At 38.4% G+C, this 1153433-nt stretch overlaps 6 protein-coding genes and 3 non-coding genes across 12 annotated transcripts; 4 read left to right on the top strand and 5 right to left on the bottom strand.

Moving 5' to 3' along the window:
- Positions 1 to 169520: 169520 nt before the first annotated feature.
- Positions 169521 to 173749, bottom strand: C4H7orf25 (chromosome 4 C7orf25 homolog). 3 transcript variants are annotated; one of them, XM_066272076.1, is made up of 2 exons: positions 173477 to 173749; positions 169521 to 171161 (listed from the first exon to the last, which is right to left on the bottom strand). In XM_066272076.1, exon 2 carries the CDS (start codon positions 171138 to 171140, stop codon positions 169875 to 169877), a length of 1266 nt encoding a protein of 421 aa, XP_066128173.1. In that variant the 5' UTR covers positions 171141 to 171161; positions 173477 to 173749; the 3' UTR covers positions 169521 to 169874. The 3 variants fall into 3 exon arrangements, with proteins under 3 accessions (XP_066128173.1, XP_066128172.1, XP_066128171.1); XM_066272075.1 differs by lacking the exon at positions 173477 to 173749 and adding an exon at positions 171867 to 171973; XM_066272074.1 differs by lacking the exon at positions 173477 to 173749 and adding an exon at positions 171595 to 171750.
- Positions 173750 to 175157: 1408 nt separating this feature from the next.
- On the bottom strand, positions 175158 to 198752 carry PSMA2 (proteasome 20S subunit alpha 2). Its single transcript, XM_066272077.1, has 8 exons — positions 198650 to 198752; positions 184699 to 184775; positions 183891 to 184023; positions 182327 to 182449; positions 181229 to 181310; positions 179062 to 179135; positions 177401 to 177458; positions 175158 to 177312 (listed from the first exon to the last, which is right to left on the bottom strand). Exons 1-8 carry the CDS (start codon positions 198688 to 198690, stop codon positions 177196 to 177198), a joined length of 705 nt encoding a protein of 234 aa, XP_066128174.1. The 5' UTR covers positions 198691 to 198752; the 3' UTR covers positions 175158 to 177195.
- TRNAG-ACC (transfer RNA glycine (anticodon ACC)) lies at positions 193444 to 193519 on the top strand. Its single transcript has one exon. It is a non-coding gene; the product is annotated as a tRNA-Gly (tRNA).
- Positions 198753 to 198853: 101 nt separating the features above from the next.
- Positions 198854 to 225718, top strand: MRPL32 (mitochondrial ribosomal protein L32). The gene is made up of 3 exons (XM_066272079.1): positions 198854 to 199052; positions 207820 to 208001; positions 225212 to 225718. Exons 1-3 carry the CDS (start codon positions 198923 to 198925, stop codon positions 225467 to 225469), a joined length of 570 nt encoding a protein of 189 aa, XP_066128176.1. The 5' UTR covers positions 198854 to 198922; the 3' UTR covers positions 225470 to 225718.
- A 20444-nt stretch (positions 225719 to 246162) lies between these two features.
- Positions 246163 to 246968, top strand: LOC136333221 (translationally-controlled tumor protein). The gene has a single exon (XM_066272072.1). It carries the CDS (start codon positions 246256 to 246258, stop codon positions 246772 to 246774), a length of 519 nt encoding a protein of 172 aa, XP_066128169.1. The 5' UTR covers positions 246163 to 246255; the 3' UTR covers positions 246775 to 246968.
- Positions 246969 to 268795: 21827 nt separating this feature from the next.
- HECW1 (HECT, C2 and WW domain containing E3 ubiquitin protein ligase 1) lies at positions 268796 to 860966 on the top strand. Of its 2 annotated transcripts, XM_066272071.1 has the most exons (29): positions 389901 to 389982; positions 401971 to 402028; positions 441788 to 442112; positions 471035 to 471142; positions 509962 to 510056; positions 539931 to 540006; positions 622351 to 622520; positions 650855 to 650997; positions 658078 to 658178; positions 662101 to 663411; positions 668784 to 668885; positions 674715 to 674865; positions 683155 to 683300; positions 685125 to 685246; positions 687298 to 687483; positions 691931 to 692065; positions 743262 to 743367; positions 745495 to 745591; positions 747865 to 747948; positions 748357 to 748466; positions 767968 to 768088; positions 768849 to 768962; positions 769781 to 769933; positions 817984 to 818082; positions 826665 to 826794; positions 845331 to 845477; positions 846934 to 847048; positions 855954 to 856152; positions 858631 to 860966. In XM_066272071.1, the coding sequence occupies exons 2-29, from the start codon at positions 402002 to 402004 to the stop codon at positions 858740 to 858742; spliced, it is 4785 nt and encodes a 1594-aa protein (XP_066128168.1). In that variant the 5' UTR covers positions 389901 to 389982; positions 401971 to 402001; the 3' UTR covers positions 858743 to 860966. The 2 variants fall into 2 exon arrangements, with proteins under 2 accessions (XP_066128167.1, XP_066128168.1); XM_066272070.1 differs by lacking the exons at positions 389901 to 389982; positions 401971 to 402028 and adding an exon at positions 268796 to 268982.
- Positions 615935 to 616041, bottom strand: LOC136336956 (U6 spliceosomal RNA). Its single transcript, XR_010731689.1, has one exon. It is a non-coding gene; the product is annotated as a U6 spliceosomal RNA (small nuclear RNA).
- A 72755-nt stretch (positions 860967 to 933721) lies between the features above and the next one.
- BLVRA (biliverdin reductase A) lies at positions 933722 to 1025560 on the bottom strand. The gene is made up of 10 exons (XM_066276537.1): positions 1025404 to 1025560; positions 1003501 to 1003533; positions 1003356 to 1003411; positions 998562 to 998661; positions 996622 to 996743; positions 993647 to 993766; positions 979610 to 979707; positions 966436 to 966543; positions 940468 to 940639; positions 933722 to 934422 (listed from the first exon to the last, which is right to left on the bottom strand). Exons 4-10 carry the CDS (start codon positions 998574 to 998576, stop codon positions 934173 to 934175), a joined length of 885 nt encoding a protein of 294 aa, XP_066132634.1. The 5' UTR covers positions 998577 to 998661; positions 1003356 to 1003411; positions 1003501 to 1003533; positions 1025404 to 1025560; the 3' UTR covers positions 933722 to 934172.
- Positions 975656 to 975731, bottom strand: TRNAA-GGC (transfer RNA alanine (anticodon GGC)). The gene has a single exon. It is a non-coding gene; the product is annotated as a tRNA-Ala (tRNA).
- Positions 1025561 to 1153433: the final 127873 nt, after the last annotated feature.

The following is a 1153433-nucleotide window of genomic DNA, read 5'->3' as shown; positions in this document are numbered from 1 at the left end:
GACTGTCTCTCCCCGTTTCCAGCTTCAGAAAAAAATAAATAAATAAATAAAAATAAAGAAGTATCGCAAATCCATTCAATGAATTATTGGAAGTTAACCCTAGATTAGTCACATGTGGAACTCTTTTTTGCATCTCACTATCTTCTTAAATATCTCAATTTCCAATAATCAAAGATGCTTCCCCTTCTGAGGAGCTGAGCTTTTAAAGTAGTGGAGAATATTAAAAATTTAATTGTGGGCTGCATAAACTCTTTATGCGGGCTGGATCCAGCCCGTGGGCTGTATGTTGTATGTTGACTATGCATGGTCTAGTAGATTCACTTTTTTCATGTATCTGTCTAGTTTTTCTAACATCATTTATTGAAAAGACTGTTTTAACCCCATTGTATATTTTAGCCCCCTTTTCCATAGACTGATTGAATTCATAGGTGTAAGTTTATTTCTTGGTTCTTCATTCTGTTCCACAGACCTGTGTGTCTGTGTTTATTCTAGTACCACGCTGTTTGACAACTATGATCTTGTAGTATAGTTTGATATCATGAAGCATGATACTTCCAAATTTGTTTTTTATTTCTGAAGATTTATTTAGCTATATGAGGTCTTTTGTTGTCACATATAGAGTATAATTTGTTTGACCTCTTTGAAAATTTTATTGCTATTTGATAGAGATTGGATTAAATTACAGATTACTAGGGGTAATATGGACATTTTAATGCTGTTAATTCTTCCTATCCGTAAGCTTTTTATTTATTTGTTTCATTTTTAATTTCTTTTTAATGTTCTATAATATTCTGAGTAAAGGTCTTTTACCTCCCTGATTAAATTTATTCCTAGATATTTTTTAATGCAATTGTAAGTGAATAAATAATTTTTAAGTTTCTTTTCTCATAGTTTTGTTATTGGTATATAAAAATGTAACTGAACCTGACCAGGTGGTGGTGAACTGGATAGAGCATTGGACTGAATACAGAGGACATAGGTTCAAAACCTCAAGGTCGCTGGCTTGAGCAAGGGGTCACTCAGTCTGCTGTAGCCGCCTGGTCAAGGCACATATGAGAAAGCAATCAATGAACAACTAAGGTGCCACATGGAGAATTGATGTTTTTCATCTTTCTCCCTCCCTGTCTGTCTGTCCCTATCTGTTCCTCTCTATATATATCTCTCTGCCTGTGTCACCAAAAAAAAAATGCAACTGATTTCTGAATATTAATTTTGTAACTTGTTGCTTTACTGAATTTATTTATCAGTTCTAAAAGTTTTTTGATAGAATCAAGGGTATTCTGCAAGCAATATCATGTCATCAGCAAATAATGACAGTTTTACTTCCTTTCTAGTTTGGGTGTCTTTTATTTTATTTTCTTGCATAATTTTTATGGCTGGGACAACCAATAGTATGTTAAATAGAGGAGGTGAAAGTAAACACCCTTATCATGTTTCTGATTGGAAGAATAATGTTTTTAGCTTTTCACCATTGTTTACATTAGCTGTGAACTTGCAATCTATGGCCTTTTTAATGGTGATATATATTTCCTCCATTCCCACTTTGCAAAGGGTGTATTTTTTTTATCATAAATGAATGCCAGATTTCATCACATGCTTTTTGTCATCAATGATTTTCATTCTTTATTTTCTTTATTTTGTGTATGATATTAATTTGCAGATATTAAACCCACTTTGCATCCCTGGAATAAATAACACTGATCAAGGTATATGGTCTTTCTAATATATGACTGAATTCACTGTGCTAATATTTTGTTAGAACTTTTAAATAAATGTTTATCAGAGACATTGGCCTATATTTTATTTTGTAATATCTTTGACCAGTTTTAAAATCAGAGTAATACAAGCTTCTTAAAATAAGCTTGGACATTTTTACTAGTCTTAAGTTTTTTAAAATAGTTTGAGAAAAATAGATGATAATTCTTCTTTAAATGTTTGGTACAATTTACCTGGGAAGCCATCTGGTCTAGGACTTGTGTTTGGTGAGAAATATTTTTATAATAAATTATCTTTATTTAGAAAACTAGGTGACATTGATCAATAAGAAGACATAGATTTCCGGTAAACATTGCCACAGCATTTGAACAGTCAATTATGTTGTATAACCATCACTCTAAGTCAAACCATTTCCGACACCTGATATCTGTCATTCTTTACTCTCTTCCCCCAACTCCCTCCTTTCACCCCTTCTTACTACTTCTGGTAACCACTGCACTCTTAACTATGTCCATGAATCTTAATCTTGTATCCCACCTATATGTGAAATCATATAGTTTTAATTTTTTCTGATATAATTATTTCACTCAGTATAATGTTCTCAAAATCAATACACATTGTTGTAAATGATACTATGCCATCATTTCTTATGGCTGAGTAGTATTCCATTGTTCTATGTACAACATCTTCCTTATCCAACCCTCTATCAAAGGACAGTTTGGTGTTTCCATGTCTTGGCTACTGTGAACAATGCTGCAATGAACATGGGGATTCATGTGTCTCTATGTACTAAATTTTTTAGTTTTTGGGGTAAATACTTAGTAGAGGAATTACTGGGTCAAATGGAAGATTTACTCTCCATTTATTGATGAAGCACCATACATTCTTCTATACTGACTGTACCAGTTTACATTTCTACAAACAGTGAATAAGGGTTCTTTTTTCTCCTCAGCCCCTCCAACACTTGTTATTCCCTGTCTTGTTACATACCTGCCAATCTCAAAAGTGTGGGGTGGTATCTAATTATACTTTTGATTTGCATTTCTTGAATAGCTAATGAAGATGAGCAACTTTTTATATATCTGTTGGCCATTTGTATGTCTTCTTGGAAGAAATGTCTGCTCATCTCCCAATTTTTTAATTGAATTGCTTGCTTACTTGTTACTGAGCTTTGTGAGTTCTTTATGTATCAGGGTTCGGGAAACTTTTTGGCTGAGAGAGCCATGAATGCCACATATTTTAAAATGTAATTCTGTGAGAGCCTTACAATGACCCGTGTATGTTATGCATTATCTAATAAAAATTTGGTGTTGTCCCAGAGGACAGCTGTGATTGGCTCCAGCCACCCGCAACCATGAACATGAGCGGTTGGAAATAAATGGATTGTAATACATGAGAATGTTTTCTATTTTTAATGTTATCATTTTTTTATTAAAGATTTGTCTGCGAGCCAGATGCAGCCATCAAAAGAACCACATCTGGCTCGCAAGCCATAGGTTCCCAACCCCTGTTATATATTTTGGATATTAACCTCTTATCTGTGCTATTGTTTGCAAATATCATCTCCCATTTATTTGGCTGCCTATTAATTTTGTTGTAAGTTTCTTTTGCTGTGCAGAAGTTATTAGTTTGATATAGTCCAATTTATTTATTTTTAGCTTTACTTACCTTGCCTTTAGGGTCAAATTCATAAATTATTCTCTATGGCCAAGGTCCATAATTTTAGAACCTATGTTTTTTTCTAGGTAATTTATTGTTTTAGATCATATATTTTGGTCTTTAATCTATTTTGAATTAATTTTTGTACAGGGGGACAAACTGTAGTCAAGTTTCAATCTTTTGCATGTGGCTTTCCAATTTTCTTAGCACCATTGATTGAAGAGGCATTTTTTCTCCATTTTGTGTTTTTGGCTCCATTGTTGAAGATAATTTGTTCATATATAAGTGGGGGTTTTTTGGCCTCTCAATTTTGTTCCATTGGTCTTTAAGTCTGTTTTTCTGCTAATACCATGCTGTTCTGATTATCATGGCTCCATAGTATAATTTGAAGTCTAGTAGTATGATACCTCCAGGTTTATTCATTTTCTTCAGGATTGCTTTGGCTATTTGGGGCTTTTTATGGTTCCATACCAACCTGGTAAATTTTTGTTCCATTATTTTAAAAAATGACTTTAAAATATTGATGGAGATTGCATAAAATATGTATATTGCTTCGGGATATAGGCTATTTTAGCTATGTTGATTCTTTCAATCCATGAACAAAGAATATTTTTTCAGTTTATTGAGTTTTGTTTCATTTCTTTCAATATTTTTTAGTTTTCAGTATATAGATCCTTCACATCTCTTGTTAAGTTGATTCCTAGGTAATTAATCTTTTTCTTACAACTTTAAAAGGAATTGTTTTTTTCTTAGTTAATTTTCTGAAGTTTTGTTGTTGGCATATAGAAAAGCAGAAGAGTTTTGTATATTGATTTTGTATTCTGTCACTTCATGGTAGTGGTTTATAAGACATTTTTGGTGAATTCTTTGGGGTTTTCTCTATACAAGATCATGTCATCTGCAAAAAGTGATACCTTTACTTCTACTTTCACAATATGAATGCTTTTTATTTCTTTCTCTTACATGATCTTTCTGTCTAAAACTTCCAGAACTATGTTGAATAAGAGTGGAGAGAGTGGGCAGCCTTGTCTCATTCCTGATTTTAGGGGAAAAGTTTTTTTTCACCATTAAATATGATATTAGCTGATAGTTTGTCATATTATGGCCTTTATTATGTTGATATACTTTCCTTCTTTTTAGATTTTAATGAGTGTTTAAACATAAAGGAATATTGTATCTTATCAAATGCCTTTTCTGCATCTATTGATAGAATCATATGGGTTGTGTTTTTGTTAGTTAATGTGGTGTGTTACATTGATCAATTTCCATATATTGAACCATCTTTGTGCTCAAAGAATGCATCCCATTTGATCATGATGTCTTATTTTTTAATGTGCTGTTGTATTTGATTTGCAAGTATTTTGTTTAGGAGTTTTGCATCTGTATTCATTAGTGATATTGTTCGGTATTTTGTATGTGTGTGTGTGATTTGGTATTCTTAAGATATATTCCTAAAACTTGGATAGCTGGATCAAAAGGCAGTTCTATTTTTAATTTTTTGAGGAAACCCCATACAGTTCTTCACAGTGGCTGCACAAGTCTGCATTCCCACCAACAGTGCAGGAGGGTTCCCTTTTCTCCACATCTTTGCCAGCACTTACTGTGTATTGTTTTATTAATGTGTGCCATTCTGACAGGTGTGAGGTGATATCTCAATGTGGTTTTAATTTTTATTTCCCTGATGATTAGTGATGTTGAACATTTTTTTATATGCCTATTGGCCATTTATATGTCCTCATTGGAGAAGTGTCTGTTCAGTTCTTTTGCCTATTTTTTAATTGGATTGTTTACCTTCCTGATGTTGAGTTTTAGATGTTCTTTACAAATTTTTGTTATTAATGCCTATTAGATGTATTGGTGAATATGTTCTCCCATTGTGTGTGCTGTCTTTTTATTTTCTTTATGTTGTCTCTTGCTATACAAAAGCTTTTTAGTTTGATATAGTTCCATTTATTTATTTTGTCCTTTATTTCACTTGCCCATGGAGATATACTGACAAAAATGTTGCTACGAGAGATATTGAAGAGTTTCCTGTCTATATTTTCTTCTTAGATGTTTATGGTTTCATGACTTACATTTAAGTCTTTTATCCACTTTGAGTTTATTTTTGTGAATGGTGCAACTTGGTGGTCTAGTTTTATTTTTTTTTGCATGACCTGTCCAATTTTCCCAACACCATTTATTAAAAAACTATCTTTACTCCACTGTATGCTCTTACCTCCTTTGTCAAATATAAATTGACCATAAAGGTGTGAGTTTATTTTGGGTTCTTTGTTCTGTTTCATTGATCTGTATGCCTGTTCTTATGCCATTACCAAGCTGTTTTGAGTAAAATGACCTTGTAGTAGAATGACTTGATATCAGAAAGTGTGATACCTCCCACCTAATTCTTCATTTTCAAGATTGCTGAAGCTATTTGTGTTTTTTTATTTTTTTGGATCCATATAAAATTTTGGAATATTTGTTCAATACCTTTGAAATATGCCATTGGTATTTTAATAGAAATTGCATTGAATTTATAGATTGCTTTGGGTAATATAGACATTTTACTGATGTTTACTCTTCCAATCCATGAACACGGTTTATGCTTCCATTTGTTTGTACCTTCCTTGATTTTTTTTATCAATGTTTTATAATTTTTTGAGTACAAGTCTTTTAACACCTTTGTTATATTTACTTCTAGGTACTTTATTTTTGTTGTTGTTGTTGTTGCAATAGTGAAGGGAATTGTTTCCTTAGTTTCTCTGTCAGACGGTTTATTGTTGATGTATAAAAATGCCACTGATTTTTGAATATTAATTTTATATCCTGCACCCTGCCTAATTCATTTTTAAGGATAAGTAGTATTGTGACTGAGACTTTAGGGTTTTCTATGTACAGTATCATGTCATCAGCAAATAATGATAGTTTTACTTCTTTTAAAAGTTGGATGCCTTTTAATTCTTCTTGTCTGATTTCTGTGTCTAAGACTTCCAAAACTATGTTGAATAAGAGTGAAGAAAAGGGATACCCCTGTCTTGTTCTTGATCTTAAGAAGATTGCTTTTAATTTAGCACATTGAGTATGATGTTGGCCGTAGATTTGTCATAAACGGTCTTTATCATGTTGAGGTATGTTCCCTGTATTCCCACTTTGCTGAGAGTTTTGATCAAAAATGGGTGCTGGATTTTATCATATGCTTTTTCTGCATGTATTGATATAAACATGTGATTTATATCCTCTTTGTTTATGTGAAAAATCACATTGATTGATTTGTGAATATTGTACCATCCTTGCCTTCCCAGAATAAATCCCACTTTATCATAATGTATGAACTTTTTCAGGTATTACTGGATTAAGTATGCTAATATTTTGTTGAGAATTCAGGGATATTGACCTATACTTATCTTTCTTTGTAGTGTCTGTGCCTGGTTTTTTTCGTTGTTGTTGTTTATTAAATTTAATGCAGTGACATTGATAAATCAGGGTACATATGTTGAGAGAAAACATCTCTAGATTATTTTGACATTTGATTGTGCTGTATACCCCTCCTCCAAAGTTAAATTGTCTTCTGTCACCTTCTATCTGGTTTTCTTTGTGCCCCTCCCCTCCCCTAACCCCTCTCTCCTTTTTCACCCCATCCCCCCCTCCCCCCACTCCCCAACCCTTTTGCCATGACATTCTTGTTCATGTCTATGAGTCTCAATTTTATGTCCCTTCTATGTATGGATTCATATAGTTCTTAGTTTTTTTTTCTGATTTACTTATTTCATTCCGTATAATGTTATCAAGGTCCATCCATGTTATTGTAAATGATCCGATGTCATCATTTCTTATGGCTGAGTAGTACTCCATAGTATATATGTACCGAAGCTTTTTAATCCACTCGTCCTCTGACGGACACTTGGGTTGTTTCCAGATCTTCGCTATTGTGAACAATGCTGCCACAAACATGGGGGTGCATTTCTCCTTTTCAAGCCATTCTATGGTGTCCTTAGGGTATATTCCTAAAAGTGGGATACCTGGGTCAAAAGGCAGTTCAATTTTCAGTTTTTTGAGGAATCTCCATACTGTTTTCCACAGAGGCTGCACTAGTCTGCATTCCCACCAGCAGTGCAGGAGGGTTCCCTTTTCTCCACATCCTCGCCAGCACTTATTCTGTGTTGTTTTGTTGATGAGCACCATTCTGATTGGTGTGAGGTGATATCTCATTGTGGTTTTAATTTGCATTTCTCTAATGATTAGTGATGTTGAACATTTTTTCATATGCCTGTTGGCCATCTGTATGTCCTCTTTGGAGAAGTGTCTATTCATCTCTTTTGCCAATTTTTGGGTTGGATTGTTTCTCTTACTGGTGTTGAGATTTACAAGTTCTTTATAAATTTTGGTTATTAACCCCTTATCAGACGTATTGTCAAATATGTTCTCCCATTGTGTAGTTTGTCTTTTTATTCTGTTCTTGTTGTCTTTACCTGTGCAAAAGCGTTTTAGTTTGATATAGTCCCATTTGTTTATCCTATCTTTAATTTCACTTACCCATGGAGATAAATCAGTAAATATATTGCTCCGAGAGATACCGGAGAGCTTACTGCCTATGTTTTCTTCTAAGATGCTTATGGTTTCACGGCCTACATTTAAGTCTTTTATCCATTTTGAGTTTATTTTTGTGAGTGGTGTAAACTGGTGATGTAGTTTCATTTTTTTGCAGGTAGCTGTCCAATTTTCCCAACACCATTTGTTAAAGAAGCTGTCTTTGCTCCATTGTATTTTCTTGCCTCCTTTGTCAAATATCAGTTGTCCATAGAACTGTGGGTTTATTTCTGGGTTCTCTGTTCTGTTCCATTGATCTATATGCCTGTTCTTATGCCAGTACCAGGCTGTTTTGAGTAAAATGGCCTTGTAGTATAACTTGATATCAGGAAGTGTGATACCTCCCAATTTATTCTTCTTTTTTTAAGATTGCTGAGGCTATTCGTGTTCTCTTTTGGTTCGATATAAATTTTTGAAATATGTGTTCTATATCTTTGAAGTATGTCATTGGTATTTTAATTGGTATTGCATTGAATTTATAGATTGCTTTGGGTAATATAGACATTTTAATGATGTTTATTCTTCCTAACCATGAGCACGGTATATGCTTCCACTTGTTTGTATCTTCCTTGATTTCTTTTATCAATGCTTTGTAATTTTCTGAGTACAAGTCTTTAGTCTCCTTGGTTAACTTTATTCCTAGGTACTTTATTTTTTTGGTTGTAATTGTGAAGAGGATTGTTTCCTTAATTTCTCTTTCTGACTGTTCATTGTTGGTGTATAAAAATGCTTCTGATTTCTGAGTATTGATTTTATATCCTGCCACTTTGCTGAATTCATTTATCAGGTCTAGTAGCTTTTTGACTGAGACTTTAGGGTTTTCTATATACAATATCATATCATCTGCAAATAATGATAGTTTTACTTCTTCTTTTCCAACTTGAATGCCTTTTATTTCTTCTTCTTGTCTGATAGCTGTGGCTAGGACTTCCAGGACCATGTTAAATAAGAGTGGTGAAAGGGGGCACCCCTGCCTTGTTCCTGATCTTAAGGGGATTGCTTTTAATTTTTGCCCATTGAGTATGATGTTGGCTGTGGGTTTCTCATACATGGCTTTTATCATGTTGAGGTATGTTCCCTGTATTCCCACTTCGCTGAGAGTTTTGATCATGAATGGGTGCTGGATTTTATCAAATGCTTTTTCTGCATCTATTGAAATTATCATGTGGTTTTTCTCCTTCCTTTTGTTTATGTGATGAATCACATTGATAGATTTACGAATATTGTACCATCCTTACCTCCCCAGAATAAATCCCACTTGATCATGGTGTATGATTTTTTCCATATATTGTTGGATCCGGTTTGCTAATATTTTGTTGAAGATTTTAGCATCTATATTCATCAGAGATATTGGCCTATAATTTTCTTTCTTTGTGTTGTCTTTGCCTGGTTTTGGAATCAGAATCATGCTCGCCTCATAAAAGGAGCTTGGAAGTCTTCCTTCCTCTTGAATTTTTTGAAATAGTTTGAGATAAAGAGGACTTATTTCTTCTTTGAATATTTGGTAGAATTCTGTTGTGAAGCCATTGGGCCCTGGACTTTTCTTTGTTGGGAGTTTTTTGATAACTGTTTCGATCTTTGTTGTAATCAGTCTGGTTAGGTATTCTGATTCTTCCAGATTGATTTTTGGAAGATTGTATGTTTCAAAATATTTGTCCATTTCATCTAGGTTGTCTAGTTTTTTTGGCATACAGTTCTTCATAGTATTTTCTTACAATATTTTGTATTTCTGTTGTGTCAGTTGTTATTTCACCTCTCTCATTTCTAATTTTATTTATTTGAGTCCTCTCTCTCTTTTTCTTGGTGAGTCTAGTTAAAGGTTCATCAATCTTGTTTACCTTTTCAAAGAATCAGCTCCTAGTTTCATTGATCTTCTGTATTGTTTCTTTAGCCTCTATATCATTTATTTCTGCTCTGATCTTTATTATTTCCTTCCTTCTACTACATTTGGGCTTTACTTGCTGTTCTTTTTCTAATTCTTTTAGATGCAGGGTTAAGTTGTTTATTTGAACTTTTTCTAACTTCTGAAAGTGTGCCTGTAGTGCTATGAACTTCCCTCCCAGCACTGCTTTCACTGTGTCCCATAAATTTGGAGTTGTTGTATGCTCATTGTCATTCGTTTCTAGGAATTTTTTTATTTCTTCTTTGATCTCATTTTAATCCATTCATTATTTAACAACCTGCTATTTAGTTTCCATGTGTTTGAGAATTTTTGAGCTTTTCTGTTGTGATTCATTTCCAGTTTCATGCCGTTGTGATCGAAGAAAGTGCTTCATACAATTTCAGTCTTCTTAAATTTGTTGAGAGCACTTTTGTGCCCTAACATGTGGTCTATCCTAGAGAATGTACCATGAGCACTTGAAAAGAATGTACATTCTGCTGCTTTAGGGTGAAAGGTTCTGAAGATATCTATTAAATCGAGTTGATCTAGTGTTTTCAATAAGTGTGCTATTTCTTTGTTAATTTTCTTTCTTGAGGATCTATCTAGTGATGTTAGTGGGGTATTGAAATCCCCTACTATTATAGTATTGCTTTTGATCTCGCCCTTTAAATCCCTCAAAGTCTGCTTTATATATTTAGGTGCTCCTATATTAGGTGCATAGATATTTATAATATTTATATCTTCCTGTTGGATTACTCCCTTTATCATTATGTAGTGGCCTTCTTTATCTCTTACTATATCCTTTGTTTTAAAGTCCATTTTGTCTGATATAAGTATTGCTACCCCAGTTTTTTTTTTCATTTCCGTTTGCATGAAATGCTTTTTTCCATCCTTTTACCTTCAATCTATGTGTGTCTTTTGTTCTAAGGAGTGTCTCTTGTAGACAACATATGTATGGGTCCTGTTTTCTTATCCATGCAGCTACCCTATGTCTTTTGATTGAATCATTTAATCCATTTACATTTAAGGTTATTATTGATATGTAGTTGTTTATTGCCATTTTCTTCTTTAAAGATGTATTCCTTTTTTTGCTGTATTCTTTTCCCACTTTGATCTGTTTACAACAGGCCCCTTAACATTTCTTGCAGCATTGGTTTGGTTATAATGAATTCCTTGAGTTGTTTTTTGTCTGGGAAGCTTTTTATTTCTCCTTCGATTTTAAACGATAGCCTTGCTGGATAAAGTAGTCTTGGTTGTAGGTTCTTGTTCTGCATTACTTTGAATATTTCTTGCCATTCCCTTCTGGCCTCAAGTGTTTCTGTTGAGAAGTCAGATGTCATCCTTATGGGGGCTCCTTTGTAGGTGATAACTTTTTTTTTCTCTTTCAGCTTCTAATATTTTCTCTTTATCGCTTAGCTTTGGTACTTTAATTATGATGTGTCTTGGTGTAGGTTTCTTTGGGTTTCTCTTTAATGGAGTCCTCTGTGCTTCTTGGATTTGTGAGAGTTTCTCTTGCATTAATTTAGGGAAGTTTTCAGCTATGATATGATTGATCAAAGTCTCTATCCCTTGTTCTTTTTCTTCATCAGGAACCCCTATGATGCGGATGTTATTTCTCTTCATGTTGTCACAGAGCTCTCTTAGAGTTTCCTCTGACTTTTTGAGTCTCTTTTCTCTTTTATTCTCTGCTTTCATGCCTTCATTCCAGTTGTCCTCTAACTCGCTGATTCAATCCTCTGCTCTATCCATCCTGTTTTTAATTCCTTCCATTGTGGTCTTTATTTCTGATATTGTATTTGTCATCTCCAACTGATTCTTTTTTATACTTGCTATTTCTTTATTTAGGTTTTCATACTGACCCTCCATTGTTGTTCTAAGATCCCTAAGCATCCTTACAATCATTATTTTGAATTCCGCATCTGGAAGTTTGATTATTTTCATATAACTTCATTCATCTCTGGAAGGTGTTTCTTGTGGTTTCATTTGGATTGCGCTCCTTTGTCTTCTCATCCTTTTTTGGGGGTGTTTTATTTATAGAGTTGGTTGAGTCTAGGCTTGGTGTTGTCTGCCTCCAGTTTTCAGTTGTGTTATTTCTAGGTGTTCTTGGGTTGGTATCAGCTGTTATCTGTAATCCACTTTTAGATTTGGGCAGCTTTGAAGTCTTGATTTGTTTGTTTTCTTAACAGGTGATAGTCTTTTTACTGATCTCAGCAGGGGGCTTCCTTGAAACTGTATCCAGGAATGCGATGGGTGTAATCTGAGACTCTGAAGGCCTCTTTAGCCCACTAATCTCACTGGAGGCAGGATGTTTTTTCAGCTTCAGTATGGGGAGATGTATCTCTGATCTCCATGGAGACCTGTGTTACTGCCCCTCCTCCCCACTTCTTGTTTTCAGCTGTGTCTTGTTGCGCTGATTGGAGCTGGAGAGATGTCCGGAGATCTCTGATCCAGAAGCACTTCAGCTCTGTTTTGTGAAAGGTTCAGTCCCTCTCACAGCTATGGCCACCTCCAGCACAGATGATTCAGCCCTTTTAGCTCGTCTCTTGCATTCCTTATCCCCTCACAGTCTGTCCTTCTCCCTGTCCTCTCCACCTGGGAGATAAGCTGGTCCTTTCAACGCACCTCGCTCCCTGGTCGCCAGGCAAATGGCTGTGAGCAGTAGTTTCTGCTCCCCTCCATCCGAGATCCTCTTTGGGCTCTCAGCCCCACCCCACCCCTTTGTTCTGGCAAGCAGAGGAGGTTCAGGGGCTCCCTACCAGGACTCCTGTGGTTTCTTCTTTGCTCCTTGGTTTTTGAGAGCCGTTCTTGCAGTTCAGAGTTGGTTTCTCATGCTGATTTTTCCTAAATTGATTTGTATTCCAGTTTGGTGGTGAGAGCTGGGCATCTGTGCATCCGCCTACTCCGCTGCCATCTTTTTCTCTCTGACCAGTGCCTGGTTTTGAATGAGGATTATGCTTGCCTCATAAAGGGAGCTAGGAAGTCTTTCCTCCTCTTGAATTTTTTTGAAATAGCTTGAGAAAGATATCTGTTAAAATTTGCCTGTGAGGCCATCTGGCCCAGGACTTTAATTTGCTGGGAGCTTTTTTTATAATTGTTTCAAATTCATTGTTGTAATTGATATGTTTAGATTTTCTGATTTTTCAGAATGAGATTTAAAAGATTATATATATTTAGGAATTTGTCCATTTCACCTAAGTTGTCCAATGTTTTGACATACAGATCTTCATTGTATTTTCTTACGGTCTTTTGTATTTCTGCAGTGTCAGTTTTCCTTCTCCACTTTTATTTCTAATTCTATTTATTTGAGTCCTCTCTCTTTTTCTTGATGAGTCTGGTTAAAGGTTCATTAATCTTGTTCACCTTTTCAAAGAACCAACTTTTGGTTTCACTAATCTTCTATATTGTTTTTTTAACCTCTATAACATTTATTTTTGCTCTGATATTTATCATTTCCTTTTCTTTACTTTCTCTGGGCTTTGTTTGTTGTTCTTTTTCTGTCTTTTATATGCATGATTAAGTTATTTATTTCAGCTCTTTCTTGCTTCTTAAGATCTGCTTTTAATGCTATAAACTTCCCTCTAAGAACTGCTTTAGCTGTGTCCCATCAAATTTGAGTTATTGTATGTTCATTTTTATTTGTTTCAAGAAAATTTTTTATTTCTTCCTTGATCTCATTTTTAACCCATTCACTATTTAATAACATGATATTTAGCCTCAAAGTTTTTGAAGGCTTTTTAGTTTTTCTATTGTAGTTGATTTCTAGTTGCATGCCATTGTAATCAAAGATGCTTGATATTATTTCAATCTTCTTAAATTTATTGAGACTTGTTTTGTGTTTTAACAGATTCTATCCTAAAGAATGTACCATGAGCCTTTGAAAAGAATGCATATTTTGCTGCTCTGCTGTGAAATGCTCTGAAGATATCACTTAAATTCAGTTTATCTAGAGTGCCATTTAAGGTAAAGAAGGCATCCTTGAAATCTAGGACCATGAAGTGAGTGGTGTCTGATGGATTTTGTGACAGTAATGTGTAAGAATTAGGGACTACTAGATGGAGGGGAACTATTGTATCACTCATTAGGCATAAGTCTTGTATGAGGTGATAAGCTCCTGAAGATTTTTGAACAGAAAGGATGGGGGTATTGCAGGGAGAGTCCATGGTGATGAGTAAGCCTTGGTTTAAAAGGTGAGTAAGAGAGAGGGAAGATGGCAGCAGAGTATGCAGACACACAGACTCTTAGTTCTCACCATCAAACTATAATACAAATCAATTTAGAAATAATCAGGATGAAAAACCAACTCTGGACTACAAGAACAGCTCTCAAAAACCAAGGAGCAAAGAAGAAGCCACAAAAAACTGGTAGAGAGTGCCTGAATCTCCCCTGCTAACAGAAATGGAGGGGGGGAGTGAGGCTGAGAGCCCAGAGGGGCTCTCACTCCAGGGAAAAGAGCAGAAAATACTGCTCACAGTCACTTGCCTGGCGACCAAGGAGCAAGGTGTGTTGAAAGGACCAGCTTGTATTGCAAGAGGAAAAGGGAGAGAGAGGGACAGATGGTGAGGGGCAGAGGTATGCAGAGGATGACCTAAAAAGCTGACTCATTCAGTGCTGGAGGCAACCATAGCTGGGGGAGGGACTGATCCTTCCACATAAAACAAGATAAAAGTGCTTGGGGATCACAGATCTCTAGACATCTCTCCAGCTACAATAAGTGCAACAAGACACAGCTGAAAACAAGAAGTGGGTAGGAGAGGCAGTAACTCAGGTCTCTATGGAGATCTGAGATACACCTCCAACTACTGAAGCTGAGAAAACACCCTGCCCCCAAAGAGATTATCTGGTAGAAGAGGCCTACAGAGTCTCAAGTAACACACAGCTCATTCCTGGATACAGTTCCAAGGAAGCCCCCTGCTGAGATCAGTAAAAAAGACTATCACCTTGTTAAAAAAAAAACAAAAAAATCAAGACTTCAAAGCAGCCCAAATCCAAAAGTGGATTACAAATAATAGCTGATGCCAATGCAAGAAGTCCTAGAAATAACACAATTGAAAACTGGAGTCAGACAACACCAAGCCTAGACTCAACCACTTCTACAAATAAACCACAGACATAATGATAAGACAAAGAAGTGCAATCCAAATGAAACCACAACAGAAACCTTCAGGAGATAAACTGAGTGATATGGAAATAACCACACTTCCAGTAGCAAAGTTAAAATAATGATTGTAAGGATGCTAATGGATCTTAGAACAACAATGGATGGTCATTATGAACACCTAAATAAAGAAACAGCAAGTATAAAAAAGAATATTGAAATATTAAAAAAAATCAGTTGGAGATGACAAATACAATATCAGAAATGAAGACAAAAATAAAAGTAAAAACAAAATAGATAGAGTTGAGGATAGAATCAACAAGTTGGAGGACAACTTGAATGAAGACAAAAAAGCAGAGAAGAAAAAAGAAAAGAGATTCAAATAGTCTGAGGAAACTCTTAGCTCTGACAACATGAAGAGAAATAACACCCGTATCATAGGGGTTCCTGAAGAAGAAGAGAAAGAAGGGATAGAGACTTTGTTCAATCATATCATAGCTGAAAACTTCCCTAAATTAATGTAGGAAAAAATCTCACAAGTTCAAGAAGCACAGAGAAATCCATTAAAGAGAAACCCAAAGAAACCTTCACAAAGACACATCATAAGAGAAAATATTAAAAGCTTCAAGAGAAAAAAAAAGCTATCAGCTACAAATGAGCCCCCATAAAAATGACATCCTACTTCTCAACAGAAACATTTGAGGCCAGAAGGGAATGGCAAAAAATATTCAAAGTAATGCAGAACAAGAAACTACAACCAAGACTACTTTATCCGGAAAGGCTATCAATTAAAATTGAAGGAGAAATAAAAAGCTTTCCAGAAAAAAAACTTAAGGAATTCATTACAACCAAACCAATGCCTCAGGAAATGTTAAGGGGCCTGTCTTAAACAGATCAAAGTGGGAAAGGAATATACCAAAAGACAAATACAGCTTTAAAGAATAAAATGGCAATAAACAACTACATATCAATAATAAACTTAAATGTAAATGGATTAAATGATCCAATCAAAAGACATAGGGTAGCTGCATAGAAAAGAAAATAAGACCCGTACATATGCTGTCTACAAGAGACACACCATAAAATGAAAGATGCACATAGATTGAAGGTAAAAGAATGGAAAAAACATTTCAAGCAAATGGAAATGAAAAAAAAGCTGAAGTAGCAATATTTATATCAGACAAAATGGACTTTAAAGAAAAGAATATAGTAAGAGATAAAGAAGGCCACTACATAATGATAAAAAGAATAATTCAGCAAGGAGATATAACTATTATGAATAACTATGTACCTAATATAAAAGCACATAAATATATAAAGCAGACTTTGATGGATATAAAGAGTGAGATCAACAGCAATACTATAATAGTAGGGGATTTCAATACCCCACTAACATCACTAGATAGATCCTCAAGAAAGAAAATTAACAAAGAAACAGCAGACTTAAAAGACAAACTAGATCAACTTGATTTTATATATATCTTCAGAACCTTTCACCCTAAATCAGCAGAATATGCATTCTTTTCAAGTGCTCATGGTACATTCTCTAGGATAGACCACATGTTAGGGCACAAAATTGCTCTCAACAAATTTAAGAAGACTGAAATCATATCAAGCACTTTCTCTGATCACAATGGCATGAAACTAGAAATGAACCAAAACAGAAAAACTCAAAAATTCTCAAACACATGGAAACTAAATAGCATGTTGTTAAATAATGAATGGATTAAGAATGAAATAAAAGAATAACAAAATTTCTAGAAACAAAGGATAGTGAGCATACAACAACTCAAAATTTATGGGACACAGCAAAAGAAATACTGAGAGGGAAGTTCATAGCACAACAGGCACACTTCAAGTAAACAGAAAAAGCTCAAATAAACAACTTAACCCTGCATCTAAACGAAGTAGAAAAAGAATCACAAGTAAAGCCCAAATGTAGTAGAAGAAAATAAATAAAAAAGATCAGAGCAGAAATAAATGACATAGAGGCTAAATAAACAATACACAGGATCAATAAAACTAGAAGCTGGTTCTTTGAAAAGGTAAAAAAAAATCAATGAACTTTTAACTAGACTCACCAAGAAAAAAAGAGAGGACTCAAATAAATAAAATTAGAAATGAGAGTTGAGAAATAACAACTGACACAACAGAAATACAAAATATTGTAACAAAATACTTTGAAGAACTGTATGCTAAAAAGCTAGAAAACCTAGATGAAATGAACAAATTCCTTGAAACATACAATCTTCCAAAAATCAATCTGGAAGAATCAGAAAACCTAACCAGACTGATTATAACAAATGAGATCAAAACAGTTATCAAAAAACTTTCAACAAAGAAAAGTCCGGGGCCAAATGGCTTCACAAGTGAATTCTACCAAATATTCAAAGAAGAACTAACTCCTATCCTCCTCAAGCTATTTCAAAAAATTCAAGAGGAAGGAAGACTTCCAAGCTCCTTTTATGAGGCTAGCATAATTCTGATTTCAAAACCAGGCATAGACAACACAAAAAAAGAAAATTATAGGTTAATATCTCTGATGAATATAGATGCTAAAATCCTCAACAAAGTATTATCATACCGGATCCAATAATATATGGAAAAAATCATACACCATGATCATGTGGGATATATTCTGAGGAGGCAAGGCCGGTAAAATGTTCGCAAATCAATCAATGTGATTTATCACATAACCAAAAGGAAGGAGAAAAACCACATGATAATTTCAATAGATGCAGAAAAAGCATTAGATATAATCCAGCACCCATTCATGATCAAAACTCTCAGCAAAGTGAGAATACAGAGAACATACCTCAACATGATAAAGGCCATCTATGACAAACCCACAACCAACATCATACTCAATGGGAAAAAATTAAAACAAATTTTTTTTAGATCAGGAACAAGGCAGGGGTGCTCCCTTTCACCATTCTTATTCAACATAGTTCTGGAAGTCCTAGCCACAGCAATCAGACAAGAAGAAGAAATAAAAGGCATTCAAGTTGGAAAAGAAGAAGTAAAGCTATCATTATTTGCAGATGATATGATATTGTATATAGAAAACCCTAAAGTCACAGTCAAAAAACTACTGGACTTGATAAATGAATTAAGCAAAGTGGAAGGTTATAAAATCAATACTCAAAAATCAGAGGCATTTTTATATGCCAACAATGAACAGTCAGAAAGAGAAATTAATGAAACAATCTTATTTACTATTACAACCAAAGAAATAAAGTACCTGGGAGTAAATTTAACCAAGGAGACTAAAGACTTGTATTCAGAAAATTATAAAACATTGAAAAAACACATCAAGAAAGATACAAACAAGTGGAAGCATATACCATGCTCATGGTTAGGAAGAGTAAACATCATTAAAATGTCTATATTACTCAAAGCAATCTATAAATTCAATGCAATACAAATTAAAATACCAATGACATACTTCAAAGTTAGAGATCACATATTTCAAAAATTTATATGAAAACTAAAAAGAACACAAATAGCCTCAGCAATCTTAAAAAAAAAAATAAAGTGGGAGGTATCACACTTTCTGATATCAAGTTACATTACAAGGCCATTGTACTCAGAACGGCCTGTTACTGGCATAAGAATAGGCATATAGATCAATGGAACAGAACAGAGAATCCAGAAATAAACCCACAATTCTACAAACAACTGATATTTGACAAAGGAGGTAAGGAAATACAATGGAGTAAAGACAGCTTCTTTCATAAATGGTGTTGGAAAAATTGGACAGCTACCTGCAAAAAAATAAAACTAGACCACCAGCTTACACCATTCACAAAAATTAACTCAAAATTGATAAAAGACTTAAATGTATGTCGTGAAACCATAAGCATCTTAGAAGAGAACATAGGCAGTAAGCTCTCCAACTTCACTTGCAGTGATATATTTGCTGATTTATCTCCAAGGGGAAGTGAAATAAAAGACAAGATAAACAAATGTGACTATTTCAAACTAAAATGATTTTGCACGGCCAAAGACAATAAGAATAGAATAAAAAGACAAACTACACAATGAAAGAACATATTTGACAGTAAGTCTGATAAGGGGTTAATAACCAAAATTTATAAAGAACCTGTAAATCTCAACACCAGGAAGACAAACAATCCAATCAAAAATGGGAAAAAGAAGTGAATAGACACTTCTCCAAAGAGGATATACAGATAGCCAATAGGCATATAAATAAATGCTCAACATCATTAATCATTAGAGAAATGCAAATTAAAACCACAATGAGATATAACTTCACACCAGTCAGAATAGTGCTCATCAACAAAACAGCACAGAATAAGTGCTGGCGAGGATGTGGAGAAAAGGGAACCCTCCTGCACTGCTGGTGGGAATGCAGACAGGTGCAGACTCTGTGGAAAAACATAATGGACATTCCTCAAAAAATTGAAAATTGAACTGCCGAGAGATGATGTCAGAGTAATGACGTGGTAGAAAGCGATACCGATAAATCTCCCCCAAAACTCAACAAGATATTCAACCAGAAACAGAAAAATCTATTCTTGGATCCTCCAGATGTTCTGCAATACACCCAAAGGTATGGTCGAGCGAAAAATTGGCTAAATATATAACCAAACCCCAAAGGAAAAGGGAGTAAGAAATGCTCTGCCTTCCTCACTAACCTAAATAGGGTTGCTTTCACTGGGAACTGAGAGTATAGAAACTGAAGAAGGCGAAGGGGGTGAATAGATCCAGTCAATGGCACAAATGGCCGAACCAGGCTTTGGCACGGATCCAAGCTGAGGAAAAACTATGCCTGTGGAAACCCAGGCAATACAAGATAACACTCGCGCCAAACCTAGATAAAGACAAGCGGGGCAGCCATTCACCCTGATCTTCTGGTTGGCGCGTGCAGATAGTGGGCGAGAGACTCCTTCAAAAGCCCCGGGAGTGGGCACTTGTGTTATCTCACAGAAAGGCAGTGTCAGAGGCCTTTGTGTGGCTGAAAGCAGAATCTCCAGGCCACCCCAGTGCCCTGAAAAAGCCGTACATGGGGAGGGAGCGAGAGCCAATTCCAATGCTAGAACTTTTCCATGCGGGCGGAGGTTTCACTCAAAGTGTGGGGCAGCTGGCCTGATATCCTGGTTGGCATGCACAGAGAGTGGGCAAGAGATTCCTCTGAGCGCCTCGGCAGTGGGCACCTGTGTTACCCCACAGAGAGGCAGAGTTAGAGACCTTTGTGTGGGTCAAAAGTGGAATCTCCACGCTGCCCCAACACCCTGAAAAAGCCGCACATGGGGAGGGAGCGAGAGCCAATTCCAATGCTGGAACTTTTCCATGTGGATGGGGGTTTCACTCAGAGGGTGAGACTGCCAGCCTGATATCCTGGTCTGCACATGCAGATAGTGAGCAAGAGATTCCTCCAAGTGCCCAGGGAGTGTGCGCCTGCCCACCCACCCATGTTACTGGACAGAATGGCAGAGCCAGAGGTCTTTGTGTGGGTGGAAGCCCTGCTTGATTATGCTAGCAGCTCTGACTGACTGAGCCTTACCCAGAGCCCTGTGCTGAGTGGAAATAGAGTGGGGAGTTGCCAGCTCTTTGAGCCTCTTACTATCCAGGCAGAGGCAGCAGCAACCCCATAGCTGGATTATCAATCTACTAATTGAGGAAGGAAAGACTAGGGGAGAGGCTCCAGGACACGGACTCTCTCATTGTTGGAGCCTGCAAGTGCTAATAAACCTTGACTACCAATGAGACTGAAGCCAAATATATGACATCTCCATAGAGAATTATCAACTGTAAATCTCTACCTAAGCATAACAAAGGGGCAGAGCCTGGGGTACAGAGTCACCAACCAGGAAGAGGGAGAAAAAAGAAAAAGGAAGAAAATAACCTCTCAAAATCAAGAAAAATTCACAGACTTTATAATTTTTCCATTTTTTTTTATTCCTTCATCTTCTTGTCTCTATTACTTTTTTCTTTCACCTTGGTCCTTTTATTCTCTGCCCACATTATTCTTTCCTCTTCTTGAACTACACTACCAATAAGTGTTACATTTCCATTTCCTTTCTTCCTGCTTTCTCTCTATGAGGCTTACACTCCAAAACCCTTAATCTCTCTCTCTCTCTTTTTTCTTTTTTCTTATTTCTCTTTTTCTTTTTTCCCTTTTTCTTTTTTCTCCCTCTCTATTAGTTTCTTCATTTCCCCTTTATTATTTCTCTCATTCAATCCTCACTCACAAACAAATTATTTTATTTGAGACTCAAATTTTTTCTTTCTGGCATTTTGGGTGCTTTTTACTTGGCTTTTTAACTCATTAGCATTCCCCCCAACCCTGGCTCTCCATTCTCTATAGTTTCTACTTCACTTAATACAATAATACTTTTTTTTCTTTTTCCAGTTTCCCCCTTATCCCTCTCATTATACCTCTCAGTCAACCATCACTTATAAGCAAATCATTTAATTCTTAACACAAATTATTTCCTTTATTGCATTTTGTGGGTTGCTACCTACATTATGGCCATTTATCACTTTTCCCCAACTCAGGACCTCCCTTATACATAGTTTTTGTTCCCTTTAGCACAATATAATTCACAGTTTATCACGATATATTCTCAATGAAAAGGGGAGAAGAAAAAAAATAAAAATTTCTCCTTTTTTTTCTTTCTACTTTTTTACTTGGTGTTCTTTATTAATTATCATTAGTGTTATCAATAAAACCATCCTCAGGTGCCATTAATAAAAAGGAAATCGAATATCATGGATAAAAAAGACAGAGAGGTAGCACAGATAGATGAAGAAAAATATATGGAGAAAAATTTAATATATTGGAAACATTGAAGCTAAATGACAAAGAATTTAAAATAGAAATCCTAAAAATACCCAGAGATATACAAAAAAAAAAAAAACACAAAGAAAGACAATTTAGGGAGCTCAGAAAACAACTCAACGAACAAAAAGAATATAGTACCAAAAAATTGAAACTATAAAAACAAATCAAACAGGGATGAAAAACACAATTCATGAACTGAAAAACAAGGTAACAAGCTTAGCTAATAGAACAGGCCAGATAGAAGGTAGGATTAATGACATAGAAGACAAGCAACTTGAGGCACAACAGAGAGAAGAAGAAAGAGACTCAAAAATTAAGAAATATGAGAAAGCCCTACAGGAATTGTTTGACTCTGTCAAAAAGAATAACATAAGAATAATAGGTACAGCAGAGGAAGAAAAGATATAAAATGAAATGGAAAACATATTCAAACAAATAATAGATGAGAACTTCCCAAGCCAATGACAATACAACATATCAGACTCTATGGGATGCAGCAAAAGCAGTAATAAGAGGAAAGTTCATATCACTTTATGCATGTATGAACAAATAAGAGAGAGAACAAGTGAACCACTTAACTTCACAACTTAAGGAACTGAAAAAAGAAGGAAAAAGACAATCCAAAACCAGCTGAAGAAAGGACATAACAAAAATCAGAGCAGAAATAAATGAAATACAAAAGAGAAAAACTATAGAAAAAATTAATAGAACAAGGAGCTGGTTCTTTGAAAAGATCAACAAAATTGACAAACCCTTGGCAAGACTTACCAAGGAAAAAGAGAAAGAACTAATATAAACAAAATCCAAAATGGAAGAAGAGATATCATCATGGACATCATAGATATACAAAGAATTATTGTAGAATACTATGAAAAACTTTATGCCACTAAATTCAACAACCTAGAAGAAATAGATAAATTACTAAAATAATACAACCTTCCTAGACTGAGTCAAGAAAAAGCAGAAAGCTTAAACAGACCTATTAGTAGAGAAAAATAGAAAAAACAATTAAAAATCTCCACAAAAATAAAAGTCCAAGCCCAGAAGGCTATACCAGCGAATTCTATCAAACATTAAAAGAAGACTTGGTTTGTATTCTACTCAAAGTCTTCCAAAAAATTGAAGAAGAAGCAATACCTCCAAACACATTTTATAAGGCCAACATAACACTCATACCAAAACCAGGCAAGGATGGCACAAAAAAAGAAAACTACAAACCAATATCTCTAATGATGAATACAGATGCTAAAATACTAAACAAAATACTAGCAAATCAAATACAACAACATATTAAAAAAATAATACATCATGATCAAGTGGGATTCATCCCAGAATCTCAAGGATGGTTCAACATACGCAAAACGGTTAACGTAATACACCATATCAACAAAACAAAGAACAAAAACCACATGATCTTATCAATAGATGCAGAAAAGGCGTTCGATAAAATACAACACAATTTTATGTTTAAGACTCTCAACAAAATGGGTATAGAAGGAAAATATCTCAACATGATAAAGGCCATATATGATAAAGCATCAGCTAACATCATATTAAATGGCACAAAAATGAAGGCGTACCCCCTTAAATAGGAACAAGACAGGATTGTCCACTCTCTCCACTCTTATTTAATGTGGTACTAGAGGTTCTAGCCAGAGCAATCAGACAAGACAAAGAAATAAAAGGCATCCATATCAGAAAAGAAGAAGTAAAGGTACCACTTTTTGCAGATGATATGATCCTATACATCGAAAACTCCAAAGAATCCACAAAAAGACTACTAGAAACAATAAGCCAATACAGTAAGATTGCAAAATACAAAATTAACATACAGAAGTCCATAGCCTTTCTATATGCCAAAAATAAAACATTTGAGAACAAACACAAAAGAATAATCCCCTTCACGATTGCAACAACAACAACAAAATACCTAGGAATAAACATAACAAAGAATGTAAACAACTTATATAATGAAAACTATAAACCATTGTTAAGGGAAATCAAAAAAGGTATAATGAGATGGAAGAATATTCCTTGTTCTTTGGTTAGGAAAAATAAATATAATCAAGATGTCCATATTACCCAAAGCAATATACAAATTTGATGCAATTCCTATCAAAATTCCAATGACATTTTTTAAAGAAATGGAGCAAAAAATCATCAAATTTATATGGAACTATATAAAAACCTGGATAGCCAAAGCAATCCTAAAGAAAAAGAATGAAGCTGGGGGCATTACAATACCTAACTTTAAACTATATTATAGGGCCATGACAATCAAAACAGCATGGTATTGGTAGAAAAATAGACAGACCAATGGAACAGAATAGAAAACTCAGAAATAAAACCACATATATATAGTCAAATAATTTTTGATAAAGGGGCCAAGAACACACAATGGAGAAAAGAAAGCCTCTTCAACAAATGGTGCTAGAAAAACTGGAAAGCCACATGCAAAAGAATGAAACTGGACTACAGTTTGTCCCCCGGTACTAAAATTAAATCAAAATGGATAAAAGATCTAAACATAATACCTGAAACAGTAAGTACATAGAAGAAGACATAGGTACTAAACTCATGGACCTGGGTTTTAAGGAGCATTTTATGAATTTGACTCCAAAGGCAAGAGAACTGAAGGCAAAAAGAAATGAATTGGACTACATCAGACTAAGAAGTTTTTGCTCAGCAAGAGAAACTGATAACAAAATAAACAGACAGCCAACTAAATGGGAAATGATATTTTCAAACAACAGCTCAGATAAGGGCCTAATATCCAAAATTTACAAAGAACTCATAAAACTCAACAACAAATAAACAGACAATCCAATAAAAAATTCGGAAGAGGACATGATCAGATACTTCTCCCAGGAAGATATACAAATAGGCAACAGATATATGAAAAGATGCTCATCTTCTTTAGTTACTAGAGAAATGCAAATCAAAAGTGCAATCAGATACCACCTCACACCGGTTAGATTCAGTATTATTAACAAGACAGGTAATAGCAAATGTTGGAGAGGCTGTGGAGTAAAAGGAACCCTCATTCACTGTTGGTGGAAATGTAAAGTAGTACAACCATTATGGAAGAAAGTATGGTGGTTCCTCAAAAAACTGAAAATAGAACTACCTTATGACCCAGCAATCTCTCTACTAGGTATATACCCCCAAAACTCAGAAACATTGATACGTAAAGACACATGCAGCCCCATGTTCATTGCAGCATTTTTCACAGTGGCCAGGACATGGAAACAACTAAAAAGCCCATCAACAGATGACTGAGTAAAGAAGATGTGGCACATATACACTATGGAATACTACTCAGCCATTAGAAATGATGAGATCGGATCATTTACAGCAAAATGGTGGGATCTTGATAACATGATACGAAGTGAAATAAGTAAATCAGAAAAAACCAGGAACTGCATTATTCCATACGTAAGTGGGACATAAAATTGAGACTAAGAGACGTTGAGAAGAGTATGGTGGTTATGGGGGGAGGAGGAGAGGGAGAAGGAAAGGGGAGAGGGAGGGGTACAAAGAAAACTAGATAGAAGGTGACAGAGGACAATCTGACTTTGGGTGATGGGTATGCAACATAATTGAACGACAACATAACCTGGACATGCTTTCTTTGAATATATGTATCCTGATTTATTGATGTCACCCCATTAAAAAAATAAAATTAAAAAAAAAAAGAAAATTAAACTGCCTTTTGACCCAGCTATTTCACTTTTAGTAATATACCCCAAGAACACCATAGTACTGCTCCAAAAGGAGAAATGCACCCCCATGTTTGTGGCAGCAATATTTACAATGGTGAAGATCTGAAAAAAATCCAAGTGTCCGTCAGAGAATGAGTGGATTAAAAAGCTTTGGTACATATATACTATAGAATACTACTCAGCCACAAGAAATGATGACATCAGATCATTTACAATAATATGGATGGACCTTGATAACATTATACTGAGTGAAATAAGTAAATCAGAAAAAGCTAAGACTATCTGAATCCATACATAGATGGGACATAAAAATGAGACTCAGAGACACAAACAAGAATGTGATCGTAACAGGGGTGGGGGGATGGGGTGGGGAAGGAGAGAGAGGAAGTGGGGGGAGGGGAGGAGCACAAAGAAAACCAGATAGAAGGTGGTGGAAGACAATTTTCTTTGGGTGAGGGGTATACAGCATAATCAAAAGTCAAAATAATCTGGAGATGGTTTCTCTCAACATATGTATCCTGATTTATCAATGTCACTGCATTAAATTTAATGTTAAAACAGAGGTGAGTAATTATTGGTTTAAGGCCCTGACAGTGTCTTGCTGAAATAGGGAATTGGGGACTAGGCCCCAATTGGGAGCCTAGTTGAAAATTGGGAGGGATTCTTTAAGCAGATATGTACAGGCATTGCTACCACAGAAGTAGAAGTGTTCCAGACCTGAGGGTTGACAACATCTGGTGGAATAGGGGGTGTGACTGGGTTATGGTGATCTGTGGTAGTGGGAGAGCCTTCTGTCAGGCATGCTAGAATAGGTGGGAGGATGCTGTCAGCTGGATAGTGGCTCCAAGACTGTGTAGAATATCTTGACCCAGAAGGGGTACAGGGCATGATGGCATGACTAAGAACAAGCGTGAAAAGGGGATTACATCCAAACTGCATGTCAGAGGTGGTGTGCAAAGAGGAAAAGTAGGGGTCCCATTCACTCCCATATCCGAGACCTGTGATGGAACTAGAAGTCCAGAGTATGAAGGTAAAACAGAGAAGGTAGCCTCAGTGTCCACAATAAATAATATGGACTTACCCGCTACCTGTAGCATCACCCTTGGCTCAGAGAGAGTAATGGGGGTCTCCAAGTCTGGGTCGCATCAGTGGTCTGCAAGGCCTAAGAATTCAAATGATGGCCCCACCTGGCTAACTTGGCCTCCCATTTGAGCAGCCTGTCCTCCATGTAGAGACATCGAGGATGAACCTACTGCCAAAGGGGAACAATCGCTCCACCAGTGACTGGTCTGCTAGCACTTAGGGCAGGGTTTAGTGGGCGGCCTCGGGCAGGGGCACTGCCAGGACCAATGACCCTTTTTGCCACACTTAAAGCAAGCTCCTGGCGGGGATCCTCTTGGTGGCCCAGACTTAGGTCGAGCACCTTCTGTGCCTTGCCCTTGTTGCTCTGCCGGCCTTAGAGTTGCCACAAGAGCCTGGGTTTAAAGTGATACCTTCTGCTGAATGTGGGCCCGGCATTCAGTCTTGGCCTGTTCCTACTAGTTGGGACCATTAGAAACTTTAAATGCCATGGTCACAGGTCCTGGATAGGGGTTAGGGGGTTGAGAATAAGAGGAGGGGGGCTCATGGGGAGCCCGACACTCAGATCTGGCAGGAAATGCTGAAGCTAGAGGCAGGACAGGGCCAGAACTTCCTGCAAGAAAATTGGGGACCTGCAAACTGGTGTAAGAGCCAATAGTAGGTGGAGAAAGACCGGACAGAGGAAGGGTTTAGGAACACAGTGGAGAAGGGAAGGGCCCCTGACCAGCAGGGGAGGAGAAAGAGAGATGGTAGTGCTGAATAAGAAACAGGATTTTGCAAAGGGAGGGGAGAGGGTTCTCAGAGAGAAGAGACCTGAGCACAAAAGAGGTCCACAGAGGAACAAGAGAGGTCCCAAGAGAGGGGTGCCTCCAGGGGTCAGACAGGAGGGAGAGAGAGTTCGGAGTCCACAGAGAAGAAAATATTAGGAGTGGAGGTTTTAGGTGAGGTTTCTCTGGCCAGACAAAAGGCGTGCATGGTGGAACAGGTGGCACAGAGATTAAGGACAGGTGCACGAATAATTGGAAGCCATGTATGTAAGAGATCTCCAATCAGTTTCCAGCTTTTTTGGTGATATTTAAATTGGTGAGGGTATTAAAACTGAAAGTCCCTTCAGGAGGCTAATTCAGTGGGTTCTGTGACCTGGCCACAGCAGAGAAGAAGAACAGTTTCTTCTTTAGGGAAGGAGATACCTGTGCCCCCACATCTGCCCTCAGTCCTCGGAGTGGTCATATTTGACTATAAGTGTTCTAAAACTCAAGCTTTGGCCATGGATGGAAAAGGTAAAGGGGATTTGCTGGGGACGTCTCCACAAGCACAAGTACTTGGAACGGAATGACTTCCCTGATGTAGCTATGGTTTCAGACAGGGATTCTCAGTGGAAAGAACTGAGGGGAAGGCTGGAGGCAGAGGATTTACCACATTATGTGCCAAAGTGGGTGGAAGGTAAGAGGTCTTGGTTCTTTCTCAGAGGGGACCAGGAGAGGAGCGGTCCTTGTGGATTTTTAACTCCTCCTGGGTTTTTGGCACCAAAATGTAAAATATTTTTCCCTGCCAAGAAGGAAGGAAGGGCCAGAGCCACAAAGTGTGGAATAGTAAAAGGCTTTATTGAGTACAGAGCACATCCCACCCAGTGAGGTTCCCTGACCCCGAGGAAAGATGGAGGCCAGGGAAGTCACACATGGAGAGACCTCATGGGAAAATTTAAACAATCTAGAAGAAATGGATAAATTCCTAGAAAAATACAACATTTCTAGACTGAGTCATGAAGAAACAGAAAGCCTAAACAGGCCAATTAGCAGTGAGGAAATAAAAAGACTATTAAAAACCTCCCAAAAATAAAAGTCCAGGCCCAGATGGTTATACTAGTGAATTCTATCAAACATTCAAAGAAAACTTGGTTTCTATTTACTGAAAGTCTTCCAAAAAAAATTAAAGAAGAAGCAATACTTCCAAACACATTTTATGAGGTCAACATAACCCTCATACCAAAACCTGGCAAGGACGGCACAAAATTACAGACCAATATATCTAATGAATACAGATGCTAAAATACTAAATAAAATACTAACAAATCAAATACAACAACATATTTTAAAAAATGATACATCATGATCAATTGGGATTCATCCCATAATCTCAAGGATGGTTCAACATACGTAAAACAGATAAGGTAATACACCATATCAACAAAATAAAGAACAAAAATTACATGATCTTATCAATAGATGCAGAAAAGGTATTCAATAAAATACAACACAATTTTATGTTTAAGATACTCAACAAAATTGGTATAGAAGGAAAATATCTCAACATGATAAAGGACATATATATAAACCATCTGCTAACATCATATTAAATAGCATAATAGTGAGGACTTACCCCTTAAATCAGAAAGAAGACAGGGTTGTTTACTCTCTCCACTCTCATTTAACATGGTGCTAAAAGTTCTAGCCAGGCAATAAGACAAGATAAAGAAATAAAAGGCATCCATATCAAAAAAGAAGAAGTAAAGTTATCACTTTCTGCAGATCATATGATCCTATACATCAAAAACCCCAAAGACTCCACAAAAAGATTACTAGAAACAAGAAACTAATACAGTCAGGTCGCAGGATACAAAATTAATATACAAAAGTCCATTGCCTTTCTATATGCCAACAATGAAACATTAGAAAATGAACTCAAAAAAAGAATCACCTTCACGATTGCAACAAAACAAAAATAAAATACCTAGGAATAAACATAACAAAGTGGAAAGGACCTATATAACAAAAACTACAAAGCATTGTTAGGGGAAATCAAATAAGATACAATGAAATGAAAAAATACTCCTTGTTCTTGGATAGGAAGAATAAACAATCAAAATGGCCATATTACCCGAAGCAATATACAAATTTAATGCAATTTCCATCAAAATTCCAATGACAGGTTTTAAAGAAATGGAACAAAAAACCATCAGATTTATATGGAAGCATATAAAACCCCGAATAGCCAAAGCAATCCTAAGGAAAAAGAATGAAGCTGGGGCATTACAATATCTGACTTCAAACTATATTATAGGGCCACGACAATCAAAACAGCATGGTATTGGCAGACAAATAGACACTCAGACCAATGGAACAGAATAGAAAGTCCAGAAATAAAACCACATATATATGGTCAAATAATTTTTGATAAAAAAGCCAACAACACCCAATGGAGAAAAGAAAGCCTCTTCAACAAATGGTGCTGGGAAAACTGGAAAGCCACATGCAAAAGAATGAAACTCTACTACAGCTTGTCCCCCTGTACTAAAATTAACTCAAAATGGATCAAAGATGTAAATATAAGACCTGAAACAATAAAGTACATAGAAGAAAACATAGGTACTAAACTCATGGACCTTGGTTGTAAAGAGTATTTTATGAATTTGACTCCAAAGGCAAGAGAAGTGAAGGCAAACATAAATGAATTGGACTACATCAGACTAAGAAGTTTTTGCTCAGCAAGAGAAACTGACAAGAAAATAAACAGACAGCCAACTAAATGGAAAATGATATTTTCAAACAACAGCTCAGATAAGGGCCTAATATCCAAAATATACAAAGAACTCATAAAACTCAACAACAAACAAACAAACAAACAATCCAATAAAAAAAATGGGAAGAGAACATGAACAGACACTCCTTCCAGGAATAAATACAAATGGCCAACAAATATGAAGAGATGCTCATCTTCATTAGTTATTAGAGAAATGCAAATCAAAACTACAATGAGATACAACCTCTCCCTGTTAGATTAGCTATTATTAAAAAAACAGGTAATAGCAAGTGTTGTAGAGGCTGTGGAGAAAAAGGAGCCTTCATTCACTGATGGTGGGAATGTAAAGTAGTACAACCATTATGGAAGAAAGAATGGTGGTTCCTCAAAAAACTGAAAATAGAACTACCTTATGACCCAGCAATCCCTCTACTGGGTATATACCCCCAAAACTCAGAGACATTGATACATAAAGACACATGTAACCCCATGTTCATTGCAGTATTGTTCACAGTGGCCAAGACATGGAAACAACCAAAAAGCCCTTCAATAAATTACTGGATAAAGAAGATGTGGCAAATATATACTATGGAATACTACTCAGCCATAAGAAATGATGACATTGGATCTTTTACAACAAAATGGTTGTATCTTGATAACATTAAATGGAGTGAAATAAGTAAATCAGAAAAAACTAAGAACTGCATGATTCCAAACATAGGTGGGACATGAAAATGAGACTAAGAGAGATGGATAAAGTGTGGTGGTTACCAGGTTGGGGGTGAAGAGGGAGGGAGAGGGGATAGGGGATGGGAAGGGGCACAAAAAAAAACAGATAGAAGGTGATGGAGGACAATCTGACTTTGGGTAATGGATATGCAACATAATTGAATGACAAGATAATCTGGACATGTTTTCTTTGAATATATGTACCCTGATTTATTGATGTCACCCCATTAAAATTCATAAAAATTTATATATAAAAAACTGAAGTTTGCGCTAAAAGGAATCAACAGCAGGCTTGATGAAGCAGAGGATTAAATCATAGATTTAGAAGACAAGATAAACAAAACACAGTCGTAGAGCAGCAAAACAAAAAGAGGCATACAAATACTGAAGAAACTCTAAAAGATATCAGTGACAACATGAAGAGAAACAACATTTGCTTCATAGGGATTCCTGAATGAGAAAAGAATGAACAAAGGACAGAGAACATTTTTTAAAAAAAATATAGCTAAATATTTCCCTGAATTGATAAAGAAAAAAGTCAAACAAGTTCAAGGAGCACAGAGTCCCATTAAAAAGAAACTCAGCCCTGGCCAGTTGGCTCAGTGTTAGAGCATTGGCCTGGCATGCAGAAGTACTGGGTTCGATTCCTGGCCAGGGCACATAGGAGAAGTGCCCATCTGCTTCTCCACCCCTACCCCTCTCCTTCTCTCCTTCCTCTCTGTCTCTCTCTTCCCCTCCCGCAGCCGAGGCTCCACTGGAGCAAAGATGGCCCAGGCACTGGGGATGATTCTTTGGCCTCTGCCTCAGGTGCTAGAGGGGCTCTGGTCGCAACAGAGCGACACCCCAGAGGGGCAGAGCATCACACCCTGGTGGGCAGAGCGTAGCCCCTGCTGGGCGTGCCAGGTGGATCTTGGTCAGGCACATGCGGGAGTCCGTCTGACTGTCTCTCCCTGTTTCCAGCTTCAGAAAAAAAAAAAAAAGAAACTCAAGGAAGGCTATACCAAGACACATCATAATTAAAATGCCAGAGTTAAGACACAAAGGAAGAATACTAAAAGATGCAAGAGAAAAGGTAGTTAATTACCTACAAAGGAGCCCCTATAAAGATGACATTTGACTTCTCAACAGAAACACTTGAGGCTAGAAGGTATTGGCAAAGAATATTCAAAGTGATGCAAAACAAGAATGTACAACCAAGAATTTTTTATTTAACAAGGCTATTATTTAAAATTTAAGGAGAAATAAAATTCTTCCCAGAGAAAAGAATAAATCAAGGAATTCATTACAACCAAACAAGTAGTGCAAGAAATGTTAAAAGGTGTGGTATAAAAAGAGCAAAAAAAAAGAAAGAGAAAATAAGAAAAAAGAGAAATGCAAAATTAAAGAATAAAATGACAATAAATATGCACATGTAAAAATAACCTTAAATGAAAATGGATTAAATGATCCAATCAAAAGACATAAGCTAGCTGCATGGATAAGTAAACAAGACTCCTATATATGCTGTCTACAAGAGACCCTTCCTCAGAAAAAAAGATACACATAGACTGCATGTGAAGGAATGAAAAACAGTATTTCACAGAAATGGAAATAAAAACAAAGCTGGTTTACCAATACTTATATTTGACAAAATAGCCTTTAAAACAAAGGCTACAGTAAGGAATAAAGAAGATCACTACACAATGATAAAGGGAGCAATCCAACAGGAGAATATGACCATTGTAAACATTTATGCACATAATATAGGAGCACCTAAATATATAAAGCAGATTTTGATGGATATAAAGGGTGAGATTTACAGAAATACTATAATAGTAGGGGATTTTAATACCCCACTAATGCCAATGGATTAATCCTCCAGACAGAAAATTAACAAAGAAACAGCAGCCTTAAACAACACAATAGATCAATTGGATTTAATTGATATCTTCGGAATCTTTTACCCCAAAGCAGCAGAATATACATTCTTTTCAAGTGCTCATGTTATATTCCTTAGGATAGACCACATTTTAGGACAAAAAACAAGTTTCAATAAATAAGAAGATTGAAATCATATCAAGCATCTTCTCTGATCACAATGGCATAAAACTAGAAATCAACTACAATAAAAAAACTAAAAAGCATTCAAACACTTGGAGGTTATATATTATGTTATTAAATAACAAATGGGTTAACAAGGAGATCAAGGAAGAAATAAAAAATTTTCTTGAAACAAATGGAAATGAATATACAACAATGCAAATTTGGTGAGACACAGCAAAAGCAGTTCTGAGAGGAAAGTTCATAGCATTACAGGTATACCTTAAGAAGGAAGAAAAAGCTCAAATTAACAACTTAACTCTGTATCTAATAGAACTAGAAAAATAGCAACTAATAAAGCTCAGAGGAAGTAGAAGGAAGGAAATAATAAAAATGAGAGTGGAAATAAATGACATATAGTCTATAAAAACAATGCAAAAAATAAATGAAACCAAGAGCTGGCTTTTTGAAAAGGTCAACAAGACTGATGAACCTTTAACCAGATGCATCAAAAAAGAAAAAAAAAAAGAACCCAAATAAATTAAAGTAGAAATGAAGGTGGAGAAGTATCAATTGAAACGACAGAAATAGAAAGGATTGTAAAAAAAAAAATACTATTAAGATCTCTATGCCAAAAAATTGGACAACCTAGATGAAATGGATAAATTCCTAGAAAAATGCAATCTTCAAAAACTCAATCTCGATGAATTAGAATACTTAAACAGACTGATTACAACAAATAAAATTAAAACTTATCAAAAATCTTTCAGCAAGCAAAAGTCCTGGACCAGTTGGCCTCAAAAGTGAATATTACTTAATAATCAAAGACGAACTAACACTTATCCTTCTCAAGCTATTTCAAAAAATTCAAGAGGGTGGAAGATTTCCAAGCTCTTTTTACAAGGCAAGCATAATCCTCATTCCAAAACTAGGTAAACACACCAAAGAAAAAAAAAGTATAGGCCAATATCCTTGATAAACTTAGATGCTAAAATTCTCAACAAAATATTAGTAAACTGGATCCAGTAATACATGAAAAAATTATACATCATGATCAAGTGGGAATTATTCCAGTGAGACAAGGCTGGTACAATATTTGCAAAACATCAATCTGATTTCTCACATAAACAAAAGAAAAAATAAAAATCACATGACTATATCAATAAATGCAGAAAAAACATTTGGTAAAATCCAGCACCCATCTATGATCAAAACTCTCAGCAAAATGGGAATACAGGGAACATACCCTAACATAATAAACGCCATCTATGACAAAACTGCATCATACTCAATGGGCAAAAATTAAAAGCAACCCTTTAAAATCAGAAACAAGGCAGAAATAACTCCCTTTCACCACTCTTATTCAACATAGTTCTGGAAGTCCTAGACACAGCAATCAGACAGGAAGAAGAAATATAAGGCATCCAAATTGGAAACAAAGAAGTAAAACTGTCATGATGTGCTTTTGACATAATACTGTACATAGAAATCCCTAAAGTCTCAGTCAAAAAACTAGTAGACCTGATAAATGAATTCAACAAGGTGAAGGATATAAAATTAATAATAAGAAACCAGTGACATGTTTATGCATTAACAATTAGTCTGAAAAAGAAATTAAAGAGACAATCCCTTTTACTATTTCAACAGAAAAAACAAAGTACCTAGGAGTACATATAACCAAAAAGGTAAAAGACTTGTACTTGGAAAATTATAAAACATTGAAAAAAATAAAAAAAGATGCAAGCATATGGAAGCATAAACCGTGTTTATGAATAGGAATAATAAACATCATTAAAATGTCTATATTAACTAAAGCAATCTATAAATTTAAAGCAATTCCTATTAAAATACCAATGGCATACTTCAAAGATACTGAACAAAGATTCCAAAAATGTATATAGAACCAAAAAAGAAAAAGGAATAGCCTCAGCAATCTTGAAAATGAAGAATAAAGTGGGAGGTATCACATTTTCTAATATCAAGTTATACTACAAGGCCATAGTAATCAAAAACAGTTTGTTACTGGCATAAGAACAAGCAGAATGATCAAAGGAACAGGACAAAGAAACCAGAAATAAATTCATGCTTTTATGGTCAATTGATATTTGACAAAGGAGGTAAAAGCATGCAATGGAGTAAAGACAATCGCTTAATAAATGGTGTTGGGAAAACTGGACAGGTACATGCAAAAAAATGAAACTAGACCATCTTTACACCACTCATGAAAATGAAGTCAAAGTAAATAGAAGCCTTAATTGTAACTCGAGAAACCATAAACATCTTGGAAGAAAACCTAGGCAGTAAATTTTTCAATATCTTTCATAGCCAAATTTTTGCTGATTTATCTCCACAGGCAAGTGAAATAAAGAATAAGATGAACAAATGAGATTATATCGAACTAAAGAGCTTTTGCACAGCAAAAAACACCATGAACAAAATAAAAAGACAACACACAGAAGGGAAGAACATACTCGCAAATACTATACTTGGAAAATTAATAAGGGGTTAAAACCCAAAATTTGTAAAGAACTTCTAAAACTCAACAGCAGAAAGGTAAACAATCCAATTTAAAAAATGGGCAAAAAAACTGAACAGACACTTCCCCAAAAAGGACATAGAGGGAGATGACGTCAGAGTAATGGCGGGGTAGGAAGCGATACTGATAAATCTCCCCCAAAACTCAACAAAATCTTCAACCAGAAACAGAAAAACCTATCCTTGGAGCCTCCAGATGTTTCGCAATACACCCAAATGTATGATTGAGTGAAAAATTGGCTAAATATATAACCAAACCCCAAAGGAAATAAGGAGTAAGAAATGCTCCGCCTCCCTCACTAACCTAAACAGGGCGGCTTTCACTGGAAACTGAGAATATAGAAACTAAGGTGGGCAAAGGGGGTGAATAGATCCAGGCCATAGCACAAACGGCTGAACCAGGCTGTGGCATGGAGATCCAAGCCGAGGAAAAACTGTTCCTGTGACAACCCGGGCAATACAGCTAACACTCCCGCGAAACCCAGACAAAGAAAGAAAAGTGGGGCAGCCATTTTACCCAATCTCCTGGTCAGCACGCGCAGATAGTGGGTGAGAGATTCCTTCCTTCCGGGAGGGTGCACCCATGTTACCCCACAGAGAGGCAGAGTCAGAGATCTTTGTGTGGGCTGAAAACCTCTGGGCCGCCCCAGTGCCCTGGGAGAACTGCACATGGGGAGGGAGCGAGAACTAATTCCAATGCTGGAACTTTTCCGTACAGGCAAGGGTTTCACTCAGAGGGTGAGGCCACTAGTCTGATATCCTGGTCTGTGCATGCAGATAGTGAGCGAGAGACTCCTCCGAGTGCCTCGGCAGTGCCTGCCCGTGTTATCCCACAGAAGGGCAGAGTCAGGGGCCTTTGTGTGGGCCAAAAAGTGGAATCTCAGGCTGCCCCAGTGCCCTGAGGGAGCCACGCACGGGAAGGGAGCGAGAGCTAATTCCAACGCTGGAACTTTTCAGTGTGGGCAGGGGGTTACACTCAGAGGTCAAGACTTCCAGCCGGACATCCTGGTCTCTACGCACGGAGAGTGGACAGGAGACTCCTTTCAGCACCTCGGGAGTGGGAGCCCATGTTGTCCCACGGAGGGGCAGAGTCAGGGGCATTGTGTGGGCCGAGGGCAGAGTCTCAAGCCGCCCCAGTGCCTTGAAAAAGCCGCACACGGGGACGGAGCGAGAGCCAATTCCAACGCTGGAACTTTTCAGTGTGGGCGGGGGGTTTCACTCAGAGGGCGAGAAATCCGGCCTGACATCCTGGTATGCGCGAACAGATAGTGAGTGAGAGTTTCCTCCAAGTGCCCCGGAAGTGGATGCCCGCCCGTGTTACCAGAAAGAGTGGCAGAGCCAGAGGTCTTTGAGTGGGTGGAAGCCCCGCCTAATTATGCTAGTGGCTCTGACTAACTGAGCCTTACCGAGAGCCCTGTGCTGAGTGGGAATAGAGTGGGGAGTTGCCAGCTCTTTGAGCCTCTTACTATCCAGGCAGAGGCAGCAGCAACCCCATAGCTGGATTATCAGGCTACTAATTGAGGAAGAAAAGACTAGGAGAGAGGCTCCAGGAACACAGACTCTCTTACTGTCGGAGCCTATAAATGCTAATGAGCCTAAACTGCCAATGAGACTGAAGCATAATACATGACATCACCATAGAGAGTTATCAACTGCAAACCTCTACCTGAGCATGCCAAAGGGGCAGAACCCAAGGTACAGAGTCACCAAACAGGAAGAGGGAGAGAAAAGAAAAAGCAAGAAGATAACCTCTCAGAATCAAGAATAATCCGCAGACTTTATAACCTATCCCATTTTATATTTGTTCGTTTGTTTCTCTTATCTTCATCCTTGATTTTTTTTTCCTCCTCCAAATTGGTCGTTTAACTCTCTACCAGTCTTACTCTCTCCTCTCCTTGAACTACACTACCCATAAGTGTTAAATCTCCCATTATTTTTTCTTTCCTCTTCCTTTCTCTCTACGAGGGTTGCACTCCAAAACCCTTAAATCTCTCTCTCTCTCTCTCTCCTCTTTTTTATTTTTTCTTCTTTTAGTGGTTCCCTCTTTTTTTCTATCTCTCTCTCTTTCTTTTCTCCCTCTATATTAATTTCTTTCTTTCTCCTTTACGTCTCCTCTCATTCAAACCTCAATAACGAACAAATTATCTTATCTGGGACTCAAACTTATGTTTGTGGCATTTGGGGGGGGGGTTTACTTCACCTTTTTAACTCACTACCAGTGCTCCCATCCCTGGCTCTCCATTTTATCAAGCTCTTGTTCCACTAAATACAATAGTAATTTTTTAATTTGTCCCCCATTTTCCTGTTTCCCTCTTATTCCTCACATCATAACTCTTAGTCAACCAACACCTAAACACAAATCATTTTATTCTTGATCCAAATTTTTTCATTATTTGCTTTTTGTGGGTCCATACCCCCTTTTTATTTTTTATTTTTTTTATTTTTTTTTCTTTACCCTTTATTACTTTTCCCCAATTCAGGCCCTCCATTACAGGCATTGTTTGTTCTATTAAAAACAAAATAATTCACAGTTCACCATAAGATTTTCTCAAGAAAGAGGGGAGAGGAGAGGAGAGGGATAAAGGAGGAGGGGAATAATTTCCTTTTTTTAATTTTTATTTTATTTTTCTTTATTTCATTATTAATTTTTTTTAAAAAACACTTTTTTTAATTTTTTATATTTTTAACTTTTTATTCTTTATTAAATCTCATTAACTATCAACAAAACCACCTTCAGATGCCATTAAGGAAGAGAAACTCGAATATCATGGATACAAAAGACAGAGAGGTGACGTCATGGAAATGGCGCCGTGAGCAGTGTGTCTGACAGATCTCCCCAAAATCTCAACAAATTTATCAACTAGAAACAGAAAAATTTATCCTCGGAGCATTCCGGAGTTCCACACACACACTGAAAGCGAAAAGACTGTTGCCGAGGAGGGAATACGCCTGTGGTGAGTCAACCCACACGTGCAGCTGCCCGAGCCGCATCCCGGGGAGTGCCGGCCACTACTGGCGTGCTCTGAGAAGCCGCGCGCGCCCCGAGCTGCAGTCCGGGAGGGGCGCCAAACCTGTCTTCCCTAGTCAGGAGATTCTCTCCATGGACGGGGCACCTCACCCAGCCATTCGAGCTAACAATCAATCGTTGGGGGAGGGGCGCACAGGCAGCCTGAAATACTCTCTGGAGCACAGCTGCGGATCCAATCACTGAAATTAGCTTAACCCACGAAATCTGCGCACCCACGGGCTCTAATTGATAAGATCTCTCCCAGTTCAGCGATCCAAGACAAGAGGCATAATATTTTTCAGTGCCTTTCACTAAAGGGGTGGGGGCAACTTCTGATTGACAGAGCCTCCATATTCAGGGATATACCTAACAAGAGGGACTTGGCAGATATTAAGATCTATATAGCAAGCAGCGAATAGTGCATCTTCTTTCCAGCCAAAAGAGGCTACAAAGTGTGGAAAGCCTGGGTTGAGTGGTCCAACTGAATGTTAGGCGCTGAACAGTCACCTTGACAACAATTGACTCCCAGCCCCACCTGATTACGCTGGAGGCTCTGACTGCCAGAGCCTTACCCAGAGCCTTGCGCTGAGTGAGGATAGAGTGGGGATTTCCCAGCTCTTTGAGCCTCTTACTCCCCAGACAGAAGCAGTGGCAGCCTCATAGCTGGATCACCAGGCTGCTAATTCAGGAAGGGGAGACTAGGGGAGAGACTCCAGGAAAGCAAACTCTCTATCATTGTTGGACTCTACAAACGCCAACAAGCCTTGACTACCAGCGAGACTAAAGCCAATTATATGACATTGCCATAGAATCCCATCAACTACAAATCCCTACCTAAGCGTGACACAGGGGCAGAACCTGGGGTACAGAGTCACCGACCGGGAAGAGGGAGAGAAAAGAAAAAGGAAGAAGTTAACCTCTCAAAATCAAGAAAAATCCACAGACTTTATAACTTGTTCCACTAATTCTTTGTTGTTGTTGTTTCTCTCTTCTTTCTTATTGCCTTTATTTGTATTTCCTCCACCTCGGTCCTTTTATTCTCTGCCCATCTTATGCTAACCTTTTCTTGAACTTCGCTACCCATGAGTGTTACATTTTATTTCTTTTCTTTATCCTTACTCTCACTTAGGGTTACAATCCAAAACCCTTAACTCTCACTCTCTCCCCTTTTGTTTTCTTTTTGTTTTTTTTTGTTTTTATACCTTTCCTTTTTTTTCTTCCTTCGTCTTTCTCTTTTTCTTATTTTTTCGTTTCTATTTGTTCCTTCTTTTCTCCTTTTACTTTTCCTCTCATTTAATCCTCAATCACGAACAAATTATTTAATTTGGGACCTAAGTTTTTTTGATTTTGTTGTTTGTTTTTTTGTTTTTTTTTCTTTTCTGCTTTTGTTCTTGGTTTTCCTTTATTTGTTTGTTTTTGTGGCACTTTGGGTACTTTTTACATTGCTTTTTAACTCACTAGCATTCCTCCCAACCCAAAGTCTCCATTGTATTTAGTCTTCACTCCACTTAATACAACAGATTTTTACTTATTATTTTTATTTTTTTTCTTCTTTAAATATTATTTTTTCTCTCCTTTTTTCTGTTTCCCTCTTATCCCTCTGATTATATTTCTTAGTCGACCACCACTTAAAAAGCAAATCATTTTATGCTTGTCTAAGATATCCTCCTTTTTTTTTTTTTTTTTGCTTTTTTGCATTTAGTAGGTCCCTACACCCTATTTTGCCCCTTGAACTCTTCACCCCTAATCAGGCCCACTGTTATAGGCAATTTTTGTTCCATTTAGCATAATATAATTCAAAGGTCATCATGATATTTACCTAAAGGGGTGAGAGGAGGGGAGGAGAAGAAAGAAAAAAGGGGGAAATAATAAATCATTACTTTTTGTGTGTGTGGAGTGTTTTTCCTTTTTTCCCCCCTTTTTAATCTTTACTAATTCTAATTAACAATATCAACAAGACCACCTTCAGATGCCAATAAGAAAAATGAAATCAAATATTATGGATACAAAAGATAGAGAGGTAACACAAATAGATGTGGAAAAATCTATGGAGAAAAGATTTAACATACTGGAAGCCTTGGAGCCAAATGAAAGAGAATTTAAAATAGAAATCTTAAAAATACTCAGAGATATACAAGAAAACATAGAAAGGCAATTTAGGGAGCTCAGAAAACAACTCAACGATCACAAAGAATATATTACCAAGGAAATTGAAACTATAAAAACAAATCAAACAGAAATGAAAAACTCAATTCATGAACTGAAAAAGGAGATAACAAGCTTAGCTAATAGAACAGCCCAGATAGAAGATAGGATTAGTGAAATAGAAGACAAGCAACTTGAGGCACAACAGAGAAAAGAAGAAAGAGACTCAAAAATAATAAAAAACGAGAAAGCCCTACAGGAATTGTCTGACTCCATCAGAAAGAATAACGTAAGAATAATTGGTATATCAGAGGGAGAAGAGAAAGAAAATGGAATGGAGAATATACTCAAACAAATAATAGATGAGAACTTCCCAAGCCTGTGGAAAGAACTAAAGCCTCAAATTCAAGAAGCAAACAGAACACCGAGTTTTTTTAACCCCAACAAACCCACTCCAAGGCACATCATAATGAAGATGACACAAACCAATGACAAAGAAAAAATTCTCAAGGCAGCCAGGGAAAAGAAGAGTACAACATATAAAGGAAGACCTATTAGATTATCATCAGACTTCTCAGCAGAAACTCTACAAGCTAGAAGAGAGTGGACACCAATATTCAAAGCCCTGAAAGAGAGAAACTTTCAGCCAAGAATACTATACGCATCAAAGCTATCCTTCAAGTATGAAGGAGATATAAAAATATTCACAAATACAGAAAAGATGAGAGAATTTATCATCAGAAAGCCCCCACTCCAGGACATACGAAAGGGGGTTTTCTAACAAGATTCAAAGAACAAAAGAAAACAAAACCACAAGTAACAGCTCCACCAAAAAAACAATAAAACCAAACTTAAACTGTGACAACGAAAGAAAAAAATAAGGGGGAGAAAGGATGAAGATTAACAGTAGCAAAGGACGATGAAGCGCAGAAATACTCATAAGAAAGGGTACAACAATGAATATGGTAGGTACCTTTTTCATTACTTAATGGTAACCACTTTTGAAAAAACCACCACAAAAACACATGACTTAAAAAAGGTAGCAACAGAAGAAAGAAGTATGGAATACAAACAAACAAAAACAAACAATAGAAAAACAAAAGAGAAGAATCAAACAAGATACAAAACTAACAGAAAGCAATTTATAAAATGGCAATAGGGAACCCACAAGTGTCAATAATTACACTAAATCTAAATGGAATAATCTTACCAATAAAAAGACACAGAGTAGCAGAATGGACAAAAAAAGAAAATCCAACTGTATGCTGCCTACAAAAAACTCATCTAAGCAACAAGGATAAAAACAAATTCAAAGTGAAAGGCTGGAAAACAATACTCCAAACAAACAACACCCCAAAAAAAGCAGGTGTAGCAATACTCATATCTGATAATGCTGACTACAAGAAAGAAAAAGTACTCAGAGACAAAAATGGTCATTTCATAATGATTAAGGGGAAACTGAATCAATAAGACATAACAATCCTTAATATATATGCACCAAAACAAGGAGCACCAAAATATATAAGACAGCTACTTATTGACCTTAAAACAAAAACTAACAAAAATACAATCATACTTGGAGAACTCAATACACCACTGACGGCTCTAGATCGGTCATCCAAACAGAGAATCAATAAAGATATAGCGGCCTTAAACGAAATACTAGAACACCTGGATATGATAGACATCTATAGGACACTTCATCCCAAAGCGACAGAGTATACATTTTTCTCTAGTGTACATGGAACATTCTCAAGAATTGACCATATATTGGGCCACAAACACAATATCAGCAAATTTAGAAAAATTGAAATTGTACCAAGCATATTCTCTGATCATAAAGCCTTGAAACTAGAATTCAACTGTAAAAAAAAGAAGGGAAAACCCACAAAATTATGGAAACTAAACAACATACTTCTAAAAAATGAATGGGTCAAAGAAGAAATAAGAGCAGAGATCAAAAGATATATACAGACAAATGAAAATGAAAATATGACATATCAGAATCTCTGGGATGCAGCAAAAGCAGTAATAAGAGGAAAGTTCATATCAATTCAGGCCTATATGAACAAACAAGAGAGAGCCGAAATAAACCACTTAACTTCACACCTTAAGGAGCTAGAAAAAGAAGAACAAAGACAACCCAAAACCAGCCAAAGAAAGGAGATAATAAAAATCAGAGCAGAAATAAACGAAATAGAGAACAGAAAAACTATAGAAAAAATAAAAAAAACAAGGAGCTGGTTCTTTGAAAAGATCAACAAAATTGACAAATCCTTGGCAAGACTCACCAAGGAAAAAAGACACAGGACTCAAATAAATAAAATCTAAAATGAAAGAGGAGAGATCACCAGAGACATCATAGATATACAAAGAATTATTGTACAATACTATGAAAAACTATATGCCACCAAATACAACAATCTAGAAGAAATGGATAAATTCCTAGAACAATACAACCTTCCTAAACTGAGTCATGATGAAGCAGAAAACCTAAACAGACCAATCAGCAGGGAGGAAATAGAAAAAACTATTAAAAACCTCCCCCAAAATAAAAGTCCAGGCCCAGACGGTTATACTAGTGAATTCTATCAAACATTCAAAGAAGACTTGGTTCCTATTCTACTCAAAGTCTTCCAAAAAATTGAAGAAGAAGCAATATTTCCAAACACATTTTATGAGGCCAACATAACCCTCATACCAAAACCAGGCAAGGATGGCACAAAGAAAGAAAATTACAGACCAATATCTCTAATGAATACAGATGCTAAAATACTAAACAAAATACTGGCAAATCGAATACAACAACATATTAAAAAAATAATATATCATGATCAAGTGGGATTCATCCCAGAATCTCAAGGATGGTTCAACATACGTAAAACGGTTAACATAATACACCATATCAACAAAACAAAGAACAAAAACCACATAATCTTATCAATAGACGGAGAAAAGGCTTTCGATAAAATTCAACACAATTTTATGTTTAAGACTCTCAACAAAATGGGTATAGAAGAAAAATATCTCAACATGATAAAGGCCATATATGAAAAACCATGAGCCAACATTCTATTAAATGGCGTAAAACTGAGGACTTTCCACCTTAAATCAGGAACAAGACAGGGTTGTCCACTCTCTCCACTCTTATTTAACGTGGTGCTAGAATTTCTGGCCAGAGCACTCAGACAAGACAAAGAAATAAAAGGCATCCATATCGGAAAAGAAGAAGTAAAGCTATCACTTTTTGCTGATTATATGATCCTATACATCAAAAACCCAAAGGACTCCAAAAAAAGATTACTAGAAACAATAAACCAATACAGTAAGGTCGCAGGATACAAAATCAACATACAAAAGTCCATAGCCTTTCTATATGTCAACAATGAAATATTAGAAAATGAACTCAAAAAAATAATCCCCTTCATGATTGCAACAAAAAAAATAAAATACCCAGGAATAAACATAACAAAGTATGTAAAGGACCTATATAATGAAAACTACAAGGCATTGCTAAGAGAAATAGAAAAAGACACAATGAGATGGAAAAATATTTCTTGTTCTTGGATAGGAGAAATAAATATAATTAAAATGGCCATATTACCCAAAGTAGTATATAAATTTAATGCAATTCCCATCAAAATTCCTATGACATTTTTTTAAAAAATGGAACAAAAAATCATAAGATTTATATGGAACTATAAAAAACCCCGAATAGCTAAAGCAATCCTAAGGAAAAAGAAGGAAGCTCGGGGCATTACAATACCTGACTTTAAACTATATTATAGGGCCACAATAATCAAAACTGTATGGTATTGGCAGAAAAATAGACACTCAGACCAATGGAACAGAATAGAAAGCCCAGAAATAAAACCACATATATATGGTCAAATAATCTTTGATAAGGGGGCCAACAACACAAAATGGAGAAAAGAAAGCCTCTTCAACAAATGGTGTTGGGAAAACTGGAAAGCCACATGCAAAAGAATGAAACTTGACTACAGCCTGTTCCAGTGTACTAAAATTAATTCAAAATGGATCAAAGACCTAAATATAAGACCTGAAACAATAAAATACATAGAAGAAGACATAGGTACTAAACTCATGGACCTGGGTTTTAAAGAACATTTTATGAACTTGACTCCAATGGCAAGAGAAGTGAAGGCAAAGATAAATGAATGGGACTACATCAGAATAAAAAGTTTTTGCTCAGCAAGAGAAACTGATATCAAAATAAACAGACAGCCAACTAAACGGGAACTGATATTTTTAAATAATAGCTCAGATAAGGGCCTAATATCCAAAATTTACAAAGAACTCATAAAACTCAACAACAAACAAACAAGCAATCCAATAAAAAAATGGGAAGAGGACATGAACAGACACTTCTCCCAGGAAGAGATACAAATGGCCAACAGATATATGAAAAGATGCTCAGCTTCATTAGTTATTAGAGAATTGCAAATCAAAACTACAATGAGATACCACCTCACCCCTGTTAGATTAGCTATTATCAACAAGACGGGTAATAGCAAATGTTGGAGAGGCTGTGGAGAAAAAGGAACCCTCATTCACTGTTGGTGGGACTGTAAAGTAGTACAACCATTATGGAGGAAAGTATGGTGGTTCCTCAAAAAACTGCAAATAGAACTACCTTATGACCCAGCAATCCCTCTACTGGGTATATACCCCAAAACCTCAGAAACATTGATACGTGAAGACACATGTAGCCCCATGTTCATTGCAGCACTGTTCACAGTGGCCAAGACATGGAAACAACCAAAAAGCCCTTCAAAAGAATACTGGATAAAGAAGATGTGGCACATATACACTATGGAATACTACTCAGCCATAAGAAATGATGTCATCAGATCATTTACAGCAAAATGGTGGGATTTTGATAACATTATAAGGAGTGAAATAAGTAAATCAGAAAAAAACAAGAACTACATGATTCCATACATTGGTGGAACATAAAAATGAGACTAAGAGACATGGACAAGAGTGTGGTGGTTACCAGGGGTGGGGGGAAGGAGGACATGGGAGGGAGGGAGGGAGAGAGTTAGGGGGAGGGGGAGGGGCACAGAGAACTAGATAGAGTGTGGCGGAGGACAATCTGACGTTGGGCAAGGGGTACGCAACATAATTTGATGACAAAATAACCTAGACATGTTTTCTTTGAATATATGTACCCTGATTTATTAATGTCATCCCATCACGATTAATAAAAATTTATTAAAAAAAAAAAAAAAGAGTGACATCACGGAAATGGCGCCATGGGCAGTGCGTCCGACAGCTCTCCCCTAAATCACAACAAATTTATCAACTAGAAACAGAAAAATTTATCCTCGGAGCATTCCGGAGTTCCACACAAACTGATAGTGAAAGGACTGTTATCACTTGAATCTGAGAGACGAGGGTGTGGAGGAATCTACCACAGGGACGTTCTTTCAAACCGCAAGGAAGTGCGCCTGTGGTGAGTCAACCCATATACTTGGGAACCGCGAGGCGCCTCGAGCGGCCGACGCGAAATGCCACCGCGAGCCACCGCGACCCCCCGCGAGCCGCCGCCGCCAGTGGTCGCCGCGAACCGCCACCGCGAGCGGCCGCCACGAGCCACCGCCGCGAGCCACCGCGAGCAGCCGCGCGCGCGCCCGGTCCGGTTGAGCACCGCTGACGTTCCCAGCGGCCCGCACACTGCGAGTGGGGGTCGCCGGCCACCGGTGCCCGGAGTCCCCAATTCGCGTGCGTGCCTTGGGCATTCCACGCGCCCAGGGAGCCCTGCTGGACCGCACACCCAGGGGGCTCCATTATCCTGCGCCTGGTGCAGTCCAGCCGCCAGCGGCGGGGCGAGCGGGAGAGGCTTGGTATATTCTCTCCGTGGGCGGGGCACCTCACCCAGCCATTCAAGCTAACAATCAAGCGTTGGGGGAGGGGCGCACGCAGGCAGCCTAAAATACCTTCGGAAGCACAGCTGCAACCCAATCACTGAAATTAGCTTAACCCATAAAATCTGCGCACCCTCGGTTCTAATTGATAAGATCTCTCTCAGTTCAGAGATCCAAGACAAGAGGCGTGATATTTTTTAGTGCCTCTCGCTAAAGGGGCGGGGGCAACTTCTGATTGATAGAGCCTCCATATTCAGGGATAAACGCTAACAAGAAGGACTTGGCAGATAATAAGGTCTATACTACACTAGTCGTAAGCAGAGACTAGTGCCTCTTCTTCCCTGCAAAAACAGGCTACAAAGCGTGGAAAGCCTGGGTTGAGAGGTCCAACTAAATGATAGGTGCTGAACAGTCACCTTGACAACAATTGACTCCCACCCCAGCCTGATTACACTGGAGTCCCTGGCTGTCAGAGCCTTTCCCAAAGCCTTGCACTGAGTGGGGATAGAGTGGGGATTTCCCAGCTCTTTGAGCCTCTTACTCCCCAGGCAGAAGCAGTTGCAGCCTTATAGCTGGATCACCAGACTGCTAATTCAGAAAGTGGGGACTAGGAGAGAGAATCCAGGAAAGAAAACTCTCTCATCATTGGACCCTGCAAACGCCAACAAGCCTTTACTTCCAGCAAGACTAAAGCCAATTATATGACATTGCCATAGAATCCCACCAACTGCAAATCCCTACCTAAGAGTGACAAAGGGGCAGAGCCTGGGGTACAGAGTCACCGACCAGGAAGAGGGAGAGAAAAGAAAAAGGAAGAAGTTAACCTCTCAAAATCAAGAAAAATCCACAGACTTTACAACTTGATCCACTAATTTTTTTGTTGTTGTTGTTGTTGTTTGTTTCTTCTATCTTTTTGCCTTTATTTCCTCCACCTCGGTCCTTCTATTCCCTGTCCATCTTATGCTTCCCCTTTCTTGAACTACACTACCCATGAGTGTTGCATTTTATTTTTCTTCTTCATCCTCACCCTCCTTTAAGGTTATACTCCAAAACACTTAACTCTCACTCTCTCCTCTTTTGTTTTTTTTTTGTCTTGCTTTATTTTGTTTTTTTCTCTTCCTATTTTATTTCTTCCTTCATTTTTCTCTTTTTCTTATTTTTTCTTTTCTATTCGTTTTTTCTTTTCTCATTTTACTTTCCTCCCATATAATCCTCAATCACGAACAAATTAGTTAATTTGGGACTCAAGGCTTTTTTTTTGTTTTATTTCTCTTTTTTGCTTTTGTTTTTATTTTTTTATTGTCTGTTTATTTTTGTGGCATTGTGGGTCCTCCCAACCCAAGGTCTCCATTGTATTTAGTCTTTGCTCCACTTAATACAACAGATTTTTACTTATTATTTTTATTTTTTCTTCTTTATTATTCTTTTTTGGTCCTTTTTTCTTGTTCCCTCTTATCCCTCTCATTATATCTCTTAGTTGACCATCACTTACAAGCAAATCATCTTATGCTTGTCTAAGATTTTCTTCCTTTTTTTTTTTTTTTTTTTGCATTTAGTAGGTCCCTACTCCCTTTTTTTTGCCCCTTGAACTCTTCACCCCAAATCAGGCCCTCCATTATAGGCATGATATTTCCATGAGGAGGGGAGAGGAGGGAAAGAGAAGAGAGAAAAAAAGGGGGAAATAATAAATTATTACTGTTTTTTTGGGGGGGGTGTTTTACCTTTTTTTTTTTATTTTTTACCCTTTATTAATTCTAATTAGTGCTATCAATAAGACCACCCTCAGATGCCGATAAAAAAGAGGAAATCAAATATTATAGATACAAAAGAAAGAGAGGTAACACAAATAGATGTGGAAAAATCTATGGAGAAAAGACTTAACATATTGGAAGCCTTGGAGCTAAATGACAGAGAATTTAAAATAGAAATCGTAAAAATACTCAGAGATATACAAGAAAACACAGAAAGGCAATATAGGGAGATCAGAAAACAACTCAATGAACACAAAGAATATATTACCAAGGAAATTGAAACTAAAAAAACAAATCAAACAGAAATGAAAAACTCAATTCACGAGCTGAAAAACGAGGTAACAAGCTTAGCTATCAGAACAGCCCAGATTGAAGATAGGATTAGTGAAATAGAAGACAAACAACTTGAGGCACAACAGAGAGAAGAAAAAAGAGACTCAAAAATAATAAAAAACGAGAAAGTCCTACAGGGATTGTCTGATTCCATCAGAAAAAATAACATAAGAATAATAGGTATATCAGAGGGAGAAGAGAAAGAAAATGGAATGGAGAATATACTCAAACAAATAATAGACGAGAACTTCCCAAGCCTGTGGAAGGAACTAAAGCCTCAAACTCAAGAAGCAAACAGAACACTAAGTTTTCTTAACCCCAACAAACCCACTCCAAGGCACATCATAATAAAGATGACACAAACCAATGACAAAGAAAAAATTCTCAAGGCAGCCAGGGAAAAGAAGAGTACAACATATAAAGGAAGGCCTATTAGATTATCATCAGATTTCTCAGCAGAAACTCTACAAGCTAGAAGAGAGTGGACCCCAATATTTAAAACCCTGAAACAGAGGAACTTTCAGCCAAGAATACTATACCCATCAAAGCTATCCTTCAAGTATGAAGGAGATATAAAAACATTCACAAATACAGAAAAGATGAGAGAATTTATCAACAGAAAGCCCCCACTCCAGGAAATACTGAAGGGGGTTTTGCAACCAGATTCAAAGAACAAAAGAAAACAAAACCACAAGTAACAGCTCCACCAAGAACACAATAAAACCAAACTTAAACTGTGACAACAAAGGAAAAAAAGGGGGGAGAGGATGGAGATTAACAGTAGCAAAGGATGATGAAGTGCAGAAATACTTATAAGATAGGGTACTACAATGAATATGGTAGGTACCCTTTTCATTACTTAATGGTAACCACCCTTAAAAAAACCACCACAAAAACACTTGACTTAAAAAAGGTAGCAACAGAGGAAAGAAGTAAGGAACACAAACAAACAAAAACAAATGATAGAAAAACAAAAGAGAAGAATCAAACTAGATACAAAACTAACAGAAAGCAATTTATAAAATGGCAGTAGGGAAGCCACAAGTGTCAATAATTACACTAAATGTAAATGGATTAAACTTACCAATAAAAGGACACAGAGTTGCAGAATGGATTAAAAAAGAAAATCCAACTATATGCTGCCTACAAGAAACACATCTAAGCAACAAGGATAAAAACAAATACAGCCTGACCTGTGGTGGCGCAGTGGATAAAGCGTCGACCTGGAAATGCTGAGGTTGCTGGTTCGAAACCCTGGGCTTGCCTGGTCAAGGCACATATGGGAGTTGATGCTTCCAGCTCCTCCCCCTTCTCTCTCTCTGTCCTCTCTCTCTCTCTCTCTCTCTCTCCCTCTCCTCTCTAAAAATAAATGAATTAAAAAAAAAAAAAAAAAAACAAATTCAAAGTGAAAGGCTGGAAAACAATACTCCAAGCAAACAACACCCCAAAAAAAGCAGGCGTAGCAATACTCATATGTAATATTGCTGACTACAAGACAGAAAAAGTACTCAGAGACAAAAATGGTCATTTCATAATGATTAAGGGGAAGTTGAATCAAGAAGACATAATCCTTAATATATATGCACCAAACCAAGGAGCACCAAAATATATAAGACAGCAACTTATTGACCTTAAAACAAAAACTAACAAAAATACAATCATACTTGGAGACCTCAATACACCGCTGACGGCTCTAGATCGGTCATCCAAACAGAGAATCAACACAGATATAGTGGCTTTAAACGAAATACTAGAACACCTGGATATGATAGACATCTACGGGACACTTCATCCCAAAGCGACAGAGTATACATTTTTCTCTAGTGTACATGGAACATTCTCAAGAATTGACCATATATTGGGCCACAAACACAATATCAGCAAATTTAGAAAAATTGAAATTGTACCAAGCATATTTTCAGATCATATAGCCTTGAAACTAGAATTCAACTGCAAAAAAGAGGGGGAAAAACCCACAAAAATGTGGAAACTAAACAACATACTTCTAAAAAATGAATGGGTCAAAGAAGAAATAAGCGCAGAAATCAAAAGATATATACAGACAAATGAAAATGAAAATACGACATATCAGAATCTCTGGGATGCAGCAAAAGCAGTAATAAGAGGAAAGTTCATATCACTTCAGGCCTATATGAACGAACAAGAGAGAGCTGAAGTAAACCACTTAACTTCACACCTTAAGGAACTAGAAAAAGAAGAACGAAGACAACCCAAAACCAGCCGAAGAAAGGAGATAATAAAAATCAGAGCAGAAATAAATGAAATAGAGAACAGAAAAACTATAGAAAAATTCAATAAAACAAGGAGCTGGTTCTTTGAAAAGATCAACAAAATTGAAAAACCCTTGGCAAGACTCACCAAGGAAAAAAGACACTGGACCCAAATAAATAAAATCCAAAATGAAAGAGGAGAGATCACCACAGACATCATAGATATACAAAGAATTATTGTAGAATACTATGAAAAATTATATGCCACCAAATACAACAATCTAGAAGAAATGGATAAATTCCTAGATCAATACAACCTTCCTAGACTGAGTCATGAAGAAGCAGAAAGCCTAATCAGACCAATCAGCAGGGAGGAAATAGAAAAAAACATTAAAAACCTCCCCAAAAATAAAAGTCCAGGCCCAGACGGTTATACTAGTGAATTCTATCAAACATTCAAAGAAGACTTGGTTCCTATTCTACTCAAAGTCTTCCAAAAATTTGAAGAAGAAGCAATATTTCCAAACACATTTTATGAAGCCAACATAACCCTCATACCAAAACCTGGCAAGGATGGCACAAAGAAAGAAAACTACAGACCAATATCTCTAATGAATACAGATGCTAAAATACTAAACAAAATACTGGCAAACCGAATACAACAACATATTAAAAAAATAATATATCATGATCAAGTGGGATTCATCGCAGAATCTCAAGGATGGTTCAACATACGCAAAACGGTTAACGTAATACACCATATCAACAAAACAAAGAACAAAAACCACATGATCTTATCAATAGATGCAGAAAAGGCTTTTGATAAAATACAACACAATTTTATGTTTAAGACTCTCAACAAAATGGGTATAGAAGGAAAATATCTCAACATGATAAAGGCCATATATGATAAACCATCAGCCAACATCCTATTAAACGGCATAAAACTGAGGACTTTCTACCTTAAATCAGGAACAAAACAGGGTTGTCCACTCTCTCCACTCTTATTCAACGTGGTGCTAAAAGTTCTGGCCAGAGCAATCAGACAAGACAAAGAAGGAAAAGGCATCCATATCGGAAAAGAAGAAGTAAAGCTATCACTTTTTCCTGATGATATGATCCTATACATCGAAAACCCGAAGGACTCAACAAAAAGATTATTCGAAACAATAAACCAATACAGTAAGGTCGCAGGATACAAAATTAACATACAAAAGTCCATAGCCTTTCTATATGCCAACAATGAAATATTAGAAAACGAACTCAAAAAAATAATCCCCTTCACGATTGCAACAAAAAAAATAAAATACCTAGGAATAAACATAACAAAGAACGTAAAGGACCTATATAATGAAAATTACAAAGCATTGTTAAGGGAAATCGAAAAAGATACAATGAGATGGAAAAATATTCCTTGTTCTTGGATAGGAAGAATAAATATAATCAAAATGGCCATATTACCCAAAGCAATACACCACTTTAATGCAATTCCCATCAAAATCCCTATGAGATGTTTTAAAGAAATGGAATAAAAAATCATCAGATTTATATGGAACTATAAAAAACCCCGAATAGCCAAAACAATCCTAAGGAAAAAGAATGAAGCTGGGGGCATTACAATACCTGACTTTAAACTATATCAGAGGGCCACGATAATCAAAACAGCATGGTATTGGCAAAAAAATAGACACTCAGACCAATGGAACAAAATAGAAAGCCCAGAAATAAAACCACATATATATGGTCAAATAATCTTTGATAAAGGGGCCAACAACACACAATGGAGAAAAGAAAGCCTCTTCAACAAATGGTGTTGGGAAAACTGGAAAGCCACATGCAAAAGAATGAAACTCGACTACAGCCTGTCCCCGTGTACTAAAATTAATTCAAAATGGATCAAAGACCTAAATATAAGACCTGAAACAATAAAGTACATAGAAGAAGACATAGGTACTAAAATCATAAACCTGGGTTTTAAAGAACATTTTATGAACTTGACTCCAATGGCAAGAGAAGTGAAGGCAAAGATAAATGAATGGGACTACATCAGAATTAAAGTTTTTGCTCAGCAAGAGAAACTGATATCAAAATAAACAGACAGCCAACTATATGGGAACTGATATTTTCAAACGACAGCTCAGATAAGGGCCTAATATCCAAAATTTACAAAGAACTCATAAAACTCAACAACAAACAAACAAACAATCCAATAAAAAAATGGGAAGAGGACATGAACAGACACTTCTCCCAGGAAGAGATACAAATGGCCAACAGATATATGAAAAGATGCTCAGCTTCATTAGTTATTAGAGAAATGCAAATCAAAACTACAATGAGATACCACCTCACTCCTGTTAGATTAGCTATTATCAACAAGACGGGTAATAGCAAATGTTGGAGAGGCTGTGGAGAAAAAGGAACCCTCATTCACTGTTGGTGGGACTGTAAAGTAGTACAACCATTATGGAGGAAAGTATGGTGGTTCCTCAAAAAACTGCAAATAGAACTACCTTATGACCCAGCAATCCCTCTATTGGTTATATACCCCAAAACCTCAGAAACATTGATACGTGAAGACACATGTAGCCCCATGTTCATTGCAGCACTGTTCACAGTGGCCAAGACATGGAAACAACCAAAAAGCCCTTCAATAGAAGACTGGATAAAGAAGATGTGGCACATGTACACTATGGAATACTACTCAGCCATAAGAAATGATGACATCAGATCATTTACAGCAAAATGGTGGGATCTTGATAACATTATAAGGAGTCAAATAAGTAAATCAGAAAAAAACAAGAACTACATGATTCCATACATTGGTGGAACATAAAAATGAGACTAAGAGACATGGACAAGAGTGTGGTGGTTACCAAGGGGGGGGGGAGGGAGGACATGGGAGGAAGGGAGGGAGAGAGTTAGGGGGAGGGGGATGGGCACAGAGAACTAGATAGAGGGTGACGGAGGACAATCTGAATTTGGGCGAGGGGTTTGCAAAATAATTTGATGACAAAATAACCTAGACATGTTTTCTTTGAATATATGTACCCTGATTTATTAATGTCATCCCATTACCATTAATAAAAATTTATTAAAAAAAAAAAAAAAAGAACTACCTTAGACCCAGCAATCCCTCTACTGGGTATATACCCCAAAACCTCAGAGTCATTGATATGTAAAGACACATGTAGCCCCATGTTCATTGCAGCACTGTTCACAGTGGCCAAGACATGGAAACAACCAAAAAGCCCTTCAATAGAAGACTGGATAAAGAAGATGTGGCACATGTACACTATGGAATACTACTCAGCCATAAGAAATGATGACATCAGATCATTTACAGCAAAATGGTGGGATCTTGATAACATTATACGGAGGAGTGAAATATGTAAATTAGAAAAAAACAAGAACTACATGATTCCATACATTGGTGGAACATAAAAACGAGACTAAGAGACATGGACAAGAGAGTGGTTGTTACCAGGGGTGGGGGGAGGGAGGACGTAGGAGGGAGGGAGGGATAGAGTTTGGGGGAGGGGGAGGGGCACAGGGAAAACTAGACAGAGGGTGATGGAGGACAATCTGACTCTGGGTGAGGGGTATGCAACATAATTTAATGACAAGATAACCTAGACATGTTTTCTTTGAATATATGTACCTTGAATTATTAATGTCATCCCATTAACATTAATAAAAATTTATTAAAAAAAAGAAAAGTATGTTGGTTTAGTTTCCAAATTTTTGTGGGTTTTTTCTCTATTTTTTGCAGTTGAATTCAAGGCTTTATCATCAGAAAATATGCTTGGTACAATTTCAATTTCTCTGAATTTGCTGATGTTTTCTTTGTGACCCAACATATGGTCAATTCTTGACAATGTTCCATGTACACTAGAGAAAAATGTATATATATTCTGTCACTTTGGGATGAAGTGTCCTGTAGATGTCTATCATATCCAGGTGCTCTAATATTTCATTTAAGGCCAATATATTTTTATTGATCCTCTGTTTGGATGACCAATCTAGAGCCGTCAGCAGTGTATTGAGGTCTCTAAGTATGATTGTATTTTTGTCAGTTTTTGTTTTTAGGTCAATAAGTAGCTGTCTTTCATATTTTGGTGCTCCTTGGTTTCGTGCATATATATTAAGGATTGTTATGTCTTTTTGATTCAGTGTCCCCTTAATCAATATAAAGTGACCGTTTTTGTCTCTGATTACTTTTTCTATCTTGCAGTCAGCATTATTATATATGAGTATTGCTAAACCTGCTTTTTTTGGATGTTATTTGCTTGGAGTATTGTTTTCCAGCCTTTCACTTTGAATTTGTTTTTATCCTTGTTGCTTAGATGTGTTTCTTGTAGGCAGCATACAGTTGGATTTTCTTTTTTTGTCCATTATTCTACTTTGTGTCTTTTTATTGGTAAGTTTAATCCATTTAGATTTAGTGTAATGATTGACACTTGTGGGTTTACTATTGCCATTTTATAAATTGTTTTCTGTTATTTTTGAATCTTGTTTGATTCTTCTCTTTTGTTTTTCTATCATTTGTTTTTGTTTGTTTGTATTCCATACTTTTTTTCTGTTGCTACCTTTTTAAAGTATTGTGCTTCTGTGGTGGTTTTTTCAAGTGTGGTTACCATTGAGTATTGAAAACGGTACCTACCATATTCATTGTAGTACCCTATCTTATAAGTGTTTCTTCGCTCCATAGTCCTTTGCTACTGTTAATCTCCATCCTCTTCCCCCTCCCCTTTATTTTTTTGCTTTTGTTATGACAGTTTAAATTTGGTATTATTGTGTTCTGGGTGGAGCTGTTACTTGTGATTATGTTTTGTTTTGCTCTTTGAATCTGGTAGGAAAACCTCCCTTAGTATTTCCTGAAGTGGGGGCTTTCTGATGATAAATTCCTTCAACTTTTTTTATTTGTGAATATTTTTATTTCTCCTTCATACTTGAAGTATAGCTTTCATGAGTATAGTATTCTTGGCTGAAAGTTTCTCTCATTCAGGGATTTAAATATTGGGGTCCACTCTCTTCTAGCTTGTAGAGTATTTGTTGAGAAATCTAATGACAATCTAATAGGCATTCATTTATATGTTGTATTCTTCTTTTCCCTGGCTGCCTTGAGAATTTTTTCTTTGTCGTTGGTTTGTGCCAATTTCATTATGATGTGCCTTGGAGTAGGTTTGTTGTGGTTAAGAAAACTCGGTGTTCTTTTTCCTTCTTGAATTTGAGGCTTTAGTTCTATCCACAGGCATGAGAAGTTCTCGTCTATTATTGGTTTGAGTATATTCTCTATTCCATTTTCTCTCTCTTCTCCCTCTGATATACCTATTATTCTTATGTTATTCTTTTCGATGGAGTCAGACAATTCCTATAGGACTTTCTCATTTTTTTATTTTTGAGTATATTTCTTTTTCTCTCTGTTGTGTCTCAAGTTGCTTCTCTTGTATTTCACTAGTCCTACTTTCTATCTGGCCTGTTCTATGAGCTAAGCTTGTTACTTCGTTTTTCAGCTTGTGAATTGAGTTTTTCATTTCTGTTTGATTTGTTTTTATAGTTTCGATTTTTTGGTAATATATACTTTGTGTTCATTGAGTTGTTTTCTGAGCTCCCTAAATTGCCTTTCTGTGTTTTCTTGTATATCTCTGAGTATTTTTAGGATTTCTATTTTAAATTCTCTGTCATTTAGCTCCAAGGTTTCCAATATATTAAATTTTTTCTCCATAGATTTTTTTCCACATCTATCTGTGTTACCTCTCTATCTTTGTATCCATGATATTTGATTCCTTTTTTTTTTTTTTTGTATTTCTCTGAAGCTAGAAAGGGGGAGAGACAGTCAGACAGACTCCCGCATGTGCCGGACCGGGATCCACCCGGCACGCCCACCCTGGCGATAATCTGCCCATCAGGGGGTGATGCTCTGCCCCTCTGGGGCATCACTCTGTCATGACCAGAGCCACTCTAATGCCTGGGGCAGAGGCCAAGGAGCCATCCCCAGCACCCGGGCCATCTTTGCTCCAATGGAGCCTCAGCTGCGGGAGGGGAAGAGAGAGACAGAGAGGAAGGAGAGGGGGAGGGGTGGAGAAGCAGATGGGCGCTTCTCCTGTGTGCCCTGGCTGGGAATCGAACCTGGGACTTCTGCACGCCAGGCCGACACTATACCACTGAGCCAACAGGCCAGGGCTGATTTCCTTTTTCTTTTTTTTTTTTTATTAAATTTAATGCAGTGACATTGATAAATCAGGGTACATACATTGAGAGAAAATATCTCTAGATCATTTTGACATTTGATTGTGCTGTATAACCCTCCCGCAAAGTTAAATTGTCTTCTGTCACCTTCTATCTGGTTTTCTTTGTGCCCCTCCCCTCCCCTAACCCTTCTCTCCTGCTTCACCACATCCCCCTCACCCAACCCCCCGCCCCTGTTGCCATCACATTCTTGTTCATGTCTCTGAGTCTCATTTTTATGTCCCTTCTATGTATGGATTCATCTTAGTTTTTTTTCTGATTTACTTATTTCACTCCGTATAATGTTGTCAAGGTCCATTCATGTTATTGTAAATGATCCGATGTCATCATTTCTTATGGCTGAGTAGTATTCCATAGTATATATGTACCAAAGTTTTTTAATCCACTGGTCCTCTGACAGGCACTTGGGCTGTTTCCAGATCTTCGCTATTGTGAACAATGCTGCCACAAACATGCGGGTGCATTTCTCCTTTTCGAGCCGTTCTATGGTGTCCTTGGGGTATATTCCTAAAAGTGGGATAGCTGGGTCAAAAGGCAGTTCGATTTTCAGTTTTTTGAGGAATCTCTATACTGTTTTCCACAGTGGCTGCACCAGTCTGCATTCCCACCAGCAGTGCAGGAGGGTACCCTTTTCTCCACATCCTCGCCAGCACTTATTCTGTGTTGTTTTGTTGATAAGCGCCATTCTGACTGGTGTAACGTGATATCACATTGTGGTTTTAATTTGCATTTCTCTAATGATTAGTGATGTTGAGCATTTTTTCATATGCCTATTGGCCATCTGTATGTCCTCTTTGGAGAAGTGTCTATTCATCTCTTTTGCCCATTTTTAAATTGGGTTGTTTGTCTTCCTGGTGTTGAGGTTTACAAGTTCTTTATAAATTTTGGTTATTAACCCCTTATCATACATATTGTCAAATATGTTCTCCCATTGTGTAGTTTGTCTTTTTATTCTGTTCTTGTTGTCTTTAGCTGTGCAAAAGCTTTTTAGTTTGATATAGTCCCATTTGTTTATCCTGTCTTTTATTTCACTTCCCCGTGGAGATAAAACAGCAAATATCTTGCTTCGAGAGATGTCGGAGAGTTTACTGCCTATGTTTTCTTCTAAGATGCTTATAGTTTCATGGCTTACATTCAAGTATTTTATTCATTTTGAGTTTATTTTTGTGAGTGGTGTAAGCTGGTGATCTAGTTTCATTTTTTTGCAGGTAGCTGTCCAATTTTCCCAACACCATTTGTTAAAGAGGCTGTCTTTACTCCATTGTATTTCCTTACCTCCTTTGTCAAATATCAGTTGTCCATAGAACTGTGGGTTTATTTCTGGGTTCTCTGTTCTGTTCCATTGATCTATATGCCTGTTATTATGCCAGTACAAGGCTGTTTCGAGTACAATGGCCTTGTAGTATAACTTGATATCAGGAAGTGTGATACCTCCCACTTTATTCTTCTTTTTTAAGATTTCTGAGGCTATTCGTGTCTTTTTTGGTTCCATATAAATTTTTGGAATATGTGTTCTATATCTTTGCAGTATGTCATTGGTATTTTAATTGGTATTGCATTGAATTTATAAATTGCTTTGGGTAATATAGACATTTTAATGATGTTTATTCTTCCTAAACATGAGCACGGTATATGCTTCCACTTGTTTGTATCTTCCTTGATTTCTTTTATCAATGTTTTGTAATTTTCTGAGTACCAATCTTTAGTCTTTTTGGTTAAGTTTACTCCTAGGTACTTTATTTTTTTGGTTGTAATTGTGAAGGGGATTGTTTCCTTAATTTTTCTTTCTGACTGTTCATTGTTGGTGTATAAAAATGCTTCTGATTTCTGAGTATTGATTTTATATCCTGCCACTCTGCTGAATTTACTTATCAGGTCCAGTAGTTTTTTGACTGAGACTTTAGGGTTTTCTATATACAATATCATATCATCTGCAAATAATGATAGCTTTACTTCTTCTTTTCCAACTTGATTGCCTTTTATTTTTTCTTCTTTTTTGATTGCTGTGGCTAGGACTTCCAGGACTATGTTGAATAAGAGTGGTGAAAGGGGGCATCCCTGCCTTGTTCCTGATCTTAAGGGGATTGCTTTTAATTTTTGCCCATTGAGTATGATGTTGTCTGTGGGTTTATCATATATGGCTTTTATCATGTTGAGGTGTGTTCCCTGTATTCCTACTTTGCTGAGAGTTTTGATCATGAATGGGTGCTGGATTTTATCAAATGCTTTTTCTGCATCTATTGAAATTATCATGTGGTTTTTCTCTTTCCTTTCATGTATGTGATGAATAATATTGATAGATTTGCGAATATTGTACCAGCCTTGCCTCCCCAGAATAAACACCACTTGTTCATGCTGTATAATTTTTTCCATATATTGTTGGATCCGGTTTGCTAATATTTTGTTGAGGATTTTAGTATCTATATTTATCAGAGATATTGGCCTATAATTATCTTTCTTTGTGTTGTCTTTGCCTGTTTTTGAAATCAGAATTATGCTTGCCTCATAAAAGGACCTTGGAAGTCTTCCTTCCTCTTGAGTTTTTTGAAATACCTTGAGAAGGAGAGGAGTTATTTCTTTTTTGAATAGTTTGTAGAATTCATTTGTGAAGCAATCTAGCCCAGGACTTTTTTTGGTTGGGAGTTTTTTGATAATGTTTTGATCTCATTTGGTGTAATTGGTCTGATTAGGTTTTCTGATTCTTCCAGACTGATTTTTGGAAGATTGTATGTTTCAAGGAATTTGTCCATTTCATCTAGGTTGTCTAGTTTTTTGGCATACAGTTCTTCATAGTATTTTTTACAATCCTTTGTATTTCTGTTGTGTCAGTTGTTATTTCTCCCCTCTCATTTCTAATTTTATATATTTGAGTCCTCTTTCTCTTTTTCTTGGTGTGTCTAGTTAAAGGTTCATCAATCTTGTTTACCTTTTCAAAGAACCAGCTCCTAGTTTCATTGATCCTCTGTATTGTTTCTTTAGCCTCTATGTCATTTATTTCTGCTCTGATCTTTATTATTTTCTTCCTTCTACTACATTTAGGCTTCACTTGCTGTTCTTTTTCTAGTTCTTTTAAATGCAGGGTTAAGTTGTTTATTTGAGCTTTTTCTAGCTTCTGAAAGTCTGTGTAGTGCTATGAACTTCCCTCTCAGGACTGCTTTTGCTGTGTCCCATAAATTTTGAGTTGTTGTATGCTCGTTATCATTCGTTTCTAGGAATTTTTTTATTTCTTCTTTGATCTCATTCTTGATCCATTCGTTATTTAACAACCTGCTATTTAGTTTCCATGTGTTTGAGAATTTTTGAGCTTTTCTGTTGTGGTTCATTTCTAGTTTCATTTCATTGTGATCAGAGAAAGTGTTTGATATGATTTCAATCTTCTTCAATTTGTTGAGACCACTTTTGTGCCATAACATGTGGTCTATCCTAGAGAATGTACCATGAGCGCTTGAAAAGAATGTGTATTCTGCTTCTTTAGGGTGAAAGGTTCTGTAGATATGTATTAAATCCAGTTGATCTAGCGTGTCCTTTAAGTCTGCTGTTTCTTTGTTAATTTTCTTTCTTGAGGTTCTATCTAGTGTTGTTAGTGGGGTATTGAAATCCCCTACTATTATAGTATTGCTGTTGATCTCACCCTTTAAATCCATCAAAGTCTGCTTTATATATTTAGGTCCTCCTATATTAGGTACACAGATATTTATAATATTTATATCTTCCTGTTTGATTACTCCCTTTATCATTATGTAGTGGCCTTCTTTATCTCTAACTATATCCTTTGTTTTAAAGTCCAATTTATCTGATATAAGTATTGCTACCCCAGCTTTTTTTTCATTTCCGTTTGCATGAAACGTTTTTTTCCATCCTTTTACCTTCAATCTATGTGTGTCTTTTGTTCTAAGGTGTGTCTCTTGTAGACAACATATGTATGGGTCCTGTTTTCTTATCCATGCAGCTACCCTATGTCTTTTGATTGGATCATTTAATCCATTTACATTTAAGGTTATTATTGATATGTAGTTGTTTATTGCCATTTTCTTCTTTAAAGGTGTATTCTTTTTTTTTTTTCTGTATTCTTTTCCCACTTTATCTGTTTACACCAGGCCCCTTAATATTTCCTGCAGCATTGGTTTGGTTGTAATGAATTCCTTGAGTTGTTTTTTGTTTGGGAAGCTTTTTATTTCTCCTTCGATTTTAAACGATAGCCTTGCTGGATAAAGTAGTCTTGGTTGTAGGTTCTTGTTCTGCATTACTTTGAATATTTCTTGCCATTCCCTTCTGGCCTCAAGTGTTTCTGTTGAGAAGTCAGATGTCATCCTTATGGGGGCTCCTTTGTAGGTGATAACTATTTTTTCTCTTGCAGCTTTTAATATTTTCTCTTTATCGCTTAGCTTTGGTATTTTAATTATGATGTGTCTTGGTGTAGGTTTCTTTGGGTTTCTCTTTAATGGAGTCCTCTGTGCTTCTTGGATTTGTGAGAGTTTCTCTTGCATTAATTTAGGGAAGTTTTCAGCTATGATATGATTGAACAAAGTCTCTATCCCTTGTTCTTTTTCTTCTTCTTCAGGAACCCCTATGATGCGGATGTTATTTCTCTTCATGTTGTCACAGAGCTCTCTAAGAGTTTCCTCTGACTTTTTGAGTCTTTTTTTCTCTTTTCTTCTCTGCTTTCATGCCTTCATTCCAGTTGTCCTCTAACTCGCTGATTCGATCCTCTGCTCTATCTATCCTGTTTTTAATTCCTTCCATTGTGGTCTTTATTTCTGATATTGTATTTGTCGTCTACAACTGATTCTTTTTTATACTTGCTATTTCTTTGTTTAGGTTTTCAAACTGTCCCTCCATTGTTGTTCTAAGATCCCTTAGCATCCTTACAATCATTATTTTGAACTCCGCATCTGGAAGTTTGATTATTTCCATATCACTCAGTTCATCTCTTGAAGGTGTCTCTTGTGGTTTCATTTGGATTGCACTCCTTTGTCTTCTCATTTTCTTTTTTTTTATTTTATTTTATTTGTAGAATTGCTTGAGTCTAGGCTTGGTGTTGTCTGCCTCCAGTTTTCAGTTGTGTTATTTTTAGATGTTCTTGGGTTGGTATCAGCTATTACTTGTAATCCAGTTTCGGATTTGGGCAGCTTTGAAGTCTTGATTTGTTTGTTTTCTTAACAGGTGATAGTCTTGTTAACTGATCTCAGCAGGGGCCTTCCTTGAAACTGTAACCAGGAATGCTTTGGGTGTAACCTGAGACGCTGAAGGTCTCTTCCTCCAACTAATCTCACTGGGGGCAGGTTTTTTTCTCAGCTTCAGTAGGCGGAGGTGTATCTCAGATCTCCATGGAGACCTGAGTTACTGCCCCTCCTCCCCACTTCTTGTTTTCAGCTGTGTCTTTTTGCGCTTGTTGGAGCTGGATAGATGTCCGGAGATCTCTGATCCGGAAGCACTTCAGCTCTGTTTTGTGAAAGGTTCAGTCCCTCCCCCAGCTATGGCCGCCTCCAGCACGAATGAGTTAGCTTTTTTATTTTCTTTCTTGCATACCTTAGCCCCTCACAGTCTGTCCCTCTCCTTGTCCTTTCCACTTGGGAGATAAGCTGGTCTTTTCAACCCACCTTGCTCCCTGGTCGCCAGGTAAGTGGCTGTGAGCAGTAGTTTCTGCTCTTTTTCCTCTGTGAAATCCTCTCTGGGCTCTCAGCCTCACCCCCCCCTTCCGTTCCTGTAAGCAGAGGAGCTTCAGGCACTCCTTACCAGGATTATTGTGGCTTTCTCTTTGCTCCTTGGTTTTTGAGAGCTGTTCTTGCAGTTCAGTGTTGGTTTTTCATGCTGATTTTTTCTAAATTGATTTGTATTCCAGTTTGGTGTTGAGAGCTGGGCGTCTGGGCGTCCGCCTACTCCGCTGCCATCTCCATGTCCTGATTTTCTTTTTCTTAATGGCATCTGAGAGCGGTCTTGTTGATAACACTAATGAGAATTAATAAAGAAGAAAAAGTAAAAAAAAGTTTAAAAAATTGGAAAAAAATAATAATTTATTATTTCCCCCTCCCTTTTCTTTCTTCTCTTCCCCTCCTATCCCCTCCTTAGGAAAATTTCATGATGACCTGTGAATTACATTATGCTAAATGGAACAAAAACTGCCTGTAACGGAGGTCCTGAGTTGTGGGGAAGTGTTCAAGGGGCATAAAAGGAAGTAGGGACCTACAAAATGCAAAAAAGGAAAAAATCTTGGTTAAGTATAAAATGATTTGCTTGTAAGTGATGGTCAACTAAGAGATATAATGAGAAGGATAAGAGAGAAACAGAAAAAAGGGGAAAAAAACTATTGTATTAAGTGGAGCAAAGACTAAATAGAATGGAGATCCAGTGTTGGAAGGAATGCTAATGAGTTAAAAAGCAAAGTAAAAAGCACCCAAAATGTCACAAAAAAAATTTGAGTCCCAAATTAAATAATTTGTTCGTGATTGAGGATTGAATGAGAGGAAAATTAAAAGGAAAAAAGAAGAAACTAATAGAAAGGGAGAAATAAGAAAAAGGAGAAAAAGAAAGGAAGAAAAAAAGAAAAGAAAAGAAAAAAAACAAAAAGAGAAAGACAGAGTTAAGGGTTTTGGAGTGTAACCCTCATGGAGAGTAAGGAAGAAAAAAAGAAATAAAATGTAACACTTATGGGTAATGTAGTTCAATAAAAGGGAAGAATAAGATGGGCAGAGAATAAAAGGACCAAGATGGAGGAAATAGAAATAATAATAATAAAGGCAAGAAGATGAAAGAAACAAAAAATATAGTGGAACAAGTTATAATGACTGTGAATTTTTCTTGATTTTGAGAGGTTATCTTCTTCCTTTTTCTTTCCTCTCCCTCTTCCTGGTCGGTGACTCTGTACCCCAGGCTCTGCCCCTGTGGCACGCTTAGGTAGGGATTTGCAGTTGATGAGACTCTATGGCAATGTCATATATTTGGCCTCAGTCTTGTTGGTAGTCAAGGCTTGTTAGCATTTGCAGGCTCCGACAATGAGAGAGTCCATTTTCCCAGAGCCTCTCTTCTAGTCCCTCCTTCCTGAATTAGCAGCCTGGTGATCCAGCTATGAGGCTGCTGCTGCCTCTGCCTGGGGAGTAAGAGGCTCAAAGAGCTAGCAAATCCCCACTCTGTCCCCACTCAACGCAGAGCTCTGGCAAAGGCTCTGGCAGTCAGAGCCGCCAGCGTAATCAGGCAGGGCTGGGAGCCGATTGTTCTCAAGGTGAATTTCTATGATCCTCCAGGCCTGTTCAGCATGCCTAGCACTCTGTGGGACCACTCTCCCCAGGCTTTCTGCACTTTGTAACCTGTTTGGGCTGGGAAGAAGATGCCCTACTCACTGCCTGCAGTACAGGTTTTAACATCTGCCAAGTCCCTCTTGTTAGCGTATATCCCTGAGTATGAAAGCTCTATCAATCAGAAGTTGCCCTATCCCTTAGCAAGAGGCATTAAAGAATATCACGCCTCTTCTCTTGGATCGCTGAACTGAGAGAGATCTTGTCAATTAGAGCCATGTAGGTCAGTTGGGAGGTGAGAACACTGTGGGTTAAGCTAATTTCAGCAATTGGATCCGCAGATGTGCTCCAGGACGTACTGCAAGCTGCCCGCCTGCCCCTTCCCCGATGCTTTATTGTTGGCTTGAATGGCTGGGTGAGGTGCCCCGCCCATGGAGGGAAACTCTGGGCATATCAATGTTCACTTTGGCGCACTCCCCGAGTGCCGCTGGTGGTTGGGGTGCTCTGGGCACACGGGCAAATGGGGTGCTCTCGGCGTGCAGGCAGGTGGGTCACTTGCAGCACACCAGCGGCTGGGTCACTCGCAGCGCGCCCGCTGCTGGGATGCCCGCGGCATGTGGCATGCTGTTTCTCACCGCGCGCTGGCGGTTGCTTGTGGCATGCAGGCTGTTGCTCACGGTGTGCAGGTGGGTGGTTTCTCACGTGGGCTGACCACAGGCACACTCCCTCCTCAGCTTGAATGAATGTCCATGCCACAGTTAGCTTCCTCCACACCCTCAGCTCCCTCCTGACTCTCCGTGCCAAGTGAAAGCAGCCCCTTCGGCTTCAGTATGTGGTACTCCTGGATGCTCCAAGGATAGATTTTGCTGTCTCTGGTTGATGAATTTGTTGAAATTTTGGGGAGATCTGTCAGATGCACTGCTCACAGCGCCATTTCTGTGACATCACTCTATTGCATCTCTTTTAACTTCTTTCAATAATGCTTTGTAGTTTTCAGTATATAGATCCTCACATCATTTAAATTTATTCCTAGGTATTTTATTATTTTTGTTTTTGCAATTGTAAAAGGAATATTTTTTCAGTTTATTTTCTGAACTTTCGATGTTGGCATATAGGGAAGCAGTAGTATTTTTTATAAGTATCAAATCTTTCTTGAATGTTTGAAAGAATTTACTAATGAAGCCACCTGGTTCTGCACTTTTATTTTCTGGAAGGTGCTTGATGGTTGTACATATTTCCTCACTGCTTATCAGTCTATTTAAGTTTTTAAATTGTTCATGATTCAGTCTAGGAAGGCTATATATTTATTGTTAGAAAGTTACTCATTTCTTTTAGGTTATTGAATATGGTGGCATATAGTCTTTTATAATATCCTAGTATATTCTTTTGTATATCTGTGATGTTTATAGTAAATTTTTATTTATTTCTAATTTTTATATGACTCTTTAATTTTCTAAGTTTGTCTAATGAGAGTTTGGCAATTCTATTAATCTTTTTAGCCCTGGCTGGATAGCACTGTTGGTTGGAGTATATCCCCAAAGCACAGAGGTTGCTGGTTGAATCTCCTGTCAGGGCACAAACAGGAACATATTGATTCGCCTCCCCACCACTTTTCTTGATAAAATAAATAAATAATTTTAATTTTTTTAAAGAACCAGGTCTTTGTTGTATTAATTTTTTGTATAGTTTTTTTGTTTTCTCGTTCAGTTCTGCTCTAATTTTTTTATTATTTTCTCTGATGACTTTGGGTTTCTAGATTTTTTTTTTAATATTGTTTGGTTGTTTACTTTGAATTTCTCTTGTTTCTTGAGATAGATCTGTAATAATATAAACTTCTCTGTTATTACTGCTTTTGCTGCCTCCCATAAGTTTTAATATGTCTTGTTATTTTAATTTTTTAATATATCTTTTGATATCCCCTTTTATTTCTTTTTTGTCCTAGTCATATTTAGTAGTATGTTGTTTAATTTCCACATAGTTGTGGGTTTCTTTGTTTTTTGGCAGTTGATTTCTTTTTTTAATTTTTATTTACACAATTAAATTTAACAGGGTGATATTGATCAACCAGAGTACATAGATTTTGGGTAACCATCTCCACATCATTTCAACAATAATGTTGTACACCCATAACCCAAAATCAGATCATCCTCCATCACCTTATATTTGTTCCTCTTTATGTCTCTCCTATTTACCCACCCCCTCCTTTTCCTCTTTTCTCCTCCCCTGGGAACCACTGCACTCCCATTTATGTCCATGAGTCTTAATTTTGTGTCCAACCTATATGTGGAATCACACAGTTTTTAGCTTTTTCTGATTTACATATTTCACTCAGTATAATGTTCTCAAGGTCCATCTATGTTGTTGTAAATGGCAGTATTTCATCATTTCTTATGTCTGAGTAGTATTTTATTGTATATATGTACCACTTCTTTATCCAGTCCTCTACTGAGGGACTCTTTGGTTGTTTCCATGTCTTGGTGACTGTGAATAGTGCTGTGATGCACATGAGTATGCATGCGTGTTTGCATACTAATATTTTTTAATTCTTTAGGTAGATACCCAGTAGAGGGATTGAGGGGTCATATGATAGTTCTATTCTTAATATTTTGAGGAACCACCAAACTGTCTTTCATAATGACTGTACTAGTTTGCACTATCACCAACAGTGAATAAGGGTTCCTTTTTCTCCCCAGCCTCTCCAACACTTGTTATTATCTGCCTTGTTGATAACAGCTAATCTAACAAGTGTGAGGTGGTATCTCATTGCAGTTTAGACTTGCATTTCTCTAATAGCTACTAAAGATGAGCATTTTTTCATATGTCTGTTGGCCATTTCTATTTCTTCTTGGGGAAGTGTCTGTTCATGTCTTCTCCACATTTTTTATTGGATAGTGTGCTTCATTGTTACTGAGTTTTGTGAGTTCTTTATATATTTTGGATATTAGACCCTTATCTGAGCTGTTTGAAAATATCATCTCCCATTTATTTGGCTGTCTGTTTTGTTGTCAGTTTCTTTTTCTGTGCAGAAGCTTTTTGTTTGATATACTCCCATACATTTATCTTTACCTTTGCTTCCTTTGTCTTTGGGGTCATATTTATAAATTGTTTTTTATGGTCAAGGTCCATGAATTTGGTACCTATGTTTTCTTCTATGTAATTTATTGTTTCAGATCTTATATTTAAGTCTTTGATCCATTTTGAATTAATTTTTGTGCAAGGGGACAAACTGTAGTCAACTTTTATTCTTTTGCATGTGGCTTTCCAACTATCCCAGTACCATTTGTTGAAGAGGCTTTCTTTTCTTTATTATGTGGTTTTTGGCTTCTTTATCAAAGATGATTTGCCCAAATATATGTGGTTTTATTTCTTGGCTCTTGATTCTGTTCCATTGGTTTGTGTGTCTATTTTTTTGCCAATACCACACTGTTTTGAATATCGTAGCTCTGTAGTATAATTTGAAATCAGGTATTGTAATGCCTCCAGCTTCATTTTATTTCCTCAGGATTACTTTGGTTATTTGGATTTTTTTGTTTCCCTACAAACCTGATGATTTTTTGTTTCATTTTTTAATGACATTAAAATTTTGATGACAATTGCATTTAATTTGTATATTGCTTTGGGTAATATGGCCATTTTAAATATATTTACTCTTCCTATCCAAGAACATGGAATATTTTTCCATTTCATGTGTCTTTTAAATTTTCTTTAACAATGTTTGTAGTTTTCAGGATATAGGTCTTTTACATTTTTTGTTATATTTATTCTTAAATATTTTTTGTTGTTGCAACTGTAAAAGGAATTATTTTTCTGAGTTCATTTTTCAAAGTTTTACTATTGGTGTATGTGAAAGTAGTAGATTTCTGTATATTAGTTTTGTATCTTGTGACCTTACTGTATTAGTTTGTTGTTTCTAATAGTCTTTCTGTGGAGTCTTTGTGGTTTTCTATATACAGAATCATGTCATCTGCAAAAAATGAAACTGTTACTTCTTTCTTCCCGGGATGAATGCCTTTTATTTCTTTCTCTTGTCAGATTGCTCTGGCTAGAACTTTTAGCACTATGTTGAATAGGAATGGAGAGACTGGGCAGCCTGGTCTTGTTCTTGATTTTTGAGGAAAGGTTTCCAAATTTTTACCATTTAGTATGATGTTAGCTGATGGTTTGTTATATGTGACCTTTATTATGTTGAGGTATTTTTTCTTCTATACCCATTTTTGCATCTATTCATAGGATCATATGACTTTTGTTTCTTGTTTTGTTGATGTGGTATATTATGTTAATTGTTTTATGTATGTTGAACCATCCTTGTGCTTCTGGGATGAATCCCACTTGATTGTAATATATTATTTTTAATATGTTGTTTTTTTCAATTTTCTAGTATTTTGTTTAGGATTTTTGCATCATTGTTTATTAGAAATATTGATATATAGTTTTCTTTCTTTTGTATTGTTCCTGCCAGCTTTTGGTATAAGGGTTTTGTTGGCCTCACAAAATGTGTTTGGAAGTATTGCTTCTTCTTCAATTTTTTGGAAGACTTTGTGAAACATAGAAACCAAATCTTTTTTTTTTTTAAATAATTTTATTTTTTTAATGGGGTGACATCAATAAATCAGGATACATATATTCAAAGATAACAAGACCAGGGTATCTTGTCGTTCAATTATGATGCATACCCGTCACCCAAAGTCAGATTGTCCTCTGTCACCTTCTATCTTGTTTAGAAACCAAATCTTCTCTGAATGTTTGGTAAAATTCACTAGTATAGCTGTCTGACCCCAGACTTTTATTTTGGAAGAGGTTTTTGATGATTGTTTCTATTTTCTCCCTATTTATGGGTCTATTTAGTCTTTCCATTTTTTCTTAATTCAGTTTAGGAAGATTGTATAGTTTTAAAATTTTATCCATGTCTTCTAGATTGTTAAATTTGGTGGCATATAGTTTTTCATAGTATTCTTTACAATGAACCTTTGTATATCTATGATATCTGTGGTAATTTCTCCTTTTACTTTGGATTGTGTCTATATGAGTCTTTTCTCTTTTTTCCTTAGTCTTGCAAGGGGTTTGTCAATTTTGTTGATCTTTTCAAAGAACCAGCTCTTTGTTGTATTAATTTTCCTATAGTTATTCTGTTCTCTATTTCAATTATTTCTGCTCTTATTTTTGTTATTTTCTTTCTTCTGCTGGTGTTGGATTGCCTTTGTTCATCTTTTTCTAGTTTCTTAAGATGTGATGTTAAGTTGTTTACTTGGGCTCTCTCTTGTTTTTATGATATAAGCCTGTAATGATATAAACTTTCTTTTTATTACTACTTTTGCTGCATCCCAGAGATTCTGATATGTTATTTTGTTATTTTCATTGGTCTGTATATATCTTTTGATTTCTGTTCTTTTTCTTATTTGACACTATTCTTTTTTAGAAGTATTTTGTTTAATTTTCACATTTATGTGGGTTTGCACTCTCAGTTACTTGATGTGTACATTTTCTCTCACATGGCAGTTTGCTTCATGGAAGCCAAGAAGACAATAGATAGAGTATATATACCAGCAAAACAGAAGTCACAAAGAAGTAATATCCTGTAATTTTTGACATATTCTAACAAGTGAAAGGTCCATCACAAACTCAAAATGAGGGAATTACACAAGGTCTTAAATATCAGGATGCAGAGATTATTGGGAATCATGTTAGAAACTTTTATTTCGGGCTAGGAATCTGTATTACTCTATTGTCAGTTTATTCATGTTAAGGTCCATTAATACAGGGCCCTTAAGGAAGTAAGGAGTCAGAAAAAAAGAACTTTGTACCTTCTATTACACACTATTCCTATTAATGTCACTGTAGCAATAGCTCTTCATCTTGAAAGTAGCAGTTATCACAAATAGCATTTAGTTTCAGTCTCCAGAATTTTTTCACACTTCTAGAATCAGTCTTATCATACAACTCAGTAGTACCAACATCAGTATGACAACAACTTTTCATTAGAAGCTGGAAATCTAACTTCATAAGTCTCCTCATACAAGCATCAGACTAGGAGCACTCCTCCACAGAGGTCTAAATTCCATCTCCACCAGATCTTTCCCAGCTTCTAGATTCTGGTCACTACACTGTTTCCTTTGGATCTTGCTGCCCCACAGTGTTTTATGCAGTTATCACCTTTACATTAGCTTATAATTCCCCTTTTCACTTCTCAGGCTACCATCTTTATTAACTAGTTTCTTACATTAAACAATTTCTGTTAAAACAACTAGTGTGATTTCTAACTTATATATCATCTTCATCTAGTTTGAAGAATTTAAAATAAAACCAAAAGAACCCCTTTTAAAGACTCACAGCTTAGGAAAGAAATAACATATATAAATAATCACCTATAATACATACAGAAATTGATTGGGGGCATAAAATGCTATAAATAGTTTTAGTAGTTTAAAAGAGAAAAGTGATATTGGCTATGAGAACCAGATAGTCCTCATAGAGAAGGGAAGTTATTAAGTAGTTTTTAATGTGTTGGACATTAAAAAGAACTATATCTGGGAGAATAGCACAAATAATATTAATAACACAAAGAAAACATAACAGGAATTAAAGTGTGAAAGTTAAGTATAGAAAAAAAACCAGAGTGTGGTCTCCACAATAGAATTGTTCTGTAGTATTTACTGTGAGCCAATATTGCAAGCTACAAAAGTAGTTTTAAATTATCCTATAACAAAATTTAAAATGAGGGAGAAGAAACTACTACAGACATCATAGATATACAAAGTATCATACTATGTAAAATACTATGAAAGGTTATATACCATGATATTTAGCAATCCAGAAGAAATGGATAAATTACTAGAACTATACAATCTTTCTAGACTGCATCACAAATAAGTGGAAAACACAAATAGACCCATAAGAAGGGAAGAAATAGAAACAATTATCAACCCCCACCTCACCCCCAAAAATATCCAGGACAAGATGGCTACACTAATGAATTCTACAAAACATTCAAAGATTTGGTACTAATCCTTCTCAAAATCTTCCAAAAAATCAAAGAAGAAACAATAATCCCTAACAAATTTTGTGAGGCCAACATAACCCTGATACTAAACCTGGCAAGGACAACACAAAAAGGAAAATACACACCAATTATCTCTAATAAATATAGATACAAAAATCCTAAACACAATACTAGCAATTCCAATACAACAATACATTTAAAAAATAATACATCATGATCAACTGGGATTTATTGCAGAAGCACAAGGATGGCTCAACATATGTAAATCAATCAACATAATACACATCAAGAAAACAAAAAACAAAAATTATATACTACCAATAGATGCAGAAAAGGCATTCAATAAGATACAATATCCATTTATGTTTAAAACACTCAATAAAATGAGTATAGATATAGAAGGAAAGTACTTCAACATAATAAAGGGCATATATGACAAACCATCAGCCAATACCATATTAAAGGGTGAAAAACTGAAGAATTTTTCTCTGAAATCAGAAATGAGATAAGGCTGCCTACTCTCTCTACTCTTTTTTTATTATTATTGATTTTTAGAAAGGGAAGAGAAAGAAAGAGAGAGGAGAAGCAAGAAGCATCAACTTTTCATAGTAGTTGTTTCCTGTATGTGCCTTGATCAGGCAAGCCCAGGGTTTCAAAATGGCAACCTCAGCATTCCAGGTCTATATTTTAACCACTATACCATCACAGGTCAGGTTCCACTCTTATTCACCATAGTTTAGCAACTTTAGACAGAACAATCAGGCAAGAGAAATAAATAAAAGGTATCCATATTGGGAAAGAAGACTAAAGGTATCACTTTTTGCAGATGACAAGATCCTATATATAGAAAGCTCCAAAGGCTGCACCAGAAAACTATTAAAAACAATAAATCAATACAGTAAAGTTACAGGACACAAAATCAATATACAAATATCTACAGCTTTCTTACATGCCAACACTGAAACTTTAGAAAGTGAACCTATAAGATAAAATTCCTATTATAATTGCACCAACAAAAAAAATCTTAGTAATATACTAAATAAAGGATGTGGAGGACATATATATTGAAAACTACAAAGCATTATTGAAAGAAATTGAAAAGAACAATAAAATAAAAAATATTCCATGTTTTGAATTGTAAGAATCAAAATAGTTAAAATGACTACATTACCCAAAGTAATATTCCAATTTAATGCAATCCCCATTAAAATTCCAATGTCATTCTTTAAAGAAATAGAAGAAAAATCACCAGGTTTGTATGAAACCTTAAACAACTCTGAACAGCCAAAGCAATCCTAAGTAAAAAGAATGAAACCAAAAGTATCACAGCACCTGACTTCAAATTATACTACAAAGCCACAATAATCAAAAGAGCATGATATTGGCAGAAAAACATAGAGACCAATGGAATAAAATCAAGAGCCCAGAAATAAAACCACATATAAAGACAAATAATCTTCAACAAATGAGCCAAAAACACACAATGGAGAAAAGAAAGCCTCTTCAATAAATGGTGCTGGGAAAATTGGAAAGCCACAAGAAAAAGAATGAAATGACTACAGTTTTTCCCCCTGCACAAAAATTATTTCAAAATGGATCAAAGACCTAAATATAAGACCTGAAACAATAAATTACATAGAAGAAAACATAGGTACTAAACTCATGGATTTTGGCTGTAACGCACTTTTTATGAATTTGAACCCAAAGGCAAGGGAAATAAAAGTAACAATAAATTAATGGGACTATATCAAACTAAAAAGCTTCTGCACAGCTAAAAAACAAAAACAAAAAACCCTGAGAACAAAACAAAGAGGCAGCCAACCAAATGGAAGATGATAGCTGCAAATAACAGCTCAGATAAGGGGTTAATATCCAAAATATATAAATAATTCACAAAGCTCAGCAACAAACAAGCAAACAATCTAATTAAAAATGTGGACAGGGCCTGAACAGGCACTTCTCCCAAGAAGAAATACAAATGGCCAACAGACATATGAAAAAATGCTCATCTTCATTAGCTACTTGAGAAATGCAAATCAATATACAACAAGATACCACCTCACCCTTGTTAGATTGGCTATTATCAACAAGATAAGTAATAACAAGTGTTGAAGGGGCTGGGAAGAAAAAGAAACCCTCATTCACCGTTGGTGATAATGCAAACTGGTACAGCCATTATGAAAGACAGTATGGTGGTTCCTCAAATATTAAGAATAGAACTATCATATGACCCCACAATCCCTCTACTGGGTATCTACCCAAAGAATTAAAAAATATTAGTATGCAAACACACATGCATATCCATGTGCATCACAGCACTATTCACAGTCACCAAGACATGGAAACAACCAAAGAGTCCCTCAATAGAGGACTGGATAAAGAAGTGGTACATATATACAATAAAATACTACTCAGACATAAGAAATGATGAAATACTGCCATTTACAACAACATAGATGGACCTTGAAAACATTATACTGAGTGGAATAAGTAATTCAGAAAAAGTTATGAACTATATGATTTTATACATAGGTGGGATATAAAACTGAGACTCATGGACATAGATAAAGGTAAAGTGGTTAACAGAAAGAGGATGTGGGGGAGGGATTAAGGGAAGAGAATTAAAGAGGGACAAATATACAGTGACAGAAAATAATTTAACTTTAGGTGATGGATATACAACATAATCAACACTTTAAATATTATGAAAATGTTTACTTGAAACTTCTGTACTCTTATCATGAATATCACCTGTTAAATTTTATTTTCTAAATAAAACTTTAAAAAAGAAGAAAATGAATATCTTGCAAAATATTCTGAGACTTTTGATTTCACCTCTTCCCCTGCCCAGCCCACATCTGAATTTATTTGATGCTAGTCTGGAGAGTTCCTGGGGAGCTAACAGCTTCCCACCTTTCTACTGAGGACTTTCTCTTACTTAGGAAGCTCAAGCTCATCCCACAGTGCTGAAAATTTAACAAATTCAGGTAGAAAAATAACCTAGCTCCCACCTTTAGTGGGTCAATTTTAATATGTGTTCCACAGAGTTCAACAGAGACCTCAGGGTGCTCACCACACTATTCTGACCATTACACCATTTATTGACTTGTTTTTCTATCACTATTTCATTTTATCCATTTCATTGTTTACAATTACTAGGATCATTTCTCAATTAAATTACCTGAATTCTCTGTCCCCTCCTTCAAAAAAAATGTACCTATCTCAGTAACTTGGAAGAAGTGAAAGGATGGATTTCAAAGTAGAAATCATCCATGTTGGCCCTACCCTGTCTACAAAGATCAAATCTAACGATAAATGTACAATGAGAAATTTTATGGTGGGTAAGAAATAGAGCAAGTTTGTAACTTGAATTCTATTATTTCTGTAAAGTAGGAGACCAGTCATCAGTCAATATCTATAGCAGACATGATTAGAAATGGAGCTCTGAGGACAGCAGTAAGGTTAGAAATGCAGTTGTCAGAACTCAGAACTGCAGAACGTATAGATGCACAGAAGAATGACTGGAAAGTACAGAGACCCCTGCAGGACTGAAAAGTGTGATGACATGGTGACATTGATCCCAAAGGATTGTTTCAAGATACTCAAACACAAAGCCTAGAATATTAAAGTTTGTATTTATTCAAATGGCACAGAAGTACACTGTTGTATTAATTAGTGTTTTCCATAAAAACAGAACCAGTAGTGGGGGTATTAAGTGTGTGTGGGGGGAATATTTTAAGAAGTTAATTTACATGATTTTTGGATCCAGCAAGTCCAAATTTTGCAGAAAAATCTATCAGTCTATAGACACAAGGAAGAGCTGATGTTGCAGTTGAAGTCTGGGGGTAGTCTAGAGGCAGAATTTCCTTTTTCTTGAGAGAGCTCAGTCTTTTTCTTTAGAGCCTTAAACTCATTAGTGAGACTTATCTACACTATGGGAGTAATCCACTTTGCTCAAAGTCTACTGGTTTAAATATTAATTTCATCTAAATAATATCTTCACTGCAACACCCAGACTGGTGTTTGACCAACTATCTGGGTACTGTAGACTAATTAGTTTAAGTTGACAATAAAATTAACCATCACACTGGTAGTAAGAGAATGATTTAAATGACAGAAAAGCATCTACACTGATTATAGGTTAAGTGCAACAGAAAAAGCCTGACACCCTGAGGAAAAATAAATAATGAAGAGTTCAAGCAGTTTCTCAGAATTGTCTGAGAATCATCCATTGCACCAGAATCATCAAGAATATTTATGAAATGGCTGATTTCTAGGCACTGCCAACATACCTAGAAAATGAGTCTATGAGAGAAGGCTTTATGGACCTGAATTCTTACATGCTCTTTAGGTAATTGTTATGTTTATTAAAGTTTAAGAACCACAGAATTAAAGAGGAATTGCTAATAAAATTAATAGATAAGCATGGTACAAATTAGGAGCAAGAGGAGTTTGAAAATGAGATGCTGTGTCTAAAGTGTATTATATTAATAATAAAGGTTTATATGCTGTCTGGTCCCATGTTTTCGGGTGGCTGAAATGAAGGCAAAACTCACTGCAGCTCCCTTTGTCAAAGAAGTCTAAGAATTTGTTCTAAGGTGTGGCAGAGGGCACCAGAGAGTTTGAAAAGAAGGAGTTGGAGAAAGGATTGGAAAAGAGGGCCTGAAGCACTTTGTGTGTGTCCATGACATTGAGTCAGCTCCAAATTCTCATAACCCTATGAATGAGTGATGTCCAATATGACCTGTTCTCAACAGCCCTACTCAGCTTCTGCAGACTCATGCCTTTTGCATTTTCTATGGAGTTAACACATTTAATACTTGGTTTTCGCTTTATATAATGGCTTCCATTCTGAAGCATTAGTAGAAGCTAAATGGCCCTCGATGTTTGTGAGCAAAGGTCAAATAATACAAAATTTAAAGTCTGCAGGATTAAGTGGAGTTGTGGTTCAAAATGGAATTGGAATTAAGACAATTCGGTGCCCTTATAAGGCCTCAGATTGTTTTATTAAACAATGGTTATAGAAGATTAGCCTTTGCCCTGAGTTCCCAATGAAATAAACTGTTTTGGTCCCTGGGGAAAACTTTGTCACAGATATCCAAGTGAAGATGATACTTATTTCCCAGGACTTTGTAGAGGGCATATCACAAGCTGGATCTTGGAAGGATGAGAAGAGAATTTTATGTGGATGAGCAAAAGCATGAAGAGACAGAAAAAAGTAAATTTAGACCATGACAAATTATTGATAAGATATCATGCCATGCGGCCCTGGCCGGTTGGCTCAGCGGTAGAACGACAGCCTGGCGTGCGGGGGAACTGGGTTTGATTCCCAGCCAGGGCACATAGGAGAGGCGCCCATTTGCTTCTCCACCACCCCCCTCCTTCCTCTCTGTCTCTTCCCCTCCCGCAGTCGAGGCTCCATTGGAGCAAAGATGGCCCGGACGCTGGGGATGGCTCCTTGGCCTCTGCCCCAGGCACTGGAGTGGCTCTGGTTGCGGCAGAGCGATGCCCGGGAGGGGCAGAGCATCGCCCCCTGGTAGACAGAGTGTAGCCCCTGGTGGGCGTGCCGGGTGGATCCTGGTAGGGCGCGTGCGGGAGTCTGTCTGACTGTCTCTCCCCGTTTCCAGCTTCAGAGAAATGCAAGAAGAAAAAAAACATATCATGCCATGCTTTTCCCTTGTGAAGCCCTCATTTATTTCTAAGATCACTGATGTTGCTCATCCTGGGTGGATGATTTTCTCAGAACTGTCTGTGCACACAAAAATTTTCAAACTGTTTTTGGTACTCTAAAAGAGACTAGAATAGAGACCCCCTTTACTTTGCTAGTTTCATTACCAAATACTGATGGTCCTTGAGAGTCTGAACATGACTCACAGGAATCCTGTTGCCAAGTGCATGGCCACATTCCCAGAATTAATTCCTAACTAAAATCTTGACTGTTTCTCAAAGCATGAAAATGGTGTGAGCTAATTTGAACCTGGCTGAAGGGAATTATGTGGAGGATAATTTTGAAAAGGTTTCTCTTTTTATCTGCTCTACAGATACTGATGCCAATGTCATCAAATGTGGAAAAAAAAGATAAATTTATTTGGGAATTATTAATATTTATATACATTTAACAAAAAAATAAGGTGGAAAGTACATTCTTTCAAAATTTGGTATAAAATATTTAAATATAAATAATTTTTTTAAATTGTAGTAAATTTATCTTAATTTATTAAATAATCATTTGTGTTTTTCTGTGAGAGAAAATATAAAGCACTGAATTTTTTGTCATTATATATCATCTTTTAACTAGGTTCCTTTAAGCCTCAAAAAAAATCTATAGAAATTTTCCTGTACTGTGAAAACTGTGTTATAGATACCTATTCAATATGGCTAAGTAACTCAGAAATGTGTTTGTGTGTGTGTGCGCGCACACACGTGTGTATGTGTACATATGAGCACTTTAGCAAATAGAGAAAATACATTTGAACAGTGTTTATCATACTTCCACTGAAAAATTTTTTTCTGGGGACCTAAATTAGATAATGAGATAGAAATGTCATAATGCTTTTGTGGCACCCAGATGGATTCTAGCTCTTAATAAAAGCTGATTATGCTGACAACAGTGATTTATGTATCTTCCGGGGTTTGTTAAATCAGATCAAACATAGGAAAGTAAGGTAATAAATTAAAAATGTGTGAGTAAATGGAAGTAAAATCAGGTAAAATTTTGAGACAACCATCTACATAATTTTTTGTAACTTACTGTTGGAAACAGTAAAACCCTCATTATTTGTAAATGATATGATTCTTTATATAAAAAACCCTAAAAACTCTTAGAGCTAATAAATAAATTTGGTAAAGTTTCAGCATACAGAATCAATATTCAGAAATCTGTTGCATTTTTATACACAATTAACAAATGATAAGCAAAATTTAAGAAAATAATTTCATTTACAATTGCATCACTAAACATAAAATAACTAGGGATAAATTTAACTACAAATAAGTATAATCAAAAAAGTGAAAGATATCTCTGAAAACTATAAGAAATTGAAGAAAAAATGAAAGGAAATACAAATAAATGGAAGAATATATCCTGCTCATGGATTAGAAAATTTAATATTGCTACTCAAAACAATATACAGATTCAATGAAATCTTTATTAAAATACCAATGAAATTCTTCCCAATATTAGAACAACTAATTTATATGGAACCACAAAAGATTCTGAATAACCAGAGAAATCTTATGAAAGAACAAAATGGAAGACATTACACTCCCTGAGTGTATCAAACTACTGCAAAGCTACAATAATAAAAACAGTATGATGATGGCATTAAAACAAATATATAGATAAATGGAATAGAATAGAGAGCCTAGAAATTTATTCTTGTTTATATGATCAATTAATTAATCTCAAAAAGGAAGTAAGAATGGGGCAAAGTAATAATGAGTTAAAGACAGTCTCTTCAATAAGTAGTGTTTTGAAAACTGAACAGATATGTACAAACAAATGAAATTGGACCAGTTTCTTACACATAAACAAAAATTTCTCAAAATGGATTATAGATTTAAGTCTAACACCTGAAACCATAAAACTCCTGGAAGAAAATATATTAAGTTATTTTACTTCACTCTTAGCAATCTTCAGGCAACATCAGACTAAAAAATTTTGCATAACCAAGAATACCATCAACAAAATAAAAATACAACCTACTGAATGGGAGTACATATGTGCATTTGCAAATGATACATTCTACAAGTAGTTAATATAAAAAATATATAAGAAACTCAAAAATTATATATTTTAAAATCCCTCAACAACCAAATTTAAAAATGGATAGAGGACCTCAGTGGATATTTCTCTAAAGAAAACATACAATCTGATCACTGGTGGTGCAGTATATAGAGCATCAACTTGAAATGCTGAGGATCCAACTTCAGAACCCTGAGGTCACCAGCTTGAGCATGGGTTTGCTGGTTTGAGTGTGGGATTATAGATATAATCCAATGGTCACTGGTTTGAGCCCAAGATCACTGGCTTTAATAAGAGGTCGCTGATTCAGTTGGAGCCCCCGGTCAAAGCATATATAAGAAGCAATCAGTGAACAACTAAGGTAACACAACTATGAGCTGATGCTTCTCATCTCTCTCCCTTCATGTCTGTGTTTCCATCTCTCTCATTAAAAAGGGGGGGCAAGAGGCTTTTGAAGATGGCAGCGGAGTAGGCGGACGCACAGACGCCCAGCTCTCAACACCAAACTGGAATACAAATCAATTTAGAAAAAATCATGAAAAACCAACACTGATCTGCAAGAACAGCTCTCAAAAACCAAGGAGCAAAGAGAAAGCCACAATAAACCTGGTAAGGAGTGCCTGAATCTCCTCTGCTTAAAGGAACGGCAGGGGAGGTGAGGCTGAGAGCCCAGAGAGGATTTCACAGAGGAAAAAGAGCAGAAACTACTGCTCACAGCCACTTACCTGGCGACCAGGGAGCAAGGTGGGTTGAAAAGACCAGCTTATCTCCCAAGTGGAAAGGACAAGGAGAGGGACAGACTGTGAGGGGCTAAGGTATGCAAGAAATGAAATTAAAAAGCTGACTCATTCATGCTGGAGGCGGCCATAGCTGGGGGAGGGACTGAACCTTTCACAAAACAGAGCTGAAGTGCTTCCGGATCAGAGATCTCCAGACATCTATTCAGCTCCAATCAGCAAAACAAGAAACAGCTGAAAACAAGAAGTGGGGAGGAGGGGCAGTAACTCAGGTCTCCATGGAGATCTGAGATACACCTCCCCCTACTGAAGCTGAGAAAAAACCCTGCCCCCAGTGAGATTAGTTGGTGGAAGAGACCTTCAGCGTCTCAGGTTACACCCACAGCATTCCTGGTTACAGTTTCAAGGAAGCCCCCTGCTGAGATCAGTTAACAAGACTATCACCTGTTAAGAAAACAAACAAATCAAGACTTCAAAGCTGCCCAAATCCGAAAGTGGATTACAAATAATAGCTGATACCAATCCAAGAAGACCTAAAAATAACACAACTGAAAACAGGAGGCAGAAAACACCAAGCCTAGACTCAAGCAACTCTACAAATAAAACACCATTATGAGAAGACAAAGGAGTGCAACCCAAATGAAACCACAAGAGACACCTTCAAGAGATGAACTGAGTAATATGGAAATAATCAAACTTCCAGATGCGGAGTTCAAAATAATGATTGTAAGGATGCTTAGGGATCTTAGAACAACAATGGAAGGGCAGTTTGAAAACCTAAATAAAGAAATAACAAGTATAAAAAAGAATCAGTTGGAGACGACAAATACAATATCAGAAATAAAGACCACAATGGAAGGAATTAAAAACAGGATAGATAGAGCAGAGGATCGAATCAGCGAGTTAGAAGACAACTGGAATGAAGGCATGAAAGCAGAGAAGAAAAGAGAAAAGAGACTCAAAAAGTCAGAGGAAACTCTAAGAGAGCTCTGTGACAACATGAAGAGAAATAACATCCGCATCATAGGGGTTCCTGAAGAAGAAGAAAAAGAACAAGGGATAGAGACTTTGTTCAATCATATCATAGCTGAAAACTTCCCTAAATTAATGCAAGAGAAACTCTCACAAATCCAAGAAGCACAGAGGACTCCATTAAAGAGAAACCCAAAGAAACCTACACCAAGACACATCATAATTAAAATACCAAAGCTAAGCAATAAAGAGAAAATATTAAAAGCTGCAAGAGAAAAAACAGTTATCACCTACAAAGGAGCCCCCATAAGGATGACATCTGACTTCTCAACAGAAACACTTGAGGCCAGAAGGGAATGGCAAGAAATATTCAAAGTAATGCAGAACAAGAACCTACAACCAAGACTACTTTATCCAGCAAGGCTATTGTTAAAAATCGAAGGAGAAATAAAAAGCTTCCCAGACAAAAAACAACTCAAGGAATTTATTACAACCAAACCAATGCTGCAAGAAATGTTAAGGGGACTGTTGTAAACAGATCAAATTTGGAAAACAATATAGCAAAAAAAGGAATACACCTTTAAAGAAGAAAATGGCAATAAACAACTACATATCAATAATAACCTTAAATGTAAATGGATTAAATGATCCAATCAAAAGACATAGGGTAGCTGCATGGATAAGAAAACAGGACCCATACATATGCTGTCTACAAGAGACACACCTTAGAACAAAAGACACACATAGATTGAAGGTAAAAGGATGGAAAAAAACATTTCATGCAAACGAAAATGAAAAAAAAGCTGGGGTAGCAATACTTATATCAGATAAATTGGACTTTAAAACAAAGGATATAGTAAGAGATAAAGAAGGCCACTACATAATGATAAAGGGAGTAATCCAACAGGAAGATATAACTATTATAAATATCTATGCACCTAATATAAGAGCACCCAAATATATAAAACAGACTTTGATGGATTTAAAGGGCGAGATCAACAGCAATACTATAATAGTAGGGGATTTCAATAGCCAACTAACATCATTAGATAGATCCTCAAGAAAGAAAATTAACAAAGAAACAGCAGACTTATTGGAAACAATAGATCAACTCGATTTAATAGATATCTTCAGATCCTTTCACCCTAAAGCAGCAGAATATACATTCTTTTCAAGTGCTCATGGTACATTCTCTAGGATAGACCATATGTTAGGGCACAAAAGTGCTCTCAACAAATTGAAGAAGACTGAAATCATATCAAGCACCTTCTCCGATCACAACGGCATGAAACTAGAAATGAATCACAGCAGAAAAGGTCAAAAATTCTCAAACACATGGAAACTAAATAGCAGGTTGTTAAATAATGAATGGATTAAAATGAGATCAAAGAAGAAATAAAAAAATTCCTAGAAACAAATGACAATGAGCATACAACAACTCCAAATTTATGGGACACAGGGAAAGCAGTGCTGAGAGGGAAGTTCATAGCACTACAGGCACACTTTCAGAAGTTAGAAAAAGTTCAAATAAACAACTTAACCCTGCATCTAAAAGAATTAGAAAAAGAACAGCAAGTAAAGCCCAAATGTAGTAGAAGGAAGGAAATCATAAAAATCAGAGCAGAAATAAATGACATAGAGGCTAAAGAAACAATACAAAGGATCAATGAAACTAGGAGCTGGTTCTTTGAAAAGGTAAACAAGATTGATGAACCTTTAAGTAGACTCACCAAGAAAAAGAGAGAGAGGAATCAAATAAATAAAATTAGAAATGAGAGAGGAGAAATAACAACTGACACAACAGAAATACAAAATATTGTAAGAAAATACTGTGAAGAACTGTATGCCAAAAAACTAGACAACCTAGATGAAATGGACATATTCCTTGAAACATACAATCTTCCAAAAATCAATCTGGAAGAATCAGAAAACCTAAACAGACAGATTACACCAAATGAGATGGAAACAGTTATCAAAAAACTCCCAACAAAGAAAAGTCCAGGGCCCGATGGCTTCACAAAAAAATTCTAAAAAATATACAAAGAAGAAATAACTCATATCCTTCTCAAATAATTTCAAAAAATTCAAGAGGAAGGAAGACTTCCAACCTTCTTTTATGAGGCGAGCATAATTCTGATTCCAAAACCAGGCAAAGACAACACAAAGAAAGAAAATTATAGGCCAATATCTCTGATGAATATAGATGCTAAAATCCTCAACAAAATATTAGCAAACCGGATCCAACAATATATGGAAAAAATCATACACCATGATCAAGTGGGATTTATTCTGGGGAGGCAAGACTGGTACAATATTCGTAAATCAATCAATGTGATTCATCACATAAACAAAAAGAAGGAGAAAAAACATATGATAATTTCAATAGATGCAGAAAAAGCATTTGATAAAATCCAGCACCCATTCATGATCAAAACTCTCAGCAAAGTGGGAATACAGGGAACATACCTCAACATGATAAAAGCCATCTATGAGAAACCCACAGCCAATATCATACTCAATGGGCAAAAATTAAAAGCAATACCCTTAAGATCAGGAACAAGGCAGGGGTGCCCCCTTTCCCCACTCTTATTTAACATAGTCCTGGAAGTCCTAGCCACAGCAATCAGACAAGAAGAAGAAATAAAAGGCATTCAAGTTGGAAAAGAAGAAGTAAAACTATCATTATTTGCAGATGATATGATATTGTATATAGAAACCCTAAAGTCTCAGTCAAAAAGCTACTGGACCTGATAAATGAATTCAGCAATGTGGCAGGATATAAAATCAATACTCAGAAATCAGAAGCATTTTTATACACCAACAATGAACAGTCAGAAAGAGAAATTAAGGAAACAATTCCCTTCACAATTACAACCAAAAAAATAAAGTACCTAGGAGTAAACTTAACCAAGAAAACTAAAGACTTGTACTCGGAAAATTACAAAGCATTGATAAAAGAAATCAAGGAAGATACAAACAAGTGGAAGCATATACCGTGCTCATGTTTAGGAAGAATAAACATCATTAAAATGTCTATATTACCCAAAGCAATCTATAAATTCAATGCAATACCAATTAAAATACCAATGACATACTTCAAAAATATAGAACACATATTCCAAAAATTTATATGGAACCAAAAGAGGACACGAATAGCCTCAGCAATCTTAAAAAAGAAGAATAAAGTGGGAGGTATCACGCTTCCTGATATCAAGTTATACTACAAGGCCGTTGTACTCAAAACAGCCTGGTACTGGCATAAGAACAGGCATATAGATCAATGGAACAGAACAGAGAACCTAGAAATAAACCCACAGTTCTATGGACAACTGATATTTGACAAAGGAGGTAAGGAAATACAATGGAGTAAAGACAGCCTCTTTAACAAATGGTGTTGGGAAAATTGGACAGCTACCTGCAAAAAAATGAAACTAGATCACCAGCTTACACCACTCACAAAAATAAACTCAAAATGGATAAAAGACTTAAATGTAGGCCGTGAAACCATAAGCATCTTAGAAGAAAACATAGGCAGTAAGCTCTCCGACATCTCTCGGAGCAATATATTTGCTGATTTATCTCCACGGGGAAGTGAAATAAAAGACAGGATAAACAAATGGGACTATATCAAACTAAAAAGCGTTTGCACAGCTAAAGACAACAAGAACAGAATAAAAAGACAAACTACACAATGGGAGAACATATTTGACAATACGTCTGATAAGGGGTTAATAACCAAAATTCATAAAGAACTTGTAAAACTCAACACCAGGAAGACAAAGAACCCAATCCAAAAATGGGCAAAAGAGATGAATAGACACTTCTCCAAAGAGGACATACAGATGGCCAATAGGCATATGAAAAAATGCTCAACATCACTAATCATTAGAGAAATGCAAATTAAAACCACAATGAGATATCACCTCACACCAGTCAGAATGGTGCTTATCAACACAACAACACAGAATAAGTGCTGGTGAGGATGTGGAGAAAAGGGAACCCTCCTGCACTGCTGGTGGGAATGCAGACTGGTGCAGCCACTGTGGAAAACAGTATGGAGATTCCTCAAAAATCTGAAAATTGAACTGCCTTTTGACCCAGCTATCCCACTTTTAGGAATATACCCCAAGGACACCATAGAACGGCTCGAAAAGGAGAAATGCACCCGCATGTTTGTGGCAGCATTGTTCACAATAGCGAAGATCTAGAAACAGCCCAAGTGTCCGTCAGAGGACGAGTGGATTAAAAAACTTTGGTACATATATACTATGGAATACTACTCAGCCATAAGAAATGATGACATCGGATCATTTACAAAAACATGGATGGACCTTGACAACATTATACGGAGTGAAATAAGTAAATCAGGAAAAAAAAAACTAAGATGAATCCATACATAGAAGGGACATAAAAATGAGACTCAGAGACATGAACAAAAATGTGATGGCAACAGGGGCGGGAGGTTCGGGGAGGTGGGAGGGGGTTAAGAAGGAGAGAGGGGTTAGGGGAGGGGAGGGGCACAAAGAAAACCAGAGAGAAGATGACAGAAGACAATTTAACTTTGGGGGAGGGGTATACAGCACAATCAAATGTCAAAATAATCGAGATATTTTCTCTCAACATATGTACCCTGATTTATCAATGTCACTGCATTGAATTCAATAAAAATGATAATAATAATAATAATAATAATAATAAAGGGGGGGCAAGATGACGATAAAGTAGGCAGACATACCAACTTCCAACTCCCGACCCAAAGTGGATTACAACTTAATTTTAAGAACAATCATCTGGAAAAACCAACTTTGAACTAAACTAAGAAGACTCTTTAACCAAAGATCACTAAAGAAGCCACACTGAGACTAGTAGAAAAAGCAGAAATGCAGAGAGGGCTGCCCAGCTCCCAGGGGGTGAATGGCAGCCCAGAGTGACTTGCGTGGTGAGAAGTGAGTTTAGCAGAGAGGGGAGAGTCCTGGGCCCCAGGAACAAAGCCTCAGCCTGCAGCCTCAGAGCCTAGAAGAGACATACAGACAGTATTTAGTTGCAAAACAAGACAGGATACTGCTTGCAAGAAAGAGACAGATTTCTCACACCCAGGATTTGACTTAAAGGCTCTGTGCAGAAAACCTCTTTCACAACCACTCACCTAGGGCTCCAGGGGATGGGGAGAGATGAGATGACTGGAGTAGCAGGAAGAGAGTGTAATGTAGGAGGCACAGGGAGAAACACTTTGAGGGACAGCCACCCTAACCCCTGGGCTGAATCATTCTCCAAATCTAAAGTAAATATTTTTCCTAGAACCAGCAATACCAGTAAAGGGAAGCAGGTCACCAACCAAATAGAGGATCTCTTGCTTCAGTCAGAACAAAGAATCGCTTAGAAGCTGGAAGCCATCAGGGATATAGTATTGAGTGCTAAGATCTGAGCTGCATTGCCCCCCACACACTGCTGAGTTATTGGTGAAGGGTGGGTGGCAGCAGGACATGGGACTATGGTTCCATTGGTTGGGGGCAGAATCTGGGGATGGCTGCAGGTGCAGCCCAGGCATGAGTGCAGTCCTGACCACAGAAGTGGAAGGTGACTAAGGCACAGCATGAGCACAGTCCCACCCAGCAGGGGTGAAGGACAAAGGCAGCCATGGAAGCAGAAGGGGTACAGGATAGCAGTTCAACCTGTGGCTGCATGCCAAGCATGTGAGAGCAATCCCACCAGCAGTCTGGCCCACAGTGGCAAGGCAAAAGCTGGTTCCCAGCTGAGACTTGTGGCTAGGTGCAGGAGCACAGCTCCGCCCTCAGGACAGAGGCTTGCGGATCCAGTGTACGGGTGTGTTCCTGCCCATGGGGGCAGGGTGAAGGCCTGGTCAGCCAAGGTTTGCACCCCTGGAAGCAAGAGCACAGTACGACCCCTGGTGGTGAGGTGGAGGCAGGAAACTGACAAGGGTTGGCAGCCCAAACATGTGAATGCAGTCACACCCGTGCGGGTAAGGCAAAAAGCCAGGGACAGACAGGGCTTGCAGCACAGGCACATGAGTTCAGTGTTGCCCTAAGGAGCAGTGTGAAGGCTGGGCTGGCCATGGCTTGTAGTCACGACACAAGAACACAGTCCTGCCTGCAGAGGTGAGGCTGAAGCCAAAGTGACCAATTCAGTGGGCTGGCACTGGCAACGCCCATGCCCAAATGCTCAAGGAACAGGCAAAAGGGGTGGTGGGCCTACAGACATTTCACAGCTAAAGAATACAGAGGCCACACCCATTGAACTCCTGTGGCCACACCCATCTTATACACAGACAACATGGAAAGGCAGAGAAACGTGACCCAAATGAATAAACAGAAGAAATCCCCAGAAAAAGATTTACATGAAACAGAAATAACCAAAAAACCAGATGCAGAGCTTAAAATAATGATTGTTAGTATGCTTAAAGATCTTAGAGCAACAATGAATGGAAATAATGAGCACATAAATAAAGAGATACCAAGTATAAAAAAAGGACATTGAAATAATGAAAAAGAATCAGCCAGAAATGACAAATACAATATCAGAAATGAAGACCACACTGGAAGGAATTAAAAACAGAATGATTGAAGCTCAGGATTGAATCAGCAAGTTAGATGACAAAATAAACAAAAGCATGGAAGCAGAGCAGCAAAAAAAGAAAAAAGGCTCACAAAGTCTGAGAAAACTCTAAGAGGGCTCTGTGACAACATGAAGAAAAATAACATCTGCATCATAGGGGGTCCTGAAGAAAAAGAGAAAAAACAAGGAACAGAGAATCTGATTGAAGAAATAGCTGAAAACTTCCCTAAACTGATGAAGAAAAAAATTCAAGTAGGACCTGAAAATGGCAGCGGAGTAGGCAGACGCACAGACACCCAGCTCACACCTCCGAACTGGATTATAAAATAATTTATGAACAATCAGCGTGAAAAAACAAATCTGGACTACAAGAATAGCTTTTAAAAACCAAGGAGCAAAGAGGAAGCCACAACAAACCTGGTAGGGAGCGCCTGAATCTCCCCTGCTTACAGGAACGGGGGGGAGGGGGGGGAGGTGAGGCTGGGCTATCACTCCAAGGAAAAGAGCCGTAAATACTGCTCACAGCCACTTGCCTGGCAACCAGGGAGCGAGGTGTGTTGAAAGGGCCGCTTGTCTTCCAAAAAGAGAGAAAGAGAGAGATGGATGATGAGGGGGAGAGGAATATAGGTGATGACATAAAAAGCTGACTCATTCATTGCTGGAGGTGGCTATAACTGGAGAAGGGGCTGATCCTTCCACAAAGCAAAATGAAAAGTACTTCCAGGTCACAGAGATACAGACATCTCTCCAGCTCCAATCAGCTCATCAAGACACAGCTGAAAACAAGAAGTGGGGAAGAGAGGCAGTAACTCAGGTCTCCATGGAGATCTGAGATACACCTCCCCCTACTGAAGCTGAGAAAGCAACCCGCCCCCAGAAAGATTAACTGGCAGAAGAGGACTACAGAGCCTCAGGTCACACCCACCACATTCCTGGATACCATTTCAAATAAGCCCCCTGATGAGATCAGCAAACAAGACAATCACCTGTTAAGAAAACAAACAAATCAAGACTTCAAAGTGGCCAAAACCCTAAAGTGGATTACAAATAATAGCTGATGCCAACCCAGGAAGACTTAGAAACAACACAAGCAAAAACTAGAGGCAGACAACACCAAGCCTAGACTCAACCACTTCTACAAAGAAAACACCCAGACACCTAGGCACAATGAAAAGACAAAGAAGTGCAATCCAAATGAAACCACAAGAGAGACCTTCAGGTGATGAACTGAGTGATATGGAAATAACCAAACTTCCGAATGTGGAGTTTAAAATAATGATTGTAAGAATGCTTAGGGATCTTAGAACAAAAATGGATGGTCATCACGAACACCTAAATAAAGAAATAGAAAGTATAAAAAACAATATTGAAATATTAAAAAAGAATCAGTCAGAGATGACAAATGCAATGTCAGAAATAAAGACCACAATGGAAGGAATTAAAAACAGGATGGATAGAGCAGAGGATCGAATCAGCGAGTTGGAGGACAACTGGAATGAAGGCATGAAAGCAAAGAAGAAAAAAGAAAAGAGACTCAAATAGTCTGAGAAAACTCTTAAAGAGCTCTGTGACAACATAAAGAGAACTAACATCTGCATCATAGGGGTTCCTGAAGAAGAAGAGAAAGAACAAGGGATAGAGGCTTTATTCAATCATATCATAGCTGAAAACTTCCCTAAATTAAAGCAGGAGAAACTTTCACATATTCAAGAAGCACAGAGAACTCCACCAAAAAGAAACCCAAAGAAACCTACACCAAGACACATCATAATTAAAATACCAAAGCTAAGTAATAAAGAGAAAATATTAAAAGCTGTAAGAGAAAAAAAGGCTATCACCAACAAAGGAGCCCCCATAATGATGAAATCCAACTTCTCAACAGAAATACTTAAAGCCAGAAGAAAATGGCAAGAAATATTCAAAGTAATGCAGAACAAGAACCTACAACCAAGACTACTTTATCCAGCAAGGCTATCATTTAAAATTGAAGGAGAAATAAAAAGTTTTCCAGACAAAAATAAAACTCAAGGAATTTATTACAACCAAACCAATGCTGCAGGAAATGTTAAGGGGCATGGTGTAAACAGATCAAAGTGGGAAAAGAATATAGCAAAAGAGGAATACAGCTTTAAAGAATGAAATGACAATAACAACTACATGTCAATAACAACCTTAAATGTAAATGAATTAAATGATCCAATCAAAAGACATAGGGTAGCTGCATGGATAATAAAACAGGACCCTTACATATGCTGTCTAAAAGAGACACACCTTAAAACAAAAGATACATATATGTTGAAGGTAAAAGGATGGAAAAAAACATTTCATGCAAATGGAAATGAAAAAAAACCTGGGCCACCCATAATTATATCAGACAAAATGGACTTTAAAACAAAGAATATAATAAGAGAAAAAGAAAGCCACTACATAATGATAAAGGGAGCAATCCAACAGGAAGATATAACCGTTATAAATATCTACGCACCTAATACAGGAGCACCTAAATATATAAAGTAGACTTTGATGGAGATAAAGAGAGAGATCAGCCCTGGCCGATTGGCTCAGTGGTAGAGCGTTGGCCTAGTGTGCAGAAGTCCTGGGTTTGATTCCCGGCCAGGGCACACAAGAGAAGAGCCCATCTGCTTCTCTACCCCTCCCCCTCTCCTTCCTCTCTGTCTCTCTCTTCCCCTCCCACAGCGAGGCTCCATTGGAGCAAAGATGGAACAGGCGTTGGGGATGGCTACTTGGCTTCTGCGCCAGGCACTGGAGTGGCTCTGATTGCAACAGAGTGATGCCCCCGAGGGGCAGAGAATCGTCCCCTGGTGAGCAGAGCGTCGCCCCCTGGTTGGCGTACCGGGTGGATCCTGGTCGGGCGCATGCAGCAGTCTGTCAGACTGTGTCTCCCCGTTTCCAGCTTCAGAAAAATACAAAAAAAAAAAAGAGTGAGATCAACAGCAACACTATAATAGTAGGGGATTTTAATACGCAACTAACATCACTAGATAGATCCTCAAGAAAGAAAATTAACAAAGAAACAGCAGACTTAAAGGACACGCTAGATCAACTGGATTTAATACATATCTACAGAACCTTTCACCCTAAAGAAGCAGAATACACACTCTTTTCAAGCGCTCATGGTACATTCTCTAGGATAGACCACATGTTATGGCACAAAAGTGGTCTCAACAAATTGAAGAAGATTGAAATCATATCAAACACTTTCTCTGATCACAATGAAATGAAACTAGAAATGAACCACAACAGAAAAGCTCAAAAATTCTCAAACACATGGAAACTAAATAGCAGGTTGTTAAATAACGAATGGATCAAGAATGAGATCAAAGAAGAAATAAAAAAATTCCTAGAAACGAATGATAACGAGCATACAACAACTCAAAATTTATGGGACACAGCAAAAGCAGTCCTGAGAGGGAAGTTCATAGCACTACACAGACTTTCAGAAGCTAGAAAAAGCTCAAATAAACAACTTAACCCTGCATTTAAAAGAACTAGAAAAAGAACAGCAAGTGAAGCCTAAATGTAGTAGAAGGAAGAAAATAATAAAGATCAGAGCAGAAATAAATGACATAGAGGCTAAAGAAACAATACAGAGGATCAATGAAACTAGGAGCTGGTTCTTTGAAAAGGTAAACAAGATTGATGAACCTTTAACTAGACACACCAAGAAAAAGAGAAAGAGGACTCAAATATATAAAATTAGAAATGAGAGGGGAGAAATAACAACTGACACAACAGAAATGCAAAAGATTGTGAAAAATACTATGAAGAACTGTATGCCAAAAAACTAGACAACCTAGATGAAATGGACAAATTCCTTGAAACATACAATCTTCCAAAAATCAGTCTGGAAGAATCAGAAAACCTAATCAGACCAATTACACCAAATGAAATCAAAACAGTTATCAAAAAACTCCCAACCAAAAAAAGTCCTGGGCTAGATTGCTTCACAAATGAATTCTACAAACTATTCAAAAAAAAAAATAACTCCTCTCCTTCTCAAGGTATTTCAAAAAACTCAAGAGGAAGGAAGACTTCCAAGGTCCTTTTATGAGGCAAGCATAATTCTGATTCCAAAAACAGGCAAAGACAACACAAAGAAAGATAATTATAGGCCAATATCTCTGATAAATATAGATACTAAAATCCTCAACAAAATATTAGCAAACCGGATCCAACAATATATGGAAAAAATTATACAGCATGAACAAGTGGTGTTTATTCTGGGGAGGCAAGGCTGGTACAATATTCGCAAATCTATCAATATTATTCATCACATAAATGAAAGGAAAGAGAAAAACCACATGATAATTTCAATAGATGCAGAAAAAGCATTTGATAAAATCCAGCACCCATTCATGATCAAAACTCTCAGCAAAGTAGGAATACAGGGAACACACCTCAACATGATAAAAGCCATATATGATAAACCCACAGACAACATCATACTCAATGGGCAAAAATTAAAAGCAATCCCCTTAAGATCAGGAACAAGGCAGGGATGCCCCCTTTCACCACTCTTATTCAACATAGTTCTGGAAGTCCTAGCCACAGCAATCAAAAAAGAAGAAAAAATAAAAGGCAATCAAGTTGGAAAAGAAGAAGTAAAGCTATCATTATTTGCAGATGATATGATATTGTATATAGAAAAACCTAAAGTCTCAGTCAAAAAACTACTGGACCTGATAAACGAATTCAGCAAGGTGGCAGGAAATAAAATTAATACTCAGAAATTAGAGGCATTTTAATACACCAACAATGAACAGTCAGAAAGAGAAATTAAGGGAACAATCCCCTTCACTATTACAACCAAAAAAAAATAAAGTACCTAGGAGTATATTTAACGAAGGAAACTAAAGACTTGTACTCAGAAAATTATAAAACATTGATAAAAGAAATTAAGTAAGATACAAACAAGTGGAAGCATATACCGTGCTCATAGTTAGAAAGAATAAACATCATTAAAATGTCTATATTACCCAAAGTAATTTATAAATTTAATGCAATACCAATGACATACTTCAAAGATATAGATCACATATTCCAAAAACTTATATGGTACCAAAAAAGAACATGAATAGCCTCAGCAATCTTAAAAAAGAAGAATAAAGTGGGAGGTATCACATTTCCTGATATGAAGCCATTCCCTACAAGGCCATTCTACTCAAAACAGCCTGGTACTGGCATAAAACAGGTACATAGATCAATGGAACAGAACAGAGAACCCAAAAATAAACCCACAGCTCTATGGACAACTGATATTTGACAAAGGAGGTAAAGAAATACAATGGAGTAAAGACAGCCTCTTCAACAAATGGTGTTGGGAAAATTGGACAACAACCTGCCAAAAAATGAAACTAGACCACCAACTTACACCATTCACAAAAATAAACTCAAAATGAATAAAAGACTTAAATATAAGGTGTGAAACCATAAGCATCTTAGAAGAAAACATAGGCAGTATGCTCTCCGACATCTCTTGCAGTGACATATTTGCTGATTTATCTCCATGGGCAAGAAAAATAAAGGCAGGATAAACAAATGGGACTATATCAAACTAAAAAGATTTGCACAGCCAAAGACAATAAAAACAGAAAAAAAATACAAACTACATAATGTGAGAACATATTTGACAGTATGTCTGATAAGGGGTTAAAAACGAAAATGTATAAAGAACTTGTAAATCTCAACACCAGAAAGACAAACAATTCAATCAAAAAATGGGCAAAGAAATGAATAGACTCTTCTCGAAAGAGGATATACAGATGTCCAATAGGCATATGAAAAAATTTTCAACATCATTAATCAGTAGAGAAATGCAAATTAAAACCACAATGAGATATTACCAAACACCAGTTAGAATGACGCTCATCGACAAAACAACACAGAATAAGTGCTGGCGAGGATGTGGAGAAAAGGGAACCCTCCTGCACTGATGGTGGAAATGCAGACAGGTGCAGCCTCTGTGGAAAACAGTATGGAGATTCCTCAAAAAATTGAAAATCGAACTGCCTTTTGACCCAGACATCCCACTTTTAGGAATATACCCCAAGGACACCATAGAATGGTTCCAGAAGGAGAAATGCATCCCCATGTTTATAGCAGCATTGTTCACAATAGCGAAGATCTGGAAACAGCCCAAGTGTCCATCAGAGGACAAGTGGATTAAAAAGCTTTGGTATCGATACCGATAAATCTCCCCCAAAACTCAACAAGATCTTCAACCAGAAAAAGAAAAACCTATACTTGGAGCCTCCAGATGCTTCACAATACACCCGAAGATGCCATTAAGGAAGAGAAAATCGAATATCATGGATACAAAAGAAAGAGAGGTAACACAGCTAGATGAGGAAAAATCTATGGAGAAAAAATTTAATATATTGGAAACCTTGAAGCTAAATGACAGAGAATTCAAGATAGAAATCCTAAAAATCCTCTGAGATATACAAGAAAACACAGAAAGGCAATTTAGGGAGCTCAGAAAACAACTCAATGAACACAAAGAATATATGTCCAAAGAAATTGAAACTATAAAAACAAATCAAACAGAGATGAAAAACTCAATTCACGAGCTGAAAAACGAAGTAACAAGCTTAGCTAATAGAACAGGTCAGATAGAAGAGATGATTAGTAAAATAGAAGACAAGCAACTTGAGGCACAACAGAGAGAAGAAGAAAGAGACTCAAAAATTAAAAAAAAATGAGATAGCCCTACAAGAATTATCTGACTCCATCAAAAAGAATAACATAAGAATAATAGGTATATCAGAGGGAAAAGAGAGAGAAAATGGAATGGAGAACATACTCAAACAAATAATAGATGAGAACTTCCCAAGCCTGTGGAAAGAACTAAAGCCTCAAATTCAAGAAGCAAACAGAACACCGAGTTTTCTTAACCCCAACAAACCTACTCCAAGGCATATCATAATGAAATTGACACAAACCAACAGCAAAGAAAAAATTCTCAAGGCAGCCAGGGAAAAGAAGAATACAACATATAAAGGAAGGCCCATTAGATTATCATCAGATTTCTCAGCAGAAACTCTACAAGCTAGAAGAGAGTGGACCCCAATATTTAAAGTCCTGAAAGAGAGAAACTTTCAGCCACGAATACTATACCCATCAAAGCTATCCTTCAAATAAGAAGGAGAAATAAAAACATTCACAGATACAGAAAAGATGAGGGAATTTATCATCAGAAAACCCCCACTCCAGAAATTACTAAAGGGGGTTCTCCAATCAGATACAAAGAACAAAAAAAAAAAAAAAAAAAAAAACAGAGCCACAAGTAAAAGCTCCAAGAAGAACACAATAAAACCAAATTTAAACTGTGACAACAACAAAAAGAAAGAGGGGGAGAAGATGAAGATTAACAGTAGCAAAGGACGATGGAGTGCAAAAGTACTCACAAAATAGTTTGCTACAATAAACAGGGTAGGGACCCTTTTCATTACTCAAAGGTAACCACCATTGAAAAAACCACCACAGAAGCACATGAGATAAAATAGATAGCAACAGAGGAAAGATGTATGGAATACAAGCAAATAAAAACAAAAGATAGAAAAACGAAAGAGAAGGATCAAACAAGACACAAAACTAACAGAAAGCAAGATATAAAATGGCAATAGGGAACTCACAAGTATCAATAATTACACTAAATGTAAATGGATTAAACTCACCAATAAAAAGGCACAGAGTAGCAGAATGGATTAAAAAAGAAAATCCAACTATATGCTGCCTACAGGAAACTCATCTAAGTAACAAGGATAAAAACAAATTCAAAGTGAAAGGCTGGAAAACAATACTCCAAGCAAATAACATCCAAAAAAAAGCAGGTGTAGCAATACTCATATCGGATAATGCTGACTACAAGACAGGAAAAGTACTCAGAGATAAAAATGGCCATTTCATAATGGCTAAGGGGACACTGAATCAAGAAGAAATAACAATTCTTAATATATATGCACCAAACCAAGGAGCACCAAAATATATAAGACAGCTACTTATTGACCTTAAAACAAAAACTGACAAAAATACAATCATACTTGGAGACCTCAATACACCGCTGACGGCTCTAGATCGGTCATCCAAACAGTGAATCAACAAAGACATAGTGGCCTTAAACAAAACACTAGAGCACCTGGATATGATAGACATCTACAGGACATTTCATCACAAAGTGACTGAGTATACATTTTTCTCCAGTGTACATGGATCATTCTCAAGAATTGACCATATGTTGGGCCACAAAAACAACATCAGCAAATTCAGAAAAACTGAAGTTGTACCAAGCATATTTTCTGATCATAAAGCCTTGAAACTAGAATTCAACTGCAAAAAAGAGGAAAAAAATCCCACAAAAATGTGGAAACTAAACAACATACTTTTAAAAAATGAATGGGTCAAAGAAGAAATAAGTGCAGAGATCAAAAGATTTATACAGACTAATGAAAATGACAATACGACATATCAGAATCTATGGGATGCAGCAAAAGCAGTGATAAGAAGAAAGTTCATATCATTTCAGGCATATATGAACAAACAAGAGAGAGCCCAAGTGAACCGCTTAACTTCCCACCTTAAGGAACTAGAAAAAGAAGAACAAAGACAACCCAAAAGCAGCCGAAGAAAGGAGATAATAAAAATCAGAGCAGAAATAAATGAATTAGAGAACAGAAAATCTATAGAAAAAATTAATAGAACAAGGAGCTGGTTCTTTGAAAAGATCAATAAAATTGACAAACCCTTGGCAAGACTTACCAAGGAAAAAAGAGAAAGAACTCATATAAACAAAATCCAAAATGAAAGAGGAGAAATCACCACGGACACCGTAGATATACAAAGAATTATTGTAGAATACTATGAAAAACTTTATGCCACTAAATTCAACAACCTAGAAGAAATGAATAAATTCCTAGAACAATACAACCTTCCTAGACTGAGTCAAGAAGAAGCAGAAAGCCTAAACAGACCTATCAGTAGAGAAGAAATAGAAAAAACCATTAAAAACCTCCCCAAAAATAAAAGTCCAGGCCCTGACGGCTATACCAGCGAATTTTATCAAACATTCAAAGAAGACTTGGTTCCTATTCTACTCAAAGTCTTCCAAAAAATTGAAGAAGAAGCAATATTTCCAAACACATTTTATGAGGCCAACTTAACCCTCATACCAAAACCAGGCAAGGATGGCACAAAAAAGAAAACTATAGACCAATATCTCTAATGAATACAGATGCTAAAATACTAAACAAAATACTAGCAAATCGAATACAACAACATATTAAAAAAATAATACATCATGATCAAGTGGGATTCATCCCAGGATCTCAAGGATGGTTCAACATACGTAAAACGGTTAACATAATACACCATATCAACAAAACAAAGAACAAAAACCACATGATCTTATCAATAGATGCAGAAAAGGCTTTCAATAAAATACAACACAATTTTATGTTTAAGACTCTCAACAAAATGGGTATAGAAGGAAAATATCTCAACATGATAAAGGCCATATATGATAAACCATCAGCTAACATCATATTAAATGGCACTAAACTGAAGGCTTTCCCCCTTAAATCAGGAACAAGACAGGGTTGTCCATTCTCTCCACTCTTATTTAATGTGGTACTAGAGGTTCTCGCCACAGCAATCAGACAAGACAAAGAAATAAAAGGCATCCATATCGGAAAAGAAGAAGTAAAGGTATCACTTTTTGCAGATGATATGATCCTATACATCAAAAACCCCAAAGAATCCACAAAAAGACTACTAGAAACAATAAGCCAATACAGTAAGGTCGCAGGATACAAAATTAACATTCAGAAGTCAATAGCCTTTCTATATGCCAACAATGAAACAACTGAGAAGGAACTCAAAAGAATAATCCCCTTCACGATTGCAACAAAAAAAAATAAAATACTTAGGAATAAACATAACAAAGAATGTAAAGGACTTATATAATGAAAACTATAAACCATTGTTAAGGGAAATTGAAAAAGATATAATGAGATGGAAGAATATACCTTGTTCTTGGCTAGGAAGAATAAATATAATCAAGATGGCTATATTACCCAAAGCAATATACAAATTCAATGCAATTCCCATCAAACTTCCAATGACGTTTTTTAAAGAAATAGAGCAAAAAATCATCAGATTTATATGGAACTATAAAAAACCCCGAATAGCCAAAGCAATCCTAAAGAAAAAGAATGAAGCTGGGGGTATTACAATACCTGACTTCAAACTCTATTATAGGGCCACGACAATCAAAACAGCATGGTATTGGCAGAAAAATAGACACTCAGACCAATGGAACAGAATAGAAAGTCCAGAAGTAAAACCACATATATATCGTCAAATAATTTTTTATAAAGGGGCCAAGAACACACAATGGAGAAAAGAAAGCCTCTTCAATAAATGGTGCTGGGAAAACTGGAAAGCCACATGCAAAAGAATGAAACTGGACTACAGTTTGTCCCCCTGTACTAAAATTAACTCAAAATGGATCAAAGATCTAAACATAAGACCTGAAACAATTAAGTACATAGAAGAAGACATAGGTACTCAACTCATGGACCTGGGTTTTAAAGAGCATTTTATGAATTTGACTCCAATGGCAAGAGAAGTGAAGGCAAAAATTAATGAATGGGACTACATCAGACTAAGAAGTTTTTGCTCAGCAAGAGAAACTGATAACAAAATAAACAGAAAGCCCACTAAATGGGAAATGATATTTTCAAACAACAGCTAAGATAAGGGCCTAATATCCAAAATATACAAAGAACTCATAAAACTCAACAACAAACAAACAAACAATCCCATAAAAAAATGGGAAGAGGATATGAACAGACACTTCTCCCAGGAAGAAATACAAATGGCCAACAGATATATGAAAAGATGCTCATCTTCTTTAGCTATTAGAGAAATGCAAATCAAAACAGCAATGAGATACCACCTCACACCTGTTCGATTAGCTATTATTAGCAAGACAGGTAATAGCAAATGTTGGAGAGGCTGTGGAGAAAATGAACCCTCATACACTGTTGGTGGGAATGTAAAGTAGTACAATCATTATGGAGGAAAGTATGGTGGTTCCTCAAAAAACTGAAAATAGAACTACCTTATGACCCAGCAATCCCTCTACTGGGTATATACCCCAAAAACTCAGAAACATTGATACGTAAAGACACATGCAGCCCCATGTTTATTGCAGCATTGTTCACAGTGGCCAGGACATGGAAACAACCAAAAAGCCCATCAATAGATGACTGGATAAAGAAGATGTGGCACATATACACTATGGAATACTACTCAGCCATAAGAAATGATGACATCGGAACATTTACAGCAAAATGGTGGGATCTAGATAACATGATACGAAGCGAAATAAGTAAATCAGAAAAAACCAGGAACTGCATTATTCCATACGTAGGTGGGACATAAAAATGAAACTAAGAGACATTGATAAGAGTGTGGTGGTTACAGGGGGGAGGGGGGAATGGGAGAGGGAAAGGGGGAGGGGGAGGGGCACAAAGAAAACAAGATAGAAGGTGACAGAGGACAATCTGACTTTGGGTGACGGGTATGCATCATAATTGAATGAAAAGATACCCTGGTCTTGTTATCTTTGTATATATGTATCCTGATTTATTGATGTCACCCCATTAAAAAAATAAAATTATTTAAAAAAAAAAAAAAAGCTTTGGTATATATATACTATGGAATACTACTCAGACATTGGATCATTTACAATAACATGGATGGACCTTGATAACATTATATGAAATGAAATAAGTAAATCAGAAAAAAACTAAGAACTATATAAATCCATGCATAGATGGAACATAAAAATAAGACTCAGAGACATGGACAAGAATGTGATGGTAACAGGGAGTGAGGTAGAGGGTTGGGGATGGGGCAAGGAAGGAGAGGGAGGGAGTGGGGGACAGGTAGGAGCACAAAGAAAACCAGATAGAAGGTGACGGAGGACGATATGACTTTGAGTGAGGGGTATGCAGCATAATTTAAGGTCAAAATAATCTGGAGATGTTTTCTCGGAACATATGTACCCTGATTTATCAATGTCACTGCATTAAAATTGATAAAAATCAGATTAAAAAAATTCAAGAAGCACATAGAGTTCCATAAAGGATGAACCCAAAAAGGCCAACACCATGACACATCATAATTAAAATATAAAAATTAAGAGATAAAAAAATATTAAAAGCTGGAAGAGAAAAGCAGTCTATTACCTAAAGAGGAGCCCCCATAAGGATGATATCTTACTTCTCAACAGATATATTAGAGGCCAGAATGGAAAGGAAAGAAATATTAAAAGTAATGCAATTAGATTATCATCAGATTTCTTAACAGAAATTCTACAAGCTAGAAGAGAGTGGATCTCAATATTTAAAGTACTGAAAGAGAGGAACTTTCAGCCATGAATACTATACCCATCAAAGCTATTCTTCAAATATGAAGGAGAAATAAAAACATTCACGGATACAGAAAAGATGAGGGAATTTATCATCAGAAAACCCCCACTCCAGGAAATACTAAACGGGGTTCTCCAATCAGATACAAAGAACAAGAAAAACAAAGACACAAGTAAAACTCCAAGAAGAACACAATAAAACCAAATTTAAACTGTGACAACAAAAAGAAAGGGGGGGAGAGGATGGAGATTAACAGTAGCAAAGGACGATGGAGTGCAAAAGTACTCACAAAATAGTGCACTACAATGAACAGGGTAGGAACTCATTTCATTACTTAATGGAAACCACCATTGAAAAAACCAGCACAGAAGCACATGATTTAAAAAAGATAGCAACAGAGGAAAGATGTATGGAACACAACTAAATAAAAACAAAAGATAGAAAAATGAAAAAGAAGGATCAAACAAGACACAAAACTAACAGAAAGCAATCTGTAAAATGGCAATAGGAAACTTACAAGTGTCAATAATTACACTAAATGTAAATGGATTAAACTCACCAATAAAAAGGCACACAGTAGCAGAATGGATCAAAAAAGAAAATTCAACTGTATCCTGCCTACAAGAAACTCATCTAAGTAACAAGGATAAAAATAAATTCAAAGTGAAAGGCTGGAAAACAATACTCCAAGCAAATAACATCCAAAAAAAAGCAGGCGTAGCAATACTCATATATGATAATGCAGACTACAAGCCAAAAATACTCAGAGACAAAAATGGCCATTTCATAATGGCGAAGGCAACACTGAATCAAGAAGAAATAAGAATTCTTAATATATATGCACTAAACCACGGAGCACCAAAATATATAAGGCAGCTATGTACTGACCTTAAAACAAAAACTGACAAAAATACAATCATACTTGGAGACCTCCATACACCGCTGACGGCTCTAGATTGGTCATCCAAACAGAGAATCAACAAAGATATAGTGACCTTAAACAAAACAATAGAGCACCTGGATATGATAGACATCTACAGGACATTTCATCCCAAAGTGACTGAGTATATATTTTTCTCCAATGTACATGGATTATTCTCAAGAATTGACCATATGATGGGCCACAAAAACAACATGAGCAAGTTCAGAAAAATCGAAGTTGTACCAAGCATATTTTCTGATCATAAAGCCTTGAACGAGAATTCAACTGCAAAAAAGAGGGAAAAAACCCACAAAAATGTGGAAACTAAACAACATACTTTTAAAAAATGAATGGGTCAAAGAAGAAATAAGTGCAGAGATCAAAAGATATATACAGACTAATGAAAATGACAATACGACATATCAGAATCTATGGGATACAGCAAAAGCAGTGATAAGAGGGAAGTTCATATCACTTCAGGCATATATGAACAAACAAGAGAGAACCCAAGTGAACCACTTAACTTCACACCTTAAGGAACTAGAAAAAGAAGAACAAAGACAACCCAAAAGCAGCCGAAGAAAGGAGATAATAAAAATCAGAGCAGAAATAAATGAAATAGAGAACAGAAAAACTATAGAAAAAATTAATAGAACAAGGAGCTGGTTCTTTGAAAAGATCAACAAAATTGACAAACCGTTGGCAAGACTTACCAAGGAAAAAAGAGAAAGAACTCATATAAACAAAATCCAAAATGAAAGAGGAGAAATCACCACAGACATCGTAGATATACAAAGAATTATTGTAGAATACTATGAAAAACTTTATGCCACTAAATTCAACAACCTAGAAGAAATGGATAAATTCCTAGAACAATACAACCTTCTTAGACTGAGTCAAGAAGAAGCAGAAAGCCTAACAGACCTATTAGCAGAGAAGAAATAGAAAAAACCATTAAAAACCTACCCAAAAATAAAAGTCCAGGCCCAGACGGCTATCCCAGCAAATTTTATTAAACCTTCAAAGAAGACTTGGTTCCTATTCTACTGAAAGTCTTCCAAAAAATTGAAGAAGAAGCAATACTTTCAAACAGATTTTATGAGGCGAACAAAACCCTCATACCAAAACCAGGCAAGGATGGCACAAAAAAAGAAAACTACAGACTAATATCTCTAATGAATACAGATGCTAAAATACTAAACAAAATAATGGCAAATCGAATACAATAACATATTGAAAAAATAATGCATCATGATCAAGTGGGATCCATCCCAGGATCTCAAGGATGGTTCAACATACCTAAAATGGTTAACGTAATACACCATATCAACAAAACAAAGAACAAAAACCACATGATCTTATCAATATACGCAGAAAAGGTATTCAATAAAATACAACACAATTTTATGTTAAGACTCTCAACAAAATGGGTATAGAATAAAAATATCTCCATATGATAAAGGCCATATATGATAAACCATCAGCCAACATAATATTAAATGGCACAAATCTGAAGGCTTTCCCCCTTAAATCAGGAACAAGACAGGGTTGTCCACTCTTGCCACTCTTATTTAATGTGGTACTAGAGGTTCTAGCCAGAGCAATCAGACAAGACAAAGAAATAAAAGGCATCCATATTGGAAAAGAAGAAGTAAAGGTATCACTTTTTGCTGATGATATGATCCTATACATCGAAAACTCCAAAGAATCCACAAAAAAACTACTAGAAACAATAAGCCAATATAGTAAGGTCACAGGATACAAAATTAACATACAGAAGTCCATATCCTTTCTATATGCCAACAATGAAACATTTGAGAACAAACTCAAAAGAATAATCCCCTTCACGATTGCAACAAAAAAAATAAAATACCTAGGAATAAACATAACAAAGAATGGAAAGGACTTATACAATGAAAACTATAAACCATTGTTAAGGGAAATTGAAAACGATATTATGAGATGGAAGAATATTCCTTGTTCTTGGTTAGGAAGAATAAATATAATCAAGATGGCTATATTACCCAAAGCAATATACAAATTTAATGCAATTCCCATTAAAATTCCAATGACATTTTTTAAAGAAATGGAGCAAAAAATCATCAGATTTATATGGATCTATAAAAAACCCCAAATAGCCAAAGCAATCCTAAAGAAAAAGAATGAAGCTGGGGGCATTACAATACCTGACTTCAAACTATATAATAGGACCACGACAATCAAAACAGCATGGTATTGGCAGAGAAATAGACACTCAGACCAATAGAACAGAATAGAAACCCCAGAAATAAAACCACATATATATCGTCAAATAATTTTTGATAAAGGGGCCAAGAACACACAATGGAGAAAAGAAAGCCTCTTCAACAAATGGTGCTGGGAAAACTGGAAAGCCACATGCAAAAGAATGAAACAGAACTACAGTTTGTCCCCCTGTACAAAAATTAACTCAAAATGGATCAAAGATCTAAACATAAGAAATGAAACAATAAAGTACATAGAAGAAGACATAGGTACTAAACTCATGGACCTAGGCTTTAAAGAGCATTTTATGAATTTGACTCCAAAGGCAAGAGAAATGAAGGCAAAAATTAATGAATGGGACTACATCAGACTAAGAAGTTTTTGCTCAGCAAGAGAAACTGATAACAAGATAGATAGCCAACTAAATGGGAAATGATATTTTCAAACAACAGCTCAGATAAAGGCCTAATATCCAAAATATACAAATAACTCATAAAACTCAACAACAAACAAACAATCCAATAAAAAAAAATGGGAAGAGGATATAAACAGACACTTCTCCCAGGAAGAAATACAGATGGCCAACAGATATATGAAATGATGCTCATCTTCTTTAGCTATTAGAGAAATGCAAATCAAAACTGCAATGAGATACCACCTCACACCTGTTAGATTAGCTATTATTAACAAGACAGGTAATAGCAAATGTTGGAGAGGCTGTGGAGAAAAAGGAATCCTCATACACTGTTGGTGGGAATGTAAAGTAGTACAACCATTATGGAAGAAAGTATGGTGGTTCCTCAAAAAACTGAAAATAGAACTACTTTATGACCCAGCAATCCCTCTACTGGGTATATACCCCCAAAACTCAGAAACATTGATACGTAAAGACACATGCAGCCCCATGTTCATTGCAGCATTGTTCACAGTGGCCAGGACATGGATACAACCAAAAAGCCCATCAATAGATGACTGGATAAAGAAGATGTGGCACATATACACTATGGAATACTACTCAGCCATAAGAAATGATGACATCGGATCATTTACAGCAAAATGGTGGGATCTTGATAACATTATACAAAGTGAAATAAGTAAATCAGAAAAAACAGGAACTGCATTATTCCATACATAGATGGGACATAAAAGTGAGACCAAGAGACATTGATAAGAGTGTGGTGGTTACGAAGGAGAGGTAAGGGGGGAGGGGGACAAAGAGAACTAGATAGAAGGTGACAGGACAATCTGACTTTGGGTGATGGGTATGCAACATAATTGAACAACAAGATAAACTGGACATGTTATCTTTCAATATATGTATCCTGATTTACTGATGTCACCCCATTAAAAAAAATAATAAAATTTAATAAAATTTAAAAAAAAAAACCATACATTGAGAAGCTTAGGCTTTTGCCGTAAGATTTATTCAGGGTTAAAATAAGAAGGTGTTTACAGTTATTCAGTGTCTCATTTCTCTCTGTACTGCCTATAACTACTTTAGCCTTCTAGCAAATTTAGCTAAATGGGATGCTGAAACTTATTACTGAAGCAGGCTTCCCAAGTTTTATTATATATAATGTTTAACTCTCTTTGCTCTATTTCCCGATGAATATATAGCTACCTGCCTATGTTAACACTTTTATTTTATCTCTTTAGATTAGACTGGAGGAAGATGTCAAATGTATTTACTTTATCTTAGTTACAAATTCTGTACTTCAGATTACTCTAAAATATTTTCTGACTCTAATAAAAGAATGGTTATTTGTTAAAAAAAAAAAAGTAATGCAAACCAAGAGCCTACAACCAAGGCTTCTCTATACAGCAAAGCTATCATTTAAAATTGAAGGAGAAATAAAAACATCCCAGGTAAAAAAATTTTTTTAAAGGAATTTATTACAACCAAACCAATGTTACAAGAAATGTTAAGGGGCCTGCTCTAAACAGAACAAAGGGGGGGGGAATCTAGTAAAAGTGGAATGTAGATTTAAAGAATAAAATGGCAATAAACAACTACATATCAATAATAACCTTAAATGTAAATGGATTAAATACTCCAATCAAAAGGCATAGTTTAGCTGCGTGGATAAGAAAACAGAATCTGTACATATGCTGTCTACAAGAGACCAACCTCAGAACAAAAAATGCACATAGACTGAAAGTGAAGGCATAGATAAAATTATTTTATGCAAATGGAAATTTAAAAAAAGCTAGGATAGCAATACTTATATCAGACAAAATAGACTTTAAAACAAAGGCTATAGTAAGGAAAAAAGGTCACTAAATAATGATAAAGGGAACAATTCAACAGGAAGATATAACCATTATAAATATCTATGCACCTAATATAGGAGCACCTAAATATATAAAGCAGACTTTGATGGACATAAAGGACAAGATCAACATCAATACTATAATAGTAGAGGATTTCAATACCTCACTAACATCACTGGATAGATCCTCAAGAAAGAAAATGAACAAAGAAACAGCAGAATTAAAAACACACTAGATCAACTGGATTTAATTGATTTCTTCAGAACCTTTCACCCTAAAGCAGCAGAATATTCATTCATTTCAAGTGCTCATGGTACATTCTCTAGAATAGACCACATGCTAGGACACAAAATGAGTCCCAACAAATTTAAGAAGATTGAAATCATATCAGCATCTTCTTAGATCAAAATGGCATGAAACTAAAAATCATCTACAATAGAAAAACTGAAAAACACTCAAGCCATTGGAAACTAAACAGCATGTTATTAAATAATGAATGGGTTAACAATGAGATCAAGGCAGTAATAAAAAATTTTCCTTGAAACAAATGAAAATGAACATACATAAATTCAAAATCTATGGGACACAGCAAAAGGAGTCCTGAGAGAGAAGTTCATAGCACTACAGGCATACCTTAAGAGCTAGACAAAGGTAAAATAAACAATTTAACTCTGCATCTAAAAGAACTAGAAAAAGAACAGCAAATAAAACTCAGAGGCAGTAGAAGAAAAAAATAATTAAGATCAGAGTGGAAATAAATTACATAGAGGCTAAAAAAGAAAAAATACAGAGAATCAGTAAAACCAAGAGCTGGTTCTTTGAAAAGGTAAACAAGATAGAAGAACCTTAAACCAGACTCATAAAGAAAAAGAGAGAGGACTCACATAAATAAAATTAGAAATTAGAGAAGAGAAATAGCTGACACAGCAGAAATACAAAGGATTGTAAGAAAATACTATGAAGAACAGTATGCCATAAAATTAAACAACCTAAGCAAAATGGACAAATTTTTAAAAACATATAATCTTTAAAAAATTAATATAGAAGAATTAGAAAACCTAAACAGACTGATTTCATCAAATGAGATTAAAACAGTTATCAAAAAACTCCCATCAAACAAAAGTCCTGGGCCAGATGGCTTTACAGGTGATTTTTACCAGATATTTAAAGAAGAACTAACTCTCATTCTTCTCAAGCTATTTCCAAAATTTCAAGAGGAGGAAAGACTTCCAAACTCCTTTTATGAGGAGAGCATAATACTGATTCCAAAACCAGGCAAAGACACTACAAAGAAAGAAAACTATAGACCAATATCTCTGATGAATTTAGATACTAAAATTCTTTTAAAATATTAGCAAACCTGATCCAGCAATACATGAAAAAAATCATACATTATGATCAGGTGGGATTTATTCTAGTGAGGCAAGGCTGTTACAATATTGGCAAATCAATCAATGTGATTCAACACATAAACAAAAGAAAGAATAAAAATCACATGATACTATCAATAGATGCAGAAAAAGCATTTGATAAAAACCAGCACATATTTGTGATCAAAACTCTTTGTAAAGTGGGATACAGGGATTACACCTCAACATGATAAAGTCCATCTATGACAAACCCAAAACAAACATAATAATCGATGGGCAAAAATTAAAAGAAATCGGCCCTGGCCGGTTGGCTCAGTGGTAGAGCATCGGCCTGGCGTGCAGAAGTCCCGGGTTCGATTCCCGGCCAGGGTACACAGGAGAGGCACCCATCTGCTTCTCCACCCCTCCCCCTTTCCTTCCTTTCTTTCTCTTCCCCTCCCGCAGCCAAGGCTCCATTGGAGCAAAGATAGCTCGGGCGCTGGGGATGGCTCCTTGGCCTCTGCCCTAGGCGCTGGAGTGGCTCTGGTCACGACAGAGCGATGCCCCAGAGCGGCGGAGCATCGCCCCCTGATGGGCAAAGCATCGCCTCTGGTGGGCGTGACGGGTGGATCCCGGTCGGGCGCATGTGGGAGTCTGTCTGACTGTCTCTCCCCGTTTCCAGCTTCAGAAAAACAAAAAAAAAATTAAAAGAAATCCCCTTAGCATCAGGAACAAGCCAAGGGTGCCCCCTTTAATCACTCTTATTGAACATAGTTCTGGAAGTCCTAGGCACAGCAATGAGACAAGAAAAGAGATAAAAGGCATCCAAATTGGAAAAGAAGAAGTAAACCTATCAATATTTGCTGATGATATGATATTGTACATAGAAAACCCTAAAGTCTCAGTTAAAAAGCTTCTGGACCTGATAAATGAATTCAACAAAGTGGCAGGATATAAAATGAATATTCTGAAATCAGTGTCATTTTTATACACCAACAATGAACTGTATGAAAGAGAAATTTAAAAAAACAATCCCCTTCACTACTGCAACAAAATAAATAAAGTAACTAGAAATTTAACCAAAGAAGTTAAAGACTTGTACTCAGAAAATTATAAAACGTTGATAAAGAAAATCAAGAAAGATACAAACAAGTGGAAGCATTTACCATGTTCATGAATAGAAAGAATAAACATCATTAAAATGTCTATATTACACAAAGCAATCTATAAATTCAATGCACTTTCTATTAAAATGCCAATGACATACTTCAAAGATATACAATAGAACAAATATTCCAAAAATTTATATGGAACCAAAAAAGAATACGAATAGCCTCAGCAATCCCGAAAAAGAAGAATAAAGTGGGGTGTATTACACTTCCTGATATCGTTATACTACAAGGCCATTGTACTCAAAACAGCTTGGTACTGGCATAAAAACAGGCATACAGATCAATGGAACAGAACAGAGAACCCAGAAATAAACCCACACCTATATGGACAATTGATATTTGACAAAAAAGATAAGAGCATACAATGAAGTAAAGACAGTGTCTTTAACAAATGGTGTTGGGAAAATTGGACAGGTACTTGCAAAAAATGAAACTGGTTCACCAACTTACACCATTGACAAAAGTAAACTTAAAATGGATAAAAGACTTAAATGTAAGTCATGAAACCATAAAAATCTTGGAAGAAAACAGGCAGTAAACTCTCTGATATCTTTCACAGCAATATTTTTGCTGATTATCTCCACGGGCTAGTGAAATAAAAACAGAATCAACAAATAGGACTATATAAAACTAAAAAGCTTTTGCACAGCAAAAGACACTATTAACAAAATAAAAAGACAACCCACACAATGGGAGAATATATTTGCCAATACATCTGATAAGAGGTTAATAACCAAAATTTATAAAGAACTTGTAAAACTCAACACCAGGAAGATAAATAATCCAATCAAAAATGGGCAAAAGAAATGAATAGACACTACTCCAAAGAGGACATACAGATGGCCAATAGGCATATGGAAAAATGGTCAACATCACTAGTCATTAGAGAAATGCAAATTAAAACCGCAATGAGATACCACTTCACACCTGTCAGAATGGCGCTTATTAACAAAACAACACATAATAAGTACTGGAGAGGGTCCAGAGAAAAGGGAACCCTCCTGCACTGCTAGTGAGAATGCAGACTGGTGCAGCTACTCTGGAAAACAGTATGGACAGTCCTCAAAAAATTAAAAATGGAACTGCCCTTTGACTCAGCTATCCCACTTTTAGGAATATATCCTATGAATACCAAATCACTGATTCAAAAGAAAAAATGCACCCCCATGTTTATTTCAGCATTGTTTACAGTAGCCAAGATCTGGAAACAGCCCAAGTGTCCATCAGAGGATGAGTAGATTAAAAAGCAGTGGTACATATATGCAATGCTACATGGCCTTGAGGAAGAAGGAAATCTTACCTTTTATGACAACATGAATGGACCTGGAAACTATCATGCTAAGTGAAATAAGCCAGGCAGAGAAAGAAATATATCATATGACCTCACTCATTTGAGGAATCCAATGAACAATATGAACTGAGCAATGGAACTGAGGCAGAGACAGGATCAAAGGGACCAGAGGAAAAGTGGTCAGAGGGAAAGTAGAAGAAAAGATGGAATCAGATAAGGGAAAGAGATTAATAAAATTATATATATATATAACACAGCCTTTTAGAGAGCAGGACAGCAAATCCTAGAGAGAAGGGGTAGGCATTGAGGGGATGGGAAGTGGGGCTGCCAAAGGGAATAAGGAGGTGGGGGGAGATATATTCAGTGGGACACTTGAATCTATGTAAGCACAAATTAAAATCATAAATAAAAATATAAAAATAAATTAAAAATAAAAAAGGAGAGGAAAAGAATATACACATGGCTAACAGATACTGAAAAGATACTCAAAATCACTAATCATCAGGGAAAAATTAAAATTATGAGATATAACCACACACCAGTCAGAATGGCTATCATCAATAAATTAACAAACTACAAGTGATGGTGATGATGTGAAGAAAAGGGAATCTTATACACACTATTGGTGGAATTGTAAATTAGGGCAGCCACTGTGGAAAGCAGAATGTAGATTCCTCAAAACATTAAAAATAGAGCTACCATACAAAACAGCAGTTCCACTTCTGGGTATTTATCTGAAGAATGCAAAAATACTAATTTAAGAAAATATAAGCTTCCCTCTGCACTTTGCAGCATTACTAGTAATAGCCAAAATATGTAAGCAACCTAGATGTTCATCAAGAGATAAATGAATAAAGAGATATATATATAATTTATTTATAAATCTGCATATGTATAAATAAAAATATATATACGCACTATATATCAAGAAGATATATACATATCTATCTTTGAATATTATTTAGCAGTAAAATACATAAAAAATTTCAATTTGTGACAATATGGATGGATCTATAGGGCCTTATGCTAAGTTAAGTTAGTCAGACAGAGAAAGGCAAAGGTCATATGATTTTTCTTACATGTAGAATCTGAACACTGGTAGAACTTTCCCTTAAAATATCATTGCTATTTGCAAAAGGTTATTTTAATCCATAGAAAATATGATGGCAATAACTTTAAAGTTGAAGATGTCACTTAAGGAGCTATTCATAGAATATAAAAATCAAAACGCTGATTCAGTAGAAAATATTATTTGAGTTGTTTTACTACCTGTAAAAATAGAGCCAATGATTTATCTCTCTATATATACACTAGTTCTTATTGGGATCAACACTTGTACTTTTAAGGCAAGAGAATATATCTAAGAGTGGTTGAAAGAAAACAAACTTTCTCAATCTCAAATGTTATCCAGAAAATACTAATCACAAAGCACAATCATGTATTTACTAAAACAAATAATGAATTTCTAAAGATTGTAGAGTGGATAAATACTAAGATTGTCTCCATACATGATAATATCTAAACTGAAGTTATATATATAAATGCACTTCAAGATTTGTAGGAGGGGTGGTGATGTTGAATGAGTGGGTCCTACACAGACAATGGGGTGATTAAGAAACAGAATTAAACCCTTAAAGTTCCACCAAAAGAACTACTAAGACTGATAAATAAATTTAACAAAGTAGCAGAATACAAAATAGAAATTCAGAAATCATTTCCTTTTTAAACACTAAAAATAAACTACAAGACAAAAAACTAAACAAAAAATAAAAATCAAACAAAAAAATATCCCAGTTACAGTTACAGCAAAATAAAAAATAAAATACTTAGGAATGAATTTAACCAAAGATATAAAAGACCTATATTGGAAAATTATAAGACACTGAAGAAAGAACCTGAAGAATATACAAATAGGTGGAAGAATATACTATGTTCATGAACAGAAATAATTAATATCATTAAAATGTCCACACTACCCAAAGTAATGTATAGAGTCAATACAATTTCTATCAATATACCAATGGTGTGGTAGAGCGTCAGCCTGGCATGTGGAAGTTCCGGGTTCAATTCCCAGCCAGGGCACACAAAAGAAGCACTCATCTGCTTCTCCACCCTTCCCCCTTCTCTCTATCTCTCTCTTCTCCTCCCACAGCCAAGGCTCCATTGCAGCAAGTTGGTGCTGACAATGGCTCCATGGCCTCCGCCTCAGGTGCTAAAATGGCTTCAGTTGCAACGAAGCAATGCCCCAGATGGGCAGAGCATTGCCCGCCAGTGGGCATGCCAAGTGGATTCCAGTCAGGCGCATGTTGGAGTCTGTCTCTCTGCATCCCCGCTTATCACTTCAGAAAAAAAAATACCAATGTTGTATTTCACAGAACTAGAACAAATATTCCAAAAATTTATATAGAACTCCAAAAAATCCCAAGTAGTCTTAGCAACCTTGAGAAAGAAGAGCAAAGTGGGAGGTATCATGCTACTTGATACCAAAGTACACTATAATGCTGTAGTAATTAAAACAGCATGGTACTGACATAAAAACAGATATATAGGTCAATGAAACAAATTAGAAAGCCTAGAAATAAACCCACACCTTTGTAGTCAGTTAATATTTGACAAAGAAAGCAAAAATATACAGTGGGGTAAAATAGTCTATTTAATAACTGGTGTTAGAAAAATTGGACAGATATATACAAAAAGAACACTAAACCACCTTCTTACAACATACATAAGAATAAACTCAAAAAAGATTAATGATTTAAATGTAATACTCAAAGTTATTAAAATTTTAGAAGAAAACATAGGCAGTAATATCTCAGACATTTCTCAAGCAATATTTTTTCTAATATACCTTCTAGGTCAAAAGAAAACCAAGTGGGAATAATAAAACTAAAAAGTTCTTGTACAGCAAAGGAAACTGTCAACAAAATGAAAAGACAACTCACTAAACAGAAGAACAAATTTAGCAATAACCTATCTGACAAGAAGTTAATATACAAAATTTTATAAAGAACTTATAAAACTCTATGCCAAATAAACAATACAAAATCTTTTGCTTTTAAATTTGGCAAAGAACTGAGTCTGTCTGACTGCCTCCCCGTTTCCAACTTCAGAAAAATACAAAAAAAAAAATAGGCAAAGAACCTAAATAGACACTTCTCCAAAAAGGACATACAGATGGCCAATAGACACATGAAAAGATATTCAATGCCACTAAATTTCTAAAAAATGCAAATTAAAATGCCAGTGAGCCTATCCCCTCACACCTGTCAGAATGGCTACCATCAATAAATCAACAAATAACATGTGTTAGTGATAATATATACAAAAGACAATCCTTGTACACTGTTGGTGGAAATAGCAGGTTGGCACAGCCATTGTAAAACACACTATAGAGATTGCTCAGAAACATAAAAATGGAACTGTCTAATTACTCAGCAATTTCACTTCTGGATTTATGTCTGAAGAAACCCAAAACACTAATTTGAAAGAAATAAATGAAGGCCAAAATTACCCTCATACCAAAACCTGACAAGGACACACAGAAAAATAAAAATAAAGACCAATAATCACTAATGAATACAGATGCAAAAATCCTAAACAAAATACTATCAAATCAAATACAATACATTGCAAAAATAATACAACATGATCAAGTGGGATTCATTCCAGAAGCACAAGGATGGTTCAACATATGTAAATCAGTCAACATAATATACTACATCACAAAACAAAGGACAAAAATCATACAATTGTATTAATAGATGCAAAAAAGGCATTCAATAAGATACAACATCTATTTATGGTTAAAACACTCAAAAATTAGGTATAAAAGGAAAGTAACTCATCATATTAAACTCATATATGAAAGACCATCAGCCAAGATCATACTAAATGGTGAAAAACTAAAAATTTTTCTCTAACATTAGAAATGAGAAAAATCTTTCCACTCTCTCCACTTTTATTCAACATAGTTCTGGAACTTTAGACAGAGCAATGAGGCAAGAGAAAAAAATAAAAGGCATCCATATGAGAAAAGAAGTAAAAGCATCACTTTTTGATGATGGCATGATCTTATATGTATATATGGGAAACCACAAGACTCCATCAAAACCCATTGGAAGCAATAAAACAATGTAGTAAAGTCGCAGGATACAAAGTCAATATACAAATATCTACTGCTTTCTTTCTTTTTTTTAGAAATTTTAATTTAACAGGGTGACATTGATCAATGTAAGCCATGAAACCATAAGCATCTTAGAAGAAAATATAGGCAGTAAGCTCTCCGACATCTCTCGCAGCAATATATTTGCCAATTTATCTCCACGGGCAAGGGAAATAAAAGACAGAATAAACAAATGGGATTATATCAAACTAAAAAGCTTCTGCAAAGCTAAAGACAATAAGAACAGAATAAAAAGACAAACTACATGATGGGAGAATATATTTGACAATATGTCTGATAAGGGGTTAATAATCAAAATTTATAAAGAACTTGTAAAACTCAATACCAGGAAGACAGACAATCCAATAAAAAAATGGGCAAAAGAAATGAATAGACTCTTCTCCAAAGAGGACATACAGATGGCCAATAGGCATATGAAAAAAATGCTCAACATCACTAATCATTAGAGAAATGCAAATTAAAACCACAATGAGATATCATCTCACACCAGCCAGAATGGCGCTCATCAACAAAACAACACAGAATAAGTGCTGACGAGGATGTGAAGAAAAGGGAACCCTCCTGCACTGCTGGTGGGAATGCAGACTGGTGCAGCCACTGTGGAAAACAGTATGGAGATTCCTTAGGAAATTAAAAATCAAACTGCCTTTTGACCCAGCTATCCCACTTTTAGGAATATACCCCAAGAACAACATAGCTCTGTTTGAAAAAAAGAAATGTACCCCCATGTTTATGGCAGCATTGTTCACAATAGCGAAGATCCAGAAACAGCCCAAGTGTCCGTCAGTGACAAGTGGATTAAAAAGCTTTGGTACATATATGCTATGGAATACTACTCAGCCATAAGAAATGATGACATCGGATCATTTACAACATGGATGGACCTTGATAACATCATACTGAGCAAATAAGTAAATCAGAAAAAACTAAGAACTATATGATTCCATACATAGGTGGGATATAAAAATGAGACTCAGAGACATGGACAAGAGTGTGGGGGTTACGGGTGGGGGGGGAGGAGAAAGAGGGGTTTGGGGGAGGGGAGGGCACAAAGAAAACCAGTTAGAAGGTGGCGAAAGACAATTGGACTTTGGGTAATGGGAATGCAGCATAATCAAATGTCAAAATAACCTAGAGATGTTTTCTCTGAACATATGTACCCTGATTTATCAATATCACCCCATTAAAATTAATTTTAAAAAATCAAAACAAACAAAAAGAGTACATAGGTTTCAGGTAAACATTTCTACAACATTTGAACTGTTGATTATGTGGTATAGCCATCATTCAAAGTCAAATTATTTCCCATCACCTTATATTTATCCCTTTTTACACTCTTTCCCCACTGTACCCCCACACCCACAAGTCCCCTCCCCCTGGTAATCACTTCACTTTTATCTATATCCACAAGTCTCAGTTTTATATCCCACCTATGTGTGAAATCATACAGTTCTTAGCTTTCTCTGATATACTTATTTCACTCAGCATAATGTTCTCAAGGACCATCCTTGTTGTCATAAATGGTCCTATGTCATTGTTTCTCATGGCTGAGTAGTATTCCATTTTATATATGTACCACATCTTCTTTATCCAATCCTCTACCGAGGGACACTTTGGTTGTTTCCATGTCTTGGCTACAATTTCTTAAATGCCAACAATAAAACTTTAAAAAATGAACACATAAAATAATATTCCTATTGAAATTGCACCAACAAAAAAATTCCTATGAATAAACTTAACAAAGGACTCAAGGACCTATATACTGAAAACTACAAAAAATTATTGAAAGAAATTGAGAAAGACATAATTAAATTAAAAAATATTCCATGTTCATAAATTGAAATAATTAACATAGTTAAAATAGCCACATTACCCAAAATAATATCCCAATTTAATGCAATCCCCATTAAAATTTCAATATCTTTTTTAAACAAATAGAACAAAAAAAATACCAGGCTTGTATAGAACCATAAAAATACCCAAAACAATCCTGAGGGAAAAAAAAATGAAGCTGGGGTATCACACTACCTGACTTCGAGTTATTTTACAAAGCTCCAACAATAAAAATAGCATTGTACTGGCAGAAACCAGACATACCAACCAATGTAACAAAATCAAGAGCTCAGAAATGAAACCACATATATATGAACAAATAATCTTTGACAAATGAACCAAAAACTCACAATAAAGAAAAGAAAACCTCTTCAATAAATGGCACTGGGAAAATTGGAAAGCCACATGCAAAAAAATGAAACTTGACTACAGTTTGTCCCCCTGCACAAAAATTAATTCAAAATGAATCAAAGACCTAAATATAAGATCTGAAACAATAAATTACATAGAAGAAAGCATAGGTACTAAAGTCATGGACCTTGACCATAGAGAACAATTTATGAATTTGACCCCAAATACAAAGACAGTAGAGGCAACAATAAATGAACAGGACTATATCAAACTAAAAAGGTTCTACACAGAAAAAGAAACCAACAACAAATAAAGAGGCAGCCAACCAAATGGAAGATGACATTTATAAACAACAGCTCTGATAAAGGTTTAATAACCAAAATATATATTAAAAAACCTTGCAAAGCTCAGCAACAAACAAGCAAACAATTCAATTAAAAATGAGGAAAAGATATGAACAGACACTTCTCCCAGGAAGACATAGAAATGGCTAACAGATATATGAAAAGATGTTCATCTTCACTAGCCTTACATATGTTAGATTTGATATTATCAACAAGACAGGTAATAACAAGTGTTGGAGAGGCTGTGGAGAAAAAGAAATCCTCATTCACTGCTGGTGGAATATAAACTGGTTCAACCATTATGGAAGATGGTATGGTAGTCTCTCAAAAACTTAAGAATAACACATGCAGCCCCATGTTCCTCACAGCATTATTCACAGTGGCCAAGACATGGAAATGACAAAAGTGTCCTTCAATAGAGGATTGGCTAAAGAAGATATGGTATATATATACAATGGAATACTACTCAGTCATAAGAAATGATAACATAGTGACATTTACAATAACATGGTTGGACCTTGAGACCATTATACTTAGTGAAATATGTAAATCATAAAAAGCTAAAAATTATATGATTTCACTCATAGCTGGGATATAAAACTGAGACTATGGACATAGATTAAAGTGAAATGGTTATTGCCCTGGCCGGTTGGCTCAGCGGTAGAGCGTCGGCCTAGCGTGCAGAGGACCCAGGTTCGATTCCCGGCCAGGGCACACAGGAGAAGCGCCCATTTGCTTCTCCACCCCTCCGCCACGCTTTCCTCTCTGTCTCTCTCTTCCCCTCCCACAGCCAAGGCTCCATTGGAGCAAGGATGGCCCGGGCGCTGGGGATGGCTCTGTGGCCTCTGCCTCAGGCGCTAGAGTGGCTCTGGTCGCAACATGGCAACGCCCAGGATGGGCAGAGCATCGCCCCCTGGTGGGCAGAGCGTCGCCCCTGGTGGGCTTGCCGGGTGGATCCCGGTCGGGCGCATGCGGGAGTCTGTCTGACTGTCTCTCCCCGTTTCCAGCTTCAGAAAAATGAAAAAAAAAAAAAAAAAAAAAGTGAAATGGTTATCTAGGGGAGTGGGATGTGGGGGAGGGATGGAGGGAGTAAAGAGGGACAAATATACAGTGATGGAAAATTATTTGACTTTGGGTGATGGGTATACAACATAATCAACTGTTTAAATGCTGTAGAAATGTTTACCTAAAACTTATATACTCTTATTGATCAATGTCACCCTTTTAAATGCAATTTTTTTAAAAGCTGTGGTACATCTACACAGTGGAAAACTACTCAGCCAGAAAAAAGAAGAAAATCTTACCTTTTGTGATAACATAGATGAACTTGGAAAGTATTATGCTAAATGAAATAAGCCATTTAGAGAGAGGCAAAATGGCCTGACCTGTGGTGGCACAGTGGATAAAGCATCAACCTGGAAATGCTGAGGTTGCCAGTTCAAAACCCTGGGCTTGCCTGGTCAAGGCACATATGGGAGTTGATGATTCCAGCTCCTCCCCCTTCTCTTTCTGTCTCTCCTCTCTCTTTCTCTCCCTCTGTTTCTCCCTCTCCTCTCTAAAATAAATAAATAAAATAAAAAGAGAAAGGCAAAATGCATATGATTTCATTTAAATATGGAATCTAAAGAAAAATATAAACAAACAAACAAAACAGAAACAGGCTCATAGATACAGAGAACAGACTGATGGTGGCCAGAGGAGAGGGCTATTGAGACTGGTGTAAAAGTTGAAGGGATTAGATAGAATACGTTGGTAGTTACAAAATAGGGGATGTGAAGTACAGCAAACCATGTATAGTCAATAATATTTTAATAACTATTTATAGTGCCAGGTGGGTACTGGAAATATAAGAGAAACACTTTTATTGTATATGTTTGTCTAACCACTATGCTATACACCTGAAACTAATACAAATAATATTGAACGTAAACTATAATTGGAAAAAATTTAAGGAAAAGAACCTATCTGAGTTTTGAGATAGGATGGCCCACAGGTTTAGCATAATTATTCACAAATAAGCAGTCATAAATTTACAACCACTAGGCTTGTATCAGTCCTTAATAGTTCACGATTACACGTTGAATAGGTCTGAATATTTGTAATGGATGTTTAGCTTCCTAAGGTACCCACCAATAAAGATCATTAGGAGTATTTCCTAATTCATGAGTTACAAATACATTCAATTAAATATCCTTTCACAGGTGTTTATTTGAAATATAAAAATCGATGTTCATTAAAAAGAAGATACTTCACCAAATATACATAGTGACTTAATAGCAAAGTGGTAATATTTTATAGACAATGTGCACAGCTCTTATTTGGGGAATCACAACAACATGGCCTCCTCTCTACACTTCTCTTCAGGAGTCTTGTAATAAAGGAAACAATAGATTCTAATACCCTTCTAGAAAAACATTCTACCTCCATAAAATAATGACTACCAGTAAGTGCTTTGTGTGCATTCAGGCACTCCTCATACTGCATCTCATCTTCACAGGGTTACTGTAAGGTAGCTTTTATTCTTATTTTAGAGGAATGAATTAGGGTTCATAAAGAGTACATGACTTGCCCAAGACCACATAAACCAGGAAACAGAGAATTGAGATTGTTCCTGAAGATGAGTCTAAATTGCTATCATTCTTGTGAAGTTCTCTCCTTTGTGACTGGGCAAAGGTGGAAAGGACTTTTCCCCTTCTGAGATGATCTTTCTCTATTTTCTGCTAACTCCTGTTCTCACCTATGTGGCAAAAAAAAGGCTAAGTTGAAGTGAGTGAAAATAGGAGTTGGGAGAATCAGATGAATAGAGAGAATTTCCTCAGTCTCAGGGTTTATGTAACTCATTGGGGTGTTAATGGACTTTCCCTAAACTGACCAGCTATCTTGAAGCATTCATCAGTAGTATGCAAAAAGTTCATACACTCTGGGCCTTCCAGTCTTATTTGAAGCTCTTTTTGAGCACTATCCAGTTGAATGACAGTTTAGGGTGTCTGTTGTCACTATGTATCTCCTGTGCAATATTCTGAAATGCCAGAATTTTTTAGGAATAATCTCATTAATTGCAAAGCCCACTGAATTTTCTCTTTCTGTTCTTATTTGGAAGTTATTATGCTCATACATCTTCTTCTCCACTGGAATGATAAATTCATAAGAGGTCAGATTATGGACTCTGAGTTCATGCTGGATTCCCAGAATGGTATCTGACGTACATGTACTTCACTACCTATTTTTTATTTAATTAATAGATAAATCAATTTATCCTGGTGATCCTCTATAGAAAGCTGCCATATTTCATAAGAGTTTAATCATTTGAGATAGGCCCCTGGCAAGAAACAGCCCAGTTGTCTATTTTTCATTCAGGACATGTGATCCTTGTGCATTAGCAGGAAACTGCTCAGTACAATCACTTAGAGAACCAGGCTGAGGAATATCTGCCATCCTTTCCCCAGAGCTTCCATTTGGAGGGTCTGAAACCCATAACAAACATTCTGGCCTCAAAGCAAAATACATCATACTCACAGGTCTCTGGCCTGAACTAATCACATGGCCCCATTCAAATCAAGGGGCCAGAACATAGAAACTTCCTATGAGCCTGCAAGGCAGAGAGTTGGAAATTTTTTATGAATCCCATGCTGTTGTACCACTGAAAATAAATAAAACAGACATTGAAATGTAGTGTGTAGATGCAGAACACTACACCCATAGAAAGGGAATGAGGCAAACATATAAGAAGATCAAACTGAATATATTTACCCCAACATTCTTTGTGCACTGTGCAAAGACAATTCTTTTGCTATGGCTATATCCCTACTATGTAGCACAGTATCCAATACTCAGGAAGAACTCAAAAATTATTTGTTGAATAAATGAGTATATCAAACAAGTGAAGCAGATGGAGTAGTCAGTTTGGCCATAGCTTCTTCTAATTGGAATGGTGTTGTTTCACAGAAAAATGCAGGATTCAGGTAAAAGCCATATCCGAGAGCTCAGTTTTCTTTTCCTTGGAGTCAAAAAATGTGACTCATCAGAGTCACACAAACAGGACTGCAGAAATCTAATATAATAGCCTGCAATCTCAAGTACAAAGATTGCAGCCAAGTGACAACCACCCTCCCATCCTGGAAGCTGTTCTCCCTCTTCATATGGAGTCTTGGACCAGGAGCCCTCTCTCCCAATCTCTTTCTAGTTTTGAGATTCTGGGATTCCCTGATCCTGGATTTGGCTTTAGCTCTAAGTTGTATTACACATTGCTGAGGTCATTGTTTATTTTACACAGGGTTGTAGAGCCTCTTTTTATAAATGAAACAACAAAGAACAAGAAAGTTCATTGAGAGTCCAATATCACATATGGTTTTATAACAAGGGTAGGAGAGTGAAGCAGGATTGAGAAAATTAACCTGAAGTCAATGCACAGGAAAGTTGTAAGCATTCTCCCTCAGTGGTAAACTACCATGTGAAAGGTGCTCATGAGAAACATCACATATATGCCTTAGATGTGGAATCACACACACCATTTGATGCACAAAGCCAGGCTCAAATTTCAAGTTCTGCTAAGCTGCCTGAAAACTCCTTCTAAAAGGAGTTTTAAAAAGAGAGAGAATATGAATCTATGTTGCAAATTTGGAAGCAGTTCCAATCTGGATAGAAAGCTCCCTCTGCTGGCCCCAAGCTCTTTTTACTCAGTTTTAGAAGGGTACGGAGTACTCTACCTGGCAGGTTCAAGTGCATGGGATTAGCAACACCTGGAATGATGGGTAATGGTTCAGAAAGAAAAGCCAAGGAAAAAGAAACAAGTGACCTTTGGTCAGGGGAAAATGTTACTGATGTAGCCTGAGCTGCTTCTTAAAAACATACAAAATAAAAAGACATAATAGGATATTTTCACAGATTTAACAATCAAACCATCTTTTACTCTCCTACAACACACTCCAACAGAAATGTTTGGAGCACATATTATGCTTGCAAATAATTTTCTTTGGAAGTTATAATAGAAATCAAAACCAAAATTTTTGGGGGGAGCAACAGCTCCAGGTGGCAGAGCATTGCCCTCAGTGGGCTTGTGGGGTAGATCCTGGTAAAGGCACATGTGGAAGTCTGTCTCTGCCTCCCCTATTTACACTGGAGAAAGGAAAAAAATAAGAAAATTAAAGTTAACAGGGTGACATTGATCAGCAAGTGTACATAGATTTCATGTAAACATCACTATATCATTTGAATAGTCGATTATGTTGTATACCCATCACCCAAAGTCAAATCATTTTTCATTACCTTATATTTATTCCTCTTTAGACACTTCTCTCAATACCCTTCCCCTCTCCTCCCCCACATCTCCCTTCTCCTGGTAACCATTGCACTCCTTCTCAATTTTCTTTCATAATGCTTTATATTTTCAGTATAAAGGTCCTTCACGTCCTTTGTTAACTTAATTCCTATGTATATTTTGTTGTTGCAATTGTAAAAAAATTTGTTTTTTCCAATTTATTTCTGAAGTTTCATTGTTGGCATATAGGAAAGCTGTAGACTTTTTAAAATTTTATTTATATTTTATTCAAACTATTAAATTTAACAGGGTGACGTTGATCAATAAGAGTTCATATGCTTCAGGTAAATACTTCTATAGCATTTGAACTGTTGATTATATTGTATCCCTCCCCCACAACCCTATCACACTGGTAACCACTTCTTTTTTAAATCTTTTTTTAATTTATTAATTTTTAGAAAGGAGAGAGAGAGGTAGAGAGAGAGAGAGAGAGAGAGAAGAGAGGAGGAGTAGAAAGCATCAACTCCCATATGTGCCTTAACCAGGCAGGCCCAGGGTTTCAAACTGACCACTTCATATTTATCTATGTCTATGAGCCTCAGTTTTATATCTCACTTATGTGTGGAATCATGTAGTCCTTTGCTTTTTATGATTTACTTATTTCACTCAGGAGAATGTTCTCAAGGTCTTCAGTGCTGTTGTAAATGCACTAGATTATTGTTTCTTATGGCAGAGTAGTATTTCATTGTATATATGTACCACATCTTCTTTAGTCAATCCTCCATTGAGGAACACTTCGATTGTTTTCATGTCTTGGCCACTGTGAATAATGCTGCAATGAATGTGGGGGTGCATGTGTTTACGTATCAATGTTTTCAAGTTTTGGAGGTAGAGATCCAATAGAGGGATTTCTGGGTCATATGGTAGTTCTATTCTTAAGGTTTTTTGTTTTGTTTTTTCTATTCTTAAGTTTTTGAGAGACTACTATACCATCTTCCATAATAGCTGAACCAGTCTTTCATTGTGCTAACATTTTCTGTAGTGGCTTTTTTTCTATATTTCATTTAGTTGGTTCACAAAACTAAGCTCAACCAATTTAGGAAGATTAAAATTATACCGAGCATATTATCTGATCGTAAGTCTTCGAAATTAGAATCCAACTATGAAAAGAAAGTTAAGAAACCCAGAAAAATGAGGAAATTAAACAATATACTCCTAAAAAATAACTGGTCAAAAGCAGAGATCAAAAGAAATGTACAGACAAATGAGACTGACAACACTACATAACAAAACTTCTGGGATGAAGTGAAAGCAGTAATAAGAGCAAAGTTTATATTACAGGCTTATATCAGTAAACAAGAGAGGTTCCAGGTAAACAACCTAACATCACATCTGAAAGAACTACAAAAAAAGAATAAAGGCAACCCAAAGTCAGCAGAAGAAAAGAAATAGTAAAAATTGGTTATGATCCTCTTAATACTTTTAAGCTTAATATAAGTCTTTTTTAGGTCAAAAGGTGTTAATCAACTAAAGTTTATTTACCTCATTCTCCAAAATTTAGGGTTATCTTCTTAACAGTTAAAAGTTCTTAATAGCTAAAGTTACAGGCAAGAAGTTGACTAAACTCTGTCAGTGACACCAAGGGTCATTTTCAACCATATTTACAGAATATAACAGAGAATTAACAGCATACTGAAAAGTTTGGTATCACAGAAAGCCCATGTCTCTTGGGTTCAAACTACATCTCTAGAACCTGAGAAAGAAAATATCTACAAGATGAGCCTAGCAGCCATTTCTACAAAGAAGACTCTCGTGCAAACTGCACTACAGCACCCCCACCCTGAACTACCTGCATACACTGAGTTTTTGCCATTTTAGGCAGCCCTTATAAAGGAGTTCCTGGGATCCTATTTTAAATAATAAGACTGAGGCCTTCCCATCCAATCAAAACTGTGCATCTTCACTAACCAATCAAAGCAGCTCATTCCTAAGCAATCAGGACAGTGCCTTTTGGATAATTCCAACTTTAAGGATGTGGAGTCCTCATTTACATAAGGACAGACCAATTAGAGTCCAGGGGTGGGGACTTCTGGTTTTATAAGCCAGCTCCCTATTGGCTCCAAAAACACACTTTTTTCCCACTGAAGACTATATATATCCCTGGCTGAGCTGGAAGACCAAAGATATCAGAGCAGACCAGAGCAGAGCAGAACAGAGTAACACAAGACCACCTGGCCCCAGGGATATTATATAGGCCTGCTGTATCACAATTGAGCTATTTTACACTTAAGTTTCCTTTTTCACTGTACTCCAAATTGGAGATTTCAGTTGGTGTTGAATTGGTGCCAACAACCATCAGTTGACATATCTAACTAAATTCCTCTCAGTGAATGAATATCTGTTACGTTCATTTATGCCGATAAGTAGACCAGCTATGTCACTTAGCTGGGTATTGCATACCTTTCCTTCATACAATATTTAAATGTTTTTTCACGAGTTCCAACACCCTGAAACTCGACAGAGTCTTGCATTTTTTTCAATATTCTCCTTGTTAAGACCATATAACTTGTATAAATAATAAGATGTCTCATTAAATCCTAGTTATAACATAGTTATTTTTAAAAGACTGGCAAACAGATTTTCGTGAGTTGGAATTCTAGGCCTGCTATTTCCTAAGTTGGATGACATTGAGCAGGACACTTAAGGTCTCAGGGCACAGTTTTCTCATATGTAAAAGCTATTATTTGGAGATTTGTTGTGAGGTTTAAATAACTTAATACAGAAAAAGCCCTTAAAATGGTCCCTGGCACATAGGAAGCATTTTATAAGCATTAGCAACAATTGTTCATCTTTCATGAGATTCTAGCTTGGCAGTTTCTTCTATTGATGAAAGGTCTATTTTGTTATCATAAACAACAAGCCATAAGATGGACCTGGTGAAAAATGTTTAGTGTAAGCCTTGTACATCTCTCTAGTGATCCTAATCTTACTGAACCATTGCTAGTTTTGTAAAGAGATCCCAATGCCTATTCCCTGACTTTGTTAGTATTGAGAATCAGCAATAAAAATTGTTGCTTTCTTCTTTGCTCCAATTAAAGGTTTCTTCTCTTTGTTCTCTAAGCTGTGCACAGTCTAGACCAGAGCGATGATTCTCAGTCAGGCCAATTCCTCTTCCCTCAAGGAACAGCTCTCATTGTCTGGAGATATTTTGACTGTCAGGAACCAGTGTCTGGCTGAGCAAGGGTGTAGGGAACACCTGAAATATTACTGCCATCTAGTGAATAGAGGCCAGGTGTGCTCTTCTCTATCTTATAAGACAACTCTCCACAACAATGAGTTATCCAGTCCAAAATGTCAATAGTGCCAAAGTTGACAAACCCCAGAACCATGCAATGTGCTCAATATCTGCACATTAAGTGGTTCTTTAGATCTGTGAGTTATTTGCATTTACTCCACATGGTGAAGAAATAACAAGTATGAAAGTGGAGCTTGGAGAAAAACATGAAAGCCCCATAGGCTTGACCTGTGGTGGTGCAGTGAATAAAGCCTTGACCTGGAATGCTGAGATCACCATTTCAAAACCCTGAGCTTGCCTGGTCAAGGCACAAATGGGAAGCAACTACTATGAGTTGATGCTTCTTGGTCCCCCCACCCCATTTCTCTCTATCTCTCTTTCTCTCTTCTGTAAAAATCAATAAATAAATAAAATAATTTTTAAATGAGAGTATTATTAGGAGCAAAAAATTTTCCTGGGGTTGGTCAGTCATATCTATTTATATAATTTGAGCAAATATTTCTAATTTTATTCTCTGTATGGAAAAAATGTGATCCTGATTTGTTCTAAGAGAGGAAAAATGTAGAAATTTTGTCTCTCTTACTAATCTGTTGAAAGTTTCCATACTCACTACTCAAAATATGGTCCAAAATTCAACAGCATTAGCACCACCTCGAAGTTTGTTAGAAATGCAGATACCCCGTCCCATCTCAAAACTTTGGAATCAGCCTGACCAGGTGGTAGCACAGTGGATAGAGTGATGGACGGAGGACCCAGGTATGAAACACCAAGGTCGCTGGCTTGAGTTTGAACATCTGGTTGAAACAAGGCTCACCAGCTTGAGCCTAAGGTTGCTGGCTTGAGCAAGGGGTTACCTGGTCTGCTGTAACCTTACAGTGAAGGCACATATGAGAAAGCAATCAATGAACATCTAAGGTGCCACAATGAAAAATTGATGCTTCTTTTTTTATATAATTTATTTTTAATGGGGCGACATCAATGAATCAGGATACATATAATATACTCAAAGATAACAACTCCAGGTTATTTTGTTGTTCAGTTATGTTGCATACTCATCACCCAAAGTCAGATTGTCCTCTGTCACCTTCTATCTAGTTTTCTTTGTGCCCCTCCACCTCCCTCTTTCCCTCTCCCTCTCCTCCTTCCCCCCGTAACCACCACACCCTTATAAATGTCTCTTAGTTTCACTTTTATGTCCCAGCTACATATGGAATAATGCAGTTCCTGGTTTTTTCTGATTTACTTATTTCACTTCATATAATGTTATCAAGATCCCACCATTTTGCTGTAAATGATCCAATGTCATCATTTCTTATGGCTGAGTAGTATTCCATAGTGTATATGTGCCACATCTTCTTTATCCAGTCATCTATTGACGGGCTTTTTGGTTGTTTCCATGTCTTGGCCACTGCGAAAAATGCTGCAATGAACATGGGGCTGCATGTGTCTTTACGTATCAATGTTTCTGAGTTTTGGGGGTATATACCCAGTAGAGGGATTGCTGGGTCATAAGGTAATTCTATTTTCAGTTTTTTGAGGAACCACCATACTTTCTTCCATAATGGTTGTACTACTTTACATTCCCACCAACAGTGTATGAGGGTTCCTTTTTCTCCACAGCCTCTCCAACATTTGCTATTACCTGTCTTGCTAATAATAGCTAATCGAACAGGTGTGAGGTGGTATCTCATTGCAGTTTTGATTTGCATTTCTCTAATAACTAATGAAGATGAGCATCTTTTCATATATCTGTTGGCCATTTGTATTTCTTCCTGGGAGAAGTGTCTGTTCATGTCCTCTTCCGATTTTTTTTATTGAATTATTTGTTTGTTTGTTGTTGAGTTTTATGAGTTCTTTGTATATTTTGAATATTAGGCTTTTATCTGAGCTGTTGTTTGAAAATGTCATTTCTCATTTAGTTGGCTGTCTGTTTATTCTGTTATCAGTTTCTCTTGCTGAGCAAAACTTCTTAGTCTGATGTAGTCCCATTCATTAATTTTTGCCTTCACTTCTCTTGCCATTGGAGTCAAGAAGAATTGATGCTTCTCATCTCTCTCCTTTACTGTTTGTCTGTTCTTATCTGTTCCACTCTCTCTCTCTCTGTGTCTCTATCACACACACAAAAATAAATAAATAAATAAACAAATACAATTTAAAAAAATATCTTGAATCAAAATATGCATTTTACCAAGATTTCCACTGGTGTCCACATTGCACATGCAATTTATGGGCCACACCAACAGTGTACAGTTGGAGAGACAACTATTAGTTGGCAAGTATCTAGATAATTAATTGCATAGTTTCAGTTTTTAGCACTCTAGAGAGTAAAAGGCAAAATTTTTAAATCAGACAAATATGTAATTTCAAACCTAGTTTGTTTTTCTATCTGATTACTACTGATCATTGGCCCAGACAAATCAGTTTCTTTCTTTCTCCCCTTATTATTATTATATAAGTATTTAATTATTATATCTGCAAATAAATTCCTGAAAAGATGCCACTTAAAAAGACCCTATGGGCTTCTCTGAAGACATCAGCACAGTAGGTGGACACAGAGACACCCAGCTCTCACCACCAAACTGGAATACAAATCAATTTAGAAAAAATCAGCGTGAAAAACCAACTCTGGATTAAAAGAACAACTCTGAAAAACCAAGGAGGAAAGAAGAAGCCACAACAAACCTGGTAGTGAGTGCTTGAATCTCCTCTGCTTACAGGAATGGAGGAGGGGTGAGGCTGAGAGCCCAGAGGGGATCTCACGCCAGGGATAAAAGCAAAAAATACTGCTCACAGCCACTTACCTGGCAACCAGGGAGCGAGGTGTGTTGAAAAGACCAGGTTATCTCCCAAGTGGAAAGGAGAGAGAGAGGGACATACTGTGAGGAGATAAGGAATTCAGGAGATGACCTTAAAAAAAAGCTGACTCACTTATGTTGGAGGTGGCCATAGCTTTGGGAGGGACTGATCCTTCCCCACAAAACAGTGCTGAATTGCTTCCAGATCAGAGATCTCCAGACATTTCTCCAGCTCCAATCAGTGCAACAAGACATAGCTGAAAACAAGAAGTGGGGAGAAGGGACAGTAATGCAGGTCTCCATGGAGATCTGAGATACACCTCCCCTTACTTAAGCTGAGAAAACACCCTGCCCTCAGAGAGATTAGTTGGTGAAAGAGACCTTCAGAGTCTCAGTTACACCAATCCCATTCCTGGATACAGTTTCAAGGAAGCCCCCTGCTGAGATCAGGAAAAAGACTATCACCTGTTAAGAAAACAAACAACTCAAGACTTCAAAGCTGCCCAAATCCGAAACTGGATTACAAATAATAGCTGATACCAACCCAAGAAGACCTAGAAATAACACAACTGAAAACTGGAGGCAGACATCACCAAGCCTAGACTCAACCAGCTCTGTAAGCAAAACACCAAAATACACAGACATAATGAGAATACAGAGAAGTGCAATCAAAATGAAACCAAAAGAGACACCTTCAGGAGATGAACTGAATGATATGAAAATAATCAAACTTCCAGATGCAGAATTCAAAATAATGATTGTAAGGATGCTTAGGGATCTTAGAACAACAATGGATGGTCATTACAAACACCTAAAAAAAGAAATAGCAAGTATAAAAAAGAATCAGTCGGAGATGACAAATACAATATCAGAAATAAAGACCAGAATCGAAGGAAATAAAAACAGGATAGATAGAGCTGAGGATTTAATCAGCGAGTTGGAAGACAACTGGAATGAAGGCATGAAAGCAAAGAAGAAAAAAGAAAAGAGACTCAAAAAGTCTGACGAAACTCTTAGAGAGCTCTGTGACAACACGAAGAGAAATAACATCTGCATCATAGGGGTTCCTGAAGAAGAAGAAAAAGAACAAGGGATAGAGACTTTGTTCAATCATAGCTGAAAACTTCCCTAAATTGATGCAGGAGAAACTTTCACAAGTTCAAGAAGCACAGAGGACTCCAATAAAAAGAAACCCAAAGAAACCTACACCAAGACACATCATAATTAAAATACCAAGGCTAAGTGATAAAGAGAAAATATTAAAAGCTGCAAGAGAAAAAAAAGCTATCATCTACAAAGGAACCCCAATTAGGATGACATCTGACTTCTCAACAGAAACACTTGAGGCCAGAAGGGAATGGCAAGAAATATTCAAAGTAATGCAGAACAAGAACCTACAACCAAGACTACTTTATCTAGCAAGGCTATTATTTAAAATCAAAGAAGAAATAAAAAGCTTCCCATACAAAAAACAACTCAAGAAATTTATTGCAACTAAAACAATGCTGCAGGAAATGTTAAGGGGCTTGTTGTAACAGATCAAATTGGGAAAAAAATATAGCAAAAAAGGAATACAATTTTAAAGAATAAAATGGCAATAAACAACTACATATCAATAATAACTTTAAATGTAAATGGATTAACTGATCCAATCAAAAGACATAGGGTAGCTGTGTAGATAAGAAAACAGGACCCATACAAATGCTGTCTACAAGAGACACACCTTAGAACAAAACATACACATAGATTGAAGGAAAAAGGATAAAAAAAAAATTTCATGAAAATAGAAATAAAAAGCTGGGGTAACAATACTTATATCAGACAAATTGGACTCTAAAACAAAGGATATAGTAAGAGATAAAGAAGGCCACTACATAAGGATAAAGGGAGTAATCCAACAGGAAGATATAACTGTTATAAATATCTATGCACCTAATATAGGAGCACCCAAATATATAAAGCAGACCTTGATGAATTTAAAGGGCGAGATCAACAGCAATACTATAATAGTAAAAAATTTCAATACCCCACTAACATCACTAGATAGATCCTCAAGAAAGAAAATTAACAAAGAAACAGCAGACTTATTGGAAACACTAGATCAACTTGATTTAATAGATATCTTCAGAACCTTTCACTCTAAAACAGCAGAATATATATTCTTTTCAAGTGCTCATGGTACATTCTTTAGGATAGACCACATGTTAGGGCACAAAAGTGCTCTCAACAAATTTAAAAATATTGAAATCATATCAAGCACTTTCTCTGATCACAACACCATGAAACTAGAAATGAACCACAACAGAAAAGCTCAAAAATTCTCAAACACATGGAAACTAAATAGCAGGTTGTTAAATAATGAATGGAATGAGAATGAGATCAAAGAAGAAATAAAGGAATTCCTAGAAATAAATGACAATGAGCATACAACTCAAAATTAATGGGACACAGCAAAAGCGGTCCTGAGAGGCAAGTTCATAGCACTACAGGCACACTTTCAGAAGCTAGAAAAAGCTCAAATAAACAATCCTGCATCTAAAAGAACTTGAAAAAGAACAGTAAGTGAAGCCTAAGTATAGTAGAAGGAAGAAAATAATAAAGGTCAGAGCAGAAATAAATGGCATAGAGGCTAAAAAAACAATACAGAGGATCAATGAAACTAGGAGCTGATTCTTTGAAAAGGTAAACAAGATTGATGAACCTTTAACTAGACTCACCAAGAAAAAGAGAGAGAGGACTCAAATAAATAAAATTAGAAATGAGAGTGGAGAAATAACAACTGACACAACAGAAATACAAAATATTGTAAGAAAATACTATGAAGAATTGTATGCCAAGAAACTAGACAACCTAGATGAAATTGACAAATTCCTTGAAACATACAATCTTCCAAAAATCAATCTGGAAGAATCAGAAAACCTAAACAGACTGATTACACCAAATGAGATGGAAACACTTATCAAAAAACTCCCAACAAAGAAAAGTTCGGGGCCCGATGGCTTCACAAAAAAATTCTACAAAATATTCAAAGAAGAAATAACTCATATCCTTCTCAAACTATTTCAAAAAATTCAAGAGGAAGGAAGACTTCCAAGCTCCTTTTATGAGGTGAGCATAATTCTGATTTCGAAACCAGGCAAAGACAACACAAAGAAAGAAAATTATAGGCCAATATCTCTGATAAATATAGATGCTAAAATCCTCAACGAAATACTAGCAAACCGGATCCAACAATATATTTAAAAAAATCATACACCATGATCAAGTGGGATTTATTCTGGGGAAGCAAGGCTGCTATAATATTCGCAATCAATCAATGTGATTCATCACATAAACAAAAAGAAGGAGAAAAATCATATGATAATTTCAATAGATGCAGAAAAAGCATTTGATAAAATCCAGCACCCATTCATGATCAAAACTCTCAGCAAAGTGGGAATACAGGGAACATACCTCAACATGATAAAGGCCATCTATGACAATCCCACAGCCAACATCATACTCAATGGGCAAAAATTAAAAGCAATCCCCTTTAGATCAGGAACAAGGCAGGGGTGCCTCCTTTCACCACTCTTATTTAATATAGTCCTGGAAGTCCTAGCCACAGCAATCAGACAAGAAGAAGAAATAAAAGGCATTCAAGTTGGAAAAGAAGAAATAAAACTATCATTATTTGCAGATGATATGATATTGTATATAGAAAACCCTAAAGTCTCAGTCAAAAAGCTACTGGACCGAAAAATAAATTCAGCAAAGTGGTAGGATACAAAATGAATACTCAGAAATCAGAGGCATTATTATACACCAACAATGAACAGTCAGAAAGAGAAATTAAAAAAACAATCCCCTTCACAATTACAACCAAAAAAATAAAGTACCTAGGAGTAAACTTAACCAAGAAAACTAAAGACGTGTACTCGGAAAATTACAAAGCATTGATAAAAGAAATCAAGGAAGATACAAACAAGTGGAAGCATATACCGTGCTCATGGTTAGGAAGAATAAACATCATTTAAATATTTATATTACCCAAAGCAATCTATAAATTCAATGCAATACCAATTAAAATACCAATGACATACTTCAAAGATATAGACAACATATTCCAAAAATTTATATGGAACCAAAAGAGAACAGGAATAGCCTCAGCAATCTTAAAAAAGAAGAATAAAATGGGAGGTATCACACTTCCTGATATCAAGTTATACTACAAGGCCATTCTACTCAAAACAGCCTGGTACTGGCAAAAGAACAGGCATATAGATCAATGGAACAGAACAGAGAACCCAGAAATAAACCCACAGTTCTATGGACAATTGATATTTGACAAAGGAGGTAAGGAAATACAATGGAGTAAAGACAGCCTCTTTAACAAATGGTGTTGGGAAAATTAAACAGCTATCTGCAAAAAAAATAAAACTAGATCACCAGCTTACACCACTCACAAAAATGATTTTAAAATGGGTGAAAGACTTAAATGTAGGCCGTGAAACCATAAGCATCTTAGAAAAAAACATAAGCAGTAAGCTCTCCAACATCCCTCGAAGGAATATATTTGCTGATTTATCTCCACAGGGAAGTGAAATAAAAGACAGGATAAACAAATGGGACTATATCAAACTAAAAAGCTTTTGCACAGCTAAAGACAACAAGAACAGAATAAAAAGACAACCTACACAATGGGAGAACATATTTGACAATATGTCTGATAAGGGGTTAATAACCAAAATTTATAAAGAACTTGTAAATCTCAACATCTGGAAGACAAACAATCCAATCCAAAAATGGGCAAAAAAGATGAATAGACACTTCTCCAAAGAGGACATACAGATGGCCAATAGGCAAATAAAAAAATGCTCAACATCACTAATCATTAGAGAAAAGCAAATTAAAACCACAATGAGATACCACTTCACACCAGCCAGCATGGCGCTCATCAACAAAACAACACAGAATACGTGCTGGCGAGGATGTGGAGAAAAGGGAACCCTCCTGCACTGCTGGTGGGAGGGTTGCAGACTGGTGCAGCCACTGTGGAAAACAGTATGGAGATTCCTCAAAAAACTGAAAATCAAACTGCCTTTTGACCCAGCTATCCCACTTTTAGGAATATACCCCAAGAACACCATAGAACAGCTCCAAAAGGAGAAATGCACCCACATGTTTGTGGCAGCATTGTTCACAATAGTGAAGATCTGGCAACAGCCCAAGTGTCCATCAGAAGATGAGTGGATTAAAAAGCTTTGGTACATATATACTATGGAATACTACTCAGCCATAAGAAATGATGACATCGGATCATTTACAATAACATGGATGGAACTTGATAACATTATATGGAGTGAAATAAGTAAATCAGAAAAAAACTAAGAACTGTATGAATCCATACGTAGAAGGGACATAAAAATGAGACTCAGAGACATGAACAAGAATGTGATAGCCACAGGGGTGGGGGTGGGGGGATGGAGGATGGGGCAAAGAAGGAGAGAGGGATTGGTGTAGGGGAGGAGCATAAAGAAAACCAGATAGAAGGTGACAGAAGACAATTTAACTTTGAGGGAGGCATATACAGCACAATCAAATGCCAAAATAATCTAAAGATATTTTCTCTCAACATATGTACCCTGATTTATCAATGTCACTGCATTAAATTAATAAATAAATTTAAAAAAATATTGTCAGCAAAAGCAATCACTAAAAATACAACAACAAAAACCTAGAAAAAAAAAAGACATAGGGTAGCTGCATGGTTAAGAAAACAGGACCCGTAGATATGCTGTCTACAAGAGAAACACCTTAGAACAAAAGATACGCATAGATTGAAGGTAAAAGGATAGAAAAAAAACATTTCATGCAAATTGAAATAAAAAAAGGCTGGGGTAGCAATACTTATATCAGACAAATTGAACTTTAAAACAAAAGATATAGTAAGAGAAAAAGAAGGCCACTACATAAGGATAAAGGGAGTAATCCAACAGGAAGATATAACTATTATAAATATCTATGCACCTAATATAGGAGCACCTAAATATATAAAGCAGACTTTGATGAATTTAAAGGGCAAGATCAACAGCAATACTATAATACTTCATTTTTATTTTATTTATTCCTTTTAGAAAGAAGAGATAGAGAAAGCGGGAGAGAGAGAGAGAGAGAAACAGAGAGAGAGAAGGGAGAGGAGCAGGAAGCATCAACTCCCATATGTGCCTTTACTAGGCAAGCCCAGCGTTTCGAACCAGCGACCTCAGATTTCCAGGTCGAGGCCTTATCCACTGAGCCACCACAGGTCAGGTGCAATACTATAATAGTAGGGGATTTCAATACCCCACTAACATCACTAGATAGATCCTCAAGAAAGAAAATTAACAAAGAAACAGCAGATTATTGGACACACTAGATCAACTGGAATTAATAGATATATTCAGAACTTTTCACCCTAAAGAAGCATAATATACATTCTTTTCAAGTGCTCATGGTACATTCTCTAGGATAGACCACATGTTAGGGCACAAAAGTGCTCTCAACAAATTTAAGAATATTGAAATCATATCAAGCACTTTCTCTGATCACAACAGCATGAAACTAGAAATGAACCACAACAGAAAAGCTCAAAAATTCTCAAACACATGGAAACTAAATAGCAGGTTGTTAAATAATGAATGGATTGAGAATGAGATCAAAGAAGAAATAAAGAACTTCCTAGAAATAAATGACAATGAGCATACAACTCAAAATTAATGGGACACAGCAAAAGCAGTCCTGAGAGTCAAGTTCATAGCACTACAGGCACACTTTCAGAAGCTAGAAAAAGCTCAAATAAACAATCCTGCATCTAAAAGAACTTGAAAAAGAACAGTAAGTAAAGCCTAAATATAGTAGAAGGAAGAAAATAATAAAGGTCAGAGCAGAAATAAATGGCATAGAGGCTAAAAAAACAATACAGAGGATCAATGAAACTAGGAGCTGATTCTTTGAAAAGGTAAACAAGATTGATGAACCTTTAACTAGACTCACCAAGAAAAAGAGAGAGAGGACTCAAATAAATAAAATTAGAAATGAGAGTGGAGAAATAACAACTGACACAACAGCAATAAAAAATATTGTATGGCAAGAGAAGTGAAGGCAAAAATTAATGAATGGGACTACTTCAGACTAAGAAGTTTTTGCTCAGCAAGGGAAACTGATAACAAAATAAACAGAAAGCCAACTAAATGGGAAATGATATTTTCAAACAACAGCTCAGATAAGGGCCTAATATCCAAAATATACAAAGAACTCATAAAACTCAACAACAAACAAACAAACAATCCAATAAAAAAATGGGAAGAGGATATGAATAGACACTTCTCCCAGGAAGAAATACAAATGGCCAACAGATATATGAAAAGATGCTCATCTTCTTTAGCCATTAGAGAAATGCAAATCAAAACGGCAATGAGATACCACCTCACACCTGTTCGATTAGCTGTTATTAGCAAGTCAGGTAATAGCAAATGTTGGAGAGGCTGTGGAGAAAAAGGAACCCTCATACACTGTTGGTGGGAATGTAAAGTAGTACAACCATTATGGAAGAAAGTATGGTGGTTCCTCAAAAAACTGAAAATAGAACTACCTTATGACCCAGCAATCCCTCTACTGGGTATATATCCCCAAAACTCAGAAACATTGATACGTAAAGACACATGCAGCCCCATGTTTATTGCAGCATTGTTCACAGTGGCCAGGACATGGAAACAACCAAAAAGCCCATCAATAGATGACTGGATAAAGAAGATGTGGCACATATACACTATGGAATACTACTCAGCCATAAGAAATGATGACATCGGAACATTTACAGCAAAATGGTGGGATCTTGATAACATGATACGAAGCGAAATAAGTAAATCAGAAAAAAACAGGAACTGTATTATTCCATACGTAGGTGGGACATAATAGTGAAACTAAGAGACATTGATAAGAGTGTGGTGGTTACGGGGGGGAGGGGGGAATGGGAGAGGGATAGGGGGTGGGAGGGGCACAAAGGAAACAAGATAGAAGGTGACAGAGGACAATCTGACTTTGGGTGGTGGGTATGCAACATAATTGAATGACAAGATAACCTGGACTTGTTATCTTTGAATATATGTATCCTGATTTATTGATGTCACCCCATTAAAAAAATAAAATTATAAAATAAAAAAAATAAAAATAAAATAAAATAAAATAAAATAAAAAAATAATAAAAAAAAAATAAAAAAAAATATTGTAAAAAACACTATGAAGAACTGTATGCCAATAAACTAGACAACCTAGATGAAATGGACAAATTCCTTGAAACATACAATCTTCCAAAAATCAATCTGGAAGAATCAGAAAACCTAAACAGACCAATTACACCAAATGAGATGGAAACACTTATCAAAAAACTACCAACAAAAAAAGTCTGGGGCCTGATGGCTTCACAAAAAAATTCTACAAAATATTCAAAGAAGAACTAACTCCTATTCTTCTCAAACAATTTCAAAAAATTCAAGAGGAAGGAAGACTTCCAAGCTCCTTTTATGAGGCGAGCAATTCTAATTCAAAAACCAGGCATAGACAACACAAAGAAAGAAAATTATAGGCCAATATCTCTGATAAATATAGATGCTAAAATTCTCAACAAAATATTAGCAAACCGGATCCAACAATATATGGAAAAAATCATACACCATTATCAAGTGGGATTTATTCTGGGGAGGCAAAGCGGATACAATATTCACAAATCAATCAATATGATTCATCACATAAACAAAAGGAAAGAGAAAAACCACATGATAATTTCAATAGATGCAGAAAAAGCATTTAATAAAATCCAGCACCCATTCATGATCAAAACTCTCAGCAAAGTGGGAATACAGGGAACATACCTCAACATGATAAAGGCCATCTATGACAATCCCACAGCCAACATCATACTCAATGGGCAAAAATTAAAAGCAATCCCCTTTAGATCAGGAACAAGGCAGGGGTGCCTCCTTTCACCACTCTTATTTAATATAGTCCTGGAAGTCCTAGCCACAGCAATCAGACAAGAAGAAGAAATAAAAGGCATTCAAGTTGGAAAAGAAGAAATAAAACTATCATTATTTGCAGATGATATGATATTGTATATAGAAAACCCTAAAGTCTCAGTCAAAAAGCTACTGGACCGAAAAATAAATTCAGCAAAGTGGTAGGATACAAAATCAATACTCAGAAATCAGAGGCATTATTATACACCAACAATGAACAGTCAGAAAGAGAAATTAAAAAAACAATCCCCTTCACAATTACAACCAAAAAAATAAAGTACCTAGGAGTAAACTTAACCAAGGAGACTAAAGACTTGTACTCGGAAAATTACAAAGCATTGATAAAAGAAATCAAGGAAGATACAAACAAGTGGAAGCATATACCGTGCTCATGGTTAGGAAGAATAAACATCACTAAAATGTCTATATTACCCAACGCAATCTATAAATTCAATGCAATACCAATTAAAATACCAATGACATACTTCAAAGATATAGATCACATATTCCAAAAATCTATATGGAACCAAAAAAAAGAACACAAATAGCCTCAGCAATCTTAAAAAAGAAGAATAAAGTGGGAGGTATCACACTTCCTGATATCAAGTTATACTACAAGACCATTGTACTCAAGACAGCCTGGTACTGGCATAAGAAGAGGCATATAGATCAATGGAACAGAACAGAGAGCCCAGACATAAACCCACAGCTCTATGGACAAAGGATATTTAACAAAGGAGATAAGGAAATACAATGGAGTAAAGACAGCCTCTTTAACAAATGGTGTTTAGATAATTAGACAGCTCCCTGCAAAAAAATGAAACTAGATCACCAGCTTACACCACTCACAAAAATAAACTCAAAATGGATCATGTAGGCCATGAACCCATAAGCATCTTAGAAGAAAACATAGGCAGTAAGCTCTCCGACATCTCTCGGAGCAATATATTTGCTGATTTATCTCCACGGGGATGTGAAATAAAAGACAGGATAAACAAATAGGACTATATCAAACTAAAAAGCTTTTGCACAGCTAAAGACAATAAGAACAGAATAAAAAGACAAAGTACACAATGGGAGAACATATTTGACAACACGTCTGATAAAGAGTTAATAACCAAAATTTATAAAGAACTTGTAAATCTCAACATCTGGAAGACAAACAATCCAATTTAAAAATAGGAAAAAGAAATGAATAGACATTTCTCCAAAGAGGACATACAGATGGCCAATAGGCATATGAAAAAAATGCTTAACATCACTAATCATTAGAGAAATGCAAATTAAAACCACAATGAGATACCACTTCACTCCCGCCAGAATGGCGCTCATCAACAAAATAACACAGAATAAGTGTTGCCGAGGGCCCTGGCCAGTTGGCTCAGGGGTAGAGCGTTGGCCTGGCGTGCGGGGGACCCGGGATCAATTCCCGTCCAGGGCATGTAGGAGAGGCGCCCATTTGCTTCTCCACCCCCCCTCCTTCCTCTCTGTCTCTCTCTTCCCCTCCCGCAGCCAAGGTTCCATTGGAGCAAAGGTGGCCCGGGTGCTGGGGATGGCTCCCTGGCCTCTGCTCCAGGTGCTAGAGTGGCTCTGGTCACTCATGGCAGAGCATCGCCCCTGGTGGGCGTGCCGGGTGGATCCCGGTAGGGTGCATGCGGGAGTCTGTCTGACTGTCTCTCCCCGTTTCCAGCTTCAGAATAATACAAAAAAGAAAAAGAAAAAGAAAAAGTGTTGGTGAGGATGTGGATAAAAGGAAACCCTCCTGCACTGCTGGTGGGAATGCAGACTAGTGCAGCCTCTGTGGTAAACAGTATGGAGATACCTCAAAAAACTAAAAATCGAACTGCCTTTTGACCCAGCTATTCTACTCTTAGGAATATACCCCAAGAACACCATAGAATGGCTTCAAAAGGAGAAATGCACCCCCATGTTTGTGGCAGCATTGTTCACAATAGTGAAGATCTGGAAACAGCCCAAGTGTCCATCAGAAGATGAGTGGATTAAAAAGCTTTGGTACATATATACTATGGAATACTACTCAGCCATAAGAAATGACTTCGGATCATTTACAATAACATAGATGGACCTTGATAACATTATACAGAGTGAAATAAGTAAATCAGAAAAAACTAAGAACTATATAAATCCATACATAGATGGGACATAAAATGAGACTCAGAGACATGAACAAGAATGTGATGGCAATGGGGGTGGGGTGTTGGGGGGAGGGGGGATGGGGGGATAAAGGAGGGAAGGGGTGGGGGAAGCGAGGGGCACAAAGAAAACCAGATAAAAGGTGACAGAAGACAATTTGATTTGGGGGGAGGGGTATACAGCACAATCAAATGTCAAAATAATTTGGAGATTTTTTCTCTCAACATATGTACCTGATTTATTAATGTCACTGCATTAAATTTAAAAAAATAAAAAAGACCCTATGGTCCTTTGAGGCAAAACATGAGGCACTACATCCTTTATTGTTTTGCTTTGTAAGATAGATGTTTAGATTCCAATGTTAGGCATACTGTTTAGTAATATAAAAAGTTGTCCTATTAGAGAAAAGTTACATCTCAATGGCAGAATTATCCCCAGTACACACACACACACACACACACACACACACACACACACACTTCACTACTCCTTGCCCACCTCCCCAAAGGAACTTTGTGTATGATCCCTGGCAGCCCTCATGGCACTTGGCTCCTTCCAAGATTACACACAGACTGTGGTTCTCTACATATCACTAAATTCTTTAATGAGGATTCAGCAGAGACATCTGCCAAGGGGCTAAGACCACCAAGAAGCAAATAGGTGATTTGCAAACTCTGTTTCACAGAGTCCTGGCGTTTCATAGAGAAGTCTCGTTGGTTGAGAAAGTTGAACAGTGGGGCTTTTGGGATCTTCCACTCTCACTCCAACTAGAGCACTTGCATTTGTATATGTATTAGAGATTGAAGTGTATAAAATTTCATTGGAAAAAATGCATACTGGTGTTTATATAAAAAATGTGAAGGACATAAACAAATAAATAAAATTAAAAATTTGAAGAACAATGAAGAAGATGATTTCTAAGATCTAGCAAGAAGCATCATTCAATAACCTAAAGAAACATGAGTAACAAAACATGAAAAAATGCTTAACCTCAAGAATGAATAAACATAATTACATTTTCTATTATATTATTATAAAAAAAATTTAAATTAAACTCATTTCATCAGTGTGTAATGAAACAGATATTCATTCCTATAAGATACTAATAAATTTCTGACTAATTGACCATTATGTGTTGCAACCCATAAAAATATTTATATCTTTTAATACAGAAATTCCACATCAATAACTTTTGGGCAGACTTAACAAAGAAATAAATTAAAATGCATTTAAAAATATACACACTAACATTAATTATAGTGCTTATAAAAATGTATTATTTATATCAGAAAAATGGGAAACAACTTAACTGTCCAAAATAGTGTAGCTATTTTTAAAAGATTACTACTAGGTAACAACATAATAATGCTAACACATCATGTTAGGTTAAGAAAACCGCAACACAGAAAATATGTAAACTATCTATACATACTAAAATATTTTTATGAAAAAAAACCAGTAAAATGCACATGGTAGTTATGTAGGTCATTATATAATTTATCTATTTTCTTGTCAATATTTTCTAAATTTTTGACAATTTCAATATGTTGTTTTTAAAATAAAAGCTCAGCTCTCTGAAGAAATTTTAACAGATTTTAAGGACTATTATTAAAAATCTATCTGTAAGCACATTGAACTTTTAAGAGAATAGTGCTACATAAACATGCTGTCTTTCTGGGTGGGGGCTCGCATTTTTTTAATAAATTTTTATTAATGTTAATGGGGTGACATCAATAAATTAGGGTACATATATTCAATGAAAACATGTCCAGGCTATCTTGTCATTCAATTATGTTGGATACCCATCACCCAAAGTCAGATTGTCCTTTGTCATCTTCTATCTAATTTTCTTTGTGCCCCTCCCCCTCCCCCTTCCCCTCTCCCTCCTTCTCTCCTGCGACCCCCCTTCCCCCCACCCCCGGTAACCACCATACTCTTGTCCATGTCTCTTAGTCGCATTTTTATGTCCCACCAATGTATGGAATCATGTAGTTCTTGGTTTTTTCTGATTTACTTATTTCACTCCATATAATGTTATCAAGATCCCATCATTTTGTTGTAAATGATCTGATGTCATCATTTCTTATGGCTGAGTAGTATTCCATAGTGTATATGTGCCACATCTTCTTTAACCAGTATTCTATTGAAGGGCTTTTTGTGTTTCCATGTCTTGGCCACTGTAAACATTGCTGCAATGAACATGGGGCTACATGTGTCTTTACATATTAATGTTTCTGAGCTTTGGGGGTATATACCCAGTAGAGGGATTGCTGGGTCGTAAGGTAGTTCTATTTTCAGTTTTTTGAGGAACCACCATACTTTCTTCCATAATGGTTGTACTATTTTACAGTCCCACCAACAGTGAATGAGGGTTCCTTTTTCTCCACAGCCTCTCCAGCATTTGCTATTACCTGTCTTGTTGATAATAGCTAATCTAACAGGTGTGAGGTGGTATCTCATTGTAGTTTTGATTTGCATTTCTCTAATAACTAATGAAGAAGAGCATCTTTTCATATATCTGTTGGCCATTTGTATTTCTTCCTGGGAGAAGTGTCTGTTTATGTCCTCTTCCCATTTTTTTATTGGATTGTTTGTTTGTTTGATGTTGAGTTTTATGAGTTCTTTGTATATTTTGGATATTAGGCCCTTATCTGAGCTGTTGTTTGAAAATATCATTTCCCATTTAGTAGGCTGTCTGTTTATTTTGTTGTCAGTTTCTCTTGCTGAGCAAAAACTTTTTAGTCTGATGTAGTCCCATTCATTTATCTTTGCCTACACTTCTCTTGCCTTTAGTCAAATTCATAAAATGCTCTTGCAAACCTAGGTCCATGAGTTTAGTGCCTATGTCTTCTTCTATGTACTTTATTGTTTCAGGTTTTATATTTATGTCTTTGATCCATTTTGAATTAATTTTAGTACAAGGGGACAAGCTGTAGTCGAGTTTCATTCTTTTGCATGTGGCTTTCCAGTTTTCCCAGCAATATTTGTTGAAGAAGCTTTCTTTTCTCCATTGTGTGTTGTTGGCCCCTTTATCAAAAATTATTTGACAATATATATGTGGTTTTATTTCTGGACTGTATATGCTGTTTCATTGGTCTGAGTGTCTATTTATCTGCCAATACCATGCTGTTTTGATTGTCGTGGTCCAATAATATAATGTGAAGTCAGGTATTGTAATGCCCCCAGCTTCACTCTTTTTTCTTAGGATTGCTTTGGCTATTCGGGGCTTTTTATAGTTCCATATAAATCTGATGATTTTTGTTCCATTTCTTTAAAGAATGTCAACGGAATTTTGATGGGAATTGCATTAAATTTTTACATTGCTTTGGGTAATATGGCCATTTTGATTATATTTATTCTTCCTATCCACAAACAAGGAATATTTTTTCATCTCATTGTATCTTTTTCGATTTCCCTTAACAATGCTTTGTAGTTTTCATTATATAGGTCCTTTACATTCTTGTTATGTTTATTCCTAAGTATTTTATTTTTTTGTTGCAATCGTGATTGGGATTATTTTTTTGAGTTTGTTTTCTAATATTTTATTTTTGGCATATAGAAAGGCTATGGACTTGTGTATGTTAACTTTGTATCCTGCGACCTTACTGTATTGGTTTATTGTTCCTAGTAATCTTTTTGTGGAGTCTTTAGGGTTTTTAATGTATAGGATCATATCACCTGCAAAAAGTGTTACCTTTAATTCTTCTTTTCTGATATGGATGCCTTTTATTTCTTTTTCTTGTCTGATTGCTCTGGCCAGAACTCCTAGCACCATGTTAAATAAGAGTGGAGAAAATGGACAACCCTGTGTTGTTTCTGATTTAAGGTGGAAAGTCCTCAGATTTATGCCATTTAATATGATGTTGGCTGATGGTTTATCATATATGGCCTTTATCATGTTGAGATATTTTCCTTCTATACCCATTTTGTTGAGTGTCTTAAACATAAAGTTGTGTTGTAGTTTATCAAATGACTTTTCGCCATCTATTGATAAGATCATGTGGTTTTTGTTCTTTGTTTTGTTGATACGGTGTATTACATTAACTGTTTTTATGTACGTTGAACCATCCTTGAGATTCTGGGATGAATCTCACTTGATCATGATGTATTATTTTTTTAATATGTTGTTGTATTCGATTTGCCAGTATTTTGTTTAGTATTTTAGCATCTGTATTCATTAGAGATATTGGTCTGTAGTTTTCTTTTTCTGTGCCGTCCTTGCCAGGTTTCCGTATGAGGGTTATGTTAGCCTCATAAAATGAGTTTGGAAGTATTGCTTCTTCTTCAATTTTTTGGATGACTTTCAGTAGAATAGAAACCAAGTCATCTTTGAGTGTTTGATAGAATTCACTAGCGTAACCATCTGGGCCTGGATTTTTATTTTGGGGGAGGTTTTTAATAGTTTTTTCTATTTCCTCCCTGCTAATTGGTCTGTTTAGGCTTTCTGCTTCTTCATGACTCAGTCTAGGAAAGTTGTATTGTTCTAGGAATTTATCCATTTCTTCTAAATTGTTGGATTTGGTGGCATATAGTTTTTTTGTAATATTCTACAATAATTCTTTGTATATCTATGATGTCTGTGGTGATTTCTCCTCTTTCATTTTAAATTTTGTTTATATGAGTCCTTTCTTTTTTTTCTTTGGTGCGTCTTGGCAAGGGTTTGTCAATTTTGTTGATCTTTTCAAAGAACCAACTCCTTGTTTTATTAATTTTTTCCACTTCATTTATTTCTGCTCTGATTTTTATTATTTTCTTTCTTCGACTGGTTTTGGGTTATCCTTGTTCTTTTTCTAGTTCCTTAAGGTGTGAAGTTACGTGGTTCCCTTGGGCTCTTTCTTGTTTGTTCATATAGGCCTGAAGTGCTATGAACTTTTCTCTTATTACTGCTTTTCCTGCATCCCATAGATTCTGATATGTTGTTTTTTCATTTTTATTTGTCTGTATATATCTTTTGATCTCTGCGCTTATTTCTTCTTTGACCCATTCATTTTTTTAAAGTATGTTGTTTAGTTTCTACATTTTGGTGGGTTTTTTTTCTTTTTTGCAGTTGAATTCTAGTTTCAAGGCTTTATGATCAGAAAATATGCTTGGTACTACTTTGATTTTTCTTTATTTGCTGGTGTTATATTTGTGGCCCAACATATGGTCAATTCTTGAGAATTATCCATGTACACTGGAGAAAAATGTATACTCTGTCACTTTGGGATGAAATGTCTTGTAGAAATCTATCATATCCAGGTGTTCTAGTGTTTTGTTTAAGGCCAATATATCTTTATTGATTCTCTGTTTGAATGACCAATCTAGAGCCGTCCACAGTGTATTGAGGTCTCCAAGTATAATTGTATTTTTGTCAGTTTTTGTTTTTAGGTCAATAAGTAGCTGCCTTATATATTTTGCTGCTCCTTGGTGTGGTGCATACATATTAAGAATTGTTGTCTTCTTCATTCAGCATCTCATTAATCATTATGAAATTACCACTTTTGTCTCTGAGTACTTTTGCTGTGTTGTAGTCAGTATAATCAGATATGAGTATTGCTACATCTGCTTTTTTTTGGATGTTATTTGCTTGGAGTATTGTTTTCCACCCTTTCACTTTGAATTTGTTTTTATCCTTGTTGCTTAGATGTGTTTCTTGTAGGCAGCATACAGTTTGATTTTCTTTTTTAATCCATTTTGCTACTTTGTGTCTTTTTATTGGTGAGTTTAATCCACTTACATTTAGTGTAATTATTGACACTTGTGGGTTCTCTATTGCCATTTTATACATTGCTTTCTGTCAGTTTTGTATTTTGTTTGATTCTTCTCTTTAGTTTTTCTATCCTTTGTTTTTGTTTGATTGAATTGATACATCTTTCCTCTGTTGCTATCTTTTTTAAATCATGTGCTTCTGTGGTGGTTTTTTTAAGGGTGGTTACATTAAGTAATGAAAAAGGTTTCTACCCTGTTCATTGTAGTGCACTTTGTTGTGAGTACTTTTGCACTCCATTATCCTTTGCTACTGTTAATCTCTGACCTCTCCCCACCCTTTTTTTTGTTGTCAAAGTTTATATTTGGTTTTATTGTGTTTTTCATGGAGATTTACTTGTGGTTTTGTTTTGTTTTGTTCTTTGAATCTGGTTGGAAAACCCCCTTTAGTATTTCCTGGAGTGGGGTTTTTCTGATGATAAATTTTCTCATTTTTCTGTATTTGTGAATGTTTTTATTACTCCTTTGTACTTGAAGGATAGCTTTGATGGGTATAGTATTCTTGGCTGAAAGTTCCTCTCTTTCAGGGCTTTAAATATTGGGGTCCACTCTCTTCTAGCTTATAGAGTTTCTGCTGAAAAATCTGATGATAATTTAATAGGCCTTCCTTTATATGTTGTATTCTTCTTTCCCCTGGCTGCCTTGAGAATTTTTTCTTTGTCGCTGGTTAGTGCCATTTTTATTATGATGTGCCTTGGAGTAGGTTTGTTGTGGTTAAGAAAACTCAGTGTTCTGTTTGCTTCTTGAATTTGAGGCTTTAGTTCTTTTCTCAGGTTTGGGAAGTTCTCATCTATTATTTGTTTGAATATGTTCTCCATTCCATTTTCTCTCTCTTCTCCCTCTGATATACCTATTATTCTTATGTTATTCTTTTTGATGGGGTCAGACAATTCCTGTAAGGCTTTCTCATTTTTTTTAATTTTTGAGTCTCTCTCTTCTTCTCTCTGTTTGCCTGAAGTTGCTTGTTTTCTATGTCACTAATCCTACCTTTTCTCTGGCCTGTTCTATTAGCTATGCTTGTTGCCTCATTTTTCAGTTCATTAATTGAGTTTTTCATCTCTGTTTGATTTGTTTTTATAGTTTCAATTTTCTTAGTAATATATTTTTTGTGTTCATTGAGTAGTTTTCTGAGCTCCCTAAATTGCCTTTCTGTGTTTTCTTGTATATCTCTGAATATTTTTAGGATTTCTATTTTAAATTCTCTGTCATTTAGCTCCAAGGTTTACAATATATTAAATTTTTCCTCTATAGATTTTTCCACATCTATCTGTGTTACTTTTCTATCTTTTGTATCCATGATATTTGATTTCCTTTTTTTAATGCCATCTGAGGGTGGTCTTGTTGATAGCACTAATGAGAATTAATAAAGAATAAAAAGTAAAAATAAATGGAAAAAAATTTGGAAAAATACCACAAAAAAAACCCACCAAGAACAATTTATTATTTCCTTCCCCTTTTCTTCTTTCTTTTTCCCTCCTCTCTTCTCCTCCTTCAGAAAACATCATGATGCACTGTGAATTATATTATGCTAAATGGAACAAAAACTGCATATAACGGAGGGCCTGAGTTGGGGGAAGTGTTCAAGGGGCATTAAAGGAAGTAGGGACCCACAAAATGCAAAAAAGGAAAAAATGTGGGTCAAGTATAAAATGATTTTCTTGTAAGTGATGGTCAACTAAGAGATATAATGAAAGGGGTAAGAGGGAAACAGGAAAAAGAAAAAAAGAAAACAAAAACACTATTGTATTAAGTGAAGCAGAGACTGAATAGAATGGAGATCCCAGGTTGGGAGGAATGCTACTGAGTTAAAAAGTGAAGTAAAAAGCACCCAAAATGCCACAAAAAATTAAATAATTTGTTTGTGATTGAGGATTGAATGAGAGGAAAAGTAAAAGGAAAAAAGAAGAAACTAATAGAATGGGAGAAATAAGAAAAAGTGGAAGATGAAAGGAAGAAAAAACAAAAAAAAACAAAAAGAGAGAGAGAGAGAGAGTTAAGGGTTTTGGAGTATAACCCTCATAGAGAGTAAAGAAGAAAAAAAGAAATAAAATGTAACACTTATGGGTAGTGTAGTTCAAGAAAAGGAAAGAGTAAGACAGGCAGAGAATAAAAGGACCAAGGTGGAAGAAATAGAAATAATACTAATAAAGGCAACAAGATGAAAGAAACAAAAAAATAGTGGAACAAATTATAAAGTCTGGATTTTTCTTGATTTTGAGAGGTTAACTTCTTCTTCCTTTTTCTTTCCTCCCCCTCTTCCTGGTCAGTGACTCTGTACCCTAGGCTCTGCCCCTGTGGCATGCTTAGGTAAGGATTTGTAGTTGATGAGACTCTACAGCAATGTCATATATTTGACCTCGGTCTAGTTGGTAGTCAAGGCTTTTTAGCATTTGCAGGCTCCGACAATGAGAGAGTCTGTTTTCTCAGAGCCTCTCTCCTAGTCTCTCCTTCCTGAATTAGCAGCCTGATGATCCAGCTATGAGGCTGCCGCTGCCTCTGTCTGGGGAGTAAGAGGCTCAGAGACCTGGCAAATCCCCACTCTATCCCCACTCAATGCAGAGCTCTGGGTAGGGCTCTGGCAGTCAGAGCTGCCAGTGTAGTCAGGCAGGGTTGGGAGCCAATTGCTCTCAAGGTGACTTTCTATGAGCCTCCAGGCCTGTTCAGCATGCCTAGCACTCTGTGGGACCACTCTCCCCAGGCTTTCTGCACTTTGTAACCTGTTTTGGCTGGGAAGAAGATACCCCAGTTGCTACCTTCAGTACAGGAGGTCTTAACATCTGCCAAGTCCCTCTTTTTAACATATATCACTGAGTATGAAAGCTCTGCCAATCAGAAGTTGCCCCCACCCCTTTAGCAAGAGGCACTAAAAAATATCACGCCTCTTATTTTGGATCGCTGAACTGAGAGATATCTTGTCAATTAGAGCCGCATAGGTCAGTTGGGTTATGCTAATTTCAGCGATTGGATCCACCGAATTGCTCCAGAAAGGACTGCAAGCTGCCTGCGCGCCCCTCCCCAGATGCTTGATTGTTAGTTTGAATGGCTGGGTGAGGTGCCCCGCCCACCTAGAGAAGCTAGGGCATAGAAAAGTTCACTTTGGCACACTCCCCGTGGGCCACTGGCAGCTGCTGCTCATGGCGCAGGCAGTTGTTTGCACATGAGTGGTTGCTCACAGCTCATGGGCGGTGTGGTGTGAGAGGGTGGTTGTTCATGTGGGCTGAGTTACCACAGGCACACTCTTTCCTCAGCTTGAGCGAACGTCCGTGCCACAGCCTAGCTTCCTCCACACCCTTAGCTTCCCCCAACTCTCAGTTCCAAGTGAAAGCAGCCTTTGCTCAGGTTAGTGAGGAAGGCAGAGTGTTTCTTTGTCCAACTTATTTCCTTCAGGGTTGATTATATATTTAGTCAATTTTTCGCTCAATCCTACCTTCGCCTTCAGTGTGTGAAACTTCCATATGCTCCAAGGATAGATTTTTCTGTCTCTCATTGATGAACTTGTTGAAATTTTGGGGAGATTTGTCGGTCACGCTCCTCATGGCGCCATTTCTCTGACGTCACTTGGGGATCGCATTTTTAATAACTTGTCATTCCAGCTGTGTTGGACCTGGGTCCACAGCATTTTATAACAATGTTTTTTATCTAGGGAAGAAGATCCACATCTAACTTTGTGCTTTCTCACCCATCTGAATTTTCTCCTGCCTAATTCATTCTAGTCTTTACTATAGCTCAGTTTGGTTTCTATTATTTTTTCAAGGGTTGGAGCTGTTGGTCAGCTGCTCTTTCATATAGTAATAATGTAATACAGTCCATTGAACATATTTCAGATAAAAGTGATAGCTCTTTTTCTGAGATGATTCAAGACCAGAACATGGATCATAGTGTTCCCACTCAGTAAAGTGAAAGTGTACTTTCAGAGCTTAATATATTACTGTATGTGATACAGTTTTCCATTTTAGTGAAATATCTGCAGCTTATATTTTCCATCAGTGACTGGAGGTGTTTTCTCCAGGTGTTTCCTGTTGTACCATCTCTTATCAATATGGACTCTTTTGGAATTGCAGTTTATTTAAGTAGTTTTTACAGAAGTAGTTTAAACATGAGTTTCAGAGTTCTCTTCCCTAGGCATTGATGTTGAAGGCGCCCTCTGGAGGCTGGAAGAGAAAGATGGCATTGGGGGAGAGTTTAGCTCTCTTAAGCTTTGAAATTCTTCTTATTCTTCCCATGTCCCAAATCATTTAATTTTAATGTAAATGATATGCCTTCACACTGGATTGTAAAAGGCATGTGACTTTATTTTTGTGATGTATTGTTTTCTGCAGTATAAAGGGAAATAACTGTTTAAAAAAGAAACAACTATCTTTAAGCTTTTATATAACAGTCACTGCCCTAGGCATTTGATATTAAAAAAAAGTAGTGCTTGCCCTCTGTTCACTAAACAAAGAATACAGTGTGATGAGGTACATGTGCATAGATATGGATATATAGTACTGTGGGGCTCATCTGACTATTATAGTGACCCTAAGAATGTGTTGAGTGCATATTGATATGACACATAATAATATTTTTATCTGCATTTATTTTTTCCTTCGCAATCTTTTTTTTCTTAAAAGGCATGAGTGCTGGTTACAAGCTTAATTTCATATAGAGATAAATTACATGGGTTATGGTCCCAGCCCTTCTCTAGGATTTTTATGTGTGTGAAAGATGGGATTAAAGAACAGGACTTTGGAAAGTAAAGAATCACCCTCACTGGGCCCTGGCTTGTTGGCTCAGCAGTAGAGTGTCAGCCTGGTGTGTGGAAGTCCCAGATTTGATTCCCAGCCAGGGCACACAGGAGAAGCAACCATCTGCTTCTCCACCCTTTCCCCTCTCCTTCCTCTCTGTCTCTCTCTTCCACTCCTGCATCCAAGGCTCCACTGGAGTAAAGTTGACCTGGGTGCTGAGGACGTCTCCATGGCCTCCGCCTCAGGTGCTAGAATGGCTCTGGTTGCAACAGAGCAACGGCCCAAATAGGTCAAGCATCACCCTTGGTGGAATGCTGGGTGGATCCCCATTGGGTGCATGAGAGAGTCTGTCTCTCTGTCTCCCTGTTTCTCACTTCAGAGAAATACAAAAAAAAAAAGAATCACCCTCACTGGACCATATTAGAGAAATGAATCACCTATTTGAGACTCTAGGAAACCTAGTAGTCTCTGGCACCCTTCTATCTTAACATGACTTTTTAGCTTAATGCTTATAAAATAGACTTTTTCTGATTTTGCACACTGAAGATTCATCATATGGGTGCCAATAATTTGTTGGGTGATGAAGTGGGTAGGTACTTACCTTAACAAATTTATCTAAAGACAGAAAATATTTCAGACTTTAAAGGATTACACCAGATCAGTGAATAGTTTACCTACTTCCTTATCTGTACTTATTCTTCATTGTTTGTTTGCTTGTTTGTTTGTTTTCACAGCAACACAATGCATGATTTAATTAGGAATATAATATCTAATTCTTATCTAGGGTGAATATAAATATTCCAAATTTAATATTTTACAGTATGAAGGAGTAGTCTACATTAACAGCTTATGCTGATATTTAATGTGTATCTGGTACTGTGTTAGGCTCTTTACAGATTAAATTTATTAAGCTAGAAAAGATCATTTATTTTGATCCTCACAAAAATGTATGAGGTAGATGTTTTTTTATTCTATTTTACAGATTAATAAACTGAGGCTTAAAGAGCTTTAATAACTTGGCCATGACACAGCACTAGTAAGCAGCTGACCATGACCTGGATTTAGGTGTTAGCCTGATGTTCCTGTTCTTCCCATCATGTCAAGCTACCATCTATAGTCTAACTGGTCTTCTCTTAAGTTTCAGGAAGGAACAAATGTACTCAGTGTCTTGGGAAGAGCTGACCAGTAGCAGGCCACAGTTCCTGCTGACTGCACTGTCTCAGCCACACTGGCTGGCTCTACAAAGAGAAAAATGTAAGGACAGCATAAGGCACATTGTCACTTGCCATAATCAGCAGATTTACAAGTAGATTCATGGTACTTCATCCCCTTTTCCTCATGACTCTCAGAAATGAAAAATAGATTCTCTTTATAAAATGTCTGGCATACACAGCTTGTGGTCTTTAAATATTATTTCTCCCAAAGGAACCAGAAGTCTATACGAGCCCATGGCATCTTGCCTTGTCAAACAGCAACAAAGCTCTTGGTGACTACCTGGACCATAACAAAAAGATCCAGCAGTTGACCTGAATAAACCCCACTTAGCAAAGATAACACAATAATTACAATGGGCTGAATCACATTAAATATGGTTAAATCTATGAATCTGTAATACAACAAGAACAAAAAACCTTATTGTTCAACTTTGGTGGACACTAAGTAATCAACACATTGTTGAGAAAATTGGTAAATAATGAGAAATTCTCTTTATTTCAGGATAAATTCAACCATTTATTCTGTCTTTCTATATAATCTGAACTTAAGTTATCAATGTATTTGATGAAGAGTAAATTATTTTTATAAAAGAATTCCAGCTAATAAATAGAAAAAAATTAGAGTAGCCCTGGTTGTATAGCTCAGTTCATTGGAACGTCATCCTGAAGTGCAGAGATTGCCAGTTTAATCTCCAGCTAGGGCATATGCAAAAGCAGATCAATGTTCCCATCCCTCTTTCTCCCTCTCTGCCTTATTGTCTCTCTGAAATCAATTCAATAAATGTTTTTAAAAAGAGAGAGGAAAAAAAGAATTAGAGTAAAATTAGAGTACCACTATTTTGCACCTGCTCATTATTAATGAATCTAGCCAGTGATCCTAATGACTAATAACATGATAAAAAGAGAAATAATATAGGTTAGATAGATGGGTAGATAGATAGACAAACAGAAGATAGATGATATAGCCATATTGATGGATGACTAGATCATCTAGATATGTGGATGGATGAATAGATAGATGATAGATAGATAGATAGATGATAGATAGATAGATAGATAGATAGATAGATAGATAGATAGATGATAGATAGATGATAAATAGATAATCTGCATCTAACCAATGATATAACTCTAAACTCTCAATTTATATATTATAGGGCATAAGAAAGCATGTAGCCTGACCAGGCGGTGGCGCAGTGGATAGAGCATCTGACTGGGATGCGGAAGAACCTAGGTTCAAGACCCCAAGGTTGCCAGCTTGAGCGCAAGCTCATCTGGCTTGAGCAAAAAGCTCATCAGCTTGGACCCAAGGTCGCTGGCTCAAGTAAGGGGCTACTTGGTCTGCTGAAGGCCCACGGTCAAGGCACATATGAGAAAGAAATCAATGAACAACTAAGGTGTCGCAACAAAAAACTGATGATTGATGCTTCTCATCTCTCTCCATTTCTGTCTGCCTATCCCTCTCTCTGACTCTCTCTCTGTCCCTGTAAAAGAAAGAAAGAAAGAAAGAAAGAAAGAAAGAAAGAAAGAAAGAAAGAAAGAAAGAAAGAAAGAAAAAAGAAACCATGTAAAACACCACCTCCGGAAGTCAATAGCCAATTCAAAACTGTTGGAAATCCTATAGGACAAAAGACTCAGTTGATTCCACAACATATGAATACATAAAAGTACATGTAAATGGCAAGAAAAATAGCAATATATCACAATATTAATATCAATTTATCACTAAATATATTTTGTGATCAAAACAAACAAAAAGTTTAAAAACAATCAGGAAACTGTGAACACTGAATATTTGATGATGTTAATAAATGAATGTTAATTACTTGGGTGAGATAATACTATTATGATTATCTTACCTTTTAGAAGTATTCAGATGAAATGAGATTTGGTTCAAATAATAATAAAGAAAGTATAGCCTGACCAGGCAGGGGCGCAGTGGATAGAGCATTGGACTGGGATGCAGAGGACCCAGGTTTGAGACCCCTAGGTCACCAGCTTGAGCGCGGGCTCATCTAGTTTGAGCAAAGCTCACCAGCTTGGACCCAAGGTTGCTGGCTTAAGCAAAGGGATACTCAGTCTGCTGAAGGCCCACAGTCAAGGCACATATGAGAAAGCAATCAATGAACAACTAAGGTGTCGCAACGAAAAACTGATGATTGATGCTTCTCATCTCTCTCCATTTCTGTCTGTCCCTATCTATCCCTCTCTCTGACTCTCTCTCTCTGTTTCTGTAGAAAAAAAAAGAGAGAGTGTAACTGAAACAAGGTTGCCCAGGTATTGATCATTACAATTGTGTATGATATATCTAAATAAGTAATGATACATCAGGTTCACTGTACAATTTTCTCTATATTTAGAGGTAGAGAGGCAGAGAGACCAATTCCCGCATGTACTCTGACCAGGATGGACATGGCAAGCCCCCAGGGGGTAATGCTTTGCCTTTCTGAGGCTGGTGCTCTACTGCTTAGCAACCGAGCCATTTTAGAGCCTAAAATGAGGCCATGGAGCCCATCCTCAGAGCCTGGAGCCAACTCACTTGAACCACTTGAACCTTTGCTGCAGGAGGGGAAGAGAGAAAGAATGAGAGAGGAGGGGTCGAAAAGCAGATGGTTGCCTCTCCTGTGTGCCCTAACTGGGAATTGAACCCAGGACTTCTGCATGCCGGGTGATGCTCTACTGGCCCAGACCAATTTTCTCTATATGCTTGAAATTTTCAAAAATAAAAAAGTTTTAAGAGTGTTTAAAGACTCCTATAAAATAGCATATTTTCCCCTTCAAAACCTGGGGACAAACTACATTTACTGATTCTATAAAATAGAACGTGCAGTTTGTGTATGTTCTGTCTTCAGCAGCAAATATAACTTGTTACAGACAAGCCAATTCCACAAAATAATCTTGCAATGTCTGCATAGTTCCTATGATTTTAAATTGACACTAAGTTTTACTAACCAGAGTCACCTCAGATGAACAGAATTGTTGCTCCTGTGGGAAGAGGATCTGTCCATTTAGTCAAAATGCAGTCCTGGTCCAAAGCAGGTGCTGTTAATAAAAGGTTATTAAACTGTGTAGAAAAGGCTTAAAGCACCCCCATGTGGTCAATATAAGTTAAAACAAGCTGTATCATGGGGTGGAGGGTGTTTGTTTTGTTTTGTTTTGTTTTAGTCAATGCAACAAAGCTGTTGCCCTTATCCCTCTGCCCAAAAGTGGCAGATGTAGCTGGAAATCTTGTAACAGTGCTCACTTTACCCTGGTACACTCTTAAACATTAATCCACATCTCCCATCCTAGTAGTAATAAAAAAATAATTTTCCAAAGAAATCATTTTTCTTTGGAAGAGAACAATAATGAAATATATTCAGTAACATTATTTATGAAAGCTCTGGATGTTTTATATGTATGTATTTATGGTCTTATATCTCAGCTTTTGAAAATGTCTTAGGCGATTTCCATTAAACTCTTTGGCATGTAAAAACATTCTGCTTTTCAGCGGAAGGAAGATGGCAGCAGAGTAGGCGGATGCACAGATGCCCAGCTCTCACCACCAAACTGGAATACAAATCAATTTAGGAAAAATCAGCATGAAAAACCAACTCTGAACTGCAAGAACAGCTCTCAAAAACCAAGGAGCAACGAAGAAGCCACAATCCTGATAGGGAGCGCTGAATCTCCTCTGCTTACAGGAATGGGGGGGGGGGGTGAGGCTGAGAGCCCAAAGAGGATCTCACATAGGGAAAAGAGCAGAAACTACTGCTCACAGCCACATACCTGGCGACCAGGGAGCGAGGTGTGTTGAAAAGACCAGGTTATCTCCCAAGTGGAAAGGACAGGGAGAGGGACAGACTGTGAGGGGATAAGGAATGCAGGAAACAAACTAAAAAAGCTTACTCATCTGTGCTGGAGGTGGCCATAGCTGTGGGAGGGACTGAACCTTTCACAAAACAGAGCTGAATTGCTTCCAGATCAGAGATCTCTGGACATCTATCCAGCTCCAATCAGCACAACAAGACACAGCTGAAAACAAGAAGTGGGGAGAAGGGGCAGTAACTCAAGTCTCCATGGAGATCTGAGATACACCTCCCCCTACTGAAGCTGAGAAAACACCCTGCCCCCAGTGAAATTAGCTGGATAAAGAGGCCTTCAGAGTCTCAGGTTACACCCACCGCATTCCTGGATACAGTTTCAAGGAAGCCCCCTGCTAAGATCAGTAAAAAGACTATCACCTGTTAAGAAAACAAACAAATCAAGACTTCAGAGCTGCCCAAATCCGAAAGTGGATTACAGATAACAGCTGATACCAACCCAAGAAGACCTAGAAGTAACAAAACTGAAAACTGGAGGCAGACAACACCAAGCCTAGACTCAACCAACTCTACAAATAAAAAACCCAAAAACAGACAATGAGAAGACAAAGAAGTGCAATCCAAATGAAACCACAAGAGACACCTTCAAAAGATGAACTGAGTAATATGGAAATAATCAAACTTCCAGGTGCGGAGTTCAAAATAATGATTGTAAGGATGCTTAGGGATCTTAGAACAACAATGGATGGTCACTATGAACACATAAATAAAGAAATAGCAAGTATAAAAAAGAATCAGTCGGAGATGACAAATACAATATCAGAAATGAAGAACACAATGGAAAGAATTAAAAACAGGATAGATACAGCAGAGGATCGAATCAGCGAATTAGAGGACAACTGGAATGAAGGCTTGAAAACAGAGAAGAAAAGAGAAAAGAGACTCAAAAAGTCAGAGAAAACCCTTAGAGAGCTCTGTGACAACATGAAGAGAAATAACATCCGCATCATAGGGGTTCCTGAAGAAGAAGAAAAAGAACAAGGAACAGAGATGTTGTTAAATCATATCATAGCTGAAAACTTCCCTAAATTAATGCAAGAGAAACTCTCACAAGTCCAAGAAGCACAGAGGACTCCATTAAAGAGGAACCCAAAGAAACCTACACCAAGACACATCATAATTAAAATACCAAAGCTAAGCAATAAAGAGAAAATATTAAAAGCTGCAAGAGAAAAAAAAGTTATCACCTACAAAGGAGCCCCCATAAGGATGACATCTGACTTCTAAACAGAAACACTTGAGGCCAGAAGGGAATGGCAAGAAATATTCAAAGTAATGCAGAACAAGAACCTACAACCAAGACTACTTTATCCAGCAAGGCTATCGTTTAAAATCAAAGGAGAAATAAAAAGATTACCAGACAAAAAACAACTCAAGGAATTCATTACAACCAAACCAATGCTGCAGGAAATGTGAAGGGGCCTGTTGTAAACAGATCAAAGTGGGAAAAGAATATAGCAAAAAAGGAATACACCTTTAAGAAGAAAATGGCAATAAACAACTACATATCAATAATAACCTTAAATGTAAATGGATTAACCGATCCAATCAAAAGACATAGGGTAGCTGCGTGGATAAGAAAACAGGACCCATACATATGTTGTCTACAAGAGACACACCTTAGAACAAAAGACACATATAGATTGAAGGTAAAAGGATGGAAAAAAGCATTTCATGCAAACGGAAATGAAAAAAAAGCTGGGGTAGCAATACTTATATCAGACAAATTGGACTCTAAAACAAAGGATATAGTAAGAGATAAAGAAGGCCACTACATAATGATAAAGGGAGTAATCCAACAGTGCTCTCAACAAATTTAAGAAGACTGAAATCATATCAAGCACTTTCTCTGATCACAATGGCATGAAACTAGAAATGAATCACAACAAAAAAGCTCAAAAATTCTCAAACACATGGAAACTAAATAGCAGGGTATTAAATAATGAATGCAGTAAGAATGAGATCAAATAAAAAATAAAAAAAATTCTTAGAAACAAATGACAATGAGCATACAACAACTCAAAATTTATGGGACACAGCGAAAGCAGTGCTGAGAGGGAAGTTCATAGCACTACAGGCACACTTTCAGAAGCTAGAAAAAGCTCAAATAAACAACTTAACCCTGCATCTAAAAGAATTAGAAAAAGAACAGCAAGTAAAGCCCAAATGTAGTAGAAGGAAGGAAATAATAAAGGTCAGAGCAGAAATAAATGGCATAAAGGCTAAAGAAACAATACAGAAGATCAATGAAACTAGGAGCTGGTTCTTTGAAAAGGTAAACAAGATTGATGAACCTTTAACTAGACTCACCAAGAAAAAGAGAGAGAGGACTCAAATAAAATTAGAAATGAGAGTGGAGAAATAACAACTGACACAACAGAAATACAAAATATTGTAAGAAAATACTATGAAGAACTGTATGCCAAAAAACTAGACAACCTAGATGAAATTGACAAATTCCTGGAAGCATACAATCTTCCAAAAATCAATCTGGAAGAATCAGAAAACCTAAACAGACCGATTACACCAAATGAGATCGAAACAGTTATCAAAAAAAACTCCCAACAAAGAAAAGTCCGGGTCCCGATGGCTTCACAAAAGAATTCTACCAAATATTCAAAGAAGAACTAACTCCTATCCTTCTCAAACAATTTCAAAAAATTCAAGAGGAAGGAAGACTTCCAAGCTCCTTTTATGAGGCAAGCATAATTCTGATTCCAAAACCAGGCAAAGACAACACAAAGAAAGAAAATTATAGGCCAATATCTCTGATAAATATAGATGCTAAAATCCTCAACAAAATATTAGCAAACCGGATCCAACAATATATAAAAAAACAATCATACACCATGATCAAGTGGGATTTATTCTGGGGAAGCAAGGCTGGTACAATACTCGTAAATCAGTCAATGTGATTCATCACATAAACAAAAAGAAGGAGAAAAACCATATGATAATTTCAATAGATGCAGGAAAAGCATTTGATAAAATCCAGCACCCATTCATGATCAAAACTCTCAGCAAAGTGGGAATTCAGGGAACATACCTCAACATGATAAAAGCCATCGATGAGAAACCCACAGCCAACATTATACTCAATGGGCAAAAATTAAAAGCAATCCCCTTAAGATCAGGAACAAGGCAGGGGTGCCCCCTTTCACCACTCTTATTAAACATGGTCCTGGAAGTCTTAGCAACAGCAATCAGACAAGAAGAAGAAATAAAAGGCATTCAAGTTGGAAAAGAAGAAGTAAAACTATCATTATTTGCAGATGATATGATATTGTATATAGAAACCCTAAAGTCTCAGTCAAAAAGCTACTGGACCTGATAAATGAATTCAGCAATGTGGCAGGATATAAAATCAATACTCAGAAATCAGAAGCATTTTTATACACCAACAATGAACAGTCAGAAAGAGAAATTAAGGAAACAATCTCCTTCACAATTGCAACCAAAAAAATAAAGTACCTAGGAATAAACTTATCCAAGGAGACTAAAGATTTGTACTCGGAAAATTACAAAGCATTGATAAAAGAAATCAAGGAAGATACAAACAAGTGGAAGCATATACCGTGCTCATGGTTAGGAAGAATAAACATCACTAAAATGTCTATATTACCCAAAGCAATCTATAAATTCAATGCAATACCAATTAAAATACCAATGACATACTTCAAAGATATAGACCACATTTCCAAAAATTTATATGGAACCAAAAGAGAACAGGAATAGCCTCAGCAATCTTAAAAAAGAAGAATAAAATGGGAGGTATCACACTTCCTGATATCAAGTTATACTACAAGGCCATTCTACTCAAAACAGCCTGGTACTGGCATAAGAACAGGCATATAGATCAATGGAACAGAACAGAGAACCCAGAAATAAACCCACAGTTCTATGGACAACTGATATTTGACAAAGGAGATAAGGAAATACAATGGAGTAAAGACAGCCTCTTTAACAAATGGTGTTGGGAAAATTGGACAGCTACCTGCAAAAAAATGAAACTAGATCTCTAGCTTACACCACTCACAAAAATAAACTCAAAATGGATAAAAGACTTAAATGTAGGCTGTGAAACCATAAGCATCTTAGAAAAAAACATAGGCAGTAAGCTCTCGGACATCTCTCGGAGCAATATATTTGCTGATTTATCTCCATGGGGAAGTGAAATAAAAGACAGGATAAACAAATGGGACTATATCAAACTAAAAAGCTTTTGCACAGCTAAAGACAACAAGAACAGAATAAAAAGACAAACTACCCAATGGGAGAACATATTTGACAATACGTCTGATAAGGGGTTAATAACCAAAATTTATAAAGAACTTGTAAAACTCAACACCAGGAAGACAAACAATCCAATCCAAAAATGGGCAAAAGAGATGAATAGACACTTCTCCAAAGAGGACATACAGATGGCCAATAGGCATATGAAAAAATGCTCAACATCACTAATCATTAGAGAAATGCAAATTAAAACCACAGTGAGATATCACCTCACACCAGTCAGAATGGCGCTTATCAACAAAACAACACAGAATAAGTGCTGGAGAGGATGTGGAGAAAAGGGAACTGGTGGGAATGCAGACTGGTGCAGCCACTGTGAAAAACAGTATGGAGATTCCTCAATAAACTGAAAATCGAACTGCCTTTTGACCCAGCTATCCCACTTTTAGGAATATACCCCAAGGACACCATAGAATGGCTCCAAAAGGAGAAATGCACCCCCATGTTTGTGGCAGCATTGTTCACAATAGCAAAGAGCTGGAAACAGCCCAAGTGTCCATCAGAAGATGAGTGGATTAAAAAGCTTTGGTACATATATACTATGGAATACTACTCAGCCATAAGAAATGATGACATTGGATCATTTACAATAACATGGATGAACCTTGATAACATTATACGGAGTGAAATAAGTAAATCAGAAAAAAAAACTAAGAACTATATGAATCCATACGTAGAAGGGACATAAAAATGAGACTCAGAGCCTGACCAGACAGTGGTGCAGTGGATAGAGCATCAGACTGGGATGTGAAGGACTCAGGTTCGAGACCCCGAGGTCGCCAGCTTGAGTGCGGGCTCATCTGGTTTGAGCAAAACACTCACCAGCTTGGACCCACGGTCTCTGGCTCGAGCAAGGGGTTACTCGGTTTGTTGAAGGCCCGCGGTCAAGGCACATGTGAGAAAACAATCAATGAACAACTAAGGTGTCGCAACCAAAAACTGATGATTGATGCTTCTCATCTCTCTTTGTTCCTGTCTGTCCCTATCTATCCCTCTCTCTCTGACTCTCTCTCTGTCCCTGTAAAAAAAAAAATATATATATATATATATAAATATATATATATATATTTATATATATATATAAATGAGACTCAGAGACATGAACAAGAATGTGATAGCCACAGGGGTAGGGGATGGGGGGAGGGGGGATGGGGCAAAGAAGGAGACAGGGGTTGGGGGAGGGGAGGGGCACAAAGAAAACCAGATAGAAGGTGACAGAAGACAATTTAACTTTGGGGGAGAGGTATACAGCACAATCAAATGCCAAAATAATCTAGAGATGTTTTCTCTCAACATATGTACCCTGATTTATCAATGTCACTGCATTAAATTTAATAAATAAATAAAAAAACATTCTGCTTTATAGTACATTTTTAATGAGTCTAAATAGAGAGAAAGTAATCATAGAAAATAAAAAATGTAAAGAATCTGACAATCTCTGAGAGCATACTCTATCCATAAATAAATGTGGCAGCCTCAGGTAGCAGAAAGAGCACAAGATTGGGAATTAGAAGTAAAAGAGAGACTGATCATTCTGACTCAGTCTTCACAGTTTCTCTACAGGGCAAATATTTCTGTCTTTCTAGCTCAGAGAGGATGTAAATCTCCAGGAACAGATAAGATAGCAGAGCTGGCATTCAAGCCTTGGCTTACCTCACTCCAAGTATATTCTTCCCACAACACTAAATTGCCCAGGAAGTTCTCTTTCTCCACAGGCATTAGGCAGGTCATGACCGCTCTCAGTCTCTATTCTTTTTTTCTTGCAAAATGAGAGCACTGAGCTAGATGATCATTCTGTTCAAAAGCTAAACCTTTATCACTTCTCTAATATTTGTAGTATCCAGAAAGCTGAAATGTGCTCAGAGCCTGAGCTTAAGAAAACTTGTTCTGTGGCCATTTCATTCTTTTGCAACAAATACTAGGGCATAACTTGGACACATACCAAAAAATGAATATTAGTACCTTTATAATCCTCAGAATCCAGAAAAGCCACTTCCCAGGATGTATCTCAAGAAATTCCCATAGGGAGCTCTTAAGCACATCAGGATTTTGATCCAGAGAAATCATACACATGCCAGAAGCACAGTGGAGCCTGCAGGATGTACACAGACCACTAGAGTGATGTAGGGAGGACATGCTTCTTAGCAATGATGAGCTGCAAAAGTAATATTTTTAAACATCTGCATAAAAAAAGTCCAAAGTTTATAATTCTATTTTTTTTCTTCCCACCCTGCATTATTGATTTCCAAACTATACAGTACATCAAAAATCATCTAATCAGTTAATAAGGGAAAAGTGAGGATGGGGAAAAAAGAAGAAAAAACATTTTTTTTCTGTGGCAGAGACAGAGAGTCAGAGAGAGGGACAGATAGGGAAAGACAGACAGGAAAGGAGAGAGATGAGAATCATCAATTCTTTGTTGCGGCACCTTAGTTGTTCATTGATTTCTTTCTCATATGTACCTTGACCGGGGGGCTACAGCAGACCGACTGACCCCTTGCTCAAGCCAGTGACCTTGGGCTCAAGCTGTGAGCTTTGCTCAAACCAGATAAGCTCGTGCTCAAGCTGGCGACCTCAGGGTCTTGAACCTGGGTCCTCCACATCCCAGTCCAATGCTCTATCCATTGTGCCACCGCCTGGTCAGGCAGAAGAAAATTAATTAATTAAAATAAGAAAAGGTCCCACATGCACAAGAATGAGACTGCACTGAGGAATTTGATTAACACAAGTCTCTGTATGTGCTGTTTAAAAAAAGAAGAGATAGGTAAGGGTATTGGATCTAAACAGTTGAAATTCAGCTCTGTGAGATGTGACTTCACTTAATCTCTTCTTTTTTCTCCACCAAGAATGGGGAAATAAACTCTGGGCATTGTGTTGTGGCTATTCAGTGAGGCAGCCTTTGAAAAGGTATGGCATATGGCAGAACCAGTGTTAGTTCTCTTCTCTCCTCATGCTCCTGGTTCCTGAATCCCTGCATGGCCCCACCCAGGAAAACTGGGGGAAATCACCTTCTGGCATGGTCTATGGCCAGGGAGTTGGTGGAACTCCATACATACACATGACATGTGCTGCCACTGAAATGGAGCGGCCTCTGCAGGACGCCCCTCTGCTCCAAGCCTTTTTATTGCACTTGAGTAATAAATGGCAGGAAAGATTCTTTATGGGTTCAATTCAACCTGCATCAAAATCATCTGAAGTAGTTTTATAAATGCCAATTCCTGGGTGTGGATCTCAGGAATAAACCAATTCTCCAGGTCATTTTGATGTATTTATAGTTTAAGAAGTAATGTTATAGGGTGAGAAAAAAGGAAAACAGACTAGAACTGCAAACTTTGGAGTTTTTTTATGCAAATGCTTAAAAGTATTAATTTTGCAGTTCATTAAGAAAAATATATAAAACACAGACATAAGGGGATGAGAACAAAAGAAACTTTATTTGGGGAAGTGAGCACATGGTGCATATGGAGATAATGTTTTGTTGAGTTGTACACTCATAACCTGTGTGATTTTGTGAGTCATCCCAATAAATTCAATTAAAAAAAATCTGTCCAAATAAAAATGCCTTATTAAAAGTAACAGTGGTCTACAATCCCTTATCTGATAATTCTGAGACCCACAGAGCCCTTAAAGACAAAAATAATCTCATGTATACTGAACTGGGGAGAAACTAGTTATGTTCTTTACATTCCCCACTAAGTGTGACTATATGTTTCACTGTTGAAATACTAAGTTTTTTAAAAGAGTGCTGCCCCAGATTCCATTAGGGGGTAGATAATATGTGCTATAATGTGTTTTCCTAAAATCCAGAATACATTTTACTGCAAAAATTTGAGGAGTGGGATGTGGTCCTGTTCTAGGAATAGAATAAGCAGATTAGTAAATAATTTCTTGTTGATTATCAGCTATTCTTGAATAACCCTGAGTCCCCACACTCCTTTGGAAAGATCTATGGAAACATTCACCTGGAGTTGTGCCTTGAGGAGCCTCTGAAGCCCAACCAGCTAATGATGTGTCAATTCTCCCATTTGATTTGAACACCTGTTACTGATACCTGTTTTCTCACTTTTTTCTGCTGAATCTCCAGAGAGAACATAACCTACTAGAGCTTTTCCCATATTTTCCAGAGCTTATCATCGTTCCTCAGCAGAAAGCTATTTCTACAAAGCAAAAAGAAGAGCCACTCTCATCCCCTCCAGTCTGGCCTTGTCAGACCCACAGAGCAGCAGTGTCATGTGAGGAAAAGAGCTCCAGGTGAATCTGTGGACCTGCAGTTGCCCAGTGCTCCCTTTCTGTCCTTACAGAAGATACATCCTGCAAGCGTCAGCTTTCAGTTGGCACATTAGGATGACACTTGATCTACTGAGCTACCTGGCCAGGGTTACCTGTCTCTTTGAATCATTTTTTTGTTTGTTTTTTCTTTTTTCAGTACATGGAGAATGTCAAATATCCCACCACCTTATATTATTTATCACATTATTTTACCACTATCTTAAGTTCTTATGAACCATTGTGTTGCTGACTCATTGGTGGCAGAGAGTTTTTTTTATATATTTTGATAGCTCTGTAATAATGCTCCTTATCATCTGTACCCAGTGTTGATAAATAGCACAGCCAGCTTCTGATCTGAGAATTATATAGTGAAATTAATACAGATCTGGTCAAACATGTCATCTGCCCTTTTAAAAGGTGCAACACCTCCTAAGCAGGAATAAACGCCAAAACAGAAAAGAAAGGCTATGACAACTGAAGGAATAAAATGTAGAAAAGCAAACCAAAGTGTTAGGATGTCTCCTGTGACTTTGTGACGTTCAGGGAGTGGTCTGAGCTGTTACAAGTGTCCAGCTTTTAATTTTAGTGAGCTTCTCTTTTTTTTTTGCATTTCTTCTGAAGCTGGAAACGGGGAGAGACAGACAGACTCCCGCATGCGCCCGACTGGGATCCACCCGGCACACCCACCAGGGGCGACGCTCTGCCCACCAGGGGGCGATGCTGTGCCCCTCCAGGGCGTCGCTCTGCCGCGACCAGAGCCACTCTAGCGCCTGGGGCAGAGGCCAAGGAGCCATCCCCAGCGCCTGGGCCATCTTTGCTCCAATGGAGCCTTGGCTGCGGGAGGGGAAGAGAGAGACAGAGAGGAAGGAGGGGTTGGGGGTGGAGAAGCAGATGGGCGCTTCTCCTATGTGTCCTGGCCGGGAATCGAACCCGGGTCCCCCGCATGCCAGGCCGACGCTCTACCGCTGAGCCAACCGGCCAGGGCCGAGCTTCTCTTTTTTTAAAAAAAAAATTTATGGCCCTGGCTGGTTGGCTCAGTGGTAGAGCGTCAGCCTGGCGTGCGGAAGTCCCGGGTTCGATTTCCGGCCAGGGCACACAGAAGCGCCCATCTGCTTCTTCACCCCTCCCCCTCTCCTTCCTCTCTGTCTCTCTCTTCCCCTCCGGCAGCCAAGGCTCCATTGGAGCAAAAGATGGCCCGGGCACTGGGGATGGCTCCTTGACCTCTGCCCCAGGCGCTAGAGTAGCTCTGGTCGCGACAGAGCAACGCCCCGATGGGCAGAGCATCGCCCCCTGGTGGGCGTGCCAGGTGGATCCCGGTCGGGCACATGCAGGAGTCTGTCTGCCTCCCCGTTTCCAGCTTCAGAAAAAAATACAAAAAAAAAAAAAATTATTCTTTTTTTTTTTTTTTTTTTTTTTTTTTTACAGAGACAGAGGGAGCGAGTCAGAGAGAGGGACAAATAGGGGCAGACAGGAATTGATGAAAACATCAATTCTTTGTTGCGGCACCCTAGTTGTTCATTGATTGCTTTCGCATATGTGCCTTGACCAGGGGGCTACAGCAGAGCGAGTGAACCCTTGCTCAAGCCAGTAACCTTGGGCTCAAGCCAGCAACCATGGACTTCAAGCCGGCGACTCTGCACTCAAACTGGTAAGCCTGTGCTCAAACCAGCAACCTCGGGGTTTTGAACCTGGGTGCTCTGCATCCCCGTCTGACGCTCTATCCATTGTGTCACCATCTAGTTAGGCTAGTGAGTTTTTCTATTTCTAGAAGACCTGTTTACCTGCCTTATTTTATCCTGTTAAATGTGGAAAGGGAAATGCCATTTTCCATTCTGATTTCCATGATGGCGGGTTGGGGATTCTTTTCCTCACAGTATACTCGTCTCTTCTCCACTTCTGGGAATATATTCATTTATTTAATTCCTAAATTTCACTGCTTGGTATGCTGGACTCATCTCTCCCTTCTCTTCTTAAGCACAAGCTTTCCACCATCAGACCCCAGTTCAGGTATTCCCTGCAGGAGACCAGTTATCAGATGTCACATGTCCAGTACTACCCATGACTCATGGTTACCATTAGCTTAATTTTGGGGTTCAGCCCACTTGCTACAGATATAAACCACACCTCCCTTTTACCTATATGCAATGCTTTGTTGCAGATGGTATTTTAGCATCCACCTTTTTTTTTAATTTATTGATTGATTTTTAGAGAGAGAAGCCTGAACACATTGTTCCACTTAGTTGTTCCATTTAGTTGTGCACTCATTGATTGCTTCTTCTTTGTGCTCTGACCAGGGATTGAACCTGAGACGTTGGCACATTAGGATGACACTTGATCCACTGAGCTACCTGGCCAGGGTTACCTGCCTCTTTGAATCTTTTTTTTGTTTTTTCTTTTTTCAGTACATGGAGAATGTCAAATATCCTACCACCTTATATTATTTATCACATTATTTTACCATTATCTTAAGTTCTTATGAACCAGTGTGTTGCTAACTCATTGGTGGCAGAAAGTTTTTTTTATATATTTTGATAGTGTCTCACTGAAATCTCATTCCAGCAAAGTTGTTTTCCACTGGACTTTGTGATGTTTGAAAATGAAGTGTGCCCAAGTCCAGAACACACCGGGTATGTTTTGGTCAGGTGTCTGAGGAATACTACTTTCCAGGAACCAACTTTTTTAGTGATTTCATATCTCTGGGTCTTCCCCAGGATGCCATTAATAGCATTTGGACTTTAAACCTATGTAGAGCACAGGCTGGACTTTTTTGACTTATTTTCTCTGTCAGAGAGACTAAAATTTTCTTGCTGTCTCTCAGGACAATGTTTACAAGATTCCCTTTCATGGGGGCTGCAGTATTTTAATCAGGGGTCTTAGAATGACCTCTTTGATACCACCTCACACCTGTTAGATTAGCTATTATTAACAAGACAGGTAATAGCAAATATTGGAGAGGCTGTGGAGAGAAAGGAACCCTCATTCACTGTTGGTGGGAATGTAAAGTAGTAAAACCATTATGGAAGAAAGTATGGTGGTTCCTCAAAAAACTGAAAAGAGAACTACCTTATGATCCAGTAATCCCTCTACTGGGTATATACCCCAAAAACTCAGAAACATTGATATGTAAAGACACATGCAGCCCCATGTTCATTGCAGCACTGTTCACAGTGGCCAGGACATGGAAACCAAAAAGCCCTTCAATAGATGACTGGATAAAGAAGATGTGGCACATATACACTATGGAATACTTATAGCCATAAGAAATGACATCAGATCATTTACAGCAAAATGGTGGGATCTTGATAACATTATACGAAGTGAAATAAGTAAATCAGAAAAAACCAGGAACTGCATTATTCCATACATAGGTGGGACATAAAAGCGAGACTAAGAGACATTGATAAGAGTGTGGTGGTTAAGGGGGGTGGGGGGAGAGGGAGAGGGAAAGGGGGAGGGGCACAAAGAAAACTAGATAAAAGGTGAAGGAGGACAATCTGACTTTGGATAATGGGTATGCAACATAATTGAATGACAAGATAACCTGAACATGTTTTCTTTGAATATATGTACTGATTTATTGATGTCACCCCATTAAAAAAATAAATTAAAAAAAAAAAAAAAGAATGACCTCTTCACTTCAAGTAGGACTCAACCCTCCAGTTTTATCCCAGAACAAAGTTTTATTACCCCCTCTCAAGCTCCTAATGTTAAAGCTGGGGACTCATCTCTGTGTTTTATCCTCTTAGAAATTAAAGGATACTAGAGGATGAGGTGTTCTCTGCCTGGAATCCATTTTATCTAGAATGCTTGTGTTTATATTCTTAAACTGAAATATCTTTAAAGGTTTTATTTATTGATTTTAGAGAGACAAGAGAGAAAGGGGGAAGAGAAACAGGAAACATCAACAGACAATAACAGCTTCTCTTATATGCCTTGAACAGGCCAGCCTGCGGTTATGAACCAGAAACCCCAGCATTACAGGTTTATACTTTATCTACTGCGCCATCAGAGGTCAGGCTAAACTAAAATGTTGACGCAGCTTTCTTTTTTAGACTATTTGGTTACATTTTGTATGTTATGTTTATATTTACTAAAATAAATTTGAAAACATTTCCAATACAGTAATGATCTGAGACGACCAGCCTATTATGGGAATTAAGATATAGGCCACGGGTTCCAGCCCTTTACCTAGGGGTAGAGCCTATTTTCAGAGAGGAGCAGGCCGAAGTTCTTTTGGGAGCAGGAGAGGGGGATTAAAAGGACCACTACATCTTACCATGGAAAATAGTATTTTATAAATAATAATAGAAGAATGAACTATGTTTTGCAAACTCACAATTGTAAATCTACTTTTGCCCCAGTCTTTCCACCGTCGCCCCATATGGTGTGCTCCATATTATTTCTTTTTAGAGCAAGGAGATTATTTGATGTTTAAAAGTAAAATAACAGCGTATCTAATGAAGTTAACTGGACCTGGAAATTTCTTGAAGATTATTAATTACTGTACTTAAATAATTTTTCAATGACTATCACTTACTTACAGTTTTTTATTTCTTCTCCAATTCTAACATGTATTTCCTAAGAAAATGATCTGCATTTTATTGTCTGCCAAATTTATCAAAATTGTATATAGCTATAGCATATATCCTTATAATTAATCTTCTCTGAATGTGTTTATCTCCTTTTTACTCTAATAGCTCTTATTTTATGCTTTCTAGTTTTTATAATTACTTGAGAATATTGATTTGCCTTTTCCTATGTGGATGGCATTTATTCTCTATCCTTGCCCTTTATTTGGAAGTGATTCAGCTTGGTTTAATTTATGCTCTCAGTTACATATCCTCTTTGATACCCAAAGTTATATTCCTTAAATTTTTAATGGCAAACATTAAGAAGGTGTTGACTCTCTTCTAAATAACATGCTTTACTTTCCCCCACCACTTCCAATTCCTGGTCATCATTTTTTTGGACATTAGTTTTGCTGTATAACTATGTTGCTTTGATTTGATAGTTTTTAACTGGTCTTAACTGAATATTCTCTTTTCTGATTTTTAAAGTTACTTCCCTCATTTTTTACTTTTTTTTATTATGATCTTTTTGATCAGCTGTAGTGGTCTTTGGAGTGTGAGTGGTCATTTCTAGAGAAGGCACTATTTCTTTACATTCCAGGATCCCGTACACCAGGGGTCTCAAACTCACGGCCCGCAGACTGGCCCGCAGATTAATCCACGAAGTTTGATTAGTCTGCGGGCCGCACAAAATTGGTGGGCGGGCCGCACGGCCGCGAGCTTGAGACCCCTGCCGTACACCCTACTTATGCACATATATTTGCTTTGCATTGTTAGAAATTAGTCACTATTTGGAAAAAGGTAACAGGTGTTGGGGGACCACACCTGCGGCTGTGTTAGAATGCAATTTCTTCACAGTGCTATAGCTGTGCATATCCTAGTTGGCAAAGATTCCAAATTCTTATGTATCAATTCATAGTCGCCAGACATCTCCCCTTTCCTACTACTCTTTAAAAGCTCAGCCCTTCATTCTGTTCAGCACATGACACACAAACCTGTACACTGGATGAACAAATTAGTATCATGTCAATTCTGTCTGGAACAAATCCAATTTATACCCATTAGTTTACATTGCATCATCACTGCTCTAGCCAGGGCCATTATAATCCCACCTTTCCTTCTTTTAATTCTTCTTTCACACTACAGCCTTTTGTTTTCCTAAGAGATATGATCATGGCCTACCCTTTCAGAAAAATTGCTAAGAAGTCTCTAAGGCCACTCCTCAGAGAACTAGTTTTCTAGTTTCATCTCTTATAAGCTGTTCAAATTAGCCTGGACTTTGAGCAAGCCCTCCTGATCCCTCCTGTACCTTTCCAATCCCATTCATCCCCTGTACACATCTTATGAAGTCTCACACTAAAAACCCTCAAATGTCACTTTCTCTCTGACTTCCTGACTCCATAGCAAGAATTACTTCCTTAGTGTTCCCACAATATTTTTAAGTTCTTTTAGAGATTTTAATAACTTATACTTGTTTACTTGCATTTCAGACTAGGAATTCCTAACAGCAAAGATCAATTGTCTTTCATACCAAACTATTATGATAATGCTCAGTACTTATACAGCAATAAGTTAATGGTGCTTTAATAGGTATTCCAAAAAGGCTAAGTTCAGTTTTCAACACCAGACAATTTTAGTTGCAATGCAAATTACACATACCTCTCTATACTAAATTGGAACCCCACAGCCTTTCCCTCAGAAATGAGTTGAGTAACAGAATCTCTCCTAAGAGAAACACCCCATCTACTTAATTTTGCATTTCATTTCAATATTCATGGACCCCAATCATCAAATTCCACTCTCTATTAAACATTGTGACTGGAAATTGAGTTTCCCTTCTCACAAAATAGGAGTTGGCACAGTAGAAAAAGTGCAGGCTGTCAGAACATAAAATTATCTAATATTGGCTGTTCACTTAGTTTAAGCCTTAAGGCTCAATATTCCCATTTTAAAACGTAAATACATATCTTCTACTTTGCTAATTTGCTTGCTTTGTTAGAAATTAATAAAGGACCTAGCACAATATGGACATAAAATCTCCATTTTAATTACATGTTATTCAACAGGTATGAAATCTCCCTGCCACTATCTCACAAGAGTGAGATAATAGTTATCACTTGTCACTTGCAAAACAGGAAACCCAGGGTTCAAATTCAAATATTTGCAGTGGGGTGGGGGCTGTACTTAAAAGTAAAATCTGAATTCTTTTTAAATGTTTTATATAATTCTTTTTCAATTACTTTATTATTTTACTTTAAATGTCCGAGGTTTATAGTACTGTGATTGTTGGCTATCTGTCTTTCCACAAAGGTGTATCAACGGATCCACAGGATTTGCAAGATCAGTGGTGGTGCAGTGGATAAAGCGTGGACCTGGAATGCTGAGGTTGCTGGTTTGATACCCTGGGTTTGCCTGGTCAGGGTACATATGGGAGTTGATGCTTCCTGCTCCTCTCTCTCTCTCTCTCCCCTCTGTCTAAAATGAATAAATAAAATCTTTAAAAAATAATAAACAGAATATATTTTAAAGAAAAAAAAATTACTTTTATATTGATGTATTTTTTCTAAACATACCCAGACTGCTCCTGACATGTTCCATTAATGACCATAACTTTAGAATCTAACATCAATTATACACTATTACCTCCCAGCCCCAACTCATTATCAATCGATAAACCAATATAATAAAAAACAAGCTTCAGTGTTCTCCAGATGTTTAATGCAAGATGCACTATAGCCATATTCCATGAATTCTGTACTGGTAAAGGGAGGTGTGTACAACCCTACTGCATCAAATAAAAGCACTGTGATACAGATAAAAAGCCTTACACAGCTATACTTCTGTTCTTAATTACTATACATAGACACTTTGATAAATAGGGTTGTTTCTTGTGCTTTTTCTACTTTAAGAAGTTATTACTTTATAGATAAGAAACAAATCAACTCTACCAGTTTGAATTCTGAGTTATACTACAGACCTTTTTTCTCCCCAATTAAGATGGCAAGACCCAACCTTTGGTATAACTTATTTCCATGGAAATATTTAAAGGATATTATCAGTGTTCAGTGTCAGTTGTGTAGTCTTTTGGTAAAGGGGTGGCTAAAGCCTCTTTGCTCTCAGTGAGTGCTCTGGGCTGATGAATAAACACACTAAATTTAACACCCTGGTTGTTGGCAGCTCTGACAAAACCACTATTGGCAGTCATTGTGATGGCTTTTAGGGTGTCCCCTGTCCCAAAAATTGTTAATGAACGACTATTGATTTTTGAACTGGACACTAGTCCCAAAGTACGCTCAGAAGGCTGGTCCAGCACCACATTAATTCGCTTAATTAGCATAGTGGCCCTCTCTCTCTCCCCAGGTCCTCCTAAAGTATCTAAAATAGACTGAAAATCTTTGACAGCTGATTCACAAGCAAATAGCTCCTTGTCCTTCATAAATGCTTCAAGCTGTGGTAGAACCTGCTCTTTTCTCTCTTGCTCTGCTTGTTCTGTGAGCACTTTTTCCTTAAAGATAAAGTGGCAACCTCCATAGCTGAGGGCAGATACATATGTGATCAAAGTAGTAATGTCCAGATTTACTCTTTTGCACACATCAACCTTAATCTCTGTTGGAAACGCAACAGTTGCTAGTATATTTTCTCGGTCCACTCTGGTCACCTGGAAAAGTTCAGGGCCCTCTTCATCTGATTCGCTCTCACTGGGCTGGAGCTCGTCAGGGTGACCTAACAGAGAGTTAACTGCTACTATGTCTCCTCTCACAGATATGCCCATTTCTTTCAGCTTCTCTGCCATGGGGCTGGAGACACTGTTGTAAAATGCAAAGATGATGTGAGGGTTGCTATACTGCACTGGCTGCTGGTGACTGGCCTGAAGGAAGTCTTCAGCTTGCTCAATGATGCTTTTGTCACCAAACTGGCCCCTGCCTAGCCAAATATTATGCAGAGCTTCAGCTTTCCGGCCAATGGCTTTCACCCAAGTATGACCACAATTTGCAACAACATCCACCACAAGGGTCTGCTTTTCTCCCAAGTTATCTGTGTAACCAAAACCATGGAGAACACTAATGACTTCTTCCAGGTTTTCTGCTGACTCCACTAGGGCTCTGAGGTGTGTTAAATTGGTGCTCTGTAAATGGGACTCCTTAACAGCTACCTTCCCAGCTTCCACTTTCTGCAAAAATTTTAATTCAGCCTTCAATTTGCTACACAGCTTTGCACCGCCTTCAATGCCACCTTTTCTTGATCTAGAAAGTGATTCTGCTCTCTTAATCAGTTCCTTGGCCATGACGATTCGTTCACAGAGCATGGCATGTGCAGACATGGTGACAGCATTCTTTCTTTCCTATGAAAAAAGAAAACAAGACAAATGACAAATTCAAAGTCCTCAACAATTATGCTCGTCAATTCTTCACTGAAAATTACAAAACTTCAATTAAGCAACAAGGCTTATGGAGGCTGAGTCTAGGAACTTGGGATCCTGCACGTCTGTTTCTGAGTGACTCCCTCCTCTGACGGTTAAGGAAAGAATGACAGCTGTACTTCTGAACACCTCCTTAGGTGTGCTGGATTCTTACAAACGTTAGGCCTTCATTTCTTCAGTTCGAAGGTCATGGGGTCCACAATATGCCGCAGGTCATAATTAAATGCAGGAGTCAAGCAATATGCTACGTAAGGAATTCCCTATCTTCCCTTACTCTGGCTGTAGAGAAATTTTAATATAAGCTCGAAGTGTCAAGACAAATGATTAAAATATGTCCAAAGCAAGGTTTTCTCACCTAAAATGACCACACTAAGGTTTTCCAACCTTCTTCTCCTTCATAAGTGGGACCCCTTTAATCGGTGATTATCCAGGGTCGCACAGCATCCGCGTCAGAGCCAGACGGCCTCAGGTCCGCAGGAGACCGCAGCTGGCACGCTATCAAGGCCGCAGGGCAGCCTATGTGCCGCGGCCTGCCGGCAGGCTCCAAACAACCAGCCCGGGGCCAGCGGGCGCCGCGTCGCGGAAGGACACCCGACTCCCTCCACCTTATCTCCCCTGGCTCCTCACTTGCAGCGCCTAGGACCGCGAGCGGCGGGCACGTGCGTGAGCCAAACGGGGACCAGCCGACAGCGTCCACTCCACGCTGACCGCCGCCTGAGCTCCGCCCGCGAGCGCCACCTCCGGCACCTCCCACGTCACGTGGCCCTGAGTCCGGAGACGCAGAACGCGATCCCAGGGGTCAGTGCGGCGTGCGGGGAGCGGCGGGGCTGGCGCGAAGGCCATAAGCGATGCCTAGCCGCAGGAGAGGAGCCTGCTGTCGGGGGCCGACAGCCCTATCTCCAATGTCCCCGGTAGGGACCCCACGCCCTAACGTAATCATGGCTCGCCCTTGCCTCGGTGGAAATCGGTGCATAATGCATTTTAGTGGAGAAACTCTCTCAGTGAAGCCCAAACTCCCTTACTTCAGCCAATTACACCATGTTGCTGTCAAACTCAAACCCCGAGTGACAGGCAATGGTTCTCTTAGAAAAAATTGTCAGAGGTTACACAAATCCAGGTAAGCGCTGGAGCTGAGATTTCTGACACCAGTCTAAAGCACTTTCCATTGCACCATCCTGGGGTCTCCATAGAAATGGGATATAGAGATCAGTTGCCTTCCTCGAGATAACAAATGATCAGGTAGTCTGTACTAGAAAATTTAGATTAACCTAGTAAAATGCCCAGTCACCCAGAAAGCTTAAGGCTTTATTAAAGTAAGGCTAATTTAGAAGTGTGTGTGTGTGTGTTTTAGAGAGGAAGGGTGAGAAACGTCAATTTGTTATTCCACTTATTTACGCATTTCATCATTAGCTGATTATTGTTTGCGCCCTGACCTGGGACTGAACCGCAAACTTGGCTATTTTGGAGGCTCTAACCAAATAAGCTATCCAACCAGGGAAAAGGCTAATTTTAAAAATGAGAACTTTAAGTTAAAAGTAATCCTATGTACTCCTTTCATAAACCTTACTGCAGTCAAGAAATGAAAAAGGAATAAACCCACAAAAAAACAAGAACAAGATTTCACCTGAAACTTCAGGAAGACAATAAGCAATATTCAGTGTTTCTATATAACAGGCAATAATTCTAAGTGCTTTTCACGTATAAATTTATTCAACTTCTTAACAGTGTTAATGGGAGACATTTTACAGTTAAACCCACCACAGAGAGGTTATTGAACCTAGGCAGCCTCTATTCAGATGGAGGAATTAGGAGTACAGAAAACCATCCTCAACAAGTGATTTGCAAAGCAGAACCCCAGAGAGGCTTCAGAACCAGACAGAAGCCTGGAGGCAGAAGGGAGAGTGTTGAAGCACGGCTGAAAATGGGCATTACTTAAGTCTGTATAAGGGAAAAACACCCAAGCCCTCTCATTCAGTGCAGCTAATCAGAGATTGTAGTATATGACGATGAAGATAGGGAACCAGAGGGGTTCTAGACAGATTATGAAAAAAATGAAAGCTTTCCTATTGAGTGGTGAAATGAGTGGTCCCCTCTCTGCCTCTACCAGAATGCTGGCACTCCTTTCCCATCCTCCCCACTACCCTCTTTCAAAAACTTTTCTGTGGAGAAATTGAGCAAATGAAAGACCATGGAAAAATGTTTATAGATGCAGACATTCCCCATTCCCCAATAAGTACCTGTATATAGATTTGGGACTCACGCACAAACAGCACTTCCACCAAACATTTTTCTGTTTAGAATTTGAAGGAAACAATGAAGAACAAAATAAAAGGAACTTCAGCCATGAATCAAGACGACTTTTTAGGTGAGAGGAGAGCTAGTGAGATGTACTCCCACATGCACCCCGACCAGGATCCACCCCATCTGGGGCCAATGCTCGAATCAAACAAGCTGTAGTGTCTGAGGCAGATGCATTCCAACAAAGCTATTCTCAGTGCTCATGGCCACCCTTGAACCAACTGGGCCATTGACTGTAGAAAGGGAAGAGGGAGAAAAGGACAGAAGCAGATGGTCACTTCTACTGTGTGCCCTGACCAAAAATCAAACCTGGACCTCCATATGCCAGGGCCAATGCCCTATACACTGAGCAAGCCAGCCAGGGTAAATTAGAATTTTAAAGCAAGGAAGCTACAAACTTGTATGTTCTTAGGCAATTCATTAAATATCCCAAGTTTTTGTTTCTTTATGAAGGCTCAGAGAAATTGCCTCTAATGGCAAGACATCTGCTAAAGAGATGAGGTTAAGAACTGAGACTTTGTGATTTTGGTCTGGGAACATAATTGAACATTAGATGAAAACTCTTTTGATCACCCTTATTACCTAATCAGTACCCAAACGGCACTAGATAACTGTAAAGATCAATATTAGTCTTCCTTATTACACCTTTCCTTGTGATTTAAAAAAATACATTTTTATTCATTTTAGAAAAAGAGAGAGAGAGAGAGAAGGGGGAGGAGCAGGAGCATCAATTCCCATATGTGCCTTGATCAGGCAAGCCCAGGGCTTTGAACCGGCAACCTCAGTGTTCCAGGTCAATGCTTGATTCACTGCACCACCACAGGTCAGGCTTCCTTATGACTTTTTTTTAATGTCTCATTGCTAATAATTGTTTTTGCAAACTTAAATTCATGGTTCAGTAAGGAACTGGAAAAAAGAGTGAGCAAGTCAAGTGCAGACAAAAACTCAAGACAAAAACTGAACCCAAAATAGAGATGGGCTATGAACATTACTTAAGCACTATGATATTTAAGTAAAAGAAGTTGGAATCTACAGCTAGAAATGCCAAGTTTTGGGACAATTAGATATACATGGAATGGGTTCCAAAATCAAGGACCTTGGACAGAGAAAGCAAAGTACCATATGATTTCACTCATATGTGGAATCTAATGAACAAAATTAACAGCAGACTCATACAATGCAGAGCAGGCTGACAACTGTCCGGGGCTGCGTGTGGCGGAGAGGTATTGTAGAAGGATTAGAGGAAGAGACAAAAACAAACAACAAACTCATGGACATGGACAACTGTGTGGGGATTGCAAGAAGGGGTGGAGAGTAGGGTGTAGGGGTGACAAATGGTGATGACAAATACTTAACTTGGGGGGGTAAAAACACAATATGGTGTATGTACAGAGGTGTGTAGTAGAATTAGGCACCTAAAACCTGTTAATCAGTATCACCAAAAGAAATTTCAATTAAAAAAAAGAGTTGACACAAAGAGTGGGATTATTTTTGAGGTCAATGAAAAAAATAAACTGAGAACAAGGGAGAAATGTTCTAAGCAGCTTCAGGTGAACGGGGCTTTATATTTAATGAGGCAACAGGCAGAGATTCGACTCAACACAAATCTACTTCAGCTAATTTTTCCTTTTTATTCTACAAGCTTCCAATTAAAAACTCCGTGTGGTTCCTTTTGTCCTAAATATAAATACCTTTACTTTTCACTTCTTTAATTTGTAGGACTCTGGCAATTCTGATTTTTGAATATTGGACATTAGAGAGCAAATTCAAAGGCAGCTAAAACTTACAAGTTAAACTATTAACCTTGCCAGGCCTTTCTTTCCCTTGCATTATCAATTTTAGTTTCACAAAACCCTCTGAGATAATTACCTTGTAGAGTCACTTAGCCAGTGAGAGGTGAGATCTGAGTGAAAACCATTCCTTTTCATCACTTCTTTCCTTCTAGTGTGTTGGATTCACAACATAACCAAAAGCCCGTAAGGAAAGATTAGATGAGACCTTCAAGACAATCATCTTGAAGAGATTAAGTTGGCACATACCATAATAATGCTTCTGCCATATATGATAGGGGTACTATAGTCATGATGACTAGAACTAAGAATCCTGACAAATGCTCTAAGACTTATCCTCCCTAAAGTTGGCTAACTTTTAATCAAAATCTTCTGAGCTACACTTAAATCAGAGAAATGCCTACTAGCTTTGTTGGTAAGAATGACACTCAAACTCTCCCTATGTTCTGTGAACCAGACTAATGATGTGACTTCTCTTATACTAAGATGCCTTAAAAAAGACAAAAAGGCTCCACTGTGCCTTCACATATAATGAATTTGCTTAAGTGTAATGGACCTTAATTAGCAGTAAAAATTCTGATTACTTTGAGAGTACATTGAATGAAGAAGTCTTACACCATAGTATTGACACTTAAGTATTAGTACAGCTAGTGCTCAACTTACAACCACGATTGGTTCTGACAGACCAGTCCTAACATGATTTGGTCATAAGTTGAGTAGGCTATATGTACAGTACTGTGAAATGATGTTATAAAAATCTTTTAAGTCATATTTTATCATAATTTTCTTTCATTATTGTTATATATCATAATTTTCTTTGTTCATTTTATGCCATTTGTATCATCTTTACACCATTTTGTTTTTTATTTTTACACTCGTCAGGTTTAAGTAAAACACTGCATTACCAGTACAACTGGTTTATTATCTGCAAAGACAATTTTATCTTGGAAGGGGTTTGATGCAAAATATCTAAGACACAAAACACAAATTGCTGTACCGAATCTGGGATAACAGTTGAAATGGTGCACATGGAGATGGTAGTGCTGCCGGAAGCTGGTCCGCACTGTCGTAAGCCCAGCTGGGCAATGCTTGCGCTGCCAGACGCAGAGCAGTTGTGGCTAGCGACTGTGGTCGTAAAGTCGAATGGTCCTAAGTTGCATAGGTCTTAAGTTGATCAATATTTGTATTTTATTTCCAGCACTCAATATTTGTATTTTATTTCATCCTTAAATTAAAGTCTAGGAGAACTAAGGTGCTCTTTTAAAATACACTTACCTACTTGTGATGGAGAAACCAACAGGAACCACACATAGTTTCTTACTTACATTATCTCCTAAAGGAGACTATTTGGCTTAGCACTCCTCAAAGTTCCAGTGCTATCTCACAGAACATCCTAGGGTTTCACTGATCTATATCAAATTGTTCTTAAGAAACATCAATGCTTCCTACCTCATCTTACGAATCCATGAAAGTCTGCAGAATCTCTTGGCTCTAAAAGTAGTGTTTACCTAAATCAGCATTTTTCGTTACTGACGCATATACAACATCTGGTAGGAAGAAGGGTAGTAAGATTTGAGTTAACCTAAATGGAAAAAAAGGGTGATTTCACCACTGTGTTGTACAATGTAGTTTCTAGAAATCAACTGTGATAAAAAGCAAGAAATAAACTATTTAACATTTTTACTAACTCCTAAAAAAGCTAAAAGTTCGATTTAACAGTTTATTATGGATTTTAAGTATCATTTTAAAAACATCGGTCCATTAAATCATGTAGAAATAAGTATGCAAAATGTCTGCAAAACAAAACATTCATTAAACATGTTAAGTATAGAGATTATATGAAATTCCAGATCTTTCAATCTTCATTATTATGCTATGGCAGCCAAGTAATCCTTAACTTCAGTTGGGGTAAGCCTCCTAAATCCAGCTTCATTGCAGATTCCAACTTCTATGTTATCCTCTGTCATTTGCCCTTCAAAGCTCTCCTATTTATGAGGGAGGAAAAAATGGTCAATTTTCCAAACAATTAATTATAAAATCATTGTAAATCCAACTGTTAGATCGTGAACTAACCTTTAGGGTTAATATGGCTGTATGAATGGCATCTTCAAGTTCTAGATCTTCATTATATCTAAAGAATTAAAAAAAAAACACAATAATTTGCCTGACCAGATGGTGATGCAGTATATAGAGCATCAGCCTGGGATGCTGAGGATCCACATTTGAAAGCCCAAGGTTACCAGTTTGAGTAACCAGTTTGAGTGTGAGCTCACCAGCTTGAGCATGGGATCACAGACATAACCCCATGGTCACTGGCTTGAGCCCAAAGGTCATTGGCTTGAAGCCCAAGGTCACTCATTGGCTTGAGCAAAGGGTTACTGGCTCAGCTGGAGCCCCCCTAGTCAAGGCACATATGAGAAAGCAAACAAAGAACAGTTAAGTTGCCACAATTATGAGTTAATGCTTCTCATCTCTCTCCCTTCCTGTCTGTCCATCTGTCTCTATCTAAAAAATAATAATATAATAATTTGTGGACCTATTTATATTATTTATAATTATTTAAACACAATGATAGCAATAGCTTAAGACTTTAAAAAATTTAAAACACTTAAAATAATACTAAGTTACAAATTCTTTTAGTCACTTCATTGAGATAGCTATCCACAAATAAAACTGACAATATGCCTGACCTGTGGTGGCGCAGTGGATAAAGCGTCGACCTGGAAATGCTGAGGTCGCCGGTTCGAAACCCTAGGCTTGCCTGGTCAAGGCACATATGGGAGTTGATGCTTCCTGCTCCTCCCCCCCTTCTCTCTCTGTCTCTCTCTCTTCTCTCTCCCTGTCTCTCTCTCTCCCTCTGTCTCTCACCTCTCTAGAAATGAAAAAAATAAATAAAAAAAAAAAAAAAAGAAACTGACAATAATTTAAGATGCATTCCCAAAAACATGCAGAGTATAACTCCAACATGAGTTCATTTTAGGAAACTTCTTTAAATATAAATAGCTCAATATAATCAGAATGTGGTGACAAATTATAATACTTTTTCAAAAATAACAGAAAACAGACTTTTGCTAATCTTATGTTTGTACTTGTAAATTCTAACTTCACATGAAATGTTTTAAAGTCATTAATAATGAGTAAAAGGAAAAGGGAAGTGCTTTAAGATCCTAAAATTGCTTATTAATACCAAGTCTAAGACTGTTAGCAATATTAACATTAATACATATATTATGTAGAAATGTACCCAGAAAGTTCACCTGTTAAAGTGCATACAAACGTTTCCCATTCAAAATGTAGGACATTTTTTGGTGGACTATAATAATGCTGCATCTAGAATACACCTGGAAATAACTGAAAGCAATCCACTGCACTAGGGCAGTTGACAGCAGATTTTTATATAGTACTCCATTTTTTATCAAGCATGTATATATATATTTACCATAAATACCAGGTATTTGGCTTCACAATTTCTATTTTTAATTGTCATAATATAAAATGTTACCACTTATATTATTTAAAAATTTTCTTCCCAAAAGTTTTCTCCAAATCCAATTGTCTTTTCTTTTTGATAGAAAGGTCTTAAGAAATTAGCAATATTACCACTTAATATATTAAAGAATAGGGAGCCAGAATGGAGAGTGGGTTTTTTTTTAATCTCTTTGGACTCATGATACTATCTAAAGAGAGCTGAAAACCATAAAGTTTGTTAACAAATCCAGTTAGGGTGAACCTACCTTTTCTCAAGGAAAGTTTTCCCATTCACATAGTTCTTCCCCATTGCTGTGGCTTTCCAGGCAAAGTAAGCTCCCTAATCAGGAAGGCAAGAAGACTCATATTTTAGATCATTAATCTAATTATATTGCCCTGCCATTTTTTTTTTAAATTCAGAGAGAAAGAGAGAGAAAGAAAGAGACACATACACAGAAAGGGAAAGGGGGGAGAGAAAGATAAGAAAAAAACATCATCTCATAGTTGCTTCACTTTAGTTGTTCACTGACTGCTTCTCATACGTGCCTTGATTGTGGGGGGGCTCAAGCTGGCAACTCCACACTCAAGCCAAGCCCACGCTCAAGCTGGAAATCTCAAAGTTTGAAACCAGGGACCTCTGTGTTCTATGCTGATGCCCTATCCACTGCCACCACTGGTCAAGCATCCATGCCATTTACTGTTTAGCTGTATAATTTGTCTCTAACTTCTAAAGTCACAAAGTAGGTTATTCTTTTTAAAAAAATTACAGGGATAAATAACAAAAAGGCATGAAGAAACTTTTAAAAGTTATGGAGTTCAGTATCTTGATTGTGGCAATGGTTTTTTCAGGTTATTTACATACATCAAAACTTATTAAATTGTACCTTTAAAAGTGTGAAATTTATTACACACAATTTATGTAAAAAAGCCAACTAAAAGGAACTGAGGTTAACTTAAAGCAAACAAGTGAGAATAATATTTTAGCTTACTCGGATTGAAGGGCTCTACAAAAAAAGTCATATGTATGTGAAAAATGGTGCTCAATTCTCATCACTGGTGAATAAATTAATTAAATAAAAGCAGCAGCAATGTCATAACTTCACTTGTTGAAAAAACAGTACACATACAGCCTGACTGGTGGTGGGTCAGTGGGCAGAGCATCAACCTGGGATGCTGAGGTCCCAGGTTTGAAACCCTGCAGTCTCCGGCTTAAGTTATGGGCTCATGACTTGAGAGCAGGCTCACCAGCTTGAGCACGGGGTCACCAACTTGAGCACAGAATCAGACATGATCTCATGGTCGCTGGCTTGAACAAGGGGTCACTGGCTCAGCTTGAGCCCCAGTCAAGGTACGTATCAGAAGCAATCAACGAACAGCTACAGTGCTGCAACCACACACTGATGTTTCTCTTCTCTCTCTCTCTCTTCCTGTCCCTCTCTAGAAAACAAAAATTATATGCATACATACACACAAATACCAAATGTATTTTAAAAGAAAACAACTGCCCTTTAGATAAAAGGAAAAAAGTCAAAAAGATGAAATCTGGATTCTAGTGATGATGATGATGACTTCTGTACTCACTGGGAAGGAAGGTAAGAGGGCATATCTAGACTCAGAAATGTGTTAACAAAGTTCTCAAGATACTTAAGTTTTCTGATTAAATTAGCAGCCAACTGAAATATTTTTTTTTGCCTTTTCAAATTACAAAGACAGATCATAAGACCTGGGTTAAGTGACCCTGTAAATATCTAATGATCCATATAAGATGAAAGATCAGTTCCTAATCATGATTTTTGTCTTCCAGTTCTCCTCACAACAAATGAGACAAATGTGGAGTTGCAGTATCCTTTATGAATACCTTTTAACTTGGAGACCAATCCTCTCCTTTACAGTAAACAAGTCGTCCATTTTACAAAACAAGACAGTATATCAATGTTTACACAGGGTTAGACATACTCAAGTCAGCCCCAAGATTAAACAGCAAAGATTAAAACACTATCCTCTAGAACAGCGGTTCTCAACCTGTGGGTCGTGACCCTGGCGGGGGTCGAACGACCAAAACACAGGGGTTGCCTAAAGCCATCGGAAAATACATATTTATTATACAATACAGAACCGCCGCTCTAGAACCATAAACAGTAACAGAATTCCACAAATTTAAAAAGATCTGATAACTATTTCAAGAAATCATTCAATTATGTGAAGTTAATAAGAGGGAAGAAAAAAACAAGCAGAACTGATGTAGCTTTCTTACTGAAAAGACTGAATCACCACCACTTCAAATATGCAAATAAATACGTAGTACTTTGTGCTGTCTAAAGCCCCAGATGAAAAGACAAAATATTGTTAATTTAAAATTCTCTATGGTCATTGTTTTCATTAGATATTAAAGGGGCACTTTAATATATTTCAAATATATCTGATGATACTTACTGATGGATCTGACTGAAATAAATATGGCCGTCCCTCATTCCAACCGCAAATTAGTAAGGAAACTCCAAATGGACGAACACCACTGAAGAAAAATAAAAATTACTTGGAATCTTCACATTGTTAAAGTCAATCTAAGTAAGGTTTTATTAATATTCTCAAGTAAAGCAAATTATCAGGTAAACCAAATTAGACTTGTAAGTCCCTTAAAAAGTACTTAGTATCTTTCTGAACCAATCAATTCAAAATGAATTCTCTTTGTGGTACCAATGAATAGTTGTTAAATCATTCTGGTAACTAGAGTGACACAAATACTGAGTTTAACTTTATATGGAATAACATTCAGTGTCCTAATAAAATAACAACCTTCAACAAATGCAGCTTTTCCACTGGCATTACAAATCAGGAACTACCTTTCCCCTACCTCATCCATGTTCACACCCAAACTCAAGATTAAAATGAATATGAGATGATCAGGAAGATAAACTTGGAAATAATAGGGCTGTCCACCTATAAAGAAGTGTTTTAGTAATTGGCAAAAGAACTTTATTTAGAAGCTACTTCCTGCTGCTTTCTCCTATTATATGGACAAGAAAATATTCAAATTTTTTCTTTAAGAAAATATTCTAGACCTGACCAGGCAGTGGTGCAGTGGACAGAGCGTCAGACTAAGAAGCGTAAGACCCAGGTTCGAGACCCCAAGGTCGCCAGCTTGAGCACGGGCTCATCTGGCTTGAGCAAAGCTCACCAGCTTGGATCCAAGGTCACTGGCTTGAGCAAGGGGTTACTCGGTCTGCTATAGCCATCCACAGTCAAGGCACATATGAGAAAGCAATCAATGAACAACTAAGGTGTCGCAACGAAAACCTGATGATTGATGCTTCTCATCTCTCTCTGTTCCTGTCTGTCCCTATCTATCCCTCTCTCTGATTCTCTCTCTGTCTCTGAAAAAAAAAGAAAATATTCTAGCTCCAGTTGAGAAATTATCAGTGATTTTCTCTACTTGTTAAGCAAATACAAGATCAGTAAGTTCTCTTTTTACTTTTCTAAAATGATTTTTTTCTAATTCATGACACAGTTCAAGTAATAAAATCAACTTACCCTGACTGGGTATATTCTTGCATCACAGAAGCTACTCTCTGTACCAGCTGAGCTGTGGGAATGGGTTCTTGGTAAACAAGGTAATACTGCTGAGCTAGTTTTCGAGCTCTGTGCACAAGTACTCTAACAAACAAGAAAGAAATATGGCTTAATTACAATTAAGATATTGTACTACCTATAGGCTCATTCTCCTTCTAAAAGTATATACATACAACACAAGTTTTACATATATCTTGTTAATAGTAGCTGTCTCCTGGAAAGCCAGTCTTGCCCTTATATGATTACAGTTAATTTATAAGAAAATATCACAGAGAAAATGAGACATAGAAGATAAAGAAAAGGCAAACTGAAAAAATAAACAAACTAGGGGTACCAATCAGCTTAATAATAACAGATTTAGTGCTCACAATGAGAGCTTCATCTCTCTCCATGGTTTCAAGACTGTGCTCCTAACCCTAAGGGCAGTCACTCTATTGTTTTATATCTCCATTCAGCACACACATACACCTGCACATGTGAACATACATACACAAAATCAGACAAATTTTTCTCACTCTGCCTCAATCTTTTCCACAGACTGAACTTCAAAGAGTGCCTCAGAAATTAAGGGACCCTCCCAAAAAAGGGGGGGGAGGGGACAGCAAAAAAAGACATAACTTTAAAAATATAAAATTTATCAAAAGAATATATACTATATAATCAAACACATAGCAAGATAAATAGGATGTACCTTTACCTGCTCATATACTGCTGATATGAACCAAGTACATTACCCCTATACAATATTAATGTCCTAGTCCCTCTTAGTTCATTCTGTCAATGGTAGCACACTGAGGCATCCCTTCAATACAATAGCAATAGGATCCACTGTTGTGAAGCCACATCATATTCCAGTTACACTGTTGCTTTAAATTTATTAAAGTCAAATTCTGACTCTACCTATCTTGTTCCCACACAGAATTAAGAATGAAGTCATCATCCTTTTATTGTTAAATGCCATACATAGAAAGCTGTTAATCTCTTTCAACTTGCTGGTGCCCTAATGTTATAGGATTACTTCCTCTCCTCCTATAAAAGGAATGAACAGAAGAGCATCTAGATCCTGAATGGCCATCATACTCAGTTACTTTCAGTGGCCTTTGAGAATTTTGTCCTTTTACTAAAACAGAAACACAACGAAGTTAACTCTGCATGGTGATGCTTTCTTTTTCTGCTGACTTTTCAAAATATAGTTGATTACACTTTTTTTTTAACTTGTATTGCTTTTATTATTTTTAAAATGCATTAGAAAAGAGCAAAGCCCTTGAAGACCAACCCTTGGATGGTAGAAAAGGGATTGTGATCAGAAGGGAGACACTACTAAATATAGGTAAGAGAAATAGGTACTATATGTATCTTCTCTTTCACAAACCAACTTGCATTGAGCATCCTCCTTAAAGTAACCCTCAGTCTGTTACACACAGGCAAACTAAATTTAGCTGTGAGTGATGCTGCTGTTGTTACACACACACACACACACACACACACACACACACACACACACGAATTGGCGAGAAAGCAGCACCTGTAGTCTGGGCCCATGCCGCTGTACACCAAGCCTATGTGTTTGGTGATCGGCTCCACTTTGTGTACACTTCGCTCATCATACAGAATGGATTTCTGTTTCTTCTCTGTTGCTAATACCACACCATTTGCAGCTTAAAACAAAAAATAAATGTTTCATTAAAAGACTGCTTCAACAGTTTTTGAATATAGCTACACTTCATCCATGTCCTTACTTTTAAAACTCTTCTTCTGGATTTCTATATCAAAATGACCTAAGAAACAACACTAAAATAATTTTTCCCTCAATGGTTATCTATATACACTAAGAAATTACTACAGCTAACAATATTACACAACTTTTCTTAAAGTACTCCAGGACACCTAAGAGTCCGTTATGTTGAGATTTTTACCTACTTGGCCTACTGTTCTTATAATATGAAATTTAAAATTAATGACTTTTTTTAGAAGGTATCTTTAAGTTAAGTGTTTTAAGTAACATTTTCTAAATTAAAGAACAGATAAAAAATGCCAGAGAATAGTGATATATAATCAATAAAAAGAAAAAGAATATTCAGTTATCTGAATAGGAAAAACTATAGATTATCACAACTAAAAGATAATGGTGCTATATTTATTTTGAAAAAAATTATAATCACCATCATAGACTTATTACTTTCTTTAAACCAGAATACTGTAAATTAACAAAATGTACTATTTAAAGTTACGCCATCCCAGATACTTATTTATAAATGAATTACTAATTAATTCCATAAGAAAGATAGGATAACTATTAACAGACATCTGAAATGAATGAAGTATTTAATTACCTTTAATTCCCACTGAAGGGGCTCCTCCAGCTACAGCAGCCAAAGCATATTCAATCTGGACTAGTTTACCAGATGGGCTTAAAATAAAGAAAGGTACTTGTTACAATTCAGACATTCTCAAAGGGCAGATATATAGGTCAAATATATTCATCAAAACCCAAGAAATAACGATACTTCACTAGTTTCTTTCTTATGGTTGTTTTTTCTTGTCTACCACTAAAAGGAGTATCATTACTGTTGCCTTTCACCATTTACCTCAATCTTACGACTTTGGGCAAGTTATTAAACTTCTCTAGTCTCAGTTTACTCATCTGTAAAATGGGGATAATAGTACTATAATAGTTATGTTCAAAGGTTGTGAAGATTGAATGAAGGATTCCAAGATGACGATGGAGTAGGCAGACATTCCAATTGCCACCTCCCAAACTGAATTACCACTTAAAAACCAACTTTAGACTAAAGGAAGAGGAGTCTATAACCAAGGATCACAGAAGAAGCCACACCAAGACCTGTAGGAAGGGCGGAGATGCGGAAAGGGCTGCCTCAGTCCCGGGAGTGAGCAGCGGCTGAGGGTCCAGAGGGAGTCTCATTGTGGAAAGGGTCACCCTGAGAGGTGTTGGTCCTCAGTCCCAGGCCCGGAGCCCCAGCCTGGAGCTCCAGGGACTACAAGAGGTGCCCATAAAACATTTCGAGGTGAAAAGAGCTGGGTTTCTGTCTGTGAGAAAGAGACGGAGATCTTGGAGACACAGGATCTGTCTTAAAGGGCCCACACAGAAAATCGTGCTCACAGCCACTTACCCAGGGCTCTGGTGGAGGGAGAGCTGAGAGGACTAGAGTTGCATGAGGAGAGTATAAAGTTGGAGGCCCAGGGAGAGATACTGTAGGGGACAGCCACCAGAACCCCTGTGCTGAGTCATTCTCCAATACTGCAGTCATCATCTTTCTTCAGTGGAGCAGTCACCTCTGAGCGGCATCAGCCTGGGGAAAAGCAACTGCTCCACCCTCAGGAGTCTCTCCTACCCCAGTCAGGGTGATGGGTCATTCTGAGAGACCAGGAAGCAGGGAGCATGTCACTGACTCAGTTTACTGGTGTTGAGGCCTAAGCTTTCCCACATGTGCTCCCAACTCTAAGACTGGTACTTCTACCTCACAGGAGACTGAATGGAAACTGTCTGGACTGCAAGCAGACCACCTCTCTGGGTCTCAGAGGCCATGCCCTACTGAGGTCTATGAAAAAAGTCTGGACAGACTGATACCTGGAGCTGAAAAGCAGAGCCACACCCACCACCCTTTCTAATCCCTGAATTACCACATGTTCTAGACTACCAGAGGTTTCTTTCAGTGGCAAAGCCCAAAAAGCAGCCAGCACACAGAGGCTGCAGGAAGCAGGACTCAGGGAACCTTGGCTTTTTAAGCGGACCTTTCCCCAGGCCCAGAGTGAGTAAAAACCAGGCTAGGTGTGCAACTTGGTATTTCCATGTGCACCTGAGCCCAGCAGAGGCAGCACCAAACTGTGAATTGCTTGTAGCTCCAAGAAGGTTGTTGAGGGCCAGTTACGGCAGGCAGTGTCTCCCACTGGTCTGTGCTGGGTTCCTGCCATGGAGGCCCAGGGCTGGCGCATCCAGTGGCTAGCTGTGGAAAGCATCGGTTCAGGACCTAACAACCCTAGCTAGAGTGGTATCCTAAATCAGGGCTCCTCGCACCTGGCCCAGCTGAAGCAAGTTCCGCTCTCTGTGATCAGCACCAGCACAGTGGCTCATTTGCACTGGAGAGTGTGGAGCTTCAAAGTCAGCCGGCCTAGATGCTGGATATCCTTCCCTGGTGGGCTAGATTCCACAGGGGGAAAGGAGAGAGGCTTGGAACATGGACATTTAACGTGTGGGTCCCTGTGAGTCTATTGTGGGATCTGGTTGAAAGGCTTAGCCACCTTTGAGTGGGAGGCACAGTCAGCCCCAGGAGAGGACTCTCTCATCTTCCTCCCTGAGACCAGGGCCTCATCAACTGTAAGAACTTTTACAGAGGGGACTGTCGGCCACAATCGGTCTGAACTGGCTGCTCACCTTATCGGGGAGAAATAAAATTTGAGTATCCAGCACTGGCTGAGGGACTGAGCTCTGGAATAGGGCCTACCTTCCCTATACTGAGCTCCTGACCAAGAGACCCCTGAGGTGGGGGTCCCACTAACGTTGTATTCCAAACCTTAGCTGCCCTAACCCACCAAGCGTGCAACCTGTAGAGGGGTTGGGTTGGGTAAGGTCAACCTAAGCCCACACTAGTCTTTCTACAGAAGACTCTGTGGGAAGACCAGGCAGCTATAAGAGGAGGAGGAGCAGCTAAAAAGTGGAGACAAATCTTATGGAGCTTGGGACTTTTATGGAGCTTTTGACTTCTCTAAGCAGGAGGAAGCCAATCCTTACACACAGGTTGGTACCTCTTACACTACCCAGGCACAGAAAACACAGACACAAACAGTGAAAAGTGCAGTAGCTTCAGACAGGTTTCGTACAGCAGGTGACAAAGAGGTGATGTCAACCTAAGATCTAGAGTCAACACAACTGGTAGTGGGTGGCAGACAGCACCAACTCTAGACTCAGCTAGCTACATAAGCAGCATGACCAAAGGAGGAGTCTAGCAGGCAACAGACACTGTGGAAAATAAATACCCCCAACAGGACAGACATTGCACAGTGTGTGTAATACACACATCAAGGTTAATCCTTAGAGCCAGCCAGCCTGAAGGGATAAACATACCCACAAAACGACCAAATACATTTAATACTCAAATACTTCAAGACGGAAAATAGTACCCTCAAATAGCATTCCGAGAACAAGGAAAACAGGTAGCCTGGAGATCAGTACCACCAAGTCCATCTTCCTCATAAAGACACCACAAAAAGTTCAAAGTCAGACAGCACTACTTAATACACGGACAAAATAGGCAGACCAAGACATGCAACCCAAATGAATCAATAAGAGAAATCCCCAAAAAAGAACTGAATGAGATGGAACTACCTACCAGATGCAGAGTTTAAAATAATGATTTTTAGGATGCTCAAAGATCTTAGATCAACAATGGACCAACATAATGAGCACCTACATAAACAGATAGCAAGCATCAAAATGGACGCTAAAAATCATAAAAAAGAACCAGTCAGAAATGACAAATACAGTTTTAGAAATGAAGAATGCACTAGAAAGAATCAACAACAGGCTCGATGAAGCAGAGGATAGAATCAGTAACTTAGAGGAGAAGATAAATGAAAGCACAGAAGCAGACAGCAAAAAGAAAAGAGGCTCAAAAAGACAGAGGAAAGTCTAAGAGACTTCTGTGACACCATCAAGAGACACAACATCAGCATCACAGGGGTTCCTGAAGGAGAAGAGAATGAACAAGCGATAGGGATCATGTTTGAAGAAATCACAGCTTCCCTAAAATGATGAAGGAAAAAGTAACACAAGTTCAAGAAGCACAGAGAATCCCATTAAAGAGGAACCCAAGGAGGCCCACACCAAGATACATCATAATTAAAATGCCAAAGTTAAGAGGCAAAGAATACTAAAAGCTGCAAGAGAAAAGCAGTTAATTGCCTACAGAGGAACCCCCATAAGGATGACATTCGACTTCTCAACAGAAACACTTGAAGCCAGAAAGGATTAGCAAGAAATAGTCAAAGTGATGATAAACCAGAACCTATAACCAAGACTTGTTATATCCAGCAAGGCTATTGTTTAAAATTGAAGGAGAAATAAAAAGTTTCCCAGACAGAAAAAAACCTCAAGGAATTCATTACAACCAAACCAGTACTGCAAGAAATGTTAAGGGGCCTGCTCTAAAAAAAGCAAAGGAAAAATAAAATCTACAAAAAGAGGATTAGCCCTGGCCAGTTGGCTAAACGGTAGAGCTTCAGCCCAGCGTGTGGAAGTCCCAGGTTCGATTCCCAGCCAGGGCAAACAGAAGAACCCAGCTACTTCTACACCCTTTACCCTCTCCTTTCTCTGTGTCTCTCTCTTCTCCTCCCAAAGCCATGACTCCATTGGAGCAAAGTTGGCCCGGGCACTGAGGATGGCTCTGTGGCCTTCATCTCAGGCGCTAGAATGTCTCAGGTTGCATCAGAGGAACAGCCCAGATGGGCAGAGCATCTACCCCTGGTGGGCATTCCATGTGGATCCTGGACGGGCGCATGCAGGAGTCTGTTTGCTTCCCTGTTTCTCACTTCAGAAAAATACAAAAAAAAAAAAAAAAAAAAAAAAAAAAAAAAAAAAAGGATTATTGATTTAAAGAATAAAATGGGAATAAATACATATCAATAATAACCTTAAATGTAAATAGATTAAATGCTCCAATCAAAAGACAGGGTAGCTGCGTGGATAAGAAAACAGGACCCATACATACGCTGTCTACAAGAGACCCAGCTCAGAACAAAAGATATACACACAGATTGAAAGTGAAGAAATGGAAAAGTATTTCATGCAAATAGAAATGAAAAAAAAGCTGGGGTACTCATACTTATATCTGACAAAATAAATTTTAAAACAAAGGCTATATACAGTAAGGGTTAAAGAAGGTCACTAAATAATGATAAAGGGAGCAATCCAAGAGAAGGATATAACCATTGTAAATATGTATGATCCTAATACAGGAGCACCTAAATATATAAAGTGGATTTTCATGGACATAAAGGGAGAGATCAACAGCTATACTATAATAGTAGGGAATTTTAATACCCGACTAACATCAATGGACTGATCCTCCAGGCACTGAATTAACAAAGAAACAGCAGCCTTAAAAGACACACTAAATCAACTGGATTTCATTGATCCCCAAAGCAGCAGAATATACACTCTTTTCAAGTCTTTATGGTACATTCTCTAGGATAGACCACATGTTAGGACACAAAACAAGTCTCAATAAATTTAAGAAAATTGAAATCCTATCAAGCATCATCTCTGATCACAATGGCATGAAACTAGAAATCAACTACAATAGAAAAACTGAAAAACATTCAAACACTTGGAAGCTAAATAGCATGTTACTAAATAACAAATGGGTTAACAATGAGATCAAGGAAGAAATAAAAAATTTCCTTGAAACAAATGAAAATGAACATACAACACAAAATTTATGGGACACAGCAAAAGCAGTCCTGAGAGGGCAGTTCATAGCTTTATGAGCATATCTAAAAAAGCAACAAAAAGCTCAAATAAATAACCCTGCATCGGAAAGAACTAGAAAAAGAAGAATAAAGCCTAGAGGACGTAGAAGGAAGGAAATAATAACGACAGGACCAGAGTGGAAATAAATGACATAGAGGCTAAAAAAAAAAAAATACAAAAAAATCAATGAAACCAGGAGCTGGGTCTTTGAAAAGGTAAAGACGAACCTTTAACCAGACTCATCAAGAAAAAAAGAGAGAGGACTCAAAACAAGAAAAATTAGAAACAAAAATGGGGAAGTAACAATGGACACCACAGAAATACTAAGGATTTTAAGAAAATGTTATGACGATATGCCAAAAAATAGGACAACCTAGGTGAAATGGATAAATTCTTAGAAACATACTCTTCCAAATCTCAATCTGGAACAATTAGAAAACCTAAATAGACCGATTACAACAAATGAAATTCAAACAATTATCAAAAAACTCCCAACAAACAAAAGTTCTGAACTGGATGGCTTCACAGGTGAATTTTGGCAAATATTCAAAGAACTAACACCTATCCTTCTCAAGCTATTTCAAAAAATTCAAGTGGAGGGAAGATTTCCAAGCTCCTTTTATGAGGCAGTCACTATCCTCATTCCAGGTAAAGACACTACAAAGAAAGAAAACTATAGACCAATATCTCTGATGAACATAGATGCTAAAATTCTCAACATCCAGCAATACATTTAAAAAGTTATATATCATGATCAAGTGGGATTTATTCTGGGGAGGCAATGCTAGTACAATACTTACAAATCAATCAATGCGATTCATCACATAAACAAAAGGAAGGATAAAAATCACATGATAATATCAATAAATATAGAAAAAGAATTTGATAAAATCCAGCACTGATTTATGATCAAAACTTTCAGCAAAGTGGGAATATGATAAAGGCCATCTATGACAAACCCACAGCCAACATCATACTCAATGGGCAAAAATGAAAAGCAATCCCTTTAAGATCAGGAACAAGGCAGGGGTGCCCCCTTTCACCACTCTTATTCAACATAGTTCTGGAAGTCCTAGACACAGGAATCAGACAAGAAGAAATAATGGGCATCCAAATTGGAAAAGAAGTAGTAAAACTATAATTAGTTGCTGATGACATGAAACTGTACATAGAAAACCCTAAAATTTCAGTCAAAAAACTACTAGACCTGATAAATGAATACAGTAAGGTGGCAGGATATAAAATTAATATTCAGAAATCAGTGACATTTTTATACACCAACAATACAATGTTTGAAAGAGAAATTAAGAAAACAATCCCCTTCGTTATTGCAACAATATAAAAATAAAGTACCTAGGAGCAAATTTTACCAAGGAGGTAAAACACTTTTACTCAGATTATTATAACACATTGAAAAAAGAAATCAAGAGGCCCTGGCTGGTTAGCTCAGTGGCAGAGCGTCGGCCTGGCGTGCGGGAGTCCTGGGTTCGATTCCCGGCCAGGGCACACAGGAGAAGCGCCCATCTGCTTCTCCACCCCTCCCCCTCTCCTTCCTCTCTGTCTCTCTCTTCCCCTCCCACAGCCAAGGCTCCATTGGAGCAAAGTTTGCCCGGGCACTGAGGATGGCTCTGTGGCCTCTGCCTCAGGCTCTAGAATGGCTCTGATTGCGGCAGAGTGACGCCCCAGATGGGCAGAGCATCACACCCTGGTGGGCATGCCAGGTGGATCCCCATCGGGCGCATGTGGGAGTCTGTCTGACTGCCTCCCCGTTTCCAACTTCAGGAAAATTAAAAAAATAAATAAAAATTAAAAAAATAAATAAAAAATAAAAAAAGAAATCAAGGAAGATACAAACAACTGGAAGCATGTATCATGTCCGTGGATAGGAAGAATAAGCATCATTAAAATGTCTATATTACCCAAAGCAATCTACAGATTCAATGCAATTCCTATTAAAATACCAATGACATACTTCAAAGATAAGATCAAATATTCCAAAAATTTATATGGAACCAAAAAAGAACACAAATAGCCTCAGCAATCTTGAAAATGAAGAATAAAGTGGAGGTATCACACTTCCTGATATCAAATTTTAGTACAAGGCCATAGTAATCAAAACAGCCTGCTACTGGCATAAGAACAGGCATATAGACCAACGGAACAGAACAGAGAACCCAGAAATAAACCCACGCCTGTATGGACAATGGATATTTGACAAAGGAGGTAAGGGCATACATTGGAGTAAAGACAGCCTCTTTAATAAATGGTGTTGGGAAAACTGGACAGGTACATGCAAAAAAATGAAACTAGACCACCAACTTACATCATTCACAAATATAAACTCAAAATGGATAAAAGACTTAAATTTAAGTCACAAAACCATATTCATCTTTGAAGAAAACATAGGCAGTAATCTCTCCACTATCCCTCATAGCAATAGTTTTGCCGATTTATCTCCACAGACAAGAGATATAAAGAACAGGAAGAACAAATGGGACTATATCAAACTAAAAAGCTTTTGCACAGCAAAAGACATCATGAACAAAATAAAAAGCCAACCCACACAACAGGAGACTATATCTACCAATACATCTGATAAGGGGTTAATAACCAAAATTTATAAAGAACTTCTAAAACTCAATACCAGAAGGTATATAACCCAATTAAAAAATGGGCCAAAGAACTGAACAGACACTTCTCCAAAGAGGAGATACAGATTGCCGACAGGCATATGAAAAAATGCTCAATGTCACTGGTCATCAGAGAAATGCAAATTATAACCACAACAAGATACCACCTCACACCTGCCAGAATGGTTCTCATTAACAAATCAACACACAAGTGCTGGCCAGGGTGTGGGGAAAAGGGAACCCTCCTGCACTGCTGGTGGAAATGCATACTTGTGCATCCACTGTGAAAAACAGTATGGAGTTTCCTCAAAAAATTAAAAATGGAACTGCCTTTTGACCCAACTATCCCAGTTTTAGGAATATATCCTAAGAATACCAAATCACTGATTCAAAAGAAGATATGCACCCCTGTGTTTACTGCAGCACTGTTTACAATAGCCAAGATCTGGAAACAGCCCAAGCAGTGGACAAGTAAGAGTAAAAAGCAGTGGTACAGATATACAATGGAATACTACAGGGCCATGAATAAGAAGGAAATCTTACCTTTTGCGATGGCATGGATGGACCTGGAGATTATTATGCTAAATTAAGTAAACCAGGCAGAGAAAGACAAATAGCATATGATCTCACTTATATGTGGAATCTAATCAACAAAGTGAACTAAGGAACAGAATAGAGGCAGAGGCGGGGTCACAGGGACCAGAGGGACAGCTGTCAAGAGGGAAGGGTGATGAGGAGATGGGATCAGAGAAGGTGAAGGGATTAGTGAAATTATATATACATAACACATAGATACAGATAACAGGACAGTAAATCCCAGAGGGAAGGGAGGAGGGTATTAGGGGGAGGGGGGCACAGGGGGTATAATGGGAGACATGGAGGTGGGGGCTGAGGGAGTTATATAAAGTGGGACACTTTGAATCCATATTAACAGAAAAATTAAAGTTAAAATTTAAAAAAAGGCCCTGGCCGGTTGGCTCAGCGGTAGAGCGTCGGCCTACCGTGCGGAGGACCAGGGTTCGATTCCCGGCCAGGGCACACAGGAGAAGCGCCCATTTGCTTCTCCACCCCTCCGCCGCGCTTTCCTCTCTGTCTCTCTCTTCCCCTCCCGCAGCCAAGGCTCCATTGGAGCAAAGATGGCCCGGGCGCTGGGGATGGCTCTGTGGCCTCTACCTCAGGCGCTAGGGTGGCTCTGGTCGCAACATGGCGACGCCCAGGATGGGCAGAGCATCGCCCCCTGCTGGGCAGGGCGTCGCCCCTGGTGGGCGTGCCGGGTGGATCCCGGTCGGGCGCATGCGGGAGTCTGTCTGACTGTCTCTCCCCATTTCCAGCTTCAGAAAAATTAAAAAAAAAATAAAATAAAATAAAATAAAATAAAAAAGATTGAATGAGGTGATTCCTTTTGTTCAAGCACAAAATTAGCAGTCAATACACACCAGAATACGAATGCTATTAAGAACATGAATGTATGTTACATATCAAACAAAAGCATATATTTCATGTGGGTGGAGTTATATATTCATTCTAGAAATTAGAATGGCTTAAGACATGAGACTTATGTATCAGTCACAATCAAGTATGTTCTATATAGTATGAAACTATTTCTGTAAGTCATGATGAGATGGTTATATGTCACACATCTGGTTCCATGGGTCTGGAAGCCAAATACTATCCCCCAAATAGCTTTTTAGATTATACTTCAGTTCAATCTAGTTGTTGAATTAGAATAGGTGTGGCCAACAGTTTTTGCCCCCAGGCCAGATTAGAAAGAAAACTTTTTTTCATGGGCCAGACAAAATATTAAAATTAAAAAATGTTAAAAACAAAAACGATTTAAGTAAACAAAATTTTATCATGTAATTTGTTTATCAATAAATATAAGTAATTTAGTACAACAAATTAACAAAAAAACTAATGTGATGTGTTGAAGCACTCTGCATTGCCTATTATTTTTTTAATATCTGACTCTATACTTGTAGTAGCTATTCTTAACACAGCCTCAAAATGTAAATCATTCAATCTTGATCTTGTACTTTTATTTAGATTCAGATTAAAGAAAAAATTTGTTCACAAATATAAACTGAGCTGAAGATTACTAAATATTCCTTGGCAAGTTTTTTTAAATTTTCATATTTTCCATTATTCAATTGCTTATAAAAACTACACAGACAAGTACAAAAGTTGTAAATCTTTATAATGGAAATTTTTTTAAAAAATAAGGAAGTATCGCGAATCCATTCGACCAATTATTGGAAGTTAACTCTAGATTAGTCACATGCAGAATTCTTTTCCACGTATCACTATCTTCTCAAATATCTTGATTTCCAATAATCAAAGATGCTTCTGTTTCTGAGTAGCTGAGATTTTAACTTTCATTGTTGTATAAAGGTTAGATATCATAGTTAGGTATAATGATTTAAAAGTACCACAGTTCATTTCCACAGTGCATTGTGTGGAGAATATTAAAAATTTAATTGCGAGCCACATAAACTCATTCCATGGGTTGGATTCAGCCCACAGGCTGTATGTTGGCCATGCCTGAGTTAGAATCATCATATATGTCATAGACCAACCATCTTATTTTATAAAGTCCTCAAGTGAAAACAATTATTTAGAAGTGACAAAGCTAGGTACATAGCTCTAGTTTACTACTGGAAAGATAATCTTGAGTTTCAAAAAGTAACATCTCTTTTATCTTCATAAAATTATGGATACTCTGTCATTCAAATCTCAGATCATACTATCTCACCTTGCTCCAGACACACAGACTGTTAGATTTCAAAAACCCTTTGACAAGCTAGTCCGTTTGGAATTAATGCATTTCACCATTATCTGGTTAGCTCTTTCCTGGTCATCCTTAACCCTTAATAAAAATGTCATGTCTTGGGGAAGCTGCCCTGACAACCCCCAACTAGGTTGCATCACATACTCTCATTTCTAAGGTGTCATATACTTCCCCTTTGAGTAAGAGTCATCATATTTGAATTTTTTTTATATTTGTCTTCAACAAAGTGTAAACTCTGTTCAGTCAGTATTCCAACACATAACTTATTACCAGAAGTCCATAGCCATTTGGCTGACGAAGACACATCTAGACCTACCTAAGAAATATGCCTTGAGGCAGTAATTTAAAGACTCTTAAATGACAAAAATTAGCTGACTTGAGCAGAATAACATCAACAGGCGTTTAAATTAAAAAATTACACTGTGCATTTTCCTTTAAAGGTCACTATTTCAATTATCATATCATGTCATTCTCGGTCCATCCCATCCAGCTTTCAATTGTTCAATACCTACCTAATTCAAATACCTCTAAGGAACATTTGAAAGGCTTAGGTAAACTTCAAGTTACCTTTTCTCTGTTCACCTGTATACACATTTATAATTGCCTTTCTATATGAAAATTCACTAATTTGTAAGCTCATTGACCAATCTCTGTATTCAATTATGCCCCTAAACCCACTCCAAAGCACCACCAACATAACTGAAATAGCCTTCTAAATAGTTTTCCTCCCTTCCATCTTAATTTCCATCCCCCCATCCAGAATTACCTTTGAACCATTTAAGTTAAATTCTGTAACTTCATGTTTTACTTAAAATAAACTTAACTCTAGCCCTACAAAAGATTGGACCTGACCCACGCTAACTCCTTCCTCACTATAATCTAGCTCCTAGAGTCTAGCACACAGGCCTTGTATCAATTCCTAAATTCAAGCTCTTTCCCAACTTTAGACTTTTCATACATGCCCTTCTCTCTGTTTGCAACTCTCCCTATCCCTAATTTTTCAAACATTTGGCTCCTTTTCATCTTCCAATCTGAAAAATTACTGTGAAGCACTGGCCCTTCCTGACTTTGACTACCCAGTCTAAAGTTATGTTCCTTCCTTACTCTTTTTTGTAAAAATTTCCAAGTAAGGAAAAAACATTTTTCAGAATGCAATTATAGGTACTAATTTGTTTCCTCATTTACTGTCAATATCCTCAATTGCATGCAATACACAAGAATACCTTTTTATCCTAGTTGATTGTCAGTTCCACAATTAATAGTTTTTCATTACAACTGGCTAGAAACAAATGTATTTTTTTAAATATAAAAGAGTTTAACCATCACATAAAAAAAACAAATTTATTTTCTTTTTTCTTTTTTTTATTTATTGATTTTAAGAGAGGGAGAGACAGGAACACTGCTCTATTCCTGCATGTGCACTGACTAGGGATGTAATCAGTAACCTCTGTGCTTTGAGACAATGTTCTAACCAACTGAACAATCAGGCCTAGGTGAAAAACAAGTTATTTTAAAACTAAAGTTTATTATTAAAAAATTCAGTTCATGGCCCTGGCGGGTTGGCTCAGTGGTAGAGCATCGGCCTGGCGTGCAGGAGTCCTGGGTTCGATTCCCCGCCAGGGCACACAGGAGAAGCGCCCATCTGCTTCTCCACCCCTCCCCCTCTCCTTCCTCTCTGTCTCTCTCTTCCCCTCCCACAGCCAAGGCTCCATTGGAGCAAAGTTGGCCCAGGCACTGAGGATGGCTCTATGGCCTCTGCCTCAGGTGCTAGAATGGTTCTGGTTGCAACAGAGCAACACCCCAGATAGAAAGAGCATCGCCTCCTGGTGGGCATGCCGGGTGGATTCCGGTCGGGCGCATGCGGGAGTCTGTCTGACTGCCTCCCTGTTTCCAACTTCAGAAAGATACAAAAAAAAAAATTTCAGTTCATGATGATATATGGTTTTATGTTTCAGCTCCACTAGGATTACAATTTCTTAAAAATAAAGGACCAGGTCTCCTTTGTTCACAAATATAAACAGTTGACTACTTGACAAATATTCTTTCTTTGTATATTAGACCCTTTATTACAGAACTAATTTCATTCAAAGGTTTAAAAATAAAGGCCTTCATTTATTGAAAACTGTCAAGAGCAAAAAAGGTACGTTAGTAGTTTAAAGAAAACATTTGATGGAAATAAAGTATATTAATTTTGTCATCAGATAGAACTGAGTTTGAATGTTAACTCAAGTTATTTAATTTGTGCCAGCTGTGTGGTTAGCTCATCTTTTAAGATGTTGAGATGTTTGCCACACATGGCACTGGAAAGACGCAGAAAGTACTCAACAAACTATCCCGCTTACCTTCGGCCTTTACACAGGAATAGATTTTAATTAAACGGAGCCTTACTGATCGGTACAAAATGGTCAACTGAACTCCTCCCTGTCGGTCTATTAAAAATCTTCGGTGAAGGCCTGACCAGTGGTGGTGCAGTGGATAAAGCGTCGACCTGGAAATGCTGAGGTAGCCGGTTCGAAACCCTGAGCTTGCCTGGTCAAGGCACATATGGGAGTTGATGCTTCCAACTCCTCCCCCGTTCTCTCTCTCTGTTTCTCTCTCCCTCTCTCTCCTCTCTAAAAAAATGAATAAATAAAATTAAAAAAAAAAATCTTCGGTGATGGTTTTCATACATTGGAAACGTCTGTTCATGTCAATTGTTTTAAAAACAACTATACAAGCCCTGGCCGGTTACTTATTACTTTAAACCCTTGTTCTGAAATACAATATAAAAGCCTACAATCTTTTTTAAAAGGAGACATATCGCCCTCCAAAACAAACAAACAAAAAAACCCCGCAAATGTAGCCTAGTAGTTTGGAGTCCACAAACACTTAAGTTTAGCGCTTTCATTTTTAGTCCCTAAGCTCCTAATGGGGGAATAGAAGAAACCGAAAGCAGGAGATTTCGAAAGACACCAGTACCGACCGGAGACTTACTCGGACCGAACTGTGAACTGCGTTTTCCTGAGACCAGACCAGCAGTCCGGGCTGCACAAATGCCGCGTTAGGCTTCCGTGGGCCGGGAAGGAAATCCTGAGCTGAGGACTCCGGACAGAACTCAGTCAAAGCTGCCTTTCTCTAGCCTACAGAGCGAAAGCCACTCCCTGGCAAAGGGCCACAACTACCCACAGACGCAGGGTCGCCAGGTCCCCCGACCTGCGCTCCCGCGGCCTCCTGGTACCGCTGCTCCCCGGACGCCAGCGGGCCCAACAAATGACTTTGCAAATTCGCGTTCCCACCCCATTCCCTACTGGGCGCTCCAAAAGCACAAAGCAAAAAAAAAACAAGCCGTAAAAAACCCGGTCGGCAAAGATCTGCAACCTCAGCTACGCGGAGAAGAGCCATACCTGAATGTAGTCAACGAAAAGCTGTAGCCGCGCTCCGCCATCTTTACCCAAAAAGCCAAAGGACTTCCACACACCTGCGCACTGCGAACGGCTTCTTTTCACTTTCCTCCGGCGCCTTCCTTTCTCTCCGCGATTGGAGGAGAGTCAGAGCGCTCCCGAGGCATGCTGGGCGTTGTAGTTCCAGAAGCCGGGTTTGCCCTATTCTGTGCGGTGCGCCTGCTCAGGGTGGGGTGGGCTCAGCAGCCCAGCGGGAGAGTTCTGAGGGCTGGGAAGATGGCGGCGGCCATATTGGTGCTGGTGGTTCCTCCGTGGTCAGCAGCCCGGGTGCTCCTGCGGAACATTTGGGAACCACTGCTGTGGCAAGTTCAGAAGGGCAGGCGTGGCTTTTCCGATGCTCCGTGGGGTACGTATAAAAGGCCGCGGGAAAGCAGCGGTGGATGAGGGAGCGCGGACAGCCTGGTGGGTACGGTTAGTTCCCGTGTTAGTTCCCGTGTCCTCCTGAGCGCCGATCCACGACAGGGGACGTTGTCAGGGGTACTTAGGAACAAGATACAGCTGTTCTCTCTGCTACCTCTCCGCAAATGAAAAAACGCCCCCTGTTACTTTCCTACACAGTGTTAGCGAAGCGCCTTAGCTCATAAGCAAGGGCATTGTAGAGCCAGGAGCCACGGCCAGGGCTACCATCAGAGCAGCCACCTGGCTCATGCAGGTTCGCATTGGAATCGGACAGTCGGTAAAGAAACAAAGGAGCCAAAAGCAGATGGGCTGTCATCTTTAATTCTAGCTTGCACCCGGCGGGCAAGTAAAAATACACACTGGGCTCCAAAACCCAGTCACATTCAGTGCTCACAAAGCCACTGACTTATCCGAGTTTCCTAGAATCAAAGGTCTCTAGCTCACCAGACTTATTCACCTCTGTTCCCCATCTCCTTCCTTATCCCAAATACAAACTACACAAACTGGCATCTCACTCAGCACTCCACCAATTAGGCTGCTTCTCCTGGCCTCTTCCACGTGGCCTTTCTCTGCTCTGCTCTCTCTTCTAATGATAATCTGAGGAACCAAGAGCCAGCTCCCGTTCCGTCCCCATTTTATAGTGTAGAAATCCAAACTCTTAATCCAATATACAAAATAGGGAAGTCTCTAATACAAAGTCACTTCTCTGAGGCATGATTGGATTGTACCACCCCACATCAAAAAGGGTGGGAAAGGCTTAATCCCAAAACCAAGCCCCAGGCTATAAGGATTCTCAACACACATTATCACCTGGGCGTCGGCCTCCATCTTTAACAAAGTGAGCATAATACATTTTATCCGCCCAACAGGCCTCCACTCTGGATCTTCCAAGCCTCCTGTGAAGCCCTCGCAGCCCCTAAGCCAGGGCCAGGAGTCCCCAAACTACGCACGCGGCCCCCTGAGGCCATTTATCCGCCCCCCCCCCCCCCTGCCGCACACCCGGAAGGGGCACCTCTTTCATTGGTGGTCAGTGAGAGGAGCATAGTTCCCATTGAAATACTGGTCAGTTTGTTGATTTAAATTTACTTGTTCTCTATTTTAAATATTGTATTCGTTCCCATTTTGTTTTTTTACTTTAAAATAAGATATGTGTAGTGTGCATAGGGATTTGTTCATAGTTTTTTTATAGTCCAGCCCTCCAACGGTCTGAGGGACAGTGAACTGGCTCCCTGTGTAAAAAGTTTGGGGACCCCTGCCCTAAGCAGCTCTTGTGGTGTTTGAGCCTCTGCAGTTGCATTTGAACCCTGTGTTTTCCCCTGTCCCGGTACAGCCCGGGCTTTATATGGACCAGGGATCCCCCATTCGACTTCCCGGTACAGTGGGACACTCCTGCCTATCATCAGGGCTGGCAGCCTCTTCCAGGCTACTCTTGAGGCGGCTGAGGATGCTGCTTATCAGTGCTGACACCAACTGCCACCGGAGGAAAGACACAACCAACACACAAGTTATTTGCAAGAATCACACAGGCAGTTATTACTCACAAATCCTTTCCATGTGCCTTGTTACAGCTTAAGGGTGCCTGTCTGCATGCTCCTCTCGGCTGTTCTTGGTCAGAGCCGGGTGGAGACAGGGAAGACAGCCAGCATTCAAGTTGAAGTCTCCCTGACTACTGCAGCAGAGTGCCTTCAGCTGAGTACCTCTTCTGGCCTGGCCTTCTAACAGGCGTCAATCTACAAGATTATCACCTCAAACCACTTCTAGGGGAGTTCCTGGCAGAAAGCCCTCTTTATGTTAATCTACCAAAATATCACAACAAGTTACTTTTAAGGTGTTCCTAAGGAAGATTCTTGTTTATGTTAACCTATAGAGTTATGACATCAAGCCACTTTTTATCTATATATAACTTCACACACACTAACTGGGCCCTGCTCGAAAGTCAGAGTCTGCCTATCATATCTGTACACATTAGATGAATTCCTATCCAGATAGCATAGCCTTGTTTACTTTCCTTAATTGCTTTTAATATTATATCCTAATTTATTTCTATATATCTTCCTTTTTTTCTATATTTCTTTTATTAATTTATTAATTTTACTGTGGTGACATTGATAAATTAGGGTTCCTATGTTCAGAGAAAGGCATCTCCAGATTATTTTGACATTTGATTATGTTGCATAACCCTCACCCAAAGTCAAATTGTCTTCCTTCACCTTCTATCTAGTTTTCTCTGTGCCCCTCCCCTCCCCCACCCCCTTTCTCTCCTTCCTCCCCTCCCTACTCCCCCCACCCATTACCATCACATTTTTGTCCATGTCTCTGAGTCTCATTTTTATGTCCCATCTATGTATGGATTCATATAGTTCTTAGTTTTTTCTGATTTACTTATTTCACTCAGTATAATGTTATCAAGGTCTATCCATGTTGTTGTAAATGATCCAATGTCATTATTTCTTATGGCTGAGTAGTATTCCATAGTATAAATGTACCAAAGCTTTTTAATCCACTCGTCCACTGACAGACACTTGGGCTATGTCCAGATCTTCACTGGACATAGCATATTGTGAACAATGCTGTCATAAACATGGGGGTGCATTTTTCCTTTTGGAACAGTTCTATGGTGTTCTTAGGGTATATGCCTAAAAGTGGGATAGCTGGGTCAAAAGGCAGTTCGATTTTTAATTTTTTGAAGAATCTCCATACTGTTTTCCACAGCAGCTGCACCTGTCTGCATTCCCACCAGCAGTGCAGGAGGGTTCCCTTTTCTCCACATCCTCGCCAGCACTTATTCTGTGTTGTTTTGTTGATGAACGCCATTCTGTCTGGTGTGAGGTGATATCTCATTGTGGTTTTAATTTGCATTTCTCTAATGATTAGTGATGTTGAGCATTTTTTCATATGCCTATTGGCAATCTGTATGTCCTCTTTGGAGAAGTGTCTATTCATTACTTTTGCCCATATTTTGATTGGGTTGTCTTCCTGGTGTTGAGTTTTACAAGTTCTTTATGAATTTTCATTATTAACCCCTTATCAGTCATATTGTTGAATATGTTCTCCCATTGTGTAGTTTGTCTTTTTATTCTGTTCTTATTGTCTTTAGCTATGCAAAAGCGTTTTAGTTTTATATAGTCCCATTTGTTCATCCTGTCTTTTATTTCACTTGCCTGTAGAGATAAATCAGCAAATATATTGCTGCAAGTGATGTAGGAGAGTTTACCGCCTATGTTTTCTTCTAAGATGCTTATGGTTTCACGGCTTATATTTAAGTCTTTTATCCATTTTGAGTTTATTTTACTGAATGGTGTAAGTTGGTGGTCTAGTTTCATTTTTTTGCAGGTTGCTGTCCCATTTTGCCAACACCATTTATTAAAGAGGCTGTCTTTACTCCATTGTGTGCTCTTACCTCCTTTGTCAAATATCAGTTGTCCATAGAGTTGTGGGTTAATTTCTGGGTTCTCTGTTCTGTTCCATTGATCTATATGCCTATTCTTATGCCAGTACCAGGCTATTTTGAGTACAATGGCCTTGTAGTTTAACTTGATATCGGGAAGTGTGATACCTCCACTTTATTCTTCATTTTCAAGATTTCTGAGGCTATTAGTGTTCTTTTCTGGTTCCATATAAAATTTTGGAATATCTGTTCTATGTCTTTGAAGTATGTCATTAGTATTTTAATTGGTATGACATTGAATTTATAAATTGCCTTGGGTAATATAGACATTTTAATGATGTTTATTCTTCCTAACCATGAGCACGGTATATGCTTCCACTTGTTTGTATCTTCCTTGATTTCTTTCATCAATGTTTTATAATTTTCTGAGTACATATCTTTAATCTCCTTGGTTAAATGTACTCCTAGGTACTTTATTATTTTGGTTACAATAGTAAAGGGGATTGTTTCCTTAATTTCTCTTTCTGACTGTTCATTGTTGGTGTATAAAAATGCCTGTGATTTCTGAGTATTAATTTTATATCCTGCCACTTTGCTGAATTCATTTATCAGGTCCGGTAGTTTTTTGACTGAGACTTTAGGGTTTTCTATATACAATATCATATCATCTGCAAATAATGATAGTTTTACTTCTTCTTTTCCAATTTGGATGCCTTTTATTTCTTCTTCTTGTCTGATTGCTGTTGCTAGGACTTCCAGGACTATGTTGAATAAGAGTGTTGAAAGGGGGCACCCCTGCCTTATTCCTGATCTTAAGGGGGTTGCTTTTAATTTTTGCCCATTGAGTATGATGTTGGCTGTGGGTTTGTCATAGATGGCCTTTATCATGTTGAGGTATGTTCCCTGTATTCCCACTTTGCTGAGAGTTTTGATCATGAATGGGTGCTGGATTTTATCAAATGCTTTTTCTGCATCTATTGAAATTATCATATGGTTTTTCTCCTTCCTTTTGTTTATGTGATGAATCACATTGATTGATTTGCGAATATTGTACCATCATTGCCTCCCCAGAATAAATACCACGTATGATTTTTTCCATATATTGTTGGATCTGGTTTGCTAATATTTTGTTGAGGATTTTAGTATCTATATTCATCAGGGATATTGGCCTATAATTTTCTTTCTTTGTGTTGTCTTTGCCTGGTTTTGGAATTAGAATTATGCTCACCTCATAAAAGGAGCCTGGAAGTCTTTCTTCCTCTTGAATTTTTTGAAATAGCTTGAGAAGGATAGGAGTTAGTTCTTCTTTGAATATTTGGTAGAATTCACTTGTGAAGACATCAGGCCCAGGACTTTTTTTTGTTGGGAGTTTTTTGATAACTGTTTCGATCTCATTTGTTGTAATCGGTCTGTTTAGCTTTTCTGATTCTTCTAGGTTGATTTTTGGAAGATTGTATGTTTCAAGGAATTTGTCCATTTCATCTAGGTTGTCTAGTTTATTGGCATACAGTTCTTCATAGTATTTTCTTACAATATTTTGTATTTTTGTTATGTAAGTTGTTATTTCTCCACTCTAATTTTATTTATTTGAGTCCTCTCTTTTTTTCTTGGTGAGTCTAGTTAAAGTTCAGCGATCTATTGATAATTTACCTTTCAAAGCACCAGCTCCTGGTTTCATTGATCCTCTCTACTGTTTCTTTAGCCTCTATGTCATTTATTTCTGCTCTGGTCTTTATCATTTCCTTCCTTCTACTACATTTGGGCTTTACTTGCTATTCTTTTTCTAGTTCCATAAGTACAGGGTTAAGTTGTATATTTGAGCTTTTTCTAGCTTCTTAAAGTGTGCCTGTAGTGCTATGAACTTTCCTCTCAGTACTGCTTTCACTGTGTCCCATAAATTTTGAGTTGTTGTATGCTCATTATCGTTCGTTTCTAGGAATTTTTTTATTTTTGTTTTTTTATCTCATTGTTAAGCCATTGGTTATTTAACAACCTGCTATTTAGTTTCCATGTGTTTGAGAATTTTTGAGTTTTTCTGTTGTGATTGATTTCTAGTTTCATACCATTGTGATCAGAGAAAGTGCTAGATATGATTTCAGTCTTCTTAAATTTGTTGAGACCACTTTTGTGCCCTAACATGTGGTTTATCCTACAGAATGTACCATGAGCACTTGAAAGGAATGTATATTCTGCTGCTTTAAGGTGAAAGGTTCTGAAGATATCTATTAAATCAAGTTGATCTAGTGTGTCCTTTAATTCTGCTGTTTTCTTGTTAATTTTCTTTCTTGAGGATCTATCTAGTGATGTTAGTGGGGTATTGAAATCCCCTACTATTATAGTATTGCTGTTGATCTCGCTCTTTATATCCATCAAAGTCTGCTTTATATATTTAGAAGCTCCTATATTAGGTGCATAAATATTCATGATGGTTATATCTTTCTGTTGTATTTTTCTCTTTATCATTATGTAGTGGCCTTCTTTATCTCTTACTATAGCCTTTGTTTTAAAGTACATTTTGTCTGATATAAGTATTGCTACCCCAGCTTTTTTTATTTCTGTTTGCTTGAGATACTTTTTTTTTCATCCTTTTACCTTCAATCTATGTACATATTTTGTTTTAAGATGTGTCTATTGTAGACAGCATATGTACAGGTCCTGTTTTCTTATTCATACAGCTACCCTATGTCTTTTGATTGGATCATTTAATCCATTTACATTTAAGGTTATTATTGATATGTAGTTGTGTATTGCCATTTTATTCTTTAAAGCTATATTCCTCTTTTGCTATATTCTTTTCCCACTTTGATCTGTTTACAACAAGCCCCTTAACATTTCCTGCAGCATTGGTTTGGTGTAATGAATTCTTTGAGGTTTTCTTTTTGTCTGGGAAGCTTTTTTATTTCTCCTTCAATTTTAAATAATAGCCTTGCTGGATAAAGTAGTCTTGGTTGTAGGTTCTTGTTCTGCATTACTTTGAATATTTTTTGCCATTCCTTCTGGACTCAACTGTTTCTGTTGAGAAATCAGATTCATCCTTATGGGGGCTCCTTTGTAGGTGATAGCCTTTTTTTTCTCTTGCAGCTTTTAATATTTTCTCTTCATCACTTAGCTTTGGTATTTCAATTATGATGTGTCTTGGTGTAAATTTCTTTGGGTTTCTCTTTAATGGAGTTCTCTGTGCTTCTTGAACTTGTGAGAGATTTTCCTGCATTAGTTCATTGAAATTTTCAGCTATGATATGATTGAACAAGTCTCTATCCCTTGTTCTTTCTCTTCTTCTTCAGGAACCCCTATTATGCGGATATTATTTATCTTCATGTGGTCAGAGCTTTCTAAGAGTTTCCTCAGACTTTTTGAGTCTCTTTTCTTTTTTCTGCTCTGCTTCCATGCCTTCATTCAACTTGTCCTACAACTCGCTGATTCAATCCTTAGCTTTGTCCAATCTGTTTTTAATTCCTTACATTGCGATCTTCATTTCTGATACTGTATTTGTGATCTCCATCTGATTCTTTTTTAGTATTTCAGTGTCCTTTTTTATACTTGCTATTTCTTTATTTAGGTGTTCATAATGACCATCCATTGTTGTTCTAAGATCCCTAAGCATCCTTACAATCATTATTTTAAACTCTGCATCTGGAATTTTGGTTATTTCCATATCACTCAGCTCATTTCCTGGATGTTTCTCTTGTGGTTTCATTTGGATTGCACTTCTCTGTCTTTTCATTATGTCTGTGTGTTTGGGTGTATTGTTTATAGAGCTGGCTGAGTCTAGGCTTGGTGTTGTTTGCCTCCAGTTTTCAATTGTGTTATTTCTGGGTCTTCTTGGTTTGGCACCAGCTGTTATTTGTCTTTTTCTATATTTCTATATAATTTAATTACTATAACATTATATCACTGTAACACCCCTGACACAAATTTGAATTGGAAGTGTCTTAGGTACTAAAATAGTCATTGCTTTGGTATTTACATTCTACTCCATTTCTATGGTGTACCACACCTGATAATGCAAAGGCAGTCTGCCTGAGGGGCCGCCTGTGCATACGTGGGGCCCTCCACCTTTCCACCCAGCAAACGGGCTGGGGAAGCCCAGGGTAACCCTGCCAGAACCTGTGCCCTTGCCTAGGCTGTGCTTAGAAATACTTTTAGATATATTGCAAAGGAATGAATACCAGTTGTTAAGTATTCCACAAGTTTGTGTATTCTTGAGCATTCCTAAAATCAAAGAAAGAGAAAGTATTGGACGTCTGAGGAATAGGAAGTAAAGGAATCTATTTGATTTTTAAACAATTTAGAAAAACATAAGTGAAATGTTGATGGTCACATAAATTAATACATTACAAAGACTGGCAGGCCAGTTATTTTCCTTAGAGAACAGACAGGAATCAAGATGAAATATTATGAACTAAGTTACTTAGGTAGGGCCTGCGAGTTTATATGACAAAGGAACTAACTCAATTTGAATGTAATTTAAAAGGGTCAATAAGCACTTACCTCAGTGTAGGTAAAAGTGCATTTTGAGGCTCTTACGCTTAGATTTACTGTTTTGGGTTTTTTTTGTATTTTTCTTAAGTGAGAAGCTGGGAGGCAGAGAGACAGACTCCCGCATGCACCCAACCAGGATCCACCCAGCATGCCCACCAGGGGGCAATGTTCTGCCCATCTGGGCCATTGCTCTGTTGTAACCCAAGCCATTCTAGTGCCTGAGGCAGAGGCTACAGAGCCATCCTCAACACCCAGGCCAACCTTGCTCCAATGGAGCCTTGGCTGTGGGAGAGGAAGAGAGAGACAGAGAGGAAGGAGAGGGGGAGGGGTGGAGAAGCAGATGGGTGCTTCTCCTTTGTGCCCTGGCTGGGAATCTTACCCAGACATCTACATGCTAGGCCGATGCTCTACCACTGACACAGCCAGCCAGGGCTAGATTTACTTTTAATTAGGTATGTTGCCCACCAACTGCATATGGACAATTGAGTGGTTTTCTATTTTTCTTTTTCATTTAAATTAGGTTCTTCTCAGACTTTTATTCATGTTTACCACTAAACCCCAGACTTCTGTTTTCCATAAGGTGAATACTTCTGATAGAATTTTACTGATTCTTTCAGCAAGTGTCTAAGAAAAAATTCTATTTGTGTTCTATAAAATTGCTTTATGTATGAGCTTTAGTATAATTTGATAGCTGATGGTTTCTGTTACATATCTATTGAATATAATATTCCAAATTATCTATAAATATGTCTGCTTTCATATCATCATTGATTATTTAGGAGAATGATATCTGTAAATAATTAAGAAGATGAAACTGATTAAATCTCCATGTTTTATTTTGTAGGACCAGCATTGTCAGTTCCAGGTCCAGGTATATTTACAGAATTAGGAAATGATACTAATGAAAGTAATAGGATTTCTGGACTTTTTGATAGTATCTTTTGGATGGCGGCTCCCAAAAACAGACGCAGCATTGAAGTTAACCGGTGCAGGAGAAGAAATCCTCAGAAGCTTATTAAAGTTAAGGTAATATATTGATTTTTGTGGGTGTGCTTTTTCTCATGTCTACCACTGCTTATCCTCCTACTATAATCATATAACCTGTGGGTAAATTATTCTCATATAAATTATTTATATGTCTACTTTCTTCTGGCCTAAATAAAATACAGTATTCTCAGTATGTATGTCTACTGTCCTGAAGCCTAAATAGTAGGAACACAGTCAAGGAGAGAGTTTGAATTCTGTACAGAGGACTGGGTTGTGAAGAGCCTAAATAACTTTTTAATTGTAAGCTGTACCAATCCTGAGCTATGTGGTTTTGAACCATATATGGGTAAACATCTTAACTGTGGCCAGACCTAAAATTAAAGAAGTGGATAAACTGGATCTTGAGTTTTATTGGCCTTTACATATTTATTATGTTCTTCATTGTGTCTAGTAAAATACTATGAAAGAAAAATCCTTAGATTAGTAATAAAAATAGCTAACATCTACTAAATGCCTATGACGTATCTAAGATGTGAATTACCAGTACCTCATTAAAGTCTAACAACAGCTCTCCAAAGTAAATATTGCTCTGATCATTTTTAATATGAAGAAATGGATGCAAAAAGAATTTATTTGTGTTCACAAACTGTTAAGTAGTGGAACCAGGATTTGAGCTCTGACAGTATATAATTCTTGAGTTCAAACTCTTCTCTTGAAACATTTTTTTGTATTCCTATCCTCAATTCCAGGTCTTCACTCTCTTCATTGGATACATGGATATATTCTTTATTAATCTAGTAAACAAAAAGTATTGTGTTTATTACCTTTGACTTGTTAATTTATGGCTTTAATAGCCATGTTTGAATTATTGGCATTACACAGCAACAGCACAGTACAGATGAAACTCCAGAACAGAGGACTTACTATAAAGCTTCCATGTTCATGATTAAACCAAACCCTTAGAACTCAAGCCAAGAAGTATTACTGAGTCAAAGTTGGGACTAGACTTAAAATCTGGAACTAAAAAATACTTTATTAATTAACACAACAATAATTAATACAATTGGATGAAAGAATTTAAGATTTAAGGAATGAGATCTTGCATCAATTAAGTGATTTCCCTGTCTGTGTTTATTCTGAGAGAGAATAGCTCTTACACTGTGCATTCCTTTTCTTCATTGAATCATTTTCTGCTACATATAGTATATTATCCTGGGTGCTTTTTTTTTTTCGTATTTTTCTGAAGCTGGAAACGGGGAGAGACAGTCAGCAGACTCCTGCATGCGCCCGGCCAGGATCCACCCAGCATGCCCACCAGGGGCAACGCTCTGCCCCTCCGGGGCGTCGCTCTGCTGCGACCAGAGCCACTCTAGCGCCTGGGGCAGAGGCCAAGGAGCCATCCCCAGCGCTGGGTGCTTTTTTTAATTATTAAATTTATTGGGGCGAAATTCGTTACTGAGTTTCAACTGTACAATTCTATAATACATTATCTGTATATTGCACTGTGTTTTCCAGTCCTGCAATTCTATAATACCTATTGTGTGTATTGCACTGTATTTTCGCCGTCCAAAATCAAGTCTCTTTCCATCACCCTGAATTTGGCTTCCTTTACCTTCCTCTACTTTTCCCACCCTGCTTCCACTCTGCTAACCACCATACTCTCGTCTGTGTCTATGAATTGTTTGTTGCTTCCTGTTTTATAACCCACAGATGAGTGACATCACATGGTTCTTTTGTGGCTGACTTATTCACTTTTTATACTATTCTCAAGATTCAAATGGCAGTGTTTATTAATCTTTTCTTATGGCTTAGTTTTCCAATGTGAATATGTGTACTACATCTTCTTTATCCAGTCATCATCTATCAAAGGATACTTTGGTTGTTTCCATGTTTTGGCCACTGTGAGTAATGCTGCAATAAACACAGGGGTACATACACATCTTTACACATAAATAGTTTTCATATGGTAGCTCAAGTCGTAATTTTTGAGGAATCTGTTTTACACAGTGTCTATATCAGTTTACACTCCCACCAGCAGTGAATGAAAGTTCCTTTTTTTCCTCATCCTCTCTAACACTTGTTATTACCTGTCTAGTTAATAATAGCCAATCTAACAGGTGTGAGATGGTATCTCATTGTGCTATAATTGGAAGTCAGGGAAGGTGATGTGTTGGCTTTGTTCTTTTTCTCTCAGGATTGCTTTGGCTATTTGGGGGTCTTTCATGATTCCCTACAAATCCGATGGGTTTTTTGTTCTATTTCTTTTAAAAATGCCATTGGGATGTTGATGAGAATTGCTTGAGATCTGTATATTGTTTTAGGTGATATGGCCATTTTAACTGTTCATTCTTCCAATCCATGAACATTTCTTTGTGTCTTCTTCAGTTTCTTTCAGTAGTATCTTATAGTTTTCAGTGTATAGGTCCTTTTTACTTCCTTTATTAACTTTATTTCTAGGTGTTTTTTATTGTTGCAATTTCGACTGTAATTTTTGTTTAAAATTCTTTTTGTCTGAGATTTCATTGTTAGCATATAGGATTTTTGTATATTTTATACCTTATAACTTCACTGTATTTGTTTATTGTTTCTAATTGTTTTTTTTAAGTCTTTATGATTTTCTATATAAAGAACATGTCATCTGCAAAATGTGACAATTTTACTTATTCATTTCCAATTTGGGTGCCTTTTATTTTTTTCTTTTGCCTGATAGCTCTGGCTAGGACTTCCAGTACTGTATTGCATAAGAATGGTGAGAAGGGACATTCTTATTTTATATATACACAGTAGTTCTTTTTCTTTTTTTTTTTTTTTTTTTTTAATAAATTTTTATTAATGGTAATGGGATGACATTAATAAATCAGGGTACATATATTCAAAGAAAACATGTCTAGGTTATTTTGTCATCAAATTATGTTGCAAACCCCTCGCCCAAAGTCAGATTGTCCTCCGTCACCCTCCATCTAGTTCTCTGTGCCCCTCCCCCTCCCCCTAACTCTCTCCCTCCCTCCCTCCCATGTCCTCCCTCCCCCCCCACCCTTGGTAACCACCACACTCTTGTCCATGTCTCTTAGTCTCATTTTTATGTTCCACCAATGTATGGAATCATGTAGTTCTTGTTTTTTTCTGATTTACTTATTTCACTCCTTATAATGTTATCAAGATCCCACCATTTTGCTGTAAATGATCTGATGTCATCATTTCTTATGGCTGAGTAGTATTCCATAGTGTATATGTACCACATCTTCTTTATCCAGTCTTCTATTGAAGGGCTTTTTGGTTGTTTCCATGTCTTGGCCACTGTGAACAGTGCTGCAATGAACATGGGGCTACATGTGTCTTCACGTATCAATGTTTCTGAGGTTTTGGGGTATATACCCAGTAGAGGGATTGCTGGGTCATAAGGTAGTTCTATTTGCAGTTTTTTGAGGAACCACCATACTTTCCTCCATAATGGTTGTACTACTTTACAGTCCCACCAACAGTGAATGAGGGTTCCTTTTTCTCCACAGCCTCTCCAACATTTGCTATTACCCGTCTTGTTGATAATAGCTAATCTAACAGGAGTGAGGTGGTATCTCATAGTAGTTTTGATTTGCATTTCTCTAATAACTAATGAAGCTGAGCATCTTTTTCATATATCTGTTGGCCATTTGTATCTCTTCCTGGGAGAAGTGTCTGTTCATGTCCTCTTCCCATTTTTTTATTGGATTGTTTGTTTGTTTGTTGTTGAGTTTTATGAGTTCTTTGTAAATTTTGGATATTAGGCCCTTATCTGAGCTGTCGTTTGAAAATATCAGTTCCCATATAGTTGGCTGTCTGTTTATTTTGATATCAGTTTCTCTTGCTGAGCAAAAACTTTTAATTCTGATGTAGTCCCATTCATTTATCTTTGCCTTCACTTCTCTTGCCATTGGAGTCAAGTTCATAAAATGTTCTTTAAAACCCAGGTCCATGATTTTAGTACCTATGTCTTCTTCTATGTACTTTATTGTTTCAGGTCTTATATTTAGGTCTTTGATCCATTTTGAATTAATTTTAGTACACGGGGACAGGCTGTAGTCGAGTTTCATTCTTTTGCATGTGGCTTTCCAGTTTTCCCAACACCATTTGTTGAAGAGGCTTTCTTTCCTCCATTGTGTGTTGTTGGCCCCTTTATCAAAGATTATTTGACCATATATATGTGGTTTTATTTCTGGGCTTTCTATTCTGTTCCATTGGTCTGAGTGTCTATTTTTTTGCCAATACTATGCTGTTTTGATTATCGTGGCCCTATAATATAGTTTAAAGTCAGGTATTGTAATGCCCCCAGCTTCATTCTTTTTCCTTAGGATTGTTTTGGCTATTCGGGGTTTTTTATAGTTCCATATAAATCTGATGATTTTTTGTTCCATTTCTTAAAAAAATCTCATAGGGATTTTGATGGGAATTGCATTAAATTTGTATATTGCTTTGGGTAATATGGCCATTTTGATTATATTTATTCTTCCTATCCAAGAACAAGGAATATTTTTCCATCTCATTGTATCTTTTTCGATTTCCCTTAACAATGCTTTGTAATTTTCATTATATAGGTCCTTTACGTTCTTTGTTATGTTTATTCCTAGGTATTTTATTTTTTTTGTTGCAATCGTGAAGGGGATTATTTTTTTGAGTTCGTTTTCTAATATTTCATTGTTGGCATATAGAAAGGCTATGGACTTTTGTATGTTAATTTTGTATCCTGCGACCTTACTGTATTGGTTTATTGTTTCTAATAATCTTTTTGTGGAGTCCTTCGGGTTTTCGATGTATAGGATCATATCATCAGCAAAAAGTGATAGCTTTACTTCTTCTTTTCCGATATGGATGCCTTTTATTTCTTTGTCTTGTCTGATTGATCTGGCCAGAACTTCTAGCACCACGTTGAATAAGAGTGGAGAGAGTGGACAACCCTGTCTTGTTCCTGATTTAAGGTACAAAGTCCTCAGTTTTATGCCGTTTAATAGGATGTTGGCTGATGGTTTATCATATATGGCCTTTATCATGTTGAGATATTTTCCTTCTATACCCATTTTGTTGAGAGTCTTAAACATAAAATTGTGTTGTATTTTATCAAAAGCCTTTTCTGCATCTATTGATAAGATCATGTGGTTTTTGTTCTTTGTTTTGTTGATATGGTGTATTACGTTAACCGTTTTGCATATGTTGAACCATCCTTGAGATTCTGGGATGAATCCCACTTGATTATGATGTATTATTTTTTTAATATGTTGTTGTATTCGGTTTGCCAGTATTTTGTTTAGTATTTTAGCATCTGTATTCTTTAGAGATATTGGTCTGTAGTTTTCTTTCTTTGTGCCATCCTTGCCAGGTTTTGGTATGAGGGTTATGTTGGCCTCATAAAATGTGTTTGGAAGTATTGCTTCTTCTTCAATTTTTTGGAAGACTTTGAGTAGAATAGGAACCAAGTCTTCTTTGAATGTTTGATAGAATTCACTAGTATAACCGTCTGGGCCTGGACTTTTATTTTTAGGGAGATTTTTAATAGTTTTTTCTATTTCCTCCCTGCTGATTGGTCTGTTTAGGCTTTCTGCTTCTTCATGACTCAGTCTAGGAAGGTTGTATTGTTCTAGGAATTTATCCATTTCTTCTCGATTGTTGTATTTGGTGGCATATAATTTTTCATAGTATTCTACAATAATTCTTTGTATATCTATGATGTCTGTGGTGATCTCTCCTCTTTCATTTTGGATTTTATTTATTTGAGTCCAGTGTCTTTTTTCCTTGGTGAGTCTTGCCAAGGGTTTGTCAATTTTGTTGATCTTTTCAAAGAACCAGCTCCTTGTTTTATTGATTTCTTCTATAGTTTTTCTGTTCTCTATTTCATTTATTTCTGCTCTGATTTTTATTATCTCCTTTCTTCGGCTGGTTTTGGGTTGTCTTTGTTCTTCTTTTTCTAGTTCCTTAAGGTGTGAAGTTAAGTGGTTTACTTCGGCTCTCTCTTGTTTGTTCATATAGGCCTGAAGTGATATGAACTTTCCTCTTATTACTGCTTTTGCTGCATCCCAGAGATTGTGATATGTCGTATTTTCATTTTCATTTGTCTGTATATATCTTGATTTCTGCGCTTATTTCTTCTTTGACCCATTCATTTTTTAGAAGTATGTTGTTTAGTTTCCACATTTTTGTGGGTTTTTCCCCCTCTTTTTTGCAGTTGAATTCTAGTTTCAAGGCATTATGATCAGAAAATATGCTTGGTACAATTTCAATTTTTCTAAATTTGCTGATATTGTCTTTGTGGCCCAATATATGGTCAATTCTTTTTTTTTTTTTTTTTTTCATTTTTCATTTTTCTAAAGCTGGAAACAGGGAGAGACAGTCAGACAGACTCCCGCATGCGCCCGACCGGGATCCACCCAGCACGCCCACCAGGGGCGACGCTCTGCCCACCAGGGGGCGATGCTCTGCCCCTCTGGGGCGTCGCCATGTTGCGACCAGAGCTACTCTAGCGCCTGAGGCAGCGGCCACAGAGCCATCCCCAGCGCCCGGGCCATCTTTGCTCCAATGGAGCCTTGGCTGAGGGAGGGGAAGAGAGAGACAGAGAGGAAGGCGCGGCGGAGGGGTGGAGAAGCAAATGGGCGCTTCTCCTGTGTGCCCTGGCCGGGAATTGAACCCGGGTCCTCCGCACGCTAGGCCGACGCTCTACCGCTGAGCCAACCCGGCCAGGGCCATATGGTCAATTCTTGAGAATGTTCCATGTACACTAGAGAAAAATGTATACTCTGTCGCTTTGGGATGAAGTGTCCTGTAGATGTCTATCATATCCAGGTGTTCTAGTATTTCGTTTAAGGCCACTATATCTTTATTGATTCTCTGTTTGGATGACCGATCTAGAGCCGTCAGCGGTGTATTGAGGTCTCCAAGTATGATTGTATTTTTGTTAGTTTTTGTTTTAAGGTCAATAAGTAGCTGTCTTACATATTTTGGTGCTCCTTGGTTTGGTGCATATATATTAAGGATTGTTATGTCTTCTTGATTCAACTTCCCCTTAATCATTATGAAATGACCATTTTTGTCTCTGAGTACTTTTTCTGTCTTGTAGTCAGCATTATTAGATATGAGTATTGCTACGCCTGCTTTTTTTTGGGTGTTGTTTGCTTGGAGTATTGTTTTCCAGCCTTTCACTTTGAATTTGTTTTTATCCTTGTTGCTTAGATGTGTTTCTTGTAGGCAGCATATAGTTGGATTTTCTTTTTTAATCCATTCTGCTACTCTGTGTCTTTTTATTGGTAAGTTTAATCCATTTACATTTAGTGTAATTATTGACACTTGTGGGTTCCCTACTGCCATTTTATACATTGCTTTCTGTTAGTTTTGTATCTAGTTTGATTCTTCTCTTTTGTTTTTCTATCATTTGTTTTTGTTTGTTTGTGTTCCATACTTCTTTCCTCTGTTGCTACCTTTTTTTAAGTCAAGTGTTTTTGTGGTGGTTTTTTTAAGGGTGGTTACCATTAAGTAATGAAAAGGGTACCTACCATATTCATTGTAGTACCCTATCTTATAAGTATTTCTGCACTTCATCATCCTTTGCTACTGTTAATCTCCATCCTCTCCCCCCTTTTTTTCCTTTGTTGTCACAGTTTAAGTTTGGTTTTATTGTGTTCTTGGTGGAGCTGTTACTTGTGGTTTTGTTTTCTTTTGTTCTTTGAATCTGGTTGGAAAACCCCCTTTAGTATTTCCTGGAGTGGGGGCTTTCTGTTGATAAATTCTCTCATCTTTTCTGTATTTGTGAATGTTTTTATATCTCCTTCATACTTGAAGGATAGCTTTGATGGGTATAGTATTCTTGGCTGAAAGTTCCTCTGTTTCAGGGCTTTAAATATTGGGGTCCACTCTCTTCTAGCTTGTAGAGTTTCTGCTGAGAAATCTGATGATAATCTAATAGGCCTTCCTTTATATGTTGTACTCTTCTTTTCCCTGGCTGCCTTGAGAATTTTTTCTTTGTCATTGGTTTGTGTCATCTTTATTATGATGTGCCTTGGAGTGGGTTTGTTGGGGTTAAGAAAACTCGGTGTTCTGTTTGGTTCTTGAATTTGAGGCTTTAGTTCTTTCCACAGGCTTGGAAAGTTCTCGTCTATTATTTGTTTGAGTATATTCTCCATTCCATTTTCTTTCTCTTCTCCCTCTGATATACCTATTATTCTCATGTTATTCTTTCTGATGGAGTCAGACAATTCCTGTAGGGCTTTCTCGTTTTTTATTATTTTTGAGTCTCTTTCTTCTTCTCTCTGTTGTGCCTCAAGTTGTTTGTCTTCTATTTCACTAATCCTATCCTCAATCTGGGCTGTTCTGTTAGCTAAGCTTGTTACCTCGTTTTTCAGCTCGTGAATTGAGTTTTTCATTTCTGTTTGATTTGTTTTTATAGTTTCAATTTCCTTGGTAATATATTCTTTGTGTTCATTGAGTTGTTTTCTGATCTCCCTATATTGCCTTTCTGTGTTTTCTCGTATATCTCTGAGTATTTTTAAGATTTCTATTTTAAATTCTCTGTCATTTAGCTCCAAGGCTTCCAATATGTTAAGTCTTTTCTCCATAAATTTTTCCACATCTATTTGTGTTACCTCTCTTTCTTTTGTATCCATAATATTCGATTTCCTCTTTCTTATCGGCATCTGAGGGTGGTCTTATTGATAGCACTAATTAGAATTAATAAAGATTAAAAAGTAAAAAAAAATAAAAAGAAAAAAAAAAGGTAAAACACCCCACAAAAAAAAAACAGTAATAATTTATTATTTCCCCCTTTTTTTCTCTCTTCTCTTTCCCTCCTCTCCCCTCCTCAGGGAAATATCGTGCCTATAATGGAGGGCCTGATTTGGGGTGAAGAGTTCAAGGGGCAAAAAAAAAGGGAGTAGGGACCTACTAAATGCAAAAAAAAAAGGAAGAAAATCTTAGACAAGCATAAGATGATTTGCTTGTAAGTGATGGTCAACTAAGAGATATAATGAGAGGGATAAGAGGGAACCAGAAAAAAGGAGGATAAAAAAGAATAATAAAGAAGAAAAAATAAAAATAATAAGTAAAAATCTGTTGTATTAAGTGGAGCGAAGACTAAATACAATGGAGACCTTGGGTTGGGAGGACCCAAAATGCCACAAAAATAAACAAACAAGAAAAAAAAATAAAAACAAAAGCAAAAAAGAGAAATAAAGCCAAAAAAAAGCCTTGAGTCCCAAATTAACTAATTTGTTCGTGATTGAGGATTATATAGGAGGAAAGTAAAATGAGAAAAGAAAAAACGAATAGAAAGGAAAAAGTAAGAAAAAGAGAAAAATGAAGGAAGAAATAAAATAGGAAGAGAAAAAAACAAAATAAAGCAAGACAAAAAAAAAAAACACAAAAGAGGAGAGAGTGAGAGTTAAGTGTTTTGGAGTATAACCTTAAAGGAGGGTGAGGATGAAGAAGAAAAATAAAATGCAACACTCATGGGTAGTGTAGTTCAAGAAAGGGGAAGCATAAGATGGGCAGAGAATAGAAGGACCGAGGTGGAGGAAATAAAGGCAAAAAGATAGAAGAAACAAACAACAACAACAACAAAAAAAAATTAGTGGATCAAGTTGTAAAGTCTGTGGGTTTTTCTTGATTTTGAGAGGTTAACTTCTTCCTTTTTCTTTTCTCTCCCTCTTCCTAGTCGGTGACTCTGTACCCCAGGCTCTGCCCCTGTGTCACTCTTAGGTAGGGATTTGCAGTTGATGGGATTCTATGGCAATGTCATATAATTGGCTTTAGTCTTGCTGGAAGTAAAGGCTTGTTGGCGTTTGCAGGGTCCAACGATGAGAGAGTTTGCTTTCCTGGATTCTCTCTCCTAGTCCCCCCTTCCTGAATTAGCAGCCTGGTGATCCAGCTATAAGGCTGCAACTGCTTCTGCCTGGGGAGTAAGAGGCTCAAAGAGCTGGGAAATCCCCACTCTATCCCCACTCAGTGCAAGGCTTTGGGAAAGGCTCTGAGAGTCAGGGCCTCCAGTGTAATCAGGCGGGGGTGGGAGTCAATTGTTGTCAAGGTGACTGTTCAGCGCCTATCATTTAGTTGGACCTCTCAACCCAGGCTTTCCACACTTTGTAGCCTGTTTTTGCAGGGAAGAAGAGGCACTAGTCTCTGCTTACGACTAGTGTAGTATAGACCTTATTATCTGCCAAGTCCTTCTTGTTAGCGTTTATCCCTGAATATGGAGGCTCTATCAATCAGAAGTTGCCCCCGCCCCTTTAGCGAGAGGCACTAAAAAATATCACGCCTCTTGTCTTGGATCGCTGAACTGAGAGAGATCTTATCAATTAGAACCGAGGGTGTGCAGATTTCATGGGTTAAGCTAATTTCAGTGATTGGGTCGCAGCTGTGCTTTCAAAGGTATTTTAGGCTGCCTGCGCGCGCCCCTCCCCCAACGCTTGATTGTTAGCTTGAATGGCTGGGTGAGGTGCCCCGCCCACGGAGAGAATCTCCCAAGCCTCTCCCGCTCGCCCCACCGCTGGCAGCTGGACCGCACCAGGCACAGGATAATGGAGCCCCCTGGGTGTGCGGGCCAGCAGGGCGCCCTGGGCACGTGGAATGCCCAAGGCACGCGCGCGAATGGGGCGCTCCGGGCACCGGTGGCCGGCGACCCCCACTCACAGTGTGCGGGCCGCTGGGAACGTCAGCGGTGCTCAACCGGACCGGGCGCACGCGTGGCTGCTCGTGGCGGCTCGCGGTGGCGGCTCGCGGCGGCTGTTCACTGCGGCTCGCGGTTCCCAAGTATATGGGCTGACTCACCACAGGCGCACTTCCTTGCGGTTTGAAAGAACGTCCCTGTGGTAGATTCCTCCACACCCTCGTCTCTCAGATTCAAGTGATAACAGTCCTTTCGCTATCAGTTTGTGTGGAACTCCGGAATGCTCCGAGGATAAATTTTTCTGTTTCTAGTTGATAAATTTGTTGTGATTTAGGGGAGAGCTGTCGGACGCGCTGCTCATGGTGCCATTTCCGTGACGTCAATCCAGTAGTTCTTTTTCTTCTGATTGTATTTTATCTTCATTCACCTGTGCAAGTTCGCCTCTTACCCTTTTCTGTTTTTGATGTCACAAGTTATCCTTTTTTATACTTTAAGTCAATTTGCAAATCACAGTAGCTATTGTTCTCTTAATTTTTTAAGTGATTTTACCTCCTTAAACCTTTATATTATATTCAAGTATATTATACCCTGTTTTGAATGAAGGTTGCATTTCCTGCTTCTGTTTGTCAGTTAGTCATCTTACTCAAAGTTTTATATCCTTTTGTCTTTTTGTTTAAGATGGAATTTCCCCCTTCAATGTTTCCTCTAATGCAGGTCTTTTGGTAAATTCCTTCAGCTTCTATATGTCTGAAGAAGCCTTTATTTTATTTCTCCATATTATTCTTGGCTGGTGATATCTTTCTCAATTATTTGAATATTTGATTTACTTTCTCCTAGTCCGTAGAATTTCTGCTGAAAAATCCCACAATAAACACTGAGGAACAATTTTTTTTTTTTCATTTTCTGTTACGTGAGGTTCTGAAACTGTTTCTATATATTTCTGCATCGCTGATTCCAAATCTGAAATCTGTTTTTTGGTGCATGCTCTAGTTTTTACACAATTTTAATTTCTTTTTGTCACAGTTAATGGCATGCAATGGTTTTTAAATTGGAGTTAAAGGGCAAGGACTCTTGGATTGAACATAACCATAAGGCAATTAATGTTTTATAAGCATCACTTTTTCATAATTGTTTTTAAATGTAAAAAATTATTATCTGATAAAAACATCCTCTTATTTTGTTTTAAGATTGAATCATGGCTTCTTTGAGTAGGCGTAAATGTAAGAATAGTCCTGACACCTTCCGTTATATATGTGGCTGTTACACACTTTAACGTCAAAGGCACAGTATTTCATCCTTTGTGACACATGCATATATTGCCTATTTTCAAGTTCCCCTTGGCGATCAAGACAAGAATTGGGCTCCTCATATTGTGAGGAAATGCTTCGTGACTGGACAAAAGGAAAACGCAAAGGAATGCCTTTTGGTATTTCCATGGTTTGGCATGAACCTAAGGACCACAACAGTGACTGTTATTTCTGTCTGATCCATACAAAGGGCATCGGAAAGAAAAAACAGCATATGATCACATATCCTAATATTCCTTCAGCAATACGACGTATCCCACACTCTGAGACACTCCTGGTTCCAGTTTTCAATGGTTTTATTTCTTCTAAGGACGAAGAAAGTGAACATGGTGATCAAGTGTATTTTGATAAGATGCATGAGGAAATGGTTGTAGAATCTGAAGGGTCTTCTGATGCCAAGCAGTCATTAACCCCTCAGCAGTTTAGCCTACCCGAATTGAATAACATAGTAAGAATGACATAAAAATTGTCCTCGACTTTCTGAAGTATGAGGAGCATAACTGGATCATTTGTGTGGATCTTAAAATGGTAAATTTCCTGCTAGGACAACAGAGAGGTTTCACAAAGTATCCTTGCTTTCTGTGTTTGTGGGACAGCCGAGCTTAGGAGAAACACTGGACACATAAGGAGTGTCCGAAACGTGAAGCTCTGGAAGTAGGGATGCAAAATATTGTGAATGAACCTGTAGTTAATCGAGACAAGATCATTCTTCCTCCACTTCATATCAAAGTTGGCTTAATGAAGCAGTTTGTTCAGGCTTTGAATAGAGAAAGTGAATGCTTTCAGCATATTATTTCTGCTTTTCCTGCCTTTTCTTTTGAGAAGATAAAAGCAGGTGTATTTGATGGACCTCAAATTTGAACCATCATACGTGACAAAGAATTTGCCAGGAAGATAAATAAGGAGGAGAAAGCAGCATGGCAGTGTTTTGTGGCAGTTACAAAGAAGTTCCTTGGCAACAAAAAAGCAGAAAACTATGAACTTCTGGTTCAAAGGATGCTGTTGGCTTTCTGCAACATTGGATGTAACATGAGCATTAAGATTTACTTCCTGAACAGTTAGTTACCTTGATAAGTTTCCCGAAAATCTTGGAGCTGTTAGTGATGAGCAGACTACTGCTGGAGCATCAAACGAGATTGACCTCAACAAGTACACAAATGCAACAGCTACAAACACAAAATTTTTCCTGAATAGAATTTAAATAAGTTTTGCACAAATTTTATGATTAAAATAAGTGTTTTAGTATTTTATATTTTGAAATTGTAGACAAGTTCTGATGCAATGATATCTTTTAGTGTATTCGTGTATTTACTGCATTATATAATTATTATATTTTCACAAAGATGATGCCCAAGAAGACATTCTACTACATTATGTAAAACTAAATGTTGAAAATTTTACAATAAGATGAAAACCTAAAATCTTTAATTGCAAAAAAACTGTAACTTACAGAGAACAACTAATGTCAGATTTGAGATCAGCACACTCCAATTAGGTAAGAACAAGTGTTTTTGTGGATGCAGCAAAAATTTTGTTCCCCGGTGTATTATTTCCTTTATAGGTTACAGTTGTCTTTTCTCTGGCTGCCTTCACAATTCCTTTTTTTGTTGTTGTTATTAATTTTTTTTCTTCTTTTTCCAAGTGAGGAGGGAAGATATACAGATTCCCACATATGCCCCAACTGGGATCTACTCAGCAGCCCCCATCTGGGGCTGATGCTTTGCCCATCAGGGGCCATGCTTGTTACCAAGCTATCTTTAGCATCTGATGCAGAGGCTCAACGAAGCAATCCTTACTGCCCAGGGCCCATGTGCTCAAATAAATCGACCTATGGCTACGGGAGGGAAAGGCCAGGTGGGAGGCAGTGGGAGGGGTGGAGAAGCAGTTGGTTGCTTCTTCTTTGTGCCCTGACCAGGAATCAAACCCAGGACATTCACATACTGGGCTGACACAGCCAACTGGCCAGGGTTGTTATTAATTTTTGACAGTTTTAATACAAATGTGCCTTAGAGAAGCCCTTTCTGGATTTTGATAATTAGGTGTTCTGTTATCCAGTTCTTTCATAGGTTTGGAAAGCCTCATAGATTATTTATTTGAATACACTTTTTATTCCTCTCTCCCCCCTCTCTCTCTCTCTTTCTCTTCTTCTGGTATACCCATTATTCTTATATTGCTGTTTCAGATGGAATCATAGATATCGTAGAGTACTTTCACTTTCTTACTCTCAAGTCTCTTCTATCTGAGTCACTTCTAGATTTCTATCTTCAGTATCACTAATTCTTTCCTCTACCTAGTTAGCTCAATTTCCCTGGCTTGCTAAGTTTATTTTTCTTTTTCTGTGACAGAGACAGAGAGAGGGACAGATAGGGACAGACAGACAGGAAGGGAGAGAGATGAGAAGCATCAGTTCATCACTGCAGCACCTTAGTTGTTCATTGATTGCTTTCTCATATGTGCCTTGACTGAAGGGTTGGGGGGGCGGCACAATAGACCAAGCAACCCATTGCTCAAGCCAGGGACCTTGGGCTCAACTGGTGAGCCTTGCTGAAACCAGATGAGCCCGCACTCAAGCTGGAAACCTCAGGGTTTTGAACCTGGGTCTTCCGTGTCCCAGTCCAACGTTCTATCCAATGCTCCACCGCCTGGTCAAGCACTGGTTTATTTTTCATCTCACTTACTAAGTTATTCAGCTCCAGAATTTCTGTTTGGTTCTTTTTTTATAGTTTCAAATATCTTTGGTTAAGTACTCCTTTTGTTCATTTTCTGGATCTTTTTTATTTCCTTTTGAGGTACCTTGTTACCTTGGTTATTCATTGCATTTGATGGATTGTTTCTCTGCCTAGGCATTTGTGAGAATGACATCTGCATTTAAAAAATATATATATTTGATACTTCACTGTTTAGTGGGTTGATAAGTAGACGTCTTTCTTTTGTTTTCCAGTAGGTGTTGCTGAAGCATAAGCTGTAGGTGCAGAGCTGCCTCCCCTCCCCCTTTTGGAGCTCACAGTAGCCCCAGCAAACACTGTATCAGGGAAAGTGTCGGTGACAGCACTCTCTCTACATAGCATCAAGGACTGGAAGGGCAGTACTGCAACTTATCCCAGTGACAGGGGCTTATGGGATCTCTGTGTCATGGTGTTGTCTTCGATGTGGGATATGACCTGTATTTTCTAGGGAGATGGGCATCCCTTAATTTCAGCACCACCCACATGGGGGATTGTATTAGGCAATGTGTCACTGGGTCTGTGAGATCCCAGCACTGCCTTAGATGCTCCTAGCAGTGTTGTACTATCTGGGCTATTCCAGGTGCATCCACCAGGCTTTGCTGCAATGGGTGGGGTTGGGTGGGTGACAGGAGGTCTGTTCTTCGGTTAGTAGCCTTGCTCTCTTCCCAGTAATGGTGGCTGCCACCCTCAGCTGCCATATCTCTGCCTGTCACTGGGTATGCTCCTGCTGTTTAAAGAAAAATGCATCTGACCCTCCAGTCCTCTGCTACAGAATCTACTGCTGTCACTGTGAGCTTTGGGAGAGTGAGGGGAGGCAGCTATGCATCTGTGTCTGTTTTCTACCTGGTAACACTGACTGCTAGACTAGAGCTGCCACACTTTTAGGTTCCTTCTCTGCCCCGTCACTGGCTTTATGTATAGTGTGTGCTGGTCTCTCAGGAGGAATATTGATTCTGCCCTTCTGTTCCTTAGGACTGCAGAATGTGTGTGCTGTAACCCAACACTTCCCTTGCTACTGAATCTTTTGGTGCTAGTGAGCTCTGGGCTGCATCTTTGATACCCATGTCTGGCCTTCCTCCTTCCATCCTCCCTTCTTCCCCTGAAATACACCTACCTCCAGATGTTTCAATGCATGGGTCTTTTAGATGTGATATAACTGTCCAACTTGTAACTTCAAGAGGAGAGACCTGGGGAGGTCTTCATGCCCCCATGCTTTTGATGTCACTTCTATTTTTCTTTATATTTCAAACTTATTTTTTTTTAAGTGAGAGGAGGGGAGATAGGGAGACAGACTCCCGCATGTGCTCCGACTGGGATCTGCCCGGCAACCCCCATCTGCAGCCAGTGCTTGAATTGGCCAAGCTATCCTCAGCACCTGGGGCAGTGCTCGAACCAATCAAGCCACTGGCTGTGAGAGGAAAAGAGAGAGAAAAAGGAGAGAAGAAGAGGAGGAGATTATGGTTACTTCTAATGTGTGCTCTTATAAGCTACCGAACCAGATATGTTTGCTTGCCAGGCCAACACTCTATCCACTGAGCCAGCCAGCCTGAGCCTTTTTATATTTTAAACCTACTTTTACACACATCAAAAAGACTTCTTTAAAGGTTGTAATTGTCTTATTAAAGTTGTATAGACATGAGCCCTGGCCGGTTGGCTCAGTGGTAGAGCGTCGGCCTAGCGTGCGGAGGACCCGGGTTCGATTCCCGGCCAGGGCACACATGAGAAGCACCCATTTGCTTCTCCACCCTTCCGCCGCACTTTCCTCTCTGTCTCTCTCTTCCCCTCCCTCAGCCAAGGCTCCATTGGAGCAAAGATGGCCCGGGCGCTGGGGATGGCTCTGTGGCCTCTGCCCCAGGCGCTAGAGTGGCTCGGGTCGCAACATGGCGATGCCCAGGATGGGCAGAGCATCGCCCCCTGGTGGGCAGAGCGTCGCCCCTGGTGGGCGTGCCGGGTGGATCCCGGTCGGGTGCATGCGGGAGTCTGTCTGACTGTCTCTCCCTGTTTCCAGCTTCAGAAAAATGAAAAAAAAAAAAAAAAAAATTAAACAACAAAGTTGTATAGACATGTATACAAATTCATTAAAATACCCTCAAATTTATAACAAAACAGAAGTTTTATATTTAATAATCAATGTTTATTTATTTACAAAGATATTATCTACCAATTATATATACTTCATATAGGAATTTGAGTTCCACTGTGATAAATCAGGGAAAGCCAACTTGTAATGTGTTTATCATTTTGTTTTTTCCAAGATAGATTGAAAGGAAAAGTGAATTCCTTTTTATTAGTTTCTTAGTATTTGAAGATGGGGGAATAGAGTACCATTTTACATAAAATGACTGCTTTGTAGATTGTAAGTCAATGGAACTGAGTTCTAGTCCCAATTTTTCTACTAAACTCAACACCCTGCTGTTTGCCCTCAGTTTTCCTACTAACATGAGGTTGAACTAGATGGTGTATGACCTCACATGCAGCATGAGTACTTTCAGAAAATTCACATATAAGCATCACTGATTTCAGTAATTCTTTGTTCAGTATTTTGACTCTTGTTAAAATGTTTTTTATTGGTTTTTTGTTTTGTATTGTTTTTAATAGAGTAACATAGACGTTTGTCCTGAATGTGGTCACCTGAAACAGAAACATGTCCTTTGTGGCTATTGTTATGAAAAGGTGTGTAAAGAGACTGCAGAAATCAGAAGACAGATAGGAAGACAAGAAGGGGGCCCTTTTAAGGCTCCTACCACTGAGACCACGGTGCTGTACACGGGAGAGACACCATCTGAACAAGACCAGAAGGACAAGAGGATCATTGAACGAGACAGGAAGCGACCATCCTGGTTCACCCGGAATTGACACCCAGTATGTTTCAAGATGTTAACATAACACATTTCTCCTGGAGAAGAGGAAAACTCTTTGTTTTTAATGTTTTGTGCCTGTTTTAAAATCATTAATAAAGCTTAAAACAGCCTTTATAAGCAGTTAGTTTTGTGTGGATAACTTTAAGACTATCAGGAATAAAGCCTGAAAATGTTTATGAAGAGGCTCAGTGGATTTATGTCTGTTTCTATAACAGGTTTTAAGTAAACATTAAAATTCATACCAGGTGTTATGTGTTTGGTTTTTTTGTTTGTTTGGCAGTGGTTTTTCGTACACTTGAAAACTTACACAAATACTTTTGTTTAAGTATCACCTGGAAGTAGGTTATTTTCATTCTGGATATTGTTTTTTACAATGGTCATTATGGCAGTAAAGAAAGCTTTGTTCTATTTGGGGTTTTTTTGTTTTCTTTTTGAAAATTAAAATTGCCTTTGGTAGACTTTATATGGAATGTATTGTGTTAAATAGATAAAAATTAAACCAGAAGGACATTTAGAATTTATTAATAACTAGCTCATGAGATTTGGAATTTACTATTGTGGGAGAGAGACATTTAAATGGAGATATCAGTCATATGTAAGGTCAAATAATTTTTGACAAAGGAGCCAAAAACAAACTTAAATTAGTTTAATATAGTCCCATTCATTTATTGTTTCCTTTACTTCCTTTGCTTTTGGGGTCAAATTCATAAAATGTTCTCTATGGCCAAGTTCTGTAAGTTTAGTACCTATTTTTTCTTCTATATAGTTTATTATTTCAGAAGCCTGTTCAATAAGTGGTGCTGGGGGCCCTGGCCAGTTGGCTCAGCGGTAGAGCATCAGCCTGGCATGTAGAAATCCCAGGTTCAATTCCTAGCCAGGGCACACAGGAGAAGCACCCATCTACTTCTCCACTATTCTCCTTCTCCTTCCTCTCTTTCTCTTCCCCTCCCACAGCCAAGACTCTATTGGAGCAAAGTTGGCCCAGGCACCGAGTATGGCTCCATGGCCTCTGCCTCAGGCGCTAGAATGGCTCCAGCTGCAATAGAGCAATGCCCCAGACGGGCTGAGCATCACCCCCTGGTAGGCATGTCAGGTGGATCCTGGTTGGGCGCATGAAGGAGTCTGTCTGTCTGCTTCTCCACTTCTAACTTCAGAAAAATACAAAAAGAAAAAAAAGTGGTGCTGGGAAAATCAGAAAGCCACATGCAAAAGAATGAAATTTGACTACAGTTTGTCCCCATGCTCAAAACAATTCAAAATGGATCAAAGACCTAAATATAAGATCTGAAACAAACTAGAAGAAAAAATAGGTACCAAACTTACGGATCTTGGCCGTAGGGAACATTTTATGAATTTGACCCCAAAGGCAAGGGAAGTAAAGGAAAAGATGAATGGGACTACATTAAACTAAAAACCTTCTGCACAACAAAAGAAACAACAGAACAGAAAGGCAGCCAACCAAATGGGAGTTGAGGTCCATAAACAGCTCTAACAAGGGGTTATTAGTACAGGGGGACCTCGGGTTATGACAGTTTTGACATAATGATGTTTCCAGTTTATGAAGCTCTCTCCCATTAAAATCAAATTGAGACATGAGTGTTTTGGCTTATGCCGTTAGCATCATACTTACATACTATGTTGTATTTACAGACTAGCCTGGAACAATTCTTTAATAAGGTAGAGAGGCCTGCAACAGATCCTGTTCCCTTCACATCAGCTGCTTCTTGAGATGAAACACCTGTAGTAAAGGTAGAATCATCTCCAGCATCTCCTGCATGTTCCTTAGGCAATCCTGATTCATCTGACCCTGTATCTCCAGCACATTCTTCAGGTTCTTCTCCAGCTTTCTTCTCCCAGTAGATAATTCCCACCTAGCAATGCCCTTTCCAATGTGCAAGTCAACCACAGGAAGAAAGGTAAGGGGTTTTAGATTTTTTTTTACACTCATTTCTTGTCATTTTTTTTACTACAGTATAGTGTACAGTACAGTATATTTATGTTGTTTTCCTTTTTTTGTGGCTTAGTTGTATTTTTATGTTCCAGATTATGATTTTACAACTGTGTTAGTATAAGTAAGGGACTTAGGTTAGGGTGTGTTTTGACTTACACCAAAAATTTGGGTTACGTCACTGTTGTAGGAATGGAACTGTCATAACCTGTTGACCCCCTGTCTCTAAAATATATAAAGAACTAACTCATCAAGCTCAACAAAGAATCCAATTAAAAAATAGGGAGAGAATCGAGGATGATGTCAGAATGATGGTGGCATGAGAGATACCTCTGATCTCTGCCCTTGAATAGCTTTAATGCAGCGAAGCAATCCAAGTTGGGCTCGCAGGCTTGCCTGAAAAATCCAGGCACCAAATTGACCAAAGGTGAGAAGTGTGTGTGTGTGTGTGGGGGGGTGCAATATAAGACATTCACGGTATGTTTTGGAGAGGAGAATGGCTCAGATTGGGTCTTGTCTTCAGGGGCTCTGGAGAAAGCAGAAGTCCAGAGTGACTGGGTCTCCTGCCTGGAGGAGCAATGAGATTGAGGGGCAAAGGGGGAGATAGTAACCAAAGGAGTGGCAGAATGAGAGGTCATGGCCAGTTTCCTGTGGTCTTCTGGCAGCCGGCACTTAGCACAGAGACAGAGAAAGCCAAAGTGCAACCCCCCAGCTTCCTAGAACCTCCCTCCCTCACCTTGTAGCTTTGGAGATTGGCAGAGACAGACCACACAGTTAACTCTTCAGAGCCACTCTCTCCCCTGAAGAACAGTGGTGCTCTGTGTCTGGTTCTCTGGTCTGTTGAGACATGGGGAGGAACACATGGAGGCCTCAGATTATCATTGCTAAAGCTGTAAAGTCCTCAACACACCCCACTCACCAACAGGACTGCAGCCCCACCTCCATAATTGCGACATCAACATCTGAGCAGAAGTGAGCTCAGGAATTTCACAGAGTGAAAACTTGTGATACAGTGCCACTGACTGGAAGAAAACAGAAAAACCATCCAAAACAAATCTTTTTTTTCTTCTTCCTTTGAATTTCATTTTATTTAATTTTTTTACTCCAATACTTATTTTTTGTGGGTGATTAGTTTTTTTATTGTTTTTTGGTTTTTGCTCTTTTTTGTGGTTTTTCTTTTTTACTGTCAGTATTCTTAAATTTTTTATATTTTTCACATTTATGTTTCTCTTTTGTTGTTGATTTTTGTTAGGGTTAACAATTCCATTCTCAAATGCCATAAAAAAAAGAAATCAAATGCCATGGCTACAAAGGGAAGAGACATATTTCAGAAAGAAAATGAAAAATCTCCAGAGAGAGTATAAAGAACTGCAGGATCAAAGAAAGATAAAAGGCAGAAACACTCATAAGACAAAGAACTATATATAAGTAAATAATTCTCTTAATAACTTAATGGTAACCACCCATGAGAAAACCAATACTGAAACACAGAACTTATAAAAATAAGAAACGGGAAAGAATTATGGAATATCACCAAATAAAAACACTGACAGAAATACAAAAGAGAAGAAACAAGTCACAGAGCTACCAGAAAACAAAATATAATATGGTTATAAAAAATTCTAAAGTGTCAATAATTACCCTAAATGTAAATGGACTGAACTCACCAATAAAGAGCAGATTGTATTAAAGCAAAATGTAATCATGTGCTGCCCTCAAGAGACACCTCTAAGCTTCAAAGACAAAAGTAGTCTGAAAGTAAAAGGTTGGAGAATGATTCTCCAAGCAAATAATCCCAAAGAAAAGCAGGTGTAGTCATACTAATATCTGACAATACTGACTTCAAGGCAACAAAGGTAACAAGAGACAAAGATGGACATTGTATCAAGAAAACATAACACTTCTTAATATTTATTTACCAAATCAGGGAGCACCATAATATATAAGATATTCACTGACTGATCTAAAAATAGAAACAAAAAAAAACACAGTCAAACTTGGAGATCTCACATGATTGATGGCTTTAAATTGATCATGTATATAAAATCAATAAAGAAATAGTGGCCTAAAACAACACACTAGCCCAAATGAACATAATAGACATTTACAGGACATTTCATCCCAGAATACCAGATTATATATTCTTTTCCAGTGTGTAAGGAACATTCTCAAAGATAGAATATAGGTTGGGCCACAAAACTAATATTAACAAATTCAGGAAGACTGAAATTTCTGACTATAAGGCTTTGAAATTAGAATGCAAATACAAAAAAGAAGTTTAAAAATGACTACAAATGTGGACATTAAACAACATACTTCTAAAAAATTACTGTATCAGATAAGAAATAAAACCAGAGATCAAAAGATATATATAGGCAAACAAGAATGACAACATGACATACCAAAATTTCTAGGATGAAGCAAAAGCAGTAATAAGAGGGAAGTTTATGTCATTACAAGCTTATATTAGGAAACAAGAAAGATCCAAAGTAAACCTAAAACCACATCTTAACTAAAAAAAGAACAAAGGCAACACAAAGTCAGAAGAAAGGAAATAATAAAAATTAGAGCAGAACTAAATGAAATAAAGAACAAAACAACTATAGAAAAAATAATACAACAAAGATCAGTTCTTTGAAAAGATTGATAAAATGATAAACTCCTGGCTAGACTCACTAAGGGAAAAAGGGAAATGACTCATATGAACAAAATCTGAAATTTGAGAGGAGAAATTACCACAGACATCATAGATATTCAAAGGATCATATTAAATTACAATGAAAGATTATATGCCACCAAATTTAACAATCTAGAAGAAATGGTAAGTTTCTAGAACTATACAATCTTCCTAGACTGGGTCACAAAGAACTGGGAAACCTGTTCAAGGCCCATACAAAAAGTGAGTTGATGCCTCCCACTCATTCACCACCTTTCTCTGTCTCTCCTCTTTCTAAAATCAATATATAAAATATTTTTAAAAAATAATAAATAGAAAACCTAAATAGACTCACAAGCAGGGAGGAAATAGAAACAACAATCACAAACCTCAAAAATAAAAGCCCAGGACAAGATGGCTATGCTAGTGAATTTTACCAAACATTCAAGAAGATTTGGTACCTGTCTTTCTCAGAGTCTTTCAAAAAATAGAAGAATTACTTCCTAACATATTTTATGAGGCCAACATAACCTTGATACCAAAACCTGTCAAGTACAACATAAAAAAAGAAAAGTATGGACCAATATCTCTAAGGAATACAGATGCAAAAATCCTAAACAAAATACTAGCAAATTGAATACAATAACACATTTAAAAAATAATACCTTGCCCTGGCCAGATAGCTTGGTTGGTTAATGCATCATCCTGAAGTGCAGAGGTTGCTGGTTTGATCCTTGGTCAGGGCATATACAGGAACAGATTGATGATCCTCTCTCTCTCTCTCTCTCTCTCTCTCTCTCTCTCTTTCTCTCTCCCCCCCTTCCTCTGTCTCTAAAATCAATAAAATAAACATTAAAAAAATAAAAAAGATAATATATCATAATCAAGTGGGATTTATTACAGGAACAGAAATTTGTTCAACATATATAAATTGATCAATGTAATACACATTAACAAAGAACAAAATAAATATGATCCTAACACTAGATACAAAAAAGGTATTCGATAAAATAATAATATGGGAATAAAAGGAAATTCCCTCAACATAATAAAGGCCATATATGACAAACCATCAGCTAATACCATACAAAACAGTGAAAAAATGAAGACTTTTTCTCTAAAATCAGGAATGAGACAAGGATGTCCACTCTCTCCACTCTTATTCAACATAGTTCTGGAAGTTTTAGCCAGAGCAATCAGGCAAGGAAAAGAAATAAAAGGCATCCATTGCAGGAATGAATAAGTAAAGGTATCACTTTTTGTAGATGACATGATCTTGTATATAGAAAACCCCAAAGACTCCACCAAAAAACTAATTATAGATAATAAATTGATACAGTAAAGTCACAGGATACAAAGTCAATATACAAAACTCTATTGCTTTCATATTTGCCTACAATGAAACTTCAGAAAATGAATTGAAAACAACAATTCTTTTTATAACTGCAACAAGAACAAAATACCTAGGAATAAACTTAACACAGGCTGCAAAGGACCTATATACTGATAACTACAAAACATTATTGAAGAAATTGAAAAAGACACAATGAAATGGAAATATATTCCATGTTCATGCATTGGAAGAATCAACATAGTTAAAATGGCCATATTACTCAAAGCAATATACAAATTTAATGCAATCCCCATAAAAATCCCAATGTCATTTTTTAAAGAAATAGAACACACACTAGCTGGCTGGCTTACTAAATAGAGCATCCGCATGGTATATGGATGACCTGGGTATGAATCCAGGTCAGGACACACAAGAGAAGCAACCATCTGCTTCTCTCCCCTCTCACTCTCCCCTTTCTCTCCCTTTGCACCTCTTACAGCCATTGATTGGCTAAACTGGTTTCAGCATCAACCCAGGCATCTGAGAATAGCTAGGTTTATCCAAACACAGTAGCCTTAGGTGATGAAAATTGCTTAGTTGATTCAAGCATGGGCCCCAGACGGGGGTTGGTGGGTAGATCCCGGTTAGAGGCATGCAGGAGTCTGTCTCACTATTGCCCCAACTCTCGCTGAAAACAAAAAAGGAAGGAAGGAAGGAAGGAAGGAAGGAAGGAAGGAAGGAAGGAAGGAAGGAAGGAAGGAAGGAGGGAGGGAGGGAGGGAGGGAAGGAGGAAGGAAGGAAGAAAACAAATTTCACTGGGATTGTATGGAAGAATAAAATAACCTTGAATAGCCAAAGCAATCCTGAGAAAAAAAGATAAAGCCGGAGATATGACATTACCTGACTTTAAATTATACTATAGAAGTACAATAATCGAAACAGCATCGTATTAGCACAAAAACAGACATACAGACCAACGGAACAGAATCGAGAGCCCAGAAATAAAACCACATATATATGGACAAATAATCTTCAACAAAGGAGCCAAAAACACACAATGGGGAAAAGAAATCTTCAATAAATGGTGCTGGAAAAATAGGAAAGCCAATTTGCAAAAGAATAAAACTTGACTACTGTTTGTCCCTATGCACAAAAATTAAAATTAGTTCAAAATGGAACAAAGACTTAAATATAAGATCTAAAACAATAAATTGCATAGAAAAAAACATAGAAAACTAAACTTATCGGCCTAGTCATAGAAAATAATTTATGAATTTTACCTCAAAGGCTACAGAAGTAAAAGCAACAATAAATGAATGGGACTACCCTGACCAGGTGGTGGCACAGTGCATAGAGCATTAGACTGGGACGCAGAGAACCCAGGTTCAAAACCCCGAGCCAGCTTGAGCACAGACTCACCAGCTTGAGCGCAGGGTCTCTGGCTTGAGCATGGGATCATAGACATGACCCCATGGTCGCTGGCTCTAGCCCAAAAGTCACTGGCTTGAAGTCCAAGGTTGCTGACTTGAGCCCAACGTCACTGGCTTGAGCAAGGGGTCACTCACTGCTGTAGCCTCCCAGCCAAGGCACATATGAGAAAGCAATCAATGAACAACTAAGGAGTTGCAACAAAGAATTGATGCTTCTCATTTCTCTCCTTTCCTATCTGTCTGTCCCTGTCTGTCCATCTCTCTGTCTGTCACAAGGAAAAAAATATGAATGGGACTCTATCAAACTAAGCTTCTGCACAGCAAAAGAAACCAACAACAACAGAAAAAGGCAGCCTACCAAATGGGAGATAATATTTATAAACAACAGCTCCAATAGGGGGTTAATATCCAAGGTATATAAAGAACTCACAAAACTCAGCATCAAATAAGCAAACAATCCAATTTAAAAAATGGGAAACAGGCTCTGGCCAGTTGGCTCAGTGGTAGAGCATCGGCCTGGCGTGTAGGAGTCCCGGGTTCGATTCCCGGCCAGGGCACACAGGAGAAGTGCCCATCTGCTTCTCCACCCCTCCCCCTCTCCTTCCTCTCTGTCTCTCTCTTCCCCCCCCCACAGCCAAGGCTCCATTGGAGCAAAGTTGGCCCGGGCGCTGAGGATGGCTCTATGGCCTCTGCCTCAGGTGCTAGAGTGGCTCTGGTTGCAACAGAGCGACACCCCAGATGGGCAGAGCATCGCCTCCTGGTGGGCATGCCAGGTGGATCCCAGTCGGGCATGTGCGGGAGTCTGTTTGCCTCCTTGTTTCTAACTTCAGAAAAATACAAAACAAAACAAAACAAAAATAATAATAAAAAATGGGAAACAGACCTGAACTTTTCCCAAAAAAGACATACAAATGGCTAACAGATATATGAAAAAAATATGCTTATCTTCATAAATGCAAATCAAAACTGCAACGAGATATCACCTTATACCTGTTAGATGGGCTGTTATCAACAAGACAGGTAATAACAAGTGTTGCAGAGGTGTAGAGAAAAAGGAACCCTCACTCACTGCTGGTGGGAATGTAAACTGATACAGCCATTATAGAAGAAAGTATGATGGTTCCTCAAAAAATTAAAAATAGAACTACCATATGACCCAGCAATCCTTCTACTGAGTATCTACCCCAAAACTCGAAAACATTGGTACATAAAGACACATGCACCCCCATGTTCATTGCAGCACTATTCACAGTAGTCAAGACATAGAAACAACCAAAGTGTCCTTTAGTAGAGGATTGGATAAAGAAGATGTGGTGTCGGAAGCTGATCAACAACTGCTGGTTGACACAGTCACAGCAAAGAAAATCAACAATTGCTGGTTGACACAGTCACGGCAAAAGAAGAGGCACAACGATACTTCCCTCTTTAACTTCTTGAATTAATTTGGTTTTTTATCCCCCCCCCTTTTTCTCTGGGGTGTGTGTGTGCTATCATTTATGGCACAGGGAGAATAGCATTGTACTTTCCCTGCAGATTTGCAGTAATTTCTCTGGAAGTGAGACAGAGGGTGTGAATTCCACAGAAAAGCCTATAAACACCTTTGCCTAGGTCCATAGACCTAGGAGGCTGGCTATGATATCCCCTGAAAGAAGCTAGATCTATAGAAAAACTCCCTCCTGAAATCCTATTAGGAAAATATAGATTGTAACATGTAAATGGGTAGGATTCAGAGACTAACACAAAAGCACCTTTCAGCCTTTACCCAATACATTACTTAGCCCCCCCCCCCCAGTTCATTACTCATTATAAAAAATAGAAAAACTTTCCATTACTCTTACATAGCCTTTCACATACCTAGCCTTCAGGTGTTGGAACGTTCTGGAAGTAACAGTTAGGATTACTAATAGATGAAAAATAGTAGACAAGCATAATTTTTACTAGACAATAGGTTGCTAAGTAAGATAGAATCAACAGGGTCTTTTTAGAAGCTTGCACCAATATTGTTGTTACTGCTGCTCAAGTTATTGTATAACTGTGCTTAATAGCTTATCACCTGATTCATAGTTTAAAGAAATATACTAACCTTTTCCTGGAATATTTACCCAAATTAAAGCAAAAAACAACTGTTAATCAATGTATTCCGCATACCATGTGATTGTAATTTCAATGTATTCCACATACCATGTAATTATAACTTAGTGTATAAAAATAAAGCTATACTAGCCAATGGCAGAGATGCCTGGAAGATGAGCTAAAAAAGAATTTGGCTCTCTCACTTGATTTGTGCCAATGCCATCTCTTCCTGTGGGACCCCTGGATTCCCCCCGGGGCAAGACCCCAGCAAGGTGGTACATATATAAACTGGAATACTACTCAGCCATAAGAAAGAACATACGCCATTTACGACAACACGGATGGACCTTGAGAACATTATACTTACTGAGAGAAATAAATAAATCTGAAAAAGCTAAGAATCATATGATTTCACACATCACTGGGATATAAAAACGAGATTCATGGACATAGATAAAAGTGAAATGGTTACCATAAGCAGAGGGCTATGGGAGAAGGGAGGAAAGAGGGACAAATATACAGTGATGGAAAATGATTCGACTTTGAGTGATGAGCACACAATTATAACAGTTCAAATGCTATACAGATGTTTACCTGAAATCCATGTGTTCTTTTTGGCCAATGTTACCCTATTAGATTTAATTTCTTTATAAAAAAAGGAGATGTGAGTGAATTCAATAGTACACCAAAAATTTGCTAAATGTTGCCTTAACATTTTCCTTTTAGTGTGACGATTTTATGCTTTATCATTTTTATCTCCTTGTAACAATGGCCTTTTTAACTTAAAGCAAATCATTTAATAATTTCTCTCTGCCTCATCTATGTTTACCCTCAGTTTAATGTTTGCTATTTTGGTTCTTGCTTCATTCAAAAATAAATAAAAATAGATAGCTTATTAAAACACAGAGCTAAGTAAGTAAGGGATTATGGTTAAATGGAAAATCAGTAGACAAGATAAAACCCAGAAATATATTTAGAACAGAATGCATGCCACATAGCCTGAATAAGTATTAGAATTAGGCAGCAACTTCAACACTGAACTTCCTTTTCCTTGGGAAAGAACTTACATGGCTACATATCTACAAGGTAAGACAAAATCCAGAGTGCACCACTATCTTGGTACTAAGGCCAGATAGACATTTCTCCATGGAGACTTTATAATGAGGATTCTCTAAAGGAGTAATCCATGTTATTCCTAGAAGTAAAATGACCAGTTCATGAGGATTAGCAAGACCAATAATATGTTGAAATGTGATTCAGTAAAAATAAATCCTTAAAACTATCTGAGTATTGGGATCTCAGGAAATAGTTCTTTGAAGACTTGGCTTTATCTGAGCATAGAATTGAGTTTCTAGAGGAATTAGTTATCTGAATACTCTTATTAAGGGCACTTCTCTGAAGATAATTATTTCTTAGTCTCTGACAAAACTTAAAAATGCTGTGTGGCCTGACCAGGTGGTGGCACAGTGGATAGAGTGTTGGACTGGGATGCGGAAGGACCCAGGTTTGAAACCCAGAGTTCGCCAGCTTGAGCGCGGGCTCATCTGGCTTGAGCAAAAAGCTCACCAGCTTGGACCCAAGGTCGCTGGCTCGAGCAAGAGATTACTTGGTCTGCTGAAGGCCCACGGTCAAGGCACATATGAGAAAGCAATCAATGAACAACTAAGGTGCCGCAACAAAAAACTGATGATTGATGCTTGTGATCTCTCTCCATTCCTGTCTGTCTGTCCCTGTCTATCCCTCTCTCTGACTATCTCTGTGTCTCGAAAAAAAATGCTGTGTGATGTTTAAGGGAGGTATACTGTATAGTTGAGGTAGAAATGATTCAAGAAAGCTCATGGCTAACCAGGTATGTATCTGAATCTATTCCACTGCCTAATCAGCATCTTATTTGACAGTCTAATCAGATTGCAAAGTGTACTATATTTGTCACCTTGTGGACAGGATCACTTTTTTGTTTGCTATTCATGGAAAGATAAATGCTATAAAATGCATTCCCAAATTAGTAAAGCCAGATGCTTAGTTCATGTCAGTAAACCATATTATAAAGGAGAATACTTAGTACCCTTAGCATTTCTTTTGAAGAGGTTGTCCCCTCAAAGTTATCTCTATAATATACTTTATCATTTCCCACCTCCACTTTTTACTATCAGGAAAAAAACATCAAGTGTGAATTAAGTCATTTATGCAACTGATTCATAACACATTCTGAACCTCAAAAATGAACTTAACTCCTACAACATTAAGATGTTGAGACATTCACTAGGCACTTTTGGAGAGAAGGATTTCTATCTTTCCCTTACCCAGTTCCTGGCAAATCACCAAGTTCTGAAAAGCTGAAATGTCTGCATATTCCGTATTCCTGCCCGTGTCCCTATCCTGACCCTAATCATCTCTCTTCTGAGCTGTTAGTGTACTTTGCAATTATTTCCAGTCTCATATTTCCCATTTTCTTTAATAGTTTTATATTACAAAAGTAACACATAGTTACTAAATCAATACAAAGTGTATCAGCAAAAAGTTAAGAATCATTTCTTTACCACCACACCTACCACACTCCATGGTGTATATGCTTCTAAATGCCACACTACTCACCATTGTTTCTATCATATCACTCCCCTTATCAAAACTAAGTTCCCAATTAAACTCTTCCTTGTATCCTCATGATCTGTTTAAGTCTTAATGCTCATATTCTACCACAGTATATGCACACCCCACCTTCAAGCTGCTGAAATCATAACCAAAGTAGCAGAGTTTGTTGAGCACCTCAGGTGCATCACTCCTCTTCCACTGTCTTCACTTGACTACACTGTTTTCCCCTACCTCACTGAGTCTCAGACTGCCTTACTGTTTCTTTCTCTTCCCCCAACCTCTTAACTTTAAAGTGCCTAAGTCAGCCCTGGCCGGTTGGCTCAGCGGTAGAATGTCAGCTCAGTGTGTGGAAGTCCTGGGCTTGATTCCTGGTCAGGGCAAACAGGAAGAGTGCCCATCTGCTTATCCACCCTTCTGCCTCTCCTTCCTCTCTTATCTCTCTTTTCCCCTTCTGCAGCCAAGGCGGTGGGGGCACTAAATATGGCTCCATGGCCTCCACCTCAGGTGTTAGAATGGCTCTGGCCACAATGCAGCAATGCCACAGATGGGCAGAGCATCATCTCCTGGTGGGCATGCTGGGTGGATCCCAGTCAGCACATGTGGGAACCTGACTGCCTCCCTGCTTCTAACTTCAGAAAAATAGGAAAAAAAATATTTAAAAAAAGTGCCTAAATCTCCATCCTTGGTGATCCTTTCTAGTCTTAGGGCTTCAACTAGTAGCTACAGGTTGAGGCCTTCCAATTTGGTATTTCTGACATGGGACTCTCCCCTGAACTCCAGAGACATACTCAACTGCCTATGTGGTATTTCCAGTCAAATATCTAACAGATAACTCATTAAACTCATTATCTCCAACTAAGAATGTCTTCTCTCCCAGTCCCACTATTTCCCCACTCCCCGGTCTTCTCCATTCCAGTTGATGGAAATTCCATTCTCATTGCTCAGTCCTAAAATCTACTTTGAACAAACCCACAAATCCCACTGGTTCTGCACTTAAAGCATACTCAGAATCTGAGCCCTCATCACCACTTGCACAAGTACCACCCCAGCAGAGCCCCATCATCTTGTCTAGACTATCAAAATACTTCACTAACTGGTCTACCTGCTGCTGACATAGTCCCTTAGAGCTTATTCCCAGGGCAGTAGCCAGAATTCTTTTAAAGCAGGTCGTCGTGTCTCGTCTTCAAATTCTTTTTTCAAAACACTAACTAAAATAAAATATGCAGATATACATTTACAGCTTTTTGCTTTATAAAATATATATTTCTTGTGCCCAAGTTTTTCTTATTTAATTATTTACTTATTTATTCAGTGAAAGGAAGGGAGGAAGAGACAGATTTCTTTTTTTTCTTTTTTTTGACAGAGAGAGGAACAGATAGGGACAGACAGACAGGAAGGGAGAGAGATGAGAAGCATTAATCAATAGTTTTTCATTGCGGCACCTTAGTTGTTCATTGATTGCTTTCTCGTATGTGCCTTGACCTGGGCATAGTGGTGGCTACAGCAGACTGAGTGACCCCTTGCTCAAGCCAGCAACCTTGGGCTCAAGCTGGTGAGCCTTGCTCAAATCAGATGAGCCAGCACTCAAGCCAGCTACCTTGGGGTTTCGAACCTGGGGTCTCTGCGTCCCAGTCCGTTGCTCTATCCACTGCACCACTGCCTGGTCAGGTGCAGAAACATATTTCTGCATGCTCCAGGTCTGGGATCCACTCTGCCAGCCCACTAGGGGGTGATTCGCTGCCCATCTGGGGCATTGCTTCCTTGTTCAGCAATGGAGCTCTTCTCAGCATCTGAGGCAGAGGCCATGGAATCAGTCTTAGCACTGGGGTGAACTCGCTCCAAATGAGCCATGGCTGTAGGAGGGGAAGAAAGACATATATATATATATATATATATATACACACACACACACACACACACACACACACACATATGGAGAGAGAGAGAGAGAGAGAGAGAGAGAGAGAGGAGTGGGAGGGGGAGGGGTGGAGAAGCAGATGATCTCTTCTCCTGTGTGCCCTGACCGGGTATAAAACACATGACATCCACACGCCAGGCAGATGCTCTACCACTGGAGCAAACTGTACAGGGCTGTGCCCAAGTTTTGGTAAATCAAAAATATTTTATCCCTGGCCACTTGGCTCAGTGGTAGAGCGTCGTCCTGGTGTGCAGCAGTCCCGGGTTCGATTCTGGCCAGGGCACACAGGAGAAGCACCCATCTGCTTCTCCACCCCTCCCCCTCTCCTTCCTCTCTGTCTCTCTCTTCCCCTCCCTCAGCCAAGGCTCCATTGGAGCAAAGTTGGCCCGGGCACTGAGGATGGCTCTGTGGCCTCTGCCTCAGGCGCTAGAGTGGCTCTGGTTGCAGTGGAGCGATGCCCCAGATTGGCAGAGCATCACCCCCTGGTGGGCGTGCTGGGTGGATCCCAGTCGGGCGCATGCGGGAGTCTGTCTGACTGCCTCCCCGTTTCCAACTTCAGAAAAATACAAAAAAAAAAAAAAATTTAGGTACACTATGAGTGATCCTCATTTTAAAACTATGATAAAATCTTTTAAAAATATGAATAACTTTTTCATAATTTCTGATATGACTTTTAAATTCAAGATTTCTTCTTTACAGGACTACAAAAAGTAAGGGCCCTTCAAACATTTCTGGTATTTTTACCCTTACCTTAGAGAACTGGTTCCTATTCCCAGCTGCCACCCTCCCCTATGTGGTTATGTTACAGGGGCAGGATTTCTAAATTTGTACTAAGGAATTCTGCTTATGATTAGAGTTTCTTTTCCATACACACGCACGCGCACACACACGCACACATATGCTCTGCCTTTAGCAAGCAGTGCTATTCAGCAGCCTGTGCTGACTGGTGCATAACGTTTTACCCTGGGCCTATGGCACAAGTCCAGCACGGACTTCCCAGTTTCTACAGCAGAGGGCGACGGCGAGCAGCGCTGGGTACTCAAAGGCTGCTCCAGCTCCGCGTCCTGGCTGTTTTTCACCTGGTTGGAAACCCAGCTTGATAGTTCCAGTCTTGAAACCAGACCCCGGCAGGGACGAGCTGCTGGGGGTACCCCAGCCACTGACCTGCCCCAACTCTTTCCTGGGAAATAACACCCGATAGGATGGGCCAATGCTGGGAGCGGTTGGTCCAGTCCTGCCCAACCTCCGCCTTGGGTGAGCAGCCCCAACGCCCAGAGAGAGGGCTGTCTGCAGTGCTGGGGGCTGGGGTTCCCCTCTGCTGCAGCTTCAGCCCATGCAACCCCGATCCACTGCCCCAGGGCTCATCCACTCCCTCCTTTCCCCACCCCACGCCTTCCTGTTACACATTGCTGGCTTAATTATATCCTGTCAGAGAATTTCTTGCAAGATAAAAGCTCAGAATGCTACTGCTTAGTAGTGATTTCTCCAATATTCTCTAATATTAACATTTCAGTGGCCTAAACAAAAGGTGTTGATTTTTTTCATTGACATTCCTCTAATCCAGTGGTAGTCAACCTGGTCCCTACCGCACAGTAGTGGGCGTTCCAGCTTTCCTGGTGGGCAGTTGCCGGGGTCCAGCCCCGGCGGTGATCCAGGGGTCCCACAGGAAGAGACGGCGTCGGCGAAAATGGAGTGAGAGAGCCGAATTCTTTATTCTCTGGTTAGCATTTATTGCCAGGCATCATCTCTCAATGGCTGGTCTAACATTACTTTTTATGCATACACACTGAGTTACAGTCACATGGTATTTTGTTTCACTATGGTTACATGTTTCCAGATAACAGTTAATTCATATCTATAAGCTACAAGTCAGGTGGTAAGTTATTCAAAGTACAGTTATACAATAGTAATAATAATATTGGTACAAACTTCTAAAAGATTAGTACTAATTAATAACTCTATTTTACTCTTGTTGTGAGTCAAAGGCACAGAAACAGATAGCAGACGAAATCATCAAGGACTAGCAGAGGACCACCGCTTGCTCAGGCAAATAGCCTTGAGTTCATGTAGTGTCCTAATTCTTTTTTCACAAGACTACAAAAGGCTTGCTGTTAAGAAACTGACATAGTATAAAGAGTAATTTTTACTTAGAGATACATAGAGTGCACCTGCAAGATAGCTAGTAGCAACATAATATCAGAAGGCATTAGTTGCTACTGCTGCTATGAATCCCACCACATTCTTCTCCTTATTCTAGGCAAATACAAAAATCTCATGAGAACGTTTTACTGAGAAAAGCCCAGTAACTGCCTTCAGTGACAAAACAAGTCTTTTAACAAAACTTTCTTTACTTGCCAGCTGCACTCCTATCCAAGGCCACGCAACAGGCCACTCCACTACACTTTACCTAAGATTCTAATGTCTAGTTAAACTTTATTCATTTACTATATTCATACACTAGTTAAGTTCTAACTTTATTCTTTCTAACATGATTAATAAGAAGAAATTCTCCTACAAACTTAACCCTTTATGAGGGATATCATAGCCAGCCTCTTATGTTTATGAGCCCAGTTCAAGGGGCTTACAGGCTTTTCTGTGGAACTTACACCTTCTGTCTCATTTCCAAAGAAATTACTACAAATCTACAGGGAAAGCACAGTACTATTATCCCTGTGCTACAAATAATAGCACACACCCAGAAAAGGGGGGATATAAGGCCAGATTAATTCAAAAGGTCAAAGGGGGGAGTATCGTTGTGCCTATCCTTTGTGGTGACTTTGTCACCCCACAGCCATTGGTCTTCAGTGCAGTGACTTTGTCACCCCGCAGCCATTGGTCTTCTCTGCTATGACTTTGTCAATCAGCAGTTTTTGATCTTCTTCTGCTGTGACCTTGTCAGCCAGCAGTTGTGGGTCTTCTCCTGCTGTGGCCTTGCCAGCCAGCAGTCGTTGATCGGTTCCCGACAGGCAGTAGCAGAGTGTTAGGCAGATAAAATATATTATGCCCACTTTGTTACAGATGGCGCTGCCCACGTGGATGCCCGTGGCCCAGGTGATATTAATGTGTGTTGGGGGCGGGCTGTGGGCAGACAGGATCTTTGTAGCCTGGAGCTTGGTTTTAGAACTAAGCCTTTCCCACCCTTTTTTAGGTAGGGTGGTGTACTCTCATGAGGAATCCCATTATGCCTCAGATGAGTGACTTTGTATCAGAGACTTCCTTATTTATATATTGGATTAAAGGTTTTGATTTCTACACTATAAAATGAGGGCAGACCAGGACCTTACTTTCTGGTTCCTGAGATTAGCATTAGAGAGGAGAGCAGAGAAAGGCCACATGGAGGAGGCCAGGAGAAGCAGCCAAAATGGTGCAGTGCTGAGTGAGAAGCCAGTATGTGCAGAGTTTGTGCAGGGAGAAGGAGATGAGGAACAGAGGTGAATAAGTCTGGTGAGGTAAAAACTTTGATTCTAGGAAACTCAGATAAGTCAGTAGCTTTGTGAACACTGAATGAGTGAGTTTTGGAGCCCAGTGTGTGTTTTTACTTGCCTACCACATGCAAGCTAGCATTAAAGGTAATGGCCCACCAGTTTTTGGCTCCATTGTTTCATTACCATCTGTCTGAATCTAATGCGAACCTGCGTGGGCCAGGTGGCTGTGATAGTGGCTGTGGCTACTGGCTTTACACGGAGCAACTAAAGTATAAATAAAAAGATAGATTTAACTATAGGAAGTTGTTTTATAAAGATTTATTCTGCCAAACTTAGCAAAAATCTGACATAAAGTACTTGGTAAGTAATTATTATTATATGCTTTAATTTGCTGTAACTCTGCTTTATAAATTTTATAAAGTAAAGTTACTTCCCTACTTTATAAATCACCATTACTGTGGAACTGGTGGGCGGTTAGAAAATTTTACTACTAACAGAGATACAAAAGTGGGTGGTAAGTATAAAAAGGTTGACTACTCCTGCTCTAATCCATAGTCCTCAATCAGGGAGATTCCCAGCTGGTCCTCAGGGAACAGAAAATGTCTTAAGACATTTTTTATTGTTACAATTGCAGCAGAGGGGGAGGTGTTAGTGAAGACAACCATGTTGTTAAACATTCCCCATCAGACTCTACAACACTAATTTTAGTTTGAATAAAATATGTGACATGAAAATATTTTAATTTTCTAGAAGCCTCACTTCCATCTTATCTATCCATTATTTTAAACTGTCAGAATGTTTTAGGTATAAGGCTCTGGGTTTAAGTTTCTTATTGATCTCCAGACCAATAAATCCAAATAATATCAGAAATTTCCACTATGATGTTAATCACAACTTAACAACTTTTCCAAATCTTTCCTCATAAATGTTTTGCTTCTCTGGGAGCCTAGCTTGGTGTTGGGCAGATAAGTTTGTAAACTAAAATTTTTATGCTCACTTTATTAAAGATGGTGCTGCCCATGTGAATGTCCATTGCCTAGGTGATAATATTAATTACCTTCCTGCTTGGGAAGGGGCTTGGTTATGCTAATGTGTGCTGGGGGAGAGATTGTCCCACCAAAAAGCTTTAAAAGGAGGAGCTAGGAGGCTGTTTTGGAGAGGAGAAGACCACATTGTTTAAGGGAGGGAGGCCATGTGATTGCAGAGGAGGCAGAGAGCAAAATGGCAGGATGCTGAAGGTGAAGCCAGTTTGTGCAGATAGAAGGAGATCAGGAACAGAGGTGAATAAGGCTGGTGGGGCCTTTGATTCTAAGAAAAAACTGGAAAGAATGGATTTTGGTGCCTCTGTGTTTGTTTTTACTCATTGGCCAGTACGAGTCTAAAATAAAGGAAAATGGCACACCATTTCTTGGCTCCACTGATTCATTACCATCTGTCTGAATTAAATGGGAACCTGCATGAACCAGGCAACTGTGATGATGGCTGTGGCTACTGGCTTTACACGTGGTTTATTTATTCATTAAACAGATATGTCTAATACATATCATCCAACAATAACCCACCTACACTTCAATAACTGACATCTCAGGATTAGTATGTGGAAAATAGAACTCTTGATCACCAGTCTAGCCAAACCTGTACCTGACCCAAACTTATCTACCTTGATAACAATCATCACCTCGTATGCAGTTGCTCCTGCAATACCCAAGTTCTTAATTCCTCTCTTTCCTTCTCATCCCTCATGAACAACTTCTCTTGACTTTACCAACATATCTGAATCCTGAGTGGAAATTAGTTTGGAGCCATAGGCAAGGATACTGCAAAAAGACTGCATCTGGAAGGGGCAAGAATGGATCTAGGGAGATGGGCTAAAGGTCTCTGGCAGTAATCAGACCTGAAATCATATAGTATAGGCCAGGATGCTGGCAGTGGATATAGAAAGAAATAGAGAAACTTGAAGTATCTTTCAGGAGCAGAATAGATAGGATTTAGTGATTAAAATCAAGGATGAGTCTCAGTTTCTAGCTTGAGCAACATGGGTATGATTAGGAAGTATGTATGAGGTGAGGACAGGTTATGGAGTTAACACAAGATACCCATTTTTTCCCTTTTATTGAGAAAATTAAACTTAATGGGATGAAATTGATCAATAAGCGTAAGTAGGTTTCAGGTATACATCTCTATAGCATTTGAACTGTTGATTGTGTTGTGTGCCTCTAGGGTCAGTAGCCTTAGCTTTTGTGGCCATGCATATGCAGGTTCTCCTTGAATTTGAGCAGAAACAGTAACGGTGGAGCCCAAAAATGGTGGGCCATTCCTTTATTGAAGTCTCGTACTGGCCAACGAGCAAACACACTTCTCTCTTCATTCAGAGCTCACAAAGCCCGATACATTATCAGGTTCCAAAACCAGAAGAATCTCCTCCGGTTTCTCCTATAATCAAAGGTCTCGCCAGTCTCAGTGGAACTCACAAAAGCCCCTCACCTCTGGTTCCCCATCTGCACACCTTCTGTTTCCCTGCCAACATGGCTTCTTCTTCAGCACCCTGCATCCTCTATGCTCTCACTCTGCAAACATGGTTTCTCTCCACCTCTTCTCCTTCTGCTCTCTTCTTTTCAAAATGTCTGGCTCAAAAACCTTTCCCCTAGCAAACATTAGCAAAACAATGGCCTGTCCCAAGCAGGAGTACAATCTGCAATTTGCAGTCAACTGCCCTGCTCTGAGGGCAGGTACACACATGGCTGCCCAGTGCCAATTTTTAACAATAAAAGTGAACAAACTCAAAAAATACAAATTTTACAACCTCATTTGCCCAACAGTACCCATCACCCAAAGTCAAGTCATTCTTTCTCAGGGATTACTTGTCCCACTTTACCCCCTCACCCATGCCCCCAGCCCCAAAATTTCGTCTGGTAACCACTTCACTTTTATCTCTGTCCATGAGTCTCAGTGTAAGATCCCACCTACGTGTAAAAACATATGGTTCTTAGCTTTCTTCTGATTTATTTATTTCACTCATTATAATGTTCTCAAGGTCCACCCATGTTATAAATGGCAATATGTAATCATTTTTTTATTTCTGAGTAGTATTCCATGCTATATATATATATGACTTCTTTATCCAATTCTCTATTGAAGGACACTTTGTTGTTTCCATGTGTAAGGCCAGGAGCTGCCATCATGGCCATTCACATGCAGGTTCCCATTGGATTCAGGCAGACAGTAAAGAAATGGCCGAGTCAGAAGATGGTGGGCCATTCTGTTTATTGGTGTCTCACCAAGACAGGCAAGCCACAAAAAAAGCCAAGGGGCTCCCCCCGAGCGCCGCTCCGGCTGCACCGTGCTCGCTCCGAGCTCCGGGCTCCCGCTAAGCCAGCGCCGCCGTCGTCTCCTTCCAGCCGCAATCATGATCATCTACCGGGACCTCATCAGCCATGATGAGATGTTCTCCGATATCTACAAGATCCGGGAGATCGCAGACGGGCTGTGCCTGGAGGTAGAGGGGAAGATGGTCAGTAGGACAGAGGGTAACATTGATGACTCACTTATTGGTGGAAATGCCTCCGCTGAAGGCCCCGATGGCGACGGCACCGAAAGCACAGTAATCACGGGTGTTGATATTGTCATGAACCATCATTTGCAGGAAACCAGCTTCACAAAAGAAGCCTACAAGAAGTACATCAAGGATTACATGAAATCAATCAAAGGAAAACTTGAAGAACAGAGACCAGAAAGAGTAAAGCCTTTTATGACAGGGGCTGCAGAACAAATCAAGCACATCCTTGCCAATTTCAAAAACTACCAGTTCTTTATTGGTGAAAACATGAATCCAGATGGCATGGTTGCTCTACTGGACTACCGTGAGGATGGTGTGACCCCATATATGATTTTCTTTAAGGATGGTTTAGAAATGGAAAAATGTTAACAAATTTGGCAATTTGGATCTATCACCTGTCATCGTAACTGACTGCTGCTTTTCATCACACCAGGACTAGGACAAATGGGACTGATGTTATCTTGAGCTCTTCATTATTTTGACCTTGATTGATTTGGAGCGGAGGCATTGTTTTTAAGAAAAAACATGTCATGTAGGTTGTCTAAAAATAAAACGCATATAAACTCGAAAAAAAAAAAAAAAAAAAAAAAAGCCAAGGGAAAAGTAGAAAACCTGCTGTTGGTCAAATAAGTTTTTGAATATGATATATATATTTGCTCGCTTATAGTTTGCATTGAGTATGGGAGACAGGCTGTAAACAGGCAGGGTGGCTATAGCCTAAGGCTTAGTTTTAAGACTAAGCTTTTTCCTATACCCTTGACTGTTGCATGATTGGGGTGGTGCACTCTCAGGAGGAATCTCATTATGCCTCAGATAAGTAACTTTGTAACAGAGACTTCCTTATTTGTATATTGGATTAAAGGTTTTGATTTCTACACTATAAATTGGGGGCAGACCGGGAGCTTGCCCTCTCTTGGTTCCTGAGATTAGCATTAGAAGAGCGATTCTGTTCTAGGACAGTGGTAGTCATGGTAGTCAACCTGGTCCTTAACACCCACTAGTGGGCATTCTAGCTTTCATCGTGGATGGTAGTGGAGCAATCAAAGTATAAATAAAAAGATAGATTTAACTATAGTAAGTTGTTTTGTAAAGATTTATTCTGCCAAACTTAGCGAAAATCTGACATAAAGTACTTGGTATGTAATTATTATTATATGCTTTAACTTGCCGTAACTCTGCTTTATAAATTTTATAAAGTAAAGTTACTTCCCTACTTTATAAATCACCATTACTGTGGAACTGGTGGGCGGTTAGAAAATTTTACTACTAACAGAGATACAAAAGTGGGCGGTAGGTATAAAAAGGTTGACTACCCTGTTCTTGGAGAAGCGCATGCTGTAGGAGAGCAGAGAAAGGCCATGTGGAGGGGCTGAGAAGCAACCAAATGCTGAAGGAGAAGCCAGTTTGTGCAGAGTCTGTGCAGGGTGAAGGAGATGGGAACAGAGGTGAATAAGGCTGGTGAGCTAGAAACCTTTGATTCTAGGAAACTTGAATAAGTCCGTGGCTTTAGGAGTCCTGAATGGAAAGGGAATTGTTTTCCCCACTGTGTGTATTCTTTGCCTGCCAGGTGTAAGCTACAATAAAGATGATGGCCCACCAGTTCTTGCTCCATTGGTTCACTACCATCTGTCCGAATCAAATGTGAACCTGCATGGGCCAGGCTGCTGTGATGGTGGCTGTTGGGCAGATAAAATATATTATGCTCACTTTGTTAAAGATGGTGCTGCCCACATGGAAGCTGTCGCCCAAGTGATATTAATGTGTGTTGGGGGCGGGCTGTGGGCAGGCAGGATCCTTGTAGCCTGGGGCTTGGTTTTGGGATTAAGCCTTTACCACCCTTTTTGATGTGGGGTGGTGCAATTCCATCATGCCCCAGATAAGTGACTTTGTATTAGAGACTTCCTTATTTGTATATTGGATTAAAGGTTTTGATTTCTACACTATAAAGTGGTGCAGACCAGGACCTTGTGCTCTCTCGGTTCCTGAAATTAGCATTTAGAGAGGAGAGCAGAGAGGAGAGAGCAGAGAAAGGCCACGTGGAGGAGGCCAGAAGAAGCAGCCAAGATGGTGGAGTGTTGAGTGAGAAGCCAGTTTGTGCAGAGTTTGTGCAGGAAGAAGGAAGGAGATGGTGAATAAGGCTGGTGAGCTAGAAACCTTTGATTCTAGGAAACTCGGATAAGTCAGTAGCTTTGTGAGCACTGAATGTGAGTGGGTTTTGGAGCCCAGTGTGTGTTTTTACTTGCCCGCTGGGTGCAAGCTAGGATTAAAAATGATTGCCCACTAGTTTTTGGCTCCATTGTTTCTTTAACGACTGTCCAAATCTAATGCGAACCTGCATGGGCCAGGCGGCTGTGATGATGGCCTTGGCCACTGGCTTTACAGTGGCCTTTACACCTGCTTTTCCCATGGAGAGCCAGGGATCAGTGAGGAGAGAAAAAAAATCTTACTGTACCTTTCTGTGGTGGGGGCATAATCTTTCTTCCAGTAAACATTAGCAATACAATGGCCCCTTCCAATCATGAAGGCAACCCACAAACTCACAGACCACTATACAGGTACCTGGCATTGCCCAGCCCCCAATGCAAACTACAAGCGAGCAAACATATACATCATATTTACAAATTTATTTGACCAACAGCAAGTTTTTTCCACATGACACTTGTTGTTCCCAGCAGGCTGGAGTACTACAAATATAGAATATTTTTTCATTTCATTGTGTCTTTTTCAATTTCTTTTAATAATACTTTGTTTGGAGTTTTCAGTATATAAGTTTTTCACATTTTTGTTTAGTTTATTCCTAAGTATTTAATTGTTGTTGTTGTGTGATAAGGTGCCAAGGAACTGTAAAACTTAGCATTAGCTATACCATTTTAAAGAGGAAAAGTCAGGCCTCTTACCCCCTCCTTTCTGTGGAGAAAGGAAAGAGAAGAATGTAGGAGTTTCCTGACTTACAAGGGCACTGGGTCATCTAGTCATGGTTAGATAATTCCTAAAATTCTCTGAAAGGGTGCCTGGGGCCACTTGCCACACAGAGCAAAGAAGATAGAACTTATCTGAAAACCTTAGGAAACAATGCTTATGTACCTTAATCAAGAATTCCTATACTCGGACTCACCCTAATGTCATGAGAGTAACATATACCTCTAGACAAAGGGATCACAAGCCCCTCCTTACCCACTCCAATCAGTACTTGATTTTGTATAAAAGCAGACTCAGAACTGTATTAAGCCCTACATGATTTGGGATTGTGCCCCATGTAGCTAGCCACTAATTAGTAAACTCTTCAAAAATTCATCTGGACTTGATGTCTTTGTGGAACTCATTAGTTACATTACAAGAGTTGCAATTGTAAAAAGAATTGCTTTTTTGAGTTCATTTTCTGAAGTTTCATTATTGGCATATAGGAGAGCAGTATACTTTTGCATATTGATTTTGTATCCTGCAACCTTACTGTTTTGGTTTATTGTTTCTAATATTGCAGGAATCAAAGGAGGACAAAAATGCCCAGACAACTTGATGAAAGAAGTAGGATTTACTTAGCTAGCAGAGCTGCATGACCCCAACAGAGTCAATAAAGCACATGCTCCCTGAAATTAGATTTTTTTACATCTTACATACCTTTTACAGAATACAGGTTTTCATGCAAGGGCCTCATGATCCCTTTGTCTAGAGATATATGTCACTCACATGACTCTAGGATGGGAGAGTGAGGTCAGAGAATAAACTTGGAATTTCTAAATTAAGGCCCCTTAAAAACTTTTAAGAAAAGAGGAGAGGAAGGGGTTTTCAGATAAGTTCTATCTTCCTGTGAAGTTAGTAGCCACGGCCACCATCACAGCTGCCTGGCCCACACAGATTTGCATTGGATTCGAACAGATGGTAATGAAACAACAGAGCCACAAACTGGTGGGCCATCATCTTTAATCCTAGCTTGCACCTGGTGGGCAAGTAAAAACACACACTGGGCTCCAAAACCCACTCACATTCAGTGCTCACAAAGCTACTGATTTATCCAAGTTTCCTAGAATCAAAGGTTTCTAGCTCACCAGCCTTACTCCCCTCTGTTCCCCATCTCCTTCCTTCTTCCTGCACAAACTCTGCACAAACTGGCTTCTCACTCAACACTCCACCATCTTGGCTGCTTCTTCTGGCCTCCTCCACGTGGCCTTTCTCTGCTCTCTCCTCTCTGCTCTCCTCTCTAAATGCTAATTTCAGGAACTGAGTGAGCACAAGGTCCTGGTCTGCGCCACTTTATAGTGTAGAAATCAAAACCTTTAATCCAATATACAAATAAGGAAGTCTCTAATACAAAGTCACTTATCTGGGGCATGATGGGGTTGCACCACCCCACATCAAAAAGGGTGGGAAAGGCTTAGTCCTAAAACCAAGTCCCAGGCTACAAGGATCCTTCTGCCCACAGCCAGTCCCCAACACACATTAGTATCACCTGGGTGACAGGCTTCCATATGGGCAGTGCCATCTTTAACAAAGTGAGCATAATATATTTTATCTGCACAATACTTCCTTTCTCTGTGTAGCAAGTGGCCTAAGCACCCTTTCAGAGAACTATAGGAAATAGTTAATCCATAATTGGTTGACTCAGCTACCCCTGCTGGCTCCTATCCCTTGCATTCTTCTTCTTTCTTCCTCCTGAGTGGAGGAGAGGTGGGGTGGAGGGGGGAGTCTGACTTCTCCTTCCTTACTAACAGTTTTTTGGTAGAGTCTATGGGGTTTTCTATATCATGTCATCTGCAAAACATGGTACCTTTACTTCTTCTTTCCCAATATGGATGCCTTTTATTTCATTCTCTTGCCTGATTGCTCAGGCTAAAACTTTCAGAAGTATGTTAAATAAGAGTGGAAAGAGTGGGTAACCTTGTCTTGTTCCTGATTTTAGAGGAAAATCCTTCATTTTTTTTTTACCATTTTGTATGATATTAGCTGATGGTTTATTATATATGGCCCTTATTATGTTGAGGTACTTTACTTCTATTCCAATTTTATTGAGTGTTTTAAACATAAAAGAATATTGTATCTTACTGAATGCCTTTTCTGCACCTATTGATAGGATTTTATGATTTTTGTTCTTTGTTTTGTTGATGTGGTGTATTACAATGATTCATTTTCATATGTAAAACCATCCTTGTGTTCCTAGAATGAATCCCACTTAATCAGGATGTATTAATTTTTTAAATGTATTGTTTTATTTGATATGCTAGTATTTTGTTTAGGAATTTTACATCTTTATTCATTTGAGATATTGGTCTGTAGTTTTATTTTTTGCATGTTTTCCTTGCCAGGTTTTGGTAAAAGGGTTATGTTGGTCTTATAAAATGTGTTAAGAAGTAAAGCTTCTTCTTTTATTTTTTGGAAGACCTTGAAAAAAATAGGTACTCTGTCTCTGAATGTTTAGTAGAATTCACTAGTGTAGCTGTAGCTGGAATTACAGCTGATGGAGGATAGACATCCAGACAACTAATGAAGGAAGAAGAATTTATTATTAATAGCCAGCAGAGCATGTGATATAGTAGCACCAAAGCACAAGTTCCCCAAAGTTAGATTTCTTACATTTTGTATAACTTTACAGCTTTAGCTTTAAAGGTAAAGTGCCTGATTTCTTTTACTTGTTTGTTTACAGGCCTAAATGACTTTTGTGTCTCTGAGAGGAGAGGGGTTATGAAAGGTTTGAAATGTCTGTCCTTTACTATTTACATATCTCATTTTTCTTGCTGGTGCTGCAAGTTCACTCCAGGGAGCTGATAAAGGGCTTCACAGCTAGGGTTTGTTACTTTTAAATCTTTCTCAGCCAGTGCTTCAAGTCCTTCCTCCCTCATAGCCATCTGGTCCTGGACTTTTATTTTTGGGGAGGTTTGTCATAGTTATTTCTATTTCCTCCCTGTTTATGGGTCTATTTAAATTTTCCACATCTTCTTCACCCAGTCTAGGAAGATTTTATAGTTTTAGGAATGTGTATCCATTTCTTCTTAGTTGTTAAATTTAGTGGCATATAATTCTTCATAGTATTCTAGTATGAGCCTTTGAATATCTCTGATATCTGTGGTAATTTCTTGTCTTAAATTTTAGATTTTGTTTATAGGAGTCATTTTTCTTTTTCCGTTAGTGATTCTAGCCAGAGGTTTCTCAATTTTATTGATCTTTTGAAAGAACTTGCTCTTTGTTATATTAATTTTTTTCTATAAATTTTTTGTTCTCTGTTTCATTTAGTTCTCTAATTTTTACTATTTTCTTTCTTCTGATGACTTTGGGTTGCCTTTGTTTTTTCTCTTGTTCTTTTAGATGTGATGTTAGGTTGTTTACTTGGGATCTCTCTAGTTTTTTTATATAAATATAAATTTCTCCCTAATTACTGCTTTTGTTGCATCCCAGAAATATTGATGTTGTGTTGTCATTATTAGTCTTTATATATCATTTGATCTCTCATTTTATTGACCATTTGACCCAGTCATTTTTTAGTAGTACCTTGTTTAATATCCACATTATTTTCAGTTTTATTTGCTTCCTTTTTGCAGTTGAATTCTAATTTCAAAGCCTTTTGTTCAGAAAATATGTGTGATACAATTTCAATCTTTCTGAATTTGTTGATGTTAGTTTTGTGGCCTAACATATGGTCTACCCTTGAGAATATGCCATGCATGCCAGAAGAGAATGTATAATCTGTGTTCTGGGATGAAATGTTCTGTAAATGTCTGTTATGTTCATTTGGTCTAGTGTGTCATCTAAGGCCAATATTTCTTTATTGATATTTTTTAGGATAATCCAACTAAAGCCATCAATGGTGTGTTGACTTCTTCAAGCTTAGTTGTGTTTTTATTTTTTTCTATTTTTAGATCAGTTAGTAGAAGTCTTACATATTATGGTGCTATATCTTCTGAATATAATATCTCCTTTATCATTATGAAATGTCCATCTTTGTCTCTTATTATTTTTGTTGTCTTAAATTTTTTTTTAAGTGAGAGGAGGTGTGATACTGAGACTGATTCCTGCATGCTCTCCAGGATCCATTTGGCAACCCCTGTCTGGGGCTGATGCTTCAATCAACCATACTATTTTTAGCACCTGAGACCCATACTCTAACCAACTAAGCTAACCTCATTGCCTGGGGCTGATGCACAAACCAATTGAGCCACTGGCTGTGAGAGGGGAAGATGATGAGAAAAGGGAGAGGGAATGGAAGAGAAGCAGATAATGGCTTCTCATGTGTGCCCTGACCAGGAATCAAACTTGCCTTGTCCATACTTCAGGTTGACACTCTATTCACTGAGCCAGCTGGCCAGGACCCAACGTTTGTGCCTTGAAATCAACATTTTCTGATATTAGTAGTATAAATACACCTGCTTTTCTTTGGGTATTATTTGTTTGGAAAATCATTCCTCAATCTTTCACTTTGAATCTGCTTTTGTCCTTTGCAGCTTAAATATGTCTCTTAAAGGCAGTATAAGGTTAGACTTTGCTTTTTAACCCAATCTGCTACTCTGTGCCTCTTAATTGGTGAGTTCAGTTCATTTATATTTAGGGTAATAGTGACACTTTAGGATTTCATATAGCCATTTTATGTTTTGTTTTCTGATACCTCTGTGTCTCCTGTGGTTCTTTTCTTTTCTATTTCTGTCAGTTGTTGATGTTTGGTGGTATTTTATACTTCTTTCCCCTATTTCTTCTTTTTCCTGTGTGGTTTCTATTAAGTTAAGAGAAAATTTTTCATATGTACAAGATTCCTTTGCTTCTGCACTCCATTTTTCTTTGCTATTGCATGTCTTTATCCTCTCCCCTTTCATATTATTGTTGTCATAGCTTTTCCTTGTTTTTATTGTGACCTTGTTGGAGCTTTTAATTGTAGTTTTTGTTAGTTTTGTTCTTTGTATCTGGTCAAATAACCTCCTTGAGTATTTCCTGCAGTGGGGGTTTTCTGGTGGTAAATTCCCTCAAATTTAGTATGTCTGCAAAAGTTTTTATTTCTCCTTCAAAGCTGAAGAATAACTTTGATGGATAGAGTATTCTTGGCTAGTAATTCTTCTTTTTCAGTACTTTGAATGTTTGGATCCTCTGTCTTCTGGCTTGTAGAGTTTCTGCTGAAATGTCTGATGATAACCTAATGTGCCTTCCTTTATGATATGTTCTTCTTTTCCCTAGCTGCCTTGAGGATTCTTTCTTTGTCATTGATTTTTGACATTTTTATTATTATGTGCCTTGGCGTAGGTCTCTTTGGGTTGAGGTAGCTTGGCATTGTTTGCTTCTTAAATTTGAGGATCTAATTCTTTTCATAGACTTGGGAAGTTCTCATCAACTATTTGTTTAATAGACTGTCCATTCCTTTGTTTTTTTCTTCTTCTAATATACTTATTATTATTTTTGTTGCTCTTTCTGATGGAGCCAGAAAATTCTTGTAGTGCTCTATCATTATTTTTAAATTCATGAGTCTCTCTCTTCTTCTCTCTGTAGCATCTCTAGTTGCCTGTCTTTGATGTCACTGATTCTCTCCTCTATCAGGCCTGTTCTATTAGCTAAACTTACTACCTTATTTTTCAATTCTAGTTTTGAGTTCTTCATTTCTGTTTGGTTCTTTTTAAAAGTTTTAATCCTCTTGGTGAAGTACTCATTTTGTTCATTAATTTGTTTTCTTTTTTTTTGAACTCATTAAATTGCCTATCAGTGTTTTCTCACATCACATTGTGTATTTTCAGAACTTCAATTTTGAATTCTTTATCATTTAACTCCAAGGTTTCCATATGATTGAAATTGCTTTCTGGAGATTTAAAATATTTTTCTTGAACTATGTGTTTGTCTTGTGTGGCCATGTTATTGAATTTCTTCTTTCTTGATGGCATTTGAGAGAGGTATTGTTTAAAACTCTAACAAAAAACAACTAATGAAAAAATAAAATAAAATATTTAAAAATTACAAGTAAAAAACTACAAAAGCAACCCCCCAAAAATCAAAACAAAGAAAGCCCCTATAAAAATATGAATAAAATATAAAAATTAAAGAAAATAAAATTTGAAAGAGAAAAAAGAAATAAGCAAAAAAATGTTTCAGTTTTGAGAGGGTATTTTTGCTTTCTTCCTGTAGGTGATGCTGTATTGCAGGTTTTAACTCTGTGACATTCTTAGGCTATCCTCTGCTGAGACATTGCTGTTGCAGTGATGTAGGTGGTACTGTAGTCACATTGGTGGGTGGGACATGTTGTGTGGGCTCTATGGCTTTATGGCTTTAGCAACAATGATCTCAGGCTTTTGGGTGCCCCTCCCCACATCTTAACAGTCCAGAGGGCCAGACATGGAGCACTTCTGTCCTTTAAGGGACAGAGTGACTCTGGAGAGTTAGCTGTGGTGTCTGTCTCTGTCACTCTCTATCCTGTAAGGTGAGGGAATGGTGATCTGGAAGGTTGGGGGATCACACTTTGGTTTTCTCTGTCTCTGTGCTGAGTGCAGGCTATAGGCAGATAGCAGGGACACTGGCCATGACCCCTCATGTCTCTGTCTCTTTGGTTTAGTATCTCCTCTTCTGCTTCTCAATCTCACTGCTCCTCCAGGATTCTCCCTTCTCTGGAGCCCCTTCAGACCAAAACCCAGATATTACAAATTTCCTTCCTCTCTGGCTCCCCAGCAGAAAAATAGAAACCCAGTGACTCCAGCCTTTTTTCTTCTCCAGAGACCCTACTGGCAAAAACCCAAAGTCTAGGTCTCTTCTTCTTCAGAGCTTACCATAAGTGTGTTTTATATTTTGCTCCCCTTCTCAAACTTTCCCACCTTTAGTCCATTCATTTCAAAAGTCTTTCAGGTAAGCTCGTGATCTCAGCTAGGGTTGTTTTGCTGTGCTATAGCTGTTCAATTTGTTGAAATTTCAAGGGGAGAGGTCAGGAGTATCTCTCATATTGCTGATACTTTGACATCATCTCATTTGTATACTTGAACCATGACTTTAAACATAAGTCACTGGCTTGAGTCCATAGTCTTCACCATTATATTCTACTCCTTTTAAATGAAGGCTTTGCATTTCTTCAGAAAGGGAACATAGTGATATTTGTTTCTATTTATTTTTGTTTTTTATAGCTGTGTTTTGATGCCTAAATCAGGTGTTGTTTAGCAAAAAAGAAATCTCTGGATTGTGATAAATTGTTGATAAACATTTATAATTCATAATGATCTACCACATTTTTCTTTTACTTGTGCTTTTTTATAAGTGTTTTTGATAAAAGTGAGTGAAGTTAAAATAGACAGATGCTATTTTAACCTGATAGTTCTGTTATAAACTTTTCTTAATAATCTAGAATAGTTATAATTTTCAGTTACTTTGTAAATTTTGCTTTGCTATATATTTAAATGACAATTTTTTATGTTTTACTTCCTAGGTTTAAAAATATTTATGGTAATATGTTACAGAATTAATTCTAAAATCTGGAGGAGGTTATGTTTGGTTCATCATAATCTGTTTCAAAGCTTTCCTTCTAGGTATCCATGATGCTCTTCTTTTTTTGCTCTAGTGAAATTGAACTCTTTATATTTCCCAAGTAAATTCTATTCATTCAGTCTTTCTGCCCTTTCACATATGCTCTTTTTTCTTCTTAAGATGTATTCTCTCTTTAACCACTCAACAGACTCTTGTTCTTCCTTTAAAGCCCTATTAGTAGAGGCCTCTTTAGCTTCCCCAGCCATAATTAGTACACTCTGTCTTGTCACACTGACAACACACCTTTATCTTAACACTTACACCATATTGTACTTACATATTTTACTTGACCACAGTTTATATACATTTTAGTATTTTTTTTTGTATTTTTCCAAAGTGAGAAGCGAGGAGGGAGACAGACAGACTCCCGCATGTGCCCAACCAAGATCTACCCAGCATGCCTACCAGGCTGTGATGCTCGGCCCCTCTGGGCTGTTGTTTCATTGCAACCTGAGCCATTCCTGCACCTGAGGCTGAAGCCATGGAGCCATCCTCAGCACCCAGGCCAACTTTGCTCTAATGGAGCCTTGGCTGCAGGAGGGGAAGAGAGAGATAGAGAGAAAGGAGAGGGGGAATGGTGGAAAAGCAGATGGGTACTTCTCCTGTGTGTCCTGGCTGGGAATCAAACTCGGAACTTCCACACACCAGGCCATCATTCTACCGCTAAGCCAACCAGCCAGGGCTTATTTTTTAGTAGTATTAATTTTTACACTGAATCTCAAAAAAATAAAGTATTGAATTCATTAATAAAATTAAAATATACACAAGAAATAGAAGAGATAGTGAGATAATATAAAAAGAAAACAAAATGAACAGGTTGAAGTGGAAACAATAAAACTATTAACAGACAACATAAATGTCTACATTGAAATTTTAAAAATCCACATAAACCTTCTAGAACTAATAAATAAGTTTCAATTATTTCTCCATTGTAGCAGTGACCAAGTTTGTATTAATCATGAGGTTTTTTTAGATTTTCTGTATTTTTTGTTTTGACATCTTAGGAACATTGCTGTCTGGAAAGAGACAGTTTCTCTCAGGGCTAAGCTAATTCTTAAAAATAGCGACAACTTTCTTATGAGCACATTTTTCATACACAAACCAATTGATCCTGAGTCCATATTTCCAACCACTTTTTTTATATAATTCCCAAACACCAATTCAATATTATTCCTTTAAGTCACCCAAGTATCAAGTATAGAACAACTCTAGACTATCCGTATAGCCCAGAAATCACTGAAATTATTCAAATTATCTAATTCTAAATTTATTTTCACTTACATGTCCTGCCCTCATTTGATCTTGCATAGAACAAAATAGAGGCTTTGGGTCATGTTATTCTCCCTTTGCCCCTACTGCCTCCTGACCAACCCAGGTGCTTCTTGATGTAACTCTGTGTGAAAGGTCATGTTTTCTGTTTCTAGGGATTTCTGAGTTAATTACTAAATGGCAATTATTTCTGTCATATATCTGCATGCCTATAACTGATGAAAATGAATATCAGCTCTGGCCAGTTGGCTCAGCAGTAGATCAGCCCAGTGTGTGGAAGTCCCAGGTTCGATTCCTGGCCAGGGCACACAGGAGAAGCATCCATCTACTTCTCAACCCTTTCTGTTCTCTCTTTTTGTCTCTCTCTTCCCCTCCTGCAACCAAGGCTCCATTGGAGAAAAGCTGGCCCAGGTGCTGAAGATGGCTCCATGGTCTCTGCCTCAGGCAGTAGAATGGCTCCAGTTACAGGAAAGCAATGCCCCAGATGGGCAGAGCATTGACCCCTGGTGGGCATGCCTGGTGGATGCCAATCGAGCACATTTGGGAGTCTGCCTCTTCTCGCTTCTCACTTCAGAAAAACACACAATAAATAAATAAATAGGTCAGAGTAATGGCGCGGTAGGAAGCAATACCGATAAATCTCCCCCAAAACTCAACAAGATCTTCAACCAGAGATAGAAAAACCTATCCTTGGAGCCTCCAGATGTTTCGCAATACACCCGAAGGTATGGTCGAGCGAAAAATTGGCTAAATATATAATCAAACCCCGAAGGAAATAGGGAGTAAGAAATGCTCCACCTTCCTCACTAACCTAAACAGGGCGGCTTTCACTGGGAACTGAGAATATAGAAACTGAGGTGGGCAAAGGGGTTGAATAGATCCAGGCCGCGGCACAAACGGCCGAACCAGGCTGTGGCACAGAGATCCAAGCCAAGGAAAAACTTCCTGTGGCAACCCGGGCAATACAAGCTAACACTCGCGCCAAACCCAGACAAAGAAAGACAAGCAGGGCAGCCATTTTCCCCGATCTCCTGGTCGGCGTGCACAGATAGTGGGCTTTTCTTCCAAAGCCCTGGGAGTGTGCACCCGTGTTGTCCCACAGAGAGGCAGAGTCAGAGGCCTTTGTGTGGGCTGAAAGCAGAATCTCTGGGCTGCCCCAGCGCCCTGAGGGAGCCACGCAAGGGGAGGAAGAGCCAATTCCAACGCTGGGACTTTTCTGTGCAGGCAGGGGATTCACTCAGAGGGTGAGGTGGCTGGCCTGATATCCTGGATGGCGCGCGTGGAGAGAGAGCGAGAGATTCCTCTGAGTGCCTCAACAGTGCGCACCCGTGTTATCCCACAGAGAGGCAAAGTCAGAGGCCTCAGTGTGGGCCAAAATCAGAATCTCCAGACTGCCCCAGTGCCCTATGGGAGCCATGCAAGGGGACGGAGCGAGAGCCAATTCCAATGCTGAAACTTTTCCGTGCGGGTGGGGGTTTCACTCGGAGTGAGAGGCAGCTGGCCTGATATCCTCGTCTGCGTGCTCAGATAGTGAGCGAGAGATTCCTCCGAGTGCCTTGGCAGTGCCCGCCTGTGTTATCCCACAGAGGGGCAGAGTCAGGGGCCTTCGTGTGGGCCAAAAAGCGGAATCTCGGGCCGCACTAGCGCCTTGAAAAAGCTGTGCCCGGGGATGGAGCGAGATCCAATTCCAACACAGCAACTTTTCCGTGCGGGCTGGAGTTTCACTCGGAGTGAGAGGTGGCTGGCCTGATATCCTGGTCTGCATGCGCAGATAGTGGGCGAGAGATTCCTCCAAGTACCTCGGCAGTGCACGGCCATGTTATCCCACAGAGTGGCAGATCCAGAGGTCTCTGTGTGGGCGGAAGCCCCGCCTGATTATGCTAGCAGCTCTGACTGACTGAGCCTTACCCAGAGCCCTATGCTGAGTGGGAATAGAGTGGGGAGTTGCCAGCTCTTTGAGCCTCTTACTATCCAGGCAGAGGCAGCAGCAACCCCATAGCTGGATTATCAGGCTACTAATTGAGGAAGGAAAGACTAGGAGAAAGGCTCCAGGAACACGGACACTCTCATTGGTGGAGCCTATAAATGCTAATGAGCCTCGACTGCCAACGAGACTGAAGCACAATACACGACATCGCCATAGAGACTTATCAACTGCAAACCTCTACCTGAGCATGCCAAAGGGGCAGAACCCGAGGTACAGAGTCAACGATCAGGAAGAGGGAGAGAAAAGAAAAAGCAAGAAGATAACCTCTCAAAATCAAGAATAATACGCAGACTTTATAGCCTATCCCATTTTATTATATTTGTTCATATGTTTCTCTTATTTTCACTCTTGATATTTTTTATTCCTCCTCCAATTTGGTCGTTTAACTCTCTGCTGGTCTTACTCTTTCCTCTCCTTGAACTACACTACTCATAAGTGTTACATCTCCCATTATCTTTTCTTTCCTCTTCCTTTCTCTCTATGAGGGTTGCACTCCAAAACCCTTAACTCTCTCTCTCTCTCCTCTTTTTTTTTTCTTCTTTTAGTGGTTCACTCTTTTTTTTCTCTCTCTCTCTTTCCTTTCTCCCTCTATATTAGTTTCTTCCTATCTCCTTTACGTCTCCTCTCATTCAAACCTCAATAACGAACAATATCTTATCTGGGACTCAAACTTATGTTTGTGGCATTTTGGGGGGTTTTTACTTTACCATTTTCACACAATAGCAGCGCTCCCATCCCTGGCTCTCCATTTTATCTAGTTCTTGTTCCACTAAATACAATAGTAATTTTTTAATTTGTCCCCCCATTTTTCTGTTTCCCTCTTATTCCTCTCATCATAACTCTTAGTCAACCAACATCTAAAAGCAAATCATTTTATTCTTGACCCAATTTTTTTTTCTTATTTGCTTTTTGTGGGTCCATACACCCTTTTTCTTTTCTTTTTTTTTTTTTTTTTTTTTTGCCCCTTTATTATTTCTCCCAAATTCAGGCCCTTCATTAGAGCATTGTTTGTTCTATTTAGTACAATATAATTCACAGTTCACCACAAGATTTTCTCAGGAAAGAGGGGAGAGGAGAGGAGAGGAAAAAAGGAGGGGGGGGGAATTTCCTCTTTTTTTTAATTTTAATTTTATTTTATTTTTCTTTATTTTATTATTATTATTTTTTAAAAAAAACAACAACTCTTTGATTTTTTATTTTCTTAACTTTTTATTCATTATTAAATCTCATTAATACTATCAACAAAACCACCCTCAGATGCCATTAAGGAAGAGAAAATCGAATATCATGGATACAAAAGAAAGAGAGGTAACACAGCTAGATGAGGAAAAATCTATGGAGAAAAAATTTAATATATTGGAAACCTTGGAGCTAAATGACAGAGAATTTAAATTAGAAATCCTAAAAATCCTCCGAGATATACAAGAAAACACAGAAAGGCAATGTAGGGAGCTCAGAAAACAACTCGACGAACACAAAGAATATATTTCCAAAGAAATTGAAACTATAAAAACAAATCAAACAGAGATGAAAAACTCAATTCACGAGCTGAAAAACGAGGTAACAAGCTTAGCTAATAGAACAGGCCAGATAGAAGACAAGGATTAGTGAAATAGAAGACAAACAACTTGAGGCACAACAGAGAGAAGAAGAGACTCGAAAATAAAAAATGATGATATAGCCCTACAAGAATTATCTGACGCTTTAAAAAAGAATAACATAAGAATAATAGGTATATCAGAGGGAGAAGAGAGAGAAAATGGAATGGAGAACATACTCAAACAAATAATAGATGAGAACTTCCCAAGCCTGTGGAAAGAACTAAAGCCTCAAATTCAAGAAGCAAACAGAACTCTGAGTTTTCTTAACCCCAACAAACCTACTCCAAGGTATATCATAATGAAATTGGCACAAACCAACGGCAAAGAAAAAATTCTCAAGGCAGCCAGGGAAAAGAAGAATACAACATATAAAGGAAGGCCCATTATATTATCATCAGATTTCTCAGCAGAAACTCTACCAGCTAGAAGAGAGTGGACCCCAATATAAAATCCTGAAAGAGAGGAACTTCCAGCCACGAGTACTATCCCCATCAAAACTATCCTTTAAATATGAAGGAGAAATAAAAACATTCACAGATACAGAAAAGATGAGGGAATTTATCATCAATAAACCCCCACTCCAGGAATTACTAAAGGGGGTTCTCTAATCAGATACAAAGAACAAAAAAAAACCAAATCCACAATTAAAAGCTCCAAGAAGAACACAATAAAACCAAATTTAAACTGTGACAACAACAAAAAGAAAGGGGGGGAGAGGATGGAGATTAACAGTAGCAAAGGATGATGGAGTGCAAAAGTACTCACAAAATAGTGTGCTACAATGAACAGGATAGGAACCCTTTTCATTACTTAAAGGTAACCACCATTGAAAAAACCAGCACAGAAGCACATGAGATAAAAAAGATAACAACAGAGGAAAGATGTATGGAATACAACCAAGTAAAAACAAAAGATAAAAAAATGAAAGAGAAGGATCAAACAAAACACAAAACTAACACAAAGCAATACATAAAATGGCAATAGGAAACTCACAAATGTCAATAATTACACTAAATGTAAACAGATTAAACTCACCAATAAAAAGGCACAGAGTAGCAGAATGGATTAAAAAAGAAAATCCAACTGCTTGCTGCCTACAGGAAACTCATCTAAGTAACAAGGAAAAAAACAAATTCAAAGTGAAAGGCTGGAAAACAATACTCCAAGCAAATAACATCCAAAAAAAAGCAGGTGTAGCAATACTCATATCTGATAATGCTGACTACAAGATAGCAAAAGTAATCAAAGACAAAAATGGCCATTTCATAATGGCTAAGGGGACACTGAATCAAGAAGACATAACAATTCTTAATATATATGCACCAAACCAAGGAGCACCAAAATATATAAGACAGCTACTTATTGACCTTAAAACAACAACTGACAAAAATACAATCATACTTGGAGACCTCAATATACCGCTGACAGCTCTAGATTGGTCATCCAAACAGAGAATCAACAAAGATATAGTGGCCTTAAACAAAACACTAGAGCACCTGGATATGATAGACATCTACAGGACATTTCTTCCCAAAGTGACTGAGTATACATTTTTCTCCAGTGTACATGGATCATTCTCAAGAATTGACCATATATTGGGCCACAAAAACAACATCAGCAAATTCAGAAAAATAGAAGTTGTACCAAGCATATTTTCTGATCATAAAGCCTTGAAACTAGAATTCAACTGCAAAAAAGAAGAAAAAAATCCCACAAAAATATGGAAACAAAACAACATACTTTTAAAAATGAATGGGTCAAAAAAGAAATAAGTGCAGAGATCAAAAGATATATACAGACTAATGAAAATGAAAGTACAACATATCAGAATCTATGAGATGCAGCAAAAGCAGTGATAAGAGGGAAGTTCATATCACTTCAGGCATATATGAACAAACAAGAGAGTGCCCAAGTGAACCACTTAACTTCACACCTTAAGGAACTAGAAAAAGAAGAACAAAGACAACCCAAAACCAGCCGAAGAGAGGAGATAATAAAAATCAGAGCAGAAATAAATGAAATAGAGAACAGAAAAAGTATATAAAAAATTAATAGAACAAGGAGCTGTTTCTTTGAAAAGATCAACAAAATTGACAAACTGTTGGCAAGACTTACCAAGGAAAAAAGAGAAAGAACTCATATAAACAAAATCCAAAATGAAAGAGGAGAAATCACTGCGGACATCGTAGATATACAAAGAATTATTGTAGAATACTATGAAAACCTTTATGCCACTAAATTCAACAACCTAGGAGAAATGGATAAATTCCTACAACAATACAACCTTCCTTGACTGAGTCAAGAGGAAGCAGAAAGCCTAAACAGGCCTATTAGTAGAGAAGAAATAGAAAAAACCATTAAAAACCTCCCCAAAAATAAAAGTCCAGGCCCTGATAGCTATACCAGCGAATTTTATCAAACATTCAAAGAAGACTTGGTTCCTATTCTACTGAAAGTCTTCCAAAAAATTGAAGTAGAAGCAATACTTCCAAACACATTTTATGAGGCCAACATAACCCTCATACTAAAACCAGGCAAGGATGGCACAAAAAAAGAAAACTACAGACCAATATCTCTAATGAATACAGATGCTAAAATACTAAACAAAATACTGGCAAATTGAATACAGTAACATATTAAAAAGATAATACATCATGATCAAGTGGGATTCATCCGAGAATCTCAAGGATGGTTCAACATATGTAAAACGGTTAACGTAATACACCATATCAACAAAACAAAGAACAAAAACCACATGATCTTATCAATAGACGCAGAAAAGTCTTTCAATAAAATACAACACAATTTTATGTTTAAGACTCTCATCAAAATGGGTATAGAAGGAAAATGTATCAACATGATAAAGGCCATATATAATAAACCATCAGCTAACATCATATTAAATGTCACTAAACTGAAGGCTTTCCCCCTTAAATCGGGAACGAGACAGGGTTGTCCACTCTCTCCACTCTTATTTAATGTGGTACTACAGATTCTAGCCAGAGCAATCAGACAAGACAAAGAAATAAAAGGCATCCATATCAGAAAAGAAGAAGTAAAGGTATCACTTTTTGCAGATGATATGATCCTATACATCGAAAATCCCATAGAATCCACAAAAAGACTACTAGAAACAATAAACCAATACAGTAAGGTCGCAGGATACAAAATTAACATACAGAAGTCAATAGCCTTTCTATATGCCAACAATGAAACATTTGAGAACGAAATCAAAAGAACAATCCCCTTCACAATTGCAACAACAAAAAAAATAAAATACTTAGGTATAAACATAGCAAAGAATGTAAAGGACTTATATAATGAAAACTATAAACCATTGTTAAGGGAAATCGAAAAAGATATAATGAGATGGAAGAATATATCTTGTTCTTGGTTAGGAAGAATAAATATAATCAAGATGGCCATATTACCCAAAGCAATATACAAATTTCATGCAATTCCCATCAAAATTCCAATGACGTTTTTTAAAGAAATGGAGCAAAAAATCATCAGATTTATATGGAAGTATAAAAAACCCCGAATAGCCAAAGCAATCCTAAAGAAAAAGAATGAAGCTGGGGGCATTACAATACCTGACTTCAAACTATATTATAGGGCCATGACAATCAATACAGCATGGTATTAGCAGAAAAATAGACACTCAGACCAATGGAACAGAATAGAAAACCCAGAAATAAAACCACATATATATAGTCAAATAATTTTTGATAAAGGGGCCAAGAACACACAATGGAGAAAAGAAAGCCTCTTCAATAAATGGTGCTGGAAAAACTGGAAAGCCACATGCAAAAGAATGAAACTGGACTACAATCTGTCCCCCTGTACTAAAATTAACTCAAAATGGATCAAAGATCTAAACATAAGACCTGAAACAATTAAGTACATAGAAGAAGACATAGGTACTCAACTCATGGACCTGGGTTTTAAAGAGCATTTTATGAATTTGACTCCACAGGCAAGAGAAATGAAGGCAAAAATTAATGAACGGGACTACATCAGACTAAGAAGTTTTTGCTCAGCAAGAGAAACTGATAACAAAATAAACAGACAGCCAACTAAATGGGAAATGATATTTTCAAACAACAGCTCAGATAAGGGCCTAATATCCAAAGTATGCAAAGAACTCATAAAACTCAACAACAAACAAACATACAATCCAATAAAAAAAATGGGAAGAGGACATGAATAGACACTTCTCCCAGGAAGAAATACAAATGGACAACAGATATATTAAAAGATGTCATCTTCGTTAATTATTAGTGAAATGCAAATCAAAACTGCAATGAGATACCACCTCACACCTGTTAGATTGGCTATTATTAGCAAGACAGGTAATAGCAAATGTTGGAGAGGCTGTGGAGAAAAAGGAACCCTCATCCACTGTTGGTGGGAATGTAAAGTAGTACAACCATTATGGAAGAAAGTATGGTGGTTCCTCAATAAACTGAAAATAGAATTACCCTATGACCCAGCAATCCCTCTGCTGGGTATATACCCCCAAAACTCAGAAACATTGATACGTAAAGACACATGCAGCCCCATGTTCATTGCAGCATTGTTCACAGTGGCCAGGATATGGAAACAACCAAAAAGCCCGTCAATAGATGACTGGATAAAGAAGATGTGGCACATATACACTATGGAATACCTCTCAGCCATAAGAAATGATGACATTGGATCATTTATAGCAAAATGGTGGGATCTTGATAACATTATACGAAGTGAAATAAGTAAATCAGAAAAAACCAGGAACTGTATTATTCCATATGTAGGTGGGACATAAAAGCGAAACTAAGAGACATTGATAAGAGTGTGGTGGTTACGGGTTGAGGGGGGAGAGGGAGAGGGAAAGGGGAAGGTGGAGGGGCACAAAGAAAACTAGATAGAAGGTGACAGAGGACAATCTGACTTTGAGTGATGGGTATGCAAAATAAGTGAACAAGATAACCTGGAGTTGTTATCTTTGAATATATGTATCCTGATTTATTGATGTCGCCCCATTAAAAATAAAATTATACGTGCATATAAAAAATAAATAAATAAATAAATAAATAAATAAATAAATAATTATCAGATACATTTTAACACAAAGTAAAATTCAAAATTAAAATAAATAATGTGGCCTGACTGAGTGGTGGCGCAGTGGATAGAGTGTCGAATTGAGATGCAGAAGACCCAGGTTTGAGACCTCGAGGTCACCAGCTTGAGCGCGGGCTCATCTGGTTTGAGCAAAGCTCACCAGTTTGGACCCAAGGTCACTGGCTCGAGCAAGGGGTTACTCGGTCTGCTGAAGGCCCACCGTCAAGGCACATATGAGAAAGCAATCAATGAACAACTAAGGTGTCGCAATGAAAACCTGATGATTGATACTTCTCATCTCTCTTTGTGCCCGCCTGTCTGTTCTTATCTATCCTTCTCTCTGACTCTCTGTCTCTGTAAATATATATATATATATATATATATATATATATATATATAGCATCTGTATGTTAACAACCTCTAATACTCATGGAATAAATACAAGAAAACCTAAATAAATGCAAATATATAATAAGTTTTTGAACTAGAGCACTTTAAGGAATAGGGAGATTATTAAAATGTCAGTTCTTCTATAATTGATCTATAAACTTAGCACAATGCAATGAAATCCTACCAGGAATTTATTGTAGATATCAATAAACTAATTTTAAATTTATGCAGAAAGGCAATGACATGAAAATAGCAAAAATAATTTTGAAAATGCACAAGATGAAGAACTCTACTTGATTTTTAGACTTAATATAAATATGTGTAATCAAAATAATGTAATATTGACAAAAGGATAGACAAATAAATTATTGGCACAAAATAGGGAACTCAGAAAGAGACCCATATGGACAACTTATTTCTGAAAAACTGAAAAGGGAATTCAATTGTCTTCTCTATATATAGTGTTAGAATAATTGAACATTCATATGCAAAAACAAACAAAATATACTAAGTCACACCTAAAAAATAGTAATTCCAAATGAACCAGAGACTTTAGAAAGAAATGTAAAAATATAAAATTTAAAAAAAAGCCAAACTCTTTGTAATCTTGGGAATACAAAAAAAAAAAAGATAAAAATTCCTTGCCTTTACATCTTCTAAGCTTTCCACTTCTGGAAAGTTCTGATTGTGAGAGAGAAACCAATGACAAGTTGCTGGTCAGTGAAATAAAATACACTAAGAAGCAGCCCATCTTAGGGGGAAGAGACAGGAGATGTGGTTTTGGGAGGTCTGTGCTCTGGTCTTAAATAGGAGTCTGGAATCAGGGCCAGCCCTTTGCTTATTCTAGAGGAGCACTGTCTTTGGGGTATGGAGAAGAGGACTTTTCAGGGTGCAAAATATGTAGGGAATGCTGGGCAGAAGAGTGGGAAGAAGTAAATGAGCATTGTGAAGAATGCCATCAGGTCAGCAAATCACATGGACCATACTTAAAACGACGTATCTTATGTGACCACATACAGGCCAAGTACAGACCAAGTGCACTCAGATATACATGTATGGAATAGCTAGGAAGCAACAGTGACCAGCTTTACAGTTCTGTTTGCAGTTCAATTGGCTATTGAAGGAGGGTCTAGTCTTTGCTTACTTCCCATTCTAGCATTCTCATGCTGTGTGCAGTTTCATATAAAACATTGTTTGAAAGTTAGGCTGGCCAATGGGCCGGAGCTGGTGCTGGGTGTTGGAAGGATAGGGCCGGCTGTGACAAGAATCTCTCATTCACACTCTTTCTTTCTCTCTCTGTTGTATGTATGTAGATACGTAGATATAAATATATATACACACGCACACACATACACACATATATAATGGAGGGGCAGGGGAGGGGTAGTGGTGCGAGCTGAGGCTGTAGGGCGGGGCAGCGCTCAGGAGAGAGAGCCTGGCTAGTGGTTGGTTCTGGAGTCTTTTACCCACAGAGGAGCAGGCGAGGAGGGAGGGGAATGCGCGCAGGAGTATAAAGCGATGAAGTGTGTTGCATTACCGTGCATCAGACATCGCTTTTGGAGCCAGCATCCACCGCGCTTCTGACCTAGCCATCCCTCTGTGCACACAGTCCCGGGGCCGCGCGCACCTCCGCCATAGCGTTGGCCGCCGTCCGCCCAGAGCACCGGAGCGCGGCGAAAGCACACTGCAGAGCACGTGTGTCCCCTGGCTCTAACCTGCGCTCTGAAGGGAGTATGATTTGTGCCCAGGCCGGGGCTGCCAAGGTAAGCGGGCTTTTCCCAAGGACTCTGCTGGCCTGCCCTTCCCCCGCCCTTCTCTGTGCGACATCCTCGCGGCTCGGGAGGCCCCGGCTGCGCCTTTCTTCCCTGGAATCAGGGATCCACCCTCCTCCCTACCCTCGCGCTTCTCCTGGGAGGTTCAATTGTCACCCTGGGGCGCGCCGTCACCAGGGCCCGGCAGGCATTCCCGGGTTTCGACCCTGCACAGGTCCGGCAGGCATACCAAATTCTCCTGTGGGGCACTGAGAGAGACAAAGAAGCCCCCAAGCGGATTCCAGAGTCCCCGCCCCCAGCGCCCTCACTGTGAGGAAGATGCATGGGGAGGGCTGAGAGACCTACTGTAATCCCCCTTCCCGGCCCACACTGACCCCTGTGTACCAAAGCTCTGAGTCTGGGTTGCACCTTTGGCTCCCTGGTAGATAAATGGGACCCCACGGCTAACTGAGGGAGCTCCCACAGCCCGTAGTGGCTCGCGGATGCTCGATGAGGGAGTATGTGGCACACCCGGCTCTTGCTCTTTTAAGGTGGCGGCCGGCGCGGAGATGCGGTGTGGGCGCTCCTCCAGTGCCACCTGGTACCCGGCCAGGCGCCCCGCTCAACTGCTCTTTCCGACTGAATTTTAGCGGGACCAGTGGGTCTTGTCACCTGCGGTATTGCGACCTGCACGCAGGCGGCGAGGAACCACTGGGGAAAACGCGTCTGGTCCATTTTGGGCTGAAGGTGCTCTTCCTTTCACCCCTGCGTCCCAGTCTGTGATAATGCAGCAAAAACCTGGGGGCTCTAAAAATGTGGTTCCGTCGCCCCACCTCCTCCAGTGCCTCTGATTGCACCACGGTTTTAATATCCGGGCCTCTTGGTCCTTTTGCGGGATGTGGTGAGTGGTCTGTCTGTCGGTTTTGCACACAGAGGCTAAACACCATAACTTCCTTGCTGAATTTCAGTGCGTGGTGGTGGTGGTGGTGTTGGGGGGTGGGGGGTGGGTGGAGAGCTGGCAGAGACTCAGGCTGCGGAGATGGCGGGCTGCCTGGGGTTCCAGGCACAGCATGCTCCAGTCTGCATTCAGCTAACACCAGATAGCATGTGGTGATTTTCCCCAGTTGCTGAAATATTATTTCCCCAGTTGCTGTAGGCTTTGTTGTTGTTTTTGTGCTTACTTTTCTTGGGATCTGCAGTGGTGCAGTTCTCACCTTGTTTTTATTTTTTCTCTTTGAAAAGATAACAAGGGTGGCCAGCAGAAATAGATACAGAAAGATAAACATATTTCAGAGAATAAAGGAGGCATATTTTCTCTTTCCCTCGGATTTAAGTGAGATTTAGGAGGGTAGATGCCATATCCCGAAAGGCTAGCCTTTTAATACCCCAACAGTGTCATTATGCAAGACAGCACAGAGCAGGTAGCCAGGTCTGGTTTTTCATCTCTGGACTCACTCTGGCTTTGGCTATTACAGTAATTCATTCCAGGTCGGAGATTTATTTCGAAAATGTGTGTTGTTCACTAACAAGGGATTAGTGTCCACCTGCCTACCCTGGTATGATGTATGTGTCTGATTGGTAGAGAAATAGAGTGTGGTAGGATTTCCTGATGCCCCTTCTTTCTGTTTGCTCCCTCCTCTGGAATGTGGGGTTGGACAACAAAGCACTATTTTAATTCCTAGACATACAAGACTTCAGAGTATTTAATTTAATAAAGCATGTTCTGACTAATTGTGTAATCCCAGTCTAATGCATTTGGCAGCTTTGTGAAATGACAGTTCAGTTTTTGTCTGGGGTAGTTATTTCATGAAAGCAGATTGCCTATGTTTGTTCAGATTGTGTACATGATTGGCTTGGTAGGGAGATCCCATCCTGAGCTGGAAGAATCTATACACACATCAGTATAGAGGGACTGCAGCTGCTGTGGTCTGTTTGTGCAGCATCGTTCAATCTCTTTTATACCTCTGGCTTTTAAAGATGGATATTTTAAAAGATCACTTTAACCTTTACCTTCTCTGATGTCTGCATGTTAACATAGTTAACATAATTATGGCTGTTAACATAGGAAACGCTGAAAGACAAGATGTGATCATGAGAAGATGAACCATCTCAGTCCATTCCTTATCTGTAAAAGGAGTAAGCTGGATGAGTTGGTTTCTGTGGTTCCTTCCAGTTCCAAACTTGTGTGATAATGGTAGAAGAGTAGAAAAGTTACCCAGTTTAGCAAAGCAAAAGATTATAGCCCAAACTATATAAGGAAAACAGGGATCAATTCTACAATTTATAGTTTAATTTTATACCTGCAATTCTTTAAATCCAAGTAAATGCATTTTTCTCATATATTAAATTAGCCAACAATTCAAACAGGTCTTTTTAAAAAATCCACTATAGCAAAGAATTTTGTGGGGTTGGGGAGAGAGAAGAATGTGAAAGTAATAGGATAACAGGTTTTCTCATTATTTGTGGATTAATTATCTATTCCAGCCTTGTCTTTTGCAGATAATCAAGACTGTAGTTTATTTCCAATGATTTTTTAAAATTTTATTTTATTTTATTGTGACAGAGATAGAGTCAGACAGAGGAACAGCTAGGGACAGACAGACAGGAAGGGAGAGAGATGAGAAGTATCAATTCTTCGTTGCAGCACCTTAGTTGTTCATTGATTGCTTTCTCATATGTGCCTTGACAGGGTATTGGGGCTACAGCAGAGCGAGTGACCCCTTGCTCAAGCCAGCAACCTTGAGCTCAAGCCAGCGACCTTGGGCTTCAAGCCAGTGACCTTTCAGCTGAAGCTAGCGACCATGGGGTCACGTCTATGATCCCATGCTCAAGCCAGTGACCCTGTGCTCAAGCTGGTGAGCCCGTGCTCAAGCCAGATGAGCCTGTACTCAGGCTGCCAACCTCAGGGTTTTGAACCTAGGTTCTCCTCATTCCAGTCCCACTGCTCTATCCACTGTGCCACTGCTTGGTCAAGCTGTTTTGTTTTATTTTGAATGAAAGACTTTAAGTAGTTGGGTTTTTTTCCTACAAAACAGCTGGCAGTAACATCTGACTAATAGAATTTCCCTCATAAAACTTGTTAGCACCGTTGCTTGTAAAAAATGAGGCAACAACTATTCTAAGTAGTAAGCAAAGTGTTTTCATATGCTTATATCAATTTGTACAATACACACAATTTTCCACAGTAGTGTGCTAGTTTGCTTTTTTTAAGTTACACTCAAAATAACATCCTGGAATAATAGTACCTGTTGGTATAATGAATCATTCCCTCTCTTATTTTCCCACAAACCTTTTGTTCATATCACTAGGTAGCACTTGTTATATTGCAGTTACATGAGTTGTGAATGGGCCACAACCTCCTTTTTCACCCATGGTGTGAGTATCTTGAGAACAAAGACATTGTTAAATTTATCTCCCATTTCTCTAGCACCTTGAACTTTGCCCAGTGCATGGTCTGTTGTTCTCAGGAATGTTGCCTGAGTGGCTTTCAGGTCATAAAAATACCATCTAACTGTTTAAGCAGGAAGCAGGTGGGACTTCTTCCCTTTATGAGTCAGATGAGTAAATTAAAGAGATGTGTAAGATGCTGAGGAGAACCTACAAGCTAGGACTCAAATCCAGGTCTTTCACTATAATACCTTGGAGAGAGGGTGCACGGCACCCACAGTTGAAAATGAGGTAGACTGCCTGACCAAGTGGTGGCGCAGTGGATAGAGCGTCGGACTGGGATGCGGAAGAACCCAGGTTCAAGACCCTGAGGTCGCCAGTTTGAGCGCGGGCTCATCTGGCTTGAGCAAAGAGCTCACCAGCTTGGACCCAAGGTCGCTGGCTCCAGCAGGGGGTTACTTGGTCTGCTGAAGGCCCACGGTCAAGGCACATATGAGAAAGCAATCAATGAACAACTAAGAAGTCGCAACGCGCAACGAGAAACTGATGATTGATGCTTCTCATCTCTTTCCGTTCATGTCTGTCCCTGTCTATCTCTGCCTCTGTAAAAAAAAAAAAAAAAAGAAAGAAAGAAAATGAGGTAGACTGCAAGTTCAAATGCTGCATGTTTTGGTCCTTTGTTTTTTACTTGAATGCCTTATATTGTCTATTCTGACAAAACTGATCTGATAACTGCTCTGTTCTGTCTTGCTGTAGCCTTAGAAGGAAACTTGTTTTGCCTAATCACTCTGTCTTTTAACCTGCACTTAACTAGAAAGAGTAAGTGCCCTTCTGCTCTCCTATTCCCAAGTGCTTCTGAAACAACCCAGCAGTTCCATGGAAGACAGCCATCATTCTTGGCCAATTCACCCTGATGGAGTCACATAGCAGTCAAATTTCTGTGCTAACAGGCATGACTGCTTCTCTTTTATCACCTTCCTCTTTTTCATCTTGAAAAAAAAACAGGACAGGTGACTGTATAGAAACCAGGAGTTCAGTACCAATATGTCCTTTCTGTAATGCAGCCATGTATATGTTTGATGTTCATGGCCTTCCAGAGAAACCAGTGTGAAAGGTACAGTGTGGCTTTTTTTTTAAGGAGAGAGAGAGAGAGAGAGAGAGAGAGAGACAGATACAGGCAAACAGGAAGGGAGAGAGATGAAAAACACCAACTCGTAATTACGTCACTTTAGTTGTTCATTGATTGCTTCTCATGGGTGCTTTGACCAGGCGGTTCCAGCTGAGCCAGTGACCGACCCCTTGCTCAAGCCAGTGACTTTGGGCTTCAAGCCAGTGACCTTTGGGCTCAAGCCAGCGACCATGGGATAATGTCTATGATCCTATGCTTAAATGGGTGACCTTGGGGTGTCGAACCTGGGTCCTCAGTGTCCCAGGTTGTTGGTCTATCTACTGTGTTGCCATTGGTCAGGCTCCAGTGTGGCTTTTTTCAAGTGATTTTTCCTCTGTGAAAATTTAGTTTCATCTTCTTTAAAAGTAGGGAATTGAACCAGGTAATCCCAAGAGTCACTCTACCACCATGATTCCATGATTATTTTTGTTGGTTTATCCAGTGGTAGTCAACCTGGTTCCTACTGTCGACTAGTCAGCGTTCCAGCTTTCATGGTGGGTGGTAGCGGAGCAACCAAAGTATAAATAAAAAGATAGATTTAACTGTAGTAAGTTGTTTTATAAAGACTTATTCTGCCAAACTTAGCAAAAATCCGACATAAAGTACTTGGTAAGTAATTATTATTATATGCTTTAACTTGCTGTAACTCTGCTTTGTAAATTTTATAAAGTAAAGTTACTTCCCTACTTTATAAATCACCATTACTGTGGAACTGGTGGGTGGTTAGAAAATTTTACTACTAACAGAGATACAAAAGTGGGTGATAGGTATAAAAAGGTTGACTACCCCTGGTTTATTCAGTTGAGTCAGTTAGAGGGCAAAAAGTATTAGTGATAATTTAACTTGACTATATACATAGTAGAACTCTGTGTCAGCCCCTGGGTTATCTAATAATCACTTTGAGTTCTCTATTATTGATATTCTTTATAAATATAGTACTTTTTTTAATTTGTAAAGCTAGATTTACACTATTAAGGAAAAGGTTTGTGGCATTCCTGTTCCAAGAAACATACAATCCCCAACTCCTAAATAAAATGTTTAGAACTTTAGGGTTTGATGATCAAGGTTCCAATATTTATAATAAAGCACTTTTATTCTCACCACAAGTGCGTTTCACAACAGAATACTTGCAGTTAAAGTGTTCACTGAGATTCATCAGCTGTATTTGTTTCCATTTCTTTCTTCCTCATTTTGTTTTTTCCCCTTTTTGCTTGACTCCATCGACCTCCTGTCACGTTCATAAAATATGCCACTAGTGTCACTGCCCACCACCCCCACTGTACCCCTTTAAATGCTGGAGTCAGAGCCTCATAACATTTCTCCTTGTCTCAACCTTTTTTACTTCTTCATGACTACTACTTTTTACATTTAAATGTGAGGATTAGAGGCAGGATGGTCCATCTGATGATTTTGTTTGTAGTAGACATGTATTTCTCATGGACTTCCTGACCACCACGTATTTATGTCTTAAAGTCTCTTTAAATACTTTAGGAAACAAAGTGGTATTTAAGTGATTTATATGTCCCATACTATAATGTTTGAATGTGTAGATATTGACAAGTGGTTGTCATGTTCTATGACATGGTCCCTGTAAGGAAAATAAGTGGTAGGTTAAGGATGTCACTGTTTATTGGCAAGATATCACAAAGGTCACTAAGCTCCCATGCTACTGGAAAAAAATCTGGATTTCCATAGCAACAAGTCATGTGTGCTGTTTACATTATTAATTCATAAGCTATTTTTTTCTGATTTATTGACCCAAAGCTTTATGCACAGAGAGGACTAAAAAATAAGGTACAGACAGGCTTTTCTGGTGTTATCAGGCATTTGTGTCATTGCAATATTTTGAGGAGAATTCAGTGGATAGAACTTAAAGCCAATTTTGGAGTAAGGGGAGGTGAGGAGAGCAGGAAAAAGAAGCCATCTATGCCTGTAACAGAGATGCTATCATGGAGAATTTATTTGGTATCCCTTTTATATATTCATTGGAACAGATTTTTCTTTTTCACACTTTTAAGATCTATTTGTATTGCACAGCTGTAAGGGAAATGTTGCGTGTATGAAAGAGAAAAAAAAAGACCAAAATTCATATCTATAGCCAGAAATTGTAAATTAATCACATTGCCCTTAAATTGACACCCATTTAACCTACACAAATATTCCCTGCTTTTGCTCTCAGGATGTAAGTCACAGCAGTTTGCAAAACAGAAATCTCAGATTTTGTGCAGAAATCTCAGAGTAATGTGCAGAAACAGTCTTGTACACTACTAAAATTCAGGTTTTCAGGTTAAGAAGATAAAAAAAAAAGATAGGGAGACTAGAATTAAGCACAGTACACCTTGCTCATCTGCAGTCAGTCTGGGTGCTAATGGAACCCATCAGCCACTCATCATTTTCCTTCCTATAATATACTGACTACATGAAAAAAAACTATAGGACACATCAACAGATATTTATCATTCAAAGGATTTCTCTTTTTCTTTACTATTAGTCATAATTCCTTTTACTATCAAAACTTAAAACTACTTAATGAGTTTCTTCCCTGTTTTTTGAGCACAAGTTATTTTTGTAGAAAATAAACCTTTTGAAGTTAAGAAAAAAAATAAAGAGTTTTGTCTGCTGTTGTCCCTTTCTCTGTCTCCTCAGTGTTGCCTCTGTTTATGATGGGGCACAGGGCATGTATGTAAGCGGGACTGTAGGCACACAAGTGCACTGTAATATGATCACTTCACATATCTCTGACCCCACCCCCCTATAGCATTGATGTTGTTTCTTATTATGAAACACACATCTAAAAGTTGTTTACATGGATTTTCTCTCTTCTCCATCTCGGTCTGTAAAGACACATCTTGTAATGTTTGATTTAGACCAATAATATGTTGAGATCTGGTGTCTTACTGGGAGCTGTGGCTTTCTGTCCAGCATTATGAGAGTATTATATCACATATCCGAATCCCAGGAAAAGATCAAAATTCAAAGTATGGTTTATACTGAATGTTTATCAATTTTGTACCATCGTAAAGCTGAAAACTTGTTAGTTGAACCATCTTAAATCAAGGATTGTCTGTATTTACAACTTTGCATTTTGTAGCTCAGTTAATCTATAAAGTAGATAGATGAGCACATGAAGAGCTTCAGTCATTAGAAGTGTTCAAAGACATGCTAAGGGTTGGGTTATTTATCCTCAAGTATCTGACAAGGCACAGTTCCATAGCTACCCATGCTCAGTGAAACCTATCCTATTTCTTAAAAGGAACCCTCCTGCTCCCCTATTCATCAAGCCCTTGGTTTGCCAACTGTGAAATCCAAAGGGTTGTCCCCGTTCTTAACTAATTTCAAACCAGTTCCATCATTAGAGCTCAGTTTTAGAAGCAGGAAGGCCTTAGGTAAACTTTCCAGCACTGAGTGGAAAAATTTGTCAAAATAATATAACATTGTTTAAACCTTTTGTTATTTTTAAGTAATATTTTTCTCTCTGTATATATAGATCTATATTATAGAAAATTTAGAAGACCTCAAGTGTTATTTTCATCACTTTATGGATATGCACACATAACATGCATATCCTTTAACCATTTGTAACTCATTTTTCTCCCTATTTATTGTGATAACATTTCCAAATAATTACGGATTATTTTGACACCATTTTGTTGGTTTTTAAATGTAGATACATGCAGTTTAACCAAACTCCTTGTTGGGCATTTATAGTCTTACCAATTTTTACTGTTTTATTAATGATGAAATAATCTTTTTTCCAGATAAATTTTTGTGCTCATCTGTTATGACATATGTGACCGTTTGTTCTGGCCTTTTTCATTTGGCATAATGATTTTGAGTTTCATCTATGTTATAGCATGTATCATTACTTCATTTATTTTTATGGTTGAGTGATACTTTATTGTCTCTGTCGAAATGAATGTATCCATTTATCTGTTGGTAAGTATTTAGACTGTTTCCACCACCATTGTAAATAATGCTGCTATGAGCATGTATTTATTTGTTTATAGTTCTTTGGAAGTATAAATCTAGGAATGGAATTACTGAGTCCTATGGTAATTCTATGTTTGATTTTTTGAGACAATATATAGCATTTCTTAAAATAGAATTTTAATTTTACAACAGTATCAAATTTACAGAAATATTAAGAAGGTATTACAGAGAAGTTCCATATATCTCACACCCAGTTTCCTCTTCTATCAACATCTAAAATTATTACACTTGTTAAAATTAATGATCTGATATTTATACATTTGTATTAATTAAAGTCCATATTTTCAGATTTAATTTTTATCAGCTACCTGTTTTCTACTCAAGGATTTTATCCAAAATACCAAATTAGTGATTGTGTCTTAGATTCCTCTCGGCTGTGAGTTTCTCAGACTTTCTTTGCTTTGATGACTTTTTTCTAATGATTATTTGGGGTTATGTGTTTTTAGGAGGGAGACTACAGAGGTAAAGCACCATTTTCTTCACATCAAAACAAAGGTACATACATGCTATCAGTGTGCCTTGTCACTGTTATTGTTGACCTTGATAATCTGGCTGAGATGGTGATTGTCAGGTTTCTCCACTGTGAAGTTTTTCCCCTTTCCGTATAACTCTCTTCAGGAGTAAGTCACTATGTACAACTTACATTTAAGGAGTGAGGACTATGTCTTACATTCCTGAGGGCAGGGTACCTACAAAAATTATTTAGAATTTTTCTCCACAGGAGGTTTGTCTCTTCTCCACTTATTATTTTATTCAATAATTTGTCTGTATGGACTCAGAAGTCCATACTTTAGTTAGAATCCAACAATACATTATTTTGTTTCTCAAATTATTCCAGCTTTGACCACAGCTGACTCCTGTGTCCTTTTGACATAACCCACATTGTTCAGGTTGTTTGTTTTGCTGAGATATTCTTTACTTCCTGGCACTACGAAAGGCACCCACGCTCACCTATGTATGTTCTAGTCCTGTGGGAGAATCAATAATTTCTCCAGGCAACTCTGGTTTCTTTAATTGGAGTATAGAATTAAATACTAAAATCTGGCTCCTAGATCTTATGGCATTTTTGATGTTGAAAAACCTGTGCAAATAAATTTTAGTTATTAAAATTATCAATATTGGGGTGACATCAGAGAAATGGTGCAGTGAGGGGTGCTCCCGATATCTCCCCTTGAAATTTCAACAAATTTAACTAATGACAGAGAAAAAAAATCTCAGGAGCACCTGAAATATACACACATTAGACAAAGGTATGATTAGGTGAAAAGGTGGCTGAATATATAATCCACTCTGAAGGAAATAAGACGGAGAATGGGGTACTTCGCTTTCCTCACTGATCTGAGGAAGGGATGCTTTCATCTGGAGACAAGAGAACTGGACGGTCTGGGAAAGAGGGAAGGAGCAGGACTGGGGTAGATGATCAAGCAGAGGAGAGAGCGCACCGGCTTGGCCTGAGATCATGGACGTGGGGTGAGCACGGGAGGCAGGCTCCGACAAAGGTTACCAGTGCAGGGTGCCCGCGGGAGCCAGCCCCGGCGCCAGCAGCTTTGTGCGCTCCTGAATCTGTGGTCATGGGTGGTATATGAGTGGCTCTACCAGGCACCACTGACATGGGTGTGCGTGCTCATGGGCTGGAGGGCTTAGCCTGAGATTATCAGTGATAGACATCTGCATGGGCTGTTGCCAACATCTTTGTACTTTTCCAGCTCCATGACCACCAGCACGGGATGTGCGCAAGGGTCAGGATCCCTAGGCCTGGGACTGCCCAGGCATGGCACCTCTGCAGGGCTGATACAGGCTTCAAAGCGCATTCCTGTATTCCCAGTTCTGACTGAGATCACAGATGCTGTGCGCCTAAGTGGGCAGATGCAGACCTCCGTGTGCACTGCTGAAGTTGTGTGGTCTGGGCATGCATGCGGCTTGCTGCAGGCTACCAAACAGTGCATAAGGGAGAAGCCTGTGGAAATTAGACCCACAGAGTGCTGAGGCATATAGACATGCCTGGGCATCCCTAGAAAGGCACTTGATCTGCAGTCGACTCCCAGCCTGCGACATGCTGAGACATGCTAGTCCTGTCCGCTCGCCCTTAGAAAGGTGCTAGATCTGCAATTGGCTTCCAGTCCTGCCTGCTTTTGCTGGTGACTCTGGTTGGCACAGCCTTACCCAGAACTATGCTTTGAACAGTACTGGAGGAAGGACCTGGCTGCTCTTAGAGTCTCTTGCTCTGCAAACAGTGGCTGGGGCAAATCTCATAGATAAGTCCCCAGGCTGCTACCTCAGGTAGGAGAGATGTGGGGAGAGGCACCTGGAAAACTGAGACTCCCATTGTCAGAGTCACCAAGCCCTAACAAGCCCTGCCTACCAACAAGACTGAGGCCTAGCCTATGTCATTACCACAGTGACACAACAGCAAACCTCTGCTCAAGAGCCCCACAAGGGAAAAAACCTGAAGTATAGCACCACCTGCTGAAAAAAAAAGGAGAAAGCTACCTCTCAAAACCAGAAAAAAATTACATTTTTATAACTTTTTTTTTTTTTTTACATTTGGGTCATTTTATCTTCTTTCCTTTTTATTCTTTCTTTTTCCTTTTGAACTTCATTATCCATAGTTGTTACATTTTTCATTCTTATTTTTTATGAGGGTTTCATTTAAAAAACCATTACTTTATTTCTCTTTTTTTCTTTTTCTTTTTTCTCTCATTTGATTGTCATTAATCAAAAAATTATTATATTCTGGATTGATATTTTTCTTTGTAGCATTTTGTATGTTTTTGACTTAGTTTTTTATCTCTTTTGTCATCTTTCCTCAGTTCCTGCTCCTTGACCTAGGTAGTTTTTCTTACACTTATCATTGTAGAATATTCATTTTTCACCGTATCTTTTAAATTTTTATTTTTTTAATTTATCTCTTATTAGTGTTATTAACAATACCACTCTCAAATGCCATTAAGGAAAAAAAATCAAATATGGATAAAAAAGACAGATGTAGTTCAAATAGATGATGAAAAATCTCTTGCCTGACCTGTGGTGGAACAGTGGATAAAGCATTGACCTGGAATGCTGAGATCGCCGGTTCAAAAGCCTGGGATTACCTGGTCAAGGCACATATGGGAGTTGATGCTTCCTGCTCCTCCCCTCTTCTCTCTCTCTCTCTCCTTGCCTCTCTAAAATGAATAAATAAAGTCTTAAAAAATCTCTAGAAAAAATTTTAATTGATTGGAAACCTTGGATTTAAATGACAGAGAATTAAAAATTGAAGTCCTAAAAATACTCAGGGAAATACAAGAAAGCATGGAAAGGTAATAGAGAGAACTCAAGAAACAATTTAATTAACAAAAAGAATACTTACCAAGGAAATTGAAACTACAACATGGAAACAAACAGAGATGAAAAACTCAATTCATGAACTGAAAAACGAGGTAACAAGCTTAGCTAATAGAACAGGCCAGATAGAGGAGAGAATTAGTGACAGGAGACAGGCAACTAAAGGTACTACAGAGAGAAGAGGAGAGAGACTCACAAATTTTTAAAAATTAAGAAAGACCTGCAGGAATTTTCTGACTCCATCAGAAAAAGCAACATAAGAGTAATGAAGGAGAAGAAAGAGAACATGGGATGGAAAACATATTCAAACAAATAATTGATGAGACCTTCCTAAGCCTGTGGAAAGAATTAGAGCCTCGAATCCAAGAAGTAAATAGAACACCAAGTTACCTTAACCCAAATAGACCTACTCCAAGGCACATTATAATAAAATTATTACAAACCAATGACAAAGAAAAAATCCTCAAAGCAGCTAGGGAAAAGAATAATACAACATAAAAACGAAGGCCTATTAGGCTATCATCAGACTTCTCAGCAGAACTTCTACAAGCCAGAAGGGAGTGGACCCCAATATTTAAAGTACTGAAAGAGAGGAACTTCCAGCCAAGAATACTATATACATCAGGCATCCTCAAACTACAGTCCGCAGGCTGCATGCGCCCCCCTGAGACCATTTATCCGCCCCCCTGCTGCACTTCTGGAGGGTCACCTCTTTCATTGGTGGTCAGTGAGATGAGCACTGTATGTGGTGGCCCTCCAACAGTCTGAGGGACAGTGAACTGGCCCCCTGTGTAAAAAGTTTGGGGACCCCTGACAAAGCTATCCTTCAGATATGAAGGAGAAATAAAAACATTCTCAGATATAGAAAAGATGAAGGAATTTATCACCAGAAAACCTCCACTTCAGGAAATACTAAAGGGGGTTATCGACCGGATACAAACAACAAAACAAAACAAAATCAAAAGTAAAAGCTCCAACAAGATCACAATAAAAACAAGATTAATCTGTGACAACAAAAACAAAAAAGGGAAGAGGACAAAGATTAACAGTAGCCAAGGAGGATGGGGTACAGAAGCACTCATAAGATAATGTACTACAATGAATATGATATATATCCTTTTTATTACCTAATAGTAACCACCCCTGAAAAAACAACTACAGAAACACATGGCTTAAAAAAAGAAGAAACAGAGGAAAGAAGTATGGAATACAAACAAACAAACACAAATGACAGAAAAACAACAGAGAAGAACCAAACAAGATACTGAGCTATCAAAAAGCAATATACAAAATGGCAATAGGAAAACAACAAATGTCAATAATTACAGTAAATGTAAATTGATTGAACTCACCAATAAAAAGACACAGAGTAGCAGATTGGATCAAAAAAGAAAATCCAACTGTATGCTGCCTTCAAGAAACACATCTAAGATACAAGGATAAAAACAAATTGAAAGTGAAAGTTTGGAAAACAAATCACCAAGGAAATAACATCCAAAGAAAAGCAGGTGTAGTCATACTCATGTTTAACAGTGCTGACTACAAGACAGCAAAGGTTATCAGAGATAAAGATGGTCATTTCATAATGATAAAAGGGAGATTGAATCAAGAATACATAACACTTCTTAATATATATGCACCAAACAAAGAAGCACCAATGTATATAAGACATCTACTAACTGATCTAAAACTAAAAACCAACAAAAATACAATCATATTTGGAGACCTCAATACACCGCTGATGGCACTAGATCATTCATCCAAACAGAAAATCAATAAAGAAATATAAGCCTTAAACAAAACACTAGAACAATTGGATATGAGAGATATGTATAAGATATTTCATCCCAAAACGCCAGAGTATACATTTTTCTCCAGTGTACGTGGAACATTCTCAAGAATTGACCATATGTTGCACCAGAAAACTAACATCAACAAATTCAGAAAGATTGAAATTATACAAATCATATTCTCTGACCACAAAGCTTTGAAATTAGAATTTAACTACAGAAAAGAAGTAAATAAACCCACATATAATGTGAAATCAAACAATATACTTCTAAAAAATGAGTTGGTCAAAGAAGAAATAAAAGCAGAGTTCAAAAAATATATACAGACAAATGAAAATGACAATACGACATCAGAATCTCTTGGATGCAGCAAAAGCAGTAATAGGAGGGAATTCATATCAGTACAGGCTAATATGAAAAAACAAGAGAGAGCCCAAGTAAAGAACTTAACATCAGATCTTAAGGAACTAGAAAAAGAAGAACAAAGCCAACCCAAAACCAGCCAAAGAAATGAATAATAAAAATGAGAGCAGAAATAAATGAAATAGAGAACATAAAAACTATAGAAGAAAATCAATAAAAGAAGGAGCTGGTTCTTTGAAAAGATCAACAAAATTGACAAACTTTTGGCAAGGCTCACTAAGAAAAAAAGAGAAAGGACTCATAAACAAAATCCAAAGTGAAAAAGTAGAAATCACCACAGATATAGTACATATACAAAGAATTCTTGTAGAATACTATAAAAACTATATGCCACCAAATTTAACAATCCATAATAAATGAATAATTTCCTAGTACAATACAAGCTTCCTAGACTGAGTCATGAAGATGTAGATAGCCTAAACAGATCCATAAACAGGTAGGAAATAGAAACAACTATGAAAAACCTCCAAAAAAATAAAAGTCCAGGGCCAGATGGCTATACTAGTGAATTCTATCAAACATTCAAAGAAGATTTGGTTTCTATTCTACTCAAAATCTTCCAAAAAATTGAAGGACAAGGAACACTTCCAAACATATTTTATGAGGCCAGTATAACTCTCATACCAAAACCTGGCAAGGACAACACAAAAAAAGAAAACTATAGTCCAATATCACGAATGAATACAGAGGCTAAAATCCTAAACGAAATACTAGCAAATTGAATACAACAACACATTAAAAAAAATAATTTATCATGATCACGTGGGATTTACCCTGGAATCACAGGGATGGTTCAATATACGTAAAACAGTTAACATAATGCACCATATCAACAAAACAAATAACAAAAACCATATGATCCTATCAATAGATGCAGAAAAGTCATTCGATAAAACACATCATTTTATGTTAAAACACTTAACAAAATGGGTCTAGAAGGAAAATATCTTAACATAATAAAGGCCATTTATGACAAACCATCAGCTAACATCATATTTAATGGCGAAAAGTCAAAGACTTTTTCTCTATAATCAGAAAGAAGACAAACTGCCCACTGTCTTCACTCTTATTCAATATAATGCTGCAAGTTCTAGCCAGAGCAATCAGAAGAGAAAGAAATAAAAAGCATTCATATTGGTAAAGAAGAAATAAAGGTTTCACTTTTTGCAGATGATATGATCCTGTACATTGAAAACCCCAAAGACTCCACAAAAAGACTATTAGAAATAATATAATAAATCAATAAAGTAAGATCACATGATACAAAATTAATACAATATACAGAAGTCAATTGTCTTCCTATATGCAAAAATGAGTCATAAGAAAACAAACTCGAAAAAATAATTTCTTTATGGCTAAAACAACAACAAAATACCTAGGAATAAACATAGCAAAGAATTTAAAGAAGCTATATAATGAAAACTACAGGACTTCACAGTAATGGTGCGGTAGGAAGTGATACCGATAAATCTCCCCCAAAATTCAACAAGATCTTCAACCAGAAACAGAAAAACCTATCCTTGGATCCTCCAGATGTTTTGCAATAAACCCGAAGCTATGGTCGAGTGATAAATTAGCTAAATATATAATCAAGCCCCAAAGAAAATAGAGAGTAAGAAATGCTTCGCCTTCCTCACTAACCTAAACAGGGCAACTTTCACTGGGAACTGAGAATATAGAAACTGCGGTGGGCAAAGGGGGTGAATAGATCCAGGCTGTGGCACAAACGGCCGAACCAGGCTGTGGCACAGAGATCCAAGCCAAGGAAAAACTGTTCCTCTGGCAACCCGGGCAATAAAAGCTAAGACTCACGCCAAACCCAGACAAAGAAAGAAAAGCGGGGCAGCCATTTTCCCCGATCTCCTGGTCGGCGCGCGCAGATAGTGGGCGAGAGATTCCTTCCAAAGCCCGAGAGTGTGTGCCCATGTTGTCCCACAGAGAGGCAGAATCAGCGGCCTTTGGGTGGGCCGAAAGCAGAATCTCCAGGCTGCCTCAGTGCCCTGGGAAAGCCGCTCACGGAGAGGAAGTGAGAACTAATTCCAATGCTGGAACTTTTCCATGCGGGAGAGGGATTCACTCAGAGGGTGAGGCGGCTGGCCTGATATCCTGGTCGGCGCACACAGAGAGTGAGCAAGAGATTCCTCCCAGCACCTCAGGAGTGGGTGCCTGTTACCCCACAGAGGGGCAGAGTCAGAGACCTCTGTGGGCCGAAAGTGGAATCTCTGGGCCGCCCCAGCGCCCTGGGAAAGCCGCACACAGGGACGGAGCACCAATTCCAATGCTGCAACTTTTCCGTGCGGACGGGGGTTTCACTCGAAGTGAGAGGAGGCTGGCCTGATATCCTGGTCTGTGCATGCAGATAGTGAGCGAGAGATTCCTCCCAGTGCCTCAGCAGTGCCCACCTGGGTTATCTCACAGAGGGGCAGAGTCAGGGGCGTTTGTGTGGGCCAAAAAGCGGAATCTCAGGCCGCCCCAGCACCTTGAAAAAGCCGCACCCAAGGATGGAGCGAGAGCCATTCCAATGCTGGAACTCTTCCGTGCAGGTGGGGGTTTCACTCAGAGTGTGAGACTACTGGCCTGATATCCTGATCTGCACACGCAGATAGTGGGCGAGAGATTCCTCCAAGTGCCTCGGCAGTGCACGCCCATGTTATCCCACAGAGTGGCAGAGCCAGAGGTCTTTGAGTGGGTGGAAGCCCCGCCTGATTATGCTAGCAGCTCTAACTGACTGAGCCTTACCCAGAGGCCTGTGCTGAGTGGAAATAGAGTGGGGAGTTGCCAGCTCTTTGAGCCTCTTACTATCCAGGCAGAGGCAGCAGCAACCCCATAGCTGGATTATCAGGCTACTAATTGAGGAAGGAAAGATTGAAGCACAATACACGACATCTCCATAGAAACTTATCAACTGCAAACCTCTACCTGAGCGTGCCAAAGGGGCAGAACCCGAGGTACAGAGTCACTGACCAGGAAGAGGGAGAAAAAAGAAAAAGCAAGAAGATAACCTCTCAAAATCAAGAATAATACGCAGACTTTATAGCCTATCCCATTTTATTATATTTGTTCGTATGTTTCTCTTATCTTCACTCTTGATATTTTTTATTCCTCCTCCAATTTGGTCATTTAACTCTCTGCCGGTCTTACTCTTTCCTCTCTTTAACTACACTACCGATAAGTGTTACATCTCCCATTATCTTTTCTTTCCTCTTCCTTTCTCTCTATGAGGGTTGCACTCCAAAACCCTTAACTCTCTCTCTCCTCTTTTTTCTTTTTTCTTCTACTAGTGGTTCCCTCTTTTTTTTTCTCTTTCTTTTATCCCTCTGTATTAGTTTCTCTCTTTCTCCTTTACGTCTCCTCTCATTCAAACCTCAATAACGAACAATATCTTATCTGGGACTCAAACTTATGTTTGTGGCATTTTGGGGGGTTTTTACTTCACCTTTTTAACACATTAGCAGTGCTCCCATCCCTGGCTCTCCATTTTATCTAGTTCTTCTTCCACTAAATACAATAGTAATTTTTTAATTTGTCCCCCCATTTTCCTGTTTCCCTCTTATTCCTCTCATCATAACTCTTAGTCAACCAACACCTAAAAGCAAATCATTTTATTCTTGACCCAATTTTTTTTTCTTATTTGCTTTTTGTGGGTCCATACAACCTTTTTTTTCCTTATGCCCCTTTATTAATTCTCCCCAATTAAGGCCCTCAATTACAGGCATTGTTTGTTCTATTTAGTACAATATAATTCACATTTCACCACAAGATTTTCTCAAGAAAGAGGGGAGAGGAGAGGAGAGAAAAAAAGGAGGAGGGGGAATAATTTTCTTTTTTTTCTTAAAATTTTATTTTATTTTTCTTTATTTCATTATTAATTTTTTTAAAAAATACTATTTTCAATTTTTAAATATTTTTACTTTTTATTCTGTATTAAGTTTCATTAACACTACCAACAAAACCTCCCTCAGATGTCATTAAGGAAGAGAAAATCGAATATCATGGATACAAAAGAGAGGTAACACAGCTAGATGAGGAAAAATCTATGGAGAAAAAATTTAATATATTGGAAACCTTGGAGCTAAATGACAAAGAATTTAAGACAGAAATCCTAAAAATCCTCTGAGATATACAAGAAAACAGAGAAAGGCCATTTAGGGAGCTCAGAAAACAACTCAATGAACACAAAGAATATATTTCCAAGGAAATTGAAACTATATAAACAAATCAAACAGAGATAAAAAACTCAATTTACGAGCTGAAAAACGAGGTATCAAGCTTAGCTAATAGAACAGGCCAGATAGAAGAGAGGATTAGTGAAATAGAAGACAAACAACTTGAGGCACAACAGAGAGAAGAAGAAAGAGACTCAAAAATTAAAAAAAATGAGATTGCCCTACAAGAATTATCTGACTCCATCAAAAAGAATAACATAAGAATAATAGGTATATCAGAGGGAGAAGAGAGAGAAAATGGAATGGAGAACATACTCAAACAAATAATAGATGAGAACGTCCCAAGCCTGTGGAAAGAATTAAAGCCTCAAATTCAAGAAGCAAACAGAGCTCCAAGTTTTCTTAACCCCAACAAACCTACTCCAAGGCATATCATAATGAAATTGGCACAAACCAACGGCAAAGAAAAAATTCTCAAGGCAGCCAGGGAAAAGAAGAATACAACATATAAAGGAAGGCCCATTAGATTATCATCAGATTTCTCAGCAGATACTCTACCAGCTAGAAGAGAGTGGACCCCAATATTTAAAGTCCTGAAAGAGACGAACTTCCAGACATGAATACTATACCCATGAAAGCTATCCTTTAAATATGAAGGAGAAATAAAAACATTCACAGATACAGAAAAGATGAGGGAATTTATCATAAAAAACCCCCCACTCTAGGAATTACTAAAGGGGTTTCTCTAATCAGATACAAAGAACAAAAAAAAAGCCACAAGTAAAAGCTCCAAGAAGAACACAATAAAACCAAATTTAAACTGTGACAACAACAAAAAGAAAGGGGGGGGGGAAGGATGAAGATTAACAGTAGCAAAGGACGATGGAGTGCAAAAGTACTCACAAAATAGTGTGCTACAATGAACAGGATAGGAACCCTTTTCATTACTTAAAGGTAACCACCATTGAAAAAACCAGCACAGAAGCACATGAGATAAAAAAGATAGCAACAGAGGAAAGATGTATGGAATACAACCAAATAAAAACAAAAGATAGAAAAACAGAAGAGAAGGATCAAGCAAGACACAAAACTAACAGAAAGCAATCTATAAAATGGCAATAGGGAACTCACAAGTGTCAATAATTACACTAAATGTAAACGGATTAAATTCACCAATAAAAAGGCACAGAGTAGCAGAATGGATTAAAAAAGAAAATCCAACTGTATGCTGTCTACAGGAAACTCATCTAAGTAACAAGGATAAAAACAAATTCAAAGTGAAAGGCTGGAAAACAATACTCCAAGCAAATAACATCCTCAAAAAAGCAGGCGTAGTAATACTCATATCTGATAATGCTGACTATAAGACAGCAAAAGTACTCAGAGATAAAAATGGCCATTTCATAATGGCTAAGGGGACACTGAATCAAGAAGACATAACAATTCTTAATATATATGCACCAAACCAAAAAGCACCAAAATATATAAGACAGCTACTTATTGACCTTAAAACAACAACTGACAAAAATACAATCATACTTGTAGACCTCAATACACTGCTGACGGCTCTAGATCAGTCATCCAAACAGAGAATCAACAAAGACATAGTGGCCTTAAACAAAACACTAGAGCACCTGGATATGATAGACATCTACAGGACATTTCATCCCAAAGTGACTGAGTATACATTTTTCTCCAGTGTACATGGATCATTCTCAAGAATTGACCATATGCTGGACCACAAAAACAACATCAGCAAATTCAGAAAAATTGAAGTTGTACCAAGTTTATTTTCTGATCATAAAGCCTTGAAACTAGAATTCAACAGCAAAAAAGAGGGAAAAAAGCCCACAAAAATGTGGAAACTAAACAACATACTTTTAAAGAATGAATGGGTCAAAGAAGAAATAAGTGCAGAGATCAAAAGATATATACAGACAAATGAAAATGATAATACGACATATCAGGATCTATGGTATGCAGCAAAAGCAGTGATAAGAGGAAAGTTCATATCACTTCAGGCATATATGAACAAACAAGAGAGAGCCCAAGTGAACCACTTAACTTCACACCTTAAGGAACTAGAAAATGAAGAACAAAGACAACCCAAAACCAGCCGAAGAAAGGAGATAATAAAAATCAGAGCAGAAATAAATGAAATAGAGAACAGAAAAACTATAGAAAAAATTAATAGAACCAGGAGCTGGTTCTTTGAAAAGATCAACAAAATTGACAAACCCTTGGCAAGACTTACCAAGGAAATAAGAGAAAGAACTCATATAAACAAAATCCAAAATGAAAGAGGAGAAATCACCACGGACATCGTAGATATACAAAGAATTATTGTAGAATACTATGAAAACCTTTATGCCACTAAATTCAACAACCTAGTATAAATGGATAAATTCCTAGAACAATACAACCATCCTAGACTGAGTAAAGATGAAGCAGAAAGCCTAAACCGACCTATTAGTAGAGTAGAAATAGAAAAAACCATTAAAAACCTCCCCAAAAATAAAAGTCCAGGCCCAGACGGTTATACCAGCGAATTTTATCAAACCCTCAAAGAAGACTTGGTTCCTATTCTACAGAAAGTCTTCCAAAAAATTGAAGAAGAAGCAATACTTCCAAACACATTTTATGAGGCAAACATAACCCTTATACCAAAACCAGGCAAGGATGGCACAAAAAAAGAAAACTACAGACCAATATCTCTAATGAATACAGATGCTAAAATACTAAACAAAATACTAGCAAATCGAATACAACAACATATTAAAAAAATAATACATCATGATCAAGTGGGATTCATCCCAGAATCTCAAAGATGGTTCAACATACGTAAAACGGTTAACGTAATACACCATATCAACAAAACAACAAGAACCACATGATATTATCAATAAATGCAGAAAAGGCTTTTGATAAAATACAACACAATTTTATGGTTCAGACTCTCAACAAAATGGGTATATAAGGAAAATATCTCAACATGATAAAGGCCATATATGATAAACCATCAGCTAACATCATACTAAATGGCACAAAACTGAAGGCTTTCCCCCTTAAATCAGGAACAAGACAGGGTTGTCCACTCTCTCCACTCTTATTTAATGTGGTACTAGAGTTTCTAGCCAGAGCAATCAGACGAGACAAAGAAATAAAAGGCATCCATATCAGAAAAGAAGAAGTAAAGGTATCCCTTTTTCAGATGATATGATCCTATACATCGAAAACCCCAAAGAATCCACAAAAAGACTTCTAGAAAAAATAAGCCAATACAGTAAGGTTGCAGGATACAAAATTAACATACAGAAGTCAATAGCCTTTCTATATGCCAACAATGACACATTTGAGACTGAACTCAAAAGAATAATCCCCTTCACGATTGCAACAAAAAAAATAAAATACCTAGGAATAAACATAACAAAGAATGTAAAGGACTTATACAATGAAAACTATAAACCATTGTTAAGGTAAATCGAAAAAGACATTATGAGATGGAAGAATATTCCTTGTTCTTGGTTAGGTAGAATAAATATAATCAAGATGGCCATATTACCCAAAGTTTTATACAAATTTAATGCAATTCCCATCAAAATTCCAATGACATTTCTTAAAGAAATGGAGCAAAAAATCATCAGATTTATATGGAACTATAAAAAGCCCCGAATAGCCAAAGCAATCCTAAAGAAAAGGAATGAAGCTGGGGGCATTACAATACCTGACTTCAAACTCTATTATAGGGCCACGACAATGAAAACAGCATGGTATTGGCAGAAAAATAGACACTCTGACCAATGGAACAGAATAGAAAGCCGAGAAATAAAACCACATATATATAGTCAAATAATTTTTGATAAAGGGGCCAACAACACTCAATGGAGAAAAGAAAGCCTCTTCAACAAATGGTGCTGGGAAAACTGGAAAGCCACATACAAAAGAATGAAGCTGGACTACAGTTTGTCCCCCTGTACTAAAATCAACTCAAAATGGATCAAAGATCTAAACATAAGACCTGAAACAATAAAGTACATAGAAGAAGACATAGGTACCAAACTCATGGACCCGGGCTTTAAAGAGCATTTTATGAATTTGACTCCACAGGCAAGAGAAGTGGAAGCAAAAATTAATGAATGGGACTACATCAGACTAAGAAGTTTTTGTTCAGTAAGAGAAATTGATAACAAAATAAACAGAAAGCCAACTAATTGGGAAATGATATTTTTAAACACCTGCTCAGATAAGGGCCTAATATCCAAAATATACAAAGAACTCATAAAACTCAACAACAAACAAACAAACAATCCAATAAAAAAATGGGAAGAGGATAGGAACAGACACTTTTCCCAGGCAGAAATACAAATGGCCAACAGATATATGAAAAGATGCTCATCTTCTTTAGTTATTAGAGAAATGCAAATCAAAACTGCAATGAGATACCACCTCACACCTGTTAGACTAGCTATTATTAACAAGACAGGTAATAGCAAATGTTGGAGAGGTTGTGGAGAAAAAGCAACCTTCATCCACTGTTGGTGGGAATGTAAAGTAGTACAACCATTATGGAAGAAAGTATGGTGGTTCCTCAAAAAACTGAAAATAGAACTACCTTATGACCAAGCAATCCCTCTACTGGGTATATACCCCCAAAACTCAGAAACATTGACTTGTAAAGACACATGCAGCCCCATGCTAATTGCAGCATTGTTCACAGTGACCAGGACATGAAAACAACCAAAAAGCCCATCAATAGATGACTGGATAAAGAAAATGTGGCACATATACACTATGGAATACTACTCAGCCATAAGAAATGACGACATCGGTTCATTTATAGCAAAATGGTGGGATCTTGACAACATTATACAGAGTGAAATAAGTAAATCAGAAAAAACCAGGAACTGCATTTTTCCATACGTAGGTGGGACATAAAAGTGAAACTAAGAGACATTGATAAGAGTGTGGTGGTTACGGGAGGAGGGGGGAGAGGGCGAGGGAAGGGGGAGGGGGAGGGGCACAAAGAGAACTAGATAGAGGGTGACAGGACAATCTGACTTTGGGTGATGGGTATGCAACATAATTGAACTTTAAGATAACCTGGACATATTATCTTTGAATATATGTATCTTGATTTACTGATGTCACCCCATTAAAAATAAATACAATAAAAAAAAAAGAAAACAACATACTTTTAAAAAATGAATGGGTAAAAGAAGAAATAAGTGCAGAGATCTAAAGATATATACAGACAAATGAAAATGACAATATCAGAATCTATGGGATGCAGCAAAAGCAGTGAAAAGAGGGAAGTTCATATGACTTCAGGCATATATGAACAAACAAGAGAGAGCCCAAGTGAACCACTTAACTTCACACTTTAAGGAACTAGAAAAAGAAGAACAAAGACAATCCAAAACCAGCCGAAGAAAGGAGATAATAAAAATCAGAGCAGAAATAAATGAAATAGAGAACAGAAAAACTTTAGAAAAAATTAATAGAACAAGGAGCTGGTTCTTTGAAAAGATCAACAAAATTGACAAACCCTTGGCAAGACTTACCAAGGAAAAAATGAGAAAGAACTCATATAAACAAAATCCAAAATGAAAGAGGAGAAATCACCGCAGACATCATAGATATACAAAGAATTATTGTAGAATACTATAAAAACTTTATACCACTAAATTCAACAACCTAGAAGAAATGGATAAATTCCTAGAACAATACAACCTTCCTAGACTGAGTCAAGAGGAAGCAGAAAGCCTAAACAGACCTATTAGTAGAGAAGAAATAGAAAAAACCGTTAAAACCCTCCCCAAAAATAAAAGTTCAGGCCCTGATGGGTATACCAGCGAATTTTATCAAACCCTCAAAGAAGACTTGGTTCCTATTCTACTGAAAGTCTTCCAAAAAGTTGAAGAAGAAGCAATATTTCCAAACACATTTTATGAGGCCAACATAACCCTCATACCAAAACCAGGCAAGGAAAGATAAGTACAGACCAATATCTCTAATGAATACACATGCTAAAATACTAAACAAAATACTAGCAAATCGAATACAGCAACATATTGAAAAGATAATACATCATGATCAAGTGGGATTCATCCCAGAATCTCAAAGATGGTTCAACATACGTAAAACGGTTAACGTAATACACCATATCAATAAAACAAAAACAAAATCCACATGATCTTATCAATAGACACAGAAAAGGCTTTCGATAAAATACAACACAATTTTATGTTTATGGCTTTCAACAAAATGGGTATAGAAGGAAAATGTATCAACATGATAAAGGCCATATATGATAAACCATCAGCTAACATCATATTAAATGGCACTAAACTGAAGGCTTTCCCCCTTAAATCAGGAACAAGACAGGGTTTTCCACTCCCTCCACTTTTATTTAATGTGGTACTAGAGGTTCTAGCCAGAGCCATCAGACAAGACAAAGAAATAAAAGGCATCCATATCGGAAAAGAAGAAGTAAAGGTATAACTTTTTGTAGATGATATGATCCTATACATGGAAAACCCCAAAGAATCCACTAAAAGACTACTAGAAACAATAAGCCAATACAGTAAGGTCACAGGATACAAAATTAACATACATATAGAAGTCAATAGCCTTTCTATATGCCAACAATGAAACATTTGAGAACGAAATCAAAAGAACAATCCCCTTCATGATTGCAACAACAACAAAAAAGTACTTAGGAATAAACATAACAAAAAATGTAAAGGACTTATATAATGAAAACTATAAACCATTGTTTAGAGAAATCAAAAAAGATATAATGAGATGGAAGAATATACTTTGTTCTTGGTTAGGAAGAATAAATATAATCAAGATGGCCATTTTACCCAAAGCAATATACAAATTTCATGCAATTCCCATCAAAATTCCAATGACATTTTTTAAAGAAATGGAGCAAAAAACATCATATTTATATGGAGGTATAAAAAACCCCGAATAGCCAAAGCAATCTTAAATAAAAAGAATGAAGCTGGGGGCATTATAATACCTGACTTCAAACTATTTTATAGGGTCATGACAATCAAAACAGCATGGTATTGACAGAAAAATAGACACTCAGACCAATGGAACAGAATAGAAAACCCAGAAATAAAACCACATATATACAGTCAAATAATTTTTAATAAAGGGGCCAAGAACACACAATGGAGAAAAGAAAGCCTCTTCAATAAATGGTGCTGGGAAATCTGGAAAGCCACATGCAAAAGAATGAAACTGGAATACAGTCTGTCTCCCTGTACTAAAATTAACTCAAAATGGATCAAAGATCTAAATATAAGACCTGAAACAATTAAGTGCATAGAAGAAGACATAGGTACTCAACTCATGGACCTGGGTTTTAAAGAGCATTTTATGAATTTGACTCCACTGGCAAGAGAAATGAAGGCAAAAATTAATGAATGGGACTTCATCAAACTAAGAAGTTTTTGCTCAGCAAGAGAAACTGATAACAAAATAAACAGACAACCAACTAAGTGGAAATGATATTTTCTTTTTTTTTTTTTTTTAAATAAATTTTTATTAATGGTAATGGGATGACATTAATAAATCAGGGTACATATATTCAAAGAAAACATGTCTAGGTTATTTTGTCATCAAATTATGTTGCAAACCCCTCGCCCAAAGTCAGATCGTCCTCCGTCACCCTCTATCTAGTTCTCTGTGCCCCTCCCCCTCCCCCTAACTCTCTCCCTCCCTCCCTCCCATGTCCTCCCTCCCCCCCACCCTTGGTAACCACCACACTCTTGTCCATGTCTCTTAGTCTCATTTTTATGTTCCACCAATGTATGGAATCATGTAGTTCTTGTTTTTTTTCTGATTTGCTTATTTCACTCCTTATAATGTTATCAAGATCCCACCATTTTGCTGTAAATGATCTGATGTCATCATTTCTTATGGCTGAGTAGTATTCCATAGTGTATATGTGCCACATCTTCTTTATCCAGTCTTCTATTGAAGGGCTTTTTGGTTGTTTCCATGTCTTGGCCACTGTGAACAGTGCTGCAATGAACATGGGGCTACATGTGTCTTCACGTATCAATGTTTCTGAGGTTTTGGGGTATATACCCAATAGAGGGATTGCTGGGTCATAAGGTAGTTCTATTTGCAGTTTTTTGAGGAACCACCATACTTTCCTCCATAATGGTTGTACTACTTTACAGTCCCACCAACAGTGAATGAGGGTTCCTTTTTCTCCACAGCCTCTCCAACATTTGCTATTACCCGTCTTGTTGATAATAGCTAATCTAACAGGGGTGAGGTGGTATCTCATTGTAGTTTTGATTTGCAAGAAATGATATTTTCAAATAACAGCTCAGATAAGGGCCTAATATCCAAAATATACAAAGAACTCATAAAACTGAACAACAAACAAACAATCCAATAAAAAAATGGGAAGAGGACATGAACAGACACTTCTCCTAGGCAGAAATACAAATGGCCAACAGATATATGAAAAGATGCTCATATTAGTTAGTTATTAGAGAAATGCAAATCAAAACTGCAATGAGATACCACCTCACCCCTGTTAGATTAGCTATTATCAACAAGACAGGTAATAACAAATGTTGGAGAGGCTGTGGAGAAAAAGGAACCCTCATCCACTGTTGGTGGGAATGTAAAGTAGTACAACCATTATGGAAGAAAGTATGGTGGTTCCTCAAAAAACTGAACATAGTATTACCTTATGACCCAGCAATCCCTCTACTGGGTATATACCCCAAAAACTCAGAAACATTGATACATAAAGACACATTCAGCCCCATGTTCATTGCAGCATTGTTCACAGTGTCCAGGACATGGAAACAACCAAAAAGCCCATCAATAGGTGACTGGATAAAGAAGATGTGGCACATATACACTATGGAATACTACTCAGCCATAAGAAATGATGACATCAGATCATTTACAGCAAAATGGTGGGATCTTGATAACATTATACGAAGTGAAATAAGTAAATCAGAAAAAACCAGGAACTGCATTATTCCATACGTAGATGGGACATAAAAGTGAAACTAAGAGACATTGATAAGAGTGTGGTGGTTACGGGTTGAGGGGGGAGAGAGAGACGGAAAGGGGGAGGGGGAGGGGTACAAAGAAAACTAGATAGAAGGTGACAGAGGACAATCTGACTTTGGGTGATGGATATGCAACATAAGTGAACGACAAGATAACCTGGAGTTGTTTACTTTGAATATATGTATCCTGATTTATTGATGTTGCCCCATTAAAAATAAAATTATTAAAAATAAAAAAAACTACAAAGCATTGTTTAGGGAAATTGAAAGAGACACAATGAAATGGAAAAATATTTCTTGTTCTTGGATAGGAAGAATAAATATAGTTAAAATGACCTTATTACCCAAAGCAGTATAAAAATTTAATGCAATTCCCATCAAAATTCCAATATCATTTTTAAAGAAATGGAACAAAAAATTATCAGGTTTATACGGAATGATAAAAAACCCTGAATAGCCAAAGTAATTTTAAGGAAAAAGAAGGAAGCTGGGGGCATTACAATACCTGACTTTAAATTATATTATAGAGCAGGGGTCGGGAACCTTTTTGGCTGAGAGAACCATGAATGCCAGATATTTTAAAATGTAATTCTGTGAGAGCCATACAATATGTTGAACAGTAAATACAAGTAAATGTGTGCATTTTATGTAAGACTAACACTTTTAAAGTACAAAAAGTCTCTGAATTCTTTTTAATAACATTGTTATGCTGGTGCTAACCAATGATGAATAAAGTACTTCTTACCATTAATGCTACTTCTGGTGCTGATGTCTTTGTAGTCTGTTTGATACATGGTGAGATTAAGATTCATGGAGGTGTTGAGACTTCCATCCATTAAACGTGATCATAGGTTGGTCTTAACATACTTTAGATGTGAGAAAGACTGCTCACATGCATGCATAGAGCCAAACATTGTCAGTACAGCAATACTGACATGCTGCAGTGTGTGGTATGTGACAAGAAGCACGTTCCAAGTTTTGACAATCAGCTGGTCCATGGGTTGAAGTTTTTTTATTTCTCCCCACTTGGGTTTGCTCGCCAACTCTGCTTGCTCTCGTGCAAGTTTTTCCAAATCCTCATTCAGTGACTTGAACTTATTCACCCACATGTCTGAGGCCTTCAGGTCGGCAGCTTGTAGCTTAAAATCTCTGATGGAGTTACCAGGGATGTAACTCAGGTTGGCACTGTCCACTGCACTGTGTGGATGGGTGATGAACTTAAAAAGATGAGTGTGCTCATGAAATTCTCCAAAGAGTGCTTTGAAAACTGTAGGAGATTAAATGTGAAGCCCACTAGCTGCTGGAGATCAAGATGTTGAGCAGGGTCACTTGCTGTGCATGCATCTTTAAGCTCTCCCAGTTTTTTAAAGTGTTAGTAAACAACCTGTTTCATTGTCGGCAATGAAGAGTTCCAGCTTGTTTTCAAATGCAAAACAAACACTGCTTGTTGAAGGGATAAGACTGTATTTTCAATGCCTTGCATTTTCACATTGAACAGGTTCAGATGTTTAGTCATATCCACAAGATAGAACTTCAGGAGCCACTCAGTGTTAGCTAACTGAGGATGTTCAACGTTTTTCATTTCAAGAATAGTCCAGATTTCACTCTGACAAGCTGCAAAATGGCTGAGCATTTTTCTTTTGACAACCAACACACATTGCTGTGCTGAAGCAGACCAGAATAATTATTTTCAATTTTATCCAGCAGCGTTTTAAACTGGCAATCATTTAAAGCTTGGGCAACAATAAAGTTGACCACTCGAATGATCAGCGATATCACCTCACCAAGCTGCTCACCACACATCTGAGCACAAAGTGCCTTCTGATGTAGAATGCAGTGAGAACTTAGGATGAGTCTCTTTTCATGTTCATAAAGAAGTGCTAACAAATCCTCTGTTTTTCCCCATCATGCATGGAGCACCATCAGTACACACCGAAATAAGTTTATTAATTGGTAGATTTTTTCTTTAGCGAACTCAGTGAAAGACTTGAATAAATCCTCCCCTCTTGTTGTCTCTTTCATAGGCAAAACAGCAAGACTTTCCTCACATAGTGTGTCACTGACAGCATACCTTGCAATCATACTGAACTGGGATAAATGGCTTATGTCTGTTGACTCATCCAAAGTGAGAAAAAAGAATGGTGCTGCATTTATGTTTTTCACTTGTGGTTGTGGGTTGAACTTATTGAACTCAATTTGATTTGCCATCATGATGACATGATTGTGAACAGTTCTTGCCGACAAGTCATGTCTTTTATTTGTTTGATTATCTTGTCTTTATCTGAAAAGTTGTGAAAAAGTTCATTGGCAACATCAAACATGAATGTTTTGGCATACTCACCATCTCTGAATGGCTTTCCATTTCTCACAATTGCTAAAGCACCAGGAAAGCTAGCCAAATTCCAGTCACCTTTTTGGGTCCAAACACGGAGTTGCTGCTGACTAGCTTGCACTCTGCACAGTAGCTCTTGACATGCTTTCTTCCTGCTGTCCTCTGCTGGATATTTTGATGCAAATGTAGTATGGCAGAAGTGCTGCTTTATAGTTGACTGTTTCATTGATGCAATTTTATCATTGCATATTAGACACACTGCAGAACCTGCTCTCTCCACAAAGGCGCATTCCTCTGTCCATTTCTGCTTAAATGTATGATACTCCTCATCTTTTTTTTCTGTTAGCCATCATCTTCTTCAAAAGGGTTTCTGCAATTAGCTAGCTGACTACTTGATTAAACGGAGGGAAGTTTACTTCCTGACCTCACAATGACCCATATACATTACACATTATCCAATAAAAATTTGGTGTTGTCCCAGAGAACAGCTGTGATTGGCTCCAGTCACCCACAATCATGAACCTGAGCAGTAGGAAATGAATGGATTGTAATACATGAGAATGTTTTCTATTTTTAACATTATTTTTTTCATTAAAGATTTGTCTGCAAGCCCAATGCAGCCATCAAAGAGCCACATCTGCATGTGAACCATAGGTTTACGACCCCTGTTATAGAGCCACGACAATCAAACCAGCATAGTATTGGCAGAAAAATAGACACTTAGACCAATGGAACAGAATAGATTGCCCAGAAATAAAACCACATATATATGGTCAAAAATTTTTTGATAAAGGAGCCAAAAACATATAATGGAGAAAAGAAATCCTTTTCAATAAATGGTGCTGGGAAAAGTGGATAACCATGCACAAAAGAATGAAACTCGACTAAAATTTGTCCCCTTGTACTAAAATTAATTCAAAATAGATCAGAGACCTAAATATAAGATCTGAAACAAACAATAAATTGCATAGAAGAAAACATAGGTACTAAACTCATGGTTTTGAGCCATAAAGAACATTTTATGAATTTGACTCTAAAGGCATGGGCAGTGAAGGCAAAGATAAATGAATGGGACTACATCAGACTAAGAAGCTTTTCCATAGCAAGAGAAACTGACAACAAAACAAACAGACAGCCAACTAAATGGGAGATGATATTTTCAAATAACAGCTCAGATAAGGGCCTAATATCCAAAATATATCACTAAACTGAACAACAAACAAGCGAACACTCTAATAAAAAAATGGGAAGAGGATATGAACAGATACTTCTCCCAGGAAGAAATCCAAATGGCCAATAGATATATGAAAATATGCTCATTTTCACTAGTTATTGGAGAAATGCAAATCAAAACTACAATGAGATACCACCTCACACCTGTTAGATTAGCTATTATCAACAAGACAGGTAATTACAAGTGTTGGAGAGGCTGTGGAGAAAAAAGAACCCTCATTCACTGTTGGTGGGAATGTAAAGTAGTACAACCGTTATTGAAGAAAGTATGTTGGTTCCTCAAAAAATTAAGAATAGAACTACCACATGACCACAATCCTTTTTTTGGGTATATACACCCAATAAACGCAAAAACATTGGTATGTAAAGACACATGCACCTCCATGTTCATCACAGCATTGTTCGCAATGACCAAGAATGAAAACATCCAAAAAGACTTCAATAGAAGATTGCATAAAGAAGAAGTGATACATATATACAATGGAATACTACTCAGCTATAAGAAATGATGACATAGTGCCATTTACAACAGCATAGATGGACCTTGATAACATACTGAGTGAAATAATTAAATCAGAATAAACTATGAACTGTATGATTCTCTACCTAGGTGGGACACAAAAATGAGACTCATGGACATGGACAAGAGTTTGTTGGTTACCAGGAGGAGGAGAAGGGAGAAGGTTGGGGTAGGAGAGAGGGGAGGGGCATAAAGAAAACCAAATAAAAGATGAGGGAGGACAATTTGCCTTTGGGTTATGTGTACACAACATAATCAAATGTCAAAATGATCTTGAGATATATTCTCTGAATCTGTATACTCTAATCGATCAATGTCACCCTGTTAAAATTAATTGTCTAAAGAAAATAAAAAAGATTATCAATATTTTACTTAATGTTTTCTTACTTTGCAAGAAGGGTAACATTAAACTGACCTTTCCTTTCTGAGAGTAGATGGGTAAATGACACGAATTTAGACATGAATAATATAGACATATTTCTTTTAAAGTTAATTTAGGCTTTGTTTTTAACATTTAAATCTTTAATTATATGTGCCATATTTTTGGTGGATTGTATAAAGTAGGTATTTTACATTTTTCAAAATAAATTACTAGTTTTCATAATAGAACTTATTTTATACTTTAAATAGCTTTTTCTCAGCCTTTAAATCTTAAGATATGGATTGATTAAATTATAGATTAAACTCTGAACTCAAGCTAGTGTATATGGCCCTTTTAATACAGCTGAGAAAGTGTGTTGTTGTTAAAATCAGAATTTTTTTGTCTTCTTTTCTCTTAAAGCTTAATGAACAGTTTGTACATGCAATGGTGTATGTCTTCTTGCTGTGAAAGTCTAGCTTCCTGCTGCAGCCATTGAGAGCTCTATCAGGTGACTCCTGTGGAATTCCCTCAATTGAAAATTTTCTCTGCTCTAGTTTATTGTTGCAAGCAATAAATTCAAACTCTTCCTTGCCCAAGTACTATGTATGGGGTGTGGTTGTGAGAAATAGAGCACACAAAACATTTGCTAAAAGATCTTTGGTCTATCCAACAATCTGTATATTCTGTATTTTATCTCCAGGGCAGAACAGAGCAAAAGAAAGCAGATGTGGACTTGGGTTTTCCAGTTTTGCTTCTTTGTAGACTTGTTCTTGTCACAGGATTTTGTCCTGCCCTTGCACTGTGGGTTTCTGTAGAACTCGCCGCACTGAAAACCCATTTAAATTTGTCATTTGGGGCTTTACGATGAAAGATGTGGTCTTCTTCATCACTTGTATCTCCTTTATGCTGGCCTTAGGAAGAATTCTTAACAGACTTCCGTACCAGCAGAAACTTTCCCAGGATAGTTACTGGTAGTTTTTATTTTATGATTACTGTTTCCTTTATTGTATGATATTTTCCTCTAGGGTTTGGTTGATTTTCTTTTCTTTTTTTTTTAAATAAATTTTTATTTTAATGGGGTGACATCAATAAATCAGGGTACATACATTCAAAGAAAACATTTCCAGGTTATCTTGTCATTTAGTTCTGTTGCATACCCATCACCCGAAGAGAGATCGTCCTCCGCCACCCTCCATCCAGTTCTCTCTGTACCCCTCCCCTTCCCCCCTCCCTCCTTTCCTCCCCCCACCCCCTGTAACCACCACACTCCCGTCCATGCCTCTTAGCGTCCAAGTCTCGCTTCTATGTCCCACCAATGTATGGAATCCTGCAGTTCCTGTTTTTTTCTGATTTGCCCATTTCACCCCACACAATGCTACCAAGACTCCACCATTCCGCTGCAAGTGATGCAATGTTATCATTTCTCCTAGCTGAATAGTATACCATGGTGTATATGTGCCCCATCTTCTTCATCCAGTCCTCTATTTTTTTTACAGTGATTAAAAGCCTTTAAGCAAACTCTTGGCCAATACAGCAAGAATCCCTAAAAGAGTAGTGTTCTTAACATGTATGTTCACCAAGTCCAAGTTGGCCCCATCACCATGCCAAATCCCTGAAAAATGCAACCCAACCACAGTTCAGTCTGTTAGGAGCTGTCACAGGGAGCAGGAGTCCAGGAAAGTTCCCCACAGGAAAAGTCCGCATGGCACTGGAATTGTTGTCACCATTCTATACGTTGCAGCTCATGTCCAAGTCCCAATGACCGCTGCTTCTAGCTGGTAATGATTCAGGTAGACTGGCAAAAGCCATTTGCAGCATGCGTGGATATGGAGCTTCTGTTCTCCTCTGCCTGGAGAGTTGAGACCAGGGTGCTTTTCCCTGGAGCTCTGTGACTGTGGCCTGGTAAAGAGAACCTTGGGATACCCTAAGCTGGGTGGCAAAGGTAAATTTATAATACAAGTTGGCAAAAGGAGGAAAGAGAGCTCTAAATTAGGAGTAGGTCCCAGCCTGAAATATGAGTGGGGCATTGAGGTAGGAGGGATAAAGGAAACACTATATATTAAGCAAAGCAGCAGAAAATAGAACTATCAACACCCACAACAGAGATCTTTGAGGGAAAAATAAAAAACCTGACTATTCAGGCAAAACATAGTTAAGTGGCCCTAGTGCGAATGAGATCAGTTTACCTGCTTCTTGGAAGAAATACCCTAGGCTCGTCCACAGTGTCGTAGATGGGGCCGACGGCCCTGGGCACCTTCAGCCTTCAGTGGCAAACCCCAGCTTTCTGGGCAAGGTTAGGTCATAGGTGACTGGAGCAGGGCTGGAAGAGACTGAACCCTCCCTTAGAGGAGCGAGGGGGAAGCCCACCTTCCAGTGTCCCTGTTTCCTCACAGCAGAGGTATGTAAGCCTGGCAGGCTTTAGCTCAATGACCTTCATTTCCACTATTGAAGCAGGACCCAGATGGCATCCTATGAGACCCCTTTGGGGCGTTGGAGACTTTAAGGGTGTATCCTAAAAGCTGGTAGTTCCCCTGATCTCTATTGGGTTTTTTCTGCCTCTAGGTATCTTAAAAGCCATTCTCAGAAGATATCGCTGAGGGGTTTGAGGATCCCCATCCGCCTATATAAATCTTTTCCATATATCTGGAGCTATTTGGAAAAAAGACAGAACAGTGTTATTAGCTAGATCTAATAAAGAAGGTAGTAGTTTGCAGGCGAAAAAGATTTGGTGTCTCCTGTTCATCAGCATTCAAAAGAAATGTAATTTTTTTTTAAGTAAAAAGCATGATATGGTAGACCGGTCAGAGTCATTGGCCTGGTGTTCAGGATTCCCATGTTCGTTTCCTGGCCAGAGCACACAGGAGAAGTGCCCATATACCTCTCCACCCCTTCCCCTCTCCTTCCTCTTCGTCTCTCTCCTCCTGCCCGCAGCCAAGGCTCCACCGGAGCAAAGCCACCCTGGGCACTAAGGATGGCCCCATGGCCTCCACCCCAGTCGCTAGAATGGCTCCTGTTGTAACAGAGCAACACCCCAGATTGGCAGAGCATTCCCCCCTGGTAGGCATGCCAGGTGGATCCCAGTCAGGCGCATGCAGGAGTCTGTCTGACTGCCTCCCCATCCCCATCCTCAGAAAAATACAAAAAATAACTAAATAAAAGAAAAAATACTTAAAAAGGGGGGGGCATTCTTTTGTGCTAAAGCTCCAGGGAGCATGGAGTGAGCTTGAGTATGTCCTATGAAACATGGAGCTCTATGTTGACATATAAGTCTTTGAAGAAGGAGGAACTGCTGAAATAGTTTATCAGCATTTGTCTTTAAGACAGCAGTCTTTATAGTGGGAACACCATACATAAATATTTGCTGTCTGTATATAGATTAAGGGGGTAATATGGCAAATGCTGAAAAGCCATGATCTTTGTGCCCCTCCCCTCCCCCAACCTCCTCCCTCTCCTCCCCCCACCCTGTAACCCCAACACTGTTGTTCATGTCTCTGAGTCTCATCTTTATGTCCCACCTACGTATGAAATCATATAGTTCTTAGTTTTTTCTGATTTACTTCTTTCACTCAGTATAATGTTATCAAGGCCCATCCATGTTGTTGTAAAAGATCCTATGTCATCATTTCTTATGGCTGAGTAGTATTCCATAGTATATATATACCAAAGCTTTTTAATCCACTCATCCTCTGATGGACACTTGGGCTGTTTCCAAATCTTTGCTATTGTGAACAACGCTGCCATAAACATAGGGGTGCATTTCTTCTTTTCAAACAGTGCTATGGTGTTCTTGGGGTATATTCCTAACAGTGGTATAGCTGGGTCAAAAGGCAGTTCGATTTTTAATTTCTTGAGGAATCTCCATACTGTTTTCCACAGTGGCTGCACCAGTCTGCATTCCCACCAGCAGTGCAGGAGGGTTCCCTTTTCTCCACATCCTCGCCAGCACTTATTCTGTGTTGTTTTATTGATGAACGCCATTCTGACTGGTGTGAGGTGATATCTCATTGTGGTTTTAATTTGCATTTCTCTAATCATTAGTGATGTTGAACATTTTTTCATATGCCTGTTGGCCATCTGTGTGTCCTCTATGGAGAAGCATCTATTCATTTCTTTTGCCCATTTTTGGATTGGATTGTTTGTCATCCTGGTATTGAGTTTTACAAGTTCTTTATAAATTTTGGTTATTAACCCCTTATCAGACGCTATGTCAAATATATTCTCACATTGTGTAGTTTGTCTTTTTATTCTGTTCTTATTGTCTTTAGCTGTGCAGAAGCTTTTTAGTTTGATAAAGCCCCATTTGTTGATCCTGTCTTTTATTTCACTTGCCTGTGGAGACAAATCAGCAAATATATTGCTGCGAGAGATGTCAGAGAGCTTACTGCCTATGTTTTCTTCTAAGATGCTTATGGTTTCACGGCTTACATTCAAGTCTTTTATCCATTTTGAGTTTATTTTTGTGAGTGGTGTAAGTTGGTGTTCTAGTTTCATTTTTTTGCAGGTAGCTGTCCAGTTTTCCCAACACCATTTGTTGAAGAGGCTGTCTTTACTCCATTGAATTGTCTTACCTCCTTTGTCAAATATCAGTTGTCCATAGAGCTGTGGGTTTATTTCTGAGTTCTCTGTTCTGTTCCATTGATCTATGTTCCTGTTCTTATGCCAGTACCATGTTGTTTTGAGTACAATGGCCTTATAATATAACTTGATATCTGGAAGTGTGATACCTCCCGCTTTTTTCTTCCTTTTCAGGATTGCTGAGGCCATTCGTGTTCTTTTTTGGTTCCATATAAGTTTTTGGAATATGTGTTCTATGTCTTTGAAGTAAGTCATTGGTATTTTAATCGGTATTGCATTAAATTTATATATTGCTTTGGGTAATATAGACATTTTAATGATGTTTATTCTTCCTAACCATGAGCACGGTATATGCCTCCACTTATTCGTATCTTCCCTGATTTCTTTTATCAATGTTTCATAATTTTCCGAGTACAGGTCTTTAATCTCCTTGGTTAGATTTATTCCTAGGTACTTTATTTTTTTTGGTTGCAATGGTAAAGGGGATTGATTCCCTGATTTCTCTTTCTGACAGTTCATTATTAGTGTATAAAAATGCCTCTGATTTCTGAGTATTGATTTTATATCCTGCCACCTTGCCAAATTCATTTATCAGGTCTAGAAGTTTTTTGACTGAGACTTTAGGGTTTTCTATATACAATATTATGTCATCTGCAAATAAAGATAGTTTTACTTCTTCTTTTCCAATTTGGATGCCTTTTATTTCTTTTTCTTGTCTGATTGCTGTGGCTAGGACTTCCAGAACTATGTTGAATAAGAGTGGTGAAAGGGGGAACCCCTGCCTTGTTCCTGATCTTAAGGGGATTGCTTTTAATTTTTGCCCATTGAGTATTATGTTGGCTGTGGGTTTGTCATAGATGGCCTTTATCATGTTGAGGTATGTTCCCTGTATTCCCACTTTGCTGAGAGTTTTGATCATGAATGGGTGCTGGACTTTATCAAATGCTTTTTCTGCATCTATTGAAATTATCATGTGGTTTTTCTCCTTTCTTTTGTTTATGTGATGAATCACATTGATTGATTTGTGAATATTGTACCAGCCTTGCCTCCCAAGAATAAATCCTACTTGATCATGGTGTATGATTTTTTCCATATATTGCTGGATCTGGTTTGCTAATATTTTGTTGAGGATTTTTGCATCTAAATTCATCAGGGATATTGGCCTATAATTTTCTCTTTTTGTGTTATCTTTGCCTGGTTTTGGAATCAGAATTATGCTCGCCTCATAAAAGGAGTTTGGAAGTCTTCCTTCTTCTTGAATTTTTTGAAATAGCTTGAGAAGGATAGGAGTTAGTTCTTCTTTGAATATTTGGTAGAATTCACTTGTGAAGCCATCAGGCCCAGGACTTTTCTTTTTTGGGAGTTTTTTGATAGCTGTTTCAATCTCATTTGTTGTAATTGGTCTGTTTAGGTTTTCTGATTCTTCCAGATTGATTTTTGGAAGATTATATGATTCAAGGAATTTGTCCATTTCATCTAGGTTGTCTAGTTTTTTGGCGTACAATTCTTCATAGTATTTTCTTACAATATTTTGTATTTCTGTTGTGTCAGTTGTTATTTCTCCACTCTCATTTCTAATTTTATTTATTTGAGTCCTCTCTCTTTTTTTCTTGGTGAGTCTTTTTAAAGGTTCATCGATCTTGTTTACCTTTTCAGAGAACCAGCTCCTGGTTTCATTGATCCTCTGTATTGTTTCTTTAGCCTTTATGCCATTTATTTCTTCTCTGATCTTCATTATTTCCTTCCTTCTACTAGCTCTGGGCTTTACTTGCTGTTTTTTTTCTAGTTCTTTTAGATGCAGGGTCAAGTTGTTTATTTGAGCTTTTTCTAGCTTCTTGAGGTATGCCTGTAATGTTATAAACTTCCCTCTCAGGACTGCTTTTGCTGTGTCCCATAAATTTTGAGTTGATGTATGCTCATTATCGTTTCTTTCTAGGAATTTTTTAATTTCTTCTTTGATCTCAATGTTAACCCATTCATTGTTTAATAACCTGCTATTTACTTTCCAAGTGTTTGAATGTTTTTCAATTTTTCTATTGTGGTTGATTTCTAGTTTAATGCCATTGTGATCAGAGAAAGTGCTCAATATGATTTCAATCTTCTTAAATTTGTTGAGACCGCTTTTGTGCCCTAACATGTGGTCTATTCTAGAGAATGTACCATGAGCGCTTGAAAAGAATGTATATTCTGCTGTTTTAGGGTGAAAGGTTCTGAAGATATCTATTAAATCGAGTTGATCTAATATGTCCTTTAAGTCTGCTGTTTCTTTGTTGATTTTCTTTCCTGAGGATCTATCTAATGATGTTAATGGGGTATTGAAATCCCCTACTATTATAGTAGTGCTGTTGATCTCGCCCTTTAAGTTCATCAAAGTCTGCTTTATATATTTAGGTGCTCCTATATTAGGTGCGTAGATATTTATAATGGTTATATCTTCCTTTTGGATTGCTGCCTTTATCATTATGTAGTGACCTTCTTTATCTCTAACTATGGTCTTGGTTTTAAAGTCCATTTTGTCTGATATAAGTATTGTTACCCCAGCTTTTTTTTCATTTCCATTTGCGTGAAATATTTTTTTCCATCCTTTTATCTTCAGTCTGTGTGCATCTTTTGATTTAAGGTGTGTCTCTTGTAGACAGCATATGTATGGGTCCTGTTTTCTTATCCACGCAGCTACCCTATGTCTCTTGATCGGATCATTTAATCCATTAACATTTAAGGTTATTAGTGATATGTGATTGTTTATTGCCATTTTTTTTCTTTAAAACTGTTTTTCTCTTTTGCTATATTCTTTTTTTCCTTTGATCTGTTTACAACAGGTCCCTTAGCATTTCTTGCAGCCTTGGTTTGGTTGCAGTAAAATCCTTGAGTTTTTTTTTGTCTGTAAAGCTTTTTATTTCTCCTTCAATTTTAAATGATAGCCTTGCTGGATAAAGTAGTCTTGGTTGTAGGTTCTTGCTCTGCATTACTTTGAATATTTCTTGCCATTCCCTTCTGGCCTCACGTGTTTCTGTTGAGAAGTCAGAAGTCATCCTAATGGGGGCTCCTTTGTAGGTGATAGTCTTTTTTTCTCTAGCAGCTTTTAATATTTTCTCTTTATCATTTAGCTTTGGTAATTTAATTATGATTGTCTTGGTGTTGGTTTCTTTGGGTTTCTCCTTAATGGAGTTCTCTATGCTTCCTGAAAATGTGTAATGTTTTCCTGCCTTAATTGGGGAAGTTTTCCGCTATAATATGTTTGAAAAAAGTCTCTATCCCTTGTTCTTTCTCTTCTTCTTCAGGAACCCCTAAGATGCGGATGTTATTTCTCTTCATGTTGTCACAGAGCTCTCTTAGAGTTTCCTCAGACTTTTTGAGTCTGTTTTCTTTTTTCTGCTCTGCTTCCGTGCCTTTATTTATCATGTCCTCTAACTCGCTGATTCGATTCTCCGCTTCATCCATCCTGCTTTTAATTCCTTCTATTGTTTTCTTTATTTCAGATACTGTATTTGTCATTTCTGACTGATTCCTTTTTATTATTTCAATGTCCTTTTTTCTATTTGCTATCTCTTTATTTAGGTGTTCATAATGACCATCTATTGTTGTTCTAATATCTTTGAGCATCCTAACAATCATTATTTTAAACTCTGCATCTGGTAGTTTGGTTATATCTGATTTACTTAGATCCTTTTCAGGGAATTTCTCTTGGTTTATTTGTGTTGTATTTCTCTGCCTCCGTATTTTCTCTTCATGGGAGTGGCTGTGATCACGTGCTTGGGTGCACAAGGGTTGGTGGCCTTGGCCTTTGCCCTGCCCCTGTGTGTGACGTTATGCTCAGTCCTGAGGGCACTGGTGAGCACCTTTGCTCAGTTGCGTGTCTCCGCCTGTTTCCGAGCTTTCGCCCTGCCCTTGCAGGAGGATCCCACTCAAGGAACAGCTGCTAGCCTTGGCTCTACCACCGGGCAGGGCTGCATGCCGAAGCTCAGCTCCGTAGCAGAACTCCGCCTCTTCTGGGCTTTTGGCTCCACCCCTGCGGGAGGAGCTGGCTACCAAGTCAGAACACAAGCCTGGGTTGCATGGGCGAGGCAGGGCTGAGCTTGACCGCTTTTGCACGCCCCCTTCTCCCCAGCCAGGCAAGATTGAGCTCACACCTGAGCCCAGTGGTGGCCAGCCAGCTTCCGCCCCTGCCAGCAGAACTGTGCTTTTGTCTCCCGCTGCCACCCCCTCTCCGGTGCGCCCTCAGCCGCGTGGGTGGGGCCGTTGCAGCTCGGACCCTAAGACTCACTACTGTAGACCTGAAAGCTCCCTCCTTCTATGCGACTCTGCTCTGAATGCTGTGGGGGAGCTTGTTTGGCTGCTCTCCTGCTTCCCTTTGCTGGTATTGCTGTTTCCGGGGGAAATATTCACTTCAGCTTTGGGGAGTGACTCGGTCAGGGGTTAGGGTGGCTATCTCCCAAGATGTTTCTCCCTATGCCTCCTAGATCACACTCTCTTTTTGTTACTGTGGTTTTCTCCCCCCCTCCCCGTCCCCAGGATCCCCAGGTGGTTGTTTTTGAGAGAGATGTTCTGCACGGACCCTTTAAGAAGGATCCTGGGTCTGAGAAATCAGACTCTCTCACAAACAGTATCCTGACTTGTTTCCAGCTAAATACTGTCCTTATGCCTCTTCTGGGGTCTGGGGCTGCAGGCTGGGGCTTTGTTCCTGGGGCTCAGGACCCTTTCCCCTCTGCTAAACTCACTTCCCGCCACGCGAGTCTCTCCCTGCTGCCGTTCGCTCCAAGGAGCTGGGCAGCCCTCTCCACGTTTCCGCGTTTCCTCTTTTCCTACCAGTCTCTGTGTGGCTTCTTCAGCGTTCCTTGGTTGAAGAGTCCTTTTAGTTTAGTCCAAAGTTGTTTTTTTCAGATGATAGTTCATAAAATTACTTTGTAATCCACTTTGGTTCTGGGAGGTAGATGCTGGTACGTCCACCTACTCCAACACCATCTTGTCTTTCTGATAAAATCAAAATCTGGTTGATTTTCTATAGTATTGGATTTAAGGTTTCTGTACCTGATCACTATTGACATTCTGGGCCAGATAATCCTTTCTTGTAGGGATTTGTCCTATGCTTTTTAGGATATTTTGCAGCCATCCCTGGCCTTTTACCACTAGTTGAAGCCCAGCAATAGAAACTTGACCCATGCTCAGTTGTAACAGCAAAAATTCCTCCAGATCTCTCCAAAATGGCCTCTGGAGAGCAAAATTACCTCTTGGTTGAGAGTCATTAGATTATTTATATATTAATGTCATCATTAAAATCTTTTTGGCTATAAAGCAATGTATAAAATTTAAATTAATAATAAATAATTAAACAATAAGAATTAACTGGTAAAAAAATGAGTTGAATATTTATATATGAATCTAGAAGTTATAGCCTTGATAAGTTGCCTAAGCTTCATTGCAATAGTTCTGAACCCCTGCAAATAAATATAGTTGGTTGTTCTAGATAGACAGATTTTAGCCATGATGGTATGCTTTTAATGAAAGAAGCTTCTGGCCTGACTTCTGGTGGCGCAGTGGATAAAGCGTCGACCTGGAAATGCTGAGGTTGCCGGTTCGAAATCCTGGGCTTGCCTGGTCAAGGCGCATATGGGAGTTGATGCTTCCTGCTCCTCCCCCTTCTCTATCTGTTTCTCTCTCTCTCTCTCTCCTTTCTAAAATGAATAAATAAAATAAAAAAATTAAAAAAAAAGAAAGAAGCTTCTGAAGCAGAGAAACAGATAGTGTATAATGGACCACAGTTTTTGGGCACACCACTCTACTTGTTTAGAGTCAGGGAAGGCAAGTGGGGTGAATCGGCAGCTAGTGGTAGCAGGCCCCCAGGATGCACACAGGCAGGGCTCCCCCACTGCCTTCCTGCCTCGTAGGATATGTACATAATTGAGAACATGCGGACATGGGAAAATGAAGGCAGAGAACGTAAGTCATAGAGATTATCAAATTGGGACCTACGATCTGGGTTATTTGGCACTTTCAGGGGCCTTATTGCTTCTAAAGATTATTTTAAGGCTGCTTTATGTTCTAGTACAATTGTATATTTCTTAAGAAACTTACCTCCAGCCAGAAGTGAGTAATGCAAATTTGTACTTTTAAAATTATTTTGTGAAAGCCATTCAAGTTATCTATCATTTAAGGAAATCTTTATTAAGTTTTCAAAGCCAGCACTAAAGAATATTGGGTAGTACCCAGGTAAACATTTTAATAGGCCTGTTATAATTTCTGGAATAGTAATACAGATTTAATCATGCAAGAATGTGTGCTTTTTTTTTTTAACAACAACTCAGGCTAAGAGCTCTTTCATTGGAGCAAATAATTGAGCTCTACACTATTTCTACCTGTTGAGATATCCACATAGAGTGCATTTTACTTTGAAGAAACATGATTTCATTTGGCTTTTAGGGCACATTCCTTTGCAATAGAAGCACAATGTAGTTTTTCTTTTGTTATTGTGATTGAGCTGAAATTAAGGTACAGAAATACTTTTAATAAGCAGTTTTAAAACTCAGTTCCACTTTCTTTATGACTTGGATGTCCAGAACTTGCTGGTGCCTATTTGTGGACATTTTTGCATCAAAGGTAAGCAAAGATTTGTTCAGAAAATAATGTTTCTTTAATTTAGAATCAGGTTGTGTTTTTGCTGTTAGAAAATGAATGTTGGCCCTCTACCTCCAGACTCCTGGGCTCTGCACTAATGGCTCTTGAGGAAGCTATATCAGGGTATGGCTATCAGGAGAGTTTGGATTTAGAAGGGACCAGCCACTGACCCCACTATTGCCAAAATGGTATTTTGGTTAATTGTATAATCTTGTTTAGTTTTCAGTATTACCTACTTGACAGTAAGCATTGTTTTGTTAAACTCTTTATCTTTACAACTAGCACTGTACCTGATGCATTGTACCAGGTTCTAATGCACAATAATACATATTAAGGTTCATTAGTATTTAATTATGTGGACAGTATGTAAAAGTTACCTCCAAAAGGCATAACAATTATATTCATAATGATTATTCCCAATTCTTGAGAACCTATTTTGTATCATGTGGCAGTTTGGGCTCTCCTGGAAATGAACTCGGAGATGGAGCTGGGTGTTTGGATTGTTTTGCAGGGAATGCCTCTGGAACTAAAATGGTCATCAGGGTTGTTTGTGTGTGGCCAGAATGGTTGGAATTCCATATATCTCTGTTTTGGGGTGTGTGGGGGGCAGCTGTGTTAGGCTTGCTTTTAGGTTTACTGGCTGTAAGTACTTTACTTGATTAGTGCATGAGTACATGGCAGAGGCACGTGTGCATAGCCTATATACCACTATGGGTGCTTTCCCTGAGCAGCGACTCTCCCAGATCACTCTCCTGCCACTGTGAGGTGTGGTTTTCCTTGCTTCCTTGTCCTTACTGCAAATAGCAGATTTTTCTTTATTAGCTCTTTTTCTTTTGTTGTTTATTTGCTCACCTGTCCTTGCGAGCCTCCAATAAACGGGTATGGCCTGACACTCTTGGGCTCTGCAGTTCCTCTACCATTGCCTGAATCCAAAGTGAACCTGCCTGGCCTCAGGTACTGGCATTACAGTATGGGTCACCCTTGGACGGGCGTGACCTTGGGTGAGGCAGCTTTCTGCCACTGAGGTTGACCTTGAAGGGGGTGAAGGAACAGCTGAAGACATATGTCAACAGCATTCCCAACAGCTGGGCTGCATCTGCATTTACATCTCTGTGTCCATCACATGCCAGCTTACTCTACCAGGTTCTGTTCATATATTATCTCTTGTCTTCACAATTATCTTTAAAGTTAGTCAATATTTCTTTTAAAGTAAAGAAGCAAAAGTGCAGCCAGAGAGGTTAAGTAGTTTGCCTAAGGAAAAAAATATATACACCAGATAAACAATGTTAAATATAAAAATTCAGCTCTGAATTCAAAGCCTGTATATTTTATACTTCTTTTGGGAATCAATCAACCAAATAAGAAGAGGAGCATGTATTGGGATTCAGGGGAAGGAGTGTTGACTGTCTCTGCCATTAACACCAATTGTGACTTCAGTTGTCAATTTCATTAATAAATGTGGAGCTAAAATGAGCTTTGAAGCACACAGATCACTCAGGAATCTTGTTAAAACACAGATTCCCATCCAGAGGTCCCTGGTGCATCCTCTGATTCTGCCTTTCTAACAAGCTCTCAAGTGATATCCCCACTGCTGGCACCTGAGCTCTCTGAAGACCTTAAAGTTTCCTGAAACTCTGACATTCAGTGGGGCTCAAACATGTCGGACAACTCTTATCTTTTTTTTTTTTTTTTACAGATGTATTCCAGTTGGTAAATATAGAAGAAATAGAAAATCACCATTAGAACACCCCAGTAATAATTGTTTCAAGTAAGATCTGTGGATGTATGCTAAAATTTGCATAGCATCAAAGCATTTCCCCCCAAGCATTTACTGATTACAGAGGGAAAATAATAAGTTTACAGCTGATACCACCTTATCCAAATGATCAAAATTGATATTACCAGTAATAAGACAAATTGACATTATGAATCTCTCCATAGGATACACTGAGAAGGGCACATCACTACTATGTACACTTGTGTAAAACACATAACCTGGATCTAATTGTGATAGTTTGATAGTTGACTATAGGGCAGCTGTGCTAGACTTGCTCATGGGGTTACTGGCTGCAAGAATTTTGCCTGATTGGTACGTGAATGTGTGTGGCTGTGCCACGTGTGTATGGCCTGTATAAGGCTATGGGTACTTGAGAGAGAGAGAGAGAAAGAGAGAAAAGGGGAGAGAAGAGGAGAGAAGGAGAGAGAAGAAGAGAGAAGGGGAAATAGGGGGGATTGTTTTATATATACTACTCATAAAAATTAGGGGATATTTCAAAATGAATATGAAGCTATAAAATAACTCCTAATTTTTGTGAGCAGTATATAAAATTATTTTTAAAGGATTTACCTATTGGTAAATTGGGCAGGTGGATTGCCTGCCCACCACTGTGAGGTGCCATTTTGCTGTTTGTTTGCCTGAGAAGTGGTTTCTCCTGCCTGTGTGCTGGTCTGCCCTTGTGAGACGTTATTAAACGAAATGGCCCAACACTCTCTGGTTCGCAGTTTCTCTATGGTGTGCCAGAATCTAATGTGGACCTACCTGGCCTTAGCCACCAGCATCACATTGACCACTCCAAGCATCAAAGTTATGAAGGACAAGGAAAGACTAAGGAATTGTCACAGATTGGAGGAGACTGAGGAGAAATGACAAAAACAATAAGGGGAATGTTAGGAACAGTAAAAGGAGAGTAAAATGTCCAAATAAAGTCTCTAATTTATAGTATTGCACAAATACTTAGTTTTGATAAATGCATTGTAACAATGCAAGATGTTAACATTAAGGATGCTTGGTGGAAGGTAAATCGGAACTCTGTCCTATTTTTGAGATTTTTCTGTGTCTAAATTATTTAAAAATAAAAAGTTAAATGTAAACAAATCAATAGGTAAATCCTTTAAAACTTTGAAAAATAATTTTATATACTGCTCACAAAAATTAGGAGTTATTTTATAGCTTCATATTCATTTTGAAATATCCCCTAATTTTTATGAGTAGTATATATAAAAGCACTCATACAATATAGTTGTTTAGATATACGTATCTTATCACTTGAATTAATGATTTTTCTCTTAATTTCCTATTTATAACTCTTCTTTCCTCCCCTACCCCAAAAAGCTAGAACTCAAACATTTTGAAATCATTATGGTTAGTTCTAGAAACCTTGGTAGCATTGTTAACTCTAGAGTTTTATATTAAAAAATAATGATAAACCAGGCACTGTGCTAAATGCTTTAAATGCCTGATTTCATTATTCTGCCTAAAAACCCTATTATTATTGCTAGTCAGGGAACCTACCTTGCATTGGTGGGAGAGCAATCTGGGAGAACTGCCATTGAGAGAAAGCACCCATAGCTTTTCATAGAGACACACACAATGCTTTCTGCCCTGTGCTCATGCACTAATTGTGCAAAATGCTTACAGCCGGGAAACCCGTGAGCAAACCTAACACAGCTGTTCCTCACATGTTCCCTTTGTATTTGCCTACTGGTATTTTTTTCTCTGATATTTTTTTGAGATTACATTTCTTAGTGCTATTTTCTCATTATTCTGTTTAATGGCATTCTTATCCATTACATTTTAGACTTGGCTTGAAAATGGGAAGAGCTGATGGAGGAAGGTAGGCTAGATATTGTCATATTTGTTGAGGGCCAACATGGGCTGTAGAGAATAGCAGAGTTAGCACACATTTTTATTTTGGCTTCGTCCTGGTTCATTCTGCTCAGCAAGGCAAGTCCTATTTAAAATCAATCTTTTCATCCCAGATACTCCCTACCTCCTTTTCTGCTTCACATTTTATTCCATTGCATTTGTCATTACCTGATGTGGGGCAGCTGTGTTAGGCTTGCTCATGGGGTTACCAGGTGTAAGCACTTTTTTGCCTGATTAGTGCATGAGCACGTGGCAGTGCCACATGTGTATGGCCTATGTAAGGCTATGGGTGCTTGTGCTTGGGGGGGATTACGGATGGCGAATTGCTTACTTGCTACTGCACTGGGAGGGGCCATTCTGCTATTTGTTTGCCTGAGAGGCCATTTCCCCTGCCTGTGTGCTTGTCTGCCATTGTGAGACTCTATTAAACGGAATGATCTAACCCTTTCTGGCTCTACAGCGTTTCTGCCGTCTGCTCGAGTCCAATGTGAACCTGCCTGGCTCTCGGCCACTGACCTTACACCTGAGATACTGTATATTTTCTTATTTATTTGTTGTCTGTGTCCTCCACGAAATGGAAGCTGTATTAGTATTTCATTTATTTCCTTCTCTGTATTTTCAGGATCTAAAATAGTCTTTGGCACATATTAGGTGGGCTTATAATATCTGACTAAGTGAATGAAACCCTGGACCTCTCCTTCCCTCCTGCAGGTACCATGCATTCTTCACACATACACACACACACACCCCTCTTCCTTCATAAGGCTGAGACTTAATTAGTTTTCAGGACTCAACTAACTAATGGGTCACCCTTCCAGAAAGCTCTCTGTGTTAATCACCACTTTCAGCTAGCTTCCCTGCCTCAAAGACCCTGGGACAAGTGGGATCAATGCTGTAGCATTCTGCTCCCTCTGCCTCACCCTGTGTGACTGGCTTGATCTGCATTTTTTGTACATTACAGTGCTTGGCTCATAGCACAGGCGTGGTTACTATCTCTTAAATGAATTAATGCAAGAATTCTGTAAAGTTCTTAAATCAGAGCCAGCTTTCAGGTAATGCAGGAATTTGAGGTAGTAAACTCCCCATTCCTGGAAGTATGCATTAAAGTAGAGATTTAAGAATGACTGTCTGTGGGTGTTGTGAAGGTGATTATACTGCTTCCATTATCTTGAAAGGTGAACTTCCATTATCTTGAAAGGTCACTAAGAGTCAGGGAATCTGTTTATTCCTGGCTAATTATGTTTTAAATTATTTTCTTTCATATTTCCCTTTGCTCTAACTCCTTTTGCTCATTTCTGACAGTGTTTGTTTGTCTTGTTACTTGTGCGAATCTGTGCCCTCTAAATTAGGACAGCAGCTGCCATCCATCCTCTGTTACTGTCTTTGTAAATGCCTGTGCTTTTCATCTGCTTGCTTCTTCCATAGCCCACTTGTTTTTATTGAATATGCAAATATAATGGAAGCATCTGTCACTCCCTGATCTCTCCTTTTTCATGAATAATGGAAGGAGCAAAAATGATTTCACATTATTAAACACCATAAACAAATGGATGTTCATTTCAGTAAACATTGAGATTTTTAGATTACTGGGACATTTACATACCTGACTACTGAGTCACTTTTTGCTACTCTTTGTTTTGTTATACAAAACAAATTTAAATTTATAAAGGAATTAAAAAATAAATGCAAGATCATTTTTGAAAACATATTTATCAGTTTATTAGTTTCCTGGGGCTGCAGTAACAAATTACCATGAACTTGGTGACTTAAAATGACAGAAACTTATTCTCTCACCGTTCTGGAGACCAGAAATCCAAATCAAGGTGTTACAGGGCTGTGCTCCCACTCTGAAGAGGATTGGTTCCTTGCCTCTTGGTTTCAGGTGGCTCTAGGCCAGGGGTCTCAAACTTGCGGCCCACGGGCCGCATGCGGCCTGCTGAACAATTTTGTGCGGCCCGCAGACTAATCCACGAAGTTCAAAATATTTTGGATAAATTAAGTAAGCCTAGGAGCCTACTTGTATTTTTCATTTCTCTAGCATCCTAGCTAGATATTAGCTTAGTTAACAGCAGTTGTGATGCGAACTACAGTTTCTGGTCGTTTTGTGATACTGAGTAAACTGCATGTACAATTGTGCTTGTTGTACTGATTTTTTTTTGTTTTCAACTGCAGTGAGAAAAGTGTTGCATAACAGTTGCCTTTTGTAGACCTAGTGTGGCCTGCCGAATGGCTGTGATCTTGCTCTGTGGCCCAATGCTGAGTTGAGTTTGAGACCCCTGCTGTAGGCATTCTGTCCAGTGGCAGTATCAAACAACCTCTGTCTCTGTGGTCATATTGCCTCCTGCTCTTCTCTCTCTGTTTCTCCTCTCTGTGTCTCTTATAAGCACACTTGTCAGTGGATTTAGGGATTACCTGGATTGTTGGGCAGCAAATGAGTTTGTAAAATTTGTATTTTTTTTGATTGCTCACTTTTATTGTTAAAAAATGGCGCTGGGCAGCCATGTGAGTGCTTGCCCTCAAAGCAGGAAAGTTGATTGCAGATTGCAGATTGCAATCCTGCTTGGGAGGGGTCTTTGTTTTGCTAATGTTTGCTGGAGAAGGGTCTTTGGGAGTCCAACCAGTTTTGCAGGAAGAGCAGAGAGAATACTGAGATCTGAAGAAGAAGCCAGTTTTGCAGAGAGAAAGAAGGTGTACAGATGGGGAACCAGAGCTGAGGGACTTTGGGAGCTCTACTGAGGCTTATGCAGGCCTTTGATTCTAGGAGGAACTGGAGAAGATTCTCCTGGTTGTGGAACTGGATAATGTGTCAGGGCTTTGGGTGCCCTGAATGGAAGGGAAGTGATTTCCTGCCTGTTTGCTCATTGGCCGTTGCAAAACTTCAATAAAGGAATGGCCCACCATATTTTGGCTCCACTGATTATTTACCATCTGCCCGAATCCAAAGTGAACCTGCATGGCCACTGTAAAGCCAGGAGGCATGGCCAGGGCCACTATCACAGCAGCCTTCTGGCCCATGCAGGTTCGCATTGGATTCGGACAGTCGGCAAAGAAACAACGGAGCCACAAACTGGTGGGCCATAGTCTTTAATCCTAGCTTGCACCCGGCGGGCAAGTAAAAACACACACTGGGCTCCAAAACCCAATCACATTCAGTGCTCACAAAGCCACTGACTTATCCGAGTTTTCTAGAATCAAAGGTTTCTAGCTCACCAGCCTTATTCTCCTCAGTTCCCCATCTCCTTCCTTATCCCAGATACAAACTCTGTACAAACTGGCATCTCACTCAGCACTCCGCCATCTTGGCTGCTTTTCCTCGCCTCCTCCACGTGGCCTCCTTCCGCTGCTGGCTCTACTCTCTCATGCTAACCTCAGGAACCAAGAGCGCAAACTCCCGTTCTACCCCTATTTTATAGTGTAGAAATCCAAACTCTTAATCCAATATACAAAATAGGGAAGTCTCTAATACAAAGTCACTTCTCTGAGGCATGATTGGATTGTACCACCCTACATCAAAAAGGGTAGGAAAGGCTTAATCCCAAAACCAAGCCCCAGGCTACAAGGATTCTGCTTGCCTTTAGCCCACCCCCAACACACATTAATATCACCTGGGTGACGGCCTCCTCATGTCATCTTTAACAAAGTGAGCATAATACATTTTATCTGCCCAACAGCCACAACAGTGGAAGCCACAGGCTTTACATGGATAATCCAGGATGATCTTCTTATTATAAGACATTTGACTTAATTTTATATATGCACCCTTTTTCCAAATAAGGTAACATTTACTATCCTCATGGATTCATGCTACTAATGGCAGTAAGCCAGGAGATCCTGTAGTGAGAATAGGAAACTGAATAAGATCTTACTTTGCAATCCTGGGATACCACTTAATACTGAGTGATTGTTCCTTATAAACAAAGATCCCATATTATTGTAAATAATATAATAATAATAGCAGCCATAATTTATGGAACACTTATTATGTGCACTTTTCTAGATAACTTTACAAGTATCTCCTTAGCTAATTCTCTCAAGAAGGATATAAGAGACTACTATTGTTGTTTTATAGAGGAAGAAAGGGAGTCATAGAGAAGTTAAGGAACTTGTCTAACATCACAGGAATAGTAGGTGGAAGAGTCACTTGCATTTATTAGACTCCAAGGTCTGTATTGGTAACCATGATTGTTAAATGCATTAACAGATTCAGCATCCCTTGTGATCAGTAGGCAAAGGGAATGGTGTTGACTAGAGCACAATGGCAGACATGTAGAGAACAGTCTCAAAGCTTTCTTCTGTGTCTTATCTCTGAGACAGTTAAAAAAATTTTTTTTTAAAGTTTGTTTCCAGAACTTTCTCTTTCTTGCCAAGCTATTGGAGAAAAGAATGCAGATTCCATGAAATTTGTCATCAATTTTGGGTAGCAAATACATTTAATCTTGGGGAAGACTGTAAACCATAAACCATGTATGAAAAGGAGACCATAGTTGATTGTCTCCCATACTGCCCTCATGTTTGTGCATACACCCCCCCCAAATGGGCACTGACAGGAGTGATACTTGTCCCCTGCCTTCCTTATTCTGTTCATAGGGAGGGGTTATGAAGAGTGGGGAGATGGAGGCAGGCTCAGCTTCTGTCTTCCTTCTAGGCTACTGTGACCAAGTTCCTAACTACCATATGAAGGTCTAAGCTATTCACCAGTCACACAGGGAGCTTGCCCTGGGTCACCCACTTGACTCTTATACTTCTACATGCTTCCAGTTTTTGTTTGTTTGTTTTCCCACTAACCAGAACCCAGAGTCTCTGGGATACAGTTGCCAAACTGTATACCTCCAATGGAATTCTCTCCAAAAACTTCTGGTTTGAGTCTTACTAACCTTCCTCTTTTCTGTCTGCTACATCCATCTTGAGAAATAGTGAAGAGGTTTAAATTTGGTGAAAGAATTTGAACAAGAAGAGAGTTGAAGATAATGCAAGTGAAGCAAACCCTTGACTACGACTGTGGAGAAGGGAACCACTGTCCTACTTTTTGAAGAGCAAGTGATGTAATTTGGCTAGAATTTGAGTCTAAGAGAAGAAATCAGAGGAAAGAAAGCTGGGTCTTGGTGGCAGGCTGAGGGTTCATTTGTGCTCTAAAGTCTGAGAAGCATTGGCAGACTTCATGGAGGGAGAAGAGACAGTGAAGACAGTGAAGGGAGTGGCTGTGACCCATCAGCAATGGAGGACATGGGACTGAAAAGGAGGCCAAGGACCAGGCTAGGGAGTGATGAGTAGTCAGAGTGAGCCTGAGATAGGGTAGCCGGGAAAGCAGGAGAAAGAAGGGGTGCTCCACTGCTACTCATGATTTATTGTTTGTTTTTTATTTTTGGTTTTGAAATTTTAATAATTATTTATTTATGCATTTTTTTACTCATTTATACATTCAACAAATATATTGACTGCCTACTATGTACTAGACACTGTCACTAAATATTTATTAAGTAAATAACTCTTGAATTATTACAAATTAGCTTTTGGTTATTGAACATTTATTATAAGTCAGACACAGTGTTAAACATAAACAGTGATGTTACCTTTAAAAGAAGAAACTGAAGTAAAGATAGCTCAACATGCCAATGTCATCGAGCTAGTAAATGGCAGAGCAAGGATTTGATCTTGAGCAGTTTGACATCCTGTCAGACTTGGTTATTTACTTAAATGACTATTATTTCACACATAAATTTTATAAATTTCTCTCTTTGGGCTACTTTTGCTGCATCCCATAAATTTGGAGTGATTGTGTTCTCATTTCCATTTGTTTCAGGTATCTTTTGATATCTTCCTTGATCTCGCTGAATGCATTGTTCAGTAACATTATTTAACCTCCATGTGTTTGAGTGTTTTTCAGTTTTCTCCTTGTGAGTGATTTCTAGTTTCATACCATTATGGTCAGAGAAGATGCTTGATATGATTTTTGTCTTCTTAAATGTATTGATATTTGTTTTGTGTCCTAACATGGGGTCTGTCTTGGAAAATGTTCTATGTGCATGTGGAATGAAGTTATATTCTGATGTTTTAGGGTGAAATGCTCTGAAAACATCAATTAAATGCATTTGGTCTACTGTGTCATTTAAGGCTACTGTTTCCTTATTGACTTCCTGTCTAGAAGATCTATCCATTGATGTAACTGGGATGTCAAAGTTCCCTACTATTACTATATTACTGTTGATCTCTTCCTTTATGTCCAGCAAGATTTGTTTTATATATAATATTTAGGTGGTTCTATGTTGGATGCATAAATGTTTACAAGGGTTATAGCCTCTTGTTGGATAGCTTCTTTTATCATTATATAGTGTCCTTCTTTGTCTCTTATGATAGTCTTTGCTTTATTTATTTTATTTTTTATTTAGACAATTAATTTTAACAGGGTGACATTGAATAATTAGGGTACATAGATTCAGAGAAAATATCTCCAGGTCCTTTTGACATTTGATTATGTTGTATACTCATCACCCAAAGTCAAATTGTCTTCTATCACCTTCTATTTGATTTTCTTTGTGTACCTCCCCTCCCCCACCCCTTCCTCTCCTCCTTTCCCTTTCCCCTGGTAACCACCACACTTTTCCATGTCCATGAGTCTCATTTTTGTATCCCACCTATGTATGGAATCATACAGTTATTAGTTTTTTCTGATTTACTTATTTCACTCCATATAATGTTACCAAGGTCCATCCATGTTGTTGGAAATAATACTATGTCATCATTTCTTATGGCTGAGTAATATTCCATACTATATATGTACCACATCTTCTTTATCCAATCATCTACTGAAGTTCTTTTTGGTTGTTTCCATGTCTTGGCCACTGTGAACAATGCTGCAATGAACATGGGACTGCATGTGTCTTTATGTACCAATGTTTTTGAGTTTTGGGGATATATACCCAGTAGAAGGATTGCTGGGTCATATGATAGTTCTATTCTTAATTTTTTGAGGAACCACCATACTTTCTTCCATGATGGTTGTACTACTTTACGTTCCCACCAACAGTGAATGAGAGTTTCTTTTTCTCCACAGCCTCTCCAACACTTGCTATTACCTGTCTTGTTAATAATAGCGAATCTGACAGGTGTGAGGTGATATTTCATTGTATTGTAGTTTTAATTTGCATTCCTCTAATAGCTAATGAAGATGAGCATCTTTTCATGTATATATTGGCTATTTGTATTTCTTCCTGGGAGAAGTGTCTGTTCATGTCCTCTTCCCATTTTTTAATTGGATTGTTTGCTTGTTTGTTGTTGAGCTTTATAAGTTCTTTGAATATTTTGGATATTAGGCCCTTAGCTGTTGTTTGAAGATATCATCTCCCATTTAGTTGTCTGTCTGTTTGTTTTGTTGTTAGTTTCTCTTGCTTTGCAAAAGCTTTTTAGTCTGATGTAGTTCCATTCATTTATCTTTGCCTTCACTTCCCTTGTCTTTGAAGTCAAATTCACAATCTGCTCTTTATGGCCAAGGACCATGAGTTTAGTACCTATGTTTTCTTTTCTTTTTTTTTTTTTTACAGAGACAGAGAGAGAGTCAGAGAGAGGGGTAGGCAGGGACAGACAGACAGGAATGAAGAGAGATGAGAAGCATCAATCATTAGTTTTTCGTTGTGCATTGTGACAACCTAGTTGTTCATTCACTGCTTTCTTATATGTGCCTTGACCGCAGGCCTTCAGCAGACCGAGTAACTCCTTGCTCGAGCCAGTGACCTTGGGTCTAAGCTGGTGAGCTTTTGCTCAAACCAGGTGAGCCCACGCTCAAGCTAGTGACCTCGGGGTCTCGAACCTGGGTCCTCTGCATTCCAGTTTGACGCTCTATCCACTGCACCACCACCTGGTCAGGCCTATGTTTTCTATGTAATTTATTGTTTCGGGTCTTAGATTTATGTATTTGATCCATATTGAATTAATTTTAGTACAAGGGGACAAACTGTAGTCAAGTTTCATTCTTTTGCATGTGGCTTTCCAGTTTTCCCAGCACCATTTGTTGAAGAGGCTTTCTTTTCTCAATTATGTGTTGTTGGCCCCTTTATCAAAGATTATTTGACCATATATATGTGGTTTTATTTCTGGGATTTTATTCTGTTCCATTGGTCTGAGTGTCTATTTTTCTGCCAATAGCATGCTGTTTTGATTATCATGGCTCTATAATATAATTTGAAGTCAGGAATTGTAATGTCTCCAGCTTCCTTCTTTTTCCTTAGGATTACTTTGGCTATTCGGGGTTTTTCATAATTCCATATAAACCTAATAATTTTTTGTTCCATTTTTTAAAAAATATGACATTGGAATTTTGATGTGAATTGCATTAAATTTGTTTATCACTTTGAATAATATGGTCATTTTGACAATATTTATTCTTCCTATTCAAGAGCAAATAATATTTTTCCATTTTATTGCATCTTTTTCAATTTCCCATAACAATGCTTTGTAGTTTTTATTATATAGGTTCTTTACATTCCTTGTTATGTTTATTTATCAGTATTTTTGTTGTTGTTGTTGCAACAATGAAGACGATTATTGTTTTAGTTTGTTTTCTGACGTTTAATTGTTGGCATATAGAAAGGCAATAGAATTCTGTATATTAATTTTGTATCCTGAGACCTTACTATATTGGTTTATTGTTTCTAATAGTCTTTTTGGGGAGTCTTTGGGGTTTTCGATGTATAGGATCATATCATCTGCAAAAAGTGAAACCTTTATTTCTTTTTTCCCAATATGAATGCCTTTTATTTTTTTCTCTTGTCTGATTGCTCTGGCTAGAACTTCCACACTATGTTGAATAAGAGTGGAGAGAGCTGACACTTGTCTTGTTCCTGATTTTAGAGGAGAATTTCTCAGTTTTATGCCATTAAATATGATGTTAGCTGATGGTTTGTCATGAATGGTCATTATTATGTTGAGATTTTTTTTCTATACCCATTTTGTTGAGTGTTTCAAACATACAATTACATTGTATTTTATCAAATGCCTTTTCTGCATCTATTGATAGGATCATATGATTTTGTTCTTTGTTTTGGTGATATGGTGTATTACGTTAACTCAGGGGTGGGGAACATTTTTGGCTGAGTGAGCCATGAATGCCACATGTTTTAAAATGTAATTCCGTGAGAGCCATACAATATGTTTAACACTAAATACGAGTAAATGTGTGCATTTTATGTAAGACCAACACTTTTAAAGTACAATAAGTCTCTGAATTTTTTTTAATAATGATTATGCTGTTGCTAACCTATGATGAATAAAGTACTTCTTACCATTAATACGACTTCTGGTGCTGCATGGTTTTGCTGATGGCTTTGTAGTCTGATTGATACATGGTGAGGTTAAGCTTCATGCAGGTGTTGAGACTTCCATCCATTAAATGTGATCATAGGTTGGTCTTAACATTCTTTAGATGTGAGAAAGACTGCTCACATGCATACATAGAGTCAAAGATTGTCAGTACAGCAATACTCATACGCAGCAGTGTGTGGTATGTGATGGGAAGCGCGTTACAAGTTTTGACAATCAGCTAGTCCGTGGGTTGAAGTTTTTTCATTTCTCCCCACTTGTGTTTGTTCTCCAACTCTGCTTACTGTTGTACAAGTTTTTCCAAATCTTCATTCAGTGACTTGAACTTATTCACCCACATGTCTGAGGCCTTCAGGTCAGCAGCTTGTAGCTCAAAATCTCTGACGGAGACACCGGGGGTGTAACTCAGGTCGGCACTGTCCACAGCACACTCGTGTGGATGGGTGATAAACTTAAAAAGATGAATGCACTCACGAAATTCTCCAAAGCACGCTGTGAATGACTGCAGCATATTAGATGTGAAACCCACTAACTTCTGGAGATCAAGATGTTGAGCAGGATCGCTTCCTGTGCATGCATCTTTAAGCTCTCCCAGTTTTTCAAAGTGTAGTAAACGACCTGTTTCATTGTCGGCAATGAGGAGTTCCAGCTTGTTTTCAAATACAAAACAAACACTGCTTGTTGAAGGGATAAAACTGTATTTACAACGCCTTGCATTTTTACATTGAGCTGGTTCAGATGTTCAGTCATGTCCACGAGGTAGTAGAACTTCAGGAGCCAATCAGTGTTAGCTAATTCAGGATGCTTGAGGTTTTTCATTTCAAGAAAAGTCCAGATTTTGCTCATATAAGCTGTGAAATGGCTGAACACCTTTCCTCTTGACAACGAACACACATTGCTGTGCAGAGGCAGACCAGGATAATTATTCACAACTTCATCCAGCAATGTTTAAAACTAGCAATCATTTAAAACTTGGGCAACAATAAAGTTGACCACCCAAATGACCAGCAACATCACCTCACTAAGCTACTTGCCACACATCTGAGCACAAAGTACCTCCTGATGTAGGATGCAGTGAAAACTTAGAATGGGTCTCTTTTCATGTTCCTGAAGAAGCACTACAAATCCTCTGTTTTTCCCCATCATGCATGGAGCACCATCTGTACACACCAAAATAAGTTTATCTATTGGTAGATTCTTTTCTTTAGCAAACTCAGTGAAAGACTTGAATAAATCCTCCCCTCTTGTTGTCTCTTTCATAGGCAAAACAGCAAGACTTTCCTCACATAGTATGTCACTGACAGCATACCTTGCAATCATGCTGAACTGAGATAAATGGCTTACGTCTGTTGACTCATCCAAAGCGCCAGAAAAGAATGGTGCTGCATTTATGTCCTTCACTTGTGTTGCCTCAATTTGATTTGCCATCATGATGGTACGATTGTGAACAGTTCTTGCTGACAGAGTCATGTCTTTTATTTGTTTGATTATCTTATCTTTATCTGAAAAGTCATCAAAAAGTTCATTGGCAACATGAAGCATGAATGTTTTGGCACACTCCCCATCTGTCAATGAGTTTCTGTTTCTCACAATTGCTAAAGCACCAGCAAAGCTACCCGAATTCTAGTCATCTTGTTGGGTCCAAACATGGAGTTGCTACTGACTAGCTTGTACTCTGCACAGTAGCTCTTGATATGCTTTCTTCCTGCTTTCCCCCGCTGGATATTTTGATGCAAATGTAGTATGGTGTGTGTCGAAGTGCCACTTTATAGTTGACTGTTTCATCGATGCAATTCTATCATTGCATATTAGACACACTGCAGAACCTGCTCTCTCCACAAAGGCGAATTCTTCTGTCCATTCTTGCTGAAAAGTATGATACTCCTCACCTTTTTTTTTGTTAGCCATCTTCTTCGTCAAAAGGGTTTTTGCTATTAGCTAGCTGACTACTTGATTAAAAGGAGGGAATTTTACTTTCTGACTACACAATGACCCGTGTACATTACACATTATCTAATAAAAATTTGGTGTTGTCCCAGAGGAGAGCTGTGATTGGCTCCAGCCACCCGCAACCATGAACATAAGTGGTAAGAAATGAATGGCTTGTAATACATGAGAATGTTTTCTATTTTTAACGTTATTATTTTTTTTTGTTAAAGCATTGTCTGTGAACCAGTTGCAGGTATCAAAAGAGCCACATCTGGCTCTCGAGCCATAAGTTCTCGACCCCTGTGTTAACTGTTTTATGTATGTTGAACCATCCTTGTGATTATGGAATGAATCCCACTTGTTCATGATGAATTATTTTTTTAATGTGTTGTATTCAATTTGCTGGTATTTTGTTTAGTATTTTAGCATCTGTATTTATTAGATATATTGATCTGTAGTTTTCTTTCTTTGTGTTGTCATTGCCAAGTTTTGGTATGTTATGTTGACCTCATAAAATACGTTTGGAAATATTGCTTCTCCTTCAATTTTTTGTAAGACTTCTAGTAGAATAGGAATCAAGTCTTCTTTGAATGTTTAATAGATTTGACTAGTATAGCCGTCTGGCCTGGACTTTTATTTTTTTGAGCGGTTTTTGATAGTTGTTTCTATTTCCTCCCTGCCTATGGGTCTGTTTAGGCTTTCTACTTCTTCGTGACTCAGTCTAGGAAGCTTGTACTGTTCTAGAAAATTATTCATTTATTATAGATTGTTTAATTTGGTGGCATATCGTTTTTCATAGTATTCTACAATAATTCTTTGTATATCTATGATATGTATGGTGATTTCTCCTCTTTCATTTTGGAATTTGTGAGTCCTTTCTCTTTTTTCTTTAGTGAATCTTGTGAAGGGTTTGTCAATTTTGTTGATCTTTTCAGAAAACCAGCTCCTTGTTTTATTAATTTTTTTCTATAGTTTTTCTGTTCTCTATTTCATTTATTTCTGCTCTGTTTTTTATTATATTCTTTTTTCTGCTGATTTTGCATTGTCTTTGTTCTTCTTTTTCTAGTTCCTTAAGATGTGAACTTAAGTTGTTTACTTGGGCTCTCTTTTGTTTGTTGATATAGGCCTGTAGTGATATAAATTTCCCTCTTATTATTGCCTTTGCTGCCTCCCAGAGATTCTGATATGTCATATTGTCATTTTTGTTTGTCTGTATGTATCTTCTGATATCTACTTTATTTCTTCTTTGACCACCTCATTTTTTAGGAGTTGGGTTTGTTTACTTCTTTTTTGCAGTTGAGTTCTAGTTTTAAAGCTTTATGGTCAGAAAATATGCTTGGTATATTTTCAGTTTTTTTGAATTTGTTAATGTTAGTTTTGTTGCCCAACATATGGTCAGTTCTTGAGAATGTTCCATGTATACTGGAGAAAAATGTATATGCTGGCATTTGGGGATAAAATGTCTTGTAGATGACTATCATATCCAATTGTTCTAGTGTTTCATTTAAGGCCTATATTTCTTTATTGATTTTCTGTTTGAATGAACAATCTAGAGCCATCAGCAGTGTATTGAGGTCTCCAAGTATGATTTTTTTTTGTTGGTTTTTATTTCTAGGTCAGTTAGTCGATGTCATATATTTTAGTATTCCTTGGTTTGGTGCATATATACTAAGAAGTGTTATGTCTTCTTGATTCTATGTCCCCTTTATCATTATGAAATGATGATCATTGTCTCTGATTACCTTTGCTGTCTTGTAGTCAGCATTGTTAGATATGAGAATGGCTATACCTGCTTTTCTTTGGATTATATTTGCTTGGAGAATCATTTTCAAACTTTTCACTTTGAATTTGTTTTTATCCTTGTAGCTTAGATGTGTTTCTTGAAGGCAGCATACAGTTGGATTTTCTTTTTTAATTGATTTTGCTACTCTGTGTGTTTTTATTGGTGAGTTTAATCCATTTACATTTAGTGTAATTATTGACATTTGTGGGTTCCCTATTGCCATTTTATATATTGCTTTCTGATAGCTCTGTCTCTTGTTTGGTTCTCCTTTTTTGTTTTTCTATCATTTGTTTTTGTTTGGTTGTATTCCATACTTCTTTCCTCTGTTTCTTATTTTATTAAGACATTTATTTCTGTGGTGCTTTTGGGGGGGGTTGGTTACCATTGAGTAATATAATGGATACATATCATTATATTTTTGCAGTACATTATCTCATGAGTGCTTCTGCACTCCATTCTCTTTTGCTACTAGTAGTCTTTGTCCTCTTCTTTTTTTGTTGTTTTTGTCTTCACTGATTAATCTTGTGATCTTGATAGAGCTTTTACTTGTAGTTTTGTTTTGTTTTGTACTTTGTATCTGGTCTGATAACCCCCTTTAGTATTTCCTGAAGTGGGGGTATTCTGGTGATATATTCCCTCATCTTTTTCATATCTGTGAGTGTTTTTATTTCTCCTTTGTCTTTGAAGGATAGCCATGATGGATATAGTATTCTTGGCTTGAAGTTTCTCTCTTTTAGAACTTTAAATATAGGGGTCCGCTCTCTTCTGGGTTGTAGAGTTTCTACTGAGAAATTTGATAACCGAATTGGCCTTCTTTTATATGTTGTATTCTTTTTTCCCTAGTGCCTTGAGTATTTTTTCTTTTTTGTTGGTTTGTGATAATTTCATTATGATGTTCCTTGGAGTAGGTTTGTTTGGGTTAAGATAACTCGGTGTTCTGTTTGCTTCTCAAATTCAAGGTTCTAATTTTTTCCACAGGCTTGGAAAGTTCTTGTCTATTATTTGTTTGAATATGTTCTCCATTTCATGTTCTCTTTCTTCTCATTCTGATATACCCATTATTTTTATGTTGCTCTTTCTGATGGAGTCAGACAATTCCTGTAGGGCTTTTTCATTTTTTAAAATTCATGAGTCTCTCTCCTCTTCTCTCTATAGTGTCTCTATTTGCCTGTGTTCTGTGTCACTAATTCTTTTCTCTATATGGCCTGTTCTACTAGCTAAACTTGTTACCTTTTCAGTTCATGAGTTAAGTTTTTTATCTCTGTTTGATTCAGTTTCATAGTTTTAATTTCCTTGGTGATGTGTTCTTTTTGTTCATCAAATTGTTTTTTGAGCTCTCTAAATTGCCTTTCTGTGCTTTCTTGTATTTCCCTGAGTGTTTTTAGGAATTCAAATTTTAATTCTCTGTCATTTAACCCCAAGGTTTCAACCCATTGAAATTTTTTTATAGATTTTTTCTCATCTATCTGAGCTACATCTTTGTGTTTTTTATCCATTATATTTGATTTTTTTCTTAATAGTTTTTGAGAGTGGTATTGTTAATAACATTAATAATAGATGATAAAAAAATTGAAAAAATGAAAATTCTATTGTGCTAAGTGGAACAAAAACTACATTGAATGGAGAGCCAGAGTGAGGGGAAATGAGAAAGATAAAAAAATAAAGTAAACAATACACAAAGTGCCCCAATGAAGAAATTTCAATATGGAATAAAATAATTTGTTTGTATATGATGATCTAATGAGAGAAAAAGTGAAAGAGAAAGAAGAAAAAAGAATAAAAAAAGAGTTAAAATTTTTGTAATGTAACCCTCAAAAAAAAAACAGAATGGAAAATTTAACACCTATGGGTAATGAAGTTCAGAATGAAAAGGAATGAATATATATATATATATATATATATATATATATATATATATATATTTCTAGTTTTTAAAAACTCATGTATCACAGTTGGAGATTGTCAAAACACATTGTTATTCACTTACGATGAATTTCTAGTTTTGGTGTACTATGTATGACATTCATAGGAAAGTGAGTTTTTGAGAGAGGGTGGAAATGAGATAGAATAAATAAAGCATCTTCTGACATTCAGCCTTTTTTCACTCATCATGGGTTATTAATAACTCAATAAATTATCTATAACGGTGTAAGGCATTTCTTTATTCTGTGAAGTTTAAGTTATTTGAGAACATTATGGTGTTTTTATTTTTGATCTTTAAGCATTTAAGAAAGACATTGATGTCCTATATAAAGTTATTTGCATTTCTTTGTGGCTTTTATCTTTAGACAGGCATTGTGAATCCAGTGTAATCATATAACTTTTATCAGTAATGGTTCCCTTACCAACCAATTATGCCAGCAGTTTTTAAAACATGCTATGAGCCTAATGTTAAGGCAAATAAAGTTGAGAGGCTGTGTTTATCAATTAATCATGCCAGAGGTAAGAAACCATGCCATATGCCACTAGCATATGTTAAGATTGTAGGTCCCTAGAAGATACCTCCTTTTTAACTCCTTTCCCATTTAATTAATTCAATTTTCTAACCAGTGCTTATGAGCACACACATGATTCAAACAATGTTTGAGTTACTGGGTCACAATGATGCATGGGACATTTCAAAGGCCTTACAGTCTGATGAAGGAGATTTACAAGGAATCAAATAATATTAATATGGTTAGTGTTAAGCTAGAAGTTGCCCCAGGATATAATAGTATCTAGTTCTAGAAAAAACACCTAACCAAACCTCAAGGCAGAGATAGATGAGAGAAGGCTGCCTGGAGGACTTGAGTCCTGAGCCAAATCTTTTATTATTATTGATCTTTTCAGAAAGGGTGGGGGTTAGTGACATTTAAAAAAGAAGCTTTTATTTTGCCAAAAAAGGCTAGTAACTGTTCATTTCACTATATATATTATATATGTGTAGATATATGCAAACATATACATATATGTATGTACACACATATTATGTATACTGTATGCATATATACACAATTATATATAATTATACATATATACACACACAAATAATACACATATAATTTTAGATTATATTTTATAGATTATTTTGGATGACTAGTTTCTTGAGACAAAGTATAGTAAGAACCTTTGTTCATTAGGGAGTAGTAAGGAATTAAAGGAAATGACCACTGCAATTATTTTGTTCCAGTGAAGGGTTTCATTTGAATTCTTCAATTTAGAGAAGAGTAATATTTACCAGATGCAAGGCTAGGTGGTGGGGCCAGGAGCAGTGGCAGAGGCACAGGGCATGGCTGGCCACAGTTGATGATAAAAGCCCCTGGAGAGCTTAGTAGTAGCCCAATAAAAAGGGTGCTATATGCCAAGCTCAAGTGATTTGCAACATAGCCCAGAGGTTATGAGTATCCACCAAAGGATACTATGCAGACAAGAATTATGATTGCAGTAAGTATTTCAGAAAGATTGTGTGAGTTACATTCTGATAAAACAGTGGATTTTCTAGGGCTGTTACAACAAAATTTCTGGTGGCTTAACAGGCATTTATTCTCTCATGTTTATAGAGGCCAGAGTCTCATATCAAGGTGTAGTTAAGGATATATTTCCTCTGAAGTCTCTAGGGGAAATACTTTCCTATAGTATTTTTAGCTCTTCATGGCTCTAGGTGTTCTTTGGTTTGTGAGCATCACTACAATCTTTACTTCTTTCTTTCTGTCTTCACATGGCCTTCTCCCTTATGTCTCTATATCTTCTTCTCTTTCATAAAGACACAAGTGATTGTAGTTAGAGCCTACCCTAAATCCAGAATGATTTCATCTTGAGATTCTTAGTCAATTCATCTGAAAGACCTTATTTATTATACAAATAAGGTCATATTCTGAGGTTCTAGGTAGATAGAAGGTTTGGAAGTACACTATTCAACATACTACAGATGGGAACAGGTTGCAAGAGGTTCAGATAATTAGATTCTAGAAGAACATGGAAGATATTATATTGAGGTACCTACAAAGAAAAAGCATGAGTGAATGAGGGAAAGCTTAGGTGGTAGGGAAGTTTTAAGGAAATGTGTGTTTAAGGAGAATGAGAGAAAAAAGGGTAAAAAAAGATGAGTTGTGAAGTAAAAACTGAATCATCACAAAATTCACTTTCTGCACATCTAGGGTATTCTATCATTTAAGTCCTATCTCAAATGCAACTTTCTCTTCTGTAATAATGGATAATAACATTTTCCCCCTTAGTTTATGGCTAACACTGTCCTAAGAGTATTACTAGCATTATCTCATTTAGTTATTTTTATATTTAATTTATTGGGGTGAGATTGGTTAATACCACTATATAGGTTTCAAGTATGTATTTCCATGATGCATGATCTATACATTGCATTGTGTTCCTACAACCAAAAATAAAATTCTTAAACAATTTTTAGAAACAAGTATTATTTGATCAGCTCCACTTAATCCCATTTTAAAGAAAAAAAACAACAACTAAGTCTTGGAGATGTTAAGTGACTTGCTAGTATAGAAACCTTGGATCTAGGATTTGAACCAGACAACCACACTCCAAAGTTAGCACACATGCCTCTAACAACTCCACCCCTACCAATGAAGTTATTCATACTTTCTTCGATCTCTCATACTATGTGATCTCTACTTCTCTTTTGGCCTTTGTCAATTTCTAACTTATTTATTTATTTATTTATTTTCTTTGGTGAAAGACACACAGAGGGAGACAGATAGACAGGTACAGACAGACAGGAAGGGAGAGAGATGAGAAGCATCAACTCATAGTTGTGGCTCCTTAGTTGTTCATTGATTGCTTCTCATATGTGTTTTGACTGGGGGCTCCAGCTGAGCCAGTAACACCTTGGTCTAGGCAGTGACGTTGGCCTTTAAGCCAGCAACATTTAGGTTTCAAACCAGCAACCTTTGGGCTCAAACCAGTGACAATGGGGTCATGTCTATGATCCTATGCTCAAGCTGGTGACCCTGTGCTCAAGCTGATGAGCCCATGCTCAAGCTGGCAATCTCATGGTTTTTAACCTGGGTTCTCGGCATCCCAAAATGATGTTGGTTCTATCCACTGCACCACTACTTGATCAGGCCTAACTAGTTTATTTTTATGAATAGATTTATATATAAGTCTTGAGGGAAGGATCTGTACCTGTTTCACTTTTGCATGGTGTTCCCCAGTATCTTTCCCCTTGCATTTTACATTCATATTCATGAGTGTTTATTGAATAAAGAAATATTATTAATTCAAACCACCATTATATGTTCAATCTGAGAGATAGACAAAGTAGCATACAATTCACTGGGGAACAATATTTTTTTTACTTCCTGTTGCATGAGGTTTTAGTACTCTTTCTCTATATTTTTGCATCACTGATTCCAAATCTGAAATCTGTTTTTTGGTGCATGCTCTAGTTTTTATGCAATTTTAACTGCTTTTTGTTACAGTTAATGGAATGCATTGGTTTTTAAATTGGAGTTAAAGGGCAATGACTCTTGGATTGAACATAACCACAGGGTAATTAATGTTTTACAAACATCACTTTTACATAATTGTAGTTGTTTCTAAATGTAAAAAATTATTATCTGATAAAAACACCTTCTTATTTTGTTTTAAGATTGAATCATGGCTTCTTTCAAGTAGGCATAAATGTAAGAATAGTCCTGACACCTTCTGTTATATATGTGGCTGTTACACACTTCAACATCAAAGGCGCAATATTTCATCATTTGTGACACATGCATATATTGCCTATTTTCAAGTTCCCCTTGGTGATCAAGACAAGAATTGGGCTCCTCATATTGTGTGTCATAATTGTGAGGAAATGCTTTTTGACTGGACAAAAGAAAAATGCAAAGGAATGCCTTTTGGTATTCCTATGGTTTGGTGTGAACCTAAGGACCACAGCAGTGACTGTTATTTCTGTCTGATCCATACAAAGGGCATTGGCAAGAAAAAATGCTAAATAATCGCATATCCTAATATTCCTTCAGCAATACAACTTATCCCACACTGAGACATTCTCGGTTTCAGTTTTCAATGGTTTTATATCTTCTAAGGATGAAGAAAGTGAACATGGTGATCAAGTACATTTTGATAAAATGCATGAGGAAATGATTGTAGAATCTGAAGGGTCTTCTGATGCTAACCCCTCAGCAGTTTAACCTACCCGAATTGAATGACTTAGTAAGAATGACATAAAAATTATCCTTGATTTCTGAAGTATGAAGAGCATAACTGGATCATTTGTGTGAATCTTAAAATGATAAATTTCCTACTAGGACAACAGAGAGGTTTCACAAAGTATCCTTGCTTTCTGTGTTTGTGGGACAGACCAACATAGGAGAAACACTGGACACAGAAGGAGTGGCCAAAATGTGAAGCTCTGGAAGTAAGAATGTAAAATATTGTGAATGAACCTGTATGTAGTTAATCGAGACAAGATCATTCTTCCCCCACTTCACATCAAAGTTGGCTTAATGAAGCAGTTTGTTCAGGCTTTGAATAGTGAAAGTGAATGCTTTTAACATATTATTTCTACTTTTCCTGCCTTGTCTTTCAAGAAGATAAAAGCAGGTATATTCGATGGACCTCAAATTTAAACCATTCATGACAAAGAATTTGCCAGGAAGATGAATAAGGAGGAGAAAGCAGCATGGCAGTCTTTTGTGCCAAGGAAGTTCTTTGTAACTTGGCAACAAAAAAGCAGAAAACTATGAACTTCTGGTTCAAAAAATGCTGCTGGCTTTCCACAACATTGGATGTAACATGAGCATTAAGATTCACTTCCTGAACAGACACCTTGATAAGTTTTCTGAAAATCTTGGAGCTGTTAGTGATGAGCAGACTATTGCTGGAGCATCAAATGAGATTGTCCTCAACAAATACACAAATGCAAGAGCTACAAATGCAAATTTTTGCCTGAATAGAATTTAAATAATTTTTGCTCAAATTTTATGATTAAAGTAAGTGTTTTAATATGTTCTAATTTTAGTATATGTGCTGCCGAAGCGAGCACATATGTTCTATTTTGAAATTGTAGACAAATTCAGATGCAATCATATCTTTTACTATATTAGTATATTTACTACATTATATAAATTATTATATTTTATAAAGAATATGCCCAAGAAGACATTCTATTTTATTATGTTAAACTATATGTTGAAAATTTTACATGATGAAAACCTAAAATCTTGAATTGCAAAAAACCTGTAGCTTATAGAGAAAAACTAATGTCAGACTTAAGATCAGCACACTCGAATTAGGTAAGAACAAGTGTTTTTGTGGATGCAACAAAAATTTTGTTCCCCAAATTATTAAACAGTATGTGTGTGCCAAGATAGGGTGAGCTAAAGGATCTTGGAATGTGCTTAAAAGGGGCACTTAGCTCAGACAGGGAACGGGGGATGGAATGTGGGATTTAAGGATAGGTTCAGAGCAGGTCAGGTTTCTAGGTCTGTGGCCTGAGCTGTGCCTGAGAAGTAATAGATGTGGTCAGGGAAGGTTCCAGGCAGAGAAATCAGGGTTTGTTTGGAGTCCTGCATGTAATTCTCCCACTGGAAAAGGGGGAGAGAGAAGAGTGGTGACCAAAGACAAGTTTGGGTTAGTAGGCAGCAGCAAAGCCATCAGAACCTTTCTGTTGTTCTGAGTAGTTTGACCTTTATTCAGAGGCAAGAACTTAAAGATTTTAAAGTGAAAGAGTCAAACTCAAATTTTGGAGAGAGCCTTTAGGCACAATGTGAAAGATGGGTGATGGAATGAAGACAGGAAGGTAAGCTGAGAGGCAGCTGTGTATCTGAGAATGTGAGCAATGGGAAGAAAGTTGGCAGCTAAGGTGGAGTGGGAGTGAGAAGTGGTGGTCATCAGAACATTAGATCAAAAGAACTTGGTGGTATATGTCGGAATGAGGGAAAAGAAAAGTCAAGGATGACTTCCAAGAATTGCTTTGGGAAACTGAAGGGGTATGCATATCTGAAGGGTATCTGTATTTTAGATCCTGCATCCTAGGCTCCATGTATTAAGGGAACTATTCAAATACTAGGTGAACTTGGTTCTGAAAAAATGAATTTTAGAGTTGGAGGGAGCTTTGGAAATTATCCAGTTGAGAAGATTTTCTTAAATGACACAACAAAAGTAATAACATTAAGGGAAACATTTGGTAAGTTTTACTTATCAGTATTGAAACCTTCTGTTTGAAAGAGTTAACATGAAAATAAAATAAAAATGAAAAGGTAGGGTTGGAAGAAACTACTAGTGACACAGATGCATGAAATTGTCAAAGCATTTATTTACTAATCAATAGGGGTAAAGAACATATTCATATACGGACACAAATGAACAAAGGAAATGAACAGGCAATTCTCAGAGGAAATAAAACTAGTTAATATATATATGAAAAGATACTTAGTTTCACCTGTAATTAGCAAAATGCAAGTTAAACAACGGAGTATTAGTTTATTTCCAACAGATTGGTGAAATAAATAGCTTAGGGAATGCAGGAGCCATTCCTCTAAATTTCCCATAATATGACTGGCACTTCCCCTCACTGGAGAATCAGTAGAACCACAATCCTGGCTGCGAGGCCTTACCCACTTGACTCCTACTAGTTTCACCCTGCTGAGGTTGAGAAAATATCTGGACAGACTGAGATCAGTGATTCTGAGGTGGGAGCCACACCTACCACCTTCACGGAAGTCTGACTGACACATCCCATCAGGGAAGATCTAATAGCCCCATCATCCTGACTCACCTGAGGCTGTAATGCTGGTGGTTCACATTGGTTCAGGCAGATGGCAGAGGAGCCAGAGAGCATAGGGTCATTCCCATTTATTAGAGTCTCACAATGGTGGGTGAGCACATAGGCAGGGGAAAACCACTTCTCCCAGCCATGAGTGAGCAAAGAGCAAAATCACCACTCACATTGGTAGAGAAGCAAACAGGAAAATGGTCCTTCACAGTGTCAGGCAAGCAATATGCAAAACTGCACTGATTGAAAGCACCCTTAGCCTTATATAGGCTATGATTTCTGGCTCTGCCACATGCTTATTATGCACTAATCATGCAAAGTACAAGTGAGCAAGCCTAACGCAGCTGTTTTCCCAAAAGAGGCTCTTTCAGTGACTGAGCCAAACAGGCAGCCAGCAGGCAGAGGCAGATTTCAGGGTGCCTTGGGACTTTTGCTGACCTGAGCCTGGCCCAGGTGCTGGTAAAAGCAGGCATTGGTATGTGGCTTGGTCCTTTTCACACACACCAAGCCAAGCAGAGGCTGCCACAAACTATGGAATGCTTGTAGTTCCAACAGGTGGCTGAGGGCCAGTCACAGGCAGCATCTTACATTGTCCTGCACCAGGTTCCCTCCTAAGAGTCCCAGATTCAACACAACCAGTGGCCAGCTTCAGACAATATCACATCAGGATTCAATTAACTTCACAAGCAGCATATCCAAAGGGAGATCATGTCAGGCACCAAACCCAATTGAGGCAGATTCTCCTTCCTGTGGTCAGCACTTGCACAGCAGCTTGCATGATTTAATCAATGTAGAGTCTCACAGAAAGCCAGCCTGAGGGTTGATCCCATGCACAACAGGCCAATCGCAATTGAGAAGGTTATGTGGGCCCTCCTCAATTACAGCAGGAGGGCCCACATAACCCACACAAGGGACATTCCAAGAGCACCCAGCTCAGGTGATCTACTAGAACGCACCACTGGAGCCAACAGAACACCTACTAGATAAGGCAACCCTATTGGAAACATGGCAGCTATATCTGAGAAAAAGAAACAAACACAAAGAGGCAGCTGAAATGGGGAGAAAAAGAAACAAGCTCCAGATGACAGGACTGGAGAAACCTCCAGGAAAAAAGCTAACTAAAATGGAGATAAACAATTTACCAGATACAGAGTTTAAAGTAATGGTTATATGGATTATCAAGGAACAAAGTGAGAACTTCAACAAAAAGATAGCAAGCAATAAAAAAAATAGAAAACATAAAAAGGAGCCAGTCAGAAATGAAGAATACAATATCTGACATCAAGAATACACTGGAAGCGCCTAGGCTGTGGTAGCACAGTGGATAGAGCATTGACCTGGAATGCTGAGGTTGCTAGTTCTAATCTCTGGGCTTGCCTGATGAAGGCACATATGGAAAGTGACTATGAATTGATGCTTCCTGTTCCTGCCCTTCTCTTTCTCTCTCTAAAATGAATAAATAGAATCTTAAAAAAAATAAAAAGAATACGCTGGAAGGAATAAACACAGGCTGGATGAAGCAGAGGACTAAATCAGCGATTTGGAAGGTAAGGTTAAAAAAAAATCCAATGAAAGCAACAAAAATAAAAAGGGATTTAAAAAATCAGGAGAGTTTAAGGCAGTGGTCCGCAAACTCATTATTCAACAGAGCCAAATATCAACAGTACAACAATTGAAATTTCTTTTGAGAGCCAAATTTTTTAAACTTAAACTATATAGGTAGATACATTGTTATTAACTTAATTAGGGTACTCCTAAACTGGCCAAAGAGCTGCACTCAAGGGGCTATAAAGCCACATGTGGCTTGCAAGCTGTGGTTTGCAGACCACTGGTTTAAAGAACCTCTAGAACAACAGGAAGCATAACAATATCTGTATCATAGGGGTATCAGAAGAGAGAGAGAGCAAGGGATGGAGATCCCATTTGAAGAAATAATGGCCAAAATTTTTTCTAACCCAGTTAAGGAAAAAGACACTCAAGTTCAGAAAGTACAAAAAGCCTCAAACAAGATGAACTCAAAGAGGCCCACACTGGCCCTGGCTGGTTGGCTCAGCAGTAGAGTGTTGGCCCAGCATGTGGAAGTCCTGAGTTCAATTCCTGGTCAAGGCACACAGGAGAAACGCCCATCTGCTTCTTCACCCCTCCCCCTCTTTTTCCTCTCTATCTCTCTCTTTCCCTTCTGCAACCAAGGCTCCATTGGAGCAAAGTTGGCCCAGGCATTGAGGATGGCTTCATGGACTCTGCCTCAGGCACTAGAATGGCTCTGGCCACAACAGAGCAATGCCCCAGATAGACAGAGCATTGCTCCCTGGTGGGCATGCCATGTGGATCCTGGTTGGGCGCATGCGGGAGTCTGACTGCCTCCCTGCTTCTAACTTCAGAAAAATACAAATAAAAAAAGAGGCTCACACCAAGACACATTATAATTAAAATGGCAAAGGTTAAAGAAAAAGAGAGATTCAAAAACAATTTCCTATTCATTGATAGAGAGAGAGAGAGAGAGAGAGAGAGAGAGAGAGAAGCATGAACTGGTTGTTTCATTTAGTTTTGTACTTAGTGATAGTTTCTTGTACATGTCCTGAACAAGGATCAAACCTGTGACTTTGGTGCACTAAGACAATGCTCTATCTATTAAGCCACCCAGCCAGGACTCACAGAATCTTAAGAACATCAAGAATAGTTAGTTACCTACAAAGAAGCTCCCATAAGACTATCAGCTAATTTCTCAACAGAAATATTTTAGGACAGACTGGGTTGGCATGAAATATTCAAAATGATGAAAAGCAAGGACCTACAACCAAGACTATTTTACCCAACAGGGCTGTAATTTAAAATATTTTTATTTATTCATTTTAGAGAGGAGAGACAGACAAACAGACAGACAGAAAGGAGGAGCGGGAAGCGTCAACTCCCATATGTGCCTTGACCAGGCAAGCCCAGGGTTTTGAACCGGCGACCTCCGTGTTTCTAGCTCAACACTTTATCCACTGCGCCACCACAGGTCAGGCAGGGCTGTAATTTAAAAGTGAAAGAAAAATAAAGAGCTTCCCAGACAAGAAAAATCTAAAGCAGTTTGTTTCCACCAAACCAACATTACAAAAATGTTACAGGGCTTTCCTTAAGAAGAAGAAGAAAAAAGAAGAAACAAAAACAGAGGAACACAGTTAAAAGAAAAAAATACAGAGTTCCCAAGAGATGACGTCAGAGTAATGGCGGAGTAGGAAGCGATACCGATAAATCTCCCCCAAAACTCAACAAGATCTTCAACCAGAAACAGAAAAACCTATACTTGGAGCTTCCAGATTCTTCGCAATACACCCAAAGGTATGATTGAGTGAAAAATTGGCTAAATATATAACCAAACCCCGAAGGAAATAGGGAGTAAGAAATGCTCCGCCTTCCTCACTAACCTAAACAGGGCGGCTTTTTCTGGTAACTGTGAATATAGAAACTGAGGCGGGCAAAGGGGGTGAATAGATCCAGGCCGCCGCAGCAAAAACGGCCGAACCAGGCTGTGGCTCAGAGATCCAAGCCGAGGAAAATCTGATCCTGTGGCAACCCGGGCAATACAAGCTAACACTCGCGCCAAACCCAAACAAAGAAAGACAAGCGGAGCGGCCATTTTACCCGGTCTCCTGGTCGGTGCGCAGTTAGTGGAAGAGAGATTTCTTCCTAAGCTGCGGAAGTGGGTGCCTGTGTTGCCCCACGGAGAGGCAGGGTCAGAGGCCTTTCTGTGGGCTGAGGGCAGAGTCTCTGGGCAGCCCCAGCGCCCTGGGAAAGCCACGCATGGGAGGGAGTGAGAACTAATCCCAACGGTGGAGATTTTCCGTGCTGGAGGCTGTTTCACTCAGAGGGAACCGCGGCCGGCCTCATATCCTGGTTTGCGCGCGCAGATAAGGAGTGAGCGATTCCTCCGAGTGCCTCCGCAGTGCGCGCCCGTGTTATCGCACAGAGGGGCAGAGTCAGGGGCCTTTGTGTGGGCCAAAGCGGAATCTCGGGCCACCCCAGAGCCTTGCAAAAGCCGCACACGGGGACGGAGCGAGACTCAATTCCAACGCTGCAACTTTTCCATGTGGTTGGGGGTTTCACTCAGAGCGTGAGACTGCTGGCCGGATATCCTGGTTGCAGACAGTGAGTGAGAGTTTCCTCCAAGCGCCCCGGAAGTGGGCGCCCGCTTGTGTTACTGGATAGAGTGGCAGAGCCAGAGGTCTTCGAGTGGGCGGAAAGCCTGCCTGATTATGCTAGCTGCTCTGACTGACTGAGCCTTACCCAGAGCCCTGTGCTGAGTGGAAATAGAGTGGGGAGTTGCCAGCAATTTGAGCCTCTTACTATCCAGGCAGAGGCAGCAGCAACCCCATACCTGGACTATCAGGCTACTAATTGAGGAAGGAAAGACTAGGAGAAAGGCTCCAGGAACACGGACTCTCTCACTGTCAGAGCCTATAAATGCTAATGAGCCTCGACTCCCAACGAGAATAAAGCACAATACATGACATTGCCATAGAGACTTATCAACTGCAAACCTCTACCTGAGCGTGCCAAAGGGGCAGAACCCGGGGTACAGAGTCACCGACCAGGAAGAGGGAGAGAAAAGAAAAAGCAAGAAGATAACCTCTCAAAATCAAGAATAATATGCAGACTTTATAACCTATCCCATTTTATTATATTTGTTCGTTTGTTTCTCTTATCTTCATTCTTGAGACTTTTTTTTCCTCCTCCAATTTGGCCGATTAACTCTCTACCGGTCTTACTCTCTCCTCTCCCTGAACTACACTACCCATAAGTGTTACATCTCCCATTATCATTTCTCTTCTCTTCCTTTCTCTCTATGAGGGTTGCACTCCAAAACCCTTAACTCTCTCTCTCTCTCTCCTTTCCTTTTTCTTCTTTTAGTGGTTCCCTCTTTTTTTCTCTCTCTCTCTTTCTTTTCTCCCTCTATATTAGTTTCTTCCTTTCTCCTTTACATCTCCTCTCATTCAAACCTCAATAACAAACAAATTATCTTATCTGGGACTCAAACCTATGTTTGTGGCATTTTGGGGGGTTTTTACTTCACCTTTTTAACTCACTAGCAGTGCTCCCATCCCTGGCTCTCCATATTATCTAGTTCTTGTTCCACTAAATACAATAGTAAGTTTTTAATTTGTCCCCCCATTTTTCCATTTTCCTCTTATTCCTCTCATCATAACTCTTAGAAAACCAACACCTAAAAGCAAATCATTTTATTCTTGACCCAAATTTTTTCCTTATTTGCTTTTTGTGGGTCCATACGCTCTTTTTTTTTTCTTTTTTCTTTTTTTTTTTTTTCCTTTTTTTTTTTCCTTTCTCTCTTTTTTGCCCCTTTATTACTTTTCCCCAATTCAGGCCCTCCATCACAGGCATTGTTTGTTATAACTCACAGTCCACCACAAGATTTTCTCAAGAAAGAGGGGAGAGGAGAGGAGAGGAAAAAAAGAGGGGGGGGAATAATTTCCTTTTTTAAAAAATTTTTATTTTATTTTATTTTTCTTTATTTTATTATTATTTTTTTTTAAAAAAACAACTCTTTTCGATTTGTTATTTTTTTATTTTTTTTAACTTTTTATTCTTTATTAAATCTTATTAATACTATCAACAAAACCACCCTCAGATGCCATTAAGGAAGAGAAAATCGAATATCATGGATACAAAAGAAAGAGAGGTAACACAACTAGATGAGGAAAAATCTATGGAGAAAAAATTTAATATATTGGAAACCTTGGAGCTAAATGACAGAGAATTCAAGATAGAAATCCTAAAAATCCTCCGAGATATACAAGAAAACACAGAAAGGTAATATAGGGAGCTCAGAAAACAACTCCATGAACACAAAGAATATATGTCCAAGGAAATTGAAACTATAAAAACAAATCAAACAGAGATGAAAAACTCAATTCACGAGCTGAAAAACGAAGTAACAAGCTTAGCGAATAGAACAGGTCAGATAGAACAGAGGATTAGTGAAATAGAAGACAAGCAACTTGAGGCACAACAGAGAGAAGAAGAAAGAGACTCAAAAATTAAAAAAAATGAGATAGCCCTACAAGAATTATCTGACTCCATCAAAAAGAATAACATAAGAATAATAGGTATATCAGAGGGAGAAGAGAGAGAAAATGGAATGGAGAACATACTTAAACAAATAATTGACGAGAACTTCCAAAGCCTGTGGAAGGAACTAAAGCCTCAAGTTCAAGAAACAAACAGAACTCCAAGTTTTCTTAACCCCAACAAACCTACTCCAAGGCATATCATAATGAAATTGACACAAACCAACAGCAAAGAAAAAATTATCAAGGCAGCCAGGGAAAAGAAGAATACAACATATAAAGGAAGGCCCATTAGATTATCATCAGATTTCTCAGCAGAAACTCTACAAGCTAGAAGAGAGTGGACCCCAATATTTAAAGTCCTGAAAGAGAGGAACTTTCAGCCACGAATACTATACCCATCAAAGCTATCCTTCAAATACGAAGGAGAAATAAAAACATTCACAGATACAGAAAAGATGAGGGAATTTATCATCAGAAAACCCCCACTCCAGGAATTACTAAAGGGGGTTCTCCAATCAGATACAAAGAACAAAAAAAAACAGAGCCACAAGTAAAAGCTCCAAGAAGAACACAATAAAACCAAATTTAAACTGTGACAACAACAAAAAGAAAGAGGGGGAGAAGACGGAGATTAACAGTAGCAAAGGACGATGGAGTGCAAAAGTACTCACAAAATAGTTCGCTACAATGAACAGGGTAGGGACCCTTTTCAATACTCAAAGGTAACCACCATTGAAAAAACCACCACAGAAGCACATGAGATAAAAAAGATAGCAACAGAGGAAAGATGTATGGAATACAACCAAATAAAAACAAAAGATAGAAAAACGAAAGAGAAGGATCAAACAAGACACAAAACTAACAGAAAGCAAGATATAAAATGGCAATAGGGAACTCACAAGTATCAATAATTACACTAAATGTAAATGGATTAAACTCACCAATAAAAAGGCACAGAGTAGCAGAATGGATTAAAAAAGAAAATCCAACTGTATGCTGCCTACAGGAAACTCATCTAAGTAACAAGGATAAAAACAAATTCAAAGTGAAAGGCTGGAAAACAATACTCCAAGCAAATAACATCCAAAAAAAAGCAGGTGTAGCAATACTCATATCGGATAATGCTGACTACAAGACAGGAAAAGTACTTAGAGACAAAAATGGCCATTTCATAATGGCTAAGGGGACACTGAATCAAGAAGACATAACAATTCTTAATATATATGCACCAAACCAAGGAGCACCAAAATATATAAGACAGCTACTTATTGATCTTAAAACAAAAACTGACAAAAATACAATCATACTTGGAGACCTCAATACACCGCTGACGGCTCTAGATCGGTCATCCAAACAGAGAATCAACAAAGACATAGTGGCCTTAAACAAAACACTAGAGCACCTGGATATGATAGACATCTACAGGACATTTCATCCCAAAGTGACTGAGTATACATTTTTCTCCAGTGTACATGGATCATTCTCAAGAATTGACCATATGTTGGGCCACAAAAACAATATCAGCAAATTCAGAAAAATTGAAGTTGTACCAAGCATATTTTCTGATCATAAAGCCTTGAAACTAGAATTCAACTGCAAAAAAGAGGAAAAAAATCCCACAAAAATGTGGAAACTAAACAACATACTTTTAAAAAATAAATGGGTCAAAGAAGAAATAAGTGCAGAGATCAAAAGATATATACAGACTAATGAAAATGACAATACGACATATCAGAATCTATGGGATGCAGCAAAAGCAGTGATAAGAGGGAAGTTCATATCACTTCAGGCATATATGAACAAACAAGAGAGAGCCCAAGTGAACCACTTAACTTCCCACCTTAAGGAACTAGAAAAAGAAGAACAAAGACAACCCAAAACCAGCCGAAGAAAGGAGATAATAAAAATCAGAGCAGAAATAAATGAATTAGAGAACAGAAAAACTATAGAAAAAATTAATAGAACAAGGAGCTGGTTCTTTGAAAAGATCAACAAAATTGACAAACCCTTTGCAAGACTTACCAAGGAAAAAAGAGAAAGAACTCATATAAACAAAATCCAAAATGAAAGAGGAGAAATCACCACGGACACCGTAGATATACAAAGAATTATTGTAGGATACTATGAAAAACTTTATGCCACTAAATTCAACAACCTAGAAGAAATGGATAAATTCCTAGAAAAATACAACCTTCCTAGACTGAGTCAAGAAGAAGCAGAAAGCCTAAACAGACCTATCAGTAGAGAAGAAATAGAAAAAACCATTAAAAACCTCCCCAAAAATAAAAGTCCAGGCCCTGACGGCTATACCAGCGAATTTTATCAAACATTCAAAGAAGACTTGGTTCCTGTTCTACTCAAAGTCTTCCCAAAAATTGTAGAAGAAGCAATACTTCCAAACACATTTTATGAGGCCAACATAACCCTCATACCAAAACCAGGCAAGGATGGCACAAAAAACGAAAACTACAGACCAATATCTCTAATGAATACAGATGCTAAAATACTAAACAAAACACTAGCAAATCGAATACAACAACATATTAAAAAAATAATACATCATGATCAAGTAGGATTCATCCCAGAATCTCAAGGATGGTTCAACATACGTAAAACGGTTAATGTAATACACCATATCAACAAAACAAAGAACAAAAACCACATGATCTTATCAATAGACGCAGAAAAGGCTTTCGATAAAATACAACACAATTTTATGTTTAAGACTCTCAACAAAATGGGTATAGAAGGAAAATATCTCAACATGATAAAGGCCATATATGATAAACCATCAGCTAACATCATATTAAATGGCACTAAACTGAAGGCTTTCCTTCTTAAATCAGGAACAAGACAGGGTTGTCCACTCTCTCCACTCTTATTTAATGTGGTACTAGAGGTTCTAGCCAGAGCAATCAGACAAGACAAAGAAATAAAAGGCATCCATATCGGAAAAGAAGAAGTAAAGGTATCACTTTTTGCAGATGATATGATCCTATACATCGAAAACCCCAAAGAATCCACAAAAAGACTACTAGAAACAATAAGCCAATACAGTAAGGTCGCAGGATACAAAATTAACATACAGAAGTCAATAGCCTTTCTATATGCCAACAATGAAACAACTGAGAAGGAACTCAAAAGAATAATCCCCTTCACGATTGCAACAAAAAAAATAAAATACTTAGGAATAAACATAACAAAGAATGTAAAGGACTTATATAATGAAAACTATAAACCATTGTTAAGGGAAATCGAAAAAGATATAATGAGATGGAAGAATATACCTTGTTCTTGGCTAGGAAGAATAAATATAATCAAGATGGCTATATTACCCAAAGCAATATACAAATTTAATGCAATTCCCATCAAAATTCCAATGACATTTTTTAAAGAAATAGAGCAAAAAATCATCAGATTTATATGGAACTATAAAAAACCCCGAATAGCCAAAGTAATCCTAAAGAAAAAGAATGAAGCTGGGGGCATAACAATACCTGACTTCAAACTCTATTATAGGGCCACGACAATCAAAACAGCATGGTATTGGCAGAAAAATAGACACTCAGACCAATGGAACAGAATAGAAAGTCCAGAAATAAAACCACATATATATAGTCAAATAATTTTTGATAAAGGGGCCAACAACACACAATGGAGAAAAGAAAGCCTCTTCAATAAATGGTGCTGGGAAAACTGGAAAGCCACATGCAAAAGAATGAAACTGGACTACAGTCTCTCCCCCTGTACAAAAATTAACTCAAAATGGATCAAAGATCTAAACATAAGACCTGAAACAATTAAGTACATAGAAGAAGACATAGGTACTCAACTCATGGACCTGGGTTTTAAAGAGCATTTTATGAATTTGACTCCAATGGCAAGAGAAGTGAAGGCAAAAATTAATGAATGGGACTACATCAGACTAAGAAGTTTTTGCTCAGCAAGGGAAACTGATAACAAAATAAACAGAAAGCCAACTAAATGGGAAATGATATTTTCAAACAACAGCTCAGATAAGGGCCTAATATCCAAAATATACAAAGAACTCATAAAACTCAACAACAAACAAACAAACAATCCAATAAAAAAATGGGAAGAGGATATGAATAGACACTTCTCCCAGGAAGAAATACAAATGGCCAACAGATATATGAAAAGATGCTCATCTTCTTTAGCTATTAGAGAAATGCAAATCAAAACGGCAATGAGATACCACCTCACACCTGTTCGATTAGCTGTTATTAGCAAGTCAGGTAATAGCAAATGTTGGAGAGGCTGTGGAGAAAAAGGAACCCTCATACACTGTTGGTGGGAATGTAAAGTAGTACAACCATTATGGAAGAAAGTATGGTGGTTCCTCAAAAAACTGAAAATAGAACTACCTTATGACCCAGCAATCCCTCTACTGGGTATATATCCCCAAAACTCAGAAACATTGATACGTAAAGACACATGCAGCCCCATGTTTATTGCAGCATTGTTCACAGTGGCCAGGACATGGAAACAACCAAAAAGCCCGTCAATAGATGACTGGATAAAGAAGATGTGGCACATATACACTATGGAATACTACTCAGCCATAAGAAATGATGACATCGGAACATTTACAGCAAAATGGTGGGATCTTGATAACATGATACGAAGCGAAATAAGTAAATCAGAAAAAAACAGGAACTGTATTATTCCATACGTAGGTGGGACATAATAGTGAAACTAAGAGACATTGATAAGAGTGTGGTGGTTACGGGGGGGAGGGGGGAATGGAGAGGGATAGGGGGTGGGAGGGGCACAAAGAAAACAAGATAGAAGGTGACAGAGGACAATCTGACTTTGGGTGGTGGGTATGCAACATAATTGAATGACAAGATAACCTGGACTTGTTATCTTTGAATATATGTATCCTGATTTATTGATGTCACCCCATTAAAAAAATAAAAGTATAAAAAAAAAAAAAAAAAAAAGAGAAAAAAAAGAAAAAAATAGTAATAAATAGGTAAAATTTATAAAAACTTATAAAACTCAACACCAAAGAAAAAAGAAAAAAACATAAAAGGGCAAAGGACCTGAGTAGACACTTTTCTTTTTAAGTGAGAGGAGGGGAGATAAAGAAACAGACTCTTGTATGCATCCTGACTGGTATCCACCTGGCAACCCTCAACTGGGGCCAGTGCTTAAATGAACCGAGCTATCCTCAGCACCTGAAGCCACTGCTTGGAGCAGTGGAGCCACTGGCAGAAAGAGGAGAAGAGAGAGAGAAGGGGTAGTGGGAGTGGAAGAGAAACAGATGGTCACTTCTCTTGTGTGCCCTGACCAGGGATCTAACCCAGAACATCTGCCCACTAGGCTGAGGCTCTATCCACTGAGCCAATAGGCCAGGGCCAACAATTTTCTGAAGAGGATATGCAGATGGCCAATAGACATATCAAAAGATGCTCAACATTACTAATCATCAGATTAGTTCAAAGTAATACCACAATGAAGTATTACCTCACACATGTCTGAATGGCTATCAGCAATAAATAAAAAAACAAGTGTTGGAAAGGATGTGGAGAAAGGAGAACTCTGGAATTATATCAAAAAATTAAAAAATGGAACTGCCCTTTTTTTTCTTAAGTGAGAAGCAGAGAGGCAGAGTGACATACTCCCACATGCACTCTGACCAGGATACACCCACAGGCAAGCCCCTTATGGGAAGATGCTCTGCCCATCTGGGGCCATTGCTCCTTTGCTCAGTAACAGTTATTTTAGTGCCTGAGGCGAGGCCATGGAGCCATCCTCAACACGCAGGCCCAACTTGCTGCAACTGAGCCATAGCTGCAGACAGAAAGAGAGAGCTAGAGAGAGAAGGGAAAGGGGAGGGGTAGAGAAGCAGATGGTCCCTTCTCCTTTGTTGCCCTGACTGGGAATTGAACCTAGGACATCCACATGCTGGGATGACGCTCTATCACTGAGCCAACTGGCCAGGGCTGGAACTGCCTTTTGACTCAGAGATTGCACTTATGGGAATATATCTTTAAAAGTCTGAAACACTAATTCCAAATAATATATGCATTTCTTGTTTATAGCAGCATTATTTACAATAGCCAAGACCTAAGAACAGCCCAAATTCTCATTAGTAGATAAGTGGATAAAAAAAGCTGTGGTACATTTACACAATAGAATATTACAAGGCCATAAGAAGGAAATCTTACCTTTTGTGTAATCATGGATGGACCTGGTGATTTTATTATGCTAGGTGAAAAAAGCCAGTCAGAGAAAGACAATATGATTTTGCTCATATGTAGAATCTATTGAACAAAATGAACTAACAAGTAAAATTGAGGAAGAGTCATATGTAGGGAGCAGGCTGAAAGCTAATGAAGAGGGGAAGGGATAGAGCATAAAAGGGCAAAAAACCCTCATGGACATGGACAACAGTATAAAGATCGGTGAGGAGTGGAGAGGAGGTAGGGGGTGGTGGTATAGGGGTGATCAAAAACTTGAGTTCGGGGGAGCTGAACACATAATGGGTGTACAGAGATGTGTTGTAGAATTGGGTATCTGACACTTTTATGATTATTTTAACTTGTGTCACCCTAATAAGTTATATTAAAAAATAAATATAAAAGTTTAGACATCATGTTTTTAGTAAACTTAGTGCTAGCCATGCTCCATGGATAGGATGCTTATAAATTCCATGAAAATAACCTAGTGAGAAATGACAGTCTCATAAAAAATAGTTAAATGCAATGTATATATTATAACAGATGTGTGAGGGAACAGTGGAAGGAAAAAGGAGGGAGTTTCAGCTCATATCCTGGAAAAGTTTACAACCTGTAATTTTGAAGAATTTCCTGTGAATGATAAACTATCAAGCTTGAAGTATTTAATGTAGAATGCAGAATCTTCCTCAAGAAGGGCATTTTTATGCCTTCTACCTGTTGTCCACTGCATAGCAGAAAATCTTTTCCAGTAAGATGGGACCTGTAAAATAATAAAAATAAAATGCTTTTATTTTATCTGATAGCTTTTGAGATTAATGTTATTGTGTGCTGTGAGCTCTAAGTTCTGATGAGTTGAATATTTCAGCAGATGCATAATGTTTACAGTCACTGTAAAAATGTCTTTTATATAAAAAATATTTTATCATCTTAGTATTTTTACCATTCACCTTTAGATACTTCTAGATGTTTTTTATACATCCTTTCATATATGCCTGTATTTGACATCATACCTACAAACAGGGTCAAATTATACTTATGTACTAATTAAACTATTGTTATATGCACTCTAACATAATGTGTTATTTAATGTTAAATGACGTTTTTATAAAAATGCTGTAGGTTTGAGGAAAATAATTAAAAGAGACATGAGAGACGTATAGCTCAGCCTTCCTACCCTATTTCATTGTCCCAGAACTCAAAATTCTCTTAAATGGCACAGATCCATGTAGGAAACCAGTGTGACAGTTGGAATTCTGCCCTCATTATAAGGGTCTTAAAGACACATAGTGTTGGGAAACACTCTTATTTCCTCAGTCCCATTATAAGCAATCCTTGGAATGTGCATGAAGAGTCTGTGCAGAAAGCAATGTATGTAGTGAAAGGGATGTTTTGTAAACTCAGGATAGAATGGATGAATAACTGGACAGACACAAACAGGTACACCATTTTACCTCTACCTGGATTGTTTTGTTTGCTCTTGTCAAATTCCTAAATATGCCTTTAAGCACTCCCTGTTTTTGGGTTCCTAACCCAGTAGTTTCCAAATGATATTCACAGAAATTTCAAGTTTTGGAGATAGAAAACGAAAGACCTCCCACACATTACAACTACAGGTGCTCTGATTCTCTATTTCATATATTTTGGTGTAGTGTAAATTTTACCCTGAAACTATAGTTTTCTGGGGAAAAATAAACAAAGACAACAAACCCCAGCTTTCAGATGTGAATGATCATCATGAGAATGTTCCTGCCATACCTTGGCTACCTGGGAACAATTCTCAAGGCTGAGAAGACAGGGAGTAGAGGCATCTTATCTAGTGAAAGAACAGTAAATCTTGAGATTCAAGGAGAGTACACTAACTTTCTCACTCCCAGGGGACAGGGTACTCTGGATAGAAGCAGGAGAAAATTAGGTTCTTAGATTACTTAAGTATAATCTCCTCTGATCCTTTAAGCAAAGGAGGACTAAAAGACAGATCTTTTACCCCTAGATCTTCCAGATTACTATTTGGGAGGCTGGAGTTTGAGAATTTGCATTTTATTTTATTTATTTATTTTAGGTGAGAGGAAGGGAGATAGACAGTCTCCTGCATGCACCCTAACTGGGATCCACCCTGCAACCCCATCTTGGGCTGATGCTTTATTACTGAGCTATTTTTAGTACCTGAGGCTGTTACGTACAGACCAACCAAGCAATCCTCAGCACTCAGGGCTGCACTTGAACCAGTTGAGCCACTGGCTCGCTATGGGAGGGGAAAAGGGAAAGAAGGAGGAGAGAAAGGGGAAAGAAGCAGATGGTAGCTTCTCTCATGTGCCCTGACCAGGAATCAAACTGGGATATCTATATACTGTCCAATGTTTTATCCACTGAACCAATGACCAGGGCTGAGAATTTGCATTTTAAATAAGCTCATCTGGCTGCTCTTTTACATGCATTAAAGTTTTAGAATCACTTCTCTAGAGTTTTAAGGTCAGAAGATTCCTGAGATTGTATAGAAATATTTTTGTGATTTACTTATGAACATTTTTCCATGTCCAAATATTTGGAATAACACTGGAAAATAGAACACTTGAGCCTTAAAGGCATTAATATTTGTTTTTTTACAGAATTGGGATTGACTGGCTTAGCTTCTGTGGGAACCAGTGCTCAGAGAGGAATAATTGGTACCTGAGTCCTTTAATATGGTTATGCTTATACATTAAAATAAAAGGCCAGCATTTACTTGGAGGAATTTTATATATGCTTTTTCTTCCTGGGTAAATAAATGCTTAACTTTTTTCTTTTCAATTACGGTTTACATTAAATATTACTCTGCATTAGTTTTAGGTGTATAGCATAGTATTACATAATTATATACTTTACAAAGTTGTCCCACTGATATTTCAAGTACCAACCTGGACCTATACATAGTTATTACAATCTTATTGACTATATTCCCTATACCATAATTTACATCTCTGGATGCTCTGTAACCACCAATTTGTACTTTTTATTTTTCTGAGAAGCATCAACTCATAGTTGCTTTACTTTTGTTGTTCATTTATTGCTTCTCATATTTGTCTTGACTGGAGGCTCAAGCTGAGCAAGGGACCCTTTGCTTAAGCCAGGAACCTTAGGTTTCAAGCCAGTGACCTTTGGGTTTAAGCCAGTGACCCTGGGATCATATCGATGATACAGCAGTCAAGACAGAGACTCTGCTCTCAAGCTGACGAGGCCATGCTCAAGCTGGAAATCTTGGTGTTTTGACCTGGGGATCTCAGTGTTCCATGTCTATGCTCTACCAACTGCACCACCATCAGTCAGGCCCAATTTGTACTTCTTAATTCCTTCACTTTTTTTCACCCAGTTCCCATATCCTCACCCCCCTGGCAGCCTGTCCTTTGTATATATGAGTCAATATCTGTTTTGTTTATTTTTGTTTTGGTTTGGTTTGGTTGAGAAATCAAAATTATCCAAATATAAGGATTATAATTTCACTTTTAAGAACAGATGAATACAAAAAAAGTATTTTTAAACATTTTATTTAGAGATTTAAATTTAATGAGGTGACATTGATCAATAAGAGTATATAGATTTAGAGACCTGAAGATGGCAGTGGAGTAGGCAGACACACAGACTCCCAGCTCACACCACCGAACTGTATTATAAATTAGTTTATGAACAATCAGTGTGAAAAACCAAATCTGGACTACAAGAACAGCTCTCAAAAAACAAAGAGCAAAGAAAAATCCACAACAAACCTGGTAGAAAGCACCTGAATCTCCCCTGCTTACAGAAACAGAGGGAGGGGGGTGAGGCTGAGCTCTCACTCCAAGGAAAAGAGCAGTAAATACTGCTCACAGCCACTTGCCTGGTGACCAGAGAATGAGGTGTGTTAAAAAGACCCGCTTGTCTTCCAAAAAGAAAGGAGAGAGAGAGAGAGAGAGAGACAGATGGTGAGGGGGAGAGGAATGCAGGTGATGACCTGAAAAGCTGACTCATTCAGTGCTGGAGGTGGCCATAAATTGGGGAGGGGCTGATCCTTCCACAAAGCAAAATACAAAAGTACTTCCAGGTCACGGAGATACAGACATCTCTCCAGCTCCAATCAGTGCAACAAGACACAGCTGAAAACAAGAACTGGGGACGAGGAGCAGTAACTCAGGTCTCCATGGGGATCTGAGATACACCTCCCCCTACTGAAGCTGAGAAAGCAAACCACCCCCAGAGAGATTAACTGGAAGAAGAGGACTTCAGAGCCTCAGGTAACACCTACCGCATTCCTGCATACAGTTTCAAATAAGCTCCCTGCTGAGATCAGCAAACAAGACAATCACCTGTTAAGAAAACAAACAAATCAAGACTTCAAAGTGGACCAAATCCGAAAGTGAATTACAAATAATAGCTGATGCCAACCCAAGAAGACCTAGAAACAACACAAGTGAAAACTGGAGGAAGACAACACCAAGCCTAGACTCAACCAGCTCTACAAACAAAACAACCAAACACACAGACATAATGAGAAGACAAAGAAGTGCAATCCAAATGAAACCACAAGAGAAACCTTCAGAAGATGAACTGAGTGATATGGAAATAATCAAACTTCCATATGCGGAGTTCAAAATAATGATTGTAAGGATGCTTAGGGATCTTAGAACAACAATGGATGGTCATCACAAACACCTAAATAAAGAAATAGCAAGTATAAAAAGGATATTGAAATATTAAAGAATCAGTTGGAGATGACAAGTACAATATCAGAAATGAAGATCACAATGGAAGGAATTAAAAACAGGATGCATAGAGCTTAGGATTGAATCAGCAAGTTGGAGGACAACTGGAATGAAGGCATGAAAGCAGAGAAGAAAAAAGAAGAGACTCAAAAAGTCTGAGGAAACTCTTAGAGAGATCTGTGACAACATAAAGAGAAATAACAGCCACATTATAGGGGTTCCTGAAGAAGAAGAGAAAGAACAAGGGATAGAGACTTTGTTCAATCATATCATAGCTGAAAACTTCCCTAAATTAATGCAGGAGAAACTCTCACAAGTTCAAAAAGCACAGAGAACTCCACTAAAGAGAAACCTAAAGAAACCTACACCAAGACACATCATAATTAAAATACCAAAGCTAAGTGATAAAGAGAAAATATTAAAAGCTGCTAGAGAAAAAAAGGCTATCACCTACATAAATTTTTTTTCTCATCTATCTGTGCTACCTCTCTGTCTTTTGTATCCATGATATTTGGTTTCCTTTTCCTTAATGGCATCTGAGGGTGGTTTTGTTGATAGTATTAATGAGAATTAATAAAGAATAAAAAGTTAAAAAAATAAAAAAGAATAAAAAGAATTATTATCCCCTCCTTTTTTTTCATTTCCTCTTCTCTCCCCTCATTCTTGAGAAAATCATGGGGTGAACTGTGAATTATATTGTGCTAAATAAAACAAAAACTACCTATAATGGAGGGCCTGAGTTGGGGAGAAGTAATAAAGGGGCAAAAAAGAAGGTATGGACCCACAAAATGCAAAAAAGGAAAAAAATTTGGGTCAAGAATAAAATGATTTACTTTTAGGTGATGGTTGACTAAGAAATACGATAAGAGGAATAAGAGAAAAACAGGAAAAAGGGGGAAAAATTAAAAATTTATTATTATATTTAGTGGAGCAAGAACTAGATAAAATGGAGAGCCAGGATTGGGAGTACTGCTAGTGGGTTAAAAAAGCAAGGAAAAACAAAACAAAACAAAACAAAAAACCAAAGCACCAGAAAAAAAAATTGAGGCCCAGATAAAATAATTTGTTCATGATTGAGGATTGAATGAGAGGAAAAGTAAAGGAGAAAAGAAGAAACTAATATAGAGGGAGAAAAAAAGAGAAAGAGGAAAACACAAAAGAAGAAAAAGGAATAAAAGGAGAGAGAGAGAGAGCTAAGGGTTTTGGAGTGCAACCCTCATAGAGAGAAAGAAAGAAGAAAGAAAAGATAATGGGAGATATAACACTTATGGGTAGTGTAGGTCAAGGAGAGGAGAGAGTAAGACCGGCAGAGAATTAAATGACCAAATTGGAAGAGGAAGAAAATAATCAAGACCAGAAGATAAGAGAAAGGAACAAATACAATAAAATGGGATAGGTTATAAAGTCTGTGGATTATTCTTGATTTTGAGAGGTTATTTTCTTGATTTTTCTTTTCTCTCCCTCTTCCTGGTCGGTGACTCTGTACCCTTGGTTCTGCCCCTATGGCACACTTAGGTAGAGATTTGCAGTTGATAAGTCTCTATAGCAATGTCATATATTGGGCTTCAGTCTCGTTGGCAGTTGAGGCTCATTAGCATTTGCAGGCTCCGCCAATGAGAGAGTCCATGTTACTGGAGCCTCTCTCCTAGTCTTTCCTTCCTGAATTAGTAGCTTGATGATCCAGCTATGGGATTTCTGCTACCTCTGTCTGGAGAATAAGAGGCTCAAAGAGCTGGCAAATCCCCACTCTATTCCCACTCATTGCAGGGCTCTGGGTAAGGCTCAATCATCAGAGCCCCTAGCATAATCGGGGGGGCTTTGTCCCAAACAAAGACCTCTGACTCTGCCCCTCTGTCTGGGAACAGGGGCGCCCACTCCTGAGAGAATCTCTCACCCATTATCTGCACTAGCTGACCAGGAGATCAGGCCGGCAGCCTCTCACTCCGAATGAGGCACCCCACCTGCATGGAAAAGTACGAGCATAGGAAATTTCGCTCCCACTCACTCCCCACGTGCTACTTTTCAAAGCACAGGGGAGAACTCAAGACTCTGGTTTTGGCCCACAGAAAGGCCTCTGACTCTGCCCCTCTGTCCGGGAACACGGGTGTCCACTCCTGGGGGAATCTCTTGCCCACTCTCTGCACTCACTGACCAGGATATCAGGCCGGCTGCCTCCCACTCTGAGTGAGGCACCCTGCCTGCATGGAAAAGTTTGAGTGTAGGGAATTTCACTCTCACTCACTCCCCATCTGTTGCTTTTTGGGGTGCAGGGGTGACCCCGAGATTCCAGTTTCGGCCAACACAAAGGCCTCTGACTCTGCACCTCTGTCTCGTAACATGAGTGCCCACTCCCAGGGCTCTAGGAGGAATCTCTCACCCACTATCTGTGCGTGACAACCAGGAGATTGGGGCGGATGGCTGTCCCAAGTGCCTTTCTTTGTCTGGATTTGGTGCAAGCATTAGCTTGTGTTGACTGGGTTGCTACAAGGACAGTTTTTCCTCGTTTGGATGTTCATGCCACAACCTGGTTCAGGCGTTTGTGCCGCAGTCTGGTTCTATTCACACCCTATGCCCGCCTTAGTTCCTATACTCTCAGTTCCCCATAAAAGCAGCCCTTTTTTAGGTTATAAGGAAGGCAGAGTGCTTCTTCTTTATTTCCTTTGGGGTTGATTATATATTTAGACAATTTTTCACTCAATCATACCTTCATGTTTAGTGTGGAACTTCTGGAGGCTCCATGGATAGATTTTTCTGTCTCTAGTTGAAGATCTTGTTGAATTTTTGAGCAGATTTATCGGTATCACTCCTTATGGTGCCATTTCTCTGATGTCCAGCTATCACCTACAAAGGAGCCCCCATAAGAATGACATCACACTTCTCAACAGAAACACTTGAGGCCAGAAGGGAATGGCAAGAAATATTCAAAGTAATGCAGAACAAGATGCTACAACCAAGATTACTTTATCCAGCAAGGCTATCATTTAAAATTGAAGGAAAAATAAAAAGTGTCCCAGACAAAAAAAAAAAAACCCTCAAGTAATTCATTACAACCAAACCAATGCTGCAGGAAATGTTAAGGGGCATGGTGTAAACAGATCAAAGTGGGAAAAGAATATAGCAAAAGAGGAATACAGCTTTAAAGAATAAAATGGCAATAAACAACTACATATCAATAATAACCTTAAATGTAAATGGATTAAATGATCTAATCAAAAGACATAGGGTAACTGCATGGATAAGAAAACAGGACCCATACATATGCTGTCTACAAGAGACACACCTTAAAACAAAAGATGCCCATAGGTTGAAGGTAAAAGGATGGAAAACACATTTCATGCAAATAGAAATGAAAAAAAAAGCTGGGGTAGCAATACTTATATCAGACAAAATGGACTTTAAAACAAAGAATATAGTAAGAGATAAAGAAGGCCACTACATAATGATAAAGGGATCAATCCAACAGGAAGATATAACTATTATAAATATCTACACACCTAATATAGGAGCTTCTAAATATATAAAGCAGACTTTGATGAATATAAAGAGCGAGATCAACAGCAACACTATAATAGTAGGGGATTTTAATACTCCACTAACATCACTAGATAGATCCTCAAGAAAGAAAATTAACAAAGAAACAGCAGACTTAAAGGACACACTGGATCAACTCGATACAATAGATATCTTCAGAAACTTTCACCCTAAAGCAGCATAATATACATTCTTTTCAAGTGCTCATGGTACATTCTCTAGGATAGACCACATGTTAGGGCACAAAAGTGCTCTCAACAAATTTAAGAAGATTGAAACATATCAAGCACTTTCTCTGATCACAATGGCATGAAACTCGAAATCAACCACAACAGAAAAGCTCAAAAATTCTCAAACACATGGAAACGAAATAACAAGTTTTTAAATAACAAATGGATTAACAATGAGATCAAAGAAGAAATAAAAAAATCCTAGAAATGAATGATAATGAGCATACAACAACTCAAAATTTATGGGACACAGCAAAAGCAGTGTTCATAGCAGCACAGGCACACTTTCAGAAGCTAGAAAAAGCTCAAATAAACAACTTAACCCTGCACTTAAAGAACTAGAAAAAGAACAGCAAGTAAAGCCCAAATGTAGTAGAAGGAATGAAATGATAAAGATGAGAGCAGAAATAAATGACATAGAGACTAAAGAAATAATAGAGAGGATCAATGAAACTAGGAACTGGTTCTTTGGAAAGGTAAACAAGATTGATGAACCTTTAAGTAGACTCACCAAGAAAAAGAGAGAGAGGACTCAAATAAATAAAATTAGAAATGAGAGTGGAGAAATAACAACTGACACAAGAGAAATACAAATATTGTAAGAAAATACTATGAAGAACTGTATGCCAAAAAAACTAGACAACGTAGGCCCTGGCTGGTTGGCTCAGTGGTAGAGCGTCGGCCTTGCGTGCGGGGGACCCGGGTTCTATTCCAGCCAGGGCACATAGGAGAAGCGCCCATTTGCTTCTCCACCCCCCTCCTTCCTCTCTGTCTCTCTCTTCCCCTCCCGCAGCCAAGGCTCCATTGGAGCAAAGATGGCCCGGGCGCTGGGGATGGCTCCTTGGCCTCTGCTCCAGGTGCTAGAATGGCTCTGGTTGCAGCAGAGCGACACCCCGGAGGGGCAGAGCATCGCCCCCTGGTGGGCAGAGTGTCACCCCTGGTGGGTGTGCCGAGTGGATCCCGGTCGGGTGCATGCGGGAGTCTGTCTGACTGTCTCTCCCCATTTCCAGCTTCAGAAAAATACAAAAAAAACCCCCAAAAACTAGACAACGTAGATGAAATGGACAAATCCCTTGAAACATACAATCTTCCAAAAATCAATCTGGAAGAATCAGAAAACCTAAACAGACCGATTTCATCAAATGAGATCAAAACAGTTATCAAAAAACTCTCAACAAAGAAAAGTACTGGGCCAGATGGCTTTAAAAGTGAATTCTCCCAAATATTCAAAGAAGAACTACCTCCTATCCTTCTCAAACTATTTCATAAAATTCAAGAGGAAGGAAGACTTTCAAGCTCCTTTTATGTGGTGAGCATAATTCTGATTCCAAAACCAGGCAAAGACAACACAAAGAAAGAAAACTATAGGCCAATATCCCTGATGAATATAGATGCTAAAATCCTCAACAAAAAATTAGCAAACATACACCATGATCAAGTGGGATTTATTCTGGGGAGGCAAAGCTGGTACAATATTTGCAAATCAATCAATATGATTCATCACTTAAACAAAAGGAAGGAGAAAAACCACATGATAATTTCAATAGATGCAGAAAAAGTATTTGGTAAAATCCAGCACATATTCATGATCAAATCTCTCAACATAGTGGGAATACAGGGAACATACCTGAACATGATAAAAGCCGTCCATGACAAACCCACAGCCAACATCATACTCAATGGGCAAAAATTTAAAGCAACCCCCTTAAGATCAGGAACAAGGCATGGGTGCCCCCTTTCACCACTCTTATTCAACATAGTTCTGGAAGTCCTAGCCACAGCAATCAGACAAGAAAAAGAAATAAAATGCATTCAATTTGGAAAAGAAGAAGTAAAGCTATCATTATTTGCAGATGATATGATATTTTACATAGAAAATCCTAAAGTCTCAGTCAAAAAACTACTGGACCTGATCAAAGAATTCAGCAAAGTGGCAGGATATAAAATTAATACTCAGATATCAGAGGCATTTTTATACACCATCAATGAACAGTCAGAAAGAGAAATGAAGGAAACAATCCCCTTTACTACTGCAACCAAAATAATAAAGTACCTAGGAGTACTAAACCAAGGAGCCTAAATTCTTGTACTTGAAAAATTATAAAACATTGATAAAAGAAATCTAGAAAGGTACAAACAAGTGGAAGCATATACTGTGCTCATGATTAGGAAGAATAAACATCATTAAAATGTCTATATTACCCAAAGCAATTTATAAATTCAATGCAATACCAATTAAAATACCAATTACATACTTTGAAGATATAGATCACATATTCCAAAAATTTATATGGAACCAAAAGAGAACACGAATAGCCTCAGCAATCTTAAAAAAGAAGAATAAAGTGGGAGGTATCACGCTTCCTGATATCAAGCTATACTACAAGACTATTGTACTCAAAGCAGCCTCGTACTGGCATAAGAACAGGCAGATAGATCAATGGAACAGAACAGAAGACCCAGAAATAAACCCACAGCTTTATGGACAACTGATATTTGACAAAGGAGGTAAGGGCATACAATGGAGTAAAGACAGCCTCTTCAACAAATGGTGTTGGGAAAAATGGACAGCAACCTGCAAAAAAATGAAACTAGACCACTAACTTACACCATTCACAAAAATAAACTCAAAATGGATAAAAGAATTAAATGTAATGTATGAAACCGTAAACATCTTCGAAGAAAACATAGGTAGTAAGCTCTCCGACATCTCTCACAGCGATATATTTGATGATTCATCTCCATGGGCAAGGGAAATAAAAGACAGGATAAACAAATGGGACTATATCAAACTAAAAAGCTTTTGCACAGCCAAAGACAATAAGAACAGAATAAAAAGACAAACTACACAATGGGAGAACATATTTGACAGTACATCTGATAAGGGGCTAATTACCAAAATTTATAAAGAACTTGTAAATCTCAACACCAGAAAGACAAACAATCCAATTAAAAATTGGGCAAAAGAAATGAATAGACACTTCTCCAAAGAGGACATACAGATGGCCAATAGGCATATGAAAAGATGCTTAACATCACTAATTATTAGAGATGTAAATTAAAACCACAATGAGATATCACCTCACACCGATCAGAATGGCGCTCATCAACAAAACAACACAGAATAAGTGCTGGCGAGGATGTGGAAAAAGGGGTACCCTCCTACACTGCTGGTGGGAATACAGACTGGTGCAGCCTCTGTGGAAAACAGTATGGAGATTCTTCAAAAAATTGAAAATCGAAGTGCCTTTTGACCCAGCCATCCCACTTTTAGGAATATAACCCAAGGACACCATAGAATGGTTTCAGAAGGAGAAATGCACCCCCATGTTTATAGCAGCATTGTTCACAATAGCGAAGATCTGGAAACAACCCAAGTGTCCGTGAGAGGATGAGTGCACTAAAAAACTTTGGTACATATATACTATGGAATACTACGCAGCCACAAGAAATGATGACATCGGATCATTTACAATAACATGGATTGACCTTGATAACATTATATGGAGTGAAAATATAAGTAAATCAGACAAAACTAAGAACTATATGAACCCATGCATAGATGGGACATAAAAATGAAACTCAGAGACATGGACAAGAATGTGATGGTAACAGGGGGTGGGGTGGAGGGGTGGGAAGGGGGTGAGAAGGAGAGGAAGGGGTTTGGGAGAGGGTAGGGGCATAAAGAGAACCAGATAGAAGGTGACAGAAGACAATTTGACTTTGGGTGAGGGGTATGCAGCATAATCAAAGGTCAAAATAATCTGGAGATGTTTTCTCGGAACATATGTACTCTGATTTATCAATGTCACTGCATTAAAATTAATGAAAATAAAAAAAATAATAAAGTAAAATAAAAAAATAAATTATTGTGAGAAAAAAAAGAGTACATAGATTTCAGGTAAACCTCTCCATAGCATTTGAACTGTTGAGTGTGATGTGTGCTCATCACCCAAAGTCTAATCATTTTTTGTCACTGTATATTTGTCTCTCTTTACTCCCCTTGTCCACAACTTTCTTCTCCTGGTTACCATTTCACCTTCATCTCTGTCCATTTGTCTCAATTTTGTATCCCACCTATATATGAAATAATATAGTTCTTAGCCTTTTGTGATTTGCTTATTTCACTCAGTATAATGTTCTCAAAGTCCATCCATGTTGTAGTAAATGGCTATATGTCATCATTTCTTATGGCTCACTAGAATTCCATTGTATATATGTATCATGTCTTTATCCAATCGTGAGGGACACTTTTGTTTCCATGTCTTGGCCACTGTGTATAATGCTGCAATAAATATGATGTGCATGTGTCTTCATGTATCAATGTTTTTGAGTTTTTTTGGTAGATATCCAGTAGAGAGATTTCTGTGTCATATGGTAATTCTATTCTTAATTTTTTGAATAACCACCATACTTTCGTCTATAATGGATGTATAATTTGCACTCTCACCAGCAGTGAATGAGAGTTCCTGTTTCTCCACAGCCTCTCCAACAGTTGTTATTACCTCTCTTTTTGATAACAGCCATTTAAACAAGTTTCAAGGTGGTTTAGCATTGTAGTCTTGATTTGCATTTCTCTAATAGCTAGTGATGATGAGCATCTCTTCGTATATCTGTTGACCATTTGTATGTGTTCTTGGGAGAGGTGTCTGTTCAGATCCTTTCCCGATTATTTTTGGATTGTTTGCTTGTTTGTTGCTGAGCTTTGTGAGTTCTTTATGTATTGTAGATATTAACCCCTTACTGGAATATTGTTTGAAAATATCTCCCATTTTGTTGGCTGCCTTTTTGTTTTGTTATCGGTTTCTTTTGCTGCGCAGAAGCTTTTTAGTTTGATATAGTCCAATTTGTTTATTTTTGCCTTTACTTCCCTGCCTTTGGGTCAATTTATAAATAGTTCTCTATGGCTATGGAAAGCCACATGCAAAAATAATAAAATTTGACCACAGTTTGTCCCCTTGCACAAAAATAAATTCAAAATGGGTCAAAGACCAAAATATAAGATCTGAAACAAATTACAAAGAAGAAAGCATAGGTACTAAACTTACGGACCTTGACTGTAAAAATAAGTTTTTAAAGTCTCATTTAAACATATGTAATTGAGCTTATTTTGTCCTTCATAAGAGGTCTGGTGTTCTAATATAGGCAAGAATGCACTTGCAAGTTATTCCTTTTCCCATTTATCCAATCAGTCAGTCAGTTAGTCAGTAATACTTATCAGATAGCAGGCACTGGGCTAGGGCTTTGCATATGAGAAACAGGAGAGTATCACATTTTCTTGAGGGCTTGGGGACACTGAAATGAAAATTGTATGTCTTCAAATGTCTCTTCAACTTGGCATTTCTCATTGGAACTCAACAGATTCTAAATGTTAACCATCTATACTGAGGACAACTTAAAATAATTGATAGTCAAGCCCTGGTCTGTTGCCTCAGCAGTAGGGCATTATTAGCCTGGCATGTGGAAGTCCTGGGTTTGATTCCAGGCCAGGGCACACAGGAGAAATGCCCACCTGTTTCTCCACCCTTCCCCCTCCCCTTTCTCTCTCTGTCTCTCTCTTCCCTTCCCACAGCCAAGGCTCCATTGGAGCAAAGTTGGTCCGAGCACTGAGTATGGCTCCATGGCCTCTACCTCAGATGCTAAAATGGCTCCAATTGCGGTAGAACAATGCCCCAGTGGGGCCAAGCATTGCCTCCTGGTGGGCATGCCAGGTGGATCCTGGTTGGGCACATGTGGGGGTCTATCTTCCTCCCCCTTGCTTCTCACTTCGGAAAAAATACAAAAAAATTATAATAATAATTGATAGTCAAGATTGCAGTCTTTTTTGATGGGTAATTGTGCTAGCTTACTGGTTTTTAGAGGATATCAAGTACATCCACTTATAGTAAATATATTTCTTTTTAAATATTACAAATCTGCTTTGAGGGCCATCAACTCTGGGATTTATTTTATGTAGTGCTCATACACAGACAAGTAGGGCCTGCAGGGATCTAGCTGCCCTGAAGGTGGCACCTTATCTAGAATTCCTTCAAACTGCTCTTTAGTAGTAAGGAGCTGACTCCAATCCAGAATGTCTGGCTTTCTTTAGGAGTGGGGTTTTAAGTGACTTTTTATCACATTGTCTGTATGGCCTAGCCCTTTCAACAGCAAATGTAAATTGTCTTTGTAATTACAAAGAAAAAATTTTAGAAATCTGTCGTATATATATAAATAATATATACAAATAATCATCTCTTTTACAAAAATTCTTTATTTCTCAAATGCAGAAAAAAGAATAGGAAAAAAACAAAACCTCCAAAAATTTAGCTTGTGATAAATTGTCATGTGGTCTGAGGGCCAATATTACACTTTCTGTGTTATTATTTATTTATTTATTTATTTATTTATACCTTGATTCAGATTATTAAAAAGAGGATCAACACTGACACTGAAATAAAATCTTATCTGGTTTACTTGATTTTCCATAATGGTAACTTATATCTAAGTGATCTTTAACCTTGACTCATAGGATGACCCCAACAGAGGGTCAGTTTACAGGGCTCTAGAGCAGATACCAAGAGTTTGAGAGCTGTCTCTGGGACCCAGAGGAGCAACCTTATCAAAAACTGCCTTGCCTTGCTGCTCCTGCTCTCCTGTCATTTCTACTGTGAGCCCTGCTGCAGGGGTCTTCAGAGACATCCTTCCCAATAGACTTTTCTGTTACCCTGTGCAGTGGGCTGCAAGTGTGTTCCTCAAGGGTCATGGTGTCTTGAGTGAAATACAAAAAGTGAATACAGCTACATGTAAATCACTTGTCATTTGTAAGAATTGTCTAATCTCTAGTTATTTACAAGGTACAAGTTTGTTGATCCCTAATATTGTTAAGTGTCATTTCTTGTTGGGAGTTCCTCTACTTGAAATCTCTGCACTCATTCACTGAGATCTGGCGGGATCCTCTATTTACAGTAAGGTATAAAGTGAAATACAGCAGTATTCTCAGTGCTAAGTGTTAAATAAATAATATCTACTGTAATTTGAAGGTTCTTATTTTTTTTCTGTGTGCTTACCCTCTTAATGTGTGTCTGTATGTTTAACTAACTGGATCAACATTTGATTTAGGACAGGTGCAGCAAAAGTTATTTTATACCTTCTAAAGTCTGGACTGTGAATTCCTCAAGCACTCAAGTAGTCCCTGGTCATTCAATTATTTATTCATCCAATTCTCATACTCTGTAGTGAGAATGGTCATGTACCAGGCTCTCATTACTGAGCGTAACAACCTAGCCACCAGAGAACAATGGGTGATATTCCAAGACAGAAATCAAATTACATGAATGCTTATTTCTCTTTTAAAATTTTATTTAGAAAAATTAACTTTAATAGAGTGAAATTGATCAATAAGAGTACATAGGTTTCAGGTGAACATTTCTAATAGCATTTGAATTATTGACTATATTCTATAGCCATCACCCAAAGTCAAATCATTTTCCATCATCGTATATTTAAACCTCTTTACACCCTCACCCCCAGTCCCTCCCCTTCCCCCATACTTCTTTCCCCTCCCCATGTTCTCTGCTCCCTGGTAACCACTTTACTACTTTACTTTTACCTATGTCCATAAGTCTCAGTTTTATATCCCACCTATGTGTGAAATTATACAGTTCTTAGCATTTTCTGATTTACTTATTTCACTCAGTATAATGTTCTAAAGGTCCATTCATATTGTGTAAATATCACTGTCATCATTTCTTATGACTAACTAATATTCCATTGTATGTATATACCATATCATCTATCTAATCCTCTATTGAAAGACACTTTGGTTGTTTCCATGGCCTTGGCCACTGTGAACAATACTGTGATGAACATGGAGGTGCATGTGTCTTTACATACCAATGTTTTTGAGTTTTGGGGGTAGATACCCAGCGGTTCTCAACCTGTGGGTCGCAACCCCGGCAAGGTCGCCTAAAGCCATTGGAAAATACATAATGCATATCAGGTATTTACATTCCAAATCATAACTGTAGCAAAATTACAGTTATGAAGTAGCCACCAAAATTATTTTTTGGTTTGGGATCACCACAACATGAGGACCTGTATTGTGGGGTCATGGCATTAGAAAGGTTGAGAACCACTTCAGTAGAGGGATTGCTGGGTCATATGGTAGTTCCATTCTTAATTTTTTGAGGAACCACCATACTTTCTTCCATAATTGTACTAATTTGCATTTTCACCAACAATGAATGCACCTTTTTCTCCACAACACTTGTTAGTACCTGTCTTGTTGATAATAGCCAATGTAACAGGTATGAGGTGGTATCTCATTGTAGTTTTGATTTGCATTTCTCAAATAGCTAGTAAAGATGAGCATATTTTTTATGTATCTGTTGGCCATTTGTATGTCCTCTTGGGAAAAGTATCTGTTCAGGTCCTCTCCCCATTTTATAATTGGAGTGTTTCCTTGTTTGGTGCTGATTTTTGTGAGTTCTTAATATATTTTGAATATTAACCACTTATCAGAGCTGTTGTTTGCAAATGTCTTCTCCTATTTAGTTGGCTTCTTATTTGTTTTGTTGTCATTTTCTTTTCCTGTCCAGAAACTTTTTAGTTTGGTATAGTCCCATTCATTTCTTTTTTACCTTTACTCCCCTTGTCTTTGGGGTCAAATTCTTAAATTATTCTCTACAGCCAAGATTCATGAGTTTAGTACCTATGTTTCCTTTTATGTAATTTATTGTTTCAGGCCTTATGTTTAGGGCTTTGATCCATTTTAAATTAATTTTGTACACAGGGACAAACTGTAGTCAAGTTTCATTCTTTTGCACATGGTTTTTCAATTTTCCCAGAACCATTTAGTGAAGAGGCTTTCTTTTATCCATTGTGTGCTTTTGGCTCCTTTGTCGAAGATGATTTGTACATATATATTTGGTTTTATTTTTGGAGTCTCAAGTCTGTACCATTGGTCTGTATGTTTGTCTTTTTGTGAATACCATTATGTTCTGATTATTGTAACTCTATAGAATATTTTGAAGTCAGGTAGTGTGATACCTCTGGCTTCATTCTTTTTCCTCAGGATTGCTTTAGATATTTGGGGTTTATTTATGGTTTCATAAATACCTGGTAATTTTTTGTTCTATTTCTTTAAAAAATAACATTGGGATTTTGATAAGGATTGCATTATATTTATATATTGTTTTGGGTAATATGGTCATTTTAACTATGCTGATTCTTTCAATACATGAACATGGGGTATTTTTCCATTTCATTGTGTCTTTTTTAATCTTTTTTAAATAATGTTTTGTAGTTTTTAGTTTATAGGTCCTTCACATCATTTGTTAAGTTTATTCCTAGGTGTTTTGTTTGTTTGTTTTTTTGCAGTTGTAAAAGAATTTTTTTTTAAAATTTATTTTCTGAAGTTTCATCATTGGCATATAAAAAAGCAGTAGACACTTGTATATTGATTTTCTATCCTTCGACTTTACTGTGTTGGTTTATTGGTTCTAATAATTCTTTCTGGAGTCTTAGGGATTTTCTATATACAGGATCATGTCATCTGCAAAATATGATACCTTTACCACTTCTTTCCTGATATGAATGCCTTTTATTTCTTTCTCTTTCCTGGTCACTCTGGCTAAAACTTCCAGCACTATGTAGAGTAAGAGTGGATAGAGTTGGCAGCCTTGTCTTGTTTTTAATTTTAGCAGAAAAGCTTTAATCTCTTTTACTATTTAGTATATTAGCTGATACTTTGTAATATATGGCCTTTATTATGTTGAGGTACTTTTTCTTCTATTCCAATTTTATTGAGTGTTTTAAACAGAAAAGGATGTTGTATCTTATCCAATGCCTTTTCTGCGTCTATTGATAGGATCTTATAATTTTGGTTCTTTGTTTTACTGATGTGGTATATCACGTTGATTGATTTCTGTATGTTGACCCATCCTTGTGCTTCTGGAATGAATCCCATTTGATCGTGATGTATTATTATTATTTTTTTTTAATTTTAATTTTTTGCATTTTTCTGAAGCTGGAAACAGGGAGAGACAGTCAGACAGACTCCCGCATGCACCCAACCGGGATCCACCCAGCACGCCCACCATGGGGCGACGCTCTGCCCACCAGGGGGCGATGCTCTGCCCATCCTGGGCGTCGCCATGTTGCGACCAGAGCCACTCTAGTGCCTGAGGCAGAGGCCACAGAGCCATCCCCAGTGCCCGGGCCATCTTTGCTCCAATGGAGCCTCGGCTGCAGGAGGGGAAGAGAGAGACAGAGAGGAAGGCGCGGCGGAGGGGTGGAGAAGCAAATGGGCGTTTTTCCTGTGTGCCCTGGCCGGGAATCGAACCCGGGTCCTCTGCACGCTAGGCCGACACTCTACTGCTGAGCCAACCGGCCAGGGGATCGTGATGTATTATTTTTTTAATGTGTTCTTATATCCGATTTGCTAGTATTTTGTTTAAGATTTTTGCATCTGTATTCATTATAGATATTGATCTGTACTTTTCTTTTTTTGTCCTTGCCTTTTTTGGGATGAGGGTTATGTTGGCCTAATAAAATGTTTTAGAGAGTATTGCTCTTCTGTTTTTTGGAAGATTTTGAGAAGGATAGATACCAAATATTCTTTCAAAGTTTTGTAGAATTCATTAGTGTAGCCATCTGGTTCTGGTCTTCTGTTTTTGATAATTGTTTCTATTTTCTTGGTGCTAATACGTCTTCTTAGGTTTTCTACTTCTCTGTGACTCAGTCTGGGAAGACTGTATAGCTGTAGAAATTTATTCGTTTCCTTTAGGTTGTTGAATTTGGTGGCATGTAGTCAGTGTTTCATAATATTCTACTATGATCGTTTTTATATCTATGATGTTTGTGGTAATTTCTCCTCTTTCATTTTGTATTTTGTTTATATGAGTCCTTTCCCTATTTTCCTTAGTGAGTCTAGCCACTGGTTTATCAATTTTATTGATCTTTTCAAAGAAGCAGCTCTTTGTTATATTCCTTTTTTATATAATTTTTTTCTTCTCTATTTCATTTAGTTTTGCTCTAATTTTTACTATTTCCTTTATTTTGCTGACTTTGGTTGCCTTTATTCTTCTTTTTCTAGTTCCTTAAGGTGTGATGTTAGGTTATTTACTTGGGGTTTTCCTTATTTCTTCATATAAACCTGCAGTAATATAAACTTCCCTCTTATTACTGTTTCCACTGTATGTCCGAATTTTTTAAATTTTTATTGATTTTAATTTAATGTGTGTATACATAGATTCAAGTGTCCCACCAAATATATCTTCCCCTTTGTGTTCCCTTGAAATCCCCCTTGCCCCTGTCCCCACAATGCCTTCCCCTCTTCCCTCCAGGATTTGCTTTCCTGCTTTCTATAATGTTGTGTTATATATATATATAATTTCAATAATCTCTTTTCCTTCTCTGATCCCATTCTCTAAACCCCTTTCCCTCTGGTCCCTCTGATCCTGCCTCTGCCTCTATTCCGCTCCTAAGTTCACATTGTTTATTAGATTCCTCAAATGAGTGAGGTCATATGATATTTTTCTTTCTCTGCCTGGCTTATTTCACTTAACATAATAGTTTCCAGATCTATCCATGTTGTTGCAAAAGGTAAGATTTTCTTTTTCAGGGCTGCATAGTATTCCGTTGTGCATATGTACCACAGCTTTTTAAACCACTTGTCCACTGATAGACAGTGGGGCTGTTTCCAGATCTTGGCTACTGTAAACAATGGTACAATAAACATGGGGGTGCACTTCTTCTTTTGAATCAGTAGTTTTGTATTCTTAAAGTAGGTAGAGCACAGAGCATTTACCTAGCGGCTGTGCTGATGCAATGCTGTGAGACTACTCCAGCTCCTGGAACCCTCCTGGGCACACGCAGTAAGGAAGCTCACCTGCTGTGTGGAAATGACTCAGTGCCAGCCAGGCAGCCCTCTGACCTTTTTCGGCCATTTGCCCTACCATAACATCCTACTGGCTGAACCCATCTATATAAGCTTGCTTACTTCCTGAATAAAGTGGATCTGCATCACTGAACCTGGTCTTCGGAGTCAGGTCTTTGCATCTCCGTCATTCTCACCCCCGGCAGGACTTGTCCACACTTAGGATATATTCCTAAAAATGGGAGAGCTGGGTCAAAAAGCTTTTCCATTTGTAATTTTTTGAGGAATCTCCATACTGTTTTCTACAGTGGCTGCACTAGTCTGCATTCCCACGAGCAATGCAGGAGTGTTCCTTTTTTTCCATATCCTTGCCAGCACTGATTATGTATTGTTTTGTTAATGAGCACCATTCCAACTGGGATGATGTGGTATCTCATTGTGGTTTTAATTGGCATTTCATTAATTATTAGTGACATTGAACATTTTTTCACCGGACTATTGGCCATCTGTATGTCCTCTTTGGAGAAGCATCTATTCATTTCTCTTACCCGTTTTTTTTTTTCCCATTTTTTAATTGGATTGTTTATCTTCCTGGTGTTGAGTTTTAAAATTTCTTTACAAATTTTGATTATTAACCACTTATCAGATGTATTGTCGAATATGTTCTCCCATTGTGTGGTTTGTCTTTTTATTTTATTCATGTTGTCTTTAGCTGTGCAAATGTTTTTTAGTTTTATATAGTCCATTTGTTCATCCTGTCCTTGATTTCCCTTGCCCATGGAGATAGATCAGCAAATATATTGCTGCAAGAGATGTTGGAGTATTTACTGCTTATGTTTTCTTCCAAGAAGCTTATGGTTTCACAGTTTTTATTTAAGTTCTTTATCCACTTTGAATTTATTTTTGTGAATGGTGTAAGCTAGTGGTCTAGTTTCATTTTTTTTTTGCAGGTAGCTGTCCAATTTTCCCAACACCATTTGTTAATGAGACTGTCTTTACTCCATTGTATGCTCTTACCTCCCTTGTCAAATATCAATTGTCCATACAGCTGTAGGTTTATTTCTCGGTTTTTTGTTCTGTCCCATTGATCTATATGCCTATTCTTATGCCAGTACCAAGCTGTTTTAAATACAATGGCCTTGTAGTATAATTTGATATCAGGAAGTGTGATACCATGCATTTTATTCTTCTTTTTCAAAATTTCTGAGTGTATTTGTGTTCTTTTTTTGATTCCATATAAATTTTTGGAGTATTTTTTTATGTTTTTGAAGTATACCATTGGTATTTTAATAGGAATTGCATTGAATTTATAAATTGCTTTGGGTAATATAGACATTTTAATGGTGTTTATTATTCCTGTCTATGAACATGGTATATGCTTCCACTTGTTTGTATCTTCCTTGATTTCTTATATCAATGTTTTATAATTTTCAGAGTATAAGTCTTTAACCTCCTTGGTTAAATTTACTCCTAGGTACTTTATTTTTTTTGTTGCTATAGTGAAAGGGATTATTTTCTTAATTTCTCTTTCAGACAGTTCATTATTGGTGTATTAAAATACCTCTTCTGAATATTAATTTTATATCCTGCCACCTTGCTGAATTCATTTATCAGGTGCAGTAGTTTTTTTGACAGAGACTTTACAGTTTCCTATGCACAGTATCATATCATCAGTAAATAATGATAGCATTACTTGTTCTTTTCCAATTTAGATGCCTTTTATTTCTTCTTCTTGTCTGGCTGCTCTGGCTAGGACTTCCAGAACTATATTGAATAAGAGTGGTGAAAGGGGCACCCCTGCCTTCTTGTTTCTAATCTTTAAGGCATTGTGCTGTGAACTAGTGCAGCTAGTAATTCCAGATCTTGAGTGGGAAGGCATGGAATTAAGAAAATAAGCTTAAAGAACTAAAGGATAGGGTCGGGAGGGCTCTGCAATTGCTGCTGGAAAGATGGGAGTGCACTTTATACCTGTTTCTTGGTTTATTTATAGGACAAAATGAGGCCATTAGCAAATCAATGACATCTCTGATCATATTTCCAAGGCAATCCAAGAATTTTACCAAGTGCAGAAAACTCCCACCATACATAACATCTTAACTTTACTCAAAAGAAAGAATAGAAGAATCTTGCCTCCTGTCTTTCCGGGGGATCTGGGGCGTAAGATTAGTATAAACAATCCAGCAGCACAGCTTAACAGCCCTTTGCAACCTAATTAAGCAAGGGAGGTGGGCAGACTGTCTTCTTACAGCCAGTTCCCCACACTTTGCTGCTGTCCTCTAAAAATCTAAACTGCAGTAACCCTGTTGGCTTTTTGGTCCCCAACATATCCCCCTTTTCTATTTTTTAACTTCAATTCGTGTGCTGTGAATCATACTCATCTGATTTCCCATGTTCCAATTTGGAGGCAGACTTTAAAAATATAAAAGAAACACAAAAGTAAATTAGCCAATGCTAACAGGTACCAAAACAAGTGTCTTTATACAGTGAACGGATTAAAGCCTTTTAGATTATCAAGCAAATTCTTAGCTAATACAGCAGGATCTAGAATAAAATCTTTGCAGTTTTGAATGTCCTTAACATGTTAATGTAATTTCATGAAGTCCATGTTGACACCATTACTGCTCTACATTATTTGTTAATGCAACCCAACACCCCTTCAGCCTAAGAACTGTGCTAAGGATCAGGAGTCACAAACATTCAGGGAAAGTTCACAAGGCACCAGAACTGTTGTCATATTTCCACAACTCTGTAATTAGAGTCCAAGTCCCAATGACCACTGCTTCTAGCACATTAAGCTTTTGTCTCAAGCTCAATGTCAGTACTGGATTTCTGGCAATGATTCATGTAGAAGGGCCATCTGCTGCATGTATGGAGATGGAGCTTCTGTTTTCTTTAACCTGGAGAGATGAAACCATGGGGCCTTTCCCTGGAGCTTTACAACTGTGTGGTGGTGAGAACCTTGGGAAACACTATGCTGGGTATTAGAGGTTAATTCATAACAGAAGTGGAAAAAAAGGAGAGAGAGAGAGAGAGGCTCTGAATTTGGAGAGTAGGTTCCAGCCTAAAATAGGCATGGGGCATTGAGGCAGGAGGAGAAAAGAGTGTGTAAAGGAGACACTATATATTTAACAAGGCAGCAGATCTGTGGCAAATGGGAAGGAAAATAAGACCATCAACACCCACAACAGAGATCTTTGAGGGATGAGCAGAACCTGAATATTCAGGCAAGGAAGAGTAAGTGGCCCTCATGTCTATAAGAAATGATATCAGCTTACCTGCTACTTGGATGATTATCCTAGGCTTGTCCATGGTGATATGATATGGGGACAATGGCCCTGGGAACCTTCAATCTTCCGTGGCAAGTTTCAGCAGGCTGGGCAAGGTTAGGTCATAAGTGGCTGGAGTAAGGCTGAAAGAGACTGAACCCTCCCTTGGAGGAGCAAGGGGGAAGCCTACTTTCCAGTGTCCCATTTTCCCACAGGAAGGGCATGGCCCTGGCAGGGGCCCAATGACCTTCTTTCTACTTTTTTTTTTCCAGAGACAGAGAGAATCAGAGAGAGGGATATATAGGGACAGACAGATAGAAACGGAGAGAGATGAGAAGCATAATCATCAGTTTTTCCTTGCGACACCTTAGTTGTTCATTGATTGCTTTCTCATATGTGCCTTGACTATGGGCCTTCAGCACACCGAGTAACCCCTTTCTCAAGCCAGAGACCTCAGGTCCAAGCTGGTGAGCTTTTGCTCAAACCAGATGAGCCCGCACTCAAACTGGCAATCTCGGGGTCTCGAACCTGGGTCCTCGGCATCCCAGTCCAATGCTCTATCCACTGCGCCACCACCTGGTCAGGCTTCTTTCCACTCTTGAAGCAGGTCCCTGATGGAGTCTAGTGAGGCCCCTTACGGGCATGGGAGCCCTTAATGGCGTATGCCAAGATCTGGTATTTTGTCTGATCTCTTTGGGCTCTGTATGCCTTTTCTTCTTCCTCTCGGTCATTATAGACTTTAAAAGCCATTTTCAGAAGATTTCAATGTGGTGTTTGAGGATCCTTCTTTGCCTATATAAACTTTTTTCATATATCTGGTCCTTATTGGAAAATGACAGGACAGTGTAATCAGCTGGATCAAATGAAGGAGGGTAAGAATTTGCAGGAGAAAGAGATTTGGAGTGTGCTAAGAGGATTTGATAGATGGAACAGGTTTGACAGAGAAAGGGATGAGAGCATAGTAAAATAAGCCTTATGTAATTGCTCTTGTGAAGTGAGTCTCTCATCCTGGCTCATCATGTCTCACCAAACGTTCAGGAACCCACTGAGTAGCTTCAACAGAACTAAGAAAATCATACACATATCCTCAGCCCCATAGGAGAACAGGGTCTGGCCTTTGTTGGATTCCTGTGAGCAGGTTCCTCCATTGCACTTCAGGGAAGGCTTTTCTTGTAGGATTCCAGAATTTCTCAGCTGCTGAATGGCCCTATATATCAGTTTTCAAAAAATTTAAAGGAAAAAGTGATAAAGAAGATTTGCAAGAGTTCGAGTGTATAATTCCCACTTTTTTATTTTTTCTAATTAACTTTTAAGTGTATGATGTACAAGCTCTACAGTGCCTTGACCCTGAGGATTGTAAGAAATACCCATCCTCAGGTTAATTGCAAAAGTCTGCCAAAATATAGTAATGCTTTCCAAGTACCATGCCTACATTTTTCAAAACATTTCTACCCTATTAGTTCACAGGCAATTTGGAGAGCACATTAAGGCTGACAAAATCCAGTATGACCTTCTTTATCTTCCCATTGTAAAAAAAGCTTACACTTTTGTTAGGAAAATCCACCCTGCCCCAAACCTCGCAGCTTTCAGCTTGCACAGCTGCTTTTTGAGTGAGTTATCAATGTTACTTTGCAATAACGGATGCATTAGCTCAACCAAATTAGTAAGTCTTTAGGATTCACATTCCATTCTATTTAAATTTAAGTGAGTGTGCCTTACAAGTTCCGATTAAAAGAAATGTAGGAATAAAATCATTTTAGTTTTTCAATAATAGAGCCAGCATTTCCAATTTTTGCATGCAAAAACTTAATTCAGGCCTTAGAAACAGACACATTTTGGACAACATTAAACAAAGACTAAACAGAAACAAGAATTAGACAAACCACACAACCAGAGAGAAACCTGGGATTTCAGAGCACAACCAGACTAAAAAGACGTCAACCTGGCCCTAGGGCATTTTCTGAGAGGGAAAATTTTGTATAGTCAGATCCAACAGGCATCTCCTGCCTCAATTTCCAGGCAAAGAATAGGAAAGAAACAAAATGATAGTTCAGAGAATTGCAGTTAAAACATTAAAGAAAATCAGACAATAACAGAAAAAGCTGTAACTTTCCTAACACCTGAGTCTTCTATCCATTCTCAAATTTTAATAGCTGCTTCAACTGGCAGTTCAGATCAATTATCCTGAGATTTCTCTACCTCAATTTTAGCTGAGCGGTAGACTTAGTTGATGGGGAAGGGGAAGGCTCTCTTGTTTGTTTCCCTAAATCACCTGCCCTTCCACGTATACTTAGATTTACAATCATTTGCCCAATATTTACCTCCCCTACAGCATGGACAGAAGTCCAGAGGTTTAGGAGCTGACTGCCCTTGAGAGAGAGACTGAGACTGATATCCAGGGAGAGCAGGGCAATTTCTAGCAAAATGTACCAAACCCCCACATTGGAAACAAGATCCACAGGCAGAAGTACTTCCTTGACCTTTCTTTTGTTGATTCTGCCTTTTATAAAAATACGGTCCTGGAAGCCTCTCCTGAAACACTGAGGCAATAGCCAGTGCTTGCATATATGAAGGCCCAATATGAGCACATATTCTTATGTAATCCCCTATTTATTCAATATCAAGCCTAATTCAGAGCTTGTTGGAGCAGGAATCTCTAAACATCTGAGACAAAGACCTTGGGAGCAACCTGATAAGCATAAGAAAGAGCAGAGGGCTGCAAGGGCACAAAGGTTAAAACGGTCATTGCCATGACATTCTCATTTTCTCCGGAGTCATCCTTAAATTCCAAGGTCTTCTCATATTTACAACCCTCCATCTCTACTTCACTCTGATCAAAGACCATATTCTCCTCAAATAAAAACATTTTTGCAAAAAGAAAAAGGTCCCTCACTTTTGACCCTAATTGTTCCATAATTTATTACTCCCGATTATACTCTCCCCCAAAACTCTACCCCAAAATTTTACTTACTGTGCGCAGCTGGGGAGTTCTGTCACCTGTCTTCAGTTTAGTTTTCTTTTTCTCAGTCCCTGTCCAGGCACCTCTTGTCACGAACCAGTGCAGGTAGTAATTCCAGGTCCTGACTGGGAATGGCACAGAATTAAGAAAATAGGCTTAAAGAAATAAAGCATGGGATCTGGAGGGCTATACAATTGCTGCTGGCAAGAAGAGAGTGTGCTCCACACTCATTTCTTGCTTTATTTATAGGGCAAAGTGAAGCCATCAGCAAATCAATGAGATCTCTGATCATATTTCCAAAGCAATCCAAGAATTTTACCAAGTGCAGAAAACCCTCACCATACATAACATCTTAAATTTACACAAAAGAAAGGATAGAAGAAACTTGCCTCCAGTCTTTCTGGGGGACATGGGGGGTAGGATGAGTATAAATAATCCAGCAGCACAGTTTAACAGCCTTTTGCAACCTGATTAGGCAAGGGAGGTGGGGGGATGGGAAGACTGTCAGTTTACAGCCAGTTTCCCACACCTCTGTCCCCTAAAAATCTAAACTGCAAAAACCTGTTGGCTTTTCCGTCTCCAACAGGATTGCTTTTAATTTTTGCCTATTGATTATGATGTTGCTGTCAGTTTGTCATAGATAGCCTTTATCATGTTGAGGTATGTTTCCGGTATTCCCACTTTGCTGAGAGTTTTGATCATAAATGGGTGCTAGATTTTATCAAATGCTTTTTCTGCATCCATTGATGTTATCATACAATTTCTTTTTTTTCTTTGTTTATATCATGAATTACATTAATTGATTTGCAAATATTGTACCAGCCTTGCCTCCTCAGAATAAATTCCACTTGATCATGATGTATAATTTTTTTTTATGTACTGCTGGATCCCGTTTATAATATTTTGTTGAGAATTTTAGCATCTAAATCCATCAGGGATATTGGCCTATAGTTTTCTTTCTTTGTATTGTCTTTGCCTGGTTTTGGAATGAGGATTATGCTCGCCTCATAAAAGGAGTTTGAAAGTCTTCCCTCCTCTTGAATTTTTTGAAATAGCTTGAGAAGGATAGGAGTTAGTTCTTCTTTGAATACTTGGTAGAATTCGCCTGTGAAGCCATCAGGCCCAGGGGTTTTGTTTGTTGAAAGTTTTTTGATAACTGTTTTAATCTCTTGTTGTAATTGGTTTGTTTAGGTTTTCTGATTCTTTGAGATTGATTTCTGAAAGATTATATGTTTTAAGGAATTTGTCCATTTCACATAGGTTGTCTAATTTTTTGGCATACAGTTCTTCATATTTTCTTACAATCCTTTGTATTTCTGCTTTGTCAGATGTTACCTTCTCTACTTTCTAATTTTATGTATTTGAGTTCTCTTTTTTTTGATGAGTCTGGTTAAAAGTTCATCAATCTTGTTTACCTTTTTAAAGAACCAGCTTTTGGTTTAATTGATCTTCTGTATTATTTATTTTAGTCTCTGTGTCCTTTATTTCTACTCTGATCTTTATTATATTCTTCCTTCTACTACCTCTGGGTTTTATTTGCTGTTCTTTTTTTAGTTCTTTTACATGCAGGGTTAAGTTGTTTATTTGAGCTCTTTCTTTCTTCTTAAGGTATGCCTGTAATGCTATGAACTTCCCTTTGAGGACTGCTTTTGCTGTGTCCCATAAATTTTGAGTTGTTGTATGTTCATTTTTATTTGTTTCAAGGAAATTTTTTATTTCTCCCTTGATCTAATTGTTAACCCATTCATTATTTAATAACATGCTGTTTAGTTTCCAAGTGTTTGAATATTTTTTTTAGTTTTTTTTACTGTAGTTGGCTTCTAGTTTCATGGCATTGTGATGAGAGAAGATGCTTGATATTATTTCAATCTTCTTAAATTTATAGATACTTATTTTCTGTCCTAAAATGTGGTCTATCCTAGAGAATGTATCATGAGGACTTGAAAAGAATGTATATTCTGCTGCTTTGCCCTGGAAGGATCTGAAGATATCTATTAAATCCAGTTGATCTAATGCAGTGTTTCCCAACCTTTTTTGTGCCATGCCCCACCTTAACCTCTCTAAAATTTTTATGTCCCCTCTATGTAACATACATAATTTTTAACATTAAAAAATGATTTGTTTACTTAATAAACATAAACGATAGGTTCTAGGAAGAAATCACTATGAATTGTTAACAAAACACAGTAAGTAAAATTTCAAAACATATAATGAAAAACAGAAATTTAAATTCCAAATAATTTTAATACAGATTTTTCTATATTAATTTATTATTTTAATTTAGTGTGATCCTTGCACTTGATGCTTGCTGCACAGAGATTTTATATTAGGTTCCAATTTGGTTAGCTTTAGTCTCAAGTCTCCACGTTGTGTTATATCCAGCCGATTTCTTTTTTTTACCAGTAAATCATTTACAGCACTAAATCTACATTCAGCTAAAAATGAAGATGGAAACAGTAGCAATAGTTTTCTTGCACATTTGGTTGAATTTGGGTATTTGATTTCTGTTTCCTCACAAAGCCATGCCATCGCTCCTTTGATATTAAATAAAGCTTTAACTGACTCATCCTTTTGCAATTCTGTGAGTTCTTCTTGATACTGCATATTTGATATATCAGACAAATCCACTAACATTAGCTGCATCATCCATGTTGGGAAATCAATTTGTTTTAAATCAGAAAATCTTTCTTTTAAATCAGCCGATAGAATATTCAAATGATTGACAATAACAAGTAAAGCGGTATCAGTCACTTCACATTTTTGGAGCCAATGAAACTGTTTAAAGTTTTTGTTGTTAATATGTTTCTGACATAACTCAATATTGGTAATGAAACCAAATATCTTTGCTTTTTGCATCGACAAGAGTTTTATTTGTTCCTTGAAGTTGCTTATTTAATATATTTAGTTTTTCAAAGATATCGGCTAAATAACTCACAAATGCTTTACCATCTATTGTTAACAGATACTTCATTTCAGGTTTGTCACTTAAAAAATTACTAAGAGTACCAAACAGTTCCATAAATCTTTTCAAACAGTTTCCCTTAGATAGCCATCTTACTTCAGTATGAAGTAAAAGTCTCACATGGTCTTCATTTTGTTCTTCACAAAATAGCTTGAAAAGACGCTCACATTTGGCACTAGCTTTAATAGCATTAACACACTTTATTACTGTCAGTAATACTTCATTCAGAACAGGCGAGATGTTTTTAGCTACCAAGTTTTCCCTATGAATAACACAATGCACAAAAATCATTTCTGGATTCGCATCTTTCATCAATTTTAAGCAGCCATTTTTCTTTCCCATCATACTGGGAGCACCATCTGCAGCACAAGATGTTCTATTTTTCATTGGTATATTATTGACATCTAAGTAGTTTTTTAGCTTATTATATATATCTTTGGAGGTAGCGATGCTTTCTAATCTTTTACAGAACAACATTTCTTCAGCAAAATGTCCTTTATCAATATATCTTACGTAAGTTATCAATTCTGCCTCACTGTTTCTCAAAGTTGATTCATCCATTTGCAAGGAGAATTTTCTTGTTTTCAGCTTTTCAATAAGTTGTTTTTCAATATCCTCACTCATTTCGTCTATTTTTCTGCTAACAGTATTGTCACTGAGTGGCATAGCTTTTACATCTTTGTCATCTTTTTCAAGAACCATTTTAAGAAATGCTGATATTGATGATTTTATTAAATTCTCTCCTATAGTGTGATTTTCTCCAGTTTTAGCGATGAATAAAGAAATTTGATAACTAGCCTCAAGAACACGATTAGTTGAAGTATGAGCAGTAAATAGATACTTTAATGTTCTTTTTTCAAAATTTTTCTTTAAAGTTTTAAAGTAACTGAAATCTGAATTAATATGAGCACTATGTTTCACCTTCAAATGCGCCTCAAGACGACCTCGTTTCATTGATTCGTTGGTCAAGCATTGCTGGCATAAAAGAGAAAAAGGAATCCGCTCATCGTCAACAGCGGGTATGAACCCAAATTTTAAATATTCCTCCGAATATTGACGAGTTTTTTTCTGCTTGCACCACTCATTTTACTATGGGCTATGAGAAATAAAAATAAGATCAATTAAAAACTAATATTAAAATATGTGTTAAAATATATTCAATGTGACATAGAGTAAATGTATACTAAAAATTCATATTTATTTAAATGTATATAACACATTTACTACACTACCACCGCAAATCAAAAGGTATCTATATTTTTTCCACTTGACAAAATTTTCCAGAAAATTATGCTTCTAAAATTAAAATTGTCGTGCATACACTATTATAGCCCCAATAATATTTATAAAATATTAGTGCTTTCTAGCCCTGATGCAAGAAGTACTTAATAAAGAGTTTAATATTGATAAAAATAAAATCAAATACTTACCAATTATATCTATACAATATATATATGTATATTTATTAAATCAATGAGGTTTTACAACAGTTTTGACTGACACTTATTTCAAATTAACACCAAGTGAATGATGTGAAACACTACAGAAGTTGCGATGGGCCAATTAGGTGAGAATAACTGTGTTGTTTAGCGAGTTTTTAAAATGTCCTGGGTTCCCCGTGGCAGATGGCAAGCTCCGCGGTGAACCCAGGACGAAGTTTACTTGATGACGCCAATCACCCAGTTGATATTTTGGTCTCGTCAAATGAAATTATACTTAATAATTATTTACTGCAATTATTTAAGAATTTCATTTTTTGTTAAATTTGGCACCGATATCTAGCATTGCGCTTAAATGGCCCGGGGCGAAAGAGTTAAAGTTGTGTCGAGTCCATTTTCAAATTGCCCCCCTTAACTATCAAATTGCCCCCCTGTGGGGCATGGGCCCCACGTTGGGAAACACCGATCTAATGTGTCCTTTAAGGTTCATGTTTCTTTGTTAGTTTTTTTTCTTGAGGATCTATCCATTGATGTTAGTAGGGTATTGAAATCCCTTACTATTATAATATTGCTGTTAATCTCGCCCCTTATGTCCATCAAAGTCTGCTTTATATATTTAGGTGCTTCCATATTAGGTGCAGAGATAGTTATAATGGTTATATCTTCCTGTTGAATTGTTCCCTTTATCATTATGTAGTGACCTTTCTTAACCCTTAAGCCTTTTTTAAAGTGTATTTTGTCAGGTATAAGTATCGCTACTCCAGCTTTTCTTTCATTTTCATTTGCATGAAATATTTTTTTCCATCCCTTTACTTTCAATCTATGTGTATCTTTTGTTTTGAGGTGGGTCTATTGTAGTCAGCAAATGTATAGGTCCTATTTTCTTATATACGCAGCTACCCTATGTTTTTTGATTGGAGCATTTAATCCATTTACATTTAAGGTTATTATTGATATGTAATTGTTTATTATTATTTTGTTCTTTAAATCAACATTTCTCTTTTACTAGATTTTTCCCCTTTGTTCTGTTTACAACAGGCCCCTTAACATTTCTTGCAGCATTGGTTTGATTGTAATTAATTCCTTGAGGGTGTTTATTTTTCAGAAAGCTTTTTATTTCTCCTTCAATTTTAAATGGTAGCCTTGCTGGATAAAGAAATCTTGGTTCTCGGTTATTGTTTTCCATTACTTTGAATATTTCTTGCCATTCCCTTCTGGCTTCAAGTGTTTCTGTTGAAAATTTGGATGTCATCCTTATGGGGGCTCCTTTGTAGGTGCATGACTGCTTTTCTCATGCTGCTTTTAGTATTCTTTCTTTATCTCTTAACTTTGGTATTTTGATTATGAGTTATCTTGATGTAGGTCTTTTTGTGTTGCTTTTTAATAGGATTCTCTGTGCTTATTGAACTTATGTGACTGTTTTATTTATCAATTTGGGGAAGTTTTCAATTTGATTTCTTAAATCAGGTTCTCTATCCTTGTTCTTTCTCTTCTTCTTCAGGAACGCCTATTATGCGGATGTTGTTTCTCTTTATGTTGTCACAGAGCTCTCTTAGAGTTTCCTCAGACTTTTTGATCCTCTTTTCTTTTTTGCTGTTCTGCTTCTGTGCTTTCATTAATCATGTCTTCTAAATCACTGATTCTATTCTCTGCTTCATCCAGACTGCTTTTAATTATTTCTAGTGTAGTCTTTATTTCTGATATTGTATTTGTCATTTCAGTCTGATTCTTTTTTTATTTCAATGTCGTTTTGATGCTTGCTATCTGTTAAGTGCTCATGTTGTCCATCCATTGTTGCTCTAAGATTCTTGTGCATTCTAAGAATCATTATTCTAAACCAGGGATTGGGAACCTATGACTCATGAGCCAGATGTGGCTCTTTTTTTTTTTTTTAATAATTTTATTTTTTTAATGGGGTGACATCAATAAATCAGGATACATATATTCAAAGATAACAAGTCCAGGGTATCTTGTCGTTCAATTATGTTGCATACCCATCACCCAAAGTCAGATTGTCCTCTGTCACCTTCTATCTTGTTTTCTTTGTGCCCCTCCCCCTCCCCCTTTCCCTCTCCCATTCCCCCCTCCCCCCCGTAACCACCACACTCTTATAATGTCTCTTAGTTTCACTTTTATGTCCCACCTACGTATGGAATAATGCAGTTCCTGGTTTTTTTCTGATTTACTTATTTTGCTTCATATCATGTTATCAAGATCCCACCATTTTGCTGTAAATGTTCCGATGTCATCATTTCTTATGGCTGAGTAGTATTCCATAGTGTATATGTGCCACATCTTCTTTATCCAGTCATCTATTGACGGGCTTTTTGGTTGTTTCCATGTCCTGGCCACTGTGAACAATGCTGCAATAAACATGGGGCTGCATGTGTCTTTACGTATCAATGTTTCTGAGTTTTTGGGGTGTATACCCAGTAGAGGGATTGCTGGGTCATAAGGTAGTTCTATTTTCAGTTTCTTGAGGAACCACCATACTTTCTTCCATAATGGTTGTACTACTTTACATTCCCACCAACAGTGTATGAGGGTTCCTTTTTCTCCACAGCCTCTCCAACATTTGCTATTACCTGTCTTGCTAATAATAGCTAATCTAACAGGTGTGAGGTGGTATCTCATTGCCATTTTGATTTGCATTTCTCTAATAGTTAAAGAAGATGAGCATCTTTTCATATATCAGTTGGCCATTTGTATTTCTTCCTGGGAGAAGTGTCTGTTCATATCCTCTTCCCATTTTTTTATGGGATTGTTTGTTTGTTTGTTGTTGAGTTTTATGAGTTCTTTGTATATTTTGGATATTAGGCCCTTATCTGAGCTGTTGTTTGAAAATATCATTTCCCATTTAGTTGGCTGTCTGTTTATTTTGTTATCAGTTTCTCTTGCTGAGCAAAAACTTCTTATTCTGATGTAGTCCCATTCATTAATTTTTGCCTTCACTTCTCTTGTCTGTGGAGTCAAATTCATAAATGCTCTTTAAAACCCAGGTCCATGAGTTGAGTACCTATGTCTTCTTCTATGTACTTAATTGTTTCAGGTCTTATGTTTAGATCTTTGATCCATTTTGAGTTAATTTTTGTACAGGGGGAGAGACTGTAGTCCAGTTTCATTCTTTTGCATGTGGCTTTCCAGTTTTCCCAGCACCATTTATTGAAGAGGCTTTCTTTTCTCCATTGTGTGTTGTTGGCCCCTTTATCAAAAATTATTTGACTATATATATGTGGTTTTATTTCTGGGCTTTCTATTCTGTTCCATTGGTCTGAGTGTCTATTTTTCTGCCAATACCATGCTGTTTTGATTATCGTGGCCCTATAATATAGTTTTATGGGAAATTGAAAAAGATATAATGAGATGGAAGAATATACCTTGTTCTTGGCTAGGAAGAATAAATATAATCAAGATGGCTATATTACCCAAAGCAATATACAAATTTAATGCAATTCCCATCAAACTTCCAATGATGTTTTTTAAAGAAATAGAGCAAAAAATCATCAGATTTATATGGAACTATAAAAAACCCCAAATAGCCAAAGCAATCCTAAAGAAAAAGAATGAAGCTGGGGGCATTACAATACCTGATTTCAGATGTGGCTCTTTTGATGGCTGCATCTGGCTCGCAGACAAATCTTTAATAAAAAAAAAATAACATTAAAAATAGAAAACAGGCCCTGGCCGGTTGGCTCAACGGTAGAGCATTGGCCTGGCATGCGGAGGACCCGGGTTTGATTCCCGGCCAGGGCACATAGGAGAAGCGCCCATTTGCTTCTCCACCCCTCTTCCTTCCTCTCTGTCTCTCTCTTCCCCTCCTGCAGCCAAGGCTCCATTAGAGCAAAGATGGCCCGGGCGCTGGGGATGGCTCCTTGGCCTCTGCCCCAGGTGCTAGAGTGGCTCTGGTCGCGGCAGAGCGGCGCCCCGGAGGGGCAGAGCATCACCCCCTGGTGGGCAGAGCATCACCCCCTGGTGGGCAGAGCATCGCCCCTGGTGGGCGTACCGGGTGGATCCCGGTCGGGCGCATGCGGGGGTCTGTCTGACTGTTTCTCCCCGTTTCCAGCTTCAGAAAAATACAAAAAAAAATTAAAAAAAAAGAAAACATTCTCATGTATTACAATCCATTCATTTCCTACTGCTCATGTTCATGGTTATGGGTGGCTGGAGCCAATCACAGCTGTCCTCCAGGACAACAACAAATTTTTATTGGATAATGTGTAATGTTCATGGGTCAGTGTGAGGTTAGGAAGTAAACTTTCCTCCTTTTAATCAAGTAGTCAGCTATCTAATTGCAGAAACCCTTTTGGTGAATAAGATGGCTAAAAAGAAAAAAAGATGAGGAGTATCGTACTTTTCAGCGGGAATGGACAGAGGAATTCACCTTTGTGGAAAGAGCAGGTTCTGCACTATGTCTAATATGCAATGATAAAATTGCATAGATGAAACAGTCAAATATAAAGCAGCACTTTGACACATGCCATACTACATTTGCATAGAAATATCCAGTGGGGGACAGTAGGAAGAAAGCATGTCAAGAGCTACTGTGCAGAGTGCAAGCTAGTCAGCAGCAACTCTGTGTTTGGACCCAACAAGGTGACTGGAATTCAGCTAGCTTTGCTCGTACTTTAGAAATTGTGAGAAACAGAAAGCCATTCACAGATGGGGAGAGTGCCAAAACATTCTGAACTTTTTGATGGCTTCTTGGACAAAGACAAGATAATCAAATGAATAAAAGACATGCCTCTGTCAGCAAGAACTGTTCACAATCGTACCATCATGATGGCAAATCAAATTGAGGAAACACAAGTGAAGGACATAAGTGCAGCACCATTCTATTCTCTCGCTTTGGATGAGTCCCCAGACGTAAGCCACTTATCTAAGTTCAGCGTGATTGCTAGGTATGCTGTCAGTGACACACTAAGTGAGGAAAGTCTTGCTGTTTTGCCTATGAAAGAGACAACAAGAGGGGAGGATTTATTCAAGTCTTTCACTGAGTTTGCTAAAGAAAAAAATCTACCAATGGATAAACTTATTTTGGTGTGTACTGATGGTGCTCCATGCATGGTAGGGAAAAACATGATTTGTAGCGCTTCCTCGTGAATATGAAAAGAGACCCATCCTAAGTTTTCACTGCATCCTACATCAGAAGGCACTTTCTGCTCAGATGTGTGGTGAGCAGCTTTGTTGAGGTGATGTCGCTGGTCATTCTGGTGGTCAACTTTATTTTTATTGTTGCCCAAGCTTTAAATGATTGCCAGTTTAAAACACTGTTGGATGTTTTAGTTGTGAATAGTTATCCTGGTCTGCTTCTGCAAAACAATGTGCATTGGTTGTTAATAGGGAAGGTGCTCAGCCATTTCGCGGCTTGTCTGAGTGAAATTCGGACTATTCTTGAAATGAAAAACATCAAGCATCCTGAGCTAACACTGATTGGCTCCTGAAGTTCTACTATCTCATGAACGTGACTGAACATATGAACCAGCTCAATGTGAAAATGCAAGGCATTGGAAATATAGTCTTATTCGTTCAACAAGCAATGTTTGCATTTGAAAACAAGCTAGAACTCTTCATTGCCAACATTGAAACAGGTCGTTTACTACACTTTGAAAAACTGGGAGAGTTTGAAGATGCATGCACAGCAAGTGACCCTACTCAACATCTTGATCTCCAGCAGCTAGCAGGCTTCACAACTAATCTCCTGCAGTCATTCAAAGTGCGCTTTGGAGAATTTTGTGAGTGCACTCATCTTTTTAAGTTCATCACCCATCCATGCAAGTGTGCAGTGGACAGTGCCGACCTGAGTTACATCCCTGGTGTCTCTGTAAGAGATTTTGAGCTACATCCCTGGTGTCTCTGTCAGAGATTTTGGCTACAAGCTGATGATTTGAAGCCTCAGACATGGGGTGAATAAGTTCATGTCACTGAATGAAGATTTGGAAAGACTTGCATGACTGCAAGCAGAGTTGGCAAGCAAACACAAGTGGGGAGAAATGAAAAAAGTTCAACCCGTGGACCAGCTGATTGTCAAAACTTGGAACGCGCTTCCCGTCACATACCACACACTGCAGTGTGTGAGTATTGCTGTACTGACAATGTTTGCCTCTAAGTATGCATGTGAGCAGTCTTTCTCACATCTAAAGAACATTAATACCAACCTACAATCACATTTAATGGATGGAAGTCTCAGTGCCTGCATGAAGCTTAACCTCACCACATATCAACCAGAGTATAAAGCAGCGGTTCTCAACCTGTGGGTCCCGACCCCGGCGGGGGTCAAATGACCAAAACACAGGGGTTGCCTAAAGCCATCGGAAATACATATTTTATTTAAAAATGTATTGTATAATAAATATGTATTTTCTGATGGCTTTAGGTAACCCCTGTGTTTTGGTCATTCAACCCCCGCTGGGGTCATGACCCAAAGGTTGATAACCGCTGCTATAAAGCCATCAGCAAAACCATGCAACACCAGAAGTCGCATTAATGATAAGAAGTACTTTATTTAACATTGGTTAGCAACAGCATAACAACATTATTAAAAAGAATTCAGAGACTTATTGTACTTTAAAAGTGTTAGTCGTAGGCCCTGGCTGGTTGGCTCAGTGGTAGAGTGTTGGCCTGGCCTGCAGAAGTCCTGGGTTCGATTCCCAGCCAGAGAACACAGGAGAATCGCCCATCTGCTTCTCCAACCCACCCCCTCTCCTTCCTCTCTGTCTCTCTCTTCCCCTCCCGCAGCCGAAGCTCCACTGGAGCAAAGATGGCCCGGGCGCTGGGGATGGCTCCTCGGCCTCTGCCCCAGGCGCTAGAGTGGCTCTGGTCAGAGCATCGCCCCCTGGTGGGCAGAGTGTCACCCCTGTTGGGCATCCCGGGTGGATCCCGGTTGGGCACATGCGGGAGTCTGTCTGACTTTCTCTCCCCGTTTCCGGCTTCAGAAAAATACAGAAAAAAAAAAGTGTTAGTCTTACATAAAATGCACACATTTACTTGTATTTAGTGTTAAACATATTGTATGGCTCTCATGGAATTACATTTTAAAATATGTGGCGTTCATGGCTCTCTCAGCCAAAAAGGTTCCCGACCCCTGTTCTAAACTCTGCATCCGGTATCTTGGTTATTTCCCTCACATTCATTTCTTTACTGGGGATTTCTCTTGTTGATTCCTTTGGATTGAATTTATCTGTCTTCCCATTTTGTCTCTGTATAGACTGCTTCTTTGAATGTGCTGTTTGTATAGCTAGCTGATTATGAGGTTGGTGTTTTCTGCCTCCAGCTTTCAGTTCTGTTGTTTCTCGATCTTCTTGGGTTAACCTCAGCTGTTGTTTGTAATCCACTGTGGGCTGTTGGTCTGCTACTACTTCTCTGTTTGCTATTTGTTTCAGCATTTTTTATGTCTTAGCTGGGTCAGGTGTGTGGAGTCCTTCCTTGAGATACCCTCTAACTAGGCTTTTCAAGGTCCTGAGCTGATGCTTTTTGTATCTGGGCACTGGATTTGCCAGCCCTGGACCTTCCTGGCGGTAATCTAGCTCAGAGCAATGGGGGTCACTGCTTATGACTGGACCTTAGTAACCTTCTTGGAGCTACAGGTGATCCAAAGTTGTGGCCGCCTCTGCTGGGCCCAGATACCATTGTAAATATCAGCTGCACTCCTAGGCTGGCTTTTATCTACTTTTGGCCAGTGTGTGTCGCCTCTCTATTCCCAAGGTGTGGTCTGTCTACTGACCCGCTGTTGCCACTGCCCACTCGGGCACTTGGGCACTCACACTGCTGGGCATGGGCTTGTGGGCTGGAGCTCGGGCTACCCCACAGGTATAAGGGTCACCTCGCAGGGCTCCATCCCCCATAGGCACACAGGCTCCCATTGGCATGCAAGAGGCCTCACCAGGTTCCGCTCCCTGTGGGCACTTGGGACACCTCCCCAGGTTCTGCTTTCCGCTGCTGCCACTGCGTGAGCCCCTGAGCTCCATCCTCCACTGCCACCATGTGAGTGCCAGGCTCTGCCTCCTTCTACCACAGCACAGGTTGCCTTGCCATGTTCTGCCCCCCGACCACCGTGCAGATTTAGTGCTGCGGCCACTGCTACAGCCATGCCCTCCCACCCTTTGGAGGGTACTCAGAAGTTTAGGGCGGGGGGTTGTAGCCCAGACCTCAGTACTTAAAACCTGTGTCCCTGATGCTCCTGCTTCTAAGTGACTCTTTGCATTGACTGGAGCAGGAGAACCTCTCGTGGGCAGGGTAATTGCTTCTCTTTGCTGGAGTTGGTTCTCTCAGGAAAAATAGCCACTGTAGGTTTGGCGAGTGACTCAGTACAGGGATCAAGGTGATTGTTTCCCACAGTCACTCCCTGTGCCCCTGAGACTACACTCTCCTCTTGCAACTCCAGTCCTCTTGACACTCCTCTCTCTCGGAGCCCTGATTATGTGGCTGTAAATTAGGTTTTCTACATGGCCCCTTTAAGATGGAGCATGAGTCTGAGAATTCTGTGTCCCTCTCACAAACAGTAACCCAGCTCTTGTTTCAGCAAAATACTGTCTGTATGCTTCCTCTAGTCTCTGGGGCTCCAGGCTGGGGCTCTGGTTCTGGCGCTGTGGACCCACAACTTTCCGGACAGCCCACCATGCTGTGAGAGACCCTCTGGACCACCTCTTGCTCCTGGGAGTGGGGCAGAAATTTCTGCATCTCTGTGCTTCCTACCAGTCTCAGTTTGGTTTCTTTGGTGATGCTTGCTTATAGATTTCTCCTAGTTTAGTCCAAAATTGGTTTTTCAAGATGATTGTTCCTAAGTTAAGTTTTAATCCACTTTGGTTCTGGGAGGTGGGAGTTGTAACGTCCGCCTACTTTGTCACCATTTTGTTTCTTCTATCCTAGAAATTTTGATGTGTCATGTTGTCATTTTCAATTAACTATATATATCTTTTGATCTCTACTCTTATTTCTTCTTTGATCCAGCCATCTTCTTACAAGTGTGTTAATTTTCACATTTTTATAGGTTTCTTTACTTTCTTTTACAGTTGAAATCTAATTTCAAAGCCTTTTGGTCAGAAAATATGCTTTATATAATATTAATCTTCCTGAATTTGTTGATGTTAGTTTTGTGGCCTAACATATGATCTATCCTTGATAATGTTCCATGCACACATTATCATGTGTAATCTGAAGATTTTGGGATGAAGTGTCCTATAAGTGTCTATTATGTCCATTTAGTCCAGAGTGTTATTTAAAGCTGATATTTTTTTATTGATTTTCTGTCTGGATGGTCTATCTAAAATATGGGTATGGCTACACCTGCTTTTCTTTGAATATTATTTGCTTGGATAATTATTTTCCAACCTTTCACTTTGAATCTACTTTTGTCCTTGCAGCTTTGATGTGTCTCTTGAAGACAGCATATGATTGAGTTTTGCTCTTTGATCCAATCTGCTACTCTGTGCCTCTTTATTGGTAAGTTTATTTCATTTACATTTATGGTAATTATTAACACGTGTATTTTGTATAACCATATTATATTTTGTTTTCTTGTAGCTCTGTGTCTTATTTGGATCTTTTTATTTTGGTTTCTGACAGCTTTTTGTTTGGTGGTATTTTATACTTCTTTTCCTGTTTCTTCTTTTTTTCAGCTGTGTGTTTCAGTGGTGACTTTTTCATGGGTGGTTACCATTAGGTTATTAAGAGAAAAATATTCATATGTATAACAGTCTTTTGTCTTATGGGCACTTCTGTGCTCTGTGCTCCTTTACTACAGCAGATCTTTATTCTCTTCCCTTTTGTTATTGTTGTCACAGATTATCCTTGTTTTTATTGTTATGTCATTGGAGTTTTTACTTGTAGTTTTGATTTGTTTTGTTCTTAGTGTCTGATCGAATAACTTCTTGAATGTTTCCTATAGTGGGGAGTTTTCTGATTATAAATTACCTCAGCTTCTGTATCTCTGTATTATGATGTTTCTTATAGTAGGTCTGTTTGGGTTGTGGTAACTTGGCATTCTGTTAGCTTCTTGAATTCAAAGCTTTTACTCTTTCCATAGGCTTGGGAAATTCTCATCAATTATTTATTTTAATAGACTGTCCATTCCCTTTTCCCTCTCTTCTTCTTCTAATATACTTATTATTCTTATATTGCTCTTTTTGATGGAGTGTAACAATTCTTGTTGAGCCCTCTCATTTTTTTAAAATGTGTGAATCCCTTTCTTCTCTTTGTAGCATCTCTAGTTGCCTTTGATGTCACTGATTCTTTCCTCTATCTGGCTTGTTCTATTAGCTAAACTTTCTACCTCAGTCTTCAGTTCATGTATTGAGTTCTTCATCTCTGTATTTAAAATTTTAATCTCCTTGGTGAAGTAGTCATTTTGTTCATTAATTTGTTTTCTTTTTTTTTTTTTAACTAATTTTATTTTTTTAATGGGGTGACATCAATAAATCAGGATACATATATTCAAAGATAACAAGTCCAGGGTATCTTGTCATTCAATTATGATGCATACCCGTCACCCAAAGTTAGATTGTCCTCTGTCACCTTCTATCTTGTTTTCTTTGTGCCCCTCCCCCTCCCCCTTTCCCTCCCCCATTCCCCCCTCCCCCCCGTAACCACCACACTCTTATCAATGTCTCTTAGTTTCACATTTATGTCCCACCTACGTATGGAATAATGCAGTTCCTGGTTTTTTCTGATTTACTTATTTCGCTTCGTATCATGTTATCAAGATCCCACCATTTTGCTGTAAATGTTCCGATGTCATCATTTCTTATGGCTGAGTAGTATTCCATAGTGTATATGTGCCACATCTTCTTTATCCAGTCATCTATTGACGGGCTTTTTGGTTGTTTCCATGTCCTGGCCACTATGAACAATGCTGCAATAAACATGGGGCTGCATGTGTCTTTACGTATCAATGTTTCTGAGTTTTGGGGGTATATACCCAGTAGAGGGATTGCTGGGTCATAAGGTAGTTCTATTTTCAGTTTTTTGAGGAACCACCATACTTTCTTCCATAATGATTGTACTACTTTACATTCCCACCAACAGTGTATGAGGGTTCCTTTTTCTCCACAGCCTCTCCAACATTTGCTATTACCTGTCTTGCTAATAATAGCTAATCGAACAGGTGTGAGGTGGTATCTCATTGCTGTTTTGATTTGCATTTCTCTAATAGCTAAAGAAGATGAGCATCTTTTCATATATCTGTTGGCCATTTGTATTTCTTCCTGGGAGAAGTGTCTGTTCATATCCTCATCCCATTTTTTTATGGGATTGTTTGTTTGTTTGTTGTTGAGTTTTTTGAGTTCTTTGTATATTTTGGATATTAGGCCCTTATCTGACCTGTTGTTTGAAAATATCATTTCCCATTTAGTTGGCTTTCTGTTTATTTTGTTATCAGTTTCTCTTGCTGAGCAAAAACTTCTTAGTCTGATGTAGTCCCATTCATTAATTTTTGCCTTCACTTCTCTTGCCTGTGGAGTCAAATTCATAAAATGCTCTTTAAAAACCCAGGTCCATGAGTTGAGTACCTATGTCTTCTTCTATGTACTTAATTGTTTCAGGTCTTATGTTTAGATCTTTGATCCATTTTGAGTTAATTTTTGTACAGGGGGAGAGACTGTAGTCCAGTTTCATTCTTTTGCATGTGGCTTTCCAGTTTTCCCAGCACCATTTATTGAAGAGGCTTTCTTTTCTCCATTGTGTGTTGTTGGCCCCTTTATCAAAAATTATTTGATTATATATATGTGGTTTTATTTCTGGACTTTCTATTCTGTTCCATTGGTCTGAGTGTCTATTTTTCTGCCAATACCATGCTGTTTTGATTGTCGTGGCCCTATAATAGAGTTTGAAGTCAGGTATTGTAATGCCCCCAGCTTCATTCTTTTTATTTAGGATTGTTTTGGCTATTCGGGGTTTTTTATAGTTCCATATAAATCTGATGATTTTTTGCTCTATTTCTTTAAAAAACATCATTGGAAGTTTGATGGGAATTGCATTGAATTTGTATATTGCTTTGGGTAATATAGCCATCTTGATTATATTTATTCTTCCTAGCCAAGAACAAGGTATATTCTTCCATCTCATTATATCTTTTTCAATTTCCCTTAACAATGGTTTATAGTTTTCATTATATAAGTTTTTTACATTCTTTGTTATGTTTATTCCTAAGTATTTTATTTTTTTTGTTGCAATCGTGAAGGGGATTATTCTTTTGAGTTCCTTCTCAGTTGTTTCATTGTTGGCATATAGAAAGGCTATTGACTTCTGAATGTTAATTTTGTATCCTGCGACCTTACTGTATTGGCTTATTGTTTCTAGTAGTCTTTTTGTGGATTCTTTGGGGTTTTCGATGTATAGGATCATATCATCTGCAAAAAGTGATACCTTTACTTCTTCTTTTCCGATATGGATGCCTTTTATTTTTTTGTCTTGTCTGATTGCTGTGGCGAGAACTTCTAGTACCACATTAAATAAGAGTGGAGAGAGTGGACAACCCTGTCTTGTTCCTGATTTAAGGGGGAAAGCCTTCAGTTTAGTGCCATTTAACATGATGTTAGCCGATAGTTTATCGTATATGGCCTTTATCATGTTGAGATATTTTCCTTCTATACCCATTTTGTTGAGAGTCTTAAACATAAAATTGTGTTGTATTGTATCGAAAGCTTTTTCTGCATCTATTGATAAGATCATGTGGTTTTTGTTCTTTGTTTTGTTGATATGGTGTATTACGTTAACCGTTTTACGTATGTTGAACCATCCTTGAGATTCTGGGATGAATCCCACTTGATCATGATGTATTATTTTTTTAATATGTTGTTGTATTCGATTTGCTAGTATTTTGTTTAGTATTTTAGCATCTGTATTCATTAGAGATATTGGTCTGTAGTTTTCTTTTTTTGTGCCATCCTTGCCTGGTTTTGGTATAAGGGTTATGTTGGCCTCATAAAATGTGTTTGGAAGTATTGCTTCTTCTTCAATTTTTTGGAAGACTTTGAGTAGAATAGGAACCAAGTCTTCTTTGAATGTTTGATAAAATTCGCTGGTATAGCCGTCAGGGCCTGGACTTTTATTTTTGGGGAGGTTTTTAATGGTTTTTTCTATTTCTTCTCTACTGATAGGTCTGTTTAGGCTTTCTGCTTCTTCTTGACTCAGTCTAGGAAGGTTGTTTTTTTGTAGGAATTTATCCATTTCTTCTAGGTTGTTGAATTTAGTGGCATAAAGTTTTTCATAGTATTCTACAATAATTCTTTGTATATCTACGGTGTCCGTGGTGATTTCTCCTCTTTCATTTTGGATTTTGTTTATATGAGTTCTTTCTCTTTTTTCCTTGGTAAGTCTTGCCAAGGGTTTGTCAATTTTATTGATCTTTTCAAAGAACCAGCTCCTTGTTCTATTAATTTTTTCTATAGTTTTTCTGTTCTCTAATTCATTTATTTCTGCTCTGATTTTTATTATCTCCTTTCTTCGGCTGCTTTTGGGTTGTCTTTGTTCTTCTTTTTCTAGTTCCTTAAGGTGGGAAGTTAAGTGGTTCACTTGGTCTCTCTCTTGTTTGTTCATATATGCCTGAAGTGTATGAACTTCCCTCTTATCACTGCTTTTGCTGCATCCCATAGATTCTGATATGTCGTATTGTCATTTTCATTAGTCTGTATAAATCTTTTGATCTCTGCACTTATTTCTTCTTTGACCCATTCATTTTTTAAAAGTATGTTGTTTAGTTTCCACATTTTTGTGGGATTTTTTTCCTCTTTTTTGCAGTTGAATTCTAGTTTCAAGGCTTTATGATCAGAAAATATGCTTGGTACAACTTCAATTTTTCTGAATTTGCTGATGTTGTTTTTGTGGCCCAACGTATGGTCAATTCTTGAGAATGATCCATGTACACTGGAGAAAAATGTATACTCAGTCACTTTGGGATGAAATGTCCTGTAGATATCTATCATATCCAGGTGCTCTAGTGTTTTGTTTAAGGCCACTATGTCTTTGTTGATTCTCTGTTTGGATGACCGATCTAGAGCCGACAGCGGTGTATTGAGGTCTCCAAGTATGATTGTATTTTTGTCAGTTTTTGTTTTAAGGTCAATAAGTAGCTGTCTTATATATTTTGGTGCTCCTTGGTTTGGTGCATATATATTAAGAATTGTTATGTCTTCTTGATTCAGTGTCCCATTAGCCATTATGAAATGGCCATTTTTGTCTCTGAGTACTTTTCCTGTCTTGTAGTCAGCATTATCCTATATGAGTATTGCTACACCTGCTTTTTTTTGGATGTTATTTGCTTGGAGCATTGTTTTCCAGCCTTTCACTTTGAATTTGTTTTTATCCTTGTTACTTAGATGAGTTTCCTGTAGGCAGCATATAGTTGGATTTTCTTTTTTAATCCATTCTGCTACTCTGTGCCTTTTTATTGGTGAGTTTAATCCGTTTACATTTAGTGTAATTATTGATACTTGTGAGTTCCCTATTGCCATTTTATATCTTGCTTTCTGTTAGTTTTGTGTCTTGTTTGATCCTTCTCTTTCGTTTTTCTATCTTTTGTTTTTATTTGGTTGTATTCCATACATCTTTCCTCTGTTGCTATCTTTTTTATCTCATGTGCTTCTGTGGTGGTTTTTTCAATGGTGGTTACCTTTGAGTAATGAAAAGGGTCCCTACCCTGTTCATTGTAGCAAACTATTCTGTGAGTACTTTTGCAGTCCATCGTCCTTTGCTACTGTTAATCTCCATCTTCTCCCCCTCTTTCTTTTTGTTGTTGTCACAGTTTAAATTTGGTTTTATTGTGTTCTTCTTGGAGCTTTTACTTGTGGCTCTGTTTTTTTTTTGTTCTTTGTATCTGATTGGAGAACCCCCTTTAGTAATTCCTGGAGTAGGGGTTTTCTGATGATAAATTCCCTCATCTTTTCTGTATCTGTGAATGTTTTTATTTCTCCTTCATATTTGAAGGATAGCTTTGATGGGTATAGTATTCGTGGCTGAAAGTTTCTCTCTTTCAGGACTTTAAATATTGGGGTCCACTCTCTTCTAGCTTGTAGAGTTTCTGCTGAGAAATCTGATGATAATCTAATGGGCCTTCCTTTATATGTTATATTCTTCTTTTCCCTGGCTGCCTTGAGAATTTTTTCTTTGCTGTTGGTTTGTGTCAATTTCGTTATGATATGCCTTGGAGTAGGTTTGTTTGGGTTAAGAAAACTCGATGTTCTGTTTGCTTCTTGAATTTGAGGCTTTAGTTCTTTCCACAGGCTTGGGAAGTTCTCATCTATTATTTGTTTGAGTATGTTCTCCATTCCATTTTCTCTCTCTTCTCCCTCTGATATACCTATTATTCTTATGTTATTCTTTTTGATGGAGTCAGATAATTCTTGTAGGGCTATCTCATTTTTTTAAATTTTTGAGTCTCTTTCTTCTTCTCTCTGTTGTGCCTCAAGTTGCTTGTCTTCTATTTCACTAATCCTCTCTTCTATCTGACCTGTTCTATTAGCTAAGCTTGTTACTTCGTTTTTCAGCTCGTGAATTGAGTTTTTCATCTCTGTTTGATTTGTTTTTATAGTTTCAATTTCTTTGGACATATATTCTTTGTGTTCATTGAGTTGTTTTCTGAGCTCCCTAAATTGCCTTTCTGTGTTTTCTTGTATATCTCGTAGGATTTTTAGGATTTCTATCTTGAATTCTCTGTCATTTAGCTCCAAGGTTTCCAATATATTAAATTTTTTCTCCATAGATTTTTCCTCATCTAGCTGTGTTACCTCTCTTTCTTTTGTATCCATGATATTCGATTTTCTCTTCCTTAATGGCATCTGAGGGTGGTTTTGTTGATAGTATTAATGAGATTTAATAAAGAATTAAAAGTTAAAAAAAATAAAAAATCAAAAAGAGTTGTTTTTTTTAAAAAAAATTAATAATGAAATAAAGAAAAATAAAATAATAATTTAAAAAAAAAGGAAATTATTCCCCCCCTCCTTTTTTCCTCTCCTCTCCCCTTTTTCTTGAGAAAATCTTGTGGTGAACTGTAAATTATAACAAATAATGCCTGTGATGGGGGTCCTTAATTGGGGAAAAGTAATAAAGGGGCAAAAAAAAAAAAAAAGAAAAAAAAAAAAGGGGGGGGCGGTATGTACCCACAAAAAGCAAATAAGGAAAAAATTTGGGTCAAGAATAAAATGATTTGCTTTTAGTTGTTGGTTGTCTAAGAGTTATGATGAGAGGAATAAGAGGAGAACAGAAAAATGGGGGGACAAATTAAAAAAATACTATTGTATTTAGTGGAACAAGAACTAGATAAAATGGACAGCCAGGGATGGGAGCACTGCTAGTGAGTTAAAAACATGAAGTAAAAACCCCCAAAATGCCACAAACATTACTTTGAGTCCCAGATAAGATAATTTGTTTGTTATTGATGTTTGAATGAGAGGAGATGTAAAGGAGAAAGGAAGAAACTAATATAGAGGGAGAAAAGAAAGAGAGAGAGAAAAAAAGAGGGAACCAGTAAAAGAAGAAAAAAGAAAGGAGAGAGAGAGAGTTAAGGGTTTTTGAGTGCAACCCTCATAGAGAGAAAGGAAGAGAAGAGAAAAGATAATGGGAGATGTAACACTTATGGGTAGTGTAGTTCAAGGAGAGGAGAGAGTAAGACCGGCAGAGAGTTAATCGGCCAAATTGGAGGAGGAAAAAAAGTATCAAGAATGAAGATAAGAGAAACAAACGAACAAATATAATAAAATGGGATAGGTTATAAAGTCTGCAGATTATTCTTGATTTTGAGAGGTTATCTTCTTGTTTTTTCTTTTCTCTCCCTCTTCCTCGTCGGTGACTCTGTACCCCAGGTTCTGCCCCTTTGGCACGCTCAGGTAGAGGTTTGCAGTTGATAAGTCTCTATGGCAATGTCATGTATTGTGCTTTAGTCTCATTGGGAGTCAAGGCTCATTAGCATTCATAGGCTCCGACAGTGAGAGAGTCCATGTTCCTGGAGCCTTTCTCCTAGTCTTTCCTTCCTCAATTAGTAGCCTGATAATCCAGCTATGGGGTTGTTGCTGCCTCTGCCTGGATAGTAAGAGGTTCAAAGAGCTTGCAACTCCCCACTCTATTCCCACTCAGCACAGGGCTCTGGGTAAGGCTCAGTCAGTCAGAGCTGCTAGCATAATCAGGCGGGCTTTCCGCCCACTCAAAGACCTCTGGCTCTGCCACTCTGTCCGGTAACACAGGCGGGCACCCACTTCCGGGGTGCTTGGTGGAAACTCTCATTCACTATCTGCGCGCGCAGACCAGGATATTCGGCCAGTAGTCTCACGCTCTGAGTGAAACCCCCAACCGCATGGAAATTTGCAGCGCTGGAATTCGCTCTCGCTCCGTCCCCGTGCGCGGCTTTTGCAAGGCGCTGGGGCGGCCCGAGATTCCGCTTTTGCCCACACAAAGGCCCCTGACTCTGCCCCTCTGTGCGATAACACTGGCGCGCACTGCCGAGGCACTCGGAGGAATCGCTCACTACCTATCTGCGCGCGCACACCAGGATATGAGGCCGGCCGCGTTTCCCTGAGTGAAACCCTCACCAGCACGGAAAATTTCCACCGTTGGAATTAGTTCTCGCTCCCTCCCGTGCTTGGCTTTCCCAGGGCGCTGGGGCTGCCCAGAGATTCTGCTTTCGGCCCACAGAAAGGCCTCTGACCCTGCCTCTCTGTGGGGCAACACGGACACCCACTTCTGGGGCTTAGGAAGAGATCTCTCGCCCACTAACTGCGCACCAACCAGGAGGACGGGTAAAATGGCTGCCCCGCTTGTCTTTCTTTGTTTGGGTTTGGCGCGAGTGTTAGCTTGTATTGCCCGGGTTGCCACAGGATCAGAATTTCCTCCGCTAGGATCTCCGTGCCACAGCCTAGTTCGGCCTTTTGTGCGTGGCCTGGATGTATTCACCCCCTTTGCCCGCCTCAGTTTCTATATTCACAGTTACCAGATAAAGCCGCCCTGTTTAGGTTAGTGAGGAAGGCGGAGCATTTCTTACTCCCTATTTCCTTCAGGATTTGGTTATATATTTAGCCAATTTTTCACTCGACCATACCTTTGGGTGTATTGTGAAGCATCTGGAGGCTCCAAGTATAGGTTTTTCTGTTTCTGGTTGAAGATCTTGTTGAGTTTTGGGGGAGATTTATCGGTATCGCTTCCTACTCCGCCATTACTCTGACGTCATCTCCCTAATTTGTTTTCTAAGCTCATTAAGTTGTTTATTGGTGTCTTCTCACACCTTAGTGAGTATTTTCAGAACTTCAATTTTGAATTCTCTATCATTTAATTCCTAGATTTTCATGTGATTGAGACTTTTTTCTGGAGATTTTTCATTTTCTTTCTGAATTATGTCTGTCTTGTGAAGCCATGGTATTTGAGTTCTTCCTTGATGGCATTTTAGAGCAGTATTGTTAAGAACCTTAAAAAGATAGAACTAAAACAATGAAAAATTAAAAAACATACAATAAAATTATAAAAATTTGCAAAGTTAGAGTAAGTAAAGAAGAAAACCACAGGGAAAAAATCAAAAGCAAACAAAAAAATCAAATACAAAATACTCATAAAAATAAAAAACATGAAAATTCAAAAAATAAAATTCAAAAAAAGAAAATAAAAAAGAATTAGAATATCAAAAGGAAAAATGGGGGAGGAAAATAAATTTTGGTTGTGTGAGTTTTCTTCTGGTAGATGTCACTGTATTACAACTGTTAGTTCTGTGAAGTTTCTAGATTGTCTGCTGAGATGTTGTCTGCAATGATGTAAGTGGGACTGTAATTGCGTTGTTGGTGGGGTGTGTTGTGAGGGCTTTATGGCTTTATCAGTGGCAATCTCAGGCTTCCAGGTGCTAATTCCCACATCTCAACAGATCTGTGGACCAGACATAGAGCACCTCTGTTCTTCAGGGGAGATAGCGGCTCTGGAGAGCTAGTTGTGGGGGCCTGTCTCTGCCACTCTTAGTACCGCAAGGTGAGGGAGGTGGGATCTGGGAGGCTGGAGTCACACTTTAGCTTTCTCTGTCTCTGCTGAGTTCAGGCTGTAGTCAGACTGCAGAAACACTGGCTGTGACAGCACACTTTGACTGCTTTGGTTTATCTCTTCCTCTGCCCCTCTGTCACCTGCCCCTGGCAGAAGAAAATTCAGTCACTCTGTATTTCTATCTTTGTACCCCTGAAGCAAAATCCAGACAGCCTAAACTTTACTCCTTCCTGTAGTCCAGCAGAGAAAAATGAAAGACCTAATCCCTCCAAGTTTGTCTCTTCTCATCTCCAAAGCCCACTGAAAATGTGTTTTACATTTTACCCCCTCCTTTTCACCCTGTCCTACCTTTAATCCATTCAGTATGTGGATCTTTCAGGTGTGCCTGTGATCCCAGCTGGGGTTCCTTTGCTGCATTATTGTTTTTCAATTTGTTGAAATTTCAAGGGGAGAAATTAGGAGTATCTCTCAGGCTGCCATTACTCTGATGTTATCACATTAATGGTTCTTTAGAATTATTTTCAAAAGTGTAAAAAATAAGTGCAGGACACTGTTTCAGAGGTGTCTCTCTTGAGTAGAAGACACATGGGTACTGAAGACTGATGTTTGTGGAAAAGAAAGTGCTGAGGAAAGCATCTTTTAGAAGGAACAGCATACTGAAGTATGTAAGGAAAGGAGAAGTGAAGTTATCTGAAGACTGTAAAACTCCTGTCACCAGCTTGTTATTGGTGGAGTGAAGTGAGACAGGCAATGGAGCCAAGAAGGAGGCAGACCCAGAAAAGTTTTGACATGATTGCGTAAAATAAGTTTCAAACTTGTATTGTGAACTTTAAAGGATGTGAGAAGCCATTAAAGCAATAAAGTGCTACAGTGAGATGTTTTCTCTATAAAAAGTATTCTGTCTATTGTAGAGAATTAGTCAAGACAAAAGTAAGTCAAGGAGACTTCTTAGGGTCAATTGAGCTTGAGTAGAAGAAAGGAGCTTGTGCCATGCTGGAGGAAGTAAATATGATGAGAAGCAGATGGATTCTAGAACTGTCAAGAGATTTGGGCAAATGAACTGAGTGCTTGGTTGGCTGAAGAATATGCACTGGGAGAGAGAAAAGAGTTGAGGTGGACTCCCAAGTTCCTGACAGGGAGACCAAGTAGGTGAAAGAACCATTACTTAGTCTGGCTTTCTGGGGAGAGAACCAGGTTTAAAGTTAAGTATCTTGAGATCCTGTTATACTGTGTTTGAGGTCCCAGTGAGTGTTATGTTTGGACATCCTATGAGGGTCCAAACTGTCCAAGCTGTCACAGAAATTTTGGAATTATCATGTTCATATAGTAATTGTGGTGTTGGGCAGGAGTATGGGCCCCTAGTGAGAATATTGGATGGTCTGAGGACCTCCAACCTGGAAAAGCTTGCATATGGGCAGAGCTGAGCAGCTGGAGGACTTCTGGGAGGCCAGTGGTCATGATAAGAAAAGGGGCCTTAAGGAGGGAACAGCAGGCAGTTTCTTCCCCACTAAGAAGCCAAAGAGCATCCAACATGAGGTTGGGCACAGAGCAAGATCATAGTACTCGAAAGCAAATCCCTCCCTATCTCTCTACTATTCAGATTTGCTAAGACCAGGGATGAGACCATAATCTGTGCACCCAGAATGCAAGTTTGAAACTTATTTCTTACAAGAATTTGTCAACAAAATTTCAGGTTTTACTGGGATTTTGGAAACCTGACATTATATACCACTTTATTCTGGAATAAGACCACATTGATTACTTTTATAGCAACTTTAATTTCAGAGGAAGACAAGGTTATAAAATTAGAATAAACATTCATGAACTAAAGTGATACCTAGATTAAGAAGACTCCGGTAAAATGCCTTCAGCAATTTTCCTGTGTCTGGTATCTTTTTGCCAATACTTAATTTTTGACATGGTTTCTTTGTATTGAAGTGCTGATGGTATGAACAGTGATTGTAATTTGGGGTAATACTCTGCTACTCTGCATGTAAGGGGAGGGTGCTCCATCTTGAGTCTTTCACTTCTGTGTACGTGCTTGAGTGGCAAAGACACTAAGATGAATCAGTAATATTTTTAATGGTTTAATTATAGATCCAGATCCTTTGTGTTTGAGGAGATCTTATGAAGGGAGCATATCTCAGGATGCATTTTATTTTCTCAGAGGGTGGGTTGGGGTGAGAGAAAACTTTACCTCTTTAAAGAAAAGGAAGAAAATAATTTAGATCCATGTTTCTTACTCCTTTAAGTTAAAAGTTTAAATTGAAATAAAATGATTCATGATACAAAATAATGTTATTAGCTACATTTTGCCATTTTATCAAGATGCATATGATCCTTATGTAAGTTTTCTTTTTACATGTTGGTTGCCCAAGACAGGTATCTTGATGGGGAGTAGGACACCAAAGTTCTTCATGTGGGTAAAGTTGCTGATTTCATTTGCTTGGGATACACCCTGAGTTAACCTCATTGGACTTTCCCCAGGAATCGATGCACGCACACGTGGTGGGTCATTATGCTGCTGCACCTGTGTAGTGTGAAGGTCAGTGTGTTTTTCTGATTATAAGAACCCATCCATGTCATTCCATTATAAACCTACTCCACTCATAATGGAATGTGCCTCAGTCCAGAGCTTATTGCAGTTGCCCAGCCCAGAAATTCTCTCAAGTGCTATCCTGATATTCGAGATACATCACCTGCCCCTCCTTATCACCTTCATCCACTCCAAATTCAATTGTGCTCCATTTTAAGATATTTTTTTTGCATGCCAGCTACTTTTATGTGATGTGAACATACAGGTGTGATAAGGGTATTTATTTATACCTGGAAAATAATACTCTATGATGGTCCTTACAAAATGCCAGCCATGAATTTTGATGAGTTGTGGTTAACTACCTTACACTATTTATTGGCACACAGAAATAAACCTGGAGACCATAGCAGCAATTTCTCCTGTTGACTAAGCCGGGTAGGCCACAGGGGAAGTTGTCAATTAATTAGAGGGATCTTTTGCTGGTGGCTTTTCCAGGAAGAGCTTTCCCAACTTCCTTCAGACATCCCTTCAAGTCCACTCCTTCCCATACTTCAGAAGTTTTACAACTTGTGGTGACAACCCCACAGCTTTTGGAAATTGTAAATCATGATTCCTGCTGGATGATTCTCCTATGTAAGTTCCTTTCTACGCACCACATTCTGAAGTCATAAATATAACCATCGTTCCTACCTTAACCATGAGGGGACTGGGTCATAGAGGGGTAAGTCACTGCTCCAAAGTGTCTGGTGTACAAGTTAGGAGCAGGGATTCAAATGAGGATGCCTGTCTGAGCTGGAATCCTTATCCACTGGATCCTAGTGCTGCCCTGGGAACATGCACTCAAAAAATTCTGAAATGAGGCTTTTGTTTAAAAAATATATAAATGTTCACATCCACATAGCACTGTGCAGATTTATTAAGCATATCCACATGCATATTCAGTTAATCCTGAAGTAAGGAGAAAGAAGATGTTTAGTGAGGGTCTTGACATTCATCAGAAGGGTGAGCAACCCTCAAGCTCAGGTCTTTTCTTCCAGCACAGGGCACTGCTTACAACCCACCCAGATGAGAGTGGTTAAGTTCAGAATTACTTTGAGAATAGCATGTTATGTGTTTTACTCAGGAAGCATTAAAATAGTACTTATTTGCTGCCAAATGTCCGGGGACAATCACAGCCTAGTAACTTTAAATGCCCTTTTTCTTATAAGGTATCCCAATTTGCTGTGCTGTCAGTTGAGGCTTGATTTCTCTAAGTTCACATGACTGCTCTTCTCCCTAGTGTTCTCCATCTGGGAAAGGCTTGACTTTTCCTAACATAACATTTCTTCCAACATACAGAACTCTGATCTGTTTATATTCCCTGGGGACTTCTGAATTTTCTCTTGGCTTTGAAGATACAGTGAGAAGTCTTTAAAACAACCAAGTAGTACCTTTTGGGCACATTTGACATTCCAGGAGAATGCTTCTTCTCTCCTCTCTCTAGGACTGATATCCTTGGTAAGGTTGGGGTTCCCGGTTCCAGAGATTCTCAGTTCATGTGTGTTTTCAGATATAAGTCTTATCTCAAATAAGACTCCTTGACTCTTAACAGCAAACCTAATTGTGCAGACAGATCACTTGAAGAAGTTTATTCAGTAATCCAGGAAATGCAATAGCCAAATATTCTCCCTGGATATTTGTGTGAGTGAGCTCTTCCTGATTAATGGGAGAGAGAAGACAGAGATCACAACTGATGCTCCCAAAGGACTTAGTTTGTGAAATAGGAGTGTAACCAGAACTTCTTGCACAGCGATGACACTGGAAACCTGAAGGGACAGACATAGCTTACTTATTTCCAGTATCCATGGACAGTCAATGCAAAATTTCTTGACACAAACTATACAATAAAGAAAATCTTAATCCCCTATAACTTTTGTTTTTTGCTTAAATCTTTAAAATTAAAATTGATCTTAAGTTTCCCTTCACCTTTCTATAATACTTTCTAAGAAGATTTACAATGCTCTGAAATAAATCTACAACATTACTAGCTGTTCTTATGAGAATATTTGAAGAAGAACTAGGAATAATTTATTTGCCCATTTAGTGTAGAATACCTTTCAACTTCTGGAATGATTCTTATTTGTAGGATGTTGAGATGAGGGGAAGTTTCATACTAAACCAGTAATACATCTCAAACCACAAAGTAGAGCTTTACATGTGGAGCCTGGGCATTCACATATTGAAAATTTCTCTGGGATGATTCGTATGTGTGTGTGTGTGTGTGTGTGACAGAGACAGAGAGACAAAGAGAGGGACTTATAGGGACAGACATACAGGAAGAGAGAGAGAGATGAGAAGCATCAATCCTTTTTCTTTATTTAAATTTTTTTTTATTTTTCTGAAGTGAGAAGCAGGGAGACAGAGACAGACTCCTGCATGTGCCCGACTGGGATTTATGCGGCATGCCCACCAGGAGGCGATGCTCTGCCCTTCTTGGGCATTGCTCCATTGCAACTGGAGCCATTCTAGCACCTGAGGTGGAGGCCATAGAGCCATCCTCAGTGCCTGGGTCAACTTTGCTCCAAATGGAGCCTTGGATGCGGGAGAAGAAGAAAGATAAAAAGGAAAGATAGAAAGCAGATGGGTGCTTCTCCTGTATGCCCTGGCCAGGAATCAAACCTGGGACTTCTACACGTCAGGCCAATGCTCTACCACTCAGCCATCTGACCAGGGCCAAAGCATTAATTCTTCATTGCAGCTCCTTAGTTCATTGATTGCTTTCTTATATGTGCCTTGACCAGGGGGCTACAGCAGAATGAGTGACCCCTTACTAAAGCCAGTGACCTTGGGTTCAAGCTGGTGTACTGTGCTCAAACCAGATGAGCCTGCACTCAAGCCAGTGTCCTCAGAGTTTTGAACCTGGGTCCTCTGCATCCCATTCCAGTGCTCTCTCCACTGTGCCACTGCCTGATCAGGCAACTGGGATGATTCTTATGTGCACTCCTGGTTGAGAAACACTGGCTGAAACTGATGGGAATTATACCTGTATGTGTCTGTGAATAAGAGAATAAAAAGAAAATCTATATTCTAGATCTTTCTGATGCAAAGATGAGAATTTTTGTGCTCAAAGACAAGTTTCCAGAATACTGAAAAAGATCCCTTTTTTTGAAAAACAAACATTAGGACTTCTGTGTTGCAATGATAAATATTTCTGTGCCTGTTAGGCTTGGATGATGGCTAGACAAGGGAGAAGTGATGCTTGCAATAGAAAAATTGAGGAAGTAGAATTCTGCCAAGAGCTGCAGCCCAGCAGAGTTTCTTCCAGTACAATATTCCTTCAAGACCAAATCTGCTTATTCAGAGACAATGTGTCAGGTAGGAGCAGCTAGGTCCACCTACCTCAAGACACTCAAAATGTGACCACATCTTAACCAACATCTAAGCAGTTCATCTCCATGTCTGCCACACTCTTCAAATAATTTAGCAAAATCAGTTCCTTTGAGTTTTTCAGAATTTGATCAAAAGCATCTGGAGTCGGGAGACAGAACTAAGGTGTGGTCCTCTGCCGGAATTGACTGCCTTTCGTGGATGGAGGGAAGGGAATGGAATGTTTTTTTAAGAAATAGGAAGAAGACCATAGCTCATTAGATTTCACCCACCATATTCTCCCCAGACTATCCCTTTCCCCATAATGCAATAGCCAAAGCACCTGTTATTTTGTTCCAATTACCATTTATTTCTTTTTATGTGGTTTTTCAGACTACCATGGTATTTATTACCTGACAGGCATATGAACACTTCAATTGCAAGAGGCACTGTCTTCTGAACTAGACCTGATGTTCCATGGAGTACATGCCATGGGATTATTGGCCCTCTTCCCAAGATTATCTGCATTCAATAGTGCAGACTGTCAGGCCACTTGAGAAATGCTAAATCAATATCTGCATTTTAATAAGATTTCCAGGAAATTCATAAAAACGTTTAAGTAGAAAAAGCACTAGCTTATACTACTGTCCAATCTACACAGGTTTCTACCACTGGTCCTGGGTCTACACCTTTACATATCATCTCAGCTTTTTGTGCAAAACTCCCTTAACAATGAATAGACATCCTCTGACCATTGGTTATGAGTTCCTACAGTCAAACACAAACCCATCAATTTTGTGATCTTAATCTTGGTAGTTACTTTATTCAGCAAGAGATAAATGCTATATCATTAGCAGTTAGCCACAGTTGGGAATTAAGTCATTCATCATAAACATCTAAATTATCATTAAGGAAAAAGTTTGCAGTATAGTTTAACAGTGCATGTAGAATGTGAAAAAACCAATTAAAGTCACTGAAAAAAGTTATAAAATTAACAGATTGTTTTTGACAATAAGAGAGGACAGAGAAGTGGTTAAGAGCTAATATCGAAGTCCAATGCCCAAATTAGGTTAGGGTCCAACTTTGGGCCCAGATATGTGACCTTGGGGAACTTACTTAGCCCAGTCATTTTCAAGTTGTTTACTTAATAAAATCATCTGTGAAGCTTTGAAATAAAAATTTATATTCCTGGGATCCATCATTAGAGACCCAGGTTTAGTAGCTTTTTGGTGATACCCAAGCTTCTGCATTAAAAATGCATACATATACATATATTATATATACACACACATGTATATATTTATATACATATATACATATATATCTACATATATCAATATATGTACGTATATATATATATATATTCAGGTCATTTTGATACACAGTTGGGTAACCACTGGCAACCATGTTGGAGCTGTGAACTCTCCTTTTTACAAATGAGGATAATAACAGCAAGCACTTGGGTTTTGAGAGAATTTAATGGCATCATGGAGGGAAAGATCATACATATCACATGCCTAACACATAGTAGTGGCTCATCATCAGTAGTGATGATGAAGATGATAATAATGAAGATGATTGTGGTAGTAGTGATAATTATGTGGCACTATTTATATACCAATTGGAGATACATGAATCTTTGCAGCCTTGTTTCTGAAATACAAGCTTTACTTTGTATGTGTGTGGGTCTATAAAGAAGTTTCCTAATATAAATTATCAGAATAAATATAATTATTATATAATGGCTTCTGTTAGCTTTGCACCAGTCATAAATCTACCCTTTTAATAATGTTCTTTTACGTTTGTTCAGTATTTTCACTTTTCCAAGTGCTTTAACATACATCATCTCCCTCGACGTTCACTTCAGACTTAGATGCACAGAGCTATCGTGTGAACTTAACCTCCTTTGATAACTAAGGAAACATAGAAGCAAGAAGCTAGCTTAAATTTGCTCACTGAAAAACCTGGAATGACATTCAAGTTTTTGCGTCTGTATAAAAAGACTCTTGTCTTTATACCAAAAGCTCATTTATTAAAGGGAATTTTCCTGACAAATAATTTTTTTGTGTGTGACAGAGACAGAGAAAGAGAGAGACAGAGAGAGGGACAGACATACAGGAAGAGAGAGGGATGAGAATCATCAGTTCTTTGGTGCAGCACCTTAGTTGTTCATTGTTTGCTTTTTCATATGTGCCTTGACTGGGGGACTACAGCAGAGCAAGTGACCCCTTGCTCAAGCCAGCAACCTTGGGCTTCAAGCCAGTGAATTTTGGGCTCAAGCCAGCAACCATGGGTCATGTCTGTGATCCCAGGCTCAGCCCGTGACCCTGTGCTCAAGCCGGATGAGCGCGCACTTATAACCTAGTGATCTCGGTCTTTCAAACCTGAGTCCTCAGTGTTCCAGTCTGATGCTCTATTCACTGCACCACTGCCTGGTCAGGCCAGACAAATAATTTTTTTTGTATTTATGTATTTATTTTTTATATATTTATTTTAGAGAGAAAGAGGAAGAGAGGGAGAGAGAGAAAAGCATCAATTTATTGTTCCACTCATTTATGCATTCACTGGTAGATTCTTGTATGTGCCCTGACCAGGATTAAACTCGCAATCTTGACATATCAGGACAACACTCTAACCAACTGAGCTACCTGGCCAGGATCAGAAAAATATTCTTGGTTGACTAACAATAAAATGCCACAGGTTATATTGGGGAACAAAATTTTTGTTGCATTTACAAAAACACTTGTTCTTAACTAATTCGAGTTTGCTGATCTTAAGTCTGACATTAGTTTTTCTCTATAAGCTACAGGTTTTATTGCAATTCAAGATTTTAGGTTTTCATTTTATTGTAAAATTTTCAACATTTAGCTTAACATAATGAAGTAGAATGTCTTTTTGGACATCTTTGTGAAAATATAATAATTTATATAATGTAGTAAATACACTAATATACTAAAAGATAAGATTGCTTCAGAATTTGTCTACAATTTCAAAATAGAACATATTAAAACACTTATTTTAATCATAAAATTTGCACAAAACTTATTTAAATTCTATTCAGGCAAAAATTTGCATTTGTAGCTCTTGCGTTTGTGTACTGGTTGAGGACAATCTCGTTTGATGCTCCAGCAGAAGTCTGCTCATCACTAACAGCTCCAAGACTTTTGGGAAACTTATCAAGGTGACAGTTCATGAAGTGAATCTTTTTTTTTTTCATGAAGTGAATCTTAACACTTATGTTACATCCAATGTTATGGAAGGCCAACAGCATCCTTTGAACCAGAAGTTCATAGTTTTCTGCTTTTTTGTTGCCAAGGAAGTTCTTTGTAACTGCCACAAAACACTGCCATGCTGCTTTCTCCTCCTTATTCATCTTCCTGGCAAATTCTTTGTCACATATGAGGGTTCAAATCTGAGGTCCACTGAATATACCTGCTTTTATCTTCTTGAAAGACAAGGCAGGAAAAGCAGAAACAATATGTTGAAAGCATTCACTTTATTCAAAACCTGAACAAACTGCTTCATTAAGCCAACTTTGATGTGAAGTGGGGGAAGAATGATCCTGTCTCAATTAACTACAGGTTCATTCACAATATTTTGCATTCCTACTTCCAGAGCTTCACGTTTCAGCCACTCCTGCCATGTCCAGTGTTTCTCCCAAGCTCAGGTGTCCCACAAACACAGAAAGCAAGGATACTTTGTGAAACCTCTCTGTTGTTGTAGCAGGAAATTTACCATTTTAAGATTCACATAAATGATCCAGTTATGCTCCTCATACTTCAGAAAGTCAAGGACAATTTTTATGTCATTCTTACTAGTCATTTAATTTGGGTAGGCTAAAGTGCTGAGGGGTTAATGACTGCTTGGCATCAGAAGACCCTTCAGATTCTACAACCATTTTCTCATGCATCTTATCAAAATACACTTGATCACCATGTTCACTTTCTTCATCCTTGGAAGAAATAAAACCATTGAAAACTGGAACCAGGAGTGTCTCAGAGTGTGGGATAGGTCATATTGCTGAAGGAATATTGGGATATGTGATCATATGCCGTTTTTTTTCTTTTTGATGCCCTTTGTATTGATCAGACAGAAATAATAGTCACTGCTTTTGCATTTTCTTTTTGTCCAGTCATGAAGCATTTCCTCACAATTATGACACACAATATGAGGAGCCCAATTCTTGCCTTGATCGCCAAGGGGAACTTGAAAATAGTCAATATATGCACATGTCACTAATGATGAAATATTGTACCTTTGATGTTGAAGTGTTTAACAGCCACATATATAACAGAAGGTTTTAGGACTATTCTTACATTTACGCCTACTTGAAGAAGCCATGATTCAATCTTAAAACAAAATAAGAGGGTGTTTTTATCAGATAATAATTTTTTACATTTAAAAACAACTATAATTATGTAAAAGTGATGTTTGTAAAACATTAATTGCCTTGTGGTTATGTTCAATCCAAGAGTCATTGCCCTTTAACTCCAATTTCAAAACCAATGCATGCCATTAACTGTAACAAAAAGCAGTTAAAATTGCATAAAACTAGAGCCTGCACCAAAAAAAGGGATTTCATTTTTGGAATCAGTGATGCAAACATATATAGAAACAGTTCTAAAACCTCATGCAACAGAAAATGAAAAAAAAAATTGTTCCCCAGTGTTATATTAACAATTGTCTGGGACATATCTCTGTTTCCTGCATAAGGCTCCACTTTAATCTTATCTTCACATCTTTTTCAGTCTGAAGAGGTCAAACACAGAAGATAGTTCTTTTTTTTAATAGACCCCTTTATGTCACTAGAAGGAGGGCCATTTAATTACTTTTTCTAGGATCACTTTGTCATTCTCCACTGGGCTGCCCAATAGCTTCTCTGTACACTTACCCTAGTAATCCACTCCTTTTTTCTTTATTGAATTTATGTATGAAGTACACTTAGATGTCCAGAAGGAGAAGCACAATGTTCTAGTTAATCAATGTAATAAATTAAAAATTAGAAACTCAGCTCTATATTATTTAAGAATTAGAACATCTAAAAGCTCAATAGTGTCCTCAGTGTGATCTAAGTTGCTCACGCATTTAGCTCTAAGCAAAAGAGTTTGAAATAAAAACAATTGAGAAGTCTAGTATTATTTCACATGCTGTATTACCTGATTTTGAGAACTCTAGGCACCACTGCATACAGATTAATTCAATAAATATATTACTTAAAATTTATTATTCATTCATACATATTTATGGAGTGGCTAAAATTGGTCAGATGCCATGCTAAGTAAAGAGGATAAAACAGTGGGCGAAGACAGACCTGAATTTCCAGGCTTACAATCTAGTGAAGGAGAAAATCACTCAAGTCAGAGCTGATATGGGTATTTTGAAGGAATACATTTATGAACACAGTTAAAGAGTAAACTTTACCTGGACTAGGATTTAAGAAGTGTTCTTGAGGAAGAGACACTTACTTGGGAACTGAAATATGAACTGTAGTTAATTAAGAGAGGAATATTTCTCTTCTTTATAAAAATTGTTGTCATCTGCTTTCAAGAATCTGACATTATTTCATATGAACAAGTATAAAAAATAAAATAAGCCAATACTTGTTTCTTTTAGAACTATCTCATTACCTTTCTAGCCATCTCCCATTATTAAAGTAAATTTTGACTCTTTTCCTTGGGCAATTGCTTTTCAAGCTATTGCACACTCTAGGTCTCTAATATCCATCATAAATATTTTGAGAGTATTTAAAGAAAAGAATAATAAATGGCTATTTGCTTTATTATATTACCCAAAATGGTAAATGTAAACAGTTGGTATAGTGTTCATAAAGCTATGTGTGGTATTAGAGGTCTACTACTCATTGTAAAAAGAAAAAATACTGTTTGAATCGAGTAAAAATATAGTAGAGTAAAAGATAAGCATCAACGTTATTTGTCCTGATTAAGAATACCACAGTGGGTGACGTCAGAGGAATGGTGCTGTGAGGAGCGCTACCAATAAATCTTCCCAAAATTTCAATAAGTTCTTCAACCAGTGACAGAAAAATCTATCCTTGGAGCATCTGGAAGTCCCACACACTGAAAACGAACGTATGATCAAGCGAAAAATTGACTAAATATATAATCAAATCTAAAGGAAATATGACAGAGAAAGGAACACTCCACCTTCCTCACTAACCTGAGCAAGGGCTACTTTCACTTGGAACTGTGAGAGAGTGGGGTCTGAGGGTATGGAGGGAGCCAGGCTATGGCACAGACATCCAAGCTGAGGAAAGAGTGTGCCTGTGGCAACTCAGCCCACGCGAGCTAATGTCTGTGCCTACCCCGGCAAAGAAGAGCGAGCAGCAGCCGCCATTAGCCCCAATATCTTGGTTGGTGAGCTTGGATAGTATGCGAGAGGTTCTGCCTAGCACCCCGGGAGTGGGCGCCCATGTTCCCGGACAGAAGGGCAGGGTCAGAAGCCTTTGCGTTGGCTGTAACCAGAGTCTCGGTGTGGTCCCTGCAATCTGAACAGGGGCACACGAGGAGTGCATGAAAGCAAACTTCCTTGTGCCCAAACTTCTCCAGGCAGGCAGGGTGCCTCACCCAGCCATTCAAGCTAACATCTTCAGGAAGAAAAAAAAAAACAAAAGCATTAGGGGGAGGGGCATGCAAGCAGCTTGCAGTATGTCTCTGGAGCAGATCTGCGGATCCAATTGCTGAAATTAGCTTAATCCACAGTCTGCTCACCTCCTAACTGACCTATGCAGCTCTGACAAGATCTCTATCAGTTCAGGAATCTAAGACAAGAAGCATGATACTTTTTAGTGCTTCTTGCTATGCACATAGTGGTGGGGGCAACTTCTGATTGCTTTCATACTCAGGGTTATATGTTAAAAAGAGGGACTTGGCAGCTTTTAAGACCTCCTGTTCTGCAGGCAGCAACTAAGGCATCTTCTTCCCAGCCAAAACAGGTTACAAAGTGCAGAAAGCCCGGGGAGAGTGGTCCCACAGACTGCTAGGCGTGCTGAACAGGCCTGGAGGCTCATAGAAAGGCACCTTGAGAGCAATTGGCTCCCAGCTCCACCTGATTATGCTGGTGGCTCTGACTGACAGAGCTTTACCCAGAGCCCTGCACTGAGTGGGGCTAGAGTGGGGATTTTCCAGCTCTTTGAGTCTCTTACTCTTTAGGCAGAGGCAGCGGCAATCTCATAAATTGATCATCAGGCTGCTAATTCAGGAAGGAAAGACTAGGAGAAGGGCTTCGGGAAAATGGACTCTTTTATTGTCGGAGCCTGCAAATGCTAACAAGCCTCACTACCAACAAGACTGAAGCCTAATATATGACATAGAGACTTATCAACTGCAAATCTCTACCTAAGCATGCCACAGGGGCAGAGCCTGTGGTACAGAGTCACTGACCAGGAAGAGGGAAAGAAAAGAGAAGAAGATAACCTCTTAAAATCAAGAAAAATCCACAGACTTTATAACATTTTCCATTGTTTTTAGTTTCTTTCATCTTCTTGTCTTTATTATTATTTTTTCTCCCACCTTGGACCTTTCATTCTCTGCCCACCTTTTTCTTTCCTCTTCTTGAACTACACTACCCATAAGTGTTACATTTCCCATTTTCTTTCTTTTCTTCTTATTTTCTCTCTATGAGGGTTATATTCCAAAACCCTTAACTCTCTCCTCTTTTTTTGTTCTTTTTTTTCTTTTCCTTTTTTCCTTTTTTCTCCCACTCTATTAGTTTTTTATTTTCTCCTTTACTTTCCTCTCATTCAATCCTCAAGCATGAACAAATTATTTTATTTGGGACTCAAATTTTTTCTTTGTGGCATCTTGGGTGCTTTTTACTTCACTTTTTTAACTCATTAGCATTCCCCCAACCCCAGCTCTTTATTCTATCTAGTTTTTGCTTTACTTAATACAATAATAATTTTTTCCACTTTTCCTGTTTCCCTCTTATCCCTCTCATTATATCTCTTAGTCGACCATCACTTACAAGCAAATCATTTTATTCTTGACACAAATTATTTTCTTTTTTTCATTTTGTGGGTCTCTACCTACTTTTTTGCCCCTTTATCAGTTCTCCCCAACTCAGGCCATCTGTTATAGGCAGTTTTTGTTCCATTTACCACAATATGATTCACAGTTTATCGTGATATTTTCTCAAGGTAGAGGGGAGAGGAGAAGAAAAAAATGGGGGGAGAAATAATAAATTTTCTCCTTTTTTCTTTTATTTACTTTATTCTTTATTAATTTTCATTAGTGCTATCAACAAAACCACTCTCAGATGCCAATAAGGAAAAGGAAATTAAATATCATAGATAAAAAGACAGAGATGTAGCACAGATAGATGAGAAAAAATCTATGAAGAAAAAATTTAATATATTTGAAAACTTGGAGCTAAATGGCAGAGAATTTAAAATAGAAATCCTAAAAATACTCAGAGATATACAAGAAAACACAGAAAGGCAATTTAGGGAGCACAGAAAACAACTCAACAAACACAAAGAATATATTACCAAGGAAATTGAAACTAAAAAACAAATCAAACAGAGATGAAAAACTCAATTCATGAACTGAAAAATGAGGTAACAAGCATAGCTAATAGAACAGGCCATATAGAAAAGAGAATTAGTGACATAGAAGACAAGCAACTTGAGGCACAACAGAGAGAAGAAGAGAGAGATTTAAAAATTAAAAAAAATGAGAAAGCCTTACAGGAATTGTCCGACTTCATCAAAAAGACTAACATAAGAATAATAGGTATATCAGAGGGAGAAGAGAGAGAAAATGAAATAGAGAACATATTCAAACAAATAATAGACAAGAACTTCCCAAGCCTGTGGAAAGAACTAAAGCCTCAAATTTAAGTAGCAAACAGAAAACCAAGTTTTCTTGTACTTTTCTGAAGCTGGAAACGGGGAGAGACAGTCAGACAGACTCCCGCATGCACCCGACTGGGATCCACCCGGCACGCCCACCAGGGGGAGACGCTCTGCCCACCAGGGGGCGATGCTCTGCCCCTCTGGGACATCGCTCTGTTGTGACCAGAGCCACTCAAGCGCCTGGAGCAGAGGCCAAGGAGCCACCCCCAGCACCCGGGCCATCTTTGCTCCAATGGAGCCTTGCTGCGGGAGGGGAAGAGAGAGACAGAGAGGAAGGAGAGGGGGAGGGGTGCAGAAGTAGATGGGCGCTTCTCCTATGTGCCCTGGCCGGGAATCAAACCCAGGACTTCTGCATGCCAGGCCTACACTCTACCACTGAGCCAACCGGCCAGGGCCAACACCAAGTTTTCTTAAGCCCAACAAACCTTTTCCATTACATCATAATGAAATTGGCACAAACCAATGATAAAGAAAAATTCTCAAGGCAGCCACGGAAAAGAAGAATACAACATATAAAGGAAGGCCTATGAGATTATCATCGGATTTCTCAGCAGAAACTCTACAAGCTAGAAAAGTGGACCCCAATATTTAAAGCTCTGAAAGAGAGGAACTCCCAGCTGACAATAATATACTCATCAAAACTATCCTTCAAATATGAAGGAGAAATAAAACATTCAGAGATACAGAAAAGATGAGAAAATTTATCATCAGAAAACCCCCACTCCAGGAAATACTAAAGGGGGTTTCCCAGCCAGATACAAAGAACAAAACAAAACAAAACCACAAGTAAAACTCCACCAAGAACACAATAAAACCAAATTTAAACTGACAACAAAAACAAAAAAATGAAAGAGGAGAGGACGAAGATTAATAGTAGCATAGGATGATGTAGTGCAGAAGCACTCATAAGATAGTGTACTACAAGAATATGGTAGGTACCCTTTTCATTACTTAATGGTACCACCCTTAATAAAACCACCACAGAAGCATATGACTTAAAAAAGGTAGCAACAGAGGAAAGAAGTATGGAATTCAAACAAACAAAAACAAAGAATAGAAAAACACAAGAGAAGAATCAAACAAAATATAAAACTAACAGAAAGCAATGTATAAAATGGCAATAGGGAACTCACAAGTGTCAATAATTACACTAAATGTAAATGGATTAAAATCACCAATAAAAAGACACATAGTAACAGAATGGATTAAAAAATAAATCCAACTGTATGCTGCCTACAAGAAACACATCTAAGCAACAAGGATAAAAACAAATTCAAAGTGAAAGGCTGGAAAACAATACACCAAGCAAATAACATCCAAAAAAAAGCAGGTGTAGCAATACTCATATCTAATAATGCTAACTACAAGATAGCAAAACTCCTCAGAGACAAAAATGGTAATTTCATAATGATTAAGGGGACACTGCATCAAGAAGACATAACAATTTTTAATATATATGCAGCAAAGGAGCACCAAAATATAAGACAGCTACTTATTGACCTAAAACCAATACTGACAAAAATACAATCATACTTGGAGACCTCAATACACTGCTGATGGCTCTAGATCATTATTCCAAACAAAAAAATCAATAAAGATATATTGGCCTTCTATGAAACACTATAGCATCTAGATATGATAGACATCTGCAGGACATTTCACCCCAAAGTGACAGAGTATACATTTTTCTCTAGTGTACATCGAAGAATCTCAAGAATTGAACATAAGTTGGGCCACAAAAATAACATCAGCAAATTCAGAAAAATCAAAATTGTACTAAGAATATTTTCTGATCATAAAGCCTTGAAACTAGAATTCAACAGCAAAAGAGAGGGAAAAAAACCCTACAAACATGTGGAAACTAAACATACTTTTAAAAAATGAATAGGTCAAAGCAGAAATAAGCACAGAGATCGAAAGATATATACAGACAAATGAAAATGACAATATGACATATCAGAATCTCTGGGACGCAGCAAAAGCAGTAATAAGAGGGAAGTTCATATCACTTCAGGCATATATGAACAAAGAAGAGAGAGCCCAAGCAAACCACTTAACTTCATACCTGAAGGAACCAAAAAATAGAAGAACAAAGACAACACAAAACCAGCCAAAGAAATAATAAAAATCAGAGCAGAAATAAATGAAATAGAGAACAGAAAATGTATAGAAAAAATTAATAAAACAAGGAGCTGGTTCTTTGAAAAGATCAACAAAATTGACAAACCATTGGTAAAACTCACCAAGGGAAAAAAAGAAAGGACTCATATAAACAAAATCCAAAATGAAAGAGGAGAAATCACCACGGACATCATAGACATACAAGGAATTATTGTAGAATACTACAAAAAACTATGCCACCAAATTCAACAATCTAGAAGAAATGGATAAATTCATAGAACAATACAACTTTCCTAGACTGAGTCATGAAGAAGCAGAAAGCCTAAACACACCAATTAGCAGGGAGGAAATAGAAAAGACTATTAAAAACCTCCCCAAAAATAAAAGTCCAGGCCCAGACTTTTAGTTATAGTAGTGAATTCTCTCAAACATTCAAAGAAGACTTGGTTCCTAATCTACTCAAAGTCTTCCAAAAATTGAAGAAGAAACAATACTTCCAAACTCATTTTATGAGGCCAACATAACCCTCATACTGAAACCAGGCAAAGATGGCACAGAAAAAGAAAACTACAGACCAATATCTCTAATGAATACAGATGCTAAAATACTAAACAAAATACTGGCAAACCGAATACAACAACATATTAAAAAAATAATACATCATGATCAAGTGGGATTCATCCCAGAATCTCAAGGATGGTTCAATATATGTAAAAGGGTTAATGTAATACACCATATCAACAAAACAAAGAACAAAATCCACATGATCTTATTAATAGATGCAGAAAAGGCATTCAATAAAATACAATCCAACTATGTTTAAGACACTCAACAAAATGGATGTAGAAGGAAAATATCTCAACATGATAATGACCATATATGATAAACCATCAGCCAACATCATATTAAATGGCATAAAACTGAGGACTGTCCTCCTTAAATCAGGAACAAGACAGGGTTGTCCGCTCTCTCCACTCTTATTTAACGTGGTGCTAGAAGTTCTAGCCAGAGCAATTAGACAAGCTAAAGAAATAAAAGGCATCCATATCGGAAAAGAAGAAATAAAGGTATCACTTTTGGCAGATGATATGATCCTATACATCAAAAACCCCAAAGACTCCACAAAAAGATTACTAGAAACAATAAACCAATACAGTAAGGTTGCAGGATACAAAATTAATATACAAAAGTCCATAGCCTTTCTATATGCCAAAAATGAAACATTAGAAAACAAAGTCAAAAAAATAATCCCCTTCACGATTGCAACAACAACAAAAAAATACCTAGGAATGAGCATAAGAAAGAATGTAAAGAACCTATATAATGAAACCAACAAAGCATTGTTAAAGGAAATCAAAATAGATACAATGAGATGGAAAAATATTCCTTGTTCTTAGATAGGAAGAGTAAATATAATCAAGATGGCCATATTTCCCAAAGCAATATACAAATTTAATGTAATTCCCATTAAAATTCCAATAACATTTTTTAAAGAAATGGAACAAATAATCCTCAGATTTATATGGAACTATAAATTACCGCAAATAGCCAAAGCAATCCTAAGAAAAAAGAATTAAGCTTGGAGCATTACAAAATCTGACTTCAAACTATATTATATCGGCATGACAATCAAAACAGCATGATATTGCCAGAAAAATTGACACTCAGACCAATGCAACAGAATAGAAAATCCAGAAATAAAACCACATATATATGGCCAAATAATTTTTTTGTTTTGTTTTTGTTGTTGTTGTTTTTTTTTCTTAAGCTGGAAACAGGGAGAGACAGTCAGACAGACTCCCGCATGCGCCCGACCGGGATCCACCCGGCACGCCCACAATGGGGCGACGCTCTGCCCACCAGAGGGTGATGCTTTGCCCATCCTGGGCATTGCCATGTTGCGACCAGAGCCACTCTAGCGCCTGGGGCAGAGGCCACAGAGCCTTCCCCAGCACCCAGGCCATCTTTGCTCCAATGGAGCCTTGGCTGCGGGAGGGGAAGAGAGAGACAGAGAGGAATGCGCGGCGGAGGTGTGGAGAAGCAAATGGGCGCTTCTCCTATGTGCCCTGGCCGGGAATCGAACCCCGGTCCTCCGCACGCTAGGCCGACGCTCTACCGCTGAGCCAACCGGCCAGGGCCTGGCCAAATAATTTTTGATAAAGGGGCCAACAATACACAATGGAGAACAGAAAGCCTCTTCAACAAATGGTGTTGGGAAAACTGGAAAGCCACATGCAAATGAATGAAACTCGACTACATTTTGTCCCCTTGTACTAAAATTAAGTCAAAATGGATCAAAGACCTAAATATAAGACCTGAAACAATAAAGTACATAGAAGAAGACATAGGTATTAAACTCATGGACCTGGGTTTTAAAGCACATTTTATGAATTTGACTCTAAAGGCAAGAGAATTGAAGGCAAAGATAAATGAATGGAACTACATCAGACTAAGAAGTTTTTGCTCAGCAAGAGAAACTGACAACAAAATAAACAGAAAACCAACTAAATGGGAAATGATATTTTCAAACAACAGCTCAGATAAGGGCTTAATATCCAAAATATACAAAGAACTTATAAAACTCAACAATAAACAAGCAAACAATCCAATTAAAAAATGGGAAGAGGACATGAACAGTCACTTCTCCCAGGAAGAAATACAAATGGCCAACAGATATATGAAAAGATGCTTATCTTCATTAGTTATTAGAGAAATGCAAATCAAAACTACAATGAAATGCCACCTCATACCTGTTAGATTAGCTCTTATCAACAATACAGGTAATAGCAAATGTTGGAGAGGCTGTGGAGAAAAGGGAACCCTCATTCACTGTTGGTGGCATTGTAAAGTAATACAACCGTTATGGAAGAAAGTATGGTGGTTCCTCACAAAACTGAAAATAGAACTACCTTGTGACACAGCAATCCCTCTACTGGGTATATACCCCCAAAACTCAGAAATATTGATACGTAAAGATACATGTAGCCCCATGTTCATTGCAGAACTTTTTACAGTGGCCAAGATATGGAAACAACCAAAAAGCCCTTCAATAAATGACTGGATAAAGAAGATGTGGTACATATACACTATGGAATACTTTTCAGCCATAAGAAATGATGACGTCGGATCATTTACAACAAAATGGTTTGATCTTGATAACGCTATATGAAGTGAAATAAGTAAATCAGAAAAAACCAAGAAGTGCATGATTTCATACATAGATGGGACATAAAAACGAGATTAAGAGACATGGACATGAGTTGGTCATTATGGGAGGAGGGAGGAGAGGGCGGGAGAGTGGAAGGGGGTGGTGGAAGGGCACAGAGAAAACTAGATAGAGGTTGACGGAGGACAATCAGACTTTGTGTGATGGGTATGCAACATAATTGAATGACAAGATAGCCTGGGCATGTTTTCTTTGAATATATGTACCCTAATTTATTGATGTCACCTCATTAAAATTAATAAAAATTTATAAAAAGAAATACCACAGTGAAATAGTAGAATAATTAATAATGCATTAGCCCAACGTGTACCAAACAAGTGATTGGTTAAGTAACACTGCTTCACTAAAGGTAGTATTTCCTACAGCAGGGCCTTACCTTCTTTATCTCCCTTCTCTGCATACAGCTTCCCTCTCTCCCCCCAGAAAAAAAGGAAATAAATGTATTATTTTTTCACATAATGGAGACAGACTCAGATGTCATAGTACTTTTCCATATTCTCTATTAGTTAGCAGTTGTAACAGCAGACGTAAGCTATGAAAATATAAAATTTAGTTTGCTTCTCTAAATAGTCTTCAATCCAGTAATGAGGTGGCATTAGGAGGAAACTATTAAAATAATAGCTTTTTCAGGAACTGTATAATTCCATACGTAGGTGGGACATAATAGTGAAACTAAGAGACATTGATAAGAGTGTGGTGGTTACGGGGGGGAGGGAGGAATGGGGGAGGGAAAGGGGGAGGGGGAGGGGCACAGAGAGAACAAGATAGAGGGTGACGGAGGACAATCTGACTTTGGGTGGTGGGTATGCAACATAATTGAACGACAAGATAACCTGGACTTGTTATCTTTGAATATATGTATCCTGATTTATTGATGTCACCCCATTAAAAAAATAAAATTATATTAAAAAAATAAAATAAAAAATAAAATAAAATAAAATAATAGCTTTTTAGTTAAAAATGCTATTTCTTCTTTTGTTTCCTCTGAATAACTACTATAAATAGAGCAAAGATACTGTGTAAATATATGTCACCAGCCTGGAAGGTAAATAAAACCATTATCCTTATTAATATGTATGTCTACCTTCTCCCAATTTCCCTGTCTCCAGGTCCTCCTGCCATATATTCACATCCATAGACATTTTTTTATGTGACAGAGACAGAGAGACAGAGAGAGGGATAGAGAGACAGGAAGGGAGAGAAATGAGAAACATCAATTCTTCATTGTGGCTCCTTAGTTGTTCATTGATTGCTTCTCATATGTGCCTTGACTGCGGGGGGGCTACAGTGGACCGAGTGGCCTTTTACTCAAGCCAGTGACCTTGGGCTGAAGCTCAGATGAACCCGCACTCAAGCTGATGACCTCAGGATTTCAATCCTGGGTCGTCTGCATCCCAGTCCGACACTCTATCCACTGTGCCACCATGGGGTCTGGCAGACTCTTACATATATAGTTTGACCTTCATAAGAGGGAGTCACCTCACAGTTTATGTTTGTTGAGAAGAACAGGTTAAACATGTATATGTAAAAGTTATCCTTAAAAAACTAGGTATCAAAATGACAAGAATGTTATTGATGGTCGGTAGGATTTTGAATAATATTTTTTCATATTTATTTTCTGATACTACTTTCCTATGTAATAAAAATAAAAGAATACAATTTAAATTATATATTCTAAAAAGGGAAAAGTTGCTTATTTTCTCAGAGAGGAAGTAATAATTTTACCACAGCATGCAAAAAATCATAGAGACTTCTGCCTCATGAAAGAGACATATAGGTGAGCATTTCCATTAGCTAACTAGTAAACACAAAGAATTATAGAAAATTCAAAATATTCTTGTCAGGAATAACACTTTAGAGCAAATTATTTAATTATTAAAATATTTTGACCTTTTACCAGTAATGGGAGAAATATTTGAGAAGTGAGAAGAAGAAAGGGAGAGAGGTTAAGAGGGAGAGAAAATGGAAGGCTAAAGATGTAGAGGGAAAGAGGCTCTATGATCTATTTTATTCTTTCTAGCATTATATATTTTTAAATTCAAGCTCATATATCTCCATAGCTTACCTATTTTTATTATTTACCACCATTCACAAAGCATAAAGTGGTATTAAAATGCATAAATCTCAAAATTTTGTTCTTTACTTTCTTTAAGTAAGGCATCTGTTTTCAGTAAGAGATAATTACTATTGTTAAGAAATAAATGCATCTACAGTTAGCTTTTCATTTATAAAATATATGAAGATAATTACTTTAAATGACTTGGACTATTAAAATTTCCCTTCTTTTATTTTTGCATTTACTATGAAAACTTGAGCATGTGAAAACAAAAATATATTGCTCATATAGTGAAAAATTGATTTAAAATAGTGGGCAGGATATAGTTCAAGATACAGTAGGTCAAATATCCTGATAACAAACAAACAAACAAAATCTCAGTGGCTTAAACAAATGATTATGTTTTGTTCACTGTACTACCAGTCCACGGTACTTGCTTTGTTCATTATTGTACATCTATGTCCTGGGTAGCAAACAGATACTATCACTGGTGTTGCTAGTTGCCATGTCAGAGGTAGAGAGATTTCTGAAAGGTTTTGCAGAGCTATTTGGACATCTCAACATAGACATGACACACATAACTTCTTGGCCATTATTGGTACCATGGTCCTCTTAACCACAAAGGGACCATGAAATGTTATCTGACCATATAGCTTGACAGTTCAGAGTGGACGTGTTTGAAGAATGGCACAACTTTTATCACGGAGAGAAAGCATGCAAAATAGAAACCCTAATATCAGATAACAAGTATATGTTGAAATGTATATAATTCTTAATAGTCTATTTTAATTTACAAAGTGGCAATTTAATAAAGCTCATATGTACAGGATTAAAACACCTTGCCTTTTTCTGACACTAAATATATGCTTTTGCCATACCAGTTCTCCAGTTCTTTGATAGCACCTGAGTGTCCAGAAATTTAATTCAATTCTGACACTAACTATAGGAGTTAGTGTAGACCCTATGACATAAGGAGTCAATTCTACTAACACTACTTCCACTTTAGGTTCCACCTGCAAGTGGGGTGCTCAGGATACTCTTCTGAAGTCCAACTATAAATTATGCCCAGCCAAGTAGCATAAGTGTGGGGGTTCCCGTGACTCTTTCCCCTAGAGTTTGGTAGAAAAATCTACAAAACTAAGAAAAACACTACACTTAACCATTACAGTTTATTGTAAAGTTTACAAGTGAATCACCAGAGATACACAGGGTGATGTTCTGAAAGGTCCCAAGCACTGGGTCCTCTGAATGGATATGGGGTTCCCTACCCTCCTGGTATGTGGATTGTATTCACCACCTTAGAGGCTCCCACAACCCAGCCCTGTAGGGGTTTTTATGGAGGCTTCATTATGTTGGCATAATCATAGGAAATTGGATATTTAATTCAATTCCAGCCCCTCTCACCTCACTGTGATCTGAAAATTCTAATCCTTTAATCACATGTTTAGTTCTTCTGGTGACAAGCCTCAGTACTGCAGATAGCTAAGGGTCCACCAGGAGTCACCTCATTAGCATTAATTCAGGTGTGGTTGAAAGAGGATTATTATGGATATCAAAAGACACTTCTATTAGAAAATTCCAAGAATTTTAGTGGCTTTGGGCTAGGAACTGAGAAAAAAATACCAAATTTATATATTTTTATTAAACCACACACTTCTTCAAGAATAAACATAAGGAAATATCTCCTAAGAATAAAATATTATTAAAGTGAACCAAACTATGCAATTCATCTATATTGAATTTAAGAGATATCATAAAAGTAAATGATTTAAGAGATCAGGTTTCTGAGACCAGATCCCCAATACTGGGTAAAGCAGTCCCCATAACTCCTACCTATGAAAGCCAGAGGTGTATATATCCAAGAAAGTTAGGGGTCTATTGGAGACTGAGGAAAATATCCTAAGGGGCTCACACACAGACTCACTATAACCTCTAGTGCAAGAGAAACAAATTGAAAAATGTCAGGGACATACAAGAGAAAATCAAATTGACTAACTTTATTGCCAGTAGAAATGGGCTTCTTCCTCAGAGTAACAAGAAAAGTATTCTGGGGACTCATGCTTGGGAGGATGTAGTGTAGTAGTACACAGCCCCCTGCTCATTTTTTCTGACCATACAAACTGCCCAGATTTCTACAACTTCATTCTTGAGCATCTCCAAGCATAAGCCTCCCAAGTGACCCAGAGCTGTATCAGTAAATTTCAGACTTGACTAAAGAGGTCAAAGGTGCATACTCAACAAAGCATGGTCAGGACACCCCTGTTAAGTAAGAAGAGGGAACAACATCTGAGGTATAAGGGCCCCTATGGGGGGGCACAAGAGGAGGAATGGAGAGTGAAGATTGTTCTTGTAAACCTATTGTTGGATCATTTTCATAAGTAATAAGGCTTTATGTGTTCCTAAAATTATGTGTTTGTCATTTGACAAGTTGTCTTTTAAATTGTGACTTCCTATGGCTTGATTTGCTTATTAAAATTTTTTCCACCTAATGTTACCTTTCAACTGGCAATGTGTGGGATTCTATTTCTTTTTCAAAAAAAAGGAGCCCACACAATTTAGTTTATGTAATTTTGCATTATTTTTCTGCACAATGGGCAATGCATACAAAAGCTTCCAACATAGCTTTGAAGCTAAAAACATAATTTTGAGGCACAAGTTTCAGGGATATGTATCCAGGAGCTAAAGAGTAGAATAGAGATGATGATGGTATTACAGCTGCCTCTACTTTCCTCCCCTGAAGTGCTCGGCCATCTGACAGGGTCAGGGCTACCTCAGCCCCATATGCCCACCTCTGACCCATAACCTTCCTCACACACAGCCATTTCTGAGCAGATGAATGAATATAGAAGCAAGACTCACATCTCAAGAAGTAGAACAGAAGAGACCCAGGGGTAGTATTTTATCTTGTTCTCACTCGCCCTTAACACAGTCATTCAGAAACCAGTAATTTGGGGGGATTTGGGCACTGTGAAGTGTTCCTAAGCTCCAGGAACAGAGCAGATGCACACAACCCATACCACCCACACATTCATTTATTCATCATTCATTCAACAAAACACTTACTGAGCATCTACTACATTCTGGCCAGGTATTACTTTATTTGGAAGTGCAGACCTCACAGAGCTAGACAACAGTGCTATGTTGGTGCCTGTCTCATAGTTGAGGGACACAGATAAAAAGAAAATTAACAAGTCAGACAGTTGCAGATACACTGTGTCAGTCAGATTCCGGTTTATCTAGATCAAGGCCAGAGAGGGAGATACAAATTGAGAACAGACACTGAGTTGAGAGCAGTAGGTCTGTGACATAAGGGGCTTTTGAAACTGATCAAGGGCAACATAGCTAAACACAGTCATTCAGCCCCTAATACACTGTCTTTAGATTCTGAACTTGGCCATTGTCCAAGACTTGCACAAGCAATCTGACACTATGTCTATGATTTAAAAAAAAAGTCTTTTTTTAAAAATTATATATATTTATTTATTTTTAATGGGGTGACATCAGTAAATCAAGATACATATATTCAAAGATAACATGTCCAGGTTATCTTGTCGTTCAATTATGTTGCATACCCATTACCCAAAGTCAGATTGTACTCTGTCACCTTCTATCTAGTTCTCTTTGTGCCCCTCCCCCTCCCCCTTCCCTCGCCCTCTCCCCCCTCCCCCCTGTAACCACCACACTCTTATCAATGTCTCTTGGTCTCACTTTTATGTCCCACCTATGTATGGAATAATGCAGTTCCTGGTTTTTTCTGATTTACATATTTCACTCCGTATAATGTTGTCAAGATCCCACCATTTTGCTATAAATGATCCAATGTCATCATTTCTTATGGCTGAGTAGTATTCCATAGTGTATATGTGCCACATCTTCTTTATGCAGTCATCTATTGACGGACTTTTTGGTTGTTTCCATGTCCTGGCCACTGTGAACAATGCTGCAATGAACATGGGGCTGCATGTGTCTTTACAAGTCAATGTTTCAGAGTTTTGGGGGTATATACCCAGTAGAGGGATTGCTGGGTCATAAGGTAGTTCTATTTTTAGTTTTTTGAGGAACCACCATACTTTCTTCCATAATGGTTGTACTACTTTACATTCCCACCAACAGTGAATGAGGGTTCCTTTTTCTCCACAACCTCTCCAACATTTGCTATTACCTGTCTTGTCAATAATAGCTAATCTAACAGGTGTGAGGTGGTATCTCATTGCAGTTTTGATTTGCATTTCTCTAATAGCTAAAGAAGATGAGCATCTTTTCATATATCTGTTGGCCATTTGTATTTCTTCCTGGGAGAAGTGTCTGTTCATATCCTCTTCCCATTTTTTTATTGGATTGTTTTTTGTTTGTTGTTGAGTTTTATAAGTTCTTTGTATATTTTGGATATTAGGCCCTTATCTGAGTAGGTGTTTAAAAATATCATTTCCCAATTAGTTGGCTGTCTGTTTATCTTGTTATCAGTTTCTCTTGCTGAGCAAAAACTTCTTAGTCTGATGTAGTCCCATTCATTAATTTTTGCCTTCACTTCTCTTGCCTGTGGAGTCAAATTCATAAAATGTGCTTTAAAGCCCAGGTCCATGAGTTTAATACCTATGTCTTCTTCTATGTATTTTATTGTTTCAGGTTTTATGTTTAGATTTTTGATCCATTTTGACTTAATTTTAGTACAGGGGGACAAACTGTAGTCCAGTTTCATTCTTTTGCATGTGGCTTTCCAGTTTTCCCAGCACCATTTGTTGAAGAGGCTTTCTTTTCTCCATTGTGTGTTATTGGCCTCTTTATCAAAAATTATTTGACTATATATATGTGGTTTTATTTCTGGGTTTTCTATTCTGTTCCATTGGTCTGAGTGTCTATTTTTCTGCCAATACCATGCTGTTTTGATTGTTGTGGCCCTATAATAGAGTTTGAAGTCAGGTATTGTAATGCCCCCAGCTTCATTCCTTTTCTTTAGGATTGCTTTGGCTATTCGGGGTTTTTTATAGTTCCATATAAATCTGATGATTTTTTGCTCCATTTCTTTAAAAAACGTCATTGGAATTTTGATGGGAATTGCATTAAATTTGTATATTGCTTTGGGTAATATGGCCATCTTGATTATATTTATTGTACCTAACCAAGAACAAGGAATATTCTTCCATCTCATAATGTCTTTTTCGATTTCCCTTAACAATGGTTTATAGTTTTCATTATATAAGTCCTTTACATTCTTTGTTATGTTTATTCCTAAGTATTTTATTTTTTTTGATGCAATCGTGAAGGGGATTATTCTTTTGATTTCATTCTTAAATGTTTCATTGTAGGCATATAGAAAGGCTATTGACTTCTGTATGTTGATTTTGTATCCTGTGACCTTACTGTATTGGCTTATTGTTTCTAGTAGTCTTTTTGTGGATTCTTTGGGGTTTTCGATGTATAGGATCATATCATCTGCAAAAAAGTGATACTTTTACTTCTTTTTCGATATGGATGCCTTTTATTTCTTTGTCTTGTCTGATTGCTCTAGCTAGAACCTCTAGTACCACATTAAATAAGAGTGGAGAGAGTGGACAACCCTGTCTTGTTCCTGATTTAAGGGGGAAAGCCTTCAGTTTTGTGCCATTTAATATGATGTTAGCTGATGGTTTATCATATATGGCCTTTATCATGTTGAGATATTTTTCTTCTATAACCATTTTGTTGAGAGTCTTAAACATAAAATTGTGTTGTATTTTATCGAAAGCCTTTTCTGCATCTATTGATAATATCATGTGGTTCTTGTTCTTTGTTTTGTTGATATGGTGTATTATGTTAACCGTTTTACGTATGTTGAACCATCCTTGAGATTCTGGGATGAATCGCACTTGATCATGATGTATTATTTTTTTAATATGTTGTTGTATTTGATTTGCTAGTATTTTGTTTAGTATTTTAGCATCTGTATTCATTAGAGATATTGGTCTGTAGTTTTCTTTTTTTGTGCCATCCTTGCCTGGTTTTGGTATAAGGGTTATGTTTGCCTCATAAAATGTGTTTTGGAAGACTTTCAGTAGATAAGGAACCAAGTCTTCTTTGAATGTTTGATAAAATTTGCTGGTGTAGCCATCTAGGCCTGGACTTTTATTTTTGGGGAGGTTTTTAATGTTTTTTTCTATTTCTTCTCTACGTGTAGGTCTGTTTAGGCTTTCTGCTTCTTCCTGACTCAGTCTAGGAAGGTTGTATTGTTCTAGGAATTTATCCATTTCTTCTAGATTGTTGAATTTAGTGGCATAAAGTTTTTCATAGTATTCTACAATAATTCTTTGTATATCTACGATGTCCATGGTGATTTCTCCTCTTTCATTTTGGATTTTGTTTATATGAGTTTTTTCTCTTTTTTCCTTGGTAAGTCTTGCCAAGGGTTTGTCAATTTTGTTGATCTTTTCAAAGAACCAGCTCCTTGTTCTATTAATTTTTTCTACAGTTTTTCTGTTCTCTATTTCATTTATTTCTGCTCTGATTTTTATTATCTCCTTTCTTCGGCTGGTTTTGGTTTGTCTTTGTTCTTCTTTTTCCAGTTCCTTAAGGTGTGAAGTTAAGTGGTTCACTTGGGCTCTCTCTTGTTTGTTCATATATGCCTGAAGTGATATGAACTTCCCTCTTATCACTGCTTTTGCTGCATCCCATAGATTCTGATATGTCGTATTGTCATTTTCATTTGTCTGTATATATCTTTTGATCTCTGCACTTATTTCTTCTTTGACCCATTCATTTTTTAAAAGTATGTTGTTTAGTTTCCACATTTTTGTGGGATTTTTTTCTTTGTTTTGCAGTTGAATTCTAGTTTTAAGGCTTTATGATCAGAAATATGCTTGGAACAACTTCGATTTTTCTGAATTTACTGATGTTGTTTTTGTGGCCCAACATATGGTCAATTGTTGAGAATGATCCATGTACATTGAAGAAAAATGTATACTCAGTCACTTTGGGATGTAATGTCTCGTAGATATCTATGATATCCAGGTGCTCTAGTGTTTTGTTTAAGGCTGCTATATCTTTGTTGATTTTCTGTTTGGATGACCGATCTAGAGCCGTCAGCGGTGTATTGAGATCTCCAAGGATGATTGTATTTTTTTCAGTTTTTGTTTTAAGGTCAGTAAGTAGCTGTCTTATATATTTTGGTGCTCCTTGGTTTGGTGCATATATATTAAGAATTGTTATGTCTTCTTGATTCAGTGTCCCCTTAGCCATTATGAAGTGCCCATTTTTGTCTCTGAGTACTTTTGCTGTTTTATAGTCAGCATCATCAGATATGAGTATTGCTATGTCTGCTTTTTTGTGCATGTTATTTGATTGGAGTATTGTTTTCCAGCCTTTCACTTTGAATTTGTTTTTATCCTTGTTACTTAGATGAGTTTCTTGTAGGCAGCATACAGTTGGATTTTCTTTTTTGATCCATTTGGCTACTCTGTGCCTTTTTATTGGTGAGTTTAATCCGTTTACATTTAGCGTAATTATTGACACTTGAGAGTTCCTTATTGCCATTTTATAGACTGCTTTCTGTTAGTTTTGTGTCTTGTTTGATCCTTCTCTTTTGTTTTTCTATCTTTTGTTTTTATTTGTTTGTGTTCCATACATCTTTTCTCTGTTGCTATCTTTTTTAAATTATGTGCTTCTGTGGTGGTTTTTTCAATGGTGGTTACCATTAAGTAATGAAAAGAGTTCCTACCCTGTTCATTGTAGTGCACTATTTTGTGAGTACTTTTGCACTCCATCATTCTTTGCTACTGTTAATCTCCATCTTCTCCCCCCCTTTCTTTTTGTTGTTGTCACAGTTTAAATTTGGTTTTGTTATGTTCTACTTGGAGCTTTTACTTTTGCCTTTGTTGTTGTTTTTTTTTTATTCTTTGTATCTGATTGGAGAAGCCCCTTTAGTATTTCCTGGAGTGGGGGTTTTCTGGTGATAAATTCTCTCATCTTTTCTGTATCTGTGAATGTTTTTATTTCTCCTTCATATTTGAAGGATAGCTTTGATGGGTATAGTATTTGTGGCTGAAAGTTTCTCTCTTTCAAGACTTTAAATATTGGGGTCCACTCTCTTCTAGCTTGTAGAGTTTCTGCTGAGAAATCTGATGATAATTTAATGGGCCTTCATTTATATGTTGTATTCTTCTTTTCCCTGGCTGCCTTGAGAATTTTTTCTTTGCACTTGGTTTGTGCCAATTTCATTATGATGTGCCTTGGAGTAGGTTTGTTGGGGTTAAGAAAACTTGGAGTTCTGTTTGCTTCTAGAATTTGAGGTTTTAGTTCTTTCCACAGGCTTGGAAAGTTCTCATCTATTATTTGTTTGAGTAAGTTCTCCATTCCATTTTCTCTCTCTTCTCCCTCTGATATACCTATTATTTTTATGTTATTCTTTTTGATGGAGTGAGATAATTCCTGTAGGGCTATCTCATTTTTTTAAATTTTTGAATCTCTTTCTTCTTCTCTTTGTTGTGCCTCAAGTTGCTTGTCTTCTATTTCGCTAATCCTCTCTTCTATCTGGCCTGTTCTATTAGCTAAGCTTGTTACCTCGTTTTTCAGCTCGTGAATTGAGTTTTTCATCTCTGTTTGATTTGTTTTTATAGTTTCAATATCCTTGGAGATATACTCTTTGTGTTCATGGAGTTGTTTTCTGAGCTTCCTAAATTGCCTTTCTGTGTTTTCTTGTATATCTCTGAGTATTTTTAGGATTTCTATTTTAAATTCTCTGTCGTTTAACTTCAAGGTTTCCAATATCTTAAATTTTTTCTCCATAGATTTTTCCTCATCTCTCTGTGTTACCTCTCTTTCTTTTGTATCCATGATATTCGATTTTCTCTTCTTTAATGGCATCTGAGGGTGGTTTTGTTGATAGTATTAATGAGATTTTTATAAGGATTAAAAAGTTAAAAAAATAAAAATAAAAAATTGAGGTTTTTTTTTAAAAATTAATCATTAAATAAAGAAAAATAAAATAAGATAAATATTTGAGAAAAAAGGGAATTATTCCTTCCCCTCCTTTTTTCCTCTTCTCTCCTCTTCCCTCTTTCTTGAGAAAATATTGTGATGAACTGTGAGTTATATTGTACTAAATAGAACAAACAATACCTGTAGTGGAGGGTCTCAATTGGAGAGAAGTAATAAAGGGGTAAAGGAAAAAGAAATAAAAAGAAAACGAAAAAAATAATAAAGAAAAGAAAAAAATATATATATATAAGAAGGGGAGGGGCGGTATAGACCCTCAAAAAGCAAATAAGGAAAAACTTGGGTCAAGAATAAAATGATTTGACTTTAGATGTTGGCTGAGTCAGAGTTATGATGAGAGGAATAAGAAGGAAACAGGAAAAAGGGGTGGAAAATTAAAAAATTACTATTGTACTTAGTGAAAAAGAACTAGATAAAATGGAGAGCCAGGGATGGGAGCACTGCTAATGTGTTAAAAAGGTGAAGTAAAAACCCTCCAAAATGCCACAAACTTAAGTTTGAGTCCTAGATAAGATAATTTGTTCGTTATTGAGGTTTGAATGAGAGAAGATGTAAAGGAGAAAGGAAAAGACTAATATAGAGGGAGAAAAGAGAGAGAGAGAGAGAGAAAAGATGGAACCACTAAAAGAAGAAAAAAGAAAAAGGAGGAGGGAGAGAGAGAGAGTTTGGGGTTTTGGATTGCAACCCTCAGAGAGAGAAAGGGGGAGGAAAGAAATAATAATGGGAGATGTGACACTTATGGGTAGTGTAGTTCAAAGAGAGGCGAGAGTAAGACTGAGAGAGAATTAAGTAACCAAATTGGAATAGAAAAAAAAACCAAAAAATCAAGAATGAAGAAAAGAGACACAGACAAACAAATATAATAAAATAGGATAGGTTATAAAGTCTGCAGATTATTCTTGATTTTGAGAGGTTATCATCTTGCTTTTTCTTTTCTGTCTCTCTTCCTGGTCAGTGACTTTGTACCCCGGGTTCTGCACCTGTGGCATGCTCTGGAAGAGGTTTGCAGTTGATTATTCTCTATGGCGATGTCATGTATTGGGCTTCAGTCTCGTTGGCAGTCCAGGCTCATTAGTGTTTATAGGCTCCAACAGTGAGAGGGTCTCTCACTGTGAGAGTGTTCCTAGAGCCTCTCTCCTAGTCTTTCCTTCCACAATTAGAAGTCTGATAATCCAGCTATGGGGTTGCTGCTGCCTCTGCCTGGATAGTAAGAGGCTCAAAGAGCTGGCAACTTCCCACTCTATTCCCACTCAGCACAGGGCTCTGAGTAAGGTTCAGTCAGTCAGAGCTGCTAGCATAATCAGGCGGGGCTTCCACCCACTCAAAGACCTTTGGCTCTGCCCCTCTGTGGGATAACACGGGTGCCCACTCCTGAGGCGTTCAGAGGAATCTCTTGCCCACTCTCCATGTGCGCCCACCAGGATGTCAGACCAGCCACGTCACACTTTGAGTGAAATCCCTACCCGCATGGAAAAGATCCAGCGTTGGAATTGGCTCTCGTTCTATCCTTGTATGCGGCCCCCTCAGGGTGCTGAGGCAGCTCGGAGATTCCTCTCCTGGCCCGCTCACAGGCCTCTGACTCTGCTCCTCTGTAGGAAAACACGGGCCCCCACCCCTGAGGAGTTCAGAGGAATCTCCTGCCCACTCTCCGTGTGCTCTGACCAGGATATCAGGCTCAGGAGGGATGCCTCTCACTCCGAGAAAGCCCTCCTCCTGCACAGAAAAGTTCCACCATTGGAGTTGGCTCCAGCTCACTCCCCGTGCCCGGTCCCCTCAGGGCGCTGGAGTACTAGGAGATTCCGCTTTTTGCCCACACAGAGGCCTCTGACTCTGCTTCTCTGTGGGTTAGCATGGGCGGTGCCCACCCCTGAAGAGTTAGTAGGAATCTCTCGCCCACTATCCACACGCGCCGACCAGGAGATGCGAAAATGGCTGCCCCACTTGTCTTTCTTTGTCTGGGTTTGGCGTGCGTGTTAGCTTGAATTGCCCAGGTTTTTCCGCGGCTTGGATCTTCGTGCCACAGCCTGGTTTGGCTGTTTGTACCACGGCCTGGATCTATTCACTCCCTATGCCCGCCTTAGTTTCTATATTCTCAGTTTTCAGTGAAAGCCGTCCTGTTTGGGTTAGAGAGGAAGGCGGAGCATTTCTTACTCCCTATTTCCCCCGGGGTTTGACCATATATCTAGCCAATCTTTCACTCGACCCTACCTTCGGGTGTGTTGTGAAGCATCTGAAGGCTCCAAGGATAGGTTTTTCTGTTTCTGGTTGAAGAACTTGTTGAGTTTATGGTGAGATTTATCGGTATCGCTTCCTACCGCACCATCACTCTGACGTCATCCCTCTAAAAAAAGTCTTTTAAGAGATTGTTCTGTACATCATGTGATGTTTCCTTTATAAAATCTAAAATGAAACATTTTATTAAGAACTTTGAGGGAGAAAAATATTCCAGTATTCTGATCATGTGGACCTCACTTTCTTTTATTTTCTTGGCTGCCAAGAAGCTTGGAGAATTATCTGAAGCTTAGTGCTACAACTGTATGTGCCCCTGTTATGATTTGGAAAGAGTGCTTAAGAGTAATAATAGTGCCCACTTATAATCACACTTAATAGCCTCAGATTCCCATTTCCTGCTGCAAGACATGTGACCTTGGCAATGTTCTTTAACTTTCTGTGCTGGGTTTCTCACCAACCCAAGAATAGTGATACTTGCTAGGGTTTAAATAAAATAATGTACCAAATCCCCTGAATAGAGTAAATGTTTACAGTTATTATTATTATTATTCTGTTTATTATTACTACTTCATGTTTTCTGTCTTGTTTATAATATCCTTGTATGTTTCTTTTGTTGTAAAATTGCTCAAATCCATTCTAGAAAAAGATAAGTTATATACAATTTTTTTAAAAAAAATATTTTATTATCCCATTCATGGCATAATCAGAGCTGAATGTAGGATAAGAAACTTCAGTCACCTATGTGTTCAAAACAAAGTCTGTTTATGAACTCAAAAACAACTGTGCTCCTTCCAGCTAAATATATTACACCAGTTTTTAGACCCTAATCATGTTTGCTTTAACAAAGTCTCCTTCAGGGCTTGTGTTTTTCAACGTTTTTGGTTTCTTAATGTAGCGGCAATCTCTTAAGACTCACTCTCACTATTACAGATATGCCTTTGTTTGCTTTTTTTCATTTCTGAGATGTTACTCACAATTTTATATTTTAAAAAAGAAAAGCTATTAATGCCTTTGCCAGTAAAAATTTATACAGCAGAATCATTTATCTCTTTGTTTCTTCAAAAAAAGAGTCATGCATAATAATATATTTCTTCCTTAGAAGTGATATTTTACTTTTAAGATTTTATTTCCTGACAGGTTTTGTTTTGTTAAGATACTATGCTAAATAAGAGTATGTTAAAACATACTATACACACAAGACCTATGTCAAGATTTTAAAAAATCCAAGAGCATATCACTTAGTTCTAAACATTTTAACAATTATGAGTTAAAGTTAAGTTGTAAAGAAAAACAAGAAAACAAAACATCATTGTTGGAGCCTCAGCTATAGATAAAAAACACACAGAAATGGAATCTTACTCCCTAGGAAGAGACACAATGCGATCAGGTTTTCAGTGGTTACTCACTGGATCCTCTTTTCCACAGGTCAGTTAAAATCTAAGCTTAACATAGCTCTAACTACGGACCCTTGATTATAACCAATTATTGGAAAACTACAATGTTACTTAAACTGTTACTAATATTCTCAGAGTTGTTTTTTTGTTTTGTTTTGTTTTGTTTAGTAGTATCATATTGGCTATCACCAAAGAAGAGATGATAAAAGGCACTTGAATTATTTGGTGGGATGGAGAAACAGCTGGGAACAATTTAGTGATACCAGTTAACTTGCTTCTTAAAGAGAGAATGGGGGAGCCACTCCTCCCTTTAGGGGAGAGGAAGGAGTAGGGTGTGGTTTCTGTGAAAAGAGATTTGTTTTAAAGATTAGGAAGAATTAGAGGTTTTAAAATGCTAGACTCATTGTCTAAGAAGAAAGTGGTCTTTTATCCAGGCCTATTTAAAAGCAGGACAGATCCATGGAGGGGTGAACACTCCATGTATTATAGAATTGTACACCCAAAGCCTATATAATGTATTATAGAATTGTACACCCAAAGCCTATATAATGTTATTAACCAATGTCACCCCAATAAGTTCAATAAATAAAAACATAAGTAACAACAGGACAGATCCTCATCTGTCTCCCATGGCTTAGATGTGAAGGGATAGTGATTAAATTGCTTCCTCCAGTAGATGAATATATAGTGTAAACTGGAACACTTGTGAATGCCTGGAGGAGACATGGCCACAAAAAACTTGCACATGAAGGATCAACAACCCACTTGCTGTGTTCAGGAAGCAGCTTTTGTTAGTTTTTTAAAGTAACACTCATTTAGGATATGATGGATATTGTTTTGTGTTAGACTTTTTCCTACATAACTTTGTGTCTCTATTTGTTCTTTTCTCTCTTCAGCATTTACTACTATCTTATCATCTCATTCTGCACTTTATCTACTTTAATAGCTACTTTAAACCATTTATGGAAAAAGAAGAAACTCTATTGAATTGAATAAAATAAATTCTATTAATAAAAATTTTGAAGGTGTTGCCCTCGCCAAAAGTTCAGTTGGTTGGGGCATTGTCCCAGGGCACAGAGGTTGCTTTGTCCCCTATCAGGGCACACAGAGGAACAGATTGGTGTTTCTCTCTCTCTCTCTCCCTCTCCCTTCCTCTCTCACTAAAATCAATAAATAAAACAAAATTTTTTTGAAGGCCTTTTTAATTGTAGAAGTCATGGCAGGCCCACGGAGATATAAGGAGCAGAGAACAGTGGCCTCCAGGACTTCACAGTGCAGGGGCGAGCATGGACAAGTCAATGAGCAATAATAATAAAAGTCCTTTCAGGAAAATGGGATTCCTGTGGGATAAGAGGACAGAAAAGCCCACTTTCTTGGGAATGGAAAGGATGCAAGGAGAGGTCACAACAAAGTTGCTGGCAGAACATAATCTTGAAATACAAATACTGCCAGCAATATGAAAAGAGAGGATATGCAGCAAAAATGGAGTGGTGGCTGGGGAAACATCATCTTCAAGGAACAACTTTTGAGGCTTCCCTTCTTATTCTAGGCAAATGGTATTATTCCAATCTAGTAAATTACTGACAAATGTCTTTTGACTAATGTTTTCTTCTAAGCATTTGCTCTCATATGGTTAGTGATCACTGTTGTAATTTGACAGTTTCAGGAGAATTCAATGATTTCCATAGAATTCTGGTAAAAAAAATACTACAGCAGAAGTATCTTCAATAAAAGAAAGATACTCTAATCTTTTTTGAGACCCTGACACTACATGAATGAAAGTTAGTCTCTCATTCTTCTCAACATCAGTGCAAAACTGTCCACTCAACCACAAACTTTACAAATAAAGAGAGCCCCTTGAAAAAAGTAAAGGCATATAGGGCAACCTTACAAATACACAACACTGTTTAACCTTTGCAATTTTGATTTTGTAAGTAAACATGGAAAGCCGTGACTAAGAACAATCTGTAAGTTCACTTCAGAGTGAACTTAAGTTTGAGGACTTCTGGTAAGGGGACCCTTAGCTAGTGAGTAATCTTAGCCTACTGCCTGGGACCTACTTTGCAATGAGGCTTCCTTACTAAAGCAATACTAGTAGTATTTTAGTAATATATTTTTATTCATTGAGCATTCACTATGATAAGATCTTGACTTATCTCATTAAATTCTCACAATAACTCATTTAGAAATCAGAAAACTGAGGTCTCGAAGATTACTGGTAAGTAAATTGTGTAGGGAGTCACAGTTTGGAAGCTGGTTTGTGCTGCACCAATTTGAATATGTTTAGGTCTCTCTCATTCAGCAATTTTCAACTTTTTTCATCTCATGGCACCCATAAACTAATACTAAAATTCTGTGGCACAACAACAAAATAATACTTTTTGCTGATCTGACAAAAAATATGTACAGTTTTGATTCATTCACACCAGATGGCTATTGCATTGACAGTTGTCATTTTTTTTATTTGACAATTTAAGAGAAAAAAGGATAGTACTCCTGACTAAATAGTCAGGCATTGCATGTTTTAAAATTCTTGCAACACACTGGTTGAAACACTGGTCTAATTCATAATTATATACTGGACTATGTCAATTAATTCCAATTAGCTTTTAATCTCTATAATAATATTGTAATATGTTATTAGTCCTCATAAACTATGTGCAAACTGAAGAAACAGGCTTCAGTAGCAGATTTTTTGTTTGTTTTCTGGAGATTTGACAAAGGTCTCTGCACAAAATACCTTTGAAGATGGTCATCTTACTGAGATCCTTCCTGAATGTTCCAGAAAATTCAGGGTGATTGTGAGGTGGGTAGGCTGTTCATATTTCCTGAGCTCAACACTTTGTCTGTGTTCCTGAGAGGATGACTGGTTTCCAGGCAACACCATGGTCCATCTGTTTTTATAATGTTGCAGTGACAAGCATTTTTTATAAAATTTAAGATATATTGTGGGGAAGCAGCTGTGTTAAACTTGCTTGTTGGTTTACTGGCTGCAAGCACTTTGCCTGATTGGTGTGTGAGCACGTGGTAGTGCCATGTGTATATGGCCTATGTAGGACTAAGGGTGCTTGTGCTCAAGGGGATTGCAGATGGCAGACTGCCTTCCTGCCACTGTGAGGGGCCATTTTGCTTTGCCTGAGAAGTGGTTTTCCCCTGCCTGTGTGCTCCTCTGCCATTGCGAGACTCCATTGAACAGAATGGCCCAACACTTTCTGGCTCCACAGTTTCTCTACCGTCTGCCCGAATCCAATGTGTACCTGCCAGGCCTTGGCCACTGGTATTACATCTGGCATAGTTGGCAGGATTCCAAGCAGGTTGGCATGGAGCCACCAACACCCTTGAAGGGTGCAGTAGAGGACTGGCTGTTCTTGGAGAGTCCTCTGTTAGGTGCTATGGGCTCAGTGTTTTTTACAATCCTACAAGAAGAAACCAAGAGCTCTGTGCAAGAAGGTGCATGAGGTTGAGAGCTCCAGGATGAGCTGCAGACTGAGTGGCAATGATAGTGATACTGGGAGCAAGTGCTAGAGAAGGAGGCTGACCAAGTTCAAGAGCTGCAGTGTGAGATGTAGGTTGAATACCAACAGCACTTGGAACTGGAATGATCTCTGGAGAAGAAATTATGGGTTTGTAAGCTCCAGTTTGCCCTGGAAGTGGAACATTGGTAATGATAGCTGTTGAAGAAACAACTGCAAGTTCAAGAGCTTGAGTTTCAGCTTCAGGCTGAGAGCCAGCAGCCACAGAAGTCAAAGTAGGCATGGAAGCAGCATTCGTGCCAGCAGAGTGGCTCTGAGTCAGTGGGAGCAGCCATTTCCAACTCCTCCTCTTCTGAGGTGGAGGCTCAGACTGAAACTGCCATCTGCAGACTCAGAGCCCAGCCAGTGGTCACCCAGATGGTAAAAACCCAGCAGCCAAGAGCACCCCAGGGGCAGGCACAACCCCCCTTCACAAGTAGTGGAGTATTCTGTGGTCTGGCCTTGTACCTAAGCAGAGCTGATAGAATTAGGGGTGAAATTCAGGCAGAAACCCACTGAACACCTGGCAGCTTGGTTGCTGTGGTTGCAGGACATAGGGGGGGTGGATAACATCATGCTCTCCAGAACAAAGATGGACCATAAGGCTGTGTGACCTGCTGCCTGTGCTGTCTCCCTGACTAACAAGAGAAATGGGCTTGTAAAGTTTACCTGAATACAGATGTGGGTAGATTTGACTGTGGCCAGGGAAGATAGGGAGAAATTATATGGCAAACCTAATAAAGTCTTGTTGGAGTTTTGGCTGCAGCTTGAGTAAGAACAGAGGTTCCAGCTGCTGAAAATGTGGGAGAAGTGGGTGGCCCTAGCATCTGCCAGGAAAATGGTTGGCATTCAGTTTGCAGGATCCCCAAGATCCATTGTACCAGTTTGAATAGGGGGAAGGATGAGGGACCTGCCAAACAGGAATAGGTGGGGGCCAGAGGCCCCATTTGAAATTGGCAATCTGCTGGTCTCCTTCTAATGTGCAGCGTGTTGGCATTAAAAGGTAATAGGTGCTTTTTTGCAGCAGTGGCAGCAGTAAGAACCATCAAGGCAGCACAGGCCTCAAATGTGTTGACCCCACCAGGCCCTGTGAGCTTACTAAGGAGTTTGGATAAGGCTTGTGGCAATGGACAGCACACTTATGGAAAGGTGCTGAGGTCCATTAATAAAGAGCTATATGACTAGTTGCCTGTGATGGACTTTTACCAGAGGGGTCACCAGCTTCCTCGATACCTGGACACATTGTTTGTGGACAGTACTATGAGAGACCCTGCTGGGGTGGGGGCAGCACCTGTGGAGGCCTTTCTGCATCAGGAAGTTGCTCTCACACAGTTGCAGAACTTCAATGGACACATTTCTGGACTATTCAGGTCCTCTCACCAACTGTGGGTTGGGGAATTAGAGATGGGCCTCCAGTTAACTCCCTGGGCAGAATGCTCAAGAAGGCATTGTGAAGGGCACCTTTGTAATTGTCATATATATGTAATGTACTTATTGTGAGGCAAGCAACGCTAAAGGGGTAGAATGTGGGGAAACAGTTATGTTAGGCTAGCTCAAGGGTTTACCAGCTGCAAGCACTTTGCATGATTACCGAGTGAGCATGTGGCAGCGCCATGTGTATATAGCCTATGTAAGGCTATGGGTGCTTGTGCTTAGGGGGATTGCAGATGGCAGACTGCCTGCCCACCACTGAGGAACCATTTTGCTCTGCCTGAGAAGTAGTTTCCCCTGCCTGTGTGCTCATCTGCAATTGAGAGACTCTATTAAACAGAATGGCCCAAAGATTTCTGTCTCCATAGTTTCTCTACCTTCTGTCCAAATCCAATGTGGCCCTGCCTGGCCTCGGCCATAAGCATTACACATATGGTACCAAGAAAGTGATGAGATGCTTTCTGAAGTCTGACTTTTCTGCCTATAGTAATCTCATGGTTACCACTGGTAAGGCCAGAGGATTTCCTAACAAAAGACTCAAATAATGAACAAAAAAGCAGGCTACCTGGCCATTAAGGACCAAGATTTAGAATTAAGACACTGGGCTTTTTCAGGTTAAATAACTTTTTACAAGTGCTCTGGTCCTGGAAGATGGAAAAAGCAAAGGCTTAAATTTCTGCTAAACAGATTTATATAATCTAAAGAATAGACTGTGCTAGGGTCTGGTCATCATGGCAGGTAAAACAAAAAGTCATTAACTTTCATTTGATTGATGTGAATAAGTTACAGTTCCCATGATCTGAACTGCATGATGCAACACAGTTTTAGCCCTTAATCCTCTCTTCTTGAAAACAAAAGTATTATTAGTTGTAGAATACTGTGCAGGAACCCCCAATATGTGTATCTAAATCCAAATTTTAGCATACTTTGTTATAATCTGAATCACTCAAACAAGAAAAAATGACCAGCAGGTCTGGCTGCCCATCACCATGAAAACCTATTACATAACACATGTGCTGATGAGAAGGAAAGTTTATTCATGTGCCAGCCATCTGAGAAGATAGGGGGATTCCTGTCCTTAAAAACCTATTTTCCTCCCTTAGTGCAGGCAGAAGTTTTTATAGGAGAGAGAAGAAAGAGAAAGTGAACAAAATAGAACAAAGGAATCAAAATAAGGGGTTTAGAGTTTGTTGCTGAGGGGGGAAGGACTAGTGCAAGCTAGCTCAGAGTGTTCAGATAACAGATTAAGGGTCAGCCTATCTCTCATAGCTGGGACATCTGAAGGTTGGAGTCCATTTTGTTGTTTGTTACAAGAACTTTTAGCAAGTAACATAAATTAGGGATGTGATTCATGTAAGAAGTGTCCACAGATCCTCACAGTCAAGTTATCCTCTTGACTTTGAGCAAGAATCAGAACTGCATGCATAAATGTGGTGGAAGTGAGGAGAAAAGGATTAAAGTGTAGCTCCTGCTTATGTTTATTCTTGCTCAGATGTTAATGCTTGATGTGCATCAGCCAGAGAGAAATGGGAATTTTAACTGTAACAAGAACTTGGCCAGAGGTAAAAACACAAGATTGATTATATACTTTTTATTGGTTACAAAATACATGACTGTGATCACTAAACTGGTGATATTAAATCATGGTTATAAGAGCAATACCTAGATTTAACATTTTACAAAAATTATTTTATAAGATTACTTTGTTAGTATATTCTTATTTAGCTCTGTTTTATTATGATCAGTAAATCAGCATAGTGTTTTTATTCCTAATTACAAACCTTGATTATTCCTAAAAAATGAGTCCAGTGTAAAAATTTTATATGATGCTCTTTCCCCATGTTTTAAAAACTATATGTATTCAAAACAATCAATATATTGCTCTGCATCAGCTCAGTTTATTTTTTAGGTACTCAATGTTGTAAACAGTAAAAACAAACATGCATTTTTAATCCTCATCAGAAGCACTGTTTTTGACAATAACTTTGGCTCTGAGGGATACACAGTCTTCTGAGATTGGATTTTATTGAAAATAATGGTGCTTGAAGATTACTAGGATACTTGAGATATTTAATAGAAGTTCAGATGGCCTGGAAACACTCTGTATAAATGGAGGAGGAATGGCCATTACACCCAGCAGAGACCATCTCTGATTCTAGGCTGTGTGTAGGATCTTGAATGTTGCAGGCATCAGTAAAATGTTTAGTGATAATAATCATAGTTTACCCCAAAGAAGAATAAAATTAGGTCCAATTGAATTGATGCTGGAAAACTTAAGAGATGGCACTTTGGGGCAGTCACACCTTTAGGACCGTTCTGCACAGATGCAGGTTTTCTAATTACAGGCAGGCTAGAGGGAGCTGGGAGAAGTAAGTTTTAACACAATTGAAAATGCATGCCATTTGATGAGCTCATATTTTCATTCTTGCCCTCTCTCTGTGAACCCAGAACCAGAGCATTTGTTTTGGGGATTTTGCTCTTGTGTTTCAAATATTTCCAGGGGGTTATTCAACACAGTTTATTTCTCCCAATACATTCTTCATTTTCTGTGAAGACAATAACCTTGTGTCTTGCATCTTCTGCCACTGCTGATTGTCTGTTTGCCCCCACAGAATCTGTACCAGAACAGGTTTTTAGGCCTGGCAACCATGGCATCTCCATCTAGAAACAATCAGACTCGGCGCCGCTGCAAGGAGCTGCTCCGCCACAGCTACAACCCCAGCCAGTTCCACAGCATGGCCATCAGGACTGGCCCCTTTGGCCCTGTCACGATCCCCCGCTCCACCAGTGACACCGATCTGGTTACCTCTGACAGTCGCTCCACACTTATGGTCAGCAGCTCCTACTACTCCATAGGGCACTCCCAGGACCTGGTGATCCACTGGGACATAAAGGAGGAAGTGGATGCTGGAGACTGGATAGGCATGTATCTCATTGGTGAGTATAACGGCACTTAGGCAGACTGGCTAACAGTGTACTTACTGTAGCTAAAAGGGTCTTAAGAATGTGGTTCTACATTCAACAAATATATTGTTCATAATTTACTCTCGCATATGCTTTAATATTTCAATAAACTAATAATTTAAATAAAATGCACAATTTGCAATCAAATGTGTTATCACTGAATACTAAAACACTGAAGACTGACTACATGCTAGCTTCATATGCCACCTCTATTCCATAAAAGAAAATCATGAGAGAGTAACAGGAAGTGTTGTTGACAAGCATTGTTACCATTTGCTCTTTTACATGAAGTTAATTTCACTTTTATTTTCAATGTAAACATAGGCCTCTTTCACATGGTCTTCCAACATTCTTTCTGGTTTGAATTACTGCTTTTACCTTAGACAGTGAACAATATGGCCTAAAGAACAGTGTGATGACTAAAAGGAAAATGACTACACAAGTTGAAAAAAGGAAATCTTGCAAATTTGAAATACTAATATACAGTTACATGAAAAATATCTTATCTATTTTACATGATAGAATAGGTATGGTGAAAATTGATGCATTTACACTACAAATCAACAAGTGAAGGGGAACCACTAGAGTCAGGCATCAAGTTCAGTAGAGGCCAGGCCTTCTTCATTCAGTTCCTGCAATGAAAATTTACACATTTGGACACATAATGCCAGATTTAACATCATTAACATCATGAAATATTACAGCAACTAAAAATTGTTGTGAGTATTTTGTAAACTGGACTGTTTTTGTTATACAAATACAGGGAATCTTATCTGAATAGCTACCAGGGAAATATTTTTGGCTCTATTGAAAGTTTTTCAACCAGTTCTGTTATTGTATTTACAATATACATAATATTATAAAGATTCAGAAACATAATTTTTGAGGTTTTTACATAAATTGTGGTTACTAGCTAAACAGAACTTCTAAATAGGTAAATTTTAATTTGCTTTTTTTTAATTATAATTTTATTTTTTTAATGGGGCAAAATCAATAAATCAGGTTACATATATTCAAAGATCAACAACTCCAGGTTATTTGTCTTTCAATTATGTTGCATACCCATCACCCAAAGTCAGATTGTCTTCTGTCACCTTCTATCTAGTTTTCTTTGTGCCCCTCCCCCTATCCATTTCCCTTTCCTTTTCCCCCCTCCCCCTGTAAAAACCACACTCTTACCAATGTCTCTTAGTTTCACTTTTATGTCCCACCTACGTATGGAATAATGCAGTTCCTGTTTTTTTCTGATTTACTTATTTCACTTCGTATAATGTTATCAAGATCCCACCATTTTGCTGCAAATGATCCAATGTCATCATTTCTTATGGCTGAGTAGTATTCCATAGTGTATATGTGCCACATCTTCTTTATCCAGTCTTCTATTGATGGGATTTTTGGTTGTTTCCATGTCCTGGCCACTGTGAACAATGCTGCAATGAACATGGGGCTGCATGTGTCTTTATGTATCAATGTTTCTGAGTTTTTGGGGTATATACCCAGTAGAGGGATTGCTGGGTCATAAGGTAGTTCTATTTTCAGGTTTTTTTTAATAATTTTATTTTTTTAATGGGGTGACATCAATAAATCAGGATACATATATTCAAAAATAACAAGTCCAGGTTATCTTGTCATTCAATTGTGTTGCATACCCACTACCCAAAGTCAGATTGTCCTCTGTCACCTTCTATCTTGTTTTCTTTGTGCCCCTCCCCACCCCCTTTTCCTCTCCCATTCCCCCCTCCCCCCCCGTAACCACCACACTCTTATCAACGTCTCTTAGTTTCACTATTATGTCCCACCTACATATGCAATAATACAGTTCCTGGTTTTTTCTGATTTACTTATTTCGCTTCATATCATGTTATCAAGATCCCACCATTTTGCTGTAAATGTTCCAATGTCATCATTTCTTATGGCTGAGTAGTATTCCATAGTGTATATGTGCCACATCTTCTTTATCCAGTCATCTATTGATGGGCTTTTTGGTTGTTTCCATGTCCTGGCCACTGTGAATAATGCTGCAATAAACATGGGGCTGCATGTGTCTTTACGTATCAATGTTTCTGAGTTTTTGGGATATATACCCAGTAGAGGGATTGCTGGGTCATAAGGTAGTTCTATTTTCAGTTTTTTGAGGAACCACCATACTTTCTTCCATAATGGTTGTACTACTTTACATTCCCACCAACAGTGTATGAGGGTACTTTTTCTCCACAGCCTCTCCAACATTTGCTATTACCTGACTTGCTAATAACAGCTAATCGAACAGGTGTGAGGTGGTATCTCATTGCCATTTTGATTTGCATTTCTTTAATAGCTAAAGAAGATGAGCCTCTTTTCATATATCTGTTGGCCATTTGTATTTCTTCCTGGGAGAAGTGTCTATTCATGTCCTCTTCCCATTTTTTTATTGGATTGTTTGTTTGTTTGTTGTTGAGTTTTATGAGTTCTTTGTATATTTTGGATATTAGGCCCTTATCTGAGCTGTTGTTTGAAAATATCATTTCCCATTTAGTTGGCTTTCTGTTTATTTTATTATCCGTTTCTCTTGCTGAGCAAAAACTTCTTAGTCTGATGTAGTCCCATTCATTAATTTTTGCCTTCACTTCTCTTGCCTGTGGAGTCAAATTCATAAAATGCTCTTTAAAACCCAGGTCCATGAATTGAGTACCTATGTCTTCTTCTATGTACTTAATTGTTTCAGGTCTTATGTTTAGATCTTTGATCCATTTTGAGTTAATTTTAGTACAGGGGGACAAACTGTAGTCCAGTTTCATTCTTTTGCATGTGGCTTTCCAGTTTTCCCAGCACCATTTATTGAAGAGGCTTTCTTTTCTCCATTGTGTGTTGTTGGCCCCTTTATCAAAAATTATTTGACTATATATATGTGGTTTTATTTCTGGGCTTTCTATTCTGTTCCATTGGTCTGAGTGTCTATTTTTCTGCCAATACCATGGTGTTTTGATTGTCGTGGCCCTATAATATAGTTTGAAGTCAGGTATTGTAATGCCCCCAGCTTCATTCTTTTTCTTTAGGATTGCTTTGGCTATTCGGGGTTTTTTATAGTTCCATATAAATCTGATGATTTTTTGCTCCATTTCTTTAAAAAACGTCATTGGAAGTTTGATGGGAATTGCATTAAATTTGGATATTGCTTTGGGTAATATAGCCATCTTGATTATATTTATTCTTCCTAGCCAAGAACAAGGTATATTCTTCCATCTCATTATATCTTTTTCGATTTCCCTTAAAAATGGTTTATAGTTTTCATTATATAAGTCCTTTACATTCTTTGTTATGTTTATTCCTAAGTATTTTATTTTTTTGTTGCAATCGTGAAGGGGATTATTCTTTTGAGTTCCTTCTCAGTTGTTTCATTGTTGGCATATAAAAAGGCTATTGACTTCTGTATGTTAATTTTGTGTCCGGCGACCTTACTGTATTGGCTTATTGTTTCTAGTAGTCTTTTTGTAGATTCTTTGGGGTTTTCGATGTATAGGATCATATCATCTGCAAAAAGTGATACCTTTACTTGTTCTTTTCCGATATGGATGCCTTTTATTTTTTTGTCTTGTCTGATTGCTCTAGCTAGAACCTCTAGTACCACATTAAATCAGAGTGGAGAGAGTGGACAACCCTGTCTTGTTTCTGATTTAAGGGGGAAAGCCTTCAGTTTAGTGCCATTTAATGTGATGTTAGCTGATGGTTTATCATATATGGCCTTTACCATGTTGAGATATTTTCCTTCTATACCCATTTTGTTGAGAGTCTTAAACATAAAATTGTGTTGTATTTTATCGAAAGCCTTTTCTGCGTCTATTGATAAGATCATGTGGTTTTTGTTCTTTGTTTTGTTGATATGGTGTATTACGTTAACTGTTTTATGTATGTTGAACCATCCTTGAGATTCTGGGATGAATCCCGCTTCATCATGATGTATTATTTTTTAATAGGTTGTTGTATTAGATTTGCTAGTATTTTGTTTAGTATTTTAGCATCTGTATTCATTAGAGATATTGGTCTGTAGTTTTCTTTTTTTGTGCCATTCTTGCCTGGTTTTGGTATGAGGGTTATGTTGGCCTCATAAAATGTGTTTGGAAGTATTGCTTCTTCTTCAAATTTTTGGAAGACTTTGAGTAGAATAGGAACCAAGTCTTTTTTGAATGTTTGATAAAATTCGCTGGTAAAGTCGTCAGGGCCTGGACATTTATTTTTGGGGAGGTTTATAATGGTTTTTTCTATTTCTTCTCTACTGATAGGTCTGTTTAGGCTTTCTGCTTCTCCTTGACTCAGTCTAGGAAGGTTGTTTTGTTCTAGGAATTTATCCATTTCTTCTAGGTTGTTGAATTTAGTGGCATAAAGTTTTTCATAGTATCTACAATAATTCTTTGTATATCTACGGTGTCCTTGGTGATTTCTCCTCTTTCATTTTGGATTTTGTTTATATGAGTTCTTTCTATTTTTCCTTGGTAAGTCTTGCCAAGGGTTTGTCAATTTTGTTGATCTTTTCAAAAAACCAGCTCCTTGTTCTATTAATTTTTTCTATAGTTTTTCTGTCCTCTAATTCATTTATTTCTGCTCTGATTTTTATTATCTCCTTTCTTCGGCTGGTTTTGGGTTGTCTTTGTTCTTCTTTTTCTAGTTCCTTAAGGTGGGAAGTTAAGTGGTTCACTTGGGCTCTCTCTTGTTTGTTCATATATGCCTGAAGTGATACGAACTTCCCTCTTATCACTGCTTTTGCTGCATCCCATAGATTCTGATATGTCGTATTGTCATTTTCATTTGTCTGTATATATCTTTTGATCTCTGCACTTATTTCTTCTTTGGCCCATTCATTTTTTAAAAGTATGTTGTTTAGTTTCCACATTTTTGTGGGATTTTTTCCCTCTTATTTGCAGTTGAATTCTAGTTTCAAGGCTTTATGATCAGAAAATATGCTTGGTACAACTTCAATTTTTCTGAATTTGCTGATGTTGTTTTTGTGGCCCAACATATGGTCAATTCTTGAGAATGATCCATGTACACTGGAGAAAAATGTATACTCAGTCACTTTGGGATGAAATGTCCTGTAGATGTTTATAATATCCAGGTACTCTAGTGTTTTGTTTAAGGCCACTATGTCTTTATTGATTCTCTGTTCGGATGACCGATCTAGAGCCGTCAGCGTTGTATTGAGATCTCCAAATATGATTGTGTTTTTGTCAGTTTTTGTTTTAAGATAAATAAGTTGCTGTCTTATATATTTTGGTGCTCCTTGGTTTGGTGCATATATATTAAGAATTGTTATGTCTTCTTGATTCAGTGTCCCCTTAGCCATTATGAAGTGCCCATTTTTGTCTCTGAGTACTTTTCCTGTCTTGTAGTCAGCATTATCCGATATGAGTATTGCTACACCTGCTTTTTTTTGGATGTTATTTGCTTGGAGTATTGTTTTACAGCCTTTCACTTTGAATTTGTTTTTATCCTTGTTACTTAGATGAGTTTCCTGTAGGCAGCATACAGTTGGATTTTCTTTTTTAATCCATTCTGCTACTCTGTGCCTTTTTATTGGTGAGTTTAATCCGTTTACATTTAGTGTAATTATTGACACTTGTGAGTTCCCTATTGCCATTTTATATCTTGCTTTCTGTTAGTTTTGTGTCTTGTTTGATCCTTCTATTTCGTTTTTCTATCTTTTGTTTTTATTTGGTTGTATTCCATACATCTTTCCTCTGTCGCTATCTTTTTTATCTCATGTGCTTCTGTGGTGGTTTTTTCAAAGGTGGTTACCTTTGAGTAATGAAAAGGGTTCCTACCCTGTTCATTGCAGCGAATTATTTTGTGAATACTTTTGCACTCCATTGTCCTTTGCTACTGTTAATCTCCATCTTCACCCCCTTTTTCTTTTTGTTGTTGTCACAGTTTAAATTTGGTTTTATTATGTTCTTCTTGGAGCTTTTACTTGTGGCTCTTTTTTTTTTTTGTACTTTGTATCTGATTGGAGAACCCCCTTTAGTAATTCCTGGAATGGGGGTTTTCTGATGATAAATTCCCTCATCTTTTCTGTATCTGTGAATGTTTTTATTTCTCCTTCATATTTGAAGGATAGCTTTGATGGGTATAGTATTCGTGGCTGAAAGTTCCTCTCTTTCAGGACTTTAAATGTTGGGGTCCACTCTCTTCTAGCTTGTAGAGTTTCTGCTGAGAAATCTGATGATAATCTAATGGGCCTTCCTTTATATGTTATGTTCTTCTTTTCCCTGGCTGCCTTGAGAATTTTTTCTTTGCTGTTGGTTTGTGTCATTTTCATTATGATATGCCTTGGAGTAGGTTTGTTGGGGTTAAGAAAACTTGGAGTTCTGTTTGCTTCTTGAATTTGAGGTTTTAGTTCTTTCCACAGGTTTGGGAAGTTCTCATCTATTATTTGTTTGAGTATGTTCTCCATTCCATTTTCTCTCTCTTCTCCCTCTGATATACCTATTATTCTTATGTTATTCTTTTTGATGGAGTCAGATAATTCTTGTAGGGCTATCTCCTTTTTTTTTAATTTTTGAGTATCTTTCTTCTTCTCTCTGTTACTGCCTCAAGTTGCTTGTCTTCTATTTCACTAATCATCTCTTCTATCTGACCTGTTCTATTAGCTAAGCTTGTTACTTCATTTTTCAGCTCGTGAATTGAGTTTTTCATCTCTGTTTGATTTGTTTTTATAGTTTCAATTTGCTTGGACATATATTTTTTGTGTTCATTGAGTTGTTTTCTGAGATCCCTAAATTACCTTTCTGTGTTTTCTTGTATATCTCGGAGGATTTTTAGGATTTCTATCTTGAATTCTCTGTCATTTAGCTCCAAGGTTTCCAATATATTAAATTTTTTCTCCATAGATTTTTCCTCATCTAGCTGTGTTACCTCTCTTTCTTTTGTATCCATGATATTCTATTCTCTCTTCCTTAATGGCATCTGAGGGTGGTTTTGTTGATAGTATTAATGAGACTTAATAAAGAATAAAAAGTTAAAAAAATAATAAAAATTAAAAAATCGAAGCGTTGTTTTTTTTTAAAAAAATTAATAATGAAATAAAAATAAAATAAAATAAAAAATTTAACAAAAGGAAATTATTCCCCCCCTCCTTTTTTCCTCTCCTCTCCTCTCCCCTCTGTCTTGAGAAAATCTTCTGGTGAACTGTGAATTAAAACAAACAATGCCTGTGATGGAGGGCCTGAATTGGGAAAAAGTAATAAAGGGGCAAAAAAAAAAAAAAGAAAAAAAGAAAAAAGAAAAAAAGAAATGAAAGAAAAAAAGAGTGTATGGGCCCACAAAAAGCAAATAAGGAAAAAATTTGGGTCAAGAATAAAATGATTTGCTTTTAGGTGTTGGTTATCTAAGAGTTATGATGAGAGGAATAAGAGGAAAACGGAAAAATGGGGGGACAAATTAAAAAATTACTATTGTATTTAGTGGAACAAGAACTAGATAATATGGAGAGGCAGGATGGGAGCACTGCTAGTGAGTTTAAAAGGTGAAGTAAAAACCCTCCAAAATGCCACAAACATAAGTTTGAGTCCCAGATAAGATAATTTGTTTGTTATTGAGGTTTGAATGAGAGGAGACGTAAAGGAGAAAGGAAGAAATTAGTATAGAGAGAGAAAAGAAAGAGAGAGAGAGAAAAAAAGAGGGAACCACTAAAAGAAGAAAAAAGAAAGTAGAGAGAGAGAGAGAGAGAGAGTTAAGGGTTTTGGAGTGCTACCCTCATAGAGAGAAAGGAAGAGAAGACAAAAGATAATGGGAGTTGTAACACTTATGGGTAGTGTAGTTCAAGGAGAGTAGAGAGGAAGACCAGCAGAGAGTTAATCGGCCTAATTGGAGGAGGAAAAAAAGTCTCAAGAATGAAGATAAGAGAATCAAACGAACAAATATAATAAAATGGGGTAGGTTATAAAGTCTTCAGATTATTCTTGATTTTGAGAGGTTATCTTCTTGCTTTTTCTTTTCTCTCCCTCTTCCTGGTCGGTGACTCTGTTCCCCGGGTTCTGCCCCTTTGGCACGCTCAAGTAGAGGGTTGCAGTTGATAAGTCTCTATGGCAATGTCATGTATTGTGCTTTAGTCTCGTTGGCAGTCGAGGCTCATTAGCATTTATAGGCTCCGACAGTGAGAGAGTCCGTGATCCTGGAGCCTTTCTCCTAGTCTTTCCTTCCTCAATTAGTAGCCTGATTATGCAGCTATGGGGTTGCTGCTGCCTCTGCCTGGATAGTAAGAGGCTCAAAGAGCTGGCAACTCCCCACTCTATTTCCACGCAGCACAGGGCTCTGAGTAAGGCTCAGTCAGTCAGAGCTGCTAGCATAATCAGGCGTCTTTCCGCCCACTCAAAGACCTCTGGCTCTGCCACTCTGTCCGGTAACACAGGCGGGCGCCCACTTCCAGGGCACTTGGAGGAAACTCTCACTCACTGTCTGCGCGCGCATACGAGGATGTCTGGCCAGCAGTCTCACGCTCTGAGTGAAACCCCCAACCACAGGGAAAAGTTGCAACATTGGAATTGAGTCTCTCTCTGTCCCCGTGCGCAGCTTTTGCAAGGTGCTGGGGCGGCCCGAGATTCTGCTTTGGCCCACACAAAGGCCACTGACTCTGCCCCTCTGTGCGATAACACAGGCGCGCACTGCCGAGGCACTCAGAGGAATCTCTCATTCACTGTCTGCGTGCGCAGACCAGGATATGAGGATGGCTGCGTTTCCCTCTGAGTGAAACTCTCTCCAACACGGAAAATCTCCACCGTTGGAATTAGTTCTCACTCACTCCCATGCGTGGCTTTCCCAGGGCGCTGGGGCTGCCCAGAGACTCTGCTCTCGGCCCACAGAAAGGCCTCTGACCCTGCCTCTCCGTGGGGCTACACGGGCACCGACTCCCGGGGCCTAGGAAGAAATCTCTTGCGCACTAACTGCGCGCACTCCGACCAGGAGACCGGGTAAAATGGCCACTCTGCTTGTCTTTCTTTGTTTGGGTTTGGCGCGAGTGTTAGCTTGTATTGCCCGGGTTGCCACAGGATCAGTTTTTCCTCGGCTTGGATTTTCGTACCACAGCCTGGTTTGGCCATTTGTGCCGCGGCCTGGATCTATTCACCCCCTTTGCCCGCCTCAGTTTCTATATTCACAGTTACCAGAGAAAGCTGCCCTGTTTAGGTTAGTGAGGAAGGCGGAGCATTTCTTACTCCCTATTTCCTTCAGGGTTTGGTTATATATTTAGCCAATTTTTCACTCAACCATACCTTTGGGTGTATTGCGAAGCATCTGGAGGCTCCAAGGATAGGTTTTTCTGTTTCTGGTTGAAGATCTTGTTGAATTTTGGGGGAGATTTATCGGTATATCTTCCTACCCCGCCATTACTCTGACGTCATCTCGCTCTCTATTTTCAGTTTTTTGAGGAACCACCATACTTTCTTCCATAATGGTTGTACTACTTTACATTCCAACCAACAGTGTATGAGGGTTCCTTTTTCTCCACAGCCTCTCCAACATTTGCTATTACCTGTCTTGTTAATAATAGCTAATCTAACAGGTGTGAGGTGGTATCTCATTGCAGTTTTGATTTCCATTTCTCTAATAATTAAAGAAGATGACATCTTTTCATATATCTGTTGGCCATTTGTACTTCCTTTTGGGAAAAGTATCTGTTCATGTCCTCTTCCCATTTTTTTATTGGATTGTTTGTTTGTTTGTTGTTGAGTTTTATTAGTTCTTTGTATATTTTGGATATTAGGCCCTTATCTGAGCTGTTGTTTGAAAATATCATTTCCCGTTTAGTTGGCTTTCTGTTTATTTTGTTATCAGTTTCTCTTGCTGAGCAAAAACTTCTTAGTCTGATGTAGTCCCATTCATTAATTTTTGCTTTTACTTCTCTTGCCTGTGGAGTCAAATTCATAAAATGCTCTTTAAAGCCTGGGTCCATGAGTTTCGTACCTATGTCTTCTTCTATGTACTTTATTGTTTCAGGTCTTATGTTTAGATCTTTGAACCATTTTGAGTTAATTTTTGTACAGGGGGAGAGACTGTAGTCCAGTTTCATTCTTTTGCATGTGGCTTTCCAGTTTACCCCGCACCATGTATTGAAGAGGCATTCTTTTCTCCATTATATGTTCGTGGCCGCTGTATCAAAAATTATTTGACTATATTTATATATATATGTGTGTGTGTGTGTATGTGTGTGGTTTTATTTCTGGACTTTCTATTCTGTTCCATTGGTCTGAGTGTCTATTTTTCTGCCAGTACCATGCTGTTTTGATTGTCGTGGCCCTATAATATAGTTTGAAGTCAGTTATTGTAATGCCCCCAGCTTCATTCCTTTTCTTTAGGATTGCTTTGGCTATCCGGGATTTTTTATAGTTCCATATAAATCTGATGATTTTTTGCTCCATTTCTTTAAAAAATGTCATTGGAATTTTGATGGGAATTGCATTAAATTTGGATATTGCTTTGGGTAATATAGCCATCTTGATTATATTTATTCTTCCTAACCAGGAACAAAGAATATTCTTTCATCTCATATCTTTCTCCATTTTTCTTAACAATGGTTTATAGTTTTTATTATATAAGTCCTTTATATTCTTTGTTATGTTTATTCCTAAGTCTTTTATTTTTTTTGTTGCAATTGTGAAGGGGATTATTCTTTTGAGTTCGTTCTCAGTTGTTTCATTGTTGGCATATAGAAGGGCTATTGACTTCTGTATGTTAATTTTGTATCCTGCCACCTTACTGTATTGGCTTATTGTTTCTAGTAGTCTTTTTGTGGATTCTTTGGGGTTTTCGATGTATAGGATCATATCATCTGCAAAAAGTGATACCTTTACTTCTTCTTTTCCGGTAAGAATGCCTTTTATTTCTTTGTCTTGTCTGATTGCTCTAGCTAGAACCTCTAGTACCACATTAAATAAGAGTGGAGAGAGTGGACAACCCTGTCTTGTTCCTGATTTAAGGGGGAAAGCCTTCAGTTTAGTGCCATTTAATATGATGTTAGCTGATGGTTTATCATATATGGCCTTTATCATGTTGAGATATTTTCCTTCTATACCCATTTTGTTGAGAGTCTTAAACATATCATTGTGTTGTATTTTATCGAAAGCCTTTTCTGCATCTATTGATAAGATCATGTGGTTTTTGTTCCTTGTTTTGTTGATATGGTGTATTATGTTAACCATTTTACGTATGTTGAACCATCCTTGAGATTCTGGGATGAATCCCGCTTCATCATGATGTATTATTTTTTTAATATGTTGCTGTATTTGATTTGCTAGTAATTTGTTTAGTATTTTAGCATCTGTATTCATTAGAGATATTGGTCTGTAGTTTTTTTTATGTGTGCCATCCTTGCCTGGTTTTGGTATGAGGGTTATGTTGGCCTCATAAAATGTGTTTGGAAGTATTGCTTCTTCTTCAATTTTTTGGAAGACTTTGAGTAGAATAGGAACCAAGTCTTCTTTGAATGTTTGATAAAATTCGCTGGTATAGCCGTCAGGGCCTGGACTTTTATTTTTGGGGAGGTTTTTAATGGTTTTTTCTATTTCTCCTCTACTAATAGGTCTGTTTAGGCTTTTTGCTTCTTTTTGACTCAGTCTAGGAAGGTTGTATTGTTCTAGGAATTTATCCATTTCTTCTAGATTGTTGAATTTAGTGGCATAAAGTTTTTCATAGTATTCTAAAATAATTCTTTGTATATCTACGGTGTCCATGATGATTTCTCGTCTTTCATTTTGGATTTGGTTTATATGAGTAATATCTCTTTTTTTCTTGGTAAGTCTTTCCAAGGGTTTGTCAATTTTGTTGATCTTTTCAAAGAACCAGCTGTTTGTTCTATTAATTTTTTCTATACTTTTACTGTTCTGTATATCATTTATTTCTGCTCTGATTTTTATTATCTCCTTTCTTCAGCTGGTTTTGGGTTGTCTTTGTTCTTCTTTTTCTAGTTCCTTCAGGTGTAAAGTTAAGTGGTTCACTTGGGCTCTCTCTTGTTTGTTCATATATGCTTGAAGTGATATGAACTTCCCTCTTATCACTGTTTTTACTGCATCCCATAGATTCTGATATGTCGTATTGTCATTTTCATTTTTCTGTATATATCTTTTGATCTCTGCACTTATTTCTTCTTTGACCCATTCATTTTTTAAAAGTATGTTGTTTAGTTTCCACATTTTTGTGGGATTTTTTCCCTCTTTTTTGCAGTTGAATTCTAGTTTCAAGGCTTTATGATCAGAAAATATGCTTGGTACAACTTTGATTTTTCTGAATTTGCTGATGTTGTTTTTGTGGCCCAACATATGGTCAATTCTTGAGAATGATCCATGTACACTTAAGAAAAATGTATACTCAGTCACTTTTGGATGAAATGTCCTGTAGATGTCTATCATATCCATGCGCTCTAGTATTTTGTTTAAGGCCACTATGTCTTTGTTGATTCTCTGTTTGGATGACCGATCTAGAGCCGTCAGCGGTATATTGAGGTCTCCAAGTATGACTGTATTTTTTTCAGTTTTTGTTTTAAGGTCAATAAGTAGCTGTCTTATGTATTTTGGTGCTCCTTGGTTTGGTCCATATATATTAAGAATTGTTATGTCTTCTTGATTCAGTGTCGCCTTAACCATTATGAAATGGCCATTTTTGTCTCTGAGTACTTTTACTGTATTGTAGTCAGCATTATACGATATAAGTATTGCTACACCTGCTTTTTTTAATGTTATTTCCTTGGAGTATTGTTTTCCAGCCTTTCACTTTGAATTTGTTTTTATCCTTGTTACTTAGATGAGTTTCCTGTAGGCAGCATACAGTTGGATTTTCTTTTTTGATCCATTCTGCTACTCTGTGCCTTTTTATTGGTGAGTTTAGTTCATTTACATTTAGTGTAATTATTGTCACTTGTGATTTCCCTATTGCCATTTTATATCTTGCTTTCTGTTAGTTTTGTGTCTTGTTTGATCCTTCTATTTCGTTTTTCTATCTTTTGTTTTTATTTGGTTGTATTCCATACATCTTTCCTCTGTCACTATCTTTTTTATCTCATGTGCTTCTGTGGTGGTTTTTTCAAAGGTGGTTACCTTTGAGTAATGAAAAGGGTCCCTACCCTGTTCATTGTTGTGAACTATTTTGTGAGTACTTTTGCACTCCATCATCCTTTGCTACTGTTAATCTCCATCTTCTCCCCCTTTTTCTTTTTGTTGTTGTTACAGTTTAAATTTGGTTTTATTGTGTTCTTCTTGGAGATTTTACTTGTGTCTCTGTTTTTTTTTTTTTTTTTTGTACTTTGTATCTGATTGGAGAACCCCCTTTAGTCATTCCTGGAGTGGGGATTTTCTGATGATAAATTTTCTCATCTTTTCTTTATCTGTGAATGTTTTTATTTCTCCTTCATATTTGAAGGATATCTTTGATGGGTATAGTATTAATGGCTGAAAGTTCCTCTCTTTCAGGACTTTAAATGTTGGGGTCCACTCTCTTCTAGCTTGTAGAGTTTCTGCTGAGAAATCTGATGATAATCTAATGGGCCTTCATTTATATGTTGTATTCTTCTTTTCCCTGGCTGCCTTGAGAATTTTTTCTTTGCTGTTGGTTTGTGTCAATTTCATTATGATATGCCTTGGAGTAGGTTTGTTGGGGTTAAGAAAACTCGTAGTTTTGTTTGCTTCTTGAACTTGAGGCTTTAGTTCTTTCCACAGGCTTGGGAAGTTCTCATCTATTATTTGTTTGAGTATGTTCTCCATTCCATTTTCTCTCTCTTCTCCCTCTGATATACCTATTATTCTTATGTTATTCTTTCTGATGGAGTCAGATAATTCTTGTAGTGCTATCTCATTTTTTTTTATTTTTGAGTCTCTTTCTTCTCTCTGTTGTGCCTCAAGTTGCTTGTCTTCTATTTTGCTAATCCTCTCTTCTATCTGACCTGTTCTATTAGCTAAGCTTGTTACTTCGTTTTTCAGCTCATGTATTGAGTTTTTCATCTCTGTTTGATTTGTTTTTATAGTTTCCATTTTTTGGACATATATTTTTTGTGTTCATTGAGTTGTTTTCTGAGCTCCCTAAATTGCCTTTCTGTGTTTTCTTGTATATCTCAGAGGATTTTTAGGATTTCTATCTTGAATTCTCTGTCATTTAACTCCAAGGTTTCCAATATATTAAATTTTTTTCTCCATAGATTTTTCCTCATCTAGCTGTGTTACCTCTCTTTCTTTTGTATCCATGATATTCGATTTTCTCTTCCTTAATGGCATCTGAGGGTGGTTTGTTGATAGTATTAATGAGATTTAATAAAGAATAAAAAGTTAAAAAAATTAAAAATTGAAGAGTTGTTTTTTTAAAAAAAATTAATAATGAAATAAAGAATAATAAAATAACAAAATAAAAATTAAAAAAAAATTTATTCCCCCCCTCCTTTTTTCCTCTCCTCTCCTCTGCCCTCTTTCTTGAGAAAATCTTGTGGTGAACTGTGAATTATATTGTATTTAATAGAACAATCAATGACTGTAATGGAGGGCCTGAATTGGGGAAAAGTAATAAAGGCGCAAGAAAGAAAATAATAAAAAAAAATAAAAAATAAAAATAAAAAAGGGGGGTATGGATCCACAAAAAGCAAATAATGAAAAAATTTGGATCAAGAATATAATGATTTGCGTTTAGGTGTTGGTTGTCTAAGAGTTATGATGAGAGGATTAAGAGGGAAACAGGAAAATGGGGGGACAAACTAAAGAATTACTATTGTTTTTAGTGGAACAAGAGCTTGATAAAATGGAGAGCCATGCATGGGAGCACTGCTAGTGAGTTAAAAAGGTGAAGTAAAACCCCCCCAAAATACCACAAACATAAGTTTGAGTCCCAGATAAAATAATTTGTTTGTTATTGAGGTTTGAATGAGAGGAGACGTAAAGGAGAAAGGAAGAAACTAATATAGAGAGAGAAAAGAAAGAGAGAGAGAGAAAAGAAGGAACCACTAATAGAAGAAAATAGAAAAAAGAGGAGAGAGAGAGAGAGTTAAGGGTTTTGGAGTGCAACCCTCATAGAGAGAAAGGAAGAGGAAAGAAAAGATAATGGGAGATGTAACACTTATGGGTAGTGTAGTTCAAGGAGAGGAGAGGGTAAGACCAGTAGAGAGTTAAACGACCAAATTGGTGGAGGAAAAAAAATCAAGGATGAAATAAGAGAAACAAACGAACAAATATAATAAAATGGGATAGGTTATAAAGTCTGCAGATTATTCTTGATTTTGAGAGGTTATCTTCTTGCTTTTTCTTTTCTCTCCCTCTTCCTGGTCGGTGACTCTGTACCCCGGGTTCTGCCCCTTTGGCACCCTCAGGTAGAGGTTTTCAGTTGATAAGTCTCTATGGCGATGTCATGTTTTGTGCTTCAGTCTCGTTGGCAGTTGAGGCTCATTAGCATTTATAGAATCCACCAGTGAGAGAGTCCATGTTCCTGGAGCCTCTCTCCTAGTCTTTCCTTCCTCAATTAGTAGCCTGAGAATCCAGCTATGGGGTTGCTGCTGCCTCTGCCTGGATAGTAAGAGGCTCAAAGAGCTGGCAACTCCCCACTCTATTTCCACTCAGCACAGGGCTCTGGGTAAGGCTCAGTCAGTCAGAGCCGCTAGCATAATCAGCCGGGGCTTCCGCCCACTCAAAGACCTCTGGCTCTGCCACTCTGTCCGGTAACATTGTCGGGCACCCACTCCTGGGTGCTTGGCAGAAATTCTCGTTCACTATCTGCGTGCGCAGACCAGGATGTTAGACCGGAAGTCTCACCTTTTGTGTGAAACCCCCCGCCTGCACTGAAAAGTTTCAGTGTTGGAATTGGCTCTCGCTCTGTCTCCGTGTGTGGCTTTTTCAAGGCGCTGCGGTGGCCTGAGACTCCGCCCTCGGCCCACACAAAGGCCCCCAACTCTGCCCCTCTGTGGGACAACACGGGTTCCCACTCCCGAGATGCTGGGAGGAGTCTCCTGCCCACTCTCCATGCGCGCAGACCAGGATGTGAGGCCGGAGTCTTACCCTCTGAGTGAAACCTATCGCGCGCACTGAAAAGTTACAGTGTTGGAATTAGTTCTCGCTCCCTCCCCGTGTGCGGCTCTCCCAGGGTGCTGGGGTGGCCTGGAGGCTTTTGGCCCACACATAGGCCTCTGACTCTGTCTCTCTGTGGAGTAACACGGGCGCACCCTCCCGGGGCTTTGGAAGGAATCTCTCGCCCACTATCTGCACGCACAGACCAGGAGATCAGGTAAAATGGCTGCCCCGCTTGTCTTTTTTTGTCTGGGTTTTGCACGAGTGTTAACTGTATTGCCCGGGTTTTCACAGGAACAGTTTTTCCTCGGCTTGGATCTTCGTGCCACAGCCTGGTTCGGCCGTTTGTGCCGTGGCCTGGATGTATTCACCCCCTTTGCCTGCCTTAATTTCTATATTCTCAGTTTCCAGTGAAAACCGCCCTGTTTAGGTTAGTGAGGAAGGCGGAGCATTTCTTACTCCCTATTTCCTTCGGGGTTTGGTTATATATTTAGCCAATTTTTCGCTCGATCATACCTTTGGGTGTATTGCAAAACATCTGGAGGCTCCAAGGTTAGGTTTTTCTGTTTCTGGTTGAAGGTCTTGTTGAGGTTTGGGGGAGATTTATTGGTATCGCTTCCTACCCTGCCATTACTCTGACGTCATCTCCCTTAATTTGCTTTAAAATAGTTTTTGAATAAAAGTATTTGGATACCATTAATCTAGAACAGTACTTATAAAATATAAACTCACCAAGGATATTTTGCTTAGTTCATTTTTAAAAATTTGATTAGTGATTAACACTTAAACATGCTGAGATTTCATGTTGAAATCCAAAGTCTAACCTTCCTTTACAAAAACCCTCAATTTAGCAGACTAAGCCTGTGGTTTCATGTGGCTCTAGTCAGCTGGACTTAAGCATTAGCTTCCCGCTTTAGACTCAACTGCATTCTTTAATTTTGACATAATCTCCCTTTTACCCACCATTACTTTTATTATGAATCTTACTTGTTTCACACCTTGGGCAATTAGGTTTTTGGCCTGAGATCTAGTTTTAAATAAACTCTTTGTAGCTGTATCTTCCTGCAATGGTGGATGTCAATGCCATTCACTCCTGATGTCAGGAAATAGCTAGAAGAGAATCAAAGGGAGCAGGGGAGGTGGGCACCTGATAGACATTCACCCATAAAGAGGAAAAGGGTGAATTTGGAGATCAGCCGTATATCTGAGCTTAGAGTGTAGACTTGGGGTACTTGGCACCCTGAGAGTAGATAAAGTCACTTGTGGATTATATATAGAAAGAGAATACAAGAAAGTCCTTGTCAAAGAAAAAGGAAAAGGAGTAAATCAGGAGAGAGATGGAGGGTGTTGGAAAATGGGACAAAAACTAGGAGCCCGCATCATAGAAGAAGAGAGAAGAAGGAAGGGTGGCTTACAAATATTAACCTATGATGAAACTGCATAAATGAATAAGATCTGGTATTAACACAATGCTTTGACTGAAATACAAATAAACACAGCTCATCACCTGAGAATATTAAAATCTGATATTTTGTTCTCATAGAAGCTGCACATAGATAACTATGAAGTTATTTGATGCAAATGACATTTTTGGTGGCATAAGATTTTAAAAATAATTTTTTGATTCAAAATTATCTGTGATTCTTAAAAGTTCATAAATTGTAGGTTGTTAGTAACTCATCTGCTAGATTCTACATTGCAATATTAAAATAATATTTAATATATAAAAATCCTTTAGAATGATCAATTTATAAAAGCAGCCATTCCTTTCCCTCTGCTAAGGCCTTATTAAAATAACTTAAACAGGGGGGAATCCAAGATGGTGATGGAATAATTGGTTATTACAGTCACCTTGTCCCAGAACCAAACTGGAATTACAACTAAAACATAGAGTATGCAGCCTGAATAACCAACTGAAGGTTAGCTGAAAAAAAGTCTTATAAACAAGTATTTGCATCAGTCTGTAGGAACGGTGGAAATGCAATAGGGGCTGGCCCTGCCTTCATGAAAAGTGGCTGAAGTTCCAGAAGGATCTCTCAGCTGAGCAGGGTTCCCCATGGGAAGTGTGGGATCTAAACCCTAAGACAGTCTCCCCAGCCCCAAACACCAAAACTGAAAGAGGCACCACAGAATATCTGGCTGTGAAAATCAGCAAGGATTCTGTCTGCCAGGTAGAGACAGGAGTCTGCTAGAGACACAGGTGCCCTCTTAAAAGGCTAATACACAAAATCTCATTCACAGTCCCTCACCCTGTACTCCAGCAAAGGGAAGGTGAAGCAGACTAGAGTCATGTGAGGCTAAACTGGGATTTGTGGCTCTGGGTAGTGACCTGAGGAGAAAACCCCCAAGATCCCTGTGCTGAGTCATTCTCCCAAACAACCAACCTCATCTTTCTTGAGTGGAGCACTCCACTCCATGTAGCATCAGCCTGGGGAAATGCCATAACCCCACCCTCTGGACTCCTTGCCCACCCTGAAAAGCTCATGCTCTGAGCTCTGAAAAATCAAATGCTAGAACCAAAGTATAGATAAAGGTCTGGGCAGACTCAGGGAATGTCAGTGACTTCATTGTGTGTTTTTGGGGTGGGGGCAATTCTCTTCACTTTCTTGTGAACTTGACTGATGCCTCCCTCTGAAGAGAGATCCACTAGCCCCACTCTCTGGATTCCTGGCAACCCCACTATCCTGACTCCTGGTGGCTCTGCCCTTCCAAGCCCTGGAAAGAAACTAGGACAGACTGAGTTGTGTGTATCTGGGTTGGGGATCACTTCCACAAACTTCCCTCAAGCCATTGTCACTTATCCCTCATGGAAGATTCACTAGCCTCATTCTCCTGACTCCTGGCAGTCTCATCCTGCTGAAGTTGGGCTCTTGTAAGAATCTGGGACAGCCAAGTTGTGTGACTAGGAAAATCTCTGTTTCCCATGCATGTGAAATGATATGTGGCCCTCCCTTGACATGGCCTATTCTTGGGATGTGTGGACCTGATAAACAGTGCTGAAAGTTCCTGACAATCTGCCTGTGTGAGCACCCAGTGGGTGGCACCTAGACTTGGAATACCCAAGAATATTTGCTCAGTGGCTTCAGACCCAACAAGGGTTATGAGTCTATACCTGTGTCAGTCTAGTGTATACCACTTGCCTTTACCTAGTGACTTACTGGGAACTCACCTCATGCAACTGAAGTACTGCCAGAAAAGTTTTCAGTGACTGAAACTTATAGGCAACTGGCAGGTAGAGAGAGGCAGGTGGAGGTGGATCGCTGGGAGCTTTGAAACTTTTGCTGACCTGCCTCCCAGCCCAGTGCTCATAAAAACCAGCCTTGGTGTACAACTTGATCTATTTCATTCACACCCGGGCATAGCAGAGGCAGACACAAACTGTGGATCACTTTGTAACTCCAAACAGGCTGCCAAGAGCAGCACCTAACATTAACCTGGATTAGAATCCCTCTCAAGAGACCCCAAAACCAACACATCCAGTGGCTAGCTTCAGAGAGCATCAGAGCATGATTCACGAAGCTTCACAACTGGCGTATCCAAAGGGTGACTCAGCAAGCGCCAGACTCTGCTGAGGCAAAATCTGCTTCATGTGGTCAGCACCTGCACAGCAGCTCATGAACTATGGTTGGGGTTGATCCTTATAGTCAGCCAGTCTAAGGATAGACCCTATATATGAATAGGCCAATAGCAATCAAGACTCAATTATAACAGGAGGGACCACATAACCCACCAAAAGGAGATTCCTATAGCACCCAGATTAAGTGGTCAAAGGGATTTTGCCACTGGGTCTTATAGTACAACTACTATGTAATATGGCCATCCTACTAAGACTGGGAGTTATAGCAGATCTATATAATACATAGAAACAAAAACACAGAGGCAGCATATATATGTGTGTGTGTATACATATGTGTGTGTGTGTATAGAGAGAGAATCATGCTCCAAATAAAAGAACAGAAGAAGCCATGGCCAGTTGGCTCAGTGGTAGAGCCACTGGCATGCAGGAGTCCTGGGTTTGATTCCCAGCCAGGGCACACAGGAGAAGCCCCCATCTGCTTCTCCACACCTCCCCCTCTCCTTCCTCTCTGTGTCTCTCTTCCCCTCCCACAGCTGAGGCTCCATTGGAGCAAAGTTGGCCCAGGCACTGAGGATGGCTCCATGGCCTCTGCCTCAGGCACTAGAATGGCCCTGGTTGCAATAGAGCAATGCCCCAGATAGGCAGAGCATCGCCCCCTGGTGGGCATGCTGGATTGATCCTGGTTGGGTGCATGCAGGAGTCTGTCTGACTGCCTCCCCGTTTCCAACTTCAGAAAAATACAAAAAAAACCCAAACAAAAAAAACAAAAACAAAAAAACCCCAAGACATTTCCAGAAAATGAGCTAAATTAAATTGAGACAAGCAACTTATCAAATATAGAGTTCAAAAAATGCTTATTAAGGATGCTTAAAGATGCTTAAGGAAATTAGTAGGGACTACAAGAGCATGAAAAGGACATAGAATCCATAAAAAAGAACCAGTTATAAATGAAGAATACATTATATGAAATGAAGAATACACTTGAAGGAATAAACAATAGTTTGGATAAAGCAGAGGACTGAATTAGCCATTTGGAAGACAAGCTAACAGTAAACACCCAATCAGAACAGCAAAAAGAAAAAAATAATTAAAAATAAAGATATTTAAAGGAACTTTTGGGACAACATGAAGTGTAACAACACCCTCATCATAGTAGTACCAGAAGAAGAAGAGAAAACAATGGATTAAGAAACTATTTTAAGAAATAATAATTTAAAATTTCCTAACTTGGTGAAGGAAAAAGACTCACAAGTCCAGAAAGTGCAGAAAGTCCCAAATAAGATGAATCCAAAAAGGGCCACACCAAGACAAATCATAATTAAAATGGCAAAAGTTAGACACAATGAGAGAATCTTAAAAACATCAAGAGAAAGTCAGTTGGTTACCTAAAAAGGAACTCTCCTGATTCTTCTATATTGATTTTTGAAAGGAATTTGTCCATTTCACCTAGGTTGTCTAATAATATGGCATACAGTTCACTTCTTCATAGTATTTTCTTACAATCCTTTGTATTTCTGATGTGTCAGTTGTTACTTTTCTTCTCTCATTTCTAATTTTACATATTTGAGTTCTCTTTTTTTCCTGGTGAGTCTTGTTAAAAGTTCATCAATCTTGTTTACCTTTTCAAAGAACCAGCTTTTGGTTTCATTGATCCTCTGTATTGGGTTTTTTGTTTGTTTGTTTGTTTGTTTTGTTTTGTTTTTAGCCTCTATGTCATTTATTCCCACTCTGATCTTTATTTTTTCCTTCCTTCTACTTCCTCTGGGTTTTACTTGCTGTTCTTTTGCTAGTTATTTTAGATGCAGGGTTAAATTGTTTATTTGAGCTTTTTCCAGCTTTTTAAGATATGCCTGTAGTGCTATGAACTTACCTCTCAAGACTGCTTTTGGTGTGTCCCATAAATTTTGAGTTGCTTTATGTTCGTTTTCATTTGTTTCAAGAAAATTTTTTCTTTCTCCCTTGATCTCATTGTTAACCCATTCGTTATTTAATAATATGCTATTTAGTTTCCAAGTGTTTGAGTGTTTTTTAGTTTTTCAATTGTAGTTAATTTCTAGTTTCATGCCATTGTGATCCAAGAAGATGCTTGATATGATTTCAATCTTCTTAAATTTGTTGAGACTTGTTTTGTGTCCTAGCATTTGGTCTATCCTAAAGAATGTACATGAGCACTTGAAAAGAATGTATATTCTGCTGCTTTGGGGTGAAAGGTTCTGAAGATATCAATTAAATCCAGTTGATCTAGTGTGTCATTTAAGCTCTCTTTTTTTGTTAATTTTCTGTCCAGAGGATCTATCAATTGATGTTAGTGGGGTATTAAAATACCCTACTCTTATAGTATTGCTGTTAATCTTGTCCTTTATGTGCATGAAAATATTCCTTATATATTTAAGTGCTTCTACATTAGATGCATAAATATTTACAATGGTTATACTTCCCATTGGAACTCTCCCTTTATTATTATGTAATGATCTTGTTTATCTCTTACTATAGTCTTTGTTTTCAAGTCTATTTATCACATATAAGTATTGCTACCCCAGCTTTTTTTATTTTTCTTTTGTGTGAAATACTTTTTTCCATCCCTTCACTTTTAGTCTATGTGCATCTTTTTTTCTGAGGTGGGTCTCTTGTAGACAGCATATGTAAAGGTCCTGTTTTCTCATCCATGCAGCTACCTTATGTCTTTTGATTGAAGCATTTAATCCATTTACATTTAAGGTTATTATTGACATGCACTTACTTTTTGCCATTTGATTCTTTAAATCTACATTTCTCTTTTTCTTGATTTCTTTTTTTTTCTTTGCCCTTTTTATAGCAGGCCCCTTAACAATTCTTGCAGTACTGGTTTGGTTGTAATGAGTTTCTTCAGTTTCTGTTTTGTTTTGTTTTTTCTTTTGTTTTTTTGTTTGTTTGGGAAGCTTTTTACTTCTTCTTCATTGTTGTTGAATACTAATTTCAAAACATTATGGTCAGCCAAGATGTTTGGTATAATTTCAGTTTTTTTGAATGTTAAGTTTAGTTTTGTGGCCCAATATATGGTCTAGCTTTGAGACTGTTCCATGCACACTGGAAAAAAATGTAAAATCTGATGTTCTGGGATAAAATGTTTTGTAAATGTCTATTATCTTTATTTGGTTTAGTGTGTCTTTTAAATCTGACATTTCTTTTTTGATTATCTGTTTAGGTGATCTATCTAAACTGTCAATGTGTGTTGAGATCTACAAATAATATTGTGTCATTATATTTCTCTTTTTTTTGTTCTGTTATTAGATCTCATATATTTATCCTTGATTCATTGTATATATATTTTAAAAAATAAAGTCTTCTTGATATAGTGTACCTTTCACTCTTATGAAATATCTGTATTTGTTTCTTGTTATCATTGTTGCCTTGAAGTCAGTATTGTCAGATATAAGTATGGCTAGAACTGCTTTTATTTGGGTATTATTTGCATAAAGAATCATTTTCCAATCTTTCACTTGAGCCTACTTTTTTCCCTGCAGCTTATATATGTCTCCTGAAGGCAGAACATAGTTGGGTTATGTTTATTGGTTCAATCTGCTACTCTATGCCTCTTTATTGTTGAGTTCAGTGCATTTACATTTAGGGTAATTGTTGAAACATGAAGATAATCTATAGTAATTTTATGTTTTGTTTTCTCATAGCTCTGTGTCTACTTTGGTTATTTTTTGTGTGTGTTTCTGTCACTTGTTATTTTTTTATTATATTCCATGCTTCATTCTTTTTTTCTTTTTCTTTTAGAGAGATTGAGATAGATAGAAAGAGAGAAAGAAAAGGACAGACAGGGACAGACAGGCAGGAAGGAAGAGAGATAAGAAGCATGAATTGAAATTGCAGTACCTCAGTTGGTCATTGATTGCTTCCTCTTATGTGCCTTGACCAGTGTCCCCTTGCTCACGCAAGTGACCTTGGGTTTTAGCCAGCAAGCTTCAGGTTCAAGAGAATGACATTGGGTTATGTCTATGATCCCATGCTCAAGCTGGCAACTGCGCTCAAGCCAGAGACCCTGCACTCAAGCTGGTGAGCCTGCGCTCAAGCCTGATGAGCTCACAATCGAACTGGCTCAGTTGAGTATGATGTTAGCTGTGGGTTTATTATATACAGCCTTGATTAGGTTCATGAATGTTTCCTCTATTCCCACTTTGCTGAGAGTTTTTAACATAATTGGGTGCTGAATTTTGTAAAGTGTTTTTTTTGTGGATTTATTGATATGATCATATGATTATTATGCTTGGTTTTGTTTATGTGGTGCATCATATTAATTGATTTGCAAATATTGCACCAACCTTGCATGTCAAGAATAAATCTCACTTGATCATGGTGTATGATCTTTTTCATGGGCTTCTGTTTTCTAATATTTTGTTGAATATTTTTAAATCTATGTTCATTAGGGATATAGGTGTATAATTTCTTTCTTGGTAGTACCTTTATTTGGCTTTGGAGTTAATATTAGAATGGTCTTTTAAAATTTTTTCTTATAAAATTAGCTTGGGGTGGTTCCTCCTTTTTAAATTCTTGAAATAGAGAAAAATAAATATTTGTTCTTTATAAAGTTGGTAAAATTCACCTGTGAAGCTATTTGGTCCAGAACTTTTGTTTACTAGGACCTTTTAGATTACTGCTTCAGTATCATTTTTTGTAAACTGTATGCTCAGATTTTCTGTTTCTTTTTAATTAATTTTGAAAAATTATGTAGTTTTAGTAATTGATTCATTTTGCCCATATTGTCCATTTGGGAGTCTAGAGTTATTCATAATATTACCTTAAATTCCTTTTATGTGATGGCAGTTGCTTCTCCTTTTTTATTTCTGATTTTATTTTGTTCCTTTTATTATGATGTGTCTCATTAAAGATTTTTCAATCTTGTTTATCTTTTCAAAATCCAGCTCTTGGTTCTATTGATTATTTATATTTTTAGACTCTATTTTTGTTCTGATCTTTATTATTTTCTTCATTCTATTCACTTTTGGTTTTGTTTTCTGTCCTTTTTGTTAGTGTTGCTTCTTTAAGTGTAAAGTTATATTGCTTATTTTGTTTTTTTATGCTAGATCTGTATTGCTATGAATTTCCTTCTTAGAACTACTATACTGTTTCCCATAGATTTTGGGTTATTTTTTTAATTTCCTTTTTTTTTTGTCTAACTTTGATCTCTTTCATAATCTTATTGTTAACTCATTTTTGTTTAGTAACATGTTATTTAACTTCTATGTGTTTGTACGTATTTCAGGTTTTTAAAATTAATTTCTAGTTTTATACTATTGTGGTTAGAGAAGATGCTTGAAATGATTTCAATCTCCTTAAAATTATTGAGACATGATTTGTTTTCTAACATGTGATCTATTTTAGCAAATGCTCTATTAAATGAAGAAGAATGTGTATGCTGTTTCTCCTAGGTGAAATGCTCTGGAAATATCAATTAAATCTACCTGATCTACTGTATCATTTGAGGCAGCTATTTCCTTGTTGGTTTTTGTCTGGAAGATCTATCTATTGATGTTAATGGGGTGTCAAAAACCCTTATTATGACTGTATTACTGTTGATTTATCTTTTTTATATCTTTTAAGATTACTTTATATATTTAAGCGCTGCTTGTTGGGTGTATAGATATTGACAAGGGTATATCCTCTTGTTAGACTGATTCAGTTATCATGTTGTGATGCTCTTTATCTCTTACTATAGCCTTCATCTCTATAACTATTGCTAGCTTAGCTTTTTAAAAATTTTTCTGTTTGCATGAGATACCTTTTTCCATCCCTTGAGTTTTAGTTTTTGTTTCCTGCTATTGTTCTGATATGGTTCTCTTGCAGACAGCCTATATATGAGTCTTGTTTCCTATCCATTCAGCCACGCTGTGTCTTTTGATTGAAGCATTTAATCCATTTATTTAAAGTGATTATTTATAGGTACATATTTGTGGCATTTTAATATTTATAACTAGTACCCTTTTTTATTTCTTAAAGAAGTCCCTTTAACATTTCTTATAATACTGGTGTGGTTGTAACAAATTCTTTTAGTTTTCCTTGTATGGGAAGCTCCTTAAATTATAAATGAGAGTCTTGCTAGGTAGAAAAGTCTTGGTTTTAGGTCCTTGTCTTTCATCACTTTGAGTATTTCATGCCACTCCCTTTAGCTCAAAAAGTTTCTGTTGAGAAATAAGTTGACAGTTTCATAGAAATTCCTTGTATTTAACTATGTTTCTCTTGCTGCTTTTAAGAGTCTTTCTTTATCTTTTATCTTTGACAATTATAACATGTCTTGGGTGGGTCTATTTGGGTTCATACTGATTGGCATTCTTTGCAGTTCTTGAATATGGGTATTCTTTTCTTCACCAGGCTAGGGAATTTTTCAACCATTATTTTTTCAAATATGTTTTTGATACTTTATTTTTCTCTTCTCCTTGTGGTATTACTATAATGTAGATGTTGTTTTGCTTAACATCACTCTAGATGTTCCTTAGATTATCTTCATTTTGTACAAAGTTTATTTATTTATTGCTGCTCTGATTGTTTGTTTTCTGCTGCCTTGTCTGCCAAATCACTTATTCAGTACTCTGCATGATCTAGCTTACTGTTGATTCCTTCTAACATATTCTTCATTTCATATATTGTATTCTTTATTTTTACTTTTTTATAGTTTCTGTGTTTTTTGGTATGCTTGCTATCTCTTTGTTAAAGTTTTCACAGAGTTCCTGGTATATCCTTTTAACCATTGCTTTAAGTTTCATATTCGGTACCTTTCTTGCCTACAATTATTTAGTTCTTTTTCTAGAGATTTCTTCTGTTCTTTCATTTGAGACTTGTTTCTTTGTCTTCATATTTTAGCCGCCTCTCTGTGTTTGTTTCTGTATATTATATAGATTTGTTGTGCCTTCTACTCTTGATTTGGTGGACTTATGTAGTAGCTGTCTCTTGGGGCTTAAGGCATTATATCCCTGGTCACCTGAGTGAAGTGCTCCAGGATGTACTTTGTGTGGGTTACATGAGTCCTCCTGTTGTAATTGAATATGATTTTTTTTGGCTTATTTGTGGTTGATTTTGTTTTTCTGGTTGGCTATGACAATGTCTGCAAGGCTGACCCCACAAAGTTGAATTTTCTCAAACAAATTGATAGTTCCTGTGGTCTACTGAGATTTTCCTTTGGCTGTGTCTCTTTTGCAGCTAATTGGGTCATGCATTGATGTTGCCTGAAGCTGGCTACTGGGTGTATCAATTCTATAAACACTTTCAAGAAACTCCTCTGCAGGTCAGTGTCAGTAACAGTATGTAACTGGGCCTAGGTTATCTGTTTGGGACTACAAAGCAATAAACTATGTGTGGATATCTCTGCTGTGCAAAGATGTGCATGGGCATGAACACCACCAGCTCCATCACTAGGGCAGATGAGCAAAAGACCAATGTTTCCCTGAAATTCACCTTTGCCTTCTTTTTTTGTTTCACATTAAGAGGTTCTGGTTTTATGGGAGTTTTGTAAGTTAGGTTCTCAGTGAGTCACCAGGAAAATGCTAGTGGTGTTTAACAGATTGATGCAGAAAAAAATTTGCCAGCAGTACTGTTTCAGCTATAGTGTCAGGGTACACCAAGGTCAGCTACTACCCTCTGGGTGTCCACAGACTTTTGTGGTCAGGCATAGTCTCAGGGAATTATCAGAATGAGGTCAGAAGAGTTCACTATGTCCAAAGAGGCTAAGATTTGGCATTTGATGGGAAGGTTCTATACAGAAACTAAGATATAATTCAAACATGCCAGAGAACAATAATTCTTGTCCAAAAGGCATACAACTCATTTTCTTTCCAGAGTTTGCCCTGATATCCTGGGGAGTCTTTTGAACCACTGGTTCAAGATAACCACAGCCTGCTGACAGTATAAAAAAGTACAAGCTGAACAGGATCGTGTCACCAGGATTTAGGAGGGTAAAGTTAGTGGTTGTCCTATTGTAAGGCTATTGGATTTCCCACTGAGAGATGGGATGCTGCTACTCTGACCCATGGAGCACAAATTCTTAAGTTCATAGGGGGCAAGGTACAACTATTTTTGTGTTTAGGGTACACAAAGCTCATTCTCTGGTCCACAGGGTATCACTGCTCTGGTGCACTAGGAATGTTGGGAATAGGGTGTTACTGCTGTAGCATACTATAGGGGGAAGGGGAAATGGTGTACACCCCAGAGCCACACAACCTAGCCTCTGACTTCTCTTAGTTCACTCTCAGATCTCCTTAAGAAAGTCTATACCTAGGTTCAGGCAGCAGACTTTTCTGTAGGGTGTTAGCTTAGCAAGACAAGGTGACAGGGAGTCAAGAGAGTGGGAACATGTATTCCTCCCAAGCCAATGCAGTATAAAGAGGAGTGTTTAACCCAGAAAAAAATGTTGCCTGTGGTCAGTGGAGGCAAGGGACACAGCACAGACATCTTCGTAATAGTCCCTTCAACTCTCTTTCTGTAGCCATACAACCCAATCTGTCCTCACATGATTTCAGTGGGCTCTTATCTTTCCTCCCTGTGCCAATGCTCAGGGTGAGTGGGTGTGAACAAGACTGCACTAACACTTGAAGAAGGCACCTGAGTTTCCAGCACACACACTTATCTCCTAGCAGAGAATGACCTCTGATTTTTACAGGTAGATGTTATATGGGTGCCTCTTCCAAGATCTTTTGCTTCAGACTGAAGAGTATGGCATGGGGCTAAGACCATACATACTTAAGTGGGTAAGACCCTTGATGCTGAGTATTTCTCTGAGTTCTCAGCCACACATGTGGATGAAGGTTAATAACTTTTTATGTTTCCATCATTTCTACAAATTTTAAGGTGGCTTCTGTAAATTCTTTGTTATAGAACTATTCTTTAGCTAATCTTCAGTTGTTAATCCAGGTTTATGTTCTATAATTTGTTTATAATTCCAGATTGGACCAGGGAGGAGGTGAGTATAACTTCCACCTATTTTGTGGTCATCTTTTTCCACTTAGGAGGAAGATTTTCCAACTAAGATTTCATACATGTAAGAGTTTTCATAAGTAAAATAAACTGCCATAAAAGCAACTGTAGCTCTGTTTTGGAGTTAAGAACCAGCTAGATGATCATTTTCTTAGTGTTGCTGAGTGGAAAGAGACTCCTGCATTAAACAAGGGTAAGTCCAGAGTGTACCCATGGCTACTGATTCTCTGTGAGCACTCTGATTCTGATTCCAGATGATTTTTCCTCCATTGATCTAGAGATGGTATTAATATTTTTTGCTCTCTTTTCTCCCTATATATGCTGTTGGCTGATATGTTTCTCTGCTCTATTTTCTTTCTTTCTTGGGAATATAGATGAGGTCTTGTCAGAAAACTTTCTGGACTATAAGAATCGTGGAGTCAATGGTTCTCATCGGGGCCAGATCATCTGGAAGATTTATGCCAGTTCTTACTTTGTGGAACGTGAGTACTGTTCTCTTTCCTGTTCTTTAAGATTAAGCAGAATTCAACAGCTTTATTCTTTGTGCTGTTGTATTGCCTCCACTTAGAAGGTCCCACATAGAGGAGAGATATAAATTTGACAAGATACTGAAAAATAGTGAGTAGTGTATTACAGTTGTATAACAACCATCCAAAACAGTCTAGAGAGCCACTTCTTTAATTTCAAAGAAATGTTTTGTTTATGTTCATTCATCAGCCTTTGGACTCAGAACATTATGGCTCACATCTCTTAATATTCACTCCATCTCTCCTCTAGGTGTTTGCCAACCCTGTGATAGTTGTTCCTTCTATATTTTCTCATCCAGGCTTTGCTTGACCCAGCCCTTCAAGAATCTTCACTAATGGATCCAGCATGTTGGGAATATTTTAACCTATTCCTAAGGATTCAGATGATACATTATTATAGCCCACTTGTTTCTTTGAATCCTGATCTAGTGACATTTCTGAATGTATAAACATATCATCATGTATCTTCTTATTTTCTAAAGTTTTCTGCTATCATTGGAAACAAACCATTTTCACATTTATGAAAGGATGTTTTTCATAGGTCTCCATACTGATACATTTCCCATTGCATGAGAGACTATATTTATGGGCCTTGTGTTTGCCAAATAAAGTAATGAGTTTTCTTTAGTCCACAAATCCTCTCACATTTGGGTAATGAGAATGCTAAATGAACAAAATCCTTCATGCATTATCTAGGTCATACCTGGTATTCATTCTCTATAATATTTCTGAAGGAAATAAAATAGTTTATCATTCCAACTTTGTAGTTCTCAGAGGAAATTATACATGGCCAGGAACTTAAAGTTTCTCGTTACTATTTGACTTGTGGATCAAGAAAAACTACATCTTTTAGCATGCTTTGCTCCAATTTATATTGACTCTTATTTTCACTTGTGTACTCAACAAATATTTTGTATGACCTGTTATACTTCAAAGACCAGAAATTTGATGATGAAAGGATTATTGTCTGCCCTATATAAGCTTATGGTGTCTCTAGTCTTAAAAATGACACATTTCTCCTTCCTCCATTTTGCATTGACATATACATAAAGGGGTAAACAGTCAAGAGATTTGATACTATTGGATGTAGAGAGAATATGATTTTATGGGATTTGGTTGCTGGCCCTTGACTCTGAGTTAGGTATAATGAAATACCCAATAAGAAGTTTCCTTTTGTTAATACTTATATCCCTGACTAGCTTTTATTCTCCATAATTCATCCTGCACACTACAACCCAAAAAAATTGCCTTAAACTAATTCTTCTACCACCTACCCACATGTCTCATCACTCCACTTTTTTACTGCACCAGCTGATATCTGTCTAAAAGCCAAAGTCCAAGAAAACACAACTTCATTTCCCAACTCTATATTTCTGTTCTCCCAAGCATGCCCTTTTGTTTGAATCATGCCAATATTTTCCCCCATGCCACAAATAGCATCATTGATCATAAAGAACATGGGTGGGCTTGATTTGTTGAAAAAACCTAATAAGATTTTTCAAATACCATTAAGAAAAAAAAATGTAAAAACTTTATTAGCCATAAATGTTAAACATAATAGTTGACTGTATGCCCCACTCTACACTTGAAGTTTAGTGGGAAAGTCCTTTCTTACTACATACCTATATTTTTTGGGAGGGTAGGGTTAATGAATTGAGAAATAGATAAAATTTAAGGTCAGAATATATCATCAGTAAAAAATGGTGCAATCATAAGTAAAAGTCTTAAGTTTTTATATTTTTAGAGTGAAGAAAATACGCATTAAGGATTATATTAAAGCTCATAACTGTTTCTTCATTCTGCATGTACTAATGTGTGAAAAGGAAATTTGTGTGTAAATTTATTTATCAATAGCATCATTTCTTCCAAGGCTGTATTTCAAAATTTCTGTGACATAAAACATTTCCTGTATGTTCATTTCAAATAACAAATTATTTAATAATATTGTTCTATAAGCAGTATAAAAACACATCTTAAAAAGAGTGTTTAAAAAGAGTTTAAAAAACCTGTATAAAATATAAAAATATTGTCATAATTGAGTGAGTGTATACAAATTTGATTAATAGCAATGTCTTATAATAATTAAATGGCTTGCAAATTCATATTCAAAATAACTAAAACTTCAGCACATTAAGAAACTTTAAAAACAAAGGGAAGAATTCATTGCATAAATTGAAAACTAAAGTAGCAAGTTTAGCTAATAGAATAGATTGAGGAAAGAATTAGTGACATCAAAGACAAGCAACTGCAGATGCTACAGTGAGAAGAGGGAAAAGATTCATGAATTAAAAAAACAGAGCTCGAGATGACGTCAGAGTAATGGTGGGTTAGGAAGCGATACAGATAAATCTCCCCCAAAACTCAACAAGATCTTCAACCAGAAACAGAAAAACCTATACTTGGAGCCTCCAGATGCTTTGCAATACACCCAAAGGTATGGTTGAGTGAAAAATTGGCTAAATATATAACCAAACCCTGAAGGAAATAGGGAGTAAGAAATGCTCCACCTTCCTCACTAACCTAAACAGGGTGGCTTTCTATGGTAACTGTGAATATAGAAACTGAGGCCGGCAAAGGGGGTGAATAGATCCAGGCTGTGGCACAAACGGCCGAATCAGGCTGTGGCACGGAAATCCAAGCCGAGGATAAACTGATCCTGTGGCAATCCGGGCAATACAAGCTAACACTCGCGCCAAACCCAAACAAAGAAAGACAAGCAGAGTGGCCATTTTACCCGGTCTCCTGGTCGGAGTGCGCGCAGTTAGTGGGTGAGAGATTTCTTCCTAAGCCCCAGGAGTGGGTGCCCGTGTTAACCCATGGAGAGGCAGGGTCAGAGGCCTTTCTGTGGGCCAAGGGCAGAGTCTCTGGGCAGCCGCAGCGCCCTGGGAAAGCCAGGCACAGGAGGGAGTGAGAACTAATTCCAACGGTGGAGATTTTCCATGCTGGAGGGGGTTTCACTCAGAGGGAAACGCGGCCAGCCTCATATCCTGGTTTGCGCACGCAGATAGTGAATGAGAGATTCCTCTGAGTGCCTCGGCAGTGCGCGCCTGTGTTATCGCACAGAAGGTCAGAGTCAGTGGCCTTTGTGTGGGCCAAAGCAGAATCTCGGGCCGCCCCGGTGCCTTGCAAAAGCCGCGCACGGGGACGGAGCGAGACTCAATTCCAACGCTGCAACTTTTCCCTGCGGTTGGGAGTTTCACTCAGAGCGTGAGACTGCTGGCCGGATAACCTGGTCGCAGAGAGTGAGTGACAGTTTCCTCCAAGCACCCCAGAAGTGGGCGCCTGCCTGTGTTACCGGACAGAGTGGCAGAGCCAGAGGTCTTTGAGTGGGCGGAAAGCCCGCCTGATTATGCTAGCAGCTCTGACTGACTGAGCCTTACCCAGAGCCCTGTGCTGAGTGGAAATAGAGTGGGGAGTTGCCAGCTCTTTGAGCCTCTTACTATCCAGGCAGAGGTAGCAGCAACCCCATAGCTGGATTATCAGGCTACTAATTGAGGAAGGAAAGACTAGGAGAAAGGCTCCAGGAACACGGACTCTCTCACTGTCGGAGCCTATAAATGCTAATGAGCCTCGACTGCCAACTAGACTAAAGCACAATACATGACATTGCCATAGAGACTTATCAACTGCAAACCTCTACCTGAGCGTGCCAAAGGGGCAGAACCCGGGGTACAGAGTCACTGACCAAGAAGAGGGAGAGAAAAGAAAAAGCAAGAAGATAACCTCTCAAAATCAAGAATAATCTGCAGACTTTATAACCTATCCCATTTTATTATATTTGTTCATTTGTTTCTCTTATCTTCATTTTTGATACATTTTTTCCACCTCCAATTTGGCCGATTAACTCTCTGCCGGTCTTACTCTCTCCTCTCCTTGAACTACACTACTCATAAATGTTACATCTCCCATTATCTTTTCTCTTCTCTTCCTTTCTCTCTATGAGGGTTGCACTCCAAAACCCTTAACTCTCTCTCTCTCTCTCCTTTCTTTTTTCTTCTTTTAGTGGTTCCCTCTTTTTTTTTCTCTCTCTCTCTATCTTTTCTCCCTCTATATTAGTTTCTTCCTTTCTCCTTTACATCTCCTCTCATTCAAACCTCAATAACAAACAAATTATCTTATCTGGGACACAAACTTATGTTTGTGGCATTTGGGGGAGTTTTTACTTCACCTTTTTAACTCACTAGCAGTGCTCCCATCCCTGCCTCTCCATATTATCTAGTTCTTGTTCCACTAAATACAATAGTAATTTTTTAATTTGTCCCCCCATTTTTCCGTTTTCCTCTTATTCCTCTCATGATAACTCTTAGACAACCAACACCTAAAAGCAAATCATTTTATTCTTGACCCAAATTTTTTCCTTATTTGCTTTTTGTGGGTCCCTACGGTCTTTTTTTTTCTTTTTTCTTTTTTTTTTTTTTGCCCCTTTATTACTTTTCCCCAATTCAGGCCCTCCATCACAAGCATTGTTTGTTATAATTCACAGTTCACCACAAGCAAGAAAGAGGGTAGAGGAAAGGAGAGGAAAAAAGGAGGGGGGGAATAATTTCCTTTTTTAAAAATTTTTATTTTATTTTATTTTTCTTTATTTCATTATTTTTTTTAAAAAAACAACTGTTTTCGATTTTTAATTTTTTTTATTATTTTTTTATTTTTTTAAACTTTTTATTCTTTATTAAATCTCATTAATACTATCAACAAAACCACCCTCAGATGCCATTAAGGAAGAGAAAATAGAATATCATGGATACAAAAGAAAGAGAGGTAACACAGCTAGATGAGGAAAAATCTATGGAGAAAAAATTTAATATATTGGAAACCTTGGAGCTAAATGACAGAGAATTCAAGATAGAAATCCTAAAAATCCTCCGAGATATACAAGAAAACACAGAAAGGTAATTTAGGGATCTCAGAAAACAACTCAATGAACACAAAAAATATATGTCCAAGGAAATTGAAACTATAAAAACAAATCAAACACAGATGAAAAACTCAATTCACGAGCTGAAAAACGAAGTAACAAGCTTAGCTAATAGAACAGGTCAGATAGAAGAGAGGATTAGTGAAATAGAAGACAAGCAACTTGAGGCACAACAGAGAGAAGAAGAAAGAAACTCAAAAAATAAAAAAAATGAGATAGCCCTACAAGAATTATCTGACTCCATCAAAAACAATAACATAAGAATAATAGGTATGTCAGAGGGAGAAGAGAGAGAAAATGGAATGGAGAACATACTCAAACAAATAATAGATGAGAACTTCCTAAGCCTGTGGAAAGAACTAAAGCCTCAAGTTCAAGAAGCAAACAAAACTCCGAGTTGTCTTAACCCCAACAAACCTACTCCAAGGCATATCATAATGAAATTGACACAAACCAACAGCAAAGAAAAAATTCTCAAGGCATCCAGGGAAAAGAAGAATACAACATATAAAGGAAGGCCCATTAGATTATCATCAGATTTCTCAGCAGAAACTCTACAAGCTAGAAGAGAGTGGACCCCAATATTTAAAGTCCTGAAAGAGAGAAAATTTCAGCCATGAATACTATACCCATCAAAGCTATCCTTCAAAAATGAAGGAGAAATAAAAACATTCACAGATACAGACAAGATGAGGGAATTTATCATCAGAAATCCCCCACTCCAGGAATGACTAAAGGGGGTTCTCCAATCAGAATCAAAGAACAAAAAAAAAAAACAGAGCCACAAGTAAAAGCTCCAAGAAGAACACAATAAAACCAAATTTAAACTGTGACAACAACAAAAAGAAAGAGGGGGAGAAGATGGAGATTAACAGTAGCAAAGGACGATGGAGTGCAAAAGTACTCACAAAATAGTTTGCTACAATGAACGGGGTAGGGACCCTTTTCATTACTCAAAGGTAACCACCATTGAAAAAACCACCACAGAAGCACATGAGATAAAAAAGATAGCAACAGAGGAAAGATGTATGGAATAAAACCAAATAAAAACAAAAGATAGAAAAACGAAAGAGAAGGATCAAACAAGACACAAAACTAACAGAAAGCAAGATATAAAATGGCAATAGGGAACTCACAAGTGTCAATAATTACACTAAATGTAAATGGATTAAACTCACCAATAAAAAGGCACAGAGTAGCAGAATGGATTAAATAAGAAAATCCAACTGTATGCTGCCTACAGGAAACTCATCTAAGTAACAAGGATGAAAACAAATGCAAAGTGAAAGGCTGGAAAACAATACTCTAAGCAAATAACATCCAAAAAAAAAGCAGGTGTAGCAATACTCATATTGGATAATGCTGACTACAAGACAGGAAAAATACTCAGAGACAAAATTGGCCATTTCATAATGGCTAAGGGGACACTGAATCAAGAAGACATAACAATTCTTAATATATATGCACCAAACCAAGGAGCACCAAAATATATAAGACAGCTACTTATTGATCTTAAAACAAAAACTGACAAAAACACAATCATACTTGGAGACCTCAATATACCGCTGTCGGTTCTAGATCGGTCATCCAAACAGAGAATCAATAAAGATATAGTGGCCTTAAACAAAATACTAGAGCACATGGATATGATAGACATCTACAGGACATTTCATCCCAAAGTGACTGAGTATACATTTTTCTCCAGTGTACTTGGATCATTCTCAAGAATTGACCATATGTTGGGCCACAAAAACAACATCAGCAAATTAAGAAAAATTGAAGTTGTACCAAGGATATTTTCTGAGCATAAAGCCTTGAAACTAGAATTCAACAGCAAAAAATTAGGAAAAAATCCCACAAAAATGTGGAAACTAAACAATATACTTTTAAAAAATGAATGGGTCAAAGAAGAAATAAGTGCAGAGATCAAAAGATATATACAGACTAATGAAAATGACAATACGACATATCAGAATCTATGGGATGCAGTAAAAGCAGTGATAAGAAGGAAGTTCATATCACTTCAGGCATATATGAACAAACAAGAGAGAGCCCAAGTGAACCACTTAACTTTACACCTTAAGGAACTAGAAAAAGAAGAACAAAGACAACGCAAACCATCCGAAGAAAGGAGATAATAAAAATCAGAGCAGAAAAAAATGAATTAGAGAACAGAAAAACTATAGAAAAAAATAGTAGAACAAGGAGCTGGTTCTTTGAAAAGATTAACAAAATTGACAAACCCTTGGCAAGACTTACCAAGGAAAAAAGAGAAAGAACTCATATAAACAAAATCCAAAATGAAAGACGAGAAATCACCACGGACACCGTAGATATACAAAGAATTATTGTAGAATACTATGAAAAACTTTATGCCACTAAATTCAACAACCTAGAAGAAATGGATAAATTCCTAGAATAATACAACCTTCCTAGACTGAGTCAAGAAGAAGCAGAAATCCTAAAGAGACCTATCAGTAGAGAAGAAATAGAAAAAACCATTAAAAACCTCCCCAAAAATAAAAGTCCAGGCCCTGACGGCTATACCAGCGAATTTTATCAAACATTCAAAGAAGACTTGGTTCCTATTCTACTCAAAGTCTTTCAAAAAATTAAAGAAGAAGCAATACTTCCAAACAAATTTTATGAGGCCCACATAACCCTCATACCATAACCAGGCAAGGATGGCACAAAAAAAGAAAACTATAGACCAATATCTCTAATGAATACAGATGCTAAAATACTAAACAAAATACTAGCAAATCGAATACAACAACATATTAAAAAAAATAATACATCATGATCAAGTGGGATTCATCCCAGAATCTCAAGGATGGTTCAACATACGTAAAACGGTTAACGTAATACATCATATCAAGAAAACAAAGAACAAAAACCACATGATCTTATCAATAGACGCAGAAAAGGCTTTCGATAAAATACAACACAATTTTATGTTTAAGACTCTCAACAAAATGGGTATAGAAGGATAATATCTCAACATGATAAAGGCCATATATGATAAACCATCAGCTAACATCACATTAAATGGCACTAAACTAAAGGCTTTCCCCCTTAAATCAGGAACAAGACAGGGTTGTCCACTCTCTCCACTCCTATTTAATGTGATACTAGAGGTTCTAGCCAGAGCAATCAGAAAAGACAAAGAAATAAAAGGCATCCATATCGGAAAAGAAGTAAAGGTATCACTTTTTGCAGATGATATGATCCTATACATCGAAAACCCCAAAGAATCCACAAAAAGACTACTAGAAACAATAAGCCAATACAGTAAGGTCGCAGGATACAAAATTAACATACAGAAGTCAATAGCCTTTTTATATGCCAACAATGAAACAACTGAGAAGGAACTCAAAAGAATAATCCCCTTCACGATTGCAACAAAAAAAATAAAATACTTAGGATTAAACATAACAAAGGATGTAAAGGACTTATATAATAAAAACTATAAACCATTGTTAAGGGAAATGGAAAATGATATAATGAGATGGAAGAATATACCTTGTTCTTGGCTAGGTAGAATAAATATAATCAAAATGGCTATATTACCCAAAGCAATATACAAATTTAATACAATTCCCATCAAACTTCCAATGACATTTTTTAAAGAAATAGAGCAAAAAATCATCAGATTTGTATGGAACTATAAAAAAACCCGAAAAGCCAAAGCAATCCTAAATAAAAAGAATGAAGCTGGGGGCATTACAATACCTGACTTCAAACTATATTATAGGGCCACGACAATCAAAACAGCATGGTATTGGCAGAAAAATAGACACTCAGACCAATGGAACAGAATAGAAAGCCCAGAAATAAAACCACATATTTATAGTCAAATAATTTTTGATAAAGGGGCCAACAACACACAATGGAGAAAAGAAAGCCTCTTCAATAAATGGTGCTGGGAAAACTAGAAAGCCATGTGCAAAAGAATGAAACTGGACTACAGTCTCTCCCCCTGTACAAAAATTAACTCAAAATGGATCAAAGATCTAAACATAAGACCTGAAACAATTAAGTACATAGAAGAAGACATAGGTACTCAACTCATGGACCTGGGTTTTAAAGAGCATTTTATGAATTTGACTCCACAGGCAAGAGAAGTGAAGGCAAAAATTAATGAATGGGACTACATCAGACTAAGAAGTTTTTGCTCAGCAAGAGAAACTGATAACAAAATAAACAGAAAGCCAACTAAATGGGAAATGATATTTTCAAACAACAGCTTAGATAAGGGCCTAATATCCAAAATATACAAAGAACTCATAAAACTCAACAACAAACAAACAAACAATCCAGTAAAAAAAAATGGGAAGAGGATATGAACAGACACTTCTCCGAGGAAGAAATACAAATGGCCAACTGATATATGAAAAATGCTCATCTTCTTTAGCTATTAGAGAAATGCAAATCAAAACGGCAATGAGATAGCACCTCACACCTGTTCGATTAGCTGTTATTAGCAAGACAGGTAATAGCAAATGTTGGAGAGGCTGTGGAGAAAAAGGTATCTTCATACACTGTTGGTGGGAATGTAAAGTAGTACAACCATTATGGAAGAAAGTATGGTGGTTCCTCAAAAAACTGAAAAAAGAACTACCTTATGACCCAGCAATCCCTCTACTGAGTATATATCCCAAAAACTCAGAAACATTGATACGTAAAGACATATGCAGCCCCATGTTTATTGCAGCATTATTCACAGTGGGCAGGACATGGAAACAACCAAAAAGCCCATCAATAGATGACTGGATAAAGAAGATGTGGCACATATACACTATGGAATACTACTCAGCCATAAGAAATGATGACATCGGAACATTTACAGCAAAATGGTTGGATCTTGATAACATGATACGAAGCGAAATAAGTAAAGCAGAAAAAAACTGGAACTGTATTATTCCATACGTAGGTGGGACATAATAGTGAAACTAAGAGACATTGGTAAGAGTGTGGTGGTTATGGGGGGAGGGGGGAATGGGAGAGGGATAGGGGGTGGGGAGGGGCACAAAGAAAACAAGATAGAAGGTGACAGAGGACAATCTGACTTTGGGTGGTGGGTATGCAACATAATTGAACGACAAGATAACCTGGACTTGTTATCTTTGAATATATGTATCCTGATTTATTGATGTCACCCCATTAAAAAAATAAAATTATTAAAAAAAAAACAAAAATCAAAATAAAACAGAGCTCTATAAGAATTGTCTGACTCCATCAAAAAGATCAATATAAAAATAATGGGTATACAGGATGAAGAAGATAGAAAGGCACGAGAGTTTATTAAAACAAACAAGAATTAATAATTAATAATAATTAATAAATAATAAGAAAATCATTAGAGCCTCAAATCCGAGAAGCAAACAGAATGCTAAGTTACTGAAACCCAAATGGATGTACTAAAAGGCATATCATAATAAAATTGTCAAAAATAATGACAAAGAAAGAATCCTCAAGGCAGTTAGGGAAATAAAGAATGTAAATATAAAGGAAAGCTCATTAGGTTATCATCAGTCTTCTCAAAAGAAACTCTTCAAGCCAGAAGAAAGTGCTTCCAAACATTCAAAGAAATGAAAAAGAGGGGCAGCCAAGAATATTATACACTCATCTCAGTTGTCTTTGAAATATGAAGGAGAAATAAAGACTTTTACAGTTATACAGAAACTGAGGGAATTTACCACAAGAAAACTTCTACTGCAAGAAATACTCAAGAGGGTTATTTGACCTGACACAAAGAACAAAACAAATAAAACCAAAAGTAAAAACTCCAACAAGATAATAGGAAATACAATGATTTAAAAAAAAAAGATAATTTTTGATGACAATAACATAAAAGAGGAGAAAATAAAGATCTGCAAAAGCAAAGGGGGATGGAATATAGAAGAACTCACAAGACAAAGGACACTTGTACACATGAAAAATGTTCTCTTAATAACCTAATGGTAAGCACCAGGGGAAAAACAACTACCAAACATATAGCTTAAAAAAGAAGAAACAAAGGAAAGAAGTATGAAATATTACCACACAAAAACAACTGACAGAAACTAAAAAGAAAAGAAGCAAACAAGACACAGAGCTACCAGGAAACAAAACATAAAGTAGCTACAGGAAATACTCAAGTGACAATAACTTTTCTAAATCTAAAGGGACTGAACTCACCAATAAAGAGGCACAGGGTAACAGATTGGATGAAAAAGCAACACCCAACCATATGCTGCCTTCAAGAGACACATCTAAGCTGCAAGGACAAATGCAGACTCAAAGTGAAAGGTTGGAAAACAATTCTCCAAGTAAATAATGTCCAAAGGAAGGCAGATATAACTATACTCAGACAATGTCAACTTGAAGAAAACAAAAATCACCAGAGACAAAGATGGAAATACAGTAGTACCTTGCGATACAAACAGACCAACATATGATTTTTTTTTTTTAAGATACAGGGTGCAAATAGTTCTGTATTTTTGTTTGAGATCTGAGCAAAATTCTGAGATATGAGTTGTGATTTGGGAAGCTGCTGCTAGTTGGCGCATTGGTACACTAGTATCAGCTGTTTGATATACAAGTTGACTGACTTACAAGCTTGGTTACAGAACAAATTAAATTCATATCTCAAGGTACCACTGTATTGTAATGATAAAGGGGACATGTTATCAAGAAGAAGCAACACTTCTAAATATGAATGCACTAAACCAGGGAACACCAAAATATATAAGATATCTACTAAGTAATCTAAAAAAAAAAACCAGACAAAAACAATCATACTTGGAGTACTCAACACACCATTGACAGTTTAGATAGATCATTCAAACATAAAAATCAAAAAAAAAAAATATTGGCTTTAAATGACACAATGGGCCAAGTTGACATAATAGATATTTACAGGACATTTCATCCCAAAACATCAGATTATACATTCCTGTCCAGAGTGTATTGGACATTTTCAAGGATAGAACAGATATTGGGCCAAAAAGCAAATGTCAACAAATTCAGGAAGATTAAAATTATACTAAACATATTTTCTGATTATAAGGTTTTGAAATTAGAATTCAACTGTAAAAAGGAAGTAAGGAAACCCACAAATATATGGAAATTAAACAATATACTTTTAAAACGTGACTGAGTCAAAGAAGAACCAAAAGCAGAGATCAAAAGATAAATACAGATAAATGAAAATGACAACATGACATATCAACATTTCTGGGATGCAGGAAAAGCAGTAATAGGAAGGTTTATATCATTACAAGCATATATCAAGAAACAAGGGATAGCCCAAATATACAACTTAATATCACACCTTAAGAAACTAGAAAAGAAAGAACAAAGTCAACCCAAAGTCAGAAGAAGAAAGAAAATAGTAAAAATTAGAGCAGAAAAAAATGAAATAGAGAACAAAAAACCTATAGAAAAAATTAATATAACAAAGAGCTGGTTCTTTGAAAAGATCAACAAAAATGACAAACCACTAGCTAGAGTTACTAAGGAAAAAAGAGAAAAGACTCATGAACAAAATTCAAAATGAAAGAGGAGAAATTACTTTAGACATCATAAACATTCAAAAGATCATAGTAGAATATTATACAAGATTATATGCCACCAAATTTAAAAACCTAGAGTAAATGGATAAATATGTAGAACTGTCCAATCTTCCTAGACTGAACCGCAAAGAAATGGAAAACCTGTATAGACTCATAAGCAGGAAGTAAATAGAAACAACTATCAAAAACCTCCCCAAAATAAAAGTCCAGGACCAGTGCTACACTACTGAAATCTACCAAATGTTTGAGAAAGATTTGGTACCTACCAGTATCTTTCTCAAAATCTTTAAAAAAAAAAATAGAAGAAGCAATCTTTTTGAACACATTTTATGAGGCCAGCATAACCCTCATACCAAAACCTGGAAAGGAGAACACAAAAAAGAAAACTACAGACTAATATCTCTAATGAATGTAGACACAAAAATCCTAAACAAAATACTATCAAATTGAATACAACAATATATTGCAAAAATAATACATCATGATCAAGTGGGATTCATTCCAGAAGCAAACAGATCATACAACACACATAAATCAATCAATATACTAAACCATATCAACAAAACAAAGAACAAAAATTATATGATTTAATCAATGGATGCAGAAAAGGCATTATATAAGATACCACACTTCTTAATTTTTAGAACACTCAATAAAATCAGAACATAAGGAAAGTACTTCAACATAATAAAGTCAATGTATGGTAAACCATTAGCTAATATCATACTACATGGTGAAAGAATGAAGGCTTTTCCTCTAACATCAGTAATGAGACAAGGCTGCCCACTCTCTTTGCACATTTCTGAAAGTTTTATTCAGAGCAGTCAGGCAAGAGAAAGAAATAAAAGGTATCAATACTGGAAAAGAAGAAGCAAAGGTATCACTTTTTGCAGAAGACATGATTTTGTATATAGAAACCCCTAAAGACTCCACTAATAAACAATCAGAAACAATAAACCAATATAGTAAACTCACAGGATACAAAATCAATATACAAAAGTTTATTGCTTTCTTATATGCCAACAATGAAACTTTAGAAAATGACCTTTAAAAAAAGACTATTTCTTTCATAATTGCAACAAAGAGAATAAAATGCCTCAGTACAAACTTAACAAAGGATGTGAAGGACCTATACACTAAAAACTGAAAAACATTACTAAAATAAACTCTTTCATATATTAATTATTTTCTATGGCTTTTTGTTCTTTATTTCATTTTTTCTGCTCTGATTTTTACTACTTTCTATCTTCTGCTGACTTTGGGTTGTTTTTGTTCTTCTTTTTCTACTTTCTTAAGGTGTGATGTTAAGTCATATATTTGGGCCATGATACTGAAAGTAATATAAAAATTTAATGAAATCACCATCAAAACCCAGTCACTTTTAAAAAAAATAGAACAAAATGATTTACCAGGTTAGTATAGAACCATAAAAATCACAAATAGTCAGAGCTATTCTGAGAAAAAAGAATGGAGCCAGAGATGTCACACTACATGACTTCAACGTATACTGTATAACCATGATAATTAAAAGAATATGATTTTGGCAGAAAAACAGACATACAACCAATGGAACAGAATCAAACATGCAGAAAGAAAAGTACATATATATGGACAAATAATCTTTGACAAGGGAACCAGAAGTACACAAGAGAAAAGAAAGCCTCTTTAATGAATGTTTCCAGGAAAATTGGGAAACTCTGATGCAGAAGAATCAATCTTTTTTTTTTTTTTTTTTTTTTTGATTTTTTTTTTCATTTTTCTGAAGCTGGAAACAGGGAGAGACAGTCAGACAGACTCCCGCATGCGCCCGACCGGGATCCACCTGGCACGCCCACCAGGGGCGGTGCTCTGCCCCCCAGGGGGCGATGCTCTGCCCATCCTGGGCGTCGCCATATTGCGACCAGAGCCACTCTAGCGCCTGAGGCAGAGGCCACAGAGCCATGCCCAGCGCCCGGGCCATCTCTGCTCCAATGGAGCCTTGGCTGCGGGAGAGGAAGAGAGAGACAGAGAGGAAAGCGCGGCGGAGGGGTGGAGAAGCAAATGGGCGCTTCTCCTGTGTGCCCTGGCCGGGAATCGAACCCGGGTCCTCCGCACGCTTGGCCGACGCTCTACCGCTGAGCCAACCGGCCAGGGCCAGAAGAATCAATTTTGACTACAGTTTTTACTCCTGCACAAAAATTAATTCAAAATAGATCAAAGACCTAAATATAAGATCTGAAACATGCCTGACCAGGTGGCTTGGATAGAGCATCAGACTGGGATGCCGAGGACCCAGGTTTGAGACCCTGAGGTCGCCAGCTTGAACATGGGTTCATCTGGTTTGAGCAAAAGCTCACCAGTTTGGACCCAAAGTCGCTGGCTCAAACAAGGGGTTACTCAGTCTGCTGAAGGCCCATGGTCAAGGCACATATGAGAAAGCAATCAATGAACAACTAATGTGTTGCAATGCGCAACAAAAAACTAATGATTGTTACTTCTCATCTCTCTGTTCCTGTCTCTGTCCCTGTCTATCTCTCTCTCTGACTCTCTCTCTGTCTCTGTAAAAAAAAAAGATTTGAAACAATAAATTATTGATACATGGAAGAAAACATAGGTACTAAATTCATGGAACTTGGCCATAGAGAATGATTTATGTATTTGACCCCAAAGGCAAAGGAAGTAAAGTAAAAAAAAGATGAATGGAACTATATCAAACTAAAAAGCTTATGCACAGCAAAATAAACCTGACAACAAAACAAATAGGTAGCCAAATAAATGGGACACGATATTTTCAAACAACAGCTCCGATAAGCGGTTAATATCAAAGATATACATACAAAGAACTCACAAACATAAGCAACAAAGAACCCATTTAAAAAAAAGAGAGAACCTGAATAGACACTTCTTCCAATAGGCTATACAAATCACCAACAGACATATGAAAATATGCTCACCTTCACTATCTATTCAAGAAATGCAAATCAATATTACAATGAGATACCACCTCAAACTTCTTACATTGGCTATTATCAACAAGACAGGTAATAAGTGTTGGAGGGGCTGTGGAGATAAGGGAACACTTGTTCACTGCTGGTAGGAATACGAGCTAGACAACCATTAAGGAAGAAAGTATGGTGATTCCTCAAAAAATTAAGAAAAGAATTGCCACATGACCCAGCAATTTCTCTATTGGGTATCCAAGAAACTCAAAAACATTGGTATGTAAAGACACATGCACCTTTGTACATTGATTTTGTATCCTGCGACTTTAATGGTTTGGTTTATTGTTTCTAACAGTTTTTGGGTGGAGTCTTTGGTGTTTTCTATATACAGGATCATGTCATTTGCAAAAAGTGATACCTTTACTTCTCCTTTTCCGATATGGATGCTTTTTATTTCTTTCTCTTGCTAAATACTTTGGCTAAAACTTTCAGAAATATGTTGAGTAGGAGTGGAGCCTGACCAGTTGGTGGTGCAGTGGATAGAGTGTCAGCCTGGGACTTAGAAGACTCAGATTTGAAACCCCAAGTTTGCTCATTTGAGTACTGGCTCATCCAGCTTGAGTGTGGGCTGACCAGCTTGAGCTGGCTGGGGGTCACTGGCTCGAGTATGGGATCATAGACATGACCCCATTATTGCTGGCTTGAGCCCAAAGTCACTTGGCTTAAATCCCAAGGTCTCTGGCTTGAGCAAGGGGTCACTCATTCTGCTGTAACCTCCCCCTGCTCCCATTAAGGCACATATGAGAAAGCAATCAAGGACCAACTAAGGTGCGACAAGAAAGAATTGATGCTTCTCATCTCCTTTTTTGTCTGTCCCCTGTATGTTCCTTTTTCTGTCTCTCTCTGTATTGTGAAAACAAAAAGAGAGAGTGGAGAGAGAGGGCGCCTAATCTTGTTTCTGATTTTAGAGGGAAAGCCTTAATTTTTCCACCATTTAGTATGATATTAGCTGATGTTTTGTCATATATGGCCTTTATTATTTTGAGGTACTTTTCTTCTTTTTTAATTTTATTGAGTCTTTTAAATATAAAGGGATGTTATATCTTATCGAGTGCCTTTTCTGCACTATCTATTGATAGGATCATATGATTTTTCTCTTTGTTCTGTTGATGTGGTGTATTATGTTGATCAATTTTCTTACATTGAACCATCCTTGTGCTCCTGAAATGAATCCCACTTGATTGTGATGTATTACAATAATATCTCAATTTTTTATGACTTCGGTTATTGTCAGTTTTGGTTTTCGTCAGTTTTTTTCACAAATAATTTGTCTCAGTTTTTGTTGGTTGCCTCAGATTTCGTCGGCATGCCTGCGTGGCCTTGCTGCTAATTTTGCAAAAACAAAAGACAACCCATGCACTCTCCTGATCAGTGTGCCATTGTTTCTCATTGTGTGAGCATCACCCTATGTGTCTAGCCAAACAATTCCATTGCTTTCCAGTGTTTTTGTGCTGCTTTTATTGATTGCAAGACCTAATACTACAATTACATGTAGGTAATTACTGCGTTTACAGTATCTGGTGTAACGTGTTTTTTGGAATGTATTTTGGAGTGTCTAGAATGAGTTAATTGGATTTATATTGATTCAAATGGAAATAATTACCTCAGTTTTTGTTTGATTGTTTTTGGATGGACTATGGATGAAAACCAATATATCACTGTATTTTTTTTAACATTTTGTTGTATTCAACTTGCTAGTACTTTGTTTAGGATTTTTGCATCTGTATTCATTAAAGATAACTGTCTGTAGTTTTCTTTTTTTGTGTTGTCCTTGCCAGGTTTTGGTATGAGGGTTATGTTGACTTAATAAAATGTGTTTTGACATATTGCTTCTTTAATTTTTTTGGAAGACTTTGAGAAGGATAGGATTCAAATCTTCTTTGAATGTTTGGTAGAATTCACTAGTATAGCCATTTGGACGCAGACTTTTATTTTTGGGGTAGTTTCTGATAGTTGTTTTTATTTCCTCCTTGCTTATGGGTCTATTTAGACTTTCTAGTTCTTTATGATTCAGTCTAGGAAGATTGTATTGTTCTAGGAATTTATACACTTTTTCTAGATTGTTGAATTTGGTGGCATATAGTTTTTCATAATATTCTACAATTATCCTTTGTATATCTATGATATCTGTGGTAATTTTTCCTCTTTCTTTTTGGATTTTGTTTATATGAATATTTTCTCTATTTTCCTTAGTGAGTTTGCCAGGGGTTTGTCATTTTTTTGTTTTTGTCAAAGAACCAGCTCTTTATTGTATTACTTTTTTTTATAGTTTTTCTGTTCTATATTTAATTTATTTCTGCTCTAATTTTTATTATGTCCTTTCTTCTGCTGGGTCTGTGTTGCATTTGTTTTTCTTTTTCAGTTTCTTAAGTGTGATGTTAGGTTGTTTACTTGGGCTCTCTCTTGTTTTTTTTTATATAAGCCTGTAATGATATGAACTTCCCTCTTATTACTGCTCTCACTGCATCCCAGAGATTCTGCTATGTTGTGTGGTCATTTTTGTTTGTATATATTTTTTATCTCTGCCCTTAATTTTTTTCATGCAGCCATTTTTTTTAGAAGTATTTTGTTTAATTTCCACATTTTTGTGGGTTTGTTTACTTTTTTTGCAGTTAAATTCTAGTTTCAAAGCCTTATGGTCAGAGAATAGGCTTGGTATAATTTTAATCTTTCTGAATTTGTTGATGTTAGTTTTGTGGCCCAACATATAGTCTATCTTTGAGAATATTCTATGCACACTGGAGAAGAATGTATAATCTGATACTTTGGAATGAAATGTCCTATAAATGTCTATTATGTCCATTTAGTCCAGAATGTCATTTAGGACCAATATTTCTTTATTGATTTTCTGTTTGAATGAATGATCTAAAGTCATCAATGGTGTACTGAGTTCTCCAAGTGTGATTGTATTTTTGTCTGTTTGTATTTTTAGATCAGTTAGTAGATGTCTTATATATTTTTGTGCTTACTTGTTTTGTGCATATATATTAAGAAGTGATATGTCTTCTTGATACAATGTCCCCTTTATCATTATGAAATGATAAATTGTCTGTAGTTACCTTTGTTGTCTTGTAGTCAGAATTGTCAGATATGAGTATGGCTACACCTCCTTTTCTTTGGATATTATTTGTTTGTAATATTGTTTTCTAACCTTTCACTTAGAATCTGCTGTTGTCCTTGTTACTTAGATGTGTTTCTTGAAAGAAGCATATGGTTGGATTTTGCTTCTTGATTCATACTGCTACTCTGTGCCTGTTTATTGGTGAGTTTAATTCATTTACATTTAATATAATTATTGATATTTGAGCAATTTCTAATGCCATTTTATATACTGCTTTTGGATAGCTCTCTGTCTTGTTTGGTTGTTCTCTTTATTGTTTCTGTCAGTTGTTTTTGTTTGGTAATATTCCATAAATCTTTCCCTTGTTGTTTTTTTTTTTAAGCTGTGCATTTCAGTAGTGGCTTTTTATGTGCAATTATTTTTAGGTTTATGAAAGAAATGTTTATATAGACAAGATTTCTTTGTCTTATGAGTGCTTATGCACTTCATCTTTTTTTGCTGTTGCATACATTTATCTTCTCTCCTTTTATGTTATTTTTGTCAGAGATTATCCTTGTTTTTATTATTACCTTGTTGAAGTTTTTACTTGTAGTTTTAATTTGTTTTGCTCTTTTTGTGTAGTCTAATAACCCCGTTGAGTGAGTGTTTTCAGGTGATAAATTTTCTCAACTCTTCTATGTTAGTATAAGTTTTTATTTCTCCTTCATTATTAAGGAATAACTTTGATGAATATAGTATTCTTGTATGGTAATTCCACTTTTTCAGTACTTTAAATGTTTGAGTCCACTGTCTTCTAGCTTCTAGAATTTCTGCTGAAAAGTCTGGCAATAACTGAATGTGCTTTTCTTTATATGTTATTATTTTCTTTTTCCTAGCTGTCTTGAGGATTTTTCTTTGTCATTGATTTTTGACAATTTTCTTACAATGTGCTTTAGAGTCAGTCTGTTTGAGTTGCAGTAACTCAGCATTCTATTTGCTTCTTGGATTTGATGCTCTAAATCTTTCCATAGGCTTGGGAAATTCATATAAATTATTTATTTAAATAGGCTCTCCATTCCCTTTTCCATGTCTTCTTCTTCTGATACACACATTATTCATAATTTTCTCTTTCTGATAAAGTAAAACAATTCTTTTTGAGTTCTCTCAATTTTCTTAATTTGTGAGTATCCTCCTCTCTTTTTAGAATCTCTAGCTGCCTGTCTCAATGTCACTGATTCTTTCTTTCTGGCTTGCTTTATTAACCAAACTTGCTATCTCAGTCTTCAATTCATTTATTTGTTCTTCATCTCTGTTTTTAAAGTTTTAATCTACTTGGTGAGGTATTCATTTTGTTCATTAATTTGTTTTTTGAGCTTATTAAGGTTCTTATTGATGTCTTCTTGCATCTCATTGAGTATTTTTGGGACTTCAATTTTGAATTCTCTATTATTTAACTCCAAGGCTTCCATGTGATTGAGATTTTATTTCTGGAGATTTTTCTTCTGGAGATTTTTTATTTATTTTCTGAACTATGTCTCTGTCTTGTGTAGCCATGATATTTGATTTCTTCTTCCTTGATAACATTTGAGAGTGGTATTTTTAAGAACTCTAACAAATAAACTACTAAAAAGTAAAATATTAAAGTTTTTTAAATGCTATAAAAATTAAAAGAAATTATAACAAGAAGAAAAACCACAGGAGTAAAGATTCAAAACAAAGAAACAAAAACATCAATAACAAAATATCATAGAAAATAAGAATAAAAATATAAAATTTTAAAAAGATAAAATTCAAAAGAAAAAAAGAACAAGAAAAGAAGGGATAAAGGGAAAAAAGAAAAATAAATTTCAATTTTGAAAGGTTTCTTCCAGTAGGTGTTGCTATCATACAACTTTTAACTCTGTGAAGTTCCTGGGTTGTACACTGCTGAGATTTTGCTGTCTCAATGTTGTAGGCAGGGCCACAGTCACGTTGGTCAGTGGGGTGTGTTGTGAGGGCTTTACTTTACAGCTTCAGTTTTCCAGGTTTAAGGCTGTAGCAATGGCAATCTCAGGCCTCCTGGTACTCATTTTCACTTCTCAACAGACCTGGGGACCAGACTTGGAGCACCTCTTTCCTACAGGAGAGAGAGTAGCCCTGGTGTTTATCTCTTCCACTTTTTGTACCGGAGGTGAGGGAGGCAGAATCTTTGAGGCTGGGGATGATATTTTAGTTTTCTCTGTTTCTGTTGAGTGCAGGCTGCAGACAGATAGTAAGAACAATGGTCCTGACCTCAAGCTCTGGGCCCTTTGGTTTATCTACCCCTCTGCCCTTCTATCTCACTGCTCCTTTTGGCAGGAGACCAAATCAATTTGAGTTTTCCTCTCCAAACCCCTCAGACAAAATTTAAACAGCCTGAACTTCCCTCCTCCTCATAGAGAAACAAACAACAACCCTGTCACACTGGGTCTGACTCCTCAGAGCTGACCATAAGTGCATTTTAATTTCTACCTCTCCTTTTGAACCTGTCCTGCCTTTGGTCCATTTGGTGTGTGTGAATCTTTCATGTGTATTTGTGAGCCCAGCTGGGTTTCCTTCACTGTGCTTAGTTGTTCGATTTGTTGAAATTTCAAGGAAAAAGAGGAGTATCTTCCACACCACCATTACTCTGATGTCATCTGACAATGACTATTTTTTAACATGTGCATTCAGGCTTAGCTGGTGAATCTTAAGTCTTTAGAAAGAGAGAAAGAGTTATTATAGTCCTTGTATATTGTTTGCTTCTATCATAAATCCTCAAAAATTGAGGTTTGAAACCTCAATTGCCCAGAAACAAGGGCAAGAAGTAGTAATTCTGCAGGAAAGACATTTTTGTCTTGATCTCTGGCACAATTCTGCTATGAAACTCCTAGTTTATTTAAGCTCCCCATTGGAAGAAAAATAGAGTAGTGTGCCTGGATAAACCACTCACTGTAGCCAAAATAGTTTCTACTAATGCAGCCTTTTTCTCCATCTTCTCTGTGTCATGGTATGTTGTTTGTATGGTTATGATTGCTTCTTTTGCTCAGTTGTCCAGGCATATACTAGAAATATAGTTATTTTAATTTTTCTTCTTTGCCTTTTTTCCTGCTCCCTGCTCTGTACCACCCGTCACCAGGTTCTGACTGATTTTTAGATCAGTCCCTCACATTCAGCCACTTTTGTATCTCTGCCCTCGCTTTCATAGTCACAGCCTGACTACTGCCTGTTCTGAATTTATAACTCCTTCCATTTATCAGAAAGACCTCTCTCAAGCATCATTTTAACACATCATTTCCAAATTCTTCCCATTATGTCCATATAAAACAAAAAGTGACCCTGAGTACACATAACAGAGAATCTAAGCACTTAGTTTTGTTGTAAGTTTTTAAGAACCCACTTTGAGCTTGGTGAGGTGACTTTACATGAGCAGGGTGTGTCAGGATTTACTTCCCTATTATACACTTTGGCAGATGATTTCCAAGTAAAAAACGTGTAGGTTTGCAGTATTCTGCCATGTAACTCTTTAGATTCTTGAGACTCTTTATCTATAAAATGATGTTTACATGTGCTCCTCAAAAGATGGCCCTTCAGAAAAACTAATGAAGTGACAGCCATGTATCTGGTACTGACAGGTCTGTAGTATAAGTAGAAGGCTTTGAATAAGGGGTTGAGGCACTACTTCAAAGAGTAACAGTGTAAATGGACATTCTGCTTTGCAATTCTACTCTGGGAATGGACACAAATGTGAACTGAATGGCTTTTTTTAAATCTTGAGAGTTTTTTGTGGAAAATACTTTGCAGCCAAAATTGAAGACAGAGACAGAAGAGAAAGCTGGGTTCTTAGCAAACTATTTGACTTCCATCATTAGCATTCTGACACATGCTTTTTCTTCTCTCTAGTAATGCAGTAGGAGTGAAGGAAAGCTTTAGGAGCTAGAAGGCTATTCAGAGCTCTGGTTAGTTGAAAAGATCTAGTCAGGTCAATGATCCATATGGTTTAGATCAGCAGTCCCCAACCCCTGGGCCATGGACAGGTACCTGGGCTATTTGATACTGGTCCACAGAGAAAGAATAAATAACTTACTTTATTTCTGTTTTATTTATATTTAAGTCTGAATAATGTTTTATTTTTTTAAAATGACCAGATTTCCTTTTGCATTTGTCTAAGACTCACTCTTGATGCTTGTCTCAGTCATGTGATACATTTATCTGCCCCACCCTAAAGGCCGGTCCATGAAAATATTTTCTGACATTAAACCGGTCCATGGCCCTAAAAAGGTTGGGGACCACTGGTTTATATGACACCATGTTATAGCCATTTATATCAATGTGGGCATGTTTTCACGAGGACTGTTATGTTTTTGTAAGCAGTATGGCTAACAACTTCACTGTCAGTTGCCATTTTTGATCACTATTTTGTTATATGCAAGGAAGTTTTTCTATTTGTACAGTTAACATTGAGTCACAGACTCTAGACCTCAAGAAGTCTAAACTCTATTTGGGGTGATTAAAAATAAACATGTGACACAAACCTACAGCAATCATACTAATTTATAAATTTTACATTAGAAACAATTTCTAATATAACAATTTTACATTAGAACAAATGTTATATAAATATTTGCAAAAACAAATGACATTTATATTACTAGGTTATCTTATTTTTATTATATAATCTCATGGAATGATGACTACTATCATTGCTCATACAGTTTAATACTATGCTAATGGGAAATTATGGTAAAAACTGCATTTTACAACAATCACAAAATAATATCAATAATGTAGTAACAAAGAAGGATGAGGTGCAGAAGCACTCAGAAGACAAAGACTTTTGTATATAAATTTTTTTCCTTAATAATGTAATGGCAATAACCCATGGAAAAAATATTGAAACACTAACTTAATAAAATAGAAAATAGGGGAAAGAAGTATGGAATACAAGCAAACAAAAGCAACTGACAGAAACACAAAAGATAAAAACCAAAGGAGACACTGACTTTACAGTCATACTGTTTTGTGTTTTACACAAAACAAAACATAAAATAGTTTTAGGGAATTTTCAAGTGTCAATAATCACCATAAAGGTAAATGGACTGAATTCACTTATAGAGGTAAATAGTAGCAGATTGTATCAAAATGCAAAACCTAACCATGTGCTGCCTTCAAGAGACACATCTAAGCTGCAAAGACAAAAGTAGACTCAAAGTGTAAAGGTTGGAAAATGATTCTCCAAGCAAATAATATCCAAAGAAAACTAGATATAGCCATACTCATATATGACAATGCTGACTCCAAGACAACAAACGTAACAAGAGACAAAGATGGATATTTTATAATGTTAAATGGGATACTATATTAAGAAGAAATCACAATTCTTATTATAAATGTACTGAATGAGGGAGAACCAAAATATATAGGACATCTACTAACCGATCTAAAGATAGAAACATAATTATATTGGAGATCTCAGCTCACCATTTACAACTTTAGAAAGATCATCCAAGTCCGTTCCTTTTAAAAATGGATTCAGGACAGTGATGGCATGGTAGGAAGCGATACCAAAAATCTCCCCATAAACTCAACAAGTTCTTCAACCAGAAACAGAAAAACCTATCCTTGGAGTCTTCAGATGCTTCACAACACACCCAAAGGTAGGATCGAGCAAAAGATTGGCTAAATATATGGTCAAACTCCGGGGGAAATAAGGAGTAAGAAATGCTCCGCCTTCCTCTCTAATCCAAACAGGATGGCTTTCACTGAGAACTGAGAATATAGAAACTAAGGCGGGCATAGGGAGTGAATAGTTCCAGGCTGCGGTACAAACAGCCAAACCAGGCTGTGGCACGGAGATCCAAGCCGTGGAAAAACCTGGGCAATTCAAGCTAACACGCGTGTGCCAAACCCAGACAAAGAAAGACAAGTGGGGCAGCCATTTTCCGCATCTCCTGGTTGGCGTGGTTAGTGGGCAAGAGATTCCTACGAACACTTCAGGGGTGGGCGCAGCCCATGCTAACCCACAGAGAAGCAGAGTCAGAGGCATCTGTGTGGGCAAAAAGCAGCATCTCCTAGGAACCCCAGCGCCCTGAGGGGACCGGGCATGGGGAGGGAGCTGGACCCAACTCCAACGGCGGAACTTTTCTGTGCGGGAGGAGGGCTTTCGCGGAGCAAGAGGCGGGACCCGAGCCTCATAATCTGGTCAGTGTGCACGCACGCAGAGTGGGCAGGAGATTCCTCCGAACTCCTCAGGGGTGGGCGCCCGTGTTTTCCCTCAGAGGAGCAGAGTCAGAGGCCTGTGAGCGGGCCAGGAGCGGAAGCCCCAGTGCCCTGGGAAAGCCGCATGGGGACAGAGCGAAAGCCAATTTCAACCCAGTAACTTTTCCGTGTGGGCAGAGGGCTTTCTCAGCGTGAGAGTCGTCCCGCATGAGCCTCATAATCTGGTCAGTGCTCACGCAGAAAGAGTGGACAGGAGATTCCTCCGAACTCCTCAGAGGTGGGTGCCCGTGTTTTTCCCAAAGAGGAGCAGGTCTGTGAGCGGGCCAGGAGCAGAATCTCAGGCAGCCCTAGCCCCTTGGGAAAGCCGCACGAGGATAGAGTGAAAGCCAATTCCAAAGCTTGATCTTTTCCGTGTGGGTAGGGATTTCACTCAAAGTGTGACCTGTCTGGTCTGACATCCTGGTGGGTGCGCACGGAAAGTGGGCAAGAGATTCCTCTGAACGCCTCAGGAGTGGGCACTCGAATTAACCCACAGAGGGGCAGAGCCAGAGGTCTTTGAGTGAGAGGAAGTCACGCCTGATTATGCTGGCAGGTCTGACTGACTGAGCCTTACTCAGAGCCCTGTGCTGAGTGGAAATAGAGTGGGGAGTTGCCAGCTCTTTGAGACTCTTACTATCCAGGCAGAGGCAGCAGCAACCCCATAGCTGGATTATCAGGCTTCTAATTGTGGAAGGAAAGACTAGGAGAGAGGCTCCAGGAACACTCTCACAGTGAGAGATCCTCTCACTGTTGGAGCCTATAAACACTAATGAACCTCGACTGCCAACGAGACTGAAGCCCAATACATGACATTGCCATAGAGAATTATCAAATGCAAACCTCTTCCAGAGCGTGCCACAGGGGCAGAACCCAGGGTACAAAGTCACCGACCAGAAAGACAGAAAAGAAAAAGCAAGACGACAACCTCTCAAAATCAAGAATAATCTGCAGATTTTATAACCTATCCCATTTTATTATATTTGTTCGTCTGTGTCTCTTTTCTTCATTCTTGATTTTTTTTTCTACTCCAATTTGGTCATTTAATTCTCTCTCAGTCTTACTCTCGCCTCTCTTTGAACTACACTACCCATAAGTGTTACATCTTCCATTATCTTTTCTTTCCTCCTCCTTTCTCTCTTTGAGGGTTGCAATCCAAAACCCCTAACTCTCTCTTTCTCTCTCCTCCTTTTTCTTTTTTCTTCTTTAAGTTGTTCCATCTTTTCTCTCTTTCTCTCTCTCTCTTTTCTCCCTCTATATTAGTCTCTTCCTCTCTCCTTTACGTCTTCTCTCATTCAAACTTCAATAATGAACAAATTATCTTATCTGGGACTCAAACTTAAGTTTGTGGCATTTTGGAGGGTATTTACTTCACCTTTTTAACACATTAGCAGTGCTCCCATCCCTGGCTCTCCAGTTTATCTAGTTCTTGTTCCACTAAATACAATAGTAATTTTTTAATATTCCAGCCCTTTTTCCTGTTTCCCTCTTATTCCTCTCATCATAACTCTGAGTTAGCCAACACCTAAAAGCAAATCATTTTATTCTTGACCCAAATTTTTTCCTAATTTGCTTTTTGTGGGTCTGTACTGCTCCCCCCTTTTTTATATATAAATATTTTTTTCTTTTATTTTTTTTTCTTTTTTCTTTACCCCTATATTACTTCTCCCCAATTCAGGCCCTACACTACAGGTATTGTTTGTTCTATTTAGTACAATATAATTCACAGTTCATCACAAGATTTTCTCAAAAAAGAGGGGAGAGGAGAGGAGAGGAAAAAAGGAGGGGAAGGAATTATTCCCTTTTTTCCTCAAATTTTTATCTTATTTTATTTTACTTTATTTAATGATTAATTTTTTTAAAAAAATGCGCAATTTTTTATTTTCATTTTTATTTTTATTTTTTTATTCCTTATAAAATCTCATTAATACTATCAAGAAAACCACCCTCAGATGCCATTAAAGAAGAGAAAATCTAATATCATGGATACAAAAGAAAGAGAGGTAACACAGAAAAATGAGGAAAAATCTATGGAGAAAAAATTTAAGATATTGGAAACCCTGGAGTTAAACGACAGAGAATTTAAAATAGAAATTCTAAAAATACTCAGAGATATACAAGAAAACACAGAAAGGCAATTTAGGGAGCTCAGAAAACAACCTGATGAACACAGAGTATATCTCCAAGGAAACTGAAACTATAAAAACAAATCAAACAGAGATGAAAAACTCAATTCATGAGCTGAAAAATGAGGAAACAAGCTTAGCTAATAAAACAGGCCAGATAGAAGAGAGGATCAGTGAAATAGAAGACAAGCAACTTGAGGCTCAACAAAGAGAAGAAGAGATTCAAAAATTAAAAAAAATGAAATAGCCCTACAGGAATTATCTGACTCCATCAAAAAGAATAACATAAGAATAATAGGTATATCAGAGGGAGAAGAGAGAGAAAATGGAATGGAGAACATATTCAAACAAATAATAGATGAGAATTTCCCAAGCCTCTGGAAAGAACTAAAACCTCAAATTCTAGAAGCAAACAGAACTCCAAGTTTTCTTAACCCCAACAAACCTACTTCAAGGCACATCACAATAAAATTGGCACAAACCAACTGCAAAGAAAAAATTCTCAAGGCAGCCAGGGAAAAGAAGAATACAACATATAAAGGAAGGCCCATTAGATTATCATCAGATTTCTCAACAGAAACTCTACAAGCTAGAAGAGAGTGGACCCCAATATTTAAAGTCTTGAAAGAGAGGAACTTTCAGCCACGAATACTATACCCATCAAAGCTAACCTTCAAATATGAAGGAGAAATAAAAACATTCACAGATACAGAAAAGATGAGAGAATTTATCACCAGAAAACCCCCACTCCAGGAAATACTAAAGGGGGTTCTCCAATCAGATACAAAGAATAAAAAAAAAAAACAACAAAGCCACAAGTAAAAGCTCCAAGAAGAACATAACAAAACCAACTTTAAACTGTGACAACAATAAGAAAGGGGGGGAGAGGATGAAGATTAACAGTGGTAAAGGGCGATGGAGGGCAAAAGTACTCACAAAATAGTGCACTACAATGAACAGGGTAGGAACCCTTTTCATTACTTAATAGTAACCACCATTGAAAAAACCACCACAGAAGCACATGATTTAAAAAAGATAGCAACAGTGGAAAGATGTATGGAACACAACCAAATAAAAACAAAAGATAGAAAAACTAAAGAGAAGAATCAAACAAGGCACAAAACTAAAAGAAAGCAATCTATAAAATGGCAATGAGGAACACACAAGTGTCAATAATTACACTAAATGTAAACAGATTAAACTCACCAATAAAAAGGCACAGAGTAGCCGAATGGATCAAAAAAGAAAATCCAACTGTATGCTGCCTACAAGAAACTCATCTAAGTAACAAGGATAAAAACAAATTCAAAGTGAAAGGCTGGAAAACAATGCTCCAAGCAAATAACATCCACAAAAAAGCAGGCGTAGCAATACTCATATCTGATGATGCTGACTACAAGACAGCAAAAGTACTCAGAGACAAAAATGGCCATTTCATAATGGCTAAGGGGACACTGAATCAAGAAGACATAACAATTCTTAATATATATGCACCAAACCAAGGACCACCAAAATATATAAGACAGCTACTTACTGACCTTAAAACAAAAACTGACAAAAATACAATCATACTTGGAGACCTCAATACACCGCTGACAGCTTTAGATCGGTCATCCAAACAGAGAATCAACAAAGACATAGTGGCCTTAAACAAAACACTAGAGCACCTGGATATGATAGACATCTACAGGACATTTCATCCCAAAGTGACTGAGTATACATTTTTCTTCAGTGTACATGGATCATTCTCAAGAATTGACCATATGCTGGGACACAAAAACAACATCAGCAAATTCAGAAAAATTGAAGTTGTACCAAGCATAATTTCTGATCATAAAGCCTTGAAACTAGAATTCAACAGCAAAAAAGAGGGAAAAAATCCCACAAAAATGTGGAAACTAAACAACATACTTTTAAAGAATGAATGGGTCAAAGAAGAAATAAGTGCAGAGATCAAAAGATACATACAGACAAATGAAAATGATAATAGGACATATCAGAATCTATGGGATGCAGCAAAAGCAGTGATAAGAGGGAAGTTCATATCACTTCAGGCCTATATGAACAAACAAGAGAGAGCCCAAGTGAAACACTTAACTTTACACCTTAAGGAACTAGAAAATGAAGAACAAAGACAACCCAAAACCAGCTGAAGGAAGGAGATAATAAAAATCAGAGAAGAAATAAATGGAATAGAGAACAGAAAAACTATAGAAAAATTAATAGAACAAGGAGCTGGTTCTTTGAAAAAATCAACAAAATTGACAAACCCTTGGCAAGACTTACCAAGGAAAAAAGAGAAAGAACTCATATAAACAAAATCCAAAATGAAAGAGGAGAAATCACCACGGACATCGTAGATATACAAAGAATTATTGTAGAATACTATGAAAAACTTTATGCCACTAAATTCAACAACCTAGAAGAAATGGATAAATTCCTAGAACAATACAACCTTCCTAGACTGAGTCAAGAAGAAGCAGAAAGCCTAAACAGACCTATTAGTAGAGAAGAAATAGAAAAAACCATGAAAAACCTCCCCAAAAACAAAAGTCTGGCCCAGACAGCTATACCAGCAAATTTTATCAAACCTTCAAAGAAGACTTGGTTCCTATTCTACAGAAAGTCTTCCAAAAAATTGAAGAAGAAGCAATACTTCCAAACACATTTTATGAGGCAAACATAACCCTTATACCAAAACCAGGCAAGGATGGCACAAAGAAAGAAAACTACAGACCAATATCTCTAATGAATACAGATGCTAAAATACTAAACAAAATATTAGCAAATCGAATACAACAACATATTAAAAAAATAATACATCATGATCAAGTGGGATTCATCCCAGAATCTCAAGGATGGTTCAACATACGTAAAACGATTAACGTAATACACCATATCAACAAAACAAAGAACAAGAACCACATGATATTATCAATAGATGCAGAAAAGGCTTTCGATAAAATATGACACAATTTTATGTTTAAGACTCTCAACAAAATGGGTATAGAAGGAAAATATCTCAACATGATAAAGGCCATATATGATAAACCATCAGCTAACGTACTAAATGGTAAAAAACTGAAGGCTTTCCCCCTTAAATCAGGAACAAGACAGGGTTGTCCACTCTCTCCACTCTTATTTAATGTGGTACTAGATGTTCTTGCCACAGCAATCAGACAAGACAAAGAAATAAAAGGCATCCATATCGGAAAAGAAGAAGTAAAGGTATCACTTTTTGCAGATGATATAATCCTATACATCGAAAACCCCAAGGAATCCACAAAAAGACTTATAGAAAAAATAAGGCAATACAGTAAGGTCGCAGGATACAAAATTAACATACAGAAGTCAATAGCCTTTCTATATGCCAACAATGAAATATTTGAGAATGAACTCAAAAGAATAATCCCCTTCACGATAGCAACAAAAAAAATAAAATACCTAGGAATAAACATAACAGAAAATGTAAAGGATTTATACAATGAAAACTATAAACCATTGTTAAGGGAAATTGAAAAAGACATTATGAGATGGAAGAATATACCTTGTTCTTGGTTAGGTAGAATAAATATAATCAAGATGGCCATATTACCCAAAGCTATATACAAATTTAATGCAATTCCCATCAAAATTCCAATGACATTTTTTAAAGAAATGGAACAAAAAATCATCAGATTTATATGGAACTATAAAAAGCCCTGAATAGCCAAAGCAATCCTAAAGAAAAGGAATGAAGCTGGGGGCATTATAATACCTGACTTCAAACGCTATTATAGGGCCACGACAATCAAAACAGCATGGTATTGGCAGAAAAATAGACACTCAGACCAATGGAACAGAATAGAAAGCCCAGAAATAAAACCACATATATATAGTCAAATAATTTTTGATAAAGGGGCCAACAACACTCAATGGAGAAAAGAAAGCCTCTTCAACAAATGGTGCTGGGAAAACTGGAAAGCCACATGCAAAAGAATGAAGCTGGACTACAGTTTGTCCCCCTGTACTAAAATCAACTCAAAATGGATCAAAGATCTAAACATAAGACCTAAAACAATAAAGTACATAGAAGAAGACATAGGTACCAAACTCATGGACCTGGGCTTTAAAGAGCATTTTATGAATTTGACTCCACAGGCAAGAGAAGTGAAAACAAAAATTAATGAATGGGACTACATCAGACTAAGAAGTTTTTGTTCAGCAAGAGAAATTGATAACAAGATAAACAGACAGCCAACTAATTGGGAAATGATATTTTTAAACACCTGCTCAGATAAGGGCCTAATATCCAAAATATACAAAGAACTCATAAAACTCAACGAAAACAAACAAACAATCCAATAAAAAAATCGGAAGAGGATATGAACAGACACTTCTTCCAGGAAGAAATACAAATGGCCAACAGATATATGAAAAGATGCTCATCTTCTTTAGTTATTAGAGAAATGCAAATCAAAACTGCTATGAGATACCACCTCACACCTGTTAGACTAGCTATTATTAACAAGACAGGTAATAGCAAATGTTGGAGAGATTGTGGCTAAAAAGGAACCCTCATACACTGTTGGTGGGAATGTAAAGTAGTACAACCATTATGGAAGAAAGTATGGTGGTTCCTCAAAAAACTGAAAATAGAACTACCTTATGACCCAGCAATCCCTCTACTAGGTATATACCCCCAAAACTCAGAAACATTGATTTGTAAAGACACATGCAGCCCCATGTTCATTGCAGCATTGTTCACAGTGTCCAGGACATGGAAACAACCAAAAAGCCCATCAATAGATGACTGGATAAAGAAGATGTGGCACATATACACTATGAAATACTACTCAGCCATAAGAAATGATGACATCGGATCATTTATAGCAAAATGGTGGGATCTTGACAACATTATACGGAGTGAAATAAGTAAATCAGAAAAAAACAGGAACTGCATTTTTCCATACGTAGGTGGGACATAAAAGTGAGACCAAGAGACATTGATAAGAGTGTGGTGGTTATGGGGGGAGGGGGGAGAGGGAGAGGGAAGGGGGAGGGGGAGGGGCACAAAGAGAACTAGATAGAGGGTGACAGGACAATCTGACTTTGGGTGATGGGTATGCAACATAATTGAACTTTAAGATAACCTGGACATATTATCTTTGAATTTATGTATCTTGATTTACTGATGTCACCCCATTAAAAATAAACACAATAAAAAATTAAAAAAAAAAAAGAAAGATCATCCGATCAAAAAATCAATAAGAAAATATTGACCTTAAATGACATACTAGTCCAAGGAGACATAATGAATATTTACAGAACATTTCATTCCAGAGCATCAGATTATACATTTTTTCCCAATTTGCATGAAAATTTTTCAACTATAAATTATATGTTTGGCCACAAAACTAACCTCAACAAATTCAAAATGATTGAAATTATACCAAGCATATTCTCTGATCATGAGGCTTTAAAATTCAAATTCAATACAAAAAGGAAGTAAACTGACAAAATGTGGAAATTAAACAATATACTTCTAAAAAATGACTGGATCAAAGAAGAAATAAAAGCAGAGATCAAAAAATATATAGAGACAAAAATGACATGACATCAAAATTTCTGGGAAGCAGCAAAAGCAGTAGTAAGAGGGAAGTTTATATCATTGTTCTTTTTCCAATTCTTTAAGATGTGATGTTAGGTTATTGATCTCTCTTGTTCCTTGATATAAGCCTATAATGATATAAAATTTCCTCTTATTTCTGCTTTCACTGCATCCCAGAATTATTGATATATCTTATTGTCATCCTCATTTGTATATAATGTTTCATCTCTGCTTTTATTTCTTTTTTGACCCAGTCATTTTTTAGAAGTATGTTGCTTAATTTTCACATTTTTGTGGGTTTCATTACTTTTTTTCTGCAGTTGAATTTTAATTTCAAATCCATATTGTCAGAGAATATGCTTGGTATAATTTTAATATTTCTGAATTTGTTTATGTTAGTTTTGTGGCCTAACATATGGTCTATCCTTGAGACTATTCCATGCCCTCTGAGAAAGAATGTATAATCTGATGTTATGGGAAGGAATGTCCTGTAAATGTCTATTATGTCCTTTTGTTAAAGCCAATATTACTTTATTGATTTCGTTTAAATGATTGATCTAAAGCCATTAATGGTGTGTTGATATCTCTAAGTACGATTATGTTTTTGTCTGTTTCTATTTTTAGGTCATTTAGTAGATGTCTTATATATTTTGATGCTCTCTGATTCTGTGCATATATTAAGAAGTGTTATGTCTTCTTGATACAATGCCCCCTTCACCATTATGAAGTGTCCATCTTTGTCTCTTGTTACCTTTGTTGTCTTGAAGTCAGAATTTTCAGATATTAGTATGGTTACAATTGCTTTTCTTTGGGTATCACTTTGGCTCTACTTTGTCCTTGTAGTTTATTTAGGTATGTTTCTTTGAGGCAGCATATGGTTGGGTTTTGCTCTTAGATCTAGTCTTCTATTCTGTGCCTTTTCATTGGTGAGTTAAGTCCATTTACATAATAGGATAATTATTGATGCTTTGGAATTCCTATAGTCATTTTATGTTTTGTGTTCTGGTAGCTCTGTGTGTTGTTTGGTTCTTCTCTTGTGTTTCTGTCAGTTGTTTTTGTTTATTGATATTCCATACTTCTTTCCCCTGTTTCTTATTTGTTTAAGATGTGTTTCAATATTTGTTTCTTTGTGGATTGTTACCATTAGGTTATGAGGTAAAAATTTTCATATGTATAAGAATCCTTTGTCTTATGAATGCTTTTGCCCTCTATCCTCCTTTGTTACTGCAGTTCTTTCTCCTCTCCCCTTTTATGTTATTGTCACAGATTATCCATGTTTTTATTGTAACCTTGCTGGAACTTTCACTGATAGTTTTGATTTGTTTTTTCCTTGTATCTCATAAAATAACCCCCTTGAGTATTTCCTGCAATAGGGATTTTCTGGCGATAAATTCCCTTAGCTCTGTATGTCTATAAAAGTTTTTTATTTCTCCTTCATATTTGAAAGATAATTTTGATAAATATAGTGTTCTTGGCTGGTAATTCTTCTCTTTCAGTATTTTGAATGTTTGGTTCCACTCTCTTCTGGCTTACAGAATTTCTGCTGAGAAGTCAGATGATAACCTATGAGGCTTCCTTTATGTGTTATGTTTTTTTCCCTAGCTGCTTTGAGGGTTCTTTCTTTGTCATTAATTTTAGGAAATTTTATTACAATGTGCCTTGGAGAAGGTCTCTTTGGTTTGCGGTAACTTGGTATTCTGTTTGCTTCTTGGAGTAGAGGATATAACTCTTTTCATATGCTTGGGAAGTTCTCATCAATTATTTGTTTGAATAGACTTTCCATTTTCTTCTCCCTCTTTTTTTCTTCTGATATATCTATTATTTTTTTATTAATTTTAATTTATTGTATTAACACAGATTCAAGTGTCCCAGTCAATACAACACCCTCAACCCCCAACAACATGCCCCACATTACACCCCTCCCCCTAACTCCCTACCATCTTTTCTTCTGTAATTTGTTGCCCTGTTATCTATATCTATGTATTATGTATTTATAATTTTACTAATCCCTTCACCTTCTCTGATTTCATTCCCTCATCTCCCTTCTCTCTGACAGCTGTCACTGCTCCCTGTGACCCTGCCTCTGCCTCTATTTTGTTCCTCAGTCACTTTATTAATTAGATTCCACATATAAGTTAGATCATATGATATTTTTCTTTCTCTACCTTGATTATTTCACTTGGCATAATAATCTCCAAATCCATTTATGCCATAGGGAAAGGTAAGATTTTCTTCTTTTTCATGGCTGATGGCTGCATAACATTTCATTTTATATATGTACCAGAGTTTTTTAATCCACTCATCCACTGATGGACACTTGGGCTGTTTCCAGATCTTGGCTATTGTAAACAATGTTTCAATAAACATGGGGGTACATATCATCTTTTGAATCAGTGATTTAATATTCTTAGGATAAATTTCTAAAAGTGAGATAGCTGATGATACACCCATTATTCTTATGTTGCTCTTTCTGATTGAGTCAGACAAGTCTTGTAGAGCCCTATAATTTTTTTAAATTTATGAGCCTGTCTTTCTCTCTGTAGCATCTCTAGTTGCATGTCCTTGATGTCATTTATTCTCTTTTATCTGGCCTGTTCTATTAGATAAACTTACTTTCTCATTTTAATTCATGAATTGAGTTCTTTATTTCTGTGTTTCAAAGTTCCAATCTCTTTGGTGATGTACTCATTTTGTTTATTAATTTGTTTTTTGAACTCATTAAATTGCCTATCAGTGTTTTCTCACATCTCAATAGGTATTTTCAGAACTTCAATTTTGAATTTTCCATTGTTTAACTCCTAGTTCTCCATATGATTGAGATTGCTTCTGGAGATTTTTCATTTTCTTTTTGAATCATGTTTCTTTCTTGTGTAGCATGGTGTTTGTTTTAATCTGCCTTGTTGGCATTTGAGAGTTGTATTGCTAAGAACTCTAACAAAAAACACCTAACAAAAATGAAAAATAAAAATGGAAAAGTAAAATGAAAGATACAAATTTTTTAAATAAAAAGAAGTTAAAAAACACTACAGATAATAAAGAGCAAAAAGAAAAAAAAACAGCCACAAAAAATAAGAATTAAAATTATAAAAATTAAAATGAAATTCAGACCCTGGCTGGTTGGCTCAGTGGTAAAGCATCAACCCAGTATGTGAAAATCCTGGGTTTGATTCCTGGCCAGGACACACAAGAGAAGCACCCATCTGCTTCTCCACCCTTCCCCCTCTCCTTTCTCTCTATTTCTCTCTTCCCCTTCTGCAGCCAAGGCTCCACTGGAGCACAGCTGGCCTAGGCACTGAGGATGGCTCCATGGCCTCCACCTCAGTTGCTAGAATGGTTCCAGTTGCAGTGGAGCAATGCCCCAGATGTGTAGAGCATCATCCCCTAGTGGGTTTTCCAGGTGGATCCTGGTTGGGTACATGCAGGAGTCTGTCTCTCTGCCTCTCCCCTTCTCACTTCTGAAAAATACAGAAAATAAAATAAAATAAAATGAAATTCAAAAGAATAATACAAAGGATTTCAGTTTCAAGAGTTTTTTTGGTGTTTTTCCAGTAGGTGGCACTGAATTTCAAGTTTTAACTCTGAAGTTCTTGAGTTGATCTTTGCTGGGATATTGCTGTTGTAATGATGTAGGTGGTGCTGCAGTTGAGTTGGTGGGTTGGGTGTGTTGTGAGGACTTTAAGGCTTTAGTAATGGCCATCCAGGCTCCTGGACATTCCTCTCAACATCTTAACAGAAAAAGGGACCATAAACAGAGCATCTCAGTTTTTAAGGGGAGAGGGTGGTTCTGGAGAGTTAGCTATGGGGTTTGTTTCTTACTCTTTCTGTATCCCGTGAGGTGAGGGAGGCTGGTTCTGGGAGGCTGAGGGGCCACACTTGTCTCTGAGCTGAGTGTGAGCTGTGGGCAACTGTGGGAACACTGGCTATGATCCCTAATTCTGCTGCTGGTTTGAGTTAGTATATCCCCCTCAATCTCACTTCTCCTCCAGGTAGAAAGAAACCCAGTCATTCCAGTCTTCTCCCCTCTTTGTAGCCCCAGCTGACAAAAACCCAGACAGTATTGTTTTGGTCTTCCCTCTGCTCTGGAGCCCCATCATATGAAAACCCAGATAGTCTGGACTTGTCTCCTCTCTGTAACCTACCACAAGTATATCTTCTCTTCCACCACCCCCACAACTCCTTCCACCTTTAGTCATTTAGTGTGCAGATCTTTCAGGCCAGCCTGTGAGCCCAGCTGGAGTGGCTTTTCTGCATTATAGCTGTTCAATTTGTTGAAATTTCATGGGGAGATTTCATAGAGAGTGGTCAGGTGTATCTCTTGCTGCCATTAGTCTGATGTCATCCTGAGAGTTTATTATTGATGTGTACAAGCATATAGAAAATATGCCTCCCATCTATGTTTTTATATAACTTCTTAATGTCTTACCCAAATTACCAAGTTTTTAATCACTATGAATTATGTAACAGGAAATTATGTAAGAAATAAATTGGTAGTAGGTACAAACTACCTAAAAATTTTAAAACTAAGGGCTTAAAATAATAACCTCTTGGAATAACCTATAATACAGGAGTCTTAATAGTAGATTTAACTTGGGTAAAAGATGCTAAGGTGAAAACAACTTTTATGACACATTTTTATAAAGAAGTCAGTCCTGTCCATTAAGCCACCCATTGACAATTATTGTCAGCTGGGACCTGCCTGGCTTATTGGAGAGTCAACCAAAGTCATTGGCATAAATTCAAAACCAACAGCAATCCCCACTATGAGATGCAGTGAAAAAGGAAACTTTATTCAATGCAACAGCTAAATTGTGTCACAGCATAGGTATGTAACAGCTCAATTGTGATACAGCTCAGCTGTGAATACAACATGGCTGTGGAACAGATTGATTGTGATATACAGCATGGCTGTGTAAACAGCACTGCTGTTAGGAGGCCCTGAGTGAATGATCCCTGGAGTCAGGCACCTATCCAGCAGGCTAAGCTCTGCTCTACCCTATACTGATTCAGTCTGCTCTGCTTTCTACCAGTCTGCTTTGTCCTGCACTGGTCTGCTCCATTGTGCTCCAGCAAGATATCTTTGGTGTTTTAGCTCCAGCCAGGCAAACTCTGTCTTCAGTCTTCAGTGAAAAGGGAAAGTACACTTTCGAAGTAAGAGAGAAGCTGACTTATTATTGATTCATTTGATTTATTGAATTTTTGAGAGTAGGGACAGAGTAAAAGGGGCAGGTGGAAGAGAGGGAAGCATCAATACATCATAGTTGCTTCTTTTTTTTTTTTTTGTATTTTTCTGAAGCTGGAAACGGGGAGAGACAGTCAGACGGACTCCCGCATGCGCCCGACCGGGATCCACCCGGCACGCCCACCAGGGGCGATGCTCTGCCCACCAGGGGGTGATGCTCTGCCCCTCCGGGGTGTCGCTCTGCAGCGACCAGAGCCACTTTAGCGCCTGGGGCAGAGGCCAAGGAGCCATCCCCAGCGCCCGGGCCATCTTTGCTCCAATGGAGCCTTGGCTGCGGGAGGGGAAGAGAGAGACAGAGAGGAAGGAGGGGGTGGGGGTGGAGAAGCAAATGGGCGCTTCTCCTATGTGCCCTGGCCGGGAATCGAACCCGGGTCCCCTGCACGCCAGGCCGACGCTCTACCACTGAGCCAACCGGCCAGGGCAGTTGCTTCTTATATATATCTTGACTGGTAAACTTTTGGGTTTCAAACTGGTGACCTAAGCATTCTAGGTCAATCTTTTATCCACTGCACCACCACAGGTCAGGTTTTATTATTATATTTATTGAAGCTGACTTATTTAAACAAATCCTTGCCCCTGCAAATGATGACTCTGAATCCTCACTGTTTGATTGTGCCAAAAGGCATTCTCCTGATTGGTCAGAACCAAGCTGCTCTGATTGGTGGGTAAAGAAGTTGATAGAGCTATAGCTATGCAGCTCTGACTGAAGGGAGAGAGTCTCAGTCTCATTGGTTGAAATAGAATTCCAGAAACTCCTTTACAAAGGCTGCTTCAGATGGCAGAAACATAGAGCAGGAAGGCAGTTTACTGCAGGAGGTAGGTGGCTTAGTGCAGGTTTAGGCTGAGCTGCAGTTTTCTTGATTAAAAGGTCCCTGTTTAAAATTACTGCTAGCCTCTCTTTTTTAGATTTGAACCCAGTCAGCCACTGGGTGCCTTTCTTAGTATATGTGTGCTTTCTCAGGGTCCACCAGAGAAATGACGTTGCAGTTGCTGAGGGTGTTAGGTTTGGCCCTGGCTATTTCTTGCTGAGTTATACCTTAATTCTTAGTCCAATTTTATTTTTGTCTTTTAGGTGAAACTAAGATCTGCTTCAAATACTATCATGGAGTGAGTGGAGCCCTGCGAGCTACTACCCCAAGTGTCACAGTAAAAAATTCAGCAGCTCCTGTAAGTCTTTTCCTTCTGCTTTGGTCAGACCTAACTCTGTGCTTCTTTATTTTCCATTTGTTGTTATTTTTGTATATGTGTATGTGCATACAAATAGGAAGAAATGTTGATAGATTATGGATAGGTAGGCAGACAAGCATCTTAAAATAATAAAGAAGAATGAGATCTGAAAACAACCTTATTAAAAAGCATACCACTTTTTATTAGGGAAATGTTAGGCTTCAATAGATAGCCAGATGTTTCTAACAAACTCATGCTTAATAACAGTGAATAATAAATCCTTTGGAACACATTTTTTTAATTTTTTGGTTTTAAATATTTACATTTATATGTTTTAATTTATTTTTAGCTTATAATTAAGTGACTGATTTTAGTCATAGCATTTTAAAATGTAAGACCTTGCCCCGGTCAGATAGGTCAGTTGGTTAAAGCATCATCCTGATATGCAAAAGTCACTGTTTTAATCCCTAGTCAGAGCACATACAGGAGCAGATCAATGTTTCTGTCTGTCTCTCTCTCCTTTTCTTTCTCTCTAAAATCAATAAACAAATTTAAAAAAATAAAATGGGAGGCCCAGAGAAGACTAAAATCTTGATTTTTTTTTATATAAATGAGGAAACTGCTCAAATAGCTTGACTAATGTACTTATGGCCACACAGCTAGCTAGTTGCAGATCATGGTTTTAAATAATCTTTTGATTCTTATTCTGTGATTTTGCTCATAGTCTATACTTTTTTATCTTAGTTCTCAACATATCTGTTAGGCTAACTCAGTGGTTATCAAAGTGTGTGCCAGGATGCACTGGTGTGCCCTAGAAGATTTCCAGGTATGCCCTGCAGGCATCCCCAAATTACGGCCCGCAGGCCGCATGTGGCCCCCTGAGGCCATTTATCCGGCCCCCGCCACACTTCCAGAAGGGGCACCTCTTTCATTGGTGGTCAGTGAGAGGAGCACTGTATGTGGTGGCCCTCCAACCATCTGAGGGACAGTGAACTGGCCCCTTGTGTAAAAAGTTTGGGGACCCCTGCATGGTATTCCAGAGAAATATGTGCCTGTTGGGGACCAAAAAATCAACAGAGTTTTGGGAGTTTAGATTTTTGGGGGACAGAGGTGTGGGGAATTGGCTGTAAGCTGACAGTCTGCCCAATTCTCCACCTCACTTGCCTGATTAGGTTGCAAAAGGCTGTTAAGCTGTGGTGCTGGATTGTTTACACTACCCCCGCCATGTTCCCCAGAAAGACTGGAGGCAAGTTTCTTCTATCCTTTGGTGTAAAGTTAAAATGATATGTATGCTGAGGGTTTTGGATTGACAATTAAACATAAGGAATTGTCTCTTGAAGCTGTTTGGATTTCTATAAAAGAATATGTGGCAATATAAAAAAAAGCTTTGAACATTTTACTATAATTTTCAACACCTTATTTATGTGAATTAGGATATTCTACCCTCAACACAATTAAGAGTAAAAAGAGAGGAATTCTTCAATGTATTGACAAAGAAATGAGAGTTTGCCTTTCAAATATATGCCCAAACATTGAAGAAATTGCTAGGACATCAGGCTCATATTTCTCATAAACACAAAAATGAAAAAACTTAAACACTTGTGCCAGGATCTGCCAAATTTACTAAATCTTATTAAGAATATATCTATATATATTAAAAAGATAACTTTTTTGTCATTTTTTATTTTTTAACCCCTTTTTTATCAATTCTAAAAAGCATAACTCAAAAAATGTAACATAAAAATGTTTTTTAATGTCAGAATAAATTTTTAATTCTGTTGTATTTATTTTGTTTAATTACCATAAAAGCACGCTCGACTTTATATTTTTTCTTTAATATTTGACTTATTATAGCATATTTCTCAGAAATTTGTATATAGTGTGCCTACAATTATTTGTATGATTTTAAATGTGCCCCAACTTCAAAAAGTTTGAAAACCATTGGGCTAACTGAAAACTACTTTCAAATGGCATTTCTATGCCTTTTGCATAAATTAAAAATTCCTGAATGGGGGAGACCAAACAAAAACCAGTAAGAACTTTATCATGCTAGTGTATATTAAACAAATGTTTCTTCCTATTGGAGAGGGAGAAAGTACTTGAAATAAAATATTAGTGATTCAGAAAGTACTTTGGCTATATGAGGCTATGGGTGCTTTCCCTCAGTGTGGATTGCTTGCCCACCACTGCAATGGACCATTTTCCTGTTCACTTGCCTGCTACCAGGAGAAAAAGTTTTCCCCTGCCTGTTTGCTCCCTTGCCATTGGGGAAATTCAATAAACAGGAATAGCCTAAAATTTTCTGGCTTTGTAGTTCCTCTACCATCTGCCTAAATCCAGTGTGTACCTGCCTGGCCTCAGCCATCAGCATTATATCTGGCACTGTGAGCAGGATTTGGAACAGATCAGTATGGAGCAGCTAATATCCTTGAAGGTTGATATAGAGGAGTGGCAGTTGTTCTCCAGCATATGGTTTCCTGAGGTTATTCTGTTGTGGGCAGTGGGCCAAGTGTTTTTTATAGGCCTGCAAGAAGAAACTGAAAGCTTTGTGTGAGAAGTTGCATGAGGTCAAAAGCTCCAGGATGAGCTGAAGACTGAATGACAATGTCATGAGCTATAATGGTCACTGGAGAAAAAGTTGCAAACTCAAGACTTCCAGTTCAGGCTAGAGGCTGAGAACCAACTATGGCTTGAGCTGGTACAATGGTGGAGAAAGAATTGGGGGTTCAGAAGTTGCAGTTTACCCTAGAAGCTAAATGCTGATAGCAGCAGTTGTAAGAGAAACAACTATGAGTTCAAGAGCTCCAGCTTCAGCTTCAGGCCAAGACCTGGCAGCTGCAAGAGCTGAAACAGTCACCGAAGGAGTTGCATTTGTGCTGGTGGAGTGGCTCTGAGTTGGTGGTAGCAGGCATTAGCGGCAGCCTAGTCAACTGAGCCTTGCATCTTCATACTACTAAAACATAAGTTCCCTTACGGAGGTGAAAAGTCTTGATCTTTGTTTCTTTTTTTATCTTTTTGATGAGTTTCATCATGGTATGCAATGATGGCATGAATTTACACTTAATAACTTTTCAAAAAGTAGATTTGAAGAGAAAGTGAGAATGAGAGTAAGAGAGATGTACGTGAATTAACCTTAACACCTTTATTTCAACCCCAATAGTTTTCTCAATACTCCACCAAATCTTCTACACATCACCGACAGTTCTGGCTTTGAGTCTATGAAATCATTTACTAAGTAGGCTTTGTTGTGGTAACATATATTTTGCAAAACAAACATTAAAACTGTAGGGTCACATTTGAGAGTGAGATACTAGGATCCTAGAGTCCAATGATTTGAATAACAACCAGGCATCAGGTAAACCTTAGAGCAAATAGAATGTGCAGACCTGAGAAGATGAGTAATTCAATAATGAGCCTTCACCATCTCAGGGCAGAACAATCTTGGCTGAATCTTTACATTATTTTCAGAGTCAATAAATGGTAGAACATTTGTCTGTGAGTGCAGCAGATTTTCTAACCTCAAACATGTCTGGAATTCATCTTAAACAAGATGTCAGAATGCAAAACTTTTTATAACCAGGCAAACATCTTTACTTCCTGGAAAATGTTTGTCCAGGTACAGTTGCCTCCACTTTTATACCATTAGCCTGATGCTAAAATGACTTTGTAAACATTGATAACAAAAATCCACGAATTTGTAGAACTTTTTAGAACTTCAACCCTCTGAGTTTAGTAGCTTCTGAAAAATGTACATTATACATTTGTGCCAGACCTATTTGAATTCAACAAAAATGAGAACATTTTTAAAAATTTTATTTAGAAAATTAACTTTAACATGGTGACATTGATCAATAAGTGGACATAGCTTTCAGGGAAACATTTCTATAGCAACTGAACTGTTATTATATTGTATACCCATCAACCAAAGTCAAATCATTTTCTCTTACCATGTATTTGTTTCTCTTTACACCCTTTCCCCAACCTCCTCCTTTTCTCTCACATCCTACCCCCTCTCCTCATGTGCGCTTTCCCCTGATAACCACTTCATTTTTACCTATGTTCGTCTCAGTTTAATATCCCACCTATGCCTGAAATCATATACTTCTTAGCTTTTTCTGATTTACTTACTTTACTTAGTAGAATATTCCCAAGGTCTATCCATGTTGCCCTAAATTGCACTATGTCATCACTTTTTTATGGCTGAGTAGTAGTCCACTGTATATATGTACCACTTCTTCTTTATCCAATCCTCTATTGAGGGACACTTTGGGTGTTTCCATGTCTTGGACGCTGTGAATAATGCTGTGATGAACATGGGGTGCATGTATCTTCATGTACCAATGTTTTCAAGTTCTTTGTGGTATATTCCCAGTACAGGGATTTCTGGGTCACATGGTAATTTTATTCTTAATTTTTTGAGGAACCACCATACTTTTTTGCATAATGGTTTTACTAATTTGCATTTCCTCCAGCAATGAATGAGGGTTCCTTTTTTTCCACAGCCTCTCCAACACTTGTTATTACCTGTCTTGTTGATAATAGCCAATGTAATAAGTGTGAGTTGTTATCTTATTGGAGCCTTGATTTACGTAAGCTTGGTACCTATGTTTTCTTCTATGTAATTATAGTTTCAGGTCTTATATTTAGGACTTTGATCCATTTTGATTTGATTTTTGTGCAGGGGGACAAACTGCAGTCAAATTTTATTCTTTTGTATGTGGTTTTCTAATTTTCCAAGTGCCATTTATTGAAGAGGCATTCTTTTCTCCATATTGTGTTTTTTAGCTCCTTTGTCAAAGACGATTTGTCTATATATGTAGTTTTATTTCTGGCCTCTCAGTTCTGTCCAATTGGTCTATTTGTCTGTTTTCCTACCAATACCATGCTTTTAAAATGTTTATTAATTTTAATTTATTAACATGAACTTTAGTGTCCCACTTAATAATATGTCCTCACCACCACACCTATGTCCCCCATTACACTTTCTTTGTCTCCTTTCCCCTTACCTCTGAGATTTGCTGCCTTGTTATTGTATGTCTGTGATATATATATATATAGCATCTGAACTGATGATTATATATATAAAATTGAAATTATATTTATATATAATTTCACTAATCACTTTACCTTTTCTGATCCTATCAGCACATCCCCCTTCCTTCTGTCAGTTGTCCTTTGCTCCCTGTCACCCTGCCTTTTCCTCTATTCCATTCCTCAGTTCACTTTGTTCATTAGATTCCACATATAAGTGAGATCATATGATATTTGTCTTTCTCTACCTGGCTTATTTCATTTAGCATAATAATCTCCAGCTCTATCCATGCTGTCACAAAAGGTAAGATTTCTTTCTTTTTAACAGCCATGTAGTATTATTCTATTGTGTATATGTACTACAGCTTTTTAATCCACTCGTCCACTGACAAACACTTGGGCTGTTTCCAGATCTTGGCTAATGTAAAAAATGCTGCTATACACATAGGGCTGCATGTCTTCTTTTGAATCAGTGATTTGGTATTCTTAGGATGTATTCCTAAAAGTGGGATAGCTGGATCAAAGGGCAATTTCATTTTTAATTTTTTGAGGAAACCCCATACAGTTCTTCAAAGTGGCTGCGCAAGTCTGCATTCCCACCAGAATTGCAAGTGGGTTCACTTTTTTCCACACCCTCACCAGCACTTAATGTGTGTAGTTTTGTTAATGAGTGCAATTCTGACAGGTGTGAGGTAGTATCTCATTATGGTTCCAATTTATATTTCTCTGATGATTAGTAACATTGAACATTTTTTCATATGCCTATTGGCTATCTCTAAGTCCTCTTGGGAGAACTGGCTATTCATTTCTTTGCTCAGTTTTTAATTGAATTGTTTACCTTCCTGGTGTTGAGTTTTAGAAGTCTTTATAAATTTTGGTTATTAACCCCTTATCAGACGTATTGGCAAATATGTTCTCCCATTGTGTGGGCTGTTTTTTTATTTTGTTAATGGTGTCTTTTACTGTGTAAAACCTTTTTAGTTTGATATGGTTCAGTTTGTTTATTTTCTTTATTTCATTTGCCTGTGGAAATATATCTGCAAAAATATTGCTATGAGAAATATTAGAAACATAGGTTTACTGCCTATGTTTTCTTCTAAGATATTTATGTTTTTGCAACTTATATTTAAGTCTTTTATCCACTTTGAGTTTACTTATGTGAATGGTGTAAGTTGGTGGTCTAGTTTCATACTTGTGCATGTACCTGTCCAATTTTCCCAGCACCGTTATTAAAGAGACTGTCTTTACTCCACTGTATGCTCTTACCTCCTTTGTCAAATATCAACAGAATATTAAGCTGTGGGTTTATTTCTGGGTTCTCTATTCTCTCCCATTGATCTGTATGCCTGTTCTTATGCCAGTACCAAGCTGTTTTGATTACTATGGCCTTGTCATATAATTTGATATCAGGAAGTGTGATACCTTCCAATTTATTCTTCATTTTTAAGGTTGCTGAGGTTATTCATGTTTTTTATTTTTATTTTTTGGTTACATTAATTTTTTGGAATATTTCTTCTAGATCTTTGAGGTATGCCATTGATATTTTTTTTTCTTGTCCATGTTCCTGAGTCTCATTTTTATGTCTCACCTATGTATGAAATCATATAGTTCTTATTTTTTCTGATTTACTTATTTCACTCAATATAATGTTATCAAGGTCCATCCATGTTGTAAATGATCTAATATCATCATTTCTTATGCCATTGGTATTTTGATAGGAATTGCATTGAATTTATAGATTACTTTCTGTAGTATAGACATTTCAATGATGTTTATTCTTTCTATCCATGAACATAGTATATGCTTCCACTTGTTTGTATCTTCCTTGATTTATTTTTTGAATGTCTTATCATTTTCTTGAGTAAAAGTCTTTTACTTCCTTGGTTAAATTTACTCCCAGGTATTTTATTTTATTTTCCTGTTGTTGCAATAGTGAAGGGGATTGTTTTCTTAATTTTTCTTTCAGACAGTTTATTGTTGGTGTATAAAAACGCCACTGATTATTTTTTTGTGACAGTGATAGGAGAGTCAGAGAGAGTAACAAACAGGGACAGACAGACAGAAAGGGAGAGATATGAGAAGCATCAGTTCTTTGCTGTACAATTAGTTGCTCTTTGATTGCTTTCTCATATGTGCCTTGACCAAAGGGGTATAGCAGACCGAGTGACCAGCGACCTTGGGCTCATGCTGGTGAGCCTTGCTCAAACCAGATGAGCTTGTGCTCAAGCTGGCAACTTCAGGATTTTGAAACTCGGTCCTCCGTGTCCCAGTCTATCACTCTAACCACTGTGCCACTGCCTGGTAAGGTGCCACTGCTTTTTGAATATTAATTTTATATTCGGCCACTTTGCCAATTTTATTTATTGGGTCTAGTAGCATTTTTGATTGAGACTTTAGAGTTTTCTATGTACAATATCATATCATCACCAAATAATGATAGTTTTACTTCTTTTTTTCAATTTGGATGCCTTTATTTTTTCTTCTGTATGACTGCTGTGGTTAAGACTTCCAGAAATACATTGAATAACAGTGATGAAAGGGAGCACCCCTGCCTTGTTCCTGATCTGAAAAGGATTGCTTTTAATTTATGCCCATTGAGTATGATGTTGGCTGTTGGTTTGTCATAGATGGCCTTTATTATGTTGAGGAATGTTTCCTTTATTCCCATTTTGCTAAGAGTTTTGATCATAAATGGATGCTGGATTTTATAAATGCTTTTTCTGCATCTATTGATATAATTTTGTGATTTCTATCCTTCATTTTGTTTATTTGATGAATCATATTGATTGATTTGTGAATATTGTTAATGTTTTGCCTCCCTGGAATAAATCTCATTTGATCATAATGTATGATCTTTCTAATGTATTGCTGGATCTGGTTTGCTAAAATTTTTTTTTTCCTGAAGCTGGAAACGGGGAGGCAGTCAGACAAAGTCCCGCATGTGCCTGACCAGGATCCACCTGGCACGCCCACCAGGGGGTGATGCTCTGCCCATCCGGGGCATTGCTCTGTCATGACCAGAGCCATTCTAGTGCCTGAGGCAGAGGCCATGGAGCCACCCCCAGCGCCCAGGCCATCTTTTGCTCCAATGGAGCCTCAGCTGTGGGAGGGGATGAGAGAAACAGAGAGGAAGGAGAGGGGGAGGGGTGGAGAAGCAGATGGGCACCTTTCCTGTGTGCCCTGGCTGGGAATCAAACCCGGGACTTCCGCACGCCAGGCCGACGCTCTACCACCGAGCCAACTGGCCAGGGCCTGGTTTGCTAATATTATGTTGAGAATTTTAGCATCTATGTTTATCAGGAATATTGGCCTGTAGTTTTCTTTCTTTCTTGTGTTTTTACCTGCTATTGGAATGAGGATAATGCTTTCCTTATAAAAGGAGCTTGGAAGTCTTCCCTCCTCCTGAACTTTTTTGAAATAGCTTGAGAAGGATTAGTGTTAGATCTTCTTTGAATATTTGGTAAAATTCACCTGTGAAGCCATTTGGTCCAGAACTGCTGGGAATTTTTTGATAACTGTTTCAATTTCATTTGCTATAATCGGTCTGTTTAGGTTTTCTGATTTTTCCAGATTGAGTTTTGGAAAATAGTATGTTTCTAGAAATTTATTTATTTCACCTAGGTTGTTCAATTTTTTGGCATATAGATCTTCATAGTATTTTCTTTCAGGCTTTTGTATCTCTGTGGTGTAAGTTGTTACTTCTCCACTTTCATTTCTAATTTTACTTACCTGAGTTCTCTCTTTTTTCTTTTCTTTTTTTTTTTTGTATTTTTCTGAAGCTGGAAACGGGAGAGACAGTCAGACAGACTCCCGCATTCGCCCGACCGGGATCCACCCAGCACGCCCACCAGGGGTGATGCTCTGCCCACCAGGGGGTGATGCTCTGCCCCTCTGGGGCATCGCTCTGCCATGACCAGAGCCACTCTAGCACCTGGGGCAGAGGCCAAGGAGCCATCCCCAGCACCCGGGCCATCTTTGCTCCAATGGAGCCTTGGCTGCAGGAGGGGAAGAGAGAGACAGAGAGGAAGGAGGGGGGGTGGAGAAGCAAGTGGGTGCTTCTCCTATGTGCCCTGGCTGGGAATCGAACCCGGGTCCCCCGCACGCCAGGCTGACACTATACCGCTGAGCCAACCAGCCAGGGCCCTCTCTTTTTTCTTGATGAGTCTGGTTAAAGCTTTGTCAATCTTGTTTACCTTTTCAGATAATCAGCTCTTGGTTTCATTCATATTTTGTTTTGTTTTGTTTTGTTTTGGGGTTTTTTTTTAGCATTTATGTCATTTATTTCCACTCTGATCTGCATTATTTTCTTCCTTCTACTTCCTCTGAGCTTTGTCATTCTTTTTCTAGTTCTTTTACATGCAGGGTTAAGTTGTGTATTTTAGCTTTTTCTTGCTTTTTAAGATAGCCTGTCATGTTATGAAGTTCCCTCTCAGGACTGCTTTTGCTGTATACCATAAATTTTGAGTCATTGTATGTTTATTTTTATTTGTTTATGAAAATTTTTTATGATATTTTTTCTTGATCTAATTATTAATCTATTCATTATTTAATAGCATGCTCTTTAGCCTCCAAGTGTTTGAATGTTTTTCAGTTTTTCTATTGTGGTTAATTTTTAGTTTCATGTCATTTTGATCAGAGATGATGCTTGATATGGTTTCAATCTTCTTAAATTTATTGAGACTTGTTCTATGTCCTAACATGTGGTCTATCCTAGAAATTGTACCAGGAGCACTTGAAAAGAATGCATATTCCTCTACTTTGAGGTGAAAGTTTCTGAAGATATCACTTAAATCCAGTTGATGTGGTGTGTCATTTAAGGCTGCAGTTTCTTTGTTAACTTTCTCTCTGGAGGACCTGTCCACTGATGTTAGTGGGGTATTAAAATCCCCTACTATTATATTATAAGATTGCTGTCAATCTCACCCTTTATGTTCATCAAAACCTGCTTTGCGTATTTAGGTGTTCCTGTGTTAGGCGCATAAATATTTACAATGGTTATATCCTCCACTTGGATTTTGTTTTTATCATTATATAGTGACCCTTTTATCTCTTACTGTAGTTTTTGTTTTAAAGGCTCTTTTGTCAGTTATAAGTTTTGCTACTCCAGCTTTTTTTTCTTTTCCATTTGCATGAAATTCTTTTTCCCTATTCTTTCACTTTCAGTCTTTGTGTGTCTTTTGTTCTGATGTTGGTCTCTTGTAGACAGCATATATACAGGTCCTGTATTTTTGTCCATGCAGCTACAGTATGTCTTTTGATTGCAACATTTAATTTATTTACATTTAAGGTTATTATTAATGTATACTTATTTGTTACCATTTTATTCTTTAAATCTACAATCTTCTTTCTCTTGATTTTTTTTTTATTTTGCCCTTTTTTAGCAGTCCTCAACATTTTTTGCAGTACTGGTTTGGTTGTAATGAATTTTTTTAATCTTTTTTTCTGAGAATCTTTTTATTTCTCCTTCTATTTTAAATGATAACCTTACTGGATAAAGTAGTCTTGCTTGTTGGTTTTTGTTTTGAATATTTGCCAATGCCCTCTGTCCTCAAATGTTTTCGTTGAGAAGTCAGATGTCACCCTTATGAGAGCTTCTCTGTAGATAATTAACTACTTCTCGCAGCTTTTAGGATTCTTTCTTTGTCTCTTCATTTTGACACTTTAATTATGATGTGTCTTGCTGTAGGTCTCCTTGAGTTCCTCTTTAATGTGACTCTCTGTACTTCTTGAAGTTGACTTTTTCCTTCATCAATTTAGGAAAATTTTCAGCTATGATTTTTTAAACAGGTTCTCTATCCCTTGTTTGTTCTTTTCTCCTTCAGGAACCCCTATGATGTGGAATTTGTTTTCTTCATGTTGTCACAGGGTCTCTTAGACCTTCCTCAGTCTATTTGTGCCTCTTTTTGCTTTGCTCCTCTGCTTCAGTGCTTATATTTATCTTGATTTTTACATCATTGATTCAATTCTCTGCTTTATTTAGCCTGCTGTCACTTTTTCTAGTGCAGACTTTATTTCTGATATTGTATTTGTCATTTCTGACTTTTTCTTTTTTATGATTACAATGTTCTTTTTGATGCTTGCTGTTTCTTTATTTAGGAATTTATTATGACCATCCAATGTTCTACAAGTTTTTTAGCATTCTAAAAATCATTATTTTAAACTCTACTTCTGATAGTTTGATTACTTAAATTTTATTTAGTTCTTTTTTGGGGGATTTCTCTTGTTGATGCATTTGGGTCACATTTCTCTGTCTACCCATTTTTTCTGTTAGGTAGCGCTGTCTGACTGAAATTTTTGTGGTGTCTTTATGAGGAAGATTTGCTTGGTTGTACTGACCTCCAGGCCATGTTATTTTTTTGCTCTTGAAATGCATCTTGAGGGTACTATTTTTCCTCTTCTTGTATGTGAGTATTAAATACAGTTGGCTCTTTCATGGGTATTGTTATTGCTTCAGGTTGGATGGCTCTAAGGGTCAGCCTTAATCATATGTATTACATCCTGTTCAATGTCTTTCCTGTTGGTCATATTTCTTTTTTAGTGTCTGGTCCCTGCTACAATCCTCCTTTGAGTGTACTACTTGTGTAGCTAGCTGAGTCTAGGGTTGGTGCTGTTTGCCAAGCACTACCAGTTGTGTTGGTTTTAGATCTTCTTGGGTTCACATCAGACATTGTTTGTAACTTACTGTGGGCTATGTGTCTGCAGCTACTGCTCTTTTTGCTTTTTGTGCCTGCGCTTTCAGTTCCTGGGTAGTGCAGGATGGGCCAACCTGTATTTAAAGATCAGCTTCATCCTGCTTAGGGATGACAGCTGCTCCATAAGAGCTTCAAGCTTTATAAGATTTACTTCCATTTTTCAGCAGCTCCACTTTCTTTTGCAGCTGAGTGGTCTTCTCATACACTCTTCTGTGGAAAGACTGTAATGTGGGCTCTGACTGGCCTCACCCAACCAAGCACTCTACAGATTGTAAACTTATTGGGACATGGAAGCTGAAGTTGGGAATACATCTTTAGTGTGACCCCTTACTTCAGGGTTCTCTTGATCAGGAGCCTATGCGGAATGTGGCCTCTACTCCAGAAACTAATTCCTCAGCCACCACTGGATACTCAAATTTTATTTTTCCCCAACAAGATGAGCAGCAGGTTCAAATTGAGTGGGTCCAGCAGTCCCCTTTGTGGAAGTTTTTATACTTGGTGAGACCCTGGTCTCAAGGAGGAAGACTGAGAGATTCTTCTCCTGGGGCTGACTGTGCCCCATTAGAGAGTGGCTAAGCACTTCAGCCAGATCCAACAATAGGGTCACAGGAACCCACACTTTAAATGTTTATGCTGCAAGCATCCCTTCCCCCTGTGCAATGTAGCCCAGTGGGACAGAATATCCAGCACTCAGGGCAGCTGACTGAAGCTTCACCCTTTTTAATGCACATGAGCCACTGTGCAGGTGCTAATCACAGAAAGCAGAACTTGCCTCAGGTGGGCCAGGTGTGAGGAGCCCTTCTTTAGGATACCACTCTAGCCTGTATTGTTAGGTCCTGAACCAATGCTCTCAGCAGCTGGCAACTGGATAAGCCAGCCCTGGGCCTCTCTGGCACAGACCAGTGGGAGAAACTGGCCGTGATTTGCCCTCAGGCACATTAGTGGTGCCACAAGCAATCTAGAGTTTGTGGCTGTCTCTGCTGGAACCAGGAGCACACGTAAATACTAAACTGAACACCAAGGCTGGCTTTTACTCCCTCTGGGCTTGGGGGAAGGTTTGCTTAAAAGGCCAAAGTTCATTGATTTCTGCCTTTTGCAGCCTCTGTCTGCTGGCTGCTTGTTGGCATCAGTTACTGAAAAAAAACTTTGGGGTGACGTCACGGAAATGGCGCCCTGAGCAGCGCGTCCGACAGCTCTCCCCTAAATCACAACAAATTTATCAACTAGAAACAGAAAAATTTATCCTTGGAGCATTCCGGAGTTCCACACAAACTGATAGCAAAAGGACTGTTATCACTTGAATCTGAGAGACGAGGGTGTGGAGGAATCTACCACAGGGACTTTCTTTCAAACTACAAGGAAGTGCGCCTGTGGTGAGTCAGCCCATATACTTGGGAACCGCGAGCCGCCGCAAGCTGCCGATGCGAGCCGCCACCGCGAGCCCCCACGAGCCGCCTCCGCGAGCCACCGCCGCGAGCCGCCGCCGCGAGCGGCCGCCACGAGCCGCCACCGCCAGCGGCCGCCGCGAGCCACCGCTTCGAGCCGCCGCGAACAGCGGCGCGCGGGCCCGGTCCGGTTGAGCACCGCTGACGTTCCCAGCGGCCCGCACACTGCGAGTGGGGGTCGCCGGCCACCGGTGCCCGGAGCGCCCCATTCGCGCGTGTGCCTTGGGCATTCCACGCGCCCAGGGCGCCCTGCTGGCCCGCAAACCGAGGGGGCTCCATTATCCTGCGCCTGGTGCGGTCCAGCCGCCAGCAGCGGGGCGAGCGGGAGAGGCTTGGGAGATTCTCTCCGTGGGCGGGGCACCTCACCCAGCCATTCAAGCTAACAATCAAGCGTTGGGAGAGGGGCGCGTGCAGGCAGCCTAAAATACCTTCGGAAGCACAGCTGCATCCCAATCACTGAAATTAGCTTAACCCATGAAATCTGCGCACCCTCAGTTCTATTTGATAAGATCTCTCTCAGTTCAGCGATCCAAGACAAGAGGCGTGATATTTTTTAGTGCCTCTCGCTAAAGGGGCGGGGGCAACTTCTGATTGATAGAGCCTCCATATTCAGGGATAAACGCTAACAAGAAGGACTTGGCAGATAATAAGGTCTATACTACACTAGTCGTAAGCAGAGACTAGTGCCTCTTCTTCCCTGCAAAAACAGGCTACAAAGTGTGGAAAGCCTGGGTTGAGAGGTCCAACTAAATGATAGGCGCTGAACAGTCACCTTGACAACAATTGACTCCCACCCCCGCCTGATTACACTGGAGGCCCTGACTGTCAGAGCCTTTCCCAAAGCCTTGCACTGAGTGGGGATAGGGTGGGGATTTCCCAGCTCTTTGAGCCTCTTACTCCCCAGGCAGAAGCAGTTGCAGCCTTATAGCTGGATCACCAGGCTGCTAATTCAGAAAGGGGGGACTAGGAGAGAGAATCCAGGAAAGCAAACTCTCTCATCGTTGGACCCTGCAAACGCCAACAAGCCTTTACTTCCAGCAAGACTAAAGCCAATAATATGACATTGCCATAGAATCCCATCAACTGCAAATCCCTACCTAAGAGTGACACAGGGGCAGAGCCTGGGGTACAGAGTCACCGACCAGGAAGAGGGAGAGTAAAGAAAAAGGAAGAAGTTAACCTCTCAAAATCAAGAAAAACCCACAGACTTTACAACTTGATCCACTAATTTTTTTTGTTGTTGTTTGTTTCTTCTATCTTTTTGCCTTTATATCCTCCACCTCAGTCCTTCTATTCTCTGCCCATCTCATGCTTCCCCTTTCTTGAACTACACTACCCATGAGTGTTGCATTTTATTTTTCTTCTTCATCCTCACCCTCCTTTAAGGTTATACTCCAAAACACTTAACTCTCACTCTCTCCTCTTTTGTTTTTTTTTGTCTTGCTTTATTTTGTTTTTTTCTCTCCCTATTTTATTTCTTCCTTCATTGTTCTCTTTTTCTTATTTTTTCCTTTCTATTCGTTTTTTCTTTTCTCATTTTACTTTCATCCCATATAATCCTCAATCACGAACAAATAAGTTAATTTGGGACTCAAGGCTTTTTTTTGGATTTATTTCTCTTTTTTGCTTTTGTTTTTAATTTTTTTTATTTTTTTTTGTTTGTTTATTTTTGTGGCATTTTGGGTCCTCCCAACCCAAGGTCTCCATTGTATTTAGTCTTTGCTCGACTTAATACAACAGATTTTTACTTATTATTTTTATTTTTTCTTCTTTATTATTCTTTTTTGGTCCTTTTTTCTGGTTCCCTCTTATCCCTCTCATTATATCTCTTAGTTGACTATCGCTTACAAGCAAATCATCTTATGCTTGTCTAAGATTTTCTTCCTTTTTTTTTTTTTTTTGCATTTAGTAGGCCCCTACTTCCTTTTTTTTGCCCCTTGAACTCTTCACCCCAAATCAGGCCCTCCATTATAGGCACAATATTTCCCTGAGGAGGGGAGAGGAGGGAAAGAGAAGAGAGAAAAAAAGGGGGAAATAATAAATTATTACTGGGTTTTTTTTGTGGGGTGTTTAACCTTTTTTTTTTTTTTTACTTTTTACTCTTTATAAATTCTAATTAGTGCTATCAATAAGACCACCCTCAGATGCTGATAAGAAAGAGGAAATCGAATATTATGGATACAAAAGAAAGAGAGGTAACACAAATAGATGTGGAAAAATCTATGGAGAAAAGACTTAACATATTGGAAGCCTTGGAGCTAAATGACAGAGAATTTAAAATAGAAATCTTAAAAATACTCAGAGAGATACAAGAAAACACAGAAAGGCAATATAGGGAGATCAGAAAACAACTCAATGAACACAAAGAATATATTACCAAGGAAATTGAAACTATAAAAACAAATCAAACAGAAACGAAAAACTCAATTCACGAGCTGAAAAACGAGGTAACAAGCTTAGCTAACAAAACAGCCGAGATTGAAGATAGGATTAGTGAAATAGAAGACAAACAACTTGAGGCACAACAGAGAGAAGAAGAAAGAGACTCAAAAATAATAAAAAACGAGAAAGCCCTACAGGAATTGTCTGACTCCATCAGAAAGAATAACATAAGAATAATAGGTATATCAGAGGGAGAAGAGAAAGAAAATGGAATGGAGAATATACTCAAACAAATAATAGACGAGAACTTCCCAAGCCTGTGGAAGGAACTAAAGCCTCAAATTCAAGAAGCAAACAGAACACCAAGTTTTCTTAACCCCAAAAAACCCACTCCAAGGCACATCATAATAAAGATGACACAAACCAATGACAAAGAAAAAATTCTCAAGGCAGCCAGGGAAAAGAAGAGTACAACATATAAAGGAAGGCCTATTAGATTATCATCAGATTTCTCAGCAGAAACTCTACAAGCTAGAAGAGAGTGGACCCCAATATTTAAAGCCCTGAAAGAGAGGAACTTTCAGCCAAGAATACTATACCCATCAAAACTATCCTTCAAGTATGAAGGAGATATAAAAACATTCACAAATACAGAAAAGATGAGAGAATTTATCAACAGAAAGCCCCCACTCCAGGAAATACTAAAGGGGGTTTTCCAACCAGATTCAAAGAACAAAAGAAAACAACACCACAAGTAACAGCTCCACCAAGAACACAATAAAACCAAACTTAAACTGTGACAACAAAGGAAAAAAAGGGGGGAGAGGATGGAGATTAACAGTAGCGAAGGATGATGAAGTGCAGAAATACTTATAAGATAGGGTACTACAATGAATATGGTAGGTACCCTTTTCATTACTTAATGGTAACCACCCTTAAAAAAACCACTACAAAAACACTTGACTTAAGAAAGGTAGCAACAGAGGAAAGAAGTATGGAACACAAACAAACAAAAACAAATGATAGAAAAACAAAAGAGAAGAATCAAACTAGATACAAAACTAACAGAAAGCAATTTATAAAATGGCAGTAGGGAACCCACAAGTGTCAATAATTACACTAAATGTAAATGGATTAAACTTACCAATAAAAAGACACAGAGTAGCAGAATGGATTAAAAAAGAAAATCCAACTATATGCTGCCTACAAGAAACACATCTAAGCAACAAGGATAAAAACAAATTCAAAGTTAAAGGCTGGAAAACAATACTCCAAGCAAACAACACCCAAAGAAAAGCAGGCGTAGCAATACTCATATCTAATAATGCTGACTACAAGACAGAAAAAGTACTCAGAGACAAAAATGGTCATTTCATAATGATTAAGGGGACACTGAATCAAGAAGACATAACAATCCTTAATATATATGCACCAAACCAAGGAGCACCAAAATATATAAGACAGCTACTTATTGACCTTAAAACAAAAACTAACAAAAATACAATCATACTTGGAGACCTCAATACACCGCTGACGGCTCTAGATCGGTCATCCAAACAGAGAATCAATAAAGATATAGTGGCCTTAAATGAAATACTAGAACACCTGGATATGATAGACATCTACAGGACACTTCATCCCAAAGCGACACAGTATACATTTTTCTCTAGTGTACATGGAACATTCTCAAGAATTGACCATATGTTGGGCCACAAAGACAATATCAGCAAATTTAGAAAAATTGAAATTGTACCAAGCATATTTTCTGATCATAAAGCCTTGAAACTAGAATTCAACTGCAAAAAAGAGGGGGAAAAACCCACAAAAATGTGGAAACTAAGCAACATACTTCTAAAAAATGAATGGGTCAAAGAAGAAATAAGCGCAGAAATCAAAAGATATATACAGAAAAATGAAACTGAAAATACGACATATCAGAATCTCTGGGATGCAGCAAAAGCAGTAATAAGAGGAAAGTTCATATCACTTCAGGCCTATATGAACAAACAAGAGAGAGCCGAAGTAAACCACTTAACTTCACACCTTAAGGAACTAGAAAAAGAAGAACAAAGACAACCCAAAACCAGCCGAAGAAAGGAGATAATAAAAATCAGAGCAGAAATAAATGAAATAGAGAACAGAAAAACTATAGAAAAAATCAGTAAAACAAGGAGCTGGTTCTTTGAAAAGATCAACAAAATTGACAAACCCTTGGCAAGACTTACCAAGGAAAAAAGACACAGGACTCAAATAAATAAAATCCAAAATGAAAGAGGAGAGATCACCACAGACATCATAGATATACAAAGAATTATTGTAGAATACTATGAAAAATTATATGCGACCAAATACAACAATCTAGAAGAAATGGATAAATTCCTAGAACAATACAACCTTCCTAGACTGAGTCATGAAGAAGCAGAAAGCCTAAACAGACCAATCAGCAGGGAGGAAATAGAAAAAACTATTAAAAATCTCCCCAAAAATAAAAGTCCAGGCCCAGACGGTTATACTAGTGAATTCTATCAAACATTCAAAGAAGACTTGGTTCCTATTCTACTCAAAGTCTTCCAAAAAATTGAAGAAGAAGCAATACTTCCAAACACATTTATGAGGCCAACATAACCCTCATACCAAAACCTGGCAAGGATGGAACAAAGAAAGAAAACTACAGACCAATATCTCTAATGAATACAGATGCTAAAATACTAAACAAAATACTGGCAAACCGAATACAACAACATATTAAAAAAATAATACATCATGATCAAGTGGGATTCATCCCAGAATCTCAAGGATGGTTCAACATACGCAAAACGGTTAACATAATACACCATATCAACAAAACAAAGAACAAAAACCACATGATCTTATCAATAGATGCAGAAAAGGCTTTTGATAAAATACAACACAATTTTATGTTTAAGACTCTCAACAAAATGGGTATAGAAGGAAAATATCTCAACATGATAAAGGCCATATATGATAAACCATCAACCAACATCCTATTAAACGGCATAAAACTGAGGACTTTCTACCTTAAATCAGGAACAAGACAGGGTTATCCACTCTCTCCACTCTTATTCAACGTGGTGCTAGAAGTTCTGGCCAGAGCAATCAGACAAGACAAAGAAATAAAAGGCATCCATATCGGAAAAGAAGAAGTAAAGCTATCACTTTTTGCTGATGATATGATCCTATACATCGAAAACCCGAAGGACTCCACAAAAAAATTATTAGAAACAATAAACCAATACAGTAAGGTCGCAGGATACAAAATTAACATACAAAAGTCCATAGCCTTTCTATATTCCAACAATGAAATATTAGAAAACGAACTCAAAAAAATAATCCCCTTCACGATTGCAACAAAAAAAATAAAATACCTACGAATAAACATAACAAAGAATGTAAAGGACCTATATAATGAAAATTACAAAGCATTGTTAAGGGAAATCAAAAAAGATACAATGAGATGGAAAAATATTCCTTGTTCTTGGATAGGAAGAATAAATATAATCAAAATGGCCATATTACCCAAAGCAATATACAAATTTAATGCAATTCCCATCAAAATCCCTATGAGATTTTTTAAAGAAATGGAACAAAAAATCATCAGATTTATATGGAACTATAAAAAACCCCGAATAGCCAAAACAATCCTAAGGAAAAAGAATGAAGCTGGGGGCATTACAATACCTGACTTTAAACTATATTATAGGGCCACGATAATCAAAACAGCATGGTATTGGCAGAAAAATAGACACTCAGACCAATGGAACAGAATAGAAAGCCCAGAAATAAAACCACATATATATGGTCAAATAATTTTTGATAAAGGGGCCAACAACACACAATGGAGAAAAGAAAGCCTCTTCAACAAATGGTGTTTGGAAAACTGGAAAGCCACATGCAAAAGAATGAAACTCGACTACAGCCTGTCCCCGTGTACTAAAATTAATTCAAAATGGATCAAAGACCTAAATATAAGACCTGAAACAATAAAGTACATAGAAGAAGACATAGGTACTAAAATCATGGACCTGGGTTTTAAAGAACATTTTATGAACTTGACTCCAATGGCAAGAGAAGTGAAGGCAAAGATAAATGAATGGGACTACATCAGAATTAAAAGTTTTTGCTCCGCAAGAGAAACTGATATCAAAATAAACAGACAGCCAACTATATGGGAACTGATATTTTCAAACGACAGCTCAGATAAGGGCCTAATATCCAAAATTTACAAAGAACTCATAAAACTCAACAACAAACAAACAAACAAACCAATAAAAAAATGGGAAGAGGACATGATCAGACACTTCTCCCAGGAAGAAATACAAATGGCCAACAGATATATGAAAAGATGCTCAGCTTCATTAGTTATTAGAGAAATGCAAATCAAAACTACCATGCGATACCACCTCACCCCTGTTAGATTAGCTATTATCAACAAGAAGGGTAATAGCAAATGTTGGAGAGGCTGTGGAGAAAAAGGAACTCTCATTCACTGTTTGTGGGACTGTAAAGTAGTACAACCATTATGGAGGAAAGTATGGTGGTTCCTCAAAAAACTGCAAATAGAACTACCTTATGACCCAGCAAACCCTCTACTGGGTATATACCCCAAAACCTCAGAAACATTGATACGTGAAGACACATGTAGCCCCATGTTCATTGCAGCACTGTTCACAGTGGCCAAGACATGGAAACAACCAAAAAGCCCTTCAATAGAAGACTGGATAAAGAAGATGTGGCACATATACACTATGGAATACTACTCAGCCATAAGAAATGATGACATCAGATCATTTACAGCAAAATGGTGGTATCTTGATAACATTATAAGGAGTGAAATAAGCGAATCAGAAAAAAACAAGAACTACATGATTCCATACATTGGTGGAACATAAAAATGAGACTAAGAGACATGGACAAGAGTGTGGTGGTTACCAAGGGGGGGGGAGGGAGAACATGGGAGAAAGGGAGGGAGAGAATTAGGGGGAGGGGGAGGGGCACAGAGAACTAGATAGAGGGTGACGGAGGACAATCTTATTTTGGGCGAGGGGTTTGCAACATAATTTGATGACAAAATAACCAAGACATGTTTTCTTTGAATATATGTACCCTGATTTATTAATGTCATCCCATTATCATTAATAAAAATTTATTAAAAAAAAACAAAAAAAAAAACAAAATAAACTTTGGTAGAGTCTAGAGCCTACAGCAATTCAGGGATTAGGAAGGGTGGTAGGTGTGTATGCGCAGCTCAGCCCCAGGTATCATTCAATTCAGACTTTTTGCACACCTCAGTAAGGTGTGGGCCCAGAAGTGCAGTAAGTGTGGCCTCTGAGACCCAGAGGTGTGGTCTGACCACAGTCCAGAGATTTTCCACTTAGTCTACTGTGAGGCAGAATCACCAGTCTTAGACTAGGAAGCATGTGCGGGAAAGTTCCAACCTCAATACCAGAAAACTGAGTTAATGACATACCCCTCTGCTTCCTGGCTTCTCAGAGTGACCCAGTCCCCATGATTGGGGCTGGAGAGACTATGAGGTTGGAGCAGTTGCTTTCCCCCAAGGTGATGCTGCTCAGAGGGAACTGCTGCATCCAAGAAAGATGTGGTGACTGCTGTATTGAAGAATGACTCAGCACAGGGATTCTGATGGCTGTTCCCCACAGTGTCTCTTTCTGGGCTTCCAACTTTACACTCTTCTCATGCAACTTTAGTCCTCTCAGCCCTCCCTTCACCAGAGCTCCGGGCTGTGACCAAGATTTTCTGCACTGGCCCTTTAAGATGGAGCTTGCATCTCCAAAAGCTTTGTCTCTTTCTCACAGACAGAAACTCTGGCTCTTTTCACTATCAAATGCTGGGTGGGTACCTATTCTAGGCTATGGGTCTCTAGGCTGGGGCTGACAACACATACCTCTCAGGACAACCCTCCCTGCAGTGAAAGTCCCTCTAGACCTTCAGTGTTCATTGGCTCCTGGGAGCGAGGCAGCCCTTTCCACATCGCTACCCTTTCTAACAATCTTGGTGTGGTGGCTTCTGTGATCTTTGGTTTTAGACTCCATTTAGTCCAAAGTTGGTTTTTCAAGATGATTGTTGTTAAACTAAGTTGTAATCCAATTTGGTCCTGGGAGGTGGCATTTGGAATGTCTGTCTACTCTACTGCCATCTTGGAATCCCATGCTTTTTTGATTATTGTGGATCTTCAGTATAATTTGAAGTCAGGTAGTGTGATAACTCTGGCTTCATTCTTTTTCCTCAAGATTGCATAACTCTTGAGGGTTTTTTGTTGTTTCATACAAACCTGGCAATTTCTTGTTCTATTTCTTTAAAAGCCTACATTGGGATTTTGGTAGGATTGCATTAAATTTGTATATTGATTTGGGTGATATGGCCATTCTAACTATGTTGATTCTTCCAGTCCATGAACGTGCAATATTTTTGCATTTCATTGTTTTTTTAAAATTTTTTTTAAATAATGTTTTGTAGTGTTCAGTATATAGGTCTTTCACATTCTTTGTTAAATTTATTTCTAGATCTTTCTTTCCTTCCTTCCTTCCTTCCTCTTTCTTTCTTTCTTTCTTTCTTTCTTTCTTTCTTTCTTTCTTTCTTTCATTTTTACCATTTTAAAATGAATTTTTAAAATTCATTTTCCCAAGTTTAATTGTTGGCATATAGAAAAGCGGTAAACATTTGTATATTGATTTTTTATTTTGTAACTTTACTGTATTTGTTTATTATTTCTAATACTGTTTTCTGGAGTTTTAGGGGTTTTCTATATAAAGGATCATGTCTTCTGCAAAATGTAATACTTTACTTCCTCTTTCCTGATATGAATGCCTTTTATTTCTTTCTTCTTCTTCTCTGGCTAAAACTTCTAGCACTATGTTAAACAAGAGTGCTGAGAGTGGGCAGCCTTTTTCCTGTTATTAGAGGAAAAATCTTCATCTCTCTCAGCATTTAGTATGATATTAGCTGATGGTTTGTCATATATGGCCTTTTTATGATGAGGTATTTTCCTTCTATTCTGATTTTATTGAGTGTTTTAAACAGAAAGGGATATTGTATCTTATCCAATACCTTTTCTGCATCTATTGATTAAAATCATATGATTTTTGCGCTCTGTTTTATTGATGTGGTATATTATGTTGATTGATTTCCATATGTTGAACCATCCTTGTGCTCCTGAAAAGAATCCCACTTGATTGTGATGTATTATTTTTTTAATATGTTATTATATTCAATTTGCTAGTATTTTGTTTAGGATTTTTGCATCTGTATTTATTAAAGATATTGGTCTGTAGTGTGTGTGTGTGTGTGTGTGTGTGTGTGTGTGTGTGTGGTGTCTTTGCTACGTTTTGGTATGAAGGTTATGTTAACCTCATCAAATATATTGGGGAGTATCACTTCTTATTTTATTTTTTTGGAAGACTTTGAGAAGGTTAGGTACCAAATCTTTGAATGTTTGGTAGAATGTACTAGTGTAACTATCCTGTCCTGGACTTGTTTTGTGGAGGTTTTTGAAAGTTGTTTTTATTTAATCTCTGCCTACAGATCTATTTAAGTTCTCTACTTCTTCATGGCTCAGTCTAGGAAAAATGTTTATTTCTAGGAATTTATCCAATTTATCTAGGTTGTTGAATTTGGTGCTATATAATCTTCTATAATAGTCTACCAAGATCTTTTGTATATCTATGATGTCTCTGGTAATTTTTCTTTCATTTTGTATTTTGTTTATATGAGTCTTTTCTCTTTTTTCCTTACTGAATCTAATCAGTAGTTTGTCAACTTTATTGATCTTTTTAAAGAACCACCTCTTTATTGTATTAATTTTTTCTATAGGTTTTTGAGCTCTATTTCATGTAGTTCTTTAACTTTTACTATTTCTTCTTTTTTGCTGACTTTGGGTTACCTCTGTTCTTCTTTTTCTAGTTCCTTAAGGTGTGATGTTAGGTTCTTTATTTGGGATTTTTCTTGTTTATTAATATATGACTTTAATGATATAAACTTTCCTCTTATTATGGCTTTTGCTGCATCTCAGAAATTTTGATATGTCATATTGTCATTTGTCTATATATAACTTTTTTAAGGGAGAGAGAGAGATAGATAGAGACAGACAGACAGGAACAGAGAGAGATGAGAAGCATCAATCATCAGTTTTTTGTTGCGACACCTTAGTTGTTCATTGATTGCTTTCTCATATGTGCCTTGACCACGGGCCTTCAACAGACTGAGTAAACCCTTGCCCAAGCCAGCAACCTTGGGTCCAAGCTGGTGAGCTTTGCTCAAATCAGATGAACCCACACTCAAGCTGGCGACCTCAGCATCTCAAACCTGGGTCCTCCACATCCCAGTCCAATGTTCTATCCACTGCATCCACTGCCTGGTCAGGCTATATATATCTTTTTATCTCATCTCTGCTTGTATAGCTTCTTTAATGCAGTCATTTTTTAGAAGTATATAGTTTAATTTTTATACTTTTGTGGATTTCTTTACTTCCTTTTTACAGTTGAGTTTTAATTTCAAAGCCTTATATTCAGAAAATACGCTTGGTATAATTTCAGTCTTCCAGAATTTGCTGATGTTAGTTTTTTGGACCAAAATGTGGTTTATCTTTGAAAATGTTCCATGCACACTGGAGAAGAATTTATAATCTGATATTTTGGGATGAAATATATTATAAGTGTCTATAAGTCCATTTGGCCCATGGTGTCATTTAAGGCCTATATTTCTTTATGATTTTCTGTTTGGATGATCTATCTAAAGGCATCAATAGTGCCTTGAAATCTCCAAGTATGATTATGGTTTTGTCTGCTTCTATTTTCAGATCAGTTAGTAGATGTCTTATATATTTTAATGCTACCTGGTTTAGTGCATATATATTAGGAAGTATTATGTCTTCTTGATACAATGTCCCTTCTATCATTATAAAATCTCCATCTTTGTCTCTGGTTCCCTTTTTGGCTTAAAGTCAGCATTGTCAGATTGAGTATGGCTACACCTGTTTTTTTTTAGTATTATTTCCTTAGAGAATTATTTTTCTATCTTTCACTTTAAATCTAATTTTGGCCTTGTGGCTTAGACATGTTTCTCAAAGACAGCCTATGGTTGGGTTTTGCTTCTTCTTTTTTTTTTTTTTTTTATCTATCAATAATCTGCTACTCTGTGCCTCTTTATTGGTGAGTTTAGTCCATTCACTTTTAGGGCAATTATTGACACTTGAGAATTTCCTAGAGCCATTTTTTGTTTTGTTTTCTGGTAGTTCTGTCTTATTTGGTTCTTCTCTTTTTTTGTTTGTTTCTGTCAGTTGTTTTTGTTTGATGGTATTTCACACTTCTTTCACCTGTTTCTTCTTTTTTAAGCTGTGTATTTCTGTAGTGGCCTTTTCATGGGTGGTTATCTTTAAGTTTAGAAAAAATTGTTCATATGTACAAGAGTTTTTTGTCATATGAGTACTTCTGCACTCTACCCTCCTTTGCTACAGATCTTGATCCTCTCCCCTTTTATGTTATTGTCACAGATTATCCTTGGTTTCATCGTGACCTAGTTAGAACTTTTACTTGTAGTTTTTGTTTTGTTCTTTGTGTCTGCTCAAAAAAACCCTTTAAATTCCTGCAGTGTGGGTTTTCTGGTGATTAATACTCTCAGTTTCTGTATGTCTGCAAAACTTTTTGTTTCTTCTTCATATTTTAAGGATAACTTTGATAGATATAGTATTCTTGGCTGGTAATTTCTCTGTTGTAGTACTTTGAATGTTTGGTTTCACTCTCTTCTGGTATATAGAGTTTCTTTTGAGAAGTCTATGATAACATAATGAGTTTTCCTTTATATGTTATGGTCTTTTTTTCCTTAGCTGCCTTGAGGATTCTTTCTTTTCTATTGATTTTTTACTGTTTTATTATGATGTGCCTTGGTGTAGATCTGTTTGGGTTGTGGTACTTGGCATTCTGTTTACTTTTTGTATTTGAGGTTCTAACTCTTACCATAGATTTTAGAAATTCTCATTATTTATTTGAATAGGCTCTCCATTCCTTTCTCCCTGTCTTCATCTTTTGATGTACCCATTATTCTTGTGTAGTTCTTTCTGATGTAGTTAGAAAATTCTTGTAGAGCTCTCAGGTTTCTTAATTCATGATTCTCTTTCCTTTTCTCTCTGTTTCATCTTTAGTTGCCTTTCTTCAATGTCACTGATTCTGTATTCTATCTGACTTGTTCTATTAGGTATACTTGCTATACCTCTGTCTTCAATTCATGTATTAAATTCTTAATCTCTGTTTTAAAAGTTTCAATCTTATTTTTTTTTCTTTCTTTTTTTTTTTTTTTTGTATTTTTCCGAAGCTGGAAACGGGGAGGCAGTCAGACAGACTCCTGCATGCTCCCGACCGGGATCCACCCGGCATGCCCACCAGGGGGCAATGCTCTGCCCATCCGAGGTGTCACTCTGCCACAATCAGAGCCATTCTAGCACCTGAGGCAGAAGCCACAGAGCCATCCTCAGCGCCCAGGCAAACTTTGCTCCAGTGGAGCCTTGGCTGTGGGAGGGAAAGAGAGAGACAGAAAGGAAGGAGAGGGGGAGGGGTGGTGAAGCAGATGGGTGCTTCTCCTGTGTGCCCTGGCTGGAAATCAAACCCAGGACTCCTGCACGCCAGGCCGATGCTCCACCACTGAGCCAACCAGCCAGGGCCAAGTTTCAATGTTCTTGATGAGGTATTCATTTTGTTCATTAACTTGTTTTCTGAGCTTATTAAGTTGCCTGTTGGTGTCTTATTGCATCTCATTGGGTATTTTTAGAACTTCAATTTTGAATTTTTCATCATTTAACTCCAAGATTTTCATGTAATTGAGATTTTTTTTTTGGAGATTTTTCATTTTCTTTCTGAACTATGTCTCTGTCTTGTGTATCCATGGTATTTGATTTCTTCTTCCTTGATGTCATTTGAGAGTGGTATTGAAAGAAATACCTAAAAAATTGAAAAATTATAAAAGTACAATAAGAAAAAAATTTTTAATTATGACAAGCAAAGATGAAAAACCACAGGAATATGATCAATCATAAAGAAAATGATAAAAAACAAAATATTTACAGAAAATTATAATGAAAATATAAAAATTTTAAAAATGAAATTCAAAAAGAAAAAAAGTTTAGAAGATAAAAATGGAAAAAAATAAAAGGGGCAAAAATAATTTTGATTTTGAAAGGTTTCTTCCAGTAGGTGTTGCTGTATTACAACTTTTAGCTCTGTGAAGTTCCTGAGCTATTTGATGAGATGTTGATGTCACAATGATGTAGATGGGTCACAGTCACATTCATGGGTGGAGCATGTTGTAAAGGTCTTACAATTTCAGCTTTACAGCTCTAACACTGATGAACTCAGTCTTTTGAGTGCTCCTTCCCAGGTCTCAACAGACCTAGGGACTGGACATGGAGCACCTCTGTTTTACAGGGAAGAGAGTGGCTCTGGTGTACTAGGTGTGGGTTTTGTCTCTGCCACTCTCCACACCACAAGGTGAGGGAGAAGGAATCTGTGAGGCTGGGAGCTGCACTTTAGCTTTTTCTGTCTCTGCTAAGTGCATGTCGGAGGCAGAATGTGGGAACACTGGCCATGACCCTGTGCTCTGGCCACTTTGGTTTATTTGTCCATCTGTCTAACTGCTTTTCTGAGAAGAAGGAGATCCAGTCACTCTGGGTTTCCTTTTCTGTACCCCTCAAGCAAAATCCAGCGAGCCTGAGCTTCCCCCTTCCCTTAGTCTAGCAGAGGAAAAAAACCCGGTCACTCTAGGTTTGTCTCCTTTCCCCTCCAAAGCCCACTGTGATTGTGTTTTATCTTCAACCTCCCTTTTCACCCCATGTCACCTTTAGTCCACTTGGTGTGTGGATCTTTCAGGTGCATCTGCAAGCCCTGGTGGTGTGCCTTTGCTACATTATAGTTGTTCAATTTTTTGAAATTTCAAGGGGAGGGATCAGAAGTATTTTCTCATGGCACCATTTCTCTGACCAGAGAACTTTTTAAAACTTAATTGATTAGCAAGCAGAAGAATATTTAAGTAAAAAACCAAAATATATATGCTTTAAATAGGAAGGAACAATTGCATTATTCTTTGTTATCATTGCATTAATTAAGCAAATTTTAACTTAGCATTAAATGTGCAATTTAATTCTACACTTTAAAAAATATTAATTGAAATGTACACATTTTAGAGCTATAATTCTACAAGGTCTTATTAAAAGTATAGTAGTATTTGTTGTGCCCTCAAAAAATTTAAATTCTGAGAAAGAACAAGATATATGTTTATATTTTTAAACTTTAATTAGAAGTCATTCCATTTAAGCAGATGCAGCATTGTCAGGTGTTGTGATTAGCCTGGCAAAGGTGACTGTGGTCTTTACCTAGGCATAGGTTTAAAAAAGAAAAAAGGTCTACAGCATTAAAGAAGTCTGAGCCCGGATTATGCTTGTGCATATTGTCCACTGCTAGATTAGAAGAGTGGTTCCTCCTGAGTATGCAGTCTCTAACATGTATGCTGATCTCTGTTGCTTTGTGTCACTCCAGCAAAGGGAGGAACAGACAGACTAAGAAGGAGCAGGCTCTCCAATGTGAATAGGGCTAACGCCTGAGACCAAACAGCCTTCCAATTCCTCGTTCCTGATACTGTCTTCCTCTGATTATTACCAAATGAGATTCTTAGAAACACAGACACATAAAATTCTTTCACAATCTCTTACTCTGTTCCATATTTTGGGTCCCTCTACTGAGCAGCCCAACACCCTGAGATGCACCTGTCACTTGCCCTAAAAGTAGACATACCGAGGAGTTTTTTTGCACAAGTTACGGCCAAGTACAGAGCCCTTCAGAGCTACCTGCTTCAGATGCAGATATTCTAAAGATCTCTTTGTCCTCTCCTTGGTTTGTAGTTGTGGGCTCTAGTAATGCCATCATTCATTTCAGTATTTTATGAGGCATTTGAAGGTAGCATTCACTCACAACCTTATAGCATCAAGGATACTGAGAAGCAGGGTAAAGTGAGAGAAGAAGCCCACACAATTTACAAACAAAGAAACTTTGAGCAACAAGTTATCAAGTTTTTTGTTTTTCTTTTATAAGTACATATATATATATATATATATATATATATATATATATATATATATATATATATATATATTTTACAGAGACAAAGAGTGAGAGACAGAGAGAGGGATAGACAGGAATAGACAGACAGGAACAGAGAGAGATGAGGAGCATCAATCATCAGTTTTTCATTGTGACACCTTAGTTGTTCATTGGTTGCTTTCTCATATGTGCCTTGACCACGGGCCTTCAGCAGACCGAATAACCCCTTGCTCCAGCCAGCGACCTTGAGTCCAAGCTGGTGAGTTTTGCTCAAACCAGATGAGTCTGCGCTCAAGCTGGTGACCTTGGGGTCTTGAACCTGGGTCCTCCACATCCCAGTCCAGCACTCTATCCACTGCGCCACTGCCTGGTCAGGACAGATTATCTTTTAAAAGTAGACTCTGGGTGGATTTGCTTAATATTCAGATTTTTTAAATTACTTTTTGTAAATATTTAATGGATCTAAAGGTAAATCTGCTCTTCAATAAATACTCAGAATTATTCTTGAGTAAAACTTACCTAGAAGAGAATGAAAACAAGGACTCTAGCTGTTTTGATTCACCCATTAACCCAATATATATCAGTAAGATATATATTGAACAATGATTTAAAGCATTTTAGCAACATGGCTTTCAAGTTGCTTTAGATTACCCATGTAGTAATTGTGTTCTGAAATTTTACAGGAAGGACATTAAATAAAAGAAACTTCAGAGTTTCTTCTTAATGGCATGCTCAGATTTCTTCCTAATAAACAAAGGCAGATCAGAAGAAATGAAGATATAGCAGTTTAATACTATACTTTGTTGAATGAAAACATTATAATTACAGCAGTAAACATCTGTTTAATATCATTCTACTCCCTTAAGACCTGATTTAATAAACACATTTTTGTGTGCAAATTTGAATGTAAAAAGGCATTGTTTACATAATGTAGTTACAAAGGGCCTGTAGTATTGCATTAATTGTGTTTGTTGATTTTTATTTCTCTGAAAAGTATGCCTCATCTCTACAAGCAGTTCCCACTTTATTAATGGAAAATGACATTAGGTTGGTAGAAGCTTGCTTTAATCAGTAATAACCTAATAAAATCACAGGCTGCTAAGTAGAGTGTAGCTAGAGAAATAACTATGACAAGGTATGTTTGTGTTGGAGTGTATCAATTTCAATGCTTGTTTTACTTGTTTTCCATTTTCCTCCTTTTTACAGATTTTTAAAAGTATTGGCTCTTATGAGACTGTCCAGGGACAAGGAAGTCGGAGGCTGATCAGCTTTTCTCTCTCAGGTATGTTTTGCTTACTTGAAGGCCTTGTAGAGAGAACAAGAATGTCAACCATCAAGAAACTTGCTTCAATTTAACTCTTACCTAAAAGTTACTCAACCACTCTGTGCCTCAATTTCTCCATCTGTAAAATTTTAAAATTTCCACTTTATTCTCTTTGACCTCATAAGGATATTGGAGGATTCAATAAGTAATAGATGCAAAAGCACTTTGAGATGATAAGAGAAGCTACTATTCTGATTTTCTTCCATTGCCAAGTAGCAGTAATTGAGGGTTTTTATAAGTGAAGGTAAGGGAAAGCCTGAGGAGAGAAGCAGATAGTAGACATTTTGTCTAAATAAAATCTCAGTTAAGCCCAATCAAGCTGCTCAAAAAGTCCATCCAAAAGAAAAACCAGTGTAAACAATATAAAATCTGTATTTTTTTTAAAATTTAATACAGTGACATTGAGAAATCAGGGTACATATGTTGAGAGAAAATATCTCTAGATTGTTTTGACATTTGATTGTGCTGTATACCCCTCCCGCAAAGTTAAATTGTCTTCTGTCACCTTCTATCTGGTTTTATTTGTGCCCCTCCCCTCCCCTAACCCCTCTCTCCTTCTTCACCCCATCCCCCCTCCCCCAACCCCCCGCCCCTGTTGCCATCACATTCTTGTTCATGTCTCTGAGTCTCATTTTTATGTCCCTTCTATGTATGGATTCATCTTAGTTTTTTTTCTGATTTACTTATTTCACTCCGTATAATGTTGTCAAGGTCCATCCATGTTATTGTAAATGATCCGATGTCATCATTTCTTATGGCTGAGTAGTATTCCATAGTATATATGTACCAAAGTTTTTTAATCCACTCGTCCTCTGACGGACACTTGGGCTGTTTCCAGATCTTCGCTATTGTGAACAATGCTGCCACAAACATGCGGGTGCATTTCTCCTTTTCAAGCCGTTCTATGGTGTCCTTGGGGTATATTCCTAAAAGTGGGATAGCTGGGTCAAAAGGCAGTTCAATTTTTAGTTTTTTAAGGAACCTCCATACTATTTTACACAGTGGCTGCACCAGTCTGCATTCCCACCAGCAGTGCAGGAGGGTTCCCTTTTCTCCACATCCTCGCCAGCACTTACTCTGTGTTGTTTTGTTGATAAGCCCCATTCTGACTGGTGTGAGGTGATATCTCATTGTGGTTCGAATTTGCATTTCTCTAATGATTAGTGATGTTGAGCATTTTTTCATATGCCTATTGGCCATCTGTATGTCCTCTTTGGAGAAGTGTCTATTCATCTCTTTTGCCCATTTTTGGATTGGGTTGTTTGTCTTCCTGGTGTTGAGTATTACAAGTTCTTTATAAATTTTGGTTATTAACCCCTTATCAGACGTATTGTCAAATATGTTCTCCCATTGTGTAGTTTGTCTTTTTATTCTGTTCTTGTTGTCTTTAGCTGTGCAAGAGCTTTTCAGTTTCATATAGTCCCACTTGTTTATCCTGTCTTTTATTTCACTTCCCCATGGAGATAAATCAGCAAATATATTGCTCTGAGAGATGTCGGAGAGCTTACTGCCTATGTTTTCTTCTAAGATGCTTATGGTTTCACAGCCTACATTCAAGTCTTTTATCCATTTTGAGTTTATTTTTGTGAGTGGTGTAAGCTGGTGATCTAGTTTCATTTTTTTGCAGGTAGCTGTCCAATTTTCCCAACACCATTTGTTAAAGAGGCTGTTTTTAATCCATTGTATTTCCTTACCTCCTTTGTCAAATATCAGTTGTCCATAGAACTGTGGGTTTATTTCTGGGTTCTCTGTTCTGTTCCATTGATCTATATGCCTTTTCTTATGCCAGTACCAGGCTGTTTTAAGTACAATGGCCTTGTAGTATAACTTGATATCAGGAAGTGTGATACCTCCCACTTTATTCTTCTTTTTTTGAGATTGCTGAGGCTATTCGTGTCCTTTTTTGGTTCCATATAAATTTTTGGAATAGGTGTTCTATATCTTTGAAGTATATCATTGGTATTTTAATTGGTATTGCTTTGGATAATATAGACATTTTAATGATGTTTATTCTTCCTAACCATGAGCACGGTATATGCTTCCACTTGTTTGTATCTTCCTTGATTTCTTTTATCAATGTTTTGTAATTTTCCGAGTACAAGGCTTTAGTCTCCTTGGTTAAGTTTACTCCTAGGTACTTTATTTTTTTGGTTGTAATTGGAAGGGGATTGTTTCCTTAATTTCTCTTTCTGACTGTTCATTGTTGGTGTATAAAAATGCTTCTGATTTCTGAGTATTGATTTTATATCCTGCCACCTTGCTGAATTTATTTATCAGGTCCAGGAGTTTTTTTACTGAGACTTTAGGGTTTTCTATATACAATATCATATCATCTGCAAATAATGATAGTTTTACTTCTTCTTTTCCAACTTGAATGCCTTTTATTTCTTCTTCTTGTCTGATTGCTGTGGCTAGGACTTCCAGGACTATGTTAAATAAGAGTGGTGAAAGGGGGCACCCCTGCCTTGTTCCTGATCTTAAGGGGATTGCTTTTAATTTTTGCCCATTGAATATGATGTTGGCTGTGGGTTTCTCATAGATGACTTTTATCATGTTAAGGTATGTTCCCTGTATTCCCACTTTGCTGAGAGTTTTGATCATGAATGGGTGCTGGATTTTATCAAATGCTTTTTCTGTATCTATTGAAATTATCATATGGTTTTTCTCCTTCTTTTTGTTTATGTGATGAATCACATTGATTGATTTATGAATATTGTACCAGCCTTGCCTCCCAAGAATAAATCCCACTTGATCATGGTGTATGATTTTTTCCATATATTGTTGGATCTGGTTTGCTAATATTTTGTTGAGGATTTTAGCATCTATATTCATCAGAGATATTGGCCTATAATTTTCTTTCTTTGTGTTGTCTTTGCCTGGTTTTGGAATCAGAATTATGCTTGCCTCATAAAAGGAGCTTGGAAGTCTTCCTTCCTCTTGAATTTTTTGAAATAGTTTGAGAAGGATAGGAGTTAGTTCTTCTTTGAATATTTGGTAGAATTCCATTGTGAAGCCATCGGGCCCTGGACTTTTCTTTGTTGGGAGTTTTTTTATAACTGTTTTGATCTCCTTTGCTGTAATCGGTCTGTTTAGGTTTTCTGATTCTTCCAGATTGATTTTTGGAAGATTGTATGTTTCAAGGAATTTGTCCATTTCATCTAGGTTGTCTAGTATTTTGGCATACAGTTCTTCATAGTATTTTCTTACAATATTTTGTATTTCTGTTGTGTCAGTTGTTATTTCTCCTCTCTCATTTCTAATTTTATTTATTTGAGTCCTCTCTCTCTTTTTCTTGGTGAGTCTACTTAAAGGTTCATCAATCTTGTTTACCTTTTTAAAGAACCAACTCCTAGTTTCATTTATCCTCTGTATTGTTTCTTTAGCCTCTATGTTATTTATTTCTGCTCTGATCTTTATGATTTCCTTCCTTCTACTACATTTGGGCTTTACTTGCTGTTCTTTTTCTAATTCTTTTAGATGCAAGGTTAAGTTGTTTATTTGAGCTTTTTCTAGCTTCTGAAAGTGTGCCTGTAGTGCTATGAACTTCCCTCTCAGCACTGCTTTCACTGTGTCCCATAAATTTTAAGTTGTTGTATGCTCATTGTCATTCATTTCTAGGAATTTTTTAATTTCTTCTTTGATCTCATTCTTGATCCATTCATTATTTAACACCCTGCCATTTAGTTTCCATGTGTTTGAGAATTTTTGAGCTTTTCTGCTGTGATTCATTTCTAGTTTCATGCCGTTGTGATCGGAGAAGGTGCTTGATATGATTTCAGTCTTCTTAAATTTGTTGAGAGCACTTTTGTGCCCTAACATGTGGTCTATCCTAGAGAATGTACCATGAGCACTTGAAAAGAATGTATATTCTCCTGCTTTAGGGTGAAAGGTTCTGAAGATATCTATTAAATCGAATTGATCTAGTATTTCCAATAAGTCTGCTGTTTCTTTGTTAATTTTCTTTCTTGAGGATCTATCTAGTGATGTTAGTGGGGTATTGAAATCCCCTACTATTATAGTATTGCTGTTGATCTCGCCCTTTAAATCCATCAAAGTCTGTTTTATATATTTGGGTGCTCCTATATTAGGTGCATAAATATTTATAATAGTTATATCTTTCTGTTGGATTACTCCCTTTATCATTACGTAGTGTCCTTCTTTACCTCTTACTATATCCTTTGTTTTAAAGTCTAATTTATCTGATATAAGTATTGCTACCCCAGCTTTCTTTTTCATTTCCGTTTGCATGAAACGTTTTTTCCATCCTTTTACCTTCAATCTATGTGTGTCTTTTGTTCTAAGGTGTGTCTCTTGTAGACAACATATGTATGGGTCCTGTTTCCTTATCCACGCAGCTACCCTATGTCTTTTGATTGGATCATTTAATCCATTTACATTTAAGGTTATTATTGATATGTAGTTGTTTATTGCCATTTTCTTATTTAAAGGTGTATTCCTTTTTTTTTTTCTCTCTATTCTTTTCCCACTTTGATCTCTTTACACCAGGCCCCTTAATATTTCCTGCAGCATTGGTTTGGTTGTAATGAATTCCTTGAGTTGTTTTTTGTCTGGGAAGCTTTTTATTTCTCCTTCGATTTTAAACAATAGCCTTGCTGGATAAAGTAGTCTTGGTTGTAGGTTCTTGTTCTGCATTACTTTGAATATTTTTTGCCATTCCCTTCTGGCCTCAAGTGTTTCTGTTGAGAAGTCAGATGTCATCCTTATAGGGGCTCCTTTGTAGGTGATAACTTTTTTTTCTCTTGCAGCTTTTAATATTTTCTCTTTATCGCTTAGCTTTGGTATTTTAATTATGATGTGTCTTGGTATAGATTTCTTTGGGTTTCTCTTTAATGGAGTCCTCTGTGCTTCTTGGACTTGTGAGAGTTTCTCTTGCATTAATTTAGGGAAGTTTTCAGCTATGATATGATTGAACAAAATCTCTATGCCTTGTTCTTTTCCTTCTTCTTCAGGAACCCCTATGATGCGGATGTTATTTCTCTTTATGTTGTCACAGAGCTCTCTAAGAGTTTCCTCTGCCTTTTTGAGTCTTTTTTCTCTTTTCTTCTCTGCTTTCATGCCTTCATTCCAGTTGTCCTCTAACTCGCTGATTCGATCCTCTGCTCTGTCTATCCTGTTTTTAATTCCTTCCATTGTGGTCTTTATTTCTGATATTGTATTTGTCATCTCCAACTGATTCTTTTTTATACTTGCTATTTCTTTATTTAGGTTTTCAAATTGCCCCTCCATTGTTGTTCTAAGATCCCTAAGCATCCTTACAATCATTATTTTGAACTCCGCATCTGGCAGTTTGATTATTTCCATATCACTCAGTTCATCTCTCGAAGGTGTCTCTTGTGGTTTCATTTGGATTGCATTCCTTTGTCTTCTCATCTTTTTTTTTTATTTGTAGAGTTGGTTGAGTCTAGGCTTGGTGTTGTCTGCCTCCAGTTTTCAGTTGTGTTATTTCTAGGTCTTTTTGGGTTGGTATCAGCTATTATTTGTAATCCACTTTCGGATTTGGGCAGCTTTGAAGTCTTGATTTGTTTGTTTTCTTAACAGGTGATAGTCTTGTTAACTGATCTCAGCAGGGGGCTTCCTTGAAACTGTAACCAGGAATGCTGTGGGTGTAACCTGAGACGCTGAAGATCTCTTCCACCAACTAATCTCACTGGGGGCAGGGTTTTTTCTCAGCTTCAGTAGGGGGAGGTGTATCTTATATCTCCATGGAGACCTGAGTTACTGCCCCTCCTCCCCACTTCTTGTTTTCAGCTGTGTCTTGTTGCGCTGATTGGAGCTGGATAGATGTCTGGAGATCTCTGATCCGGAAGCACTTCAGCTCTGTTTTGTGAAAGGTTCAGTCCCTCCCCCAGCTATGGCCGCGTCCAGCACGAATGAGTCAGCTTTTTTATTTCGTTTTTTGCATACCTTAGCCCCTCACAGTCTGTCCCTCTCTCTGTCCTTTCCACTTGGGAGATAAGCTGGTCTTTTCAACCCACCTTGCTCCCTGGTCACTAGGTAAGTGGCTTTGAGCAGTAGTTTCTGCTCTTTTTCCTCTGTGAAATCCTCTCTGGGCTCTCAGCCTCACACCCCCCTTCTGTTCCTGTAAGCAGAAGGAGATTCAGGCACTCCTTACCAGGATTATTGTGGCTTCCTCTTTGCTCCTTGGTTTTTGAGAGCTGTTCTTGCAGTTCAGTGTTGGTTTTTCATGCTGATTTTTTAAAAATTGATTTGTATTCCAGTTTGGTGTTGAGAGCTGGGCGTCTATGCATCCGCCTACTCCGCTGCCATCTTCTGAATCTAAAATCTGTAATTTATCTAATAGTATTTAGTTAGTAAATAAGAGTAATTTAATTTTTTAGTTTTAATTATATACCATAACTCAGTAATATATTTACAATGGGGAAACTGGGTAAAAGGTATTTTGCTGTTTTTGCAACTCTTCTGTTAAACTACAGTAATTTTAATATTAAAAGTATAAAGAGAAACTGAGTTGTCTGGGTAGAATGGTCTACAGCGCTCTGAGCCTCACACACTCAATTCCATTTTAAGTGGGTTTTGAGGGTATGCAATGGCATGAAGCTCCAAGATTCTGGTGAATACAGTTTGACAAACTGTTGCCATAGCCTATTGTCAAACCAACACATGTTGCAGACCATGACTGTCAGAGATCTAAGATCATAATGATTCACTGTCCTTGAGAGATGGACGATGAACTGGGAATTTTTATATTTAAGTGAACCCAGTAAAGGAAATGTGTATTTAAAGATTTATTGATAAACAATTATAAAAAGTTACAGGATACAAGGATAATATACAAAAAATCAATCATTTTTCTATATACTAGCAACAAACAAAGTAGAACTTGAAATTGAAAATACAATATCATATACATTAGCACCCCCAAATGAAATACTTAGGTATACATCTAAAAATATGTGCAAGATTTATATAAGGAAAACTATAAAACTCTGATGCATAAAATAAAAAAACTAAGTAAATTGAGAGATATTTTTATGTTTATGGATAAGAATCCACAGTACTATAAAGATATCAGTTATAGTACATAGGGTTAGAATCAGTGTAAAATTAAAGTAAAAACCATAGCAAGTCATTTTTAGATATTGAAAAACTGGTTCTAAAATTTATATGAAAAGGCAAAAGATCCAAAATACCCAGCAGAATATTGAAAGAGATCTAAGATGAAAGACTTACAGTATCCAACTTCAAAAGTTACTATAAAGTTAGGATTCAAGACAGTGTGGTGTTGGTGAAAGAAAAAATATAGAGAACCCAGAAACAGACACCCCCTAAAGTCAACTGATTTTTGACAAAAGAGCAAAAGCAATACAACGGAACAAAAATAGTCTCTTCAACAAATGGTGCTGGAACAACTGGACATCCACATGAAAAAAAAAAGAATATAGAAACCGACCTTAGCTTTTACACACACACAAATAATTTACTTAAAATGGATTGTAATTAATTGTAAAATGCAAAACTATAAAACTCTTAGAAGATAACATAGAAGAAAATATAGATGACTTTGCGTATAGCGATACCTTTTTAGATACAACACGGGAAATATAATACATGAAAGAAATGTCAGTTTCATTAAATTTTTTAAATTCTGTTCTGAAAAATACAATGTTAAGAAAAATGAGAAAACATACCACAGTCTAGGATAAGATATTTACAAAGACACATTTGATAAAAGAGGGAGGGGAGATGACGTCAGAGTAATGGCGGGGTAGGAAGCGATACCGATAAATCTCCCCCAAAACTCAACAAGATCTTCAACCAGAAACAGAAAAACCTATACTTGGAGCTTCCAGATGCTTCGCAATACACCCAAAGGTATGATTGAGTGAAAAATTGGCTAAATATATAACCAAACCCCGAAGGAAATAGGGAGTAAGAAATGCTCCGCCTTCCTCACTAACCTAAACAGGGCGGCTTTCTCTGGTAACTGTGAATATAGAAACTGAGGCGGGCAAAGGGGGTGAATAGATCCAGGCTGCCGCGGCACAAACGGCCGAACCAGGCTGTGGCACACAGATCCAAGCGAGGAAAATCTGATCCTGTGGCAACCCGGGCAATACAAGCTAACACTCGCGCCAAACCCAAACAAAGAAAGACAAGCAGAGCGGCCATTTTACCCGGTCTCCTGGTCGGTGTGCAGTTAGTGGGCGAGAATTTCTTCCTAGGCCCCGAGAGTGGGTGCCCGTGTTGCCCCACGGAGAGGCAGGGTCAGAGGCCTTTCTGTGGGCCAAGGACAGAGTCTCTGGGCAGCCCCAGCGCCCTGGGAAAGCCACGCATGGGAGGGAGTGAGAACTACTTCCAACGGTGGAGATTTTCCGTGCTGGTAAGGGTTTCACTCAGAGGGAACCGCGGCCGGCCTCATATCCTGGTGTGCGCGCGCAGATAAGGAGTGAGCGATTCCTCCGAGTGCCTCCGCAGTGCGCGCCTGTGTTATCGCAGAGAGGGGCATAGTCAGGGGCCTTTGTGTGGGCCAAAGCGGAATCTCGAGCCGCCCCAGCGCCTTGCAAAAGCCGCGCACGGGGACGGAGCGAGACTCAATTCCAATGCTGCAACTTTTCCCTGTGGTTGGGGGTTTCACTCAGAGCGTGAGACTGCTGGCTGGATATCCTGGTCGCAGACAGTGAGTGAGAGTTCCCTATAAGCACCCCCCAGAAGTGGGCGCCCACTTGTGTCACCGGACAGAGTGGCAGAGCCAGTGGTCTTTGAGTGGGTGGAAAGCCCGCCTGATTATGCTAGCAGCTCTGACTGACTGAGCCTTACCCAGAGCCCTGTGCTGAGTGGAAATAGAGTGGGGAGTTGCCAGCTCTTTGAGCCTCTTACTATCCAGGCAGAGGCAGCAGCAACCCCATAGCTGGATTATCAGGCTACTAATTGAGGAAGGAAAGACTAGGAGAAAGGCTCCAGGAACACGGACTCTCTCACTGTCGGGGCCTATAAATGCTAATGAGCCTCGACTCCCACGAGACTAAAGCACAATACATGACATTGCCATAGAGACTTATCAACTGCAAGCCTCTACCTGAGCGTGCCAAAGGGGCAGAACCCGGGGTACAGATTCACCGACCAGGAAGAGGGAGAGAAAAGAAAAAGCAAGAAGATAACCTCTCAAAATCAAGAATAATCTGCAGACTTTATAACCTATCACATTTTATTATATTTGTCCGTTTGTTTCTCTTATCTTCATTCTTGATACTTTTTTTTCTTCCTCCAATTTGGCCAATTAACTCTCTACTGGTCTTACTCTCTCCTCTCCTTGAACTACACTACCCATAAGTGTTACATCTCCCATTATCTTTTCTCTTCTCTTCCTTTCTCTCTATGAGGGTTGCACTCCAAAACCCTTAACTCTCTCTCTCTCCTTTCTTTTTTCTTCTTTTAGTGGTTCCCTCTTTTTTTTCTCTCTCTCTCTTTCTTTTCTCCCTCTATATTAGTTTCTTCCTTTCTCCTTTACATCTCCTCTCATTCAAACCTCAATAACAAACAAATTATCTTATCTGGGACTCAAACTTATGTTTGTGGCATTTTGGGGGGTTTTTACTTCACCTTTTTAACTCACTAGCAGTGCTCCCATCCCTGGCTCTCCATATTATCTAGTTCTTGTTCCACTAAATACAATAGTAAGTTTTTAATTTGTCCCCCCATTTTTCCGTTTTCCTCTTATTCCTCTCATCATAACTCTAAGACAACCAACACCTAAAAGCAAATCATTTTATTCTTGACCCAAATTTTTTCCTTATTTGCTTTTTGTGGGTCCATACGCTTTTTTTTTTTTCTTTTTTTTTCATTTTTTTTTCTTTTTTTCTTTTTTGCCCCTTTATTACTTTTCCCCAATTCAGGCCCTCCATCACAGGCATTGTTTGTTATAACTCACAGTCCACCACAAGATTTTCTCAAGAAAGAGGGGAGAGGAGAGGAGAGGAAAAAAGGAGGGGGAAAATAATTTCCTTTTTTAAAAAATTTTTATTTTATTTTATTTTTCTTTATTTCATTATTAATTTTTAAAAAAAAAAACAATTCTTTTCGATTTTTTTTTAACTTTTTATTCTTTATTAAATCTCATTAATACTATCAACAAAACCACCCTCAGATGCCATTAAGGAAGAGAAAATCGAATATCATGGATACAAAAGAAAGAGAGGTAACACAGCTAGATGAGGAAAAATCTATGGAGAAAAAATTTAATATATTGGAAACCTTGGAGCTAAATGACAGAGAATTCAAGATAGAAATCCTAAAAATCCTCCGAGATATACAAGAAAACACAGAAAGGCAATATAGGGAGATCAGAAAACAACTCAATGAACACAAAGAATATATGTCCAAGGAAATTGAAACTATAAAAACAAATCAAACAGAGATGAAAAACTCAATTCACGAGCTGAAAAATGAAGTAACAAGCTTAGCTAATAGAACAGGTCAGATAGAAGAGAGGATTAGTGAAATAGAAGACAAGCAACTTGAGGCACAACAGAGAGAAGAAGAAAGAGACTCAAAAATTAAAAAAAATCAGATAGCCCTACAAGAATTATCTGACTCCATCAAAAAGAATAACATAAGAATAATAGGTATATCAGAGGGAGAAGAGAGAGAAAATGGAATGGAGAACATACTCAAACAAATAATAGATGAGAACTTCCCAAGCCTATGGAAAGAACTAAAGCCTCAAGTTAAAGAAGCAAACAAAACTCCGAGTTTTCTTAACCCCAACAAACCTACTCCAAGGCATATCATAATGAAATTGACACAAACCAACAGCAAAGAAAAAATTCTCAAGGCAGCCAGGGAAAAGAAGAATACAACATATAAAGGAAGGCCCATTAGATTATCATCAGATTTCTCAGCAGAAACTCTACAAGCTAGAAGAGAGTGGACCCCAATATTTAAAGTCCTGAAAGAGAGGAACTTTCATCCACGAATACTATACCCATCAAAGCTATCCTTTAAATACGAAGGAGAAATAAAAACATTCACAGATACAGAAAAGATGAGGGTATTTATCATCAGAAAACCCCCACTCCAGGAATTACTAAAGGGGGTTCTCCAATCAGATACAAAGAACAAAAAAAACAGAGCCACAAGTAAAAGCTCCAAGAAGAACACAATAAAACCAAATTTAAACTGTGACAACAACAAAAAGAAAGAGGGGGAGAAGATGGAGATTAACAGTAGCAAAGGACGATGGAGTGCAAAAGAACTCACAAAATAGTTCGCTACAATGAACAGGGTAGGGACCCTTTTCATTACTCAAAGGTAACCACCATTGAAAAAACCACCACAGAAGCACATGAGATAAAAAAGATAGCAACAGAGGAAAGATGTATGGAATACAACCAAATAAAAACAAAAGATAGAAAAACGAAAGAGAAGGATCAAACAAGACACAAAACTAACAGAAAGCAAGATATAAAATGGCAATAGGGAACTCACAAGTATCAATACTTACACTCAATGTAAACGGATTAAACTCACCAATAAAAAGGCACAGAGTAGCAGAATGGATTAAAAAAGAAAATCCAACTGTATGCTGCCTACAGGAAACTCATCTAAGTAACAAGGATAAAAACAAATTCAAAGTGAAAGGCTGGAAAACAATACTCCAAGCAAATAACATCCAAAAAAAAGCAGGTGTAGCAATACTCATATCGGATAATGCTGACTACAAGACAGGAAAAGTACTCAGAGACAAAAATGGACATTTCATAATGGCTAAGGGGACACTGAATCAAGAAGACATAACAATTCTTAATATATATGCACCAAACCAAGGAGCACCAAAATATATAAGACAGCTACTTATTGATCTTAAAACAAAAACTGACAAAAATACAATCATACTTGGAGACCTCAATACACCGCTGACGGCTCTAGATTGGTCATCCAAACAGAGAATCAACAAAGACATAGTGGCCTTAAACAAAACACTAGAGCACCTGGATATGATAGACATCTACAGGACATTTCATCCCAAAGTGACTGAGTATACATTTTTCTTAAGTGTACATGGATCATTCTCAAGAATTGACCATATGTTGGGCCACAAAAACAACATCAGCAAATTCAGAAAAATTGAAGTTGTACCAAGCATATTTTCTGATCATAAAGCCTTGAAACTAGAATTCAACTGTAAAAAAGTGGAAAAAAATCCAACAAAAAATGTGGAAACTAAACAACATACTTTTAAAAAATGAATGGGTCAAAGAAGAAATAAGTGCAGAGATCAAAAGATATATACAGACTAATGAAAATGACAATACGACATATCAGAATCTATGGGATGCAGCAAAAGCAGTGATAAGAGGGAAGTTCATATCGCTTCAGGCATATATGAACAAACAAGAGAGAGCCCAAGTGAACCACTTAACTTCCCACCTTAAGGAACTAGAAAAAGAAGAACAAAGACAACCCAAAACCAGCCGAAGAAAGGAAATAATAAAAATCAGAGCAGAAATAAATGAATTAGAGAACAGAAAAACTATAGAAAAAATTAATAGAACAAGGAGCTGGTTCTTTGAAAAGATCAACAAAATTGACAAACCCTTGGCAAGACTTACCAAGGAAAAAAGAGAAAGAACTCATATAAACAAAATCCAAAATGAAAGAGGAGAAATCACCACGGACACTGTAGATATACAAAGAATTATTGTAGAATACTATGAAAAACTTTATGCCACTAAATTCAACAACCTAGAAGAAATGGATAAATTCCTAGAAAAATACAACCTTCCTAGACTGAGTCAAGAAGAAGCAGAAAGCCTAAACAGACCTATCAGTAGAGAAGAAATAGAAAAAACCATTAAAAACCTCCCCAAAAATAAAAGTCCAGGCCCTGACGGCTATACCAGTGAATTTTATCAAACATTCAAAGAAGACTTGGTTCCTATTCTACTCAAAGTCTTCCAAAAAATTGAAGAAGAAGCAATACTTCCAAACACATTTTATGAGGCCAACATAACCCTCATCCAAAACCAGGCAAAGATGGCACAAAAAAAGAGAACTACAGACCAATATCTCTAATGAATACAGATGCTAAAATACTAAACAAAATACTAGCAAATCGAATACAACAACATATTAAAAAAATAATACATAATGATCAAGTGGGATTCATCCCAGAATCTCAAGGATGGTTCAACATACGTAAAACGGTTAATGTAATACACCATATTAACAAAACAAAGAACAAAAACCACATGATCTTATCAATAGATGCAGAAAAGGCTTTCGATAAAATACAACACAATTTTATGTTTAAGACTCTCAACAAAATGGGTATAGAAGGAAAATATCTCAACATGATAAAGGCCATATATGATAAACCATCAGCTAACATCATATTAAATGGCACTAAACTGAAGGCTTTCCCCCTTAAATCAGGAACAAGACAGGGTTGTCCACTCTCTCCACTCTTATTTAATGTGGTACTAGAGGTTCTCGCCACAGCAATCAGACAAGACAAAGAAATAAAAGGCATCCATATCGTAAAAGAAGAAGTAAAGGTATCACTTTTTGCAGATGATATGATCCTATACATGGAAAACCCCAAAGAATCCACAAAAAGACTACTAGAAACAATAAGCCAATACAGTAAGGTCGCAGGATACAAAATTAACATACAGAAGTCAATAGCCTTTCTATATGCCTACAATGAAACAACTGAGAAGGAACTCAAAAGAATAATCCCCTTCACGATTGCAACAAAAAAAATAAAATACTTAGGAATAAACATAACAAAGAATGTAAAGGACTTATATAATGAATACTATAAACCATTGTTAAGGGAAATTGAAAAAGATATAATGAGATGGAAGAATATACCTTGTTCTTGGCTAGGAAGAATAAATATAATCAAGATGGCTATATTACCCAAAGCAATATACAAATTTAATGCAATGCCCATCAAACTTCCAATGACGTTTTTTAAAGAAATAGAGCAAAAAATCATCAGATTTATATGGAACTATAAAAAACCCCGAATAGCCAAGGCAATCCTAAAGAAAAAGAATGAAGCTGGGGGCATAACAATACCTGACTTCAAACTCTATTATAGGGCCACGACAATCAAAACAGCATGGTATTGGCAGAAAAATAGACACTCAGACCAATGGAACAGAATAGAAAGTCCAGAAATAAAACCACATATATATAGTCAAATAATTTTTGATAAAGGGGCCAACAACACACAATGGAGAAAAGAAAGCCTCTTCAATAAATGGTGCTGGGAAAACTGGAAAGCCACATGCAAAAGAATGAAACTGGACTACAGTCTCTCTCCCTGTACAAAAATTAACTCAAAATGGATCAAAGATCTAAACATAAGACCTGAAACAATTAAGTACATAGAAGAAGACATAGGTACTCAACTCATGGACCTGGGTTTTAAAGAGCATTTTATGAATTTGACTCCAATGGCAAGAGAAGTGAAGGCAAAAATTAATGAATGGGACTACATCAGACTAAGAAGTTTTTGCTCAGCAAGAGAAACTGATAACAAAATAAACAGAAAGCCAACTAAATGGGAAATAATATTTTCAAACAACAGCTCAGATAAGGGCCTAATATCCAAAATATACAAAGAACTCATAAAACGCAACAACAAACAAACAAACAATCCAAAAAAAAATGGGAAGAGGATATGAATAGACACTTCTCCCAGGAAGAAATACAAATGGCCAACAGATATATGAAAAGATGCTCATCTTCTTTAGCTATTAGAGAAATGCAAATCAAAACGGCAATGAGATACCACCTCACACCTGTTCGATTAGGTGTTATTAGCAAGTCAGGTAATAGCAAATGTTGGAGAGGCTGTGGAGAAAAAGGAACCCTCATCCACTGTTGGTGGGAATGTAAAGTAGTACAACCATTATGGAAGAAAGTATGGTGGTTCCTCAAAAAACTGCAAATAGAACTACCTTATGACCCAGCAATCCCTCTACTGGGTATATATCCCCAAAACTCAGAAACATTGATACGTAAAGACACATGCAGCCCCATGTTTATTGCAGCATTGTTCACAGTGGCCAGGACATGGAAACAACCAAAAAGCCCATCAATAGATGACTGGATAAAGAAGATGTGGCACATATACACTATGGAATACTACTCAGCCATAAGAAATGATGACATCGGAACATTTACAGCAAAATGGTGGGATCTTGATAACATGATACGAAGCGAAATAAGTAAATCAGAAAAAACCAGGAACTGTATTATTCCATACGTAGGTGGGACATAATACTGAAACAAAGAGACATTGACAAGAGTGTGGTGGTTACGGGGGGGAGGGGGGAATGGGAGAGGGATAGGGGGTGGGGAGGGGCACAAAGAAAACAAGATAGAAGGTGACAGAGGACAATCTGACTTTGGGTGGTGGGTATGCAACATAATTGAACGACAAGATAACCTGGAATTGTTATCTTTGAATATATGTATCCTGATTTATTGATGTCACCCCATTAAAAGAAATAAAATTATAAAAAAAAAAAATAAAGGGAGGGACCTTTAGTCACAGAGAAGAAGGTGCATTCACCACAGCTAGCAACTCCCCTGGAAAACCCCCACGGCTCCTCCTTCTAAAGACCTTCCTAGCAGAGTGAGAATCAAAATAAAACCCAGCTCAGGCCCTAGTCACTGGGTTGAAGGCATCCCCTCCCCAGAAAGGAGCCTTGTGAGACTATTCTGCCCCCAAAATGCACCAGGAAATGGTTCCAGAAGTGCTGCAACCTCAACAGGCCAAGTGGGGTAATAAATCCAGAGATGGGAAAGATCAGTACCCACCTGCTAACTGGTAAGATTACTGGGTACACCAGCATCAGGTGGGCCGGGTGGAGTGAAAGCCTTTGATGTGCTTGTGATAGAGCTAAAGGCCAACTCCAGAAAAGGAAAGCCTCTCAAGAAGAAAAGCCCATGGCACAAGGAGTTAGCTTCTTAGCACTCCTCCCAGGAGCCCAGGTTGTGGCCTCAGAGGCTTCTTGCTCTACTGTGCCTCATCTGCTGTGCCAAGCAGACCTACTTATGCTGTGTGCTGCCCATGTCCCAAGCTTCCTAAGAGTGAATGGAATGATGAAGACTACTCTGGTAGTGATAGAGACCTAGACCTGTATCCCTTCCCTGTGCAAGGGTGGAGCCCAGGCCTTCAATGAAGAGAATGAGGAGGAGGGGACATCTGAAAACCTTCACTTCCCCCCTGACTGCCATTATACAACATCACCTCCAATCCACGGGAATTCTGCACTTTTGAGAGACAGCTAGTGTGTCCAAAGTGCTATGTGTTTAGCTTCAGGCTAAACCAGTTCTTCTCAACGCTGAGCTCCATGTTAGAAAAGCATTTCAGCTCACACTTGTGGAAGAAGTTGCCACTGGCAGATGAGCATTCATTCCACCTTGTTACCTCCTACCTATCTTCTTCCCTGAGTCCATCCTCTTTGGGCAGCTGTGCCCACCTTCCATTCCAAGCCCCAGACCTGTGCCTCACCCCTTTGTATAAGATTGCAGGCATCACCTACAAAGGGAAGCTTTTTGGATTAGCCCTGCCAAATTCCAGATACCCTGCCCCACTGGGCTCAGTCTCACAGGGGAAAGGAAGAGAGGCTCAGAGCTTAGACATTCAAAGTGTGAGTTCCTTAGAGCCTATTATAGGGTACCAGATGAAGGGCTTAACCCTCTTTTGTGGCATGGGCCACAAACAGCACCAGTGAGAGACTGTAACAATTTTTCTCCCTGAGACCAGTGATTTCTCAGCTGAAAGAACTCTGCAGAGTGGACTGCCAGTCACACCCACCATGAATCAGATACTCACCCCCTTTGGGGGGGGCATAATACAATTGGAGTATCCAGCACTGGCTTTTGGATTAAGCTATGGAGTAGGAACCACTTTCTCTGCATTGAGTGTCTGACCAAGAGATTTCCCCAAGTGAGGGTTCCATTAACATAGTCTTCCTTGCCTCAGCTACCCTGCCCTATGAAGCTCACAAAGGAAGGCTCTGTGGAACAAGACCAATCTGACCCACCTGACAGTCTTTCTGTAGAAGGTTCAATGATAAGATGAGGCAACTACAAGGGGAGGTGAAGCAACTGACAGGTGCAAGCAGATGTTAAGGAGCTTAGGCCCTTTTAAAGAGCTGCCCTCAACTATAAGCAAGAGAAAGTTCATTCTTATACACAGGTTAACACCACCCACATGTACCCAGGCATAGTAGATACAGCCACAAACAGTGATCAGAACATTAGCACCAGGGAAGAAGTCCATGGCTGGATACAAAAAAGGTCAGACATCAACTTGTTCCAAAACCCTGCCCAAGAGGACCCAGAAGCAACATAAACAGTAGTGGGTATTAAACCACACCAACCTTAAACCCACTAGCCACACAAGTGGCATACCCAAATGGGAATGCAGCAGACACCAGAACCTCTTTGGAATAACTCTGCCCAAAGGAACAGTCACTGCACAACACCTCATACATAGTAATAAAGATTGACCCTTAGAGCCAGAAAGCTTGAAAGGAAACTTCACCCACAAAAGGCCTAACAATGTTAAAGACTCATACACAATAGGAGAGTGCATATAACCCACAAGATAAATTCCTAGAGCAAGAAGCTCAGGTGGCCTGGAGGTTTGTAATACTGAGCCCAACAAGACACCTTCCTCATAAAGATATCACAACAAGTTGGGAGTCAGAACAGAACTACTTACTACACAGACAAAATAGTCAGAAAAAATATATGCTCCAAATCAAACAACAAGATAAATCCCCAGAAAAAAAATGTAAATGAAATAGAAGAAAAGAAAAAACCAGATGCAAAGTTTAAAACTATGGTTATAAGGAACCTCAAGGATCTTAAGGTAAGAATGGATAATCTCAGTGAGAATTTTTTTTTTATAAATTTTTATTAATGGTAATGGGATGACATTAATAAATCAGGGTACATATATTCAAAGAAAACATGTCTTGGTTATTTTGTCATCAAAATATGTTGCAAACCCCTCGCCCAAAGTCAGATTGTCCTCCGTCACCCTCTATCTAGTTCTCTGTGCCCCTCCCCCTCCCCCTAACTCTCTCCCTCCCTCTCTCCCATGTCCTCCCTCCCCCCCCCACCCTTGGTAACCACCACACTCTTGTCCATGTCTCTTAGTCTCATTTTTATGTTCCACCAATGTATGGAATCATGTAGTTCTTGTTTTTTTCTGATTCGCTTATTTCACTCCTTATAATGTTATCAAGATCCCACCATTTTGCTGTAAATGATCTGATGTCATCATTTCTTATGTCTGAGTAGTATTCCATAGTGTATATGTGCCACATCTTCTTTATCCAGTCTTCTATTGAAGGGCTTTTTGGTTGTTTCCATGTCTTGGCCACTGTGAACAGTGCTGCAAAGAACATGGGGCTACATGTGTCTTCACGTATCAATGTTTCTGAGGTTTTGGGGTATATACCCTTCCCCTTAATCATTATGAAATGACCATTTTTGTCTCTGAGTACTTTTCCTGTCTTGTAGTCAGCATTATTAGATATGAGTATTGCTACACCTGCTTTTTTTTGGGTGTTGTTTGCTTGGAGTATTGTTTTCCAGCCTTTCACTTTGAATTTGTTTTTATCCTTGTTGCTTAGATGTGTTTCTTGTAGGCAGCATATAGTTGGATTTTCTTTTTTAATCCATTCTGCTACTCTGTGTCTTTTTATTGGTAAGTTTAATCCATTTATATTTAGTGTAATTATTGACACTTGTGGGTTCCCTACTGCCATTTTATAAATTGCTTTCTGTTAGTTTTGTATCTAGTTTGATTCTTCTCTTTTGTTTTTCTATCATTTGTTTTTGTTTGTTTGTGTTCCATACTTCTTTCCTCTGTTGCTACCTTTTTTAAGTCAAGTGTTTTTGTGGTGGTTTTTTTAAGGGTGGTTACCATTAAGTAATGAAAAAGGTACCTACCATATTCATTGTAGTACCCTATCATATAAGTATTTCTGCACTTCATCATCCTTTGCTACTGTTAATCTCCATCCTCTCCCCCCTTTTTTTCCTTTGTTGTCACAGTTTAAGTTTGGTTTTATTGTGTTCTTGGTGGAGCTGTTACTTGTGGTGTTGTTTTCTTTTGTTCTTTGAATCTGGTTGGAAAACCCCCCTTAATATTTCCTGGAGTGGGGGCTTTCTGTTGATAAATTCTCTCATCTTTTCTGTATTTGTGAATGTTTTTATATCTCCTTCATACTTGAAGGATAGCTTTGATGGGTATAGTATTCTTGGCTGAAAGTTCCTCTCTTTCAGGGCTTTAAATATTGGGGTCCACTCTCTTCTAGCTTGTAGAGTTTCTGCTGAGAAATCTGATGATAATCTAATAGGCCTTCCTTTATATGTTGTACTCTTCTTTTCCCTGGCTGCCTTGAGAATTTTTTCTTTGTCATTGGTTTGTGTCATCTTAATTATGATGTGCCTTGGAGTGGGTTTTTTGGGGTTAAGAAAACTTGGTGTTCTGTTTGCTTCTTGAATTTGAGGCTTTAGTTCCTTCCACAGGCTTGGGAAGTTCTCGTCTATTATTTGTTTGAGTATATTCTCCATTCCATTTTCTTTCTCTTCTCCCTCTGATATACCTATTATTCTTATGTTATTCTTTCTGATGGAGTCAGACAATTTCTGTAGGGCTTTCTCGTTTTTTATTATTTTTGAGTCTCTTTCTTCTTCTCTCTGTTGTGCCTCAAGTTGTTTGTCTTCTATTTCACTAATCCTATCTTCAATCTGGGCTGTTCTGTTAGCTAAGCTTGTTACCTCGTTTTTCAGCTCGTGAATTGAGTTTTTCATTTCTGTTTGATTTGTTTTTATAGTTTCAATTTCCTTGGTAATATATTCTTTGTGTTCATTGAGTTGTTTTCTGATCTCCCTATATTGCCTTTCTGTGTTTTCTTGTATATCTCTGAGTATTTTTAAGATTTCTATTTTAAATTCTCTGTCATTTAGCTCCAAGGCTTCCAATATGTTAAGTCTTTTCTCCATAGATTTTTCCACATCTATTTGTGTTACCTCTCTTTCTTTTGTATCCATAATATTTGATTTCCTCTTTCTTATCGGCATCTGAGGGTGGTCTTATTGATAGCACGCAGGCGCACTCCCTCGCAACTTGAATGAGCGTCGCTGCGGTAGCTCCCTCCACACCCTCGTCTCTCAGATTCAAGTGATAACAGTCCTTTTGCTTTCAGTTTGTGTGGAACTCTGGAATGCTCCGAGGATAAATTTTTCTCTTTCTAGTTGATAAATTTGTTGTGATTTAGGGGAGAGCTGTCGGACGCGCTTCTCACAGCGCCATTTCCGTGATGTCACTCAGTGAGAATTTAAACAAAGAGATAGTAAGTATTAAAAAGGACAGAGAGACGTCAGAGTAATGGCGGGGTAGGAAGCGATACCGATAAATCTCCCCCAAAACTCAACAAGATCTTCAACCAGAAACAGAAAAACCTATACTTGGAGCTTCCAGATGCTTCGCAATACACCCAAAGGTATGATTGAGTGAAAAATTGGCTAAATATATAACCAAACCCCGAAGGAAATAGGGAGTAAGAAATGCTCCTCCTTCCTCACTAACCTAAACAGGGCGGCTTTCCCTGGTAACTGTGAATATAGAAACTGAGGCGGGCAAAGGGGGTGAATAGATCCAGGCTGCCGCAGCACAAACGGCCGAACCAGGCTGTGGCTCAGAGATCCAAGCCGAGGAAAATCTGATCCTGTGGCAACCCGGGCAATACAAGCTAACACTTGCGCCAAACCCAAACTAAGAAAGAAAAGCAGAGCGGGCATTTTACCCGGTCTCCTGGTCGGTGCGCAGTTAGTGGGCGAGAATTTCTTCCTGGAAAAGCCACGCACGGGAGGGAGTGAGAACTAATTCCAACGGTGGAGATTTTCTGTGCTGGAGGGTGTTTCACTCAGAGGGAACCGCGGCCGGCCTCATATCCTGGTTTGCGCACGCAGATAAGGAGTGAGCGATTCCTCCGAGTGCCTCGGCAGTGCGCGCCCGTGTTATCGCACAGAGGGGCAGAGTCAGGGGCCTTTGTGTGGGCCAAAGCGGAATCACGAGCCGCCCCAGCGCCTTGCAAAAGCCGCGCACGGGGATGGAGCGAGACTCAACTCCAACGGTGGAGATTTTCCGTGCTGGAGGGTGTTTCACTCAGAGGGAACCGCGGCTGGCCTCATATCCTGGTTTGCACGCGCAGATAAGGAGTGAGCGATTCCTCCAAGTGCCTCGGCAGTGCGCGCCCGTGTTATCGCACAGAGGGGCAGAGTCAGGGGCCTTTGTGTGGGCCAAAGTGGAATCACTAGCTGCCCCAGCGCCTTGCAAAAGCCGCGCACGGGACGGAGTGAGACTCAGTTCCAACGCTACAACTTTTCCCTGCGGTTGGGGGTTTCACTCAGAGCGTGAGACTGCTGGCCAGATATCCTGGTCGCAGACAGTGAGTGAGAGTTTCCTCCAAGCGCCCCGGAAGTGGGCGCCCGATTGTGGTACCGGACAGAGTGGCAAAGCCAGAGGTTTGTGAGTGGGTAGAAAGCCCACCTGATTATGCTAGCAGCTCTGACTGACTGAGCCTTACCCAGAGCCCTGTGCTGAGTGGAAATAGAGTGAGGAGTTGCCAGCTCTTTGAGCCTCTTACTATCCAGGTAGAGGCAGCAGCAACCCCATAGCTGGATTATCAGGCTACTAATTAAGGAAGGAAAGACTAGGAGAAAGGCTCCAGGAACACGGACTCTCTCACTGTCGGAGCCTATAAATGCTATTGAGCTTCGACTGCCAACGAGACTAAAGCACAATACATGACATTGCCATAGAGACTTATCAACTGAAAACCTCTACCTGAGCGTGCCAAAGGGGCAGAACCCGGGGTACAGAGTCACCGACCAGGAAGAGGGAGAGAAAAGAAAAAGCAAGAAGATAACCTCTCAAAATCAAGAATAATCTGCAGACTTTATAACCTATCCTATTTTATTATATTTGTTCGTTAGTTTCTCTTATCTTCATTCTTGATACTTTTTTTTCCTCCTCCAATTTGGCAGATTAACTCTCTACCGGTCTTACTCTCTCCTCTCCTTGAATTACACTACCCATAAGTGTTACATCTCCCATTATCTTTTCTCTTCTCTTCCTTTCTCCCTATGAGGGTTGCACTCCAAAACCCTTAACTCTCTCTCTCTCTCTCTCTCTCCTTTCTTTTTTCTTCTTTTAGTGGTTCCCTCTTTTTTTCTCTCTCTTTCTTTTCTCCGTCTATATTAGTTTCTTCCTTTCTCTTTTACATCTCCTCTCATTAAAACCTCAATAACAAACAAATTGTATTATCTGGGACTCAAACCTATGTTTGTGGCATTTTGGGGGTTTTTTACTTCACCTTTTTAACTCACTAGCAGTGCTCTCATCCCTGGCTCTTCATATTATCTAGTTCTTGTTCCACTAAATACAATAGTAATTTTTTAATTTGTCCCCCCATTTTTCCGTTTTCCTCTTATTCCTCTCATCATAACTCTTAGACAACCAACACCTAAAAGCAAATCATTTCATTCTTGTCCCAAATTTTTTCCTTATTTGCTTTTTGTGGGTCCATACCCTCTTTTTTTTCTTTTTCCTTTCCTTTTTTTTTTTTTTTTTTTTTTTGCCCCTTTATTACTTTTCCCCAATTCAGGCCCTCCATCACAGGCATTGTTTGTTATAATTCACAGTCCACCACAAGATTTTCTCAAAAAAGAGGGGAGAGGAGAGGAGAGGAAAAAAGGAGGGGGGGGAATAATTTCCTTTTTTTAATTTTAATTTTATTTTTCTTTATTTCATAATTAATTTTTAAAAAAAAAAAACTCTTTTCGATTTTTTATTTTTTTTATTGTTATTTTTTTTTACTTTTTATTCTTTATTAAATCTCATTAATACTATCAACAAAACCACCCTCAGATGCCATTAAGTAAGAGAAAATCGAATATCATGGATACAAAAGAAAGAGAGGTAACACAGCTAGATGAGGAAAAATCTATGGAGAAAAAATTTAATATATTGGAAACCTTGGAGCTAAATGACAGAGAATTCAAGATAGAAATCCTAAAAATCCTCCGAGATATACAAGAAAACACAGAAAGGCAATATAGGGAGATCAGAAAACAACTCAATGAACACAAAGAATATATGTCCAAGGAAATTGAAACTATAAAAACAAATCAAACAGAGATGAAAAACTCAATTCACGAGCTGAAAAACGAAATAACAAGCTTAGCTAATAGAACAGGTCAGATAGAAGAGAGGATTAGTGAAATAGAAGACAAGCAACTTGAGGCACAACAGAGAGAAGAAGAAAGAGACTCAAAAATTAAAAAAAATCAGATAGCCCTACAAGAATTATCTGACTCCATCAAAAAGAATAACATAAGAATAATAGGTATATCAGAGGGAGAAGAGAGAGAAAATGGAATGGAGAACATACTCAAACAAATAATAGATGAGAACTTCCCAAGCCTATGGAAAGAACTAAAGCCTCAAGTTAAAGAAGCAAACAGAACTCCGAGTTTTCTTAACCCCAACAAACCTACTCCAAGGCATATCATAATGAAATTGACACAAACCAACAGCAAAGAAAAAATTCTCAAGGCAGCCAGGGAAAAGAAGAATACAACATATAAAGGAAGGCCCATTAGATTATCATCAGATTTCTCAGCAGAAACTCTACAAGCTAGAAGAGAGTGGACCCCAATATTTAAAGTCCTGAAAGAGAGGAACTTTCAGCCACGAATACTATACCCATCAAAGCTATCCTTCAAATATGAAAGAGAAATAAAAACATTCACAGATACAGAAAAGATGAGGGTATTTATCATCAGAAAACCCCCACTCCAGGAATTATTAAAGGGGGTTCTCCAATCAGACACAAAGAACAAAAAAAAAAAAAGCCACAAGTACAAGCTCCAAGAAGAACACAATAAATCCAAATTTAAACTGTGACAACAACAAAAAGAAAGAGGGGGAGAAGATGGAGATTAACAGTAGCAAAGGACGATGGAGTGCAAAAGTACTCACAAAATAGTTCACTACAATGAACAGGGTAGGGACCCTTTTCATTACTCAAAGGTAACCACCATTGAAAAAACCACCACAGAAGCACATGAGATAAAAAAGATAGCAACAGAGGAAAGATGTATGGAATACAACCAAATAAAAACAAAAGATAGAAAAACGAAAGAGAAGGATCAAACAAGACACAAAACTAACAGAAAGCAAGATATAAAATGGCAATAGGGAACTCACAAGTATAAATAATTACACTCAATGTAAACGGATTAAACTCACCAATAAAAAGGCACAGAGTAGCAGAATGGATTAAAAAAGAAAATCCAACTGTATGCTGCCTACAGGAAACTCATCTAAGTAACAAGGATAAAAACAATTCAAAGTGAAAGGCTGGAAAACAATACTCCAAGCAAATAACATCCAAAAAAAAGCAGGTGTAGCAATACTCATATCGGATAATGCTGACTACAAGACAGGAAAAGTACTCAGAGACAAAAATGGCCATTTCATAATGGCTAAGGGGACACTGAATCAAGAAGACATAACAATTCTTAATATATATGCACCAAACCAAGGACCACCAAAATATATAAGACAGCTACTTATTGATCTTAAAACAAAAACTGACAAAAATACAATCATACTTGGAGACCTCAATACACCGCTGACGGCTCTAGATCGGTCATCCAAATAGAGAATCAACAAAGACATAGTGGCCTTAAACAAAACACTAGAGCACCTGGATATGATAGACATCTACAGGACATTTCATCCCAAAGTGACTGAGTATACATTTTTCTCCAGTGTACATGGATCATTCTCAAGAATTGACCATATGTTGGGCCACAAAAACAACATCAGCAAATTCAGAAAAACTGAAGTTGTACCAAGCATATTTTCTGATCATAAAGCCTTGAAACTAGAATTCAACTGCAAAAAAGAGGAAAAAAATCCCACAAAAATGTGGAAACTAAACAACATACTATTAAAAAATGAATGGGTCAAAGAAGAAATATGTGCAGAGATCAAAAGATATATACAGACTAATGAAAATGACAATACGACATATCAGAATCTATGGGATGCAGCAAAAGCAGTGATAAGAGGGAAGTTCATATCGCTTCAGGCATATATGAACAAACTAGAGAGAGCCCAAATGAACCACTTAACTTCTCACCTTAAGGAACTAGAAAAAGAAGAACAAAGACAACCCAAAACCAGCCGAAGAAAGGAGATAATAAAAATCAGAGCAGAAATAAATAAATTAGAGAACAGAAAAACTATAGAAAAAATTAATGGAACAAGGAGCTGGTTCTTTGAAAAAATCAATAAAATTGACAAACCCTTGGCAAGATTTACCAAGGAAAAAAGAGAAAGAACTCATATAAACAAAATCCAAAATGAAAGAGGAGAAATCACCACGGACACCGTAGATATACAAAGAATTATTGTAGAATACTATGAAAAACTTTATGCCACTAAATTCAACAACCTAGAAGAAATGGATAAATTCCTAGAAAAATACAACCTTCATAGACTGAGTCAAGAAGAAGCAGAAAGCATAAACAGACCTATCAGTAGAGAAGAAATAGAAAAAACCATTAAAAACCTCCCCAAAAATAAAAGTCCAGGCCCTGACGGCTATACCAGCGAATTTTATCAAACATTCAAAGAAGACTTGGTTCCTATTCTACTCAAAGTCTTCCAAAAAATTGAAGAAGAAGCAATACTTCCAAACACATTTTATGAGGCCAACATAACCCTCATACCAAAACCAGGCAAGGATGGCACAAAAAAAGAAAACTACAGACTAATATCTCTAACGAATACAGATGCTAAAATACTAAACAAAATACTAGCAAATCGAATACAACAACATATTACAAAAATAATACATCATGATCAAGTGGGATTCATCCCAGAATCTCAAGGATGGTTCAACATACGCAAAACGGTTAACGTAATACACCATATCAACAAAACAAAGAACAAAAACCACATGATCTTATCAATAGATGCAGAAAAGGCTTTTGATAAAATACAACACAATTTTATATTTAAGACTCTCAACAAAATGGGTATAGAAGGAAAATATCTCAACATGATAAAGGCCATATATGATAAACCATCAGCCAACATCCTATTAAACGGCATAAAACTGAGGACTTTCTACCTTAAATCAGGAACAAGACAGGGTTGTCCACTCTCTCCACTCTTATTTAATGTGGTACTAGAGGTTCTTGCCAGAGCAATCAGACAAGACAAAGAAATAAAAGGCATCCATATCGGAAAAGAAGAAGTAATGGTATCACTTTTTGCAGATGATATGATCCTATACATCGAAAACCCCAAAGAATCCACAAAAAGACTACTAGAAACAATAAGCCAATACAGTAAGGTCGCAGGATACAAAATTAACATACAGAAGTCAATAGCCTTTCTATATGCCAACAATGAAACAACTGAGAAGGAACTCAAAAGAATAATCCCCTTCACGATTGCAACAAAAAAAATAAAATACTTAGGAATAAACATAACAAAGAATGTAAAGGACTTATATAATGAAAACTATAAACCATTGTTAAGGGAAATTGAAAAAGATATAATGAGATGGAAGAATATACCTTGTTCTTGGCTAGGAAGAATAAATATAAACAAGATGGCTATATTACCCAAAGCAATATACAAATTTAATGCAATTCCCATCAAACTTCCAATGACATTTTTAAAGAAATAGAGCAAAAAATCATCAGATTTATATGGAACTATAAAAAACCCCGAATAGCCAAAGCAATCCTAAAGAAAAAGAATGAAGCTGGGGGCATAACAATACCTGACTTCAAACTCTATTATAGGGCCACGACAATCAAAACAGCATGGTATTGGCAGAAAAATAGACACTCAGACCAATGGAACAGAATAGAAAATCCAGAAATAAAACCACATATATATAGTCAAATAATTTTTGATAAAGGGGCCAACAACACACAATGGAGAAAAGAAAGCCTCTTCAATAAATGGTGCTGGGAATACTGGAAAGCCACATGCAAAAGAATGAAACTGGACTACAGTCTCTCCCCATGTACAAAAATTAACTCAAAATGGATCAAAGATCTAAACATAAGACCTGAAACAATTAAGTACATAGAAGAAGACATAGGTACTCAACTTATGGACCTGGGTTTTAAAGATCATTTTATGAATTTGACTCCAATGGCAAGAGAAGTGAAGGCAAAAATTAATGAATGGGACTACATCAGACTAAAAAGTTTTTGCTCAGCAAGAGAAACTGATAACAAAATAAACAGAAAGCCAACTAAATGGGAAATGATATTTTCAAACAACAGCTCAGATAAGGGCTTAATATCCAAAATATACAAAGAACTCATAAAACTCAACAACAAACAAACAAACAATCCAATAAAAAAATGGGAAGAGGATATGAATAGACACTTCTCCCAGGAAGAAATACAAATGGCCAACAGATATATGAAAAGATGCTCATCTTCTTTAGCTATTAGAGAAATGCAAATCAAAACGGCAATGAGATACCACCTCACACCTGTTCAATTAGCTGTTATTAGCAAGTCAGGTAATAGCAAATGTTGGAGAGGCTGTGGAGAAAAAGGAACCCTCATCCACTGTTGGTGGGAATGTAAAGTAGTACAACCATTATGGAAGAAAGTATGGTGATTCCTCAAAAAACTGAAAATAGAACTACCTTATGACCCAGCAATTCCTCTACTGGGTATATATCCCCCAAACTCAGAAACATTGATACGTAAAGACACATGCAGCCCCATGTTTATGGCAGCATTGTTCACAGTGGCCAGGACATGGAAACAACCAAAAAACCCATCAATAGATGACTGGATAAAGAAGATGTGGCACATATACACTATGGAATACTACTCAGCCATAAGAAATGATGACATCAGAACATTTACAGCAAAATGGTGGGATCTTGATAACATGATACGAAGCGAAATAAGTAAATCAGAAAAAAATAGGAACTGTATTATTCTATACGTAGGTGGGACATAATAGTGAAACTAAGAGACATTGATAAGAGTGTGGTGGTTACGGGGGGGAGGGGGGAATGGAGGAGGGAAAGGGGGAGGGGGAGGTTCACAGAGAGAACAAGATAGAAGGTGACAGAGGACAATCTGACTTTGGGTGGTGGGTATGCAACATAATTGAATGACAAGATAACCTGGACTTGTTATCTTTGAATATATGTATCCCGATTTATTGATGTCACCCCATTAAAAAAATAAAATTATATAAAAAAAAAGAAAAATTAGCATAAAGTTAACGTTAAAACAAAGCATGTATTTTTAACAGATTTTGAATCGAGAATCAACACTAGCAGCTTGAAGATATGTTTGTTTTATGTGTGGTTTTTTGTGTTTTGTGTTTGTTTTCAAAATAAAGTGTTCAGAACATTAAAAAGAAAAGAAAAAAGGACAGAGAGAGTGACATCAGAGAAATGGCGCCGTAAGAAGCGATACTGATAAATCTCCCCAAAAATTCAACAAGATCTTCAACCACAGACAGAAAAATCTACCTTTGGAGCCTCCAAAAGTTCCAAACTAAATGTGAAGGAAGAGGCAGCAACAACCCCATAGCAGGATCATCAGGCTGCTAATTCAGGAAGGAAAGACTAAGAGATAGGCTCCGGGAAAACGGTCTCTCATTGTTGGAGCCTGCAAATGTTAATGAGCCTCGACTGCCAAGGAGACTGAAGCCCAATGTATGACATCGCTATAGAGGCTTATCACCTGCAAACCTCTACCTAAGCATACCACAGAGGCAGAACCCAGGGTACAGAGTTCACAACCAGGAAGAGGGAGAGAAAAGAAAAAGCAAGAAGATAACCTCTCAAAATCAAGAATAATCCATAGATTTTATAACCTATCCCACTTTATTATATTTGTTCATTTGTTTCTCTTATCTTCTTGTCTTGATTATTGTCTTCCTCTTCCAATTTGGTCATTTAAATCTCTGCCGGTCTTACTCTCTCCTCTCCTTGAACTACATTACCCATAAGTGTTACATCTCCCATTATCTTTCCTTTCTTCTTCCTTTCTCTCTAGGACAGTTGCACTCCAAAACCCTTAACTCTCTCTCTCTCTCCTTTTGTTCTTTTTTCTTTTCCTTCTTTTTGTGTTTTTCTCTTTCTTTTTTTTTTCTCCCTTTATATTAAAAAGTTTCTTCTTTTCTCCTTTACTGTTCCTCTCATTCAATCCTCAATCACAAACAAATTATTTTATTTGGGATTCAAATTTTTCTTTGTGGAGCTTTGGGTTTTTTTTATTTCACTTTTTAACTCACTAGCAGTGCTCCCAACCCTGGCTCTCCATTTTATCTAGTTTTTAGCTCCACTAAATACAATAGTAATTTTTCCCCTTTTTCCTGTTTCCCTCTTATTTTTCCCATTTTATCTCTTAGTCAACCATCACCTAAAAGCAAATCATTTTATTCTTGACCCAAATTTTTTTCTTTTTTTGCATTTTGCAGGTGCATACCCCCTTTTTTTGCCCCTTTATCACTTCTCCCCAACTCTGGACCTCCATTATACGTAGTTTTTGTTCTATTTAGCACAATATAATTCACAGTTCACCACAAGATTTTCTCAAAAAGAAGAGAGAGGAGAAGAGAGGGAAAAAAGGGGGGGAAATAATAATTTTTTATTTTTTTAACTTTTTATTCTTTATTCTCATTAGTACTATCAACAAAACCACCCTCAGATGCCATTAGGGAAATGGAAATCGAATATCATGGATACAAAAGACAGAGAGGTAGCACAGATAGATGAGGAAAAATCTATGGAGAAAAAATTTAATAAATTGGAAACCTTGGATCTAAATGACAGAGAATTTAAAAGAGAAATCCTAAAAATACTCAGAGATATACAAGAAAACACAGAAAGGCAACTTAGGGAGTTCAGAAAACAACTCAATGAACACAAAGTATAAATTACTAAGGAAGTTGAAACTATAAAAACAAATAAAAAAGAAATGAAAAAATCAATTCACAAGCTGAAAAATGAGGTAACAAGCTTAGCTAATAGAACAGGCCAGATAGAAGGTAGGATTAGTGAAATAGAAAACAAGCAACTTGAGGCACAACACAGAGAAGAAGAAAGAGACTCAAAACTTTAAAAAAAAATAAGAAAGCGCTATAGAAATTGTCTGACTCCATCAAAGAGAATAACATAAGAATAATAGGTATATCAGAGGAAGAAGAGAGAGAAAATGGAATGGAGAACATATTCGAACAAATAATAGAGGACAACTTCCCAAGTCTGTGGAAAGAAATAAAACCTCAAATTCAAGAAGCACACAGAACACTGAGGTTTCTTAACCACAACAAACCTACTCCAAGGCACATCATAATGAAATTGGCACAAACCAATGACAAAGAAAAAATTCTCAAGGCAGCCAGGGAAAGGAAGAATACAACATATAAAGGAAGGCCCATTATATTATCATCATATTTCTCAACAGAAACTCTACAAGCAAAAGAGAGTGGACTCCAATATTTAAAGTCCTGAAAGAGAGGAACCTTCAGCCACGAATACTATACCCATCAAAGCTATTCTCCAAATACAAAGCAGAAATAAAAACATTCACAGATACAGAAAACATGAGGGAATTTATTATCAGAAAACCCTCACTCCAGGAATTACTAAAGGGGGTTTTCCAACCAGATACAAAGAACAAAACAAAACAAAACCACAGGTAAAAGCTCCATCAAGAACAAAATAAAACCAAACTTAAACTGTGACAACAAAAGTAAAAAAAAGGAGAGAGGATGGAGATTAACAGTAGCAAAGGACGATGAAGTGCAGAATCACTCATAAGATAGGGTACTACAATGAATATGGTAGGTACCCCTTTCATTACTTAATGGTAACCACCCTTGAAAAAACCACCACAAAAGCACATGATTTTAAAAAGATAGCAACAGAGAAAAGATGTATGAAATACAATCAAACAAAAACAAAGGATAGAAAAACAAAAGAGAAAAATTAAACAAGACTAGTTAAAAATTAAACTAACACAAAGCAATGTATAAAATGGCAATAGGGAACACAAAACTGTCAATAATTACACTAAATGTAAATAGATTAAACTCACCAATAAAAAGGCACAGAGTAGCAGAATGCATTAAAAAAGAAAATCCAACTGTATGCTGAAATAACATCCAAAAAAAAAAAAAGCAGGTGTAGCAATACTCATATCTGATGATGCTGACTATAAGACAGCAAAAGTATTCAGAGACAAATATTGTCATTTCATAACGATTAAGGGGACGCTGAATCAAGAAGACATAACAGCCCTGGCCGGTTGGCTCAGTGGTAGAGCGTTGGCCTGGCGTGCAGGGGACCCAGGTTTGATTCCTGGCCAGGGCACATAGGAGAAGCGCCCATTTGCTTCTCCACCCCCCCTTCCTTCCTCCCTTTCTTTCTCTTCCCCTCCCACAGCCAAGGCTCCATTGGAGCAAAGATGGCCTGGGGGCTGGGGATGGCTCCTTGGCCTCTGCCCCAGGCTCTAGAGTGGCTCTGGTTGTGGCAGAGTGACGCCCCAGAGGGGCAGAGCATCGCCCCCTGGTGGGTAGAGCATCGCCCCTGGTGGGCATGCCGGGTGGATCCCGGTCAGGCGCATGCGGGAGTCTGTCTGACTGTCTCTCCCTGTTTCTAGCTTCAGGAAAAAAAAAAAAAGAAGACATAACAATTTTTAATATATATGCACCAAACCAAGGAGCACCAAAATATATAAGACAGCTACTTACTGACTTTAAAACAAAAACTGACAAAATTACGATCATACTTGGAGATCTCAATACACTGCTGACAGCTGTAGATCAGCATCCAAACAGAGAATCAATAAAGATGTATTGGCCTTAAACAAAACACTAGAGCACCTGGATATGATAGACATCTACAGGACATTTCATCCCAAAGTGACAGAGTGTACATTTTTCTCCAGTGTACATGGATAGTTCTCAAGAATTGACCATATGTTGGGCCACAAAAACAACATCAGCAAATTCAGAAAAATTGAAGTTGTACCAAGCATATTTGCTGATCATAAAGCCTTGAAACTAGAATTCAACTGCAAAAAAGAGAAAAAAGACCCCACAAAATGTGAAAACTAAACAACATACTTTTAAAAAATGAATGGGTTAAAGAAGAAATAAGCACAGAAATCAAAAGATATATACAGACAAATGAAAATGACAATATGACATATCAGAATCTATGGGATGCAGCAAAAGCAGTGATAAGAGGGAAGTTCATATCACTTCAGGCATATATGAACAAACCCAAGAGAGCCCAAATGAACTACTTAACTTCACACCTTAAGGAACTGGAAAAAGAAAAACAAAAACAACCCAAAACGAGCCGAAGAAAGGAGATAATAAAAATCAGAGCACAAATAAATAAAATAGAGAACAGAAAAACTATAGAAAAAATTAATAGAACAAGACGCTGGTTCTTTGAAAAGATCTACAAAATTGACCAACCTTTGGCAAGACTTACGAAGGAAAAAAGAGAAAGGACTCATATAAATAAAATCCAAAATGAAAGAGGAAAAATCACCACAGATATCATAGATATACAAAGAATTATTGTAAAATACTTTGAAAAACTTTATGGCACCAATTTCAACAATCTAGAAGAAATGGATAAATTCCTAAAACCATACAACCTTCTTAGACTGAGTCAAGAAGAAGCAGAGAGCCTCAACAGACCAATTAGTAGGTAAGAAATAGAATAAACTATTAAAAACATCCCCAAAAATAAAAATCCAGGCCCAGACGGTTACACTAGTAAATTCTCTCAAACATTCAAAGATAACTTGGTTCCTATTTTACTCCAACTCTTCCAAAAAATTGAAGAAGCAATACTTCCACACACATTTTATAAGGCCAACATGAACCTCATACCAAAACTGGACAAAGACACCACAAAAAAAGAATACTACAGACCAATATCTCTAATGAATACAGATGCTAAAATACTAAACAAAATACTAGCAAATCAAATACAACAACATATTAAAAAAATAATACATCATGATCAAGTGGGATTCATCCCAGAGTCTCAAGGATGGTTCAACATACATAAACAGTTAATGTAATACACCATATCAACAAAACAAAGAACAAAAACCACATGATCTTATCAATAGATGCAGAAAAGGCATTTGATAAAATACAACACAACTTTATGTTTAAGACACTCAACAAAACAGGTATAGAACGAAAACATGATAAAGGCCATATATGATAAACCATCAGCCAACATCATATTAAATGGCATAAAACTGAGGACTTTCCACCTTAAATCAGGAACAAGACAGGGTTGTCCACTCTCTCCACTATTATTTAACGTGGTGCTAGAAGTTCTGTCCAGAACAATCAGACAAGAGAAAGAAATAAAAGGGATTCATATCAGAAAAGAAGAAGTAAAGGTATCACTTTTTGCAGATGATATGATCCTATACATTGAAAACCCCAAAGAGTCTACAAAAAGACTACTAGAAAAAATACGCCAATACAGTAAGGTCACAGGATACAAAATTAACATACAAAAGTCCATAGCCTTTGTATATGCCAACAATGAAACATTTGAGAACAAACTCAAAAAAATAATCCCCTTCATGATTACAAAAAAAAAAAATACCTAGGAATGAACATAAGAATGAATGTAAAGAACCTTTATAATGAAAACTACAAAACATTGTTAAGGGAAATCAAAAAAGACATAATGAGATGGAAGAATATTCCTTGTTCTTAAATAAGAAGAATAAATATAATCAAAATGGCCACATTACCCAAAATAGTATACAAATTTAATACAATTCCCATAAAAATTCCAATGACAATTTTTAAAGAAATTAACAAAAAACCATCAGATTTATATGGAACGATAAAAAACCTTGAATAGCCAAAGCAATCCAAGGAAAAGAATGAAGTTGGGGGCATTACAATACCTGACTTCAAACTATATTATAGAGCCACGACACAATCAAAACAGCATGGTATTGGCAGAAAAATAGACACTTAGACCAATGGAACAGAATAGAAAGTCCAGAAATAAAACCACATATATATGGTAAGATAATTTTTGATAAGGGGGCCAACAACACAGAATCGAGAAAAGAAAGACTCTTCAACAAATGGTGCTGGGAAAACTGGAAAGCCACATGCAAAAGAATGAAAGTTGACTACAGTTTGTCCCCTTGTATAAATATTAATTCAAAATGGATCAAAGACCTAAATATAAGACCTGAAACAATAAAGTACATAGAAGAAGACATAGGTTCTAAACTCATGGACCTGGGTTTTAAAGAGCATTTTATGAATTTGACTTTAAAGGCAAGGGAAGTGAAGGCAAAAATAAATGAATGGAACTACATCAGAATAAGAAGTTTTTGCTCATCAAGAGAAACTGACAAAATAAACAGACAGCCAACTAAGTGGGAAATGATATTTTCAAACAACAGCTCAGATAAGGGTCTAATATTCAAAATATACAAAGAACTCATAAAACTCAATAACAAACAAACAAACAATCCAATAAAATAATGGGATGAGGACATGAACAGGCACTTCTCCTAGAAAGAAATACAAATGGCCAACAGTTATAAGAAAACAAGTCATCTTTATTAGTTATTAGAGAAATGTAAATCAAAACTGCAATGGGATACCAGCTCACACCTGTTAGATTAGATATTATCAACAGGACAGGTAATAGCAAATGTTGGAGAGGCTGTGGAGAAAAAGGAACCCTAATTCACTGTTCGTGGGAATGTAAAATAGTGCAACCATTATGGAAGAGGGTATGGTGATTCCTCAAAAAACTGAAAATAGAACTACCTTATGACCCAGCAATCCCTCTACTGGGTATATACCACCAAAACTCAGAAACATTGATACATAAAGATGCATGCAGCCCCATTTTCAGTGCAGCATTGTTCACAGTGGCCAAGACATGGAAACAACCAAAAAGCCCTTCAATAGAAGACTGAATAAAGATGTGGCACATATACACTATGGAATACTACTCAGCCATAATAAATGATGAATCAGATCATTTACAACAAAATAGTTGTTTCTTGATAACATTATACGGAGTAAAATAAGTAAAACATAAAAAGCCAAGAACTGCATTATTCCATACATAGGTGGGACATAAAAATGAGACTAAGAGACATTGACAAGAGTATGGTGGTTATGGAGGGGGGAGGGAGAGGGAAAGGGGGAGGAGGAGAGGCACAAAGAAAACTAGATAGAAGGTGACAGAGGACAATTTGACTTTGGGTGATGGGTGTGCAACATAATTGATCGACAACATAACTTGTACTTGTTTTCTTTGAACATATGTACCCTGATTTATTGATGTCACCCTAGTAAAATTAATAAAAATAAATAAATAAACTTTTAAAAAAGGAAATATCTAGGCCAAAATTTGCTATTGATATATGTATATTTTATGATATATATTATTAAAGAAACTAGTAGAAAAAAATAAAAAATTAAAAAAAGGACAGAGATACCATAATAAAAAAAAGTGAGAAATGATGAATGCAATATCATAAGTAAAGACTGCACAAGACGAAACCAATAGAAGGTTAGATGAAGTACAGAATCAAATCACTGATTTTGATGACAAGATAATAGTAAGCATACAAGAAGAGCAGCAAAAAAAAAGAGACTTAAGTGTGCAAAGTAAGGTCTAAGACAACTCTGGGACAACATCAAGCAAAACAATGTCTGTACCATACAGGTTCCTGAAGGAGAAAAAAGCAAGTAAAGGATAGAGAAACTGTTTGAAGAAATTGCAACTGATAACTTCTGTAACCTGTTGAAGGAAAAAGTCACACAAGTTCAGGAAGTACAGAGTCCCAATCAAGATGAACCCAAAGACACCCCACACCAAGACATTAATTAAAATGCCAAAGATTAAAGACAAAAAGAAATCCTAAAATCTGCAATGAAAAAGCAATTAATTATCTACAAAGGAACCCATGTATAGCTGCCATGTGATTTATCAACAGAAGCACTTCAGGCTAGAAAGAATTTTCAGGAAATATTCAAAGTAATAAAAAATAAAAGGACAGCAACCAAACTACTCTATCGAGCAAAACTCTGCATACCTAGGAACCTTTGGTCCAGGAGCCAGATGGGCAGGTGAAGTGGTGTATGGAAACTGCACAATGGGGAGGTGACTCTTTCCTCTCCTGTAAGCATAAAATTTGAAGGAGAAATTAAGTACTTCTGTAAAAGAAAAAAAAAAAGGTTATTAGAGTTTATTATCACCAAGGTAGTATTGCAAGAAATGTTAAAGGTCCTACTATAAAAGAAAAATTGAGAGAAAGAGGACTATAAATTTAGAGAATAAAATGGCAATAAATAAGTACATATCAATAAAAATCTTAAATATAAATAGATTACATGTTTCAATCAGAAGACATAGGGTAGCTGAATGAATAATAAAACATGACCCGTATATATGCTGTCTACAAGGGACCCACCTCAGAACAGAAGATACACATATACTGATAGTAAAAGTATGGGAAAAATGTTCCATAAAATGGAATGAAAAAAATATATAAAAAGCTGTGGTAGCAATACTTATACATGGCAAAAAAAATCTGTAAATCAAAAGCCATAGGGCCCTGGCCAGTTGGCTCAGTGGTAGAGTGTTGGTCTGGTATGTGGATGTCCTAGGTTTGATTCCTGGACATAGGAGAAGAGTTCATCTGTTTTTCCACCCCCCCTACACTTCCCTTTCTTTTTCTCTCTCTCTTTTCCTTCCATAGCCATGGCTCAGTTGGTTCTAGCACATTAGCCCCAAGTGCTGAGGATGTCTCCATGGATCCTCCAACTCAGGCACTAAAAAATAGCTTGGTTGTAAGCATGGCCCCAGATGGGCAGAGTATTAGCCCCAGAAAGGGGTTGTCAGGTGGATCCTGGTCAGGGCACATGCAGGAGTCTGTCTCTTTTCTCCCCTCCTCTCACTTGGAAAAGAAGAAAAATATAAAAATAAAATAAAATAAAAGCTATAGTAAGAGACAAAGAAGGTCACTACATGATAAAGGGAACAATCTATCAGGAACATATAACCATTGTAAAAATTTATACAACTAATATAGGATCACCTAAATACATATATAAAACAGGCTATTTTGTAAGATTTTATTTATTGATTTTACAGAAAGAGGAGGGAGGAGTGCTCAAAAAGTATCAACTCATAGTTACTTCACTTTATTTGTTCACTGATTGCTTGTTATATGTGCCTTGACCAGGCAAGCCCATGGTTTCAAACTGGCAACTTCAGCATTCCAAATCAACACAGGCCAGGCTAAAGCAGATTTTAATGGACATAAAGGGAGAGATTGACAGCAATACAGTCATAGTAGGAGAGTTTAACACCATATTGATGTCATTGGATAGGTCCTCCAGACAGAAAATGTATAAGGAAATAATGACCTTAAATGACACACTAGAATTGCGTAATTTAACTGATATCTTTAGAGCATTTTACCCCAAAGCAGCAGAATATACATTCATTTCAAGTGCACAGGGTACATTTTCTAGGATAGACCACATGTTAGACCACAAAACAAGTCTCAATAAATTTAAGAAGATTGAAATCAAGGATCTTCTCTGATCACAATGGTATGAAACTAAAAATTAACTACAATTAAAAAAGAACCTGAAAAACATTCCAATACTTGGAAGCTAAACAGCATGTTATTAAATAACAAATGAGTTAACAATGAAATCAAGAAAGAAATAAAAATTTTTCTTGAAACAAATAATAATGAACACACACAATAAAAAATCTATGGGACATGGAGAAAACAATCCTGAGAGGCAAATTCATAATGTTATAGGCATACCTCAATAATCAAGAAAAATCTCAAATAAGCAATTTAAGCCTTCACCTAAAAGAATTAGAAAAAGAAAACAAACAAAGTCCAGAGGAAACAGAAAGAAGAAAATAAAAATCAGAGCAGAAAGAAATGACATAGAGGCTAAAAATAAAAAATACAAAGGTCAATGAAATCAAGAGCTGGTTCTTTGGAAAAATAAATAAAATTGATGAACTTTTAACCAGATTCATCAAGAAAAAAAGAGAGAGGAGCCAAATAAATAAAATTAGAAATGAAATAGAAGTAGCAACTGACATCTCAGAAGTACACAAGATTATAAGAAAATACCATTAAAAAGTATATCAACTAATTTGACAACCTAGGCAAAAATGGATAAGTTCCTAGAAACATAAAGTTTTCTCAAACTAAATTTGTAATAATCAGTAAACCTGAATAGACTGTTAACAACCAATGAAATTGAAGCAGTAATCAGAAAAACTTCTAGCAAACGAAAGTCCTGAGCCAGATGGTAATGTTGTAAAGTACCCGATCCACAATTCTGCAGGTTTTTGTAGAGTCACGTAATCCAAATAAGTGTTTGAAGTTTTATTAAAGGAGGAAATTTATTAAATATGCCAGCTGCATATATCTTACACAGGGTCAGTCCCAAATCATGTGTGTCATTAATATTCTAGGGGTTGATTATATACCGTTAATTATACATGGGAGGGGAAATAATCTGACATCACGGTATAAGCCTATACCTTTGGTTTTCTCCTATACAGTTTTGGGGAAAGGATGAAGGGAGGAGGTTTGGACACAATTCATTAGCAAGTTTATAACATCTGTCTATAGGGTTCATAAAAAGACGCTTCTATACATTAAAAGTTACAAGGCAACACAATGGTAAAAATGTCACTTTACATACTAAAAGACATTCCTGTAATTTCTAGTGTTCATTTGCTATTCCTTTGTCCAGAGATACATACATTATCTACATGCTTTCAAGAGGGGAGAGGGAGTTTCCATGGGGATAAATGCTTATAAATGGTCCATTAGTGTAAGAAAAGGTTTAATTTAATCTTTTCTCTCCCTACACCTGGCTAGCTATTCACCCATTTTCCCATAGGTATGGGGGAAGGTCAGAGAATTCAAGTCTCCTTTCTCTTCCTGCTTTTACACACAATGCCATTGGCCATCTTGGTTTTATGCTAATCTCAAGTCCAGAGATCATTTACAGAATTCCTCTGTACACCTAGCTCAAACTAACAAAATGTTCTTTAAGCTTCCTAAAATATTAATATTAATTCTGTAGCCTTTGGTACCTTACAACAGTTTCAAGGGCAATTTTACCAGATATTCAAAGAAGAACTTATAGCTGTGCTCAAACAATTTTTAAAAATTCAAGAGGATGGACAACTTCCAAGCTCATTTTATAGTGCAAGTAGTATCCTTATTTCAAAACTATGTAAGAAGGAAGGAAGGAAGGAAGGAAGGAAGGAAGGAAGGAAGGAAGGAAGGAAGGAAGGAAGGAAAAGAAAGAAAGAAAAGGAAAGAAAAGAAAAGAAAAAGCAAATGGTAGGCCAATATTTCTGATGAAATTAAATATTAAAATTCTCAACAAAATATTAGAAAACTAGATCCAATAATACATAAAAAGATCATATACCATGATAAAATGGGATTTATTCCAGGGAGGCAAGACTCATACAATATTTGTAAATCAATAAATGTGATGAATCACTTAAACAAAATGAAGAAGAAAAACTCCATGATCATATCAGTAGATGCAGAAAAAGCATTTGATAAAATCTAGCACCAATTTATAACAAAAACTCTCAACAAAGTAACATACATCAACATACTAAAGGCCATATATGACAAACATGATACTCAATAGATAAAAACTAGAAACAATTCTCTTAAAATCAAGAACAAGACAAGGTTGTACAGCTTAACCACTATTATTTAGCATAGTACTGGAAATTCTAGCTACAGTGATCAGACAACAAGAAAAAATAAAAGGCATCCAAATTGCAAAGGAAGAAGTAAAACTGTCATTATTGCTGATGATATGATAGTGTATATAGAAAACCCTAAAGTCTCCACCAAAAATCTTGTAGACCTAATAAATGTTTTTGGCAAAGTAGCAGGATACAAAATTAATATTCAGAAATCAGTGGCATTTTTATACACCAATAATGAACAATACAGTGGGAATTAAGGAAATAACCCCATTTACTATTGCAACAACAAAATATAAAGTACCTAGGAATAAATTTAAACAGGGAGGTAAAATAATTTTACTTTAAAAATTATAGGAAATTTAAAAAAAGAAACAGAGGAAGATACAAACAAGTAGAAGCATATACCAAATTCATGGATTGAATAAAAACATCATTAAAATGACCATACTAACCAAAGAAACCTATAGATTCAATGCAAGTCCTATTAAACTATCAATGGTACTGATACTTAAATCAACTGAGCTATACTCAGTGCCTGGGGCTGACTTTCAAAAGAGAGAAAGTAAGAGAGAAGAGGGAGAGGGAGGAAGGGGTTCCTGATTGAGGATCAAACTGGGATGTCTGCACTCCAAGCCAACACTCTTATGTACTGAGCCAACCAGTCAGGGCTTAATTTAATTTCTGAATTTAAAAAATGCAGAAACAAATTGTATGACCAGTGGCCACTGCCATGGACATGCAGGTTAATGTTGGACCAGGCTGATGGTAAAGGAACTGTAGAGCCAGAAAATGGTGGGCCATTCTGTTTATTAAAGTCTCATAACAGCGGACAAGCAAACACAAGGATTACTACTTTCTTTTTTTTCTCCAGACTCTCCCAGATTCACAGGACAAAACAGGTCTCCACTAGCCTCAGCAAACCCTAGCCAAATAGGCCTGGCTGAAATCTCAGGGCTCCCATGCTCCTTAGCATTCCTTCTCTCTTCTTCTCTGAATTCTTCAGCAAAATAGGCTGGGGAAAAAAAACCCTTCTCCAGCAAACAATAGCAAACAATCACCCCACCCCATGGTGGCAGGCAGTCCATAATTTGCAATCTGCCACCCTGAGGGCAAGCACCCACAGCCTTCCACAGACTATACACACATGGTGCTGCCCCAGTACAAGTGAGCAAACCTAAAAAAAAAAGTACTTATTTACCCAACACATGTAAAAGTAATTTATACATTTGCAGGTGAGAAATAAACACAAATAAGTGTAAGCCATGGAAAAATAAATAAATAAAAGAAAGCAAACTAAAAAAAATGGATAAAAGACTTAAATGTAAGTCATCAAACTAAAAATCCTAGTAAAACATAGGCAGTAGACTCTCAGACATCCCTAACAGCAATATTTTTTTGCTGATATATCTCCTCAAGAAAGTGAAACAAAGGAAAAAAATAAACGGGCTATATCAAACTAAAGGCTTTTGCACAGCAAAAGAAACCATGAACAAAATGAAAGAACAGCCCACTGTATGGGAGAACATATTCATGGATATATTCAATAAGGGGTTAATAACCAGATTTATTAAAAAGTATAAAACTCAATAACAAGAAGAAAAACAACCTAATTTTAAAAATGGGTGAAGGACTTTAATAGATACTTCTCCAAATAGGACATAGATGGCTAATTAGCATATGAAAATATGCTCAATGTCACTAATCATCAGAGAAATGCAAATTAAAATCCTAAACTAACCCCTCACCCCTGTCATGATGGCTGTCATCAACAAATCAACATACAACAAGTGCTTGTGAGAGTGTGGAGACAAGGGAACCCTCCTGCACTGCTGGTGGGAATGCAGACTTGTGCAGCCACTGTGGAAAAGAGTATATGGCATTTCCTCAAAAAATTAAAAATGAATCTGCCTTTAGACTCAGCTATCCCACTCTAGGAATATAGCCTAAGAATCCTAAAAGAAGATATGCACCTCTATGTTCATTGTAGCATTGTTTGCAATAGCCAAGATTGGAAACAGCCCAAGTGTCCATTGGTGGATAAATAGATAAAAAAGTGGTGGATCCTGTGGTGGCACAGTGGATAAAGCATCATCGACCTGGAAATGCTGAGGTCACCGGTTCGAAACCCTGGGCTTGCCTGGTCAAGGCACATATGGGAGTTGATGCTTCCAGCTCTTACCCCCTTCTCTCTCTCTGTCTCTCCTCTCTCTTTCTCTCTGTCTCTCCCTCTCCTCTCTGAAATGAATAAATAAATAAAATAAAAATTTTAATAAAAGCAGTGGTATATTTACACGATGGAATACTACATGGCTATAAAAAGGAAAGAAACCTTACCCTTAGTGACTGCAAGGATGGGCCTGGAAATTATTATGCCAAGTGAAATAAGCCAGTCAGAGAAAGACAAATACCACATGAACCTCACTTATACACGGAATCTAATAAACACAATGGACTGAAGAACAAAATAAAAACAGAGACAGGGTCATGGGAAACAGATGGACAACTGTCAGAAGAAAGGGGGAAGAAGGGATGGGATCAGAGTAGGTCAAGAGAATAGTCAATACACACACACACACACACACACAACAAATAGATATAGACAACAGAGTGGCAGTAGCCAGAGGGAAAGGGGCAAGCGAAGGTAAAGTGAGGAGGATGAAGGGGGATAATGTGGGTGGAAAGAGACTTTGCTTGGGGGGGTGGCACATGATGTGGTGTGTCGATGGTATTATATTGAGTTGTACATTTGAAATCTGTATGGTTTGGCAAACAATGTCAATCCAATAAATTTTAAAAAAAAATTTTAAGATCATTAGCAAGAAACAGCTTGCTTCCTGCAATGGAGCCAACAGCACTTCTTCCCGTCTAGATCCAGGCCTCAGGCTGCTGCTACTTTTTATAAGTTTATATTATTTTTAAGGAAAATAAACTCTTTAAAATACCAAAAAAACAGTTATCCAAAATATACAAAGAACTCTTAAACTCAACAATACGAGAATAAAAATCCAGTTGAAAATGGGCCAAACACCTTAGAAGACACTTCACCAAGGAAAATGTACAGATGTCAAAAAATTATATGAAGACTCTTCATATTTTATGTCATCAGAAAAGTTTAAATTAAAACAACAAAGAGATATCACTACATGTCTTGTAAAATGGCCAAACTTCAGAAAATTGAAAATATCAAATGTTGGTGAGTGTAGAAAAATAGGAGCTCTCATTCTTTGCTGGTGGGAATGTAAAATAAGACAGACACTCTGGAAGACATTGTAGTTTCTTTCAAAACTAAACATACTCTGCTCTGGTGATCACGTTCTTTGGATTTTACTCAAACAGATTGAAAAATTAAGTCCATACAAAGCCTACACATAGATGATTATAGGAGCTTTATTCATAATTGCTAAAACTGGGAAGCAATCAAGATGTTCTTCAGGAGATAAATAAACTGTTGTACATTCAGATAATGAAATACTCTCAGTGCTAAAACAAAATAAGTGATAAAGACATGAAATGCTTATAAGCACAAAGAAAAAGCCAACCTGAAAAAAAAACCACCAATCATGTATACTATATGTTTCCACCTGTATCACATTCTGGAAACAGTAAAACTATAGAGACAGTCAAAAGATCAGTCATTGCTAGGGGTTGGGAAAGAGAGATGCATGTGCAGAGCGCAGAGGATTTTTAGGATAGTGAAAATACTCTGTATGGTATTCTAATGATGGATAGATGTCATAATATTTATGAAAACTAACAGAATGTAAAACACCAAGAGTGAACCCTAATGTAAACTATGAACTTTGGGAACAGACATAAAGTATTTGTCATTTATCTGTGATTATAATGTGTCAATTGTAATAAATACTACTTGGATGGGGAATGTTGGTAATGGAGGAAGCTATGCATATGAGAGTCAGAAAACACAGAAAATCTCTGTAGTTTCTGTCAGCTTTACTGTGAATCTAAAACTGCTCTAAAGAAAGGCATTTTACACACACACACACAAAACAAACAAACAAACAAAAAAACATTGACAACATTAGTATGTGTCTGTCTAGGTTGAAAAAATGAATAGGAAAGAAACTCAATGCTTTTGTAACTGAAGCAAAAAGCTAACTTCTGACTTGCTATTCTTATATTCCTGTGGAAATGCTGAGCAGTAACAATTATTTTTACAAACCTTCAGAAACAGAAGAAACCAGGAAAATGTCTCAACTACCTCTTATAAATTAAGAGGAATTTTTACTTGATGAAAATTCTAAAGCCTAAGAGTGATGCTAAGCAGGGAGCATGAGACTGGGGAAGGAGATTAAATCTCTATTAATTTGTTCCCATTTTGGCTCTGCCATGCAGACAGAGGCTCCTAAACCCACAAGTGGAAGGAAAACTACCACCCCAAACTTAGTTTAAAAAGTTACTTTATAAAGTGATAAAGATTGGTTCATTTCCTGTAGCCCCCCAATATATAATTTTTGTTATACTTATTTCAAGGCAACTTTGCTACCTATTAAATGTAACTGGAGATATAAATTTAGCAGCTAAAGAAGTACGTCTGGAATTGTCATAGAAATATAATATGCATTAGTTAAATATGTATATGTGCTAATTAACATTCTTCTCCTCCTCCTCTTCCTCCTCCTTCTTTTTCTTCATTTTCTTCTCCTTCTCCTTTTCCTTCTTCCTTCCCCTTCCCCTTCTCCTTCTTTTTTTTTCTTCAAGTGAGAGAAGGGCAGATAGTGAGACAGACTCCCACATATATTCACCCAGCAATCCCCATCTGGGGCCAATGCTCTGCCTATCTGAAACAGAGGCTCTGTGAAGCCATCTTTAGCACTTGAACAATGTGCTCAAACCAATCGAGTCATGGCTGTGTGATGTGAAGAGAGAGTGAGAAAGAGAGTGAGAGAAGGGGGAGGGGTAGAGTAGCAGATGGTTGCTTCTGTGTGCCCTGACCAGGAATCAAACCTGAGACATCCATATGCCAGGCTGATGCTCTACCACTAAGCCAACTGACCAGGGCCTTAATTCACTATGTCTATCTAGGAACAAAAGTAAATACGATTTAAGGTATCATAATGATTCCCATGCTTCAAAGAAAGACAAGATAAAAGATCAACAAATCTATAATCAAGCAGACCCACAATATATCAGATAAATAAGTTGACTAGATGCTGGTCATCTCCAAGTGTAAAAGCAGAGGTGAGGAATTCAACAGTAGCCAGTTGGTGACCAAACTAAAGCTAGACAAATACCAGGACTATATAAGCTATTCATGGATAAATAGCAGACTTTTAAAAAAATTTTTATTAATTTTAATTTATTGGATTTACAAGGATTCAAGTGTCCCACTGACTATAACACCCTCACCTCCTACCCCATGTCCCTATTTATACCCTCCTTTTTCCCCCTAACTTTGTCTCCCCTTCCTTCTGGAATTTGCTGTCCTGTTCCCTGTATCTCTGTGCTATGTATATATAATTTCACTAATCCCTAATTGAAGACATGTTGACTTGAAAAATATGTAGAGAAAAGATTTTACCTCATAAAAAAGTTGAAAGACATAACTCAAGAGAAAAAGAATTACTTTATTGACAGATACCTACTGAGGTAAAATAAAACATTAATCAATCCTCTGCTTGTACTCTCTATAAAATACAGGAAATTTGGGGACACTTTAACTAAGTTTAAGATGAAAAAAATGATAAGGGAATTTTTTGAAGGTGGAAAAATAAAAACTTAGAAAGCCAAATGTATTGTTTTTACTATTGCTGCTTTAACGAATTAACACAAATTTAGTGACTTAACACAAATATATTTGTGTAGTTCTGGAAGTCAAAAGTCCAAAGTAAATCTTTTTTTCTTAATTGATTTTAATTTATTGTGTTAACATAGATTCTAGTGTCACCCCAAATGCATCCTCCCCTCCCCCAAATACCCCTCAAAATCTCTTCTGCCTCCCTCCAAAGAGTGCCCTCACCCCTTCCTACAGGATTATCCCATCCTATCATCCCCTTTCCCTCTGACCTTTTTTCATCTGGTCCTTTTGATCTCTCCTCTGTCACAATTTCATTCCTCAATTCACATTGTTCATTGGATTCCTCAAATGAGTGAGGTCATATGATATTTTTCTTTCTCTGCCTGGCTTATTTCACTTAACATAATAGTTTCTAGGTCCATATATGTTGTCGCAAAAGTTAAGATTTCCTTCTTTTTCATGGTCCCATGGTATTCCTTTGTATGTATGTACCATAGCTTTTTAATCCACTCATCCACTGACGGACACTTGGACTGTTTCCAGATCTTCACTATTGTAAACAATGCTGCCATAAACATGGCAGTGCATTTCTTCTTTTGAATCAGTGATATGGTATTCTTAGGATATATTCCTAAAAGTGAAATGGCTATGTCAAAAGGTAGTTCCATTTTTAATTTTTTGAGGAATCTCTACATTATTTTCCATAGTGGCTGCACCAGTCTGCATTCCCACCAGCAGTGCAGGAGGAATCCCTTTTCTCCACATCCTTGGTAGCACGTATTATGTGTTGTTTTGTTAATGAGTGCCATTATGACTGGTATAAGGTGATATCTCATTGTGGTTTTAATTTGCATTTCTCTAATGATTAGTGATGTTGAACATTTTTTCATCTGTCAGCCATCAGTATGTCCTCCTTGAAGAAGCATCTATTCATTTCTTTTGCCCATTTTTGATTGGAATGTTTATCTTCCTCATGTTGAGTTTTACAAGTTCTTTATAAATTTTGGTTATTAATCCCTTATCAGACATATTGTCAAATATGTTCTCCCATTGTGTGATTTGTCTTTTTATTTGTTCATATTGTCTTAAGCTGTGCAAAAGCTTTTTAGTTTGATATAGTCCCATTTGTTTACACTGTCTTATTTCCCTTGCCTGTGGAGATAAATCAGCAAATATATTGCAAGAGATGTCAGAGAGCTTACAGCCTGTTTTCTTCTAAGATGCTTATGGTTTCACAACTTACATTTAAGTATTTTATCCATTTTGAGTTTATTTTTGTGAATGGTGTAAGTTGGTGGTCTAGTTTCATTTTTTTGCAGAGAGCTATCCAATTTTCCCAACACCACTTGTTAAAAAGGCTGTCTTTACTCTGTTGTATGCTCTTACTTCCTTTGTCAAATATCAAATGTCCATAAAGGTGTGGGGGTTTTTTCTGGGTTCTCTGTTCTGTTCCATTGACCTATATGCCTGTTCTTATGCCAGAACCAAGCTGTTTTGAGTACAATGGCCTTGTAGTATAATTTGATATCAGGAAGTGTGATACCACATATTTTATCCTTCTTTTTCAAGATTGCTGAGGCTATTTGTGCTCTTTTTTGATTCCATATGAATTTTTGGAATATTTGTTCTATATCTTTGAAGTATGTCATTGGTATGTTAATAGGAATTGCATTGAATTTATAAATTGCTTTGGATAATATAGACATTTTAATGATGTTTATTCTTCCTAACCATGAACACGGTATATGCTTCCACTTCTTTGTATCTTTCTTGATTTCTTTTATCAATATTTTATAATTTTCTGATTATAGGTCTTTAATCTCCTTGGTTAAATTTACTCCTAGGTACTTTTGTTGTTGTTGCAATAGTGAAGGGGATTATTTTCTTAATTTCTCTTTCTGACAGCTCATTGTTGGTGCATTAAAATGACTCTGATTTATAAAAAAAAATGATTCTGATTTATGAGTATTAATTTTATATTCTGTCACCTTCCTGAATTCATTTATCAGGTCCAGTAGTTTTTTGACTGAGCCTTTAGAGTTTTCTATATACAGTATCATATTATCTACAAATAATGATAGTTTTACTTTTCCAATTTGGATGCCTTTTATTTCTTCTTCTTGTCTGATTGCTGTGGCTAAGTCTTCCAGAACAATGCTGAATAAGAGTGGTGAAAGGGGGCACCCCTGCCTTGTTCCTGCTCTTAAGGGGACTGTTTTTAATTTTTGCGCATTCAGTAGGATGTTGGCTGTGAATTTGTCATTGATGATCTTAATCATGTTGAAGTATGTTCCCTGTATTCCCATTTTGGTGAGAGTTTTGATCATAAATGTGTGCTGAATTTTATCAAATGCTTTTTCTGAATCTATTGATATTATCATGTGGTTTCTCTCCTTCCTTTTGTTTATGTGATGAATCATATTGATTGATTTGCTAATGTTGTACCAGCCTTGCCTCCCCAGAATAAGTCCTACTTGATCATAATGTATGATTTTTTTCATGTATTGCTGGATCTGGTTTGCTACTATTTTGTTGAGGATTTTAGTATCTAAATTCATCTGGGATATTGGCCTATAATTTTGTTTCTTTGTGTTGTCTTTGCCTGGTTTTGGAATCAGAATTATGCTCACCTCATAAAAGGAGCTTGGAAGTCTTCCCTCTTTCTCAATTTTTTGAAATAGCTTGAGAAGGATAGGAGTTAGTTCTTCTTTGAATATTTGGTAGAATTCACCTGTGAAGCCATCTGACCCAGGACTTTTTTTTGTTAGGAGTGTTTTGATAACTCTTTCAATCTCATTTGTTGTAATCAGTCCATTTAGGTTTTCTGATTCTTCCAGATTGAGTTTTGAAAGATTATATGTTTCAAGAAATTTGTCATTTCACCGAGGTTGTCTAATTTTTTGGCGTAAAGTTCTTCATAGTATTTTCTTACAGTTCTTTCTATTTCCATTGTCAGTTGTTATTTCTCCACTCTCATTTCTAATTTTATTCATTTGAGTCCTCTTTTTTTTTTTTTTTTTTTTTTGGAGAGTGTGGTTTAAGGTCCATCAATCTTGTTTACCTTTTCAACAAACCAGCTCTTGGTTTCATTGATCCTCTGTATTGTTTTTTTAGCCTCTATGTCATTTAATTCCAATCTGATCTTTATTATTTCCTTCCTTCTACTTTTACTGGCCTTTACTTGCTGTTCTTTTTCTAGTTCTTTTAGATGCAAGGTTAAAGTGTTTATTTGAGCTTTTTCTAGCTTCTTCAGGTATGCCCATAATGCTATGAACTTCTCTCTTAGGACTGCTTTTGATGTATCCAATAAATTTTGAGTTGTTGTATATTCATTTTGATTTGTTTCAAGAAAATTTTTTTATTTCTTCCTTGATCTCACTGCTAACCCATTTGTTATTTAATAACAAGCTATTTAGTTTCCAAGTGTTTGAGTATTTTTCAGTTTTTCTGTTGTGGTTGATTTCTAGTTTCATTGTGATTCATTCATTTCTAGCCATCGTGATCAGAGAAGATGCTTGATATGATTTCAATGTTCTTAAATTTGTTGAGACACCTTTTTGAGCCCTAACATGTGGTCTGTCTCAGAGAATGTACCATTAGCACTTGAAAAGAAGGTATGTTCTGCTACTTTAGGGTGAAAGGGTTCTGAAGATATCTATTAAATCCAGTTGATCTAGTGTGTCTTTTAAGTCTGCTTTTTCTTTGTTAATTTTCTTTCTTGAGGATCTATCTAGTCATGTTAGTGGAGTATTGAAATCCCCTACAATACTATAGTATTGCTGTTGATCTCGCCCTTTATATCCATCAAAGTCTGCTTTATATATTTAGGTGCTTCTATATTAGGTGCATAGATATTTATAAAGCTTACATCTTTTTGTTGGATTATTCCCTTTATCATTATGTATGGCCTTCTTTATCCCTTAATATAGCATTTGGTTTAAAGTTTATTATGTCAGATATAAGTATTGCTACCCCAGCATTTTTTTCATTTCCATTTGCATGAAATATTTGTTTCTATCCTTTTACATTTAGTCTATGTGTATCTTTGGTTTTGAGGAGTGTCTCCTGTAGATAGTATATGTATGAGTCCTGTTTTCTTATCCACACAGCTACCCTATATCTTTTGATTGGATCATTTAATCCATTTACATTTAAGGTTATTATTGATATGTAGTTGTTTATTGCCATTTTATTCTTTATAGCTACATTCGTCTTTTACTATATTCTTTGCCCCCTTTGTTCTGTTTACAAAAGGCCCCTTAACATCTCCTGCAGCATTGGTTTGGTTGTAATGAATTCCTTGAGTTTTGGGGTTTTTTTGTCTAGGAAGCTTTTTATTTCTCCTTCAATTTTAAACAGTAGCCTTGCTTGATAAAGAAGTCTTGGTTGTAGGCTCTTGTTCTGCATTACTGTGAATATTTCTTGCCATTCTCTTCTGGCCTCAAGTGTTTCTTTTGACAAGTCGGATATCATCCTTCTGGGGGCTCCTTTGTAGGTGATTGACATTCTTTCCCATGCAGCTTTTTGTATTTTTTCTTTATATCTTAGCTTTGGTATTTTAATTATGATGTGTCTTGGTGTAGATTTCTTTGGATTTCTCTTCAATGGAATTTTCTGTGCTTCTTGAACTTGTTTGACCTTTTTGCACCGATTTAGGGAAGTTTTCAGCTGTGATTTCTTCAAACAGGCTCTCTCACCCTTGTTCTTTCTCCTCTTCTTCAGGAACCCCTATGATGCAGATGTTGTTTCTCTTTAGATTGTCACAAAGCTCTCTTAGAGTTCCCTCAGACTTTTTGAGCCTCTTTTCTTTTTGCTGTTCTGCTTCCTTGTTTTTGTTTATCTTGTTTTCTAAATCACTAATTTAATCCTCATCTTCATCTATCCTGCTTTTAATTGCTTCTAGTGTAGTCTTCATTTCTGATATTGTATTTGTCATTTCTGACTGGTTCTTTGTGAGTTCATTGTCCATTTTCATGCTTGTTATCTCTTTATTTAGGTGCTAATTATGTCCATCCGTTGTTGCTCTAAGATCTTTGAGCATTCTAATCATCATTATCTTATACTCTGCATCTTATAGTTTGATTATTCCATCTTACTCAGTTATTTTTCTGTGGGTTTCTCTTGTTAATTCATTTGGATTGTATTTGTCTGTCTTCTCATTTTGTCTGTGTATTCACTCCTCACTGTGTGTTGTTTGTGACGGTAGCTAAGTCTAGGGTTGGTAATGTCTGCCTCCAACTTTCAGTTGTGTTATTTCTAGGTCTTGGGTTGGCATCAGCTATTGTTTGTAATCCACTGTGGGATACTTATCTGCTATCACTCTTCTTTTTGCTGTTTGTGTTGGCATTCTTTGTCTTAGCTGGGTCAGTTGGGAGGAGACTTTTCTTAAGCTTCCTCACTGACAAGGGTTGTTAGGTCATGAACTGGTGTTTTCCTTATCTGGCTGCTAAATGTGCCTGCCCTGTACCTCCCTGTCTAGGGCCTTGCACAGATCTGTGGAGGTCACTGCCTTTGGCTGGCTCTCATCAACCTTTTTGGAGCTACAGGCAATTCAAATCTTGTAGAGCCTTTGCTGGGCCAGGTGCCATTGTAAATATTAGCTACACTCTTAGGCTTGCTTTTATCTACTCTTGGCCTGAGGGAAGTTCCTTTAAAAGTTCAAGTTCCCCTGAGAACCTTTTGCTGTTGGCTCTTATTGCTGGCTACTTGAGCTCAGTACTGTAATTCAGTGATTAGGTACTGTAAAGCCAGTAGCCAGGGCCACCATCACAGCCGCTGGCCCACGCAGGTTCGCATTGGATTTCGACAGATGGTAATGAAACAATGGAGCCAAAAATTGGTGGGCTACTACCTTTAATCCTAGCTTGCACCCAGTGGGCAAGTAAAAACACACACTGGGCTCCAAAACCCACTCATTCAGTGCTCACAAAGCTACTGACTTATCCGAGTTTCCTAGAATCAAAAGTTTCCAGCTCTCTAGCCTCATTCTCCTTTGTTGCCCATCTCTTTCTCTCTACAAAAACTCTTTACTAACTGGCTTCTCTTTCAGCACTCCACCATCTTGACTGCCTCTCCTCTCCTCCACATGGCCTTACACTGCTCTCCTCTGTGCTATGCTCTCTAATGCTAATCTCAGGAACTGAGATAGTGCAAGCTCCCAGTCTTCACCCATTTTATAGTGTAGATATCAAAACCTTTAATCCAATATTCAAATAAGAAAGTCTCTGATACAAAGTCACTTATCTGGCCCTGGCCGGTTGGTTCAGTGGTAGAGCGTCGGCCTGGCGTGCGGGGGACCTGGGTTCGATTCCCAGCCAGGGCACATAGGAGAAGTGCCCATTTGCTTCTCCACCCCCACCCCCTCCTTCCTCTCTGTCTCTCTCTTCCCCTCCCACAGCCAAAGCTCCATTGGAGCAAAGATGGCCCGGGCACTGGGGATGGCTCCTTGGCCTCTGCCCCAGACGCTAGAGGGACTCTGGTTGCGGCAGAGCGACGCCCCAGAGGGGCAGAGCATCGCCCCCTGGTGGGCAGAGCATCACCCCTGGTGGGCGTGCCAGGTGGATCCCGGTCCGGCGCATGCAGGAGTCTGTCTGACTGTCTCTCCCCATTTCCAGCTTCAGAGAAAAAAAAATACGTCAGTACTCGAGCATCAGCCCCAGATGGGTTGCCAGGTGAACTACTGTCAGGGTGCATGTGGAAGTCTGCCTATCTCCCCTCCTCCCACCTAAAATAAATAATTAATAAAATAAAAAGAGAAAAAAAAAGTCACTTATCTGAGGCATAATGGCATTCCTCATGAGAGTACAGCACCCTACATCAAAAAGGGTGTGAAACACTTAGTCTTCAAACCAAAATCCAGGCTTAAAGGATCCTGCCTGCCCACAGCCCACTCCCAACACACATTAATATCACCTGGGCAATGGGCATCCACATGGACAGTGCAATCATTAAAAAAGTGAGCATAATATATTTTATCTGCCCAACAGATACAATACTAGATACGGCCTGCTCTTTAGCCTCAGGTGTCATTCTATCCATACTTTTTATTTATTTATTTATTTTGTTTTTTTCTTTTATTTCAGCACTCAGTAGGGTCTAGTCACAGGGGTTCAGTACTTGTGGCGCCTGTGCTCCCATTGTGTGGTCTGTCCACTGCAGCAGCCCCAGCCTCCACTGCCCCTGGAGGGCTTGTATGTGCCCGTGTGCACCCATTTGGACTGCTTCCAGGGCTGCCCCAGGTTCCGCTGCTGCTGAGCACTGGCCTGAGCCACCCACATGTTTGCGCAGGGGTTTGGGCCTCCACAGTGTCCACTGCAGATTCTGCCCCCACATGTGGGCCTGTGCATGCCCACTCAGACCACTCCAGGGCTGCCTCAGCTTTTATTGTTCTCAGGTCTGGTTCATGCCACAGGAGGATTTGTGGTGTTATCTCAGACCTCCTCAGCATCCGCTGCAGCTCCCACCTTCATGGTGAAACCCACGCGTGCCTGCTCGAACAACCCTTGATATCACCCAGCTTCCACTGCCACTCAGGGTGCACCCACACCACGGGAAGGTTTGCATATGGGCCAGACCTCTGCAACAGCCACTGCAACTTCGGCACTCGCTGGTGACCTTGGGCCTCCACCCACAGTGCTAGCAGGACTGTGTGTGAGCCTGAACCTCTGCAATGGCAGCCCCAGTTCCGCCTCTGCGGGCCAGCCTGTGTGCGCTGTCTCAGACCACCCTGACCTCCACAGCCATGTCCTGGCTTCTGCAGCCCCACCCTGCCAACTCAGGCCTGCCTCAACCCTCCCCCCAACACTCAGCAGCCTGGGGGGTGATGTAGCTTAGACCTCTGCATTTCCTATTTGTGTCACTAACATGGTGCTCGCCTCTAAGCGCCTCTTTTTTCTAATGGGCAGGTGAGCCTCCGGTGGATGCGGTAATTTCTTCCCTGTGCTGGTGATGCTGTTCCCAGGAAAAATGTTCACTTTAGATTTTGGGAGTGACTCATTCCAGGGGTTAGGGTGCCCATCCCTCAAAGTGTCTCCCCCTGTGCCTCTGAGAACACTTTCTCCCCTGGCAACTTCAGTCCTCCCAGCGCTCCCTGATCCTGGAACTTCGGGAAAGTGGCTGTGAGTAAGGCTCTCTGTGCAATCCCTTTAATACGGAGCCTGAGTTTAAGAGTTATGCCTCCTTCTCTCAAACAGTATCTAGGCCCTTTTATCAGCCAAATATAGCCCTTAAGCCCCTTCCAGGCTCCAGGGCTTTAGGCTGGGATTCCAGTTTTGGGGCTGAGGACCCACAACTTGCTAGGCAAACCTTCCCATTGCAAGAGTCCCTCCTGGCCACCACTGGCTCCCAGGAACAGGGCAGTCCTTTCCACATCCCTGCCTTTCCTACCAGTCTCAGTGGGTTCTCTTTTGGTCCTTGGCTGTAGAATCCTCTTAGTTTAGTCCAAAGTTGGTCTTTCACAATGAGTGTTCTCAGAATTAATTTGAAATCCACATTGATTCTGGGAAGTAGAATTTGGAGCATCTGCCTACTCTGTAGCCAACTTGTCTCTCCACAAAGTAAATATTAAAGGACTAAAATCTTGTTGGCTGGACCAGTTTCTTCATGGTGTCTGTAGAGATAATTCCATTCTTGTCTCTTTTAGGTTCTACAGTGTGCCTTCATTTTTGCCTAGTGGCTGCTTCACCTCAATCTCTCTAGTCACATCAGTTTCTCCTCACTTTACCCCTCCTGATCCATTTTGTATGTGATACATTAATTATTACATTGGGCCTGTCCAGATAATCCAGAATAATCTCTTTATCTCAATCAAGATCCTTAATTTGCCTGACCTGTGGTGGCGCAGTGGATAAAGCGTCGACCTGGAATGCTGAGGTCGCTGGTTCAAAACCCTGGGCTTGCCTGGTCAAGGCACATATGGGAGTTGATGCTTCCTGCTCCTCCCTTCTCTCTCTCTCTCTCTCCTCTCTAAAATGAATGAATAAATAAATAAAGTTTTTTAAAAAAGATCCTTAATTTAATAATTTCTGTGAATTCCCCTTTACCATGTAAGATGCCATATACACAGGTTCCAGGGATTAGGTTCTGGTCATTGTTAGGGGGAGATATTTTTCTATCATATTCAAGAAGAAATTTAAAATAATCTAAAAGGCACAATTATAGAATTAAAAGTGAGTTTTAGAAAGCAGTAAAGAACACCATCACCACTACAGAATTAAAACCAGTGATCTGGTAGACTGACTTGAGGGTCTTTTCCAGAACACACAGATGAAGGGCAAACAAAGGCTGGAGGAAACAGGATAGATGACACATACAGGTTAAGAAAACTTGCATTTTTTTTTGTATTTTTCTGAAGTTAGAAACGGGGAGAGACAGTCAGATAGACTCCCGCATGCGCCCAACCGGGATCCACCCGGCACGCCCACCAGGGGGTGATGCTCTGCCCCTCCGGGATGTCACTCTGCCATGACCAGAGCCACTCTAGTGCCTGGGGCAGAGGCCAAGGAGCCATCCCCAGCGCCTGGGCCTTCTTTGCTCCAATGGAGCCTCACTGCGGGAGGGGAAGAGAGAGACAGAGAGGAAGGAGAGGGGGAGGGGTGGAGAAGCAGATGGGCGCTTCTCCTGTGTGCCCTGGCCGGGAATCGAATCCAGGACTTCTGCATGCCAGGCCAATGCTCTACCACTGAGCCAACCATCCAGGGCTGAAAACTTGCATTTTTTGATGAAGAGGTCAAAACAAGTTGAATGGAAACAATAAGAGGAAAAAAATTTTTGTGCAAAAGATAATTTTGAATCTTCAATTTAGAATATCAGGTGCTAAGGACAAAAAAATATGTATAATTTTATTTAGAGAATGGTCTCAACTATGCAAAGAAAAATATTGCAGGGTAATAAGGAAAAACTCTGGTAATGTTTGCAACTTTAACCTTAAAATTTTGTGTTTTTCTTCTGTACTTAAAAATGTTATTATAACATTCATTATGTTTTTATGAGAACAAAAAACTAATATAGGCAAAAATGGAATAAAATATTTTCTCATTAATTTATCATTTACTTTTGGAAAATCATAAAACTATATGTATTCTTATAGACAGCCATTCAAATAATTTTATCATTGAAAAACTTTGTGACCTGAAATAGTTAAATTTATTTCAAGTTGCAAAGTTCAATAGTGAGTGTTCCCGAATTAAATGTAGGTATCCTGTTTCCCAGCTCACTGCACTTTTAATTACACTCCCTGATGAGGCAGTTTTAAAATATTTTTACTTCATGAAACATATTTTAGTAAGAGACAAATTGAATTTAACTGTGTAAGTCTTTAAAAAGTATAAAAGTTTACTAAAAGACATGAAAAAAGACCTGAAATAAATGAGGAAACATAAGTTCCTGAATAAGAAGTAGTATAAAGGTATCAATTATCTCAAAATTAGTCTATAACTTCAATACAATTTCAATCAAAATACCTATTATTTGGAGAGATTATTAAATTGATAAAATTAATCTGGAAAAATAAGTGTGTGAGTAGTAAAGCAAAATATTTCCTTTCTGAAAAATCAAGAACAGTGACGAGTGATGAAATTTATCAGGTATAGTGACATCAGAGAAATGGTGCCATGAAAAGCACGACCGACAAATCTCCCCAAAATTTCAACAAGTTCATCAACCAGAGACAGAAAAATTTATCCTTGGAGCATTCGGGAGTTCCACACACTGAAAGTGAAGGCACAGGCAGCGGCTGTAGCAGCCTCATAGCTGGATCATCAGGCTGCTAATTCAGGAAGGAGAGACTAAAAGAGAGGCTCCCGGAAAATGGACTCTCTCATTGTTGGAGCCTGCAAACACTAACAAGCCTTGACTACCAATGAGACTGAAGATTAATATATGACATCACCATAGAGTCTCATCAAGTGCAAATCTCTACCTAAGTGTGCCACAGGGGCAGAGCCTGGGGTACAGAGTCACCGACCAGGAAGAGGGAGAGGAAAGAAAAAGGAAGAAGTTAACCTCTCAAAATCAAGAAAAATCCAAAGACTTTATATAACTTGTTCCACTATTTTTTGTTTCTTTCATCTTCTTGCCTTTATTATTATTATTTCTATTTCCTCCACCATGGTCCTTTTATTCTCTGCCCATCTTATTCTTTCCTTTTCTTGAACTAAACTACCCATAAGTGTTACATTTTATTTCTTTTCTTCTTCCTTACTATCCATGAGTTTTACACTCCAAAACCCTTAACTCTCTCTCTCTCTCTTTGTTTTTTTTCTTTCTTTTCCTTTTCCCCTTTTTCTTATTTCTCCCATTCTATTAGTTGCTTCTTTTCTCCTTTTACTTTTCCTCTCATTCAATCCTCAATCATGAACAAATTATTTAATTTGGAACTCAAGTTTTTTTGTGTGGCATTTTGGGTGCTTTTTACTTCACTTTTTAACTCATTAGCATTTCTCCAAACCCAGGATCTCCATTCTATTTAGTTTTTGTTTCACTTCATACAATAGTTTTTTTTTTCCTTTTCCCTGTTTCCCTCTTATCCCTCTCATTATATCTCTTAGTTGACCATCACTTACAAGCAAATCATTTTATACTTAACCCAATTTTTTTTCTTTTTTGCATTTTGTGGGTCCCTACTTCATTTTTTGCCCCTTGCACACTTTCTCCCAAATTAGGCCCTCCATTATAGGCAGTTTTTATTCCATTTAGCATAATATAATTCACAGTTTATTATGATATTTTTCTAAGGAGAAGGGGAGAGCAGGTTAAGAGAAGTAAGAAAAGGGGGAAAGGAATAATAAATTGTTATTCGGTTTTTTACCAAATTTTTTTCATCTTTTTTACTTTTTTTTACTTTTTATTCTTTATTAATTCTCATTAGTGCTATCAACAAGACCACCCTCAGATGCCATTAAGAAAAAGGAAATCAAATATCATGGGTACAAAAGATAGAGAAGTAGCACAGATAGATGTGGAAAACTATGGAGTAAAAATTTAATATATTGGAAACCTTGGAGCTAAATGACAGAGAATTTAAAATAGAAATCCTAAAAATACTCAGAGATATACAACAAAACACAGAAAGGCAATTTAGGGAGCTCAGAAAACAACACAACGGACACAAAGAATATATTACCAAGGAAATTGAAACTAGAAAAACAAATGAAACAGGTGAAAACTCAACTCATGAACGGAAAAACGAGGTAACAAGCTTAGCTAATAGAACAGGCCAGATAAAAGGTAGGATTAGTGCCATAGAAGACAAGTAGCTTGAGGCTCAACAAAAAGAAGAAAACAGAGGCTCAAAAGTTAAAAAAAATGAGAAAGCCCTACAGGAATTGTCTGACTCTGTCAAAAGGAATAACAAGAATAATAGGTATATCAGAGGAAGAAGAGAGAGAAAATGGAATGGAGAATATATTCAAACAAATCATAGAGAAGTACTTCCCAAGCCTGTGGAAAGAACTAAAGCCTCAAATTCAAGAAGCAAACAGAACACTGAGTTTTCTTAACCACAACAAACCTACTCCATGGCACATCATAATGAAAATGGAACAAACCAATGACAAAGAAAAAATTCTCAAGGCAGCCAGTGAAAAGAAAAATACAACATATTAAGAAAGGCCCATTAGATTATCATCAGATTTCTCAGCAGAAACTCTACAAGCCAGAAGAAAGTGGACCCCAATATTTGAAGCCCTGAAAGAGAGGAACTTTCAGCCACGAATACTATACCCATCAAAGCTATCCTTCAAATATGAAGAACAAATAAAAATATTCACAAATACAGAAAAGATGAGGGAATTTATCATCAGAAAACCCCCACTTCACGAAATACTAAAGGAGGTTTTCCAACCAGATTCAAAGAACATAACAAAACAAAACCACAAGTAAAAGCTCCACCAAGAACAAAATACAACCAAATTTAAACTGTGACAACAAAACTAAAAAAAAGGGGAGAGGACACAGATTAACAGTAGCAAAGGATGATGAAGTGCAGAAACACTCTTAAGATAGGTTACTACAATGAATATGGTAGGTACCCTTTTCATTACTTAATGGTAATCACCCTTGAAAAAAACCACCACAGAAGCACATGACATAAAAAAGGTAGCAACAGAGGAAAGAAGTATGGAATATAAACAAACAAAAACAAAGGATAGAAAAACAAAAGAGAAGACTCAAACAAGATACAAAACTAACAGAAAGCAATTTATAAAATGGCAATAGGGAACCCACAAGTGTCAATAATCACACTAAATGTAAATGGATTAAACTCACCAATAAAAAGACACACAGTAGCAGAATGGATTAAAAAAGAAAATCCAACTGTATGCTGCCTACAAGAAACACATCTAAGCAACAAATATAAAAACAAATTCAAAGTGAAAGGCTGGAAAACAATACTGCAAGCAAATAACATCCAAAAAAAAGCAGGTGTGGCAATACTCATATCTCATAATGCTGACTACAAGACAGAAAAAGTACTCAGAGACAAAAATGGTCATTTTATAATGATTAAGGGGACACTGAATCAAGAAGACATAACAATCCTTAATATATATGCACGAAACCATGGAGCACCAAAATATATAAGACAGCTACTTATTGACCTAAAAACAAAAACTGACAAAAATACAATCATACTTGGAGACCTCAATATACTGCTGACGGCTCTAGATCATTCATCCAAACAGAGAACCAATAAAGATATATTGGGCTTAAACAAAACACTAGAGCACCTGCATATGATAGACATCTACAGGGCACTTCATCCCAAAGCAACAGAGTATACATTTTTTCTCGAATTTACATGGAACATTCTCCAGAATTGACCATGTGTTGGGCCATAAAAATAACATCAGCAAATTCAGAAAAATTAAAATTGTATCAAGCATATTTTCTGATCCTAAAGTGTTGAAACTAGAACTCAACTGCAAAAAAGTGGGAAAAAAACCACAAAAATGTGGAAACTAAACAACATACTTTTAAAAAATGAATGGGTCAAAAAAGAAATAAGCACAGAAATCAAAAGATATATACAGCCAACTTGGACTTGGTGTACATGTTAAGGACACTACTCTTTTATGGATTCTTGCTGTATTGGCCAAGAATTTGCTTAAAGGATTTAATCAATGTAAAAAAGAATTGAATACTGGATAAAGAAGATGTGGCACATACACACGGTGGTATACTATTGAGCCATAAGAAATGATGACATTGGATCACTTACAACAAAATGGTGGGATCTTGATAACATTTTATGGATTGAAATAAGTAAATCAGAAAAAACAAGAACTGCAGGATTCCATACATTGGTGGGGCATAAAAAGGAGACTAAGAGACATGCACAAGAGTGTGGTGGTTATGGGGGGGTGAGGGGAGGGAAGGAGAGAGAGGAGAAGGGGGTGGGGGACAGGCACAAAGAAAACTAGATAGAAGGTGATGGAGGACAATCTGATTTTGGGTCAAATGTATGCAACAGAATTGAATGACAAGATAACCTGAACATGTTTTCTTTGAATATATGTACCCTGATTTATTTATTTATTTATTTATTTATTATTTTTCTGAAGCTGGAAACGGGATAGACAGTCTGAAAGACTCCCACATGCGCCCAACCTGGATCCACCCGGCACGCCCACCAGGGGGCGATGCTCTGCCCCTCCGGGGCATTGCTCTGTCATGACCAGAGCCACTCTAGCACCTGGGGCAGAGGCCAAGGAGCCATCCCCAGTGCCCGGGCCATCTTTGCTCCAATGGAGCCTCGCTGTGGGAGGGGAAGAGAGAGACAGAGAGGAAGGAGGGATGATGGAGAAGTATATGGGCACTTCTCCTGTGTGCCCTGGCCTGGAATCGAACCCGGGACTTCTGCACACCAGGCCGACACTATACCACTGAGCCAACCGGCCAGGGCCTGTACCCTGATTTATTAATGTCACCCCATTACAATAAAAACTTATATATAAAATAAAATAAAAGATATATACAGACAAATGAAAATGACAATATGACATTTCAGAATATCTGGGATGCAGCAAAAGCAGTAATAAGAGGGAAGTTTATATAACTTCAGGCCTATATGAACAAACAAGAGAGATCTCAAGTGAACCAATTAACTTCACAACTTAAGGAACTAGAAAAAGAACAACAAAGACAACCCAAAACCAGCCAAAGAAAGGAGATAATAAAAATCGGAGCAGAAATAAATAATATAGAGAACAGAAAAACTATAGAAAAAATTAATAAAACAAGGAGTTTGTTCTTTGAAAAGATCAATAAAATTGACAAACCCTTGGCAAGACTCACCAAGTAAAAAAGAGAAAGGAATCATATAAAAAAAATCCAAAATGAAAGAGGAGAAATCACCACAGACATCATAGATATGCAAAGAATTATTGTAGAATACTATGAAAAATTATATGCTACCAAATTCAACAATCTAGAAGAAATGGATAAATTCCTAGAACAATACAACTTTCCTAGACTGAGTCATGAAGTAGCAGAAAGCCTAAACACACCAAATAGCAGGAAGGAAATAGAGAAAACTACTAAAAATCTCTCCAAAAATAAAAGTCCAGGCCCAAACGGTTATACTAGTGAATTCTCTCAAACATTCAAGATGACTTGGTTCCTATTCTACTCAAAGTCTTCCAAAAAATTGAAGAAGAAGCAATATGTCCAAAGACATTTTATGAGGCCAACATAACCCTCATACCGAAACCTGGCACAGACAGCATAGAAAAAGAAAACTACAGACCAATATCTCTAATGAATATAGATGCTAAAATACTAAACAAAATACTGGCAAATTGAATACAACAACATATTAAAAAATATTACACCATGATCAAGTGAGATTCATCCCAGAATCTCAAGGATGGTTCAACATACGTAAAATGGTTAACGTAATACACCATATCAGCAAAACAAGGAACAAAAACCACATGATCTTATCATTAGATGCAGAAAAAGCATTTGATAAAATACAAGATTATGTTTAAGACACTCAAGAAAATGAGTATAGAAGGAAAATATCTCAACATGATAAAGGTCATATATGATAAACCATCAGCCAACACCATATTAAATGACATAAAACTGAGGACTCTCTACCTTACATCAGGAACAAGACAGGTTATGCACTCTCTCCACTCAAATTTAACATGGTGCTAGAAGTTCTGGCCAAAGCAATCAGACAAGAGAAAGAAATAAAAGGCATCCATATCCGAAAAGAAGAAGTAAAGGTATCACTTTTTGCAGATGATATGTTCCTGTACATCGAAAACTCCAAAGACTCCACAAAATATTACTAGAAACAATAAACCAATACAGTAAGGTCGCATGATACAAAATTAACATACAAAAGTCCATAGCCTTTCTACATGCCAACAATGAAATATTAGGAAATGAACTAAAAAAAAATAATCCCCTTCACGATTGCAACAAAAAAAATAAAATATCTGAAATAAATATAACAAAGAATGTAAAGGACCTATATAACGAAAACTACAAAGCATTGTTAAAGGAAATCGAAAAAGATATAATGAGATGGAAGACTATTCCTTGTTCTTGGATAGGAAGAATAAATATAATCAAAATTGCCATATTACGCAAAGCAATTTATAAATTTAATGCAATTCTAATGACATTTTTTAAAGAAATTGAACAAAAAATTATCTGATTTATATGGAACTATAAAAAAACCTCAAATAGCTAAAGCAATCCTAAGGAAAAAGAATGAAGCTGGGGGCAATACAATAACTGACTTCAAACTATATTATAGGGCCACGACAATCAAAACACCATGGTATTGGCAGAAAAACAGACACTCAGACCAATGGAACAGAATAGAAATTCCAGAAATAAAACCACATATATATGGCCAAATAATTTTTGATAAAGGGGCCAACAACACACAATGGAGAAAAGAAAGCTTCTTCAACAAATGGTGCTGAGAAAACTGGAAAGCCACATGCAATAGAATGAAACTCGACTACAGCTTGTCCCCTTGTACTAAAATTAATTCAAAATGTATCAAAGACCTAAATATAAGACCTGAAACAATAAAGTACATAGAAGAAGACATAGGTACTAAACTCATGGACCTGGGTTTTAAAGAGCATTTTATGAATTTGACCCCAAAGGCAAGAGAAGTGAAGGCAAAGATAAATAAATGGGACTACATCAGACTAAAAAGTTTTTGCTCAGCAAGAGAAACTGACAACAAAATAAACATACAGCCACCTAAATGGGAAATATTTTTAAACAATAGTCAGATAATGGCCTAATATCCAAAATACACAAAGAACTCATAAAACTTAACAACAGACAATCTAATAAAAAATTAGAAGAGGACATGAACAGACAATTCTCCTAGGAAAAAATACAAATGGCCAACAGATATATGAAAAGATGCTCATTGTCATTAGTTAACAGAAAAATGCAAATCAAATCTGCAATGAGATACCACCTCAAACCTGTTAGATTAGCTATTATCAACAAGACAGGTAATAGCAAATGCTGGAGAGGCTGTGGAGAAAAAGGAACCCTCATTCACTGTTGGTGGAATGTAAAGTAGTACAACCATTATGGAAGAAAGTATGGTGGTTCCTCAAAAAACTGAAAATAGAACTACCTTATGACCCAGCAATCCCTCCTCTGGGTATATATCCCCAAAACTCAGAAACATTGATACATAAAGACACATGTAGCCCCATGTTCATTGCAGCATTGTTCACAGTGGCCAAGATATGGAAACAACGAAAAAGCCCTTCAATAGAAGACTGGATAAAGAAGATGTGGCACATATACACTATGGAATACTACTCAGCCATAAGAAATGATGACATCGGATCATTTACAACAAAATGGTGGGATCTTGATAACATTATACGGAGTAAAATAAATAAATCAGAAAAAAACAAGAACTACATGATTCCATACAATCATTGGACATACAACGAGACCAAGAGACATGGACAAGTGTGTGGTGGTTACGTGGGTTGGGGGTGTGGGGGGGCATGTGAGGGAAGGATGGAGAGGGGAAGGGGGAGGGGCAGGGACACAAAGAAAACTAGATAGAGGGTGAAGGAAGACAGTCTTATTTTGGATGATGGTTATGCAATATAATTGAATGACAAGATAACCTGGACATGTTTTCTTTGAATATATGTACCCTGATTTATTGAGGTCAACCCATTAGCATTAATAAAAATTTATTTATAAAAGAATTTATCAGGTATCAAACATATGGTACAGACATATTAATGCAGATATAGAAAAGTTGTTTAATGAAACAGAACAGGGTACATAATAAAGGCCATATGTGACAAACACTTATCTAATATACTCAGCAGTAAAAAAACTGTTTTTTCATGTAAGGTCAATAACAAGACAAGAATATCCACTCTCACCACTGTTATTCAACATAGTACTGAAAGTTCTAGCCAGAACAATCAAGCAAGAGATAGAAATAAAAGGCATCCAAATTTGGAATAGATAGTAAAATTGTCACTTTTTGAAGATGAAATGATTCTTTATATACAAAATCCTAAAGATTTCACCAAAATATAAAAAAACTATTAAAACCAATAAATAATAAAGTGGCATGATACAAAATTGATGTACAAAATTCTATTGCATTCTTATATATTAACAATGAAATTTCAGGCAAAGAATAGAAAGACAATTTCTTTTGCAATTGCAACAAAAATAGGGTAAAATACCTAAAAATAAACTTTAAAAATGTGAAGGCCCTATTCATTGAAAAATGTAAGACAAAATTAACAGAGATTGATAAAAAAAAACACCTTAGAAATGGAAAGCTATTTCTTGTTCAAGATTGGAAGAAACAACATAGTTAAAATAACCATATTACCCAAAGTATTTAACACAATCTTCATCAAAATCCAACTGGCACTTCTATAAGAAACAGAATTCTCCTCTTTGTTTATATTGTTTTCTATTCCTCTTCCCAGAGGTAATATAGCATTTAAGATTTTTCTTTTAATTTAGACAATTAAAATAAACGGGGTGACATTAATCAATGAGAGTACATAGGTTTCAGTTAAACATTTCTATAGCATTTGAATGTTTATTGTGTTGTGTACCCATCACATAAAGTCAATTCACTCTCCATCACTGCATATGTGTTCCTTTTTATGCTCCTCCTCCAAATCCCTTCTTCACAACCCCTTTCTCTGGTAACCACTTCACTTTTATCTAACTTCATGAATGTCAGATTTTTTTTGATTAATTTTAATGGGGTGACATTGATAAAATTGTCTTCTGTCACCTTCTAACTGGATTTCTTTGTTCCACTACCCTCCCCCAACACCCTCCCTCTCCTCCGCCTCACCCTGTAACCCCAACACTGTTGTCCATGTCTCTGAGTCTCATTTTTGTGCCCCACCTATGTATGAAATCATACAGTTCTTAGTTTTTTCTGATTTATTTATTTTGCTCAGTATAATGTTATCAAGGTCCATCCATGTTGTTGTAAAAAAAGATTCGATGTCATCATTTCTTATGGCTGTGTAGTATTCCATAGTATATATATACCAGAGCTTTTTAATCCACTCGTCCCCTGACAGACACTTGGGTTCTTTCCAGATCTTTACTATTGTGAACATTGCTGCCATAAACATGGGGGTACATTTCTTCTTTTCAAACAGTGCTATGGTGTTCTTGGGGTATATTCCTAACAATAGTATAGCTGGGTCAAAAGGCAGTTTGATTTTTAATTTTTTGAGGAATCTCCATACTGTTTTCCACAGTGGCTGCACCAGTCTGCATTCCCACAAGCAGTGCAGGAAGGTTCCCTTTTCTCCACATCCTCGCCAGCACTTATTCTGTGTTGTTTTGTTGATGAGCGCCATTCTGACTGGTGTGAGGTGATATCTCATTGTGGTTTTAATTTGCATTTCTCTAATGATTAGTGATATTGAGCATTTTTTCATATAACTATTGGCCATCTGTATGTTCTCTCTGGAGAAGTGTCTATTCATTTCTTTTGCACATTTTTGGATTGGATTGTCTGTCTTCTTGGTATTAAGTTTTACAAGTTCTTTATAAATTTTGGTTATCAACCCCTTATCAGACGCATTGTCAAATTTATTCTCCTATTGTATAGTTTATCTTTTTATTCTGTTCTTATTGTCTTTAGCTGTGCAGAAGCTTTTTAGTTTGATAAAGTTGCATTTGTTGATCCTGTCTTTTATTTCACTTGCCTGTGGAGACAAATCAGCAAATATATTGCTGCGAGAGATGTCAGAGAGCTTACTGCCTATGTTTTCTTCTAAGATGCTTATGGTTTCACGGCTTACATTCAAGTCTTTTATCCATTTTGAGTTTATTTTTGTAAATGCTGTAAGTTGGTGGTCTAGTTTCATTTTTTTGGAGGTAGCTGTCCAATTTTCCCAACACCATTTGTTGAAGAGGCTGTCTTTACTCCAATGTATGCTCTTACCTCCTTTGTCAAATATCAGTTGTCCATAAAAGTGTGGGTTTACTTCTGGGTTCTCAGTTCTGTTCCATTGATCTATATGCCTGTTCTTATGCCAGTACCAGGCTGTTTTGAGTACAATGGCCTTATAATATAACTTGCTATCTGGCAGTGTGATACCTCCTGCTTTATTCTTCCTTTTCAAGATTGCTGAGGCTATTCGTGTTCTCTTTTGGTTCCATATAAATTTTTGAAATATGTGTTCTATATCTTTAAAGTAAATCATTTGTATTTTAATCGGTATTGCATTGAATTAATAAATTGTTTTGGGTAAATAGATATTTTAATGATGTTTATTCTTCCTAACCATGAGCAAGGTATATGCCTCCACTTGTTTGTATCTTCCCTGATTTCTTTTATCAATGTTTTATAATTTTCCGAGTATAAGTCTTTAATCTCCCTGGTTAAATTTATTTCTAGGTACTTTATTTTTTTGGTTGCAATGGTAAAGGGGATTGCTTCCTTAATTTTTCTTTCTGACAGTTCATTGTTAGTGTATAAAAATGTCTCTGATTTCTGAGTATCAATTTTATATCCTGCCACCTTGCTGAATTTATTTATCAGGTCTAGTAGTTTTTTTACTGTGACTTTAGGATTTTCTATATACAATATCATATCATGTGCAAATAATGATAGTTTTATTTCTTCTTTCCCAATTTGGATGCCTTTTATTTCTTCTTCTTGTCTGATTGCTGTGGCTAGGACTTCCAGAACTATGCGGAATAACAGTGGTAAAAAGAGGCACCCTTGCCTTGTTCCTGATCTTAAGGGGATTGCTTTTAATTTTTGCCCATTGAGTATGACATTGTGGGTTTGTCATAAATGGCCTTTATCATGTTGAGGTATGTTCCCTGTATTTTCACTTTGCTGAGAGTTTTGATCATGAATGTGTGCTGGATTTTCTCAAAAGCTTTTTCTGTATCTATTAAAATTATCATGTTGTTTTTCTCCTTCATTTTTGTTTATGTGATGAATCACATTGATTTGCGAATATTGTACCAGCCTTGCCTCCCAAGAATAAATCTCACTTCATCATGGTGTATGATTTTTTTTCATATATTGCTGGATCCAGTTTGCTAATGTTTTGTTGAGGATTTTTGCATCTAAATTCATCAGGGATATTGGCCTATAATTTTCATTTTTAGTGTTGTCTTTGCTTGGTTTTGGAATCAGAATTATGCTTGCCTCATAAAAGGAGCTTGGAAGTCTTCCTTCCTCTTGAATTTTTTGAAATAACTTGAGAAGGATAGGAGTTAGTTCTTCTTTGAATATTTGGTAGAATTCACTTGTGAAGCCATCAGGCCCCGGACTTTTCTTTGTTGGGAGTTTTTTGATAACTGTTTCAATCTCATTTGTTGTAATTGATCTGTTTAGATTTTCTGATTCTTCCAGATTAATTTTTGGAAGATTATATGTTTCAAGGAATTTGTCCATTTTATCTAGGTTGTCTAGTTTTTTGGCCTACAGTTCTTCATATTATTTTCTTACAATATTTTGTATTTCTGTTGTGTCAGTTGTTATTTCTCCACTCTTGTTTCTAATTTTATTTATTTGAGTCCTCTCTCTTTTTTTCTTGGTGAGTCTGGTTAAAGGTTCATCTATCTTGTTTACTCTTTCAAAGAACCAGCTCCTGGTTTCAATGATCCTCTTATTGTTTCTTTAGCCTCTATGTCATTTATTTCTGCTCTGATCTTTATTATTTCCTTCCTTCTACTAGCTCTGGGCTTTACTTGCTAATCTTTTTCTAGTTCTTTTAGATGTAGGGTCAAGTTGTTTATTTGAGCTTTTTTTAGCTTCTTGAGGTATGCCTGTAATGCTATAAAATTCCCTCTCAGGACTGCTTTTGCTGTGTCCCATAAATTTTGTGTTGATGTATGCTCATTATCGTTTGTTTCTAGGAATTATTAATTTCTTCTTTGGTCTCATTGTTTACCCATTCGTTATTTATTAACATGCTATTTAGTTTCCAAGTGTTTGTGTATTTTTCACTTTTCCTGTTGTGGTTGATTTCTAGTTTCATGACATTGTGATCAGAGAAAGTGCTCGATATGATTTCAATCTTCTTAAATTTGTTAAGACTGCTTTTGTTCCCTAACATGAGGTCTATTCTAGAGAATGTACCATGAGCACTTGAAAAGAATGTATATTCTGCTGTTTTAGGATGAAAGGTTCTGAAGATATTTATTAAGTCGAGTTGATCTAGTATGTCCTTCAAGTCTGCTGTTTCTTTGTTAATTTTCTTTCTTGAGGATCTATCTTGTGATGTTAGTGGGGTATTGCAATCCCCTACTATTACAGAATTGCTGTTGATGTCACTCTTTAAATCCATCAAAGTCTGCTTTATATATTTAGGTGCTCCTATATTAGATGCATAGATATTTATAATGGTTATATCTTTTTTTTGGATTGATTCCTTTATCATTATGTAGTCACCTTCTTTATCTCTAACTATAGTCTTTGTTTTAAAGTCCATTTTGTCTGATATAAGTATTGCTACCCCAGCTTTTTTTTCATTTCCATTTGCATGAAATATATGAAATATTTTTTCCATCCTTTTATCTTCCATCTGTGTGCATCTTTTGATTTAAGGTGTGTGTCCTGTAGACAGTATATGTATGGGTCCTGTTTTTTTTATCCATGCAGCTACCTTATGTCTTTTGATTGGGTCATTTAATCCATTTACATTTAAGGTTATTATTGATATGTAATTGTTTATTGCCATTTTATTCTGTAAAACTGTATTCCTCTTTTGGTATATTCTTTTTCTCCTTTTATCTGCTTACAACAGGTCCCTTAGCATTTCTTGCAACCTTAGTTTGGTTATAGTAAATTTCTTGAGTTTTTTTTGTAAAACTTTTTATTTCTCCTTCAATTTTAAATGATAGCCTTGCTGGATAAAGTACTCTTGGTTGTAGGCTCTTGTTCTAATTTACTTTTAATATTTCTTGCCATTCCCTTCTGGCCTCAAGTGTTTCGGTTGAGAATTCAGAAGTCATCCTTATCAGGGCTCCTTTTTAGGTGATAGTCTTTTTATCTCTAGCAGCTTTGAATATTTTCTCTTTATCACTTAGCTTTGATATTTTAATTATGATTTGTCTTGGTGTTGATTTCTTTGTTTTTCTCCCTAATGGAGTTTTCTGTGCTTCCTGAACATGTGAGATGTTTTCCTGCCTTAATTGAGGGAAGTTTTCAGCTATGATATGCTTGAACAAAGTCTCTATCCCTTGTTCTTTCTCTTCTTCTTCAGAAATCCTTATGATGCAGATGTTATTTCTCTTCATGTTGTCACAGAGCTCTCTTAGAGTTTCCTCAGACTTTTTGAGTCTCTTTTCTTTTTTCTGCTCTGCTTCCATGCCTTTATTTATCATGTCCTCTAACTCACTGATTTGATTCTCTGCTTCATCCATCCTGTTTTTAATTCCTTCTATTGTTTTCTTTATTTCAGATACTGTATTTGTCATTTCTGACTGATTCCTTTTTATTATTTCAATGTCCTTTTTTCTATTTGCTATCTCTTTATTTAGGTGTTCATAATGACCATCTATTGTTGTTCTAATATCTTTGAGCATCTTAACAATTGTTATTTTAAACTCTGCATCTGGTAATTTGGTTATATCTGATTCATTTAGGTCCTTTTCTGGGAATTTCTCTTAGTTTATTTGTGTTGCATTTCTTTGCCTTCACATTTTCTCTGTGTAAAGGAAGGTTTTGGTCACTGGAGTCCACTGGGTTTGGCCTCTGTTCCCTAGGTATGGTCTGTCTGCAGGCCCACCACCCCCTCTTCTGTTGCTGCCTGGGGCTTTTGGGTTTGGGCGTTGCCGGTGCCTGCCCACTGGGGCTGCTGCTGTGGTTTCCACCTCTCCTTCATCGGAGTGGCTGTGAACACATGCTCGGGTGTACAAGCCTTTGTGTCCTTGGCCTTTGCCCTACCCCCGTCGGTGGTGTTATGCTCGGCCCTGAGGGCAGTGGCGATCACTTTTGCTCAACTGAGGGTCTCTGCCTATTTCTGGGCTTTTGCCCTGCCCTTGCAGGAGGAGCCCACTCATGGAACAGCTGCTAGCCTTGGCTCTACCAGCCAGGCAGGACTGCGTGCCCACGCTCAGCTCAGTAGCAGAACTCTGCCTGTTCTGGGCTTTTGGCTCCACCCTCATGGGAGAAGCTGACTCCCAAGTCAGGTCACAAGCCTAAGTTCCATGGGTAGGGCAAGGCTGTGCTCCTGCACCCTTGCTGAAGGGCTGGCCTCCACCCCTTCCCATGTTCCCATCCTTCTTCCGCATGCTGGATTACAGGCTGCCGGCAGCTGGTCTTGACCACTTCTGCATGCCTACTCCTCCCCAGCTGGGCAAAACTGAGCTCACATGTGAGCCCAGTGGCAGCCAGCAGGCTTCCGCCCCTGCTGACAGAACCGTGCCTCCGCATCCTGCCGCCACCCATCCTCCAGTGAGCCCTCAGCTGTGTGGGGTGCGGACGCTGCAGCTCAGACCCTAACACTCACTACTGTAGACCCAGAAGCTCCTTCCTTTTAAGCAACTCTGCTCTGAGTGCTGCCAGGGAGCTTGTTTGGCTGCTCTCCTGCTTCCCTTTGCTGGTATTGCTGTTTCCATGGAAAATATTCACTTCAGATTTGGGGAGTGACTTGTCCAAGGGATTAGGGTGGCTGTCTCCCAAAATGTTTCTCCCTGTGCCTCCTAGATTACACTCTCTTCCTCCTACTCTGGTACTCTCCTCTCTCCCCATTCCCTGGAGCCCCGGGTGAGTGGTTGTGAAAGAGGTTTTCTGCGCGGTCCCTTTAAGAAGAATCTGGGTCTGAGAAATCAGGCTCTTTCTCACAAACAGTATCCTGACTTGTTTCCAGCTACATAATGTCCTTACACCTCTTCTTGGCTCTGGGGCTGCAGGCTTGGGCTTTGTTCCTGGGACTCAGGACCCTCCCCTCTCTGCTAAACTCACTTCCTGCCACGTGAGTCTCTCCCAGCTGCCATTCGCTCCAGGAGCTGGGCAGCCCTTTCCATGTTTCCACTTTTCCTACCAGTCTCAGTGTGGCTTCTTCAGTGTTCCTTGGTTGAAGAGTCCTCTTAGTTTAGTCCAAAGTTGGTTTTTCCAGATGATAGTTCTTAAAATTATTTTGTAATCCACTTTGGTTCTGGGAGGTGGATGTTGGTACGTCCGCCTACTCCAGCGCCATCTTGTCTTCTTCCGAATGTCAGATTTTTATTTTATCTATATGTAAAATAATATAGTTTTTAGCTTTTTTGATTTAGTTGTTTCACTCCGTGTAATGTTCTCAAAGTCCATCGATGTTGTCATAAATGGCAATATGTTATCATTTTGTATGACTGAGTAGTATTTCATTGTATATATGTACCACATCTTTTTATCCAATCATCTATCAAGAGGCATTTTGGTTGTTTCCATAACTTGGCCACTATTAGTAATGCTGTGATGAACATGGGGTTGCATGCAACTTTGCGTACCAGTGTTTTTGAGTGTTGGGGGTAGACAGCCAGTGAAAGGATTGCTGGGTCATATGGTAGCTCTATTCTTAGATTTTTGAGAAACCAACATACTTTCTTCCATTATGTGTATACCAGCTTTCATTCCCACCAGCAATGAATGAGGGTTCTTTTTCCTCCAGCCTCTCCAACCCTTATTACCTGCCTTGTTGATAATAGCCAATCTAACAAGTGTGAGGTAGCATCTCATTTTAGTTTTAATATGAGCTTTTTCCCTATACCTGTTGGACATTGGTATGTTTTCTTTGGAGAATTGTGTGTTCAGGTCCTGTCTCCATTTTTTAATTGAATTGTTTGCTTATTTTTTGCTAAGCTTTGTGAGTTCTTTATATATTTTGGATATTAACTCCTTATTGGAGTTGTTATTTGCAAATATCATCTCCCATTTGTCTGGCTGCCTTTTTGTTTTATTAGTTTCTTTTGCTATGCAGAAGTTTTTTAGTTTGATAGAGTCCCATTCCTTTATTGTTGCCTTTACTTCCCTTGTTTTTAGAATCAAATTCATAAATTGTTCTCTACAGCCAAGATCCATGAGTTTAGTACCTATGTTACCTTCTATGTAAATTATTGTCTCAGATCTTATAGTTAGGTCTTTGTTCCCCTCTGAACTAATTTATGTGTAGGATTCATATTGTAGTAAAGTTTTATTCTTTTGCATATGGCTATCCAACTTTCAAACACCATTTATTGAAGAGGCTTTCTTTTATCCATTGTGTGTTTTCAGCTCCCTTATTGAAGATGATTTGTTCATAATATGTGGTTTTATTTTTGGGCTCTCGATTCTGTTCCATTGGTCTGTATGTCTATTTTTCTGCTCATACTGTACTTTCTTGATTATTGTAGCTCTATAGTACACTTTGAAGTCAGGTAGTGTGATCCTTCTGGCTTCATTCTTTTTTCTCAGGATTGCTTTGGCTTTTGGGTTTTTTTTTATGGTTTTATATGAACTGGTGGTTTTTTGTTCCCTTACTTTAAAGAATGACATTGCAATTTTAAAGGAGATTGCATTAAATTTGTATATTCTTTTGGGTAATATGGCTACTTTACGTTAAATCTCACATAAACATGTAATATTCAATTCATTGTGTCTTTTTCAATTTCTTTTAGTAATGCTTTTTAGTTTTTAATATATGGGTCCTTCACATCCTTTGTTAAATTTATACCTAGGTATTTTATTCTTTTTGTTGCAATTATAAAAGGAATTGTTTTTGTTTTTATTTTTTAGTTTATTTTCTGAAGTTTCATTGTTGGCAGATAGGACTATTGTATATTGATTTTAAATCCTGAGACTGAATGTATTGGTTTGTAGTTTTTAATAGTTTTTCAGTAAACTCTTTGGGGTTTCCTACATCATCTGCAAAAAGTGATACTTTGCTTTCTTCTTTCCCAATATGGACGCCTTTTATTTCTTTGTCTTGGCTGATCACTCTGGCTAAAACTTTCAGAACTATGTTGAATAATAGCAGAGATAGTGGGTATCTGTGTTTTGTTCCTCATTTTAGAGGAAATCCTTCATTTTTTCACCTTTTAGTATGATATTAGCTGATGGTTTTTCATATAAGGTCTTTAGTATGTTGAGGTACTTTCCTTCTATACCCATTTTATTGAGTGTTTTAAACATAAAGGGATGTTGTATCTTCACAAAAGCCTTTTCTGCATCTATTGATAGGATCATATAATTTTTCCTAGTTTTATTGGCATGGTGTATTACATTAATCTCTTTATATATGTTGATACTTGTGCTCCTGGAATAAATCCCACTTGATTGTGATGTATCATTTTTTATGTTATTGATGTATTCAATTTGCTAGTATTTTGCTAAGGACTTTTTGCATTATTAGTTGGTCTGTAGTTTTCTTTTTTTGTGTTGTCTTACCAGATTTTCATGAATATTATGTTGCCTCAGAAAATGTATTAGGGAGTAATGCTTCTTCTATTTTCTGAAAATCTGTGAGAAGGATAGCTACCAAGTCTTCTCTGAATGTTTGATAGAATTCACTATATGTGTAGCCTTTTATTTACTAGTCCTCACCTTTTATTTTGGGGAAGATTTTTTATACTTGTTTCTATTTCCTTCCTACTTATGGGTCTATTTATGTTTTCTACTTCTTCATGCTTCAGTCTAGGAAGTATAGTTCTTGGAACTTATCCATTTCATCTAGATTGGTGCATTTGGTGGCATATAATCTTTCATAGTTTCTAGTATGATCCTTAGTATATCATAATATCTGTGGTATATCTTTTCTTTTATTTCAGATTTTGATTATATGAGGCATTTCTCTTTTTTACTCAGATTGTAGACAGGGATTTGTCAATTTTATTGATCTTTTCAAAGAACCAGCTCTTTGTTGCATTAATTTTTTTCTATAGTGTTTTTGTTCTTTATTTTATTTAATTCTCTAATTTTTACTATTTCTTTTGCTGACTTTGGGTTGCCTTTGTTCTTCTTTCTCCAGTTATTTAGAGTAATGTTAGGTTGTGTACTTGAGATCTGTCTTATTTGTTAATATAAGCCTGTGATTAATATAAACATCCCTCATAGCTTCTTTTGCTGCATCTTCAAAATTTTGCTGTGTCATGTTGTCATTCTCATTTTTTCTGAATATATCTTTTGATCTCTGGTTTTATTTCTTCTTCAATCCACTCCTTTTTTAAAAGTGTTTTTTAATTTCCACATTTTTGTGGGGTTTTTTCCTTTTTTAGTTAAATTCTAATTTCAAAGCATTATGTTCAAAAAATATGCTTCATATAATGTCAATCTTCCTGAATTTTTTATGTTAATTTTGTGGCCCAGCATAGGGTCTATCCTTGAAAAATGTCCATGCACACTGAAATAGAATGTATATTCTGATGTTCTGGGACAAAATGTTCTGTAAATGTTTATTATGTGTATTTTTTCTAGTGTGTCATTTAAGGCCAATATTTCTTTATTAATTTTTTGGTTTGATGATCTATCAATGGTGTGTTGAGTTCTCCAAGTATGATTGTGTTTTTCTCTGCTTCTGTTTTAAGGTCAGTTAGTAGATGTCTTATATATTTTGGTACTCTCTGGTTTGGTGCATATATATTAAGAAATGTTATATCTTTTTTATTATTATTTTTAAATGAGAAGCAGGAAGGCAGGGAGAGAGACTCCCACATATGCCCTGACCAAGATCTATCTGGCAAGCACCCTAACTGGTGATGTTCTGCCCATGTGGGGCATTGCTCCATTGCTCAGCAACTGAGCCATTCTAGTGCCTGATGTGAGTCCACAGAGCCATCCTCAACTTGCTTGAACCATTCACACCATGGCTATGGGAAGAGAATAGAGATAGAGAATGAAAAGAGAGGGAGAGGGGTGGAGAAGCAGATGGTCACTTCTCCTGTGTGCCCTGACAGGGAATCAAACACAGGACTGCCACATGCCAGGCTGACACTTCACCACTAAGCAGACTGGCCAGAGCCTGTATCTTCTTGACATAATGCCCCTTCTATCATTATGAAATGTCCATCTTTGTCTTTTGTAACTTATGTTGTCTTGAAGTCAGCATTGTCAAATATTAGTATGGTTATGCCTGCTTTTCTTTGGGTTTTATTTACTTGGAGAACCATTTTACAACTTTTCACTCTTGAGTCTATTTTTATCCTTGTAGCTTAGATGTGTCTCTTGAAGGCAGCATATGTTTGGGTTTGCTTTTTTATCTAATCTGCTACTCTGTGCTTCTTTATTAGTGAGATCAGTTCATTTACATTTAGGTTAATTATTGGTGCTTGAGGATTTCCTATAGTCATTTTATGTTTTGTTTTCTGGTAACTCTCTGTCTCATTTGGTTCTTCTCTTTTGTGTTTCTGTGAGTTGTTTGTGTGTGGTGATATTCTGCACTTTTTTCTCCTATTTCTTCTTTTTTTAAGATATGTGTTTTAGTACTAGTTTTTTCATGGGTGGTTACTATTAAGTTATTAAGAGAAATATTTTCAAATATATAAATTCTTTGTCTTATGAGTGCTTCTGCTCTCCATCCTCTTCTGCTCCTGCTGATCTTTATCCTCTTCCTTTTTATGTTCTTGTTGTCACAGGTTATTCTTGTTTTTATTGTAACCCTGTTGGAGCTTCTACTTGTAGTTTTGATTTATTTTGTTCTTTGTATCTGGTCAAATAATCATATTGAGTATTTTATGCAGTAGGCATTTTTTTGCAATGAATTTCCTCAGCTTTTGTATGTCTAAAAATATGGAATGTTTCATGAATTTTTGTGTCATCCTTGCACTGGAGCTATGCTAATCTTCTCTTTATCATTCTAATTTCAGTATATGTGCTGCTGAAGTTAGCACAAAGTTAGTTTTCAAACAACTTAGAATTTATTTTTGTTTGTGGTGTAAGAAGGTGGTCTAATTTTATTTTTTACACCTATCTGTACAATTTCCCCAGCACCATTTATTGAATAAACTGTGTTTACCCCGTTTTATGTTCTTGCCTTCTTTATTAAATATTTATTGTAAAGGTCTGGGTTTATCTGAGCTCTATATTCTGTTCCATTGAAATATGTCTGTTTTTATCCCAGTATATTGTTTTGATGGCTATGGCCTTGTAATATAGTATTGATTGATATCAGATTGTGTGATTTCTTCAAACTTATTCTTCTTTGTCAAGATCACTGTTGATATTTTGGGTATTTTGTCGTTCCATATAAATTTTTGAATTATTTCTAGTTCTGTGAAATATGCCATTGGTATCTCGATCAAACTTGCATTGAATCTATAGTTTGGTTGGGTAGTATGGACATTTTAATTGTGTTAATTTTTCCTATTCATAAACATAGTATATATTTTCACTTATTTGTACCTTCAGTATCTTTTTTCAGTGTCTTATAATTTTCTGAGTACAGGTCTTTTACATCCTTGGTTAAATTTATTCCTACGTATTTTATTCTTTTTGAAGCAATTTTGGATAAGATTGTTTTCTTAGTTTCCCCTTCTGACAGTTCATTTCTGGTGCATAAAATTGTAACTGCTTTCTAAATATTTATGTTATATCCTGCTATTTTACTGAATTCATATATCAGTTTCAGTTGTTGTTCTGGTGGAATCTTTTGGGTTCTCTATAAACAATATCATGATATCTGTATATAAGGACAGTTTCACTTCTTTCCAATTTGGATACCTTTTATTTATTCTTCTTTTCTGATTGCTGTAACTAGAACTTTTAGTAGAATGTTGAATAGAAATGGTGAAATCTGACATCCTAGTCTTATTTTCAATCTTAAAGGAAATACTTATAGTTTTTGCCCATTGAGTATGATATTGGTTGTGGGCTTGTCATATGCGGCCTTTATTACATTGAGGTATGTTTTCTCTATTCCCACTTTGTGGAGAATTTTATCATACATGGGTGCTGGATTTTATTAACACTTTTTCTGCATCTATTGATATGATCGTGTAGTTTTTACCTTTCATTTGTTTATGTGGTAATTACCACATAAATTGACTTGCAGGTAGTGTACCAACCTTATATACCTGGATAAATTTCATTTGATCATGATGTTTAATGTTTTAAGGTATTTCTGTATTCTGTTTGCTAATATTTTGTTGAGGATATTAGCATATAAATTCATTAGGGATATTTGCCTATAATTTTATTTTTTGTACTGTATTTATCTGAGAGGGGATAGGTATTGGGGGCTGCGTAAAAAAGTGAAGAAATTAAGCAAAGCAAAAAAATATAGACATAGACAACAAGAGAGATTACAGGAGGGAGAGAAACTAAAGGGAGGTGGAAGAAGATAGAGGAGCAATAAATAGATGGTGATGGAGGGAGATTTGACTTGGGGTGGTGAACAAACAATGCAATATACAGGTGATGTATTAGATAATTGTACACCTAAAACTTGTATTAATTTTTAAACCAATGTCACCCCAATAAATTCAATTTATAAAAATACATAGACCAACAACGAAAACCATTGGATTTGTATGAAGCTACAATAGACCCTGATAGTCAAAGCAATTCTGAGGAGGGGAAAAAAAGCTGGAGAGATCACACTCCCTGATTTTAAGTTATACTACAAAGTGACAGTAATCAAAAAGCATGCTTTTGGAAGAAAAACAGACACACAGACCAATGAAGCAAAATTAGAAGTTTAGAAATAAATTCACACATATATGGGCAAATAATTTCAACAAAAAACCAAAAATATACATTGGAAAAAGAATAAATGGTGCTGGAAAAATTAAAAAGCCACATACTAAAGAATAAAGCTAGACTGCTTTTCTTCCCCATATATAAAATTTAACTCAAAATGGATTAAAGACATAATTGTAAGACCTGAAACAATAAATTTCATAGAAGAAAACATAGGTACTAAAATTATGGACCTTGTTCTTAGAGAGAGTTATATGAATTTGACCCCAAAGGCAAGAAAAATAAAAGCAAAAATAAATGAATGGGACTATATCAAATTAAAAAGCCTCTGCACAACAAAAGAAACTGACAACAAAACAAAAAGGCAGCCAACAAAATAGAAGATATTTCTAAACAACAGCACTGACAAGTGCTTAATATCCAAAATATATAAAAAAACTCATAAAACTGAACACCACAGAAATAATCTAATTAAAAAATGAGCAGAGAACTTGAACAAATTCTTCTCCCTAAAAGACATACAAATGACCAAGAGATATATAAAAAGATGATCAATTTCACTAACTCTAAGGGAAATGCAAATCAAAACTACAATGAGATGCTACCTCATACTTGTTAGAATGGGTATTATCAACAATACAATTAATATAAAGTGTTAGAGAGGTTGTGGGAAAAAAGGGAATCTTCATTCACTGCTGGTGAAATGTAAACTAGTATAACCGCAATGAAAAACAGTATGAAAGTTCCTCAAAAAACTAAGAGTAGAGTTACCATATGACCCAGCTACCCCTCTTCTGGGTATCTACTTGAAATTTTTGAAAACATTTATGACAGAGATATATACACCCTTATGTGTATTGCAACATTATTCATGGTGGCCAAGACATGGAAACAACTGAATTGTCCCTCAATAGATGATTGGATAAAGAAAATGTGGTACAATGGAGTACTACTCAGCCATAATAAAAGATGTAATACTGCTATTTACAACAACATGGATGTATCTTGGGAATATCATGCTAAGCAAAATATCAGACAGAAAAACCCAAGAACCATATGATTTCACTCAAAAGTGTGATATAAAACCAAAAGCAATAAATGAACAAATAAGACAAACAAACAAAAACTCATATACACAGAAAACAGTATGGTGGTTACCAAAGGGAAAGGGGGAGGGGTGGAAAGATAGTGAAGGGTAGTGGGGGGTCAAATATATGGTGAGAGGTGATCTGACTTTGTATAGTAGGCACAAAATGCAATATACATATCATGTATTATAGAATCCTACACGTGAAATAATATAATTTTATTACCCAATGTCACCCCAATAAATTTAATTTTTAAAAAGGCAAGAAAAAAATTTGGGGGCCCTGGCCGATTGGCTCAGTAGTAGAGTGTCAGCCCGGCTTGTGGAAGTCCCAGGTTTGATTCTGGGTCAGGGCACACAGGAGAAGCAATCATTTGCTTCTCCACCCCTCCCCCTTCTCTCTCTCTCTCTCTCTCTCTCTCTCTCTCTCTCTCTCTCTCTCTCTTCCTCCTCTCCTGCAGCCCTGGCTCAATTGAAGTGAGTTGGCCCTGGGTATTGAGGATGACTCCATGGCCTTGCTTTAGGCTCTCAGTTGCAGAGCAATGGAGCAGCAGCCCCAGATGGGCACAGCATTGCCCTGTAGGAAGCTTGCTGGGTGGATCCTGGTTGAGGCACATGTGGGAGTCTGTCTCTGCCTCCCCACCTCTCACTTAATAATAAAAATATTTTTTAAGCTTATTCAGAGAGAAATAAAATAATGAAGGTAAAAAATTCAGTGATCATTAAACAAAAGTCATATATACTTCAGAATTTAACCTATGCTAAAATTGGCATTTTTATTTAATGGCCATATAACATATTGGTTAACTGCACAGACTTGGGAATCAAAGAGACAGGTTCCAATTTCATTTCTGATATTGGCCAGGTCTGACAACCTTATCAAGTCACTTAACTCATAAACCTCCATTTTCTCTTCCTCAAATTAGTAATATAATACCTGCCTTATATTACTTATAATTACTTATAGAGTTTATGGTTAAAATTAAATGAGATAATGTATTGTAATGTCATAGAATAGGTCCCAGAATTTAGTGACTATTCAATACATGGTAGGCAGTAGTGGTGGACCTGATAGAGGTTATGGTAGTTATATTATTTATGATGAATAGATCTGTAATATCTGTCACATTTTGGGACAGGGGTCGCAACACCCCCCAAGATTTGATGATTTAATGATTTGATATCATCATTTATTGCATTGATTTATTTCATTGAAAGGATACAAAGCAAAATAACCAAAGAGAAACAGTGCCTGTGGTGAAATCTGGAGGAAATCAGTGGCAAGTTTCCGTGTATTCTCTCCCAGTGCAGTGACACAAAATGCACTTAATTTCTCCAGCAACAAGTTGTGGCAATACATATAAAATGTTGTTCACCGGGTAATCTTATTACAGACTCAGTGCCAAGGTTTTTATTGGGGTCTGGTCACATAGGCACCTCTGCTTAGCACATACCAAAATTCTAGCCTTCCAGAAGGACAAGAGGTGTTTAGCATAAAACATATATTTCACACACACCGTTTAGGCACAATGAGCCACTCTTATCAGTTCTGAGGTTTGAGAACCCTCCAGAGATCCAAATTCCCAAATACTAGCTAAGAGCCAAACTTCTAAATAGGCCTTTCTAAAGAAAAAAGTCCCAGGCTGCTATGTTCTCTCTTTTCTGCACATATTTCTTTGGTTTAGTCTGCATTTTGCAAATTTCTGTGATGATTTTTGTACTCTCCTTTTTTCACCTCACGATAATCTATGAAAGATTATGAAATATATGAAAGATTATTTTTATTATGAAAATAACTGAATCAACTCAAAATAACTAAGTGAATTTATATGAAACATCTGTACTTTTTCATCAATAACAAAGGTTTGGGGGAAGGGAGTAAAAAGAGACAGCTATACAGTGACAGAAAATTATTTGACTTTAGGTGATAGATATACAACATAATCAACATTCAAATGCTATAAAAATGTTTATCTGAAATCTATGTATTCTTATTAATCAATGTCACCCTGTTAAATTTCATTTTCTAAATAAAATTTTAAAAAATTACTCAAACTCCTCACAACTTACACTATAATTGGAAATCAATCCAATGTGTACCTTTACCTCAGTTTCTTTCAATTATTTATGGATAGGAATCATTTTGAGGTGAAGATACTTCAATAATAGAAATTTTATGTTTTTGATATTATAAATTTATTTCCAATAAATATAAAATGATTTTAAATTATTACAGAATAATTATAATTACAAACCATTATTACAAATGATTTTGTTCTCTCCCTCCTCCTCTCTCTCTCTCTCTCTCTCTCTCTAGCATGAAATTGTAAAGATCAGACAATTTCTTTAAATGGAACAGTTCAGTTTTCAAAGCCTTGTCTTCCCTGTCAGCATGGTTATTCAAAATTCTCTTTACTGATATGCACTTGTTTCCATAGAGACCATGGTTTCTGTTTTTCATTCTTCCACTATCTGTGCTTTGTGCTCTTTTAGCCCTCTTCTTTTTCTTTATTTTTTCTCGTTTTCTATTATTTAATGAAGACCATATTGAAGACCATATTTATTGTTTGACTACAACCTTGTTTTTTTATATCTCCGCTTAGCAGAATTTTCACCTATACCCATCATATTTTCAGAGTTGCTCAGTGTCCACCCAAGATGGACTTCAGACCCTCATCCAACCCCATTACCTTAGCCTGTCCAAAGACTACTTAAGTGCAGCCCAGTAAGTGCCAATGGTCCTGTCTTTAAAAAGCATAGTGAGGCCCTGGCCGGTTGGTTCAGTGGTAGAGCATCGGCCTGGCGTGCAGAAGTCCCGGGTTCGATTCCCAGCCAGGGCACACAGGAGAAGCACCCATCTGCTTCTCCACCCCTCTCCCTCTCCTTCCTCTCTGTCTCTCTCTTCCCCTCCCACAGCCGAGGCTCCATTGGAGCAAAGATGGCCCGGGCGCTGGGGATGGCTCCTTGGCCTCTGCCCCAGGTGCTAGATTGGCTCTGGTTGCAACAGAGCGATGCCCCGGAGGGGCAGAGCATCGCCCCCTGGTGGGCAGAGCGTCACCCCTGGTGGGCGTGCCAGGTGGATCCCGGTCGGGCGCATGCGAGAGTCTGTCTGACTGTCTCTCCCCGTTTCCAGCTTCAAAAAAAAAAAAAAAGAAAGGAAAAGAAAAGCATAGTGACCACAATGCCAGTTATATTATATAGATTTATTATAAGAATTTCTCACCAAAGTTATTTAATACATGCCAGTAAATGTTTCACATACTGGGTTCTTTAGACATATCAGCCCATATTTGTAATGAGGTGGGAATAGTCTAAAGAATAAAGGATTTTTTAATATTTTAGGTACATATTTCTCCTTATAAAAGGCCTGATATGATCTTCAACCTTACTAAGCACAATATTATTTATTTTATAGATTTCCAGGCCATGGGGTTGAAGAAAGGGATGTTTTTCAACCCAGATCCTTACTTGAAGATTTCCATTCAGCCTGGGAAGCACAGCATCTTCCCTGCCCTCCCTCATCATGGACAGGAGAGAAGATCTAAGATCATAGACAACACCGTGAACCCCATCTGGCAGGCTGAGGTGAGTGCCATGGGCCCTGGAAAGCAGCCTAAGTGACTAAATGAAATGACTGAACATGAAACATCTCCTTTTCTGTTTCCTCCTTTCTCAGAGTCCCAAACTCTGCTGCTAAATTTATGGCTCTCTTGGTCTTTAAAGAGAGCCATATTCTCTATGGGTGGCAACCTTCAGGCTTCTTGATATAGTCCTTCAGGGCAGTACCAGGAAACTATTCATTGCAGCTACACTCAGTAGCTGAATAGTATTCTCTTAATTTTATTCTAAACCTGCATCTGAAAGCAGAACAGCTTCTCCCTCTGCCTTTGTGTAGGAGTAAGAAGAGAAGTGTTTTGATCTGAAAATTCTCATACTCATTATGCATGTGGTCCTTAAGCAAGTATGCCAAATTTTAAATGTGTCTCTCTGAACTACTGCCAGAGATGCTAAACCTGTCAGGTTCTTAGACAAGTAAATCAATAAGCTTAGAATAACCCTGTCATTACATATTATTTGACTTAAATAGACAGGAAGCTTAATTGTTCATTCCATCTTCCTGGTTTTGCACAGTACTAGGCAACTTGCTAGAGTATTGAATAGTTTGCTTTATCAAATAAAGACCCTTCTCCACTCCTAAATGTGTCTCCTCCACAACCAAGAGCTAGAATGCTTCTCAAGGAAGCCACATGTCAGTCTCAGCCTCACAGTGAATAAGTCCTGTTCTTGAAAACTAGCAAGAAAGTTGTCATAACATATTTGGCTGCTTAGTTGATTTGCTTTAGCTTGAAGGTATAACCCGCAAACTGTGAGGGTCAGGGAGAAGGGAGGCTTAGGATATGAGCATGGTAACAGTCTAATGTAGTAAACATGCTGCTTTGTAGTCATGCAAACCTTGGCTCAGATCCCAGATTGGCCAATTACTAGTTGTGTAACTTTGAGAAGTCAGATGTCTTGACTCTGAGCCTCAGGTTTTCTTCATTAGGCTGTTACTGATGGAAACGTACTACTTCTACTGAAGACATTTGCTTTGGATAGGATTCCTCCCTTTCTTCTTCAAAGCATATCATCTGATATAGAACCTTCAAGTATCCTTAATTAAATATTTGGAATCAACAGTTTTTTATTGTCTCAAATTATACTCTACTTCCTAGGTTTTATTAACCCTGACCCAGAAGAAGCAATATTAGAGCTTTTAAGTGTATATAAGGGAAATGCAGTTATACTTAAATTTCCTACTATAGCCAAACAACACTGCCTGCTCCAACAAAGGTCAAAATTATGACAAGTGCTGGTGCAAAAGGTGAGGTTTATTTAGGTGCTTAACCTGGGAGAATGGTGAACTCCTGTCTCAAAGACCATTTATTGCCTTCCACTTTAAAGCCCATGGTTCTTATAAGGATCAGGAGGGGAGGGTTGTGGGGTTTTTTTTTTCATATCCCATTATCTTGCTAGGTTTGGGAGGCCTGGGGCACTATCTATTCATCTTTCTAGCTTTTGAAGGTTTGGACCTTTTCCATTCATGTTTCTAGCTTTTGTAACACTTACTGTCAGGATATCCCCCTGCAGTCATCTTGGTCAATGGGGGAAACTTCCTTGTCTGTCTTGGTTATCAATGGATTCTAAAGCACAGATAATACCATTAGCATGAAATAGTAAACCATAAATTATTTGTACCTTCAGTCCTGGCTATTCTCACCAATTATTTCTGTACTACTCACTGCATAATTGAGGATAATACAAGATGGCACCGGAATTTATAGTACATGAAATAAAAAGGCTTCTCTCTTATGAAGAATTTTTTAGAGCAACTTGTTCTAAGGTAGTTAGTCAAAAAGTTATTTTGTCTCAGAAAACAATTGTAAAATTCTGTACCATCAGAATGTTTTTACCTCCTCTATTCTATCCAGATTGCTATGGTTAAAGTTGGTGTTCTAAATAAGTTTCATCACATGACTTCCTGATCTGGTTCAGATTTCTCAAGTTAAACAGAGAGAACTGGCTAAGCTATGATTTTAACCAAGGTTTGTGTGATTGCAAAGCTATTATTTCAGCTACTAAATTATGGTACAGTGCCCAGTGTCCAAATGTGGAAGTTGTGACTCCTGTGCAGAGTGCTCAGTGATTTCTGTGACCTGGCATTGCTCTCCACTTGTGTCAGTTGGGGACGCATTTGGTTCTGCCATAGAGGAATCCTGGCCAACTGTGATGTTTCTCACAAACAAGAAATTCAGAAGGGGTTGGGTCAAGCAATGGAGCTGCTGAGTGCAGCCACCAAGGACCCATGCTCTCTGAGTCTTCCTAATACACAGTAACAGATGGCTGTCATCTTTCTGCCATAATGCCTCAAACCTAAGTTCCAGGCATTAAGAAAACAAAATCTAAAAAAGCCTTCTGCCTGTAAGGTTTTGCATTTTTATTCTATAAAAGCCTTTCCTAGCAAAAGTCCTATTACCTGTCATAGGACCTCACCTGGATGGGAAAGCCTAGTGTTCCACTTCCCTAACTCTGTGGTAAGGAGGACAGGGAAGAAGGTGGTTGGATATGGACACTGAGTAAACCAGGTCACAGTGTCTGTAATTTACTTCAGCTTCCCAGCCTAGATCCTTCCACCCAAGATTCTATGCTTAAGGCCACTCCTGGTAGCTGCTGTCCCCCAGTACCCCTCGTGCTTTCACACAGCTGAATAAATTGTGTCTTTGTTTATATCTGCTAACATGTATATCCCCTACTAATCCAACTAACAACTCCCACTCATACACCAAGCCTCAGCGAGAATAATCCCTCCCATGTAAAACACTCCTTGGCACTCTCCACCCCAGGCCTCGAAGAAAAGTATTTCTTCCTTGGTGCTCCTTGAACAGACCTCCACCATAGAGTTACCAAGTTGTATTTTATTTACACATCTGTCTTTCCCATGAAGCTTTGAGCTCCTCAAGGAAATGAGTCACACCTAATTTATCTTGTTACCTGCAATTCCTGGAATCTGCTAATAACATGTTAAGTGGGGCTGATACAGGGCTTACTGTGTCAAGCAGTGTATTAAATACTTTATATAATTAATTCCTTTGGCCCTGGCTGGTTGGCTCAGTAGTAGAGCATCAACCCAGCATGTGGATGTTTCAGATTTGATTCCCTGTCAGGGTTTATAGAAGAAGCAAAGATCTGCTTCTCCACCTCTCCCCCTCCTTTCTCCATCCCTCCCTCTCCCTCTTTCTCTCCTCCTCCCACAACCATGGCTCAATTGTTCAAGCAACTTGGCCCCAGGCACTGAGGATGGCTCCATGGCCTCACCTCAGGTGCTAAAATAGCTCAGTTGCCAAGCAATGGTGCAGCCACCCCAGATGGGCAGAGCATCTCCTGGTAGAAAGGTTGCCAGGTGGATTCTGGTCAGAGTGCATGTGGGAGTCTTTCTGCTCCCTGCCTCTCATTTAATAAATAATAATAATAATAATAATAATAATAATAATAAATTTATTTAATCATCATAGAAAACCTTCTATTATTATCCCCATTTTATAGATGAGGAAACTCAAGGCACTGAGAAGTTCAGTGAATTTCCAAAGATCATACAGCTAGTAAATGGCAGAACCAAAATTCAAAGTAGGTATTAGCCTTCTTAGCCTGATATTGATCAGTTTTGTTTGTCAGTGATTATGAACAAATTCTAGAGAGAATATCCATAGATTGTATCAGGTGTTCAAAGAGATCATTATACATCTACCCCTTTGATAGGAAAAAAGTTGAATCTATACCATTGAGTGATAAAGCCAATCAAAGAGCTTAAACATTTGTTTGTTTTTTTGGTTTCTTTGTTTTTTTTCTTTTTTACAGCCAATCATATGCACCTATGTAGGATAAGTTTAAAGGATAGTTGAAAAAAATTTAAATTTTATTTAGAAAATTAAATTTAAGTGGGTTACATTGATCTATAAGAGTACATAAGTCTCAGGTGAACATTTCTATAGCTTTTGAACTGTTGATTATATTGTGTACTCATTACCCAAAATTAAATTATTTTCCATCATGGTATATTTGTCCCTTTTTACTTCCCTCCACACAACTCCCTCTCCCACATCCCCCTCCCCCTTGTAACCATTTCACCTTTATCTATATCCATGAGTCTCAGTTTTATATCCCACCTATGTGTGAAATTACATAATTCATAACTTTTTCTTATCTTCTTATTTCATTCAGTGTAAGGTTCTCAAAGTCCATTCATGTTGTTGTAAATGACAATATGTCATCATTTCTTATGGCTGAGTAGCATTCCAATGTATATATGTACCATATCGTCTTTATCCAGTCCTCTACTGAAGGATACTTTGGTTGTTTCCATGTCTTGGTCACTGTGAATAATGCCACAATGAACATGGGAATTCATGTGTCTTTCATACCAATGTTTTTTAATTATAGGTGTAGATATCCAGTACAGGGATTTCTGGGTCATATAGTAGCTCTATTCTTAGTTTTTTGAGGTACCACCATACTTTCTTCCATAATGGTTGTACTAATTTGCATTCCAACCAGCAGTGAATGAGAGTTCCTTTTCCTGCACAACATCTGCAACACTTGTTATTACGTGTCTTGTTTATTATAGCCAATTTAACAGGTGTTAGGTGGTATCTCATTGTAACTTTTTTATATAAATAAATTTTCATTAATGTTAATGGGGTGACATCAATAAATAAGGGTACATATATTCAAAGAAAACATGTCCAGGTTATCTTGTCAATCAATTAAGTTGCATACCCATCACCCAAAGTCAGATTGTCCTCCGTCACCCTCTATCTAGTTTTCTTTGTGCCCCTACCTCTCCCCCTCCCCCTTTCCCTCTCCATCCATCCCTGCACACACACGCCCCACCCCAGGTAACCACCACAATCTTGTCCATGTCTCTTAGTCTCGTTTTTATGTCCAAACAATGTATGGAATCATGTAGTTCTTGTTTTTTCTGATTAACTTATTTCATCAGTATAATGTTATTAAGATCCCACCATTTTGCTGTAAATGATCCTATGTCATCATTTCTTATGTCTGAGTAGTATTCCATAGTGTATATGTGCCACATCTTCTTTATCCAGTCTTCTATTGAAGGGCTTTTTGGTTGTTTCCATGTCTTGGCCAATGTGAACAATGCTGCAATGAACATGGGACTGCATGTGTCTTTACGTATCAATGTTTCTGAATTTTGGGGGTATATATCCAGTAGAGAACTTGCTTGGTCATAAGTTAGTTCTATTTTCAGTTTTTTGAGGAACCACCATACTTTCTTCCATAATGGTTGTACTATTTTACATTCCCACCAACACTGAATGAGGGTTCCTTTTTCTCCACAGCCCCTCCAACATTTGCTATTACCTGTCTTGTTGATGATAGATAATCTAACAGGTGTGAGGTGGTATCTCATTGTAGTTTTAATTGGCATTTCTCTAGTAACTAATGAAGATGAGCATCTTTTCATATATCTGTTGGCCATTTGTATATCTTCCTGGGAGAAGTGTCTGTTCATGTCCTCTTCCCATTTTTTTTTATTGGATTGTTCACTTGTTTGTTGTTGAGTTTTATGAGTTCTTTATATATTTTAAATATTAGGCCCTTATCTGAGCTGTTGTTTGAAAATATCATTTCCCATTTAGATGGCTGTCTGTTTATTGTGTTGTCTGTTTCTCTTGCTGAGCAAAAACTTTTTAGTCTGATGTAGTCCCATTCATTTATCTTTGCCTTCACTTCTCTTGCCTTTGGAGTCAAATTCATAAAATGCTCTTTAAAACCCAGGTCCATGAGTTTAGTACTTATGTCTTCTTCTATGTACTTTATTGTTTCAGGTCTTATATTTAGGTCTTTGATCCATTTTGAATTAATTTTTGTACAAGGGGACAAGCTGTAGTTGAGTTTCATTCTTCTGCATGTGGCTTTCCAGTTTTCCCAGCACCATTTGTTGAAGAGGCTTTCTTTTCTCCATTGTGTGTTGTTGGCCCCTCTATCAAAAATTATTTGACCATATATATGTGGCTTTATTTCTGGAATTTCTATTCTGTCCCATTGGTCTGAGTGTCTATTTTTCTGCTAATACAATGCTGTTTTAATTGTCGTGACCCTATAATATAATTTGAAGTCAGGTATTGTAATGCCCCCAGCTTCATTCTTTTTCCTTAGGATTGCTTTGGCTATTCAAGGTTTTTTATAGTTCCATGTAAATCTGATGATTTTTTGTTCCTCCATTTCTTTAAAAAATATCATCATAATTGCATTAAATTTAAAAATTGCTTTGGGTAATGTGGCCATTTTGATTATATTTATTCTTCCTATCCAAGAACAAGGAATATTTTTCCAACTCATTGTATCTTTTTTGATTTCCCTTAACAATGCTGTATAGTTTTTGTTATATAGGTCCTTTACATTCTTTGTTATGTTTATTCCTAGGTATTTTTTTTTGTTGCAATTGTGAAGGGGATTATTTTTTTGAATTTGTTTTCTAATATTTCATTGATGGCATATAGAAAGACTATGGACTTTTGTATGTTAATTTTGTATCCTGAGACCTTACTGTATTGGTTTATTGTTTCTAGTAATTTTTTTGTGGAGTCTTTGGGGTTTTCGATGTATAGGATCATATCATCTGCAAAAAGTGATACCTTTACTTCTTCTTTTCCGATATGGATGCCTTTTATTTCTTTCTCTTGTCTGATTGCTCTGGCCAGAACTTCTAGCACCATGATAAATGAGAGTGGAGAGAGTGGACAACCCTGTCTTGTTTCTGATTTAACGTGAAAGTCCTCAGTTTTATACCATTTAATATGATGTTGGCTGATGGTTTATCATACATGGCCTTTATCATGTTGAAATATTTTCCTTCTATATCCATTTTGTTGAGTGTCTTAAACATAAAGTTGTGTTGTATTTTATCAAATGCCTTTTCTGCATCTATTGATAAGATCATGTGGTTTTTGTTCTTTGTTTATGTTGATACGGTGTATTATGTTAACTGTTTTTCATATGTTGAACCAAACTTGAGATTCTGGGATGAATCCCACTTGATCATGATGTATTATTTTTTTAATATGTTGTTATATTTGATTTGCCAGTATTTTGTTTAGTATTTTAACATCTGTATTCATTAGAGATATTGATCTGTAGTTTTCTTTTTCTGTGCCGTTCTTGCCTGGTTTCGGTTTGAGGGTTATGTTGGCCTCATAAAATGTGTTTGGAAGTGTTGCTTCTTCTTCAATTTTTTGGAAGACTTTCAGTAGAATAAGAACCAAGTCTTCTTTGAATGTTTGAGAGAATTTATTATTATAACCGTCTGGGCCCGGACTTTTATTTTTGGGGATGTTTTTAATATTTTTTTCTTCCTTCCTGCTAATTGGTCTGTTTAGACTTTCTGCTTCTTCATGACTCACTCTAGGAAGGTTTTATAGTTCTGAGAATTTATCCATTTCTTCTAGATTGTTGAATTTGGTGGCATATAGTTTTTTGTAGTATTCTAGAATAATTCTGTGTATATCTATGATGTCTGTGGTATTTCTCCTCTTTCATTTTGGATTTTGTTTATAATACTCCTTTCTCTTTTTTCCTTGGTGAGTCTTGCCAAGGGTTTGTCAATTTTGTTGATCTTTTCAAAGAACCAGCTCCTTGTTCTATTAATTTTTTCTATAGTTTTTCTGTTCTCTATTTCCTTTATTTCTGCTCTGATTTTTATTATCTCCTTTCTTCAGCTGGTTTGGGTTGTCTTTTTCTAGTTCCTTAAGGTGTGAAGTTAAGTGATTCACTTGGGTTCTCTCTTGTTTGTTCATATATGCCTGAAGTGATATGAACTTCCCTTTTATCACTGCTTTTGCTGCATCCCATAGATTCTGATATGTCGTATTGTCATTTTCATTACTCTGTATATATCTTTTGATCTCTGCACTTATTTCTTATTTGACCCATTCATTTTTTAAAGTTATGTTGTTTAGTTTCCACATTTTTGTGGGATTTTTTTTATAAATTTTTATTTTAATGGGGTGACATCAATAAATCAGGGTACATACATTCAAAAAAACCTTTCCAGGTTATTTTGTCATTTAGTTCTGTTGCATACCCATCACCCGAAGAGAGATCGTCCTCCGCCACCCTCCATCCAGTTCTCTCTGTACCCCTCCCCCTCTCCCTCTCCCTCCTTCCCTCCCCCCACCCCCCATAACCACCACACTCCCATCTATGCCTCTTAGTCTCGCTTCTATGTCCCACCAATGTATGGAATCCTGCAGTTCCTGTTTTTTTCTGATTCGCCCATTTCACCCCACACAATGCTACCAAGACTCCACCATTCCGCTGCAAGTGATCTGATGTCATCATTTCTCCTAGCTGAATAGTATACCATGGTGTATATATGCCCCGTCTTCTTCATCCAGTCCTCTATTTTTTTTTACAGTGATTAAAAGCCTTTAATCCAACTCTTGGCCAATACAGCAAGAATCCCTAAAAGAGTAGTGTCCTTAACATGTTCACCAAGTCCAAGTTGGCCCCATCACCATGCCAAATCCCTGAAAAATGCAACCCAACCACAGTTCAGTCTGTTAGGAGCTGTCACAGGGAGCAGGAGTCCAGGAAAGTTCCCCACAGGATAAGTCCACATGTCAATGGAATTGTTGTCACCATTCTATATTTTGCAGCTCAATGTTTTCGCTCTTTTTTACAGTTGAATTCTAGTTTCAAGGCTTTGTAATCAGAAAATATGCTTGGTACAACTTCGATTTTTCTGAATTTGCTGATGTTGTTTTTGTGGCCCAACATATGGTCAATTCTTGAGAATGATCCATGTACACTGGAGAAAAATGTATACTCAGTCACTTTGGGATGAAATGTCCTGTAGATGTCTATCATATCCAGGTGCTCTAGTGTTTGGTTAAGGCCACTATATCTTTGTTGGTTCTCTCTTTGGATTACCGATCTAAAGACATCAGCGGTGTATTGAGGTCCCAAGTATGATTGTATTTTTGTCAGTTTTTGTTTTAAGGTCAATAATTAGCTGTCTTATATATTTTGGTGCTCCTTGGTTTGGTGCATATATATTAAGAATTCTTATGTCTTCTTGATTCAGTGTCCCATTAGCCATTATGAAATGGCCATTTTTGTCTCTGAGTACTTTTGGTGTCTTGTAGTCAGCATTATCAGATATGAGTATTGCTACACCTGCTTTTTTTGGGATGTTACTTCATTGGAGTATTGTTCTCCAGCCTTTCACTTTGAATTTGTTTTTATCCGTGTTACTTAGATGAGTTTCCTGTAGGCAGCATACAGTTGGATTTTCTTTTTTAATCCATTCTGCTACTCTGTGCCTTTTTATTGGTGAGTTTAATCCGCTTACATTTAGTGTAATTATTGACACTTGTGAGTTCCCTATTGCCATTTTATAGATTGCTTTCTGTTAGTTTTGTGTTTTGATCATTCTCTTTCATTTTTTTATCTTTTGTTTTTATTCAGTTGTGTTCCATACATCTTTCCTCTGTTGCTATCTTTTTTATCTCATGTACTTTTGTTTTGGTTTTTTCAATGGTGGTTACCTTTAAGTAATGAAAAGGGTTCCTACCCTGTTCATTGTAGCGCACTATTTTATGAGTACTTTTGCACTACATCGTCTTTTGCTACTGTTAGTCTCCATCCTCTCACCCCCTTTCTTTTTGTTGTTGTCACAGTTCAAATTTGGTTTTATTGTGTTCTTCTTGGAGCTTTTACTTGTGGTTTTGTTTTGTTTTGTTTTGTTCTTTGTATCTGACTGGAGAACCCCCTTTAGTAATTCCTGGAGTGGGGGTTTTCTGATGATCAATTGCCTCATCTTTTCTGTATCTGTGAATATTTTTATTTCTCCTTCATATTTGAAGGATAGCTTTGATGGGTATAGTATTCGTGGCTGAAAGTTTCTCTCTTTCAGGACTTTAAATATTGGGGTCCACTCTCTTCTAGCTTGTAGAGTTTCTGCTGAGAAATGTGATGATAATCTAATGGGCCTTCCTTTATATGTTGTATTCTTCTTTTCTCTGGCTGCCTTGAGAATTTTTTCTTTGCTGTTGGTTTGTGCCAATTTCATTATGATATGCCTTGGAGTAGGTTTGTTGGGGTTAAGAAAACTCGGAGTTCTGTTTGCTTCATGAATTTGAGGCTTTAGTTCTTTCCACAGGCTTGGGAAGTTCTCATCTATTATTTGTTTGAGTATGTTCTCCATTCCATTTTCTCTCTCTTCTTTCTCTGATATACCTATTATTCTTATGTTATTCTTTTTGATAAAGTAGATCATTCTTGTAGGGCTATCCCATTGTTTTTAAATTTTGAGTCTCTTTCTTCTTCTCTCTGTTGTGCCTCAAGTTGCTTGTCTTCTATTTCACTAATCGTACCTTCTATCTGGCCTGTTCTATTAGCTAAGCTTGTTACCTCATTTTTCTGCTCGTGAATTGAGTTTTTCATCCTGATTTGTTTTTATAGTTTCAATTTCTTTGGAAATATATTCTTTGTGTTCATTGAGTTGTTTTCTGAGCTCCCTAAATTGCCTTTCTGTGTTTTCTTGTATGTCTCAGAGGATTTTTAAGATATCTATCTTAAATTCTCTGTCATTTAGCTCCAAGGTTTCCAATATATTAAATTTTTTCTCCATAGGTTTTTCTCATCTAGCTGTGTTACCTCTCTTTCTTTTGTATCCATGATATTTGATTTTCTCTTCCTTAATGGCATATGAGGGTGGTTTTTTTGATAGTATTAATGAGATTTAATAAAGAATAAAAAGTTTAAAAAAATTGAAAAGAGTTGTTTTTTAAAAAAAATTAATAATGAAATAAAGAAAAATAAAATAAAAATTAAAAAAAAGAAATTATTCCCCCCCTCCTTTTTTCCTCTCCTCTCCTCTCCCCTCTTTCTTGAAAAAATTTATGGTGGACTGTTGATTATATTGTACTAAATAGAACAAACAATATCTGTAATGGAGGGCCTGAATTGGGAAAAAGTAATAAAGGGGCAAAAAGAAAAGAAAAGAAAGGTGGTATGGACCCACAAAAAGCAAATAAGGAAAAAATTTGGGTCAAGAATAAAATGATTTACTTTTAGGTTTTGTTTGACTAAGAGTTATGATGAGAGGAATAAGAGGGAAACAGGAAAATGGGGGGACAAATAAAAAAATTACTATTGTATTTAGTGGAACAAGAACTAGAAAAAATGGAGAGCCAGGGATGTGAGCACTGCTAGTGAGTTAAAAAGGTGAAGTAAAAACCCCCCAAAATGCCACAAACATAAGTTTGAGTTTCAGATAAGATAATTTGTTCATTATTGAGGTTTTAATGAGAGGAGACATAAAGGAGAAAGGAAGAAACTATTATAGAGGGAGAAAAGAAAGAGAGAGAGGGAGAAAAAAAAGAGAACGACTAAAAGAAGAAAAAAGAGGAGAGAGAGAGAGAGAGTTAAGGATTTTGGAGTGCAACCCTCATAGAGAGAAAGGAAGAGGAAAGAAAAGATAATGGGAGATGTTACACTTATGGGTACTGTAGTTCAAGGAGAGCAGAGAGTAAGACTGGCAGAGAGTTAAACAACCAAATTGGAGGAGGAAAAAACAATATCAAGAATGAAGATAAGAGAAACCAATGAACAAATATAATAAAATGGGATAGGTTGTAAAGTCTGCAGATTATTCTTGATTTTGAGATGTTATCTTCTTGCTTTTTCTTTTCTCTCCCTCTTCCTTGTTGATGACTCTGTACCCCAGGTCCTGCCCCTTTGGCACGCTCAGGTAGAGGTTTTCAGTTGATAAGTCTCTATGGCGATGTCATGTACTGTGCTTCAGTCTCATTGGCAGTCGAGGCTCATTAGCATTTATAGGCTCTGCCAGTGAGAGAGTCCGTGTTCCTGGAGCCTTTCTCCTAGTCTTTCCTTCCTCAATTAGTAGCCTGAGAATCCAGCTATGGGGTTGCTGCTGCCTCTGCCTGGATAGTAAGAGGCTCAAAGAGCTGGCAACTCCCCATCCTATTCCCACTCAGCACAGGGCTCTGGGTAAGGCTCAGTCAGTCAGAGCTGCTAGGATAATCAGGCAAGGCTTCTGCCCACTCAAAGACCTCTGGCTCTGCCACTCTGTCCCATAACGGGCAGGTGCCCACTCCCGGGGTGCTTGGAGGAAACACTCACTCACTATCTGCGTGCGCAGACCAGGATATCAGGCCAGTAGTCTCACACTCTGAGTGAAACCCCCACCCGCACGGAAAAGTTCCAGCGTTGGAATTGGCTCTCACTCCTTCCCCGTGTGCGGCTTTTTCAAAGTGCTAGGGCTGCCCGAGATTCTGCCTTTGGCCCACACAAAGGCCCGTGACTCTGCTCTTCTGTGGGATAACAAGGGCGCGCACTGCAGAGGCACTCAGAGGAATCTCTCACTCACTATCTGCGCGCGCAGACCAGGATATCAGGCCGGCCGCCTCACCCTCTGAGTGAAACCACCACCCGCACTGAAAAGTTCCAGCGTTGGAATTGGCTCTAGCTCCCTCCCCGTGCATGGCTTTTTCAGGGCACTGGTGCAGCCCGGAGATTCTGCTTTTGGCCCACACAAAGGCCTCTGACTCTGCCTCTCTGTGGGATAACACAGGTGCCCACTCCCGGGGCTTTGGAAGAAATCTCTCGCCCACTATCTGCGCGTGCCGACCCAGAGATTGGGGAAAATGGCTGCCCCACTTGTCTTTCTTTGTCTGGGTTTGGCGCAAGTGTTAGCTTGTAATGCCTGGGTTGCCACAGTAACAGTTTTTTCTCGGCTTGGCTCTCCATGCCACAGCCTGGTTCAGCTGTTTGTGTCGCAGCCTGGATCTGTTCACCCCCTTTGCCCACCTTAGTTTCTATATTCTCAGTTCCCAGTGAAATCCGCACTGTTTAGGTTAGTGAGGAAGGCGGAGCATTTCTTACTCCCTATTTCCTTCGGGGTTTGATTATATATTTAGCCAATTTTTCGCTCGACCATACCTTCGGGTGTATTGCGAAACATCTGGAGGCTCCAAGGATAGGTTTTTCTGTTTCTGGTTGAAGATCTTGTTGAGTTTTGGGGGAGATTTATTGGAATCGCTTCCTACTGCGCCATTACTCTGATGCCCTCTTCCTCTGAGTACTTTTTCTGTCTTCTAGTCAGCATTATGAGATACGAGTATTGCTATGCCTGCTTTTTTGGGGATGTTATTTGCTTGGAGTATTGTTTTCCAGCCTTTCACTTTGAATTTGTTTTTATCCTTGTTGCTTAGATGTGTTTCTTATAGGCAGCATAGAGTTGGATTTTCTTTTTTAATCCATTCTGCTACTCTGTGTCTTTTTATTGGTGAGTTTAATCCATTTACATTTAATGTAATTATTGACACTTGTGGGTTCCCTATTGCCATTTTATAAATTGCTTTCTGTTAGTTTTGTATCTTGTTTGAGTCTTCTCTTTTGTTTTTCTATCCTTTGTTTTTGTTTGTTTTTATTCCATACTTCTTTCCTCTGTTGCTACCTTTTTTAAGTCATGTGCTTCTGTGGTGGTTTTTTTCAAGGGTGATTACCATTAAGTAATGAAAAGGGTACCTACCATATTCATTGTAGTAACCTATCTTAAGAGTGTTTCTGCACTTCATCATCCTTTGCTACTGTTAATCTGTGTCCTCTCCCCTTTTTTTTAGTTTTGTTGTCACAGTTTAAATTTGGTTGTATTTTGTTCTTGGTGGAGCTTTTACTTGTGGTTTTGTTTTGTTATGTTCTTTGAATCTGGTTGGAAAACCCCCTTTAGTATTTCGTGAAGTGGGGGTTTTCTGATGATAAATTCCCTCATCTTTTCTATATTTGTGAATGTTTTTATTTCTCCTTCGTATTTGAAGGATAACTTTGATGGGTATAGTATTCTCAGCTGAAAGTTCCTCTCTTTCAGGGCTTTACATATTGGGGTCCACTCTCTTCTGGCTTGTAGAGTTTCTGCTGAGAAATCTGATGATAATCTAATATACCTTCTTTTATATATTGTATTCTTCTTTTCCCTGGCTGCCTTGAGAATATTTTCTTTGTCGTTGGTTTGTGCCATTTTCATTATGATGTGCCTTGGAGTAGTTTTGTTGTGGTTAAGAAAACTTGGTGTTCTGTTTGCTTCTTGAATTTGAGGCTTTAGTTCTTTCCACAGGCTTGGGAAGTTCTCGTCTATTATTTGTTTGAACATATTCTCCATTCCATTTTCTCTCTCTTCTCCCTCTGATATACCTATTATTCTTATGTTATTCATTTTGGTGGAGTCAGACATTCCTGTAGGGCTTTCTCTTTTTTTTTTTTTTAATTTTTGAGTCTCTCTCTTCTTCGCTCTATTGCGCCTCAAGTTGCTTGTCTTCTATGTCACTAATCCTACCTTCTATCTGGCCTATTCTATTAGCTAAGTTTGTTACCTCGTTTTTCAGTTCATGAATTGAGTTTTTCACCTCTGTTTGATTCGTTTTTATAGTTTCAATTTCCTTGGAAATATATTCTTTGTGTTCATTGAGTTGTTTTCTGAGCTCCCTAAATTGCCTTTCTGTGTTTTCTTGTATATCTTTGAGGATTTTTAGGATTTTTATTTTAAATTCTCTGTCATTTAGCTCCAAGGTTTCCAATATATTAAATTTTTTCTCCATAGATTTTTCACATCTATCTGCTACTTCTCTATCTTTTGTATCCATGATATTTGATTTCCTTTTTCTTAATGGCATCTGAGGGTGGTCTTGTTGATAGCACTTCACCGTCCTTGTGTGGAACTCCCAGACACTCCAAGGATAGATTTTTCTGTCTCTGGTTGATGAACTTGTTGAAATTTTGGGAAGTTTGTCGGTCGCTCTCCTCACCGCGCCATTTCTCTGACGTCACTCTCATTATAATTTTGATTTGCATTTCTCCCAAGCTAGTGAGAATGAATATCTTTCCACATATCTGTTGGCCGTTTGTATGTCCTTTGGGACATAAAAGATCCTCTCCCCATTTTTTAATTGAATTGTTTGCTTGTTTGTTGCTGAGCTTGGTGAAATATTTATATATATTGTATATTAACCTTTAACTGAGCTGTTTACAAGTATCATCTCCCATTTAGTTGACCGCCTTATTTTTTTGTTATCAGTTTCTTTTGCTGTGCAGAAGCTTTTTACTTTGATATAGTTCATTCATTTATTTTTGCCTTTACTTCCTTTGCCTTTGCGGTCAAATTCATAAATTGTTCTCCACAGCCAAAGTCAATGAATTTAGTGCCTGTGTTTTCTTCTGTGTAACTTATTTTTTCAGATCTAATCTTTAGGTCTTTGATCTATCTTGAATTGATTTTTGTGAAGGGGTACAGACTGTAGTCAAGTTTCATTATTTTGTGTGTGGTTTTCCAACTTTCCCAAGCACCATTTATTAAAGAGTCTTTTTTTACTCCATTGTGTGTTTTTGGCTCCTTTGTCGAAGATTATTTGTCTGTATATATGTGGTTTTATTTCTGGGTTCTTGATTCTGTTCCATTTGTTTATATGTCTGCTTTCTGCCAATAACATGTTGTTTTGATTACTGCAGCTCTATATTATAATTTGAACTTAGGTACTGTGATACCGCAAGCTTCATTCTTTTTTTCATGACTGCTTTGGCTATTTGGGGTTTTTTATGGTTTTATAAAAACCTGGTAATTTTCTGTTGTTTTTTTTAAATGACATTGAAATTTTGGGGCATTGCATTAAATTTGTATATTACATCTGGTAATATGACCATTTTAACTATGCTGATTCATCCAATCCCTGATAATGGAATATTTTTCCATTTTATTGTGTCTTTTACAATTTCTATCAAAAATATTTTGTTGTTTTCAGTATATAGGTCCTTCACACATTTGTTAAGTTTATTTCCAGGTCCCTTATTTATTTATTTATTATTTATTTATTTATTTTTGCTATTGTAAAAGGAATTGTTTTTTGTGTTTACTTTGTGAAATTTTATTGTTAGCATATACAAAAACAGTAGACTTTTGTATATTGGTTTTGTATCCTGTGACTTTACTGTATTGGTTTATTATTTCATAATTGATTTTGGTGCAGTCTTTGGTGTTTTCTATATACAGGATCATGTCATCTGTAAAAAGTGATACATTATTCTTTTCTTTACCAATATGGATGCCTTTTGCTTCTTTCTCTTGCCTGATAACTCTGGCTAAATATTCCAGAGCTATGTTAGATAAAAGTGAAGAGAGTAGACAGCCTGGTCTTGTTCCCGATTTTAGAAGAAAAACCTTCATTTTTTCACCATTTAGTATATAAAATGTGTTAGGGAGTTTTGCTTTTTTTTTTTTTTTTTTTTTTGAAAGACTGAGAATGATGAGGACTAAATCTGATTCTTTCCTCTATCTAGCTTGTTCTAGTAGTTGAACTTGCTACCTCTGTAGCAATTTATGTATTGAGTTCTTAATCTCTGTTTTTAAAGTTTCAATCTCCTTGGTGAGGTATTCATTTTGTTCATTAATTTGTTTCCTGAACTCATTAAGTTCCCTATAGTTGTCTTCTTGCATCTCATTGAGTATTTTTAGAACTTCAGTTTTGAATTCTCTATCATTTTAACTTCAAAGCTTCCATGTGATTGAAATTTTCTTCTGGAGATTTTTCATTTTCTTTCTAAAATGCATCTTTGTTTTGTGTAGCCATGGTATTTGATTTCTTCTTTTTTCATGGCATTTGAGAGTGGTATTGTTAAGAACCCTTACAAAAAATATATAAAAATTGAAAAAATTTAAAAATACAATAAAAATATAAAAGTTAAAAAATATATAAAAGTTATGACAAGTAAAGTAGAATAACCACAGGAAAATAATCAAAAGCAACCCAAAAACCCAAGAATGAAACACTAACAAAAAAATAATAAAAAATATAAAAATTTAAAATAGAAAATTTATAATTGTAAAAGAGAAAAAAAGGAATAAGAAGAAAAAAAGGAAAAATAAATTGTGGTTTTGAGAAGTTTCTTCCAGTAGATGTCTCTGTATTACAACTTTTAGCTCTGTGAAGTTCCTAGTCTGTCTGCTGAGATGTTGCTGTAGCAATGATGTAGGTGGTGCCATAGTCCCATTGGTAGGTGGGGCCTGTTGTGAGGGCTTTCCAGCTTTGGTTTTACTGCTTCAGCTTTCAGGTTTATGGTTCTAACAATGGCTATCTCAGGCTTCCCCTGCATTCCTTCTCATATCTCAACAGACCTGGGGACCTCTGTTTTTCAAGGGAGCAAGTGGCTCTGGAAAGCTAGCTATGGTTTGTCTCAGCCATTCTCAGTTCCAGGAGATGAGGAAGGCAGGATCTGGAAGGCAGGTGGTTGCCTTTTAGCTCTCTCTGTCTCCGCCAAGTGCTGGCTGCAGGAAGATTGTAGAAACACTAGCTGTGACCCTGCACTCTGGCCACTTTGTTTTATCTCTCCTTTTGCCCCATGTCACACCTCTCCTCCTGGCAGAAGAAGACACAGTCACTCCAAGTTTCCCTCTCAGTACCATTCAAACAAAATCCTGACAATCCGAGTTTCCCTCCCTCCATAGTCCAGCAGAGAAAAAAAAAACCTCAGTCCCTCCAGTTTTGTCTCCTCTCCTCTCCAAAGCTCACTACAATTGCATTTTATCTTCTGCCCCCCCTTTTACCCTGTCCCACCTTAATTCATTTGGTGTATGAATTTTTCAGGCATGCCTGCAGGCCCAGCTGGAGCTCCTTCACTGCATTATACTTATTCAATCTGTTAAAATTTCAAGAGGAGAGATTAGGAGTATCTTTCATGCCACCATTACTCTGACATCATCTCCAATTTCTTTCAATAAATCTTTGTAGTCTTCAATATATAGCTTCTTCACACCCTTTGTTAAGTTTATTTCTAGGTATTTTATATTTTTACTTTAATTGTAAATGAATTTGCTTTTTTGAGTTTATTTTTTCAACTTTCATTGTTGGTGTATACAAAAGCTGCCAGGGGTCCCCAATCTTTTTACACAGGGGGCCAGTTCACTGTCCCTCAGATTGTTGGAGGGCGATCACATACAGTGCTCCTCTCACTGACCACCAATGAAAGAGGTGCCCCTTCTGGAAGTGCAGCGAGGGGCCGGATGAATGGCCTCAGGGGGCTGCATGCAGCCCAAGGGCTGTAGTTTGGGGATGCCTGTTGTACATTGATTTTGTATTTGGTGACCTTATTGGTTTTTTGTTTCTTAAACATTTTTGGTGGAGTTTTTAGGCTTTTCTATATATAAGATCATATCATTTTATACCTTTACTCTTTCTTTCCTTATATAGATGCCTTTTATTTTTTCTCTTGTCTGATCACTCTAGCTAAAACTTCCAGAGCTATGTTGAATAAGAGTGGGAAGAGTAAGCAGCCTTGTCTTGTTCCACATTTTAGAGGAAAAGCCTTCATTTTTCACCATTTTGTATGCTATTGGTTAATGGCTTGTCATATATGGCCATTATTATATTGAGGCACTTTCTATTCTGATTTTATTGAGTGCTTTCAACAAAAATGGGTGTTTCATCTTATTAAATGCCTTTTTAATCTATTAATAGGATTATTTAATTTTTGTTCTTTGTTTTCTTGATGTGATTGGTGTATTACATTGATCAATTTCCATATGTTGTACCATCCTTGTACTTCTGGAATGAATTCCACTCAATCATGATGTACTATTTTTTTCATGTATTTCATTCAGTTTGCTAATATTCTGTTTGTTTGTTTGTTTTTTACAGATACAGAGAGAGAATCAGAGAGAGGGATAGACAGGAACAGACAGACAAGAATGGAGAGATGAGAAGCATGAATCGTTACTTTTCTGTTGCGCATTGTGACACATTAGTTGTTCATTGATTGCTTTCTTATATGTGCCTTGACTCAGGCCTTCAGCAGACTGAGTAACCCCTTACTCGAGCCAGCGACCTTGGGTCCAAGCTAGTGAGCTTTTGCTCAAACCAGATGAGCCCACACTCAAGCTGGCAACCTCAGAGTCTCAAACCTAGGTCCTCGGAATCCCAGTCCGACACTCTATCCACTGCACCACCGCCTGGTCAAGCAATTTGCTAATATTTTGATTAGGATTTTTTCCTCTGTATTCATTGGAGATATTGGTCTGTAATTTTCTTTTTTGTGTGTGTTGTCCTTGGTTTTTGATATCGTGGTTATGTTGGCCTCCAAAAATGTGTTAGAGCAGGGTTCGGGAACCTATGGCTCGCTAGCCAGATGTGGCTCTTTTGATGGCTGCATCTGGCTCCAGACAAATCTTTAATAAAAAAAATAAGGTTAAAAATATAAAACATTCTCATGTATTACAATCCATTCATTTCCTACCACTCATGTTCATGGTTGTGGGTGGCTGGAGCCAATCACAGCTGTCCTCTGGGACAACACCAAATTTTTATTGGATAATGTGTAACATACACAGGTCATTGTGAGGTCAGGAAGTAAACTTTCCTCCTTTTAACCAAGTAGTCAGCTAGCTAATTGCAGAAACCCTTTTATAAAGAAGTTGGCTAAAAGAAAAAAAGACGAGAAGTACCATAATTTTCAGCAGTAATGAACGGAGGAATTCGCCTTTATGGAGAGAGCAGGTTCTGCAGTGTGTCTAATATGCAATGATAAAATTGCATCGATGAAATGGTCAAATATAAAGCAGCACTTCAACACACGCCATACTATATTTGCATTGAAATATCCATTGGGGGACAACAGGAAGAAAGCATGTCAAGAGCTACTGTGCAGAGTGCAAGCTAGTCAACAGCAACTCCGTGTTTGAACCCAACAAGGTGACTGGAATTTGGCCAGCTTTGCTGGTGCTTTAGCAATTGTGAGAAACAGCAAGCCATTCAGAGATGGGGAGTATGCCAAAACATTCATGCTTGATGTTGCCAATGAACTTCTTGATGACTTTTCTGATAAAGACAAGATAATCAAATGAATAAAAGACAAGCCTCTGTCGGCAAGAACTGTTCACGATCATACCATCATGATGGCAAATCAAACTGAGGCAACACAAGTGAAGGACATAAATGCAGCACCATTCTTTTCTTTTGCTTTGGATGAGTCAACAGACGTAAGTCATTTATCCCAGTTCAGCGTGATTGCAAGGTATGCTCTCAGTGAACATACCTTTTCACATGTGGTATGAGAAAAGTCTTGCTGTTTTGCCTATGAAAGAGACAACAAGAGGGGAGGATTTATTCAAATCTTTCACTAAGTTTGCTAAAGAAAAAAATCTACCAATGGATAAACTTATTTTGGTGTGTACTGATGGTGCTCCGTGCATGGTGGGAAAAAACATAGGATTCATAGCGCTTCTTCGTGAACATGAAAAGAGACCCATCCTAAGTTTTCACTGCATCCTACATCAGGAGGTGCTTTGTGCTCAGATGTGTGACGAGCAGCTTGGTGAGGTGATGTCACTGGTCATTTGGTGGTCAACTTTATTGTTGCCTGAGCTTTAAATGATCGCCAGTTTAAAACACTGCTGGATGAAGTTGGGAATAATTATCCTGCTCTGCTTCTGCACAGCAGTGTGCATTGGTTGTCTAGAGGAAATGCACTCAGCCATTTCGCCGCCTGTCTGAGCGAAATCCAGACTTTTCTTGAAATGAAAAACATCAAGCATCCTAAGTTAGCTAACACTGAGTGGCTCATGAAGTTCTACTATCTCGTGGACATGACTGAACATCTGAACCAGCTCAATGTGAAAATGCAAGGCATTGGAAATACAGTCTTATCCCTTCAACAAGCAGTATTTGTATTTGAAAACAATCTGGAACTCTTCATCCCCAACATTGAAACAGGTTATTTACTACACTTTGAAAAACTATCTTTGAGTTTAAAGATGCATGCACAGCAAGTGACCCTGCCCAACATCTTGATCTCCAGCGCTAGCAGGCTTCACAGGAGTGCAGTCAATCAAAGCATGCTTTGGAGAATTTTGTGAGTGCACTCGTCTTTTTAGTTCATCACCCATTCACACAAGTGTGCAGTGGAAAGTGCCAACCTGAGTTACATCCCTGGTTTCTCTGTCAGAGATTTTGATTTACAAGCTGCTGACCTGAAGGCCTTAGACATGTGGGTGAATAAGTTCATGTCACTGAATGAAGATTTGGAAAGACTTGCGCGACAGCAAGCAGAGTTGGCGAGCAAACACAAGTGGGGAGAAATGAAAAAACTTCAACCCGCGGACCAGCTGATTGTCAAAACTTGGAACACACTTCCCATCATATTCCACACACTGCAGCATGTGAATATTGCTGTACTGACAATGTTTGGTTCTACATATACATGTGAGCAGTCTTTCTCACATCTAAAGAACGTTAAGACCAACCTACAATCACGTTTAATAGATGGAAGTCTCAACGCCTGCATGAAGCTTAACCTCACCATGTATCAACCAGACTGCAAAGCCATCAGCAAAACCATGCAGCACCAGAAGTCGCATTAATGATAAGAAGTACTTTCTTTATTCATCATTGGTTACCAACAGCGTAACAACATTATTAAAAAGAATTCAGAGATTGATGGTACTTTAGAAGTGGTGGTCTTATATAAAATGCACACATTTACTTGTATTTAGTGTTAAACATATTGTATGGCTCTCACAGAATTACATTTTTTTTTTGTATTTTTCTGAAGCTGGAAACGGAGAGAGACAGTCAGACAGACTCACGCATGCGCCCGACCGGGATCCACCCGGCATGCCCACCAGGGGCAATGCTCTGCCCACCAGGGGGTGATGCTCTGCCCCTCCGGGGGGTCACTCTGCTGAGACCAGAGCCACTCTAGCACCTGGGGCAGAGGCCAAGGAGCCATCCCCAGCGCCCGGGCCATCTTTGCTCCAATGGAGCCTTGGCTATGGGAGGGAAAGAGAGAGACAGAGAGGAAGGGGGGAGGTGTGGAGAAGCAAATGGGCGCTTCTCCTATGTGCCCTGGCCGGGAATCGAACCCAGGTCCCCCACACGCCAGGCCGACACTCTACCGCTGAGCCAACCGGCCAGGGCCCAGAATTACATTTTAAAATATGTGGCATTCATGGTTCTCTCAGCCAAAAAGGTTCCCGACCCCTGTGTTAGAGAGTATTGCTTCTTCTATTTTTTGAAAGACTTTGAGAAGTATATCTACCCCAAACCTCTTCTGAATCTTTGGTAGAGTTCACTACTGTAGCCATCTGGTCCTGAATTTTTATTTCAGGGGAGGTTTTTAATAGTTGTTTTTATTTCCTCCCTGCTATGGGTCTATTTATGTGTTCTACTTTTTCATTACTTCATCTATGAAGATTGTTTAGCTCTAAGAACTTGTCAATTTTCTTCTACATTGTTAAATTTTGTAGCTTATAATTTTCCATAATATTCTATTATTACCTTTTCTTTATCTATGATGTCTGGCATAATCTTTTCTTTCCTTTTGGATTTTGTTGATGTGAATCATTTCTCTTTTTTTCTTAGTGAGTCTTAGCCAGGGTTTGTCAATATTATTGATCATTTCAAAGAACCAGCTTTTTTTATATTAATTGTTTTTATAGTTATTTGTTCTTTATTTCACTTAGTTCTGCTTTGCTTTTACTGTTTCCTGTCTTCTGATGACTTTGAGATGCCTTAGTTCTTCTTTTCTAGTTCCTTAAGACATGATGTTAAATTGTTAACTTGAGATATTTCTTGTTTGTTGACATAAGCCTGTAATGATATAACCATCTCTCTATTACTGCTTTTACTACATCCCTGAGGTTTTGATATGTCATGTTATAATTCTCATTTGTCTGTATATATCTTTTGATCTCTGCTTTTTTTTCTTCTTTGACCCTGTCATTTTTCAGAAGTATGTTTTTTAATTTCCACATTTTTTTAGGGTTCTTTAATTCCTTTTTGAGGTTGAATTTTAATTTTCAAATCTTATGACCAGAGAATATGCTGGGTATAATTTCAATCTTCTGGAATTTGTTGAGGTTAGTTCTATGGTTCAACATATATTCTATTCTCAAGAGTGTTCCATTCACACTGGAAAAAAATTGTATAATCTGAAGTTCATAGATAAAATGTCCTGTAAATGTTTATTATGTCCACTTGGTCTAGTGTGTCCTTTAAGGCTAATATTTTTTTATTGACTTTCTGTTTGAATGATCTATCTTAAGCCTTCAATGGTGTGTTGAGATCTCCAAGCATGATTATGGATGGTTTTTCTGTTCTATTTTTAGAACAGTTAGTAGAAGTCTTACATATTTTGGTGCTCCCTTTTACCATTATGAAATGTTCATTTTTGTCTATTGTTTCTTTTGTTGTCTTAATCAGATCTTTCAGATATTATTAGGCTACACCTGCTTTTCTTTGGGAATTATTAACTTGGAGAATCATTTTCCAACCTTTCACTTTGTGTCTAATTTTGTCCTTGCACCTTAGCTATGTCTCTTGAAGGCAACATTCAGTTACATTTTACCTTTTTATCCAATCTGCTACTCTTTCTCTTTATTAATGAGTTTTGTCCATTTACATTTAGGATAATTATTGATGCCTGAGCATTTTCTATCACCATTTTATGTTTTGTTTTCTGGTAGCTCTGTGTGGCCTTTGGTTCTTCTCTTTTGTGTTTCTGTCATTTTGTTGTTATTGTTCGGTGATATTCCATACTTCTTTCCCTGTTTCTTCTTTTTTTAAGCTATGTGTTTCGATACTTGCATTTTTGTGCATGGTTACCATTAGGTTATTAAGTGAAAAAAATTATATATACAAGATTCCTTTTTCTCGTGATGCTTTTGCTCTCCATTTTCCTTTGATACTGCAGATCTTTATTCTTTCCCCTTTTATGTTATTGTTGACACACATTATTCTTGTTTGGATTGTAAGCTTGTTGGAGCTTTTCTTTGTAGTATTGTTTTGTTTTGTTCTTTGTATTTGGCAGAATAAACCTCTTGAGTATTTCCTTCAGTGTGAGTTTTCTGGTGAAAAATTCTCTCCACTTCTCTATGTCTGCAAAAGTTTTTTTTTGTTTTTTTTTTAATTTTTTTATTGTTAAATTTAATGCAGTGACATTGATAAATCAGGGTACATATGTTGAGAGAAAACATCTCCAGATTATTTTGACATTTGATTGTGCTGTATACCCCTCCCCCAAGGTCAAATTGTCTTCTGTCAACTTCTATCTGGTTTTCTTTGTGCCCCTCCCCTCTCCCACCTCCTCTCTCCTTCCTTGCCCCATCCTCCTTCCCCCCACCCCCATTGCCATCACATTCTTGTTGATGACTCTGAGTCTCATTTTTATGTCCCATCTATGTATGGATTCATATAGTTCTTAGGTTTTTTTTCTGATTTACTTATTTAACTCTGTATAATGTTATCAAGGTCCATCCATGTTATTGTAAATGATCCGATGTCATCATTTCTTATGGCTGACTAGCTGGTGAGGATGTGGAGAAAAGGGAACCCTCCTGCACTGCTGGTGGGAATGCAGACTGGTGCAGCCACTGTGGAAAATAGTATGGAGATTCCTCAAAAAACTGAAAATCAAACTGCCTTTTGACCCAGCTATCCCACTTTTAGGAATATACCCCAAGAACACCATAGAACGGCTCCAAAAGGAAAAATGCACCCCCATGTTTGTGGCAGCATTTTTCACAATAACAAAGATCTGGAAACAGCCCAAGTGTCTGTCAGAGGACGAGTGGATTAAAAAGCTTTGGACATATATACTATGGAATACTACTCAGCCATAAGAAATGTCTGCAAAAGTTTTTATTTCTCCTTCATAGTTGAAGGATACATTTGATAGATACAGTATTCATGGCTAGTATTTTCTCTCTTACAGTACTTTGAATGTTTGGGTCCACTCTCTTCTGGTTTGTAGAGTTTCTGTTGAGAAGTCCAATCATAACCTAACAAACTTTTCTTTATATGTTATGTTATGTTCTTCTTTTCCCTAGCTACCTTAAGGATTCTTTCATTGTCATTGATTTCTAACAATTTTATTATGCTGTGCCTTGGAGACTGTCTATTTGGGTTGAGGTAACTTGGCATTCTGTTTGCTTCCTAGATTTAGGGATCTAACTTTTTCCTTAAGTTTGGGAAATTCTCATCAATTATTTGATTGAATAGGTGATCTATTTCCTTATCCCCTGCTTCTAATATACCCATTATTCTTATAGAGCTTTTTGTGATAGAGTCAGACAATTCTTATAGAGCTTTTTGTTTTTATTTGTGAGTTTCTTTCCTCTTATCTCTATAGAATCTCTAGTTGCTTGCCATTGAAGTAACTGATTCTCTCCTCTATCTGGCCTGTTCTATTAGCTAAACTTGCTACCTCATTTTTCAACTTACTTATTGAGTTCATTTCTCTTTTAAAGTTTCAATCTTCTTGTAGAAGTACTCATTTTGTTTATTAATTTTTTTGAGCTAATTGAATTGTCTCTCAGTATGTTCTCACATTTCACTGAATTTTTCAGAACTTAAATTTTAAGTTTTCTGTCATTTAACTGAAGGGTTTCTATGTGATTGAGAATGCTTTCTGGAGATTTTCAATTTTTTTTTTCTGAACTACATCTTTTTCTTGTGTAGCCATGATATCAGTTTTCTTCTTTCTTGGTGGCATTTGAGAATGGTATTGTTAAGAAATCTAACTAAAAACTACTTTAAAGTGAAAAATATAAATAAAAAATACAATGAAAAGTAGATTAGATTAAAAATTAAAAATTAAAAATCAAAAGCTCCAAAAATCAATTAGAAAAACCAAATAAAGCCTGACCAGGTGCTGGTGCAGTAGATAGAGCAACAGACTGGGATGCGAAGGATCCAGGTTTGAAACCCCAACGTCACTGGCTTGAGCATGGGTTCATCCAGCTTGAGCGTGGGGTTACTAGCTTGAATGCGGTGTCACTGGCTTGAATATTGGATCATAGACTTGACCTCATGGTTGCTGGCTTGAGCCCAAAGATTGCTGGCTTGGAGCCTAAGGTCGCTGGCTTGATCAAAGGATCATTTGCTCTGCAGTAGCCTCCTGGTTAAGGCACATATGAGAAAGTAGTCAATGAACAACTAAGGTGCCACAGCAAAGAATTGATGCTTCCAGCTGGACATTAAAAAAAAAAACTATGAACAAATCCCTATGCACACTGCATATATCTTATTTTAAAGTAAAAAAACCAAAACAGGAACAAATACAATATTTAAAATAAAGAACAAGTAAATTTAAATCAATAAACTGACCAGTATTTGAATGGGAACTATGCTCCTCTCACTGACCACCAATGAAAGAGGTGACCCTTCCGAAAGTGAAGCGGGGGCCAGATAAATGGCCTCAGAGGGCCGCATGTGGCCCGCGGGCCGTAGTTTGGGGACCCCTGATTTACAACATGAATGAACCTTGATAACATTATAGTGAGTGAAATAAGTAAATCAGAAAAAACTAAGAACTATATGATTCTATACATAGATGGGACATAAAAAATGAGACTCAAAGACATAAACAAGAATGTGATGGTAACGGGGGGGGGGGGGGGAAGGAGAGGGGGATGGGGGGAGGGGAGGGGCACAAAGAAAACCAGATAGAAGGTGAACGAAGACAATTTGTGTTTGGGTGATGGGTATACAACATAATCAAATGTCAAAATAATCTGTAGAATTTTTCTCTGAACATATGTACCCTGATTTATCAATGTCACCCCATTAAAATTAATAAAAAAATAATAAAATTTAGGAGTTAATTAAAATTAAAATAAAATAAATGCTACACAGAAAGTGTGGAAGTCATTAGTTCTGTTTGTCAAACATTTCTGCTATCTCCCAGACACACTATAGGATTCTACATCCTGCTCTCTATGGTTGTCTGAGGGATGTTTTTAGTTCTGACAAGGCGTTGGGCTTGGAAGCGAACTCTTATTTACAGAAAGAAGACCCTCCAGAGTTTCCATTCCCTTTGTCACTGTTGCTGGCAATGTTTGAGAGGGTATCTACAATATCTGCTCCATCAGCCTAGCTCTCTGAGCGATGAATAAGTAGAGCTCTCTGTCAGCCCACAATGACAATGTGAGCAAGGAACAGAACTCTACTATGGTAAGTCACTGAGATTTGGAATTTGGTTGTTACTACAGCATGTCCTAGCCAGACTGGTATCGAGATGTTAATATTAGCATACCCAATATATTTAATCTCTGTAAATAGAAATCAACTAACTAAAGATTGTTGTTATGAATTAATAAGAATAAAAGAAAATAATTATGTTTTTAGCTGTTTCACAACCCTTGATTAAGGTACTTACTGTAAAGTTTCATCTTAAGACTCCCTCTCCTTGATAGTCTGAGCTGAGCAATAGAAACATTTACCTCCCTCTCCTTTTCTACACTTTAATTGTTGCTGCCTTTATCTTAAAGTTATATGGTATGCTGTTTGAAAATGAACCGTTTAGAATTAAATGAAAAGGGTCTCCTTTATCCCCTCCCCTATTAGCCCACTTCCTAGAATTCAGTTTGGAGTGTATTTATTCCTCTGGGAATTTTCTCTGCAGTGAAAGTGCAAATGCAGCCTCACTCTTCATATTCTTGCTTTTTCACTTAGTTTGTCAAGTATTTTTTCATATCTGTGCATACTTGCCTGTTTCTTTTAAATGACAACATAATACCCTGTTTCAGAGATTTACCATACTTCATTTAGCTGGTTTCCTATTTATAGACATATTTGTTCTTTCCAGTCTTTTTATATTGTTAAGAATGCTCCAATGAGCATCCCTATGAAAATATTTATTTTGCATGTTTAAGTTAATCCAGAGAGAAAAATTCCCAGAAGTAGACTTCTGCTTTGAAGGGACTTTGCAGCTTAAATGCCAATAAATATTGCCAATTTCCTTCCCAAAGGTTAAGTCATTTTATATTCCCATCAATACTCTGTGGGGGTTCTTGTCTTTTACCACCCTCACGAATGCGGGGCATTATTAATCTTCTTTAAATCTCTGCCACCTTAATCATGAAGAAAATATATTGAGTTATTGACTTAAAGTGCATTTCCTTTATTACAGGTGATTTTGTGCTTTTTATTACTTTAAGTATATTAATATCTTTAATCAAGTATGACGAAGACTGAGTAACATTTTTTTTCTTTTTAGGTGAATTGATTTTACTATTTGATTCTGAGAATAACCTTATTTTTAAACAGTGAGGTAGCATCTCATTGTTGATGTTATTCTTTACTGAATAAAAAGGGCTTAGAGCATTTCTAAGACCTTGAGATCTATCCATCGTCTATCTGTCTGTTTTGGGGGGTTGTTTTTTTGTTTTTGGTTTTGTTTTGTTTTGTTTTTTTGCCATTGTGACGTTTTACCACGACTTTATCTAAGGTAGATGGACTAGGAACTGGTCAACCCTCAAAACTCTCAGTTAATTGACATGACATATTATTTTATTGCAGCAATTCAGCTTTGTGTCTCTGCCCACTGATGTGCTGGAAATTGAGGTGAAGGACAAGTTTGCCAAGAGCCGCCCTATCATCAAGCGCTTCTTGGGAAAGCTTTCAATGCCAGTTCAGAGACTCCTGGAAAGACACGCCATTGGGTAAATATGTAACTGAAACTTCAGTATCACTAAGCTTCTGCCAGTAGGCCTGCAAGCTGTTATAATGTAGTCTCAAAGAGACTCAGACTAAAATGATGGTGTTGGATTTTCTTGGCTTCTCATTATGTTGTTCCAGTCACAATATTCATTTAAACAAACCCTTCCCTTTCCCCTTGTTTTTGTATCACTGATTATTGATAAAAAAGAGTAAAAAAATTCCTAAGACACAATATTGAAAGAAACCTTTAATGCCCTTAATTTTTTTCCACAGGTAGAAATTAAAATTTGTTTTACTATGAAGAATGTTTCATTTGTATGCTTGTCTTGTCTGTAGGATTTAATTATTTTTAACTGCTCCATTACAAGAAGAAATGCTGGGTTACTAGAATATCTTAGAAAAAGCTAATGTTTATTTAAGAAATGCTAGCTAATACATATGAAATTTTAAAAGCATAAATTATCTTGGAACAATAGCAATTATGTTGCTTGCATTATTCAGTTGTATATAAGAATATGTTTCTGTTTATTTTTTATGTTCATGTCAATTCATGGTTCTCATTAAAGTGAACTCAGAGCAAATAAAATCTTTATGTATAATATGTATTTCTTAGGTAATAACAACTATCTTTGAAATCACTAGGTATAGCTCTTTGGCCATAAATGTATGCTATAATAAATAAAATGTGATCCTTAGAATTATACCGAAGAAATGAGAAAAGTTCTGCAGAATTTTCAAATGGCTTAATTTAAAGCCCTTTGATTTTCAGAAGGACTTTGGACACATTTATGGTTTTCATAAGGACATTTAGTTAGAATGTCATAGCACATGTTCAGCTGTGTGCACAAAGACATGCCATTAACTCTCTAGCCAAGGGGAGCTGACATGGGGCTGTAGCCATGTGTCAAATATAATGCTTGTACTTTACATTCATGGTTGTGGGGGATAAAACAATCAAACAAAACAGATAGATAAAGAATGAAAGTAACTTCTGGCGGAGATGACGTCAGAGTAATGGCGGGGTAGGAAGTGATACCGATAAATCTCCCCCAAAACTCAACAAGATCTTCAACCAGAAACAGAAAAACCTATACTTGGAGCCTCCAGATGCTTCACAATACACCCGAAGTTATGGTTGCACTCAAAGGGAAACGCAGCCAGCCTCATATCCTGGTCTGCGCGCGCAGACAGTGAGCAAGAGATTCCTCCGAGTGCCTCGGCAGTGCGCGCCTGTGTTATAGCACAGAGGGGCAGAGTCAGGGGCCTTTGTGTGGGCCAAAGTGGAATCTCGGGCCGCCCCAGCGCCTTGCAAAAGCTGCGCACAGGGATGGAGCGAGAGCCAATTCCAACGCTGCAACTTTTACATGCGGTTGGGGGTTTCACTCAGAGCGTGAGACTGCTGGCCGGATATCCTGGTCTGCACTCGCACATAGTGAGCGAGAGTTTCCTCCAAGTGCCCCGGAAGTGGGAGCCCGCCTGTGTTACCGGACAGAGTGGCAGAGCCAGAGGTCTTTGAGTGGGCGGAAACCCTGCCTGATTATGCTAGCAGCTCTGACTGACTGAGCCTTACCCAGAGCCCTGTGCTGAGTGGAAATAGAGTGGGGAGTTGCCAGCTCTTTGAGCCTCTTACTATCCAGGCAGAGGCAGCAGCAACCCCATAGCTGGATTATCAGGCTACTAATTGAGGAAGGAAAGACTAGGAGAAAGGCTCCAGGAACACGGACTCTCTCACTGGCAGAGCCTATAAATGCTAATGAGCCTCGACTGCCAACGAGACTAAAGCACAATACATGACATTGCCATAGAGACTTATCAACTGCAAACCTCTACCTGAGCATGCCAAAGGGGCAGAACCCGGGGTACAGAGTCACCGACCAGGAAGAGGGAGAGAAAAGAAAAAACAAGAAGATAACCTCTCAAAATCAACAATAATCTGCAGACTTTATAACCTATCCCATTTTATTATATTTGTTCGTTTGTTTCTCTTATCTTCATTCTTGATATTTTTTTTCCTCCTCCAATTTGGCCGATTAACTCTCTGCCGGTCTTACTCTCTCCTCTCCTTGAACTATACTACCCATAAGTGTTACATCTCCCATTATCTTTTCTCTCCTCTTCCTTTCTCTCTATGAGGATTGCACTCCAAAACGCTTAACTCTCTCTCTCTCTCTCCTCTTTTTTCTTTTTTCTTCTTTTAGTGGTTCCCTCTTTTTTTCTTTCTCTCTCTTTCTTTTCTCCCTCTATATTAGTTTCTTCCTGTCTCCTTTACATCTCCTCTCATTCAAACCTCAATAACAAACAAATTATCTTATCTGGGACTCAAACTTATGTTTGTGGCATTTTGGGGGGTTTTTACTTCACCTTTTTAACTCACTAGCAGTGCTCTCATCCCTGGCTCTCCATTTTATCTAGTTCTTGTTCCACTAAATACAAGAGTAATTTTTTAATTTGTCCCGCCATTTTTCTGTTTTTCTCTTATTCCTCTCATCATAACTCTTAGACAACCAACACCTAAAAGCAAATCATTTTATTCTTGACCCCAATTTTTTCCTTATTTGCTTTTTGTGGGTCCATACCCTCTTCTTTTTTCTTTTCTTTTTTTTCTTTTTTTTTGCCCCTTTATTACTTTTCCCCAATTCAGGCCCTCCATTACAGGCATTGTTTGTTATAATTCACAGATCACCACAAGATTTTCTCAAGAAAGAGGGGACAGGAGAGGAGAGGAAAAAAGGGGGGGGGAATAATTTCTTTTTTTTAATTTTAATTTTATTTTATTTTTCTTTATTTCATTATTAATTTTTTTTAAAAAACAACTCTTTGATTTTTTATTTTTTAACATTTTATTCTTTATTAAATCTCATTAATACTATCAACAAAACCACCCTCAGATGCCATTAAGGAAGAGAAAATCGAATATCATGGATACAAAAGAAAGAGAGGTAACACAGCTAGATGAGGAAAAATCTATGGAGAAAAAATTTAATATATTGGAAACCTTGGAGCTAAATGACAGAGAATTCAAGATAGAAATCCTAAAAATCCTACGAGATATACAAGAAAACACAGAAAGGCAATTTAGGGAGCTCAGAAAACAACTCAATGAACACAAAGAATATATGTCCAAGGAAATTGAAACTATAAAAACAAATCAAACAGAGATGAAAAACTCAATTCACGAGCTGAAAAACGAAGTAACAAGCTTAGCTAATAGAACAGGTCAGATAGAAGAGAGGATTAGTGAAATGGAAGACAAGCAACTTGAGGCACAACAGAGAGAAGAAAGAGACTCAAAAATTTAAAAAAAATGAGATAGCCCTACAAGAATTATCTGACTCCATCAAAAAGAATAACATAAGAATAATAGGTATATCAGAGGGAGAAGAGAGAGAAAGAGGAATGGAGAACATACTCAAACAAATAATAGACGAGAACTTCCCAAGCCTGTGGAAAGAACTAAAGCCTCAAGTTCAAGAAGCAAACAGAACTCCGAGTTTTCTTAACCCCAACAAACCTACTCCAAGGCATATCATAATGAAATTGACACAAACCAACAGCAAAGAAAAATTTCTCAAGGCAGCCAGGGAAAAGAAGAATACAACATATAAAGGAAGGCCCATTAGATTATCATCAGATTTCTCAGCAGAAACTCTACAAGCTAGAAGAGAGTGGACCCCAATATTTAAAGTCCTGAAAGAGAGGAACTTTCAGCCATGAATACTATACCCATCAAAGCTATCCTTCAAATATGAAGGAGAAATAAAAACATTCACAGATACAGAAAAGATGAGGCAATTGATCATCAGAAAACCCCCACTCCAGGAATGACTAAAGGGGGTTCTCCAATCAGATACAAAGAACAAAAAAAAAAACAAAAACAGAGCCATAAGTAAAAGCTCCAAGAAGAACACAATAAAACCAAATTTAAAATGTGACAACAACAAAAAGAAAGAGGGGGAGAAGATGGAGATTAACAGTAGCAAAGGACAATGGAGTGCAAAAGTACTCACAAAATAGTTCGCTACAATGAACAGGGTAGGGACCCTTTTCATTACTCAAAGGTAACCACCATTGAAAAAACCACCACAGAAGCACATGAGATAAAAAAGATAGCAACAGAGGAAAGATGTATGGAATACAACCAAATAAAAACAAAAGATAGAAAAACGAAAGAGAAGGATCAAACAAAACACAAAACTAACAGAAAGCAATCTATAAAATGGCAATAGGGAACTCACAAGTGTCAATAATTACACTAAATGTAAACGAATTAAACTCACCAATTAAAAGGCACAGAGTAGCAGAATGGATTAAAAAAGAAAATCCAACTGTATGCTGCCTACAGGAAACTCATCTAAGTAACAAGGATAAAAACAATTCAAAGTGAAAGGCTGGAAAACAATACTCCAAGCAAATAACATCCAAAAAAAAAAGCAGGTGTAGCAATACTCATATTGGATAATGCTGACTACAAGACACCAAAAGTACTCAGAGACAAAAATGGCCATTTCATAATGGCTAAGGGGACACTGAATCAAGAAGACATAACAATTCTTAATATATATGCACCAAACCAAGGAGCACCAAAATATATAAGACAGCTACTTATTGATCTTAAAACAAGAACTGACAAAAATACAATCATACTTGGAGACCTCAATACACCGCTGACGGCTCTAGATCGGTCATCCAAACAGAGAATCAACAAAGACATAGTGGCCTTAAACAAAACACTAGAGCACCTGGATATGATAGACATCTACAGGACATTTCATCCCAAAGTGACTGAGTATACATTTTTCTTCAGTGTACATGGATCATTCTCAAGAATTGACCATATGTTGGGCCACAAAAACAACATCAGCAAATTCAGAAAAATCGAAGTTGTACCAAGCATATTTTCTGATCATAAAGCCTTGAAACTAGAATTCAACTGCAAAAAAGAGGAAAAAAATCCCACAAAAATGTGGAAACTAAACAACATACTTTTAAAAAATGAATGGGTCAAAAAAGAAGTGCAGAGATCAAAAGATATATACAGACTAATGAAAATGACAATACGACATATCAGAATCTATGGGATTCAGCAAAAGCAGTGATAAGAGGGAAGTTCATATCACTTCAGGCATATATGAACAAACAAGAGAGAGCCCAAGTGAACCATTTAACTTCCCACCTTAAGGAACTAGAAAAAGAAGAAGAAAGACAACCCAAAACCAGCCGAAGAAAGGAGATAATAAAAATCAGAGCAGAAATAAATGAATTAGGCCTCCCCTGAGTTTAACTAAGTTTTGGGTTCAAAATGTCTTTCTCATATCATAGTAGACTTATTTCATAATATTGAACAAAGTCCTTTTTTTTCTTTTTTCTGTTTTTGTATTTTTGTATTTTTCTGAAGTTAGAAGTGAGGTGGCAGTCAGACAGACTCCCACATGTGCCCAACTAGGATCCACCTGGCATGCCCACCAGGGGGCGATGCTTTGCCCATCTGGGCCGTTGTTCTGTTGTGACCAGAGCCATTCTAGCACCTGAGAGAAGGCCATAGAGCTGTCCTCAGCACCCAGGTCAACTTTTACTCCAATGGAGCCTTAGCTGTGGGATAGGAAGAAAGAGATAGAAAGGAAGGAGAGGAGGAAGTGTGGAAGGTAGAGAAGCATATGGGAGCTTTTTCTGTGTGCCCTGGCCGGGAGTTGAACCCAGGACTTACACATGCCTTGCTGACACTCTACTGCTAAGCCAACCAGCCAGCGCTCCAAAGTCCTTTTTAAATAAACAAAATATTATAGTTCATTATATTTTCCGTGCATGCAATGCTTTATTTAATGGGCTTTTGTGGCAGTGCATCAGAAATCATGGCTTACCAGAAGAAACGTACCAAGTTAGTGGATCTTTGGCATTTGTTGTTTGTCTCATAGCACTGGTGTTTTCTAGAAAGAAACATTAAAACGCTACCAGCTGGTGATTTATCTTTTTATATGAATGTCACAAATAAATAAATGGAATAAATTCAGAATCATCTGAATAACAGTTGATCTTGAAATATGTTCTTGTTATTGTTGGGTACAATGGATTTGTTAATTCCTGGATATCCCAAGGTAGTTTCTCTTTCTATTTAGGCCAAGGTAGGGGGCAGTGTATTCTGCTGAAGCTCCATTGTTGATGAAACTATAAGAGCAAAGTTTCAGGTTAATTACCCCTGTATACTTTTCTTCTTAGTATGCAGACAGATAGTACCAGAATCCAGAGCAGAGTTTCAGGGGTCTCTGTGGGACACTGGAGTTGGTATAATTGAAAGTCACAGGCGAGTGAACCCAGCCCACAAGTTTTACTTTGCTCCACTCTGTAGCGGGTCTCTTTCTGAAGCACTCCACAGGGTCTTTGGTAACCACAATAGTATCCTCTCTTAAGATACTATTGGTTGGGCATATATATGGGCATGCACCTGTGCTAGCATGGTTCATTATTAAGGGCATTTTTGAAAATGTTAATATGCACAGAAAAAAACAAGCAAAGGATATCCATGTCATTTTTTTTCTCTTTAGAACAGATGTTGGCACTCTCTATAAAGTGCTTGTTAGTAAATATTTTAAGTTTTGTAGGTCCTAAGGTCTCTGTCTCAACTACTCAGTCTGCTATTTTAGCATGATAACAGCCCCAGACAATAAGTAAACCTATAAGCATAGCTCTGTCCAAATAAAACTTTCATTGATAGAAACTGAAATTTGAATTTCATATCATTTTAATATGTCACAAAATTCTACTCTTCTTTTGCTTTTTTCCAACCATTTAAAAATGTGAAAAGCTCATGGCTATACAAAAACAGGTGGTAGGATGGATTTGGCCCATGGGTTATTGTTTGCTGAGTTCTGCTTTAGAATATTTGATAAGGATTTTCTTGAAATTTTTCATTATTGTTGAATCAGATATTCATTCCCAACTTTACCTTAGAACTATCTCAGAGATACCTGAGCAGATTATCAGCTTCTAAGAGCAGGGATGCCTTGGGCATGCTTCATCTAATGGTATGGCCTTTGTTAGAAAAAGTATTGATCAGATCTGTGATGGTACTTATTTCCTTCTTCTAGGGACAGGGTGGTCAGCTACACACTTGGCTGCAGGATTCCAACAGATCATGTGAGTGGACAGCTGCAATTCCGATTTGAGATTACTTCCTCCATTCATCCAGGTATTTTCAGCATGAACATCATATCTTGTTCTAGCCCAGGGGTAGTCAACCTTTTTATACCTACCACCCACTTTTGTATCTCTGTTAGTAGTAAAATTTTCTAACTGCCCACTGGTTCCACAATAATGGTGATTTATAAAGTAGGGAAGTAACTTTACTTCATAAAATTTATAGAGTTACAGCAAGTTAAAGCATATAATAATAATTGCTTACCAAGTACTGTATGTTGGATTTTCGCTGTTTGGCAGAATAAATCTTTATAAAACAACTTAGTATAGTTAAATCTATCATTTTATTTATACTTTGGTTGCTCTGCTACCGCCCACCATGAAAGCTGGAACGCCCACTAGTGGGTGGTAAGGACCAGGTTGACTACCACTGTTCTAGCCTAATGTCAGAAGGTTAGATAGTGGAGTGGGGGTTCACAATGAGGCCAGTGAGGTATAAATGTCTAATTCCTGCATAGGAGATGCTCAATTGACATCTAATCATTGCATACATGAGTGAATGAATAAAGGAATTTGAGCATGAATTAATATGATACATATCAAGATGTTGAAAAACTGTGACTGCACAATGGATTTTATAATATCACAGTAAAAAATACAAAAACTATAAAATGAACAGAAAATTTCAGAATCACCCAGATTTCAGTTATTCAAGGAGAAACGTATGTCCAGATAAGAATGATAAGATGCCTCATAATTCTACTTTTTCTCTTTGCCTACAAGTAAGTGTAGATCACACTGAGAATTGTTTGGTCTTCCTAGGCCATGTTTATGTGTTGCTGTTAAAGCTAATGAAACTTTTGAGAGCTCAAAATCTGGAAAGTGCAACTCCAGTTGCACTTTTCTATGTCCATGTAAGAAAACATCTATTTTTTTCCTTCTGAATTCAACTTTTTCTGTATTCTGAGAATAAAACTGACTCTTCTAACTGACTCAGTGTAGTAGTAAAGGCAGCCTTATAGCTCACCAGTGAGGTGGTTTTTCTTCAATGAGTGAATTATTCTAGTGTGTTTGAAATGGAAAGTTCACATCTGGCAGGAATCCAATAAAATTAAGTGGAGAAAGGTAGCAGTAAACCTGAGCTGTTACTCCTTGACTTGTTACTTGGTGTGGAGACCTTATTTATTCTTCTATTGCAATAATCTCCAAATGTTGGAAGCCTTTCAGTACGAGCTACAGAACAACTGGTTGCTCCAATCATATATCCTTTTTCTACTCTCTAGTTGCCAAGAACCCAACTTATTCATTCTGACATTCTAGGGGACCCAACCATAAGAAATACTCTGAATGAGTAGAATTAACCTTGTCTGGGATCATCAGGGAACTGTAAACACCCTCCCTCATCTCTAAAGTCTTCCATTTAACAAACATTGTTAAGAATTAGTGTAGCACTAAGCTTTGATTATTTTAACCAAAGAATGAAGTCCCTTGAAACAGAATTAAGAAATATATTATGACTGTAAATTGTCATTAACACAAGAAAGAACTCATTTTTTTTCAAGTTTTTGAAGGATAGTACTGACTTTATTATTAATAATGCCCCCTTTTACTCTCAATAGTGTCTCTGTTTGGCCAATAAATTATATGGTCACAATAAAGGATATAGGATCAAGCATATAGGAGAGAGAGTAGTTAGCCTTTAGAATAATATTTTTTACTGCAATTAGTCCTTTCTTGTTTTGTTTTGTTTTTACCCATCATCCTTCCTCTCTCTCTCCCTTTTGGCAACCACCAGCTTGTTTTGTATATGTATGGGTGTGTTTCTGTTTTGTTTTATTGGTTTTTATTGTTAGATTCCACATGAATAAAACCATACAGTGTTTGTCTTTCTCCATCTGTCTTATTTCACTTAGCATAGACCCATTCATGTTGTTGGCAAGATTTCATTCTCTTTTACTGCTGAGTAGCATTCCATTGTGTATATATAACACATCTTTGTTCATTCATATTTCAGTGGATGCCTGGATATCTTTCATATCTTGGCTATTGTAAAAAATACTACAATGAATATAGGGGTTATATTTTTTAAATGAGAGGAGAGGATATAGTGAGACAGATGTCTGCATGCAGCTTGACTGGGATTCACCCCACAACCCCAACATGGGCTGATGCTCGGATCAACCAAGCTATTTTTAGCACCTGAGGCTGATGCAGCTCCATTGTCAGCACCTGGGGCCATGCTCAAACCAATCCAGCCACTGTCAATGGGAGGGGATGTGGGAGGGAGGGGAAGAGATGCAGATGATTGCTTATCTTGTGTGCCCTGACCAGGAATCAAACCTGGGACATTTAAACACAGGGCTGATGCTCTATCCATTGAGCCAACTGGCCAGAGCCCATATATCTTTTTGAATTAGTGTTTTGTTCTCCTCAGATAAATACCCAAAAGTAATTTTTCTGAGTCATATGGTAGTTATATTTTTAATTTTGTGAGAAATCTTTATACTGTTTTCCATAGTAACTGTACCAATTTACAACCCTACCCAGTGAATGAAGGTTTTCTTTTCTCCACATTCTTGCCAAACCTTGTTATCTCTTGATTTTTTTTTAATAATAGCCATTCTGACAAGTGTGAAGTGATATTTTATTGTGGTTTTATTTTCCATTACTCAGTTGATTAGTGATGTTGAGCATCTTTTCATGTCTGTTGGCTACCTGTATGTCCTCTTTGGAAAAATGTCTATTCGGGTCCTCTGCCTTTATTTATTTATTTATTTAAAGTGAGAAGAGGGAAGATAGAGAGACAGACCCCTATATGCACCCCAACTGGGTTCCACCCTGCAACCCCCATCTGGGGCCAATGCGCAAATCAGTGCCTGGGGCTGATGCTTGAACCAATTGAGCCTCTGGCTATGAGAGGAATAGAGAGAGAAAAAAGGGAGAGGGAGGTGAAGAGAATCAGATGGTCACTTCTCATGTGTGCCCTGATTAGGTATAGAACCTGGGACATCCACACACTGGGCCAATGCTCTATCCACTGAGTCAACTGGTCAGGGCTTCTGCCCATTTTTAAATTGAATTTCTTATATTGTTGTATGATATCCTTATATAGTTTAGATATTAGTTTCTTATCAGATATATCATTTGCAAATACCTTCTCTCATTTAGTAGGTTGTCTTCATTTTGTTGATGGTTTCATTTTTTATGCATAAACTTTTTAGTTTGTTGTAGTCTTCTTTGTTTATTTTTGTTTTTGTTGTCCTTTCCCAATCAGATATATGCCAAAAAATATTGCTAAGAGCAATATAAAAAAGTTTACTGCTTATATTTTTTTCTTCTTTTGCTATTACTACTTTTTTTCTCTTTTTGCCTATATTTTCTTCTAGGAGTTTTATGGTTTTAAGTCTTACATTTAAGTCTTTAATCCACTTTGAATTTATTTTTGTATATGATGTAAGAAAGTGGTACAGTTTCATTTTTGTACATGTATCTGTCCAGCTTTCCCCAGCACCAGTTATTTTAAACACTGGCTTTACCGCATTGCATATTCTTGCCTCCATTTTCATAGGTTAATGCCACATAAGTGAGGGTTTATCGCTGGGGTCTCTATTCTGTTCCATTGACTTATGTGTCCTTTTTTTGTGCCATTACCATACTGTTCTGATTTTTATAGCTTTGTAGTATAATCTGAAATCAAGGAATGTGATATATCCACTTTGTTCTTGTTCAAGATTGTTTTGCCTATCTGGAGTCTTTTATGGTTCCAGATAAATTTTAGGATTAGTTGTTCTAAAAGGAAAACACATTCTTAAATGTTTCTGCTGAGCACTGGCCAATGAGCCTTCTTCAACCCCTACATCCAATATCTTAAAATAAAAATCCCTTAGGATGGCTTACGTGTCCGTATCTGGCAGAGTATACTAACACAGAAATGCTCTCTGGTGGAAGGAATGACATTTTCCTCTTGCCCACAGATGATGAAGAGATTTCCCTGAGCACCGAGGCTGAGTCAGCAGAAATACGGGACAGCCCCCCAAGCTTCCTAGCGGCAAGCAGTGCTGGGGACAGGGAACCTCTGCAGGAGGCACCGGGGCCTCCAAGAAGCTCCAAGGCAGATAAACCAAGGGTGGGCGGCGCCGTTACTGCAGGGATCCCGGACCTGGAGGTGGCCCAACTGGTGGAGGAAGCGGCAGGTAGCACTGAGGCAGGAGAAGACCACAGCACAGTCCTTGTGGGACCTGATGAGGCCGGGGAGCTCCTGGGCCTGGGCCAAGAGGATTCAGAGCCCACCCTGCATGTCGAAGAGCTGGCAGAGGGGCTAGACCTGGGGGGGGAAACGCCCCTACCGACGCTGATAAAGAATGATGTCGCCTCACGCAGCATTGGGGACCCAGTGGCAGTGGAAGCGGCTACTGAGAGCAAGGCTGGGGAGCAGGAAGAGGAGAAGAGACAGGTGGAGGAGGAGGAGCTGCGGGGGAACCAGATGCAGCTGCGTGCTTCTGCCAAGAAGAAGAGCCGGCCAAGCTCCTTGCCTGTGTCGGAGCTGGAGACCATGCTTGTGGCGGCTGGCGGCAACCCTGAAACTCCGCGGACTCACTACATCCGCATCCACACCCTGCTGCATAGCATGCCCTTGGCTGGGGAGGGCAGCTCCGCGGACGAGGACCGTGCAGAGGAAGAATCTACAGTCAAGGATGCCTTGGAGAAACACACGCTTAGCGATGGGGACACGGTGGCTGTGAAGCCGCCTGCTCTAGAGGAGGGTTTTGAGGAGCCAGAGGGGGCTACTGTAAGTACTATGCTCCCTGGCCTCTCTGGCTTGATGAATAGCGCGGTACTGGGTGGCAATACGCAACCCAGCACTGGGAGCGAGAGTGACTCCAGCCCCAGGCCGAGTGGGGACCACAGCTTCGAGGGTTGCGACAGGTCATGTTGCAGCCCCTCCTGTCACAGCTCTTCGTGCTACAGCACGTCCTGCTACGGCAGCTCCTGCTACAGCGGCTCCTGCTACCATAGCAGCAGGTTCACCAGCCACACCCGCATCTCCTCCATGGACAGTGCCAAGATCTCCGAGAGCACCATCTTCTCCTCGCAGGAGGAGGAAGAGGAGGAAAACAGTGCGTTCGAGTCGGTGCCGGACTTGGTGCAGAGCCCAGAGCTGGATCTGGAGTCTGTGAATGCCATAGGACTGTGGCAAGACCAGCCAGCCGCCCCTGCCAGCAGCGTGGCAGGAACCATCGATGTTCTGGAATCTCCCAGAGCAGGGCCAAGCAATAGGAGAGAAGGTTAGACTTCAAACCTGATCAGAGTGAGAATAGTACCACCGGGGCACAGAGGTCTTACCAACACAGTTTACAAAAAAAAGTGAGAGGATCAGTTCCAAATGGGGTTGCTGCACAATGTATATGCCTACCTTGTACATATGTGTGTGTGTGTGTGTGTGTGTTTGTAACTATAAACAGCTGACACCCCACCACCTCTCAGATGTACACCAAGAATTACTGGTGCACACATGTGCGTGTATACTTGCACATGTGCTTCTCCATTTTAATTAATCAGTATGGCTGGTGTACATATTACCCTTCCCCTCTTGACAGCAACTGGAGCATCAAAGTTAATATCAAATACAGTAATATAAACAGAAATAGTGCATAATGTGGAAATATTTGCTGGCATCCCAACACTTATTAAAGATTAGCAAGAAGTGTTAATATAAGCTGAAGAACATTAATTTTACCTCTGTTTTAGAATTTAACTAGACTGTGTACATATATTTGTCATTATTTCTGTCTGCTCAATTCTGGTTATTGTTTTTTTTCTTTGTATTTTGATTTTTTTTCTGTTTTATTTTTACTTTTTGGCTATTTTGGCTAATGGAAGGGAAGATAACATTAATGCATAAATCACTTTGTTCTAAGATTGTAATCCAAAAACTGCCACCTCTAGTTTTAAAATATGTTCTGCATTTTAACCGAAAAAAGTCCTTCATAGTTATGCCTTGGAATCATATGCAAAACTAATTTGCATTTTCTTATCCAGAATTGGGGACCATCTTCCAGTCAAATGACAGTGACATAGAGAAAAATAATTTAAAGGCACATAACAATATGAAATAATTCAGTTTTAAAAGAGAAAAATACAGCTTTTGCTATTTTTCTGTTCTGCTCTTTAAATTATCCTCCAAGCAAAATGTGGTGGTATAATCTCTAGATTGTAAACTCATGAAGGACCAGAATTGTATTTTATGGCACCTACAAATTTTTACAGGAACTGCAGTGAGCACACAAAAAAATATTTTTAAGTATTCAACAATGCCCAATTCCACATTTCAGAGAGAGAAAGAGTGAGGGAAAGTGGCACAGATGAGAAGAAATTCAAGAAAATTGGTAAAGGAAGAAAAACACAGGGAGGAAAACCATAATGATATACAGTATACCACAGTGGCATGCAATAGAAAAGGCACACATGACAGTGAGAGTGGGACAGTTTCTTTCTTTAGTAAGGATTTTTTTTTTTTGTATTTTTCTGAAGCTAGAAAGGGGGAGAGACAGTCAGACAGACTCCCGCATGCGCCCGACCGGGATCCACCCCGCACGCCCACCAGGGGGCGATGCTCTGCCCCTCAGGGGCGTCGCTCTGCCGCAACCAGAGGCACTCTAGCGCCTGGGGCAGAGGCCAAGGAGCCATCCCCAGCGCCCGGGCCATCTTTGCTCCAATGGAGCCTCGGCTGCAGGAGGGGAAGAGAGAGACAGAGAGGAAGGAGAGGGGGAGGGGTGGAGAAGCAGATGGGCGCTTCTCCTGTGTGCCCTGGCCGGGAATCGAACCTGGAATTCTGCACGCCAGGCCGACGCTCTACCACTGTGCCAACCGGCCAGGGCTAGTAAGGATGTTTTGATTTTCTTCTTTGTTCTGGGGCCAATGCTATATGCTGGACATGGGAAAATAGATCAACATCAGATAGCATACAGAAGGTGCTCAACAATTACAACATAATTAAAAATAATTAAAGTATAAAGAGATTTGGGGATATACACATGAGGGCACAACTAGGAGCTAGCAGGGATTTTATAGACCAGAGATTGGCAAATTTCATCTGTAAAGGGCCAGATCATAAATATTTTATGCTTTGTGAATCAAGAGGCAAAATCAAGCAACAATTCCCCCCCAAAGGCTATTTTTTCTAAGAGTTTTACATTTAAAAATGTAATCATTTTTACCTCAGAGCTGTGCAAAAATAAGGCTGGATTCGTAGTTTGTCAACCATGATAGCCTATGGAATATTTTTTGACAACCTTGTTAAGAGACAGTCCACACATAGTTAATTGAAAATTAGCTCAGCATACATTTTATATAAAGCATGTTTGCCTGACCAGGTCATGGTGCAGTGGATAGAGCATTGTCCTGGGATGCTGAGGACCTAGGTTCACTGGCTTAAGCAGGGGCTCATCCACTTGAGTGCTGGGTCACTGGTTTGAGCATGGGATCATAGACATGACCCATGGTTGCTGGCTTGAAGTCCAGGGTTGTTGACTTGAGCGCAAGGTCACTGCCTTGAGCAAGGAGTCACTGGCTTGGTTGAAGCCCCCCCACCTGCCCTCATCAAAGCACATATGAGAAAGAAATCAATGAACTAAGGTGTCGCAACAAAGAATTGATGCTTCTCATCTCTCTCCCTTCCTGTCTTTCGGTCTCTCTCTCTCTCTCTCTTTCTTTCTCTCTCTTGCTAAAAAAGAGGGCATGTTTTACAAAAGTATAAACAAACAAAAAACACTGTTCATGCCCTTGTCCAACAGGGAAAAGCTGTCCCTAACAAGAAAGGGCAGGAAAGTGTTTTAGGGCCATAGCAGTATTTGCAGTTCAACTTCTAAAGAAAATTCTAAATTCTTCAGAAGAGGTTAAAAAGCACCTGCACACTTCCTTATGGTGATCACCAGGGGCAATACAAATATTACTGAGGGGGACTGTTGATCTCATTAAAGCTGCACATATGACTTCTCTGTAACCAGTCTTTCCTCCCTCAGTAGTGAGTCCTGAACTAAGAGTGTCACATGGTAGATCTGTCCCTCACTGACACACACTCAAATGAAGGAGGGCCATTTAATACATGCATGTAGCCCCTCTTCTTCCATTAGATGACTATTGCCCCTTGCTGTAACTTCTAAGATTGCAGATTCTTTCAGTTCCCTGGCCAAGGTAAGCAGACTGTACATATGCTCAGGTAGATGAGTCTACAGCACCTTATGGAGGATGTATTATTTATCTACTTTTTGCTTCTTTTCCCTCTATAAAAAGCTCCTTTCTTAATCTCAACATGAATAGTTTTTAAAAACTTTCTTAAGATCAAGTTAAAAGAACAATATATGTGATTATTAGCTCAGGCCCTGGAGCCTAGGTTTATTATACTCAGTCCCACCAAATCCTAACTGATACCTTAGCCAAGTTACATAACGGTTTTGTGCTTATCTGTAAAATGAGTGTAAATGTAGAATCTACTTCAAAGGGTTATTGGAAGGACAAAATGAGGATACATGTAAAGCCCTTGGCCTCTCCTCAAGTGAGGGTTATTCTAAACATATAGCAGTTAGACTAAATTTTCAACTGGAATATGTTTCCCTCTCAGAAGTTCTAGCAGGCCTGAATACTTGCTTTGTGTTTGATGCAAGGGTGATTGTGTGGTACTTGAGCCTCTTGCAGAATAGAATCTCCAGCTTTCCTGTGTGCTCCATCCTTTGAGTTGGCTGAACTGCATCACTTATGTGATTGCATTTGCTTAGGGTTCACAAGCACGTGGGGTCAGCTCCATTAATCCCTGCAAGTGATATTTCCACTAGCTTGGAGGAGTAATTAACCTGATTGGTTGAATCATTTGCAAGAGGTAAGTTTGTTGTGTTTTTTTCCAAGAAATGAAATGAATGCATAGCAGCTGATGACATAACAACTGTACCATTGTTTTTGCTTCCTGACATTAGCACATACAAAGACACATAGTGTAGTACTGTACGCATTAAAACAGACCCCTCTTCGAAGCAGGGGTCGGTATACAAGGAGCTGTGCATGGACAGGAGGAGCACCTTCCTTGGCTTTTCGTCTCAGAGGACCCCAGAGATTTGAGTAACATACCAGAGTTTAATTAAAAAATGTATATTTAAACTGAGAAGGACCCTTTGTTCCTGAATACCTCTCTGTTTTTGTTTTCCAGTTAGCTCTAGGAATTAAATGGCTAAATTAAACCCATCTAACTTCCTTCCTAATTAATTTATTTTCATTTTGTCAGTTTCTGAATCTAGAGTTAGGAGAAATAATCATGTTTCCCATGTCTGGACACTCTGGAAAATACTTGAAATTTGAGATCCCACAAAGATCTTAGCCACTGTATTTTAATTTCTCTCCTTTTTGACCCAAGTGATAATATATACTTGCTATTTGCATTAGTCATGAATGACTAAAGAAAATGCCTGACCTTTGTCTTCTGGCCAGTGGGAACTATTGCAATAAATCTAGGATGATGTGAAGTAGTGGGGATGGGGGAAACCCGTCTGAATGGAGGCTTTCTCGGCCTGGGCCCCTCTAGCTCTCCAAATATCAAGAGCAGTTACTTTTCAATTGCTGGTGCTATAGGCCTGCTATCCACATGGCCACTCTATACACAGTGTACTAGGACCTGAGGACATCATGAAATAGGAACACCATTTTAAAACATTATTCAGTTCATTATAATTCTGACTGGCAGTATTATTAGATATGTCTATAATGATTGGGGTATGAATTCTATGGATATGTTTATTTCCCAAATTTATCCTTGTTCATCTTTCTTCTTCTTTCTATCCCACTTTTGTGTTTCAAGTCTTCTTGTCTCAGTCTTCCTGATTCTTATCTAATCCTTTGTGTCTTGTCCTTTTCTCTTTCTAGACCACCCTGGCTTGTCTGATTCTTCCCCCAAATAATCTGGAACAATCACAAAATCCCATAGTTCCTTGACTCCTCACCCCAACCACTAGCTTCTATACTAAAGGAATTTGCTTTCTTGACCCACCATTTCCTTAATTCCCATCTTGAAAAGGTACAAACTAAGAGTTTCAATCCAAAAACAAAATCTGAAAAACAGCCTCTTGGTAGTCTTCTGATGAAACCTATTCAAACAAGGGGCAATAATTTTGCACGCCCCCACCCCTGAATTTTCATAGGACCTTAAAAATGCTGTATTTCCCTCATAAAGTACTATTTCTTTTGCTGGAAAAAAGTTAGGATCTTCTAATTTTTCTTCTGTGTTCCTTTCTGATGCCACCTCTCTATAAAGATAATTCAGGTGGTTACAGAATCAGACCCTGACTCTACATGCTGGTCTATGTGGTATATATTCTGCTCACAAATATTAGGGGGTATTTAAAAATGAATATGAAGCTATAAAATATCCCCTAATTTTTGTGAGCAGTATATATCATAGTAATGAAGTGTTTGCCTATTTTCTTTGTGGTTAAAAAAAATAATTACCTCTGTTCCTTTCCTCATGAATGACTGTGAATAGTAAACTGACACAAAAATAGACTGACCACTCTTTGAGGTTTTTTCTGTATTAGTTTGTTTTACAGTCATGCTTTTTTGAACACATTGCCACAGCAATGAGTGAACCTGAATGTCTTGACTATCTTGTCCATAGGTGAATGTCTTATACTCCATAATTCTCAGCCAGTAAGCCAGCTTCCTTCCTTGAGGCCTGAACATCATCACTACCCAACAATCGATGAGCCTCTTCCACCAAGTAAGCTTTAGTTTTTAAACTCTCTGTCTTAACTCTACCTATCAAGTCTAAACAGGTCAGTATGAACCTGTGTGTAAACATTCAAACTCTTCTTCAACTCTATTCAAACTCTAGATAACTCTATTGGTTATCAAAAACCAATATGGCATCTACTGTAAAAATTGTTTGGGTTTTTTAACTGTTTTCAGCATGTGATCTTGAAGTATTTTCAGGGTTTCTCAACCTCTGAAATAGAGTGCATTTCTTCATAAGACATGATTAGTACTTGCAAACTGTACATAATCCTTAAGTCCCAAATTTTCCTATGTTATATTTAAATGTTTGCAGTTAAATATTGAATAGTCCTATTGTTCTCCATTGGACCTGCTATGTCAGAAGCATCTCCCTATAATAAAACATTTCAACCCATCAGGGCCCATGAACATCCATTGTCCTTCCTCTAACTTGCATCAATAGGTGACAGTCTCATTTTTCTTCAAGTTCTTAGAGTTTTTCAGAAAAACATCATCTTTAAGGATAGCATTCAATTTTATTTTCTCCTGGTAACTGTAGTGTTTAAGTAATAATTACCCACCTAGTCATTGAAACTTAGGAAAATCATTTACTCTCTCAGACACTCAGTTATTTTAGTTATAAATTAAAGCTTTAATTTTCTCACTTACTAAATGCTAGATTTGAACTAAGTAGTCTCTAGATGTTATTCTATCCTTAACCTTATAATATTCAGTTATAATAAATTTATAAAAAGGAATTGACACCCCACTTAGCATCCCATATATCCATGAGTTTTGTAAAATCTGTTTTGGTTTAGGCTTGTTTTTCAAGCAAAGATAACCTTTAAGATTTGTAAAATTCTATAACTCAAGATTTTTCCAGGATGCTAGGAATCAATATTTCTTTACAATCTTTTGCCTGCACTTACATTAAGTGGCAACAGTTTACAAAAGGGAAAAGGCTTATTCCTTAATTCATCTATTCTTCCTAATGCAGTATATTTTTCATTTTTACCATTTTTCTCCTAGTCAGTTGTAATTTATCAGTGAGAAAAAAATGAATACTTTTAATCTGTAGACATTTGAAAAAACACCATACATTTTGGGGTGGGCCAAGCCAAACATTAAGTTCTTTAACTCTTGAAACTTAATTTCTTGATTTATGTATCAATTTACAAGTATTTCATAAATGAATAATAAAATTTCAGTGTCACTATAGATACTTCCTAGATAACAATTATCTGAAAAATATCTGTAACATGTTTTTTCCAGGGAAAGAACACTTTTCCCGCAACAAATAATCTATCAATGCAAGTGTGCATGAATTAACTTCCAGTACATACAAGAGTTATACATACTAGTTATACATACAGATATTATTAAAAATGAATATTGTCTAATTTTTTATATATTAAGTTGAGAAAGAGAAACACTGATTAGTTGTTCCACTTATTTTATGCATTCATTGATTGATTTTTTTTTCTACAGAGACACAGAGAGAGTCAGAGAAAGAGATAGATAGGGACAGACAGACAGGAACGGAGAGAGATGAGAAGCATCAATCATCAGTTTTTCATTGCGACACCTTAGTTGTTCATTGATTGCTTTCTCATATGTGCCTTGACTGCAGGCCTTCAGCAGACCGAGTAACCCCTTGCTCGAGCCAGCAACCTTGGGTCCAAGCTAGTGAGCTTTGTTCAGACCTGATGAGCCCACGCTCAAGCTGGCAACCTCAGGGTCTCGAACCTGGGTCCTCAGCATCCTAGTCCAACACTCTATCCACTGTGCCACCGCCTGGTCAGGCTCATTGATTGATTCTTGTATGTGTTCTGACCAGTGATCGAACCCACTATCTTGGTATATCTGGATGATACTCTTACCAACTGAGCTGCCGGGCCAGGACTATATAAGTCTAATTTAAATAATTACTTTATATAAGTGGCTTTAAATAATGAAAACAAAGTTGTCCAGATAAGTGTTGATTTTCTGTTCATGTGGCATTGAAATATTTTAGAAAAGGTGGTAGTAAAGCCTAACAATTGAATTTACTTAAATAATCTCAAATAGTACATGGATGATTTCATTACTTATAGTCACTTATTCAACAAATTTTCATGGACTCCTTATTCTGTGTGAGGTACAAAGCAGATAAAGGTCTCTGTTTCATGGAGTTTGCAGTCTAGTCTGACAGAGACACATAAACAATAAAATGAGAAAATAATATAACAAATTAGATGGTGATAAGTGCTATCAAAAAACAAAAGCAGAGCAGGGTAAGAGTATCTGGAGTTTGCCCCTTTAAATCAGGTGGTCAGGTAAGCTTCTTTGAGAAGGCAACACTTGATACTAGACTTTGAGGAGTTAAGAAAGTAATCTCTGCAAGTAATGGTGAAGAAGAGCTTTCTGAAAAAAAAGAGAAAAACCTGCCTCATGGTTTTGAGGAATAGCAAGAAGACCAGTGTGTCTGGAGTAGGTTATAACGTCAAGGAGATCGGGACCAGATCACATAGGGCCTTGTAGACCACTTAAGAGATTTGGCTTTTATTCTGGATGAAAGAAGGACATTGTAGGGTTTTGAGTGGAGAATTGGTGTTGTGTGATGTAAGTTTCAAAACATTTTCTGTGGTGACTGTGTTGGAATTAAATTGTGAGAAGGAAGGGTAGAAGCAGGAGACTTAACAGAAGTTTATTGCCTTAACCTAGGTAGGAAATAATGGTCCTTGGGCCAGTGGGGACACATGAAGGTAGTGAGGAGTGGTCAAATTCTGAACATGTATTTTGTGGGTAGATTTGCTGACAGATTGGATGTGACGTGTGAGAGAAGGATAGAAATCAAAAATGTCCTTATGAATTTTCACCTAATGAAGGATGGGATTGCCTTTAATCAAGATAGGAAGAGAAGGAAGGCTTCAGATAAAGCAGGTTTAGGTGGGAAATCTCTGAAGCTTGGTACTTGATTGTGTTATATTTGAGATGTCATCCAAATAGTGATGTCACGTAAGCAGTTGGATGTATGACTTATGTTTAAGACAAAGGTTGAGACTACACACATGGTATTGAAGTTGTTAAAAATAAAAGTACATTAATAAAAAAGGATAATTTTACTTTTGTTAGTACAATAACTAAAAATGAAACTTTATTAGGCTGTACATTGTTTTTAGACTTAATGGAAAAATATATAATTTAGTATATGATAGGTCCTTCAGTTACAATGAATTGATAGAAATGAATTATTCTACCTTGCCCCAGCATCATTAACGTTTTATTTTTAGGAGTTGTCTAGGCATCACAGTGCCAAATCCATCAGGGAATGCTGAGGCTTGAAGTTTCATCTGGAAAAATATTTTACACAGTATGATTTACAAAATATGTGAAAGTTATTCTTAACAAAGCAACCCAGAAAACACATTTATAATCTTTAATTCTACTTAAATATTATTTTCTGAATACTTATAAAAGTATATAATCAAAAGGGTAGGGAGTGGCAGAGGGAAAAGAGGGCCAAGTATATGGTGATGGAGGATGGTTTGACTTTAGGTGATGGGTACACAATGCATTGTGCGGATCATGTTTTATGGAGTTGTACACCTGAAACTTATATGATCTTATTGACCAATATCATCACTTCATTAAATTTAATTTTTAAAAAGTATATAATTATACCCTGGCCAGTTTGCTCAGTGGATAGAGTGTTGGCCTGGTATATGGACTTACCAGGTGTATGGACATACCAGATTCCCAGTCAGGGCACACATGAGAAGTGACCATCTGCTTCTCTCTTCCTTCCTCTCTCCTTTTCTCTCTCTCACTCTCCTGCAGCCAGTGGCTTGATTGGTTCGACCACTGCTGTGGGCACTGAAGATAGCGCCTTTGGTCAGCCTCAAGAGCTAAAAATAGCTTAGTTGATTCCAGCATTAATAGGAGGTTGCATGCTGAAGTTTGTCTCACTATCTCCCCTCCTCTCACTTAAAAAAAAGTATATAATTAGCACAATGCATTCCAGATATTTGATATATTCACAAATGACCTGTATGGTTTTTTTCTTTTTCTATTAGTGATTTGGAAATACTGAAACTTGCAAAGACAAATTATTATTATTGCTCACCATTCTCTAGTTTATTTTATTCCTTAGAAAATTTATGAGACTAGAATTATGTCTTTGAAGAAATCCTTTCTTTACTGTTAGTGCTTGGAGAGCAGGGGTGTGTTCACTTAGCAATCTATCCTCAGGACCTGGCATAGTTTCTAGTTCATAGTGAATGCTAAAACAGGTTTGTTAAATTGAATTAAATAGCACAATACTCTTTAAAGATTAATACTCATTCTTTGTTGGATAATAATCATGTTGGATTCACGGAGGGGGAAAGTGCTCAATTGCTACTAATTTGGGAAGACTGAAATTCAAAAATTTTTTTAACTACCCAGTAGATACACATACACAGTTTTATCAACAAGATCATTAACATTTACAACTGAAGTTGATAGCTGAATTATCTTGAAGTTAATTTTAATTAAAACCTCAGAATTTATTTATACGATCTTACAATATTTTTCCTTCAATTTGTCTTCTAAGTTAAATTTGGTGTTTCTAGTATTTTGGTATTCTTTGGCCATTTTTTGGGCAGAGGGCAATTCTGTTTTGTAAATGTCAGGCATAAGCCATAATATTCACAAACAGATAAACCTTGTACCTATAAAACCATAAATATAGTAAATATATTGAGTTTTTCACTTAAAAAATTGAGATTGTATCTCATTACCTGAATATTCATTTTCAATAGAATTATTTAGATCTGATCTACTCCCAGATACTATGGCTTTTCTCACTTAAAAGGCTGAACGGTTTCCCTCTATTTGTAATCATTTTTGCTTTTTTTTTTCTTAGTCTGATTTTTCAGCATAATTTTATCATGAAGTTGTTATTTTTATCACATTTCTTACATGTGGATTCTAAAAGCTTTGCTCATTTTGGTACAGCAGATATTGCCTTTCCATGTTAAGCTCAGGTATGTACATATATATTACCGTCAGTTCTCTCAGCTTTGAGGACTTTTTCATCCACCCCACCCCACCCAGGTTCTACATCTATCATGTAGTGTATACCTGTGTTTCCAAACCTTTTAATTTGGTTGTTGTTTAAATTTTAGAAGTAAAAAAATTTCTTATCTTGGGCTCTCTTTACTGTTTGGGCTGATTGGTTATCTACAATGAAGTATTTAAAAGCTCGATGTTTGTTAATAGTTGTTATTGATATTGTTTTGTTTTGTTTTTGTTCTGGTCAAGAGATATTTGGCAGCCAAAACTGGATTGAATATACTCTGTGAGTTTACAATTCATCAAAAGGATGGTTTGAAACCCTAAGTATTAAATCTCTCTCAAGAAGAATGGCAATCAATTAAAGTTGCTAAGTATTAAATGGAGATCATCTAAAGTTGCATGTTCAGTATTTGAGAACTGTAGTTAAAATTGGTTTTAATTACAATTTTCTGGCTCTCATTTGAGTAGCGAACAAGATTGACAGGATGAAAAATTAAAAAAAAAATAAACGTTAGATGTTCTCTTTAGAAATTATGAGAATTTAACAAAAGTCATATTTGAGGAACTACAGTTACTGTTTAAAATGGCCGAGCAGAGAATGTGAATCCAGTAGGCTCTCTCTAGAGTGCCATTACCATGCCCTTGCCTCAGAAGTCATGGCAAGTTCTGTGGCCAGGCTTGGACTTCAGCAAGTAACCAAAGGTGAGTTTTACCTTTAGAAGACCTAAAGGTGGTATCTGTTTCACATGAATCATAGTTTGTCCTTGATTTTCTTTTTTACCTTCCTATTATATGCTAGACTGGGAAGCTCGTATTGACAGCCACGGGCGGGTCTTTTATGTGGACCACGTGAACCGCATGACCACCTGGCAGCGTCCAACAGCAGCAGCCACCCCTGACGGGATGCGAAGATCAGGGTCCATCCAGCAGATGGAGCAACTCAACAAGCGGTTGGTGATCAGCATGTAGAAAGCCCCTATAAATTGGAGTGAAAGCAGAAAAGCAGCTAAAGAAAAACCCTTTATACTTTTCTGCTCAGATTGTATAAGGAGGCTGGATATTAATTTTGTATCTCAAGAAACCCATTTATAGTAGGTACTTAGAAAGCTAAATTTAGAATTTGATGACAGGAGATTAGCTAAGCCTCGGGGTCATTTAAGGGTAGGGAATCTTCTGAACTTCTGGATCCTGCAGGTTTGAAAACAGATATTCTTAATCAAAAAACTCATGGAGCCCCCCCTCCCCTCATCCACCCTAGGTATCCACTGAGGGTATCAGTTTTTTATGAACCTTCCAAAAATTTTTTGCAAAATTACACATGGAGGCATATTTTCTGCCAGACTGATTTATATCTGTCATAAGATTCTCAAAAGGGACCGGCATTTTAACAGTTGAGAACATTCTGAGGATAAATTCCATAGAATACAAAAAGCTTCCTGGAGAAAAACTCTCATATATCACTGTATTCATGTCTACTCTGGTCCCATAATTGCTATACACTCAGAAATGCTATTTTTTTAAAAGATTTCAGGTGAGAAAAACAAATGTTTAAAACCACATTTTGTCTAAAAACTAGACCCTTACTAATGAGCTTGTAACAATATCATTTGTGTTTTTAACCTGCAAACAAAACCCTAAATAGCATCACTGCCATGCATTAATCTAGTATGAACAACAGGCATCTTTATTTTTTAAGGCCAGGATTATGGCTTTGGAATACCTTTAGTAACTAGCAATACAAAATATAGGCTCAAGTTCAGTTGTATCCATGCCATCTTGATAGTATGAAATAAAGGAAAGGTTGAGAGAGATTAAAAAGAATGAAGAACTGAGTTTGGGAGACATCCCTATTGATATCAAATGTCCTTTGAAACTTAACTGTATCAGTCAGGTAAAAAAAAAGTGTATGATTTAGTTCTATTAAATATACACAGACAAAAAAATAAAATTCTGGTTACTGTTGTACACAGGGAATCATGCTTTAAGTAAAATATCATTAAGATTCTTCTATTGCTTGAGCATTTGAAAGACATTTGCTTTACATTGTTTCCATAGTAGCCATTAATGAGAACCAGAAAGGATTTTCATGGGCAGCATATTTCTCTACAATCATTCCCACAAAAAGAAAGCCCGGTACAAGGGGGAATTTGTGGTAATCCAGTTTTATTAGATATAAATGCACCAAAAGTCCATAGGAGAGTCCCTTCAAGGTGATTGCAACAAAATTCCTATAACTAAAAATGTACAGGACACAGCAAGCTCATTTTACAAAGATACTTTGTTGAGAATTCATAGGTAGACATAGTCCTTAGGTCTGTTTTGCCAGAACAGATAAACTGAAATTGTTTACCAGGCTAAGAAGTCAGGAGAGCATCATTAGGTTATATCTACAAGAGGTGCTGTTTAAACACTGAAGCAAAAACAATAAATCAGAAGCAGAAGTAAGCACTTTGACCTATGACGTAAAAATCCATGAAAATTCAGTGTTCAGGTTTTATATAAAAATTAGGCCAAATTCATTCTGAACCAGACCTCTACAGAGTTTTTCAGGCTTTGATGTGTAAATTCTTTTATTTATTTATGTTTTATTAAATAATTTTATTTTTTTAATGGGGTGACATCAATAAATCAGGATACATATATTCAAAGATAACAAGTCAAGGTTATCTTGCCGTTCAATTATGTTGCATACCCATCACCCAAAGTCGGATTGTCTTCCGTCACCTTCTATCTAGTTTTCTTTGTGCCCCTCCCCCTCCCCCTTTCCCTCTTCCTTCCCCCCCCCCCCGTAACCACCACACTCTTATCAATATCTCTTAGTTTCACTTTTATGTCCCAACTACGTATGGAATAATGCAGCTCCTGGTTTTTTCTGATTTACTTATTTCACTTCGTATCATGTTATCAAGATCCCACCATTTTGCTGTAAATGATCCAATGTCATCATTTCTTATGGCTGAGTAGTATTCCATAGTGTATATGTGCCACATATTTTTTATCCAATCTTCTATTGATGGGCTTTTTGGTTGTTTCCATGTCCTGGCCACTGTGAACAATGCTGCAATGAACATGGGGCTGCATGTGTCTTTAAGTATCAATGTTTCTGAGTTTTGGGGATATATACCCAGTAGAGGGATTGCTGGGTCATAAGGTAGTTCTATTTTCAGTTTTTTGAGGAACCACCATACTTTCTTCCATAATGGTTGTACTACTTTACATTCCCACCAACAGTGAATGAGGGTTTCTTTTTCTCCACAGCCTCTTCAACATTTGCTATTACCTGTCTTGTTAATAATAGCTAATCTAACAGGTGTGAGGTGGTATCTCATTGCAGTTTTGATTTGTATTTCTCTAATAACTAAAGAAGATGAGCATCTTTTCATATATCTGTTGGCCATTTGTATTTCTTCCTGGGAGAAGTGTCTGTTCATGTCCTCTTCCCATTTTTTTATTGGATTGTTTGTTTGTTTGTCGTTGAGTTTTATGAGTTCTTTGTATATTTTGGATATTAGGCCCTTATCTGAGCTGTTGGATGTGTAAATTCTTGTGCCTTCCAGTGAAGCTAACCTAGGTGGGAGAGGCAGCCAGATTTTGCTGAATAGGAAGTTAAATTTGCTGCCTTCATCTTTAATACTTATCTTAACCTATTGCCTTCAAACATTTAGAGTTTTTCAGTGATTTGCTGTGGTAAAGGCAGCCACAGAAAGCATATTATCAGTCTTTTATCCACTGCAGATGTGATCACACAGAGGGGGCATTTTTTTTATAACCTTTTGTTATTGGGAAAAATTTACAACAATCACTGTCTCACAGCAAAACAGAATTATTTCTCAGAGGTGCAAAAAGGAATTTCCCTTGACTTCACAGGGTGAATGAAATCAAATATATTTGTTCAAGGAGATGCACACTGAATAATGCAGAGTGCACAAAAGCAGTGTGTGGTCACCACATTCAAACTTAGTCACTCTCCAAAAAATGGCACTGCCTTCCCAACCTGTAAAGCCTTTGTCACAGGCTCCCAACCTGGGAAAGCTTCTCATCCCCTGACTTCTGCCTGGTACATATCTCCATCCTGCAAAGCTCCAACCCAAATGTCACGTGGTCCCTGAAAACTTCCCTGAACCATCCACACAGAGCCTTTAGCCACCTCCTGATTGATCATGCCTGCCTCTGTTATAATCTTTACCTTCTTACCTTATTCTTCTGTGGATCTCCTTCAGTGCCTGGTATGGCAACAGAGTTAAAGAGGATGCTGTAAAGACTGTTTCTCAAGTTAATTCCTATACTTTCAGGATATCTTGAATTGACTAACTCTACCTTCACAAATATATATTGAGCAAGCAGAAAATATAAATATGCATTATTTTAAATAATCAACTAAAGTTGGATTTTTTGTGTTTTGGGATAAAGTTATTATACTATTGAGAAATGGAACTTTTAAATAGGAAAAAAATTATCTATAATCTTATTACTCCAAGGTTTAGTTTTATAAAATTTTATCTATCATCAATTTTTATATTCATGCACAATCTTTGCATAGTTAGAATAATAATATCTAATTAATTTTATATTCACATTTTTACATACATTATAAACATTTTCATTTTGCTACATAGTCTTAAGGTTATCATTTAAATAGTTGTATAGCGTTCCAATGAATGGATGTAATTTAATTAACTTGTCTTTTTGGATGTTTTACTTATCACTTTTTATCACTATTCTGGATAAGGCCAATAGGACTATTTGTCTTGTAGTAGAGTAGTTTCTTAGGGTTCCATGTCCAAAAAAGACAGACCAGGAGAGATCTGTATGGTTTTGATGTTTGATATAGGTGCCTAATGTTTCCTAAAGTGGTTCTGTGGTTCACTCTGCTGGCAACAGCTTCAGTGCCATCTCATCTTTTGCTGTGATTTTCACTTAAGAGGTGCTCCTGGCAGTTTGGTGGTTCTTACATTTCATTCCTTAGAGGCAGGCTCAACTTGACTTCCAATGAGCTTCCTTTTACCAATTGTAGCTCCTCGCATTATAATTATCTGTTCTTAAGCTTTGTTTATTTTGTTTTTGTTTGGTTTGGCTTGGTTTTGAAAAGTTTTTCTTTCTTTTTTGTTCAGTTTTGTGTGTATTTCTGTGTACCTGTGCATGTCTGTTTACACATTAGATATTCCAGCTGACTTCCTTACCAGATTTTATAAACTCTTTACATAATGTAAATAATTAATGTTTTGCTGCAAAAAAAGTGAGGAAAGACATTGAGAGATAATTCTTGACAAAATAGAAGAGAGCTGGCAACTCCCTCTGTCTTCTCTAAAACAGAGAGAGCCCCTGAGCCTGCAGCCTTGCCCTGGCTGAGTGAGCTCCACATACCCTACGTGCTGTGCCCAGTATGCCACTGCACTTCAGTAAAGATCAGGGGTGGGGTCTTATACCTGGAATTTACGGCTGTTGACTTAATAAGGCATGAGATAACCAAAGATCTATCCAAGAACATATGAAACAAATGTTGAAATTACTAATATTTTTATTATCAAATAAGGTTGTATTTACTCATAAAAATTCTCTTCTGTGGCACTCCACTTTGAGAAGGAAAAGAAAGACTATACTAACATTTGTCTAAATCCTGTTCCAGAAAACTATTACTGAATAACAAACCACCTCAAAATTAGTGTCATAAAACAGCAGTGATTTTTTATTATCACTTATTATTATTATCATCATCATTATCATGATTTCTCATGATTCTTATGCTTGACTATATTCAGCAAGGCACTTCTCTCTCAGGGTGTCTCATAGTTGTATTCAGAGAGTAGCTGGGCAGAAAACTCTCATTTCTGGAGGTCAATGCTGCCTGTTGACTTGGTCAGCCAGAACAGCTACACATGAACTTTCCCTGTGGCCTGGGCTTTCTCACAGCATGGCCATTATGTTTCATCACAAACTGTCATTTACATTATCATCTATTAGTCAAGTTAACCATAAGACCTTCCCTGGTTTGGGTGTGGGGAATATTGATTCTACCTCTTAATAGAGTGGTAAGGTTCCAGAAAGAGCATGTGGGACCAAAAACATTGTTGAGTTATTTTTGGGAAATGAAACCTATCCTGAGCCATTTAAGAAATCCTCCTGACAGCAGCATCTTTGGTTTTTAACAGGCCCCATGTCTCCTCTGGTCAATGTTAGTCACTTAGGCAGCTTCTTGATGGTCTGGCCCACTCAGTCCCTCCTGCCATGTACTCCGGGAGTTCCAGCAGAACATCATGGACAGGCAGTGTTCACCTTCCCCACAGTATTCCTGCCACAGACATGTAGAGGTGGTAAATAAACACAAGTATTTCTCTACATAATTTCTGCTCATCCCTGACCCCTTCCACATTTTCTTATAAGAAGAATTATTGGGAATGCCTCACAGTAATTGCTGCAGGCAAAGATACCTTATGACAGGTGTCAAGAGTGAGTAACTAAATCTGTCTAGATAAAATAAAACTTTAAAAAAGCCCTAAACCACTGATTCTCAAACCTAGCTATAGATAATACTACATGAAGAACTTGTTAGAAATGCAAGTTTTGATTTTGCCTCAATTTCTGTAATTATAACAATCATCCAGATGATTTTCTTACAAGTGGTCTGGAGACCACACTTGGGGAAAAAATTCTCTCTAAGGTTAAGGAAAGAGGTCAGTGGTCTTCAACAAAGGCCACAGCAGACCTTGCCTATGTAATAGTGTGTCCTCTTTGCCCCATCTTGAGTTGTACTTGGAGACCTAGTTATTTACTGCTACCTGGACTCTGGCCTTCCTCCTCTCAATGCCTCTTCTTCCACCCCCACATCCCTTTCCTGAGCACTGTACCCATACAACAATGTTCCCCTGGCTATTGTCAGTTGCATGGCCTTAAAGACCTCCAGGTTAGCATGTCCAAATCCACATGAAAATCTTCCATCCTTACTCACCCACCTTATGTGCTCTTTTTTTCATTGTCAGCACTTCTGCCTCCTTGTTCTAAGCAAAGATGTTAAACCTCACAAGTGCCCCTTTCTTTTCTTCAATCTCCCTGTTCAGTCAGATTCCCAATCCTGTTGAATCCACATGTAAAATTATTACAAACTTTGATGCTGGGTATCTGTTAAATTTGGCCCATTCTCTCATTCCTGCTGTGCCTTGAGGAAAAAGGAAGCTGAATCTTGGTCACATGCCTTGGAAGGCTGAGAGACATTAGGAAAAACAGAGGTCATGTGGGGAGTGGAAAGCGAGGCTTCTTGGAGTGAAGGAAGCAGAGCAAGGCAAAGACAAGTGAGACAGCTAGACATCTGCCTAAAAATACAATGTGAATTAAGCAAAGCAGGCTGCCAAGGCCAGAGAGGTTTAGAAAATTTCCATGTGTACTTTGTGGGCAGATAGAAGTGATCTGAATCCCTTTAGCATGTGGGTGTTCCGCTTCCTCCACTCAGGCTTACAGAAATAGCATGATCCACTACTCCTGCCCAGGTCCAGGCTTTTAACATCTCTAGCCTGGACCGGTGTAGTAGTCCCCAACTGCTCTCCTCAGCTCCGGTCTCTTCTTTTCCAATGCATTCTCCACTCAGATGGGAGAGGCTGCTTTCAGAGAGCTGAACCTGTCACTTTCTCAGCAGCTATACAGCCCCTACAGCAGTCATTCTCAAAGCTGACCCCTGGACCTGCAGCATCAGCATCACCTGGGAACTAGTTAGAGATGCATATCTTTGTCTTCTCCACCCACACCTGCTGAGTCAGATGCTCTGGCAGTGGGGCCTGGCAGTCTGTGTTTTTTAAAAAAAAGCCTTGCAGGGGATTTTGATGCAGCTCAAGTTGGACAACTAGTACCTATGGAGTAACATTTAAATTGCTGCTGGGGAGGGGCAACCAACTAGGCACTCTCTGCCTCCCCTCTGCTGATCTCCTAGCTCTGTGAGGGCTACATCTCCTAATGCCACCATTAACCTTTTCAGAGTTCTCCAAGGGTGAATGAACTCTTGTAGGCGTGTTATTTTCTTTATTTTTTTCCCTGCAAGCTCACCAACAATTTAAAAATAGATTACTTTAAGTGTTTCCTTATCTGTGTTAATACCTCTTACATGTCGAAGACAGCTTTTTCACATTGTTAGCCTTATGCTTTCCTTAGAATTCCACCTTGACTGTGTGTATTCAAGTTTTCTCTCTGGCCTGAAAGTCCAGCACAGAGCCTGGGCACATTGGAAGAGTTAGTAAATATTTAGCAGGTACCTGAGAAGGTGACTGACTAGCTGACCACCTGACTAAATCCCCAATTTGGGAAGAAAAATACAATGAGTCTTTGAACAAGCAAAAAACATTCGTGTTCCAAAACATTTCTATTTCTGCCAGATTTTATTTCCACAATCTCTGTCAGTCATATCAGTTTCATGCCAAATAAAAGTAAGTGAGTAGAACTACTATTCTAGTTTTTAGACTTATTACAGTAATGCATAGGTAATTTGATATCTTAATTGTAACATTTTAAGCTACTTCCCATTGACCTATTTTCAACTTAGCCAGATTTTGTTTAATGCAGGATATAGGCTATTTTTATGATTCATTATTATTATTATTATTATTATTGTACTTTTCTGAAGCTGGAAATGGGGAGAGACAGTCAGACAGACTCCCGCATGCGCCCGACCGGGATCCACTCGGCACGCCCACCAGGGGCGAAGCTCTGCCCACCAGGGGGCGATGCTCTGCCCCTCCGGGGCGTCGCTCTGCAGCGACCAGAGCCACTTTAGCGCCTGGGGCAGAGGCCAAGGAGCCATCCCCAGCGCCCGGGCCATCTTTGCTCCAATGGAGCCTTGGCTGCGGGAGGGGAAGAGAGAGACAGAGAGGAAGGAGGGGGGGGGTGGAGAAGCAAATGGGAGCTTCTCCTATGTGCCCTGGCCGGGAATCGAACCCGGGTCCCCTGCACACCAGGCCGACGCTCTACCACTGAGCCAACTGGCCAGGGCCTATGATTCATTATTATTTATGTTGGTTTTTTTAGAAATCATCATACTTGAATCTAGTCATATCTCATAAAACAAAGAGAAGTCAAATCATCCGGAGATACTTGTTTTGCTAATTGTTTGGATCTCTTGTGGGAATTTTAAGCATTTTTTTTCCTAACATTCAAGATGACTTTTTACAGATTTTTCCAGTTATCTGACTGAAAGCACCACCAGCCCATAAGCCAACAAACAAAAGTTAACACTTGTTTTTTCATTTTCCTATACAAAGGTATCAAAATATTCAGCGAACCATTGCAACAGAGAAGCCAGAGGAAGAAGATTCTAGTAGCCAAAGTTGTGAGCAAGTCCCAGCAGGAGGTGGAGGAGGAGGTGTTGAGAGTGACTCAGAGACTGAATCTTCTCAATCAAACTTAGGTATGGAAGGAGGGGGTCCCTAGACTTCTAAGATGGCTTCCAATGGCTTTGTGACAGATTGTGTGAGCCCCTCGCCCAACCTTGTAGTATGGCACTGTGCCCTCAAGGAAAGAAAGCAATGGGGGATAGTTGAAGGTGAGGACAAAGGAGAAAGAGGCAAGGCACCAGCAAAGTAAAGCAGACAGAAGTTTCTCACCAGGAACTAAAGGAGAAATGGATTCACATAAAAAGAATACCAGCACCATGGCTTGGGGTCTGGAAACGAGGCAGACGAAGTCTGGGGACTCAGAGCTGCGTTTGCTATGGTACTTATGTACCAAGGCAATTTCTTCAGTAGCTTAATCATTTCTACTTAGGTTCATTTATTTGTTGTAGCCCAAGGATTTTCCATTCATATATAAAATACACAATAAAAATTCATGGCTATTTCAAAAACATAACACTATAGATAGGAATAATCAGTTATTTGCTTTTGGAATAAAATACAGTTACCTATGAGGAAGAAACCTGGGAATAAAGACATTTTCCAGCAGGCTTATAGTTTACACACCACCTCAGAGCCTTTTTATTACATATTGTAGTTCATTAGAGGTTTGGTTGTCATTTCTTAGAACTCAAATGAGGATATTCAAAAGGCATGGAAGACTGGCTTTCACTTTTTATACCTGTAATGACAGAAGGGGATCATAGGGACATACTAATAATCCACTTTTTTAAATTAAGTGATAGAAAATTTATTTGCAAAAATGAGGCTCAAAAAATAGTCTGAGCAAACAAGCAGGGGCTTCCAGGTCTCAGCTCTCTGTGACAATGCAGAAGTGGACATTTTCATGCACTTTTTTGAATGCATGTACACAATTCCACCAACAATTTTAATTGCTTTCATTTTATTCACTTTATTTATTTTATCAGATATACTAACTAAACTGACTAGTTTATGGTTTGAATTATTAATTTCTTTGTTCAGCCTTCTAAAAGAGATGTGGTAAAGTAATTGAATAATTAGAAACATGAAGAAAAAAAGGAGCAAAACATTTATTTCTGAGTTTGGTATCAGATCTGTTGGCATTTGCTATGTAGCAATCCATCCCAAAGCTCAGTAGCTTAAATTCACAGCCATATATTTATCCAATGGTCCTGCAGGTGAGCAATTTGAGCAAAGCTCAGCTAGGTGGTTCCTCAAATACGAATGGGCTCACCCATGCATCTTTGGTCAGCTGTGGAATCAGCCATGGTCTCTGTGCCCTAAGAGGGCCTCAGGTGGGGCAGCTTGTCCCTGCTCCCCATAGCTTCTCATCTTGCTAGCCCAAGTTTGTTCTCATGGTGGTGGCAGAATTCTGAGTGAGAGTGGGGATGCATAGGCTCTTTAAAACTCTCGCTCTTAATTTCTGCCAAATTCTGTTGGTTAAAGCCAGACACATGTCCATTTTGTTTCAACAAGGGGTGAAGCTTCAAATTCTTATGCAGATAAATGTGGGTGGTGCAGAGAAGGAAAAAATCATGGCCCTCTCAGCAAACAATCTATCCTAAGGAAAAGTAATTGGCATACAAGGGACAAGATATTCAAGTACTTGAGCTTAATTGAACTTATACAAAAACACTCCTAGGAAATAATGGTTCTTAATTGACAAAATTATATGACTCCTCTTCAGATCACTGTGACACCTTGTCATATTCCTGACTCATGGTCAGATTACTATTAAAAACAATAATTCACTCAACTGTGTAAGTAAAGGCATGTGTGCTGTTGGCATGCAGAAAAAGGTACTGTGTTTGGAATTACTTTCTTCTAATGAACTCTGTTGCTTTGCTTCACCTTTTCAGATCTGAGGAGAGAAGGGTCACTTTCTCCAGTGAACTCACAAAAAATCACCTTGTTGTTGCAGTCCCCAGCAGTCAAGTTTATCACCAATCCTGAGTTCTTCACGTTCCTGCATGCCAATTTTGTGAGTGCTCCAAACCTGCAGAGTGAGCCTAGCCTGGCTTTGATCAAGACCAAAAATAGAATTTTGCCAAAGTCATTTGGTACATGAAATGGGGTACATTTTAACCCAAGCAAGAAAAAACAAAAACAAAAAAAGCAGCTCATTCTACTCTTTTCACTCTGTGAGTCTCCCCCCAAAAATGAGAAGAGCTGGATTTGGAAATGTTTATTCTGGAGGTTTTGGTTAGGCTCAAAAGTGTTCATGTCAGTGAAAGTGCTTTGGGAAAATATATATATTTTTGTTATTGTTAAAAGTTTAAAGGAACAAGATTATGAAGTTGACAGATTCTCTTAACCCCGAATCATTTTATAAAATCACTTTTGTTAATAAAACTTTAAAATAGATTTCTCCTAGATAAATGTTTTTTAATATAATTAGTTTTTTAAATATCATGCTTAACTTACACTTGATGTAATTTTTACATATGTAATATTTTCAACTCACTTTATGTGTGTATTTTCAAGAAAACAATGACATGATGTCACTATATTTATTCTTTCATATGACAAATACTTTTTGTAGTTCAGGCACAGAATTGGGTGATGTAGCCACAAAGACAGATTAGAGCGACATCTAAATAGCAAGAACCTCTTCTTTTCTTTTCTTTTTTTTTTTTTTTTTGAGCAACAGATATGTAAAAAATCAGTCTAACCTGTCAGGACACAACCTGACCTCAGTGTGGAATGAAATGCTCTCCAAACAGGAGATTCAACATCTTTAAGATTGACATTAGGTAGAGAAGTTCCAGGCAGAGGAAAAAAATACTGCAACTGGGAAGGGACCTGGTATGGCTGCAGTGTAATGACAAGCAGAAGTGGAAAGAGGGTCTAGAGGAAAAAGAGAGAATTGCCATGTAAGACATGAAAGGGAACCCAGATCTACTTCAGTAGGCAACAGGAAACAGCAGTAGTCTTAGACATTAGGATTACATGATCAGGATGTTTGATGAAGTAATCTTTTTTTCTGGCAGAAGTGTAGGAGAGAAACTGAGAGGCTAAGACTAGAAGCTGATTCAACAGCTCAAGTAATAAATGATCAAGGCCTGCTAACTAAGGGGCTGGCCTCATTAGAAAGGAATAACTCAGTTCAGGAAATATTTCCAAGTGGAATCAATAATATCAATAGTTCTTGGGACCACTGTGATCAAGAGGTGATGGAAGATGAGGACTCAAGAAAGTCTGAATCCTTTTTGCTTCGAGCACCTGTGTTAGGTGGTAACTACAATAGGCAGGTGCAGTAGTTGAATGAGCTGAAAAATGTCATGACAGAGAAGGAGATCAGTATTCAACAGGTTATATTTGAGAAGCCATGCAGTGGTTAGACCCAGAACAGCTGCCCTGTGGTACAGGGGTGAGCACTGAAGGGGAAGAATGCCAGCACTGGGCATCAGGGGGCCTTGGGCCAGCAGGACACACATCATCCCCATGTGCCAAAAAATTGTTATTTGCACAATTAGAAATTCCTAAAACTTCCTTTGTTTCTCTCATCCCACAGCCCCTCCGTGCACAAACATTTCTATAGAAAAATCAAATAAGTGACAAACCTCTGAAGTCCTGACTTAAATCCCAGGAACACTAAATTAATAGTCTCTGTTGTAGACAGATGAAAGGAGCATGGGCAGACCTGTGTGATCAGAGAAGGATCCATGGAGGAGAGAGAGGAGAGAGGAGCCAAGAGGTAGAGAGACTTGAGAGCCAAGCTGCTGAAAGAGAGGGAGGACAAAGGGGTGACTTGGAAGCACACTGGAGGTTGATTGTGTTAAAGGATGCAGAGCAGCAGGAAGAGTAGGGATCACAAACAGGTTCATGTGTGTTTATGGGTGCTCATTTAATTTTTGAGCAAGATCTCTGCTTCTGAGGCCACCTCCTCAAGGCTCACAGAAAAAACAAACAAACAAAAAACCCACTGTGTAGAAATCACATTACATGACCTTAATGTTCTCAAAGTGTACTTGGTCTGTGTTTTTCCTAATCCTTTACTCCCTATCCCAATTGGCTCTGACCCCATCTCAGAATGCTTACCGAGTCTTCACCAGTAGCACCTGCTTAAAGCACATGATTCTGAAAGTCCGGCGGGATGCACGCAATTTTGAACGCTACCAGCATAACCGGGACTTGGTGAATTTCATCAACATGTTTGCAGACTCAGGGCTGGAATTGCCTCGGGGCTGGGAGATCAAAACGGACCAGCAGGGAAAGGTGAGTGCGACTGCTATGTGGGCTTTTCATCAAAGGGGCTCTTTCCTTAAAGAAGACAGTGAGAAAGTGAGGAGGAAGGTTGACAAAGGAGAGGAGAGCCTACGGGTCTAAGATGGCCATTGGCCACCAGGAGGAAAGGAAGAAGAACTTATACACAGCAAGCTTTCTGGCTTGTGCATTGTAGGATGTTTATCATCATCCCTGGCCTCGGTACACTGAGGCCAATAGCACCTACTACACCAAGTTTTGTCCTTAATATATGCCAGACTGTAGGGAAAACAGCTGTGTTAGGCTTGCTCGCTTGCACTTTGCATGATTAGTGCGTGAGCATGTGGCAGAGCCAGTGTGTAGCTGCTTGCCCTCAGGGCAGATTATGGATCACTTGCCCATCATTGTGAGAGGTCATTTTGCTGTTCATTCACCTGCTACCATAGGAAGCAGTTTTCCCCTGACTGTTCATTCACTCTTGCAAGAATCTATTAAACAAAATGCCCCACCGCTTTCTGGCTCCGCAGTTCCTCTACCATTTGCCGGAATCCAGTGTGAACCTACCTGGCCTCGGCCATCAGAATTATACCTACTGTGGGGCAAAATCATCTGCATTTGAGAACTACTGTCTACATCTTTGTAATGCTGGTGGCTGAAGCCAGGCAGGTCACATTGGTTTCAGGCAGAGAGTAGAGAAACTGTGGAACCAGAAAGCATTGGGCCATTCCCGTTTAATAATTTCTTGCAATGGCAGATGAGCACACAGGCAGGGGAAAACCTCTTCTCGGGGAAAGCAAAATGACCCTTCACGATGGCAGGCAGGCAGTCCACAATCCACCATCCACAATCCCCTGAGCACAAGCACCATAAGCCTTATATAGGCCATTCACACATGGCACAGTCACATACTCACATACCAATCGGGCAAAGTTCTTGCAGCTGGTTGGTACACCAGTGAGCAAGCCTAACACAGCTGCCCCACAATCTCCTTAAACTTAGGTTTGGAACTTGAAATTAGATTCTGTTCAATGACTTTTCTACTGTTTTACCTCCTTATAGCTAACTCTCAGGGAATGAAATTATTAGTTAAATGGGAGTGACATTTTAAGATTACTCATTCTGAATTCCCCAATAAGCCTTCACTTCTCATTAAAACAGTGTGACAGACGTGAATGGGAGTGGGCATATTGAGTCTGTGCCATGTTAACTTGCTTGCATTCTGCATTTGTGTGACTTAAACAAAACTATCAATAGTTCTCCCCAACAATATTTTTCTTTTTTTAAAAAGTTAAAGTTAATGGGATGACATTGATAATAAGAGTACATAGGTTTCAGGGGAACATCTCTGTGCATTTGAACTGTTGATTATGTTGTGTACTCATCCCCCAAAGTGAAATCATTTTTCATCACCTTATATTTTTCCTTCTTTACTCCCTTGCCTCACCCCAGACCCAAACCCTCCCCTTAGAAACCACTCACCTTTATCTATGTCCATGTGCCATGTGTCTCAGTTGTATATCCCACCTATGTGTGAAATCATATACTATAGTTCTTAACATTTTGATTTACCTATTTCACTCAGTAGAATGTTCTGTAGGTCCATCATGTTGTCATAAATGGCACTATGTCATTGTTTCTTATGACTGAGTAGTATTCCATTGTATATATGTACCATACCTTCTTTACCAATCCTGTATTGAGGGACACTTTGGTTGTTTTCATGTCTTGTCCACTGTGAATAATACTGCGATAAACATGGGGGTGCATGTGTCTTTGTATACCAATGTTTTTGAGTTTTCTGGGTATATACCCAGTAGAGGGATTGCTGGGTCATATGGTAGTTCTATTCTGAGATTTTTGAGGAACCATAATACTGTCTTCTTTAATGGCTATAACAATTTACATTCCCACCGACAGTGAATAAGGGTTCCTTTTCTCCACAGCCTCTACAAAACTAAGAATAGAACTGCCATATGACTCAGCAATTCCTCTACGTGATATCTACCAAAAAAACTAAAAAATATTGGTAGGTAAAGACACATGCATCCCCATGTTTATTGCAGCACTATTCCCTGTAGTCAAGACATGGAAACAAGTATCCTTCAATAGAGGATTAGATAAAAAAAGATGTGGTACATATATACAATGAAATGCTACTCAGCCATAAGAAATAATGACATATTGCCATTTATGACAACCTGGACAGACCATGAGAACAGTATACTGAGTGAAATGAGTGAAATAAATCAATCAGAAAGGCTAAGAACTATATGATTTCACACAAAGGTAGAATATAAAACTGAGACTCATGGACATAGATAAAAGTGAAGTGGTTACCAGAGGGAGGGGAGAGCAGGGGGAGAGGAGAATAAAGAGGAACAAATAAATATACAGTGACAGAAAATGATTTGACTTTGGGTGATGGGTATACAACATAATCAGCAGTTCAAATGCTATAGAAATGTTTACCTGGAAACTATGTAATGTTATTAATCAGTGTCACCCCATTAAATTTAATTATCTAAATAAAAAGGAAAAAAAAAAGGAATAGCCATTCTGACATGTGTGAGGTGATAATTTATTGTGGTTTTATTTTCCGTACCTCAGATGATTAGTGATGTTGAGCATCTTTTCATATGTCTATTGGCCATCTGTATGTCTTCTTGGAGATTACTCAGGTCCTATCAAATTTTTAATTAAATCATTTGGATATTTTTTGGTATTGGGTTGTGTGAGTTCTTTATAAATTTTGGACATTACCCCCTTTTATCAGATTTATCACTGGCAAATATTTTCTCCCATTTGGCAGGTTTTCTTTTCATTTTTCTCATGGTTACTTTCTGCAAAAAATTTTATTTTGATGTAGTCCCATTTGTTTATTTTTTTTCTTTTGTTTTCCTTGCCCAAGGAGGTATATCAGAAAAAAATATTGCTAAAACAAATGTCAAAGGTTTTACTGCTAATATATACTTTAATCTAGGAATTTTATGTTTATTATTCACACATTTAAATCTTTAATCAATTTTGAATTTATTCATGTATATGGTATAATAAGGTGCTATAGTTTTATTTTTTTATGAATCCATTAAATTTTTTCACTAGCATTTATTTAAGATACTCTCTTTATACAATTATATATTCTTGCCTCTTTTTTAAAATATTAATTGACTGTATAGGTGTGGGTTTATTTTTGGGCTCTTTATTCTGTTCCATTGACCTATGTGCCTGTTTCTGTGACTGTACCATGCTCTTTTGATTCCCATAATATTAAAGTACAGGGGTTTTATTTATTTATTTATTTTTGTTTGTTTGTTTGTTTATTATATTAATTGAATTTATTGGGATGACATTGGTTAGCAGAACCATACAGGTTTCAAGTGTACATATCAATAAAACATCATTTGCATACCACATTATATACTTCCCACCCCAAGCAAAGTCTCTTTCTGAACCCATTTTTTCCTCCTTTACCCTCCTCCTTGCTCCCACCCTACTTTCCATCTGGCTATCGCCACACTGTTGTCTGTGTCTATGTGTTATATATATATGGTTTTTGGCTAATCCCTTCACCTTTTTTCACCCAGTCCTTACCTTCCTCTGCTTTGACAACTGTTATTCTGTTCCATTTGTCCATGCTTCTTTTTCTATTTTGTTCATTAGTTTATTTTGAAGTATAGTTTAATATCAGGTACTGTGATACCTCCAACTTTGTTCTTCCTTCTAAAGATTACTGCAGTCATTGGTGGTCTTTGCTGTTACATGTAAATTTTTGGGTTATTTATTCTAGTTCTGTGAAATACACTGTTGTTATTTTTCAGAGTGCTGAAAGTAATTATTACACATTTATAAAACAATACTACATGCTTATTAAAATTCTGTTAAGATATTTAATAACATGGAAATGTTAATAAAATAATACGCAAAATATCATAACTTAATTATAATTGTTGATGGGCAAAAATATATATATTTGCATAGAAAAAGAAAAAACAAAAAAATCAAGATATTGTTGATTACCTTTAGATTGTGATATTTGAGATTTTTTTTACTATTTAATTTTTTTAATTCTTTCCTCAGTGAGACTGTGATAATTCTGTAGTAAAAATGAACATTTTAAAAAAATTTAATGCTGTGAAATAAATTAAATGCTGTAGAAGTTAATCAGTAGAATTATTTATCTATTAAATATCTATCATATTTTGCATATTAAAATAAAACATAATGATTACTACTGTATAACTCCACAGTGTAAAGTGTTAATGACTGCTCTTGCTTTATTCAAGTACTGAGCAAAAATGATGCACATTGCCCCTATTTTCCATCTAATTTTGAGTTGATAAAAATGAAAGACAAATAAACATGATGCCTGAACCCTGTAGCATTCCCTTACATTATTCACTTTGTTATGGCTCATTCTCATGGTGTTTTGTTTTGTTTTTTTTAACTGGTTTGTCTGCAGTCCTTTTTTGTGGACCACAACAATCGAGCCACCACTTTCATTGACCCCCGAATACCTCTTCAGAATGGTCGTGTTCCCAATCATCTGACGCATCGACAACACCTCCAGAGGCTCCGAAGTTACAGTGCTGGAGAGGTAACATCACTTCTTTCTGCCCACTTCATAGGTCCACAGGCCCTGCCTCTGCTTGTGGAGCCAGGACTATTTCTTCCTCGCCAAAATCTAGAGTTGTCTATTTTTCAAGGGGCTGAGCCATATCCATATTGCTCTGTAGAATGAATGATGACCTGGGAACACCTATTTAACTTCCTAGGAGACCCATCAGTAGATTGTTTTACTTTTGCTTTCCATTTTGTCCTACACAATTGCCTCTATCAAAAATCTTTCCATTTTAAATAAAGCATACAAAGCAGTGTCAGGAGATTCTTACACTTATGACTGGAGTAGTGCTTTATAAAATTCTGGTCTAAAAAACATGTAAATTCTTAAAAGATAATGAAACTTCTATGCAGCATGTGACTGACTTTCAATTTCTCTGGAGATCCTGAGAAGACTTCTATAATGTATGTATGGACTAAAAACTAGGGAAATCAACCAGGCTCCACAAATACTTTGTTCCCATTCTACCACATGCTGTTCTGATTTGTATTTTCTTTTATTACCTGTGATTACCTGCTGCTGAACCATGAAAGGCTGCTACCTTTCTTAAGTTCACATTCATTGCTTTTCTGAAACACTGTCTCTATATCCCATACTCTTTCTTGTCCTCTTCTCTCAAACCAAAACTCAAACTTTAGTTCTTTTTTACTTTCAGTATGTTCCTGAGAATATTATAAGCAAATTCATTTTTACATCCTAGCTAACTAACATTTTCCAAGTACCTGTACCATCTTTTTATAAAAACCACCGGGACTTCAAGAGATGAAGGCACTGCAAACCATTTCCCATAAAATAGCATTTAAAGTTGGATTATAACAGTGAGGTAAAAGATAAAAAACTGGTGTAGGAAGAAAATAAATATGTATTTTCCCCCTAAGAGAGTCATTCTAAGGAGAACCACAGTGTACACCCAAGAAAATAAATCCATTTAAAAGCCTCCATATAGCAAATACAAATCCCAGAGGGAAAGTCTATTGTTGCAACAGCTCTTGCTTTAATGGAAGCCTAGTGTACAAAAAATATTTACTACATTTCAGGGAAATCATTGTGTACTCCAAGATACAACTATTTCCAAACAGGGGTACTCATGTTTTAATGCCAGTGTGATAAATTTTTCCTTTATGGTGTCATCTTAGATATTATTATGTTAGAATATTACTGAAAATATGATAACTTTCTGCATATACATGAAATATACATATGGCCATGCAGGAGAAAATATTGCACATCTGCAAATGTGATATTGGTGTCAGAATCCTCCAGATACCAAACACTCAGCAGGAAACAAATTCATAGACAACAGAAAGCAGTGCCCCAAGTTCTCAGCTTGACATATATAGTCCCCCTGTCTGTTGGAATATTTATAATACTTCAGAAAGTACTAGACATGTTGTCTGGAGATGATAGTGTACAAGTTCAAAATTCTACATCAACTTGAAATATGTCATTTTAATTTATCTAAAATGACCAAGCATTTTAATATTTAAGGCAGTCACAGTATTATAACTACAATAATTTCAGTAAGATAACTACATATGAAATTGAGTATACAGAGAATTCACTATCGATAAAATAAAAATATATATTACTTAATGTAAAATGAACCTTCTGATGATATACATCTTTTACATTTATAAGAACTTAACAGGAATATATATATATATTAAAGCTTTTCTATTGAAAGAACAAGATTAAGCTCATGAATACCATTCCAAAACATTTTTTGATATGATTGAATAACCAAGCACAATTACACTGAATATTAACATTAATAACAAACTGCCACCTGTATCAGCCAAGCAAGACTTTAACACATAAAAGATAAAAGAATATAAAAGTTCATCAACCATCTGTATTCTTCTTTGTTTATCCACTCTCCACCTGATTCTGTCCATCAGATTTTCAAACCCTTCCCATCTCTCTGCTCATTCTTTCTCTGCTGGTAGCTTTGTGTTGACACAAGGGGAAACCAACAAAAGTAATAGAGAGAAAAACTGGGAGGCAGCAGATATCTGATCCAGAGGCAGAACACCAGAGAAAACAATGACCCAGCCTCTATAAAACCAAATATCTGCAAGAGAGTACAGAGCCTAAAGAATGAAGAAATAGGAAGATCTTGCTATAATCAGTGGACCCCTACATAAAGCTACAATATTCAACTATAGTTCAAGCAAGTGGCATATAATTTTTCTTACAGATTAATACTTTTGCTTATTATCTCCTTGAATGCACACAAAATAATTTTAATCTAATTTAAGTATTATATTATATATTTGTAAAGATTTTATTTATTGATTTTTAGAGATAGGAGAGAGAAAGAAGAAAAGCTAAAAGCATCAACTCATGGTAGTTGTTTCCTGTAGTGCCTTGACCAGACAAGCCCAGGGTTTCAAACTGGCAACCTCAGCATTCCAGGTCAATGCTTTAATCCACTGCACTACCACAGGTCAGGCAGTATTACATTATATGTATTATATATATACTTTTATTATGCAAAAATACTAACATCAGTTGTATTTCTGTGGACATTGACCTATCCTGGTTAATGTGTCATAATTTTATTTTTATGCCACTCAATATATGTGCAGTTTCTTCAGGTAAAAATAATGATAACACTAATAATAATAATAATAATATATAGTATTATTAAAAATAAAAAGTACCTGTGTCCTATTCTGAAGAAAATAGAAGGAGGGGAGTGGGAAATGTTAATTGTGTTTGTTGTGATGTGATTTTACTCAATAAACATTGATTAAGTGCCTGGCCTGCTATAAGCAATGTGAAATACAAAGAGTAATCCCTGCCCTGAAGAAGTCTGTATTCAATTTTTAAAGCCAGAAAAATACACACATAATTAAAAAAAACAAGAGATATTAGAATTTGGGTGTCAAAAGAGATGTTAGGAGCCCTGGCCCAGTACTCAGTTGGTTTGCATTGACCAGATGTGTCAAGGTAAGGTTGAGGGTTTGATTCCTGATAAGAGCACATATAAAAATCAACCAATATATTTTAAATAAGTGAAACAAAAAAAAAATCAATGTTCCTTTCTCTTTCTCTCTTCCTCTCTCTAAAAAAATAAATAAAAAATTTTAAAAGAAAGTGATATTCGGGCAAGTGCCACAGAACTTCAAAAGAGGCCAAGGAAAGTGATCTTTCAATATAAGGTACTTGACCTAGAACTAAAAAAATTGATAAAACCTAGCTAGGTTCAAAGGAAGATAAAGGACAACCCAACACATGCAGAAGTGCAGAGGTAGGATTGAGAAGGTCTATACAGAGACAGCTTGTTTTATGTTCTTGGTTTTTGGAAAGCTTTGAAAGGCGCATGCAGAGGCGGATTTAATGGCAGGCACACCGGGCGTGCACCCTGGACCCCGACTTCTGAAGAGCCCTGCAAAACCCCACTTTACACTTTTTTCTAATAACAGCAAGTGTGGTTTCATATGTGCAATTTTAACATTAATAGTACATAATATTTTTTATTTATTTAAAAATATGTTTAACATGTATTTTTATTTTCCCTGACTTTTTTTTTTTAAGGGCCCAATATTTTCTTCTGCTGCCAGGGCCTCAGCCAACCTTAATCCTCCTCTGGGCACATGGAAGAGTTGAACTTTTTTGAGTCTACTGAATGGATTTGAGGAGAATAATGTGATGATTTTTGTGTAAAAATGAGCTTAAAAGCTTAATTCTTTCTCAACAGGAGAGCTTTTCTTTTTTTTTTTTTTTTTTTTTTTTTGCTTTGCTTCAGCCTTTCACCTTTTTCACCCAGCCTCTAACCTTTTAAAACCTAAATTATAGAATAAGTAATACACTACCCCAAACCTCGTGCATCTGGTGCATGTGCTCCAGTATGGAAAATTGTAGTACCTCATCTAAAACAGTTTACCATTTAGGTGTTCCTGAGGAAAAGGGTGTATATGGAGCCATGGTAGAAAACTCACTGATTACAATGAGCTCTACAATTTAGGGAATTTATTCCATTTTAAAATTAAATTAAATTAATCATAAAAATAACAGTTTTAAGCTAAGAAAGTTCTTTATTCCACAAAGTTATGTCAAAATGCCCAACCAAAACCAAAATATTGAATGCAGGATAATCATGGGAGCAATAAATAAGTGCTTTACATTCAGTCATTACTTAGAAACTTGGTTCTATCTCCCATGTTGCAAATTTTGAGAAAACTTTTATCTGATTCTCATATTCTCTATTTGCAAACTGGGGTTAATAATGTTTATCTTAAACCCTGGGCTGGTAGCTCAGTTGTTGGTTAGAGCATTATCCCAATAACCAAGGTTGTGGGTTTGATCCCTGGTCAGGGCACATACAAGAATCAAAGAATAAATGCATAAATAAGTGGAATAACAAAGTGATGTTTCTGTGTGTGTGTCTGTTTGTCTCTCTCTCTCTCTCTCCCTCATCCTTTCCTCTCTCTCTCTAAAATAAATAAAGAAAAAAATAAAAAATAATGTTTATCCTGCAGAATTTTATGAAGATATGAGGTACCATGTGAAGACTAGCCAGCATAAAAAATAGAACAGGCATTAAAAAAAGGCCAGTTGAGTATAATAAATGGTGTTTAAAAGAGGAAGTTCATTTCACATTCAGTATTACCTCTTGAGAATGAATGTTGTAAATGTATCTTTACTGGTAATAATTATCTAGAATTTATTTATATCTCATTAACACATTTATGAAGACATATTTCTTAATCTATTCAGTGTCTTTTTAGTAGAGGAAGGAGAAATTCAATTTCTTTTTTTAAATTATTATTAAATTTATTGGCTAACATTGGTTAGTAACATTATATAAATTCCAGGTATACAACTTTATATGACAGCTGTAGATTCTATTGTGTGCTCCCCACTGGAAGACTAATCCCCTTCTATCACCATGTATTAAACCCACCATTCTGTTCTGTAATCTATGAGTAGGATTTTGTTTTAGTATATTTAGGTCTCTGTATTTGTTGCTATTTGTTTTATATCTCACATATGAGTGAAACATATATTTCTTGTCCTTTTCAAACTTATTTATTTTACTTAGCATAATACCTTTTAGTTCCATCCATGTTGTTGCAAATGGCACTACTTCATCATTTTTATAGCTGAGTGGTACCACTTTTTATTTTTTAGATTTTTTTCCTTTTATTGAGTTTATTGGGATGACAGTGGTTAACAAAATTATAGAAGTTTTAGGTGCATAATTCCATGACATATCACCTGTACATTGTATTGCAAGTTTGCCACCCCAGGATGATTCTCCTTCAAAAGCCATTTAGATGATCATATGTGATGTCAAAGAAATGGCAATGTGAGAGATACCCTTGGTCTCTCCCCTTGAAATTTCAACAAATTGAACAGCTATAATGCAGAGAAGGCACCACAGCTGAGCTTGAAGGTGTGCCTGAAAGATTCACACAGCAAATGGACTAAAGGTGGGACAGGGTGAAATGTGGGGCAGAAGATGATAGGACACATTCCCAGAGGAAGGGCAAAAGCTAGAAGACCAAGTTTTTCTCTTTCCTCATTGATCCGAGGAAGGGAGGCACTTTTAGTGTGGGTTTTGTTTTGAAGTCAGGAGAAGTGGAGAGACTGTGGGGCAGAGGGGAAGGAGCTGAATTAAGGTGAGCATGCAACCAAGAGCAGGGATACTACCAGTTCACATGGTCGACCGTATCACTGTGCTCCACTTGCGATTGCTGGTACCCAGCATGGACACAGCCTGCAGTGCTCCCTCAATCTGCATGCAATTAGCCCATGGAAATTGGTCTCCTGCAGTGCACCGGTGTGCTCAATCAGCACACGTTTCCACAGAGTTTGGCCTTTACTTCACTGAGGCACTCTTGATCTGCCATCTGATGTTACCTTATCTGTGCAAGTTTTGCTCGTGGAGTTCAGGATGCCTATCACGTGGGCACAATTGGCTCCCACCCACAGCCCCTGCTCTACCCTGCCCACCAGTGACACTTTGAGTGGTATGAGAGGGAGGACCAGGTTATGACCCCCCAGCCTCCCAGGTCCAGCATTGCTCTCCTCACTGGGAGAAGAGTGGCAGAGGTGGATCCCCCACATCAGATGACCTGGGGCTGCTCTTTCTGGTGAGAGGTGGAAGCACCCATGTTTGATCCCCTCTGTTGAGAGTGGGAACCACCTAGAGCAATGGTAGTCAACCTGGTCCCTACTGCCCACTAGTGGGCATTCCAGCTTTCATGGTGGGTGGTAGCAGAGCAACCAAAGTATAAATAAAAAGATAGATTTAACTATAGTAGGTTGTTTTATAAAGATTTATTCTACCAAACTTAGTGAAAGTCCAACATAAAGGAATTGGTAAGTAATTATTATGATATGCTTTAACTTGCTGTAACTCTACTTTATAAATCACCATTACTGTGGAATCAGTGGACGGTTAGAAAATTTTACTACTAACAGAGATACAAAAGTGGGTGGTAGGTATAGAATGGTTGACTACCCCTGATCTAGAGACATAAAATTGAAAAGACCTAGCCACAAGCCCCACCCACCAATAAGACTGCAACTACTACAACAATGTCTCAACAAAGCTCCGCTCAAAAATCTCACAAAGGCAAAACATAATACAATGCCACCTGGAGGAAAGAGGAAAATGTAACCTCTCAAAACTGAAAAAAATATATTTTTTTTGCTTTTCCTCATTTTTTTCTTTCCTTTTTATCCTTTCTCCTTTTTCCCATTTGAACTTTGCTATCTTTAGTTGTTATATTTTTTCTTATTTTACATGAGGGTTTTATTTCTGATACTTTCTCATTTATTCCTTTATTCTCTCTTTTTTCTTCTTCATTTTTTTCTGTTCATATGAACTTCATTTTTCTGCAAATTATTATATTTCTTACCTTTTTTGTGGTTTCCTTTGTTTTTTATTTCATTTTCTTCTTTTTTAATTTTTCCTGTTTCCACTCTTTGTTATCTGTATTTTTTTATTCTTATTATTATAAATTATAGAATTTCTGTTTTTTCACTGTACTTTTAAATTTTTATTTTTATTTTTTAGTTATTTCTTGTTAGTGTTATTTACAATATCACTCTCAAACATCATCAAGGAAGAAGAAATTGAATACTATGGCTTCAAAAAGAAAATGAAAAATCTTTAGAAAAATATCTCAATTACATGGAAAACTTGAAGCTAAATGACAGAGAATTCAAAATGGAAATTCTAAAAATATTCAATGAAACACAAGAAAACACCAAAAGGCAATTTAGTGACCTTAAAAATAAATTGATGAGCAAAAAGAGTACTTCACCAAGGAAATTGAAACTATAAAAAAGAACCAAACAGAGATGAAGAACTCAATAATGAACTGAAAAATGAGGTAGCAAGTTTAGCTAACAGAACAGGCCAGAGAGAGAAGAGAATCAGTGACATTGAATACAGGCAAATAAAGATACTACAGAGAGAAAAAGAGACAGACTCACAAATTAAAAAAAAAAAAATAAGAAAGCCCTACAAGAATTGTCTGACTTCATCAGAGAGAGCAATATAAGAATAATGGATGTATCAGAAGAAGAAGGGAGGAAAAAGGGAGTGGGGAACATATTAAAGCAAATAATTGGTGAGAACTGCCCAAACCTGTGGAAAGAGAGCCTCAAATCCAAGAAGCAAACAGAACACCAAGTTATCTCAGCCCAAACAGATCTACTCCAAGACACATCATAATGAAATTACCACAAATCAATGACAAAGGAACAATCCTCAGGGCAACTAGGGAAAAGAATAATATAACATATAAAGGAAGGCCTATTAGGTTACCATGTGATTTCTCATCAGAAGCTCTACAAGCCAGAAAGAAAGTGGACATTTAAAGTGCTGAAAGAGGAATTACCAGCCAAGAATACTATATCCATCGAAGCTATCCTTCAAATATGAAGGGGAAATAAACACATTTACAGACATAGAGAACCTGAAGGATTTTATCACCAGAAAACCCCAAGTGTGAGAAATATTAAAGGGGTTATCCAACTAGATACAAAGAACAAAACAAAACTACAATTAAAAGCTCCAGCAAGATCACAATAAAAACAAGGATAATTTATGACATTAACGTAATATGAGAGAGGACAAAGATCAGCAGTAATAAAGGAGGATGGACTGCAGAAGCACTCATGAGATAATGGACTCTTATAAATATGATCATTTTTATTTTAATAACCTAATGGTAACCACCCTTGAAAATTCCACTACTGAAACACATAGCTTAAAAAAAGAAAAAATGGAGGACAGAAGTATGAAATACCACCAAACAAAAACAACTGACAGAAAAACAAAAGAAAGGAACCAAACAAGACACAGACCTATCAGAAAGCAATATATAAAATTGCTATAGGAAATCCTCAAGTGTCAATAATTACACTAAATAAAAATGGTGAGTCTTGTCAAGGGTTTGTCAATTTTGTTGAACTTTTCAAAGAACGAGCTCCTTGTTTTATTGATTTTTTCTATAGTTTTTCTGTTCTCTATTTTATTTATTTCTGCTCTGGTTTTTATTATCTCCTTTCTTCGGCTGGTTTTGGGTTGTCTTTGTTCTTCTTTTTCTAGTTCCTTAAGATGTGAAATTAAGTGGTTTACTTGGGCTCTCTCTTGTTTGTTCATATAGGCCTGAAGTGATATGAACTTTCCTCTTATTACTGCTTTTGCTGCATCCCAGAGATTCTGATATGTCGTATTTTCATTTTCATTTGTCTGTATATATCTTTTGATTTCTGCGCTTATTTCTTCTTTGACCCATTCATTTTTTAAAAGTATGTTGTTTAGTGTTCACATTTTTGTGGGGTTTTCCCCCTCTTTTTTGCAGTTGAATTCTAGTTTCAAGGCTTTATGATCAGAGAATATGCTTGGTACAATTTCAATTTTTCTAAATTTGCTGATATTGTCTTTGTGGCCCAACATATGGTCAATTCTTGAGAATGTTCCATGTACACTAGAGAAAAATGTATCCTCTGTTGCTTTGGGATGAAGTGTCCTGTAGATGTCTATCATATTTAGGTGTTCTAGTATTTCGTTTAAGGCCACTATATCTTTATTGATTCTCTGTTTGGATGACTGATCTAGAGCCATCAGCAATGTATTGAGGTCTCCAAGTATGATTGTATTTTTGTCAGTTTTTGTTTTAAGGTCAATAAATAGCTGTCTTATATATTTTGGTGCTCCTTGGTTTGGTGCATATATATTAAGGATTGTTATGTCTTCTTGATTCAGTGTCCCCTTAATCATTATGAAATGACCATTTTTGTCTCTGAGTACTTTTTCTGTCTTGCAGTCAGCATTATTAGATATGAGTATTGCTACACCTGCCTTTTTTTGGGTGTTGTTTGCTTGGAGTATTGTTTTCCAGCCTTTCACTTTGAATTTGTTTTTATCCTTGTTGCTTAGATGTGCTTCTTGTAGGCAGCATACAGTTGGATTTTCTTTTTTAATCCATTCTGCTACTCTGTGTCTTTTTATTGGTAAATTTAATCCATTTACATTTAGTGTAATTATTGACACTTGTGGGTTCTCTATTGCCATTTTATAAATTGCTTTCTGTTTTGTATCTTGTTTGATTCTTCTCTTTTGTTTTTCTATCATTTGTTTTTGTTTGTTTGTATTCCATACTTCTTTCCTCTGTTGCTACCTTTTTTAAGTCAAGTGTTTTTGTGGTGGTTTTTTCAAGGGTGGTTACCATTAAGTAATGAAAAGGGTACCTACCATGTTCATTGTAGTACCCTATCTTATGAGTATTTCTGCACTTCATCGTCCTTTGCTACTGTTAATCTCCATCCTCTCCCCCCTTTTTTTCTTTTGTTGACACAGTTTAAGTTTGGTTTTATTGTGTTCTTGGTGGAGCTGTTACTTGTGGTTTTGTTTTCTTTTGTTCTTTGAATCTGGTTGGAAAACCCTCTTTAGTATTTCCTGGAGTGGGGGCTTTCTGATTATAAATTCTCTCATCTCTGTATTTGTGAATGTTTTTATATCTCTCTCCTTCGTACTTGAAGGATAGCTTTGATGGGTATAGTATTCTTGGTTGAAAGTTCCTCTCTTTCAGGGCTTTAAATATTGGGGTCCACTCTCTTCTAGCTTGTAGAGTTTCTGCTGAGAAGTCTGATGATAATCTAATAGGCCTTCCTTTATATGTTGTACTCTTCTTTTCCCTGGCTGCCTTGAGAATTTTTTCTTTGTCATTGGTTTGTGTCATCTTTATTATGATGTGCCTTGGAGTGGGTTTGTTGGGGTTAAGAAAACTCAGTGTTCTGTTTGCTTCTTGAATTTGAGGCTTTAGTTCTTTCCACAGGCTTCAGAAGTTCTCGTCTATTATTTGTTTGAGTATATTCTCCATTCCATTTTCTTTCTCTTCTCCCTCTGATATACCTATTATTCTTATGTTATTTTTTCTGATGGAGTCAGACAATTCCTATAGGGTTTTCTCGTTTTTTATTATTTTTGAGTCTCTTTCTTCTTCTCTCTGTTGTGCCTCAAGTTGCTTGTCTTCTATTTCACTAATCCTATCTTCTATCTGGGCTGTTCTATTAGCTAAGCTTGTTACCTCGTTTTTCAGCTCGTGAATTGAGTTTTTCATTTCTGTTTGATTTGTTTTTATAGTTTCAATTTCCTTTGTAATATATTCTTTGTGATCGTTGAGTTGTTTTCTGATCTCCCTAAATTGCCTTTCTGTGTTTTCTTGTATATCTCTGAGTATTTTTAAGATTTCTATTTTAAATTCTCTGTCATTTAGCTCCAAGGCTTCCAATATATTAAATCTTTTCTCCATAGATTTTTCCACATCTATTTGTGTTACTTCTCTATCTTTTGTGTCCATAATATTAGATTTCCTTTTTCTTATTGGCATCTGAGGGTGGTCTTGTTGATAGCACACAGGCGTACTCCCTCCTCGGCTTGAATGAATGTCCGTGCGGTAGTTAGTTTCCTCCACACCTTTAGCTCTGACCCATCTCTCAGATTCAAGTGATAACAATCCTTTCACTTTCAGTGTGTGTGGAACTCCAGAATGCTCCAAGCATAAATTTTTCTGTTTCTAGTTGATAAATTTGTTGAGATTTTGGGGAGATCTGTCGGATGCGCTGCTCACGGTGCCATTTTCGTGATGTCCACTAAATAAAAATGGATTGAACTCACCAATAAAGAGGCACAGAGTAGCAGATTGAATCAAAAAGCAAAGCACAACAGTATGTTGCCTTCAAGAGACACATCTAAGCTACAAGGACAAAAGTAGATTCAAAATGAAATGTTGGAAAATGGTTCTCCAAACAAATAATATCCAAAGAAAAGCAGTTGTAGTCATACCCATATCTGACAATATTGACTACAAGACAACAAATGTAGCCAGAGACAAAAGTGGCCATTTAGTAATGATAAAGAGACCACTGTGTCAAAAAGACATAATACTTCTTAATATATATGCACCATACCAGGGAGCACCAAAATATATAAGACATCTACTAACTGATCTAAAAATAGAAACAGAAAAACACAATCATACTTGGAGATTTCAACACACTGTTGACAGTTCTAGATTCTTCATCAAACAGACAATTAATAAAGAAATGTTGGCCTTAAATGAAACACTAGAATAAATGAACATAATAGACCTCTACAAGACATTTCAACCCAAAATGTCAGAGTATACATTTTTCTTCAGTACACATGGCACATTCTAAAAAATAGATCATATTCTGGGCCACAAAACTAACATCAACAAATTCAGAAACATTGAAATTATACCAAGCATATTCTCAGACCATAAGTTTTTGAAACTAGAATTCAACTACAAAAAGGAAGTAAACACACAAAAATGTGGAAATTAAACAACATACTTCTAAAAAATGACTGGGTCAAAGAAGAAATAAAAGAAAATATCAAAAGATACATAAATACAAACAAAAATGACAACATGACATATCAAAATCTCTGGGATACAGCAAAAGCAGTAATAAAAGGGAAATTCATATCATTACAGGCTTATATAAAAATTCAAAAGAGAGCCCAAGTAAACAACTTAACAGCACATCTTAAGGAACTAGAAAAAGAAGAACAAAGGCAACCCAAAGTCAGCAAAAGAAAGGAAGTAATAAAAATTAGAGCAGAAATAAATGAAATTGAGAACAGAAAACCTATAGGAAAAATTAATACAACAGAGAGCTGGTTCTTTGAAAAAATCAGTAAAATCAATAAACCCTTGGCAAGAATCACTAAGGAAGAAAGAGAAAGAACTCATATAAACAAACTTTGACATGAAATAGGAGAAATTACCATAGACATAATAGACATATAAAGGATCATTGTAGAATACTATGAAAAACTATATATCACCAAATTCAACAATCTAGAAGAAATGAATAAATTTCTAGAACTATACAATCTTTCTAGACTGAATCATGAAAAATTGGGATACCTAAATAAACACATAAGCAGGGAATAAATAGAAACAACTATCAAAAATCTCCCCAAAAATACAAGTCCAGGACCAGACTGCTACACTAGTAAATTCTACCAGACATTCAAAGATTTGGCTCCTATCTTTCTCAAAGTCTTCCAAAAAATTGAAAAAGCAATACTTTCAAAAACATTTTATGTTGCCAACATAACCCTCATACCAAAACCTGGCAAGGACAATCTAAAAAAGAAAACTACAGACCAATATCTTTAATAAATACAGATGCAAAAATCCTAAACAAAATACTAGCAAATTGAATACAAAAATACATTAAAAAATAATACATCATGATCAAGTGGGATTTATCTCAGAAGCACAAGGATGGTTCAACATACATAAAAAAAAAACATAATATACCATATCAACAAAACAAAGAACAAAAATTATATTATACTATCAATAGATGCAGAGAAGACATTCAATAAGATACAACATCCTTTTATGTTTAAAACACTCAATAAAATTGATATGGAAGGAAAGCACCTCAACATAATAAAGACCATATATGACAGACCATCAGCTAATGTCATACTAAATGGTAAAAAAAAAACCTGAAAGCTTTTCCAATATTCAACGAAGTGCTGGATGTTCTAGCCAGAGCAATCAGAGAAGGAAATAAAAGACATTCATATCGGAAAAGCAGAAGTAAACGTTTCACTTTTTGTAGATGACATGATCCTGTATTTAGAAAACCTCAAAGACTCCACAAAAAGACTATTAGAAACAATAAACCAACCTGAGCAGGAGGTGTTGCAGTGGATAGAGTGTCAGACTGGGATGCAGAAGATGCAGGTTCGAAACCTTGAGGTTGCCGGCTTAAGCACAAGCTCATCTGGCTACAGCATGGGCTCATCAGCTTGAGCGTGGGACTGCTGGCTTGAGCATGGTATCATAGATATGATGCCATGGTCACTGGCTTGAGCCCAAAGGTTGCTGGCATGAGCAAGGGGTCACTCGCTCTGCTGTAACCCTCCCCCCAAGAAAGACACATGTAAGAAAACAATCAATTTACAACAAAGGTGCCACAAGAAAGAATTGATGTTTTTCATCTCTCTCCCTTCCTCCCTGTCTGTCCCTATCTGTCTCTCTCTCTGTTCCTATCTCAATCTCTGTCTCTCTCACTAAAAAGGAGATAAAAAGAAACAACAAAACAATACAGTAAGGTCAGAGGATACAAAATTAATACTCAGAAGTCTATTGCTTTCATATATGCCAACGATAAAACTTCAGAAAATGAACTCAGAAAAATAATCCCTTTTACAATTGCAACAACAAAAAATTAAATACCTAGGAATAAACATAACAAAGACTGTAAAGGATCTATATACTGAAAACTACAAAGCATTAGTAGAGGAAATCAAAAAAGACACAATGAATAGAAAAATATCCCATGTTCTTGGATGGGAAGAATAAATATTGTTTAAATATTTATTGGCCATATTTGGCCATATTAGCCAAAGCAATATACAAGTTTAATGCAACTCCCATTAAAATTCCAATGTCATATTTTAAAGAAATGGGATAAAAAATTACCAGGTTTGTATGGAACCAAACAAAATACCAAATAGCCAAAGTAATCCTGAGAAGAAGAAAAAAAGCAAAGCTGGAGGCATTACAATACCTGAATTTAAATTATACTATAAAGCCATGATAATCAAAACAGCATAGTATTGGCAGAAAAATAGATATGCAGACCACTGGCACAGAATTGAGAGCCCAGAAATAAAACCACATATATATGAGCAAATCTTCTTTGTCAAAGGAGCTAAAAACCCACACAAGAAAGTTTCTTCAATAAATGGTGCTGCGAATATTGGAAAGCCACATGCAGAAACTTGTGGCTACAGTTTCAAGAATGAAACTTGAATGAAAGAATGAAACTTGACTACAGTTTGTTTCCTTGCACAAAAATTAATTCAAAGTAGACCAAAGATCTAAATATAAGATCTGAAACAATAAATTACATGGAAGAAAACAGGTACTAAACTCGTGGACCTTGGCCATAGAGAACACTTTTATGAATTTGACTCCAAAGGCAAGGGAAGTAAAGGAAAAGAAATGGATGGGACTATATCAAACTAAGAAGCTTTAGCATAGCAAAAGAATCTGACAATAAAACAGTTAACTAAATGGGAGATGATATTTGCAAACAACAGCTCAAATAAGGGGTTAATATCCAAAATATATAAAGAACTCACAAAGCTCAGCAACAAACAAGCAAATAACCCAATAAAAAACATGGGGAGAGGATATGAACAGACACTTTTCCCAAATAGAAATATAAATAGGCAACAGATATATATATATAAATGCTCATCTTCATTAATATTTGAGAAATTCAAATCAAAACTTCACCTCACACCTGTTAAATTAGCTATTATCAACAAGACTAATAATAATAATAATAAGTGTTGAAGAGGCTGTAGAGAATAAAGAACCCTCATTCACTGTTGGTAGAATGTAATTTAGTACAACCACTTTGGAAGAAAATATGACAGTTCCTAGAAAAATTAATAATAGAACTATCATATGACCCAGCAGTCCCTCTACTGGGTAAATATGCCAGAAACTAAAAAATTTTGGTACATAAAATCACATGCAACCCCGTGTTCATCACAGCATTATTCGCAGTGACAAAGACATGGAAACAATCAAAATGCCCTTCCATAGAGGATTGGATAAAGAAGATGTGGTACATATATACAATGTAATACTACTCAGCCATAAGAAATGATGACATCGGATCATTTACAGCAAAATGGTGGGATCTTGATAACATGGATGAACCTTGATAACATTATACTGAGTGAAATAGTAAATCAGAAAAAGCTAAAAACTGTATGATTCCACACATAGGTGAGACACAAAATTGAGACTCTTGTACATAGATAGGAGTTCAGGGATTACCAGAAGAGGGGGAGTGGGTGGTGATTCAGGAAGGGGGTTGGGCAAAGGATATGAAGGACAAATATAAGGTGACAGAAGATGATTTGACTTTGGGTAATGGTTATACAACATAATTGACTGTCCAAATGATATGGAGAAGTTTGCCCAAAATGTATGTACTCTTGTTGACCAATGTCACCTTGTTAAATTTAATTTTCAAAATTAAAACAAAAAAACATTTATACTCCCTATACCCTCCTTCACTTCCACTTACCCATCCTCCCCTCCAGAAATCACCATGTGGTTGTTGGTGTCCATGATCAAACATGTTGATGCACAATCCATCTACACTGCCCCACCCAGCCACCAGATACCCGTTATCAGTTATTTTATCAGATTTTGCCTATAAGTGAAATTATATAGTACCTATCTTTATCTGACTAGCTATTTCACTGAGCATAATGCTCTCCAATTTTATCCGTGCTGTCACAAAGGGTAATATTTTCCTTTCTTGTTATGGCTGTAGTACTTCATTGTATAAATATGCCACAGCTATTTTATCCACTGATCTACTGATGGGGACTTGTACTGCTTCCCAATCTTGGCTATTGTATATAATGCTGGATAAATTCACAGTAGTGGGATTTCTGGGACTTAAGACAGTTTCAGTTTTAACATTTTGGGAAAACTTCATACTGTTTTCCACAGTGGCTACACTATCTGCATTCCCACTAAAAGTACAGGAGGATTTCCTTCTCTCCACATCCTTGCCACCACTTGTTTGTTGACTTACTGATCATAGCCATTCTGACAAGTATGGGTTTTAATAATTTATTTATTTTTAATTTTTTTATTGATGAGCAAGAGAAAGAGACATCAATTTATTGTTCCACTCATCCATGCCTTCATTAGTTGCTTATGTGCCCTGATGGGGACTAAATCTGCAACCTCAATATATCGGGACAATGCTCAACAAACTGAGTACCCAGTCAGGGCCTCTCATTGTGGTTTTAATTGCATTTCTCTGATGATTAGTGATGTTGAGCATTATTTTATATGTCTATTGGAGAAATGTTTATTCAGATTTTTTTACCGTATTTTATTGGATTGATTTCTTTGGTGTTGACTGGTATGAGTTCTTCATAAATCTTGGATATTAACCCATTATCAGATGTATCATTCGTGAATATTTTCTCCCATTGACTGGGTTTTTAATTTTGTTGATTGTTTCTGTTGCTTCCTATGTATTCTTCTCTGCAAATGTTAAATACTTGTAATGCAAATGTGGCAACCCACATTTGTTTCCACCACCTGGGCAATAAATTTACATTGCTGTGAAAAAACATTTTAGTTTGGCCTGAACAGGTGGTGGCGCAGCGGATAGAGCATGAGCCTGGGATGCTGAGGACCCAGGTTTGAAACTCAAAGGTTGCTGGCTGGAGCACGGGGTTGCTGCCTTGATGCCCAAGGTTGCTGCCTTGAAGCCCAAGGTCACTGCTTCAGCCCAAGGTCGCTGGCTTGAGCAAAGGGTCACCGTCTCAGCTGGAGCCCCCAGGTCAAGGCACATATGAGAAAGCAATCAATGAACAACTAAGGTGCTATAATGAAGAATTGATTCTTCTCATCTCCCTCCCTTTCTGTCTGTCAGTCCCTATCTGTCCCTCTCTCTGTGTCTCTCTAAAAAAATTAGTTTGATGTAGATGCATTTGGTTTTTGTTTTTTTGTTTTCTTGCCTGAAGAGATATATCAGAAAAAAATATTGCTATGAGAAATGTCCAATTTTACTGCCTATGTTATCTACTAGGATTTTCATAGTTTAGAGACTGAAAGTTGGTGGTCTAGTTTAATATTTTGTATGTATATGTTCAATTTTCCCAAGACAAACTGTTATTGTATGTTTTTATCTACTTTGTCAAATATTAAGTGACTATAAAAGGATGAGTTTATTTCTGAGCTCTCTAGTTCCATCAATCTATGCAATATATGCCTTGTTTCCATATCTTGGCCACCTTGAATAATGCTGTGATGAACATGGGGCTGCATGTGTCTTTATGTACCAATGTTTTTGAGTTTTGGGGGTATATACCCAATAGAGGGATTGCTGGGTCATATAGTAATTCTATTTTTAATTTTTTGAGGAACTACCATACTTTCTTCCATAATGGTTACACTAATTTGCATTCACACCAGCAGTGAATGAGGGTTCCTTTTTCTCCACAGCCTCTCCAACACTAGTTATTACCTGACTTATTGATCACAGACAATCTAGCAGGTGTGAGGTGGTATCTCATTGTAGTTTAGATTTGCGTTTCTCTAATAGCTAGTGAAGGTAAGCATCTTTTCAAATATATATTGGCCATTTGTATGTCCTTTTGAAAGAAGTGTCTGTTCAGGTCCTCTACCCATTTTTTAAATTTTTATTAACTTTTAATTTATTGTGTTTACGTGGATTCAAGTGTCCCACTGAATAAAAATCCTTCAGCCCCCATCCCTGTGTCCCTTTTTTTACCCCCTTTCAGATCTCCCTTTAACTCTTTCCCCTTTCCCTCTAGGATTTGCTGTACTGTTATCTATATCTCTGTGTTATGTATATATAATTTTACTAATCCCTTTAACTTCTCTGATTCCATCCCTTTGGCCCCCTTTTTTGAATGCTGTCTGACTGTGACCCCGTCTCTGCCTCTGTTCTGTTCCTCAGTTCACTTTGTTCATTAGATTCAACATATATGTGAGATCATATAATATTTGTTGTTCTCTGCCTGGCTTATTTCACTTAGCATAATAATTTCCAGGTCTATCCATGCTGTCACAAAAGGTAAGGTTTCCTTCTTTTTCATGGCTGTGTAGTATTCCATTGTATATATGAACTACAGCTTTTTAATCCACTTGTCCTCTGATAGACACTTGGGCTGTTTCCAGATGTTGGCTATTGTAAACAATGCTGCAACAAACACAGGAGTGCATATCTTTTTTTGAATCAGTGATTTGGTATTCTTAGGCTATATTCCTAAAAGTGGTATAGCTGCATCAAAAGGCAGTTCCATCTTTAATTTTTTGAGGAAACTCCATACTGTTTTCCACAGTGGCTGCACAAGTCTGCATTCCCACCTGAATTGCAAGTGGCTTCACTTTTCTCCACACCCTTGCCAGCACTTACTGTGTGTTGTTTTGTTAATGAGCACAATTCTGACAGGTGTGAGGTGGTATCTCATTGTGGTTTTAATTTGCATTTGTCTGATGATTAGTGACATTGAACATTTTTTCATATGCCTAATGGCCATTTGTATGTCCTCTTTGGAGAAGTGCCTGTTCATTTCTTTTGCCCATTTTATAATTGGATTATTTACCTTCCTGGTATTGAGTTTTAGAAGTTCTTTATAAAATTTGGTTATTAACCCCTTATCAGATGTATTGGCGAATATGTTCTCCTATTTTATGGGTTGTCTTTTTATTTTGTTCATGTTGTCTTTTGCTGTGCGAATGCTTTTTAGTTTAATAGAGTCCCATTTCTTCATCCTCTCTTTATTTCACTTGCCCGTGGAGATAAATCAGGAAAAAATTGCTGTGAGAGATATAGAGGTTACTGCCTATGTTTTCTTCCAAGATATTTATGGTTTCATTACTTACATTTAAGTCTTTTATCCATTTTGAGTTTATTTTTGTGAATGGTGTAAGTTGGTGGCCTAGTTTCATTTTTTTTGCAGGTAGCTGTCCAATTTTACCCAACACCGTTTACTAAAAAGACTGTCTTTATTCCATTGTGTGCTCTGACCTCCTTTGTCAAATATCAGTTGACAATAAAGATGTGGGTTTATTTCTGGATTTTCTGATCTTTTCCATTAGTCTGTATGTCTGTTCTTATTCCAGTACCAAGCTGTTTTGAATACAATGGCCTTGTAGTATAACTTGATATCAGGAAGTGTGAAAACTCCCACTTTATTCTTCATCTTCAAGAATGCTGGGCCTATTCCGGTTCTTTTTTAGTTCCATATAAATTTTTGGAATATATGTTTTATATCTTTAAAGTATGCCATTAGTATTTTAATAGAAATTGCATTGAATTTATAAATTGCTTTGGGTAATATAGACATTTTAATGAGATTTATTCTTCCTATCCATGAACATAGTATATACTTCCACTTGTTTGTACCTTCCTTCATTTCTTTTATCAATGGTTTATAATTTTTCAAGTACAAGTTTTTTATCTCCTTGGTTAAATTTACCCCTAGGTATTTTATTTTTGTTGTTGTTGCTATAGTGAAGGGAATTGTTTCCTTAATTTCTTTTTCAGACAGCTTATTGTTGGTGTATAAAAATGCCACTGATTTCTGAATATTAATTATATATCCTGCCAGCTTGCCAAACTCATTTATCAGATCTAGTAGTCTTTTGACTGAGACTTTAGGGTTTTCTATGTACAGTATCATGTCATCAGCAAATAATGATAGTTTTATTTCTTCTTTTCCAATTTGGATGCCTTTTATTTCTTCTTCTTGTCTGATTGCTGTGGTTAGGATTTCCAGAACTATGTGAATAAGAATGTTGAAAGGGGACACCCCTGCCTTTTTCCTGATCTGAAAAGGATTGCTTTTAATTTTTGACCTTTGAGTATGATGTTGGCCATGGGTTTGTCATAGATGGCCTTTATTATGTTGAAGTATGTTCTCTGTATTCTCACTTTGCTGAGAGTTTTGACCATAAATTGGTGCTGGATTTTATCAAATGCTTTTTCTGCATCTATTCATATTATCATGTGATTTTTATCTTTCCTTTTGTTTATGTGATGAATCACATTGATTGATTTGCGAATATTGTACCAGCCTTGCCTCCCCAAAATAAATACCACTTGATCATGATATAAGATTTTTTTCATGTATTGCTGGATCTGGTTTCCTAATATGTATATTTTGTTGAGAATTTTGGCATTTAAGTTCATCAGTTATATTGGCCTATAATTTTCTTTCTTTGTAGGGTCTTTACCTGGTTTTAGAATGAGGGTTATGCTTGCCTTATAAAAGGAGCTTGGAATTGTTTCTCCTCTCAAATTTTTTGAAATAACTTGAGAAGGATAGGTGTTAGTTCTTCTTTTAATATTTGGGAAAATTCGACTGTGAAGCCATCTGGTCCAACACTTTTGTTTGCTGGTAGTTTTTTGATAACTGTTTCAATTTCATTTATTTTCATAGGTCTGTTTAGGTTTTCTAATTCTTTCAGATTAAGTTTTGGAATATTATGTTTTAGGAATTTATCCATTTTGCTTAGGTTGTCCAATTTTTTGGCATACAGATCTTTATAGCATTATCTTAAAATCAGTTGTATTTCTGTGGTGTCAGTTGTTACTTCTCCACTTTCATTTTTATTTATTTGAGTCCTCTCTTTTTTCTTGATGAGTCTGGTTAAAGGTTCATCAATCTTGTTTACCTTTTCTAAAAACCAACTCTTGGTTTCATTGTTCATATTCCTATTATGTTTTTAGCTTCTATGTCATTTATTTCCACTCTGATCTTATTATTTCCTTTCTTTTACTTCCTGTTGGCTTTACTTGTTCTTTTTCTAGTTCTTTTAGATGCAGGGTTAAGTTGTTTGAGCTTTTTCTTGCTTTTTAAGGTATGCCTGTAATGCTATGACCTTCCCTCTCAGGACTGCTTTTGCTGTATCCCATAAATTTTGAGTTGTTGTATGTTCATTTTCATTTGTTTCAAGGAAATTTTTGAATTCTCCCTTGATCTCATTGTTAACCCATTCATTATTTAATAACATGCTATTTAGCCTTCAAGTGTTTGAATGTTTTTCAGCTTTTCTGTTGTAGTTGATTTCTTAGCTTCATGGCATTGTGATCAGAAAAGACGCTTGATATGATTTCAATCTTTTTAAATTTATTGAGACTTGTTTTGTCTTCTTTTTTTTTCTTTCTTCTTTTTTTGTATTTTTCTGAAGCTGGAAACAGGGAGAGACAGTCAGATAGACTCCCACATGCGCCCGACCGGGATCCACCCGGCACGCCCACCAGGGGCAACACTCTGCCCACCAGGGGGTGATGCTCTGCCCCTCTGGGGCGTCACTCTGCCGCGACCAGAGTCACTCTAGTGCCTAGGGCAGAGGCCAAGGAGCCATCCCCAGCGCCCGGGCCATCTTTGCTCCAATGGAGCCTTGGCTGCGAGAGGGGAAGAGAGAGACAGAGAGGAAGGAGGGGGTGGGGGTGGAGAAGCAAATGGGCGCTTCTCCTGTGTGCCCTGGCTGGGAATCGAACCCGGGTCCCCCACATGCCAGGCTGACGCTCTACCGCTGAGCCAACTGGCCAGGGCCATTGTTTTGTCTTCTAACGTGTGGTCTAATATAGAGAATGTACCATGAGCACTTGAAAAGAATGTATATTCTGCTGCTTTGGGGTGAAAGGTTCTGAAGATATCTACAAAATTTAGTTGATGTAGTGTGCCATTTAAATGCTGCTTTTTTTTTTTTTTTTTTGGTTTATTTTCTGTCTGAAGGATGTATCCCTTGACGTTAGTGGAGTATTATAATCCCCTACTATTATAGTATTTATGTTGATCTCACCCTTTTTGTCCATCAAAATCTGCTGTATATATTTAGGTACTCCTATATTAGGCACATAGATGTTTACAATGATTATATCTTGCTGTGGATTGCTCCCTTTATCATTATGTAGTGACCTTCTTTATTACTTACTATAGCCTTCATTTTAAAGTTCATTTTGCCAGATGTAAGTATTGCTACCCCAGCTTTTTTTCATTTTCATTTGCATGAAATAATATTTTCCATTTCTTCTCTTTTAGTCTATGTGCATCTTTTGTTCTGGGGTGGGTTTCTTATAGGTAATATATGTACAGGTCTTGTTTTCTTATCCATGCAGCTACCCTATGTCTTTTTATTGGAGCACTTAATCCAACATTCAATGTTATTATTAATATGTAGTTGTTCACTGCCATTTTATTCTTTAAATATACTTTAAATCTTCTTTTTCTCAATTTTTTTCCTTTGCTCTTTTTACTGCAGGCTCCTTAACATTTCTTGCAGTACTGATTTGGTTGTAATAAAGTCCTTGAGGGTTTGTTTGTTTTGGGGGGTTTTTTGGTCTAGAAATCTTTTTATTTCTCCTTCAGTTTTAAACAATAGCCTCACTGGATAAAGAAGTCTTGGTTGTAGGTTCTTGCTTTGCATGACTTTAAATATTTCTTGCCAATCACTTCTGACCTCAAGTGTTTCTGTTAAGAAATCAGATGTCATCCATATGGGGGTCCTCTGTAGATAATTAACTGCTTTTGTTTTGCAGCTTTTAATATTCTTTTTTTGTCTCTTAATTTTGACACTTTAATTATGATGTGTTGTGCTGTAGGTCTTCTTGGGTTCCTCTTTAATGGAACTCTCTGTGCTTCTTGAACTTGTGTGACTTTTTTCTTCATCAATTTAGAAAAATTTTCAGCTATGATTTGTTCAAACAGGTTCTCTATTTCTTTTTTGTTCTCTTCTTCAGGAACTCTTATGATGTGTATGTTTCTCTTCATGTCACACAGCTCTGTTACAGTTTCCCCAGACTTTTTGAGCTTCTTACCTTTTTGCTGCTCTGCTTTTGTTTATCTTGTCCTCTAAATTGCAGAATCTATCCTCTGCTTCATCCAACCTACTATTAATTCCTTCTAGTGCAGTCTTCCTTTCTGATATTGTATTTGTCATTTCTCACTGGTACTTTTTTATGATTCCAATATCCTTTTTGATGCTAGCAATCTCTTTATTTAGGTGCCCATTATGTCCATCCATTGTTGCTCTAAGACCCTTGAGCATCCTAAAAATTATTGTTTTAAACTCTGCATCTGATATTCTGGTTATTTCCCTCTCATTCAGTTCTTTTTCTGGGGATTTCTCTTGTTGATTCATTTGGGTTGCATTTCTCTGTCTGCCCATTTGTCTGTGTATTAGGTAGGGCTGTCTGACTTTGAAATTTTTGTGTGGTCTTTATGAAGAAAATGGCCTCAGTGTTACTGTACTGCAGGCCACTTGTGTTTCTTGTTTTAGGAATGCTTCTTGAGGGTACTATTTTTCCTCTTATTGTATGTAAATATTAGATGCAGTTTGTCTTTTCATGGGTACGTTTATCCCTTCAGGCAGGCTGGTCTAAGGTCAACCTTGATTATGTGTATTTCACACTGTGCACTGTCTGTCCTGTTGGACATATTTATTCTCCACAGTGTCTGGTGCCTGCTAGACTCCACCTTTGGGTGTGCTGCTTGTGTAGGTAGTTGAGTCTACGGTTGGTGCTGTCTGCCACCCACTACCAGTAGTATTGGCTCTAGTTCTTCTTTAGTTGATGTCAGCTGTTGTTTGTAACCTGCTGTAGGCTACCAGTCTGCAGCCTACTGCACTTATCACTGTTTGTGTCTGCATTTTCTGTGTCTGGGTACTGTGGGAGGGGCCAACCTTTGTATAAGTATCAACTTCCTCCTGCTAAGAGATGACAACAGCTCCATAAAAACCCCAAGCTCTGTAAGATAGGTCTCCACTTTTCAGATGCTTCTCCTCCTCTTTGAGCTGCCTGGTCTTCCCACAGAGTCTTCTGTAGTAAGACTGTAATGTGGCCTCCAATTGAACTCACCCAACCAACCCTTCTACAGGTTGTGCACTTAGTGGGATAGGCCAGCTGAGGTTGTGAATACAACTTTTGTGGGACCCTCTACTTCAGGGGTTTCTTGGTCAGGACCTCAGTACAGGAAATGTGGGCCCTACTCCAGAGCTTGATTCCTCAGCCACTGCTGGATACTCAAATTGTATTTCTCCCCAACTCGGTGAGCAGCAGGTTCAGAATGATTATGGCTGACAGTCCCCTCTGCAGAAGTTCTTTCAGCTGGTGAGATCCCAGTCTCAGGGAAGAAGACTGACAGAGTCCTCTCTGGGGCTGACTGTGCCCCTCCCAAAGGTAGCTAAGCCCCTCAACCAGATCCAACAATAGACTCACAGGGACCCACATGTTAAATGTCCATGCTCCAAGCCTCTCTCCCTTCCCTCTGTGGAATCCAGCCTAGCAGGACAGAATATCAAGTCCCCAGTCCTGCTGACTGTGAAGCTCCACACTACCCAATGCTCATAAGCCACTGTGCCAGTGCTGATCAAAGCCAGTGGAACTGCCTCAGATGGGCCTGGTGTGAGGAGCTTTTCCTTAGGATACCACTCTAATAAGGGTTATTAAGTCCTGAACGAATGCTTTCCACAGCTGGTTCCTGGATGTGCTGGCCCTGGGACTCCCAAGCAGGAACATAGCGCAGACCAGTGAGAAACACTGTCCATGACTGGTCCTCAGCAGTCTTCTTGGAGCTATAAGCAATTCAGAGTTTGTAGCTGCCTCTGCTGGGCTCAGGTGTACATGGAAATACCAAGCTGCACTCCTAGGCTAGCTTTTACCCACTCTGGTCCTGGGGGAAAGTCCGCTCAAACAGCCAAGTTTCTCTGAGTCTCACCTCCTGCAGCCTGTCTTCTGGCTGCTTGTTGGACTCAGCTGCTGATAAAACCTCTGCTAGAGTCTAGCAGGGGTCCCCAAACTTTTTACACAGGGGGCCAGTTCACTGTCCCTCAGACCGTTGGAGGGCTGCCACATACAGTACTCCGGTACTCTGACCACCAATGGAAGTGCGGCAGGGGCCAGATAAATGGACTCAGGGGGCCGTATGTGGCCTGTGGGACATAGTTTGGGATGCCTGGTAGAGCCTGCGTCAATTCAGTGATTAGTAAGGGTGGTGGCTGTGGTTCCACCACTTGGCTCCAGGTGTCAGTCTTTCTAGACTTTTTTCACCTGGGTAGGGAGTGGCCCCAGAAGTATGGTGGGTGTGGCCTCTGAGACCTAGAGGTGTGGTATTCCTCCTCTCCAGACAGTTTCAGCTGAGTCTCTTGTGAGATGGAAGCAGCAGTCATAGACTTGGGAGAGTGTGGGGCGGGGGGGGGAGCTCCGGTCTGAACACCAAAAAAATGAGTCACTGATGTGCCCCCTGCTTCCTGGCCTCTCAGAAAAACCCCTCACCACACCTGGGTAGGAGAGGCTCCCAAGGGTGGAACAGCTGCTTTTTCCCAGGCTGATGCCACACAAAGGGGGTGCTCCACCCAAGAAAAATGGTGACTGCAGTACTGGAAAATGACTCAGCACAGGTGTTCTGGTTGCCATCCCCTACAGTGTCTCTGCCTGGGCCTCCACCTTTACACTCTCCCCCTACAACTCCAGTCCTCTCAGCTCTTCCCCAACAGAGCTCCGTGTAAGTGGCTGTGAATGAGTTTTCCTGCATAGGCCCTTTAAAACTAAGTCTGCATCCGAGAGGTGTGTATCTTTCTTGTGGACAGAAACCTGGCTCTTTTCATAGCTAAATGTTTTCTGGGCTCCTCTGCTAGGCTCTGGGCTGGGGCTCTGTGCTTGGGGCTGAGTTACCCACACCTCTCAGGGTAATCCACCTTGCCATGAGAGTCCCTCCGGGCTGCTGCTCGCCCCTGGGAGAGGGGCAGCCCTTTCCACATTTCCACCCTTCCTATCAGTTTTAGTGTGGCTTCTTTGGTCATCTTTGGTTATAGAGTCCTCTTAGTTTAGTCCAAAGTTGGTTTTTCAAGATGATTGTTCTTAAATTAAATTGTAATCCAGTTTGGTCCTGGGAGGTGGCAGTTGGAAAATCTGCCTACTCCATCGCCATCTTTCTTCCTCCCCCTCCCCATTTTTAATTGGATTGTTTGCTTGTTTACTGCTTGCTTTGTGAGTTTTTTTATATATTTTGGATATTAACTCCCTATCTGAGCTGTTGTTTGTAAATATCATCTCCCATTTGGTTGGCTGCTTTTTTGTTTTGGTGAGGTTTCTTTCGCTGTGCAGAAGCTTTTTAATTTAAGATAGTCCCAATTATTTATTTTTGCTTTTACCTCCCTTCTCTTTGGGTTCAATTTCATAAAATTTCTCTACAGCCAAGGTTCATAGGTTTAGTACCTATGTTTTCTTCTATGTAAGTTATTGTTTCAGATCTTATTTTTTAGCTCTTTGATCCTTTTGAATTAATTTTGAGCATGAGGACAAACTATTGAAGTTTCATTCTTTTGCATGTGGTTTTCCAGTATTGTTAGCATCTTTTGTTGAAAGGACATTTGTTTCTCCATTGTGTGCTTTTGGTTTCTTTGTTGAAGATTATTTGTTCATATATATTGAATATGTGGTTTTATCTCTGAGCTCTCAATTATATTCTATTAGTTTATATATCAGTTTTTCTGCCAATACCATGCTATTTTGATTATCATGGCTAAGTAGTATAATTTGAAGTCAAGTTTATTGTTTTTAATAATTTTTAATGGATGCTTTGTGGTTTTCTGTATACAGGATCATGTCATCTGCAAAATGATATTTTTGCTTCTTTGTTCCCTATATGGATGTCATGTATTTCTTTCTCTTGCCTGATTGCTCTGGATAAAACTGCTAGAACTATGTAAAGGTGGAGAGAGTGAGCAGTCTTCTTTCTGATTTTAGAGAAAAAGCCTTCATTTTTTTTATTATTTAGTATGATACTGGCTGATTTTTTTGTCATATATGACCCTTTTTATGCTTAATATTATTTCAATCTTCTTGAATTTATTGAAGCTAGTTTTGTACTGCAACATGTGGTCTAATCTTGAAAGTGTTCTATGTACACTTGTGAAGAATAACTATTCTGTTATTTTGAAATCAAATATCCATGTGGTCTAATATGTTTAAGTCTGATATTTTTTTATTGACTTCATGTTTGAATGACCTATTAATTGAAGTCAATGGGATATTAGCTCTTGGTCTGGTAGTAATTACTTTATATATTTTGGTGCTCCCAGGTTAGTTCCATACAGTATATATTGAGAAGTGTTATATCTTCTTGATGAATTATTCCCTTTGTCATTATAAGATGTTCATCTTTGTCTCATATTACCTTTTTATCCATGAAATCTATTTTGTCTGGTATAAGTATGGTTTCACCCTCTTTTCTCTGGATGCCATTTGGAGTATCATCTTCTACATCTTTATGTTGAGCCTATATACTATTTGTAGTTGTAATGAGTCTATTAAAGGCGACGTATAGTTTAGTCTTTTTTTTTGGGGGGGGGGGGGTTCTGAAGTTGGAAACGGGGAGGCAGTAAGACAGACTCCGGCATGCGCCCAACCGGGATCCACCCAGCATGCCCACCAGGGGGCAATGCTCCACTCACCTGGGGCGCTGCTCTGTTGCAACCAGAGCCATTCTAGCGCCTGAGGCAGAAGCCATAGAGCCATCTTCAGTGCCTGGGCCAACTTTGCTCCAATGGAGCCTTGGCTGCGGGAGGGGAAGAGAGAGAGAGAGAAGGAGAGGGGGAGGGGAGGAGAAGCAGATGGGTGCCTCTCCTGTGTGCCCAGGCCGGGAATCGAACCTGGGACTTCTGCACACCAGGCCAACACTCTACCACTGAGCCAACCTGCCAGGGCTAGTCTTCTTTTTAATCTATTGCACTACTATGTGCCTTGTGATTGGTAAATTCAGTCCATCTACATTTAGAGGGATTGTTGATATATGAGGACCTTCTAATAGTCATTTTATTTTTTGTTTTCTAGTTGTTTTTTATTTCCATTGTTCCTTTTCCCTTGTATTTCTATCTGCTATTTTAGTTTGGTGGTTCTCTATTATTTTACATGTCTCAATTCTAGATTATTGTCTCCTTGTTATCATTAGCTTTATATTAAAAAATGTTTTAAACATATAATTGTTCTTTTTTCTGACTACATATTGTCACCTCTGCCAAATTCAGTCTTTTTCTTCCACCCCTTTTATATTTTTATTGTAACAAATTATCACTTTTTATGTTGTGTGTTCATCTCAAAATTACAGAAATTATAGTCTTATTTAAATAATTTTTCCTTTAATTTTTATGTTATAATTAAGCATTTAGTGCCCGCTTTTTTCTGTGCATTTCTCATTTTACTAAAAGTTTTGTATACTTTTGTTTTTATGTTTGTTTGTTTTCAGACAGAAGAGCTCTCTTCAACATTTATTATAATACAGGTCTTGTGGTGGTAAATTTCCTTAGCTGTGTGGGTGGGGAGATAGCCTTTATTTCTCCTTCATATCTAAAGAATAACTTTTCTGGATATATTACTCTTGGCTGGTGGAATCTCTCAAAATTTTGAATATTTTATTCCACTTTCTCCAGGCTTCTCAAGTTTATGTTGAAAAATATTATAATAATTCACTGGGGTTTTCTTTGTAGGTTATGGTCTTTTTTTCCTGGTGGCCTTAAGAATCCTTTCATTGTCATTAACTTGACATTTTAATATAATGTGTCTTGGAAGAGGTATTTTTGTATTGAAATAATTATATGTTCTGTTAGCTTCTTAAATTCAAGGGTCCACCTCCTTTCATAGTTTTGAAAAGTGTATTTGAGCTCACTAATTCTGTCTTTCCTTTGATCTGCTTTGTTTCCAATGCTCTATAATGATTCTTTATCTCATTTATTGATTTTATCAGCTTCAGAATATCTGTTTGTTTGGTTTTTAAATATTATACTTTCAATCTTTTTAGTATAGCACTCCTTTTGTTCATTTATTGTGTTTCTGGGATTATTAGCTGATTTTCCGAGTTTTCTTGAATCTTGTTGAGCTTTTTCATAACTGCAACATTGAATTCTATCATTTGAATCACAGTCATCTATGTCTTTGAATTTGGTTTCTGGAGACTTTTTTTTCCAAGCTGCCTTGTTACCTTGTGTATTCATGGTACTATATGGATTGCTTTTCTGCCTGAGCATTTGAGGTAGTGAGTTCTTTTATTTTTTAAATAATGTTTTGCTTATAACAATCGATTAGGTTGATAAGGAGAGGTCCTTTGTTTGTTTTCCAGTAGAAGATGATATAGTGCCAGATCTTGTTTCCTTTCTTAGTGGTACCTCCAGGATCTTGGTGGCATGGCTTCACTTTGGTTGTGAAAAATGCCCCCATTCCTCAATGTTGTGAGCATCCCCTCTGTGTCCAGGTCACCTCAGTCTCAGGGTACCATCTCTGGTGTGATGAGGTTCTGGACCTATGGGTTCTCAGTAGTATCTCCTTGTAATCCAAGGCTATGAGCTATGTTGTGCTATTCAAAGCATCTCCACTACCACTTTAGGGTTTTGCCTCTACTAGGTTCCACTGAAAGTAGGGGTCAGGTAAGAGTGAGGGGAAGTATTTTCAAAAGACTATGGCTTTACTTTCTTACAATTAATGGTAGAATCTAGTCCACAGCTATCACATTGGTGTGTCATATCTCTCTCTGTTTCTGTCACAGGGTTTAGCTGTATTGGATGCCAGATACTCAGGCCAGAATGTGGCTTTTTAAAAAAATAATTTTAATGGGGTGACATTGATAAATTAGGGTACATATGTTCAGAGAAAACATCTCCAGGTTATTTTGACATTTGATTATGCTGCTTAATCCTCCATGTGAGAGCTGCCACACAACCCCATAGGACTACTATAACAGCTTGGGCCACAGTGGATGCTGGACTGCATTTGTGGCCCCTCCCTCTGTAGTTCTCCCATCCTACCTTTCAGATGTCTTAGTGTATGGCTCTGTCAGAACTGTTGTGTGTTGAGCAGGGATCTTTGGTTGAATTACAGTTGTCTACTTTCTGTACTTTTTCTTTTTCATTAATTTTAATTTATTGTGTTAACACGGATTCAAGTGTCCCACTTAATATAACTTTCTTGCCTCCCACCCCTATGTATCCCATTCTACCACTTTGTCCCCCACCCAACTCACTCCCTTCCCCCATTCATCTGGGATTTGCTGTCCTGTTATCTGTATCTCTTCATTATATATATATAATTGCACTAATTCCTTTAACTTCTTTTATCCCATCCCTCAAACCCCTTCCCTCTGACAGCTGTCCATCTGCTCCCTGTGGCCCCACCTCTGCCTCATTCTGTTCCTCAGTTCACATTGTTCATTAGATTCCACATATAAATAAGATCATATGATATTTCTCTTTCTCTGCCTGGCTTATTTCACTTAGCATAATAACCTCCAGGTCCATTCATGCCATCGCAAAAAGTAAGATTTTCTTCTTTTTCATGGCTGCATAGTATTTTATCATGTATATGAACCACAGCTTTTTAATCCACTCATCCACTGACAGACACTTGGGCTGTTTCCAGATCTTGGCTGTTGTAAACAATGCTGCAATAAACATGGAATGCAAATTTTCTTTTGAATCAGTGACTTGTTATTCTTAGGATATATTCCTAAAAGTGGGATAGCTGGGTCACAAGGCAGTTCCATCTTTAATTTTTTGAGGAAACACCATAGTATTTTCCAAAATGGCTGTACAAGTCTGCATTCCCACCATCAGTTCAGGAGGATTCCCTGATCTCCACATCCTCACCAGCACTTAGTGTGTGTTGATTTGTTAATAAGCTCCATTCTGACAAGTGTGAAGTGCTATCTCATGGTGGTTTTAATTTGATTTACTCTGATCATTAGTGGCATTGAACATTTTTTCTTATGTCAATTGGCCATCTGTATGTCCTCTTTGGAGAAGTGTATAAGAAATTCTTTTGCCCATTTTTAAATTTAGTTGTTTACCTTCCTGTTGTTGAGTTTTAGAAGTTCTTTATAAATGTTGGTTATTAACCCCTTATCAGATATATTGGCGAATATGTTCTCCCATTGTGGGGGTTGTCTTTTTATTTTGTTCATGATGTCTTTTGCCATGCAAAATCTTTTTATTTGACACAGTCCCATTTATTTATTTTGTACTTTATTTCACTTGCCAGTGGAGATTATTTGGAAAAATATTACTACAAGAGATATCAGACAGTTTACTGTATGTTTTCTTCTAAGATATTTATGATTTCACAACTTATATTTAAGTCTTTATCCATTTTGAGTTTATTTTTGTAAATGGTGTAAGTTGGTGGTCTAGTTTCATTTTTTTGCACATACCTGTCCACTTTTCCGAACACCATTTATTAAAGAGACTGTCTTTACTCCACTGTATGCCCTTATCTCCTTTGTCAAATATCAATTGACCACAAAGGCAGGGGTTTATTTCTGGGTTCTCTGTTCTGTTTTATTGATCTGTATGCCTGTTCTTATGCTAGTACCAAGCTGTTTTGATTACTATAACCTTGCAGTATAACTTGATATCAGGAAGTGTGATACCTCCCACTTTGTTCTTCATTTTCAATATTGCTGAGGCTACTCGTGTTCTTTTTTGGTTCTATGTAAAATTTTCGAATATTTGTTCTATATCTTTGAAGTATGTCATTAGTATTTTAATAAGAATTTTATTGAATTTATAAATTGCTTTGGATAATATAAACATTTTAATGAGGTTTATTCCTATCCATGAATACAGTATATGCTTCCACTTGTTTGTATCTTCCTTCATTTCTTTTATCAGTGGTTTATAATTTTTCAAATACAAGTCCTTTACCTCCTTGGTTAAATTTACTTTTAGGTACTTTATTTTTTAGTTGAAATAGTGAAGGAAATTGTTTCCTTAATTTTCTTTTCAGACAGCTTATTTTTGGTATATAAAAATGCCACTGATTTCTGAATATTAATTTTATATCCTGCTACCTTGCTGAATTCACTTACCAGATCCAAGCTAATTGGATCACTTACTAGCTCAAGCTAGTTTTTTGACTGAGACTTAGGGTTATTTATATACAGTATCATGTCATCAGCAAATAATGATAGTTTAATTTCTTCTTTTCCAATTTGGATGCCTTTTATTTCTTCTTCTTGTCTGATTGCTGTGGCTAGGACTTCCAGAACTATGTTGAATAAGAGTGATAAAAGGAGGCACCCCGCCCTCGTTCCTGATCTTAAGGAGATTGCCTTTAATTTTTGCCCATGGAGTATAATGTTAGCTGTGGGTTTGTCATAGATGGCCTTTATTATGCTAAGGTATGTTCCCTGTATTCCCAGTTTATTGAGTTTTGATCATAAATGGGTGCTGGATTTTTCTGCATCTATTAATATAATTATGTGATTTTTATCCTTCCTTTTGTTTATGTGATGAATCACACTTTTTGATTTGCGAATATTGTACCAGCTTTGTCACCCCAGAATAAATCTCACTTGATCATGATGTATGACTTTTTTAATGTATTGCTGGATCTGGTTTGATAATATTTTGTTGAGAATTTTAGCATCTATGGTCATCAGGAATATTGGTCTATAGTTTTCTTTCTTTGTAGTGTCTTTACCTGGTTTTGAAATGAGGAAAATGATTGTCTCATAAAAGGAGCTTAGGAGCTTTTCCTTCTCTTGAATTTTTTGAAATAGTTTGAGAAGAATGAGGGTTAGTTCTTCCTTGAATATTTGGTAAAATTCACCTTTAAGCCATATGTTTCAGAACTTTTGCTTGTTGGGAGTTTTTTGATAACTGTTTCAATTTCATTTGTTGTAATTGGCTTCTTTATATTTTCTAATTCTTCCAGATTAGGTTTTGGAAGATTGTATGTTTTTACGAATTTATCCATTTCACCAAGGTTGTCTAATTTTTTCACATATAGATCTTCATAGTATTTTCTTATGATCCTTTGTATTTTTGTGGTGTCAGTTGTTACTTTTCCAATTTAATTTCTAATTCTGTTTATTTGAGTCCTCTCATTTTCTTGATGAGTCTGTTTAAAGGTTCCTCAATCTTGTTTACCTTTTTAAAAAAACTGGCTCTTGGTTTCATTGATCTTTTTATTTATTTATTTTTTTAGTCTCTATGTCATATATTTTTGCTCTAATCTTTATTATTTTCTTCTTCTTTCTCTGGGCATTATTTTTTGTTCTTTTTTTAGTTTTGTTCTTTTTAGATGCAGGGTAAAGTTGTTTATTTGATCTTTTTCTTGCTGATTAAGTATGCTTGTAAGGTTATAAACTTGCCTCTCAAGACTACTTTTGCTGTGTCCTATAAGTTTTGAGTTGTTCTATATTCATTTTCATTTGTTTCAAGGAAACTTTTTATTTCTTCCTTGATCTTGTTTTTAACCCATTTGTTATTTAATAACATGCTATTCAGCCTCAAATTGAATTTTTTTCAGTTTTCCTATTGTAGTTGATATCTACATGCCATTATGATCAGAGAAGATGCTTCATATGATTTCAGTCTTCTTAAATTTATTGAGACTTGTTTTATGTTCTAGTATGTGGTATATCTTAGAGAATGTACCTTGAGCACTTGAAAAGAATATATAATATATTCTGCTCATTTGGAGTGAAAGGTTCTGAAGATATCTACTAAATCCAGTTGATCTAGTGTGTCATTTAAAGCCATTGTTTCTTAATTTTCTGTCTGGAGGACCTATTTATTGCTGTTAGTGGGCTATTGAAATCCCCTACTATTATAGTATTGGTATTGATCTTGCCCTTTATGTCCATCAAAATCTCCTTTATATATTTAGGTGCTCCTATTAGGCACATAGATATTTACAATGGTTATATCGTCCTGTTGAATTGCTTTTTTTATCATTATATTGTGACCTTATTTATCCCTTATTATAGCCTTTGTTTTAAAGTTTATTTTGTCAGATATCAGTATTGCTATCCCAGCTTGTTTTTCATTTCCATTTACATAAAATACTTTTTTTATTCCTTAACTTTTATTCTATGTGTATCTTTTGTTCTGAAGTGGGCCTCTTGAAGACAACATATGTACAGGTCTGTTTTTTTATCTATACCACTACACTATGTCTTTTGTTTAGAACACTTAATCAATTTACATTTAATATTATTGGTATGTACTTATTTATTGCCATTTTATTCTTTAAATTTACAATCCTATTTTTCAAGATCTTTTTTCTTTGCTCTTTTTACAGCAGAGAACTTAACATTTCTTGAAGTACCAGTTTAGTTGTAATGAATTCCTTGAGTTGTTTTTTTGTTTGTTTGTGTGTGTCCTTCTCCTTCAATTTTATTTCTCCTTCAATTTTAAACAATAGCTTTGCTAGATAAAGAAGTCTTGGTTGTAGGTTACTATTTTACATCACTTTGAATATTTCTTGCCAATCCCTTCTGGTTTCAATTGTTTCTGTTGAGAAGTCAGATGTCATTTTTATGGGGTCTGCCTTGTAGGTAATTAACTGCTTTTCTCTTGCAGCTTTTAGTATTCTTTCTTTGAGTCTTAACTTTGGCACTTTAATCATGATGTGTCTTCCTGTAGGCCTCCTTGGCTTCCTCTTTAATGGAACTCTCTGTGCTTCTTGAACTTGTGTGTCATTTTCCTTCATCAATTTAGGGAAGTTTTCAGCTATGAATGGTTTAAACAGGTTCTCTATCCCTTGTTCATTCTCTTCTCCTTCACGAACTCCTATGATACAGATTTTGTATCTCTTCATGTTGTCACAAAGGTCTCTTAGACTTTCCTCAGTCTCTTTGAGCTTCTATTTGCTGCTCTGCTTCTGTGCTTTTTTTTATCTTCTCCTCTAAATCGCTGATTCAGTCCTCTGCTTCAACCACCTGTTGTTGATTTCTTTTAGCACTGTCTTTATTTCTGATATTGTATTTGTCATTTCTGATTGGTTCCTTTTTATGATTTCAATGTCCTTTATGATGCTTCTTATCTCTTTATTTAGGTGTTCATTATATCATTGATACTCTAAGATCCTTGCACATTCTAAAAAACATTATTTGAAACTCTGCCTCTGGTAGTTTGGTTACTTCCATTTTATTTAGGTTTTTTTCTAGAGATTTCTCTTGTTGATTCATTTGTGTCATATTTCTCTATCTACCTATATTGTCTATATATTAGTACTTTCTGACTTTAAAATTTCTTGCAGTTTCATTTTTTTAAAATTTTTATTTTTTTAATGGGGCAACATCAATAAATCAGGATACATATATTCAAAGAAAACATGTCCAGGTTACCTTGTCATTCAATTATGTTGCATACCCATCACCCAAAGTCAGATTGTCCTCTGTCACCTTCTATCTAGTTTTCTTTCTGTCCCTCCCCCTCCCCTTTCTCTCTTCCTCTCACTACACTCCCCATAACCACCACACTCTTATCAATGTCTCCTAGTCTTGCTTTTATATCCCACCTACATATGAAATAATGCAGTTTCTGTTTTTTTCTGATTTACTTATTTCACTTCATATAATGTTATCGAGATCCCACAATTTTGCTGTAAATGATCCGATGTCATCATTTCTTATGGCTGAGTAGTATTCCATAGTGTATATGTGCCACATCTTCTTTATCCAGTCATCTATTGATGGGCTTTTTGGTTGTTTCCATGTCCTGGCCACTGTGAACAATGCTGCAATGAACATGGGGCTGCATGTGTCTTTACATATCTTTGTTTCTGAGTTTTGGGGGTATATACCCAGTAGAGGGATTGCTGGGTCATAAGGTAGTTCTATTTTCAGTTTTTTGAGGAACCGCCATACATTCTTCCATAATGGTTGTACTATTTTACATTCCCACCAACAGTGAATGAAGATTCCTTTTTCTCCACAGCCTCTCCAACATTTGCTATTACCTGTCCTGTTAATACTAGCTAATCTAACAGGTGTGAGGTAATATCTCATTGCAGTTTTGATTTGCATTTCTCTAATAACTAATGAAGATGAGCATCTTTTCATATAAATTTAGGGAAGTTTGTATTTCTGTTGGCCATTTGTATTTCTTCCTGGGAGAAGTGTCTGTTCATGTCCTCTTCCCATTTTTTTATTGGATTGTTTGTTTGTTTGTTGTTGAGTTTTATGAGTTCTTTGTATATTTTGGATATTAGGCCCTTATCTGAGCTGTTGTTTGAAAATATCATTTCCCATTTAGTTGGCTGTTTATTTTGTTGTCAGTTTCTTTTGCTGATCAAAAACTTCTTAGTCTGATGTAGTCCCATTAATTTATCTTTGCCTTCACTTCTCTTGCCTTTGGAGTCAAATTCATGAAGTGCTCTTTAAAACCCAGGTCCATGAGTTTAGAATCTATGTCTTTTTTTATGCACTTTATTGTTTCAGGTCTTATGATCTATTTTGAGTTAATTTTAGTACAGGGGGACAAACTGTAGTCCAGTTTCATTCTTTTGCATGTGGCTTTTCAGTTTTCCCAGCACCATTTGTTGAAGAGGCTTTCTTTTCTCCATTGTGTGTTGTTGTCAAAAATTATTTGACTATATATATATATATATATATATATATATATATATATAGTCAAATAAAACAATATATATATTGTTTTATTTCTGGACTTTCTATTCTGTTCCATTGGTCTGAGTGTCTGTTTTTCTGTGAATACCATGCTGTTTTGATTGTCGTGGCCCTATAATATAGTTTGAAGTCAGGTATTGTAATGCCCCCACCTTCATTCTTTTCTTTAGGATTGCTTTAGCTATTTGGGAGTTTTTATAGTTCCATACAAATCTGATGATTTTTTGCTCCATTTCTTTAAAAAATGTCATTGGAATTTGATGGGAATTGCATTAAATTTGTATATTGCTTTAGGTAATATGGCCATCTTGATTATATTTATTCTTCCTATCCAAGAACAAGGAATAGTCTTCCATCTTATTATATCTTTTTTGATTTCCTTTAACAATGGTTTCTAGTTTTCATTATATAAGTCCTTTACATTCTTTGTTATGTTTATTCCTAGGTATTTTGTTGTTGTTGTTACAAACATGAAGGTGATTATTTTTTTGTGTTCGTTCTCAAATGTTTTATTGTTGGTATATAGAAAGGCTATGGACTTCTGTATGTTAATTTTGTATCCTGTGACCTTACTGTATTGGCTTATTGTTTCTAGTAGTCTTTTTGTGGATTCTTTGGGGTTTTCGATGTATAGGATCATATCATCTGCAAAAAGTGATACCTTTACTTCTTCTTTTTTGATATGGATGCCTTTTATTTCTTTAACTTGTCTGATGCTTTGGCTATAACCTGTAATACCACATTAAATAAGAGTGGAGAGAGTGGACAACTCTGTCTTGTTCCTGCTTTAAGGGGAAAGCCTTCAGTTTTGTGCTATTTAATATGATGTTAGCAGATGATTTATCAAATATGGTCTTTATCATATTGAGATATTTTCCTTTTATACCCATTTTGTTGAGAGTCTTAAACATAAAATTGTGTTGTATTTTATCAAAAGCCTTTTCTGCGTCTATTGATAAGATCATGTGGTTTTTGTTCTTTGTTTTGTTGATATGTTGTATTACGTTAACCATTTTACATATGTTGAAACATTCTTGAGATTCTGGGATGAATCACACTTGATCGTGATGTATAATTTTTTTAATATGTTGTTGTATTCGATTTGCTAGTATTTTGTTTAGTATTTTAGCATCTGTATTCATTAGAGATATTGGTCTGTAGTTTTCTTTTTTTGTGTGCCATCCTTGTCTGGTTTTGGTATGAGGGTTATGTTGGCCTCATAAAATGTGTTTGGAGGTATTGCTTCTTCTTTAATTTTTTGGAATACTTTGAGTAATATAGGAACCAAGTCTTCTTTGAATGTTTGATAAAATTCCCTGTATAGCCATCTGGACCTGGACTTTTATTTTTGGGGAGGTTTTTTAATGGTTTTTTCTATTTCTTCTCTAATAATAGGTCTGTTTAGGCTTTCTGCTTCTTCTTGACTCAGTCTAGGAAGGTTGTATTGTTCTAGAAATTTATCCATTTTTTCTAGGTTGTTGAATATAGTGGCATAAAGTTTTTCATAGTATTCCACAATAATTCTTTGTATATCTATTATGTCTGTGGTGATTTCTCCTCTTTCATTTTCGATTTTGTTTATATGAGTTCTTTCTCCTTTTTCCTTGGTAAGTCTTGCCAAGGGTTTGTCAATTTTGTTGATCTTTTCAAAGAACCAGCTCCTTGTTCTACTAATTTTTTCTATAGTTTTTCTGTTCTCTATTTCATTTATTTCTGCTCTGATTTTTATTATCTCCTTTCTTTGGCTGGTTTTGGGTTTTCTTTGTTCTTCTTTTTCCAGTTGCTTAAGGTATGAAGTTAAGTGGTTCACTTGGGCTCTCTCTTGTTTGTTCATATATGCCTGAAGTGATATGAACTTCCCTCTTTTGATGCTTTTGCTGCATCCCATAGATTCTGATATGTCGTATTGTCATTTTCATTTGTCTGTATATGTCTTTTGATCTCTGCACTTATTTCTTCTTTGACCCACTCATTTTTTAAAAATATGTTGTTTAGTTTTCACATTTTTGTGGGACTTTTTTTCTCTTTTTTGCAGTTGAATTCTAGTTTCAAGGCTTTATGATCAGAAAATATGCTTGGTACAACTTCAATTTTTCTGAATTTGCTAATGTTGTTTTTGTGGCCCAACATATGCTTAATTCTTGAGAATGATTCATGTACACTGGATTAAACTGGATACTCTGTCACTTTGGGAAGAAATTCCTGTAGATGTCTATCATATCCAAGTACTCTAGTGTTTTGTTTAAGGCCACTATCTCTTTGTTGATTCTCTGTTTGGATGACCAATCTAGAGCCATCAGCAGTGTATTGAGGTCACCAAGTATGATTGTATTTTTGTCAGTTTTGTTTTAAGGTCAATAAGTAGCTGTCTTATATATTTTGGTGCTCCTTGGTTTGGTGCATATATATTAAGAATTGTTATGCCTGACCAGGTGGTGGCGCAGTGGATAGAGCATTGGACTGGGATGCGGAAGGACCCAGATGCGAGACCCCGAGGTCGCCAGCTTGAGCGCGGGCTCATCTGGCTTGAGCAAAGAGCTCACCAGCTTAGACCCAAGGTCGCTGGCTCCAGCAGGGGGTTATTCGGTCTGCTGAAGGCCCGTGGTCAAGGCACATGTGAGAAAGCAATCAATGAACAACTAAGAAGTCGCAATGCGCAATGAGAAACTGATGATTGATGCTTCTCATCTCTCTCCGTTCCTGTCTGTCTGTCCCTGTCTATCTCTGCCTCTGTAAAAAAAAAAAAAAAAAATTAAAAAAAAAAAGAATTGTTATGTCTTCTTGATTCAGTGTCCCCTTAGCCATTATGAAATGGCCATTTTTGTCTCTGAGTACTTTTTCTGTCTTGTAGTCAGCATTATCAGATATGAGTATTGCTACGCCTGCTTTTTTTTTTTTTTTTGGATGTTATTTGCTTGTGGTATTGTTTTCCAGCCTTTCACTTTGAATTTGTTTTTATCCTTGTTGCTTAGATGAGTTTCTTGTAGGCAGCATACATTTGGATTTTCTTTTGTAATCCATTCTGCTACTCTGTGCCTTTTTATTGGTGAGTTTAATCCATTTACATTTAGTGTAATTATTGACACTTGTGAGTTCCCTATTGCCATGTTATAGATTGCTTTCTGTTAATTTTGCATCTTGTTTGATCATTCTTTTTCGTTTTTCTATATTTTGTTTTTATTTGGTTGTATTCCATACATCTTTCCTCTGTTGCTACCTTTTTTAAGTAATGTGCTTCTGTGGTGGTTTGTTCAATGGTGGTTACCATTAAGTAATTAAAAAGATTCCTACCCTGTTCATTGTAGTGCACTATCTTGTGAGTACTTTTGCACTCCATCGTCCTTTGCTACTGTTAATCTCCATCCTCTCCCCCTCCTTTCTTTTTGTTGTCACAGTTTAAATTTGGTTTTATTGTGTTCTTCTTGGGGCTTTTACTTGGGGCTTTGGGTTTTTTTTTCTTTGTATCTGATTGGAGAACCCCCTTAGTAATTCCTGGAGTGGAGTTTTTCTGATGATAAATTTCCTCATCTTTTCTGTATCTGTGAATGTTTTTATTTCTCCTTCATATTTCAATGATAGCTTTGATGCATATAGTATTCATGGCTGAAAGTTCTTCTCTTTCAGGACTTTATATTGGTGTCCACTCTCTTCTACCTTGTAGAGTTTTTTTTTTTTTTTTGAGAAATCTGATGATAATCTAATGGGCCTTCCTTTATATGTTGTATTCTTCTTTTCCCTGGCAGCCTTGAGAATTTTTTCTTTGCCGTTGGTTTGTGCCAATTTCATTATGATGTGCCTTGGAGTAGGTTTGTTGGGGTTAAGGAAACTCGGAATTCTGTTTGCTTCTTGAATTTGAGGCGTTATTTCTTTCCACAGGCTTGGGAAGTTCTCATCTATTATTTGTTTGAGTATGTTCTCCATTCCATTTTCTCTCTCTTCTCCCTCTGATATGCCTATTATTCTTATGTTATTCTTTTTGATGGAGTCAGATAATTCCTGTAGGGCTATCTCATTTTTTTAATTTTTGAGTCTCTTTCTTCTTCTCTCTGTTGTGCCTCAAGTTGCTTGTCTTCTATTTCACTAATCATACCTTCTATCTGGCCTGTTCTATTTGATAAGCTTGTTACCTCGTTTTTCAGCTCATGAATTGAGTTTTTCATGTCTATTTGATTTGTTTTTATAGTTTCAATTTCCTTGGAAATATGTTCTTTGTGTTTATTGTTTTCTGAGCTCCCTAAATTGCCTTTCTGTGTTTTCTTGTATATCTCTGAGTATTTTTAGGATTTCTATTTTAAATTCTCTGTCATTTAACTCCAAGGTTTCCAATATATTAAATTTGTTCTCCATAGATTTTTCCTCATCTATCTGTGTTACCTGTCTTTTTTTTGTATTTATGGTATTTGATTTTCTTTTCCTTAATAGCATCTAAGGGTGATTTTGTTGATAGTATTAATGAGATTTAATAAAAAATAAAATTTTAAAAATAGAATAAAAATAGAAGAGTTTTTTTAAAAAAATTAAAATTTAAAAAAAGAAAAGAAAATTATTTAACCCCCCCCTTCCTTTTTTCTTCTCCTCTCCTCTCCTCTCTATCTTGAGAAAATCTTGTGGTGAACTCTGAATTATATTGTACTAAATAGAACAAACAATGCCTGTAATGGAGGGCCTGAATTGGGGAGAAGTAATGAAGGGGCAAAAGAAGGGGGTATGGACCCACAAAATGCAATTTAAAAAATTTGGGTCAAGAATAAAATGATTTCCTTTTAGGTGTTGGTTGACTAAGAGATATGATGAGAGGAATAAGAGGGAAACAGGAAAATGGGGGAGGGAATTAAAAAATTACTATTTTATTTAGCAGAACAAGAACTAGATAAAATGGATAGCCAGGGCTGGGGGCACTGCTAGTGAGTTAAAAAAGTGAAGTAAAAATCCCCCAAAATGCCACAAACATAATTTTGAGTCCCAGATATGATAATTTGTTCATTATTGAGGATTGAATGAGAAGAGACGTAAAGGAGAAATGAACAAACTAATATAGAGGGGGGAAAAGAGAGAGGAAAAAAGAGGGAACCACTAAAAGAAGAAAAAGAAAAGAAAGGAGAGAGAGAGTTAAGGGTTTTGGAGTGCAACCTTCATAGAGAGAAAGGAAGAAGAAAGAAAAGATAATGGGAGATGTAACACTTATGGGTAGTGTAGTTCAAGAAGAGGAAAGAGTAAGACCGGCAGAGAATTAAACGACCAAATTGGATGAGGAAAAAAAAAATCAAGAATGAAGATAAGAGAAACAAATGAACAAATATAATAAAATGGGATAGGTTATAAAGTCTGTGGATTATTCTTGATTTTGAGAGGTTATCTTCTTGCCTTTTCTTTTCTTTCCCTCTTTCTGGTCGGTGACTCTGTACCCTGGGTTCTGCCCCTGTGGCACGCTCAGGTAGAGGTTTTCAGTTGATAAGTCTCTATGGCAATGTCATGTGTTGGGCTTCAGTCTTGTTGACAGTTGAGGCTTATTAGCATTTGTAGGCTCTGACAGTGAGAGAGTCTGTGTTCCTGGAGCCTCTCTCCTAGTCTTTCCTTCCTCAATTAGTAGCCTGATAATCCAGCTATGGGGTTGCTGCTGCCTCTGCCTGGAGAGTAAGAGGCTCAAAGAGCTGGCAACTCCCCACTCTATTCCCACTCAGCACAGGGCTCTGGGTAAGGCTCAGTCAATCAGAGCTGCTAGCATAATCACGCGGGGCTTCTGCCCACACAAAGACCTCTGACTCTGCCACTTTGTTCGGTAACACGGGCGGGTGGGCGCCCACTCCCGGGGCACTTGGAGGAATCTCTCACTCACTATCTGCATGTGCAGACCAGGATATCAGGCCAGCAGTCTCACCTTCTGAGTGAAACCCCCGCCCGCATGGGAAAGCTCCAGCGTTGGAATTAGCTCTCGCTCCCTCCCCATGCGTGGCTTTTTCAGGGCACTGGGGCAGGCGAGATTCCACTTTCAGCCCACACAGAGGCCTCTGACTCTGCCTCTCTGTGGGGTAACACAGGCGCCCACTCCTGAGGTGCTTGGAGGAATCTCTTGCCCACTCTCCATGCGCGCCTGCCAGGATATCAGGCTGGCAGTCTCACACTCTGAGTGAAACCCATGCCCTCACGGAAAAGATCCAGTGTTGGAATTAGCTCTGCTCCCTCCCCATGCATGGCTTTTTCAGGGCACTGGGGTGGTCCTGAGATTCTGCTTTTGGCCCACACAAAGGCCTCTGACTCTGCCTCTCTGTGGGATAACATGGGCACCCACCCCCGAGGCTCTCAGAGGAATCTCTCACACACTCTCTGCGTGTGCCAACCAGGATATCAGGCCAGCCATCTCTCACTCCAAGAGAGATCTCCACCCGCACAGAAAAGTTCCAGCATTGGAATTAGCTCTCGCTCCCTCCTCGTGTGCGGTTTTTCCAGGGTGCTTCGGCAGTCCCGAGATTCTGCTTTTCAGCCCACACAAAGGCCTCTGACTCTGCCTCTCTGTGGGATAACACGGGTGCCTACTCCCAGGGCTTTTGGAGGAATCTCTCGCCCACTATCTGCACGCCGACCAGTAGATCAGGGCGAATGGCTGCCCCACTTGTCTTTCTTTATCTGGGTTTGGCACGAGTGTTAGCTTGTATTGCCTGGGTTGCCACAGGCACAGTTTTTCCTCGGCTTGGATCTCTGTGCCACAGCCTGGTTTGGCTGTTTGTGCTGCAGCCAGGATCTATTCACCCCCTTTGCCCACCTTAGTTTTTATACTCTCAGTTCCCAGTGAAAGCAGCCCTATTTAGGTTAATGAGGAAGGCGGAGTATTTCTTACTCCCTATTTCCTTTGGGGTTTGATTATATATTTAACCAATTTTCCACTCGACCATACCTTCGGGCATATTGCGGAACATCTGGAGGCTCCAAGGATAGATTTTTCTGTTTCTGGTTGAAGATCTTGTTGAGTTTTGGGGGAGATTTATCGATATTGCTTCCTACCGCACCATTATCTGACTGTTGTGGTTTCTTTATGAGGAAGATGAGCTCAGTGGTACAGACCTCCAGGCCACCTCTTTTCATTGTTCTAGGAATGCTTCTTGAGGGCACTATTTTCCTTCTTATTCTATTTAAGTATTAGATGCAGTTGGTCCTTTTGTGGGTATGGTTATCCCTTCAGGCTGGCTGGCTCTAACAGTCACCTTGATCATGTATATTACACACTGTGCTATATCTGTCCTGTTGTGTGTATTCTCCACAGTGTCTGGTGCCTCTATACTCCACCTTTGGGCATGCTGCTTGTGTGTCTAGCTGAGTCTAGGGTTGGTTCTGATCTTCTTGGATTGGTGTCATCTGTTTTTTTATAACCTTTTGTGAACTACCTGTCTGCAGCTACTGCAGTTTTTTCTGTTTGTGTTTGTGTTTTCTGTGCCTGGGTAGTGTAGGAGGGGCCAAATTTTGTATAAGAATTAGCTTCCTCCTGTTTAGAAATGAAAGCAGTTCCAGAAAAGCCCCAAACTCTGTAGGTTATATCTCCATTTTTCAGGGCTCCTTCTTCTCTTGCAGCTGCCTGGTTTTCCTACAGAGTTTTCTGTAGAAAGACTGTAATGTAGGCTCAGTCTGGCTTCACCCAACCCAACCCCTCTACAGGTTACATGCATGGTTGTCTAGGGCAACTGATGTTGAGAATACAACATTAGTAGGATGCCCTATTTCAGGGGTCTCTCTTGGTCAGGAACTCAGTACAGGGAATGTAGCCCCTACTCTGGAGCTTAATACCTCAGCCACTGCTGGATATGCAATTTTTTCTCCCCAACAAAGTGAGCAGCAGCTACACATTGAGTCTGGCCAACAGTTCCCTCTGCAGAAGTTCTTTGAGCTGGTGAGACCCTGGTCTCAGGAAGGAAGACTAGAAGAGCCCTCTCCTGGGGCTGACTATGCCCTACCCCTGAAGGTAGCTAAGCCCCTCAACCGGATCCAACAAAAAGCGCTCAGGGACCCACATGTTAAATGTCCATGTTCTAAGCCTCTCTCCCTTCACCCAGTGGAATCTAGCCCAGCACAACAGGATATTCAGCACCCAGGCTAGCTGACTTGAAGCTCCATCTTATCCAATGTATATGAGCTGCTGTGTTGGTGCTGATTGCAGAGAGTGGAACTTGCCTCTGCTGGGCCAGTGTGAGGAGCCTTCCTTAGGATACCACTCTAGCAAGGGTTGTTAGGTCCTGAACAGGTGCATTCTGCAGCTGCTCTCTGGATGTGCCAGACCTGGGTCTCCCTGGCTGGAGCTCAGTGCAGACCATTGGGAGACAGTGCCCATAACTGGCCCTCAGCAACCTCTTAGAGCTACAAGCAATCCAGAGTTTGTGGCTGCCTCTGCTGGGCCCAGGTGCACATGGAAATACCAGCTTCACACCTAGGCTGGCTTTTAGCCACTCTGTGTCTGGGGGAAGGTCTGCTTAAGTGGCCAAGGGTTGTTGTTTTTTGTTCCACCTCCTGCAGCTTTTTTCTGCTGATTGCTTGTTGGGCTTAGCCACTGAAAAAAAAACCTCTCATATAATCTAGAAACTGTGGCAATTCAGGGATTAGGAAGGGTGGTGGGTGTGACTCTGCCCCTCGGCCCCAGATGTCAGTATGTTCAGACTTTTTATGGACCTTAGTATGGTGTGGCCCCAGAAGTCCAGTGGGTGTAGCCTCTGAGACAGAGGTGTGCTGTTCCTGCAGTCCAGACATTTTCCAGAGTCCCCCATGAGGTGGAAGCACCAGTCTCAGAGTCAGGAGCATGTGAGGGAAAGCTTAGGCCTCAACACCAGAAAGCTGAGTACCTGACACACATCCTGCTTTCTGGCCTCTCAGATACAACCCATCACCATGACTGGAGCAGGAGAGACTCCCAAGGGTGGTGCAGTTGCTTTTCCTCAGGCTGATGTCTCTTAGAGGGGACTGTTCCACCCAAAAATGATGGCAACTGCAATATTGGAGAATGACTCAGCACAGGGGTTCAGGTGGCCATCTCCTACAGTGTCTCGCCCTGGACCTCCAACTTTACACTCTCCTCATGCAGCTGTAGTTCTCTAGACTCTCCTTCCACTGGAGACCCAGGTCAGTGGCTGTCAATAAGATTTTCTGCATGGCCTTTTTAAGACAGATCCTGCATCTTTGTCTCCAAGATCTCCATCTCTTTCTCACAGAGAGAAACCCTGCTCTTTTCACCTCCAAATGTGGTCTGGGAACCTCTTCTATGCTGGAGCTCCAGGCCTGGGGCTGAGCATGCACACCTCTCCAGGCAACCCTCCCCATAGTAAGAGTCCCTTCGGACCCTAAGCTGACCCTCCCTCCTGGGAGCGGGGTAGCCGTTTCCACATCTCTGCCCTTCCTACCAGTCTCAGTGTGGCTTCTTCTGTGATCCTTGGTTATAGTCCTCTTCCTTTAGTCCAAAGTTGGTTTTTCCAGATGAATGTTCTTAAATTGTAATCCAATTTGGTCCTGGGAGGTCAGAGTTGGAACATCCGCCTACTCCATCACCATCTTCTGAATCCTCACTTTTTGTACTGTTAAGGGAAGAAAAGAAGTCATGATGCTAATGTCACTAATTCAATGTATTAATTCAATCAATACAGTAATGCCTCGGTTTTCCTTTACTTCAGTTATCATCATTTTTGGTTTCTGTCAATTTTTTCCACAAAAAGTTTATCTTGGTTTTCATTTTGTTCTTCAAATTTTGTCAGTGGGCCCACATGTCCTCCCTCCTAATTTGGTGAAAACAAAGGGTGACCCATGCTCAGTGTGGTGTTGTTTCTCATTGTGTGAGCATCACCCCATGTGTCTAGCCAAACAATTTCATTGCTTTCCAGTGTTTTTGTGCTTTTTTTATTGATTGCAAGTGCAAATACTACAATTACATGTAAGTGATTACTGCATATACAGTATTTGGTGTAATGTATTTATTTTGCGTTTTTCAGTTTCAAAATGTATGTAAAACACATAAGATGAAATCACATGTACTAAAATCTCATTGTCTCTGGTAAGTGTTCTCCTTGCTAATAAATTAACCCTTTCTTTTCAGTTCCATCATGGGACCAAAGAAAGTTTACATTTATTCTTACATTAGTCTTTTATATTCATTTTATATTAATATCTTATTGTTTTTAGTATTAAACACTACATTTATTCTCTATAAAATGTGCTTTTGTTATGTATTTCATAGTGTCTAGAATGAATTAATTGGATTTACATTGATTCATATGGAAATAATATTTTTTTCCATTCTTTTACTTTCAGTCTATATGCAACTTTTGTTTTCAGGTGGGTCTCTTTTAGACAGCATATGTATGGGTCCTGTTTTCTTATCCATTCAGCTACCCTATGTCTTTTGTTTGGAGCATTTAATCCATTTACATTTAAGGTTATTATTGATATGTAGTTGTTTATTGCCATTTTTTTAAATCTACATTCCTCTTTTACTAGTTTTTTCCCACTTTGTTCTGTCTACAGCAGGCCCCTTATCATGTCTTGAAGCATTGATTCTGATGAATTCCTTGAGGTTGTTTTTTTGGGTTTTTTTGTTTTTTGGGTTTTTGTGGGGTTTTTTTGGTCTGGGAAGCTTCTTATTGCTCCTTCAATCTTAAATGATAGCTTTACTGGATAAGGAAGTCTTGGTTATAGGTTCTTGCTCTGCATTATTTTATATATTTCTTACCATTCCCTTCTGGCTTTAAGTGCTTCTGTTGAGAAGTTGGATGTTATCCTTATGGGGTTTCCTTTGTAGGTGATAGACTGTTTTTCTCTTGCAGCTTTTAGTGTTCTTTCTTTATCTCTTAGCTTTGGTATTTTCATTATGATGTGTCTTGGTATGAGTCTCTTTGGGTTCTTTTTTAATGGGGTTCTCTTTTCTTCTTGAACCTGTGTGACTCATTCCTGCATCAATTTAGAGAAATTTTCAGCTATAATTTCTTCAAACAGGTTCTCTATCCCTTGTTCTTTCTCTTCTTTCAGGAACCCCTATTATGCAGATATTGTTTCTCTTCATGTTGTCACAGAGCTCTCTTAGAGTTTCCTCAGACTTCTTGATCCTTTTTTGTTGTTGTTGTTCTGCTTTTGTGCTTTTGCTTATCTTGTCCTCTCCGTCGCTGATTCGGTCTTCTACTTCATCCAGCCTGCTTTTCATTCCTTCTAGTGTAGTCTTCATTTCTGATATTGTGTTTGTCATTACTGTCTGGTTCTTTTTTCTTTTTTCTTTTCCTTTTTTGTATTTCTCCGAAGCTGGAAATGGGGAGAGACAGTCAGACAGACTCCTGCATGCACCCGACCATGATCCACCCAGCACGCCCACCAGGGGCGATGCTCTGCCCACCAGGAGGCGACACTCTGCCCCTCCGGGGTGTCGCTCTGCCATGACCAGAGCCACTCTAGCGCCTGGGGCAGAGGCCAAGGAGCCATCCCCAGCGCCCGGGCCATCCCTGCTCCAATGGAGCCTCAGCTGCGGGAGGGGAAGAAAGAGATAGAGAGGAAGGAGGAGCTGCCAAAATAGCTCAGTTGGGAGAGCATTAGACCAGAGATCTAAAGGAAGGAGGGGGGGTGGCAAATGGGCGCTTCTCCTATGTGCCCTGGCCGGGAATCGAACCCGGGTCCCCCGCACGCCAGGCCAACACTCCACCGCTGAGCCAACCGGCCAGGGCCACTGTCTGGTTCTTTTTTATGATTTCAATGTCCTTTTTGATACTTGTTATCTCTTTATTTAAGTGTTCATTATGTCCATTCATTGTTGCTCTAAGATCTTTGAACATCCTAACAATCATTAATTTAAACTCTGCATACAGTAATTTGGTTATTTCCATCTCACTCAGTTCTTTTTCTGGGGATTTCTCTTGTCAATTCATTTGGATTGCATTTCTTTGTCTTCCCATTTTGTCTCTCTATATACTCTTCCTGTGGATGTGTTGTTTGTGTAGCTAGCTGAGTCTAGGGTTGGTATTGTCTGCCTCCAATTTTCAGTTGTGTTGTTTCTAGGTCTTCTTGCATTGGCATCAGCTGTTGTTTGTAATCTGCTGTGAGCTACTTATCTGCTATCAATATTCTTTTTGCTATTTGTGTCATGTTTTCTATGTCTTAGCTTGATCGTGTGTGAGGAGCCCTTCCTTAAGCTACCTCTCTAACAAGGGTTGTTTGGTCCTGAACTGCTCTCCCTATCTGACCACTGGATGTTCCTGCCCTAGGACTCCCTGGCCAGAGCTTGGTGCAGATTGTTGGGGGTCACTGCTCTTATCTACCTTTTTGGAGCTACAGGTGATCCAGATCTTGTGGCTGCCTCTGCTGGGCTCAGGTGCTGTTGTAAATATTAGCTGCACTCCTAGGCTATCTTTTATCTACTCTTGGCCTGGGGGGGTGTACCTTTGAAAGTTCAAGTTCCCCTGAGATCCGCTTTCTGCTGTCTCTTATTGCTGGCTACTTGTTGGGCTCAGTAGTGTAATTCGGTGATTAGGTACGGTATTGGATTTGGATTACCTTTTAACCTCAGATGTCTTTCTATCCAGACTTTTTATTTATTTATTTTTCTTTTTCAGCATTCAGAAGGGTGTGGTCTCAGGGGACCAGTGGGTGTGGCCCCTGTGCTCCCAATATGTGGTCTGTCTGCTGTTCCCTGCCACAGCAGCTGTTGCCACCTTGGTAGTTTGGGCTATGGTGCTGCCAGTGCCAGCCCACCTCCTCCGCCACCGTGGCTTCCACCACCCTTGGTGGGCCTGTGAGCGCTCACTCTGACCGACTGGTGGTTGCCCAGACCCCAGCCACTGTTGAAGGCTGCCTTATGCTGTGGGCTGATTTGCGTGCAAATTCAGACTTCTGCAGTGGCTTGCTGCAGCTTCCGCCACCGTGCACACCCGTTCAGACCACTTCCACTGTCCCACAGACCTCAGCCACCCCCAGGGCCAGGCCCATGCCACAGGTATGATTGCACACTAGCCTGGACCCACGCAGCATCCGCTGCGTCCTCTGCCTCTGCAGGTGGGCCAGCACGCAGCCACTCCGACTGCTTTTGCTTTTGCCGCAGCTCAGCCGCAAGCAGGTTTGCGAGCTCACTCTGACATTTGCAGTGGCCATGGAGGTCCCCACCTCCATGGGCCCACCCACACGCAGCCTCTCGGACTGCCTCCGCTGTCCTCTGGGCCCCCTCCGCCTCCAAGGGCTGATGGGAATGCACACCAGCTTGGACCTCGGCAGTGGCTGCTATGGCTACCAGTTCCGCAGGCCGCCCACATGCACCCATGTTTGGACCACCTCCGCAGTCTTGCAGGTTCAGCTGCAGGCGGGTTTGCAGGCTCTTGCTGACCTTTGCAGCAGCTACCGTGACCCCTACCTCCACAGTTCAGCCTGTGCACGTCTGCTCGGACTGCCCCTGCAGTCTCCCAGGCTGCTGCCCCTACCTCTACAGTGGCTTTCGCAGGTTCCACCTTCACAGGTGGGCCCTCGTGCACTTGCTCAGACCGCCCTGGATCCTGCAGCCATGTCCCTCCAGCACTGGCCTGCCTGCAGGGACGAGCACTCAGCAGTTTTGGGGTCAGTGTAGCTCAGACTCCAGCACTTACAACCTGTATTTCTAATGTGCTGCCTGCCTCTAAGCACCTCTTTGTTCTAACTGGGGCAGTAGAGCCTCTGGTGGACAGGGTCATTTCTTCCCTTTGCTGGTGCTGCTGCTCCAAGGAAAAATGTTCACTTTAGATTTGGGGCATGAACTGCCTAGGGGTTAGGGTGTCCATCCCTCAAAGTGTCTCCCCCTGTGCTCCAAGACCACACTCTCCCCTGGCAACTCTAGTCCTCCCAGCGCTCTCCACTCCCAGAACCCTGGGCAGGTGGCTGTGAGCGAGGCTCTCCGTGTGGTCCCTTTAATATGGAGTCTAGGTCTGAGAATTCTGTCTCCTAATCTCAAACAGTATCTAGGCTCCTTTCTCAGCCAAATACAGTCTGTTCACCCCTTCCAGGCTCCAGGGCTCTAGGCTGGGACTCCAGTTCTGGGGATGAGGACCCACAACCCACAACTCACCGGGCACATGTCCCCACCACAAGAGTCCCTCCAGGCTGCCACTTGCTCCCAGGAGTGCAGTGAGCACTTTTCACCTTTCCTACCAGTCTCAGTGTGAGTTCTTTGGTGGTCCCTGGCTGTAGAATCCTCTTAGTTTAGTCCAAAGTTGGTCTTTCAAGATTACTCTTCTCAAAATTAAGTTGTAATTCATTTTGCTTCTGGGATGTGGGAATTGGAATGTCCACCTACTCTGTGGCCATCTTGTCTCCTTCTACAATCACTTTCTTATAAACAATAATACAGTACATCAATCACTCAGTCATATTTTTTAAATGTTTATTTATTGATTTTAGAGAGAGGTAGGAAGAGAAAAAGAGATAGGAACATCAGTCTGTTCCTGTATATGCCCTGACTGAGGCTTAAACTGGCAACCTTTGGACTTTGGGACTATGCTCTAAACAACCAAGCTCTCTTGCCAAGGCACAGTCAGAATTTTAAAACTTGTTTCTTTTCCACCACTTTGAGGATTATCATTTTATTGCTTTTTTATCTTAGGTGATGTCAGGATCTTTTTGCTATCATATTAAAAATTGATATTAAAAGACCATCTGAAATTGATGACATTTTTAATGCTAATAATTATATTTTGAAATTAGGCCTCAGAAGTCTCTAGAAACAGAGGAGCCTCTTTATTGGCCAGGCCAGGACACAGCCTAGTAGCTGCTATTCGAAGCCAGCATCACCACGAGTCATTGCCACTGGGTATGTATTGTGCTTTGGAACCCCTAGATACACAATAATTAACCTTGTTTTACTTACTGTGAACCCTTTAATATTGAGGATTCTTGGGGGGGGTCCTCCTATTTTTTGGTATAGTCACCTCCTCTATCCTTTGTTCCTATCCTCCTCTCCCTTTGGCCTTTTTCCTTACCCATTCCTCCTCACTTTGCCCTCTCTCATCCCTTACCTCTCTCTTCTCTACTGTCTTCCATATCTACATTTCTCTTTTCCTTTACTCCATTCAGTGGCTTGTTAGGTAAGACTAGGGGTGAATGCCTGACCTGTGGTGGCGCAGTGGATAAAGCATCGACCTGGAAATGCTGAGGTCGCTGGTTCGAAACCCTGGGCTTGCCTGGTCAAGGCACATATGGGAGTTGATGCTCCTCCCCCCTTCTCTCTCTCTCTGTCTCTCTCTCCTCTCTCTCCCCCTCTGTCTCTCTCTCCCTTTCACTCTCCTCTCTAAAAATGAATAAATTAAAAAAAATTTTTAAAAAAGGCTAGGGGTGAATAGTTTAATGAGGTGATACATTTTATTGCTATTAAATGCAGTTTTTAGTGTAAAACTTGTGTGTATGAGGTTAAGTCAACACAATTTTTATTTCTAAACTCAACTGCCTCTTTTCAAAATACATGCCACTTGTGCTAAGGGAAATGAGATGAGAGAGTCTAAGTGGACTTGGACAGTTTCATTATCACTACTGGAAAATCAACACATAGCTGTAGTCATGAGTGCCAAGTGCTCACAAAAAGATTTCTTTGAAGTCAAAAAGCCTTTTGCTATGATAATTATAGCAAAATGCCAAGAAAAATTATAAAGAGGAGAGTAGAACTCCCCTATGGAACAACCACTTTATTTTTTACCTCTTCACATGGGAATGAGTTATACCTAGTTAAGTTCCTGGAGTATTAGGATGATTAACTTAGATCTATCTAGTTCACTTTTGATATGATTGTTTAAAAGTAATAATGCTGATAAGGAGTTAATATCCAAAATATATAAAGTACTTAGAAAGCTCAGCAACAAACAAGTAAACAATCCAATTAAAAAATTAGGAGAGGACCTGAACAGACACTTCTCCCAAAAGGACATACAATGGCCAACAGATATATGAAAATATGCTTATCTTTACTACCTACTCTAGAAATGCAAATCAAAACTACAATGAGATACCACTTCATACCTATTACATTGGCTATTATCAATAAGACAGGTAGGTAATAACAAATGGAAAGGCTGTGGAGAAAAAGGAACCCTCGTTCACTGCTGGTGGGAATGCAAATTAGTACAACCATTATGGAAGAAAGTATAGTGGTTCCTCAAAAATTAAGAATAGAACTACCATATGATCCAGTAATTTCTCTACTTGATATCTACCCCAAAAACTCAAAAACATCAGTACAGAAAGACATATGCACCCCAATGTTTATCATAGTATTATTCACAGTGACCAAGGCATGGAAACCACCAAAGTGTCCCTCAATAGAGGATTGGATAAAGAAAATATGATACATATATACAATGAAATACTACTCAGCCATAAAAAATGATGAAATATTGCCATTTATGACAACATGGATGGACCTTGAGAAGATTATACTGAGTGAAATAAGTAAATCAGATAAAACTAAGAACTGTATGATTTCACACTTTGGTGAGATACACAACTAAGACTCAAGGACACAGATAAAAGTGAAGTGGTTACCAAGGAAAGGGGAATGTGGGGGAGGGAAGTTAGGGAGGGGGGAGGGTAAGGGTATAAAGAAGGTCAAATATAAGGTTGACAGAAAATGGTTTGACTTTGGGTGATGGGTATACAACATAATCAATGGTTTAAATGCTATGGAAATGTTTACTGAGACCTATGTACTCTTATTGATTAATGTCACCCTGCTAAATTTAATTTTCTAAATAAATTTAAATAATAATAATAATAATGCTATTATATCATAGGAAAACACCCTCAAGAGCTTACAGTTTTTGATGAGTATGCTATCTGCCCTTCAAACTTCTAAATTAATTCTAGTATAAAGCAGCCATCTTCTAATCATCAGAGAAATTATCTGTGGTCTGCAGACTCAATCACAACTCTGTGCTTTTGTCTGTTTCAGCATATAATGACAAGATTGTAGCATTTCTTCGCCAGCCAAAGATTTTTGAAATGCTGCAAGAGCGTCAGCCAAGCTTGGCAAGAAACCACACACTCAGGTAGGGGCTTGTCCCTCACCCCTATAACTCCAAATCTTTCCAGCTATTACTCTAGATGACACAACACATTTTTAGAGAGACAGAGCAGAGGCTTTAGATGCTTTTGATCTATGCATTTAAATTATAATTTGAATACTCAAAATAAAAGGAACAGGAGCTTCGAATGTTCTCAGAAGGGTTGAAAATAGCAATAGCCATATTTTTAGGTTGCATATTATTTATATAATGCTAAAATAATTTTCATTTATTTGGAAAGAATCACAAAAATAACAGAAAGGAAGCAAATAATTTTATTTTTAAATTATTTGTGTAAAGCACCATATAATTGTTATTTTTGAAATATGTAATGGTAAACCATACATATGATGACCATTTTCAAAAAAAAGAAGCAAACAAAAGATATCAAATATGTTCCAATATTTCTAAAAATCTTCATATATGTTTTATTATCTATTAAGTTCATTTTTTAATTAGTATCTCTGAAACTCTGAAGCACTTCTTTTGAAAGGAATAGCTACCCAAAGTGATAAAAAGAGAAAATATCCTCTGAACTTAAATCCACTTTCTCACCAAGGTACTCAAAGACCTCTCCCTTTCAATAGCTGGAGATGCATGAATGTTAAAGAGTCTCCCATTAGAGTTTGAATTCTTACTTACATAGAGACTAACAATTAAGTCATATTATTTGATCCCCTACCCTTAGTCTCTTCATCACCAAAATAGGGTGACAATATGGGTACTATTGAGATGCTTAAATGAAGGTATGTGTAAAAGATTAGAAAAAGTGGACAAAATGCAGTCAGTTACTGCTGCTAATCTCTCTTTTGGTGGTCTTTTGAATATGTTTGACTACTGTAAACTCTACTTTGTATGATTTCCTCAGTAAAGCACCAACATTGGAAAATAAGCTCTTTGCTATTCAAATCCTTATTAATCCTGCCAGATTATGTCAATTACAGTCTTTGCCCTTTATAGTCTCCCTCGTTGACATCTTTTTTCCCTGTGTTTTGACCTATGTAAATTCGGAACCAACACCCTCCAAATTGCCCATTATCCCAATTTCTTCCTCTAACTTCATCTCCACATCCAAACAATTACATCCTCACTTTTTCTCTTCTATCCCTTTTATTCTCTTCTGTCTACCATGACCAATATTTGGATCCTTATCATTTCTCTCCTGGACTTTGCAGGGGTGTCTTAGAAGATATCCAGGTGTGATGCTTCTGAAGATCAGTGGACAATAATGTCTGTCTTAGTCCTTTTGGGCTTGCCATTACAAAATACCACAGACTGGGTGGTTTATAAACAGTAGAAACTCACAGCTCACAGTCTAGAGACTGAAAGTTCAAGATCAGGGTGCTACCATAATCAGAATGAGGCCCTCTTCCAGATTACAGACTTCTTATATCCTCACATGGAAGAAGGGACTAGGGCACTCACTAATTTCATCATACACAAGAGCTCTGCCTTTATGACCTAATCACATCCTGAAGGCTTAACCTCCTAACACCATTACATTGGGCTTTAGGATTCCAACATGCAAAATAAATTTTTTAAAGTTAAATATTTTTAAAAATTGATCCCTAAGGCTTCTCAGATTTATGCTATATCACTTCAAGAAAAAAATTTTTTTTTAATTCTTTAAAGCATGCATGCAATGAAATGAATTTTGGCTATAGTGTTTATAATATTTGAGTATTTAAATATCAGAGAAGCTAATTACAAAGTTCATTTGATTAAAATAAATGCTATTTATCCATAGACTTATTGGAATAAATTGCCAGGTTGGAAGTGGAGATTGTAAAAAGGGGTCAGAATGCATGATCAGAGAGAATTTAGCCCTGTGCTTAGACCAACCTGGGGAACTCCCATGTGTCATATTCTCTCTGAGCCAACTATACTTATACATTTTTCATCAGACATAAGGTTTCTCAAGACACACACGCTCACTCTTTCTTTTCTTGACTCCAAAGATATCATGAGCCCACAATAGTCCTACAGGAGCCCTCCTTGCCCAACTCCACTTTGCATTGTTATAACTATTTAAGGATTGACCTTTGTTGTGCTCCTTAGCTTTTGTCCCTGTGTGAGTATTCCTTGTCGAACATCATGAGAACTTCCAATATAAGCTTAAAATACCAGGAAATACACTGACCACTAAATAGGACATCACTGTTCAGACACATTGGAGGAGAAAAAACAGGTAAGAAAAGGATTCATTTCTTAGCTTATGTGTTGGTATATAACTCGTTATCTTTCCTACATTTTTCTAGGGAGAAAATTCATTACATTCGAACTGAGGGTAATCATGGGCTTGAAAAGTTGTCCTGTGATGCAGATCTAGTTATTTTGCTAAGGTAAGAGGCTAAGCCTGAAAGAATTCTGGAAAGGCATCTGGAAAAGCTGTCCTGGTCAGTTCTCATTTACGACAGCCAAGACTGAAACACTCACAATTTGTTGTAGAGGTTTCTGTGGCTGCTACCATTCCTTTCTTTATATTTACAGATCAGCTACCAAGATTAAAAATAGTACTTGATGGATACTTTGTTGTAGGATTAAATAGGTTTAAAATTACACCAAAAAAATAAAATAAAATAACACTGAGAATTGGCATGCTGGAATATGCCTATCCTTTTAATACTATATCAGAACGTAAGTGTTTTTGTTGCTTTGTGAGAACAGTAACTGCTATTATCCCAAATCATGAATTCTCTCATAGAAAGAGAACTAATGTTTTTTGTTTGTTTATTTGTTTTACTTTGCAGTCTCTTTGAAGAAGAAATTATGTCCTACGCTCCCCTACAAGCTGCTTTCCACCCTGGATACAGCTTTTCTCCTCGCTGTTCACCCTGTTCCTCACCTCAGAACTCCCCAGGTAACTTGAGAATGTGGCAGTATATATCCTGTAACTGGAAATTTGTGTTTCTACCAGATGAAGGTAAAAGAAGGGCAACTGTATATTTGTCTTCTCTCTGGCACCTGTTTTTGTAATGTCCTAAGACTTGAATGCACTTTTGGTTTTTAACTGATTTGAATTTTTTCTACATTAGTATTTCATGACATGTATAAATTATATAAAATTCAAATTTTGGTGTCTATAAAGAAAATTTTAGTGAAACCCAGCCATACCTATTGGTTTAAGAATTTTTTTTATTCTGTTATTTTATATTATGTTTATTTTTTTTATAATGTTGACTTTTTATTAATGTTAATGGGGTGAAATCAATAGATCAGGGTACATATATTTAAAGAAAACATGTCCAGGTTATCTTGTCATTCAATTATGTTGCATACCCATCACCCAAAGTCAGAATGTCCTCCATCACCTTCTATCTAGTTTTCTTTGTGCCCCTTCCCCTCCCCCCTCCCCTCTACCTCCTCCCCTCTCGTGCCTCCCCTCCCCCCATCCCCGGTAACCACCACACTCTTGTCCATGTCTCTTAATCTCGTTTTTATGTCCCACCAATGTATGGAATCATGTAGTTCTTGCTTTTTTCTGATTTACTAATTTCACTCCGTATAATGTTATCAAGATCCCACCATTTTGTTGTAAATGATCCGATGTCATCATTTCTTATGGCTGAGTAGTATTCCATAGTGTATATGTGCCACATCTTCTTTAACCAGTCTTCTATTGAAGGGCTTTTTGGTTGTTTCCATGTCTTGGCCACTTTGAACAATGCTGCAATGAACGTAGGGCTGCATGTGTCTCTACGTATCAATGTTTCTGAGTTTTGGAGGTATATACCCAGTAGAGGGACTGCTGGGTCATAAGGTAGTTCTATTTTCAGTTTTTTGAGGAACCACCATACTTTCTTCCATAATAGTTGTACTACTTTACAGTCCCACCAACAGTGAATAAGGGTTCCTTTTTCTCCACAACCTCTCCAGCATTTGCTATTACCTGTCTTGTTGATAATAGCTAATCTAACAGATGTGAGGTGGTATCTCATTGCAGTTTTGATTTGCATTTCTCTAATAACTAATGAAGATGAGCATCTTTTCATATATCTGTTGGCCATTTGTATTTCTTCCTGGGAGCAGTGTCTGTTCATGTCCTCTTCCCATTTTTTTATTGGATTGTTTGTTTGTTTGTTGTTGAGTTTTATGAGTTCTTTGTAAATTTTGGATATTAGGCCCTTATCTGAGCTGTTGTTTGAAAATATCATTTCCCATTTGTTGGCTGTTTGTTTATTTTGTTGTCAGGTTCTCTTGCTGAGCAAAAACTTCTTAGTCTGATGTAGTCCCATTCATTTATCTTTGCCTTCACTCCTCTTGCCTTTGGAGTCAAATTCATAAAGTGCTCTTTAAAACCCAGGTCCATGAGTTTAGTACCTATGTCTTCTTCTATGTACTTTATTGTTTCAGGTCTTATATTAGGTCTTTGATCCATTTTGAATTAATTTTAGTACAGGGGACAAGCTGTAGTCGAGTTTCATTCTTTTGCTTATGGTTTTCCAGTTTTCCCAGCACCATTTGTTGAAGAGGCTTTCTTTTCTCCATTGTGTGTTATTGGCCCCTTTATCAAAAATTATTTGACCATATATATGTGGTTTTATTTCTGGACTTTCTATTCTGTTCCATTGATCTGAGAGTTTATTTTTCTGCCAATACCATGCTGTTTTGATTGTCGTGGCCCTATAATATAATTTGAAGTCAGGTATTATAATGCCCCCAGCTTCATTCTTTTAACTTAGGATTGCTTTGGCTATTCGAGGGTTTTTATAGTTCCATATAAATCTGATGATTTTTTGTTCCATTTCTTTAAAGAATGTCATAGGAATTTTGATGGGAATTGAGTTAAATTTATAAATTGCTTTGGGTAATATGGCCATTTTGATTATATTTATTTTTCCTATCGAAGAACAAGGAATATTTTTCCATCTCATTGTATCTTTTTCGATTTCCCTTACAATAATTTGCAGTTTTTGTTATATAGGTCCTTTACATTCTTTGTTATGTTTATTCCAAGGTATTTTTTTATTGTCGTTGCAATTGTGAAGGGGATTATTTTTTTAGTTAGTTTTCTAATATTTCATTGTTGGCATATAGAAAGGCTATGGACTTTTGTATGTTAATTTTGTATTCTGCAACCTTGCTATATTGGTTAATTATTTCTAGTAATCTCTTTGTGGAATCTTTGGGGTTTTCGATGTATAGGATTATATCATCTGCAAAAAGTGATACCTTTCCTTCTTCTTTTCCGATATGGATGCCTTTTATTTCTAAGTCTTGTCTGATTGCTCTGGATAGAACCTCTAGTACCACATTAAATTAGAGTGGAGAGGGTGGACAACCCTGTCTTGTTACTAAGGGGTAGAGTCCTCAGTTTTATGCCATTTAATATGATGTTGGCTGATGAATTATCATATATGGCCTTTATAATGTTGAGATATTTTTCTTCTATACCCATTTTGTTGAGTGTCTTAAACATAAAGTTGTGTTGTATTTTATCAAATGCCTTTTCTGCATCTATTGATAAGATCATGTGATTTTTGTTCTTTGTTTTGTTGATATGGTGTATTACGTTAACCATTTTACATATGTTGAACCATCCTTGAGATTCTGCGATGAATCCCACTTGACCATGATGTATTGTTTTTTTAATATGTTGTTGTATTCAATTTGCCAGTATTTTGTTTAGTATTTTAGCATCTGTATTCATTAGAGATATTGGTCTGCAGTTTTCTTTTTTTGTGCCATCGTTGCCAGGTTTTGGTAAGAGGGTTATGTTGGCCTCATAAAATGTGTTTGGAAGTATTGCTTCTTCTTCAATTTTTTAGAAGACTTTCAGTAGAATAGGAACCAAGTCTTCTTTGAATGTTTGATAGAATTTACTAGTGTAACCGTCTGGGCCCGGACTTTTATTTGGGGGGAGGTTTTTAATAGTTTTTTCTATTTCTTCCCTGCTAATTGGTCTGTTTAGGCTTTCTGCTTCTTCATGACTCAGTCTAGGAAGGGTGCATTGTTCTATGAAATTATCCATTTCTTCTAGATTGTTGAATTTGGTGGCATATAGTTTTTTGTAGTATTCTACAATAATTCTTTGTATATCTATGATGTCTGTGGTGATTTCTCCTCTTTCATTTTGGATTTTGTTTATATGACTCCTTTCTCTTTTTCCTTGGTGAGTCTTGCCAAGGATTTGTCAATTTTGTTGATCTTTTCAAAGAAACAGATCCTTGTTTTATTAATTTTTTCTATAATTTTTCTGTTCTTTATTTCATTTATTTCTGCTCTGATTTTTATTATTTCCTTTCTTCGGCTGGTTTTGGGTTGTCTTTGTTCTTCTTTTTCTAGTTCCTTAAGGTGTGAAGTTAAGTGGTTCACTTGGGCTCTCTCTTCTTTGTTCATATAGGCCTGAAGTGATATGAACTTCCCTCTTATCACTGCTTTTGCTGCATCCCATAGATTCTGATATGTCATATTGTCATTTTCATTTATCTGTATATATCTTTTGATCTATGCGCTTATTTCTTCTTTGACCCATTCATTTTTTAAAAGTATGTTGTTTAGTGTCCACATTTTTGTGGGGTTTTCCCCTCTTTTTTGCAGTTGAGTTCTAGTTTCAAGGCTTTATGATCGGAAAATATGCTTAGTACAATTTCAATTTTTCTGAATTTGCTAATGTTAGTTTTTGGCCCAACATATGGTCAATTCTTGAGAATGTTCCATGTACACTGGAGAAAAATGTATACTCTGTCGCTTTGGGATGAAGTGTTCTGTAGATGTCTATCATATCCAGGTGCTCTAGTGTTTCATTTAAGCCTAATATATCTTTATTGATTCTCTGTTTGGATGACCAATCTAGAGCCATCAGCAGTGTATTGAGGTCTGCAAGTATGATTGTATTTTTGTCAGTTTTTGTTTTTAGGTCAATAAGTAGCTGTCTTATATATTTTGGTGCTCCTTGGTTTGGTGCATATATATTAAGGATTGTTATGTCTTCTTCATTCAGTGTCCCCTTAGCCACTATGAAATGACCATTTTTGTCTCTGAGTACTTTTTCTGTCTTGTAGTCAGCATTATGAGATATGAGTATTGCTATACCTCCTTTTTTTTTCGATGTTATTTGCTTGGAGTATTGTTTTCCAACCTTTCACTTTGAATTTGTTTTTATCCTTTTAGCTTAGATGTGTTTCTTGTAGACAGCATACAGTTGGATTTTCTTTTTTAATCCATTCTGCTACTCTGTGTCTTTTTATTGTTGAGTTTAATCCATTTACATTTAATGTATTATTGACACTTGTGGGTTCTCTATTGCCATTTTATAAATTGCTTTCTGTTAGTTTTGTATCTTGTTTGATTCTTCTTTTTTGTTTTTCTGTCATTCGTTTTTGTTTGTTTGTATTCCATACTTCTTTCCTTTTTTGCTAACTTTTTTAAGTCATGTGCTTCTGTGGTGGTTTTTTCAAGAGTGGTTACCATTAAGTAATGAAATGGGTACCTACCATATTCACTGTAGTACCCTATCTTATGAGTGTTTCTGCACTTCATCATCCTTTGCTACTGTTAATCTCCGTCATCTCCCCCTTTATTTGCTTTTGATGTCACAGTTTAAATTTGGTTTTATTGAGTTCTTGGTGGAGCTTTTACTTGTAGTTTTGTTTTGTTCTTTGAATCTGGTTGGAAAACCCCCTTAATATTTCCTGGAGTCAGGGTTTTCTGATGATAAATTCCCTCATGTTTTCTGTATTTGTGAATGTTTTTATTTCTCCTTCATATTTGAAGGATAGCTTTGATGGGTATAGTATTCTTGGCTGAAAGTTCTCTTTCAGGGCTTTAAATATTGGGGTCCACTCTCTTCTAGTTTGTAGAGTTTCTGCTGAAAAATCAGATGATAATCTAATAGGCCTTCCTTTATATGATATATTCTTATTTTCCCTAGCTGCCTTGAAAATTTTTTTTTGTCGTTGGTTTGTGCCATTTTCATTATGATGTACCTTGGATTAGGTTTGTTGTGGATAAAAAAACTCGGTGTTCTCTTTGCTTCTTGAATTTGAGGCTTCAGTTTTTTCCACAGGCTTGAGAAGTTCTCATCTATTATTTGTTTGAATATATTCTCCATTCCATTTTCTCTCTCTTCTTCCTCTGATATACCTATTATTCTTATGTTATTCTTTTTGATGGAGTCAGACAATTCCTGTAGGGCTTTCTCATTTTTTTTAATTTTTGAGTCTCTCTCTTCTTCTCTTTGTTGTGCCTGAAGTTGCTTATCTTCTATTTCACTAATCTTACCTTCTATCTGGCCTGTTCTATTAGCTAAACTTGTTACCTCATTTTTTGTCTTGTGAATTGAGTTTTTTATCTCTGTTTGATTTGTTTTTATAGTTTCAATTTCCTTGGAAATATATTGTTTGTGTTTGTTGAGTTGTTTTCTGAGTTCCCCAAATTGCCTTTCTGTGTTTTCTTTTATATGTCTGGGTATTTTTAGGATTTCTATTTTAAATTCTCTGTCATTTAGCTCCAAGGTTTTCAATATATTAAATTTTTTCTCCATAGATTTTTCCACATCTATCCGTTTTACTTCTATATCTTTTGTATCCATAATATTTGATTTCATTTTTCTTAATGGCATCTGAGCGTGGTCTTGTTGATAGGACTAATGAGAATTAATAAAAATAAAAAGTAAAAAAAATGGAAAAAATTTGGAAAAAAAACAATAATTTATTATTTTCCTCCCCTTTTCTTTCTTCTCTTCCCCTCCTCTCCCCTCCTCCTTAGGAAAATATCATGATGAACTGTGAATTATATTATGCTAAATGGAACAAAATCTGCTTATAACGAAGGGCCTGATTTGGGGGGAAGTGTTCAAGGGCAAAAAAAGAAGTAGGGACCCACAACATGCAAAAAAGGAAAAAATATGGGTTAAGTATAAAATGATTTGCTTGTAAGTGATGGTCAACTAAGAGATATAATGAGAGGGATAAGAGGGAAACAGGAAAAAGGAAAAAAAACAAAACAAAGAAACTATTGTATTAAGTGGAGCAAAGACTGAATAGAATGGAGATCCTGGGTTGGGAGGAATGCTAATGAGTTAAAAACTGAAGTAAAAAGCACCCAGAATGCCACAAAAAGAAAAAAACTTGAGTCCCAAATTAAATAATTTGTTCGTGATTGAGGATTGAATGAGAGGAAAAGGAGAAAAGAAGAAACTAATAGAACAGGAGAAATAAGGAAAAGGGGAAAAGAAAAGGAAGAAAAAAGAAAAAAACAAAAAGAGAGAGAGTTAAGGGTTTTGGAGTGTAACCCTCATGGAGAGTAAGGAAGAAGAAAAGAAATAAAATGTAACACTTATGGGTAGTGTAGTTCAAGAAGAGGAAAGAGTAAGACAGGCAGAGAATAAAAGGACCAAGGTGGAGGAAATAGAAATAATAGTAATAAAGGCAAGAAGATGAAGGAAACAAAAAAATAGTGGAACAAATTATAAAGTCTGTGGATTTTTCTTGATTTTGAGAGGTTAACTTCTTCATCCTTTTTCTTTCCTCTCCCTCTTCCTGGTCGATGACTCTGTACCCCAGGCTCTGCCACTGTGGCACACTTAGGTAGGGATTTGAAGTTGAGAGACTCTACAGCAATGTCATATATTTGGCTTCAGTCTCGTTCGTAGTCAAGGCTTGTTAGCGTTTGCAGGCTCCAACAATGAGAGAGTCCATTTTCCCGGAGCCTCTCTCCTAGTCTCTCATTCCTGAATTAGCAGCCTGATGATCCAGCTATGAGGCTGCCGCTGCCTCTGTCTGGGGAGTAAGAAGCTCAAAGAGCTGGCAAATCCCCTCTCTATCCCCACTCAATGCAGGGCTCTGGGTAAGGCTCTGGCAGTCAGAGCTGCCAGCATAATCAGGTGGGGCTGGGAGCCAGTTTCTCTCAAGGTGACATTCTATGAGCTTCCAGGCCTGTTCAGCATGCCTAGCACTCTGTGGGACCACTCTCCCCAGGTTTTCTGCACTTTATAACCTGCTATGGCTGGGAAGAAGATGCCCTAGTCACTGCCTGCAGTACAGGAGGTCTTAACATCAGCCAAGTCCCTCTTTTTAGTGTATATCCCTGAGTTTGAAAGCTCTGCCAATCAGAGGTTACCCCACCCCTTTAGCAATAGGCATTAAAAAATATCACACCTCTTGTCTTGGATTGCTGAACTGAGAGAGATCTTGTCAATTAGAACCACATAGGTCAGTTGGGAGGTGATTAGCCTGTGGGTTAAGCTAATTTCATCGATTGGATCCACTGAATTGCTCCAGAAAGGACTGCAAGCTGCCCGTGTGCCCCTCCCCCGATGCTTGATTGTTAGCTTGAATGGCAGGGTGAGGCGCCCCACCCGCCTAGAGAAGCTCGGGCATAGGAAAGTTCACTTTGGCACGCTCCGCGCACCGCTGGCAGCTGCTGCTCGTGGCATGGGTGGTTGCTTGCATGCGGGCAGTTGTTCATGGCGCGCGCAGGCAGCTGGGTTTCTCCCGGTGCTTGGGCAGCCAGGTTGTTTGTGGTGTGTGGGCGTTTGCTCGGGGCATGCGGCCACTCACATGGGCTGACCCACCACAGGCACACTCTTTCCTCAGCTTGAACAAACGTTCGTGCCACAGCCTAGCTTCCTACACACCCTTAGCTTCCCCCCCCCCCAACTCTCAGTTCCAAGTGAAAGCAGCCTTTGCTCAGGTTAGTGAGGAAGGCAGAGTGTTTCTTTGTCTGACTTATTTCTTTTAGGGTTGATTATATATTTAGTCAATTTTTCACTGGATCCTACCTTCACCTTCAGTGTGTGAAACTTCCATATGCACCAAGGATAGATTTTTCTGTCTCTGGTTGATGAACTTGTTGAAATTTTAGGGAGATTTGTTGGTTGAGCTCCTCATGGCACCATTTCTCTGACGTCACCCTGGTTTAAGAATTTTTATGGCAACTTTTATACTACAACAGTGGAGTTGAGTAGTAGTAACAGTAACTATATGGTCCCAAAATATTTACTATCTGTTTCTTTACAGAAAAAGTCTGCTGACCCTTGCTCTAAATTGCTATTACATTCCTAATGCATTCTATAAGAACTTAAAAGGGAAGAACTCTTTCTGAAGAGCCCTTATGATTTAGAATGTTATCAGATGCCAAATTTTGGCAACCTCTGTTAAGTTGTAAAGAAATTACTAGATTATATGGTTAGTAGGGACCACCATATGTCTCCAGGAAAATGCCAAAGAGGTTTCTTGCATGATGTGAAATAGTTTTCCTGAAGTTTACTTTATATATTACAATAAATTTACTCATCAAACAAAAATTCTTTGTAGACATTTTTTCAATCCAAAGGAGTTTCAATCCAACAATTTAAATATATATTAAACTCTTTATTGATAAAGGAAGATATTATTTCTAGGTTCATCAAGACAATCAACTTAAGTCAAACTCATACCTACCCCCAAACAGGACCAGATGTTGAATGAAGACTTTCCCCTATTTGTGTGGTTTACATTATCACATTGTTGTAGGTCTCTGTGGTAACACAATTTTCTTTAGCACTTTAAAAATAAAGTTAGTTTGAAAAATCTGGTAACATCCTGATCCGCTGGCTCAGTGGTGTAGCATCAGCCTGGCATGTTGAAGTCCCGGGTTTGATTCCTGGTCAGGGCACACAGGAGAAGCAACCATCTGCTTCTCCACTCCTCCTCCCCCCCTCTCTCTTTCACTCTCTGTCTTTTGCTCCCGGAGCCATAGCTCAAGTGTTTTATGTGAGTTGGCTGCAGGCACTGAGGATGGTTCCATGGCCTTGCCTCAGGCACTAAAATGGCTCTGTTCCTGAGCAATGGAGCAACGGCCCCAGATGGGCAGAACATCACCCCCTAGTAGGCTTGCTGGGTGGATCCCAGTTGGGGCACATATGGGAGTCTGTCTCTGCCTCTCAACCTCTCACATAAAAAAAAGAAAAGAGAAGAGAAGAAAACTCTGGTAACTTCTTATCTCACAAGCTCAAGAGTTGGAATCCAAGTCTGGTTTCTGAAGTTGGTGGGAAAATTCAGAAGAGAAACAGTATTTAACAAAATGCTCTGTCCTTCAAATGGGATCTCTCGATATCCATAAATACAGCCATAGATCTCTAAAAATAGAATATCTTTTGTTTACTTCTTCCAAGTTATGTCATTCAGAACTGTCTCTTAGAGGTAGTTTTGTTAATTGTTAAACTCAATTTTTAAGTCAATATCTCTCTATTGTCACTTCTACAAACAAGTATAACAATGGCATTGTTAAGGAAATCCTAGCGCTTGCTGCCTATGACATACAATGTAATTATATAAATAAATTACATAGAAGAAAACATAGGTACTAAACTCATGGACCTTGGCAGTAGAAAATATTTTATAAATTTGACTCCAAAATCAAGGAAAGTAAAGGTAAATATAAATGCATGGGACTATATTAAACTAAAAAGTTTCTACACAGCAAAAGAAACCAACAACAAAACAAAAAGCTTGCCAACCAAATGGAAAATAATATGTACAAACAATAATTTGATAAGGGGTTAATATCCACAATATATTATATAAAGAACTCACAAAGCTCAGCAGCAAACAAGCAAACATTCCAATTCAAAATGGGAAGAGGATCTGAACTGACACTTCTCTTAAAAGGACATACAAATGGCCAAAAAATATAAATATATTAAAAGATGCTCATCTTCACTAGCTATTAGAGAAATGTAAATCAAAATCCCAATGAGATGCCACTCATACCTGTTAGATTGTTTGTGATCAACACAGATAATAACAAGTGTTAGAGAGGTTGTGGAATAAAAGAACCTTTATTCACTGCTGGTGGGAATATAAATTGGTACAGCCATTATGTAAGAAAGTATGGTGGTTCCTAAAAAAAATTAAGAATAGAACTACCATATGATCCAGAAATCCTCTACTGAGTACCTACCAAAAAAATTTGAAACTTTAGTACACAAAGACTCATGTACCCCCATTTTCAATGCAGAATTATTCACAGTTGTCAAGACATGAAACAACCAAAGTGTTCCTCGATAGAGGATAAAGAAGATGGGGTGCATATATATAATGCAGTACTAATCAGCCAAAAAACAATGATGACATATTGCTATTTATGACAACATAGATGGACCTTGAAAGCATTATACTGAGTGAAATGAATAAATTAGAAAAAACTAAGAATTATTTGATCTCACACATAGGTAGTATATAAAACTAAGACTCATGGACATAGATATAAGTGATGTGGTTACCATGGGGGGGTGGGCATGGGGAATATAGAGGAAAAAAATATACAGTGATGGAAAATTATTTGATTTTGGGTGATGAACACACAGCACAATCAACAGTTCAAGTGCTATAGAGGTGTTTACCTGAAACCTATGTACTCTTATTGTTCAATGTCACCCCATTAAATTTAATTTTCTAAATTTAAAGAAAAGATTGTAAAAAAACCTAAGTTATTTCTCACAAATGTGTTTTTTCATTTTTCCCCATCTGAATGAATTTCACCAAAATCTTCAGTGACAAAATCTGAAACCCACCTCTCCCTCACCACCTTATCTAAATCATAGTCTCCTAAACACATCTTCACTCTATCTACTTTTTATCTCCACTAACAGCACCCTAGTCCAATTAGGCTGTCTAAATTCACTCTCACCATCTCCAATTTTTTCTCTCTACTGCAGAAAGATTTTTTTTTAATAATTCAAGTCACATCATGTCAGTCCCAATGCAGTGGCTTCCTGTTGTGCTTAGTATTAAACAAAATTGCTTAACACAGTATACCTTTACTTGTTTGATCATTCTTGTTTTTGCACTTATCCTCCAGATAAACTGAAGTACTACATCATCATCATTATTATTATTATTATTATTATTAGTGAGGAATAAATGTTGATTTGTTGTGCCAATTATTCCTGAATTCATTGGTTGATTCTTGTATGTGCTCTGAGGATCAAATGTGCAACCTTAATAGTATATCAGTAAGACACTCACCAACTGAGCTACCTGGCCAGTGCCTGGATTACCACTTTATGTTCTGCCACAGTGTCTTTGCACATGCTGATCCTCTACCTAAACTGCTCTTTTTCTCCCAACTTACCTCTTCTACTTAACTTGAAGCCTTTTTTGACTTATTCAGTCTCATTCTTGCTTATGTATTCTTTAGTTCTTCCTGAGGGATGCATGCCTGAACCTGGCTAGAGTGTTCTGAGATCTCAGAGAACTAAGTCCTTTTCCTTCATGGATGTGAATTATTTCAACTAGTAATTATATTCTAATTCCTTTGAGTTTTTGGTATCAATCTTCTCTAGATTATAAACTTAATACCTGGAATAGTAACTAATAAGTAAGAACTATGATTCTGGCCTTCTATAAAATTTGAAGGAGACTCATTTTTTCTATTCCATTTTTTCATTAAAAGATGTGTAAAATAATAAAGCATTTATTTACAAAGCACTTTAGGTGATTAATAAAAACACTCCTCTGGATATAGTCAAGGAGTTATTATTATTAATTTTGCTTATATGATGCAAGGCTATATGTAATATAAAATCCTAAATTCTTTGAGCCCTAATGAACAGGTATGTTTATTTTAGCATTAATATTAATATACTTAGTGTACTAAAATTAATTCAAAATGGATCAAAGACCTAAATATAAGACCTGAAACAATAAAGTACATAGAAGAAGACATAGGTACTAAAATCATGGACCTGGGTTTTAAAGAACATTTTATGAACTTGACTCCAATGGCAAGAGAAGTGAAGGCAAAGATAAATGAATGGGACTACATCAGAATTAAAAGTTTTTGCTCAGCAAGAGAAACTGATATCAAAATAAACAGACAGCCAACTAAATGGGAAATTATATTTTCAAACGACAGCTCAGATAAGGGCCTAATATCCAAAATTTACAAAGAACTCATAAAACTCAACAACAAACAAACAAACAATCCAATAAAAAAATGGGAAGAGGACATGAACAGACACTTCTCCCAGGAAGAGATACAAATGGCCAACAGATATATGAAAAGATGCTCAGCTTCATTAGTTATTAGAGAAATGCAAATCAAAACTACAATGAGATACCACCTCACCCCTGTTAGATTAGCTATTATCAACAAGACGGGTAATAGCAAATGTTGGAGAGGCTGTGGAGAAAAAGGAACCCTCATTCACTGTTGGTGGGAATGTAAAGTAGTACAACCATTATGGAGGAAAGTATGGTGGTTCCTCAAAAAACTGCAAATAGAACTACCTTATGACCCAGCAATCCCTCTACTGGGTATATACCCCAAAACCTCAGAAACATTGATACGTGAAGACACATGTAGCCCCATGTTCATTGCAGCACTGTTCACAGTGGCCAAGACATGGAAACAACCAAAAAGCCCTTCAATAGAAGACTGGATAAAGAAGATGTGGCACATATACACTATGGAATACTACTCAGCCATAAGAAATGATGACATCAGATCATTTACAGCAAAATGGTGGGATCTTGATAACATTATAAGGAGTGAAATAAGCAAATCAGAAAAAAACAAGAACTACATGATTCCATACATTGGTGGAACATAAAAATGAGACTAAGAGACATGGACAAGAGTGTGGTGGTTACCAAGGGTGGGGAGGGAGGGAGGACATGGGAGGGAGGGAGGGAGAGAGTTAGGGGGAGGGGGAGGGGCACAGAGAACTAGATAGAGGGTGACGGAGGACAATCTGACTTTGGGCGAGGGGTTTGCAACATAATTTGATGACAAAATAACCTAGACATGTTTTCTTTGAATATATGTACCCTGATTTATTAATGTCATCCCATTACCATTAATAAAAATTTATTAAAAAAAAAATATTAATATACTTAGATATTGAAATACAACATATACATATACCATATTTTCCCAGGTATAAGATGAGCCCATGAATAAAACACACCTTAATTTTCAGGCCCAAAATTTGAAAAAATATATATTACATAAAGTTATTGAACTCAAGTTTTATTCATTATAAAATTTATACACCTCGTGCCTGACCAGGCAGTGGTGTAGTGGATAGAGTGTTGGACTGGGATATGGAGGACCAAGGTTTGAAACCCCGAGTTTGCCACCTTGAGTGTGGGCTCATCTGGTTGGAGCAAAGCTCACCAGCTTGAGCCCAAGGCCGCTGGTTTCAACAAGAAATCACTTGGTCTGCTGTAGCCTCCCAGTCAAGGCACATATGAGAAAGCAATCAATGAACAATTAAGGTGCTGCAATGAGGAATTGATGCTTTTCATTTCTCTCTTCCTGTCTGTCTGTCCCTATCTGTCCCTCTCTCTGTCTCTGTCACAAAAAAAGAAATTCATACAACTCCTCATCACTATCAAAACTCCCATCCATTAGCTTGTCCTCATCTGTGTCTGATGATGAATCACTGTCTTAAACAATGAGTGCAAAAACAAGCATGAAAAAGCAGGAGATACAAGTAAAAAAATCTACAACCACTGTATAAGACACACCCAGTTTTTAGAACCCAAATTTTTGGAAAAGGGTGTGTCTCATGCATGAGAAATACAGTACTTAGAAATACAACATAGGTAGATGTCAGAAATGGTGGAGTGAAAGACACTTCTGATCTCTTCCTTTTAAATTTTAACAAATTCTACAACTATACACAGAGGGAAAACCTCAGATGAACTTTAAATATACACACACCAGATAGACAAAGTTATGGTTATGCATGAAGGTGGCCCAAAGGTAGAATCTACTCACAGAACAAAAAACAAGCCAAAGGACTGAGTCTTTCTTTTTCCTCACAGACCTGAGGGAGGGAGACACTGTTGGCACAGGCTTTGTCTTGGAGCCGGAGCCAGGAGAATAGGAGAGAGTCTGGGTTGAAGAATCTGAGATAGAGGCAACAACCAAGAATGGGTAGCAGGACCATTTCCCGGCATATCTAAGCTACAAGGATAAAAATAGATTCAAAGTGAAAGGTTGGAAAATGATTCTCCAAGAAAATAATATCCAAAGACAAGCAGGTGTAGCCATACTCATATCTGACAATGCTGACTACAAGACAGCAAAGGTAACCAGAGACAAAGGTAGACATTTCATAATGATAAAGGGGACATTGCATCAAGAATATATAACACTTCTGTATATATATGCACCAAACGAAGGAGCAACAAAATATATAATACATCTACTAACTGATCTAAAAATACAAACTGAGAAAAATATCATTATACTTGGAGACCTCAATATACCATTGTTGGCTTTATATCATTCATCCAAACAGAAAATCAATAAAGAAATCTCAGCTTTAAATGAAATACTAGAACAAATGGACATAATAGACATCTATAGAACATTTCATCCCAAAACATCACAGCATACATTTTTCTCCAGTGTACATGGAACATTCTCAAGGATAGACTATAGGCCCTGGCCAGTTGGCTCAGTGGTGGAGCGTCGGCCTGGCGTGCGGGGGACCCGGGTTTGATTCCCAGCCAGGGCACATAGGAGAAGTGCCTATTTGCCTCTCCACCTCCCCCCTCTTTCCTCTCTGTCTCTCTCTTCCCCTCCCGCAGCCAAGGCTTCATTGGAGCAAAGATGGCCCAGGCGCTGGGGTTGGCTCCTTGGCCTCTGCCCCAGGGACTAGAGTGGCTCTGGTCACAGCAGAGTGATGCCCCAGAGGGGCAGAGCATCGCCCCCTGGTGGGCAGAGCGTCGCCCCTGGTGGGCATGCTGGGTGGATCCCGGTCGGGTGCATGTGGGAGTCTGTCTGACTGTCTCTCCCCATTTCCAGCTTCAGAAAAATACAAAAAAAAAAAAGAATAGACTATATGCTGGGTCATAAAACTAACATAAACAAAGTCAGAAAGATTGAAATTATACCAGCATATTCTCTGACCATAAAGCTTGGAAACTAGAATTCAAGTGCAAACGAGAGGTAAGCAAGCCCACAAAAATGTGGAAATTAAGCAACATACTTATAAAAAAAATGACTGGGTCAAAGAAGAAATAAAAGAAAAGATCAAAAGATGGCAACACGACATATCAGAATCTATGGGATGCAGCAAAAGCAGTAATAAGAAGGAAGTTCATGTCACTACATACAGGCTTATATGAAAAAAACAAGAGAGAGCCTAAGTAAACAATGTAACATCACATCTTAAGGAACTAGGGGAAAAAAAGAACAAAGGCAACCCAAAACCAGCAGAAGAAAGGAAATAATAAAAATCAGAGCAGAAATAAATGAAATAGAGAACAGAAAAACGATAGAAAAAATCAATACAACAAAGAGATGGTTCTTTGAAAAGATTAACAAAATTGACAAATCCCTGGCAAGACTCGCTAAGGAAAAAAGAGAAAGAACTTATATCAACAAAATTCAAAAGAAAAGAGAAATTACCATATATATTGTACATATACAAAAGATTATTGTAGAATACTATGAAAAACTATATACCACCAAATTCAACAATCTAGAAGAAATGGATAAACTCCTAGAACAATACAATCTTCCTAGACTAAATCACAAAGAAGTAGAAAGCCTAACTAGATGCATAAGCAGGGAGGAAATAAAAACAACGATCAAAAATGTTCCCAAAAATAATGTCTGGGGCCAGGTGGTTATACTAATGAATTCTACCAATCATTCAAAGCAGATTTGATTCCTATCCTTCTCAAAGTCTTCTAAAAACTTGAAGAAGCAATACTTCCAAGCACATTTTATGAGGCCAACATAACCCTTATACCAAAACCTGGCAAGGACAACACAAAAAAAGAAAACTACACACCAATATCTCTAATGAATACAGATGCAAAATTCCAAACAAAATTGTAGCAAATCGAGTACAACACATTAAAAAAATAATTCATCATGATCAAGTGGGATTCATCCCCGAAACACAGGATGGTGCAACATACATAAAACATTTAATGTAATACACCATATCAACAAAACAAAAAAACAAAAACCATATGATCCTATCAATAGATGCAGAAAAGACATTTGATAAAATACAACATCGTTTTATGTTTAAAACACTCAACAAAATGTATATAGAAGGAAAATATCATAACCTAATAAAGGCCATTTATAACAAATTATCACCTAACACCATACTAAATGGTAAAAAACTGAAAACTTTTCCTCTAAAATCAAGAAATCAAAGCTTCTCACTCTCTTCACTCCTATTCAACATAGTGCTGGAAGTTCTAGCCAGAGCAATCAGACAAGAGAAAGAAATAAACAGCATTCATATTGGGAAAGAAGAAGTAAAGGTTTCACTTTTTGCAAATGATATCCTGTATATAGAAAACCCCAAAGACTCCACAGAAAGGCTATTAGAAACAATGATTACAGTAAGGTCACAGGATACAAAATTAATATACAGAAGTCTATTGCTTCTTATACCAACAATGAAACTCTGGAAAAAGAAAAATAATAATCCCTTTTACAATTGCAACAAAAAAGTAAAATACCTAGGAATAAATATAACAAAGAATGTAAAGGACCTACATACTGAAAACTACAAAGCTTCATTAAAGATAATTGAAAAGGACACAATGAAATGGAAAAATATTTTTTGTTTGTGGATAAGAAGAATAAATATAGTTAAAATGGCTATATTACCCAAAGCAATATAAAAATTTAATGCAAATCTCATCAAAATGCCAATGTCATTTTTTGTAAAAAAAAAATGGAACAAAAAACTATCAGGTTTATATGGAACCATAAAAAAACTCAAATAGCCAAAGAAATCCTAAGGAAAAAAGCGAAGCTGAAAGCATTGCAATACCTTACTTCAAATTATACTATAGAGCCACAATAATCAAAACAGCATCGTATTGGCAGAAAAATAGACACACAGACCAATGGAACAGAATAGAGAGCCCAGAATAAAACCATATATATACGATCAAATCATCTTTGCTAAAGAAGTCAAAAACACACAATGAAGAAAAGAAAACCTCTTTAGTAAATGTGCTGGGAAAATTGGACAGCCACATGCCAAAGAACAAAACTTGACTACTGTTTGTCTTCTTGTACAAAAATTAATTCAAAATGGGTCAAAAACCTAAATATAATTTCTGAAATAATAAATTACATAGAAGAAAACATAGGTACTAAACTCATGGACCTTGGCAGTAGAGAACATTTTATGGATTTGACCCCAAAGGCAAGGGAAGTAAAGGCAAAGACAAATAAATGTTACTACATCAAACTAAGAAGCTTCTGCACAGCAAAAGAAATTGACAGCCAACTAAATGGGAGATGATATTTTCAAACAACAGCTCAGATAAGGGCTAATATCTAAAATATATAAAGAACTCACAAAACTCAGCAACAAACAATCCAATAAAAAAAATGGGAAGAGGACATGAGCAGACACTTCTCTCAAGAAGAAATACAAATGACCAATAGATAAATGAAAAAATGCTCATCTTCACTAGCTGTTAGAGAAATGCAAATCAAAACTACAATAAGATACCACCTGATACCTGTTAGATTAGCTATTATCAACAAGACAGGTAATAACAAGTGCTGGAAGGCTGCAGTAAAAAAGAAATACTCATTCACTGTTGGTAGGAATAAAAATTAGTCCAACCATTATGGAAGAAAATATGGTGATTCCTCAAAAAATTAAGACTAGAATTACCATATGACCCAGCAATCCCTCTACTGGGTATATACCCCCCAAACTTGAAAATATGGGTACATAAAGACACATGCACCCCCATGTTCTTTGTAGCATTTTTCATGGTGGCCAAGACATAGAAACAGCTGAAATTCCCTTCAATAGAGGATTGGATAAAGAAGATGTGGTACATATATACTATGGAATGTTAGCCATAAGAAATGATGACAGTATCATTTACGACAACATGGATGGAACTTGATAACATTATAGTGAGCAAAATAAGTAAATCAGAAAAAGCTAAGAACTGTACATAAGTGGAACACAAAATTGAGACTTACAGACATAAATAAGAATGCAGTGGTTACCGGAGGAAGAAGGGAGGAGAGGGTAATGGAGTGGAGGAGGGGGAGGGGCTTAAAGAGAAACAAAATATTGACTGATGGAGGATGATTTGACTTTGGGTGATGGGAATACAGAACAATCTACTGTTCAGATGATGTGGAGATATTTTCTCTAAATCTATGTACTCTGGTTGACCAATTTTGCCCTGTTAAATTTAATTGTCTAAATAAAAAATGAATAAATAAGTAAATAAAAAGGAAAAGAAATACAACATATACATATATTACAGTTGCTTCATTAGAGTTAGAATCACTTCTTATAATATAGTGACATACAAGAGAAGTTTTTTGGGTTTTGTTTGTTTTTAATTTTTTTCATTTTTCTGAAGTGAGAAGCAAACAGATAGACTCCTGCATACCCTTGATCAGGATCCACACAGTAAACCCATTAGGGGGCAATACTCCATCTGGGGCATTACGTTGTTGCAACTGGAGCCATTCTAGTGTCTGAGGCAGAGGCCATGGAGCCATTTTCAGCACCCTGGGCCAACTTTGCTCCAGTGGAGCCTTAGCTGTGGGAGGGGAAGAAAGAGACAGAAAGAAGAGGAGGATGGGTGGAGAAGTAGATGGGCACTTCTCCTGTGTGCCCTGGCTGGGAATTGAACCCCGGACTTCCACACACCAGGCCTATGCTCTATCACTGAGCCAACCAGCCAGGGCACAAGAAAAGTTTGATCTAGTTTGGTTTATGTTGTATTCGATTATTTCAGTACAAGTAAGTCAAGGAATATGCTCATCAAGGTATTTTTAAGAGAAATATAATTTGAAATGGAGTGAAAGACATAAATATTTATTGTCATCAGAATTTTTTTCTTTATTATCTTACAGTGGTCCCTCTTCTATCATGTGGGTTAGGTTTCAGAATCCTCCACGATAGGTGAAAATCCAAAAGCAGCATCTCATATTTACTTCATTATTTATATATAGTTTAAGGCTTTATTTTGATTTAATATTTTTTAATATGTTTTAATTAATATTTTTGTTTTTATATTGTTTTTAATTTTTTAGGATAGAAAATGCTTATTTTACTACAAAAATAATTAAAATAATAAATATATAAAAGTCATATACCACAAAATCCCCTGATATAGTGAAACATCCATGATGCAAAATTAGATATATACAATTTAAAAATCCACAATACAGTGAGATTGCAAAAAGTGAGCCATGATATGGCAAGGGATGACTATATTTCTATTTATTATAAAAGTAACTGAGAGAGTGATAGAAATTAAGGGAAACTTCTTGGAGGAGAAAAATATGAAGACACAGTAATGTGCCTTTGGTTGGCCCTTTCCCTACTGCTGCTCTGTGTATTTGTTCTTTGATAAACAGTGTTGACCTACACTCATCCTGTGTACTTCTCTCCACAGGTTTACAGAGAGCTAGTGCAAGAGCCCCTTCACCCTACCGAAGAGATTTTGAGGCCAAGCTACGTAATTTCTACCGAAAATTGGAAGCCAAAGGATTTGGTCAAGGTCCAGGGAAAATTAAGTGAGTGCTCTAGTGCTTGGTACTGAATTCATATGATAGCTCTTTCTATCTTTTCCTCCCCTATACCTTTGTCATATTTATTTTTTTGAGATTGGATACCATGGTGTGGAAACATTATGTTAAGTTCATTGTAGAAAGGAAGAAAAATAATTATGAAGTTGAGAAGTAAGAAAAATGATAATTAAGAAATTGAAGAGGAGGCAGAAGGGAAGGGAAGATAAGGGCCAGATAAAAAGGACAATAAATTTCAGACAAAAGCATATGTAAAATAAATGGTAGACCTTTTCAGAAAACAAGGAATGTGGAAATAAATTTTAAAATCTTGATTTACCTATACTTATTCTTGAGAAAAATTTAATTATTTAGTCAAATTAAGAGTCAATTATGGACTCTTTGTAACTTTGTAATAGAAGTCTAAGTAAAGTGTTGTGTGTTTCTTTTTCTTTCTGGGTTTATAATTTTCATCTTGAAAAGTCGAACCCAAACTCAGGAATCCAATTGAAGAGATCCTTTTTGGAACTGATTAAAAAATCCAAAAAGTAGTCCAATAGAATGGAATATGTCCAATTATAATAGCATACACATTGTCCTTGTGCTGTCAAAGTTTTGAAATGAGTGTTTTTAGAAAGTCCTTTGCTTAACTGTGTCATTGGAGAGGTTGGGAGTGAGACCTGGGCACCCACCACTCACCTAGAACACTCACTAAGAGCAGAGCTTCAAGCCACTACTCACCACTGATGTAGCTTCTACTTCTTCCTAGACTCATCATTCGTCGGGATCACTTATTGGAAGGAACCTTCAATCAGGTTATGGCCTATTCCCGGAAAGAACTCCAGCGAAACAAGCTTTATGTCACCTTTGTTGGAGAAGAGGGGTGAGGCACCAGTAGTTTTATTCAGACATCTCAATGTGGTGGACCAGAGCCCCTGGATCTTGGGTGATTTTTCTCAAGAAGCAGGGTGGCTCTAAGCCTTTGCCCCAAGGTGATTCTGATCATATCCTTCTGGGAGGTCTTTGTACAGGTATTGCTAAGCTTTAGATTTCATGTTCTTTAAAGCCTAAGATTATTGACAGGTACTAGAGTCTAAGGTACAGAGTCAAAGCATAAACCAAAATTTTAGGTCTAAACTACTGGACCTTTACTTTTTCAGTTGATGTACATTTCTGAGTAGCTGATCAAAAACCTTTTCCTCCTAAAGTACACATATACAACTACACAACAATATTTTTATATAATTTCAATGGTTTCATAGAAAATCATCTCAAACATAGAGGGTAAGTCCACCTAGGAGGGCACATCAGAATGAACTTGGAAGCTTTTCAATTCACACATATACACAGATGCATGCATGAACAGTGTCATTCTCTTGTGCCTTTCCCAGCAAAGCTCTTGTTTTTAATGGGCCAGCTGTGTGTTTTATCCAATAGGTGTTATATGATCAAACAAAAAGGTTAAGGACCATTGCCATAAAAGTTTATTCATGGTCATCTAAGTAAGAACTTCCCAAAACCAATGACCACATTTTTATTTTCTATAGCAAATTAATACTTACATTGAAATCCACTCTAAAGAGCCAAGAATGCTATTGACATTCCACAGTACTGACTCTGAAAGAGTACACTAGCACCAAGCTAGAGGCAGGTTCCCTACCTCCTGCATAATAGGTTCCTGGGCCTCTGCTTCCTTTGCAGCCTGGATTACAGTGGTCCTTCGCGAGAGTTCTTCTTCCTTTTGTCTCAAGAACTCTTCAACCCTTACTATGGACTCTTTGAATATTCTGCAAATGATACTTACACAGTGCAGATCAGTCCCATGTCTGCGTTTGTGGAAAATCATCTAGAATGGTAAGGTATAGAATTTTTGTTTTATTATATTTAAAAGTTTTAGTCTTTCTTGGTCAGAAAACAGCAGCATTTATCAAGGACCACTGTGTTTAGAACACTGTATAGAGACTGATAGAATGCAGAGTGATGAGAATGAATAACAAAGCACTAGAAGGAAGACTTTTGTTAGTCTTCTTTCTAAATACAAAATAAATTACTAAAAAACACTGCATATATATTACCAACTGCAAATTGATGTAAGAAACAGTAATTGCCTTCTGAAGAGACACTAAGTAAGGTAAGTAGATATAGATCCTGGATATTGATAATTTTACTAAAATTTTAAGACCACAGTATAGGTTTTTTGGAGATATACATGGGTTTGAAATTCTTTGACATTTGGACGCTTTTGGACCAATGGATTTAAAAAGTTGAGTTTCATTCTTTTGCATGTGACTTTCCAGTTTTCCCAGCATCATTTATTGTAGAGGCTTTCTTTTCTTCATTGTGTGTTGTTGGCCTCTTTACAAAAGATTGTTTGACCATCTATATGTGGTTTTATTTCTGGGCTTTCTATTCTGTTCCATTGGTCTGAGTGTCTATTTTTCTGCCAATACCATGCTGTTTTGATTATCGTGGCTCTATACTATAATTTGAAGTCAGGTATTGTAATGGCCCCAGCTTCATTCTTTTTCCTAAGAATTACTTTGGCTATTTAGGGTTTTTGATAGTTCCATATAAACCGGATAATTTTTTGTTTCATTTCTTTAAAAAATGACATTGGAATTTTGATGCAAATTGCATTAAATTTGTATATTGCTTTTGTTAATATGGTCATTTTGACTATATTTATTCTAACTATCCAAGAAAAAGGAATGTTTTTCCATTTTATTGTATCTTTTTCAATTTCCCTTAACAATGCTTTGTAATTTTCATTATATAGGTACTTTACATTCTTTGTTATGTTTATTCATAGGTATTTTGTTGTTGTTGTTGCAACCATGAAGGGGATTATTTTTTTGAGTTCGTTTTCTGATGTTTTATTGTTGGCATATAAGAAGGCAATAGATTTATGTATATTAATTTTGTATCCTGAGACCTTACTTTATTGGTTTATTGTTTCTAATTGTCTTTTTGTGGAGTCTTTGGGGTTTTTGATGTATAGGAGCATATCAGCTGCAAAAAGTAAAACTTTTACTTCTTCTTTCCAATAGGAATGCTTTTTATTTCTTTTTCTTGTCTGATTGCTCTGGCTAGAACTTCCAGTACCACGTTAAATAAGTGTGGAGAAAATGGACAGCCTTGTCTTGTTCCTGATTTTAGGAAAAAAGTCCTCAGTTTTATGCCATTTAAGATGATGTTAGCTGATGGTTTGTCATAAATGGCCTTTATTTTGTTGAGATATTTTCCTTCTATACCCATTTTGTTGAGTGTTTTAACCATAAAATGGTATTGTATTTTATTGAATGCCTTTTCTCCATCTGTTGATAGGATCATATGGTTTTTGTTCTTTGTTTTGTTGATATGGTGTATTACGTTAACTGTTTTATGTATGTTGCACCATCCTTGTGTTTCAGGGATGAATACAAATTGATCATGATGAATTATTTTTTAATGTATTGTTGTATTTGATTTGCTAGTATTTTGTTTAGTATTTTAGCATCTGTATTCATTAGAGATATTGGTGTGTAGTTTTTTCTTTGTGTTTTTCTTGCCAGGTTTTGGTATGAGGGTTATGTTGGCCTCATAAAATGTGTTTGAAAGTATTGCTTCTTCTTCAATTTTTTGGAAGGCTTTGAGTAAAATAGGAATTAAATCTTTGAATGTTTGATAGAATTCACTAGTATAGCCATCTGGCCCTGGACTTCTATTTTTTGGGAGGTTTTTGATAGTTGTTGCTATTTCCTCCCTGTTTATGGGTTTGTTTAGGCTTTCTACTTCTTCATGACTCAGACTAGGAAAATTGTATTGTTCTAGAAATTTATCCATTTCTTCTAGATGGTTAAATTTGGTGGCATATAGTTTTTTAATAATATTCAACAATAATTCTTTGTATATCTGTGGTGATTTCTCCTCTTTCATTTTTTTTTCTGAAGCTGGAAATGGGGAGAGACAGTCAGACTCCCACATGCGCCCGACCGTGATCCACCCGGCACGCCCACCAGGGGGCGATACTCTGCCCCTTCGGGGCATCGCTCTGCCGTGACCAGAGCCACTGTAGCGCCTGGGGCAGAGGCCAAGGAGCCATCCCCAGTGCCCGGGCCATCTTTGCTCGAATGGAGCCTTGGCTGCGGGAGGGGAAGAGAGAGACAGAGAAGAAGGAGGGGGTGGGGGTGGAGAAGCAAATGGGCGCTTCTCCTATGTGCCCTGGCCAGGAATCGAACCCAGGTCCCCTGCATGCCAGGCCGACGCTCTACCACTAAGCCAACCGGCCAGGGCTCCTCTTTCATTTTGAATTTTGTTTATATGAGTTCTTCCTTTTTTTTCCTTAGTAAGTCTTGCCAAGGGTTTGTCAATTTTTTTTATCTTTTCAAAGAACCAGATCCTTGTTTTATTGATTTTTTTCTATAGTTTTTCTGTTCTCTGTTTCATTTATTTCTACTCTGATTTTTATTATTTTCTTTCTTCTGATGGTTTTGGATTGCATTTGTTCTTCTTTTTCTAGTTTCTTAAGGTGTGAAGTTTACTTGGGCTCTCTCTTGTTTGTTCACATAGGCCTATAGTGATAAGAACTTCCCTCTTATTACTGCTTCTGCTGCATCCCAGAGATTCGGATATGTTGTATTGTCATTTTCATTTGTCTGTATGTATCTTTTGATCTCTTCTTTTATTTCTTCTTTGACCCACTTATTTTTTAGAAGTATGTTGTTTAATTTCCACATTTTTGTGGGTTTGTTTACTTCTTTTTTGCAGTTGAATTCCAGTTTCAAAGCTTTATGGTCAGAAAATATACTTGGTATAATTTCAATCTTTCTGAATTTGTTGATGTTAGTTTTTTAGCCCAACATATGGTCAATTCTTGAGAATATACCATGTACTCTGGAGAAAAATGTATACTCTGGCACTTTGGAATGAAATGTCCTGTAGATGTCTATCATATCAAATTGTTCTAGTATTTCATTTAAGGCCGATATTTCTTTATTGATTTTCTGTTTGGATGAACAATCTAGAGCCGTCAGTGGTGTATTGAGGTCTCCAAGTATGATTGTATTTTTGTCAGTTTTTGTTTTTAGGTCAGTTAGTAAATATATTTTGGTGCTCCTTTGTTTGGTTTATATATAATATATTAAGAAGTGTTATGTCTTCTTGATTCAATGTTTCCTTTATCATTATGAAATGACCACCTTTGTCTCTGATTACCTTTAGTGTCTTATAGTCAGCATTGTTAGATATGAGTGTGGCTACCTGTTTTCCTTTGGATGTTATTTGCTTAGAGAATTGTTTTCCAACCTTTCACTTTGAATCTGTTTTTATCCTTGTAACTTAGATGTGTTTCTTGAAGGCAGCATATAGTTGATTTTCTTTTTTAATCCATTTTGCTACTTTGTGCTTTATTGGTGAGTTCAATTCATTTACATTTAGTGTAATTATTGACACTTGAGGGTTTCCAATTGCCATTTTATATATTGCTTTCTGACAGCTCCATATCTTGTTTGGTTCTCTCTTTTGTTTTTCTATTATTTGTTTTTGTTTGGTTGTATTTTATACTTCTTTCCTTTGTTTCTTCTTTTTTTTAGCCATGTGTGTCTATGGTGATTTTTTCAGAGGTGGTTACCACTGAGTAATATAAAGGATACATATCATGTTCATTGTAGTACATTATCTCATGAGTGCTTCTGCATTCCATTCTCCTTTGCTACTGTTAATCTTTGTCCTCTTCCCTCTTTTGTTTTTGTTGTCACAGATTAATCTTGTTTTTATTGTGATCTTGATGGAGCTTTTACTTGTAGTTTTGATTTCTTTTGTTCTTTGTATCTGGTCTGATAAACCCTTTTAGTATTTCCTGAAGTGGGGTTTTCTAGTGATAAATTCCCTCATCTTTTCTATATCTTTGAATGATTTTATCCTTTGTATTTGAAGGATAGCTTTGATGGATATAGTATTTTTGACTGGAACTTCCTCTCATTTAGAATTTAAATATTGGGGTCAACTCTCTTTTGGCTTGTAGAGTCTCTGCTGAAAAATATGATGATAACCTAATGGGCCTTCCTTTATATGTTGTATTCTTTTTTTCCCTGGCTGCCTTGTGGATTTTTTCTTTGTCATTGGTTTGTGATGATTTCATTATGATGTCCTTGGAGTAGATTAGTTTGGGTTAAGATAACTTGGTGTTCTGTTTGCTTCCTGAATTCGAGGCTCTAATTCTTTCCATGGGCTTGGGAAGTTCTCGTCTATTATTTGTTTGAATATGTTCTCCATTTCATGTTCTCTCTCTTCTCCTTTTGATATACCCATTATTCTTATGTTGCTTTTTCTGATGGAGTCAGACTATCCCTGTAGGGCTTTCTCATTTTTTTTAATTCATGAGTCTCTCTCCTCTCTGTAGTGTCTCTAGTTGCCTGTCTTCTATGTCACTAATTCTCTCCTCTATCTGGCCATTGTATTAGCTAAACTTGTTACCTCATTTTTCAGTTCGTGAGTTGAGTTTTTCATCTCTGTTTGATTCATTTTCATAGTTTCAATTTCCTTGATGATATATTCATTTTGTTTATTGAATTGTTTTTTGAGCTCTCTGCCTTTCTGTGCTTTTTTGTATTTCCCTGAGTATTTTTAGGACTTCAATTTTTAATTCTCTGTCATTTAACTCTAAGGTTTCCAAGCAATTAAAATTTTTTTCTATAGACTTTTCCTCATCTATTTGATCTACTTCTCTGTATTTTATATCCATAATATTTGATTTATTTTTTCTTACTGGCATTTGAGAGTGGTATTGTTAATAACACTAATAAGAGATAAGAAAAAGAAAAAATACAGTGAAAAAGATTAAATTTTTATTCTACTAGATGGAACAAAAGCTACATAGAATGGAGAGCCAGAGTTGGGGGGAAATGACAAAGAGATTTTTTTAAATGAAGTAAAAAAACACACAAAATGCCACAAAGAAAAAATTTGAATCCAAAATCAAATAATTTGTTTGTAAATGATAATCAAATGAAAGAAAAAGTGAAAGAGAAAAGAAGAAAAAAATTGAAAAAATACAGTGAAAAAAATTAAAATTCTATTATACTAGGTGAAACAAAAGCTACATAGAATGGAGAGCCAGAACTGGGGGGAAATGACAAAGACATAAAAAAAATGAAGTAAAAACAAACAAAATGCCACAAAGAAAAAACTTCAATCCAGAATAAAATAATTTGTGAATGATGATCAAATGAGAGAAAAAGTTAAAGAGAAAAGAAGAAAAAAAGAATTTTAAAAAAAGATTTAAGATATTTGGAATGTAACCCTCATAAAAAAAGTAAACAAGAATGGAAAATGTGACATCTATGGGTAATGAAGTTCAAAATGAAAAGGAAAGAATAAGATGGAAAAAGAATAAAATGACCAAAGTGGAAAAAAAGATGAAAAATACAAGAAAAAAATGGAAAAATGTTATAAAAATGTGATTTTTTTCTGGTTTTGAAAGGTTATATTTTTCTTTTTTCTTTTTTCTTTTTAGCCGGTTGTGCTGTACCCCAGGTTTTCCCCTGTGGCACTCTTGAGTAGAGATTTTCAATTAATGTGTCACTATGGCTATGACATAAGCCAAGCCTCAGTCCTGTTGGTAGGTGGGGCTTGTTAGTGTTTGCAGGCTCTGACAATGGGAGAGTCAGTTTTCCCGGTGCCTCTCCCCATGTCTCTCCTTCCTGAACCAGCAGCCTGGGGTCCCAGCTGTGAAGTTGCCCCAGCCACTGCTTGCAGAGCTAGAGCCTCTAAGAGCTGCCAAGTCTCCTCTCCAGCCCCACTCAAAGCATAGTTCTGGGTAAGGCTTTGCCAAACAAAACCACCAGTGTAAGCAGGCAGGGCAGGGTGCCTTTCTGAGAGCCTCCAGCCATATCTAGTATGCCTCAGCACTCTGTGAGTCTAATCTCCCCATGCTTTTTACCCTTGTGCCCTGTTTGGAAGCCCACAGCCCAGCCCATACAACTTTCACAATGCTCTCTGAGGTCTGCTCCATGGGAATGCACTTTGTAACCTGTATCAGCTGCCGGGAAGTTGCTCAGCCACTGCTTGCAGAGCAAGAGGCCTTAAGAGCTGCCAAGTCCCTCCTCCAGGTGCACTCAAAGCACAGTTCTGGGTAAGGCTTTGTCAACCAGAGCCGCCAGTGTAAGCAGACAGGGCAGGGAGCCGATTGCTGGTCAGCCTCCTTTCTAAGGGTCTCCAGGTATGTCTAGTTTGCTGCAGCGCTCTGCCGGTCTGATCTCCAGAGGCTTCTCCCTAATGCCCTGTTTGGAAACCCACAGCCCAGCCCCCACCACTTCCTCAGTGCTCTCTGATGTCTGATCCACAGAAATGTGCTTTGTAACCTTTATCAGCTGGCAGAGGTGCCCCATGCAAACAGATCCAGGCCTAGACATCCTGGCCCTTGCTCATTTTTGTGCTGTTGGTCAGGGAGCTGGGACCACACAGAAACAGCCCACACAGAAGTCCACTGCTGACAGTTCGCAGACACACACAACCATGCCAGAAGCACTAGGTGGAACCACTCACACACAGCCGGAAATCGCAGACTGGAAGTGAACAAAGCCCAAAGCCACTCTGGTGCCGAACTCCACAGGAAACTTGCTCAGCCATCTCTGCTGGAGTCTGCCGTTTATGCTAGCTCCACCTCTGTCATCTCAGGCTGAGCTGCAGGCACACTCTCTCATTGGTTTGATCTGCAGTAGCCCAGCTTCTTCCCTCGCCCTCAGCCCTCCTTTCTTCTCAGTTCCAAGTGAAAGTGGCCCTTCCTCAGGTCAGTGATGAAAGCAGAATACTCCATTCTCTGTCTTATATCTTTCAGAGTGGATTATATATTCAGCCACCATTCTGACCAATCATACCTTTTTGTTTGGTGTATGTGTATTCCAGATGCTCCTGAGATTGTTTTTCTATCTCTAGTTATTAAATTTGTTGAAATTTCAGGGGGAGATATCAGGAGCACCCCTCATGGTGCCATTTCTCTGACTTCACTCCAGTAGTATTTTCTTTAAGGATTTTTGCATTTGTATTCAGTAGAGCTACTGGTCTGTACTTTTCTTTTTTGTGTGTTTTCTTTGCCAGATTTTGGTATCAGAGTTATATTTGTTTCATAACATATGTTTAAAAGTATTGCTTCTTCTATTTTTTGGAAGACTTTAAGAATAGGTACCAAGTCTTCTTTGGTAGAATTCGTTCATGTAGCCATCTGGTCCTGGAATTTGCTTTTAGGGAAGTTTTTGAAAACTATTTTCTCTATGCTTATTTAGGTTTTCCACTTCCTTTTGACTCAGTCTAGTAAGAGTGTATAGTTCTAGAAACTTATCCATTTCATCTAGATTGTTAAATTTGGTGGCATAAAATTTTTCATAATATTCTAGTATAGACGTCAGAGAAATGGCACCATAAGGAGTGATGCCAAAAAATCTCCCCAAAAATTCAACAAGATCTTCAACCAGAGACAGAAAAATCTATCCTTGGAGCCTCCAGAAGGTCCACACTAAATGTGAAGGTATAATTGAGCGAAAAATTGACTAAATATATAATCACCCTCAAAAGAAATAAGGAGGAAGAAACACTCCACCTTCCTCACTAACTTAAATAAGGGCTGCTTTCACTGGGAACTGAGAGTATGGGAACTAAGGTGGGCACAAGGTGTGAATAGAACCAGACTGTGGCACAAACGTCTGAACCAAGCTGTGGCATAGACATCCAAGCCGAGGAAAAACTGTGCTTGTGGCAACCCAGTCAACACAAGCTAACATTCGCACCAAACCCAAAGAAAGGCACGTGGGACAGCCACCCACCCCAATGTCCTGGTTGGCGCGCACAGATAGTGGGTGAGAGATTCCTCTTAGAGCCCTGGGCGCCCGTGTTACTGGACAGAGGGGCAGAGTGAGAGGCCTTTCTATGGGCTGAAACCAGAGTCTCAGGGTCACCCCTGCGCCTCGAAAAGCAGCACATGGGGAGTGAGTGGGAGCGAAATTCCCTACACTTGAACTTTTTCATGCAGGCGGGGCGCCTCACTCAGAGTGAGAGGCAGCCGGCCTGATATCCTGGTCGGCAAGCGCAGATAGTGGGCAAGAGATTCCCCCGGGAGTGGGTGCCCATGTTCCCAGACAGAGGGGCAGAGTCAGAGGCCTTTCTGTGGGCTGAAACCAAAGTCTTGAGGTTTCTATGTGCCCCAAAAAGCAGTATGCGGGGAGTGAGTGGGATCAAAATTTCCTATGCTGGAACTTTTCCATGTGGGCGGGGTGCCACACCAGGAGTGAGAGGTGGCTGGCCAGATATCCTGGTCAGGGAGTGCAGATAGTGGGCGAGATATTCTCCCGGGAGTGGGCGCCTGTGTTCCCGGACAGAGGGGCAGAGTCAGAGGTCTTTGTGTGGGCCGAAGCTCCACCTGAATATACTAGCAGCTCTGATTGATTGAGCCTTACCCAGAGCCCTGTGCTAAGTGGGAATAGAGTGGGGACTTGCCAGCTCTTTGAGCCTCTTACTCTCCAGGCAGAGGCAGCAGCAACCCCATAGCTGGATCATCAGGCTACTAATTCAGGAAGGAAAGACTAAGAGAGAGGCTCCGGGAATACAGACTCTCTTATTGACGGAGCCTGCAAATGCTAATGAGCTTTGACTGCCAACAAGACTAAAGCCCAATATATGACATCGCAATAGAGACTTATCAACTACAAACCTCTAACTAAGCATGCCACAGGGGCAGAACCCGGGGTACAGAGTCACTGACCAGGAAGAGGAAGAGAAAAGAAAAAGCAAGAAGATAACCTCTCAAAATAAAGAATAATCCACAGACTTTATAACCTATCCCATGTTATTATATTTGTTCATTTTTTTCTCTTCTTGTCTTGATTATTTTTTTTCTCTTCCAATTTGATCGTTTAATTCTCTGTTGGTCTTACTCTCTCCTCTTCTTGAACTACACTACCCATAAGTGTTACATCTCCCATTATTTTTTCTTTCTACTTCCTTTCTCTCTATGAGGGTTGCACTCCAAAACCCTTACTCTCTCTTTCTCCCTTTATTCTTTTTACTCTTTTTGTGTTTTCCTCTTTTTTTTTATTTTTTCTCCCTCTATATTAGTTTCTTCTTTTCTCCTTTAATTTTTCTCTCATTCAATCTTCAATCACAAACAAATTACTTTATCTGGGACTCAAATTTTTCTTTGTGGCACTTTGGGGGCTTTTTACTTCACTTTTTTAACTCACTAGCAGTGCTCCCAACCCTGGCTCTCCATTTTATCTAGTTCTTGCTCCACTAACTAGAGTAGTAATTTTTTAATTTTTTCCTCTTTTTTCTGTTTCCTTCTTATTATTCTCATCATATCTCTTAGCCAACAATCACCTAAAAGCCAATCATTTTATTCTTGACCCAAATTTTTTCCTTTTTTGCATTTTGTGGGTCCATACCACCTTTTTTACCCCTTTATCACTTCTGCCCAAATCAGGCCCTCCATTATACCTAGTTTTTGTACTATTTAGCACAATATAATTCTCATTTCATCAAAAGATTTTCTCAAGAAGGAGGGTAGAGGAGAGGAGGGGGAAGGGGGGGAATAATATTTTTATTTATTCTTTTTTATTTTTAATTTTTTTTTTTATTCTTTAATAATTGTCATTAATACTATCAACAAAACCACCCTCAGATGCCATTAATGAAAAAGAAATTGAATATCATGGATAAAAAATACAGAGAGGTAGCACAGATAGATGAGGAAATATCTATGGAGAAAATATTTAATATATTAGAAACCTTGGAGCTAAATGGCAGAGAATTTAAAAGAGAAATCCTAAAAATACTCAGAGATATACAAGAAAACACAGAAAGGCACTATAGGGAGCTCAAAAAACAATTAAATGAACACAAATAATATATTACCAAGGAAATTGAAACTATAAAAACAAATCAAACAAAGATAAAAAAACTCAATTTATGAGATGAAAATAAAGGTAACAAGCTTAGCTAATAGAACAGGACAGAGAGAAGGTAGGATTACTGAAGTAGAAGACAAGCAGCTTGAGGCACAACAGAGAGAAGAAGAAAGAGACTCAAAAATTTAAAAAATGAGAAAGCCCTAAGGAATTGTCTGACTCCATCAAAAAAAATAACATAAGAATAATAGGTATATCAGAGGGAGAAGAGAGAGAAAATGGAATGGAGAACATATTCAAATATATAATAGATGAGAACTTCCCAAGCCTGTGGAAAGAACTAAAGCCTCAAATTCAAGAAGCAAACAGAACTCTGAGTTTTTTTAACCACAAAAACCTACTCCAAGGCACTTCATAATGAAATTGGCACAAACCAAAGACAAAGAAAAAATTCTCAAGGCAACCAGGAAAAGAAGAATACAACATATAAAGGAAGGCCCATTAGATTATCATCAGATTTCTCAACAGAAACTCTACAAGCTAGAAGAGAATGGACCCCAATATTTAAAGACCTGAAAGAGAGGAACTTTCAGCCACAAATACTATACCCATCAAAGCTATCCTTCAAATATGAAGGAGAAATAAAAACACTCACAGATACAGAAAAGATGAGGGAATTTATCATCAGAAAAACCCCACTCCAGGAATTACTAAAGGGGGTTTTCCAATCAGATACAAAGAACAAAACAAAACAAAACCACAAGTAAAAGCTCCACCAAGAACACAATAAAACCAAATTTAAACTGTGACATCAAAAGCAAAAAATGGGGGAGAGGACGGAGATTAACAGTAGCAAAAGATGATGAAGTGCAGAAACACGCATAAGATAGGGTACTACAGTGAATATGATAGGTACCCATTTCATTACTTAATGGTAACCACCCTTGAAAAAACCACCACAGAAGCACATGACTTAAAAAAGTTAGCAAAAAAGGAAAGAAGTGTGGAATACAAACAAACAAAAATGAATGACAGAAAAACAAAAGAGAAGAATCAAATAAGATACAAAACTAACAGAAAGCAATTTATAAAATGGTAATAGGGAACCCACAAGTGTCAATAATACATTAAATGTAAATGGATTAAACTCAACAATAAAAAAACACAGAGTAGCAGAATGGATTTAAAAAGAAACTCCAACTGTATGCTGCCTACAAGAAACACATCTAAGCTAAAAGGATAAAAACAAATTCAAAGTGAAAGGCTGGAAAACAATACTCCAAGCAAATAACATGCACAAAAAAGGAGGTGTAGCAATACTTATATCTCATAATGCTGACTACAAGACAGAAAAAGTACTCAGAAACAAAAATGGTCATTTCATAATGATTAAGGGGACACTGAATCAAGAAGTCATAACAATCCTTAATATATATGCATCAAACCAAGGAGCACCAAAATATATAAGACAGCTAATTATTGACCTAAAAACAAAAACTGACAAAAATACAATCATATTTGGAGAAAAATACAATCATACTTGGAGACCTCAATACATCGCTGAAGGCTCTAGATAGGTCATCCAAACAGAGAATCAATAAAGATATATTGGCCTTAAACAAAACACTAGAGCACCTGGATATGATAGACATCTACAGGACATTTCATCCCAAAGTGACAGAGTATACATTTTTCTCCAGTGTACATGGAACATTCTCAAGAATTGACCATGTATTGGGCCACAAAAACAACTTCAGCAAATTCAGAAAAATCCAAGTTGTACCAAGCATATTTTCCGATCATAAAGCCTTGAAACTAGAATTCAATTGCAAAAAAGAGAAAAAAACCCCAAAAATGTGAAAACTAAAGAACATATTTTTTAAAAATGAGTGGGTCAAAGAAGAAATAAGTGCAGAGATCAAAAGATATATACAGACTAATGAAAATGACAATACGACATATCAGAATCTATGGGATGCAGCAAAAGCAGTTAAAGAGGGAAGTTTATATCACTTCAGGCCTATATGAACAAACAAGAGAGAACCCAAATGAACCACTTAACTTCACACCTTAAGGAACTGGAACAAGAAGAACAAAGAAAACCCAAAACGAGCCAAAGAAAGGAGATAATAAAAATCAGAGCAGAAATAAATGAAATAGAGAACAGAAAAACTATAGAAAAAATTAACAGAACAAGGAGCTGGTTCTTTGAAAAGATCAACAAAATTGACAAACCCTTGGCAAGACTTACCAAGGAAAAAGGAGAAAGAACTCATATAAACAAAATCGAAAATGAAAGAGGAGAAATCACCACAGACATCATAGATATACAAAGAATTATTGTAGAATACTATGAAAAACTTTATGCCACTAAATTCAACAATCTAGAAAAAATGGATAAATTCCTTAAACAATACAACCTTCCTAGACTGAGTCAAGAAGAGCAGAAAGCCCAAACAAACAAATTAGTAGGGAAGAAACAGAAAATGTTATTAAAAACCTCTGCAAAAATAAAAGTTCAGGCCCAGATGATTATACTAGCAAATTTTATCAAACATTCAAAGAAGACTTGGTTTCTATTCTACTCAAAGTCTTCCAAAAAATTGAAGAAGCAATACTTCCACTCACATTTTATGAGGCCAACATAACCCTTATACCGAAACCAGGCAAGTATGGCACAAAAAAAGAAAACTACAGACCAATATCTCTAATGAATACAGATGCTAAAATACTAAACAAAATACTAACAAATCGAATACAACAACATATTAAAAAAATAATACATCGAGTGACGTCACGGAAATGGCGCCGTGAGCAGCGCGTCCGACAGAACTCCCCAAAATCACAACAAATTTATCAACTAGAAACAGAAAAATTTATCCTCGGAGCATTCCAGAGTTCCACACAAACTGAAAGCGAAAGGACTGTTATCACTTGAATCTGAGAAACGAGGGTGTAGAGGAAGCTACTGCAGGGACGTTCATTCAAGCCGCGGAGGGAGTGCGCCTGTGGTGAGTCAGCCCACACTCGGGAGCGGCGAGCAGCCGCCGGCGCGCGCCCAGTCCAGTTGCAGAGCGAGTACCGCCCACACTCGGGAGCGGTGAGCAGCCACCAGCGCGTGCCCGGTTTGGTTGCAGAGCGAGCACCGCTAACGTTCCCAGCGGCCCGCGCACTGCGAGTGAGAGTCCCCAGCCACCGGTGCCCGGAGCACCCCATTCACGCACGTGCCCTGGGCATTCCACGCACCCAGAGCGCCCTACTGGCCCGCACACCCAGGGTGCCCCATTATCCTGTGCCCGGTGCGCCCCAGCCACCAGCAGCGGGGCAAACGGGAGAGGTGCCAGGGCGGTCTTCCCTACTTGGGAGATTCTCTCCGTGGGCGGGGCACCTCACCCAGCCATTCAAGCTAAAAATCAAGCGTTGGAGGAGGGGCGCTCAGGCAGCCTGAAGTGCCTTCGGGAGAACAGCTGCGGACCCAATCACTGAAATTAGCTTAACCCATGAAATCTGCGCACCCACGGGTTCTAATTGATAAGATCTCTCTCAGTTCAGCGATCCAAGACAAGAGGCGTGATATTTTTTAGTGCCTCTTCCTAAAGGGGCGGGGGCAACTTCTGATTGATAGAGCCTCCATATTCAGAGATAAACGCTAACAAGAGGGACTTGGCAGATAATAAGATCTATACTACACTAGTCACAAGCAGAGACTAGTGCCTCCTCTTCCCAGCCAAAACAGGCTACAAAGTGTGGAAAGCCTGGGTTGAGTGGGCCAACTGAATGCTAGGTGCTAAACAGTCACGTTGACAACAATTGACTCCCACCCCCGCCTGATTACACTGGAGGCTCTGACTGCCAGAGCCTTTCCCAAAGTCTTGCGCTGAGTGGGGATAGAGTGGGGATTTCCCAGCTCTTTGAGCCTCTTACTCCCCAGGCAGAAGCAGTTGCAGCCTTATAGCTGGATCACCAGGCTGCTAATTCAGGAAGGGGGGACTAGGAGAGAGACTCCAGGAAAGCAAACTCTCTCATCGTTGGACCCTGCAAACGCTAACAAGCCTTGACTACCAGCAAGACTAAAGCCAATTATATGACATTGCCATAGAATCCCATCAACTGCAAATCACTACCTAAGTGTGACACAGGGGCAGAGCCTGGGGTACAGAGTCACCGACCAGGAAAAGGGAGAGAAAAGAAAAAGGAAGAAGTTAACCTCTCAAAATCAAGAAAAATCCACAGACTTTACAACTTGTTCCACTAATTTTTTTGTTGTTGTTGTTTTTTATCTTATTGCCTTTATTATTATTTCTATTTCCTCCACCTTGGTCCTTCTATTCTCTGCCCATCTTATGCTTCCCTTTTCTTGAACTGCACTACCCATGAGTGTTACATTTTATTTCTCTTCTCCATCCTCACCCTCCTTTAAGGTTATACTCCAAAACACTTAACTCTCACTCTCTCCTCTTTTGTTTTTGTTTTTTTTGTTTTGCTTTATTTTGTTTTGTTCTCTTCCTTTGTTTTCTTCCTTCGTTTTTCTCTTTTTCTCATTTTTTTCTTTCTATTCGTTTTTTCTTTTCCCATTTTACTTTCTTCCCATTTAATCCTCAATCACGAACAAATTAGTTAATTTGGGACTCAAGGTTTTTTTGGCTTTATTTTTCTTTTTCGCTTTTGTTTTTGTTTTTTCCTTGTTTGTTTATTTTTGTGGCTTTTTGGGTACTTTTTACGTTGCTTTTTAACTCACTAGCATTCCTCCCAACCTAAGGTCCCCATTGTATTTAGTCTTCGCTCCACTTAATACAACAGATTTTTACTTATTATTTTTATTTTTTTCTTATTATTCTTTTTTTTCCTCCTTTTTTCTGGTTCCCTCTTATCCCTCTCATTATATCTCTTAGTCAACCATCACTTACAAGCAAATCATCTTATGCTTGTCTAAGATTTTCTTCCTTTTTTTTTTTTTTTTTTTGCATTTAGTAGATCCCTACTCCCTTTTTTTGCCCCTTGAACTCTTCACCCCAAATCAGGCCCTCCATTATAGGCAGTTTTTGTTCCATTTAGCATAATATAATTCACAGGTCATCACGATATTTCCCTGAGAAGGGGAGAGGAGGGAAAGAGAAGAAAGAAAAAAGGGGGAAATAATAAATTATTACTGTTTTTTTGTGTGTGGGGTGTTTTACCTTTTTTTTTTTTACTTTTTACTCTTTATTAATTCTAATTAGTGCTATCAACAAGACCACCCTCAGATGCCAATAAGAAAGAGGAAATCGAATATTATGGATACAAAAGAAAGAGAGGTAACACAAATAGATGTGGAAAAATCTATGGAGAAAAGACTTAACATATTGGAAGCCTTGGAGCTAAATGACAGAGAATTTAAAATAGAAATCTTAAAAATACTCAGAGATATACAAGAAAACACAGAAAGGCAATTTAGGGAGATCAGAAAACAACTCAATGAACTCAAAGAATATATTACCAAGGAAATTGAAACTATAAAAACAAATCAATCAGAAATGAAAAACTCAATTTACGAGCTGAAAAATGAGGTAACAAGCTTAGCTAACAGAACAGTCCAGATTCAAGATAGGATTAGTGAAATAGAAGACAAACAACTTGAGGCACAACAGAGAGAAGAAGAAAGAGACTCAAAAATAATAAAAAACGAGAAAGCCCTACAGGAATTGTCTGACTCCATCAGAAAGAATAACATAAGAATAATAGGTATATCAGAGGGAGAAGAGAAAGAAAATGGAATGGAGAATATACTCAAACAAATAATAGATGAGAACTTCCCAAGCCTGTGGAAAGAACTAAAGCCTCAAATTCAAGAAGCAAACAGAACACTGAGTTTTCTTAACCACAACAAACCCACTTCAAGGCACATCATAATAAAGATGACACAAACCAATGACAAAGAAAAAATTCTCAAGGCAGCCAGGGAAAAGAAGAGTACAACATACAAAGGAAGGCCTATTAGATTATCATCAGATTTCTCAGCAGAAACTCTACAAGCTAGAAGAGAGTGGACCCCAATATTTAAAGACCTGAAAGAGAGGAACTTTCAGCCAAGAATACTATACCCATCAAAGCTATCCTTCAAGTATGAAGGGGATATAAAAACATTCACAAATACAGAAAAGATGAGAGAATTTATCAGCAGAAAGCCCCCACTCCAGGAAATACTAAAGGGTGTTTTCCAACCAGATTCAAAGAACAAAAGAAAACAACACCACAAGTAACAGCTTCACCAAGAACACAATAAAACCAAACTTAAACTGTGACAACAAGGGAAAAAAAGGGGGGAGAGGATGGAGATTAACAGTAGCAAAGGACGATGAAGTGCAGAAATACTCATAAGATAGGGTACTACAATGAATATGGTAGGTACCCTTTTCATTACTTAATGGTAACCACCCTTGAAAAAACCACCACAAAAACATTTGACTTAAAAAAGGTAGCAGCAGAGGGAAGAAGTATGGAGCACAAACAAACAAAAACAAATGATAGAAAAACAAAAGAGAAGAATCAAACAAGATACAAAACTAACAGAAAGCAATTTATAAAATGGCAGTAGGGAACCCGCAACTGTCAATAACTACACTTAATGTAAATGGATTAAACTTACCAATAAAAAGACACAGAGTAGCAGAATGGATTAAAAAAGAAAATCCAACTATATGCTGCCTACAAGAAACACATCTAAGCAACAAAAATAAAAACAAATTCAAAGTGAAAGGCTAGAAAACAATACTCCAAGCAAACAACATCCAAAAAAAAGCAGGTGTAGCAATACTCATATCTAATAATGCTGACTACAAGACAGAAAATGTACTCAGAGACAAAAATGGCCATTTCATAATGATTAAGGGGAAGTTGAATCAAGAAGACATAACAATCCTTAATATATATGCACGAAACCATGGAGCACCAAAATATATAAGACAGCTACTTATTGACCTTAAAACAAAAACTAACAAAAATACAATCATACTTGGAGACCTCAATACACCGCTGACAGCTCTAGATCGGTCATCCAAACAGAGAATCAATAAAGATATAGTGGCCTTAAATGAAATACTAGAACACCTGGATATGATAGACATCTACAGGACACTTCATCCCAAAGCGACAGAGTATACATTTTTCTCTAGTGTACATGGAACATTCTCAAGAATTGACCATATGTTGGGCCACAAAAACAATATCAGCAAATTTAGAAAAATTGAAATTGTACCAAGCATATTTTCTGATCATAAAGCCTTGAAAGTAGAATTCAACTGCAAAATAGAGGGGGAAAAACCCACAAAAATGTGGAAACTCAACAACATACTTCTAAAAAATGAATGGGTCAAAGAAGAAATAAGACCTGGGAACTCCTGGATCAAGCATCCGGGACGATTAGAACCACCGGTGGAAGGATTAGAACTGGTCGCCATCCGCCTCATTTTTCTGCGAGGAAGTTGATGCCCAGTGAGGCCGAGGGACGGAGAGTGACCTGCACAGTTCAACAGATACTGGACACCCACTCTCTGCCAGACAGCACATGAAGTCTTGAGGATACAAAGACAAGTAAACAAGGTTCTGGACTTCAAGCAGCTTAGGGAATGGTTAGTGGGAACAGGACCCAATTGATTCAGAAGACATCCCAGATGTTTATTTAGAATTGTTTGAGTGAACCGACCAAGCAAGAGCTTGTGTTCTGGAGATAATTCAAAGAACTAGGAGCTCCAAGATGGCAGCAGAGTAGGCGGACGCACAGACGCCCAGCTCTCAACACCAAACTGGAATACAAATCAATTTAGGAAAAATCAGCATGAAAAACCAACACTGAACTGCAAGAACAGCTCTCAAAAACCAAGGAGCAAAGAGGAAGCCACAATAATCCTGTTTCAAGGAAGCCCCCTGCTGAGATCAGTTAACAAGACTATCACCTGTTAAGAAAACAAACAAATGAAGACTTCAAAGCTGCCCAAATCCAAAAGTGGATTACAAATAATAGCTGATACCAACCCAAGAAACCTAGAAATAACACAACTGCAAACTGGAGGCAGACAACACCAAGCCTAGACTCAATCAACTTTACAAATAAAACACCATGATGAGAAGACAAAGGAGTGCAACCCAAATGAAAACACAAGAGACACCTTTGAGAGATGAGCTGAGTGATACGGAAATAATCAAACTTCCAGATGGGGAGTTCAAAATAATGATTGTAAGGATGCTTAGGGATCTTAGAACAACAATGGAGGGGCAGTTTGAAAACCTAAATAAAGAAATAGCAAGTATAAAAAAGAACCAGTCGGAGACGACAAATACAATATCAGAAATAAAGACCACAATGGAAGGAATTAAAAACAGGATAGATAGAGCGGAGGATCGAATCAGCGAGTTAGAGGACAACTGGAATGAAGGCATGAAAGCAGAGAAGAAAAGAGAAAAGAGACTCAAAAAGTCAGAGGAAACTCTTAGAGAGCTCTGTGACAACATGAAGAGAAATAACATCCGCATCATAGGGGTTCCTGAAGAAGAAGAGAAAGAACAAGGGATAGAGATGTTGTTCAATCATATCATAGCTGAAAATTTCCCTAAATTAATGCAAGAGAAACTCTCACAAGTCCAAGAAGCACAGAGGACTCCATTAAAGAGAAACCCAAAGAAACTTACACCAAGACACATCATAATTAAAATACCAAGGCTAAGTGATAAAGAGAAAATATTAAAAGCTGCAAGAGAAAGAAAAGTTATCACCTACAAAGGAGCCTCCATAAGGATGACATCTGACTTCTCAACAGAAACACTTGAGGCCAGAAGGGAATGGCAAGAAATATTCAAAATAATGCAGAACAAGAACCTACAACCAAGACTACTTTATCCAGCAAGGCTATCGTTTAAAATTGAAGGAGAAATAAAAAGCTTCCCAGACAAAAAACAACTCAAGGAATTCATTACAACCAAACCAATGCTGCAGGAAATGTTAAGGGGCCTGTTGTAAACAGATCAAAGTGGGAAAAGAATATAGCAAAAAAAGAATACACCTTTAAAGAAGAAAATGGCAATAAACAACTACATATCAATAATAACCTTAAATGTAAATGGATTAAATGATCCAATCAAAAGACATAGGGTAGCTGCGTGGATAAGAAAACAGGACCCATACATATGTTGTCTACAAGAGACACATCTTAGAAGAAAAGACACACATAGATTGAAGGTAAAAGGATGGAAAAAAAAGTTTCATGCAAACGGAAATGAAAAAAAAGCTGGGGTAGCAATACTTATATCAGACAAATTGGACTTTAAAACAAAGAATATTGTAAGAGATAAAGAAGGCCGCTACATAATGATAAAGGGAGAAATCCAACAGGAAGATATAACTATTATAAATATCTATGCACCTAATATAGGAGCACCCAAATATATAAAACAGACTTTGATGGATTTAAAGGGTGAGATCAAGAGCAATACTATAATAGTAGGGGATTTCAATACCCCACTAACATCACTAGATAGATCCTCAAGAAAGAAAATTAACAAAGAAACAGCAGACTTATTGGAAACACTAGATCAACTCGATTTAATAGATATCTTCAGAACCTTTCACCCTAAAGCAGCAGAATATACATTCTTTTCAAGTGCTCATGGGACATTCTCTAGGATAGACCACATGTTAGGGCACAAAAGTGCTCTCAACAAATTTAAGAAGACTGAAATCATAGCAAGCACTCTCTCCGCTCACAACGGCATGAAACTAGAAATGAATCACAGTAGAAAAACTGAAAAATTCTCAAACACAAGGAAAATAAATAGCAGGGTGTTAAATAATGAATGGATTAAGAATGAGATCAAAGAAGAAATAAAAAAATTCCTAGAAACGAATGACAATGAGCATACAACAACTCAAAATTTATGGGACACAGTGAAAGCAGTGCTGAGAGGGAAGTTCATAGCACTACAGGCACACTTTAAGAAGCTAGAAAAAGCTCAAATAAACAACTTAACCCTGCATCTACAAGAATTAGAAAAAGAACAGCAAGTAAAGCCGAAATGTAGTAGAAGAAAGGAAATAATAAAGATCAGAGCAGAAATAAATGACATAGAGGCTAAAGAAACAATACAGAGGATCAACGAAACTAGGAGTTGGTTCTTTGAAAAGGTAAATAAGATTGATGAACCTTTAAGTAGACTCACCAAGAAAAAGAGAAAGAGGACTCAAATAAATAAAATTAGAAATGAGAGTGGAGAAATAACAACTGACACAACAGAAATACAAAATATTGTAAGAAAATACTATGAAGAACTGTATGCCAAAAAACTAGACAACCTAGATGAAATGGACAAATTCCTTGAAACATACAATCTTCCAAAAATCAATCTGGAAGAATCAGAAAACCTAAACAGACCGATTACACCAAATGAGATCGAAACAGTTATCAAAAAACTCCCAACAAAGAAAAGTCCGGGACCCGATGGCTTCACGATGGAATTCTACCAAATATTCAAAGAAGAACTAACTCCTATCCTTCTCAAACTATTTCAAAAAATTCAAGAGGAAGGAAGACTTCCAAGCTCCTTTTATGAGGCGAGCATAATTCTGATTCCAAAACCAGGCAAAGACAACACAAAGAAAGAAAATTATACGCCAATATCTCTAATGAATATAGATGCTAAAATCCTCAACAAAATATTAGCAAACCGTGTCCAACAATATATGGAAAAAAGCATACACCATGATCAAGTGGGATTTATTCTGGGGAGGCAAGGCTGGTACAATATTCGTAAATCAATCAATGTGATTCATCACATAAACAAAAAGGAGAAAAACCATATGATAATTTCAATAGATGCAGAAAAAGCATTTGATAAAATCCAGCACCCATTCATGATCAAAACTCTCAGCAAAGTGGGAATACAGGGAACATACCTCAACATGATAAAAGCCATCTATGAGAAACCCACAGCCAACATCATCCTCAATGGGCAAAAATTAAAAGCAATACCCTTAAGATCAGGAACAAGGCAGGGGTACCCCCTTTCACCACTCTTATTTAACATAGTCCTGGAAGTCCTAGCCACAGCAATCAGACAAGAAGAAGAAATAAAAGGCATTCAAGTTGGAAAAGAAGAAGTAAAACTATCATTATTTGCAGATGATATGATATTGTATATAGAAAACCCTAAAGTCTCAGTCAAATAACTACTGGACCTGATAAATAAATTCAGCAAAGTGGCAGGATACAAAATCAATACTCAGAAATCAGAAGCATTTTTATACACCAACAATGAACAGTCAGAAAGAGAAATTAAGGAAACAATCCCCTTCACAATTACAACCAAAAAAATAAAGTACCTAGGAGTAAACTGAACCAAGGAGACTAAAGACTTGTACTCGGAAAATTACAAAACATTGATAAAAGAAATCAAGGAAGATACAAACAAGTGGAAGCATATACCGTGCTCATGGTTAGGAAGAATAAACATCATTAAAATGTCTATATTACCCAAAGCAATCTATAAATTCAATGCAATACCAATTAAAATACCAATGATATACTTCAAAAATATAGAACACATATTCCGAAAATTTATATGGAACCAAAAGAGGACACGAATAGCCTCAGCAATCTTAAAAAAGAAGAATAAAGTGGGAGGTATCACACTTCCTGATATCAAGTTATACTACAAGGCCATTGTACTCAAAACAGCCTGGTACTGGCATAAGAACAGGCATATAGATCAATGGAACAGAACAGAGAACCCAGAAATAAACCCACAGTTCTATGGACAACTGATATTTGACAAAGGAGGTAAGGAAATACAATGGAGTAAAGACAACTTCTTTAACAAATGGTGTTGGGAAAATTGGACAGCTACCTGCAAAAAAATGAAACTAGATCACCAGCTTACACCACTCACAAAAATAAACTCAAAATGGATAAAAGACTTGAATGTAGGCCATGAAACCATAAGCATCTTAGAAGAAAACATAGGCAGTAAGCTCTCGGACATCTCTCGGAGCAATATATTTGCTGATTTATCTCCACGGGGAAGTGAAATAAAAGACAGGATAAACAAATGGGACTATATCAAACTAAAAAGCTTTTGCACAGCTAAAGAAAACAAGAACAGAATAAAAAGACAAACTACACAATGGGAGAACATATTTGACAATACGTCTGATAAGGGGTTAATAACCAAAATTTATAAAGAACTTGTAAAACTCAACACCAGGAACACAAACAACCCAATCCAAAAATGGGCAAAAGAGATGAATAGACATTTCTCCAAAGAAGACATATAGATGGCCAACAGGCATATGAAAAAATGCTCAACATCACTAATCATTAGAGAAATGCAAATTAAAACCACAATGAGATATCACCTCACACCAGTCAGAATGGCGCTTATCAACAAAACAACACAGAATAAGTGCTGGCGAGGATGTGGAGAAAAGGGAACCCTCCTGCACTGCTGGTGGGAATGCAGACTGGTGCAGCCACTGTGGAAAACAGTATGGAGATTTTTCAAAAAACTGAAAATTGAACTGCCTTTTGACCCAGGTATCCCACTTTTAGGAATATACCCCAAGGACACCATAGAACGGCTCGAAAAAGAGAAATGCATCCGCATGTTTGTGGCAGCATTGTTCACAATAGTGAAGATCTGGAAACAGCCCAAGTGTCCATCAGAGGACGAGTGGATTAAAAAGCTTTGGTACATATATACTATGGAACACTACTCAGCCATAAGAAATGATGACATCGGATCATTTACAATAACATGGATAGACCTTGACAACATTATACGAAGTGAAATAAGTAAATCAGAAAAAAAACTAAGAGGAATTCATACATAGAAGGGACATAAAAATGAGACTCAGAGACATGAACAAGAATGTGATGGCAACAGGGGCGGGGGGTTGGGGGAGGGGGGAGGGGGTGAAGAAGGAGAGAGGGGTTAGGGGAGGGGAGGGGCACAAAAAAACCAGATAGAAGGTGACAGAAGACAATTTAACTTTGGGGGAGGGGTATACAGCACAATCAAATGTCAAAATAATCTAGAGATATTTTCTCTCAACATATGTACCCTGATTTATCAATGTCACTGCATTAAATTTAATTTTAAAAAAAAAGGTTCTTGAAATAAAAAAAAAGAAGAAGAAATAAGCGCAGAGATCAAAAGATATATACAGACAAATGAAAATGAAAATACAACATATCAGAATCTCTGGGATGCAGCAAAAGCAAAACAAAGAACAAAAACCACATGATCTTATCAATAGACGCAGAAAAGGCTTTCGATAAAATACAACACAATTTTATGTTTAAGACTCTCAACAAAATGGGTATAGAAGGAAAATATCTCAACATGATAAAGGCCATATATGATTTACTATCAGCTAACATCATATTAAATGACATAAAACTGAAGGCTTTCCCCCTTAAATCAAGAACAAGACAGGAAAAAATTTAAAAGGGGGTAGTCATATCCTGGAATTCCTACGGGTCTACCATATCATGCTTTTTACTTAAAAAATTTTTTAAATTTCTTTTGAATGCTGATGAACAGGAGACGCCAAATCTTTTTCACCTAAAAACTACTACCTTCTTTATTTGATCCAGCTAATAACACTGTTTTGTCTTTTTCCAAATAGCTCCAGATATATGGAAAAGATTTATATCGGCGGATGGGGATCTTCAAACCCCTCAGCGAGATCTTCCAATCATGGCTTTTAAGATACCTAGAGGCAGAAAAAGCCCAATAGAGATCAGGGGAACTACCAGCTTTTAGGATACACCCTTAAAGTCTCCAATGCCCCAAAGGTGTCTCGTAGGATGCCATCTGGGTCCTGCTTCAATAGTGAAAAGGAAGGTCATTGAGCTAAATCCTGCCAGAATTACATGCCTCTGCTGTGAGGAAACAGGGACACTGGAAGGTAGGCTTTCCCCTCACTCCTCTAAGGGAGGGTTCAGTCTCTTCCAGCCCTGCTCCAGCCACCTATGACCTAACCTTGCCCAGAATGCTGGGGTTTGCCACTGAAGGCTGAAGGTGCCCAGGGCCGTTGGCCCCATCTATGACAATGTGGACAAACCTAGGGTACATCTTCCAAGATACAGGTAAACTGATCTCATTTGCACAAGGGCCACTTAACTATGTCTTGCCTGAATAGTCAGGTATTTTATTCTTCCCTCGAAGATCTCTGTTGTGGGTGTTGATAGTCCTATTTTCTGCTGCTTTGTTCAATATATAGTGTTTCCTTTATTCCTCCTACCTCAATGCCCCACTCATATTTCAGGCTGGGACCTACTCCTAATTTAGAGCTCTCTTTCCCCCTTTTGCCAACTTCTATTATGAATCTACCTTTGCCACCCAGCTTAGTCTATCTCAAGTTTCTCTTTACCAAGCCACAGTCACAGAACTCCAGGAAAAAGCAACCTGGTCTCATCTCTCCAGGCAGAGAACAGAAGTTCCATATCCACACATGCTGCAGATGGCTTTTTCAGTGTACCTGATTCATTACCAGCTAGAAGCAGCGGTCATTGGGACTTGGACGTGAGCTGCAAAGTATAGAATTTTGACAACAATTCCAGTGCCATGCAGACTTTTCCTGGACTCCTGCTCCTTGTGACAGCTCCTAACAGACTGAACTGGGGTTGGGTTGCATTTTTCAGGGATTTGGCATGGTGTTGGGGCCAACTGGGACTTGGTGAACACGTTAAGGACACTACTCTTTTATGGATTCTTGCTGTATTGGCCAAGAGTTTGCTTAAAGGCTTTAATCACTGTAAAAAATAATAATAATAACAAAATAAAAGACTAAAATAAAAGACATGGAAACAACCAAAAAGCCCTTCAATAGATGATTGGATAAAGAAGATGTGGCACATATACACTATGGAATACTACTCAGTCATAAGAAATGATGACATTGGATCATTTACAACAAAATGGTGGGATCTTGATAACATTATACAAAGCGAAATAAGTAAATCAGAAAAAAACAAGAACTGCATGATTCCATACGTAGGTGGGACATAAAAATGGGACTAAGAGACATTGATAAGAGTGTGGTGGTTATGGGGGGGAGGGGCACAAATAAAAGTAGATAGAAGGTGACAGAGGACAATCTGACTTTGGGTGATGAGTATGCAACAAAATTGATTGACAAGATAATCTGGACATGTTTTCTTTGAAAATATGTACCCTGATTTATTGATGTCACCCCATTAAAATTAATTTTAAAAAAACAAGACAGGGTTGTCCACTCTTTCCACTCTTATTTAATGTGGTGCTAGAGGTTCTAACCAAAGCAATCAGACAAGACAAAGAAATAAAAGGCATCCATATCGGAAAAGAAGAAGTAAAGTTATCACTTTTTGCAGATGATATGATCCTATACATCGAAAACCCCAAAGAATCTACAAAAAGACTCCTAGAAACAATAAGCCAATACAGTAAGGTCACAGAATACAAAATTAACATACAAAAGTTCATAGCCTTTCTATATGCCAACAATGAAACATTTGAGAACAAACTCAAAAAAATAATCCGCTTCATGATTGCAACAAAAAAAAGAAAATACTTATGAATAAATAAAACAAAGAATGTAAAGGACTTATATAATGAAAACTACAAACCATTGTTAAGGGAAATGGAAAAAGATACAATGAGATGGAAGAATATTCCTTGTTCTTGGATAGGAAGAATAAATATAATCAAGATGGCCATATTACCCAAATTAATATACAAATTTAATGCAATTCCCATCAAAATTCCAATGACGGCCCTGGCTGCTTGGCTCAGCGGTAGAGCGTCAGCCTGGTGTGCAGGAGTCCTGGGTTCGATTCCTGGCCAGGGCACACAGGAGAAGCTCCCATCTGCTTCTCCACCCCTCCCCCTCTCCTTCCTCTCTGTCTCTCTCTTCCCCTCCCGCAGCCAAGGCTCCATTGGAGCAAAGATGTCCCGGGCGCTGGGGATGGCTCTGTGGCCTCTTCCCCAGGCACTGGAATGGCTCTGGATGCAACAGAGCGATGCCCCAAATGGGCAGAGCATCGCCCCCTTGTGGGCATGCCGGGTGGATCCCAGTGGGGAGCATGCGGGAGTCTGTCTGACTGCCTCCCGTTTCCAGCTTCGGAAAAATGAAAAAAAAAAAAAACAAAAAAAAATATATAAAAAAATAAAATAAAAATTCTAATGACATTTTTTAAAGAAATGGAACAAAAAAATCATCAGATTTATATGGAACTATAAAAAACACCAAATAGCCATAGCAATTCTAAAGAAAAAGAACAAAGCTGAGGGCATTACAATAACTGACTTCAAACTATATTATAGAGCCATGACAATCAAAACAGCATGGTATTGGCAGAAAATTAGACAGTCAGACCAATGGAACAGAATAGAAAGTCCAGAAATAAAACAACATATATATGATCAAATAATTTTTGATAAAGGGGCCAAAAACACACAATGGAGAAAAGAAAGCCTCTTCAACAAATGGTGCTGGGAAAACTGGAAAGCCACATGCAAAAAATGAAACTTGACTACAGTTTGTCCCCTTGTACTAAAATTAACTCAAAATGGATCAAAGACCTAAATATAAGACCTGAAACAATAAAGTACATAGAAGAAGACATAGTTTCTAAACTCATGGACCTGGGTTTTAAAGAGCATTTTATGAATTTGACTCCAAAGGCAAGGGAAGTGAAGGCAAAAATAAATGAATGGGACTACATCAAACTAAGAAGTTTTTGCTCAGCAAAAGAAACTGACAACAAAATAAACAGCCAACTAAATGGGAAATGATATTTTCAAACAACAGCTCAGATAAGGGCCTAATATCCAAAATTTACAAAGAACTCATAAAACTCAACAACAAACAAACAAACAATCCAATAAAAAAATGGGAAGAGGACATGAACAGACACTTCTCCCAGGAAGAAATACAAATGGCCAACAGATATATGAAAAGATGCTCAGATTCATTAGTTATTAGAGAAATGCAAATCAAAACTGCAATGAGATACCACCTCACACCTGTTAGATTAGCTATTATTAACAAGACAGGTAATAGCAAATGTTGGAGAGGCTGTGGAGAATAAGGAACCCTCATTCACTGTTGGTGGGAATGTAAAATAGTACAACCGTTATGGAAGAAAGTATGATGGTTCCTTAAAAAACTGAAAATAGAACTACCTTATGACCCAGCAATCCCTCTACTGGGTATATACCCCAAAAACTCAGAAACATTGATATGTAAAGACACATGTAGCCCCATGTTCATTGCAGCATTGTTCACAGTGGCCAAGACATGGAAACAACCAAAAAGCCCTTCAATAGAAGACTGGATAAAGAAGATGTGGCACATATACACTATGGAATACTACTCAGTCATAAGAAATGATGACATCGGATCATTTACAACAAAATGGTGGAATCTTGAAAACATTATACGAAGTGAAATAAGTAAATCAGAAAAACCAAGAACTGTATTATTCCACACGTAGGTGGGACATAAAAATGAGACTAAGAGACATTGATAAGAGTGTGGTGGTTATGGGGGTGGGGGTGGGGGAGGGAGAGCAAAAGGGGAGGGGGAGGGGCACAAAGAAAACTAGATAGAAGGTGACGGTGGACAATCTGACTTTGGGTGATGGGTATGCAACAGAATTGATTGACAAGATAACCTGGACATGTATCTTTGAACATATGTACCCCGGAAAAAAAAAGTAGAAAGCAAAATTCTATAAATTCTGAGATTTGTAAAAATGCAAATATGGTTGGAAGCGTACCAAGAGGAATTAAAAAATGAAAACAAAAAAATATTCTAGTATGATCCTTTGCATATTTATGATGTCTGTGGTAATTTTTCCTCTTTTATTTTAAATTTTTTTATATCAGTCTTTTTCTTTTTTCCTTAGTGACTCTAGCCAGGAGTTTGTCAATTTTATCAATCTTTCAAAGAACCAGCTCTTTGTTGTATCAATTTTTTCTATAGCTTTTTGGTTCTCAATTTTATTTAGTTCTGCTCTAATGTTTACCATTTTCTTTCTCCTGCTGACTTTGGATTGCCTTTGTTCTTCTTTTTCTAGTTCCTTATGATGTGGTTAGGTTGTGTACTTGAGAACTGTCTTATTCATTGATACAAGCCTGTAATTATATAAACTTCCTTCTTATTACTGCGTCTGCTGCATCCTAGACATTTTGATATGTTGTGTTTTCATTCTTATTTTTCTGTATATATCTTCTGATCTCTACTTTTATTTATTCTTTAGCCCAATCATTTTAGAAGTATTTTGTTTAATTTAGACCTTTTTCAGGGGGGGGGGTTATTTTCTTCTTCTTGCAGTTGAATTTTAATATCAAAGCTTTATGGTCAGAAAATATACTTGGTATAATTTGAATCTTTCTGAATTTGTTGATATATCATTGGTATCTTAATAAGGATTACATTAAATTTATAGATTGTTTTGGGTAATATAACAACATTTTTACTATGTTATTTTTTTTAACAGAAACAGAGAGAGTCAGAGAGAGGGATAGATGGGGACAGACAGACAGGAACAGAGAGAGGTGAGAAGCATTAATCATCAGCTTTTTGTTGCGACATCTTAGTTGTTCATTGACTGCCTTCTCATATGTGCCTTGACCATGGGCCTTTAGCAGACTGAGTAACCCCTTGCTCGAGCCAGCGACCTTGGGTCCAAGCTGGTGAGCTTTGCTCAAACCAGATGAGCCTGCACTCAAGCTGGCGACCTCAGGGTCTCGAACCTGGGTCTTCTGTAGCCCAGTCCGATGCTCTATCCACTGCGCCACCGCCTGCTCAGGCTCTATGTTATTTCTTTATATCTATGAGCATGGAAATATATACTTCTATTTATTTGTATCACCTCCCATTTCTTTTTTCAGGATCTTATACATTTTTGAGTAACAAGTTTTTACTTCCCCAGTTAAATTTATTCCCAGGTTTTGTTTTTTTTGGATGCAATTATAAATAGAATTATTTATTTAGTTTCCTTTTCTGATAGTTCATATTGTGTATAAAAACACAACCAAATTTTAATTTCTTCTGGTGGAGTTTTTAAGGTTCACCATATAGAGTATTATGTATTCTCAAATAATGATGATTTTACCTCTTCTCTACTTTGGATGCCTTTCTTTTCTTCTTATCTTATTGCTGTGTCTAGGATTTCCAGTACTATATTGATTAAGTGTGTTGAAACCAGACATCCCAGACATCCCTGTCTTATTCCTGATCTTAATAAAAAGTCATTTAGTTTTGCTTTTTGAGTATGTTAGTTGTGTGTTTGTCATATATGGCCTTTCTTGTGTTGAGGAATATTTTTCTATTCTCACTTTGCTGAGACTTATTATAAATACAAAATACAGCACCTGTATTTTGCCAAATGATTTTCTTATCTAAAGATATGATTATGTGATTTTAAATCTTGATTTGGCTTATGAGTTGTATCACTTTAATGGATTTGCAAATATTGTATCAATGTTGCATTCCAGAAATAAATCCTATTTGATCCTGATATATGCTATTTTTAATGTATTACTACATTTAACCTACTAATATTTCTCTAAAAATTTTGCATCTTTGTTCATCAGAGATATTGGCCTATATCAGGTTTGGCTCACCACCTAGTATAAGCTTGGGAAATTTATCTCCTCTTGAATTTTTTGGAAGAGTTTGAAAAAGATAGGTGTTATTTCTCTTTAAATGATTGTTAAAATTCAACTAAAAGTCATCTGATTTAGGACTTTAGAATTGCTGGAGTTTTTTTATATTACTACTTCAATTTTATTAGTTGTATTTGGCCTGTTCAAATTTTCTTTATTTTTGATTCAGTGTTGGAGAATTGTATGTTTTTAGAAATTTACCCATTTTACCCGACTTGTCCAATTTGTTCTTAATATTTTTTTAGAATCCTTTTTTTTCCCCTGTGGTGTCAATTGGTCCTGTTCATCTTTCATTTCTGATTTTATTTATATGGGGTTTCTCTCTCTCTCTCTCTCTCTCTCTCTCTCTCTCTTTCTCGATGAGTCTAGATGAGGTTTATAAATCTTGTTTATCTTTTTTTAAAAAAAAACAGCTCATTGGTTTCATTTTCTTTGTTGTTGTTTGGTTTTTTCAGTCTCTATTTTATTTATTTCTACTCTACTCTTTATTTCCTTCCTTTGCTCCTTTTGGGCTTTGCTTTTCTTTCACTAGTTCCTTTAGATCTAAGGTTAGGTTATTTGAATTTTTTTTTTTTGAGGCAGGCATGTATTGTCATGAATTTTCCTCCTAGAATTGCATTTGCTATTTCTGATAGATTTGGTGTTGTGTGTTCAGTTTCATTAGTCTAAAGGTAATTTTTCACTTCCTCTTTAATCTCATAGAACCCATTTATTATTTTGTGACATTTTATTTAGGCTCATGTGTTTATGTGTTTTTTAGTTTTTTCTTTTTATTGATTTTAGTTTTATACTATTGTGGTCAGAAAAGATGTAAGATATCATTTCAATCTTATATTGATATTGTTTGTGCTGTAACAATTGGTCTATCCTAGAAAATGTTTTATGTGCACTTGAAAAGTGTATATTCTGTTGTTTTGGGGTGCAATGTTCTGAAAATATTAAATCTATCTGCTCTATTGTGTTGTTTAAGGCTGCTGTTACTTTACTGATTTTTTGTCTGAAAGACACATTTATTAATATCAACATATGTTAAATTTTTCTATTACGATTGTATTACTGTCAGTCTCTCTTTTTATAATCATTAAGATTTCTTTTATATATTTAGGTGCTCCTGTATTAGATTCATAAATGCTTATAAGGCTTATATCCTTTTGTGTAATTGATTCCTTTATCATTATATAATGTACTTCTTTGTCTTTTATTATAGACTTTGTTTTAAAGTCTATTTTATCTGAGATAATTATTGCTACATCAGCTTTTTCCTTCTTTCTATTTGCATGAAATATCTTTTCCCATTCCTTTACTTTTTTTTATTAATTTTAATGGGGTGACATTGACAAATCAGGTTACATATGCTCAGAGAAAACATCTCTATGTTATTTTGACATTTGATTATACTGCATTCTCATCACCCAAAGTCTAATTGTCTTCCAGCACCTTCTAACTGGTTTTCTTTGTGCCCCTCCACTCCTCGAACACCCTCGCTCTCCACCTCCCCTATAACCCCCACACACTTATACATGCCTCCGAGTGTCATTTTTATGTCCCACATATGGATGGAATCATATAGTTCTTAGTTTTTTCTGATTTACTTATTTTGTTCAGTATAATGTTATCAAGGTTCATCCATGTTGTTGTAAATAATCCAATGTCATCATTTCTTATGGCTGAATAGTATTCCATAGTATAAATGTACCAAAGCTTTTTAATCCACTCATCCATGGACGGACACTTGGGCTGTTTCCAGATCTTCGCTATTATGAACAATGCTGCCATAATCATGGGGCTGCATTTCTTCTTTTTAAACAGTACTATGGTATTCTTGGGGTATAATCCTAAAAGTGGTATAGCTGGGTCAAAAGGCAGTTCGACTTTTAATTTCTTGAGGAATCTCCATACTGTTTTCCACAGTGGCTGCACCAGTCTGCATTCCCACCAGCAGTGCAGGAGGGTTCCCTTTTCTCCACATCCTCACCAGCACTTATTCTGTGTTGTTTTGTTCATGAGAGCCATTCTGACTGGTAGAGGTGATATCTGATTGTGATTTTAGTATGTGCTGCTGAAGCGAGCACTGATTGTGATTTTAATTTGCATTTCGCTAATGATTAGTGATGTTGAGCATTTTTTCATTTGCCTATTGGCCATCTGTATGTCCTCTTTGGAGAAATGTCTATTCATTTCTTTTTCCCATTTTTGGATTGGATTGTTTGTCTTCCTGGTATTGAGTTTTACAAGTTCTTTATAAATTTTGGTTATTAACCCCTTATCAGATGTATTGTCAAATATATTCTCCCATTGTGTAGTTTGTCGTTTTATTCTGTTCTTATTGTCTTTAGCTATGCAGAAGCTTTTTAGTTTGATGTAGTCCCATTTGTTTATCCTGTCTTTTATTTCATTTGCCCATGGAGATAAATAGGCAAGTATATTGCTGCAAGAGATGTTAGAGAGCTTACTGCCTATGCTTTCTTCTAAGATGCTTATGGTTTTATGGCTTACGTTTAAGTCTTTTATCCATTTTGAGTTTATTTTTGTGAATGGTGTAAGTTGGTGGTCTAGTTTCATTTTTTTGGAGGTAGCTGTCCAATTTTTCCAAAACCATTTGTTGAAGAGGCTGTTTTTACTCCAATGTATGCTTTTACCTCCTTTGTCAAATATCAGTTGTCCATAGAGCTGTGGGTTTATTTCTGGGTTCTCAGTTTTGTTCCATTGATCTATATTCCTGTTCTTTTGCCAGTACCAGGCTGTTTTGAGTACAACTCAAACTACCAGGCCTCGTAGTATAACTTGATATTCGGACATGTGATACTCCCACTTTATTTTTCCTTTTCAAGATTGCTGATGCTATTCGTGTCCTCTTTTGGTTCCATATAAATTTTTGAAATATGTGCTCTATATCTTTGAAATAAGTCATTGGTATTTTAATTGGTATTGCATTGAATTTATAATTTGCTTTGGGTAATATAGACATTCTAATGATGTTTATTCTTCCTAACCATGAGCATGGTATATGCCTCCACTTGTTTGTATCTTCCCTGATTCCTTTTATCAATGTTTTATAATTTTCTGATTATAGGTCTTTAATCTCCCGGGTTAAATTTATTCCTAGGTACTTTATTTTTTTGGTTGTAATGGTAAAGGGGATTGCTTCCTTAATTTCTCTTTCTGACAGTACATTGTTAGTATATAAAAATGTCTCTGATTTCTGAGTATTAATTTTATAATCTGCCACCTTGCTGAATTCATTTATCAGGTCTAGTACTTTTTTGACTGAGACTTTAGGGTTTTCTATATACAATATCATATCATCTGCAAATAATGATAGTTTTACTTCTTCTTTTACAATTTGGATGCCTTTTATTTCTTCTTCTTGTCTGATTACTGTGGCTAGGACTTCCAGAACTATGTTGAATAAGAGTGGTGAAAGGGGGCCCCTCTGTCTTGTTCCTGATCTTAAGGGGATTGCTTTTAATTTTAGCCCATTGAGTATGATTTTGGCTGTGGGTTTGTCATGGACAGCCTTTATCATGTTGAGGTATGTTCCCTGTATTCCCACTTTGCTGAGAGTTTTGATCATGAATGGGTGTTGGATTTTATCAAATGCTTTTTCTGCATCTATTGAAATTATCATGTGGTTTTTCTCCTACCTTTTGTTTATGTGATGAATCACATTGATTGATTTGCAAATATTGTACCAGCCTCGCCTCCCCAGAATAAATCCCACTTGATCATGGTGTATGATTTTTTTATATATTGCTGGAACCGGTTTACTAATATTTTGTTGAGGATTTTAGCATCTATATTCATCAGGGATATTGCCCTATAATTATCTTTCTTTGTATTGTCTTTGCCTGGTTTTGGAATCAGATTTATGCTCGCCTCATAAAAAGGAGCTTGGAAGTCTTCCTTCCTCTTGAATTTTTTGAAATAGCTTGAGAAGGATAGCAGTTAGTTCTTCTTTGAATATTTGCTGCGTCCCATAAATTTTGAATTGATGTATACTCATTATCATTCGTTTCTAGGAATTTTTTTATTTCTTCTTTGATCTCATTGTTAACCCATTCATTATTTAATAACATGCTATTTAGTTTCCAAGTGTTTGAGTATTTTTCAGTTTTTCTGTTGTGGTTCATTTCTAGTTTAATGTCATTGTGATCAGAGAATGTGCTCGATATGATTTCAATCTTCTTAAATTTGTTGAAACTGCTTTTGTGCCCTAAACTGTGGTCTATCCTAGAGAATGTACCATGAGCACTTGAAAAGACTGTATATTCTGCTGCTTTAGGGTGAAAGGTTCTGAAGATATCTATTAAATTGAGTTGATCTAGTGTGTCCTTTAAGTCTGCTGTTTCTTTGTTAATTTTCTTTCTTGAGGATCTATCTAGTGATGTTAGTGGGGTATTGAAATTCCCTATTATAGTATTGCTGTCGATCTCACCCTTTAAATCCATCAAAGTCTGCTTTATATATTTAGGTGCTCCTATATTAGGTGAGTAGATATTTATAATGGTTATATCTTCCTGTTGGATTGCTCTCTTTATCATTATGTAGTGACCTTTTTTATCTCTTACTATAGTCTTTGTTTTAAAGTCCATTTTTTCTGATATAAATATTACTACCCCAGCTTTTTTTTCATTTCCATTTGGGTGAAATATTGTTTTTCATCCTTTTACCTTCAGTCTATGTGCATCTTTTGTTTTAAGGTGTGTGTCTTGTAGACAGCATATGTATTGGTCCTGTTTTCTTATCCATGCAGCTACCCTATGTCTTTTGATCAGATCTTTTAATCCATTTACATTTAAGGTTATTATTAATATGTAATTGTTTGTTGCCATTTTATTCTTTAAAACTTTATTTCTCTTTTGCTATATTCTTTTTCACCTTTGATCTGTTTACAACAGGCCCCTTAGCATTACTTGCAGCCTTGGTTTGGTTGTAGTGAATTCCTTGAGTTGTTTTTTTTGTTTGTTTGTTTTGTTTTTTTGTCTGGAAAGCTTTCTATTTCTCCTTCAATTTTAAACGATGGCCTTTCTGGATAAAGTAGTTTTGGTTGTAGGCTCTTCTTCTGTATTACTTTGAATATTTCTTGCCATTCCCTTCTGGCCTCAAGTGTTTCTGTTGAGAAGTCGAAAATCATCCTTATTGGTGCTCCTTTGTAGCTTATAGTTTTTTTTTTTTTCTCTTGCAGCTTTTAATATTTTTTCTTTATTGCTTAGCTTTGGTATTTTAATTATGATGTGTCTTGGTGTAGATTTGTTTGGGTTTCTTTTTAGTGGAGTTCTCTGTGATTCTTGAACTTGTGAGATGTTTTCCTGCCTTAATTGAGGGAAGTTTTCAGCTATGATATGTTTGAACAAAGTCTCTATCCCTTGTTATTTCTCTTCTTCAGAAACCCCTATGATGTGGATGTTATTTCTCTTCATGTTGTCACAGAGCTCTCTTAGAGTTTCCTCAGACTTTTTGAGTCTCTTTTCTTTTTTCTGCTCTGCTTCCATGCCTTCGTTTATCTTGTCCTCTAACTCGCTGATTTGATTCTCAGCTTCATCCATCCTGCTCTTAATTTCTTCAATTGTGTTCTTCATTTCTGATATTGTATTTGTCATTTCTGACTGATTCTTTATTATTTCAGTGTCCTTTTTTATATTTGCTATCTCTTTATTTAGTTAGGTGTTCCTAATTACCATCTATTGTTGTTCTAATATCTTTGAGCATCCTACCAATCATTATTTTAAACTCTGCATCTGGTAATTTGGTTATATCTGACTCATTCAGGTCCTTTTCTGGGGATTTCTCTTGATTCATTTGTGTTGCATTTCTCTGCCTTCTCATACTGTCTGTGTAAAAGAAGGTTTTGGCCACTGGAGACCACTGGGTATGGCTAGGTGTGTTCTGTCTACAGGCTCGTCACTCCCTCTGCTGCTGCTGCCTAGGGTGTTAGGGTATGGGCATTGCCAGTACCTGCCCACTGGAGTGGCTTTTGCTAGGTCTCTGCCTCTCCTTCACGGGTGTTGCTGTGATCACATGCTTGGGTGTACAACCCTTGGCCTTGGCCTGCACCCTGCCCCTGTGGGTGGCGTTATGCTCGGCCTTGAGGGCAGGGGTAAGCACCTTTGCTCAGCTGCAGATCTCCACCTGATTCCAAGCTTTCGCCCTGCCCTTGCCTGAGAAGCTCATTTGTGGGAAGTCTGTAAGCCTTGGCTCCACAGGCTGGGTGGGACTGTGTGCCCACACTCAGTAGCGGGACTCCATCTGTTCTGGGCTTTTGGCTCCACCCCTGTGGGAGGAGCTGGCTTCCAAGTCAGGCCACAAGCCTAGGTTCTGCAGGCCAGGCAAGGCTGCACTTCTGTGCCCTTGTTCAAGGGTGGGTCTCCACCCTTTCCCCCACAGGCTGGATTACAGATGGCCCGCAGCTGGGCTTGACCACTTTTGCACACCCCCTCCTCCCCAGCCATGGAAGACTGAGCTCACACCTGGGCCTCAGTGGTGGCCAACTGGCTTCTGCCCTTGCCAACAGAACTGCGCTTCCATGTCCCACCGCCGTCCGCCCTCGGGGGAGCCTTCAGTAATGTGGGTGGGGGCACTGCAGCTCAGACCCAAGACTCACTACTGTAGTCCCGAAAGCTTCCTGCTTCTAAGCTACTCTGCTCTGAGTGCCGTGGGAGAGCTTGTTTGGCTGGTGTCCTGCTTTCTTTTGCTGGTATTGCTGTTTCCAGGGGAAATATTCACTTCAGATTGGGGGAGTGACTCGTCCCAGAGGTTAGGGTGGCTGTCTCTCAAAATATTTCTCCCTGTGCCTCCTAGATTACACTCTCTTCCTGCTACTCCAGTCCTCTCCTCTCCCTGTGCCCCGGAACCCTGGGTGAGTGGTTGTGAGAGAGATGTTCTGTGCACTCCCTTTAAGAAGAATCCTGGGTCTGAGAAATCAGTCTCTTTCTCACAAACAGTATCCTGACTTATTTCCAGCTAAATATTGTCCATACGCCTCTTCTAGGCTCTGGGGCTGCAGACTGGGGCTTTGTTCCTGGGACTCAGGACCCTCTCCTCTCTGCTAACCTCACTTCCCACCACGCGAGTCTCTCCCAGCTGCTGTTTGCTCTGGGGAGCTGGGCAGCTCTCTCCACATTTCTGCTTTTCCTACTAGTCTCTGTGTGGCTTCTTCGGTGTTCTTTGGTTGAAGAGTCCTCTTAGTTTAGTCCAAAGTTGGTTTTTCCAGATGATGGTTCTTAAAATTAGTTTGTAATCCACTGTGGTTCTGGGAGGTGGAAGTTGGTACATTCACCTACTCCATCACCATCTTGTCTTCCCCCATCCTTTTGTTTTTATTTTATTTTATTTTATTTTACTTGTATTTTTCCAAAGCTAGAAGTGGAGAAGCATTCAAACAGACTCCTGTACGTGTCCGACTGGGATCCACCTGGCATGCCCTCCAGGGAGCAATGCTTTGCCCATCTGGGGTGTTGCTCCATTGCAGCCAGACCCATTCTAGCTCCTGAGGTAGAGGCCATAGAGCCATCCTCAGTGCCCGGGCCAACTTTCCTCTAATGAAGCCTTGGCTGCGGAAGGGGAAATGAGAGATAGAGAGGAAGGAGAGGGGGAAGAGTGGAGAAGCAGATGGGTACTTCTTCTATGTGCCCTGGCTGGGAATCAAACCTGGGACTTCCATATGCCAAGCAAATGCTCTACCGCTGAGCCAACCAGCCAGGGACCATCCCTTTACTTTTAGTCTGCATGTATCATTTGTTCTGAGGTGAGTCTTTTGTAGACAGCATATCTCTCGGTCTTGTTTTCTTATCCATTTAGCTAACTTATGGCTTTTTGGGGGGTATTTTTCTAAAGTGAGATGTAGGGAGGCAGAGAGATGGATTCCCACATATGCCTGACTGGGATCCACCCAGCATACTCACCAGGTGGCAATGCTCTGCCCATCTGGGGCATTGCTTCATTGCAACCAGAGCTACTCTAGTGCCTAAGGTGGCGGCCATGGGCCTCTAACATTTGGTGTTCCTCAGCACTTGGGCCAACTTTGCTCCAATGGAGTCTTGGCTGTTGGAGGGGAAGAGAGAGATAGAGAAAAGGGAGAGGGGGAAAGTGGAGAAGCAGATGGGAACCTCTCCTGTGTGCCCTGGCCAGGAATCAAACCCAGGACTTCCACACACCTAGCCAATGCTCTACCACTGAGCCAGCTGGCCAGGGCCAGCTAACTTATGTCTTTTGATAGAAGCATTTAATTTATTTACATATAAAGTGATTAATTATAGGTATGTGTTTATTCTATATAATTATGTTTCTTTGTTGTTTATTTTTACTTCTTCTTAAAGAAGATCTTTTAATATTTTGTGTAATACTTCTTTGGTGGTAATGAACTCTTTCAGCTTTTTTCTCTCTGAAAAACTATTTGTCTTTTACTATGAAGTGATAACCTTGCTGGGTGATGAAGTCTCAGTTGTTAGACCTGGCTTTCCCTCACTTTGAAACACTTGAAATGTTCCTCTTGAGAAGTATGCTGACAGGCTTATGAAACTCCCTTGTAGGTAACTAATGGTCTTTCTCTTGCTGAATTTAAGGTTCTCTGTTTGTTTTTAACCTTTGCTATTTTAATTATGATATGTCTTGTTTTGGACTTCTTTGACTTTATCTTGTTTAGGATTCTCTGCACTTGGGCATGTGTGTTTTTTCCTTTCACCAGATTAGTGAAGTGTTCAGTTATTATTTTTTCAAATAAATTATTAATTCCTTGCATTTTTTCTTTTACAGGTACCACTATGGTGTGAATGTTGTTGTGCTTCTTATTGTTTTAGAGGTTCCTTAAACTATTATAATTTTTGAAGTTTTTTTCTCCTATTGGTGCTTTCTGCTACCTTATCTTCCAAATTGCTGATTTGATTCTCTGTTTCATCTAGCTTTCTGTTGATTCCTTCTAGTGTATTCTTCATTTCAGATACTATATTCTTCATTTATGACTGGTTTTATTTATAGGTTTTATGTCCATTCAATGCTGTCTATCTTTTTGTCCAGGTTGTCACTGAGATCATTCATTCTTTTTCTGAGTTTTTTTAGCATCTTATAATTATTGATTTAATCTCTGTATCTTAGTTGTTTATTGATTGCTTTCTCATATGTGCCTTACTGGGGGGGGGGGGTAGGAGGCTCCAGCCAAGCCAATAATCCTTTGCTCAAGCCAGAAACCTTGAGCTTCAAGCCAATGACCTTTGGGCTTAAGATAGTGACCCCAAGCTCAAGCTGGTGAGCCTACACTCAAGCCAGAAACCTGGGTCCTCAGCATCCCTGCTGACAATCTATTCACTTTGCCACTGCCTGGTCAGATTGTTATATTTTTAACTATACTACTCTCAAATGCCATCAAAGAGAAAGAAAACAGATATCATGGCTACACAAGAAAAAGATGTAGTTCAGAAAGGATATTTAAAAAGCTCTACAAAGCAATCTTAATCACATGGAAACCTTAGTTCAACAATAAAGAATTCAAAATTAAAGTTCTGAAAATACTCAATGAGATGCAATAAAATGCTGATAGGCCATAAATAAATAAATAATAAACAAAATGAGTACTTCACTAAGGAGATTGAAACTTTACAAAGAACCAAACCAATATGAAGAACTCAATACATGAATTTAAAAAAGAGGTAGCAAGCTTAGCTTGTAGAAAAGGTCAGATAGAGGAGAGAAACAGTGACATTGAAGACAGGCAACTAGAGATGACACATATAGAAGAATAGAGAGAGACTCACAAATTTAAAAAAAATAAGAGAGCTCTATAAGAATTCTCTGACTCCATCAGAAAAAGCAATATAAGTATAATGAATATCAGAAGAAGAGAGGGAGAAGGGAATGGACAGCCTATTCAAACAAATAATTGATGAGAAATTTTCTAGCCTATGGCAAGAGCTAGATTCTCAAATCCAAGAAACAAACAGAATGCCAAGTTACCTGAAACCAAAGAGACTTTCTCCAAGGCACACTGTAATAAAATTGCCAAAAATCAGTGACAAAGAAAGAACCCTCAAGGCAACTGAGGAAAAGAAGAACATAAATATAAAAGAAGGCCCATTAGATTATCATCAGAGTTTTCAGCAGAAACTCTGCAAGTCAGAAAAGTGGACATAAACATTTAAGTACTGAAAGAGAGGAATTACCACCCAAGAAATGACTTGACTTTGGGTGATGGGCACACATACAATCAACAGTTCAAATACTATCAAAATATTTACCTGAAACCTATGTACTCTTATTGATCATTATCATGCCATTAAATTTAATTTCTAAATAAAATATTTTTAAAAGAACTTAAAGAAACCAACACCCCAAAAAAATGGGTTAAATACCTGAATAGGCACTTCTCCCAAGAAGACACACAAATAGTCAACAGATATAAGAAAAGATGCTCATCTTCCTTAGCTATTAGAGAAATGAAAATCAAAACTACAATGAGATACTGCCTCACATCTGTTAGATGGCTGTTATCAACAAGACGGGTAATAACAAGTGTCCGAGAGGCTATGGAGAAAAAGGAACTCTCATTTACTGCTTTTGGGAATATAAACTGGTACAACCACTATGAAAAATAGTATGAGGTTTCTCAAAAAATTAAAGATAGAGTTACCATATAACCCAGCAACCCCTCTTCTAAGTATCTACCCTAAAAAGTTTCAAAACATTTATATGAAATGATACATGTACCCCCCAGGTTCATTCACTGCAGCATTACTCACAGTGGCCAAGACATAACAAGCAAAGTATTCCTCAATCAATGATTAGATAAAGAAGATGTGGTTTATATAAACAATGGGCTACTACTCAGCCATAAGAAAAGACAAAATACTCCCATTTGCAACAGTTTAGATGGACCTTGAGAGTATTATGCTAAGGGAAATAAGTCAGGAAGAAAAAGTTGAGAACCATAAGATTTCACTCAAGTGTGGGATATAAAACATAAAGCAACAAATGAACCAGCAAGAAAAACTAACAAATAAAAACTCATAGGCACAGACAACAGTAAGGTGATTACCAGAGGGAAAGATGACTAGGGGTGGTAAAGAGTAAAGGGAGTCAAATATATGATGACAAAAGATGATTTGACTGTGAATGGTAGGCACACAATGCAATATATAGAGCATGTACTGTAGAAATGTACACTTGAAATCTATATAATCTTATTAACCAATGTTACCCTAATACATTTAATAAAATAAAATTAATAGCTAGCATTTAAAGAGTGCAGTTTTTCAGAAGAGGAAACAGAGAATAGGTAGTTAAGACCTTGCATAAGGTCACACACTAGGCACACACTCAGCCAGGTCCCTAGACCAATAGATTTAACCTCTCTACTGTTCAACTTCTCAAAATGGACATAAAGGAAAAGGCCTGGTCTGGCATCAAGCAAGTATGGATTGTTATCCTTTGATATACAACTTGTCCATGGTTTATTATTGAACTTCAGTTTTTTAATTTATAAAATGAAGAAAGCTATAATCATAAAATAAGGTTGTTGTAAGGATCAATGAGATAACATAAATAATATGCATTAGCCCAATAGGCATTCATAAAAAAAAGTTATTTCAAATCTGTTTCCAATTTTTCACTTAAAACTTATTTCAATGACTATACTTTTGGAATATTGTAAAGGGTGGTGATAACAAACATCCTTCTGTATTTTCATTAAATATGATGCTGAGATAAACATTCTTTACTACATTAAGGAATCATACTTTTATTGCTAGTTTACTACAAACATTTTTTTCTTCAGGAATTAATGGTAGATATTATCAAGTAACTTTTCAGCTTCTAACAAAAAAAACATATTTGATCCATGGTGATGCAGTGTGGATAGAGCATCGTTCACCTAGAATGCTGAAAACCCAAGTTTGGAATCCTGAGGTCACTGGCTTAAACGCAGGCTCATTTGGCTTGAGCCTAGGCTCACCAGTTTGAGCACAGGGTCACCAGCTTCAGTGTGAGATCATTGACATGATTCTATGGTCACTGGCTTAAGAAAAAGGTCTCTGCCTTGAGTAAGGGGTCACTGGGTAAGCTGGAGACCCCTGTCAAGGCACATAATGAGAACATCAATGAACAACTAAAGTGCCACAACCAGGAGCTACTTCTCATCTTTCTTTCTTCCTACCTGTCTCTCTCTTGCATGTACTCTCTCTCTCTCTCTCTTTCTAATTTAAAAAAAAAAAGGTACCATAGTTTTTACTCCATAAGATGCACTTTTTTTCCCCAAAAAGTGGAGGGGAAAATGCCTGTGCATCTTATGGAACGAATGTTCATTTTTTTTTTTTAGCTGCTTCAGGGCGCTGCACTGGTAATCATGTAGAATGAGCGCCAGCGGGAGTGTAATCATATCCACTGTGGCAGTATGTGGAACCCCAGCATCTGCTGAATGATCTCCTGGTTCCAGTTTCCACCATTGCATGCAGTACAGGAGGGAAGTCAAGTGATGTTGTGTGGGTGCATTCATCTGGCATCATCCAGGGCAGACATGAGAGGTGTGCTTCAGTGGCAGAAGACTGCGTGGCAACTGCTGGAGCTCTGTGTGAAGTACTGAGGTCACTTGTTGCCAGTCTAATAGCATTTCATTGGCTGGCTGGCTGGCAGATTGGGGAAGGTCCAAGGGTGCGAGACACATGCAGTGAGCTGGAAAGCCAGTGCCAGCACAGGCAAAGCAGCAGCAAACAGAGCAGGCTATGCTGCTTATCTCCATCAGTTTATTCCAGCTGTAATCCAGGTAGTTTACCTATGTAGTGACATTAGAGTAAAAAATAACTGGACTTTACCTAGTGCAGCAGCACAAGGTTATTTTGAATTAAAGAAGAACAACAACCTGCTTGGCCAGTCCTGGAGTCTAAAAGACTCTAGGGCCAGCAGATTTACTATCCCCTAGATCGCCCATTAACATTCACCTTTTCCAGGGGTTTCACGCTGCATCTTCACAGCTAAATAGTGCTCCCAAGCCAGCTATTCAGATAGACTGGATGCCTGAGCATGCCACAGACCGCAGTGGTACCGGGTGTGCAGCAGTTCCCTCCAAATACCGGAGCTCAGTCTGATACAGGGCCTTATACCATGCATAATATGATTGGACTAGAGCCCACACATGTGCCATGGGAACATGGGAAAGGTATGTTTTATGAGCAATCCAGGGGGTTTCATATGGCAGGGTATCCCAAATGGGGATGCCCCAAGGAAATAAACCAAAACCCCATAATTTGGCCCACTTTAAGTCGCCCCCTTGTGGCATTGGTCCTCCATACTACCAGGAACTGCTGATACTTACCATACCTCTTCTAGAAGCATTCTATAGCTGCCACAGAGCAGCCCATCAGGCTTGCGTGGTGCACAGTAATGTGCACAGCTGTACAGCGAGCATGGTAAACTGTTTGCGGGCATATAGGGCACAAATAGCAAAGTGGTATCAGCGGCCTCGTTTCCAGTGGTACAGAGGGCCAATTGTACACAGGGGCATCCCAATTTGGGATGCCTCCTGCTGTGGATTGATGAGAAGTCCAGTCATTTTTTTACTGGATTTCATCTTTAAAGCAAACCAACACCAATTTGTAAAAAAATGGGTTTTAGTACCCATGCTCTAGGCTCAGGGGGGTATCATAATTGCAAGGAATCGCCCTCCTCAAAGGCTAGTTTCACTTACCTGCACCACCTCCCCCAGCAAGACTGCACCTGCACACCTGCAATTGGCCTGACTGCCAAACTCCAATTACACAGATGCCAGTTTTTTAGGGCGGGCAAAGTGCAAATAAGCCTAGTACACAAGTGCCAACACCCATTTTCCTATAAAGCATAATTCTGGGACACAGTCCTCATGCATGTACCATAAATACAAAAAATTATGCTTGTAGATGAAAAAATATGATGGAACTATAGACTGCGCTACCCACACCCACTGCTGTGTTTCAAGTTCCCTCTGCAGCCGCTGATCCTGACCTTGCCAGATTGGCGCTACAACTTTCCAACACCTCTCCAGCCATTGAAGCAAAACCCTCACCCAACCGCCCTTCATAGCTTCTGACATTAACCCCCTCACCTAACCCCCAGCCACTGACCAGACCCCTCATATAGCGCCCCGCCCCAGTCTGTATATGGTGCTCTATATATTAATGTTTTGGTCAGGGGATAGAATTCAGTGGTGCTCTGTATATTATTGTTTGGGTCTGGGAACAGAATCTGCCGATACCCCCCTAAGGGTCCATTCACACGACCATATCCTTGCAAATCCGAAAAAAAAAAAAACACTGATGAGGTTCGTGATGCGTCCATTTTTTTTCAAGACCCGTTGACTGGAAACAAAATACAGTCATGTGAATGGGGCCTAAGAAAGTGTCCTTCAATAACATGTCTCCTATAAGGGTATAACCCCCATAACAGTGCATCAGCAGCTAATCTATCTGCATAACTGCATCATTAGTAGATTCACTCCATAACAGTGTGTTATTACTGTATTTTCTTGCAGAAAAATACCACAGTCTTTTGCTACCTACACAAATGTCAAAGCAGTAAAGGCTAGCGTATAAAATTTCTTTTAAACTGCAGGTAGTAAAATATGCTAAGAAACATGGAAACAGAGTAGTGGAGAGACATTTTGGGCCACCTCCTACTGAAAAAATGATAAGGAAGTGGATAAAACAGGAGGATCAGCTGCAAAAAGCAGATAAAAGTGTGCATACTCTTTGTGGGCATGCTGCAAAGTGGCCAGAGTTAGACATGGACATGAAAGAATGAGTCATATGTCACAGGAATAATGGTTTCTCAGTCTCAATAAAAATGATAATGTATGAAGCCAAACACATAGCTGTAGAGAAAGGCATTCAGGATTTTACTGGATCACCATCACCGTGCTACAGACTTAAGAAGCAATGTGGCTTTGCCATATGTATCAAAACTAGAATTGCACAAAAAATGCCAAAAGAATATGAGTCAAAGATTCTATCTTTTCACAAATTTTAATTGATGCTAGGAAGAAAAATTATTTTTTAATTTAACAGATTGGGAATATGGATGAAGTCCCGCTAACCTTTGATGTGTCATCTAACAAGACTGTTGATCTGAAGGGTACCAAAACCATAACCATGAAAACATCAGGACATGAGAAAACCCATTACACGGTTGTGTTGTCCTGCTGTGCAGATGGCATGGAACTGCCACCGATGTTAATATTCAAAAGGAAAAACATGCCAAAAGAAGTGATCCCATGAGGAGTTGTTGTGCACATTCATGAGAAAGAATGGATGGACGAAAATGGAATGAGAGTGTGGATTGAAAAAGTTTGGTCCAAATGTCCTAGAAGGCTTCTGAAAAAATCTGACCTATTAGTGCTTGACCAGTTTAGAGTACATATTAGCAAAACCACCAAAAATAACTTTAAAGAAGTGAAGACTCATCTAGCTGTAATTCCTGAGCGTCTTACCAGCCAGTTGCAACCTCTCGACGTTTCCATCAACAAACCATTTAAAGTCTTTATGTGAGAAGAATGGAAAAAATGGATGATTCCTTGTAATCATGATCCGACACCAGCTGGATGAATGAAGAGACCCATGATCACTCACTAGTTTGTGAATGGGTGAAAACACCATGGCAGTCATTGAAGAATGAAACCATGGTACAGTCATTCAAAACATGTGGCATTAGCAATGCCTTAGATGGCACTGAAGATGGTATCATATGAAAATAGCGAAGAAAGTAATACCATTGATTGTGAGCAGCTGAGCTTCTTAAATTCTGACACTAGTGATGATAAGTTCCTGGGGTTCCCGGACAACTAGAAGAGTATTTGACCATTAAAGTCTCTTCTCATTTGTTAATAACAATGCTAATGGCTGTTAATACTGCTGTTGAGTTTACATTGTTGAAATATTATTGTGGTATATTTTATTAAATATTTTATCACACCATTTGGTTCAGAATATTTTTTTCTTATTTTCCTCCTTAAAACCCTAGATGCGTCTTATGGTCAGGTGCATCTTATGGAGCAAAAAATACGGTAATATGATTTTTGGGTTTTAAGCTTAATCATAGGATGTCTAATGTTAAACTGTCTTTCATTTCTTACAGTCAAGCATCCTTAATTATTCTGCATTGTTTGGAAATTAACTGGTAGAAATCTTATTTTATTTATAATATTATCATCAACGAATGAGATGTCTTTAATTTTCTTTCTTTTGTTCTTTTCCAAATTGCATTTTGTGGTTATGTTAGCTCATAATGACTAAGTTTTCTACCCTTTTTTAATTTTTGAAACTATTTAATAGCAGAGGGGTTTTCTGTCTACTGAAAGTTTGAAATAATATCTTTTTAAATATACATGTGGAATATTTATATGGAATACACACACACATCAAAGTCTAGCCTCCATTTTAAATAACAGTTCTTTTTCCTCAAAGTTTTCTAGTTTACACTATCATTGTTTATGAAAGTTTTCTACTTGTTGATTAGATGTGAATGTGTTATATTTCCTTAGAAAATTTACAATTTATTGAGAAATTTAATTTTTTAACATTGAGCTGAAAATAGTATTTTTATGTAATATTTAAATCCTCCTTCATATCTGAGGATACTTACTGTCTGCCAATATTACCATTTGTCTTTTCTAGGGCTTCTAGAGCCACTTGTAAGAGAGAATATTAGTTGGCCAGGCACCTCTGTGTTGATATTTTCTCTCTTTCCACTTTGGGTGTTCTCAGTCATCACTTGGATGGCCACAACCCCATTATAATGTTAGAAGCATCAATTGTAATGCTTTAGAGTCCAATCTAAAATGAGTAACCCTGTATTGGTGTGAACTGTGCCTTTATACCCAGGTTGTGGTTACCAAATTAGGGACCATCAGATTTTGGGGTGCACCTTGGCCTCAATGATTCTAAGATACTCAATTATTCTATGAGCTTCCCCATTTACACCTTTGTTAAGGTTCTATTCATCTCTAGTCTCTGCAAACTCAATAATGTTTGCATGTTATTTCATGCAGAAAGAATCAACTACTTCAAACATGACAATTTGAAGTATTATTTATAAATTATGCTTATTCTATAATTATGCTTATTTTATAAGACCAGATAATTTATTTATTATAACCATTTTTATAGCAGCTATAGAATAGGAAATATTTTGAGTCTAAAAAGAGCCTAGTGAAAAGTAGTAAAGATAACTCCAACTGGGAGGATCTGAGAAAAGTCACAACCTAATCTATATATAGGTAAAAACCTAGTTATATAAGAAGAAACCAGGGAGACCTCAATTATGGAGAGAGTTGCCAGAGATGAGCAAATCTGGCATGATAGGAAAACCAGTATATTAGACCAGGCAGACAGAATCAAGCCCCAGTAACCTTTGCATTTAGTTAAGCAAAAATTCAAGGAAGCTATTGAAGTCAACAAGGATTTAAATCACTACAGGCTATCTGAAAGTAACCAGGTCTACATGACCAGTTCTTTTCAACAAAAAACTTGTTCTTTTTATGTGACAATGCAGGCTTAACTTACTGCTTACCACAATGTGATTATATGCAATTCTTCCCACTGACTTTGAGCTCAATTGCCATATGTATTAAACTTACATTAACCTTCAGGTGGTTTCTCTGGAATGCTTTAATAGGTATGGGTGTATAGTCCAGAAACTTTCTATGTTCTTAGTGTCATCAGGTCTTCCTCAGGGTCCATGTGAGATGTTTATCCAGAATTCCCCTTCAGTGCTTTACTGCTGTTGGCTTTTTATACTCTCCTGTTTGAGAACAGAATCCCATCAAAATGACTCTATTCTGGTACTTGGGAGAGAGAAGAGTTTCTTTAGTACATACCAAGTACATAGACATTGTTTACAATAAAGAATAAGGAGAAAGAGCCTGACCAGGTGGTGGTTCAGTGGATAGAGCATCAAACCTGCAATGCTGAGGACCCAGGTTCCAAACCCTGAGATTGCTGGCTTGATCATGGCATCATAGATATGACCCACTAGCTTTAGTCCAAGGCCATTGTCTTGATCAAAGGGTCACTTGCTCTGCTGGAGCCCTCCCTTCACCACCCCAGTCAAGGCACATATGAGAAAGCAATCAATGAACAACTAAGGAACCACAACAAAGAATTGATACTTATCTCTCTCCCTTTCTGTCTGTCTGTCCATCTGTCTATCTGTCTCTCTCACTAAAAAAAAAAAAAAGAATAAGCAAGAGAATGGGTGTCTCCCTTGTATCACCTACTGACAGATTTCTTAGGTGGCTTAAGATGACTACTATAGAGAAACATCAAATAAAAATACAAATTAACATATTTAATCATGTAAATTTCTACCTGCCCTTAAATCTCTATCTTGTTTTTGTTCCAGGTTCAGGTTTAGTGGACGAATCCTAGGCCTGGCTCTGATACATCAGTACCTTCTTGATGCTTTCTTCACAAGGCCCTTCTATAAGGCACTCCTGAGATTGTAAGTGCATTGCCAACCAGAGTCCATCAGACCCCACCTGCAGAACAACAGGTTCTGGCCTCCTTAGTACCTCTGATACTTTTGTTCTTATTTTGCCTAACCATTCCTATTAGGTTTGTGGTGGTTTACTTTTATTTTTTTATTAATTTTTAATTTATTGTGTTTACATGGATACAAGTGTCCCACTGATTATAACTCCTTCACCACCCACCCCTGAGTCCCTTTTTATACCCCCTTTGCCACCCTCCCCCTAACTTTCTCCCACCTTCCCACTAGGACCTACTATCCTGTTATCTATATCTCTGTGTTATGTATATATAGTTTCACTAATCCCTTTACCTTCTCTGATCCTATCCCCTCATCCCCCTTCCCTCCGACTACTGTCCCTCTGGTCCCTGTGACCCTGCCTCTGTCTCTATTGCATTCCTCAGTTCATTTTCTTCATTAGATTCCACATATATGTGAGATCATATGTTATTTGTCTTTCTCTGCCTGGCTTATATCACTTAGCATAATATTCTCCAGATCCATTCATGCTGTCACAAAAAATAAAATTTCCTTCTTTTTCACAGCTGCATAGTATCACATTGTGTATATGTACTACAGCTTTTTAATCCACTCGTCCACTGACAAACATTTGGGCTGTTTCCAGATCTTCGCTATTGTAAACAATGCCGTAATAAACGTGGGGGTGCATATCTTCTTTTGAATTAGTGATCTAGTATTCTTAGGATATATTCCTAAAAGTGGGATAGCTGGGTCAAAGGGCAGTTTCATTTTTAATTTTTTTAGAAAACTCCATACAGTTCTCCAAAGTGGCTGCACAAGTGTGCATTCCCACCAGCAGTACAAGAGGGTTCACTTTTCTTCACACCCTCACCAGCACTTATTCTTTGTTGTTTTGTTAATGAGCGCCATTCTGACAGGTGTGAGGTGATATCTCACTGTGGTTTTAATTTGCACTTCTCTGAGGATTAGTGATATTGAACATCTTTTCATATGTCTACTGGCCATTTATCTGTCCTCTTTGGAGAAGTATCTATTCAGTTCCTTTGACCATTTTTAATTGGATTGTTTTTACCTTCCTGATGTTGAGTTTTAGAAGTTCATTATAAATTTGGGTTATTAACCACTTATCAGATGTATTGGCAATATGTTCTTCCATTGTATGGGTTGTCTTTCATGTTGTTCATGGTGTCTTTTGCTGTGCAAAATCTTTTTAGTTTGATATAGTTCCATTTGTTCATCTTGTCCTTTATTTTACTTGCCTGTGGTGATAAGTCAGCAAAAATATTGCTATGAGAGATATCAGAAAGTTTACTAGCTATGTTTTCCTCCAAGATATTTATGGTTTCACAATTTACATTTAAGTCTTTATTCCATTTTGAGTTTATTTTTGGGAGTGGTGTAAGTTGGTTGTCTAGCTTCATTTCTTTGCATGTACCTGTCCAATTTTCCGAACACCATTTATTAAAGAGGCTGTCTTTATTCCATTGTATGCTCTTACCTCCTTTGTCAAATATCAGTTGACCATAAAAGGGTGGATTTATTTCTGGGTTTTCTATTCTGTCCATTGATCTATATGTCTGTTCTTATGCCAGTACCAAGCTGTTTTGAGTACAATGGCCTTGTAGTATAACTTGATGTCAGGATGTGTGATGCTTCCCACTTATTCTTTATTTTCAATATTGCTGAGGCTACTCGTGTTCTTTTTTGGTTCCATGTAAATTTTTGGAATATTTTTTCTATATCTTTGAAGTATGTCATTGGTATTTTAATAGGAACTGCATTGAGTTTATAGATTGCTTTGGGTGATATAAACATTTTATTGATGTTTATTCAACCTATCCACAAACACAGTATATGCTTCCACTTGTTTGTATCTTCCTTAATTTCTTTTATCAATGTTTATAATTTTCCAAGTACAAGTCCTTTACCTCCTTGGTTAAATTGACTCCTAGGTATTTTGTTGTTGTTGTTGCAATAATGAAGGGGATTGTTTTTTTAATTCCTCTTTCAGACAGTTTATTGTTAATATATAAAAATGCCACTGATTTCTGAATATTAATTTTATATCCTGCCACCTTGCTAAAATCATTTATCAGGTCCAGTAGTTTTTTGACTGAGACTTTAGAGTTGTCTATGTACAGTATCATGTCATCATCAAATAATGATACTTTTACCTCTTCTTTTCCAATTTGGATGCCTTTTATTTCTTCTTCTTGTCTGATTGCTGTGGCTAGGACTTCCAGAACTATGTTAAATTAAAGTGGTGAAAAGGGGCACCCATGCCACATTCCTGATCTTAAGGGGATTGCTTTTAATTTTTGCACATTAAGTATGATGTTGGCTGTGAATTTGTCATAGATGGCCTTTATCATGTTGAGATATGTTCCCTGAGTTCCTACCTTGCTGACAGTTTTGATCATAAATGGATGCTGGATTTTATCAAATGCTTTTTCTGAATCTATTGATATTCTCATGTGATTTTTATCCTTTCTTTTGTTTATGTGATGAATCACATTGGTTGATTTGTTAATATTGTACCAGTCTTGCCTCCCCAGAATAAATCCCACTTGATCATGATGTATGATTTTTTTTCATGTGTTGCTGGATCTGGGTTGCTAATATAGCATCTAAGTTCATCAGGAATATTGACCTATAGTTTTCTTCCTTTGTAGTGTTTTTACCTAGTTTTGGAATGAGGATCATGCTTGCCTCATAAACGGAGCTTGAGAGTCTTTCCTTCTCTTAAATTTTTTGAAATAGCTTGAGATAGATAACTGTTAGTTCTTTGAATATTTGGTAAAATTCACCTGTGAAGTCATCGGTCCAGGATGTTATTTTTTGTGAGAGTTTTTTAATAACTATTTCAATTTCATTTGTTGTAATCAGTCATATGTATAGGTTTTCTGATTCTTCCAGATTGAGTTTTGGAAGATTATGTTTCTAGGAATTTATCCATTTTGCCTCAGTTGTTTAATTTTTTGGCATACAGATCTTCACAGTATTTTCTTACAAACCGTTGTATTTCTGAAATGTCAGTTGTTTCTTCTCCACTTTCATTTCTAATTTTATTTATTTTAGTCTTCTCTCTTTGTTTCTTGATGAGTCTGGTTAAATCTTGTTTGCCCCTTCAAAGAGCCAGCTCTTGCCAAAAAAAAGAGAGAAAGAGAGAGAGAGAGAGAGAGAGAGCCAGCTCTTGGTTTCATTGATCTTCTGTATTTTTTATACTCTATGTCATTTATTTCCACTCTGATCTTTATTATTTCTTTCCTTCTACTTTCTCTGGGCTTTATTTGTTGTTCTTTTTCTAGTTTTTTTAGATGCAGGGTTAAGTTGTTTATTTGAGCTTTTTCTTGCTTCTTAAGGTTTGCCTGTAATGCTAAAAACTTCCTCTCAGGACTGCTTTTGCTGTGTCCCATTAATTTTGAGTTGTTGTATGTTTGTTTTTATTTGTTTCAAGGAAATTTTTATATCTCCCTTGGTCTTGTTATGAACCCATTTGTTATTTAATAACATGCTATTTAACCTTCAAATGTCTGAATGTTTTTCAATTTTTCTATTGTAGTTGATTTCTAGTTTTATGCCATTGTGATCAGAGAAGATGCTTGATATAATTTCAATATTCTTAAATTTATTGAGACTCGTTTTGTGTCCTAACATGTGGTCTATCCTAAACAATGTACCATGAGGACTTGAAAAGAATGTATTTTGCTGCTATGTGGTGAAAGGTTCTGAAGATATCTATTAAATCCAGTTTATCTAGTGTGTCACTTAAGGCCACTGTTTCTTTGTTAATTTTTGGTTTTGAGGATCTATCCATTGATATTAGTGGGGTATTAAAATCTCCTACTATAATAGTATTGCTGTTGATCTCACTCTTTATATTCATCAAAATCTGCTTTATATATTTAGGTTCTCATATATTAAGCACATAGATATTTACAATGGTTATATCCTCCTATTTTATTGCTCCCACTATCATTATGAGTAACCTTCTTTATCCCTTACTATAGTCTTTGTTTTAAAGTCTATTTTGTCAGATATAAGTATTTCTACCCCAGCTTTTTTTCTCTTATTTCTATTGGCATGAAATACTTTTTACCATCCCTTCACTTTTAGTGTATGTATCTTTTGTTCTGAGGTGAGTCTATTGTAGACTGCATATGTATGGGTCCTGGTTTCTTTTCCATGAAGCTACCCTATGTCTTTTGATTAGAGCATTAATCCATTTACATTTAATATTATTGATATGTAATTGTTTATTGCCATTTTATACTTTAAATCTACAGCCCTCTTTTTCTCGATTTTTTTTCTTTACTCTTTTTAGAGCAGGCCCCTTAACATTTCTTGTAGTACTGGTTTGCTTGTAACAAATTCCTTGAGGGTTTTTTGTTTTTTTTGTCTGGAAAGCTTTTTATTCCTCCTTCAATTTTCAATGATAGCCTTGCTGGATAAAGAAGTCTTGGTTGTGGGTTCTTGCTTTGCATCACTTTGAATATTTCTTGCCAATCCCTTCTAGCCTCAACTGTTTTCATTAAGAAGTCAGATGTCATCCTAATGGGGGCTCCTCTGTAGGTAATTAACTGCTCTTCTCTTGCAGCTTTTAGTATTCCTTCTTTATCTCTTAACTTTGACATTTTTAATGATGTGTCTCCTTGGGTTCCTCTTTAATGGGACTCTCTATGATTCTTAAACTTGGGTGACTTTTTCCTTCATCAATTTAGGGAAATTTTTAGCTATGATTTTTTCAAACAGGTTCTTCATTCTTTGTTTGTTTACTTCTCCTTCAGGAACCCCAATGATGTGGATGTTGTTTCTCTTCAGATTGTCACAGAGTTGTCTTAAAGTCTCCTCAGTCTTTTTGAGCCTCTTTCCTTTTTGCTGCTCTGCTTCCATGCTTTCATTTCTCCTGTCCTCTAAATCGCTGATTTGATCCTCTGCTTCATCCAGCCTGCTATTATTTCCTTCTAGTGCAGTCTTCATTTCTGATATTGTATTTGGCATTTTTGACTGGTTCTTTTTTATTATTTCAATGTCCTTTTTGATGCTTGCTATCTCTTTATTTTGGTGCACATTATGTTGCATCCATTGTCGCTCTGAGATCCTTGAGCATCCTAAAAGTGATTGTTTTAAACTCTGCATCTTATATTTTGGTTTCTTCCATCTCATTCAGTTCTTTTTCTGGGGATTTCTCTTGTTGATTCATTTGGATTGCATTTCTCTCTCTGCCCTATTGTCTGTGTATTAGATAGCACTGTCTGACTTTGAAATTTTTGTGTGGTCTTTATGAGGAAGATGTGCTCAGGGTTACTGTCCTCCAGGCCACTTGTATTTCTTGTTCTAGGAATGCTTCTTGAGGGTACTATTTTCCCTCTTGTTGTATGTGAGTACTAGATGCAGTTGGTCCTTTCCTGGTACAGTTATTTCTTCAGGCTGGCTGGCTCTAATGTTTAACCTTTATTATGTGTATTACACACTGTACACTGTGCAATGTCTGTCCTGTTGGTGTATTTTTACTCCACAGTGTCTGGTGCCTGCTAGACTCCACATTTGGAAGTGCTGCTTGTGTAGGTAGTTCAGTCTAGGTTTGGTGCTGTCTACCACCCACTACCAGTAGTGTTGGCTCTAGTTCTTCTTGGGTTGCTGTCATCTGTTGCTTGTAACCCGCTGTGGGCTACCAGTCTGAAGCTACTGCACTTTTCACTCTTTTGTCTGTGTTTTCTGTGTCTGGGTACTGTGGGAGGGGCCAACCTTTGTATAAGGATCAGCTTCCTCCTGCTTATAGATGACAACAGTTTCGTAAAAGCCTCAAGCTTTGTAAGATTTGTCTCCATTTTTCAGCTGCTCTTTCTTCTCTTAAAGCTGCCTGGTCTTCCCACAGAGTCTTGGGTAGTAAGACTATAGTATGGGCTCTGATTGGCCTCACCCAACCAATCTTTGTACAGGTTGACGCTTGGTGGGTTAGGGCAGCTGAGGCTGTAAATACAACTTTTGTGAGACCCCCTATTTCAGAAGTCTCTTGGCCAGGAGGTCAGTACAGGAAATGTGGCCCCCACTCCAGAGCTTGATCCCTCAGACACTGCTCGATACTCAAATTTTATGAACAGCATGTTCAGACCAAGTGTGGCTGACAATCCTCTCTGAAGAAGTTCTTTCAGCTGGTGGGATCCTGGTCTCAGGGAGGAAGACTGAGAGAGTCCTCTCCAGGGGCTGACTGTGCCCCTCCCAAAGGTGGCTAAGCCCCTTGACTAGATCCAACAATAGACTCACAAGGAACCACTCTTTAAATGTCCATGCTCCAAGCCTCTCTTCCTTCCCCCTGTGATATAGCTTAGAAGGACAGAATATCCAGCACTCAGACAGGCTGACTGTGAAGCTCCACCCTATCCAATACAAATGAGCCGCTATGTCAGTACTGATCACAGAATGAAACTCACCTCAGTTGGACCCGACTGAGAAGCTTTTCTTTAGAATGCCACTCTAGCAAGGGTTGTTAGGTCCTGAACTAATGCTTTCTGCAGCTAGACCCTGGATGTGCCAGCCCTGGGCCTCCCAGGCAGGAAACTAGTGAAGACCAGTGGGAGACATTGCCCGTGACTGGTCCTCAGCAACCTTCTTGGAGCTACAAGCAATTCAGAGTTTTGGCTGCCTCTTCTGGGCCCTGTTATACAGGGAAATACTAAGCTTCACTCCTAGGCTGGCTTTTACCCACTCTGGTCCTGAGGGAAAGTGTACTTAAACAGCCAAGTTTCCCTGAGTCATACCTCCTCCAACCTGTCTGCTGGCTGCTTGTTGGGCTCAGCCACTGAAAAAACCTCTTTTAGAGCCTAGAGCCTGCTGCAATTCAGCAATTAGGAAGGATAGTGGGTGTGGCTCCACCCCTTGACCCCAGGTGTCAGTCTGTCCAGACTTTTTTCAGAGACCTCAATAAGTTGTGGCCCCAGGAGTTCAGTGGTTGTGGCCTCTGACCACCAGAGTTGTGGTCTGCCCAACCACAGTGTCAACTGAGTCTCTTGTGAGGTGGAAGCACCAGTCATAGACTCAGGAGAGTGTGGAGGGGATCTCCAGCCTCAACACCAGAAAACTGAGTTACTGATGTGCCCCCTGCTTCCTGGCTTCTCAGAACAACCTGTCACCCTGACTAGGGTATGAGAGATTCCCAAGGGTGGAAGAGCTGCTTTTCCCCAGGCTGATACCATTCTGAGGGGATTGCTCCACCCAAGAAAGATGGCAACTGCAGTACTGAAGAATGACTCAGCTCAGAGGTTAAGGTGGTTTTCCACCACAGTGTCTCTCCCTGAGTCTCCAACTTTACACTCTCCTCCTGCAACTCCAGTCCTCTCAGCTCTCCCCCACCAAAGCCCCAGGCAAATGGCTGTGAATGAGGTTTTCTGCGCAGACCCTTTAAAATGGAGTCTGCGTCTGAGAGCTCAGTTTCTTGTGGACAGAAACCTGGCTCTTTTCACAGCTAAATGCTTTCTGGGTGCCTCTTCTGGGCTCTGTGGCTCTAGGTTGGGGCTCTGGGCCTGGGGCTGGGGACTCACACCTCTCAGGGCAACCCACCTCACTGTGAGAGAGTCCTCCAGACCCTCAGTTGTCACTCACTCCTGAGAGCGGGTTAGACCTCTCTGCATCTCTGCCCTTCTTTCCAGTCTCACTGTGGCTTCTTCTGTGATCTTTGGTTATAGAGTCCTCTTACTTTAGTCCAAAGTTGGTTTTTCAAGATTATTGTTCTTAAATTAAGTTGTAATCCAATTTGGTCCTGGGAGGTTGCAGTTGGAATATCTGTCTATTCCATCTCCATCTTTTTTCCACTTTGATTTACTTTTCTGAGTCCTTAAATATCACATAAACCTTTTAGTACAATAAAAGGGGTATTTGGACATTTTATTTAAGTATAAGGGAAAACTATTATAATATTTTATAATATATATTAAATTAGTTTACATAAATAGTTTATACTAGTAATTATAAACATTTTATTAAATTTCTTAGTAGAATTCATATTTCTAAAACTTAGTTCTTTTACAATGATACTTTTCTTCAATTGTCATGAAAGTTCATGAGTCAATAATCATTTTATGTTTATTATTGTAGATCTCTAAATACTTTCTTTTTAAGAGTAAAAGCTCCATTGATATATTCAAAAGTATAAAATTGTTAGAACTAGTCTGGTTTTTTTTAAATTAACTTTATTGTGTTTACATGGATTCAAGTGTCCTATTGAATATAACACTCTTACCTCCCACTCTCATGTCCTTATTTATACCTCCTATGCCCCCCTCCCCCTAACTCTCTCTCTTCTTCCCTCTGGGATTTGCTGTCCTGTTATCTGTATTTCTGGGTTATGTATATATAATTTTACTAATCCATTCACCTTCTCTGATCCCATTCCCTCATCCCCTTTCCCTCTGACAGGTATCCCTCTGGTCTCTGTGTCCCTGCCTCTAATGAACAAAGTGAACTGAGGAATGAAATAAAGTCTGTGTTGTTTTAACCAGGAATGTCATAAAAACATCTTGGAATGAGGTCAGGACAACCATTTGTTTAACCTTTCTCCCTTTGAATGAACCCAGGCCCTGTGATTTAAGTGACCTGGAATATTTGGATGAAGAATTCCATCAGAGCTTGCAATGGATGAAGGACAACAACATCACAGATATCTTAGACCTCACTTTCACCGTTAATGAAGAGGTTTTTGGACAGGTTTGTAATTGCTTGTAAAAGCAATTTTGCTGTTTTATTCTGGAAAAATTAATATAACATAAAATTTACCATTTTGAAAACTTTTAAGTGTACAGTTCAGTATTGTTAAGTATATTGGCATCACTGTACTATCCCCAGAACTTTTTCATCTTGTAAACCTGAAGTCATACTCATTAAACAAAAATTCCCATTTTTCCTTTTTCTAGGCACCTTGCAATCATCATTCTATTTTCTATGGATTTGGCTACACTAGATACCTTGTATAAGTGGAATCATACAGTATTTTTGTTTTTATGACTAATTTTACGTGGTATAATTTCCTCATTGTTCATCCATGTTATACATATGAAAATATTTTCTTCTTTTTTAGGACTTGAAAATATTCCACTGTGTGTATATACTACATATTTTTATTCATTCATCTGTTGATGGACACTTGGGTTGCTTTTACCTTCTGGCTACTTTGAATAATACTGCTATGAACATAGGTGTACAAATATCTGTATGAGTCCTTGCTTTCATTTCCTTTGTATATATAACCAGAAATGAGATGGATGGAACATATAGTAAAGGGATTTTGTTCTTAAACTAGAAAACAAAAAAGCTCATTTATTCAAAATATAATTATTTGAGTACTACCTCCTTTAAAAGGCTGTCTATATCTTCTTTTCTTCTTTTTCTTGTTATGACTAGATCTATTTTATATTTGAATATCAAGTACAATAAAGGATCAGAAAGCACTTGTAAAGTGTGCAATAATATGTAAAATATTTGTAATTTGTGTAACTACAAAAATACTGCATATTATAATTAGCATCTAAATATCTATTCTTCCAAAATGCATAGATTTCTCATTTTTTTTCACTAACATTTACATAACATTAAATCTTCTGGATTATAGTTTTATTAGACTGACAATAGTCTCAACAGATTTAACAATTAAGGTTTTGAGAATATCATTTATAAGAGATACAAACAACCTATGATGTGGTAATTTGTAATAAGGATATTTTGAGAATTATGTTGGGGTACTTTATAAGTACTTTGCATAAATATAGGCAGTGTACTGGAGTATATGGGTGAGCTTTACCTTAAAAAACCACCCAGCACCCATATCTCAATAAAAATCTTGAACAAGTCACATAAAATATCAATATTCTATTTAACTTCACTTGTATAAACATACCTCTGAAGAATGCTCATATTTTGGAGAAAATAATTATGTCTTCTTATAACTATAGACAGCACATTTAAATATCTTAAAGAATATATAATTCACTTACTATGTACTAGATGAATGTGTAAAATATGCTGTTTCTTGTGCATAATTACTTTTAGCACATCTTTTACATTTGCTCCACAGTGGAAGGTAAATATGTAAAATAAACACAATTTCTTGGAGAATTGTGTTATGAAAACTGGGTAATAGTTATAAACTTTTTAAAGTTAGAATCCTAACCTAAATCATTATATTAAAATAAACCCTACCTGGATCAGAAAACTAAATATAAAAAATAGAAGAAAATGAAATATTTTTATATAATAAAGAATGCTGTTATAGATGTGACACAGTTGCAGAGTCAGAAAAGAAATTGTCATAGTCAACTAAAATTATTTCTTAAATTGTTCATAGCAAAAAATACAACATAAGCAAAGTAAAAATGGCATAACATTTAATATATTATCATATGTAACAGAAAAAAATGATATTTTAATATAGGAAGAGATCGCCCAGATCAATAAGAAGTAATCAACAGCAAAATATAAAATTACCAAAAAATATAAATAGGTAGTTCTCAGAAAAGGAAATATGAAAAAATAGTCTCATTCACAATATTTAAAAATATCAATTAAAGCTATTATGAGATATCATTTTCTTTTATGAGAATATCAAGAATCAGAGAGTTTAGCAGTATTCTATTTTGGAGTACACTGTAAGTGGAAATAAACAAAAAGTCAGGCAACTCAAGGCTGCAGTCTTTATGACATGAACCTACATTCATGCCCAGATGAGTATGGCACCCCAACCATCACATCAATATTTGAAGCAGAGGGGCCAAGGAACAATAGTTCTTCCCTTTAAGGAAGCCCATAAAATACCATACAGTTCTGCTTACACCTTATTGGCCAGAATTTTTTTTTTTTTAATAAATTTTTATTAATGGTAATGGGATGACATTAATAAATCAGGGTACATATATTCAAAGAAAACATGTCTAGGTTATTTTGTCATCAAATTATGTTGCAAACCCCTCGCCCAAAGTCAGATTGTCCTCCGTCACCCCCTATCTAGTTCTCTGTGCCCCTCCCCCTCCCCCTAACTCCCTCCCTCCCTCCCTCCTATGTCCTCCCTCCCCCCCCACCCTTGGTAACCACCACACTCTTGTCCATGTCTCTTAGTCTCATTTTTATGTTCCACCAATGTATGGAATCATATAGTTCTTGTTTTTTTCTGATTTACTTATTTCACTCCTTATAATGTTATCAAGATCCCACCATTTTGCTGTAAATGATCTGATGTCATCATTTCTTATGGCTGAGTAGTATTCCATAGTGTATATGTGCCACATCTTCTTTATCCAGTCTTCTATTGAAGGGCTTTTTGGTTGTTTCCATGTCTTGGCCACTGTGAACAGTGCTGCAATGAACATGGGGCTACATGTGTCTTCACGTATCAATGTTTCTGAGGTTTTGGGGTATATACCCAGTAGAGGGATTGCTGGGTCATAAGGTAGTTCTATTTGCAGTTTTTTGAGGAACCACCATACTTTCCTCCATAATAGTTGTACTACTTTACAGTCCCACCAACAGTGAATGAGGGTTCCTTTTTCTCCACAGCCTCTCCAACATTTGCTATTACCCGTCTTGTTGATAATAGCTAATCTAACAGGAGTGAGGTGGTATCTCATTGTAGTTTTGATTTGCATTTCTCTAATAACTAATGAAGCTGAGCATCTTTTCATATATCTGTTGATTGGCCAGAATTTAGTTATATAAAACACTTAAATGCTAGGGAGGTTGGAAAATAAAGTCTTTCACTGAGCATATAAAAACCAGAGGTTCTAAAGATATTGGATCACAAGTATGTTATAATTGACCAATATTTTATATTTAGTACTAGTCACCTAAGTCAGTGTCTTTCAACCACTGGTCCATGAAATAGTGCCAGTCCGTCATAAATTTTGTGCTGGTCCATGAAAGAGTTAACCACCTGTATGGTTATCATCAGGCAGGTACACCCTGTATGGTTTTGCATTTTGTATGTTGTATGAAAATTATAGACCCAATGATCTTAGTCAAATTCACTTATGCTCAGAGCAATTGCTACAATCAGCTTACATCATCAGTGAAAATACTATTGAGGTTCTCTTAGATCTATCTTTGCAACTTGTTGAAAAGGTTGAAAACCACTGACCTAAATGATAGAAGAAAGAGTAACCATGATATTTCTGTGGACTATTCTGTGGACTATTTCTGTGGTCATTTGTCACCAATGACCACAAGTGCCAAATATATATAATGTATATTTATTTATTTGTATATTTTTTTCAACCAATAACTACTGTGAACCTCCCTTGTCTTACATCATTGAATGGTAAGGTTAATCCCTTAAACAAAGTTAGTATGACTAATGCTCACCATCTTCAAATACCAACACATTTTGGGAAAAAATGACATTTATCTGCCATCTTGCCTTTGAAAAATAGAGCACAGATCACAACTTTTCATTTTACCTTATTTTTTAAACTTTTTAATGTTTATTGGATTAACTGGGATGACATTGGTTAATAAAATTATATAGGTTTCAGGTGTGCAATTCTATAAAACATCTGCTGTGTATTGTATTATGTGTTCACTACCCAAATCAAGTCTACTAGTGTCACCATTTGGCTCCCCTTAACTTTCTTCAACCTCTCCTCAACCCCTTCCCCTCTGGTAATCACCATACTATCTTGTCCATGAGGTTCTTTTTCCCTAACCCTTCAAGTTTTTCATCCAGCACCTCCCTCTAGCAACTGTTAATCTGTACTCTGTATCTATAAATCAGTGTTTATTTTGTTGTTAGTTTATTTTGTTCATTATGCTTCACATATAAGTGAATCATATGATATTTGTCTTTGTCTGACTGGCTTATTTATTTAGTATAATACTCTCAAGATCCATCCATGCTGTTGCAAAAAGTAAGCTTTTCTTCTTTTTTATTGCCACGTAGTATTCCATTGTGTAAATGTACCACAGATTTTTTACCCACTCATCTACTGATGGGCATTTGGGCTGTTTCTAGATCTTGGGTATTTATAAATTGTGTTGTAATGAATTTAGCAGTGCATATATATTTTTTAAGTTAGTGTTTCAGGTTTCTTTGAATATATTCTTAGAAGTGGAATCACTGGGTCATAAGGCAGTTCTGTTTTTAATTTTTTGAGGAAATTTCATACTGTCCCCCACAGTAGCTGTACCAACCTGCATTCCCACCAATAGTGCATGAGGGTTCCCTTTTATCCACATCCTTAACAACACTTGTTGTTTATTGAATAATTGGCAATAGCCATTCTTAAGGTGTTAGGTAGTATGTCATTGCAGTTTTATTTTGTATCTTTCCAATGATGTGGACAAGGCCTACCGTGGGTGAGGACGATGGAGATACAGAGACCTGACTCCAGGGACCAGGTTCAGTGACTCAGATCCACTTTATTTGGGAAGTAAGCCAGCTTATATACATGGGTTCAGCCTATTGAATGTTACAGCATGTCCTTCAAAACCAATGGCCAAAAAGATCAGGGAGCTGCCTGGTTGGCGCTGAGCCACCTCCCCACAGTGGGCAAGCTCCCTCCTGGGTGTGCCTAGGAGGGTTTCAGGTGCTGGAGTGTTCTCACAGCATTGCATCAGCTACAGCTGCTAGGAATGCGCTCTGTGCCCTACCTACATGTCCCTCTTCTCTTTTAATTAGGGCCAGTTGGATTTGATGATGAATGACAGCTTGCTGTTATTATCTCTACAGGCCGGATAATGCCAGGGTGGAGAAAAGCAGCCCAGATGTGGGGATCCGCCCATGCCTGGGAGTTAGCAGTTATTATAGCACACATAAGCAGGAACAGAGTACCAGGGGGGCCTATTGCAGAGTAGGTGAGTTAAAGTTAATGAAAAGGATCTTTGCACCTACTGTGAAATCCTCTCAGGATTTCCCCAGGCCTGGGGGCCCATCAGGGGCCATTCTCTGGTCTTGCTCCGCTAAAGCCTTCATATCCCCCCAGGTGATGGGGTGCGCACATTGGCCGTGAGGTCTTCTTCTGGAGACTCGCCATCTCCTGGGTTGGGGAATTCGTCAGAGGGGTCATCTTGGGACACCAGGACTGGCCTTATGTTTCATCCTGGGATCCAAACTGGCAGAGGGATGTTCTCTGGAAAGACACAAGCATAACCTCTCCCTTGTGTTAGAAGGGGGTGTGGACCCCGCCACTGTGCCGTGGCTGGGTCCTTCCAGCGTACCAATGGTAAAGGAGTTCAAGAGTGGCAACTTCTGCTTCTTCAGCTGGTGGAGCCGATGGCGCAGTTAGCAATTCAGTTGGTTTCATTTTTGCATGCTCAGCTGCAAGTGTGTTAAACTCTGAGGCTAAGCCACTTTTCTCCTCAGTGGAGGGGGGAAAATAGGGAGGTAGGGGCTCCTCAGGGAGAGTTGTAGAGGGTCCTTGGCAGGAGATGGAGTGAGACTGAGGAGGAAGGTTTGCCCTTTGTGTACTTCCACTGAACAGATGCGCCAGAGAGCTCGGGCTCAAGTATCGGGGTCCCAAAGAGGCACATCCCGATGCCAAGGGTTGAAACCTGAGAGGATTTCCCAGTACCGTGCAAAGATCCTTTTCATTAACTTTAACTCGCCTACTCTGCAATAGGGCACAGAGGGCTTGAGCCTGCAGGGCTCGGGAGTGGAGAAGGTTTCCTATTGCAGAGGGTCACTCAACTTGGATGCCAGTTGGGTCCTGGTCCAGGCACCAGTTGTAGACAAGGCCCACTGGGGGGGAGGACGACAGAGACACAGAGACCCAACTCCAGGAACCAGGTTCAGTGACGCAGATCCACTTTGTTAAGGAAGTAAGCTAGCTTATATACATGGGTTCAGCCAGTGGAATGTTACAGCATGTCCTTTAAAGCCAATTTCCGAAAAGGTCAGGGAGCTGCCTAGTTGGTGCTGAGCCACCTCCCCACAGTGGGCGAGCTCCCTCCTGGGTGTGCCTAGGAGGGTTTCAAGTGCTGGAGTGTTCTTACAGCATTCCATCAGCTACAGCTGCTAGGAATGCGCTCTGTGCTCTACCTACAGATTATTAGTGACGTTGAGCATCTATACATATGTCTATTGTCCATCTGTATGTCTTTTCTGGAGAAGTGTTTATTCAAGTCCTTTGCCCATTTTTTAATTAAGATTGTTTTTGTTATAAATTTTGGTTATTTACTCCTTATCAGGTGTATCATTAATGCATATATTCTCCCATTCAGTGGGTTGTTTTGCATTTTGTTGATGATTTCCTTTGCTGTAAAAAGCTTTTCAGATTGATGTAGACCTATTTGTTTGTTTTTTCTTTTGTTTCCCTTATGCAAGGAGATATATCAGCAAAAACTTGGCTATAAGAAATGTCAGAGATTTTACTTCCTTCGTTTTTTCTAAGATTTTTATGGTTTTGTATCTCACTTTAAATCTTTAATCCATTTTGACATTATTCTTGCATATGACGTAGGAAGATTTTCTACTTTCATTTTTTGCACAGATCTGTTTTATTGTCCCAACACCTTATGTTGGCCTCATAATATGTGTTAGGGAGTTTTGCTTTTTATACTATTACTTGGAAGACCTTGAGAAGGATAGGTACCAAATTTTCTTTGAATGTTGGATAGAATTCACTAGTGTAGGCATCTGGTCCTAGATTTTTATTTTTGGAAAAATTTTTGATACTTGTTTCTATTTCCTCCCTGCTTATGGATCTATTTAAGTTTCCAACTTCTTCAGGAATCAATCTAGGAAAATTGTAAAGTTCTAGAAATTTATCCATTTCCTCTAATTGTTGAATTTGGTGGAATATAATCTTTAATAGTATTCTACTATGATCCTTTGTATATATAATGTGTGTAGATTTTTCTCCCTCTTCTTTTCAGATTTTGTTTACATGAGCCCTTTCTCTATTTCCTTAGTGAGTTTAGCCAGAGATTTATCAATTTTGTTGATCTATTCAAAGAACCAGCTTTGTTGTATTAATTTGTTCTGTAAATTTTTGTTCTCTATTTCATTCAGTTCTGTTCTATTTTACATAACCCTGATACCAAAATCTGGCAAGAACAACACAATAAAATAAAACTATACACCAATATATCTAATAAATACTGATGAAAAAATTATAATCAAAATGCTAGCAAATTGAATACACCAATACATTTAAAAAGTAATACCTCATGACAAAGTGGATTCATTCCATGGGCACAAGGATGGTTTAACACAGGGGTAGTCAACCTTTTTATACCTACCGCCCACTTTTGTATCTCTGTTAGTAGTAAAATTTTCTAACCACCCACCAGTTCCACAGTAATGTGATTTATAAAGTAGGAAAGTAATTTTACTTTATAAAATTTATAAAGCAGAGTTACAGCAAGTTAAAGCATATAATAATAATTACCAACTACTTTGTGTCAAATTTTTGCTAAGTTTGGCAGAATAAATCTTTATAAAACAACTTACTATAGTTAACTCTATCTTTTTATATATATATAAATATATATATTGGTTGCTCCACTACTGCCTACCATGAAAGCTGGAATGCCCACTAGTGGGCGGTAGGGACCAGGTTGACTACCACTGGTTTAACATAAGTAAATTGATAAACATAATGTACCACAAATAAAACAAAGCACAAAAATAATGTGATTCTATCAATAGATGCCAAAAAGGCATTTGATGAGCTGCAACATCCAAAAAATAGGTATAGATGCAATTACCTCAACATAATAAAGGCCATATATGACAAACCATCAGTCAATATCATACTAAATGCTGAAAAAATGAAGACTTTTCTTCTAATATCAGGAACAAGACAAGGCTATCGACTCTCTCCACCCTAATTCAACATTGTATATATTAGAAGTCTTAGCCAGAGCAATCAGGCATGAGAAAAAGATAAAAGACATTTGTATCAGAAAAGAAGAAGCTAAATGGTGCTGGGAAAACTGGAAAGCCACATGCAAAAGAATGAAACTGGACTACAGTCTCTCCCCCTGTACAAAAGTTAACTCAAAATGGATCAAAGATCTAAACATAAGACCTGAAACAATTAAGTACATAGAAGAAGACATAGGTACTCAACTCATGGACCTGGGTTTTAAAGAGCATTTTATGAATTTGACTCCAATGGCAAGAGAAGTGAAGGCAAAAATTAATGAATGGGACTACATCAGACTAAGAAGTTTTTGCTCAGCAAGAGAAACTGATAACAAAATAAACAGAAAGCCAACTAAATGGGAAATGATATTTTCAAACAACAGCTCAGATAAGGGCTTAATATCCAAAATATACAAAGAACTCATAAAACTCAACAACAAACAAACAAACAATCCAATAAAAAAATGGGAAGAGGATATGAATAGACACTTCTCCCAGGAAGAAATACAAATGGCCAACAGATATATGAAAAGATGCTCATCTTCTTTAGCTATTAGAGAAATGCAAATCAAAACAGCAATGAGATACCACCTCACACCTGTTCGATTAGCTGTTATTAGCAAGTCAGGTAATAGCAAATGTTGGAGAGGCTGTGGAGAAAAAGGAACCCTCATCCACTGTTGGTGGGAATGTAAAGTAGTACAACCATTATGGAAGAAAGTATGGTGGTTCCTCAAAAAACTGAAAATAGAACTACCTTATGACCCAGCAATTCCTCTACTGGGTATATATCCCCAAAACTCAGAAACATTGATACGTAAAGACACATGCAGCCCCATGTTCATTGCAGCATTGTTCACAGTGGCCAGGACATGGAAACAACCAAAAAGCCCATCAATAGATGACTGGATAAAGAAGATGTGGCACATATACACTATGGAATACTACTCAGCCATAAGAAATGATGACATCGGAACATTTACAGCAAAATGGTGGGATCTTGATAACATGATACGAAGCGAAATAAGTAAATCAGAAAAAAACAGGAACTGTATTATTCCATACGTAGGTGGGACATAATAGTGAAACTAAGAGACATTGATAAGAGTGTGGTGGTTACGGGGAGGGAGGGGGGAATGGAGGAGGGAAAGGGGGAGGGGGAGGGGCACAGAGAGAACAAGATAGAGGGTGACGGAGGACAATCTGACTTTGGGTGGTGGGTATGCAACATAATTGAACGACAAGATAACCTGGACTTGTTATCTTTGAATATATGTATCCTGATTTATTGATGTCACCCCATTAAAAAAATAAAATTATAAAAAAATAAAATAAAAATAAAAAAATAAAAAAAAGAAAGTGTTTGTCGTTTAACAATAACAACATTTATATTTATTCTCCAATTCTTATTTGACATTATAGTTTATTAATAGTTTCAAATCTTTTGAGAAAGTCATAAAGAATTTAATAAAACTTATAAACATGTTAGGAATTAACTTAAAAAAAAAAAGAAAAGAAAAGAAGAAGCAAAGCTGATTTTAGGTTGCCTTTGTTCTTTTTCTATTTCCTTAAGATGTAATGTTAGGTTATTTACTTGGGATTTTTCTTGTTTCTTGATATAAGCCTGCAATGATATAAACTTCCCTCTTTGCTTTTGCTGCATCCCAAAGATTTTGATATGTCATTTTCATTTCTCTGTATATATCTTTTGATCTCTGCTTTTATTTTTTTCTTTGACCCAGTCAATTTTTGGAAGTATGTTGTTTAACTTCCACATTTTTGTGGGTTTCTTTACTTCATTTTTGCAGTTAAATTCTACTTTCAAAGCTTATGGTAAGAAAATATGCTTGGTATAATTTTGATCTTCCTGAATTTGTTGATGTTAGTTTTATAGCCCCACATATGATCTATCCTTTAGAATGTTCTATGCACACTGGACATTTGCAATCTGATGTTCTAGATAAAATTTCCTATAAATGTCTATTATGTCCATTTGGTCTAGTGTGTCATTTAAGACCAATATTTCTTTAATGACTTTCTATTTGGACGATCTATCTAAAGATGTCAATGGTGTGTTGAGTTCTCCAAATATAATGGTATTTTTTCTGTTTGTATTTTAAAATCAGTTAGTAGATGTCATATATTTTGGTGCTCCCTGATTCTGTGCATATACATATATTAAGAAGTGTTATGTCTTCTTGATATAGTGTCCCTTTTATTACTATGAAAAGTCAATCTCTGTCTCTTGTTACCTTTCTTATCTTGAAGTCAGCATTGTCAGATATTCATATGGCTACAACTAGTTTTCTTTTTGTATTATTTGCTAGGAAAATAATTTTTCAACCTTTCACTTTGAATCTACTTTTGTCCTTGAGCCTTGGATGTGTCTCCTGAAGGCAGCATATAGTTGGGTTTTATTTTTTTGTTTTTTTCTTTTTTATTATTATTAAATTTAATACAGTGACACTGATAAAACAGGGTACATATGTTGAGAGAAAACATCTTCACATTATTTTGACCTTTGATTGTGCTGTATACCCCTCACCCAGAGTCAAATTGTCTTCTGTCACCTTCTATCTGGTTTTCTTTGTGCCCTTCCCCTCTCCCACCCCCTCTCTCCTTCCTTGCCCCATCCCCCCTACCCCCACCTGCCCACCCCAGTTGCCATCACATTCTTGTTCATCTCTCTGAGTCTCATTTTTATGTCCCATCTATCTATGGATTCATATAGTTCTTAGTTTTTTCTGATTTACTTATTTCACTCCATATAATGTTATCAAGGTCCATCCATGTTATTGTAAATGATCCGATGTCATCATTTCTTATGGCTGAGTAATATTCCATAGTAAATATGTACCAAAGCTTTTTAATCCACTTGTCCTCTGATGGACACTTGGGTTGTTTCCAGATCTTCACTATTGTGAACAATGCTGCCACAAACATGGGGGTGCATTTCTCCTTTTGGAGCCATTCTATTGTGTTCTTGGGGTATATTCCTAAAACTAGGATAGCTGGGTCAAAAGGCAGTTCGATTTTCAGTTTTTTGAGGAATCTCCATACTGTTTTCCACAGTGGCTGCACCAGTCTGCATTCCCACTAGCAGTGCAGGAGGGTTCCCTTTTCTCCACATCCTCGCCAGCACTTATTCTGTGTTGTTTTGTTGATGAGCGCCATTCTGGCTGGTGTGAGGTGATATCTCATTGTGGTTTTAATTTGCATTTCTCTAATGATTAGTGATGTTGAGCATTTTTTCATATGCCTATTGGCCATCTGTATGTCCTCTTTGGAGAAGTGTCTATTCATTTCTTTTTCCCATTTTTGGATTGGATTGTTTGTCTTCTTGGTGTTGAGATTTACAAGTTCTTTATAAATTTTGATTATTAACCCCTTATCAGATGTATTGTCAAATATGTTCTCCCATTGTGTAGTTTGTCTTTTTATTCTGTTCTTATTGTCTTTAGCTATGCAATAGCTTTTTAGTTTGATATAGTCTCACTTGTTTATCCTGTCTTTTATTTCACTTGCCTGTGGAGACAAATCAGCAAACATATTGCTCCGAGAGATGTTGGAGAGCTTGCTGCCTATGTTTTTTTCTAAGATGCTTATGGTTCCACGGCCTACATTTAAGTCTTTTATCCATTTTGAGTTTATTTTTGTGAGTGGTGTAAGCTGGTGATCTAGTTTCATTTTTTTGCAGGTAGCTGTCCAATTTTCCCAACACCATTTGTTAAAGAGGCTGTCTTTACTCCATTGTATTTTTTTACCTCCTTTGTCAAATATCAGTTGTCCATAGAGCTGTGGGTTTATTTCTGGGTTCTCTGTTCTGTTCCTTTGATCTATATGCCTGTTCTTATGCCAGTACCAGGCTGTTTTGAGTACAATGGCCTTGCAGTATAACTTGATATCCGGAAGTATGATACCTCCCACTTTATTCATCTTTTTTAAGATTGCTGACGCTATTTGTGTTCTTTTTTGGTTCCATATAAATTGTTAGAATAAGTGATCTATATCTTTGAAGTATATCATTGGTATGTTAATTGGTATTGTGTTGAACTTATAGATTGCTTTGGGTAATATAAACATTTTAATGATGTTTATTCTTCCTAACCATGAGCATGATATATGCTCCCACTGGTTTGTATCTTCCTTGACTTCTTTTATCAATGCTTTGTAATTCTCCGAGTACAAGTCTTTAGTCTCCTTCGTTAAGTTTACTCCTAGGTACTTTATTTTTTTGGTTGTAGTAGTAAAGGGGATTGTTTCCTTAATTTCTATTTCTGACTGTTCATTGTTGCCGTATAAAAATGCCTCTGATTTCTGAGTATTGATTTTATATCCTGCCACTTTGTTGAATTCATTTATTAGGTCCAGTAGTTTTTTGACTGAGACTTTAGGGTTTTCAATATACAATATCATATCATCTGCAAATAATGATAGTATTACTTCTTCTTTTCCAACTTGAATGCCTTTTATTTCTTCTTCTTGTCTGATTGCTGTGGCTAGGACTTCCAGGACTATGTTAAATAAGAGTGGTGAAAGGAGGCACCCATGCCTTGTTCCTGATCTTATGGGGATTTCTTTTAATTTTTTCCCATTGAGTATGATGTTGGCTGTGGGTTTCTCATAGATGGCTTTTATCATGTTGAAGTATGTTCCCTGTATTCCCACTTTGCTGAGAGTTTTGATCATGAATGGGTGCTGGATTTTATCAAATTCTTTTTCTGCATCTATTTAAATTATCATATGGTTTTTCTCCTTTTTGTTTATGTGATGAATCACATTGATTGATTTACAAGTATTATACCACCTTGCCTCCCCAGAATAAATCCCACTTGATCATGGTGTACAATTTTTTCCATATATTGTTGGATCCGGTTTGCTAATATTTTGTTGAGGATTTTAGCATCTATATTCATCAGAGATATTGGCCTATAATTTTCTTTCTTTGTGTTGTCTTTGCTTGGTTTTGGAATCAGATTTATGCTCGCCTCATAAAAGGAGCTTGGAAGTCTTCCTTCCTCTTAAATTATTTGAAATAGTTTGAGAAGGATAGGAGTTAGTTTCTCTTAGAATATTTGGTAGAATTCACTTGTGAAGCCATCAGGCCCTGGACTTTTCTTTGTTGGGAGTTTTTTGATAACTGTTTCAATCTCATTTGGTATAATCGGTCTGTTAGGTTTTCTGATTCTTCCAAATTAATTTTTGGAAGATTGTATGTTTCAAGGACTTTGTCCATTTCATCTAGATTGTCTAGTTTTTTGGCATACAGTTCTTCATAGTATTTTTTTACAATTTTTTTTTATTTCTGTTGTGTCAGTTGTTATTTCTCCACTCTCATTTCTAATTTTATTTATTTGAGTCCTCTCTCTCTTTTTCTTGGTGAGTCTAGTTAAAGGTTCATCAATCTTGTTTACTTTTTCAAAGAACCAGCTCCTGGTTTCATTGATCCTCTGTATTGTTTCTTTAGCCTCTATGTCACTTATTTCTGCTCTGATCTTTATCATTTCCTTCCTTCTACTACATTTGGGCTTTACTTGATGTTCTTTTTTCTAGTTCTTTTAGATGCAGGGTTAGGTTGTTTATTTGAGCTTTTTCTAGCTTCTTAAAGTGTGTGTGTAGTGCTATGAACTTCCCTCTCAGTACTGCTTTTGCTGTGTCCCATAAATTTTGAGTTCTTGTATGCTCATTGTCATTCATTTGTAAAAATTTTTTTATTTCTCCTTTGATCTCATTCTTAATCCATTCGTTATTTAACAACCTGCTATTTAGTTTCCATGTGTTTGAGAATTTTTCAGCTTTTCTGTTGTGGTTCATTTCTAATTTTATGCCACTGTGATCGGAGAAAGTGCTAAATATGATTTCAATTTTCTTAAATTTGTTGAGATCACTTTTGTGCCCTAACATGTGGTCTGTCTTAGAGAATGTACCATGAGCACTTGAAAAGAATGTATATTCTGCTGCTTTAGGGTTTAAGGTTCTGAAGATATCTATTAAATCAAGTTGATCTAGTGTGCCCAATAAGTCTGCTGTTTCTTTGTTAATTTTTTTTCTTGAGGATCTATCTAGTGATGTTAGTGGGGTATTGAAATCCCCTACTATTATAGTATTGCTGTTGATCTCACCCTTTAAATCCATCAAAGTCTGCTTTATATATTTAGGTGCTTCTATATTAGGTGCATAGATATTTATAATAGTTATATCTTCCTGTTGGATTACTCCCTTTATCATTATGTAGTGGCCTTCTTTATCTCTTACTATATCCTTTGTTTTAAAGTCCAATTCATCTGATATAAGTATTGCTACCCCAGCTTTTTTTTTCATTTCCATTTGCATGAAATGTTATTTTCCATCCTTTTACCTTCAATCTCTGTGTATCTTTTGTTCTAAGGTGTGTCTCTTGTAGAGAGCATATGTACGGGTCCTGTTTTCTTATCTACGCAGCTATTCTATGTTTTTTGATTGGGTCATTTAATCCATTTACATTTAAAGTTATTATTGATATGTAGTTGTTTATTGCCATTTTATTCTTTAAAGCTATATTCCTTTTTTGCTATATTTTTTCCCACTTTGATCTGTTTACAACAGGCCCCTTAACATTTCCTGCAGCATTGGTTTGGTTGGAATGAAATCCTTGAGTTGCTTTTTGTCTGGGAAGCTTTTTATTTCTCCTTCAATTTTAAATGATAGCCTTGCTGGATAAAGTAGTCTTGGTTGTAGGTTCTTGTTCTGCATTACTTTAAATATTTCTTGCCATTCCCTTCTGGCCTCAAGTGTTTCTGTTGAGAAGTTGGATGTCGTTCTTATGGGGTCTCCTTTGTAAGTTATAGCTTTTTTTTCCTCTCACAGCTTTTAATATTTTCTCTTTATCGCTTAGCTTTGGTATTTTAATTATGATGTGTCTTGGTGTAGGTTCTTTGGGTTTCTCTTTAATGGAGTCCTCTGTGCTTCTTGAACTTGTGAGAGTTTCTCCTGCATTAATTTAGGGAAGTTTTCGCTATGATATGATTGAACAAAGTCTCTATCCCTTGTTCTTTTTCTTCTTCTTCAGGAACCCCTATTGTTGGGCAGATAAAATATATTATGCTCACTTTGTTCAAGATGGTGCTGCCCACACAGAAGCCATCGCACAGGTGATATTAATGTGTGTTGGGGGCAGGCTCTGGGCAGACAGGATCCTTGAAGCCTGGGGCTTGGTTTTGGGATTAAGCCTTTCCCACCCCTTTTGATGTGGGGTGGTACAATCTCATCATGCCTCAGATAAGTGACTTTGTATTAGAGACTTTCCTATTTGTATATTGGATTAAAGGTTTTGATTTCTACACTATAAAATGGGGGCAGAACAGGAGCTTGTTCTCTTGGTTCCTGAGATTATCATTAGAGGAGAGAGCAGAGAAGAGAGCAGAGAAAGGCCATGTGGAGGAGGCCAGGAGAAGCAGCCAAGATGGCAGAGTGTTGAGTGAGAAGCCAGTTTGTGCAGAGTTTGTGTATAGAGAAGGAAGGAGATGGGGAACAGAGGTGAATAAGTCAGGTGAGCTAGAAACCTTTGACTCTAGGAAACTCGGATAAGTCAGTAGCTTTGTGAGCACTGAATGTGAGTGGGTTTTGGAGCCCAGTGTGTGTTTTTACTTGCCCACCAGGTGCAAGCTAGAATTAAAGAAGATGGCCCACCAGTTTTTGGCTCCGTTGTTTCTTTACCAACTCTCCGAATCCAGTGCAAACCTGCATGGGCCAGGCTGCTGTGATGGTAGCCCTGGCTTCTGGCTTTACACCTATGATGCGGATGTTATTTCTCTTCATGTTGTCACAGAGCTCTCTAAGAGTTTCCTCAGACTTTTTGAGTTTCTTTTCTTTTTTCTTCTCTGCTTTCATGCCTTCATTCCAGTTGTCCTCCAACTCGCTGATTTGATCCTCAGCTCTATCTATCCTGTTTTTAATTCCTTCCATTGTGGTCTTTATTTCTGATATTGTATTTGTCATCTCCAACTGATTCTTTTTTATACTTGCTATTTCTTTATTTAGGTGTTCATAATGACCATCCATTGTTGTTCTAAGATCCCTAGGCATCCTTACAATCATTATTTTGAACTCCGCATCTGAAAGTTTGATTATTTTCATATCACTCAGTTCATCTCCTGAAAGTTTCATTTGGATTGCACTTTTTTGTCTTCTCATTGTCTGTGATTTGTTTGTAGAGTTGGTTGAGTCTAGGCTTGGTGTTGTCTGCCTCCAGTTTTCAGTTGTGTTATTTCTAGGTCTTCTTGGGTTGGTATCAGCTATTATTTGTAATCCACTTTCGGATTTGGGCAGCTTTGAAGTCTTGATTTGTTTGTTTTCTTAACAGGTGATAGTCTTGTTTACTGATCTCAGCAAGAGGCTTCCTTGTAACTGTATCCAGGAATGCAGTGGGTATAACCTGAGACTCTGAAGGCCTCTTCCACCAACTACTCTCTCTGGGGGCAGGGTGTTTTCTCAGCTACAGTAGGGGGAGGTGTATCTCAGATCTCCATGGAGACCTGAGTTACTGCCCCTCCTCCCCACTTCTTGTTTTCAGCTGTGTCTTGTTGCGCTGATTGGAGCTGGAGAGATATCTGGAGATCTCTGATCCAGAAGCAATTCAGTACTATTTTGTGGGGAAGGATCAGTCCCTCCCCCAGCTATGGCTGCCTCCAGCACAAATGAGCAGCTTTTTTAGATCGTCTCTTGTATTGCTTAGCCCCTCACAGTCTGTCCCTCTCTCTTTCCTTTCTACTTGGGAGATAAGCTCATCTTTTCAACACACCTCACTCCCTGGTCGCCAGGCAAGTGGCTGTGAGCAGTATTTTCTGCTCTTTTCCCTGGGGTGAGATCCCCTCTGGGCTCCCAGCCTCACCCCCCCCTCTGTTCCTTTAAGCAGGGGAGATTCAGGCACTCCCTACCAGGTTTGTTGTGGCTTCTTCTTTGCTCCTTGGTTTTTGAGAGCTGTTCTTGTAGTCCAGAATTGGTTTTTCACACTGATTTTTCCTAAATTGATTTGTATTCCAGTTTGGTGGTGAGAGCTGGGTGTCTGTTTGTCCACCTACTCTGCTGCCATCCAGTTTTTGTTTTTTGATCCAACCTGCTACTCTGTCCACTTTATTGATGAGTTTAGTTCGTTTATATTTAGGGTAATTGTTTATACTTAAGGATTCCCTATAGCCATTTTATGCTTTGTTTTTTTGTTAGCTTTGTCTCCTTTGGCTTTTTTCCTTTGTGTTTCTATCAGTTGTTTTTTGTTTGGTGGTATTCCATACTTGTTTCCTATTTTTTAAGCTATGTGTTTCAGTGTCAGTGTTTTCATGGGTGGTTACATTAAATTATTAATAGGAATATTTTTATATGTATGAGAGTTCTTTGTTTTATGAGTGTTTCTGCCTTCCTACCTCCTTTGCAACTGCAGATCTTTATTCTCTCCCCTTATGTTTTTGTTTTCACAGATTATTCTTGTTTTTATTGCAATTCTGTTGGAGCTTTTACATGGAGTTATGTTGCTTTTTTTCTTTTTACATTAGAATAACCTCCTTGAGTGTTTCCTGTAGGTTTTCTGTTGATTAATTTCCTCAGTTTCTGTATGTGTGGAAAAGTTTTTATTTCTCCTTCATATTCAAAGGATAACTTTGATGGATATAGTATTTTTGGCTGGTAATTCCTCTCTTTCAGTCCTGTGAATGTTTGGCTCCACTATCTTGTGGTTTGTAGATGCGTGGTTCTTTTCAGGCACCCCTGCAAGTCCAGTTGGAGTTCCTTCAGTGAGTTATAGCTGTTCAATTTGTTAAAATTTTAAGGGTATCTTTCACTTCATCATTATTCTGATGTTTTCTCCTCTTTTATTGAATACTCAAACATGTCTTAACAAACATGTCACCATACTATTGGCAATGTCTTTCTCTGTTTCATTTCTCAAAGTTAAGCTGTAATGCCTTAGTCATTATTTACCTGCCTCTAAAAGCCATCTTCCCACCCTGTGCTGTTTTACTGCAAATGATTTGCTGTGGATAGGGAAGCTAGTGGTTGTTAAGAATTTGCTATAATTTATATTTGGGAAATCAAGTACATGACTCTAGTACAAGGACATTCAGCTCCATTTAGGGACCACCAGGGACATTCTTGTTTTATTTCCATTATGCCTCTTGAGTTAAGAAAATATTTCCTGTTTACAAAACAAAAAACAATGCAGCTCTTCAAAGGTGCTTAATATTTACTAAGAGCAGCCAGAATCATTTTAGTAACTTCTAGGAAGAAAACTTAAAAATAACTAAGAAGATAATGATGCTGAACTCATGTGAGGAAGACTTTTTGCATACAGTTCAACCACCTAAAATTATTACATTTCACTGTGAGCTAGTTAATAAGCATCACAATTACTCTGTTTTCCTATAAGGTAACAGAAAGGGAGTTAAAATCTGGAGGAGCCAATACCCAAGTGACAGAGAAGAACAAGAAGGAGTATATCGAGAGGATGGTGAAATGGCGGGTGGAACGTGGCGTGGTACAGCAGACAGAGGCACTGGTGCGGGGCTTCTATGAGGTAAGTCCCAGGCCTACTTGAGGAAGGCTTTTGGGAAAGACCTTCATCACTGGATATAACTTGTGGGAAAAAGTGAAAGAAAGAACCAATGCAGGCAAAGGGCTCAGCTCTACTCACAAAAGTGCTAAGAAGACCAACTTGACAGGGATAAATGATAGCTCAGTTTTCTGTGAAACCCAACTCTTGTGATAGGTAAAAATTACTCTAAAAAACTGGTGGTATAGCCCTGGTGTGCCAGATTTGAAAACATACAACATATCCTTGTTAAGATATCTGCATGTTGCATTTACTTTTATTCAATAAAAAATAAAGGTAATGAAGTCATTGGAGGAAACTGTCCACTCTTCCTAGACTTTTATTTTTTGTAGTGCCACTTTGTGACACATGATTTGTGTTAAGCTTGTAAATCAAGAAGACAGTGACAGCTGATCACCTTTCTGTGCACTAGAAATTGGTACCCTTAAACTTTTCCAGTTTGTAAACAAAAGACTTTAAATGTATTTTGAGGGCTTGGGTCTTGTTTCCCTGCCATAGTGGAGAACAGGATAGGTCATTGGCTCATCTTTCACTAGTTTGATTAAAGGAGGAACACCTGACAGGTGTTCAGTTGTGCCTGATACATTTGAGATGGAAAGTCAGAGCTCAGAACCATAAAAAGCAGGTCCTTCAAGATATTTGAGGAAGAAGGGGGAAAGGAACTGAGGATAAAAATACAATGCTTTTAATGCTTATTTCTAGAAAATAAATTATAGTTTGATATAGAAAAGAGGATGCTTTTTTTAAGTGAACTAGTAATACTAATAACTATCAAGTCACTTCAAAGTGATTTAGACTTTTTGTCTTTAAATGTAAATTTACTTGAAAATTTAAATGTGAGTAGGAAAGTTGAGTCCTGTTTGTCAATAATATCATTCTGGGGGTAGTCATATCAGAGGTAATGAAAAAGCATGGGACCTTTTTTGAGTTTCCAGTTCATGAATGGTTTGTGTTTCAAAATGTATAAAAAATTACCATGCAGATTTTTTCAAAATAAAATTCCTAGAAATGAGAAATATAATAATTGAAAATAGGCATTTACTGAGGGAGGTGACCAGATAACACATGGGTTATATATATTTTTAAGAAATTTTAAAAATTGATGCATAGTTTTTTACTTGTTATTTTTAACAGCTTTTCCAGGTTTAATTGATATACAAAGAACTGCACATATTTAATGTACAATTTGATGAGTATAATTTGATAAAACAGCGGTGATATCATCACTACAGACAAGGGCATACACATATCCAACACTTCCTAAAGTTGAAAAACAAAATGTGTGAGTCACAATAATAACACATTGAAAAAAATATATAAATAATTGTCAGTCTTTCAGATTAAGCCACAGAAATAATAATAACAAATAGAACTTTCAATGTTAATGAACATGTATGCTGAAGTCTAATCTGTATTTCAGGTCATAGACTCTAGACTCGTTTCCATATTTGATGCCAGGGAACTGGAGCTGGTGATAGCTGGCATAGCAGAAATTGACCTAAATGACTGGAGAAATAACACTGAGTACCGAGGAGGTGAGCTGGCAGAGCTTGGGATGATACAACTATCACAGATACAAGTCATCACTTTTTAAAAATTTTTTGAGACAAATTTACCATTTTAAAGCAAGCAATACAATGGCTCTTAGTACATTCACAATGTTGTGCAGCCATCAACTCTAGCTAGTTCCAAAATATTTTCATCATCCCAAAAGGAAACTTGTACTTGTTAAGCAGTTGCTCTCCATTTTTTCCTTCTACTAAACCAGGTAAATATCATTATGCATTCTGTCTCTATGGATTTACCTATTCTGGATATTTTATGTAAATGGAGTCATTTTTATAAATAGTTCTTTTTGTCTGGCTTTTTTCACTTAGCATATTGTTTCAAAGTTTGTCCATGTTTTAGTATATTTCAGTACTTTATTTCTTTTGATGGCTGAATAATAATCCATTTTGTGTGTGTTTATATATATAATATAAACATAAATTAAGAGTAATAGCAGCATGGAAGATACTCCTGATCTCTCCCCTAGAAATTTCAACAAATTGAATAGCTACAATACAGTGAAGCAACCCCAGCCGGGCTTGCAGGCTTGCCTGAAAGATCTGCACACAAAAAGTACTAAAAGTGGGGAGTTAAAAAAAGGTGGGCGAAAGTAAACACACTCACAGTCAGCTCTGGAGAGAAGAAAGACCTGGACTGCCTGGTTTTTTATCATCAGGGGCTCCAGCAAGAGAGAAACCCAGAATGACTGGGTATTTTTCACTCAGGAAGAGCAGAGAGATTGAGGGACAGAGGGGAGATACTAAACCAAAGCAACGGCACCACGGTCTGCCTGCAGTCTGCACTCAACACAGAGAGAGAGAAAACCAAAGTGCAACACCCCCCCACAGCCTCCCAGATCCTGCCTCCCTCACCTTATGGGGTACAGAAAGTGCCAGAAACAGACCTCACAGATAACTCTCCAGAGCCATGATGTTCGCTAAAAACAGAGGTGCTTTGCATCTGGTCCCTTTGACTGTTAAGATATGGGGAGGAGCACCTGCAGTCCTAAAATCACCATTGTTAAAGCTGTAAATCCATAAAGTCCTCACAACATGCCACACACATCAACACAACTGCAGCCCTGCCTACATCATTGCAGCAGCAATATCTCAGCAGGGGTCAGCCCAGGAATTTTATGGAACTAAAGTTTGTAATACATTGCCACCTACTAGAAGAAAACAGAAAAAAAACTCTAAAGTCCTTTTTTCCCTTTTTTTATTTTTTCTTTTTTTTATCCCTCTCTTTTTTCTCCTTTGAATATTATTTTCTTTAAATTTCTTTTTAGTGAGATACAGAGAGAGAGGTGAACAGATAGGGACAGACAGGAAGGGAGAGAGATGAGAAGTATCAATTCATAGTTGCAGCACCTTCAGAGGTGGATTTAATGGCATGTGCCCTGGGCCCCAACTTCTGAAGGGCCTCAGAAAACCCCAACCTGACACTTTTTTATAATGTAAGGGACCCAATATTTTCTTCTGCATGTGGGGCCTCAACTGACATTAGTCTACCTCTGGGCACCTTAGTTGTTCATTGTTTTCTCATTTGCTTGAACCTTTATATTTTTTACTTATTTTTGTGGCTGCATTCTTTGTTTTGTTTTGGTTTTTGGTTTTTCTTTTAGCCTTATCATTATTTTTTAATTTCATTTTATTTTTTCAATTTTTATTTTTTCTTATATGTTTATTGGTAGGGTTCTTAACTACACCATGCTCAAATGCCATCAAGAAAGAGAAATTGAACACCATGGCTACATGAGGTGGACAAGTAGTTCAGAAAGAATATAAAAAATCTCAAGAAAGCAATCTCAATCACATGGGAACCTTGGAGTTAAACAATAGAGAATTCAAAAATTGTAATTCTGAAAATACTCAATGGTATGCAAGGAAACACTGATAGGTAATTTAATAAGCTCAAAAGATGAACAATGAACATAAAGAGCAATTTACTAAGGAGACTGAAACTTCAAAAAAGAACCAAAGAGAAAATTTTTTTAAAAAAACTCAGTATATGAATTGTAAAACAAAGTAGCAAGTTTAACTAACAGAACAGGACAGATAGAGGAGAGAATCAGTGCCATCAAAGACAGGCAACTAGAGAGGCTACAGAGAGAAGAAGACAGAGACTCATAAAAAAAGTGATAGAGCTCTGCAATAATTGTTTGACTCCATCAGAAAGAACAAAATAAGAATAAGGGTTATATCAGAAGAAGAAAAGAAAGAGAAGGAAATAGCCAATTCAAACAAATAATTGATAAGAACCTCCCAAGCTTATGGAGTTAGATCCTTGAATCCAAGAAGCAAACAGAACACTGAGTAACCTCAGCCCAAACAGACCTTCTCCAAGGCACATCATAATAAATTGTGAAAAATTAATGACAAAGAAAGAATCCTCAAGGCAGCTAGGGAAAAGACAAACATAACATAAAGGAAGGAAACCCATTAGGTTATCATCAGCTTCTCAGTAGAAACTTTACAAGCCAGAAGAGAGTGGACCCAAACATTTAACATACTGAAAGAGAGAAATTACCAGCCAAGAATACTATATGCATCAAAGTTACCCTTCAAATATAAAAGAGAAATAAAAATGTTTCCAGACATACAGAAGCTGAGGTAATTATCACCAGAAAACCTCCTCTGCAGGAAATAGTTAAGGGCATTATTTTTACCAGATAAAAAGAACAAAACAAATCAAAACTACAACAGAAAGCTCTAACAAGTTTACAATAAAAATAAGAAAAAGCAGTGATGACAATACCATAAAAAGGGAGAGGATAAAGATGTGCAGTAGCAAAGGAGAATGAAGTACAAAAGCACTCATAAAACAAAGAAGAACTTATGTACATATGAAAATTTTTCTCTTAATAACCTAATGGTAACTACCTACTTAAAAGCCACTATTGAAACACATAGTTTAAAATAAAAAACCAGGAGGAATTGTATGGAATGCCTACAAACAAAAACTGACAGAAACTCAAAAGAGAAGAACCCCCCCACAGGAAATACTCAAAGGGCAATTCAACCAGAAACAAAGAACAAATCAAAACTACAAGTAAAAGCTCCTAAAAGGTTACAATAAAAAGAAGGAAAATTAGTGGCAACAATAATATAAAAGAAGAAAAGATAAAGATCTGCAGTATCAAAAAAGGATGGAGGCAAGAACTCATAAGACAAAGGACTCATACATATGAAAATTTTTCTCTTAATAACATAATGGTAACCACCCATAAAACAACCAATACTGAAACACATAGCCTGAAAAAAGATGGAACAGGGGAAAGAAGTATGCAATATCACCAATATAACCCTCATATCAAAACCTGAAAAGGACAACACAAAAAAAGAAAACCACAGAACAATATCTCTAATGAATACAGATGCAAATATCCTAAACAAAGTACTAGCAAAACAAATACAACAATATATTTAAAAAATGATGCATCATGATCTAATGGAATACATTCCAGGAGCACAAGAATGGTTCAATATATGTAAATCGATCAATGTAATACATCACATCAATAAAACAAAGAACAAAAGTCATATAATCTTACCAATAGATGCAAAAAAGGCATTCGATAAGATACAACAGCCATTCATGTTTAAAACACTTAATAAAATGGTTATAGAAAGAAAGTACCTCCACATAATGAAAGCCATATGTGACAAACATTCAGCCAATATCATACTAAATGCTGAAAAATTGAAGGAACAAGTCAAGACTGCCCACTCTCTCCACTCTTATTCAACATAGTTCTGGAAGTTTTAGCCAGAGCAATCTGGCAAGAGAAAGAAATAAAAGGCATCCATATCAGGAAAGATAAGTAAAGGTATCACTTTTTGCAGGTGAAGTGATCCTTGTATATAGAAAACCCTATGACTCCACCATAAAATGATTAGAAACAATAAATCAATTCAGTAAAGTTGCAGGATAAAACAATCAATATACAAATGTCTATAGATTTCCTATATGCCAACAATGAAACTTTAGAAAATAAACTCAAAAAAATAATTCTTTTTACAATTGCAACAAATAAAAATACCTAGGAATAAACTTAACGAAAAACTTTAAACTACAGTGCATTATGGAAAAAAATCAAAAAACACACAATGAAATGGAAAACTGTGTTACGTTCATAGATTGGAAGAATTAACATAGTTAAAATGGCTATATTATCCAAAGCAATATACAAATTTATTGCAATCCCCTTTAAATCCCTATGTCATTTTTTAGAGAAATAGGACAAAAATTCACTAGGTTTGTATGGGAACATAAAAAACCCAAATAGCCAAAGCTGAGAAAAAGAAATGAAGCCAAAGGTATCTACCTGACTTCAAATTACACTATAGAGCCACGATAATCAAAACAGCATGGAATTGGCAAAAAAAAAAAAAACACAAAAAGCCCTGGCCGGTTGGCTCAGCGGTAGAGCGTCGGCCTAGCGTGCGGAGGACACGGGTTCGATTCCCAGCCAGGGCACATAGGAGAAGCGCCCATTTGCTTCTCCACCCCTCCGCCGCGCCTTCTCTCTGTCTCTCTCTTCCCCTCCCGCAGCCAAGGATCCATTGGAGCAAAGATGGCCCAGGCGCTGGGGATGGCTCTGTGGCCTCTGCCCCAGGCGCTAGAGTGGCTCTGGTCGCAACATGGCGACACCCAGGAGGGTCGCAACATGGCGACACCCAGGATGGGCAGAGCATCGCCCCCTGGTGGGCAGAGCGTTGCCCCCTGGTGGGCGTGCCGGGTGGATCCCGGTCGGGCACATGCAGGAGTCTGTCTGACTGTCTCTCCCTGTTTCCAGCTTCAGAAAAATGCAAAAAAAAAAAAAAAAAAAAAACCACAAAAAACAAAAAACAAAACCCACAACAGATATACAGACCCATGGAACAGAATTGAGAGCCCAGAAAAAAAGCCACATATATATGAACAAATAATCTTCAACAAAGGAGGCAAAACACACAATGAAGAAAAGAAAGCTTCTTTAATAAATGATGCTGGGAAAATTGGAAAGCCACATGCAAAACAGTGAAATTTGACTGCATTTTCTCCCCATGCATCAAAATTAATTCAAAATGGATCAAAGACCTAAATATGAGATCTGAAACAATAAATCACATAGAAGAAAGCATAAGTACTAAACTTGGAGCATAGCCATAGAGAATATTTTATGAATTTGACCCCAAAGACAAGGGAAGTAAAGGTAAAAATAAAGGAATGGGACTATACCAAACTAAAAAGCTCCTAGAAAGCTAAAAAAAACCAGCAACAAACAAAAAGTCAGGCAACAAACTGGGCATTGATATTTGCAAACAACAGCTCTGATAGGGGGTTTATATCCTAACTATATAAAGACCTCACAAAGCTCAGCAACAAACAAGCAAACAATTCAATTAAAAAATGGGGAGAAGGCCTAAATAGACACTTCTCCCAAGAAGAAATACAGATGGCCAATAGATATATTGAATATAAAAAAAAAAATGCTCATCTTCACTAGCTATTAGAGAAATGCAAATCAAAACTCCAATGAGATGCCACCTTATACCTGTTAGATTGGCTATTATCAACAAGACGTTAACCCTTTGAGTAGTACAAATGTTCATGTATGTCCTCGTACCTCCTGACCATCCAGAGTATGATTGTAACAAAAATTTTTATTTTAAAAATGTGTAAGGCAACATTAAAAAAAAGGCAAATGTGTGTTCTTCCTATTTCCATAAATTGGTTATTAAACATGATTTTAAGTTAACAAAACTGGAACTGGAACTAATTTCATTTTTTGAAAAAAAAAAACAACTCACTCCCAGGGGTCAGTGAGCATGAAAAACACTCACTACTCAAAGGGTTAATAATAAATGTTGGAGAGGTTTTGGAGAAAAAAGAAACCTTATTTACTGCTGGTGAGAATAAAAACTTGTATATCCATTATTATTTAAGCAAGTATAGTGGTTCCTCAAAAATCTAAGAATAGAACTCCCATATGACTCAGCAATTTCTCTACTGGATATCTACCAAAAAAACTTGAAAACATTGGTACTTAAGGATACATGCACCCCATGTTCATCACAGCATTACTCACAGTGGCCAAGACATAGAAACAATCACCTGACCAGGCGGTAGTGCAGTGGATAGAGTGTCAGACTGGGATGCAGAGGACCCAGGTTGAAACCCCAAGGTTGCTGGCTTGAGCACGGGCTCACCAGCTTGAGTGTGGGGTTGCTAGCTTGAGCGTAGGATCATAGACATGACTCCATGGTTGCTGGCTTCAGCTCACAGGTCACTGGCTTAAAGTCCAAGGTCGCTGGCTTGAGCCCAAGGTCACTGGCTTGTGCAAGGGGTCACTCAATCTACTGTAGCCCCCCAGTCAAGGCACATATGAGAAAGCAATCATTGAACAACTAAGGTGCTGCAACAAAGAACTGATGAGAATCTCTCTTCCTTCCTGTCTGTCTGTCCCTATCTGTCTGTATCTGTCCTTCTCTCTGACTGTCTCTCTGTCTCTGTCAAAAAAAAAGACATAGAAACAACCAAAGTTTCCCTTGATAGAAGATAGGATAAAGAAGATGTGGTACAGCCCTGGCCAATTGGCTCAGCGGTAGAGCATCTTCCTGGTGTGTGGAATTCCTGGGTTGATCCTCGGTCAGGGCACACAGGAGAAGCGCCCATCTGCTTCTCCACCCTTCCCCCTCTCCTTCCTCTCTCTCTCTCTTCCCCTCCCACAGCCAAGGCTCCATTGGAGCAAAGTTGGCCTGGGTGCTGAGGATGGCTCCTTGGCTTCCACCTCAGGTGCTAGAATGGCTCTGGCCACAGCAGAGCAACACCCCAGATGGGCAATCACCCTCTGGTGGGCATTCCAGGTGGATCCCATTCAGGTGCATGCGGGAGCCTGTCTGACTGCCTCCCCACTTCTAACTTCAGAAAAATACACACACACAAAAAAAGATGTCGTACTTATATATAATAGAATACTACTCAGCCAGAAGAAATGATGACATTGCCATTCATGACAATCTTGATGGGCCTTGAGAACATTATTTTGAGTGAAATAAGTAAGCTAGAGAAAGCTAAGAACTATATGATTTCACAAGAGGTGTGAATTAAAATTGAGACTTCTGGATATAGATAAAAGTGAAGTGGTTACAAAAGGGAGCAGATTGTGGGGAAGGTGGTGGGTGAGGAGAATAAAGAAGGGCAACTATGTGGTGATGGAGAGTGATTTGACTTTGGGTGATGGGAGCACAACATAATCAACATTTCAAATGCTATAGAGATGTTTACCTGCAACCTATGTACTCTTATTGATCAATGTCACCCTGTTAAATTTAATTTTCTAAATTAAAAAATGCATATATATATATATGTCATATATATATGACATCACTCGTTGATGAATCACAAAATGGCTCTTACTTCAATACATGTGTAAAGCAGATTCTCTATATGGTTTCCTCCAACTCCCAACTGAAACTCTCCTTCAGCTGACAGTACTCTCTGGTTTAACTCAATGTAGTTTCATTAAGGAACACTATCATCCAGGGGCCAGCTCCTGAGCTGGGTTGCATGCTGGCAGGGAAATGTGTTCCACTTTCTGTAGAACTGGCATATTCTTCACCTCATTCTTTATCTGCTACAACACATTTCTGTTTTATCTCCAAAACCAATTTCTAACACCTCCAAACTATTCACTTTCACACTGCCATACTTGGCTTCCGGAAACATTATTTTCATCATGCCACTTTCCTACCCACAAAACAAGCTCCTTATTATTTACAGAAGAGGTCTTTGACAATGTTTTAAGTCTGAAAACCCTTTCTTTATGTAATATATTACACAGAAACCCCAATCAATATAATAATAGAGAGAGAGTGCAAGGGGCCTGTTATCTCAGTCTCCCTCATCTCCCCAATATACTCAGTCATGAGAAGCCTTTATGGGATATCCAGGCCCTTCTTGGGCTGGTAGGAAAGCCAGTGACCTAAGGTATCAAGTCAAAACGTCTCTTCCTGGCTGTTAAGGTCTTCCCAGCAACTTTCTTCTCAGTCTTCACCAGCTTCCTCTCCATGTTAATCAGCTTACTATTCCCTCCATATTTCTTTCTCATTCTTGTTATTCTTTATTTTCCTTGCCAGAAACATTGTCCTCTTCTCCTCCACTCATGCAAACACTTCACGTTTAACTCACATCTTGATTCTTTTTTATGAAGATTTCCCTGCTTTTACCTTATCCCCCATTGATTTCTCCCATGTTTGAATGTTTCTTGCATTTGCAGTCAGCAGCAAATTTTTTACTTTAAGTAACTATTCCAAGCCTGGTTTCCCACTGTACTGTGAAAGGGGTCCAATACTTCTTCCATGGGCCCAATTTTATCTCAGCCTAGGCTTGGCCTAAGAGCAGCTGCTTTAGGGTTATCAATGGCTGTTGGAGAACCCAGCATCTTCCACTTGCCAAGCTTGCCCTTACCTTCATCCTTTCTAAAGTCCTAGATTCATCCACAACATGTAGTTACCTGGAGCTGACATCAGAAACAAGGAATCCAATAAATATTCATAGAGGATTTGGTCTCTTAAGGATCCCAAAGATATCTACTAAGTCTAGTCACTCTTTATCTAAATTTAAATAAGGCAGGAAATGACCAATGGAATCCCAGTTATTTAGATAGAGAGCAAACATATCTAAGGACATAACTAAGAATATATGATATATTTTTAGAAAACAAGTACTTTCCAAATCTGCTTTTGTTTTAATAATTATCCCAATTAAATTGTTTTAGACTTATATATGGGCCATCATTAGAGAAATCAGCAGCTGTGGAGTTCTTATCACATATGATGTGTATTTTCATCTATATTTCCTTTCATCCTTCCTCTTTCCTCTCTTTATCTTTCTTTCTGCTTCATTCAGGTTATCATGATGGGCATCTTGTGATACGCTGGTTCTGGGCCACAGTGGAGCACTTCAATAATGAGCAGAGATTAAGATTACTTCAGTTTGTCACTGGAACTTCAAGTGTGCCCTACGAAGGCTTCGCAGCCCTTCGAGGAAGCAATGGACTTCGTCGTTTCTGCATAGAGAAATGGGGAAAAATTATGTCTCTACCCAGGTAGGAAGCTTTTGCCAATCTTGAGGAAAGCTACTGAAAAGAGCAATGAGTACTTTGTTATTTGAGCTTGGGTGATCATCCTTTGGCGTAGAATTCTTTTCTGCCATCCTAAATAGTGTCATATGAGTTATTAGTAAAAGGTACAGATAAAAAGTCTCTGGGAGATGAATTTTGCCATATTCTTAGTGAATTTTTATAATTGATGGTATTATGGTCCATGTGTTAGTCATGGGAATCTTTCCAATCTGTGTATTGCCCAATCTAATTTAAAGAAAAATGTCTCACCTGCTTAGCAAGAGAGTGGGACAGAAGAGGCTTAAAACCCAAAGTAACCTTTACCAGCTCTTTATTTTTACTTCTACAACACATCATTTGATACTTTGAATAGTACATGCTGCATTTTTTTTATAATGCTTTAAAACATGAGGATGAGACCACATAATACTCAGGTCTCTACAGTGACTTCTATATAGTATGATATTGAAGAAATTATTGTGAGATAAATGCAGAAAAGGAAGCTCCAGGGATCCAGGTAATTTAACACAATGAATTTCTTTTAACAGTTTTAATCCTAACACTTCTTGGATCCTTTCTGTGCCATATTGAGTAGCATATTTCTAATCAGTGAATAAGAAGCAGTAATGAGACATTTCTATGTAAGAACTATTGTAATAAATACTGCTCAACAAACAGAAGAAAAGATTGATCCATATTATTTTCTTGTATTATGATATTTCCAAATTATAAAAGAAGACTCACTATTTTGCTTGATAGTTCATTTTTTTAATTATGTAAATGTACCATATATTTCTTATCCACTCATCTACTGATTGGCACTTGGGCTGCTTCCAAATCTTGGCTATTGTAAATAATGTAGCAATGAACATAGTGGTGCATATATTCTTTTGAATTATATAGTATACAGATAATATGTTATAGAATTGTGCGCCTGAATCCTATATAATTTTGTTAACCAATGTCACCTCAATAAATTCAATAAAAAGGAAAAAGAGATTTGTACTAAATTCAACCCCATTTCTACATGGCCTTCCAGATACCTTTGCTAAGTTCCTGTTGTGGAAGAGTTTTCTAAACTATTATTTTCATAGTGTTCTCAGACTTGACTTTCCATGAATGTTCCAAAGATAAATCCACAATGTCTGTGTTATCAGGAGGCCCCGGGAACAGAATTCATGCCTAGCTGATTAATAATAGCCAAAGCCTTGGTACAATTTTCAGCCCTGTCTCTACCCACTTAGTTCAGCAGACCCTCAGTGTTCATTTGCATGGTTCTGATGATAGCTGCACCTACTGAATTAAGTCAGGCAAGAAAATAAGCCTAAAAAGGCAAGATTTCTATTTGCCCGTTTTAATAATATATTTGGAGGATGCAGTAATTTAGAAACATACTATGATTTTAGAAAAATGAGTTTGAGTCACCATTTGTCAATAGGTTAGCCCCATAGCACATCCTGAAGAGGAGCTGAAATACAAGGCACCTGCCCAGAAATGCTTACACTATAGGGAAGAAAACAGTCTGATAGTAATACATTATAACACAAGGTGGGATCAGAGAAGCACTAGGAAGGCAAGGTGAAAACAAATAGAACAAAGATCTAACCCTGACTGAGTGACAGAAGATGCCACAAAAAAAAGCTGACATTTAGGTGAGCATTGAGGGACAATTAATGGGTGGAGCAAAATTTCAGGCTAAAGGGGCAGCATGAGCAAGGCCTGGGGGAGGGAAATACCTAGTTCTGTACTGTTTTGTTCCGTTTTCTCCTTAATCTGGCTATGGTTCTCACACAAAGGAGAAAAAGGTATAGATGATCTCATGACTTCTGTTAAAGCCAGGTAATTACTTGATATGGCAAACAAATTTTTATTTTAACTTGAATATTAGTTTTTCATGCTGTTTTTTTAATTATGGTGTTCAAATCTGTATGCCAGATTGGTGACATACATTTTAGATTACAAATTAAAATTTATTTAATGGAGTTTAACCAAAATGTAGATAAATGTAATAAAAGTAACTCTTGAAAAAATTCTGGTATTCAGACTAGTACTTGAAAAGAAGCCATTAGCTACTTCTTTCAGTTTACTCCCAAAAATTGTCTTTTTACAAAATTAATGTATTTTGTAAATATGGAATTTTTTTTCTCTGTAATATTTTTACTCATGAATACCAATTAAAATGATCAAAGAAAGAAAATCAGAAAGATGATGTCTGCTCATATCTTGCTTCTGGCTAATTCAGCCAGTTCCAAAAGCACAATTGAGTTGTTTCTGCCCTATTTAATTTAGTTTAATTTAATCTAGAAGGCTATGATTCTTAGTTTGCTAGTTTTTATGATGGTACTGAATTGAGGTTATGCTAACTTTGATTCACTTTTGAGTCACAGTTTCAGACTGATTATAGATATATCCAAAGCAGTTGCAGCATTAAACACCTTCACCAATCTCCTCTCCCCCTTTCAGGGCACACACATGCTTTAATCGATTGGATCTTCCACCTTATCCCTCATACTCCATGTTGTATGAAAAGCTGTTAACAGCAGTAGAAGAAACTAGCACCTTTGGACTTGAATAAAGAAATGGAAACTCACCTGACATTTGCCTGGATGGTGACATCACCTTTTCTGGGAAAATCTCCTTTTATCTCTCCTTGAATCAACTCTCTTTGATTTTGGAACTTCATGATTTTCATTTTCATACCAAATCAGGAATGACAAAAGCTGTGCATGAAGAACTGCCTTCTTCTAAGACCTAACATCCAGGCTTATCTCCTTTATTTTCAGTGAACTGCTAGCCTGTATGCAATATTAAAAAACAGCTGTCACAAGGTCTGTGTATATCTCCACATACCTCCATTACTAACAGTGAAATATGAATGCTAGTTATGCTACAGTTGACCAAATGGTAATAAATGTTTATTTCCATTTATATAATTTAAGGAAAAATTTGAGAGTTAAACATTTCAATCTTTTATATGCTCATGCTTCTGAGCAGACACCATTTTTTATCATTTCTAACAACCAACTCCAGAACTAAGAATTGATCAGCTCTTTCTTTTCTTTCCATTCTATATACTTTTCTGTGTTCATAGTATCCATGCAAAAACATTATTAGAAAATTCAAATTTTTTTATACATTTAACTCATGATTTATATGTGACATCAGTCCCAGCTAGAACTAGCCTAAACACATGGTGCAAATAATACACTTTCCAACAAATAATAACAGCAAGGTAAACATCTTCTGCTGATAAAACACAGTGCATCCCAATGGCTGTGGGGATTGTGGCTCAACTTCAGCTTAGATAAATCTAAGAGAGGTACACCCTTCATAAACATTCATCATATAAGAAGCACAAATTGGTGCACATGCCCAAGAAAGATGTCTCATTATATCATTAGTATAAATAACAAGGCTTCTGCCCCCATTGTGTTGCATACAATGTGATGAAGCAAACCAGAAAAAGGGAAGGAGAATATATTAGGTTGGTTTGAATACCTAGTTCTGTACTGTTTTGTTCCATTTTCTCCTTAATCTGGCTATGGTTCTCACACAAAGGAGAAAAAGGTATAAATGATCTCATGACTTCTGTTAAAACCAGGTAATTACTTGATATGACAAACAAATTTTTATTTTAACTTGAATATTAGTTTTTCATGCTGTTTTTTTAATTATGGTGTTCAAATTCCTTCACATCGGACTGTCCACAGGGACCACACTAAGTAAGAAGCTGCAGATAGTGATGGTGCTTGTTAGGGATCAAAGGCAATATTGTACTTTTCATCCATCACAATTCTCCCAAAGCAAAGAGATCAAACATCTCAAAAACATGTTAATTTATGTAAAAATATCCAGTTTCTATTAGCATTCAGTAAAGGGATATCCCAGAAAACTTAGCTCCAAAGACATTCTAGCCTCTCAAATACATTTGAAATAAACTCACACATAAAGGTCCTTTGTTCTTTTTCTAACATTGTTATCCATGTTGTTGAAAATATGTCATAAATGAAAGTGTTTTTTCTTCACTGGGAAGAGCTAAAAAAGCCCCCCTGTTGAAATGTCACATTGTTGTTTTTAATATAGTAAACAAAGAAAAAATATGATAAATGTAAGACAAAGTTAATTTTATATAAAGCTATGCCTTGTGCTCATTATATGAGTCTGTGTCTGCAGAGAACTCCAATATGAAACATTCTTTCAGTAGGAATTATTTGCTATGCCCAGCACCGCTTGCTGCTGGGTAATTTTTTGTCAATCAGGGAATATATATATTATAAAAATTTAGCTTTCAATTATCATCTAAAAAAGAATATTTACCAAGATAGAATGGAATATGTAAGTTATATAATATGGAATTTGAGGACCTGTAAAATTCAGTACACATTTCAACATCTGAAAAATTATGTATTCCAATGTAGCTATTATTATTTATTTATAAAATCAGAACATAAGACTGTGCAAATCATTTCATCATTCTAATGTTTTAAAGAGAAAACATTATAAAACTACTGCTGTAATTCTCTTAACACATAACCACATGTTCTTTAACGGTAAGTTATTTTTGTATAAGCCAATGAGCTAGACCTTCTAGTATAGGAGGAACTTATTATTTTTTTAATTTGTTGTTATATATATCTATATGGCCATAGATATAGATATATAGATATATAGGTTAAAAAGTCATCAATTCAAGTAGTCAATTCTTTTTTATTACCTACATTATTTGTTAAGCAACTGTTAAAACTGTTAAAACAAAAAACAAAAAAAAAACAGAACCTGCTCCTGAGGAGCTTCACAATTTACACAAATATCTAATACTCTACTGATTTATTTAATTAATATCTATTTGACAACCATGTTCAGAAGGAATAAATAATCCTAGAAATTATACACAGATAACTTGATCATGAGTGGTTTTTCAACTAACTTTTTCTTACCTGCCCCTGTCCCTGATGCCATGACTCTAGATGTATCTCACAGAGCATTACAGGAACAATGTTTTATAAAAGCATAAAATTTCAAAACAGAACTCTAGTGTCAAAGTCAGCTGAAAGAATGTAAAGCTTACTTAAACGGGGGCCCAGATTCCATTAAGGCCTTTAACAGACTCCTTAAAAAAGGAAAACAAAGAAAGAGGAGTACAGACAGTTGGTACAGAAAAGTCCTTTTTATTTTTCTATGTCCCAAAAGATGTTTCCTTAGTTAATATGAGGCTGATTTTTAAATATGTATACTTTTTATTATATATATAATAAAACACCTATAAGACTAAATTATGCTATTAGTTATACCAGGTGAAGGTGTAAAGCACCAAAATTATATAATTCAATGGACAGTGCATATCTGTTACCACTTATTTGTTTTTTATTTAAAGTATAGCTTTTCTCCCAGGCATCTTATAAAATTAATCACTTATAAACAACAAGTCCTCTAAAACAAGACCTTTCAGGACCAGTTTTAGTAAAAGGGTGTTACAAATAATTGAGGGGCTAACAACAACAATAAATAAGAAAAAACATGCTATATATTTGAAAAATGCTTTCAAAATGCTATAAAGTTTTAATAATTTCAGGGATATCACATTTTATTCTGTTATATGAAGATGATAATTCTAAAAATATAAATTGACTATGTAAAATAAAAAGAAATATTCTAAATATACTGAGTTCTTTGTAACTTCCTATGTCTGTATTAGTTGATAAAAAGCTTAACTGTAACTATTGCAGCACAATTTCTTGGTTAGTAATGAAAATTAAGAAAGATACATAATTTTTTTGAAGGTTTTAGTTATGAAAAAATATTAATATTTTCTCTTTTAATATATGACCATATGTCCTTTAGCAGTAAGTGTATTTTTGTGTAATTCAATGAGCTGGACTTTTCAGGAGAGTTAAAATGTTACATTATAACATTGTCAGTCCATGTGTCAAACCATGTGTCCAAAATTTGAATTCAGAAAATTTCTCAGTTGCCACAAATGTTTTCCCAGTTAAGATGAAACACTTTCAAATGAAAGTAGTTAGACCTTCACATAACAAATGTGGTGCTTTATTATTAATGTTGCTGTTATTATTTACTTTAGTGTTCATTGAAACCACTGCTTCAATTCTATAGCATAAAAATCTAAGATAGATGTTCCAGCCTTCATAAGGTCAAAAGAAAAAGTGTTACTTTATTAATGACATACATATAGTCCCTTTATTCCAATAGGAAAAATAGGTGCCTACAGATAGTATATATAGTAAATATCATTCCATTAGCCTACTTTCTGTAGCTTCCAATTTATCTAAGGAAATATCTAGAACAATTTTGTTAAAAAGTCTTTGTTCTAGTTAATAGCAGCAAAAGTCCACAAATTGGGCTGATTTTGCTTACATTAACAAGGGAAATGTCACATAATACTCAGGCTGAGCTTTCTTTCTCCTCACACCACCTTTCGAGGAATGTCAATAAACTCACTTTGGTATGGCATTGTGTGTGTTCCTTACTGCAAATGGAAATTTAGGATAATACATAACAATTTGTATCACGTCTATTGCCTTGTTGTATATAAACAATAAAACAACACAGAAGACTACCAGCTGCTATAATAAATAATCAAAACACATAATATGTCCTCACAAATTCATGAATAAAGGAACAGCTTTGGTTACAAGTTCCTCCTGTGTGTCTATCAGAACTGCATATAAACCACACAGGCTTCATTTTATGAGCGTGCTTTATATTGAGCCAAGCATACATGGGTTTTTTTTAATTTATACCTGTTGAAATGTTTTTACAAAGGCTTCTACCAACAGCCTAGCACACTCTGTGACCCTTGGGCAACGGTTAACACTGGGCAAAAATGTTCTGTTCAATGCCATATAACTTCCAATATTGCAGTGTCATTAACTTCTTTCCAGTCTTGAAAAGACAAACTGTGTGGCTCTTACTGCGTTACAGAAGCTTATTTATTTAGACAAATAATTGGTTTATTTTTTTTTTTTTGTACTTTTCTTAAGTTGGAAATGGGGAGGCAGTCAGACAGACTCCCGCATGTGCCCGACCGGGATCCACCTGGCATGCCCACCAGGGGGCAATGCTCTGCCCATCTGGGCCCTCGCTCTGCCGCAATCAGAGCCATTCTAGCGCCTGCGGCAGAGGCCACAGAGCCATCCTCAGGGCGCGGGCAAACTTTGCTCCAATGGAGCCTCAGCTGCTGGAAGGGAAGAGAGAGACAGACAGGAAGGAGAGGGGAAGGGATGGAGAAGCAGATGGATGCTTCTCCTGTGTGCCCTGGCCGGGAATCAAACCCGGGACTCCCGCACGCCATGCCAACGCTCTTTTTTTTAAAGAAAACGTTTTATTATAAGGAAAAAAGTGTGGGTAGGACTGAGAAAAGGAAAGACCTGAGAAGTCTTGATATTACACTTTCATTAACTATTGGGTTTACTTTAGAATTACTAAAACTTACTCCATTCATTTCAGAAAAAAATAAGTGATATTACTTTTTATTAATATGGCCATACTTTTTCAATGCACTATATTGAAACCCATTACTTACATACTGTTAAAAAAAATTACACATAGAGCTAATATTCAAAATGTGATTTAAATATGTTTATAAAAGGTGATTCAGGGCCCTGGCCAGTTGGCTCAGCGGTAGAGCGTCGGCCTGGCATGCAGGGGACCCGGGTTCGATTCCCGGCCAGGGCACATAGGAGAGGCGCCCATTTGCTTTCCCACCCCCCCTCCTTCCTCTCTGTCTCTCTCTTCCCCTCCCGCAGCCAAGGCTCCATTGGAGCAAAGATGGCCCGGGCGCTGAGGATGGCCCCTTGGCCTCTGCCTCAGGAGCTAGAATGGCTCTGGTCGCGGCAGAGCGACCCCCCGGAGGGGCAGAGCATCTCCCCCTGGTGGGCAGAGCGTTGCCCCTGGTGAGCGTGCCGGGTGGATCCCGGTCGGGCGCATGCGGGAGTCTGTCTGACTGTCTCTCCCTGTTTCCAGCTTCAGAAAAATACAAAAAAAAAAAAGGTGATTCAGTACAGAACAAATGAAGGGAGTTATAGAAGGTAGGGTTAACCTTTATCAATGCTGCAGGAATCATCACATTTTTCTATTAATTTTCAATTTATTGTGTTTACATGGATTCAAGTTGTCCCACTGAATATAATTCCCTCACCCCCTACCCCTGTCCCTTTTTTACTCCCTTTGTCCCCCTTTCCCTAACTCCCTCCCCCCTTCCCTCTAAGATTTGTTGTCCTGTTTATTTTATCTGTGCTATGTATATACAGTTTCACTAATCCCTTCACCTTCTCTGATCCCATCCCCTCACCCCTCCTTCCCTCTGACAGCTGTCCCTCTGGTCCTTGTGACCCCACCTCTGCCTCTATTTCATTCCTCAGTTCACTTTCTTTATTAGATTACACATATATGTGAGACCATATGATATTTTTCTTTCTCTGCCTGGCTTCTTTCACTTAGCATAATAATCTCCAGGTACATCCATTCTGTCACAAAAGGCAAAATTTTCTTCTTTTTCACAGCTGCATAGTATTCCATTGTGTATATGTACCACTGCTTTTTAATCCACTCATCCACTGATGAACACTTGGGCTGTTTCCAGATCTTTGTAAACAATGATGCAATAAACATGGGGGTGCATATATTCTTTTAAATCAGTGATTAGGTATTCTTACAATATACCCCTAAAAGTGGGATAGCTGAATCAAAAGGCAGTTCCATTTTTAAATTTTCTCCACAGTGGCTGCACAAATCTGCATTCCCACCAGCAGTGCTGGAGGGTTCACATTTCTCCACATCCTCACCAGCATTTATCATGTGTTGTTTTGTTAGTGAGTGCCATTCTGACTGGTGTGAGGTGGTATCTTATTGTAGTTTAATTTGCATTTCTCTGATGATTAGTGACATTGAACATTTTTTCATCTGTCTATTGGCCATCTGTATGTCCTCTTTGGAGAGTGTCTATTCAGTTCTTTTGCCCATTTTTTAATTGGATTGATAACTTTCCTGTTGCTGAATTTTAGAAGTTCTTTATAAACTTTGGTTATTAGCCCTTATCAGACGTATTGGCAAATATGTTCTGCCATTGTGTGGTTTGTCTTTTTATTTTGTTCATGGTGTCTTTTGCTGTGAAAAATTATTTTAGTTTGACAGAGTCACATTTGTTCATCCTGTCAATTCACTTGCCATGGAGATAAATCAGCAAAAACATTGCTACAAGAAATATCAGAGAGTTTACTGCCTATATTTCCTTCCAAGATGTTTATGGTTTCATGACTTACATTTAAATTTTTTATTCATTTTGAGTTTATTTTTGTGAATGGTGTAAGTTGGTGGTCTAGTTTCACTTTTTTGCATGTATCTGTAAAATTTTCCCAACACCATTTATTAAAGAGATTGTCTTTACTCTATTCTATGCTCTTACCTCGTTTGTCAAATATTAATTGACCATAAAGGCATGGGTTTATTTCTGGGTTTTCTGTTCTGTTCAATTGATCTATATGACTGTTCTTATGCCAGTACCAAGCTGTTTTGAGTAAATGGCCTTGTAGTATAACTTGATATCAGAAAGTGTGATACCTCCCACTTTATTCTTCATTTTCAAGATTGCTGAGACTATTCATGTTCTTTTTTGTTTCTGTATAAATTTTTGGAATATTTGTTTTATATCTTTGAAATATGTCATTGGTATTTTAATGGGAACTGCATTGAATTTATAGATTGCTTTGGATAATATAGACATTTTATTGATTTTTTTCATCCTATCCATAAACACAGTGTATGCTTCCACTTGTTTGTATGTTCCTTGATTTCTTTTTTTAATGTTTTATAATTTTCCGAGTACAAGTCCTTTAACTCTGAGGTTAAATTTACTCCTAGGTAATTTTTGTTGTTGTTGCAATAGTGAAGGGGATAGTTTCCTTAATTTCACTTTCAGACAGTTTATTGTTGATGTATAAAAATCCCACTGATTCTGAATATTAATTTTATATCCTGCCAGCTTGCTGAATTAATTTATCGGGTCTAGTAGTTTTTTGCATGAGACTTTAGGGTTTTCTATGTACAGTATCATATCATCAACAAATAATGATAGTTTTACTTCTTCTTTTCTAATCTGGATGCTTTTTATTTCTTGTTTTTGTCTGCTTGGTGTGGCAAAGACTTCCAGAACTATGCTGAATAAGAGTGGTGAAAGGGGGCAACCCTGCCTTGTTGCTTTTAACTTTTGCCCATTGATTATGATGTTGGCTGTGGGTTTGTCATAGATGATCTTAATCATGTTGAGCTATGTTCACTGAATTCTTACTTTGCTGGGAGTTTTGATCATAAATGGGTGCTGGATTTTATCAAATGCTTTTTCTGTATCAATTGGTGTTATTATTTTATTTTTATCCTTCCTTTTGATTATGTGATGAGTCACATTGAATGATTTACTATAATTGTACCAACCTTGCCTTTCCAGAATAAATCCCACTTGATCATGATGTAAGATTTTTTTCATGTATTGCTGGATTCAGTTTGCTAATATTTCCTTGAGAATTTTAGCATCTAAGTTCATCAGGGATATTGGCCCATAGTTTTCTTTCTTTGTAGTGTCTTTACCTGGTTTTGGAATGAGGATTATGCTTGCTTCATAAAAGGAGCTTGGAAGTCTTTTCTCCTCTTGAATTTTTTGAAATAGTTTGAGAAGGATAGGTGTTAGTTCTTTTTTGAATATTTGGTAAAATTCACCTGTGAAGCCATCTGGTCCAGGACTTTTGTTTGCTGGAAGTTTTTGATAATTGTTTCAATTTTATTTGTTGTAATTGGCCTGTTTATGTATTCTGATTTTTCCAGATTGAGTTTTGGAAGATTATATTTCTAGAAATTTATCCATTTCCCCTGGGTTGTCCACTTTTTTGGCATATAGATCTTCATAGAATTTTCTTCTTGGTGTCAGTTGTTACATCTCCACTTTCATTTCTAATTTAATTTATTTGAGTCCTCTCTCTTTTTCCCTTGATGAATCTGGTTAAGGGTTCATCGATCTTGTTTACCTTTTCAAAGAAGGACCTCTTGGTTTCATTGATGTTCTCTATTTTTTTTTTTTTTAGACTCTGTCATTTATTTTCACTCTGATCTTTATTATTTCCTTTCTTCTATTTCCTCTGGGCTTTATTTGTTGTTCTTTTTCTAGTTCTTTTAGATACAGGGTTACGTGTTTATTTTAGATTTTTCTAGCTTCTTAAAGTATGCCTGTAATGCTATGAACTTCCCTCTGAGGGCTGCTTTTGCTGTGTCTCATAAATTTTGAGTTGTTGTATGTTCATTTTCATTTGTTTCAAGGAAATTTTTTATTTCTTCCTTAATCTCATCGTTAACCCATTTGTTATTTAATAACATGCTCTTTAGCCTCCAAGTGTTTGGATGTTTTTCAGTTTTTCTATTGTAGTTGATTTCTAGTTTCATGCCATTATTATCAGAGAAGATGCTTGATATAATTTTAATCTTCTTAAATTTTTTGAGACTTGTTTTATGTCCTAACATGTGATCATCCTAAAATGTATCATGAGGACTTAAAAAGAATGTATATTCTGCTGCTTTGGGATGGAAGATTCTGAAGATACCTATTAAATCTGGTTTATCTAGTGTGTCATTTAAGGCCACTTTTTCTTTGTTAATTTTCTGTGTGGAGGACCTATCCATTGACATCAGTGGGGTATTAAAATCTTCTACTATTATAGTATTGCTGTTTATCTCACCCTTTATATTCATTAAAATCTGCTTTATATATTTAGGTTCTCGTATATTAGGTGCATAGATACTTACAATAGTTATATCCTCCTGTTGGATTGCTCCCTTTATCATTATGTAGCAATCTTTTTTATCTCTTACTATGGCCTTTGTTTTAAAGTCTATTTTATCAGGTATAAGTATTGCTACCCCAGCTTCTTTTCCCTTTCCATTTGTGTGAAATACTTTTTACCATCCCTTCACTTTTAGTTTATTTGTATCTTTTGTTCTGAGGTGCATCTCTTATAGACAGATTATGTATGGGTCCTATTTTCTTTTTTATTTTATTTTATTTTTTTTACAGAGACAGAGAGAAAGGGATAGATAGGAACAGACAAGCAGACAGGAATGGAGAGAGATGAGAAGCATCAATCATTAGTTTTTCATTGCGACACCTTAGTTGTTCATTGATTGATTTCTCATATGTGCCTTGACTATGGGGCTACAGCAGACTGAGTAACCCCTTGCTCAAGCCAGTGACCTTGGGTCCAAGCTGGTAAGCCTTGCTCAAACCAGATGAGCCCGCACTCAAGCTGGTGACCTCGGAGTCTCGAACCTGGGTCCTCCGCATCCCATTCCAACACTCTATCCACTGCACCACCACCTGGTTAGTTGGTCCTGTTTTCTTACCCATGCAGCTACCCTATGTCTTTTGATTGGAACATTTAATCTATTTATATTTAAGGTTATTATTGATATCCAGTTGTTTATTGCCATTTTATTTTTTAATTCTACATTCCTCTTTTTCTTAAATGTTTTTTCCTTTGCTCTTTTTATGGCAAACTCCTTAATATTTCTTGCAGTACTGGATTGATTGTAATAAATTTCTTGAGTTTTTTTTTCTGGAAAGCTTTTTATTTCTCCTTCAATTTTAAACAATAGCTTTGCTGGATAAAGAAGTCTTGATTGTAAGATCTTGTTTTGCATCACTTTGAATATTTTTTGCCAATCCCTTCTGGCCTCAAGTGTTTCTGTTGAGAAGTCAAATGTCATCCTTATGGGGGCTCTTCTGTAGATAATTAACTGCTTTTTTCTTGCAGCTTTTTGTATTTTTTTTCTTTGTTTCCTAACTCTGACACTTTAATTATAATGTGTCTTTGGGTTCCTTTTTAATGGAACTCTCTGTGCTTCTTGAATTTGGGTGACTTTTTCCTCCATCAATTTAAGAAAATTTTCAGCGATAATTTCTTCAAATAGGTTCTGTATTCCTTGTTCATTTTCTCCTTCAGGAACCCCTATGATGCGGATATTGTTTCTCTTCATGTTGTTACAGAGCTCTCTTAGAGTTTCTTCAGACTTTTGGAGCCTTCTTTCTTTTTGCTGTTCTGTTTCTGTGCTTTTATTTTTCCTGATTTGATCCTCTGCTTCATCCAGCCTGCTGTTAATTCATTCTAGTGCAGTCATTTCTGATATTGTATTTGGCATTTCTGACTGGTTCTTTTTTATTATTTTAATGTCCTTTTTGATGCTTCTTATCTCTTTATTTAGGTGTTCATTATGTCCATCCATTGTTGCTCTAAGATTTTTGAGCATCCTAAAAATAATTGTTTTAAACTCTGCATCTGGTATTTTGGTTACTTCCATCTTATTCAGTTCTTTTTCTGTGAATTTCTCTTGCTGATTCCTTTGGGTCACATTTCTCTGTCTGCCCATTTTGTTGGTGTATTAGGTAGTGCTGTCTAAAATTTTTCTGTGGTCTTTATGAAGATGTTCTCGGTGTCACTGTCCTCCAGGCCACTTGTTTTCTTGTTCTAAAAATGCTTTTTTTTCTTTTTTTTTCTTTTTTTGTATTTTTCTGAAGTTGGAAATGGGGAGGCAGTCAGACAGACTCCCGCATGCGCCCGACCGGGATACACCCGGCAAGCCCACCAGGGGGCAATGCTCTGCCCATCTGGGGCATCACTCTGCCGTAATCAGAGCCATTCAGTGCCTGAGGCAGAGGCCACAGAGCCATCCTCAGGGCGCGGGCAAACTTTGCTCCAATGGAGCCTTGGCTGCAGGAGGGGAAGAGAGAGACAGAGAGGAAGGAGAGGGGGAGGGGTGGAGAAGCACATAGGTGCTTCTCCTATGTGCCCTGGCCGGGAATCAAACCTGGGACTTCTGCACGCCAGGCTGATGCTCTACCACTGAGCTAACCGGCCAGGGCCTCTAGGAATGCTTCTTAAGGGTACTATTTTCCCTCTTGTTGTATGTGAGTATTACATGCAGTTGGTTCTTTTGTGAGTATGGTTATCCATTCAGGCTATCTGGCTCTAAGGATCAACCTTGATAATGTGTATTACACACTGTGCAATGTCTTTTCTGTTAGGCATATTTATTTTCCACAGTGCCTGGTGCCTACTAGTCTCCACTTTTAGGCATGCTGCTTGTTTAGGTAGTTTAGTCTAGGTTTGGTGCTATCTACCACCCACTACCAGTAGTGTTGGCTCTAGTTATTCTTGGTTGGAGTCAGCTATTGTTTGTAACCTGCTGTGGGCTACCAGTCTGAAGCTACTGCACTTTTTGCTGTTTCTGTTTGCATTTTCTGTGTCTGGGTACTGTGGGAGGGGCCAACATTTGTATAAGGATCAGTCTCCTCCTGCTTAGAAATGACAGCAGCTTTATAAAACCCCAAGATCTGTAAGATTTGTCTCTACTTTTCAGCTGCTCCTCCTCCTCTTTGAGCTGCCTTGTCTTCCCACAGAGTCTTGGGTAGTAAGACTATAGTGTGGGCTCAGATTTGCCTCACTCAACCAACCTCTGTACAGGTTGCATGCTTGGTGGGTTAGGGCTGCTGAGGTTGTGAATACAACTTTTGTGGGACCCCCTACTTCAGGAGTCTCATGACCTGGAGGTCAGTACAGGAAATGTGGCACCTACTCTAGAGCTTAATCCCTCAGCCATTGCTGGATACTCAAATTTTATTTTTCCCCAACAAGGTGAGCAGCAGGTTCAGTCTGAGTGTGGCTGACAGTCCCCTCTGCAGAAGTTCTTTCAGCTGGTGAGACCCCAGTCTCAGGGAAGAAGATTGAGAGGGTCCTCTCCTGGGGCTGACTGTGCCCCTCCCAAAGGTAGCTAAGCACCTCGACCAGACCCAACAATAGACTCACAGGGAATCATACTTTAAATGTCCATGCGCCAAGCCTCTCTCCCTTCCCCCTGTGAAATATAGCCTAGCGGACAGAATATCCCAGGTCCAGGGATATTATCCAATGCACATGAGCTGCTGTGCTAGTGCTGATCACAGAGAATGAAACTCGCCTCAGCTAGGCCTGTGTGAGCTTTTCCTTAGGATTCCACTCTAGCAAGGGTTGTTAGGTCTTGAACCAATTCTCTCCACAGTTGGCCCCTGAATGTGCCAGCCCTGGGCCTCTCAAGCAGAAACCCAGCATAGACCAGTGGGAGACACTGCCCATGACTGGTCCTCAGCAACCTTCTTGGAGCTACAAGCAATTCAGAGTTTGTGGCTGCCTCTGCTCAGCCCGAGTGCACATGGAAATACTGAGCTGTACTACTAGGCTGGCTTTTACTCAGTCTGGTCCTGGGGGAAAGTCCACTCAAATGGCCAGATTTCCCTGTGTCTCACCTCCTGCAGCCTGTCTGCTGGCTGCTTGTTGGGCTCAGCAGCTGAAAATAATCTCTGCTAGAGTCTAGAACCTGCAGTAATTCAGAGATTAGGTGGCTATGGCTCCACCCCTTGGCCCCAGGTGTCAGTCTGTCCACACTGTTTTCAGACCTCAGTAGGGTGAGGCCTAAGGAGTATGGTGGGTGTGGCCTCTGAGACACAGGGTTGTGGTCTGCCTGCCCACAGTTTCAACTGAGTCTCTTCGGAGGTAGAAGCACCTGTCATAGACTCGGGAGAGTGGGAGGGGGGGAGCTCCAATCAACACCAAAAAACTGAGTCACTGATGTGCCCCCTGCTTCCTGGCCTCTCAGAATGACCCATCACCTTGATGGGTAGGAAAGACAGAGGCAGAGCAGTTGCTTTTCCCAGGCTGATGCTACTCAGAGGGGATTACTCCACCCAAGAAAGATGGTGACTGCAGTACTGGAGAATGACTCAGCTCAGGGGTTAGGGTGGCTTTCCCTGGGCCTCCAACTTTATACTCTCCTCTCACAACTCTAGTCCTCTGAGCTCTCCCCCACCAGAGACCTGGGTAAGTGTCTGTGAATGAGGTCTTCTGTGCAGGCCCTTTAAAACAAAGTCTGCGTCCAAGAGCTGTGTCTCTTTCTCACAGACAGAAACTCAGCTCTTTTAACAGCTAAATTCTGTCTGTGTGCCTCTTCTAGTCTCTGAGGCTTTTGGCTGGGGCTCCAAGCCTGGGGCTGAGGACCCACACCTTTCAGGGAAACCCACCCCACTGTGAGAGTTCCTCCAGACCATCATCTGCCACTCGCTCCTGGGAGAGGGGCAGCCCTTTCCTTTTCTCTGCCCTTCCTACCAGTCTCGGTGTGGTTTCTTTGGTGATCCTTGGTTATGAATTTCTCTTAGTTTAGTCCAGAGTTGGTTTTATAAGATTGTTCTTAAACTAACTTTTAATCCAATTTGGTCCTGGGAGGTGGCTGTTGGAACATCTGCCTACTTCGTCGCCATCTTTCTTCTCCGGAATCATCACATTTATAGTTAGGAATAGACACTTACTTTTGCCTGACTAGTTTATCTTGAAGATGAGGAATCTGAGCTCAGGAAAGGTAATTTTCTCAAAGTCACTAAGCATTATTTTGGGTGCTAAATGTATGCCCTGTCACAAAATATCCCTTAAAGCTCCTGTACCTGGCATAACCATTAGAAAATTTTCAGGAGGGCAGAAGTTCACATCCACAACCAGTAGGATGTGAACTGCTTGCTACTATACCCCTTGGCATGAGTTTGTTAGGTCAGCTGTAACAAAGGATCACAAACTGGGTGGCTTAAAAACTAGAACTCCAAGATCATGGTGATAGTGTGGTTGGTTTCTTCTGAGGGCTGGGAGAGAGAATTTGTTCTAGTCCTCTCTCCTACCTTCCATTGGTTTAATGGCTATCTTTGGTATTCCTTGACTTGCAGATCTTTACCATTGTCTTCATCTGATATGCTCCATATGTGTATCTGTCTCCAATTTTATTATGACAGAAGTCATATTGGATTAAGGACCATTTTATTACCTCATTTTAACTTGATTACCTTGTAAAGACCCTCACTCCAAATGAAGTTACATTCTGAGGTACAGGGAGTTAGGACTCTGCCATATATTCTTTGAGGAACACAATTAAATCCATACTATCTTTTTTCTGGCCACATTAATAGCTGTCATCAGCCTCAATAATAATAAGAATAATAAAAGCTAACATATTTACAACCACAATATTAACTATGAACTTACTAAAGGCTTTTAATTTATATAATAATAATCATAGAAAAAATTAAATGCTGCCTATAAGTTAATTCTATTTAAAATAGTTAATATAATATAGTAAAGCAACAATATTACAGTATATGTTTAGTGAATTAATAAAATGAATATGATCACAATAAATTTTTTGCTTAAAAAATTATGTTTTCCTGGCCCTGGCCGGTTGGCTCAGCAGTAGAGCGTCGGCCTGGCATGCGGGGGACCTGGGTTCGATTCCTGGCCAGGGCACATAGGAGAAGCGCCCATTTGCTTCTCCACCCCCCCTCCTTCCTCTCTGTCTCTCTCTTCCCCTCCCACAGCCAAGGCTCCATTGGAGCAAAGATGGCCCGGGCGCTGGGGATGGCTCCTTGGCCTCTGCCCCAGGCACTAGAGTGGCTCTGGTCTCGGCAGAGCAATGCCCCGGAGAGGCAGAGCATCGCCCCCTGGTGGGCAAAGCGTCGCCCCTGGTGGGCGTGCCGGGTGGATCCCGGTCGGGCACATGCGGGAGTCTGTCTGACTGTCTCTCCCCATTTCCAGCTTCAGAAAAATACAAAAAAATAAAATATGTTTTCCATGTATCATCCTTTGAAATACTTTTTCATACTCATTTTAAGCTGAAAAAAAGAGAAATATAAAGAAGTTAATTAACTTGCCCAAATTAAGTGGTAAGCCCAGATTTGAACAAGGAGTCTGACTCCAGGGCCCAATCACTCAACCATCACTATACACACCTTCATTCAATTAACCATTTATTATATATTTATTTTATTTAGGATCCTGCACTAGGATCTGGGAGGGATGGCAATCTTTGCTCTAATGAAGTTCATGTTCTAGCAATATAACATAACAATGCATTCTTTTTCTCCATTTGAGATTTGATCTCTGTTTTTAATATGAGTATTCCCCACCTTTACCTCACCCTGTTCTGGCTCCTAAGTACAATATAGTATTATTTTAAAATAATAATAGGCTTTTGGTCAAGATTGCAAACTAGGTAAATGCAGTGCTCACTTCCTGCTATGACTATAAAAATTATTGCTAAACTACAGAAAACCATCAGAAACTAGATAAACAAAAGCCTTACAACTAAAAATATAAGAAAGACACCACATCAAGACTGGTAGCAGGGGTAGAAACACATAAAAGGCTGGTCTTATATCCACCTGTGGTGGTGAAAAAATCAAGAAATATATCTCAGCTGGGTAGGTCCATTGCTCACACTTTCTGAGCTCCAGTGCTGGAGCAGCTTGAAAAGCACCAGAAACCCAAGGAGGGGAACTGAATTGTCTAGCTGCAAAGTGAAGACTAAAGGGGCAGTTTTTTCCCAGACAGAAGTAAAGGCAGGAGCCATTGTTCTTTTGCTTAGCCCTCCTCTACTGAGCATTCAGGGGCCTAGGCTGGCACTAAATCCAAGTCTCCATCAACCTGGCTAGCACCATTCCCCTCACCCTGGTGATTCCCTGAGTGTTTGCCCCATACAACTTGCTGGCCAACCCAAGAAAGTTTCAATGTTTCATTTTGTTTTGTTTTGTTTTCTCCATTAAAAATGGTCTTTGTTGGTTCATGCTGTAGACTTTCCTAAAATTATTCAAAGGTTTACAAGTGCCAAACAGTGTCTAGCTTCAACATACCTCATCTCTTGCTAAGCAACCCTGAGCCCAACACTAGTGGAAGCCAGACTTTGTTTGAAGCTTAGCCTCTCCCAGGCACCTCCAACCCCAGCAGAAGTGACAACTGTCTTAAGATTACTTCGTAGCTCATACTATGTGGACCACTGCAGAGCACAGGCAGCAGCTGACATTGGCTTGCAACCAGAGCTCCTCCCAAGAGGTTGGATGACCAACACACCTGGTGGCCAGCATTAGACAACACCAGCACACCACCCAACAACCTCCACAAAAGACATACCAAAAGGAAAGACTAAGTAATCACTAGTACCCAGCTAAAGTTGACCTCATTCTGTGGGGTCAACCCCTGCACCACAGCGTATTTAATATAGCCATGACCAATCCTCACAACCATTCATCATGTTGGGTCAGTCCCATCCATTTATGTACCAGCAACACTAAAGACTCAACTACAACAGGAGAGCACATACAACCCACACAAGTGACACACTTTGATCACCAGGCTAAGGTGACCAGGGATACTGAACCACTGGGCCCCACAAGACACTTACTACCTTAGGCCACTCTACCAACTTAGAGAGATGTAGCAGTTCTAACTAATACATAAACACAAAGAGGCAACCAAAATGAGAAACAAAATAACATCACAAATGAAATAACAGAACAAAACACCAGAAAAAAAAGCTAAACAATATGGAGACAAGACATCCACCAGATACAAAGTTCAAACCACTGGTTAGAAAACTGTTCAATGAACTTAAAGAAAGTGTAAATGAACTCAGTGAGAATTTTAACAGGAGATAAGAATGGAGACAGAATTTTAACAGGAGATAGGAATGGAGACAGAAAACAAAAAAAAACATTCAGAAATTAAGAAAACAAAAACTAAGATGAAGGCTACATTGGAGGGAATCAACAGTAGAATAAATGGAGCAAATAATCAGATCAACAATCTGGAAAAAAAAGGTAGCAGATAATATTCAATCAGAACTGAAAAGAAAAAAATTTTAAATGAGGGTAGTTTGAATAAAGAAAATGGTGGAGAAGTAGGTGAAATTTGCACTCATCTCCTCCCAGGTCTGAAATGTAATTACAACTAAGTTGTAGAATGATCAACCTGAGTAACCATCTAAAGACTAGCTGAACAGAAGTCTTATAACAAAGATTTACAGAGGAATGCACATCAAGACTAATAGAAAGGGTAAAGACACAAAAAGGGCTGGCCCTGTACCAGTGTGCAGTGGTTAAAATTTTGGGGGAAAAAGTTTCAGCTTCAAAGGTCCCCCTGAGAAACGTAAGGTCTCAACTCCATGATAAGATCCCCAGACTTGAATACCAGATCTGGGAAGAAGTGCCACATAACATCAAAATCAATGGAAATTTCATCATCCAGAGACATAGCAGTCTGCTAGAAACCCAGGTGCCCTCTTAAAAAAGCAGTGCACAAAATATCATTTGCAGCCACTCACCCAAAATTCAGCAGAGGGAGGGAAGAATGTAATGGAGTAGAGTTGTACAAGGACAGACAGGGTTGTGTGCTTCCACAGAGATAACTTAAAGGATAGCCACCAAGATTTCTGTGCCGAGTTCCTATCCTATCCCATAGCATTTGCAAATGCCATCTTTTTTAGGTTGAGCACTAATGTCTATATTGTATTAGCTTAAAAAAGGACACTAGTCCAATCCTCCAGTGGCCCAATTACCTTGCCCTACTAGCCACAAACCCTGCTGAGGAGTCTGTTGTTTAAGCCTGTAATGTAAACTTACTTGAAGAGATCTTGGAAGTGAACTCAGGGGAAGTCACCAACTAAGTTGTGTAGTTCTAGAATGAGGGACATTTCCCCTCACTACACCACTCACCAAAGCAGCAATGCCATTCCTGCTTAAAATTAAAACAAGAGCACCCTGCTCCCACCCTTTGCCAAAGTAGTAGCTCTCCACTCCCTGAAAGACATAGCAGGAGCTCCCCTATGGTCAAAGCAGTGATATTCAACCCTCCCATTAGATCTACTAATCCTACCATAGGACAACCACTAATTCCACCTTCCAGACACTTGGTGGCCTCAACTTGCCAAGATACTGCTCTGAAATATTGTCACTGGGCTGTGGCAAGTCTGACCCACTGCAAAAGACCCTCCAGAGGTCCAGGTAGACTCTGGAAACACTAAGTTGTGTAGTTCATGGGGGATGTGAAGGCTTTGTTTCCTTGAATTCCCAACTGGCATGACTAACCTGTGTAGAGCTTTTGGGGTTTTTTTGTTGTTATTGTTGTTTGTATTTTTCCAAAGTTAGAAGTGGGAATGCAGTCAGACAGACTCCCGCATGTGCCCAACCAGGATCCACCTGGCATGCCCACCAGGGGACAATGCTCTGCCCATTTGGGGTGTTGCTCCATTACAACCAAAGCCATTCTGGTGCCTGAGGTGAAGGCCATGGAGCCATCCTCAGCCCCTGGGCTAACTTTGCTCCAATGGACCCTTGGCTGTGGGAGGAGAAGAGAGAATAGAGAGGAAGGAGAGGGGGAAGGGTGGAGAAGCAGATGGGCGCTTCTCCTGTGTGCCCTGACCAGGAGTCAAACTTAGGACTTCCACATGCCGAGCCAATGCTCTACCGCTGAGCCACTGGCCAGGGCCTGTGTAGAGCTTTTATTCACCCAGCCAACTCAGCCTATTTGGGCATAATGAATGCTGTTGGCCTCAATATTATGACTCCTTGAGACCTTGTCCCAGCACACAGATCCAAAGGCACCCAGTGAGTGGCAGCTAACCTTTTGTTGAGTAGCCTCAGACCCAGCACTGGCTCTGAGTTTTAATCTATATCAACCTAGTGAACAACACTTGTTCCTACTTGGTGAATCACTGACAGCCTTCCTCACACAACTTATATATCAACAAAGACTTTTTAAGTTACTAAGCCTAACAGGCTGCTAGCAGGCAGAGGTAGGTCTTTGGGAGCCTTGAGACTTTTACTAATCTGCCCCTAAGCTTGGTGCTGGTGAAATTTTTGTCACTGCATAACCTTGGCATGCAGCTTGGTCCCTTCTGTGCACACCCTCATCCAGCAGTCAGCCAAAAACTATGGATCATTTGTAACTTTAAAAAGGTAGCACAGGGCCATTTATAGACAGTGTCTGACACTGACATGCACTGGAATGTCTCCCAAGTGTCCCCAGAACCAACAGATCCTGTGGCAGGCTTCAGACCACATCACTGCATGACCCAGTTAGCTCCACAAGTGGCAACCCAAAAGAATGATCTCAGCAAGCACCAGACTCTGTTAGAGCAAATTCCACTTTGTAGGGTCAACCCCCTGCACAGCAACTCACACATTGAAGATGGGGTCTAGCCTCATAGCCAGCCAGAAAGGCAAAATTACCCATGCACAGGCCAACAGCAATGAAGGCTCAACTATAACATGAAAGCTTATATAATCCACACAAGGAGCATTTATAGTGCATCTAGCTCAATCAAGGAGACAGCACCACTGAGCTTCACAATATACCTATAGGGTACCTATACTACCTATAGTATATAAAGACACCATACCAATACTGAGAGACATAACAAATCTACTTACTACACAAAAATAAACACAGAGAAGCAGCCAAAACTGGCAGACAAACATGCATCAAACAAAAGAAAAGAAAAAATCCCCACAAAAAGACTAGATGAAATGGACTCAAGCAAGCTAACAGATGCAAAGTTCCAAAAAATTGTAAGGATGCTCAAAGAACTTGAAGAGAACATCTATAAAAAGATAGCAAGCATAAAAATGGACATAGATACTATGAAAGGGAATCTGTCAGAAATAAAGAAATCAATATCCTAAATGGTAAATATAAAATGGGGGAAATGACTCACAGGTCTGGTTGCTTGTCACTGAAAAAGACAATTACACAACACAGGTGCTAATGAGAAGGATAGAAGTTTTTTAAATGCCAGCTACCTGAGAAGATGGGAAAAATTCTGTCTTCAAAAACCCATCTTTCTTTTTGATTCAGACAGATGTTTTAATAAAGAGGTAAAAGAAAGGGAAATGAAAAACAGAGCAAAAGAATCAAAAGGAAGGGGTTGAGAGTTCTTTGCTGAGGAGGGCTGTGTGCAAACTAACTCAGTGTATTCAGATAACAGACTGAAGGTCACACATTTCTTGGAGCTGGCACATCTGAAGATCAGAGTCTGTTCTGTTGGTTGTCACAGGCACTAAAGCTATCAAGTAACTTATAAACTAGAGCTTTTGTTTCACTTAACAAAATCTGCTGATTCCCACAAATAGGTGGGAATTGACCCTGAACAAGAATCAGACCTGTAAACTTCATTGTGGTGAGAGCAGCAGAAAGAGGGGGAAGGCCCTGGCCGGTTGGCTCAGTGGTAGAGCGTCGGCCTGGCGTGCAGAAGTCCCAGGTTCGATTCCCGGCCAGGGCACATAGGAGAAGCGCCCATCTGCTTCTCCACCCCTCCCCCTCTCCTTCCTCTCTGTCTCTCTCTTCCCCTCCCACAGCCAAGGCTCCATTGGAGCAAAGATGGCCTGGGCACTGGGGATGGCTCCTTGGCCTCTGCCCCAGGTGCTAGAGTGGCTCTGGTCACAGCAGAGCAACGCCCCAGAGGGACAGAGCATCGCCCCCTGGTGGGCAGAGCGTCGCCCCTGGTGGGCATGCCGGGTGGATCCCCGGGCGCATGCGGGAGTCTGACTGTCTCTCCCCGTTTCCAGCTTCAAAAAATACAAGAAAAAAAAAAAAAGAAAGAAAGAAAGAAAGAGGGGGAAGAGGCTGAGATGCAGTTATCTTCTGCATATGCTTATTCTTCTTGTTTGGATGTTAACCCTTGATTTGGGTCAGCCAGAGGGGAACTGGCCTTTTAAATGTAATGAGAGCGTGGCCAGAGGTAAAGTACAGAATTGGTTATACGCTTTTGATTTGTTACTGTGATCACCACACTAGTAATATTAAATCATGTTTACAAAAGCAACAAACTGAATTTAACATTTTACATAAACTCTTTTACAAGCTTACTTTCTTAATACATTCTTATTTAGATGTCATTTATAGCGAATTAGATCAATATTTGTAAATTAGTAATATAGCATATTTGTTCCCAGTTATAAACACACTAAAAAGTCTAAACAGCAGGTTAAAGCAGATGATTGAATCAGTGGTTTTAAAGACAAAGTAGCAGAAAATATGCAGTAAGAGAAGCAAAAAGAAAATATAGCATAGTCTAGGGACCTCTGGGACAACACAGGAGTAATACCAGCCACATCATAGGGGTACCAGAAAGAGTAGAGAGAGAGCAAGAAATCAAGAACTTATTTGAAGAAAAAATTATGAAAATTTTCCATAACCTGGTGAAAGAAACAGACATAAATATTGAGGAAGCTCATAAAGTTCAAAAAAAGAAAAAATGATCCCAAAGAATCTAACACCAAGACACATTATAATTAAAATAACAAAAGTTAAAGACAAAGAAAGAATCTTAAAAGCAGCAAGAGAAAAACAATTAGTTACCTACAAGGGAACTTCTATACAACTATCAGCTAATTTCCCAACAAAAAAAAAATGTCAGGCTTGAAGGGATTGGCATAAAATATTTAAAGTGATAAAAAGCAAGAACCAAGTCTACTCTATGCAGCAATACTACCATTTAAAATTGAAGGTGAAACAAAGAGCTTTCCAGACAAGAAAAAAGGCAAAGAAGTTCATTACCACCAAACCAGTATTGCAAGAAATGTTAAAAGTTCTTCTTTAAGAAGAAAAAAAAGAAAAAAAAACATAGCTATAAAATGAGGGTAGTTTAAGGGGTCTCTGGAATAACATCAAGTATTCCAACATCTGTATCATAATGCTACAGAAAGAAAAATTGAGCAAGAAATTGAAAACGTTTTTGAAGAAATAATGATGAAAAATTTAACCTTGCAAAAAAAGAAAAATAGACATATGAGTACAGGAAGTTCATAAGTCCTAAACAAGATGAACCAAAGAGGCCCATACCAAGACACATCATAATTTAAAAAGCAAAGATGAAAGACAGAGAATCTTAAAAGCAGTGAAATGAAAGACAGAGAATCTTTTTTTTTATAATAATTTTATTTTTTTAATGGGGTGACATCAATAAATCAGGATACATATATTCAAAGATAATAAGTCCAGGTTATCTTGTCGTTCAATTATGTTGCATACCCATCACCCAAAGTCAGATTGTCCTCTGTCACCTTCTATCTTGTTTTCTTTGTGCCCCTCCCCCTCCCCCTTTCCCTCTCCCATTCCCCCCTTCCCCCCATAACCACCATACTCTTATCAATGTCTCTTAGTTTCACTTTTATGTCCCACCTACGTATGGAATAATGCAGTTCCTGGTTTTTTCTGATTTACTTATTTCACTTCGTATCATGTTATCAAGATCCCACCATTTTGCTGTAAATGTTCCGATGTCATCATTTCTTATGGCTGAGTAGTATTCCATAGTGTATATGTGCCACATCTTCTTTATCCAGTCATCTATTGATGGGATTTTTGGTTGTTTCCATGTCCTGGCCACTGTGAACAATGCTGCAATAAACATGGGGCTGCATGTGTCTTTACGTATCAATGTTTCTGAGTTTTGGGGGTATATACCCAGTAGAGGGATTGCTGGGTCATAAGGTAGTTCCATTTTCAGTTTTTTGAGGAACCACCATACTTTCTTCCATAATGGTTGTACTACTTTACATTCCCACCAACAGTGGATGAGGGTTCCTTTTTCTCCACAGCCTCTCCAACATTTGCTATTACCAAGACAGAGAATCTTAAAGCAGCAAGAAAAAGGAATTAATTACCTACAAGAGAGCTCCCATAAGACTGTCAGCTGATTTCTCAAAAGAAATATTGTAAGCTGGAAGAAATTGTTACAAAATATTCAGTGATATAAAACAAGAAACTATAAGAAAGACTACTCTACCAGCAGGAATGTTATTTAGAATTGAAGAACAGATAAAGAGCTTTCCAGAGAAGAAAAAACTAAAGGAGTTCATCAGCACCAAACACACATTACAAGAAATGTTAAAGGGACATTTCTAAGAAGAAGGAGGACAGAATGGAAAATATAAGAAATAAAATGGTAATAACTACATTAACTATTAATAGTCACTTTAAATGTAAATGAATTAAACATCTCAATCAAAAGGCATAGGATGGCTGAACAGATAAAAAAGAAACTAAGATCCATACATGTGCTGACTAGAAGAGCTCCCCTACAGATCAAAAGACACACAGGGGACCTGACCTGTGGTGACGCAGAGGGATAAAGCATCGACCTGGAACACTGAGGTTGCCGGTTCGAAACCTTGGGCTTGCCTGGTCAAGGCACATATGGGAGTTTCTTTCTCTCTCTCTCTCTCTCTCTCTCTCTCTCTCTCACTCCTCTCTTTCTAAAAATAAATAAATAAAATATATATTAAAAAAGAAATACAAAAGACACACAGGGACTGAAAGTGAAAAAATGAAAAATGATATTACAGTATATGCAAATAGAAACAAAAAAATCTGGGTAACAATATTTATATCAGAAAAAATATACTTGCAAACAAAGGCTACAAAAAGAAACAAAAAAGGTTTCTCTTTATCTGACATCATAGTGCATTCAGTTGACTCTTTTTCAACTTATCTTCTCACAAGACTTTCAGAATCAAGAAAGTCTTGGCCAAGAACAAAAGCATAATTGCCCCATTTCCTGTCAGCCAGTTTTCACTGTTTTGGCAGAACCAATAGATGCCTAATTTTCTGTTGACTTCAGTGAACTGGTTGTTAAAATGGCACTTGTAATCAGGGTTCTCTCTAAGGTGGGTGCCTGGGCTGTCACCCAATGTGAAAATCACAAATTTATATCCCTTATTCTTTTTAACATTTATCTGCACAACAGCATATTCTAAGCACCCATAGTAACATTCATTCCATCCATAGGTGAAATATATTACAAGTGAGGATGCCAATCAAGAAGCAATATGGGCCTTCGCCAGTTGGCTCAGTGGTAGAGCATCAGCCCAGCATGTGAAAGTCCCAGGTTTGATTCTTGGTCAGAGCACACAGGAGAAATGCCCATCTGCTTCTCCACCCTTCCCCTTCTTTTTCCTCTCTAGCTCTATCTTCCCCTCCCACAGCCAAGGCTCCATTGGAGCAAAGTTGGCCCAGCCACTGAGGATAGCTCCATGGCCTCTGCCTCAGGCACTAGAATGGCTCCAGCTGAAACAGAGCAACACCCCAGATGGACAGAGCATCGACCTCTGGTGAGCATACTGGGTGGATCCCCATCAGGCATATGCAGTAGTCTGTCTGACTGCCTCCCTATTTCTAACTTTGGAAAAATAAAAAATTTTAAGAAGAAACAATATGCAAATATCTTAACAGTTTTCTTGTTTTTTTGTCAGATGTCAGATGATATTTAATATTTTTTCACTAATATTCTAAAACTTTCTTATAACAATCTAGTTTGGTGTACTTCTTTTATTGTTCTTATTTAAGTATTAAATGCATTAAATAACAAACTACTTTTTTGGATATCATTTTTCTATACTTAAAATTATCACTAGGGCAGAGAACTAGTTGTTAAATATTTTAAATCCCACCACTACCCATTCCCTAATGCATTTGGATAAATCTGTACTAAAATCAGGTACAACTTCAAGAGAAGACATTGGGAAGAACAAACTGGGTTTATATGGATTCCTCATGAGATGTCTCATATATTTATGCTGTATCCAAGCCTCTGCATCGTACCATATCATTAAAAATATCACTACTATCTGGTCAGTTGAGAGAGATGATTTTTCTTTTTGTTAATATTTTTCTGAACTAGTATGTTGGTTCATTAATAAATATCTGAGACCTTTTAAACTGCTTTTGTATTCTTATTTGTGAAGTAGTCAATGACACAAATGTTCTCTGACTACTTAAGTATGTCAGTAGTTAAGTATGACTAGTGTAAAAAATTAATTTTTTAAATATTGTTTCATTGTAATTAAATAGCTTCATCTGACTAGGAACTTTATGCCTTCTGTTATAAGAAATGCATATGTGAGTCATCCTCATGCCTGAGGATAACACATTCTTAAAATAAATGACTCCCTTATATGCTCTTCTATGATACCAGTCCACAATACTAGTAGAAATCCTCAGAACCAGGGCTGGAAAATTAGTCTGATACTTGTTTGTATAGCCTGTGTACTAAATTTTGCATTTTTAAATGGTTGAAAAAAATAAAAAGAATATTTGACACAATAAATTGAAATTTACTGAGAACCAAAGAGAGAGAGAGAGAAAGAGAAAAAGAGAGAATAATCCAGCAATTCCACTTCTGGGTCCAGTATATACCTGAAGAAATCCAAAACACTAATTCATAAAGACATATAAATCTTTATTTTTATTTCAGCATTGTTTACAATGGCCAACATATGGAAGCAACATAAGCGTTCATTGATAGACAAATTGGTAAAGAAGATATGGTACTTATATATAATAAAATATTACTCTGACAAAAATAAAATTAACTCTTACTATTTGTGACAACACGGATGGGCCTACAAAGTATTCTGCAAAGTGAAATATATCAGACAAAGACAAACACCTATGATTTCACAGATATGTAGAATCTAATCTAAAATAAATGAACAAACAAAACAGACAGAAACTTGAAGATACAGAGACTATTTTGTTGGTTGCCAGATGGGAAATGAGTTGATGAATAAGTGAAAAGGAAATGGATTAAGATGTGCAAATTGTCAGTTATAAAAAGCAGTCACAGCCCTGGCCGGTTGGCTCAGCGGTAGAGTGTTGGCCTGGCATGTGGGGGACCCGGGTTCGATTCCCAGCCAGGGCACATAGGAGAAGCACCCGTTTGCTTCTCCACCCCCCCTCCTTCCTCTCTGTCTCTCTCTTCCCCTCCCACAGCCAAGGCTCCATTGGAGCAAAGATGGCCCAGGTGCTGGGGATGGCTCCTTGGCCCCTGCCCCAGGCACTAGAGTGGCTCTGGTTGTGGCAGAGCGATGCCCTGGAGGGGCAGAGCATCACCTCCTGGTGGGCAGAGCGTCGCCCCTGGTGGGCGTGCCAGTTGGATCCCGGTCGGGCGCATGCGGGAGTCTGTCTGACTGTCTCTCCCCATTTCCAGCTTCAGAAAAATCCAAAAAAAAAAAAAAAGCAGTCACTTAGGAGGTAAATTACAACTTGGGGAATATAGTCAATAATCTTGTAATAACTATACATAGTGTAGAGAGAGACAAGATGGACGTACCAGCATCTACCTCCCAGAACCAAAGTGGATTACAAACTAATTTTATGAACTATCATCTGGTAAAACCAACTTTGGACTAAACTAAAAGGACTCTTCAACCAAGGAACGCTGAAGAAGCCACACAGAGACTGGTAGGAAATGCGGAGAGGGCTGCCCAGCTCCTCGGAGCGAACGGCAGCAGGGAGAGACTCGCGTGGCGGGAAGTGAGTTTAGCAGAGGGGAAAGGGTCCTGAGCCCCAGGGACAAAGCCCCAGCCTGCAGCCCCAGACCCCAGAAGAGGCGTAAGGACAGTATTTAGCTGGAAACAAGTCAGGATACTGTTTGTGAGAGAGTCTGATTTCTCAGACCCAGGATCCTTTTTAAAGGGACTGTACAGAACATCTCTCTCAAAAACAATCACCTGGGGCTCCTGGGGATGGGGGAAGAGAGGAGAAAACCACAGTAACAGGAAGAGAGTGCAATCTAGGAGGCATAGGGAGAAACATTTTGGGAGATAGCCACCCTAACCCCTGGGACAAGTCACTCCCCAAAGCTGAAGTGAATATTTCCCCCGGAAACAGCAATACCAGCAAAGGGAAGCAGGAGAGCAGCCAAACAAGCTCCCCCACAGCATTCAGAGCAGAGTCGCATAGAAGGAGGGAGCTTTCGGGTCTACAGTAGTGAGTCTTAGGGTCTGAGCTGCAACGGCCCCACCCACGTGGCTGAGGGCGCACTGGAGAGGGGTGGCAGGGGGAGACAAAAGCACAGTTCTGCTGGCAGGGGCGGAAGCTGGCTGGCCACCACTGGGCTCAGGTGTGAGCTCAATCTTGCCTGGCTGGGGAGAAGGGGGTGTGCAAAAGTGCTCAAGCTCAGCTGCCGGCAGCCTGTAATCCAGCCTCTGGGAGAAGGGCAGGAACCCCGGAAAGGGTAGAAACCAGCCCTGGAGCAAGGGCAGAGGAGCACAGCCCTGCCCCGCCCGTGCAATCCAGGCTTGTGGTCTGACTTGGTAGCCAGCTCCTCCCACGGGGGTGGAGCCAAAAGCCCTGAAGAGGTGGAGTTCCACTACGGAGCTGAGCTTGGGCACGCAGCCCTGCCCGGCGGTAGAGCCAAGGCTAGCAGCTGTTCCTTGAGTGGGATCATCCTGCAAAGGCAGGGCGAAAGCTTGGAAACAGGCGAAGACCCGCAGCTGAGCAAAGGTGCTCGCCAGTGCCCTCAGGACCGAGCATAACATCATACACGGGGGCGGGGCAAAGGCCAAGGCCACCAACGCTTGTACACCTGAGCACGTGATCACAGCCACTCTCGTGAAGAGAAAATGTGGAGGCAGAGAAATACAACACAAATAAACCAAGAGAAATCCCCAGAAAAGGACCTAAGTGAATCAGATATAACCAAATTACCAGATGCAAAGTTTAAAATAACGATTGTTAGGATGCTCAAAGATATTAGAAAAACCATAGATGGCCATTACAAAAACCTAAATAAAGAGTTAACAAATATAAAAAAGGACATTGAAATAATAAAAAAGAATCAGACAGAAATGACAAATACAATATCTGAAATAAAGAATACAATGGAAGGAATTAAAAGCAGGATGGATGAAGCAGAGAATCGAATCAGTGAGTTAGAGGACACAATAAATAAAGGCACGGAAGCAGAGCAGAAAAAAGACAAGAGAATCAAAAAGTCTGAGGAAACTCTAAGAGAGCTCTGTGACAACATGAAGAGAAATAACATCCACATCATAGGGGTTCCTGAAGAAGAAGAGAAAGAACAAGGGATAGAAACTTTGTTCAAACATATTATAGCGGAAAACTTCCCCCAATTAAGGCAGGAAAACATTTCACATGTTCAGGAAGCACAGAGAACTCCATTGAGGAGAAATCCAAAGAAACCAACACCAATCACATAATAATTAAAATACCAAAGCTAAATGATAAAGAGAAAATATTAAAAGCTGCTAGAGAAAAAATGACTATCACCTACAAAGGAGCCCCCATAAGGATGACTTCTGACTTCTCAACACAAACACTTGAGGCCAGAAGGGAATGTCAAGAAATATTCAAAGTAATGCAGAACAAGAACCTACAACCAAGACTACTTTATCCAGCAAGGTTATCATTTAAAATTGAAGAAGAAATAAAAAGCTTTACAGACAAAAAAAAACTCAAGGATTTCACTGCAACCAAACCAAGGCTGCAAGAAATGCTAAGGGACCTGTTGTAAACAGATCAAAGGAAAAAAAGAATATAGCAAAAGAGAAAAACAGTTTTAAAGAAAAAAAATGGCAATAAACAATTCCATATCAGTAATAACCTTAAATGTTAATGGATTAAATGATCCGATCAAGAGACATAGGGTAGCTACTTGGATAAGAAAAGAGGACCCATACATATGCTGTCTACAAGAAACACACCTTAAATCAAAAGATGCACACAGACTGAAGATAAAAGGATGAAAAAAAATATTTCACGCAAATGGAAATGAAAAAAAGCTGGGGTAGCAATATTTATATCAGACAAAATGGACTTTAAAACAAAATCCATAGTTAGAGATAAAGAAGCTCACTAGATAATGATAAAGGGAGCAATCCAAAAGGAAGATATAACCATTATAAATATCTACGCACCTAATATAGGAGCACCTAAATATATAAAGCAGACTTTGATAGACTTAAAGGGCGAGATCAACAGCAATATTATAATAGTAGGGGATTTCAATACCCCATTAACATCATTAGATAGATCCTCCAGAAAGAAAATGAACAAAGAAACAGCAGTCTTAAAGAACATATTAGATCAACTTGATTTAATAGATATCTTCAGAACCTTTCACCCTAAAACAGCAGAATATACATTCTTTTCAAGTGCTCATGGTACATTCTCTAGAATAGACCACATGTTAGGGCACAAAAGCGGGCTCAACAAATTTAAGAAGATTGAAATCATATCGAGCACTTTATCTGATCACAATGACATTAAACTAGAAATCAACCACAATACAAAAATTGAAAAACATTCAAACACTTGGAAACTAAATAGCACGTTATTAAACAATGAATGGGTTAATATTGAGATCAAGGAAGAATTTAAAAAATTCCTAGAAAGACAGCCCTGGCCGGTTGGCTCAGCGGTAGAGCGTCGGCCTGGCGTGCGGGGGACCTGGGTTCGATTCCCGGCCAGGGCACATAGGAGAAGCGCCCATTTGCTTCTCCAACCCCCACCCTCTTCTTCCTCTCTGTCACTCTTTTCCCCTCCCGCAGCCAAGGCTCCATTGGAGCAAAGATGGCCCGGGCGCTGGGGATGGCTCCTTGGCCTCTGCCCCAGGCGCTAGAGTTGCACTGGTCACTGCAGAGCGACACCCCAGAGGGGCAGAGCATTGCCCCCTGGTGGGCGTGCTGGGTAGATCCTGGTCGGGCGCATGCGGGAGTCTGTCTGACTGTCTCTCCCCATTTCCAAGTTCAGAAAAATACAAAAAAAAATTCCTAGAAACAAACGATAATGAGCATACATCAACTCAAAATTTATGGGACACAGCAAAAGCAGTTCTGAGAGGGAAGTTTATAGCATTACAGGCATACCTCAAGAAGCTAGAAAAAGCTCAAATAAACAACTTAACCCTGCATCTAAAAGAACTAGAAAAAGAACAGCAAGTAAAGCCCAGAGCTAGTAGAAGGAAGGAAATAATAAAGATCAGAGCAAAAATAAATGACATAGAGGCTAAAGAAACAATACAGAGGATCAGTGAAACCAGGAGCTGGTTCTTTAAAAAGGTAAACAAGATCGATGAACCTTTAACAAGACTCACCAAGAAAAAAAGAGAGAGGACTCAAATAAATAAAATTAGAAATGAGAGTGGAGAAATAACAACTGACACAACAGAAATACAAAATATTGTAAGAAAATACTATGAAGAACTGTACGCCAAAAAACTAGACAACCTAGATGAAATGGACAAATTCCTTGAATCATATAATCCTCCAAAAATCAATCTGGAAGAATCAGAAAACCTAAACAGACCAATTACAACAAATGAGATTGAAACAGCTATCAAAAAATTCCCAAAAAAGAAAAGTCCTGGGCCTGATGGCTTCAAAAGTGAATTCTACCAAATATTTCAAAGAACTAACTACTATCCTTATCAAGCTATTTCAAAAAATTCAAGAGGAAGGAAGACTTCCAAACTCCTTTTATGAGGCGAGCATAATTCTGATTCCAAAACCAGGCAAAGACAACACAAAAAAAGAAAATTATAGGCCAATATCCCTGATGAACTTAGATGCAAAAATCCTCAACAAAATATTAGCAAACTGGATCCAGAAATATATGGAAAAAATCATACACCATGATCAAGTAGGATTTATTCTTGGGAGGCAAGGCTGGTACAATATTCACAAATCAATCAATGAGATTCATCACATAAACAAAAGAAAGAAGAAAAACCACATGATAATTTCAATAGATGCAGAAAAAGCATTTGATAAAGTCCAGTACCCATTCATGATCAAAACTCTCAGGAAAGTAGGAATACAGGGAACATACCTCAACATGATAAATACAGGGAACATACCTCAACATGATAAAGGCCATCTATGACAAACCCACAGCCAACATCATACTCAATGGGCAAAAATTAAAAGCAATCCCCTTAAGATCAGGAACAAGGCAGGGGTGCCCCCTTTCACCACTCTTATTCAACATACTTCTGGAAGTCCTAGCCACAGCAATCAGACAAGAAAAAGAAATAAAAGGCATCCAAATTGGAAAAGAAGAAGTAAAACTATCATTATTTGCAGATGACATGATATTGTATATAGAAAATCCTAAAGTCTCAGTCAAAAAACTACTAGACCTGATAAATGAATTTGGCAAGGTGGCAGGATATAAAATCAATACTCAGAAATCAAAGGCATTTTTATTATACACTAACAATGAATTGTCAGAAAGAGAAATCAGGAAATCAATCCCCTTTACCATTGCAACCAAAAAATAAAGTACCTAGGAATAAATCTAACCAAGGAGATTAAAGACTTATACTCAGAAAATTATAAAACATTGATAAAAGAAATCAGGGAAGATACGAATAAGTGGAGGCATATACCATGCTCATGGTTAGGAAGAATAAACATCATTAAAATGTCTATATTACCCAAAGAAATTTATAAATTCAATGCAATACCAATTAAAATACCAATGACTTACTTCAAAGACATAGAACACATATTCCAAAAATATATGGAACCAAAAAAGAACACGAATAGCCTCAGCAAACCTGAAAAGGAAGAAAAAAGCCGGAGGTATCACACTTCCAGATATCAAGTTATACTACAAGGCCATTGTACTCAAAACAGCATGGTACTGGCATAAGAACAGGCACATAGGTGACGTCACGGAAATGGCGCCGTGAGCAGCGCGTCCAACAGATCTCCCCTAAATCACAACAAATTTATCAACTAGAAACAGAAAAATTTATCCTCAGAGCATTCCGAAGTTCCACACAAACTGAAAGCGAAAGAACTGTTATCACTTGAATCTGAGAGACGAGGGTGTGGAGGAAGCTACCGCAGCGACGTTCATTCAAGCTGCGAGGGAGTGCGCCTGTGTGCTATCAACAAGACTACCCTCAGATGCCAATAAGAAAGAGGAAATCGAATATTATGGATACAAAAGAAAGAAAGGTAACACAAATAGATGTTGAAAAATCTATGGAGAAAAGACAACATATTGGAAGCCTTGGAGCTAAATGACAGAGAATTTAAAATAGAAATTTTAAAAATACTCAGAGATATACAAGAAAACACAGAAAGGCAATATAGGGAGATCAGAAAACAACTCAATGAACACATAGAATATATTACCAAGGAAATTGAAACTATAAAAACAAATCAAACAGAAATGAAAAACTCAATTCACGAGCTGAAAAACGAGGTAACAAGCTGAGCTAACAGAACAGCCCAGATTGAAAATAGGATTAGTGAAATAGAAGACAAACAACTTGAGGCACAACAGAGAGAAGAAGAAAGAGACTCAAAAATAATAAAAAACGAGAAAGCCCTACAGGAATTGTCTGACTCCATCAGAAAGAATAACATAAGAATAATAGGTATATCAGAGGGAGAAGAGAAAGAAAATGGAACGGAGAATATACTCAAACAAATAATAGACGAGAACTTCCCAAGCCTGTGGAAAGAACTAAAGCCTCAAATTCAAGAAGCAAACAGAACACTGAGTTTTCTTAACCCCAACAAACCCACTCCAAGGCACATCATAATAAAGATGGCACAAACCAATGACAAAGAAAAAATTCTCAAGGCAGCCAGGGAAAAGAAGAGTACAACATATAAAGGAAGGCCTATTAGATTATCATCAGATTTCTCAGCAGAAACTCTACAAGCTAGAAGAGAGTGGACCCCAATATTTAAAGCCCTGAAAGAGAGGAACTTTCAGCCAAGAATATTATACCCATCAAAGCTATCCTTCAAGTATGAAGGAGATATAAAAACATTCACAAATACAGAAAAGATGAGAGAATTTATCAACAGAAAGCCCCCACTCCAGGAAATACTAAAGGGAGTTTTCCAACCAGATTCAAAGAACAGAAGAAAACAACACCACAAGTAACAGCTCCACGAAGAACACAATAAAACCAAACTTAAACTGTGACAACAAAGGAAAAAAAGGGGGGAGAGGATGGAGATTAACAGTAGCAAAGGACGATGAAGTGCAGAAATACTTATAAGATAGGGTACTACAATGAATATGGTAGGTACCCTTTTCATTACTTAATGGTAACCACCCTTGAAAAAACCACCAAAAAAACACTTGACTTAAAAAAGGTAGCAACAGAGGAAAGAAGTATGGAACACAAACAAACAAAAACAAATGATAGAAAAACAAAAGAGAAGAATCAAACTAGATACAAAACTAACAGAAAGCAATTTATAAAATGGCAGTAGGGAACCCACAAGCGTCAATAATTACACTAAATGTAAATGGATTAAACTTACCAATAAAAAGACACAGAGTAGCAGAATGGATTAAAAAAGAAAATCCAACTATATGCTGCCTACAAGAAACACATCTAAGCAACAAGGATAAAAACAAATTCAAAGTGAAAGGCTGGAAAACAATATTCCAAGCAAACAACACCCAAAAAAAGCAGGGTAGCAATACTCATATCTAATAATGCTGACTACAAGACAGAAAAAGTACTCAGAGACAAAAATGATCATTTCATAATGATTAAGGGGAAGTTGAATTAAGAAGACATAACAATCCTTAATATATATGCACCAAACCAAGGAGCACCAAAATATATAAGACAGCTACTTATTGACCTTAAAACAAAAACTAACAAAAATACAATCATACTTGGAAACCTCAATACACCGCTGACGGCTCTAGATCGGTCATCCAAACAGAGAATCAATAAAGATATAGTGGCCTTAAACGAAATACTAGAACACCTGGATATGATAGACATCTACAGAACACTTCATCCCAAAGCGACACAGTATACATTTTTCTCTAGTGTACATGGAACATTCTCAAGAATTGACCATATGTTGGGCCACAAAGACAATATCAGCAAATTTAGAAAAATTGAAATTGTACCAAGCATATTTTCTGATCATAAAGCCTTGAAACTAGAATTCAACTGCAAAAAAGAGGGGGAAAAACCCACAAAAAATGTGGAAACTAAACAACATACTTCTAAAAAATGAATGGGTCAAAGAAGAAATAAGCGCAGAGATCAAAAGATATATACAGACAAATGAAAATGAAAATACGACATATCAGAATCCCTGGGATGCAGCAAAAGCAGTAATAAGAGGAAAGTTCATATCACTTCAGGCCTATATGAACAAACAAGAGAGAGCCGAAGTAAACCACTTAACTTCACACCTTAAAGAACTAGAAAAAGAAGAACAAAGAAAACCCAAAACCAGCTGAAGAAAGGAGATAATAAAAATCAGAGCAGAAATAAATGAAATAGAGAACAGAAAAACTATAGAAAAAATCAATAAAACAAGGAGCTGGTTCTTTGAAAAGATCAACAAAATTGACAAACCCTTGGCAAGACTTACCAAGGAAAAAAGAGAAAGAACTCATGTAAACAAAATCCAAAATGAAAGAGGAGAAATCACCACGGACACCGTAGATATACAAAGAATTATTGTAGAATACTATGAAAAACTTTATGCCACTAAATTCAACAACCTAGAAGAAATGGATAAATTCCTAGAAAAATACAACCTTCCTAGACTGAGTCAAGAAGAAGCAGAAAGCCTAAACAGACCTATCAGTAGAGAAGAAATAGAAAAAACCATTAAAAACCTCCCCAAAAATAAAAGTCCAGGCCCTGACGGCTATACCAGCGAATTTTATCAAACATTCAAAGAAGACTTGGTTCCTATTCTACTCAAAGTCTTCCAAAAAATTGAAGAAGAAGCAATACTTCCAAACACATTTTATGAGGCCAACATAACCCTCATACCAAAACCTGGCAAGGATGGCACAAAGAAAGAAAACTACAGACTAATATCTCTAATGAATACAGATGCTAAAATACTAAACAAAATACTGGCAAACCGAATACAACAACATATTAAAAAAAATAATACATCATGATCAAGTGGGATTCATCCCAGAATCTCAAGGATGGTTCAACATACGCAAAACGGTTAACGTAATACACCATATCAACAAAACAAAGAACAAAAACCACATGATCTTATCAATAGATGCAGAAAAGGCTTTTGATAAAATACAACACAATTTTATGTTTAAGACTCTCAACAAAATGGGTATAGAAGGAAAATATCTCAACATGATAAAGGCCATATATGATAAACCATCAGCCAACATCCTATTAAACGGCATAAAACTGAGGACTTTCTACCTTAAATCAGGAACAAGACAGGGTTGTCCACTCTCTCCATTGTTATTTAACATGGTGCTAGAAGTTCTGGCCAGAGCAATCAGACAAGACAAAGAAATAAAAGGCATCCATATCGGAAAAGAAGAAGTAAAGGTTTCACTTTTTGCTGATGATATGATCCTATACATCGAAAACCCGAAGGACTCCACAAAAAGATTATTAGAAACAATAAACCAATACAGTAAGGTCGCAGGATACAAAATTAACATACAAAAGTCCATAGCCTTTCTATATGCCAACAATGAAATATTAGAAAATGAACTCAAAAAAATAATCCCCTTCACAATTGCAACAAAAAAAAATAAAATACCTAGACATAAACATAACAAAGAATGTAAAGGACCTATATAATGAAAATTAGAAAGCATTGTTAAGGGAAATCAAAAAAGATACAATGAGATGGAAAAATATTCCTTGTTCTTGGATAGGAAGAATAAATATAATCAAAATGGCCATATTACCCAAAGCAATATACAAATTTAATGCAATTCCCATCAAAATTCCTATGAGATTTTTTAAAGAAATGGAACAAAAAATCATCAGATTTATATGGAACTATAAAAAGCCCCGAATAGCCAAAAACAATCCTAAGGAAAAAGAATGAAGCTGGGGGCATCACAATACCTGAGTTTAAACTATATTATAGGGCCACGATAATCAAAACAGCATGGTATTGGCAGAAAAATAGACACTCAGACCAATGGAACAGAATAGAAAGCCCAGAAATAAAACCACATATATATGGTCAAATAATCTTTGATAAAGGGGCCAACAACACACAATGGAGAAAAGAAAGCCTCTTCAACAAATGGTGTTGGGAAAACTGGAAAGCCACATGCAAAAGAATGAAACTCGACTACAGCCTGTCCCCATGTACTAAAATTAATTTAAAATGGATCAAAGACCTAAATATAAGACCTGAAACAATAAAGTACATAGAAGAAGACATAGGTACTAAAATCATGGACCTGAGTTTTAAAGAACATTTTATGAATTTGACTCCAATGGCAAGAGAAGTGAAGGCAAAGATAAATGAATGGGACTACATCAGAATGAAAAGTTTTTGCTCAGCAAGAGAAACTGATATAAAAATAAACAGACAGCCAACTAAATGGGAAATGATATTTTCAAACAACAGCTCGAATAAGGGCCTAATATCCAAAATTTACAAAGAACTCATAAAACTCAACAACAAACAAACAAACAATCCAATAAAAAAATTGGAAGAGGACATGAACAGACACTTCTCCCAGGAAGAGATACAAATGGCCAACAGATATATGAAAAGATGCTCAGCTTCATTAGTTATTAGAGAAATGCAAATCAAAACTACAATGAGATACCACCTCACACCTGTTAGATTAGCTATTATCAACAAGACGGGTAATAGCAAATGTTGGAGAGGCTGTGGAGAAAAAGGAACCCTCATTCACTGTTGGTGGGACTGTAAAGTAGTACAACCATTATGGAGGAAAGTATGGTGGTTCCTCAAAAAACTGCAAATAGAACTACCTTATGACCCAGCAATCCCTCTACTGGGTATATACCCCAAAACCTCAGAAACATTGATACGTGAAGACACATGTAGCCCCATGTTCATTGCAGCACTGTTCACAGTGGCCAAGACATGGAAACAACCAAAAAGCCCTTCAATAGAAGACTGGATAAAGAAGATGTGGCACATATACACTATGGAATACTACTCAGCCATAAGAAATGATGACATCAGATCATTTACAGCAAAATGGTGGGATCTTGATAACATAATAAGGAGTGAAATAAGTAAATCAGAAAAAAACAAGAACTACATGATTCCATACATTGGTGGAACATAAAAATGAGACTAAGAGACATGGACAAGAGTGTGGTGGTTACCAGGGGTGGGTGGAGGGAGGACATGGGAGGGAGGGAGGGAGAGAGTTAGGGGGAGGGGGAGGGGCACAGAGAACTAGATAGAGGGTGGCGGAGAACAATCTGACTTTGGGCGAGGGGTACGCAACATAATTTAATGACAAAATAACCTAGACATGTTTTCTTTGAATATATGTACCCTGATTTATTAATGTCATCCCATTACCATTAATAAAAATTTATTTTAAAAAAAAAAAAGAACAGGCACATAGATCAATGGAACAGAACAGAGAACTCAGAAATAAACCCACAGCTCTATGGACAACTGATATTTGACAAAGGAGGTAAGACAATACAATGGAGTAAATACAGCCTCTTCAACAAATGGTGTTGGGAAAACTGGACAGCTACCTGCAAAAAAAATGTAACTAGACCACCAACTTACACCACTCACAAAAATAAACTCAAAATGGATAAAAGACCTGAATGTAAGTCGTGAAACCATAAGCATCTTAGAAGAAAACATAGGCAGTAAGCTCTCTGACATCTGTCGCAGCAATATATTTGCTGATTTGTCTCCACAGGCAAGTGAAATAAAAGACAGGATCAACAAATGGGACTTTATCAAACTAAAAAGCTTCTGCACAGCTAAAGACAATAAGAACAGAATAAAAAGACAAACTACACAATGGGAGAATATATTTGACAATATGTCTGATAAGGGGTTAATAACCAAAATTTATAAAGAACTTGTAAAACTTAATACCAGGAAGACAAACAATCCAATCCAAAAATGGGCAAAAGAAATGAATAGACACTTCTCCAAAGAGGACACACAGATGGCCAACAGCCAAATGAAAAAATGTTCAACATCACTAATGATTAGAGAAATACAAATTAAAACCACAATGAGATATCACCTCACACCAGTCAGAATGGCGCTCATCAATAAAACAACACAGAATAAGTGCTGGCGAGGATGTGGAGAAAAGGGAACCCTCCTGCACTGCTGGTAGGAATGCAGACTGGTGCAGCCACTGTGGAAAACAGTATGGAGATTCCTCAAGAAATTAAAAATCGAACTGCCTTTTGACCTAGCTATCCCACTTTTAGGAATATATCCCAAGAACACCATAGCACTGTTTGAAAAGAAGAAATGCACCCCCATGTTTATGGCAGCATTGTTCACAATAGCAAAGATTTGGAAACAGCCCAAGTGTCCATCAGAGGATGAGTGGATTAAAAAGCTTTGGTATTTATATACTATGGAATACTACTCAGCCATAAGAAATACATAGGATCTTTTACAACAACATGGATGGGCCTTGATAACATTATACTGAGTGAAAGAAGTAAATCAGAAAAAACTTAGAACTATATGTTTCCATACATAGGTGGGACATAAAGATGAGACTCAGAGACATGAACAACAGTGTTGGGGTTACAGGGTGGGTGGAGGAAAGGAAGGGGTTTGGGGGAGGGGAGGGGCACAAAGATCATGGCTTTTCAGCATTTTCCATATTCCCCCCTTAATCTATAGACAGACAGCAAATATTTACGTATGGTGTTCCCACTATAAAGACTGCTGTCTTAGGAACAAATGCTGATAAACTATTTCAGCAGTTCCTCCTTCTTCAAAGACTTATATGTCAACATAGAGCTCCATGTTTCATAGGACATACTCAAGCTCACTCCATGCTCCCTGGAACTTTAGCACAAGGGAATGCCCCCCTTTTTTTTAGTATTTTTTCTTTTATTTATTTATTTTTTGTATTTTTCTGAGGATGGGGATGGGGAGGCAGTCAAACAGACTCCTGCATGCGCCTGACTGGGATCCACCTGGCGTGCCTACCAGGGGGGAATGCTCTGCCCATCTGGGGTGTTGCTCTGTTACAACCGGAGCCATTCTAGGGACTGGGGCGGAGGCCATGGGGCCATCCTTAGTGCCCAGGGTGGCTTTGCTGCGGTGGAGCCTTGGCTGCAGGCAGGAGGAGAGAGACGAAGAGGAAGGAGAGGTGGAGGGGTGGAGAGGTATATGGGCGCTTTTCCTGTGTGCTCTGGCCAGGAATCAAACCCGGGAATTCTGCATACCAGGCCAATGACTCCGACGGGTCTACCATATCATGCTTTTTACTTAAAAAAAAAAAATTTACATTTCTTTTGAATGCTGATGAACAGGAGACACCAAATCATTTTTGCCTGCAAACTACTAGCTTCTTTATTAGATCTAGTTAATAACACTGTTCTGTCTTTTTTCCAAATAGCTCCAGATATATGGAAAAGATTTATATAGGCGGATGGGGATCCTCAAACCCCTCAGCCAAACCTCTTCTGAAAATGGCTGTTAAGATACCTAGAGGCAGAAAAAGCCCAATAGAGATCAGGGGAACTACCAGCTTTTAGGATACACCCTTAAAGGCTCCAACGCCCCAAAGAGGTCTCATAAGATGCCATCTGGGTCCTGCTTCAATAGTGGAAAGGAAGGTCATTGAGCTAAAGCCTGCCAGGCTTACATGCCTCTGCTGTGAGAAAACAGGGACACTGGAAGGTGGGCTTCCCCCTCGCTCCTCTAAGGGAGGGTTCAGTCTCTTCCAGCCCTGCTCCAGACACCTATGACCTAACCTTGCCCAGAAAGCTGGGGTTTGCCACTGAAGGCTGAAGGTGCCCAGGGCCGGCAGCCCCATCTACCACACTGTGGACGAGCCTAGGTTATTTCTTCCAAGAAGCAGTAAACTGATCTCATTCGCACAAGGGCCACTTAACTTTGTTTTGCCTGAATAGTCAGGTTTTTTATTCTTCCCTCAAAGATCTTTGTTGTGGGTGTTGATAGTCCTATTTTCTGCTGCTTTGCCTAATATATAGTGTTTCCTTTATCCCTCCTACCTCAATACCCCACTCATATTTCAGGCTGGGACCTACTCCTAATTTAGAGCTCTCTTTCCTCCTTTTGCCAACTTGTATTATGAATTTACCTTTGCCACCCAGCTTAGTGTATCCCAAGGTTCTCTTTACCAGGCCACAGTCACAGAGCTCCAGGGAAAAGTAACCTGGTCTCAACTCTCCAAGTGGAGGAGAACAGAAGCTCCATATTCACGCATGCTGCAAATGGCTTTTTCCAGTCTACCTGAATCATTACCAGCAAAAGCAGCGATCATTGGGACTTGGACATGGGCTGCAAAGTATAGAATGGTGACAACAATTCCAGTGCCATGCGGACTTTTCCTGTGGGGAACTTTCCTGGACTCCTGCTCCCTGTGACAGCTCCTAACAGACTGAACTGTGGTTGGGTTGCATTTTTCAGGGATTTGGCATGGTGATGGAGCCAACTTGGACTTGGTGAACATGTTAAGGACACTACTCTTTTAGGGATTCTTGCTGTATTGGCCAAGAGTTTGCTTAAAGGCTTTTAATCACTGTATAAAAAAAAATAGAGGACTGAATGAAGAAGATGGGGCACATATACACCATGGTATACTATTCAGCTAGGAGAAATGATGACATCGGATCACTTGCAGCGGAATGGTGGAGTCTTGGTAGCATTGTGTGGGGTGAAATGGGCAAATCAGAAAAAAACAGGAACTGCAGGATTCCATACATTGGTGGACATAGAAGCGAGACTAAGAGGCATGGACGGGAGTGTGGTGGTTACGGGGGGGGGGTGTGGGGGGAGGGAAGGAGGGAGAGGGGGAGGGGGAGGGGTACAGAGAGAACTGGATGGAGGGTGGCGGAGGATGATCTCTCTTCGGGTGATGGGTATGCAACAGAACTAAATGACAAGATAACCTGGAAATGTTTTCTTTGAATGTATGTACCCTGATTTATTGATGTCACCCCATTAAAATAAAAAATTTATTTAAAATAAATAAATAAAAATAACTATACATAGTGTAAATGGGTACCAGTCTTATTGGGGTGGTCACTTCATAAATTATACAAATGTGCAATTACTATGTTGTACACATGAAACTAATACTAATGTTGTATGTCATCTGTAATTAATTTTTTTTTAAATAATAGTAATGTTAGCAAAATGTTATGGGGAAAGGGAACAGGAGCCATTGGCTTCACTGGAGAGGAAAGATGGACAGGAATATGTTCATATAGACACCAAATTTAAGCCTGTTTAAAATTGGGGGAAATAATTTAGATTTTTCAGCAAGAAGAAAAAGCAAACAGAGAAGGAACTAGAAAACTCAATTAGCCTGAGAGTCTTTATATCTTTAAGACCTGTGAAAAAAGTAAATGTGGTTCAGCTTCTCTGACTTAATCAGTAATTAAGAGCTATCAATGAGCTTCCCTAACATTTCTCACTAAGGCACAAACTATTGGAATAGTAATGTATACTTTCTACAGTTTCAATACTAAAGATCAATGATTATAGAAAGCAGTGCTTATTCTTTTTACATACTGTTTAAAAATGTACTGTATTTCCCCATGTATAACATGCAGCCTTTTTGGAAATTTTGAGGTCTAAAAACCAGGTGCATCTTATAGAGTGGTTGTGCATTTCAAATGTTATAGATGAAACTGAGGACAAGGCAATATATGAAGACAGTGATTCGTCATTAAACACAGATGAGGACAAGCTAATGGATGGGAGTTTTGCCTGTGATGAGGATTTGTATGAATTTTATGATGAATAAAACTAGAGTTCAACAACTTTATGTAGCCTGACCTGTGGTGGCACAGTTGATAAAGTGTCAACCTAGAGTACTGAAGTTATCTATTCGAAATCCTGGGCTTGCCCAGTCAAGGCACATACAGGAAGCAACTACTGGGAGTTGATATTCTTGCTTCTCTCTCTCTCTCTCTCTCTCTCTCTCCCTCTCTCCCTCTCTGCCCTCTATCTAAAAATAAATTAATTTAAACAAATAAATTAAAAAATTTAAATTACTTTATGTAATACTTTTTTTTTCAAATTTCGGGCCCCAAAATTAAAGTGTGTCTTATACATGGGGAAAATGGTACCTCAAAGAATGTCATAGCAGTTTGTTTCTAGACCCTATCCCCAGACACTCTGGCACCAAGAAGTACAATAACCAAACATTATCTTTTCTTTACATTTTTGTCATTTAATGTAAGACTGTTTATCATTAAAATGTATGTACCCTTGTTGAAACTTATAATGTACCAAATGTGCTTTATACATACTCTTCTGCCTGTATATGGGTTCTTCACTTTTCTAAAGTTAAAACACTGTTTCAAGGCTTCTTAAAGCTCTGCTCTCAGACTTTGGTCTTCAGCAAAGACCAAATAAGTTTATTTTTGAAAATTTTTCAGACCTTTATTGACATTTATTTGGCATAGTTGGTAGAATCTAGAGTAAACCCACCCAGACCATCTGAAGTTTGTCTGGACACCACTACTTGGCAACAGCTGCACAACCTCATTCAGGTATGCTGAGTGAATCCTCCTGGATCTAGACATCCCATCTGGTTGTAGATCCTGATTTTTAATTAGCCTTAAGAAGTTCTTGAGCAGGTGTCCCCAAACTACAGCCCACGGGCTGCATGCAGCCCCCTGAGGCCATTTATCCAGCCCCCTGCTGCACTTCCAGAAGGGGAACCTCTTTCACTGGTGGTCAGTGAGAGGAGAACTGTATGTGGCAGCCCTCCAACGGTCTGAGGGACAGTAAACTGGCCCCCTGTGTAAAAAGTTTGGAGACCCCTGTTCTAGAGTGAAAGATGAAAGTGACTCCAATGGAGTCCAATGGAATAAAGCCAGAGAGGAATTAGGAGTAAAGAGACTAGACACCTGTTTATTTGTTCTGAAAATTAAAATTGTGCATCTAAACAATACCTATAACAATGAGGCTGGTTGCAAGGCTAGAATAAAGGCATGGCCTACCTGTTTTTGACTCCACTGTTTCTTTACCATCTGCCCAAATTCAGTGAGAACCTGCATGTGAATGGCCATGATGGCAGTGACCCCTGGCCTTACACATGATCTCACTTATGTGTGGAATCTAATGAACAAAGTAAACTGAAGAAAGGAATAGAGTCAGAGGCAGGGTCACGAGAAGCAGAGGGACAGCTGTCAGAGGGAAGGGGGATAGGGGGACAGGATCAGAGAAGGTGAAAAGATTAGTGAAATTATATATACATAACACATAGGTACAGATAATGACAGCAAATCCCAGAGGGAAGGGGGAGGAAGTTAGGGGGAGTGGGACATTGAGCTGGGGGTGAGGGTGTTATATTGAGTGGGACACTTGAATCCATGTTAACACAATAAATTAAAATTTATAAAAAATTTTAAATAAATAAACAAATAAGGTTATATGTTTATCTGAACAGCAAATGGACTCTTGTTTCTTCCAGCTTCCGGCAATTCCAAGTGACTGGGGAACTAGTGAAAGTATAAGAGAGTCTTTCCCATGATGTTAAGTGGTCCTGTAGGAAATCCCACAAAGAACATTTTAATTAAAAAAAAGCTTAACTAGTGAACACACATAAACAGTATTAATCAAGTGTTCTGAGTATTCGTGGTAATTTTAGACACTGCAGGAAAAAAAAACAAAACATGTAAAAGAGCTGAAACAACTCAAGGGCAACACTTTGGGGAACTAAGCTTACATGCACCACACTCTGATCCACTACATAAAAATCCTTAGATTATTAATGCCTGTGAAGGCATTAATAAAGAAACTAAATAGAAAATATGAGAAATCAAGCTTCAAAGCCCAATAAACCCCCAAAAGGACAGGCTATTACAGAAACTCAGCAGGACTCATATACAATAAATACAGAACCTCTATTTGCAATATTTATCTAAATAGGATAAACTAATCAAAATTGATCTTTATTTATATTTGGAAAAATCAGGAAACTTTGACTTATCTAAGTTAGTATATATTGAAACTTAAAAAGATTTCTGAAACCAACCACCTTAAAACCCCTTCTTATTATTATTTCTTCATTTCCCTTTAATCCACTATTTTTTTTACTTACTTTTCTGATCTTCTCTCTTTACTTCCTCTTTTTCCTCCTCCTTTCCCTCCCAATTGTACCTGAAGAACCATCTAAATTGTAGAATCTGCCTGATCTGTGCTGGTGCAGTGAATAAAGCATCAACCTTTGAACTTTGAGGTCACTAGTTCAAAACCTCAGGCTTGCCTAATCAAGACACATATTTGAGTTGATGCTTTCTGTTCCTCCCCTTCTCTCACTCTCTCTCTCTCTTTCTCTTTCTCTAAAAATGAATAAATAATATCTAAAAAAACAAATTGTAGAACCTGAAGGGCTTATTAGGATGGGAATTATTTTTTATTTTATTTAAACTATTAATTTTAATGAGGTGACATTGGTCAACAAGAGTACATAGATTTAGAGAACACATCTACAGATCATTGTGACATTCGATTATGCTATATACCCATCACCCAAAGTCAAATCATCCTCCATCATCTTTTATTTGGTTTTCTTTATGCCCCTCCTCTTCCCCACACACCTCCCTCTCCTCCATAACACTCTCCCTAGTAACCACTCCACTTTTATCTATGTCCATGAGTCTCAATTTTGTGTCCCACCTATGTATGGAATCATACAGTTCTTAATTTTTTCTGATTTACTTATTTCACTCAATATAATGTTATCAAATTTCATCCATGTTGTCATAAATGATACTATGTCATCATTTCTTATGGCTGAGTAGTATTCTATAGTATATATGTACCACATCTTCTTTATCCAATCCTCTACTGAAGGGCTTTTTGGTTGTTTAGGAAGGGAATTATAATAGCACTTTACAAAGAAAATGGAAAGCCCACACTTACACCCCTTAAATAAGAACAGAACTAAAATATTTAACTAAAAGTTTCCAAGATCCTTTTCTAGATCTTAGTGGATTTGCAAAAGAATTTGATTTAACAATTAAACCTTATGAAAAAAATATTCTGATTTATACTAATTAATATATGTGCTGGTCTGTTATTGGAAAACTCCTTAGAAAATTTAGTGAGGTGTATAAAGCTCATTAAAACCAAAGCTGAAAATTTGCTAACCAGCTATGTAATACCATCCCTAAAATTTTTCCTAAAATTGTTGATTGGGCTAGGATCCAACAATGAAAAAAAAAAGCCAGATGAAATGGTACTTAATTTCTTTGAGAGCTTCATAAAAACCTTCAAAAATTTTTAGCAACAAAAGACACTTCCATAAAATAAACTAAGTGAGATGGAAATAAGCAAACTACTGAATGCAGAAGTTAAAATAATGATTATTAGAATGCTGAAAGACCTTAGAACAACAATAGATGAAAACAACGACACATAAATAAAGAAATAGCAAGTATAAAAAAGGACACTGAAATAATAAAAAAAAAAGAACCAGTCAGAAATGACAAATACGATATCAGAAATGAAGACCACACTGGAAGAAATTAAAAGCAGGATGAATAAAGCTGAGGATTGAATCAGTGAGTTAGAGGACAAGATAAACAAAGGCACAGAAGCAGAGCAGCAAAAAGAAAAGAGGCTCAAAACGTCTAAGGAAACTCTAAGAGGGCTCTGTGACAACATGTAGAAAAATAACATCTGCATTATAGGGATTCCTGAAGAAGAAGAGAAAGAACAAGGGATAGAGACCTTGTTTGAAAAAATTATAGCTAAAAAATTTCCTAAATTAATGCAGGAAAAAGTCACACAGGTTCAAGAAGCCCCGAGATTTTATTAAAGAGAAACCAAACAACATCTACACCAAGACATATCATAATTAAAATATCATAGCTAAGAGATAAAAAAAAAAATACTAAAAGGTGAAAGAAAAAAGCAGTCTATTACCTACAGAGAGAAGCCCCCATAAGGATGGCATCTGACTTCTCAACAGAAACACTTAAGGCCAGAAAGGAATGGCAAGAAATACTCAAAGTAATGCAAAACAAGAGCCTAAAATCAAGACTTCTTTATCCAGCAAGGCTATCATTTAAAATTGAAAGAGAAATAGAAAGCTTCCCAGACAAAAAAAAAAAAAAAACTCAAGAAATTTATTACAACCAAGCCAATGCTGCAAAAAATGTTAAGGGGCCTGTTTTAAACAAAAGAAAGAAGAAAAAAGATATAGTAAAAAAAAATTTATCTTTAAAGAATAAAATGACAATAAACAATTACATATCAATAACAACTTTAATGTAAATAAATTAAATGATCCAATCAAAAGACATAGGGTAGCTGCATGGATAAAAAAAAACAAGACCCATACATATACTGTCTACAAAAGACACACTCAAAACAAAAAATACACATAGAGTAAAAGTAAATGGTTGGAAAAAATATTTCATGCAAATGAAAATGAAAAAAAGCTGAGGTAGCAATACTTATATCTGACAAAATAGACTTTAAAACAAAGGCTTTAGTAAGAAATAAAGAAGGTCACTACATAATGATAAAGGGAGCAATCCAACAGGAAGATAAAACCATTATAAATATCTATGCACCTGATATAGGAGCACCTAAATATATGAAGCAGACTTTGATATAAAAGGCCAGATCAACAGTAATACTATAATAGTAGGAGTGTTCAATACCTCATTAACATCTCAAAATAACCCCCCCAAAAAAATTAACAAAGAAAGAGCAGCCTTAAAGGACACACTAAATCAACTGGATTTAATAAATATTTTCAGAACCTTTCACCCTAATGCAGCAGAATATACATTCATTTCAAGTGCTCATGGTACATTCTTTAGGATAGACCACATGTTAGGGCACAAAAGCGGTCTCAACAAATTTAAGAAAATTGATTCATATCAAGCATCTTCTCTGATCACAATGGCATGAAACTAGAAATCAACCACAATGAAAAACCTGAAAAATAATCAAACTCTTGAAAACTAAATAACATGTTATTAAATAACAAATGGGTTAACAATGAGATTAAAGATAAAATTTTAAAATTTCTAGAAATGAACAATAATGAGCATACAACAACTCAAAATTTATGGTACAAAGCAAAAGCAGTCCTGACAGGGAAGTTCATAGCATTACAGGCATACCTTAAGAAGCTAGAAAAAGCTCAAATAAACAACTTAACCCTGCATCTAAAAGAACTAAAAAAAAAAAGCAAGAAAAGCCTAGAGGTAGTAGAAGGAAAGAAATAATAAAGATCAGAGCAGTAATAAATGACATAGAGGCTAAAAAAAAAAAATACAGAAAATCAGTGAAACCAAGAGCTGGTTCTTTGAAAAGGTAAACAAGATAGATGAACCTTTAACCAGACTCACCAAGAAAAAAAGAGAGAGGACCCAAATAAATAAAATTAGATTTGAGAGTAGAGAAATAACAACTGACACAACAAAAATACAAAGGATTGTAAGAAAATATTATAAAGAACTGTATGTCAAAAAATTTGACAACCTAGGTAAAATGAACAAATTTTTTGAAATATATAATCTTTCAAAAATCAATCTGGGAGAATCAAAAAATGTAAACAGACCAATTACAAAAAATGAGATCAAAACAGTTATCAAAAATCTCCCAACAAATAAAAGCTCTGCAGCAGATGGCTTCACGGGTGAATTACCAAATATTTAAAGAAGAACTAACTCCTATCCTTCTCAAGCTATTTCAAAAAATTCAAGAGGAAGAAAGACTTCCAAGCTCCTTTTATGAGGTGATCATAATTCTAATTTCAAAACCAGGCAAAGACAACACAAAGAAAGGAAATTATAGGCCAATATCCCTGATGAATTTAGATGCTAAAATACTCAACAAAATATTAGCAAACTAAATCCAGCAATACATAAAAACATACATCATGACCAAATAGAATTTATTCTGAGGATGCAAGGCTGGTACAATATTCACAAATCAATCAATGTGATTCATCACATAAACCAAAGAAAAAACAAAAACCACATGATAATATCAATAGATGCAGAAAAAGCATTTGATAAAATCCAGCACCCACTTATGATCAAAACTCTCAGCAAAGTGGGAATACAGGGAACATACCTCAACATGATAAAGGCAATCAATGACAAACACACAGCCAACATCATACTCAATGGGCAAAAATTAAAAGCGATCCCCTTAAGATCAGGAACAAGGCAGGGGTGCCCCCTTTCACCACTCTTATTCAACATAGTTCTAGAAGTCCTAGCCACAGCAATCAGACAAGAAGAAGAAATAAAAGGCATCCAAATTGAAAAAGAAGTAAAACTATCATTATTTGCAGATGTTATGATACTGTGTATAGAAAACCCTAAAGTCTCAGTCAAAAAACTACTGGACCTGATAAATGAATGCAGCAAGGTGGCAGGATATAAAATTAATACTCAGAAATCAGAGGCATTTTTATACATCAACAATGAACTGTCAGAAAGAGAAATTAAGGAAACAATCCCCTTTACTATTGCAACCAAAATAATAAAGTATGTAGGAGTAAATTTAACCAAGGAGATTAAAGACTTGTACTCAAAAAGTTATAAAACATTGATTTAAAAAATCAAGAAAGATACAAACAAGTGGAAGCATATATCATGCTCATGGTTAGGAAAAATAAACATCATTAAAATGTCTATATTACCCAAAGCAATCTATAAATTCAATGCAGTTTCTATTAAAATACCAATGACATACTTCAAAGATATAGAACACATATTCCAAAAATTTACATGGAACAAAAAAGAACACAAGTAGCCTCAGCAATTCTGAAAAGGAAGAATAAAGTGGGAGGTATCACACTTCCAGATATCAAGTTATACTACAAAGCCACTGTACTCAAAACAACTTGATATTCACATAAGAACAGAAATATAGATCAATGAAAAAGAACAGAGAACACAGAAATAAACCCACACAATTAATATTTGACAAAAGAGGTAAGAGCATACAATGGAGTAAAGACAGCCTCTTTAAAAAATGGTGTTGGAAAAATTGGACAGCTACCTGCAAAAAAAATGAAACTAGACCACCAACTTATACCATTCAAAAAAATAAACTCAAAATAGATAAAAGAATTAAATGTAAGTCATGAAACCATAAGCATCTTAGAAGAAAACATAAGCAGTAAGCTTTCCAACATCTCTCACAGAAATATATTTGCTGATTTATCTCTATTAGTAAGTAAAACTAAAGACAAGATAAACAAATGGGACTATATCAAACTAAAAAGCTTTTGCACAGCTAGAGACAGAATAAAAAGACCAAATACACAATGGAAGTACATATTTGACAATATTTCTGATAAAGCTTAATAACCAAAATTTATAAAAAAAAAACTTATAAAACTTAACACCAGGAAGATAAAATATCCAATCAAAATGAATAAATAAAAAAAATAGGCAAAAGAAATGAATAGACACTTCTCCAAAGAGGACCTCCAGATGGCCAAAAAACAGATGAAAAAATATTCAACATCACTAATCATTAGAAAAATGCAAATTAAAACCCCAATGAGATATCACCTCACACCAATCAGAATGGTGCACATTAACAAAACAACAAATAATAAGTGCTGATGAGGATGTGGAGAAAAGGGAACCCTCCTGCACTGCTGGTGGGAATACAGACTGGTGCAGCCACTGTGGAAATAGTATGAAGATTCCTCAAAAAATTAAAAATGGAACTGTCTTTTGATCCAGCCATCCCACTTTTAGCAATATATCCCAAGAACACCACATCACTGATTCAAAAGAAAAAATGCACCCCCACTCTTATGGCAGCATTATTTACAATAGCGAAGATCTAGAAACAGCCCAAGTGTTCGTCAGTGGACGAGTGAATTAAAAAGCTATTGTACATGTATACAATGGAATACTATGGGGCCATGAAAAAAAGGAAATCTTCTCTTTTGTGACAACATGGATAGACCTGGAAACTGTTATGTTAAGTGAAATAAGCCAGGCAAAGAAAAAAATATATATCTTATGACCTCACTCATTTGAGGAATCCAATGAACAATGTGAACTGAGGAATGGAATTGAGACAGAGGAGGGATCAAAGGGACCAGAGAAAAAGAGGACAGAGGGAAAGTGGAAGATAGGATGGGATAAACCTAAAGGGAAGCATTTAGGGCACTACTGGAAGAGGGGCAAGGGCAATATTGAGGGAAATACTGGAAAGGGGGGTGCTTTCGGGGTGACACTAGAATCTATGTAAACACAATAAATTTAAATCAATTTTAAAAAGAGAGAAGAACAAAGGCAACCCAAAGTTTGCAGAAAAAAAATAGTAAAAATTAGGGCAGAACTAAATAAAATTGAGAACCAAAAAACTACAGAAAAAAATTAATACAACAAAGAGCTGGTTCTTTAAAAAGATAAATGAAATTGACATACCCCTGCCTAGACTCACTAAAAAAAAAACAGAAAAAGAACTCATAAAAAAAAACTCCAAAATGAAAGAGAAGAAATTACCACAGACATCAAAAGTATACAAAGGCTCACACTAAAAAACTATGAAAGATTATAAGCCACAAAATTAAGCAATCTAGAAAAAATGGGTATGTTTCTAGAACAATCATTCTAGACTGAGTGACAAAGAAATAGAAAACCTAAATAGACCTATAAGCAAGGAGGAAATAGAAACAACTATCAAAACCCTTCCCCGAAATTAAAGTCCTGGAAGAGATGACTACACTTTAAATTCTACAAGACATTTAAAAAAGATTTGTTACCTATCCTTCTCAGAATCTTCCAAGAAACTGAAGAAGTAATCATCTCTAACATGTTTTGTGAGGCCAACATACCCCTGATTCAAAACCTGGCAAAAACAACACAAAAAAGAAAAAACTACAGACCAATATCTTTAATGAATACAGATGCAAAAATCCAAAAATATCTAGCAAATTGATTACAACAATACATTAAAAAATAATATATCATGATCAAGTGGGATTCAATCCAGGAGCACATGGATGGTTCAACATACAAAAACTGCCCTGGCTGGTTGGCTCAGCGGTAGAGCGTCGGCCTGGCGTGCGGGGGACCCGGGTTCGGTTCCCGGCCAGGGCACATAGGAGAAGCGCCCTTTTGCTTCTCCACCCCCCCTCCTTCCTCTCTGTCTCTCTCTTCCCCTCCCGCAGCCATGGCTTCATTGGAGCAAAGATGGCCCGGGCGCTGGGGATGGCTCCTTGGCCTCTGCCCCAGGTGCTAGAGTGGCTCTGGTCGCAGCAGAGCGACGCCCCGGAGGGGCAGAGCATCGCCCCCTGGTGGGCAGAGCGTCGCCCCTGGTGGGCGTGCCAGGTGGATCCCGGTCGGGTGCATGCAGGAGTCTGTCCGACTGTCTCTCCCCATTTCCAGCTTCAGAAAAAAAAAAAAAAGTAAATAAATAAATAAATAAAAACCATACAAAAATCTATTGACCTAATACACCACATCAACAAAACAAAGAACAAAAATCATATGATTCTATTAATAGATGCAGAAAAGGCATTTGGTAAGATACAACATCCATTTATGTTTAAAACACTTAATACAATGGGTATAGAAGAAAAGTATCTCAACATAATAAAGGCCATATATAACAAACCTTCAGCTAATATGATACTAAATGGTAAAAAAAAAAAAAAAAAAAAAAAAAATGAAGGCTTTTCCTCTAAAACAGGAGTAGTCAACCTTTTTATACCTACCACCCACTTTTGTATCTCCATTAGTAGTAAAATTTTCTAACCACCCACCAGTTCCACAGTAATGGTGGTTTATAAAGTAGGGAAGTAACTTTATTTTATAAAATTTATAAAGCAGAGTTACAGCAAGTTAAAGCATATAATAATAATTACTTACCAAGTACTTTATGTTGGATTTTCGGTGTTTGACAGAATAAATCTTTATAAAACAACTTATTATAGTTAAATCTATCTTTTTATTTATACTTTGGTTGCTCCGCTACCGCCCATCATGAAAGCTGGAACACCCACTAGTGGGAGGTAGGGTCCAGGTTGACTATCACTGCTCTAAAATCAGAAATATCAGAAATAAGATGAGACTGCCCACTCTCTTTTCTTATTTAACATAGTTCTGGAAGTTTTAGCCAGAGCAATCAGGCAAGAGAAAGAAATAAAAGGCATTCATATCAGGAAAGAAGTAAAGATATTACTTTTTGCATATGACATGATATTTTATACAGAGAACCCCAAAGACTCCACTGAAAAACAAACAAAAATGATAAATCCATATAGTAAAGTCACAGGATAAAAAATCAATATACAAAATCCATTGTTTTTCTATCACCAATGATAAAACTTCAGAAAAAAAAACTCAACAAAAACCCCAATTTCTTTTACATCTGCAAAAATAAATAAATAAAATACTTAGGAATAAACTTAACAAAGGTTATGAAGGACCTATATACTGAAAACTACAAAGCATTATTGAAAAAAATTGAAAAAGACAAAATTAAAAAAATATTCTATGTCCATGGATTGAAAGAATCAATATAACTAAAAAGGCTATATTGCCCAAAACAATATAAAAATTTAATTAATTCCCCATTAAAATCTCTATGTCATTTTTTAAAGAAATATAACAAAAGTCACCTAGTTTGTATGGAACCATAAAAACCTTGAATAAGGCCCTGGCCGGTTGGCTCAGTGGTAGAGCATCGGCCTGGTGTGTGGAAGTCACGGGTTCAATTCCTGGCCGGGGCACACAGGAGAAGCGCCCATGTGCTTCTCCACCCCTCCCCCTCTCTTTCCTCTCTGTCTCTGTCTTCCCCTCCTGCAGCCAAGGCTCCATTGAAGCAAAGATGGCCCGGGCACTGGGGTAGGCTCCATGACCTCTGCCTCAGGTGCTAGTGTGGCTCTGGTCACAACAGAGCAACATCCCTGATGGGCAAAGGGTCGCCCCCTGGTGGGCATGCCGGGTGGGTCCCCATCAGGCGCATGCGGGAGTCTGTCTGACTGCCTCCCCGTTTTCAGCTTCAGAAAAATACAAAAAACAAAAAAAATTAAAAAATTTAAAAAATAAAAAAACCTTGAATAAGAGAAGACAAGATGGCGATGGAGTAGGCAGATGTACCAACTCCCACCTCCCAGAACCAAAGTGGATTACAAACTAATTTTAAGAACTATCATCTGGAAAAACCAACTTTGGACTAAACTAAGAGGACTCTTCAACCAAGGAACACTGAAGAAGCCACACCGAGACTGGTAGGAAAAACGGAAATGCGGAGAGGGCTGCCCAGGTCCCCAGAGTGAACAGCAGCTGGGAGAGACTCACGTGGCAGGAAGTGAGTTTAGCAGAGGGGGGAAGGTCCTGAGCCCCAGGAACAAAGCCCTAGCCTGCAGCCCCAGAATCTAGAAGAGGTGTATGGATAGTATTTAGCTGGAAACAAGACAGGATAATGTTTGTGAGAAAGAGACTGATTTCTCAGACCCAGGATTCTTCTTAAAGGGACCACACAGAAAACCTCTCTCACAACCACTCACCTGGGGCTCCAGGGAATGGGGGGAGAGGAGAGGACTGGAGTAGCAGGATCAGAGTGTAATCTAGGAGGCACATGGAGAATCATTTTGGGAGACAGCCACCCTAACCCCTGGGATGAGTCACACCCCAAATCTGAAGTAAATATTTCCCCTGGAAACAGCAATACCAGCAAAGGGAAGCAGGACGCCAGCCAAACAAGCTCTCCTGAGGCACTCAGAGTAGAGTGGCTTAGAATGAGGAAGCTTTTGGGACTACAGTAGTTAGTCTTAGGGTCTGAGCTGCAGCACCCACACCCACACAGCTGAGGGCTCGCTGGAGGGCGGGCAGTGGTGGGGCGTGGAAGTGCGGTTCTGTCGGCAAGGGCGGAAGCCGGGTGGCCACCACTGGTTTCAGATGTGAGCTTAGTCTTGCAAGGCTGGGGAGGAGGGGATGTGCAAAAGTGGTCAAGCCCAGCTGTGGACCATCTGTAATCCAGCTTGCAGGAGAAAAAAAAGAAACCCTGGAGAGGTGGAGACTGGACCTTGAGCAAGGGCGCAGGAGCACAGCCTTGCCCCACCCACAAAAACGAGGCTTCTGGCCTGACTTGGGAGCCGAATCCTTAAACGAGGGTGGAGCCAAAAGCCCAGAACAGGCAGAGACCTGCTATTGAGTGTGGGCATGCAAGTCCTGCCTGGCCTGTAGAGCCAAGGCTTGCAGCCGTCCCACGAGCGAGCGCCTCCTGCAAGGGCGAGACAGAAGCCTGGAAACAGGTGGAGACTCACAGCTGAGCAAAGGTGCTTGCCACTGCCCTCAGGGCCGAGCATAATGCCACCCACGGGGGCGGGGTAAAGGCCAAGGCCACCAAGGCTTGTACACCGGAGCATGTGATGACAGCCACCCCGTGAAGGAGAGGTGAAAACCACAGCAACAGGCCCAGTGAGAAAGCACCAGCAATGCCCAAACCCAAACGCCCTAGGCAGCAACAGCAGAGAGGGGGGTGGCCTGGAGACAGACCACACCTAGGGAACAGAGGCCATACCCAGTAGACTCCAGTGGCCAAGACCTTCTTTTACACAGAGAAGATGAGAAGGCAGCAAAATGCAACACAAATGAGTCAAAAAAAAATCCCCCCCAAAAAACGTGTATGAAACAAATATAACCAAATTACCAGATGCAGAGTTTAAAATAATGATATTTAGGATACTCAAAGATATTAGAGCAACAATAGATGGTCATTAGGAACACCTAAATAAAAAGATAGCAGATATAAAAATGGACATTGAAATAATAAAAAAGAATCAGTCAGAAATGACAAATACAATATCAGAAATGAAGAACACAATGGAAGGAATTAAAAGCAGGATGGATGAAGCTGAGAATCGAATCAGTGAGTTAGAGGACACAATAAATAAAGGCAAGGAAGCAGAGCAGAAAAAAGAAAAGAGAATCAAAAAGTCTGAGGAAACTCTAAGAGAGCTCTGTGACAACATGAAGAGAAATAACATCCTCATCATAGGGGTTCCTGAAGAAGAAGAGAAAGAACAAGGGATAGAGACATTGTATAAGCATATCAAAGCTGAAAACTTCCCTGAATTAAGGCAGGAAAACATTTCACATGTTCAGGAAACACAGAGAACTCCATTAAAGAGAAACCCATAGAAATCAACACCAAGACACATCATAATTAAAATACCAAAGCTAAGTGATAAAGAGAAAATATTAAAAGCTGCTAGAGTAAAAATGACTATCACCTACAAAGGAGCCCCCATAAGGATGACTTCTGACTTTTCAACAGAAACACTTGAGGCCAGAGGGAATGTCAAGAAATATTCAAAGTAATGGAGAACAAGAGCCTACAACCAAGACTACTTTATCCAGCAAGGCTATCATTTAAAATTGAAGGAGAAATATAAAGCATTCCAGACAAAAGAAAAAAATACTCAAGGAATCCACTACAACAAAACCAAGGCTACAAGAAATGCTAAGGGGCCTGTTGTAAACAGATCAAAGGAGAAAAAGAATATAGCAAAAGAGGAATACAATTTTAAAGAATAAAATGGTAATAAACAATTACATATCAATAATAACCTTAAATGTAAATGGATTAAATGATTCAATCAAAAGACATAGGGTAGCTGCGTGGATAAGAAAAGAGGACCCATACATATGCTGTCTACAAGACACACACCTTAAAAAAAAGATGCACATAGACTGAAGATAAATGGACGGAAAAAAATATTTCACGCACATGGAAATTAAAAAGAAGCTGGGATAGCAATACTTATATCAGAAAAAATGGACTTTAAAACAAAGACTATAGTAAAAGATAAAAAAGTCACTACATAATGATAAAGAGAGCAATCCAACAGGAAGATATAACCATTATAAATATCTATGCACCTAAATATCTATGCACCTAAATATATAAAGCAGACTTTGATGGATTTAAAAGGCGAGATCAATAGCAATACTATAATAGTAGGGGATTTCAATGCCCCACTAACATCACTAGATAGATCCTCAAGAAAGAAAATTAACAAAGAATCAGCAGACTTAAAGGACATACTAGATCAACTCGATTTAATAGATATCTTCAGAACCTTCCACCCTAAAGCAGCAGAATATACATTCTTTTCAAGTGCTTATGGTACATTCTCTAGAATAGACCACAAGTTAGGGCACAAAAGTGGTCTCAACAAATTTAAAAAGATTGAAATCATATCGAGCACTTTCTCTGATCACACTGGCATAAAACTAGAAATTAACCACAACAGAAAAACTGGAAAATACTCAAACACTTGGAAACTAAACAGCACGTTATTAAATAACGAATGGGTAGACAATGAGATCAAAAAAGAAATTAAAAAATTTCTATAAATGAACAATAATGAGCATACATCAACTCAAAATTTATGGGACACAGCAAAAGCAGTCTTGAGAGGGAAGTTCATAGCATTACAGGCATACTTCAAGAAGCTAGAAAAAGCTCAAATAAACAACTTGACCCTACATCTAAAAGAACTAGAAAAAAAAACAGCAAGTAAAGGCCAGAGCTAGTAGAAGGAAATAAATAATAGAGATCAGAGCAGAAATAAATGACATAGAGGCTAAAGAAACAATACAGAGGATCAATGAAACCAGGAGCTGGTTCTTTGAAAAGGTAAACAGGATCTATGAACCTTTAACCAGACTCACCAAGAAAAAAAGAGAGAGGACTCAAATAAATAAAATTAGAAACGAGAGTGAAGAAATAACAACTGACACAACAGAAATACAAAATATTGTAAGAAAATACTATGAAGAACTGTACGCCAAAAAACTAGACAACCTAGATGAAATGGACAATTTCCTTGAAACATATAATCTTTCAAAAAATCAATCTGGAAGAATCAGAAAACCTAAACAGACCAATTACAACAAATGAGATTGAAACATTTATCAAAAAGCTCCCAAAAAAGAAATGTCCTGGGCCTGATGGCTTCACAAGTGAATTCTACCAAATATTCAAAGAACTAACTCCTATCCTTCTCAAGCTATTTCAAAAAATTCAAAAGGAAGGAAGACTTCCAAGCTCCTTTTATGAGGCGAGCATAATTCTGATTCCAAAACCAGGCAAAGACAACACAAAGAAAGAAAATTATAAGCCAATATCCCTGATAAATTTAGATGCTAAAATCCTCAACATAATATTAGCAAACCAGATCCCGCAATATATGAAAAAAAATCATATACCAGGATCAAGTGCAATTTATTCTTGGGAGGCAAGGCTGGTACAATATTCGCAAATCAATCAACGTGATTTATCATATAAACAAAAGGAAGGAGAAAACCATATGATAATTTCAATAGATGCAGAAAAAGCATTTGATAAAATCCAGCACCCATTCATGATCAGAAATCTCAGCAAAGTGGGAATACAGGGAACATACCTCAACATGATATGACAAACCCACAGCCAACATTATATGCAATGGGCAAAAATTAAATGCAATCCCCTTAAGATCAGAAACAAGGCAGGGGTGCCCTCTTTCACCACTCTTATTCAACATACTTCTGGAAGTCCTAGCCACAGCAATCAGACAAGAAGAAGAAATAAAAGGCATCCCAATTGGAAAAGAAGAAGTAAAACTATTATTATTTGCAGATGACATGATACTGTATATAGAAAACCCTAAAATCGCAGTCAAAAAACTACTAGACCTGATAAATGAATTCAGCAAAGTGGCAGGATATAAAATTAATACTCAGAAATCAAAGGCATCTTTTTTATACACTAACAATGAACTGTCAGAAAGAAAAATTAAAGAATCAATCCCCTTTACCATTGCAACCAAAATAATAAAGGACCTAGGAATAAATTTAACCAGGGAGATTAAAGATTTGTACTCGGAAAATTATAAAACATTGATAAAAGAAATCAGGGAAGATACAAACAAGTGGAAGCATATACCATGCTCATGGTTAGGAAGAATAAACATCATTAAAATGTCTATATTACCCAAAGCAATTTATAAATTCAATGCAATACCAATTAAAATACCAATGACTTGCTTCAAAGATATACAACACATATTCCAAAAATTAATATGGAACCAAAAGAGAATACGAATAGCCTCAGCAATCCTGAAAAGGAAGAATAAAGTTGGAGGTATCACACTTCCAGATATCAAGTTATACTACAAGGCCATTGTACTCAAAACAGCCTGGTACTGACATAAGAACAGGCATATAGATTAATGGAACAAAACTGAGACGCCAGAAATAAACCCACACCTTTATGGACAACTGATATTTGACAAAGGAGGTAAGAGCATACATTGGAGTAAAGAAAGCCTCTTCAACAAATGGTGTTGGGAAAATTGGAAAGCTACCTGCAGAAAAGTGAAACTAGACCACCAACTTACACGATTCACAAAAATAAACTCAAAATGGATAAAAGACCTGAATGTAAGCCATGAAACCATAAGCATCTTAGAAGAAAACATAGGCGGTAAGCTCTCTGACAATTCTCGCAGCAATATATTTGCCGATTTGTCTCCACAGGCAAGTGAAATAAAAGACAGAATAAACAAATGGGACTATATCAAACTATTAATAAAGGGCTTCTGCACAGCTAAAGACAATAAGAACAGAATAAAAAGACAAACTACACAATGGGAGAATATATTTGACAATGCGTCTGATAAGGGGTTAATAACCAAGATTTATAAAGAACTTGTAAAACTTAATACCAGGAGACAAAAATCCAATCCAAAACTGGGCAAAAGAAATGAATAGACACTTCTCCAAAGAGGACATACAGATGGCCAATAAGCATATGAAAAAATGCTCAACATCACTAATCATTAGAGAAATGCAAATTAAAACCACAATGAGATATCACCTCACACCAGTCAGAATGGCACTCATCAACAAAACAACACAGAATAAGTGCTGGCGAGGATGTGGAGAAAAGGGAGCCCTCCTGCACTGCTAGTGGGAATGCAGACTGGTGCAGCCACTGTGAAAAACAGTATGGAGATTCCTCAAAAATCTGAAAATTGAACTGCCTTTTGACCCAGCTATCCCACTTTTAGGAATATACCCCAAGAACACCATAGAATGGCTCCAAAAAGAGAAATGCACCCCCATGTTTGTGGCAGCATTGTTCATTGTTCACAATAGTGAAGATCTGGAAACAGCCCAAGTGTTTATCAGAGGACGAGTGGATTAAAAAGCTTTGGTGCATATATACTATGGAATACTACTCAGCCATAAGAAATGATGACATAGGATCATTTACAACAACATGGATGAACCTTGATAACATTATACTGAGTGAAGTAAGTAAATCAGAAGAAAGTAAGAACTATTGATTCCATACATAGGTGGGACATAAAAATGAGACTCAGAGACATGGACAAGAGTGTGGGCGTAGGCATCCCCAAACTACGGCCTGCGGGCCACATGCGGCCCCCTGAGGCCATTTATCCGGCCCCCCACCGCACTTCCAGAAGGGGCATCTCTTTCAATGGTGGTCAGTGAGAGAAGCATTGTATGTGGCAGCCCTCCAACGGTCTGAGGGACAGTGAACTGGCCCCCTGTGTAAAAAGTTTGGGGACCCCTGGTGGGGGTTACAGGGTGGGGGGGAGGAGAGGAAGGGGGATGGGGGAGGGGAGGGGCACAAAGAAAACCAGTTAGAAGGTGACAAAAGATAATTGGACTTTGGGTGATGGCAATGCAGCAAAAGCAAATGGCAAAATAACCTATGATCAGAGCTGTTTTCTCTGATCATATGTACCCTGATTTATCAATGTCACCCCATTAAAATTAATCAAATAAAAAAGAATTTCTCTCAGGGTTAATTCAGGCAGTTAGAAGAATAGTATAAGGATGCTAATTCTGCTTCTCGGGCCACATCCTCCAAAAGGGGCCCCAAGAAAATTGGCGATTGGCTCTTCTGACTTTGCCAATTGCATTTAAAAAAAATAGGTCAGGAACACCCTGAAATGGAACTAGCAATACAAGGGCATAAATTTAAAGGACTTTTAGATACTGGAGCTGATGTATCTGTTATTGCTAAGCTACATTGGCCTCCTTCCTGGCCCACTCATGCAGCAGCCACAGAATTACAAGGTATAGGGCAGAGTAAATCCCCTCAACAAAGTTCTAGTTTTTTACATTGGGAAGATTAAGAAGGTCATTCTGGATTTTTTAAGCCTCATGCGCTCCCTGGATGACCGTTAATTTGTGGGGTAGAGATGTTTTGAGAAACACAGGAGCGTTGCTTATCAGTTCTAATGGTTTAGTCAGTACTCAGATGCTTGATCAGGGATTTTTGCCCACTAAGGGACTAGGGAAAGAACAACAAGGAATTCTCACCCCCATAGAAATGGCACTCAATACCAGAAGGTGTGGATTAGGACATCAAAATTTAGCATAGGGGCCTTGGTAGCTCCTGCTACCCCAATAATACATTGTGCAGACCCAATTTCTTGGAAATCAGATAATCCTGTATGGGTAGACCAATGGCCCCTTTCTCAGGAGAAACTTAGGGCAGCTGCTTGATTGGTACAAGAGCAGCTACAGCTTGGGCACATTGAACCATCTATTAACCCATGGAATACACTTCCATATTTTTATCTTGTTGCCTCCTTGATTATCAAGGGGCATTGAGACCCTTACAGCTTATAGGTTTTGAGCCTCAAAATTATTGTTGTTCCTTTTTTCAAAGGATCAACAACAATGGCTCCGGGAAACTTCCACTAAATGACAAATCGCTTTTGCAAATCAATGGACAACTTTATACTGAAACAGTCAACTTTAAATCAGCTAAAAGACTAGAAATATATGCCATTACATGGCTTTTCAGCATTCTCCATATTCCTCCTTTAATCTATATACGAACAGCAAATATTTACTTATGGTTGTTTCCACTATAAAGACTGCTGTTTTAGGGACAACTGCCAATGAACTATTTCAGTAGTTTCTCCTTCTTCGAAGACTTGTATGTCAACATAGAGCTCCATGTTTTATAGGACATACTCGAGCTCACTCCATGCTCCCTGGAGCTTTAGCACAAGGGAATGCCCTTGTTGATCAAGCTACCCAAAAGAAAATTATTTGGAGCAACCATGACAGATCAAGCAATTCAGTCTCATACTATTCATCACCAGAACGCTGCAGCCCTATGTAGACAGTTTCAACTTTCTCGGGAAGCAGCGTGGCAGATTGGTAAATCCTGTCCAAGTGGTCCTATACTACAATTTGTCCCTTCATTTGGAGTTAACCCTCAAGGACTCCTGCCAGGACAACTTCGGCAAATGGATGTTACTCATATACCTTCATTTGGCAAACAGTCCTATGTCCACATTACAGTGGATACCTATTCTGGATTTATAGTAACCTCTGTCAGAACAGGAGAGGCTGCTAAGCATGTTATAGCTCATTGTCTGTATGCAGTTTTCTATTATTGGATTTCCTAAACTGGTTAAACTGACAATGCTCCTGCATATGTAGCAAAAGCATTTACTGTATTTTGTCAAACCTTTCGAATTATGGGTATCTCTTACAATAGTTAAAGTCAAGGTATTATAAAAGTGTACCCAGAAAATATTTTAAGGTCAATTTTTTAAAAAAATTAAAAGGGGGGAGTTATATCCTGGAACTCCTATGGGTCTACCATATCATGCTTTTTACTTAAAAAATTTTAAGTTTCTTTTGAATGCTGATGAACAGAAGACGCCAAATCTTCTCCTGCAAACTTCTACCTTCTTTTATTTGATCCAGCTAATAACACTGTTTTGTCTTTTTCCAAATAGCTCCAGATATATGGAAAAGGTTTATATAGGCAGATGGGGATCCTCAAACCCCTCAGCAAGATCTTCTGAGCCTTTAAGGTACCAAGAGGCAGGAAAAGCCCAATAGAGATCAGGTGAATTACCAGCTTTTAGGATATGTCCTTAAAGGCCCCAAAGAAGTCTCATAGGAATCGACCTGGTTCCTGCTTCAATAATAAAAAGGAAGGTCATTGAGCTAAAGCCTGCCAGGCTTACATGTTTTTGCTGTGTGGAAAAGGGACACTGGAAGGTAGGCCTCCCCCTTGCTCCTCTAAGGGAGGGTTCAGTCTCTTCCAGCCCTGCTCCAGACACCTATGACCTAACCTTGCCCAGAATGCTGGGGTTTGCCACTGAAGGCTGAAGGTGCCCAGGGCCGTTGGCCCCATCTATGACACTGTGGACGAGCCTAGGGTATTTATTCCAAGAAGCAGGTAAACTGATCTCATTTGCACAAGGGCCACTTAACTCTGTCTTGCCTGAATAGTCAGTTTTTTTATTCTTCCCTCAAAGATCTCTGTTGTGGGTGTTGATAGTCATATTTTCTGCTGCTTTGTTCAATATATAGTGTTTCCTTTATTCCTCCTACCTCTCATATTTCAGGTTGGGACCTACTCCTAATTTAGAGCTCTCTCTCCCCCTTTTGCCAACTTCTATTGTGAATTTACCTTTGCCACCCAGCTTAGCATATCCCAAGGTTCTCTTTACCACGTCACAGTTGCAGAGCTCCAGGGAAAAGCACCCTGGTCTCATCTCTCCAGGCTGAGGAGAACAGAGGTTCCATCTCTACACATGCTGCAGGTGGCTTTTCCAGTCTACCTGAATCATTACCAGCTAGAAGCAGCAGTCATTGGCACTTGGATGTGAGCTGCAAAGTATAGAATTGTGACAACAATTCCAGTGCCATGCAGACTTTTCCTGGATGTGGACTTATTCTGGATTCCTGCTCCTTGTGATAGCTCCTAATGGACTGAACTGGGGTTGGGTTGCATTCACAGGGATTTGGAATGGTGTTGGGGCCAACTTGGACTTGGTGAACATGTTAAGGACACTACTCTGTTATGGATTCTTGTTGTATTGGCCAAGAGTTTGCTTAAAGGCTTTAATCACAGTAAAAAAAAAAAATATATATATATATATATATATATATACTCTCTATATATACTATATATATAAAACATATATATACTATATATACTCTATATATAATATATACTCTATATATACTATATATATTAAATATATATATTCTCTCTCTCTCTCTCTCTCTCTCTCTATATATATATATATATATATATATATATATAAAGACCGGATAAAAAAGATGTGGCACATATACACTATGGTATACTACTCAGCCATAAGAAATGATGACATTGGATCATTTACAATAACATGGATGGACCTTGATAATATTATACGGAGTGAAATAAGTAAATCAGAAAAAAACTAAGAACTATATGAATCCATACATAGAAGGGACATAAAAATGAGACTCAGAGTCATGAACACGAATGTGATGGCAACAGGGGTGGGGGTGGGGGGAGGGGGGATGGGGTGAAGAAGGAGATAGGGGTTGGGGGAGGGGAGGGGCACAAAGAAAACCAGATAGAAGGTGACAGAAGACGATTTAACTTTGGGGGAGGGGTATACAGCACAATCAAATGTCAAAATAATCTAGAGATGTTTTCTCTCAACATATGTACCCTGATTTATCAATGTCACTGCATTAAATTTAATAAAAAAAAGAAATGATGACATTGGATCATTTACAACAAAATGGTGGGATCTTGATAACATTATACAGAGTGAAATAAGTAAATCAGAAAAAAACAAGAACTGTATGATTCCATACATTGGTGGGACATAAAAATGAGACTAAGAGACATGGACAAGAGTGTGGTGGTTATGGGGGGGAGGGAAGGAGGGTAAGGGGGAGTGAGAGGAGGAGGGGCACAAAGAAAACTAGATAGAAGGTGACAGAGGACAATCTGACTTTGGGTGATGGGTAGGCAACATAATTGAATGACAAGATAACCTGGACATGTTTTCTTTGAATATATGTACCCTGATTTATTGATGTCACCCCATTAAAATTAATAAAAATTTATGTGTAAAAAAATGTAAGACTAGACCTATCATGTTATTCAGCAATCTCTCAACTGGGTATTTAACCCATTAACTTCAAAACAGTGGTATATAAAGATATATGCATTCACATGTTCAATGCAGAGTTACTCAGACAGGCCAGGAGAAGGTATCTACCATAGTGTTCATCCATAGATGAATGGATGAAAAAGATGTGTTACATATACACAGTGGAATACTACTCTGCCATGAAAAATGATGAATTATTGGCATTTACGACAACATAGATGAAACTTGAGAACATTTCGCTGAGAGATATATGTAAATCAGCATAAGCTAAGAATAATATTATTTCACAAATAGGTAACTTATAAAACTGAGACTCTTAGAAATAGTTTAAGTTATGTGGTGATCAAGTTCTAAAGGAGGAGGATGACATAAAGACGAGTAAATACACAGTGACAGAATATGATTTGATTTTAGGTGATGTGTAATGACATATTCAACAGTTTATATGCTATAGAGGTGTTTGCTTAAAACCTATGTACATGTATTGATCAATGTCATACTTTCATTTAGTTTTATGTTAAAATATTTGAAAATGTATTTGTAATGAAGACAATTTTTCTGATTTAACTCTTAGTACTTCAGCTGCACCATACTAAATAGTTATCATGTAACTAACAAAATACAAAAGTAGATACCATGTGAATTACTTCTGTAATTCACAATATACTTCACTTAATATTAAAGTAATTTGTTCCTTTAAAAAAAAACCTTGAATAGCTGAAGCAATCTTAAAAAATAAAAATGAAGCTGTAGATATCACACTACCTGACGTTAAATTATACTATAGACCCATGATAATCAAAACAGCATGATATTGGCAGAAAAACAAACATACAGACCAATGGAACAAAACTGAGAGCACAGAAATAAAGCTACACATATGTAGACATATAATATTTGACAAAGAAGCCAAAACACACAACAGAGGAAAGAAAAGCTCTTAATAAATGGTACTGGGAAAATGGGAAAGCCATAAGCAAAAGAATAAAACTTGACTGCACTCTGTTCCTACACACAAAAATTAATAAAATAAAACTTAAATATAAGATCTGAACAATTAAATTACATAGAAATGAACCTAGGCACTAAACTTCTGGACTTTGGCCACAGAGATCAAATTATGAATTTGCTCCCAAAGGTAAGGAAGTAAAGGCAACAATAAATGAATAAGACTATATCAAAATAAAAAGCTTCTGTACATCAAAAGAAACTGACAGCAAAACAAAAGGCAACCAACCAAATGTAAGATGATATTTACAAACAACAGCTTCTCTAAGGGGTTAATATCTAAAATATATAAAGAACTCACAAAATTCAGCAATAAACAAGCAAACTCTCCAATTAAAGAATGAGAAGAAAACCTGAACAGACATTTTTTCCAAGAAAACATACAAATGGCCAACAGATATATGAGAAAATGCTCTTCACTAGCTGTTAGAGAAATGCAAATTAAAACTATAATGAGATATCACCTCACACCTGTTAGATTGGCTATTATCAATAGGACAGGTAATAACAAGTGTTAAAGAGGCTGTGGAGAAAAAGGAACCCTCATTCCCTGTTGGTGGAATGTAAACTGGTAACACTGTTATGGAAGAAAATATGGTGGTTCTTCAAATATCTCATAATAGAACTACCATATGACCCAGCAATCCCTCTACTGGGTATCTACCCCGAAAATTCAAAAGCATTGGTATGTAAAGACACATGCACCCCTATGTTCAATGCAACATTATTCACAGTGGCCAAGACATGAAAACAACCAAGGTATCCTTCAATAGAGGATTGGATAAAGAAGATGTGGTACATATATACAAGGGAATACTACTCAGCCATAAGTAATGGCATAGTGCCATTTACAACACTGTAGATGGACCTTGAGAACATTCACCTGAGTGAAATAAGTAAATCAGAAAATGTTAAGAACTCTATGATTTCACACATAGGTGAGATATAAAACTGAGACTCATGGACATAAATAAAAATAAAGTGGTTACCAGGGGGACGGGGATGTAGGGAAGGTGTAGGAAAGAGTGTAAAGACAGACAAATATAAGGTGACAGAAAATGATTTGACTTTGGGTGGTGGGTATACAACATAATCATCACTTCAAATGCTATGAAAATGTTTACCTGAAACCTATGTACACTTATGGATCAATGCCATCTCTTTAATTTAATCTTCTAAATAAAATATTAAAAACATTTTTAAAAATAAGATTGTTTACTCAATTTTTTATTTTTGTTATTAATGTATAGAAGTGAGACAGATTTCTTTATATTAATTTTGTATTCTGATACTTCAGTTAATTCATCATTCTAATCATTTCTTGGTAGAGACCTGAAGTTTTATATATATATGTTTGTGTATATATATATATATATATATATAGAGAGAGAGAGAGAGAGAGAGAGAGAAAGAGAAAGAGAGAGAGAAAGAAAGAGAGTCATCTGTGAACAATGCTAGTTTTACTTATTCCTTTCCAATTTTGATTACTTTTTTTTCTTGCCTGATTGCTATGGCTGACTTTCAATACTCTGTTGAATAAAAGTGGTAAAGGTGGATAACTTTGCCTTGTTCTAGATTTTAAGGAAAATACTTTTTGCTTTTCTGCATTGAGTATAATGTTAGCTCTGGATTTTTCATATATGGCCTTTATTATGTTGAGATGTTTCTTTTAGTCTTATTTTGCTGAGAGTTTTTTAATCATAAGTAAATGCTTATTTTGTCAAATGCTTTTTCTGTGATTATAAAGTATTAAAGTGTAGTCCTGAAACTTATATAATTTTATTAATCAATATTACCCTACTATAGGCAATAAAAGGGGGGGAGCTTTTTCTGCATCTATTAATATGATCATATTATTTTTATTCTTTGTTTTGTTTATGTGGTATAACATTGATTTGTGGGTACTGAACCAACCTTCCATTCTAGAAATCAATCCTACTTTATCACCGAGTATGATTTTAAAATGTATTGCTGAATTTGGTTTGCTAATATTTTGTTGAGGATTTATGCATTTATGTTTATCAGGTAAATTGGCCTAAAAGTTTTACTTTATTATTTTTTATTTTTTGGTAGTACTTTATTTAGTATTATTACCAAAGTAGTGCTGGCCTGTAGAATGAGGTTGGAAGTATTCCTCCCTTTTCATATTTTAGATTAGTTTGAGGATAGATATTCATTCTTTAAATGTTTGGTAGAATTCACTTGTGGTGCTATCAGTTTCTGAACTTTTGTTTGTTGAAAGTTTCTTTTTATGATTGCTTCAATTCTATTGCTAGTAATTTTTCTATTCAGATTTTCTATTTCTTCCTAATTCATTCTTGGGAGTTTTCATGTTTCTAAACATTATATTTTTTTCCCTATGTTGTCCAATCTGTCAGGAAATAATTGTTCATAGTGTTCTTATAAGAAACCTCTGGTACAACATCTAGCACACTAACATTCAAATTATAGGGATCTTGAAAGAAGGAAAAATAGAGAAAGGGGAAAAAAAGTACTCTATATTTTAAAAAATAAAGACTGAAAAAAAATACAGGCATTCAAGTTCAGAAAACACAGAGTTTCAAACAAGGTGAACTCAGAGTTCCACACCAAGATATATTGTAATTAAATAGCAAAAGTTAAAAATAAATTATCTTTTGTGTTTCTGTGATATCAGTTGTAATTCTTTCTCTTTCATTTTTTATTTTTTCTATTGGGGTTCTCTTTTTTCTTGATGACTTTGGTTCAAGGTTTGTAAATTTTGTTTATCTCTTCAAAGAGCCAGCTTTTAATTTTATTGATTTTTTTCTATTGTTTTCTTTTCTATACTCTATTTTGTTTACATATTTATTTTATTATATCCTTCATTATAACTTACTTTAGGTTTTTTAAATTCGTTTTTTAGTTTCTATAGGTACAAAGTTAAGTTGTCTATTGGTTTGTTTCTTGAAGTAGGCCTTTATAGATATTAACTTTCATCTTAAAACTTCTTTTGCAGTATTTCATCAACTTTGATAAGTTGTGCTTTTTATTTATATTAATCTTAGTAATTTTGGACTTTCTGTTTTATTTCTTCTTTGATCTATTGGATGTTTTGTGGCATTTTGGTTAGTTTCCACATGGGTTGTTTTTTTGTTTGTTTTTTCCAGGTTTTTTTAAATCTTATTTTTATTAATTTTAATGCAGTGACATTGATAAATCAGGGTACATATGTTCCGAGAAAACATCTCCAGATTATTTTGACCTTTGATTATGCTGCATACCCCTCACTCAAAGTCAAATCATCCTCCGTCACCTTCTATCTGCCCCCATGTTTTCTTTGTGCCCCCATGTTTTTTCCAGTTTTACAGTTGATTTCTAGTTTTACTCCATTGTCAGAAAAAAGTGCTTGATGTAATTTCAGTCTTCTTGAATTTATTGAGACTTTTTGTGGCCTGATATGTGATGATTTTAGAGAATGTTTAATGTGCACTTTGCAAAATGTGTATTCTGCAAATTTTGAATGAAATGCTTTATTAATGTCCATTAAGTTAACTAGCTCTAATTGTAATATTTAAATCCATTATTTCTTCATTAATTTCTGGTATGGATAATCTGTTCAATAATGTTACTGAGGTATTAAAATCCCCCACTATTACTACTGTCACTCTATTTATATCCATCAATATTTGTTTTATATATTTAGTCACTCTTATGTTTGTGCATAGACATTTACAATTGTTATATCCTCTTCTTAAATCCGTCCCTTTACTATTATATAATGTCATTCTTTACTTATTTTTACAGTTTTGTTTTAAAGTCTATTTTGTCTTGTGAGTCAATATTGCTATCCCAGCTTTCTTTTCATTTTTATTTGCATGGAATTTTTTCTTTTCATTCCTTCACATTTAGTTTTGTGGGTCCTTCCATCTGAAGTCTATTGTGGGCAGCATATAGATGTCTTTCATTTTTATACTTTCAACTATGCTATGTTCTGATTGGAGAATTTAATCCACTTAAAATAATTCTTGACAGGTTTGTATTTATTGCCATTTTGATAATTTTTTTGTTGTTTTCACTGTTCTCTGATCTATTTTCTTTTGTTTTCCTGGTTTTCTTTAGTATTTTAAGTTTTTCTCATTTTTTTGTGTACTTTTTCTCACTTGGTTTGTAGTTATTATGAGGTTTATATATGCATGTATATCTAGAGCAGACTATTTTACACTGATAGACATTGAAATTCAAATAATTTTAAAAGCATTACATTTTTACTTTTCCTCCACATCTTGTGTTTTTCAGGTTATATTTTATGTATGTCCTTTGTTTATTATAGTTATAATTTTGCTACTTTTGTATTTTAGCTTTCATACTAGCTTTTCAAGTAGCTGATTCACTGTGGTAATTCTATATTTGCCTTTACCTGTGATATTTTTTTCTTGTATTTTTATATTTCTTATTATAATGTATACTTTTCTGCATAAAGGCCCTTTAATATTATAATAAATATTATAACCCAATTTAATGGTAATGAACTATATTTTATTTATATTTTTATTTTGGTATGGCAAACTTTTTAGCTCTCCTGCAATTCTGAATGATAATCTTGCTGGGAAACATATTCTAGGTAATACATTTATTTCTTTCAGCATTTTATACATTTTCTGCCACTTCCTTCTAGCCTGTAAAGTTGCTGGTGAAAAATCAGCTGATAACCTTATGGAATTTTTCTTGTTTTTCTGTTGCTGCTTTGAAGATTATCTCTTTATTTTTAACTTTAGTTATTTTAATTGAACTCTATGGTTTCATCTTGTTTAAAACTCTGTTTCCTGGGCCTGAATGTCTGTTTTGGTTTTTGATTTATTTATTTTGTCATTACTTTATTTTTAAAAATATACTTTCTGCCTCTTTCTCTATCTTCTTCTTTTAGGATCCCTACAATTTGAATGTTAGTGTGATAGATGTTGTCCCAGAGGTTCCTTATACTATCTTCATTTTTTAAAAATTATTTGTTGTTGTTGTTCTGATTGGCTAATTTCCACTAGTCTGCTTCCAAGTCACTAATCCATTCTTTTTGTATTAACTAACCTGCTGTCAATTCCTTCTAGTGTGTTTTTCATTTCAGTTATCATATTTTTAAAAATTGATTGGTTATTATATTTTCTTTGTTGAGGTTCTCTTGGATTTTCTCTGTTCAGCACTCAAGTTTGTTGTACATTTTTTTACTGTTATTCTGAATCTTTTACCAAGCAAATTAGTTATTTCCATTTCATTAGGGTTTTATTTCTGGGGAGTTTTTTGTGTATGTTGCTTCTCCACTTAGGAAATATATTTTTGTTTACTAATTTTGTTTGACTTTCTATCATATTTGTTCCTATTTGTTAGATAAAATAGTATCTATCCCAATCTTGAAAACGTGTCCTTCCATAGAAGTGGTCTTTGTGTAGACTGTTTGCTGGTTGGTATTGGCCAGACCAGTAGTCAGGGCACTGTGCATGGTGCCTGGTGTGCCACTTGTCCAGGAGTATGTGCCTGGTAGGGCAGCCTGTGTATACGCATGTTTTTTAGCTCTCTGTTGTCCTGGCTATCCCCTGACAGGAGTTGCAGCAGGGCATCCTGGTCTGTGTGCACTTTCGTCCCCTGCTATTCCAGGAGGAGCAGCTTTTTTGGTGTGTGCCACAGCACCCTGCTATTTCTACTCTTGATCTGGGTGTGGCTGCCTGATGTGTGCACAGGTGATCTCTACTGATTTGTCTCCTGTGGGAATGGAGTCTGTGCTGTAGAGTAGCCCCATGAGTTCCCATGTACTGTGGCACTTTGCTAACATGCTCTGAGTCAGGTGGATCTGTCCTTGTGTGTGTGAGGCATGCACTTTGATTTGTTGACTGCCACTGGAGCCTGGTCTGGTTTTGGGGGCCTGCAACAATGCTGGTACTGCTTTTGCACCAACTGAGGCAGTGGAGTATATGTGCAGCAGTGGCCTGGTGCACATATGCTTCAATATCTTGTTGAATCTAAGTTTCATATGGGGGGGGGCGACATGTGCATCTGCTAAGGCACCCTCTTGCTCCTGCTGGAGTTATTATCAGGAAGCATACTGGGGATGAAGTATGGTGTCTCTGTAGGTTGGCCAGAGCACATGAATAAAGCTCCCACCCATACTATCCATGGTTGGGGAATGTAGTAGTATATAGTGCTCATAAGCCCTTCTGATCCTAATGGGTTCCCTCAGATTCTGGAGAGCTCCAGTGTTCACTCAGTCTTCTCTATGGTATCTGTCTCTCTTTTCTTTGTTCTTAAATTGTTCATTGTCCTTCAGTTACTTCTCAGTAATAATTTTTCCAAATATAGGTGTACTTTCAGTGTGTTCTCGGGAGGGGACAAACTCCGCCCCCTCTTATGTCACCATCCTGAACCTGCCTCTAAAATCAAGTTCCTTTACTTTCTAAAGCTGAACAGGAAACATAGCTGGGTGGGGTCTACAGGCAAATAGTTTTGCTAATCTGCCCTGTTTTTAAAGTAATAACTCTTCTTCAAAGCTTTAGACCTCTTCATCACAAAGGAAGAGACTACCCACATGGATAAGCAGAGAATTCAAGTGTCTAAAGAAGGTGGCTGGGCTTCTGTGTTTAGTCTCTTTGTCAGCTTTACCAGTTAGTCAAGTTACTCCTGCTAGGGAGAAGTGTGTGAGGGGCAGAGAGGAGTTAAGGGCACTACTTTGTCACTTCCTCCTAGAGGATATTGCAACACTTACAAGTTTAGTACAGAGAAAAAAGTTTTCAAGTTGGACATAAAGGCTTTGTTCTGAAATATCAGACCTCACCCCACCCCCCTTTCTCACTAAGTCTTCCAAGGAAGTCAAGAGAGCCTTAAGGCAAGGGAGAAAAAGGGGTCACTACCTTGTAGCTAATGACTAAAGGATTCTGTGACACCCTGGGGGAGAAGCTGTAATTGGGGATTCGGAGTGGCATTTAGAGGAAGTATTTGGGAAATGCTGTAGCGGGGTATCTTCAGGATGGCTCCACGAGTCCTGAAGTAGTGTCTACAGAAGAGAAAGGAAGGCTGCTATTCCATCATCTGTTAGGTTGCTTTCTTTCATCACTTCTTGCTTCTCCCTCTGTAATTCTTTTAAGTTAGTAAAATTAATGGATTTTTTATTATGTATCTCTTTACCAAACACAGAAAGAGCTTGAGATAAGCAATTATCAATATCAATTAGTAATCACATAGCCCATAACAAAAAAAAAAATCTCTCCTTGATGACACTTCAGTTAGGTTCCTTTAAACATGCTTCTCAGTTTTGGCCTTGACGTTGGGACTTCAATGTCTGTCTTTGCGTCACCCAATTTTAGCAAAAACCTTACTAAATCAGTTTAGTAAAACTCCCCACCCTCAGTATATGATAAAATTCCTCATCCCCATTTTTGGTATCTGATTAGCTTGACCTGCCTTCTGCAAAAATCTTATTAAAATAGTTTAGCCAGAATCCCATTATCCCTGATGTTTCCTCCTGATACAGCTCGTGCTCGACTTCCGACCACGATTGGTTCTGACAGACCAGTCATAACATGGTTTGATCATAAGTTGAGTAGGCTATATGTACAGTACTGTGAAGTGATGTTATAAAAATCTTTAAGTCATATTTTATCGTAATTTTCTTTCATTATTGTTATATATCATAATTTTCTTTGTTCATTTTATGCCATTTGTATCATCTCTACACCATTTTGTTTCTTATTTTTACATTTGTCAGGTTTAAGTAAAACACTGTTTAATATTTGCAAAGACAATTTCCTCTTGGTAGACATCTTAGGAGGGGTTTGATGAAAAATATCCAAGACACAAAACACAAATTGCTGTACCGAGTCTGGGATAACAGTTGAAATGGTGCACGCGGAGATGGTAGTGCTGCTGGAAGCTGGTCCGCACTGTTGTTCTACACCCAGCTGGGCAACGCTTGCGCTGCCAGACGCGGAGCAGTCGTGGCTAGCGGTTGTGGTCATAAAGTCGAATGGTCATAAGTTGCATAGGTTGTAAGTCGATCAATATTTGTAATTTTATATCCACTGATTCCCACACTGCTCCTTGACTACAAGTCCCCACTTACCCATGCTGTATTTGAAACTGAGCCCAGCTCTCTACTGAGGTCTCTCTTCCTCTAGTGCAATAGTCCTAAATAAATTCTGCTTATACAACTTTACTGCCCAGCTCTGGTTTTCTTTCACCCCTACTGCCACTTACAATATCAAATAGAAAATTATTCTTTTTTTTTTTTTACAGGGACAGAAAGAGTGAGTCAGAAGTCAGAGGGATAGACAGACAGGAACGGAGAGAGATGAGAAGCATCAATCTTCAGTTTTCCATTGCAACACCTTAGTTGTTCATTGATTGATTTCTCATATGTGCCTTGACAGCGGGCTTTCAGCAGACCAAGTAACCCCTTGCTCGAGCCAGTGACCTTGGGTCCAAGCTGGTGAGCTTTGCTCAAACCAAATGAGCCCATGCTCAAGCTGGTGACCTCGGGGTCTTGAACCTGGGTCCTCCACATCCCAGTCCAATGTTCTATCCACTGTGCCACCACCTGGTCAGGAGAAATTATTCTTGTTATTATCAAGCCCCTATGGGAAAAGCCATTGCACTGCTACCTCATACTAGACACTGCACAGCATACAAAAAGATGCAGTATTCCCTGACTTTAAGGGACATTTGATGTGGATAACAAACCAAGAAAATAAATTAACTAATATTTATTACAAATTATTTTGTATGGCAAATATAATAACTAAAGATTTTTTAAAAGATTTAAATTATTAGCTTTGCCTGCTTTATACCTTGATGTACTATGTTAATAAAGTAATAAAAACAGGTTAAAGAAATAGTTTGCCTCTATCAGTGAGCTCATAGATTCAGAACTGGTTAACGGCAAGTGAAAAAGAGGCAAGAAAACAAAATGGAGGATTTACAGAGGTAAGAAAGCTAACCCAAGCTTTGAGGAAAATGCAATTGGACCGTCAGTGAAACAAAAGAGCAGCTAACTTCCTGTGCCTTGGCTCTGGCTCTCAAATTGAGCAGTTGCACTCAACATGAGGGACCAGTTCAGACAAGGCAAGGGCTAACAGCACCAACACATTTGTTAGCTCTCAACTGAATGCCTCCTCCATGGTCTCAAGTCTCCTCTCTAGGCAGCCTTCTGACCACCTTACCTAAACTGGAAACTTGACCATGTCACTCCTCTATTAAATACCACCTTTCAGTACCTCTGCATTGCCTAATAAGTAACACACCAACTCCTTCATCTGTCTTATGGGGTCCCTCGTGATAAGATTTACCTCTCTGGGACTCCCTTGACACACCCACGAGGCAGCTTCTCACTTTCTTTTTTATGTCACTTCTCTGCCAGGAAAGCCCTATGGTCACCTTTATATTGCTAACTTAATCACCAAGATCTGATTTGAAAGTCTTTCTTACCCAAACCTATCTCCAGATGGTTGGAGGCATATCTCTTTTATTGGACCTACTATGTTACAATGCCTAGTTTATGTGTGGTTCTTTTATGACACTGTAAATTATTGAGCGCCATGGCTATGTCTCATTCATTTCTACAATCCCTAGTACTTAACAGTCAACTAGTAAATGTCTGTGAGGGAAAATAAAATTCCTTAAAGCAGGGAAGGTTACTGGTGTTATTTTTGTAATGGTTGAGTGCCTGAGTGGGGTATAAAGACTGGTTCAGCTACCTGCAGAATTTCAAACAAGATTTTCCAGTAAACTAATGGAAATAAGCCTGGGAAATGCTGCCGATAGAGATGTTGGGAAAAGTAAATGAAATCAGGCATACAAAGCGTTTGGATCAGCTTCACCAAACTGAGTTTTTCCTTTATCCCCACTATTACATACCCTTAGTCCCAAATACCACGACCATGACAATAAGCAAATCCTGTTTACCCAATACATGCTTAATTGCAAGAATAAAGATAAAGTCAACTCTTTTATTTGGGGTTTTTTTTATTTTTATTTTTTGTACTTTTCTGAAGTTGGAAACAGGGAGGCAGTCAGACAGACTCCCGCATGCACCCGACCGGGATCCACCCAGCATGCCCACAAGGGGGCAATGCTCTGCCCACCTGGGGCTTCGCTCTGCTGCAACCAGAGCCATTCCAGTGCCTGAGGCAGAGGCCACAGAGCCATCCTCAGTGCCCGGGCCAACTCTGCTCCAATGGAGCCCTGGCTGCGGGAGGGGAAGCGAAAAACAGAGAGGAAGGAGAGGGGGAGGGGTGGAGAAGCAGATGGGCACTTCTCCTGTGTGCCCTGGCCGGGAATCGAACCTGGGACTTCTGCACGCCAGGCCAACGCTCTACCACTGAGCCAACCGGCCAGGGCTAAAGTCAACTCTTGATAAAAGTCAAACTACAGCTTCATCTTGAAAGTACCCTGTTGCTTTCTTTCCTTCTTTTAGCAACAGCGTTTCTGGATTTCTTCCGCAAGCCTCAAGCAGTGCAGGATGCGCTTCTTTTCCACAGCCAGTTCCATTTCAGAGAACTGACCCAAGAGTTTCTGGACAAATATATTTTGATCTTTCAGAAAAATATTCTTATTGGTTCCTACATTTGGCATATTCTCCAAAGACCCAGATTTAAAGTGGAAGCTTAAATGTCGGTTTCGTTTTAGACCAGGCCCTTTCTCTTCAATCCATGTCAACGGACTGCAAAAACAAAAGAACCATAATGTTAGATTACACAGGAGTGCAAACAAATGCTTACTGGCACCATGGCACCTGGTAGCAGGGGTTCATTTTATACCCACTGTCCCTTCAGCTACACCTCATTGTCATGGCTTGGGTGGCAACCCAACCTCTACCAGATTCCCAAAGGCTACGTACGGATGATTATTTCCAACTTTACTACCAAACAGTTAATTTTTTTTGCCATCAGCTAGGGATATTCATGCAATGATCTTTGTGTGAAAGCCAATTTGTTTTTCAGGAGTTTTTACTCTGAGTCTCATGGATTCCTCTAGGGGAGCCAGGTAAGAGCTATAGGCAATCTACAAACCACCTGGTATTTTGTGCAAACTATTTCCATGTGTATGTGCATTTTTAAGATAAAATATTTTTTCATTATATTCTCAAAAAAGTCTATAACCTCCAGCACATGCCAGAAAACACTAGATTTTCCACACTAACAAAGTACTTGTTTCCATTTCAATGCTCAGACTAATGTCAGTACTGATAAAAATATAAAATCCAAATAGAATAAACCATGTCTCTAAAATCTCTCCTTTCTCTTGGTATATCTTTGTTTTTATAATAGATAAGAGCTGTGTTATTTGCTTAATGAAAAGAGAAACCTCTTAGACTTTAAATTAAAGAAAGAAGTATTGAATAGTATGATGAAAAATAATCTGCTTCTTTTATATAGTCTAAAAATACAGCATTATGAACTTTTTTATAAAAAATATCTATAATTCCTCCATCTAAACAAAAGTATCTTTGTTTCATTTCTGTATCTATATGGCATAAATTATAAACAATTTGACTATGCTTTTACTTATTCCAAAATATTGCATAGCATGCAAAGTTGATTATATGATTTAACATTTCATTGTTGCCAAATATTTAAGCTCATTAATATGAATATCCTATATTCTGTATCTTCACACGTATATAGTGTTCCTTCCTTTTCTTGGAACAAAGTCCCAGGAATGAGATGATCTGCTGTTGGCCTCTAGCTACTTCTGTGTGCTTTCCCCTCCATTTTCTTTTCCTAAGGGGATGAGTTAGGGTCAAGAACAAGGCAATTTTTTAAAAAATTTTTAATAGAATTTATTGGGTGACACTGGCTAGCATAACTTTACAGGTTTCAAGTGCCCAATTATACAACATATCTCTGTACATTGTATTATGTGTTCACCTCCTTCAAGTCAAGTCTTCGTTCACCACCATTTATCCTCCATACCCTCCTCCACCTCCCCTACCTCAACAATCTCCATACTGTTGTCTGTGTCCATGAGTTTTTTTTTTCTTTTACTGACTTTAGAAAGAGAGTAAAGGAAGAAAAAGAGAGAAAGAGAGAATCATTGATCCATTCCTGTATATGCCCTGACCAGAAATCAAATTGGCATCTTTGTACTAAGGCTAACAGGCTATATATGAGTTTTTTCTTTTTGTCCTTTTTTTGATCAATTCCTCCACTTCCCTTACCCAGTACCCCCATACCCCTGATAGCTGTCAGCCTGCTCTGTATGTATGAATGTGTCTCTATTTTGTTTGCTAGTTCATTTTGTTCATTAGATTCCACAATGAGTGAAATCATTTGTCTTTCTGCGACTGGCTTCCATTTGGACTGCTGTGCTAAGTGAACAGGGAAATCGTTAAATCCTGAGCATGCATCAGTGTCTCTGGCCTTCTCTGTGTCCTGCCACCATTACTCAGATTTCTTCTCTCCTCTCTCACTGGACTACATAGTAGGTCAGGCCTGGTGCAGGCAAATTAGACCATCATTGTTAAAGAATGAAGGGAAACTACTGATGATTTGCTTGCTGTTCTCTGCCTCTAGAGTGATGAGGCATAATAAGTCTTAAGGTGTTGGGTTGCAGGAAAAGAGCGCAAGTAAGTCACACAGAATTGTTTGGGGTGTCACAAGGAGTTCAGAGTTGCTTCCAACCTAAAGGAGCTCTCCCCTTTGGCTAACCTAGCTTACCAGGACCTATGCTAGCGTGTGGAATAAAAAAGTCTGAAATATAAATGGGGAGCCATTCTAATACCCATTCACACAAGGGGACTTTAGGACAAATGTTGACAAAGTTCTTCATTCTGTGGTCCTAAAAAGCCACAGTTCCCTAATCATGGGATGACAAGTGATGACATCCGCTATTGGCATTTTACTGCAAACTGAATGGAGTAGAGCTGCTGATGGGATCTGGTCTACTTGTGTTGGACAGCACTTACCTTCAGATGTCCCAACCAAAAAAAACAAGCTTGAATTCACAGTCAGCTTTTCTGCTCCTCTCTGTGAAAACCTTCATACACAAAATACTTCCATTCATCAACCTGGGTACTAACTACCTATAAAAATGCTTCTTACTTCTCACCTGCTACAAAAAGGAGTTCAACCACATCACATCCTTAGCATTAGCATGTGTCTACAAGAACTATAGAAGTGGTGATTTTCTAAACAGCCCAATTCCATTGACATAAAGGAAAAGCAGGCAGGTACATGCAAGGCTTTAACTTCAACAGGAGCTGAATTTGTACTTCAATATACTGGCTGTCCCCATAAGATTTGGGTTGAAAATGTGTTCGAATGCCTATTTTTACAAAGTTTGAAAACCGCTGGTTAAATGCAAAGAACATGGGCTTGGGAATAAGTTGCACTAAAATTTTCTGGGTAATTCTGGGATCTGAGGCAAATGATGCCAACCTCAATGACAGGTGAGAACTATCACAAGGTAAAGACAAAGCCTGATGTGTTTTCCATGATATTCCTTTCTCATGTCCTTCCTGTGTATTTTGGGGGAGAAAGTGTGACAAATTGAGGACTAGAGACAGGCTGTCTAAGTGTGACTAAATGAGAGATAGTACAGTATAAAGATTACATGAGAAAATCCCTATAAAAGGGCTAGGGCTGTACCTACACAGACTAAGCAGTCAAAAACCATTAACTAATACTAGCACTTGTACAATAGGGTTTTGCTAGTTCTTTTATTGTGACCTTTCAAGATCATGCTCCATCTCCTCCTGTGGTTCTGCTCTATTCCATTATGTTGTTTGAAGATAGCTGTAACTTAATAATTGTGTCTGGAAACAACTGGCAGAGGCTCCTAATATGTAGTAACAAGACCTGGAAACACATCAATTCATAAAGTCTGTCCTTCAAACTAAGATAAGCTTTGGAAGAGAAAGAGAAAAGAGACTCACAGATTCCAAAGCAATCTTCCCAGGCAAAGTCAGCCAGAGTTGCGTTCACAGGATAAAAGGGCTTTACTTTGCCACATAGCACACCATACCACAGAGGACATAAACCAAGCAGAGACCAATCTACTTTAAAGAACTGTAGTTCAGCAAGTTTCCTATTTATTCTGGAACTCATTAAAATGACCCATGTGTGAATCCATACTAACCCATAAATCAAAAATTCGTATTCAGGTCAGGCAAATACTCTAGTAAATAGTAATCAAATTAAACTAGTAAACCAGTAAAATGTTCAGTCTATCAACTAAGATTTTGTGGTTATGACTCAAAAATCTTTTCCATTGATTTTGGGGGGTTGGGGGGAAAAGAGAGAGAGAAGCATCAACTCATTGTTTCACTTAGTTGTTCCATTTAGTTGTGCACTTTATTGACTGCTTCTTGTGCTCTGACCAGGGACCTAACCAGTAACCTCTAGCAAGCTGGGTTGATGCTTTATCTGCTGAGCCACCCAGACTGGGCATGACTCAAATTTTTTAAAAGAATAAATGATTGATACAAACACTATCAAAAGTTGGCCTAAATTCTTTAAAAAATTAATTCCATGGCTAGTTTTTCTTGGATTTTGTTTATTTGTCTTTGTTTTATTGAAGTAGAGTTGACAAGTAACATTATATTAGTTTCAGCCTAATTCATTTGTCTTTGTTTTATTGAAGTAGAGTTGACAAGTAACATTATATTAGTTTCAGCCTATGGCTAGTTTTAAAAATTCATTGTACAGCCTTTATAAACATTCCTGAATGTGATGACAAATATGATTATCAATGGCCTTTATTATCTGCTTTAACACCAGGTAAAAATAATTTGATACTCCAAATATTTTAATCCAACTAAGAAAATTTCTCTTATCCTTCCAAATAACACAGTCTTAGAATTTGAAGGAATACAAAATGTAAAAATGTTTCCTCTACCACAACTTCATAATCAGTGAAATTAAATATTGTTGGAATGGTAGTTGTAGTGGTGAAATTAAAAATGCAATTTGTGAGGTGGAAAGTATTATATAAATTTAAGAAATTACGCCTGACTAGGTGGTGGCGCAGTAAATAGAGCACTGGACTGGGATGCGGAGGACGCAGGTTCAAAACCCAAGGTCACTGGCTTGAGTGTGGGCTCATCCGGCATGAACACAGGCTCACCAGCTTGAGCATGGGGTCACTGGCTTGAGCATGAGATCATAGTCCTGACCCCATGATCGCTGGCTTGAGCCCAAAGGTCACTGGCTTGAAGCCCAAGGTTGCTGGCTTAAGCCCAAGGTCATTGTCTTGAGCAAGGAGTCATTTGCTCTGCTGTAGCCCCGCCCTCCCCCAGGTAAGGCACATATGAAAAAGCAATCAATGAACAACTAAGGAGCCACAACGAAGAATTGATGCTTCTCATCTCTCTCCCTTCCTGTCTGTCTGTCCCTATCTGTCCGTCTCTCTGACTGTCTCTGTCAAAAAAAAAATTATAATATGGTATTTGCCATCTGTTCCTAACTTCACTCAGTGCTTGCCACCCCTTTGCAACAAAGTTAGCTCTTCCTTCCCTCACATCTTGTTTCCTGTCTAACCCCTACTCACTTCAATACTGAGCACAGTACCTCTAAGAAGCATGATCTGACCTCTCCAGGATCCCCTTCCCTGTATTCTTGCAGTACCTTCAGCTACCCGTAGCTCTGAATACAGGAGACCAACTGCCAGTGGACAGGATGAATATGGCTGCAGTTCCACATGGACAGCATCAGAGCCAGGGGCCACCACTGCTATCATCCCACATGCTGCATGCCCAAGCTCTGCATGTTTCACCTTCATCTGTTACCTCTGACCTTCCCTAGCAAAATGGATACTCCCCAAAATGGACACCAGGCTTCATTTAGGGAATCAAATACTTTTCTCTTTTTAAAAATACTCAGGTCAAGGCACATACAAAAAGTGACTACTATGAGTTGATGCTTCCTGCTTCTCTCTCTCTCTCTCTCACTCTCTCTCTCTCTCTCCTTTTGTTAAAATCAATAAAATAAAATATTCAAAAATCAGTAAAAAAAAAAAAAAAAGCCCCAAAGTGTGTTTATTTGACCACCACGAGGCTCATCTACCTGGAAACACATAGAGAAACTCTAAACACTTTGCTGTTTTAAATATTTTACAGAGCTGAAATGTTTTAACTCTTTGAGTAGTATGAACATTCATGAATGTCCTCATTCAAAGGGTTAACAAAAAACTCACTACTCAAAGGGTTAAAGGAAATCTATAAATGTGCTTTTGTTGAAAAGGAAAACTTGGTATGAGAATAAAGAATCAGGATATTTTGCGAGCAGTATGACAGTATTATGTGATGATAAAGCTAATAAACAGAAACTTAAATTTTGGTTATACTGAGAGATAAATATTTGACACGTGATAAGCAAGCGGTGTAAAGTGTTGATGGCAGGATCTAAGTGCTACCTGCATGGGTGTTCAATCCAAACTTCTTTCAACTTCACCACATATGTGAAACTTTTACAATAAAGTGTTGGAAATAATTCAGGCTACAAAAGCTACTAGGTCTGATATTGCTCACCTGTATGGCTGAGACAACTAGCTCACATTCTGTAAGTCTCTATTTAGTTACTAGCCAAGGGGGTCATGTTTGTCTTACTTACCTTATAGGGCTGCTGTGAGGGCAAAATAAAGCAATAGAAATAAAATCTCAGTATCTGTTCTGTTTGCAGAAGCAGACAGCTCTCCTGGAGTTGGGGCTAAGGGTCTAGGCCCCAGGTTCCCTCAAGGTTCGGATGGCCTTAAGTTTCCCACAACCTACCATTTGTTCTGTGTCTCCAAGCACACAGTCATTTTCACGTACTGATCTTCTTTTCGCTCTTCCAAAGTGGCAGACACAAGAGAAAGTTCTCCAAAGAGAGAGACCAGCCAGGTCAGGCGAGATATGCCACTGAATGCTGGGAAGCCAAACCGCTCTTCTTCCAATGGGCCAGCTATAGGGAATTACAAACATTTTCAGAATGAGGATAAAAAACTGACAGCTGGAGAGCAGGGGCTGGACTTATGTGAGTGTGACAGGGAGTAAACAGACATACCAGGTGATCAGGACAATAAGCCCTGCCTTACCACCTGGGGTATCCATGATGACTGGTAATACTGATAAAAATTCAGGTGCTTGAATGTAAACTCTTTCATAAAGTGTCTCAATTTTTTCTTGTTGATTAAATTTAGTTTCATTAGTATAATAAAACATTCTATTGGAAACAGCAGTCCATCTAAAATGTTTCAGGCTTCTAATATGCATGTGTGTGGACGTAAACATACCTGTATTTATACATACATACATATATCTTCTTTAGTTATTGATATGAAGAAGTAAAAGAGAAATCAACATACTTAGCTCTTTAAGCTTATGCTCCTGTAAATACCATATAACTATGTTTATATATGGCAAGAAGGTAAAAGTTTCATAATAAAATTAAGAATATTGTAATACTTATAAACTATATCAAGATCAATAAAATCGATGTGATAAGTGTTTTCTTAGTTTCATAATTTTATGAACAAAAGTACATTAAAAAGAGTATCTGTGTCAATAAATACTAGTCAAGATATAGCTCCTCTTTTTCCCCAGCTAAATTTTAAACATAACCTAGATTTAAAAGACTTTATACCTGTTACATTGCTCCATAAACCAAGGATTTCTTATAACTTTGATGCTGAATTAAAGCAATTCATAATTATTAGTATGTTTTTAAAAAGATAAATTATAAATAAAAGCATACAGGCTTCCATTGAACATGATGAGTAGGTAATTGCTATACTCACCTCCTCCCATTACTGCATCAAAATTACAATTAAATTATAGAACCATCATTGAGAACCACTTGGAAGACTAAATGAACATCACTCCCATAGCTGAGGATATAAAAAAGAAGCCATCTGAGAATGGTGGAAGGGGCAGAGATACAATATCAACAGGACCTATATCCATCCATGTTGTGGCAGTTAAGAAATGAGAGGGCTTTCTCAGCTGTGGAGAATCCCTGAGCGGCAAAGGGTCCCAGCCCCACATCAGGCTCCCAAGCCTAAGGCTCCAGAGGAAAAAAAATAAAATAAAAGTCCCCAAAGCTTCTAGTTACAATAACCAGTGGAGATGCATGTGAGTGAGATGAAGGGCTGTTGGGGAGATCTATGTCCAGACTCACTTAAACTCACTTGCTCTAAGCTCCAGAATTGAGACAGCAGGGAAATATAAAGAAGAGCTGAATTTACTATCTTCAGGATGAGGACTGGAGGGACATGGGTTAGGGCAGCTCAATACAGAAACAGAAGTGCAGGCAGACACTGTTTTCCCTTTGTTGAGTCCTTCCTACACCCTGCCTGCAGGTTCAATGGGCAATATATCTAAGCTATTCATTAAAATGCCTAACACCAATACCCTTTCCTGTTGATTCCCTGCATGCTGACTCATCTAAACAATGCTCCTGGCCTGATCTCTACCAATAGCTTTTCTAACAAACTGGCTATCTCAGATTACAGTGTACATGTTTTTAATATGATATATTTCTAAAGTTAAAAAATACTAAACAAGCAGCGCTTAACCCCAGTATGCCTGCTATCACTTGCTATGATGCCTTAAGGAAGAAACTAGTGGAAGCTGGCATCAGTACTCGTTAGCCTCTCTCAGTCACATCCAAACCAAGCAGAGGTGGCAACCTTCTGCAGATCACTTTGTACCTACCAGTGGCTGGCATTGACCTGAACCACAGTCCCTCCCAAAAAACCGCAAAAACCCAGTTGCCAGGTTCAGACCAAAAACAGAGCACCATCCAACCAGCTCATGATTGCCAAACCAAAAGAGCAGACTCAGCAGGTAGCATAGCCCCTCTAGCGCAAGTTTCACTCCATGGGGTCAGCACCTGCAAAACAGCTCATCTGCTGTGGTCACAGAAATTTCTCATAGCCATTCAGCCTAAGGGTCAACCTCTCCCACTGACATCGCAACAGCAACTACAACAGGAGGACATATACAATCCATACAAAAGACACACCTGTACAATCTGACCAGTTGACTAGGGAGACTGTACCAATGGGCCCCATATGACATGTACTACATAAGGACACAGACAGCAGTGTGTTGACTGCTGGGAGGGGGTAGGTGGCAGAGGGTATGGGGGGCATAAGTGGTGATGGAATAGTCTTGATTTGGGGTGGTGAACACACAATACAGAGTACAGAAATGTGTTGTAGAATTGGGCACCTAAAATCTGTATAATTATGTTAACTAGTGTCAGTAATAAATTCAACTAAAAAATAAATAAAAATATAGTAACATGATATAAAAAAGGTATTTTCCTGAAAATATATGTATTTTCTAAACAAACAAATCGACTGAAGAGATAGCATTGTTTTATTTTTGCCAATCTCTTTAATATCTAAAAGGTCTGGATTACTATATATTGTACTCTATCAATAATTTATGAAATAGTATCATGGCTAAAGTATATATGAAATTGAGAAATAGAAAAAAAAAAACAACCAGGCTATGTCATGGTTTCATTTCTTTAATGAAAACTCTCAGCAAAGGTGGCCAGACAAGGAGTTCAGAGAAGAGTGTAGAAAGATAAAGATAAATTCATCCAAAGGTGACTGCAAAGAGAACCAGGCTCCAGGATGTACATACTCTGTTACTAATGTAGATAAGAATTCCCAATATTAAGTAAATAGCCAAATATATGATAAATAAAATAATTTGGCAACAGCCAATGTTCTTATATCCTGTGGGAGGAAAAAAGGAACTAGTGGGTTACTTGCTCCACGGAGAAAAGTATGTACTCTTCTCCAAGAACCTTTCCTTTTTTAAAATAGAGGTTTGAGATGACATCAGAGTAATGGCAGTGTGAGAGATATCCTTGCTATCTCTCCTTGAAATCTGAACAAACTGAACAGCTACAATGCAGCAAAAGAACTCCAGCTGGGTTCACAGGCTTGCCTGAAAAGATCTACTTGTGGAATTGACTATAGGTGGGGAGTATTGAGAAAGGGGGCAGAAGATAAAACACACTTGAGGTTGGCTCCAGAGAGGGTAGAAGCTTGGACTGTCTGGGTTTTTGTCTGCTGGGGCTCCAGTGAGGGAAGAAACCTGAATGATTGGGTCTTCTTCCGCTAAGAGATGAGGCGAGATTGAGGGGCAGTGGGGGACATACTAAACCAAAGGGGTAGCAGAACACGGGGTGACAGCCAGTGTTCTTGTGGTCTGCCAGCAGCCTGCAGTCAGTGCAGAAACAGAGAAAAACAAAGTGTGACCCACCAGACTTCCAGATCACGCCTCCTTCACTTTGTAGAATAAGAAGAGTTACTGAGACTTACCCCACAGCTACCTCTTCAAAGCCACCCTCTCCACTGAAAAACAGAGGTGCTCTATGTTGGGACCCTGGGCTGTTAAGAGAGGGAAGGAGCACGTGGAGGCCTGAGATCACCATTACTAAAGCTGTAAAGTCTTCACAATATGTCCTGCCCATTATCATGACTGCAGCTCTGCCCATATCATTGCAACAGCAAAATCTGAGTGGTCAGGCCAGGAATTTCACAGAGATAAAACTTGTAACACAACTCTACCTACTGAAAAAAAAGAAAAAAACACCTCAAAAGTGAAATCAGTTTTCTTCCTTTTGACTTTCTTTTTCATTAATTTTATTATATTTTATTCTTATTTTGTGGGTATCTTTTTTTTTTTTTTTTTGTATTTTTCTGAAGCTGGAAACAGGGAGAGACAGTCAGGCAGACTCCCGCATGGGCCCAACCGGGATCCACCCAGCACATCCACCAGGGGCGATGCTCTGCCCACCAGGGGGCGATGCTCTGCCCCTCCGGGGCGTCGCTCTGCCGCGACCAGAGCCACTCTAGCGCCTGGGGCAGAGGCCAAGGAGCCATCTCCAGCGCCCAGGCCATCTTTGCTCCAATGGAGCCTCGGCTGCGGGAGGGGAAGAGAGAGACAGAGAGGAAGGGGGGCGTGGAGAAGCAAATGGGCGCCTCTCCTATGTGCCCTGGCCGGGAATCAAACCTGGGTCCCCTGCATGCCAGGCCGATGCTCTACCGCTGAGCCAACCGGCCAGGGCTTGTGGGTATCTTTTTTTATGACATTTATGCTTTTTGCTTTTTAGTGTTATGGTTTTTCATTTTCTAATTTTCATTATTTTTAAAGTTTTTTCTATTTTTCATCCTACTTTTAATTTTTAATCTTTCATTTATTTTTAGTTGTTTTTTTGTTGATCTCTTAATACTACTCTCAAATGCCATCAAAGAAAGAAAACAAATCCCATGGCTACACAAAAAGAGATATAGTTCAGAAAAAGAATGAAAAAATCTCCAGAAAAAAATCTCAATCACATGAAAACCTTGGAGTTAAATGATAAAGAATTCAAAATTGAAGTTCTGAAAATACTCAATAAGATGCAAAAAAACAATGATAGGCGATTTAATGAGCCCAAAAAATAATGAACAAAATGAGTACTTCACCAAGGAAATTGAGACATTAAAAACAGATGAAGGGCCTGATCTGTGGTGACGCAGTGGATGAAGCGTCGAACTGGAAGTGCTGAGGTCGCCGGTTCGAAGCCCTGGGTTTGCCTGGTCAGGGCACATGTGGGAGTTGATGCTTCCAGCTCCCCCCCCCTCCTCTGTCTCTTTCTTTCTCCTCTCTAAAAATGAATAATAAAAAAAAAAAACTTGGCTGTGGAGAATAGCTCTTTTTAGAGAGACCCTTCCCAACGCTATTAAAAAAAAAAAACAGATGAAGAACTCAATACATGAACTGAAAAGTGGGGTAGCAAGGCTAGCTAATAGAACAGGACAGATAGAAAAAAGAATCAATCACATAGAAGGCAGGCAACTAGAAATGCTACAGAGAAAAGCAGACAGACTCATCAATTTTAAAAAATGATATAGCTCTATAAGAGTTGTCTGACTCCATCTGAAAGAGCAATATAAGGATAAATGGTCTATCAGAAGAAGAAAAGAGAGAGAAGGAAATGGACAACCTTTTCAAACAAATAATTGATGAGAACTTCCAAAGCCTATGGAAAGTGTTAGAGCCTCGAATCAAAGAAGCCAACAGAACACCAAGATACCTCAAACCAAACACACCTTCTCCAAGACACATGGTAATAAAATTGTCAAAAATCAATGACAGGGGCAGCAAGATAACAACGGAGTAGGTGGACGTTCCAACATCCAACTCCCAGAACCAAAGTGGATTACAATTTAATTTTAAGAACAATCATCTGGAAAAACCAACTCTGGGATAAACCAAGAGGAATCCGTAACCAAAGATCACTGAAGAAGCCACACTTAGACTGGTAGAAAAACTGGAAACGTGGAGAGGGCTGCCCAGCTCCTGGGAGCAAGCAGCAGCCTGGATGGACTCGTATGGTGGGAGGGGACTTTCCCAGAGAGGGAAGGGTCCTGGACCCCAAGACCAAAGCCCCAGGCTGCAGCCCCAGAGCCTAGAAGAGGTGTACAGACAGTATTTAGCTGTGAAACAAGCCAGGATACTGTTTGCAAAAAACTGATTTCTCAGACTCAGGATTCGTCTTAATGGGACCGTGCAGAAAACCTCTTTCACAACCACTCATCCAGGGCTCTGGGGGATGGAGAGAGCTGAGAAGACCGAAGTAGCAGGAAGATAGTTTAATCTAGGAGGCACAGGGAGAAACACTTTGAGAGACAGCCACCCTAACCCCTGGGCTGAGTCACTCCCCAAATCTATAGTGAATATTTTTCCTGGAACCAGCAATACTAGCAAAGGGGAGCAGGTCACCAGCAAAGCAGAAGCACTACTGCTACAGTCAGAGCAAAGAATCACTCAGAAGCAGGGAGCCATCAGAGATACAGTATTGAGTGCTGAGGTCTGAGCTGCACTGCCACCCCCACACTGCTCAGTGCACACCAGAGGGTGGGCAGCAGCGGGATGTGGGAGTGCAGTCCCGTTGGTGGGGCAGAAGCCAGGAGCCAGCTGTGCCTGCCACCCAGGCACCAGCACAGTGCTGCCCACAGGGATGGAAGTTGGGGACCAGCTGCAGCTGTGGACAAGGTGCACGAAAGTGGCCCAACCTGTGCCTGTGGGCCAGCACATGACAGAATTCCCACCTGCAGAGGCAAGGTGGAAAATGGGAAACCGGCTGAGGCTTGAGGCTTGTGGCTTGTGGCTGGGCATGTGAGTGCAGTGCAGCCCAGCCCGTGGTGCCTAGGCTTGGGGCCCTGGCACGCAAGCGCAGTACTGCTGGCCTGTGGGGGCGGGGTGGGGGCCAGGGGCTGGCCAAGGCTTGCTGCCCAAATGCTTGAATGCAGTCCTGCCTGCAGAGGTGGAGCAGATGCCAGGGACTGGCCAGGGCTTGCAGCCCAGGTCTGTGAGTGCAGTCCCACTCACGAAGGTGGTGTGGAGGCCGGGGTCCCGCCAAGGCTTCCAGCCAAGGCATGCGAATGCAGTCCTGCCCATAGAAGCAAGGGAGAAGCTTAAGAGACCACAGCGGCCTGCTGGTGCCAGCAACATCCGAACCTGAATGCCTGAGGCACGGAAGAGGGGCTTGCGGGCCTGCAAATAGACCACACCTAGGGAACACAGAGGCCACACCCATTGGTCTCCCGTGGCCACACCCTTCTTATACACAGACAAAATGAGAAGGCAGAGAAGTGAAATACAAATGAATCAACAAGAGAAATCCCCAGGAAAAGATCTGAATGAGATGGCAATAACCAAATTACTGGATGCAGAGTTTAAAATAATGATTGTTAGGATGCTCAAAGATCTTAGAGCAACAATGGATAGACATAACGAGCACCTAAATAAAGAGATAGCAAGTACCAAAAAGGACATTGAAATAATAAAAAAGAACCAGTCAGAATGACAAATATAATATTAGAAATGAAGAACACACTAGAAGGCATTAAAAGCAGAATGGATTAAGCTGAGGATCGAATCAGCGATTTAGAGAAAAGATGAACGAAGGCATGAAAGCAGGGCAGCAAAAAGAAAACAGGCTCAAAAAGTCTGAGGAAACTCTAAGAGAACTCTGTGACAACATGCAGAGAAACAACAGCTGCATCATAGGGGTTCCTGAAGGGGAAGAGAAAGGGCAAGGGATAAAGAATCTGATTGAAGAAATCATAGCGGAAAACTTCCCTAAATTGATGAAGAAAAAAGTCACACAAGTTCAAGAAGCACAGAGAGTCCCATTAAGGATGAACTCAAAGAGGCCTACTCCAAGATACATCATAATTAAAATACAAAAATTAAGAGATAAATAAAGAATACTAAAAGCTGTAAGAGAGACCTGAAGATGGCAGCGGAGTAGGCAGATGCACAGACTCCCAGCTCACACCACCGAACTGGATTACAAACTAATTTATGAACAATCAGCATGAAAAACCAACTCTGGACTACAGGAACAGCTCTCAAAAACCAAGGAGCAAAGAAGAAGCCACAACAAACTTGGTATAAAGCACCTGAATCTCCCCTGCTTACAGGAACAGAGGGTGATGAGGCTGAGAGCCCAGTAGGGCTCTCACTCCAAGGAAAAGAGCAGAAAATACTCCTCACAGCCACTTGCCTGGTGACCAGAAAACGAGGTGTTGAAAGGGCCAGCTTGTCTTCCAAAAAGAAAGGGGAGAGAGAGACAGACGGTGAGGGGCAGAGGAATGCAGGGGATGACCTGAGAAGCTGACACATCCAGTGCTGGAGGCGGCCAAAGCTGGGGGAGGGGCTGATCCTTCCACAAAACAAAAGACTGACATGCTTCTGGGTCACAGATATCCAGACATCTCTCCAGCTCCAATCAGCACAACAAGACACAGCTGAAAACAAGAAGTGGGGAGGAGGGCAGAAACTCAGGTCTCCATGGAGATGAGAAAACACCCTGCCATCAGAGAGACAAACTGACAGAAGAGGCCTTCAGAGTCTCAGGTTACACCCAGCACATTCCTGGATACAGTTTCAAATAAGCCCCCTGCTGAGATCAGTAAACAAGATTACCACTTGTTAAGAAAAGAAACAAATCAAGACTTCAAAGCAGCCCAAATCCAAAAGTAGATTACAAATAATAGCTGATGCCAACCCAAGAAGACCTAGAAATAACACAATTGAAAACTGGAGGCAGACAACACCAAGCCTAGACTCAACCAGCTCTACAAACAAAACATCCAAACACACAGACATAATGAGAAGATAGAGAAGTGCAATCCAAATGAAACCACAAGAGAAACCTCCAGGAAATGAACTGAGTGATCTGGAAATAACCAAACTGCCCGATGCGAAGTTCAAAATAATGATTGTAATGATGCTTAGGGATCTTAGAACAACAATGGATGGTCATTACAAACACCTAAATAAAGAAATAGCAAGTAGGCCCTGGCCAGTTGGCTCAGCAGTAGAGCGTCGGCCTGGTGTGCAGGAGTCCCGGGGTTTGATTCCCAGCCAGGACACACAAAAGAGGCACCCATTTGCTTCTCCACCCCTCCCCCTCTCCTTCCTCTCTGTCTCTCTCTTCCCCTCCTGCAGTGAGGCTCCATTGGAGCAGAGATGGCCTGGGCACTGGGGATGGCTCTGTGGCCTCTGCCTCAGGCGATAGAATGGCTCTGGACGTAACAGACCAACGCACAAGAGGGGCAAAGCATCGCCCCTGGTGGGCATGCTGGGTGGATCCAGGTCGGGTGCATGCGGGAGTCTGTCTAACTGCCTCCCCGTTTCCAGCTTTGGAAAAATGAAAGAAATAAAACAACAAAAAACAAAACAAAAAAAGAAATAGCAAGTATTAAAAAGGATATTGAAATATTAAAAAAGAATCAGTAGGAGATGACAAATGCAATATCAGAAATGAAGACCACAAAGGAAGGAATTAAAAACAGGATGAATGGAGCTGAGGATCAAATCAGCGAGTTGGAGGACAAGTGGAATGAAGACATGAAAGCAGAGAAGAAAAAAGAGAAGAGACTCAAAAAGTCTGAGGAAACTCTTAGAGAGCTCTGTGACAACATAAAGAAAAATAACATCCACATCATAGGGGTTCCTGAAGAAGAAGAGAAAGAACAAGGGATAGAGACTTTGTTCAATCATATCATAGCTGAAAACTTCCCTAAATTAGTGTAGGAGAAACTCTGACAAGTTCAAGAAACACAGAGAACTCCATTAAAGAGAAACCCAAAGAAACCTAAAAGGTGTAAGAGAAAAGCAGTCAACTACCTACAGAGGAGCCGCCATAAGAATGGCATCTGACTTCTCAACATAAACATTAGAGGCCAGAAAGAAATGGCAAGAAATATTCAAAGTAATGCAAAACAAGAGCCTACAACCAAGACTTCTCTATCCAGCAAGGCTATCATTTAAAATTGAAGAAGAAATAAAAAGCTTCCCAGACAAAAAAAAAAAAAACTCAAGAAATTTATTACAACCAAACCAATGCTACAAAAAATGTTAAGGAGCCTGCTGTAAACAGAACAAGGATGGGGGGGAATCTAGTAAAAGAGGAATATAGACTTAAAGAATAGAACGACAATAAACAACTACATATCAATAATAACCTTAAATGTAAATGAATTAAATATTCCAATCAAAAGACATAGGGTAGCTGCATGGATAAAAAACAGGACCTATACACATGCTGTCTATAAGAGACCCACCTCAAAACAAAAGATACACATATACTGAAAGTAAAAGTATGAAAAAAATATTTCATGCAAATGGAAATGAAAAAAGAGCTGGGGTAGCAATACTTATATCTGACAAAATAGATTTTAAAACAAAGGTTTTAAAAGTAAGGGATAAAGATGGTCACTACATAAAGGGAACAATCCAACAGGAACATATAATAACCATTATAAATATCTATTCACCAAATATAGGAGCACCTAAATAGATAAAGCAAATTTTGATGGACATAAAGAGCAATATCAACAGCAATACTATAATAGTAGGGGATTTTAATACCTCACTAACATCACTGGATAGATCCTCAAGAAAGAAAATTAACAAAGAATCAGCAGACCTAAAGGACACACTAGATCAACTGGATTTAACAGATATCTTCAGTAACTTTCACCCTAAAGCAGCAGAATATACATTCTTTTCAAGTGCTCATGGTACATTCTCTAGGATAGACCACATGTTAGGACACAAAATGAGTCTCAATAAATTTAAGAAGATTGAAATCATATCAAGCATCTTCTCAGATCACAATGGCATGAAACTAGAAATCAACTACAATAGAAAAACTGAAAAACACTCAAACATTTGGAAACTAAATAGCATGTTATTACATAATGAATGGCCTAACAATGAGATCAAGGAAGAAATAAAAAATTTCCTTGAAACAAATGAAAATGAACATACAACAACTCAAAATTTATGGGACACGGCAAAGTAGTCCTAAGAGGGAAGTTCACAGCATTACAAGCATACCTTAAGAAGCTGGAAAAAAATCAAATAAACAATTTAACCCTCCATGTAAAAGAATTAGAAAAAGAACAGCAAGTAAAACCCAGAGGAAATAGAAGGAAGGAAATAATAAAGACCAGAGTGGAAATAAATGACATAGAGACTAAAATAACAATACAGAGGATCAATGAAATCAAGAGCTTTTTCTTTGAAAAGGGAAACAAGATAGATGAACCTTTAACCAGACTCACCAAAAAAAAAAAGACAGAGGACTCAAGTAAATAAAATTAAAAATGAGAGAGGAGAAGTAACAACCAACACAGCAGAAATACAAAGGATTGCAAGAAAATACTATAAAGAACTGTATGTCTGACCAGGCAGTGGCGCAGTGGATAGAACATCGAACTGGGATGCGGAGGACCCAGATTCAAGACCCCAAGGTCACTAGCTTGAGCGCGAGATCATCTGGCTTGAGCAAAAAGCTCACCAGCTTGGACCCAACATTAATGGCTCGAGCAAGGGGTTACTCAGTCGGCTGAAGGCCCATGGTCAAGGCACATATGAGAAAGCGATCAATGAACAACTAAGGTGTCAAAATGAAAAACTGATGATTATGCTTATCATCTCTCTCCGTTCCTGTCTATCTGTCCCTATCTATCCCTCTCTCTGATTCTATTTCTGTCCATATATATATATATATTAATATATATATAAATATATATATATGAACTGTATGCCATAAAATTAGACAACCTAGGTGAAATGGGCAAATTCCTTGAAACATATAATCTTTCAAAAATCAATATAGAGAATCAGAAAACCTAAACAGATCAATTTCATCAAATGAGATTTAAAGAGTTAAAAAAAAAACTCCAAACAAACAAAAGTCCTGGGCCACATGTCTTCACAGGTGAAATTTTACCAAATATTCAAAGAAGAACTAACTCCTATCCTCCTCAAGCTATTTCAAAAAATTAAAGAGGGAGAAGACTTCCAAATTCCTTTTATAAGGCAAGCACAATACTGATTCCAAAAGCAGGCAAAGACAATACAAAGAGAGAAAACTATAGACCAATATCCCTGATGAACTTAGATGCTAAAATTCTCAACAAAATATTAGCAAACCAGATTCAGCAATATATGAAAAAAATCATACATCATGATCAGGTGGGATTTATTCTGGGGAGACATGGATAGTACAATAATCGCAAATCAATCAATGTGATTCAACACATAAAAGGAAGGATAAAAATCACATGACAATATCAATAGATGCAGAAAAAGCATTTGATAAAATCCAGCACCCATTTACAATCAAAACTCTCAGCAGAGTGGGAATACAGGAATCATATCTCAACATGATAAAGGCCATCTATGACAAACCCAAAGCCAACATCATACACAATGGGCAAAAATTAAATGCAATCCCCTTAAGATGAGGAACAAGGGAGGGGGTGCCCCCTTTAACCACTCTTATTCAACATAGTTCGGGAAGTCCTAGCCACAGCAATCAGACAAGAAGAAGAGATAAAAGGCCTCCAAATTGAAAAAGAAGAAGTAAAATTATCATTATTTGCTGATAATATGATACTGTACATAGAAAACCCTAAAGTCTCAGTCAAAAAACTACTGGACCTGATAAATGAATTCAGCAAGGTGGCAGGATATAAAATCACTATTCAGAAATCAGTGGCATTTTTATACAACAATGAACTGTCAGAAAGAGAAATTAAGAAAACAATCCCCTATAACTATTGCAACAAAGAAAATACAGTACCTGGGAGTAAATTTAACCAAAGAGGTTAAAGAATTGTATTCGGAAAATTATAAAATATTGATAAAGGAAATCAAGGAAGATACAAACAAGTGAAAGCATATACCGTGTTCATGGATAAGAAGAATAAACATCATTAAATGTCTATATTACCCATAGCAATTTATAAATTCAATGCAATTCCCATTAAAATACCAATGACATACTTCAAAGACTTAGAATATTCCAAAAATTTATATGAAACCAAAAAAGAACATGAATACCCTCAGCAATCCTGAAAAAGAAGAATAAAGTGTAGGGGGGTATCACACTTCCTGATATCAAGTTATACTACAAGGCCATCGTACTCAAAACAGCTTGGTACTAGCATAAGAACAGGCATATAGATCAATGGAACAGAACAGAGAACCCAAAATAAACCCACACCTTTATGGATAATTGATATTTGACAAAGGAGGTAAGAGCATACAATGGAGTAAAGACAGTCTCTCTAACAAATAGTGTTGAAAAAATTGGACAGGTACTTGCAAAGAAATGAAACTGGATAACCAATATACCATTCACAGAAATAAACTCAAAATGGATAAAAGACTTAAATGTAAGTCGTGAAACTATAAACATCTTGGAAGAAAACATAGGCAGTAAACTCTTTGATATCTGTCGTAGCAATATTTTTGCTGAATTATCTCCATGGGCAAGTGAAATAAATAACAGAATGAACAAATGGTATTATATGAAACCAAAAAGCTTTTGCACAGCAAAATACACCATTAACAAAATAAAAAGACAAACCACTCAATGGGAGAATATATTCACCAATACGTGTGATAAGGAGTTAATATCCAAAATTTATAAAGAACTTGTAAAACTCAACACCAAGAAGACAAATAATCCAATCAAAAATGGGCAAAAGAAATGAATAGACACTTCTCCAAAGAGGACATACAGAAGACCAATAGGCATATGAAAAAATGTTCAACATCACTAATCATTAGCAGGGGTCCCCAAACTTTTTACACAGGGGGCCAGTTCACTGTCCCTCAGACCACTGGGGGGCCGCCACATACAGTGCTCCTCTCACTGACCACCAGTGAAAGAGGTGCCCCTTTCCGGAAGTGCAGCGGGAGCTGTATAAATGGTTTCAGGGGGCCACATGCGGCCCATGGGCCATAGTTTGGGGATGCCTGCATTAGAGAAATGCAAATTAAAACCACAATGAGATACCACCTCACACCTGTCATAATGGTGCTCCTTAACTAAACAACACATAACAAGCGCTGGAGAGTGTGTGGAGAAAAGGTAACCCTCCTGCACTGCTGGTAGGAATGCAGACTGGTGCAGACACTGTGGAAAACAGTATGGAAATTCCTCAAAAAATTAAAAATGGAACTGTCCTTTGACCCAGCTATCCCACTTTTAGGAATATATCCTATGAATACCAAATCACTGATTCAAAACAAGAAATATACCCCCATGTTTATTGCAGCATTGTTTACAGTAGCCAAGATCTGGAAACAGTCCAAGTGTCCATCAGTGGACGAGTAGATTAAAAAGTGTGCTACATATACACAATGAAATACTACGCTGCCATGAGGAAGAAGGAAATCTTACCTTTTGCAACAATATGGATGGACCTGGAAACTATCATGCTAAGTAAAATAAGCCAGGCAGAGAAACAAAAATATCATATGACCTCACTCATTTGAGGAATCCAATGAACAATGTGAACTGAGCAAAGGAACAGAGGCAGAGGCGGAATCAAAGGAACCAGAGGGAAAGTGGTCAGAGGGAAAGTGGAAGAGAAGATGGGATCAGAGAAGGCAAAGAGGTTAGTGAAATTATATATACATAACACACAGCATTATACAGAATAGGACAGCAAATCCTAGAGGGAAAGGGGAAAGCACTGGGGTGGAGGGCGTAAAGGGGGGGGAGAGGGGAATACGGGGATGGGGGGAGATATATTTGGTGGGACACTTGAATCTATGTAAACACAGTAAATTAAAATCATAAATAAAATAATAGCAGTCATCACAACTTTTGAAAGTAACATATATTAAAGAGCTATAGGAGCTTCGTGTATAGTATGCCCAGTATGGTTGCCAGCTAAAACTTCACAGATACAAGGATGCCTACTAGATTTATCATGTTCTGAGAGGTACTAGCACAGTATCTAAATAAAAGGTAACATAAACACTGGAAATAAAAAAATCAATGACAAAGAATCCTCAAGGCACTTAGGGAAAAGAAGACCATAACATATAAAGAAGGCCTACTAGGTTATCATTAGATTTCTCATCAGAAATTCTACAAACCAGAGGAGAGTGGACCCATACATTCAAACTACTGAAAGAGAGGAATTACCAGTCAAGAATACTATATCCATTAAAGTTATCCTTCAAATATGAAGAATAAAAACTTTTCTAGACATACTGAAGTTAACGGAATTTATCAAAACAAAACCTGTACTGCAGGAAATGCTCAAGAGGGTTAATCTACCAGATATTAAGAACAAAGCAAATCTAAACTACAAGTAAAAGCTCCAACAAGATTACAATAAAAACAAGGATAATCAGTGACAACAGTAGCATAAAAGGAGAGAGGATAAAGATCTGCAGTAGCAAAGGAGAATGGAGTGCAGAAGCACTCATAACATAAAGGATTCTTATATATATAAACATTTTTCTCTAAATAACCTAATGGCAAACACCCACGAAAAAACCATTACTGAAAGACATAACTTAAAAAAAAGCAGAGGAGGAGATGACGTCAGAGTAATGGCACGGTAGTAAGCGATACCGATAAATCTCCCCCAAAACTCAACAAGATCTTCAACCAGAAACAGAAAAACCTATCCTTGGAGCCTCCAGATGTTTCGCAATACACCCGAAGGTATGGTTGAGCAAAAAATTGGCTAAATATATAATCAAACCCCAAAGGAAATAGGGAGTAAGAAATGCTCCGCCTTCCTAACCTAAACAGGGCGGCTTTCACTGGGAACTGAGAATATAGAAACTAAGGCGGACAAAGGCGGTGAATAGATCCAGGCCGCGGCACAAACGGCCGAACCAGACTGTGGCACAGAGTTCCAAGCCGAGGAAAAACTGTTCCTGTCGCAACCCGGGCAATACAAGCTAACACTCGCGCCAAACCCAAACAAAGAAAGAAAAGTGGGGCAGCCATTTTCCCCGATCTCCGGGTTGGCGCGCGCAGATAGTGGGCGAGAGATTCCTTCCAAAGCCCCGGGAGTGGGTGCCCGTGTTATCCCACAGAGAGACAGAGTCAGAGGCCTTTGTGTGGGCCGTAAGCGGAATCTCCAGGCTGCCCCAGCACCCTGAGGGAGCTGCGCATGAGGAGGGAGCGAGAGCCAATTCCAACGCTGGAACTTTTCCGTGCGGGTGGGGTTTCACTCAGAGGGTGAGGCAGCCAGCCTGATATCCTGGTCTGCGCGCACAAAGAGTGAGCGAGAGATTCCTCCGAGTGCCTCAGGAGTGGGCACCCGTGTTACCCCACAGAGGGGCAGAGTCAGAGGCCTTTGTGTGGGCCAAAGGCGGAATCTCCGGACCGCCCCAGCGCCCTGGGAAAGCCGCGCACAGGGAGGAAGCAAGAGCCAATTCCAACGCCGGAACTTTTCCATGCGGGTGGGGGTTTCACTCAGAAGGTGAGGCAGCCAGCCTGATATCCTGGTCTGCGCGCGCAGATAGTGAGTGAGAGATTCCTCCAAGTGCCTCGGCAGTGCCCGCCCATGTTATCCCACAGAGGGGCAGAGTCAGGGGCCTTTGTGTGAGCCAAAAGCGGAATCTCGGGCTGCCCCAGCGCCTTGAAAAAGCCACGCACAAGATGGAGCAAGAGCCAATTCCAATGCTGGAACTTTTCCGTGCGGGCAGAGGTTTCACTCAGAGGGTGAGGCGGCCAGCCTGATATCCTGGTCTGCATGCGCAAATAGTGAGCGAGAGATTCCTCCAAGTGCCTCGGCAGTGCGCGCCCGTGTTATCCCACAGAGTGGCAGAGCCAGAGGTCTTTGAATGGGCAGAAGCCCCGCCTGATTATGCTAGCAGCTCTGACTGACTGAGCCTTAACGAGAGCCCTGTGCTGAGTGGAAATAGAGTGGGGAGTTGCCAGCTCTTTGAGCCTCTTACTATCCAGGCAGAGGCAGCAGCAACCCCATAGCTGGATTATCAGGCTACTAATTGAGGAAGGAAAGACTAGGAGAAAGGCTCCAGGAACACGGACTCTCTTACTCGCGGAGCCTATAAATGCTCTTGAGCCTCGACTGCCAACGAGACTGAAGCACAATACACGACATCGCCATAGAGACTTATCAACTGCAAACCTCTACTTGAGTCTGCCAAAGGGGCAGAACCCGGGGTACAGAGTCACCGACCAGGAAGAGGGAGAGAAAAAAAAAAGCAAGAAGATAACCTCTCAAAATCAACAATAATCTGCAGGCTTTATAACCTATCCCATTTTATTATATTTGTTCATTTGTTTCTCTTATCTTCATTCTTGATTTTTTTTTTCCTCCTCCAATTTGGTCGTTTAACTCTCTGCCAGTCTTACTCTCTCCTCTCCTTGAACTACACTACCCATAAGTGTTACATCTCCCATTATCTTTTCTTTCCTTTTCCTCTCTCTCTATGAGGGTTGCACTCCAAAACCCTTAACTCTCTCTCTCTCCCCTCTTCATTCTTTTTTCTTCTTTTAGTCATTCCCTCTTTTTTTTTCTCTCTCTCTCTCTCTTTTCTCCCTCTATATTAGTTTCTTCCTTTCTCCTTTACATCTCCTCTCATTCAAACCTCAATAATTTTTATTTTAGTTTAGTTTTCTTTATTTCATTATTAATTTTTTTAAAAAAAACTCTTTTAGATTTTTTATTTTTTTTAACTTTTTATTCTTAATTAAATCTCATAAATATTAGCACCAAAACCACCCTCAGATGCCATTAAGGAAGAAAAAATCGAATATCATGGATACAAAAGAAAGAGAGGTAACACAGCTAGATGAGGAAAAATCTATGGAGAAAAAATATATTGGAAACCTTGGAGCTAAATGACAGAGAATTTAAGATAGAAATCCTAAAAATCCTCTGAGATATACAAGAAAACACAGAAAGGCAATTCAGGGAGCTCAGAAAACAACTCAATGAACACAAAGAATATATTTCCAAGGAAATTGAAACTATAAAAACAAATCAAACAGAGATGAAAAACTCAATTTACGAGCTGAAAAACAAGGTAACAAGCTTAGCTGATAGAACAGGCCAGATAGAAGAGAGGATTAGTGAAATAGAAGACAAGCAACTTGAGGCACAACAGAGAGAAGAAGAAAGAGACTCAAAAATTAAAAAAAATGAGATAGCCCTACAAGAATTATCTGACTCCATCAAAAAGAATAACATAAGAATAATAGGTATATCAGAGGGAGAAGAGAGAGAAAATGGAATGGAGAACATACTCAAACAAATAATAGATGAGAACTTCCCAAGCCTCTGGAAAGAACTAAAGCCTCAAATTCAAGAAGTAAACAGAACTCCGAGTTTTCTTAACCCCAACAAACCTACTCCAGGCATGTCATAATGAAATTGGCACAAATCAATGGCAAAGAAAAAATTCCCTGGAAAAGAAGAATACAACATATAAAGGGAGACCCATTAGATTATCATCAAGTTTCTCAGCAGAAACTCTACAAGCTAGAAGAGAGTGGACCTCGATATTTAAAGTCCTGAAAGAGAGGAACTTTCAGCCACGAATACTATACCCATCAAAGCTATCCTTCAAATATGAAGGAGAAATAAAAACATTCACAGATACAGAAAAGATGAGGGAATTTATCATCAGAAAATCCCCACTCCAGGAATTACTAAAGGGGATTCTTCAATCAGATACAAAGAACAAAAAAAAAAACAAAACACAAAGCCACAAGTAAAAGCTCCAAGAAGAACACAATAAAACCAAATTTAAACTGTGACAACAACAAAAAGAAAGGGGGGGGAGAGAATGGAGATTAACAGTAGCAAAGGACGATGGAGTGCAAAAGTACTCACAAAATAGTGCTCTACAATGAACAGGGTAGGAACCCTTTTCATTACTTAAAGGTAACTACCATTGAAAAAACAACCACAGAAGCACATGAGATAAAAAAAAGATAGCAACAGAGGAAAGATGTATGAAATACAACCAAATAAAAACAAAAAATAAAAAAGCGAAAGAGAAGGATCAAACAAGACACAAAACTAACAGAAAGAAATCTATAAAATGGCAATAGGGAACTCACAAGTGTCAATAATTACACTAAATGTTAATGGGTTAAACTCACCAATAAAAAGGCATAGAGTAGCAGAATGGATTAAAAAAGAAAATCCAACTGTATGCTGCCTACAGGAAACTCATCTAAGTAACAAGGATAAAAACAAATTCAAGTGAAAGGCTGGAAAACAATACTCCAAGCAAATAACATCCAAAAAAAAGCAGGCATAGCAATACTCATATCTGATAATGCTGACTACAAGACAGAAAAAGTACTCAGAGACAAAAATGGCCATTTCATAATGGCTAAGGGGACACTGAATCAAGAACACATAACAATTCTTAATATATATGCACCAAACCAAGGAGCACCAAAATATATAAGACAGCTACTTATTGACCTTAAAACAAAAACTGACAAAAATACAATCATATTTGGAGACCTCAATATACCGCTGACGGCTCTAGATCAGTCATCCAAACAGAGAATCAACAAAGACATAGTGGCCTTAAACAAAACACTAGAGCACCTGGATATGATAGACATCTACAGGACATTTCATCCCAAAGTGACTGAGTATACATTTTTCTCCAGTGTACATGGATCATTCTCAAGAACTGACCATATGTTGGGCCACAAAAACAACATCAGCAAATTCAGAAAAATTGAAGTTGTACCAAGCATATTTTCTGATCATAAAGCCGTGAAACTAGAATTCAACTGCAAAAAAGAGGAAAAAATCCCACAAAAATGTGGAAACTAAACAACATACTTTTAAAAAATGAATGGGTCAAAGAAGAAATAAGTGCAGAGATCACAAGATATGTACAGACAAATGAAAATGACAATACAAGATATCAGAATCTATGGGATGCAGCAAAAGCAGTGATAAGAGGGAAGTTCATATCACTTCAGGCATATATGAACAAACAAGAGAGAGCCCAAGTGAACCACTTTAACTTCACACCTTAAGGAACTAGAAAAAGAAGAACAAAGACAACCCAAAACCAGCCAAAGAAAGGAGATAATAAAAATCAGAGCAGAAATAAATGAAATGGAGAACAGAAAAACTATAGAAAAAATTAATAGAACAAGGAGCTGGTTCTTTGAAAAGATCAACAAAATTGACAAACCCTTGGCAAGATTTACCAAGGAAAAAGGAGAAAGAACTCATATAAACAAAATCAAAAATGAAAGAGGAGAAATCACCACGGACACCGTAAATATACAAAGAATTATTGTAGAATACTATGATAAACTTTATGCCACTAAATTCAACAACCTAGAAGAAATGGATAAATTCCTAGAACAATACAACCTTCCTAGAGTAAGTCATGAAGAAGCAGATAAATGAATGGGACTACATCAGACTAAAAAGTTTTTGCTCAGCAAGAGAAACTGATAACAAAATAAACAGAAAGCCAACTAAATGGGAAATGATATTTTCAAACAACAGCTCAGATAAGGGCCTAATATCCAAAATATACAAAGAACTCATAAAACTCAACAAACAAACAAACAATCCAATAAAAAAATGGGAAGAGGACTTGAACAGACACTTCTCCCAGGAAGAAATACAAATGGCCAACAGATATATAAAAAGATGCTCATTTTCTTTAGTTATTAGAGAAATGCAAATCAAAACGGCAATGAGATACCACCTCACACCTGTTAGATTAGCTATTATTAACAAGACAGGTAATAGCAAATGTTGGAGAGGCTGTGGAGCAAAAGAAACCCTCATCCACTGTTGGTGGGAATGTAAAGTAGTACAACCATTATGGAAGAAAGTATGGTGGTTCCTCAAAAAACTGAAAATAGAATTACCTTATGACCCAGCAATCCCTCTACTGGGTATATACCCCAAAAACTCAGAAACATTGATACGTAAAGACATATGCAGCCCCATGTTCATTGCAGCATTGTTCACAGTGGCCAGGACATGGAAACAACCAAAAAGCCCGTCAATTCTCCACCCCCACCCCTTCCTTCCTCTCTGTCTCTCTCTTCCCCTCCCGCAGCCAAGGCTCCATTGGAGCAAAGATGGCCCGGGTGCTGGGGATGGCTCCTTGGCCTCTGCCCCAGGCGCTAGAGTGGCTCTGGTCACGGCAGAGCGATTCCCTCGAGGGGCAGAGCATCGCCCCCTGGTGGGCAGAGCGTCGCCCTTGGTGGGCATGCCGGGTGGATCCCGGTCGGGCACATGCGGGAGTCTGTCTGACTATCTCTCCCCGTTTCCAGCTTCAGAAAAATACAAAAAAAAAAAAAAGCCCGTCAATGGATGACTGGATAAAGAAGATGTGGCACATATACACTATGGAATACTACTCACCCGTAAGAAATGATGACATCGAATCACTTACAGCAAAATGGTGGGATCTTGATAACATGATACGAAGTGAAATAAGTAAATCAGAAAAAACCAGGAACTGCATTATTCCATACGTAGGTGGGACATAAAAAGTGAAACTAAGAGACACTGATAAGAGTGTGGTGGTTACGAGGGGAGGGGAGAGAGGAAGAGGGAAAGGGGGAGGGGGAGGGGCACAAAGAAAACTAGATAGAAGGTGACAGAGGACAATCTTGACTTTGGGTGATGGCTATGCAACATTAGTGAACGACAAGATAACCTGGAGTTGTTATCTTTGAATATATGTAACCTGATTTATTGATGTCACCCATTAAAAATAAAATTATTAAAAAAAATTAAATTAAAATAAAAATAAAAGAAAACAAAAATAAATAAATAACAAAAAGCAGAACCAGGAAAAAGAAGTATAGAATACCACCAAACAAAAACAATTGATGAAAGCACAAAAGAGAAGAACTAAAGGAGACACAGAGCTACCATAAAACAAAGCATAAAATAGCTACAGAAAATCTTCATGTGTCAATAATTTTGCTAAATGTAAATGGATTGAACTCACCAGTAAAGAGACTCAGAGTAGCAGACTGGATCAAAAAGCAAAACCCAATTGTACACTGCCTTTAATAGACACATCACAGCTGAAAGGACAAAAGTAGACTCAAAGAGAAAGGTTGAGAAACAATTCTCCAAGCAAATAACACCCAAAGAAAAGCAGGTATATACATACAATATCTGAGAATGCTGGTTTCAAGACAACAAAGGTAACAAGAGACAAAGATGGAAATTTCATTATGAATGGCACACAATATCAAGAAGATATAACACTTCTTAATATATATGCATGGAATCAAGAAGCATAATATATAATACATCTACTAAAATTGATCTAAAATTAGAAAAGGACAAAAATACAGTCATACTTGAAGATCTAAACACATCATTGACAGTTTTGATAGATCATTCAAGCAGAAAATCAATAAGGAAATAGAGGCCTTAAAAGACACACTAGACACAATGAATATAATAGACATTTATAGGACATTTCACTCCAGAACATCAGATTATACATTTTTTTCCAGTGTGCACAGAACATTCTCAATAATAGACCATATATTGCGCCACAAACCCCACATCAACAAATTCAAGAAGATTGAAATTCTACTAAGTATATATTCTGACCATATGGCTTTGAAATTAGAAGTCAACTGCAAAAAGAAAGAAGAGGACCCCATAACAATGTGTAAATTAAACAACATTCTTTTTATAAATGACTGGGTCAAAGAAGAACTAAAAGCAGAGATCAAAATATATATACAGAAATTAGAATAAGAACACAACATATCAAAACTTCTGGGATGCAGTGAAACAGTAAAAAGAGGGAAATTTATATCATTACAGGCCTATATCAAGAAACAAAAGAGATCTCAAATAAACAACCTAACCACATCTTAAATAACCAGAAAAAGAACAAAGGCAACAAAAAGTCAGCAGAAGAAAGGAAACAGTAAAAACTAGAGTGGAACTAAATGAAATAGAGAACACACAAAAAAGAAACTATGGATAAAATTAATAAAACAAACAGCTATTCTTTGAAAAGATCTGCAGAACTGACAAACCTCTGGCTAGTCTAAGAAAAAAAAAGAAATGACTCATAAACAAAATCTGAAATGAAAGAGAAGAAATTACCACAGACATCATAAATATACAAAGGATTATTGATAGAATACTATGAAAGATTATATGCCATCAAATGTAAGAATATGAAAGAAATAGATACATTCCATAAACTTTATGATCTTCCTAAATTCAATCACAAAGAAGTGGAAAACCTAAATAGACCCATAAGCAGGGAAGAAATAGAAACAACTATCAAAAACCTCCCCAAAAATAAAAGTCTCAAACAAGATGGCTACACTAGTGAAGTCTAACAAACATTCAGTGATTTGGTACCTATCTATCTCAAAGTCTTCCAAAAAAAAGAAGCAATACTCCCTAACACATTTTTATGAGGCCAACATAACCTGGCCAACAAAACCAGGCAAAGACAACAACAAAAAAACAAATGATAAAACAATCTCTAATAAATACAGATGCAAAAATCCTAAACAAAATACTTGCAAATTGAATACAATACATTACAAAAATAAAACATCATGGTCAAGTGGGATTCATTCTAGGAGCTCAAGTATGATTAAACATATAAAATCAATCAACATAATGCACCACATCAACAAAACAAAGGGCAAAAATCATGAATCTATCAACAGATGTAGAAAAGGATTTCGATAAGATAAAATGGATATAGAAGGAAAGTACCTCAATATAATAAAGGGCATATATGACAAACCATCAACCATTATCACTATAATAGTGAAAAAACTAAAGGCTTTTCTTATAAAATCAGGAACAAGACAAAGCGGCTCACTCTCTCCACTCTTATTCAACATAGTTCTAGAGTTTTTGCCAGAGAAACCAGGCAACAGAAAGTAATAAAAGGCATCCTATTGGGAAAAAAGAAGTAAAGTTATCACATTTTTGGAGATGACAAGATCCTGTATACAGAAAACCCCAAAGATTCCACCAAAAAACTATTAGAAACAATAAACCAATAATACAGTCAAGTTGCAGGATACAAAATCAATATACAAAAGTCTACAGCTTTGGCTTTCCTATATGCCAACAATGAAACTTCAGAAAATGAATTCAAAAAAACAATTCCTTTTACAATTGCAACAACAAAAAATACCTAGGAATAAACTTAAAGGACATGTAGGACCTATATACTGAAAACAACAAAGCATTATTGAAAGAAATTGAAAAAGACACAATAAAACAAAAAAACATTCCATGTTCATAATTTGGGGAAATCAACATAGTTAAAATGGCCATATTACCTAAAGCAATATATAAATTTAATGCAATCCCCATTAAAATCCCAATGTCGTTTTTTTTTCTAAGTGAGAGGAGGGGAGATAGAGATACAGACTCCTGCATGCACCCAGACTGGGATCCACCTGGCGACCACTGACTGAGACCAATGCTCAAATCAACCATGCTATCCTCAGTGCCTGAGACCAATGCTTGGACCATCCAAGCTATCCTAAGCGCCCAGGGCTGACACTCGAATCAACTGAGCCACTGGCTGAGAGAGAAGAGAGAAAGAAAGGGAAGAGGAGGAAAAAAGCAAATGGTTGCTTCTCATGTGAACTTGGGATGTCTGCATGCTGGGCCGATGCTCTTTCCACTGAGACAGACAGCCAGGGCCCCCAACATCATTTTTAAATGAAATAGAAGGAAAAAATGCCAGGTTTGTATGGGAAAATAAAAAAACCCTAAATAGCCAAATCAATTCTGAGGAAAAAAAAATAAAGCCAGAGGTATCACACTACTTGACTTCAAATTATATTACAGACCCCAGATAATCAAAACAGCATGGTATTTACAGAAAAAGACATCGAGAGCCCAGAAATAAAGCCACACATAGATGGACATATAATATTTGATAAATAAAAAACACACAATGGAGAAGAGAAAGCCTCTTCAATAAATGGTGCTGGCAAAACTGGAAAGGCACATGCAAAAGAATGAAACTTGACTACCTTTACTTCCCTTGCCTTTGGGATCAAATTCATAAAATGTTCTCTACGGCCAAGGTGCCTATGTTTTCTTCTATGTAATTTATTGTTTCAGATCTTATATTTAGGTCTTTGATTCATTGTGAGTTGATTTTTATGCAGGGGGACAAACTCTAGTGAAGTTCTTTTTCATGTGGCTTTCTAATTTTCCCAGCACCATTTATTGAAGAGGTTTTCTTTTCTCCATTGTGTGGTTTTGGCTCCTTTATCAAAGATGACCATATATATGAGGTTTTATATCTGGGCTCTCCATTCTGATTCATTGGTCTGTGTGTCTATTTTTCTGCCAATACCATGCTATTTTGATTTTCGTCGCTCTGTAGTATAATTTGAAGTCAGGTATTGTAATGCCTCCAGTTTCTTTTTTTTTTTCTTAGGATTATTTTGGTTATTCAGGGTTTTTTATGGTTCCATACAAACCTGATAATTTTTTGTTTCATTTCTTTAAAAAATGACATTGAAATTTAGATGGGAATTGTATTAAATTTGTATACTACTTTGGGTAATATGGCCATTCTGACTATGTTGATTCTTTCAATCCATAAACATGGAATACTTTTCCATTTCATTGTGTTTTTTTCAATTTCCTTTAATAATGCTTTTTACTTTTGGTATATATATCCTTTACATTCTTTGGTAAGTTTATTCCTAGGTATTTTTTTTTTTGCAACTGTAAAAGGGATTATTTTTTTTAGTTCATTTTCCAAAGTTTCATTCCTGGTATATATGAAAGCAATAGACTTTTATATATCGATTTTGTATCCTGTAACCTTACTATATTGGTTTATTGTTTCTATTAGTCTTTCTGTGGAATCTTTGCGGTTTTCTATATACAGAATCATGTCATCTGCAAAAAGTGAAACTTTTACTTCTTCATTTCTGATCTGAATGCCTTTTATTTCTTTCTCTTGTCTGACTGCTCTGGCTAAAACTTCCAACACTATGTTGAATAGGAATGGAGTGGACAACCTTGTTTAGTTCCTGAATTTAGAGGAAAAGCTTTCAGTTTTTCACCATTTAGTATGATATCCCTTTATGTTTAAAATACTCAATAAAATGGGTATAGAAGGAAAATACCTTAACATGATAAGGGCCATATGACAAGCCATCAGCTAATATCTAACACACTTTTTACCCAAGAATCATCAAGTAATTAAATTTCATTTGAAGAAGAAAAATAAATTGTTATTGTCTGTCGATGCATAACAAATTAAATTGGCTTTCAGTCAGCCTTTAACAGAAATAAATCAAAGTTCACATCCCAGAAAGCTATAAAAGAACCCAGCTGGCATCCTAGCCTCACCAGTTATTCATGACCTGTGTTCCCACCTAAAACTGACCTGTGAATAGAAGAGATCCTTTCAGCAGTTCTTTCCCCATCACTTCTTTTTTCAGGAATGTAAACTCTTCCATCAAGAGTTCGACATGTTCCTCATGCAAGACTTTCCCTGTCACAAGAATGGAATATAAAGGCAGTCATTATTAATGGTGTAGAGCTGTGCATCCCAGTGTTTGCCTTCTCCCAGCACAGGACACACAAATTTAAAAGTACTCAATACACTCTTAAACAGCCCAGCTGTAGGTAATGCCAACTCTAAAATTACAACTGGAATAAATATCTAAGAAAGTAAGATGAGATCCATCTGCCTCAAAGACAAGATGAGATCAGAAAATATCTGAGAACCAGCTAAGTCAGGGGTAGGGAAACTTTATGGCTGAGAGAGCCATGAACACCACATATTTTAAAATGTAATTCTGTGAGAGCCATACAATATGTTTAACACTAAATACAAGTAAATGTGTGCATTTTATGTAAGACAAACACTTTTAAAGTACCATCAGTCTCTGAATTCTTTTTAACAACGTTGTTATGCTGTTGCTAACCAATGATGAATATAGTACTTCTTACCATTAATGCGACTTCTGGTACTGCATGGTTTTGCTGATGGCTTTGTGTCTGGTTGATACGTGGTGAGGTTGAGCTTCATGCAGGCATTGAGACTTCCATCCATTAAACGTGATGGTAGGTTGATCTTAACATTCTTTAGATGTGAGAAAGACTGCTCATATACATACGTAGAGCCAAACATTGTCAGTACAGCAATACTGACATGCTGCAATGTGTGGTATGTGACGGGAAGCATGTTCCAAGTTTTGACAATCAGCTGGTCTGCGAGTTGAAGTTTTTTCATTTCTCCCCACTTGTGTTTGCTCGCCAACTCTGCTTGCTGTCATGCAAGTCTTTCCAAATCTTCATTCAGTGACTTGAACTTATTCACCCACATGTCTGAGGCCTTCAGGTCAGCAGCTTGTAGCTTAAAATCTCTGACAGAAACACTGAGGATGTAACTCAGGTCGGCGTTGTCCGCTGCACACTTGTGTGGATGGGTGATGAACTTAAAAAAAGACGAGTGCACTCACAAAATTCTCCAAAGTGCACTTTGAATGACTGCAGGAGATTAGATGTGAAGCCCGCTAGCTGCTAGAGATCAAGATGTTGAGCAGGGTCACTTGCTGTGCATGCATCTTTAAACTCTCCCAGTTTTTCAAAGTGTAATAAACAACCTGTTTCAATGTCGGTGATGAAGAGTTCCAGCTTGTTTTCTTTTTTTTTTTCTTTTTTTCTTTTTTTTTTTTAAATTTTTTAAGTTTTTTTTTAATTTATTTATTTTTAGAGAGGAGAGGGAGAGAGAGAGAGAGAGAGAGAGAGAGAAGAGGACAGAGAGAGAGAAGGGGGGAGGAGCTGGAAGCATCAACTCCCATATGTGCCTTGACCAGGCAAGCCCAGGGTTTCAAACCGGCAACCTCAGCATTTCCAGGTCGACGCTTTATCCACTGCGCCACCACAGGTCAGGCCCCAGCTTGTTTTCAAATGCAAACACTGCTTGTTGAAGGGATAAGACTGTATTTCCAATGCCTTGCATTTTCACATTGAGCTGGTTCAGATGTTCAGTCATGTCCACGAGATAGTAGAACTTCAGGAGCCAATCAGTGTTAGCTAAGAATGCTCGACATTTTTCATTTCAAGAAAAGTCCGGATTTCGCTCAGACAAGCCGCGAAATGGCTGAGCACCTTCCCTCTTGACAACCAACACACATTGCTGTGTAGAAGCAGACCAGGATAATTATTCCCAACTTCATCCAGCAGTGTTTTAAACTGGCGATCATTTAAAGTTCGGGCAACAATAAAGTTGACCACCCAAATGACAAGCAACATCACCTCACCAAGCTGCTTGCCACACATTGAGCACAAAGCGCCTTCTGATGTAGGTGCAGTGAAAACTTAGGATGGGTCTCTTTTCAAGTTCACAAAGAAGCGCTACGAATCCTCTGTTTTTCCCCACCATGCACGGAGCACCATCAGTACACACCAAAATAAGTTTATCCATCAGTAGATTTTTTTCTTTAGCGAACTCAGTGAAAAACTTGAATAAATCCTCCCCTCTTGTTGTCTCTTTCATAGGCAAAACAAGACTTTCCTCATGTAGTGTGTCACCGACAGCATACCTTGCAATCACGCTGAACTGGGATAAATGGCTTATGTCTGTTGACTCATCCAAAGTGAGAGAAAAGAATGTTGCTTCATTTATGTCTTTCACTTGTGTTGCCCCAATTTGATTTGCCATCATGATGGTACGATCGTGAACAGTTCTTGCCAACAGAGGTATGTCTTTTATTCGTCTGATTATCTTGTCTTTATCAGAAAAGTCATCAAAAAGTTCATTGGCAACATCAAGCATGAATGTTTTGGCATACTCCCATCTCTGAATGGCTTTCTGTTTCTCACAATTGCTAAAGCACCAACAAAGCTAGCCGAATTCCAGTCACCTTGTTGGGTCCAAACACGGAGTTGCTGCTGACTAGCTTGCACTCTGCACAGTAGCTCTTGACATGCTTTCTTCCTGCTGTCCCCCGTTGGATATTTCAATGTAAATGTAGTATGGCGTGTGTCGAAGTGCCGCTTTATATTTGACCATTTCATCTATGCAATTTTATCATTGCATATTAGACACACTGCAGAACCTGCTCTCTCCACAAAGGCAAATATTTCTGTCCATTTCTGCTGAAAAGTACGATACTCCTCATCTTTTTTTCTTTTAGCCATCTTCTTTATCAAAAGGGTTTCTGCAATTAGCTAGCTGACTACTTGATTAAAAGGAAGACAGTTTACTTCCTGACCTCACAACGACCCTTGTACATTACACATTATCCAATAAAAGTTTGGTGTTGTCCCGGAGGACAGTTGTGATTGGCTCCAGCCACCCGCAACCATGAACATAAGCGGTAGGAAATGAATAGATTGTAATACATGAGAATGTTTTCTATTTTAAACATTATTTTTTTTATTAAAGATTTATCTGCGAACCAGATGCAGCCATCAAAACAGCCACATCTAGCTCGTGAGCCATAGGTTCCCGACCCCTGAGCTAAGTGTTATCTTCTGTTCTAAGCAGAAAAGAATATTGTAGCATAAAAATCTAAGACACAAAAAGAAGAAAAGTGATTGTCGAGATTAGAGGAGGAGCTAAAATTAGACTTTATTTCAAAGAATTGGAAGAACCAGATAACTGTAAATTATATTGGCTGGAAGGAACATAAAACCTTAATATTCATAACAAAAATTTTGAATTCTTAAAAAAATGGTTTAAAAATTTTTGTTTTAGTAGCTTTTTCATATATCTAAGCCAGAAATTTCAAAAAATACCCAAACTATTTTGTGATTAAATGCAAAGCATGATTGTGATCTACACTTTCACTGAAATGTGAAGATAAATCTAAGCCACTGAAAAATACTCCTGGGACATCAGAGTTTGCTTAATCCAGATTTACAGAAAACACTGCAGAATGTGCTGGGCTTGTTTTTCACCTCACTTAGAGGAATGTCTTCTGCATCTCCAGAGAGTTAGGTATGTGGGAGAGTGAGATTCCTTCCACACCCTCTCTAACCCATAAGTAATGGCAAAAAAAAAAGCTTTTTACAATAAGAATTTCTTTTCTATGGGTGATTCTGTCCATATGTGCATTCTTATAAGGGGAGGTTGGCCATCTGGGAAGTTAAACCATGTTTCAGAGCATGTTTACTTTCTCTAGCAGTATTTCTACATTTCCATTTCTGTATTTCTATATGCATAGTCATTAAGGAAACTTTGTATCTTTCAACTGCATCTTTGGTTGTTTATTCTATCATTCACGCAATGCTCTATTGTGATAAATGTGGCAATTTCAATATACATATAAACACACAAATGCGCTCACACACACAGAGAAATATATATTTATTTACATATATTCCCAGATCACTTCACTGAAAAGACTTAGAAGCAGACTTTCACTTTGAGTCCAAATCTGCCCTTGCAGCTGGGATGTGTCTCCTGAAGAAAGTATATCACTGGATTTTGTTTTTGCTCCAATCTGCGACTCTGTGTCTTTTTATTGAGAAGGGCAGTTCATTTCTATTTAGGGTGAAAAACTGATGTATGAGGATTTCATTTTATCCTTTGTTTTCTGGTAGCTCTGTGTCTCCACTGTTTCTCTACCCTTATGTTTCTGTAGTTGTTTCAGCTTGCTTGATATTCTACATTTTTCCCTTCTACTTCCTCTTTCCTTTTTAAGTGATGTGTCATCGTTTTAGATTTTTGTGTGTGTGTGGTTGCCATTAGGTTTATGCAATGCATCTTTTCTCCAGTGACATTTTCAAATTCAGACCTTTACTTCCTAAACTTTTACATTTTTGCTGTCACAAATTATCTATTTATGCTGAGTTTATTTCCAAACTCCAATAGCTAGTCTTCTTTTTTTAAATGTTTTTACTTACTTTAATCTTTGTTATATTTAAATGTACAATAATACACTATTCTGAAAAAGGGCTACAACATCCTACTTTTGTCTGTTAGTAATCTTTAGGTTTTGTATTCTTGTATTTTCTATCAAGTGGAATACCCTCTTCAGTATTTCCTGTAATAGAAGTCTTAAGGTGGTAAATTTCCTCAGCTTCTATATGTCTTAAAAAGTCCTTATTTCTCCTTTATATTTAAAGTACAACTGCTGAATATATTATACTTGACTGATAATTTCTCTCTTTCAATAGTTTGAGTATTTGATTCTACTCTCCTCTAGCTTGTAGGGTTGCCACTGAGAAATCTGATGATAACCTAATGAGATTTCCTTTGTAGGTCACTCTTCTTTTTCCTGGCTGTCCTGAGAATTCTTTGTCATTAATTTTTGACAGCTTTAATATAATGTGCCTTAAAGAAGCCTTTTTTGGGTTGAGATAATTAGGTGTTGTTTGCTTCTTGGATTTGAGGATCTACATAGTTTTTTCCATAGGTTTTAGAAGTTCTCATCAACTATTTGTTCGAATAAGCTCTCTTTTCCCTTCTCCCTCTCTTCTTATTCAGGTATGCCTATATACTAAGTTCAAATAAAGCTCCTTCATAGCCTGACCAGGCAGTGGCACAGTGGATAGAGCGTTGGACTGGGATGCAGAGGACCCGGGTTTGAGACCCCAAGGTCGCCGGATTGAGCGTGGGCTCATCTGGTTTGAGCAAAAAGCCCACCAACTTGAACCCAAGGTTGCTGGCTCCAGCAAGGGGTTGCTCAGTCTGTTGAAGGCCCGTGGTCAAGGCACATGAGAGGGCAATCAATGAACAACTAAGGTGTTGCAATGCGCAATGAAAAACTAATGATTGATGCTTCTCATCTCTCTTCATTCCTGTCTGTCTGTCCCTGTCTATCCCTCTCTCTGAAAAAAAAAAAAAGCTCCTTTATATATATTTTCTCAATTCTTTTATCTGCCACATTAATACTGCCGACTTTTAAAGATTTGTCTTTTTTTTTTTTTTTTTTTTACAGAGGCAGAGATAGACAGGGACAGACAGGAACAGAGAGAGATGAGAAGCATCAATCATCAGTTTCTCATTGCGTGTTGCGACTTCTTAGTTATTCATTGATTGCTCTCTCACATGTGCCTTGACCATGGGCCTTCAGCAGACCGAGTAACCCCCTGCTGGAGCCAGCGACCTTGTGTCTAAGCTGGTGAGCTCTTTGCTCAAGCCAGATGAGCCCACGCTCTAGCTGGCGACCTCGGGGTCTCGAACCTGGGTCCTTCCGCATCCCAGTCTGACGCTCTATCCACTGCGCCACCACCTGGTCAGGCAAAGATTTCTGTCTTTAATATTACTAATTCTTTCCTCCATCTGATCAGCACTATTTCCTAAGCCTGCTAGTACATTCTTCCTCTATTAATTGAGTCCTTCATCCTCAGAACTTCTATTTGGTTCCTTTTTGAAATTTCAAACTTTTTGGTAAAGTACTACTTTTGTTTGTTGATTTTATTTTTGAGTTCAAACTGCCTGTATTTTCTTATATATCATTGAAATTTTTTTTGAGAACTGCAATCTCAAGTTCTCAGTCATTTAAATCACATATTTCCCTGTATTTAATTTTATTTTCTGCAGATTTTTATTTTTATTTCTGAGCTGTCTTGCTACCTTGGTTATTCATAATTGATAGATTCCTTTTCTAAGTGTCTATGGGAATAAGATCTGGTAAAAAAAAATTTTATTGATTCTTTACAGAGAGAGGAAGGGGAAGAGTAAGAAACAAATTGTTGTTCCACTTACTTATGCATTCTTTTCTTTGGTTGATTCTTGTATGTAACCTGACTGGGTATCAAACCCACAACCTTGGTGCATGGGAAAGAAACACTAACCAGCTGAGCTGCCTAGCTAGGGTTTTTCTTTCTTTCTTTCTTTTGTTTTTTGGAGTTGGTTGATAAGAAGTCTTGTTTTCCAGTAGGTGGAGCTAAAGCTTAGGATTTTATTTTCTGAGATCTCTATAAAATGTCTTGTATTCCCTAGCCTTTTCTGTGACCAGACTGACTAGGTCACAGAGCACCACCCCTGTGAGGGAATGCAGTGGTGATGAGGTAATGAGCCTGTGAAATCACAAGGGTGAGTGGGGCAGGTTAAGCTGAGAAAGATCAGCTGTTGTACTTGTGGTTTGTTCTCTCAGTAACAATAATTGCCAAACCTCAGTTGCTTCATCTCTGTATCTGTACCCATCACTATGATTAACTGCAGTATGTGTCTGCCACATGGGGGAAGAAACCCTCCTGTCACTCGAATTCTAAGGTTTTCATATATTGTGTTTTGTAACTCAGTACTCACTATTATAACTTCTTTTAGGGCCCACTGCTAGCTCTGGTAGGATAAAGAAAGGTGGCCAGGCTTCATGGCTCTGTTTTTCTGCCTCAGAATGATGGCCACTAAAAAATCAAAACTCTGTGCTTTGTCTCTGCCCAGGTCATAGTGTTCAGCTGCAGTGTGCACCCACCACACTGGCAAAAACTCTTACTGTATCTCTGCTCCTCCTGGCTGCAGTAAGTGCAAGTGGGAACCTGATTCCTCCCCTCTCATGAGACATACAGTGAGCTCTGGGCTGCATCTGTGGTACCCATCTCTGCTCTTCTCCTTACCATCCTTTCCACTTTCAGATGTTTCAATGCATGAATCTCTCAGATGAATTTGTGTGTTGAGCAGTGTCAGTCAAATAAGTTTGTAAATATGATATATATGTTTGCTCACTTATAGTTTGCATTGGGTGTGGGAGACAGGCTGTAAACTGGCAAAGTCATTATAGCCTAAAGCTTAGCTTTAAGACTAAGCCTTTCCCGCCCTTTTAATATTAAGATCTTTTCAAAAACTAAGGTTTTCCCCACACCCTTGACTGTTGCATGATGTGGGGTGGTACACTCTTATGAGAAATCCCATTTATGCCTCAGATATTGGATTGAAGGTTTTGATTTCTACACTATAAAATGGGACAGACCGGGGGCTTGCTCTCTCTTGGTTCCTGAAATTAGCATTGCAGAGAAGCAGCCAAGATGGCAGAGTGCTGAAAGAGAAGCCAGTTTGTGCAGAGTTTGTGCAGAGAGAAGGAGATGGGAAACAGAGGTGAATAAGGCTGGTGAGGTAGAAATCTTTGATTCTAGGAATACTCGAATAAGTCAGTGGCTTTGGGAGCCCTGAATGGAAAGGGAAGTGTTTTCCCACTGTGTGAATTTCTCGCCCACTGAGTGCGAGCTAGGATTAAAGGTAATGGCCCACCAGTTCTTGGCTCTGTTGTTTCATTACTCTCTGTCTGAATCAAATGTGAACCTGCATGGGCCAGGCGGCTGTGATGGTGGCCGTGGCTACTGGCCATACAAGCAGGAAATCCTTTGTTGAATTATCCTTGTTCAAATTGTTGTAACTTCAAAAATAGACCAGGAGAACTTCTCATGCCATCATTCCTCTGACATCTCTCTACACCCTATAGGTCTCTATATTTGTCTTTATAGTCACCTTTACTAGAAAACTTTTTGATTTTTGTATACTTTCATGTTGCTGTATCCTTTTGTTTCAACTTGGAAGATTTCTTTTAGTAGCTCTTATAGGGTAGTTCTAGTGGTGATTAACTCCCTCAGCTTTTGTCTGTCTGGGAAGGACCTAGTTTTGCTTTCATTTCTGAAGGACAGTTTTGCTCAATATAGTATTCTTATTGGGCAGATATTTTTCTTTCAATACTCTGAATTCATCATCTTATTCCCTCTAGCCTTCAAAATTTTGTTGAAAATTCTGCTAATAATCTTAAAGGAGCTTTCTTGTACATAATGAGTCATTTTTCTCTTGCTTTTTTTTCAAGATTCTGTCCTTACATGTGACACTCAAAAGTATGATCATAATGTGTCCTGGTGCAGGTCTTGAAATTTATTCTAGTTAGAGTTCACTAAGTTCCTGGAATTTACATACCATTTCCTTTGTCAAATTTGGGGAGTTTTCAACCATTATTTCTTCTTCTCAAATTTTTTTTTTTTTTTGGTATTTTTCTGAAGTTGGAAAAGGGGAGCCCTGGCCGGTTGGTTCAGCGGTAGAGCGTCGGCCTAGCATGCGGAGGACCTGGGTTCGATTCCCGGCCAGGGCACACAGGAGAAGCACCCATTTGCTTCTCCACCCCTCCGCTGCGCTTTCCTCTCTGTCTCTCTCTTCCCCTCCCGCAGCCAAGGCTCCATTGGAGCAAAGATGGCCCGGGCGCTGGGGATGGCTCCTTGGCCGCTGCCCCAGGTGCTAGAGTGGCTCTGGTCGCAACATGGCGACGCCCAGGATGGGCAGAGCATCGCCCCCTGGTGGGCAGAGCGTCGCCCCATGGTGGGCGTGCCGGGTGGATCCCGGTCGGGCGCATGCGGGAGTCTGTCTGACTGTCTCTCCCTGTTTCCAGCTTCAGAAAAATGAAAAAAAAAAAAAGAAAAGAAAAGAAAAGGGGAGGCAGTCAGACAGACACCCACATGTGCCCGACCAGGATCCACCCAGCACGCCCACCAGGAGGTGATGCTCTGCCCATTTGGGGCATCACTCTGTTGCAACCAGAGCCATTCTAGCGCCTGAGGCAGAGGCCACAGAGCCATCCTCAGCACCCGGGCCAACTTCGCTTCAATGGAGCCTTGGCTGCGGGAGGGGAAGAGAGAGACAGAGAAGAAAGAGAGGAGGAGGGGTGAAGAAGCAGATGGGTGCTTCTCCTGTTTGCCCTGGCCGGGAATCGAACCCGGGACTCCTGCACGCCAGGCAGATGCTCTACCACTGAGCCAACCGGCCAGGGCCATTAGTTCTTTAAATAAGCTATCTCCCCTTTCTCTCTTTTCATTTTTAAAAAATTTTTTTAACATATATTGATTTACTGGATGATATCCCATAACCCATAAGCTTTCTTCACTTCTCTTCATTCTTTTTTCTTTTCACCCCTTTGATTCAAAGTTACCTATTTCAATGCAGCTCTTCTTAGCTTTGCACTTACATGGGGCACTTCAACCACTTAACTGATTTCTGCAGTTTTTACTAAGGCATTTTGGTCTAAATATTGTTAAGTCAGTTTCTCTATGTGTGAATGAGGTCCTGGGGCTCCTTATTCCACCACTTTGCTGACATCACTCCCAAATTATCCATAACTTTTGCCATCCAAAATAATATACAGCTAGTGCTCAACTTACGACCACAATTGGTTCCGACAAACCAGTCGTAACACGATTTGGTTGTAAGTTGAGTAGGCTATATGTACAGTGCTGTGAAATGATGTTATAAAAATCTTTAAGTCATATTTTATCATAATTTTCTTGCATTGTTATATATCATAATTTTCTTTGTTCATTTTATGCCATTTGTATCATCACTACACCATTTTGTTTCTTATTTTTACATTTGTCAGGTTTAAGTAAAACACTGCATTACCAGTACAACTGGTTTAATATTTGCAAAGACAATTTCCTCTTGGTAGACATCTTGGGAGGGGTTTGATGAAAAATATCCAAGACACAAAACACATATTGCTGTGCCGAGTCTGGGATAACAGTTGAAATGATACACGCGGAGATGGTAGTGCTGCCGGAAGCTGGTCCACACTGTTGTATGCCCAGCTGGGCAACGCTTGCGCTGCCAGACACGGAGCAGTCATGTGTGGTCATAAAGTCAAATGGTCATAAGTTGCATAGGTCGTAAGTTGATAAACATTTGTAATTTAGGCATGCCCCATTTACTAAGACTATTAATTCCTAGGCTACAATATAAATGCTATAGTTACTTTCAGCAGGTAAGTTAATACCACTAGTTGTGAACATTTGGCAACGTGGGCTCCTAAAGGACAAGGGTCCCCTTAGTTATCCCTATTGTCATGTACAACAGCTCATATATAAAGTTCACTATCATGTAAAACCTGTTTAATGAATGTTCTAGTAGGGGTTATGAATACTTGCCTAGAAAATAAAGGTCATTTTCATTTTTAAGAACTTTTTTCTTTTTTTAAAACCATTTGCAACCTGTGCATATTCATCCAGATTCTACTTGCTTAAGGAGCTAATACCAAGGCTCCAATTTAACACCAATCCTTAATATTTTGTTTCTCTTTCTTCTTCATTAAAAATTTTAACTAAAGTCTATATTATATTCACATTTCTTTAGTTTTTACTTAATGTGCTTTTGTAGTTCTCATGCCTCCTTACTTAGTTTCTTTTTGAGTTGGAACGTTTATCTAGCTTTCCTTGTTTTTAATGACTTTGATAGTTCTTAAGAATACTGGTCAAGTGCTTTGTACAATGACCCTCAACTGGGAAATTTGTGATTTTCTTTCCCTCATATTTAGACTGAGATAATATGTTTTAGGAAAAAAATAAATGGCCGTTTTCATATCATATCAAGGGTACATACTATTAACACAACTTATCACTATTATAATCACCTGGGTTAGGAAGTGTCTGGTTTCTCCAGTATAAAATTAATCTTTTTCCCTTTCTATCTTGTACTCTCTGGAAGAAAGTCACTACAGGCAAGACATTATCTTCCTGAAGAAACTTAGCTTGTTTTCTTGTGGAGCATTCTACATTCTAGTTTGTTTGATTTTATTTGCTGTCACTTTTATCCCTATAGGTCCTGTGAACAGAAAGTTTAAAATTAAATCTTAATTACATGGCTGATGCCACGCATTGCACACCAGATGCCTTGTCATGTCAGAATGATCCATATTAGCAATCATTTGGTTATGATGGTAACAGCAGAGCTCTTCATTGTAAAGGGACATTATTTTTGCAATTACCAAGAAATCTGTGGGGTATATTTTGGAATTTAGTACTTTGTCCATGGACCTCTGTGCCATGAGAAACACCTCAAAGGTGATAACCTCAAAACTCCCCAATCATTTTAATAGACACTCTTTCATCTGTTCATTCAACAAACATCGACAGAATACCTACTAAGTTCTAGTCAGTGTTTAGGTTTATCTTGTCAGGACTACAGAGGAGAAAGATGGGCTCTGTCCTCCAGGAGTACAACCCAGTGCTAAAAAAAGACATCAAGAGTTTCAATAATAATGGTAATAATAAAAAGTTGCCTGACCAGTTGGTGGCACAGTGGATAGAGCATTGGCCTGGGACATGGAGGACTCAAGTTTGAAGCCCCAAGGTCACCAGCTTGAGCGTGGGCTCACCAGATTGAGCATGGGGTCATTGGCTTGAGTGTGGGATCACAGACATGACACCATGGTTGCTAGCTTGAGTCCAAGGTCACTGGCTTGAGCAAGGGATCATGCGCTCTACTCTAGCACCCCCACCCCATCAAGGCACATGTGGGAGAGCAATCAATGAACAACTAAGGTGCCTCAATGAAGAATTGATGCTTCTCATCTCTCTCCCTTCCTGCCTGTCTCTGTCTGTCCCTCTCTCTGTCTGTCTCTATCTCTCCCACTAAAAATAATAATAATAGGAAAGTTTCACACAAGGTGCTTTCTTTGGTAATTTTTATTATAACTGTTCACCATGACTTTCCATATAACAAATATTTTCAAAAGCAAAGGTTAAGAGTCTGTGGTTTGCCTAACCAGGCAGCGGCACAGTGGATAGAGCATTGGACTGGGATGCAGAGGACCCAGGTTTGAGACCCCAAGATCGCCAGTTTGAGCATAGGCTCATCTGGTTTGAGCAAAGCTCACCAGCTTAGACCCAAGGTTGCTGGCTTGAGCAAGGGGTTACTCGGTCTGCTGACGGCCCACAGTCAAGGCACATATGAGAAAGCAATCAATGAACAACTAAGGTGTCACAATGAAAAACTGATGATTAATGCTTCTCATCTCTCTCTGTTCCTGTCTGTCTGTTCCTATCTATCCCTCTCTCTGACTCTGTCTCTGTAAAAAAAAAAAAAAAAAAAAAAAGAGTCTGTGGCTTAAATTTCATTTAACTAGCTCCTTTCATGCTTAAATATTCTAGTTAATTCTAATTACTTCTATAGAGCAACTTGTCTGGTTACTATAAAACCATAAAAATCTTGGGAGGGCAAGATGATTCAGAAGAACAACTGTGAACTTCAGAGCCCATATGATTGAATTCAAATCTCCATCTCTCATTTAGTAGTCATGCTACTAGCTTTGTGTCCTATCACATATTATGTACTTCTCTGAACCATGGATTCCTACATATAAGCTAAAGAAAATATGTATCACTAAGGACTTCTAGAATAATTAAGAAATAATATATGATGAGCTTATCAGTTCTCTGACATATAATATAAATGGTATTCTTCTTAAGAAACAACAGAAACTACAAAGTGTGAATATAAAACTACAAAGTGTGAAATGTCCAGGTTACTCTGACCTAGACATTTTTCCATTAGTAACATAACTATCACGTGAGTAAAACTAAAATAATACCATGGTACTATACCATAAGTAGAATCTAATTCCTATTTTAATTAGAGTAAAAACTGACAAGTCTCTAGCAAAAGTTTGCAAATTCCCACCCATCCCTCTGCCCTGTTGGCCCTCCACACATCCCCTTATATGTGCTTACAGTATTGAGGGGGAAAAGTGTGGGAGCCTTTTGGACTAGTGATATACCTGATATGGGGTTAAACTTGAAAGGCATCAAGATGATACCACAGATATCTTAGTGGCAGCAATTCTAAGAGGGTCTGTGCTCTATACAAACAAAGCATATATCACCTTTCTGCGCAGCCAGCTCCCACAGGTCCTGAGCTGCTGCCCATGACAACGTCATAGGGTATTCCACAAGGACATGCTTGCCAGCATTAAGGAACTGCCTTTGGAAACAAGAGAAGCTTCATTAAGATCCTTGCATAACAGAGTACAAAATACTATAAATGACCAAAAGTCTCTGTGTGCTAATATGCCATGCAGGAGAGAATCAAAACCCACAGAGGATAAGAAGTATGGTTTGTACCTCAGATTATTTTCTACTATACTATAAGAGAACGATTTTCTAGTTATGTGTTAACTTAAACATTCATTTATCCACTCACATATTCAACTAAGTACCATTTACCAGTTATTCCGGAGAATAAATAACAGCACATTAACAGCTAAATTTCTGTTACCATATGACAGCTATAATGAAAACTACAAAAATTTCACTAATGACAACTGAACTGACTCTTGAATTATGAGCAAATATTTTCCAGGTGCAAAGGAATGAGCATATTTCACTTTGAACAGCATATGCAAGGTTTGGGCATTTTCTGGGCCTTTGTTCATATAGATAATAATACTAATTTCAGCACAGCAGAGAAGAAGGTTAAGGGAATAAAGGGAAATGAAGTCATAATAGTAGCAGAGAGCCTGACTATAGAGGATTTAGAATGCTGTGCACAGAAGTTTGGATTTTATTCTCTAAATATTCCAGCGTATAAACATGTAGTGTACCCTTATCAGTGCAGTCGTTAAAGACACCAATCACCCACACAATCAAAAATCTGCATATAACTTTAGACTCTCCCACAACTTAACTACTAATAATATACTGTTTACTGGAAGCTTTAATGACAATATAAACAGTTGATTACCACATATTCTCTATGTTATATGAATTATGTATCATTTTATTACACTTAGATAGCTATAGAAAAGACAGTGTTGAATGATACCCTTGGCAGTTGAATGAAAAATGTCAGTGTAAGAGATACCCTTGGTCTCTCCCCTTGAAGTTTCAACAATGTGAACATATATAGTTCAACCAAGGATTCCACACTCAGCACACAAAAGCATTTGAAAGATCAGCACATTGAAACATCTAAAGGTTGGCAAGTGGGAGTAAACTAGGAAGGTGAGGAGAAACGCCCAGGAGAGCCAAGGGTGTAGCTCTGCAACTTGGAGCTCATGGTGGAGCTCAGATTGAAGAGGGGAAAAAACAGGCTGTGGCTGGCACTCCCTTTAGCTGGAGGGAGCAGAGATTTAGTGGTGATTCCCTCACAAGTGGGCAGTACAAGCTTTGGTTAAGCCAAGTGACCTGGAGAGGAACACAGCACACAGGTGCAGCCACTGTAGTCTGGCAGTAGGCATCCTAGAAAGAGAAACAAAGCCACAAACACCGTCCACCCCCTAACCTTCCAGAGCTCACCTCCCTTCACCCTTGGGGTTGGGATTGTGGAGCATGTTATCTGTAAACCCAAGAACAGGTACTACAGAATCACTCTTACCCTGAGGAAAGGGTGTACTTTGTAACTGGTCCCAGGATTGGTATGCAAGGGGATCTCCACTAAAGTCTGAAGTCACCATTACGGGAAGGGCAAAAAATTTTTAAGGCAGCTGTGTTCCCCCAGAACAGCCTAGAGACACACATTGTGGCTATACTGACAAAAGCATCTGGCTGCAGAGGATAGCACTGGGATTTCACAGATTTCGAGCTCCATGCCTGCAAGCAGATTCTCCTACAGGGTTGGTCCCTTGTCTCTGGGGCAAAAATATCACAGGAGAGCCTCCCACCTCCCATTGTCCATGACCCCACAGCAACCTTAAAAGTCAAATAAGTACTTCAAGAGAGTTAAAAAACTAGTGACTAGTTTCATTTCTCTGCAGGTAGCTGTCCAGTTTTCCCAACACCATTTGTTAAAGAGACTGTCTTTATTTCATTGTATGCTCTTACTTACTTTGTCAAATATCAATTGTTCATAAAGGTGTGGGTTTATTTCTGGGTTCTCTGTTCTGTTCCATTGATCTATATGCCTGTTCTTACGCCAATACCAAGCTGTTTTGAGTATGATGGCCTTGTAGTATAACTTGGTATCAGGAAGTGTGATATCTCCCACTTTATTCTTTTTCAAAATCGCTGAGGCTATTCATGTTCTTTTTTGGTTTCATATAAATTTTTGGAATATGTGTTCTATACCTTTGAAGTATGTCATTGGTATTTTAATTGGTATTGCATTAAAAATGGAACTACCCTTTGACCCAACCATTCCACTTATAAAAATATATCCCAAGGACACCATATCACCAATTGAAAAAAGAAATGCACCCCCATCTTTATAGTAGCATTGTTCACAATAGTGAAGATCTGGAAACAGCCCAAGTGTCCGACAGTGGACAAGTGGATTAAAAAGCTGTAGTACATATATACAATGGAATACTATGGGGTCATGAAAAAGAAGGAAATATTACCTTTGCAACAATATGGAGTGACCTGGAAACTATTATGTTAAGTAAAATAAGCCAGGTAGAGAAAGAAAAATATCACATGACCTCACTCATTTGAGGAATCCAAGGAACAATGTGAACTGAGGAACGGAATTAAACCTGAAGGGAAGGGAGGAGGGAGTTGTTGGGAGGGGGACAAGGGAGATGTTGAGGGGAATACAGGGAAGGGAAACACTAAAATCTATGTAAACACAATAAATAAATAAATAAATTTTTAAAAAATTGCAATTGACAAAAAAAAAAACAAAACAAAACTAGTGACTGAGTGCCACCTACTGGAAAATAATAGAAAGGCTTCTTTCATATGAATCTACTAGAGAAGTGTCATGCATACACAGATGCCTAGACAGAGAAGGAATCCATCAAATGCCATCAATAACCAACGTAGCAAGAAGCTCAGGAAAAAAAAGAAAAAAGTCTCCATAAAACATGCTTAAGGACATGAAAATATGTGATATAAATGACAGAGAATTCAAGATTGCAGTTCAAAAAATACTCAGCAAGGCCCTGGTCTGTTGGCTCAGTGGTACAGTGTCGGCCCAGTGTGTGGATGCCCCAGGTTTGATTCCTCAACAGGGCACACAGGAGAAGAGACCATCTCTCTCTCTCCTCTCTCTTCCACTCCTCCCACAGCATGGAGCAACTGGTTCTGGCACTTCATGCCCAGTGCGCTGAGGATGGCTCCATGGAGCCATCTGACTCAGGTGCTAAAAACAGCTCAGTTGTGAGTATGGCCCCAGATGGAGGCTACCAGGCGGATCCTGATTGGGGTACATGCAAGAGTCTGTCTCTCTATCTCCTCTCATCTCACTTGGAAAAGAAGAAAAATAAACAAACAAATAAATAAAAAGCAAACAAAACAAAACAAAAAAACAACAGTTTAATGGGTTCAGAAAACAAACAAACAAATGAGTACTTAACAAAAAGATTGAAACTTTTAAAAAGAACCAAAGAGAAATTTTGGAGATGGAGAACTCAATAAAAGGGGACAGGAATAACCTAGCAAAGAAATAGAGTGGACCAGATACAGAAAAAATTAATGATAGCAAAGATAGAAATCCAGAAATGACATAGAAAGAAGAAAGACTTGAGCATAAAAAAAAAGGCTGACCAGGCAATGGTACAGTGGATTGAATGTCAGACTGGGATGCAGAGGATCCAGGTTCAAAACCCTGAGGTTGCCGTCTTGAGCACAGGCTCATCCAGCTTGAGTGCAGACTCACCAGCTTGAGCACAGGGTTGCTGGCTTGAGCGTGGGATCATAGGCATGACCCTGTGGTTACTGGCTTGAGTAAGGGATCACTTGCTCTGCTGTAGTCCCCCAGTCAAGGCACATATAAGAAAGCAATTGATGAACAACTGAGGAGCTGCAACAAAAAACTGATGCTTCTCATCTCTCTCCCTTCCTGTCTCTCTATCCCTATCTGTTCCTTTCTGTCTCTCTGTCACAAAAAAAAAAAAAAAAAAAAAAAAAAAAAAAAAAAAAGTGAAATAACAGTATGGGGACTATCTGGATCCATCAGAAAGAATATTAAAAATAATATGCTCAGACCCTGGCCGGTTGGCTCAGCGGTAGAGCGTCGGCCTGGCATGCGGGGGACCCGGGTTCGATTCCCGGCCAGGGCACACAGGAGAAGCGCCCATTTGCTTCTCCACCCCCCCCCTCCTTCCTCTCTGTCTCTCTCTTCCCCTCCCGCAGCCAAGGCTCCATTGGAGCAAAGATGGCCCGGGCACTGGGGACGGCTCCTTTGCCTCTACCCCAGGCGCTAGAGTGGCTCTGGTCGCTGCAGAGCGACGCCCCGGAGGGGCAGAGCATCGCCCCCTGGTGGGCAGAGCGTCGCCCCTGGTGGGCGTGCCGGGTGGATCCCGGTCGGGCGCATGCGGGAGTCTGTCTGACTGTCTCTCCCCGTTTCCAGCTTCAGAAAAATACAAAAAAAAAAAAAAAGTAAAAATAATATGCTCAGCCATAAGAAATGATGACATCGGATCATTTACAATAACATGGATGAACCTTGATAACATTATACTGAGTGAAATAAGTAAATCAGAAAAAACTAAAAATTATGATTCCATACATAGGTAGGACATAAAAATGAGACTCAGAGACATGGACAAGAGTGTGGTGGTTACCAGGGGAGAGGGGAGGGAGGAACCCAACCATATGCTGCCTTCGGAAGACATGTCTAAGCTGCAAAGACAAAACAGACTTAAAGTGAAAGGGTGGAAAATGATTCTCCAAGCTAATGGCATCCACATACAAGCAGGAATAGTCATACTTAACATCTGACAAAAAGGATCTCAGGATAACAAGGGTAACAAGACACAAAGATGGACATTTTATGATAAGTGGAACACTACATCTAGGAGACATAACACATCTCAATATAAAGATTGTGGCAAAGTAGGTTTACAGTTGTTCATATGGAAAATAATACAATAATAAATAATAATACAAGAATAAACTCTGTGTTTCATGCTCACAACTGTAAACCTACTTTTGCTACACTATGAATATGCAGTCAATAGAAAATCACCAAAATATACTGCTCACAAAAATTAGGGAATATTTTATTGCTTCATATTCATTTTGAAATATCCCCTTATTTTTGTGAGCAGTATATATGATATAAAGCAACTACTAACAGAACTAAAGGGAAAGACTTATAAAAACACAAAGTAGGAAACCTAAATACCCCTTTGACAGCTATACACAGATCATCCAAACAGGATATTAGTAAAGAAATATATGTCTTAAATGACACATTAACCAAATGAACATAATGACATTTATAGAGCCTTTCATTCCAGAATATTGTATATTTTCCTGTGCATATGAAACTTTCTTAAGGGTAGACCATATGCTGGGTCACAAAACTAGCCTCAATAAATTCAAGAATAAAATTATACCAAGTATACCGCTCACAAAAATTAGAGGATATTTCAAAATGAATATAAAGTGATAAAAAAGCATGTTTTTTTTTAATTAAGAACATCAGAAAAGCAAATGACAAGTCAAAGAAAGTCATTTAATTATGCAAATTAAATGCAAAACCAACTTTTATTTCATTGGTGAAACTGTACTAAACAAAAGGCTGAAAGTACTGGAGTATCTGCAGGTTCCCTGATCCCCTAATTTTTCTGAGCAGTGTATATTCTCTTACCACATGCTTTAAAATTCTTTTTTTTGTATTTTATTTAGAAAATTGAATTTAACAGAGTGACACTGATCGATAGGAGTACATAGGTTTCGCCCTGGCGGTTGGCTCAGTAGTACAGCATCAGCCCGGTGTGTGGAAGTCCCGGGTTCAATTCCCCGCCAGGGCACTCGGGCGAAGTGTCCATCTGCTTCTCCACCCTTCCCCCTCTCCTTCCTCTCTCTCTTCTCCTCTCACAGCCCAGGCTCTACTGGAGCAAAGTTGGCCCAGGCACTGAGGATGGCTGCATGGCCTCAGCCTCAGGTGCTAGAATGGCTCCGGTTGCAGCCAAGCATCGCCCCCTGGTGGCCATGTCAGGTGGATCCTGGTATGGCACATGCGGGAATCTGTCCATCTTCCTCACTTCCCTTCTCACTTGGAAAAATTACCAAAAAAAAAAAAAAGTACATAGGATTCAGGTAAACATTTCTATAGCATTTGAACTGTTGATTAAATAGTATACCCATCACCCAAAGTCAAATCATTTTCCATCACCTTACATTTGTCACTCTTTACACCCTTGCCCCAATCTCCTCCCCCCACCCTCTGCCCCGATTTCCCCCTGCCCCAGTAATCACTTCACTTTTATCTATGTCCATGAGTCTCAGTCTCAGTTTTACATTCCACCTATATGGAAAACATAGTTCTTAGCTTTTTCTGATTTACTTATTTCATTCAGTATAATGTTCTCAAGATCCAACTATGTTGTAAATGGCACTATGTCACCATTTCTTATGGCTGTGTATATGTACATCTCCTTTATCCAATCCTCTATCAAAGGACATTTGGTTGTTTCCATGTCTTGGCAACTGTGAATAATGTGAAGTTTTATACATAACATCTGGACAGTTTTCACCAGCAAGAATTTACTGTTTTAGGTTTAATGGATTTCAGAAACTTTTCTTTTTTTTTTTTTTAAGATTTTATATATTTATTTATTTTAGAAAGGAGAGGAAGAGAGAGAGAAGGGGGAGGAGCATAAAGCATCAAATTCCATATGTGCCTTGACCAGGGAAGCCAGGGTTTTGAATCCGTGACCTCAGCATTCCAGGTCAACACTTCATTCAACTGTGCCACCACAAGTCAGGCTCACATCCTTTTCTATAACAATTATGATATATTCAAAGGTGTAATCTTTCTATACTTTCACAATCTTCTCACTATCAGGGTTCCCTTCCATAGTACTGACAATCCTTTCCATAGAGTACTGTATAAAATGAGCCTTCAAGATCCTTATGACCCCCTGATCTAAAGACTAAATTAGAGATGTTGTGTTTGACAAGAAGTAGAACAATCCTGTGCCTTTGGCATTGAGTTAATGGAGTTTCAGGTGGCCAGGGCCATTGTCCAAAATCAAGAGAACTTTAAAAAAATAGTCTCTTTTTAGCAAGGCACTTCTTGACTTTAGGGACAATGCATCAATAGAACCAATCCAGGAAAAAGATTCTCATTGTACAGGCCTTCTTGTCGTAGAACCAAAAAACTTTTCCCTCCAAGGCTCAGGGGTTAGCAGCTTCACAGATAAGGGTGATCTTGATCATAAACCAACTGCATTTGCACAAATGAGGAGAGTTAGCTTACCCTTTCCTGCCCTAAATCCTGGTGCTTGCTGCTTCCCACTTCTCTTCCTTACTAATAAATGTCTTTTGTGGCACCCCCCCCCCTCAGAATAGGGCACTTTCATCTGCACTGCAAACCTTTTTAGGCAGATATCTTTCTATTCAATTTTTTGTTTGTTTGTTTTTGGGGGGTTTTTTTTTGTTTGTTTTACAGGGACAGAGAGAGAGTCAGACAGAGGAATAGATAGGGACAGACAGACAGGAACGGAGAGAGATAAGAAGCATCAATCATCAGTTTCTCATTGCGACACCTTAGTTATTCATTGATTGCTTTCTCATATGTGCCTTGACCGTGGGCCGTCAGCAGACCGAGAGACCCCTTGCTCAGCGACCTTGGGTCCGAGCTGGTGAGCTTTTTTTGCTCAACCCAGATGAGCTTGTGCTCAAGCTGGCGACCTCAGGGTCTCGAACTTGGGTCTTCTGCATCCCAGTCCGACGCTCTATCCACTGCACCACCGGCTGGTCAGGCTCTATTCAATGTTTTAATGACATCTGAAAACTTGTCTGCTGTTTATTGGTTGGCAGAAGCTGCTTCTCGTTTGTTTTTTAATTTTCTTGCTTTTTTAAAACCAATCTCTGTTTAAATTTATCTAACACTCCTTTCTGGCATTCTCCAGCTTTAGATCCTTCACATTCCTTTTCCTTTAAGTTGTCATATAATAACTTCACTATTTTCCAATTCATATTAGTCTATATGCTAGGCTTTTTCTGTAACAACCCTGAATTTTCAATACAAAGTAAAAAGGTATTCCAGAAAAAGTATAAGGTTTTTATGCCTGCTGAAGCAGCTTCCCAATTTTCTTTAAAACACACACACACTTTGTTGAGAAAACAGCTGTGTTAGGCTTACTCACTTTCACTTTGCCTGATTAGTGCATGAGCACGTGGATGAGTCATTTATGTGCATAGGGATGCTTGTCCTCAAAACAGATTGTGGATTGCCTGTCTGCCACTGTAAGGTGCTGTTTTGCTTTTCGTTCACCTGCTGCCATGAGAAGTTTTCCCCTGCCTGTTCTCTCATCCACCATTGCAAGACCACATATTAAATGAGAATGGTCCAATGCTTTCTGGCTCTACTGTTTTCCCAAATTCAATGAGAACCTGCCTAGCCTCGTTATTATATCTGGTGTAGTGGGCAGTATTCGGATCATATACGCATGGACGCCAACACCCTTGAAGGGTGGAATAGAGGAGTGGCCACTGTTCTTCATCACATGGTTCCCTGCAGCTACCTTTTTAGGGACCATGGGCTAGGTGTTTTTTACAGCCCTGCGAGAAGAAACCAAATGTTCTGTGCGAAAGGCTGTAATAGGTCAAAAGCTCCAGGATGAGCTGCCAACTGACAACAGCATGAGCTGGAACGGTCACTGAAGAAATAGTTGCAGATTCAAGAACTCCAGTTCAGACATAGGGTAAGAACCAATGAAGGCTTGAACTGGAACAAGTGCTATAGAAGGAGGCTGTCCACTTTTGAGAGCTCCAGTATGAAATGCAGGCTGAACACTAATGGCACCTTGAATTGGAATGGTTGCTTGAGAAAAGAAATACAGGTCTGAGATCTGCAATTTGCCCTGGAAGCTGAAAGTTGGTAGTGACAGTCAATAGAGAAACAACTGTGGATTCAAGAGCTCTAGCTTCAGCTTCAGGCTGAGAGTCAGCAGCTGCAAGAGCCAAAGTGGGAGAAGAAGAAGCAGCATCTGTGCCAGCAGAGTGGCTCTCAGATGGCAGTAGCAGGTGTTTCCAATTATGCCTCTTCTGAGGAAGAGGAGGTTTGGGCTGAAACTACTGTCCACAGACTCAGAGCCTGGCCAGTGGTAACCCAGAAGGTAAAAACCCAGCAGCAAAAAGTACCTCAGGGGCAGGTAAAACCTCCATTCTGTGGTCCAGCCCTACACCCAGAGTTGATGGAGTTAGGGGTGAAATTCAGGCAGAAACCCACCAAGTCCCTGGCAGCTTGGTTGCTGCAGTTGTGGGACACAGGGATGGATGGCATCATGTTCTCTAGAACAGAGATGGAGAAATTAGCCTACATTATTACATACTCCTCCTTGAGGCAGCATCTTCAGAATTGCCATGACAACCCAAGAAACCATACCCTATTAGAATGGGTGATGACTGCCATTCATACAGTCTGGCAGAATGCCATTGACATGATGGGGTTGATGAGTCAGTGGCAGTCATACTGACTCCAGGAGCTAAATATGAAGAATGCTGCTTTCAACATGAGGTCCCATAGGCCAGATAAGGAAGTATTAATGGCAGGGGTGAGGGATCTTATTCTCTGTAGCACCCCATTATCCCTTTTTGGGTCACGAGTGGTTTTCTTGAGCCCATCAACACTGTTACACAGTTGGTGGTAGATTTGGGAAAGGTAAAGGCAGCATGGCACCACAGGATGTGCAGGCTGCTGCCTGTGCTGCCCCTCACCCAACTAACAAGAGAAATGTGCCTGTAAAGATTACCTGAACACAGATGTGGGTAGATTTGATTGTGGCCGGGGCAGATAGAAATTGGATGGCTGGTATAACAGAGTCCTGTTAGAGCTTTGGCAGCAGCTTGAGCTGAAAAAAATGTTTCAGCCGCTGAAAAAGTGGGGAAAATGGGTGACCCCAGCAGCTGCCAAAAAAATGGCTGGTGTTTGGGTTGCACGATTGCAAGCTTCTATGATGGAGACAGCTGAGAGAGAGGAGAATCCCCAAGACCCATTGTCTTAGTTTGAATAGGGGAAAGGCTGAGGAACCTGCCTAACAGAGATGAGCGGTGGATTGGGTGGTGGAGGACTCATGTTGAATTGACTATCCACTGGTCCCCTTCTAATATGCAGCAGGTATTGGCATTAGAAACGGTGCTTTTTTGCTGCAGCAGCTAAAAGAAATGTCAAGGTGGAACAGGCCTTGAATGTGTTTAACCCTACCAAGCCCTGTAAGCTTGCTGAGGAGTTTGGACAGGGCTTGTGGCAGTAGACACAGCATTTATGGGAAGGTGCTGAGGTTCGTTATCAAAGAGCTGTATGACTAGTTGTCTGTAATGGACTTTCACCTTGGGTGATTTGTACAGACAGCTGCACTATCACAGACTGATCATTGAGCTATATTATGGACTCGAAGCAGGGACTTTGACAACAGGGGGGGTAGTGGCTCCCTTGTTGCAGGGACATGCTGCTTATGGTCTGTATGAGAGACCCTGATGGGATGCCACAGCACCTGTGGATGCCCTCCTCCACTGGGAAGGTGCTCCCATCCAGTTGCAGAGACACACCAAGGACCCTTTATAGCTTCAATGGACATGGCCCTGGACTATACAGGCCTTCCCACCTACTATGGGGTACAGGTACTATGGAGGATACAGGTAGGCCTCCAGTTAACTGTCTGGGAAGAGTGCTCAGGGAGACATTGTGAAGGGCACCTCTGTAATTATTGTCCTTTTGGGAATAGCTTGTGCTTTTGTAATTCTGTTGCTGTAGCCTGTACTGTTTCTGTGATGTATCTCATTCCTCACACAGGGACCATCACGGAAATACCTGTCACAATGATTGTTAGGCAAGCAACCCTAAAGGAGTGGAATGTAGGGAAAACAGCTGTGTTAGGCTTGCTCACTTGTACTTTGCTTGATTAGTGCGTGAGCACATGGCAGAGCCACATGTGTGTAGCCTATGTAAGGCTATGGGTACTTGCCCTCAGGGCAGATTGCCTGCCGGCCACTGCAAGGGGCCATTTTGCTGTTTTCACCTGCTGCCATGAGAAGAGGTTTTCTTCTGCCTGTTTGCTCATCTGCCATTGCAAGAAATTATTAAACGGGAATGGCCCAATGCTTTCTGGTTCCACAGTTTTTCTACTGTCTACACAAATCCAATGTGAACCTGCCTGGCCTTGGCCACATGCATTACACACACACATTTTCTTTTCTTTTTCCACAATGATCTTTATGCTAAACACATTTATCTTGAAATGGCAAGTGCCTGTAGTTGCAGACATCAATCTAAGGTACATATCAAGCAATTCAACTCTCTCTTGTAATATCATTTATTTTCTGTTTCCAGGGAGCACTTCTAACATCCCTAATGGCACTTCCTACAGGTCTCATGGTGTCATTCAAGGTTTGTAATATTGCATGAGACACAATGGAAATATATGTAAACTGTGAGGGATCACTTTTTACTTTGATATGAAATTACTAGAGAGACGAAATGCTTAGCTGGAGATGATTGGTGTCACACAGCATCATAATACTTGACACTGACCACAAAAGCAACAGGAGTTGGCTACAAAATTACTACAGCAATATAGTATATACTACAGCTAATTTCATACAGGTATTATAATTGAAAATAAATATGCTATTTTACTGATTTACTTATATTAGTCTGACTAGCCATAAAATAGAGCTAAATAAAAATGTACTAACAAAGTGAGCTTATAAAAAGATTCCTATAAAATGTTAAATCCAGTTTGTTGCTCTTATAACCATAATTTAATATTATTAGTTTGGGCAATCATAGTTATGGATTCTGTAACAAATCAAAAGTATATAATCAATCCTGTGCTTTCACCTCTGGCCAAACTCTCATTACAGTTAAAGGGCCTGTTCCCCTCTGGCCGATGCATATCAAGGGTTAACATCTGAGCAAGAAGATTACCCAAAACCAAGAGATACATGCACCTCAGCCTCCCTCTCCTTCTGCTGCTCCTACAACCTTGAGGCACGCAGTTCTGATTCTTGCTCAAGACAAAGAAGACAACCTGACTGTGGGAATCTGAGGAAACTTGTTACATAAAACAAAAACCCTAGTCTACAAGCTACTTGCTAACTTCAATTCCTGTAACAATCAAGAGAATAAACTCTGACTTTTAGATGTGCCAGCTCCAGAAGATGTATGGCCTTCACTCTGTTATCTGAACACTCTGGGCTAGCTTGCACTGGCCATCCAGCCTTCAGCAAAGAACTCTCAAACCCCTCCTTCTATCTTTGTTTCATTTTCACTTATTCCCTCTCTTTCTCCTTCCTTAAAAAAAACCCTGCCCGGGCCCTGGCCAGTTGGCTCAGTGGTAGAGCGTCAGCCTGGCGTGCAGGACTCCCGGGTTCGATTCCCAGTCAGGGCACACAGGAGAAGCGCCCATCTGCTTCTCCACCCCTCCCCCTCTCCTTCCTCTCTGTCTCTCTCTTCCCCTCCCGTAGCCGAGGCTCCATTGGAGCAAAAAGTTGGCCCAGGCACTGAGGATGGCTCCATGGCCTCGCCTCAGGCGCTAGAGTGGCTCTGGTTGCAACAGAACGATGCCCCAGATGGGCAGAGCATCACCCCCTGGTGGGCGTGCCAGGTAGATCCCGGTCGGGCGCATGCGGGACTCTGTCTGACTGCCTCCCCGTTTCCAACTTCAGAAAAAAAAAACAAAAAAAAAACCCTGCCTGCACCAGAAGAGGGAGATGGGTTTTTGAGGTTAGGAGTTCCCCCATCTTCTCAGGTGTCAGGTGCTTGAATAAACCTCTTTCCTACTCATCAGCACTTGTGTCATGTAATTGCTTTTCATGGCATCAGGCAGCTGTATCTGTGGGTCATTATAATTTAGTACTGCATCTTTACATTTCTTTACATTTCTCTCAACTGTAAGTGGCATCATGTATGGTGTGTTTGTGTACAAAACTTTGGATAAATCTTAACTTTTTATTATAGATTTGTATATATTTTATGGTACCAAATAATAAGTAGATGATCTACATATTTTATGCATTTATGAGAAATCTTAACTTTTTCTTCAATTTTTTGATATTTTCAATGCTATATAGTTTGTCTGCAAGTTTTTTCAAATTATCAAATCTCCAAAAAATTTTACAACATATTTATTGAAAAAATTCACATATCAGTGAATCTGTGCAGTTTAAACCTGTTTTATTGAAAGGTCAACTGGATAAGCATGGAAATTACATAATCGCTTTTTTAAAGAAAAAAAACTCTGGTACCAGAAAGGTTAAGAAAAACCAGAGAAAGTTGCTTCTGTCCACACAGCAGAAGGCATAATAAAGATGGAACAACAAGTATAGATTAACATTAAGAATCTAACAGGGAAGCTGAGATTCAGGGAGACAGCTGGTACGGTCCTGTTAGCTGCCAGGTCCTACATGGGGCTCCTCGTTCTAGGCTCAATCCCACCAAATGCTTGAAGAGCTCTATCTAGGCTTTTCATTCAAAGGTGGGGTAGGGGAACACCTGCTTCTCTTGCTTCATAAACAAATTCCATATCCCCTCTGAGGCCAACACTACTTCTATATTTATCACATGGCAGAAACACTTCAAATTAAAGGAACTCTCAGAGATATTACACAATGAGGAGAGTGCAAAGGATAAAATTTTGGAAACTTACTCAAATTTAGAAAAAACTATGACAATTCACCAAGGCACAGAAAAGATGCTGGCTCTGTATCCTAAATTATATGATGAGAAAAAGGCAGACACTGTTCAAACGACTCTCAATATTTTACAAAGAAATAAAACACTTTAATTCTTAATGTTTCTAATGTTTTAAATGAGAGTGTACTAAATATTTACTTTACTATATTTTCATTTTCTTACACATGTATAACTAATAGAGTTTTTAATATTTTGACAATTTTTAAAGATCATGAATCCATTATAATTTTTCCCAGTGCTTATTAAGATCCCTTTGTGAGACTTGAGCTTGCCTAGTTATTTTTATAGTCCCACACTACTGTGCAAGGCAAAGATTGCCTGCACTGAAACCTACCTGATATAGTCCTCATGACTGGTGCTTTCACTGCAGACATAAGCAACCTCAACCTCCTGGCTAGACAGAGCATCTTCCAAAGAAATCTGCTGTATTTCATCAATGCTCTTGAGCTCTCGTCTATTTGAGAATAACAGAAATGAAACTTAGAAAGCAGGCAGAACATTAGAAAAAACTATGAATGAGCATCATTCCCCCCCCCCAACAATATTTTGATCATGAGCTTCTGAAAATAAAGAAATTAATTTCCTCCCCCATGTTCAGGGCATTTTCCATGACAGAGTGGAAAAAAAAAAACAGCCTCAAGTTTGAAGTCACGGAACCTGGAATTGAGTGATAATACTACTGCTGTATGATGTAGAAGTTCTTGAATTATTTCATATCTAGAAAAGAACTGAGCTTTTATCTCAAGGAATAATCTCTATGGTTGCTGCCAGCTCCAACTACCTGTCCAAACACTATAGCTACCAAACCTAACTCAAATCTAATATACAAACACCTTTAAAGTGCAAACTATTATGTGATTTCAAGCTCCTTCACATACATCATGGCCTTGTGATGGTCAAATGGAAGGCAGGTATCACTGCCTTCTTTGCAGCTCAACTGAGAAAGTTCAGAGGCAGTAGCTGCCATGGCTAACTAGTAGCAGAGGCAGGACAGGAACCTTAAGCCTTTTTTTTACTTTTACAGAAGAAGAAACCCCCGATTTAGAAGATATAAGAATCCTGGCCATCTGCACACTACCCTAGTGCAGAGGCTGGAGCAGTCTCTGCATCACTGGAGCAGTCCTCCAAAGATGATGCCATAGAGGAAACAGGGCAGTAAGCAAAAGGCTCTCAGCCAGGTCAGAGTTCCACTCAAGCTGCAGCAGGCAGAAGGCATTTGGGCATGTTTGCCTGCCAAAAGATATTATGGTGGGTTTCTCCTATGGGGGCCACCTGACCTACACTGCTCATTTTAACCAATATCTATTGTTTGCCTTCTGTATGCTCAACATCCTCAGCTCCCAATGAGCTCCCAGTATGTAGATAGAGGAAGGCACACATACACATACATAACAACAATACAAGACTAACATGAACAGTGCTGTCCTGGAGTCCATGTAGAAGGTTCAAGAAAGACAACAAATATCTATGTTTAGGGTTTCGGAAAAGGCTTCCTGGGGAGAAAGTAGGACTCTTAGCAGGTAGGTCATGAGGAACAAGGTATGTGAGAAGGGTAACAGTGTGACACTGGCAGGGGTACAGTAAAGCAGTGGGTATGAGCTGAATATTTTCCCACATGACCTGGATAATTCAGGAATTCCCACTGCATCAGTCCTGGCAGTCAATGGGCAGAGGAGTAGGACTTAAGAAAAAAGGAGAAGTTCTACTTCATCATACTCAAACAGAGCTTCAAATAGGGGTGCAACAGGAGTTACAGGATGGGTAGTGATGAGTTTGATCTCCCATTTGTGTGCACCTCCCTTAGAATTGTACTGGGAAGTGAAGACTGACCAACAGCAGATTCCAAATACTTCCCAGTCTCCCTAATGACTCTAAGTCCACTTTATTTATTTATTTATTTGTTTATTTATTTTTTTTTTGGATTTTTCTGAAGCTGGAAACAGAGAGGCAGTCAGACAGACTCCCGCATGTGCCCGACCAGTATCCACCCGGCATGCCCACCAGAGGGCAATGCTCTGCCCATCTTGGGGCGTCGCTCTGCCGCAATTAGAGCCATTCTAACGCCTGAGGCAAAGGCCACAGAGCCATCCTCAGCGCCCGGGCAAACTTTGCTTCAGTGGAGCCTGGGCTGCGGGAGGGGAAGAGAGAGACAGAGAGGAAGGAGGGGGGGGTGGAGAAGCAGATGGGTGCTTCTCCTGTGTGCCCTGGCCGTAAATCGAACCCAGGACTCCTGCACACCAGGCCGATGCTCTACCACTGAGCCAACCAGCCAGGGCTCTAAGTCCACTTTAAATCCTTAAAGGAAAAGCCAAGGAGTGAGACAGGCAAACTGAAAGAAAGTAGGTCCCATAAATTAAAATTTTTAAAAATCTGCACAGATCATCACAGCAGTTACTTATGCTTTGTTTAAGGATTTATTTGATTTCCCTAAAGCAGTAGAAAGCATAGATATTTCTACCTTATGCTTTGTTTAAGTATTTATTCAATTTCTCTAAAGCAGTAGAAAGTAGAGATATATTCCTACCTTACTCACCACATTTCTCAGCCAACACAATGCCTACCTCTAGTTAACAATATTGATAAATGATGTTACTTAGCATTAGTTTGGCAACTAATGTGTGTGTGAGGAAGTGGTGAGGGATGGAGGAAAAAGCTGAACATGGGCTAATAAATAATAAACATGCAATAAATTTGGTTCTGATTGGTTATAGGAGAGAAATGAAGCCTAAAAGAGGGGTTAAAAATTATCAAAGGAAAAAGAATACTTGGTGTTTAAAAGATGGCCTTTGGACTCAAATAGACCTGCATTCAAATCCAATTTTTAGATGTTCAAGCTGTGTGACCTCAGGCAAATTACCCAACCTTTCTGTAGCTCAGTTTCTTTATCTGTAAAGTGGGGTTGATAATGGAAATGGTATCTAAGTCAAATAATTAGTAAGGCTTATAAAGCTCTGGGCTATTGTATGAACAACTGTTATAATAACCGATGTAATGATTAATTGTTACAGACCTAAAGCCTTCTTTCAGGCCAGTCCACCATGTATAAGGCCCTGTGCTCATCTTCCCTGCCTCTGCCTTTGTCATCCCTTTTAGGCTGAGTCACAGGACACCCCATCTGCAGGCCCAGCACTCTTCAGTTCCTAGACCCATCCAAACTTGAGATCTTGTGGGACTGACCCTGAGCAAAATTCTCTGAAATAACCCTGGAACTGGTTCTCTCTCTCCTGGGTCTAGAGGATCTCCAAGTCCCAAGGCCTACTCCATCCTACTGGGCTTCCTATTACAAGGCATAAAGCAAATGTGATTCACCTGGACACGAATCCAATTAGTTTCAGGAAGGCCGAGGAAGCATGGGAAGTCCGCAAGTCCCTCATCCGTACAGAGCCAGCTCTGCCAACACCAACCACCACCACGCCAAACTTCTTCTCTGGCTAAAACACAAAAAACCAAGGTGGGGTTTAAAAACTGTCCACAGATCTAGCAAAGAATAGCAAAACAAAGACATGCTGGCAGAACCAGTCAAGGTTCAGACAAGCAAGGAAAGGAGCCAAACTAGAACACACGGGGTCCCAATACACGACGAGTTCAGAGAGAAATCAGCTCCACCTAAAACATATCTCTACCAGTGCTCTCACCATGTCATCCACAGAAAAGGCTCCTCACATTTGGCTCAACACTTCTACTGCTACCTCTCCAAAAATGAGAGATTTTCCACTTTAAGCCATACGTAGCCCATACTTCGGTACTTCTGTCCTATCTGAATCCCTACTCCAGCGAACAAGTAACTCTGATATATCTGGAAGTCACTCAGAGGCTACAGATACTTACTGAGATGCTGGCAGATATGGAAATGGGCAAACCATGGGATATCATCTTATTCAGACTCTTCATTATAGCGTCCTAAGTTCCAACCAACTTCAGTTCCATTCTACTGCAGTCGACTACTTATTATTTAGGTATACTAATGGAGGCTATATGTGACTAGTATCAGAGTAAAAAAATCAAGAACTTGTTTCTGCCACTGTGAGAATACAGCAAGAAGCTGGCAGTCTGCAACCCAGAAGGGGGCTCTAAATAGAACCCAATCATTCTGATAGCCTGATCTTGGTCTTCCAACCTCTAGACTATGAGAAATAAATTTTTGTTGTTTATAAGCTACTCGATTTATGGGACTTTATTATAGCAGCCCAAACTGACCTAATATACCAACTAAAGGGAGAAAAATATCCAAGCTCTTTAAAAAACATATAAGGCTTCAAGAACTTGGCTTCAGCCTGCTTCTCAAGCATTATCTTCAGGTCACCTCCTCCACCATGTAACTTTAGGCTTCTGACTTTCCAAATAACTTGAAAGTATGCATAACACAAATGACTACTTGCTACCTCTATGTCAGCAAATCCTGTTCCCTGCCTGAAATTAACTTCTCTGTACTGTACACAGGAGGACATCTTCAGAACTATCAAGACTTGGGCATCTTCCATAAAAATCCTATAAAAAAGCAGAGGCAGTAAAATCTCGGCCATTTCTCATACCAATATTTTTTCTGCTATATCTCCTCAAGCTAGGGAAACAAAAGAAAAAATAAATAAATGGGACTACATCTAACTAAAAAGTTTTTACACGGCAAAGGAAACCATCAACAAAATGAAAAGACAACCCACTGAATAGAAGAACATATTTGCCAATACATCTGAAAAGGGGTTAATATCCAAAATTTATAAAGAACTTATACAACTCAACACCAAAAACAAACAAACAAACAAAAAATCCTATTTAAAAAATGAGTAAAGGACCTGAACAGACACTTCTTCAAAGAGGACATACAGATGGCCAAAATACGTATGAAACAATCAACATCACTAATCATCAGAAAAACATAAAATAAATCTACAATGAGTTATCACCTCACACCTATCAGAATGGCTAATATCAATAAATTAACAAAGTGTTGACTGGTATGTGGAGAAAAGAGAACCCTCATACAGTGTTGATAGGAATGCAAATTGGTTCAGCTACTGTGGAAAGCTGTATGGAGTTTTCTCCAAAAATTAAAAATACAGTAGCCTATAACCAAGTGATTCCACATCCGGAAATTTATACAAAAAAAACCCAAAACACTGTAGTATTATTTACAATAACTAAGATTTGAAAGCAGCCCAAGTGCCCATCAGTAGATGAGTAGATTAAACAGCTGTGGTACATTTACACAAAGGAATACTACATGGCCATAAAAAAGAAAGAAATTTTACCTTTTGTGACAGCATGGGTGGACCTGGAGATCATTATATTAAGTGAAATAAGCCAGTAAGGGAAAGACAAGTACCATATGATTCCATGGATACGTGGAATCTAATGAACAAAATAAACAAATGAACAAAATAGAAACACACTGAGAGATACTGAAAACAGACTGACAGCTGTCAAAAGGCAGGTTGGGTTGTAGAGCTGGGTAAAAAAGATGAAAAGACTAAGCAAAAAAGAAAAACTCATAGACACAGACAACAATATGGAGATTACAGAGGGAAAGGGGATGGGAGGAGGAAGAGGGTAAAGAAGGCTAAATGGTGATGGAAGGAGACTTGACTCTGGGTGGTGAGCACACAATACAATACACAAATGGTGTGTTATAAAGTTTTACACTGAAAACCTATATAAATTTATTAACCAATGTTATACCGATAACTTCAATAAAATTTTTTTAAAAGATATAAAAAAATTAGAATAGGAAAGAAAACAGATTTATATACTCTTATTGATCAATGTGACCCCATTAAATTTCATTTTCTAAGTAAAATTTTAAAAAAATAAAGTGAATTAAAGGGGGTAAGCAAGATGAAGAACAGTGTATTAAGTTTGCTTCCATTTCTGTTTTCAAAAGATTTATTTAAACCAAGAAAAACCCAAATATATGCTTGTGTATGCAAAAAATATTTTTGAAGAAACTATAAAAAAAGTGTTATACAGAAAATAGACTTGTTTTATTTTGTACCCTCCAAAAAAAAAGACTTGGGCATTTTACATTGTATAAAGAGTTGACTGATACACTATCCATTTTGGCATATAATAAAGTTATATTCAAATTATATCATAATTTAAATTATAATTTATTTATTTTATAAATAAAATTTATAAATCTATATAAATTTATAAAGAAAAGTTATAATTTACCATATTCATACTAAAATAAGATTTATGGCCCTGGCGGGTTGGCTCAGTGGATAAAGTGCCAACCCGGCGTATGGACATCCAGGGTTTAATTCCCAGTCAGGGCACACAAGAGAAGCAACCATCTGGTTCTCTTCCTTTCCCTTTCCTTCTTCGGCTCTCTCTTCCCCTCTCTCTTCCTCTCGCAACCAGTAGCTCAGCTAGTCCCAGGGTTGGTCTCATGCACTGAGAGTGGCTCAGCTGGTAGGAGCATCAGCCCCAGACGGGGATTGACAGGTGGATCCTGGTCCAGGTGCTTGCAGAAAACTGCCTATCTCCCCTCCTCTCACTTAAAAAAATAAAAAGTAATACAATACAATTACTTAAATTAAATTATATCACACAGTGGCTGCTAGAATTTTAAGGGTCAGGAAGGTTACAACAACAAAGAGGCAACAGAAGGGAATGTGTGAGAGGATCTGAATTCTGTTATACTGATGGGCACACAAATCCATGTCTATTTCAATTCACAGAACTGTACACTTAAAAAAGTTTTACTGTATGTAAATATAAAAGGTATTTGTATAAAAACAACAGATATTTTCATGAACATAAACTTAATACATTAGAGTAGCTGTCTTTGGGAGACAAAAAAAAAAAGAAAATAAATATAAAAGAGTGGCTTTGCACAGACCTACAAAGATAAGGTGTCATGCACTGGGCTTGAGGAGTACCCTGTGTCTGAGGTTTCTTCCTCTGCCCTCAAAAAAAGAAAGAGAAGGACCTAGAAGAGGGTAAGAAATATAAAGGAGAGTTAAGTACAGAATTAGAGAAGTGAGGAAGTGATAAGTAAGCAGAAATTAAGGTAAGAAACAGACTAATTTGAAAGATATTTTGGTCTCACTAGTTTGATAAATTCCATGAGTACAAATACCGTATCTGTATCTCTACCTCTAAAAACGTTAGCTAGCTAGCTAGAAGATGATAGATGATGAAAGATTGATAGATACATAGATAGATACATAGATAGATAGATAGATAGATAGATAGATAGATAGATAGATAGATAGATAGATAGATAGATAGATAGATAGATAGATAGATAGATAGATAGATAGATAGATAGATAGATAGATAGATAGATAGATAGATAGATAGATAGATAGATAGATGATAGATAGATGATAGATAGATACTAGATTTTATTATTACTTGCCATAAAGCCAAATCTAGAGTGTGGCAAAGCATGTCTTCACATAAATTTTGGTGACTGATTAAATCAAGGAAGTAACAGGATATGCAGCATGCAATGTGGGAAAGGAGTGAGGGAAACATGAGGCTTTTGGGGCAGTGGTGTCCTTTCCTGGAAGAGCCCCATGAGGAGTAGCGTATTTGGGGAAATATAAAACAGCAAATCCATCTTAGGTTACAGTGAGTCATGGTGCCTGTGGAACCCTTAAATACAGATGATCAATCCAGGCTTCTAGATTATATGGATCTAGAGATGAAGAGAAAGACCTAGTTGAACAGATTCATTTGGGATCTCCCTAAACCAGGGGTCAGGAACCTATGGCTCACAAGCCAGATGTGGCTCTTTTTTTTTTTTTTTTTAAGTTATTTATTTTTTTCTTCTGTATTTTTCTGTATTTTTCTGAAGCCGGAAACAGGGAGAAACAGTCAGACAGACTCCCGCATGCACCCGACCGGGATCCACCTGGCGCGCCCACCAGGGGGCGATGCTCTGCCCCTCCGGGGCATCGCTCTGTTGCGACCAGAGCCACTCTAGCACCTGGGGCAGAGGCCGAGGAGCCATCCCCAGCGCCCGGGCCATCTTTGCTCCAGTGGAGCCTCGGCTGCGGGAGGAGAAGAGAGAGACAGAGAGGAAGGAGAGGGGGAAGGGTGGAGAAGCAGATGGGCGCTTCTCCTGTGTGCCCTGGCCGGAAATCGAACCCGGGACTTCTGCACGCCAGGCCGATGCTCTACCACTGAGCCAACCGGCCAGGGCTAGATGTGGCTCTTTTTGATGGCTGCATCTTGCTCACAGACAAATCTTTAATAAAAAAATAATGTTAAAAATATAAAACATTCTCATGTATTACAATCCATTCATTTCCTACTGCTCATGTTCATGGTTGTAGGTGGCTGGAGCTAATCACAGCTGTCCTCCTGGACTACACCAAATTTTTATTGGATAATGCGTAACGTATACGGGTCGTTGTATGGCTCTCACAGAATTACATTTTAAAATATGTGGCATTTGACTGGCCTGTGGTGGCACAGTGGATAAAGCGTCAACCTGGAACTCTGAGGTCACCAGTTCAAAACCCTGGGCTTACCCGGTCAAGGCACATATGGGAGTTGATGCTTCCTGCTCCCCCCACCTTCTCTCTCTCTCATTCTTCTCTAAAAATGAATACATTTTAAAAATTAAAAATAAAAAAATTTAAAAATTTAAAAAAATAAATAAAATATGTGGCGTTCATGGCTCTTTCAAGCCAAAAAGGTTGCCGACCCCTGCCCTAAATGTATGACTGACAAATAGCTGTGGGATCAGCTGAGCTCCCAAGGACAGTGGATAGAAAGATGTTAGTCAAGTAAGTTTGTAAATATGATGTATATGTTTGCCTGCTTATAGTTAGCACGGGGTGTGGGAGACAGGCTGTGAGCCAGCAAGGTCCTTATAGGCTAAGGCTTACTTTTAAGACTAAGCCTTTCCCACCTCTTTAATACTAATCTTTTCAAAACTAAGGTTTTCCCCACACCCTTGACTGTTGCATGATAAGGGGTGGTGCACTCTCATGAGGAATCTCATTAATGCCTCAGATAAGTGGCTTGTAACAGAGACTTCCTTATTTGTATATTGGCTTAAAGGCTTTAATTTCTACACTATAAAATATGGCAGACAGGGGGCTCTCTCTCTCAGATCCTGCCATCAGCATTGTAGAGGAGAAGCAGCCAAGATGGCAGAATGCTGAAGAAGCCAGTTTGTGCAGTTTGTGCAGAGAGGAGATGGGGAACAGAGGTGAAAAAGGCTGGTGAGGTAGAAACCTTTGATTCTAGGAATACTCAGATGAGTCAGTGGCTTTGGGATCCCTGAATGGAAAGGGAAATGTTTTTCCACTGTGTGTATTTCTCACCTGCCGGGTGCAAGCTAGGATTAAATATAATGGTCCACCAGTTCTTAGCTCTGTTGTTTCATTACCGTCTGTCCGAATCAAATGCCAACCTGCATGGGCCAGCCGGCTGTGATGGTGGCCATGGCTACTGGCCTTACAGTAGTAAAGGAGGTAATTAGGGAGGCAGAGCTAGGTCTAAATAGGCAGCAGAGTTAGCAATTCAGAGCACAAAGAGGGGTCCACATTCACCAGAAATGTCTTGTAATGCAATGCATCTATTTCCTATGCCCATCCTCTTTTCTTTTTCCTATATCTATCCCAGTAGCAGAGAGGTAAAAATGTGGCAGGGTGGGCCGGATTAAATATAGACCAACTGGCAAGATACTAGCTCCTCTACATAGTAACTGATCCAGGAATGGGAATATGAACTGATTCTAACCAATAAAACCTAAGAAGACATTTGGTGGGGCTTCAAGAAAAGAGGTTGCCACTATTGTGGGAGAGCTGAATTTCTTTCTCCTAGACATCTTATTGGATCAAAGAAGAGGTACAGTAGAAGTGAGAGCACCAAGATGATACAGGGAAAGGTTCTATTAAACAGAAATGTCCCCCAAATAACATAAACCCCAGTGCCCTCCATACTGCGGTCCATCCCACCCCCAGCCCATGAGTGTTGTTCAGGATTAACTGCAGTAGATAAATTCTAATCTAAGTGAAACAGGAAAGACACATGTAAGAACTCAGAGGAACCTAAGTCTTCCCATATCACCCAGAGCCATGTACACATTGGCAGGTTGGAGGGAAATGCTTTCAAGTTTGTGCTGATATTTCCGATTGCTCTGTAGGGAGAGAAGACACACTGTAAAGGACAAATGAAGAACAATGCAAGAAAAATATTCTTTAAACTGGTACTTTTTAAAGAACTCACCTCCGCATTCATGTTGGTCTCTTATTTCAGGGGCTGTGAAGACAAAAGCAGAGGTTCAGGACCCTGGTGGCACCTGCCCCAAACTCCATGCAGACGCACCCCTTTGCAACATGTCTTTCCCCGCTATTTCCTTGTCGGGAGCCGATCCACTAATGCTGGCTAACTAGGTCACAGCAGGAGAAGATCCACAACTGCTGGTTGACAAAGTCACAGCAAAAGAAGATAGAGTCACCGCAGTAAAGACCAACAGCTGTGGGTTGACAAAGTCACCGCAAAGGAAAGGCACAACGATACTTCCCCCTTTAATCTTTTGAATTAATCTGGCCTTATATTCCCCCCTTTTCTGGGTGTGTGCTATTATTTATGGCACAGGAATAATAGTACCGTGCTTTCCCTGTAGATTCGTAGTAATTTCTTTGGAAATGAGACAGAAGGTGTAAGTTCCACAGAAAAGCCTGTAAGCCCCTTGAACTGGGCTCATAAACATAAGAGGCTGGCTATGATATCCCTCGTAAAGGGTTAAGTTTGTAGGAGAATTTCTTCTTAATCATGTTAGAAAGAATAGATTGTGACTTGTGAATGGGTAGAAGGCAGTGGCTGTGCACAAAGCACCTTTCGGCCTTCACTTAATTCATCATTTTTCCTCCCTAGCCTTTTCATGTGATAGAGTAGAGAAACTTTCCTTTCTTCTCGCTTATTTGATCTGCAAATAGTGGAACACTCTAAGAAGAATATAGTTAGAATTTACTAGTGTGTGAATATAGTAAATAAATAAAATTTGACTAGACAATAGAATCTTAGGAAAGGAGTAATAGAATGGCCTGTTGTGTGGCCTGGGATGGGAATGCAGTCAGCAAGAAAAGAATGTTTTGCTAAGAGACTTGTTTTATGACTAAAGGCAGTTACTGGGCTTTCTCAGTGAGACATTCTCATGAGATTTATATACTTTCCCAAGGTTTTTCGTTCAGATAATAAAGAGGAATATGGAAGAATCCATAGAAGCAATAGCAATTAATGCCTTCTGATATTATGTTGCTACTAAGCTATCTTGCAGGTGTACTCTATATATCTTTAAGCAAAAGTTACTCTTGATGTTATGACAATTTCTTAATAAGCAAGCCTTTTGAAGTCTTGTGAGAAAAATTAGGACACTGCATGAACTCAAGGCCATTTGCCTAAGCAAGCAGTGGTCCTTTGCTAGTCCTTAATGATTTCGTCTGCTAATCTCTCTCTGCGCCCTTGACTCACAACAACAGTAGAGTTATTAATTAGTACTAATCTTTTAGAACTTTGTACCAATATTGTTATTGCTATTGTATAACTGTACTTTGAATAACTTACCACCTGATTTATAGTTTATAGATATGAATTAACTGTTATCTGGAAACATGTAACCATAGTGAAACAAAATACCATGTAATTGTAACTTGGTGTGTGTGTATAAAAAAGGAGCTGTACTAGCATTTGGGAGAGATGCCTGGCAGTAAATGCTAACTAGAGAATAAAGAGAAAGAAAAGAATTCGGCTCTCTCACTCGATTTCGCCGACGCCGTCTCCTCCTGTGGGACCCCTGGATCCCCCCCGGGGCTGGACCCCGGCATTTCCTGTACTAATGACCTCATCTTCCTCAAATGTTTTTAACACCTTGTACCCTTCAGCAAGGGCCAGTGTGTAATTCTGAGGTTGATCGTAGCTCAGTCTCCTGGGACATCATTCCAGTGATGTTTCTCTTTATTTTTTTTTTTATTTTTTATTCTTTTATTTTTGTTGAATCCAGAGAGAGGAAGGAGGGTAGGGGGAGACAGAAGCATCAATCTGTTTCTGTATGTGCCCTGGCCAAGGACCAAACCAGCCACCTCTGCATTACAGGACAATGCTCCAGCCAAGCGAGCCATCAGCCAGGGCACAGTGATGTTTCTCTAAAGAACATTTCCAATCCCCACGGTACATCCCGTATACTGGAAGACTAGCTATGAACATTATGCCTCTGTGTACTTGAGAGAATGACGCACTTCCCAAAGCTGGTGCTCAGAGAGGATAGCTTTGTATATACCCTTCTTTTATGGGGACAAGCAAGGCAGTAAGATATACTTAATTATTTTTCCCTCCTAGCTGAGTTCTCAGAGAACTTAAATTTATTATGTTAAAAGAACAGTTCAAAAGGCTACTCTGAACCCTTACACTAAGGAGGAGGAAGAAGGGAGGAAACAGGTGAGCAGGAATGAGGGGAATAAAGAGAAGATATGGGGAAACAGGAGAAAGAAGGAAAAGAAATAAGGAACTAGTAATGAATAACACTAGTTCCAAACTTTCATGTACTCCTAAAACTGCTTGTTGAAAATGGGTATTTCTGGGATCTACCCCCAGATATTCTGAATCAGAAAGTCTATAGCAGAGAGGAGGTGAAGAATGTGCACTTCCAATAGGCATCCAAGAGATCATATACAGATGGTCAGAGTCACATTTGGAAAACTAAAACTTAAAAGTAGAACAGAGACCCTTAAAAATTAACTTTCTCCTTAATTTTTCAGAACTATTAGAATTGCCATTTTATTTTAACTAAGACTTGGGCAGGTAACTGCAGAGTGAGTGTGGTAACCAGAGGTGACAAAGAAAAGACTAAAGATGCCTCTTCAGCTGTTCTACCTTAGGGGGATATTCAAGATGCTAATGAACATGACTGCTCAGAACTTAAAGGAGGAGGAAGGGCCTTCCATGGCTTCTGGGAAGGCAAGGCTGTGGTAACCCCTGTCCGTGGACCCAGTGTGAGGTCGGTTGGCAATGGGAAAAGGTCACATGAGGAACCACACATGCCAATGACGGGCAAAAGAAATGGCCACACCCATGCCCGCCAAAAGAAATGGCCCAGGAGCATTTTGAAAAAGAACAACTGTCTGTCAGCCAATGAAATTTCGCCATCCACCCCCACGCTACCAACGCTATAAATTACGCCCCCCCCACCACCAGGCAGGAAAAGCTGCACGACTTCCTTGGCCCCTGTCTTGCGGACCAGTAAACCTAACCCAGGACCGCTCTAAATAAATCTTTTGCTTGTCCACATTTGGTGGCTACATCCTTCTTTCTTCCTCGGAGGGAAATACCTTACACCCAGCTCTGCATCTGATCTTATTCTCTTTAAAAATATAAGAAGGCTTAAGCATAGTCATGATTTTCATAAATAATAACAATGAAATAATACCCATTTTAAAAAACTCTGACTCTTGGCAATCCTAAGAACATGTTAGTCAAATAAGTTTGTAAATATGATATATGTATATGTTTGTGAGGAGCCACTGAGCCATTTCACCCGCAGGTGTTGTAAAGTACCAAAGGCTACAGAATTAATATTAATATTTTAGGAGGCTTGGAGAACATTTTATTAATTTGGATTAAGGTGTGCAGAGAAATTGTGAGAATAGTCTCTGTACTGTGTGATTGGCATAACCAGGATGGCCCTTGGCATTGTATTGTAAATACAAGGGGAGGAAAACATGGATTCCCAGACATTCCACCACACCTGTGGGGAAAGGGGTGAATGGCTAGCCAGGTACAGGGAGAGAAAAGCCAAAATAAACCTTTTCTTATAGCAATGAGTCATTTTGCGGGCATTTGTCCCCACCGAAACTACCTCTCCTATGTAAATGTGTGTGTGACTCTGGACAGAGAGATAGCAGATACACACTAGATAATATAGGAATGCCTTTAATATGTAAAGAGACATCTTTCTACCATTGTGTTGGCTTGTAAATTTTGTTTTCCCCAAAATGATGTATAGCTTGCAAATTGAACGTGGTCCTATCATGTTAAAGGACATATGACTATAACCAATAGTGGTAAGGGGCTCCTAATTGCAATTTTTGCTTCTGTACTTCCCACTTACAAAACTATAAAAACTAAGTAGAACAAAGGGCCGGCGCGCTCTCCCTCAGATTTTTGTCAGAGCTGCCGCCGCTTGGCCAAGCTAAACAATAAAGCTTTGGTGTGTAAACTACGGACCTTATTTCTGTCTTTCATGTTTTGGGTCCCTCCGAATTTGGATTAACATTTGCTCGCTTATAGTTTGCATTGGGTGTGGGGGACAGGCTGTAACCTCTCAAGTCCTCATACCCTGAGGCTTAGTTTTAAGACCAAGCCTTTCCCACCCTTTTAATACTAAGATTTTTTCAACATCTTTCTAACACTAAGATCTTCTCAAAACTAAGCTTTTCCCCACACTCTTGACTGTTGCATGATGTGGGCTGGTGCACTCTTATGAGGAATCCCATTTATGCCTCAGATAAGTGGCTTTGTATCAGACTTTCTTATTTGTATATTGGCTTAAAGGCTTTAATTTCTACACTATAAGATAAGGCAGATGGGGAGGTGGGCGGTAGGGGGGTGTTGGTCAAATAAGTTTGTAAATAATAATATATATGTTTGCTCGTTTATAGTTTGCACTGGATGTGGGGGGACAGGCTGTAAGCAGGCAGGATTCTTATAGCCTAAGGCTTAGTTTTAAGACTAAGCCTTTCCCACTCTTTTTGATGTAGGGTGGTACACTCTCATGAGGAATCCCATTATGCCTCAGATAAGTGACTTTGTATCAGAGACTTCCTTGTTTGTATATTGGATTAAAGTTTTTTATTTTACACTATAAAATGGGGCAGAGAAGCCCATGCTGGAGGAGAGCAGAGAAAGGCCACGTGGAGGAGAGGAAAAGCAGCCAAGATGGTGGAGTGCTGAAGGAAAAGCCAGTTTGTACAGAGTTTGTGCAGAGAGAAGGAGATGGGGAACAGAGGTGAATAAGGCTAGTGAGCTAGAAACCTTTGATTCTAGGAAAATCGGTTAAGTCAGTAGCTTTGTGAGCACTGAATGAGTGAGTTTTGGAGCCCAGTGTGTGTTTTTACTTGCCCGCAGATTGCAAGCTAGGATTAAAGGTAATGGCCCACCAGTTCTTTGCTCCGTTGTTTCATTACTGTCTGTCCGAATCCAATGTGAACCTCCATGGGCCAGGAGGCTGTGATGGTGGCCGTGGCTACTGGCTTTACAGGGTGGCTCTCTCGCTCAGATCCTGCCATTATCATTGCAGTGGAGAGGCAGCCAAGATGACAGAGTACTGAAGGAGAAGCCAGTTTATGCAGAGTTAGTGAAAAGAGAAGGAGATGAGAAACAGAGGTGAATAAGGCTGGTGGTGAGGAAGGAAACCACCCTAGAGATAAGAGGTTTCAAAGATATTTTATAATTTAGGTCAAGCATTCAGAGAGAGTATGTAAATATGATTTTTATACTTGTGTGTAATTTACAACAGCTCAAGATGTCCAATCGATCATCGATCATATTCCTGCTTCGGAAGGGCTGTTATATTGTAAATGGAGAGGTTTTCATACTTAGAAGGTTTTGAATAGAAGGAGGAAGGAGACTTGGACCCCCTCCCTTCTCCACACCTGGGTGAAAGAAGGTAAGACAGCCAGGAATGTAGGAGGAAGAAGGGAGATTTGAGTAGCCCTTTCCTCTCCCCTTTCTTCCTCCTTAATGGGTTGTTGGGCAGATAAAATGTATTATGCTCACTTTGTTAAAGATTACGCTGCCCACGAGGAGGCCGTTGCCCAGGTGATATTAATGTGTGTTGGGGTGGGCTAAAGGCAGGCAGAATCCTTGTAGCCTGGGGCTTGATTTTGGGATTAAGCCTTTCTTACCCTTTTTTGATGTGGGGGGGGTACAATCCAATCATGCCTCAGAGAAGTGACTTTGTATTAGAGACTTCCCTGTTTTGTATATTGGATTAAGAGTTTGGATTTCTACACTATAAAATGGGGACGGAACGGGAGCTTGCTCTTGGTTCCTGAGATTATCATTAGAGGAGGGAGCAAAGCAGAGAGCAGAAAGAGGCCATGTGGCCAGGAGAAGCAGCCAAGATGGCGGAGTGCTGAGTGAGATGCCAGTTTGTACAGAGTTTGTATCTGGGATAAGGAAGGAGATGGGGAACTGAGGAGAATAAGGCTGGTGAGCTAGAAACCTTTGATTCTAGGAAACTCGGATAAGTCAGTGGCTTTGTGAGCACTGAATGTGATTGGGTTTTGGAGCCCAGTGTGTGTTTTTACTTGCCCGCCGGGTGCAAGCTAGGATTAAAGACTATGGCCCACCAGTTTGTGGCTCCGTTGTTTCTTTACCGACTGTCCGAATCCAATGCGAACCTGCATAGGCCAGAAGGCTGCTGTGATAGTGGCCCTGGCCGTGCCTACTGGCTTTACATGGGTGATTTACAAATGATTATCCTCTGGCATCCTGTAAGCCCCCTCCTATTCTGAAATCATATGATTGATGAATATACCTCAAGACAAAGGAATCACGAGACCCATGTGTTGTAAGGTACCAAAAAGCTGCAAATTAATGATATTCTAAGAAGAAAAGGTCAGGCTTTCCTGTCCTTTCCTTGGAAAATGGAGGAAAAGGAATGTAGAAGTCTCCTGACTTACAAGGACGACTAGGGTCATTTGGTCTTAAATTCTCCGAAAGGATTAAGGTTAACTGAGAAACTTCTCTTTCAATAGGAAGCATAATTTACATACCACCTTGCATTGATTGTAGTTCCTTCCTTTCCTGGAATCTTGAGAGTAGAATACCTCTAGGCTAGTGAGGGAAGAGGAACCCTGAAAGAGTTGTAAATATCTTTGATTGTGTTTCCTTGAAAGTCTTAATGTTTCTGTGTACCTGTAAGGCCAAGAGCCGCCATCGTGACCATTCACATGCAGGTTCCCATTGGATTCGGGCAGACGATAAAGAAATGGCGGAGTCAGAGGATGGGGAGCCATCATATTTATTGGTGTCTCACCAAGACAGGCAAACCACAAAAGAAGACAAGGGAAAAGCAGAAAACCAGCTCTTCCCATGAAGGGCAAGGGATCAGGGGAGCCCCTGCAATTGTGATAGCAGGAACTGTGTGTCCGAGCTCCTGGTCTGTCCCACTTTATAGTGTAGAAAACCAAAATCCCTTAATCCAATATACAAACAAGGAAGTCTCTGATACAAAGTCACTTATCCAAGGCATAATTGGATTCCTCATGAGAGTGCACCACCCAGATCATACAATCAGTCAAGGGTGTGGGGAAAAGCTTAGTCCCAAAACCAAACCTCAGGCTACAACGACCTGGCCTGCTTACAGCCTGTCCCCCACACCCATTATAAGTCACAAGCGAGCAAACATATATATCATGTTTACAAACTTATTTGACCAACAGTACCCCCTAGACAAATGTTATAATCTTGTTAATGATTGTGCCATAATATCATGCTCTCCTCCACCCGTGTGTGATTAAGGGTATTGTAAAGCCAGGAGCCAGGGCCAAGGCCACCATCAGAGCTGGCCAGCCCTTGCAGGTTCGCATTGGATTCGGACAGTCGGTAAAGAAACAACGGAGCCACAAACTGGTGGGCTGTCATCTTTAATTCTAGCTTGCACCCGGCGGGCAAGTAAAAATACACACTGGGCTCCAAAACCCACTCACATTCAGTGCTCACAAAGCCACTGACTTATCCGAGTTTCCTAGAATCAAAGGTTTCTAGCTCACCAGCCTTATGTCCTCTGTTCCCCATCTCCTTCCTTATCCTAGATACAAACACTACACAAACTGGCATCTCACTCAGCACTCCACCATCTTGGCTGCTTCTCCTGGCCTCCTCCACGTGGCCTCTTTCTGCTCTCTGCTCTGCTCTCTCCTCTAATGATAATCTCAGGAACCAAGCTCCCGTTCTACCACTATTTTATAGTGAAGATTCAAATACCTTAATCCAATATACAAAATAGGGAAGTCTCTAATACAAAGTCACTTTCTGAGGCATGACTGGATTGTACCACCCCACATCAAAAAGGGTAGGAAAGGCTTAATCCCAAAACCAAGCCCCAGGCTACAAGGATTCTGCCTGCCCACCCCAACACACATTAATATCACCTGGGCAACGGCCTCCTCATGTTATCTTTAACAAAGTGAGCTTAATACATTTTATCTGCCCAACAGGTATATAAGCAGCCCCTGAACTATTTTTAGGAACTGCACAATTTGAGCCTGCAGCTGCCCTGTGTCGGCCATATGCCCTGGCCGGCATATTTAAATTGTCCTCCTTTAATAAAACTGTTCAAAATTTATCTGGACAGGGTGACTCTACATGGACTCAATGAAGTGAGGTACGGTGCCTTTCAGAATCTGAGGTGCAGTACTTTATAACACATGAATGTGAACTTACATTCTGTAAAGGGTATACACTGTATAAGATGTAAGAAATCTAATTTCAGGAAGCACGTGTCTTTGGAGCCATAGCCCCACGTGCTTTGCTGGCTTTTATTAATAAATTCTCTTTTTCCTCTTATAGTTATTTGAGTGTCAATCCTGCGAGGTTTTGCTCTCCTGCAACAGTGGGGCCTTTGATTCTAGGAAACTCGGATGAGTCAGTGGCTTTGGGAGCCCTGAATGGAAAGGGAAGTGTTTTCCCACTGTGTGTATTTCTCGACCGCCAGGTGCAAGCTAGGATGAAAGGTAATGGCCCACCACTTCTTGGCTTCATTGTTTCATTATGGCCGGTAGCCATGGCCACCATCACAGCGGCTTTGATTCAGACAGAGGGTAATTGACCTCTGTTCCCCATCTTCTCTCTGCACAAACTCTGCACAAATTGGCTTCTCTTTCAGCACTCCGCCATTTTGGCTGCTTCTCTACAATGCTAATTCAGAAACCAAGAGAGAGCAAGCCTCCAGTCTGCCCCATTTTATAGTGTAGAAATCAAAACCTTTAAGACAATATACAAATAAGGAAGTCTCTGATACAAAGTCACTTATCTGAGACATAAATGGGATTCCTCATAAGAGTACGCCACTCACATCATGCAACAGTCAAGGATGTGGGGGAAAGTTTACTTTTGAAAAGATCTTAGTATTAAGAGGGTGGGAAAGGCTTAGTCTTAAAACTAAGCCTTAGAGGATGACATCAGAGTAATGGCGGGGTAGGAAGCGATACCGATAAATCTCCCCCAAAACTCAACAAGATCTTCAACCAGAAACAGAAAAACCTATACTTGGAGCCTCCAGATGCTTCGCAATACACCAGCAGGTATGGTCGAGTGAAAAATTGGCTAAATATATAACCAAACCCCGAAGGAAATAGGGAGTAAGAAATGCTCCGCCTTCCTCACTAACCTAAACAGGGCGGCTTTCTCTGGTAACTGTGAATATAGAAACTGAGGCGGGCAAAGGGGGTGAATAGATCGAGGCCGCGGCACAAACGGCCGAATCAGGCTGTGGCACGGAGATCCAAGCCGAGGAAAAACTGATCCTGTGGCAACCCGGGCAATACAAGCTAACACTCGCGCCAAACCCAAACAAAGAAAGACAAGCAGGGCAGCCATTTTACCCGATCTCCTGGTTGGTGCGCAGTTAGTGGGCGAGAGATTTCTTCCTAAGCCCCGGGAGTGGGTACCTGTGTTACACCACCGAAAGGCAGAGTCAGAGACCTCTCTGTGGGCCGAAAGCAGAATCTCTAGGCAGCCCCAGCGCCCTGGGAAAGCCGCACACGGGAGGAAGCGAGAACTAATTCCAACGGTGGAAATTTTCCGTGCTGGTGGGGGTTTCACTCAGAGGGAAACGCGGCCGGCCTTATATCCTGGTCTGCGCGCGCAGATAGGGAGTGAGAGATTACTCCGAGTGCCTCGGCAGTGTGCGCCAGTGTTATCGCACAAAGGGGCAGAGTCAGGGGCCTTGGTGTGGGCCAAAGCGGAATCTCGGGCTGCCCCAGCGCCTTGAAAAACCCACGCACGGGGACAGAGCGAAAGACAATTCCAACGCTGCAACTTTTCCATGCGGTTGGGGGTTTCACTCAGAGCATGAGACTGCTGGCCGGATATCCTGGTCTGCGCGCCAGACAGTGAGTGAGAGTTTCCTCCAAGCGCCCCGGAAGTGGGCGCCCACCTGTGTTACAAGAAAGAGTGGCAGAGCCAGAGGTCTTTGAGTGGGCGGAAAGCCCGCCTGATTATGCTAGCAGCTCTGACTGACTGAGCCTTACCCAGAGCCCTGTGCTGAGTGGAAATAGAGTGGGGAGTTGCCAGCTCTTTGAGCCTCTTACTATCCAGGCAGAGGCAGCAGCAACCCCATAGCTGGATTATCAGGCTACTAATTGAGGAAGGAAAGACTAGGAGAAAGGCTCCAGGAACACGGACTCTCTCACTGTCGGAGCCTATAAATGTTAATGAGCCTCGACTGCCAACGAGACTAAAGCACAATACATGACATTGCCATAGAGACTTATAAACTGCAAACCTCTACCTGAGCGTGCCAAAGGGGCAGAACCCGGGGTACAGAGTCACCGACCAGGAAGAGGGAGAGAAAAGAAAAAGCAAGAAGATAACCTCTAAAAATCAAGAATAATCTGCAGACTTTATAACCTATCCCATTTTATTATATTTGTTTGTTTGTTTCTCTTATCTTCATTCTTGATACTTTTTTTTCCTCCTCCAATTTGGCCAATTAACTCTCTACCGGTCTTACTCTCTCCTCTCCTTGAACTACACTACCCATAAGTGTTACATCTCCCATTATCTTTTCTCTCCTCTTCCTTTCTCTCTATGAGGGTTGTACTCCAAAACCCTTAACTCTCTCTCTCTCTCTCTCCTTTCTTTTTTCTTCTTTTACTGGTTCCCTCTTTTTTTCTCTCTCTCTCTTTCTTTTCTCCCTCTATATTAGTTTCTTCCTTTCTCCTTTACATCTCCTCTCATTCAAACCTCAATAACTAACAAATTATCTTATCTGGGACTCAAACTTATGTTTGTGGCATTTTGGGGGGTTTTTACTTCACCTTTTTAACTCACTAGCAGTGCTCCCATCCCTGGCTCTCCATTTTATCTAGTTCTTGTTCCACTAAATACAATAGTAATTTTTTAATTTGTCCCCCCATTTTTCTGTTTTCCTCTTATTCCTCTCATCATAAATCTTAGACAACCAACACCTAAAAGCAAATCATTTTATTCTTGACCCAAATTTTTTCCTTATTTGCTTTTTGTGGGTCCATACCCCTTTTTTTTTCTTTTTTTTTCTTTTTTTTTCTTTTTTTTGCCCCTTTATTACTTTTCCCCAATTCAGGCCCTCCATCACAGGCATTGCTTGTTATAATTCACAGTTCACCACAAGATTTTCTCAAGAAAGAGGGGAGAGGAGAGGAGAGGAAAAAAGGAGGGGGGGAATAATTTCCTTTTTTAAAAATTTTTATTTTATTTTATTTTTCTTTATTTCATTATTAATTTTTTTAAAAAAAACTCTTTTCAATTTTTTATTTTTTTAACTTTTTATTCTTTATTAAATCTCATTAATACTATCAACAAAACCACCCTCAGATGCCATTAAGGAAGAGAAAATCAAATATCATGGATACAAAAGAAAGAGAGGTAACACAGCTAGATGAGGAAAAATCTATGGAGAAAAAATTTAATATATTGGAAACCTTGGAGCTAAATGACAGAGAATTCAAGATAGAAATCCTAAAAATCCTCCGAGATATACAAGAAAACACAGAAAGGCAATTTAGGGAGCCCAGAAAACAACTCAATGAACACAAAGAATATATGTCCAAGGAAATTGAAACTATAAAAACAAATCAAACAGAGATGAAAAACTCAATTCACGAGCTAAAAAACGAAGTAACAAGCTTAGCTAATAGAACAGGTCAGATAGAAGAGAGGATTAGTGAAATAGAAGACAAGCAACTTGAGGCACAACAGAGAGAAGAAGAAAGAGACTCAAAAATTAAAAAAAAATGAGATAGCCCTACAAGAATTATCTGACTCCATCAAAAAGAATAACATAAGAATAATAGGTATATCAGAGGGAGAAGAGAGAGAAAATGGAATGGAGAACATACTCAAACAAATAATAGATGAGAACTTCCCAAGCCTGTGGAAAGAACTAAAGCCTCAACGTCAAGAAGCAAACAGAACTCCGAGTTTCCTTAACCCCAACAAACCTACTCCAAGGCATATCATAATGCAATTGACACAAACCAACAGCAAAGAAAAAATTCTCAAGGCAGCCAGGGAAAAGAAGAATACAACATATAAAGAAAGGCCCATTAGATTATCATCAGATTTCTCAGCAGAAACTCTAAAAGCTAGAAGAGAGTGGACCCAAATATTTAAAGTCCTGAAAGAGAGGAACTTTCAGCCACGAATACTATACCCATCAAAGCTATCCTTCAAATATGAAGGAGAAATAAAAACATTCACAGATACAGAAAAGATGAGGGAATTTATCATCAGAAAACCCCCACTCCAGGAATTACTAAAGGGGGTTCTCCAATCAGATACAAAGAACAAAAAAAAAAAACAGAGCCACAAGTAAAAGCTCCAAGAAGAACACAATAAAACCAAATTTAAACTGTGACAACAACAAAAAGAAAGGGGGGGAGAAGATGGAGATTAACAGTAGCAAAGGACGATGGAGTGCAAAAGTACTCACAAGATAGTCCACAACAATGAACAGGGTAGAAACCCTTTTCATTACTTAATGGTAACCACCACTGAAAAAACCACCACAGAAGCACATGATTTTAAAAAGATAGCAACAGAGGAAAGATGTATGGAATACAACCAAATAAAAACAAAAGATAGAAAAACAAAAGAGAAAGATCAAACAAGACACAAAACTACCAGAAAGCAAGATATAAAATGGCAATAGGGAACTCACAAGTGTCAATAATTACACTAAATGTAAATGGATTAAACTCACCAATAAAAAGGCACAGAGTAGAAGAATGGATTAAAAAAGAAAATCCAACTGTATGCTGCCTACAGGAAACTCATCTAAGTAACAAGGATAAAAACAAATTCAAAGTGAAAGGCTAGAAAACAATACTCCAAGTAAATATCATCCAAAATTAAGCAGGTGTAGCAATACTCATATCGGATAATGCTGACTACAAGACAACAAAAGTACTCAGAGACAAAAATGGCCATTTCATAATGGCTAAGGGGACACTGAATCAAGAAGACATAACAATTCTTAATATATATGCACCAAACCAAGGAGCACCAAAATATATAAGGCAGCTGCTTATTGATCTTAAAACAAAAACTGACAAAAATACAATCATACTTGGAGACCTCAATACACCGCTGACGGCTCTAGATCGGTCATCCAAACAGAGAATCAACAAAGACATAGTGGCCTTAAACAAAACACTAGAGCACCTGGATATGATAGACATCTACAGGACATTTCATCCCAAAGTGACTGAGTATACATTTTTCTCCAGTGTACATGGATCATTCTCAAGAATTGACCATATGTTGGGCCACAAAAACAACATCAGCAAATTCAGAAAAATTGAAGTTGTACCAAGCATATTTTCTGATCATAAAGCCTTGAAACTAGAATTCAACTGCAAAAAATAGGAAAAAATCCCACAAAAATGTGGAAACTAAACAACATACTTTTAAAAAATGAATGGGTCAAAGAAGAAATAAGTGCAGAGATCAAAAGATATATACAGACTAATGAAAATGACAATACGACATATCAGAATCTATGGGATGCAGCAAAAGCAGTGATAAGAGGGAAGTTCATATCACTTCAGGCATATATGAACAAACAAGAGAGAGCCCAAGTGAATCACTTAACTTCCCACCTTAAGGAACTAGAAAAAGAAGAACAAAGAAAACCCAAAACCAGCCGAAAAAAGGAGATAATAAAAATCAGAGCAGAAATAAATGAATTAGAGAACAGAAAAACTATAGAAAAAATTAACAGAACAAGGAGCTGGTTCTTTGAAAAGATCAACAAAATTGACAAACCCTTGGCAAGACTTACCAAGGAAAAAAGAGAAAGAACTCATATAAACAAAATCCAAAATGAAAGAGGAGAAATCACCACGAACACCATAGATATACAAAGAATTATTGTAGAATACTATGAAAAACTTTATGCCACTAAATTCAACAACCTAGAAGAAATGGATAAATTCCTAGAACAATACAACCTTCCTAGACTGAGTCAAGAAGAAGCAGAAAGCCTAAACAGACCTATCAGTAGAGAAGAAATAGAAAAAACCATTAAAAACCTCCCCAAAAATAAAAGTCCAGGCCCTGACGGCTATACCAGCGAATTTTATCAAACATTCAAAGAAGACTTGGTTCCTATTCTACTCAAAGTCTTCCAAAAAATTGAAGAAGAAGCAATACTTCCAAACACATTTTATGAGGCCAACATAACCCTCATACCAAAACCAGGCAAGGATGGCACAAAAAAAGAAAACTACAGACCAATATCTCTAATGAATACAGATGCTAAAATACTAAACAAAATACTAGCAAATCGAATACAACAACATATTAAAAAAATAATACATCATGATCAAGTGGGATTCATCCCAGAATCTCAAGGATGGTTCAACATACGTAAAACGGTTAACGTAATACACCATATCAACAAAACAAAGAACAAAAACCAAATGATATTATCAATAGACGCAGAAAAGGCTTTTGATAAAATACAACACAATTTTATGTTTAAGACTCTCAACAAAATGGGTTTAGAAGGAAAATATCTCAACATGATAAAGGCCATATATGATAAACCATCAGCTAACATCATATTAAATGGCACAAAACTGAAAGCTTTCCCCCTTAAATCAGGAACAAGACAGGGTTGTCCACTCTCTCCACTCTTATTTAATGTGGTACTAGAGGTTCTAGCCAGAGCAATCAGACAAGACAAAGAAATAAAAGGCATCCATATCGGAAAAGAAGAAGTAAAGGTATCACTTTTTGCAGATATATGATCCTATACATCGAAAACCCCAAAGAATCCACAAAAAGACTACTAGAAACAATAAGCCAATACAGTAAGGTCGCAGGATACAAAATTAACATACAGAAGTCAATAGCCTTTCTATATGCCAACAATGAAACAATTGAGAACGAACTCAAAAGAATAATCCCCTTCACGATTGCAACAAAAAAAAATAAAATACTTAGGAATAAACATAACAAAGAATGTAAAGGACTTATATAATGAATACTATAAACCATTGTTAAGGGAAATCGAAAAAGATATAATGAGATGGAAGAATATACCTTGTTCTTGGCTAGGAAGAATAAATATAATCAAGATGGCCATATTACCCAAAGCAATATACAAATTTAATGCAATTCCCATCAAACTTCCAATGATGTTTTTTAAAGAAATAGAGCAAAAAATCATCAGATTTATATGGAACTATAAAAAACCCCAAATAGCCAAAGCAATCCTAAAGAAAAAGAATGAAGCTGGGGGCATTACAATACCTGACTTCAAACTATATTATAGGGCCACGACAATCAAAACAGCATGGTATTGGCAGAAAAATAGACACTCAGACCAATGGAACAGAATAGAAAGTCCAGAAATAAAACCACATATATATAGTCAAATAATTTTTGACAAAGGGGCCAAGAACACACAATGGAGAAAAGAAAGCCTCTTCAATAAATGGTGCTGGGAAAACTGGAAAGCCACATGCAAAAGAATGAAACTGGACTACAGTCTCTCCCCCTGTACAAAAATTAACTCAAAATGGATCAAAGATCTAAACATAAGACCTGAAACAATTAAGTACATAGAAGAAGACATAGGTACTCAACTCATGGACCTGGGTTTTAAAGAGCATTTTATGAATTTGACTCCACAGGCAAGAGAAGTGAAGGCAAAAATTAATGAATGGGACTACATCAGACTAAGAAGTTTTTGTTCAGCAAGAGAAACTGATAGCAAAATAAACAGAAAGCCAACTAAATGGGAAATGATATTTTCAAACAACAGCTCAGGTAAGGGCCTAATATCCAAAATATACAAAGAACTCATAAAACTCAACAGCAAACAAACAATCCAATAAAAAAATGGGAAGAGGACTTGAACAGACACTTCTCCCAGGAAGAAATACAAATGGCCAACAGATATATGAAAAGATGCTCATCTTCTTTAGCTATTAGAGAAATGCAAATCAAAACGGCAATGAGATACCACCTCACACCTGTTAGATTAGCTATTATTAGCAAGACAGGTAATAGCAAATGTTGGAGAGGCTGTGGAGCAAAAGGAACCCTCATACACTGTTGGTGGGAATGTAAAGTAGTACAACCATTATGGAAGAAAGTATGGTGGTTCCTCAAAAAACTGAAAATAGAATTACCTTATGACCCAGCAATCCCTCTACTGGGTATATACCCCAAAAACTCAGAAACATTGATACGTAAAGACACATGCAGCCCCATGTTTATTGCAGCATTGTTCACAGTGGCCAGGACATGGAAACAACCAAAAAGCCCGTCAATAGATGACTGGATAAAGAAGATGTGGCACATATACACTATGGAATACTACTCAGCCATAAGAAATGATGACATCAGAACATTTACAGCAAAATGGTGGAATCTTGATAAGATGATACGAAACGAAATAAGTAAATCAGAAAAAACCAGGAACTGCATTATTCCATACGTAGGTGAGACATAAAAGTGAAACTAAGAGACATTGATAAGAGTGTGGTGGTTGGGGGGGGGGGAAGGGGGGAATGGGAGAGGGAAAGGGAAAGGGGGAGGGGGAGGGGCACAAAAAAAAAACACAAGATAGAAGGTGATAGAGGACAATCTGGCTTTGGGTGATGGATATGCAACATAATTGAACGACAAGATAACCTGGACTTGTTATCTTTGAATATATGTATCCTGATTTATTGATGTCACCCCATTAAAAAAATAAAATTATTATAAAAAAAAACAACAACTAAGCCTTAGGCTATAAGGACCCTGCCTGCTTACAGCCTGTCCCCACACCCAATGCAAACTATAAGTGAGCAAACATATCCATCATATTTGCAAACTTAGTTGACCCACAGGGCCAGGTGGCAGTGATGGTGGCCATGGCTACTGGCTTTACAGAACACTTGGGTAATTATCTGGGCTGTACATTAAAAAATAATGTTTTCAGTAATTTCTTTCCCTTTTCTCTTTCCATTTCTTCTTCCTACTTGATAGCAGGTCAAAATCTTGCCAGCACACAGGCTCTTCCTAGTCAAAATCTGGAAACTTTTAATGTTTCCTGAAAATCTGAAAAAAGAAAACTTACTAGAAGACGAACTCTAAAAAGCAGAGTGATAAAATGGATAAGCTTTCTTATCAGATCGTTGTGATGCTTTGCTTCCATTTTTATGTCTCCCCTGGAGCTTACAACAAAGTGGACAAGTCAGATAACAAAATGTACAAATATGAGGAGTTTATAACAGTAGTGAGCCAACTCTATCAAGCAAAGCTATCATTTAAAATTGAAGGAAAAAATAAAGAGCTTCCCAGAGTAAAAAAAAAAAAAAAAAAAAAAAAAAAAAGACTCATAGAATTCACTACCACCAAACCAGTACAGCAAGAAATGTTAAAGGTTGGGCTATAAAAAAAGGAAAGTAATATAGAAATTGAGAGAAAGAGGGATTGTAGGTTTAAAGAATAAAATGGCAATAAATAAGTAAATATCAATAATAACCATAAATGTAAATGAAATAAATGCACCTATCAAAAGAGCCTGAGTAGCTGAATGAATATAAAAAAATGACCCATATAGCCTGACCGGGCGGTTGCACAGTGGATAGAGCATTGGACTGGGATGCAGAAGACCCAGGTTCAAGACCCCGAGGTCTCCAGCTTGAGCGCGGGCTCATCTGGTTTGAGCAAAAGCTCACCAGCTTGGACCCAAGGTCGCTGGCTCGGGCAAGGGGTTACTGACTCAGTCGGCTGAAGGCCCATGGTCAAGGCACATATGAGAAAGCAATGAATGAACAACTAAGGTGTCGCAACAATGATAATCGATGCTTCTCATCTCTCTCCGTTCCTGTCTGTCTGTCCCTATCTATCCCTCTCTGACTCACTCTGTCTCTGTTTAAAAAAAAAAAAAAATGACCCATATAAATGCCGTCTACAATAGACCCATCTCAGACACAGATACACAGATAAAAGTGAATGGATAAAAAATATATTCCATGCAAGTGGAAATGAAAAAAAGCTGGGATCGCAATCCCTTTTTTTTTTACAGAGAGAGTCAGAGACAGGGACAGACAGACAGGAATGGAGAGATGAGAAGCATCAATCATTAGTTTTTCGTTGCACACTGCAACACCTTAGTTGTTCATTGATTGCTTTCTCATATGTGCCTTGAACACGGGCCCTCAGCAGACTGAGTAAACCCTTGCTTGAGCCAGCAATTTTGGGTCCAAGTTTTTTGCTCAAACCAGATGAGCCCGCGCTCAAGCTGGCAACCTTGGGGTCTCGAACCTGGGTCCTCGGCATCCCAGTCCAATGCTCTATCCATTGCGCCACTGCTTGGTCAGGCAGAAATACTTATATCTGACAAAATAAGTCTTTAAAACAAAAGCTGTAGTAAGAGACACAAAGACAGTCATTACATACATATGATAAAGAGAACATCCATCAGGGAGATTTAACTATTGTAAATATTTATGCAACTAATATAGGAGCACCTAAATATATATAAAGCATATTTTGGCCCTGGCCGGTTGGCTCAGCGGTAGAGCGTCGGCCTGGCGTGCGGGGGACCAGGGTTCGATTCCCGGCCAGGGCACATAGGAGAAGCACCCATTTGCTTCTCCACCCCCACCCTCCTTCCTCTCTGTCTCTCTCTTCCCCTCCCGCAGTCAAGGCTCCATTGGAGCAAAGATGGCCCGGGCGCTGGGGATGGCTCCTTGGCCTCTGCCCCAGGTGCTAGAGTGGCTCTGGTCGCCGCAGAGCGACGCCCCGGAGGGGCAGAGCATCACCCCCTGGTGGGCAGAGCATCGCCCCTGGTGGGCGTGCCGGATGGATCCCGGTCGGGCACATGCGGGAGTCTGTCTGTCTCTCCCCATTTCCAGCTTCAGAAAAATACAAAAAATAAATAAAAAATAAAATAAAATAAAGCATATTTTGAAGGACATAAGGGAAAAGATCAACAGCAATGCAATCAGTAGGCAATTTTAACACCCCACTGAACTCAATGGATAGATCCTCCAGACAGAAAATGAACAAAGAAACAGCAGCCTTAAATGACATACTAGATCAGCTGGATTTATCTTCAGAGCATTTCAACCCAAAGCAGCAGAATATACATTCTTTTCAAGTGCACATAGTACATTTTCTAAGATAGATCAAATGTTAGGGCTCAAAACAAGTCTCAATAAATTTAAGAAGATTGAAATCATATCAAGCATCTTCTCTGACCATAATAGTAAGAAACTAGACATCAACTACATAAACAAAATAAAACTGAAGAACATTCAAACACTTGGAAGCTAAACAGCCATGTTATTAAACAATGAATGGGTTAACAATGAGCTCAAGGAGAAATCTAAATTTTCCTTGAAACAAATGAAAATAAGCATACAACAACCCAAAATTTATGGGGCACAGCACAAGCAATCTTGAGAAGGAAGTTCGTAGCATTACAGGCATTCCTCAAGAAAAACTCAAACAATCTAATCCTACACCTCAAAGAACTAGAAAAAGAACTAACAAAGCCAAGAAATAGGAAGTAAAAGGAAGAAAATAATAAAGATCAGAGTGGAAATAATAAAGACCAGAGTGGAAATAATTAACATAGAAACTTAAAAAAAAAATACAAAAGATCAATGAAACCAAGAGCTGGTTCTTTGAAAAGATAAATACGATTGACAAATCTTTAACTAGACTCATCAAGAAATAAAGAGGGGGGAGGGTGTTGTATTCAGTGGGACACGTGAATCCATGTTAACACAATAAATTAAAATTAATTAAAAAAAAAAAGAAATAAAGAGGACCCAAATTAATAAAATTAGAAATAAAAGAGAAGTGACAACTGACATCACAGATATACATACAAAGGATTATAAGAAAATATTATGCCAAAAATTGGACAACCAGGCCAAAATGGAGAAATTCCTAGACATATACAATCTTCCAAACCTGAACCTGGAAGTATCAGAAAGCCTGAACACACAGATTACAACCAATGAAATTGAAGCAGTAATTTAAAAACAAACAAACATGTCCTGGACTGAATTGCTTCACAGGTGAATTTTACCAAACATTCAAAGAACACCTATCCTTCTCAAACTATTCCAAAAAATTCAAGAGGAGGAAAATTTTCCAAGGCAAGAATTGTCCTAATTCCAAAACCACCAGGTAAAGACACTATAAGAAAAACAAAAACAAAAAAAAGATAGGCCAATATCACTGATGAACAGTGACACAGTGCATAGAGCCTTGGCTAGGTGTATGGACATCTCAGGTTTGATCCCTGATCAGGGCACCCAAGAGAAGCAACCATCTGCTCTTCCCCTCCCACTCCGGTTTCTCCCTCTCCCCCTCCCACAGCCAGTGGCTGAAATTGGTTTGATGCCCATGGGGTGTTGCCCGGTGGATCCAGATCGGGGCACATGCAGGAGTCTGTCTCACTATCTCCACTCAGGGGTGTCCACTTTCACCACTGTTATACAACACAGTACTAGAAGTCCTAGGCACACCAATCAGATAAGAGGAAGAACTAAAAGACATCCAGCCTGGTCTGGAAACAGGGTTGTGAATTCAATCCCAGGTCAGGGCACACACGGAAAGCAAACAAAAAATGCACAACTTAGTGGAATAACAAATACTTCCCTTCCCCCACCCCTCTCTCTCCCTTCTTCTCTCTTTCTCTCTAAAAATCAATAAAAATTAAGCCCAGGCTGGATAACTTGGTTGGTTGGAGTGTCATCCAAGAACACAAGGTTATGCTTTCAATTCCCAGGTCAGGGCACATACAGGAGCAGCCTGATGTGCCTGTCTCCCCCAAACCCCAAAAAGGCACCCAAATTGGGAAGGAAGAAATAAAACTGTCATTATTATTGATGACATGAAACCCATAGAAAATTGTCCTAACAGGTATTATCAGGAAGGCTATGCTTCCTTCAAGGCCATTAATATTTGAGGAATGAAGTTACTAGAAACAAATTTGAGACTCAACTAGAAATCAGTATAGACCTGCACTGTCCCATAAGGTAGCTACTAGAGAGATGTGATATTTAAATGTAAGTAAATTAAATATGAAACATTTCCATTATCATGGAAAGTTATATTGGATAGTACTGATAACACTTTAGTTCCCCAGCCCAAATATCTTCTGTTCTTGCATTGCCTCTGTCCCCAATATCTAGTCATATTTATTTTATATTTATTTGTTACTATTTTATGTGGTTTTATTGTAAACTACCTTAATTCTTTTGTGGAACATTTCAGGGTATCAGTCATTCGAAATATCTATATATATAAACACTGCTATTGGTGGGAGCTTAGTCTTTGTTTTTATTAGTGTGCACTTAATTCATAGAATGCTCACAAAAACGTCTATAAAATACGTAGTATTTTCCAGTTTCCAAAGAGAAAACTGTGGCCAGGAGCCGTTAGTGTCTTGCGCACTTCTAATTACCAAAGTAGTAGCGCCCCAACCTCCTGGCATGCCCTCAGATTTCCCGGGCCTAATCCATACCGTAAATTGGAGATAACTTCCATATAACCACTAGCTCAAACCCAACTGCCCCGACTACCTAGGCCGTACAGGGACGCAGCGGCCCAGTTAGATCTACATAAGAACCGAAACCACAAACATTTTGTAAATGAAATATAGATTTAATTGCTAAAATAGGTTATCTTTTGTTTACTTTAGAAAGCACGACTCTGGGGGAGCACAGCTTGATCCCTGGCCGGCAGGACCAGGGTGGCCGGCGCCACGGCCCGACAGCCGCTCCAGTCTGAGGCCCAGCCGCGCGTAGCAGCGCTGGGCTCACGCTGGCACCATTCTTCAGCTCCAGCTGGAAGGTTTTATAAAAGCCGCAGGCGACCCCCACTCCCTCCCACCTGCATTACCTGCCGAGGAGATTAGAAACTCAGATTCTTCCAGCAGCCTCCAAGCTCCGCCACCGCCCTGCAAACTGACGGGAGCCACCCAGGCTCGGCCGTCTGGGTGGAGGAGGTGTGGCTCCGCGCGGCAGCGGCGGAAGAGACAGTAGAACCCGGGGAGGGACGGGCTCCTTCCTCCGGTTTGTCCCCGGGGGCGGGCCGCAGGAGCAGTTCAGTTGGTGTGCTGGGGCTACGAAGCAGGTCCTAGAGCGGGCCAGACCTTAGTTGAAGCTGTGCCCCTACCCTGCCCTTACGCCCTGCTTGGCTGCAGTGAGTGTACCAAAGACAAAATTTAACTCCCAGGGTTGAAAGTCTTTTTAGAAGAAAGTGTTAGGCAATTGCTAGCAAAATAAGAATACCGACCCTGGGCATGGAGTCTAAACACCCAGCAGCGTGGCTAGGTTAAGGTGACCAATCGTCCTCCCTTAGGGAGGACTGTCCTTTTGTAAATTCCATCCTCCCTCAAAAAGTGTCCTCCTACGTGTCCTCCTTTTTGATATTGTAAGACTAATCTGCAAATGTCCGTATTTGATCCATGCAGAGTTGATCCATTGAGTGTGATGTGACATATTTGTATCTAAATAAGTACTTTTTTCTTATAATTATTATTAAAAATCAATAGGCATGTAAGCATAATTATAATATAAAATATTACAAATTTTATTCATTAATCATATTATACTGTATTGTTGCAATGAATAAAATGTTTCTTTTATTTACGATATTGTTTTCTTCCATTTATTTTTGTCCTCCTTTTCATTGTAGAAAAATTAGTCACCTTAGGCTAGGTACAAAAGAGATATCCGACCTGTACAAGTTTTGCAAGCATTTTTATACAAGTAGTGGGAGAAAAGTGTGAGGCGTTCTGAAGGAATTTACATTAGCTGTAGACAAAGGGAAGCAGGGCTAGTTCTGGGACAGAGGCGGCAGAGTCTGCAGGGAGTCCACCACACCGTGGGCAAAGCTCCTGAGTGAAGAAGAAGTGTGGCTCCTGGGATTCTAAGGTACTTGGCTACTCTCTCTTTTGTATAATCATAGACACAGCCTCATGGAAATTACTCTTAAATTCCCAACAGATGAATGTGAAAGACTGTTGTCAGAGCTGGTCAACAGCTATTAACAAGCTGTTCTATCTCTCACCCACCAGCCCCTGTAATTTTAATTTAGAACATCTTAGAATATTTTTCTTGTCAGGCTCTTGCCAACTGTGGGGTGGACGAGTCTGAGGGGAGGGGTATTCCCTAGGCCCATGCTCTGGGGCCTGTGAAGCTCTCAAGGATCCTCACAGTATGCTCTCCGTGGAGTGGGGTGTCTTGAGCCCTCTCCTCTGACCCACTCAACTACACGGAAACCTTTGGATATTTCTTGGGTTAGCCAGCTGCTCCCACTGAACAGGCTGTGACACTGTTTTGTGGTTATTATGGCTTTTGTTTTCTTTTATTCTGTGTGTGTGTGTGTGTGTGTGTGTGTGTGTGTGTGTGTATCTGCTGTCTGTGGCAAAATACAGATAAAATTTACCACCTTAGCCATTGTTAAGTGCACAGTTCGATGGTATCAAATATATTCACGTTATTGTGAACAAAACCACCACTATCCATCCTCATAACTCTTTTTATGGTATAAAACTGAAAGTATTTAAACAGTTTCACTGGACAATAACTCCACATTATCCTGTGCCTCCAGCCCCTAGCAAACCATTATACCTCTCCTATTTATGTTTTGACTAAGTACCTCATAAAAGTGGAATCATACAATATTTGTCTTTTTGTGACTGGTTTATCTCACTTAATGTAAATACTCAAGGTTCATCCACTTTGTAATGTGTTGCAGAATGTCCTTCCTTTTTAAGGCTGAACAATATTCTGTTGTATATATATACCCACATTTTATTTATCCTTCCACAGTTTAGCTATTGTGGATAATGTTGCTGTGAACATGAGTGTAAAGCCAGTGGCCACAGCCACCATCACAGCAGCCTGGCCCATGCAGGTTCGCATTGGATTCAGACAGTCGGTAAAGAAACAATGGAGCCAAAAACTGATAGGCCATCATCTTTAATCCTAGCTTGTACCCGGCGGGCAAGTAAAAACACACACTGGGCTCCAAAACCCACTCATTCAGTGCTCACAAAGCTACTGACTTACTGGCTTCTCACTCAACACTCCGCCATCTTGGCTGCTTCTCCTGGCCTCCTCCACGTGGCCTCTCTCTGCTCTCCTCTCTGCTCTCTAATACTAATCTCAGGAACCAAGAGCCCAAGCTCCTGTTCTGCCCCCACTTTATAGTGTAGAGTCATAACCTTTAATCCGATATACAAAATAGAGAAGTCTCTAATACAGGGGTCCCCAAACTATGGCCCACAGGCCACATGCGGCCCCCTGAGGCCATTTATCTGGCCCCCGCCGCACTTCTGGAAAGGGCACCTCTTTCATAGGTGGTCAGTGGAGGAGCATAGTTCCCATTGAAATACTGGTCAGTTTGTTGATTTAAATTTACTTGTTTGTTATTTTAAATATTGTATTTCTTCCCGTTTTGTTTTTTTACTTTAAAATAAGATATGTGCAGTGTGCATAGGGATTTGTTCATAGTTTTTTTTGTAGTCCGGCCTTCCAACGGTCTGAGGGACAGTGAACTGACCCCCTGTGTAAAAAGTTTGGGGACCCCTGCTCTAATACAAAGTCACTTATCTGAGGCATGATGGGATTGTACCACCCCACATCAAAAAGGGTGGGAAAGGCTTAATCCCAAAACCAAGCCCCAGGCAACAAGGATTCTGCCTGCCCACAGCCCACCCCCAATACACATTAATATCACCTGGGTGACGGCCTCCACGTGGGCAGCACCATCTTTAACAAAGTGAGCATAAAATATCTCTTCGAGACACTGACTTCAGTTCTTCTGGGTATATACTCAGAAGTACAATTGCTAGCCTGACCAGGCGGTGGTGCAGTGGATAGAACATCAAACTGACACAGAGGACCCAGGTTTGAATTCTCAAGATTGCTGACTTAAAGCTCAAAGTTGCTGGCCTGAGCAAGGAGTCCCTCACTAGCTCTGCTGTAGCATGCCCCCCCCCACCTGTCAAGACACATATGAGAAGGCAATCAATGAATGTAAGGCCAGGAGCCACCATCGTGGCCATTCACATGCAGGTTCCCATTGGATTTGGGCAGACAGTAAAGAAATGGCAGAGTCGGAGGATGGTAGGCCATTATGTTTATTGGTGTCTCTCCAAGACAGGCTAACCACAAGAAAAAACAAGGGAAAAACAGAAAACCAGCTTTTCCCATGAAGGGCAAGGGATCAGGGAGGCCCCTGCAATGGTGATAGCAGGAACCGAGAGAGAGCAAGCTTTCGGTCTGCCCCACTTCATAGTGTAGAAATCAAAACCTTTAATCCAATATACAAACAAGAAAGTCTCTGATACAAAGTCACTTATCTGAGGTGTAAAGGCAATAGCCAGGGCCACTATCACAGCAGCCTGACCCATGCAAGTTCACATTGGATTCAGACAGTCAGTAAAGAAACAACAGAGCCAAAAACTGATGGGTCATTATCTTTAATCCTAGCTTGTGTAAGGACCAAGAGAAGATCAGAAAATAGGCAGGGCACTAATGGAACTGGGAACTTAAGGGTTACAGGCAGGTCCTGCTCCTGTTTTGTTAGGAATAACATGCCCAAGGTCATTCAAGAAGCAGAGACAGATAGGGACCCTGTGAGGCTAAGAAAAAAAAAAAAAGACAAACGTTTGCATTCTATTGGTTGAAAGACCCTTATGTTTGGAATTCGCCAATGAGCTAGACCCCAGTCCCTGCTGCTATGCTATGTGCAGCCCCTTAGCAAATAGATTACCGCCACATCTGCTTCTGTGGCAGTAAGTACAACAAGAGTCTGTACTTGCTTGCTTAGCTTATAAAAAGATTTAGCTGTGAGCACTAGGTGCGATTCCCATCTGCAGCTCCTTGTGAGCACAGTGTCTCCGGACACCTCGGGAATTTGTCCCTGCACAGGTAAAACTGGCCAATAAAGTTACATCTATACTCCTGAAAGTCTCCGACGTTTGTTCTTGTACCCAGTGGATATTACATCTCTGGGGGCTCACCCGGGATTTCCCTTGGTGGAGTTTTTGCTCGGAGACCGGAGGGACAGCTCAAGCTGAGTAAGTACTCTTCGAGGATCCTCATCTGGTTTTGTTTTTGAGCTCCGGAGCATATAAACCTGAGGTAGTAGGTGGGATGCCGCTGGTAATCTACCCAGGGCTTTGAGAACGGGACGCCGTTTTCTGAAAGGAATTGTTAACTCTAGGAGTTAACATTAGAAGTGACCGGTCACATTAGGAATTTCTGTGCCACGCTGCGCTGCGTTTTGTCTGTGTGCGAATGCCTGAATTGAGTGTGAGACAGTCTCTAGCCTTTTTGCTTATTGGTTGGGGTATTTTGATAATTGTTTTGTTAATTCTTGAAGGTTTAGAAGCAGACAAAGCGGGATACAGAAGAATGGGACAACAAGAGTCTGTACTCGGTTCTCCACTTGAGTGCCTGCTAAACAACTTTTCTGATTTTCAGAAAAGAGCCCAGGGGTACAGAGGGTCACCTCCGGACCAAGAGACCCTCTGGACCTTGAGTCAGTTAGAATGGCCCACCTTCAACGTAGGGTGGCCCACTGAGGGAACTTTTGATCTTCCTATTGTGTTTGCTGTCCGAGCTATTATCTACCAGGTGCCCCATCCAGACCAATATTTGTATATAGATGTGTGGGTTGATATTGCCACAGAGAAGCCAGGGTATATCAGAAAGTACATAAAGAATGGCAAGAGAGAGAAAAGGGCAGTATGTGTTACTGCAAGTAACCAGAGGACAGGGAAAGGCAGTAGGAAGGAAAAGGAGAAGACCAATTCCCCGGTATGGTCCACTGTACCATCATCTAGAATTTACCCTGTCTTGCCTGAACCGCTGGAGGATCCCTTAGACTGGTGTTTCCCAACGTGGGACCCACGCCCCACAGGGGGGCAATTCAATAGTTAAGGGGGGCAATTTGAAAATGGACTCGACACGACTTTAACTCTTTCACCCCGGGCCATTTAAATGCAATGCTAGGTATCGGTGCCAAATTTAACAAAAAATGCAATTCTTAAATAATTGTGGTAAATAATTATTAAGTATAATTTCGTTTGACGAGACCAAAATATCAACTGGGTGATTGGCGTCGTCAAGTAAACTTCGTCCTGGGTTCACTGCGGAGCATGCCGTCTGCAGCGGAGAACCCCAGACGTTTTAAAAACTCGCTAAACAATGCAGTTATTCTCACTTAATTGGCCCATCGCAACTTCTGTAGTGTTTCACATCATTCAGTTGGTGTTAATTTGAAATAAGTGTCAGTCAAAACTGATGTAAAAGCTCATTGATTTAATAAATATACACATATATTGTATAGATATAATTGGTAAGTATTTGATTTTATTTTTATCAATATTAAACTCTTTATTAAGTACTTCTTGCATCAGGGCTAGAAAGCACTAATATTTTATAAATATTATTGGGGCTATAATAGTGCATGCACGACAATTTTAATTTTAGAAGCATAACTTTCCAGAAAATTTTGTCAAGTGGAAAAAATATAGATACCTTTTGATCTGCGGTGGTAGTGTAGTAAATGTGTTATATACATTTAAATAAATATGAATTTTTAGAATACATTTACTCTATGTCACATTGAATATATTTTAACACATATTTTAATATTAGTTTTTAATTGATCTTATTTTTATTATATCCCATAGTAAAATGAGTGGTGCAAGCAAGAAAAAAACTCGTCAATATTCGGAGGAATATTTAAAATTTGGGTTCATACCCGCTTTTCACAATGAGCAGATTCCTTTTTCTCTTTTATGCCAGCGATGTTTGACCAACGAATCAATGAAACGAGGTCGTCTTGAGGCGCATTTGAAGGTGAAACATAGTGCTCATATTAATTCAGATTTGAGTTACTTTAAAACTTTAAAGAAAAATTTTGAAAAAAGAACAACACTAAAGTCTCTATTTACTGCTCATACTCAACTAATAATCGTGTTCTTGAGGCTAGTTATCAAATTTCTTTACTCATCACTAAAACTGGAGAAAATCACACTATAGGAGAGAATTTTTTTTTTATTCATTTTAGAGAGGAGAGGGAGAGACAGAGAGAGAGGAGAGACAGAGAGAGAGAAGGGGGGAGGAGCTGGAAGCATCAACTCCCATATGTGCCTTGACCAGGCAAGCCCAGGGTTTTGAACCGGCGACCTCAGCATTTCCAGGTTGACACTTTATCCACTGCGCCACCACAGGTCAGGCCTAGGAGAGAATTTAATAAAACCGTCAATATCAGCATTTCTTAAAACAGTTCTTGAAAAAGATGACAAAGATGTAAAAGCTATGCCACTCAGTGACAATACTGTTAGCAGAAGAATAGACAAAATGAGTGAGGATATTGAAAAACAACTTATTGAAAAGCTGAAAACAAGAAAATTCTCCTTGCAAATGGACGAATCAACTTTGAGAGACAGTGAGGCAGTATTGATAACTTATGTAAGATATATTGATAAAGGACATTTTGCTGAAGAAATGTTGTTCTGTAAAAGATTAGAAAGCACCACTACCTCCAAAGATATATATAATAAGCTAAAAAACTACTTAGATGTCAATGATATACCAATGAAAAATAGAACATCTTGTGCTGCAGGTGGTGCTCCCAATATGATGGGCAAGAAAAATGGCTGCTTAAAATTGATGAAAGATGCAAATCCAGAAATGATTTTTGTGCATTGTGTTATTCATAGGGAAAACTTGGTAGCTAAAAACATCTCGCCTGTTCTGAATGAAGTATTACTGACAGTAATAAAGTGTGTTAATGCTATTAAAGCTAGTGCCAAATGTGAGCGTCTTTTCAAGCTATTTTGTGAAGAACAAAATGAAGACCATGTGAGACTTTTACTTCATACTGAAGTAAGATGGCTATCTAAAGGAAACTGTTTGAAAAGATTGATGGAACTGTTTGATACTCTTAGTGATTTTTTAAGCGACAAACCTGAAATGAAGTATCTGTTAACAATAGATGGTAAAGCATTTGTGAGTTATTTAGCCGATATCTTTGAAAAACTAAATATATTAAATAAGCAACTTCAAGGAACAAATAAAACTCTTGTCGATGCAAAAGCAAAGATGTTTGGTTTCATTACCAATATTGAGTTATGTCAGAAACATATTAACAACAAAAACTTTAAACAGTTTCATTGGCTCCAAAAATGTGAAGTAACTGATACCGCTTTACTTGTTATTGTCAATCATTTGAATAATCTATCGGCTGATTTAAAAGAAAGATTTTCTGATTTAAAACAAATTGATTTCCCAACATGGATGATGCAGCCAATGTTAGTGGATTTGTCTGATATATCAAATATGCAGTATCAAGAAGAACTCACAGAATTGCAAAAGGATGAGTCAGTTAAAGCTTTATTTAATATCAAAGGAGCGATGGCATGGCTTTGTGAGGAAACAGAAATTAAATACCCAAATTCAACCAAATGTGCAAGAAAACTATTGCTACCGTTTTCATCTTCATTTTTAGCTGAATGTGGATTTAGTGCTGTAAATGATTTACTCTGTGCAGCAAGCATCAAGTGCAAGGATCACACTAAATTAAAATAATAAATTAATATAGAAAAATGTGTATTAAAATTCTTTGGAATTTAAATTTGTTTTTCATTATATGTTTTGAAATTTTACTGTGTTTTGTTAACAGTTTCATAGTGATTTCTTCCTAGAACCTATCATTTATGTTTATTAAGTGAACAAATCAATTTTTTAATGTTAAAAATTATGTATGTTACATAGGGGGGACATAAAAATTTTAGAAAGGTTAAGGTGGGGCATGGCACAAAAAAGATTGGGAAACACTGCTAGACCCAATAAATTTCCCTCCTCCCTATCAGCGGCAGGGAGAACCTGATTCCACACAGCAGGATGTGACTGGATATTTGAGTCCACCACACACCCGAGGAGGGGTGATATATTCACCTTCTCCTTCCGTAGGAGGTGCCGCCATCTCGCCTTCTCCTTCGGCAGGAGGCACCACCATCTTGTCTTTGTCTCCTGCAGGAGGCGCCGCCATCTTGCCTTTGTCTCCTCCAGTGGGGGCACCAAGGGGAGCGCGGCCATTTTACCGCTCCGGGAAGCGCCACTGGCACCACATGCTGGTCCACGAGCGCCCCCTCGCTTCATCTATGTGCCCTTTTCCACCAGTGATTTGTACAATTGGAAGCGGGAAAATCCTCCTTTTTCTGAGAAACCGCAGGGACTAATATCCTTGCTTGAGACAGTTTTTAGGACCCACCAGCCAACGTGGGATGACTGCCAACAGGTCTTACAAACTCTTTTTACTACAGAAGAAAGAAATATAATAATGAGAGAAGCAGCAAAGGCAGTTTTAGAGGACGGGGGAATGGATGGGGAAGTCGAGAATGTCCTTCCCAAACAGCCCCCGACCTGGGACCCGAATACCTCAGGGGGAAGGGAAGCACTCTTCCAGTATTGCCGGGCTCTGTTGTGGGGTTTAAAAGCAGCAGCCAGGAGACCCACTAATTTCAGTAAGGTAAGTGAGGTTATCCAGGGAAGGGAAGAATCCCCCGCCGCATTTTTAGAGCAGCTAATGGAGGCCTACTGGGTTTATACCCCTATAGATCCAGAAGCTGAGGAGAATTGCAGGTTAGTAAATATAGCTTTTGTGACACAAGCTGCATCAGACATTAGGAAGAAGCTTCAGAAATTAGAAGGATTTGAAGGGAAAAATAGAAGTGAGCTGTTGGGCAGATAAAATGTATTATGCTCACTTTGTTAAAAATGGCGCTGCCCACGTGAGGCCGTCGCCCTGGTGATATTAATGTGTGTTGAGAATCCTAGTAGCCTGGGGCTTGGTTTTGGGATTAAGCCTTTCCCACCCTTTTTGATGTGGGGTGGTACAATCCAATCATGCCTCAGAGAAGTGACTTTGTATTAGAGACTTCCCTACTTTGTATATTGGATTAGAGGTTGTGAAGCTACAGTATAAAGTGGGGGCAAAACGGGAGTTTGCGCTCTTGGTTCCTGAGGTTATCATTAGAAGAGAGATCAGAGGAGAGCAGAGAAAGGCCACGTGGAGGAGGCCAGGAGAAGCAGCCAAGATGGCGGAGTGCTGAATGAGATGCCAGTTTGTGTAGAGTTTGTATTGGGATAAGGAAGGAGATGGGGAACAGAGGTGAATAAGTCTGGTGAGCTAGAAACCTTTGATTCTAGGAAACTCGGATAAGTCAGTAGCTTTGTGAGCACTGAGTGTGACTGGGTTTCAGAGCCCAGTGTGTGTTTTTACTTGCCCGCCGGGTGCCAGCTAGGATTAAAGACTATGGCCCACCAGTTTGTGGCTCCGTTGTTTCTTTACTGATTGTCCGAATCCAATGCGAACCTGCATAGGCCAGAAGGCTGCTGTGATAGTGGCCCTGGCCGTGGCTCCTGGCTTTACATGAGCTAATTGAAAAAGCTCAGAAAGTATATATAAATAGGGATGACTCAGAACTAGGGAGAGCAGCTGTCAAGATCCTCATTGCAGCTCATAAGTCAGAGAAGAAGGGAAAAGGAGAGCAGCAAAAGGGCAAAGAGAAAGGTCAACCATGGAAGCAAATAGGCAAGGACCAGTGTGCCTATTGCAAGGAGAAAGGACACTGGAGGAGAGATTGCCCAAAGTTACGGGTTAACAGTCAGAAGCTAAAGCAAGATCCAGAGGTCTTGCTCCAAACCTTAGACTGACAGGGCCAGGGCTCCATTTCTGTCGGCTCCCAGGAGCCCATGGTCACCCTAACAGTCGAAGGAAAGCCAATAGACTTCCTGGTTGACACAGGAGCCACCTATTCAGTTTTAAAGAAGCCACAAGGACACATACAAAAAGAAACTACAAAAATAATAGGGGTAACGGGAAAAGCAATAGCTTATCCACGGACCACCGCAAGAATCACAAATTTGGGCCGAGGCACTATTACTCACTCATTTCTAGTCATTCCAGATTGTCCTTATCCTCCCATGGGCCGAGATCTCTTGCAGAAACTTCAAGCCACGATAACCTTTAAGCAAGAGGACAGCAGTTCCCAAGAGGGAAAGGAAAAAGTCAGTCTCGAGGTAACAGTGCCCATATCTGAAGAATACTTGATGGCAGTTCTACAGGAAGGTAAGGATGAAGTCATCGGGGTCCCAGAGAAAATACAGGAAAAGGTGCCAGGGGTGTGGGCAGAAACCAACCCACCAGGCTTAGCCGCTCATCAGCCACCTGTCATAGTGCAGTTGCTGAGCACTGCTAGCCCCGTGCGAGTAAGGCAATATCCCATACCAGCACGAGCTAAGCAGGGCATAGCACAGCATCTGAAGCGCTTACTAGTGGCTGGTATCCTCCAGGAATGCCAGTCAGCCTGGAACACACCTTTGCTCCCAGTCCAGAAGCCTGAAACCCAGGACTATCGCTCGGTGCAAGATCTACGAGAAGTAAACACCTGGGCAGAGACTATGCACCCAACAGTGCCAAATCCCTACACTTTGCTAAGTTTGTTACCCCCTACTTGTACATATTATTCAGTACTAGATTTGAAGGATGCTTTCTTTTGCATTCCATTGGCCCCCAAAAGCCAGGAGATATTTGCTTTTGAACGGAATGATCCGGAAAATGGACTAGTGTGACAGTATACATGGACCAGGCTTCCTCAAGGGTTTAAGAATTCTCCCACTATCTTTAATGAAGCTTTGTGTAAGGACTTGCAGGGGTTTTGAGCTGCCCACCCTTTAACTGTGTTGCTCCAATATGTGGATGACCTCCTCATCACTGCAGCAGAAGAAGAGCAATGTAAGATGGCCACCTTAGACCTACTCCAGGATCTCCAGCAGATGGGGTATTGAGTCTCTGCCAAGAAGGCCCAGATTGTCACCCAAACTGTAAGTTACTTGGGATATAACTTACAAGGGAGACAAAGGACATTATCCAGTCAAAGGATTCAAACTGTGTTGCAGATCCCAGAACCCACTAACAAAAGGCAAGTGCAGGAATTTCTGGGAGCAGTAGGATATTGCAGACTCTGGATATTAGGATTTGCATAGCTGGCCAGGCCCCTCCATGAATTGATGCGGGGCAAAGAAGAACAGTTTATTTGGATAGACAAGGAAAGGAAGGCTTTCCAGGCACTGAAGGAGGCCCTAGTAGCTGCCCCAGCATTGGCCCTACCAGATATGGCCAAACCTTTCCAGTTGTACATTGCTGAGAAGAGAGGCGTAGCCTTGGGAATCCTCAGCCAAGAGCTTGGGCCATGGAAGAGGCCTGTAGCATACCTATCCAGGAAGCTAGACTCCATAGCGTCTGGCTGGCCAATCTGTTTGAGGGCACTTGCTGCTACCTCAATCCTAGTTAAGGAGGCCAACAAACTGACATTGGGTCAGGACATCCAGGTTATTGGAGAACACTATCTAGAACAAGTGCTGCGCGCCCCACCAGATAGGTGGCTCTCCAATGCCCGACTGACACAGTACCAAGCACAGTTATTGAATCCCCCGGCAGTGCAGTTCTTGAAGACGGCAGTCTTAAATCCTGCCACCTTGCTACAGTTGCCAGACCCATCAGTGGTCCATGACTGCAGACAGATATTGGACACTGTCACAGGGGCCAGACTGGACCTTCGGGACTAGACCTATGAGAAGGCAGACCTCACGCTGTTCACTGATGGAAGCAGTTATGTCCGAGATGGACAAAGATATGCAGGAGCAGCTGTAACTACCCAGGACAGTGTCTTATGGCAGAGGGCATTACCAAAAGGTACATCTGCACAGCGAGCAGAGCTAATTGGACTTACACAGGCCCTCCAGATAGCTGAGGGCAAAGTGGCCAACATTTACATGGACAGCAGATATGCCTTTGCCACTGCTCACATTCACGGTGCCATTTACAAAGAAAGAGGCTTGCTAACGGCAGGGGGAAAAGAAATTAAGAATAAGACTGAGATCGGCCCTGGCCAGTTGGCTCAGTGGTGGAGCGTTGGCCTGGCGTGCGGGGGACCCAGGTTTGATTCCCGGCCGGGGCGCATAGGAGGGGCGCCCATTTGCTTCTCCACCCCCTCCCCTTCCTCTCTGTCTCTCTCTTCCCCTCCCACAGCCAAGGCTCCATTGGAGCGGGGATGGCCCGGGCGCTGGGGATGACTCCTTGGCCTCTGCCCCAGGCGCTGGAGTGGCTCTGGTCGAGGCGGAGCAACGCCCCGGGGGGGGGGGGGGCAGAGCGTCGCCCCCTGGTGGGCGGAGCGTGGCCCCTGGTGGGCGTGCCGGGTGGATCCCGGTCGGGTGCATGCGGGAGTCTGTCTGGCTGTCTCTCCCCGTTTCCAGCTTCAGAGGGAATGCAGGGAGAAAAAAGAAAAGAAAAAAAAGAATAAGACTGAGATCTTAGCCCTGCTTGATGCCATTTGGCTTCCCTCTGAAGTAGCCATAATTCATTGCAAAGGACATCAAAAGGAGGACTCTCTAATTGTTCAAGGAAATTGTTTTGCTGACATCGCTGCCAGAGAAGCTGCAAAAGAAGGAACTGCAGACATTCTACCGCTCTTGCCTCAACCCTTGCTGCCTCCAAACCCTAAGTATACTCCTGAGGAAGAGCAGGAGGGAAAGCAATTAGGGGGTAAAAGAAATAAGCAGGGGTGGATAGAACTTCCTGACACCAGACTCTATCTACCCCAAGGAATAATAAGAGAAATTGCAAAGGAAATCCACGCAAGTTCCCACTTAGGGCAAAATAAGATGGAACAACAAATTAAGAAGTACTTGGCCCTGGCCGGTTGGCTCAGTGGTAGAGCGTCGGCCTGGTGTGCAGAAGTCTGTGCCCTGGTTTGATTCCCAGCCAGGGCACACAGGAGAAGCGCCCATTTGCTTCTCCACCCCTCCCCCTCTCCTTCCTCTCTGTCTCTCTCTTCCCCTCCTGCAGCGAGGCTCCAATGGAGCAAAGATGGCCCGGGCACTGGGGATGGCTCCTTGGCCTCTGCCCCAGGTGCTAGAGTGGCTCTGGTTGCAAAAGAGCAACGCCCCAGAGGGGCAGAGCATCGCCCCCTGGTGGGCGTGCCGGGTGGATCCCGGTCGGGCGCATGCGGGAGTCTGTCTGACTGTCTCTCCCCGTTTCCAGCTTCAGAAAAATACAAATAAAAAAAAAAGAAGAAGAAGTACTATGGGGGACCTCAGATTAGAAATATAGTACAATCTATAGTTTCTAGATGTAAGGCTTGTGCTAAGGTCAATGCTATAAACAAGAAGCTTCCCCCTTTAGTTAGATATAGGGGAAAGTGCCCAGGAGAGTTATAGGAAATAGATTTCACAGAAATGACTCCAGGAAAGGCAGGATTTAAGTATCTACTTGTGCTAATAGATACTTTTACAGGATGGACAGAAGCCTTTCCCACCAAAGGTGAAACTGCTTCCACAGTTTGCAAGATCCTGCTAAGAGAAATCATCCCTAGATATGGAATTCCCATAGCCATAGGATCTGACAATGGACCAGCTTTCATCTCTAAGATTTCCCAGGAATTAGCTACGAGGCTAGGAATTGATTGGAAATTGCATTGTATTTACAGGCCTCAGAGTTCAGGACAAGTAGAAAGAATGAATAGGACATTAAAGGAAACTCTAATTAAGTTAAGAGAGGAGACTGGCGAAAACTGGGTAGAGTTACTGCCTTTTGCCCTGTTCCGGGTTAGATGTACACCTAACACTAATAAATGGACCCCCTATGAGCTCATGTTTGGACAACCCATTCCACTGGTTCCCCAGCTCACCAGAGAGGAAATAGAGATGTCTAATCATAATTTCCTCAAGTCCCTACAGGCATTGCAGCAGATTCGGAGAGAAGTAAGGGAGCTGCGAGAACAGAGGACTGCAGCATTAGAAGACAACGCCCAGAGGCTGTTGCCACTGGACCCTGGACAGTGGGTTTGGGTCCTTAACCACCGTCGAGGGAACCTAGAGTCGCGATGGCAAGGACCGTTCCAGGTATTGCTCAGCACCCCTTCTGCAGTCCGAGTAGTAGAAAAGCCCTATTGGATCCATCTCTCCCACGTGAAACCAGCCCAACCACCCTAGGAAGGATCCCGGAGATGGCAAGTCAAGCAGACCCCTGGAGAGCCTTTAAAGCTCACCTTCTCCTCCACTTAGGACTAATGACTTTCTGTATTTTACCCAGTAGGGAACTAGAATTAAATGAATGGGTATTGATTAGAACAGCAGATAGCATTACAATAGCACAAAACAATACATGGGGCAACCAAATAACTTTTAGTGTAGATTTTTCAAAGGTTTTTGGTGATGAATTCTGTGACTCTCCCGCAGCACACAGGTCTGTAAAGTAGATGCCTCGGGCACCTTTATGCTTACCAGAATGGGAGAATATCAAAGTGTGTTCGCCCTTACGCCACAATAGGGCATTGTGGTATACTCCACATTTTGCGTGTCCTGAGCCTCTTCCAGGGCAACGCTACACTTGTGGTTCTACCACTGAATTTTATTGTAAAGCATGGGGTTGTGAAACCCCTACTAGTCAATGGAAATGGAAGCTGCCACGACCAGACCCCGACATAGATCTCCTCCGCCTAGGAACTAAGTATGGAGGAGAAAGGCCTAATGAAGGTATAGATTACCAATGTTTTATAAACAGTTGTAACCCTACCATTGTCACTATCAAGAGGCCTCAAGACCCAAATTGGAGTAAGGGAAAAACATGGGGACTAAGACTTTATACTGCAGGTGCGGATCCAGGAAACTTCTTTACTATTAGAAAGCTACCAACAAAGAATAAGCTTCTCTTTGAGGGAGGAATGAATAAGCTAGCCCCGAGAGCACCCAGGCTACCAACCACATCTTCGACTAGTCCTTCCATAAGCAAGATAAACTTAGTTAGTCCAACTTCATATAGTGTACCAGAAAGGACAAATCAGAAGGTACCTTATCACACTCTCCATCCCTCACTGGACGGACAACTGGAAGAATTAGGTTTATTAGACAAGGTGTTTACTTACTTTAACAACACACAGCCCAACATCACTGAGTCTTGTTGGCTGTGCCTTAGTCCTAAGCCACCTTTCTACATTGGAATAGGGGTTAATACATCAAAAGGAGGGGACTTAGTTCCTAGCACTGTAATCCCTCCCACCACGGGGAAACAAGACCAAATAGAAGACTGTTTTTCTGAAGGATCTCTCACCATTGCTGAGTTCCATGGAAAAGGAACTTGTTATTCCCTAGCAAATTTCACTTTAACTAATTCCAATTACAGTGACTATTGTCTTAATCAAGAAACTCTGTCCAGTAATCCAGAAAGGCCTAAGGTAATGAAAGCACTGGAAGGGTTATGGTTTGTGTGCACCCAAAGTATATTCAAGTGTATTGTTCCTACAAACCCTGAACTCTGTGTCAGTGCATACATCATCCCACAAGTGTATCTGTACGGAGGCAACCCTAAGTTCCTTCTTGTCCCACCTGTAAGGGAAGAGAGAGCTCCCGTTCTAATACCTATTATAGCTACTATAGGTGTTATCGGATCGGCATCAGTAGGAGCTGCCGCTCTAATACAGGGAGACTTGAATTTGAAGCAATTGTCTCATACTTTCTCAAAGGACATTGCCATACTCCAGAACCAGGTAATTTTCTTAGAAAAGCAAATAGATTCCCTAGCGGAAGTAGCCCTACAGAATAGGAGAGGACTAAACCTCCTTTTCCTCAAGCAAGGAAGACTATGTGCCTTAGAAGAAGAATGCTGTTTCTATGCTAATCATTCTGGAGTAATTAGAGAAAATATTAAAGTGTTAGCAAATAGATTAAAGGATAGGAAGTTAGATGAAGAAGATAACTCAGGTTGGTATGCCTCTATGTTCAGAACTTCCCCTTGGCTAACTACTCTTATATCTACAATTGCTGGGCCATTACTGATACTTTTGTTAGCTCTCACTGTTGGGCCTATAGTTCTTAATAAACTCCTTGCATTTATAAAGGAAAGAATTGAAACTGTAAAGGTAATGGTCCTATCTCAACCTACTTATACCATTCTTCCCACTGACGAAGAATCAAGGGTGTGATTTATGCCCTAACAGGAGTAGGGAATGTAAGGACAAAGAGAAGATCAGAAAATAGGCAGGGCACTAATGGAACTGGGAACTTAAGGGTTACAGGCAGGTCCTGCTCCTGTTTTGTTAGGAATAACATGCCCAAGGTCATTCAAGAAGCAGAGACAGATAGGGACCCTGTGAGGCTAAGAAAAAAAAAAAAAGACAAACGTTTGCATTCTATTGGTTGAAAGACCCTTATCAGAAGTTTATGTTTGGAATTCGCCAATGAGCTAGACCCCAGCCCCTGTTGCTATGCTATGTGCAACCCCTTAGCAAATAGGTTACCGCCACATCTGCTTCTGTATTATATGCTTGCTTGCTCAGCTTATAAAAAGATTTAGCCTGACCTGTGGTGGCGCAGTGGATAAAGCGTCGACCTGGAAATGCTGAGGTCGCCGGTTCGAAACCCTGGGCTTGCCTGGTCAAGGCACATATGGGAGTTGATGCTTCCAGCTCCTCCCCCCGTCTCTCTCTCTTCTCTCTCTCTCTCTCTGTCTCTCTCTCCTTCTCTCTCTCCTCTCTAAAATGAATAAATAAAAAAAAATTAAAAAAAAAAAAAAAGATTTAGCTGTGAGAGCTAGGTGCAATTCCCATCTGCAGCTCCTTGTGAGCACAGTGTCTCTGGACACCTCAGGAATTTGCCCCTGCACAGGTAAAACTGGCCAATAAAGTTACATCTATACTCCTGAAAGTCACCGACGTTTGTTCTTGTACCTGGTGGATGTTACACTTGCACCCGGTGAGCAAGTAAAAACACACACTGGGCTTCAAAACACACTCACATTCAGTACTCACAAAGCTACTGACTTATCCGAGTTTCCTAGAATCAAAGGTTTCTAGCTCACCAGACTTATTCACCTCTGTTCCCCATCTCCTTCCTTCTCCCTGCACAAACTCTACACAAACTGGCTTCTCACTCAACACTCCACCATCTTGGCTGCCTCTCCTGGCCTCCTCCACGTGGCCTTTCTCTGCTCTCTGCTCTCTCTGCTCTCTAATGCTAATCTCAGGAACCAAGAGAGCAAGCTCCCATTCTGCCCCCATTTTATAGTGTAGAAATCAAAACCTTTAATCCAATATACAAAATAGGGAAGTCTCTAATTCAAAGTCACTTATCAGAGACATGATGGGATTGTACCACCCCACATCAAAAAGGGTGGGATAGGCTTAGTCCTAAAACCAAGCTTCAGGCTTCAAGGATCCTGTCTGCCCACAGCTTGCCCCAAACACACATTAATATCACCTGGGCGATGGCCTCCACGTGGGCAGCGCCATCTTTAACAAAGTGAGCATAATATATTTTATCTGGGCCCTGGCCTGTTGGCTCAGCGGTAGAGCGTCAGCCTAGCGTGCGGAGGACCTGGGTTCAATTCCCGGCCAGGGCACACAGGAGAAGCGCCCATTTGCTTCTCCACCCCTCCGCCGCGCTTTCCTCTCTGTCTCTCTCTTCCCCTCCCACAGCCAAGGCTCCATTGGAGCAAAGATGGCCCGGGCGCTGGGGATGGCTCTGTGGCCTCTGCCTCAGGCGCTAGAGTGGCTCTGGTCGCAACATGGCGATGCCCAGGATGGGCAGAGCATCGCCCCCTGGTGGGCAGAGCATCGCCCCTGGTGGGCATGCCGGGTGGATCCCGGTCAGGCGCATGCGGGAGTCTGTCTGACTGTCTCTCCCTGTTTCCAGCTTCAGAAAAATGAAAAAATATATATATACATATATTTTATCTGCCCAACATGAGGCATAATGGGATTCCTCATGACAGTGCACCACCCTACATCATGCAATCAGTCAAGGCTGTGGGGAAAAGCTTAGTCTTAAAACTAAGCCTTAGGCTATAACCACCCTGCCTGCTTACAGCCTGTACCCCACACCCAATGCAAACTATAAGCGAGCAAACATATATATTATATTTACAAACTTATTTGACCAAAATTCCACCTCTTTTGCTTGGTTCACAATCTAAACCACAGGTATCTTCCAGGATGGTAACTGTGCAAGGAGTGGAGTGCATTGCATAAACAGAAATGTAAAGCCAGTAGCCACGGCCACCATCACAGCAGCCTGGCCCATGCAGATTCGCATTGGATTTGGACAGTCGGTAAAGAAACAATGGAGCCAAAAACTGATGAGCCATCATTTTTAATCCTAGCTTGCACCCAGTGGGCAAGTAAAAACACACACTGGGCTCCAAAACCCACTCACATTCAGTGCTCACAAAGCTACTGACTTATCCGAGTTTCCTAGAATCAAAGGTTTCTAGCTCACCAGATTTATTCACCTCTGTTCTCCATCTCCTTCCTTCTCCCTGCACAAACTCTGAACAAACTGGCTTTTCACTCAACACTCCACCATCTTGGCTGCTTTTCCTGGCCTCTTCCACGTGGCCTTTCTCTGCTCTCTGCTCTCTAATGCTAATCTCAGGAATCAAGAGAGCAAGCTCTCGTTCTGCCCTTATTTTATAGTGTAGAAATCAAAACCTTTAATCCAATATACAAAATAAGGAAGTCTCTAATACAAAGTCACTTATCTGAGGCATGATTGGATTGTACCACCCCACATCAAAAAGGGTGGGAAAGGCTTAATCCCAAAACCAAGCCTCTGGCTACAAGGATCCTGCCTGCCCACAGCCCACCCCCAACACACATTAATATCACCTGGGCGACAGCTTCCATGTGGGCAGTGCCATCTTTTTTTTTTTTTTTTTTTTTAATTTTTTTATTAAATTTTATTTTTATTTTATTTATTCATTTTTCGAGAGAAGAGAGAGAGAGACAGACAGAGAAGGAGAGAGAGGAGAGAGAGACAGAAAGAGAGAAGGGTGGAGGAGCTAGAAGCATCAACTCCCATATGTGCCTTGACCAGGCAAGCCCAGGGTTTCGAACCGGCGACCTCAGCATTTCCAGGTCAACGCTTTATCCACTGCGCCACCACAGGTCAGGCTGGGCAGTGCCATCTTTAAAAAAGTGAGCATAATATATTTTATCTTCCCAACAAGAAACAGTACCAACTACAGCAATAGGATTAACAAATCAAAAGCTATGGGCAAAATGAAAGAGCTGTTAGTGGCACCAAGAGAGGCAAATATTTTCCCTCTGGCAGAATACAGGCCAGAATTTTGTCTGCAGACAGCACCGTAGCTGGTACCAGAGGTCGCCCTGAGCAGGCATACCAAACCTTATTGGCCAATACACTAGCATCTGTTGGTTCTATGTGTAGTAAAATAGGAGAACTCATTATTGGCTATAAAGAAATTACAAAGGTGCCCTTCATAATGCTGTCCCCCTGAGAACTCAAGGGATAATACACTTCTACCTTAGATGGCCAGGTGCTGGTTGTCCAAGGAGTTAACTGAAGGTTCACCTTTAGCCCCTTTCCCCATGGTGCCAACAAGGCCATGCATCTCAGATGTGGGGCATGTACAGTCCAGGGCCAAGTCCATTGAAGCCATTGGCCTTTAAGAAGTGCTGTTGGGGCAGGCAAGAGCATGTTGTCCTGCTGTCCAAAACCTGGCTTGAGTAAAATGTACTTGATGCGTATCTGCAACTGAATGGGGGCAGCTGCCCAATGCAGGAGGGCCTCTACTGGAGCTGGGCTCCCCCATCGAGCTCTCTCATTCAAAATCCGAAGTACTGTCCATAAGTAGCGTGTCTATCCAGTAAGGGTGCTGGTGCCCCCCTCCTGTCGCAGTCCCTGCTTTAAGAGTCCATTATACCGCTCAATGCTTCCAGCAGCCTGGGGGTGGTAAGGAACATGGTACTTCCAGTCCACCCCCAGCTTTTGAGCCCATTACCTCAGCATTGAACCAGTGAAGTGGGTACCATTGTCACTTTCAAGGACCAGCGGTCACTCCTGTGCAGCAATCAGGCAGTACAGAGCCTGTATGACTGCTGTCTGGTCAGGGTTACGGGTGGGGTAAGCAGCAAGCAGAGCAGTGGCAGTATCTACACAAGTGACTGCATACTGGTACCCTTCTGACTTTGGTAAGGGTCCAATAATGTCTATCTGCCATTATGTCAGTGGAACATGACCCCTCTGGATCTGTCCAGGTGACACCAGTGGTCTCCGAGGTTGCTCCTTGGATCATACTGCACATTGCTCACAGGCTGCAAGTACCTTTGCATAGGACACAGGCAAGTTCCACACCTTAACCATAGCCCACATAGTTTTCTGTCCAGCATGGAGCAGGCGCAGGTGGAGCCACTGAGCCCTATCACCTGCAGGTGCAGTCTCCAACCATCGCACCCTTGCCAATATATCTGCCTCATCATTTCCAGAATGAGTTAGAGAGGCATGCCCTGTGACATAATATACTGTCACCTGCTTCTGGTGTCCTTTTCCCATAAGTCCTGCCACATGGCCTGACCCCATAGTTGACAGTGCATTACCATCCACTGGTTAATGTGCCAAGTAGCAATCCAAAGGGTCAGTCCACAAGAGACAGGCCAGCTGTCAGTACAGATCACCAGAGGTGAAGGTTCATTATGGGCAACTAGCCAAACAGCTCTTAATTCTGCCCATTGGCTGTTTTGGCCTGTGCCTTCTCACCCTCAGAAGAGGAGTTGCAAGCGCCTGCTCCTGCTGACTCAAAGCCAATCCACCGGCACAGATGCTGCTGCTCCTTTGGCAACTGTTTAGGCTCCTGTGGCTGCTGGCTTTTGGCCAGAAGCTGAGACTCAAGCTCTTGAATCCGCCAGTGCAAACATTCAGCTTCCAGCGCAAACTGCAACTCGTGAACCCATAATTCCATCTCCAGTGCTTACTCCAATTCCAGCCTTTTCTGCCATTCGATTTGTAATTCATACTGAAGTTTTTTACCTCAGGCAGCTTCTCGCACAGAACTCCTGATTTCCTCTTGAGTAAAAAACACTCAGCTCATGGCCCCTAAAATGACAGCCATGGGGAGCTAGAGCAGCAACCAATACTCTACCCTATCCATCAAGGATGGCAACCCCATACCAATCTCCAAATCCTGCCGCAAACTATGCCAGTTGTATGGCCAGGAGCCGCCATCATGGCCATTCACATGCAGGTTCCCATTGGATTCGGGAAGACAGTAAAGAAATGACAGAGTCAGAGTATGGTAGGCCATTCTGTTTATTGGTGTCTCACCAAGACAGGCAAGCCACAAGAGAAGACAAAGGAAAAGCAGAAAACTAGCTTTTCCCATGAAGGGCAAGGGGTCAGGGAGGCCCCTGCAATGGTGATAGCAGGAACCGAGAGAGAGCAAGCTTTTGGTCTGCCCCACTTCATAGTGTAGAAATAAAAAACCTTTAATCCAATATACAAACAAGGAAGTCTCTGATACAAAGTCACTTATCTGAGGCATAATGGGATTCCTCATGAGAGTGTACCACCCCACATTATGCAATCAGTCAAGGGTGTGGGGAAAAGTTTAATCTTAAAACTAAGCCTTAGGCTATAACCACCCTGCCTGCTTACAACCTGTCCCCCACACCCAATGCAAATTATAAGTGAGCAAACATATATCATATTGACAAACTTATTTGACCAACAATAAACAACTAAGGAGCTGCAACAAGGAATTGATGCTTCTCACCTCTCCCTTTCTATTCTTATCTGTCCCTCTCTCTGTCTCACTCACTCTTTCTGTCACACACACAAAAAAAGTGAAATTTCTAGATTGCATGGTAATTCTATTTTTATTGGAGGAGCCATCATACTGTTTTTCACAGTGACTGTGTTACTGAACAGGAGACCTATTTCTTCAGGTCTGTGTGAAACCCATTGATAATGTGTGTGAGGTTGGTTGGCAATGGAGGAAGGTCACATGAGGAACCAGGTCCGGAGACTTTGGCTGGAACAACCCACATTCATGCCTGCCAAAAGAAACAGCCCAGGAGCACATTAAAAAATGATGTCTGTCAGCCAATGAAAGTTCACCACGTCATTTCAACCCGCCACCACCATACCGACACTATAAATTATCCTCCAGGTGTGGGAATCTGGGTGACTTCTCTGGCCCACCTTGCTGACCAGAGCACCTCATCTGGGATGAACTCTAAATAAAGCTTTTGCTAGTCCACACTTGGTGGCTACACCCTTCTTTCTTCCTTGGCAGAAAATACCTTACATTTGGTGCCGAAACCTGGGAGGAGCTTTAACCCCGTGGGAGCCATTCCTCTCTCCTTCCCTTCCGAGGAAGAACAGGACCTCCACCCTCCCACCCACTCCAGCATGTGGTGCGGTAAGTCCCCTGCCTCCGGCCTCCCCTCAGTTCTTTCCACCTCTGAGACTCCCTGTTCATAATAGCAGCTGTGCCAGGGACTTTCTATCCATTCCAAGTGCGTGTATGCCTGTGGAGATGTCCCGGTAGCCAGAGACTGAGTTGCAGGACCCCAGTTCTCATCCCTGGTCACTCTGAGGCTGAGGGTGACCATAAAGACACAGGAATCTAAACCTGGCTCAAAAACACTCCTAGAGTGCCTTATCCAAAATCTCTCTGTAAAGCCAGGAGCCACAGCCAGGGCCACTATCAGAGCAGCCCAGCCCTTGCAGGTTCGCATTGGATTCGGACAGTCGGCAAAGAAACAGCGGAGCCAAAAACTGATGGGCCATAGTCTTTAATTCTAGCTTTGCACCCGGCGGGCAAGTAAAAATACACACTGGGCTCCAAAACCCAGTCACATTCAGTGCTCACAAAGCTACTGACTTATCCGAGTTTCCTAGAATCAAAGGTTTCTAGCTCACCAGACTTATTCACCTCTGTTCCCCATCTCCTTCCTTATCCCAGATACAAACTCTACACAAACTGGCATCTCACTCAGCACTCCACTATCTTGGCTGCTTCTCCTGGCCTACTCCACGTGGCCCCCTTCTGCTGCTGGCTCTACTTTCTCTGCTCTCTCATGCTAATCTCAGGAACCAAGAGGCGCAAACTCTCGTTCCGTCCCCATTTTATAGTGTAGAAATCCAAACCCTTAATCCAATATACATAACAGGGAAGTCTCTAATACAAAGTCACTTCTATGAGGCATGATAGGATTGTACCACCTCACACCAAAAAGGGTGGGACAGGCTTAATCCCAAAACCAAGCCCCAGGCTGCAACGATCCACAGAGACACACATTAATATCACCTGGGCAACGGCCTCCACGTGGGCAGTGGTGCCATCTTTAACAAAGTGAGCATAATACATTTTATCTGCCCAACACTCTCAAACATTGATCCCTCGCTAAAAAAGAAGAATCTGATCTTCTTCTCCAATGTGGCCAGGCCACAGAACCCACTGTATAATTGAATCAGGTGGCCTCCTGAAGGGACTTTCGATTTTAACATCCTCACCACTTTTCTATTGCCACCGACCTGGGAAATGGTTGGAGATACCTTACATTCAGGGCTTCTAGTATATGCATTCCTGTACAAATCTCTGTGCTGCCTGCTCTACACGCAGGTCCTTTTAGCCAGAGAAACCTCCACTCCTGATCTTTCCTCCTTCACCAACCTCCTTGAGGAACTCTCTCCCCTCCTGCCTGACACCCTCTCTGGTCCCTCTGTGGACCTCTGCTGCTCTGGTCTCTTCCCTCCAGGAAGCCCCCTCCCCTGCTGGCCAGGAACCCCTCCCATCTCTGCTGTGTTCTTAAGCCCCTCTCCCGTCGGGCTGCCCTCCACCAGCCATTGGCCATCACACAGGTATGCAGGGCTCCTGACCCCTTCTTGCAGGAAGGCCTGGCCCTGTCCTGCCTCTGGCTCCTGCATTTCCAGCCAGATCTGGGTGCCGGGCTCCCCAGTGATAAATATGTAAATTCCAAACTGCCCTCTTGATGTTCCACTTATCTGTCAGACCTCACCCTTACTGGACTATTGACCCTGAGACAGAGGGAATTCCAAAAAGCTGAGAAGCCACCCCAAGGAGGGGCTCCGGACACACCAGGACTTTTGATTCAACACCCACATGCTCGAAGCCCCCCAAGGAGGAGCATTCCGGACATACCAGGACTTTTGCCTCAGAATCCCCTCAGGCTCTCCCAAACACTATATAACTCGCCCCTAGTCTGTAACCGGTGCTCTTCTCACCCAGGAGAAGTGCCCCGCAGGGTTCCTTTCTTCCTTTCAATAAAGCCTGTTACTCTGGTCTTTCGGACTCCCATGGATTCCAACACCCAGGAGCCCCCCCTCCTCTTATTCTTGGCCCCCAAACTCTATCCAAGACCTGATGAACATGGCACTTAAAGTTTTTAATGGTTGAGAGGAATAGGCCGAGGCTGCTCGCCAGACCCAAATGCAGCAGAAGGTAATGCTCCAAACTCAGGTTCTTGTGGCAGCCCTGAGGCCAGCAGAGCAACAAGGGCAAGGCATAGGAGGTGCCTGACCCAAATACAGGCTGCAAAGAAGAAACCCACCAGGAGCTTGCTTTAAATATGGCAAACAGGGTCACTGGGCCTGGCAATGCCCCTGCCCAAGGCTGCCTACTGAGCCCTGCCCTGACTGTAAGCAGCCTGGTCACTGGTGGAGCGATTGCTCCCTTCCAATAATAAGCTCTTCCTCAGCGCCTCTACACAGAGGACAAGCCACCTAAATGGGAGGCCAAGCCAGCCAGGCGGGCCCATCGCTTGGACTTTTCAGTCTCATGGACAACTGATGAGGCCCAGACTCGAGGGGGATCACCCTCACCAAGCCCAGAGTAATGCTGCAGGTAGCGGGTAAGTTCATCTCATTTCTTGTGGACATGGGGGTTATCTTCTCTGTTTTTCCATCACACTCTGGACCTCTAGTTCCCTCACAGGTCTCGGTTATGGGAGTAGATGGAACCCCTTCTTTTCCCCTTCACATACCACCCCTGACATGTAGTTTGGATGGATTCTCCTTTTCACACTTCTTCTTAGTCATGCCATTGTGCCCTGTACCCCTTCTGGGTCAGGGGTACCTTCTACACAGTCTCAGAGCCACTAGCCAGCTGACAGCATCTTCCCACTTACTTCTACCACTCCTGACTGAAGGCTCTTCCACTACCACAGATCACCCTAACCAGATCAAACCCCCTATTCCATCTTTTTACTGATGAAAAACATGGCAATGCTGTTGGTGTGTTAACCTGTGGGACCTACATACCACCCCGTGGCATACCTCTCTAAACAATTGGACACCACCATCAAAGGCTGGCAGCCCTGCCTCTGGGCACTGGGCATGGCAGCCGAACTCACCAAGGAGGCTACTAAGCTCACCCTTTCCCAGCCCATCACTGTCTTCTCCTCCCACAGGCTCACCGACCTCCTTTCACACAAATATTTTTCTCTATTGGGTCCTTCCCGTTTACAAGAATTTCATCTCCTGTTCATTGAAAATTTTTCAGTCACCCTTTTGCCCTCTTCCCGACTCAACCCAGCCACTCTACTGCCAGCTCCAATGACATTCCTGAACTCACCCACTCTTGCACAGAACTAATAGATTTCCTCAACATACCCCAAGATGGATTATCAGATTCTCCTTTAAAAGATCCAGATCTAATACTCTTTGTAGATGGGAGCTCTGTACAGGGAGCCGATGGACGGCAATGGGTAGCCTACATGGTGGTCACCACCTCCTCCACCCTAGAAGCTCAACAGCTGCCAGAGGGCACCACCTCCCAGAAAACAGAGCTAATTGCCCTCACATGAGCACTCATTTGCCCAGGGAAAATGCATAACCATTTATACTGACTCTAAATATGCTTTTCTTATCACCCATAGCCACTCTGCCCTCTGGAAGGAAAGGGGCCTCCTCACTACCAAGGGCTCCCCCATAACCAATGCTACCATCTTTTCTAAACTTTTGCAGGCATTACAGCTTCCCACTGAGGTGGCTGTGGTACATTGTAGGGGCCATCAAACCTCTCAGAACCTGGTGGCCTTGGGAAATGCTCAGATCGACACGGCATCTCAAAACCTCACCCTGGGAGCCTTCCCCTCTCCTCTCATGTTTCTCTCCACCTCCTTGAAACCTTCCTACACTCCTGAGGAAAAACAGGCCCTTCTAAGAAAAGGTGGAGATGTTTGCAATGAGGGATGGATATTTCTCAGAGATAGAATTGCCTTACCAAAAGGACAGGCTGAAACTCTCCTTTCTGATATCCACTGTTCCTTACACATAGGGCCAAAAGCTCTCTATCAGTTCTTGCAACCACTCTTTTTCTTCCCAGGCCTCCAGAAGACTATTGAAAAGGTACATGTAGCATGTACTGTCTGTTCCAAAGCCTCTACACAAGGGGGACTTTGCCCCCACTTCCCTACTCATTAGCTGAGGGAGCATATGCCAGGCCAGAATTGGCAAATTGACTTTACTCATATGTTCCCTCACAAAAAACTCCGTTATCTCTTAACTTTTGTTGATACCTTTTCAAGGTGGATAGAAGCTTTTCTCACTTCTCAAGAGACAGCAGACATCGTTGCCTCCATTCTCATTGAAAACATCATTCCGCGGTTTGGACTAACGACTACCATCCAGTCAGACAATGGCCCAGCCTTCACTACCCAAATAGTCCAGCAGGTTGCCACCTCTCTCAACATTACCTGGAAACTTCACATAGACTGTCACCCTCAATTGTCGGGTAAGGTGGAAAGGGCCCATGGCATCCTGAAGAGTCAGCTAACTAAACTTTCCATTGAGACCAGACTCTCCTGGCCAAACCTCCTCCTCCTGGCACTCACCAGAATCAGAGCGACCCCATGAAATCCCACTAGACTCAGCCCCTTTGAGCTGGGTTATGGTAGACCATTCCTAATTAATTACACCTTACCTATTAACCCCCCTCCTCTTGCCACATACCTCCCCTTTCTATCCTTACTCCGCCATCTTCTCAGGGAACATGCAGACTGGACCCTTCCTCCCATAGGGGGTCCAGATGAAGCACACCCAGTGGTCCTTCTCCAGCTAGGAGACAGGGTTCTTCTGAGGAAGCTCCAGCCTGGCTCCCTACAGCCCAAGTGGATGGGACCCCATATGGTAATACTGACTACTCCTACTGCAGCTAAGTTCCTAGGGCAAACACCTTGGTATCATGTCTCTTGCCTCAAGCTTGCCTCCATGCAGGACCACTGGCAATTGGAACCACTGGGCCCCACCTGTCTTTGATTCACCAAAAGGTTGGGCCCTGCAGATCCTCCCGTTACTCCTGTCCCTCCCACAGGGAACCTGCTGCCAGAGTGAATTAAAGCAGGGAACAATGCTGTTACTATATCAATGAGACTAACCTGATGGAAGAAAACATCAATGTCCTCAACCATTTGCAAGAGAAACTGTGCAGGGACCTCTCTTCCTATAACCCACTTAACTCCTGGTGGCAGTCACCCATCCTCACCTAGGTTGACCCTATCCTAGGTCCTCTTTTAATTATTGGCATATTACTCATGTTGGCTCCCCTTTTTTCTTAAATTCTTACAGGGCTGCATCTGCGAGGTTTCTCAAGTCACAGTAAACCAGATGCTCCTACACCCATATACATGACTCCCTGCAGAGCCACCACCTTCTGACCTCCTTTCCCCACAATGCCCCTAACCAGCAGGAAGTAGCCAGATGAATAGTGGCACCCCTATCTAACATAAAAGGTTAGAATGTGAGGTCGGTTGGCAATGGGGGAAGGTCACATGAGGAACCAGGTCGGGGGACTTTGGCTGGAACAACTAACATCCATGCCAGCCAAAAGAAATGGCCCAGGAGCACGTTGAAAAAGAACAACTATCTGTAAGCTAATGAAAGTTCACCACATCATATCAACCCGTCACTACAATACTGACGCTGTAAATTACCCTCAGGCATGGGAATCTGTGCGACTTCTCTGACCCATATTGCGGACCAGAGAACCTCATCCAGTATGTGCTCTAAATAAAGCTTTTGCTAGTCCACACTTGGTGGCTATGCTCTTCTTTCTTCCTTAGCAGGAAATACCTTACAATGTGAGGATTCTTGACTTTGTGCAGGAAAAATTTCACAACATGAGTCCAAGTGATTATGAGAGTAAATTTATTAAGACTGAGGACAATGAAACAAAAAAGGGTTTAGAATAGAAGAAACAACAGGAATTCCTAGGCAGGGATCCTTTGCTTCTCTGGACATGTTATAGGAAAAAGTGGGCCTAACAGGTGCTGCTTTGGCTCACTGGGAAGTCAGAGAAAAAGAGGCCTTAAGAGAGAGGCTCAAGGGGTTAGTCCAGGACAAGTTGCTGCTGTCCATCTCACCCCTGATTGCAAGTCTCATAGGGACGCTTAAAGTTTAGAAACTACACACCTGTAGTGGTAGTGAAGAAGAAGAAGGAGGAGGAAGGAAAGGGCATGGTCATACCCCTGGGAGGGAGAGCATGCTGGGTCCTTTGTTTTGAGGGTTTTTTAAGACTAGGAGTTTACAGGTAGTCTTAAAGGAGGATCCCAATAGAATATTAATATTAGCCCCAGGGCTAGAGTCATTTGTCATTGTGGCTGGCCCTGGTGTGGTCTAACTGGGCCTGCAGCCAACAAACAACTGAGGCCTAGTTGTTATCTCTAGGGAAGTGACATTCTGCATCTGGCTGTAAATTCCTCAGCCAGTGTGTTCAGCTATCTACCTCAGTTTCCCCATCCTACTTGCCAGGGAATTTTCCTACCTTCTTACTATTCTGCCTCAACTGTATCTTTTTACATTTCTACCCATAGTTCACAGGGTTCCAATTTATCCACATTCTTACAGATATTAATGTTCTATTCTCTTGATAGTAGCCATCCTAATGTGTGTAAGATGGTATCACTTTGTAGTTTTGATTCACATTTCCTTAATGATTGGTGATGTTGAGCATCTTTTCATGTGTCTGTTGGCCATCAGTCTCTCTGCTTTAGAGAATTATCTATTCAAGTCCTTTTCCCACCTTTGGACTTTTTTTAAGATTTTATTTATTGATTTGAGAGAGAAAGAAGGAAGAGAGAGAGAGAAAGGGCAGAGAAGTGGGAAGCATCAACTGTAGTAGTTGCCTCCTGTATGTTAAGGTGACCAACTTTTTTACAATGAAAAGGGGGGCAAAAACAAATTGAATAAAACAAGAGGCGCAGTAACATGGTGATGGAGTAGGCGGATATACCAATTTCCACCTCCCAGAACCAAAGCGGATTACAACTAAATTTTAAGAACCATCATCTGGACAAATCAACTTTGAACTAAACTAAGAGGACTCTTTAACCAAGGAACACTGAAGAAGCCACACTGAGACTGGTAGGAAAAGCAGAAATGCAGAGAGGGCAGAACAGTTTTTGGGAGCGAATGGCAGCCCGGAGAGAATTGCATGGTGGAAAATGAGTTTAGCAGAGAGGAGAGGGTCCTGGGCCCCAGGAACAAAGTCCCAGTCTGCAGCCCCAGAGCTTAGAAGAAGAATATGGAAAGTATTTAGCTGTGAAACAAGTCACGATACTGGTTGTAATAAAGAAACAGATTTCTCAGACCCAGGATTCTTCATAAAGGGACCATACACAAAACATCTTTAACAACCACTCACCCAGGGCTCGGGAGATGGGGAGAGATGAGGGGACTGGAATAGCAGGAAGAGAGTGTAATCTAGGAGGCACAGGGAGAAACACATTGAGAGAAAGCCACCTTAACCCCTGGGCTGAGTCACTCCCAAATCTGAAGTGAATATTTCCCCTGGAACCAGCAATACCAGCAAAGGGAATCAGGTAACCAACCAAACAAGCTCTCAAGCAGCACTCAGAACAGAGTCGCTTAGAAGTAGGGAGCTATTAGGAATGCAGTACTAGGGTCTGAGCTGCAGCACCCCACCCACACTGCTGAGGGCTTACTGGAGGGTGGGCAGTGGCGGGATGTAGAAGCACAGCCTCATCGGTGGGGGTGGGAGCCTGGTCGGCCACAACTGAGGCCCGGTGTGAGCTCAGTCTCACCTGGCAGGAGCAGATGAGGTGCACAAAGTGGTCTGGCCTGGCTGCAGGGCCAGGCGAGCAAGCGTGGTCCCACCTGCAATACCACCCCACAGGGGAAAGTCAAAAGCCAGGGAACTGCAGAGATCCACAGCTGAGTGAAGGCACGCAGCCCTGCCTGGTACAAAGAGCCAGGGAGTGCGGCCAGTGCATGAGCACAGCTCTTCCCACAGGGGCAAGGCAAAAGCCCAGGAACACACAGAGACCCCAACCTGAGTATAGGTGTGCAGCCCTGTCCACAGTGCCAAGGCTTGTAGCCCAGGGCACAGCACACAGCCCATGAAGGCAGGGCAAAGGCGGAGGCAAACAGAGGCTTGTAGACCCACGCATGTGAACACAGCCCATCCAAAGGAGGAGAGGCGGAAACCAGAGACAGCTAGAACAGGCAGGCGCCGACAACACCCATACCACAACACCCGAGGCAGTGGCAGAAGGGGTGGCAGGCCTGAAGACAGATCATACCTAGGGAACATAGAGGCCACACCTGTTGGACTCCAGAGACCACACCCTTCATATACACAGACAAAATGAAAAGGCAGGAAAATGCAACTGAAATAAATCAAGAGAAATCCCCAAAAAAAGGACTTGAATGAATCAGATATAAACAAATTACTGGATGCAGAGTTTAAAATAATGATTGTTAGAATGCTCAAAGATCTTAGAGCAACAATGGATGGATGTAATGAGCACCTAAATAAAGAGATAGCAAGTATAAAAAGGACATTAAAATAATAAAAAAGAAACAGTCAGAAATGGCAAATACAATATCAGAAATGAAGACCACATTAAAGAAATTAAAAGCAGAATAAATAAAGCTGAGGATCAAATCAGCAAGTTAGAAGACAACATAAACAAAAATACGGAAGCAGATCAGAAAAAAGAAAAGAGACTCAAAAAGTCTGAGGAAACTCTAAAACAGCTCTGTGAAAACATGAAGAGAAATAACATCGGCATCATAGAGGTTCCTGAAGAAGAAGAGAAAGAACAAGGAATAAAATTTTTGTTCAATCAAATCATAGCTGAAAACTTCCCTAAATTGATGAAGAAAAAAATCACACAAGTTCAAGAAGCACAAGAATTTTATTAAAGAAAATCCCAAAGAAATCTACACCAAGACACATCATAATTAAAATACCAAAGCAAAGAGATAAAGAGAAAATATTAAAAGCTGCTAGAAAAAAAGGCTATCACCTACAAAAGAGCTTCCATAAGGATGACATCGACTTCTCAACAGAAACACTTGAGACCAGAAAGAAATGGCAAAAAATATTCAAAGAAATTCAGAACAAGAATCAACAACCAAGACTTCTTTATTCAGCAAGGCTATCATTTAAAATTGAAGGAGAAATAAAAAGCTTCCTAGACAAAAAAAAAAAAATCAAGAAATTCATTACAACCAAACCAATGCTGCAAGAAATGTTAAGGGGCCTGTTGTAAACAAATAAAGAGGGAAAAGAATATAGCAAAACATGAATACATTAAAGAATAAAATGGCAATAAACAACTACATATCAATAATACCCTTAAATGTAAATGGATTAAATGATTCAATCAAAAGACATAGGATAGCTGCATGGATAAGAAAACAAGACCCATACATATGCTGTCTACAAGAGACACACCTTAAAACAAAAGATGCACATAGACCAAACGTAAAAGGATAGAAAGAAGTATTTCATGTAAATGGAAATGAAAAAAAAGTTGGGGTAGCAATACAATATCAGACAAAATGGTTTTTAAAACAAAGGTTATAGTAAGAGATAAAGAAGGTCACTACATAATGATGAAGGGAGCAATTCAATAGGAAGATATAACCATTATAAATATCTATGCACCTAATATAGGAGCACCTAAATATATAAAGCAGACATTGATGGATATAAAGGGTGAGATCAACAGCAATACTATAATAGTAAGGGTTTTCAATACCCCACTAATATTACTAGATCCTCAAGAAAGAAAATTAACAAAAAATCAGTAGACTTAAAGGACACACTAGATCAACTGGATTTAATAGATATCTTCAGAACCTTTCACCCTAAAGCAGTAGAATATACATTCTTTTCAAGTGCTCATGGTACATACTCTAGGATAGACCACATGTTAGGGCATAAAAGCGGTCTAACAAATTTAAGAAGATTGAAATCATATCAAGCACTTTCTCTGATCACAATGACATGAAATTAAAAATCAACTACAACAGAAAAACTGAAAAATACTCAAACACTTGGAAAATAAATAACATGTTATTAAATGATGAATGAGTTAACAATGAGATCAAAGTAGAAATAAAAAAATTCCTAGAAACAAATGATAATGAGCATAAAACAACTCAAAATTTATGAAACACAGCAAAAGCAGAACTGAGAGGAAAGTTCATAGCATGACAGGCATACCTTAAGAAGCTAGAAAAAGCTCAAATAAATAACTTAACCCTGCACCTAAAAGACCTAGAAAAAGAACAAGTAAAGCCCAGAGGTAGTAGAATAAAGTAATAATAAAAATCAAAGCAGAAATAAATGACATAGAGGCTAAACAATCAATACAGAGGACAAATAAAACCAGAAGCTGGTTCATTGAAAATATAAACAAGATCAATAAACTGGTACCCAGACACACCAAGAAAAAAAAAGAGAAAACTCAAGTAAATAAAATTAAAAATGAGAGTGGAGAAATGACAACTGGCACAACAGAAATACAAAGGATTGTAAGCAGGTACTATAAAAACTGTATGCCAAAATATTAGACAACCTAGATGAAATGGACAAATTCCTTGAAAAATATAATTTTTTAAAAATCAATCTGGAAGAATCAGAAAACATAAACAAACTGATTACAACAAATTAAATCAAAACAGTTATCAAAAAACTCCCAACAAACAAAAGTCCTGTGCCTGATGGCTTCATAAGTGAATTCTACTAAATATTCAAAGAAGAACTAACTCTTATCCTTCTCAAGCTATTTCAAAAAATTCAAGAGCATGAAAGACTTCCAAGCTTCTTTTATGAGGCAAGCATAATTTTGATTTCAAAACCAGGCAAAGACAACACAAAGAAAAAAAATTATAAGCCAATATCCCTGATGAACTTAGATGCTAAAATCCTCAACAAAATATTAGCACACCAAATCCAGCAATATATGAAAAAAATTATACACCATAATAGAGTGGGATTTATTCTGGGAAGGCAAGGCTGGTACAACATTTATAAATCAATCAATGTAATTCATCACATAAAAAAAAGAAAGAAGAAAAAACACATGATAATTTCAATAAATGCAGAAAAATTATTTGATAAAATCCAGCACCCATTCATGATCAAAACTCTCAGCAAAGTGGGAATACAGAGAACATACCTCAACATGATGAAGACCATCTATGACAAACCCACAGCCAACATCATACTCAATGGGCAAAAATTAAAAGCAATACCCTTAAGATCAGTAACAAGGCAGGGGTATCCCATTTCACCACTCTTATTCAACATAGTTCTGGAAGTCCTAGCCACAGCAATTAGACAAGAAGAAGAAATAAAAGGCATCCAGATTGTAAAAGAAGTAAAACTACCATTATTTGCAGATGATATGATATTGTATATAGAAAACCATAAAGTCTCAGTCAAAAAACTACTGGACCTGATAAATGAATTCAGCAGATGGCAGGATATAAAATTAATATTCAGAAATCAGAGGCATTTTTATACACCAACAATGAACTGTAAAAATAAGAAATTAAGGAAACAATTCCCTTCACTATTGCAACAACAAAAAAATAAAGTGCCTAGGAGTATATTTAACCTAGGAGATTAAAGACTTGAACTCAGAAAATTATAAAACATTGATAAAAGAAATCAGAGAAGATACAAACAAGTGGAAGCATATATAGTGCTCATGATTACAAAGAATAAACATCATTAAAATGTCTATATTACCCAAAGCAATTTATAAATTCAATGCAATACCAATTAAAATACTAATGACATACTTCAAAGATATAGATCACATATTCCAAAAATTTATATGGAACCAAAAGAGAACACAAATAGCCTCAGCAATCTTGAAAATAAAAAATAAAGTGGGAGGCATCACACTTCCTGTTATCAAGTTATACTACAAGGCCATTGTACTCAAAATAGCTTGGTACTCACATAAGAACAGGCATATAAATCAATGGAACAGAACAAAGAACCCAGAAATAAACCCACACTTTTATGGACAACTGATATTTGATAAAGGAAGTAAGAGCATACAATGGAGTAAAGACAGCCTCTTTAATAAATGGTGTTGGGAAAATTGGACAGCTACCTGCAAAAATATGAAACTTGACCACAAGCTTACACCATTCACAAAAAGAAACTCAAAATGGATAAAAGACTTAAATGTAAGCCGTGAAACCTTAAGCATTCTTAGAAGAAAACATAAGCAGTAAGCTCTTCAACATCTCTTGCAGCCTGACCAGGCAGTGGCACAGTGGATAGAGCGTCGGACTGGGATGCAGAGGATCCAGGTTCGAGACCCCGAGGTCGCCAGCTTGAGCGCGGGCTCATTTGGTTTGAGCAAAAGCCCACCAGCTTGAACCCAAGGTCGCTGGCTCCAGCAAGGGGTTACTTAGTCTGCTGAAGGCCCACGGTCAAGGCACGTGTGGGAAGGCAATCAATGAACAACTAGGGTGTTGCAACGCGCAATGAAAAACTAGTGATTGATGCTTCTCATCTCTCTCCGTTCCTGTCTGTCTGTCCCTGTCTATCCCTCTCTCTGACTTACTCTCTGTCTCTGTAAAAAATAAATAAATAAAAGAAACCTATATGATTCTATCAACCAATGTCACCTCAATAAATGTAATAAAAAGGATGTTATGAACATCTCTTGCAGCAATATATTTGCCGATTTATCTCCACGGGCAAGTGAAATAAAAGACAGAATAAACAAATGAGACTATATCAAACTAAAAAGTTTTTGCACAGCTAAAGACAATAAGAATAGAATAAAAAGATAAACTACACAATGGTAGAACATATTCAACAATACGTCTGATAAGGGCTTAATAACAAAAATTTATAAAGAACTTGGAAAACTCAACACCAGGAAGATAAACAATCCAATAAAAAAAATGGGCCAAAGAAATGAATAGACACTTTTTCCAAGAGGACATATAGATGGCCAATAGGCATATGAAAAAATGCTCAACATCACTAATCATTAGAGAAATGCAAATTAAAACCACAATGAGATATCACCTCACACCAGCCATAATGGCGCTCATCAACAGAACAACACAGAATAAGTGCTGGCGAGGATGTGGAGAAAAGGAAACCCTCCTGCACTGCTGGTGGGAATGCAGACTGGTGCAGCCACTGTAAAAAACAGTATGGAGATTCCTCAAAAAATTAAAAATCGAACTGCCTTTTTATCCAGCTATCCCACATTTAGGAATATACCCCAAGAACAACATAGCACTATTTCAAAAGGAGAAATGTACCCCCATGTTTATGGCAGCATTGTTCACAATAGCGAAGATCTGGAAACAACCCAAGTGTTCATCAGTGGACGAGTGGATTGAAAAGCTTTAGTACATATATACAATGGAATACTTTGGGGCCATGAAAAAGAAGGAAATCTTACCTTTTGCGACAACATGGATGGACCTGGAAACTATTATGTTAAGTGAACTAAGCCATGCAGAAAAAGAAAAATATCATATGACCTCACTCATTTGAGGAATCCAATGAACAATGTGAACTGAGGAACGGAATTGAGAAAGAGGAGAGATCAAAGGGACCAGAGAAAAAGAGGACAGAGGGAAGGGGGATGATAGGATTGGATAAACCTGAAGGGAAGGGGGGAGGGTAGTATGCGGAGTGGGACAAAGGAAATGTTGAAAAGAATATGGGGGAGGGGGAATGCTTCCAGGGCAACACTAGAATAGCTTCTGGGTCAACACTAGAATCTATGTAAACACAATAAATTAAAATCAAATAAAAAAACAAAAAATTGAATAAAACAATATCATAAATAAAAGAAACATTTTATTTGCAACAATAATACACTATAATATGATAAATGCATAATAAAAGCATTTGTTTTAGTTGGCAGAATTAAGTTTTTGAAGAAGTTTTATACACATATTTGTAATAAATTTGGAGCCATAATCAGAAGATTCAGATCATAATTGGCATATTTTTCTATTTCCTTAACTTGTAATTTCCACTTTTATATAATTTTTGATTTAAAAGATAAATTTATTTATTTATTTAACAGTCAAAAATTTTTACTGTAGTCTGCAACCTTTAAAATGATTCTGTTGCTTTTAGGAGTAATCGGAAGAAACAATCTAAAAATTGAGATGAAACCTTGGTGCAGCAAGACTGAAATAAAAGTGCTACAGTCTATTGTTTATGTTGGTACTTTTCTAAATTGAGAAATGTTTGGCTGCATTCACATAGACATTTATATTTTGTTTGCAAATGAAAACTTGCTTCTTTGTCAATATTCATAAATGAAGGAGAATTTTTTCCCTTTTGTCTGAATGTGGTAGTTTCATTGTTAGCTGTATCTTGGGTATTGGTGCTGTGTAACAATGAGTTGTATCTAGTGTGTGGTTCAGAATATACAATGTGAGGTTTTTAAAAATATCTCAGTGGATTTTTTTCTATTTAAAATTTTAAGCTCACAACGTGTACAGGGAATTTTATAAATTTGTTTTCAGTGAACTCTTTTGCTATAGGTATTACACATAGCATGTACTCTTATAGATGAAAACTTCTGATCATGTAGAATATGGACACTTATTTCAATTTGTGGTGTTTGTTTTTTGTGGGGTTTTTTGACTGAATATATTAACGTTCCTTTGAATGGAATTGATTAATGGTTCAGAAGGGAAAATCAGTAAAATAAAAGTAATATTTATTGAAAAAAAAATTTGTAATATTTTATATTGCAATTATGCTTACATGCCTATTAATTTTTAATAATAATTGTTTAAAAAAGTACTCATTTAGAATACCTAAATGAGTACTTTTCCATTGAATAAATTTTTGTCAATGTATCCTCTTTTAACAATATATTGGAAATATCTGAATAAGAAATAACCTTCATATTGAATTTTATGGCAAGTGCTGCAGCTAGAGTATCAACGTTCAATCTCGATTTCTCACTTGTCCAAAAATCATTTGCAATTAAAAAACTCAACTGCTGCATTAGTTTCAGGGAAGCACAATGTATACTGAACAAAAATAAATAAATTTTCACATGAAATATGTTCATTTTTGAAATGGCTGAATATTTCCACCCACATTTTATCAATTTGATGTGTTCATTTTCCCATTGTATTAATTTTTCAGAATTTAAGTATACATTCAGTCTTCAAATTTCTTCAAAGAGACAATTGTCATCTATTTTGATGTCTGGCATTTCTTTACATAAAAACTGAAGACAAGATTCAATATCTGTCCAATATACATGCGAGAAGTAATAAAAAAAACACCATTGGAAACTGTTATTGCTCATGATGTTTGTTTCAGACCATTCTTTGATATATTAAAAACATGTCTGGTAAAAATTCTGCACTTCATTGATAAACTTTTTTGTTATGCCCAGATTTGATTCCTCTAAGTCTGACAATTTTCTTTTTATAATTAAAGGAAGAAATTTTTCTTCAAAATGAGATTTATATTAAAAGATAAAGTCATTCAAAATAAGACTAACTTCCATAGCTGAAATAAGTTCATGAGTTCACCTTCAGTCTTTTGAATTGTTTCGTGAAAAATAGATGCTTGATTATGTACAAAATACATTACTATCTCAGATATTTTATTATTGATAAACAATTCCAGGATTTTAGGACATTTGTCTAAACTTTAAAAATATAAACAGAGAGGATCAAATAATTGTAGAACTCGTGTTATATAGCACGTGTTAGAGCAAGCCATATAACTTTTGAATATTCTAATAATTTTTTGTATTCAACATTTGCTTCTTCACAAAAAATTGTTTTAAAGTAGCAACACTAATAGTAAAATGACTAAAATGCAAATAAATTGTAGTTGTTATTACTTCTACATTAAATGGCATAGCACATGATGCTGTGTTGATTACATTTGACAAAATATGTGCATTACAACCTATTCCTAGTATTTTCTTTTAGAGTAACTCTTGTAATTTTAAATACATATTATTCACCCCTTCACATCTTTGCCCACTAAAATTTGTATTTGTATTATCAGCCATTAGTGCAACAACTTTGGATTGCAAATTGTTTTCATTTATTACTCTGTATAGATGGTTTGACAAAATATCAGAAGTTTTTCCCTCAATGGATTCTAAACTTAAAATTTTTACTTGAATGCCCTTGGTAACATTAAAATATCTTACTATTATTGGATACAATTTTATTTCATTATGATTTGATGCATCAGATAAAATTGTTACAAATACTGCAGTTTCCAAGTTCTCTGTAAATATTTTGTCATAGCAATTTTTAATACTGATTTCAAAATAGGCTCGCATTTTGTCCTGGCACAGAAAAATTTTGCATTGTGAAACTTTTTCAATAATTTAGTTGTACACTCCATACTACGAAAACTTTGATTGTGAATTATGGCATGAAATGCAAATGTTCACTTCATTGCCACCAACTGTTTTTCATCTTCAGAATAATTTGAAGTTTAAAAAAAAAACTTGTTACTTTACAACTGAAAGCTGATGCATCTAATGATTGCTTGTGTTTGTTGGTGGTCAAGTGTTTCATTATTGCTGCTCTGCCCCCCAACTGAAATACAAAATTCTCTGCTGCAAATATTGCAGAAAACAATAATATCTTTCTTTGATATGAGGAGAGTGGAAATTCCTTTTTCAATTTATTGTTGAAATGGCATTTTTTTCTTTTTTGATTTTTCCATCCCTTAAATAAAATTTAAAGTTAAAAAGAAAATATAGAGCTACACAAATGATGCAAGCACATTAGGAACTGAAGACATTACATCATGGTAGGCAAATTTTCCAGAAGCTAAATTAACAAAACTAAATATCAAACAAAACCACTAATTTGGAGTGATATTCGGGTATATTTATCATTTTCTAATTTTAAAACATCTGTTTTATGCAATTATTTAATCAAAATACATTAATAATAGATATGGTTTGAGGTTAGATTCTACACTTTAAAACTCAAATTTCGTGATAAGGTGCCAAGGAACTGTAAAACTTAGCATTAGCAACACCATTTTAAAGAGGAAAAATTAGGCCTCTTACCCCCTCCTTTCTGTGGAGAAAGAAAAGAGAAGAATGCAAGAGCTTCCTGGCTTACAAGGACAACTGGGTCATCTTGTCACAGTTTAGCTGTTCCTAGAATTCTCTGAAAGGGTGCCTGGGGCCACTTGCCACACAGAGCAAAGAAGATAGAATTTATCTGAAACCCTTAGAAAACAATGGTTATGTACCTTAATCAAGAATTCCTATACTCAAACTCACCCTAAAGTCATGAGAGTAACATACAGGGATCACAAGCCCCTCCTTACCCACTCCAACCAGTACTTGATTTTGTATAAAAGCAGACTCAGAACTGTATTAGGCCCTACATGATTTGGGATTGTGCCCCGTGTAGCTAGCCAGCTAATTAATAAAGCTCCTCCTAAAATTTATTCTGTGTAACCTCCTTGGTGTCTCTATGTATCTTGCAGATTAAAGTAGAGTACTTTATAACAATTTCAGAAAAATACTTGTAAATAAAATGACACATATATGGAAATTATTAAATAGAGAATGAACTAATAAAACATTGTCAGTCAAATAAGTTTGTAAATATGATGTATACGTTTGCTCGCTTATAGTTTTCATTGGGTGTGGGAGACAGACTATAAGCCAGCAAGGTTCTTATAGCCCAGGGGTCAGGAACCTATGGCTCATGAGCCAGATGTGGCTCTTCTGATGGCAACATCTGGCTTGCAGACAAATCTTTAATAAAAAAATAATAACGTTAAAAATATAAAACAGCATTTCAGATGATGGCAGCAGAGTAGGCAGACAAACAGAATCCCAACTCAGACCACTGAACTGGATTATAAACTAATTTATGAACAATCAGCATGAAAAACCAAATCTGGACTACAAGAACAGCTCTCAAAAATCAAGGAGCAAAGAGGAAGCCACAACAAAACTGGTAGAGAGCGCCTGAATCTCCCCTGCTTACAGAAACAGAGAAAGGGGGTGAGGCTGAAAGCCCAAAATGAATCTCACTCCAAGGAAAAGAGCAGTAAATACTGCTCACAGTCACTTGCTTGGCAACCAGGGAACAAGGGGCGTAGAAAGGGACAGCTTCTCTTCCAAAAAGAAAGGGGAAAGAGTGAGACAGACGGTGAGGGGGAGAGGAATGCAGGTGACGACCTGAAAAGCTGACTCATTCAGTGCTGGATGTGGCCATAGATGGGAGAGGAGCTGATCCTTCCACAAAAGAGAATACAAAGTACTTCCAGGTCATGAATCTCCAGATATCTGTCCAGCTCCAATCAGCGCAACAAGACACAGCTGAAACAAAAAGTGAGGAGGAGGGGCAGTAACTCTGGTCTCCATGGAGAACAGAGATACACCTCCCCCTATTGAAGCTGAGAAAGCAACCCGCCCCCAGAAAGATTAACTGGAAGAGCTCAGGTTACCCCCATGGCATTCCTGGATACAGTTTCAAATGAGCCCCCTGCTGAGATCAGCAAACAAGACAATCACCTGTTAAAAAAAAAAAAATCAGGACTTTAAAGCAGCCCAAATCCGAAAGTGGATTACAAGTAATACCAGATGCCAACCCAAGAAGACCTAGAAATAAAACAATTGAAAACTGGAGGGAGACAACACCAAGCCTAGACTCAACCAGCTCTAAAAACAAAACACCCAAATACATAGATATCAGAAGACAGAGAAGTGCAATGCAAATGAAACCACAAGAGAAACATCCAGAAAATGAACAGAGTGATATGGAAATAAACAAACTTCTGGATGCAGAGTTCAAAATAATGATTGTAAGGATGCTTAGGAATCTTAGAACAACAATGGATGGTTATTACAAACACCTAAATAAAGAAATAACAAGTATAAAAAAAGGATATTGAAATATTAAAAAATAATCAGTTGGAGATGACAAATACAATATCAGAAATAAAAACCACAATGAAAGGAATTAAAAACAGGATGGATAGAGCTGAGGTTCGAACCAGCAAGTTGCAGGACAACTGGAATAAAAGCATAAAAGCAGAAAAGAAAAAAGACTAAAAAACTCTGAGGAAACTCTTAGAGAGCTCTGTGACAACATAAAGAAAAAAACAACCGCATTATAGAAGTTCCTGAAGAAGAAGAAAAAGAACAAGGGATAAAGACTTTGTTCAATCATATCATAGCTGAAAACTTCCCTAAATTAATGCAGGAGAAACTCTCACAAGTTCAAGAAGCACAGAGAATTCCATTAAAGAGAAACCCAAAAAACCTACACCAAGACACATCATAATTAAAATATCAAAGCTAAGTGATAAAAAGAAAATATTAAAAGGCGCAAGAGAAAAAAAGGCTATCATCTACAAAGGAGCCACCATAAGGATGACATCAGACTTCTCAACACAAACACTTGAGGCCAGAAGGGAATGGTAAGAAATATTCAAAGTAATAGAGAACAAGAACCTACAACCAAGACTACTTTATCCAGCAAGGCTATCATTTAAAATTGAAGGAGAAATAAAAAGCTTCCCAGACAAAACAAAAACTCAAGGAATTCAAAACAATGAAACCAATGCTGCAGGAAATGTTAAGGGGCATGGTGTAAACAAATCAAAGTGGGAAAAGATTATAGCAAAAGAGGAATACAGCTTTAAAAAATAAAATGGCAATAAACAACTACATAATAATAATAACCTTAAATGTAAATCTATTAAATGATCCAATCAAAAACATAAAATAGCTGCATGGAAAAGAAAACAGGACCCATACATATACTGTCTACAAGAGACACAACTTAGAACAAAAGATACACAGAGATTAAAGGTAAAAGAATGGAAAAAAAACATTTTATGCAAATGGAAATGAAAAAAAAAGCTGGGGTAGCTATACTTATATCAGACAAATTGGAATTTAAAACAAAGGATATAGTAAGAGATAAAGAAAGTCACTACAAAATGATTAAGGTAGCAATCCAACAGGAAGATATAACTATTATAAATATCTGTGCACCTAATATAGGAGCACCTAAATATATAAAGCAGACTTTGATGGACTCAAAGGGTGAGGTCAACAGCAATACTATAATAGCAGGGGATTTCAATACACCACTAACATCACTAGATAGATCCTCAAGAAAGAAAATTAACAAAAAAACAACGGACTTATTAGACACACTAGATCAACTCAATTTAATAGATATCTTCAGAACCTTTCACCCTAAAGCAGGAGAATATACATTCTTTTCAAGTGCTCATGGTACATTCTCTAGGATAGACCACATGATAGGGCACAAAAGTGGTCTCAACAAATTTAAGAAGATTGAAATCATATCATGCACTTTCTCTGATAACAATGACATGAAACTAAAAATGAACCACAACAGAAAAGCTCAAAAATTCTCAAACACATGGAAACTAAATAGCAGGTTGTTAAATAACGAATGGATTAAGAATGAGATCAAAGAAGAAATAAAAAAATTCCTAGAAACGAATGACAATAAGCATACAACAATTCAAAATTTATGAGACACAGCAAAAGCAGTACTGAGAGGGAAGTTCATAGCACTACAGGCACACTTTAAGAAGCTAGAAAAAGCTCAAATAAACAACTTAACCCTGCATCTACAAGAACTAAAAAAAGAACATCAAGTAAAGCCCAAATGTAGTAGAAGGAAGGAAATAATAAAGATCACAGCAGAAATAAATGACATAAAGGCTAAAGAAACAATACAGAGGATCAATAAAACTAGGAGCTGGTTCTTTGAAAAGGTAAACAAGATCGATGAACTTTTAACTAGACCCACCAAGAAAAAAAGAGAAAGCATTCAAATAAATAAAATATAAAAATGAGAGTGGAGAAATAACAACTGACACAAGAGAAACACAAAATATTGTAAGAAAATACGATTAAGAACTGTATGCCAAAAAACTAGACAACATAGATAAAATGGACAAATTCCTTGAAACATACCATCTTCCAAAAATCAATCTGGAAGAATCAGAAAACCTAAACAGACCGATTACACCAGATGAGATAGAAAAAGTTATCAAAAAACTCCAAACAGAGAAAAGTCCTGGGCCTGATGGCTTCACAAGTGAACTCTATACCAAATATTCAAAGAAGAACTAACTCCTATCCTTTTCAAGCTATTTCAAAAAATTCAAGAGGAAGAAAGACTTCCAAGCTCATTTTATGAGGCAAGCATAATTCTGATTTCAAAACCAGGCAAAGACAACACAAAGAAAGAAAACTATAGACCAATATCCCTGATGAATATAGATGCTAAAATTCTCAACAAAATATTAGCAAACCGGATCCAACAATATATGGAAAAAACCATACACCATGATCAAGTGGAATTTATTCTTGGGAGGCAAGGCTGGTACAATATTCACAAATCAATCAATGTCATTCATCACATAAACAAAAGAAAGGAGAAAAACCACATGATAATTTCAATAGATGCAGAAAAAGCATTTGATAAAATCTAGCACCCATTCATGATCAAAACTCTCAGCAAAGTGTGAAAACAGAGAACATACCTCAACATGATAAAAGCCATCTATGACAAACTCACAGCCAATATCATAGTCAACGGGCAAAAATTAAAAGCAATACCCTTAAGATCAGGAACAAGGCAGGGGTGTCCCCTTTTACCACTCTTATTTAACATAGTTCTGGAAGTCCTAGGCACAGCAATCACACAAGAAGAAGAAATAAAAGGCATTCAAGTTGGAAAAGAAGAAGTAAAGCTATCATTATTTCCAGATGATATGATATTGTATATAGAAAACCCTAAAGTCTCAGTCAAAAACCTACTGGACCTGATAAATGAATTCAGCAAAGCGGCAGGATATAAAATTAATACTCAGAAATCAGAAGCATTTTTATATGCCAACAATGAACAGTCAGAAAGGAAAATTAAGGAAACAATCCCCTTCACTATTATAATCAAAAAAATAAAGTACCTAGAAGTACATTTAACCAAGGAGACTAAAGACTTGTACTTGGAAAATTATAAAACATTGATAAAAGAAATCAGAAAAGATACAAACAAGTGGAAGCATATACAGTGCTCATGGTATAGATACAGATATAGTATACAGTGCTTAAAGATATAGATCACATATTGCAAAAATTTATATAGAACCAAAAGAGAACATGAATAGCCTCAGCAATCTTAAAAAAGAAGAATAAAGGTGAGGTATAACACTTCCTGTTATCAAGCTATGCTACAAGGCCATTGTATTCAAAACAGTCTGGTACTGGCATAAGAACAGGCACATAAATCAATGGAACAGAATAAACCCACAGCTTTATGGACAACTGATATTTGACAAAGGAGGTAAGGGCATACAATGGAGTGAAGACAGTCTCTTTAATAAATGGAGTTGGGAAAATTGGACAGCTACCTGCAAAAAAATTAAACTAGACCACCAACTTATACCATTCACAAAAATAAACTCAAAATGAATAAAAGAGTTAAATGTAAGCCGTGAAACCTTAAGCATCTTAGAAGAAAACATAAGCAGTAAGCTCTCTGACATCTTTCGCAGCAATATATTTGCTGATGTATCTCCACAGGCAAGTGAAATAAAAGACAGGATAAACAAATGGGACTATATCAAACTAAAAAACTTTTTCACAGCCAAAGACAATAAGAACAGAATAAAAAGACAAACTACACAATGGGAGAACATATTTGACAGTATGTCTGATAAGGGGTTAATAACAAAAATTTATGAAGAACTTGTAAATCTCAACACCAGAAAGACAAACAATCCAATCAAAAAATGGGAAAAAGAAATGAATAGACACTTCTCCAAAGAGGACATACAGATGGCCAATAGGCATATGAAAAAATGCTCAACATCCCTAATCACTAGAGAAATGCAAATTAAAACCACACCAGCCAGAATGGTGCTCATCAGCAGAACAACACAGAATAAGTGCTGGCGAGGATGTGGAGAAAAGGGAACCCCCCTGCATTGCTGGTGGGAATGCAGACTTGTGCAGCCATTGTGGAAAACAGTACAGAGATTCCTCAAAAAACTGAAAATTGAACTGCCTTTTGACCCAGCTATCCCAGTTTTAAGAATATACCCCAAGAACACCATAGAATGACTCCAAAAGGAGAAATGCACCCCCATGTTTGTGTCAGCATTGTTCACAATAGCAAAGATCTGGAACAGCCCAAGTGTCCGTCAGAGGATGAGTGGATTACAAAGTTTTGGCACATATATACTATGGAATACTACTCAGCCATAAGAAATTATGACATTGGATCCTTTACAATAACATGGATGGACCTTGATAACATTATACGGAGTGAAATAAGTAAACCAGAAAAAACTAAGAACTATATGAACCCATACATAGATGGGACATAAAAATGAGACTCAGAGACAAGGACAAGAATGTGATGGTAATGGGGGTGGCTGGATGGGGGGTGGGGAGGGGTGAGGAAGGAGAGAGAGGGAGTGGGGGGAGGTGAGGGGCACAAAGAAAACCAGATAGAAGGTGATGGAAGACAATTTGACTTTGGGTGAGTGGTACACAGCATAATCAAATGACAAAGTAATCTGGAGATGTTTTCTCGGAACATGTGTACCCTGATTTTTTAATGTCACTGCATTAAAATTAATAAAAATAAGAAAAAAATTTAAAACATTCTCATGTATTACAATCCATTCATTTTCTACCACTCATGTTCATGGTTGTGGGTGGCTGGAGCCAATCCCAGCTGTCCTCTGGGACAACACCAAATTTTTATTAAATAATACATAACGTACACGGGTCATTGTATGGCTCTCATGGAATCACATTTTAAAATATGTGGCACTCATGGCTTTCTCAGCCTAAAAATTTTCTGTAAAGCCAGAAGCCACGGCCACTAACACAGCAGCCTGGCCCATGCAGGTTCGCATTGGATTCGGACAGTCAGTAAAGATACAATGGAGCGAAAAACTGGTGGGCCATTATTTAATCCTAGCTTGCACCCAGCGGGCAAGTAAAAACACACACTGGGCTCCAAAACCCACTCACATTCAGTGCTCACAAAGCTACTGACTTATCTGAGTTTCCTAGAATCAAAGGTTTCTAGCTCACCAGACTTATTCACCACTGTTCCTTATCTCCTTCCTTTTCCCTGCACAAACTCTGCCCAAACTGGCTTCTCTCTCAGCACTCTGCCATCTTGGCTGCTTCTCCTGGCCACATGGCCTCTTTCTGCTCTCTCCTCTAATGATAATCTCAGGAACCAAGAGTGCAAGCTCTCGTTCTGCCCCCATTTTATAGTGTAGATATCCAAACCTTTAATCCAATATACAAAATAGGGAAGTCTCTAATACAGGGGTCCCCAAACTTTTTACATAAGGGGCCAGTTCACTGTCCCTCAGACCGTTGGAGGCCTGGACTATAAAAAAAAACTATGAACAAATCCCTATGCACACTGCACATATCTTATTTTAAAGTAAAAAAACAAAACGGGAACAAATACAATATTTAAAATAAAGAACAAGTAAATTTAAATCAACAAACTGACCAGTATTTCAATGGGAACTATGTTCCTCTCACTGACCACCAATGAAAGAGGTGCCCCTTCCGAAAGTGCAGTGGGGGCCGGATAAATGGCCTCAGGGGGCTGCATGCGGCCCGCGGGCCATAGTTTGGGGACCCCTGCTCTAATACAAAGTCACTTATCTGAGTCAAGATGGGATTGTACCACCCCACATCAAAAAAGGGTGGGAAAGGCTTAATCCCAAAACCAAGCCCCAGGCTACAAGGATTCTGCCTGCCCACAGCCTGCCCCCAATACACATTAATATCACCTGGCAACAGCCTCCACGTGGGCAGCGCCATCTTTAACAAAGTGATCATAATATATTTTATCTGCCCAACAGTTCCCAACCTCTGTTATAGCCTAAGGCTTAGTGTTAAGACTAAGCCTTTTCACCCTTTTAATACTAAGATCTTTTCAAAACTAAATGTTCCCCCACACCCTTGAATGTGGGGTGGTGCACTTTTATGAGGAGTCCCATTTGTGCCTCAGATAAGTGGCTTTGTATAAGAGACTTCCTTATTTGAAAATTGGTTTAAAGGCTTTAATTTCTACACTATAAGATAAGGCAGACTGGGGGCTCAGTCACTCAGTTCCTGACATCAGCATTGTATAGGAGAAGCAGCCAAGATGGCGGAGTGCTGAAAGAGAAGCCAGTTTGTGCAGTTTGTGCAGAGAGAAGGAGATGGGGAACAAAGGTGAATAAGGCTGGTGAGGTAAAAACCTTTGATTCTAGGAATACTCGGATGAGTCAGTAGCTTTGTGAGTGCTGAATGAGTGGGTTTGGAGACCAGTTTGTGTATTTTCTCACCCACCAGGTGCTAGCTAGGATTAAAGGTAATGGCCCACCAGTTCTTGGCTCTGTTCTTTCATTACCATCTGTCCAAATCAAACCTGAACCTGCGTTGACCAGGCGGCTGTGACGGTGGTTGTGGCTACTGGCTTTACAAATGTGAATTGTGCTTACCTGTCTACGATTGAATATTTACTGAGAAAGAAATAATCATGAGTCTACAATGTTGTATGTGCTGTGTTGTATTTCAGTAAGAGGTACATAAAGCCATTTGCATGCTTGGTATATCTTGCACTCTCTCAAGGTCTCTCATGCAAAGTACATGCATCTCATAATTGCATCTCACCGCACTGTACTGATTCCTGACAAATTGTCATGTCAAATACAAATATGTCACATCACATGCAATGGATCAACTCTGCATCGAACAAATATGGACATTTACAGATTAGTCGTCCAATATCAAGAAGGAGGACACTTTTTTTTTAATTTTTTACAGAGACAGAGAGTGAGTCAGAGAGAGGAATAGACAGGGACAGACAGACAGGAATGGAGAAGAATGAGAAGTGTAAAGCCAGGAGCCACGGCCACCATCACAGCAGCCTGGCCCATGCAGGTTCGCATTGGATTCGGACAGTCGGTAAAGAAACAACGGAGCCACAAACTGGTGGGCCCTAGTCTTTAATTCTAGCTTGCACCCGGCGGGCAAGTAAAAACATACACTGGGCTCCAAAACCCACTCACATTCAGTGCTCACAAAGCCACTGACTTATCCGAGTTTCCTAGAATCAAAGGTTTCTAGCTCACCAGCCTTATTCTCCTCAGTTCCCCATCTCCTTCCTTATTCCAGATACAAACTCTGCACAAACTGGTATCTCACTCAGCAGTCCGCCATCTTGGCTGCTTCTCCTGGCCACATGGCCTCTTTCTGCTCTCTGCTGTGCTCCCTCTGCTCTCTCATGCTAATCATCCCAGGAACCAAGAGAGCAAACTCTCGTTCTGCCCCCATTTTATAGTGTAGATTCCAAACCTTTAATCCAATATACAAAATAGGGAAGTCTCTAATACAAAGACACTTCTCTGAGGCATGATTGGATTGTACCGCCCCACATCAAAAAGGGTGGGAAAGGCTTAATCCCAAAACCAAGCACCAGGTTACAAGGATTCTACCTGCCCACAGAGACACACATTAATATCACCTGGGCAATGGCCTCCACGTGGGCAGCGCCACTTTAACAAAGTGAGCATAATACATTTTATCTGCCCAACAAGAAGCATCAATCATTAGTTTTTCATTGTGTGTTGCAACACTTTAGTTGTTCATTGATTGTCTTCTCAAATGTGCCTTGACTGCAGGCCTTCAGCAGACTGAGTAACCCCTTGCTCAAGCCAGTGACCTTGGGTTCAAGCTAGTGGGCTTTTGCTCAAACCAGATGAGCCCTCGCTCAAGCTGGCAAGCTTGGGGTCTTGAACCTGGGTCCTCTGCATCCCAGTTCGACCCTCTATCCACTGCACCACCACCTGTTCAGGCAAGGAGGACACTTTTTGAGGGAGGGCAGAACTTAAAAAAGAAGGACTGTCCTCCCTAAAGGAAGATTATTGGTCACCTTGCTGTATGTGCTTTGACCAGGCACATACAGCAAGCCCAGGAATTTGAACTGGAAACTGATATGTAGATAAAGTGGCTCTTCAACGACCATCTTAAAAACAATGCAGGCCTGAAGGAGAATGAAGGACTTGCCTACTCACTAATCCAGCTCAAATCTGCTTTGTAGCTGGATGCTGATAAGGGATGATTGGGTTAAAATGCAGACAATTATGAGGAACTGTAGTGCCACTCCTAACCACAAACAGATGAAGTTATCTTGCAGCTGCTTTTGCCAAGGCCCTTTGACAAATCCATATAACCCTTGTCCCATCCCTCCCTTGGAGCTGACACCTTTTGCTGGTCTCAGCTCTGCTGCACCTAGGCTTTCTTAAAATAAATTTTCCCTTTGGCACACTAGCCTTGTGTTTTTGGTTCAACCTGCAATTTCTGCCTTTCATTCTAGTGCCAAAACCCAGAAGGTGTGTGTGCCAGAGACAAGTTGGGGGGTTGTTGGGCAGATAAAATACATTATGCTCACTTTGTTAAAGATGGCACTGCCCACGTGGAAGCCCATCGCCCAGGTGATAACATTAGTTGCCCTTCTTGCTTGGAATGGGTGTGATTATGTTAATATGTGTTGGGGAGGGCTTTCACACCAAAATATTTTAAAAGGAAGAGAGATCACATTGATCCGGGGGAAGAGTGATTACATTCTAGAAGAAGCCCATGCTATAGGATAGCAGAGAAAGGCCATGTGGAGGAGGCCAGGAAAAGTAGCCAAGATGGCTGAGTGCTAAAGTAGAAGTCAGTTTGTGCAGAGTCTGTGCAGAGAGAAGGAGATGAGGAACAAAGGTGAATAAGGCTAGTGAGCTAGAAACCTGATTCTAGGAAACTCGCATAAGTCAGTAGATTTGTGAGCACTAAATGAGTGGGTTTTGGAGCCCAGTGCATGTTTTTACTTGCCTGCCAGATGCAATCTAGGATTAAAGGTTCTTGGCTCCTTTATTTCATTACTGTCTGTTCGAATCAAATGCAAACATGCATTGGCCAGGCAGCTGTGATGGTGGCCATGGCTACTGGCCTTACAAGAGTTTAACCCCGACCCCAAGAGAAGTGAGGTTTACTACCTGGGGAGAAGTGAGCAGCAGGAGCTCATCTTAGGCTTACCCAGGATCCTGCCTCCCTTGCCTGTGGAGTTGTGGGACTAGTTTCCTACCCCACCCTCGACCCTGTGGCTATCCTCCTGAACCAGCTGAGAAGGGAAACTCCCTTTCCCTGTGTGGAGATGAACCAAAATTCTGGCACCAGGACTAACTACTCCCCTCTCATTTCACCTCACCCTATTCATAATGAGCAAAAATCACATTCAGGTGAGTGAATCTAGCGACAGGTACTTTCCAACCCCTCCTGCATCTCTCATTTCACCATCCAGGACAGTTCCGAAAATCCAATGTTCATAAGGAAGGGTTTCAGACATTTGTCAGCATTTACTTTGGCTGGACTGCTGTTGGGCAGATAAAATGTATTATGCTCACTTTGTTAAAGATAACACGAGGAGGCTGTTGCCCAGGTGATATTAATGTGTGTTGGGGTGGGCTAAAGGCAGGCAGAATCCTTGTAGCCTGGGGCTTGGTTTTAGGATTAAGCCTTTCCTATCCTTTTTGATGTGGGGCGGTACAATCCAATCATGCCTCAGAAAGTGACTTTGTATTAGAGACTTCCCTATTTTGTATATTGGATTAAGGGTTTTGAATGTACACTATAAAATAGGGGTAGAACAGGAGCTTGGGCTCTTGGTTCCTGAGATTATCATTAGAAGAGAGAGAAAGGAGAGCAGAGAAAGGCCATGTGGAGGAGGCCAGGAGAAGCAGCCAAGATGGTGGAGTGCTGAGTGAGATGCCAGTTTGTGTAGAGTTTGTATTTAGGATAAGGAAGGAGATGGGGAACAGAGGTGAATAAGTCTGGTGAGCTAGAAACCTTTGATTCTAGGAAACTCGGATAAGTCAGTGGCTTTGTGAGCACTGAATGTGACTGGGTTTTGGAGCCCAGTGTGTATTTTTACTTGCCCGCCGGGTGCAAGCTAGAATTAAAGACTATGGCCCATCAGTTTTTGGCTCCGCTGTTTCTTTACCGACTGTCTGAATCCAATGCGAACCTGCATGGGCCAGGCTGCTGTGATAGTGGCCCTGGCCATGGCTCGTGGCTTTACAACTGCCATACAGGTATGCCTAAAAAGCAGCAGACCTCCATTTCCAGTGTGCCTAAGACTGCAGGGACACCTGCCTTGTCCGAATATTCATTCCACTGTCCAGGACAGTTCGTTCCCTCCTTGTAGATGGCTAGATACTCACCCACCACACTTGAGGGAACTCCTAGTCAGCCATCCCCAAGACAATACATCTAGACTGTTTCTTAAAAAACGTCCAAATCCTGGGTTTAGCCCAGAATCTCAGGCCAAACCACCTTATTTTCTACTGCAAAATCATTTGGCCTTAGTATAAACTGGACAGTTCATCCAAGTGGCTGAAAATGGCACTTGTGATTTTAACATTCTGACCTTAATAATTTTAGCAGGAGAAATAAAAAATGGTCCAAGATCCCCTATGTCCAGGCCTTTTTTGCACTCAGGTCATAATCCACTCTATGATTCATACTCTCCTTTTAAAGTATTTCTTCTCCACTTAAAAACTGAAGGATTCAGGAGAAGAAAAGATGGCAATGGAGTAGGCAGACGTACCAACTTCCACCTCCCAGAACCAAAGTGGAATACAAACTAATTTTAAAAACTGTCATCTGGAAAAACCAACTTTGGACTAAACTAAGAGGACTCTTCAACCAAGGGACACTGAAAAAGCCATACTGAAACTGGTAGAAAAAGCAGAAACGTGGAGAGAGCTGCCCAGCTCACCAAACCAAACAGCAGCCAGGAGAGACTCATGTGGTGGGAAGTGAGTTTAGCAGAGAGAAGAGGGTCCTGAGTCCCAGGAACAAAGCCTCAGCCTGTAGCACCAGAGCCTAGAAGAGCCATATGGACAGTATTTAGCTGGAAACAAGACAGGATACTGTTTGTGAGACAGAGACCGATTTCTCAGACCTAGGATGCTTCTTAAAGAGACCGTGCAGAAAACCTCTCTCACAACCACTTACCAGGGGCTCTGGGGGATGGGGAGAGAAGAGAGGAAAGGAGTAGCAGAAAGAGAGTGTAATCTAGAATGCACAGGGAGAAACACTTTTTTTATTTTTTTACAGAGACAGAGAGAGAGTCAGAGAGAGGGATAGATAGGGACAGACAAACAGGAACAGAGAGAGATGAAAAGCATCAATCATCAGTTTTTCGTTGCAACACCTTAGTTGTTCATTGATTGCTTTCATATGTGCCTTGACTGTGGGCCTTCAGCAGACCAAGTAACCCCTTGCTTGAGCCAGCGACCTTGGGCTCAAGCTGGTGAGTTTTTTGCTCAAGCCAGATGAGCCCACGTTCAAGCTGGCGACCTTGGGTCTCAAACCTGGGTCCTCCACATCCCAGTTCGATGCTCTATCCACTGCATCACCACCTGATCAGGCAGGGAGAAATGTTTTGAGAGACAGCCACCCTAACCCCTGGGATGAGTCACTCCCCAAATCTGAAGTAAATATTTCCCCTGGAAACAGCAATACCAGCAAAGGGAAGCAGGACACCATCCAAACAAGCTCTCCTGCGGCACTCAGAGCAGAGTTGCTTAGAAGGAAGGAGACTTCTGGACTACAGTAGTGAGTCTTAGGGTGTGAGCTGCAGTGCCCCCATCCATATGGCTGAGGGCTTGCCCGAGGGTGGGCAGCGGTGGGACGCAGAAGCACGGTTCTGTCACCAAAGGCGAAAGCTGGCTGGCCACCACTGAGGCCGAGGTGTGAGCTCAGTCTTGCCTGGCTGGGGAGGAGAAAACGTGCAAAAGTGGTCAAGCCCAACTGTGGGCCGCCTGCAATCCAAGCTGTGGGGGAAAAACAGGAGCCCTGGAAGGGACGAGACCCGTCCTTGAGCAAGGGTGCAGGAGCACAGTCTTGCCCCGCCCAGGAAACCAAGGGTTGTGGCCTGACTTGGGAGCCAGCTCCTCCCACGGGGGTGGAGCTAAAGGCCCAGAATAGGCAAAGTCCTGCTACTGAGTATGGGCATGCAGTCCCGCCTGGCCTGTGGAGACAAGGCTTGCAGCCATCCCACAAGCGGGCTCCTCCTGCAGGGGTGGGGTGAAAGCACGGAATCAGGTGGAGACCTGCAGCTGAGCAAAGGTACTCACCCCTGCCTTCAGGGCCAGGCATAAAACCACCCATGGAGATGGGGCAAAGGCCAAGGCCACTGAGGCTTGTACACAGGAGCTTGTGATCACAGCCACTCCCGTGAAGGAGAGGCAGAAACCACAGCAACAGACCCAGTGGGCAGGCACCGGCAATGCCCATACCCAAACACTCTAGGCAACAACAACAGAAGGGGAGGCGGGTTGCAGACAGACCACACCTAGAGAACACAGAGGCCACACCCAGTGAACTCCAGTGGCCAAAACCTTCTTTTACACAGACAAAATGAGAAGGCAGAGAAATGCAACACAAATGAATCAAGAGAAATCCCCAGAAAAGGACCTGAATGAGTCAGATATAACCAAATTACCAGATGCAGAGTTTAAAGTAATGATTGTTAGGATGCTCAAAGATATTAGAACAACAACAGATGTCCATTACAAACACCTAAATAAAGATATAGCAAATATAAAAAAGGACATTGAAATAATAAAAAAGAATCAGTCAGAAATGACAAATACAATATCAGAAATGAAGAACACAATGAAAGGAATTAAAATCTGGATGGATGAAGCTGAGAATCGAATCAGCGAGTTAGAGGACAAGATAACTGAAGACACAGAAGCAGAGCAGAAAAAAGAAAAGAGACTCAAAAAGTCTTAGGAAACTCTAAGAGAGCTCTATGACAACATGAAGAGAAATAACATCTGCATCATAGGGGTTCCTGAAGAAGAAGAGAAAGAACAAGGGATAGAGACTTTGTTCAGACATATCATAGCTGAAAACTTCCCTCAATTCAGGCAGGAAAACATCTCACAAGTTCAAGAAGCACAGAGAACTTCAATAAAGAGAAACCCAAAGAAATCTACACCAAGACACATCATAATTAAAATACTAAAGCTAAGTGATAAAGATAAAATATATATTAAAAGCTACTAGAGAAAAAAAAACGCCCTAGGCAGCAGACGCAGAGAAGGTGGCAGGCCTGCAGACAGACCACATCTAGAAAACACAGAGGCCACACCCAGTGGACTCCTCCTACACAGGAGCCCCCATAAGGATGACTTCCGACTTCTCAACAGAAACACTTGAGGCCAGAAGGGAATGGCAAGAAATATTCAAAGTAATGCAGAACAAGAGCTTACAACCAAGACTACTTTATCTAGCAAGGCTATCATTTAAAAATGAAGAAATAAAAAGCTTTCCAGACAAAACAAAACTCAAGGAATTCACTACAACCAAACCAATATTGTAAGAAATGCCAAGAGGCCTGTTGTAAAGAGATCAAAGGAGAAAAAGAATATAGCAAAAGAGGAATACAGTTTCAAAGAACAAAATGGCAATAAAGAACTACATATCAGTAATAACCTTAAATGTAAATGGATTAAATTATCCAATCAAAAGACACAGGGTAGCTACGTGGGTAAGAAAACAAGACCCATACATATGCTGTCTACAAGAGACACACCTTAAAACAGAAGATGCACATAGACTGAAGATAAAAGGATGGAAAAAATATTTCATGCAAATGGAAATTTTAAAAAAGCTGGGGTAGCAATACTTATATCAGACAAAATAGACTTTAAAACAAAGACTATAGTAAGAGATAAAGAAGGTCACTACATAATGATAAAGGGAGCAATCCAACAAGAAGATATAACCGTTATAAATATCTACAAACCTAATATAGGAGCACCTAGATATATAAAGCAGTCTTTGATGGATTTAAATGGTGAGATCAACAGCAATACTATAATAGTAGGGGATTTCAATACCCCACTAACATCACTAGGTAGATCCTCAAGAAAGAAAATTAACGGCCCTGGCCGGTTGGCTCAGTGGTAGAGCGTCGGCCTGGCGTGCAGAGATCCCAGGTTTGATTCCCAGCCAGGGCACACAGGAGAAGCTCCCATCTGCTTCTCCACCCCTCCCCCTCTCCTTCCTCTCTGTCTCTCTATTCCCCTCCTGCAGCCGAGGCTCCATTGGAGCAAAGATGGCCTGGGCGCTGGGGATGGCTCCTTGGCCTCTGCCCCAGGCGCTAGACTGGCTCTGGTGGCAGCAGAGCAACACCCCGGAGGGGCAGAGCATCGCCCCCTGGTGGGCAAAGCGTTGCCCCAGGTGGGCGTGCTGGGTGGATCCCTGTTGGGCACATGCGGGAGTCTGTCTGACTATCTCTCCCTGTTTCCAGCTTCAGAAAAAATACAAAAAAAAAAAAAGAAAGAAAATTAGCAAAGAAACAGAAGACTTATTGGACACACTAGATCAACTCAATTTAATAGATATCTTCAAAACCTTTCACCCTAAAGCATCAGAATATACATTCTTTTCAAGTCTCATGGTACATTCTCTAGGATAGACCACATGTTAGGGCATAAAAGCGCTCTCAACAAATTTAAGAAGATTGAAATCATATCGAGCACTTTCTCTGATCACAATGGCATGAATCTAGAAATCAACCACAACAGAAAAACTGAAAAATACTCAAACTCTTGGAAACTAAATAGCACATTATTAAATAATGAATGGGTTAACAATGAGATCAAAGAAGAAATAAAAAAAATTTCTAGAAACAAATGATAATGAGCATACAACAACTCAAAATTTATGGGACACAGAAAAAGCAGAACTGAGAGGGAAGTTCATTGCATTACAGGCATATCTTAAGAATCTAGAAAAAGCTCAAATAAATAACTTAACCCTGCACCTAAAAGACCTAGAAAAAGAACAGCAAGTAAAGCCCAGAGGTAGTAAAATAAAAAATAATAATAAAGATCGGAGCAGAAATACAAGACATAGAGGCTAAAGAAACAATAGAGAGATCAATGAAACCAGGCTTTGAAAATGTAAACAAGATCAATGAACCTTTAACCAGACTCACCAAGAAAAAAAGAGAGAGGACTCAAATAAATAAAATTAGAAATGAGAGTGGAGAAATAACAACTGACACAACAGAAGTACAAAATATTTTGAGAAAATACTATGAAGAACTGTACACAAAAAAAAACCCTAGACAACCTAGATGAAATGGACAATTTCCTTGAAACATATAATCTTCCAAAAATTAATCTGAAAGAATCAGAAAACCTAAACAGACGAATTACAACAAATGAGATTGAAACAGTTATCAAAACACTCCCAAAAAGAAAAGTCCTAGGCCTGATGGCTACACAAGTGAATTCTACCAAATATTCAAAGAGGAACTAACTGCTATCCTTCTCAAGCTATTTCAAAAAATTCAAGAGCATGGAAGACTTCCAAGCTTGTTTTATGAGGCAAGCATAATTCTGATTCCATAACCAGGCAAAGACAACACAAAGAAAAAAAATTATAGGCCAATATCCCTGATGAATTTAGATGTTAAAATTCTCAACAAGCCCTGGCCGGTTGGCTCAGCGGTAGAGCGTCGGCCTGGCATGCGTGGGACCCGGGTTCGATTCCCAGCCAGGGCACATAGGAGAAGCGCCCATTTGCTTCTCCACCCCCCCCCTCCTTCCTCTCTGTCTCTCTCTTCCCCTCCCGCAGCCAAGGCTCCATTAGAGCAAAGATGGCCCGGGCGCTGGGGATGGCTCTTTGGCCTCTGCCCCAGGTGCTAGAGTGGCTCTGGTTGCAGCAGAGCGACGCCCCGGAGGGGCAGAGCATCGCCTCCTGGTGGGCAGAGCGTCGCCCCTGGTGGGCGTGCTGGGTAGATCCTGGTCGGGCGCATGTGGGAGTCTGTCTGACTGTCTCTCCCCGTTTCCAGCTTCAGAAAAATACAAAAAAAAAATTCTCAACAAAATATTAGCAAACAAACAAAAAAAATATTAGCAAACCAAATCCAGCAATATATGACAAAAATTATAAACCATGATCAAGTGGGATTTATTCTTGGGAGGCAAGGCTGGTACAATATTTGCAAATCAATCAGTGCAATTCATCACATAAACAAAAGAAAGGAGAAAAAACACATGATAATGTCAATAAATGCAGAAAAAGCATTTGATAAAATCCAGCACCCATTCATGATCAAAACTCTCAGCAAAGTGGGAATACAGGAAACATACCTCAATATGATGAAGGCCATCTATGACAAACCCAAAGCCAACATCATACTCAATGGGCAAAAATTAAAAGCAATCCCCTTAAGATCAGGAACATGGCAGGGTGCCCCCTTTCACCACTCTTATTCAACATAGTTCTTGAAGTCCTAGCCATAGCAATCAGACAAGAAAAAGAAATAAAAGGCATCCAAATTGGAAAAGAAGAAGTAAAACTATCATTATTTGCAGATGATATTATATTGTATATAGAAAACCCTAAAGTCTCAGTCAAAAAACTACTGGACCTGATAAATAAATTCAGCAAAGTGGCAGGATATAAAATCAATACTCAGAAATCCGAGGCATTTTTATACACTAACACTGAACTGTCAGAGAAATTAAGGAAGCTATCCCCTTCACCACTGCAACAAAAAAAATAAAGTACCTAGGAATAAATTTAAGCAGGGAGATTAAAGATTTGTTCTCAGAAAATTATAAAACATTGATAAAAGAAATCAGAGAAGATACAAAAAGTGGAAGTATATACCATGCTCGTGGTTAGGAAGAATAAACATCATTAAAATGTCTATATTACCCAAAGCAATTTATAAATTCAATGCATTACCAATTAAAATACTTACTTCAAAGATATAGACTTACTTCAAAGGTATAGAACACATATTCCAAAAGTTTATATGAAACCAACAGAGAACACGAATAGCCTCAGCAATCTTGAAAAAGAAGAATAAAGTGGGAGGTATCACACTTCCGGATATCAAGTTATACTACAAGGCCATTGTACTCAAAACAGCCTGGTACTGGCATAAGAACAGGCATATAGATCAATGGAACAGAACTGAGAACCCAGAAATAAACCCACACCTTTATGGACAACTGATATTTGACAAAGGAGATAAGAGCATATAATGGAGTAAAAACAGCCTCTTCAACAAATGATGTTTGGAAAATTGGATAGCTACCTGCAAAAAAATGGAACTAGACCACCAACTTACACCATTCACAAAAAGAAACTCACAAATGGATAAAGACTTAAATGTAAGCTGTAAAACCATAAGCATCTTAGAAGAAAACATAGGCCGTAAGCTCTCTGACATCTCTTGCAGCAATATATTTGCCAATTTATCTCCACGGGCAAGTAAAATAAAAGACAGGATAAACAAATGGGACTACATCAAACTAAAAAGCTTTTGTACAGTTAGACAATAAGAACAGAATAAAAAGACAAACTATACAATGGGACAATATATTTGATAATACGTCTGATAAGGGGTTAATAACAAAAATTTGTAAAGAACTTGTAAAACTCAATACCAGGAAGACAGACAATCAAATCAAAAAATGGGCAAAAGAAATGAATAGACACTTCTCCAAAGAGGACATACAGATGGCCAATAGGCATATGAAAAAATGCTCAACATCACTAATCATTAGAGAAATACAAATTAAAACCACAATGAGATATCACCTCACACCAGTCAGAATGGCGCTCATCAACAAAACCACACAGATTAAGTGCTGGCGAGGATGTGGAGAAAAGGGAACCTTCCTGCACTGCTGGTGGGAATGCAGACTGGTGCAGCCACTGTGGAAAACAGTATGGAGATTACTCAAAAAATTAAAAATCAAACTGCCCTTTTACCCAGCTATCCCAGTTTTAGGAATATGCCCCAAGAACACCACAGCACTGTTTGAAAAGAAGAAATGCACCCTCATGTTTATGGCAGCATTGTTCATAATAGCGAAGATCTGGAAACAGCCCAAGTGTCCATCAGTGGACGAGTGGATTACAAAGTTTTGGTACATATATACTATGGAATACTACTCAGCCATAAGAAATGATGACATCGGATCAAACAACATGGATGGACCTTGATAACATTATACTGAGCAAAATAAGTAAATCAGAAAAAACTAAGAACTATATGATTCCATACATAGGTGGGACATAAAAATGAGACTCAGAGACATGGACAAGAGTGTGGGGGTTACGGGGGGGGAGGAGAGGGAAGGGGTTGGGGGAGGGGAGGGGTACAAAGAATACCACTAGAAGGTGACAGAAAACAATTGGACTTTGGGTGATGGGAATGCAGCATAATCAAATGTCAAAATAACCTAGAGATATTTTCTCTGAACATATGTACCCTGATTTATCAATGTCACCCCATTAAAATTAATTTTTTAAAAAACTGAAAGATTCCCCTGCACTGGGAGACCCTTCTAGTGTTTCTTCCTTTAGTCTTACCAGCCACAGACCCCCGCCCCCACCTCCTCCTTCTGCTGCTTCTGTTCCTCAACCTCCTGGTTCCCAGGATACACCCCACCACTGTCCCAACCAGAGCGCCTTCCCTATTCAATGCCACCACTCTCCTCCACCTCCCCCCAGTTTTTCCCATAGCTGCCAACCCTTTATTCACCAGTGCATACTCGCTCTGGGATGGTCTTCGGCCCTGTTCCCTCCCCTACCTTGGCCTCCCCCATCCCTCATCCCACCCCTCCCAACTTAGAATGCCCTTTACTAGAGGTAGGTAGCTGGGGCCGAGGGCATTGTCTGAGTCCATATCCCTTTTTCCCTAACTGACCTATTACAAATATCTAAACATCTCTGTTTCTTTTCCACTGACCCTACCAATTACAGAAAGGAATTTGAATATCTTACCCAGTCCTATGAATTTACTTGGCATGATCTCCATGTAAGCCTCTTAATACCCAAGGAGAAGGAACATATTTGTACCCATGCCCAGGCCCATGCTAACTCTGTTCACCAGCAAGCCCCCAATCAACCAGTAGGCAATGAAGCTGTCCCCACCCATGACCCTCACTGGGACTACCAGGCAGAGGGACAGGTAAACAAAACCAGGATCACATTATCTCTGCCTCATAGAGGGCCTTATAAAGGCAGCCCATAAAGTGGTAAATTATGAGAATTTAATGAAGGTCACCCAGCATGCCATGGAAAATCCTGCTCTCTTCCTCTCATGCCTCACAGAGGCCCTTCAGAGATTTACCAACTTAGACCCCTCTAGCACAGAAGGGCAACTATTCCTTCACATGAATTTTACTTCCCAGTCTGCATCCATCATCCAGTGCAAATTACAGAGGTTAGAGGTTGGCCCTGAAACCCCTCAATGGGATCTCTTAAAACTGGCCTTTAGGCCCTGGCTGGTTGGCTCAGTGGTAGAGTGTCGGCCTGGCGTGCAGAAGTCCTGGGTTCGATTCCCGGCCAGGGCACACAGGAGAAGAGCCCATCTGCTTCTCCACCCCTCCCCCTCTCCTTCCTCTCTGTCTCTCTCTTCCCCTCCCGCAGCGAGGCTCCATTGGAGCAAAGATGGCCCGGGCACTGGGGATGGCTCCTTGGCCTCTTCCCCAGGCGCTAGAGTGGCTCTGGTCATGATGGAGCGATGCCCCGGAGGGGCAGAGCATCGTCCCCTGGTGGGCAGAGCGTAGCCCCTGGTGGGCGTGCCAGGTGGATCCCGGTCGGGCGCATGCGGGAGTCTGTCTGACTGTTTCTCCCAGTTTCCAGCTTCAGAAAAATACAAAAACAAAAAACAAAAAAAACTGGCCTTTAAAGTCTTTGATAACTGAGATGAGGAAGCAAAGAAACAGAAGGTAGCAGAATACCAGATGCTTGCTGCTGCCATCAAGGTCCCACAGGGCCAGCGGGGCCAGCAGTCCCTAAACGGTAAAAACAGACCTCGGGCCAAGGGCCAAAATAACAATAATACCCTGCCCGGTGCCTGCTTCAAGTGCAGCAATGAAGGTCACTGGACCAGCAAGTGCCATAATCCAGGCAATCCCCAAAGCCTTGCCCCCTTTGCAGTGGTCTCCATTGGAAGTCAGACTGTGATCAGACCTCTCTAGGTAAGACCCCATTCCTTACTAGGCTGGCTGACCCTTCCTTTCCAGAGCTGATATGCCTGGCCACTGAAGACTGATGGTACCTGAGGACAGATGCCCTGACAATTATCACATCTTTCAAACCTTGGGTAGCCTTGATGGTAGCAGGTAGGCACATTTCTTTTCTCACTGACACAGGGGCAACTTACTCTGCTTTGCCTGAATATAGAGGTCCCTTAAGGAACTCAGGTATCTCAGTTGTGGGAACTGACAGCCAGGTCTCCCAGCCCCATTCTACTGCTCTTCTATCCTACTCTTTAGTGGCCCAAACCTTTCTTTACCCATGCCTTTTTAATTTTGCCCTCATGTCCCACACTGCTCCTAGGATAAGACATCCTGTCTAAGCTACATACTACCTTTACTTTCCATACTACCCTGGGGACATGCCAGACCCTTCAGGGTTAGCTAACTTCCAACTCCTCTTACAAACAGCTGGGAATCACTTAACTGAACGTTCTCTGCTTTTCCTAGCTCTCTGGTTATCCTTCAGTGTGGAACATTGAAACCCCTTCAATAGCCCATCATCATGCCCCAGTTCATATTAGGGTTAAGGAACCCAATCAGTTCCTATCCCAGGAACAATAGCCCATTTTATTCCTTGCACAAAAAGACTCAAACCAATTATCACATGCCAGCTCCATAATGGACTACTCTGCCCTGTTAATTCCCCTTTCAATACTCCAATTCACCCTATAAGGACATCTAACGGATTCTATTGTCTGGTCCAGGACCTTTGTCTCATCAATCAGGCAGTACAATCCTTACACCCAGTTGTTCCCAATCCATATACTATCCTCTTTCAAATTCTGGCTGGACCTAAAAGATACTTTCTTTACTATCCCCTTACACCCTAATTCACAAGACATCTTTGCCTTTACCTGAACTGATCCCAGTAACTCACTTGAACAGTCCTACCCCAGGGATTCTGAAATAGTCCTCACCTCTCTGGACAGGTCTTTACTCTGCTTAATCTGCTTTGCCTGACTAGTTTACAGGTTTTAGATTTAGGACCCTATACTCTTATATAGTATGTTGATGATTTACTCCTCTATAGTCCCTCAGAACAAGATTTAAAGAATCAAACTGTCTACTTTCTCAACTTCCTTGCAGAATGAGTTTACAGAGTATTTCCCAAAAAGGCACAGCTTTGTACCCCAACAGTCACCTACCTAGGTCTAGCCCTCACCCCCACCTCCCAAGGAATTACCCAGGAATTGCTCTTCCTCATCTCTTTCTTGTCAGTCCCCAAAGCATAGCAGGAGGTCCTCTCTTTTCCGAGTCTAGGTATTTTTCATTGTGGATTCCTTCCTTTGTTCTGTTGGCCAAGCCTCTTTACCAATCCACCAAGGGAAACCTATCAGAACCCCCTGACCCAACAGCTCCCACCAAAACCTCTTTTCTTCTGTTAAGATAGTCCCTCATCTCAGTTCCCACTCTAACTTTACCAGACCTCTCTAAACCATTCTTACTATATACTGATAAATGGCAGGGCACCACAGTTAGTCTCTTGGGACAATTAAAAGGACCCTCACTACAGATAGCAGCATATCTTTCCAAACAACTGGATTCTACAAACCTCCTTGTCTAAGAGCATTAGTGGCATCTGTCATCCTCACCTGAAAGAGTCAGAAATTGTGCCTCCACAGCCCACTAACCATCTATTCTTCTCACACCTAAAAGATATGCTCTCCCAGTGCCATGCCCAGAGCCTAATGTAACCCTCCAGGATCCAGCAATTACATGTTCTCTTCTTAGACTCCCCACAGGTCACTCTTAGCATCTGCCCACCTCTAAATCTAGCCACTCTCTTATCCCTGCCCTCCTGCTGTGAACCACTACACTCTTGCTCTGGCCTCCTACTTTCTTACTTTGCCCCGTTTCCCCATCTGACAGACACACCTCTAAGTGAGGAAGATCAGATTTGGTTCACTGATGGGAGTTCCTACTTACACAAAGGAGAACACTGTGCTGGTTATTCTATTGTCTCCAAAATGGAAGTCATTGAAGCTTTCCCTCTTCCTATTGCCACTAAAATGTGAAACTATTCCAAATGTGGCTTTTTTAACCAGTTAGTCTAGAAAAGTATTTAATATTACTACTAGTTTAAATCTGATTAGTCTTTTAAAATTCTCTTTTTTTTTCAATTTTCATTTTATTAATTTTTTAGAGAAGAGAAAGAGTGAGAGAGAGAAGGGGGAGGAGGAGCAAGAAGCATCAACTCCCATATGTGCCTTGACCAGGCAAGCCCAGGGTTTTGAACTGGCAACCTCAGCATTTCCAGGTCGACGCTTTATCCACTGCGCCACCACAGGTCAGGCTCTTTTAAAATTCTTAACAAAGTATATATCTGTTTTGCTGGATTTATAAAAGGTTCCTGTTTTCTTTGTTATGTCTTTCAAAAATATAAGTGTATTTGCCAATGAAAGAACCTGTTTCTAAAGGCCGTAGGTATGTTCATAGAAGCACCAATCTAAAATTGCTAAGTCCTCACTAAAAGTTGGGGTTTCTGAATAGTAAAGAAGGTTTATCAAAGTTGCAGAATGTTTGTGTAAGTTGCAGAAGGTTTGTGCGGGAGGGAGAAACAAAAAGAAAGAAACTGAGAAAGTGAACAAAGGTTAAAAGAGGGCTTTAAGACTCCATTTGGTCAGCCATACAGGAAGTCTTGCCCAAGCTAAGACCTGGCTACTACCCTTAATAGGGCCATTAACAACCTTGCTTTTCATACTAATTTTTGGCCCCTGTTTATTCAGAATCTTGTTGTGCATCACCATAGTATTGCCTTACACCAGTTGTTCCCAATCCATATACTATCCTCTTTCAAATTCTGGCTGGATCTCAACCACACCATCAACAGCAGTCTGTGGGGGATTGCGTATGTCACTCCTGCAAACACCCCCATCCACATGTATACCCCCAAAATAACCCCCCAGCTTTAACCTAACATAGGTCAAAATGTGCTGTTGAAGTAATAATTGCAAGAATCATTGCAGCCACTACTGTCACTGGCATAGCAGGGGTTATCACCTACAATGCTCTAACTGCAAAAAAATCATGGCCACCATGGCTGACATAAGACAGAATGCAGGAGAGAACTTCCAGCTTCTTACATGCTCCCTTGACTCCCTCACCTGCATGAAGATGGACAATCGAATAGCCCTAAATTTTCTCTTGGCCAAAGAAGGGGGAGTCTGTATAATCACTAACACTGCATGCTGTTTTTATGTCAACTCCATGGGACAGGTAGAAAAAAGAACCCAAAAGATCTTAGAAAATGCAGCCTGGCTCAAAGCTTTCAGTCAAGAGGTGCTTGAGCATTCCGAGCATTTCATTTGGTCACCTATACAGGAGGCTCTGCCAAAATTAATCTGGTTATTACCTTTCATAGGCCCACTAGTAACCCTCCTATTAATACTTCTCTTTGGCCCCTGTCTTTTCAGAATTTTCATGCACTTCGTACAGAATCAAGTTCAGATTCTCACCAATAAAACTGTTGGCCAATTATTCCTTCTCCAGACCTCAGAGAGATCAACTAATGAGAGAGGAGAAACCAGAAAAATGCAGAAGAGGGGGGCCTAAAATGTCTGTGATCTTATACTCAAGCCAGTGAGTTACCTTAGCATTTTTGACTGAGGGAGAAAGGGCAGACTGGGAAAAGTTTGAAAAGTAACAAACCACAGCTGTGGTTCTTGCTTGTTATCATTTCCTTGAAATAACTTGTAACACCAGCAAGAAAAATTAGTTATGTGATAGTCAAGGATAGACCCTCTGGCCTCCTTTCTTACCCCCTCCCTTCCCTAAGACAAACAAAGAAGTCAAAGAAATCAGGCATTTGTCAGGTGAAAGATAAAACTGTAAAGGTATATAAGCTGTAAGAAATCTAACTGTGGGGAGCTCTTGATTTTGGTGCTACTAGCCCCATGGGCTCCACCAGCTACTAATAAATGTTTCTTCCTCCTTGTCTGGGCATTCATTATTCTCTGTTTGCTACAGATTTTGGTGCATTGGCTGGGAAGTGGGAGAAAGGATGCCCGCATTTGATGGACTTTGGGTACCCCACTGAGGAGCCCTCAAGCTGCCCTGTAGATGTACGCCCGCTGAGCACCAGGGATATTTCCCCATGTGGACACCTCACAGGTCAGGTAGGGAGATTTCCAACCGCCAGTCTCAGCAAGATGCAGCTAATGGAGGAATGAGAAAAAGAGGACATGCCAGAGCCACAGTAAGAAAAACCAGGCAAGGGCAGATAGCTAAGGTCCTGCCCCACAGGACAGAAAGTCACTGATTGCTCTCCACAAGTTGAGAGTGCTGACTGTGCTTTCTCCACAGGTGTGGGGAGTGGTCCCGACAGGAGTGTTGTCTGTATCACCTTCCACTGGTTGTGGGAAGAGGGCCCCATGGGTTAAGAGCAGTGATTTGTCACCCTCCATAGGTTAGGAGTGGTGACTCATCACCCCCTACAGATGTGTGGGAGGTTGTGTGAAAGAGAGTGAGTACAGAATGAACAAGATGGACACAAGAGAGAAGTTCTAACTACTTCCTACAGGGCCAAAGTGAGTGTTGGGTCTGTTAGTCAAATAAGTTTGTAAATATGATATATATGTTTGCTCGCTTATAGTTTGCACTGGGTGTAGGGCAGTGGTCCCCAACCCCCGGGCCACAGACCGGTACCGGTCCGTGGGCCATTTGGTACCAGTCCGCAGAGAAAGAATAAACAACTTACATTATTTCTGTTTTATTTATATTTAAGTCTGAATGATGTTTTATTTTTTTTTTAAATGACCACATTCCCTCTGTTACATCCATCTAAGACTCACTCTTGATACTTGTCTCGGTCACATGATACACTTATCCGTCCCACCCTAAAGGCCGGTTCGTGAAAATATTTTCTGACATTAAACCAGTCCGTGGCCCAAAAAAGGTTGGGGACCACTGGTGTAGGGGACAGGCTGTAAGCTCTCAAGATCTTTATAGCTTGAGGCAGTAGTTCTCAAACTTTTTGAAGTCAGAGCACATTTTAAATCCTACAAATAATTGTAGGCGCACTATATACAAATTTCTGAGAAATATGTTATAATAATTAAGTCAAATATTAAAGAAAAAATATAAAGTCCAAGCATGCTTTTATGGTAATTAAACAAAATAAATGCGACAAAATTAAACTTATTCTGACATTAAAATACATTTTTATGTTACATTTTTTTTTAATTTTTTTTTTATTTATTCATTTTAGAGAGGAGAGAGAGGGGGAGAGAGAGGAGAGAGACAAGGGGGAGGAGCTGGAAGCATCAACTCCCATATGTGCCTTGACCAGGCAAGCCTAGAGTTTCGAACTGGCGACCTCAGCATTTCCAGGTCGACGCTTTATCCACTGCGCCACCACAGGTCAGGCTATGTTACATTTTTTGATATGCTTTTTAGAATTTATAAAAAAGAGGAGTTGCCTGACCAGGCGGTGGCACAGTGGATAAAGTGTCAGACTGGGATGCCGAGGACCCAGGTTCGAGACCCCAAGGTTGCCAGCTTGAACATGGGCTCATCTGGTTTGAGCAAAAGCTCACCAACTTGGACCCAAGGTTGCTGGCTCGAGCAAGGGGTTACTCGGTCTGCTGAAGGCCCACAGTCAAGGCACATGAGAAAGCAATCAATGAACAACTAAGGTGTCACAATGCGCAACGAAAAACTAATAATTGATGCTTCTCATCTCTCCATTCCTGTCTGTCTATCCCTGTCTATCCCTCACTCTGACTCTCTCTCTCTGTCTCTGTTAAAAATAAATAAATAAATAAATTTTAAAAAGAGGAGTTAAAAAATTTAAAAACCACAGAAAAGTTATCTTTATAGATAGATAGATAGATAGATAGATAGATAGATAGATACATTCTTTTTTTTAATAATAATTTTATTTTTTTTAATGGGGTGACATCAATAAATCAGGATACATATATTCAAAGATAACAAGTCCAGGTTATCTTGTTCAATTATGTTGCATACCCATCACCCAAAGTCAGATTGTCCTCTGTCACCTTCTATCTTGTTTTCTTTGTGCCCCTCCCCCTCCCCCTTTCCCTCTCCCATTCCCGCCTCCCCCCCCCCCCCCGTAACCACCACACTCTTATCAATGTCTCTTAGTTTCACTTTTATGTCCCACCTACGTATGGAATAATGCAGTTCCTGGTTTTTTCTGATTTACTTATTTCACTTCATATCATGTTATCAAGATCCCACCATTTTGCTGTAAATGTTCCAATGTCATCATTTCTTATGGCTGAGTAGTATTCCATAGTGTATATGTGCCACATCTTCTTTATCCAGTCATCTATTGACGGGCTTTTTGGTTGTTTCCATGTCCTGGCCACTGTGAACAATGCTGCAATAAACATGGGGCTGCATGTGTCTTTACTTATCCGTGTTTCTGAGTTTTGGGGGTATATCCCCAGTAGAGGGATTGCTAGGTCATAAGGTAGTTCTATTTTCAGTTTTTTGAGGAACCACCATACTTTCTTCCATAATGGTTGTACTACTTTACATTCCCAACAACAGTGTATGAGGGTTCCTTTTTCTCCACAGCCTCTCCAACATTTGCTATTACCTATCTTGCTAATAATAGCTAATCTAACAGGTGTGAGGTGGTATCTCATTGCCGTTTTGATTTGCATTTCTCTAATAGCTAAAGAAGATGAGCATCTTTTCATATATCTGTTGGCCATTTGTATTTCTTCCTGGAAGAAGTGTCTGTTCAAGTCCTCTTCCCATTTTTTTATTGCATTGTTTGTTTGCTGTTGAGTTTTATGAGTTCTTTGTATATTTTGGATATTAGGCCCTTATCTGAGCTGTTGTTTGAAAATATCATTTCCCATTTAGTTGGCTTTCTGTTTATTTTGCTATCAGTTTCTCTTGCTGAGCAAAAACTTCTTAGTCTGATGTAGTCCCATTCATTAATTTTTGCCTTCACTTCTCTTGCCTGTGGAGTCAAATTCATAAAATGCTCTTTAAAACCCAGGTCCATGAGTTGAGTACCTATGTCTTCTTCTATGTACTTAATTGTTTCAGGTCTTATGTTTAGATCTTTGATCCATTTTGAGTTAATTTTTGTACAGGGGGAGAGACTGTAGTCCAGTTTCATTCTTTTGCATGTGGCTTTCCAGTTTTCCCAGCACCATTTATTGAAGAGGCTTTCTTCTCTCCATTGTGTGTTGTTGGCCCCTTTATCAAAAATTATTTGACTATATATATGTGGTTTTATTTCTGGACTTTCTATTCTGTTCCATTGGTCTGAGTGTCTATTTTTCTGCCAATACCATGCTGTTTTGATTGTCGTGGCCCTATAATAGAGTTTGAAGTCAGGTATTGTAATGCCCCCAGCTTCATTCTTTTTCTTTAGGATTGCTTTGGCTATTCGGGGTTTTTTATAGTTCCATATAAATCTGATGATTTTTTGCTCTATTTCATTAAAAAACATCATTGGAAGTTTGATGGGAATTGCATTAAATTTGTATATTGCTTTGGGTAATATGGCCATCTTGATTATATTTATTCTTCCTAGCCAAGAACAAGGTATATTCTTCCATCTCATTATATCTTTTTCAATTTCCCTTAACAATGGTTTATAGTTTTCATTATATAAGTCCTTTACATTCTTTGTTATGTTTATTCCTAAGTATTTTATTTTTTTTGTTGCAATCTTGAAGGGGATTATTCTTTTGAGTTCGTTCTCAATTGTTTCATTGTTGGCATATAGAAAGGCTATTGACTTCTATATGTTAATTTTGTATCCTGCAACCTTACTGTATTGGCTTATTGTTTCTAGTAGTCCTTTTGTGGATTCTTTGGGGTTTTCGATGTATAGGATCATATATCTGCAAAAAGTGATACCTTTACTTCTTCTTTTCCGATATGGATGCCTTTTATTTCTTTGTCTTGTCTGATTGCTCTGGCTAGAACCTCTAGTACCACATTAAATAAGAGTGGAGAGAGTGGACAACCCTGTCTTGTTCCTGATTTAAGGGGGAAAGCCTTCAGTTTAGTGCCATTTAATATGATGTTAGCTGATGGTTTATCATATATGGCCTTTATCATGTTGAGATATTTTCCTTCTATACCCATTTTATTGAGAGTCTTAAACATAAAATTGTGTTGTATTTTATCAAAAGCCTTTTCTGCGTCTATTGATAAGATCATGTGGTTTTTGTTCTTTGTTTTGTTGATATGGTGTATTACGTTAACCGTTTTACGTATGTTGAACCATCCTTGAAATTCTGGGATGAATCCCACTTGATCATGATGTATTATTTTTTTAATATGTTGTTGTATTCGATTTGCTAGTATTTTGTTTAGTATTTTAGCATCTGTATTCATTAGAGATATTGGTCTGTAGTTTTCTTTTTTTGTGCCATCCTTGCCTGGTTTTGGTATGAGGGTTATGTTGGCCTCATAAAATGTGTTTGGAAGTATTGCTTCTTCTTCAATTTTTTGGAAGACTTTGAGTAGAATAGGAACCAAGTCTTCTTTGAATGTTTGATAAAATTCGCTGGTATAGCCGTCAGGGCCTGGACTTTTATTTTTGGGGAGGTTTTTAATGGTTTTTTCTATTTCTTCTCTACTGATAGGTCTGTTTAGGCTTTCTGCTTCTTCTTGACTCAGTCTAGGAAGGTTGTATTGTTCTAGGAATTTATCCATTTCTTCTAGGTTGTTGAATTTAGTGGCATAAAGTTTTTCATAGTATTCTACAATAATTCTTTGTATATCTATGGTGTCTGTGGTGATTTCTCTTCTTTCATTTTAGATTTTGTTTATGAGTTCTTTCTCTTTTTTCTTCGGTAAGTCTTGCCAAGGGTTTGTCAATTTTGTTGATCTTTTCAAAGACCCAGCTCCTTGTTCTATTAATTTTTTCTATAGTTTTTCTGTTCTCTATTTCATTTATTTCTGCTCTGATTTTTATTATCTCCTTTCTTCGGCTGGTTTTGGGTTGTCTTTGTTCTTCTTTTTCTAGTTCCTTAAGGTGTGAAGTTAAGTGGTTCACTTGGGCTCTCTCTTGTTTGTTCATATATGCCTGAAGTGATATGAACTTCCCTCTTATCACTGCTTTTGCTGCATCACATAGATTCTGATATGTCGTATTGTCATTTTCATTAGTCTATATATATCTTTTGATCTCTGCATTTATTTCTTCTTTGACCCATTCATTTTTTAAAAGTATGTTGTTTAGTTTCCACATTTTTGTGAGATTTTTTTCCTCTTTTTTGAAGTTGAATTCTAGTTTCAAGGCTTTATGATCAGAAAATATGCTTGGTACAACTTCAATTTTTCTGAATTTTCTGATGTTATTTTTGTGGCCCAACATATGGTCAATTCTTGAGAATGATCCATGTACACTGGAGAAAAATGTATACTCAGTCACTTTGGGATGAAATGTCCTGTAGATGTCTATCATATCCAGGTGCTCTAGTGTTTTGTTTAAGGCCACTATATCTTTGTTGATTCTCTGTTTGGATGACCGATCTAGAGCCGTCAGCAGTGTATTGAGGTCTCCAAGTATGATTGTATTTTTGTCAGTTTTTGTTTTAACGTCAATAAGTAGCTGTCTTATATATTTTGGTGCTCCTTGGTTTGGTGCATATATATTAAGAATTGTTATGTCTTCTTGATTCAGTGTCCCCTTAGCCATTATGAAATGCCCATTTTTGTCTCTGAGTACTTTTTCTGTCTTGTAGTCAGCATTATCCGATATGAGTATTGCTACTCCTGCTTTTTTTTTGGATGTTATTAGCTTGGAGTATTGTTTTCCAGCCTTTCACTTTGAATTTGTTTCTATCCTTGTTACTTAGATGAGTTTCCTGTAGGCAGCATACAGTTGGATTTTCTTTTTTAATCCATTCTGCTACTCTGTGCCTTTTTATTGGTGAGTTTAATCCGTTTACATTTAGTGTAATTATTGATACTTGTGAGTTCCCTATTGCCATTTTATATCTTGCTTTCTGTTAGTTTTGTGTCTTGTTTGATCCTTCTCTTTCGTTTTTCTATCTTTTGTTTTTATTTGGTTGTATTCCAGACATCTTTCCTCTGTTGCTATCTTTTTTATTTCATGTGCTTCTGTGGTGGTTTTTTCAGTGGTGGTTACTTTTGAGTAATGAAAAGGGTCCCTACCCTGTTCATTGTAGCGAACTATTTTGTGAGTACTTTTGCACTCCATCGTCCTTTGCTACTGTTAATCTCCATCTTCTCCCCCTCTTTCTTTTTGTTGTTTTCACAGTTTAAATTTGGTTTTATTGTGTTCTTCTTGGAGCTTTTACTTGTGGCTCTGTTTTTTTTTTTTGTTCTTTGATTCTGATTGGAGAACCCCCTTTAGTAATTCCTGGAGTGGGGGTTTTCTGATGATAAATTCCCTCATCTTTTCTGTATCTGTGAATGTTTTTATTTCTCCTTCATATTTGAAGGATAGCTTTGATGGGTATAGTATTCGTGGCTGAAAGTTCCTCTCTTTCAGGACTTTAAATATTGGGGTCCACTCTCTTCTAGCTTGTAGAGTTTCTGCTGAGAAATCTGATGATAATCTAATGGGCCTTCCTTTATATGTTGTATTCTTCTTTTCCCTGGCTGCCTTGAGAATTTTTTCTTTGCTGTTGGTTTGTGTCAATTTCATTATGATATGCCTTGGAGTAGGTTTGTTGGGGTTAAGAAAACTTGGAGTTCTGTTTGCTTCTTGAAGTTGAGGCTTTAGTTCTTTCCACAGGCTTGGGAAGTTCTCATCTATTATTTGTTTGAGTATGTTCTCCATTCCATTTTCTCTCTCTTCTCCCTCTGATATACCTATTATTCTTATGTTATTCTTTTTGATGTAGTCAGATAATTCTTGTAGGGCTATCTCATTTTTTTTTAATTTTTGAGTCTCTTTCTTCTTCTCTCTGTTGTGCCTCAAGTTGCTTGTCTTCTATTTCACTAATCCTCTCTTCTATCTGACCTGTTCTATTAGCTAAGCTTGTTACTTCATTTTTCAGCTCGTGAATTGAGTTTTTCATCTCTGTTTGATTTGTTTTTATAGTTTAAATTTCCTTGAACATATATTCTTTGTGTTCACTGAGTTGTTTTCTGAGCTCCCTAAATTGCCTTTCTGTGTTTTCTTGTATATCTCGGAGGATTTTTAGGATTTCTATCTTGAATTCTCTGTCATTTAGCTCCAAGGTTTCCAATATATTAAATTTTTTCTCCATAGATTTTTCCTCATCTAGCTGTGTTACCTCTCTTTCTTTTGTATTCATGATATTCGATTTTCTCTTCCTTAACGACATCTGAGGGTGGTTTTGTTGATAGTATTAATGAGATTTAATAAAGAATAAAAAGTTAAAAAAATAAAAAAAATAAAAAATTGAAAAGAGTTGTTTTTTTAAAAAAAAATTAATAATGAAATAAAGAAAAATAAAATAAAATAAAAATATTTTTAAAAAGGAAATTATTCCTTCCCCCTCATTTTTTCCTCTCCTCTCCTCTCCCCTCTTTCTTGAGAAAATCTTGTGGTGAACTGTGAATTATAACAAACAATGCCTGTGATGGAGGGCCTGAATTGAGGAAAAGTAATAAAGGGGCAAAAAAAAGAAAAAAAAAGAAGAAGAAAAAGAAGAGGGTATGGACCCACAAAAAGCAAATAAGGAAAAAATTTGGTTCAAGAATAAAATGATTTGCTTTTAGGTGTTGGTTGTCTAAGAGTTATGATGAGAGGAATAAGAGGAAAACAGAAAAATGGGGGGACAAATTAAAAAATACTATTGTATTTAGTGGAACAAGAACTAGATAAAATGGAGAGCCAGGGATGGGAGCACTGCTAGTGAGTTAAAAAGGTGAAGTAAAAACCCTTCAAAATGCCACAAACATAAGTTTGAGTCCCAGATAAGATAATTTGTTTGTTATTGAGGTTTGAATGAGAGGAGATGTAAAGGAGAAAGGAAGAAACTAATATAGAGGGAGAAAAGAAAGAGAGAGAGAGAAAAAAAGAGGGAACCAGTAAAAGAAGAAAAAAGAAAGGAGAGAGAGAGAGAGAGAGAGTTAAGGGTTTTGGAGTACAACCCTCATAGAGAGAAAGGAAGAGGAAAGAAAAGATAATGGGAGATGTAACACTTATGGGTAGTGTAGCTCAAGGAGAGGAGAGAGTAAGACCGGGAGAGAGTTAATCAGCCAAATTGGAGGAGAAAAAAAATATCAAGAATGAAGATAAGAGAAACAAACGAACAAATATAATAAAATGGGATAGGTTATAAAGTCTGCGGATTATTCTTGATTTTGAGAAGTTATCTTCTTGCTTTTTCTTTTCTCTCCCTCTTCCTGGTCGGTGACTCTGTACCCCGGGTTCTGCCCCTTTGGCACGCTCAGGTAGAGGATTGCAGTTGATAAGTCTCTATGGCAATGTCATGTATTGTGCTTTAGTCTCGTTGGCTGTTGAGGCTCATTAGCATTTATAGGCTCCGACAGTGAGAGAGTCTGTGTTCCTGGAGCCTTTCTCCTAGTCTTTCCTTCCTCAATTAGTAGCCTGATAATCCAGCTATGGGATTGCTGCTGCCTCTGCCCGGATAGTAAGAGGCTCAAAGAGCTGGCAACTCCCCACTCTATTTCCACTCAGCACAGGGGTCTGGGTAAGGCTCAGTCAGTCAGAGCTGCTAGCATAATCAGGCGGGCTTTCCGCCCACTCAAAGACCTCTGGCTCTGCCACTCTGTCCGGTAACACAGGCGGGTGCCCACTTCCGGGGCGCTTGGAGGAAACTCTCACTCACTATCTGCGTGCGCAGACCAGGATATCCGGCCAGCAGTCTCACGCTCTGAGTGAAACCCCCAACTGCATGGAAAAGTTGCAGCGTTGGAATTGGCTCTTGCTCCGTCCCCGTGCGCGGCTTTTGCAAGGTGCTGGGGCGTCCCAAGATTCCGCTTTGGCCCACACAAAGGCCCCTGACTCTGCCCCTCTGTGCGCTAACATGGGCGTGCACTGCCGAGGCACTTGGAGGAATCTCTCACTCACTATCTGCATGCGCAGACCAGGATATGAGGCTGGCCGCGTTTCCCTCTGAGTGAAACCCCCACCAGCACGGAAAATTTCCACCGTTGGAATTAGTTCTCACTCCCTCCCGTGCATGGCTTTCCCAGGGCACTTGGGCTGCCCAGAGATTCTGCTTTCGGCCCACAGAAAGGCCTCTGACTCTGCCTCTCAGTGGGGTAACACGGGAACCCACTCCCGGGGCTTAGGAAGAAATCTCTCGCCCACTAACTGCACACCGACCGGGAGATCAGGTAAAATGGCTGCCCCGCTTGTCTTCTTTGTTTGGGTTTGGCGCGAGTGTTAGCTTGTATTGCCCGGGTTGCCACAGGATCAGTTTTTCCTCGGCTTGGATCTCCGTGCCACAGCCTGGTTCGGCCGTTTGTGCCGCGGCCTCGATCTATTCACCCCCTTTGCCCGCCTCAGTTTCTATATTCACAGTTACCAGAGAAAGCCGCCCTGTTTAGGTTAGTGAGGAAGGCGGAGCATTTCTTACTCCCTATTTCCTTCGGGGTTTGGTTATATATTTAGCCAATTTTTCACTCGACCATACCTGCGGGTGTATTGCAAAGCATCTGGAGGCTCCAAGTATAGGTTTTTCTGTTTCTGGTTGAAGATCTTGTTGAGTTTTGGGGGAGATTTATCGCTATTGCTCCTACCGCGCCATTACTCTGACATCATCCATAGATACATTCTTAGTAAGATTTAGTAAATTCAGCAGGTCCCAGTATGAATGTGTTAAGTTTTTTCATTCTTATGTTTATGAGAAACACATAAGCTTGATGTGTCCTAGTGATTTCTTCAATGTTTGGGCATATATTTGAAAGGCAAACTCTCCTTTTCTCATCAATACATTGAAGAATTCCCCTCTTTTTACTCTTAATTGTGTTGAGGGTAGAAAATCCTAATTCACATAAATAGGATGTTGAAAATTGTAGTAAAATGTCCAAAGCTTTTTAAGATATTACCAAATATTCTTCTTTTATAGAAATCCAAAGGCTTCAAGAGACAATTTCTTACGTTTAATCATCAATCCAAAACCCCCACCATACGTATCACCTTAACTTTACATCAAACAAAAGATAGAAGAAACTTGCCCCCAGTCTTTCTGGGGAACATGGCAGGGGGTAGTGTAAACAATCCAGCACACAGCTTAACAGCCTTTTGCAACCTAATCAGGCAAGTGAGGTAGGGGGTTGGGCAGACTGTCAGCTTACAGCCAATTCCCCACACCTCTGTCCCTCAAAAATCTAAACTCCAAAAATCCTGTTGGTTTTTTGGTCCCCAACAGGCACATATTTCTCTGGAATACCATAGGGCGCATCTGGAAAACTTCGGGCATACCAATGCGCCCTGGCGCACACTTTGAGAAACACTTGCCTAAGGCTTAGTTTTAAGACCAAGCCTTTCCTACCCTTTTAATACTAAGATCTTTTTAACATCCTTCTAATACTAAGATCTTCTTAAAATTAAGCTTTTCCCCACACCCTTGACTGTTGCACAATGTCGGGTGGTGCACTCTTATGAGGAATCCCATTTATGCCTCAGATAAGTGGCTTTGTATCAGAGACTTTCTTATTTGTATATTGGCTTAAAGGCTTTAATTTCTACACTATAAAATGAGGTAGACTGGGCGCTCTCTCACTCAGATCCTGCCATCAGCATTGCAGAGGAGAGGCAGCCAAGATGGTAGAGTGCTGAAGGAGAAGCCAGTTTATGTAGAGTTTGTGCAGAGTTTGTGCAGAGAGAAGGAGATGGGAAACAGAGGTGAATAAGGCTGGTGAAGTAGAAACCTTTGATTCTAGGAAGCTTCGGATGAGTCAGTGGCTTTGGGAGCCCTAAATGGAAAGGGAAGTGTTTTCCCACTGTGTGTATTTACTCGCCTGCCCAGTGCAAGCCAGAATTAAAGGTAATGGCTCACCAGTTCTTGGTTCCATTGTTTTTTTACCGTCTGTCCGAATCAAATGCGAACCTGCATGGGCCAGGCAGCTGTGATGGTGGCTGTGAATACTGGCCATACAGGGTCCCAAACCATAGTTCCATAAAGAGCTTTATATGGCTAAGAGGTAGAATTGTGTACTAATGTTTTATATCAGCCTGCCATAAGCCAAAAGGGCCTGAGATCTCTATGAGGGGAGTGGCCAGTGGTGGACTGAAGCAAGTGGCATCCCCTCCAAGTTTCCCTTACCCTTCCCCAATTCCTATTTGTGGCATGACTGGTGTTTGTTGTGGAAGGTATGAGAGGTTCACAAGGAAAATTTACTCTCCTGGTAAATTTAGATAATCAAGAACTTTAAGAAAGGGTTTTCAGGGGATTACAAAATTCTATGTCCCCAGGGAAATTGAGGACCTTGTGTGAACTAGAATGGCCTGCTTTTGGGGTGGGGTGGCCAGCAGAAGGAAGCTTGGACAGGTCCATTGTGCAAAAGGTGTAGCAGGTAGTCACTGGAGATCCAGGCCACCCTGACCAGTTTCCCTACATAAACACCTGGCTCACACTGATATTGCACACTTGGCTTAGAGGTCAGGTTTTCACTGTGTTAGTAGCAAAGGTAGGGATGCATTCCACCAATTTGGAGAGCTACTGCCTCCACCAGTGCCAGAAATTTTAACCCCTAGTGAGCCAGAAGAAGCAGAAACTTTGGCTCCCCCACCATGCATATTGGCAAGGTTTTACCCTTTCACAACTGGCTCCCCATCTACCCCAGAGATTGCTGCTGACTCAGGCCTGTCATCTCCAGGTCTATCAAGCCCCAGCATAAGCTTACCTAAAGGGGAGGCACCTCTCACTGCCCTGCTGGAACCAGGTCCAGGTTCTCCTCCCCTAACTGGGAGGCTGCGCTCAAAGATAGTGCCCAGACTAAAGATGCCTTTGAGAGAAGTGAGGAACAGTGATGAATGAAGAGGGGCTCATGGTAGAAAAACAGGTGCTGGTGTACCAACATTTCACTAACACCCACCTCCTCAATTAGAAGCACTGTACTCCCTCTTATACTGGAAAGCCTCAGGCCTTAATAGATCTCATGCAATCCATATTTTAAACCCACAATCCCACTTGGGCAGATTGCCATCAATTGCTACTTGTTTGTTCAACACAGAGGAAAGATGCTGAATAATACAGGCAGCAGCTAAATGGCTATAGGAGAATACCCCTGAGGAATACCAGAACCCTGAAGAATATGTGAAAGTCCAGATGACAGGAGAGGATCCTAAGTGGGACCTGAATGTAGAGGAAGGCCTGAGATGGCTCAAAAGATACAGAGAGGCTCTTCTTCAAGACCTCTGTAAGGGAAACCAAAAGGCCACTAATATTGAGGAGCCACCAAGCCACTTCATCCGCAGGTGTTGTAAGGTACCAAAAACTACAGAATTAATATTTTAAGAGGCTTGGAGAACATTTTATTAATTTGGGTTAAGTTGTGCAGAGAAATTGTGAGAGTAGTCTCTGTACTGTGTGATTAGCATAACCAGGATGGCCCTTGGCATTGTATTGTAAATGCAAAGGGGAGAAAAACATGGATTCCCAGACATTCCACCATGCCTGTGGGGAAAGGGGTGAATGGCTATCCAGGTACAGGGAGAGAAAAGCCAAAATAAACCTTTTCTTATAGCAATGAGCCATTTGCGGGCATTTGTCCCCACCGAAACTACCTCTCCTATGTAAATGCATGTGTGACTCTGGACAGAGAGATAGCAGATACACACTAGATAATATAGGAATGCCTTTAATATGTAAAGAGAGAGATGACGTCAGAGTAATGGCGGAGTAGGAAGCGATACCGATAAATCTCCCCCAAAACTCAACAAGATCTTCAACCAGAAACAGAAAAACCTATACTTGGAGCCTCCAGATGCTTCACAATACACCCGAAGGTATGGTCGAGTGAAAAATTGGCTAAATATATAACCAAATCCTGAAGGAAATAGGGAGTAAGAAATGCTCCGCCTTCCTCACTAACCTAAACAGGGCGGCTTTCTCTGGTAACTGTGAATATAGAAACTGAGGCGGGCAAAGGGGGTGAATACATCCAGGCCGCGCACAAAAGGCCGAACCAGGCTGTGGCACGGAGATCCTAGCGGAGGAAAAACTGTTCCTGTGGCAAGCCAGGCAATACAAGCTAACACTCGTGCCAAACCCAAACAAAGAAAGACAAGCAGGGCAGCCATTTTACCCGTTCTTCTGGTTGGTGCGCAGTTAGTGGGCGAGAGATTTCTTCCTAAGCCCCAGAAGTGGGTGTCCGTGTTGCCCCACAGAGAGGCAGGGTCAGAGGCCTTTCTGTGGGCCGAAAGCAGAATCTCTGGGCAGCCCAAGTGCCCTGGGAAAGCCGCGCACGGGAGGGAGCGAGAACTAATTCCAACGGTGGAAATTTTCCGTGCTGGTGAGGGTTTCACTCAGGGAAACGCGGCCGGCCTCATATCCTGGTGTGCGTGTGCAGATAGGTAGTGAGCGATTCCTCCGAGTGCCTCGGCAGGGCGCGCCCGTGTTATCGCACAGAGGGGCAGAGTCAGGGGTCTTTGTGTGGGCAAAAGCGGAATCTCGGGCCACCCCAGCGCCTTGCAAAAGCCGCGCATGGGGACAGAGCGAGAGCGAATTCCAGCGCTGCAAATTTCCATGCGGTTGGGGGTTTCACTCAGAGCGTGAGACTACTGGCCAGATATCCTGGTCTGCGCGCGCAGATAGTGAATGAGAGTTTCCTCCAACCACCCCGGAAGTGGGTGCCCGCCTGTGTTACCGGACAGAGTGGCAGAGCCAGAGGTCTTTGAGTGGGCGGAAAGCCCGCCTGATTATGCTAGCAGCTCTGACTGACTGAGCCTTACCCAGACCCCTGTGCTGAGTGGAAATAGAGTGGGGAGTTGCCAGCTCTTTGAACTTCTTACTATCCAGGCAGAGGCAGCAACAACCCCATAACTGGATTATCAGGCTACTAATTGAGGAAGGAAAGACTAGGAGAAAGGCTCCAGGAACACGGACTCTCTCACTGTCGGAGCCTATGAAAGCTAATGAGCCTTGACTCCCAACGAGACTAAAGCACAATACATGACATTGCCATAGAGACTTATCAACTGCAAACCTCTACCTGAGCGTGCCAAAGGGGCAGAACCTGGGGTACAGAGTCACCGACCAGGAAGAGGGAGAGAAAAGAAAAAACAAGATAACCTCTCAAAATCAAGAATAATCTGCAGACTTTATAACCTATCCCATTTAATTATATTTGTTCATTTGTTTCTCTTATCTTCATTCTTGATACTTTTTTTCCTCCTCCAATTTGGCCGATTAACTCTCTGCCAGTCTTACTCTCTCCTCTCCTTGAACTACACTACCCATAAGTGTTACATCTCCCATTATCTTTTTTCTCCTCTTCCTTTCTCTCTATGAGGGTTGCACTCCAAAACCCTTAACTCTCTCTCTCTCTCCTTTCTTTTTTCTTCTTTTACTGGTTCCCTCTTTTTTTCTCTCTCTCTCTTTCTTTTCTCCCTCTATATTAGTTTCTTCCTTTCTCCTTTACATCTCCTCTCATTCAAACCTCAATAACAAACAAATTATCTTATCTGGGACTCAAACTTATGTTTGTGGCATTTTGGGGGGTTTTTACTTCACCTTTTTAACTCACTAGCAGTGCTCCCATCCCTGGCTCTCCATTTTATCTAGTTCTTGTTCCACTAAATACAATAGTATTTTTTTAATTCGTCCCCCCATTTTTCTGTTCTCTTATTCCTCTCATCATAACTCTTAGACAACACCAACACCTAAAAGCAAATCATTTTATTCTTGACCCAAATTTTTTCCTTATTTGCTTTTTGTGGGTCCATACCGCCCCCCCCCCTTTTTTTTTTTCCTTTTTTTTTTTTTTGCCCCTTTATTACTTTTCCCCAATTCAGGACCTCCATCACAGGCATTGTTTGTTATAATTCACAGTTCACCACAAGATTTTCTCAAGAAAAAGGGGAGAGGAGAGGAAAAAAGGAGGGGGGGAATAATTTCCTTTTTTAAAAAATTATTATTTTAATTTTCTTTATTTCATTATTAATTTCTTTTAAAAAAAAACAACTCTTTTCAATTTTTTATTTTTTTTAACTTTTTATTCTTTATTAAATCTCATTAATACTATCAACAAAACCACCCTCAGATGCCATTAAGGAAGAGAAAATCGAATATCATGGATACAAAAGAAAGAGAGGTAACACAGCTAGATGAGGAAAAATCTATGGAGAAAAAATTTAATATATTGGAAACCTTGGAGCTAAATGACAGAGAATTCAAGATAGAAATCCTAAAAATCCTCCGAGATATACAAGAAAACACAGAAAGGCAATTTAGGGAGCTCAGAAAACAACTCAATGAACACAAAGAATATATGTCCAAGGAAATTGAAACTATAAAAACAAATCAAACAGAGATGAAAAACTCAATTCACGAGCTGAAAAACAAAGTAACAAGCTTAGCTAATAGAACAGGTCAGATAGAAGAGAGGATTAGTGAAATAGAAGACAAGCAACTTGAGGCACAACAGAGAGAAGGAGAAAGAGACTCAAAAATTAAAAAAAATGAGATAGCCCTACAAGAATTATCTGACTCCATCAAAAAGAACAACATAAGAATAATAGGTATATCAGAGGGAGAAGAGAGAGAAAATGGAATGGAGAACATACTCAAACAAATAATAGATGAGAACTTCCCAAGCCTGTGGAAAGAACTAAAGCCTCAAATTCAAGAAGCAAACAGAACACCGAGTTTTCTTAACCCCAACAAACCTACTCCAAGGCATATCATAATGAAATTGACACAAACCAACAGCAAAGAAAAAATTCTCAAGGCAGCCAGGGAAAAGAAGAATACAACATATAAAGGAAGGCCCATTAGATTATCATCAGATTTCTCAGCAGAAACTCTACAAGCTAGAAGAGAGTGGACCCCAATATTTAAAGTCCTGAAAGAGAGGAACTTTCAGCCAAGAATACTATACCCATCAAAGCTATCCTTCAAATATGAAGGAGAAATAAAAACATTCACAGATACAGAAAAGATGAGGGAATTTATCATCAGAAAACCCCCACTCCAGGAATTACTAAAGGGGGTTCTCCAATCAGATACAAAGAACAAAAAAAAAACAGAGCCACAAGTAAAAGCTCCAAGAAGAACACAATAAAACCAAATTTAAACTGTGACAACAACAAAAAGAAAGGGGGGGAGAAGATGGAGATTAACAGTAGCAAAGGACGATGGAGTGCAAAAGTACTCACAAAATAGTTCGCTACAATGAACAGGGTAGGGACCCTTTTCATTACTCAAAGGTAACCACCATTGAAAAAACCACCACAGAAGCACATGAGATAAAAAAGATAGCAACAGAGGAAAGATGTATGGAATACAACCAAATAAAAACAAAAGATAGAAAAACAAAAGAGAAGGATCAAACAAGACACAAAACTAACAGAAAGCAAGATATAAAATGGCAATAGGGAACTCACAAGTATCAATAATTACACTAAATGTAAACGGATTAAACTCACCAATAAAAAGGCACAGAGTAGCAGAATGGATTAAAAAAGAAAATCCAACTATATGCTGCCTACAGGAAACTCATCTAAGTAACAAGGATAAAAACAAATTCAAAGTGAAAGGCTGGAAAACAATACTCCAAGCAAATAACATCCAAAAAAAAGCAGGAGTAGCAATACTCATATTGGATAATGCTGACTACAAGACAGGAAAAGTACTCAGAGATAAAAATGACCATTTCATAATGGCTAAGGGGACACTGAATCAAGAAGACATAACAATTCTTAATATATATGCACCAAACCAAGGAGCACCAAAATATATAAGACAGCTACTTATTGACCTTAAAACAAAAAGTGACAAAAATACAATCATACTTGGAGACCTCAATACACCGCTGACGGCTCTAGATCGGTCATCCAAACAGAGAATCAACAAAGACATAGTGGCCTTAAACAAAACACTAGAGCACCTGGATATGATAGACATCTACAGGACATTTCATCCCAAAGTGACTGAGTATACATTTTTCTCCAGTGTACATGGATCATTCTCAAGAATTGACCATATGTTGGGCCACAAAAACAACATCAGCAAATTAAGAAAAATTGAAGTTGTACCAAGCATATTTTCTGATCATAAAGCCTTGAAACTAGAATTCAACTGCAAAAAAGAGGAAAAAAAATCCCACAAAAATGTGGAAACTAAACAACATACTTTTAAAAAATGAATGGGTCAAAGAAGAAATACGTGCAGAGATCAAAAGATTTATACAGACTAATGAAAATGACAATACAACATATCAGAATCTATGGGATGCAGCAAAAGCAGTGATAAGAGGGAAGTTCATATCACTTCAGGCATATATGAACAAACAAGAGAGAGCCCAAGTGAACCACTTAACTTCCCACCTTAAGGAACTAGAAAAAGAAGAACAAAGACAACCCAAAACCAGCCGAAGAAAGGAGATAATAAAAATCAGAGCAGAAATAAATGAATTAGAGAACAGAAAAACTATAGAAAAAATTAATAGAACAAGGAGCTGGTTCTTTGAAAAGATCAATAAAATTGACAAACCCTTGGCAAGACTTACCAAGGAAAAAAGAGAAAGAACTCATATAAACAAAATCCAAAATGAAAGAGGAGAAATCACCATGGACACCATAGATATACAAAGAATTACTGTAGAATACTATGAAAAACTTTATGCCACTAAATTCAACAACCTAGAAGAAATGGATAAATTCCTAGAACAATACAACCTTCCTAGACTGAGTCAAGAAGAAGCAGAAAGCCTAAACAGACCTATCAGTAGAGAAGAAATAGAAAAAACCATTAAAAACCTCCCCAAAAATAAAAGTCCAGGCCCTGACGGCTATACCAGCAAATTTTATCAAACATTCAAAGAAGACTTGGTTCCTATTCTACTCAAAGTCTTCCAAAAAATTGAAGAAGAAGCAATACTTCCAAACACATTTTATGAGGCCAACATAACCCTCATACCAAAACCAGGCAAGGATGGCACAAAAAAAGAAAACTACAGACCAATATCTCTAATGAATACAGATGCTAAAATATTAAACAAAATACTAGCAAATCGAATACAACAACATATTAAAAAAATAATACATCATGATCAAGTGGGATTCATCCCAGAATCTCAAGGATGGTTCAACATACGTAAAACGGTTAACATAATACACCATATCAACAAAACAAAGAACAAAAACCACATGATCTTATCAATAGATGCAGAAAAGGCTTTCGATAAAATACAACACAATTTTATGTTTAAGACTCTCAACAAAATGGGTATAGAAGGAAAATATCTCAACATGATAAAGGCCATATATGATAAACCATCAGCTAACATCATATTAAATGGCACTAAACTGAAGGCTTTCCCCCTTAAATCAGGAACAAGACAGGGTTGTCCACTCTCTCCACTCTTATTTAATGTGGTACTAGAGGTTCTCGCCACAGCAATCAGACAAGACAAAGAAATAAAAGGCATTCATATCGGAAAAGAAGAAGTAAAGGTATCACTTTTTGCAGATGATATGATCCTATACATCGAAAACCCCAAAGAATCCACAAAAAGACTACTAGAAACAATAAGCCAATACAGTAAGGTCGCAGGATACAAAATTAACATTCAGAAGTCAATAGCCTTTCTATATGCCAACAATGAAACAACTGAGAAAGAACTCAAAAGAATAATCCCCTTCACGATTGCAACAAAAAAAATAAAATACTTAGGAATAAACATAACAAAGAATGTAAAGGACTTATATAATGAAAACTATAAACCATTGTTAAGGGAAATTGAAAAAGATATAATGAGATGGAAGAATATACCTTGTTCTTGGCTAGGAAGAATAAATATAATCAAGATGGCTATATTACCCAAAGCAATATACAAATTCAATGCAATTCCCATCAAACTTCCAATGATGTTTTTTAAAGAAATAGAGCAAAAAATCATCAGATTTATATGGAACTATAAAAAACCCCGAATAGCCAAAGCAATCCTAAAGAAAAAGAATGAAGCTGGGGGCATTACAATACCTGACTTCAAACTCTATTATAGGGCCACGACAATCAAAACAGCATGGTATTGGCAGAAAAATAGACACTCAGACCAATGGAACAGAATAGAAAGTCCAGAAATAAAACCACATATATATAGTCAAATAATTTTTGATAAAGGGGCCAACAACACACAATGGAGAAAAGAAAGCCTCTTCAATAAATGGTGCTGGGAAAACTGGAAAGCCACATGCAAAAGAATGAAACTGGACTACAGTTTGTCCCCCTGTCCTAAAATTAACTCAAAATGGATCAAAGATCTAAACATAAGACCTGAAACAATTAAGTACATAGAAGAAGACATAGGTACTCAACTCATGGACCTGGGTTTTAAAGAGCATTTTATGAATTTGACTCCACAGGCAAGAGAAGTGAAGGCAAAAATTAATGAATGGGACTACATCAGACTAAGAAGTTTTTGCTCAGCAAGAGAAACTGATAGCAAAATAAACAGAAAGCCAACTAAATGGGAAATGATATTTTCAAACAACAGCTCAGATAAGGGCCTAATATCCAAAATATACAAAGAACTCATAAAACTCAACAACAAACAAACAAACAATCCCATAAAAAAATGGGAAGAGGATATGAACAGACACTTCTCCCAGGAAGAAATACAAATGGCCAACAGATATATGAAAAGATGCTCATCTTCTTTAGCTATTAGAGAAATGCAAATCAAAGCAGCAATGAGATACCACCTCACACCTGTTAGATTAGCTGTTATTAGCAAGACAGGTAATAGCAAATGTTGGAGAGGCTGTGGAGAAAAAGGAACCCTCATACACTGTTGTTGGGAATGTAAAGTAGTACAACCATTATGGAAGAAAGTATGGTGGTTCCTCAAAAAACTGAAAATAGAACTACCTTATGACCCAGCAATCCCTCTACTGGGTATATACCCCAAAAACTCAGAAACATTGATACGTAAAGACACATGCAGCCCCATGTTTATTGCAGCATTGTTCACAGTGGCCAGGACATGGAAACAACCAAAAAGCCCGTCAATAGATGACTGGATAAAGAAGATGTGGCACATATACACTATGGAATACTACTCAGCCATAAGAAATGATGACATCGGAACATTTACAGCAAAATGGTGGGATCTAGATAACATGATACGAAGCGAAATACGTAAATCAGAAAAAACCAGGAACTGCATTATTCCATACGTAGGTGGGACATAAAAGTGAAACTAAGAGACATTGATAAGAGTGTGGTGGTTACGGGGGGGAAGGGGGAATGGTAGAGGGAAAGGGGGAGGGGGAGGGGCACAAAGAAAACGAGATAGAAGGTGACAGAGGACAATCTGACTTTGGGTGACGGGTATGCATCATAATTGAACGACAAGATACCCTGGTCTTGTTATCTTTGAATATATGTATCCTGATTTATTGATGTCACCACATTAAAATAATAAAATTATTTAATAAAAAAATATATATATAAAGAGACATCTTTCTACCTACCATTGTGTTGGCTTGTAAATTTTGTTTTCTCCAAAATGATGTATGACTTGCAAATTGAACATGGTCCTATCATGTTAAAGGACATATGACTATAACCAATAGTGGTAAAGGGCTCCTAATTACAATTTTTGCTTCTGTACTTCCCACTTACAAAACTATAAAAACTAGGTAGAACAAAGGGCCAGTGGGCTCTCCCTCAGATTTCTGTTGGAGCTGCTGCAGCTTGGCCAAGCTAGACAATAAAGCTTTGATGTGTAAACGACAGACCTTGTTCCTGTCTTTCATGTTTTGGGTCCCTCTGAATTTGGCTTAACAATATCAACAAAGAGGCAGGGTTGTTGCAAAGGAAGGGTGAAAGTCTGGGTGACTTTTACAAAAAGTTATGTGAGACCTACAGGATCTATACTCCTTGGATCCAGAAAGTCCAGAAAACCAAAAAATAGTTAATATGGCCTTTGTCAGTCAGAGTACAGAAGATATGAAAAGGAAGCTCCAGAAATTAGAAGACTTTACAGGGATGAACATTTCTCAACTCCTGGAAGTAGCCAACAAGGTCTATGTCAACAGAGAGGTTGCAAGCAGGCAGGAGGATGAGCACTGAATGAAAAAGAAGGCTGAGCTCATAGCCGCTGCCCTTCAACACAGAGACAAAGGAAAGTTTCTCCCATTTGAAAACAAAGAGAAGACAGGCAAGGGAAAGAAAGAACAATCAGGCAGGGCCCCCTTGCCACGTGATCAGTGTGCCATCTGCTGGGAAACCGGTCATTAGAAAAATAAATTTCCCAGTCAGGATAAGGAGGACATGTGCTAGCCAGCCGCCTCCAAAGGGGAAGACACACTGTTCAATGTTGCTGAGGAATCCCTCTAAGACTGAGGGCTACTATCTCTTTTGCTGACAATGGCTGGCTAGACTTGCAGGTGCCAAAGCCTAGGCTTGTTTTAACTCTATAGCCCCAGAAAGGAGGAATGGGGAATTTTTGCTAAGAGCCTGGGAAGACACCCAGTCAGAGGCTAATTCAAAAATGGCCAGGGATGTAGGAGAAAGATAATCCCCCCACCCCCGGGCTGGCAATAAATCAAGTGCCAGTATGGAGAGAGTCAAAACCTGGAGCACTGCCTGTTAGCCAAAGACAACACGCAATTCCTAGAGAAGCCTTGAAAGGAGTCCAGGTGCATTTACAGAGACTCAAGAAACATGGCATTATTATTCTGTGCCATTCACCCTGGAATATTCCTTTGCTCCCTATCAGGAAACCGGGGAACTAATGATTATCAGCCAGTACAGGACTTGAGAGTAGTAAATGAGGCAGCAGTGACCCTGCACCTGACAGTACCCAGCTCCTAACCTCTCTGCCCAAGTCTCTTGGTTCATTTGTTTGGACTTGAAAGATGCCTTCTTTTGTATAAGACTGGCTCCTAGATGCTGGGAGCTGTTTGCCTTCCAATGGGAGGACCCAGCTACAGGGGCAAAGGGGCAGTATACCTGGATTAGGCTTCCACAAGGGTTTAAGAACTCCCCTACCATCTTTGGGGAAGCCCTTGCTTGAGATCTCCAGCAGTTTTCTGCACAGGACATTAGATATGTCCTCTTCCAGTACGTGGATGACCTGTTGCTAGGTCATGAGACCCTCCAAGGATGTGCTCAAGGAACAGACAAGCTTCTATGCTATCTAGAGAAAAATAGATACTAGGTCTTAAAGAAGAAGGTCCAGATCTGCCAAAGGCAAGTAAAATACTTGGGATTTATTGTCCAGCAGTGGGAGATGAAATTAGTAGAACAAGAACAAGTTATTCAGAACATCCCATTCCCCATTATGAGGAGACAAGTTAGAGAGTTCTTGGGTGCAGTAGGATTCTGTCATTTGTGGATCCCCAACTTTGCAGTACTGGCCAAACCCCTCTATGAAGTCACAAATGGGGGAGAAAAAGAGCCCACAGAGTAGAGGTTGGAACAGGACTGTGCTTTTCAGACTCTTAAAAAGTATTTATAATTTGATCCAGTGCTAGGTCTTCTTAACCTAGCAAAACTTTTTGTGCTGTATGTCTAAGAGAGGAGCAAGACAGCAGTGGATGTATTAACCCAGGACTTAGAGTCATGGCCTAAGTAGCTTACCTCTCCAAACAATTGGCCAGAGTTGCTAAGGGCTGGCCACTGTGCCTGAGAGCCTTAGCAATGTTAGCAGCTACAGCAGTGTTGGTGCAAGAGGCAGACAAGTTGACTTTTGGACAAAACTTGAAGGTGCAGGTTACTACTCATGCAGTAGTAACTCTGATGAATGTGAAAGGGCATCACTGGCTCACAAATGCCCCTCATCAAATACCAGAGTTTATTCTGTGAAAACCCAAGGCTGGCAATAGAGGTGTGTACCACTTTAAACCCAGAGATATGGCTCCCCATAGAGGAAGGAAAGCAGCAGCACAACTGCTTATAAGTACTTGATTATGTACTCCAGCTGGTCAGACCTGTTAGATCAACCCATAAGAGACCCATATTTGTTACAAAGTATCATTTTGCCGGGTTTACATAGAGACATCAAGTCCAAATGAGTTTTTAGGAGTTTTATTAATAGGAGGAGATTTAATATGCTGGCCGCATATGGCTAACACGGGGCATAGCTGACTCAAATCATATGCGCCGACTATAGCCCTGAGGCAGGTTATATACCTTTGGTCACACACAGGTTGGTGGGAAAAGGAGGAGGGGGAGAGATGACAGAATCATTAGCAAGCTTATAACATTCGTCTATAGGATTTATAAAAATATTTTTACACATTAAGATTTACAAGTTAATAAAATAGTGAAAAATGTTGTTTCACATATTAAAAGGTATTCCCAAATTTTCAGTGTTCATTTGCCATTCCTTTGTTTAGAGGTATATATATCAATTACATGCTTTCAGGATGGACAGGGAGCCTACATGGTGCCAGGGAATAAGCATTTGTAAATGGCCCATTAAAGAAGGAAGAAGAGGAGAGGAAAAGATTTGCTTAATCTCTCTGTTGGTCAAATAAGTTTGTAAATTGATATATATGTTTGCTCACTTATAGTTTGCATTGTGTGGGGGGGACAGGCTGTAAGCAGGCTGGGTCATTATAGCCTGAGGTTTAGTTTTAAGACTAAGTTTTTCCCCACACCCTTGACTGTTGCATGATGTGGGTGGTTCGCTCTTATGAGGAATCCCATTTATGCCTCAGATAAGTGATTTTGAATCAGAGACTTCCTTGTTTGTATATTGGATTGTAAGGCCAGGAGCTGCCATCGTAGCCATTCACATACAGGTTCACATTAGATTTGAACAGACGGTAATAGAACAACGAAGCCACAAACTGGTGGGCCACTAGCTTGGCAAGTAAAACACACACTGGGCTCCAAGACCCACTCATTCAGTGCTCACAAAGCTACTGACTTATCCGAGTTTCCTAGAATCAAAGGTTTCTAGCTCATCAGACTTATTCACCTCTGTTCCCTATCTCCTTCTCTCTGCACAAACTCTGCACTAACTGGCTTCTCACTCAGCACTCCACCATCTTGGCTGCTTCTGTTGACCTCCTCCATGTGGCCTTTCTCTTCTCTCCTCTCTAATGCTAATCTCAGGAACTGAGAGAGAGCAAGCTCCCAGTCTGCCCCACTTGATAGTGTAGATTCAAAACCTTTAATCCAATATACAAACAAGGAAGTCTCTGATACAAAGTCACTTATATTAGGCATAATAAGATTCCTCATGAGAGTGCACCATCCTACATCAAAAAGGGTAGGAAAGGCTTAGTCCTAAAACCAAGCCCCAGACTACAAGGATCCTGCCTGCCCACAGCCCGCCCCCAACCACATTAATATAATCATGCCCAACCCAAGCAGGAATAATATAATCATGCCCATTCCAGGCAACTAATATCATCACCTGGGAGATGGGCTTCCACATGGGCAGCACCATCTTTAACAAAGTGAGCATAATATATTTTATCTGCCCAACATGGATTAAAAGGTTTTGATTTTTATACTATAAAGTGGGGCAGACCAGGAGCTTGCTCTCTCTCGGTTTCTGCTATCACCATTGCAGGGGCCTCTCTGATCCCTTGCCCTCTATGGGAAGGGCAGGTTTTCTGCTTTTCCCTTGTCTTCTCTTGTGGCTTACCTGTCTTGGTGAGACACCAATAAACAGAGTGGCCCACCATCCTCCTACTCCATCATCTGCCTGAATTCAATGGCAACCTGCATGTGAATGGCCACGATGGCAGCTCCTGGCCATACAGTCTCCCTCCCGTCCCCACACCTGGCTGATGTTTATCTTGTTTCTCACAGAGGTGGGGGAGGGAGATCTAAGTTTCCCCAGCATAAAATCTCTTTACAGTACAATGTTTTTGTCTATCCTGAGTTGGTGTAAATTACACACAAGTATAAAAATCATATTCACAAAATCTCTCTGTATGCTGAGCCCAAATTATAAAATGCTTTTTAAGCTTCCTAGTAAAAGAGGTTTCCTATACAGTATGTCTCACAAGCCAGAAAACTCCTACATTTCTTTCCCTTCACTCCCACAGAAAGGAGAGGACAAGAAACCTGACTTTTTCTTCTAAAACATCAATATTAATTTTTCAATTCTTTGGTACCTTACCACACATTAGGAGCTGAATATAGATAGAAGCAGCTCTGTCAACTCATGAAGAAAAAAGCAAGCATGGTATGCAGTAGTGACTAACAAAGACTGGAGGCACGGTCTTTGCCCCAAGGCACTTTGCTCAGCAGGCAGAATTGCTCTGACTTGCCTTAGAAGCTCAGTGAAGGAAAAAGAGTGAATGTTTTTACTGATTCCTGCTTTACCTTTCTTACTCTGCAAGTCCATGGGGCCATATATTAGGAAAGAGGGCTCCTGACAGCTGGGAGCAAGGACCTCAAATATCCAGGAGAAATTCTCCAGCTGCTGGAAACAGTCTGGAAGTCAAAACAAACAGCAGTAATCTACTGCCAAGGACATCAGAAAGGAGGAACAGTAGAAGCCCAGGGAAATGCCAGAGCAGATGCAGAGGCAAAGAGGTTTCTACCCTGGTTTACCACAAGGCTATTATAACCCCTCTCATACCAAGGGCCCCAGATCTTGCATACAAATATTCTGAGGAAGAGAAAATGTAAATAGAAAAAGAAAAGGCAAAAGAATTAAAGGATGGCTGGGTATAACTGACAGATGGTAGAGTTGTCATCTCCCACTTACTGAGACCTGTAGTATTCCAGGATTTACACACTGCCACCCATATAAGACAAAACAAAAACAAACAGAAAAACTTTTAGGAAGGTATTTTTACATTCCTTTTCTAGCAACTTTAGCCAAAGGAATCAACTTGTGCTGCCCAACCTGCTGCCAGAACAATGCCAGGCAAGGACCCTCAAAGCCTCCAGGTGTCTATCCTACAGGGCAGCCCCCTTTAAGAATGCACAAGTAGACTTCACCAAAATGTCTTGAAGCTAAGACTGCCAGTACTTGTTAGTATTAATGTGCACCTACTCAGGATGGGTAGAAGCCTACCCTACCTGGACTAAAAAGGCCAGAGAAGTAACAAGGACGCTACTCAGAGAAGTCATTCCAAGGTTTGGACTGCCACTCCAGATAGGCTCTAACAACGGCCCTGCTTTTGTGGCTAAGGTAGTACAAGAAACAGCACAAGTCTTAGGCATCACCTGGAAGCTTCATGCTGCATACAGACCACAGAGTTCAGGGAAGGTGAAACACATGAATAGGATTCTAAAGTTAGGGTATAGCAAGTTATGTCAGGAGAGCAATCTTAAATGGGTGCAAGCTTCACCTTTACTTCTGTTTAAAATTCGATATACCCCATCCAAGAACACTGGGTACTCACCTTATTAGATATTATACACTAGGCCTCCTCCAATATTGTGCAGTTTTCCAGTGACCTACTGAGAACTAGGAGAAACAAAACTACACAGACAACTAGAGGTTTTAGGTAAGGTAGCCTGTACCATATTCAAGTGGGTGTTAGATAGTACTCTGATCAGTCTGTTTGCTCCTGTTCATTCTTTTTCCCCAGGTAACCAAAAATGTAGGTCAAAAATTAAAATCCAACACCCCTCCATCTCAAGTAGAGAGGACCCTACACCATGATCCTGACCACTCCAACAGCTGCCAAAATAGAGGAAATTCCTGCCTGGGTTCATCAGAGTTGACTGAAGCCAACGACTCCTGAAGAGTCCGTTTCATGGATGGCACAGATGAATCCCACCAACCCCTATAAGTTGACCCTGAGAAAGACAACATGCCCTGCTCCAGCCACAAACTGGAAGCTAGCTGGTCCACAGATTCCAGAAGCCTGAGGAACCTCACCATAGGGCTCCTTATAATTGGACTCTGGGAGGGAGGGGAACTAAGGTGGAAGACTGTGAACTATATATCCATATTATTAAGAAAAGTCAAAAAGTCTCCACCAACTTGCTATTCTATAGCTTCTATAAATACCAAGGAACCCCAAAAGGAATTTGTACCTATAGTCAGACTCAAAATTCAGTATGTGACCCAGGAAATTACCAGTCTTATATTTGTTATAACTCAACAGACCCTCCCACTGAAGTGGTGTTTGAGGTAAAAGTAACAAAGGAAGGAGGAGTTTGGGAATAGAATAATAGGCCAACCATGGCACAAACTAGGGTCAAAAGAAAGCCAGAACAAGTCATCTTTATGTTTGATACCTGTGCCACTATAAGTCATAAAGAATTGGGGTGTGGGTCCTTTGGCCAGGAGAGAAGCTACAGGGTAAATAAAAAGTATATATGTGCTCATAGCTACCCCTGTAGAATAGTGTTGGGCAGATAAAATATATTATGCTCACTTTGTTAAAGATGGTGCTGCCCACGTGGAAGACTGTTACCCAGGTGATTGCCTGGGATGGGAGTGATTATGTTACTATGTGTTGGGGAAGGGCTTTCACGCCAAAAGGTTTTAAAAGGAAGAGAGATTATGTTGTTCCGGGAGAAGAGTGATTACGTTCCAGGAGAGGCCCATGCTGTAGGAGAGCAGAGAAAGGCCACGTGGAAGAGGCCAGGAGAAGCAGCCAAGATGGCAGAGTGCTGAGGGAGAAGCCAGTTGTGCAGAGTTTGTGCAGAGAGAAGGAGATGGGAAACAGAGGTGAATAAGGCTAGTGAGCTAGAAACGAAACCTTTGATTCTAGGAAACTCGGATAAGGCAGTGGCTTTGGGACCCCTGAGTGGAAAGGGAAGTGTTTTCCCACTGTGTGTATTTCTTGCCCACTGGGTGCAAGCTAGGATTAAAGCTGATGGCCCACCAGTTTTGGGCTCCATTGTTTCATTACCGACTGTCCTGCATGGGCCAGGTGACTGTGATGGTGGCCGTGGCTACTGGCTTTACAAATAGCCTGTGAATATTGGTCATGTGTCTGATAGGCTACTTGGAATAACACCTCTAAAAAAAAGAAGTATATATTAAGAGAGGAGTAGCTCTATCAAATTGCACCACCCATGGGTGCAATCCTTTAGAGCTAATTATAACCAATCCACTAAACCCCCATTGGGAGGCTAGAGAAGTGCTAACACTTAGCATTGACAGGGAGGAGCTAGACCCCATTATTCCAATCCTTATTAGAGGTCAGATACTAGGCTACCCTGCTCAAGTATATAAGTCCTTCTATGAGGAAGCAACTTAAGCCATATTCCCCCTATCACCACAATCAACTAAGAACTTATTTCTCAGTATAACTGAAGGAATAGCTCATTTCCTGAATGTCACCCACTGCTATGTATGTAGGGGAACTCTAATAGGGGATAGATAGCCATGGAAAGCCAAAGAATTGGTTCCCTCTAGGGCTATGCCAAATATAATGGCTCCCCATACTTCTGATGACAGCCAATGGGCTTGGCCAGAGGTGGAGAAGAGTTCATTGAATCAGTTGGGGATTTACCTTGCATAGGCCAACGGTATTATAATGCCATCTCCAAACAATGAATGTGGTGGGGAAATCAGACAGAGAAAAACCTGTTGGCCCAGTTCTCAGAGCCAGCTGGAGCCTGGCAGAACCCTGGCAAGGCCTGAGACTGAATATAACCATGTAAACTTTACTGGATCTGTGGAAAGAGAGCCTATTATCTGCCTTCCCAGGAATTGGTAAGAGAACAATACAATTGATATGATAAAGTCATCTTTCTTCCTCTTGCCTCTGAAAACAGGAGAACTGCTTGACTATTCAAGCCCATAGCCCTTAAAACAGACAAAAAGAAAACTCCAGATAGGAGACTAGAAAGATGATAAGTAGCCCCCAGAAAAGATAATCCAATACTATGAACCTGACACCTGAGCAGAAGATGGCTCTTGGGGATACTGTACCCCTATTTACATGTTAAACCAGATTATTTGACTGCAGGCAGTCTTAGAAATTATTACCAATAAGACTGGGTGTAAGGTCAGTGGCTGCTGCCACCATGGCCATGCAGGTTTTCATTGGATTCAGGCAGATGGTAAAGAAACAGTGGAGCCAAAAAATGGAGGACCTTTTTGTTTATTAAAGTCTCATACCAGCAGACAATCAAACAGGCAGGGAAGATCGCTTCCTTCTCATTCAGAGCTCCCAAAGCCCTGACACATTCTCTGGTTTCTCCTGGAATCAAAGGAACCCATCAGCTTCAGCGGAGCTCCCATAGCTCCTCAGCTCTGGTTCCACATCTGCACTCCTTCTCTTCCTGCAAAACCCAGGCTGGAGAAAAAAATCCCTTCTCCAGTAAACATTAGCAGTACAATGGCACCTCCCAAGCAGGAAGGTAATCTGCAATTTGCAATCTGCCACTCAGAGGGCAAGCACCTCAGCCTTTCACAGACTACAACCACATGGCATTGCCCAGGCCAATGCAAAATATAAGCAAGCAAACCTAAAAAACATATTTTACAAACTTATTTGCCCAACATTGAGATAGCCCTAACTGTCCTTGCACATCAACAGACTCAGATAAGAAATGCCATCTATCAAAACAGGTGGCACTAGACTATCTATTAGCAGCAGAAGGAAGAGTATGTGGGAAATTCAATCTCACCAATTGTTGCCTGCAGAAAGATGACAAAGGCCAGGCAGTTGAGGACATTGTTAAAAAGATGACAAGACTAGCACATGTGTCCATACAAGTTTGGCACAGATGGGTTCCTGATAGCCTTTTGGGGGGATAATTCTCAGCCTTTGGTAAGTTTAAAACTTTAATAGGAGCAGTTTTACTACTCCTAGGAGTCTGCCTGTTAGGACCATGTTTGCTGCCTCTGGTAAGAAATAACTTAAAAAGCATGGTGTTAGGCAAATAAGTTTGTAAAATGTGGTTTTTAGGTTTTTTCACTTATATTTTGCATTAGCCTGGGCAGTACCATGTGTATGTAGTCTGTGAAAGGCTGCAGTGCTTGTCCTCAGGGTGGCAGATTGCAAATTGCATATAATCTTTCTGCTTGGGAGGGGCCATTGTATCGCTAATGTTTGCTGGAGAAGGGATTTTTTTCCCCAGCCTGGGTTTTTGCAGGAACAGAAGGAGTGCAGATGTGGAACCAGAGCTGAGGGGCTTTGGGAGTTCTGCTGAGGCTGGATGGGGGCCTTCAATTCCAGGAGAAACCAAAGAAGATTTTCTGGGTTGTAGAATCAGAGAATATGTCAGGGCCTTGGGAGTTCTATGAGAGGTGTATGGCCAGGGGCCGCCATCGTGGCCATTCACATGCAGGTTCTCATTGAATTCGAGTAGACAGTAAAGAAATGGCAGAGTCGGAGGATGGTGGGCCATTCTGTTTATTGGTGAGTCACCAAGACAGGCAAGCCACAATAAAAGCCAAGGGAAAAGCAGAAAACCTGCTTTTTCCATAGAGGGCAAGGGATCAGGGAGGCCTCTGCAATGCTGATAGCAGGAACCGAGAGAGCGAGAGCCCCTGGTCTGCTTCATTTTATAGTGTAGAAAACTAAAGCCTTTAAGTTCTCAACAGACACTAATTAACAACTTGAACTTGGACTTCCCAGCTTCCAGAAATACGGGAGCTAAATTTCTGTTATTTATAAGCCCTCCCCCCATAAACATACATTCTACAGTATTTTTGTTGTAGCAGCCTGAATAGACTAACACAGGACATTAAGATTTAAAGATGTTAAACAGACATGACAACTACAGGCAATGCCTGAATGAAACTGGACCCTGTATTGGAGGGGAAATGCTCCAAAGGATTTGTTAACCTAAACCAGTGGTAGTCAACCTGGTCCCACCGCCCCCTAGTAGGCACTCCAACTTTCATGGTAGGTGGTAGCGAAGCAACCAAAGTATAAATAAAAAGATAGATTTAACTATAGTAAGTTGTTTTATAAAGATTTATTCTGCCAAACTTAGCAAAAATCTGACATAAAGTATTTGGTAAGTAATTATTATTATATGCTTTAACTTGCTGTAACTCTGCTTTATAAATTTTATAAAGTAAAGTTACTCCCCTACTTTATAAATCACCATTACTGTGGAACTGGTGGGCGGTTAGAAAATTTTACTACTAACAGAGATACAAAAGTGGGCAGTAGGTATAAAAAGGTTGACTACCCCTGACCTAAACTAACAAAACTGAAATACAATATGTCAATGGAAATCATGAAGTTAGTATATGTGCCACAGTTACTAGGAATATTCTCATTCAGCCAGGTGTTAGAAAGCAGGCTCCCCAGAAAGAAAAACCCAGACTTGTAGCTTTTGTACATTTCTGTGATATAAATAATTCCCACCATAGCTGATTTCCAGCTGTCAAGGGTTTAACAAGAAGCTAGCAAAATTCCTTAACTGTTAACCATGGTGCGCCTGCACACCGCTGTGAGGTTGTATGGGTAAGCCTGTTTTTAGGAAATGCACACTGACCTGTTTAGGGGCAGAGGGCCATGATGCATGTAACCTACCATCAGACATTTATGAAATCACTACACAGACACATGCATATCCAGATGTGCACGTGCACGCATGCATGCACACACACAGGGAGTAAGCACGCAGTGACAGAGTAAACAGCATGAAATGTAAACAAAAGGTGAATCTGGGCAAAGGGTATCCAGAGGTGCCCTCCACTAGTTTTAGTTTTGTAACTTTATGTATTAAAAATTAATTTCAAATAAAAAGGTTTTTTTAATACTCTGTGTTAATGTGAAATAGCAAAAAATATCCAAAAAACTTGGAAAATTTCTAGATAAAAAGATTAGCACTAAAATGTAAAATATTTCTGCTGATGTTTCAAAAACCAAAAGTGAAATGAATAGCAGTTATTTAAGTAATAGAGTCATATTAAAGAAAAATAGGGTTTATTCTTGTTAGAAAAATACAGTGCAGCCCTGGCCATTTGGCTCAGCAGTAGAGTGTTGGCCTAGTGTGTGGAAGTCCCAAGTTTGATTCCTGGCCAGGGCACACAGGAGAAGCACCCATTTGCTTCTCCACCCTTTCCCCTCTCCTTTCTCTTTATCTCTCACTTCCCCTTCTGCAGCCAAGGCTCCATTGGAGCAAAGTTGGTGAGGGCACTGAGGATGGCTCCATGGTCTCCTTCTCAGGTGCTAGAATGACTCTGGTTGCAACAGAGCAATGCCCCAGATGGGCAGAGCATCGCCCCCTGGTGGGCATGCCAGGTGGATTCTGGTCAGGTGCATGCAGGAGTCTGTCTCTCTACCTCCCCACTTCTCACTTCAGAAAAAAAAAAAAAAAGAAAGATAAATAAATAAATAAATAAATAAATAGAAAAATTCAGTGCACTAAAACAGCAATTTTCAACTAGCATGTCACATGAATTTTTTAAACGCAATACCTGACTATTTAGTCAGAGGCACTGACCTCTTTTCCTTAGAGTGTCAAATAAAAAAATAATGACAACAGCCACCATAGTAACAGCAGTTCAGTGTGAATGAATCAAAATTATACCATTTTTTTTGTCAGATTGGGAAAATACATTATTTTGGTGTGCTACAGAATTTTAGTAATTAGTTTATGTGTGCAATGACATGAAATGGGTTGAAAATTGCTATACTAAAGTAACATAAGATTTATTGCTTAGGTATAGGTTCTAAGTCTTTGCAACAAGCTTAAAGGAAGAAAATACAGCATGAATCTACATTGCATCTGCACAACAACCCCCAGCTGTGACCCACACACAGCAGCCTAGCTCAGGAGAAGGGTAACACAACTGACCACACACAGGATTCATGGTTTGGAGTGGAGGAGAAAACACGGGTCAGGAACCAGAGGCTCACATCACACTCAGAACAGCGTTGTTGGGCTTATTGTTATTCTCTGGTATTGCCAAAGCAACGTGCAGCAGGAACAAGTCAGTTCTCACTTTAATTTGGAGAGAATCCATATGTAAAGCCAGTGGCCACAGCCACCATCACAGCTGCCTGCCCATGCAGCTTCACATTTGATTCGGACAGACAGTAATGAAACAACGAAGCCAAGACCTGGTGGACCATTAGCTTTCATCCCAGTGGGCAAGAAATACACACAGTGGGAAAACACTCCCCTTTCCATTCAGGGCTCCCAAAGCTACTGAGTTATCTGAGTTTCCTAGAATCAAAGGTTTCTACCTCACCAGTCTTATTCACCTCTGTTCCCCATCTCCTTCTCTCTGCACAAACTGGCTTCTCCTTCATCATTCCGCCATCTTGGCTGCTTCTCCTCTCTTCCACGTGGCCTTTCTCTGCTCTCCTCCAGCATGGGCTCCTCTGCCCCATTTTATAGTGTAGAAATCAAAACCTTTAATCCAATATACAAATAAGGAAGTCTCTGATACAAAGTCACTTATCTGAAGCATAATGGGATTTCTCATGAGAGTGCACCACCCCACATCATGCAACAGTCAAGGGTGTGGGGAAAAGCTCAGTTTTGAGACGATCTTAGTATTAAAAGGGTGGGAAAGGCTTAGTCTTAAAACTAAGCCTTAGGCTATAAGGACCCTGCCTGCTTACAGCCTGTCCTCCACACCCAATGCAAACTATACGCGAGCAAACATATATATCAGGGGTCAGGAACCTATGGCTCGCGAGCCAGATGTGGCTCTTTTGATGGCTGTATTTGGCTTGCAGACAAATCTTTAATAAAAAAATATATAATGTTAAAAATATAAAACATTCTCATGTATTACAATCCATTCATTTCCTACCGCTCATGTTCATGGTTGCGGGTGGCTGGAGCCAATCACAGCTATCCTCCGGGACAACACCAAATTTTTATTGGATAATGCGTAATATACATGGGTCATTGTATGCCTCTCATGGAATTACATTTTAAAATATGTGGCATTCATGGCTCTCTCAGCCAAAAAGTTTCCCGACTCCTGATATATATCATATTTACAAACTTATTCGACCAACACCATAAGAAGTGAATTGATAATAGATACTGAATATCTAACAATAGTGTTTTATCTGTTGGGGTCCTTGATCATTTTAAGAGCGTAATGGGGTCAGCACCACTGACATTGTTCATCTTCATCCTGCTCTGCACTATGCTGTCTTCAATTAATAGGACTGACACTGGTAGATTTGGCCCAGGAAATCTAAACACTCACCAACAGAAAACACAATGAAGCCTTACATGGTGCCTAGAAACACAGAGGGGCCTTCAGATTGGTGTCAGTCTAATGACTTTGGCCAGCCCAGATGGGCTAAGCACAGGCATTGAGCTGGCAAGGCCTGTTCCACCTTCTAGAAGAACATAAGGCCTGGAAGGCCCTGTGGGCCAAATGCAAACCCAAATCAGAGGCTCTATTTGCTTGGCTTGGAAAATTGTGCTCCAGTCATCCCATGCTGACCACACTTCATGTGGACATTGGGAATGTAGACTGTCAAGAATGCCAAGCCACTCCTCGGCAGGGAGAAGTGGGTGAAGCTTGCATACCATCACCCAAATCTGAGCCAGACAGACACAGGTAACTAGCAGGGCCAACCTGTCTCATGAGCTGCAGCACCCCATTCTTCGCAGAAGTTGCCTGGAGATGGTACCACAGTGCCGTGAACCAGAATGACTAGTAATTCCAATTACTGAGTAGAAAGAGGGCAGAATTAAGAAAATAGGCTTAAAGAGAAAAAAGGTGGGCTCAGGAAGACTTTTTGCAATGCAAAAGAGAGCAAAGGCGAACCTTCTCCCCCCTACCTGCTTTACTTATAGGGCAAAGTGAGGTCATTAACAAATCAAAGAGGTCATTAAAACAAAGTCACATTTCCAAGGCAACCCAAGAATTCTCCCAAGTGCAGAAAACTCCCACCATACCTAACATCTTAACTTCACAAAACAAATGATAAAAAAAAAAAAAACTGCCTATAGTCTCTCTGAGGGACATGGGAGATAGGACAAGTATAAACAATCCAGCATCACAGCTAACATGATAATGTGAAGAAAAAGTTAGCCTTTAGCAACTTAACCAAGCAAGTGAGGTGGGGGGGGTTGGGATGAGTGCAAATGCTCAGCTTCATAGCCAATATGAAGGAGTGTAGGGGGGAGAACTTAGCCTTTTGCTAAGCCTCGAACTACGAGAGCTTTGCTACTTGTAGTCTCTCATACCACAGCCTCTGGCATAGGATTCCTCTGGAGAGCCAAGCTCTTAGAAAGACACATCCCTGCTGTAGAATGGGCTGGTGGTGCAGGACAGGAGTATGTAAGGACCTCGTGCACCGAACAAAAGTGATGGCCTGGTCCAAGACAAAGGAAATGTTAAGGCTCAGGATGGTGAAGGGGCTGGGCAAGATACATACCCTGCATTTGAGCTCATTCTCCTCCAGGGCCTCCCTGAACTGCTCCTCCTAGGCCAATAGTTCTGTGTTCTGTGGTGTTCTAAAGTAGCTCACTCCACAGGTTATATAAAGACACAAAGGCAGGATACAGAAGAAAATTTAGGAGATTTATTAAAAAGCCAGCTACATATATGACTTACATGAGGTACAGCTTACCCAAATCATGCAGCCTCAAATATAGCTCTGAGGCTGGTCATATAGACATGATCACATATAGGTTGGGGGGAAAAGGAGGGGTGCAGGATACCAAAGTTATTTACTAATAAGCTTGCAACATTTATCTATAGGATCTATTAAAAAGAAAAACCATTCCTACATATGAAAACTTACAAAATAACACAATAGTGATAAATGTTTTACACAGTAGTGATAAACGTCATTTTACATATCAACACAGTAGGGATAAATATTGTTTAACATATCAAAGACATTCCCAAATCTTCTAGGATATATACATTTATCCTTGTTGCCACAATAGTCGAAAGTTTTAGCTTAGTGTATGGGGTATTCCTTTGCTGATATTTCCTTTGCTAAAAGTGTTAGGGCTAAGCCATTAGGAAAACCTAATAAGCTAGTTTCTGTTTGCTTTAGTTTACAAGTTTTATACATATAAAGTGATAGATACGTGAATTCCAAACTGCCCTCTTGATGTTCCGCTTATCTGTCAGACCTCACCCTTACTGGACTAATGACCCTGAGACAGAGGAATTCCAAAAAAGCTGAGAAGCCGCCCCAAGGAGGAGCTCCGGACATACCAGGACTATTGATTCAACACTCACATGCTCGAAGCCCCCCAAGGAGAAGCATTCCGGACATACCAGGACTTTTGCCTCAGTATCCCCTCAGGCTCTCCCAAACACTACATAACTTGCCGCTAGTCTGTAACCCGGTGCACTTCTCCTGGAGGGGTGCCCCAGCACGTCTTTCTCCTCTAATAAAGCCTGCACATCTGGTGATCTAGTGCCGTCTCATTCTTACATCTGGTGCCGAAACCCGGGACAGGGTACTAACTGCCTGGACGATCCCTCTTTGCCGTCCAAACTTACAACCAGGGAAGCAATGGGCAGCGGCAGCTTGTCCCAGGCTTACTCCCTGATTCTGTTTGGACGTGTAATTGTGGGTTGATTGGCCGGCAGTCTAACCCTGTCCTGAACCCCTGCTGGACCAGAAAGGTAAGGAGTTTCTCCCTTCCCCTACCCCGGTTGGCCTCTAAATTTCTCTCTAAAAATACCCCTTTCTGGTCAGACGGTTTTCTCTGATACGCCTCACGTTTTAAGGGGTTTGACTCAGTCTCAGTGGACTGCACGGAAGACTAGGCGCCTAGCCAAACCTCTCCACTCTCTCGGACTTCTCGTCCTCAGAGCTCCCTGACAGGTGGTGACAACCTCTATCAGGGACGACTCCCCCACACGGAGATTCTCTCCTCTTGAGACAGTGACAAAAGGCGGGGACGCCCCCTCTTGCTCACCTGTCTCCACTATAGGCTCTTCAGGGTCTAAGCCTTCCGACCAGACACCTCTAGGATGTCTCATAAAAAACCTCACCAAACTTGGTCTCTCAGACCTCAAACCGAAGAAAATAATCTTCTTCTGTAACACGGCATGGCCTCAGTACAGACTAGACAATGACTCCCATTGGCCTGAAAACGGAACATTCAATTACAATATCATAAGAGATCTTGACAATTTCTGCCACCGGACGGGGAGGGCATCAGAAATTCCTTATGTGCAGGCTTTCTTCTCCTTTCTCTCCTGTCCTTAATTTCTGTACTTTCTGTTCTACATGCAGGCTGGTTTTGGCCAAAGAAACCTCACCGAAAACCTCTGCTCCTAATCTTTCCTTCTCCGCAGACTTTCAAACTCTCTCCTTCTCCTGCCTGACCCCCGGGGCACCCCTCTCTCGGGACCCCTCTCTACTCCCTCAGCAAATCTTTTTTGCTGGAGTCTCTTCCCTCCAGAAAGCCTCTTTCCTTCGCTAAATCCTGTTTTCTCATTCATCAGTCTCTCTTTCTCCTCCCCTGCTGGCCAGGAGCCTCTCCCTTCTCCACTGTGTTCTTCGTCCCCTCCCCCCTCCTCAGAAGCTGTGGCTCTGGCTGCAGTGCCTGTCTCATCTCTGACCTATCTTCCCTCCTTACAAACTGCAGTTCTGTCTCCTCTCCGACCCCTCCTACTTCCTTACAAACTGTGACTGTGCCTCTTTCCTCCTTGCCCTCTCCTCTCTCCTCAGAGCTCTAAATCCTTTTGACTCCTCTGACAATGTGGCGCCACACCAATACTTTAACCTCCTCCTCCTCCTCCTGCAGATTCTGACCCTCCTTCTTTCCATCCAGCTGCTCACACTGTCCATCCATCTTTCTCTCTTCCTCCCCTCTTTGCTGGTGTAAAGCCAGAAGCCACGGCCAGGGCCACCATCACAGCAGCCTCCTGGCCCATGCAGGTTCGCACTGGATTCAGACAGTCGGTAAAGGAACAATGGAGCCAAAAACTGATAGGCCATTTTCTTTAATTCTAGCTTGCACTCGGCTGGCAAGTAAAAACACACACTGGGCTCCAAAACCCACTCACATTCAGTGCTCACAAAGCCACTGACTTATCCAAGTTTCCTAGAATCGAAGGTTTCTAGCTCACCAGCCTTATTCTCCTCAGTTCCCCATCTCCTTCCTTATTCCAGATACAAACTCTGCACAAACTGGCATCTCACTCAGCACTCCGCCATCTTGGCTGCTTCTCCTGGCCACATGGCCTCTTTCTGCTCTCTGCTCTGCTCCTTCTGCTCTCTCATGCTAATCATCCCAGGAACCAAGAGAGCAAGCTCTCGTTCTGCCCCCATTTTATAGTGTAGATTCCAAACCTTTAATCCAATATACAAAATAGGGAAATCTCTAATACAAAGACACTTCTCTGAGGCATGATTGGATTGTACCGCCCCACATCAAAACGGGTGGGAAAGGCTTAATCCCAAAACCAAGCCCCAGGCTACAAGGATTCTACCTGCCCACAGAGATACACATTAATATCACCTGGGCAACGGCCTCCTCGTGGGCAGCGCCGTCTTTAACAAAGTAAGCATAATATATTTTATCTGCCCAACAGCTGGCAACTCCCTGCCATCTTGAAAAACTTAAAAAACAGAATTGTATCAATATATTAAGCTATGTGAGTAAGTAATCTGTCTTGTCTCATTGTTTGTCAGAAAATATTTCCAGTGAATTGAAACAAGTAAAGCACACTCATTTAAATTCCTTTATTCATAATATGTGAAGTCTTTGTTTAATGTGTAACTGTGTCTGTTTCTAAGGCCTTAAACCAGTAATTACCCACCTCATAAACCAGGTTTTCTCATCCCCACGGAATCTCCCTGTAATACCCCCATCTTTCCTGTTTGAAAACCTTCAGGAGCTTATCACCTCATACAAGCCTTATAACCTAATCAATGAGGCAGTAATTTCTCTCCATCTAGTAGTCCCTAATCTCTACAAATTATTGTCACACATTTTCTCAAACACCACTCACTTCATGGTCCCAGACCTCAAGAATGCCTTCTTTACCATTCCTCTATACCCTGACTCTTACTTTCTGTTTGCCTTTACCCAGACACTAATGCAGCCCAGCAACTTACATGGACTATTTTACCCCAGGGGATCAGAAACAGCCCACACCTGTTTCGGCAGGCACTAGCTCAGGATTTAGCAGCATGCAATCTCAAAACTAGTACTCTCTTACAATATATAGATAACCTACTCCTCTGTAGCCCCTCCCTGCCTGCCTCAAGGAGACTCACCACCACCCGTCTTAACTTCCTCACTATGAAGTGTTATCCTGTCTTCTCTGCTAAGGCTCAACTTTATTCTCAGTCCCTAGTCTATCTAGGCATTACTTTAATCCCCACCACCTGAAGTCTCACCCTAGATCAAACTCAGACCCTCCAGTCTCCAACCACCTACCACAACAGATCAAGTCTTTTCTTTCCTCAGTCTAATTAGGCTTCTTTAAATACTGAATTCCCAATTTTGCTCTCTTAGTCAAGCCCCTCAGTGAGATCTTCTGAGCATGGCTTTTAAGGTCTATAATGACCAAGGAAGTAACAGAAAAGGCAAATAAGGCCCAAAAGAAGTCAGGAAATACCAACTTTTGGCTCCAGCGCCCTAAGGGGTTTCACAGCATTCTATCAAGGCCCTGCTCCAGAGTGGAAAGAAAGGTCATTGAACTGAAGCTTGCCATGCTTCCCGGCCCCACCGGTTGACACACCTGTGCTGTGGAAAGAGGGACATGAGAAGGTAAGCTGCCCCCTTGCTCCATGGAGGGAGGGTTCAGTCTCTTCTAGCCCTGCTCCAGCTACCTGTGACCTGACCTTGCCCAGTGTGCTGGGAATTGACACTGAAGGCCCAAGGACATCGTTCATGAGCCTAAGGTATTTCTTCCAAGTAGCAGATAAGCTAATCTCATTTCTTGTAAACACAAGGGCCATCTACTATGCCTTGCTTGAATATTTAAGTTTTATTTATCCCTCAAAGATCTCTACTTTGGGTATTGACAGTCTGATTTTATTGCTTTATTTAATGTTTAGTATCTCCTTTGTTCCTCTTATCTCAATGCCCCATGCCTATTATAGGCTGGGACCTGCTGCTAATTCCAGCTAGAAGCAGTGGTCACTAGGACTTAAACACTAACTGCAAAGTGTGGAAATGTAACACCATTTCCCTAAGTACTTGCAGGTTTTATAGGTCACTCAGCAAACTGTTCAAAGACTGTCCAAGAGGCACTTCCAGCCTTACATCACCCAAGGACTGACTTTCACATGGACAGGTCCACACACTGTGATCCTGACAACTCCCACTGCTGCTAAAATAGAAAAACGGCATGCCTTACTCCAACCACAAACCTGAAGCTGGTTGGTCTACGTATGGCAAATATATGAAAAAACTAAGGACTCTTTTAGTCAGGCTTTGGGAAAAGGGAAACTAGGATAAAAAGAAAGTCAACTTGATTGTAACTAGAGGTTAAAATTTTTTAAATCAAGAGTTCTGACTAGAAAGAAATTGTATGGTTTTGATAATAGAAGGTATAAGGTATGGAAATACTTTTGAAAGAAAAAGGAAAAGCAAGTTGTTATGAAGGCCAGTTATTTCTGGATAAGAAAGTGCATGAAAGTTGAAGGTTTATGTAAGTTGTAGAAGGTTTGTGCAGGTTGTAGGAGATTTGTACCGAGAAAAAAGAATTTGTACAGTCAGAAAACTGGTTTTCAAAAAATGTTTAATCAGTCACCCTAGCTAACAATCCTCTACCCTCCCCACTTATTAGGATGACTCTTTCCTCCACCCTGACCATCTGGAGCTCAGAAACAGAGAAACAAAACCGACCCCTTGTCCTTCTATTCTCTATTCACCTCTCAGCCTGCCTCACCAAATCAGGAACTTTCTACTCATGTGGGACCAACACCTATCTGCGTCTCCATACTAATTAGACAAAAACCTGTACCCTAATCTATCTCACCCTAAATATCAACCTAATCCCACCCCATGAGCCTCTTCCAGTTCCTAATACACTATCCATCAATGCAAGAACCAAACAAGTTATACAGGTAATTTCTCTTCTTATTGCTTTAGAAATCTCTACAAAAGTAGATCTAGGGACAAGGGGACTAGCCACACTACCCTGTCTTATTCCTATTTACTCTCTCTCTCTCTCTCTCTCTCTCTCTCTGAAGCCCAGCGAATTCATAAACATGGAATCAGTGGTTTCACACAAACTGGGCATCTTACTATTGCCTTTCATTAGTTCACTCACTCTCCTATTTACTTTTCTAACTTTTAAACCCTGCCTCTTACATTTGTTTACTAGTTTCTTACAGAACTGCATGCAGACCTTCGCCAATCAGACAACTGGAAAAATCTACCTAACCCTACACATCAACCCTGAAACCTGCCCTCATGAAACAGAAAAATCTGAAACCCTGTATCAGCAAACCTCCTAAATTCTATCTTTCAACCTCTACAGGTCCCCTAACCCTAAAGCTCTCCCATATTCCTGAAGAACTAGGAGAATAAATAGCAACACCTCTTAACGCATCTCAGTCTTTTTCCCTTCACAAAGTAAACGGACATGAAACATTTCTTTTAACTCAAGCTAACTACTCTCTCCAGGGCTGCCAGGAGAAAATATCTCTGACTTTACCATGGAAGAACTTTCACACACACACCCCTATACAACCCTCCTTATCTCTGCATTGCTAATCTCCAAATACCTGCCTCTTTCTTTATTAAGTTCATACAGGCCGGGATGAGAGAAATCTCTAGGATTACCTACAATCAAATTCTCCTACACTCCTATTCCCCAGTACCCCAAGGAGAACTTCATGAGGGAAATATCAAATAGGTAGGAATGACAGCAGGAAGAAGCCGCCCCTCAGCCCGAGAAGTTCCCTCCTGAATGTTCTCCAAACTCTCCCTTCCTTTTCAACCACACATACGCAGTCCTTCTAAAAATCTTACACCAACAGGTTCCCTGTCTCCTAAAATCTCCATATGTCCTCCCATTCAAGAGGAACCAGACCAGCCTGTCTCATGAGATTCATCCAGGAGACCATGGATCACCATGTCACTCTGTCCACTCGGCACTAGCAGCAAGCAACTAACAATTATTACCTTGCAAAATTTTTTTACTTCCTCACTCAGGTTTTCAGAAACATCGCCTGGTTCAGACCTCACAGCATGGAAATTGACGACCTTCTGAACTGGATGGGGGTCTTGGCTTGGCAAGGTTCCCTTCTCAAGTTCTCTCCAGAAGAAGCAATAATTTTCCAATTTTTTCTCCTCTTTCTCCTCATTACTCCTTACCATATATTATAAAATTAATAACTGCCTTTCTTTTATATGTAACCACAGAGTTGAGTAATGATAGATACGTGAATTCCAAACTCCCCTCTTGATGTTCCGCTTATCTGTCAGACCTCACCCTTACTGGACTAATGACCCTGAGACAGAGGAATTCCAAAAAAGCTGAGAAGCCGCCCCAAGGAGGGGCTCCGGACATACCAGGACTATTGATTCAACACCCACATGCTCGAAGCCCCCCAAGGAGAAGCATTCCAGACATACCAGGACTTTTGCCTCAGTATCCCCTCAGGTTCTCCCAAACACTACATAACTCTAGTCTGTAACCCAGTGCACTTCTCCTGGAGGGGTGCCCCAGCACATCTTTCTCCTCTAATAAAACCTGCACATCTGGTGATCGAGTGCTGTCTCATTCTTACATAAAGAATTTCAAAAGGGATTATTATTAGAAAGCATATAAAATGTTACAGAATGCAGGTTTTTCAAGTAAGGGGAGTGGGCTCATGATCCCTTTGTCTAGAGGTATACATCACTCTCAGGACTCCAGGAGGGGAGGAAGAGTTAGAATCAGTGTAGGATATGTAAACATTGTTTCCTAAAGCATTGGTTCCCAACCTTTTTTGGGCCACGGACCAGTTTAATGTCAGAAAATGTTTTCACGGACCGGCCTTTAGGGTGGGGCGAATAAATGTATCATGTGACCGAGATAAGCGTCAAGAGTGAGTCTTAGATGGATGTAACAGAGGGTCTCTGGTCATTTTTTAAAAATAAAACATCGTTCAGACTTAAATATTGTTAAACCTAATCTGGAGGGACTTGACATGTTGAAGACACGAACAAAATTCGTTGATTGCACATCAAAGTTTTATTGTCTAGCTTGGCCAAGCAGCAGCAACTCCGACAGAAATCTGAGGGAGAGTGCGCCAGCCCTTTGTTCTACCTAGTTTTTATAGGTTTGTAAGTGGGAAGTACAGAAGCAAAAATTGTAATTAGGAGCCCTTTACCACTATTGGTTATAGTCATATGTCCTTTAACATGATAGGACCATGTTCAATTTGTAAGCCATACATCATTTTGGAGAAAACAAAATCTATAAGTCAACACAATGGTAGAAAGATGTCTCTTTACATATTAAAAGGCATTCCTATATTTTCTAGTGTTTATCCGCCATCTCTCTGTCCAGAGTCACACGTATTAACCACATGCATTTACATAGGAGAGGTAGTTTCCATGGGGACAAATGCCCGCAAATGGCTCATTGCTATAAGAAAAGGTTTATTTTGGTTTTTTTCTTCCTGCACTTGGCTAGCCATTCACTCCTTTCCCCACAGGTGTGGTGGAATGTCTGGGAATCCATGTTTTCCTTCCCTTTGCATTTACAATACAATGCCAAGGGCCATCCTGGTTTTATGCCAATCACACAGTACAGAGACTATTCTCAAAAGTTCTCTGCACACTTTAACCCAAATTAATAAAATGTTCTTCAAGCCTCTTAAAATATTAATATTAATTCTGTAGCTTTTGGTACTTTACAACACCTGCAGGTGAAGTGGCGCAGTGGCTCCTCAATATAAATAAAACAAAAATAATGTAAGTTATTTATTCTTTCTCTGTGGACCGGTACCAAATGGCCCATGGACCGATACTGGTCCATGGCCTGGGGGTTGGGGACTACTGCCCTAAAGGATCTTATTGAAGGGGAAGAGCAAGTTTTTCAGTTAACTTTTATCTTCCTTGCTGTCTAGCAAGTGGCCTTAGTCATTTCAGAGAACTATAGTTATGATTAGTTACTAACTTTTGCCCCTTTAATCTCTTTCTCTGGTTTTTTTTTCTTTTCAGAAAGGAGGGGTAAGGGGGTCTGATTCTTCCTTTTTAAATACTAATGTTAACAATTTTTGCAATTCTTCAGCACCTTATCACAGTGGCTCCAACTGAAGGTCATACCAACAAAGAAGAATTAGAGACAAGACCTCAGGCCAGGCAGAGTACATGCTGTCACACCTTTATGCTCTTTACAAAGGCTCTGCATCTCCAGATACAACCCTCCAGTCCCTTCTTCCTCCTCCCCTCCACTTGTTTAAACAGTCTCAGAGTGTTGTAAAGCATCGTTCCACCAGGTTTACATAGAGACACCAATTCCAAATGAATTTCTAAGGAGTTTTATTAAAGGAGGAAATTTATTAATAAGCCGGCTGCATATGACAAACACGGGGTAATCTGACCCAAATCATTCATTCCAGCATACAGCCCTGAGGCAGGTTATATACCTTTGATCACAGGTTGGTGGGAAAAGGAGGAGGAGGGGCAGATGACACAATTCATTAGCAAGCTTATAACATTTGTCTATAGGATTTATAAAAAATATTCCTATATATTAAAACTTATAAGGTAACACAATAGCAAAAAATGTTGTTTTACATATTAAAAGACATTCTCAAATCTTCTAGTGTTCATCTGCCATCCCTTTGTTTAGAGGTATATACATTAATTACACATTTTTCAGGATGGGAGGGGGAGCCTACATGGCACCAGGGGATAAGCATCTGTGAATGGCCCATTAAAGAAGGAAAGAGAGGACAGAAAAGGCTTTGCTTAATTTTTCTTCCCTTCTCTTCCCCCACCCCCCACCTCACCCCCTCACCTGGCTAGGTGTTGATCTTTTTTCTCACAGGTACAGGGGAAGGGAGGGAATTCAAGTTTTCTTTCTACTTCCATTCAAAACCTAGCACAAAATCTTTCTATTTATAATACAGTGCTGTTGTCTATCCTGAGTTGGTGCAAATTACACACAAGTGTAAAAAATTATATTTACAAAATCTCTTTGTATGCTTAGCCCAAATTATAAAATGCCCTTTAAGGTTCCTAGTAAAAGGGGGTTTTCTACACAGTATGTCTCAGCAAGCCAGAAAATTCCCACATTTCTCTCCCCTCACTCCCTACAGAAAGGAGAGAGAAAAAACCTGACTCTTTCTCCTAAAATATTAATATTAATTTTTCAATTTTTTTGGTAACTTACCACAAGGGCAGTAGGATGTTCCTGCCTTGTCCTCCTGAGACACCCCCTGCCTGGACCCCTCCCCAGTGCAGCAACTCTCTCCCCATCTCCTCCCCAGGTGATGGGCAGGGCCAGGCAATTTTGGGGACCTTATGGTGGCACCAAACTCTAAACTCTCCTCCATGCCCCTCATCACTGTGGTTGATGGTGCCAGTCAGCTCTGATCTTGTCATTAAAAGGCCAACATTCAAGTTGTCACAGGGGTATATCCATACCCCTGCTTTGGCCTGAAGGGGAGGGAAATAGAGGAAAAGTTACCTGCTAATTTACTCTCCATTTTAGAAGTTTAACAGAAAAAAAAACTAAATTTGCCACCTAGGTATTCTTGTTCAAGACCCTGGTCCTCATACCCAGCACCACAGGCTCCTCTCCAAACACTAAAGATCAGCAGAAGGACTTGCTTGGTCTTTCAACACAAACTCCAGATCATTCTGCAGTTTCTGGATCAGCTTCTCTGATTCCAAAAGTTTTTCCACAACTTCAATAATCTCCTTATGTAATCAACTGTTTTCCTACAAGACACAAGCCAGTGGTTTGCCAGGCTTTGTGAGCGGAGGAACGAGCTGTTGGCAGGTCTGTCTCCTTCGAGTGAGAGGCCTATTCCCAGCAGCACTCTTCCATCAGAGAAGAACTTCCTGGTGTCTGGTGCTCACGGCCTTCACACCACGCAGAGGAGTCTGTCTCAGGCTCAGTGCAGAGCTGCCCAAGCACAGACTCCATGGAGCCGTCATCATTGCTCACTGCCTGCCCTATTGTCTGTTTCTCCCATTCCAAGTACTCAGAAGTTCAAGAGTATCATTTTTTAAAAAGGCTAGTGGAAAGCCCTTCTGAGCTTTTTTCTAAATGAGGGATTTGAAACTGCTCCACTACAGCCCGGACATCCACAGGGGAGGCAGATGCGTTGTCAGACATGGGACACTGTTGCACTCACCGGGTAAAACAAACACTGGAGACGTTTGGAGAGTTTTAGACAAAGTTTTATGGCCAAAAGAAAAAGAAGAAAAGCAAACCTGCGCAGGGGTGAGCTCAGGTGGCAGTCACCAGAGTCACACCGAGCGCCTACAGTCTAGGGGTTTTTATAGCGTAGCAAGCAAGCGGTTCATACAGAAGCGAATTTTGCATTTAGCAATTGGCTCCCCCAAATTAAATTTTAGTCACGTGCCTTAGTAACCAGTCATACAGTTGAAAGCCCCCAGCTGGAAATGTCCCTATCTATCCTCTAGGATGTGGTTACACTAACTATCTTAGGAGTTTTTACGACTTCCTTATCTCAAGGACTCATCAGCTCCTAGTCATCCTGGGAGTCTAACGACTTCCCTATCTCAAGGACTCATCTGTTCCTAGTCATCCTGGGAGTCTGGGCTCATCTGTTCCGGGAATGAGCTGTATTTACTGGACTAGTTCCTTTGAAGTTATTTCCAAAGCCCATTAATGTATTTTATGGCCTTTATTCGAATGTCACAACACCAGTAAGAAGAGAGGGGAAGACACGACGCCATGGAGAGTCCTGGCTGGCAGAGAAGGAAGGCTCTGCGTGTGCCACTGTCAGATGCTCCTGGGTGCCGGGCTTCTCTGGGAGACAGCGACTGAAGGAGGCAGGTAAGTGTGGAAAGAATGTGCAGGTTATGAGTCAGGACAAGAAGAGGAGAAAGCGGCATGGGAGCTAGGGATACCTCACTGGACCCAAATGCAGGACTGCTGTGGGTTGAGGGATGCTTATCAAAGCCCAGAAACCACATCTGCCCCACGGGGCACCAGGTGCAGCAGATGGGCACTATGTTTGCCAACCCTCAAGTGCTCTGGTCTCCAGGGGTGCAGCAGAGCTAGCTGCTGACCCTCTTCAACCTTGTTCCACAGACCCAGAGCACCGAGCAAGAGGCCTGCAGGACCCAAATTGTCCTGCTGCACCCACATGCCTGGAGAGCATGCAGGGGCAACGCCAACCCTGGAGAAGCCAGAACCCTTTTTGCTCTGGCTGAGAAGCATACTATTGCCACCATCAATGATCCTCAGTTTGAAATTCTAGGGACTTTCCTACCACAGATGCAAACTCTTAAAACCCCTAGGAGGTGCTGAATCCTTGACTAGGAAAATGTTAGGTATGAGTAGAGGAACGTTCAAGCAGCATTGTTTTTGTCTTTCCTTTTAGGGTTGGGTGCCCTGGGGAGGCACCCATCCCTTCCTTACTCCCCCTTCCTCAGTTACCTTCAGAGCCAGGGTCACCCTATCCTGGAGCCCAGCTTCCTCCACCCACAGGCACTCCAGGTCCTTCTCCTGCATGGCCCTCTGCCTGCAAGCCTGCTCCCAGAACAGCTCCTGCTCCACCTCCACCTCAGACTGCAAAACACCCAGACTTTCTCTGTACTCCTTGCCCCAGGTGTCTGTCAGGCACACAATAACACAAGACATTGGGATTCTATGGGTGCTGCCCAGGTCCACCTGGCCCTGCCTCTCCAGGGACACCTTTCCAACCAATAAGACCTCTTTCTTCCCTGTAATCCCCTTGCACAGAGCACTGGGCTGCATCATCTTGGACTGAATGGTTTTGCTTGACAGATAAGGTCTTTGTTCCTCAGCTAAATTGCATGCGCTATAAGGCCAGGGATCCTCCTTTAAATCCTACCCCAAGGGCCTGACAATAGATCCCCCTCCTTAGGTCTGGAACGCAATAGTTAAATTTAATTTTATTTATTTTAAATTTTATTTATTCATTTTAGAGAGAGAGAGAAGGAGGTGGAGGAGCAGAAAGCATCAACTCCCATATGTGCCTTGACCAGGCAAGCCTGGGGTTTCCAACCCGTGACCTTAGCGTTCCAGGTCGACGCTCTACTGACTGTGCCACCACAGGTCAGGCTGGAAGGCAATTATTTAAAAAGAAGTTTTCTTCTTGAACAGCACTTGAGGGCTAGGGTGATGGCAGTTCTACAACAGAGGAAGGCTGTGTAGAAGCCAGGCTGCTGCAGAGGGGTTTTTGGTTTGTTTGTTTGTTTGTTTTTGTATTTTTCTGAAGTTGGAAACGGGGAGGCAGGCAGACAGACTCCCGCATGTGCCCGACTGGGATCCACCCGGCACGCCCACCAGGGGGCAATGCTCCGCCCATCTGGGGCGTTGCTCTGTTGCAACCAGAGCCATTCTAGCACCTGAGGCAGAGGCCATAGAGCTATCCTCACTGCTGCAGAGTTTAAAGAGGCCCCCATGGGCCCCTTGTCATCCCTGAGTTCAGAAGAGGCAGCAACCTCACACCTCACGGGCACCAAATGCCACAGCTAGAATCGGTGCTGCACATCCTCAGGTGGGATCCCAAGGTTTCCAAATATGTGACAAGACTGATGACAGCATCTTGTTACAATGGCCATTAGGAGACTAGAGGAGGCATCAAGAAAGAGGGAACCTGTGCTAGCAAACTGGCTTTGTTCAAGATTCTTTCAGCTCTGGATTTTTGACCACAGTTTCACCCTGTGGAAACCTGTGGTGACTTAACACCCTATTTTGTAAAGCCAGGGAACTAAGGAGAATATCTCAGATAAGCAAAGTTACACATCTGTAGCTACAAGAGTCAACAGTTTGAATTTTTTAGATTCACCACAGGAACTTGCTCAGCAAGAAATGGTAAATGGGGAAGCTTATGACTGGATGTCGCCAGGGAACCAGCAGAACAGAGACTCATTGTTAACAAGAGCAGAAATGAAACCAAGTTATTTCCTAACCAGATGCTCCCTTGTGACGAACACTACACATGCTTCACACTGCGAGGGCTCAGCAAGGCCACAGCCAGAGTATCTAGGTGGAAGTCAGGGTGCCCATGGCCCATCTCCCCACACTGGGACTTGCTGGCCTTGCAGACACCACCTCACAGTGAGACCATGCTCATTTAGTTTCTCAGCTTTGATTGGAAAGTTTTAAAAGTTTGGTGAGGCCTGACCTGTGCTGGCGCAGTGGATAAAGCGTCGACCTGGAAATGCTGAGGTCACCGGTTCAAAAACCCTGGGCTTGCCTGGTCAAGGCACATATGGGAGATGATGCTTCCAGCTCTTCCCCCCTTCTCTCTCTCTCTCTCTCTCTCTCTCTCTCTCTCTGTCTCTCCCTCTCTCTGAAATGAATAAATAAAATAAAAATTAAAAAAAATAAAATAAAATAAATAAAAGTTTGGTGAAAGGATACTTAATTTCTAGCTTTCCTGAAAATTGCCATTAACCTAGTTAAGAGTGCAAGAACGAGTTGGAAGTGAGGGTGTGTGTGTGTAAACTCACACCTACACTTGCAGACTCACACCTACACACAATTTAACACACTCACACCCCTGAATGCCACTTCTCACACACTACTTCTCAACACTATATAGAGGTAGGTGAGGATTCCAACTGGTGAGCAGACCAGTACCTCCAGCTACTGCATCTGGCCTTCTCTAACCAGGCCCAGGAAGGAAAAGCAGACACAAGCTTTGGAACTTGGAAGCATGTGGACTTGGATTGGAGGCCGCTCCCCATGATACATGGAAAGGTGGCAGTTCTAGGAGGGACATCCATGAACCCTGAGTATATGGATTGTGGAGACAGAGCCAGTGGGGCCGCTATGAGCTGACATAGGACAATACTCATGCAACTCTGGACAACCTCATCTTGGCAAAGTGATGAGTTCTCTACCCCTCAGGGCTCTTCTTGCTTAAGGGTCCATTTCTTACACTTCCAAGACAAAGCAGGCCTGGGTCTTATACTCTCTCAGAAATAGCATAAAACAGAGAGGAGATCTGGGGTTAAACTTTAGGTCACACCGGTTGTATGATTGTGGGAAAGTTAACTGTTCAGTAACTTGGGAACACCTGGCACACAACAGGTGCTCTGTGACACAGGCTGGAAGCTCCTTCTTTTTTAATGTTTATTTTATTGATTTTTAGAGAGACTTAAAGGAGGAGTGAGAGAGAGACAGGTACAATGATCTGTTCTTGTATTTGCCCCAAGCAGGGATCGAACCAGCAACCTCTGCACTTTGGGATGATGCTCTAACCAACCAAGCAATCTAGCCAAGGCTGGAAGCTCCCTTTTATAAGGCTAAGACCCATCTGCTCAACCTCCAGACCTCTGGCTGCACAGCAAAGGCACAAGGAATCTTTGGTAATGAAGAAATGGGCTCTTTCGTTTAAAACCCCGTTTTCAAGTGAGATACAATCAATCGTTACCATGTGGGTGCTCACCCTGCCCCCCATCCTGCTGTAGCTGCCCTGCAGACCCTCAGAGCCCCAGGGAAGTCAGGTGTACCCATAGGCTCCTCCAATTCCTCCCTGTTGTCTCTGTCCTGTGAAACATGAGGCAGTGGAGCAAGGGCTTAGGAGCCATGATGCATGGCGGATGCAAGCCTTTTTGAGCATCATGCTTGAAAGACATATGTAAGGCAGTGGGGGCAGGTGAAAGTAGGGGCTTTATGTGCAACACCATGACACCCACAAACCTTGCCAAGAGTGCAGCTATAAGAAAAGTGTTACCCTTCAAGTGTCACAGCCACACACACAGGGAGAGGCCATGTCCCCAAGGCTTACCACAAGCTCTGTCTGACAGCTGCTAGCTGACACTACCAATTCCGCCTGAGCTGCCACTCTGTTCCATTCCTCATGTCACTGAGGGACAAGCACCACCAAGATGCCCAGGGCTCTGTGCAGAGTGTTTTAACGCACTGATGGGTGTCCCATCACTCCCACCTTGCAGGAGAGAGGCTCTGGCCACCTGGGTGCAACAGAGCCAGAATTCTAACATTCATCTTGCAGCTCCTCAGTGCCCAGCTCAGGCTGGACTAGCCTCACAGGTCAGAGAGCAGGGAGGGAAGCCTGCAGCCTCTCTGCACCCCACCAGAAGCATGACCAAGGGCTGAGTGAGGGATACCAGTTTTTCCGCAGCATGTACCTTTCACTATTCGTGAGGGGACACTTTTGAGTGACAAAACTTTGAGACACTGAACCACTAGTGCACTCTGTTAGGGGAGTCTAACATAGATTGTTCCCCACAATGGGGTGAAAACCCTCTTCCTGGCCCAACCTGGGAAATATTCTGGGGCTGTATTTCCTCACGTGCTTTAGTTAATAAACCAGAAAGGTGATGTGTCCATAAAAAGTGGCCAGAAATACTCCTGCTCTGTCCAGGCACCAGCCCCTCAGAGCATGTAGCATACTCACCGGGGACTGCCCATCTTACCATCCAGTGTGTTCCCTGCAGTCAGGTTCTGTCCTGAGCTCTTTCCCTGCCAGGTCACTTTCTGCTGAGCCAACAGGCTCCAGAGCCATTCACTCAGTCCTCTCCCAAAATGTCCCTCTATCTCACTGATCACAGACACACACAGAAGAGCGGCTTGAGTGGGACAGACACCATAAATGAGGCAGAGGACAGTGAAGGCAGCAGGGAAGGACTTTTCCCACAGCTCACAGGCACGCACCACTAGATGCTGCTACAAAATGCACCCTGGCTTAAAGAGCAAGACCACTTTTTAAATGCATCTGTCCCTCTTCTTTCAAAACAGTGGTTTCCCACAGGTGTGTCTGCTAGATTTCACCTGGCTCAGGTGAAATAGGAGAGTCTCAGATCTGCCATGTTCATGATCACAGCCTTGGCTAGGTGGCAGCTCTATGTCTACCACCTGTCCTCAGCCGTGACTCGGGCATTGCTGCCCTGGTGCTGAGAAGTTGCAGCTCTGGGCCTGGGCACCACCGGCAGGGCCGACTTGATCCTCTTCTCTGTAAGTTGCTCCAGGGCAGAGGGGAAGTCATCCATCTCTTTCACAAACTCCAGCTTCCTCTTCTCAGCTTTCTCTAGATCCTGCTTTGCCTTGTCTCACTCTCTCACCATCTTCTCTACTTGTCCCCTGCAACAAGAAAAAGACAGGGTTAATGGAACATGTGTTCCAGGCTTGGCAAGCTCTGTATCTGCATGAATGATAAGAAAGGTTGGCACTCGCTGGGTGCATGGCATGGCCTAGTGCTGCGCTCTAACCTCATGACACCATCAACCACCTCCTAAAGAGGTTTGTACAGTTACTTTGCCCATTTTACAGATGTACTTGCAGAGAGAAATAAATGACTTGTTAAGTTTCCACAAGGTTTCTGAACCAAAGAAGGTGAGCCTAAAGGCCTACACTGTGCCACACCTCCAGATGGCCATGAAATAGGTGAGAATTTATCAGTGCACCCTCAGGTCTCCAGCTGGGTGGGACTTGGGTCCCAGGAGTCCCCAGCACCTAATCTAGAATTGGAAGCATGAGAAGATGGGGCTAGCTCTCTAATCCTCTGTGTGGCTGCAGCCCTGAAACCTACAGCTCAGCAACTGAGTCATACAGAGCAGAAGGCCATGTGTATGAGTAGTCCTGCATCTGTCCAGTCACACCCCACCCCCAACACCTGGATGCTCTCGATTCACTCCTGATAATCACTATTCTGGTGACCATTTCTCCCACTGAAGGAGCACAGAGCTTTCCCCCCATCTCCACTGCTTGAATACTCAGCTAAACCAAAGTTGAACCCAATTCAAGTGGAATGTATTCTTGGCCTGTCATTTAGCACATGGTGACCACGTTTGAGGAATTCTTCCTTTCCCTTTCTAATCAGCCACCCAAAACTGAGCCCCCGCTGTCTGTTCTTAGAAGCACACATCCCACTGACTGATGAATTTCCACCTCTGCTACGAGAGCTCCAGCCTAAGCAGGAGTGTGAAGTTCAAATCCTCCTTTTTGCAACCTTGCTAAAAGGGACTAAGGGACAACTCTGACATAGATTTATGAGCTTCTCATCAAGCAGGAGAGAAGGCCAGTGACCCCTAAATTCTATGGCCACAAAAGCATAAGCAGCAGCCACTGAACAGTTCACTGTGTCGTTAAGCCCTACTTAAATCATTCACATGTACAAAACTTCAAAAACAGAAGTCCACAGTCTGCTCTCACTGCTCACCTTTTTCCCTGTCCCAGTGTGAGCACCAGCTAAAGGAAAGCCAGACGGTGCAGAGCCCCCACTCCTGGGACTGGCCATTTGGGCTAGACAATAAAAGAGTGCCAATTTCCTTGGACAAGCCCCCCAGGCCAGCTTGGTCAGCTGACTCCCCACATCCTTCCAACCATACCGGGCTCTTGCTGGCAGAATCTCAGCTCCTGGAGGCAGCAGGACAAGGCCGCCTGCTGAGTGACACAGGATTACCATGAGCTCATTCTCAAGGGCCCAGGTCAGCTCCAAAAGGAGCTGAAGTTAAGGCTCTGGAAATAGCAAGGACCATCAGGCAGAACAGGCTGGGTGACTTTTCCACTCCAACTGACATCAATAATTATGAGAGCCTGTGGGCATTGGGGAGCTGCTTGAGGAGTCCTAACCTGAGGCCACCACCACCGAGAAGGAGGCAGAAAGATGGAAGAAGATCATGACAACAGCCTGGATCACTAAGAGACCCAACACCTGATGTCCTTCACCCCCAGGTGCCCACTCAGAGGAGTCTTTAACAGCCTCCTCTCTGCTTAAGTCATTTTGAGTTGGGCTTTTGTCATTTCAAACAAATAGAATCCTGACTGATACATCTCTATGAAATATATGTATGGATAAGGTGGTTTTATTGGTGGAATAATGATCTATCAGGAAGAGATGAACCATGGCTAATTATTCCTGAGAACAGAGCATTTTTCCCCCTGAGGATTTTAAAAATAAAAGAACAATTTTATTTTATGTATTGTACTAAAATAAAGAAGAAGCAGAGGAAAAAGGAAGAAAGAAAAAGAGGAAGAAGGGAGAAGAGAAAGAAGAAGGAGGAGGGGAGAGGGTGAAGGGAGAAAGGGAGCCTTCATGTACTATCATTTGTGCTAATATGGACATTTTTGAAGGCATTATGGCAGAACCTGTCAAGAGTTAAAATGTGTAATCAGAAAGCTAGCCTACAGAAATAACAGTATTAGAGGAAAAGGGCATATATGCATTTTAATTTTTTTATTATTATTCATTTTAGAGAGGAGAGGGAGAGACAGAGAGAGAGAGAGGAGAGACAGAGAGAGAGAAGGGGGGGAGGAGCTGGAAGCATCAGCTCCCATATGTGCCTTGACCAGGCAAGCCCAGGGTTTCGAACTGGCAACCTCAGCATTTCCAGGTCGACGCTTTATCCACTGCGCCACCACAGGTCAGGCGGGCATATAAGCATTTTAAATGGCCAGATTTATAAAAGGGAAAACCTAGATGTCCCACAATAAAGAAAAGGTAACATAAATTAGCTAGATACACAGTATAAGACCAATTTTATAAACAGTTTTTTAAAAACTGCAACATCTAAATATATATTTCTTTTTTATGCCGGGTGAAACTCTATAGAATTAATTTGCCCCCAAAGCCATTCGCTGTTGCCACTCCTAAAGAATGGGAGTGGGAGAGGCAGGCTTTATTATCTTATAAATTTCCACACAGTTGACACTTTTTTTTACCATAGCAAGTATAATTTGGAAATGAAAATAATCAGTTTAGCTCACGATATGTCCCCTCAGCATTCTTTCTGGGGTCTGATGCTGGAAAAGACTCAGCCCCATCTGAGGACACTGTCCTGTATCAGCCCCCAAAAGATCAAGGAAGAGCTTGGGTGGAGGCAACAGGCAGCGAGCCTCCCCAGGCACGACCCAACTGAGGGAGGGTCTGGGGTGAGTAGGGGCTATGCAGGAAGAAGATCTCACTGACCTGGGCAGGCAGCTCTGGGTGGAAAACTCTGATTTCTGTGACAGAAATCTGTGATGTTCACCAAGACAGTGTCACCCACAAGGAAGAGGCCTTCTGCACCTCTCCTGATCCAGGGAGAGATCAGAGTTCCATGTCACAGACAGCTAAACTACAGGAGATACACTTTCTCCACACAGAAGAAGCATGTGATCTGTGGTCTTCCAGGGCCAGTGGATTGTAAGCCATTCCCCTGAAGACTTGCAGGGAAGGGAAATAGTGTATTCGTCTGAGAGACGTTATAAATGAACGCTTAAGATGAAAAGTGTTGGCAGAACCTTACTGATATTCATCTTGGACTGGCGATTCTCTTAAAAAATATAAAGTCATGCCTGACCTGTGGTGGCACAGTGATAAAGCATCAATCTGGAAATGCTGAGGTCGCCAGTTCGAAACCCTGGGCTTGCCTGATCAAGGCACATATGGGAGTTGATGCTTCCAGCTCCTCCCCCCTTCTCTCTCTCTGTTTCACCTCTCTTTCTCTCCCTCTGTCTCTCCCTCTCCTCTCTAAAATGAATAAATAAAAAAATATATATAAAGCCCCTGAAACCAGCCCCCTCATGACACACATTCCCATGTCACAGGAGTCAGCACACCTGATGTAATGAGCTCGGAATGTGTCACTCAACCTTCGTGACCAGAAAGGCAGGAACGAACAATTTCGACCCTTATATCAAATATGAGGGAAACCCACTACACTGATTTGCTACCAGCTGTGATGGGCACAGACGTTTGGCACAGAGATGACAGAGGTCCAAACCTGTAGATGGGTTCAGCAGGGACTGCGGAGAGTGTCTGTGGGGAGGGACTTCCTAACGGGTGGGGGCTCTCCTTACAGCATGACAGAAAATGTTGTCCCTCCAGTTGGGACCTTGTCTCGTAGTCTGTCCGCCGAGTACTCATGGCCCTTGCTTGTAGCCCTCACATGACACCGAGATGGGGCTGTGCTATGTCCGGCCATTCGCAGGGTCAGCCGTCCCTCGGGTACCCCAAACTACCCATCAGCAATGACTGTCCCGGTGAAAACATCACATCAGGGACATGTGATCTAACAGTGCACACTCACCCCACACATTTTGTGCTTCCCTCTGCATGGAAGACACGGCCTGTGGCCTCTATGTTTCTTCTGACAGTCCTTACATTGGGGGTGGCTGGCCATCTCTAAGTGAAGAGGATGCACCTAACATCAGGAGTGAGTCACACAGAGCGTGGGGTATCCAGTGAGAGTTTTCAAAACTGGAGTCCCTAGACCGCTGGCAACACCATAGGAGCAGCTGTGACCTCAGTACACAAAGGGACGTGGCTAGATGTTATTCATCTGCGTACTGAACCTGCTCTCTCGGGCTGCATCTGGGAATTCGCATTGCTAGGAGGTTCCCACCATTCCTTAACTGGTAAGGATGGTTTCCAAACCAAAGCTGTACAAACAACAGAGTTTAGTCTCCGTTCCAGCTAGGAGTCTGAAATTGGGGTACAAGCCAGGCAGAGAGGGCCAACGAGGCCACCACCCATCACAGTCCTGGACGCTGGGTTTCAAATGAGCTTCCCTGCAGGAAGAAGCTCCACATTGGCCTGTCCCGGGCAGTGCTCAGTGGAGATCCCTAGACATGCTGGGTTTTGTCCTGTGTGCCTTTCCTCCCCTTGGCTGGCTTTTGTGAACAGCTGAACTTGGGCAGGGTCTCAGGGACCCCAGAAACAACCGCATGGGACGGCAGGAAAAAAAAAAAGAAGACCACACCGGCCCTGTGACTCCTTCTGAGGAGCCACTGAGCTACTTCATCTGCAGGTGTTGTAAGATACCAAAAACTACAGAATTAATATTTTAAGAGGCTTGGAGAACATTTTATTAATTTGCGTTAAGGTGTGCAGAGAAATTGTGAGAGTAGTCTCTGTACTGTGTGATTGGCATGACCAGGATGGCTCTTGGCATTGTACTGTAAATGCAAAGGGAAGGAAAACATGGATTCCCAGACATTCCACCATGCCTGTGGGGAAAGGGGTGAATGGCTAGCCAGGTACAGGGAGAGAAAAGCCAAAATAAACCTTTTCTTATAGTAATGAGCCATTCACAGGCATTTGTCCCCACCAAAACTACCTCTCCTATGTAAATGCGTGTGTGACTCTGGACAGAGAGATAGCAGATAAACACTAGATAATATAGGAATGCCTTTAATATGTAAAGAGACATCTTTCTACCATTGTGTTGGCTTGTAAATTTTGTTTTCTCCAAAATGATGTATGACTTGCAAATTGAACATGGTCCTATCATGTTAAAGGACATATGACTATAACCAATAGTGGTAAAGGGCTCCTAATTACAATTTTTGCTTCTGTACTTCCCACTTACAAAACTATAAAAACTAGGTAGAACAAAGGGCCGGTGGGCTCTCCCTCAGATTTCTGTTGGAGCTGCCGCTGCTTGGCCAAGCTAGACAATAAAGCTTTGATGTGTAAACGACAGACCTTGTTCCTGTCTTTCATGTTTTGGGTCCCTCCGAATTTGGCTTAACACTTCCCTGCTGTGTTTTCTACTTTTAGGTGTTGGGGACTCTGTACTTTGCAAACCTTGGAGCACTGCTCACAGCGAAATGGGTTTCTATTCGCCAAGCGAGAGTCCATGGACACGGTCCTCTGAGCATTCACAATGACTTGACAGGACATTTCATAGCAAACTCTGAATTGCTGTTTCTGAATTACAAAACTAGAACCAGACTCACCAGAATGAAATGGAAACTGCTGCTTGGCCTCCCCTGTGTGGGCATCCCAAATTATGGTTGTCTGCGCTCTGCAAATCAAAAAGGAAATGTCAGTAACTAGTCTCCTCACCAGGCTTTCTGTAGAAATGTTTATCGAGCAAGAAAAGGTAGTGAGGTCTTGGCAGAGTAGCTCAGTTAGTTAGAGTGTTGTCCCAATACACCAAGGTCATGGGTTCAATCCCCAGTCAGGGCACATACAGAAATCAACCAAGAAATTAATAAATAAGTGAGAAAACAAATCAATGCTTCTCTCTCAAATCAATCAATCAGTTAAATATAAATAAATAAGAAAAGGCAGCAAACCCCTTTTCATTCCAAACTAGCACTGTCCAAGGAAAATATTATGTGAGCCACACAGGAAATTTTGTGTTCTAGTAAGACTTCTAAAAACAGAAAAGAACAAAGAAACAGTTTCACTGCAGTATGGCCGAAATATTGTTTTAACACGTAACCAATGTGTGTCTGTCAATGAGATACCTGATACTCTTTGTTGTCTGGTCTGTGGAAACCTACAGACCCCACTGCCCTGTTACAAGGTGAAAAACCTGTAATGGAGCTCATCCAAGTGTCTTCCTGGCACTTTGCAAATGAAGAGTTGAGGAAGAAATGGCCATTTCTGCACACTCCCCTGACAATCGCTGCCCAAACTGGGGACAGGAAACAGGGCGTAGCACACATGTTATGCTGGGGTGAGGCACCCCCCCCCAGACTGGTCCACAAATAAGGGGAAAATGAACTTTCCCTCTTGGAAGACAACGTAAATCTTGAGATCTTCTGAACATACGTGTGTTGGGGAGACAGGAAAGTGTCTGAAGACAGCTCAGGGAACACCCTTGGAACTAACATTAACCAGAACTTTCCACATTCTGGGAATCTGTATACATCCTGGCTGATGTCAATAATGCTCCTGATTAGAGAAAAACTGGTTATGAGCTGTGCTGCCCATACACATTTTCCAAAGAAAGCGTCAGAACCGTGAGTATCTCTGAAACCTGGTTCTCTGCATTCTGGGTCAGTTCTAGACTGAACATCTTTAATTCATTTGTTTGGTGGATCAAATACTTTTCTTTTATATTTTTCTTAAGTGAGAAGCGAGGAGGCAGAGAGTGAGACTCCTGCATGTGCTTGACCGGGATCCACCTGGCAAGACCACTAGGGGGCGATGCTCTGCCCATCTGGGCCGTTGCTCCATTGCAACCAGAGCCCTTTTAGTGCCTGAGGCAGAGGCCATGGAGCCATCCTCAGCGCTCGGGCCATCATTGCTCTAGTGAAGCCTTGGCTGTGGGAAGGGAAGAGAGAGGCAGAGAGAAAAAAGAGGGAAAAATGTGGAGAAGCAGATGGGTGCTTCTCCTGTATGCCCTGACCTGGAATTGAATGTGGAAAATCCACATGCTGGGCCAATGCTCTACCACTAAGCTAATCGGCCAGGGCCTGGATTAAACACGTTTTAAGTTTACTTATTGAGATACACCTGGCACTGGAAAGAATATACAAATTCACACTTCTGGTGCAATTTCACATTCTGCATCAGTAATTATATAATTTTATTGATGTTTACATTGAATTATAATGCCCAGACAATGGAAAACATTAAGTAGCAGAAAAGCTGGTAAGAATCTGAAATATACTAAAGGTCAATGCCAACATCCCTGAGAACTCCAATTCCTCCCTAGATATTTTTTTTTTATTAAATTTAATGCAATGACATTGATAAATCAAGGTACATATGTTGAGAGAAAACATCTCTAGATTGACTCACCCAAAGTCGAATTGTCTTCCGTCACCTTCTATCTGGTTTTCTTTGTGCCCCTCCCCTCCCCCACCGCCTCTCTCCTTCCTCGCCCCATCCCCCTCACCCCCCTCCCCGTTACCATCACATTCTTGACCATGTCTCTGAGTCTCATTTTTATGTCCCATCTATGTATGGATTCATATAGTTCTTAATTTTTTCTGATTTACTTATATCACTCCGTATAATGTTATCAAGGCCCATCAATGTTATTGTAAATGATTCAATGTCATCATTTCTTATGGCTGAATAGTATTTCACAGTATATATGTACCAAAGCTTTTTAATCCACTCGTCCTCTGACGGACACTTGGGCTGTTTCCAGACCTTCGCTATTGTGAACAATGCTGCCAAAAACATGGGGGTGCATTTCTCCTTTTAGAGCCGTTCTATGGTGTTTTGGGGGTATATTCCTAAAAGTGGGATAGCTGGGTCAAAAGGCAGTTCAATTTTCAATTTTTTGAGGAATCTCCATACTGTTTTCCACAGAGGCTGCACCAGTGTGCATTCCCACCAGCAGTACAGGAGGGTTCCCTTTTCTCCACATCCTCACCAGCACTTATTCTGTGTTGTTTTGTTGATGAGCGCCATTCTGACTGCTATGAGGTGCTATCTCACTGTGGTTTTAATTTGCATTTCTCTAATGATTAATGATGTTGAGCATTTTTTCATATGCCTATTGGCCATCTGTATGCCCTCTTTGGAGAAATGCCTATTCATTTCTTTTTCCCATTTTTTGATTGGATTGTTTGTCTTCCTGGTGTTAAGATTTACAAGTTCTTTATAAATTTTGGTTATTAACCCCTTATCAGATGTATTGTCAAATATATTCTCCCATTGTGTAGTTTGTCTTTTTATTTTGTTCTTATTGTCTTTGGCTGTGCAAAAGCTTTTTAGTTTGATATAGTCCCATTTGTTTATCCTGTCTTTTATTTCACTTCCTCGTGGAGATAAATCAGCAAATATATTGCTGCGAGAGATGTCAGAAAGCTTACTGCCTATGTTTTCTTCTAAGATGCTTATGGTTTCATGGCTTACATTTAAGTCTTTTATCCATTTTGACTTTATTTTTGTGAATGGTGTAAGCTGGTGGTCTAGTTTCATTTTTTTGCAGGTAACTGTCCAATTTTCCCAACACCATTTGTTAAAGAGGCTATCTTTACTCCATTGTATTTCTTTACCTCCATTGTCAAATATCAGTTGTCCATAGAGCTGTGGGTTTATTTCTGGGTTGTCTGTTCTGTTCCATTGATCTATATGCCTGTTCTTATGCCAGTACCAGGCTGTTTTGAGTACAATGGCCTTGTAGTATAACTTGATATCAGGAAGTGTGATACCTCCCACTTTATTCTTCTTTTTTAAGATTGCTGAGGCTATTCATGTTCTTTCTTGGTTCCATATAAATTTTTGGAATATGTGATCTATATCTTTGAAGTATGTCATTGGTATTTTAATTGGTATTGCATTGAATTTATAGATTGCTTTGGGTAATATAGACATTTTAATGATGTTTATTCTTTCTAACCATGAGCACAGTATATGCTTCCACTTATTTGTATCTTCCTTGATTTCTTTTATCAATGTTTTATAATTTTCCAAGTACAAGTCTTTAATCTCCTTGGTTAAATTTACTCCTAGGTACTTTAATTTTTTGGTTGTAACAGTAAAGGGGATTGTTTCCTTAATTTCTCTTTCTGGCTGTTTATTGTTGGTGTATAAAAATGCCTCTGATTTCTGAATATTAATTTTATATCTTGCCATTTTGCTGAATTCATTTATCAAGTCCAGTAGTTTTTTGACTGAGACTTTAGGGTTTTCTATATACAATATAATATCATCTGCAAATAATGATAGATTTACTTCTTCTTTTCCAACTTGAATGCCTTTTATTTCTTCTTCTTGTCTGATTGCTGTGGCTAGGACTTCCAGGACTATGTTGAATAAGAGTGGTGAAAGGGGGCACCCCTGCCTTGTTCCTGATCTTAAGGGGATTGCTTTTAATTTTTGCCCATTGAGTATGATCTTGGCTGTGGGTTTGTCATACATGGCTTTTATCATGTTGAGGTATTTTCCCTGTATATCCACTTTGCTAAAAGTTTTGATCACGAATGGGTGCTGGATTTTTATCAAATGCTTTTTCTGCATCTATTGAAATTATCATGTGGTTTTTCTCCTCCCTTTTGTTTATGTGATGAATCACATTGATAGATTTGTGAATATTGTACCAGCCTTGCCTCCCAAGAATAAATCTCACTTGATCATGGTGTATGATTTTTTCCATATATTGTAGGTTCCGGTTTGCTAATATTTTGTTGAAGATTTTAGCATCTATATTTGTCAGGGATATTGGCCTATAATTTTCTTTCTTTGTGTTGTCTTTGCCTGGTTTTGGAATCAGGATTATGCTCGCCTCATAAAAGGAGCTTGGAAGTCTTCCTTCCTCTTGAATTTTTTGAAATAGCTTGAGGAGGATAAGAATTAGTTCTTTGAATATTTGGTAGAATTCACTTGTGAAGCCATCAGGCCCAGGATTTTCTTTGTTGGGAGTTTTTTGATAACTGTTTCAATCTTATTTGGTATAATCAGTCTGTTTAGGTTTTCTGATTCTTCCAGATTGATTTTTGGAAGATTGTATGTTTCAAGGAATTTGTTCATTTCATCTAGGTTGTCTAGTTTTTTGGCATACAATTCTTCATAGTATTTTCTTACAATATTTTATATTTCTGTTGTGTAAGTTGTTATTTCTCCTCTCTCATTTCTAATTTTATTTATTTGAGTCCTCCCTCTCTTTTTTTTGGTGAGTCTAGTTAAAGGTTCATCAATCTTGTTTACCTTTTCAAAGAACCAGCTCCTAGTTTCATTTATCCTCTGTATTGTCTCTTTAGGCTCTAAGTCATTTATTTCTGCTCTGAACTTTATTATTTCCTTCCTTCTACTGCATTTGGGCTTTACTTGCTGTTCTTTTCTAATTCTTTTAGATGCAGGGTTAAGTTGTTTATTTGAGCTTTTTCTAGTTCTGAAAGTGTGCCTGTAGTGCTATGAACTTCCCTCTCAGTACTGTTTTCGCTGTGTCCCATAAATTTTGAGTTGTTGTATGCTCATTGTCATTCGTTTCTAGGATTTTTTT

Source organism: Saccopteryx bilineata, chromosome 4 (assembly GCF_036850765.1).
Source record: "Saccopteryx bilineata isolate mSacBil1 chromosome 4, mSacBil1_pri_phased_curated, whole genome shotgun sequence".
NCBI classification, from domain to species: domain Eukaryota; kingdom Metazoa; phylum Chordata; class Mammalia; order Chiroptera; family Emballonuridae; genus Saccopteryx; species Saccopteryx bilineata.
The sequence above is the reverse complement of the archived record's forward strand: the minus strand, read 5'-3'. Positions and strand labels throughout refer to the sequence as shown.

Excerpts from the sequence above, each read along its gene's own strand:
- HECW1 (XM_066272070.1), top strand. The coding sequence starts at position 268,953 with ATGATTTGTGCCCAGGCCGGGGCTGCCAAG. Across the intron at positions 658,179-662,100 it reads TACTTCCTCCATTCATCCAG|ATGATGAAGAGATTTCCCTG; the intron begins GTATTTTCAGCA and ends TCTTGCCCACAG. Across the intron at positions 818,083-826,664 it reads TATAAGGCACTCCTGAGATT|GCCCTGTGATTTAAGTGACC; the intron begins GTAAGTGCATTG and ends GAATGAACCCAG.
- PSMA2 (XM_066272077.1), bottom strand. The coding sequence starts at position 198,690 with ATGGCGGAGCGCGGCTACAGCTTTTCGTTGACTACATTCAG. Across the intron at positions 182,450-183,890 it reads GGCATGGGCCCAGACTACAG|AGTACTTGTGCACAGAGCTC; the intron begins GTGCTGCTTTCT and ends CTTGTTTGTTAG. Across the intron at positions 177,459-179,061 it reads AAAACTTTCCTTGAGAAAAG|ATATAATGAAGATCTAGAAC; the intron begins GTAGGTTCACCC and ends TTAATTCTTTAG.
- LOC136333221 (XM_066272072.1), top strand. The coding sequence starts at position 246,256 with ATGATCATCTACCGGGACCTCATCAGCCATGATGAGATGTTCTCCGAT.
- C4H7orf25 (XM_066272076.1), bottom strand. The coding sequence starts at position 171,140 with ATGTCTGCACATGCCATGCTCTGTGAACGAATCGTCATGGCCAAGGAA.
- MRPL32 (XM_066272079.1), top strand. The coding sequence starts at position 198,923 with ATGGCGGCGGCCATATTGGTGCTGGTGGTTCCTCCGTGGTCAGCAGCC. Across the intron at positions 199,053-207,819 it reads CTTTTCCGATGCTCCGTGGG|GACCAGCATTGTCAGTTCCA; the intron begins GTACGTATAAAA and ends TTTATTTTGTAG. Across the intron at positions 208,002-225,211 it reads AGAAGCTTATTAAAGTTAAG|AGTAACATAGACGTTTGTCC; the intron begins GTAATATATTGA and ends TGTTTTTAATAG.
- BLVRA (XM_066276537.1), bottom strand. Across the intron at positions 993,767-996,621 it reads CTAATTGGATTCGTGTCCAG|ACGAGAGCTCAAGAGCATTG; the intron begins GTGAATCACATT and ends ATTCTCAAATAG. Across the intron at positions 966,544-979,609 it reads GGAGCTGGCTGCGCAGAAAG|GGAAAGTCTTGCATGAGGAA; the intron begins GTGATATATGCT and ends TTCTTGTGACAG.